Here is a 1,153,433-nt window from a genome sequence, read left to right on the forward strand (position 1 = left end):
GGTGCAGTTCCAATAATCTTACATACCTACATACCGAACATATTATTATGTACTTACCGAATTGAGAATCTTTCATTTGAAATTTATTAAAAAGGTTTGTTATCCCTGAATTTAGTAGCAAGTGATGCCATGCTAAAGAATAAAATAAAGTAATTAAAATTAATACGATACTATGGTCGTGAGTCGTGATTTTACTTAATATTATAATATGCGAAAGTTTGTGAGTATGTGTGTATCTTTGTTACTTCTTCACGTCAAAACGGCTGAACCGGTTTTAATGAAATTTGGAATGGAGTTAGCTGACACTCTGGATGTGTTACATAGGCTACTTTTTATCGCGGAATTCCCTCGGGAAAACTAATTAAGGTGAAGCGAAGCTCGTGGCAACAGCTAGTATTGAAATATTTGTTATTTTTATATTACCTACTTCACTTGAGCAAGTAAATATTTAGATTTATCTTTTTGTATGAAAACATTTAAAAAAATATTGGCCTGAAATGGATCAAATTTTTAAATTTTTTCGGTGAAGAGCTTTTTTAGTGGTATCACTAATGAAATGTCAGAATTCCGCGGAATTAAAAATTAGAGTTTAGATCATCAACAGTTAACCCTGCAAGACATAAACCAGTCTCAAGGAGTTCAAAAATCCTCGACTTTTCTCATCTAACCACTTCATAATGAGAGAATTTTTTGACGTTTAAAAGTTCCAAAATCAACCAATAGATGGCATCCGGCCTGACGTTTTTTATGAGCTGCATTCTTCTGAGGGGACGGAAGATGTCATAAATGGTACAGAGCTATCTTAAACTAATTAACACTTAATATGATGCATAATATAACAGCTTGTTATTGCATATGGTTAAATTCACATCCATTGGGGTTTTGTATTGGCTGAAAGGACTGGAATCCATGCCGGCTACAAAAAAATATGCAGTGCTGTTGAGTATGAAGTTTTACTAGCGCAATCTATAATCGGTTTTTGTCTATGGTTGTTGTCTAATTGTCTATGGTTGAAAATCTCCCATTAGATAATTCGGTTAAAATAACTTATTAGTTCTGAATTCTGAAGGGTCCAGCCACATTCGACCCGTTTGTTTTTCGACCCTTCCACATTCAACTCGAATCTCTTACTGCCAGTTTTAATAACTATGTATCTACCGATGACTGGTAGTTACTATCAAACTATTTTGACACATTAAAGTTACAACCTGTCAAAATCGTATGAAAATAGAGTTATTGAAACTGGTAGTTAAAGACCATAAGCTCTATATACATACCTACTTAGGTAATGTTGATGAAATGTATCAAATGTACTGTCAGACACAAAAGTGTATTACTGAAATAATAGTTTGGTGTTTTACGTGCTGCCCCTGTAGCACGGGGCTCTATTAAGACGTGACAAGAGTTCTCCGTCGCGCTCTCTCTTGGGGCTGCGCGATGTGAGTGAGCGAGATGCAAAACTCTTGTCACGTCTTAAATGCGCCCCGTAGTAGCCCTTCTGATGAATTTAAACAAAAGTAACGCATTATGTACTTTTATTGCCATACTTAATTACATTGCAGTATTTACGTTAAAGGATTATTGTTTCAGCAATTATTTTCAAGTTTGCAAGCTGACAGGATCAGTGTCTTCCTGAAAAAAAAAACAATATGGTAAAGTACCTTTAGCGGGAGTACTTTTAGGAGCGGTGGTAGCTCAGTCGGGTAAGCGCCCGCATCTCAAGCAAGAGATGCGATGCGATTTTACGTAAATGTGTTGATTTATGAGATTGGAGTCCGCTGAAAACCAGCGCTGTGCTGTGCCCTTTTGGTCACATGCATAGCTAATGCTGAGCCTACCCCTTTTATTTATTCATAACAATGGCAAATTATTATAAACACAAGTGTTTTTTAAGATTTTCTTTTTAAAATATTTGTTCTTTCTACTTTATTGTCTGTGTACCTGTATGATAATTAACATTTTCTATTTTATTCTATTCTGAAGGATGATGGATAGATAGATAGATAGATTCTTTATATGTATTATCTACACAAAAATATGGACAACATTACAAAAAACTTAATCTAACACATATGTACAAATGGCGGTCTTATCGCTTAAAGCGATTTCTTCCAGAAAACCTTTGGGTGGAAGGATATTTAGATGCAAAGGGTTCGGTGTAAGTACCAGGAATAAAGAATATACCATAAATATTTAATAATATACCAATACGTACTACTTCTTCTTCTTCTTTCGTGTCGGTGAATATGCAAATTAAATTTGTCCAGACCAAAATGAAGCAACTTTGATAGCATTCTGGTATAGTGCGACAAACTTATCTGTTCCGGTGAGACCGAACTAAATTGATCCATATCTCATAACTTACCAATGAATTATATATTCATATAGATTAGATGGGTTTATTAAAACCACAAGGGTGAATTACCACTTTAGGCAAACGTAAAATCTTACAGAATCAAGAAATATTAGACATTTACGTGAGTTCTCACCGGAACAGATAAGTTTGTGGCACTGTACATACTACTTACAATATATTATTTGGAGGAATTACTACTAGGTCTCGGTCGAAGCTTCATTGGTATGGTGCGACGGGACTGGGGGCGGCTCCCGCGGCGCCGGCCCGGGCGGCCGCGGGGGCGGCGGTGGATGCAATGTTCTGAAATGCAAAAATCAATAAATAAATATGTGGGGACATCTCACACACGGCCATCCGACCCCAAGCTAGGCAGAACCTGTGTTATAGGTGTCGGACAGCTGATATATCTACACAAATACATAGATAGATAGATACTAAATATAAATATCAACACCCAAGACCCGAGAACAAATATCTGTATTTAAACAAATATCTGCCCCAGCCGGGAATCGAACCCGGGATCTTCGGCTCAGTAGTCAGGGTCACTAACCACTACGCCATTCGGTCGTCAAATAATTATGATAGTTTACTTACTTGGACCAGATGAACTTCCACCTTAAATAAAAAAAGATTATAAATTTGAAATTAAATGAAATGAAAAAAAAATGTTAGTCTCTTTTTACTTTTAATTTTACTTGGCAATTTTTTCAATCATAATGTACTCAAAATAATGTTTATAAATATTATATATTTTTTTTTATTATAAAAATTTTATAAACTTAGGTAGGTCATGATGATGATGATGCTCCTTTCATCCAAAAGATTAACAATAAACAATTTAAAATTTATCATTAATTTGTATGTAAGCAATTTAACCAATTTTAAGTAGGTTCTTGATCAGCTAAATTAAATAATTTTAAAATCTAACATAAATAAAGGATGTTTAGTGTCCACGGACGAACGGAAAAGTGATCCTATATAATTATTTGATTGATATTTTGATGTCGGAACCATGATACCTAATGGGAGGACACCAGCTGGTTTCTCAAAATAATGAAAAGTGGACAACATGCGCTTTTTAGGTTCACTGTCGGCATCGTAGGGAACTAATGCATCGCATTCAGTGCAGCGATCACAGGATTCGTTACTATTTTCTAAACTACACAAACATATGGGTAAAGAACAGTATCGTCAACTGTCACTGTCAAAATCATAGGCAAATTGTCCATATGTTTGTGTAGATTCGAATCCTGTGATCGCTGCACAGTATTCTTTGTACACAAATTGGCACAAGCACGGGGCGCAAGACGCAAGACTGAAGTTTCGCGTTGCGCTCACTCACATCTCACATCGGCTTCAAGAGTGAGTGCAACAGAAAAACGTTTTATCACGTCTTGACCTTCGTGCTAGGCCTTCAGACGTGGACTGCGATAGGCCTGTAAATATAATTATAAGTACTTAAAATTTCCCAAACCTTGTCCCGCAGCGACTGGTACCAGTACAGCGCCTTCTGCCAATATTATTGATAATAATATATGTATTATTATGTATATTGTTTTTTTTTTTCATATATGCACAGAATAATAACCTGATATACAGGATGTTGCAAAAAGGGTAAGCCTAAAACGAAAGCTACATGTGCAGCATGGTATATCTAAGCCCGAAACTAAAATCAGTCAATCATTTTCCATAGAAACTTTGTTGGTCACGTGACTTTTTACTATGGAGAATGTTTTTTTTTGCAAATTTTGAAATTCTGTCGTAGTCGTAGGAAGAATCAATAACTAGTTTTTCGCGAAAATACTAGGGATACTTAATGCGAAAATATGGATAATTAGACAATGGTGATAACTATTTCATTTTATCTAAGCACCAGTGTGTGCTACCTAGTAGGTAACAGTAAGTATATATTTTAAACCGAAAGGACTCTCTCTCTCTCTCTCTGATTCTCTGAATGAAAACTCTGATTGTCATTCTGGACAGTTTTTGTCCTACGGCTTTTGTAAAGTGAGAAAAAAATGAGAAGTTTCGAAAAAAAATTCCGTGTACAAAAAATTTTTGAAGTGAAAAAAGAGTGACCCCTTCGACTGACTACACTCTTTTTAAACACATTGTATATTTTTCTGATATGAATAGTAATGATGTTGCTAAACTGATCTCTAAAAAATTACTATATAGTTACTTAAGTGAAAAAAAAAGTAAACTTGATCATATCATAAATATTGATTATTTATTTTAGGGATACTATTATATGTACCAGTAAATTGATCATAATAAAATAAAATTATCAAGCAAGTACCTTCTAATTCAAACATGTTTTTTATTCTATTGAGTTACCTACTCACTTTTTTTTCACTTATTATGTCACCTCGAACCTAATGTTTGCCTGATTGTTGTAAAACCTTTGCTGTGAACTAAAAACTGTTTAATTTATTAAAAGATTGTGTGTAAATGTTATAGGTACCGTCTTTTATAGTCTTTTCACTCAATAGAATAAAAAAGTAATAAATAATTAATAAAATCAAGAGTTTTACCTTCTACGAGCGAGGCTAGAGTAATAAAAATAAAATAATTAATAAAATGAAAAAATAAATAATTGCTTATCATCAAAATCTTTGATTTGTCTGCCCCAACTCAAATCTGATATATAAAATAATCTACCATTAAGCGAAGGAAGGTTATGAACTACAGTTGTCGAAATCTAATAGGCCAGTTTGAGCCACACAAATTTGCTATTTACTCTTAATGTTCTTGATGAAATACATAAAAAGACACATAATCTGGCTTATTATTTAACGGTCGAAAGAAAAAGGTATTTTGTGGCACCTAAAGTTACTTAGTTAAAAGAATGCTGGAAGGAGAAGGAAGTGGTGGCTCCGAAACATTAGGGAATAATAATAATAAAATAATATATGGGGAAATCTCACACACGGTCATCTGACCCCAAGCTAGGCACAGCCTGTGTTATGGGTATCGGACAGCTGATATATCTACACAAATACATAGATAGATACATATTATATATACATATCAACACCCAAGACCCGAGTAAAAATATCTGTCTTTAAACAAATATCTGCCCCAGCCGGGAATCGAACCCGGGACCTTCGGCATAGCAGTCAGGGCCACTAACCACTACGCCATTCGACCGTCTAAAATGAACAGGAAATGCCAGTGTTGAAGACCTATTTCACTTGGCAAGAGAAGGAAAAGAGTATGCGGAGTGGAGAGGCACTTGAAGAAGAAGAAAGTTACTGGGCTGATTTTTCAATAGTCAGATAAAAGTTATCTGTAGAATAATTTTATTCAGATGCTGTTGCGACTGAATTTTTGTGTTAGACAGTGACAGCAACAAATTAATGATTTTAATCCTGTCCAAACGGGCCTTTTATATTTCGAAGACTTTCGTAAACTAAAATTATAAAATGATAACACGTTTTGTTGTGTGTGTCTGTGCTAGGGGTTATGTCCAGATGGGTACGATAATTATGTGAATATAGATAAGTACTTACGATTATTCTTAAGTTCTTCTGGGAGAACGAGTTCTATTGTGTTGTCGTCTGTGAAGTTTTTTTTTATTGAATAGCATTCTATAATTAATATTAAGTGTATAATTATTGTACGAGTATAATAATAATAAACTCGTATTCTAAAATTATTGTACAGGAAAATTCGAAATAATGGGTAATATATTATGTATAAAATTAATTATTATTTTAACACTTTATTATACATTATCCACAATTACACATACCTATACATTATAACAATAAAAAGAAGGCACAGTTCTTAATTAAGTAGGTAGGATACAAAGGCGGACTTATCGCCTAAACGCGATTTCTTCAGTCAACCCTAAATTATATTGTGTAAATATTAAAGAAACGCAGTTTTACTTACCTACGAATGAGGCTAGAAGTTAAGTAAGTAAAGAAGTTTACAAACATAATTATAATGAAAAAAACCTTAATACTCAATTAAATTCAGGACACTATATTTGTATGGTCCAATCTCCCAAAAAAAGCGGGTGCGATATAAAACTTTTGACACATCTTGTCGTGTGCGTCTTGCGCCCCGTGCAAAATATGCTGGGCTGTATCCAGAAGGCCTAGCACAAGCTCCCGAAGCCGCGCGATTAGATGTGAGTGAGTGCGACGCAAAACTTTTGTCAAGATTTGCGCACCGTGCTATGCCTTTAATTTTGGCTTTTTTATTTTTTATTTATTCATACATATGCGTAGATCACGCTCACGACTGCAATCCTCGAAGAAATCAGAGGACTAAGCGAGTCACCCGCTTTTCACACTACATTTGAACTCGCATATCGCTGTTTTTATTTTGAGTACAATGCACTTAGGATACGCAACTAGAATGTAGATGTGCAGGTTTCCTCACGATGTTTTCCTTCACCGTAAGAGCGATGGTAACCATGATAATTAAAGTCCAAATAACTCATTGGTACATGTCAGCGCCGGGATTCGAACCCAATGCAAATATTTTATTTATACATACATATTATACTTAAACTTACCATCCACGGAATATTCAGGAAGGTTTTCAGCTGTGAATAATTTTATAATAAATCAGATATAACTAATAACAGCTTAGAATTAATGTTTTAAATCTAATGCTCTAACTGTCACCCCTAGAAAAATCATTTTCATTTTTGCAATATTTACTTAGGGTAACGTAACGTACCTTGGGACGCTTGTACCTCGGGACATTGATTGTATTTTAAAAACCGGCTAAATAAACACATTAAAATTCTACCCTAGTATTTTACTCGCTTGGCAAAACTAGTGAGTCTCGTGATCATACCAGCATCTAGTGTGTGGTGAAGACAGTATGAAGTTTTTTGGAGTCAAAAGTAGCTTTTGTATAGTTTTTTGTGTTGCTTTATCTCATTGAGGCATGCTCAAAATAAAGACATGGATGTCACGTATAACTTTTCAGTTATTTAATTTTATGACATGGCAATTATCTGAAAGATTCCTATTAATTAAAAATAAACATTTAAATTTTGATTAAATATTGCTTTTTGTACCTTGGGACACGATTAAATTTGTACCTTGGGACACTGTTTCCCATGGCTTTGTACTATGGAAAATGCAAACATCTAAATAACGCCTTATATCTCTGTTCTTATTAGTGCCAGAGTGAAACTAGACAGAAGAGAGATGCAGTAAATAAATAAGAACAGAGATATAAGGCGTTATTTAGAAGTTTGCATTTCCCATAGTACAAAGCTATAGGAAACAGTGTCCCAAGGTACAAACGTGTAACGTACCTTGGGTCAAAACAAGCATTTTTACTTTTATCTTAATTTAATAAAATCTGGCCACACTAAAGCTTAAGCACAAATACTAGTGATAATAGATTATATATCCTACCGAATAAAGAAAATTTCACATTAATATCTTAGTTGTACGCTGCGATAGCTTCATTCAAAGTTGGGGTAGTCGAAAATGTCCCTAGGTACGTTACGTTACCCTACATACAATCTAATTAAGATATCCAAATTTAATTTTGAAAAAAAGCAAAATGATCCGTTTTTAGCTTTTGTGTTACGGAACTTTAAAAATCACTTTCTAGTGGTCGTCTAGCCCTCTAATCTCTAAATGCCAAATATTTTTTTAGATCCAGCGGTTTGGACTGTACAAACTTTCATTATAAGTCAGTCATTCAAGATAGGTAAAAGGCCTAGAACGGGGCGCAAGACACGCACGACGCGACAAAAGTTTTGTCTCACTCACATTGCGCGACTTGGAAACCGAGTGCGACGGAAAACTTTTGCCACGTCTTGGGTCCCGTGCTAGGCCTTCAGATGTGGATTGTGAAAAGGCTTGTGAATAGATAAGTACTTACTATTTTCTCCTTCCGAATTAACTGGTGTAAGTATAACTCCGTCTGGAAATTGATAATAATGCTATTTATTATTTTTTCATAGTTGCAGAGAATAATAGCTAATTATACCTATTTCGTGGGAAGATATATGACTAGGGATACTTATTGCAAAACATGGTATGAGCTCACTTAAGTAACAGTATACCTTTTGTTCAATGACTTTCGAAAAGTGAAAAGAAAATGCAGACAAAACAAACCAAACCGGCATTTTCTAAAACTTAAGCCAATGGTTTAGAAAATGCCGATAAGGATAGGCTTTAGGGAATGCTGGGTTGAGATGTATGGCCTCGCTTCGCTCGGCGCTCTCGGTTTTAGGAACAGGGTCGGTTTGAATGGCCCCGCTTCGCTCGGCTCTTTAGGGTTAAGAAAATGCCGAAAAGGTCAGGCTTTGGGGAATGCCAGTTTAAAGTGTATGGCCTCGCTTCGCTCGGCTAAGACACTCGCAAGATTGTGAGCGTTTGTAAACTGGCGACGACGCCGTATATAAACGGCGAGATCTTACAAAATGCCTGCGACATAATAATATTATATTATGTACCAGTACATAATATAATGTACCAGTAAATTGATCATGATAATTAGGTAAGTAATATTCAAACAATATGCTTTTTTATTCTGTTGAGTTACTTACTATGATACAAAATAATTAATAAACTCAGAGTTTTACCTTGTATGAGTGAGGCTAGATGATGAGTTATGATAATAAAATTAGTCAATAAAATTGAAAAAAAAAAACACGTTACTAAAGTACCTATATCAAAATCTTTGGATCATGTCTTCCGTAACTCGAATCTGTTTTAAAAATAATCTACCATTAAGCGAACGAAGGTTACCAACGAGTAACCTTAAATTATAAATTTTTTACACGTTTTGTTGCTGTTGTTGTTTCTCTTGCGCCCTGTGCTAGAGATGCGGGGTTATGTCCAGATTGGTACGATTATGATATGAATATAGATAAGTACTTACGATTATTCTTAAGTTCTTCTGGGAGAACGAGTTCTAGTGTGTTGTCATCTGTGAATATGTGCTTTTATTGAATAGCATTCTACTAATTAATTATTGTATAATACACTCACAGGTAATGAAAAAGTTCCACTCACAAAATACCGACTCCAAACGACCCCAATTTTTTCAAACATTTTATTTAAAATTAAAAAAAAATATTACTGTTTTAATTTGGTTATATCCTAAAGCTTTGTTAAATGTACTTCAATGTTGCAGAAACCGTCATTAAGCTAGCCTTTTCCGTCTATGAGTAATTTGGTGCTTTTCTTGTGGAACCCTTTCATTGCCCGTGAGTGCAATAATAGTAAACTCGTTTTTTAAATTACATTATTTTATTACATACCAACACACATACACACACATAATATACATTATTAAAATATAAAGAAGGCACAGTTCTTTATTAAGTTGGTATACAAAAGGCGAACTTATCGCCTAAACGCGATTTCTTTAGTGAACACTAAAGTATATTGAGTAAATATTAAAGAAACGCAGTATTACTTACCTACGAATGAGGCTAGAAGCGTAGAAAGTAAATAAGTTTACAAACATAATTAAAATTAAAAAACCTTAAGTAATGCTCAATAATTAAATTCAGGATAATGTATTTGTATGGTCCAATGACCAAAAAAACTGGGTGCGATGTAGTACTTTTGACACTACATCTTGTCGTGCGTCTTACGACCCGTGCAAATATCTTGGCTTACATCCGGATGCATGGGGCGCAAGACGCGTACGTCAAGACGTGACAAAAGATTTCCGTAGCACTCGCTCTCGAAGCCGAGCCATGAGAGCGATCGAGTGTGACGCAATTTTTTTGTCAAATCTTGCCCCCCGTGCTAGGCCTATAATGTGAGCTCGACAAATTTTATTTTTATTTATACATAGGGTAAACCGTAGAGTGATTGCCAACTTTAAGATAGAGCCCCCTTCTATGATAGTTTACTTCCTTATATTTCGACTGTGATTCATTAGATGTTCTGCACTGTTGCTTATCTATAAACTCAAAAAAATAAATCAAGTGGCAATACCGAAAAAAAATTATGGCGAGTTTGGTCAACATAGGTCTTCGAACAAGTAAATGTTTAGAACATTTCAGTAAGGAAATCATCATTTTCGACGAGAACGTGAGCCGTATCTATGTTTTTGAATGAGTACATGCACTTAGGGTATAAATTTGGAATCTAGATGTGCAGGTTGCCTCAAATGGTAAGATGGTATACATTGTACTTATGTCCAAATAACTCATTGGTACATGTCAGCGCCGGGATTCGAACCCGCATATCCAGCTCTTATTTTATGTATACATACATATTATTATATACTTACCATTCACTTGATATTCAGGAAGGTTTGATTCAGCTGTGAATAATGTTATAGTAAATCAGATATAACTAATAATAGCCAATATTTTCCTTTTTTTTTCAATATTTACTAACATCTACTTAAAATTAATGTTCTATGTATAATATTAATGTTCTATCTTCCATTAAAATGTAATTTGAAAAAAAAAGTGTTTAGTAATAGGGAATATGCAAGCGATTCTAAAAATGGTCAAATATAATTTTTAATAAACATGGTTATTTCAAAATTATGCCTCAATATTTTTGATTATAATTTATTTTGGACCTTAATAATTAATTTTTTAGTAAATAATTGTGGAAAAGTACAAAAAACATTCTTAAATTGAAATGTTTTAAACATAATGCATTTTCATAGAGCGAATATGACGTAATGTTGATATGTCAATCTCAGAATAATCTATGCCCATAGAACTGAGCGTCCGCGCGACTGGAGAAACTCATTATACTCTGAGTGTGTTTTATGTGGTCGTGTCGGTTATAAATTTTTAACTTTCTTTAAAATACTTTAAATTTATTTGTTTTGGCGTTGAATTTATTTATACTATAATAAGTGGCCGTCCATTAATCACGATCACGTGAGGCTCAAAGGAGGGGGGAGGGGGTACGGAAATCCTCACGAAACATCACAATTCTCGTTAGATATCACGTGTATTAATTTTTTGTCAAAAAGCGCTACGTATTTCTGAACCGAAATTTTGAACGGCGCAAAAAATTTTACGATTTGTAGAATGACCTATATTTTTTTCCAGTCAAATAGCCTTTACATAGACTTCCAAAAAATACACGTGATCCAGAGAGAGGGAGGGGGGTGGTGGTCCCAAAAAATAAAAAATAATTAAAAAAAAATAAACACCAAATATCACCAGGGGGAGGGGGGAGGTCAAAAAATAAGAAAAACGACCTCACGTGATTAATGGACGGCTCCTAAGGCAATGTACATCTATCGAATAATAATATTTAAAAAAAATGCATATTCCCTATTATCGGTGCTCTCATTATTAGAAACATTTTTGCAGCCGGAATGAATATTAAAGAGTAATCTTGATAGCAATAGGGTCCCGTTTTCAGTTTTTGTCTTACGGAACCCAAAAATTCACTTTCTATTGATACCATGCATAGCCCTCTAGTCTCTAAGTGCCAAATATTTTTTTAGATATAGCGGTTTGGACTGTATACGTTTAGTATAAGTCAGGAAAGTATAAGTCAAGATAAGAATTTTCGTATTAGTATTTCTATTTTATCTTGCCATTCATTGTGACAATTTTTGGATATGTAATATTTAATTTTAACTTTGGTGTATTCATGTATAACTTTTACTGTTATTTAATATTATACCTATTGACATGTAATGAATAATTATCAATAGAAACATCTAAATCTAGACAAAAGGCCCAGAACGGGGCGCAAGACACGCACGACTTGACAAAGGTTTTGTCTCACTCACTTCGCGCGATTTGGAGAGCGAGTGCAACGGAAATTTTTTGTCATGTCTTGGGCCCCGTGCTTGGCTTTCAGATGTGGATTGTGAAAAGGCTTGTGAATAGATAAGTACTTACGATTTTCTTTTTCTTCACCTTCTGAATTGACTGTCAGTATAACTCCGTCTGGAAATTGATAATACCTGTATTATTTTTTAATATTGGCACAGAATAATATACGAATATATACGAGATTCAATAAATCGATTTTTCGCTAAAATACTAGGGATACAAAAACATGGATAATTATTATTAATATTAATATAGTAATTTAAATTAATTGTGCAAAATAAAGAGTATTTCTATTCTATAATTTTATTAGACAATGGTGATAAATGCTTCATTTTATCTAGGCACCTGCATGCGCTGACTAGTAACAGTGCAGTATACCGAATTTAAATCATATAAATGTACCAGTGAATTGATCATGACAATTAGGCACTTATAAGTAATACGAGTATTCAAACAATATGCTTTTTTATTCTATTGAGTTACCTACTCTGATACTAAATAATTAATAAACACAGAGTTTTACCTGCCATGCGTTTGGCTAGATGTTGATTAATGATGATAAAATTAATAAATAAAATGAAAAAAAACTTTACTTAAGTAATAAATAAGTATATCAAAATCTTTGGATCATGTCTGGCCTAACCCGAATCTGTTGTAAAAAGCATCTATATACCTACCTGATTGATTGATTTGAAAAGGTCTTTATTTGCACATAATGTTAATTACACAGCTTGCTTACTTTCTAGTGTTAGTTTTTTTATCTATATACCTATTTATGACTGTAATCCCCGAAGGGGTAGTCAGAGGTGGCTCACAAGCGAGCCACCCACTTTTCGCAGCACATTTGTACTCACGTGATAGGTTGCGAACCATATCGCCGTTTTGGAATAAGTACAATGCACTTAGGATACACATCTAGAATCTAGATGTGCAGGTTTCCTCACGATGTTTTCCATCACCGTAATAGCACGTTGTATTATTGTACTTAAGCTCCTTAATTGAAAACACTCATTGGTACAGGCCACGATTTGAACCCAACGGCCTCTCGAGGCCTTAACCATTACGCCACCACCGCTCTAATTATATAAGATAAGTACTTACGATCATTCTGAAGTTCTTCTGGAAGAACGAGTTCTATTGTGTTTTCATCTGTGAATATGTGTTTTAATTGAATAGCATTCTATAATTAATTATCGTATAATAATCATAGTAAACTCGTATTTTAAAATATTGTACACACGAAAATTCGGCATATGGGTATTATTTGTAATAAATTAATTATTATTTTAACACTTTATTACATACACACACACACACACACACACACACACACACACACACACGCGCGCGCGCGCGCACACACACACACACATACACACACACATACACACACACACACATAAACACACACACACACACACACACACACACACACACACACACACACACACACACATACACACACACACATAGGCACTTAATTATTAAGTTGGTACACAAAGGCGAACTTATCGCCTAAAAGCGATTTCTGTAGTCAACCCTGAATTATATTGAGTAAATATTAAAGATACGCAGTATTACTTACCTACGAATGTGCCTAGAAATTTAAGTAAATAAAGAAGTTTCAGGATAATAGTGCCTTTCTGGTCGAATTTCGTCCACGGCGGAAAATCACATTTGAGATCAGCTATCGGCGTGGGACTGGATTATAGTGCCCAAGTAATACACAGGAGCACTCTTTGTTCCATCACTGTCATAATCCAAGACACGACTTGAGAGAGCTAGGCGCAGGACCGACTGCTTTACATGCCCATCCGACAGCATGGATCGTTTCACTGTTTCGGACAACAGGTGATCAGCCTTCTATGTCCTAACCACATTTGGAACCAAAATTTAGAAAAATAAATTGATAGTACCACCTGGGATTCGAACCCGGGACCTCTGGGTTATGAAGCAGAGCTTCTACTCACGAGACCACAGAGGCACAGAGGGCACAGATTTAGGACAATATAGTTGTATGGCCCAATCTCCAAAAAAAACGGGTGCGATGTAAAACTTTTGACACGTCTTGTCGTGTGCGTCTTGCGCCCCATGCAAAATATGCTAGGCTGTATCCACGGGGCGCAAGACGTGACAAAAGTTTTCCGTCATACTCGCTCTCAAAGCCGCGCGATGTGAGTGAGTGCGACGCAAAACTTTTGTCAAGATCCTCTAAGCCACAGGGGGAATTAAGTCAGAGGTGACTCGGAAGCGAGTCGCCGGATTTTTGCCCAACATATTATTATTATTATTTGTACTCACGTGATAGATCGCGAGCCGTATCGATGTTTTTGAATGAGTACAATGAACTTAGGGTACGCATCTAGGTAGAATCTAGATGTGCAGGTTTCCTCACGATGTTTTCCTTCACGGTAAGAGCGATGATATATATGTACTCCTTGTCCAAAGAACTCATTGGTACATGTCAGCGCCGAGAGTCGAACCCGCATTTCTGGTGTGGGCTCTTACCCGACTGAGCTACCACCGCTAATATACATATATTATTATATACTTACCACTCACGGCATATTCAGGTAGGTTTGATTCAGCTGTGAATAAATTTAAAATAAATTAGATATAACTACCTAATTATAGTTCATAAGCTATAATAATAAGGCACCAACTATGGGGTTCTTAGCTTTTGAATTACGGAACCCTACAAATCACTTTCTAGTGGTCCCCTATCCCTCTAGTCTCTATGTGCCAAATAAATTTTCAGACCCAGCGGTTTGGCCTGTCACTCATTCAAGATAGACAAAGGATTTTAGTAAGGCGGACCCTAGACCTATAATAATATTGTGAAATATATTTATTTTGCAATAAGTTTTTAATCCAAATGACGTTTGCGTAACCATAGGCGATGAATTATATTGTACAATTGTCAATATTGCGCAATATAATTGATCGTCTATAGTCGTTTGCAATAGAATCCAACAATCATGTAAACAAACCAAATTGTCACGATTACTCCGTAATCACATAGGTACATTTGACGATCAATTATGAACATAGTCTGATTTCAACGAACGCACCATTGTTTTCACATTATCTTCAACACGATTTAACTTGTATTTATAAGTTAAATTTGTTAAAACATTTGCAACGTAAAAATTTCGAAGTATTTGACAAGCTGTCATCTTAGTTTTTTACTCATCGAACTCTATAAGTCATTGAAAAGTTAGTGTTGTTCGTAATCTGAAGTTATCTTTTAATTTTAATTTAATAAATTATTTTAATTTAATATTATTTGAATACAATAAAAAATAATTTTCAAGAGCTTAATATAATTAACCAAAACGAAAAAAGGAAGAGGAAGAAATGAAAAAGCTCGACGGCATTTTAGACACGGCAAGCGATGACACAGTGGTTCCATTTATAATTACGGTCACCGGCGACACTTCTGATAGTGATGATGAAAAAGACGAAGATTTAAATTTGTTTTAATAAACACTTTTTTATATATAATCAGTTTTATTTTATAGTCTATGGCTTATATATTTAATCTAATTAGAACACTATGACATCACTATGGGCATAAACAATACGCTGTCAATGTCAGTCCGCCATATTTGTTTACATGATTGTTGGATTCTATTGCAAACGACTATAGGGGCCGCCTTACATAGATAGAAGATAATTCAGGGTGTTGCGAGGATACACTAAGCCGAAACCTGTGCAGCATGGCTTAGTATACGTACCCTTATTGCAACACCCTGTATATGCGTCTTTAGTTGTGTTTATAATCTGTCGTGAAGTATTTTCTATTATATAGTTTTATAATTACCTGTATTCGATTCTGTAAATTACGGATTAGTTACATAATTATACTTACTTTGATTTTCATACTATGGAAACCCCTATTAGGTAGAACGCATTATACTAATATATATAATATAATATAATATAATATGTGGGGACATCTCAAACACAGCCATCCAACCCCAAGCTAGGCAGAGCCTGTGTTATGGGTTTCGGACAGCTTATATATCTACACAAATACATAGATAGATACATACAAAAAAAAAATATCAACACCCAAGACCCGAGTACAAATATCTGTCTTTAAACAAATATCTGCCCCAGCCGGGAATCGAATCGAAAATATCTTTCGGCTTAGAATAATATGGCATCCTTTTTTTCTAAATTTAAAATTGTTATAAGTTACTTAAAAATTCATAGCTGTAATTCTGATCTGACGCAATTAACAACCTGTAACTGTAAATCTATCGATATTATTTCCTCTATAAAGTATTTAGGCGTGATCATAGATCAAAATCTCAACTTTAAAGAACATATTCACTGCCTGTGTAAACGTTTAAGAAAAACCGCAGGTATTTTAAAGAAACTACGGAATTCAGCTGAACCCAGACTTCTTACAATAATTTACTTTGCTATCTGTCAATCTATCGCTTCGTACTGCATCCCAGTATGGGGCAGCGCAGCAAAAACCATAATTATATCCACAGAAAGAGCGCAACGATCTGTACTTAAAACTATGTTAAAAAAACCGTATCGATACCCAACTCAGACACTCTACAGTGAAGCTAAAGTTCTTACTATCCGCCAACTTTTTATTCTTAGGATTTGTCTTTCCACCCATAAAAATATATTATCATCCGATCTATACGAAAAGCTTGTCAATCAACGCGTTTTTAAAATGCCTGTAATTTTTTTGAATACAGCCTTTGGTCAAAGGTTTGGCTCATATATCAGAGCTCATGTATATAACAATATGCTACAATACTGTAATCTTAAGAACTATTCTATCCCTGAGGCTAAAATTAAGTTGAAGGAATGCTTACTCAAACTAAATTATTATTGTACTGAGGATATACTTGATTGATTTAAAGATTTTAAAATTTTATTTCTATACCTAGTTACCATAACAAGAAGACTGTTTAAGATAATTTTATGTTTTGTTTTTGTTTTGAAATTTTATTTCACTCTTGTGTGACATACACTGATTATGTTTTATTAATATAAATTCACTTTAGTCAAGTCATTTTTGGTACCCCAAGATACGGGCTGAGCCTAGTTTGGGGACCCCTGCTCCTTGTGATTAATGTCCAATTCAGACGTGTGCATAGATATAGTTTAAGTATAATACCTTGTTTAATATAAGTATAGTAAATATGTAACATTTCTTTTGCGCAATAAAGATTTTTTATTATTATTATTATTATTATTATTATTACTTACTGTGTAAGTTTAAAAAAATATTATCTATATAAATAAGCTTAAAGTGTTTACTCTATTTAATCAAACTGTAAATAACTTATTCTAAACTTATGACTATACCTAGCCTAACTAATAACATCAACAGTAACATTTCTTATATTCTTACATTAGATCACGTTAAATCTGCCTCCATAATCATGAAGTATACCTTTTTAATAAATGCTCTTTACTTTACTTAACTTTGGCTACACGCCCTGTGTGTTGGCTTTATATAAAACTAGCTGTTCCCTCGAGCTTCGCTTCGCCTTAAAAAGTTTTCCCGTGGGAATTCCGGGATAAAAAGTAGCCTATGTTCTTTCCCAGGGTCTATACCATAGGTATACCAAATTTCATTCAAATCTGTTCAGTAGTTTTGGCGTGAAAGAGTAACAGACAGACAGACAGACAGACAGACAGACACAGTTACTTTCGGATTTATAATATTAGTTAGGATAAACTTACGTGAGGCAGGCGCTCTGTTTAAATTTGAGGTTAGGATAGGTTAATAAAATCCAACCACGATAACTCTCTAACCAACTGACAACTTTTAAAAATCATATTAAAATATTAAGATTACTACGCTAGTAATATTAGTTCAATGCCTTAGACAAGTAGGCGGTAGTGGCTGGAGTCTGATGGAGATGATGAAAAAAATATTAATTATACTTACGAATTGGAACCTTGTCCTGTGTAATGTAAAAATGAGATTTAATAAAAGTATTCATATGAAAATTTCGACCATCATGGAAAGCTACAGTGAAAAATAAGTGAATAATAATCATAGTACAATATAATATTACTTATAATAATTAATTCATTTCATATATTATATTCGCTAAAAGCGCTCTTCCAGGCAATCTTTGGGTGAATGAGAGACTTATAGAGTTAAAGAGGAAGGTGTACACTTATTGCATTTAAATACTTAGTGATATTTTTTTATATTTTAATGATAAATACTTAGATACATACACATATATTATTATATATAAATATAATAGATACTTATTCACATTATAAAGGTGTGATTATGCAACAGTAAAAGAAAACCGATAAGTACATATTATTATAGGTAAATAGGTACTTTCATTCAGAATATTTACCTGATACCAGCCGAGCTGTTTGTGCAAAAATAAATATTATTTCTTTAACTATTATAATTATTACAAATTAATTTTAAGTTACAGGCTGTTGGGTATACTACGCTGAAAGGGGGTGACTCTGGGGGTAATTCTGTATAACTTTTGCTGGACGAGTTTTGAAAATTCACGAAAAATAACTCCTATTCCACAGAAACTTTGTTGATCACGTGACTTGCACTAATCAGAAAAATATTTTTTTGGAAATTTCCAACTCTCGAAAAATAAAAGTTGTTTACAATGATTCCCTGATTCACCCTATTCCGGCTTACTTTTTGTAAACACCCTGTATATATCAGGGGGCTTAAAGTTTTTACACTGTTCGAGAAACGGTGAGTAAAGATAAGCGTCTAGCTACCGGTATCATACGTATAGGATATTGGGTAGGCGTAAGTGAAAACAGCTAGATTACTTTTTGTAATTTGGATTTTTATTTGGATGTACACGGTTAGACAGGTAAGACGATAAAGAGAAAGATGTCAGTTGTACATAGAGCACATAATAATAAGGTTGTACTGGTTTATATCATTATTCCAACATAGGACAGAACTGATTCGATTTCACTTCTCGATAGGTGAAAAAACTCGCCAAGAACCGATTTTCATAAATACATATATGGAGAAACGAATGCAATGCCGATGAAGTGGACGCACTTGTATGAATTATTATTATTTATATTCTGAATTACACTCACGGGCAATGAAAAAGTTCCACTCACAAAATGTCGGCATTTGGAAGGAATGTTTTAACCAAACAACCCCAATTTTTTCAAAGATTTAATTTTAAATTTTAACAAAATATTAACGTTTATATGTAGTTGGTATTATCCTGAAGCTCTGTTAAATATACTTCAATGTTGTAAAAGGCGTCATAAAGCTAACCTTTTCCGTTTAAAAGCAATTTGGTGCTATTCCCATTGGAACTGTTTCATTGCCCGTGAGTGTATTTAGATTCTGATTTTTATTTACAGTATCGTAGCAACAAGGGGCGGTGGTAGCTCAGTCGGGTAAGCGCCCGCTTCTCAAGCAAGAGATGCGGGTTCGAATCCCGGTGCTGACATGTATCAATGAGTTCTTTTAACTTAAGTACAATGTATACCATCGCTCTTATGGTGAAGGAAAACATCGTGAGGAAACCTGCATATCTAGATTTAGCACATCTAGATATGTGAACCCACCAACCCGCAGTGGACCAGCGTGGTGGGAAATGGTCCAAGCTTAGGAAGGCAGTTTAGACCTTGGGGATATGCACAAAGGTTCCACTTGAGAGAGCCAGGTGCAGGTACTTACACCCCCATAGAGAATAGAATAGAATAGATTAGAACAAGGGGGCAACATGGCAATAGGTGCTATGGATAAAAAAGTACTCCACGGCTCTCAGGACAATGGCAAACATGTTTTTTATTCTATTGAGTTACCTACTCTGATGCTAAATAATTAATACACTCAGAGTTATTACCTTCTCCGCGTGCGGCTAAATGATAAAGTTAATAAATAAAATGAAAAAAACAAACTTTACTTGTATCAAAATCTTTGGATCATGTCTGCCCTAATTCGGATCTTCATAATAATATATAAAAAGCGGAAGGTCATAATTATATACACTGACTCATCATGAAATATCGGACACTACAAGTGCTAGGAGTCTGAAATTTTGTTCCTTTTAGGATTTAAGTACTCATTAAAGGCGTCGACACACTAGTGCGCCGCGACTCATAGTGTGTCGGCGCCAAGATTTTGCGAAATTCTACTCCTAAGGGGGTAAAAAGGGGTGTCATAGTTTGTATGAAACTTCTATAGTTTGAATAATAAGGTTTCCAAATTATGCATGGGGATTCCTTTTACGACTTCAGTGCTCACTGAGATGGTTTTTTTCGAAATTTAACTCCTAAGGGGGTAAAAAGAGTTGACGAAGTTTGTATGAAACGGGTTGTGTCCAGATGGGTACAATTATGATGTGATTATAGATAAGTCATAAGGTCCCGGGTTCGATTCCCGGCTGGGGCAGACGTTTGTTTAAACACAGATATTTGTTCTCGGGTCTTGGATGTGCCCGTAAAATGGCAATAGGTCCGCCCCCTATTACATTGGGACTTACATAACACTGGCGAAAAGTGGGTGCAGCAATGCACCTCTGCCTACCCCGCAAGGGAGTACATTAGTACAAGGTGTGAGTGTTTGTGATGTTTGTTGTACTTACAATTCTCCAAAAGTTCTTCTGGGAGAATCAGTTCTATTGTGTTCTCGTCTGTAAATATTTTTTTATTGTATATCAATCTATAATTAATTATTTTACGAGTATTCAAAAATTATTGTACAGGAAAAATTGGCATATATGGGTAGTATTTAAATTATTTTCTATACATTTACACATACATACATTACTACAGTAAAAAGAAGGCACAATTCTTAATAAAGTAGGTATACAAAAGCAAACTTATCGGTTAAACGGGATTTCTTTACGAGTAGTAAACAAAAAAATATGGAGTAAAATTACCTGTGTATCTGGCTAGAAGTTTAGTAAGTAAAAAAAATATTATATAATGACAATTGTAGGTATATAATACAGATGCTCACGACTGTAATCCCCGAAGGGGTAGTCAGAGGTGACACGGAAGCGAGTCACCAGGATTTCGCTCCAAATTTGTACTCACGAGTCGTATCGATGTTTTTTATGAGTACAATGCACTTAGGGTACGCATCTAGAATGTAGATGTGCAGGTTTGCTCACGATGTTTTCCATCACCGTAAGATGGTATACATTGTACCTAAAATTCAAAGAACATCATTGGTACCTACATGTGAGCGGCGGGATTCGAACCCGCATCTCTGTCGTGAGAAGCGAGCTCTTACATACATATTATTATTATTATGTTTTTGTTTTTCCATCTCGGGACCATGGGGTCCCGGGCATTTGGAAGGCGTGCATGGGGCTGAAGCCAACATAAGAGGCCCGTTTGACAACATTAATCTAAATGAAATGTGACATCAACCTACAATTTTCCCTGTGAAAACTATAAAAGTAAACCCAAGGAAAACCCCCGGTTAGTGCAGGACTATTGTAGGATATGGAGAAAACTAATACAGGGTTATGGAAGGGGGTGCTAAATGGACTGGGTAATTGGGACTTATTATGTACTTACCATTCACCGTGTATTCACGAAAGTCGTTTTCGGCTGTGAATTATTTTATAATAAATCAGTTATGTTTATAACCAATAATAACTATACACTATAACTGTCACCCCTAGGAAATTTTTTCTTTCTAGGGTTGCATAGTCTACTAGGAACCCTTATAGTTTCGTCATCCTTAAGTTCCACGATTGCACCTGCGTGGAACTTGCAGGCATATCATTAAGTGTAGTTTTATTAATAAATGTTTTTTTTACTTTACTTACTTTGGCTACACCCTATGTATCGGTTTTGTATTGTGGGTAATAAAAAGCAATAAAGTAAACTTACCACCTGAGGTACGTCCTCTGTTGAAATTTGAGGTTAGGTTAGTAAAATCAGACCACGATAACTCTTTAACTTGCAATACTGATTCAACCTATTAGGTTGATAAATGTACACTCACGGGCAATGAAAAGGTTCTACTGAGAAAAACCACAAATTACTTCTAAACGGAAAAGGCTAGCTTAATGTCGCCTTCTGCAACATAGGAGTACATTTAATAGAGCATCAGAATATCATTAAAAACGGTAATATTTTGTTATTTTTTTTTATTTAATGTTTGAAAAAATTGAGGTTGTTTGGTGTCGGCATTTTGTGAGAGGAACTATTTCATTGCCCGTGAGTGTAATATTAAGGTTTTTCCCACTGCCCCGCATGCTGCGTGGATTGTTGGAACGCCTAAACGCACTAACTTCGTGTTTTCTATACAAAAATAAAAAAAGAGGACTTGGCATACCCACAAAAAAAACGTACGTAAGTACCTAAACTCTGTGCAAACTAAAATGTCTGCTCTTTTTTCTTTCGTCATTGGATAAATTGGATCAAGCAAGTCGCTATCACAACTGAAGTGCTTGTTGGTTGGTTGGTTGCAATGACGTTTCTTTCGTGTTGCCAATATGTTAAAAACAGACGACGATATATTTTTTAGTAAAGATGTTAATGCCGGGTCCTCTCTTTTATACGGAGATATTTACAAGCAACGTACAGGCACGAATTCACGCAACATGCCATGATACTGGATACGTGAGACGCCCTCCAGCTCAACCAAATGGCTGGTAGTGGCTGAATGAGGACAGAGTGTTGTGGCGCTGCTTGGGAGAGGCCTATGTGCAATTGTGCAGCAGTGGACCATTAACAAGATGATGATTATAAAATGGATACCGAATTATTATTAATTAGGTACTTACGCATCCCGTGCTACGATATGAAAAAAAATATGTTAAAATATTTATACTTCGTCCATAATAAACTAAAAAGCAATGAAAAAGTTCCACGCTAAAAATATCGACAGCAAAAAAAATAACCTACCTTTTATCGTTTTCAATATTGCAGAAGGCGTAATTTAGCCATGGAAGTAGAAAAAAAGACGGAAGGAATCTCGCCAACTAAAAAGTGAGGCACTCAAAGTAAGTCAGTTTCATTGTTACGACGACCCCGCCACACTCACATTCACACTCAAAGTAAGTCAGTTTGCCGCCGCGCGCCAATCACGTCGCATCTACGCACCCACACACTCTCATGTCGCCGCCATTGTGGTGCTTCAGTGTTTTAGTTAGCGAGATTCCACCCGCCTTTTTTTCTACTTCCATGAATTTAGTTAACCTTTTCCGTTTAGGAGTGATTTGGTGGTTATTGGAACTTTTTCATTGCTCGATGTAATTTGAAAAATAAAAGCCAAATGTGTGTGGTAACTATCGGTGCTGTCGTTATTACTATTTTTTTCAGCCGGGATGAATTTTTTCAGCTTTTTTAAAAGCAATAAAGTTAACGTACCTGAGGCAGGTGGTCTGTTTAAATTTGAGGTTAGGTTAGTAAAATCAAACCACGATAACTCTTTAACTTGCAATAATGTATGGTTTTTCCCACTGCCCTGCAGTTGGAACGAAACGAAACGAAACGAAACGAAACGAAACGAAACGAAACGAAACGAAACGAAACGAAACGAAACGAAACGAAACGAAACGAAACGAAACGAAACGAAACGAAACGAAACGAAACGAAACGAAACGAAACGAAACGAAACGAAACGAAACGAAACGAAACGAAACGAAACGAAACGAAACGAAACGAAACGAAACGAAACGAAACGAAACGAAACGAAACGAAACGAAACGAAACGAAACGAAACGAAACGAAACGAAACGAAACGAAACGAAACGAAACGAAACGAAACGAAACGAAACGAAACGAAATGAAACGAAACGAAACGAAACGAAACGAGGAAGGCCGAGGACAGAGTGTTGTGACGCTGCTGTTGGGAGAGCATTTGGGGACCATTACAAGATGATGATTATGAATGGATACCGAATGGATATACTTACTCCATATTGGCTACGATATGAAAAAAATATGTTAAAAATATTTATATTTCGTCCATAATAAACTAAAAAGCAATGAAAAGTACCAAAATTTAAGTAACTACTAATTTAACTAATTACTACAGCTCAAGTGTATTGGACGTTCCTTTGGCTTCGTACTTTAACCAAAACGTGTAGTTTATCTTCAATTTTTCTTTGATAAATATCATCAGGTTGGAGTTTTTAGTAAGAATGTGACAGATTTGTCGTGTGACAGAGGGGTAAAATGTGTTGCAAAGTCGATTAGTATTTAAACAGTAACATAAAGTGTATTATTCACATGTTGATTGCAAAGTAATCGTTATTACCAATGAGAAAATAACAAAATAATAATTTAATTTAATATAGACGCCGAATAAACCCACGCACCCCCTGTCACACTTTGCGGTTGGCCGATACGCGGTGTCTGGATCTCAAATGGGAAATCTTACCAAAGGGAAAAGGAGACCTTAAACACTGATCGATGGCAATAAAGACGAGTGGCTCAAACAAATATTTTAAATGGCAACCTACGTGACAGAGTGTAAGCGTCAATTCACACGTACCACAACCACACCACTTCGCAGCGACAAAATGTGGTCAAGCTGTGGTTACGTGTGAATTGTGTGACAGCGGCTTTTTGCAGTTGCGTTGTGGCAGCGACAAAATGTCGATGTGGTTGCGTTGTCGCTGTCATTGCGATGTGGTAACCACGTCGTCGTGTGCAGTTAATATGGAAAACAGATTGCCGCGGTGCCGCCGCCGCGTGGCGGCGTTGCCGTTGCGATGTGGTTGCGTTGTGGTTGCGATGTGGTTGCGATGTGGTTGCGATGTGGTCGTATTACACAGGTGGTCGATAACAACGGCAAAATGTGGCACGTGTGAATTGGATTATTCATTGTCAATAAAAAATATACGCCCGACCACATCGCGTGGTTGTGGTGTGGTTGTGGCTGTGGTGTGGTTGTGGTACGTCTGAATTGACCCTAACTACTAAAACATTAGGTAGTAGGAGACAAGTTTTCAACATTTTTTTTTTTATATTTCAGAAATATTTTAAAAATATTAATTTTGTTTTACTAAATAGGTAATATCTTCTGGAGGTTAAATAATTTTTTATATTTTATGTCGTCATATATTTTTTTGTAACATTATGGAATATACGCAGGATGAAGTGGCGGGAGACAGCCAAGATTAGTATGAAATACAGCTCTGTCATGCGGATTTAACACTCTGTAACGTAATTTTAAATACAAAAATATAAATTTATATTTTTGTAAACGCGCAAAGCCGTTGTGTTTTTAGTACAATGCACGTTGAAATATAAATAAATATTTGTAAAACTCATGTTTTTTTCTTCGCAACTGATAGAGACACCGTTATGTAGGTTAAAAAGAAGAACTGCCCACTTATGGAAATCCATATACAACGCAGTATAGACAGTATCCAGATGTGAATTTCGATAGTTATATGGTACTTACATGGGGGTTTCATCCCTATCAAAGTAAGAAAATAAATTTTATAGTAGGTAGGTAAAAAGGTAATATTATATAATAGGGAGCGGTGGTGGCGTAATGGATAAGGCCTCGTCCTCTCAATCGAAAGGCCGTGGGTTCAAATCCTGGCCTGTACCAATGAATTCTTTCAATTGTGTTTTCAATTAAGGAGTTTAAGTACAATAATACCACGTGCTCTTACGTTGATGGAAAACATCGTGAGGAAACCTGCACATCTAGATTCTAGATGTGTATCCTAAGTGCATTGTACTTATCTCAAAAACGGCGATATGGTTCGCAACCTATCGCGACAAGTGGGTGGCTCGCTTATGAGCCACCTCTGACTACCCCTTCGGGGATTACAGTCGTGAGTGCATATGTATATGTATGTACAAAGGTAATATAGAACGCAGTATATTTCGATAGTTATTTGGTACTTACATGGAGGTTTTATCGCTATCAAAGTAAAAAAAATAATTGTATAGTAGGTACAAATGTAGAATATTGTTAAAATACAATATAGGTAATAAGTACACTTTATTTACAAAAGAAAACAAAAATTACAATAAACAAAACTCAAACTATATTACAGGGCTAGCGCACTATGGATGCGTTCTGGCGTTGTATAGTTTCAAAACACGCATTAAATGTACTGTCAGACACAAAAGGTTTTTTACCTAAATAATAATTTAGTGTTTTATGTGCTTATAGAGCTTCCACTATATTAATGGTTTTTTTGACGTTTTCTTAAGTCTGGTAAGTAAAGTTGCTTTTCTTTGCAGTCATCAAATATTTCACTCTCCTATCACGTTAGTACAAATCGCACATGACAATCCGAACCGTCATATCTAGCAAAATCGCATTTTTTTTTTATTAGGTACATTTTTGCATTCTACGGATCATTCTATACAATCTGGTAAAACAGTCATATCTGTAGCTCATTTCTGGGCCGAGATATGGACCTATACGACTGTCTTGCCTGATGCGCACGCATTGTCGATGGACAAACAGTCATATCTTATTTTAACACGCTTACCATGTCTGAAGCGCGGGCTCCGGTCGTTTTATCTTAAGTTAAGACAAGTGTAGTTACGGAATACGCAAAATGTGATGCATCAAAACGTATTATAATGTGAATATATTATATTTTGCTTGTTTTGCAAGTAGAATTTTTAGTGTATTATTTCTAGATAATACTTTATTATTTTATTACTGTTTTATTATTTTATTTTTACTAATTTGATTGTTGTATGTTTTTATGTGACGTTTTTGCTATGGGATTCGTCAACATAATACTGTTTAGCCAGTTAAATCAATAATTTTTCTATGTCATAAGATAAATAATACGGTTTTAACGATTTTTAATGTAATTATTCATGGAATATTTGTGTTGTAGTAACATTAAGAAGCTACATAAACTTGCTGCTAAACTAGTTTTGACGGCAATTCCTCCACCTAAAAGGCTTTGTATTGCAGCTAAGGAACCTCAGACTCCAGACAAAAACTTTGATGGTGATTTGGTTGGCCCTACTTGCGTATAAACCCGTCGAAGAAATAGTGACTCTGTCCAAGTTCTCCGAATCTTCCAGAGCAACAACGGCAACATTGCGAGCACGCCCATGGCAGTTCTGAAGTGTGATGTTTGCTTTTAATGTTTGGCCCACTGGCGTTTCAGCTTGAGGTAGATTTTAAGAGCTTGGTTGAGATCTCTTACAAATTGCCCTATTTCTGATGTAGTTCTTCAGAGAAACGCCGAGCATAGCTGTTTCTATTGCTCGATAAGCGACTTTAATCCCATGGAGCAGTCCAACCGTCACAGCCGTTTCTGAATCAGACGTCATCACTGGCAGGGTGCAGGGCCTTTGAGTTCAGACTTTAGAAACGGCCTCAAGGTGAATGTGTGTCGAAGTTTACCGTATGCAGGTCAAATTATAGTATGCTTGTCTTCTGCATAGTTGAATAGTCTGCCCAGGTTAGACAAATTCCTGAGCAACTTTGATTGTTGGCTTCCCAACTACACCCAGATCTGGTTTTATGTGAGCATTCAATTAAATAAGACTTATTTCTTAGATACATATTACAGTGCATTTCTGTTCAGTTTTGGCGTTATTACATCCTCCTGTTGAACTACTCTATGCAATTCAGTCTTGATTTGTGGTCCTAGATAGGGACACAATCGATGCTATGCCAGTAGCAGCATTTTACAGATACCTGATCAATATAGCGACATTCAGTCTTAGACAATTTTTCAGTTTGACATCTCTGCAAGGTTTCCAGAAGTGTCCACGTTTCGATGAAATATCGAAGACTTTTGGTCAACAAAGGCCACGAAGGTTAATTGTACTCCGAAGAGTACAATTAACTCTTCTAACCGTCTTCAGTATCATCTGCCTGAGATTGGAAATAGTGCTTTACTGACGGTACGTCCTGACCGTACGTCCTGACTGTCAGCGCTGACCGTTGGTTGCGAAAATGCATTCAATGCTACGCTGTCGGTGAACTGCGACACGTATTGAATCCATGCGGTCAGTCACGCGGTCGGTCGCTCCGTCAGCGAAGCACTGAACACGTCCCTACAAGCTCATAGCTCGTCGGTAGACCGACGTACGCTGACCGACGAGCCTGACCGACGGCTGCACCGACGTGTCACATGAAATCACACGCGTACCGTCAGCATAGCTGCACTCATAGACTTGCATAGATATAGCTACGTCAAGCGACGGTCAGCGCTGACCATCGGTCGAGCACTATTTCTAGCCTTACTGTTGGACGATCTATGGTGATTAAGAATTTTCGAAATATACCCTGTTCTGGGGGCTGGAACTCGACAAACTTATTCGTGAAACGGTTCTAAATTATGCTTGAGAACGTACAGTCAGCTGCATAAGTAGCTATACACTTTTGTACCTTGTCAATCTGAAATCGCCTATCCATCCATTGAAATATTGACGGTTCGTCAGCTTGACAAGGTACAAAAGTGTATAACGACTTATGCAGCTGACCTTACATAGATCTCACTTATATAACCTCGGTCTATAGTTCCTTAGAACGGTTTTTATTTATAGTTCCTTAGAACGGTTACCATTGTTGAAAAAAATACCACGACACTATCGTACGATGCCTCCGCTCCGGTGTTATACCAGTACAAGCAACCGACTTGCACTACTTCTTGAGCTGTCCGAGGCTTCGAGACTAGTAATACCTCCAGGTTTCAGAAGCTATGAGGTAATGCTGTCTGCACCCGGATTATTTTTGATTTATAGCTGCTCAAGGGCTATTCAAATCTTGTCCTCAGATGTATTCTGTAGTTAAATATTAGCGGAGATCTGCAATCAGTGCGCTGAGTCACTGTCTTTTCTGCGTACGAAGCATAAAGTTGTCCGTAGAAACCTGCGGCAAGCACTGACTATCGGCAGTCTCTAACTTCGTCCGGTGGTTCTCCCATGCTGCTGAACGAATACTTTCACCCACGAGTTAGCTCTATAGTTGCATCTATAAATATAGTGTACCTATTGGAGCAACGAAGGTCTTTTCGTATATCGTTGAGAGCCTATTATTGTTACGAAATGTCGGATCCCGATGGCCATTTAATTATCTGCCTCATAATTTCGAGTGACTCACAATTTGCACTCATAGTTTGTAATTATTTATTATGGAAAGCAATAGATAATTGTTTTTATCAATCTTCGCTACGGTTTAAGAAACTATGCACTCTACTAAGTTTCTAATAATTTCATTGAGTGAGTCCATGGTATTTAGATAATCAAAGGTTTAATGCTGTTTTTTTGTAATTTAGTCTAAAAATATCAAATATTGTTCTAAAAGTGAGACTTTTCTATTTAAAATTTCGTGTTTAATCAATAAAAGGTCCGATTTTGTAAAGAAAAAAATATTTCAAACGCTTTGTTTTATTTAATTTTCCCTAAAAGAAGATAAACCGCGTGTATTATCTCTTCATATGACAAATTACCAGCAAGTAAGTAAGCAAAAAAACGGGCTATACAGTCATAAGTATGAAAAACGAATATTTTTACAGGCAAGACCGTATTATCTTCGGACCGCCTCAGAAAAACAAAGGGCAAAGAGTTAATCTACCAGTCACAAGTGAAATATATTCATTTTATTTATTATTTTTTGTATTATGAGACACCAAACTTTCAAAACGCGATATCTCGAAACTACGTTTTTCAAGATATGACGGTTCGGATTGTCATGTGCGAAATGTGCTGCAACAAGTGGGTGGCTCGCTTATGAGCCACCTCTGACTACCCCTTCGGAGATTACAGTCGTGAGTGCATAAATGTATATGTATGTACAAAGGTAATATAGAACGCAGTATATTTCGTTAGTTATTTGGTACTTACAGTATGGTTTCGCTATCAAAGTAAAAAAATAAATTTTATAGTACCTAGGTACAAATGTAGAATATTGTTAAAATACAATATAATAAAGTACACTTTATTTACAAAAGAAAACAAAAATTACAAATAACAAAACTCTTGAAACTATACAGTGCTAGCACACTATGGATGCGTTCTGGCGTTGTATAGTTTCAAAACACGCATTAAATGTACTGTCAGACACAAAAGTTTTTTTACCTTATAATAATACAGGGAGATTAGTAAGTCGATGTATTCCTTTATATGGGTTGTAGTCGAAGGCATTTCCAGTCGATTGAACCCCATAATTAAAACAATTTGACAAACTGGGCAGTCGAAAAAACATTCTATCGTTGAACCTATCATCATCGAATAGTACTTTCCGTTAACCGTGTTATCGGACAAGCATTATTTCGGTGAAGCAACCTTGTAGTCGATCTGTGCCTTTGAGGAACCGAGCTATCGGAGAAAAATAATTAACAAACGGTTCGGAGCTCTACAAAGTCCAGTTACAATACTTTTTACCTAAAAATTGGAACAAATCTTGGTTGTTTCCCTACTGAGATTTGCCCGCCTATGCGGTTGTTTTGGCTATATCTTGGTCATACCTTAATCGATTTTAGATTGGAATATGTCATTTTAAAGCTTATAAATTGATTATGGTTTTAAGCTGTAGTGCCTGAAAAATTGTCAGATATAATAATATTAAAATAAAATTATATTATATAATAAAATTCTTTTTTAAATTACCTTTTTTGTTTTCATCTTTTCTAACATTTTCCTAATATTTCATCTATTTTGAAGCATTGTGTCTAAATTAAGTTAAATATTGAACAATTAATGATTATGATTAGTTGACTAAGGTGTCACCAATGCAAAACAATAAAAAAAGTTGTACGGTACCTACGGACCGTACAGTAGATAAATGATAAGAGTTTTGTTAACTGTAAATTGATTTATTGATAACCAATGCCTTATGATAATGATCGGTGAGTAACCGACGCGATTGCTGAAAGTATACTAATGAATACATGGAAAATTATTGGTTTGTTGTAAAATGGTCCGCTGACGCGGCGATGTACGAGTTGCGGCTCGTACAAAAGTATTCAAAAAATCGTTAGTTCTTGAAATATTTTGCTTTTAAACATAAATTTTACCAAAATTCTTAAAAAATTTAAAACTTAAATAACTCAGAAATGGTTGACTTTCGGATAATGCATTATGGGGTTTAATCGACTGGAAATGCCTTCGTCTACAACCCATTTAAAGGTATACATCGACTTTCCAATCGCCCTGTATAGTGTTTTATGTGCTTATAGAGCTTCCACTATATTAATGGTTTTTTGACGTTTTCTTAAGTCTGGTAAGTAAAGTTGCTTTTCTTTGCAGTCATCAAATATTTCACTCTCCTATGAAAAAAAAAAAAAAAAAAAAAAAAAACACGCACTCACGCCTTGTACTAATGTACTCCCTTGCGGGGTAGGCAGAGGTGCATTGCTGCACCCACTTTTCGCCAGAGTGTTATGTTAGTCCCAATGTAATAGGGGGCGGGCCTATTGCCATTTTACGGGCACATCCAAGACCCGAGAACAAATATCTGTGTTTAAACAAATATCTGCCCAGCCGGGAATCGAACCCGGGACCATCGGCTCAGTAGTCAGGGTCACTAACCACTACGCCATTAGGTCGTCTCCTATGACGTTAGTACAAATGTGCTGCGACAAGTGGGTGGCTCGCTTATGAGCCACCTCTGACTACCCCTTCGGAGATTACAGTCGTGAGTGCATATGTATATGTATGTACAAAGGTAATATAGCACGCAGTATATTTCGATAGTTATTTGGTACTTACATGGGTCTTTTTTCGCTATCAAAGTAAAAAAAAATTATAGTAGGTAAGTACAAAGGTAGAGGTTATTAAAATACAATACAATACACTTTATTTACACCAAGAACAAAAGTTACAAAAAACAAAACTCTTAATACCTCGTTTACATTCAGCCGAAGTGAGCAGGGAAGTGGGCTGGGAAGGCGGCAGGGAAGTGGGCAGGGCAGTGTGTGAACGCGATACTTCTCATACCGCTGCCATTGCCACTCGCGCTGCCCGGCGCTCCCCTAAATGGCGGTTTTTTGTGCGGAAGTCAAAGGACCGGCAGCGCGAGCGGCAGTGCGTGTTTACATTCAGCTCCGACGCTCAGTACTCGCCGAGCGCCTGGAGGAGGTTCACTTGTACCTAAGTTGATTGTCTAATAAATTTCGGGGTTTTAACATTTTTTATCAAGAGCTAATTTCTTACGTACTATGGGTACATTCGAGTTACGCATGTGTCTTTTGTTTCTAGTACGGACAGCCATAGTTTAGGTAATTGCAACGATTGAACCGATTTTAATGCATCAGATAGGGCGCCTTCAAATTAGTCGCTAAGTGTCGCGCGGCTGCAGCGCTGCTGCAGCGCTGCAGCCGCGCTGCTGTCTAAATTCCATATAAATTATTTCATTTCATTTCATTTATTTATTTCATAAAACAATGTACATTGTATTTGAAAAAGTATTTACATAATCAATATTTACAGCTTAAACTAAAACAATATAAATAAATTATTATAGTAAACATCATTACAAAAATCATTACCTAATACAGAATTAATAAATTTACATTAATTAGATTTATTAGCAATTTACAACATTTACAAAAATAATAGTATTAATTAACAATATGCTTATTCAGAAATAAAAGACACAATAAATTAACGTTAAAATTACTAACAAAATAAAAAAAGAACTGAGTTAATGTCCCTTATCATTTAAGTATTCCTCAACACTGTAATAGCACTTTTCGCATATTAACGCGCGACTGCAGCGCTGCAGCCGCGCGACACTTAGCGACTAATTTGAAGGCGCCCATAATGTTGTGTCGCTCCTTAGTGATCGTTTCTTTTTTCTGCCTATACATTTTTTCTCCCTATATAAAATGAGACCGCGGCCGATCTAATTATTTCGACGTCTGCCATTGCCGACACTTGAAAGCGAAGTGAGTGGTAGGGCAGTATGTAAACACACACTCCTCTCGATCCTGCTGCAGCAATATTTAGGGAATTATTGCCGGCAGCGCGAGGGGCAGCGGCACGGGCTGAATGTAAATGGGGTATCAAACTATACAATACGCACTAGGGATGCGTTCTGGCCTTGTATAGTTTCAAAACACGCACTAAATGTACTGTCAGACACAAAAGTTTTTTTACCTAAATAATAATTTAGTGTTTTATGTGCTTATAGAGCTTCCACTATATCACTGGTTTTTTGACGTTTTCTTAAATCGGGTAAGTGAAGTTGCTTTTCCTTTGCCATCATCAAATATGTATGGTATTTCAAACATCAAAAAACCAATAATAAAATGGAAGCAGTACAGTGTGAGTATTTGTGTCATTTTTCGAGATTATGGCGAGACTGCGACATTATGAGAATCAGGGTTCAGATCTTAATAATCTGCAAAGGATCTGTATATATTATACAGGTTGTTGCAAAAAGGGTATACTAAGACGAAACCAGCATGTGCAGCATGTTATATCTAAGCCCGAAACTGAAATATTTAAAAAAAATAATAATTCTCCATAGTAAAAAGTCACGTGACCAACTAAATTTCCTAGGCTTAGATATAACATGCTGCACATGCTGGTTTCGGCTTAGTATACCCTTTTTGCAACACCGTGTATAATTACCCGTCTGGATTTTACAGTTTATATTAAAACTAGCTGTTCCCGCGCGCTTCGCTTCGCCTTAAAAAGTTTTCCCGTGGGAATTCCGGAATAAAAAGTAGCCTATGTTCTTTCTCAGGGTCTATACCATATGTATACCAAATTTCATTCAAATCCGTTCAGTAGTTTTGGCGTGAAAGAGTAACAGACAGACAGACAGACAGACACAGTTACTTTCGCATTTATAATATTAGTTAGGATTAGGATTGTACTCACGACATTTCTCTGGAGGCACGCAGCTTCCATCAGCCGCTCTGACGAGGCCGGGCAAACAGAAGCACCCCAATACCGTTCCCGCGGGACACATCCCTCTCATCTTTTCATTGTAGGTTTCACACGTTATCTGACAATATGTCCCGAATTTCCATGTCTCGTTTTCGGGACATTCACGGGCAGGAAGATTCCTTTTCTTGGAAGAGACTGCGTAATAAACGAATATTATTAGTAAGTAAATCTCTGTAGAAATAGGAATGTGTACTATATACTTATTCAAGTAGAATTCTGTAAGTATGGGATGGTTGTACACATACATCATCACGACCCATCACGTCCCCACTGCTGGGGCACGGGTCTCCTTCCAATGAAGGAAGGGTTTAGGCCTAGTCCACCACGCTCGCCTAGTGCGGGTTGGTGGAACACAAGCAAGCTTGTGCTGAAAGAGTTGTCGGGTAAGTGGGCAACCCGACTGTCAGATGTTTTCAAGCCGCCCGAAGGCCTCTGACTAGGCTTAACGACTGCTGCCGAAACAGCAACCGGGATCCACGCCTTAGCGTGCCCTCCGAAGCATGGAAGCATCCAGAAAAGAACCACTTGAAATCGGTCACCCATCCAATGGCTGACCGTGCCAGTTGAAGCCCGTTCGACTACGGACGCTTCAGCGCTTTTAAAAAGGGTAAGTATAATAAGCCGAAAGGGAGTGACTCAGGGGGTTATCCTAACACTCTGTCTGTAGTCTGTACACGGTAACATTTCACTTGGCTTGGTATAACGAAATAGTTATTCTGTAATGCTTTTAGGTGTTACAATATTACAAAAAAATGCAATCGTTTTCTTACGTTTAAAATGTTGTCCATCTCCTGTAGGTACTAACGAATCTGCAAATGAATTATAATGTAATAGTACATTGTTAGATTTGTTGGACGAGAGTACACTTAAATTAATTTAATTCTTATTATTTATACCTACATAGGTAGAGAATACTACGTTTCAAAATAATGATAACAATACCAAAATCATAAATAAAAATACCAATCTGATAGTTATATTATTATTGTAATACTTTACAATAATAATACTGTACGAGCCGCAATTCGTACATCGCCGCGTCAGCGGATCATATTACAACAAACCAATAATTTTCCATGTATCCATTAGTATACTTTCAGCAATCGCGTCGGTTACTTATCCCCATCATTATCATAAGGCATTGGTTATACATAAATCAATTTACAGTTACAAAACTCTTATCATTTATCTACTGTACGGTCCGTACCGTACAAATATGATTATGATTTATGGTAACCATCAAGTTTTCAAAATTTCTATCTGATCAGTTGCAAAGTAATAAAATAAAATAACATACATACACAATAATAATCTAAGAGGTAGTAAGAGGTGACACGCAAGCGAGTCACCCGCTTTTCGATGTAGGTAAATTTGTACTCACGTTATAGGTCGTGGGCCGTATCGCCGTTTTTAATGAGTAAAATGCATTCTAGAATCTACATTGTGCAAGTTTCCTCACGATGTTTTCCTTCACAGTAAGAGCGAATGGTATATACATTGTACTTAAATTCAAAGAACGAACTCATTGGTACATGTCAGCGCCGGGATTCGAACCCGCATCTCCTGCGTGAGATGCGGGCGCTTACCCAAGTGAGCTACCACCGCCAGCTAATAAAATTATTCATTTATTTATTTATATAATATATATTTAGAAAACCAACAGCGTTGTACATTGTTTATGTCACATAATATATTACTTATAATAAGACTAATTATAGGTTTTCCTGGAAAAAAATAAAGTGTAAAGGTGCATGTTTTACTTACAGAGGGTAGGTTTTGCTGGACTTTGCGCAAACGGTTTCATGCGAATAGGATCCGAAGGCTTCTTAGGGTTGTAAAACTGTCCTTCGCTTGGCATTCGATATCCTTGGCCGTATGTTAAAGAAGAAATACATAGTAGAATCTAAAAAAAATAACAAAATTTAAGTTTCCTTACCTTACCTTTGAAGTGTGTAGTTTTTTTTAATATTTATAGTAATCTAAATATCGTCAAGAAAATCACAGGGTCGATATTTCCGACAATCTTTGTTCTGCAAGTTTTGGAATCAAAATATTACTCATCACTCAATTACTCATGGCTTCTAGTACAAATAAATATATACTTACATATAACAGAAAACCATAGGTCGACCACATCTTTCGAAGAACCGACAACCGTTGCGGCTATCGAGATTTAGAATGAAACAATTACTGGTCGCAAAGAACTTACAATAATTATTTAAAATTGCATTAAGATAACAAAACACCGTGAAATTTTATAGACTTCGTCAATATAACATAAAAAATTTAATTGAAATTAAACCATTAATTTTATACAGAAATTGTACCCCTTCCCATAATTTTATTGTACTTTTTCTAACTTAGGAAAATGGGTAAGGTGCAGGTGGGTTATTCCGAATTTCGGGTAATTCCGATTTTTGCCGATTTCTTCCAATCGCAGCCATACTTTGAACCCTGGAACCATTCACCTTGAAGGCAACTTAATCTTCTACCTTGCTAGGGTTGACTCAGGGCGCTAGGGCCGTGCGTGTTAAAACGTAAAATTAGTAATTTTCGGAATTACCCACCCATCGGTAATTAAGAAATCAGTAAAGTTATTTAACTGATTGTGTTTTCATCCAAAAGATTGTCGTTTTGTTCACTATGTTCGAAATTTAAAAACCCTAGCTCATTTTTTTTTATTTTCCAGATATAGCCGACTAGGGTAATTCCGAATGATGGAACATTTTATTATGAAAACCTGTGGATCGGGTAATTCCGAATTATGATAAATATAAACTAACAAATATACTCCCTTGCGGGGTAGGCAGAGGTGCATTGCTGCACCCACTTTTCGCTAGTGTTTTTGTTAGTCCCAATGTAATAGGGGGCGGGCCTATTGCCATTTCACGGGCACATCCAAGACCCGAGAACAAATATCTGTGTTTAAACAAATATCTGCCCCAGCCGGGAATCGAACCCGGGACCTTCGGCTCAGTAGTAAGGGTCACTAACCACTAAGCCATTCAGTCGCCGAATTATAAACAGGGTGTTGCAAAAAGGGTATACTAAGCCGAAACCTACATGTGCAGCATGCGAAGCCTGAAACTGAAATCAGAATTTGAAAATTCCCGAAAAAAAAAATTCATTTTCCATAGAAAATTTGTTGGTCACGTGACTTTTTTACTATGGAAAATATTATTTTTATTTCGCGAATTTCCAAATTGTGATTTCAGATTTCAGATTTCGAATTTCAAGTGGTGCTTTTCTGGACGCTTCCGTGTTTCGGACGGCACGTTAAGCCGTGGGTCCCGGTTGCTGCTTCGACAGCAGTCGTTAAGCCTAGTCAGAGGCCTTCGGGCGGCTTGAAAACATCTGACAGTCGGGTTGCCCACTTACCCGACAACTCTCTCAGCACAAGCTTGCTTGTGTTGGGGTCCACCAACCCGCACTTGGCCAGCGTGGTGGACTTGGCCTAAACCCTTTCTTCACTGGAAGGAGACCCGTGCCCCAGCAGTGGGTACGTAATGGGTCGTGATGAATTTATCATCAAGTGGATTTATTAAATAAACCAGAAATTGAAAAGCTTCATAATTTTAAAGTAAACAGCGATTCCTTATAAATACACACTTTAACAATTATATTATTACTAGCTGTTCCCGCGCGCTTCGCTTCGCCTTAAAAAGTTTTCCCGTGGGAATTCCGGGATAAAAAGTAGCCTATATTCTGTCCCAGGGTCTAGCTAGACCGTATGTATACCATATTTCATTCAAATCCGTTCAGTAGTTTTGGCGTGAAAGAGTAACAGACAGACAGACAGACACAGTTACTTTGGCATTTATAATATTAGTTAGGATTAGGATTAGTTAGGATACGGCTGATTACTTACAGTGCCACAAACTTATCTGTTCCGGTGACAGCTAAAATAAATGTCTAATATTTCTTAATTTTATAAGATTTTAAGTTTGCTCGTATTGTCAATACGCTCTTGCGGTGTTAATAAACCCATCTAATCTTTTACAATATACAATTCATTAGTAGATCAATTTAGTTCGCTCTCACCGGAACAGATAAGTTTGTCACACTATACTATGACTTGAACGCATATCCTAACTTTTATTTTGCATTTGGCATCTCATGTGTCAAATTATCGATCTATTGTCAAAAAGCCCTAGGAATTTGGGGCTATGTATTTATCTATGGATCTGGATACATACTGATCTCAATGAGATTGGCCCCCGTGGTCAGAATTCGGCTAGCAGAGTCCTGAGTTATGAGCCCTAGTGGTAATAAGTAGCTGTAATAAGTAGGTTTCACTTCTCGATCGGTATTGCAAAACTCAGGGCTCAGTGAAATCGAAAACGCAGATTTGTATGGCGCGGAGCTAGCTCAGCTACTTACCGCTAGGTAGCGTGTCTCCCGCGCCATACAAATTTGCGTTTCGATTTCACTTCTCGATAGGTTAAAAAACCTCGTAGTCAGGGCCCTGCTAGCCGAAATCCGACAACAGGGACCAATCTCATTGAGATCATTGTGTAGATTTATGGCATTTTAATGTCCACAGATTGTAATTGATACATTTACACAGATCCAAAGATAAATACATTTAAGTACCCCTAAATTATCTCGGGTAAGTAGACTTGTACGGAACCCTCAGTGCGCGAGACCAGTTTTTTTATCATTATCAGCAAAAAATCATCCACTGCTGGACATAGGCCTCTCCCAAGGAGCGCCACAATACTCGGTCCTCGGCCTTCCTCATCCAACCACTGCCAGATTCCCGTCTAACGGTTATCGGTTCTTCGGTAGATATGACCTGCCCACTGCCACTTCAGCTTGTATATTTTGACAGCTATGTCGGTAACTTTAGTTCTCTGATGGATAACCTCATTTCTGATACGATCCATCCCAGATAAGCTATTAAGGGAGTGTTAAAATGATAGACATGATGCATATTTTTTATTACGTTTGTAATTTTATTGAGTTCTCATCATAGTTTAGTTTTCTTGAATTATTTTCAACTTCACTCGTTTTCCTGTAAATTTTACAAATGATTACAGTCAGTTGGAAGCCATTGGATGGGTGACCGATTTCAATTGGTTGTTCTCTGAACGCTTCCGTGCTTCGGGCGGCACGTTAAGCCGTGGGTCCGGTTGCTGCTTCGGCAGCAGCAGTCGTTAAGCCTAGTCAGAGGCCTTCGGGCGGTTTAAAACATCTGACAGTCGGGTTGCCCACTTACCCGACAACTCTCTCAGCACAAGCTTGCTTGTGTTGGGGTCCACCAACCCGCACTAGGCCAGCGTTGTGGACTACACCTAAATAAACCCTTCCTTCATTGGAAAGAGACCCGTGCCCAAGCAGTGTGGACGTAATGGGTCGTGATGATACAATCAGTTAGCAGGGAAAAGCTATAAGTCAGCAAACACAAAGCTGTCTCTAACGGTATAGCGCGTAAGAGAATAAAGCCGGGGTTATAATGAGAGCCGCGTGTCAAGCGTGGACTGCAATCGGTTACATACATTTATATGAACGTGGTTTATATTTAGCTCTTATGTAACCGCCGAAGTCTGGAAGCATTGTGGTAATGAGGTACAGGCACGAATACACAAGCTGATTCTGAAGATCTGGGACACAGAAAGACAGCCGGACGAATGGAATGTTGGCGTTATCTGCCCCATCCAGATGCTCAAACTACCGGGGTATTGCATTGCTGCCGACTGCTTATAAGATCCTCTCCTACATACTGCTACGCAGACTGGCACCGTATACAGAAGAGACTCTGGGAGACTACCAGTGTGGATTCCGACGCAATCGTAGCACCGTTGACCAGATTTTCCTGCTTAAACAGCTAATGGAGAAGAAGTGGGAATACGCGCAAGACATTCACGCACTTTTTGTGGACTTCACGAAGGCATACGACAGTGTAGACAGGGAAATACTGTTCAAAATACTGCTAGTATTTAAAATGCCGAGGAAACTAGTGTCCATGATAAAAGTGGCTACGGGCATAAGTAGGATGCGCGTAAAGGTGAATGGTGACCTGACTGACGCTTTTTCCGTGGTAACCGGGCTCAAGCAAGGAGACGCCCTGTGCCCGCGCTGTTCAATCTGGTGTTGGAGTATGTCATCCAAAAAGTGTTAACACATGATGGCGGAGTACAACTGAATGGACAGCACAAGGTGATCGGATACGCCGACGACTTAGCTCTGTTGGGGGAGAGTGAACGCGAGGTCCAAGAAGCTGCCAAAATACTGGAAGAGGAAGCTCACAGGGTCGGGCTCAGAATCAGCACAGAAAAGACCGAATACCTCCACATGACACGACACCGAGGCAACCATGAGGTACGGAAAAACCTGCAAGTGGGAGAGACAGCCCATAAGGGAGTGGCCAATTTCAAATACTTAGGTTGAACGATCACTGACACAAACACAAGGGAGCAGGAGATCGACATCCGAGTACAAAACGCCCTCCGATGCAGCGCTGCTCTTCATAAAGTGCTAGTGTCAAAGCTTCTCAGCAGGAAAACCAAGATCCGAATTTATAAAACCGTAATCCGGCCGATCTTGATGTATGGCTCTGAGGCTTGGACACTCACTCTCAAGGAAGAGAATAAACTTCTGGTTGCGGAAAGAAAGGTTATGAGGAAAATGCTCGGACGAACGAGGAGGGAAGATGGTTGCTGGAGAGTACGGAAGAACCAGGAAATCGAAGACCTGATTTCCGAGCCAAACATCATTGGTCAAATTAAATCCCAGCGACTCCGTTGGCTTGGTCATCTGCAAAGGATGGGGGAGGATCGCGCTGCCAAGAGGGCCTACCTTGGAGTACCGAGCGGTCGTAGAGCAGTTGGCCGTCCCAAATATCGCTGGAGCGATGAAGTCAGCAAGGACCTGCGCCAACTAAAGGCAGGCGACTGGGGAGCGACTGCGCAGGATAGAGACCAGTGGCGACTTCTTGTGTCTGAGGCCAAGATCCACTTCGGGTCGCTGAGCCAGCGGAGTAAGTAAGTAAGTAACCCTGGCTTTAAGGCCTATTCGCACATATCAGTGTTGCCGGCACAGATCCGGCGCAGTTTAGTGTCAGTCAAAATTATTGTTTCATTCTCTATGAACATATCCACAATTGTCACTGACAGCACGGAAGCAACACTGATAAGTGTAAATGTGTTCTTTATGTTCATATAAAATGTATGAAAGAATAATTTTCACTGACACTGAACTGCGCCGGATCTGTGCCGGCACTGAGGCAACACTGATAATTATGTGCGGATCGGCCTTAAAATGTGATTTCTTACCAAACACTGACGCAAGTAACTTAGAAATTAGGCATGAATTTCGCCGTTTCACATTCCAGCCCGACAACTCGATTGAGTCTAGTAAAAATTGAGTAGTTTTTTAGTTACTTGTAGTTTTGTAGTTTTTCGGTGTTCCTTTCTGGCCCACTACCCCGGCAGAGGGGACCGTCCGTCTATATCGTCTCCAGACCATTCATACCAAATTCATACTCAATGGTTAAAAAATATGACGTTTACTTACGTCATATCAAGGGTCTCGTCAAGGGTCTCGCTGAAATAAGTTATTGTTAAAGTCAGAGTTGCATTGTTTTCTTCATACAAAAGGTAGCGTTGACAATAGGTACATTCTAACAGTAGTAAGCGATGAAAAGTTTAGGGTAGATGGCATACTACCACGGCTTGCCTCTGAAAATCACTATACAGGATTATTGGTAAGTAGACCTGATCCTTTCAGGAGAATGCATTATCCGAAACTTAACCATTTCCAAGATATTGACCCTCTTATTCAAGAAAAGTTATGTAAGACGTTTTAACTAATATACCTACTGTTTTGTCCCCTTCTGTTAGGGAGGGTCAAAACAGTTTATTAGTTAAAACGTTCTGTAACTTCTCTATGAATAAGGGGGTTAATATTTAAGTTTCTTTTTATTTTTTGTCAAAAATTTACGCTGAAAACCAAAAAAAATGAAGCCATATTTCAATGAGTTTTTTGGTTGTTTTGCATAAGTAAATTCAAATTCAAATTCAAATCTTTATTGCATTCCATAATTAGTGTTACTTACATAAGGGTGTTAAAATAATAAACAAGCGATCATTATGGACCCGGGAGGGCACAGCAATTTCCTATTAGGAGAAGAAAGGAGGAGGACTTAGCATTTGCATAAATAAATTTAGTTAGATTAAATAATTTTATCTTATTAATATTATTATTATTTTAATTAATTTACTCTTATTAAATTCATTCTATTCGTAAATGTCACTCTAATTTGCATTGGTAATTTTACATACATAAAATTTACAGCAATCTTCACAATATCATAATTCCTCATCGTCCAAATACTCGTTAATAGAATAGTAAGATTTCTGTAATAGTAATTTTTTTAGTTGGTAAATGAAATTTTTTGTATTATTATTGCTTTTTAATGTTTCGGGTAATTTATTATATATTTTTACTGAAGAAATGTATACACTTGAAGAGTAGAGTTTCATTCGGCTAAGCGGTAAAATTAAATTATTTTTGTTGCGGCGCTGTTCATATTTTCTATTAAGATTGTCTCTTTTAACATAGTATTCTGGGTAGTTCCGAACAAATTTGCATATTTCTAATATGTAAATACAAGGTAAGGTCAGTAATTCAAGTTTTTGGAAGTATGGTTTACAAGAGTCAGTTACTTTAATATTCATCATAATTCTTACGAGTTTTTTCTGGAGAGTAAAAAGGTCAGGTGCATCGGTGCTATTTCCCCATAGGATTATGCCATACATAAGCCACGCATATGCGTAAGCGTAGTAGGTTACTAGTGCAGTGTTTAAATCAGTTGTCTTTTTTATTTCTTGTAGGGCGTAGGAAAATCTGGAAAGTTTTTGTCTTATCTTTTGAATATGGGGTTTCCAATTTATGTTTGTATCTATGGTTATACCGAGAAGGGGGAATTCGTTTACTTCTTTTAATTTTACACCGTTGAACGTGAAGCAAATTTTTAGTGGATCTTTTTGGTAGGGATGAAAGGTTATTAGTTTAGATTTTTCATAATTTATTTGTAGGTTATGATCATCCATCCAATCTTTTACTTTATTTAATATATTAGTAAGTTTGAAATTTATTATTGTGTTGTCTTGGCATGAGGTAAGTAGAGATATATCGTCCGCAAACAAAACGCATGGTTCTTTCATGATTTTGGGAAGGTCGTTTATGTATGTAGGTGTGTACGAGCTATTTGCAGATTAAAACCAGATGAGAGTTGTAAGCCACACTTTAAGTCTCTTAAAATACTTACCTTCCCATCTTTATACATATATGAAGTTGCGGTGTTTGTAAAAAAAAAACCAACCCAAATCTGTTTGTCAAAGTCTCCCAGACACGTCACAGATCAATTAGGTCACAATATATGAATTACGTCAGTTATCCGTCGTCAAAAACTGCGTTGATGCGGAAAAATATACTATGCATGGGACCAAAAATTTTTAATAAAATTCCGAATTATCTCCACAGTTTAAATTATAATTTGTTTAAAAAGAAATTGTATGAACTACTAGTAGGAAAATGCTATTATACAGTAAACGAATATTTGACTGATGAAACACTATAACATTATATAATTAGTAATTTTATTCAATATTGACATTTATTAATTGAGACATTATTGTATTAACAAAATTCATTAAGTAATATATTTTTTTTTGTACCTAACATTTAAATTATGAAGAAAGCATGTGTGCATGATTTGCATGATGATTTGTACATCTGTGACCAGATAGAACATAGAGATCTCAACATTGTACTTAACACCTGTTATTCATACATTACCTATGTTCACAAATAAAGAATTGATTTTGATTTTGATTTTGATTTTGTAAATCAGAAATAATAAGCATCCAATTACACTCCCTTGAGGTATAGATGCGTTGATATTAATGCCATCTGATCTAATACGTTTGATTAAACTAGTTGATGGGTCTGTATGGTTGATTTCAACGAATTGTTCTCTATTTTTAAGGTATGATGAAAGCCATTTATGCGCAAGTCCGCGTATTCCAATATCATATAGTTTATTCAATAAAATTGTATATTGAACCCTATCATATGCCTTTCTCTCTCAGCCTTCCGTAGTCCACTGTTGGACATAGGCCTCTCCTAACGATCGCCACCCCAAACGGTCACCCGCCATCTGCATCCAGCGGCTTCCCGCTACCTTCCGCAGATCATCAGACCAACGGGTTGGGGGGCGACCGACACGCCGTTTGCCAACACGGGGTCTCCACTCCAGAACCTTTCTACTCCATCGGTCGTCGGCTCTGCGGGCTACGTGGCCAGCCCATTGCCACTTCAGCGTGCTAATCCTTTTGGCTATGTCGGTAACTTTAGTTCTCCTGCGGATTTCTTCATTACGAATCCTATCTCGCAGGGACACGCCTAACATAGCCCTTTCCATAGCACGCTGAGCAACTCTGAGCTTGTGGATAAGCCCTTTGGTGAAGCACCACGTCTCGGCTCCGTAAGTCATCACTGGCAACACGCACTGATTGAAAACTTTTGTTTTCAGACACTGAGGTATGTTTTCAGTGAAGATGTGTCGTAATTTCCCGAACGCTGCCCATCCGAGTTGGATTCTACGAGCTACCTCTTTATCGAAGTTGGATTTACCTAATCGGATCACTTGTCCTAGGTAGGGATACTGATCAACAACTTCGATGGTGACACCTCCTACAGTTACGGGCGATGATGAAACATGTTCGTTCGACATGACCTTTGTCTTGTCCATGTTCATTTTCAGCCCAACTTGTTTAGAGGCATCATTGAGGTCTGTGAGCATTTCGCCTAACTCCTCCAGCGTTTCCGCCATAATAACTATGTCATCAGCAAATCGTAGATGAGAGATATATTCGCCATTGACGTTAATGCCCAGTCTTTTCCACTCTACAAGCTTAAAAACATCTTCCAGTGCACAGGTGAACAGTTTCGGAGAAATAACATCTCCCTGTCTCACGCCCCTTTGCAACTGGATCGGTTTTGTGCTATGTTCGTGTAATCGAACTGACATTGTGGCAGCATTGTACATACATCTCAACACCTCGATATAGCGATAGTCTATATGGCACCGCTGAAGGGATTGAAGCATCGCCCAGAGCTCAATAGAATCAAAGGCTTTCTCATAGTCCACAAACGCTAGACATAAAGGTAGATTATACTCCTCGGTCTTCTGTATAACCTGCCGAAGCGTGTGTATGTGATCTATGGTACTATAGCCTTTTCGGAACCCGGCTTGTTCGGGTGGCTGGAAGTCGTCGAGTCTTTGCTCGAGACGATTCGTAATAACTCTCGAAAACAGCTTGTACACATGGCTCAGAAGTGCAATGGGTCTATAATTCTTCAATAGGGCTTTGTTGCCTTTCTTGAAGAACAAAGTCACTACACTTCTGCTCCATGCCTCCGGGCTTGTGCCTTCGAGTATGACGGAATTAAACAGCCTCCGAAGTGCTATTAAAATCGGTCTACCGCCGGCTTTCAGAAGTTCTGTCGTTATTCCATCATCTCCCGGAGCTTTGTTGTTTTTTAGCTGTTTGAGAGCTATACTAATCTCGTCTAGACTGACGTCCGGAATATCTTCGGTATAGTGTCGGTCATACACAGTCGGGCTATTATTGGATATGCCTTGGTCATATCCAATAATAGCCCGACTGCGTATTGCCTCTCATTTAATACGTTAAAGACTTCGTGCATATATTTATATACCGCCAGAGTAGTAGATCGGTTTTTGCGGAACCCATTTTGGGATACATCGAAAATGTTATATTTTTCACAAAAGGCGTAGACTCGGTTGGACATAGCTTTTTCAAATATTTTGGAGGCTGTGGGTAGGACGGCAATTGGGCGGTAATAGTTAGGATCAGTCTTACATTTTTTCTTGTGTATAGGTAGTATTATACCTTTTTTTAGCAGGTCCGGAAATGCTCCTTCTTTGAATGATTGATTTATTAATAAGACAAATGGTAGAGTCAATTCATCAGCGCATTGCCTATATAAGGAGGGGGGAAACTCGTCTATGCCGTAACTATTTTTATTTTTTAAGTTTCTTATTATTTTATTTATTTCGTGGTGGTTGGCTGGATCAATAAAGATAGAGTTTTTTGTCGGGTTGAGCACCGGGCGCCCACTTGGGATGTATGGGTCAGAGCTTCTGTCCCCTATGGATGCAAAAAATGTATTGAAAGTGTCGGCTACTTCTTTGGGGTCTGAAATTAAGGTATTTTTTAATTTTAGGTGTATATTATTTTTATCTTTTGCAATTTTTTTATTTGTACGCTCATTAATTATATTCCACATTGTTTTTACCTTATTATTTGAATTCATCATCCTTTTTTTGAAATGTATTTTTTTAGCTGTAGAGACTGCTTTTTTAAGTATTTTTTCGTACTTTTTGTAGTGATTTGTAAGTATATCGTTTTTAGATGTTATGGTAAGAATTTTCAATAGTCTTTTATTACGACAGGATAGCTTAATACCTGTTGTTAGCCAGTATTTTCTACAATTATTATTTTTTATTTTTATCATTTGCTTTGGTATGGTTTGATTTAGAATATTAGTTAATGTGTTATGAAATATTTCGTAATTTTCGTTTATATTTTTATCTTTTACAAATATATTTTGCCAGTCTATCATTTTTAGTTTATTTTTAAAGTATTCTATATTGTGTTTACTATATATTCTTTTTTCTGTATAAAAAATTTTATTTTTTGTTGGTTTAGGTAGACTCAGATTTATTGTTATTCCCCTGTGATTATTAAACCCCAAATCCTCAACCATTGTAGAGAATTGTTTGTCTTTAAAGTTTGTAAATATTAGATCTAAGCAAGTTGATGAGGTAGCCGTAAAATGTGTAGGTGTTTTAATATGTTGTATAAATTTATTTTCAGATAATAGGTCAATGAATTGGTTTGATTTTAAATTATTTTGTAAAACATTTATGTTGAAGTCGCCCCCTATTATTATATTAAAAGTAGAATATTTATTTTTTATAAAAGTTAAAATAGTTTTCATTTGTTTATAAAATAGTTCCTCCTTTTTCCTTTTCCCATTCCAGTACATCGTAATTAAAACTATATTTTCTTTAGACAATTCAATGGCACATGCTTCTAATACGTATTCAATAGACATATTACTGATTTCAGTTATTTCTTTATGTTCTATGTTTTCTTGCAATAGGATACAAACTCCGCCGCCTGTTCGAAAGGAACGGCAAAAGGATGCGGCAACTTTAAATCCGCCTAATTTTATCATTTCTAGTTTTGCTTCTGATAGCCAAGATTCACTAATACATATAGCCTGGTAGTTTGGATTTTGTTGTATAAATGCTTCAAGTAAATGTTGTTTATTATAGAGACTCTGAAAGTTCTGGAATAGTATTTTATAATTTGTATCAGTATTTGCGAAAGTTGTGGTTTTGATTATTCTGACATTTCAATGCTGATTGGCTAGCATGGTTCAGTGTAGATTGGTTTAGAGTATCTGAAGGGCTCTGAGAGTTTTCTTGATGGTAGGTTGATCTAGTATTTTTTTGTCCTTCTATTATCAGTTGGTTGTTTCGTATAATGGCGTATAGGCCTTTTTTTCGGGCTGCCATCATTTCTTCACGCATTGTATTCCTTTCTTTCCGGGATTTTTCATCTAAATATTCAGAAATGGCCAGTCTAGTTCCCTGTAAATACTGTTTGTTATTTAATATAAATTTTGTCATTCTCTTGCTGAGCAACTCAATAACAAGTGGGCGATTAAATTTGCTTGTTTTTCCTATTCTGTATGTTTCTTCAATATATCCTTAAGTAGGTAACACCATTAGAGAGTATTGTGTCTTATCTCAAAATTGTAAACATTTTAAAATAATATTCAAAACGCAATTAAACAAATTAATTAAATAAAAGAATTTCATATGACATTCTTTGTGCACTTCAGCTTAAAAACATTGGCAACTAGCAATAAGCTTTCAAATAAGATAATTCTATATCAAATCGATTTAGGTATCACCAAGATATTATCGATTTGATATTTTGGCCATATTATGGCCAATACAACCAGAGAAAGCGGAGAAAACTCAACAGGGCTTTCCCTACTAAAGTCAACAGGACTGAAAACAATCACACTTTTTAATCGACTTCTAGAAAAGGAGGAGGTTCTAAATTCGTCTGTATGTTTTTTATGTATGTTCACCGATTACTCCGTCATTTATGGACCGATTTTGAAAATTCTTTTGTTGATTAATAAAAAACTGTATAAATAAACTTGGATTTGTGATGAGTGATTGCAGTAAACTGTAAATAACGATGACCAGAAGGAGTAATGATGCAATTTGGAACTATTTCCTGTCACTCTTTTATTCAGTCTACAAATGTTTTGTCGTCTTTACAATAATCACTACACACACAAGCGCACTCACGCCTTGTACTAATGTGGAGTACATTAGTACTTGCGGGGTAGGCAGAGGTGCATTGCTGCACCCACTTTTCGCCAGAGTGTTATGTTAGTCCCAATGTAATAGGGGGCGGGCCTATTGCCATTTTACGGGCACATCCAAGACCCGAGAACAAATATCTGTGATTAAACAAATATCTGCCCCAGCCGGGAATCGAACCCGGGACCATCGGCTCAGTAGTCAGGGTCACTAACCACTACGCCATTCGGTCGTCGTGGAATAAGTAACGTAGTCACTAATTATGCATTATAGTAATTTTCGTGTAATTATAGTAATACTTCGGTAAAATAACTTGTATCTAGAAAACGCTTTAAGCGATAAGGCCGCCATTTGTACATGTGTGTTAGATTAAGTTTTTTGTAATTCTTGTCCATGTTTTTGTGTACAAATAAAGAATATCTATTCTATTCTATCTAAAATCACCGGTTGAAGAAATAGCTAGTTACAAATTTAGATAGTTATAAAACTAGTCGCTACGTTACATTTCGTGAAAATCACGTAACGACCTACACCTACTAAAAAGTAAAAAATAATTTAAGGTTTACACCAATTCTATGTAACAAAACAAATACACTGCCGGGCAATGAAAAAGTTCCACTCACAAAATGCCGACAACAAAAAACCCCAATTTTTTCAAAGATTTAATTTAAAATTGGAACAAAATAACACCGATTCTATTTGGTAATATCCTGATGCTCTGTTAAATGTACTTCAATGTTGCAAAACACGGCATTAAGCTAGCCTTTTCCGTTTAGAAGTAATTTGGTGCTTTTCTCAGTGGAACCTTTTCATTGCCCGTGAGTGTATAAGCAGGAACTGACAGACAGACTTTTGTAGAGTCCCCCTACTCATGAAACGCAATGTATTGCGTTGTCAACATTAAAAAAATTATAACTTCTCTTCCAAATCGATTTTACAAAAAATAAAAATACATAAATAATCATTAAGATACCGCCTTTTTTTAGAACCTAGCACTAAGAACCAACTACCCAGAATGTAGAATTTATTGTAGATTTTGGCCGAAAAAGCCTTTTTTCCTTTTTTTGCAAACTAACTTCTAAATTGTAGGCATTATATTATTGTTTCTAGGTTCACAAACTAGGGTTTATCTAGCTGATCATATAAGTATGTTTAATTTTTCGAAAAACGCCTCTAAAGGGAAGTTATGATTTTTTTAAATGTTTGGAATGCAAGATAAACGCAATACATTGCATTTCAAGAGTAGGGGGCTGGAATTATTTTTACTTACGCGGCCACAGAGCTCGTGGGCAACTGAAGCCTAATATCTTATTTTATATGCTGCTATTTCATGTTTTACTTAAATAAATATATTTACCTAATACTTTCCGTGGGTTAACAATGCCGTCAACTGCAAAAAAACACACACTTTAGGAATACACAAGAATAGGTAATTCAATTGCATGGCATGTGATTCAAATAAACTATCGAATAAAAATAATTAAAAAAAAAAAAAACACTTTGTAAGAGGTGCAGGCGGAGTTTCAACAGAAAGATAGAATTAAGAAATTTGGTTGACTTTTATTTAGGTTTTAAGTAATTATGTAGAAAGTCTAACTGTCCCACGCAGTGGAAGCAGGTAAACTGTTAATTCGCCCTGTGTAGTCACCAGAGGTCCCACGAGTGGAAGCAACTAGCAAGCAAGAGGCTTAATTAATTAGTAAAATATATTAACAACTAGCCTGTTTTCCTGTGTAATGTGATGTTTACTTACATGGAAGATACATCATCACTGAAAGTCAGAGTTATATTGATTTCTTCATAAATGAAGCGTAATTTCAAAACCCAAAAGCCGACTACTAAAATGAAACGACGTATGAAACAAAAAAAAAAACATTTATCGACTGTTAAATAAGCAACTTACACGTAACACATAATATATTAGGTCCTTACATATGAAATTGGCGTTTTGTCGTACTGGCCACTTTGATCTCAAATATTACCTTTATGGTTAGGAATTCCAAATTCAAATTCATACAGCTATTTACTCATGCATTTTTGTTTCAAACCCCCTAATTCATTTGTTTTTTCTTCTTTTGTTTTTCTTTATGTCACTCTGTTTACAAAATGGAAAACTTGAAATATCGCGTTATTTACGAGTATGAGTTCCACCGTGGCACCAGTGCTGCAGAAACGGCTCGAAGGATTAATGATGTGTATGGTGACGGTGTCGCAAAAGAAAACACAGTGCGTTTTTGGTTCCAACGTTTTCGTTCTGGAAATTTCGACCTGCAGAACAAGCCTCGTGGACGGCCGGAGACCAAAGTTGATAATGAAGAATTGAAGGCTATTGTGGAAGTGGATCCATCGCAAACCACGTCCGAGTTAGCTGCAGGCTCCGGTGTTAGTGATAAAACTATTCTAATCCACTTGAAGCAAATTGGGAAGGTGAAAAAGCTTGAACGGTGGGTACCTCATGAATTGAGTGAAGCAAACCGACAAACGCGCGTCGACTGCTGCGTTACGTTACTCAACCGGCACAATAATGAAGGAATTTTAAATCGAATCATTACCTGTGATGAAAAATGAATCCTCTACGATAATCGGAAGCGCTCATCGCAATGGCTGAACCCTGGCGAACCAGCCAAATCCTGCCCTAAGCGAAAATTGACTAAAAAAAAGTTGCTTGTAAGTGTTTGTTGGACTAGTGCCGGTGTCGTTCACTACAGCTTTCTTAAATCTGGCCAGACAATTACGGCAGATATCTATTGTCAGCAACTGCAAACCATGATGGAAAAGCTAGCTGCTAAACAACCGAGGCTGGTCAATCGCTCTAGGCCACTGCTGCTTCAGGACAACGCTAGACCACACACTGCACAACAGACGGCTACCAAATTAGAGGAACTTCAATTAGAATGTCTTAGACATCCACCGTACTCTCCGGACCTTGCTCCAACAGATTACCATTTTTTTCGCAATTTGGATAACTACTTGCAAGGAAAAAAAATTCAACTCCGATGGGGCAGTCCAAACCGCCTTCAAAGATTTTATTGATTCCCGCCCGAATAGTTTTTTTAGTAAGGGGATCAATGAACTACCTATGAGATGGCAAAAGTGCATATATAGCAATGGTACATACTTTGATTAATTTAATATATTTCATTTAAAAAAAAAACGACTTTATGTTCCTCCTATAGAAAACGCCAATTTCATATGTAAGGACCTAATATTACGTGGGAGGGTGCATTGTGCATATTCATTACATGTCAGGGAAAAAATAAATAAAATAATAATAATATAAAAAATTAAGTCATACCTAAACTAAAATTAAATACTAAAATAACATTTAAATGTACGTAGTAGTACAAAAATTCAAATACTAATAGATAGTCAATGGTAAATTATACAATAATAAAATGTCAAGAATAAAAAATTTAAAAGAATATACATGTCAGTAGTTATAAGTAAAGAATACAAAAAATCAAATATAATTTAAGTCTTCCTGCTAATGAATTCACCCACAGTGTAGAAGGCGTGCTGGACAAGCCACCTTTTTAGACATTGTTTAAATGCTGGCAGTGACGGCGCGTCCTTGATCTCAGTAGGTAAAGCGTTGTAGACCTCCGGGCCACACACGCGCACGGACTGCGCGCACCTCGCCAGCCGGTGCCGGACGGCGAGCAGCTGCCCCGCGCGTCTGGCTCTTTGGCTTTGCTTGTACAACTGCAGATTTTTCCTGACAAACAAGGCTACCTGCAGTATGTACAAGGAGGGTACCGTCAGCAGATTGAGCGCGATGAAATGGTCACGTGCCGACTCATCGCATCGTACTCGGGCTATAGCACGCACTGCTCTTTTCTGCATGACGAATACCCTGTGCCAGTCAGCCGCGCGGCCCCACAGCTCGATCCCATATGTGAGGAGAGACTGGATCGTGGCAAAGTAGCACGATCTCACCACCTCACTCGGGACGGTGGCTGCGAGCCGCGACAACGCGAAGCACGCGCCCCCGAGTCGGCCGCACAGCCAGTCGATGTGCGCATCCCAGAACAGGCCGCTGTCCAGTCTGAACCCTAGAAAGCAGGTCTCATTGACTTGCGACAAGGTCTCGTTCTCAAGTGTCACCTGGAGTGGGCGACCGCGCCTACCTGCCAGGTTAAAGTGCAGCAGGTGAGTTTTCTTCGGATTTAAGGCTAAGCCATTGATCCGAAACCATTTAGCAAGCTGCCCGGCAACTACACACAGCCGCTCCTCCAGGTCTTCGACTGAGCTTCCAGTGACAGTCGCTGCAACGTCGTCAGCATACATCGTCACGTGAGCGTCAGGTATGGAATCAGGTAGGTCATTCATCAGTAGGGAAAATATAATGTTGGAGACCGACGAACCTTGCGGAACCCCGATCTCAGTTCCCATCTCGAGTGACCTAACCAGCCCTCTCTCTCCCACCACAACTTGTTGTCTATCTGACATGAAGTCGCTAAGGAGATTGAGGGCAGGTCCCCTGACCCCATAGTGCTCCAGTTTGGCCGTGACGATGGAGTGATCGGCCACATCAAAAGCTTTCGACAGGTCGCAGCATAGGACAGCGACATGCCGGTTAGCGTCGCGCGCGCGCAGCACCTGCCACACCACCTCGCGCGTCAGGTCAGTGGTGGACCGGCCCGCTCGGTACGCGTACTGCCGCTCGGTCAGCACGTCCGCGTCGTTGAGGAACTCCGTGAGCCGCGCGCTGATGCCGCTCTCTAGAACTTTTGCAGGAGCTGGGATAATAGCAACAGGCCGATACGCGTTCCCGTCCTCCTTTTTCCCTTTGCCCTTAAAGATTGGTGAAATTTTTACGCGCTTAAGGGACACGGGATATATCCCCTCGCGTATGCATCGGTTATAGAGAGCAGCCAGCGTGGTACAGACCGACGGTGCGATCAGTCTCATTAGGTCGCAGGACATATCATAAATATCTTTACTCGGTTTAGGTGGAATCAGCCTAGTAATGATAATATGGACTTCCCGCGGCGTAAAGAGCCTGAACCACAGAGATCGGTCTAGTGGGCGGCGCACGGAGCCCAACATCGCACGGGACATCAGGAGGTCTGCCTTTGGGGCGTTGCACTCGGTGGCGGCCTCAACAAAACGCTTGTTCATTGCGGTGAGGAGCTCCACTTTTGAGGCGTATTTGCACCCCTCTGGCGTCTTCACAAGGTCCGTGAAGTCGACCGAGGTCCGAGAATGGCGTCCTAGTTCCTCATTCACTACTTGCCACATCGCCTTGCACTTATTTTCACTGTCACTAATTTTGTTAGACAAATGACTCGTCCGTTCACGTGTCAACATTATTTTGTATTTGTCAGTGTAAATATTCACCAGCCTATGACGGTCTGGGTCGTCAAGTTTTGAGTTTAGCTCCAGCAAGTCAAAAATAGTTCTCTTTGTGTTGAGTATTTCCTCTGAAACCCATTGATCACACTGTGCTCGTATAGTCGTGGTACGTAGAGGAAAGCATATTTGAATTTTATTGTATAGGGTGTTAATTATGCTTTTGGCATCATCGTCCACGCTTCTGATTGGACAGGGTGTAACGTGTGCTATATTCATTATATATATATTGTAGTCGGGTAAAAAGGTAGCGTTTACAATATGTTTTGAAATACGGCTAACCGTAATGCAATACGACTAGCTGTAATGTAATACGGCTATCCGAAACGTTATCGTTGTATTATTACAGCGGATTATACGATCCGGCTACGACGTATCCATAACAACTCACAACAGTTGTGAAACAGCAGACAGAAACTTACATTTCATTTTGTCATTCGTTTCTTGTGTTGGGATAATATCCCGTGACGAAAAATCTGAAAAAGTGGTAGAAATATAGTGAGAAAAATAAAAAAGACCAATATCCAACTGTACACTTAAATTAATTTAATTCGTATTACCTAGGTACGTAGGCACCTATATTAAAGGTATATTGTTCAGATGCACAGATATTTGTTCTCGGGTCTTGGATGTGCCCGTAAAATGGCAATAGGCTCACCCCCAATTGCATTGGGACTAACATAACACTCTGGCGAAAAGTGGATGCAGCAATGCACCTCTGCCTACCCCGCAAGGGAGAAGGCGTGAGTGTATGTGTGTTTATTAAAGGTACAGAATATTGCATTTTCATCATTAATGTGGGATGAAAATAAAGCCGCCGATGCACTTAAACAATCTTTATTTAATTTATTTACAACCCAACATGAGTAAACCATCTTTCCTGCTACACGACATATTATTTGCAAGAGAGAGTTTATAAAAGGAACACCATAGTCAGTAACAATTCTATAATCTAGGTAAAAAGATATTCCACCTCCTACATATATTACTATTATAATAATAAGTACACTTTAAATTTACCCATTTTTTAAACATTGAGGGCGACTTGCACAAAGATATTAAATCTAGATTTAGTGTTAAATCTCGATAGCAAAATATGGAAATGTTATTCTATTATTTGTGGGGGTGTAAGTACCTGCACCTGGCTCTCTCGATTGGAACCTTTGTGCATATCCCCTAGGTCTAAACTGTCCTCCTAACCTTGGACCATTTCCCACTACGCTGGTCCAATGCGTGTTAGTGGTCACATTATCTAGATTGATGTGCTATATACAGGGTGATGCAAAAAGGGTATACTACCGGTAAGTCCATACTTACCGCTCAAAATCATAACCCTCTTTTTCGCTTCGCCGTAGTCGAGTAAAACAATGTCGTTTGCTTACCATCGTCTGGGGCAGAAATCGGTGCCACTGAAATAAATTACTTATTGTAAAAGCCAGAGTCATATTGTGATTGATTAACTGGGCAAAAATAACGATAAATTTTATTATCTTCATGCAAAACGTAGCGTTTAACAATACAGGATGTGGCAAAAAGGGTATACTATGCCGAAAGGGGGGGACTCAGGCGGTTATTATGTTTGTCACTATCCTATATTTAAGTATGAGAGCATGGTCTGCCACTAAACTGTTATAACAGTTTGGCAGAATATTTATATTTCTTGTTATAGAATAAGTTTTAGAGAAATAAATGTTTTAAAACAAAAAAACAACAAACAACAAACATTCTAACATCCTGTATGGATACTGTAACATAACACTTCGCATTTCAATTTGTATAATGAATTAGTAAATTCTGTAATGTTTTACAATAATTATAAAGTAGGAGATGGACAATATTTTAAACGTAAGAAAAAGATTGTCTATATTGTCCATCTCCTGCAGGTACTAACGAAAATGCAAATGAATAATAGTACATTGTTAGATTTGTTAGACGAGAGTACACTTAAATTAATTTAATTCTTATTATTTATACCTACATAGGTAGGGATTATTACGTTTAAAAATAATAATAACAATACCATAATAAATAATAATACCAATCTGATAGTTATATTATTATTGTAATACTTCAATAATAATACCTATTATTATCATAATTATGATTTATGGTAAACATCAAATTTTCAAAATTTCTATCTGATTAGTTGCAAAGTAATAAAATAAAATAACATACATCTCTCTCTCTCTCTCTCTCTCTCAGCCTTCTGTAGTCCACTGTTGGACATAGGCCTCTCCTAACGATCGCCACCCCAAACGGTCACCCGCCATCTGCAACCAGCGGCATCCCGCTATCTTCGCAGATCATCAGACCAACGGGTTAGGGGGCGACCGACACGCCGTTTGCCGACACGGGGTCTCCACTCCAGAACCTTTGTACTCCAGCGGTCGTTGGCTCTGCGGGCTACGTGGCCAGCCCATTGCCACTTCAGCGTGCTAATCCTTTTGGCTATGTCGGTAACTTTAGTTCTCCTGCGGAATTCTTCATTACGAATCCTATCTCGCAGGGACACGCCTAACATAGCCCTTTCCATAGCACGCTGAGCAACTCTGAGCTTGTGGATAAGCCCTTTGGTGAAGCACCACGTCTCGGCTCCGTAAGTCATCACTGGCAACACGCACTGATTGAAAACTTTTGTTTTCAGACACTGAGGTATGTTTTCAGTGAAGATGTGTCGTAATTTCCCGAACACTGCCCATCCGAGTTGGATTCTACGAGCTACCTCTTTATCGAAGTTGGATTTACCTAATCGGATCACTTGTCCTAGGTAGGGATACTGATCGACAACTTCAATGGTGACACCTCCTACAGTTACGGGCGACGATGAAACGTGTTCGTTCGACATGACCTTTGTCTTGTCCATGTTAATTTTCAGCCCAACTTGTTTAGAGGCATCATTGAGGTCTGTGAGCATTTCGCCTAACTCCTCCAGCGTTTCCGCCATAATAACTATGTCATCAGCAAATCGTAGATGAGAGATATATTCGCCATTGACGTTAATGTCTCGAGTGGAGACCACGAACAGGCAAACGCAGCGTGGGACGCCCTCCTGCCCGCTAGACTGACGACCTTAGGCGGGTGGCGGGTAGTGGTTGGATGAGAAAGGCCGGGGACCGAGTGTTGTGGCGCTCCTTGGGAGAGGCCTATGTCCAGCAGTGGATGATTATTGGCTGATGATGATGACGTTAATGCCCAGTCTTTTCCACTCTACAAGCTTAAAAACATCTTCCAGTGCACAGGTGAACAGTTTCGGAGAAATAACATCTCCCTGTCTCACGCCCCTTTGCAACTGGATCGGTTTTGTGCTATGTTCGTGTAATCGAACTGACATTGTGGCAGCATTGTACATACATCTCAACACCTCGATATAGCGATAGTCTATATGGCACCGCTGAAGGGATTGAAGCATCGCCCAGAGCTCAATAGAATCAAAGGCTTTCTCATAGTCCACAAACGCTAAACATAAAGGTAGATTATACTCCTCGGTCTTCTGTATAACCTGCCGAAGCGTGTGTATATGATCTATGGTACTATAGCCTTTTCGGAACCCGGCTTGTTCGGGTGGCTGGAAGTCGTCGAGGCTTTGCTCGAGACGATTCGTAATAACTCTCGAAAACAGCTTGTACACATGGCTCAGAAGCGCAATGGGTCTATAATTCTTCAATAGGGCTTTTTTGCCTTTCTTGAAGAACAAAGTCACTACGCTTCTGCTCCATGCCTCCGGGCTTGTGCCTTCAAGTATGACGGAATTAAACAGCCTCCGAAGTGCTATTAAAATCGGTCTACCGCCGGCTTTCAGAAGTTCTGTCGTTATTCCATCATCTCCCGGAGCTTTGTTGTTTTTTAGCTATTTGAGAGCTATACTAATCTCGTCTAGACTTGCAGCATTGTACATACATCTCAACACCTCGAAATAGCGATAGTCTATATGGCACCGCTGAAGGGATTGAAGCATCGCCCAGAGCTCAATAGAATCAAAGGCTTTCTCATAGTCCACAAACGCTAAACATAAAGGTAGATTATACTCCTCGGTCTTCTGTATAACCTGCCGAAGCGTGTGTATATGATCTATGGTACTATAGCCTTTTCGGAACCCGGCTTGTTCGGGTGGCTGGAAGTCGTCGAGGCTTTGCTCGAGACAATTCGTAATAACTCTCGAAAACAGCTTGTACACATGGCTCAGAAGCGCAATGGGTCTATAATTCTTCAATAGGGCTTTTTTGCCTTTCTTGAAGAACAAAGTCACTACGCTTCTGCTCCATGCCTCCGGGCTTGTGCCTTCAAGTATGACGGAATTAAACAGCCTCCGAAGTGCTATTAAAATCGGTCTACCGCCGGCTTTCAGAAGTTCTGTCGTTATTCCATCATCTCCCGGAGCTTTGTTGTTTTTTAGCTGTTTGAGAGCTATACTAATCTCGTCTAGACTGACTTCCGGAATATCTTCGGTATAGTGTCGGGTGAGAGGAGCTCGGCTGTCGTGAGCACCGCTGGTTATAGGGTATTGTGTTGTGGTGTATAACTGTCCGTAGAATCTCTCAATTTCTCCCAGAATTTCGGGCACTGATGAAACGGTGTTGCCACTGTCGATCTTCAGTTGGGTCAACAGAGTCTCCCGAATAGATCGATCTCTAGCAAAGACTTTGGAGCCCTTGTTTTGCTCAATTGCGTCTTGAATGCGCTTGCAATTGTAGCGTCTCATATCGCAACGTCTTGCTTTGGCGATCTGTCTGTTTAGACGTCTGTATTCGACCATATCAACTGAAGACTGCAACCTCATTTCTCTCCGTTCTCTTATAAGACTCAGAGTCCCATCTGAGAGTTTTTGAGGTCCTCGGTTGGTTCGGGAAGAAAAATATTTCGATCCTACCTCTCGGACAGTTTCCACAAACCTATTATTTAAATCGTCAACTGTAACGCAATTCTCTAAACATATCAGACGGTTGCAAAACTCAGACTGAAAGCTTTCGGGATCCTGGATTTGAGCAGGAGTAGGACGGAGCGTGGACTTCATTAGACGGGAGCGTTCTATTTTGCAGTCTGAAGTAGTCAGGGGTGACTCGCAAGCGAGTCACTCGCTTTTCACTGTACATTTAATTTTGTACTAACATGATAGGTCACTCTAGCCTTAACGCTGTTTTTGAATGAGTGCGGTGAAGGAAAACATCGTGAGGAAACCTGCACATCTAGATTCTAGATGCGTAACCTAAGTGCACCGTAACATACCTATTCAAATTATTATGTAATTCCTGTGCAATGTGATGTTTACTTACATGGATGAGGCTTATATGGTGACTGTAACGGCATCTGTGCCACTGAAAGTCAGAGTTATATTATTTCTTCATAAATAAAAAGTAATTTCAAAAACTAAAAGCCGACTACTGAAAAAATACGATCTAAAAAGTATGAAACAAGAAAACATTTATCGACATAAACAACTTACACGTAACACATTATATATTACGTGGAAGGGCGCTATATTCAATAAAAAGTAATGTTACGTAGCCTATAACCAGCGATCAAGACAATTCTAACGATACCTTGATCATTTGTCCAATTATGATAAGAAGTTTAGGAGTTATGAGGGCCGAAACTGAGTTAGGCGCAGGCACGCGCGTGTCATACAAAAATAATACGCGACAGGAGCACGCGCGTGCTCGCCTAACTCAGTTTCAGCCCTCAAGGAACAGATTAACATATTATTATTGTATACATACATACATACACACACATAAATAAATATACATACATACATAGCATACATCAAAATTATAACCCTCCTATTTGCTTAGCCGTAGTCGGGTGAAAATGTAGCGTTTACAATATGTTTAACTATTGTGATACAGCAGACAGAAACTTACATTTAATTTTGTCATTCGTTTCTTGTGTTGGGATAATATCCCGTGACGAAAAATCTGAAAAAGTGGTAGAAATATAGTGAGAAAAATAAAAAAGACCAATATCCAACAGTACACTTAAATTCATTTAATTCGTATTACGTTGGTATATTAAAGGTAGAGAATATTGCATTTTCATCATTAATGTGGGATGAAAATAAAGCCGCCGATGCACTTAAACAATCTTTATTTAATTTATTTACAAACCAACATGAGAAAACCATCTTTCCTGCTACACGCCATATTTGCAAGAGAAAGTTTATATGAACACCATAGTCAGTAACAATTCTATAATCTAGGTAAAAAGATATTCCACCTCCTACATTAATAAGTACACTTTAAATTTACCCATTTTTTAAACATTGAGGGCGACTTGCACAAAGATATTAAATCTAGATTTAGTGTTAAATCTCGATAGCAAAATATGGAAATGTTATTCTATTATTTGTGTGGGTGTAAGTACCTGCACCTGGCTCTCTCGAATGGAACCTTTGTGCATATCCCCTAGGTCTAAACTGTCTTCCTAACCTTGGACCATTTCCCACTACGCTGGTCCAATGCGTGTTAGTGGTCACATTATCTAGATTGATGTGCTATATACAGGGTGTTGCAAAAAGGGTATACTACCGGTAAGTCCATACTTACCGCTCAAAATCATAACCCTCTTTTTCGCTTCGCCGTAGTCGAGTAAAAACAATGTCGTTTGCTTACCATCGTCTGGGGCAGAAATCGGTGCCACTGAAATAAATTACTTATTGTAAAAGCCAGAGTCATATTGCGATTGATTAACTGGGCAAAAATAACGATAAATTATCTTCATGCAAAACGTAGCGTTTAACAATACAGGGTGTGGCAAAAAGGCTAACATCCTGTATGTATACTGTAACATTACACTTGGCATTTCAATTTGTATAACGAATTAGTAAATTCTGTAATGTTTTACAATAATTATAAAGTAGTAAATAACTCAATCGTTTTCTTACGTTTAAAATATTGTCCATCTCCTGCAGGTACTAACGAATCTGCAAATGAATAATAATGTAATAGTACATTGTTAGATTTGTTAGACGAGAGTACATTTAAATTAATTTAATTCATATTATTTATACCTACATAGGTAGAGAATTATTACGTTTAAAAATAATAATAACAATACCAAAATAAATAATAATACCAATCTGATAGTTAGATTATTATTGTAATACTTCAATAATAATACCTATTATTATAATAATTATGATTTATGGTAAACATCAAGTTTTCAAAATTTCTATTTGATCAGTTGCAAAGTAATAAAATAAAATAACATACATACACAATAATAATCTAAGAGATAGAGTCACCCGATTTTCGATGTAGGTAAATTTGTACCCACGTGATAGGTCGTGGGCCGTATCGCCGTTTTTAATGAGTACAATGCACTTCTAGACTCTACATTGTGCAAGTTTCCTCACGATGTTTTCCTTCACAGTAAGAGCGAATGGTATACATTGTACTTGAATTCAAAGAACGAACTCATTGGTACATGTCAGCGCCGGGATTCGAACCCGCATCTCCTGCGTGAGATGCGGGCGCTTACCCAAGTGAGCTACCACCGCCCGCTAATAAAATTATTCATTTATTTATTTATTTAGAAAACCAACAGCGTTGTACATTGTTTATGTCACATAATATATTACTTATAATAAGACTAATTATAGGTTTTCCTGGAAAAAAATAAAGTGTAAAGGTGCATATTTTACTTACAGAGGGTAGGTTTTGCTGGACTTTGCGCAAACGGTTTCATGCGAATAGGATCCGATGGCTTCTTAGGGTTGTAAAACTGTCCTTGGCTTGGCATTCGATATCCTTGGCAGTATATTGAAAAAATACATAGTAGAATCTAAAAAAATTAACAAAATTTAAGTTTCCTTACCTTACCTTTGAAGTGTGTAGTTTTTTTTATAGTAATCTAAATATCGTCAAGAAAATCACAGGGTCGATATTTCCGACAATCTTTGTTCTGCAACTTTTGGAATCAAATTATTACTCATCACTCAATTACTCATGGCTTCTAGTACAAATAAATATATACTTACATATAACAGAAAACCATAGGTCGACCACATCTTTCGAAGAGCCGACAACCAGCTATCGAGTTGCAGCTATCGAGATTTAGAATGAAACAATAAATTACAGGTCGCAAAGAACTTACAATAATTATTTAAAATTGCATTAAGATAACAAAACACCGTGAAATTTTATAGACTTCGTAAATATAAGATAAAAAATTTAATTGAAATTAAACCATTAATTTTATACAGAAATTGTACCCCATCCCATAATTTTATTGTACTTTTTCTAACTTAGGAAAATGGGTAAGGTGCAGGTGGGTTATTCCGAATTTCGGGTAATTCCGATTTTTGCCGATTTCTTCCAATCGCAGCCATACTTTGAACCCTGGAACCATTCACCTTGAAGGCAACTTAATCTTCTACCTTGCTAGGGTTGACTCAGGGAGCTAGGACCGTGCGTGTTAAAACGTAAAATTAGTAATTTTTGGAATTACCCGCACATCGGTAATTAAGAAATCAGTAAAGTTATTTAACTGATTGTGTTTTCATCCTAAAGATTGTCGTTTTGTTTACTACGTTCGAAATTTAAAAACCCTAGCTCATTTTTTTGTATTTTGCCAGATATAGCCGACTAGGGTAATTCCGAATGATGGAACATTTTATTATGAAAACCTGTGGATCGGGTAATTCCGAATTATGATAAATATAAACTAACTAATATACTCCCTTGCGGGGTAGGCAGAGGTGCATTGCTGCACCCACTTTTCGCTAGTGTTTATGTTAGTCCCAATGTAATAGGGGGCGAGCCTATTACATTGCCATTTCACGGGCACATTAAAGACCCGAGAACAAATATCTGTGTTTAAACAAATATCTGCCCCAGCCGGGAATCGAACCCGGGACCTTCGGCTCAGCAACACCCTGAATATCAAATAAATGTGTATAAGTACTTCTGGGCAGTAGTAGGCAATATTTCGAAATAAGTTTTTGCGAAGTTATAACTGATCAAAAAATACATGTGGCCCTTTAGCATAAATGACCTAAAACTCATTTTAAATCTCATTCATAATAATCCCGCATTTATTCGGAATTACCCTCGTGCCAAGAAAAAAGCTTTTGTGGATAAAACTAGAAGACTGAATTGACAACATCCTATCTAATATTATAAATGCGAAAGTAACTGTGTCTGTCTGTCTGTCTGTCTGTCTGTCTGTCTGTCTGTTATTCTTTCACGCCAAAACTACTGAACGGATTTTAATGAAATTTGGTATACATATGGTCTAGACCCTGGGAAAGAACATAGGCTACTTTTTATCCCGGAATTCCCACGGGAAGCGAAGCCCGCGGGGACAGCTAGTTTTAAATAAAAGATCGTCTTGAAGTCACTGTTTACTAACATATTTAGCACGATTTCTTTGTTTTAATCATCATCAAATATCTGTATCCAACGCCATTATTGTTGTTATGTCAAGCAGCGTCACTAGTGTTAAAAAAACGAAACTAAAATCTTTTGATGCGGCGGCTAATCTCTCGTCGTATTACATAACGGCCAGCCATATTGAATGACGTATGATGTCGAATACAATCCGGCGCATTTTCATTCAGTCATATTCAATACAGCTAAACGTTGATCGGCCGCATTACAAAGAGGCACTGTCTTGTAATGTGGCTAGCCATAATGTAATACGGCGGATTATACGATCCGGCTGCGACACATACATATAATTCTTAAACTACAGGTTCAAATTGAAGAAAATTTGAAATATACCGTGTCTTTACAATGCCTGCATGGTTAGTGAAAATTGACAACATTTCAAAATTTTATACAGTTGAAATTCGAAAACCATTTAGAGATATGGCTCTAATATTCACAAAAAAAATGTTTCCGATTTTTCTATTGATTTATTTCAGAGAAAAACATAAAAATCTAAATTATCATTCGTGACATCACGATGTGGCATAATAATTAAACGCGCTTTTACTCCTAAAACATGAACTAAAAAAAACATGTTATGTCAATTTGACAATGACAATGACAAACATCACTCCAATGTCTGTCACTTTTATGTGTCCTTGTCAATGACGGAAGTTCGTGATTGGTCCTTGCCACAAAATAAAGTTGAATTTGAAGTTGATTGGTCCTTGTTCATGTCAAGTTAATGTCATCCAACTTTTTTTTTTTAGGTTAGGCAGGCAACGAAAATATTTTTATCCAAAGCCTCGACGTGACGTCACTCATACTATAAATATTTTGAACTTTGAAATTAAAAAAATATATTAAAACATAGAAATATTAAGAAATTAAAAAATACGGATCATCTAAATTTGTGATATCTCGTCGAAAATAAAATAAAATCGGTGAGCATTTTATTTAAAATGTTGTCAATTCAGTCTTCTAGTTTTATCCACAACGAAGTTACAGGGGGTCGAAAATGGCCTGAATTGCTTCGAGAAAAGGATGGTACGGCCGTGCCGCTTTTTTGCTCGACTTGGTGGGGGCACGGCAGTAAGATAAGCAGATAAGCTATTAAGGGAGTGTTAAAATGATAGACATGATGCATATTTTTTATTACGTTTGTAATTTTATTGAGTTCTCATCATAGTTTAGTTATCTTGAATTATTTTCAACTTCACTCGTTTTCCTGTAAAATATACAAAAAATTATACAAATGATTACAATCAGTTGGAAGCCATTGGATGGGTGACCGATTTCAATTGGTTGTTCTCTGAACGCTTCCGTGCTTCGGACGGCACGTTAAGCCGTGGGTCCCGGTTGCTGCTTCGGCAGCAGTCGTTAAGCCTAGTCAGAGGCCTTCGGGCGGTTTAAAACATCTGACAGTCGGGTTGCCCACTTACCCGACAACTCTCTCAGCACAAGCTTGCTTGTGTTGGGGTCCACCAACCCGCACTAGGCCAGCGTTGTGGACTAGGCCTAAATAAACCCTTCCTTCATTGGAAAGAGACCCGTGCCCAAGCAGTGTGGACGTAATGGATCGTGATGATACAATCAGTTAGCAGGGAAAACCTATAAGTCAGCAAACACAAAGCTGTCTCTAAAGGCTCGTTGACACAGTCCGAGCTGCTGCCTGGCCACTAGTTTACACAGTGCGAGCTAGCGTACGAGTCAGCCTTCCGAGTAGCTGCACTGCAGTAACTCGCACTGTTTGGACGTAACTTACGAGTAACTCGTACGTGCGAGTTGGTCAGTAGCTCGCATCTGAGTTACTTCAACATTTTTTGTTTTCACTCGCCTGCTCGCCCGGCAGCAACTCGCCGTGACAGCGGCTCGGCCGTCGCTCGCATCGTTTGGACGCGTTCGGCAGTAGCTCGCCAGTGCCAGCTGGACAGTTGTGAGTGGAACCCGTGGTTTTTGTGTACTACGCCGCGACTCGACTCGGCCTGGGACTGGGTGTCGTGTAGACAGCAAAGGCGAGCCGAGCTACTGGCGTACGAGTACACAAACCGAGTAGCTGTCTACTGGCCAGGCAGCAGCTCGCACTGTGTCAACGAGCCTTAACGGTATAGCGCGTAAGAGAATAATGCCGGGGTTATAATGAGAGCCACGCCGCGCGTCAAGCGTGGTCTGCAATCGGTTACATACATTTATATGAACGTGGTTTACATTTAGCTCTAATGTAACCCTGGCTTTAAGGCCTATTCGCACATATCAGTGTTGCTTCAGTTCCGGCACAGATCCGGCGCAGTTTAGTGTCAGTGAAAATTATTCTTTCATTCTCTATCATAGAACAACGCGGACTCGGGTGTATTCTCTATGAACATATTCACAATTGTCACTGACAGCACGGAAGCAACACTGACACTGACAAGTGTAAATGTGTTGAATATTTTCATATAAAATGTATGAAAGAATAATTTTCACTGACACTGAACTGCGCCGGATCTGTGCCGGCACTGAGGCAACACTGATATGTGCGGATCGGCTTTAAAATGTGATTTCTTACCAAACACTGACGCAAGTAACTTAGAAATTAGGCATTTTGTTCATGAATTTCGCCGTTTCACATTCCAGCCCAACAACTCGAGTGAGTCTAGTGAAAATTTAGTAGTTTTTATAAATCGGTGTTCCTTTCTGGCCCACTACCCCGGCAGAGGGGACCGTCCGTCTATATCGTCTCCAGACCATTCATACTCAATGGTTAAAAAATATGACGTTTACTTACGTGCAAGGGTCTCACTGAAATAAATTATTGTTAAAGTCAGAGTTGTATTGTTTTCTTCATACAAAAGGTAGCGTTTACAATAGGTACATTCTAACAGTAGTAAGTGATGAAAAGTTTAGGGTAGATGGCACACGACCACGGCTTGCCTCTGAAAATCACTATACAGGATTATTGGTAAGTAGACCTGATCCTTTCAGGAGGTGATAGAAAAGGCATTTCCAGTCGATTGAACCCTATAATGCATTATCCGAAACTTAACCATTTCCAAGATATTGACCCTCTTATTCATAGAAAAGTTATGTAAGACGTTTTAACTAATATACCTACTGTTTTGTCCCCTTCTGTTAGGGAGGGTCAAAACAGTTTATTAGTTAAAACGTTCTGTAACTTCTCTATGAATAAGGGGGTTAATATTTAAGTTTCTTTTTATTTTTTGTCAAAATTTTACGCTGAAAACCAAAAAAAATTAAGCCATATTTCAATGAGTTTTTTGGTTGTTTTGCATAAGTAGGTAACACCTTAATAAACGAATCAAAATAATGAAATGTGCATTATTCGACTTAAATAAGAGAGTATTGTGTCTAATCTCAAAATTGTAAACATTTTAAAATAATATTCAAAACGCAATTAAACAAATAAATTAAATAAAAGAATTTCATATGACATTTTTTGTGCACTTCAGCTTAAAAACATTAAGATAATTCTATATCAAATCGATTTAGGTATCACCAAGATATTATCGATTTGATATTGTGGCCATACCCAACTAACATCGTAGCGTTAAAAAAACTCTCATATAACTTGTATAATGGTTCCATTCGAAAATTAAAGTGTTAAGACATAGCTGTATAAGAGTGTAGGAGAGTGCTCTAACTCACTTATAACCACGAAAGAGGCCCACGATTTTGAGAGTAAAGGCTTTAGAAAGTCTGTAAAACGGTGTCATTGAAGTGTTTAAGTTATAGAAAGCCTGTAGTACGGTGTCATTGAAGTGCTAAAGTTACTATAGAAGAGCGTTTAATCACTCTCAGCTAGAACTTTTACCGGTATAGTTGTAGTTGTAGAATGGTTATTTGACACCCTGACTCTTATTTGTTTGGTAAAAAAGGGTTAAGTGAGTATGTTACCGTTTTTCGAATACACTTTTACCATACAAGTTGTATGTGTTTGAAAATAATAGTGTCAACAGCAATCATACGCGACAGTATTTAAGTGACAGTATTGATTAATACTAAATAACAGTAAATATAATATTAACTTGACTTTACATGTTTTGTGAATTGAAAATAATATGCCATTGTAATTTTACTGTAATGTATACCATATTTCCCACCTCAATTTTAATGCGCTCCGAATTTATTAAGGATTTCAAATGAAACATAAGTAAATATAAAATAGACGACTCAATTTTGTATTTTTTTGTATCCATTAGTTTCATAAATCGATTGGCATGACTGGAATGACAAAATTCACATAAATAGGTAAGTATTTTAAAGCAAAATATTGTTTATCCCAGTAATTTATAGGTTAGGTCGCCAATGCAAATGGCGAACTTACATTTAAGACATATAGACTCACCTAAGTCATCTATTACACTTTTTGAAATAGAACACCCTTAGCCAAGGGTATTATGCAGTCTTAGTCGATCCGCACAGTCTTGCTTAACACCGTTACTTTTACAGTCTACTTGCCTAACGCAATAAGCGTAAGTTAAGTTAACCTTAAAGATTAAAACTGCATTGTTGAGTTTTCCAACACTGTAAGAATCTATATTCTATAGTCTTACTGCACTCTTGACAAAATCTCTTATATAACCAATTCCTGCAGCCTAAATGCAAAATGACACCTAAAGATTTATATGAGTATTAAAGGAAACCACTTAACAACCATAAGTGTTAACAGGTGTCAGTGAGCACTCTTGTATAGCTTTAGGTTCTAGAAACAGTTTAAACCTATAACATCTTAATTATAATTGCTTTGACTAATACCATTTTAACACTTAAACCTGCAGTTAACACTAATTTCATTTTTTAACTCATCTTTATCGCTTTATGTTAGAACTGAGATAATTATAACACAATTATACAGGTTAAAGTTATAAAAATAGCTGTAACTGAGGGTAAAATGTTTGTTGGGTATTATGGCCAATACAACCAGAGAAAGCGGAGAAAACTCAACAGGGCTTTCCCTACTAAAGTCAACAGGACTGAAAACAATCACACTTTTTAACCGACTTCTAGAAAAGGAGGAGGTTCTAAATTCGTCTGTATGTTTTTTATGTATGTTCACCGATTACTCCGTCATTTATGGACCGATTTTGAAAATTATTTTGTTGATTAATAAAAAACTGTATAAATAAACTTGGATTTGTGATGAGTGATTGCAGTAAACTGTAAATAACGATGACCAGAAGGAGTAATGATGCAATTTGGAACTATTTCCTGTCACTCTTTTATTCAGTCTACAAATGTTTTGTCGTCTTTACAATAATCACTACACACACAAGCGCACTCACGCCTTGTACTAATGTGGAGTACATTAGTACTTGCGGGGTAGGCAGAGGTGCATTGCTGCACCCACTTTTCGCCAGAGTGTTATGTTAGTCCCAATGTAATAGGGGGCGGGCCTATTGCCATTTTACGGGCACATCCAAGACCCGAGAACAAATATCTGTGATTAAACAAATATCTGCCCCAGCCGGGAATCGAACCCGGGACCATCGGCTCAGTAGTCAGGGTCACTAACCACTATGCCATTCGGTCGTCGTGGAATAAGTAACGTAGTCACTAATTATGCATTATAGTAATTTTCGTGTAATTATAGTAATACTTCGGTAAAATAACTTGTGTCTAGAAATCGCTTTAAGCGATAAGGCCGCCATTTGTACATGTGTGTTAGATTAAGTTTTTTGTAATTCTTGTCCATGTTTTTGTGTACAAATAAAGAATATCTATTCTATTCTATCTAAAATAACCGGTTGAAGAAATAGCTAGTTACAAATTTAGATAGTTATAAAACTAGTCGCTACGTTACATTTCGTGAAAATCACGTAACGACCCACACCTACTAAATAGTAAAAAATAATTTAAGGTTTACACCAATTCTATGTAACAAAACAAATATAAGCAGGAACTGACAGACAGACTTTTGTAGAGTCCCTCTACTCATGAAACGCAATGTATTGCGTCTGTCTTGCGTTGTCAACATTAAAAAAATTATAACTTCTCTTCCAAATCGATTTTACAAAAAATAAAAATACATAAATTTGTTATTGTGTACCTCAGTCACAAATAAATAGAAAACATTTAATTTTTTCTATCATCAAGTTGTGAAACCTATTGAGAATCATTCAACTAACCTGTGCGAGTGAGTTCCCGACATTTTATATCACTTAGGCCCGATTTTTCAATGGCAGGATAATAGGTCAAATAACTATCAAACGAATAAATTTATTTGGCTGTTTATTGGCTTGATAGTTGCTAAACCATTTTTCAATTGTGATTTATTCCATAGATAACTATCTTACCGATTTTTCTACTTGAACTCTGGAAAGATGAAACAAATATATGCAGACACTAGTGCTAAAGCAGGACAGACTACTATTTTGATTGTCAGAGTCAACTGTCACTGTCAAGCCACAAGCCTCACTGACTGTTTGGTTTGGTTGTTTCTATTTTGGTATTTATATTTGTTATTTTTGGATCGCAATGGAATCACAAAAAAGAGAGCGTTCGGCGAATTTGCTGCAAATAATAATGCTGAAGTTACTGTGTTAGTGAGTTTGGTAGATAAATTCAAACATGTCATAGAAAATAAAAAGACCGATGCTGCAACAAATAAAGATAAGGAGACTGCATGGAAGAAAATTGAGTTTTCTTTTAACTCCAGTGGTACAACCACAAGTGTCCGCTCATGGAAAATCCTAAAGTACGAGGGCATCAAAAAAACAATGAAGAAGAAGTCTTCCCTGCAAAGGCAGGAGATGTACAATACTGGAAGTGCGCCCTCAAATTTACCTTCATTTAACGATGTAGAAGAAAAGGTGTTTATTAGGCATTTGCTCCAACATTAGCATTCAACGTATCCTTAATTTAAATTTAATGAATAAAAACTGAAAGAAATAACACCTATGTTTTATTATCAAGTACTGGATGGTTTCTCTCTTTTCTCCTCAGCCTATAGCAGTCCACTACTGGACATAGAAGATCATCCCGCCAAGCAGGAGGGATGTCTTAGATACTTATATATAGCATAGGTTACCTACTTATCATAAAATGAAACTATATGTACCTTAATATTTTATTATGAAGGAAGTGCTGCTACATTCCTGTTTTATAAAATTAATGCTTAAAAATAAATCAAAAATAATGTTTGTAGTCTGGCGCCTTTCGGCGATGAAATTCTTTTGCATCCCACATGCTGTAATGATCAGGCCTAGTTTTGACGACTCTGACTTTCCTTTCAACAGGATTAATATATTCGTTCATTACCTACTGCCTCTTTTTCGATCGCCTAATCATCAATATCATCGAAAATATCCATTGAAAAGACGATTATTCTCTGCGCTTGTATAGTTTAGAATTGGTATAAACACAAAAAAGAACTTACTTAATAACCTCAAATGTCAAATTATCAATCGAATAAGCGCTATCTGGCGGCCCAAGCAGCAGATAGATTTATTCTCCAGGTAACTGAGTTATTGGACGAATAAGTTCTATCTGACATTTGAAAAATGTAATATTTCGCTATCTGTCGAATAAACGCTATCTATCTGTTTATCTGAGCATTGAAAAATCGGCCCTTAATAACACTGAAGCCGACTATATTATGATAAACTTTTCGCTGATAATCAATGTAAACGGCTAAATTTTGAAATTCATATTCGTTTTTCAAAATAAAGGACCAATAAAACTCCAACATCGTGCGTGTTACGAGTGCAAGCCCTCTCTACACATATTTCGTCATACCCATATTCAAAGGAACTGTATTGTGATTGCTTCATTATTCATTTAGTGCTGACAAGTAAATTCCAAAAGTTCCGTGGGACAGTTTTCAGTGTTGAAGGTGTCTTTGTGCTCCAATCGCGGTAGCCGAAGGTCAATCCTCTGATCATCGAGATCAGATAGTTATAAATTAGTTTTAATCACTTCTATGTAATCATTTATTAATTAATTAAATATCTCAAAAATCAATTTGAGTTTTTAAAAACCCTCTTCGGCGTCCAGTTATCGTAATTGGCGCAGTCGACGGAGAGATAGTCGAGTCAGTGAATCCAACTTCGATCTACTGATAGCAGCATCGCCGCCGCGTTGACTATCTCTACGAACCTACAAGTGTCGCCGACAGAGGACCCACCCGCGTCTTCATCCGAACCTCGATGAGCCCAGGCGCTATGCAGAATCATCTGTTAATGTGAGTAGCACAATATTCCTATTAGTTGCTATTCCCATTCCCTACCCATTAAGATCCTATTTTTAACTAGTAGTAAATTAAAGTAGTAAAAATTTTCCACCCAAGGAGTAATAAGGGTTCTAAACCCAGTACAACTAGCCTTCGACAATCTTTTAGATTTCATAAACACCTATTAGATCAATTAGAAGAGTTAGAAGAAGACTCAGAGATGGAGAGTAGAACACCCTCCAGTACTCCGAGTGTAGCATCAGAAGGACGTCCTAGCAACATGCACGACGTCACAGACCAAATTTGGAGAGCTCTTAGGTTAGTTCCTGAATTTAATGGTAACACTAACGTGCTGGTCAGATTTTTAGACATTTGCGATCAACTGATCTTAAATTATATGAACCCAGCCCCTGGAAATGAACTTACTAACTCAGCCCTTTTGAATGGTATCCTCAATAAAATCACGGGACCCGCTGCTGGAATGCTAGCAACAAATGGCATTCCCAGGGACTGGAATGGCATAAGAAATGCCCTCATTAATAGTTTTTCGGATCACAGAGACGAAACAGCATTATATACCGACTTATCTATGTTAACCCAAAAATCTGACACCCCCCAAGTATACTATGAGCGTGTACAAAATCTACTAAGTACCATCATGACCTATGTAGAACTGCATGAATCCGTTTCAACAACTGTTGAAGCCAAGCGCGAACTCTATAAAAAACTAGCTCTACAAACCTATATTCGTGGGTTAAGCGAGCCACTTGGTTCTCGCATTCGTTGCATGCGTCCTGATTCACTCGAAAAAGCATTAGAATTTGCCCAAGAAGAATTAAATGTCATGTACTTGCAAAGTAAAAATAATTATGGCACCAATCCTAGGAAACAATCTATGTACAACTCGCAAGACAATTCCCCCAATGCAAATCAATTATTTAATCACCCGTTTAAAGGACAATTTAGGCCCAATATCATGGTACCAATGCAGAATATTAATTCTAACTTTTCACCAAAATTTAATCAGCAACAACAACCACAAGTGTCGAATTTCAGACCACCTTTTCAGGGTATTTCTAGGACACAGCAAATGATGAAAGCATTACCCCGATCTAACATGAGCACAGGGTTTAAGATTCCCCCCCGCCCTAACATGCCCCAACACATTTACAGCGTTCAACAGCAATACCCTAGGCCTATGAGTGGCGTGACTCACCCACCCGCCCGTACGCTGCCTCCTACACCGCAGTACCGTCAGCAGCAGCAGCTTAATGTTAATGAAACATGTGACCCTTATTTCAGCGACTTCGACTATGCTACAGACAATTACTATGAATACTGTCCAGAAACTTACATAACTGACTATAACTATGACCAAAACGTAGTTACTATTAGCGAACCACAGACTGAAAATTTTACCCAAAACGAGGACGAAAATTTTTGCAAGGACCATTTGAATACGGCCCCAGAATAGAACTTAATTCACAGAATAAGCGTAACTTACCGTACATCCAAATCAATAACCCACCATTAAAATTATTGATCGATACAGGCGCGAATCAATCTTTCATCAGCCCCGAAGCAGTACAAAGTTTTTTTGCCGACATTACCCCAGATTATGATCCGTTCACAGTGACCAACATTCACGCGACAACCCAAAATCATTATTCTATAACCATCCCATGTTTTTCGGAAATCAAAGACGAAAAACCAATCAAACTCTATATCTATCGATTTCATGAGTACTTTGATGGATTGATTGGATGCGACCTGCTGGAACAGTGGCATTCAAAAATTGACCTTAAGTCCCGATCACTAAAGACTGAATATACAGAAAATCCCATTTACATGTATCAATCAGGACAAAGTACTAACTTACTTGAAGTTATCATACCCGCACAGTCCACCCAAATAATACATGTGCCGATTGACATTTCTGAAGGAGACGTTTCTATTGACGGACAAACGATTAGTGGTTGCAATATCATAGATTGTTTGTCTACTGCCAAAAATAGTCATGCTCTAATAGAAATTTCCAACCCGACCCACAATGACCAAATTTTCACCCTAAGCGAACCAATGCGCGCACATATATTTAGCGAACAGACTATGCCATGCACTTATTATAACAATGGCAAGACCGAGCGATTCCAAGAAGTCCTATCGCGGTTGCGCACCGACCATTTGAACCCAGAGGAGAAAGCCAACTTATTATCATTATGTAATGAGTACTCTGACATTTTTTATTTAGAAAACGAGCCTTTGACTTTTACCAACCAAATCAAACACAAAATTATCACAAAAGACGAAATCCCGGTACATAGCAAAACCTATAGGTACCCTTACATTCATAGGGAGGAAGTTAAGAATCAGATAGACAAAATGCTTAGCCAAGGCATAATTAGGCCCTCATCATCTGCTTGGAATGCACCAATATGGATCGTACCCAAGAAAGCCGATGCATCTGGCAAAATAAAGCACAGATTAGTAGTTGACTTTAGGAAGCTCAACGAAAAGACCGTGGATGACAAGTACCCCATCCCTAATATCTCAGACATCCTAGATAAGCTAGGAAGATGTAACTATTTTTCTAGCATAGATCTTTGTAGTGGATTTTACCAAGTTGAAATGGATCCAGCAGACATCCACAAGACTGGATTCAGCGTAGCCGACGGCCATGGGCACTACGAATTTCTCCGTATGCCCATGGGTCTTAAGAACAGCCCTTCCACATTCCAAAGAGTGATGGACAACATCCTCAGAGGCCTCCAGAATGTGATTTGTGTAGTTTACTTGGATGACATATTAGTCTTCAGTACTTCACTGCAAGAACACGTAGTTAACCTCGGAAAAGTATTTGACAGACTCAGACAATCTAACTTCAAAATTCAAATGGACAAGTCCGAATTTTTAAAACGCGAGACTCCATATTTAGGACATGTGATTACACCCGAGGGAGTGAAACCCAATCCAGAGAAAATTTCAGCAATAACTAAATATCCCATCCCCAGGACCCCCAGACAAATAAAAGGTTTTCTCGGGCTATTAGGATACTATAGGCGTTTTATCCCCGACTTCGCTCGTCTAACCAAACCGCTAACTGCTTGTTTGAAAAAAGGCGCGAAAATTAATTTGTCACCCGACTACGTAAAGTGTTTCGAACACTGTAAAACTTTACTGACTAATGACCCCGTACTTATCTACCCAGACTTTAGTAAAGAGTTTCTACTAACCACCGATGCCAGTAACGTGGCCCTAGGAGCGATTTTGTCGCAGGGACCAATAGGGTCTGACCGACCAATAGCTTATGCGTCAAGAACGCTTAACGATAGTGAGCTTAACTACTCCACTATCGAAAAGGAACTCCTCGCTATTGTGTGGGCCGTTAAATACTTTCGGCCCTACCTTTTTGGCAGAAAATTTAAAATAATCACCGACCATAAGCCGTTGCAGTGGCTTATGAATCTTAAAGAGCCCAATCCACGCCTTACTAGATGGCGACTCAGCTTATCAGCCTATGACTATACTATTATATATAAAAAAGGCAAAAATAATACGAACGCCGATGCCCTATCTCGGATCGAAATTAATAATAATGAATTAGAGTCAGTAGTTGTGAACATAAGCTCTAGTTCATCATCCAGACGATCATCCCTTACCTTGTCCGCCCCAGATGAAAGACCATTGCGGAGTCAATCTTCAACTGATACCGCCCCCAGTCAAAACCCAATTTTCGATGACGACTTACAGAATGACTTACCCGTAACTACAGCTCACACTAGTGTAGAAGATCCCATTTTAGAAATACCTTCTACTGATGACCCCCTGTATAAATTCAAAAGACAAATTCACATTAAAATTGTCAATAAAATCAATAAAGCGAAACCAAAAACCACAAAACCATTCGATAATTTTCAAAAAACCATAATAAAAGTCAGCGAGAATTCATTCGAAAACGACATAATTTCAGTGGCAAAAAATCACATTGATCCCAAATTCAAGACAGCAATCCTGGTAGAACCGTTAGATAAAATGTATACTATCGTCCCGATTTTACAAAAAACTATACAGAGTTCATCCCTTAACCTCGTCCTAGTTAAAAGAGAACTACAAGATATAACCGACTACTTAGTACAACAGGACATCATATCTAAGTACCACACAGGAAAAACCAACCACCGTGGCATAAATGAAACACACCTCTCCTTATCTCAAAGATATTTTTGGCCAAAGCTAAAAGAGAGTGTCACAAAATTTATTAATGAATGTTCAATATGTGGACGAGCAAAGTACGATCGTGCACCCCCGCGTCAGGAATTTCAGATTGTTCCCCCGCCCTCAAAGCCATTTCAAATAATCCACATGGATGTGTTAACTATTGAGCACGAAAAATACTTAACCATAATCGATACATTTTCAAAATACGCCCAAGCGTACCGGTTACCAGATTGTACCGCCCCGAACATAGTAAAAGCTCTTATCTTATTCAGTAGTCATCACGGTTTTCCCCTTACTTGCACAACAGACAACGGAACTGAATTTAATAATCAAGTCGTAAGCGAATTCCTCAAATTGCACAAGATACACCACCACACCACAGCAGCACACGCCCCAAACGAAAACGGCGCCATAGAACGTTTTCACAGTACACTGCTTGAACACCTGAGATTACTAAGATTACAATACCGAAACGAGCCCGTGTCTAACCTCATCCCAATAGCACTAATAGCGTATAATAGTTCAACACATAGTTTGACCAAAGCTAGACCATTCGAACTAATAACTGGACATTACGATCCTAGAGACCCCACTGACTTAGATTTGAACCTAAGATTATACCAACAGTACATACAAGATCACCGTCGAGCAATGGAGACTGTATATGGTGTCATTCATGAGTCTTCACTGTCAAACCGCGAGTCCTTAATGACACAGCGTAACGTTAGCCGTGAACCTGTAGTAGACTATGACGTCAACCAGGAGATATATATTCGAAACCCTGCCGCACAGCGACAAAAGCTCGCCCCGCGATACACTCACGATAAAGTCGTAACAAACTTACCTATACACATCTATACATCAAAAAAGCGCGGACGCATCGCTAAAGCTAGAATTAAAAGGCCTAATAAAACTCAATTGTTACAGACCGATAATGACCCTAATGGTGGTCCAAGCACAAGCCGACCATCCACAAGCAACCAACATCCGACTTGACAGTTTAGCTGACAGCCCTGGACTACTACCCTTCAGACTTAGCCCCACTAAAATTATTTCCCATTACCACACATTCCTTGAAGAGATAGACCTTGAAAAAATAGACCAACAAATAGATCTTATAAAAATTCAACTTACTGACTTAGCTAACAGGATTCCAAATCAGCACTTCCTATCTTTTAAATACATTATCTTTCACCTAACTAATAGACTAAACGAAATTTCAACTAAAATCAGCACTTTTGAACCTATTCGAGTTAAACGCGGTTTATTTAACCCGTTAGGCACCTTTATAAAAAGTATATCCGGAAACTTAGATAACAATGACGCTCTGAGATTCGAAAATGCACTCAAAATTCTGCAGAATAATGAAAATTTACTGTCTGAAAGTTTGTCCCAGCACATTAGTCTATTTAAGGAACTATCCTTACAGCAAAGTCAGGTATTGAATAACATAAGTAGTAATCAGCGAACATTAGAAAAGGCTATCAGTTACATAGTTAATGTCACTAGTACTGATAAGGACCTTTCAATAAAATATATGCAGCTGTCGCAACTGTTCACGATATTGAGCTATAATATTCAAAAGCTTTCCGACGAAATTACTAGAATAGAAAATATATTAGCATTTAGCCGCACTAAATCCATTCATCATTCTTTACTATCTAGCAAAGATCTGAAAGGAATGTTGAAAAAATTAAAACAGTTATATACTTCAGATAATATTTTAAGTTTAGATATTAGGTATTACTATGATTTAACTAGCTTAGGATACTATTTCATAGAGAAAAAAATAGTTATAGTATTAAAGTTTCCTTTAGTTTTACTGCCCACGTATGACCTCTATAGACTCTGTCCCGTACCTAACAAATATTCCCAAATTATCCTACCCACACTCCCTTTTATGGCAACTAATTCCAAGGAATTTGTCTACATGGAGGCTGAATGCCAGAAAGTCTCTACGTGGTACATCTGCAATCATAAAGCGCGGATCCAGAACAAGGAACATCGAGATTGCGTCTATGACCTCATCTACCAACAGGAGATAGAAGGAACGTGCCACCCCACGCCTATCTCTCTGTACAAGGAAGCTCTACTGGAGCTAGATAGTCAACACTATATCATGTCATTCCCGAAACCAACTAAGGTGCAACTAGAATGCGGTCAAGAAGAACATCGACTATTAGAAGGCAGTTTCCTAGCTACAATTCCACATAATTGCTATATAAAATCCCCAGAATTCACTGCTTACAACATCGAAAATAAAGTTCTTGGATATGCCGTTGAAATCACCGCTTCCCAGAAATTGCCGGAGTCATCAAAATCACGAGTTCGCTATAACTTTACAACAATCGACTTGAATAAATTGCACAATATTCAACAGCAAATTATGACAGAATCGCCAGCGAAACTCGATACTGCTGATGTGAGTTCACTGTATCACACCACTATACCTGTGTACATCATCATACTATCCGGTGCATCTGTACTGACAATTATTATACTGATTCAACGCCGTCGAAGAAACATGAAATGGAATCCAAAGCTGCAGTCGAATGCTGAAACGAAGCTGCCCTCTTCTACGAATGAGTCCATGACGTCCCTGGAGGAAAGGAAAGCCGCGACATTTGCTGTACACGTCAGCAAATAGTCACTCGTCTAGGAGGGGAGGTGTTACGAGTGCAAGCCCTCTCTACACATATTTCGTCATACCCATATTCAAAGGAACTGTATTGTGATTGCTTCATTATTCATTTAGTGCTGACAAGTAAATTCCAAAAGTTCCGTGGGACAGTTTTCAGTGTTGAAGGTGTCTTTGTGCTCCAATCGCGGTAGCCGAAGGTCAATCCTCTGATCATCGAGATCAGATAGTTATAAATTAGTTTTAATCACTTCTATGTAATCATTTATTAATTAATTAAATATCTCAAAAATCAATTTGAGTTTTTAAAAACCCTCTTCGGCGTCCAGTTATCGTAATTTGCGCAAGCGCAAAGCACAACAATTTTGACATTTGATCGAATGACATCACAGAATATGACAAGGTGACAAGTACAGTGTTGCCATATGAAATAAATAATTCCAACTTAAACGTTCCATTACACGGAATAAAATTAATTGATGGGAAAAATATTGCTGTATATGCAGGTTATATGACGATAACTGAAGAAAAAAAATAATTTAACTGATATACGCAAGAGACACTAAAACAAATTGAAAAAATGTCATTTTTCGGTAATATCACGTTTCGTCGTGGTGCACGAACTAAATCAGAAACGGAAAACGAAGCAGACAATGATACATCTTCCCAAATAATAGATGGCAGCTCATGTAGCTTACCTAATATATCTGACGATGAAAGTGATAGTGTCAACACACAAGTAGAAGAACTTAAACTACAGCTAGCTATAGCCCACAACGAGGTTAAAGAACTATAATTAGAAAATGCAAGTCTGACTTCGGAACTAGAGGCACTCAGAAAAAAGTATGAGCTATTAAAAAAATTGTCGAAATATTCGACACCCCAAAAACCAAAGTCATCTACACATACTAGGACGCCTAGCAAAAATGCACTTAAGGTCGATGACTGAAAAGCTAAAACTACTCAGACTTTAGTACATCTAACTGATATAGAAACAACAAACCAGGACACGAAAAAAACGGAAGAAAATAGAAAGACTAGAATTGACTCTGAAAATTACATAAAAAAAACCTCAAACAACAAGTTATCTACAACGAATACTACACTTAAAATAAGTATCTTAAGTACAAATAGAAACAGTCATGTACTAGAAACAGCTGAAGCAACATTTCAAAGTAATAAAAAAATTTACCATTACTTGAAAACGAACTGTGGTGTAGAGAACTTACTAACAGGCATAGAGCACAGTGTAAAAAATCTCACAAATGAAGACTTTTGTGTGATAATGATCGGTGAGCAAGATTTCATAGAGACTAACAACTATGCTCACCTCGTGAACTTAATAAAGTCAACGTTACAGAAATTTCAACACACGAACTTTATAATCTGCTTGCCAACATACCAATGTGCCCAATATAAAACAATGTTTAATTATAGGATAGAAACCTTCAACAACCTTCTATGGCTGGATGCAGCAACCTATGAATACGCATATATCCTTGACTCTAACTTAGAACTGACATATAACGCTAAAATGTTTGACCACCGAAGAGGGACAGTTAATAGTAAAGGCATAAATGTAATAATGAAGAATCTACATGATTTAATAGTTCAGATATTAGACTGCAATACTGAAGAAACTAAGGACAGTGAACCTGCACCTGGACTGGCCACTGAGTTATTTCGCATGTAAACATATGATAATTCTTCATCAGAATATTGCAGGTCTTAGTAATAAGTCAGATTTACTCACAATATATTTAAATGAATTAATGTCTCAATGTTCGCGACTGCAGCGCCGCAACCGCCGCGCCGCCTGGTGGCGGTCGGCGGAAACTAAAAACAAAAGAACTGAAAGAATCCTCTGAAAGAGGCCGGTAAAATTTTCTCTTCTCAATCTGAACTCGTCACGATACGCATCTGTATAAATTGTATTATATTCAGTTTTCTTTGTAAATAAACGTAATATCAGCACAAAACCTATGGATTATTAATCGCTTGAACATAAATTTGGTCCTTCGAGCCGGATAAAACAAGAAAATTGAAGAATTCGAAAATACAATATACGAGTCATCGAGCCACGTCTACTTCGACGAATCCAGTAGTACGTGCGGCGAATACGAAGTCGACGAGTCAGAAGTAGTCAGAACCACTGGATCAGACGCCAGATACGCTGGACGAGCATCCTGAAACGAGAAACATACGAGAGAAGCAGATGTCCCACTGAGGCGAGCGAGAATCCCACCACTTCGAGGCGGTCTCCACGCAGTCAGCGCGGCGTCGAGAACACGGTCAAGACATTCCATCTACATATTCCTTTGCCCTTTGCCAGAGATCTGTGTTAACATAGCTTGTGCACTCATTTTCAGTATACGAGACCCTGCTGTTCGGCTCACGTGGCGCGCGCAGCACAGGATAACTGTGAGTACTCTTGCCTTCTATAAACTGACAAAATGAGCAAAGAGGATATTAGTAGGAGTAGGTCACCTTGTAATCCACGCATTAGCGACCTTAAGAAACAGAGAGGTACGTTAAAATGCCGATTAACAATATTCGAAAAGTACGTTACAAAATTTAAAGATAGTACGTTAGATAAATTGCAAAAAACCGAAGTTAGCGTTAGAATTCAGTCGATGGAGGATGCATATAAATGTTTTAATGCTATTCAGAGCGATATAGAAGGATTAGTCGATGAGAATGAGCTTATGTTGCAATTGGATTACCGCGAGTCATTCGAAGAACAATATTTTAACCTCATAGCTATTGCTAAATGCTTGCTTGACGATGAATCGCCTAGTTCTAGTGCCAAATGCGCTCCATTCGCTAATATAAAATTGCCTGACATTAAACTCCCTTCCTTTGACGGTAGCTATGATCGCTGGCTTGAGTTTCGAAACTCATATGTAACGATGATTCATGAACGCACTGATTTAGATTGCATTCAAAAGTTTCACTACTTAAAATCGTCACTAACTGGTAGCGCTTCTCAAGTTATTAGTGCTTTAGAGTTTACTGGGGATAATTACACGCACGCTTGGGAGCTTCTCGAAAAGAGATACCATAACGATAGGCTACTTGTTCATAATCATGTTAAATCACTTTTTAACATTCACACGGTTAGTAAGGAGTCGCCTGGGCAGTTACGGAAGCTCATAGATACGGTGTTAAGGAACCTACGTGCACTTCAAACCTTGCATGAGCCCACGAGCCATTGGGATACGTTATTAATATATTTGATTGTTACTAAACTCGATGAGAGCTCAGAGCGAGAGTGGGAACAGCACAAGGGTACCTTACTTTCTAGTTCGGAGTCAAATAAACTAAAGTTAGACAACTTGATGACGTTTCTTCGCAATAGGGCAGACTTCTTAGAAATGGTTAATGCGAACCAATCTAACTCAAAAGGCACAGTTAAGCAAGTTACAACCGAAAGCAAAGTCGCATACGAAAAGAAAGGATCTTCACAAAATAATTATGTACACAGTTACGTCTCCACTAATAAAAATAAGTCGACATATAAACGTTCACCACGGAACTGCGTAATGTGTAACAAAAGTCATCCTTTGTTTACGTGTTCGTACTTTCTTAACATTGCAGTAGGTGAAAGAACTAAAATTGTGCAACAAAACGGTTTATGTGTGAACTGTTTACGGGCAGGTCACTCTGTAGCAGACTGTTTATTCGGGCCATGCAGGCAGTGTCAACAAAAACACAACAGTCTACTTCATACGAATCAAAACGATAGCAGTACCCGCGTGTTACCCGACGAAGTTCAAGAGTCGGTGTCATTGTCTAGCACACTAGGGTCGCAACCAAACAATACAAATTTGCAGTCTAACGATCAGCTGTTAAACCGGGTCTTATTGTCCACCGTGCTAGTCGATGTCGCCGGTGATAATAATGAGTATCACACCGCCCGTGCATTATTAGATAATGGCAGCGAACACAATTTCATTTCGGAGAAATTAAGTAAACGATTAAATACGAAATTAATACAGTCCACTCTAAACGTTACAGGTGTAGGCAACAAGCACACCAATACGAATCACTTATGCGATATAACGATGCGATCAAAGGTTCAGGATTATAGTACATCTTTAAGATGTATTGTACTTTCTAGTATTACCTCACACTTGCCATCTACCCGTGTAGATGTGCAAAATATACGAATCCCTGAAAATATATGGTTAGCGGATCCTAGTTTTCACGTTCCTTCAGAAGTCGAGTTGCTGATCGGTTCTGATTTATTCTGGGATTTGATAGAATCAGGAAAAATACGATTATCGAGCGGTACCTACTTAATCGATTCTAAGTTAGGATGGTTAGTTTCAGGGCCGATTCCAAACACTGACTTGCGCATGAATAATCAAGTTCAGTGCAACTTCACTCAAACGATTGATTCACAGTTACGTAAGTTCTGGGAACTTGAGGAAGTACCTAACAGTAAACCGAGTTTTACATTAGACGAACAAAAATGCGAGGATCTATTTACTAGTACGACAATACGGGAAGCTAGTGGTAGGTTTTCAGTACGAATGCCATTAAACGAACCAGTTGAATCTCTCGGAGATTCATATAAAATCGCGAAACAACGTTTTTTATCTTTAGAAAAAAGGCTAAACCGTGTACCCGAGTACAAACGGATGTACAGTGAGTTCCTGAAAGAATACGAATCACTAGGTCACATGACTAAAATAGACGAAGTCCAGTTTCCGAACTATTTTCTACCTCATCATGGTGTTTTTCGCGAAAGCAGTGAGACGACGAAACTTTGAGTAGTTTTCCAAGCGAACACTCCCACTGAATCAGGCAAGTCGCTCAACGACATTATGTTACCGGGGCCGTCATTACAAAACGATATATTCTCGATTCTTTTAAGATTTCGGCAGCATAAATACGTAGCATGCGCAGACATCGAGAAAATGTTTCGGCAAGTAAATGTACAGCCTGATCAACGTAGCTTGCAGTGTATAGTTTGGCGGGAAAACCCTGATGATGAGTTAGGCGTATATCAGTTGAACAGTTTAACGTATGGGACAACTGCAGCGCCTTATCTAAGCATGCGATGCATACGACAGTTAGCTGAGGAATGCGATGATCCCTTGATACCCAAGGTGATCAAAGACGATATGTATGTTGATGATTTGATTACGGGTGATGATGATCAACAAAAATTGATAGCTACATGCGAGAAAACGTCACAGGTATTGAATTCGGGTTGTTTTCCGCTGCGAAAATGGACATTTAACTTCGACGTTAGTGACACAGCATCTAAAGAAATAGCTAAGGGTCCGCACACACAGAGCAAAACGTTAGGACTTGGGTGGTTAAGCGCGAGCGATGAACTTCACTTCACGACAAAATTAAGTTTAGATAGTGAATCAAAGCTAACAAAACGTTCTATCCTGTCAGTGTTATCACAAATATACGATCCCTTAGGTCTCTTGGCACCAGCAGTGATACAAGCGAAGATCCTGCTGCAACAGTTGTGGTTGCTTAAGATAGGTTGGGATGACGCGGTCCCCGATGACGTAGTCAGCATGTGGAATAGTTTCCTAAGTACGCTAGGAACATTAAACGAAATAAAAATAGATAGATGGATATCAAGCGATAATACGGAAGTGCGAGAGCTTCATGTCTTTTCTGATGCATCACAAAAGGCATACGGGGCCTGTGCCTACATACGATCATGCAGTAATAATGGCAATATAACTGTAAAACTACATTGCGCGAAAAGTAGGGTTGCACCTTTAAAAGTTTGTAGCATACCCAGACTTGAGCTGTGTGCAGCGTTAATCGGCGCTAGACTATACGATGCGATAATAAAAGCGTTACGTCTATCATTCGATCGCATATATTTTTGGACAGACTCCACGATAGTCATGGGCTGGCTTCGCATGTCTCCCCATCTGCTCAAAACGTTTGTACAGAATCGAGTTACCGAAATAAACGAGCTGACAGGTAACTGTACGTGGTTACATGTTGATGGCAAACATAATCCCGCGGATTTAGTTTCGCGAGGGCTTAACTTAGACGAATTAGGTAAGTCAAGTTTATGGTGGAATGGACCGTCTTTCCTAAATAACCCTGAACTGCCAGCTAGTCAGACGAATCAAGTGCATTTCGAGTCATTACCTGAAATGAAACCGACAAATAATACGACGAGCTTAGTCAGTACGCAGCCTAATGATGAGTTATTTGACTTCACTGAATACTCTCAATTCAATCGGTTACAACGTATAGCTGCCTACTTGCTACGCTTTGTAAACAACTGCCGAAGTAGTAAGATTAGAAAAACCGGTTCATTATCAGCTGATGAGTTACAAGAATCACGACTTTTACTCGCGAGAATGTCACAAAAACAGTCATTTCCGAAATTATACGATAATTTAATTCACAAAAAGGACTTGAGTCGTGATAAAGAGATGAAACAATACCTAAACTTAAACGTATTTTTAGACGAAGACAAAGTTTTACGTGTAGGCGGTAGATTAGGTAATTCTAGTTTTGAATATGGGAAAAAGTACCCTATTCTATTGTGCAGTAAACATGAATTCACTTTAATGATGTGCCGTTATGAACATAAACAATTATTACACGCTGGTCCACAGCTCATGTTAGCAAACATTCGCGATAGCTGGTGGCCAATTGGTGCTAGAAACTTAGTTCGAAAAGTAGTGCATCAGTGTGTAAAATGTACGCGATTGAAGGGAAAGGTTCTAAGTCCTATCATGGGCAACCTACCTGCTAACCGTTTGGAGGGCAGTTTTCCCTTCTTACATACCGGAGTAGACTTCGCTGGGCCAGTGAGCATACTTAATCGTAAAGGTCGAGGAGCGACACTTACCAAAGGGTACATATGTTTATTTGTTTGCCTATCGTCGCGAGCGATTCATTTGGAGCTAGTTAGCGGTTTATCGACAAATGATTATGTTCTAGCACTCATTCGGTTCTATAGTAAACGCGGTAAACCAATTTCGATTACTTCAGATAACGGAAGAAACTTTGTAGGCGTAGAAACGCAATTTCCCTTACTCTGTGACAAAAATAAACGAAAGGTCATTGATCACTCGGCTAATCAGGGTATACAATTTCATTTTATCCCTCCTTACTCTGCTCATTTTGGTGGTTTGTGGGAGGCGGGAGTAAAGTCCTGCAAGAGTCACCTGAGGCGAATAGTTGGTGATGCTCGATTAACGTTTGAGGAATTTAGTACTGTGTTAGCGCAGATCGAGGCCGTCCTAAATTCCCGCCCCCTGTCGCCGCTCTCCGCCGACCCGAACGACCTCTCGCCGCTGACGCCGGGACACTTCCTCATCGGGCGCCCCCTGACCGCCCCACCAGCCGAGGACCTGACAGCAGCCGTGACCAACCGGCTCAACAGATACGACAGAGTCGAACAGCTTCGACAGCACTTCTGGCGGCGATGGTCAAAAGAATTCGTCTCCGAGCTGCAAACACGAACCAAGTGGAAAATCAACCACGATACACTCACGATGAACAGTCTGGTGTTGATCAAAGAGGACAACCTTCCACCGCTGAGATGGCGACTGGGAAGAATCGTGCAGCTGTTCCCGGGCACAGACGGAGTAGCTCGAGTGGCAGACATACGCACCGCCACGGGCGTGGTACGCCGCGCCTTCTCGAAGATCTGCCCACTGCCTCTTCAGCCAGAGCCCTCTTCATCATCATTACCGGCTTCACCTACGATTACGACCTAGATGTTGGAAGTAGGTTCTTCCAAGGCCGGCGGTATGTTCGCGACTGCAGCGCCGCGACCGCCGCGCGGCCTGGTGGCGGTCGGCGGAAACTAAAAACAAAAGAACTGAAAGAATCCTCTGAAAGAGGCCGGTAAAATTTTCTCTTCTCAATCTGAACTCGTCACGATACGCATCTGTATAAATTGTATTATATTCAGTTTTCTTTGTAAATAAACGTAATATCAGCACAAAACCTATGGATTATTAATCGCTTGAACACTCAAGGTTCGACAGTAGATGTAATTTGCATTACAGAACACAATATTGTATCAGGGCAGGAAGGATTGATAGCAGTTCCTAATTATAGACTCGCAGCTCAATTCTCTCGAAATGTAAAACGAGGGGGCGCATGTATCCTTGTAAAGAACGACCAACCTTTCAAAGAGCTATCATCCATTTCAAAACTGTCAGTTCTGGGTCTCGTAGAATGTTGCGCTGTCGAGCTTACAAATCTTAATACAATTGTCTTATGTATCTATAGAGCTCCGAAAAGTCAACAACGCAGTATAAATCTCAGTATATTTTATGAAAGACTTGAAATAATACTTAACAATCTATGCAGAAATGGTGATAAAAAAATTGTTATGTGCGGAGATTTTAACATCGATAGACTAAAGAAAAGTAACACCGCAAACCAATTTGAAAACTTTCTATTGGGGTACAATCTTGTCTTACAAATAAAAGAACCCACGAGATTAATTAGTTAAACATGCTTGGACAATTTTGCTCACAACATAAAAAGGGGTGCAATGAGCCAAGTATTAGACTTTGGTTTATCTGACCATACGGCACAACTGTTAAAAATTCCAGTAATAAAACATTGTAAATTTAAATTCTGGAAAGTAAAAAGGCGGGACTATAGTATAGAAAACATTAACAAATTTAATAGACATTTAGGAAGTATATCATTTTCAGATGTATACGAAACCGACGACTGTAATAAGGCTTTCAATGCATTTTTGGAAATTTTCCTACTTCTCTACAATTTATGCTTCCCATACAAATATGTCAAAATTCAAATCAACAAAAAACAAAAGTGGATCTCAAAGGGTATCAAAGTATGTAGTAAAAAACAGAGAGAACTTCTCTGGCAATATAGAAAGAAACCAACTCCAGAAAACAAAACAAGATTAAAAACATACTCACAAAGATTCAAAAAAAATATAAGGCTTACTAAGAGATCACAAAACAACTTTTTCATAGACTCGTCAGAAAATAAATCAAAAGCCAGTTGGTCAATCATTAATCAAAATAAAAATAACTTTCCACACGACTCAATTAATAGAATAAAAAATGACGAAGTTATACTGACTAAACCAGAAGACATTGCCAATGCATTTAATAATTTTTTCATTGACCAAATAAATCCTCCGAAACAGACTGTCTCTGACATGACAAATACGGCGAAGAATGTAAATAATTACCCACAGTCAATATTTATGTCACCAACTGGGACTGAAGAGATTGTCAAAGTAATAAAATCTTTAAAAAATAAAAACAGCGTTGGCTACGACGGCATACATACAATAAGTCTAAAAAGTACAGCAGAACTTATTGCACCACATCTTGCACACATTTTTAACAACTGTTAAACTGTTACTAAAGGTGTATTTCCAGATGCGCTGAAACCAGTCGTGATTATACCCATTTTTAAAAAAGAGGATAAGGAAGAAATGAAATATTACCGACCTGTAGCACTTATTCCAATTCTCTCGAAAGTTTTCGAAAAAGTTATATATAGATCATTTATAAACTTTATTGACAAAAACAACATTCTCATTAACGAGCAAAAAGGGTTTAGAAAGAATAAAAATATAAATATGGCAATCTACGATCTAGTCACTATGGTTCTCGGTAATGTGGATGTAAGGAACCCAGTTAGCGCAATCTATATGGACATGACTAAAGCGTTTGACTATGTGGACCATAACATATTATTACGCAAATTAGAGTGTTATGGAATCAGAGGCAACGTACTCAATCTTATAAAATCATATTTAAGTGAAAGATGTCAGTACACACAAATAACCAGAATCAATCCTGAAAAGAAAGAGGAAATAAAAGATTTCTCAAAAAGCAGAAAGATTTCTTGTGGCGTCCCACAAGGAAGCGTTCTCGGTCCTCTATTGTTTATCTTATACATCAATGACTTACCTAATAACGTATCACATCCAATGGTGCTATTTGCTGATGACAGCACTGCCATAATAAAATGTACCGATACAAATTTATATGAAAACAAAATTAACTACACTTTAGAAGAAATAATGACATGGCTTAATAATAATAACTTAATCGCGAATTTAAATAAGACTAAAATAATACAATTTCATCAAAGGAAAATCAACTGTGACTTAAATATTGAATATAACGGCATTAATATTGAAGAAGTACAAGAAACCAAGTTTCTAGGTCTCATAATGGACAGTAATCTTTCATGGAAAGGACATGCAAAAGAAGTGTGCGAAAGACTTAGTAAGTATGCATACCTGCTACATAAACTAAGTAAAATTGTATGTCTTGACACAGCTTTGAATGCCTACCATGGTTTTGTATCTTCGAACATACGATACGGGATAATTTTCTGGGGCAACTGCACTGATAAGGACGTCGTTTTCGACCCAAAAGAGATGCGTTAGAGCAATGTGCGGACTAAAAACAACCGACAGCTGTGCTCCTCATTTTAAAAGATTAAATCTACTAACGATGCCTTCTATATATATATATATATATATGAAGTAGCTATATTTGTAAAAACCAATCCTTCTCTCTTCTCCAAAGCCCACCAAACATATTCAAACAGAACACGTTTTCAGCATAGACATAGGCTAAGTATACCAAAATATAAAACTACCTTAATGCGAAATAATGTACCTTGCATGGCCCCAATAATTTTCAATAAAATACCAAATATAATTAAAGATCTTGACATTGTACAGTTCAGGAAGAAACTTTTTAAACTTCTAATCGATAAATGTTATTACTCCGTTTTAGAATTTATGTCTGACATGTCATTGTAATTAAATAAAATAAAAATATTATTGACATTATACTCGTACCTATTTGTATTTAATTTCAACTAAGTATATTTATCTAAGTGACAAACTTTATTTTGTATTCTTAATGAATTAATGGTAATCAAGCAAACCATGTAAACAATGCATGCCCTTTTTTTAAATTTGAATTGTATATTTCCTTGCATGTACTAATTTAATAATAAAAAAAAAATATTGTATACCTACGTGTAGAACATAGCGCAACATAATATATATTTTTAAACATCTATTGTAATAATACCTATGTTCACAAATAAACGATTTGATTTGATTTGATAAATAATCATTAAGATACCGCCTTTTTTTAGAACCTAGCACTAAGAACCAACTACCCAGAATGTAGAATTTATTGTAGATTTTGGCCGAAAAAGCCTTTTTTGCTTTTTTTGCAAACTAACTTCTAAATTGTAGGCATTATATTATTGTTTCTAGGTTCACAAACTAGGGTTTATCTAGCTGATCATATAAGTATTTTTAATTTTTCGAAAAACGCCTCTAAAGGGAAGTTATGATTTTTTTTAATGTTTGGAATGCAAGACAAACGCAATACATTGCCTTTCAAGAGTAGGGGGGCTGGAATTATTTTTACTTACGCGGCCACAGAGCTCGTGGGCAACTGAAGCCTAATATCTTATTTTATATGCTGCTATTTCACGTTTTACTTAAATAAATATATTTACCTAATACTTTCCGTGGGTTAACAATGCCGTCAACTGCAAAAAAACACACACTTTAGGTTAGGTGGAGCACATGAGGATATGTACTACTAAATAACAAGAATAGGTAATTCAATTGCATGGCATGTGATTCAAATAAACTATCGAATAAAAATAATTAAAAAAAAAAAAACACTTTGTAAGAGGTGCAGGCGGAGTTTCAACAGAAAGATAGAATTAAGAAATTTGGTTGACTTTTATTTAGGTTTTAAGTAATTATGTAGAAAGTCTAACTGTCCCACGCAGTGGAAGCAGGTAAACTGTTAATTCGCCCTGTGTAGTCACCAGAGGTCCCACGAGTGGAAGCAACTAGCAAGCAAGAGGTAGGTGGAATTCTTTAAGTAAAATATATTTTCGGTTTATAAGGCATCTGACAAACACAACCATACCGCGATGTAGAATTAAGATCCCCAGCGCCATCTAGGGAGTAATCGCGGAAGCATTTAATTGGTGGTTAATGTTACACGAATATGCATTTTATAAATTATTATTTATGAAATAAGATTGTAAGATACTTTGTTATACTTACGTAGTACAATAGTTACACCTGCTTTTTATATCTATTTCACAAAGAAAAGTTTTTTTGTTCGATGATTTTAATATATTTAAGTACTTCGCGACATGTATTTCTTTATGATATATTAATGGTGGCGTAACGGATAAGGTATCTGAGGTGCGATCACAGGATTCGATGCTATTTTCGAATCTACACAAACATATATGGAAAAAGAATATTATCGTCAACAGTCACTGTCAAAAATGTTAGGCAAATTTGTCAGTTCCAAAAGTGACGTTTATTTTTTCCATATGTTTGTGTAGATTGGAAGATAGTATCGAATCCTGTGATCGTGGCTCTCATTCGTGAGGCCGTGGGTTCGAGTTAGCGATGCGCGATTATAAATGATACTACATTAATTATTCGATTATTACAATCATTCGATTATTCGATTATCATTTTAGAGTATTACTAATCATTTACCACTACTTTTGTATCGCTACTTATTCGTCGCTACTTTTTCATTTACTATTTATTCATCGCTACTTTTGCATTTACTAATCATTTACCACTACTTTTGTATCGCTACTTATTCATCGCTACTTTTTCATTTACTACTTATTCATCGCTACTTTTGCATTTACTAATCATTTACCACTACTTTTGTATCGCTACTTATTCATCGCTACTTTTTCATTTACTACTTATTCATCGCTACTTTTGCATTTACTAATCATTTACCACTACTTTTGTATCGCTACTTATTCGTCGCTACTTTTTCATTTACTACATCTTTAAATACCGAAATCCATTATTTACATGTAACATCATTGATTCAGTATACTGTGCCAAATTATGGTAGGAAAGTTGTTTGATGAACTAACTAAGTACTTACCGGTATAAACCCTGCTTATTTTGACATTTTGTAAATAGTCCGATTAAAAAAACTAAATCAATTGAAACTACCTATTAATTTTATTTTATTAAATTATAAGTAGGTACTTACATAGGTATATTATATTTATAAAGAAAAAAACTAGGTAATTAATTAATTAAGGTAATTAACACTGCTACAAACATCCCTTAGGTACCTCTAGGTACTTTCACAGATTTATAATGGTTTATAAACCAAACTAGTTGTTATTCGATATTCCCACCCCTAGTAGTGTCCGTTAGACACCCCGTCTTAGCGGCGCCCTGGTAGATGGCGCCATAGCTGACCGTCGCCGGCGCGTCTGTGTTCAACTCGCCGCGCCCGCGCCCCTTTCATACGTCTTACTCATCATTACATTGTTGCAAATAATCGAATCGGTCATCCACCGCTACTTTTGCATTTACGAATACAAGTAGCGGTCAAGTTAGAATCGATAATCGAAGTAGTGGTGCTTATTCGATTATTGCAATAAGTATATCGCTACTTTGATATTCGATTATGGAGAGTAGCGGTAGTGGTGTATTCGATTATTGATATAAGTGATAATCGCGCATCGCTAGTTCGAGTCCTGTCGTGTATCATTTAAATTCTTTATAAATAAGGAATTGGTCACGACTGAAACTTCTTGAAGTAGTCATCACTCCCTTTCACTGTACATTTAATTTTGGACTAACGTGATATGTCATACTCTAGCCGTAGGTATCGCTGTTTTTGAATTAGTGCGGTGAAGGAAAACATCGTGAGGAAACCTGCACATCTAGATTCTGGATGCGTAACCTAAGTGCACCGTAACATACCTATTCAAATATGTAATTCCTGTGTAATGTGATGTTTACTTACATGGAAGATACATCATCACTGAAAGTCAGAGTTATATTGATTTCTTCATAAATAAAGGGTAATTTCAAAACCCAAAAGCCGACTACTAAAATGAAACGACGTATGTAACAAAAAAAAAAACATTTATCGACTGTTAAATAAGCAACTTACACGTAACACATAATATATTAGGTCCTTACATATGAAATTGGCGTTTTGTCGTTCTGGCCACTTTGATCTCAAATATTACCTTTATGGTTAGGAATTCCAAATTCAAATTCATACAGCTATTTACTCATGCATTTGTGTTTCAAACCCCCTAATTCATTTGTTTTTTCTTCTTTTGTTTTTTTCTTTGTGTCACTCTGTTTACAAAATGGAAAACTTGAAATATCGCGTTATTTACGAGTATGAGTTCCACCGTGGCACCAGTGCTGCAGAAACGGCTCGAAGGATTAATGATGTGTATGGTGACGGTGTCGCAAAAGAAAACACAGTGCGTTTTTGGTTCCAACGTTTTCGTTCTGGAAATTTCGACCTGCAGAACAAGCCTCGTGGACGGCCGGAGACCAAAGTTGATAATGAAGAATTGAAGGCTATTGTGGAAGCGGATCCATCGCAAACCACGTCCGAGTTAGCTGCAGGCTCCGGTGTTAGTGATAAAACTATTCTAATCCACTTGAAGCAAATTGGGAAGGTGAAAAAGCTTGAAAGGTGGGTACCTCATGAATTGAGTGAAGCAAACCGACAAACGCGCGTCGACTGCTGCGTTACGTTACTCAACCGGCACAATAATGAAGGAATTTTAAATCGAATCATTACCTGTGATGAAAAGTGGATCCTCTACGATAATCGGAAGCGCTCATCGCAATGGCTGAACCCTGGCGAACCAGCCAAATCCTGCCCTAAGCGAAAATTGACTAAAAAAAAGTTGCTTGTAAGTGTTTGGTGGACTAGTGCCGGTGTCGTTCACTACAGCTTTCTTAAATCTGGCCAGACGATTACGGCAGATATCTATTGTCAGCAACTGCAAACCATGATGGAAAAGCTAGCTGCTAAACAACCGAGGCTGGTCAATCGCTCTAGGCCACTGCTGCTTCAGGACAACGCTAGACCACACACTGCACAACAGACGGCTACCAAATTAGAGGAGCTTCAATTAGAATGTCTTAGACATCCACCGTACTCTCCGGACCTTGCTCCAAGAGATTACCATTTTTTTCGCAATTTGGATAACTACTTGCAAGGGAAAAAAATCAACTCCGATGGGGCAGTCCAAACCGCCTTCAAAGATTTTATTGATTCCCGCCCGAATGGTTTTTTTAGTAAGGGGATCAATGAACTACCTATGGGATGGCAAAAGTGCATATATAGCAATGGTACATACTTTGATTAATTTAATATATTTCATTTAAAAAAAAAAAACGACTTTATGTTCCTCCTATAGAAAACGCCAATTTCATATGTAAGGACCTAATATTACGTGGGAGGGCGCTATATTCATTATATAATATATATTGTAGTCGGGTAAAAAGGTAGCGTTTACAATATGTTTTGAAATACGGCTAACCGTAATGCAATACGACTAGCTGTAATGTAATACGGCTATCCGAAACGATAATACAGCGGATTATACGATCCGGCTACGACGTATCCATAACAACTCACAACAGTTGTGAAACAGCAGACAGAAACTTACATTTCATTTTGTCATTCGTTTCTTGTGTTGGGATAATATCCCGTGACGAAAAATCTGAAAAAGTGGTAGAAATATAGTGAGAAAAATTAAAAAGACCAATATCCAACAGTACACTTAAATTAATTTAATTCGTATTACCTAGGTACGTAGGCACCTATATTAAAGGTATATTGTTCAGATGCACAGATATTTGTTCTCGGGTCTTGGATGTGCCCGTAAAATGGCAATAGGCCCACCCCCTATTGCATTGGGACTAACATAACACTCTGGCGAAAAGTGGGTGCAGCAATGCACCTCTGCCTACCCCGCAAGGGAGTACATTAGTACAAGGCGTGAGTGTATGTGTGTTTATTAAAGGTATAGAATATTGCATTTTCATCATTAATGTGGGATGAAAATAAATCCGCCGATGCACTTAAACAATCTTTATTTAATTTATTTACAACCCAACATGAGAAAACCATCTTTCCTGCTACACGACATATTATTTGCAAGAGAGAGTTTATAAAAGGAACACCATAGTCAGTAACAATTCTATAATCTAGGTAAAAAGATATTCCACCTCCTACATTAATAAGTACACTTTAAATTTACCCATTTTTTTAAAACATTGAGGGCGACTTGCACAAAGATATTAAATCTAGATTTAGTGTTTCTCGATAGCAAAATATGGAAATGTTATTCTTTTATTTGTGTGGGTGTAAGTACCTGCACCTGGCTCTCTCGATTGGAACCTTTGTGCATATCCCCTAGGTCTAAACTGTCTTCCTAACCTTGGACCATTTCCCACTACGCTGGTCCAATGCGTGTTAGTGGTCACATTATCTAGATTGATGTGCTATATACAGGGTGTTGCAAAAAGGGTATACTACCGGTAAGTCCATACTAACCGCTCAAATTCATAACCCTTTTTTCGCTTCGCCGTAGTCGAGTAAAAACAATGTCGTTTGCTTACCATCGTCTGGGGCAGAAATCGGTGCCACTGAAATAAATTACTTATTGTAAAAGCCAGAGTCATATTGCGATTGATTAACTGGGCAAAAATAACCATAAATTATCTTCATGCAAAACGTAGCGTTTAACAATACAGGATGTGGCAAAAAGGGTATACTATGCCGAAAGGGGGGGACTCAGGCGGTTATTATGTTTGTCACTATCCTATATTTAAGTATGAGAGCATGGTCTGCCACTAAACTGTTATAACAGTTTGGCAGAATATTTATATTTCTTGTTATAGAATAAGTTTTAGAGAAATAAATGTTTTAAAACAAAAAAACAACAAACAACAAACATTCTAACATCCTGTATGTATACTGTAACATAACACTTCGCATAACATTTCAATTTGTATAATGAATTAGTAAATTCTGTAATGTTTTACAATAATTATAAAGTAGGAGATGGACAATATTTTAAACGTAAGAAAAAGATTGTCTATATTGTCCATCTCCTGCAGGTACTAACGAATCTGCAAATGAATAATAGTACATTGTTAGATTTGTTAGACGAGAGTACACTTAAATTAATTTAATTCTTATTATTTATACCTACATAGGTAGAGAATTATTACGTTTAAAAATAATAATAACAATACCATAATAAATAATAATACCAATCTGATAGTTATATTATTATTGTATTACTTCAATAATAATACCTATGATTATCATAATTATGATTTATGGTAAACATCAAATTTTCAAAATTTCTATCTGATTAGTTGCAAAGTAATAAAATAAAATTACATACATCTCTCTCTCTCTCTCTCTCTCAGCCTTCTGTAGTCCACTGTTGGACATAGGCCTCTCCTAACGATCGCCACCCCAAACGGTCACCCGCCATCTGCAACCAGCGGCATCCCGCTATCTTCCGCAGATCATCAGACCAACGGGTTAGGGGGCGACCGACACGCCGTTTGCCGACACGGGGTCTCCACTCCAGAACCTTTGTACTCCAGCGGTCGTTGGCTCTGCGGGCTACGTGGCCAGCCCATTGCCACTTCAGCGTGCTAATCCTTTTGGCTATGTCGGTAACTTTAGTTCTCCTGCGGAATTCTTCATTACGAATCCTATCTCGCAGGGACACGCCTAACATAGCCCTTTCCATAGCACGCTGAGCAACTCTGAGCTTGTGGATAAGCCCTTTGGTGAAGCACCACGTCTCGGCTCCGTAAGTCATCACTGGCAACACGCACTGATTGAAAACTTTTGTTTTCAGACACTGAGGTATGTTTTCAGTGAAGATGTGTCGTAATTTCCCGAACACTGCCCATCCGAGTTGGATTCTACGAGCTACCTCTTTATCGAAGTTGGATTTACCTAATCGGATCACTTGTCCTAGGTAGGGATACTGATCGACAACTTCGATGGTGACACCTCCTACAGTTACGGGCGATGATGAAACATGTTCGTTCGACATGACCTTTGTCTTGTCCATGTTAATTTTCAGCCCAACTTGTTTAGAGGCATCATTGAGGTCTGTGAGCATTTCGCCTAACTCCTCCAGCGTTTCCGCCAAAATAACTATGTCATCAGCAAATCGTAGATGAGAGATATATTCGCCATTGACGTTAATGTCTCGAGTGGAGACCACGAACAGGCAAACGCAGCGTGGGACGCCCTCCTGCCCGCTAGACTGACGACCTTAGGCGGGTGGCGGGTAGTGGTTGGATGAGGAAGGCCGGGGACCGAGTGTTGTGGCGCTCCTTGGGAGAGGCCTATGTCCAGCAGTGGATGATTATTGGCTGATGATGATGACGTTAATGCCCAGTCTTTTCCACTCTACAAGCTTAAAAACATCTTCCAGTGCACAGGTGAACAGTTTCGGAGAAATAACATCTCCCTGTCTCACGCCCCTTTGCAACTGGATCGGTTTTGTGCTATGTTCGTGTAATCGAACTGACATTGTGGCAGCATTGTACATACATCTCAACACCTCGATATAGCGATAGTCTATATGGCACCGCTGAAGGGATTGAAGCATCGCCCAGAGCTCAATAGAATCAAAGGCTTTCTCATAGTCCACAAACGCTAGACATAAAGGTAGATTATACTCCTCGGTCTTCTGTATAACCTGCCGAAGCGTGTGTATATGATCTATGGTACTATAGCCTTTTCGGAACCCGGCTTGTTCGGGTGGCTGGAAGTCGTCGAGGCTTTGCTCGAGACGATTCGTAATAACTCTCGAAAACAGCTTGTACACATGGCTCAGAAGCGCAATGGGTCTATAATTCTTCAATAGGGCTTTTTTGCCTTTCTTGAAGAACAAAGTCACTACGCTTCTGCTCCATGCCTCCGGGCTTGTGCCTTCAAGTATGACGGAATTAAACAGCCTCCGAAGTGCTATTAAAATCGGTCTACCGCCGGCTTTCAGAAGTTCTGTCGTTATTCCATCATCTCCCGGAGCTTTGTTGTTTTTTAGCTGTTTGAGAGCTATACTAATCTCGTCTAGACTGACGTCCGGAATATCTTCGGTATAGTGTCGGGTGAGAGGAGCTCGGCTGTCGTGAGCACCGCTGGTAATAGGGTTTTGTGTTGTGGTGTATAACTGTCCGTAGAATCTCTCAATTTCTCCCAGAATTTCGGGCACTGATGAAACGGTGTTGCCACTGTCGGTCTTCAGTTGGGTCAACAGAGTCTCCCGAATAGATCGATCTCTAGCAAAGACTTTGGAGCCCTTGTTTTGCTCAATTGCGTCTTGAATGCGCTTGCAATTGTAGCGTCTCATATCGCAACGTCTTGCTTTGGCGATCTGTCTGTTTAGACGTCTGTATTCGACCATATCAACTGAAGACTGCAACCTCATTTCTCTCCGTTCTCTTATAAGACTCAGAGTCCCATCTGAGAGTTTTTGAGGTCCTCGGTTGGTTCGGGAAGAAAAATATTTCGATCCTACCTCTCGGACAGTTTCCACAAACCTATTATTTAAATCGTCAACTGTAACGCAATTCTCTAAACATATCAGACGGTTGCAAAACTCAGACTGAAAGCTTTCGGGATCCTGGATTTGAGCAGGAGTAGGACGGAGCGTGGACTTCATTAGACGGGAGCGTTCTATTTTGCAGTCTGAAGTAGTCAGGGGTGACTCGCAAGCGAGTCACTCGCTTTTCACTGTACATTTAATTTTGTACTAACATGATAGGTCACTCTAGCCTTAACGCTGTTTTTGAATGAGTGTAGCGTTATTTATGTTCTAGACATAAATACCTACCTTCTATAAATTTAATTTAGTAAGACAGTAGTAGTTACGTACCTAAATAAAACATTTATTTAGTTACTTATCGATACTAACTATCGACGTTTCGATAAACTCTTAAAATCGACACTAACTACAACACTGGCCCTTTTGATTTGGAACCTGCCTAGTTGCGTATCCCCACTCGACCCTCCGGCTCGCCTGCCCCGCCATCAGCGGTCGGCGGCCAGCGCTCCTTCCCATTCCACCTCAGACCGCGGGACGCCGAGTGCGTGTCTATCTAAACAGCGCGCACTTCCACTTTGCTCCGCTCTGAACGGACGTCTTATCGCCGCATAATTTAATAACTTATGTTAGTTATTTATTCTTAAAGTCTAACTTCAGTGTGTGAATCTTCCCCACTTTCGGGTGAGTTGTGAACAGATTTGTCTAGCTTTCTTACGTATTAAATTGTGTTTTAAATGTGTTAATTTCATAGATTTGTATAACTTAGCTTCCATTTTATTTTATTCGCTGCTTACGCCGCTTACGAGTTAGCAAATAGCTAACGTAACTACTTACTAACTGCGCACTTATAGCAGCCAAGATGGCGGACATGCAATTACGCATTATCATTTAGACTATTTTAGACATTCCATCATCATCAGCTTTTATATTTCTTTTATTTTAATTACGCTAGCTTGCCTAAATGCATTAACGTAGTTTTATTCCAAATTATGCTGCAGCTAGTGTACCGCTTTCGGCCTTTCCTTATTATTACTATTTCTTATTTAATTAATGATAGGTATACCGTTCTGGTTTCCACTGCCGCCTCAATCAAGTTAGATTAGGTGCTCTTCTGTAGGTTTTGATGACGGTATGTGGAACCTAGATGATAACTGTGTACTGATGCGTTGGATTTCTATCTATTCCAGGGTCCACGGTACGGTTTACCGACTGCACGGAACTTCTACCTACTTCTACGGCTAGCCCTCTACGTGCTGGTTCGGCAACCCCCTGCCTTCGTGTTGCTGACCACGCCGCGCAGCCGAGCTACACGCCACGCGCACGCAACGGCCACGTGACCTGCCTGCCTACCTACCTGGGCACTGGAGAAGAGGACTTCCACGCCGGTCGCGTTATCGGGATTCCACGCCGATACTCTTCGACTCAGGGGAGTCCCTATCCGTGCCAACTGAAAACTGACTGATCGTGTAGTGTAGGCCTAACCCACGTTGACCTTTAAATAAATTTGTGTCAAGCTGAACCCTGGCTTCTCATTTCTACCTCTCCGTTAGCTAGCCATTTTTCAAAAGCGCGACATGAGTGCGGTGAAGGAAAACATCGTGAGGAAACCTGCACATCTAGATTCTAGATGCGTAACCTAAGTGCACCGTAACATACCTATTCAAATTATTATGTAATTCCTGTGCAATGTGATGTTTACTTACATGGATGAGGCTTATATGGTGACTGTAACGGCATCTGTGCCACTGAAAGTCAGAGTTATATTATTTCTTCATAAATAAAAAGTAATTTCAAAAACTAAAAGCCGACTACTGAAAAAATACGATCTAAAAAGTATGAAACAAGAAAACATTTATCGACATAAACAACTTACACGTAACACATTATATATTACGTGGAAGGGCGCTATATTCAATAAAAAGTAATGTTACGTAGCCTATAACCAGCGATCAAGACAATTCTAACGATACCTCGATCATTTGTCCAATTATGATAAGAAGTTTAGGAGTTATGAGGGCCGAAACTGAGTTAGGCGCACGCACGCGCGTGTCATACAAAAATAATACGCGACAGGAGCACGCGCGTGCTCGCCTAACTAAGTTTCAGCCCTCAAGGAACAGATTAACATATTATTATTGTATACATACATACATACATACACACACATAAATAAATATACATACATACATAGCATACATCAAAATTATAACCCTCCTATTTGCTTAGCCGTAGTCGGGTGAAAATGTAGCGTTTACAATATGTTTAACTATTGTGATACAGCAGACAGAAACTTACATTTAATTTTGTCATTCGTTTCTTGTGTTGGGATAATATCCCGTGACGAAAAATCTGAAAAAGTGGTAGAAATATAGTGAGAAAAATAAAAAAGACCAATATCCAACAGTACACTTAAATTCATTTAATTCGTATTACGTTGGTATATTAAAGGTAGAGAATATTGCATTTTCATCATTAATGTGGGATGAAAATAAAGCCGCCGATGCACTTAAACAATCTTTATTTAATTTATTTACAAACCAACATGAGAAAACCATCTTTCCTGCTACACGACATATTTGCAAGAGAAAGTTTATATGAACACCATAGTCAGTAACAATTCTATAATCTAGGTAAAAAGATATTCCACCTCCTACATTAATAAGTACACTTTAAATTTACCCATTTTTTAAACATTGAGGGCGACTTGCACAAAGATATTAAATCTAGATTTAGTGTTAAATCTCGATAGCAAAATATGGAAATGTTATTCTATTATTTGTGTGGGTGTAAGTACCTGCACCTGGCTCTCTCGAATGGAACCTTTGTGCATATCCCCTAGGTCTAAACTGTCTTCCTAACCTTGGACCATTTTCCACTACGCTGGTCCAATGCGTGTTAGTGGTCACATTATCTAGATTGATGTGCTATATAAAGGAGGTTGCAAAAAGGGTATACTACCGGTAAGTCCATACTTACCGCTCAAAATCATAACCCTCTTTTTCGCTTCGCCGTAGTTGAGTAAAAACAATGTCGTTTGCTTACCATCGTCTGGGGCAGAAATCGGTGCCACTGAAATAAATTACTTATTGTAAAAGCCAGAGTTATATTGCGATTGATTAACTGGGCAAAAATAACGATAAATTATCTTCATGCAAAACGTAGCGTTTAACAATACAGGGTGTGGCAAAAAGGCTAACATCCTGTATGTATACTGTAACATTACACTTGGCATTTCAATTTGTATAACGAATTAGTAAATTCTGTAATGTTTTACAATAATTATTAAGTAGTAAATAACTGAATCGTTTTCTTACGTTTAAAATATTGTCCATCTCCTGTAGGTACTAACGAATCTGCAAATGAATAATAATGTAATAGTACATTGTTAGATTTGTTAGACAAGAGTACATTTAAATTAATTTAATTCTTATTATTTATACCTACATAGGTAGAGAATTATTACGTTTAAAAATAATAATAAAAATACCAAAATAAAAAATAATACCAATCTGATAGTTATATTATTATTGTAATACTTCAATAATAATACCTATTATTATCATAATTATGATTTATGGTAAACATCAAGTTTTCAAAATTTCTATCTTATCAGTTGCAAAGTAATTAAAAAAAATAACATACATACACAATAATAATCTAAGAGATAGAGTCACCCGATTTTCGATGTAGGTAAATTTGTACCCACGTGATAGGTCGTGGGCCGTATCGCCGTTTTTAATGAGTACAATGCACTTCTAGACTCTACATTGTGCAAGTTTCCTCACGATGTTTTCCTTCACAGTAAGAGCGAATGGTATACATTGTACTTGAATTCAAAGAACGAACTCATTGGTACATGTCAGCGCCGAGATTCGAACCCGCATCTCCTGCGTGAGATGCGGGCGCTTACCTAAGTGACCTACCACCGCCCGCTAGTAAAATTATTCATTTATTTATTTATTTAATTATTTAGAAAACCAACAGCGTTGTACATTGTTTATGTCACATAATATATTACTTATAATAAGACTAATTATAGGTTTTCCTGGAAAAAAATAAAGTGTAAAGGTGCATATTTTACTTACAGAGGGTAGGTTTTGCTGGACTTTGCGCAAACGGTTTCATGCGAATAGGATCCGAAGGCTTCTTAGGGTTGTAAAACTGTCCTTCGCTTGGCATTCGATATCCTTGGCCGTATGTTAAAGAAGAAATACATAGTAGAATCTAAAAAAATTAACAAAATTTTAGTTTCCTTACCTTACCTTTGAAGTGTGTAGTTTTTTTTTTTATATTTATAGTAATCTAAATATCGTCAAGAAAATCACAGGGTCGATATTTCCGACAATCTTTGTTCTGCAAGTTTTGGAATCAAATTATTACTCATCACTCAATTACTCATGGCTTCTAGTACAAATAAATATATACTTACATATAACAGAAAACCATAGGTCGACCACATCTTTCAAAGAGCCGACAACCGTTGCGGCTATCGAGATTTAGAATGAAACAATAAATTACAGGTCGCAAAGAACTTACAATAATTATTTAAAATTGCATTAAGATAACAAAACACCGTGAAATTTTATAGACTTCGTAAATATAAGATAAAAATTTAATTGAAATTAAACCATTAATTTTATACAGAAATTGTACCCCATCCCATAATTTTATTGTACTTTTTCTAACTTAGGAAAATGGGTAAGGTGCAGGTGGGTTATTCCGAATTTCGGGTAATTCCGATTTTTGCCGATTTCTTCCAATCGCAGCCATACTTTGAACCCTGGAACCATTCACCTTGAAGGCAACTTAATCTTCTACCTTGCTAGGGTTGAGTCAGGGCGCTAGGACCGACCGTGCGTGTTAAAACGTAAAATTAGTAATTTTCGGAATTACCCGCACATCGGTAATTAAGAAATCAGTAAAGTTATTTAACTGATTGTGTTTTCATCCAAAAGATTGTCGTTTTGTTTACTACGTTCGAAATTTAAAAACCCTAGCTCATTTTTTTTATATTTTCCAGATATAGCCGACTAGGGTAATTCCGAATGATAGAACATTTTATTATGAAAACCTGTGGATCGGGTAATTCCGAATTATGATAAATATAAACTAACTAATATACTCCCTTGCGGGGTAGGCAGAGGTGCATTGCTGCACCCACTTTTCGCTAGTGTTTATGTTAGTCCCAATGTAATAGGGGGCGGGCCTATTGCCATTTCACGGGCACATCCAAGACCCGAGAACAAATATCTGTGTTTAAACAAATATCTGCCCCAGCCGGGAATCAAACCCGGGACCTTCGGCTCAGTAGTCAGGGTCACTAACCACTAAGCCATTCAGTCGCCAAATTATAAACAGGGTGTTGCAAAAAGGGTATACTAAGCCGAAACCTACATGTGCAGCATGGTATATCTAAGCCTGAAACTAAAATCAGAATTTGAAAATTCCCGAAAAAAAAAATTCATTTTCCATAGAAAATTTGTAGGTCACGTGACTTTTTTACTATGGAAAATATTCTTTTTATTTCGCGAATTTCCAAATTCTGATTTCAGATTTCAGATTTCGAATTTCAAGTGGTGCTTTTCTGGACGCTTCCGTGTTTCGGACGGCACGTTAAGCCGTGAGTCCCGGTTGCTGCTTCGACAGCAGTCGTTAAGCCTAGTCAGAGGCCTTCGGGCGGCTTGAAAACATCTGACAATCTGACAGTCGGGTTGCCCACTTACCCGACAACTCTCTCAGCACAAGCTTGCTTGTGTTGGGGTCCACCAACCCGCACTTGGCCAGCGTGGTGGACTAGGCCTAAACCCTTTCTTCACTGGAAGGAGACCCGTGCCCCAGCAGTGGGGACGTAATGGGTCGTGATGAATTTATCATCAAGTGGATTTATTAAATAAACCAGAAATTGAAAAGCTTCATAATTTTAAAGTAAGCAGCAATTCCTTATAAATACACACTTTAACAATTATATTATTACGAGCTGTTCCCGCGCGCTTCGCTTCGCCTTAAAAAGTTTTCCCGTGGGAATTCCGGGATAAAAAGTAGCCTATATTCTGTCCCAGGGTCTAGACCGTATGTATACCAAATTTTATTCAAATCCGTTCAGTAGTTTTAGCGTGAAAGAGTAACAGACAGACAGACAGACAGACAGACACAGTTACTTTGGCATTTATAATATTAGTTAGGATTAGTTAGGATACGGCTGCTTACTTACTATGACTTGAACGCATATCCTATCTTTTATTTTGCATTTGGCATCTCATGTGTCAAATTATCGATCTATTGTCAAAAAGCCCTAGGAATTTGGGGCTATGTATTTATCTATGGATCTGGATACATAATGATCTCAATGAGATTGGCCCCCGTGGTCAGAATTCGGCTAGCAGAGTCCTGAGTTATGAGCCCTAGTGGTAATAAGTAGCTGTACTAGCTCCGCGCCATACAATTTTGCGTTAGGTTTCACTTCTCGATCGGTATTGCAAAACTCAGGGCTCAGTGAAATCGAAAACGCAGATTTGTATGGCGCGGAGCTAGCACAGCTACTTACCGCTAGGTGGCGTGTCTCCCGCGCCATACAAATTTGCGTTTCGATTTCACTTCTCGATAGATTAAAAAACCTCGCAGTCAGGGCCCTGCTAGCCGAAATCCGACAACAGGGACCAATCTCATTGAGATCATTGTGTAGATTTATGGCATTTTAATGTCCACAGATTGTAATTGATACATTTACACAGATCCACTTTTTTGCTCGACTTGGTGATTCAGATAAGCTACTAAGGGAGTGTTAAAATAATAGACATGATGCATATTTTTTATTAAGTACGTTGGTATTTTTATTGAGTTCTCATCATAGATACGTTTTCTTGAATTATTTTCTACTTCACTCGTTTTCCTGTAAATTTTACAAATAATTATATAAATTATTACAACCAGTTGGATGCCATTGGATGGGTGACCGATTTCAATTGCTTGTTCTCTGGACGTTTCCGTGCTTCGGACGGCACGTTAAGCCGTGGGTCCCGGTAAGCGGCTGCTGCCTCGGCAGCAGTCGTTAAGCCTAGTCAGAGGCCTTCGGGCGGTTTAAAACATCTGACAGTCGGGTTGCCCACTTACCCGACAACTCTCTCAGCACAAGCTTGCTTGTGTTGGGGTCCACCAACCCGCACTAGGCCAGTGTTGTGGACTAGGCCTAAATAAACCCTTCCTTCATTGGAAAGAGACCCGTGCCCAAGCAGTGTGGACGTAATGGGTCGTGATGATACAATCAGTTAGCAGGGAAAAGCTATAAGTCAGCAAACACAAAGCTGTCTCTAAAGGCTCGTTGACACAGTGCGAGCTGCTGCCTGGCCACTAGTTTACACAGTGCGAGCTAGCGTACGAGTCAGCCTTCCGAGTAGCTGCACTGCAGTAACTCGCACTGTTTGGACGTAACTTACGAGTAACTCGTACGTGCGAGTTGGTCAGTAGCTCGCATCTGAGTTACTTCAACATTTTTTGTTTTCACTCGCCTGCTCGCCCGGCAGCAACTCGCCATGACAGCGGCTCGGCCGTCGCTCGCATCGTTTGGACGCGTTCGGCAGTAGCTCGCCAGTGCCAGCTGGACAGTTGTCAGTGGAACCCGTGGTTTTTGTGTACTACGCCGCGACTCGACTCGGCCTGACTCGGTTTTGTGTAGACAACAAAGGCGAGCCGAGCTACTGGCGTTCGAGTACACAAACCGAGTAGCTGTCTACTGGCCAGGCAGCAGCTCGCACTGTGTCAACGAGCCTTAACGGTATAGCGCGTAAGAGAATAATGCCGGGGTTATAATGAGAGCCACGCCGCGCGTCAAGCGTGGGTCTGCAATCGGTTACATACATTTATATGAACGTGGTTTACATTTAGCTCTAATGTAACCCTGGCTTTAAGGCATATTCGCACATATCAGTGTTGCTTCAGTTCCGGCACAGATCCGGCGCAGTTTAGTGTCAGTGAAAATTATTCTTTCATTCTCTATCATAGAACAACGCGGACTCGGGTGTATTCTCTATGAACATATTCACAATTGTCATTGACAGCACGGAAGTAACACTGACACTGACAAGTGTAAATGTGTTCAATATGTTCAAATAAAATGTATGAAAGAACAATGTTCACTGACACTGAACTGCGCTGGATCTGTGCCGGCACTGAGGCAACACTGATAATTATGTGCGGATCGGCCTTAAAATGTGATTTTTTACCAAACACTGACGCAAACGCTGGGGTGTAAGGGTTCTAAACATCCGAAATGAACCAATTGCCAACCTCACCTGCCCGTGGTGCATTCTGCTAAATAACAGACGAGGCTCTGGCGACCGGATGATGGCGGTATGACCATCCAAAAACAGCTACACTAAATCCCATAGGCCGGCGATGGGCAGCAGCGTCACCGGCACGAAAAGTGTAGCCCTGCGATCACCAACCCGCATTGCCAAGCGTGGTGATTATGGCAAAATCCTCCATGGAGTCACACCCAAAGCCCCGGCCCCCAGTTCCCGGCAGCCCTACTATTCCTGACTACGGCAGCGGTCTAGGTAACGGTAGGGCAGGGGGTGCGAAGAATCCCCGGGTTACGAATGGCTGCCATCAACGACTACAACTGGCGACATACAACGCACGGACACTGAGAGAGGACGAGAATATGGTAGAACTCGAGGTAGAGCTTAGCAAAATAAAATGGGACATCTTAGGGCTATCAGAAGTCCGTAGAGAGGGCGAGGACACGATGACCCTGGAGTCCGGCCATATGCTCTACCATCGCGAGGGCGACCAACTGTCCCAAGGTGGCGTAGGATTCCTCGTCAACAAGACCCTTGTCAACAACGTAGTGGAGATCAGCAGTGTGTCGAATCGGGTAGCGTACCTAGAACTAAAACTAACCGAGAGGTATTCCTTGAAGGTCGTACAGGTATATGCACCAACCTCGGCATACTCTGACACAGAAGTCGAAGCAGTATACGAAGATATCTCTAGAGCTATCAAGTGTACTGCTAAGACCCAATCAACCGTTGTGATGGGGGACTTCAACGCCAAAGTGGGAGTACAAGAATGCGACGAATCGAGGGTAGGACCTCATGGCTTTGGTAGCAGAAACCAGAGAGGGCAAATGCTTGTTGACTTCCTCGAAAGGGAGGGGCTGTACTTGATGAATTCTTTCTTTGAGAAACAGCCCCAGAGGAAGTGGACATGGGCAAGCCCCGATGGTAGGACGAAAAACGAAATCGACTTCATTATGACTGACAAGCGGCACATATTCAGAGATGTCTCAGTAATCAATAGGTTTAAAACTGGGAGTGATCACCGACTTCTCCGAGGTACTCTGAATATTAACTTCAAGCTGGAGAGGAGACGTCTGGTGAAGTCGACCCTTCGTCCCACACTGCACCAAATTAGAGCTGGCAATACCAGCTTCCAGAGAGAACTACAGAATCGCTGGAAACCACTACGGATATTGACGTGGATACAATCCAAATAGTGAAGGCTCTTCGTGAGGTGGGCCACAGACATTTTAGCATGAGAAGCAAAGGCAAGGAGTCTAAACTTTCAAGCGAGACACTCGAGCTTATGAGGCAGAGACGCGAATTTCCGTCGGCAGGTGATACTTCGTCAGAACTACGGGTACTCAACAAGCGTATAAAGAAGCTGATACGAAGAGATCTCCGTCGCTCCAACACACGCGCCATAGAAGCAGCAATTGAGCAAAATCGGGGGTCAAAAGTCTTCGTTCAGCAACTTAGGAGAAGCCACTTGACGAAGTTGAAGCCTGCAGATGGTAATATCGTTGCCTCTAAGCCGGAGGTTCTTGCCGAAATCGAAGGTTTTTACGGACAACTTTATGCTTCACACGCGCAGAAGTCTGTGGCTCAGCTCACTGATTCCAGAGCGCCACTAATACGCCACTACACTGACGACATCCCTGACGTCGACATAGGCGAGATTAGGATAGCCCTTGAGCAGCTTAAAAACAACAAGGCTCCGGGTGAAGACGGAATTACTACAGAGCTTCTGAAAGCTGGAGGTATTGCAATCCTCGAACAGCTCCAGAGGCTCTTCAATTCGGTTCTTCACAATGGCATTACACCGGAGGCATGGTCTGAGAGCGTCGTGGTATTGTTCTTTAAGAAGGGTGACAAAACCCTTCTGAATAACTATAGACCGATATCGCTTTTAAGCCATGTATACAAGCTGTTCTCAAGGGTTATCACGAACCGTTTTGCCCAAAAGTTAGACGAGTTCCAGCCCCTAGAGCAGGCTGGGTTTCGAAAAGGCTTTAGTACAGTAGACCACATCCACACAGTAAGGCAGATTATACAGAAGACCGAAGAGTATAATCAGCCTCTGTGTCTAGCCTTTGTTGACTATGAAAAAGCCTTCGACTCCATCGAGACCTGGGCAGTTTTGGAATCCTTGCAGAGATGCCAAATCGATTGGCGCTATATCGAAGTGTTGAGATGTCTGTACAATGCCGCTACTATGACTGTCCAAGTACAGGACCACAAGACAAGACCTATCCAACTGCAACGTGGAGTGAGACAGGGGGATGTGATATCTCTGAAACTGTTCACCAATGCATTGGAAGATGTCTTTAAGACGTTGGACTGGAAAGGACATGGCATATGTATAAATGGCGAGTACATGTCACACCTCCGCTTCGCGGACGACATCGTTATTATGGCAGAATCTCTGCAGGAACTCAGCTGGATGCTAAGTGGCCTAAATGCTGCTTCCCGACGTGTTGGCCTCGGTATGAACTTGGACAAGACGAAAGTCATGTACAATTGTACAATGCTCACATCAAACCGGAGCCGGTCGCCGTTGGTGAGGCAACAATCGAAGTTGTGCATGAATATGTCTACCTCGGGCAGACTATTCGGCTAGGCAGAAGCAACTTCGACAAGGAGGCTGCAAGGCGCATCCAACTGGGTTGGGCTGCATTCGGGAAACTTCGTCACATATTCTCCTCGGCCATTCCTCAGAGCCTGAAGACAAAAGTCTTCAACCAGTGCGTCCTGCCAGTGATGACGTATGGTGCAGAGACGTGGACACTGACGGTAGGACTGGTCCACCGATTTAAAGTCGCTCAGCGTGCTATGGAGAGAGCTATGCTTGGGGTTTCTCTGATGGATCGTATCAGAAATGAGGTTATCCGTCAGAGGACTAAGGTTACCGACATAGCTGTCAAAATATGCAAGCTGAAGTGGCAGTGGGCTGGTCATATCTGCCGAAGAACCGATAACCGTTGGGGTAGACGAGTTCTCGAGTGGAGACCACGAACAGGCAAACGCAGCGTGGGACGCCCTCCTGCCCGCTGGACTGACGACCTTAGGCGGGTGGCGGGTAGTGGTTGGATGAGGAAGGCCGAGGACCGAGTGTTGTGGCGCTCCTTGGGAGAGGCCTATGTCCAGCAGTGGATGATTATTGGCTGATGATGACTGACGCAAGTAATTTAGAAATTAGGCATTTTGTTCATGAATTTCGCCGTTTCACATTCCAGCCCGACAACTCGAGTGAGTCTAGTGAAAATTTAGTAGTTTTTATAAATCGGTGTTCCTTTCTGGCCCACTACCCCGGCAGAGGGGACCGTCCGTCTATATCGTCTCCAGACCATTCATACTCTATGGTTAAAAAATATGACGTTTACTTACGTGCAAGGGTCTCACTGAAATAAATTATTGTTAAAGTCAGAGTTGTATTGTTTTCTTCATACAAAAGGTAGCGTTTACAATAGGTACATTCTAACAGTAGTAAGCGATGAAAAGTTTAGGGTAGATGGCACACGACCACGGCTTGCCTCTGAAAATCATTATACTGGATTATTGGTAAGTAGACCTAATCCTTTCAGGAGGTGATAGAAAAGGCATTTCCAGTCGATTGAACCCTTTAATGCATTATCCGAAACTTAACCATTTCCAAGATATTGACCCTCTTATTCATAGAAAAGTTAAGTAAGACGTTTTAACTAATATACCTACTGTTTTGTCCCCTTCTGTTAGGGAGGGTCAAAACAGTTTATTAGTTAAAACGTTCTGTAACTTCTCTATGAATAAGGGGGTTAATATTTAAGTTTCCTTTGATTTTTTGTCAAAATTTTACGCTGAAAACCAAAAAAAATTAAGCCATATTTCAATGAGTTTTTTGGTTGTTTTGCATAAGTAGGTAACACCTTAACAAACTAATCAAAATAATGAAATGTATTCGACTTAAATAAGAGAGTATTGTGTCTAATCTCAAAATTGTTAAACATTTTAAAATAATATTCAAAACGCAATTAAACAAATAAATTAAATAAAAGAATTTCATATGACATTTTTTGTGCACTTCAGCTTAAAAACATTGGCAACTAATAAGCTTTCAAATAAGATAATTCTATATCAAATCGATTTAGGTATCACCAAGATATTATCGATTTGATATTTTGGCCATATTATGGCCAATACAACCAGAGAAAGCGGAGAAAACTCAACAGGGCTTTCCCTACTAAAGTCAACAGGACTGAAAACAATCACACTTTTTAACCGACTTCTAGAAAAGGAGGAGTTTCTAAATTCGTCTGTATGTTTTTTATGTATGTTCACCGATTACTCCGTCATTTATGGACCGATTTTGAAAATTATTTTGTTGATTAATAAAAAACTGTATAAATAAACTTGGATTTGTGATGAGTGATTGCAGTAAACTGTAAATAACGATGACCAGAAGGAGTAGTGATGCAATTTGGAACTATTTCCTGTCACTCTTTTATTCAGTCTACAAATGTTTTGTCGTCTTTACAATAATCACTACACACACAAGCGCACTCACGCCTTGTACTAATGTGGAGTACATTAGTACTTGCGGGGCAGGCAGAGGTGCATTGCTGCACCCACTTTTCGCCAGAGTGTTATGTTAGTCCCAATGTAATAGGGGGCGGGCCTATTGCCATTTTACGGGCACATCCAAGACCCGAGAACAAATATCTGTGATTAAACAAATATCTGCCCCAGCCGGGAATCGAACCCGGGACCATCGGCTCAGTAGTCAGGGTCACTAACCACTATGCCATTCGGTCGTCGTGTAATAAGTAACGTAGTCACTAATTATGCATTATAGTAATTTTCGTGTAATTATAGTAATACTTCGGTAAAATAACTTGTGTCTAGAAATCGCTTTAAGCGATAAGGCCGCCATTTGTACATGTGTGTTAGATTAAGTTTTTTGTAATTCTTGTCCATGTTTTTGTGTACAAATAAAGAATATCTTTTCTATTCTATCTAAAATAACCGGTTGAAGAAATAGCTAGTTACAAATTTAGATAGTTATAAAACTAGTCGCTACGTTACATTTCGTGAAAATCACGTAACGACCCACACCTACTAAAAAGTAAAAAATAATTTAAGGTTTACACCAATTCTATGTAACAAAACAAATATAAGCAGGAACTGACAGACAGACTTTTGTAGAGTCCCCCTACTCATGAAACGCAATGTATTGCGTCTGTCTTGCGTTGTCAACATTTAAAAAATTATAACTTCTCTTCCAAATCGATTTTACAAAAAATAAAAATACATAAATTTGTTATTGTGTACCTCAGTCACAAATAAATAGAAAATATTTAATTTTTTCTATCATCAAGTTGTGAAACCTATTGAGAATCATTCAACTAACCTGTGCGAGTGAGTTCCCGACATTTTATATCACTTAATAACACTGAAGCCGACTATATTATGATAAACTTTTCGCTGATAATCAATGTAAACGGCTAAATTTTGAAATTCATATTCGTTTTTCAAAATAAAGGACCAATAAAACTCCAACATCGTGCGCAAGCGCAAAGCACAACAATTTTGACATTTGATCGAATGACATCACAGAATATGACAAGTTGACAAGTACAGTGTTGCCATATGAAATAAATAATTCCAACTTAAACGTTCCATTACACGGAATAAAATTAATTGATGGGAAAAATATTGCTGTATATGCAGGTTATATGACGATAACTGAAGAAAAAAAAAATTTAACTGATATACGCAAGAGACACTAAAACAAATTGAAAAAATGTAATTTTTCGGTAATATCACGTTTCGTCGTGGTGCACGAACTAAATCAGAAACGGAAAACGAAGCAGACAATGACACATCTTCCCAAGTAATAGATGGCAGCTCATGTAGCTTACCTAATATATCTGACGATGAAAGTGATAGTGTCAACACACAAGTAGAAGAACTTAAACTACAGCTAGCTATAGCCCACAACGAGGTTAAAGAACTATCATTAGAAAATGCAAGTCTGACTTCGGAACTAGAGGCACTCAGAAAAAAGTATGAGCTATTAAAAAAATTGTCGAAATATTCGACACCCCAAAAACCAAAGTCATCTACACATACTAGGACGCCTAGCAAAAATGCACTTAAGGTCGATGACTGCAAAGCTAAAACTACTCAGACTTTAGTACATCTAACTGATATAGAAACAACAAACCAGGACACGAAAAAAACGGAAGAAAATAGAAAGACTAGAATTGACTCTGAAAATTACATAAAAAAAACCTCAAACAACAAGTTATCTACAACGAATACTACACTTAAAATAAGTATCTTAAGTACAAATAGAAACAGTCATGTACTAGAAACAGCTGAAGCAACATTTCAAAGTAATAAAAAAATTTACCATTACTTGAAAACGAACTGTGGTGTAGAGAACTTACTAACAGGCATAGAGCACAGTGTAAAAAATCTCACAAATGAAGACTTTTGTGTGATAATGATCGTGAGCAAGATTTCATAGAGACTAACAACTATGCTCACCTCGTGAACTTAATAAAGTCAACTTTACAGAAATTTCAACACACGAACTTTATAATCTGCTTGCCAACATACCAATGTGCCCAATTTAAAACAATGTTTAATTATAGGATAGAAACCTTCAACAACCTTCTATGGCTGGATGCAGCAACCTATGAATACGCATATATCCTTGACTCTAACTTAGAACTGACATATAACGCTAAAATGTTTGACCACCGAAGAGGGACAGTTAATAGTAAAGGCATAAATGTAATAATGAAGAATCTACATGATTTAATAGTTCAGATATTAGACTGCAATACTGAAGAAACTAAGGACAGCGAACCTGCACCTGGACTGGCCACTGAGTTACTTCGCATGTAAACATATGATAATTCTTCATCAGAATATTGCAGGTCTTAGTAATAAGTCAGATTTACTCACAATATATTTAAATGAATTAATGTCTCAAGGTTCGACAGTAGATGTAATTTGCATTACAGAACACAATATTGTATCAGGGCAGGAAGGATTGATAGCAGTTCCTAATTATAGACTCGCAGCTCAATTCTCTCGAAATGTAAAACGAGGGGGCGCATGTATCCTTGTAAAGAACGACCAACCTTTCAAAGAGCTATCATCCATTTCAAAACTGTCAGTTCTGGGTCTCGTAGAATGTTGCGCTGTCGAGCTTACAAATCTTAATACAATTGTCTTATGTATCTATAGAGCTCCGAAAAGTCAACAACGCAGTATAAATCTCAGTATATTTTATGAAAGACTTGAAATAATACTTAACAATCTATGCAGAAATGGTGATAAAAAAATTGTTATGTGCGGAGATTTTAACATCGATAGACTAAAGAAAAGTAACACCGCAAACCAATTTGAAAACTTTCTATTGGGGTACAATCTTGTCTTACAAATAAACGAACCCACGAGATTAATTAGTAAAACATGCTTGGACAATTTTGCTCACAACATAAAAAGGGGTGCAATGAGCCAAGTATTAGACTTTGGTTTATCTGACCATACGGCACAACTGTTAAAAATTCCAGTAATAAAACATTGTAAATTAAAATTCTGGAAAGTAAAAAGGCGGGACTATAGTATAGAAAACATTAACAAATTTAATAGACATTTAGGAAGTATATCATTTTCAGATGTATACGAAACCGACGACTGTAATAAGGCTTTCAATGCATTTTTGGAAATTTTCCTACTTCTCTACAATTTATGCTTCCCGTACAAATATGTCAAAATTCAAATCAACAAAAAACAAAAGTGGATCTCAAAGGGTATCAAAGTATGTAGTAAAAAACAGAGAGAACTTCTCTGGCAATATAGAAAGAAACCAACTCCAGAAAACAAAACAAGATTAAAAACATACTCACAAAGATTCAAAAAAATTATAAGGCTTACTAAGAGATCACAAAACAACTTTTTCATAGACTCGTCAGAAAATAAATCAAAAGCCAGTTGGTCAATCATTAATCAAAATAAAAATAACTTTCCACACGACTCAATTAATAGAATAAAAAATGACGAAGTTATACTGACTAAACCAGAAGACATTGCCAATGCATTTAATAATTTTTTCATTGACCAAATAAAACCTCCGAAACAGACTGTCTCTGACATGACAAATACGGCGAAGAATGTAAATAATTACCCACAGTCAATATTTATGTCACCACCTGGGACTGAAGAGATTGTCAAAGTAATAAAATCTTTAAAAAATAAAAACAGCGTTGGCTACGACGGCATACATACAAAAATTCTAAAAAGTACAGCAGAACTTATTGCACCACATCTTGCACACATTTTTAACAACTGTATTGCTAAAGGTGTATTTCCAGATGCGCTGAAACCAGTCGTGATTATACCCATTTTTAAAAAAGAGGATAAGGAAGAAATGAAATATTACCGACCTGTAGCACTTATTCCAATTCTCTCGAAAGTTTTCGAAAAAGTTATATATAGATTATTTATAAACTTTATTGACAAAAACAACATTCTCATTAACGAGCAAAAAGGGTTTAGAAAGAATAAAAATATAAATATGGCAATCTACGATCTAGTCACTATGGTTCTCGGTAATGTGGATGTAAGGAACCCAGTTAGCGCAATCTATATGGACATGACTAAAGCGTTTGACTATGTGGACCATAACATATTATTACGCAAATTAGAGTGTTATGGAATCAGAGGCAACGTACTCAATCTTATAAAATCATATTTAAGTGAAAGATGTCAGTACACACAAATAACCAGAATCAATCCTGAAAAGAAAGAGGAAATAAAACATTTCTCAAAAAGCAGAAAGATTTCTTGTGGCGTCCCACAAGGAAGCGTTCTCGGTCCTCTATTGTTTATCTTATACATCAATGACTTACCTAATAACGTATCACATCCAATGGTGCTATTTGCTGATGACAGCACTGCCATAATAAAATGTACCGATACAAATTTATATGAAAACAAAATTAACTACACTTTAGAAGAAATAATGACATGGCTTATTAATAATAATAACTTAATCGCGAATTTAAATAAGACTAAAATAATACAATTTCATCAAAGGAAAATCAACTGTGACTTAAATATAGAATATAACGGCATTAAGATTGAAGAAGTACAAGAAACCAAGTTTCTAGGTCTCATAATGGACAGTAATCTTTCATGGAAAGGACATGCAAAAGAAGTGTGCGAAAGACTTAGTAAGTATACATACCTGCTACATAAACTAAGTAAAATTGTATGTCTTGACACAGCTTTGAATGCCTACCATGGTTTTGTATCTTCGAACATACTATACGGGATAATTTTCTGGGGCAACTGCATTGATAAGGACGTCGTGTTTAGGGCCCAAAAGAGATGCGTTAGAGCATTGTGCGGACTAAAAACAACCGACAGCTGTGCTCCTAATTTTAAAAGATTAAATCTACTAACGATGCCTTCTATATATATATATGAAGTAGCTATATTTGTAAAAACCAATCCTTCTCTCTTCTCCAAAGCCCACCAAACATATTCAAACAGAACACGTTTTCAGCATAGACATAGGCTAAGTATACCAAAATATAAAACTACCTTAATGCGAAATAATGTACCTTGCATGGCCCCAATAATTTTCAATAAAATACCAAATATAATTAAAGATCTTGACATTGTACAGTTCAGGAAGAAACTTTTTAAACTTCTAATCGATAAATGTTATTACTCCGTTTTAGAATTTATGTCTGACATGTCATTGTAATTAAATAAAATAAAATAAAAATATTATTGACATTATACTCGTACCTATTTGTATTTAATTTCAACTAAGTATATTTATCTAAGTGACAAACTTTATTTTGTATTCTTAATGAATTAATGGTAATCAAGCAAACCATGTAAACAATGCATGCCCTTTTTTTAAATTTGAATTGTATATTTCCTTGCATGTACTAATTTAATAATAAAAAAAAATATTGTATACCTACGTGTAGAACATAGCGCAACATAATATATATTTTTAAACATCTATTGTAATAATACCTATGTTCACAAATAAACGATTTGATTTGATTTGATTTGATTTGATTTGATTTGATAAATAATCATTAAGATACCGCCTATTTTTAGAACCTAGCACTAAGAACCAACTACCCAGAATGTAGAATTTATTGTAGATTTTGGCCGAAAAAGCCTTTTTTGCTTTTTTTGCAAACTAACTTCTAAATTGTAGGCATTATAGGTATTATAGTTTCTAGGTTCACAAACTAGGGTTTATCTAGCCAGCTGATCATATAAGTATTTTTAATTTTTCGAAAAACGCCTCTAAAGGGAAGTTATGATTTTTTTTAATGTTTGGAATGCAAGATAAACGCAATACATTGCCTTTCAAGAGTAGGGGGCTGGAATTATTTTTACTTACGCGGCCACAGAGCTCGTGGGCAACTGAAGCCTAATATCTTATTTTATATGCTGCTATTTCATGTTTTACTTAAATAAATATATTTACCTAATACTTTCCGTGGGTTAACAATGCCGTCAACTGCAAAAAAACACACACTTTAGGTTAGGTGGAGCACATGAGGATATGTACTACTAAATAACAAGAATAGGTAATTCAATTGCATGGCATGTGATTCAAATAAACTATCGAATAAAAATAATTAAAATGTAACGAGCCGTTACCAAACCATCCACCGCACCTACCCACATTCCGAAGCCGCAAGAGCGCCCGCAAGACGAGGTGGGGCACCACACAGACGACTCCGGAGAATACAAGGGGCGCGGGGCGACCCGCCTATAAATAGCCGTCAGACCGCCGCCCGGGCACCATTCGTCACCTCCTGCTCCGGCGAGTGACCAGTCCGTTCCCGAGATCCTTCCCCGTACCTGTATCTATCTAAGTATCTATTCACGCACACTATTCTCACTACACCGTCCTCCCTACGCTGTGGGTCGCCTACTAGCGGATCGAGGTTCCCCGGAATACACGGACGCCTGGGTCGCCTAGTTTAAAGCGGCCGTGTACCGAACTATACAATCGCTGAACACACACCGGCCCTCAGCCACACTTTCTTATCAACACAAGTACACTCCACAAATCCTGGAACAAATCGACACGCACCACCAGTATTCGCCCGACCTCCTGTACCCTGTATTCCTTCCCTTTATTGAGATAGGTATATCCGCGTTAGCCCCTTCAGGGCCCGAATCATATTAATATCAATAACCGTGATAAGTATTTGTGCATTTGTGTAGTGAGTTAATATTAAGTACATAAGCTGTAAGTACCCTAGATATATAAGTTAACCTGGTTGTAAATAAAGCGGGTCCAGTGCCGCCTGAATTGTGTTACACTAATTAATCGGCATTATTAATTCTCACCCCGTACACCTACCGAGGTTATTTCCCTCCAGGGGCCTCAGGATCAAGATCAGGATAGTTAGGACCGCTTCACGGTCATTGTAGATCCCCCAGGCGACCAGGCACTCCTTCAGAGGCCGGCGTCAAGCTGAGCTAGTCTAAGACCGCTTCCCGGTACATATTAATTGAGAGTTATTAGGTAGGTACCAGCCCTAAGCACTAGGGACGTTAGTCATAAGGGTAAGTATCACATTACAATATAGCACCCAACCCCTACTCTCGGGGGAGGCCAGGCAGGTCGATTCGCCCAGGGGTCGCTCCCCGGTGATCCAGACCAGCTCCTGCTGAGCTGCTACATTACAAAAAAAAAAAAAAACACTTTGTAAGAGGTGCAGGCGGAGTTTCAACAGAAAGATAGAATTAAGAAATTTGGTTGACTTTTATTTAGGTTTTAAGTAATTATGTAGAAAGTCTAACTGTCCTACGCAGTGGAATGAGTGGAAGCAGGTAATCTGTTAATTCGCCCTGTGTAGTCACCAGAGGTCCCACGAGTGGAAGCAACTAGCAAGCAAGAGGTAGGTGGAATTCCTTAAGTAAAATATATTTTCGGTTTATAAGGCATCTGACAAACACAACCATACCGCGATGTAGAATTAAGATCCCCAGCGCCATCTAGGGAGTAATCGCGGAAGCATTTAATTGGTGGTTAATGTTACACGAATATGCATTTTATAAATTATTATTTATGAAATAAGATTGTAAGATACTTTGTTATACTTACGTAGTACAATAGTCACACCTGCTTTTTATATCTATTTCACAAAGAAAAGTTTTTTTGTTCGATGATTTTAATATATTTAAGTACTTCGCGACATGTATTTCTTTATGATATATTAATGGTGGCGTAACGGATAAGGTATCTGAGGTGCGATCACAGGATTCGATGCTATTTTCGAATCTACACAAACATATATGGAAAAAGAATATTATCGTCAACAGTCACTGTCAAAAATGTAAGGCAAATTTGTCAGGTCCAAAAGTGACGTTTATTTTTTCCATATGTTTGTGTAGATTGGAAAATAGTATCGAATCCTGTGATCGTGGCTCTCATTCGTGAGGCCGTGGGTTCGAGTCCTGTCGTATATCATTTAAATTCTTTATAAATAAGGAATTGGTCACGACTGAAACTTCCTGAAGTAGTCATCACTCCCTTTCACTGTACATTTAATTTTGTACTAACGTGATATGTCATACTCTAGCCGTAGGTATCGCTGTTTTTGAATTAGTGCGGTGAAGGAAAACATCGTGAGGAAACCTGCACATCTAGATTCTGGATGCGTAACCTAAGTGCACCGTAACATACCTATTCAAATATGTAATTCCTGTGTAATGTGATGTTTACTTACATGGAAGATACATCATCACTGAAAGTCAGAGTTATATTGATTTCTTCATAAATGAAGCGTAATTTCAAAACCCAAAAGCCGACTACTAAAATGAAACGACGTATGAAACAAAAAAAAAAAACATTTATCGACATAAACAACTTACACGTAATACATAATATATTAGGTCCTTACATATGAAATTGGCGTTTTGTCGTACTGGCCACTTTGATCTCAAATATTACCTTTATTATGGTTAGGAATTCCAAATTCAAATTCATACAGCTATTTACTCATGCATTTGTGTTTCAAACCCCCTAATTCATTTGTTTTTTCTTCTTTTGTTTTTTTCTTTGTGTCACTCTGTTTACAAAATGGAGAACTTGAAATATCGCGTTATTTACGAGTATGAGTTCCATCGTGGCACCAGTGCTGCAGAAACGGCTCGAAGGATTAATGATGTGTATGGTGACGGTGTCGCAAAAGAAAACACAGTGCGTTTTTGGTTCCAACGTTTTCGTTCTGGAAATTTTGACCTGCAGAACAAGCCTCGTGGACGGCCGGAGACCAAAGTTGATAATGAAGAATTGAAGGCTATTGTGGAAGCGGATCCATCGCAAACCACGTCCGAGTTAGCTGCAGGCTCCGGTGTTAGTGATAAAACTATTCTAATCCACTTGAAGCAAATTGGGAAGGTGAAAAAGCTTGAAAGGTGGGTACCTCATGAATTGAGTGAAGCAAACCGACAAACGCGCGTCGACTGCTGCGTTACGTTACTCAACCGGCACAATAATGAAGGAATTTTAAATCGAATCATTACCTGTGATGAAAAGTGGATCCTCTACGATAATCGGAAGCGCTCATCGCAATGGCTGAACCCTGGCGAACCAGCCAAATACTGCCCTAAGCGAAAATTGACTAAAAAAAAGTTGCTTGTAAGTGTTTGGTGGACTAGTGCCGGTGTCGTTCACTACAGCTTTCTTAAATCTGGCCAGACGATTGTCAGCAACTGCAAACCATGATGGAAAAGCTAGCTGCTAAACAACCGAGGCTGGTCAATCGCTCTAGGCCACTGCTGCTTCAGGACAACGCTAGACCACACACTGCACAACAGACGGCTACCAAATTAGAGGAGCTTCAAGTAGAATGTCTTAGACATTCACCGTACTCTCCGGACCTTGCTCCAACAGATTACCATTTTTTTCGCAATTTGGATAACTACTTGCAAGGAAAAAAATTCAACTCCGATGGGGCAGTCCAAACCGCCTTCAAAGATTTTATTGATTCCCGCCCGAATGGTTTTTTTAGTAAGGGGATCAATGAACTACCTATGAGATGGCAAAAGTGCATATATAGCAATGGTACATACTTTGATTAATTTAATATATTTCATTTAAAAAAAAAAACGACTTTATGTCCTCCTATAGAAAACGCCAATTTCATATGTAAGGACCTAATATTACGTGGGAGGGCGCTATATTCATTATAATATATATATTGTAGTCGGGTAAAAAGGTAGCGTTTACAATATGTTTTGAAATACGGCTAACCGTAATGCAATACGACTAGCTGTAATGTAATACGGCTATCCGAAACGATAACACAGCGGATTATACGATCCGGCTACGACGTATCCATAACAACTCACAACAGTTGTGAAACAGCAGACAGAAACTTACATTTAATTTTGTCATTCGTTTCTTGTGTTGGGATAATATCCCGTGACGAAAAATCTGAAAAAGTGGTAGAAATATAGTGAGAAAAATTAAAAAGACCAATATCCAACAGTACACTTAAATTAATTTAATTCGTATTACCTAGGTACGTAGGCACCTAAGGTATATTGTTCAGATGCACAGATATTTGTTCTCGGGTCTTGGATGTGCCCGTAAAATGGCAATAGGCCCACCCCCTATTGCATTGGGACTAACATAACACTCTGGCGAAAAGTGGATGCAGCAATGCACCTCTGCCTACCCCGCAAGGGAGTACATTAGTACAAGGCGTGAGTGTATGTGTGTTTATTAAAGGTATAGAATATTGCATTTTCATCATTAATGTGGGATGAAAATAAATCCGCCGATGCACTTAAACAATCTTTATTTAATTTATTTACAACCCAACATGAGAAAACCATCTTTCCTGCTACACGACATATTATTTGCAAGAGAGAGTTTATAAAAGGAACACCATAGTCAGTAACAATTCTATAATCTAGGTAAAAAGATATTCCACCTCCTACATATATTACTATTATAATAATAAGTACACTTTAAATTTACCCATTTTTTAAACATTGAGGGCGACTTGCACAAAGATATTAAATCTAGATTTAGTGTTAAATCTCGATAGCAAAATATGGAAATGTTATTCTATTATTTGTGGGGGTGTAAGTACCTGCACCTGGCTCTCTCGATTGGAACCTTTGTGCATATCCCCTAGGTCTAAACTGTCTTCCTAACCTTGGACCATTTCCCACTACGCTGGTCCAATGCGTGTTAGTGGTCACATTATCTAGATTGATGTGCTATATACAGGGTGTTGCAAAAAGGGTATACTACCGGTAAGTCCATACTTACCGCTCAAAATCATAACCCTCTTTTTCGCTTCGCCGTAGTCGAGTAAAACAATGTCGTTTGCTTACCATCGTCTGGGGCAGAAATCGGTGCCACTGAAATAAATTACTTATTGTAAAAGCCAGAGTCATATTGTGATTGATTAACTGGGCAAAAATAACGATAAATTATCTTCATGCAAAACGTAGCGTTTAACAATACAGGATGTGGCAAAAAGGGTATACTATGCCGAAAGGGGGGGACTCAGGCGGTTATTATGTTTGTCACTATCCTATATTTAAGTATGAGAGCATGGTCTGCCACTAAACTGTTATAACAGTTTGGCAGAATATTTATATTTCTTGTTATAGAATAAGTTTTAGAGAAATAAATGTTTTAAAACAAAAAAACAACAAACAACAAACATTCTAACATCCTGTATGTATACTGTAACATAACACTTCGCATTTCAATTTGTATAATGAATTAGTAAATTCTGTAATGTTTTACAATAATTATAAAGTAGGAGATGGACAATATTTTAAACGTAAGAAAAAGATTGTCTATATTGTCCATCTCCTGCAGGTACTAACGAATCTGCAAATGAATAATAGTACATTGTTAGATTTGTTAGACGAGAGTACACTTAAATTAATTTAATTCTTATTATTTATACCTACATAGGTAGAGAATTATTACGTTTAAAAATAATAATAACAATACCATAATAAATAATAATACCAATCTGATAGTTATATTATTATTGTAATACTTCAATAATAATACCTATTATTATCATAATTATGATTTATGGTAAACATCAAATTTTCAAAATTTCTATCTGATTAGTTGCAAAGTAATAAAATAAAATAACATACATCTCTCTCTCTCTCTCTCTCTCTCAGCCTTCTGTAGTCCACTGTTGGACATAGGCCTCTCCTAACGATCGCCACCCCAAACGGTCACCCGCCATCTGCAACCAGCGGCATCCTGCTATCTTCCGCAGATCATCAGACCAACGGGTTAGGGGGCGACCGACACGCCGTTTGCCGACACGGGGTCTCCACTCCAGAACCTTTGTACTCCAGCGGTCGTTGGCTCTGCGGGCTACGTGGCCAGCCCATTGCCACTTCAGCGTGCTAATCCTTTTGGCTATGTCGGTAACTTTAGTTCTCCTGCGGAATTCTTCATTACGAATCCTATCTCGCAGGGACACGCCTAACATAGCCCTTTCCATAGCACGCTGAGCAACTCTGAGCTTGTGGATAAGCCCTTTGGTGAAGCACCACGTCTCGGCTCCGTAAGTCATCACTGGCAACACGCACTGATTGAAAACTTTTGTTTTCAGACACTGAGGTATGTTTTCAGTGAAGATGTGTCGTAATTTCCCGAACACTGCCCATCCGAGTTGGATTCTACGAGCTACCTCTTTATCGAAGTTGGATTTACCTAATCGGATCACTTGTCCTAGGTAGGGATACTGATCGACAACTTCGATGGTGACACCTCCTACAGTTACGGGCGATGATGAAACATGTTCGTTCGACATGACCTTTGTCTTGTCCATGTTAATTTTCAGCCCAACTTGTTTAGAGGCATCATTGAGGTCTGTGAGCATTTCGCCTAACTCCTCCAGCGTTTCCGCCATAATAACTATGTCATCAGCAAATCGTAGATGAGAGATATATTCGCCATTGACGTTAATGTCTCGAGTGGAGACCACGAACAGGCAAACGAAGCGTGGGACGCCCTCCTGCCCGCTAGACTGACGACCTTAGGCGGGTGGCGGGTAGTGGTTGGATGAGGAAGGCCGGGGACCGAGTGTTGTGGCGCTCCTTGGGAGAGGCCTATGTCCAGCAGTGGATGATTATTGGCTGATGATGATGACGTTAATGCCCAGTCTTTTCCACTCTACAAGCTTAAAAACATCTTCCAGTGCACAGGTGAACAGTTTCGGAGAAATAACATCTCCCTGTCTCACGCCCCTTTGCAACTGGATCGGTTTTGTGCTATGTTCGTGTAATCGAACTGACATTGTGGCAGCATTGTACATACATCTCAACACCTCGATATAGCGATAGTCTATATGGCACTGCTGAAGGGATTGAAGCATCGCCCAGAGCTCAATAGAATCAAAGGCTTTCTCATAGTCCACAAACGCTAGACATAAAGGTAGATTATACTCCTCGGTCTTCTGTATAACCTGCCGAAGCGTGTGTATATGATCTATGGTGCTATAGCCTTTTCGGAACCCGGCTTGTTCGGGTGGCTGGAAGTCGTCGAGGCTTTGCTCGAGACGATTCGTAATAACTCTCGAAAACAGCTTGTACACATGGCTCAGAAGTGCAATGGGTCTATAATTCTTCAATAGGGCTTTTTTGCCTTTCTTGAAGAACAAAGTCACTACGCTTCTGCTCCATGCCTCCGGGCTTGTGCCTTCGAGTATGACGGAATTAAACAGCCTCCGAAGTGCTATTAAAATCGGTCTACCGCCGGCTTTCAGAAGTTCTGTCGTTATTCCATCATCTCCCGGAGCTTTGTTGTTTTTTAGCTGTTTGAGAGCTATACTAATCTCGTCTAGACTGACGTCCGGAATATCTTCGGTATAGTGTCGGGTGAGAGGAGCTCGGCTGTCGTGAGCACCGCTGGTAATAGGGTTTTGTGTTGTGGTGTATAACTGTCCATAGAATCTCTCAATTTCTCCCAGAATTTCGGGCACTGATGAAACGGTGTTGCCACTGTCGGTCTTCAGTTGGGTCAACAGAGTCTCCCGAATAGATCGATCTCTAGCAAAGACTTTGGAGCCCTTGTTTTGCTCAATTGCGTCTTGAATGCGCTTGCAATTGTAGCGTCTCATATCGCAACGTCTTGCTTTGGCGATCTGTCTGTTTAGACGTCTGTATTCGACCATATCAACTGAAGACTGCAACCTCATTTCTCTCCGTTCTCTTATAAGACTCAGAGTCCCATCTGAGAGTTTTTGAGGTCCTCGGTTGGTTCGGGAAGAAAAATATTTCGATCCTACCTCTCGGACAGTTTCCACAAACCTATTATTTAAATGGTCAACTGTAACGCAATTCTCTAAACATATCAGACGGTTGCAAAACTCAGACTGAAAGCTTTCGGGATCCTGGATTTGAGCAGGAGTAGGACGGAGCGTGGACTTCATTAGACGGGAGCGTTCTATTTTGCAGTCTGAAGTAGTCAGGGGTGACTCGCAAGCGAGTCACTCGCTTTTCACTGTACATTTAATTTTGTACTAACATGATAGGTCACTCTAGCCTTAACGCTGTTTTTGAATGAGTGCGGTGAAGGAAAACATCGTGAGGAAACCTGCACATCTAGATTCTAGATGCGTAACCTAAGTGCACCGTAACATACCTATTCAAATTATTATGTAATTCCTGTGCAATGTGATGTTTACTTACATGGATGAGGCTTATATGGTGACTGTAACGGCATCTGTGCCACTGAAAGTCAGAGTTATATTATTTCTTCATAAATAAAAAGTAATTTCAAAAACTAAAAGCCGACTACTGAAAAAATATAATCTAAAAAGTATGAAACAAGAAAACATTTATCGACATAAACAACTTACACGTAACACATTATATATTACGTGGAAGGGCGCTATATTCAATAAAAAGTAATGTTACGTAGCCTATAACCAGCGATCAAGACAATTCTAACGATACCTCGATCATTTGTCCAATTATGATAAGAAGTTTAGGAGTTATGAGGGCCGAAACTGAGTTAGGCGCACGCACGCGCGTGTCATACAAAAATAATACGCGACAGGAGCACGCGCGTGCTCGCCTAACTCAGTTTCAGCCCTCAAGGAACAGATTAACATATTATTATTGTATACATACATACATACACACACATAAATAAATATACATACATACATAGCATACATCAAAATTATAACCCTCCTATTTGCTTAGCCGTAGTCGGGTGAAAATGTAGCGTTTACAATATATTTAACTATTGTGATACAGCAGACAGAAACTTACATTTAATTTTGTCATTCGTTTCTTGTGTTGGGATAATATCCCGTAACGAAAAATCTGAAAAAGTGGTAGAAATATAGTGAGAAAAATTAAAAAGACCAATATCCAACAGTACACTTAAATTCATTAATTCGTATTACGTTGGTATATTAAAGGTAGAGAATATTGCATTTTCATCATTAATGTGGGATGAAAATAAAGCCGCCGATGCACTTAAACAATCTTTATTTAATTTATTTACAAACCAACATGAGAAAACCATCTTTCCTGCTACACGCCATATTTGCAAGAGAAAGTTTATATGAACACCATAGTCAGTAACAATTCTATAATCTAGGTAAAAAGATATTCCACCTCCTACATTAATAAGTACACTTTAAATTTACCCATTTTTTAAACATTGAGGGCGACTTGCACAAAGATATTAAATCTAGATTTAGTGTTAAATCTCGATAGCAAAATATGGAAATGTTATTCTATTATTTGTGGGGGTGTAAGTACCTGCACCTGGCTCTCTCGAATGGAACCTTTGTGCATATCCCCTAGGTCTAAACTGTCTTCCTAACCTTGGACCATTTTCCACTACGCTGGTCCAATGCGTGTTAGTGGTCACATTATCTAGATTGATGTGCTATATAAAGGAGGTTGCAAAAAGGGTATACTACCGGTAAGTCCATTCTTACCGCTCAAAATCATAACCCTCTTTTTCGCTTCGCCGTAGTCGAGTAAAAACAATGTCGTTTGCTTACCATCGTCTGGGGCAGAAATCGGTGCCACTGAAATAAATTACTTATTGTAAAAGCCAGAGTCATATTGCGATTGATTAACTGGGCAAAAATAACCATAAATTATCTTCATGCAAAACGTAGCGTTTAACAATACAGGATGTGGCAAAAAGGGTATACTATGCCGAAAGGGGGGGACTCAGGCGGTTATTATGTTTGTCACTATCCTATATTTAAGTATGAGAGCATGGTCTGCCACTAAACTGTTATAACAGTTTGGCAGAATATTTATATTTCTTGTTATAGAATAAGTTTTAGAGAAATAAATGTTTTAAAACAAAAAAACAACAAACAACAAACATTCTAACATCCTGTATGTATACTGTAACATAACACTTCGCATTTCAATTTGTATAATGAATTAGTAAATTCTGTAATGTTTTACAATAATTATAAAGTAGGAGATGGACAATATTTTAAACGTAAGAAAAAGATTGTCTATATTGTCCATCTCCTGCAGGTACTAACGAATCTGCAAATGAATAATAGTACATTGTTAGATTTGTTAGACAAGAGTACACTTAAATTAATTTAATTCTTATTATTTATACCTACATAGGTAGAGAATTATTACGTTTAAAAATAATAATAACAATACCATAATAAATAATAATACCAATCTGATAGTTATATTATTATTGTAATACTTCAATAATAATACCTATTATTATCATAATTATGATTTATGGTAAACATCAAATTTTCAAAATTTCTATCTGATTAGTTGCAAAGTAATAAAATAAAATAACATACATCTCTCTCTCTCTCTCTCTCTCTCAGCCTTCTGTAGTCCACTGTTGGACATAGGCCTCTCCTAACGATCGCCACCCCAAACGGTCACCCGCCATCTGCAACCAGCGGCATCCTGCTATCTTCCGCAGATCATCAGACCAACGGGTTAGGGGGCGACCGACACGCCGTTTGCCGACACGGGGTCTCCACTCCAGAACCTTTGTACTCCAGCGGTCGTTGGCTCTGCGGGCTACGTGGCCAGCCCATTGCCACTTCAGCGTGCTAATCCTTTTGGCTATGTCGGTAACTTTAGTTCTCCTGCGGAATTCTTCATTACGAATCCTATCTCGCAGGGACACGCCTAACATAGCCCTTTCCATAGCACGCTGAGCAACTCTGAGCTTGTGGATAAGCCCTTTGGTGAAGCACCACGTCTCGGCTCCGTAAGTCATCACTGGCAACACGCACTGATTGAAAACTTTTGTTTTCAGACACTGAGGTATGTTTTCAGTGAAGATGTGTCGTAATTTCCCGAACACTGCCCATCCGAGTTGGATTCTACGAGCTACCTCTTTATCGAAGTTGGATTTACCTAATCGGATCACTTGTCCTAGGTAGGGATACTGATCGACAACTTCGATGGTGACACCTCCTACAGTTACGGGCGATGATGAAACATGTTCGTTCGACATGACCTTTGTCTTGTCCATGTTAATTTTCAGCCCAACTTGTTTAGAGGCATCATTGAGGTCTGTGAGCATTTCGCCTAACTCCTCCAGCGTTTCCGCCATAATAACTATGTCATCAGCAAATCGTAGATGAGAGATATATTCGCCATTGACGTTAATGTCTCGAGTGGAGACCACGAACAGGCAAACGAAGCGTGGGACGCCCTCCTGCCCGCTAGACTGACGACCTTAGGCGGGTGGCGGGTAGTGGTTGGATGAGGAAGGCCGGGGACCGAGTGTTGTGGCGCTCCTTGGGAGAGGCCTATGTCCAGCAGTGGATGATTATTGGCTGATGATGATGACGTTAATGCCCAGTCTTTTCCACTCTACAAGCTTAAAAACATCTTCCAGTGCACAGGTGAACAGTTTCGGAGAAATAACATCTCCCTGTCTCACGCCCCTTTGCAACTGGATCGGTTTTGTGCTATGTTCGTGTAATCGAACTGACATTGTGGCAGCATTGTACATACATCTCAACACCTCGATATAGCGATAGTCTATATGGCACCGCTGAAGGGATTGAAGCATCGCCCAGAGCTCAATAGAATCAAAGGCTTTCTCATAGTCCACAAACGCTAAACATAAAGGTAGATTATACTCCTCGGTCTTCTGTATAACCTGCCGAAGCGTGTGTATATGATCTATGGTACTATAGCCTTTTCGGAACCCGGCTTGTTCGGGTGGCTGGAAGTCGTCGAGGCTTTGCTCGAGACGATTCGTAATAACTCTCGAAAACAGCTTGTACACATGGCTCAGAAGCGCAATGGGTCTATAATTCTTCAATAGGGCTTTTTTGCCTTTCTTGAAGAACAAAGTCACTACGCTTCTGCTCCATGCCTCCGGGCTTGTGCCTTCAAGTATGACGGAATTAAACAGCCTCCGAAGTGCTATTAAAATCGGTCTACCGCCGGCTTTCAGAAGTTCTGTCGTTATTCCATCATCTCCCGGAGCTTTGTTGTTTTTTAGCTGTTTGAGAGCTATACTAATCTCGTCTAGACTGACGTCCGGAATATCTTCGGTATAGTGTCGGGTGAGAGGAGCTCGGCTGTCGTGAGCACCGCTGGTAATAGGGTTTTGTGTTGTGGTGTATAACTGTCCGTAGAATCTCTCAATTTCTCCCAGAATTTCGGGCACTGATGAAACGGTGTTGCCACTGTCGGTCTTCAGTTGGGTCAACAGAGTCTCCCGAATAGATCGATCTCTAGCAAAGACTTTGGAGCCCTTGTTTTGCTCAATTGCGTCTTGAATGCGCTTGCAATTGTAGCGTCTCATATCGCAACGTCTTGCTTTGGCGATCTGTCTGTTTAGACGTCTGTATTCGACCATATCAACTGAAGACTGCAACCTCATTTCTCTCCGTTCTCTTATAAGACTCAGAGTCCCATCTGAGAGTTTTTGAGGTCCTCGGTTGGTTCGGGAAGAAAAATATTTCGATCCTACCTCTCGGACAGTTTCCACAAACCTATTATTTAAATCGTCAACTGTAACGCAATTCTCTAAACATATCAGACGGTTGCAAAACTCAGACTGAAAGCTTTCGGGATCCTGGATTTGAGCAGGAGTAGGACGGAGCGTGGACTTCATTAGACGGGAGCGTTCTATTTTGCAGTCTGAAGTAGTCAGGGGTGACTCGCAAGCGAGTCACTCTCTTTTCACTGTACATTTAATTTTGTACTAACATGATAGGTCACTCTAGCCTTAACGCTGTTTTTGAATGAGTGCGGTGAAGGAAAACATCGTGAGGAAACCTGCACATCTAGATTCTAGATGCGTAACCTAAGTGCACCGTAACATACCTATTCAAATTATTATGTAATTCCTGTGCAATGTGATGTTTACTTACATGGATGAGGCTTATATGGTGACTGTAACGGCATCTGTGCCACTGAAAGTCAGAGTTATATTATTTCTTCATAAATAAAAAGTAATTTCAAAAACTAAAAGCCGACTACTGAAAAAATACGATCTAAAAAGTATGAAACAAGAAAACATTTATCGACATAAACAACTTACACGTAACACATTATATATTACGTGGAAGGGCGCTATATTCAATAAAAAGTAATGTTACGTAGCCTATAACCAGCGATCAAGACAATTCTAACGATACCTCGATCATTTGTCCAATTATGATAAGAAGTTTAGGAGTTATGAGGGCCGAAACTGAGTTAGGCGCACGCACGCGCGTGTCATACAAAAATAATACGCGACAGGAGCACGCGCGTGCTCGCCTAACTCAGTTTCAGCCCTCAAGGAACAGATTAACATATTATTATTGTATACATACATACACACACATAAATAAATATACATACATACATAGCATACATCAAAATTATAACCCTCCTATTTGCTTAGCCGTAGTCGGGTGAAAATGTAGAGTTTACAATATGTTTAACTATTGTGAAACAGCAGACAGAAACTTACATTTAATTTTGTCATTCGTTTCTTGTGTTGGGATAATATCCCGTGACGAAAAATCTGAAAAAGTGGTAGAAATATAGTGAGAAAAATAAAAAAGACCAATATCCAACAGTACACTTAAATTCATTTAATTCGTATTACGTTGGTATATTAAAGGTAGAGAATATTGCATTTTCATCATTAATATGGGATGAAAATAAAGCCGCCGATGCACTTAAACAATCTTTATTTAATTTATTTACAAACCAACATGAGAAAACCATCTTTCCTGCTACACGCCATATTTGCAAGAGAAAGTTTATATGAACACCATAGTCAGTAACAATTCTATAATCTAGGTAAAAAGATATTCCACCTCCTACATTAATAAGTACACTTTAAATTTACCCATTTTTTAAACATTGAGGGCGACTTGCACAAAGATATTAAATCTAGATTTAGTGTTAAATCTCGATAGCAAAATATGGAAATGTTATTCTATTATTTGTGTGGGTGTAAGTACCTGCACCTGGCTCTCTCGAATGGAACCTTTGTGCATATCCCCTAGGTCTAAACTGTCTTCCTAACCTTGGACCATTTTCCACTACGCTGGTCCAATGCGTGTTAGTGGTCACATTATCTAGATTGATGTGCTATATAAAGGAGGTTGCAAAAAGGGTATACTACCGGTAAGTCCATTCTTACCGCTCAAAATCATAACCCTCCTTTTCGCTTCGCCGTAGTCGAGTAAAAACAATGTCGTTTGCTTACCATCGTCTGGGGCAGAAATCGGTGCCACTGAAATAAATTACTTATTGTAAAAGCCAGAGTTATATTGCGATTGATTAACTGGGCAAAAATAACGATAAATTATCTTCATGCAAAACGTAGCGTTTAACAATACAGGGTGTGGCAAAAAGGCTAACATCCTGTATGTATACTGTAACATTACACTTGGCATTTCAATTTGTATAACGAATTAGTAAATTCTGTAATGTTTTACAATAATTATTAAGTAGTAAATAACTCAATCGTTTTCTTACGTTTAAAATATTGTCCATCTCCTGTAGGTACTAACGAATCTGCAAATGAATAATAATGTAATAGTACATTGTTAGATTTGTTAGACGAGAGTACACTTAAATTAATTTAATTCTTATTATTTATACCTACATAGGTAGAGAATTATTACGTTTAAAAATAATAATAACAATACCAAAATAAATAATAATACCAATCTGATAGTTATATTATTATTGTAATACTTCAATAATAATACCTATTATTATGATTTATGGTAAACATGAAGTTTTCAAAATTTCTATCTGATCAGTTGCAAAGTAATTAAAAAAAATAACATACATACACAATAATAATCTAAGAGATAAAGTCGTCCGATTTTCGATGTAGGTAAATTTGTACCCACGTGATAGGTCGTGAGCCGTATCGCCGTTTTTAATGAGTACAATGCACTTCTAGACTCTACATTGTGCAAGTTTCCTCACGATGTTTTCCTTCACAGTAAGAGCGAATGGTATACATTGTACTTGAATTCAAAGAACGAACTCATTGGTACATGTCAGCGCCGGGATTCGAACCCGCATCTCCTGCGTGAGATGCGGGCGCTTACCCAAGTGAGCTACCACCGCCCGCTAATAAAACTATTCATTTATTTATTTATTTAGAAAACCAACAGCGTTGTACATTGTTTATGTCACATAATATATTACTTATAATAAGACTAATTATAGGTTTTCCTGGAAAAAATAAAGTGTAAAGGTGCATATTTTACTTACAGAGGGTAGGTTTTGCTGGACTTTGCGCAAACGGTTTCATGCGAATAGGATCCGATGGCTTCTTAGGGTTGTAAAACTGTCCTTGGCTTGGCATTCGATATCCTTGGCAGTATATTGAAAAAATACATAGTAGAATCTAAAAAAATTAACAAAATTTATGTTTCCTTACCTTACCTTTGAAGTGTGTAGTTTTTTTTATAGTAATCTAAATATCGTCAAGAAAATCACAGGGTCGATATTTCCGACAATCTTTGTTCTGCAAGTTTTGGAATCAAATTATTACTCATCACTCAATTACTCATGGCTTCTAGTACAAATAAATATATACTTACATATAACAGAAAACCATAGGTCGACCACATCTTTCGAAGAACCGACAACCGTTGCGGCTATCGAGATTTAGAATGAAACAATTACTGGTCGCAAAGAACTTACAATAATTATTTAAAATTGCATTAAGATAACAAAACACCGTGAAATTTTATAGACTTCGTCAATATAAGATAAAAAATTTAATTGAAATTATACCATTAATTTTATACAGAAATTGTACCCCATCCCATAATTTTATTGTACTTTTTCTAACTTAGGAAAATGGGTAAGGTGCAGGTGGGTTATTCCGAATTTCGGGTAATTCCGATTTTTGCCGATTTCTTCCAATCGCAGCCATACTTTGAACCCTGGAACCATTCACCTTGAAGGCAACTTAATCTTCTACCTTGCTAGGGTTGACTCAGGGCGCTAGGACCGACCGTGCGTGTTAAAACGTAAAATTGGTCATTTTCGGAATTACCCGCACATCGGTAATTAAGAAATCAGTAAAGTTATTTAACTGATTGTGTTTTCATCCAAAAAATTGTCGTTTTGTTCACTACGTTCGAAATTTAAAAACCCTAGCTCATTTTTTTGTATTTTCCAGATATAGCCCACTAGGATAATTCCGAATTATGGAACATTTTATTATGAAAACCTGTGGATCGGGTAATTCCGAATTATGATAAATATAATCAAACTAATATACTCCTTTGCGGGGTAGGCAGAGGTGCATTGCTGCACCCACTTTTCACTAGTGTTTATGTTAGTCCCAATGTAATAGGGGGCGGGCCTATTGCCATTTCACGGGCACATCAAAGACCCGAGAACAAATATCTGTGTTTAAACAAATATCTGCCCCAGCCGGGAATCGAACCCGGGACCTTCGGCTCAGTAGTCAGGCTCACTAACCACTAAGCCATTTAGTCGCCGAATTATAAACAGGGTGTTGCAAAAAGGGTATACTAAGCCGAAACCTACATGTGCAGCATGGTAAAATAAAAAGAATATTTTCCATAGTAAAAAAGTCACGTGACCAACAAAGTTTCTATGGAAAATGATTATTTTTTTTCGCGAATTTTCAAATTCTGATTTCAGTTTCGGGCTTAGATATAATATACCATGCTGCACAAGTAGGTTTCGGCTTAGTATACCAATTTTGCAACACCCTGAATAACAAATAAATGTGTATAAGTACTTCTGGGCAGTAGTAGGCAATATTTCGAAATAAGTTTTTGCGAGGTTATAACTGATCAAAAAATACCTACATGTGGTCCTTTAGCATAAATGACCTAAAACTCATTTTAAATCTCATTCATAATAATCCCGCATTCATTCGGAATTACCCTCGTGCCAAGAAAAAAGCTTTTGGTTTCAAGTATTCCGTGAGTATTTAGAGAAGTATTTTAAATGGAGTTTTAGGTAGTATTTTCAAGTATACAAAGCGTCCTTACATGAATCAAAATGACCCCACCAGTCCTCATAAATCGATAAAATACGAACATGTATCCAACTCACCCAAAAACTCTGAATAACCCACCTGCACCTTAATGGGGTACAATTTCGGCCATTTAATTTTGATCCAGGTATTTATTTTCTTCATGTTACACTCAGATACTGAGTGAATAACATCATCATCAGCCTATAGCAGTCCACTGCTGGTCATAGCTTCTCCCAAAGCCCGCCACTGGATGCGATCGTCAGCTTTCCTTATCCAATCATAACCAGCCACCTGTCGCAAGTCGTCACCCCATCTAGCCGGAGGGCGTCCCACACTACGTTTGCCTAGTCGCGGTCTCCACTCCAGAACACGTTTCTACGGCATAATGTGTGGTCACTGCCACTTAGCCCCAATTTCGCCATACTCGGTTAAATCATAACTAGGGATTGGTTCATCAATTATACGTCATCTCCATATCAAATTCTTGATAGAAGTGTCAAACGTCAACCACTGATCCCTGGTTATGATCTAACCGAGTATGGCGAAACTAGGGATACTATGGTAGTTGCCGGGTAAGTGGGCAACCCGAATGTCAGAGGTTTTCAAGCTGCCCGTCGCGTCGTAGGGCTCGGACTAGGCTTAACGACTGCGGAAAAAGTCTTATCGTGTGAATGTGGTATTCGATATAAAATTGTTGATCCTTGTTCAAGCCACGTTTTGACAGCTACACCAAAATTTTTTTTAGTTTTCTCCGCTTTCTCTGGTTGTTTTAGCCATATCTTGGTGATACCTTAATCGATTTTATATTGAATTATCTTGTTTGAAAGCTTATTAGTTGACCATGTTTTTGAGCTGAAGTGCACAAAAAAATGTCATATGAAATTCTTTTTTAATTTAATTTATTTGTGTTTGCGTTTTGAATATTTTTTAAAAATGTTTAACTATTTCGAGGTATTGTGTCTAATTTAAGACGAATAATGCACATTTGATTATTTTAATTAGTTTATTAAGGTGTTACTTATGCAAAACAATAAAAAATAATTTTGAAATATGGCTAGTTGTATTTATTTTCGGTTTTAAGCATAAAATTTTGGCAAACAATTAAAAAAACCTTAAATATTAAATATCTTAGAAATGGTTAAGTTTCGGATAATGCATTATTGGGTTCAATCGACTGGAAATGCCTTCTTCTATCGCCTCCTGAAAGGATCAGGTCTACTTGCCAATAACCCTGTATATGAAATGTGATGATTTATGTGTGTTAAGGAACTAGGTACTTATTAGAAACTGTGTTTGTAGTTATAATACTTTAAATTATAGATTTTCTGACTAATACGTAAAATTAAGATTTTTCTATTGGAGCCGTAAAAACAATTCTTCAGTCTTACTGTAGGTAAGGTTTAGGAGCCAGTTACTTAGTTTCTTTTTAGCATCTCTTAAAGTACAGGATTTTATATCGCAGAGCTTACTAATTTTATTGTACAAAAATGCGGAAATAAAAGGATCAAAGCGTTGTGCGAAATAAGTTTTAACCAACGGTACCGCTATTTTGAAATTTCTGCTATTCATCATGTGATGGTACTTATCTGATCGAAGTACGGTCCCATGTGTGGATACTGTGTTTTTTAGGATAAAAAGTTTACGTATGCTAAGGACGCTCGCTTCTCTGTACAGATCAGTGGTTGGATACCTATGTGGCTTCCTGAACATTGTTTTGAGGACAGCTCTCTGCGCTCTTTCAACTTGAATCATAGTTGTCTTGGCTACGTTACCCCAACACGAAATACAATATGTCAGCAAGGAATGGCATAATGCATAATACACCATTTTCATCACATCATTGGAAGCCGCATTACGAAGGTTACGGAAGATGTAAATGCATTTGCGAACTTGACCAGACAGTTTAGCTATGTGGTGTTTGAATGTGAGTTTACTGTCGATCATTACGCCTAAGTATCGAATGACATCACACCGGGCTATTGCAGAGCAGTCACATTCAGAGGCACTATTAGAACATGTGTGGATCTTGATGCTTGCCAATTCGGGAGCTGGTGCAGATGCGTCGGAAATGTGAAAGAAAATGAATTTGGTTTTCTTAACATTTAGTGTTAATAGGTTCCTTTGAAGCCACGATGCCACTTCAACCATTCCCGCTTCGGCTGCCAAGTGAACCTGTTCCCAGCTGTTTGCATGATAAAGCAAGACTGTATCATCAGCATAACAGATTATTTCAGCGTTACCCAGGGTAAGTTTGTGGATATCATTCATGTAGATTAAGAAGAGTGTTGGTCCTAAAATACTTCCCTGGGGAACACCAAAACGTACTGGTCTTTCACTGCTTTTATATTGACTGATCATGAGACACTGCCTCCGTTCCATTAGGTAGCTTTTGAACCAGTTTAATCCTATGCCTCTGATACCCATAGCTTCGAGTTTTTTGAGAAGTAAAGTAGTGGAGACAGTGTCGAAAGCCTTAGCAAGAAAACTCCTAGACACTTACTGCTTTTGTCCATTCTAGATGTTACGGAAGATATAAGCAAATTGACCGCGTCTTCGGTGGATTTTCCCTGTCTGAACCCAAACTGCCTATCGGAAATTAGCCCATGCGTCTCCAAGTACTTGACTAGTCGTTTGTTGACCACTTTTTCAAGTAGTTTAGAAAAAATACTCAGAAATGATATCGGTCGATAGTTTTCTGGACAGTCTTTGGGGCCGTCCTTGTGAATAGGGCAGACTGATGCAATTTTCCAACTATCGGGAAAAACACCGGACGAGATGCTCATGTTGAAAATTGCTGTTAAAGGGACCACGATACTGGATGATATTTGTTTAATAAGGTAACCATTCAATTCATCTACTCCTGGTGCCTTATCGTTTTGCAGGTTTTTGATGAGAAACTCGACTTCTACGACATCTGTAGGATCGATAAACAGGGAGTGCAACTGCGAGCTACCCACTTCCGATGTCGCTGCCAAAGCTTCTTCGTCTGTTTCACTTTGCCTGAGAATGCGGTCAGCAAGACTCTCCCCAATGCTAGAGAAGTAACGGTTACATTCTTCAACTGACTTCTGTGGGTCGCTAGCATGGGTTAACAGGTCTGTAGTGTTTGATTTCGAATTTCTAATTTGACAAATGTCCTTAACAACTTTCCACAGTTCTTTCAACTTTCTTAAAAGTTGCAATTGATGGTGACAGCCTTACGCTCACAGGTAAGCTGTTCCACAGGCACGCCGCCTTCATAGCAAAGGAATCGCCATAAGAGGCAGCGTTATGTTCAGGTATACTGAGCATCTTGTTCTCATTAGATCTCAACGCACGTCCATGCGAACTTAGGAAAGAAAATTTTGACTTCAGATATTCAGGGGAAGCTGGATTATTCAATACATTGAATAGCAAATTGAGAATGTGAGTATTCCGGCGAAGACGAATTGGGAGCCACTTTAATTGAGCACGATACTCTGAAATATGATCATACTTACGTAAACCGAATATAAATCGGATACATAAGTTCTGGAGACGTTCGAGTTTGTTAAGTAGCTCTTCAGTGAGGTCAAGATAGCTTACGTCAGCGTAATCGAGAATCGGGAGCAGTAAAGACTGTGCCAGCGTAATTTCGGTGTTAAACGGTAGAAAGTACTGCAAGCGTCTTAGACTGTGGAAAGATGCAAATACTTTCCTGCTCACTGCGTCGACCTGTGGGATCCAAGAGAGGGTTATGTCCATGATCACGCCTAAATTTTTTACGGATGATACGTAAGGTATGTCTGTTTGATCATACCTGACCTTTCTAGCAGCTGTGAAATCTATCTTTTTCAACATGCGAGGGCTGCCGATTACAATTGCCTGAGACTTAGTAGGGTTTAGTAACAGCCCAAATGACTTAACCCACCTAGAGATGATCTCCAAGTTGTCATTGATGAGGGTTACAGCTGCATCCAAGTTTTCAGGTGGTACACCAGTATAGAACTGGAGATCATCTGCATAAAGGTGGTAGAGAGAGGTAAGTTTACTAGCTAAGATGTTGATAAACAAAGAGAAAAGCAAAGGAGAGAGAACGCCACCTTGGGGAACGCCAGCAAGCACAGGACACCAGGAAGAACAATCGGTGTCAGTACGTACACGCTGCTGACGCCCCTTGAGATAAGACTCGAACCAACTAGTGACTGCCGGAGATACGTTAAGAGAGCGAAGAATCCCAATGAGTAAATCAAAGTCGACCGTGTTAAATGCGTTGCTGAAATCCAGCAATGTAAGGACAGTAACATTTTGGTTATCTATATTAGCTCGGATATCATCGGTAACTTTGATAAGAGCGGTTACTGTGCTGTGGCCAGGACGATAGCCAGACTGGAAGGGATTAAGGAGACTGTTATCGGAAAGGAAACTGGAAAACTGTTCAAAGACAAGGCGTTCAAGGACTTTTGAGAGAAAAGGTAAAATTGAAATAGGTCGGAATTGGGACAGGGACGTTGGATTAGGTACTTTTGGCAAAGGAAGAATGAAAGCATTCTTCCATAACTTGGGAAACGAACTGGAAAGGAGGGAAAGGTTCATCAAATTGGTAATATGCGGTAAAATGACGTCCAATATAGGGTTGACCATATGAGCACTAATATTATCAATGCCGACAGCTTTTCTGGTGATCTCCGATATGCATCTCTTAACGTCGCGGCCAGAAACAAGTTTGAAATTGAAAGAAGGGCAATCGGGGACCGGCTTGGTAGAAAGGTGATTGAGAGTTTCGGCTTTAATTTGATCATTGAGAATCAGAGGTGGAGTAGAGAAATGCTTGTTGAGAGCAGTGAGGTCAAAGTCGATGTTACAGGATGCCTTAGTCTTCCCAATGCCCAAATGTCGTATCTTGAGTAAAACCAGTAAATTAATTAATTACTATTTATTTAAACAAAACACTATATGCGTTAATGGCCGCTAAGCAAAGAAGAAGGAAAAAGCGAGAGAGGACGAGTGAGCAGGACAGCAAGAGCTGCGTTCAGAAATTAGCAAATATACCACACTCTCCACCACCTAATATGAATGTTTCTTTCAATAATGAATAAAATATTTGTTTGAATAGCTCTCTCTACCTTCTATCACTTACATTTTAAAACAAACAACAATCTCAATTATAACTAAGTATAGTTCTAAATAACTTATAAATTATAACAGTAGTATTAAACAGTGGTATTCTTAAGGTACTACTACAATAACTATTATTACAATAACTATTCTAATAAACTACTATTACATTTTAAAATTTGGTTTACATGTCTTTTCCAGTTATTTCCATCCACATCGATAATATATGTTACACCTGGTGTTGATTCACCTACAATATTACCCTGAATCCATGGTTTATGACCCCCTCGATAGTCCCTGACCATGACCTTCTCACCTATCATGAATGATACATCTCTATGACCTGATGTGTATTTTCGCTGCTTCTCTAACATTTCATAGGCCTTATCTGATACTGGTGGGGGCCGTAATAGAGAAAAACGATTCCGCATCTCCCTTCCTAGCATAAGTTTTGCTGGTGTGACTCCGGTGGTACTGTGAGGAAGATTTCTATAATCAAAGAGGAATAAGTTTATAGCAGAGGCAATGGGAATTCCACTTTCCTTTATTTTTGTTACATGTGATTTAAAAGTCTCAACAAATCTTTCAGCCGCACCATTGGTGGCGGGATGATATGGGGGGGTAAAAGTATGTTTTATATTCAAAGTTTGGCAAAACTTATTGAATTCTGCACTAGTGAAGGTAGGACCATTGTCGGTCACCAGGTGAACTGGAAATCCATACCGACAGAATAAAGCTTTTAGTATTTCAACTGTACGAGCAGCACCTATATTTGACATTTCAAATGCCTCAGGCCATTTTGAGTAACTATCTACAATTACTAAGTACATTTTATTGTGAAATGGACCTAGGAAATCAGCATGTAACCTATACCATGGGGAGGGTGGTACCGGCCATGGTTTCAAAGGTGTCTTTGGTGGGTTTTTATGGTTATTTAAACATATTATACAATTTTTTGTTATCATATCTATTTCGGAGTCTAAATTAGGCCACCAAAAATATGAACGTGCCATTTGCTTCATCCGTACTATTCCAAAGTGACTTTGATGTAGTTCCTCAGTGACAGATTCTCTTAATACTGTGGGTATTATAATCCTATGCCCCCAAAATAAACAACCTCTATCCATACTTATTTCATCTTTTCGGTTGTAAAAAACAAATAGTTCAGTATCAATTAATTTTTTTTCAGGCCAACCATCCATTGTATATCTTACTATTTTTGATAGAATCACATCTTTTTGTGTCTCGTGCTGGATAACTTTCCAGTCAACATTTTTTAAATTGGAACTGTTTGTATAAACACACATACTATTATCTGTTTCTTGAAAATATATACAATTAAAGTCTAAATTGTTAGATCCAGTCTCTACCCATGAACGTGATAAGAAATCGGCAGGATTTACATTAGTTTTGATGTGTCGTATCTTATAGTTAAAAGCTGAGAGGAAAATTGCATAGTGCTGCAATCTTTTCGCTGCCATTTTAGGAATGCCTTTGTTTGGACCAAAGATCCTGACTAAGGCTGAGTTATCTGTCTCTAACTCAAACATACGACCATAAGTGTAGTTATAGAACTTAGTAACACCAAATATGATGGCCATCGCTTCTTTGTCAATAGCAGAGTACCTCTGTTCCACTGAATTCAATTTTTTACTAGCATAAGCGATGGGTCTTACTGTACCATCAACATCTCTGTTTGACAAAACAGCAGCCAGCCCTGTGCTTGATGCATCACATGTTAGAATTAAGGGCAAGTTCAGATCAAAATGTCTGAGGCTATCTACTGATGACAACTTAATTTTTATGTCGTTAAAAGCCTTATCACAATCTTTGGTCCACTGAAATTTATTTTTCTTGGTACACTCATACAAAGGTGCAAGAGTAGATGCCATATCCTTCAAAAAACGATTATAGTAATTAATTTTTCCGAGAAATGACCTAAGCATTGTAATATTTGTTGGTGCTTTGGCTTGTAATAATGGTTCAATATTTGATTTTATAATGCTTATGTCATTCCTGGTGATTCTGAACCCAAAAACATCAATATATGTTTGGAAAAACTTACATTTTTCTAGTTTTAATTTAAACTGACATTCCTGTAATCTGCAGAGTACTGTATACAATGTATTTAGGGTTTCATTAAGGTCCTTTCCAGCAATATAAATGTTATCAATGAAGACAATAGTTTTAGGTATGTTAGCAAGCTTACTACTCATGAGACGCTGGAATGATCCTGGACCAGTGCTTACACCATAGGGTAAGTACTTATATTTAAATGTTCCTTCCTCTGTGACAATAGTTGTTAATTCCTGTGAATCTACATCTAATTTTGCCTGTAAATATGCCTCCTTCAAGTCAAGTTCGCAGAAGTATTTTCCGTCTTTCAATGTATTAAAGATGTCATTAATATGGGGCAATGGATATTGGTCAACTTCCAAGTGTGGGTTCAAAGTAACTTTATAGTCACCACATAAGCGGACTGATCCATCTGGTTTCAATATAGGAACAACCGGTGTACCCCACTGACTGTATTCCACAGGAGTGATTCTATCATTTTCAAGTAATCTAGAAATTTCATTTTTTACCTTATCCTTCATCGCATACGGCACCCGACGCGCTGGAAGGCATTTGGGCTTGGCATCTGATTTTAATTTTAATTTAATTGCCTCCCCTTTGAAATCACCCCAACCGGAACTGAATACTTCTGCAAACTTTTCCTTAATTACATGTTCAGCCTCTGAAACAGATTTTACATTTAGGTTATAATTTATTTCCCCACCAATAATATGAGTGTCCATAAATTTTGGAGGCCACAGATCAAAAGCATCCAACCAATCACGGCCAATTATCCTTGGTACATCATCATGAGCTATAAAAACATTTAATTTCATAGATTTATTCTCATAATTTACTGTTAAATCTTTCATTATGCCAACTGGTTGTGAAATTGTTTGGTCAAAGTTCCTAAATCTAACATTACAATCAAGTATGTTGAATTTACTAAAGAAAAGATTCTTATCTTTTAATGGAATCACTGATACATCTGAACCGGTGTCTAGTTGAAAATCAAGATCTTTGCCTTCTACATGGAGCCTAATATAGTGTGGCGGTATCTTTCTTACATTGACAGAATATACCTCTATATGTTCATCAAATAGACCTCCAATTGAATCTTCGACACCATCCTGGATTTGTGATTGGTCGCTTCCTTGGTCATCAGTTTCCATGGTATATATTTGATTAGTTCGCGAATTCTTGGGGCATACTTTATATAGGTGTCCCTGTTTCCCACACTCAGAACAATATTTATGTATTAATCTGCATTCCGCTTTCATGTGATTATTATTCCCGCAGCAGTAACATGTTATTTGTGGTTTATTTACTCCTTTGTTACCTTGGGACTTGGAATTATTGAATTTGTTTCTTTTAGAAAGATTTTTAGAAGGAGTTCTTTGCTCCTGTTGGTACTGAAACATATCCGAGACCTCCGTCCCATTTTTGCTTTTGGTTTGTGCTAATGCCGCTTCAACAGTCTTAGCCAACACTACTGTTTCATCCAAAGTAGCATCTGGACTGCCTTTTAATAATTCAAATTTAATCAGTTTTGAGTAGACACCATCAATGAGCTTCTCTTTTATTTGGTCATCCAAGTCCTTAAATTTACACGTCCCAGCTAGTTTTCTTAAAGCTAGTACATATTCTTCAATAGTTTCTGTTTGAAACTGGTTTCTGCTTCGAAATGAGGCCCGATCCAAGGTTGACGATTGCAAGGGCGTGTATTTGGTTCTCAATTTATTACATAACTCGATGTAGGTTAATTTTAATGGTTTCTCTGGAGCACAAATACAACTTAGTGTTTCAAACACTTTTGGGCTGATTTTCGTTAGCAATAATGGCACTTTCTTAGAATCTGGTACTTCATTTAATGCTATAATACATTCCAGTTGCTGTTCGAATGATTCCCAATTCTCACCATCGAAAGAGTGTAAGTTGTAATTATTGGCCATTATTTGTTTTCGACTTTTTAGTTTGCAATAGTCACTAAGTAATTTTCTGAGATCATCCACCTTAAGATTATCATCGAATTGTAATCCGTATTCGGTTAATTTTTCCTGCAGTTCAGTCTTGTTCAGCTTGTAAATCCAAGAAGTTGTAAAAGTTTCGTTTTGATTCATTTGACATTTGTTTTCTTTATCGTCCAAAACAAACGTGAACTTAGTCACAACACAAAATGTCCGACTTTGGAATGCGTTTGCAATTATTTTTCTTTTTCGGCCAACTTCACACTGAAGCGTGCGCCGGTGAATTAGTTTTTGCTTTTTCAGAAGAAATCACTTTAATTTCAGCGATATCCTTTATTGCACACTTTACTGGGCACTTTCGTCTCGTCGCCAACTTGTCGTATCTTGAGTAAAACCAGTAAATTAATTAATTACTATTTATTTAAACAAAACACTATATGCGTTAATGGCCGCTAAGCAAAGAAGAAGGAAAAAGCGAGAGAGGACGAGTGAGCAGGACAGCAAGAGCTGCGTTCAGAAATTAGCAAATATACCACACCAAAGTTTTAAGAAAGTTCCATAACTGTGAATTGTCACAATTTTCAATAGAGGAATGGATGTGTCGGCGTTTTGCATCCCTACACACCCTATTACAGCGATTTCTCAGCTCTTTGTACAGTCTCTCATGCTCCTCGGTTGGCTGCTTCTTATAGCGGAATTTGGCGTGATCACGTTTGGACATGAGGCACTTTATTTTGTCAGTCAGCCAGGGTGCTGGCAGCTGTTTCACACGGACTGGACGGAGGGGTGCGTGTTTATCAAAAAGGTCGGTGAGTAAAGAGTTAAACAAAGCAACCCTCTCGTCAATGTTGTCAATGTCATTAAGCTGTCCCCAATTAATGGCTTTTGCATCTTCACACAGCTGCTGCATGTCCACCTTTCCAAAATTACGCTGGAGTACGCTAGTAATTAATAGTACGCTTTTTGGGTTTGGGGGGACGAATCTTGTATGAAAGGAAAAGAAGATCGTGATAAGAGAAACAGTCAGCTGTTAACTGACCGTGCCTTAACACGAGATCGAGAGAGGATACCAAAATTAAATCAAGAAGAGTGGGTTCTGAATTAGGTGGATGGTGGGTAGCATTGAGGGGTGGAATATGCAAATTCTTTGAAGCGACAAGTGAGTTCAAAGATTTGGCGCGAGAATCATTTTTAAGGAGACACGTGTTTTCTTTCGATAGAAGGTATAAAATAGCTTAAAACCACAAAACCCAAAATATTAGTAACTGGCAGGGGGGTGCCAGTTACTAAGTGAAGATATAAATTACATTTCAGTAACTTCTTCTTCTTATAGTGCCTCTCCATCATTGGAGGTTGGCAGTCAGCTCTTTGCAGCGTTCTCTATTCCTGGCTGTTTTAAATAATTCTTCCACGGTTTTTACACCGGTCCACTCTTTGATGTTGCACAGCCACGTCAATTTTCTCCTTCCAGGCCTTCTCTTTCCTTCCACTTTGCCCATTATTATGGTATGTAGCAGCTGGTATCGCTTATTACGCAAAACGTGTCCTAAGTAGGCTACTTTGCGCTGCTTAATGGTACGCACGAGTTCCACTTGCTTATGCATTCGTTTCAGAACTTCGACATTGGTGACTTTATCGGTTCAACTGATTCGAAGCATGCGTCGGTAACACCACATCTCGAAAGCTTCAAGTTTTTTCTTGCAGTTCTCCTTTATGGTCCATGACTCGCCCCCATAAAGGACGATGGGCCACACGTAGCACTTCAGAATCTTGGTACGGAGTTTTATAGAAAGTTGTCGACAACACAGAACTTTTTTCAGATTCATGAATGACGCTCGGGCAATTTCGATACGCACTCGTATTTCAGTATCACTCCCCCATGAGTCCGTCAGCCATGACCCAAGATACTTGTATTTGTCGACTCTTTCAATGATGTTCGCTCCTATGCGTAAGTCTGTCGTCGTTTTGGGCTCATTCGCGACTACCATAAACTTCGTCTTGGACACATTCATGTTTAACCCAACTCTTCTGCTGCACTCGTAAACTCTGTCTACAATCTGTTGGAGACCTTCTTGAGTGGATGCTAATAGGACAGTATCGTCTGCGTAACGCAGGTTGTTGACCACGCGCCCGTTGACGACGACTCCTGCTTCCACGTCTTCCAGTGCTTCTCGTATGATTGTTTCGGAGTATAGATTGAAGAGCAACGGGGACAAGATGCATCCTTGACGGACACCTCGTTGAATACCAACGGCACCTGTTTCCTCTCCATCCACCAATACCGTTGCTGATTGCCTCCAGTATAGGTTGCTGATGATGCGTATGTCTTTGCTGTCTAGGCCGATAGCTACGAGTTGTTTAATAAGTACCTCGTGTTGTACACGGTCGAAAGCTTTCTCGTAGTCTATAAAGCAAAGAAACACAGTTTGCTGCATTTCCCTACACTTCTATTCTATTCTATTCTCTGTGGGGGTGTAAGTACCTGCACCTGGCTCTCTCGAGTGGAACCTTTGTGCATATCCCCAAGGTCTAAACTGCCTTCCTAAGCTTGGACCATTACCCACCACGCTGGTCCACTGCGGGTTGGTGGTTTCACATATCTAGATGTGCTAAATCTAGATATGCAGGTTTCCTCACGATGTTTTCCTTCACCGTAAGAGCGATGGTATACATTGTACTTAAGTTAAAAGAACTCATTGGTACATGTCAGCGCCGGGATTCGAACCCGCATCTCTTGCGTGAGAAGCGGGCGCTTACCCGACTGAGCTACCACCGCTCTACACTTTTGAACTAGCACGTTGAGTGCGAATTGAGCCTCTCTCGTACCCATGCCAGCGCGGAAACCAAACTGACTTTCCTCGAGTAACGTTTTTCAGTAACTAGCACCCTCAAATTTAATATAACTCGAAAGCAACTAAAATCACATTGAATCGGGCTATTACGATATTGTTTAGACCTTCCCCTACTTCCTTGTCATTGTCACACTATCAAAAACTTATTTATTTTCGCGAAAACAGGCCATACAAATTTTGGTGTCTCCTTAAGAAAAAACTTAACGCACGTGCATTTTTTTGGCGATCTTCGCCGCTTTGACTGAGATAATTTCCAGCGCCGGAAAATACCCACCTAGCGGCGTAAAATTAAACTATAATATCAATGAATAATTGGAGATTGCTGTAAACACATGAAAGATGGTCTTACTATATCCAAAAGCTTAATATATTTAGTTTTATAGTCATAATGCCAGTTACTAACACATGCCAGTTATACCACGATTTACCCTACATCACAATTAAAATTAATTAGTATAATTCATAGAGTATATTAATTTATATCGGTTCAATTCTATTTAACTATATTTAAAACAAAATAAAAATAAACAATGTCACATTAATGAATAATAAGGATAAATTAATTGTGTAAATTATAAATTAAATTAATAAAAAATAAAATAAAATATTAAATAAAATTGATCCGAATAAAACAATATAGCATGTCAGGGTAACGTAGCTATGGGACGACTCGACTTCCCACATACTGTGTGTACCAATAATGACACTTACCCAGTGCTTCAGTATTGGGCCATCGAGCCGCCCCGCGATGACTACTAGGATGGTGTTGGTGCTGCCGCGCACTCTGCTCAGCAATGAGGCCGTCCTTTTTCTGACAATGGCATGAAAGCCGTCCACGCGCGCCTCCGCGAACATGCATGACGCACTACAGTGTCGCGGCAGCCCCAGCAACATCCTAAAGGCGTTATTATACTGGACGCGCAGGGAATTGATAGCCCTTTGCGTGTAGTTGACCCACAGGCTACACGCGTAAAAAGATTTGCAATATGCCCTAAATAGGGTGACCTTTACCTCTCTTGTACAGCGTGCAAACCTGCGGGCCAACATATTGGCACGGACTGCCAACGCCCTACGCTCCCGCTCAATGTCCTCATCATCCTTAAGGTCATCTGGCCCAAGGTACTTAAATCTAGTTACGCGATTCAGTTCATTTTTATATGATAAAAAAGACGGTATCTCCTGAGGTAACTTGTTTTCAGTTTTAAAAATCATTATCTCACTTTTTGTTACATTGTACTTGAGACCATGTTTTTCCGCGTACTGTTCACAGGCTCCAAGTAGCTTCACTAACCCACCTGTCGACGGACTCAGCAGCACATGTCGTCCGCATAACTGAAATTGTTGCAGCTTTTGCCGTCAACATAACATCCTGCATGCATGCTGCTGAGTTCGCCGATAAGTTCATCCATATAAAGATTAAAGAGCTTTGGGGATGTTATCCCACCCTGTCTCACCCCGCATTCCAAGCCATACTCATCAGAATAAACATCACCTCATCTTACTTTATTACTCTGATGATCATACCAGTATTGGAAAATATTGAATAGTTCCATAGGTACGTTTGACTTTCTACATTTTTCCCACAGGACATTATATGACACTAGATCAAATGCGTTGGAGAGATCTAGGAAACAGGCATACACGTTCGTTTTGCGATCCGTATAGTATTTGACGGTATGCTTGAGCCCCAGCACAGCACTCTCCGTCGACAGCCCCGGCCTAAAGCCAAACTGTGCGTCATTTAATTGCAAATGCGCGCTGACCAGCAAACCCTCAAACACCTTCGCAATGATAGTTGCGAGCGATATAGGCCTGTAGTTGTTTCTATCGGAAATGTCACCAGTTCTATTCTTTGTAATAGGTACAACTATTGTCTCCATCATTTCTCTTGGAAGATAGCTATGTCCCAAACAGCTGTTATAAAATAAAGAGAGCACTCTCGATACAATAATATATATGTGGGGACATCTCACACACGGCCATCCGACCACAAGCTAGGCAGAGCCTGTGTTATGGGTATCGGACAGCTAATATATCTACACAAATACATACTATAGATAGATACATATTAAATATAAATATCAACACCCAAGACCCGAGAACAAATATTTGTCTTTAAATAAATATCTGCCCCAGCCGGGAATCGAACCCGGGACCTTCGGCATAGCAGTCAGGGCCACTAACCACTACGCCATTCGACCGTCAAATGGCGGCATTATGATTATCTTTCATGAAGGCAGCGGTAACTACATATTAGATCATCATCAGTTAACCCAGCAGCACATAAACAACTCCCAAGAAGCTCAAAAATCCTCGACTTTCCTTATCTAACCACTTCATAATTAGATATTTTTGTCGAATTCCCACCATTTCGATTTCCACCACGCCGCTTCACATGAATTGGATTTAAGGTGTACCTACAGTCGCAGTGAGCAGAGTGAATAACATAATTATGTTCTATCTAAAAGTAAGAAGCTTTTCTCTCGATAGATAGATAGACCGATTCGTACATCACATATACATTTTAAATTAGGTACTACCACAGACATAGGTACCTAGTTACATATTATGCTTACCAAACTAGTTACTTATTTAACATCGGTATACTAAGGTAACAATACTTTATTTTAATATAATAACCAACGGAAGCGGAGCTAATAACTAAAGGGCGGTGGTGGCGTAATGGATAAGGCCTCGTCCTCTCAATCGAGATGCTGTGGGTTAAAATCCTGGCAATTGTGTTTTCAATTAAGGAGTTTAAGTACAATAATACCACGTGCTCTTACGATGATGGAAAACATCGTGAGAAAACCTGTACATTTACCCTCAAATTCATAGAACGTATGTATGAATATAACGTATTGTAAATTTACAACAAGGTTAAAATTCACTTTGAAACACACGAGTTTCGACTTTTTACGAGTACGTCAGTGAAAAGGTTGAAATTCATATATGGCAACGTCAATTTTAAGCCTATTGTAAGGTGTCAAAAAGCTCTATGAATTTGGGGGCTAGATTCTAGATGAGTATCCTAAGTGCAATGTACTTATCTTATTATACTTATGGTTCGCAACCTATCACGGGAGTACAAATGTGCTGCGAAAAGTGGGTGGCTCGCTTTGTGAGCCACATATTTATAATTTTTTTATTTATTTAATACTTTATTGCACAAATATAACATAAGTGTACAAAAGGTGGACTTAATGCTAAAAGCATATGTATATGAATGTCAAAAATCTGTCAGTCAGTACAAAATGTAAGTATTTAAAATTTGACTTTAATACAATTTTAAATACGTTTAACGTTCTGTAACAGTGAACCTAAACATCTAAACAATAAGTAGCTTTTGGTGTATGTGTCTTTTTATATAAGTATTTGATCAAGTAGGTACCTACGTCTAGAGTAAAAAGCAATTTTGGTGTAGCTGTCAAAACGTGGCTTGAACAACGATCAACAATCGGATATCGCATACCACATTCACACGATTAGACTTTTTCCGCAGTCGTTAAGCCAAGTCTGAGCCCTACGACGCGACGGGAAGCTTGAAAACCTCTGACAGTCGGGTTGCCCACTTACCCGGCAACTACCATAGCATCCCTAGTTTTGCCATACTCGGTTAGATCATACTCGTAACCAGGGATCAGTGGTTGACGTTTGACACTTCTACCAAAAATTTAATATGGAGATGACGTATAATTGATGAACCAATCCCTGGTTATGATCTAACCGAGTATGGCGAAATTAGGGCTTAGTGGCAGTGACCACACATTAAGCCGTAGAGACGTGTTCTGGAGTGGAGACCGCGACTAGGCAAACGTAGTGTGGGACGCCCTCCGGCTAGATGGGGTGACGACTTGCGAAAGGTGGCTGGTTATGATTGGATAAGGAAAGCTGTAGATCGCATCCAGTGGCGTGCTTTGAGGGAAAGCCTTTTTTTTCCGGGTAAAGTAAGTTTTTGCAAATAAATAGACAACATTGCACTGAAGAGTTTTTAATAAATTAAAATAGCTTTTAAAAAAAAATCAAAGTTTTTACAAACATAAATTGGTTATTTACATATACAAATCCAGTGAATAATTGTTATCTGGCAATTATATTTAGTAATTCCTGAAACTGCACCTACCTGCTGGTCAATACCATTGACAAAGGAATAAAGAGAGGACATGGCATATCCACGAAAAAAATGCGCCTACCTCACAGGGGTATAATCGTGACAGTTGTGACATTGCGAAAAAGAGACGCTTAGCTACATTAAGCGTAAGAAAGAAACGTTAAGCTGTAAATGTTTTTTGTCCTTTTTGCTGTGGCGCCTGTTTACGTCAGTTCTCTGTGCCAAACAATGAAACAAATGAAAAATCTGTGCCAAACAAAGGCTGACAGTTACAACAAAATTTTCTAAATGCTATTTATTTTTGATTTGCTAGTGATTTGTGGGTGTTTATTAAGTTTATTAGACTATTATCATCACTTAACGAGTGTGTGACATGGGTGGGTGGATTTTGTTCGGTTGTATAGAGCATATTGAACGAAAACACGATGGAATGATGGATGAGATATATTTTCACATGTAAGTAGATACTATCAAGTTTAACAAGCTTACATTCATCAGAGTTACTATCTATTGGCTCGATTTTAATATAAAACGATACTAATTTTAATACTGTAAGGTCTTTTAGTATCAGTTTTAAGTAAAAATTACGAGGTACCATATCATAACAAATCACATGGTGTTGCAAGTTATTGAAAATTTATTTTACCCACAAATATTATAGTATGCAAAGAAAATACTAGAAATTGTAACGGACTCGGGTTGGGTTTACAAATGGGGCGCACGAATTCGGTTTTTGTGAAGATTGTATTTTGTAGAAGTCATTCTCCTCTTTCAAATGAGGTGCCTCTCATTGTGAGGAAACGTTCGTTTCGTTTTTTTCTTCTATGTGTGATTTCTTCTGTATAATATAAAGTTTATTGTATTGATACGAAATACGTGTTTCCTTTAAAAAAAACCCCATCACATATTTGGCCCACGATTATAATGCTCATGCTCATCCATTTATCTCTGCTTCATAGGTTTCCGACAGAAAAAAAAAATATCAAGAAAATGGATAGACATTACCGGTCGCACAAATTGGAAACCAAAGAAACATACAAAAATTGTGTTCTGCACATTTTGAAGAGGATTGTTTCGATTGGACGAAGACAATGAATCATACAATCCACTCAGTTTGTGTATATTAAATAATTATATTGAAATCAAATAAGTATGAGTAAAGTTTTTTTTCTTATATCGTCGGTTGACAGGAAAAACTCACTAAGGCTGATTTTTCAATATTCAGATAAATGTTATCTGGGTAATACAAACATTGAGAAACATTGAGACGCAACAGCATCAAAATTATTTCCCAGCAAAACTTTTATCTGGCTATTGAAAAATTAGCCTTTAGTGTCTTTTTCCTATCAACCGACGATATACTCAAGTTTTGTTTTTGTTATTATGATAAGTTAAATTTCCCCATATTTCGGTTTTATTTTTTTGTCGGCAACATCTATGGTTTGAGTGAGAAAGAGAATAGTGCACACGGCGATTGCGAGTCTATTTGTAGTTGGTCTGAGGCCTACCTAAACTTTGGTTTCAATTAAAATGGCGGCTTTTTTCTTGAAAAATGTAAACAAACAAATTGTTTGACAGCTGAAGTACCTTGTGTTTGGATGTCAATCAACATGGCGACCGGTCGCAATGTTGTAATTTTAGGCAAAGACAAAACTACTGTTGCCCTTTTTTACGTAGGATAACACCAATAAGTTAAAAAGAGACGACGATATATTTTTAAGTACCGATTTTTATGCCAAGTCCTCTCTTTATTCCTTTGTCATTGGTCAATACTTATACTCTACACTATTGACACTGACAATTTTATTGCACTATGGTCTCTATAGTGCGACAAACTTATCTGTTCCGGTGAGAGCGAACTAAATTGATAAATATCTCATAACTTACCTATGAATTAAATATTCATATACTTAGATTAGATTATTAGATAACTGCAAGGGTGAATTACCACTACAGGCTAACTTAAAATCTTATGGAATCAGGAAATATTAGACATTTACGTGAGCTCTCACCGGAACAGATAAGTTTGTGGCACTATACACAAGAACTATTAGAGCAACAAATAAACATGGAGAAGATGATTGCGGATCGCATGGATGATTTCGAGAGAAAGCTGAAGTCCTCCAATTCAAGCAGGAAGCCAGAGCTTGATGATCTTTCCAGGGATTTCGGCTTGTTCAAGGACTCAGTCATGCCCATCCTGCGCCTGATGCACGAGCAGATCGCTGGCCTAGTAAAGCAGGTTGATGAAATTGATACTCAGAGCCGTCACAATGCCCTCCTCTTCACTGGCATAGCAGAGGAAGGAAGAAGACCCCACTAAATGGCCGAAATTATTGTACCCCATTACCCATTTTTATAAGTTAGACAAAGTCAGGTATAAAATTAATGGTTCAATTTCAATTTGATTTTTAATAATTTTGACGAAGTCTATAAAATTTCACGGTGTTTTGTAATCTTAATGCAATTTTAAATAATTATTGTAAGTTCTTTGCGACCAGTAATTGTTTCATTCTGAATCTCGATAGCCGCAACGGTTGTCGGTTCTTCGAAAGATGTGGTCGACCTATGGTTTCATGTTATATGTAAGTATTTATTCATTTGTACTCGAAGCCATGAGTAATTACCTACAATTTGATTCCAAAACTTGCAGAACAAACATTTTCAGAAATGACGATCCTGTGATTTTTTTGACAATGTTTAGATTACTATTAAAAAATTACACACTTTTGTAAGGAAACTTAAATTTTGTTTTTTTTTTAGATTTTACTGTGTATATTTTCAAAATACGGCCAAGGATATCGAAGGCCAGATGCTAGAGAGTTTTACGACCCTAGAAAGCCTTCGAATTGGAATCCTAAGCGCATGAGAGCGCGGGTGCAGAGTCGAGCAAAACCTTCTAACCTCTGTAAGTAAAATGTGCACCTTTACATTTTAAGAGCGGTGGTGGCGTAACGGATAAGGCCCGTCCTATCAATCGAGAGGCCGAACTAGGCACTACATGACTTATATTTAAATGTACCTTACAATCTCTACCTATGTATAAATAACAAGAAATAATTAATTTAAGTGTAATCTCATCTAACAAATCTAACAATGTATTATTATTTCATTTGCAGATTCGTTAGTACCTGCAGGAGATGGACAATATTTTAAACGTAAGAAAACGATTGCATTTTTTACTAATATTGTAAAACATTACAGAATAACAACCTTACTCGTTATACAAATTGAAATGTTACAGTATACATACATACAGGATCTTAGAATAACATTTAGCATTAAGTCCACCTTTTGTACATTCATATTTATGCAATAAAGTATCAAATAAATAAATAAATAACCCCTTGAGTCACCCCCTTTTGGCTTAGTATACCCTTTTTGCCACACCCTGTATTGTTAAACGCTACGTTTTGCATAAAGATAATTTGTCGGTATTTTTGCCCAGTTATACTCTGTCCATTATATTATTGGATTTTTTACATTCCAAATCCCATACATATTTGATGACTGCAAAGGAAAACCAACTTTACTTACCAGACATAAGGAAACGTTAAAAATACAATAACATAGTGGAAGTTCTATAATAATCGCAATATGACTCTGGCTTTTACAATAAGTAATTTATTTCAGTGGCACCGATTTCTGCCCCAGACGATGGTAAGCAAACGACATTGTTTTTACTCGACTACGGCAAAGCGAAAAGGAGGGTTATGATTTTGAGCGGTAACAATGGACTTACCGGTAGTATACCCTTTTTGCAACACCCTGTATATAGCACATCAATCTAGATATACTATGTGAACCCACCAACACGCTATGGACCAGCGTGGTGGGAAATGGCCCAAGCTTAGGAAGGCCGTTTAGACCTAGGGGATATGCACAAAGGTTCCATTCGAGAGAGCCAGGTGCAGGTACTTACACCCCTTACAAATAAAAGAATAACATTTCCACATTTTGCTATCGAGATTTAACACTAAATCTTATATTTGGGTAAGTCTACCATTCATCGATTTTTATGTTCGCGGGAAATAACTCTTAAGATATCATATATACACAAAAATATTACAATACAATACAATATAACTTTATTGAACACACACAACGTACATTAAATAACAAATGGAGTAAGCATAATAGGCGGACTTATCGCTAAAAGCGATCTCTTCCAGGCAACCTTTGGGTGAATGAGAGACTTATTGAGTAGAAGAGGAAGGTGTACAACTGTACACGTATTGCATTTAAATACTAGTGATATTTTTTATGTATTGTACGGACACAATCAAGACGCTCATATTTTGAAAAAAAAAAAAATTATTGAAAAAACCATATCGACACTATGTGATTTGTCACGTAGTGTCGACTGTTCGCGAGCATGGTTGCCTGGTTTGAATATGAATAAAAAAATATTGCTTAGTGATATGATTATAATTTTAGATTTAAAATAAAGCTGAAAAACAGGTGTTACTAAGTTAAATATCATATTTTTTTATAATTATGATAAGGAATTGTAGAGTGTTCTATTGTGTTATAAAACAATCGTCACAAATGTCAACGTATGAATATTACGATGAAAAAAATAGTAATATTTTACTTAAATAACATTTTTTATCATCAGTGGCAACACTCAGCTATACTCGTTACACGACAGTAAGAATCTTTTTCCACAAATAAATACTTTTTGTTTAGTTTAAAATTGCCAAAAGACCTGTACTACACTTGTGTCAAAGTTGACGTATCACAAATGTGAAGGCTATAAAAAGTAAATGCATCATTCAATTACAATTTTTGTTACTTGACTTAGTGAGAGTACTTAGCACATTTTTAAAACATGCATAATTTTACAAGAATTTAAGTATTTAGGCCACCTACTGACATCCAGCCTCAAGGGCGATGACGACATGGAGAGGGAACGGAGGGCATTGTCGATTAGAGAAAATATGATTGCTCGCAGATTTTTTCGGTGCTCCAGGCAAGTCAAAATAATACTCTTTAAATCGTACTGCACCACATTCTACACCTGCAGCTTGTGGGCCTTCTACACGCAAAAATCGTACAGTGCCCTCCGGGTGTAGTTTAACAATACGTTCCGGAGTCTATGGGGCTGTCCCGACGCTGCAGTGCGTCAGGCATGTTTGTGGAGGCGCGAACAGATTGCTTCTATGCAACTATGCGAAAGCGAGCCGCCTCGCTGGTGCGACGCGTGCGGGCCAGCCCCAACACCCTCCTGACCACCATTGCAGCCAGGCTCGACTGTCCCTATGTGGGTCGCTGTTCCCTGCTGCATGCTAGCGTCCCCACCTGGCAGAGGCCACCCGCATAGGACCAGTTTCATTTGTGTATTTTTAATAATTTAAGTTGTTGTGTATCCTGTCTACTAACATAGAAATAAGGGCTATTGTTACCAACAACAACTATGGGTTATTTTTGTAATTATGAAAAATTACCTGAAATTAATGAATTTATTTTTATTATTATAAGTATCACATCATATTGAAGCTGATATGGCGTATTTTGTCGATGATCTCACTAATGTCGACGTCACACGTGATGAAAAATTGTTTGACAATTGTGACTTTGTTCGACACGAGGTGACAGATGCTTCTAGGACTTTGGTCAAATATCTATTATCGTGTGACAAACTTATCTGTTCCGGTGAGAGCGAACTAAATTGATCCATATCTCATTACTTACTAATTAATTGTATATTGTAAATGATTAGATGGGTTTATTAACACCGCAAGAGCGAATTAACAATACGAGCAAACTTAAAATCTTATAGAATTAAGAAATATTAGTCATTTATGTGAGCTGTCACCGGAACACATAAGTTTGTGGCACTGTAAGTAACTGTGTATTTTTTTATCTATTGCTTAGTGCATTTACTAATATAATTGTTTACCGAGATAAATATGCCAAAAAAGTTAACAGATGTATCAAACATGCGATGCAGGCGTTATTATATGTCTTGTCGACACTTGACTTTATTTGATCGACACAAGTGACTGTAGCTTAAAGTGTGTTGTGAAATTTCTGTTAATTATACAATATAATGTACCGATCTTTTTACCTAGGTACCAAAATAGGGGAAAAGAAGAAGTTAAAGCACAAGAAATACACGGTTTAAGTTATAAATACTATTAATATAATAATAATTAATATAAATAATAATTTTGAAAAATACTAAAAAAATATAAAGCTTTTAAAAAAAGAAGGTACCAGGATTAATGCAGATTATTTTAGACCATTTAAGGTTTACGATTATCAAAACAAACTTATTACAAAATGTGCTAAGGAAAAGACAAGGATGAGAAAAGTGATTATGAGATTATTGATCTAAATAAATATAAAATATTTGGAATAATAGTCCCAAATAAAGTATTATTTTCATTTAAGATGATTCCGATGACCTTGATTCATATTTATTTTGTGGTCACCTAATAAAATCTAAATTTCTACCATTAAAAAATTTTTACATTTGTGAAGAAGCTTTTGTCGAAATTTTTAATATATTTTTTTTATCTTTTTTCAAAATATAATTTTATAGACAAGAACATATTATTATGATTGATATATAATGAGAATAATATTATTGAATAACTTTGAGAGCCTTAAATGATTATTTTATGATAAAAAACATGGATTGTGAATATCACTCATGTCGACTTCACAGTCACTCGTGTCTATTGAATAAAACTAAAAGTTGATATTTTTTTCTAAACTACTGCCGTGTAATCTCTGATTTTTCTATTTAATTTTCCCATCACTATATAAAAGTTAAAAATGTACTTCAATTTGCTCATTATACATAATAATATTATATCCGTTGAATAAGATTATGTTATAAACGTTATAAGACTATTGTACTTATATTTTTAATATCACTTTACTCAGGATTTTACTTATGATTTAAACAATACATAATTATACTGTTTTCTTACTTTCAAGATAATATTAATTAATATTTACAGACTTATAACTATAACTTATAATATATTATGAACGTTATACATTTTAACGATATATCAATTGAAATTATACTTTTTGAACGTTATCCTTTACGAAATTATGTATTTTGTAATTATACCTTCCGTTTGTTATACACAGTGAACGTTATACTTAATAAATTTATATAATATGGGCGTATACCTTGTCAATGTTATACTATTCGTTATTATACCTCGTATTACTTACCCGTGTAAAAGTTGATTTCGTTTTTATTTATTTTATAATCCGTACGGTAGAATTACCAATTTAGATTTAATATGTTTGTGCAAGTCGCCGTCAATGTTTAAAAAAATTGGGTAAATTTAAAGTGTAATGGAGGTGGAATATCTTTTAACATAGATTATAGAATTTTTATTGAATACGGTGTTCCTTTTATAAACTCTCTCTTGCAAATATGGCGTGTAGCAGGAAAGATGGTTTTCTCATGTTGGGTTGTAAATAAATTAAATAAAGATTGTTTAAGTGCATCGGCGGCTCTACCACAAAATGCAATATTCTTTCTTGAATATACCTACGTAATACGAATTAAATTAATTTAAGTGTACTGTTGGATATTGATCATTTTTATTTTTCTCACTATATTTCTACCACTTTTTCAGATTTTTCGTCACGGGATATTATCCCAACACAACAAACGAATGACATAATTAAGGGTGCAACCCACACTAAATGTAAGTTTCTGTCTGCTGTTTCACAACTGTTATGAGTTGTTATGGATATGTCGTAAGCGGATCGTATAATCCGCTGAATTATGGTTTCGGATAGATACATTCCAGCTAGTCGTATTACATTAAACATATTGTAAACGCTACCTTTTTACCCGAGTACGGCGAAGCAAATAGGAGGGTATAATTTTGACCGCTATGTATGTATGTATGTTTATTTATGTGTGTGTATGTATCTATGTATAATAATAATAATATGTTCATCTGAGTCGCTAATACAAGTTTCGAACCTCCGTTAACGTTGCGTATCGTCAGTGTAAAATGTAAGGCAAAGTTAGTTCCAAAAAGTAGTATATGGTAGTATTTTTACCTAAACCAGGTAAAGATGACTACACTTCTCCGAAAGCCTATAGACCCATCAGTCTGTCATCATTTCTTCTAAAAACTTTAGAAAGACTTTGCGATAGATATATACGTGACGGTGCACTTTCTGTGAAACCTGTTCATCCTAATCAACATGCGTACCAACCAGGTAAGTCGACAGAGTCGGCTTTACACACAGTGGTAAGCAAAATCGAAAACTCAATATTGTTACAACAATCCTGCCTTGCAGTTTTTATCGATATTGAAGGAGCTTTTGATAAAACTATGTTCAATAGCATAAGTAATAACCTTAAAAATCATGATGTAGACCCGGTCATCAGTGCCTGGATAACAAATATGCTTAAATCAAGAACAGTATCTTTTACTTCAACAAATACAATAAGATGCAAAGTAGCAAAGGGATGTCCGCAGGGTGGAGTGTTATCTCCATTGCTGTGGGTTTTAGTTGTGAATGATCTACTTTGCGATCTAAATAATAAAGGTTTTACAACAATAGCCTACGCCGATGACATCACTATTCTCATCGGGGGCTTGTTTGTTAACACCTTATGTGAAAGAATGCAACTTGCACTAAACATTATAGAGGAATGGTGCCATAAACATGAACTATCGGTGAACCCGACCAAAACAGAAATGGTGCTATTTACTAAAAAGACTAAAATAGGCAATTTAAAACTACCTAAACTATTTAATACAACCTTAAAGTTGACAAATGAAGTAAAATATCTTGGCGTATGGCTAGACCACCGTTTAAGCTGGTCTAAGCATATTGACAAGACCCTGAGTAAAGCAACAATATCTCTTTATCAAACTAGTAAACTTGTTGGATCAAAATGGGGATTAAAACCGAAGCTATGCAAATGGCTGTACACAGCGGTGGTCAGACCTATAATAACCTATGGAGCAGTAGTGTGGTGGCAAAGATCAAACCTCAATACTGTGAAAAACAAACTACGACAGTTTCAAAGACTTGCATGCGTTTCAATCACCGGATGTATGAAGTCAACCCCAACAGCCGCCCTAGAAATAATTCTAGGACTTCCACCACTCGATATTATCATCAAGCAGGAAGCTAAAGCGGCGGCGATAAGGCTAAGCAACCTGGGACTCTGGTCAACGAATACCACTGCACAGGGACACAGTCGCATACTTGACATTGCCAAGTTGTCGGCTCCCGGGTCCACTGAATGCAGCGACACTACTATAAAGACGTTTATCTTCAACAGAAGCTACACTATCCAGCGAGATCAGTGTGGCACATCAGACGAAAACAATTACGACATCAATATCTACATTGACGGAGCCAAGAACAAGAAGGGCAGCGGTGGAGGTGTCTTCTGCCCGGAACTTAATTTACAATACTTTGTCAGCTTCGGGAACAAAGCTACTGTTTTTCAGGCAGAAGCTGCCAGCCTACTTGACGGAGCTACACAAATAAAAGACACAAAAAATAGCAATATCTGCTTCTACACAGACAGTATGGCTATTTTAGGTGCCTTAGGCAGAACTGTAACAAAATCTAAATTAATTTTAGAATGTCACAGAACACTGGAAAACCTGAGCATTTCAAATAATGTAACAGTACAATGGATTAAAAGTCATAACGACAACATAGGAAATTGCGAGGCTGACCGACTAGCAAGAATGGGATCAAATACCCTACCAATAGGGCCAGAACCATTTATTAGTTTGTCATCAAAGGCAATAAGGCAATGTCTCACCGATAAAACACTATCTGAACACAATAAGGAGTGGAAAAATCGTGTAGATTGCAGACAAACTAAAGCGTTTATTGTATCACACAACCATAAACTTACACGCTACTTACTCAACCTGTCCCGTAGTAATATATCATAAATGGTAGGATTAATAACAGGACATTGTTGCGTGAATAAACACTTATATACCATAGGTAACTCAACTAGTCCCTTATGTAGGACATGTAAGGAAGTAGATGAGACGGTTGAACATATTCTGTTAGCTTGTCCACCTACTACAGAAACAAGATTATCTATTCTTGGACCAACAGAGCGCCTACCTCAGCTATTACAACACCCAGGCCTGCTACTCCAGTTTACTCGGGAGCTAGGCTGGCTGAGCTGAAATCAAGGGGATATGTACAAAGGTTCCACTCGAGAGAGCCACGTACAGGAACTTCACCCCCTATGAGAATAGAATAGAATAGAATAGAATAGTTCCAAAAATGATATTTGTTTTTTCCATATGTTAGGTGGAATTTCACCAAACGCTAAACGTATTTAGTAGCCTGTCATACGTCTGTCAGTTAGTACAAAATATATTTAAAAAACGGTAGACTTACCAATTTAGATTTAATATGTTTGTGCAAGTCGCCGTCAATGTTTAGAAAAAATGGGTAAATTTAAAGTGTATTAATGTAGGAGGTGGAATATCTTTTAACATAGATTATAGAATTTTTATTGAATACGGTGTTCCTTTTATAAACTCTCTCTTGCAAATATGGCGTGTAGCAGGAAAGATGATTATCTCATGTTGGGTTGTAAATAAATTAGATAAAGATTGTTTAAGTGCATCGGCGGCTCTACCACAAAATGCAATATTCTCTACCTTGAATATACCTACGTAATACGAATTAAATTAATTTAAGTGTACTGTTGGAAATTGATCATTTTTATTTTTCTCACTATATTTCTACCACTTTTTCAGATTTTTCGTCACGGGATATTATCCCAACACAACAAACGAATGACATAATTAAATGTAAGTTTCTATCTGCTGTTTCACAACTGTTATGAGTTGTTATGGATATTTTCAAATTACGGCCAAGGGTATCGAAGGCCAGATGCTAGAGAGTTGTACGACCCTAGAAAGCCTTCGAATTGGAATCCTAAGCGCATGAGACCGCGGGGGCAGAGTCGAGCAAAACCTTCTTACCTCTGTAAGTAAAATGTGCACCTTTACATTTTAAGAGCGGTGGTGGCGTAACGGATAAGGCCTGTCATATCAATCGAGAGGCCGAACTAGGCACTACATGACTTATATTTAAATGTACCTTACAATCTCTACCTATGTATAAATAACAAGAAATAATTAATTTAAGTGTACTCTCATCTAACAAATCTAACAATGTATTATTATTTCATTTGCAGATTCGTTAGTACCTGCAGGAGATGGACAATATTTTAAACGTAAGAAAACGATTGCATTTTTTACTAATATTGTAAAACATTACAGAATAACAACCTTACTCGTTATACAAATTGAAATGTTACAGTATACATACAGGATCTTAGAATAACATTTAGCATTAAGTTCACCTTTTGTACATTCATATTTATGCAATAAAGTATCAAATAAATAAATAAATAACCCCTTGAGTCACCCCCTTTGGCTTAGTATACCCTTTTAGCCACACCCTGTATTGTTAAACGCTACGTTTTGCATGAAGATAATTTGTCGGTATTTTTGCCCAGTTATACTCTGTCCATTATATTATTGGTTTTTTTACATTCCAAATCCCATACATATTTGATGACTGCAAAGGAAAACCAACTTTACTTACCAGACATAAGGAAACGTTAAAAATACAATAACATAGTGGAAGTTCTATAATAATCGCAATATGACTCTGGCTTTTACAATAAGTAATTTATTTCAGTGGCACCGATTTCTGCCCCAGACGATGGTAAGCAAACGACATTGTTTTTACTCGATTACGGCGAAGCGAAAAGGAGGGTTATGATTTTGAGCGGTAAGAATGGACTTACCGGTAGTATACCCTTTTTGCAACACCCTGTATATAGCACATCAATCTAGATATACTATGTGAACCCACCAACACGCTATGGACCAGCGTGGTGGGAAATGGTCCAAGCTTAGGAAGGCCGTTTAGACCTAGGGGATATGCACAAAGGTTCCATTCGAGAGAGCCAGGTGCAGGTACTTACACCCCTTACAAATAAAAGAATAACATTTCCATATTTTGCTATCGAGATTTAACACTAAATCTTATATTTGGGTAATTCTACCATACATCGATTTTTATGTTCGCGGGAAATAACTCTTAAGATATCATAGATACACAAAAATATTACAATACAATACAATATAACTTTATTGAACAAAACACTAAGGACTAAGGTTACCGACATAGCTGTCAAAATATGCAAGCTGAAGTGGCAGTGGGCTGGTCATATCTGCCGAAGAACCGATAACCGTTGGGGTAGACGAGTTCTCGAATGGAGACCACGAACAGGCAAACGCAGCGTGGGACGCCCTCCTGCCCGCTGGACTGACGACCTTAGGCGGGTGGCGGGTAGTGGTTGGATGAGGAAGGCCGAGGACCGAGTGTTGTGGCGCTCCTTGGGAGAGGCCTATGTCCAGCAGTGGATGATTATTGGCTGATGATGATGATGATGATGAACAAAACACACAACGTACATTAAATAACAAAAGGAGTAAGCACAATAGGCGGCCTTATCGCTAAAAGCGATCTCTTCCAGGCAACCTTTGGGTGAATGAGAGACTTATTGAGTCTTCTTCTTCTTTCGTGTCAGTGAAATGCGATTTTTTATATTTGTCCAGACCAAAAAGAAGCAACTTTGATAGCATTCTGGTTGGCCTGGAGTAAGTCTTCCCGTGTGCAGGTGGAAGGGCACAGGGGACAGGAGAGTAAATGCTCCATAGTCTGAGGGGCGGTACCACAGTCGCATAGGTTGGTACCAACGGTATAGCCCCACTTACAGAGATTGTCCTTGCAGCAGCCTACCTCTGCTCGCAACCGATTTAGAGTCTTCCAGATGTGCCAGGGAAGACTGTTACCGGGAGCAAGTTTTTCCTCAAGAGGTAGGAAAGGATCCTGGGGCTGCTTTTCCTCCCAGAGCCTTAGCCTTGCGTTTTGTGGGTTTTCATCCGTTAAGGACACCTCACTATTTAGAAACGCTTTGCGGCTCTTAAGGCGGGAAGGTGCGGCAGTATGTGAGTAAAGTGGATGTCTGGAGTCGCATTCTTGTTTGGCTTTCTCAACAGAACATGCCACTTTACGCCGTATGCTAGGGGGTGCTATCCCAGCCAGAGAGTAGAGTTTGTGGAGCGGTGTCGGTTTGAGGCATCCCGTAACTATACGAACTGTGTCGTTAAGAGCAACATCTACTTCTCTAGCATGCGCGGACCTTGCCCATATGGGGCAGGCATATTCGGCAGCTGAGAAGCAGAGTGCTAAGCTACTTGTTCGTAGAACTTGCGGAGAGGCGCCCCAGCTGGTAGACGTAAGCCGTCGCAGAAGGTTGTTTCGGGAGCTGACTTTCGGGACTGACGGTGCACCCTGGGCAATCGAAAGATTGGCTAATCCTTTCCCCACAGTGAAATGAATGAATACTTATTGAGTAGAAGAGGAAGGTGTACACGTATTGCATTTAAATACTAGTGATATTTTTTATGTATTGTACGGACACAATCAAGACGGGACGGTGTTCTATGTTACTACCAATTCATATTTTGAAAAAAATTTATTATTTATTGAAAAAACCATATCGACACTATGTGATTTGTCACGTAGTGTCGACTGTTCGACTGGTTTGAATATGAATAAAAAATTATTGCTTAGTGATATGATTATAATTTTAGATATAATTTTAGATATAAAATTAAGCTGAAAAACAGGTGTTACTAAGTTAAATATCATATTTTTTTTATAATTATGATAAGGAATTGTAGAGTGTTCTACTGTGTTATAAAACAATCGTCACAAATGTCGACGTATGAATATTACGATGAAAAAAATAGTAATATTTTACTTAAATAATATTTTTTATCATCAGTGGCAACACTCAGTTATACTTGTTACACGACAGTAAGAATCTTTTTCCACAAATGAATACTTTTTGTTTAGTTTAAAATTAAAATTGAAGACCAGTTGCCCTAGCACAAGTTTCGATCCTCCGTTAACGTTGCGTATCGTTGAATCTATGCGATACCTAATTCGAATCTACAGTCGAAATCGATAGCATTGAATGCTAGCGTTGGCTAGGAGATTCGAAGGTTCGTTTAGAAACTGCTGTCTTAACCTTATTATATCCTAAATTTCGCATTTTTTTGTTTTTATTATGAAAATATTGTTGAAATAAGTGCTATTATTTAATATTATTTAATTAAATAAATAAACAAAGTGAAATTAAAATAATTCTATCAATTATTTTTAAAAGTTGTTTTAATTTTATATCGTATTATGAACAAATATGGACGTTTGTGATTGTGAAACCAATTTGACGTATAGATTCAAACAAAAACGCTAGCGATAAAATTTCGTTCGAATCTATGCGTCAAATTGGGTTCGTAATCGCTAAAATGTCAAATTTATATGGTCAAAGACTTTCGAATCTATACGCTTTCGATACCATAGTCGATAGGTGAATGAATTTCGAATCTATACGCTTTCGATACCATATTCGATAGGTGAATGAACGTCACTGTTATTTTTCCATATGTTTGTGTAGTATCGAAAATTAGTATCGAATCCTGTGCTCGCCCTACTGTACTACACTTGTGTCAAAGTTGACGTGTCACAAATGTGAAGGCTATAAAAAGTATAGCTGAACATAAAAGAGTAGAGAATAATTGAGGGCGTGGCAATCTAAGAAAGTGGCCACACTATTATAGTATAGAAAACGGACAAAAGTATCACGATACTTTAGCAGAAAAAATCAAAACGAGAAATGTTTCAAATATTTACTAATTATAAAATGCCACTTTTTGGGGAGGTTTATGTTAAGAGAAGAAATTAGTAGGGGAGAGGGGGGCAGTCTTGAATGAATTTCATTAAATCAAATCAACTGTAACTTTTATTTCATTGTGTATTTCATAATGTTTTTTTGCACTGAAACACGTGTTGGTTATCCCATTATGTAATTACTATAGGAGAAAAGTATCACACATCGATATTTTATTACAGTTTTTTCTTGCTCAGGAAAAAGTTCAAATGTGCCCCGGCAATTCTTCTAAAACTGTGTCTACCGATTTTCCTGCAACAAATTATTTAATTGATCAGAAAAGCAGTGACTTGCAAATTATTATGTCTGGGGAATTTATACCGACTCTTACACTGAGTTGCAGAAAGGATCTTTAAGTTAATGTCGGCATTAAATGTATTGTTGCCTTGCTTTGACAGTATACGGACAGAAAGAGACAGACATAGATTTAATGTCCACATTAGCTTAAAGTCCCTTTCTGCAACTCGGCATTACATATTCTTACACATATTTTTACAATAGGTACTCTAATACGGAGAGACCGACACACATAGACACCTACAGCTGTAAAACTTATCGATACCCTTTTTGAGTCGGGGGTTAGTAAAAAAGTATCTAGACCTGATGTTTTAACAACATTAGTATCCAGACCCTGATGTCATGTAACGTTTGACACTAGTATTTTCTAACCTCTATAAAAATAACAAATACACATTGAAAGGCATTATATTACATCAAAATAGTACTTTTTTACAAGAAATATAAGCAATGTATGTTAATGGTTAGAAATTAAGTACCTACTCACCAGTATAAAACGCTGCTCTTTCATATAAACATCGTATATATTGACTAATACTTCTCCAGCCTCATTCTCCGCCAAACATCGTAGGTAAACGCTGTAAATCATCTGTCTAGCTTCGCTGCGAATGGTTTTATTTATTTTCACTTCGTGAACAAACTCAACAATCCACAAAACTCCAAAATTAAGCAAAATTCGATTTGTTTATACAGGAACAGGGCGAGTTTGACATTCAAACCATAGAAACAGACCACAAATCACAAGTTTTTTTTTATTGCCAGGTTTAAATCTGTTTAGTTCCAAAAACATTAATCTCTACTCTTTTGTGTTCAGCAATGCATCGTTCAATTACAATTTTTGTTACTTGACTTAGTGAGTATGAGAGTACTTAGCACATTTTTAAAACATGCATAATTTTACAAGAATTTAAGTATTTAGGCCACCTACTGACATCCAACCTCAAGGACGATGACGACATGGAGAGGGAACGGAGGGCATTGTCGATTAGAGAAAATATGATTGCTCGCAGATTTTTTCGGTGCTCCAGGCAAGTCAAAATAACGCTCTTTAAATCGTACTGCACCACATTCTACACCTGCAGCTTGTGGGCTTTCTACACGCAAAAATCGTACAGTGCCCTCCGGGTGCAGTTTAACAATGCGTTCCGGAGCTTCTCTAAGCTTCTTTCGCTTTCGCATAGTTGCATAGAAGCGAGCCGCCTCGCTGGTGCGACGCGTGCGGGCATATAGCGCCCTCCCACGTAATATATTATGTATTACGTGTAAGTTATTTATGTCGATAAATGTTTTTTTTGTTTCATACGTCGTTTCATTTTAGTAGTCGGCTTTTAGGTTTTGAAATTACGTTTTATTTATGAAGAAAACAATATAACTCTGACTTTCAGTGGCACATTTACCGGGACTTATATTTCCTCCACGTAAGTAAACATCACATTACACAGGAATTACACGTAAATATGACCACGTTTCCGAGTTTCGTGCTAAGCTCAAGTGGCTCCCTATTCGTCTTCGCCGTAATACCCACATTCTCTCACTTTTATACTCTATTCTCTTTAACCCAACATACCCCGCATACTTAAAAGAGCGTTTTCAATTCCGTTGTGAATTTCACAACCTGAAACTACGCTCTTCCCATAACCTCGGCCTCAATATACCGCCTAATACTTCAAAATTCTACAGTTCTTCTTTCACAGTTCGCTCAATCACTTTGTGGACTGACCTTCCGGAAATAATCCGGCAAGCACCTACGCTAGTCTCGTTTAAAAGAATGATAAAGGAACATTACTTTAAATCCATGGTCTAAAACTGTTATTGAATCCGATTAAGTATTGTGTATGTATTATTATGTAACATTGTATGTACTTATAATGTAAGTATATTTGTAATATTATAGTTAGTTTTTAGTTTATTAATGAATCTTAATTTACATTTCCTTTTAACATGTACACTACACCCAATCTTATCTCTGATTCCCTCCATCCAAAGGTTATCTAGCAGAGATCACTTTTAGTGATAAGACCGCCTTTTATACCCTAATTAAGTTGCAATTTGTAATTCCTATGATTCTTTGTTGGTGTGCAAATAAAGAGTATTCTATCTATCTATCTATACATATTTAAATAGGTATGTTACGCATCTAGAATCTAGATGTGCACTTAGGTAACGCATCTAGAATCTAAATGCGCAGGTTTCCTCACGATGTTTTCCTTCACCGCACACATTCAAAAACAGCGATACGGCTAGTGACCTATCACTTGAGTACAAAAATGTACAGCGACTCGCTAGCGAGACACCTCTGACTACCCCTTCAGGAAGTTACAGTCACGAGCATATGATTGTTACGGTGAAATTAAAAATCGCAAGTGAATAAAACAAAACACATTATTTTATTTGTAATGACATAATCACATGAGTTATTTTTAATTTGCTGAGTTTGGTCATTTTGCTGCGATATTTCGTGATAGGTTGCGAGCCGTATCACCGTTTTTTAATGAAAACAATGCACTGAAGTTGTCGGGAAAGTGGGAAATCTGACTGTCAGATGTTTTCAACGCTACCTTTTGTATGAAGAAAACAATACAACTCTGACTTTAACAATAATTTATTTCAGTGAGACTTCCAACACGTAAGTAAACGTCATATTTTTTAACCATTGAGTATGAATGGAGACGATATAGACGAACGGTCCCCTCTGCCAGGGTAGTGGGCCAAAAGGCCCACCGATTTATAAAAACTAGTTGCAGTCTCCATTTTTACTAGACTCAATCGAGTTGTCGGGCTGGAATGTGAAACGGTGAAATTCATGAACATGTGACGGACACCTCGCCACACAAGCAACAGATGGCGCTCGGAACGCATCACACAGCAAATGTATGAAATTGAAGCAGATCTCTAAGAAATCCTACATCGCAGTATCAAAGACATTTAATTGATTAAATACTAGTTAATTAGCTTAAAATTAGTGTAATTGTATAGATATAGTTCCAATAATTGTGTAAAAAGTGAAGTTTGAGCCTCACGACTTGGTTTTAAACAAATTGATGAGGTTGAAATTGGACCCACCTGTAACCTGTCAAACTTCAAATTTCCAACGAATTATCAGGCGAGTATTGTGTTAAATTATCTAGACTTCCCTCCCTTTCAGCCTTAAGCCATAACTATCTAAATATTCTAACTTTCTTTGCCGTTTTACTTTCCCTTTGCTCTAATAAGTAGGTAATATATTTGACTTTGTTTTCTTTTCTTTTCAACCCCAATTTATTCCACAAATCTAGTAACTTTACTTATCCTATACAAAAACTGTAGTCTCCCTCACCCTCTCATCGTTTAATTTCAAATTTTACCACAATACACACTAGGTTTAATAGTAAAAAACAACAAATTTTATTCAGTAATTCCCTTCTAACATAACCTGTTCCCCATCCCTGTAGTCTTGTAGGTAGTCCTGGTTTAGGAATAGGGAATTAAATCCTTCTATGACTCGTGTGCTCGGTTCACTTGACTTATATGTGGAAGTGAATTTGAATGCCTGTACTTGTTACATAGATAACTAACAAAACAACCTTTCATTGTATCTTTAGCTTATTGAAACTATTATTTATTTATTATTTACTAAGTTTTTTTTTTTTTATAAATGAATAGAGTAATATTTCTTTAGTGAAAATAGGTTATAATTTAAAATATACTACTTAATTAAACTTCAAATTATCAGTATTTTTAGTAGTTAAAGAGTCTTTACTGTTTTGTATCTAAAATTCTGATAAGAAGCCTATCTGAGGTTCTCTGACTATTCACCCCTTATCCTATACCGATATACTACCGTAGCACCCCGTGTTTTTTCAGACAAAACCAAGATGATATCCCGAAGCAAGGCACAGACCCGTGACTTGGAACTCCGACTGAGGACAACCTTGGAGGACCTCAAAGCATCCCGTGAACTGACAGACCAACTCATGAAGGAACGGGAGGAAAATGAAAAATAATTTGAGTGCCTATTACAAAAGAACACAGTGCTAAAGAATGAAATGTGCGAACAGGATATCCTGTACCAAGACCTGCAAGGCAAGTGTGATGAGCTCAATGGTCTACTGAGGTCATATCATCAGTGCCAGAACATCCATGAAGCTGCTTTGTCTCAGATCCACAGCCTGGAACAACAGCTGGCTGAAGCCAACGGAGACCTCCGAAGACGGAATGAGGAGAAAGAGCGGGATGAAAATGACAAAACCATCGCTTTGTATGAGGAACTGGTCAACTCACAATGTAAAGCAGTACCTACCATAGACCTCACTACACCTTGCAAAGAGCCCTGCGAACACAAAGTGACAACTAAGATTATTGGCGCGAATAAACGGAAAAAATACTGTAAAATCAACAGATTTATAAAGAGAAGCCAACATACAGTGAGAAAGATCCAAAAAAGCTCACATCACCATATGAAGTCCATTAATGAAGAAAATGTTAGACTTGGACTACTGGTCCATAAGTACGAAAATGAAATTTTAGTCCATAGGCAGGAGCTTTCAGAATGCAACACTTATTATGAGATGAACATGGCAATGTTGCAGCGCAGACTAGTCAACTTAGAGTCTGCCCTTAACAGTACCCGGGTGCCATATTCTGGGGATATAACCACCAGTCCCCAGATGTCAGCATCACCTGAGCAGCCAGCAGACAGTGTCCTACCAACAGACGCTCAGCTGCCACCTGCCTGCCCCCCTGCTGATGTCCATCCAACTACCACAATCTGCAACGACGAGTCCGTCGTCGAGACGAGTAGTGTCCTACCACCTGACGCTCAGCTGCCACCAGCCTGCCCCCCAGCTGATGTCCATCCAACTACCACAATCTGCAACGACGAGTCCGTCGTCGAGACGAGTAGTGTCCTACCACCTGACGCTCAGCTGCCACCAGCCTGCAATCTTCATGAGAACCAGCCTACTACAGTCTGCAACGACGAGACAGCCGTCCAAACGACCAGCCCGTCACCGTGTGACCAGCCCGAGATTGCCCTATCTTCAACACCGTGTACCGGCCTGCTTCGAGAAGCTCCTTATGAGACAATTGTTTTCTCTGATAAGCTAGGTAGCAAGATGGGTCATATGCTGAATGACTATCTCAGGCAAAATGTAGTTAACATATGTATGCCAGGCGCCACATTTAAGCAAATTGTGGATAGGATAGTATCAGGGCAATACAGCTTGAACACTACAATAGTAGTACTAGTAGGAAATAGCATAGATGTAAAGAAGGAGGACCTAATTCAGTGTTATGACGCACTTTCTGACATGAATGTTACGAAAACCATAATTTGTGCGTTCCCCTACTCCGCTTCACGGACCACAAAGCAGAACAGCTATATTCATGATTTAAATATGTTATTATTTAACATGACCTTTGGTGACCGAGAGAAAACGATGTATTTCGATACAAATAAATTTATTAATAATTTTATTTTGACCAGGAGTACATTATTTGTACCTAAATTTTATAAGCGACAGATAGCTAAGTTGTTAGCTTACAATATTGATGACCCTGTTATAAGTTGTATAACAGAAGTAGGACCAAGTGATACGATAGTTAGTAGTAATACTAATGTAAATTTAAACTGCCAGGTACGACAAGAGATGAGCAACTGAGAGTTGTACACCAGAACATTCAGGGGCTTTCTCGCAAACTTCTAATGTTAGAATTATTTTTAGAACAATACGACGTAGACATAATTTGTATTACTGAACATCACCTAAAAAATGATGACATGAATTTTAATGTAAAAAATTACAATGTTATTAGCTCATTTAATAGGAAATCTTTAGACAAAGGAGGATCATTAATATTTGTAAAGAACAATTTAAAATGTAAGGAAAGGAAAGATATTGTAAAATTATCAGTCGAAAGAATAGCTGAACTAGCCTGTGTTGAGATGGACAAGTATATAATTGTAAGCGTGTACAGGCCCCCATCTACTGACTATAAAGTATTTGAGAAAGTGATGGAGGATAGTCTTACCATCTTATCTAGGAGCTCAAAACAAGTGGTCGTGGTGGGAGATTTTAATATTGATTTATTAGTTGAGACTTCTATGAAATGTTCTATAGTTAACTTGTTTAAGTCATTTAATTTAAGTAATGTTTTCCTGGAACCAACCAGAATTACTCCCACCTCAGCGACTTGTATTGATAATATTTACTGTAATTGTGATTTTACTAATAATTCTGTAATCAATTGTTTACCATCCGACCACAGTGGGCAAATTATTACGTTTCCTTGTACTTTTGAACGTAAGTCAGCCACTTTCAAGTTCAGACCAGTAACATCATACAGAATTGATAAGTTTAAATCTCGATTGAACAGTAAACTTGACTACTGTAGAAGCTCTGAAAGAAATCCCAATGATGCCTTTAAGGAAATATTTGAAGGTTTGTCTCGAGAATTTGAAAACGTGTTCACTAAGAAAGAAGTAGATGTTAATTGTAAACTAAGTCTTAATGACTGGGCAACATCGGGAATTTATAAGAGCAGACGTAAATTATATGATCTCTATGAACAGCGTACATTTACTCATGACGATAACTTTAGAGATTATGTAAAGAAATATACAAAGATATTCAAAGCCGTTTGCCACCAAGCTAAATCAGATTATATAAATAGAAAGATTAAAAACTCTAATAACAAGATTAAAACCGTATGGAATATCATTAATACTGAAACCGGGAAGAATAAACCACGTGATTTAAATTTTGAACTTAAAATTAATGATAAAATTGTTTCATCTAGTGAAGAAGTGGCTTCCGTCTTTGAAGATTTTTTCCGTAGTATACCGATAGCTACAACTGAGAACCTTGATTCATCTTGCGCTGAAGCTGAACGTTTGCTAAGAGGGAATGCACCGCCTTGCGATCTCGACTTTCAATTTCATGGTATAAATACACAGACTATAATTAGCACTTATAAAGAATTAAATTTAAAAATGACCGAAGATTTATGGGGCATGTCCGTTAAAGTTATTAGTCATGTTATTGATATCCTAGCACCCCACTTGGCTAATCTTTTTAACAGATGCATTGAGGTCGGTGTATTCCCCGATTTGATGAAACTTAGTAAACTAATACCGCTTTTTAAATCTGGTGAGAAAAATGATCCCAATAATTTTAGGCCTGTATCAGTTTTGCCAGTACTGAGTAAAATATTTGAAAAAATTATGCTGCATCAAATGCTTTCGCACTTTAGTATTCACGGCCTTCTCCATAACCAACAGTTCGGTTTCACCAAAGGTCGATTTACAACTGACGCTGGTGTCGCGTTGGTCAAACACATATTTAGTGCTTGGGAGGAGCGTCTTGATGCTGTGGGTGTATTTTGCGATCTATCGAAAGCATTTGATTGTGTGGATCATGCCACTCTACTTATGAAACTTAAATATTATGGGCTAACTGGCAAAGCTCTTACATTATTGGAATCATACTTGAGCAACAGAACTCAACTAGTTGACATAAATGGAGTGCGTTCGGCTGGCTGTCCTGTCAGTATGGGTGTTCCCCAAGGCTCGATTTTAGGACCATTCTTGTTTCTTGTATATGTTAACGATTTACCGTTTTTGGTAGATAAATTATGTGAGATAGTACTGTTTGCTGATGATACTTCACTTATATTTAAGTTGAAGCGACAAGAAGTCAATTTTGACAATGCAAACAGTGCTCTTTCCATAGTTGCTAATTGGTTCACTGTAAATAATTTAGCTCTTAACTCCAAGAAAACAAAATGTATTAAATTCACTTTGCCTAATGTAAGACAAGTAGAGACATATTTGACATTGAATAACGATAAGCTAGAGTTAGTAAATGAAACGGTATTCCTGGGTATTACAATTGACTCAAAGTTGCAATGGGGACCCCATATTGAGAGGATAGCCGGTAGATTGAGTTCTGCAGCTTATGCGGTTAGAACCATTAGACAGTTAACAGATGGAGATACAGCCAGGCTTGTGTATTTTAGTTATTTTCATAGTGTTATGTCTTACGGAATTCTATTGTGGGGACGAGCGGCTGACATTAATCAAATCTTTGTTCTGCAAAAACGAGCAATTCGAGCCATATATGTATTAGGGTCTAGAATTTCATTAAGAGATACGTTTAAGGAAATAGGTATACTAACTGTTCCATGCCAATATATCTATGAAAATATTATGTATGTTCGTAAAAACTTAAATTCATTTAGTAAAGTAGGAGCCACTCACGGTATTGAGACCAGAAACAAAAATAAGTTGCTTTTCCCTACACTCAGACTTTCGAAAACAAACACATCATTCATGGGGAACTATATACGTTTTATCAAATGAAGCAATAAATCTTACTGAGCAAAAATTTAAGAATTATGTTAAAGCTACATTATGTAGTAAAGCTTACTATAGTATAAATGATTATTTAAACGACAAAAACGCGTGGTCTTGTCCACCTCAGCTAAGGCTATTGAAAAAATGAAATGGATATAGGTACTTAAGTAAAATTGTAGGTACTAGATATAAGTAAAAATTGCAATAGATATAAGGAAAAAGTTGAAAAGATGCTCGAGGAGTTTCTTTCGCCATTTCTTTCCTTCTCAATGACGGGGCCTTTGTGAAATGGTGGTAGATGACTATCGACAAATAATTGTAAAACTTTACGTCGATTAAACCATTTGAATTTGAATTTGAATTTGAAAAAGTTTCTCAGCTGCACTAAAATATATACCAAACCCCTACGCTAATCGTTGGGCAGCTGCCCGCCAGGCCACACCACCCGGCCTGTTCGGAGGATCCTCCCTTCTTCATCGGGATCGCCACACCCTCCAGCATCTGCATAAACAAAATGCCTAATTTCTAAGTTTAATTCATGTAAAAACAGATTAGGGACATCAGTTTTAATAGAAGATAGCATTCAATATGTCTTTTTCATGATTTTATCGCATATTGTTACTTAAAACATCAACGAGACGACAGAGGCGCTCTGTAACGTAAATATTAGCTCCGTATAATTAATTGTTTTTTAAATACGTAAACAGAACATTCTATAATATAAGAAATCAACAAAATAAAAATAAATTTTTAAATTTATATCTTACCTAGATATCTATACAGAATGTTGCAAAAAGGGTATACTAAGCCGAAACCTACATGTGCAGCATGGTATATCAAAGGCAGAAACTGAAATCAGAATTTCAAAATTCGCAAAAAAAATATGTATTTTGCATAGAAACTTACTTGGTCACGTGACTTTTGACTATGGAGAATGACTTTTTTTTTTCGCGAATTTTGAAATTCTTATTCTTATGCGATTTCAGTTTCGGGTTTAGATATACCATGCTGCACATTTATTTTATTTTATTTTATTTTTATTTATTTATTCATCATCACACTACATAGCATTACAGTTTAAAAGAAAAACCTTAGCGCTACATAGAGGCACAATAATAATAATACTTAGTTAATAATAATATGTGCATTTATTTTATATTTGTGCAATAAAGAATTAAATAAAAAATAAATAAAATGTTCTAATGTAGGTTTCGGCTTAGTATATCCTTTTTGTAACATCCTGTATAAAACTTTCCTTCTACAAAATATAGTAGTGTAATTTTACTAATTATAAACCTACCTTATACAGGGTTATTGGTAAGTAGACCGGATCCTTTCAGGAGGTGATAGAGGAAGGCATTTCATTATAATGCATTATCCCAAACTTAACCAATTCTAAGATATTTAATATTAAGGTTTTTTTGAATTTTTTGCCAAAATTTTACGCTTAAAAATTAAAATAAAAAAAACTAACCATATTTCAATATTTTTTTGGGTTGTTCTGCATAAGTTACACCTTAATTATGAATTAAAATAATCAAATGTGCATAATTCGACTTAAATTAGACACAATAACTCAAAATTTTTAAACATTTTAAAAAATATTCAAAACGCAAAATCAAATAAATTAAATTAAAAAATAATTTCATGTGACATTTTTTTGTGCACTTCAGCTTAAAAACATTGTCAACTTATAAGCTTTCAAGTAAGATATTTCAATATCAAATCTATTTTGGTATCACCAAGATATAGCCAAAACAACCAGCACAGATGGACAAAATTCAACAGGAAAACTAACAAAATTAGCCCAATTTAAAGGTAAAAAGTGTGATTGTTTTCAGTTCAGATTGACTTTAGTATGGAAACCCTTGTTGAGTTTTCTCCGCTTTCTCTGGTTGTTTTGGCCACATCTTGGTGATATCTTTATCGATTTGATATTGAATTATGTTATTTGAAAGCTTATAAGTTGACAATGTTTTTAAGCTGAAGTGCACAAAAATGTCATTTGAAATTCTTTTTTTAATTTATTTGTTTTTGCGTTTTGAATATTTTTTTTAAAATGTTTAACTATTTTGAGTTATTTTGTCTAATTTAAGTCGAATAATGCACATTTGATTATTTTGATTAATTTATTAAGGTGTAACTTATGCAATATAACCCAAAAAAATCTTAAAATATGGTTAGATTTTTTATTCTCGGTTTGAAGCATAACATTTTGGCAAAAAATAAAAAAAAACATATATATTAAATATCTTAGGAATGGTTAAGTTTCGGATAATGCATTATAGATATCAATCGACTGGAAATGCCTTCCTCTAACACCTCCTGAAAGGATCCGGTCTACTTACCAATAACCCTGTATAATATTAATTATCATTATGTAACATAATTTCAATAGAGAGCGGTAGTAGCTCAGTCGGGTGAGCGCCCGCTTCTCACGCCAGAGATGCGGGTTCGAATCCCGGCGCTGACATGTACCAATTAATTCTTTGAATTTAAGTAGAATGTATACCATCGCTCTAACGGTGAAGAAAATACGCATATTATGCAGGTTTCCTCACGATGTTTTGCCAATATGTAGATTAGGCTCATCAATCTAGATATGTGAACCCATCAACACACCAACACGCGTGGTGGGAAATGGTCCAAGCTTAGGAAGGCAGTTGAGACCTAGGGGATATGCACAAAGGTTTCATTCGAGAGAGCCAGGTGCAGGTACTTACACCCCCACAAATAATAGAATAACATTTCTATATTTTGCTAGGTATCGAGATTTAACACTAAATATAGATTTAGTATCTTAGTACAAGTCGCCCTCAACGTTTAAAAAAATGGGTAAATTTAAAGTTTATTAATGATGAAAATGCAATATTCTCTACTTTTAATATACGTACTTTTACTTTTATACGTACTTTTTAATTTTTCTCACTATATTTCTACCAGATGACCGAATGGCGTAGTGGTTAGTGACCCTGACTACTGAGCCGATGGTCCCGGGTTCGATTCCCGGCTGGGGCAGATATTTGTTTAAATACAGATATTTGTTCTCGGGTCTTGGATGTGCCCGTAAAATGGCAATAGGCCCGCCCCCTATTACATTGGGACTAACATAACGTTCTGGCGAAAAGTGGGTGCAGCAATGCACCTCTGCCTACCCCGCAAGGGAGTACATTAGTACAAGGCGTGAGTGTATGTTTTTTTTTATATTTCTACCACTTTTTCAGCTTTATTGCCACGGGATATTGCCATGCCAATACAGGAAAAGCAAACGAATGACAAAATGAAATGTAAGTTTCTCTCTGCTGTTTCACGTAGCGTCAGCGACTGAACAAGTACGCGCGTGTCGGGAAGCGACCAACACGCGCGTGCAGCATGCGATTGCGCCTGTCGCGTGTTTACCAGCGTGCTGCACGCGGCACGACCACGCGCGTGCGTACGCGCGTGCGCGCGCTTAACTCAGTTTCGGCCCTCATAACTTCTAAACTTCTTATCATAATTGGACAAATGATCGAGGTATCGTAAGAATTGTCTTGAACGCTGGTTATAGGCTATTATGTAACGTTACTTTTTTTTAAATATAGCGCCCTCCCACGTAATAATATATTGTAATGTATATAGCTGGATTACCACTGACACACCAACTGACATAGTAGGTCTCCCAGAAGGAGTCATTCGATAAATGTTTTTTTGTTTCATACGTCGTTTCATTTTAGTAGTCGGCTTTTAGGTTTTGAAATTACGCTTTATTTATGAAGAAAACAATATACCTAACTCTGACTTTGACACAGTCTCTGCCCCACTTCTAATGGATAAACTAGAAAAACTTGGAATCCGTGGGATACAACATAACTTGTTTCAAGATTATCTCTCGAATAGACAACAAAGAGTTAAAATAGATGAGAACGTAAGTGAGGACTTACCAATAACTTATGGTGTGCCTCAAGGAAGTGTACTCGGACCTACCCTATTTTTAACTTACATCAATGATTTGTGCAACCTCCAATTACCAAATGGCAAAGTTATAACTTATGCTGATGACACCGCTTTGATTTTTCATGGAGATACTTGGGAACAAGCTTACGATTTTGCGCAGTCAGGTTTTAATACTGTCACTTCTTGGCTTACTGATAATGTTCTCACGCTGAACGTTGATAAAACAAAATTTATACCTTTTTCAATACGAAGGTCGGCGGTGTCAGTACATAATAAATACTCCATTAAAGCTCATTTTTGTAAATCTAACCAAGTTTGTCAATGTGACGCTTTAACTCTAGCATTCAATATAAAGTATCTGGGTGTAATGATTGATAGCACTCTAAGTTTTAATCGTCACATTGACCTACTGTCATCTAGGACTCGTAAACTTTTATTTATCTTCAAAACCCTGCGGCATGTTTCTGATAAAAACATCATCAACATGGTGTACTTAGCACTATGTCAATCAATCCTGTGTTACTGCATTACTGTTTGGGGGGGTTCATGCAAATCTAGAATAATAAAATTAGAAAGGGCGCAAAGAGCCGTCCTAAACGTCAGTCACTCTTTACCATTTTTCTTCCCTACGAAAGATCTCTACTCTTTGTCGAATGTTCTCTCTATCCGTAAACTATTCGTTCTTAATACCATACTAAAGCAACACTCTAGCCTCAAATATGACCCATCTATTATGCAAAATAGACGCGTGAAACATATGATCTGCCGCTCAAATACAGTTATGAATACAGTGTTCTCGAATAGATTCTTTGAATTCTTGGGAGGTTACCTTTATAATAAGGCAAATAAAATGCTTCAAATATACTCGTTAACCAAAGCAAACGTCAAAAAAGTTGTATCGGAATGGCTTAGATCACTTGATTATGAAGAAACCGAAAATCTTTTACACATCGTCTCATAATACCTATTATTTCATATTATTACCTAAATATGTCAACTATACTTATTCGTCGCCACAAAAGTATTTATTTCTTTCACTTACACACACACACACACACACACACACACACACACACACACACACACACACACACACACACACACACACACACACACACACACACACACACACACACACACACACATACACACACACACACACACACACACACATATACGCATACATATACCCTCACACCCTACTTTATGTAAAACTAATTGTTTAATGTTCATTGTTATCAGTTAAGACGCATTGTATCCATTGTCCACATGGTTCAGAGTAGGAGAGGCTGGTAATCCGTCATACAGGTCTCCTAGTACGGACACCAGTCTCTCACATAGATCAAAACTAATGTAAAATCTAATCTTAGCATAACAACCTATACATTTTCTGTAAACATTTGTGTGAGAGAAAAATAAAGATTTTTATTTTATTTATTTTTTTTTATTTTACTTTCAGTGCCACAGTCACCGTTACCGTTAATAGTTCTTCCACGTAAGTAAACATCACATTGCACAGAAATTACATATTTGAATAGGTTACGCATCTAGAATCTAAATGTGCAGATTTCCTAACGATGTTTTCCATCACCGTACTCATTCAAAAACGGCGATACGGCTAATGACGTAATGACCTATCACGTGAGTACAAATATACAGTACTCACTTGTGAGTCACCTCTGACTACCCCTGTCTATCTGACTACCCATATCTCCGCTTTTCGCTGTGTGTGTGTGTGTTTTATTTTTATTTTATTTAAACTCAGTTGATAGGTTGCGAGCCGTATCACCGTTTCTTAATGAGAACAATGCACTGAAGTTGTCGGGTAAGTGGGAAACCCGACTGTCAGATGTTTTCAACGCTACCTTTTGTATGAAGAAAACAATACAACTCTGACTTTAACAATAATTTATTTCAGTGGAAACTATTAAAAAACGTAAGTAGACGTCATATTTTTTAACCATTTAGTATGAATGGTCTGGAGTAGGGATGCCCGATTTTCTGGCTTGAATGGATCGATCTTTTGGATCTTAATGGATCGCAACACCGTGAATCGATTCTCGATCGTATGATTATGAATCGATTAAATCGATCTTGAAAGATCGTGTCATAAAAAAGTATTTAATAGATTCTTGATATAATCGTATGGCTTTGAATCGATATCGAAAGATCATTTTATTTTATAAAATTAAGACACAGTAGGCATGCAAGTTTTTTTAATTTTTAATTAAAAGTCATGAATGATTTCAACCATCTGCATTTGACTGCGCGATGGAGCTAACCTATTACGATTCAGCCCCTCAATGGGGAAGAAAACCGAGTGAAACTACTATCATAATCGAGTGTATACATCTGACTTAATCTGACTAATCAACTTATTGGGGAACTAAACAGTGACTGAACCAACCAATAAGAACTGGGAAGTTTCGTTTTCTGATGATACGATTTTTTCATACGATCTTCTCTGCATACGATTAGATTTTCCTAAAGATCGATCGCATGCCATTGAATCGATTAAAAAAATCGCTAGATCGTATTGCCGTGAATCGATCTTCCAAAACATCAATTCAGATCGGGCATCCCTAGTCTAGAGACGATAAAGACGGTTGCACCCTCAATTTTTACTAGACTCAATCGAGTTGTCGAGATATAATGTGAAAAGAGTGTGCAAAGCAAAGAGCCAGACGCGCGGGGCAGCTGCTCCCGTCCAGCACCGGCTGGCGAGGTGCGCGCAGTCCGTGCACGTGTGTGGCCCGGGGGTCTACAACGCTTTACCTACTGAGATCAAGGATGCGCCGTCACGGCTAGCTTTCAAACAATGTCTAAAAAGGTGGCTTGCAATACAATACAATACAATACAATACAATACAATACAATACAATACAATACAATACAATACAATACAATACAATACAATACAATACAATACAATACAATACAATACAATACAATACAATACAATACAATACAATACAATACAATACAATACAATACAATACAATACAATACAATACAATACAATACAATACAATACAATACAATACAATACAATACAATACAATACAATACAATACAATACAATACAATACAATACAATACAATACAATACAATACAATACAATACAATACAATACAATACAATACAATACAATACAATACAATACAATACAATACAATACAATACAATACAATACAATACAATACAATACAATACAATACAATACAATACAATACAATACAATACAATACAATACAATACAATACAATACAATACAATACAATACAATACAATACAATACAATACAATACAATACAATACAATACAATACAATACAATACAATACAATACAATACAATACAATACAATACAATACAATACAATACAATACAATACAATACAATACAATACAATACAATACAATACAATACAATACAATACAATACAATACAATACAATACAATACAATACAATACAATACAATACAATACAATACAATACAATACAATACAATACAATACAATACAATACAATACAATACAATACAATACAATACAATACAATACAATACAATACAATACAATACAATACAATACAATACAATACAATACAATACAATACAATACAATACAATACAATACAATACAATACAATACAATACAATACAATACAATACAATACAATACAATACAATACAATACAATACAATACAATACAATACAATACAATACAATACAGTACAATACAATATTAGCATTCAAATTATACATAATATGTATATGCCGCTCGACTACGGACGCTTTTTTTTAAACTAACGAACCTTTTTAAGCAGGTTTACTCACGATATTTTCCTTCATAATAAGAGTACGTAGTATGATTGATATTAAATTCCTTATACTCGTATCTAAACAATTCAAATGATACACGACAGGATTCGAACCTACGGCCTCACGAATGAGAGCAGATACCTTATCCGTTACGCCACCATTAATATTATATCATAAAGAAATACATGTGAAAGAGACATGTCGAAGTACTTAAATATATTAAAATCATCGAACAAAAAAAAATTTCTTTGTGAAATAGGTATAATTAAGGGTAAGTATTCATTTAAGTAAGTAATGTACAACAAAGTATCTTATAATCTTCTTATCATATTACCTATTTTCTTAAGTAACAAAAATCTTACCTTGTATTAAGGGTTAAGGCCCGAAATGCTCGTTTGGATCGCTCTTAATTTTTATTTTTTTTCTCACTAAATTTTTACCACTTTTTCAGATTTTTTGAAACGGTATAACGGTACGGTTATCCCAACACAAGAAAAGCAAACGAATAACAAAATTAAATGTAAGTTTCTGTCTGCTATTTCACAACTGTTGTGAGTTGTTATGGACTTATGGATACGTCGTAGCCGGATCGTATAATCCGCTGTATTATCGTTTCGGATAGCCGTATTACATTACAGCTAGTCGTATTGCATTACGGTTAGCCGTATTACAAAACATATTGTAAACACTACCTTTTTACCCGACTACGACGAAGCAAATAGGAGGGTTATAATTTTGACCGCTATGTAGGTATGTATAAGTATTTATATTAATCATAATTATGTTCATCTGTTCCCTCATAACTTCTAAACTTCTTATCATAATTGGACAAATGAGGTATCGTTATAATTGTCTTGATGGCTGGTTACAGGCTATGTAACGTTACTTTTTATTGAATACCTATAGCACCCTCCCACGTAATATAGGTATTATGTATTACGTGTAAGCTGTTTATTTAATAGTCGATAAATGTTTTCTTGATTCATACTTTTAGGTCGTATTTTTTCAGTAGTCGGCTTTTAGTTTTTGATATTACGTTTTATTTATGAAGAAAACAATATAACTCTGACTTTCAGTGTCACCGTTACCGTCGTTAATACAACGTAAGTAAACTTCACATAACACAGGAATTACATATTTGAATAGGTATGTTACGGTGCACTTAGGTAACGCATCTAGAATCTAGATGTGCAGGTTTCCTCAAGATGTTTTCCTTCACCGCACTCATTCAAAAACAGCGATACGGCTAGTGACCTATCACGTGAGTACAAATGTACAACGAGCATATGATTGTTACGGTGAAATTAAAAATCGCAAGTGAATAAAACAAAAACACATTATTTTATTTGTAATGACATAATCACATGAGTTATTTTTAATTTGCTGAGTTTGGTCATTTTGCTGCGACCTGTCGTGATAGGTTGCGAGCCGTATCACCGTTTTTTAATGAGAACAATGCACTGAAGTTGTCGGGTAAGTGGGAAATCTGACTGCCAGATGTTTTCAACGCTAACTTTTGTATGAAGAAAACAATACAACTCTGACTTTAACAATAATTTATTTCAGCGGGAACAAGTAAGTAAACGTCATATTTTTACCATTGAGTATGAGTGGTCTGGAGACGATATACAGGGTGTTGCAAAAAGGGTATACTAAGCCGAAACCTACATGTGCAGCATGGTATATCTAAGCGTAAAACTGAAATCAGAATTTGAAAATTCGCGAAAAAAAAATTTCATTTTCCATAGAAACTTTGTTGGTCACGTGACTTTTTACTATGGGAATTTTTTTTTTTTTCGCGAATTTCCAAATTCTGATTTCAGATTCGGGCTTAGATATACCATGCTGCACATGTAGGTTTCGGCTTAGTATACCAATTTTGCAACACCCTGTAGACGGACGGTCCCCTCTGTCGGGGTAGTGGACCAGAAAGGCCCACGGATTTATAAAAACAAGTTCCAGTCTCAATTTTCACTAGCCTCAATCGAGTTGTCGGGCTGGAATGTGAAACGGTGAAATTCATGAACAAGATGCCTAATTTCTAAGTTACTTCATGTAATAACAGATCCCATCATAAACAATACTTGTCAAAAAAACCAAGTCTCGCAACTCAGTTGTTCTACAGTTCTGCGGTAAAAAGTTGTGAGATCCATGTAATACCAAGTCTTATCCATGTTATACTTAAGGCGGCTGACACACTCGAATGAAAATGAGAATCTGTCAAAAGTAGCGAGGTGAACTTGAGGGGCGAGGGGCGCTCCAGGGACAATGACATGAGATTGTACCTATGTATAAGCAATTTTACAGACGATTTACGGCATTTTGGTAAAAAAAAATGTATGACATAATATAAGTGAATTATGAGTAAGTACCATATCATTGGCTTTTTAACCGACTTCGAAAAAGGAGGAGGTTCTCAATTCGTCTGTATGTATTTTAATATATGTTCAATTTTAATATATTTTGCTTTTAAACATAAATTTTGGCAAAAACAAAAAAAAACTTAAAACTTAAATAACTCAGAAGTTCAATCGACTGGAAATGCCTTCGTCTATAACCCATTTAAAGGAATACATCGACTTACCAATCACCCTGTATAAAGTAATAATATTCGGGATTTAACTTGGATGGGGCAACTGGTGCCTTGTAATGTTTCCTTGTATGTAGAAAACGCTCCGCTCCGCTTCGCTGCGCTCCGCTTTGCTTTTGACGAAAATGTGCACCTAACACGCTCCTCCTCGCTTTGCTCGTCGTCGCACCTATCTTTATGTTTCGATCCCATGGGGTTTCATGGCGTTTGTAACAATAATTATAATGGACCATTAACTTTCGATATTTTGATAATTCAATATCGTGATTTTCAGGATGTAGGAGAAAAATACCACAATTTGTACATTTTACATAGGTACCAACTTAATATATTATTTATTAAGATAATATTAGGAGAAACAAGATTATACCTATACGAACAATTTGAGCAAACAAGACTTACGTGTTTCAAGATTGTACCAAAAGAGTTTTAGGCGAAACGAGCCTTATGCCACGTAAGACTTGGCAAACTGATGATTCGACCAAAAAAGTTTAGACCTTACGAGTTATGCGAAACGAGTTTTGGGCAATAAAGATTAGGCGAGATTAGGGGAACCCCTTAGGAACACTTCGTCAATCAGTGTTTTAGCGCATTCAGGGCTGGTCGCGTTCTTGAGCGCGAACAGTTCAACCCAGCGCGTGCTGACATCTTCAACAATCTCACCACGACCTCGCTCCAATCGATATAACCTCTGACTTACCGACGGCCCAAACTACAGCCAAGGATTCGCATTCAGTCGTATTGTAGTTTTTCTCTGCGCCATTAAGAAGCCTGCTGGCATACTCGATCGGCCGCTCATCAGCTCCCTCCCTCTGCAGTAGGACTGCCCCGAGGGCGTAGCCGGTGCTGTCGGTACGGAGGATGAACGGCTTCAATTCATCGGCTTGTCTGAGAATGGGCGCGGTGGTCAGGAGATCCTTGATATTTTCGAATGCCTCTTGCTGAGGTGGTTGGCCCCATCTCCAAGTACTTGCGTAAGTCTTCCTTCTTGAGTAAGTCGGTCAATGGCCGGGCGACATCTGCATATCATCATTAAATCCTCTAACTCCACGAGGAGCATAGGGCCTCCACAGTTCTTCTCCAGACGTTCCTGTCCTGGGCTCTTTCTTTGGCTTCGTCCCAGGAGATTCCGACGGCATTGAGGTCGCTGAGAATGGATCGCCTCCAAGTTATTGCAGGTCGCCCTTTGCGCCGTCTGCCCTGCGGCGGATTCCAATCTAACGCCATTTTGGCGATATTCCCCTCTGGTCTTCTGAGGCAGTGTCCAATCCAACTCCACTTTCTTCTGAGGATCTCTTTATTTATGGGTTCCTGTCGCGTTTCCTTCCAGAGGTCTTCATTGGATATGGTTTCAGGCCAGAACACTCGCAGAATTTGCCGCAGATGTTTATTGACGCAAACTTGTAACTTAGTGGAGATTGATTTGGTCACTTTCCACGTCTCGCAACCATACAGCAGGACTGATTTGACATTGCTGACAAATATACGGAGCTTGAGGTCTCGTGATATGATGTTTGACCGCCATATCGGTGTCAGCTGGGCAAATGCGCCTTTTGCCTTTTTAATCCTGCCATCCACATCGTCATCTGTTCCGCCAGTAGGTGTGAGAACACTTCCCAGATAGCAGAAATAGGGCACATCTACCACCTGTTTATCCCCGATTTTAATAAGGTCACGGTTCGGGGTCACCACCCTCATCGCTACAGTTTTTTGCGCATTAACTCTTAAGCCTGTTTTTTGCGCTTCATCCTGAACTGCATTAGCGGTGCATGTGAGATCTTGCAGAGTTGTTGCTAATAAGCAAATATCATCAGCGTAGTCAAGATCATTCAGCTGATCACTTCCCCACTTGATACCCTTCTGACTCTCTGTTGCTTTGCTCAAAACTTCGTCTAGCAATATGATAAAGAGGGTAGGCGAAAGAAGGCATCCCTGTCTCACTCCAGCACGCAGTTTTATGGGATCAGATAATTTCCCGCTATGTAGAACTCTACATGAGCTGTTGTCATACAGCGCACGAATGAGGTTGATGATCTTCATAGGTATGCCTTTTCTCTCTAGTGCTTTCCATAGTGCAGACCATCTGACCGTGTCAAATGCCTTTTCGAAGTCCACAAAAAGAAGGTAAAGGTCACTCTGCCATTCGGAGCATTGCTCTATGATTATACGCAGAGCATTAATGTGGTCTACACATGATCTACTTTTCCGGAAACCAGCTTGATGTTCTCTGAGTGTTTTGTCTACAGATGCAGATAGTCGTGTAAGTATAACCCTTGTCATAACTTTAGACACTATAGAGAGCAAGGTGATACCTCTCCAGTTATTGCAGTTGCTTTTATCGCCTTTTTTGGGAACTTTAACTAGCAACCCTTCTTTCCATTCTTCAGGGAAGTGTTCTGTGATCCAGATTTGTTTAAAAAGCGGGTATAGCATATTTGCTGTTCTTGCACTGTCTACTTTAAGCATCTCGGCTGTTATTTTGTCTGCACCTGGCGACTTACGGTTTTTAAGAGCATCAACGGCTTTTTTTATTTCATGAAAACTTGGCGGATCCGTACAGATGTCACTCATTTGCTGTCTATTAGGGCTTTCATTGTCTTCGGCTACTGCCACAACTTCAACCTCTAAGATGTTTCGAAAATGTTCATGCCATCTTTGGAGTTGTTGTTCTACTGTAGTAAGAAGATCGCCGTTTTCGTTTTTGATAGGCTTTGCAGTGTTCTTATTGCCTTTAAATTGACCTACTAGTGCTTTTGTGGTGTTGTAAACAGCACCCATGTTTTTTGCGACGGCAGCAGCTTCCGCTTGTGAAGCCAGACTTAGTACCACTCTCCTTTTGTCGTTCCTAACACTGCGCTTTAATTTTTTCCGGAGATCAGCGTATTTTGCCTGGAGAGTCTTATATTCAGGCGAAGTATTTGACAACTGAATTAAAGAAGAATGTATTTCTTTCCGCTCTTCCACAAGGTTCCACGTATTGGCAGACATCCATGGCTTGATTTTGTTATTTTGAAAGCCTAACACCGCTTCACTGACTTCAGTAAACGCACTTTTGACCGCGTTCCAATTTTGTTCTACGTCAAGTTGTTCGTTATGCAGCAGTACATCTCTGGCGGTAATTTCCTTTTCAAAGATTTCACGAGTATTAGGGTCGTTTAGCCTCGCTGAGTCAAAAAGTCTTGAGGCACTTTTCAGTGTTGACTTTTGTGCTGCTAATTTTAGACGCACTTCACATGTTAGGAGCTGATGGTCACTGTCCATATCTGCGCCACGTTTAACTCGCACATCTAAGAGGGATCGTCTCCATCTTCTGCTAATTGTAATGTGATCTATCTGATTTTTTGTGAGACCATCTGGTGACGTCCAAGTTGTTTGGTGGATCCTCTTGTGTGGGAAGACCGTACCGCCTATGATTAACTCGTTTTCGGAGCAAAAGTCAGAGAAACGCTCACCGTTTTTATTTTGTGAGCCTAAGCCATGCCTGCCCATATATAATTCTTTACCCGTATTGTCACTGCCAACTTTTGCATTTAAGTCCCCTATTACCATCAAAATGTCTTGGCGCTTAATTTTACTAATGGTTGTATTGAGAAGGTCGTAGAATTTATCCTTTTCGCAGTCGTTAGCTTTTTCAGTAGGAGCATAAACTTGCACAATGGATAGATTGCGTGCTTTGGTCCTAAATCTTGCTGTTATGATTCTTTCCGATATTGGTTGCCACTCAATGAGGCATTTCTGGGCATAGTCAGAAAGTAAAAAGCCGACCCCTTTATCGTGATTGTCATCTTCATTTGGGTTACCGGAATATAGGAAAGTGCTCCGATTGCATTTCACCTCGCCGAAACAGTTCCATCTTGCCTCGCTAATACCCAGTATATCGATGTTATATTCGCTCATGTAGGTCTCAAGTTGTTCCAAACGACCTGGTCTAAAAAGTGTCCTGACATTCCAGCAGCATATTCGTATCCTTGATTTCAAGCCAATTTTCGTCGTTTTTGATCGGTCCGTTATTTCTGTTGAGGTTTCGGTAATTAAAATGATTTCAGATAAGCGGGTAATTGGCCCACTGTATCCTAGACCTCTGGTGGGGCTGCCACCTTCGAGTTCTGAGGCCACACTCCGTTTCATATCGGGTATCGTCCCTGTCAAGATGGATCGGTTTTGAGGCGCCGATTACTCGCCTTTCGCCCGCGGTCCTTAGCATCTGCAATCTGAGCGTGGGTGGTGAGCGTGCTATGCACGGTCGCAGAAGGTCCCAGAGGGTACGACGAGGACGTGGACACGTCGGACTGGCTAGCATCTGCAATTCTTGACTACTACACCACCATAGTATTGCAGCGAGCATCTGGGCATTTTATAGAAATTGGCAGTCTTGACCCTGCACAACCTCACCCAGGCTCTTCTACTAACTTACCCTCCGTTTTACATCTGCATATAAGCAGGTATAAAACGCCGGAACCAACTCGAAGTCTGCAGGAAGCATTTCAACTGCTTGACGTTCTCTGGTGCAGTCATGTCCTTGATGGCAGCCACCTTACCAGGGTCCATGTGTATTCCACCGGGTACTATGACGTGACCTAGGAACTTGACGGAGTTACGAGCGAATCGGGTTTTCTCACGGTTCACACGCAATCCGAAAAGCTTTAACCTGTCAATGACGGCTTCCAGGTGCTCCAGGTGATCTTGAAACGTGCCTGACAGGAGGATCAGGTCGTCCAAGTAACAGAATATCGATGAGTTCTCTGTCTGAAGGTTCGACTTGAAACGGTCCATTTACCGCTGGAAGGTGGCACCGGAATTCCGTAAACCCATTGGCATCCGCTTAAATCTGAACATTCCGAGCAGTGTAATGAATTGAAATTGGTCGTTTTCGCCGCATGAAGCACATCTTCTTTGCGCGGGAGGGGGTAACGGTCTGCCTCAGTGACGGAGTTCAATTTACGGTAGTCGATGCACAGTCTAGTGCCACCGTCTGCCTTCGTCACGAGCACCAATTCGCCGCCCAGGGCGACTCGCACTCCTCAATAACATCAGCATCAAGCAGCTTCTCCAACTCCTACTTAAGGGGTTCCCTCTTTTTGGGAGACATCCTGCAAAGGGGGGAGGCAATAGGCTCTTGATTGTCGTTTACCTTGATACGGTGGATAGCAAATTCAGTAGCGGGGCCACTGGCAGCGAACTGGCTTGACCTGCTCAGAACAAAAGCGTTAAGCTCCTTCTTCTGTTCTGGGGTAACCTTGGAACCTTCATCGTCCCTTAAGCCAACATCAGCAGTCGCTATCTTCATGAGTCTGGAATCATTTTCAAGCAATACATTCTCACATGTAAATTCATGCAGCTTTTCAGGAGCGTCTGCGAAGCACCAGGTACCTTGAGGTCACTCCTGCACTGATAATATAAAATCACGACCCAACAGAGTCTTGGTGTTGGCACCGGGAAGCACCAAGAACTGTGTAGGTATAATTCGCTCCTGTAATGTAACATAGACATTAGTAGAAAGTACTCTACGTAGTTGGCTGGACCCATCAGCCAAACTCACGGTTCGCTCCATCTCCTCAAATGGGACACCATCATCAACTAGAATTTTATGAAGCCCGGGGCGCGCTATACAATGTGTGGCCCCAGTATCTAAGATTGCAACTCCTACTTTGCCTACAATTGTTACCGTTACCATGGGTAAGTCAGGATTGTTTGTAACTGATGCGCAATTAAAATCAACATTCATGGAGGAGGAAACGACATCATTTTTCCCACGGCATGTCTCGCATTTACACTGAACTACACCTTGTTATTTACCGGGGACGCGTAAGAGTTTATTTCACGCACAAATTATTTTGCGAGTTCGAGCCTCGAGTTGGGCGCCACTATAAAAGATGTTTTAGTTTTCAAAAGTCTTTTAATCAATTAAATTCACAACGATAAATTATTTAGTGCGATGACCAAGTCAATATTATTTATATAAAACTAAACTACTGAGAAAAGTAGGCTAGGTTAATAACGCCTTCTGCAACATTGAAGTACATTTAATGGGGCATCAGGAAATTACCAACAAAAACAGTAATATTTTGTTCAAGTTTTAAATTAAATGTTTTAAAAAAATTGGTTTGTTTGGTGTTGGAATTTAGTGAGTGGAATGTTTTCATTGCCCGTGCACTCACGAAAGATATATAATATCCCCCACCATCTAGACTCCGTCGAGCGCCACTAGAGGCGCTGGCGTTCCCATTGTCACTTGTCTCGCAGAGACTCCGCTAGGTGGCGCGACAGCTGACGTCTGTTTCCGACATATATATATATATATATATATATATATAAGATGATTTATTGTTATTTATTTATTTTTTATTTATTTACACACATACATTGTAACATAACAGGAACACAAAACCCAAATCGTTACAATATTAATTTAACATATAGCACTCACTTTCATACTAAACTTCTCTCTAACATTCCTTTACATACATTCATCAGCGAACTCATTCTATCCACAAATACATCACATTCTGGTGCTTCGGCGAGCAGGGAGCCGAGCAAGTGGAGCGCGCGCGCGACGGGCGAGCACCGGTACAGGTTCGTGCGCGACGGCGGCACCGCAAACAACTTGTGGCTACGCGCCCTTAGGTACCTATCAGGTACAAACAATATGATATATATATATATGAAGAATTATAATTATAATATAAAATATATATATATATATAAGATAATTCTTCAGTTCTATAAGAAATGAACAAAATAAAAAATATTTTTTCAAAATTATACTACATATACATTAATTATCAAAATTGTTACCGTTTATAGTTCCTCCACGTAAGTAAACATCACATTGCACGGGAATTACATATTTGAATAGGTATGTTACGGTGCACTTAGGTTACGCATCTAGAATCTAGATGTGCAGGTTTCCTCACCATGTTTTCCATCACCGCACTCATTCAAAAACGGCGATACGGCTAGAGTGACCTATCACGTGATTACAAAATTAAACGTACAGTGAAAAGCGAGTGACTCAGCGATGAAAAATCGCAAATGAATAAAACACATTATTTTATTTGTAATGACATAATCACATGACTTATTTTTAATTTGCTGAGTTTGGTCATTTTGCTGCGACATATCCAAATTTTATGGATCAAAGGAGAATGGCCAAATCTCTATGGCGCCATGACCCGCCAGAGCAGCCATTGATGAAACATAAATGCTGACGTGTTGGCCATGACTACAGTATATCCTGGTGTAGACTTTATTATTATGAGGCACGGGAGAACGAACATACCTATAGGTGCTGAAAGATCAAGTATTTGTACTATACTAGATGTTTCCCTCGAACTAAGGCTAAGAAAAGTGGTTTAGATTTTTTAAATTTTCTTCGTGAAATAGATATGTTTAAGGGTAAGTATACTAAGTATTCATTTAAGTACTTAAGTAAGTACAACAAAGTACCTATCTTACAATCTTCTTTTCATATTACCTATTTACTTAATTAAACAAAAATTAAACCTTATATTACTTTGCACTCTCTTCCTCTTACTTTGAATTTTTTCTAAATCTGTGCGGCGGCGGCGGACTCCGCGCGCGGGCGGCGCAGGCGCCAGCATGGCGCCAGCCACGTCTGCGTGGCCAATCTAGTCGGTTGCCTGCCGCAAGCGAAAGACGACACACGCGCGCGCGCTATTTAATTTTGTTCGATTACGTTTAACTTTATAAAAAATATATATATAAAATTTACAGACACAAGACTTCCCTCAAAATTTATTAATGAATCGATTATAAAATGTGAGCTGAGTGGGATTCGTGCACAACTAAACTAAACAGCAAATCATGATCAATTAATTCATCTCAATATTATCACACATTATGAAGAAAAAAATATTTTTTTGACTTAAGTAAATGTTTTAGGTAGATATAGGTTCCTATCTACATCTTTCTTTTACTTCAAATAATAGATCTATGAATAGGTCTTTAACTATGAAATTGCCGTAGCTTTTACTCGTAATTTCCAATAGAAAATAAGTTTGGAATAGCTTTGTATTCTAAATTTAAATTAATTTTGTTTTAGAATCATGACATTCTTTTTACAAACTCAGTCCGTTGCTTAGTAAACGTCGTAGTCTGTGGTGCTGAGGCAACCCTAAGGTGGCTTCTTTTTCAATGCGTATAACCACGTAACTTATTATGCACCGTAGTCCAGTGAAATAAGGCGCATATTCCCTCAAAAATAAATTGGTAGGTAAGTAAATAAAAACGTGTGCGGCTGGAACGCGATCTAAATAAGATCTTATTGCTTATGCTATTGGAGTCATATTTCTTTGAAAGCCATTGCGAAGATGGACTTCTGTACTGGTACTAGTTATTATTCTGTGGCATGGCGCGACAGCAATAGATCTTATGAAAACCTACTTTTGAATTCACGCTCTCACTTGAATCGCTCTTAAGTCTTTTTTATTTTTCTCATTATATTTCTACCACTTTTTCAGAATATTTGAAAAAGTATATCGCAAAAAAAGAAAAGCAAACGAGTGACAAAATTAAATGTAAGTTTCTGTCTACTATTTCACAACTGTTATATATATGTCGTAGCCAAATCGTATAATCTGCTGAATTATGATTTCGGATAGCCGTTTTACATTACAGCTAGTCGTATTACATTACGGTTAGCCGTATTACAAAACATATTGTAAACGCTACCTTTTACCCGACTACGGCGGAGCAAATAGGAGGGTTATATTTTTGACCGCTATGTATGTACGTATGTTTATTTATGTGTGTGTATGTACCTATGTATGTATACAGGGTGATTGGTAATTTGGCGGACCAGTTAAGGGGAGATAGAAGAGGTCAATTCTACCCGATTTCAATAAAGTATGTACATACCTATCCGAAAGTTAACCATTTCAGAGATATTAATAATTTAAGGATTTTATAAAAAAAATCATCCATAAAAAGTTTTAACATCTATTTAAGAAAGAGTAGACCTTTTTTAACCATTTTTTATGGTTTTACATTATTAAATAATTAAAAAATAATAAAAGCCATGAAATTTACATAAGTAACGTTATCTTAAGCCATATAGGCTTCAAAACATCAAAATTAAAATAAAATAAACAGTCAGTCACAGAAAAAAAAACATGCACTCACGCCTTGTACTAATGTACTCCCTTGCGGGGTAGGCAGAGGTGCATTGCTGCACCCACTTTTCGCCAGAGTGTTATGTTAGTCCCAATGTAATAGGGGGCGGGCCTATTGCCATTTTACGGGCACATCCAAGACCCGAGAACAAATATCTGTGTTTAAACAAATATCTGCCCCAGCCGGGAATCGAACCCGGGACCATCGGCTCAGTAGTCAGGTCACTAACCACTACGCCATTCGGTCGGTAAGTATTCATTTAAGTAAGTACAGCAAAGTATCTTACAATGTTCTTTTCATAATAATAATTTATACAATGGATATTCGTGACAATAGGGAATATGCATGTTTTTTTAAATTATTTTCATTCGATAGTTTATTGGAATCACATGCCATGCATTTGAAGTACCTATTCTTGTTATTAAGTAGTACACATATTCTCATGTGCTCCACCTAACCTAAAGTGTGTGTTTTTTAGCAATTGAAAGCATAAACCGACAAAATGTAGTAGGTAAATATATTTATTGAAGTAAAACATAAAATAGCAGCATATAAAATAAGATATTAGGCTTCAGTTGCCCACGAGCTCTGTGGCCGCGTAAGTAAAAATAATTCCAGCCTCCTACTCTTGAAAGGCAATGTATTGCGTTTATCTTGCATTCCAAACATTTAAAAAAATCAGAACTTCAGAGTAGGTAACAATACTAATATGATCAGCTAGCTAATGCCTATTTTGTGAACCTAGAAACAAAAATATAATGCCTACAATTTAGAAGTTACTTTTCAAAAAAGGCAAAGGCTTTTTCGGCCAAAATCTACAATAAATTCTACATTCTGGGTAGTTGGTTCTTAGTGCTAGGTTCTACAAAAGGCTTAATCTTAATGATTATTTATGTATTTTTACTTTTTGTAAAATCGATTATGAAGAGAAGTAATATTTTTTTTTAATGTCGACAACGCAAGACAGACGTAATACATGGCGTTCCAAGAAGGGAGGGGAGGGGGGGGGGGGGGGTTACAAATCGATAATATATTGGTGATACCACAATCAATTTGATATTGAATTATCTTATTTGAAAGCTTAGTATTAGCTTATAAGTTGACAATGTTTTTAAGCAGAAGTGCACAAAAAAATGTCATATGAAATTAATTTAATTTAATTTATTTCTTTTTGCGTTTTGAATATTCTTTAAAATGTTTAACTATTTTGAGATTAGACACAATACGTGTCTAATTTAAGTCAAATAAGGACATAGGGCTCGAAAAAGGATTTCCACTTCTCCCGCTCCTGCGCGGCAGCTTCCAGGTCGTCCCAGCCGAGACCAGTTGATGCAGCCTCCGCCTCAACTGACCGCCTCCAGGTGGTACGGGGGCGGCCCGGCCTTCTCTTCCCCTTCGCTTGCCATTTCAATCCTTGTTTGGACAGGTGATTGTCTGGTCTCCGCAGCACATGCCCAATCCAGCGCCATTTCCTGAGTAGGATCAAATCAAATCAAATCAAATCAAATATTTTATTGCCATCAAGTGTACATTAATGATCTTAAAATAATATAGTACTTACAACTTGATACCCATAGTGGGCACTGCAAATTCCCTTAAAGCTAGTAGGAACCAATTTCACAATAATACTAGGTTCTTATTCAATCCTCCTTGTCAATGGGTGTCTGGTCAGTCATCTCCCACAGTCTTGCGTTAGATATGGTTTGTGGCCAGTAGATCCCCAGTATGCGCCTCAAACATTTGTTCACGAACACCTGGAGTCTACTGGTTACTTCATTCTTAACGAGCCATGTCTCGCACCCGTACAGGAGGACTGACTTGACATTGGAGTTAAAAACTCTGATCTTTTTTTTATATTTATTTTGTCTTTAGTTTATATATTCTATCTTTTATAAATATATTGTTCTTTTTTTCTTTTTTCTCTTTTTTCTTCACTGCTGGGGGAAAATCCACATGGACACCTGGGAAGAGGACCCAGGTAGTGTCGGGCATTGTACAAGAATTTTTTTTCTTTTCCTTTTTTTTATTAATGGTTTTCAGAGTCACACTAACATTAGTAATGGCAACAAACTTAAGAAGGACAGGGCCAATGCCAGCTGTCTTCGGAGAACTTAGTAGACACCTGGCAATGGCTCGGCCCCTCAGTCGTTATAGGTCATGTTTTGCCTGATGTTAGTGTGTGACTCTGTTCTTAAAGATAACTCATTTTAATTGTTAGTTGTTATAATAATTATATAATAATCAATAGGTGAGTTATAGAAATTATTTTCCCACTGTGGCCTATATTTTGCGCTCTTAACCAAAATTATATTTTATGTTTTATTCCGCCCCGTTTTGCCTTCTTAACATTTCCCCAGAAAGTGCAATGACCTCTTCGTCTCGATTCTTAACTGCCATTTTTAGATTGTACTCGAGGATGCGTTTATTTGGCGCTGTTATTGCCGTTTTAGCGAGGTTGCCGATAGCATCCTCGGTATCATCCGCATTAGGTCAAAGCTTAGGTCTTCACCTCTGTCCTCATACACAACTATTTCGTGTTGTTTTGAGGCTTTTAGGCAGCCCAGCTGGTCAACAATTTCACCTTTCTTTTGCTCGATCACCATTGCGTCTACGCTTATTATCTTGGGGACGTTACTATCTTGTGCTCCCTCTTGAAGCTTAGTGAGCCATGAGCATGCCTGGACAAACGGGGTGTCGTCGGCCCATTCCAATAGTGCGATGGTCTTGTTACGGCATTGCACTAATCTGCAGGACTGATCTCCCACTAGTGATACCGTCAGTGCGTCATAGGCTTTACGTTTCATGGTAGCTTTGGCTGTGCTTCCATTTTAGGAGAGAGGCTAGGCCGGGTGATATGGCTACACGCTTTCGCGCCCTCGAGAGGCAGAAGCTGATGCCGAGTCTTTCGCTGCTACTGTCCATGAACAGAGCCACGCTTCGGCGTCTTAGTCCGGCTTCTCCTTTTTCGCCACAAGACAACAGCTGGTTTGTCACTGTTGCTTTTGGAGTCACTTGTTGTGGTGCTGAGATGGTCGGGTTTGATGATTGGAATACTGATGTTGATAGGGCTTCAGGGCGAGAAATTGTGCTGTTTCTCCTTGCTGCTACTCGGAAGATTCGATCTGCGTATGATAGGAAATGAGGTCTGTGAATGGTGTCTGCCAGAATATCTTTTAATTCCGACTCCACCAAGTTCCTGTCTATCAATGTCTCCAGATCTTGTCTTGCAGCAAGAAAACGGGGGCAGTCGAATGATGTGCCATAACGATTCACTGATGTTGGGGTCGCAATCACATCCAGGGCTTTCTTTAAGTTTGAATCTGTACAAATATTCTCCTATCCCCCCGTGTCCGGTCAGCATTTGTACGTGAGCGGGGGTCAATTTAGAAGTTCGCGTAATTCGGTATGCTTGGTTGACATCCGGTAGAAATTTACGCGTGACTGCTCCTGTACTCGAGGTCGCGTATCGATCTTGCCATTTTCAGACCGATTCCTCTCTGATCTTTTTCCTGACATAGGACAGGGGGACTTTGTCATAGTCGTGGGAGGTGCTGTGTAGTGCTGCTGTTTTGGCGAGCTCATCGGCTCTTTTGTTCCCGGCAGTTCCTACGTGCGCCCTCAACCAGAACATTTGTATCTCTCCGCCATCGTTCACAGCCCTCGTAATATTTTCCTTTATTTAAGAATTTTCAAAATCGGTCCATAAATGACGGAGTAATCGGTGAACATACATAAAAAAACAAACAGACGAATTGAGAACCTCCTCCTTTTCTCGAAGTCGGTTAAAAAGTGTGATTGTTTTCAGTCCTGTTGACTTTAGTATGGAAAGCCCTGTTGAGTTTTCTCCGCTTTCTCTGGTTGTATTGGCCATAATATGGCCACAATATCAAATCGATAATATCTTGGTGATACCTTAATCGATTTGATATTGAATTATCTTATTTGAAAGCTTATTAGTTGCCAATGTTTTTAAGCTGAAGTGCACAAAAAATGTAATATGAAATTCTTTTAATTAATTTATTTGTTTAATTGCGTTTTGAATATTATTTTAAAATGTTTAACAATTTTGAGATTAGACACAATACGTCTCTAATTTAAGTCGAATAATGCACAATTCATTATTTTGATTAGTTTATTAAGGTGTTACCTACTTATGCAAAACAACCAAAAAACTCATTGAAATATGGCTTAATTTTTTTTGGTTTTCAGCTTAAAATTTTGGCAAAAAATAAAGAGAAACTTAAATATTAACCCCCTTATTCATAGAGAAGTTACAGAACGTTTTAACTAATAAACTATTTTGACCCTCTTCAACAGAAGGGGACAAAACAGTAGGTATATTAGTTAAAACGTCTTACTTAACTTTTCTATGAATAAGAGGGTCAATATCTTGGAAATGGTTAAGTTTCGGATAATGCATTATAGGGTTCAATCGACTGGAAATGCCTTTTCTATCACCTCCTGAAAGGATCAGGTCTACTTACCAATAATCCTGTATAGTGATTTTCAGAGGCAAGCCGTGGTCGTGTGCCATCTACCCTAAACTTTTCATCACTTACTACTGTTAGAATGTACCTACCTATTGTAAAAAAACCTTTTGTATGAAGAAAACAATACAACTCTGACTTTAACAATAATTTATTTCAGTGAGACACTTCCACGTAAGTAAACGTCATATTTTTTAAACATTGAGTATGAATGGTCTGGAGACGATATAGACGGGCTGTCCCCTCTGCCGGGGTAGTGGGCCAGAAAGGAACACCGATTTATAAAAACTACTAAATTTTCACTAGACTCACTCGAGTTGTCGGGCTGGAATGTGAAACGGCGAAATTCATGAACAAAATGCCTAATTTCTAAGTTACTTGCGTCAGTGTTTGGTAAGAAATCACATTTTAAGGCCGATCCGCACATAATTATCAGTGTCGCCTCAGTGCCGGCACAGATCCAGCGCAGTTCAGTGTCAGTGAACATTGTTCTTTCATACATTTTATTTGAACATATTGAAAACATTTACACTTGTCAATGTCAGTGTTGCTTCCGTGCTGTCAGTGACAATTGTGAATATGTTCATAGAGAATACACCCGAGTCCGCGTTGTTCTATGATAGAGAATGAAAGAATAATTTTCACTGACACTAAACTGCGCCGGATCTGTGCCGGAACTGAAGCAACACTGATATGTGCGAATAGGCCTTAAAGCCAGGGTTACATTAAAGCTAAATATAAACCACGTTTATATAAATGTATGTAACCGATTGCAGTCCACGCTTGACACGCGGCTCTCATTATAACCCCGGCTTTATTCTCTTTTGCGCTATACCGTTAGGGACAGCTTCATGTTTGCTGACTTATAGTTTCCCTGCTAACTGATTGTATCATCACGACCCATCACGTCCCCACTGCTGGGGCACGGGTCCACTTCCAATGAAGGAAGGGTTTATTTAGGCCTAGTCCACAACGCTGGCCTAGTGCGGGTTAGTGGACCTGAACACAAGCAAGCTTGTCCTGAGAGAGTTGTCGGGTAAGTGGGCAACCCGACTGTCAGATGTTTTAAACCGCCCGAAGGTCTCTGACTAGGCTTAACGACTGCTGCCGAAGCTGCAACCGGACCCACGGCTTAACGTGCCGTCCGAAGCACGGAAGCGTTTAGAGAACAACCAATTGAAATCAGTCACCCATCCAATGGCTTCCAACTGATTGTAATCATTTATATAATTATTTGTAAAATTTACAGGAAAACGAGTGAAGTAGAAAATAATTCAAGAAAACGTAACTATGATGAGAACTCAATAAAATTACCAACGTAATAAAAAATATGCATCATGTCTATCATTTTAACACTCCCTTAGTAGCTTATCTGAATCACCAAGTCGAGCAAAAAAGCGGCACGGCCGTACCATCATTTCTCGAAGCAATTCAGGCCATTTTTGACCCCCTGTAACTTTGTTGTGGATAAAACTAGAAGACTGAATTTTCACTAACCATACAGGCATTGTAAAGACACGGTATATTTCAAATTTGTTTTTAACAGTGAGATGCTCATTAATGTAGATCTTTAGTTGATCTCCATCCATTCTTAGATCCTTAGTGGTAATGCCGCGACACTTCCTAAAGGCAGACAGTAAGGTATCCTTGGTGGCTCGCTCCTTGAACTGTGCGACGATGGCCCTTCGCCTGCACGCGGTTCGCGAACACCAACCAGGTCTTCACAAGTCACCTTCGATAATTAAAGAATCCAAGTCCTTACCTATTTTCAAGAAGCTATTGAAACAACATATTATAACACAAATTAAAACAATAATTAAATTACTATTTAATTATTGACATATAGATAAAATAGTAATAACATATTAATACGATATACCTACTTACTTACTTTACAAGGAACAAACAAGGAAAATAATACTACTCATATGGGTAAATAATAATAACAAAAACAACATAGATAATAAAAAACATGAACAATACGTATTTTTAATCATCTTCATCATCATAATCAGCCAATAGTAGTCCAGTGCTGGACATAGGCCTACCCTAATATTTTGAATCTCTCTCTCTCTCTCAGCCTTCCGTAGTCCACTGTTGGACATAGGCCTCTCCTAACGATCGCCACCCCAAACGGTCACCCGCCATCTGCATCCAGCGGCTTCCCGCTACCTTCCGCAGATCATCAGACCAACGGGTTGGGGGGCGACCGACACGCCGTTTGCCGACACGGGGTCTCCACTCCAGAACCTAGCTAGCCAAAAGGATTAGCACGCTGAAGTGGCAATGGGCTGGCCACGTAGCCCGCAGAGCCGACGACCGCTGGAGTAGAAAGATATTTTGAATAAAAATAAAAAATTATAAAAATTATCTCGTATCCCAACATAATATAATAATATATTATCCTTAAATGTGCCATAAACAATCACTACACGGAGCAGATCACAAATATACTTCTCGAACTTAGCCAGCAGTCGGATCTTTGCTTACTACCTTTAAGTATGGACGTGGAGTCTCACAGGCTACCTAATGTTTACGTTTTCATAGTTTTACCCATTTCCCCCCGCTCCCCGCGATTGAGCGGCTCTTTTTTTTTTTTTTTTAAAGATTTTATTATCACTCCACAGACTTTATGTCCGTGCCTTTTTGAGAGATCAATATATTGTGAGAGTTTGGTTGTTTTTTATCTTCATCTTTTAACTACTCACTACTCAATGTGGAAGCTTATAATATATATATTTTATCTTTTATATATATAGGTATATTATTAATAATTTTATTTTTTTTTGCACTCCTGGAGGAAAATCTACACAGACACCTGGGAAGGGGACCCAGGTAGTGTCGGCCTTTAACCGACTAAAAACCCCCAGTTGTGCATTTCTTGTTTTTTTTGTTTTTTTTTTTTTCTTTGTTTCACACAGTCACACTTACAATTATAATGGCAACAAACATTTGAAGGGTAGGGCCACAACAGACGCCTGTCAGTGGCCACACACTCCTTTTGTCATCGCTGTTGTTTTGCCTGGTGTTAATCTGTGACAGTGTTCTTAAAACGGACGTAGTTACGCAGAAAGGACTCAACCCACACAAACCTAGTTCTGAGATATAGACGCTTAAAGTTCAAATCGGTATTCTTCAGCAATCAAAGTGTGTGTGTGTGTTATTGTTATTTTACTATTGCAAATCATGGTGTAGCTATAACGAATATTTATTGAGTTATTAATGAAAATATGCACTTGGATCCTTTCTCCTAAATAGCTTTTTCTATGCAAGCAGGGAAATTCAACGTTTCGCAGAAAGGATCCAACCCAATATTTATTTTTATAAAATATTTTTTTTAATAACAATATGGTTTTTAAAGTAAAATATTAATTTATATTGTAGATACAAGACATTACTTTTTTACACGAAATAAAAATTATATATCAAAAGTAAACCTATTATTAAATATTTTATATTGAAATGTAATCGGAAACAACATTTCACATCTATATAAAAATCTAACCGGAACTGTATTCTCAAGCGCAAAACTCTGGATCAACTTAACCGATTTTGATATTTTTTTTACAAAATAGAAGCCTACGTTTTTAGTGAGTATCTACGACCCGTTTGTATATCCCATAATTTTCAGGATAAAGCATTTTGACGGAAAGCAAATCTGATAGAAAAAAGTTGGGCATGAATAAAATTCTAACCGGAAATGTGTTCCCAAGCGCAAAACTCTGGATCAACTTAACCGATTTTGATATTTTTTTTACAAAATAGAAGCCTACGTTTTTAGTCAGTATCTACGACCCGTTTTTATCCCATAATTTTCAGGATAAAGCATTTTGACGGAAAGCAAACCTCATAGAAGAAAGTTGGGCATGAATAATATTCTAACCGGAAATGTGTTCCCAAGAGCAAAACTCTGGATCAACTTAACCGATTTTGATATATTTTTTTACGAAATGGAAGCCCACTTTTTTAGTAAGTGTCTACGACCCGTATTTATCCCATAATTTTCTGGATAATAATATATAATAATAATAATATGAACATGAGCAAACCTCAAAGGATGAAGTTGGACATAAATAAAATTCTCTTTTACTCTAACTTCACTTCATCATCCTCGGTATATTGCAACTATCCTCCTTTTTATGCCTCCGTAGGATATCCGTCGTTCCTTGTGCTTACCATACGATCGCTGGAAAGTGGGATTTCAGCGATCGTATGGTCCGTATCACTTCGACTTTACTTTGGGGTTGGATATTAAAATTTATGTCAAGATGCAGAATAATTATAAATCTCATAATCATTAACCATCATCACGACCCGTCACATCTCCACTGCCGGGGCATGGGTCTCCTTCCAATGAAGGAAGGGGTTAGGCCTAGTCCACTACTCTGTCCCAGTGTGGGTTAGTGGACCCCAACACAAGCAAGCTTGTGCTGACAGAGTTGACGGGTAATTGGGCAACCCGATTGTCAGATGTTTTCAAGCCGCCCGAAGGTCTCTGACTAGGCTTAACGACTACGATATGAATAATGATTACGATTATGCTTCTTGACATACATCAAGATCTGGATATACAAGATGCTCCTGGTTTATTGAATCTGCATCCAACTCCTCAGATGCAGACTGGTAGATCTTTAAAAACTTCGGCAATGTGGTCATACAATCTTACAAGTCGGTCTTCCATAGTAACAAGGAGATATCCTGGGGTTTGTTGCAAAGTTTATTTGATTCTTTCTATAGATCATTCATGGCAGCCGCTGTTTGTTTTCTCCAAGATATAGAATCAGACTAATAGCGTTGGTCCTTTTTTAAATTACGTTTTATATTTTGTTCACAAAGAAAATACTCGTACGCAACTCGTGCTTCTTTAGTCTATTTCGATGTTAAGTCTCCCTTGGAGAGTTGATCATATGCCATGTTCCTTTAGACATCCATTCTTTCTTTAAGTGTTCCTTGTGGCTTATTATTTCTTCGCAACTTTTTAAAAACATGTTTTTAATGCCAGTGCAGTTATATTTGATTGAGGCGCGTCGCCCACACTTAGTAGGTTGATGGTATTTGTTGTGGATCTGGATACTAAGTTATCTTCTGACTTCTGGGTCCTGCAGCTTATTTACAGCGACATCTTTGGCAGATCTTGTGGCCTGCTTCTGAGCTCCCGCTATCGTTAAGCAGATTTTTCCAACGACTAAGTGGTGATCACTCTTGACTTTAGCAACCCTTCTTAAGTATTTCTAACATCTAGAAGTGAATGTCTTCATTTTCGAATAATCAAAATGTGGTCGATTTGGTTCCCGGTCCGACAGTCGTGTGAGAATCAAGTCACCTTGTGACATTCCTTTGGAGTTACCACCACCGAAAATTAGCCATTAACAATCCTTAGGCATCGTCGCTCGCTTATCAAATCGGGCGTAACTTGTATGAATCTGATAGATGTTTGAGAGTCGAGCGACACTGCTTATGTTAATTGCTAATGTGACTTGCCCACACTAACATACGGTGCCGATACATGGACGATGACCAACGAAACTGTGCACCGAATCAGGCCCTGTAGCATGGGGTGCTATTAAGACGTGACAAAAGTTCTCCGTCGCGCTCGCTCTTGAGGCTGCGCAATGTGAGTGAGCGCGATGCAAAACTCTTGCCACGTCTTAAATGCGCCCCGTACTAGCCCTTTAGAGTTCCACAAAGAGCTATAGAGCGAGCCATGTTAAGTATTTCGCTTAGACGTATTCCCGAATTTCTCAACGTGGTGATCCGTTAAAAGAGGAAAGTGTTCAACGTCGGTATGCGGGTCGCCGAACTGAAATGGGAGTGGCAGGGTACTTGGCTCGTGGGGGGACGGAAGGTGGAAAAATGCGGTGACAGAATAGTGGCCAAGAGACGGAACAAAAACAGTTTGAATCCTTTCTGCCAAATAAAATTTGAACTGTTTTATTAAAAACTTATCTCTTTACTCAACTCAGACAGTTTGAGTCCTTCTGCTAAATACAAATTGACTTCTTTCAATCAATAAGTATTTCGCTAAAAAGACTCAAGACGGTTTGAGTCCTTTCTGCTAAATACAAATTGTCTTTTTTCAATGAATAAGTATTTTTCTAAAACGACTCAGACGGGTTGAGTTCTTTCTGCTAAATACAAATTGTCTTTTTTAATGAATACGTATTTCTCTAAAACGACTCAGAGCGTTTGAGTCTTTTATGAAAAACTAAATTTTTCATGGTTTCATAGGAAATGCGTTTCTGTAAAAGGACTCAAACAGTTTGAGTCCTTTATGTGAAACAAAAAAATGTGTGTTTCATACAATGTGGGTTGGTCCCCCACATCAAAAAAGTATGTTGTAGTTGGTTTTTTACTGTGTTTGTTTTCTTGACAGGTAGACCCTACATTAAACAGCATGTTCTAGTATATAACTCAATTTTGACCAAGTTGTGGATTGAGGCCTTTCTGCGTAACTACGTCCAAACTATCTTAATTTTATTGGTTAGTTCTTATACAGATAATATTAATTCATGATATACTATACAATACCTACATATCAAAACTATATAATACATGCTATATACTATAAAATCAAAATTCTCCTATTCCGCTCCATTTTGCGTTGCCAAAAGCCTTGATTGCTGGGCAACGACCTCTTTGTCCCGATTTTTTATTGCCATCTTTAGGTTGTACTCGAGGATCCGTTTCTTCGGTGCTGTTATTGCCGTTTTAGCGAGGTTGCCGATAGCGTCCTCGATTGAGCGGCTCAGTAGCTTTTGTTTTAGCTGCCAAACTACCAATGAGGGAGGAGGTTGAGTCGTCCGGTGAATATCACGTGAGTAATGACCATCAAAAAATTGACTGGAGCCTGTCAGGCTACTCGTCCATTGTTGTCATACAATATATTTTGTATGGTAAATTATGTTTTTTTTAGATATTTTTTTCAAAATGTGAAAAATAAGTAATGCTGGTACTTCTAAAGGTAAAGGTAATTTCTAAAAAACTAGCACGTGTGCATGTAGTGCCTCATGTGCAAAGACGTGATATAAATAGACGATTGCCAAGAGAACTGAGGTTGACTAATGAATCGAGTTTTAGGTGATGATAATTATGGTCACACAAGGTGTCCAGGATCAAGAAACCAGTCAAGGGTCCACAAGAGCATGTAGAATCTGTCCCGCGAAAAAACATAGGATGAATACCTATGTTTATGTTGCCTGTGTGTCTCCAAGTGTTCTAGACCTCTGTGCATTGACTGCCAATAAATTGGCGCTATTAGACTGTGGTCAATATTTTATATAATAGTTACCTGAAGCAGGTGTTTTGTGTTTTCGGTTACTTATGTATTATATTTTAAGAAAATAAGACAAATTTTGTTATAGTAATAAGTTTGACTGTTTTTAATACCAGAAAATGTAGCCTCAGTAAATTAGGACTTAAAAGTGCCATAAGTTTGAATTTTTCAAATTTCTATATTTTTTAAAATAATATTTAATTACATAAGCACGTTATTTTATTGCTAACACACACACACACGCACTCACGCCTTGTACTAATGTACTCCCTTGCGGGGTAGGCAGAGGTGCATTGCTGCACCCACTTTTCGCCAGAGTGTTATGTTAGTCCCAATGTAATAGGGGGCGGGCCTATTGCCATTTTACGGGCACATCCAAGACCCGAGAACAAATATCTGTGTTTAAACAAATATCTGCCCCAGCCGGGAATCGAACCCGGGACCATCGGCTCAGTAGTCAGGACACTAACCACTACGCCATTCGGTCGCCTATTTTTATTGCTTTTTTTTATTGCTAAATCCTTTAAATTTAATATCCAATCAGTTTTAAAGTAATCTTATATCAAATTCTCAAAAAAAAGTGTATGCATATAGGAGCCTGTGAGGCTCCACGTCCGCACTGGTGTTAGGAAAAAATGACGTCCATACTTAAAGGTTAATAATAGTCCATAAGACCAAGTATTCAACGAGCAAAATAAGTAGTTTTTAAACATACTACGCACAACCATTGGCCTATTATAACATCTTTTAAAAAATTCTACCTTTTTTATATTATTGTATACTAACATATATAAGAAGATAGGCGGAAGTGGCGGACGTTAGTGGAGACCCTCTGCACCTTTGGGGTGCCATAGAACATATATGTATACTAAGTCTATGGTATTTATGTATGGATCTGTATACATAAAGGCATTTTCATGTCCAACAGTATTGATACATGTACACAGATCCAAAGATTAATACATACCCCTAAGCTCGTGTGTTTCAAAGAAAATTTTAACCTTGTCGTAAATTTACAATACGGTCTAGGAATTTGAGGGTTGATATAAATTAACTTAACTAACAAACAGGAACCGACCCGAGTTTATACACAGTTCAGTTTTATCATTACTACTGGAAAAGTATAAAAAGATGAGTATCTGCGACTGCTGCGAGCTTGAAATATAACAAAGAAATATTTTAAAAGGTCTTTCAAAAATATGCTAGGCATAGGTACCTAGCATATTTTTGAAAGACGTGGGAAAACATTTCATTGTTATATTACAAGCTCGCAGTGAGTATATATATTATAATATTAGGTCCTTACATATGAAATTGGCGTTTTGTCGTACTGGCCACTTTGATCTCAAATATTACCTTTATGGTTAGGAATTCCAAATTCAAATTCATACAGCTATTTACTCATGCATTTGTGTTTCAAACCCCCTAATTCATTTGTTTTTTCTTCTTTTGTTTTTTTCTTTATGTCACTCTGTTTACAAAATGGAAAACTTGAAATATCGCGTTATTTACGAGTATGAGTTCCACCGTGGCACCAGTGCTGCAGAAACGGCTCGAAGGATTAATGATGTGTATGGTGACGGTGTCGCAAAAGAAAACACAGTGCGTTTTTGGTTCCAACGTTTTCGTTCTGGAAATTTCGACCTGCAGAACAAGCCTCGTGGGCGGCCGGAGACCAAAGTTGATAATGAAGAATTGAAGGCTATTGTGGAAGCGGATCCATCGCAGACCACGTCCGAGTTAGCTGCAGGCTCCGGTGTTAGTGATAAAACTATTCTAATCCACTTGAAGCAAATTGGGAAGGTGAAAAAGCTTGAAAGGTGGGTACCTCATGAATTGAGTGAAGCAAACCGACAAACGCGCGTCGACTGCTGCGTTACGTTACTCAACTGGCACAATAATGAAGGAAGTTTAAATCGAATCATTACCTGTGATGAAAAGTGGATCCTCTACGATAATCGGAAGCGCTCATCGCAATGGCTGAACCCTGGCGAACCAGCCAAATCCTGCCCTAAGCGAAAATTGACTAAAAAAAAGTTGCTTGTAAGTGTTTGGTGGACTAGTGCCGGTGTCGTTCACTACAGCTTTCTTAAATCTGGCCAGACGATTACGGCAGATATCTATTGTCAGCAACTGCAAACCATGATGGAAAAGCTAGCTGCTAAACAACCGAGGCTGGTCAATCGCTCTAGGCCACTGCTGCTTCAGGACAACGCTAGACCACACACTGCACAACAGACGGCTACCAAATTAGAGGAGCTTCAATTAGAATGTCTTAGACATCCACCGTACTCTCCGGACCTTGCTCCAACAGATTACCATTTTTTTCGCAATTTGGATAACTACTTGCAAGGAAAAAAATTCAACTCCGATGGGGCAGTCCAAACCGCCTTCAAAGATTTTATTGATTCCTGCCCGAATGGTTTTTTTAGTAAGGGGATCAATGAACTACCTATGAGATGGCAAAAGTGCATACATAGCAATGGTACATACTTTGATTAATTTAATATATTTCATTTAAAAAAATTCATTTCAAAACATTCCCGCTGGCTAAATGGTTTGTACAAAAAATATGAAAAAAATCACGGATGTAGTACATAATAACGAAATTAAAACTATCTCGGGTAAGTTGACTTGTACGGAACCCGGGTACCCGGGTTGTACCCCCGGAACCCTCAGTGCGCGAGGCCAGTTTTTTTTTATCATCATCAGCAAATAATCATCCACTGCTGGACATAGGCCTCTCTCAAGGAGCGCCACAATACTCGGTCCTCGGCCTTCCTCATCCAACCACTGCCGGATTCTCACCTAACGGTTATCGGTTCTTCGGCAGATATAACCTGCCCACTGCCACTTCAGCTTGCATATTTCACAGCTATGTCGGTAACCTTAGTCCCCTGACGGATAACCTCATTTCTGATACGATCCATCAGAGAAACTAATATCGATAGGTGACAGATACTGAAGTCAAATTCGTATTGATAATTAATTAAATAATAAATAAATATGTTAGGACCTTCGACCATAGGACATCTCACACACGGCCTTCCGATCTCAAGCTAGGCAGAGCCTGTGCTATGGGTATCGGACAACTGATATATCAACACAAATACATAGATAGTTACGTCTACCTTGGACAAACAGTCCACCTAGGAAGATCCAACTTCAAGAAAGAAGTCACTCAGCGAATCCAACTTGGCTGGGCAGCGTTCGGGAAGTTACGAAGCGTCTTCACGTCCAAAATTCCCCAGTGTCTCAAGACGAAAGTCTTCGAACAATGCGTGTTGCCAGTGATGACCTACGGTGCCGAGACGTGGTCTCTAACTTTAAGCCTCTTGAATAGGCTCAGAGTCACCCAGCGAGCTATGGAAAGGGCTATGTTCGGCGTATCTCTACGTGATCGAATCAGAAACGAAGAGATCCGTAGAAGAACCAAAGTAACCGACATAGCCTATCGAGTCAGTAAGCTGAAATGGCAGTGGGCCGGACACATTGCTCGAAGGTCTGATGGTCGGTGGAGCAGAAGAGTCCTCGAGTGGAGACCACGTACCGGCAAGCGCAGCATCATTGGTGGAGGCCTATGTTCAGCAGTGGACGTCCTATGGCTGAGATGATGATGACAGAAAAAGCTTAACTATGTAACTACACACGTTTTGTTCGCGATCGATGCGGAAAGAAATGCCGTGCCGCTATAGGGTTGTACACGTATAGCCAACAACGGCGATGTGGCAACCCATAAAATAATTTATTTTTCTCTATGCCATAAACCTACGAGTGCTGCAGCTAACATTCTGCAACAGCTGTGGGCAATGATGATGATTTTCATGTATCAAATAATTAAGTATAGGTACAAACTTCATTGAAAAAAAATATATATTTACTCATATTGAATTATATCCAACAAAAATTTCATTAAATCAGGTATTAATTAGAGTGAATACTTATGCAAGCCCACGGATGGAGTAAGAGGTCGCCAGTGGTGCCTTAATAAGTGGAAGGAACTGACGGTCAAGCTCAACAGCGAAGGGACGGGACATACGAGTGGAAAATAGAATATGCCTCGTCTCGCAATGATTTCCTATACGCTATACATACATACATATAATTCTTTAACTACAGGTTCAAATTGAAGAAAATTTGAAATATACCGTGTCTTTACAATGCCTGCATGGTTAGTGAAAATTCAGTCTTCTAGTTTTATCCACAACGAAGTTACAGGGGGTCGAAAATGGCCTGAATTGCTTCGAGAAAAGGATGGTAGGGCCGTGCCGCTTTCTTGCTCGACTTGGTGGGGGCACTGCTGTGCCCCCAGATAAGCTATTAAGGGAGTGTTAAAATGAAAGACATGATGCATATTTTTTATTACGTTTGTAATTTTATTGAGTTCTCATCATAATTTAGTTTTCTTGAATTATTTTCAACTTCACTCGTTTTCCTGTAAATTTTACAAATAATTATATAAATGATTACAATCAGTTGGAAGCCATTGGACGGGTGACCGATTTCAATTGCTCGTTCTCTGGACGCTTCCGTGCTTCGGACGGCACGTTAAGCCGTGGGTCCCGGTAAGCGGCTGCTGCCTCGGCAGCAGCCGCTAAGCCGCCGTTAAGCCTAGTTAGAGGCCTTCGGGCGGTTTAAAACATCTGACAGTCGGGTTGCCCACTTACCCGACAACTCTCTCAGCACAAGCTTGCTTGTGGTGGGGTCCACCAACCTGCACTAGGCCAGCGTGGTGGACTAGGCCTAAATAAACCCTTCCTTCATTGGAAAGAGACCCGTGCCCAAGCAGTGTGGACGTAATGGATCGTGATGATACAATCAGTTAGCAGGGAAAAGCTATAAGTCAGCAAACACAAAGCTGTCCCTAACGGTATAGCGCATAAGAGAATAAAGCCAGGGTTATAATGAGAGCCGCGTGTCAAGCGTGGACTGCAATCGGTTACATACATTTATATGAACGTGGTTTATATTTAGCTCTAATGTAACCCTGGCTTTAAGGCCTATTCGCACATATCAGTGTTGCTTCAGTTCCGGCCAGGGCCGTATTTACCCTAGGGCTAAAAGGGCTACAGCCCGGGGCGGCAGGCGGCGAAGGGCGCCCCAGGGGCGGCCGGCAGGCCGCCCTTGGGCTTTAGGTTGGAGGATTTAAAAAACACAGAACAATATTTTAGGACGTAAGCCTAGAATGGCCCAGAGCCATCTTTCCACAAATTGATTTCATGTTTTAAGAAATTTTATTAAAAGTATGAAATGTAGTCAAAAAAAGAATCCGCCTCGATATTTTTTGGAAGAAATCTAAAGAAAAAAAAATGCCTCACTCAGTCATCCTGCACAAGTTTATTTCTAAAAATTCTAAACGTTCTAAAATGTAGGTACTAGATATGCAGAAAAATCTTTTTTTTTTCGGAAGATATCTTGCTCAGTGGATATCATTATCTATGCAAAGCTATCACCACAATGTTCTTTTACATTGATGTAGATCGGTAGGTACTCTACACTTCTTCTTTCGTGTCAGTGAACATGCGAATTTTTTAATTTGTTCAGACCAAAAAGAAGCAACTTTGATAGTAGCATTCTGGTTAGCCTGGAGTAAGTCTTCCCGAGTGGAGTGGTGGTGGTAGGGCACAGGGGACAGGAGAGTAAATGCTCTATAGTCTGGGGGGCGGTGCCAGTGCCACAGTCGCATAGGTTGGTACCAACGGTATAGCCCCACTTGCAAATATTGTCCTTGCAGCAGCATACCTCTGCTCGCAACCGATTTAGAGTCTTCCAAATGTGCCAGGGAAGACTGTTACCGGGAGCAAGTTTTTTCTCAAGACAGGCGCGGATCCAGACCTCACAATAGGTGATGGGCAAGTCTAAAAAAGTGGTTTTGCCTCGCCTTGAGTTTTTATTTTATTTTGGTAGGTAGTAGGCAGTGGCGGCTGGTGCCTCAGATACCCGGTGGTGCACTTTATGGGTTTAGTAATTTTTTGGAGTAAAATAGATTAACTATTACAATATTAAAAGTAAAAAAATTATAAGTATATTTTACCTTATTTATTGACGCGAAATAGCTTCTCCGCCGAAACGAAAACAACACACGGAAAGCAAAATAAAGCATTAGTCTCTCACATCCACATAACCATTTCTTTTTATTGAACATTTCACTTTTGAAAATTCAGGTAGGTAAGTACTTATATGTTTCATTTTTTGTTTTGCACTAAAGGCCGAGGCGGCCCAGCAGATTTAATGTCCAGTCTTTTTTGCAATGTCCTATTGCTTTTTATGAAGTCAATATTGTATTTTGCACTCATTTTCACTCACACACACACATACACACTCACGAAATCTTTACTACTTTCTTAGTTAATAAGTAATTAGCAAATTAATTACGTATTCGCGCGCGAAAGGTGAAACTGACAATGACATGACAAGTGCATCGTTCGTAGGTCACGCCACCGGTCAAGGCCACCGCCCGCGCCTCCCGACTCCTGAGTCCCGTGGCGTCATTCGTATTATTTCGGCAATTTCCGGTCGCGTGCGGCGCACGAATTTATCCTAGAACTGCATACAGTTTGTACTGAGCATCTTCCGTCTCACGCGCCGGGCGATTTCCATCCTGTTTCATACTGCATGTAGGAGCTCGCCCCGTGCGACAATCCGAGCGCACGAGGCCGTTTTTGTTCAAGCAAAAATAAGATCTAATTCTTTCGCAGTAGAAATCAAAATAGGCCAGCTCGATTTCATTTAACTCGTAACAATAATCAGATTTATGTAATTTCTGTTTAGGGTAGGTATTACGGTTGTTATATTGGTATTTTCGTGAAGTTTTTTTTTACACGTACCTAGTATGGTATAGGAAGAAGGAAGGTACATATTTAGAAGGTTTTTAAATGGTAGTGCGTTGCACGGGCGCACTTGAGGTGCAGCCGCCACTGGTAGTAGGTAATATGGTCATGCTAAATGCAATTTTTGCATCTCAAAAGCCATCTGGATCAAACATTCTTAAATAATTCAAAACTGTGAAATTTTCAGTTATTGAAAATGTGTTGCGGGAAAATTAACTAAGTACACAACGTATACAATAAAACTACACTAAATTCTCATGAGGTATTTTATCTTTATCTACAATGTGTTGTTTTTCGAACCCGACAAATTTTAAGGGTGTATTCTACGAGTGATTTCATCGAGAAAACATCCCCATATTACATAACTAGATTAGGTGCTTGTTACTTATTTTATGTAACTTTTTAGCTTATTTTTAATGGATAGAGATGACTTTTTTCGGATAAAATCATTTTATTTCATGTCCGTAAGGCGTTTGAATCTCGAGATATGATTTTTTATGAAAACTAAGTATCTAAAACCTTAAAATGGCCGCCATTTCTAGAATATTGAGAATTGACCCCACATATGGCGGTGTTTTCTCGATGAAATCACTCGTAGAATACACCGCTAAAGTTTGTCGGGTTCGAAAAACAACACATTGTATAGGCCAAATAGATTTTTTTAATAATACCACAGCAATTTAAAAAAAACCAAACTAATAAAATTAAAAATATTTTGATCAAATTCTAAACTAATTGTTTAAAAAAATTTAGTCATTCGGTGCTGACATTATGTATGAGTGGATTTTTTTTAGTGCTCGTGACTCTCGTGACTGTATTTGGAAGGCTAAAGTTTATAAGTTTATTTTTCTACATCCATTATCTTTCACGAAAAAACAGAATAATAGACAACGAATGTAACAGAATTCACGAGATGTAGAAAACTTACTTAACTTTAACTTAAATTTAGGCTTTTTATTGCAAAAATCCAATGGTAACCTTTTTAAAACGAAGCGATGCGTCACGTTACTAACAAAGTTTTTATGGAAAATGAATATTAATTTTCGCGAATTTTGACATTCTGATTTCATTTTTGAGCTTAGATATAAGATGCTGCACACGGAAGTTTCGGCTTACCCTTTTTGCAACACCCTGTATAGATTTATTTATTTATTTAAGGAAAACTTACAGCACAATTTTAAGGTTTAACAATAGAAACTATCTTAATAGCAGTAATAACGGTATCGCTGCATTTTTGGTACATAAGTTGTTTGGGATCCTGTACAAAGTAGGTACATAATTAAAGTTATTTTAGTACCGCGCGTTGAGTTAAGACTAAAAAACCAGAAAAAAAAGTTTTATCTACAATTGCATTAGTAGGAAGGCTCGGATATCTATCATAAAAACTATTTGGCTTATCGAGATCAACTCTTTATACGTAAAATAGTAACTTTGGCCGTAAGCCGTAAGACAGACTATTCGCATGACTGAAAATTGTATGGTTTTTGAATGCTTTAACAACGAACCTGAGGCTTTTTGAGGTGGAAAAAATATATTTTGGATAACCAGAAATAATCATCACAAGCATATTATAAAAAAGTCATACCTCTAACTACATTGATAAAATAACTAAATTATAATATTAAATTCCCATGATGTGATATGATAAGTCATTTAGGTGATGGGCATGCCCACCTTGCCCATATGGGTGGATCCGCGCCTGTCTCAAGAGGTAGGAAAGGATCATGGGGCTGCTTTTCCTCCCAGAGCCTTAGCCTTGCGTTTTGTGTGTGTTTTCATCCATTAAGGACACCTCACTATTTAGGAACGCTTTGCGGCTCTTTAGGCGGGAAGGTGCGGCAATATGTGAGTTAAGTGGATGTCTGGAGTCGCATTCTTGTTTGGCTTTCTCAACAGAACATGCCACTTTTCACCGTATGCTAGGGGGTGCTATCCTAGCCAGAGAGTAGATTTTGTAGAGTGGTGTCGGTTTGAGGCATCCCGTTACTATAAGAACTGTGTCGTTAAGAGCAAAATCTACTTCTCTAGCATGCGCGGACCTTGGCCATATGAGGCAGCCAAATTCGGCAGCTGAGAACCAGTGCTAGGCTACTTGTTCGTAGAATTTGCGGAGAGGTGACTCAGCTTGTAGACGTAAGCCGTCGCATAAGGTTGTTTCGGGAGCTGACTTTCTTCTTGGCAGTGGGTTTTGTACGTGATCTATCCAGGGTCACTCCGAGGTATTTTGGTGACGAGCAGTGCTGGATTTTTAAAGTAAGAAAGCCTTGTTCTTTTCTGAACCGGTGGGATAGTATACTTTTTTTTTTAAATTGCCTCACTCAGTCGCCCTGCACAAGTTTATTTCTAAACGTTCTAAAATGTACTCTTATCCAGAAAATTCTTTTTTTTTGTTCGGAAGATATCATTATTTATGCAAATCTATCACCACAATGTTCTTATACATATATTATGTAGGTCGGTAGGTACTAAACTTGTGAAATGGTGGTAGATTATGACTTTTGACAAGTAATTCTAATATTCTACGTCAAAAAAATACGATTTCATTTCATTTCATAAACACTGACTGCTCTTTTTGTTTTCGTTCATTCCTTGATGGGGCGGAAAACTACAAGAGCCCAGGGCGCGCAATCTTTAAATACGCCCCTGGTTCCGGCACAGATCCGGCGCAGTTTAGTGTCAAAATTATTCTTCATTCTCTATCATAGAACAACGCGGACTCGGGTGTATTCTCTATGAACATATTCACAATTGTCACTGACAGCACGGAAGCAACACTGACACTGACAAGTGTAAATGTGTTCAATATGTTCAAATAAAATGTATGAAAGAACAATGTTCACTGACACTGAACTGCGCTGGATCTGTGCCGGCACTGAGGCAACACTGATAATGTGCGGATCGGCTTTAAAATGTGATTTTTTACCAAATACTGACGCAAGTAACTTAGAAATTAGGCATTTTGTTCATGAATTTCGCCGTTTCATATTCCAGCCCGACAACTCGAGTGAGTCTAGTGAAAATTTATTAGTTTTTATAAATCGGTGTTCCTTTCTGGCCCACTACCCCGGCAGAGGGGACCGCCCGTCTATATCGTCTCCAGACCATTCATACTCAATGGTTAAAAAATATGACGTTTACTTACGTGCAAGGGTCTCACTGAAATAAATTATTGTTAAAGTCAGAGTTGTATTGTTTTCTTCATACAAAAGATAGCGTTTACAATAGGTACATTCTAACAGTAGTAAGACTTCGAGAAAAGGAGGAGGTTCTAAATTCGTCTGTTTGCTTTTTATGTATGTTCACCGATTACTCCGTCATTTATGGACCGATTTTGAAAATTCTTTTGTTGATGTACCTAGTGGGTTGAGCTTAGGGGTGATCGTTTTTTTTTCAGAATTCATTCCACGCCTAACCGTGGGTAAAAGGGTAAATAAAGGGTATGAATTTCCATTTACGGCACCTTTTAACCGATTGTAATCATATTTAGGACGTAAATATAGTTCATATAGCAAAAAAATATTATTATGATGGTGACATTGAGCTGATCTGATGATGGAAACGGAAGACAGTCAAGGGAACTCCTCAACGGTATATAGCAACTACCTTGTGTTTAGGCTTGACATTGGGATCTTACTTTTGATTAATAATTATTATTGCAAATAAATTAAAAACAATAAAATAAAATAATAGGTTAGGTACCGGTACAATTTTTTTTTTTTAAATAGGTAAGTTACTTTGAAAAAATAAAAAAACGACTTCAAAAAACCACTTAAAAGCAGGAAGGTGTAAACTATCTAGTGATTTTTGTAAACTAGTGATTATGACGACCGAATGGCGAAGTGGTTAGTGACCCTGACTACTGAGCCGATGGTCCCGGGTTCGATTCCCGGCTGGGGCAGATATTTGTTTAATCACAGATATTTGTTCTCGGGTCTTGGATGTGCCCGTAAAAATGGCAATAGGCCCGCCCCCTATTACATTGGGACTAACATAACACTCTGGCGAAAAGTGGGTGCAGCAATGCACCTCTGCCTACCCCGCAAGGGAGAACATTAGTACAAGGCGTGAGTGCGCTTGTGTGTGTAGTAATTATTGTAAAAACGACAAAACATATGTAGACTGAATAAAAGAGTGACAGGAAATAGTTCCAAATTGCAGCATTACTCCTTCTGGTCATCGTTATTTACAGTTTACTGCAATCACTCATCACAAATCCAAGTTTATTTATACAATTTTTTATTACACTAATTGAATTAACAGAATTTTATTTTTCACAAAAATATACCTCTGTTTTCATACAAAAACATACCTAAAACAACTCCCCCTAAACAACTCCCCAAAACACCTTACGTTGCCGAGATATTTACAGGTATAAATTTCCATTTATCCACCCCAATATTTTGTATGTAACTGCATAGTTACAAAACTACTTTGACGAACACCAGTATGGAATAAGTAAAAACACACACGCACTCAAATACCTACTGTAGAATATTTTGTCATTTAAACTGTTTGATTAATGTTTTTTTCTTTATTTTTATCTGATATATGTTTACGAACCAAAATACATGTTCCTAACAATTTAAAAAATATTTTGTATGAAAGTAACGCAGTAGTATTTTTTTCACATCGTTCCTCGATTAAACGCCAATATCTTTAAGAAACAGCAAGAAAACATCGCTGCAAATGTATGTAATGAAAAATATAAATATTAATTAACATAAATAAAACTTTAACGGTTAATATATAATAAGTTTATTTTTGAAAAAAATATCTGTAAACGTATGCCAAATTGTACCCAAAATAAAATAGTGTTACGTTAGTGTGCCCTGCCAACCATTTAACGTTGCCGTGTGTACTTACTTACTTAAATGAATACTTACCCTTCTTAATTATATTATACATCTATTTCACAAAGAAAAGTTTTTTGTTCGATGATTTTAATATATTTAAGTACTTCGCGAAGTATTTCGACATGTATTTCTTTATGATATATAGGTATTAACGGTGGCCTAACGTGGGCGTAACGGATAAGGTATCTGAGGTGCGATCACAGGATTCGATGCTATTTTCGAATCTACACAAACATTTATATGGAAAAAGAACATTATCAAGAGCGTTTTGGGATGCGTTGCTCTACCCGCAACTGTACCCTTCGTTCATCGCAGAATCTCAGGCTGAATATTCCTGAACATAAAACGAAATTCTACAGCAAATCTTTTACTGTCCAGGCCGTATTGTTGTGGAATGATTTACCCACATATATTAGACTTGCACCATCGCTTGCATCATTTATTTATTTATTTATTCTTCATTGCACAATATACAAAAGTAATTATGTACAATCATTCAAAACTCTTCTGAATAAACATTATAATAAATTATTATCCTTGCCAGAATAATATTTATTTATTATATATTTAATAGTATGTATATATTCAAGTATATAAGTATGTTTTATGTATTTTATATTACCTATTACTAGGTATAGATTAGGTGTTATAATACTATTTCCCTGTAAGTATAAGTTATGTTTGTAATTATTTTTTTTGCACTCTCCCCTTTTCTTATGTATAATTTCTCTCCTCCGAGGTAGTCTGGAAGAAATTACTCTTAGTAATAAGGCCGCCAATTGTACCATCTATGTTGTGTATTTCCTCATGTAATTTCTGTGTTTGTGTGCAATAAAGAATTATCTATCTTATCTATCTATTATCGTCAACAGTCACTGTCAAAAATGTTAGGCAAATTTGTCAGTTCCAAAAGTGACGTTTGTTTTTTCCATATGTTTGTGTAGATTGGAAGATAGTATCGAATCCTGTGATCGTGGCTCTCATTCGTGAGGCCGTGGGTTCGAGTCCTGTCGTGTATCATTTAAATTCTTTATAAATAAGGAATTGGTCACGACTGAAACTTCCTGAAGTAGTCAGGGGTGACTCGCAAGCGAGTCACTCGCTTTTCACTGTACATTTAATTTTGTACTAACATGATAGGTCACTCTAGCCGTATCGCTGTTTTTGAATGAGTGCGGTGAAGGAAAACATCGTGAGGAAACCTGCACATCTAGATTCTAGATGCGTAACCTAAGTGCACCGTAACATACCTATTCAAATTATTATGTAATTCCTGTGCAATGTGATGTTTACTTACATGGTGGAGGAGGCAAATACGGTGAGTCTATATCTGCCACTGAAAGTCAGAGTTATATTAATTTCTTCATAAATAAAGCGTAATTTCAAAAACTAAAAGCCTACTACTGAGAAAATACGACCTAAAAAGTATGAAACAAGAAAACATTTATTTATAAATCTCCGTATCACCGCTTAACTTTTTTTAACATGAAATCATTACGCAATAGACGAGAAACCCACGACCTTTTATTTCTTTATAAAATTATCAATAATCTTATAGACTGTCCTGATCTTCTTGAGAGTATTTCCTTCCCAATTCCTTTCAAATATCCGAGGTACCCAATTAAAAAACTAATGTGTGGGCCTAAACCGCGTACAAATTTAGGCTCACATTCACCAGTAAATAGGCTATGTGATCTTCATAACATTTATAGCAACAAATTGGATAATAATCTTGACATTTTTCACGATTCCTATTATTGTTTTAAGAAAAAAATTCAATGTATGCAAAAATGTTCTTTTCATTTCATTTTCATTTATTCTTTCACAATAATACATTGTATTTGAATGTCACACAATAAAATTACACAATGATTATAATAATGCAATACAAAACAAAATACTAAAATAATACAAATAATAAAAAAAAAAAACAAGTCAAAATAGGTCATGCACATGCAAGTTAATAAATTCGTCAACTGAGTAGAAGCACTTTTCCAACAAGAAGTTAGTACTTACCTACCTAATTGTTTTAGATTTAAAGTATAAAAATATTTGTGTTCATACTGTGATCTCTGTACTTAGTACTTAGAAAAACCTTTTAACTATATATTTTATTTAACTTAAAAAATTGTTAATTTTATATACATTTTTATTTTAAGTTGTCATTGATAATTTAAGAATGTTGTGTACACCTTTAATTGGCTTGTACAACGAAATTATAATTTTAATGTCTGTCTTAAAAATGTTAGTTGTATAAGCTGCTGGTGTTCCAGTTGAAATAAATAAATAAATAAATAAATAAATAAATAAATAAATAAATAAATAAATAAATAAATAAATAAATAAATAAATAAATAAATAAATAAATAAATAAATAAATAAATAAATAAATAAATAAATAAATAAATAAATAAATAAATAAATAAATAAATAAATAAGAAAGGCAACAAAGCCCTATTGAAGAATTATAGACCCATTGCACTTCTGAGCCATGTGTACAAGCTGTTTTCGAAAGTTATTACGAATCGTCTCGAGCAAAGACTCGACGACTTCCAGCCACCCGAACAAGCCGGGTTCCGAAAAGGCTATAGTACCATAGATCATATACACACGCTTTGGCAGGTTATACAGAAGACCGAGGAGTATAATCTACCTTTATATCTAGCGTTTGTGGACTATGAGAAAGCCTTTGATTCTATTGAGCTCTGGGCGATGCTTCAATCCCTTCAGCGGTGCCATATAGACTATCGCTATATCGAGGTGTTGAGATGTATGTGCAATGCTGCCACAATGTCAGTTCGATTACACGAACATAGCACAAAACCGATCCAGTTGCAAAGAGGCGTGAGACAGGGAGATGTTATTTCTCCGAAACTGTTCACCTGTGCACTGGAAGATGTTTTTAATCTTGTAGAGTGGAAAAGACTGGGCATTAACGCCAATGGCGAATATATCTCTCATCTACGATTTGCTGATGACATAGTTATTATGGCGGAAACGCTGGAAGAGTTAGGCGAAATGCTCACAGACCTCAATGATGCTTCTAAACAAGTTGGGCTGAAAATGAACATGGACAAGACAAAGGTCATGTCGAACGAACATGTTTCATCATCGCCCGTAACTGTAGGAGGTGTCACCATCCAAGTTGTCGATCAGTATCCCTACCTAGGACAAGTGATCCGATTAGGTAAATCCAACTTCGATAAAGAGGTAGCTCGTAGAATCCAACTCGGATGGGCAGCGTTCGGGAAATTATGACACATCTTCACTGAAAACATATCTCAGTGTCTGAAAACAAAAGTTTTCAATCAGTGCGTGTTGCCAGTGATGACTTACGGAGCCGAGACGTGGTGCTTCACCAAAGGGCTTATCCACAAGCTCAGAGTTGCTCAGCGTGCTATGGAAAGGGCTATGTTAGGCGTGTCCCTGCGAGATAGGATTCGTAATGAAGAAATCCGCAGGAGAACTAAAGTTACCGACATAGCCAAAAGGATTAGCACGCTGAAGTGGCAATGGGCTGGCCACGTAGCCCGCAGAGCCGACGACCGCTGGAGAACAAAGGTTCTGGAGTGGAGACCCCGTATCGGCAAACGGCGTGTCGGTCGCCCCCCAACCCGTTGGTCTGATAATCTGCGGAAGGTAGCTGGAAGCCGCTGGATGCAGATGGCGGGTGACCGTTTGGGGTGGCGATCGTTAGGAGAGGCCTATGTCCAACAGTGGACTACAGAAGGCTGAGAGAGAGAGAGAATATTGACCGCTATGTATGTATGTATGTTTATTTATGTGTGTGTATGTATGTATGTATACCTATAATAATAATATGTTCCACAATCAGTCTTTCTGTATCGACGTCACTCATTGTTGCTGGCGCGCGCGTCAGCGACTGAACCAACACGCGCGTGCAGCATGCGAGTGAGCCTGTCGCGTGTTTACCAGCGTGCTGCACGCGGCACGACCACGCGCGTGCGTACGCGCGTGCTCCTGTCGCGTATTATTTTTGTATGACGCGCGCGCACGCACATTAGAGGAGATAAAGGCAAGATGACGGGTAAAGGCTCTCTGTATAGATTCAATACGATGTGAGTTGGCTGCATAAGAAGGACTCCAGGCAGAGGAAGCAAATTCGAGATGACTACGAACTAGGGAATTGTAAAGGATAATCTTAGTGTCAGCTCTAAAGCCTTTACTTTGACGTTTTATAAATCCTAACATTTGCGCTGCTTTTTTAATAATGGAATCTATATGAGAGGAAAATTGTAATTTAGAGTCAATTATTATTCCTAGGTCACGAATCTCATTGACCTCTGTCACTGCATTACTGTCGAGAAGGTAATCAAAGGAATGTGGAACTTTTTTACGTGTGAACTTAATATGAAAACATTTTTGGACGTTGATCAACATGCAATTAATATCACACCATTTCAAAATATTATAAAGATCGTTTTGAAGAAAACAGTTGTCTTCGGTAGAAGTTATGGTACGGTAAATTTTTAAATCATCGGCAAACATTGAGTATTTACTATATTGGATGTGATGGGTCAGATCATTTATAAAAGCAAGAAAGAGAATTGGACCTAAATGAGAACCTTGAGGCACACCGGACTCAGCATGGAAGAATTTAGATTGAAAACCATTGATTGAGACAACTTGTTCCCTTTTTTCTAAGTATGAAGTTAGCCACTTTATTAATGAAACATTTATGCCGATTATTTCAAGTTTTTTGACAAGAAGGTGTGACAAACTTTGTCAAATGCACTAGTAAAGTCAATATAAATTGCGTCAACTTGCAGACCTGCATCGACTTTATGGGATAATTCACTAATATAACTAACCAGATTTGTTTCGACTGAGCGACCCTTCCTAAATCCATGTTGTGATTTACTTAACACATGATCTAGATTTTTTGTAAGAATTGGACAAACGATAGCTTCAAATAGTTTAGCAAAACAGGATAGGATAGAAATAGGTCTGTAGTTTTTTACTAAGGTGATATCACCTTTTTTATGTATCGGGGTAATTCTAGCTCTTTTCCACTCTGTCGGAAAATGACCATCTTGTAAAGATTTATTAAATATAATGCACAATGGGAGGGCTAAGGCTGTGGCGCACCGTTTTACAAGTAACGGATGAATGCCGTCCGGACCTGCTGATTGAGATGCATTTAGTTTATTAATATATTTAATTATTACTCTTTCAGTTATTCCGTAGTTAATATTGGTAGTTATAGTGGTAATGGAGTTACTGTTATTAGTTCTGGCAGAGGAAGAGGATTTTTTGTTATAGATGTTAGAAAAATGAGTAGCAAAAAGATTAGATATGTCTGTTGTGTTGTTACCAATTAGGTTATCGAGATGCATCACTGTAGGTATAGTCGAGGCTCCTTTACGTTTGTCCTTTACATAACGCCAAAAAGCTTTGGGATTAGAATGCATTTCATTCTCCAGTCTACGCTTATAGTCAGAGTAGCAATTATCTAACAGTTTATGACATCGGCTACGCAGTAATTCATATTCAAATTTGTCTCTAGGGTTTTTAAACTTTTTGTATTTGTTTCTTAACTTGTTTTGTTCAGCTAGCAGACATATTAGTTGTTTGGTGAACCATGGAGGATATCTTGACATTTTTCTGGTTCGTTTGGGTACAAATTTATCAATAGCAGAGATTAACCTATCCTTAAGTATACAAACCATAGAATCTACATTATCACAGTTAGAGAATTCGGAATGCCAGTCGGTAGAGTTTAGTTCTAAATTAATACTATCAAAGTCAGCCTTATAGTAGTTGAGTGTGGGGCGTTCATTAGATTTTAAATATTGAAGACTAGTAAGTGGAAAGTTTAGTAACAAACCAGGATGTAGTTTATCTAATTTGCTTAAATTTTCAAGTGGAACTGAGTTTTCTAGATTACTTATATTACTAAGAATGAGATCTAAGATTTTATCATCAATATTGTGAGTGGTATTTATTTGGTGTAAGTTATTAGCATTAATAAAATCAACTAAAGCGTAACCTAAGTTATTGCTATAATTATTAGGAACCATATGTTGAGAGTCAAGGTTTGGACTCCAGTTAATAAAACTTAAATTAAAATCGCCAACTATAATAACATCATTAGTATTATTAATAACATTATTGGCATTATCTAGAAAAGTGTTAAGTGTATTAATTTTTACGGGCGGAGGGAGATATACAGCGCAAATTGTAATTTTTCTAACAATACTATTTATTTTAAGATTTAGTGTAACCCATAGATCTTCACAATCACTTTCCCAATTATATATGCGAGAAGATTCTATGTCACGAGAAACAGCTATCATGACACCTCCACCATCTTTTTTTGCAGGACTAGCTATACGGTCTCTACGATATACAACATACCTATTATCAATAAATTCCGAATTACTTATGTTTGAATTGAGCCATGTCTCGGTAAAGACAATAATTTTATAATTGTGACGAAGAACAAAGTCACTACACTTCTGCTCCATGCCTCCGGGCTTGTGCCTTCGAGTATGACGGAATTAAACAGCCTCCGAAGTGCTATTAAAATCGGTCTACCGCCGGCTTTCAGAAGTTCTGTCGTTATTCCATCATCTCCCGGAGCTTTGTTGTTTTTTAGCTGTTTGAGAGCTATACTAATCTCGTCTATCGGTCAATATTATAACCCTCCTATTTGCTTTGCCGTGATGATGATGATGAAATCCTCTTATCCCTCATCAGGGACATAGGGCTCGAAGGAAGGATTTCCACTTCTCCCGATCCTGCGCGGCCGCTTCCAGGTCGTCCCAGTCGAGACCAGTTGATGCAGCCTCCTTTTCAACTGACCGCCTCCAGGTGGTACGGGGGCGGCCCGGCCTTCTCTTCCCCTTCGCTTGCCATTTCAACCCTTGTTTGGACAGGTGATTGTCTGGTCTCCGCAGCACATGCCCAATCCAGCGCCATTTCCTGAGTAGGATCTCCTTGTCAATGGGTGTCTGGTCAGTCATCTCCCACAGTCTTGCGTTAGATATGGTTCGTGGCCAGTAGATCCCCAGTATGCGCCTCAGACATTTGTTCACGAACACCTGAAGTCTACTGGTTACTTCATTCTTAACGAGCCATGTCTCGCACCCGTACAGGAGGACCGACTTGACATTGGAGTTAAAAACTCTGATCTTGGTACGCCGAGTGATGATGCGAGACGTCCAAACAGGCTTCAGTTGCGCATATGCAGCTCGGGCTTTGTTGATGCGTGCTTCTACATCCGCCTCCGCTCCGCCCAGTGGGTCCACGACGCTCCCCAGGTAGGTAAAACGCTGCACTTGTTCGACAACGTCGCCGTTCACATATATGGGGGCTGAATCGGAGGTATTTAGGCGCATATCTTTGGTCTTGCTACGGTTGATGCTTTGCCGTACTCGGGTAAAAAAGTAGTGTTTACAATATGTTTTGCCGTAATGTAACACGACTAGCTGTAATGTAATACGGCTATCCGAAACCATAATACAGCGGATTAAAGGATCCGGCTTCGCCGTATCCATAACTACTCATAACAGTTGTGAAACGGCAGACAGATACTTACATTTAATTTTGCCATTCGTTTGCTTTTCTTGTGTCTGAATAACCGTACCGTTATACCGTTTCAAAAAATCTGAAAAAGTGGTAAAAATAATATAGTGAGAAAAATAAAAAAAAAAACTTAAGAGCGATCCAAACGAGCATTTCGGGTTCTTACCCGACTACACCTTAATATAAGGTTTGATTTTTGTTACTTAAGAAACTTTGTTGTACTTACTTACTTAAATGAATACTTACCCTTAATTATACCTATTTCACAAAAAAAAGTTTTTTCTAAAAAAAAGTACTTCGACATGTCTCTTTGACATGTATTTCTTTATGATATATAGTAATGGTGACGTAACGGATAAGGTAATTGCTCTCATTCGTGAGGCCGTAGGTTCGAATCCTGTCGTGTATCATTTGAATTCTTTAGAAATAAGGAATTTAATATCAATCATACCACGTACTCTTATTATGAAGGAAAATATCGTGAGTAAACCTGCTTAAAAAGGTTCGTTAGTTAAAAAAAGCGTCTTCAGTCGAGCGGCATATATAATTTGAATGCTATCTTCTATTACAATTGATGTCCCTAATCTTTTTTTACATAAATTAACTTAGACTTAGGGTGGCTTGCACAACAAAGTTAATCAAAATTAAATAGTTTGTCTCTTGCTCTGACAGTATTATGTTAGAGCAAGAGGTCATAGATTAAATTTTGATTAACTTTGTTGTGCAAGCCACCCTTAGTCATTTTGTTCATGAATTTCACCGTTTCGTATTGTATTGTATTGTATATATTATTCATAATAAGTATTCAAATCTAATGTAATTTAAATCTTCCTGCTAATGAATTCACCCATAGTGTAGAAGGCGTGCTGAGCAAGCCACCTTTTTAGACATTGTTTGAAAGCTGGCAGTGACGGCGCATCCTTGATCTCAGTAGGTAAAGCGTTGTAGACCTCCGGGCCACACACGTGCACGGACTGCGCGCACCTCGCCAGCCGGTGCTGGACGGGAGCAGCTGCCCCAAGCGTCTGGCTCTTTGCTTTGCACACTCTTTTCACATTATATCCCGACAACTCGATTGAGTCTAGTGAAAATTGAGAGTGCAACTAGTTTTTATAAATCGGTGTACCTTTCTGGCCCACTACCCCGGCAGAGGGGACCATCCGTCTATATCGTCTCCAGACTAGGGATGCCCGATCTGAATTGATGTTTTGGAAGATCGATTCACGGCAATACGATCTAGCGTTTTTTTTTATCGATTCAATGGCATGCGATCTTTAGGAAAATCTAATCGTATGCAGAGAAGATCGTATGAAAAAATCGTATCATCAGAAAACGAAACTCCCCAGTTCTTATTGGTTGGTGCAGTCACTGTTTAGTTCCCCAATAAGTTGATTAGTCAGATTAAGTCAGAAACACTCGATTATGATAGTAGTTTCACTCGGTTTTCTTCCCCACTGAGGGGCTGAATCGTAATAGGTTAGCTCCATCGCGCAGTCAAATGCAGATGGTTGAAATCATTCATGACTTTTAATTAAAAATTAAAAAAACTTGCATGCCTACTGTGTCTTAATTTTATAAAATAAAACAATCTTTCGATATCGATTCAAAGCCATACGATTATATTAAGAATATATTAAATACTTTTTTATGACACGATCTTTCAAGATCGATTTAATCGATTCAAAATCATACGATCGAGAATCGATTCACGGTGTTACGATCCATTAAGATCCAAAAGATCGATTCAAGCCAGAAAATCGGGCATCCCTACTCCAGACCATTCATACTCAATGGTTAAAAAATATGACGTCTACTTACGTTTTTTAATTCTTTCCACTGAAATAAATTATTGTTAAAGTCAGAGTTGTTTTGTTTTCTTCATACAAAAGGTAGCGTTGAAAACATCTGACAGTCGGGTTTCCCACTTACCCGACAACTTCAGTGCATTGTTCTCATTAAGAAACGGTGATACGGCTCGCAACCTATCAACTGAGTTTAAATAAAATAAAAATAAAACACACACACAGCGAAAAGCGGAGATATGGGTAGTCAGATAGACAGGGGTAGTCAGAGGTGACTCACAAGCGAGTACTGTATATTTGTACTCACGTGATAGGTCATTACGTCATTAGCCGTATCGCCGTTTTTGAATGAGTACGGTGATGGAAAACATCGTTAGGAAATCTGCACATTTAGATTCTAGATGCGTAACCTATTCAAATATGTAATTTCTGTACAATGTGATGTTTACTTACGTGGAAGAACTATTAGCGGAAACGGTGACTGTGCCACTGAAAGTCAGAGTTAGGTATATTGTTTTCTTCATAAATAAAAGCCGACTACTAAAATGAAACGACGTAAACAAAAAAAACATTTATCGACATAAACAACTTTCACGTAATACATAATATATTACGTGGGAGGGCGCTATATTTAATAAAAAGTAATGTTACATAGCCTATAACCAGCGACCAAGACAATTCTAACGATACCTCAATCATTTGTTCAATTATGATAAGAAGTTTAGAAGTTATGAGGGCCGAAACTGAGTTAAGCGCGCGCACGCGCGTGCGCACGCGCGTGCTCGTGCCGCGTGCAGCACGCTGGTTAACACGCGACAGGCTCACTCGCATGCTGCACGCGCGTGTTGGTCGCTTCCCGACACGCGCATACTTGTTCAGTCGCTGACGCTACGTGAAACAGCAGAGAGAAACTTACATTTACTTTTGTCATTCGTTTCCTTTCCTTTTAATGGCATGGCATTATGCCATGGGGGCAATAAAGCTGAAAAAGTGGTAGAAATATAAAAAAAAAACATACACTCACGCCTTGTACTAATGAACTCCCTTGCGGGGTAGGCAGAGGTGCATTGCTGCACCCACTTTTCGCCAGAGCGTTATGTTAGTCCCAATGTAATAGGGGGCGGGCCTATTGGCCATTTTACGGGCACATCCAAGACCCGAGAACAAATATCTGTATTTAAACAAATATCTGCCCCAGCCGGGAATCGAACCCGGGACCATCGGCTCAGTAGTCAGGGTCAAACCACTACGCTATTCGGTCGTCTGGTAGAAATATAGTGAGAAAAATTAAAAAGTACGTATAAAAGTAAAAGTACGTACATATTAAAAGTAGAGAATATTGCATTTTCATCATTAATAAACTTTAATTTATCAATTTTTTTAAACGTTGAGGGCGACTTGCACTAAGATACTAAATCTATATTTAGTGTTAAATCTCGATAGCAAAATATAGAAATGTTATTCTATTATTTGTGGGGGTATAAGTTGTACCTACACCTGGTTCTCTCGAATGGAACCTTTGTGCATATCCCCTAAGTCTCAACTGCCTTCCTAAGCTTGAACCATTTCCCACCACGCGTGTTGGTGTGTTGATGGGTTCACATATCTAGATTGATGAGCTAAATCTACATATTGGCAAAACATCGTGAGGAACCCTGCATAATATGCGTATTTTCTTCACCGTTAGAGCGATGGTATACATTGTACTTAAATTCAAAGATTTCATTGGTACATGTCAGTGCCGGGATTCGAACCCGCATCTCTGGCGTGAGAAGCGGGCGCTCACCCGACTGAGCTACTACCGCTCTCCATGGAAATTATGTTACATAATGATAATTAATATTATACAGGGTTATTGGTAAGTAGACCGGATCCTTTCAGGAGGTGTTAGAGGAAGGCATTTCCAGTCGATTGATATCTATAATGCATTATCCGAAACTTATCCATTTCTAAGATATTTAATATATATGTTTTTTTTATTTTTTGCCAAAATGTTATGCTTCAAACCGATAATAAAAAAAACTAACCATATTTTAAGATTTTTTTGGGTTGTATTGCATAAGTTACACCTTAATAAATTAATCAAAATAATCAAATGTGCATTATTCGACTTAAATTTGACAAAATAACTCAAAATAGTTAAACATTTAAAAAAAATTATTCAAAACGCAAAAACAAATAAATTAAAAAAAGAATTTCATATGACATTTTTGTGCACTTCAGCTTAAAAACATTGTCAACTTTCAAATAACATAATTCAATATCAAATCGATAAAGATATCACCAAGATGTGGCCAAAACAACCAGAGAAAGCGGAGAAAACTCAACAAGGGTTTCCATACTAAAGTCAATCTGAACTGGAAACAATCACACTTTTTACCTTTAAATTGGCCTAATTTTGTTAGTTTTCCTGTTGAATTTTGTCCATCTGTGCTGGTAGTATTGGCTATATCTTGGTGATACCAAAATAGATTTGATATTGAAATATCTTACTTGAAAGCTTATAAGTTGACAATGTTTTTAAGCTGAAGTGCACAAAAAAATGTCATATGAAATTATTTTTTAATTTAATTTATTTGATTTTGCGTTTTGAATATTTTTTAAAATGTTTAAAAATTTTGAGTTATTGTGTCTAATTAAAGTCGAATTATGCACATTTGATTATTTTAATTCATAATTAAGGTGTAACTTATGCAGAACAACCAAAAAAATTATTGAAATATGGTTAGTTTTTTTTATTTTCATTTTTAAGCGTAAAATTTTGGCAAAAAATTCAAAAAAACCTTAATATTAAATATCTTAGAATTGGTTAAGTTTCGGATAATGCATTATAATGAAATGCCTTCCTCTATCACCTCCTGAAAGGATCCGGTCTACTTACCAATAACCCTGTATAAGGTAGGTTTATAATTAGTAAAATTACACCTCTATATTTTGTAGAAGGAAAGTTTTATACAGGATGTTACAAAAAGGATATACTAAGCCGAAACCTACATTAGAACATTTTATTTATTTTTTATTTAATTCTTTATTGCAATATATAATAAATGCACATATTATTATTAACTAAGTATTATTATTATTGTGCCTCTATGGTCTAAGGTTTTTCTTTTAAACTGTAATGCTATGTAGTGTGATGATGAATAAATAAATAAAAATAAAATAAAATAAATGTGCAGCATGGTATATCTAAGCCCGAAACTGAAATCGCATAAGAATAAGAATTTCAAAATTCGCGAAAAAAAAAGTCATTCTCCATAGTCAAAAGTCACGTGACCAAGTAAGTTTCTATGGAAAATACATATTTTTTTCGCGAATTTTGTAATTCTGATTTCAGTTTCTGCCTTTGATATACCATGCTGCACATGTAGGTTTCGGCTTAGTATACCCTTTTTGCAACATTCTGTATAGATATCTAGGTAAGATATAAATTTGAAAATTTATTTTTATTTTGTTGATTTCTTATATTATAGAATGTTCTGTTTACGTATTTAAAAAACAATTAATTATACGGAGCTAATATTTACGTTACAGAGCGCCTCTGTCGTCTCGTTGATGTTTTAACTAACAATATGCGATAAAATCATAAAAAATACATATTGAATGCTATCTTCTATTAAAACTGATGTCCCTAATCTGTTTTTACATGAAGTAAACTTAGAAATTAGGCATTTTGTTTATGCAGATGCTGGAGGGTGTGGCGATCCCGATGAAGAAGAGAGGATCCTCCGAACAGGCCGGGTGGTGGGGCCTGGCGGGCAGCTGCCCAACGATTAGCGTAGGGGTTTGGTATATATTCCAGTGCAGCTGAGAAACTTTGATACTGCGATGTAGGATTTCTTAGAGATCTGCATCAATTTCATACATTTGCTGTGTGATGCGTTCCGAGCGCCATCTGTTGCTTGTGTGGCGAGGTGTCCGTCACATGTTCATGAATTTCACCGTTTCACATTCCAGCCCGACAACTCGATTGAGTCTAGTAAAAATGGAGACTGCAACTAGTTTTTATAAATCAGTGGGCCTTTTTGGCCCACTACCCTGGCAGAGAGGACCGTTCGTCTATATCGTCTCCCTTCATATTCAATGGTTAAAAAATATGACGTTTACTTACGTTTTAGAAATTTCACTGAAATAAATTATTGTTAAAGTCAGAATTGTATTGTTTTCTTCATACAAAAGGTAGCGTTGAAAACATCTGACAGTCAGATTTCCCACTTTCCCGACAACTTCAGTGCATTGTTTTCATTAATAAACGGTGATACGGCTCGCAACCTATCAAGACATGTCGCAGCAAAATTACCAAACTAAAAATAACTCATGTGATTATGTCATTACAAATAAAATAATGTGTTTTGTTTTATTCACTTGCGATTTTTAATTTCACCGTAACAATCATATGCTCACGACTGTAACTTCCTGAAGGGGTAGTCAGAGGTGACTCGCTAGCGAGTCGCTGTACATTTTTGTACTCAAGTGATAGGTCACTAGCCGTATCGCTGTTTTTGAATGTGTGCGGTGAAGGAAAACATCGTGAGGAAACCTGCGCATTTAGCTGCGTTACCTAAGTGCACATCTAGATTCTAGATGCGTAACATACCTATTCAAATATGTATAGATAGATAGATAGAATACTCTTTATTTGCACACCAACAAAGAATCATAGGAATTACAAATTGCAACTTAATTAGGGTACAAAAGGCGGTCTTATCACTAAAAGTGATCTCTGCCAGACGACCTTTGGATGTAGGGAATCAGAGATAAGATTGGGTGTAGTGTACATGTTAAAAGGAAATGTAAATTAAGATTCATTAATAAACTACAAACTAACTATAATATTACAAATATACTTACATATTAATATATGTAAGTATATATGCAATATTACATAATAATACATACACAATACTTAATGGGATTCAATAACAGTTTTAGACCATGGATTTAAATTAATGTTCCTTTATCATTCTTTTAAACTAGACTAGCGTAGGTGCTTGCCGGATTATTTCCGGAAGGTCATTCCACAAAGTGATTGAGCGAACTGTGAAAGAAGAACTGTAGAATTTTGAAGTATTAGGCGGGATATTGAGGCCGAGGTTATGGGAAGAGCGTAGTTTCAGGTTGTGAAATTAACAACGGAATTGAAAACGCTCTTTTAAGTATGCGGGGTATGTTGGGTTAAAGAGAATAGAGTATAGAAGTGAGAGAATGTGGGTATTACGGCGCAGACGAATAGGGAGCCACTTGAGCTTAGCACGAAACTCGGAAACGTGGTCATATTTACGTGTAATTCCTGTGTAATGTGATGTTTACTTACGTGGAGGAAATATAATTCCCGGTAACTGTGCCACTGAAAGTCAGAGTTATATTGTTTTTTTCATAAATAAAGCGTAATTTCAAAACCTAAAAGCCGACTACTAAAATGAAACGACGTAAACAAAAAAAAACATTTATCGACTATTAAGTATGCGGGGTATGTTGGGTTAAAGAGAATAGAGTATAAAAGTGAGAGAATGTGGGTATTACGGCGAATACGAATAGGGAGCCACTTGAGCTTAGCACGAAACTCGGAAACGTGGTCATATTTACGTGTAATTCCTGTGTAATGTGATGTTTACTTACGTGGAGGAAGTATACGTCCCGGTAACTGTGCCACTGAAAGTCAGAGTTATATTGTTTTCTTAATAAATAAAGCGTAATTTCAAAACCTAAAAGCCGACTACTAAAATGAAACGACGTAAACAAAAAAAACATTTATCGACTATTAAATAAACAACTTACACGTAACACATAATATATTACGTGGGAGGGCGCTATATTCAATAAAAAGTAACGTTAGATAGCCTATAACCAGCGATCAAGACAATTCTAACGATACCTCGATCATTTGTTCAATTATGAAAAGAAGTTTAGAAGTTATCAAGGCCGAAACTGAGTTAGGCGCGCGCATACGCGTATGAACGCGCGTGCTCGTGCTGCGTGCAGCAGGCTGGTTAACACGCGACAGGCTCACTCGCATGCTGCACGCGCGTGTTGGTTCAGTCGCTGACGCTACGTGAAGCGGGTCGCACGCGCCGGCAACAATGAGTGACGTCGATACAGAGAGACTGATTGTGGAAGTGCAATGTCTTAACAGCCTAGATTCAATAATCGGGCTCACTGGCAGACGTTTCCGTTTAGTTTGTCGTCTTCGTCTGTCGTAGCACGTCTGTTCTGTCACACAGTTCCAGTAACACTGAGTTGAGCGTGGCGCACGCGCGTGCTCACGCTCTGGCGCCTGCCGTATGTCCACGCGCGTGCGCGCGCCTAACTCAGTTTCGGCCCTGAGGGAACAGAGTCATACTATGCACAGGATTCGATACTATTTTCGAATCTACACGAAGGGTCACTTTCACCAAACGCTAAACGTATTTAAATAAAATTTTAAATACACTTTGTACTAACTGACAGACGTATGACAGGCTACTAAATACGTTTAGCGTTTGGTGAAATTCCACCTAACATATGGAAAAAACAAATGTCACTTTTGGAACTAACTTTGCCTTACATTTGACAGTGACAGTTGACGATACGCAACGTTAACAGAGGTTCGAAACTTGTACTAGCGACTCAGATGAACATATTATTATTATAGGTATACATAGATACATACACACACATAAATAAACATACATACATACATAGCGGTCAAAATTATACCCTCCTATTTGCTTCGCCGTACTCGGGTAAAAAGGTAGCGTTTACAATATGTTTATTGTATTTATTATTCATAATATTCATTACATGTCAGGGAAAAAATAAATAAAATAATAATAATATAAAAAATTAAGTCATACCTAAACTAAAATTAAATACTAAAATAACATTTAAATGTGCGTAGTAGTACAAAAATTCAAATACTAATAGATAGTCAATGGTAAATTATACAATAATAAAATGTCAAGATAGATAATATAATAGATAGTCAATGGTAAATTATACAATAATAAAATGTCAAGAATAAAAAAATTAAAAAGAATATACATGTCAGTAGTATAAGTAAATAATACAAAAAAAAATCAAATATAATTTAAGTCTTCCTGCTAATGAATTCACCCACAGTGTAGAAGGCGTGCTGGACAAGCCACCTTTTTAGACATTGTTTAAAAGCTGGCAGTGACGGCGCATCCTTGATCTCAGTAGGTAAAGCGTTGTAGACCTCCGGGCCACACACGTGCACGGACTGCGCGCACCTCGCCAGCCGGTGCTGGACGGCGAGCAGCTGCCCCGCGCGTCTGGCTCTTTGGCTTTGCTTGTACAACTGCAGATTTTTCCTGACAAACAAGGCTACCTGCAGTATGTACAAGGAGGGTACCGTCAGCAGATTGAGCGCGATGAAATGGTCACGTGCCGTCTTTAATGTAATACTACTAGCTGGAATGTATCTATCCAAAACCATAATTCAGCGGATTATACGATCCGGCTACGACATATCCATAACAACTCATAACAGTTGTGAAACAGCAGACAGAAACTTACATTTAGTGTGGGTTGCACCCTTAATTATGTCATTCGTTTGTTGTGTTGGGATAATATCCCGTGACGAAAAATCTGAAAAAGTGGTAGAAATATAGTGAGAAAAATAAAAATGATCAATATCCAACAGTACACTTAAATTAATTTAATTCGTATTACGTAGGTATATTCAAGGTAGAGAATATTGCATTTTGTGGTAGAGCCGCCGATGCATTTAAACAATCTTTATTTAATTTATTTACAACCCAACATGAGAAAACCATCTTTCCTGCTACACGCCATATTTGCAAGAGAGAGTTTATAAAAGGAACACCGTATTCAATAAAAATTCTATAATCTATGTTAAAAGATATTCCACCTCCTACATTAATACACTATAAATTTACTTATTTTTTCTAAACATTGACGGCGACTTGCACAAACATATTAAATCTAAATTGGTAATTCTACCGTACGGATTAAATAAATAAATTGTAACGAGCCGTTACCAAACCATCCACCGCACCTACCCACATACCGAAGCCACAAGAGCGCCCGCGAGTCGAGGTGGGGCACCACACAGGCGACTCCGGAGAATACAAGGGGCGCGGGGCGATCTGCTTATAAATAGCCGCCGGACCGCCGTCCGACCACCATTCGTCACCTCCTGCTCCGACGAGTGACCAGTCCGCTCCCGAGATCCTTCCCCGCACCTATATCTATCTAAGTATCTATTCACGCATACTAAGCTCACAACACCGTCCTCCCTACGCTGTGGGTCGCCTACTAGCGGATCGAGGTTCCCCGGAATACACGGACGCCTGGGTCGCCTAGTTTAAAGCGGCCGTGTACCGAACTATACAATCGCTGAACACACACCGGCCCTCAGCCACACTTTCTTATCAACACAAGTACACTCCACAAATCCTGGAACAGATCGACACGCACCACCAGTATTCGCCCGACCTCCTGTACCCTATATTCCTTCCCCTTATTAAGATATATAGAAACGTCCGCGTAGGCCCCTTCAGGGCCCGATCAATATAAATATCGATAACTGTGATAAGTATTTGTGCATTTGTGTAGTGTGTTTAATATTAAGTACATAAGCTGTAAGTACCCTAGATATATAAGTAAATGGTTGTAAATAAAGCGGGTCCAGTGCCGCCTCAATTGTGTTACACTAATTAATCGGCATTATTAATTCTCACCCCGTACACCTACCGAGGTTATTTCCCTCCAGGGGCCTCAGGATCAAAATCAGGACAGCTAGGACCGCTTCACGGTCATTGTAGATCCCCCAGGTGACCAGGCACTCCTTCAGAGGGCCAAGCTGAGCTAGTCTAAAACCGCTTCCCGGTACATATTAATTGAGAGTTATTAGGTAGGTACCAGCCCTAAGCACTAGGGACGTTAGTCATAAGGGTAAGTATCACATAACAATATAGCACACAACCCCTGCTCTCGGGGGAGGCCAGGCAGGTCGATTCGCCCAGGGGTCGCTCCCCGGTGATCCAGACCAGCTCCTGCTGAGCTGCTACATTACATTTGGCGCCCAACGTAAAATCCACTAATTCTCATCAATATCTAATATTATTTAGCCCCCCGTAATAAATCTTAAATCACTAGAAATAACCAACCGACCGACTAACCGTTCAACTTAACTATCTACCCGTAATTGTTCTAAAAATAGATCGACAACCGACCGACCGACCCCGTTTAGCAAAAATTACAATTCAAAAGTTAAGAGCAAGTAAATTTGTGTTGGTCATTTTTATTAAAATTTCCGTAACCGATTACAAACTGGCCCCGTTTTATATTAGGTAAATATACAGCATCAAATGCCAAGTTCTTGGATTTATAACCTTAGTAAAGAGGAATTAATAAGGGAAAGTAGGGAAAGGAAGCTACCGACCGTAAATTTAACCGTTGACAAGCTGAGGAAGCAGCTGTCCGACCACATTAGAGAAGAAGAGGAGGAGACCTTCGAGATGACATCCGAAGACCAGACCAAAACCGCGAGCCAGCTGAACCTGTCATCCATCGTGAGGGAATGGAATATTTCGTTCGACACCGCATGCGACCCGGTTGAGTTCATCGAGCGTTTGGATGAACTGACGTCATCAGGTGACGTCCCGCAGGACCGATTACTCCAGGTACTACCTAAAGTACTAAGAGGTAAACCGCTGTTATGGTACAGAAATAACTCAGACAGCTGGGAAAAGTGGGAAGACTTCCTGAAAGACTTCAAACTATTCTTCTACCCGGCGGGATACGAGAAGAACCTGCTCGAAATGATCATCGCACGAAAACAACACCACCGTGAATCTTTCGTCAACTACCTGACCGACATACAAACCCTGATGAGAAGGTACGGAAAAATGACCAAAACCGAAAAAGAAGAAAGAGTCTACGAAAACATGAACGCAAACTACAAGTACTACATCAAGAAGCAAGACTTCACCAGCCTCGGGGAATTAATAAGACAGGCAGCCGAGTACGAGCAGATCACAGAAGAATCCTCATCTCAACAGTGGAACCACCGACCAGACCGACACCGCCAGACACCGAAAAGTCATCCAGAAACGTCACCAGAACCTCGTAAAATACACGAAAAATACGACAGGACCACGTGCTGCTGGAACTGCGGCAAAGCAGGCCACTCACACAAGGAATGCCGGGGCAGGCAAGTACTGTTCTGTAGCCAATGCGGAGTCCTCGGGAGACTAACGCGCAACTGCTGCAGGAGAGGAACCAAGTTCGGAGACACGAACATAACCGCCGAAGAAACCCAACCAGAATACCGAATCTTCGAAAACGTAAAAATAGGGAAAATGACATACCGAGCGTTGATTGACACAGGCTCCACCAGATCTTACATCAGTAGAAACATTTATGAAGAGAACTCGAAAAACGCCGACACTGAAAAAGTCACAGGGATGCGAGTAACCGTCGCTGATGGCAGAGTCATGGACGTGAAACTCAAAATAGACCCAGAAATCGAGATACGGCAGAGAAAATTAACACACGAACTCTTCGTACTACCAGCTTATTCATCACCAAACCTAGTTATCATAGGGATAGACCTACTAAGAAAAGCAGGAGCCACAATAGTCTGGCACAACAACACCGAAAATACACCGAAAGTCACCGAAGTCGTCGCACCAGAATCAACGCCACCAGACAATAATATAATCAAAACCACAAGAAAGTCAAAATCCCGCAAGCAAAAGAAAAAACATAACCAACAACATCCACCAAGATATCCCGACACAGCTCCAATCCAGGAACGAAAAGGATGGTTCGAGAGGAAAATGACCGAAACCCGACAATCACCTGAAAATTACCCAACATTTACGATAAAAAACAGCTCACTCCATAAACGAATTGTAAATCCGAGATACGGGGTCAAGATCAATGCACAATCGCAGTGGAAATTATGCGTTCCGACATTGAAGAGAAGGTCGATTATCGAACAACACCTTAATGAACCGACAACAACAGGCCACCGAAGCACGGGAAAAATCCTAAAAAGCATTGCCGAAACATATTACTGGCCCGGGATGTACAAAGATGTTCTTCATCATATGAAAAAATACAAAGAACGACTAAAATCATCGTCATCAAACTCGCCGCAACCAAATTCCACCGAACCGAAGCAATAAGATACCTACCGACGACGTCATCACCCATCGCCAGATGTGCCTAGCCGCGGTACTCATGCGATGCCGAACGAACCAATTATTCCAAACCTACCCTCAATCATCAACATAATGAAGATTGAAGACAAATAGCCGTAAAAAGTTAAAACATTTGTATATTTATGACCTAGTCATTCCGTACCGTACCGTATAAATCTTATTTTGTATAATTTGTAATTTAATTATAAATATACAACCGAAAAACCGCAATCTGTATTAAAAATATAGAAATAGATTAAATGTAAACGCAAATGCACACATTTAACACCGTCCGTCCGTAGTTTAATATAATGTAAGTAAATAATAGACACACAGACATGTTAAACGTATAACATCCACCTTTTTACATCCAAGTCACAAGTAAAAATTTAGCTCAGACTTAGAATAAGGATTGTAAATTTTTGAACGCAGCCCAATACGTTAATCTGTGAACGTACACAGGCTAGAATTTTAGTTGTCAAGTCAATGTCAAGTGTCAAACCGACCGAGTAAATTTCAGCGCAAGGGCACATGCCGTATAAATTTTAAATTTTAATTTATTTACAATGTAAATAATACCGAAAAGCTGAAACCGTATACCTAATGTAATTACCAGGAAAATGTATATCAGTACACAATAAGTTATACATACATAGCCTACAATGTAAGTAAAAATAACCATGCATTTTATCATTGCTCATGTCTAGTAAAAGAAAAATATTCACATCTTTTATGTAGAAAAGAATCCCGAATATAATATACCGTTTCCGTCCGAATTTACCGGCACTAAGCAGGGATGAAATGCTCATGGACAATACCGTGTATTCTTTTTGTCCAAAGTTAATAATATTATAAATGTAAATTCACCTGAAACAAATGTCTAAGTAAATAAAATGTATCCTGAATCCAGATGATAAAGTAGGAACCTGTTGTAAACAAATGCACCAGTACATGCATCTTTCTCTTTATTTTTTCTTGTATATATCTACATAACCTGTGAATTTTTAACAGGTAAAAATTCTCCTGCTGAGGGGGGAGAATGTAACGAGCCGTTACCAAACCATCCACCGCACCTACCCACATACCGAAGCCACAAGAGCGCCCGCGAGTCGAGGTGGGGCACCACACAGGCGACTCCGGAGAATACAAGGGGCGCGGGGCGATCTGCTTATAAATAGCCGCCGGACCGCCGTCCGACCACCATTCGTCACCTCCTGCTCCGACGAGTGACCAGTCCGCTCCCGAGATCCTTCCCCGCACCTATATCTATCTAAGTATCTATTCACGCATACTAAGCTCACAACACCGTCCTCCCTACGCTGTGGGTCGCCTACTAGCGGATCGAGGTTCCCCGGAATACACGGACGCCTGGGTCGCCTAGTTTAAAGCGGCCGTGTACCGAACTATACAATCGCTGAACACACACCGGCCCTCAGCCACACTTTCTTATCAACACAAGTACACTCCACAAATCCTGGAACAGATCGACACGCACCACCAGTATTCGCCCGACCTCCTGTACCCTATTTTCAATTCAATTCAATTCAATTTATTTATTTCAGATTTACAAGATCCATAGTTGTTAGTATGTACAATTCATTCTTAAGAGCTAGTGTTAGTATACATGGCGAATATAATAATAATATTGAAATAATTAAATTTGTACTACTTTAATAATAATACCTTTATCAGATAGGGCCAACCTCTGTATGGAGTTTCATCCACCTCTGCATCAGTGGCAACTCCCAACGATCCGTAAACACACTGAGGATACTGTTGGCGCTGCCGCGTAGCCGAAACAGCAGTGACGCGCACCTCTTTCTTATGATGGCTGCAAAACCATCAGTGAGAGCCTCCGCGAACATGGCAGAAGCGCTACAACGCCACGGCAGCCCCATCAGCACCCTAAACGCATTATTATATTGGACACGCAGGTCGCTGTATGTCCGCTTGGTAAATGAGGTCCACAGGCTACACGTGTAAAACGATTGACAGTATGCCTATATTCCTTCCCCTTATTAAGATATATAGAAACGTCCGCGTAGGCCCCTTCAGGGCCCGATCAATATAAATATCGATAACTGTGATAAGTATTTGTGCATTTGTGTAGTGTGTTTAATATTAAGTACATAAGCTGTAAGTACCCTAGATATATAAGTAAATGGTTGTAAATAAAGCGGGTCCAGTGCCGCCTCAATTGTGTTACACTAATTAATCGGCATTATTAATTCTCACCCCGTACACCTACCGAGGTTATTTCCCTCCAGGGGCCTCAGGATCAAAATCAGGACAGCTAGGACCGCTTCACGGTCATTGTAGATCCCCCAGGTGACCAGGCACTCCTTCAGAGGGCCAAGCTGAGCTAGTCTAAAACCGCTTCCCGGTACATATTAATTGAGAGTTATTAGGTAGGTACCAGCCCTAAGCACTAGGGACGTTAGTCATAAGGGTAAGTATCACATAACAATATAGCACACAACCCCTGCTCTCGGGGGAGGCCAGGCAGGTCGATTCGCCCAGGGGTCGCTCCCCGGTGATCCAGACCAGCTCCTGCTGAGCTGCTACATTACAAAATAAAAACGAAATCAACTTTTACACGGGTAAGTAATACGAGGTATAATAACGAATAGTATAACATTGACAAGGTATACGCCCATATTATATAAATTTATTAAGTATAACGTTCACTGTGTATAACAAACGGAAGGTATAATTACAAAATACATAATTTCGTAAAGGATAACGTTCAAAAAGTATAATTTCAATTGATATATCGTTAAAATGTATAACGTTCATAATATATTATAAGTTATAGTTATAAGTCTATAAATATTAATTAATATTATCTTGAAAGTAAGAAAACAGTATAATTATGTATTGTTTAAATCATAAGTAAAATCCTGAGTAAAGTGATATTAAAAATATAAGTATAATAGTCTTATAACGTTTATAACATAATCTTATTCAACGGATATAATATTATTATGTATAATGAGCAAAAATATATATTATCCACCCCTTTTACACATATTGAAGTACATTTTTAACTTTTATATAGTGATGGGAAAATTAAATAGAAAAATCAGAGATTACACGGCAGTAGTTTAGAAAAAAATATCAACTTTTAGTTTTATTCAATAGACACGAGTGACTGTGAAGTTGACATGAGTGATATTCACAATCCATGTTTTTTATCATAAAATAATCATTTAAGGCTCTCAAAGTTATTCAATAATATTATTCTCATTACATATCAATCATAATATGTTCTTGTCTATAAAATTATATTTTGAAAAAAGATAAAAAAAATATATTAAAAATTTCGACAAAAGCTTCTTCACAAATGTCTAAATTTTTTAATGGTAGAAATTTAGGTTTTATTAGGTGACCACAAAATAAATATGAATCAAGGTCATCGGAATCATCATAAATGAAAATAATACTTTATTTGGGACTATTATTCCAAATATTTTCTATTTATTTAGATCAATAATCTCATAATCACTTTTCTCATCCTTGTCTTTTCCTTAGCACATTTTGTAATAAGTTTGTTTTGATAATCGTAAACCTTAAATGGTCTAAAATAATCTGCATTAATCCTGGTGCCTTCTTTTTTTAAAAGCTTTATATTTTTTTAGTATTTTTCAAAATTATTATTTATATTAATTATAATTATATTAATAGTATTTATTACTTAAACCGTGTATTTCTTGTGCTTTAACTTCTACTTTCCCCTATTTTGGTACCTAGGTAAAAAGATCGGTACATTATATTGTATAATTAACAGAAATTTCACAACACACTTTAAGCTACTGTCACTTGTGTCGATCAAATAAAATCACAAGTGTCGACAAGACATATAATAACGCCTGCATCGCATGTTTGATACATCTGTTAACTTTTTTGGCATATTTATCTCGGTAAACAATTATATTAGTAAATGCAATAAGCAATAGATAAAAAAATACACAGTTACTTAATAGATATTTGACCAAAGTCCTAGAAGCATCTGTCACCTCGTGTCGAACAAAGTCACAATTGTCAAACAATTTTTCATCACGTGTGACGTCGACATTAGTGTGATCATCGACAAAATACGCCATATCAGCTTCAATATGATGTGATACTTATAATAATAATAATAAATTCATTTATTTCAGGTAATTTTTCATAATTACAAAAATAACCCATAGTTGTTGTTAGTAACAATAGCCCTTATTTCTATGTTAGTAGACAGGATACACAACAACATAAATTAATAAAAACACACAAATTAAACTGGTCCTATGCGTGTGGCCTCTGCCAGGTGGGGACGCTAGCATGCAGCAGGGAACAGCGACCCACATAGGGACAGTCGAGCCTGGCCGCAATGGTGGTCAGGAGGGTGTTGGGGCTGGCCCGCACGCGTCGCACCAGCGAGGCGGCTCGCTTTCGCATAGTTGCATAGAAGCAACTATGCGAAAGCGAAAGAAGCTCAGAGAAGCTCCGGAACGCATTGTTAAACTGCACCCGGAGGGCACTGTACGATTTTTGCGTGTAGAAAGCCCACAAGCTGCAGGTGTAGAATGTGGTGCAGTACGATTTAAAGAGCGTTATTTTGACTTGCCTGGAGCACCGAAAAAATCTGCGAGCAATCATATTTGCTCTAATCGACAATGCCCTCCGTTCCCTCTCCATGTCGTCGTCGTCCTTGAGGCTGGATGTCAGTAGGTGGCCTAAATACTTAAATTCTTGTAAAATTATGCATGTTTTAAAAATGTGCTAAGTACTCTCACTAAGTCAAGTAACAAAAATTGTAATTGAATGATGCATTTACTTTTTATAGCCTTCACATTTGTGACACGTCAATTTTGACACAAGTGTAGTACAGGTCTTCAATTTTAAAGTAAACAAAAAGTATTCATTTGTGGAAAAAGATTCTTACTGTCGTGTAACGAGTATAACTGAGTGTTGCCACTGATGATAAAAAATGTTATTTAAGTAAAATATTACTATTTTTTTCATCGTAATATTCATACGTCGACATTTGTGACGATTGTTTTATAACACAGTAGAACACTACAATTCCTTATCATAGGTAATTATAAAAAATATGATATTTAACTTAGTAACACCTGTTTTTCAGCTTTATTTTATATCTAAAATTATAATCATATCACTAAGCAATAATTTTTTATTCATTTTCAAACCAGGCAACCATGCTTGCGAACAGTCGACACTACGTGACAAATCACATAGTGTCGCTATGGTTTTTTCAATAAATAATGATTTTTTTCAAAATATGAATTGGTAGTAACATAGATCACCGTCCCGTCTTGATTGTGTCCGTACAATATTTTTGTGTATCTATGATATCTTAAGAGTTATTTCCCGCGAACATAAAAATCGATGTATGGTAAAATTACCCAAATATAAGATTTAGTGTTAAATCTCGATAGCAAAATATGGAAATGTTATTCTTTTATTTGTAAGGGGTGTAAGTACCTGCACCTGGCTCTCTCGAATGGAACCTTTGTGCATATCCCCTAGGTCTAAACGGCCTTCCTAAGCTTGGACCATTTCCCACCACGCTGGTCCATAGCGTGTTGGTGGGTTCACATAGTATATCTAGATTGATGTGCTATATACAGGGTGTTGCAAAAAGGGTATAATACCGGTAAGTCCATTCTTTCCGCTCAAAATCATAACCCTCCTTTTCGCTTTGCCGTAGTCGAGTAAAAACAATGTCGTTTGCTTACCATCGTCTGGGGCAGAAATCGGTGCCACTGAAATAAATTACTTATTGTAAAAGCCAGAGTCATATTGAGATTATTATAGAACTTCCACTATGTTATTGTATTTTTAACGTTTCCTTATGTCTGGTAAGTAAAGTTGGTTTTCCTTTGCAGTCATCAAATATGTATGGGATTTGGATGTAAAAAAACCAATAATACAGGGTGATTGGAAAGTCGATGTATTCCCTTAAATGGGTTGTAGACGAAGGCATTTTCAGTCGATTAAACCCCATAATGCATTATCCGAAAGTCAACCATTTCTGAGTTATTTAAGTTTTAAGTTTTTTTAAGAATTTTGTCAAAATTTATGATTAAAAGCAAAATATTTCAAAAACTAACGATTTTTTTAATAACTTTTTGATTGTTTTGCATTGGTGACACCTTAGTCAACTAATCATAATCATTAATTGCGCAATATTTAACTTTATTTAGACACTGTGCTTCAAAATAGATGAAACATTAAGAAAATGTTACGAAAGATGAAAACAAATAAGCTAATTTAAAAAAGAATTTTATTTGACAATTTTTCAGGCACTACAGCTTAAAAACATGATCAATTTATAAGCTTTAAAATGACATATTCTTATCTAAAATCGATTAAGGTATGACCAAGATATAGCCAAAACAACCGCATAGGCGGACGATGCGGTTTTTTTGGCTCTTGCTTTTGGCAATGCCTTCGACTACAACCCATTTAAAGGAATACATCGACTTATCAATCACCCTGTATAATGGCAAAAATACCGACAAATTATCTTCATGCAAAACGTAGCGTTTAACAATACAGGTTGTGGCAAAAAGGGTATACTAAGCCAAAAGGGGGTGACTCAAGGGGTTATTTATTTATTTATTTGATACTTTATTGCATAAATTATATGAATGTACAAAAGGTGGACTTAATGCTAAATGTTATTCTAAGATCCTGTATGTATACTGTAAAATTTCAATTTGTATAACGAGTTAGGTAGTTATTCTGTAATGTTTTACAATATTAGTAAAAAATGCAATCGTTTTCTTACGTTTAAAATATTGTCCATCTCCTGCAGGTACTAACGAATCTGCAAATGAAATAATAATACATTGTTAGATTTGTTAGATGAGAGTACACTTAAATTAATTATTTCTTGTTATTTATACATAGGTAGAGATTGTAAGGTACATTTAAATATAAGTCATGTAGTGCCTAGTTCGGCCTCTCGATTGATAGGACGGGCCTTATCCATTACGCCACCACCGCTCTTATAATGTAAAGGTGCACATTTTACTTACAGAGGTTAGAAGGTTTTGCTCGACTCTGCACCCGCGCTCTCATGCGCTTAGGATTCCAATTCGAAGGCTTTCTAGGGTCGTAAAACTCTCGAGGATCTGGCCTTCGATATCCTTGGCCGTATATTGAACATATACATAGTAAAATCTAAAAAAAACAAAATTAAAGTTTCGTTACCAAAGTGTGTAGTTTTTAAAGTAATCTAAATATTGTTAAGAAAATCACAGGGTCGTCATTTCTGACAATCTTTGTTCTGCAAGTTTTGGTATGAAATTATAATTACTCATGGCTTCTAGTACAAATAAATAAATACTTACATATAACATGAAACCATAGGTCGACCACATCTTTCGAAGAACCGACAACCGTTGCGGCTATCGAGATTTAGAATGAAACAATAACTGGTCGCAAAGAACTTTCAATAATTATTTAAAATTGCATTAAGATAACAAAACACCGTGAAATTTTATAGACTTCGTCAAAATTATTAAACATCAAATTGAAATTGAACCATTGATTTTATACGTGACTTTGTCTAACTTATGAAAACGGGTAATGGGGTACAATAATTTCGGCCATTTAATTTTGATCCAGGTATTTATTTCCCTCATGTTACACTCAGATACTAAGATCATCATCATCAGCCTATAGCAGTCCACTGCTGGACGTAGCTTTCCCCCAAAGCACGCCACTGGATGCGATATATAGCTTTCCGCATCCAATTATAACCAGCCACCTTTCGCAAGCCGTCACCCCATCTAGCCGGAGGGCGTCCCACACTACGTTTGCCTAGTCGCCGTCTCCACTCCAGAACACGTTTACCCCATCGGTTCTACGACATAATGTGATCAGCCCACTGCCACATCGCTCCAATTTCACCATACTCGGTTAGATCATAACCAGGGATTGGTTCATAAATTATACGTCATCTCCATATTCAATTCTTGACAGAAGTGTCAAAAGTCAAACACTGATCCCTGGTTATGATCTCACCGAGTATTGAAATTGGGGCTTTCAGCTTATGTAGTTACTAACTCGGTGGACTATATCGATGACTTTAGTTCTCTGTCGGTTTACTTCGAAGTGTACAGTCGGGCGCAATTAATTCTGACCCCTCGCGGAGTAACCTATGCCTTACTCTAGCCTTAAATATTGACATTCGTTACTTGGTGTTATTGTTATGTTATTTTTTTTACAGTTGGCAGCACTGGTGGTATGGCCCGTTGTTTCACACTCTTATCCAATAGGTAAGTATATAAAGGATATTGTAAATAATAATATGGTAAAACTACTAGTAACTGGCAGTTTAAGCGGCAAGCAACACAAAAAAATATATTAAAAATGAAGTATTGGCCTGATTTAAGCACTGGTAGGCTTGAATTACTAGCAATAAAATGACGAACAATTATAGGCATAAATTGTAATTATATAAGGTTATTATTCGATTTTAATGAAGTTTATATCCACTACCCCCAAAAACCTAGTAACAGGCAGTCAAAATTAGTAACTGTCACATCATGTTTCAGTAACTGGCACCTTTTAAAAAATCATGCAATTAGGTCAATAAGTACTCTAAAATCAATAATATATTTGATATTAGGTAATACAATTACCTGTCTAGGTTCTGTACCGTTAAGACTCAAAATCACCGTTGTAGTGGTCGACTTCTACGACAAAATGACAGTACAAGTATGCGACGAAACGTGGGTCCATATTGTAATGTTCCATCGATGCCGAAACATTAACTATTTTGCAAATAATGAATTTAAACTACGACTGGATGTTCCGAGGGATTTTTTGCGCTTTGGAAAGGTTTTCCCGTGGGATTTTTGGAAAAGTTGTCTATTAAATCATTCAGGGTGTCGGCTAACTTCGTGCCAAGCTTCGTTGTACCGATTTCGGATCACAGAATAATCAAGATAATTATTCTGAGTATAGGTGAGCCTTAATATTGATATCGGCGAGTTGAGGGTAGAGGATAATATCCACGTAAGCGAGCAGCGCGTGGGCATTTTTCTCTTTTGTGTGAGCAGCCGTGGTGAGCAGACGGTCAGATGGAGGGAGTGATCGGTGCCGTGGGAGCTTGAGGACCAGACGCGTGGAGCCGAGGCGGAACACCGTGTGCGAAGCTAAGTCACCTTTCTATTTACTTTTGTCTCTCGTATATGATTGAGAAGTTATACCTACACTTTATTTCTTGAAGGACGCTAACCCACGGCTGCAATTTCCATCACACTGGTATAGGGATTAGATAGGTACACTAAAGGTCTTCTACCTCGCTCATTCAGTATTTAGCTAGCTAGAGAAAAACCTACACATTACACATTCCCTAGCTTTGGTTCAACTTATTTTAGTTTAGAATAGGGACTTCTGGATAGATACAAATAGGCAGAAGCGGGCTGGTGATGATGATGATGATGATGATTATCAAATAACTAAAACCTGACAATAGATCTCACTTCAAAAATAATAAATTCTTATCAAATAAAAAATATACACCTACCTTCAAATTTGTTCTATGGTTCTTTGTTCAAATTATTGATTTTTCATTAGGTAAATAAATACTTCTATAGAATCTATGCTATAGTAATTATTCAAAGAATAAAGTAGATACATACTTAAATAAACTTTTCAAAGATGATTTATTGTAGTATCTATATGGCAGAGAAGATTATTTGACTTTGAGTTTAAAAACAAGTAACAGCGCAGGGAAAGAATTGATTGACGGAGAAATTTACTCTAATAAGTGTCAAGATTTCACAAATAAGGGTCCTAGATACTTAAACTAAATCATTTCTGGTCCTATATTGCTCAATAAATACAAATGGCTTGAAGGTACCTAGATCAGATTCCTGTCCAATTTGCATATTTTCAGAAAGTTATGTAAATTCTTACCCATAGAAGTGTTTGTTTCCTTGTTAAATCAATAAATTCTAATGTAAATAAAGATAGCACGGATATAGTAGGAATAAAGTTAGCTAGGATATATTTATTACAACTATTTATAATATATTTGAATAAGTTTATATAATATTCACTATTTCATAACAATTATCCTATATTCCAATAAGATCAAAGAATATTCACTATTTCATATTATATATTTAATCTTTTAAAATAATACCTAAATCACTTCCCACTTGGCTACAAAATTAGAGTCATATTATTATATTTTCAAATACTTATCTATTGGGTGATTCTCAAATGACGCGATTTAGGTATGTCCAAGCCATAAAATATATGAAATTGATAGTTTTATACCAGGATGTATTTTTTTTAAATAATGTATCTTGTGACCGTTTTTATACATTAGTAATGTAATGCATAAATTTATAAAGAAAGCGACAATGATTTTTTAAAACTCAATATCATAAGTTCTTTGGCGCGTCCTTCACTTGATTTTATTTTTAGGTCAAGAAAAACTCACTTTTTAAAGTAAAATAAACTTATGATTTATATGTTATCATTATAACAGATACTTATGGTAATTGTAAATTAGGTTTCTATTCACTCTTAGGTTTAGTTTTCAAAAATATAACGCATTCAATTTTGTCCGAGAAAAAAAACTAACTTCTTTGGCGTAACGATACCGTCTTCCTACTCTGCGTTTAAACGATCACCGGACATAATCACCATGCGTCCCTCACTGTTCAGTCCCCCACTATCTTCGACCAGGAGCATAAGAGCGTAAGTTTACGGAGTATGACGAAAATATTTATTTTTTGCGCCGTAACGGGTTTTGGTCAGGTAAGTGCCTAATTTCTTCGATTGTTACTTTCATGCTATTATTTGATATTGTTGCATACATATTTTTGTCCACGTATGTCTATTCAAACAGTATGCACGTGTCAATAAGAGGTTCCAATTGTACATCAGCTTTCTGTAAAAATAAATTTTAAGTGATGATTTCTAATTTCATTGGCAATAATTTCTTTGGATTTCTTTGGCATTCTGCGCCAACGAAATTAGTTTTGATACAAAGAAATTAGTATTGAGTATGAAACACCATTAATAACGCTAACTTTATGCATTCAATGTCTATTATGGTTAATTCTCTCATGATCATCATCAGCCAATAATCATCCACTGGACATAGGCCTCTCCCAATAAACGCCACAACACTCGGTTCTCGGCCTTCCTCATCCAACTACTACCGGCTACCCGCCTAAGGACGTCAGTCCAGCGGGCAGGAGGGCGTCCCACGCTGCGGTTGCCTGTTCGTGGTCTCCACTCGAGAACTCGTCTACCCCAACGGTTATCGGTTCTTCGGCAGATTTGACCAGCCCACTGCCACTTCTGGTTGCATATTATGACAGCTATGTTGGTAACCTTAGTCCTCTGACGGATAACCTCATTTCTGATACGATCCATCAGAGAGTTATGCTTGGGGTTTCTATGGAGAGCCATAGCACGCTGAGCGACTTTAAATCGGTGGACCAGTCCTACCGTCAGTGTCTACGTCTCAGCACCATACGTCATCACTAGCAGGACGCACTGGTTCCATTCTGGACATCCAGTGAATTGGTGAACTGTTTCGGAGATATCACATCCCCCTGTCTCACTCCACGTTTCAGTTGGATAGGTCTTGTCTTGTGGTCCTGTACTTAGACAGTCATAGTAGCGGCATTGTACAGACACCTCAACACTTCGATATAGCGCCAGTCGATTTGGCATCTCTTCAAGGATTCCAAAACTGCTTAGGTCTCGATGTAGTCGAAGGCTTTTTCATAGTCCACAAAGGCTAGATACAGAGGCTGATTATACTCTTCGGTCTTCTGTATAATCTACCTTACTGTGTGGATGTGGTCTATTGTACTAAAGCCTTTTTGAAACCCAGCCTGCTCCGGGTGCTGAAACTCGTCTAACTTTTGGGCAAGACCATTCGTGATAACCCTTGAGAACAGCTTGTATAAATGGCTTAAAAGCGAGATCGGTCTATAGTTCTTCAGAAGGGTTTGGTCACCCTTCTGAAGAACTGTAGTCCTCTCTAGAAGCTGGTGTTAACAGCTCCAATTTGGTGCAGTGTGGGACGAAGGGTCGACTTCACCAGACATCTCCTCTCCAGCTTGAAGTTGATATTCAGAGTGTCTCGGAGAAGTCGGTGATCACTCCCTGTTTTAAACCTATTGATCACTGGGACATAAATCTGAAAATGTGCAGCTTGTCAGTCATAATGAAGTCTTTTTCGTTTTTCGTCCTACCATCGGGGATTGCCCATGTCCACTCCGATTCTCAAAGAAAGAATTCATCAGAAAGAAAGCCCCTCCCTTTCGAGGAAGTCTACAATCATTTGCCCTCTCTGGTTTCTGCTACCAAAGCCATGATGTCCTACCCTCGATTCGTCGCATTCTTGTACTTGGGACAGTTGGTCGCCCTCCTGATGGTAGAACATGTGGCCGGACTCCAGTGACATCGTGTCCTCGTCCTCTTTACACTTTTTTATACCGGTGACGCTGCTGCCCATCGCCGGCCTATGGGATTTAGAGTAGCTGTTTTTGGATGGTTATACTGCCATCATCCGGTCGCCAGAGCCTCGTCTGTTATTTAGCAGAGTGCACCACGGGCAGGTGAGGTTGGCAATTGGTTCATTCGGATGTTTAGAACCCTTGCACCCTTACGTGATCAGGTAATTATGTTAAAAACAAATAAAGATATGCGTGATTTTTTGTTTTGTTGTGTATTATATGCAATCTACGTATAAAACTAATTTCTTTAAAACAATTTCTAATTTCTTTGTTCTTAAAACTAACTTCTTTGGGACCTTTTATAATTTCTTTGGTGTGTTTTCTAATTTCATTGGTGCCTATCTAATTTCATTGGCCCAAAATTGTTTAAAATCGCTGTAACTTTGAATCGGCTCGATAGATTTCAGGGCCAATAAGAGATAACTAAAGAGGTCTAAAGCCTCTATAATATGTGGGGTATAATATTCAAACAACATGAAAAAAAAAATGCGCCAAAGAAATTATGCTTTTGGAGCCATTTTTTGAGAATCACCCTATTATGAAATTCATGATTTAATAAAGTTACTATACTGTAAATTATTGAACTATTCTAGTTTCAGTTAATTTATGATTATAAATATGATTGTCCCTTTAGCTTTGACAACATGTATTCATGTTGATTTATTTACATGAAATAAATATAAAACATGTAAATATATAAGGTTAGGAGCAAGGGAAGTGATTAATAAGTTGGTCGGAGGAATGTCCAAGTCAATGGTTGTGTTCCACGAGGGCTCCGATTGAATATTTGCTATTATTTATCTATTTTAGAGTCTTATATATTGATTCAATCGGGTGTAGTGATCAAGGCCTACAAAGCGTATGGAGGGGCTTCCCTTATTAACCAACACCAAAAAACATTATTATCTATATTATTATCTTTATGTACTTACCTGTAAATATGTATTTATCGTACAAATAAAAGTTATACATCAAAGTTGTAGTATATAAGTCAATAATTATTGGCAGGTAGGAAGTATGTAATCAGTTCTAGGTCATAGTTTTATTTAATTCACTATCTTTCGTTTATTGGGTTACAACACAACGTAGGGTTTCCCTGGATGTTTCATGGCCAATTCAAAGCAGTATTTGTTTCACTTTTATTTCACTCAAGTAAGTTTTGTTGTAGTTTCAAATATCTTCTTAGTAAATCCAATAGGTAGGAGTTAAGTAGGCAGGCGGTAGGGCGAAACGTTACAACTTGGTACCGAAAGACCAGGATATTAGGGAATTTGCTTCATCTCTTCATGTTAGATGTCAGGCAGCTAGTTTTCTGTTCTTTTATCTGAAATTTTACAAGTCAATTTGATTAAGATAGTACTTATTTACAAATAAACCACAATATTGAACACTCTTTTGCATAGTATATAGGTAACTTACGTTTGTCTCGAAAAAACATTAAGGTTTTTTGTTTGCCTTTGCGATAAGTAAGTAACTATTTACTCAATATGGCGGTTTTCACATAAAGGCATTTCTTTTAATTTTATGGATAGAAGAAAGTTTCAAAAGTTTGTTTTTAGTTCGAAAAACTTTATGCAGCATTGCACCACAAACAACAAAAAAAAAGAAGGTTATTTTTTTTAACAGAGTAACTTTTATTGCGTCACAGACTAGTATAATATTTTGGCAGTCTGCATTATTTTACATTCACAAAATCACTGCAAGTTATAATTTCTCACTTTACTAATACTCTCAACATGTTTACGTTATAATAAGTCTCTCTGCGTTTTGTTCGTAATGATTTGTTACATACTAGGGGTAGGAAAGTGATTATATCCTGGATATAATCACAATTTGTTGCCGTGGAGTGATCGAACTTATAAACGAAAGAATTATTTATCATGAAATAGGAAGCGCAAGAGGCTAGGTTTTGTATTGGAACGGTACGTAATAGGAAAGAATTTGTGAAGATAGCTAGGTAGGTAGTTAATAAAGTTAGGATGAGGAAAATGAAAATAATTCATTTATTAAATTTTACTTAATAAGGAGGGGTTGTAGTAATGTTATGTATTTCATTACAGAATTATAAAAGATTAGGGGTTGTATAAGACTAAGCTCCTTGTGGAGTGAGAGGAAACAATAATAATCATCATCAGGGGTTGGATATAATGGATTCTTATTCAGGACATTATTTATGAAATTTAATAAGTTACTTACCTTTAAAGAGATTAACATAAAACATAATTGTATAAAGGCTGATTTATCTATAGGTACGTCATATTAGTGTTGCTCTGAATCACTATGAACGGTCTCTCTGATTATGTAGCTGATTAGGGAATTTTAAGTGAATAGGGGTTGTAGGTAAAATAATGATATGGTTTTATTTTAGGTAAAAGCAGTAAAACATTTATTAAAATCAAAAATTATATAAAAAAAAAAAAAACAAATGTAACGAAAACGCGGCGCATTTTAGTCCTTATGAACAACCTGAAATGATTAGAATAGATAAAGAAATTCTGGCCCAGGTAGATGAGGGGTGGGGATTTTGGTCTGGAGGTGCGGTCGGCTGCATCGGTGGATCGAGGAGTTTGCGTGGCGGAGCTTGTATAGTTGGTTCCGGGCTGGACTGGCCTGGTTGCGGGGGAATCGGTACTTATAGCAACTAGTCTATAATTATTAATTATCCTTTTGGCTGGGTTGGTTCAGTTTGGTATTGGTTGTATGAGTTTTGTTGTGCGGGTTCTTTGGTTTGTTGATGTGGTTGATTGTGCTTCTGGATCGGAGCTTTGCTTGTCATCGACTAGGTGCTTAAAAACTAGGCTCTTAAATTATTATACTTGAATGTCTGAAAGAGTAGATATATTATACAACATTGATCATAGGAGTTGGGATAGAACTGTAACACTATCTATGCTATCATTCTAACTTAGAGTAACCGGAAAAGCCCAAATGTCTAATTATCAGATTTCAGAGAGCCAATTAGTAGCAGATATTATCAGACATTTTCCTAAACGAATACAAGTATGAGTTACAGTTAATAAAGAAAAGAAAATTAAGAATAATCTCATAAAAAAAAATATTAAAGAAATATATGATGAAAGGATAGCGGTCAGATATAACAATAAATTTAGAAAACAATTAATGTGTAGCAAGTTACTGTTGTTGATAAAGTGTTAGACCAGGTGAAGTAGGCTAGGACCTCATTTAGTATCAATATATTGTTTGTAAGTTTAAGAACTATGTGGGTAGTTTAGTTGTTCCTATTTTGAGCGCGGTTGCAATACACTTCTTCATCTGAGTCAGGATGTTTACTTCATAGTGTATAATCTCAGAGTTTGGTTGTCAAATAGAGAACATCATCATCATCATCAGCATTCAAAAAGTATGTCATATCCTGAAAAGAAGAATAGAATTTAATTAGAAAAGCTAAGTATTGTGATGATTTACATAATTATAAAAATTCAGGAAATGACTATTTAGTTCAATATAACTTAAGTAGACTAATAGGATAATACATTTAGGGAATGGTTTTATGAATGGTAATCAATATTGGATCTACAGGGGTATGATTTTCATAGCAATCTAACAAAATCTAAGTACAGGGTAGTATAATTAAAATGAATTACAATATGTAGAAAAGAAATAGGTACTTACTTATTGTAGAATAGTAACTTTGGTCTATAAGTAGTGAGGGATTGTGAATGTTTTGTCACAGTGGATGGTTTGATCAGTGGTTTATCATGGGTTTTAGTTCAACAAAGAGTGTAGTTGGGTTTGCATTGTTATGTTTGGTTCTGAAATAAAACAAATAATGGTATAGGTATAATTCAAATAAAATTATGTAAATATAGGAGTTGGAGACCAAATGATTAGGATAGGTACTTATTTAAAAGGTGAGGGGTTGACAATAAGTTAAAATATGTTGGTTAGTCTTGTCAGTATCAATTAAAAACTGTATGGGAGATATTTAATTGAGTTAGATTTTTATAACAATAGGTCTATTATAAACACAAGATTCGTAAAACAGAGCTATTGTATGTATAAATAACTAACAATTCAGAGGTTGTTTATTTTGAATCACGATAATTTGGGCATGAGGACTTAGTTTAGTAGCATGCATACAGGGTATTTGAAAGAATAATGACACTTACCTGTAAGATTCACTCATTATTTTAGAGTTTCGAAAGTTTAATCGGGTAAACTTTAGATTTCTTCGTGCGATCCATGTTGTTGAACACAACGACGCATGCTTTTGTTTTGATTAGTGCGGAAAAAAAAACAGCCAAACAGCACGGCTAGTATGGCCATAATAAGACAAGATGTGAAGTGACTGTTTAAATTGAGTCACTTTTTGATATCAGTCTTAAATGTTAGCATAGGGTGTACATGGGACTCGTTTTATTTGCGTGATTGGATATAAGCCACAGTGACACTGTAACTTTTCTGCTCTGTGCAAATAGGTTTTTCAAATGTTATTTTTTTCCGAAAATCTCTCATTTGTGGTTGTTGTTTGTATTGTCTATGGTTTTTTGACAATTAAAATGTCACCAAACGTCAAACTTGAAGAAAATTTTGACTGTTTGGTGCTTTCGAGAGTTTTGAGTGTAATATTTTGGTAATATTACTTTGCTTTGCGCTACCCCATGGATTCATATTGGCTCATTAAACTACTTTATTGAGTTTCTTCGACATCGTCTCATCAAATGATATACGACCAAGCTTGCTCCCGACCAGGCACGCTCAGATTCCTTGGGAGCTCCTGCTATCGGTACGATCACCGATGCACCGGATCCCTGAGACGAAGATCAAAAACAGCATGCACCTGACTGATGACCCACTGTCTACCCGGACCCAGGAGCTAGAAGGCCTTGAGAAAAAATCCCGGGAAGGATCCTGACGGACGCAGCAAAATATCATTTTCGATGCTTGTCCCACGGCCTGACTGAATAATATTTATATAATCAATGGAAGGAAAAAACAGTAGGTAAGTGCCAGTACCAGTCACATGTTATTATAATTGGGCACATGCACACAAAACAACTCAAAAAACTTTTTTCACTTGGCAGTACTTGGTCAACTAGGCCATTCATTGGAAGGAAACCCGTACCCCAGCAGTGAGGACGTGATGGGCTATGATGATGAAGATGACAATAGGAGTCATAATCTTAGTTCATAAGTATAACTAAAATCTAATGAAACATTTTTGTTTGTTACAGAACATTGAAATTGGCTCGTAGGCAAGACGGAAGATGGTCAAAACCGGTCAGAAAATGATGGCCTAGACACGGTTGGAGAGCTCTTGTTGGCAGAAACCACCTGAAGATGGTCAGATGACATCAGCAACCTTGTGGTGATACAATGAACCGGAGCGGCACCTAACTGAAAAAGTTGAAAAACTTGGCATACATACTATGAGACCTATTTGATGACTGATATAAGCCAAGTTCAGACTGATTATTGTGATAGTTGATAACTAAGAATACCTAATATGCTTTTATGGTGTGTGAAATAGTATACTTTTTATAATTTATTAATTAAAAGTTTAATAAATGTTTTACTTACCTAAAGAAAATATTATATTTTTATAACCATTTAATTTAGTTGTACATGCTAGCATATCCGCTTATTTTTTTATAGTTAGTGTGTTGTTGATAAATAATAAAGCCTGACTAGGGTTTGTCGCTGTGGAGAAAGGATTAGCATCAGTCGCTGACTGCCCGGTGTGCCAGACTTATTAAATGTACAGTTTATATGATTTACATTTCTTGAACTCCACATTTAACATTCAAACTATTCAATTAGCCACTTCATTTTAGTTAGTGTGTTGTTGATAAATAATAAAGCCTGACTAGGGTTTGTCGCTGTGGTGAAAGGGCACACCAGTCATCATAGCATCAGTCGCTGACTGCCCGGTGTGCCGGACCTATTCAATGTATATGATTTACATTTCGTGAACTCCACATTTAGCATTCAAACTATTCAATTAGCCACTTCATTACCTACATACTTTGACGTGAATAGGCAAACTTAAAGTATATGGGAGACAACTGAAAATCAGTGGTTTGTTCCTAAGGGCAAACATATGCACTGAGTTGCTTCCCTTTTGGTCTGCTTCAACATACACATTTCTTAATTTAACTGTACTTACAAATGTTTAAGTGGAACAAATTAATGTCTATCTATCTAACTTCTAAGCACATGTGAGCGACAGGATTTGAATCCACATTTCTTCCGTGAGGGGCGGGCGCTTACCCGTCTGAGCTAACACCGCTACATATAAGTAATATACTTAATGTATAATTTTAGTCAAATAAAAAAGGGGATGTGTGTTTTGACAAATGTTGTTTTTAAAGCATTTTCAACGGGTTATTAGAGTCCCGGATCATCCTCCCTATAAGTATTATAGTAATTTTCCTTTCCTGCATCTCTTCTTGTAGAGCAAGGATGAAATTAACAAAAACTAAACAAATAATTATTTGTGTCACATGTTATCACCACCTTCGAACTTGAGTGATATAATGCTACCTAAACAAATGTCAAACTGAGACATGTGTGGATAAATTGGTACACCCATGTTAGGAAATAAGACAAATCTTCCAATCTCGCTGTCAAAATTGTAATCTCACATCTTGTAGTGATTATTTCGTGTTGGCCATGTTAGCGTTTGTGAGGACAACTGGTATCACACAATTTGTTGCAACTAGCTGTCATTTATATCTTGTCCCAGCCATACTGTGCTACGCGTGCAGGTTAAGGCATAAGGTTATGTCAGGTTGACATTGACAGTTTAGTTTTAATAAATTTGACAGTTAGACAGGTAAGGCACATTTACACAAACAGCCTAGAAGAATAATGATAATGGAGGCCGTGTTTTTCAAATAGGGGTTGTGAGGGAGATGTGTAATATCTCAGAAATATTTTTAGTTATCTAGTAACATTATTTTCGACTTAGGTAGTTACGGGGGGTAGGAAAATAGTTGAAATAAAAGTAGTAGCTAGACATAGACATATTTGATAAAATAAATAGTGTATTAGGTTGTAGAAAAAAAACTAGATGGCGGTATTTTGATGTTTTGGTATCGATGGAATATTGGGGTGGATTTGTCTGTTACATGAGAGTAGGAACATTCAATTTTGGTAAAATTTACCTAATATAATTTTCTTTTATAGAGAAAACAAAAGGGTAGGGTTTTTACATAGCCATTTCCCGGGGATTATGTCGTGATTATAATGTTTTGAAAAACTGAAAGAGCAAAGAATGTGGAAGGAAGAAAAGTACTTTAAAGGTCATTTTAAAGTCTGAATGATAAGAATGTTAAAGGTACCTGGCCAGGTCTTACATAGTTGATTAAAGGATGATGAAGAATGAAGTTTTACTTATTTAATATTGAGTGCGATTTATAATCATGACAAATACAACTGGGAAATGAAGGGTTTATTGATACTTCGTTCAGACACACACACACACATTTATAAGGGAAACTTTGGTATATTGTTTCTGTAAAACTTGATTGAGTAGTTACCTATTATATAGGTACTTATTTAGCTAAAAAAGAAATTTATTCCAAAAGTTACCTTTATTTCACAAATATTTTCCAAATGATCAACTAATGTAGATACAAGAATTATTGCTACTTATGTAATAAGTATTTTAATAAAAATTTCAAAATAATAATACTGAGTAAAATCTTAAAGGAAAAAAAAGGATTTTTATAAAAAATAGTTAACTTCATTTTAAAATTACTAACTTAATAATATGTGGGGACATCTCACACACGACCATCCGACCCTAAATTAGGCAGAGCCTGCAATATGGGTATCGGACCGTCAGTTAGTAGTGTGCAAATTGGTTCAAGTAATTTACACACCATACACTCTTAGTCTTGCTTTTGTAGTAAATTGGCGTCGAGAGGCAGGTCTACACGGGCACAAACGTGTACAACTGCTTTAGTCGATTTATTATTTAAGTTAGCTATGCAAGCATTAACACACAAGACGTCTATACAGGCTATAGATGTTTTTACAAAGTACCTTTTACAGACTCCACACGACACACTACACTATACACAAAAAAAAAACAATTACTTTGAAACAATTTGCTTAGAAAAATATCTACATAACAAAAGTTGATCATGACGGAAAACAAATACACTTTACACCAAAAACACATTCTGATCGAAGTGTAAATAAACTAGATGTATTTTCTTTTCAATTTAGGTAGGTAAATGATAGAAAAGAAAATTAATAATTAGATACATGATATTTTATTGATTTAATCAGTGGGGAGGAAGAAGGCCTTGATGTTTATTAGAGTGGCGTGAATCAGAGAAAGAGGATGAGAGTTGTGGTGAATTGAATATCTAAGAACCTATGTATTGAAAAAAATAATACCTACAAACATATAGTTAAGTGAAAGTGGCTTTAGTAAAATATCATGGCTGTTCTCCTGCACTGAAGGAAAGATTCCGATTTCACCTTAATCACACAACACTATACAAAAGAGAATATTTATGAAGATTTTGGTGTTAGGTTAGGACAGCATAGTCAAATTATACTGTTGTATGTACAGTATCTTCATAATATTCTATACTCAACATGTAATTACTTACTTAAAGAAAAAAATATATTTTCAACACAAATTTTGTCATTTTGCTGGATTGGAGGGGGATTGAAAAGTTGTGAATCAGTTGTAAACATGAATGCAATAATGGTTCACAATAATAATTCTCTTTCTAGTTTTGGTAAAATGATACTTGATATTTCTACACTCTACATCAAGCTCGGAGATTGGTGGACATTGTTCCTGGGGATTGTTAGAATGAGACTTGAACTTTATTAATTTCTATTGATGATGCATCGTCGAAAACATAGGGCGTGGGAGAGTTCGTGCTCTAAGAGGGCGTGCTAAGGATGCCATAGAATTCTTAAAAATAAATTTAAGGTTCTGTGGTTTCTCATTTAGTATTGGATCCTTCTGATCGACAGGGTATCCCCTTGTTCCCGGTTTATTGGAGCATGAATAATCTACTAAGTATTCGATCAATAGTTATGTAAATAATAAATAATAATAGGGATGGTCGTTGATTTTTGATAATTTCTGGGGATCTTGTTGGCTAATCATCTGAGTCATTTTACACTCACACACACAGACATATTGAGGTGATGATCGGGATTTCCTTTTACAAATTTTTCATCGTTTAAATTCTATGAATTTGATATTTGCGAAAATAAAGGGTGGTGTATATTATTGTGTATATTTTTTCCATATCTCAATTATATAATATACTTGCGATACTACAAAAATATAAGGGGTTGAATGTAATGTTCCATCGATGCCGAAACATTAACTATTTCGCAAATAATGAATTTAAACTACGACTGGATGTTCCGAGGGATTTTTTCCGCTTTGGAAAGGTTTTCCCGTGGGATTTTTGGAAAAGTTGTCTATTAAATCATTCAGGGTGTCGGCTAACTTCGTGCCAAGCTTCGTTGTACCGATTTCGGATCACAGAATAATCAAGATAATTATTCTGAGTGTAGGTGAGCCTTAATATTGATATCGGCGAGTTGAGGGTAGAGGATAATATCCACGTAAGCGAGCAGCGCGTGGGCATTTTTCTCTTTTGTGTGAGCAGCCGTGGTGAGCAGACGGTCAGATGGAGGGAGTGATCGGTGCCGTGGGAGCTTGAGGACCAGACGCGTGGAGCCGAGGCGGAACACCGTGTGCGAAGCTAAGTCACCTTTCTATTTACTTTTGTCTCTCGTATATGATTGAGAAGTTATACCTACACTTTATTTCTTGAAGGACGCTAACCCACGGCTGCAATTTCCATCACACTGGTATAGGGATTAGATAGGTACACTAAAGGTCTTCTACCTCGCTCATTCAGTATTTAGCTAGCTAGAGAAAAACCTACACTTTACACATTCCCTAGCTTTGGTTCAACTTATTTTAGTTTAGAATAGGGACTTCTGGATAGATACAAATAGGCAGAAGCGGGCTGGTGATGATGATGATGATGATGATTATCAAATAACTAAAACCTGACAATAGATCTCACTTCAAAAATAATAAATTCTTATCAAATAAAAAATATACACCTACCTTCAAATTTGTTCTATGGTTCTTTGTTCAAATTATTGATTTTTCATTAGGTAAATAAATACTTCTATAGAATCTATGCTATAGTAATTATTCAAAGAATAAAGTAGATACATACTTAAATAAACTTTTCAAAGATGATTTATTGTAGTATCTATATGGCAGAGAAGATTATTTGACTTTGAGTTTAAAAACAAGTAACAGCGCAGGGAAAGAATTGATTGACGGAGAAATTTACTCTAATAAGTGTCAAGATTTCACAAATAAGGGTCCTAGATACTTAAACTAAATCATTTCTGGTCCTATATTGCTCAATAAATACAAATGGCTTGAAGGTAGATCAGATTCCTGTCCAATTTGCATATTTTCAGAAAGTTATGTAAATTCTTACCCATAGAAGTGTTTGTTTCCTTGTTAAATCAATAAATTCTAATGTAAATAAAGATAGCACGGATATAGTAGGAATAAAGTTAGCTAGGATATATTTATTACAACTATTTATAATATATTTGAATAAGTTTATATAATATTCACTATTTCATAACAATTATCCTATATTCCAATAAGATCAAAGAATATTCACTATTTCATATTATATATTTAATCTTTTAAAATAATACCTAAATCACTTCCCACTTGGCTACAAAATTAGAGTCATATTATTATATTTTCAAATACTTATCTATTATGAAATTCATGATTTAATAAAGTTACTATACTGTAAATTATTGAACTATTCTAGTTTCAGTTAATTTATGATTATAAATATGATTGTCCCTTTAGCTTTGACAACATGTATTCATGTTGATTTATTTACATGAAATAAATATAAAACATGTAAATATATAAGGTTAGGAGCAAGGGAAGTGATTAATAAGTTGGTCGGAGGAATGTCCAAGTCAATGGTTGTGTTCCACGAGGGCTCCGATTGAATATTTGCTATTATTTATCTATTTTAGAGTCTTATATATTGATTCAATCGGGTGTAGTGATCAAGGCCTACAAAGCGTATGGAGGGGCTTCCCTTATTAACCAACACCAAAAAACATTATTATCTATATTATTATCTTTATGTACTTACCTGTAAATATGTATTTATCGTACAAATAAAAGTTATACATCAAAGTTGTAGTATATAGGTCAATAATTATTGGCAGGTAGGAAGTATGTAATCAGTTCTAGGTCATAGTTTTATTTAATTCACTATCTTTCGTTTATTGGGTTACAACACAACGTAGGGTTTCCCTGGATGTTTCATGGCCAATTCAAAGCAGTATTTGTTTCACTTTTATTTCACTCAAGTAAGTTTTGTTGTAGTTTCAAATATCTTCTTAGTAAATCCAATAGGTAGGAGTTAAGTAGGCAGGCGGTAGGGCGAAACGTTACAATATGAATGCAACAAATCGAGAAACCCTTGGATTTGGAAACGGAAATGGAGAAAGCAAATGCTTGTGGACCTTGATGTATTCATTCAGCAGCTTGGGAGAAGTGACCTGGCTAAGTTGAAGACTGCTGACGGTAGTATAGTTGCCTCTAAGCTGAAATTTCTTGCGGAAATTGAAGGTTTCTACGGCTTTCAGCTTCACATGCTCTGGGTAAAGTAAAGACAGAATTAGTACAGCGCTTCTGAAAGCTATTACTATCCTCTAACAGCTTCAGAACCTCTTAAACCAATTTTGTTTATAAGTCATGTTTTCAAGCTGTTTTATAAGGTCACCACGAACCGTGTTTCTATTAAGTTCTTCAAGGACTATAAGAAAGCCTTTGATTCCATTTAGACCTGTTCCTCCTTCCATTCTGACCCAGTTCTGGAATCCCCTCGTTGTTACATGCATAGCGGCCTTAATGCAGCAACAATATATTATGTCTACCTTGGACAGTCTATTCGACTAGGCAGAAGGAACTTCGAAAACGAAGCTGTAAGGTGCATAAAACAAAATATTACTGGATTGGACTGCATAGGGGAAGATTTGACAAATTTTCACATAAATGCCTGAAGGCAAAGGTCTTCAGTCAATGCGTCTCACTGGTGATGACGTATGGATCATAGACGTGGACACTGATGGACGGACTGGTCCACCGATTCAAAATCGATCAGCAGCCATTGGAAAGATTGGTGGTTTGTTGAAGGACCATATCAGAAATAAGGTAATCCGTAAGAGAACTTGAGTAACCAATATAGCTCTTAAATTCTGTATGCTCAAGTGGCATTAGGCCGGCCATAGCTGCCGAAGAACCGATGACCAGTGGGGCAAACGCGCTCTAGAGTGGAGACCACGAACAGGCAAGCGTAGCGGCGGATACCTTCGGGCCAGCTGGACCAACGACCTTATAAAGCAGACCGGTAGTGGCTGGATGAGGAAGGTCGAGAACAGAGTGCAGTGTCACTGCTGCTGAGAGGTCCAGCAGTGTACAATTACAGACTACTGTAGATTGCCTTGATTTTAGTCATTTTTCTGAAAATAAACATGAAAGAAATGTTTACCGCACCAGTAAGTGCCAGTTATTGGTGCGTAAAAAAGGTATGCAGATTAGCTGGCAGCCCGAACCAGTTATTGAAACAAAGCTGACTAGACACTGGGGGTTTTTTGCAGTGCACTTTAAATCGTATTTTCTGTCGATACAAGGTATAAAATAGCTTAAAATAACAAAACCCATAACCCAAATATAAGTAACTGGCAGTGGGGTGCCAGTTACTATGTGAAGATATAAATTACATTTCAGTAACTAGCACCCTCAAATATAACTAGAAAGCAATTAAAATCACAGTGAATCGGGCTATTATGATATTGTTTAGACTGTGACGTTCCCTACCTGTTTACCTATCGTCCCTACTGGGAGGTAAATGAAAGAGGTAGGTAGGTCCAACGAAAGTAATTTATTGATGGCCGCAGGCCACCTAAGTCGGTAGAACGGATCGTGGTGTGTCGGCCTAGTATCTGATTTCACTGCGTAGTTCAAGCACTCCCCTGGATGGTCAGATGCCGGTGGAACAGGTCGTCAGCCACGGGCAGGGTTGTAGGTCGCCGTGCTAAGCTGCAGGTCCGAAGCGGAAGCGAAGCAGAGGGTGATGCAGCAGTAGGTAGCGAAGTGAAGCCTAGGTCTTCTAAATCCCGTACTGAAACCCTGGAATGGCCAACGAAATACGTTAGGAATGATTCCATAACGATCCGTGTTACCACCGACGGCAACGCATTGTAGGTAAGTACTTATGTAGCAAGCGGTGCCGTGGTGAAAACAATCAGAACGGAGTTTACAATTGCGAATTGTAGGCTTTAAATTTAACAAAAGATAATGAATGCAGAAGGCAATTAAAAAGAAATATTAACGTTATAACTTTAAAGTTGAAAATGTTAAAAAGGTGAAGGTAAGGATACGGCATTCAAGACGCGACCACTGGAATATATATTCCAACGGTCGGTTGAACACCGTAACCGCCAATAAAAAGACAATAAACAGCAATTCAAAAGCTAAGAAGAAATGTTAGCACACAAATTATTAAAATAAATAAAATCTTGTTCACAACTTACCCAATATGGGGTTTGAGAATTTATTCAAAACACAAGTATAGCAACTTACCCGCTACCAACAGCACCGCTGTGCACCTCCAGCCCCAAATCTGTGAGTGCTGCACCAGTCGAGGCACCAACGACCCTGCCGAGCACCTCCACCGAGACGATGCCTGCTGCGACCCCCGCGGCTCTATCGTCCTGGATCGACGGTGGCGGTCATGACGAAGAGTCGGATGCTGATGCGGAGTCGGTGGACAGTGATGTTCTCCGCTCGCCTCAGTAACCTCTCCGTCATTCAAACCAACCTCCAGCACAAGCAGATTGCGGCGGCTACCCTACGCAGGCAGCTGGAGGTCAACACCGGGACCATTGCCCTGATCCAGGAGCCGTGGATCAGGGGAAGCCGTATCTGCGGTCTCAGCAACATTGGGGGTAAGTTGTTTTTAAACACCTCTATTCTTAACCCACGCACGTGTATTTACATGCCCCGTTCTGTGGACGCGGTACAACTCACCCAGTTCTGCACGAAAGATTTAACAGCTGTGTTAGTTCAGAACTTGGTGGGTAACTGTAGTTCAATTGTACTAGCGTCCGCCTACATGCCTGGCGATGGAGATCCTCCACCCGGTGAGTTGGCGGACCTGGTGTATCACTGCGAGTCCAACTCCCTAGAGCTGATCATCGCTGCGGATACCAACGCGCACCATCCGCTCTGGGGCAGTGAAACTCCCAACAGAAGGGGTGAAAACCTGGTAACTTACTTATTTTCAACAAACCTTAACATTCTTAATATAGGCTCTGAACCGACGTTCGTTTCATCGCGTTACCAAACAATTGTTGACGTCACTTTTGCTACTACTGGCGTCACTGACCTAATTTCGGACTGGCATGTATCAAACGAACCATCCTGTGCCGATCATAGAAGAATATGTTTTAAACTTCAAGCGAAACCACCGTAAGTCAAACCGCGCCGTAACCCGCGGAAGACTGACCGAACTAAATGTCGCAATCCACCGCGGCTATAGAAACCAATGTTTTGTCACTAACAACATGTATAACAACATCTTATGAACAAGCATGTCCACTTACGTCTCCGCCTACTCGGCCCAGAACCTCCCACTGGTGGGGACCGGAGCTTGAGAGACTGAGGCGTAAGATTAGGAAGCTGTTTAATAGGGCCAAAAACACTAGACACTATGCTGACTGGGAGCTATATAAAGAAGCTCAAAAACATTACAAAAAACGAATAAGAATCCGCCAAGGAGACTCATGGCGTCGATTCTGCGAAAACATTGAATCCAACAACGAAGCAGCTAGAGTCCGAAAAATCTTAGACTGCGGTCAAAATAAAAACCTTGGCTGCCTAAAAAAAGCCGATAAAACCTATACTAACAACGATAAAGAAACGTGCCAAGTACTCCTTGAAACGCATTTCCCAGACTGCCGCCTCGTTGATGATCTGACCTGGGATAATAGCGAGCACTCGAACCCGTCAATATCTGATTGGATAACCGCCCAAGAATTAGTAACCGTTGAAAAAATTGAATGGGCCATAAACAGCTTTCTACCTTTCAAATCAGCTGGTTTGGATGGTATATTCCCCGCGCTCCTAGTGTGGGGACAACAGGTTATCGTGCAAAGCTTAGCGAATATTTTTAAGGCTTGCTTAGCACATAACTACATTCCTAAACAGTGGAGAGAGGTGAAAGCAACCTTTATTCCTAAATCAGGAAAAAGTGACTACACGGATCCAAAGTCCTACAGACCTATTAGTTTAACGTCGTTTCTACTAAAGACCCTAGAAAGACTTTGTGACAGACACATACGAGATAATAATCTCAAACGAAAACCATTACATAACAGCCAACATGCCTATACCGCTGGCAAATCGACCGAAACAGCACTCCATAGCGTAGTGAACAAAATCGAGTGTGCGCTAACAAACAAAGAATCAACACTGGGTGCCTTTATAGACATAGAAGGGGCCTTTGATAAAACAAACTTCGATAGTATCAACATTGCCTTAACCAAATATAATGTTAATCCTACTCTACGGGGTTGGATAAATAATATGTTAAAGTTAAGAGCAGTACAACTCAACCTAAACGGGACAACCAGATGCATTGTAGCTAAAGGCTGCCCTCAAGGCGGGGTCCTTTCACCTCTACTGTGGAATCTGGTAGTTGACGACCTCCTTAGACGACTCAACAGCAGCGGCTTCTATACAGTCGGCTATGCAGATGACCTCACCATCCTCATTAGTGGGAAATTCGAGAACCTTCATTGTAGCGTTATGCAGGCCGCAATGAAGATTGTCGAGCAATGGTGCATGGAGTATCGACTAAAAGTCAATCCCAGTAAAACAGAATTAGTCCTATTTACTAACAAGAGAAAACTCAATAACATGAGCTTGCCTACATTATTTGGTACTCAACTAACACTTTCAACCGAAGTGAAATATCTTGGCATAACGCTAGATAACAAGTTGAACTGGAATAAACATCTCGATAACAAAATAAAACAGGCCACGATCGCTTTTTGGCAGTGTAAGCGAATGTTAGGAAAAACCTGGGGCCTTAAACCAAAATTAACATTATGGCTGTACAAAGCTGTCATACGACCTACCATAACTTACGGTTCTGTAGTCTGGTGGCCCAGAACAGAACTTAGCTCAGTAAAAAACAAGCTGCAAAAGCTACAAAGGCTTGCATGTGTAGCCATCACAGGATGCATGAAATCAACACCCACGGCCGCACTCGAGGTACTTCTCGACCTTCCACCATTACATCTCGTGGTGAAACAGGAAGCAGCTGCCGCCGCTTTTAGACTAAGAGTAGCTGGCCTGTGGGCAAATAACTCAACAGCGTCACACACATCCATTATGTTGGAAGCCATAAAACATCAACCAATGATGGCAGCCATTGGTGATCGAATACCGCTTATCCATATATTTAATAGGCACTACAACATTCAATTGCATGAAGAATCAAGAGATCAGTCCAGTATATATGAACTGAGAATATACACTGATGGATCCAAAGAAACGTCAGGTACGGGTGCTGGTGTCCACTCGGATGACCTAAACATCCATTTTTCACTGGCACTAGGCAAATACAACACAATCTTTCAGGCTGAATGTGTTGCTATTACACGGGCCGCTAACGCAGTCAAATCTAGAAAGGTTACGAATCAACGTATTCGTATCCTATCTGATAGTGCTGCAGTTCTGCTAGCTTTGTCTAGCAAAACTATAACTTCGGGGCTAGTACTAGAGTGTCACTCAGCTCTAGAATCGCTTGCCTCACAAAACAATACCATAACCCTCCAGTGGATAAAAGGGCACAGCGGGTCGCTGGGGAACGACGGTGCTGATGAACTTGCACGAAAGGGATCTGACACTGCACCAATAGGCCCAGAGCCGATAGTACCGATCCCTTTCAACCAAATTCGCTCTTGGTTGCGTTCCCGAACGACAGAATGCCACACCAATCTCTGGAGTAACAGTGCCGAGTGCAAACAAACAAAAGCTTTTGTACCACTAATTAATACTAAACTAACACGCAAATTATTATGCTTGGACAGAGCAAACTTACGTGTCGTGATAAGTACCATAACAGGCCACTGCCGGTTAAATAAACACCTATATCGCATGAAAATCTCCACCACTCCTCTTTGCAGAAGTTGCATGGAGGAAGATGAAACAGCTTCCCATGTCTTGTTACATTGCAAAGGCGTGGAGACACTACGATCAAAAATCCTCGGATCTCCGGGGTCCCTCCGGGAAGTCATGAGCAACCTAGGTCGTCTACTGGCTTTCTGGCGTGAGCTTGGGTGGCTTAATAGCTAGTCACCCCATAGGTATTTCACGCATAATGGCCCACCTTGGAGGCTAAATGCGGAAAATCAGCTCGCCATGATAGATAGATAGAAGTATAGCAACTTTACTAGTGGACCCGGAACGGTTAAAGAAACTTTAGGTGCACTAACTATTTAAAATTTACTTTAAAGTCGCAGAACAGTTATATGTATGTGCGAAAGCAATTATTATCGTAGATGCGCAAGCGTTCGTTCCAGTCCAGTGATGGCAAAGCTAATGAATGACTAGCGAGCGGCGACAGCCGTTGAAAGTGTCACGATGTCACGAAATGTTAAAAATAATACCAGGTTATGAACAATAAATTTCTACCAATATTAAAATATGGGCAGGTTTATGAAACTAATTTTCTACCATAAACTGTTTATGACTACAGATTACGTTTCAGTATTTTCAGTGCGAATGTACTTTAAAATAAGTTATGTTTTAAAATGTTATTGGTAAGTTGTAGGTATTAGGTTTAATTAATGTTTTATTTATTTATTGTGAAGTTAATTATTAAAATAAGGAAATAAGCTAGTTTAAGTTTAAAAATATGTTTAATTAAAGACATGTACGTCTACAACGTGACAAGACCTTTCCCTACTTCCTTGTTATTGTCACACTATCAAAAACTTATTTATTTTCGCGAAAACAGGCCATACAAATTTTGGTGTCTCCCACGTCTCCTTAAGAAAAACTTAACGCATGTGCATTTTTTGGCGATCTTCACCGCTTTGACTGAGATAATTTCCAGCGCCGGAAAATACCCACCTAGCGGTGTAAAATTAAACTATAATATCAATGATGGTCTTACTATATCCAAAAGCTTAATATATTTAGTTTTATAGTCAAAGTGCCAGTTACTGACACATGTCAGTTATACCACGATTTACCCTACCTACATACCTACTTAATCACGGCTGAACTAAAAATTAAAAAAAAATAGTAATTACTCTGCTGTTTGTAATGGCTTAAAATCGATCATTGAAGTTAAGCAGCACATGGCACGGTCACTCATTGGATGGATGACTGATTTAAAGCGGTTGTTTTCTGGTCGCTTCCGTGCTTCGGACGGCACATTAAGCGGTGGGTCCCGGTTGCTGTTTCGGCAGCAGTCCTTAAGCCTACGACGGGCAGCTTGAAAACATCTGACAGTCGGGTTGCCCACTTACCCGGCAACTCTCTCAACATAATCCCCAGTTCCATCATACTCGGTTAGATCATAACCAGGGATTAGTTGTTGACTTTTGACACATCTGTCAAGAATTTAATATGAAGATGACGTATAATTGATGAACTAATCCCTGGTTAAGATCCAACCGAGTATGCTGAAACTGGGGCTAAGCTTGCTTGTGTTGGGGTCCACCAACCCACTCTAGGCTAGCGTGACGGGCTTAACACTTCCTTCATTTGTAGGAGACCCTTGCCAGCAGTGGGGACGTGATGGACTGATGGGTCGTAATGATAATCGCTTTGTCCTCACAATACTTTCATCCTTTATTCCTGACGTTTTTTTTTTCAGGTTTTACTACACATGATAGCATTGGACTCAGTGCAGATTTAGCTCCTGGTCAGGCTTATGGGAACGATGAAAATGAACTAGGAAATAGTTTTGGTGCTGCTGGTATAACTGGAGATATAACTGGAAATATAACTGGAAATATAACTGGAAATAATGACAAAGACAGTGACACCGATAGTGAAATAGATTTAAAAGGTACTTATTTAAAAAAAGTTTCGTTATCGTCTGAATGTGGTAAGCGACGTCCAATTGTTCATCCTCGTTCAAGCCAAGTTTTGACAGCTACTTACACCAAAATTGCTTTTCACTCTAGATGTACAGTCAGCTGCATAAGTAGCTATACACTTTTGTACCTTGTCAGTCTGAAACCGCCTTTACATTCATTGAAACATTGACGGTTCGTCAGTTTGAAAAGGTACAGAAGTGTATAGCCACTTATGCAGCTGACCGTACCTACTCGATCAAATATAAAAAGACACATACCTACCTACTTACACCAAAAGCTACTTATTATTTAGATGTTTAGTTTCACTTTTACCGGACGCTAAACGTATTTAAAAAAGTCAAGTTTTAAATACATTTTGTATGATAGACTTTTTATTTTTTTTAGACAGGCGATTAAATGCGTTTTATATTTAAAACTTTTCATGAAACAATACATTATATTATTGGTTTTTAGACATTCGAAATCCCATACATATTTGACGACTGCAAAGGAAAACCAACTTTACTTACCAGACATAAGGAAATGTCAAAAATACAATAACATAGTGGAAGCTCTTATAGATGAAATTCTAGTCAAAACTATACATAACTATATACCTTCTAAAATTTCTTGCAGATGCGGATAGTGAAAGCGCAGATGAAAAACAAAAACGTTAGTCATTATTAAAATAAAGTTAATAAAGTATTGTTACTTAAGTATACCGACGTTAACACCTAAGTATACAAGTAGTTTGGTAAGCATAATATGTAGGTATGTACTTATGTCTGTGGTAGTAATTAAAAACTTTTTTAAATTTTCTTTCTGTAGAAAAAGGGGGTGAGTTTAAAAAATATACCTAAATGCCTAAATTGATGAAATGTAAAAAATAGATAATATACAAATCTTACAAATGTATCGTAAAACTTTAAATCAACAATCAATAGCAAAATTATTATCAGAACTGTTCCTTTAAACATTTTTGGTCGAGGAGAGTCCGATAACTCTGTAGGTAAATATTTTATTTTATTTATTTTCGCAATGCGACAAGTTGATTCCAACTTTACTTATCAGACATAAGGCAACGTCAAAAATACAATAACATAGTGGAAGCTCTTATAGATGAAATTCTAGTCAAAACTATACAAATGTAACTATATACCTTCTAAAATTTCTTGCAGATGCGGATAGTGAAAGCGCACATGAAAAACAAAAACGTTAGTCATTATTAAAATAAAGTATTGTTACTTAAGTATACCGATGTTAACACCTAAGTATACAAGTAATTTGGTAAGCATAATATGTAGGTATGTACGGTGGCCTGCGCCTAAAACTATACAGGCGGAGTTATTAAAATAGCGATCTCAAGCTCACATGCTGCTCGAGCACATCCACATAAACACCACTGTACACACATCACACACAACACGTCCCCGGATTTATAACAGATGTAGCTGGTCCCTTCATCATCAGGGATCGCTATTTTAAAAACTCCGCCTGTATACTTTTAGGCGCAGGCCACCGTACTTATGTCTGTGGTAGTAATTAAAAACTTTTTTAAATTTTCTTTCTGTAGAAAAAGGGGGTGAGTTTAAAAAATATACCTAAATGCCTAAATTAATGAAATGTAAAAAATAAGAATTATACAAATCTTACAAATGTATCGTAAAACTTTAAATCAACAATCATTAGCAAAATTATTATCAGAACTGTTCCTTTAAACATTTTTGGTCGAGGAGAGTCCGATAACTCTGTAGGTAAATATTTTATTTTATTTATTTTCGCAATGCGACAAGTTGATTCCAACTTTACTTACCAGACGTAAGGCAACGTCAAAAATACAATAACATAGTGGAAGCTCTTATAGATGAAATTCTAGTCAAAACTATACAAATGTAACTATATACCTTCTAAAATTTCTTGCAGATGCGGATATTGGAAGCGCACATGAAAAACAAAAACGTTAGTCATTATTAAAATAAAGTATTGTTACTTAAGTATACCGATATTAACACCTTAGTATACAAGTAATTTGGTAAGCATAATATGTAGGTATGTACTTATGTCTGTGGTAGTAATTAAAAACTTTTTTAAATTTTCTTTCTGTAGAAAATGGGGGTGAGTTTAAAAAATATACCTAAATGCCTAAATTGATGAAATGTAAAAAATAGGTATTATACAAATTATAGTATCGGTGAATAATGAGAAGACGTGTGTGTGCTTGATGACCGTTTATTCTCAACTGATTCCACCACCTATACAATCTACCCACATGCATGTCAATATACTACAATATCTTCCCCTTAATCATTTTCCCCCCTTATTTATTAACTGTGCTTTAACACCCTTTTTATTTAGTAATTCTTTAACAATGTACAAAAAAAAAGTAGTTAGGTATACATTTTTTTTTTTTTTTTAAATCACTTATCTACAATTCTTACATCAAGTAGGTATATTTATGCTTTCAATTTTATTGCAGTTTACATAATTGGTACGGTAATTGTTGTTATAACTTATTATTTAATATAATTATTGAGCATGAATGATGGCCAACTGTAATTAAACTTAAACAACTACAGTATTATGTGTTTAATGTCGTTATCAATACCTACTGTCAACTTGAATTACTTAAGGTAAGTACTAGCATAACAACAAGCTTATATGCAAGTAGGTACATTACTTAACTTATACATCGAAATAGAAAGAAGAACTTAGCCTTTAATGGCTTACTCGAACAAAAGTAAAAATACTTAATCATAATAATCTAGTTTTACAACTAATTAATAACAAAAATAACTAAATTATGTTTTATATTCTGGTGGGTTTTGTAACCTGCATTGTCTGACTGGGTTTTTTCGGCAAGGCACAGCAGGAGATGGCGGACCCCGGTCTCTTTCATCCGCCGCTGACACTGTGGCTGGCACGGCCTCGGCTGTTGAGGCCTCGGCGTCCCTGCGTACAAGGTGATCATCGACCTGCGGAGACGTCGGAGGGGACACCCACTCCTCCACCTGAGTGTCCTCGTCCCCTGGCTGTCCCGTAATCGGCGTGGAAGGATTTACTAAGGAACTCCTATGTCGCTGTCTTAGCTGATCGATATGCCTATGCCCTACGTCCCGAAACATCTACCACTGTACAGTCTGTTGTGCCTACTCGTTCAGTGACGGAGCCTGGTGCCCAGCGGTCCGTCCCCTGGTACTGGCGCAGCCACACGGGCGCTCCGTCGGGCAGCTGGCGCGCTGCGCCGCCCCGTGTGGTGACTTGACGTTGCTGCGCGGCCTGTACCCTCGCGGTGCAGTCAGGCCTCAGCAGCTAGTTCTAAATTATGATTTTGTCGCCTAGCTTTTTTTATTACTCTTTTAACGGTTCGGACTGCATTTTCTGCCGCTCCGTTTGAGGCGGGATGGTAAGGGGCTGAAAACAAATGTTGTACTCCATTTCTGTTCAGATAATCTGAAACTTCTTTGCTTGTGAAGGGTGGCCCATTGTCTGTCACCAATTGTTTTGCTACGCCCCATCGTCCAAATAACTCGCTAAATTTACTGATTACGTGATGGGCACTAGTACTCGGTATATTAAATACCTCCAACCATTTTGTTCGAGCATCTACTACTACTAAATACAATTTCCCGTCGATGGGACCAAGGAAATCTGCATGTATCCTGGCCCATGGCTGGTTTGGATACGGCCAGGGCGCCGGCGGCCGGCGCGGCGGCGCGTCCGCCTCGGCGGCGCACACGGCACAGCAACGGCACATTGCCTCCACCGCCTCGTCAATGCCCGCCCACCAGACGTAGCTACGGGCTATCGCCTTTGTTTTTACAATGCCCATATGACATTCATGTAAGTCATTCAACACTTTTTCAGTACAATTAGTAGGTATAACAATACGGTGACCCCACATTATACACCCTAATTCTTCGTATAACTCAGTCTTTCTGTTAAAATAAGGTTGTAATGACCTAATTTCGTTGTGCTCGGGCCATCCGTCTCGAATATAGCCCAATATTCTACTAAGTAACGGGTCACGGCTCGTTTGTTTTTTTATCTCTTGATAGTCGAGTAGCATACTATTGTTTACATAATGTAAATAACTCTGCTCCGGATATTTCAATATATCTTTAGCTTTTGCTGCTATCGGTAACCGTGATAAACTATCCGCCCCATTGTTTGTAGTGTTTATGTACTCAATATCGTAACTGTACGCCGCCACTATAACTGACCACCGCTGCAATCTACTCGCGGCCATCATTGGAATGCCTTTCTTAGGCCCGAAAATACTCACGAGCGGTTTATGATCCGTGCGTAAAACAAATCTCCGGCCGTAAACATATTGGTGGAATTTTTGCAAAGAGAACACTATTGCCAGTGCCTCACGGTCTATTTGCGAATAGTTTTGCTCCGCGGGTGATAAGGTGCGCGATATGTATGAGACCGGTCGCTCACAGCCGTCCGCTCCTACTTGGGTCAATACCCCGCCAATACCTACTGGACTCGCGTCACAGGTTAATATTATTTTTTTTGTTGGATCGTAATGAGCGAGAACCTCTGTACTGCATAAAATGGCTTTAATCTTGTTAAATGATAATTCACATTCGGTGTTCCAGTTCCACCGAATTCCCTTTTTGAGTAATTTATATAGTGGTGACAAAACCGTGCTTATATTTGGCACAAGTCGTGCATAGAAATTTACCAATCCAATAAATGACCTTAATTGAGAGATATTGGTCGGACTCGCGATTTTGACCACCGCGTCTACTTTTTCCGGGTCTACTTTAATACCATCTTTAGAAATGATATAGCCTAAGTACTTAACTTCGTTTAGCATGAAGAAACATTTATTTTCTTTTAATTTCAAGCCCGCGTCTTGTAGTTTTTTAAATACTTCCTCAATTAATAACAAATGTGTTTTAATATCCTGACTAGCTAGAATAATATCATCCAAAAAGACTTGTACATTTGGGATGTCCTTCAACAATGACGCCATTATCCGTTGAAAAATGCCCGGACTCGACGACAACCCGTAAACTAGCCGTTTATATTTAAACAAACCTTTGTGCGTATTAATGACTGTTAAATTTTCTGGGTCCTCGAGTTCAATCTGGTTGTACGCTTGTGAGAGATCGATTTTTGAAAAATAGTTAGCCCCACTTAATCCTACGAATAAGTCCTCAACTTTAGGTAATGGGTATTTATCGATCAGCAAGACAGGATTTAGGGTTACCTTATAGTCCGCACATATGCGTATTCCTCCGTCGGCCTTAGGTACCGGCACGAGCGGCGTGGCCCAGTCCGCCGTCTCCACAGGCTCAATGATCCCCTCCCGCAGCATGCCGTCCAGCTCCGCCTCCACGCGCTCGCGCAGGGCGTACGGCAGAGGGCGCGCGCGGCAGAACACGGGCACGCTGCCCTCGCGGACACGGAGCCGCGCCTTGCCCCTGCTGTACCTTCCCAGTCCACCGCTGAATAGCCCTTTATACCTGTCGAGTAAACATGTCAATTCGTTACCTTTATTATTCGTTATGTTGACATTATTCTTAGGAAGTGGTTGCATTTTATGTAATGAGTTATTGTTACGTAATACAGGTATTTGGATTCCTAATTCTGTTAACCAATGTCGGCCGAGTAACGAAGTCGTACCACCCTCGATAACAAAAAGTTCTAATTTCCTATTTAATCGACCATAACCAACTATAGGTTTAATTATACCTAGTGGTTTAATTTTTGTGCCATCGTATGATTTTAATACAAGTTCTAATTCTTCGATTTCATATGCACTAAAATACTGGTCATATGTGACCTTACTAATACATGACACTGCCGATCCCGTATCTACCTCCATTAGTAAGTCCACGTTACCTACCGATACAGTAATGCTCACCGGTCTGTAGCCGTTCAAGCTAAGTTGGTGAAGGTCCTCCTCCAGCTCGGACAAGCTGTCCTCCGCCTCCTCGTCCCGCGGCGGCGCCGCCTGGTCTAGGCGCGTGTCCACGTGGTGGATGCCCCTGCCGTCGCGGCGATACGGGCCTGCCCCTGGGTTGGGACACTGCCGGCGAAGATGTCCCCGCTGTTTACATTTGCTGCAGATAAAATTCTTGAATCTGCAGCGAGCCCAGCTGTGTGTATTCGCCCCGCATGCTGTGCATGGCGCCTGTGTTCCCGGCCGTTGTCCAGTAGCCGATCCCGAGGTCGGCGCGGTGCGCCCGCGACCGTGTGAGGCGCGCGCCCCCGCGGGGGCTAGGGACAGCACGGGCGCCCCCGCCGCCGCCCTGCCGCCGCCGCCGCCGCCGCCGTCGCTACGCTGCTCCACGTGCTCCACTGCTGCCGCATCCCGTTCCGCCGCCTCCAGGCTGATTGACAATTTGATAGCCGTTGTGTAGGTCAGTTTTTCCTCCGCGAACAGTCTCTGCCTAATAACGTCACTCCGTAAACCGCACACGAATTGGTCACGGAGGTTATCTTCTAAATTCGCACCAAACTCACAATATTTTGACAGTTTTTTCAACTCCGTCATATACTGGGCTACCGTTTCTTCTAATTGCTGTCTCCGCTGTCGGAACCGATAGCGTTCGGCCATCTCTGAGGGTTTCGGTTGCAGGTGGTTTTGAAAGATGCTCACTACCTCATTATAGCTCATTGTTGCCGGCTTCTTAGGGCTCACCAAATTGCTGAGTAATTCGTAAGCTTCGTCCCCGATGACTGCAATTAATGTAGGTAACCACATTTCGTCTTTAACCTCATTTACTTTGTAAAACATTTCTAGGCGTTCTACGTATAAGGTCCAATTTCCCACTGATACATTAAACTCGCCGATTTCTCCCACGGACATGATTTATTTTAGTGATACGTGTACACGCACTGATTTTAACGTTAATAATAACACTAAAACACTTAATTTATCCTCGTTAGCCAATATAGTATCGGTGAATAATGAGAAGACGTGTGTGTGCTTGATGACCGTTTATTCTCAACTGATTCCACCACCTATACAATCTACCCACATGCATGTCAATATACTACAAATGTATCGTAAAACTTTAAATCAACAATCATTAGCAAAATTATTATCAGAACTGTTCCTTTAAACATTTTTGGTCGAGGAGAGTCCGATAACTCTGTAGGTAAATATTTTATTTTATTTATTTTCGCAATGCGACAAGTTGATTCCAACTTTACTTACCAGACGTAAGGCAACGTCAAAAATACAATAACATAGTGGAAGCTCTTATAAATGAAATTCTAGTCAAAACTATACAAATGTAACTATATACCTTCTAAAATTTCTTGCAGATGCGGATATTGGAAGCGCACATGAAAAACAAAAACGTTAGTCATTATTAAAATAAAGTATTGTTACTTAAGTATACCGACGTTAACACCTTAGTATACAAGTAATTTGGTAAGCATAATATGTAGGTATGTACTTATGTCTGTGGTAGTAATTAAAAACTTTTTTAAATTTTCTTTCTGTAGAAAATGGGGGTGAGTTTAAAAAATATACCTAAATGCCTAAATTGATGAAATGTAAAAAATAGGTATTATACAAATTATAGTATCGGTGAATAATGAGAAGACGTGTGTGTGCTTGATGACCGTTTATTCTCAACTGATTCCACCACCTATACAATCTACCCACATGCATGTCAATATACTACAATATCTTCCCCTTAATCATTTTCCCCCCTTATTTATTAACTGTGCTTTAACACCCTTTTTATTTAGTAATTCTTTAACAATGTACAAAAAAAAAGTAGTTAGGTATACATTTTTTTTTTTTTTTTAAATCACTTATCTACAATTCTTACATCAAGTAGGTATATTTATGCTTTCAATTTTATTGCAGTTTACATAATTGGTACGGTAATTGTTGTTATAACTTATTATTTAATATAATTATTGAGCATGAATGATGGCCAACTGTAATTAAACTTAAACAACTACAGTATTATGTGTTTAATGTCGTTATCAATACCTACTGTCAACTTGAATTACTTAAGGTAAGTACTAGCATAACAACAAGCTTATATGCAAGTAGGTACATTACTTAACTTATACATCGAAATAGAAAGAAGAACTTAGCCTTTAATGGCTTACTCGAACAAAAGTAAAAATACTTAATCATAATAATCTAGTTTTACAACTAATTAATAACAAAAATAACTAAATTATGTTTTATATTCTGGTGGGTTTTGTAACCTGCATTGTCTGACTGGGTTTTTTCGGCAAGGCACAGCAGGAGATGGCGGACCCCGGTCTCTTTCATCCGCCGCTGACACTGTGGCTGGCACGGCCTCGGCTGTTGAGGCCTCGGCGTCCCTGCGTACAAGGTGATCATCGACCTGCGGAGACGTCGGAGGGGACACCCACTCCTCCACCTGAGTGTCCTCGTCCCCTGGCTGTCCCGTAATCGGCGTGGAAGGATTTACTAAGGAACTCCTATGTCGCTGTCTTAGCTGATCGATATGCCTATGCCCTACGTCCCGAAACATCTACCACTGTACAGTCTGTTGTGCCTACTCGTTCAGTGACGGAGCCTGGTGCCCAGCGGTCCGTCCCCTGGTACTGGCGCAGCCACACGGGCGCTCCGTCGGGCAGCTGGCGCGCTGCGCCGCCCCGTGTGGTGACTTGACGTTGCTGCGCGGCCTGTACCCTCGCGGTGCAGTCAGGCCTCAGCAGCTAGTTCTAAATTATGATTTTGTCGCCTAGCTTTTTTTATTACTCTTTTAACGGTTCGGACTGCATTTTCTGCCGCTCCGTTTGAGGCGGGATGGTAAGGGGCTGAAAACAAATGTTGTACTCCATTTCTGTTCAGATAATCTGAAACTTCTTTGCTTGTGAAGGGTGGCCCATTGTCTGTCACCAATTGTTTTGCTACGCCCCATCGTCCAAATAACTCGCTAAATTTACTGATTACGTGATGGGCACTAGTACTCGGTATATTAAATACCTCCAACCATTTTGTTCGAGCATCTACTACTACTAAATACAATTTCCCGTCGATGGGACCAAGGAAATCTGCATGTATCCTGGCCCATGGCTGGTTTGGATACGGCCAGGGCGCCGGCGGCCGGCGCGGCGGCGCGTCCGCCTCGGCGGCGCACACGGCACAGCAACGGCACATTGCCTCCACCGCCTCGTCAATGCCCGCCCACCAGACGTAGCTACGGGCTATCGCCTTTGTTTTTACAATGCCCATATGACATTCATGTAAGTCATTCAACACTTTTTCAGTACAATTAGTAGGTATAACAATACGGTGACCCCACATTATACACCCTAATTCTTCGTATAACTCAGTCTTTCTGTTAAAATAAGGTTGTAATGACCTAATTTCGTTGTGCTCGGGCCATCCGTCTCGAATATAGCCCAATATTCTACTAAGTAACGGGTCACGGCTCGTTTGTTTTTTTATCTCTTGATAGTCGAGTAGCATACTATTGTTTACATAATGTAAATAACTCTGCTCCGGATATTTCAATATATCTTTAGCTTTTGCTGCTATCGGTAACCGTGATAAACTATCCGCCCCATTGTTTGTAGTGTTTATGTACTCAATATCGTAACTGTACGCCGCCACTATAACTGACCACCGCTGCAATCTACTCGCGGCCATCATTGGAATGCCTTTCTTAGGCCCGAAAATACTCACGAGCGGTTTATGATCCGTGCGTAAAACAAATCTCCGGCCGTAAACATATTGGTGGAATTTTTGCAAAGAGAACACTATTGCCAGTGCCTCACGGTCTATTTGCGAATAGTTTTGCTCCGCGGGTGATAAGGTGCGCGATATGTATGAGACCGGTCGCTCACAGCCGTCCGCTCCTACTTGGGTCAATACCCCGCCAATACCTACTGGACTCGCGTCACAGGTTAATATTAATTTTTTTGTTGGATCGTAATGAGCGAGAACCTCCGTACTGCATAAAATGGCTTTAATCTTGTTAAATGATAATTCACATTCGGTGTTCCAGTTCCACCGAATTCCCTTTTTGAGTAATTTATATAGTGGTGACAAAACCGTGCTTATATTTGGCACAAATCGTGCATAGAAATTTACCAATCCAATAAATGACCTTAATTGAGAGATATTGGTCGGACTCGCGATTTTGACCACCGCGTCTACTTTTTCCGGGTCTACTTTAATACCATCTTTAGAAATTATATAGCCTAAGTACTTAACTTCGTTTAGCATGAAGAAACATTTATTTTCTTTTAATTTCAAGCCCGCGTCTTGTAGTTTTTTAAATACTTCCTCAATTAATAACAAATGTGTTTTAATATCCTGACTAGCTAGAATAATATCATCCAAAAAGACTTGTACATTTGGGATGTCCTTCAACAATGACGCCATTATCCGTTGAAAAATGCCCGGACTCGACGACAACCCGTAAACTAGCCGTTTATATTTAAACAAACCTTTGTGCGTATTAATGACTGTTAAATTTTCTGGGTCCTCGAGTTCAATCTGGTTGTACGCTTGTGAGAGATCGATTTTTGAAAAATAGTTAGCCCCACTTAATCCTACGAATAAGTCCTCAACTTTAGGTAATGGGTATTTATCGATCAGCAAGACAGGATTTAGGGTTACCTTATAGTCCGCACATATGCGTATTCCTCCATCGGCCTTAGGTACCGGCACGAGCGGCGTGGCCCAGTCCGCCGTCTCCACAGGCTCAATGATCCCCTCCCGCAGCATGCCGTCCAGCTCCGCCTCCACGCGCTCGCGCAGGGCGTACGGCAGAGGGCGCGCGCGGCAGAACACGGGCACGCTGCCCTCGCGGACACGGAGCCGCGCCTTGCCCCTGCTGTACCTTCCCAGTCCACCGCTGAATAGCCCTTTATACCTGTCGAGTAAACATGTCAATTCGTTACCTTTATTATTCGTTATGTTGACATTATTCTTAGGAAGTGGTTGCATTTTATGTAATGAGTTATTGTTACGTAATACAGGTATTTGGATTCCTAATTCTGTTAACCAATGTCGGCCGAGTAACGAAGTCGTACCACCCTCGATAACAAAAAGTTCTAATTTCCTATTTAATCGACCATAACCAACTATAGGTTTAATTATACCTAGTGGTTTAATTTTTGTGCCATCGTATGATTTTAATACAAGTTCTAATTCTTCGATTTCATATGCACTAAAATACTGGTCATATGTGACCTTACTAATACATGACACTGCCGATCCCGTATCTACCTCCATTAGTAAGTCCACGTTACCTACCGATACAGTAATGCTCACCGGTCTGTAGCCGTTCAAGCTAAGTTGGTGAAGGTCCTCCTCCAGCTCGGACAAGCTGTCCTCCGCCTCCTCGTCCCGCGGCGGCGCCGCCTGGTCTAGGCGCGTGTCCACGTGGTGGATGCCCCTGCCGTCGCGGCGATACGGGCCTGCCCCTGGGTTGGGACACTGCCGGCGAAGATGTCCCCGCTGTTTACATTTGCTGCAGATAAAATTCTTGAATCTGCAGCGAGCCCAGCTGTGTGTATTCGCCCCGCATGCTGTGCATGGCGCCTGTGTTCCCGGCCGTTGTCCAGTAGCCGATCCCGAGGTCGGCGCGGTGCGCCCGCGACCGTGTGAGGCGCGCGCCCCCGCGGGGGCTAGGGACAGCACGGGCGCCCCCGCCGCCGCCCTGCCGCCGCCGCCGCCGCCGCCGTCGCTACGCTGCTCCACGTGCTCCACTGCTGCCGCATCCCGTTCCGCCGCCTCCAGGCTGATTGACAATTTGATAGCCGTTGTGTAGGTCAGTTTTTCCTCCGCGAACAGTCTCTGCCTAATAACGTCACTCCGTAAACCGCACACGAATTGGTCACGGAGGTTATCTTCTAAATTCGCACCAAACTCACAATATTTTGACAGTTTTTTCAACTCCGTCATATACTGGGCTACCGTTTCTTCTAATTGCTGTCTCCGCTGTCGGAACCGATAGCGTTCGGCCATCTCTGAGGGTTTCGGTTGCAGGTGGTTTTGAAAGATGCTCACTACCTCATTATAGCTCATTGTTGCCGGCTTCTTAGGGCTCACCAAATTGCTGAGTAATTCGTAAGCTTCGTCCCCGATGACTGCAATTAATGTAGGTAACCACATTTCGTCTTTAACCTCATTTACTTTGTAAAACATTTCTAGGCGTTCTACGTATAAGGTCCAATTTCCCACTGATACATTAAACTCGCCGATTTCTCCCACGGACATGATTTATTTTAGTGATACGTGTACACGCACTGATTTTAACGTTAATAATAACACTAAAACACTTAATTTATCCTCGTTAGCCAATATAGTATCGGTGAATAATGAGAAGACGTGTGTGTGCTTGATGACCGTTTATTCTCAACTGATTCCACCACCTATACAATCTACCCACATGCATGTCAATATACTACAAATGTATCGTAAAACTTTAAATCAACAATCATTAGCAAAATTATTATCAGAACTGTTCCTTTAAACATTTTTGGTCGAGGAGAGTCCGATAACTCTGTAGGTAAATATTTTATTTTATTTATTTTCGCAATGCGACAAGTTGATTCCAACTTTATTTACCAGACGTAAGGCAACGTCAAAAATAAAATAACATAGTGGAAGCTCTTATAGATGAAATTCTAGTCAAAACTATACAAATGTAACTATATACCTTCTAAAATTTCTTGCAGATGCGGATATTGGAAGCGCACATGAAAAACAAAAACGTTAGTCATTATTAAAATAAAGTATTGTTACTTTAGTATACCGATATTAACACCTAAGTATACAAGTAATTTGGTAAGCATAATATGTAGGTATGTACTTATGTCTGTGGTAGTAATTAAAAACTTTTTTAAATTTTCTTTCTGTAGAAAAAGGGGGTGAGTTTAAAAAATATACCTAAATGCCTAAATTGATGAAATGTAAAAAATAGGTATTATACAAATCTTACAAATGTATCGTAAAACTTTAAATCAACAATCATTAGCAAAAATTATTATCAGAACTGTTACTTTAAACATTTTTGGTCGAGGAGAGTCCGATAACTCTGTAGGTAAATATTTTATTTTATTTATTTTCGCAATGCGACAAGTTGATTCCATACTGTATCACCCATAGTTATACATAATGTGGACAGATAGTTCACTAATAAAACCCCACCCTGTGTGTTCATGAAGGTCTCAGCGACTCAGAAAAAGCTTGCACCCTGAAATACAATTTGGATGACTTTGGTGGTAAGCTAAATAATTAATCCTACTATAATGTTATACACTCCCGGGCAATGAAAAAGTTCCACTCACAAAATGCCGACACCAAACAACCCCAATTTTTTCAAAGATTTCATTTAAAATTGGTTAAAAATATTACCGTTTTTAGTTGGTAATGTAATATCCTGATGATCTGTTAAATGTACTTCAATGTTGCACAAGTAGTCATAAAGCTAGCCTTCTCCGTTTGGAAGTAATTTGGTGCTTTTCTCAGTGCAACCTTTTCATTGCGCCTGAGCGTAAATGCGAAAGTTTGTGAGTACTATTATGCGTGTATGTTTGTTACTTCTTCACGTCAAAACGGTTGAACCGATTATAATGAATTTTGGCATGATGTTAGCTGACACCCTGGATTAACATTGGCTACATCTTATCGCGGAATTCCCACGGGAAATCTTTTTAATGCCAAGCGATGTTCCCGCGATCTTTTTTTACTAACTTTGCCTAAAATAAGCTTCTATGTGTTATCTAGGATCCTGCTTCCATTTACAATACATTTATATTTTATATTCACAATAGATCCGGCCGTTTCCGTATTAATTAAGGATTTTTACTTAGTATTATTTAGTTTTTTGTGTTTGTGATTTCTCGGTATTACAAAATCGTTACTTAACTGTTTGATTTTACTTAAGAAGTTTCTCTATTTTACTTTAATTAAGGTGACTGAAGACATCAGATGTGCCATGGAGAAAAATGCTATTTCTTGGCAACGAGCTATCCTACTATTTTTAAAAAGCTCTGCTTAGTTTAGAGCTATTCGTTTAAACGACCACCTCTAAATAGCGAGTGATATCCTTTGAGCGAGGTACGAACCGGAGCGGCGGTCATAACCTCTGATAACTATACGTCGTCGAAGGCCTTTTAAAAAAGACCTTGCCTCAGACCCCCATACCCCACTTATATATTATGTTTATTTATATATTCATAACTTATATGTAGTTACGTATTTTATATTATTTTTGGTAATTATTATTAAGTGACTTGTTTTAATTTTGTAGTAATAGTGTTGTTCTTCTTTTTGCACACCTTATAATAAAATTTTCTTGCACCTCCTGTGGGTTGACTGGTAGAAAATGCTTGTAGCATTTAGTCCACCGTTTGTACACTGAATTTTATATTTGTGCAATAAAGGATTAAATAAATAAATAAATATTATTCAGTTTCTTGTGAGTCGATATTAGAATAGGTACAACTTTATTGAAAAACACAACATAAATACCTTAAAAGAAAGCACAATAGTTGGCCTTATCGCTAAAAGCGACCTCTATTACCTATACATATAGCCTGGGCTAGTAGCACGGGGCGCATTTAAGACGTGACATAAGTTTTGCATCGCGCAGCCTCAAGAGCGAGCGCGACGGATAACTTTTGTCACGTGTTAAAAGCGCCCCGTGCTAGCCCTTGATCTCTATAATATATAATATATATAACCTGCATTTCAACGTTTTATTCCAGCTCAAGACGGCCGACCCCAGTTCTGGGGTAAGTCAGTTAGAAGTGCAACCCTCACTATCCTACTCCTATCTGTTCATCATCATCTTCAGATTCTAGACGAATCTGTCTGTCTATGTAACGTGCGAAAAGCTTCTTATTTTTGGAAAATATGTTATTCACTGCTCATTGCGACTGTACACCTTAAATCCAATTCAAACAAAGCAGCGTCCGTAGTCGAGCGGGCCTCAGTGATCGTAACTGATCACTGAGGTTAAGCAACAACTGGCACGGTCAGCCATTGGATGGGTGACCGATTTCAAGTGGTTCTTTTCTGGACGCTTCCGTGCTTCGGACGGCACGTTAAACCGTGGGTCCCAGTTGCTGCTTCGGCAGCAGTCGTTAAGCCTAGTCAGAGGCCTTCAGGCAGCTTGAAAACATCTGACAGTCGGGTTGCCCACTTACCCGACAACTCTCTCAGCACAAGCTTGTTTGGGTCCACCAACCCGCACTAGGCCAGCGTGGTGGACTAGGCCTAAATAAACCCTTCCTTTATTGGAAGGAGACCCGTGCCCCAGCAGTGGGTCGTGATGATGTACAAAGCAGCGTGCTGGGAATTCGACATTATGGGTCATAATTTTATTATTCCTTCGACATCATGGAAATCGACATACTGAGAACAACTCCATTATACGCCAAGTTATACGGTCCATTCTCTAAATCGACTAATGAACAAAAAAGCATTGTCGCGCAATCACCACACTTAATACAACGACATAGAGTCGTGGTGAAACTTAAAAACAAAAAAAAAACACGCACTCACGCCTTGTACTAATGTACTCCCTTGAAGGGGTAGGCAGAGGTGCATTGCGGCACCCACTTTTCGCCAGAGTGTTATGTTAGTCCCAATGTTATAGGGGGCGGGCCTATTGCCATTTTACGGGCACATCCAAGACCTGGGAACAAATATCTGTGTTTAAACAAATATCTGCCCCAGCCGGGAATCTTACCCGGGACCATCGACTCAGTAGTCAGGGTCACTAACCACTACGCAAGTCGGTCGTCGGTGAAACTTAGTTTTTCGTCATAATAGAGTGACCCCCTTACAGTTTTGTTTTTCCGAAGCTTGGGATCGTTAGGCTAAACTTGGCTCTATCTCGTTGTATTAAGGGTGCCGGTTGCGAGAAAATGTTTGTCCGTTCGTTCGCAGATTTAGGGCTGATTTTTCAATGGCCAGATTAAAGTTATCTGGGGAATAATGCTCATGCTGTCGCGTCTTAATGTTTGTATAGGACAGTGACAGCAACAATTTTATTCCTCAGATATCATTTATCTGACTATTAAAAATCAGCTCTTAGAGAGTAAATTTTAGAAAGTAGGTAAATCTCCCTGATCACAATACCTATTTTCGAACCTTTAGTGCTAATTTCTCCATAGTCGGTTAGAGCATAACCAGGTATTAGTTGTTGTAATTTGACACATCTGTCAAGAATTTCATATGGAGATGACGTATAATGGATAACCAATCGCTGGTCGGTTAGATAACCGACTATGGAGATATTGGCACTAGTTAAAGTCTGTTTTTTACTCTCAAATAATAAATTGACAGATTCTGTTTGGTTTATCAACAGTCGATTGTCCCGCGACTAAGAGACATATCGTATCGTTCTTTTGGCGGGACGATCGACTAATGATGAACCGTCCTAAATCAGACAATTTAGTATCTGAGATTAAAAAACAGACTTTAACTAATAATATACATTACAGACGAAGATTTGACGTTGAAATATGGAAGCGGAGGAGAGCAAGACGGTGAGCTTAAAAATTTCCTGAATTTTTACATTGAACCAATATTACTAATATTAGTTCAATAGAATTTTACCACTTATCTAGAAAATTCTAGATCAAAGACCTAGATATAATTACCTATAAAATCATATGCGAAAACGATTAAAGGGCTGTTAGATGAATCATGTTAGGTGTCAACTAGTTTAAAATAGCTGTAAGTTTTCTGTTTTTAACACGTTCGCTGCGTTCCGGGGACTTTACCGCCCCGTACGATGACCATCAGTCGGTGCGGTAGTGAAAATGTAGTGTCTACACGCTGGTGCGGAGGTAGTATTTTTACAGTTTTTGGTTGTACGAATGAGATGACTAGATATTTGTGTTTCTTGCTTAAAATTGAATCAGTTGATATAGTATTCACTCAGCGGGTATTATTAACCCCGTTTCGCACCAGGAAGCAAAAGTTATTGTCAAGTGCGTTACGGGGTCTATGAACCCCGTACAACAGGATTACTTGCCCGTACGAGGTTCTGAGCTCGGTTGCGTAAGTGCGTTTATAGTGCAAGACGGGATATCGATAAAAAATAAATGTATAAGTTGCTATGAAATTTTGAGAAAATCTATGAGCAGTCAGGAGGCTGATAATAAAGTGAAAACACTGTGTCGTAAGTGCAACAAAGCATACTGTTTGAAGTGCTATAATTTAAAACATTAAACTAATATACTTACGTTATTCCTACATCCTACCTAAGTCACCTATTATACCAATAAGATATGTTTTTGTGTGTTGATTAAAAATAAATATTTTCTAAAATTTGTCAACAGTTTTATTCCCACCACCATAATTTTATCATCAAATGATTTTTAACAATTTTACAGATGTTTGAAGTGAATTGGGTATGCAGGGCGGTTGTATCCTCGAAACGCACTGTAAATAATTTTATTACGGGCATTGTCGACCCCGTAACGCACCGTGGTTTAGATTGAGAGTTTGAGCTGCCGCAGTGAACGTGTTAAAATAAAGTACAATAAAATCAAGCCTTCATGGACAGAAGTAACGATTTTTGTGCACTCTGCAATCTGTCTGGTCAATCCTTATAATGTAACCTAAACCTATACATATACATTATGTTACCTACTCATTTCTTTACAGAACCTCCTCCGAAAGATAAAATGATTAGAGAATCAAAGAATGGTCCTAGTAAAAATTCTGGACGCGAAAAATCAGGTAAGTATTTAAGCAATATTTTTTACTAGCTGTCCCCGCGAGCTTAGCTTCGCCTTAAAAAGTTTTCCCGTGGGAATTCCGGGATAAAAAGTAGCCTATGTTCTTTCTCAGGGTCTAGACCAAATGTATATCAAATTTCATTCAAATCCGTTAAAGAGTTACATACAGACAGACAGACACAGTTACTTTCGCATTTATAATATTAGGTTTAAAGGTTAAATAGCATTGGGTGATATTGAGTATACATAACTAATAGAACTCCCCAAATACCTATATATTAATGCACCAGACATGCTGAATAGCTTTGTTATTAAGTATATAAATAAGTAGTTACTTAATATTTTGCTAAAATATCATAACTCTTTTATGGTACTTTTGGCTACAACCTACAACAACTAGGTACTTACTACTACTTACCTAATATTTTTCTTTAATTTTCAGAAAAACCTGCTTTCCTTAAGCCGATGAAAATTTTCATAAGTACTAGCAAGCTAAAGGGTGTCCCACGTTACGTTGTTATAAACCCATCATATTAAATAAAACTGACTTTGTTTATTTTTCTTTGTAATTATCATGTTGTTGTGTTTCACCTTTCTGCCATATAACATTAATTTGTACAGTCAGCTTCATTAATCAATCATCATCATCATCATCATCACTCAATAATCATCCTCTGCTGGACATAGACCTCTCCCAAGGAGCGCCACCACACTCGGTCCTCATCCAGCCACTACCTGCTACCCGCCTAAGGTCGTCAGTCCAGCGGGCAGGAGGGCGTCCCACGGTGCGTTTGCCTGTTCGTGGTCTCCACTCGAGAACTCGTCTACCCCAACGGTTAATTTAATTAATCATTAATCAATAGTCAGTTTTATTTAATGAAAAATATGTAAATATGTAGTCTCATTTAACTTTTATGAAGACTGAGGTAACACAGGTAGATTATGGTATCTTCACAAAATTAATTTCAAGATTAGCAAATATATACCTACTAGGTATTAGTACATTATACCAGGAAGTAACTAACTAAGGTAACTTGATAGATTGGAAATAAAAGGAAAAGAGAATGGCCATTATACTGATGTGTAGTCCATAAATAAAGTATAATATCCTGGTACTTATTTAAAAAAATTATTATTATGAGGCAGAAAGAAGATAGGTAATTATGGATGCTGAAAGATCAAGTCTTTCTACTGTAGGGGAACCCGGGGTAAGACGGGGTCGCTAAGGGAAAATTAAAAAAACAACAGGTATTTATAACCACAACGTTATCAATTATTTATGGCTCATTAGGAACTTAATGACGAACTCTTTGGCACAGCTTTTTCTAAAAAAGTAATGCTTACTATTGACTTATTTCAAGAAATGTTAAAAATGGGAAATAAACCATCTTGCCCCGTGTACGGGGTAAGATGGGGTAAGTATACTATGTGGGGCACAAAAAATACAAACAACACTTCTTCTGTGTTTTTATCGTCAACACCAGAACCAGCAGTGTGAGCCCAACGCGTGCACCTTTGACATCCGACCCAGTTTTCCTTAGATTTAAAGTAGGACTGTTGATATCCTCACAGCAGAGGTAGACACAGTCATCTTCGTTGTTATTCTTCTTCGTAGGCAGTATCTGCTTTGTGTTTTTAGCCAACTTCCCTGTAGCCCTTTTAGAGCCCTTCTTCAATGTCAAATATCGGGTTGGAGAAAAAAAAAACTTCACCAAGCTTGATCCATACACCATCTTACCCCTCCAAAATTACCCCGTCTTGCCCCACGTTATATTTTTTATAAAAATTATTCATTAAAAAAAAGACGACCGAATGGCGTAGTGGTTAGTGACCCGACTACTGAGCCGATGGTCCCGGGTTCGATTCCCGGCTGGGGCAGATATTTGTTTAAACACAGATATTTGTTCTCGGGTCTTGGATGTGCCCGTAAAATGGCAATAGGCCCGCCCCGTATTACATTGGGACTAACATAACACTCTGGCGAAAAGTGGGAGCAGCAATGCACCTCTGCCTACCCCGCAAGGGAGTACATTAGTACAAGGCGTGAGTGCGTGTTTTTTTTTTTTTTTTTTTTTTTCATTAAAAACTTTCAATGTTAAAGTGATTTTGCACATATCCAAACAAAGCGTACCAAACCTTAAATAAAAACACACAATTACCAAAAATGCTATTTGTTTTAATTAATGTGTTGTGACGTTGTACCTACCGGTCAAAAATAACATGGACACCACGCAAAAACAAACAATTGCGCTAACCCTAAAACGCACGCGCTCACACCTGCTGTCACTGGCGCACTAAAGGTCAATCAGTTAAGCCTATCTATTGGCTCATTACTCAGATTCCTAAGATGTATAGTTTTGCATATATGTGGGGGCCCCGTCTTACCCCGCGACCCCGTCTTACCCCGGGTTCCCCTACTTAGGGGTAACGGGAACTTTGAATAGCATGTTTTTTTGTTTGAAATCGGTCTTTTTACAAAACTATGTATCTGAGTGTGAAATGTGTAAAAATAATTTTGATATTATTTGCAGAAATAAAATCATATAACACACTTTGTGATGCACTATGTATTGGAAATCCCATGTTGACTTTTGAACCCTAATATATCGAGAACCCCATAGTTTAGAATTTTTTAAGTATTTTTCCCTCATATCGATTTTTTAAATCAATTAATTAACATAGGTTTGGTCAGATTTGGCCACTCTTCTTTGTAATAACCTAGGTACAGTGCGACAAACTTATCTGTTCCGGTGAGAGCGAACTAAATTGATCCATATCTTATTATTTACTAATGAATTATATATTGATATAGATTAGATGGGTTTATTGAAACCACAAGAGCGAATTACAACTACTGGCAAACATAAAATCTTATAGAATGAAGAAATATTACACATTTACGTGAGCTGTCACCGGAACAGATAAGTTTGTGGCACTATACCTAAATCGATTAAATTACTTAGGCAGGATCCATTTCCGTTTTCATGACTTTAAAGATGGACTGCATTGTATATACCTGCTTATAATTATTGTGACGCTGACTGTACATAATAACATTATTTGAGAATCTCTCATGTAAAGTCAAAGTTCGTGGGGTTATCACCACACCAGATATGACAGATAGCAGGAATATTTGTGTATACATCAGTGTGCCATCGGGTCTTGGGCGGAATAATTCTAAACCGTAAGTGGAGTGGAATATTTTCAATTATAAATACCTACCTATTCTAAGCTTCGTATTTTCAAAACTTAGGAGTCAAGGGTTAGTACAAAACCTTGTGGTTTCTAAAGGTAAGCATCCACCTGTCGGCATTACACGCAACAGACGCATCGCATTCAGTATTCTTTGTATAGAAATTCACACAAGTGCGTCCACTTCATCGGCGGCGACGCCGTTTCTCCATATATTTATGAAAATCAGTTTGATCCGATATACTTTCAGGGATATTATTTATCTAAGGATACGTACGATAGGTACCAATTGTAGACGCTTACCATAATTCGACCCGAACCACATTAATTAGAAATAATAATTATGTTTGTATCAATAATATCAATGCGAGGCTAGTTTCTGGAATCTTACTAAGAGGGATCTGTGACCCTAACAATAATTAAGTACTTATATATTTCTTTCCTTTTCCAGGCGAACAATGAAAACTTTAATAATACTGACCGCCTTATTCATAGGCCTTACATCAAGCGCGCCAACCACAAAAGATGCGCCATTCATAGTCACAAGTAAATTCTTCGACAAATCTCTCGTCATTTACAAAGGAGAGTACGATATCGTCGATATAGTCGTTCCTCTGAACGATATTAACTTCGAAGACGGAACGGAGGATGACGAAGACGGTGGAATCAATCTATTCTTCACCGAAGCTGATATCAAAGACGATGGAAAAAAGGATTTTAAAGGTATCTATTATCTTAACAAAGGAAATGCAACTAAAATTCTTGATAATGGCGTAGTAACAGCTGTTCCTTGTCAAAACAACAAAAACGCCTATTTCGGTGCTAAAGACGGCTTGTATTCTTTCGATGCGGAGAAAGTAGAAGCTAAAAAGTATGGCCCGATCACTGATAGCATCATTGGAATTGGAGTAGAGAACGGGACAGATACTATTTACATTTTGAAGGAAAACAAAGAGTTATTCAAAGTTACAGAAAACGGTACTAAAACCGCTAAAGTAGAGGAAGCGAAAGACGTTGTAGAATTCGTAGTGGATTACGAAAACAATTTATACTTTTACGACGAAAGCAAAACACTTTTCGTCGTCAACAAAGAAGGAACCAAAAGGATAGAAAACCTGCCAGTCCCTAAATCGTACATGAAACTGATTCGGCCATTGTTCTTCAATGAGAACTCAGTACCAATACTTATAGATGAAGATGTTTACACAGTTTACGCTAATGGTACAGTAGAGCCTGAAGACATTAAGGTTAGAGTGAGACCAACAGCTTTCGGTGTAGAACCAGCTCTACTCCAATACTACGCTCATGATAAGAAAATCTACGAATATAACATGCTTGTGTTGGTATTCAGTGGTCTTCTGGAAGAACTGAAAGACTTTTTGAGTGATATAACAGAGAATATACAGAATGTAGCCACGCAATCCAGAAGCGAATTGGGTAGTTGGTTTGGTACAGAAAACACGGCTTGAAAATGTAATTTCATACCTAAGCACAAATTGATAATTTATTAACAAGAAATTAAATTAGATTGAGATATTTGTGTTTGTGTCATTTATACCTCTCGAGTTTTAAGGGCCCGTACAGGGTGACGTGCCGCGCCAATTTTGGGTTTTCAATGCTCTTCACACAGCACACGCAGTGACACGCACACATGTAAGTTTGCACAGTGGGTCGATAAACTTTAACTCGCCAACTTTATTGACAATTATGTTCAAGTACATTTTGGGTGATTTTAGGGTAAGTAAGTATAATTCTTACTTACACTGGTAGGCACCAGGAAAGAGTAGAAATTAATAGGGGTGCCACTTTACTCTATACTCGGAACCCGATTAGCTTTCTCAAACAAATGTGGTATTTACTTGTAGAAAGGTAACTACAAGTATTAAAGTGTAGATAATAAGTTTCGGGCATCCTCCAGCCAACTGAACCCCGACGACAAAGCAAAGTAAATACATAGTGTCGCAAAAGGGCTATACTAAGCCAAAAGGGGATGACTCAAGGAGTCATTCTGGACAACTTTTGTTCTACGAGATTGGCAAATTCTCGAAAAAAAATATTCGTTTTCCATGGTAAAAAGTCACATGTCCAACAAAGTTTCTATTTTGATGTATGAGGTATTGTTAGAAGCGTATTGATGGCGCGATGGTTAAAGGCTATGTGACGTTCCATTAAAATGTACATAGCGCCCTCTACAGGACATAACGTGATGATCGAAAAAATAATAATTCAACTTTGCCGTGTAAGGTATCAAATGAAAGGGCTTGATTTTCACATTACAAAAATATGCATATTGAAGGTATTTAAATAACAACACCAAAATTATTGAAATAAAAAATGATCATGAACTACTGACGTAAAATTTCATAAAATAAAAACAACTAAAAAGTTACAAATAAAAAAATACAATTATAAACAAACGAAAAACCCGACTGTACGCTAAAAACATGAAAACAAGTCCCAATGTTAATGGAAAGTATCGCAGGCGGGGAACAACTTGACCGCCACTCAAGGCCGTTTTCTAAGTAACATTCAGCTAAATGGTGAACCCTCTGCTGGTCCCCGCCTACGATACTTTCCATTAACATTGGGACTTGTCAAGAAAACTCAACAGGGGTTTCCATACTAAAGTGAACAGGACTGAAAACCATCACACTTTTTACCTTTAAATTGCGCTAATTTTGTTAGTTTTTCTGTTGAATTTTGTCCACCTTTTCTGATCGTTTTGGCCATATCTTGGTGATACCTAAATCGATTTGATATTGAAATATCTCATTTGAAAGCTTATAAGTTGACAATGTTTTTAAGCTGAAGTGCACAAAAAATTGTTGTATGAAATTCTTTTTTAATTTAACTTATTTCTTTTTAGGTTTTGAATATTTTTAAAAAATGTTTATCTATTTTGAGGTATTGTGTCTAATTTAAGTCAAATAATGCACATTTGATCATTTTAATAAGTTTATTAAGATGTTACTAATTCAAAACAAACAAAAAAAGTATTGAAATATGGCTAGTTTTTTTATTTTCGGTTTTAAACATGAAATTTTGGCAAAAATTCAAAAAATCTTTAAATATTAAATATCTTAGAAATGGTTAAGTTTCGGATAATGCATTATATATAATGGGTATAATCGACTGGAAATGCCTTCCTCTATCACCTCCTGAAAGGATCAGGTCTACTTACCAATAACCCTGTATACCGCTTTTTCAATACCTTTAAGTACATTTTTTGGTAGCAGCATAATATTTTTACTTAATTTTAGGGTTTCGAACGTCAAAAGAAAAAAAGCAACCGTTATAGGATCTCTTTGTCCGTCTGTCTGACTGACTGTCTGTCACCGCCCTTTTTCTCAGAAACGGGTAAAGATATCAAGCTGATATTTCGCATAGATGGGGAGTACCCCAAAAAAAATATTATGGTACTCCCTGTCCCACACAAGTAAATTGGGGCTTATATTTTTTCCAGTTATTTTGATGTGTATCCTTTCAAGTCGCGCGCCTTAGACTCGCGCGCCACGCGCGAGTTGCCCCTCCCGTATTAACCTACTTTTTTTGTCGTCAACTCGCTCGACTGTGAAAATATGTAGAGTCAGCCACAAAAGTAATAATTTATTATGCTTAAGGTAACTACTTAAAATGTATAGGGTATTTTATAGGACTTTACTTTAAAATAAAATCAGTAATTAATCTCGCTTGGCAAACTGTTCTCTGCGAACACCTCCAAACACAGGAACCATTTTTATTTGTTCGGTCTTTGTTATATTTATAACCTGCACGAAGCAGTACCGACTTTCCTTGCTGGGATGTTATGATTTCATGTGCAGTTTTATTACTAAATGGACCTGCTTGCGATGAACTTCCTGGAAGTAATTCTTACAGTTAGGTCTGTCTCTTTGACCAATGAAATAAACGAAATTTGTTTTAAATTTTAGTGCTAATTCGATATTTCATGTAACGGTAACACAACGAAAACGTAACACTGTGTTTATATTACGGCAAAGTAGACTTGGTAATATAGTAAAGTTAATTTATTATAGGCTTACCCCCACAATACATAAAAAACAGTAAAAACTGCCACATTTTAATACTTTTGCGCTGTAAGTAATGCACTGTACATCTCTGCTTCGAATTAGGAGTAACACTAAAACGACATCACTAAAACAATGTAGTTTTAATGACGGTTTTTGCAACAAAAACAAGGACATAGCTATGGCAGGTAAAATTTGCGCACGGCATGAGAGAGATAGCAAACTTGGGTATCATGCGTCATAGGTCACATCCCCTTTTGCCTTATTCCGCACTTCCAACAGAGGCTTTATTGTATCTTTATCCCGAAATCAAAGCATCTTCTTTAATGGCGACTGTCTAGTCGGTACCTTCTTATGCTAATCAGCCAGGGAGACAATATTTAACTATATTTTTTAGTTTCAATTCGTTTGCATCTGACCGTACTTTACATGGGCTCGCGAGTTGACGATATAAAAAAACAGAAGATGCCAACTCGCGTGGCGCGCGACTCTAAGGCGCGCGACTTGACGAAGGACTCCTTTTTTTTCTTTGTTGTTTTGTATAAGTATGTGTTTCTTTTCTTTAAATCTGTATTTTTTTTGTTGTTGCTGTCTATGTGTCGAATAAATGTATCTTTATCTTCAAATCTACTGTCTAGGCTACTGTCTATAGAAGAAATTCCGTCATTGACAATTTTACGTTACGAATTTATTTTTATTTATTTTATTTTTATTTTTACATTTTGTTAATAAATAATTATTACTTATGAACACATAACAACTTGATGCCATTAACAGAATGAACTTAGTAAACCCAGTAAACCTAACACATCCAGAGGAAAAATAAAATCTCTTTCTCTCTCTCTGAAAAACATACTTAATAGCCTAAACTCGATGCTTTTAGCTATTAACATCTTTGAAATAAAATTGAGCCACCACCGTGTTACTGCCCTCATCAGATCCTCACGAGACCATACCTCAACCAGCACCAAGAGACTGTATTTTTGATCCCTAACCTAATGTTCGTGCGTATTGTCATCACTTAGATCCATTCGCTATATTCCTGCCATCAGACCTTTACGAGACTGTAATGTCACGAGAATATTGCACACTATCTAATTTAATTTAATGTATTGAATATACTGGAAGAATTATGCTTCCTCAATTTCAAATCAAATTATGTTGGTGTCATAAAAGTTGAAAAAGTGCAATGACAACCAATGTGCAGTGATTTTGTATCTGTACACGATAAGATCGCGAGCTGTCAGTGCTGCCTAAACCGACGTGACCCTTCTTTGGAGGCCAGCGGCCAACTGAGTCAAACGTCACTTGTGTTTATGATTTTATAACACAGAAAGCCGCCATAGATATTTGTATGAAGATTTGAGGGAAAAAAATTGCTCAAGTTTGGGATTAATTTACACAAAATAAGTGTGTGTTTATTAAAAAACAAGGTATTTAGCGCCTAGTCCAAGCCTTTAACTTTATAATATGATAAAAATCATATGAAAATTCTTAATAATTACGACAAAGTTGTTACAATACGGGAGTGTGATTTTCTGGTTTTTCGTCATATTCTGAATTTTATTTACAGTTATCCATAATCATTTACTTGAATTCGAATCATTCAGCACCTAGCTAGACTCTTCGGCTACCTGTGTGATTTTTTTCAAGGTTGTAGAGCATCGTTTACTACATAATTCTATGACAATGCCAACCCTCGATTACCCCTTGCAGACCCTTAAGTCTAAAAATATCATGTCAGCGGCCGCGGCATGGGTCTGTTATCAAATTCGATAAACTTGTATTTATGGCGAATCGCGATATAGTGACGTTTATCTATGTTGATAACGAACTCGTGAAGCGGCAGCTGAGGTAAAAATAAAAACAACAACATTTGATAAGTTATCTTGAGTTTTGAATAATGGAAAGACATAAATTTTAATTGCTTACTCAGTTTATTATCTGAAACACTCACACACACACACATTCAGTAGGTAGTAGTTGTTTTTACGACCGTAATTTTCATATTTTTTGAGGTCACAGCACACATATCAAATCGGAAAGGGATCGTGGACGTATCAACTCGAGCCGTTCAGCATTCTTTGTATGAAACTCCCTGCTGCAACGCACACTTAATGGGAATCGTAACGTAATCGCCTCGCCTCGGGACAAGCTCGGGTCAAAGGCGATCCGTTTACGTTACGTTTATGTGTGCTGTTCCCTTTATCTGCACGTCTTAATTATAATACACACACACAATTACAAAACAAAGGTTGGTTGGAAGAAATTGCTTCTTGGCAATAAGCCCGCCTTTGTATACACAACTTTTAAGTCCCATTTTTTAACCGACTTCAAAAAAAGGAGGAGGTTCTCAATTCGTCGGGATATATATATATTTCTTTAGATTACTTTGTCACCGCACCAACATCAAAAAAGAACAGTTCCTGCTTAGGTATATTTGTACTGTCACATACGAGTAGAATTTGTGTAAACCTTAAATTATTTCTTACATTTTAGTGGTTTTTTGAAGTCGGTTTTATAATTTTTTTTTGTAACTGTGTTTTCTATGTATACAATAAAGTGTTTATAAATCAATAAATAAATATAAATTAGTTTAAAGTCAACATCCGTCTATCCCTAAACAAGTCATAATGTTCTTCGCTCAACCCCTCGACTTTCCTCACATCAAATTCCTCTCCTTTAAATTTCCAATGCATCCTCTTGAAGTGGCTTCTCATCTCTGTCAAAGTATTGAACATCCTGTCACATAAAGGACAAGATATGGATTTGCTGTTGTGCTTTCTCTGGATGTGGAGATTTTTTACGCCGACGCTCACGAACTTTTCCGAACAAAACTGTAAGAAGTGGAAAGATAAGTTTATTAAAAAAAAATATATTATGTAAGTACTTTAACATGACATAAATTGTATTTTTTTTATCGATACGTTTAGTGAATTACCTAATGAATTGATGAGCAAAAAGTGAGTGAGCCAGTGGGTCATTGCAAACCACTTTTGTTTTACGAGTTTTGAAAATCAGCAAAAAAAAATATCTGCCCCTTCTGGGAATCGAACCCGGGCCACACAGCGTCAGAGTCTCTAACCACTGCGCCCTCTGGTTTATATGAAGTGGAATCTATATAAAATCAATATCTACCTCACAAGCATAAGGCCTTTCCCCTGTATGCAACCTCATGTGTTTCTTCAAAGAGGTCGGCCCGCAGAAGTAGTTTTCACAAACATCGCACTTGTATGTTTTAGTTTTCTCGTGTGTTTTCTTGTGTCCGTATAGCTTCAGTTTGTTTGTGAAACTTTTGCTGCATTCGTCACAGGGGTATGGGGCTATCTGAAATAGAAATTTGGGTAAAAATTAAAAAACACACACACTCACGCCTACTGTACTCCCTTGCGGGGTAGGCAGAGGTGCATTGCTGCACCCACTTTTCGCCAGTGTTATGTTTAGTCCCAATGTAATAGGGGGCGACCCTATTGCCATTTTACGGGCACATCCAAGACCCGAGAAGAAATATCTGTGTTTATACAAATATCTGCCCCAGCCGGGAATCGAACCCGGGACCTTCGGCTCAGTAGTCAGTGTCACTAACCACTAAGCCATTCGGCCGTCTTAGACCGCCGGTAAAAATTAGATTTTGTTGTTTACACTTTTAGAGTTGAGCAAGGACTAAATTATTTTGTGTTTCAAATAATACTTGTAGGAAAGAATAAAAGGATTGGCTAAAGGGTTAAATTAGAAAAATCAAAGTTGATTATTTCGGCGCAGCAGTGGCGCAAAATACATTAAATGGCACATTAGTGGCGCAAAAATAAATAAATATAAATGAGACTTATTATACAACATAAATTGAACACTGTCGCCATTGTTAAAGGATAATGTAGAATATAACAGTGCAGTTCTAAAGCACACATCAGGAACATTCATGACTCCAGGGCAGTAATATCTGCCCGGCCAGTATTTGAACCCAGAACCTTTAGAAAAAAAGTAACAAACACACCTTTTGCCTTTACAATATTTGAAGCAAAATAAATCTGTACACACCTTGAGATGATATCGATTGATATGAGCTTCCAATGAAAACTCTGTGCTACTATTATAGTTGCAATAGTTACACTCAAATCTAGTGCGTAAAGGCAACGCCCCTTTATGTAGTGCCGATTGCAAATGTTTCATATAATCACGAACATTCACAAATTCTATATTACACTTTATACACTGAGCCGTTTCGTCTGCCCCATGGGTCCTTATGTGTTCTTCTCTTTCTTTCAAGGCTGAAAAACTTTTGTTGCAAACATGACAGGAATAGTTGTATTTGGTTTTCATTCGTTGGTTAGACTGGTGCATTTGTTTGTGAATACGTAGCATTCCTGGGGTTGATAGAACTTTATTGCAAAGATTGCATGGATACTCCTTTATATGTTTCTTTTTATGCGCTGCCAGTTTCTCGTTACTTTCCATAGACACAAGACAAACGTCACATTTGTAATCTCTTACAACCTCCTTGCATGTTTCCATGTGTTGTTTTAAATTCTTCGTAAACATAAACTTCCGTTCGCAGTACTGGCAGCTTTCGTAGTTCGAATGATAGTTTTTTTTGTGTATTTTGTACGCCATTTTGGAATGCAGCGGTTTGCTGCACACTTCACATTTGAAATTGAATGTCTTTAAATGGATCTTGTTGGCATGTGCTATTAGGTATGTTTTTAGATAACAGCTATAGTCGCAATCTGGGCATTTGATAAGTTTTTCACCTGCTAACCGTTGTACTTTGTATGCGTTCAGATACTTCTTGTGTTCACAATCCGTAGAAACACAGTCAGGACACTCATACTTTCGAATGTATCTCTTAACTCCTTTTTGCTTCACCGCATTATGTTTACGGGCATAATATTTGGTGTGCACTTTGTTTATATGGTAGGATAAACCTGGCTTCGCAATAAATTTCTTATCACAGTAATGACAAGTGTAAAGTTTAACTACTTTTAGCTTCTTTGGGTGAAAATTTGAAATTTCTCCAATGTTTTTGGTTCCAGTTTCTTCATCTTTTTCATTTATTTTGCTCAGAGAATTCTTTTTTCTTGATGTATCATTGAGCACTATGTATGTGGCATCAAAATTTGTGGTGTCATTAATATTATTTTCAACGCTAGCAACTTTTTCTGATAGTTCCTTAAGGTATTTATCCAGGAGTTCCACTGAGTGTCTTGTATTGTTCACGAATATGTAAGAGTTGACTGCATTGTCCCTGCAGCTGTCGCATAGAAGCCTTGTTGGTAGCATTGACATGACCTGAAATTGTGATGATAAAATAAACATTTTTATATTAATATAAGTATCTTGTACAGGATGAAAATGATATTAGCATTATGTCTATCTGATTGTAGGGTGGCCTGCGCCTAAAAGTATACAGGTGGAGTTTTTAAAATAGCGATCCCTGATGATGAAGGGACCAGCTACATCTGTTATAAATCCGGGGACGGGTTGTGTGTGATGTGTGTAGCAGTGGTGTTTATGTGTATGTGCTTGAGCAGCATGTGAGCTTGAGAGCTCTATTTTAAAAACACTGCCTGTATACTTTTAGGCGCAGGCCACCGTACATTACTACACAATGCAATGATAAAGTTTGATCCAAAATGAGACTTGGATTGATTGTAGTGCTTTAGTTGCATGTTTTTAGCTATGCTTGGAGTCACATCTGTCAAAGAACTGATAACAGATGGGGTAAACGTGTTATGGAGAGGACCACGACTAGGCAAACATAGTGTAGGATGCCCTCTGGCTATATGGGGTGATGACTTGCAGAAGGCAACCGAATGGCGTAGTGGTTAGTGACCCTGACTACTGAGCCGAAGGTCCTGGATTCGATTCCCGGCTGGGGAAGATATATGTTTAAACACAGATATTTGTTTTCGGGTCTTGGTTGTGCCCGTAGAATGGCAATAGGCCCCCTATTACATTGGGACTAACATAAACACTGGCAAAAAGTGGGTGCAGCAATGCACCTCTGCCTATATCTCATACATTAGTACAAGGTGTAAGTGTTTATATTATTATAGATTTATTTTATTACCACGACTAGGCAAACAAAGTGTAGGATGCCCTCTGGCTATATGGGGTGACAACTTGCAGAAGGTAGCTCAGTATGATTGTTTGCGAAAAGCTATAGATCATATCCATTGCGTGCTTTGGGAGAGGCCTACGTCCAGCAGTAGACCGCTATAGACTGATGATGAATTATATGTTTTTATGCTTCCAGATTATAACCTCTTTTCAGTACCTACTAACTGACAAAATAAACTTACTTTTTCGTCTCCAAACACTGATTCCAGGATAGATTCTAATGAAATCACACCGCTGCCTTCCCAATTAGTGATGAATAAGTTCTCTTCCATAGAAGAGAGGTTATTTTCACTTCCAAAACATAAACAACAGTATCGGTTTTTATGAAGAACGTTTGATAGTATTTTTTTGAGGCACGCCAGTCTGTCCCTTTCATTTGTAGAATCCATTTCGTCTGCTATTATATGAAAGTGTATGTAAATCAATACGAATTCCCAAAAAACCTTTAATTTTGTAAATATAATATCGTAAGAATCGTATATATTTATAAGTGTCACTGTCAATGTCAAAATGTGATGCTGTCATGCTGTCGCGAGGCTATAAGTTATTTTGCTAATCTGTGTGTAAACATAGTTTTAAAACCCATATTCTAAGCATTTCTGATTTAAAAGTTCCAGCTTTCGCCTTTCAGCCTTCAACAATGGTATATTAAACAGTATAATTAATAGGTAGGTAAGTATTAAATAAAATTCAGTCTTTCCTTGATACTGTTATTATTCATCGTCAATGTGTACTTGAAATCACAGTTTCTTATAATATTATTTCATAAATTCGATCACAAAAAGTGTTTTAAAAAATACAATTAAAATAATAATACACGTAGGTATTCATTAATTACATTTTATCATTAAAATAGGCAGAATCTAATAAGTTACATTTTAAAAAGGAATAATTATTTTTAAAACACAAATTAATAAAATAGTTAATAATGATAATAGAACTACTAAAAACAGGAACAATTTTATTTAAGTTTTATCGACCACTTGATTTCAGCTAGCTAAGTTAACTTCTGCGTTTATCCAGCCTGGAAAGAAAATAAAAAAATATATTAAATTAGGAAAACAAGATAAACAAATTAAACAAACGAAAGCTCGTTATTATTCTGAGATTATTGCACTGTGAAAAACTGGCTCATCTATGCGAACTCACTTCAATACAATCTCCTTACTGTTACTTACAAAATCTTATTGTTTATAGCAATCTTTACAACCTCTGGATGGAAGAGAGGTTAAAATAAAATACCTAAAAGGTTTAAAAAAAAGGCTTTTTATACAACTTGGTTTTTGTAAAGCTTTAGGTATCCAACACCGTCGATACTCACAACAGGATAGACGAAAGTCTTGGCCGTGGCGGTGCCGAAGTGGTTGGTGGCCGTGCACGTGAAGTCGCCCATGTCCGCCCACGCCAGCCGCGAGATCTGCAGCTCGCCGGAACGGAATACCTGTCAGTGATAGGTGAGGTTAGTATTTGTAGGATTCCTCGGAATAATGATAGTGTAGGATGGAGAAAAATGTTTGGTGCAACAGTGGTGAAAAATATAGTTGCGCTACTCGCCACTAGATGGCGTTACGGGTCCGAAAATATATATTTTTTAGAGTAGTTCAAAATGAATTTTATTTAGGTATACATGGTTGCAAAAGTAATGAGTATAGTAAGCTCTGCTGAAAGGTGTAATATATAATCACAGCACGTCCTGAATACCTTTAATTATGGGTATGACTGAATTTTTTTTTTTGCTTTGTATTCTAGATTGTTACCTAATTAATGGCTTAATGTTCGGTAGTGGTAACCCCACTGTACTGACAACCCAACTCACCCTCATCCTAGCGTTCTTCTTCCGCACCACTTCCCCATTGTTATCCCTCCACACCACCCGCGGCCGGGGATGTCCCTTCACCCGGCACGGGAGGACGGCCATCTTGCCGATGTTGTCCAAGTAGGCTTTGTAGGAGGACACGATCTTGGGCTCGAAGGGCAGGAGTTTGTAGCGTTCGGAGAGGTCGGAGTTTGGCTCTGTGGGAGAGGGAAAAAACATTTATTTTGATTGACAGAAGAACAAAGAATATAGGAAACAGTCCAATACAAAAAAGAGTAAGAATTAAGGTGGCTGTGAAAAAGGCACCAGCTCAGCATGTGCCAATAAGGCCCTCAGTCACAATTAGAAAGTTTGAGTAGGCCTTATTTGATCATCATTGTAGGTACCTGTCTAATTAATTAGTAATCTTTAGCGATCTCGAGCCGATACTAATAAAGTTACACTAATGGACGCAATAAATGATTGAGTAGGTACTACAAGACTCAGGTTGTAGTTAGCAGCTGGATAAGAAAAAACGACTATGGAAAAAATAGTGTAGCAATGCACCTCTGCCTACCATGTAAGAATGAAATTAGTACGACACAACTTTTTGTTAGGTAACTAGGTACTTAATTAAATTAATAACAAACTTCCAACAATAGAGATTGTTACAAAAGTTTTGAAACTATCAGTTTCAAAAGTTATTTACGGAATTTCCAGAATTTGTTGAAATAGATTGTGATGTGATATGGAAAATTGATTCATGTGGTTTCGCTATAATAGTTTATACTCGGTATCGAGTAAATTACTAAGTATTTGCGGTATTAATAATTGTCTCTAGATTGTTACGACATGCCTTTTACTTGTATCGATACTAACTGGAAAATTCCGAATTATTAATAACTGAGGCTACATAACCGTGGTATGAAATAAAATTTTATTCTATATTCTATTCTATTCTATAAACTTCTGAAGGCGCAGGATATTCACCGCGTTGAGTTAAACGTTGGGTATAAAGTACTTTTATTACTATAACATGGTTAAAATCAATCGTTTTTATATAGCAAGTTGCATGTGACTAAAGCTTTGTGGTAAAAGAGCGCACAATAGGTAGATAAGGTCAACCGGGGCCATTGCGCCACAATACTTTGACTTTCATTTTCATTTGATCATAACAAACAGACTAAACGCCCTATTAAGCTATAACTTGTGATACATATTAGGAAATTTTATCTAGTTTCATATTTTGATGCAATTTTGTAGAATTTTAAATATCTTCCATATGTAAACGACGTTTCTACAAAAAATGGAATTTTTAGGCGCAATAGCCCCTAGTGGGGCTAATGCCTCTTTCACTATTTTTGTGTGCTTGGAAGAGCTTTTTACAAGTTTAAGTAGATATAATTTATAGAATTACTATTAACGTAGCTAATTATTAGCTTGTAAACTAAATACTGCGCTTAGTTAAGGAGAATTATTTAATCAAAAATTTTTGGGGCTATGGCGCCTACACACCCTAATTTCTTGTAGTGGCATTTACCCCATCCAAGATTCCAGGGGTGCTCAACATTTTATTATGAATACTTTAATGGACTTAAAAAAGTATAAATACTTACATGACAAATTAAAATACAGTATAAAAGCATACAACAGCATATTTTTTCCAATTTGCAATCAAACCACAACTTTGAAATCACACATCTTACAAGGATAATCATTACAAAACTATTTAGAGTTTTAAAAACAAGTGGGATCATTCTGTTAATATGATTTATTATTAATTATATGTTTGTTTTCTATATACCGTGTTAACAACATTATAATGTCGACACCAAATGACGCCATTTTTAAAAAACATTTAGTCTAATATATTATTCAAATTATTTACGTTTTAGTTGGATTGGTAATCCAACTATAGTCTAAAAATGTTAATTCTGATACGCTGTTAAATGTTCTTCAATATTGCAGAAGGCGTCATTAACCTAGTATTTTTCGTGTAGGAGTAATTTGGTGCTAATGTCACTGGAACTTTTTCATTGCTCGTGAGTGTATAAACTACTTTTATTATAACACAAAATGTTTAGAACCTCTGGAAATGGGGCTATTGCGCCGCAATAGAGGCAATAACCCCATCAGCCCAGAGGCATTTACCCCAAAAAAAAAGCTAAACCAACAATTTTTTTATTGCATATTTTGTCTGAATCTTACGTTATTTCAATAAAATAATCAAAACAATATGTAAAGCAACAAAACAATAACAGTGTTTACAGTTAGGAAACATAGATTCTTTTAAAGAAACACACATTTGGAACGATTAAAAAAAACCGGCCAAGTGCGAGTCGGGCTCGCGCACAAAGGGTTCCGTAGCTTAAATCAACCTATCTCAAAAACTATAAGAGATACTTTGATCAAACCAAAAATCGTTGAAAGAGTTAATTAGCATGCATCACCTCTATTTTTTTTAGAATTTTATACCCCGTAGTTATAAAAATAGAGGGGGGGGACATACTTTTTACGACTTTGAGAGCTGATATCTCAAAAACCGTTCACTTTAAGAAAAATGTTTTTTAGAAAACTTTATATCATTTTAAAAGACCTTTCCATTAATACCCCACACGGGTATGTACATCGAAAAAAAAAATTTCATCCCTCAGTTACATGTATGGGGGGCCCCACCCCCAATTCTTTTTTTTACTATTTAGTGTCATATTTTTGTAGCGGTTCATACAACACATATTCCCATCAAATTTCATCACTGTAGTACTTATAGTTTCCGAGTAAATCGGCTGTGACAGACGGACAGACGGACAGACGGACAGACGGACATGACGAAACTATAAGGGTTCCGTTTTTGCCATTTTGGCTACGGAACCCTAAAAACGTGTCGGGAAGCCGGAGGAAGCCAAAAGAGGCGAAAAAATTCAAATGCAAGATAATTTAAGAAAATTGTCCCGGATACGACATCTATTGGTCAGTGGTAAAAGTTTGAGTTCCAAAGATAGATAGCAGATGACTCCAATAGTTCTAAAGTATGTGGTTCGGAAGATAAATGGATTCGAGGCATTAGCCCCGTAGGCGACTTGGCCCCGGTTGACCTTAATTCAAAATTATATTTTATAAAAGCAGAGCGCCACAGTAAGGTAGCAATGCCTATCAGTTTCACATAGTTGACTAAACGCTGCCAAATTGTCGGTTCTTCCCGCCCTTATCAGCGCTGGTTCGGTAAAGCAGCCATATGTTTTCAGCTTTCTCTCTATATAAATCCTGCGACAGTGTTCACTAACCGTGGGTGTACACTCGGGTGGCGGCCCTGGCCGAGTGCTGGCCGGCGCTAGCGGAGCAGGTGTAGGTGCGCACGAGCTGGTCCGTCGGCTTCACTATGAGTGTGGAGACAGCTCGCCCGACGCTGCTGGAGGAGGGGAACAGCTCGTTGGATTGGTGGTCGTACTGGAACGAGAAGGAAAGAATATTAATATGTGAGCGTTGGGAGAGGGGGTAAGGTTAGTATCACGACCCATAACGTCCCCACTGCTGGGGCACGGATCTCCTTCCGATGAAGGAAGGGTTTTTCGCCTAGTCCATCACGCTGGCCTAGTGCGAGTTGGTGGACCCCAACACAAGCAAGCTTTTGCTGAGAGTATGTAAGCGTGATAGTGAGGAAATGAACAAAGGTTTGATCTCTGGGTCTCAGGAGGTTATGCATCTAGAATATCGCGACAAGGGGATCCTTGCACCCTTCTAGAGATATCAAATTATCCGCTAGCCTAGAAGGACTCTTTAGAGCCTAGCAGGACTCTTTAGAGAGGCAGCAATCCATAAACTCCTCTTATTCTTAACGGCTTATAAACCATCAGACCTAAGATCCAGCCGTTCAACACTATTTACCTAGACACCCGTTGCTTATTAGACACCCGTTGCTTATTAGACACCTATTAAGACACCCGTTCAACGCTATTTAGACACCCGTTGCTTATTAGACACCTAATTAGACACCCGTTCAACGCTATTTAGACACCCGTTGCTTATTAGACACCTGTTTAGACACCTGTTCAACGCTATTTAGACACCCGTTCAACGCTATTTAGACACCCGTTCAACGCTATTTAGACACCCGTTCAATATTTAGACACTTGCTTATTAGACACCCGTTGCTTATTAGACACCTATTTAGACACACGTTCAACGCTATTTAGACACCCGTTACTTATTAGACACCTATTTAGACACCCATTCAACGCTATTTAGACACCCGTAGCTTATGTCTTTAGCTATTGTCGACACTGGTTCAACAGCTCACTATCGGCGGCTCCATCTCACCTCAGCAACAGGCACGTGGTCCCGCAGCCACTGTATACTAGGAGCGGGCGACCCCATCGCCTCGCAGGTGAGCTCGAGGGAGGCGCCGGTGAGGTTGAGCGCGGGGGGCGGCCGCGTAGTGATGCGGACGAAGCGCTTCACGCCGAGACGCTTTGTTGGGACGGCTGGGGACGGAAGTACAGTCAGCAAAAGCGGTATAGTGGAATAAAATTAAAATGCTGCGGCAGCCACGAAGTTTTTTGGTGCATGCCATGCTCTACATTTAATTTTTAGATTATAGTATAAATAAATAAATATTGTGGGGACATCTCACACACGGCCATCCGACCCCAAGCTAGGCAGAACCTGTGTTATGGGTGTCGGACATCTGATATATCTACAGAAATACATAGATAGACATACTAAATATAAATATCAACACCCAAGACCCGAGTACAAATATCTGTCTTCAAACGAATATCTGCCCCAGCCGGGAATCGAACCCGGGACCGAAGGCATGATAGCAGTCAAGGCCAGTAACCACTACACCATGACGTCGGGTATAGGGCCACAGGGCCACAGATAGCATGGCCTTAGCTGTCGCGATTAAAATTTAGTAACCACCTATATTTTTTAGTTCCAGAGCGCCACACTAGATGGGGCGAACGGTCATTGAATTCATTAAAACTAAATAAAACTTAAATTCATGCAAGTTATAATTTTTAGTAAGTACTTAAGTAAGTATTATAATAAAAACTCACCATTAGCGTCAATACTGTTGTCGACATCCAAGTTGACGGGGATGTCTTTAATTTTCCTATTCGTAATGGCGGCGGAGACTTGCGACAGCAGCGCCGCGGCGGCGAGTAGCTGAACTAACGGGTGCATGGCAGAGATTCTGTGTGGAATTAAATATCTGCGGACAAAGGAAATTGTTTTTAGTTCGATATTTAAGGATGATAAAAATTATTTTAGTTTTGTTTACTCCGTCTTGAAAGGTTTTCTATGTGTTATGGAACTTTTCCGATTCTGTGTCAAACCTTCAACCATCCAACCAAACTCCCACAAGCAATAATACACTCACGGGCAATGAATAAGTTCCATTGAGAAAATCACAAAATTACTCCTATACGGAAAAAAGTAACTTAATTACGCCTTCTTCAATATTTAGCAACTAAAAACGTAAACATTTTGATCACATATCCGATTAAATGTTTTAAAACAATTAGATGGTGTCTGCATTTTGTAAGTGGAACTGTTTCCTTGCCCGTGAGTGTAATATAAACAGTAGGTATCCTAGGCGGTTTGCCCACTAGCACGCATAACGTTGCGTGAATGCGTGTATGAACGTTGCATGTAAGTATCTCCGATTGTGTAGAAAACACGCACAGACTAACTCACAATAAACGCCAATGCAATAGATACATATTAACACCCAAGATCCGAGAACAAATAGGTAGGTATATTCTATCCATCTTTAAACCTATATCTGCCCCGGCCGGGAATCGATCTCGGGACATTCGGCAAAGCAGTCAGGGTCACTAAAACTACATTATTCGGTCGTCTGACTTAGCCACAGTTTAACCATACTCTGTTAGATCATAACAGGAGATTAGTTGTTGACTTTTGACACGTCTGTCAAGAATTTCTTGTGGAGATTATAATAATTGGTGACATTACAATGTCACAGGGGTGTTAATAATCTAACTGACTATGGTGACACTAGGCATTAATATGGCAGATCTACAGTTAAATAGGTATGAGCTTAATCGAGTCCATTGCAATGCAACCCTAAAAGATCTCCGAAAGTCATAAGTATTATTTCACAAACTTTGAATAAGTTTCACGAATAAGGTATTTGCTGGATTTTCCAATAACGTTATACTTTTAATCCTCTAATCGTTTGTTGCTTTTGACACTATAAGTGCCAATTTCTCCATTGTCGGTTATCTAACCGACAGGGATTGATTTATAAATTAAACGCATCTCCATATAAAATTCATGACAGATGTGTCAAAAGTTAACCACTACTCCCTGGTTATGCTCTAACCGAGAATGGAGAAATTGGCACTAAATAAAACAAAAGAAACTCACTATAAACTCCGTCACACAAAGGAATCACCACCAAATAGTATTTACTTTAAACTCACTAAACACACAATCAATTTTTGAAAATAAAACACAGAATAAATAAGCAAATACTGGCTGACTAAAATTTGAAAACTTGATAGAAAAAGTTCAGGTTTAAAAAGTCCAGAGTTCAGTCTTAAAGCTGAAGTGGAAATGGGCTTTCAGTGGGCTAAATGTATCGTTTTATACATACAGCTGGCTTCAGCGATTATAAATTGAGATTTTCTTGCGTGTTCTTCTTAGATTAACGATATACGAACTAGATATACTTAGTATCAAAGTACAGAAACGTATGGATGCAATAAATTATTGAGAGTTGAGTATTGAGTACTGTCCACATTTTGTTTACTGTCAAACCGTTCTAAGTTCCTAAACCTAATGACAACCATTGTACCAATCAATAAAGTCACAAATCTTCTAACCCAAATAATTCAAAATAAGAGTTCAGTGGTATAAGTGGGATTTTATTTTGTTGAGACATTTCTTTTGCATTGACACTCCATCTAGTTCGTATTAAAATACTAGCTGTCCCCGCGCGCTTCGCTTCGCCTTAAAAAAAATTCCCGTGGGAATTCCGGGATAAGCCTATGTTCTTTCCCAGGGTCTAGACCATATGTGTACCAAATTTCATTAAAATCCGTTCAGTAGTTTTGGCGTGAAAGAGTAACAGACAGACAGACAGACAGACACAGTTACTTTCGAATTTATAATATTATACTAGCTGTCCCCGCGCGCTTCGCTTCGCCTTAAAAAGTTTTCCCGTGGGAATTCCGGGATAAAAAGTAGCCTATGTTCTTTCCCAGGGTCTAGTCCGTATGTATACCAAATTTCATTCAAATCCGTTCAGTAGTTTTGGCGTGAAAGAGTAACAGACAGACAGACAGACAGACACAGTTACTTTCGCATTTATAATATTAGTTAGGAAGTTAGGATGTTTGGTGTCCACTGAAAGGGACTGAAGTGTGAACGATTAAATGGCGATTGGCTGAAACTCTGGAGTAGAGTAGTAGGTATTATAAAGTTTTGTGTCAATGGGTTTTTTTTGTATTTAGCCTTCGAAAAAAGGAAAAAATATGTTTCAGTAGAATTAAATTACACTTAAGGTCAGTGCGGTTAGAGGAACATGCGAATTAGGTATGTAATATTAAAATTTAAACACCGAGAGAGAGATCTAGAGATGTCATAAAATACAAAGTCTAACTTTGACAGTTAAGTAGTTTGCTCTTCACCACAAATCCACTAGATGAGCCTCTTCAGTTTGGTTACTGATAAAATGCCACCCTCTAGGTATAAGTTGTTATAAAAAAACTGTTTCATTGCAAATTCAATACTTATGGCCATAATATTATAGGAACCACACCATAATATAAAAAGATAAAAGAACCACCAATAAAAAAACATTTGGCGAAAGCAAAAATCACAAAAATGCCAGCAAAATCTATCTGCCTTAAGAGAGGCCCGAGCCGTATGGATTTCAAAATGGATAACGTTCCTTTGACTTTCAAAATGGCGGTTAATCGATTCGGAATTCAAATTATATTCGAATGTGAAATGTGCAGGAACAGCGGCGCCGGCGTAGCATGGGAAGTGGTTCAATATTTTCTGACTTTTCGTATTATTTCGTAGGTATTTAACCCCTAACCCAGTGTTAAAACTCCTAATCCTAACTAATCCTAAATCCTAACTAATATTATAAATGCGAAAGTAACTGTGTCTGTCTGTTACTCTTTCACGCCAAAACTACTGAACGGATTTAAATTAAATTTGGTAAGTATACTTACAGATAGACCCTGAGAAAGAACAAAAGCTACTTTTTACCCCGGAATTCCCACGGGAAAACTTTTTAAGGCGAAGCGAAGCGCGCGGGAACAGCTAGTATATTATATAAGTATGTATTTATCGTTTGAACACTATAAATAAATAAGTAACTACTGTAGGTATATTAGTATAAAAAAATCCTTGTTTAATTGGTGTTAAAATCCAAGGGCCTTACCACAAAAACTTAGACAGTTTTTAACAGGTGTTTACCGCTGTCAAATGCGTACAAAATCTGTCAAATTTCGTTTTAAACACTTGTTAAACAGTGTTTAAAGTTTTTTGTGGTAGCACGGCAAAATTTTACAATTTATAAGGCATGTGACACGAGTCTAGAATGTGTCTAAGTAAAGGAAGCGTCCAACTTTCGGTATAATAAAGGTAAGCGTCCTTTTGGCATCGTACGTAACGGACGCATCGCATTCAGTATTCTTTGTATAGAAGTTCACACAAGTGCGTCCACTTCATCGCCGGCCGGCGCCGTTTCTCCATACATTTATGAAAATCCGTTTGGTCCGATACGTACGATACCGATAGGTGATTGAAAAAAAAAAAAAAAACACGCACTCACGCCTTGTACTAATGTACTCCCTTGCGGGGTAGGCAGAGGTGTATTGCTGCACCCACTTTTCGCCAGAGTGTTATGTTAGTCCCAATGTAATAGGAGGCGGGCCTATTGCCATTTTACGGGCACATCCAAGACCCGAGAACAAATATCTGCATTTAAACAAATATCTGCCCCAGCCGGGAATCGAACCCGGGACAATCGGCTCAGTAGTCAGGGTCACTAACCACTACGCCATTCGGTCGTCTAGGTGATTGAATAGGCCCTTAATTGGGATCCATTTCCGTTTTCATTTCTTTTTAAATAGAGCGTTGTAGGTTAGGTTATAAATCTAGAGTTCTAGAATAGGCTAATAATATTCGAAGAAATGAAATTTAAATTTAACGGTAGACTTGTCACGTGCTTGGAAAATGTGGTATTTATTTATAAGATGCCATACAGGGTTGAATTTTGTGAGTTTTATTCGTCAGATCCATACAATGGTCGGTCCTATAATTATAGTTACTGAAACGGGTAACGACCTACCAAGAAGCTCATTGACAAGATTTAGCTCCAATTTATCCATAGTCGGTTAGATCGTAACCAGAGAATATAGTGAAGCAATAATCCCTTGTTATGCTCTAACCCACTACGGCGAAATTGGCACTTAATTTTCCATTTTATACGTTAACCATTAATGAAAAAGTTCCAGTGACATACAATAATTCACCTATTAGGTGGAACTTTTTATTGCTGGCTTTCATGTGTGATATTGGAGCGGTGGTAGCTCAGTCGGGTAAGCGCCCGCTTCTCACGCAAGAGATGCGGGTTCGAATCCCGCGCTGACATGTACCAATGAGTTCTTTTAACTTAAGTACAATGTATACCATCGCTCTTACGGTGAAGGAAAACATCGTGAGGAAACCTGCATATCTAGATTTGTGAACCCACCAACCCGCAGTGGACCAGCGTGGTGGGCAATGGTCCAAGCTTAGGAAGGCAGTTTAGACCTTGGGGATATGCACAAAGGTTCCACTTGAGAGAGCCAGGTGCAGGTACTTACACTCCCACAGAGAATAGAATAGAATAGAATAGAACATGTGTGATATTTTTGTATAACTTTTATTATTTAAGCAAATAGACTATAACACGATAACGATCTAGATTCAGCATTAAAAATATTTCTTACAACAAACTTAATACATTTCCATTGAAGTTTTCTAAAGAAATATCTATTTCAGTTTCTCTCATGGACATCATTAGAAATCTAATGAGCAAGTGTATTTATTTCATACTGGGACATTGCATTTCTTCGAATCCATTCATTGCGTGGGACGCCCTCCGACTCACTGGACCGAATATATACCTACGGTGTATTGTGACACCTAATGACAAGTAAGATGAAATAAATAAAATAAAACACTATTTATTAGTGTAGTGGGTAGCCTAGTGGGGTAGGTTTGTTGTTAGATGCGCATTGCTGCTCTTTTTACCAGTGAGATTCACTTACCTATATATACTAAGCTAAGTATACTAAGCCGAAACCTACATGTGCAGCATGTTATATCTAAGACTTTTACTATGGAAAAAAAATATTTTTTTCGCGAATTTCCAAATTCTGATTTCAATTTCGGGCTTAGATATACCATGCTGCACATGTAGGTTTCGGCTTAGTATACCAATTTTGCAACACCCTGTATAAGTAGGTATGTGGACTAATGAAAAGCATCCTTGACAAACTACCTGACCACGATTTCAAATCGTAACTTAGCCAATTTCTCCATAGTCGGTTAGAGTATAACCAGGGAGTAGTGGTTGACTTTTGACACATCTGTCATGAATTTTATATGGAGATGACGTTTAATTTATAAATCAATCCCTGTCGGTTAGATAACCGACTATGGAGAAATTGGCACTAAAAATAATGAAGATCTTGTCGGTTAAATAACTTACAGTGTTACAGTATTAAAATAGCGATTTATTTGTTTTAATTCAGCAAATCTTTCAACGTGGTATCCCAATTTTAACCGACAGCCGTTAAAAAAGAGGTGTTTGTTTTTACTAGCTCCATTGCAGCGGTCTGTTGAGAGATCTGGTGTATATCGGGCAGTAGACTTAAATTGATTAGTTGTTTAGGCTAAAAGTTTGTAGGGTGCAATTTTATCAGTGAGAGTCAGTCTTCAATCTACCCTATACAGAGTCATTAGTCTATGACAGAGTGTTGCATAAGTGTTACAGTAAATTGGAAGGGTGTAACTGAGTGGGCCATTCTAAACAATAAAAAAACGCTTCTCCATATAAATTGGTTCTTTTGATTAGGTGGTATGTTACGCAATATATAAGGTAGCCTGTAAGAGATCGCTCTCAGCGATAAGGCCGCCTATTGTACATTAGTTCTAGTCTTTAAGTGTGTTTTTTGTAAGTCTGATTTATGTGGTGTTCAATAAAGCTAATCTAAACTATTCTATTCTAAGTTATCAAATGAGTACCTAACTATTTGTCCCGACCGGGAATCGATCTCTGGACTCTCGGTACAACAGCCATGCTCTCTCTAATAACCCTCGAAGTCTTGCGTTTGGTATTCTGATTCGCAAATACCATACTTAGATTGTACGTTTAACTGTATGCTACGAAGATATCTGACCGCCCTGAATTACACTGGCGAGAAATGAAAAAGGTCCACTTAGATCAAAGACATCATTTTTTTTTAATATCCTAACTAATATTATAAATGCGAAAGTAACTGTGTCTGTCTGTCTGTCTGTTACTCTTTCACGCCAAAACTACTGAACGGATTTGAATGAAATTTGATATACATATGGTCTAGAGCCTGAGAATGAACATAGGCTACTTTTTATCCCGGAATTCCAACGGGAAAACTTTTTAAGGCGAAGCGAAGCTCGCGGGAACAGCTAGTTTATAATAATTTTAACAAAATATTAAAGTTTAGTTGGCTGGTTATACGCGATGTTAAATATACTTCAGTATTAAAGGCGGTGTCATTAGGCTAGCCTTTTCCGTCTAGAAGTTACTCGGTGCTTTTGTCACTGGAACTTTTTCATTGCTTGCGAGTGTAGTACGTCTTGTTTGCCTAAGTCCAAAGCAACCTGAGTCGCGAGCACAACTTTCGAACCTCCGTTAACGTTGCGTATCGGCAACTGTCACTGTCAAAATGTTAGTTCCAAAAGTGACATTTGTTTTTTCCATATGTGAGGTGGAATTTCACCAAACGCTAAACGTATTTAGTAGCCTGTCATACGTCTGTCAGTACAAAATGTATTTAAAATTTGATTTAAATACGTTTAGCGTTTGGTAAAAGTGACCCTTTGTGTAGTTTCGAAAATAGTATCGAATCCTATGCTCGCGCTTCTGGACAGTCAGTGTCTGACAATAGACCTGACTGGCTAATCCTTTCAATACGGTGGCAAAACCTAGCTCAGCTCTTGTGTTGGTCACGGACACGGTAAGAAGATTTGGCGAATGGCGTAGTGGTTAGTGACCCTGACTACTGAGCCGAAGGTCCCGGGTTCGATTCCCGGCTGGGGCAGATATTTGTTTAAACACAGATATTTGTTCTCGGGTCTTGGGTGTTGATAGGTATTTATATTTAGTATCTATTTATCAATGTATTTGTGTAGATATATCAGCTGTCCGACACCCATAACACAGGTTCTGCCTAGCTTGGGGTCGGATGGCCGTGTGTGAGATGTCCCCACATATTTTATTTATTTATTTGATGCTCTACTTACCTACCAAGAATCACCGTGTTAAGGTAAGCGTCGACCTTTCGGCATCGTTCGCAACGGACGCATCGCATTCAGTATTCTTTGTATAGAAAATCACACAAGTTCGTCCAATTCATAGGCATTGCCGACGCCGTTTCTCCATACATTTATGAATACTTCGTTTGGTCCAATACGTACGAAATCGGTAGGTGGACGCTACGCATAGGTGTCGTTTTTTAAGAAAGTAAATCTATTATTGCGTGGGGGTCAGGTATCTGCGTGGCGCACTGTACAAGAAATTGTATCAGAATTCCTCGAATTTCTTCAACATTCACTTTTAGATTGTGGCGTTTGAGGAATTTCTTAATCACGGTAATGAGTCACTTTCAAAATGCGATTTCTATTTTCGACCACACTATGGTTTAGACTTTAGAGTCGTTTAAATTTACTGGGTGGCGAAGTCACCCACGCAACCTCTAATTAATAAAATTCTTAAGACCTTAATAACTACCTCACAATCATAATAGACTTACTCTCTTCCATCCAAAGGTTGTCTGGTAGAGATTGCTATAAGCAATAAGGCCGCCTCTTTGTACTGTTTTATTTTTAAGTTTTGTTTTTTTTTTTTGGAATTTTTGTTCTTGGTTCAAATAAAGGGTATTATATTGTATTGTATAAAGTATAAGATACTTAGATAAGATTGATCTCAGCTTTTGGAACATCTAGGCTTGCTGCTCAAATGAGAATGGCCATTTCTCTATGGCGCCATGACCCGCCAGAGCAGCCATTGGTGAGTGAACCCTATTATTATACTGATGTGTACCCCATGTGTAACACATAAACTAAACTTTATTATTATGAGGCATGGGAGAACGAAGATATAGGTGGTGAAAGATAAAGTCTTTTTGGACTGACTAGCTGATGTTTTCCTCATACCTACTAAGTTCTTTATTAAACGTGGTTTGTTTTTTTTTAATATTTTTCCCTCATTTAGGACACCTTTATGGGTCAAAATCAGAGAGGTGAGCATTTTAGGTTTTCAAATATCTGAGAAATTAAGTTTTATTTTGAGGAAAACTAACAAGTGGAGTCTGTTGTGGCATTTGTCATGAACCTATCCTGTGATGAGGCACGCACAAAATTATATATTTTAGAAATAATACCTGCTAGTAAGAATAATGACAGGGTCAAGAGTCATTTAGGGAACACTTTTAATTATTTTTTAAATAATAATATAACGAAAACATTTAAGACTGCTCTTCGAGAAATTGTAATTAACCTTTTCCTAAATCAGAAAATATTATTATTTTATTTTTTTTTATAATGAAAACATTTATTTTTCAAATTACTCTCCTTAAATTTCCAATTTGTGAAAATTTCGCTCCATAATTTCAATTTATTGTATACATTTTTGCACTACGTTATATATTATTAATATAAATACAAAGGTTTCAAGGTAATTTCATCTTGTAAATGCAAGATTTAACTATAGCATTACATAATAGTGACATATTTGCCGTTTTTGTGATGTTCCCGAAAATGATGGGAGTGTTCCCAAAATGACAACGAAGTTCCCTAAATGACGTTGACGTTCCCTAAATGAACACAAAGCTCGGTTTTTGGTACATTTGATGCATGAAAATAATATAAATTTACAGTAAATTATACCTTTATTTGTACTTAAGGAATAAGAAACATGAGTATCAAAATTGTAACTTAAAATCTAATAAGTAATAATAAACTTTGTAGTAATAATCAACAAAATTAGAGGAACAAATGCTAATTGCACACTATAATTTCACATTTAACATAATATCTTGCTTATCAATGCTTAAAATCAAAATATAAACTTTTTAGTTTTGAAATAACCAGTCTTTATGAATTAGAAACATTACTTGCATACCTAATCAATAACACAAACACAAAGTAACTTGAGTATCAAAGTTTGAATGTAAAGTCTAACGATAACCTACTTTTCAAATATGTCCATATTTTCATCAAAACAATAATAACTACGACTACCTTTTTTCTGCAATTTCGGTGTAGGTAAAATTTTAATAACTTGTTCACAGGGGACATATGCAACATCATTTTGTTCAGTTTTAAATATTCTTGCTGAGTTCCGCTGACATCGAAGAAATGTAACTTTTATTTCACCGTCTTCATCAACTGAGGTGTCAGCGACTGCAACGTATCTGTATTTATTTATTTTATTTTCAGTATGCACATTTACTAGCAAAAATGTCTTTGGACGTATCATATTTGGGTGGAAGGGGTACACTACAGAATTTCGAATTACTTTTTTACGAATATGAAAATAACGATTTTCATAATTACGAATTTCATAGTTCCGAATAATTCACAATCCCGAATTTTAAGTTTCCGAATAGTGAAAATCACGAATAGTATAATAAACGAAATTTCAAACAACAGATTAATTAAAATGACGAAAGTTTATTTTCCGAATATTATAATTTCGATGTTTCAAGAGTACGATTATTTATTATATCGAATTGTTAAAATTACGAATTCTGAATTTTAAATATTCCGAAAATACAAATTCCCGAATGTTTTTAGTGAACAAGAAATAGATATATATTAGGAATAGTAGGTTTATTAACAGCATAATCCGTATACAAACAATATTTTTTAAGCTATATTATATGAAACGCTCCGCTCCGCTTCGCTGCGCTCCGCTTTGTTTTTCGATATCTATGTGCACCTAACACGCTCCTCCTCGCTTTGCTCGTCGTCGCACCTATCTTTAGGTTTAGGTCCTAAGGTTTTTAAGGTTAAACACAATAAAAATCCTGGCAATTGTTTTGCTCTATTATTTGAAACGCTCCGCTCCGCTTCGCTGCGCTCCGCTTTGTTTTTCGATATCTATGTGCACCTAACACGCTCCTCCTCGCTTTGCTCGTCGTCGCACCTATCTTTAGGTTTAGGTCCTAAGGTTTTTAAGGTTGAACACAATAAAAATCCTGGCAATTGTTTTGCTCTATATTTGAAACGCTCCGCTCCGCTTCGCTGCGCTCCGCTTTGTTTTTCGATATCTATGTGCACCTAACACGCTCCTCCTCGCTTTGCTCGTCGTCGCACCTATCTTTTGGTTTTGGTTCTAAAGTTTTAAAGATGTTTTTATGTTTTTTTGTCAAAATCACGAATTATCATATTTCCGATTGGGATTTCACTTTTTCGTGATAATAATAAATCGGTATTTTATTTTTCGTATATTAAAGTAATCGTATTTTTTAACGTTCGTATATTTAACAATCGCAATAACAAATATTCGTGATTATAATATTCGAAATCATAATTTTCGTGATTTTTATAATTCGGTATTTAAAAAAATCGGTATTGCAATATTTCGTAAATTACATATTCGGTGTTATCAAATTCGGAAAAAAGTTTTTCGGAATATTTGGGTGTTCCCGGGTGGAAGTTCTCCTTATCGTTTCCGTAAGATGTACCAGCACAAATATCGTCATTCATTCCATGAAGTCGATCTGAAACCTTTTGTAGATTCTCATCTTCTGAACTGTCTGATCCGTAAACGGCGTCGTAAATACTTTTTCTATTGTTTTGAAGAGTATTCAGAAACTCTTCTTCTTCCTTTTCTTTGTCTAAATCTATCATTTCTATTGGAGCTGGACTTTCTATATCTCTATCTTCCACTGAAAATGCCTGCAGTTTAATTTCTCGCAACAATTTTGAAAATTGATACAGTAGTATGGAGACATCAGAAGCATTCTGCCAGATAATTTTAGTTACATTCATGATTCCGGGGATCGCATCTATCGTTTCGGGTAATACGTTTCTGACTGCAACAATTTCACCGTCAGTGACTTCATGGAGTAAAACAGATGATTTGTTTAATAAACGGACAAAATCTGCAGCTGTGTTGACATCATTTCCTCGCAATACTTGGTCATCAGCAGTTTTCTTTAGCACTCCTCCTACACCATCCATTGGATCCTTACCATGACCTGGTTCACTGAATGTCCACGTTGAAGCAGTTATTTGCGGAAATTGGTCTATTAAGGTTTTTATCCATAAGTAAATATTAGTCCGGTTTCGATATTGGGACGTAGGTCCATCTGAAAACACGTGAAGGGTATTTACGTGTGGCCTGACACTCAATATTTTCTGTAGCGCTGATTTCAGGTGTCCCCATACAGCATGAGCCTGATGGTCCAAATTATCACTCACAGTGGCAAATGAAACAGTTTCTAGAGATGTATCGTTTTTGGCATAAAAAACTCCTGTGTGGATCGATAATTGACCTTTCGAAGCTCCGAATCTAACCGATTGAATCTCTTTCGCATATTTTGTCATATAATTTTCAGCGAAATCAATTTGAATCATTAGCTCTGTTTCTTTTAAATTATCTTTCAGTTCTCTTTTGGCCTTCAAGTTTTCGCTAATTCCATAAACGTGTTTTTTCATTGGAGAAATATCCGCAGCTAAAGACATTTTCAATTTTTTTACTGTGCTTGTAACAGTAACTTTTTTAGTAAGTTTGACGGTTTTCTTTTCTCCTTTTATGATTCGGTCTTCCTTTGTTACTTGCCACTGAAAATATTGAACGGTATCTTCATTACTCCCCGATTCCATTTTGATCTCCTTGCAATCACCACACAAACCAAGCATACAATCATAAGAAGTAGTGTCACAGCTGTACGCTTTTATACATTGGGATGTAGAATTGTGCGGCAGCTCTCCTAGTCGGTTCAATTTGTTCAGTTTGTATTCAAAATTTTCATGCCTTACACAAAGACAAGTATCTCGATCCCATTTTGTAGGTGGCACTACCCAATAAGGCTTCTCTCTCAAAAGTGTCGAATAAGATACTCGAATTCCAGTCTCAGCACAAAATTGAGGATGCAAATTTTTTACAGTTTCTAGAAGCAACCGCTTTTGTTTGTTTTCCTTGAGGCAATCTTTCTTACCAGGGCACATTCTGCTGACATCATCTCGCTCAAAAAACTTATGAATTTCTTCACGAATCTGATTAGTGATTAAAAATGTTGGATGCCTCCGATTAGATATTATAATGTTGTCATTATTTTTATTTTTGTGGAGGAATTGTTTGGCCATATTATTTAAACGATGTTTTTTGATACGGTTACCACTGACACATTTTTGAAAAGCCTCTCGCTGTTTTGAATTTTTCGGTAATTTTTCAACGGTGTCTTTTAGTTGTGTTGTCAGAACCTCGCCAAATAATAGACGTTTACGAACTTCCGCAGTAACAGGATATCCTCTTGTTAATTCATCAACATTGCGGGTAGGCGTATCAGCAGTCTTTTGGGATGCTCTTTCTTCACGTCTTCTGCTTCTCTGTATTTTTTTTTGCAACTGATTTATGATTTTTTCCATTTTTTGTATTTTATGTTTCTGTTTTTTAACAGTTCTGTAAGCCTGCGCCTTATCTTTTTTAACTTGTTTTCTTCCTGCTTTCTTCCTCGACTCGCGATTATCGTCTTCTATCTCATTTTCAGTATCTGGGGGGCTGTCAGCTAAAATGTTTGCGATCATCTTTTTTTTCTGCCTATACTTTTGAGAATTTATTCTCCACGTCTTTCTCTGTTTCCTCTTCTGTCTTTCAGTCATGTCATTAACAGTCTTAACTTTATTTTCAGCTTTTTTCTTTGGTAATATTCCCTATCTTTCAGTCTCTTCATCTCTTTTTGTTTAGGTGTCATTTTATCTAAAAACTTGCGCTTCCTTGCATTAGCCTTTTCACGATATTTTTTATAAGCTATACTGTCCTCTTTTAATCGTTTTTTCGACTTCGTTTTCTTTTCACTTTTATCGTTCTCCATCTTACTTGTACTAAATGGATACCTAAAACAAAATTTTGCATGGTTATGGTTTTATAAGCTTTAAAGCATAATTTTGCCCAAAAAATGTCATTTCAGGAACGCAGGCGTCATTTCGGGGAACATCCGTCATATACGAGGACGTTCACGAAATGACCGTTCTCGAAATGATTATTCGTTAAATATTTTCAAGTCACGCTTGACGCCGCCATGTTAGATATTGGTTTTAGAGGTTATGAACAAGTGAGCTACAATATTTATAAGAATTTTGCTAAAAGTATGCAAATTTACGAAAAACTTATTACTTAACAGCGTTCCCGTAGTGACAGGGAATTAAAGTACGCCTCACACATATGAAATTAAAAGGTACTTACCAACAAAATCAAATATTTTGTTTCCGAAATCACGACACACGCTTTTTGTTTTGAACTGCGAACTTCACACTGGTGCCCGCTAACGCCACCTAGCGTGTGTTGTTTTAATTACATCGACCGATATCCACCACGTTCACGGAATGATTTGATAAACGACGGACAGCATTTGAATAGCCAAAATATGAAGAAGTTTTACTTGTAATAATGTAATTTATACTTATATTCATAATTTGATTATTCTAAAAGATAATATTAAAATATGTCAATTTTAAGTTAAATTTTAAACATTTTTGACTTGTTTGAACTTCGAAACATGGTATAAGGACGCGTTCTCGGAATGACGATTTGGACGTATTTTGTTTAAAATCAAATAAATATTACCGTAGCGAAATAAATATGCTGAGTGCGCTGTAATTATATGCACAGAACCTTTATTTTGAAATAATTATTTTAGTAATATCATGTAATAAAATTAGGAAAAACTTTGTCGCCAGCATAATGCTCACCTCTCTGATTTTGACCCTTATGATTGAATAAAAATAGGTTTGGTCAGAGGCTGCAAAGCGGGTCAGATTTGGCCATTCTACTTTACTCGTGAGCTACGCTGGCTGAGCTGAAATTAGTGGGTCATGTACAAAGGTTCCACTCGAGACAGCCTGAATTTCATCCCCTCAGTATAAAATAGAATAGCAATAGATAGATAGTAGTACCTTTTTATCCCCCGACGGAAAAGGAGGTAGGTTATAAGTTTAACTTGTCTGTGTATCTGTTTATGGTATAGTCTTCCAAGCGGCTGAACTGATTTTACACATACATATGCACTCACGACTGTAATCCCCGAAGGGGTAGTCAGAGGTGGCTTACAAGCGCCACCCACTTTCCGCAGCACATTTGTACTCACATGATAGGTTGCAAAACTTGCGAACCATATCGCCGTAAACACAATTTAAAGAATTCATTGGTACAGGCCAGGATTTGAGCCCACGGCCTCTCGATTGAGAGGTCGAAGCCTTATCCATTACGCTACCACCGCTCTATACTGATTTTGAATTTTTGATTCTATTCTATTCTATTTTCCACCAATCAGCTGGAAAATGTCCTCCACAAGACGATCTTGTAAACATTTCTCAGAAATTTAGACGAAGAAAAACGAGCAGAAAATCTTATAAATCTTATAATGCTGTGTCCAAGTTGAAGCCCGAGGGCCTTTATAAGAATAGCTTAGGGAAAATGGAAAATTATTTTTGTTTAGTATATTATTTAATAATATAATAACTTAAGGTGCCGATTGGCCGCTTAATAGGTACATGTTGCAGACCATGATATTATTTTAATCCACTCACGAGCAATGAAGAAGTTCTAATGACATATGGAACATCACAAAAGGTTAACTGGTAGAGAATGCTACTAGCATTAAGTTCGCCTTTGTACAATGTGTTTTTTTTTAATGTGCAATAAAGAATTTATACTAACGTTAATGGCAGTTTGATCTTTTTCATTGCCTGTGAGTGTATAACAATAACCTTACCAACGTTAAAAAGCTCCGCCATTCAACACTGAAAGCAGCATAACTTATTGATGGCTAAACTGATTTTGATAAAATATCGCTAACAACACTTGCGGCAATATTTATTTATTTGATACTTTATTGCACAAATAGGTATGACATAAGTGAACAAAAAGTGGACTTAATGCTAAATATTATTTATTAATAACTTTAACATTAAAAAGAAAAACGAATATCTGCTGTTCAGCGGTTTGGGAGCTACGCTACCACACACAGATACACAGATACGTTAAACTTATAACACCCCTCTTTTTCCTTCGGGGGTTAAAAATCAATAGTAACGATGCGACATGTTGTCACTGCAACCTTATGTCGTTGACAGCCAATTGGCACCTTTATTCCAATTATCTGTTATTAGGAGACTTTTTTGTCTTCTTAAATGTTGCCAGGCTATAAAAACTACTTAAGTAAGTATCATATTTTTACTGATACATAATACATAATTATGGGATTTTCCGTAGTCGACGAACGGAAAAGTAAAGATCTCTAAGATTTCAGAGAATGCTAGGCCGTCTAGAATCTAGGTCTCGAATAGAACGATAGTGCGTTCCTGAGAAATAATTATATCATTAATTTTATTGCCAACGATGATGATCTCATGTCGTTTGTTAAATTGATATATTTTCCTGTTCCGTTTTGTAGTCTATTATATATTATTTGTTCGACAATGCTAATCAATAATTTTATACATACTATATTTTTAGAAAGGTACCTACACATTTATTTTTTCTCGATACTTATGTATCAAAATAAATTGAGCGGTATTTATTTTTATGACTATTTCTCACAATATGTACCTATACAAAAACGTCTTGTGACACCAGTGCGGAAGGTCATTACAGTGTAGTCTTTTGACTCTTCCGTCACTGTAATGACCTGTACCCGTATCATGAAAAACCGCAGCATATTCTATTCGATAGTCTATTCGAAAGTGCTGTCAACCTGTCAACAACAAAATGGCGGTGTATTGCGGTGTACAGATTTGCGAAAGTTTGACAGCTATCATTCCATAGGTCATTGTCAGAATAATATCATGTACTCTGTGGTCATTCTTTTCGAAACTCATTCGAAAGGTAAAAAGTGTTCGAAAGTGCTGTCAAGTTGACAATAGTCGCACTCGCATTCGATTCTATTCGTTAGCTCGAATTTTCATGATACGGGTACTGCTTTCCGCACTCATGTCACAAGTTCAAATTTAGCCCCCTGAGACCCAGAGACCTAAAATTTCACTAAGTTCTTTCAGTTTTCGGCGGCTGCAAACTTAACTTTGTCTGAACCCTGTGGGTCTCCACTTTACGTCATCGTCATCGTATGAGGTGTCTGGGTTTCTAGAGGATAGTTTTTACCCTATTGTATTGAGTTAGAACGTTAGGTCAGTGGTATCCGAACGGATACATCCGGTAACCAGTTTCCAAGATGGCGTGAGTAACCGAATGACTATGTTAATAGTTGTCGTCCGGCTGTCTGGCGTGAGAGTTCGCTGCAAGCGTGAGTGGACGCACGTAGGTATACTAGCCGTGCTGTGTCCACTGTCGGCACGACACGATAGGCGCGACACAGCTGCGGCTACACAGGTTCGTTATCGACGTAGATAAACGTCAGTATATGGCGATTCGCCATAAATGCTACTGTTATTATGTAGCTGCAGGATGTTTTAAAAGTGGTAGGTAGGCGAAATTTTGACGTTTAGTAGGACCCTTAGTCACTTGTATTTTTTTCATACTTGGCACAAAAATCTTAGTGTGTCTGTTTAATGAATTAGGTATATAAACAAATAAACTACAGCTAAAATAAATGGTTTCATTGCGGAAATAAGTACTTAACCATTTTAGCTGGTAAGTATTTTATTAGTTCTTGTTTTATGTTAAAACCCACATTTTAATTAAATTCAAATGAAAAGACACACTAGAATTGGTATCATTTTATGATAAGTCTGAAAAAAAACATCCAAAAATGCATGATGATCACGACTCATGGTCGTCCACAAGCAAGCTTGTGCTGAGAGAGTTGTCGGGTAAGTGGGCAACCCGACTGTCAGATGTTTTCAAGCCGCCCGAAGGCCTCTGACTAGGCTTAACGACTGCTGCCGAAGCAGCAACCGGGACCCACGGCTTAACGTGCCGTCCAATGCATGATATTTTTTATCATGGACAATGGAAACGCTCATTATATAGTCTTATCTCATTCGTCCACTTTTTCCTCATCCGACCATTCCGAGAACTTAATTAAACATTGATATTTCCGTTTTTAAGAAGATACTGTTAACATGTCAATAAATCATGATAACGTTTTACTACGTGGTTCCGATTTGATAAAAAAAACATACGTACAGACGAATTGAGAACCTCCTCCTTTTTTCGAAGTCGGTTAAAAACAGCTTGTAGAGAACGAGATATTTAACTGTTGTTTTAATGGACGACCGAATGGCATAGTGGTTAGTGACCCTGACTACTGAGTCGAAGGTCCCAGGTTCGATTCCCGGCTGGGGCAGATATTTGCTTTAACACAGATATTTGTTCTCGGGCCTTGGATGTGCCCGTAAAATGGCCCGCCCCCTATTACATTGGGACTAACATAACACTGGCGAAAAGTGGGTGCAGCAATGCACCTCTGCCTACCCCGCAAGGGAGTACAAGGTGTGAGTGTTTATATTATATATATATATATATATATTTGCATAGTTACTCTTAATTATTGTTCGTTTCTGAACGTCAATGAATAAGATAAAGATGTACTTAAGAAGTAGGTACTGGTTTGAATTGATTACGCACCAATTATTATTATTTATGAATGAAAATATTATACAGGCTGAGTCCTTGATGTAATATTCTTATGATCAAGGTGTTTGACAGGGGGAGGGGGGTTACGGCGACTTGTTGACGCTTTCCGCCTTTTTACTTATCTCAAGTCTGTTTTTCAATCTCAGATACTAAATTGACAGACCGTCAACAGAACGATACGTCACTTAATCGCGGGACAATCAACGGTTGATAAACCGTTCAGAATCTTTCAATTTAGTAATAGAGATTAAAAATACCGAATTTAGGTACTATCTAAATATCCACTTGTCTATGTCATAGACTAATATTAGTCTATGTCGATATTTTTATGTACAGTGCCCCGAAAGGGGTAATTCTTAACAACTTTTATTCTACATATGACGGTTCGGATTGTCATGTGCGATATGTTGTTGAGAATTCCTACGATTAATGATGGTAAAAGTATAACAGCCTGTATATTTCGGGTTCAATGATCGCTTATCTGAAAATACGCACATGTTCAAGTTAACTTATACTAAAGTTAACTTACTAAAAGTTAATTACTTATTAGATAGAATAGAAAGGTGCTATTATTCTGTAAATGAATACTTATTAGATAGTTTTTAAATATTCTAAAATTGTTAAATATATAAAATAGGTATATCATAAAGTTTAATGTTTTATTTTATAAAGTTTTATGTTATGTTAAATAATTTTTAAGTAAGTACTTACATAATTGTTTAGTTTTTTAGAATATGTTGCTATGCCCTACAGGGAGTTATGTTAAGGATACTTAATGTACATAGATGTAAGAACAGTGTAATACCAACATAGTTGCAATAATAAATGAATATGAATATGAACACTTGAAGGCAGATTAATTGGAACTAACTATTAGAGACCTGAGATCTGATATTCAAAATATTAAATTGAAATTTTAAAAAAATCAAACAGATTTTATTTGAAACTTACGAGGTCAGGGGGTCAGGTTTATCTGCCCCTTACTGTACCTACTATTCATTTGAATCATTTTTCTATTTTTTTCTTCAGAAGGCCAATAAACCTTAAGTAAGTCTTCCTAATTTTGTGTTACTTTTAATTGGTGATGTAAAACTAATGGTACATAAACTTTTACAATCGAATTTAAGAACTATAGGTATTTGAAAATATTTAATAATTTGATTGTAAATTATAAACGGAACTGTATGTTAACTAAATACAAAATAATAATAAATAAACTTTTTTTATTAACATCAATACTGCACAGTATACGAATAGATCGTGCATTTTTGTTTTTTATATTAAAAAAACCGACTTCAAAAAAGGAGAAGGTTCTTTTAAGATCTTTTTTTATTTTTTATTACAGTGTGACCCTAATAAACGCCTTGCCACTGCAATAGATTTGTAAAGTATCTTTCGTAAAATTGACCTCAATAACCTTAAGTTAGAGTTATCACCCTGTATACCTACTTCAAATGACGCATGACATGTAAAGTCTATGACGGCTGAATGGTGTAGTGGTTAGTACTATGCCGAAGGTCCCGGGTTCGATTCCCGGCTGGGGCAGATATTAGTTTAAAGACAAATATTTTTACCTACTCGGGTCTTGGTTGTTGATATTTATAGATAGATAGATAGAATATTCTTTCTTTGTACACAAGAATAGATTATACAAAGCTTAAAATACAAACACATAGGTATAAAAAAGGCGGTCTTATCACTAAAAGCGTTTTTTTCAAGACAACCTTTGGGTGGAAGAATATTTATGTTCAGATAGGGTCAAGTGTACTAAAGAATTTATTAACTATATTTATTTACATTATTTATATTAGGTATCTATGTATTTGTGTAGATACAGTGGGTGATCAAATTATTATGATCACTAAAAGTGCAGAAAAGTCATTTTTATGTTTCAAAAGGGCTTGTTCTTTTAAAATTTTTTCATTATGTTATTAACTTTTGACTGAGCAACACTGTACTTCCAGCTATCTGACATTGTGAGAGACTTTTTTAGAGTAGTAATGTTTTGATTTCAACTATTTTTGCCTCAGGAATGTCTTTACCCTTACCCATTATATAAATTATATTACCCATTTTATAAATTAACAATAACCGAAATAAATAACCACTTTTAATGGTGAAATCTAAAGGTAAATTGTTGTTATTCCATTAACTAAACAATTTATATTAAAAAAACAACAATATAAAGCAAACAAATTACACTACAGAACTTATAATCTCCAAAAGCAAATTTTACCAAGTGGACAGTTAGGGATGTTTTTTTGAGTCTAGACATAATATTATAGCCATGTATAAAATCCAATGTTGCCATACGCATAAACGCTTTGTGAACAAAATGATATATGTACAATACTCAAAGGTTTGCTGATGGTTTATGACTGAAATATTAGATCGTAGTCAAAGTCGTTTTCGTCATAAAAAATCAAGTGATCATAATAATTTGATCACCCACTGTATATCAGCTGTCCGACACCCATAACACTGTCCGACAGCCATAACACAGGTTATGCCTAGCTTGGGGTCGGATGGCCGTGTGTGAGATGTCCCCACATATTTATATTTCATGTAAAGTCTATTTTCTTCCTTGAACTTGTATAATTATTCCATGAGGCCTCAGGCTATGCTGCTAATAATTTTGTCCTAGCAATTTTTCCTCTTATTGCTATACTGGAAATTTCAAATCAGTACAGTTAGTAGAAAAAGCTTTTAACAGATCCAAGCTTTAGATATCAATAATCGATGAATCTCCAATTATCTTAGGTTGTCTGGTAGAGATTGCTTTAAGCAATAACTGCTGCCTTTTTTGTACTATGTTATATACAAGTTGTGATTTTGTAATGTTTTCTTTATATTTTTCTATTCTATTCTATCTTAGGATCATATAGCTATTTAATGTAGTGAATGAGCTTTGTATATTCATTTATTAAGTTCTTCATCTTTCAAACGAAAGTACTAAAGTGAGATTAATTGAATATTTTTCCTGCTTCTTCTTAGCGCAATTATCTAGTCTGCTAAGTTATCAAGCTGTCTAATCTGACAACGGATTAAATCACAATAGCCAGCAATGACATCATCGTCTTCATCACGACCCATCACGTCCCCACTGCTGGGGCACGGGTCTCCTTCCAGAGTAGGAAGAGTCCACCACGCTGGCCTAGTGCGGGTTGGTGGAACACAAGCAAGCTTGTGCTAAGAGAGTTGTCGGGTAAGTGGGCAACCCGACAACTAAGCTAAAACGTTCAATAACTTTTTATGAATAACAGGGTAGGACTATATCCTTTTTCAATATTTTTTGCAGATGACTGTATCACATAAGGCTAAATCAGGTCGCACTGTAGGCATTGATCTACGTAGCATCGACGTAGGCAGTTGATAAGCCTATGTTATCTACTCTCTGTGTCACTGCATATATTTCTCTCGATAAGCGCTTGTCATAACAGTGGAACGAGGAGTTACTGTGATAAGGTTGTAAGTTCGCTCCTTACATCGAGCTTTCAAATTACAAGTTTAATTATCATCACGACCCATCACGTCTCCACTGCTGGGGCACGGGTCTCCTTCCAATGAAGGAAGGATTTAGGCCTAGTCCACCACGCTGGCCTAGTGCGGGTTGGTGGACCCCAACACAAGCAAGCTTGTGCTGATAGTGCAAGTTTAGTAAAAATAATTAAACGCAATTGTAATGTAAGCTCTCTTTTCCTAGCTTTAGGTAGATTTAGGAAGCTCAAATACCTACAGAATTGAATAGTAGCTTTTTAGGCAAGATTATTTTTCAGGTACATTCGGCAGGTCACTATAATAAAATATGTTACGTTCCATCCAGACTTCTGGACCAACGACCTTAGACAGGTGGCTGGTAGTGGCAGGATGAGGATGGCCGAGGACAGAGTTTTGGAAACTGGCTGTCTGGGAGATGCCCATATCCATACGGGCTGATGATGATATTGATAATGTTAGATATTATTTTACTAGATCCTGTACCTACTAGTAAATTAAAAAAAAAAAAAAACACGCACTCACGCCTTGTACTAATGTACTCCCTTGCGGGGTAGGCAGAGGTGCATTGCTGCACCCACTTTTCGCCAGAGTGTTATGTTAGTCCCAATGTACCTAATAGGGGGCGAGCCTATTGCCATTTAACGGGCACATCCAAGACCCGAGAACAAATATCTGTGTTTAAACAAATATCTACCCCAGCCGGGAATCGAACCCGGGACCATCGGCTTAGTAGTCAGGGTCACTAACCACTACGCCATTCGGTCGTCTCTCTAGTAAATTAAGATATTTTAAATGCATTAGGATTTGTCTGAGGTCAGAAAAGATTCCTTTGTTGCACGATTAAATGCAGAAAGTCGTTATTATTCGAAAGGAAAACCGTTTAAAAGCTTTTATTAAGAAGTGTTTTAATTAAAATTCTGTTTGTAAATTGTGAGTGGGAAGCGTTTTTTGCACCACGATTTATTTAAAAGTTCTTAGGTACGTAACAAAACTTCGGAGTAAAGTCGCATAATTGAGCTTTTATATTTCTTATTGCAAAAAGAAACTTAATTTTGTTAGAATCTTAATTTAACAAATTCCAAGTTTACTTATGACACCAAAATACCTGTATACCAGATATGGACATAAGAGGATTGATACATCATCTAATCATATGAGCATGAAATTATATTTTTTTTTTATAAAAGTAAAAAAAAAAAAAACAACAAGCAATCACGCCTTGCACTAATGTAACTACTCCCTTGCGGGGTAGGCAGAGGTGCATTGCTGCACCCACTTTTCGCCAGAGTGTTTTGTTAGTCCCAATGTAATAGGGGGCGGGCCTATTGCCATTTTACGGGCACATCCAAGACCCGAGAACAAATATCTGTGTTTAAACAAATATCTGCCCCAGCCGGGAATCGAACCCGGGACCTTCGGCTCAGTAGTCAGGGTCACTAACCACTACGCCATTCGGTCGTAAATGTAATACATAAGTATACATACTTCCCTACCTATAGTCTTATAACATTCCCGAATTCGTAATTGGACTCACATTAAATTTAAAAGCTTCTTAACTAAAAATAAAAAACATAAAGAAAGACTAGCTAATATTACCAACCTATATTTTAGAGCTACGATATACCACAGACCCAACTTAAAACTCGAGACAACCCTTAATTTTATTATTCTCTCTAGTAAAAAAATTAAATAAAAAAATACTCACAAAAACAAAATATCACAGTCAAAGTTGCACTACACACTAAAGAGTCTTAACTCACAAAACTCAGTTTTTCGTTTTTAAATTAAAAATTTAAATAAATAAATATAAAATTCACATAAACACAGTCAGTGCTCGCTGTTACAATAAGTCGGCCGGTGATTAGGGCTAACCTTTATATTAAAGTAACTCAGAGAGTGAGTCATACACTGGCACCAGCGGCTCTCAAACTGTGGACGGTGGGGTTATTCCAAACAAATTTAAACATGTAAATATATAGGCACATTTTTTGTAAATACTTATAAGTTTTTGTTTTATTAAAGATTTTTCATTTAAACAGGTGTGCAATAAAAATAAATATACTGAAGAGTAACCAGAATAATTGTTGCCTCAATAATTATGCTTCTATTGATGTTGGCACTTGTTTCTGGACACTCTAAAGTTGATGTTTAGCGCTGCAAATTACTGATGCATGGTCAGCAAATTTCAGACTTGATTCAATTAGGTATTTTGTGATATAGATGTCTCATTCAATATAAACACGCACTCACGCCTTGTACTAATGTACTCCCTTGCGGGGTAGGCAGAGGTGCATTGCTGCACCCACTTTTCGCCAGAGTGTTATGTTAGTCCCAATGTAATAGGGGGCGGGCCTATTGCCATTTTACGGGCACATCCAAGACCCGAGAACAAATATCTGTGTTTACACAAATATCTGCCCCAGCCGGGAATCGAACCCGGGGCCATCGGCTCAGTAGTCAGGGTCACTAACCACTACGCCATTCGGCCGTCAATATATTCGGAGGAAAGTGAGAGTACAGGTTGTAATTGGCCGCAAACGATATGAGATTGCATCAGGGGACATCTTACACACGGCCATCTGACCCCAAGCTCGACATATCCAACGACGACCAAACTGATATATCTGACACAGATAGATACATAATTATTATATCCATATTAACACCCAAGACCTGAGCACAAATATGTGTTCAAACAAATATGTGCCCCGGCCGGGAATCGAACCTATATAGGATCTTCAGCATACCTTCAGAGCTATTAACCGCTACACCATTCGGTCGTCGTGTCAGCAGTCAGCTATTGGTAAGGACCAGGACATATAATACAATACTCTTTGTTTGCACCTAAATAACAGAAACAATACAAAATAAAACTTAAAAATAAGAACAGTACAAAAAGGCGGCCTTATTGCTTATAGCAATCTCTACCAGACAGCTAACCAACAACAGGACCAGATTAAAATCTGTTGAGCCAAAAGATTTAGCGCTACAGTGCAATAGGAACCTATCAATTTTATTCGGCTTGTCTCCAATCTCCATGTGATCTGTCAATTGTGGTCATTAGTTTGCCTCGTGGAGGACTCACGTGGTGCGACAGTTTGAGTACTTCTCTGAATTGGGGTCCGTTCGTACCTGCTGATTGGTTGGAATGTCCGAGTGGAAACGGCTTGGGATTGCAAGCGGTGAAGATAACGAAAATTGGGTAAAGATTGGGTAGCAAAATGGGTTTATTTGAATTTTTGTGGTATAAGGCTGAGCTAGAACTCGTTTCAGTATCGGAAAGCAACACACATGCAATTTTTTTATAACTTTTAAACTTTTTAATTTATTATTTTTTACCCCTTACATCCAGAGATAGGTATCAGTGACAATTAAAAATCTATTGTGACTGGTTTACCAATGTTTCACCGAGACGTAAGCTTTTAGCTTGTGTGCGTTCGAAATAAATTTACTTTCTTTCTTTTCTAATTTTAGACTTTTTAAGAGACTGTGATAAGCAGACGATATGTAATGGCACGGATGACACAGAGTCACAGATTAGACGGAGTACTAACGGGAAACTAGCGGATCTGTGATGTAAGATCATCGGACGTTCGTTTCCGCCAACGATATTTAATACGAACTAGATGGAGTGTCATTGCAAAAGACTAAAGACACGTCGACCGAATGGCGTAGTGGTTAGTGACCCTGACTACTGAGCCGATGGTCCCGGGTTCGATTCCCGGCTGGGGCAGAAATTTGTTTAAATAAACACACATATTTGTTCTCGGGTCTTGGATGTGCCCGTAAAATGGCAATAGGCCCGCCTCCTATTACATTGGGACTAACATAACACTCTGGCGAAAAGTGGGTGCAGCAATGCACCTCTGCCTACCCCGTAAGGGAGTACATTTGTACAAGGCGTAAGTGCGTGTGTATGTGTTTTTTTTTAAAGACACGTCTCGAAAAAAAAACAGCCACTTCTTCCACTGAGATCTTTGGGATTTTTAATTAGGTCGGTTAGGAGATTTGTGACTTTATTCATTGGTACAATGGCTGTCATTAGGTTGAACTTAAAACGGTTTGACAGTAAACAAAATGCGTACAATTTTTTTGCTCTGTTTGTGTATGTGACTTACTATTCACTATTTACTTAAATGATTTTTATTTTACTTTTACTTTACTTTGCACCAGAAGAGACGATGGGTCGACGACATTGTCAGAGTAGCAGGCAACACTTGGCAAAGGCAAGCAAGGCAACGGGGGCAATGGAAAGACATGGAGGAGGCCTTTACCCAGCAATGGGTGACCAAATTATTTTTCAATAAATAACAATTATTTAATTAAATATTCAAATATATAAAGTTAAGTGCATGAATTATTATTATTTTATTATAAATTAAATTATAGAGTTTAAAACATTAATTAATTAAATGAAATGCATGTTAATTTAATATTATGATTTGCAAACTATGTTATTTAAGAATAACTGTAGATAATTTGGAAATAAATGGCAATATTATTATTATTATATTACTTTGCACCATCTTTTTCGTGTATTGTTAGTCTAAGGTTTCCGCAATCAGTAGTCCTGTGAGATCATAACTTCACCTTGCTGCAGTTTGCAGGTTATTGTCTGTGGCCAGGATTTTTTTATGGCTATCAATTGTCTATGGTAGTAAAATTGTGGAGAGGAGCTCGTTTTCTACATGATTGATAGTTAGTGGGTGTTGCCAGTTGAATGATTTATAAATTGGGCACAATGATATAAGCGAAAAACGGGTGGCTTGCTTTCGGGCATTACAGTCGTGAGCGATGTATGTAAAAAACGGCTTTAAAGCAAATGTATTCTCTTATACACTCACGAGCAATTAAAAAGTCCGAGTGACTTAAATAATGAAGTTTATTTTTTCCTGATCCTAAATCTATTGTAATAACTGCAATGACATCAGGAATTGCCAGCAACAGAATCCAGTTTCCTGTGTGTGCGTCATCATCAGCTAAGGAGGGGTCACTTTATGTGACGAAAAACTACGGTTCGAAGCGCTGCTGCGCGAGCCACGACTCGTTGTATTAAACGTGCCGATTCCACGACAGCAGGTCTCGTTCGTTTTTCGTCAGTATAGAGTGACCCTCCAGGTCACTCCACTCGGTCATTGTCGAATTCTTTCCCGTTGCGTAACGACCACGATCGTGCGAGCCGATTGTGCGCTTCCGACTGTTCGGAACATCTCTGTGTTGCCATGCATGGCACGATTGTGAAATTATGCATAAAAAAAACATTCTTCTTCTTCTAGTGCCGTCTCCTAGCGAAGGTTGGCAATCATGCTGCTTATTTCCGTATTGGAGGCCGCCGCATGAAATGTAAGCACTTAATACTAAGTTCCATAAATTTAAAATAAGATCTAAGAATAATCATAAAAGTACAATAAGATTACAACAGAAAATTTCTACATGTTCTGATTAGGGCAAAAATTGACATTAGGGCCAATGTCCATTTTTGCTACTTTTCAGTAGAGCCAAAATAAACTTAAAATGTTCTGGTGGGTAATTTTTGTGTATAGTAAAGTTATTGTATGGACCATTTTAATTTATATTATAGTTACAGTACCTACCTAATTTAATTTAGCTTGTAATTACCTATAGTCTAATCAAACCGGCTACCCAAAAACTTTCACGTGCAAAGGCTCCCACTTCCTCATTTCTCAACATCACTGAACGTATTTATGTATAAAAGATAAAAAAAGACCCAATATATTTGTTACGTGTCACAACTCCCACATAAAAAACGTTACTGAAATTGGAAATACCTGTTGTCTAAATAAAAAACGTTTTCAGGATGCAAATTACACAATACGGAAGTTCAATAAAAAAATTTTGCTGTCGTCACATTCTACATACTAGTACATACCATTCTATTCACCCGATAAATACAATGTCACGGGCACTATATTTCTGAGAAGAAAAGGGTTCGACATTTAAATGAAAACAAGTGAACAAAATGAATGGTTGCTTAACGGAATAACGAATTAGATCTCGTACTCTCGAGGCTGTGGCTTCAAATCAGAACATCAGAATATCACTTTTACAAGAACATGCCTAAATATTTTATAAAAAATTAAATGAAAGATTTTTAAAAATTGGACTTATAAATATTATTATGGTGTCGACATTTTGTAAGTGAAACTTTTTCATTGGCCGTGAGTGTTATAGAAAGTCACCAAAAACAGCTGCAGGATCAAGCTGGCCACACTGTGACGTCACAAATGTCACCATGCGTCATCGCTTGATTGGAGAGATGCGTAGTAGAGAGGCGCGGCGTGTTTACTCATAAACCTGATCTAAGTTGTTTGTCGCATGTCAAATGCGACTACCGGTTTTGAAATTGACCGAGAACCTTGAGGGTCACTTTAGCTCACGAAAAACTGTTTCGGAGCATAACTATTCTATTCTCTGTGAGGGTGTAAGTACCGGAACCTGTCTCTGTAGAATGGAACCTTTGTGTATAATATTATTATATCCCCAAGGTCTAAACTGCCTTCCGAAGCTTGCACCATTTCCCACCACGCTGGTCCACTGCGGGTTGATCTAGATGTGCTGAATCTAGATAATGCCGGTTTCCTCACGATGTTTTGCTTCACCGTAAGAAGCCATGATACGAACCCACATCTCTGGGAGAAGTGGGCACTTACCGGACTGAACTACCACCGCTCTATATCGTTGCATTAAACTTACAGATTCAACGACATCTTTCGTTGTATGGTTTTTTGTATAGCTAGAGTAATCTTCCTGTAGTTGAAGAAGGGAATTTTTTATCGTACGATTGCGATGCGGCAAACACCTAATATGCGCGTCTGATAAATCTGGGCCGATGGGACGAAAAATATCCGGTGATTTGAATCATTGGGATATTTTTGTTTTGTTAGTGAAGTCTAGTTATTACGTTCCTGACGTATAGAACAAATATAACTATAGGAGCAACTCTGGATTCGCCTAAAAACTGCTGTTCCATACTTATTCATAAATTACCTTCTACTTAGGTAAAATGTATGAAAAACTTATACTACTTACCCTACATAAATCGGTATATTGGCTTTACTTATTTTAGTAAGTTAAGTGGATATTAATGAATTACTTACCGACTAAAATAAATAAAAACGCAATATTTCCATCTTCAATCTGCTTCAATGATCTAAAAACGAATCGTTCTCTCTTCATAATAATAAAATCATAAACGCATTAGGCCAATAACCAATGCTAAAATATCTATCCGGTTCACCCAAAATCTCAAAGGTTATCTGATGGTATCACGAAGCTTTAGATTGAAATCGGTCACTCTTTACCTAGGTTATGATCACTGAAGGTAACTCAAAAAAACTATAATTCAAAAAGTACCTACATACTATAAACCCAGCCATGTATAGCAGTGCCCAAAAGTCGACTTACACTTTGAGAACCGCTGGATTAAAATAAAATGAGGCGTACAGGTGTGGCGTGAAGCGTATTTTTTATCCGCTTTTTTCGCTTTAAAAAGATCTTAAATCATCGCGATCGTTGAGAACTGTCATTAAATAATAAAATCGGTGTTGCCATCTGAAAATGATGTAATTTATGTGCTCGCTGTTTCAAGCTATTGTAAACTGTAAATAGTTAGATAGAGGGTCGATTTTCGATGGAATGTTTAATGGAGATTTGAGATTAATAAGTCAATTTTGATAATTATCGGTCAATAAGATTTGTAAGTCATGATGGGAAGATAGAAGTGTATTGTAGTACTTTTTATTTTAATTTATAGCTTCATCAGCTGTTCGGGTTGTATCAAAGAGTTTTTTTTTCTATTTAAATTATTGGTTTTTCTTTTTACTGAAGGAGGCTGTGGTTGGTGGACTAAAAAGTTTCGTGCTATTTTTAGATACATGAACTAAATCGGTCAATTTGTTTCGTAGCATCGGAGTAGGCGGCAAATATATACACTTAAAGGTTGTTCTCGTACCCGACAACTCTCTCAGCACAAGCTTGCTTGTGTTGGGGTCCACCAACCCGACTAGGCCAGCGTGGTGGACTAGGCCTAAACCCTTCCTTCACTGGAAGGAGACCCGTGCCCCAGCAGTGGGGACGTGATGGTAGTGATGATGCCTCTTAAAGATATAACTTAGTTTTTTATCATCTAAAACTATGTCAAATGAGCACTTCTAGCCGAATTAAGTAGTTAGGTCTTAATTAACTGTAAGATATAAGTAGCAAATAATTAAATTGATATTCCCATTAAACATTGTTGTTGTTGGCACTTATGGCGCAAAGTTGTGGATAGTCCGATTCTAGCTCAAATTTGGTTGGGGACAGAGATTCGTAAGCACATGCATGCAAGCATAAATGGTGAGAAAAATGCGCCCATGCATTTAGTCACGTAGGTTACTGCATTCCCAGTAGGTGAACTGAAGTAGTTAAAACGGAATCAGATAAAACAGAATATGAATCCGGCAATAAGTTTTTCAGAAGTTTAGCCCTAACCGTGACTATGACACAAGAATTTAAATCATAGAATTATAAAATTATAATTAGGTACTACACTCACGGGCAATGAAAAAGTTCCATTCAGAAATTCATCAAATAACACTGAAACGGATAAAACTAACTTAATGGCGCCTTCTGCAATCTAAAAACGTAAAGATTTTGTTCAAATATCGTATTCAATGTTTAAAAAAATTATGCCATTTGGTGTAGAGTCTGCATTTTAAATTGGAAATGTTTCTTTGCCTGTGAGTGTAGATAGATAAGTATAAATATTTTTTTCAAAGGTTAAAAAATATCGCAAACTTACCAGCAGTTTGATTCTTGGAAGACGTTGCCAGCGGAAAAAAACGTGCCCGTTTACGTCAGTGTTGCCAGCTCAATTAAATAATTACGCGAGTGACGGTGCACGTTGCGTAAGAGCCTTATCACACTAGCGAATCGTGAGCGGATCCGGAACGAAGCGGACGCGGAGCGAATGCGTCGCGAACTGCAGGGCTAGCACGGGGCGCAAGACGTGACAAAAGTTTAAAAAAATGCCTCGAGAGCCAGCGCGCGGCTGAACTGGCCGTGTAAGGCATTTAGGTTGCTTCTGTAGAGAAGACGTTGTGGTTGCGTGGCGCATCAGCATTTTTTTTTAGTAGTGTGGTAGGGCAAAACACCCAGTAACTGACCATGTGCCAGTAACTGACCACCTTCCTCTTCAACTCCAAAAAATAAGAAATGTAGCCAAGCAGGGCCATCTAGTGAGCATCCAGTCTATTTTGTGGTTCATTGAGAGCATTACTGATACAAAAGATTTTGCCAGCCGCCAACAGATGGATAGTGAGCGATCGAAAAAGTTCAGTTGGCGCGCGAACCGAGTAAATTGCAGTTGTGACTAACGTATTTGTTAAGGTAAGTGAATTTTTTGATCGTAAATTTTACCGTGAAAAATATTGAAATCAATAAAAGAAAAAATTATACCATATAGATTTAATTATAAAGATTACGTTTTTGATAAGATTCAGCTTGTTATTTCCCGTTTGATTGAATTTAATGGGGTTGACAGTTACTGGACGACAAAACAGCTATTTTCCAATAACTGACCACCTATGTCGGTTACTGGGATTTTTGCTTGAAGCTGAATTTAGGCAAAATAAGTACGTAATATTATAGCTCATATGTGCCATTTTCTTGTGTCAAAATATGAGCATTCTATCTTTACTCCTTCCATTTACTGACATAGGTGGTCAGTTATTGGATAATTGGTGGTCAGTTACTGGTATTATTATATATGACATATTTTTACAGCTTTCAGCGAGATGAAGAAGCGCCAAGATAGCAAAAAAAGTATAGAAAAGGCAATTCCACTTGTCTGAGACAAACTAGGATCAACAAGACATTCCAAAACAATTCAGGGTGACATGCAAGCACCTTTTAAAATATAGGGAATTCAAACACATAGTCCAAGTTTGTTGCAGAATCGGTATTAGCTGATGAGGAAGATAAAAACGCTAGTGGAGCATACTATCAGCCTAGGATAATGTGGATTCTCCAGGATAAAGACAGGTGTCACCATTTTTCCTTAGAGATAATCCTTGGAGCAGCCCCTTCAAGAATGCAAGACCAGGAGACAAATGGCTTTCACCATCTCACTCTATGAAAAGATACTCAAATGCTATCTTCAGCACAGCTGAAGGCGTACCTAACCAATGCCAGTGCTTGTGAACCAGATGAAATTGGTTCCCCAAAGCACAAAAGCACTTGGCGAACAAGACCTCAATGACGCTATTAATGACCCAACCCGAATATACGTTACCGACGAAACGCGCCGACACATTTGTCCAAAGACAAGGCAGAGCCACTTCAGCAATATAGGAAAAAGAAAGCATCACTACAATGCTAGCACCCTCAGCTGGTGCACCAACACGCCCTTCAATGGCATTATGAACGGCCAACGGATTTCAAACAGAACGGTAAAGTTGGCACACAAGAAATGGGGCATTCTTCTATAAGTTGTTACCACGACCAACACCCCAGCCATTTGGAACCGATACCACAACTATCCGGAATCCACTGGCAACGTTATAGCATCATTGGCGGACACATTAGACCAGCAGCGGAAAATGCAGAAAGTACAGCGATGTTCTGCTTCAGTGACGCCTCTTCAACGAGGCAAAGATTCCCTGTCCCCCTTGCAGATATGACTACTCATGTCTTTGGCAAAATACTTACCTACGAAAGCACGTTTCAACAGCATCATAAATATTCCAGTTGAATAGTCAACAAACTCATTGAAATCCCGTTCGTCAAGGCATCCATCTTTGTATCCTGAAAAACTAACCCCCAATATCTGATTCAGTCATAATTACAATGGCTAGCCTCAATGACTCTTTTAGCCGCACTGAAAGTCTCTGGGTGGGGTTTCAGCAATAATGAAAACCATCTGTCTCTGGTCCTACATCCCTGAAAGGACCGGCGGGGAAAGGGCCTACACCTTTCCGGCGGGGAATTTATATTTTCCCAGGTCGACAATACAATCCGCCACGATTCCTCCTCCTCATCAGTTGATCCGGAATATGGAAAAGACCCGCTTTAGCGCTTGGATTCGCTACTTTATATTTAAGAAAATGCTCGTTTTTGGCACCAAGAATGCTTCATGGGCCTGTCCCACTGATCCTGGCTTGTTCCGGACAAACAAAATCACCCTTTCTATGACTTATCTGAAGGTACTACATTGGGGCCTCTTAATCTCCCTGAAAGCTGTAAATTTAAAATGCGTGCTCACTATGTGCATGTATGTTTACTTCTTTGTTTTTAGTATTTAACAAAAATGCATAAACTTGTGTTTTTAATTAATAAATGGTTGATTATTAGGATATAATATCATTACAATTATGCATTAAGCTGATGAATTAATTTAATGCACTTTTCAGTTAAGAAACCTTGAGCAAAAGTGATGTGTCACACATTAAAAGAGACCAGAGGATCGGTACTATTACATGAAGTAATCAAATAAATAAATAATGATAAGATTTAATGATAATTCCATTTTTAAATTGGTGGTCAGTTACTGGCATCGAGTGTGGTCAGTAACTAGATTTTAGTGGTCAGTTACTGGGAAAATCACTACTTTTTGTTTGCAAAAATATATAAAAAAATTAGTAACTTCTACATGTTTGCTATTTACTTAGAAATGTAGCTCTGTTATTCTAGTTTTTAAAACAAAAATCGGATTTAATAAGCGATAAGAATTGAGCCCGCTACAGACAAATTACTGGAACAACTCCCTTAAGGTGGTCAGTTACTGGGTGTTTTGCCCTATCGCTAAACGTAACTCTTTAAACTTATTTTACTCGACACTTCAATACGTAGATCGTAAGAGTTAGTTTTACAATTATTTTACGCTATTGGCTTTTACGGTAAGTTAAATTAATTAAAGTCAAAGTAAAATGTGTTTATTCTTCGTATAAATATTAAATTTTTTGATGAACGTCAATTTTTACAAACTACTCTCCTATTATTTAATTTAATTAAATAAATAATAATTATTATTTATTTAAACTATTATTTAATTATGTAACATTCTGGTTACGTCTCCGTAACGTTTCGTTGCGTGAACTTATCGAAAACGCTCGCAATTCGCTAGTGTGACAAGGCCCTAAGGTCTCAAGAAAGCACCCTGACATTGACTGACTCACAAGAGGGGTTTTTGACGCGAAAAAAAAGCGCAAAAAGACGACCACACGAGGTATAATTATGTTAAGTCAATACTAAGTATGTAAGTATAGTAACGTTACTTATTTTGGTTCGGTTCTGATTGTTTTAAAAGGACGGAAAAAGTGGGATGTTATTAGTTTAACGTGTCTAAGTATCTGTGTGTATGACATAAAAATAAAAAGGTAAGTAGGTATTTAAGTCAAGTGTTATTTGAAAAGTAGCGAAGTAATCATTTTCACAATAAAATTAATTAAGTAACTATAGCTATTAATTTAATTGTCTACCTTACAAGAAATTTTGTAGATCTCTACTTCTATCGATATCGGCTGAGGTTTCGAAAATTGAAAAAAAACGTATTTTACTTTGCATATTTTGTTACGGATCTCTAAAATGAGAAAAAAGTCATTGGAAACAGGTGTGTGTGCCTCGATTCAAGGACAACTAATGAAAGTTACCGTATTCATAGTCTTTGCTTTTACTGAACTTGACATCTTTATTTATTTTTTATTTATTTGTAAGTTACAAAAACAGATTGTTATTAACACATTCTTATAAATTCATGCTTGTGGATCTTAATGTAAATAACAGTCCAAAACTATGTAACAAAAACATGCTAGAGTAGTTTGCTACACAAACATTTGTTTAGGTTAGTAATTATATTTTAAACTTAATTTTAAATCTATGAGGTAACTAGTTAAACTAAATCATTAATTAGGTTAGTTCTAATTCTAAGCCAGTACATATTGGCATACAAACAACGTAATTAGGTATGTACCTATATATTGTAAGTAGTTTAATTATGTACTTAACAAGTGTTCATTCATAACGGAACCCAGGTAGTGATGACCCAAATATATCAATATGATTATGACTGCTGATTAAACTGATAAATGAAAATCTGCAATGTGCAAGAGACATTACCTATATGAAATACTGCCAGAAACTGGTTGCCACACCTTTTTATTTCCTTTGAATATAAAACAAAATGAACAGTTTAAATTGTTGCATACATGAGAATGAGATAAACACGAAGGGCCTTACCACGAAAACTTAGACAGTATTTAACTGATGTTTTGCGCTGTCAATCACCTACAATATCTGTCAAATTTTGTTTTAAACGCTTAAACAGCGTTTAAAGTTTTTTGTGATAGTACAGAAGTATTTTGCATATCTACGTCTAATTCATAACACTCCCTTTTTCTCACCATAAGCGTTAAAAGTAGAAAATAAGTTTGAAAATGTGTCTGTGCAATATCTAAGTACCTACGTTAATATTATGTAACCAGACATAACTACCGACAGTAATGTTTCCGACAGTAAAAACGAACTTTCAATAAAACCAGCATTTTTACACGTATAGTCAGATAACAGAGGCATTGTAAAATTGTACTCACAATAAATTATAATGAACAATAAATAAATTATGTAATTAAGGTATGAGCTATGAATACGGCTCTTAACCTTGATCGTTGTCGTGATTTTAAAAGCTTCCTTTTTTAACACGTCATTCTAAATGATAAGGAAAAAGTTCTCTCTAAAAAGTCTTCGGAAATAATTTGATCAAGATGTATGTAGTTACGTTGATTATCCTTGTATTACAATATACTTAAATTGGTGCATGTAAGTAAGTAAGTACTTATCTATGTTTTTTTTTAAACAATTTATCAACTACAATGTAGCTTGTAATGATTTTTTTCTAAGTACTTACTGAGCAAAGATTTGCCAAAATTTTGTATCGTCCATCATCAGTCATCATCATCATCATCAGCCTGTAATCGCCCACTGTTGTACATAGGCCTCTCCCAAGGATCGCCACAACACTCAGTCCTCGGCCTTTCTCCCAATTTACAATTATTATTTCAGTACCTTGCTATAAATAACATCAAATATAATTACAGATTACACAATACTGACGAAATAAACAGAGACACTAATTACTGGCTGTTGCTGCTCGTTATAGCAAGTCCTTTGTCATCCTAACTAATATTATAAACGCGAAAGTAACTGTGTCTGTCTGTCTGTTACTCTTTCACGGAAAAACTACTGAACGGATTTGAATGAAATTAGGTATACATATGGTCTAGACCTTGAGAAAGAACATAGGCTACTTTTTATCCCGGAATTCCAACGGGAAAACTTTTTAAGGCGAAGCGAAGCTCGCAGCAACAGCTAGTAATAATGATAATAAATCTTATTAGCGACTAATAAAGGCGTTTCCTTTGATCACTATTATTTCAGTACCAATTAGTACAGGGCATTGTTTGTTATGTTTTCGATCGCCGACAAAATAAGAGGGGTTATACTTTAGATGACTTATGAACTTTTTACACACTCACTAACTTTCGCTTATTAACTTATTTTTGGCGAATTTTTTTACAGTCAGATAAATGTTATCTGAGGAATAAAATTGTTGCCGTCACTGCGTTATACAAGCATTCTGACGCGACAGCATCAGAATATTTTTATAAACCAGATAACTTTGGTCTAACCATTGTAAAATCTGCCCAAAGTAGGATAAGACAAGCTACTGCCGTTTTTCGGTCATCCCAAGTTGAAAAGATGGACCGGGATTCGAAACCTCTACATTCGACACTTATCTCCACTGCACCGTCCGGTCTTGGACTTATAATCTGCAACCCGTGGAGGTATTTCCTGCTAATTGGTCCTCCACAAGTCTCCAATTTGTCCATTCATTCAATAACCGTGAATAAACTTTTGTAGCAACAATGTAACATGTCCAATTGCAAGCCAAGCCCTCAATAGGCTACTATAATTGTGAGGATGTAAGGAGGAGTGCAGATTTGCATATTGTATATACAGGCGGTTTGAACTGCCTTCGAATAAAGTTAGATCATTTAATAACCTAGTGTCCTACGGGATGACCTACGGGGCTGAAACGCTGACACACAGTGTGACTGATCCACAAACTGTTAGTCACTTAGCGAGCTATGTAAAAAGGAGAAAACTAAAGTCACATAGTTCACCCAGTTAGTAGTTAGTGGCAGTGGGCTGGTCACATCTGTCGAAGAACCGATAACCGATGGGGTTAACGACTAAAGTAATATATTCTGACGCACTGCTAAATTTTAATGTACTTCAATATTGCAGCAGTAAGCTAGCCTTTTCCGTTTAAAAAGAGTAACTTGGTCCTTTTCTCACTGGATTTTTTTCGTTTCTCTTGAGTGTATAATACTTTTCTTATTCCAAGGCTCGCTTCAGTCTACCCGAAGCCTAACATTCCACTAGTCAGTGACTAACTATTAGAACGTACATTTAATTTAGGATTTGATCAAATGTTTAGGTTTTCAGTTGGTAATACTCGGATGCGCTGTTAAATGTACTTCAATATTGCAGACGGCGTCATTAACCTAGCCTTTTCCGTTTAGGAGTAACTTGGTGCTTTTCTCACTGGATATTTTTCGTTTCTCTTGAATGTATAAGTAGGTACTTGGCTTGTTTCAAGGCTCGCTCCAGTCCATTGTTAAATAGTACTATTTGCTCCAGTCTAACAGGAGCCTTACCGGTCCACATGTTGGTGACTAACGAGCGGAGGCCGTGATCACGCGATTCATTCTACTGTCGCCATGCTGTCTGTTGCATCAGCCTGTGTTTCCAGCTTAGAGGGAGGTTTTACCCGATTTTTTATATTAATATAAGAAAAAAATATAAAATAGTATACCTTAATATAGGGTACCTTTGAGCCAGAAACGACCCGGGGCGGATTATTAGATTAATGAATCATTTTATTTTAATAAAATGTATTGTATTGTATATAGCTAGGTACAGTTATAACTGTTGAACTATTTTTATTTAATCATAATATACTATATGATAATATAGAATGTTAAATTAAAAATGCAAAACTATAGGTACTTACATATAAAATTATTATGAAATAAATGGTTTATAAAAAATTATGGTACCAGTAACAGTTAATTCTGGATAAGTGGGATTTTAAGTGATTTTGTCCCACTTACGATTAAAGGTATTCCACTTGTACAGTAATGTACCATTAAATCGAAAGACTTAATCAAAGTTATAGAGGTTTACAATCCCACTAAAAGAGGTACTTCAGTGCTAAAGTGCCGGTATTGGCTCCTCAGAATGAGTTCCATATCTAAAGGTTTCCCACTTAGCCAGGTCTCAGTTATCTTGGTATAGACAAAAGAAGCCAATAAATCTTACTAGCAGCACTGTGTAATAAACCTCATTGCCAGACACATCAAAGACAATTTATAGAGATTGTTATCTGAAAAAATATGTACTGTTATTTAAATTAATTGAGTTGATATAATGTATTGATAAGTGCTTAGTAGTACTACGTTTAATGGATTGTGTTATCAAGATATAGATCTTTTAGTTTAATTAAGATTATAGATGAGATTGCGTTTATTAATAAAATTAAAAGGCAATTTAAATTATATTACGTCGTAATAATTACTTCTTTAATATTCTAGAAAATATAACATTAAATAAATGTCATCATCATCAGCATCACGACCCATCACGTCCCCACTGCTGGGACACGGGTCTCCAATGAAGGAAGGGTTTAGGCCTAGTCCACCACGCTGGCCTAGTGCGGGTTGGTGGACCCCAACACAAGCAAGCTTGTGCTTAAAGAAATGTATTTCTTATAATATTATTAATGGTAAAGTGTATTTAAGGTTAATAATAATCGTTTAAGTCGCCATCACAGTACCTAACCATAGTTTAAATACACCACAAAGTTAGGTTAGCGAAGTAACCAATACTTCGTTAACCTAACTTTGTGGCCCGATCTGGAATATAATATAGCGTACACAAATTGATAAACTACAACTTCAAATAAATTGTTTCTTTTTGCCCAAAAAATCTCGGGAAAATCTCCCCAAAACCGGGAGTTTTTTCCTTCGTCTAGCAACCAAGCACGTAGACCGCCACTGCAGTTAAGTGATCTTAAACATTTTAATTGTATGTAGGTACTTACAATGCCCTGCGGTTGCCGGGTACCTATTAAAGTACATTTAATAGCTTCGTTCAGATTTAATCTCTTTTAATGATTGAACGACGGTATTCCCATACGTAATTGCGGCTATACATTAAATTCATTAGATATTATTGACGTGTGTCGGATAATCAAAAGAACCGATCTCTTACGATTGTGGTTTATGGGCAGATTCATTATTTCAATCTGTACAGATAATTATAGTGAGAAAAGCATCCCTAATCGAGAAAGCTTCAGTGGTCGTAACTGATCACTCGTTTTGCCCAACCGGTAATCTCACTTCATCATTATCACAACCCATCACGTCCCCACTGCTGGGGCACGGGTCTCCTTCCAATTAAGTTACGCCTAGTCCACCACCACCACGCTGGTCCAATGCGGGTTGGTGGACCCCAACACAAGCAAGCTTGTGTTGAGAGAGTTGTCGGGTAAGTGGGCAACCCGACTGTCAGATATTTTAGATATATACTAGGCTTAACGACTGCTGCCGAAACAGTAACCGGGAACCACGGCTTATAACATGCCGTCCGAAGAACGGAAGCGTCCAGAAAACAACTACATGAAATCGGCCCATTATAGATTTAGCATAATATCTAGATAATGGTACCGATTCTGAAGGGCGCACTTCCTAATTTTAAAATGAGCTAAAATCTCTAAATTTAACTGACAGCGCTAATTTTTGCTATTCTGAAGGCAACGATTTTAACGGCGAACTACATTTAGAAGGCTCATTTGACGTCTTTAAAATGAGTGTGGCCATGTACTTAAGGATATTACAATCTAAAATATCGATTAACTTTTTTAACCTTAAAGCACTCCAAATAAATTTAATTATCCTAAATAGTACTTGAAAATAATTAAAAGGATTAAATACCCTGCAATTATATTGGTTTTCGTGATAATTTCAAATATTTATGTAACATATTCATAATTCATTATTCATTATTGCAACTGGTAACTCTGGCTAGAAAATGCTTCTATAGTGTTCTATGGTGTGATTTAAAAAAATATAATAGAGTAGGGATGGGGTAAGTTGATAAAATTGTAAGAATAATCGAATATAATCGATTATTGCACTAGAATATTTTAAACAAATGTTTTTCAGTAAAGTATGTAGGTACTAAGTTCTACATCTATGTGTTATCCACGATATTTAATGTAAGTACTTACTTACTTAAATGTTTAATAGTTGATGATGATGTTACGTTATACATATACTTAAGTAGATAACTGTGTAAGGGATGATATTCATAAGTATAAGAATTTGAAAAGTATCGAATACTTACAAAAGCACAAATACCTTATCAGTACTTATTTATATTTACCAAAAACGCATATGATTATAATAAAAGTAAAGGAATCGATCCAGCATCGATTATTTTTTCATTCAAGCATAGTTCGGAAGCAAGTAACATTGCACTAGGTACATCTCTATGGCGCATTGGCGCATGCGCGCTGGGCTGCAAGAGAGGCGCGCCGCCGCCGGCGCGGCCCCACACCGCCATATTGAATTTTCCGCCGAAAAGTTTGCCGCTATTTTTTTAAAGTATTTTTGTTAAGTCTTTACAATACAAAACAAACATCTATTATAAATATTATGTTTGTGTTTGCAATATGCAATTGTAAAATCGATAAGGTGCTTATGTGCAAGTTTACGATAGGACTTATTTTAGGAAGTTACCTATACGTAAAATCTAAGGAAATATTTTTATCAATAACCAGATGCCCAGGGCATCTGGTTATTAACTATCTGGTTACTTATGTTTCTGCTCTAGCGTTTTCGTTTCTAATATTTAAAGTTTTGTGTAAATAGGTACCTATAAGGATAAGCTTATTCTGTCAACTATCCATACAACTTACCTATACTTACTTTATTTTTCAGTGACAACAACAAAGAAAATGAAAAATCAACCACACCCATAAACTAAACATGAAACGCTGGATACAAGATATTAATTCCTCTCCGGGACAACAATACTAAAACGACCATCAGACCACCTAGTTACCTACCTACTAACTAGAAGGATAATGGAAATAAGATACAGAAATGAAATCAAGCAATTGTGTATACCTATTGGTGTCAGAAAAAATTGTAAAAGTGTGTGTTGTGTGTGTTGTGTGTGTTATTCACTCAAATAAAGTTTTACGTCCATAAAATGTATTTCTTCTTTCATAAAAAGTAATAGTATAGTAGTAAGTGTACCTATATAGTTTCTTAAAGTCAGGCATATTTTTCAGATAACAGGTAACCTAGGTAGGTATAACTTGTTTTTTCCTGTAACAAAATAGGTAGTTAAATATTTGAGCTATGTAGAGACCACTTTGAGTAAAATATTCTTACAAGTTGAAAGGGGTAAGTAGAGAGTTAGATAGGTACACAGGTAGGTGAGTTACGGTTAAGGTGTTCCTCATGTATGTAGAGCCCGTCCGTTTGGAAGAGGAAAGCCGAGGTGTTAGGGCTAGTGTAATCCTGAAGTAGATCGGTAGGTGTGTTGATTAATTTTTAGACCTAGAACTATAACTTAAGTGGTTTTAAGCAACCCGGTTCATGCCTACCTTGTCAGTAACACGTTTTTCAGTCATTCAATCCAAAGATCAGAAATAATAATATGACAAAACAGAGTCACTTTCACATCGTAGTTTGGCAAAAAATAATAAGTTAGCGTCGTTGCAATTAGCTTTACATGCTTAAACAACACATCAGCTCTAAGTTAAATCCATATTTATGCACCTACAACAACAATTTCACATATATTTCACGGTTTTACTTTTAGAAATTTTAGTGTAATTTTAACAGGCACCTGTTTAGACCCCGTTGACAGCGCTAAAAATGCCACCTTCAGAATACCAATTCGACCATCTAACCTAAGTTGAATAGTTTTAACGCTGTCAGATTCAAAATTTAAAGTGACGTCTCTAATTTTGGAGATAAACGGTGCCTTCAGAATGCCAAATAAATTTAGAGAGAATGTAAGCGTTTTTTGACAGCGTTAAAATTAGAATGTGCCCTTCAGAATCGATACCAATATGCAGGTCCAAGCTTAGGAAGGCATTAAAGACCTTGGGGAAATGCACAAAGGTTCCACTCGAGAGAGCCAGGTGCCGGTACTTACACCCCACAGATAATAGAATAGAATAAGTACTGTACTTACAATTTAAAAGTGGGTTTAGTGTAGAGACTGTCTATCTTATGACTCATTTATGCGCATAACTTTGTCTTACATCCAATACCGTTCAGTTCACTCGAATACAATAAATATTAACACCTTATTCTGAATGATGTTATTATACTTAATATTATTTAAAACGATTTTGTGTAGATATAAGGTAATATTTAAAACATGTGAAATTTTTTGATCTCTGACCAAAAACTGTTCTGATACAAGTATTTTTTTACAAACTACTCTCCGTTCGAAATAGGGCTCTTTGTCTTTGGAAAAGAACGGAGGCTAGAAACTCCTAGGTAACCTTCTTTAGACTTGTTTTAATGCACTTCTTTAGTCTGATACAACAAAAAAAACACACGCACTCACGCCTTGTACTAATGTACTCCCTTGCGGGGTAGGCAGAGGTGCATTGCTGCACCCACTTTTCGCCAGAGTGTTATGTTAGTCCCAATGTAATTGCCATTTTACGGGCACATTCAAGACCCGAGAACAAATATCTGTGTTTAAACAAATATCTGCCCCAGCCGGGAATCGAACCCGGGACCATCGACTCAGTAGTCAGGGTCACTAACCACTACGCCATTCGGTCGTCGTCTGTTTAGTCTGATAGGTATCAATCGATCGATCCTGAGAGCTGATTAAATTAAAATTAAAAGTAGCTGTCTATCAATGAAAAAATAATCCGTTTTTATTATTCACAACCGAAAAAAACCTAGATAATTTTACGGATAGGAGGATTTGGGGGTTTGAAAAAATATTATGTGAACATCGCCTTAACAAGTGTCAATGGGTGACAGTAGGATGGCAGTGACGTGGCTGCGACAAATGACGTAAATTTCGACCTCGACACATATAATACACGGACTGAGTGTAATGCCCGTATATTGTAAGGAGCTGTGGGGTTACTCTATACTGACGAAAAACGAACGAGAGCACGAACAGACGACCAAATGGTTTAGTGGTTACGGTTTAAGACATTTATTTCTCAAAAAGAATAACAAATTCACTTATATGAGAAACAACATATTTTCTAAGTACTAAATCTATATTAACAGCATGCGTAATTATGGATAAGTACATTATATAAATGAAGGGTAGTCCTAAAATAAGTAACATAAACAGATTTTAACAAAGAAATGTTTGAAATGTTTGCTTAGGTTGTGTTTACATTGATGGCGATTATGGCGAATACAAATGAAAAATATTACAGTGCGTTATATAAAATTTGTGCTATTTAAAATATAAATTCATATTATAAATAGGGTATAATATTATATGTATGTATGAATTTACACTTGAAATAATATGTAAGTATGTAAATAGTTTTTTTTTTTCTTAACATGGTCTTATGTAGTATTAATAGAAATCTGACGTAGTATTAATATAAAATACCTATATATCCAGAATAGGCTGGTATAAATCTTATTTTATTTATTTATTAAGTAACGAAAAGTCCTTTAAAATGTGCAATTTTAGTAGTTTCTTAAAAATTGTTAGTGTTTTTTCTTCTTTTATATCTTTAGGTAATTTATTGTACATACGAGCTCCTTCGGCTATTATGCTACTCGTGCCGTAATTGGTTCTGTGGCGTTGTATGTAAATATTATTAGCTTGTCGGGTGGCGCGTGTTTGCAGTTGCATTTTTTTAGTGAAACATATTTGAGTGTGAATGTCTTTTGTAAGGATTTTTCGAATAATTACACAGGTATTATATTTATAAGTTTGAGCAATGTTAAGTGGTTAGTGACACTGACTGCTATGCCAAAGGTCCCGGGTTCGATTCCCGGCTGGGGCAGATATTTGTTTAAAGACAGATATTTGTAGTCGGATCTTGGGTGTTGATATTTATAATTAGTATGTATTTATCTAGATATTTGTGTAGATATATATCAGCTGTCCGACACCCATAACACAGGTTCTGCCTAGCTTGGGGTCGGATGGCCGTGTGTGAGTCGTGCCTCGCGCAGCAGCTCTTCGAAATTTAGTTTTTCGTTAGTATAAAGTGACCCTCTTGACGTTGCATTACGGATAGAACTGATTAAATATTACTTTGTAAGCGATGCCGATGGGTAAACTTTGTCCCTCTCATCGCAAATTTTCATCATCATCATCATAATCAGCCAATAATCATCTACTGCTGGACATATATAGGCCTCTACCCAAGGAGCGCCACAACACTCGGTCCTCGGCCTTCCTCATCCAACCACTACCCGCCACCCGCCTAAGGTCGAGCGGGCAGGAGGGCGTCCCACGCTGCGTTTGCCTGTTCGTGGTCCGATATTTTATCTTATCTTAATACATCTACGAGCAATGAAAAAGTTCCAGTGACAATAATAGCACCAACTGACTCCTAAACGGAAAAGACTAGCTCAAAGACACCGTCTACAATATTGAAAAACTTTAACAGCGCATTAGAATATTGCCAAATAAAACGTGAATATTGTGTATATTTTTTTTATTAATTTATTATGTTTCGGCCGAAGTTTCGAAGGACCGCGATCGTTGGACCAAACATAAGGAGGCCTTTTCTCAGCAGTGGGAAACAAAATAAGCCATAAAAAAATATTAAAAAATTGAGGCCATTTCATGTCTCGCGAGTGTATTTTTCATAGGAATCATTATTTTACTATGACGAAATAAGTGGTAGGAAAGGAAATAGAATTCAACTGCAAAGATCAGTTGGTCAGGCTTTATCAGTCGTAACTGAAAATGACTGGTTTCTTGCATTGTCCTCTACACAAGGAGGTAAGAAAAGGATGTACATTGTACAACACAGTCTATCTATATGTTACATTTTATTATGCAAGAAATTCAAACGTCTGTTTTTTTATCTAAGATACCTACTAGGTGTTATATCTATAAGTAGGTAGTGTGATAAGTAAGACAGAGCGGCTGCGTCCCTCTGGCGGCGAAACCTCAGTCGAATACACGAGCTAAACGTTATCGGTTGTTTCTCTTATCACCTCACATCAGTTATAACACTAGGTAAACTGTCAGATTCTGAAAGGTTCATCAACAGTCAGAAAGTAAAACAGTCGGAAGAACAGGTGGAGTATCTGAGATTAAAAAACAGACTTAAGGTCAACAATTTTTCAGGTCTTCTTAGTTTAAATGATTACGTATATCTATGTCGAAAAAAGTATCTATGTCCTGAATTGGGACGTAACGCGTTAGTTACTACTTAGTGAAAAATTCAGCATGTATAAGTAGCATTACACATACATAGGTACATACTTATATTGATAATATAAATTGTTAATGAATGCATAAAACAGTTGAACAAACTAATACATTATTTTACCCATTTAATTTACCGGCTTACTGAATACCTGTTAAATACTACTTATAGTTTATTTTTCCTTTTCATATTTTAATGTAAGTAATTACCAACTTTTTTAATGTGAAAGATTTCTGTTACTAAAAATACAAAGGAATAATTTTATTGATTAATATAGGTGTGTCATCGACTGTACAATATTAGTACTTAAATTTTATTTTATCTTTAACTGTGTAGAATTTTATCAGTGGTAGTGGGCCCAAAGACAGTTTATTAACACAGATTAGAGTTTTGTTCCTAAGAATCGAGAAAAAAGTTTGTGTTTGGGCTGATTTTTCAATAGTCAGATAAAAGTTATCCAAAGAATAATTATGTTGCTGTCCCGTCTGAATGTTTGTATTAGACAGTGACAGTAACAATTTTATTCCTCAGATAACTTTTATCTGACCATTGAAAAATCAGCCCTAAAACAACGTTGATTTGAGTGTAGAGTGACTCTTTCGAGAATCGAACGTTAAAAATCAATCAACCAATCATAATAATATCTGTCCAGAGGAACAGATATATTACACTCACGGGCAATGAAAAGGTTCCACTGAGAAAAACAGTTAATTACTCCTAAGCGGAAAAGGCTAGCTTAAAGACGCCTTCTGCAATATTGAAGTACATTTAACAGAGCATCAGGATATTATTAACTAAAAACGGTAATATTTTGTTAAATTTTTAAATGAAATGATTGAAAAAAAATGGGTTGTTTGGTGTAGGCATTTTGTGAGTGGAACTTTTTCATTGCCCGGCAGTGTATATTACACTCACGGGCAATGAAAAGGTTCCACTGAAAAAAACAGTTAATTACTCCTAAGCGGAAAAGGCTAGCTTAATGACGCCTTCTGCAATATTGAAGTACATTTAACAGAGCATCAGGATATTATTAACTAAAAACGGTAATATTTGGTTAAATTTTTAAATGAAAAAAATTGGGTTGTTTGGTGTCGGCATTTTGTGAGTGGAACTTTTTTATTGCCCGTGAGTGTATTATGATTGGTTGACTATCAGGGTATAATAATGGGCGGATGTAGATAATGTACAAACAGGTAGACTTAATGCCACTAGCGTTTTCTCTCTGCCATCATAATCACGCTACCGATCACCTCATACTATCATGTGACGATTCAATTCGACCAATCACAACGCACTTCCGATGTTATGATCTAGATTTCCAAATGACGGTCGCTGATTGGTCAATATTTGACTTCATTCATGAGACTTCGATTTTCTAGTGTCAGCTATTTTAATTGATTCAAGGATATTTATTTTGTTTATGTTTTAATTGTGGTTTTGTGTAGTAGGCGTTAAGTTGAGAGATTCTTAGAATTTTGTTTTAGCTTAAAATCTAACTGGTACCTACGTAACAAGGTGAGAAATTGTTAAGTTGCAGTTTGAAATCAGGAAATATAAAAAAAACCTAATCTAGAGTTAAGTCGAAAGTAGGTGAGCTGAAGTATGCTTTTCAATTTCAACTGTATTTATGTTTTATTTTTCCTTAAATCAAATATCGCTGTAGTAGGTACCTAGTATATGGTACCGAATTCATTGGTAGTATAATAATTGGTAAGTACATACATGGCTGGATTTGAACCCACGACCTCTTCAATGAGAGGAAAAGATGTTATCCGTTACGCTACCACCGGAAAAAACCGGTTCATATTTCGATCATTATTTCTGTTAAGTTACTGATATGAAGAAGTATTTTAAACTAGCAGTTCCCGCGAGTTCTTCGCCTTAAAAAGTTTTCCCGTGGGAATTTAGGGATAAAAAGTAGCCTATGTTGTTTCTCAGGGTCAAGACCATGTGTATACCAAATTTCATTCAAATCCGTTCAGTAGTTTTGGCGTGAAAGAGTAACAGACAGACAGACAGACATAGTTACTTTCGCATTTATAATATTAGTTAGGATTAGGATGTGTGTGTTCGTTTTTATCTATTGATTAATGAATGACTTTACTACAAGGGGTGCGTGGGTGAATATTCGAAATATGCGAGAAGGAAGCACATTTTCGATCAGATAACTTTATCTACGAGTGTGTATACGTAGTCCTATCATGTAGACAATAATTAGCGTATATTCATAATGGTTACATAAGTTAAATTGCTATGATTTATCTGATTGCAAGTCATGAAAGATATACAGACGCCTTAGCATGAATTTTCATCGTGAACGTGAAGTAGAGTTCATCGAGTAATTTTGTATGAAAATATGAACAGTGCCCCTGGCGGTCGGTAGCAGAACTAAAATTTCCCTACAAAATTCATTGTGAACGTGACGTGAAATTATTCACGTCACGTTCACGATTAAATTCATGCTAAGGGGTCAGGCTCTCCCTAAAAGTGTTAAGTATAAAATATGCCAAAAGAGAGCCTGCTGTAGCTATACGGGCTGGTTATCGACGTAGATAAACGTCACTGTATCGCGATTGGCGATACGGCGATGTGGAACGCGTATCAAACGAGTTTATCGACGTCGATAACGAACCCGTGCAGCGGCCGTTTTGACGTCTCACTCATTTATCTCTAAAACTTTTTAAACAATGGAGAAAAAGTATAAATGAAGAAAGATGGCAGTGTGAGGGACATCAAAGAATTTTTATGGCCATAATAATGGCAAAGCTCACTCTTTTATGTCCGCTATCAGATTTTGCGGCTTATGTGTGGGGCCGAAGGGCGTCCCACGCCACGTTGGGCTGTTCCTGGGATCGAAGTTCCTGTACATGGGTATCACCAGTGGAAAGGCGCTATATAGTATAGTATATGCAGAACTAGAGCCGCCCGTTGAAAAAAATCCAAACTTCCGTTTGGAAGCGTTTTTCTAAAAACTGCCAAGGTCATCCCCCTTGTCATGCTTTCAACGTTCAACATAAAAAATCGCTATTCTTCTAAAAAATGGAATTAGCATGAAGAGGGGGATGGCCCTGGAAGTTTTTGAAAAAACGCTTCCAATCGGAAGTTAGGAATTTTTTTTCAACGGGCGGCGATAACGCCTTAATTTAATCTCAGCCAGCCTTGTGGTGCAATATTCTCTACATCTTTCTTTCTAGAAATATATTACTCAATATTCGTATATCAGTATCATTTAAAACGTAGCGGTTTTGCTTGAATGAATCTCAGTGGCTCTGATAAGTTGTATCTTTTTGATTTATTAATATGTTCGCAGTAATTAATAAAGCTTATCTTATCATTACAATATACTTTATGAAGCCTGCGCGTAAAACTAATAAATTAATAGGCTCACTTAGATATTAAATCGTTTAAACGTTATGTACAAATGGGGAGGGCCTCTAGTACAGGTTTTGCAATTTACGTAAATGAAAAACACTTAAATTTTTTCTGTACTTACTCAATTATTAAGTCAAGAGATTTTACTCTGAACGTACTTTCATATAATATGGCAAATAATGTATTAATATGATTCGTTAAAATTTTGTATAAGTTTTTACCCTGTTTTGAAGACTGTAAACCTAATCTATTAACTAAACCTTACCTAGGTATCCTTAGTATTAAATTTCCTCACCTTTAAAACACCTGATAAATCATTTAAGCAATACTTTAGCCATCTAAGTATCATACCATATAGCATTTAAAATAGAGCCCAACCCTAACTTTGGGTTAAAGATTTTTTTTACTAGCTTTTATTAATTGAAGAAGTACCTATAAGAAATCAAAAAAGGTAGACATTCCAAAAAAGCGTTTCCGTAATATTTTTTTTTATGTTAGCCCTTGTTTTTGTAGTTAAGTAACTTGTTGTCGTAATCTATGTAGGTACATTTACCGTTAACGCATTTGTGTATACTGACTGTATTTTAATTAGTCATTGCCCATAATCTAGGATATCCTTACAAGAATGACCATTAAAAACACTGAAATTATAATTTAGTAAGACGTCTTTGTCAGACATGCAGACAGACAAAAAAAATTATATATACAAAAAACTTCTTTTGCGATTTGTCGTTTTCACAGATCTATTATTAAAAATAATACTTTTACTTAAGTATTTCGCCTAAAAATTGGCTCCATTGCCCTTGCATTGCATTAATATCTTCAAAAAAAAGTAAAAACAAAAACTCACCGGAAATATGAAAAGATGCTGGCTGGAGTTCTCGGATGATGATGAAACAATACTTGGCTGCCCGTCACACTAGCACTTCGCACCGACACCAATTACTTTATAGCGAAGTACAGAAAGTATTGTATTCTATGGATACCATTTAACATCTTGTATTAGATTTCGAAAGTTAAAACGCTTAACACGTGGCAGTAAAACGCATCTAGTGGTAATAGAATTAGAGAAAACAAATCGCGAGCGCGCCTAAATAGTTTGACAGTTAAAGGATGCGTTCGAAAATACGAAATCAAAACAGAACGACGTGTTGAATATTTTGAGGTTAAGTAAAAAGTTTTTATTGTACGTCGGTATTGGTGAGTCGTCTACAACGGAATGCCATGTGCGCGCAATGCAATGTAATAATAATAAAAATATGCTTATCACTTGAGTTACTGTGGTGTTTATTTGCATTATAATATGGGCGGGAGTCGCGTGGTTTTGCGATTGTTCGTCACGGTAGGGGCCGGTTAAAATACAATATAACTTACAGTTGGGGTCTGTTCGTCTGTTGGTAGCATACCATTCTTATTACCTGTACCGCAAGAACTGTTTTTGACTGCAAGTGCAAGGTAGAGTGTGTCGGACACTGTACTTGTTTTATCACCACCTGTAAATAATTTATTTATCGGCCAATGATTTGATAATGCGTGTTCGAACGTCTTCGTAGTAAAATTGTTAGAGACGTTCACTTTTAATTTATAGATAATTTCAGTTTCAATTTATCGGGTGTCCTTACTAAATGTTTAAAAAACCAATTTAGCACACCACTGATTCTCACACTACCAACCACGTAGGTACTTTATATAGTTTTCTTAACTTCAAGGTTTACGCACTTTACAATATCAATATTTGCCAATATGAGATTTTAAATCCCGATATAAAAGAGACTATTGCTTGCCATTTAGATGTTAGACATAACGTGGAGGCTGGAAAATTACTCTATACTGCCAAAAAACTAAGGAACGAGGGCTGTCGTGCAATCGACTCGTTTAATACAACGATATAGAGTCGTGGCTCGCACAGCAGCGCTCCAAAACTTAAGTTTTACGCCATTTAGAGTGACCCCCTGGTGCGTAATCTAAACAAATACATATCTGTCTCGGGCAATATTGAACCCGGAACCCTCGGCAAAGCCAGTCATTAACCACTGCGCCATCCGGTCTTCTTGACAATGAGATGACAATTTGTATGCAAACATCCCTATCACATCGTGACTTAAACAAATTTACACAATTATCATTCAGTCAAAGTCTTGTAGGCAATTTCATTCTTCAAACAAACTGGTAAGTAATTACAAAACAAATACTATCAAATCTAATCTAAGAACGGCAGATTAAAACCGAGATCAGTATTGCGATGAGGGGTCATAGATTAAGAGTTTATTTACATGGGGTTTCATGCTAGGCTTAAGGAGTCATCACTTTCATTCATCACGACCCATCACTTCCCTACTGCTGGGGCACGGGTCTCCTTCCAATGAAGCTCGACAACGGACGGACGGAGTCGATGTGATGTAACGAAGAATTTGTTAACCCCCTGAGTCATCCCCTTTCGGCTTATAGTATTCCATTTTTGCAACATCCTGTATAATTATAAAAAGAAACATTATTAACTAGTTACCTACAATCCTAATCCTAACTAATATTATAAATGCGAAAGTAACTGTGTCTGTCTGTCTGTCTGTCTGTCTGTTACTCTTTCACGCCAAAACTACTGAGCGGATTTGAATGAAATTTGGTATACATACGGTCTAGACCCTGAGAAAGAACATAGGCTACTTTTTATCCCGGAATTCTCACGGGAAAACTTTTTAAGGCGAAGCGAAGCGCGCGGGAACAGCTAGTCCTGTATAATTATAAAAAGAAACATTATTAACTAGTTACCTACAATATTAAATAAACATTACGAGAGAATAATAGCCATATGGGCGATCTAATTAAAATATACTGACGTATTCATTCATGATTCCGGTTGAATTAGACGCAAAATCTTTTTTGCTGTCCCTAGCATTGTTGTACTACACAAGTCGTTATTTCGCCTACTTATCACAATATTGGTTGTATTTGGTACGTAGTATTTTTTTCTCACGACACCGATTCTGGTAATTTTGATTCGCTGACGAGCGATTTAGATTTTATCGTTGTGCAATCGTTCTATATACGTACTTACGTAGTACATAAGTAGTATGTTATATGTAAATGAATAAAATAAAATTGGGAAACATTAATTTAAAAGGAAGAATTTCATTTCAGGTCTAGTAGTCCAACACGCTGGCCTAGTGCGGGTTGGTGGACCCAAACACAAGCAAGCTTGTGCTGAGAGAGTTGTCGGGTAAGTGGGCAACCCGACTGTCAGATGTTTTCAAGCCGCCCGAAGGCCTCTGAGCCTCTGTCTATGCTTAACGACTGCTGCCGGAGCAGCAACCGGGACCCACGGCTTAACGTGCCGTCCGAAGCACGGAAGCGTCCAGAAACCAATTATTTGAAGTAAGTATTAGTTCGTTACAAACATTCACGTACAAAACTACGAATATATTTTTAATACTACAACAGTAGTGGCGTAGTGGCGTAGTGGTTAGCGACCCTGACTACTGAGCCGATGGTCCCGGGTTCGATTCCCGGCTGGGGCAGATATTTGTTTAAACACAGATATTTGTTCTCGGGTCTTGGATGTGCCCGTAAAATGGCAATAGGCCCGCCCCCTATTACATTGGGACTAACATAACACTCTGGCGAAAAGTGGGTGCAGCAATGCACCTCTGCCTACCCCGCAAGGGAGTACATTAGTACAAGGCGTGAGTGCGTGTGTGTGTGTGTGTTTATACTACAACAAAGTATAGATAATAGATTATTTCAGAAAAAAAAACCACTCTACGCAATCTTGTAATAAAGAAAGTAAGACACACGAGCATCATGCTGGGGTGTGGCGGTTCACGTGATAATCACGGCCTTCCACAATCTGGCTAGTTCGTGTGTTACGGTGAAAGTTTTTTTTCGGTTAGAAAGAATAATGGCTAATGGGCGAACTGGAAAATTATGCCTCTATAACTGCAGTTCTTTGTATTGTTTTAAGATTTTATTAGAGTTTAGCTATTTCGGTTGGGAAAACATGTGTTTTCCGGAAAGTTAACGTTACTTCTTCTTGTAAACGTGTCGACGAAAAACTATCAACGTTGCTAAATGCTACAGGCCTAGATCAATGTATCGCGTCAATCTTTCGTTCCCAAAATTAAAACAATCATAAGTACCTACCTACTTCACTTTAAAAAGTTTTTCTTTAAAGTCAAAATACAGATAGGTGTGTCCAGCTACCCTAACCATTTTGAGATGCCAAATAGGCAGTTTCTTGCGGAAACTAAAGTAAATTTTACATATCACATTCAGTCAGTGTTGAGTTACGGATATTACTCCGAAAGCCTGGTTTCGCAACCTAACTGCAACACGAGACGGTACTATTGTTTGTATAATCCATTTACATATTGAGATAAGATTATAAATACTAATAGGGGGGTGTGGCGACATAATCAGACACACTCAAACACACTTATATAAACTCACAATAGCAATTATTATACGTTTAATACTATGGTTCCAGCGATTACAAGATTTTCGAACTTCAGTGTCGCGAGCATAGGATTCGATACTATTTTCGAATCTATACGAAGGGTCACATTTACTAAACGCTAAACGTATTTTAACCAAAATTTAAATACATTTTGTACTAACTGACAGACGTATGACAGGCTACTAAATACGTTTAGCGTTTGGTGAAATTCCACCTAACTAATTGAAAATACAAATGTCACTTTTGGAACTAACTTTGCCTTACATTTTGACAGTGACAGTTGACGATACGCAACGTTAACGGAGCCGGAGGATCGAAACTTGTGCTCACGACTCTGGTTTACGTTGCGTATCGTCAACTGTCACTGTCAAAATGTAAGGCTGTTAGTTCCAAAAGTGACTACGTTTTGGCGCTGTTCTTTTTCCATATGTTTGTTTAGTATCGAAAACAATATCTAATTGCCACGTTAGCCCTTGATAGGCCTTATAACCTCTGAGGCGCTCCGCTCACTGCACAAGAGTCGAGGCGGCGTCGCGGCGGCAAAGAGGTGCGACTTCTCTATATCTACAGGGTGTGGCAAATAGGGATACTAAGCCGGAAGGGGGTGACTCAGTGGGTCAGTTTTGGTCGTAAAACAAATGTTGTTCAGAGTGACCCCCTGAGTCACCCTATTTCAGCTTAGTATATCCTTTTTTGCAACACCTTGTGCCCTGGGCCCTGAGTGCGAGTTTTTGAACCTATCGAGAAGTGAAATCGAAACCGCAGATTTGTATGGCGCGGAGCTAGTACAGCTACTTACCGCTAGGCGGCGTGTCTCCCGCGCCATACAAATTTGCGTTTCGATTTCACTTCTCGATAGGTTAAAAAACTCGCACTCAGGGCCCTGTATATGCGAGCCCAGGTCGACGCTTACTGCAGAAGTCGAGGCGGAGTCGCGGCGCGGGCGAGGTGCAGGCGAGGCGTGACCTTGATAATCATTGTTAATTAAACATCCTAACTAATATTATAAATGCGAAAGTAACTGTGTCTGTCTGTTACTCTTTCACGCCAAAACTACTGAACGGATTTGAATGAAATTTGGTATACATACGGTCTAGACCCTGGGATAGAACATAGGCTACTTTTTATCCCGGAATTCCCACGGGAAAACTTTTTAAGGCGAAGCGAAGCGCGCGGGTTCAGCTAGTAATTAATATAATAGTAAATGAATGAGGAAGGCCGAGGACAGACTGTTTTGGCGCTAAGTGCAATCACGACCTCACGAGCAATGACACTGTTTCACTGAGAAAATCACCAAATTATACTCCTAAAAACTGAAACAGCTAGCTTAATGACGCCTTCTGCAACTTTGTATTACCTATTTGCCCATCTGGGTCTAGTATCCGGGACTTCTGAACAAGTAGCCGAGCAATTTACCGCTACACCATAGCGTCATCAAAGAAATGCATTTGTAACTGAGACACCTAGCTGCTATTATCTTGAGCAATCAGAAAGACATAAGAAATAGTATAAATCAAAATGATGTTTTCTTTGATTTCCTGTGGATGTTGATATAGTTCCCGTGAGAGGTATGGGGACCACTGCCTCGCGATTTCTCACGAGCAATGAAAAGGTACCGCTTACAATATGCCGACACCAAAAATGGGATTTTTAAAACAATGAATTAAAATTTGAAACGGAGGTAAGGTGGACTCATAATAATCCTAACTTAATATTATAAATGCGAAAGTAACTGTGTCTGTCTGTCTGTCTGTCTGTCTGTCTGTCTGTCTGTCTGTTACTCTTTCACGCTAAAACTACTGAACGGATTTGAATGAAATTTGGTATACATACGTTATAGACCCTGGGAAAGAACATAGGCTACTTTTTATCCCGGAATTCCCACGGGAAAACTTTTTAAGGCGAAGCGAAGCGCGCGGGAACAGCTAGTATATTATAAAATAATATACTAATACTGAATGTAATGCCGATGGTGGACGCTTACCTTAAAGTACAACGTAAGGCGTGAATAATGAGACCACAGTAGTCTCCGAATTCGTAGTCAGAGGAGACTACTGTGGTCGAATGGCGTAGTGGTTAGTGGCCCTGACTGCTATGCCGAAGGTCCCGGGTTCGATTCCCGGCTGGGGCAGATATTTGTTTAAAGACAGATATTTGTACTCGGGTCTTGGGTGTTGATATTTATATTTAGTATATATCTATCTATGTATTTGTGTAGATATATCAGCTGTCCGACACCCATAACACAGGTTCTGCCTAGCTTGGGGTCGGATGGCCGTGTGTGAGATGTCCCCACATATTTATTTATTTATTATTTACTTAGCAAGTGGTGACTCACTTGCGAGTCATCTGTGACTACGCCACTTTTCCCTGTAGGTACCTACATCTGTACTCAGGTGATATAGATCGCGAGCTGTATCGCCGTTTTGGACAAAGAACAATGGCAGGATTACTACCTACGAACGCCTGTTATTAATTTCCCAATATTAAGTACCTACTGAGATTCTAGTTGGTACCTAAGTATATTAATCTAGCTTTCAGAGTTCGTAACCTTTTACTGAGAAATGTACAAACAACAGGAAAGCCTTAGCAACAAGTCACCGGCAACCCGGCTGTAATTTCTAGATTTTCCCAGAACTGTAAGCCCTAGGCTGGTACTGGAAAGATTGTTAAAGTCGCGACAGTACAACCGCTTCGATAAATAGCTAAGTTTATACGAATACACGCGAGCAATGAAGAAATTCAGCTTACAAAATGGCGACTCCAAATACCTAACTCCAATTTATTATTAGGCTTCTCTTGCCCCTGGAACTTTTTCATTGCTCGTAAGCATAATGTAAGCTGAGGCGCGGGCCTTTTCGGTGCTGGACAACACACACCGTTATCATTATCTTGTATGCATGTTATGTGTAATATTAAGTATCTACCTATAAGTTTAGTCATATAAGTTCTTTTGTTTTATTTGTTGTTTGCTGTGTGTATTTCCTTGTGTATTTTTGGTGTGTGGTGCTGGTCACCGAATAAATATTTTTTATCTTTATCTTTATCTAATATCTAACTGTTGAGGACATTACTGTCGCAATGTTTGTTTTTTTTTACCTATCACATGAGTACCTATCATGTGAGTACAAATGTGCTGCGAAAAGTGGTTGGCTCGCTTTGTGAGCCACCTCTGACTACCTCTTTGGGGATTACAGTCGTGAGTGCATATGCATGTGTATATTTTTTTTGCCAGATAATTATGATAACGATAAATGAGGTAACAGGAATACCTTACATGAACGGAGATGGAACACTGTCATATATAATTTACTCTCTCAGTGATATTCGGTTTCTTTGTAGACATAATAAATATCCTGTTACTAGGTCAATGAACTGTTTGTAAGTTACCTACACTGAGCAAATTTACCATTTAATTAAAGACATAAAATACCTTCATTACTTTTTATGGTAAAGCCTGTAAGGCTTCGATTACACAGCTGGGTGAAACTAAGAAATACTTTTATGAGTCACAAGTCTTTGATTAAATTATTAGTCAGTCAATATGTAGGTATCTTAGATAGGTTTAGGCTTTTTCATACACTCGAGAGCAATTAAAAAAACTAAACTAAAAACTTTTCCTAAACGGAAAAGACTAGGTTATGGATCAATCCGAAATAAATGATTTATTATTATTATTATTATTAATGACGCCGTCTGCAAAATTGAAGTACCTACACAGTTAACAGTGCATCAGAATACTACCAAATAAAAACGTAAGTACCTACCTAACTATTGTGTCAGTATTTTCTCTCATTTTTCAGTATTACTCTCTTCCATCCAAAGGTTGTCTGGCAGAGATTGCTATAAGCAATAAGCCTTTTTGTACTGTGTTTATTTTTAAGCTTAATTTTTTTTCTGTTATTGGTGCAAATAAAGAGGATTGTATTGTATTATTTTGGAGTGGAACTTTTTAATTGCTGTAACCTACGTCACAAAAACATTGTCAATTAATAATCAATTAACTATAATTTATAGCAACCCTATGGAGGGTAAATAAGGGAAAATGACACATTTATATTAACTCGCCATGGGTGTTATCGCGATAATACTAAAGAGGTTATATTAATTAATATAAATTGTCACAATAACCCCCCCTCTGAGAGTAAACTACGTATAATTATGTACCGAATACTTAATCAATTAATACACACGAGGATACAAGGTTATAAAAAACGAACTAAAAAAATATTGAAAAAAAAATTTTGCCGAAGTGCATCAAAAGTAGTTCAGAATGACTTGCTTATCTACTTAGGAATTTTATAAAAACTACTAGCTGTTCCCGCGCGCTTCGCTTCGCCTTAAAAAGTTTTCTCGTGGAAATTACGGGATAAAAAGTAGCCTATGTTCTTTCCCAGGGTCTAGACCGTATGTATACCAAATTTCATTCAAATCCGTTCAGTAGTTTTGGCGGGAAAGAGTAACAGACAGACAGACCGACAGACAGACACAGTTACTTTCGCATTTATAATATTAGTTAGGATTATGTTGACTAACACACTCACGATCAATGAAAAACTCCCAGTGATATAATAAAATTATGGAACGTCCGAAACGAAACTTTTTCATTGCTTGTTCTTTAGAAAATAAGTTGCTTTTTTTGCATTAAACTTTTTTGATCCGTGGTCAACTTTAACCATTAGTCAAGTCACTTGTCAAGCATGACAGCTGCATACAAATTTGGGTGGTTTTTAACTAATGGTCGCCATTTTTGACCAATGGTTGAGTTAACTAGGGATCAAAAAACTGGCCCTTAGTTGGTTTTCAAGTACATTTTTCATACTGAAAAGCTCACCCTGTTTTTCCCACCTAGCAACAATCCAACCGCAGCTTGTTACTTTAAATAGTAAATTTTCCCGAGCTTTAATTAAAAACGTACCTATTTCCACTTTTATTTCTCTCGTCTCGTGCCGTGACTGCATAAACTGTGGAGTTCAGCATTTCTGTGCTGACTAGGGTTGCTAATCTTGTGGGATTTGTATCTATCTATATCCTACCTATACGTATACACTCACGGGCAATGTAAAAGTTCCACTCACAAATTGCGGACACCTAACGACCCAATTTTTTACAAACATTTCATAAAAATTTTGACCAAAATATTATTGTTTTAAGTTGGCAATATCCTGATGCTCTGTTAAATATAGTACTTCAATATGGCAGAGAGCGTCATTAAGCTAGCCTTTTCCGTTTAGGAGTAATTTGGTGTTTTTCTCAGTGGAACCTTTTCATTGGCCGTGAGTGTACTATCATGATACATACATATATGCTCACGACTGTAATCCCCGAAGGGGTGTACTTAGAGGTGACTTGAAAGCGTGGCTTTTCGCTGTACATACATTTGTCCGCATGAAAGATCGCGTGCCGTATCGCCGTTTTTAATGAATACAATGCATTTAGAGTACACATCTCGAATCTAGCCCCCTTATTCTTAGAAAAGTTATAGGTCAAAACAGTTCCATAGATAAAACGTCCCATAACAATACAAAACACTTTATTTGCACCAATTACAAAAATTACAAAAAAACAAAACTTAAAAATAAAACAGTACAAAAAGGCGACCTTATTGCTTATAGCAATCTCTACCAGACAACCTTTGGATGGAAGAGAGTAAGTCTATATGATTGTGAGGTAGTTGTGGTGCATGTATATATATATATATATATATATATATATACATGCACCACAATATATATATATATATATAAAACTTAACATAACTTTTCTTTTGAATAAGGGGGTAGATATGCAGGTTTCTTCACGATGTTTTCCTTCGCCGTAAGAGTACGTGCTATTATTGTACGTAAATTCCATAAGTACCTACCTCAAAATAATTCATTGGTAGGTATACATGGCAGGATTCGAACCCAAGGCTTCACGAATGAGAGCCATTAAGCCGTTACGACTCTACTAAAGTTATGAAATATATTATTAGGTATACTTTTCTCTAGGTATACTATCTTAATGACGCCTTCTGCAACATTGAAGTACATTTAATAGAGCCTCAGTGTATTACTAACTATAAACGGTAATATTATGTTCAAATTTTAAATTAGATGATTGGAAAAATAGGGGTCATTTGGTGTCGGTATTTTGTGAGTGGAACTATTTCATTGCCCGTGAGTGTATTTTAAATGGGTAGGAATAAAACGAGTGACTGTAAATTACAGTTCTAAGTGTCAAAATTAATTAATTTGGGTTATAGAATTACTAAGTGAGCGACTGACTGCGAGTGACGAGAAATCAACAGAACAGCAACTTACAAACATTAATTTGAGTAACTTAATATACAAAATGAGCAGCTTCATAATATTTGAGCGACCTAATATTTGTTTGAGTGTCAACGTTACGTCCTGCATTTTTTTCAATATTTGGCAAATGTATTTTTTATACTGAGCGGCATTTTATCTTAAATGAAGTGTTTCGAATACAATAACCACTTTGAAAAATACACTAATGAGCAGAGTATAATGAACTCACATTTAAAAAATAAAAATAATATGAAATAACTTGAAGAAACACTATTCTATTAGTTGAGAAATTTTATTATTGAAATATAAGGGTAATTAATTAAAACAATGTACTCCGTAAAAATAAAGTAATATGCATGCATTTATTTCAATAAAATGAACAAAAATTTAAATAAGACCCTTCAGTCAACTAAAAAAAAAACTTGTTATAAATACTAAGAAACATTGATAGGTATGAGGAGCCCTACTACTCATCGTCACTGGTAAATAAGTGCGGGCTTGGACTTATTGGGCCGGCCTCGTTTTCATTTTTGTCCAATGGGTATCATTTTGCTTCCAGTGGTGGTGTTGTTAGTTTGAGCTGAATTGATAGCCCCAAAACGTATTTGCATACATATGTATTGAAAAATTCGGGACAGTCGCACGATCCTTTTTGCCAGTGCATTTAAAAATCTGTAGTTTTCATTAAAAAGCGTATCAAAATAAAAAACATAAGCCCTCAAGTAGAATATCAGTAACCAATAATAATTAATAAAGCAGCATACAAAACTTTGCTCAAAGTAAACTTTTTAGTATTTCGCTAAGTATAACCTCACTTAGAAAAATCTAATATATCTTAATATTGAAGTTGCCCTCTCTGTATTTCCAGTCGCTCACTTAGTAATTAAGTCGCTCGGATAAAATTTTAATATCTGAAATGGATTTATCACAGTCCACTTTTTGTAAGCTCGTTCTGGATTTTATTATAAATCAATATTCGTCGTCAGTTTAGTTAATTTTTCGCTTACTAAAATTCATAGCGCTCAAGTTATTAAAACAGTATGTCATCATCAGTCGCAAAGTTTTTTTTTGTTCGCTCGTTTTATATTTCCCCATTTTAAATCAATATTCTATCCAAGCGGTGCAACCCTACACTACACCCACACCTTGCTGCGGTGAAGTGGAAATAGGGAAAATTGAAGGTGAAAAGTGAGTTTAAATTATTGGAGATCAACTTGGTTATTTTATTTGACAGTGAAAGAAAAAGCTTCAACAGTTTTAACGAAGCTAATGCACCAACTAATAAATAAAAATAAAATAAAATAAAAATCATTTATTTCAGACGATGAGGTATAAGTATGAAATCAGTCCTTAATTTTAAAAGTTACATTAAACACTTAAAACAATTTAAAAAGAAATCAAATTATAGATTGAATACTTAGATTAAAATGAATAAATTACTCGAGTAAATCTTACTAAGCATATGAACGTAAGCGACCACCTACCGGTATCATACGTATCGGACCAAACGGATTTTAGAAAGAAAGAAAGAAACATTTATTTGACACACTGAACAATAAAAACAGAAACAAAAAGAAAAAAAGAATACTACAAAAAAAATATATGAAAAAACAGAAAATAATACAATATAAACAAACAAGGTTGCTATCCAGAGCGTCAAAAAGGCACCAGCTCAGCGTGTGCTGTGGCCACAGCGCTGGTTTTCAGCTGGCCCTTAGTGTTGTGACCTCAGTCACGAACGCGAGGTATATTAATTAGGATGGGTTGTGTTGTGTTGTGTGTATGTGTGGAATGTGTGTATATTTGAGTAAGCTAGGTAGGTGTATAAGTAGATATAAGTAAGTAGGTACATTAAGTAAAATATATATATTTATAAATAATATAATAAAATATATAGATTTTCATAAATGTGAAACGGCGTCGGCAATCCCTATGAAGTGGACTCACTTGTGTGAATTTCTATACAAGTAATAATACTGAATGCGATGCGTCCGTTGCGTACGATGCTGAAAGGTAGACGCTTACCTTAACTTGACATTTTCAAGTATGGGATTGACATAAATTAGCAACAAAAAAAGTAAAACTACATAAAAAAATTGTAGGAATTAATTATATTAGCTCATTACTTCATTCGTCATATATAAACATGATTAAATCGAACAAACATTTCATAAGCAATGAAACAAACACAAAGATACTATACCAATACGGTCTTATTATCGGAAGAAATTTCTTCCAATCAACCTTTGCTCCCCGATAGGCTGGAAATATCACAATTGCACAAATATTTGAAGTAACTATATCACAAGAACCAACAGTCCAAAATGTTAAAATGATCTGGCAATTGTACAGTGGGACACCCTCACGCTAGCTTTAGGACCACAGATAATAGATAGAGCCTATTTATTTCAGTAGTTAAAACTGCTTCTGTATAGGTACGTGTAGTGGATAGTGACCCTGACTGCTATGCCGAAGGTCCCGGGTTCGATTGCCGGCTGGGACAGATATTTGTTTAAAGACAGATATTTGTACTCAGATCTTGGGTGTTGATATTTATATTTAATAATGTATCTATCTATGTATTTGTGTAGATATATCAGCTGTCCAATACCCATAACACAGGTTCTGCCTAGCTTGGGGTTGGATGGCCGTGTGTGAGATGTCCCCACATATTATTATTATTATTACTACCGGCAACCTGTCTAAGGCCCAATAATCCACTTCAAACTGTTTGGACATCATATTGACCTAATTTTTGATTTATGAATCGGTAACTACAAACCTTTACCAGTTCAGAATGGTTCACAGTTACATTGTTATCTGGTTTAAATGGAATATCATCAACATTTCATAAAACCGAACCAATATTTTACGGTGTCCACCAACCTGCACTAAGCCAGCCCGAGGCCTAAAACCGAGGGGATGGGTTGTGATGATGATGATTTTATGGTGGTATGACTACATTTTTGGTTTAAGGCGGTTCAGGGGAACTGCACTATCTCTAAATCGACGTAAGAAAAAACAAATCTGCAGCTCTATCCACGACTCTATCTCGTTGTATTAAGCGTGCCGATTGAGTGGAAAGTCTCGTTCGTGGTTTTAGAGAACGATCCTCTGGGTCATAGTAGCCCCTTTTGACTAACACATTATTTTAAAGCCTGTTTTTAATCTCAAATGCTAAGGCCCGGGTCTCCTATTTACGCCGTAGGTCGAGTACAGCGTCACGCCGTAGGCCGCGTCACGATGCTCCCTACGTCTACGCGCCAACGTCGGCGTGTGAGGGAGACCGCATCAGTACATTTCTATAGTGAGCATCGTGACGCGACCTACGGCGTGACGCTGTAGGTACTCGACCTACGGCGTAAATAGGAGACCCGGGCCTAAGTTGACAGATTCTGAACGGTTCATCAATAGCCGATTGTTCCGCCAATAGAACGATACGTCACTTAATCGCGGGACAATCGACTGTAGATGAACCGTTCAGAATCTGTAAATTAGTATCTGAGATTAAAAACAGACTTTATCAACATCCTAGATATTTGTACTCGGGTCTTGTGTGTTGATATTTATATTTAGTATCTATCTATCTATATGTATTTATGTAGATATATCAGCTGTCCAACACCCATAACACAGGTTCTGCCTAGCTTGGGGTCGGATGGCCGTGTGTGAGATGTCCCCACATATTTATTTATTTATATATTTATTTATCCTGTAGACATTTTTTCGGCTAGAACAGTTGCGCATTTTAAGCACTTTTTAAACATCTGACAATAATTTGCCTACTGCGGTGTTCTTAGAAATTAGTTTTTTTTTATTGCACCATCATTTTTAATTCATAGAATTTCGTTGCGTCATTCGACGGATTTGCTCAGCTGCTTTAAATTTGATGAAATTTTAAGATTTACCTAGTGATTACTGATTACTGGTTATCCGTCAGAGGACTAAGGTTACCGACATCGCTGTCAAAATATGCAAGCTGAAGTGGCAGTGGGCTAGTCATATCTGCCGAAGAACCGATAACCGTTGGGGTAGACGAGTTCTCGAGTGGAGACCACGAACAGGCAAACGCAGCGTGGGACGCCCTCCTGCCCGCTGGACTGACGACCTTAGGCGGGTGGCGGGTAGTGGCTGGATGAGGAAGGCCGAGGACCGAGTGTTTTACACTCCTTGAAAGAGGCCTATAAGTCCAGCAGTGGATGATTATTGGCTGATGATGATATGTATAATTATGTTGTCTGTTTTTATGGCGACAGAATAGTGTATTGGTTAGTGACCCTGACTGCTGTGTCGAAGGTCTCGGGTTCGATTCCCGGCTGGGGCAGATATTTGTTTAAAGACAGATACCTATTTGTACTCGGGTCTTGGGTGTTAATAAGTATCTGAGAACTTTTGTATATTTTGCAATAAGGAATAAATGAATAAATAAATATTTATAAGCTGTCCGATACCCATAATACAGGCTCTTCCTTGCTTGGGGTTGCCGTGTGTGAGATATCCCCATATATTATTATTTAATAGGTACTTAGATATTTACTTAACTATCATTTAAATAGGGGTGCCCAGTGATGGACGTCGGCGTCGCGGAAGACCCAGACGGAGATGGCGGGACGACCTCGATAGGTTGTTGCCTCAATGGCCGAAAGAAGCACAGGATCGGGAACGGTTGTCAAGTGGGACACTATCCAGGCTACATAAAAAAAACATTTAAACATGTACACTGGTAGTCATGAATCATGGAAGCCACTGAAATTCATTTCTAATTAACTGACACCCTGAAAGTGTGCATAGAGTCCTTCAACGCTAACTTTGGAAAGGGTAAGAGGTAAACAAGACAAAAAGACAGAAAGAGCCCCCCTTATCCGAACGGAGAGTAGTTTGTAAAAATTGACGTTTATCAGAAAATTTTATATTTTTACGATGAATAATTTTTTTTGAGTTTGAGTTTGAGTTTGGTAAAATATGGGAGATTCTACATTCATTGAATCACCAGTCAGTTTGGAAACTAAACTAAAATATGAATTATTGAGACTTCGTATTTTCTCGGCGAAACTCGCTTAATAAATAATAGACGCATTTTTCCTGAAATAAAAATGACATATTATGTATCTAGCCTATCTGAAACCTAGTTAAACATTGTGAGATATGGCGTTTCGACTTTCTCCGTGTTCGGCATCATAAGGGTCACAGTGACAGTTAAATAAAGTCCATTTTTCTCTCCACCTTTAGTTTGCAAGGTGCGGGTGCCTATATAAATAGAGTGAGTCGCCCGCGCGCCTCAGTTGTAATATCACCATGCAGAAATGACTAGGTTTCAGATAGGCTAGATACATAATATGTCATTTTTATTTCAGGAAAAATGCGTCTATTATGTAGTCTGAGCCTATCTGAAACCTAGTTAAACATTGTGAGATGTGTTTATTATCGCATGGTGGAGAGAAAACCAACTGTGACCCATAAGCTACTGATGAGTATATCAGTAGATAAATATTTGAATCTATCAATTTATAATGCATAGATTTCTAGGTAGTAGATATACTAAAAAGAAAGGTATAAGTATACATAAGACTTAAGTACTTCCTTATTATTCCTGACTTGTCAGAAAGTTATGGAAGGTATGTACCTATTCATATAGGTAGGTATTATACATATGGATACACACAGTGCCTCTTCGAAAGCAATACTTATAAGTAATTATTAATCAAAATCTTGTTATTGTCAAGGCAATATTTTTAACATACACTAGCCGAATGGATGGAACCAGTGAAATACTTTGCAACAATATTTAAAAGCTGTAAAATGTAGAATATCGATCCAGCCCGCTGGGGCTCAGGCCAGCACATGCTGACTAGGGTATGTAATTCTGGACTGACCTCAGAAATGCAGCAGCCGACCCTGGAGCCTCGTGGACCTGCTCAGTCAGCCCCGTACGACGACACGACCTGCAACACCTGGCGCGGCATCTAGTCCTTGGAACGAGGAGTGGTGCTTGAAGGGAAGATAATTTTACTAAATATCTCAGCCTCATCAGCTACTGGAAAAGATTAGATGAAGGCTGTGACACTAGCGGATAACTAAGTATTCAGTTTTTCAAAACACGATGCAGGTCACCATATTCATATTCTAGATTGACAAGTAACACACAGTCTAATTTTGTATTCTAACTAACTCGGCGGTTAACGAGTTCCTGTGCAGTCCTACTAGGAAGGAAAGTTATTTTATAAGCCTTTGCACCGATTTTGTGGGCTACTATCATTCTGTATCATCATGGTGTGAATATTATGAGCTCTGGCAGCATTCCTTGGTAGATGACATCAATTAATAACGATTGATTAACACAATAATAACAATTATAATAGTTGATAAATGAAACCCGGCTAACATGTCTTAACTGGGTAAGTAAATGATCAGTCATGCCACCAGGATAAGTAAAATGTTCAGTACTTCATATGAAAAACATTAACAAGGTCACCTTTAGGTATGTTCGTCAACACTAAGGGTAGGTCCCGGCCAAAACCTTAATTTAGGCTTCGCCTTGTTGCAACTTCAAAGGTACGTAAGTAGGTACACTAGGTACCTACTTACATTATTGTAGGTTAAATTTTAAAACCATTAAGTCAACCAAGACAACACAAAATAAAATAGCTCGATTAAATAAAGATGGTACGTAAAGATGTTAGTTGTACCTGATCAGACCTGATGCAACGACAGCCAACATAGACTCTCTAATCTGTGGAAGCAACTATCATGATGGCGGGAACATGGACAGTTGGACGAGCCACCTCGAGCCTGACTTATCAATCAGAACTGACAGTTCGCCAACAGCAGATAGCTTGCGGCTATCTATAGGTAAACTTAGGTAGTAAGCTAAACCAAAGAAAAAGTCCTTGGACATCGATATGACAGTGGAACGGTGAATAACTATGACATTCTTCAAAACAAAAAGGCTTGTTGTTGTTGTCCAGCTTAGGAAGGTTACCTACTTCAGCGACCTGATATTGCATTCTGAAAGAACTGCGAAGAGTTATGACTAATAATTATTACTTATTTTGAAAGTTTTCAGCAAACTCTAATCAATCAAGCAGCTACCACGACGCCACGTCACCACTGCCCGGTTATAACTCTGTACTAGCTTAGTAGATATATATACCAGAGAGCTCCAATCAGATGCGAGTACAAACATTTTACTTGGTAACTAGTTACGTAACTAACAGAAAGATCCATAAAAAAGTTGAGGATTACTCAAAATGGAATTGTGAAAACGGCACGTCTGCACCAGTCAGTCTAAGAAGTTTCAGCAGATACAGTGTTGAAAAATAGTTATGAAACGTTTGCGCCAGAATCGAATTAAAAATACATTTTCATTGAGAAGCCGTTTAGGCATGAATAGGTACTTTCATCCTTTGAATTGTGCTCCAAATGATGAATTCATAGAAATTTAATGACCACTGCCATTGTTTATTATCTAGCCCAGTAATTTGAGTAAGGCTGCGGCTACACGTGATGTGATACACAGTACACAGTAGGTATATGCATGTTCACAGAATAGTGGAAGTTATAATTTTACCAAAAGGTAGTCGTCTCGTGCAAGAGCACCGTTACTCGATTTATTCGATACACAACTATATAGTAGACAGCTGCTGCGTAGGAGGTTCACGCATTTTTCAACAAAGAGCTCGGATACACACTCACAATCCACTGGGACTTAAGGAAGACAGCTAATGTGGTGCCACTCAGAAACCGCGATGACACTCTGATCATGATCACCCGACAGTAGGATCATAATAAGTTCGGTAACTTGAGAAGCGGTATGGTATAGCAACAGCGACTTTCACGAAATCAGGAATTAGCTCAGTGCTTTTAGGTTGAACACTCGCCGGTGGGATTCACTTTGCTCACAGCCGAGAAAAGAAAAGACTCAAAGCTGGAATCTGCCGATGTGTCATGACACTTAAGATAGTGTCTGGGGGGTCACTTTATATGACGAAAAACGAACTTTCAGTGCACTGGGGCGCGAGCCGCTCTATCTGTTTGTATGTATTAAACGTGCCGATTGAACGACAGCTCTCGTTCGTTCGTTTCTCATCAGTATAGAGTAACGCTCCTGTACTTACCGTGCGTCACCATTCCCATGAGCAGTCCAATGATCTTTAGGCAGTTTAGAACAAAAGCTGCATTAGACAGTTTCTTCAGAAGAGACATCGAAATAAAAATAAAAAAAAATAAAAAAAAATTGATTGCACAACTATCCCCAGGAGCAGTCTACAGGTCACTTTGGGCAGTTCAGAAGAAAGCTGCTTTAACAGGATACCTCAGCGGAGGCATCAAATTGAAGTGCTATAACACTTTTAGAAGCGGTGCACGTTACCCGATTTGTCGTCCTCCATGCCGATGTGGCTACAGCGACTGCAGGTGGTTACTCAGGCTTCGTTGGTGTGCCCTTGTATGGCTAACATGACCAACCTTGGCAGTAAACGTTCGTCTGCATATGCCAAAATCACTGATGAATAGCGCACGTTACTCGATACCTTCTAAATAAGTCACTCATAATGATGGCTGATGACGATGATGACCGTGCTAGCAATAGTGCAGGCGTTTCCACTGAGCATAAAATCTTTTCCCAGACAGGGGGCGTTTGGATCTGGCAACCAGAACAGGAGTGCCAGGTGTGCGCAGCGATGCAGGTGGAACAACACAGCCGCCAGGGCAGGAGTGCATGGCTGGGTCTATGCAGCGATGCAGGTAGCACAAACCGGTGGCCAGGGCCAGGACCGGGTGTACACTGCGATGCAGGTGGCACAAAACGGTGGCCAGGGCCAGGACCGGGTGTACAGCCGCCAGGGCAGGAGTGCATGGCTGGGTCTATGCAGCGATGCAGGTACCACAAACCGGTGGCCAGGGCCAGGACCGGGTGTACGCTGCGATGCAGGTGGCACGAGACGGCGGCCAGCGCAGGAGCACAGGGCCGGGTGTATGCTGCGATGCAGGTGGCACGAACCGGTGGCCAGGGCAGGAGCGCAGGGCCGGGTGTACGCTGCGATGCAGGTGCCACGAGACGGCGGCCAGCGCGGGAGCACAGGGCCGGGTGCAGGTTACACGAAACTTCAATTTCACCGAATCGGCCTGCCTACCCTCAGCGGGTAGGTACCGGCGGATCACATTACTCGCCGCACATGCCACAATGTCCCAACATACTGAAACTCGGAGCCACGTGCTTCCTGTAAAAAATCCTATGATGGTCCTGGAAAGCTCCTGTTTGTAAAGCCTTACATAAGCTATAATCAAGTGCATTATTGTAATAGCAAAGTTTTTATCAACTGTTTTCTAAAAATATTAGAAATTGAGGGTAGAAAAATATATTTTTATAATTTTTTCCTGTATAAAATTAACATATGCTTTACTAAAAGCGGTCATTAATGTAAGTATCTAGCTCAAGCGCCACTAGTAGGACCGGAATATGTGATCAATCATCACCACGACTATTGAATCGGACCCTACTGCGTGGGATAAAAACCCCAAGCGCCGGAGCATTATGACCAGTGGCTGAGCTTTTAAAAGCACTAAATAATAGCATTTTACTCACGGCTTATCAACTCAAACCTTCGTTGCGAAATCCTCAGCAATGGCTGCGTGCGCAGCAGCCGGCAGGCCCCACGCCGCCTGGTCCGCATCACGCTACAGCTCCCGGCAGCGAGGACTCCGCAAATTCAATATTATATTTTTCCCCGTCGGAGCGAAGCCGACGAGAACCGTGGCTACATTGAGCCATTTTGCCGAAGTGTTCACTTCAAAAATCAAAAACCAACTGAGGCGCGCGGGCGACTCACTCTATTTATATAGGCACCCGCACCTTGCAAACTAAAGGTGGAGAGAAAAATGGACTTTATTTAACTGTCACTGTGACCCTTATGATGCCGAACACGGAGAAAGTCGAAACGCCATATCTCACAATGTTTAACTAGGTTTCAGATAGGCTCAGACTACATAATAGCTGTTCCCGTGAGCTTCACTTCGCCTTAAAAAATATTCCCGAGGGAATTCCGGGATAAAAAGTAACCTATGTTCTTTCTCAGGGTCTAGACCATATGTACACCAAATTTCAAATCCGTTCAGTAGTTTTGGCGTGAAAGAGTAACAGACAGACAGACAGACACAGTTACTTTCGCATTTAAAATATTATAGCTAGGATTATTCCGCTTCATAAGAATGTCGATAAACATTAAAATAAATCAATTATTATTTAATCAAATTAGTGCCATCAGATCGACGCTATCAACACCTGCTTAATATACAAATCATTTACAATAAATTAACAGATATTTATTATGTAATTAATATTTACATAATGTTCCTAAGAATCGTATGAATTAACTGAGATATATGAAATTATAACTTGATTTATTTTATTTGTACAATCTGAGAAAGCCAATATGGCACGTACTTATGTTTCTATCCTTAAAGAATAAGGCTTCATCTTTACATGAGATGTTTCTCCAACTGTACCCAGCTGTTCGTTTGATTCACTAATAAGGTACCATCGATGACACTAGAATGTCAAAGCTACAGTTCTAAATTAGCGTTTACGACGACGAGATAAGAGCTGTGTAAAGTACAAAATGTAATGTTTAGTGTTTCCCTTATTGTACAATTGGCTTTGCCACCCACTTGTATAGATTGTTCCCAACTGAATAGTTCGATCTGGACACCATTTAAATATACATTTTTTTACATACACCAGAAGGGCTAGTACGGGGCGCATTTAAGACGTGACAAGAGTGTTGCGTCGCGCTCACTCACATCGCGCAGCCTCAAGAGCGAGCGCGAAGGAGAACTCTTGTCACGTCTTAACAGCGCCTTGTGCTACACGGCCAGAATGCCCTATCCGTCTTCTATCGATCCTTCCAAAGGTTGTCTGGAAGTGATCGCTCTTAGCGAACCATCATTTGGACATTTTGTTATATTAAGTTTAATCTGTCAAGCTTTTCGGTGTGCAAAAAAAGATTTTATTATTATTAAAACTTACTTACCTAATAGCAATTAAATAGTAAGTATCTTCACTTAAGTACAATGTATAGGCTGACTCACTATTCTAAAATGTACTTATAAATTAAATGGAAATCCTATACAACATTCTCTAACACGCATTTGACCCAGTTATTTTATTGCATTATTCGTTTTTTTATAGTTTTGTCTATATTATCTTTTCCTGGTAAATAAACATTGTACAATTCAAGTTTGATTCAGACAAGAGGCAGTTTTTTTGTAAAAAAAACTAATCAAATTCTTATTTGAAAGCATAATTTAAATTGTAATGTTTTAAAACCGTGGATGAAAGCCTTATTTAAAACAGACTAAAACGCAGTTTCTAATTTGATTAAATCTGCCTTAGAATGAACTTAGGTCATGCTATACAACCAATCACAGAGCTATATTTCACACTTACTTAAGTTGTGCTTATCAAGTCAGAAATTAACTTCTTTACAAAAAAACTCGTCAAAATCGGTCTATAAATGGCGAAGTACCTAATCGGTGGACATACAGAAAAAAAATACAAGAACCTCCAATTTTTTTCGAAGTTGGTTAAAAATGTGTATATTCCAGAAATCAAATTTTGATGACGCAACAGGAAAAGCCCTGGATCGGCGACTCCAGTATATAAAAGTGGTCTGGATGAAGACATTACTATTCTCAGTCTTGTCCTCAGAGTGAGAGGACAGAAAAAAAAACCAACTAAGTCGTTTATATCGTGCTAAGTTACGGTGTTTTAGTTTCGAGCAGTTTTTTTTGTGAATTTTTTTGTGCGTTCTTTTTCTAGAAGTGTGATTTGGATTTTTTGTGTGAAGTGGTGAGGGATTTTAAGGTTGGTATATTGGTGTTATTTTTTTATTGATGAATAATTTGGTTTTGCTGTGTTTTTTTTTTTCATTTTTTATCTTGAGATAATTGAGGGTGGAATCAATAGATAAAACTGTTTGCTTGCCTATCGCATTAGAGTAGCTGTAATGATAGGTTTAAGTTATTAAATAAATAAATTAATAAATATTTCCGTACTTACAGATATTTGATTCAGGGTACCTAATTCATGATATTTTGTAACAAATAACTGTTACTGATGATTGTCGGCTGATGGTGAGGATGATGAATCAATATGGTTCATTATCTTCTGAGTAATCACGTGGATAATAATAATATTTTATTCATATTTCACAAAAACATATATTTACGTGGAACGCACCAAACAACTCAATTTTTTCTGAAATTAACACCCTTCTTTTTTGTCGAGGGTTAAGAATGCAGATTAATTGCAGAAATAAAGAAAGCAATTTTTTTTTTCCAACAAATCACAAAGTTAACTGCTAATGGGCTATGAGACAAAAATGTTGGTCGTGGGCTCTCGTACTATGTATAAGTAGCACAGCTAAATTACCGACTTACAACTTATATTAAAATCGAATTACATTTTATTACTTAACTATTAATCAAAGAACCGGTTAAAAGTATTAGTGACTAATTCCGTTAATGTTACTTAGACATGACGATGATTGCTAACCATTGGTTCCGGGTTCGATTTAGGCCTGGGCCGACACATAATATAGGTACCTACCTACAGGTTGTTGCAAAAATGGAATTATAAACATGTTGCAAAAAGGGTATACTAACTTTAGTTTGCACATGCTGGTTTCGGCTTAGTATACCCTTTTTGCAACACCCTGTAGAAGGCAGAAGAGTAGGTTATAGGTATAGTGACTTAGCTAGCACTACCAAGCGTGGCGATGGTAAATACCTCCCATTGTCCACCAGTGAATATTAAGGGCTGATAATGAATGATTGATAATAATGTCATACATAACATAACACTAAGGTACACATAGTGTTTGGATGAAGGCTGAGGACAGAGTATTGCCGTTCTCCAAAAGCCTACAATAAATGTCTTCTGCTCTTACAATAGCTAACTACTAACCTACCGTACCACCGCTGAGCCGATTAGCAGCGGCACTCACTTGTCAAATTTGACGTAACTTGTATGGATCTGACAGATGATTAACATTAAAGCGAGCACTACAGTGCCACAAACTTATCTGTTCCGGTGACAGCTCACATAAATGTTTAATATTTCTTAATTCTATAAGATTTTAAGTTTGCTCGTATTGTTAATTCGCTCTTGCGGTGTTAATAAACCCATCTAATCTTTTACAATATACAATTCATTAGTGAGTAATAAGATATGGATCAATTTAGTTCGGTCTCACCGGAACAGATAAGTTTGTCGCACTATACTTAAAATCAAAGTCAAAGTCAAATGTTTTTATTCATCGTATAAATATAAAATTTTCTGATGAACGTCAATTTTTACAAACTACTCTCCGTTCCGATAAGGGGCTCTTTCTGTCTAAGGAGAAGAACGCAGGCAAGAAACTCCTGAGCCATCTTTTCAAAAAAAGACTTAAAACTAGTTGGTATACAATACTTATATGCTTAATAATAAATGCTTATGGATTGTTAATTCCATTATATTGTATCTTTGGTGGTACGGTACCTGTCCTACATCGCAACTAAACCAACACCGGTTGCTTTACACTGGTTCCGACATTTTCATTCAATAAACGCTCCTTATTACATCATCCATTCATAAACCGACTGCTAGTTCACACACACATAGGTAGGTACAGTCAGCAAAAGAGATACAGTATCTCCCCAGCAGTGTGTGACTTGTGTAAGTGTTGTGAAAAAAAAAAATAGAACTTGCTTGGATACAGGTAAAATGTATTATTCATTTCATCCACAATACAATAACTCTTTATTTGCAACAAAAATATAGAATTACTCGAGATCAATCATTTATTCAAGGTTATAATATAAATTAACATTTAACTTATATGGGCCATTATTTTATTTTGGGTACAATTTGACATACTTTTACAGATATTTTTTTCAAAAATAAACTTCTTATTAATTTACCTTTTAATATTTATTTATGTTAATTAACATTTATATTATTCATTAAATACATTTGCAGCGATGTTTTCTTGCTATTTCTTAAAGTTATTGACGTTTAATCGAGGAACGATGAGAAAAAAATACTACTGCGTTACTTTCATACAAAATTATGTTTTATTGTTAGGAACATATATTTTGGTTCGTAAACATATACCAGATAAAAAGTAAGAAAAAAAACATTAACCTAACAGTTTAAATTACAAAATATTCTCAGTTTTGTTATTCATTCTATAATAAAGTTTCCCACTGCGTTACCAATCAATAAGTTTTAATGCAATACTTTTCGAAAAAAGGACCAAATAATCATAATTTTTTGCTCAAAGTTTTAGAAATAGCTCTAAATAAGGTGAATTATAATTATTATATTTAGTTTAACATTCTTTCTAATATAGAGTAGCTAAAATGTTTGTGAATACTCTCAGGAAACGAGAGACAAATAGATAACGCAGTGGTTAATTGGTAACACAGTGGTTTCTCAATCACAATCTTTATACTTTCTTCAATTAAAACTAATCATAATGTGAAAAAAACTATCAAACTAAAATTAACAGAACTCTTTGTTTAATATCAAACATTAAAATCGCTGAAAATATAACAACTTAATACTAAGAAATATTTCTCATTTTTTTTGCCTATAAAGCCGTTGTTTTTCAGCCGCTGTTTACGCCATTGAGTCTGAAATGTTATACTGTAACAATATAATATGCTCAAATGTTATATTTGTACCATAAATTGAGTAACAGATACCTGAAAACTATAAGAAAAACCCCTGAGTTACTATAGCTACAACTGCGTTACTGAAAAAGTAACGAAGTGTAGCGGTAACGCAGTTGTAAAACAATAACCTATTTGAAGTTAGTACTTAAATGAATACACATACATGGGATATCAAAATGCCCTAATAATTGTTACTAATTATTACATATACCTATTGCATGAAATAAAATAATAAATATCTATAAAACTCACCGTATGTCGCCGGTAACTCAGTGGCGTCACAATAAATACACGCGCTTCTCTCCAGGACTCTCATCCAAAAGACTTGTTCATTTTATCCGTCCCGCTCTCCTTCCTGCACTCCGATACAAATACACAGCCATTCAAATGATCTTAGGTGTAAGAAAGTGAAAAAAAGTTTATTTATGATTGAATTTCCTAGGGTAACCTAGTGTAGGTGGATGTTTTCTTAGGCTTGGGGACTCGGCCAGGAATATTAATTGTCCCATAATATGTTCATATAAAATCATGAATATTACCGTGAAGTAAAGTTTAAATAATGACATATTCGTTATAATATTCAAAAAAATTGTTTCCATTATAATTTTTTACACACGTTGTGCTTGTTTCGCTCCGAGGGACAGACAATTTTTGTATGAAAAACAATTGCGTTACCAAAAACAACAACAGAGTTACCGTAATTTGTAAATAAATAGAGTATTTTACATAAATTCATTATATTTTCTGTGACCGGTGTCTTATTTAATTGCTACAGACGGTAGCTATATTCCTGAATTTCATTATTTAATTTTACTTCACGGTAATATAAAATAATAATAATGGCCCATATAGAATTACTTACATAATAGTATGGAGGGTTAGATCTATCTATCTTACTTTTACTAAGGTTTTCTGGAATTTACTGTTAGTAATAAGAGCACCATTTGTAACAAATACTAGGTACCTATCTTCTTTTTGTTATTTGAAATTTTATGCAATAAAGACTTATACCTTCATATTATATTATTTCACCTATGAGTCTTTGTTTGTGCTGAAGTGGGTCTGTATCTCTTTTGTTGAGTGTACTATCGGAGAATCAGCCGTTGTCCTACGCGAGCGTAGAACTTTTTGAAGCGGTCACTACAAACACACACGCACGCACAACCTTTGATTAACAATACACGAAAAAGAAGAGTGTCACATACAAAAACAAAGCAAAAAAACTGACCACATTTTGTTTACTGTCAAACCGATTTAAGTCCAAGCTAACCAATGAATAAAGTCAAAAATCTTCTAACCGAACTAATCCTAACTAATATTATAAATACGAAAGTAACTGTGTCTGTCTGTCTGTCTGTCTGTCTGTTACTCTTTCACGCCAAAACTACTGAACGGATTTGAATGAAATTTGGTATACATACGGTCTAGACCCTGGGAAAGAACATAGGCTACTTTTTATCCCAGAATTCCCACGGGAATACTTTTAGGGGCGAAGCGAAGCTCGCGGGAACAGCTAGTTCAAAATAAGAACTCAGTGGTAGAAGCGGGGTGTTATTAAAATTTGTCGAGCCGTTTCTTTTGCACTGACATTCCATCTTGTTTGTATTTTTTTAGTTACTTACACTTTTTTACCACGTGACGAATTCATAAGAACACCGGTTTTACTTTTCGGTTGCAAACCGGAAATACAAATGACTGATAGCATCTGACAGTCACTAAAATTCCATAAGGCGGCCACCCAACGATAGTAAACTTCCCCCAACCACTTCCTATCCCCAAAAAAACTATGATGCAATATGCACTTTCTATTGCACCCCTCTGCACCGCCAACGATGATCTTATTTAGCACTTGAACAGATGAAAGATTATTTTAAAATTAATTGAAAGCACAGAATCTTAGTATAACGTCATTGATAAAATTTCACCCTGTGTCCATGAACTCGGTAATAGTATTAATGAAACGGATTGTCATTAATGTATGGAATAACGTCGAGAAGTGGACGCACTTGTGTGAATTTCTATACAAAGAATACTGAATGCGATGCGTCTGTTGCGTACGATGTCGAAAGATGGACGCTTAATACCTTACCATAGACTAATATGACCTTACCTAACAGTGAACAATCGAATTTTCCTCTTAAAAAAATGTATGTTAATCTTACATTTCGGTACTTCTGGCGATGATCTTAAATAAAGACACAGACACACCAGCACATCCAACTTATAACCTCTCCGATAGGTCGGGTGTAGTCGGTGTAGTCGGATGATTCACCCGCTTCCCATGACTGATATGCGGGTTCGAATCCTGGCTGTGAAATTCTATAGACGACTTGAAAGTTCATACTTTTGGTGATTTTTGTATGAATTCGATCGACTGTCAAGTATGTTCTAATTTATTGCTAATGAACTCTAGAAATGAACTTTATTTGGATTTATTAATAGGTACTTACTTAACTTTTATAAGTTATATCTTACGGTAAAATTTACGAATTGCCTAACTATGTTTGTTTACAAAATAATATAGGCATTTAAATTTAATATAAGTACCCCTAGGCTATCTCTATCTACTTGCTTAAAAAATAAAGTGAATTTACTAAAGTATTTACGAATATTTAAAGTTTTCTTATTTCCTCTTTCCAGCACCTCTACCAACTACTAGCACCATCTGTTGTGGAATAGCGGAACAAAATGATTAGTTTAATGTCGCTACTTGTCGCCGCGACGCTAGTGTCGCTACAACACAGCTTCACAAATGCACAAATTGACAACTCAAAAATGGATATCGACAACTCATTACAAGCTAATGGTAAGTACTTAATAGGTAATAATTATTGTTTTCACTGCTTAGCGTCTCCGATTAAGTACCTAAACTTTATTAATAGGTAAGTTCGAGACGTAGGTACCTACTCTATTATAATTATGAAATACGTAGGTATTTTTTAAATAACGGATACGGATAATAATATGTTTACTAATTTATGGCCGTACAAAATCCGTTTCCGCTAAAAAGGAGTGACTCAAAAAACGTAAATTTTTAAACAACCTTTTCATTTTTTTCATTATTTTAAGTAGGTAAGCTACCTATTGCGTTATTAATCTTTTTTTAGTGAGAGGAGTAGGTAGATAATGTTTAACGAATTTACTAAATATAATTTCTTACCCCCTTATTCATAGAAAAGTTACAATACGTTTTAACTAATAAACTGTTTTGTCCCTCTCTGTCAAAGAACAAATTGTTCTTTGTTGGAGAGGGACAAAACAGTTTATTAGTTAAAACGTTTTGTAACTTCTCTATGAATAAGGGGGTTATTAGACTTTAAAACATATTTATTCTCAAAATGCAGAGTCTCTGCAAGCCTTTCTCAATTCAAAATTCCTAATAATTTATTGCATTCCATATTTTTATTGCTGTTGTTTCGGCTTACTATACTTACCACTTTTTATTATTACAGTGCTTAAGTAGGTACATGCTGAATACATATTATTACTGTCGTAGAATCAAAATTCGTTTTCAAGTTTTCTCAAATTGATTATAAATTATGCTATTTCTCCTGCTGAAAAAAACGAATGAGTAGGTACATTTAAAATTATAAATTGTTTCAGACGTTAGTTTGCAAGTCAATTTCTTTCAGTTTCCTTCTCTTACCTCTAACAGGCCCCCTTATTGAATTATGTATTTCTTTTTTATCGACAAATTATGCAGAGATTTATTTACATTATGATGTCATTTGGTGATGCAACTTTTCCATGTATCTAGAAACTAAAAATAGATTGCTTTCCTAGAATTTTCCTTGTCGTAGAACAAAAATGTTTTACAATGACTCGTCATACTGAAAAAGTTTTATGTGGTTTTAAATAAAGGTATATAGATATACCGAAGTTTTAGTAATCGGTTGGTTTTAAGGCCTACCGCTATTTATTCTATTAGCACAAAGAGTAAACGTAAAAGTGATTTTTTATGCATTTTTTCTTTTAACCCTCCGCAGTATTAACCCCTCCGACCCGGCGAAGCCGCTTCCACAAGTTCCTCTCAATATCGGAGCCGCCGCCAGCGACCGCCACGTGGAGCCCCGACACCCCCGTGGAACTCAGCTGCGGGTTCATGGGCAAACCGGCGCCCATCGTCAGCTGGCTGAAAAACGGCGAGCCGATAACTGAGGTCAGTTGGGAGGATCTGTTGGTGACCTATTTAGATGATTTGGTTGTTAAGTTTGGTCGCTGTTACTGTATGGTGCTTTGGTGAAACCAATAATTTTATTGTGTTAAACTGTTCTTATCAGTTAGAGATTGTGCGTTGCGACAGATTTTTGGGATGCGACGTAGCAACGCAGTTTTGTGTATAGGCCCTTAGAGAGAAAGATTATCCCCTAATATTAGACAGGCAGCATGAAATCATGAATAATGAAAATCATAAAATACAAACATTGGTATGTAGCCTCATTTCACCTATAGACTGTTTAATAATTATTGCCAACTTCTGTTGTATTATTTGGCAGTCAATCTCTTGTAGACCTAATTTACTCATCAATCAACATAAATCTGTTTGTGACGTCAGTATTTAATATTCTACTTCAGCGCATTATCGGGGTAATCTACTTACCAATCAACCTCTCTCCATTACAGTATGAAGAAGAAACAAATGACCTGATAGCCGAAGAGCCGTCGAGCATAGCGTCCGGGACCTCCACCCTCATCATCAGCTCTTCCACCGGCCATGCTGAGGATGTCTACACTTGCGTGGTGACCTCGGGGACTACGCAGAAGACCGCGTCTACCACTGTTTATTCTACCCCTGGTGAGTTGATTAGAATGGAATAGAATATGAATTGGTTGCACACCATATTATCTTAAGTAACAGAGAAAAAATATTTATATCTACCTATAGATGTTCAATACAATTCACTGAATACTGTCAGTAAGAACAGCGCAGATAATGACAGTAAGAACTTCGTGAACCCCAGAAGGTTTCCTGTAGATTATTTCCTTCATCATAGAAGAACCTTCCTTATTTGTAATAATTTGACCTCTAATAACCTCTTGAAGCCCTAGGAATGTTGTCCTTTACGCTACCATTGCTTTATTAAACGCTTGCTTTCCTTCAAATCATCATCAGCATCAGCCCTTAATCATCTAGTGCTGGACATAGGCCTCTCGTCTCGTTACAAGCCCCTCTACACTCTATCCTCAGCCTTCTTCTTTACAGTTTTCCATTAAAACCTATTGCATCATCACGTATGAGTCTCCTATTAATACACAAGACATAAAACCCTTAGTAATATCTTCTTCTATTAACCCTTCACAGCAAACGAAGCCGACGAGCTGCTCTCCCTGCAGAAGCTGTTCAACGTGCCGACGCGGCCGCGCATCGTCATGTCCTACGTCGACATGTTCCAGGTTCTGGGCTCCAATGTGGTGCTCCCCTGCCAGGTAAATGATAAAAAAGATAAAATATTTACCCCCTTATTCATAAAAAAGTTAAAGGACTCTAGCAATCGAACTTTGTCACTCTCTGACAAATAACAATTTGTTCTTTGACAGAGAGGGACAAAACAGTTCAAAAGCTAAAGCGTCCTATAACTTATTGCACACAAACAGAAACAGATTAATAAAACATAGAACAGAAAATCGAAAGTACAATCGGTGGCATTATTACTACAAAGTTATGTATACATATCTTTATTTGTACATAATAGGACTAATTAAAAAGATATGCATGTTTTCTTTTATTTGTACCTACCTATACTGAATAAATTTTGTATGCCTACGTGCAGAACATAGCATAAAAAACACTTTAAACACCTATTATGACTATACCTATGTTCACTAATAAATTATTTGATTTGATTTGATTTTCTACCAGACAGGATAGGAGAGTACAAAGATAGGAAATCATCCATTAATAAATATTATAATTGTATTACAGGTGTACACGTTTGAGAAGTCGCAGATCTACTGGCAGGACAACCAGGAGCACTTGGTGTATGGGAACTCGCGAGTTAGGGTAAGAATTTATCTACTTATAGCTGTTCCCGCGAGCTTCGCTTCGCCTTAAAAAGTTTTCCCGTGGGAATTCCGGGATAAAAAGTAGCCTATGTTCTTTCCCAGGGTCTAGACCGTATGTGCACCAAATTTCATTCAAATCCGTTCAGTAGTTTTGGCGTGAAAGAGTAACAGACAGACAGACAGACAGACAGTCACAGTTACTTTCGCATTTATAATATTAGTTAGGATGTTGCATTTTGCTTCTTATATTAAGCGATTTCGAAAGATCTAGGTATCAGAGAGGGTGAAATGACACAATTTAAAGTTTACTAGATTACAACAAGTATTCAAGGTAGCTACGTGTAGTATTCAAGTAGCTACGTGTGGCGTATAAATTTCAGTGGCAGAGAAAGGTCCAGAGATCGGACGTAGCCGTGTAACACGTTGCTGCCGCTGCACGGGTTCGTTGTCGACGTAGACAAACGTCACTACATCGCGATTCGACATAAATACGGCGCCGTTATTGGTGGAACGCGCATCGAACGACGTCAATAAACAGACGTCGATAACGAGTCCATGTAGCGTCGACTGGTGTTGCCATCTACCCAGTCCACTTCTAACTAGCTAGCTATCTACAGCATTACTTATCTAATAAAACCCACTCGTCAGGTGCTGCCATCTGGCTCCCTGCTCATAAACAACCTGCGCTGGAGCGACATGGGCATGTACACTTGCACCGTCAAGAACATGCTCGGGAAAGACTCGGCCTCCACCTTCGTGTACCCTATGAAGACTAAAGGTTTGTTCATTTTGTTTTATAGCTAGCTATTATACACTCGCAAGCAATTAAAATAGCACCTTATTAATTCTAAACGGAAAAGGGTAGCTTAATGACATTGTCCGCAATATTGAAGTGAATTTAGTATATTACCAACTAAAAATTTTAATATTTTGTTCAAATTCTAAATTAAAAGTTATTAAATAAATTGAAATCATTAAAATTTGGTTCGATATTTTAAAAGCATTGCTCGTGAGTAAGTATATTCCCTCTGGATCCTTCACATCACCAATCGAATTTTCATCATTATCAATCATCGGGTCCTGTGATTTCTACATTAAAATTTTGCTTATCATATATTATTATATCTGCCAAAGAGCCGATAACTGGCTACAGGAGCGACGGCTCACTTAATTTCTACACTTCTTAGAGGATTTTGATTCGATTACTGATTGAGCATAGTACATTTTAGATGTTTAGGTAAGAATACTGATACCAGTACCAATCACCTAATTCACATGGCCTAATCCAAGTTTTTTTGTTACAGCGCACTAATTCTACAAAATGCCGAAAACCTCAGCGAGTTACCCGCCGATTCCTTAAATAACTATAAAAAAATCTATGTTCCTATACTTAAAGTACCTATAGTGAAGTAAAGATAGGAAAACTTAATTTATTTATTACATATTTTAGCATAATATTAGTTGAATGTTGTATTGGAGTGACGAATTATGAATTGTAAGACTTTGACCTACCCAGGGCTTGTGTACTTAAACGTATTGTTATTATAATCAGTAATTATTATCAGTTTCGGCCAACAGATGGCGTTTTATACAAAATAGTATTTTTTTAAAGAAATGTCCTCTCTATGCCGTGTTTGTTTTGTATTTTTTTTAATAATATGATTTAACTACCTACATAAGTACATTAATTATTAGATAAAAGCATATTTAATTTGTACTCTGTGATTTCAGAATAAAAATAAATGTTTTATTAAAAACTTAACAATGCAGTTTTTATATGTTTACTTACTTTAATCTATCTTTGAAATAATGAATAAGTAATGCCTATCACCATAATACCTACCTAATTTGGGAATCAATTATCAATAAACATAGATACCTAGTCATATAACACCAACCTATAGTTTTATAACTCTAGGACCTACAAATGTGAATGCCTAGGTCTCAAACTCTCAGGTAAAATCTTGAGTGCTAAACTTAACCTTTATCCAAATGCCAACCGGTCGAATTCTCATAAGAGCAGAGCCATCTATTGAGTGGACTTTCATTTTATTAAGGACGCGCTACAAAAAATGGAGTGTGCTTAGGCCCTAAGTTAAAGTGGTAAACAATAAAAAATAAAAGTATTGAAAGTCTATTCTATCTTGGATACTGAAAATTTTATGTGTTTCATTGTGATTCTATTCTCACCTAACCTACCTAGTAGGTATCTACTTATCACTTAAAAAAAACAATAAGTATACTTAAGTAAGAAAACTTTTAATTTTTAAGGCCCTGCTTCACAATGTCTGTATAATGGCTACCTGTGGGATAAAAGACATATTTTTATTTGACTCTATGTCTTTCCTTGTGCCTAGTATTTCCTTCCCATCGACAGAATGTGAGCGTCGCTCCACAGTCAGCGCTCCTTTCTTCCGATTCTACGACACACGCGGGGTTGAAATTTATCAGTGAACTTCAGCTGTTCAATGTTACCGAACATACCTACATATACCTACTATGGGACTAACTCTAAAACCATAAAAAACAAGTGTGCCTTACCTAGACAATCGATGGAGCGAACGCGTACTAAACTGGTACCCAAGGGACAACCATAGATTACGGGGTCGACATAAGAGACGATGGGTCGACGACATTGTCAGAGTAGCAGGCAACACTTGGCAAAGGCAAGCAAGGCAACGGGAACAATGTAATGACATGGAGGAGGCCTTTACCTAGGTACCTACTATGTTCAATAGGTACTCAGTTAGTTACCTAATATTATACACACGGATGAAAAGTAGTCTGTCCCTTTATTACCTACCTACATTAAATTTTATTTTATTTTTGAGAAATTTCATAGGTAACTAAGTATCTTACCTACATTAGTAAAAAGTAGACATAGCCTGGTTAGTGTTTAATATAATAACCTTTGTAGGTACCTACCTACACATTAACGAAATGCTAAAACATTAGTTCTGTTACGAGTTTAACATTTAAAACATCTAAATAGGTGACGATGTCCTAGATTGATCCTATTCAAATCTACCTACACAATAAGCAATATAAAGTGGCTGAACTTAGCTCTAGATTTAAATCTGGCACTCCTTAAAGACCTATTGAATTAGATTTCAGACCTACAGCGACTAAATCCGATCTAGGTGGATGAAATCAAGTGCAGTTAGTACATAGGTAGGTATGCTACATGCTATGCTAGCATTTAGCTGGGTAGTTTCTGGTAGATAGGTTTTGCTGTGACAGTAAGTAACTTTGGTACCAATATAACTACAGTGCCACAAACTTATCTGTTCCGGTGACAGCTCACGTAAATGTGTAATATTTCTTCATTCTATAAGATTTTAAGTTTGCCAGTAGTGGTAATTCGCAATTGTGGTTTCAATAAACCCATCTAATCTATATTAAAATATAATTCATTAGTAAATAATGAGATATGGATCAATTTAGTTCGCTCTCACCGGAACAGATAAGTTTGTCGCACTGTATAGGTAAACCGTCTTTGCTAGGATGACCAACTTGACCTATGCTTTCAGAACATAATGATTATCATGGTGCAAATAAGTATCTTCCAAAGTTTTTATGAATATTTTGAGTTGCGTTAGCATGTTCAGAAAGCGGACCGGTGACACCTGTTGAATTTGACATTGACATTGACACTTGAAGTTTCGATTCGAAAACATCGAAAAGTAAAACTTTTGTTGTTGTCTATTTAATTTCATGAATTTCATGATAAGAGATACGCAAATACACTAAAATGGATTTATTAGACTTGATCACAGATGGAAAAACAAACCTTTGCTTCCTCTGCCTCAAAACCGGCGACGAAAGCGTCCATATAGCAACGGACTAAGAAATTCATGATTTCGGTGATTTTACTACAATTTCTCTGTCTAAAATTATGCGAAAGCTTTTCCCTTCATGTGTAAGTTGTGTTTAATTACTTTTCATCCCTTATGCTCTGAAAGTAGGTGAGAAATTCCCAAAAATAAGTGCCAAAATTGCTCTTTTTGTGTTTAGGGAAAGACACGCCTATTTTTGGAATTTCTCACCTAATTCCAGAGCAGGGCTTTCTTGAATCTAAAATCAGATGAATGATGATAATTTTCAAGTAAAACCTTTTTCAACGGATGATACTTACCTTGTAATAAAGATTTTATTTGTCAAGATGTTACTATTCCAGCAACATTCTTCATGTTTGATTCGTGTTTATCAAAGATCTATCTCGTGATAAAGTTGTGTGCTTTCTGTACTGTTCATAGCATTTACTTTTATTTTACAGGAGATAATAACCAGACAGTGTTGCAAAGATTGCACCAACTCGATACTACACATTTATACTTTGATGAAAAGAAATCTACAGTGCAAGTATATTTTACTTGATATCATTAAATCACTTACGAAAACCATTGATGAAAGTTTGAATTCAAAAAGAAAACTAAATATGGAAATAGAGATCTCAGTTCCTGCTGCGATGAAGGATTTCTTTAAAAGTGACAAATGTAAAATTAAAAACAAAATTGGAGACTACAGATTTGAATGTAAAAAGTGCGATATGAAATTTCCAAGTACAAGTAATCTACAGGAACATAAAGAGATAGCTCATAAAGCTACCAGCAGTGCTGTGTTGTGTGACGTGTGTGGAAAAAACTGTGTTACTCCGAAATCATTGAAATCTCACTTAAACTGCCACACCCAGGAAACCTGTAAACACTGCAATAAGGTCTTAAAAACCCATGCTCACTTCAGAAAACACTTAAAAAGCCACAAAACTGGTGTCAAAATGAACCATAACAGCAAATCTTTGTATAAGTGTCAGCAATGTGATTATGAAAGTGGAAATAGTAAATCTCTTGAAGGCCATATGAATAAGGTACATCTAAAAGTAAGGCCGTACGAATGCAACATTTGTGATCGAGCATTTTACAGACAGTGTCACTTAAAAGAGCACATAATGTCAACACATAGCGACAAAGAAAAGGAAATTTGTCATGTGTGCGGAGACAGTTTTGCAAACAAGTACAGTTTAGAAGCTCATTTGAGAGTGCATACAAATGACCGTCCATTTCAGTGTGAAGTGTGCAGTAGTAAATTTGTGTCCCTTCGTTGTAAAAATGAACATGTAAAGATAAAACATTCGGAGAAGAATGAGTGTTGTCCGTTTTGTGAAAAAAAGTTTACTGTTAAGAAGTATTTGAACAGGCATATGAAGATGAGTCATGGTAAGGACACTGTCAGTTTAGACTATTCATTAGAAAATATACAGTATCAAATGTAATGTTTGCCATTAATAATCTTAAAGATAATTATTATATTTTTGAATGTCTTACATAAGGTAACCACCTGACTTTTACCCTTGGAAGATTTTAATTAAAACGGAATAAGTAAAAATAAATTCTTTTATTTTATAAAAATAAGGTACAAAAATACATTCTTATTTAGTAGAAAATATGAAAATAATAATTACAATATATTACAAATACTGTGTGTAAGTATAAAAAATGAGTATTAAAAGTAGTTCTTAAGAAGTATTTTACATTTTAATAGATTTTACATAAAGAATAGAAAACATACTGGCTCATTCATTGATCTAAGATTACCATTTTGTTAAAATAATTTAGAAGTTAACAAAAAAAATCAACTTAAAAAGAAACCGAAAAAATAAATATAATATGATAAAGCCTATTTTCAAATCCTATTCAAAACACACTATATGTATAAAGATAAGTACATTTATTTTAAATTAATAAGATCTTGGTAACAATATGGTAACTATCCGATTTTGTATTTAGGTAAGGCACTTATTAAATAGTTTTTTTTCATTAAAATATCCGTCAGTTATGTACAGATTTAGTTTTTTTTTAAATTGGCAACACTTGGTAAATTATTTTTATAGCTAAGGCTCAAAATAAACTCACCAAATGAAATAATAATGTAAGAACTCCACCAGTCTGTGCTATGTTACTAACCTTGATTTGGATGCATTTGATATCCACCAATCATATTCATTTGTGCACATATCACATATCTGGTGGAATAACACTATAAGGATTAATTTGCTGAACCTTTTTATACTTTAATGTCAGGTTTGTCATGTACCATTCAATGTTTCTATAAACTAACTAAAACTACTGATGTTCAGCTTTATTTTTGCACGGTTACTGTCAAACAAATAGTCATAGTCAATGATAGGTATTTTAATATATTATGTAACAATAGCAACTTCTAATTATATCTTTACCTTCATACAATACATCCAAGTCGGATATTATGTGTCATTTATGAGATGAACATAATTACAGATTCAGGCAGCATTCTGAAACTGGCCTTTTTGCACGGTACCTTTATCGACATAGATAAAGTTTTTCAACCCAAGTTTTCCCACGTGTTTAACGCGAATCGTCACTAAACATTTATCTACATCTATAAAGTTGCCGTGCAACTTCTCCAGACTCTTAAGTTCTTTTTCCAATTAAATATATGACAGTAACCAGCCGAATCAGCATTGAAAGTGCGAGTTTTTACACCGTTCGAGACGCCACAAGTTAATTTAATTTGTATAGAGCAGTAGTTTTGCTAACGCCATCTAGTGGTTACGCACTAAACTTGAGTTAGCTTTCACTGTGTAGACGCTGGCGCCATCTAGCGTTTGCACTCTACACTAGCTCCGCACCACACAAACTTACTTTAGCTTTCGCTGCTCGATGGTTTAAAAACCTACACCTCCTAGCTTATGTTTCCTAGTCTCCTAGTACACGTAACCCCCTCCCTGCTGCGGGGGGAGGTAGTTCTGTCCGGTCTGCGCAGGCGCGTTGGCTCCGTATTTAGGCGCAGGCGCGTCGGGGTATTTCGCCTCTCCTTCGTAGGTTACCTGTGGGAGAGAGAGTTGTTTAGGTGGCAGTTATGGTGGAGAAAGATGGGGGTTAAAGAGAGAGATGGTGTGGTGGTCTGTGCTTGGCAGTGGAGGAGAATTTACTGATGATTATTGGCAGATAACAAGGAGGTTGGGAAAGTAGTTAGGTATAATTAATGAAAAATAATGTTTGTGTGTCTTACCCGCTTACTTGATGATATTTGTGTGTGTTTGTGTGTGTGTGTGTGTGTGCGTAGGTGTCTGTAGCGTGTTTCCCTAGGCACTAGTTCTGGTGACTACCGGTAGATGGCAGTCAAGCAAGCATTTGCTATTTTTCTTCTTACTTGTTGAATCCATTCTTCCAGTAAGCTTCAGTATACTTGAGGTCATAGTATCTGTCCCCTAGCTTCTAGTTCCGAAAGCTACCGGTAGATGGCACTAAAGCAAGCATTTTGCAATTTCTATCTTACCTCTACGTTGAATCTAGGCTCCAAGTCATCAGTGCACTTGACGATCTCTCTTTTTCTCCTTGCATTTATGGGTGTGTTATGTATCTTTCTGTCTGAATGTCTTACCTCTGCGTTAAATACGTTCTTCCAATCAGGAGTGTACTTGACGATCTGCGTGCGTCCATCGGGCAGCGCCACGCGGTACTGTGTGTGTGTGTGTGTGTGTGTGTGTGTGTGTGTGTGTGTGTGTGTGTGTGTGTGTGTGTAGCGTGCTTCCCTAAGCACTAGCTCCGAAAACTACCGGTAGATGGCAGTAAAGCAATCTTTTGCTTCCTCCAGCCGTATACTTGGTGTCATATGTATCTGCCCCTAAGCCACTAGTTTCGGAAACTACCGGTATATGGCAGTGAATCGAGCTATTTTACTATTTTTATTCTCACCTCTGCGTTGCGTATACTTAAGGTCATATGTATTTGACCCCTAGCTACTAGTTCCAGAAACTACCAATAGATGGCAGTAATCAAGAATTTGCTATGACGTTCTGCATCTATTATATATATTAGAAGAAAAGAGCTGCAGAATTAAGGAGTAATTTTATCAATGTCTTACCTCCGCGTTAAATCCGTTCTTCCAATCAGCGGTGTAGGTACTTGACGATCTGCGTGCGTCCGTCGTGTCGTGTATTGTCCTTCCCTAGGCAATAGTTCCGGAAACTACCGGTAGATGGCACTAATATATGTATCTGTCCGTTAGCTACTAGTTCCAAAAACTTCCGGTAGATGGCAGTAAATCAACCATGTAGATGATGTGTAGATCGTGGTATTAGGAATATCTACATAATAAAGGAGGAATTTTATCAGCGTAATCTTATATCTCCTTACCTCACCGTTAAATCTGTTTTTCCAGTCATTGCCGCACTTGACGGTCTCGTTCTCTCAGTACCTATGTGTCTATTAGTGAGTATTATCTATCTATCTCTCTCTCTTACCTCTGCGTTAAATCCGTTCTTCCAATCAGCGGTGTACTTGACGATCTGCGTGCGTCCGTCGGGCAGCGCCACGCGGTACTCGCCGCGCGTCACGTCGCCGTCCGAGATCGCGTTGTGGCTGAAGTTAAAGTGGGAGTTAAAGTTAAAGTGGAATTGGAGAACATGTGAAGGAAAAAATATAGACGTCAATAAGTACAATAAATCCCGACTACAAATTGGGCTTTTCAGCAGTAACGTTGGGAGCAGATGTGAATTTCGTAATATTTAGGTAACTAGGTACAGTCTGGGGCTAAAAAAACCTGACCATTATCGGAGTGACAATGCTACCATAGAAGGGTCAGATTTCGATGCCTATGACGCGTAAAAATTATCCAATACTAAGTGGATAGCAGTCATTGTCTCCATTCCTCACCAATCCACTTTTATTGACTGTACAGTCGGGGGCAGATAAACCTGACCCCTCTCAAATAGGATTAAGACTCTGAAGTTTATTTTCTTGTGGTAAGTAATTTTTTTGGCGTCGCACTGTCGTGCAGGAGGCAGCCGCCCTCGGCATGAGCTGGCACGAAGTCGAAGGCATGGCACAGGACCGGTCAGAGTGGAAATCTACACTTCGAGCCCTATGTCCCTGATAAGGGATCCCAGGACCTGATGATGATGATGAAGTAATTTTGTTTGGTACTCACTTGTAGTTGTTGTCGTCTTCATTGACGGCGTACGAGAACTCGAAGGGCATCCCCGGCTCATGGTGGTGGTGGTCGTCGTGGTCGCCGCCCTGCAACAGACAATCATCATCATTACAACCCATCACGTTGCCCTCAATGATCAGTTAATATCACTGAAGCTAGCTCGACTACGGACGCTTCACACGGATACACGTGTGTTACTAATCACTAACCATAATACACTCACGATCAATGGTAAAGATCCACTGACAATAGCTTCGAATTACCTACTCCTAAACGAAAAAGACTAGCTAAATGACGCCGTCTGAATGATTGAAGTAAGTACATTTAACAGCATATCAGAATATTACCAACTAAAAACGTTAGTAGTTTGACAAAATTCAAAATTAAAATACCTAATGTTCTTAAATTTAGGGTGACTTGCATAACAAAGTTAAATAAAATTAAATAGTTTTTCTCTTGCTCTGACAGTATAGTGTCAGAGCAAGAGGTCATAGATTTAATTTTGATTAACTTTGTTGTGCAAGACGCCCTTAATATTTGAGTTATTTGATGTCAAAATTTTGTATGTGGAACTTTTTCATCGCTCGCGAGTGTAGTAACACAAAAGTGTGGCCGTAGTACTTACATTTCTAATTTAACTTTAGCTATAGTACAAACTGCATAGTAATGTAAAACTGACCAACAGCTTTTTAAATTTTAGAGAACAATAAAGATAAAGCAATTTGCTTTTCCAGCGATGCAAAGAAATTTATAGTTTCCGATAATTGGGAAAGAATAAGTTTTTGTTTCATACCAAACTAAACACTGACGGAAAATGATTTTCTTGTATTCAGCAGTGTTATTTTCCTTAGTAAGTTAAGTATTCATAATATTATCAGTCAAGTAACTAACTAAGTAGTTATCCTACCTTTAACATTACAAAAACTTTTGATAATCTGTTTTTTTTTTTCAGTATATCCCAAAATTCGTTTCAGGACGGCCGAGCCCTGGTAGGTATATCATATTATATATACAAATTAATTTAAGGGCCGATTTCACAATGTCTGGATAATGGCTACCTGTGGGAAAAAAGACATGCTTACACTTACTTACTCCGCTGGCGCAGCGACCCAAAGTGAGTCTTGGCCTCCGATACAAGAACTCGCCATTTTCCTCGGTCCTGTGCTGTGTCCTGCCAGTCGCTAGCCTGCAGCTCGCGCAGGTCGGCTAGCACCACGTCCCGCCATCGATACCGGGGCCGCCCGACTGGGCGTCTACCCGACGGCTGACCTTGATAGGCTCTCTTTGCGCCGCGATCCTCTCCTATTCGTTCCAAGTGACCGAGCCAGCGGAGTCTGTGTGCTTTGGTCTCTCCAATAATATTCGGGTCCTCCACGAGTTCTTCAATTTCAGCGTTTTTTAGGATCCTCCAGCTTCCATCGCTACGTTGCTTTTGGCCAAGAATCTTGCGGAGAATTTTCCTTTCAGCCACCAGAAGCTTGTTTTCTTCTTTAAGCGTGAGCGATCAGGCCTCGCACCCATACATCAAAATCGGTCTTATTATGGTTTTGTAGATGCGAAGTTTCGTACTTTTACTGAGAAGCCTGGACGTCAACACTTTATGTAGTGCTGCGCTGCATCGAAAGGCGTTTTGGACACGGATGTTTTGAACTTAACCACACCTTTATACTGAATATTTCCAACCTTCAAGTCATACTTTACACAGCTCTTTGTAATTATGTATTAGACAGTGACAGCATATATTTTAAACCACAAGTAGCCATTATCCAGACATTGTGGAACAAGCCCTAAGTACCTAGATAATATTTGCTTTTACTCTGCACTAAAAAAGGCGATTCTCATCAATAGGTTCAGCGCCAGTAACAACGTACGAATATTTGATGAATTTCCACTATGTTCCGGACACTGGGGTACAAAAATCTGTAGAAATAATAAATGAAATAGAAGACCAAGGTATATACACTGACCTAATAATAGTTACTTATTAATACCTTAACCATATACCTAATTTCATATTTAATACTTCATTAGCTTTGGTAAACGTTTAACGTAAAAGTTACATATGAGAGGAAGATATCTGACCTTTCCTGATTTAGAAATTACAATGATTATGAATAACTATAAACCAATATTTTACTTACCTACTTAATTTATGATTACGGATGTCGGGAGCGTCAGATATACTCGTGACAGAGTGTACAATACACATACGGTTTTGAATAATAGTTATAATTTTTTTTTTTACTTATTTCCGTTTATTTTCTTGGGGTTTTCAGAAATTGTACCATTGGAAGATAACCAACCTTTTTCTAACGAGGAGAACCAACTTGCAGAAGATGATGAATATGAATATAGTGAGTGAAATGTCACTGGATCTCATGGTCTGTCTCCTCATCATCATCATAATAGATGGAGTGACAGTACAGTGCAATGGTTCTAAAGCTGCGTACAGACCGGCCCAACGAACGCCCAACGAACGCCCAACGATGGATATTTGTCATACATAATACAGGGCAAATTGCAGCAAGTCAGTCAACGAAACCCGTTCGTTGGCGTTCGTTTGGCCGGTCTGTACGCAGCTTTAGAATTATGACTCTATTCAATGGCACAATGGTTGTCATTAGGTTGTACTTAAAACGGTTTGACAGTACTTAGTTAAACAAAATGAGCAAAGTTTTTTGCTTTGTTTTTGTATGTGATACACCATCTGTTAGTATATTGTTAATCTCTGGTGCGGTGAATGGGAGGTATTTAAGCTATAGGCAGTGCATGGGTGGTTCGCTTATATTTGTAGAGGTATTTAAGGTCTAATTCAGGGTACCTACAAGGATAAGTCCCCCATAGTACAGTAAGGGGCAGAGAAACCTGACCCCCTTCAGAAGCATTGTTACTATGAGAGGGGGTTCAGGTTTCTCTGCACCTGACCGTACTTGTTTATACTAATACTGATTCTCTATTTCAGATCATACTTCGCAAATGCAGAGGCAAAAAGCGAAAACATCCGAATACCGTCGACCGACGACCCAGAAAGAACCCCGTTACCAAATTGATGATTATTAATTGTATAAAAAAAATATTATATATAACTAAGTAGCTACTTATATAGTGTTGATTTATAAGCTACGTAATTTAAATTTTGTTTTATTCTAGTATCCTGTTTATTTCTGCACACTTATCGAAGAAGATACACCCATTAATGCACCACCAAGTCCACCAATCACATAGCTGTGTTTACGTTTATCTACGTCGATATAGAAGCCAGGCAGTGGGTTCTTATACTTAGTTTTCATCGATATCGATCATATTTTTTATTGTTTTGAAAATGTATAGGCGGTTGCAAAACATAACCACCCGTGTCCGTTTTACAAACTGTATAACAGCGCCATCTCTGTTCAAGAGTTGGAACTACTTGGAACACCCGTTTCCATTAAACAAACTGTATGACAGCGCCATTAAGAGTTGGAACATTAGTTTAAACTCACTGCGGGTCCGCCGGCAGGGGGCGGTGGGATGTAGGTGTTGGGGCGCGTCGGGGGCGGCGCGGGCCTGAAGGGGGGCGGGGTGGGTTGCTGGAAACATAGATAGAAATAGTTTATTAAACGTAAGTCGTAAGAACTCATTGTTTATTGCCTATTTAAGTAAGATTTAAAATAAGTAGTACAATTATTCTCCTGTACTTATTTTCGGCGTAAGTATCCATAACATTGCTTAATTTGGGATCGAATGATCGTGTGTGCGATGACCATAATTTATTATGTAGCATTCCCACTCTGAGAAGGGTCAGGTTTCCTTGCCCCAAACTGTACCAATAGGTAGCGTGTAGAAAAGATTCTCTTGATTTCCCATATTTCGTACATCAAAATTCCACGGTCACTCTTTTTGATATTGATAAAAAAAATTGCAATGCCCAGATGGCCTAGCACAGGACACACATGCCAAAAGCTTTGCGTCGCGCGGCTTCGAGACTTTTGTCCTCCATGCTAGGCCTTCTGTATATTGTACAACTCCCAAACTACCCTCAACTTACCGGGTTGCTGTTCTGGTTGGTCGGGAACGGTATCGGGGGTGCATCATAATTGTATCCGTTCTTGGTAGGAGGGAGATACTCGTTGCCGGCCGCCGTCGCCATGGCAACCAGGCTTGTTGCCAGCAGGCAGGATAGCATCTGGAAGGATGGAGAAAATGAGGTAAGGTTTTGGTTCTGACTCCTGTGTGTCTATCACGGGCTACCGTGGCAATACCCTAGTGTTGTACGATACTACACAAACATAAATGGAAAAAGAACAGCGCCAAACGTAGATACTTGTTATACAAATTGCTATCGAATTACGCTAGCGATTTGAGTTGACAGCACTCGTGATCGAGGCCCTGAAACAACGATATTTTAATGGTACTCTTTTCAAAGCGACCAAGCGGTCATAGCTCAGTCGGGTAAGCGCCCGCTTCTCACGCCAGAGATGCGGGTTCGAATCCCGGCGCTGACATGTAGGTAACTACCAATGAGTTATTTGAATTTAAGGACAATGTATACCATAGGTCTTACGATGAAGGAAAACGTCGTGAGTAAACCTGAATAGTTTTCGGCACATCTAGATATGTGAACCCACCAACCCGCAGTGGACCAGCGTGGTGGGAAATGGTCCAAGCTTAGTAAGGCAGTTTAGACCTTGGGAATATGCAACTATGCTCAAAGGTTCCAATACTTCCAATCAAGAGAGCTAGTACTTACACCCTCACAAGGAATAGAATAATAATTATATGGTAACATAGACAATGTGACTCTGACTGCATTTATATACCTACTTATCTAAATTATTATTAGTTAGGTATTTGATCTAGGTACCCAAAACCCGTCAGTACACCATAAGTCCATAACCCTAATATACATGAACTCTATGAGTTTGCCAACCTTGCCATAGGACCTATAATACCTAGGTATTAAACCTAGTTTAGGTGCTGCATAGCATTAGCAATGCATGTATTGTTCTATGATACATTGCCACATTATGTAGCTATGTACATACTTTGTATAGCGATCGTAAGACATGGGAAGCACATAAGTATTATATATTCTAACACATTACTCTACAGTAGTAGTATGTCCACTAATTACAATACAATGCAATCCTCTTTATTTGCATCAAAAACAGAAAAAAAATACAAATTAAAGCTTAAAAATAAAAACAGTACAAAAAGGCGGCCTTATTGCTTATAGCAATCTCTACCAGACATTATACTATATATTAATTACTTTAACTATGTAGGTATTAGAAAATAGTCTAGATTTTCGATGCTATTTGTAGTAGGTATACCTACCTAGAGCATTAAATTTAAGCACTACAGTAACTTACTTACGTTGTAACGGGTGTTACATTAAATAGTGTTAGGTCACTTAAGTTTGTAAGTACATGTATTTTCAGTTACAAGTTAATGTTTAACTTTGCGAAGTTCTTCGTTAGCGTTTCATAGGCATTCTAGGTATTCCCACTCAGACACAGAGACTAGGGGAGCACTTATAAAATTCCATCCTATGATTATGTTTGCGATCCATGTCGAAGATAATGCTATGAATTCTTCCATGCATCAGCTGTCACAATGGTGGCATTATTTCCATACTGGGTCGCACTCTATCACTCGTATGTTAGGTATTTGTACGTATTTAATTTACCACAGCTATTTATTTACATATTATGAATTTAATATATAATAATCAAATGCCGTAGCATCTGGTCTCATGTGTCAGATCCTGTTGGTCTTGAATGGCCATTAATAAAAATCCACCATGACTATGACGTGTATAATACATAATATGAATTGCAACAATTGAATCTTCCCAATGTTTCGCTCGAGAGAACCCAAACAGTTCACTTAATGAGCTGAATCAAAGAGTTGCGTCTACAATCAAAATTAAACTGATTCTATTGTTTCCAGTTATAGAATTGTGTGTAGAAATCTGTAGTCATTTGTTTTGTGCAACAATGAACGAAGATTGTTTAGTTTGGTAAGCAGATGCGAGATGCGTGTCTAGATAGGCACCCTATGATCTAGTTTAAATAATAACTTTCACTAGATCCGTAAGTAAAGATGATTTTTTTTTTTAGTTTTTGTCATCTGTTTTGTTGAGTGAATAATTTGTACGAGCTGTATTTTTGCTTAATGAGAATTATTTTACTAACATAATATATTATGTGTGAAAACTTTTAATTGGCTATGTATTAGGTACTAATCAAAATTTCTCATGTAAAATGTTTAGCTGTAAGTTTTCTTCCAAATAAATAAATATATATATTAAAACAGACTTTAGCAAACTAGCCCAGTGTCACCGAGCCCTTAAGAAGTCGTGTAGTCTCATTCCCGCGAGTCAATATCGTCAATATAGCATTAAAAGCTCAACCTTTTGGGCGCGGCAAAGTTCAGTCCAGATGTGAAGGCTAAACACGGGCAGACACGAGCTGGCAGATGCCAGATGCCACACTCGCTTTAGGGCGTTACTAGGGATGTTGTCTACAGTGCCACAAACTTATCTGTTCCGGTGAGAGCTCACGTAAATGTCTAGTATTTCTTCATTTTTTAAGATGTTAAGTTTTCCCGTAATGGTAATTTACCCTTGCGGTTTAAATAAACCCATCTACTCTATATCAATACATATTTTATTAGTAAATAATGAGATATGGACCAATTTAGTTAACTGTCACCGGAACAGATAAGTTTGTCGCACAGTAAAGCAATGAAATAGTTCCACATCCAAAATGAGACCAAATAACCCCAATTTTTAGAAACATCTTATTAAGAATTTGATCAAAATATTTTTGTTTTTAGTTGGTTATATTCTGATGCGCTGTTAAACGTAAACAGTATATATGATATTTATATTTAGTATCTATCTATCTATGTATTTGTGTAGATATATCAGCTGTCCGACACCCATAACACAGGTTCTGCCTAGCTTGGGGTCGGATGGCCGTGTGTGAGATGTCCCCACATATTTATATTTATTTATTTATATATAGTACCTACATCAATTACAGACGGCGTCATTAAGGTAGCCTTTTCCGTTCAGAGGTAATCTGGTGCTATTTCCACTGGAACCTTTTCATTGCTCGCGAATGTAACTAGGTAGGTATGTACGAAGATTTGCGGTTGTCTGGAAGGGATCACTTTTAGTAATAAAGCTTTATTTAATTATTTTCTGCTATATGTAGTGTGCCATAATGCGTAGGTATATTCTGGAACCAACTTTAACCAACTTTCTACCTATTACGACCGTTCCTTATATAAATATAAATAATATATAAACACTCACACCTTGTACCAATGTACTCCCTTGCGGGGTAGGCAGAGGTGCATTGCTGCAACCACTTTTCGCCAGTGTTCATGTTGGTCCCAATGTAATAGGGGGTCGGCCTATTGCCATTTTACGGGCACATCCAAGACCCGAGAACAAATATCTGTGTTTAAACAAATATCTGCCCCAGCCGGGAATCGAACCCGGGACCTTCGGCTCAGTAGTCAGGGTCACTAACCACTACGCCATTCGGTCGTCATACCGTTTCTTATATTCTTTATAATTATATAAAGAGATCTTCCGTGCTTCACGTGGTAAATAACCAAAAACGGTCGATTTCCAAATGCTTATCTGCTACTTATACTTATTTCGAAAACAGTCGGGACCAACGGATTTACGTGCTTTTACGATCACGGAAAAGCTCTAAATTGAAACTTAACGAATCACGAACTACTGAATGATTTCCTACTGATCTAATTTGGTTATGAATATACAGGGTGTTGCAAAAAGGGTATACTAAGCCGAAACCAGCATGTGCAGCATGGTATATCTAAGCCTGAAACTAAAATCAGAATTTCAAAATTCGCGAAAAAAGTTTAGTTTCGGGCTTAGATATAACGTGCTGCACATGTTGGTTTCGGCTTAGTATACCCTTTTTGCAACACCCTGTATAGCTACTTACCTAGGTACTGGATTTACCTGGGACTAGGATTGACGATGTTCGTTGGTTGTAAAGATTTACCTACTTAAGTCATTTTAGTAAGTACTTATAGTCAACGAAAGACATAAAGTTCACCACCTGTGGAAACTTTTGTGAGCTTTGTTAACGTAGGTACACATATTACACTCAGTGAGAAAATCACCAAATTAATCCTAAATGGAAAAGGATACCTTAATGGCGCCTTCTGCAACATTGAAGTACTATTTAACAGAGCATCAGGATATTACTAAATAAAAACGTTACTATTTTGTTCAAATTTGTAATTAGATATTTGAAAAAAATTAGATCGTTTGAAGTAAGTATTTTGAGAGTGGAACTTTTTCATTGCCCATGAGTGTAGGTATATCAAAGTAGCCCCAAAGTGGATGAACTAAATCCAGGGTTTTTTTTGTAAATTTCCTGTTTTGAAATGTTACATGAAAATAATCGATCATTAAAATTATAAAATTGCTGTTAAATTACAGACGACCTAAATATTTTATTCACCTCAATAACCGTTATTAGACGGTACTTACTACATACTAACAGGGGCATCAAATAATGATTTATTCTAAGCACAAACTGTTAGAGCAATCGATATAATATCAAAATTAGCCAATAACATATTTTATTGAAGATCAATCTTTAGGTTTAAACCTAATGATGTCACGACATTGTCTACCGTTCGATAAAGAACTCTATGACGGTGGAAGAAGGTTGAGAATCTTCTGAAACGGATATTGAAATGCCACTGAAAATGTTAGTTCATGTCATTGAAATGGATGTATTGATGACAATTTGAATGTAAGGCGCAGTACAGTCAGAAAAAGAGATAAGTATGCACCTTCAGTGCAAACAGTTGATTGTTAAAAGGATGACATAATTATACTAATGTACCTATCTATCTATCTATCATGGCGAGCTGATTTTCCGCATTTAGCCTCCAAGGTGGGCCACATTATGCGTGAAATACCTATGGGGTGACTAGCTATTAAGCCACCCAAGCTCACGCCAGAAAGCCAGTAGACGACCTAGGTTGCTCATGACTTCCCGGAGGGACCCCGGAGATCCAGGGATTTTGGATCGTAGTGTCTCCACGCCTTTGCAATGTAACAAGACATGGGAAGCTGTTTCATAATACTAATGTACCTATCGCGTACTTGTTTTGACTAGCATTTTCAAATTCCAAATGTATTGAATTTGACACTAATTACTTCGTAGGTGTTAAGTATTTCGTTTTGACTTCGCGATAGACACCCTGACAGATTAAAAAAAATAAAAATATATAGTTTCACAAGCTCAATTATTAAATGATTGAATAAGAAATGTTGACCTCTGAACCATATATTATGTCATGAATGAAACGAAATGACCCTCCTGGGATGAGTTATCACCTGTTCCTTACAGGGTGTTGCAAAAAGGGTATACTACTACTGTATAAATACAGGGTGTCCCATCCGAAAGATACTTACTCGTAGTAACATATCGCCTTCTAAATAACGTTTGTTACAATTGTCTCAGGTTAGATACCTACTTCACTGTCACGCTGACTGTACTTAGGTCTTAAGCTTGAATAACCTAGATCAATTTCGTGCCATCGCATGTTACACGTGTCGATATGAAAATTCATACAAATTCAAAATATTTACTAAGATATAGTAAGAAGTTTAACTATCATTAATAACAATCTTTGGAAGGTATTATGATATCAAATGAAAATTACTTAACTATTTAATTATGTACCTAAGTAGGTAGTATAATTATTATTTTTAATCTACCTTTCTAGAGGCCGATGTCTCTAAAAGTAAATAGGCTATGTATACTTTGTAATTGTATAGGTATTATTAGTAGTTATGATATTTTATTACTCACGACTAATGAAAAAGTTCCAAGTCTGCTGGTTGACTGGTAGAAAATCCCTTTAGGATTAAGTCTGCTTAAATTTATCTTATCTTTAGTAAATTATGCAATAAATGTAAAACTATTCATTGATCTAAATGCAAGACATTTACTTAGATAAGATGTTGCCTTACTCAATTTGCAACCCAAAATATTAGACTAGAGCAATTAATTAAAAATAAGCAATGAGATAAAATCTACAAACTGACAGTCGTAAAAATTACAATTCCATGTTAGATAGGTACATCTTAATTAAACAGATGGAACAATGCAGTTTGTTACGTAAACTAATTCCTTGGGAGATGATTTCGTTTTAAATTATAATTACTTACTCACTTATTAGTAAGTACCTCAAATAAGAAATGTAGGTAGTCACGGTTTAACAAAATTATTCTTTATGAATAGGAATTATGAAATTACCTAAGTTGCGTTTGTGCTCACAACTGTAAACTCTATAGGAAGGAAAATATGACTTTTTGCTCTGATTTGAGTAGGTATATATAGAGGGTAAACCACGACTGTATAAATTTTAATTTTTCTAATTATTTACCTACTAAGTATGAACATAATCTGCTAAATTGTTATTGGATAGTTTTTTCAGTTTTGGTCAAGTTACGGGAGTATAGGTACTTAATATTATAATGGTCACACAGTTACATTACATTATACCTATTAACCTTTTTGACATCAGCAAGGAACATTTGTGCCAACCCTAACAACCGATAAAAGCTAACCCAACATTGCACCTGTCAAACAAAATCGATATTCGAACGCATTCAAACGACATCACGACCCTCAGAACAATTGCTCGGAATGTGGAGCAAAGAGGACGCATAACATTTAGCAAATAGGTTGCGAATGGGAGATTTTCTTTTGACGTTTAAAGTTCCAAAATCGACCAATAGATGGCATCCAGCCTGTCATATTTATGAGCTGCATTCTTCTGAGGGGACGGAAGATGTCATAAATGGTACAAAGCTGTCTTAAACTAGTTAACACTTAATATTTTGAATAATATAACAGCTAGTTATTGGGTTTTTGTATTGGCTGTAAGGACTGGACTCCATGCCGGCCAAAAAAATGCAGGGCTGTGGAGTATGAAGTTTTACTAGCGCCATCTATAATCGGTTTTTGTCTATGGTTGTTGTCTGTGGTTGAAAATCTCCCATTGCGTCAGACTCTTTTCGTGGTCGAGTCCTCCCACCATTGCATTCTAAATTCAAACGTGATGATGCTTCGTGTCTCAACTCTATGCGGTTTCGTCTTACCATAGAAATAAGGTCTTATGTTCCTCGGAATACGGAGCCTAAGTTAAAGGGTGGCAACTGAGCAATTTGTTTGGTCGTGCGAGCGAGTTATGGTAACAGCTCATTACAGAATTGCTGGTGACCGTTGTAATTAATGTTTGTGGTGTGGTTTAATTGGTGACTGAATGAAATATGTAAAACAAACGTGTCCCATCTCAAGATCATAATAAATTCACAATCTCTGTCAGCCAAGAAGTTAAAAAGGAAGGATTTCGTGTAGATAGAAGATTATGAAACTTTGTAGAAAATAATCAAAAAAGTCAGATAAGTAGGTACTTACTATAGAAAAAAATGTATCCTAGACAGCATAGATTCGCAAAATAGGATCTACTTAGGTACCTAGCATCTATACCTGTGATTAAATGTTACCTACAGCTATGTAACCTTTTATTCTTATTAACTGACCTAATTTGAAATGCAACTTGAAAGATATTTTCCCACCTTTATGGTACTTAAGTAGATTTTGAAAAGATGTACTTACTTAGACACCTACCTACCTATCTATCATCATTGTGAATAACAGTGTTACAATTTAATCCCAAGAGAAGAGCAGTGTTGCAACGAGACCGCGTAAGTGTTTAGGTTCTCATAAAAACAATGCTTCGTATAATTATGTATGGCGAATAACCGTTTTTGAACCATACTGTCGCAACATCCTTCAAAATGGCGGCGGCGAACGCAGATTTTGGCGGCAGATTATGACAGACCGCGTTCCGATATTTACAAATTGTAGGTTATCTCCGATTCTAGATCACACGCACACGCTCAAATGATGGTCTAAAGCATTGGTACTCAACCTTTTTTATATAAGGGCCACAAACACGTTCAAGTCATGCTGTCGCGGGCCGCAAGCAATTTTTTTTGAACTTTTATGAAGCGATGTATAATAATATAAAAAAACACATGCATATACTATTAGACCAATAAAACAAAAAAATATTGTTATTCATCCAAATTTATATATAAGGAAAAATTGCCGCGAGTACTAAACACAACTCTGAAAACAGCGTTTAAAAAAATGTTGTGATGATTGGATAATTCGTTGGCGTATGGGTATCGTTTCTTAAGGAGAAAACTTTGAAGGTGATTAAATAAATTTGGATGAATAATTTTTATATGGATATAATCCCGATACTTTTTACATATAATGTTATTATCTATTATCTCATGGCACGCGGGCCACTGATAAAGGCCCGGCGGGCCACATGCGGCCCGCGGGCCGCAGTTTGAGTATAGCTGGTCTAAAGCTGCGTACAGACCGGCCAAACGACCGCCAACGAACGGGTTTCGTTGACCTTCGTTGCTGCAATCTGCCCTGTATTATGTATGATAAATATCCATCGTTGGGCGTTCACTCGGCGTTCGTTGGGCCGGTCTGTACGCAGCTTATCAGGAACTTAAATTAACAATATACGAACTAGACGGAGTATCAGTGAAAAAGATGGGTCTCGACAAATAACACCCCATCTCTACCACGGAGCTTATAATTAGTTCGGTTAGAATATAATACTCTTTATTTTGCACCATTAAAGAAAACATTACAATATCACAACTTTTATATAAAATAATACAAAAAGACGGTCTTATTGCTTAAAGCAATCTCTACCAGACAACCTTTGGATGGAAGGTTAGTTAATTATAAGCTTAATATTATTGATTTAAGAGTTATGAATAAGAACCTAGTATTATTGTGAAATTGGTTCCTACTAGCTTTAAGGGAATTTGCAGTGCCCACTATGGGTATCAAGTTGTAAGTACTATATTATTTTAAGATCATTAATGTACACTTGATGGCAATAAAATATTTGATTTGATTTGATTTGAAGAATATTTGGTTAGAATATTTGCGATTCATTGGTACAATGGTTGTCAAGTTTTTGCTCTGTTTTTGTATGTGACACATAATTTTTTTCGTATATTGTTAATCTAAGGTTATCTCCGATTCTGGATCGCACGTACAGCACAAATGATGGTATATCAGGAAGGTAATTTCCATAAACAGAAATACATTAAGCTACTTATGAGGTCCTGGTAGTATTTATGATTTGATAAACGGTACGTGAGATCAGGAGTTCAGTCGAGTCTATGGTAGTTTGGTCCGACCGAGCCTTTTCGAAATAGACGCAAGTAAATAGTATTTTTTATTATTTTTGCCCTCGAATTAAAATGCTTAAATACCTACTTATATCAAAGAGGCTAGATGTGGAATGTTTTCTCTTCATCGGAATGAATATTGGTAATTAATCATCATCAGCCTATATCTGTGCTGTGCTGTGCTCTCCCAAGGACGCTTAGGGCCTGTTTCACAATGTCTGGATAATGGCTACCTGAGGGATTTAAAAGATATGCTTTCACTCTCTGTAATTATGTTTTAGACAGTGGCAGAATGTCTTATATCCCACAGGTAGCCATTATTAAGACATTGTGAAACAGGCCCTTACAATATTATCATTAAGGATAACAAAACTTAAGATACTTACCGAATTCAAATTATTGGTAACTGGTTGACGACTTGGGTAAGGTGGCTGGTTATGATTGGACGCGGAAAGCTGTAGATCGCATCCACTGGTGTGATTTGGGAGAGACCTACTAGTCCAGCAGTGGACTGCTATAGGCTGATGATTAATATTATGATGATGAACTCAAATTGCGTACCCACTTTTCGCCAGTGTTTATGTTAGTCCCAATGTAATAGGGGGCGGGCCTATTGGCATTTTACGGGCACATCCAAGACCCGAGAACAAATATCTGTGTTTATACAAATATCTGCCTCAGCCGGGAATCGAACCCGAGACCTTCGGCTCAGTAGTCAGGGTAAAAATCACTTTTAAAATACTGTAAATTGACGTGTTTCGCAAGTGACGCGTGTAAAAAGTGTAATCATGGATACGGCGTGTAATTATGCGCGTAAAATGATGAACGTGTGAGTTTTTTTCTTATGCGTGTTTCGTTTTCGTACTATTGTTTGTAAATGGCAGCGAATTGATTTATTACCCATTTAGGATGTCAGCTGATGTTTTTAAAAGATTTTTGCGTAGTGTACTGTATCTGAAGGTATAGTATTAAGTGTGTACTTAAAATAAATTGATTTTTGAGTTGTTGAGTAGATAGATAGATAAAAAATATATTTTTGTAAACAACAAGAACAGAAGTTACATAGCTTATAACACTGATACCTAGGTACAAAAATAGTTATTTTATTTTTATGAGTAATTATCAAATATATTAATTTATTTAGGTATTTATCATATTATATAGGTACCCAATATAAACTCAACTAAGTACTTACATACAAAATTATTGTAAGTATGCCTACGTCTTCCACTACACATGTACAATACAGTAAGTACATCCTTATTTTGATTTCTTATGTACTAACCTACCGTAAGTTCATAGAAGGATTAAGGTACTTAACAACTTTACTATAAGTAAGATATAACTTAGATAAGTAATAAACTTTACGATGTGAGCTATTAAAAGAGGTTCACAGGAAATTGCAAATTTCACATACCTAGTTACTCATGTATACCTACCTAGGTATGTAATGTAAGTACAATAAGCAAAAGAGATCTCCCACCCCATCGCAACCTGTCTGGTCCTAAGACTCGTGATGATATTATTATAAATGTGGGTGGAAGATAGATTATTGAAATATTTTATCTGATTGCATTTTTGGGCTTAGATATACCATGCTGCACATGTAGATTTCGGCTTAGTATACCCTTTTTGCAACACCTGTAGATACGTAATCGTATGTATACAAAACTAGCTGTTCCCACGCACTTCGCTTCGCCTTAAAAAGTTTTCCCGTGGGAATTCCGGGATAAAAAGTAGCCTATGTTCTTTCCCAGGGTCTAGACCGTATGTATACCAAATTTCATTCAAATCCGTTCAGTAGTTTTGGTGTGAAAGAGTAACAGACAGACAGACAGACAGACAGACAGACACAGTTACTTTCGCATTTATAATATTAGTTAGGATTACAAAATCTCTAAGCTATGTACTTTTGATGACACTTATCACCCATGGATATTAAAATAAAAGTGGCACACATATAATATCTTTTGCTCACTGTACCCATAAGATCTAGGCCGTATGTAGACAATAATACCACCTGCTAGAAAACTATCTGCATAGGAAGTGATCTTAACACGATAAGCTGAATCTGATAGTTTTGTTATTTGAATCTTTTTGTCGAGAGAAAATAGGATAAACATTTGTTAATAGGCATGCTTGTTATGAGGTACTTACCTACTTATTTTATACAGGATGTTAATTTATCAGTAACGAACAGGAACCAGGTCTTTGTATGGCAAAAAGAGCGTGAATATTAAATTAACTTTTAATTTGTTTCTTGGCAATTTTCAGCTCACTTTTAATGGTCATATACTTAAATTATTTTTATATATAGGGTACGGTTTTACCATTGACCGTAACACAACCTGGGAACCCGAGACCATAGACTAATACACTAATATTAGTATATATATATGCCTGCAGTCAAAGCTACTAACCAATGTGCCCATACGGTCGTTTTTTTAAAACTTTGATGTTGAATAATAGATTAGTTAAACAGACCTATCTACTTACTATGAATACGAATTATTGTTGCGTGATTATTGTATTGTTATTAACACTTACCTTCCTATAACAAACAAGTCATTAGGTATTATAGGTATGTGAACAACAAAATATCAAATTTGTTACACATGTCACTGTAACAATACCAATGATTATCTTGTTATTTGTATCGTAGGTAGGTACTTATTAGGTTTCTAGCTATCACTTTCTATCGAAAGTTTTATTTGTTCGCTTGGTGATTTTACATAGATAAGAAACACTTCTCTGAATTTTACGAAAAAAAATACCTAATAATACAGGGTGTTGCAAAAAGGGTATACTAAGCCGAAACCTACATGTGCAGCATGGTATATCTAAGCCCGAAACTGAAATCATAATTTGAAAATTCGCGAAAAAATTTATTATTTTCCATAGAAACTTTGTTGGTCACATAACTTTTTACTATGGTTTTTTTTTCGCGAATTTCCAAATTCTGATTTCAGTTTCGAGCTTAGATATACTACCCTAATGTTTAATGTTTTAACAGAAATACAATATTTGGTGACTAAAGTTCCACCTATCGGTATCGTACTTATAGCATCAAATGAATTGTCATAAAATGTATGCAGAAACGGCGTCGGCAATGCCGATGAAGTGGACGCACTTGTGTGAATTTCTGTACAAAGAATACTGAATGCGATGCGTCCGTTGCGAACGATGCCGACGCAACAGGTAGAAGCTGAAGTGCCAATTTCGCCATAGTGGGTTAGAGCATAACCAGGGATTATTGCTTGACTTTTGATACATCTGTCAAGAATTTAATATGAAGATGACGTATTTCCCTGGTTGCGATCTAACCGACTATGGAGAAATTGGAGCTTACTTTCAAAGACCAATTTTCAGTATAAACATAATTTTATGGGCAGAAAGGGCATGCATGCATGTTACCAAAAAAAACTGTTACGAATTTTACGAAAATAGGTACTTACGTTACAATACGAACACAGTTTCTATGAAAATATTAAAAATATACAGTATACCTACTGTTAATTACAGTTTAACAGCGTAAGCAAAATAAAAACATTTTAAGTGCGTAAGGGACCTTCTTCTTTTAATTACTCAAAAAGGTTAATCGACTTCCTATTCCATAGACACGCATACACAACAACTACACAATATGAAATCCTTGAAATACCAAACTTAATAATAATAAAATTTAATATTTTTAATAATATAATCATCTTAACCTAACCTGTGACTCACAAATAATTTTGATTTTGAAAAAACTTACTTAAATAACCTCCAGAAAGGACGAAATAATACCAAGAGTCGGAAGACGAAAATTACAGGCCTAAGGCCTTAGACAAGCAAACCTAGTCCCGTCTCTTACTTTAGCAATTCCACCCACTATTCCTTACTGCAATGAAATAAAGTTCATTTCCGCATGCCATCACGTAGTTCAAGGGACAACTGACATGAATGGTCAGATCGTGTACATCTTACATAACGGTTTTAAAAGTTGGACTTCGATTTTCGAACTGTAATTTGGCTGTCGCAAGTGATTCCGGGTTGTTTAAAATAATAGCTATTTAATTGTCATTTCGCCTGTTTTTGTCATTGTTTTGCTTTTCTTATGTTAGACGACCGAATGGCGTAGTGGTTAGTGACCCTGACTACTGAGCCGATGGTCCCGGGTTCGATTCCCGGCTGGAGCAGATATTTGTTTAAACACAGATATTTGTTCTCAGGTCTTGGATGTGCCCGTAAAATGGCAATAGGCCCGCCCCTATTACATTGGGACTAACATAACACTCTGGCGAAAAGTGGGTGCAGCAATGCACCTCTGCCTACCCCGCAAGGGAGTACATTAGTACAAGGCGTGAGTGGGTGTTTTTTTTTTCTTATGTTACGTAGAGGGTGTTTTTGTATCAGTAATCAGTTAATGTGCATTTAAATACACCCACGAGCAATGGAAAAGTTCCACCCGCCATCACTGCTTGCGAGTGTTACAGTAAGATTGCCCGCCCATGGCTGAAAACAGATAAAGATAAAGAGATAAAGATAAATCTTTATTTGCGAAAAAACATGGTATACAGATGTTACACAAGCTTGGTTTCACATGTTTTGCAAAGTAACTTTTGCATGCAAATTTTACATTACACTAATATAATACAATTTACTCAAATATTTACAATTAAAACCAATTAGACATAAGTTATTATTTACATAAAAAAAATTAAATTGTGTCATTTAATTTACATAAATGGACATGTAAAAAAATTGTAAACACACATAATAATCCACTGCCGGACATGAGTCTCCAAATCTAGAGGGTTAATTCCACAATCTCCACGCTAGGCAGGTGCGTTGGAGATATCACACAACACTAACATTTAACATCCAAGACCTTAATACAAAATAACTGACTATAATTTATCCGGGGATCGAACCCGGGACCTTCGGCATAGCAGTCAGGGTCACTAACCACTACACTATCCATTCATCTAATATATCACACGGTCGGTCGCTCTGTCTGTCTGTCCGTCATTATGGTTGATCTCGTGTGATTTCTAACACACTTGTTATTTTCGCAAATTGCCCACGTAATTTGAGTTGGGCTAGTATGGAGTAGGCTTTTTATATCGCTGATGCCTGTGGTCTTTGTAAGTTTCTAAACTACTTCTGTTTGGGATTAAAAAAAAACAGTTTTTCAACGTTGAAGAAACATGTTAGTTAGTCACGTGACTTTTTTTATATGGAGAGTGTTTTTTACGAATTTCTAAAAGTTTAGTTATGCAGCAAAAGTTGTTTAGAAACAGCCCCTGCTGCTGACTCACCTCTAAGCCCTTTGCTCTATACCTTCAGAAACATATACAGGTATATGAATATTCGCAAGTACACGTAAACGTGAGAGGATAAGGAAACTGGTTTGGATCTTCAAGACATTACGGCATGTTGCATCAAATAAATTAATTAAACAGATTTACCTAACATTAGCTCAGTCCGTCATAAGTTATTGTATAACAATATGGGGTGGTGCGACACAAAGTAAATTTCTTGAAGTCGAAAGGGGTCAGCGCTATCTGCTCAAAGTTATCCACTTCAAGAAACGTATTTTTTCCACAGAGGAACTTTACAAACTGTGTGAACTACTTTCTATACGTAAAATATATATACTAACTACAATTTTGAAACAACACAAAAATCTAACATTTAACCCTTTACTATTAAATCGAAGGAGAAAAGGAAAAGTAGTATCTCAACCCTTCAGAAGAACTGAGTTTGCCAAGAGACAGTTCTCCACGCAAAGTGGTTACATTTATAATAAAATAAATACATTACTGGACATTTACCAAAACACATCACGTGAATGTAAAATAAAAGTTACAGACTGGCTAAAGACACAAAATTATGCAGATACTGAAAAAATCCTTAAATATATATCATAAAAATCTAAAATTCAAGTATTGGACATACTCATTCATCTATTTACATACACAACACGACACCCACACACACACACACACACACACACACACACACACACACACACACAAACACACACACAAACACACACACATACATCAGCATGATATTACAATATGTTAATATTCACCTAAGCATGTTTTTCTTTATATTTCTTAGTAAGTTATGATCTCAAAGTTATTTTTACTCACTGTATTATTATTAAACACTAGATTATTGATATAATTAAGTACCTACTAGAGATATGGAAGAGCGGGGCCTCCTGTCACAGGTTATTACATAGCCTACTAGGTTGGTCTCAGCACTTGATTATAGATTGTGTAAACCATTATTGTTAACGAAATAAACATTTTTGATTTTTTTTTTTTTTTTTTTTAATGTCCTCTTCTAATGTTTTCTGTATCTACAAATAATGTCTGGAAGAGATCGCTTTTTATTTTAAGTTATGTTTTATGTTGTGCAAATAAAGATTATTATGATTAAATGTATTCAAAGAAGCCATCTCCACACTAACCACTCAAACTCAAAGCTCTCTGTAACTCTGATCGTTACTACAGAACATGCATCTAACTGCAATTTGACTGTCATCGTATAATACCTACTCTTACCATCTATCACGATGTTTGTATAACAACGAATGCCTACATAAGTATAGTCAGCAAAAAGGGATACTTAATACATACACTCACGAGCAAAGAAACAGTTGCACTTACAAAATGCAGACACCAAATTGACCGTATTATTTTAAACATTTAACAAGAAATATGAACAAAATGTTTACGTTTTTAGTTGTTAATACTCTGATGCGCCCTTAAATTTACGTAAACAAATATTTTTTTGGGACTTTAAACAAAAATGGTAATGTTTTGTGTTGCAACCGGAAGCAAAGAGTTTTTACCACTATTAGTTTCCAGTCAAGGTCTAAAGTTCATTGGCAGTTCATGGTGATGACGACCGAATGGCGTAGTGGTTAGTGACCCTGACTACTGAGCCGAAGGTCCCGGGTTCGATTCCCGGCTGGGGCAGATATTTGTTTAAAACACAGATATTTGCTCTCGGGTCTTGGATGTGCCCGTAAAATGGCAATAGGCCCGCCCCCTATTACATTGGGACATTTGGGACTAACACACACACACTCTGGCGAAAAGTGGGTGCAGCAATGCACCTCTGCCTACCCCGCAAGGGAGTACATTAGTACAAGGCGTGAGTGCGTGTGTGTGTTTTTTTAATAACGTAATAGTTTATAACCTATTTACATGCAATGCCAATGTTTGAGTAGTTATTATATCTAAACTATACCTATAATTAAAAGTGTAGGTAGGTACACATTTGGCACATCAGTAGGCCGTATCGGCAACATCAGGCAATGAAATTCTAAGATTAATTGTATTGAGTAGGAGGCTTCTACTTGCACACAGTCTGAGATTCATACTCAGAGGCTTAAGGGGTCTAGTGTAGGTTTTTCCATAACCGATCGAGCAGTGTAACCTTAGATTAACAATATACGAACAAGTTGGAGTGTGTGACAACCGAATGGCGTAGTGGCTAGTGACCCTGACTACTGAGCCGAAGGTCCCGAGTTCGATTCCCGGCTGGGGCAGATATTTGTTTAAAACACAGATATTTGTTCTCGGGTCTTGCATGTGGACTAACATAACACTGGCGAAAAGTGGGTGCAGCAATGCACCTCTGCCAACCCCGCAAGGGAGTACATTATACAAGGGTTGAGTGTTTGTTTATTTTTTGGAATGTCAATGCAAAGAAACGTCTCAACAAATAAATACATATATAATAGCTTGTAACACATTAAAAAAAATAAGAATAAGTGTTGTTTGTATTGTCCAAATAAAATATTACACATGTAGGTATTCTTGTTGGATAGTTATAAGAATTCGACTATTATAACAAAGCTCTTAATAATATAAATGTGGTTTATTATTATTACACTTATTACGTACAGAAATAAAGATCTCTGGAAATAGTATCATTCTCTCTCTCTCTCTCAGCCTTCTGTAGTCCACTGTTGGACATAGGCCTCTCCTAACGATCGCCACCCCAAACGGTCACCCGCCATCTGCATCCAGCGGCTTCCCGCTACCTTCCGCAGATCATCAGACCAACGGGTTGGGGGGCGACCGACACGCCGTTTGCCGACACGGGGTCTCCACTCCAGAACCTTTCTACTCCAGCGGTCGTCGGCTCTGCGGGCTACGTGGCCAGCCCATTGCCACTTCAGCGTGCTAATCCTTTTGGCTATGTCGGTAACTTTAGTTCTCCTGCGGATTTCTTCATTACGAATCCTATCTCGCAGGGACACGCCTAACATAGCCCTTTCCATAGCACGTTGAGCAACTCTGAGCTTGTGGATAAGCCCTTTGGTGAAGCACCACGTCTCGGCTCCGTAAGTCATCACTGGCAACACGCACTGATTGAAAACGTTTGTTTTCAGACACTGAGGTATGTTTTCAGTGAAGATGTGTCGTAATTTCCCGAACGCTGCCCATCCGAGTTGGATTCTACGAGCTACCTCTTTATCGAAGTTGGATTTACCTAATCGGATCACTTGTCCTAGGTAGGGATACTGATCGACAACTTCGATGGTGACACCTCCTACAGTTACGGGCGATGATGAAACATGTTAATAGTATCATTACATTTTGTGAATGCAAGGTTTTTTATAACGATTGTCATCATAATAGGTACTTATTTAATATTATAATTTTTATTTTGTTATTAACAAAATACGAAATATACATTACAACTCTGCGTTTTATTAATTTTACTTAAGGTTATAAAGTGTAGGATCATTAGCCTCAAGCAATATTGAATGGTAGATTTTAGTTTGACCGATTTAAATACGTTCAGTTTTTAAAAGAGACAAAAAGTTTTTTATTTAACAGCCATCTTTTATCAAAACATTGTGTAACAGGCACTTAAAACTTTAATCACCGGTTAAAACACGGGAATTCTCAATTAAATATATAATTATCATCGGCCTTCCCCGTCAATACATGTCTATAAAATTCAATGGGCAGGTTCGCAAGAATTTTAACTTCATACATAGTGTAGCTAAGTTTAAAATCTATACAATGTCTTTTTGTGTGTCCTGAGAGTGTAGTGGCCATTGTATTGTATCAATAATGTGTTAATTAACTGCACCCACATCTACAGGGTGTCGCAAAGATCGCATTGTTACTTAACTTAATTAAATTAATTTAATTTGTGTAGTGTTGGACAACGCTATCGAATTGCCACGTTTGTTTCTGATAGGTGTATAAAACAAAATAATTATGAGTAGATTCGTAAGTCATAGTCATAACATAACTGATATATTGTTAATATTTATATGATGTGTGGTTAAAATTGAGATACCTATTTAAGTTTGATTTCTTATAAATGTTAAAGTGTATTTATATTTTTGCTTTTCGTCTGTAACTACCTAAATACCAAATCATTTTTTGTGAAAACTTTTCTGGACTATGTATTCATCTGATAAGTAACCTTATTTACTAAATAATATAATAATGCATCTGGTTTTTATTAAAATATAGTTGATCCACCCTGTATATGGAACATTAGTAGAGAATGCGTGTTGGATTATGGCCACTTACCGATTTAGCTGAATACATTGTTGCGTTTATCTGTGAAAGAAAAATAGTTTTAGTTATAAAATGTGGATATTTTAGGCTTAGACGGTTTCAGTGACAATAGCTCCAAATTACGCCAAAGGTGCTGCAGTAGCTGAGTGGACAACTTTTTGACGACGACAGCAAATTCATAATATTTAATACTAGCTGTGCCCGCGAGCTTCGCTTCACCTTAAAAAGTTTTCCCGTGGGAATTCCGGGATAAAAAGTAGCCTATGTTCTTTCTCAGGGTCTAGACCATATGTATACCAAATTTCATTCAAATCCGTTCAGTAGTTTTGGCGTGAAAGAGTAACAGACAGACAGACAGACACAGTTACTTTCACATTTATAATATTAGTTAGGATTAGGATGATTTATAACCAGTACTTATATTAGATAATTAATATTGCTGTCTAAGCCAAATAAAGTTTTTCTTTCTTCTTTCTTTCTTTAAACGGAAAAGGCTAGCTCAATGACGCCGTCTGCAATATTGAAATACATTTAACAGTGCATCAGAATATTACTAACTTAAAAACGTTTAACAAAATATTATTATTGTGTTCCATTTTTTTATTAAATGGTGTAAGCATTTTGTAAGTGGAACTATGGGCTTGTAATACAAGCCCTAAGTATTTATTTCATTGCTTGTAATGAACGCTTCCAGTTTTGATACTTTTGATATTACTGTAACTACAACTGAAAGAAAGAAAGAAGAAAGAAAAATATTTTTATTTGTCTCCATAATACATATTAAAATGAAAATAAACTAAAACTAATAATAAATTAGAGACAAAAAGGGGCAGACTCAGCATCTGCTGCGAGCTGCTGGGCAGCAACGCAACGCTGTTTTTCAGCCTGTCCATGTGCATGCACTTACTACAACTAGCAACAAAATATTAAGTAGCTAAACATACGCAAGGAATTTATTACACACGCTCTAAACTCGTAAAATTGCATTGTAACTTATATCATACTCGTAATAAGGATTCAAATTTACATTAGCATGTAATATGCGTCCTTAAGATAACTTAGTACTTGTGGAGAGCTTGCTATGAATATTTTAAGGATGTGTGTAGTATAAGTTTGCTCATTTTCTCACGTGAGTAAATCTACCTAAGCATGAACTTAAGTCCTAATTAACGACAATTCCATACTGAAGTTCTAGTTCAGTGTTTAGAAATTTGGGGAAAACAGGCTCTGCCTCTTGGGGTCGGATGTCCGTGTTTGAGATGTCTCCACATATTTATTTATTTATCATTAGGTATCCAAGAGTGAAATTGTGCCACACAATCCTCTATGTTTACTGCATCTATAGCTAGACGAAGACTTGCGAAAGGTGGCTGGTTATGATTGGATGCGGAAAGCTATAGATCGCATCCAGTGGCGTTCTTTGGGAGAAGCCTACGTCCAGCTGTGGATTGCTATAGGCTGATGATGATGACGATTATCTAAACTACTTTGTACGGTCATCTACTTACTTAGATGTAACCACTTGGATAAATTAATTATCAAATAGATTATTATTACGCACTAGAGTTAAGAGTACGTCAATTACCCTCCACTAACGAATACAAAGTTATGAGTCTAATTAAATGATCTTAGGTCACCTATTCAGGTTACCTAGGCTAGTATTATCCCCAGACCCAGGTTAGGTAACACTTTGATCTTAGACCTAGCAGAAGATATGCCATTTCTTGCCACAATCACTCTTGCTGTCGTACTTTTACTACTATTGGATCGATATATCACAAAATGGTAAGTATAATTATGTCGTTTGAAGGAAATGGGACCTTCGATTGTGGAGTTAAAGCTGAAAGTCGTGTAAGACGTCTGACATGCGTGGAATTAGTTTAGAATGTGTCTTCTGTCTTCCGTGATTATCTTCCTACTCTTATACAGGGTGGAAACTTATCAGTGAGTGAGTTTAAGTTTTACGCAAACGCAACGTGGGACGCCCTCCTGCCCACTGGACTGACGACCTTAGGCGAGTAGCCGGTAGTGGTTGGATGAGGAAGGCCGAGGACCGAGTGTTGTGGCGCTCCTTGGGAAAGGCCTATGTCCAGCAGTGGATGATTATTGGCTGATGATGAGTTTAAACGTCATATTACCCGATATAGCTAGATAGAATGCTCATGTACCTACGCCAAAAAGAATAATAAACTTGATTTGGGTACAAAATACGGTTGTATCACTTAAAGAGATCTCTGCCGGATAAATTTCGGATGGATGGAATTTATAAGAGATTGAGATTGGATATACTGTACCTGTTAAGTACATACCATACCTTGCCTACATTTTTTGTATGGGAAATCGAAGAAATATATAAGTAATGTTTAGTTTTGATCAATCTAAATGTAAATGTTAAAAAGGTTGAGAATATAACCAAAAAGGGGCACCTAGGTCATTTTCAGCTTTTATTTGACAAGATTTTGTTTTTATGGTTCCGCCAAAAAAACGTCGAAAAAAATGTGGGTTCCGTAGGGAATAGGCAGTATTCGGGAACCTCTGCCATATGCAACTCAAACTTTAAACTATTTATATACGAATGTTCTTTCTGAACCTATTAATCAACTTAGTGCCAATTTCTCCAAAGTCGTTATAGCATAAACAGAGAGTAGTGGTTGACTTTTGACACATCTATCATGAATTTTATATGGAGATGACGTTTAATTTATAGATCAATCCCTGTCTGTTAGATAACCGACACTGGACAAATAGGCACTCAGTGACGTTTCTAACCCAATATTAGTTATTCTCCCCTAGCGGGGTAGGCAGAAATGCATTTATGCGCCCACTAGTCAAGGCTTCAACCTAACAGACAATAAAGTGTGGAACAATGCGCCTGACGACGTGGGACGCTTGCGAAGTCACCTCTCAATACAAAGTTTAAGGTAACGGCAAAGATTAGTGAGCTACACAGACGCGACTGTTAGGTGTACAAATGTGCCTAAATTAGAAAAATGTGAAAACCTGTTATTTGCTTGAAATGTCATATAACCCCTATGTAGCTTAAATTTGCTATTTGCTGGTTGGTTTTCCAAATATAAAAAAATAAACAAATTAGTTTTGGAAATATTAGCATTAATTAACACTGCAATGATTAATAAAGAAATTAATAATAGGAAATTGGGAGCGGTGGTAGCTCAGTCGGGTAAGCGCCCGCTTCTTAGAGAGTAGCGGGGTCGAATCCCGGCGCTGACATGTACCAATGAGTTCTTTGGACTTTAAGTACAATGTATACCATCTTAAGGTGAGGGAATCATCGTGAGGAAACCTGCACATCTAGATTCTAGCCCCCTTATTCATAGAAAAGTTACAATACGTTTTAACTAAAAAACTGTTTTGTCCCTCTCTGTCAAAGAACAAATTGTTCTTTGTCGGAGAGGGACAAAACAGATTATTAGTTAAAACGTTCTGTAACTTCTCTATGAATAAGGGGGTAGATGTGTACCCTAAGTGCATTGTACTCATTCAAAAAGGGCGATACGGCTCGCGACCTATCACGTGAGTACAAATGTACAGCGAAAAGCGGGTGATTCACTTGCGAGTCAACTCTGACTACCGCTTCGGGGATTATATTCGTGAGCATATGTATGTATGTTTATAATATAATATATTATTACTTATATTTACATATTTGTCACCAAAATAACAGTAGGTCTAGTACAGGTTTGATAGATTGACGAAAACTATAAAAGTTTACGTTTTCTCTCATACAAAGTAGCGCCTCTAATGGAAACTATCATAAAACTTTCGACAGATAATGTGCGTTGGTGACAGAAGAAAACCAAAACTTTTTTCGTTTACGTAAATTGCAAAACCCGTACTAGAGGCCCTGAACAGACGACAGTAAAGATAGTTATTCGGAAAGGTATAAAATGACTTTATGACAGTCTATCACAGGAAAATGCTTTTAATGAGGCGTGAAGCTCGTAAAGTTATTTATTATGTAATACAATACATTGAAGAATATATTTTATTCAGTTTAATTCAATGACCCGTTACTATTAAGCATTTATTTTTCACTTACATCATCACTAAGGCCCGGTTTCACAATGTCTGGTTAGTGGCTACCTGTGAGATAAAATACATGCTGTCACTCTCTGTTATTATAATTTTGACAGTGTCAGCATGTATTTTATCCCACAGGTAGCCGTTAACCAGACATTGTGATACAGGGCCTAAGACTTATACGGCTATTAAAGTTTTAAACAAGGAACCTTAGGTATTTTAGAAGGTCGTAAAAATACATACCTAAATACCAAATAGGTACCTACTAGCTTTTCCCGAGAGCTTCTTTCTTTGCATCGCCTTAAAACGTTATCCACTGAGAATTCCAGGATAAATATCTAGGATGTCACATTTATATGTAACATACATGCAAGTAAATAACAAACATTCTAAACTACAACTATGATTACTTATGTATTTTAGCATTAAGTTCAAGCTTTCTACCCCTATTTACAAGTACCTACATTTTGTGAAATAGATAGATATATAAAAACTCCCTAGGACTTTAGTAGTTAATAGTTCATAGCACAAGCTTGCTTGTGTTGGGGACCACCAACTCGCACTAGGCCAGCGTGGTGGACTAGGCTAAACCCTTCCTTCATTGGAAGGAGACCCGTGTCCAGCAGTGGGGACGTGATGGATCGTGATGAGAGTTCATAGCGACATGGTATCGTAATGATAACTGCGTCATTAAACATAGCTTCGAAGATGATTAAACTCTTATAAGGATTCTTGTGGCATTACTTAGAGCTTAATAAAGTCAATGATTGTCATTTAAATACGTTGGATTTTTTCTTGCACGTGGTTGGAAAATGGTTTTGCAATTAAAATGCCTGTTGGAACCAGTATAAAATTGTCGCATCATATCCTACATTTGACGGCACCGTAGCTAAGGCGGTAGTGAAGCTGCTTCCGAAGCTTGGGGCCGCGGGTTCGAATCCCGCCCACGGCAAACATTCGTGTGATGAGCACTTGTGTTTGCCTTGTTGTCGTTTATCTATTTAATAATGTCAATGTAATCTATGTATTTGTGTAGATATATCAGCTATCCTACACCCATAACCTATGTTCTGCCTAGCTTGGGGTCGGATGGCCGTGTGTGAGATGTCCCCACATACATACATATAACGATTAGTTTTTACTGCTCTAACAGTGAGAAAAACTTAAAGTAATGTACTTCACATTAAATGATAGAAATGTAGACGTAGGTACTTAGTAGATTTTTTGTGTGACTTGTTTTTTTTGCAGACTTTATATTTTTAGGCTATGGAACTATTGAACTTTATACATATATCTGGAGGAAGAGGACATAGTTTTGTGATACTCTACTTGATTTTATATCATAGAAGTGTCACTGCTGTAGAGGTAGTACTTTTAATCTTTGGCCAAGACCTAGGCACAGTGCAGAGTGAAGGGACGAAAGAGCATGCCTATAAGACGTGAACCTTTAATTTGGAGTTAGATTTATATCTTCACGAATGGAATCCCAAAAGGCACTAGATGTAGGGCATCGGCTTGAGTGTGAAATGCGCGGTCGTAAATATGCGAGCGTGAGACCCGTCGTTGTTCAAAGTGCAATTTGTGTCGTTATGAATTATAATAATATTATGTATAATTATGATGCTTTTATAGCTTAATTTTGATTTAAGTATGTAAAATTTACTTAGTTGGGTGGCAATTTTGAAGAAAATCATTAAATTTTTACTTTGAATACTATATCCAACTATCCATTGTGAAGGGTGGACAAAATGAATTGAATTTAACTATGGATGACCTGAAATAAACAATTATTTTATTTTATTTATTTATTTCTAATACTTATTATTATTAAAGATACCTATAGCAGCATGCTACTGCCGAATTTTCGTATAGGTTCTAGGAGAATTGGTTTTTTAGCTGGACCTGATGATCTCTTCAATAATTTAGCATAGTACCTACTTACCTCATATAGATTGACTGATAGAAAAGGCTTTTCGCATTAAGTTCACCTGTTGTACACTTACTATAGTAAAAAAGAGTACAGTCTGTATACCGTACATTCACATGTTTTTTTTGGTCAAATGATTTTTTATTATGAAGATCATTTTTTTTCCTGAATTTACAAAAGTCTTAGAAAAAAAGTTGTGCAGAATGACCTCCTGAGTCAGCCCTTTTGGCTTAGTATACAATTTTTGCAACAGCCTGCACTAACTATAGCAATTTATTATGTTAAATGCTTTTTCCATTATTTTAAGAATGTATCTATCGTTATTATTATTATTTTCCACAAATTATATTTTTTTCATGACATTATTTTTTATTATCTTTCTTGACATGATTATAATTTATCGAAACACCGCTTGCACCTCTGTTTTCATTTGAAAACATGGATATTTATCCATAACTGAAAAAATACACCAACAACAACCCTTACTAAAAACTACTTTTATAAAACCGCAAGAAAAAGAAAAAATACATACTTTTCTCGTTTATCACCGCAACACTACACTTGAACAAGTCCAACGTCGCACTAAACACAATTTAACTAAAGTTTACTAAACCGCAGTTAGATCTAACCAACCTTCAAAGACTGAGGTTCGAATACGACTGAAAGAGTCGAGCTTAGACAAACACTTTTATACTTGATCTTGTTTCAAAGCGTACTGTAAGTTTAGGGTACCAACTCGCATCCGATGACATCAGTGTAGCGATCACAGGATTCGATACTATTTTCGAAACTACACAAACACATGGAAAAATAACAATATCGTCAACTGTCACTGTCAAAATGTAAGGCAAATTTGTCAGTTCCAAAAGTGACATTTGTTTTTTTTCATATACTTATTTGTGTAGATTCGAAAATAGTATCGAATCCTATGATAGTCGTACTTCCTATAGCTCAGTTAGATTAACAATATTAGAACAACATGGAGTGTCAGTGCAAAAGTTGAGAGTGTTGTGCGTTTCGACAAATAACATCCCACTTGCAGATCCAAGCTCTTATTTTGGATTACTTTTGTTAGAAGATTAGTGATTTTATTCATTGATACAATGGCTGTCATTAGGTTGAACTTAAAATGGTTTGACAGTGAGCAAAATGGGTTTTTCTTGCCTTGTCTTTATGTGTGACACACACCATCTGGAACTGTATTGTAAAATCAGTAGTGAAGTTGCGACAAGTCGTTTCCTGCAGTGTAATGTCGTCGGCCGCCAATTGGTACCTTTAGATGCATAAGTGACGCGGTAGTTAGGCCTGTAGCACACTGGATGGTTGAAAGGGAAAGTTTTTTTTGTTTATGGCGTATTTAGTTAGTTTAGTGTTTTATTGGACTGAAAATGTCAGGTCGTTTTGTGATTATGGGTTTTAGGTCATACTTAAAGGTCTGTTTTAGGCACTGTCGAAATATACGAGTGATTATTAACTGTAAACCTAAGATTGGTAAGAACTACTTAATACTTACTTATTACTTAATTCGAGTCTAAAAAGATAGAATGTACGTCTCAAATTAACGTGCAAAATAGGTTATCCAAGCAGTTAGTCCATGTTATTTTGAATCGGTTCTATTACCGGAAGAACTATTTTGGGACTAAGGTACCTTCTCGCTATATATTTATTGTATATCAGTACTTAACCCTCTACAATCGAAACAACGAGGTAAAATTAAAGTTATAAGGGTTAAGTGTCTAGTACGTCTAATCTATCTCTAAAACTCAAATACCAGTTACCAGAGTCATATTAAATATTTTTGTTTGCGAAATAAAATTATCGAGAGATTTTTCAGTATTTTGTAATCAAAATCGCTACAATAATGTTTCATGTTATGTAAATTAAGTAATTTATGGATTTTTAAAAATTCTGCTACGTAAAATACTCAGTGTACATCGACCTTTATCACAGATATTCTCAGGGCATTTTGAGATGCGCGTGAGTGTGAAACGACCTTAGATCGCTGTTTTTTTATTAATAGTAAAGAGATGAGGAAGTCAGATGTTTGTAGGTCTTTTCAATTTGGAATACCTATATATTTTTTACATTGCAATAGTATGCAATGTAAGTTCTTATGACTCCTAATATCGATATACCTATAATAAGTACGGATATAACATTGATACTAACAAAACACCTGCGTAAAAGTGAGTGCATCAATGCATTACTGCCTACCCCGCAAGGGAGTACCTAAAAGCGTGAGATTTTATGAAAGGCTATGTATAATTTTGTATTGTTACAAGAATACAGAGAATTGAACCGACGACCGTTTAAAGAATTTATGAGAATACATACTCCTTAACTGCCAGTTTCACACAGGAGAACATAGTGTTTTAGCTTCCACCTTTCGGTATCGTACACAACGGACGCATCGCATTCAGTATTCTTTGTATAGAAATTCACACAAGTGCGTCCACTTCATCGACATCGCCGACGCCGTTTCTCCATACATTTATGAAAATCCGTTTAGTGCGATACGTAAGATACCGATAGGTACACGCTTACCTTCTGCAGAACTTGTAAATACAATGCATGTCTCTGATTGGATGCATAGTCGTCAAGTAAGACTTATTTTAATGCCTGAATAGATTTATTCATGTGAGAAACTGGGTTTAAAACACTATCCTACCTTATTATTATATCTGATAACATCTTCTTCTTAATGTAAGTAGTTATGACAAAATGTGATTTACTGTTATGTAATACCTTATATACACGCAAGCATAATTCATATGCCTACATTAACTAATAAAAAAGGATTAAATATGAAGTAATGTATTTTTTTTCCGAGCTATTCAGTTTTTGTAACTTTGCTTCTGTAAGTCATAATGGTACCTATTTAACTATGTACAGTCAGAAAAAGATATATGTAAGCTATCCAGCGAAAATAGTTTGATCTTAGGACTCGTGGGTGTTAGATATATGAATCAAATAATGTTTTATCGACACATATTCAAACAATCTCTTTAGGTTAAGTATTTTTCATGTCACGTATCTCCCGTCAGTGGATCATAAAATCAGATGGTTTGCCATTTTAGCTGACTGTACTTAATGTTTCGATTGATAAGATTACTAAAATTATACTTGCTTACATTACAAACTTTAAAAAAATGTCTGGGACGGAATTGTACTTATATGAAAGTTCAATGCGCGCGTTTAATTCTTTTGTATGAAAATTTTGTTTCAACAGATTTTTCGAAAGTTTATGAGTATGTGTGTACGTTTGTTACTTCCTACGGGAAAACTTTTCAATCAACATTCTTAATTTCATATAATTCATTATCTGCTTAAATGCACACCCAAGTACATGGAATGTGAACTTTTTGTTCGTTTACACAAACGGAATGTATCACAAGTTAGGGCCGCTGTACACGGTAAGAATTCGTACGGTTTCCGATAGATAATTATGTTTTGCCAGCATACCTATTTAAAAAGAGTAATTATTTTTAATTCATTACCTCTGTCAAATTGAAATAATTGTTTTTGAAAAAAATAACAGATTAGGTATGTACTTATATTTGAAAAAAAATCATTGTACGACTTGCGAAAGGTGGCTGGTAATAATTGGAAGCGGAAAGCTATAGGTCGTATCCTGTGGCGTGCTTTGGAAGAGACATACGTCGGGCATCAATGAACCTACGATGTCCTTTTACAGACTCGTCTACCGTCAGACCATCATTCTTCATCATCATCATCATCATTTTCAGCCCGTATCTGCCCACTGCTGGGTATAAGCCTCTTCCCTATCACGCCATCTCTTCCCGTTCTGTGCGAGTACCGTCATTCATCCATCATCAGCCTATAGCAGTCCACTGCTGGACGTAGGCCTCTCCCAAAGCACGCCACTGGATGCGATCTTTAGCTTTCAGCATCCAATCATAACCAGCCACCTTTCGCAAGTCGTCACCCCATCTAGCCGGAGGGCGTCCCACACTACGTTTGCCTAGTCGCGGCCTCCACTCCAGAACCACCGTCATTCAGTCGAGAATAAATCGGACGTGTATTTTTGCCCTTACCCAGTTGCCACGTCATTAGTTCTATTGTTCCGTCGTCGTGCGTACCTCTCGTAGAGTGATGTATGGAGGCCGCGTTCTGTTCTGGCAGAGAAATATTTTCTTAAACGCGACTTCGTAATGTGTGAATTTTATGCACCAAATTCGCAGTTTTAAATTACTATTGGGGGGATAAGAACCGATGACCGTAGGGTAAAGGTGTTTTGGAGTTGGGGCGCGACTAGGCAAACGTAGTGTGGGACGCCCTCCGGCTAGATGGGGTGACGACTACTAGAAAGGTGGCTGGATATGATTGGATGCGATGAGGCCTACGTCCAGCAGTGGACTGCTATAAGCTGATAATGATGATTGGGGGGATTTACGCCACTTACCTTACGGACTGACTCCGACTTACCGTACGTAGGTTGATTGCTATGTCGATGTATTCTTTTAAATATGAGATTGTAGGGGAAGGCTTAATTTTGCAGTCGATTGAACCCTAAATTATAAAAGTACGGGCTAACGTGCTTATTGTATTATATTGAGGCAAATTTAATCATTTGACCAATAATTATGAAATTCCCAATAATTATGAAGTTCCAACAATACCCGGTCGCCCCGCGCCATGAGAAAATTATCTCATTCTACAGAATGGCGTATCAAATGTGTTAGAAGGAATGTGTTTTGTGTGTTAAGGCTGTCAGTATGGCACGCCATGCTTAAAAGTTTTACTTTTTTGTTAACAACATAATACATAGTTTCATTAAACCTTCGATGGAAAAGGAGAGGTGATATAAGTTTAACGAGTCTCTGTGTATGTGTGTATCAGCTGTCGCGAGTTCATTTAACTATTTATATGAGTAAACGCGAATATCTGAACTGTTAATAATTAATAACCGTGATTAGTACAAACATACTAATCACGGTGACTGTACGGTCTAGGGATCGTACTCTAAAATAGGAGCGAAATGACGAGAGTTGAATAAGTTTAAAGTTCTATATTATACTGATATTAATGCTTAAAGTAAATGATAATGAGTACACGGCGGCGATTGATTGTGAACTGATGCACGCGCGGCCGGGCGCGCGTAAACTGCTAACGCAGCAATAAAATGTAGGGCAGTGCCGTACATATTCCCGGGGGACAGAAAAAAAAAGACTGATAGTATTTTGGTAACATTACAGACACAGCTGAACAAAGACAGGAACTAAGACAATAAAATTGATTGATAAAAAAAAAATGCTACTACCTAACTATTTGCCTACTGTTAGTATCTGACTAAACTAAAATGATGATGAGCTATGCTAATAACAAGGATGATAATTACAATAGTTAACCTATGTTAGTATGATAATTAAGCTTCCAAAGATTCGTATCTTCCGTGAAAACTATTTTAGAAATGATAGGTGATGATGCCCTATTCACTTTTTCATTCAAACGAAAATTGCTCATTGAGCCACTCGCGTTTTCACTCAAATTGCCCATAGATTCACTCACGAATTTAGACACAAACACTTTATGTCCACTACTACACGGATCTTCACTGACCCCAGCGGCGGGTGCCACTGGTGGCCTGGGTAGCCTAGGCCTCCTGGCCCGGGCGGCGGCGGCGGCGGCGGCTGCGGCCGCGCGTCGGCGGCGGCGGTAGCGCCACACCACTCCTGCTACTGCTGCTGACGTCATCATGGTCACCAGCACATATGATAACGTGTAGTGATGAATGTCGTGATATGATAACTCGACTTCAACTTTTCGATGGATTCCTTCAAGTTGCGTAGATCCATAGTTGACTCATCCCCTTGTATTGTATAATTTTCTGATATTGATATATTTATTATATGATTAATTTGAGCAATTTCTGGTATATTAACGTTAGGTGTTATTCTAATGTCAGATGATCTCTCCTTATGCGAATAAACTGTGAAGTCTTCTGTTTTGATGACACAGCCATTTTCAATGGAAATAAGTCCCCCACTCGTTACTTGCTTCATTGTAATTTGATTCTCACATATGATTTTCAAAGTGCATTGTTCGGTGCAGCAAATAAAAATATATGTGTTGATTTTATTCAATTTCATCCATTTACTGTAACATTTTTGTTCTTCTACTTTGCATTGATTTGTTCTATGATCCTTTTTGCAGAGATTCTGGTCCGAGTTTAATTGATAAATGGGTTTGTCTAGCTTGCAAATCAAGACTGATTCATAATTTTGTATACATTTTCCTAACTCTTCATTCGTGATAGGTATGTAAGTATCTCTTTTTAGGTTCATCGCTATATATTCTGATATGGGTTGCACTGATAACATCATGTCGCCTCGTATTTTAGGTATTGGTAAAGTCCTATACGTATCAAAGTGGTCTCTGCTGACTAATGGGACCTTGATCTCGAATATCACGGATGATTTTGTGACGGCTGCCTTCACAACAAGAAACTGATATATGTACTTGAGGTCTGTTTGCACGCTACTGATTGGTAAGCTTAGGTCGGCCGAGAGATGTCCGGATATTTTGTTTAACTCTGTTTTCAGTTGACTTGGTGGTATTAAGTTTAGGTTGAATTTACCATGATAGATATTTGTAATCATATCCAACAAGGTTTCCTGAACACTTTTTAAACTGGAGAGTAGATTACTGCTTAAAATTGATAAAAGGGCAAATTCATTTTCATTATGAAGGATCTGTATATCGGTATTGATAGTGTTTATGGCATGATTCATTGTTAATAATTGCTGATTGATGTGTTTATGCTGTTTGTCGATAGATTCGGTCATTCTTCTTAAAAAGTTATACTCCGCCTCTACCACTGAAGTTTGATTTTTCATTAATGATAATATATGCTTCTCATTATATTTTATCTCACTGATGTCCTTTTGATATAGTTGCGCAAAGTTGTCGTCAAGCAGTCCGAAGAGGCTATTCGCGACGTAACCGACACCATTGATAAGGCCACGACGCTGTCTACCGGGTTCGGAGCCTTGCTGATTCAGTAGTATTCGGTCATTGTACTCTATTTCTGCGAACCCGTGCTGTAATTGTAGCAGAATTATGTCACACAATGCCGTACCATCTGTTGAGTTGCAACTTCTTTGTAGTAATTTATTATATTTGTTTAGTGTTTTTGTAGCTTGCCAGTAGGGGTTCATATCGTAGAAAACCACGAGTTTCCACTCGTCCATCACTAGCTGCATACCTGATAGTCTGTCAAAATAAATTCCTTTATTCGACGAGTTATAGTTGATATTTGTGTTGCATTGGCCGACAGTTGCTAACGTCATGAAAAATAGGAATGATAGTGCCAATGATATAAAGCTGATTGCGTTTGTTCTTAGAGATCGTTTTCTTGCTGGTTTTTCCGAGGGCTGATGTTGCTTTTCTGATGGTGGTTGATTGACAATCTCGTCGTAGTTATGAACGGGTAACAGTGATAATCTGTTTATGGGTCTTTTTAATAATCCGTTCTTGGTTTTTAACGTCACGACTCTGACGTATCCGTCGCTACCCGGATGTACTTCTACAACTTTTCCCATTGCCCACTTGCCAGGTGGTAGGTTCGCATCACTGATGATTACAACGTCATCTATTCTGACATTTTCCTTTGATTGCCTCCACTTGCTTCTGCTTGATAATTGTACTAAGTACTCGTCTCTCCACCGCTTCCAGATATCTTGGAATAGCTTCTGTGATAAGCACCATCGCGTACGCTCATCTCTCTCTGTTTCGACAAGCGTAAGATTTGGACCACCTGATAAGAAGTGTGCTGGAGTCAGGAAATTGATATCATCGGGATCTTCTGATAATTGACACAACGGTCTTGAATTGAGGCATGCTTCTATTTGTGCTAGTAGTGTTGATAGCTCCTCGTATGTTAACTTCTGATTTCCGATGACCCGCTTGAAGTGATACTTGAAGCTCTTCACGGCTGATTCCCAGAGGCCTCCGGCGTTCGGCCACGATGGGGCAATGAAATGCCATTCTATTTCCATCTTATTGATTTCGTCGAAGAATTCCTCATTGAATACTTCTTTCAGTTCTGATAGCTCCTGCTTGATTATCCTGCTGCTCCCTACAAAATTGGTCCCATTATCGCTGTAGATGTGGGAGGGGGTACCTCTTTTGGCAGCTAGGCGACGCATTGCTGCTATCGTGGAGGATGTTGATAGGTCCGACACGAGTTCAAGGTGGACCGCCTTAGTCACCATGCATATAAAGACGGCCACATAACCTTTGCTTGATTTGATCCCACGACCTTTGTTTGATTTAACATCAATGAATCCAGTAAAATCTACTCCCGTATGCTCAAAGGGTCTTGATGGTGTGATCCGTTCTTCAGGAAGTTCTCCCATTATTTGAATCTGTTTGCTTGGCGTGTTTCTTCTGCAGATTACGCACCTTCTTAAACACTTTTTGACGGCTCTGTTGCCACCGATTATCCAATAATGTCGCCTTAGGGTAGCCAAGGTTAAACGGGGCCCTCCGTGAAGTGACAAGGTATGCGCATTGTCGATTAACAGCTCGGTCAGTTTACCATTATGAGGTATGATGATGGGATGCTTCTGGTCTTCAGTGATATTTGCATGCTTTAACCTGCCTCCTACTCTTAAAAGTCCATCTTTGTCTAAGAATGGCGTTAACTGTAACAGTTTGCTATCGGCACTGATTTTTTTACCTTTTCTTAGTCTGGTGATCTCTTCCGAAAATTCTACTTCCTGTACATACTTGATGATGATGATTCTTGCTTGTTTTATTTCTGATAAAGTGATATAAGGTTCTTTTTTGACTGATTTTGTCTTTGTGAAACGGAGCAGCCAAGCTATGACTCGTATTACTCGCACCAATTTGCTGTGCTTGCTTAACAGAGTGCCTATTATGTTATCGTCGGTGGTAATGACGTTTGTTTGTTTACACTGTCTCGTTTCTAAATCTGTGATAAATACCGTTTGTTGTGACGGTTCATCTGATTTATATGATTTTAGCCATTCCGGCCCGTCCCACCACAACTTGTTCTCACTAAGCTGTGAGGCTGATTGGCCGCGACTGGCGCAATCTGCTGAATTTTCACTGGATTTTACGTAATTCCAGTTTTCGGGGGGCATGATTTCTCTTATTTGTTGCACTCTATTCGCAACATAAGGCGTCCACCTGCCAATGTCTCCTTGAATCCATCCAAGCACGGCTGTTGAGTCCGTCCAACCTATTGTTTTGATAAGATGATTTGATAGACAAGAACGAATTTTACTCATTAGCTTTGTCAGTAACACCGCGCCGTTGAGTTCCAGTCTGGGCAGCGATATATTCTTATTCACGGGCACCAGTCTTGCTTTTCCTGCTATCATTGTTACGGTTGATTCACCGTCCTTGCTGACGCGGCAATATACAACACATGCATATGCCTTTATAGACGAGTCGCAGAAACCGTGTAACTCGACATTGTCTTGATTTTTCGTATTTAGCCATCTAGGCACTTTGATTTGATTGATACTTTGCAAATCGTTTCTGAATGATAACCATTCCTTGATAAGGTTTTCTGGTAGTTTGTCATCCCAGTCTAAAGATGTCAGCCACACCTTTTGGAAGAGTAATTTTAATTTAGTAGTTAACGGTGACAGCCATCCCAGCGGGTCAAATAACTTTGAAATATCTGATAATAAGGCCCTTTTCGTTAACTTTGATAATTCTTCAATTTTCAATTGGAACACAAATATGTCTGTCTCAGGTTTCCACCTCAGGCCGAGCATTTTTGTTGTTTCGGCCTGTTTAAAATCAAATGAAAATTGAGTCGCTTCACCTTGAACTTGTTCTAATATTTGCTTTTCGTTGGAAGCCCATTTTCTGAGGTTAAAGCCGGCTGATTTTAACAATTTAATAAGCTGTTCCTGCAGCTCTAATGCTGATTCGATTGAGTGGCTCCCGTGGACCAAATCGTCCATATAAAAGCTCTCTTCGAGAACTCTTGCTACTTCGCTTTCACTCTGATTGACTTCTTTTCCAAGCTGTCTGAGCGTCATCATGGCTAAAAAGCCAGCTGGTTTCATCCCATAAGTAAGGGTTGATAACTGATATTCTTGTAATGGCTGTTGATTAGAATCTCTCCATATGATCTTCTGCAGTTGCCTTTCTTCTGGATGTACGAGAATCTGCCGATACATCTTCTCGATGTCTGCTGTGTAAGCATATTGATACTGTCGCCATTTGATTATTAATGATTGCAGGTCCTGCTGTAGGTTCGGTCCCCTGTGCATAAGGTCGTTCAAGCTGAAGCCGGTACTAGTACGGCAGCTGGCATTAAATACCACACGGAGAGCCGAAGTCGCTGACTCATCGCGCAATATACAATGGTGCGGTAGATAGCACTGCGGGGCGGAGCTGCTTGAACTAGCGGGTTCCATATGACCTAGGAAGCGGTATTCGTTGATAAATTCCTTGTAGGCTGTTGCTATTTTTTCATTTTGATAAAACTTCTTTTCCAGGTTCCTGAACTGCGCTATTGCTTGCGGCTTAGATTTACCAAGTTTTTCTTGAAAATCTGGTACTAGTGGTAACTTCACTACGTAACGGCCATCCGACTGCCTTGTCGTTGTTTTCTGATATAATTCGACGCAGAATTGATCATCTTTTGATAATGTGCTCTGTTCGGTGATGTCTTCCATCTCCCAGAACCGCTTGATGTCGTCAAGGTTGTTAATTACGACGTTGCAATGAAACTTACTAACAGTCCCAAATAAGATCCAACCCAGGTGTGTTTGCTGTGCTATGGGCTGCGACTGGACCTCACCCTTAATTATTCCATCCAACATTATCATCGAATATATGTCTGCTCCCAGCAGTAAGTCCACCTCTCGACTTTGATAAAATTCAGGATCAGCTAATTTTATGTGATTGATATGCGACCATGATGGCTTCGGGAACGACTTGCTTGGTAAATGATTGATTAGATGATTCATGATATATACACCGGTAGTGAAGGAAAACTCACTGTTCAAGGACGTACATTTGATGCCGATGGTACCCTTAGAACTATTATGTTTATCTCCCACACCGACTATGATTCCTTGACATTTCTGCCTCTTTATGCCCAATTGCTGAGCTGCTCTTTCGGTTATGAGTGATATTTGGGAGCCCTGATCCACCAGAGCCCTCAAGGTATGATCTGATCCATCTACTGACTTAACCTTAACCAAGGCTGTTGCTAAAAGGATTTCATTATTTTCCTTGATTGATAAATTGCTCTTCAATGATGACGTGTTTTCATTATTTTGTTCAGTCTGGATTGCATTTGATGTAATTGACTTTGCTTTAAATTCCTGTAAATGCAAAAGTGTGTTGTGGTTTCCGTTGCAGTTGCGACATCGCGACGACGAAAAACATGTGTTGCCTTTATGATCATATAAGCAGTTTTTGCATAAATTAAATTTCTGTGCTGTTTTTATTCTTGCCTCCGTTGGCATATTCAGGAATGTGTTGCAACGAAAAATCATGTGTTGTTTGTTGCAAAGCTGGCAGTTTGCTGAGTTCGCACTAGAAACGTGTAAAGTTTTATGGCCATAATTATTTGATGAATGATATTTGTTTGATTCGTAACGAGTTTGATATTTAGGTTGAGATTTGCTTGACGAAATTTGCGGATGCGTCGCTTGTGACTTTTTGATGCCCTCTTTTCTCTGCGATGATTCGAGAATGTTAAATTTTATTTCTAAAAATTTTAAGAAGTCTTCCAACACGGGTAGCTCGCGGGAATTGTTTCTTGATTCAATGTAGTCATTGTATGATTGATTATCTAATTTGTTTGATAACAGGTAGACCAACAGTGGATCCCAAGACGAGATATCCACTCCGAGATTCTTGATTGCATTCAGACATTCATTTGATAAGTCATGAAGCTTCTTAATTTGCCCCAGCGACTGCTGCTGCATAGTTTGAAAGCTTAGGAGAGTGCTAATGTGCGAATTAAATATGGCATTTTTGTTGTTAAACCGATGGTTGAGAATGTCCCAACAAACAGTGTAATTATCCGAACTGATAGGTAGATGTTGTATTAATCGTTCAGCTTCTCATTTCACCTTGTTCTTCAAAAATTGCATTTTCTGCGCACTTGATATTGATGAATTATTGTGGATAGCTTCCGTAAACAGATCTTTAAATGACACCCACTCGCTGTAGCTGCCATGAAACTCGGGAACATCCATTCTCGGAGTAGCGTATTCTCTATGCGAAACAGACCATAATTTCTTGTTTATTTGCTTGTTTAACTGATTCAACGTAGCTTCGTGCTTACTAAATGTATTATCATAGGCCTCATTTTCTCCATTTAGCTCTGATTCAATCTCCCAATGAAGAGAGTCAATTGCCATCCATCTCATTTGCAAGGTTTTAATAGTGCTCTCTAATTCCCATTTCTCCGTAATCTCTTCTAAGTCGATGTTTCCGACGGTTCTCAAAAATGCCTTGAAATTGGCTGCTTGCTTGCGAAGCATGTCCTCCGACTTGCTAGATGATGCATAGTCCCGGACGCCAGGACTACGTTTGTCCGGCTGCTGAGCGCCGGCCAGGGCGGCGGCGGGCGCTTGCTCCATCTGCTGCTCACGAGCAGCTGGGTTTGGACTTATCGGACGCGATAAAAGTGCCTCGTACTGATTTTTTATGGTTGCTTTGATATTCTCATAAACTTGCTTTGTTTTATCAAATTGCGAAGTAGTAAAATAAGAGTGATCCCTATCATACTGACATAACTGAAAGTGATTATTCTGGAATTCGCTCCAGTATTGCTCTAACTGATTTAACTTCTTTTTGAAATAATCAACAGTTTTCCTCTCAGCTCCTGTTTTCTTGAAATATGATATAAATTGATTAAATACCCCAACAAGCTCTGCTTGATTTGCCAAGAGGGTTTCCATTGTTGCTGACATGATGATGATGATATAATTGCTTGATTGATTGATGTGATATAAAACGGAAAGATCTTACTTGATGGTTGCCGCACTGCTTGATGGCTGCTAGAATCGACTCCTGTCGATCCAAACTCACGCGCTCACTCCTTGATATGATAACAGTTCTCTACGAGACCTGTTGTTGCTGCTGATGATGGGTAAGATACACTCACTCACTGATAGGTTTTTTATGATAGTATGATTGATTGATTGCTCTGAATCCACAGTTCCAGTTCACGAACTCACACAACGATTGATATACCGAAGCGCGAGGTCCGTTTTGCTCGAAGGACCATTAAGATGTACGGTCTAGGGATCGTACTCTAAAATAGGAGCGAAATGACGAGAGTTGAATAAGTTTAAAGTTCTATATTATACTGATATTAATGCTTAAAGTAAATGATAATGAGTACACGGCGGCGATTGATTGTGAACTGATGCACGCGCGGCCGGGCGCGCGTAAACTGCTAACGCAGCAATAAAATGTAGGGCAGTGCCGTACAGTGACGAACTGAATATGGGATATATCATAAACAAATTAGTTACTGAATATCACGCACACGTGATGACCGATCAGTCTAATAACCTGATCGTCTGAATGTCAAGGATAATCCTGATGTTCTTAGGGGTTTCACCCCAGTGGCCTCCAACCTCCCCTATAGCCACCCCGTGCCTCGCTAGCAGGGTTGTTCCCTGGGACTGATCACATGGGATTGTTTCCCTAGCTTCTTACACTGATCACATGGGATTGATTCCCTAGCTTCTTACACTGATCACATGGGATTGTTTCCCTAGCTTCTTACACTGATCACATGGGATTGATTCCCTAGCTTCTTACACTGATCACATGGGATTGTTTCCCCTGGCGCACTGAATATCTAATCTATCTATTATCACACGGTACGGGTACGGTATGTACTCGTACCTCCTTTAAACCTTACATTATTAGCTCCTTAGTTTCCTTACTCATTATAAACACAATTGGTAGGTACATCAAGAAATCAAGTGTAGGTATAACTTATCAATCATAAACGAGATATAAAAGGTAAGTAGAAAGGTCACTTAGCTGCGCACTTGCAGTAACTGGCTGTTGTCTGAACCGGGCCATCACGCCCGCCTCGGCTCCCCGAGCCTGGGCGCCTCGGCTCCGCTCCGCGGGGTCCTCTCGCACCCACGACACTGATAACTCCCTCACTCTCCGTCTGCTCACCGCGGCTGCTCACAAAAAGTGAAAAACGCTCCCGCGCTGCTCGTTTACGTGGATAAATTAGTCTACCCTCAACTCGCCGATATTAATATTAAGGCTCGTCTACACTCAGAATAATTATCTTGATTATTCTGTGAGTCGAAATCGGTACAACTCCCGATAATTCGGGACATCAGTTTACCCACCTTTGATGACAATTAATTGACTCAAAACATATAATTAAATTGACTTGAATTAAGTACACTTGTCCAAAATTAATAATGCACATGCAGATATTCACACCCGAATCATTAAATCGTAAGAGCCTTAACAAAAATACTTGCATTTTCCACCTTGTTCGAAAGAAATAGGACTGAGTCAATATCATGTGTCACATAATCGAAAACAACACATCTGTCAAAGATGGGCATTATCAATTTTGGAGCACTGTAAGTTCCTATTGAATTGAAATTTTGCTTACTTATTTTGTATTCTGAAGGCATTTTAATCTCCAATACCTACCTTAATTTTTTTATCATAGGTACCTACAGCTTATAAAAAGCAAACAAAAATGAATACTTATTAAAAGTCTTGAGTGTATTAATTATTAGCTCATAAATTCATATCTAACAATCGTTTTGACAAATGGTTTTAAATCGGCTGTATACAGTATGATTGTAATTTTAACAATTTAACCATGTTCATTGTTAATTTGAGTACTTATATGTATAAGAATTTTATTTGTAAGTATACTTATAATACGAACTCCTGATCTTAATTTCATATGTTTTAATACATATTAACTGTAAAATTAATTATAGGTATAGGTCGACTAAAATAAAACTTTTCGCTAACCGTAGCACCCTGTATATGACTTTTTTGGAGGCCCATTGTTGTTGAACTATGAGTTATTGACACTTGGAAGGTTCGAGGCTCGATTCCCATCCATGCATTCAGAAATCAATCACGTTATTGTGCCGTGATAGAAAAATTACCAGCCATTAAGTATAATTACCAAATTTATACTAATTTGTGATCACTATTATAATTTATTAGCACCTGCTAGCAACTTTCTGTGAAGAAGGCCAGAACAGAAGAAACCACCTCTGAAGCATCGACTATCAAGCAAGAAACGGCGAGCCAGGAAAACCCACAGAAACTAACGTCAAGAAGTACTTAGCTATTGCAACACCCAGGCTTGCTGCTCCAGTTTACTCGGGAGCTAGGCTGGCTGAGCTGGGATATGTACAAAGGTTGAACTCGAGAGAGCCACGTACAGGAACTTCGCCCGCTCTCAGAATATAATAGAATAGAACGTCAAGAAGTACTTAGCAAGTCTCTTCGCGCGGTGCGGGTTCGAATCCCGGCGCTGACATGTACCAATGATTTATATTTTTCGTATACCATCACTCTGACGGTGATGGAAAACATCGTGAGCAACCTGCACATCTAGATTTTAGATGTGTACCCTAAGTGCATTGTACTCATTCAATAACGGCGATACAGCTCGCGACCAATCACGTGAGTACAAACCTACAGCGAAAAGCACCTCTGACTATACCTTCGGGGATTACAGTTGGGAGCTCAAATTATGTACAGTGCTCCTAAATTGATAATGCGCATAGAAATCTTTGACAGATCGGTTGTTTTCGATTATGTGACACATGATATTTACTCCTATTTCTTTCGAACAAGGTGCAAAATGCAATTGTTTTTTTAAGGCTCTTACGATTTAATGATTCGGGTTTGAAGCTCTGCATGTGCATTATTAATTTTGGACAAGTGTAAGTATGTGTCTGTAAGTATTTTCCTCCTTCAAAAAGTCGGTCACCGATGGTCAGTGTGTGCGGGCACCCTAAACCTACTAAGACCTTTGCGTGATAGATCAATAGGCAGACTCGACGTTTTTAGTGAAATTACATAAATCGTATCAATAAAACAGACAGCGGCTAACTATGCTAATTATGACACTTGATGTTATTTACCTTTATTATGTTATCTACATTGTACAGGGTGTTTAAAAGTGGTGATTCAGCTAATCAGGTGACCAAAAAACAGTATGAAAAAGGTTCTTTCAAGGAATTTTCGCCAATATTTAAATGTTGTAAAAGTTTAAGTGCATTACCATTCAAAAATTAAAACCTTGTCTAAAGGGTGTTTATAAAAAAAAACGAATTATAAGGCATTTGATAGCCAACTGACAGCGTTTAGCATGTGTCTAGTTAGAAGCGTGTGTTTAGTTTTATGGTTAGGCCCTAAGTTTTTCCGAATGAACCCCTGAGTTATGTACCACTTTGGGATTACTTTATCTTTTTAATAAAACCCTGTAGACTTGTATACAGGGTAAGCCTATATATTTATATTTATCCCGGAATTCCTACGGCAATCCCAACAAGAAAAAAGTATTGAATATTAAAGTAACTATGTACTACGTAACATCACATAACCTACAACTATGCCGTGTTATGTACAGTTATGGCATGTAATGTGTTAAAATGTACATAACAATCAATAGTAAAGGTTAGTTTTAATCGTTTTAATAGTCATTATGTCTTCGCTGGTGTGGTGTGACCTTTACAGCTAGAACCTTTGATTGTAAAAACTACCTAATTGATTAGGTTTTACTTAGAATTTAAAAAAATGTTTTTAGCTTACGTTAGGTAATTTAATATACTGAACTTCAGACATCAGGACACCCTGTGATAACAAAACTTTATAACATAAAATGTGATTTGGGATAAAAAGCTACAAAGTCAAAAGTTAACGGGGCCACTGAGAGTCAGAGGGTCTTTCTTAACAACTTTTAATCTACATATTTTCAAAATCCTTGGGGAGTGGATATTTCCCTTTTTAATTTTTAAAGAAGATTAATTCACTGACATCCATATATGATTATGAAATTTGATAGGCAGGACGCAGACACCCTGAATTAAAATAATATACAGGGTGTTGCAAAAAGGGTATACTAAGCCGAAACCAGCATGTGCAGCATGGTATATCTAAGCCCGAAACTGAAATCAGAATTTCAAAATTCGCGAAAAAAAATTAATCATTTTCCATAGAAACTTAGTTGGTCACGTGACGTTTTACTATGGAGAATGAATATTTTTTTTCGCGAATTTTGAAATTCTGATTTCATTTTCGGGCTTAGATATACCATGCTGCACATGTAGGTTTCGGCTTAGTATACCCTTTTTGCAACACCCTGTATAATGCTTTATATCCAGAAACTCCCACAGGGAAACTTTTAAGACAGTAATCTTATTATATAAGTAATAGGTACGCAGATATTACATACTATGTACTATGCCAACCTATGTACTAGATACATGAAATAAATAGATTTTGCAATAACTCTTTGACTACTCACGAAGAGATCGCATTAGTGCTATCATTAACCACGGCGATGTCGGTTAAAAATAAATGACTACACGCATAATTATGACTAGTAGGTACGGTCAGCTTCGAGATCCATTTGTACTAAAATGGCAATAACTTTTTTCTTAATCAAAACATAGCAGCGGTTTATATACCATTTTGAAAACTGCATTAAATAAGCAATTATTTTAAATAAGGTTCCAGTTTTTCTTGGTATATTTTTTTTACAATATTTAGAGTCAAAGTTGCTTATAAAAAAATATGATTACCTTTTATGACTAAACAAAACCGTGTTTTTTTAAACATACAGCATTACTCGTTATTTTATTGGACTGTGATCAATAGCAGGGTGACGTTACATAAAAAAACCTAAGAATATGTAATTTTGTACGGGTGGCACGCCAAAAACTGACCCAATGTGTCAATTTATAGCAAATTTATAAAAGTATCAATATCTCGAAAACTATCGAATTTCTATTGAGATCGTATTTTGATATTCTGGCCACTCGTGAGCTGGCCTATCAGCCCTTAATGGGATAACGTTGACTTTTGGGACACCCTGTATATCAGCTGTTCCGATACCCATACTACAGCATCTGTCTAGCTTGGGTAGGATGGCCGTGTGTGAGATGTCCTCACATATTATTATAATGTAGACATTCAGAAACAGGGTCCTAGTCCTAGTTTAAAGAATTTACATCCGCACCAGTACAATAGGTCACGGAAACAAGTACTTACACTTTATTTGTGAATTTCGTAACAATTGTAAACCTTAAATCGAAGCACATAAGTGTGTCAAGGCCGGTTCACACGAGAAAGCTATGAGGCAGTGAGCAGACAGATCATTTTTGAGTCAACGTGGATTCGGAAATGTGTTGTTACTCACTTGTACCTTGGGGTTGTACCTGGTTAGAATTAAAACGAAGTTGGCCACGGAGAACTAAACTTGAATATAGATCCACAATAGTCTTATAAGAAAAACCCAAAAAATCTTAATACCGCGAAGTAGAACAGTGGATAAACTTTTGTCTGAAGTGTTGATGATTTCTAAAGGTGTTTGTTAATTTTTTTATGTGATTATGTTTAAAGTTTTTTGTTTATTTAACGATTTTTCAATTCTTTTCTTATATAATAAAAATATAATAATAATGAAGTATGTATAGTTATGTATTTTTAATCAAATATAAAATAATAGTCTCACAACTTCACTACAACTACAAATTACTTTGCACAATATACCTAACATAATAGGGAATATGTAAAGGATTCAAATAAAGGTCAAATGTTATTTATAATAAACTTGGTTATTTCAAAATTATGTCTCCATCAATATTTTTGATAGTATAATTTATTTTTGACCGAGTAAATAATTGTTGAAAAGTACAAAAAAACTTTCGTAAATTTAAATCTTTGAAACATAATGCCTTTTCATAGAGCGAATGTGACGTAAACAATGTTGATATGTCAATCTCAGAATAATATATGCCCATAGAACTGAGCGTCCGCGCGACTGGAGAAACTCATTACACTGAGCTGAATAACGAGGTGATGACGTCACACAAGCTTTGTGTGTTTTATGTGGTCGTGTCGGTAATAAATTTTTAACTCTCATTAAAATACCTTAAATTACTTTTTTGGTGTTGAATTTATTTATACTAGAATAAAGAAATGTAAATCTATCGAATAAGAATATAAAAAAAATTATGCATATTCCCTATTATGCAGGTCTGCATAATTATGCAGGTCTGTATAAGTTTGTATCTACTTTTCTAGATGTGTAGTCTATAAGTGCATAGTACGCATTCCATAACCGTGATACGGGTCGCAACCTATCACACTTAAGTGAAAAGCGGGTGAATCGCTTGCGAGTCACCTCTGACTACCCCTTCGGAGATAACAGTCGTGAGCATATTATGTATGTATAAATTTAATAGTCTCCCAAATTCACCCCAGTCATAAGATGACATGCATTTTTTTTAAACAATACTGAAACCAAAGGTTCAACCCAACAGTCCTAGTTGGAACATATCCAAGCGAAACAATAGATGATACGATGGCATTTGTGCTACACAAACGAAACCTTTGCATTGTTATAATTGTTTATTAGTCTGATTTAAATTCGAGAAAGGAAGTGTAGTAATCGTTTGATAGAAAGACGCTCTAATTAATACTGTCGGTTTAGCGAGCGGTGGTAGCTCAGTCGGGTAAGCGCCCGCTTCTCACGCCAGAGATGCGGGTTCGAATCCCGGCGCTGACATGTACCAATGAGTTCTTTTAACTTAAGTACAATGTATACCATCACTCTTACGGTGAAGGAAAACATCGTGAGGAAACCTGGATATCTAGATTTAGCACATCTAGATATGTGAACCCACCAACCCGCGGTGGACCAGCGTGGTGGGCAATGGTCCAAGCTTAGGAAGGCAGTTTAGACCTTGGGGATATGCACAAAGGTTCCACTCGAGAGAGCCAGGTACAGGTACTTACACCCCCACAGAGAATAGAATACAATAGAATAGAATAGAATACTGTCGACGGTTTGCATCACAGGCAGGCAGATATTGGTTGAACTGACAGATCAAGATCAATCATTGGAAGAATTGTGGGACGCCCTTCAGCCGGCTAGACCGTCATTTTGACCGGTAGAATCCCTAAGGATGGGCTTATAGCGTTGAGCCGCTCCTTGGGAAAGGCATATATTTACACTCACGGGCAATGAAAAAGCTCCACTCGCAAAATGCCGACACCAAACAACCACATTTTTTCAAACAAATAATTTAAATTTGTAACAAACTTTTTTAGTTGTTAATATCCTGATGCTCTGTTAAATTTACTTACTTCAATGTTAAGGCGTCATTAAGTTAGGCTTTTCCGTTTAGGAGTAATTTTGCGCTTTTCTCAGTGGAACCTTTTCATTGCCCGTGAGTGTATGTCCAGCAGTGAACAATAATAACGCATTTCTTTTTTTTGTTAAAAGCTTAAAAGTATTTGTGCTAACAACTAAACCCATTTTTGTGCGCTTAGAGCTTCTGTATTTTTGTTACTTATTAATTAGGTACTTTTCTTGGAGTGCATTGTACTTATTTCAAAACGGCGATATGGTTCCCAACTTATCACGTGAGTACAAATGTGCTGCGAAAAGTGGGTGGCTCGCTTGTGAGCCACCTCTGACTATCCCTTCGGGGATCACAGTCGTGAGTGCATATGTGTGTATGTTTTCTTTATGATTTTAAGTCTTTTCAATATTTTCCAAATCCCAATCCAAGCAATTAAACATTTGACGCACAAACCTATTATAATTGAAGTGCGTGTTGTAATTATTAATTGAAAGACCTTTACCCACAAGTCGGCGATGTCTTCGCATAATATTCGAGTTCTTACATCGATCGATAACATCAAAGCATGCTTCTATAGATTCAATAAATATTTATGATAAATTCTTAGATTTAAGATTAAGTTTACTATGAAACGTCAAATTTTAATGCCACCTGATTTTTGTACTCAGCGAATATAAAATCTCTTCTTGTGTACAAATAGAGAATATTCTATCTATCTAATATTTTTATAGTTATTTAGTGTCTGAATTTTGTAAGTGTATCTTTTTCAAACACACATACGAGTAACTACACGATTCACCAACTTCATCAAGCGAGCAGGGGGGTCGCTTTACATGACGAAAAACTAATTTTCGGAGTGCCGCTTCGCCATCCACGACTCTATCTCGTTTTATCAAACGTGCCGATTGCACGACAGCTCTCGTTCGTTCGTTTTTCGTCAGTATAGAGTAACCCTCCAGAGTCGGTATTTTAATTGTGGAAGCTACCATATAATCTGAGGCACTCCGGAGGTCGTGGCAGCCAATTTGTGCTTAAACCGTAAAGGTCACGGACTTGCCGGGATCTGTATGTGTAGTTAGATACCGCCAGTGTGTATAAGCCTTATACACTTACGGACGATTAAAAAGTTCCATTTAGGTACATAATGGCACCTAGTACTTAACCCATTTTCTTTATTAATTTCGAATTGGTGAAATGTATATATATATTTTTTTTATTTTATATATTTATATTTATATTATATATATAAATATATTTATATTTATTTATATTTATTTATATATATTTATATATTTTGTGATATATATATATATATATATATTGCAGACGGCGGCGCCAAAGCTAGTCTTTTCCGTTTAGGATAATCTTGTGCAATTTTCACTGGAACTTTTTCATTGCACGTGAGTGTGTTAATTATATTCTAATAATTACATTTAAGGTAAGCGTCCACCTTTCGGCATCCTACGCAAATGACGCTTCGCATTCAGTATTCTTTGCATAGAAATTCACACAAGTGCGCCCACTTCATCGGCATTGCCGACGCTGATTCTCCATAATTTTTTTATGAAAATCCGTTTGGTCCGATGAACGCTTCTTTGAGAGGAATAGCCAGTCAAGCTGCTCGTGTTCTCCTATAAATTCAATACCAAAAATCAAAACTATGATTCTACTACTAACCTTATACCAAAAATAAATTGTACTTACACGATTAATCATACTAGGTTTTCAAGAACACCTCACGATCATACATCAAGTGCATTTAATAAAACTAATAGTGTAAAATTATATCAATTTACCCTCCATAATAGAATATAATAACTTATTTTTTAGCACATAATTGGTCGTTTCATCTTGACTGCTTTGAAAATCCAGTCTTACGGTTTTCACACTTGTGCTACACGAAATAAGTACCTAAATCAAATTCAATATGACGGTCCTTGATGGTCGTATGAAGGCAATGTAATAAAAATGATTTAATAACAGTTATTACACTTATTTTAAAGATCCTCAAAGTGTCTGGTATATAGGTATAAAAATGAATAAATTCCTTGCCGGCATCTTAGCATAGCTCGCGCGAGAAGATGTGATAAAAATAACTAGGTATATAGTAAGTGGGGTGACATAGTCACAGAGGTATATATGAAACGCTTTTTGTTCTATGACAGTGAAACAATCGGATAAAACTAATAGTTACAATGTTATGTAAAAAATCATTACACCCAAATGTTGTCTGAAAGAAATCACTTTAAGCGACAAGACCGTAATTTTTAGTTACGTGCTAATACACTCACGGGCAAAGAAACAGTTACACTTACAAAATGCAGAAACCAAATGGCCCCATTCTATTCTATTCTATTCTCTGTGGGGGTGTAAGTACCTGCATCTGGCTCTCTCGAGTGGAACCTTTGTGCATATCCCCAAGGTCTAAACTGCCTTCCTAAGCTTGGGCCATTTCCCACCACGCTGGTCCACTGCGGGTTGGTGGGTTCACATATTTAGATGTGCTAAATCTAGATATGCAGGTTTCCTCACGATGTTTTCCTGAAAATTATTTTTTTTAAACATTTTATAAGAAATTTGAACAAAATATTTACGTTTTTAGTTGATAATATTCTGATGCGTATTTAAATATAGTTACTTATTAAATATTTCAAAAGGCATCATTAAGTTAGTTTTTTCTGTTAAGGAGTAATTTGGTGCTATTCTCAGTGGAAACTTTTCATTGCCCGTGAGTGTATAAGTTCACGCTGATGACATAGTTATTATGGCGGAAACGCTGGAGGAGTTAGGCGAAATGCTCACAGACCTCAATGATGCCTCTAAACAAGTTGGGCTGAAAATGAACATGGACAAGACAAAGGTCATGTCGAACGAACATGTTTCATCATCGCCCGTAACTGTAGGAGGTGTCACCATCGAAGTTGTTGATCAGTATCCCTACCTAGGACAAGTGATCCGATTAGGAAAATCCAACTTCGATAAAGAGGTAGCTCGTAGAATCCAACTCGGATGGGCAGCGTTCGGGAAATTACGACACATCTTCACTGAAAACATACCTCAGTGTCTGAAAACAAAAGTTTTCAATCAGTGCGTGTTGCCAGTGATGACTTACGGAGCCGAGACGTGGTGCTTCACCAAAGGGCTTATCCACAAGCTCAGAGTTGCTCAGCGTGCTATGGAAAGGGCTATGTTAGGCGTGTCCCTGCGAGATAGGATTCGTAATGAAGAAATCCGCAGGAGAACTAAAGTTACCGACATAGCCAAAAGGATTAGCACGCTGAAGTGGCAATGGGCTGGCCACGTAGCCCGCAGAGCCGACGACCGCTGGAGTAGAAAGGTTCTGGAGTGGAGACCCCGTGTCGGCAAACGGCGTGTCGGTCGCCCCCCAACCCGTTGGTCTGATGATCTGCGGAAGGTAGCGGGAAGCCGCTGGATGCAGATGGCGGGTGACCGTTTGGGGTGGCGATCGTTAGGAGAGGCCTATGTCCAACAGTGGACTACGGAAGGCTGAGAGAGAGAGAGAGAGTATAAGTTCACTAATAAAATACCACTCTCTATTTGTTTTTTATACTATTTGATTCAACCTTCCGCAATAACGACACATGTAACGAGCCGCTATTTACATCGCTATATAGACATAAATCACTAGACGACACAAATACATAAATATTCATGTAATAAAGTATGTATAAATGGAATACCAGGCCATATAAGTACAGGATGCGTTGAAAGATCGTTTTGTTTGTATTTGTAAGTACAGGCTGAGGTTTATTTTAATTTAATTAAACAAGATGAGTCTTTTAACTTTTAACTCAACTTTTAACCCTCGACGGAAAATAGGGGTGTTATAATTTTTACTTGACTGTGTATGTGTATATGTATGTGTGTATCGGTTTAGCAGTAGGTTCAGATGGCCGTGGCCGTCTGAGATCCGTCTTACAAAGTGGCTCTTCTAGGTTAAACTTTTGACAGACATGAAGGTGCCAGAATATAACGTAAATATTATTTGCCCTGCTACAGCACTGCCACCGACACATTAGCAATTAACAATCCTTAAACAGCATCGCAAGCATGTTAAACATCTGTCAGAGCAATACAAGTTACGTGTTTGACTATCGAACTTAAGACACTCGACGTAAACCAATATTAGGAGCAACCACTGCGCTGTTCGGCTGTTTATTTCGAAAACCTTGGCGTCTAGTACAAGTTTCATAGTTAGTCGAAAACTGAAAAAGTTTACATTGTCTCAAGTTGGTAAAAAGTGGCGCCTCGAGTGTAAACTTTCATGATACTTTTAATAGATAATGTATATACCTATACAGAGCTAGCCTCTAGTACGGGTTTTGCTATTTAACTTATAAAGAAAACTTATAAAGTTTACGTTTTCTCCGGTCATCTGCATACATTATCTGTCAAAAGTTTCATGATAGTTTCCGTTAGAGGCGCCACTTTGTATGTGAGAAAACGTAAGCTTTTATAGTTTTGGGCAAACTATCAAACCTGTACTAAACTCTCAGATGACAGAAGAAAACCAAAACTTTTTTCGTTTACGTCAATTGCAAAACCTGTACTAGAGACCTTGGTGAATGAATTGTGGAGCTTACTGTCCAGTGATTCTAATTTGCTACACAAATAATAAACCCTACTAACTGCATAATAAAGTTAAATTTTGTGTACGTTTGGTATTCATTAATAGGATGGCCTGATCCAGTCTAGAAAAGATAGCTAGGTCACCTAGGATTAGCTATTACATTCTTGAATGCTTATATATTTATAGATATAATCTGTGTTTGTGTATTGACTTTATTGTGTCAACTAGGATGTAGATGAAGACACTAGAATCCCATATCACTAACTTTGCAAAAGTTAAAAGAGAGAAGAGGGTTTTTTTTTAACAAAGCTTAATTTTTGGTGTTTTAAATTTGTTTGTTGCAGTTAACGTCGTCAGACAATACTCCTTACCAACGTGGTAAAAACTACTATTTGCCTAGATGTCCGAGGTTTGATTCATGGATGACATCAGGTACCTAAACCTATACATTCCTATCAAATTGTTTGGACAGCAAACTGTTCTAGGTACTACTTAACGGAGGATTGTTTTTTTTTCAGAATACTCAGAGAAGCCAAAATGTTACAGTGTAAGTAGAAGTACATAACACTTACTTACGCACTACCTATAACTTTCTCACCTGCGTGAAGTTAGCAGCCTAAAGTTAGCAGCCTATGAATATGCGACCAAATTAAGATGGTCACTTCACTCATCCTGTTCTTATTCAATTAAAACGTATGCAAAGGCTTACGTTGTGTATAGTAGTAGTACTATATGCTAATAAAAATTTAATACAAACCAATATTGTCAAAATTACCATAATTCTAACTTATTTAAATTAAAGGCAGCAGCCTAAATGGTCCATTTGTATGGAGGCACCTGTAAGTTTTCCAGATGCCAGCATCTCACCTAGTTTATTTTGTGTGTTGTTTCATAAGAAAAGGCTGACAGAAGTTTCATCAACATTGAAAGAGGATAACAGGGGTAACGGGACGAAAGAATGAAATATAAAGTTAGCAGCCTAAATGGTGAATTTGTATGGGAGCACCTGGTAGTTGTCCAGATGCCAGCATCTCACCTAGTTTACTTTGTGTGTTGACTCATAAGCAAAGGCTGACAGAAGCTTCATCAACATTGAAAGAGGATAGCAGGGGTAGCCGGGCCACTTTATAACTGATTTTGGTGAAAAATCGTCATTTTGTATGGAGACACCTGGAAGTTGTCCAGATGCCAGCATCTCACCAAGTTTATTTTGTGTGTTGTTTCATAAGAAAAGGCTGACAGAAGTTTCATCAACATTGAAAGAGGATAACAGGGGTAACGGGACGAAAGAATGAAATAAAATGTTAGCAGCCTAAATGGTAATTTTGTATGGGGGCACCTGGAAGTCGTCCAGATGCCAGCATCTCACCTAGTTTATTTTGTGTTTATTCCCAGAAACAAAGGCTGTCAGAAGTTTCATCAACATTGAAAGAGGATAGCAGGGGTAGCCGGGCCACTTTATAACTGATTTTGGTGGAAAATCGACATTTTGTATGGAGACACCTGGAAGTTGTCCAGATGCCAGCATCTCACCTAGTTTATTTTGTGTGTTGTTTCATAAGAAAAGGCTGACAGAAGTTTCATCAACATTGAAAGAGGATAACAGGGGTAACGGGACAAAAGAATGAAATAAAAAGTTAGCAGCCTGAATGGTAATTTTGTATGGGGTCACCTGGAAGTCGTCCAGATGCCAGCATCTCACCAAGTTTATTTTGTGTATATTTCTATAAACAAAGGCTGACAGAAGTTTCATCAACATTGAAAGAGGATAGCAGGGGTAACGGGACGAAAGAATGAAATAAAAAGTTAGCAGCCTAAATGGTAATTTTGTATGGGGGCACCTGGAAGTCGTCCAGATACCAGCATCTCACCCGGATTATTTTGTGTATATTCCCAGAAACAAAGGCTGTCCGAAGTTTCATCAACATTGAAAGAGGATAGCAGGGGTAGCCGGGCCACTTTATAACTGATTTTGGTGGAAAATCGTCATTTTGTATGGAGACACCTGGAAGTTGTCCAGATGCCAGCATCTCACCTAGTTTATTTTGTGTGTTGTTGCATAAGAAAAGGCAGACAGAAGTTTCATCAACATTGAAAGAGGATAACAGGGGTAACGGGACGAAAGAATGAAATAAAAAGTTAGCAGCCTAAATGGTAATTTTGTATGGGGGCACCTGGAAGTCGTCCAGATGCCAGCATCTCACCCGGTTTATTTTGTGTATATTCCCAGAAACAAAGGCTGTCAGAAGTTTCATCAACATTGAAAGAGGATAGCAGGGGTAGCCGGGCCACTTTATAACAGATTTTGGTGGAAAATCGACATTTTCTATGGAGACACCTGGAAGTTGTCCAGATGCCAGCATCTCACCTAGTTTATTTTGTGTGTTGTTTCATAAGAAAAGGCTGACAGAAGTTTCATCAACATTGAAAGAGGATAACAGGGGTAACGGGACAAAAGAATGAAATAAAAAGTTAGCAGCCTAAATGGTAATTTTGTATGGGGTCACCTGGAAGTCGTCCAGATGCCAGCATCTCACCAAGTTTATTTTGTGTATATTTCTATAAACAAAGGCTGACAGAAGTTTCATCAACATTGAAAGAGGATAGCAGGGGTAACGGGACGAAAGAATGAAATAAAAAGTTAGCAGCCTAAATGGTAATTTTGTATGGGGGCACCTGGAAGTCGTCCAGATACCAGCATCTCACCCGGTTTATTTTGTGTATATTCCCAGAAACAAAGGCTGTCAGAAGTTTCATCAACATTGAAAGAGGATAGCAGGGGTAGCCGGGCCACTTTATAACTGATTTTGGTGGAAAATCGTCATTTTGTATGGAGACACCTGGAAGTTGTCCAGATGCCAGCATCTCACCTAGTTTATTTTGTGTGTTGTTGCATAAGAAAAGGCAGACAGAAGTTTCATCAACATTGAAAGAGGATAACAGGGGTAACGGGACGAAAGAATGAAATAAAAAGTTAGCAGCCTAAATGGTAATTTTGTATGGGGGCACCTGGAAGTCGTCCAGATGCCAGCATCTCACCCGGTTTATTTTGTGTATATTCCCAGAAACAAAGGCTGTCAGAAGTTTCATCAACATTGAAAGAGGATAGCAGGGGTAGCCGGGCCACTTTATAATTGATTTTGGTGGAAAATCGTCATTTTGTATGGAGACACCTGGAAGTTGTCCAGATGCCAGCATCTCACCTAGTTTATTTTGTGTGCTGTTGCATAAGAAAAAGCAGACAGAAGTTTCATCAACATTGAAAGAAGATAACAGGAGTAACGGGACGAAAGAATGAAATAAAAAGTTAGCAGCCTAAATGGTAATTTTGTATGGGGGCACCTGGAAGTCGTCCAGATGCCAGCATCTCAACCGGTTTATTTTTTGTATATTCCCAGAAACAAAGGCTGTCAGAAGTTTCATCAACATTGAAAGAGGATAGCAGGGGTAGCCGGGCCACTTTATAACTGATTTTGGTGGAAAATCGTCATTTTGTATGGAGACACCTGGTAGTTGTCCAGATGCCAGCATCTCACCTAGTTTATTTTGTGTGTTGTTGCATAAAAAAAGGCAGACAGAAGTTTCATCAACATTGAAAGAGGATAACAGGGGTAACGGGAAGAAAGAATGAAATAAAAAGTTAGCAGCCTAAATGGTGAATTTGTATGGGGGCACCTGGAATTCGTCCAGATGCCAGCATCTCACCTAGTTTATTTTGTGTTTTTTCCCAGAAACAAAGGCTGTCAGAAGTTTCATCAACATTGAAAGAGGATAGCAGGGGTAGCCGGGCCACTTTATAACTGATTTTGGTGGAAAATCGTCATTTTGCATGGAGACACCTGGAAGTTGTCCAGATGCCAGCATCTCACCTAGTTTATTTTGTGTGTTGTTGCATAAGAAAAGGCAGACAGAAGTTTCATCAACATTGAAAGAGGAAAACAGGGGTAACGGGACAACATACAAAATGACGATTTTCCACCAAAATCAGTTATAAAGTGGCCCAGCTACCCCTGCTATCCTCTTTCAATGTTGATGAAACTTCTGACAGCCTTTGTTTCTGGGAATATACAAAAAATAAACCGGTTGAGATGCTGGCATCTGGACGACTTCCAGGTGCCCCCATACAAAATTACCATTTAGGCTGCTAACTTTTTATTTCATTCTTTCGTCCCGTTACCCCTGTTATCCTCTTTCAATGTTGATGAAACTTCTGTCTGCCTTTTCTTATGCAACAACACACAAAATAAACTAGGTGAGATGCTGGCATCTGGACAACTTCCAGGTGTCTCCATACAAAATGACGATTTTCCACCAAAATCAGTTATAAAGTGGCCCGGCTACCCCTGCTATCCTCTTTCAATGTTGATGAAACTTCTGACAGCCTTTGTTTCTGGGAATATACAAAAAATAAACCGGTTGAGATGCTGGCATCTGGACGACTTCCAGGTGCCCCCATACAAAATTACCATTTAGGCTGCTAACTTTTTATTTCATTCTTTCGTCCCGTTACCCCTGTTATCCTCTTTCAATGTTGATGAAACTTCTGTCTGCCTTTTCTTATGCAACAACACACAAAATAAACTAGGTGAGATGCTGGCATCTGGACAACTTCCAGGTGTCTCCATACAAAATGACGATTTTCCACCAAAATCAGTTATAAAGTGGCCCGGCTACCCCTGCTATCCTCTTTCAATGTTGATGAAACTTCTGACAGCCTTTGTTTCTGGGAATATACACAAAATAAACCGGGTGAGATGCTGGCATCTGGACGACTTCCAGGTGCCCCCATACAAAATTACCATTTAGGCTGCCAACTTTTTACTTCATTCTTTCGTCCCGTTACCCCTGTTATCCTCTTTCAATGTTGATGAAACTTCTGTCTGCCTTTTCTTATGCAACAACACACAAAATAAACTAGGTGAGATGCTGGCATCTGGACAACTTCCAGGTGTCTCCATACAAAATGACGATTTTCCACCAAAATCAGTTATAAAGTGGCCCGGCTACCCCTGCTATCCTCTTTCAATGTTGATGAAACTTCTGACAGCCTTTGTTTCTGGGAATATACACAAAATAAACCGGGTGAGATGCTGGCATCTGGACGACTTCCAGGTGCCCCCATACAAAATTACCATTTAGGCTGCTAACTTTTTATTTCATTCTTTCGTCCCGTTACCCCTGCTATCCTCTTTCAATGTTGATGAAACTTCTGTCAGCCTTTTTTTATAGAAATAAACACAAAATAAACTTGGTGAGATGCTGGCATCTGGACGACTTCCAGGTGACCCCATACAAAATTACCATTTAGGCTGCTAACTTTTTATTTCATTCTTTTGTCCCGTTACCCCTGTTGTCCATTTTCAATGTTGATGAAACTTCTGTCAGCCTTTTCTTATGAAACAACACACAAAATAAACTAGGTGAGATGCTGGCATCTGGACAACTTCCAGGTGTCTCCATACAAAATGTCGATTTTCCACCAAAATCAGTTATAAAGTGGCCCGGCTACCCCTGCTATCCTCTTTCAATGTTGATGAAACTTCTGACAGCCTTTGTTTCTGGGAATAAACACAAAATAAACTAGGTGAGATGCTGGCATCTAGACGACTTCCAGGTGCCCCCATACAAAATTACCATTTAGGCTGCTAACTTTTTATTTCATTCTTTCGTCCCGTTACCCCTGTTATCCTCTTTCAATGTTGATGAAACTTCTGACAGCCTTTGTTTCTGGAAATATACACAAAATAAACCGGGTGAGATGCTGGCATCTGGACGACTTCCAGGTGCCCCCATACAAAATTACCATTTAGGCTGCTAACTTTTTATTTCATTCTTTCGTCCCGTTACCCCTGTTATCCTCTTTCAATGTTGATGAAACTTCTGTCTGCCTTTTCTTATGCAACAACACACAAAATAAACTAGGTGACATGCTGGCATCTGGACAACTTCCAGGTGTCTTCATACAAAATGACGATTTTCCACCAAAATCAGTTATAAAGTGGCCCGGCTACCCCTGCTATCCTCTTTCAATGTTGATGAAACTTCTGACAGCCTTTGTTTTTGGGAATATACACAAAATAAACCGGGTGAGATGCTGGCATCTGGACGACTTCCAGGTGCCCCCATACAAAATTACCATTTAGGCTGCTAACTTTTTATTTCATTCTTTCGTCCCGTTACCCCTGTTATCCTCTTTCAATGTTGATGAAACTTCTGTCTGCCTTTTCTTATGCAACAACACACAAAATAAACTAGGTGAGATGCTGGCATCTGGACAACTTCCAGGTGTCTCCATACAAAATGACGATTTTCCACCAAAATCAGTTATAAAGTGGCCCGGCTACCCCTGCTATCCTCTTTCAATGTTGATGAAACTTCTGTCAGCCTTTGTTTATAGAAATATACACAAAATAAACTTGGTGAGATGCTGGCATCTGGATGACTTCCAGGTGACGCCATACAAAATTACCATTTAGGCTGCTAACTTTTTATTTCATTCTTTTGTCCCGTTACCCCTGTTATCCTCTTTCAATGTTGATGAAACTTCTGTCAGCTTTTTCTTATGAAACAACACACAAAATAAAGCCGTCAGCTAATTTATTTATTTATTTATAAACACTTTATTTTACATTATAAAGTTACAATTAATAAAAGGTGAAGAACATTAAAGAAAACTAACAATGTACAAAGGCGGGCTTATTGCCAAAAAGCAATTTCTTCCAGCCAACCCTTGTTAGGTTGGGAGAAGAGGACATTAACGCTAATCTTCGCTAGCTAAAGGTAAGCCGACGATCGGCCGATTCCCCAACAGTACATGTTGATCGCGAAGATATATTTAACCCCGGTCACCCACTGGCCATTACAGTTGAGCAATACAACGATCCATTTGCCACAGTGAAGGTGCCTAGGTCATTTTACTGCCTACCTAGGCCTAGCACGGGGCGCAAGACGCACACAACAAGACGTGACAAAAGTTTTGTCTCACATAGCGCGGCCTCGAAAGCGAGCTGCAGAGAACTTTTGTCACATCTTGACGTGCACGTCTTAAGCCCCGTGCAAGGCTAGCAGGGGTGTTTACTATAGCTCTCCTACATTCGAAGTTTTGGAGTACTTTCATGCTATTAGTATGTTCAATGCAACAAGATAGAGTAATACTTGAGAGCTATTGGGGTAAGTGAGCTGAGAGGTTGAAATCATTTTGTCAGCTAGTGGCATTACAAGACATCTAACTCAGTTTTATGTCAGCATCATCATCATAATCAGCAACTTAGACGTAAACGTTGATGGCCCAGCAATATAATGAAAATAATGAATTTAGTAGTAGTAGTAGTATAACTTTATTGTACATAAAACACTTAAAATTACATTTAAGACTTAAAATCTATAATACAATAAGAGGGGCCTTATCGCTAAAAGCTATCTCTTCCAGGCAACCCTACGAGCTAAGAGAGAAAAGAATTTAGTTCAGTTAAGTTCTCCAATCACTTCTATCGTAGAGGGTTCCAAAATTCCAAAATTCAAAGTCAATGATATTTTCTCACCCTGTATAGTTGAGGTCTATACTTTCTGCTAACGACGTCTATAATTAAACGGGTTGTCTATAAAACGATCGCACCTAGATCTGTTTGACAAAGCACTAATGGCGACCAAAGGTCTACAGGCATAGATTAAATTCTGAAAGCCGTTTGAATGGTTATTTACTGAGGACAATTTATATAGTCCCTTCACTAGTAACTTTACATATTGAGAGGATCTGTTAACAGTATCATTTGTACAGTAGGTAAAGAGAATTAAGTTGGTATCGTACGTATCGGACCAAACGGATTGTCATAAAAATGTAAGGAGAGACGGCGTTGGCAATGCCGATGAAGTGGACGCACTTGTGTGAATTTCTATACAAAGAATACTGAATGCGATTCGTCCGTTGCGTACGATGCCGAAAGGTCTCCTTGCCTTAAGCCACCCCCTTTCGGCTTAGGTACTATACCAATTATGCAACTCAATGTATATTAGATGTGAATGTACGTAGAACGACGACCGAATGGCGTAGTGGTTAGTGACCCTGACTACTGAGCCGATGGTCCCGGGTTCGATTCCCGGCTGGGCCAGATATTTGTTTAAAGACAGATATTTGTACTCGGGTCTTGGTTGTTGATATTTATATTTAGTATCTATCTATCTATGTATTTGTGTAGATATATCAGTGGTCCGAAACCCATCACAGGTTCTGCCTAGCTTGGGGTCGGATGACCGTGTGTGAGATGTCCCCACATATTTAATTATGCAACTCAATGTATATTAGATGTGAATGTACCTACAACAACCTTATTACAATAAATCATTCTTAACGTGACCGCCACTGATAGCATTACCTCATGCATCTCAATTCTAGTGAAAACATACAATCATTTCTGCCAGTATCATCATAATTCGTAATGACAGTTATGCAACGAGTAAAATCCGACAACGCTAACTTTGGAATGGGCAAAAGAGGGTATATTTTCCTTTAATGAAGAAGAGCAAGACGTAAGACGACAGTTTCGGAAAACACACATAGCTTTTTTTAAATGTTTATAATTAAAAAAAACACCGTCGACTTAGTGTCAATTTCTCCATAGTCGGTTAGAGCATAACCAGGGAGTAGTGTTGAATTATGACACATCTGTCATGAATTTTATATGGAGATGACGTTTAATTTATAAATCAATCCCTGTCCGTTAGATAAACGACTATGGAGAAATTGGCACTTACTATAATAAACTATAATAACCAACTAAAAAAAAATTAACATTACATCAAAGTCGCGTAACTTTTGAATGGCTAAGCCGATTTTGATAAAATATGAGAACACTCTTGGTAACATTACTTATGACATGAGCCGAAATATACAAATCAAACATCGGTTCAGCCTTTTGAGGCCTAGGCTACCACAGACACGCTAAACTTATAACACCCTCTATTCCACTCAGGGGCCAAAAATTTGAGAAACCGTTTGAGAAAAAAACTAAATACTTATATTATGCATAATTACTTACTTAATGATTGGACGGGTAGGTATTCAACCAACATTTGGTTTAATTTTTAAATTAGTTTTATGTTTAGGTATCAACGTAAACTGTAATATCTAATTAAAACTACAACTTTAATTACAAATTGCATAAACCCGACTCTGACTTTTTGTGAAATGGTGGTAGATGACTATCGACAAATAATTGTAAAATTTTACGTCGATTAAACCTTTTGAATTTGAATTTGAATTTGGAATTTGACTACTTATGTGCACATCTTTTCATTAAATTTTACAATTAGATGTATAAAAACATGCAAACGGCTATTATATTAAGATTAATTTGTGTTCTCAGTTATAAGTATCCAATAATATGAAAGTAGGTAGGTATGTGTTGGTAATTAAATGCACTAAGTATACAGGGTGTTACAAAAATGGTATAAACCGAAACCTGCGTGTGCAACATGATATATCCAAGAGCTGAAATAAAATCAGAATGTCAAAATTCGCGAAAAAAATAGAATTCATTTTGCATATATTTTTGTTGGTCACGTGACTTTTTACTTGGCGAGTTTTGGGAGAGACCTAACGTCCAGTAGTGGACTGCTTTAGACTGATTAGGAAAATTTCAATGACCATAGACCTTTTATAAATCTTACGCCCTCCGGCTAGATGGGGTGACGATTTGCGAAAGGTGGCTGGTTATGATTGGATGCGGAAAGCTAAAGATCGCATCCAGTGGCGTGCTTTGGGAGAGGCCTACGTCCAGCAGTGGACTGCTATAGGCCGATGATGATGATTATAAATCTTACATTGTTCAGTACAGTACACACCGAACACTGACAAAAGCCACCTTTTTAAATTTTACGCATCCACCAGTGAACCGAATGATTCCATAGAATCAAACTAAACCAACTTACAGAGAGTAATTCAAAATAATTACCACACGTTTCACAATCGTTACATGATCATAGACATTAATCAAATGATGCTCTGAACCAGTCATTTAAATCACATTTAGCCGTAAACCCACATTTTATGTTTGTACTTACATGTTTGCTTAATAAAGCCCGTAAAGTAAAGGACAATGGTAGCAATTTTGAATTTAGATTTAATGCGTATTGATTTGTATGCTTACAAAACAAATTCAATTAAGTTTCATTTTTAAACTGAAATGGTGAAAGAAAGTAGGTACTTATCTGGGCATAGACACAAAAATGCCTTAGCACCTATCACAATTTTTCTCTCTGACTATGAAAGTAACTGTGTCTGTCTGTTTGTTACTCTTTCACGCCAAAACTACTGAACGGAATTGAATGAAATTTGGTATACATAGCGGCGTTGGAGCGGTGGTAGCTCAATCGGGTAAGCGCCCGCTTCTCACGCAAGAGATGCGGGTTTGATCCCGGCGCTGACATGTACCAATGAGTTCTTTTAACTTAAGTACAATGTATACCATCGCTCTTACGGTGAAGGAAAACATCGTGAGGAAACCTGCATATCTAGATTTAGCACATCTAGATATGTGAACCCACCAACCCGCAGTGGACCAGCGTGGTGGGAAATGGTCCAAGCTTAGGAAGGCAGTTTAGACCTTGGGGATATGCACAAAGGTTCCACTCGAGAGAGCCAGGTGCAGGTACTTACACCCCCACAGAGAATAGAATAGAATTGGTACACATATGGTCTAGACCCTGAGAAAGAACATAGGCTACTTTTTATCCCGGAATTCCCACGGGAATACTTTTTAAGTTGAAGCGAAGCTCGCGGGAACAGCTAGTACTACATAGCTTAGTAGTAAATAGAATAATAATAGCCTAAAGGACCTCCCTTCATTGGAATGAGACCCGTGCTCCCATAGTGAGGACGTGATGGGTCGTCATGATGATGAGACTGTTTAGATTGGAACACCCAGGCTTGCTACTCCAGTTTACTCGGGAGCTAGGCTGGCTGAGCTGAAATCAAGGGGATATGTACAAAGGTTCCACCCGAGAGAGCCACGTACAGGAACTTCACCCCCTACCAGAATAGAATAGAATAGAATAGAGACTGTTTAGATAGATAAGTTATTTATTTACTTAACACAACACATACACAGGTTTCACAGCAATATTTCTAGCATTAAGTTTAAGATAGATATTGCTTTTATTGCAGCATTAAACTTTGGGAGGGTTATATTATAATAATTAATAATTATGGCAATAGGCCCGCCCCCTATTACATTGGGACTAACATAAACACTGGCGAAAAGTGGGTGCAGCAATTCACCTCTGCCTACCCCGCAAGGGAGTACATTAGTACAAGGTGTGAGTGTTTGCTTGTTGTTGTTGTATAATTATTAATTATATTCTTCTTTCTATATTATAATATTATTGATTTACGCACCCAATGATAAAGTCCTTGCTAACTTGGCGTAGGTAACACAAAATCCACCCACTAAACAAGCATTCGATTGCCATTGAACCTACAACGACTGTGAGACATTACTTCTATGCATTAGTCATCTCAGAATGCGTTGCAAGGCGCTTACCTACGCAGTTTATGAAGCCATTTTAGTGGATTTATTGCGAAGTGTATCCTCCGCTAATGAGCAAACAACACACACATACCACGAACGTATAATACCCCCATTATTTCGTCTTGGATGCAGTTAGATGGCTGTATGTAGAATTCTATTATCTGTAAGGCTGTTAGTACCTGCACCAGGCTCTCTCGAATGGAACCTTTGTGCGTATCCGCTTAATCCTAAGCTTGGACCATTTTCAACCACGCTGGTCCACTGCGGGTTGGTGGGTTGAAGATATTTATGCAAATTTCCTCATGACTTTTTCCTTCACCGATCAATCACGTGTTACCTTTATTGTATTAAGTACCAACTTAATTTCCTTATTCGAAAAGAATTAATTGGTACATGCCAGGATTTGAACTCACGACCTATGAAAGTAAAAGGGATCTTATTAAATTCTTTAAGCCATCACGGATCTAGGTTAGTAGGTACTTACTTTGTAAAATAATTTTATAGGACACTGAAACGCATGTTTTAACCCCCGCCAAAAAAGGGGTATTATTGGTTCAAACGAGTCTGTGTTTTCTCTGTGGAAGCGTAGCTTCCAAACGACTGTAGCGATTTTGTTTTTGTTTTTTTAGTCCTAAGTAGATAATCTTACCCCCGTGTTCTCTAAGAACAGCGGGGAGCTAAGAATATAAAATTTTATCAAAATCGGCTTAGCCGTTCAAAAGTTATGCGACTTTAAGAGTTGAAAGTCGAGTTTTTTTAAGCGTTTGTTAGATTATTATGATAATAATTGACTCAAGTAGTTACTTATTGAACAGACATTTATCATCCATCCATAACAGTTCCACTTCGGTATAATTTGATCTATTCATAACCGAATTGGCAGTTACTAGCTCAACCTTGTTATATATTTTTTTCTGTGCTCTTGACCTACGAATGTTTGTGAATGTTTGGATGCACGTATGCTCCGGGCTATATTTATAAGTACATTGTTTGTTCGACCAATTCTGGTGAGGCATACTCTAAGACAGAAAAGAATTTTACTTATGCTTTGGCAGAGTGGATACTGATAGAGAACTCTTAGCCGACTGCTGGATTATTTTTGTTCTTGGGTGCTAAAATGTGTTTTTATTAATCTTTATCGCACTGACGATTGTGAATGTGATGTGAGACTATGTTTCATCCATGCTCTGAATTTGCCAAGTTCAGTTGATGAAATATGCCCTATCACGATTTAAGGTGTGAGGTATATAACTTCATATATTTATTATGCATGGGTACATAATATGGCGACCGAATGGCGTAGTGGTTAGTGACCCTGACTACTGAGCCGATGGTCCCGGGTTCGATTCCCGGCTGAGGTAGATATTTGTTTAAACACAGATATTTGTTCTCGGGTCTTGGATGTGCCCGTAAAATGGCAATAGGCCCGCCCCCTATTACATTGGGACTAACATAACACTCTGGCGAAAAGTGGGCGCAGCAATGCAACTCTGCCTACCCCGCAAGGGAGTACATTAGTACAAGGCGTGAGTGCGTGTGTGTGTGTGTGTGTGTGTGTGTGTACATAATATGCACTCACGACATCACGAGCAATGAAAAAGCTCCAGTGACAATAGCACCAAATTACTCCTAAACGGAAAAGTGTAGCTTAATGACGCCGTCTGCAATATTGAAGTACATTTAACAAAGCATCTACTAACTAAAACGTCAATATTTTGTTGTATCAAACGAAACACTTGTTTGAAAAAAATGTTAGGTATTTGGTGTTGGAATTTTGTACGTGGAACATTTTCATTGTTTGTGAGTGTATGAACCACTCAATCGAAAATCGGTTCAACTGTCAAGGCTGCCAGTGCCACGATCGCACCATATTAAAGTCATGATGAGCCGAAATTGACTGATAATCATCGGACCCTCCCACGTTTTACAATCATGATCTTTGCACGTCCAATTTATTATTCAATCGGCTTCTTTTGTGCTCTTTCAAGTCGGCTATTGAGTATTGATGTATGGCGCGTTCTGTAGCTACTATGTGATGCTACTTTAAGAATAACTATAATATGGCTACTTATTTAAAACAAAATTGTTTTGCGCTCTTAACTAACATAACTACCGACCACCTTTTCATTCTTTTAGGCCCACTTGCGTGGAAGACAGAGTTAAAAATATAAACTCAGAGGTAACTAACTCAGGGTTAACATTGTAAAATTTTAACCCGGACATTTGATTGCGCCAATGGAAAATAACCCTGAATTAGCTAACCTGACGTTTCTTTTTGTACTCTGTGAATCTTTGCCCCGTTACAGGCTGAAAGGGACCAAGGTTCTATTGCCGTAAAAAAATATAATTGAATGATGAACGAAACATGTCTTCTATCTCGTTTTCACCTCACGTCTTTGTCAATGACGAACCTTGTAGGAATACATTACGAAAATTATGAAAAATGGAAAAGAAGCGGTGGTAGCTCAGTCGGGTAAGCGCCCGCTTCTCACACAAGAGATGCGTGTTTGAATCCTAGCGCTGACATATACCAATGAGTTCTTTGGAATTTAAGTACAATGTGTGGCAACTTACTACCACACATTCTATTACCACAAAACCTTCAAGAACCTTATCATAAGCAGCTACTTACCTTCAACCTAACCGTACAAGCAAGCAATACGCAACCAATAACAACAGCAAGTATTGATTTTATTGAACACATCGCGGTTGCAAGTTGTGCTTTAGATAACAGCAAAGATAGCCCTGAAAAGAGCTGTTTCTAGAAAGAAAGAGGGAGTTCTGAAAATAACTGTTCAGCTAGCTCAAGCAAGCAGCAGCAGCGACAACCACCGTCACTGCGGCAGCTCGGGGAGGAGAGCCTCCGACAGCGCCGAAAAAGAACGAGTCCCCGCGCATTCCCCGCGCCACGAGTATTTGAGTTACAACCGCGCGCGTATAAGCTGGCTTATTTTCTGTAAATAAATTATTATTATTCTGTCCACTCTGCGTATAATTTTCTACCTAATCTACCCAATATCTCCAAAAAAGTATACCATAGCTCTTACGGTGAAGAAAACATCGTGATCTAGATGTGTACCCTAAAGTGCATTGTACTCTTTCAAAAACGGCGATACGGCTCGCGACCTATCACGTGAGTACAAATTTACAGCGAAAAGTGGGTGAGTCACCTCTGAATATCCCTTCGGGGATTACAGTCGTTGTCGTGAGCATATGTATGTAACCACACCATCGTGCACTCATTTTCACAAGTGGGGACCATTTGCTACTTTGCGAGATAGTGGAAAAATATAAGAATGATGAGTGAATCATCATAATCAAACATTTCCAACAAATACAAGAATATTGATAAAAACCTTTTCTTTTGATGTAAGCCGGGTTAGCGTCTTAACCCTCCAATATAGAGGGGTTAAATATTTAACAGTTTATCTCAAGGTTAGCGCTTATATTTCAGCGGTGCAAGACAAATTAATAATCTAACCCTCCTTAATATGTCAAATATCTCCGAGTTTATTCACTAACCCAGGTCTGCGCAAGTGGACCTTAAAGATTCATCAAAGGTAACATAACTTCATCATCAGCCAATAATCATCCACAGCTGGACATATGCTTCTCCCAAGGAGCGTCACAACACACGGTCCTCGGCCTTCCTTATCCAACCACTACCGGCTACCCTTAGGTCGTCAGTCCAGCGGGCTAATAATTTAACGAGTAATTTCTTCATAGGTGGAGTCAAGCCAAACTATATTTCTCGTTCCAGGTATTTACCTATAAGGCAGCACGTTATTGGTATCCTTAAAAGCCAATCCATTAAATGCCGATTTAGGCTTCACAGTTAACATTTAATAAGTAGGTACCAGGTTGAGAGGGGCAGAACTAATTCACATAGATAATGGGTAAGTACTTGGTTTATTTACTATCAACAATAATGGTGAAGATAGGTTCTATTAAATGTATTGTTTGCTTACCCGACAAGGCCATAAGATGCACTGTGGACCATAACAAAATAGCAATGTATCACTTCTTATTTTTTAAGGGACGTACTTACAAGACGTTACAAAAACGGTAATGTTATTCTAAAGGGACTTATGACTCGTTATTCCCAGAATTTTTATCAACGAAAGATGTTCAGAATGACGGGTTGACTCATCCTCTTTATACCTACAATATTCTTATCAAGCAATAATTACCGTGATAATAATTATGATTGGTGTTTCTATTATCTAACTAAGGTCAATATTAAGCTTAAAAGTGTATTGTAAAACAATCGGCTAGTCAAGGCTTTGATAGACAGACGCAAGTACATACAGCAAAAGATATTAGTATGCCACCCCGGTTGGTATTAATAATATTTGACCTTAAGGCATTCTTTGTATGTTTCTTAAATCGGAGAAATTTGATTCATCTATCTTCTACCCATGAATCTTATCATAAAAAAAACACGACTCTTATTTTATTCTTCGTAAAATTGATACAATTTAGTACTTATACACAAAATATATTATGGTTTGTAAAAAGAATAAAAGGGCTCTATAGCACAATTTAAAAAATATTTGTTTATTAGGAAAATGTCAGAAAACTCCTATAAAATTATGCAGTAAAAACTTTATCATACAAAAGACATCAACGTGCGTACTGAACTTATTTTTGCCATCATTCGTACAAGTTACTTTTAATTCAGTCATGAGTTATTCAATTCATTTGCACTTGGGTGGCATACATATCTCTTTTGCTAACTGTACAGTGTACAAAGTTAAAACTATTACCTAACATGTTATTTAATAATTAACTAACTGAAGACCAATTAAAATGTTATTTAGGCATTTTTGTTTTAACAGTCGTAGTGTATAGGAACTGTAGTTTATAAGTAGGAAGTAAGGAAAACTTCATTTTGTGAAATGTAAAAGCCACTTCCGGTTGGATAAAGCGTTTTTTTTTTGTATAAGTACTAGAAAGAAAGAAAGAAAGAAAGAAACATTTATTTGACACACTGAACAATAAAAAACAGAAACAAAAAGAAAAATAATAGAAAAAAAACAGAAAATAATACAAACAAACACGGTTGCTGTCCAGAGCGTCAAAAAGGCACCAGCTCAGCGTGTGCTGTGCCGAGAGAGGCCACAGCGCTGGTTTTCAGCTGGCCCTTAGAGTTGTGACCTCAGTCACGAACGCGAGGTATATTAATTAGGATAGGTTGTGTTGTGTTGTGTGTGTGTGTGTATGTGTGGAATGTGTGTATATTTGAGCTAGGTTGGTGTATAAGTAGATATAAGTAAGTAGGTACATTAAGTAAAAAAGGTACTAGGTGTACTTTGTTGATGGTCAAAATATTATTTGCAAAGCTGGCGCGCAAATGTAGACTTTATTGGATACTTCAAAAGTGGTAAGTATATTATACTTGTCACCCCATTACTCAGGAGATCGATCTCAACGACTTAACATGATAATTTAAAAATAATAATGTATAATAAGTAGGTAATATCACAACACACACTCACGCCTTGTACTAATGTACTCCCTTGCGGGGTAGGCAGAGGTGCATTGCTGCACCCACTTTTCGCCAGAGTGTTATGTTAGTCCCAATGTAATAGGGGGCGGGCCTATTGCCATTTTACGGGCACATCCAAGACCCGAGAACAAATATCTGTGTTTAAACAAATATCTGCCCCAGCCGGGAATCGAACCCGGGACCATCGGCTCAGTAGTCAGGGTCACTAACCACTACGCCATTTGGTCGTATGTTATACTTAGTCACCCCATTACTTTACTCAGGAGATCGATCTCAACTACTTAGCATGATAATTTAAGAATAATAAGTAGGTAATATATCAAGAAGAAAGAAAGAAAATAATTTTATTTTGCACACGACAAAGATATCACTAAAGAACGTTAGATGAGCAAGTTTTATATTGCTTCCCGATGCTGAAAAGGGTATAGGTATTTACGGGTAAGTATATAGGCGAAAATGAAGAGGGCAGGTCTATCGTGGGCCCAAGTGAAGGAGGCGGCTCAAGATAGGGAAGCGTGGCGAAGAATGTCTGTAGCCCTAAGCTCCACAGGGGAGTAACAGGACTATAAGTAAGTAAGTATATAGGTATGTCATTGCTGCACCTACTTATAAATCTCAGTGCGAAGGCAGTGGGTGTCGTGGGTGAATCGCGAGGAATCCCGCCGACACTTAGAGAGTATATTCTAAGTTTTGCCTACCAAGGTGACGGGGCACATCTTGCTTAATGGCAGCGCTATTCTGCGAAAACAAAAGCGAGTAATGAAAAGTTCCAGAGAGAAAAATCACGAAATTACGGCTAGCTTAATGACGAAGCTGCAATATTGATGTAAGTAAGTAGATTTTAACTGCGCATCAGAATACTTATTACTAATTAAAAATGGAAATATTATGATCAAATTCTAAATTAAGTACTTAGGTAATAGTTTTTTAAAAGTGGGGTGAGAGTGTTCGTTTGGCCAAACTGAAGAAAGTGAAATATTTTTGGATGACATGGTAGGAAAATTATACATTCTTTAAAAAACGCGTATGCCTACTGAACTTACACTCAAACGATAAAAATATACCTATAATAATCTCTTTTCCTTTGTATAGTAGAAAACAGAAAACCAGCCTGGGATTCTGAGTAGAATAGCCCCACAGAATAGATCTAGGTTAACGGATGTTTTAAGTGTGAACAGCCTTACAAGATATATCAAAATGTGATCGAATGATTATTGTACCAACGCAGTTCGCATTCCACTATGCATATCTAATGACTATAATAAGGGCAGACCTAGGTAAGTAGTAGAGACGTAGCTAGCTATGGCATGTACATAAAATACCTAGGTAGGTATATGATGTTGATGGCAACACAAGTTTATTTTTAATTATTGTTAACGGTCACTTCCGTATCCTATTCTGTTACAATAAAGCTGCTGTACGGTGCTCTTGTGTTGTGATAAAATAAATACTGTCTCACTGTGAAACCTTGGTTTTAATGAAGAAGACCAGCCAGCCAAACCTACAGTCCACGGAACAAACATTGATCCTTCGAGCCGGATCTGAACCAGCGACCTATGGATAGATATCGGAAAATCTATGCTGGGAGGTCACTCTAAATCGATGAACAAGAATTTTCACGCAATCATCACGCTAATACAACGAGATAGAGCCGTATATAGGTACTTTACGCAGCGCTCTGGGAAATCAACTCTGCAGCGATAACCACGACTCTTATCTCTTTGCCGATTGAGTGACAATTTTACAATTTTATTATCGTTCGTCGATAGGAGTGACACTCCACTCTTGAATAAAGTTATGATTTTTTAATGTTGAGAACGCAATATAGACGCAACACATTGCCTTTCAAGAGTAGGGGTAACTACTGATCTGATTTCAAAACAATATCCCGTGCGCAACTTGTGCGTGCGTGGGCAGGCTTCTAAGCTTTTTTATAGGTAAGCCACAGGCTGATTCCCCAATAGTACCTTCATGGCTATAAAAGTCCACAGCGAAGACTGAAACTAGGAGTATAGTCTGAGCCACAAAAACCTGACCCCTCGAGGCATAGGCAGACATGAGATTTCAAAATCTCAGAACAATAACTTTAATGTTCACAGAGTATCAACGGGTTAAATGTCAAATTGAAAATTTTAATTTGACGTTACACTGACAAGACGAGGCGACGATTTATTTGTTGATTTTTGTGAGTTGTTTTTGCTGAGAGATTATTTATTAATGTTTCTTCTTTTCTATAACATAGATGTAAACTCTCTGCAGTTACTGAAAAATGGCCAAGTTCATAGAGTTCAGTGGCTTGAAACGGGAACAATTTCAAGTCAAGTCTAACCTCAAAAACGTTCTTCATTGCACGAAGTTTTGCGCTTTTTGTTTAGAAAACTCAAATCTATTGTTTGAGTTGAGTGACTATTCGCGATTCGATAAGGACATCAGGTTTTGCAAGTTGGAGCAGATGGTTTTAGATATTTTCGGGATACAGGTTAGTTTTAATTTTTATTTACTTAGTTCATTTATTTATTTTATTTATTTATTTACACACATACATTGTAACATAACAGGAACACAAAACCCAAATCGTTACAATATTAATTTAACATATAGCACTCACTTTCATACTTCTCTCTAACATTCATAACTCTAGCCCGCCAAAATTCATTAAAGTGATGATAATAAGTGTGTTGATGTACTTTTATGTTATTGTGTTGTTATTATATTTTAAGCATATACCTACTTTATCTAGTTTTTCTAGTAGTTTTTTATCCTTCTAATGCAGGAATAGTTTTAGGCCTACAGTAATTCTTTTTACAGACACTTACTGAATATGTCTATTGCACATTTCCGATATTGATAGAGTGAGATGGGTCATTATTAGGACCAATATCAAAGGAAAACAATTCGAGTGTAGGTGACCTAGAGTGGGTTGATGCATATTATAAGTACGACCGAATGGCGTAGTGGTTAGTGACCTGACTACTGAGCCGAAGGTCCCGGGTTCGATTCCCGGCCGGGGCAGATATTTGTTTAAACACAGATATTTGTTCTCGGGTCTTGGATGTGCCCGTAAAATGGCAATAGGCCCGCCCCCTATTACATTGGGACTAACATACACTCTGGCGAAAAGTGGGTGCAGCAATGCACCTCTGCCTACCCCGCAAGGGAGTACATTAGTACAAGGCGTGAGTGCGTGTTTTTTATAAGTACATAACTTTTTTGATGTGTTTATGTACACACGATTTTCTCATTTCCAGATGACTGATGATCTACCAAGTAAATATGTGTGTGCATGCTGTAAAGAAAACATTGAACAGTCTTACATGTTCATAAGAAAAGCTAAAAACACATCAAAAGTACTGAAAGACTATTTGGACCAGATTGACCAACATTTGACAGAAGTTTTCGGTTTGATCAAAGATAATCTTAATTTTGCTAATACTGTTATAGTATTACAAGATTATTCAGAAGCAAACATAGACAGTGAGAGTTCTAAAGAGGTTTGTACAAACACTGATGATAAATGCTCAATGCTATTAGACAACCAACTAACTGAAAACACTACAGAAAATATTGATGATCAAGGGTATGTAGATGAAGAAAACTACTCAACCAAACCTAGCTGGATAGAATTAGAAAGCGACAGTGAAGTTTTAGATGCCCCATTAATACAGCATACAGACAAGAAATCTCATAGAATGAAAACAGAAATTACTTGCACAGAATGTGTGTCGCAACCTTGCATCCATGAGAAGTATTTGTACAAACTCAAAGTGAAAAACCAGTTTGATAACATCCGCAGTACGTTTGTAAAGTGCGGTGACTGTGATTATGTGTGCAACACCAAAGTTGGATTATTAGCTCATGTGAACAAAATCCACTTGAATCATTCTCCGTATTTGTGTGACATCTGCGGAGAATCATTCCACTCCAAGATTACCCACTATTTACATATGAGAAAGCATCCACAACAAGTCAATACATGCCAGTATTGTGACGTAAAAATTGTAGACAAAGACAGTTACGCTGAACATGTAAATATATGCCGAAGTATTGAACGACTCTACAAGTGTAATACATGCCCAGCATCTTTTGATGACTTAGATAAATGTGCCAAACACATAGATAATCACTCAAAACAGTTCACATGTAAAATCTGCTCAAAGACTTTTACAAATGAGACCATATTCAAGAAGCACCGAATGGCCCATGCAAACGCAAAACCACAAGGTACCATCAACAGCATACACCACATTCGACAGAAACCTGAAAGAATGTGTTCTATTTGCTCTAAGAAATTCTATACCTTACCAGAATTAAAACAGCATATAACACAACACGGCCCAGACGAAAAGCATGTTTGTCACATTTGTGACAAGACTTTTGATACCCATAAACAATTTGCTAAGCATATCAAGTCGTACACGCACTTACGTAAAGCAGATCCGAATGTACGGTTCAATTTTCAATGTCAAGAGTGCGACTTTACTAGCCAAACCAACAGAGACATGGAACACCATGTAAATATTACTCATTTTAAGAGTAAACCCTACGTGTGCGATGTTTGCAGCAAAGCATTTACAACTCAAAACACTCTGACTGCACATCTCGGGATACATACAGGCGTGAAGCGGCATCAGTGTGAAATATGCGAGGCAAAGTATAGTTCGGCCACTGGACTGAAAAAGCATGTTTACAGACAGCATTCAGGGAAAATGCCAAACGCGTGTGATATGTGCGAAAAAGCATTTGTCTACCAAAGCGAGCTGGATCTGCATAAGTTGAGAAGACACAGCGAAAGGTAATATGTGACAGTTAAGTTTAATTAAGTACTTACCTACTAACTTTTTACATGTACAAACATGATAGGTACCTACTTTATTTAGCTAAACTGTAAAGAAGTACCTACTACTTACTTACCTATTAATAAAACAGGTTGCTTTTGTTAATTTATGTTCGATATTTTAGACTGTATCACCATATTCACGTGTCGCAAGCCGTATCGCCGTTTTTGAATGAGATAGAATCTAGATGAGCAGGTTTCCTCATGTGGTATAATAAAATTGAACTATTTTTTTTATTTCTAAAGAATTCATTGGTACGTGGCAGGATCCGAACCCACTGCCTCACGAATGAGAGCCGAGACCTTGAGTAATTGTGATTAACGATAAATTATGTAGGAACATTAGTGCTAAGAAGTCTAGTATGTCGATGTGTGTTAATACAAACCAATGCCTTAATGTTGGCTCTAACACAATCTAGTAGTACCTAAGGGTCCACCTATCTGTACCTATCGTACTTATCGGCCCGAACGGATTGTCGAAAAGACGACCGAATGGCGTAGTGGTTAGTGACCCTGACTACTGAGCCGATGGTCCCGGGTTCGATTCCCGGCTGGGGCAGATATTTGTTTAAACACAGATATTTGTTCTCAGGTCTTGGATGTGCCCGTTTAATGGCAATAGGCCCGCCCCCTATTACATTGGGACTAACACAACGCTCTGGCGAAAAGTGGGTGCAGCAATGCACCTCTGCCTACCCCGCAAGGGAGTACATTAGTACAAGGCGTGAGTGCGTGTGTTGGATTGTCGAAAACGTATGGAGAAACGGCGTCGGCAATGCCAATGACTTGCGTGAATTTCTATACGAAGAATACTAAATGCGATTGCGTGCGATGCGATGCATTAAGACCTTTATTCTCTTTTTCCAGGACCATCCCCTGCCCGCTATGCCATGGAAAGTTCCACGCATTATCCAACGTGCGTAGTCACGTGATGGCAGTTCACGCCAAAGGACGGACACTCAGAGAGATGATAGAACAAGATGGCGTCGACTGTGAGAAGGAACTGTTTGAGGTTATGAGGGATAGGAGGCTGAATGTTATTGAGACTTGAACGGGGGTTGTTATTAAATTATTTTTGTGTACAATGTGTTGGTTAAATTGTTTATTTTATTTCAATCTCTAAGGCCGTGTCCGCACCGCGAATATTTTTCCGCGCGGAATTAATTCGCGCGAATTATATTCCGCGATCGATGTTCGCCTGTTGATTTTTTTCCGCAAGTGCGGATACTCCTAGAGTATTCGATGTGTTACAGAATAGCGAATTAATTCCGCGCGGAAAAATATTCGCGGTGCGGACACGGCCTAAAGGCTCCTACATACAATGCATAGCCGCTCGGCGTGTGTGTAGTAGGCTTTAGGCATTATCATAAAAAGTATTAGAAGTGTGGCACTGTAAAATTATTTATAATAAACATAAAATTCAGTTATAAACACCTGTTCTCAACATTATTTGATTTTTGGAATTCAATCTTAATTTTCTACAAAAGGTTTTCTGCGGTCCCTAAATATGTCCACCAGTCTTTCATTATGTTCATTTTCTCTTAAGAAATCATTCAAATTCGTGCCTTTAAGATGGACGTTCTTAATATGCGCCCTAACATTGCATCTGGTGTGAAACTTGCATTCACAAATAGGGCACACAAAAGACTTTTCAAAATGATTCCTAATTTTGTGTGTGTCCCGTTCACTCATATTTACAAACGTTTTGTCACAATATTCACATGGAAACGGCTTTTCTGGTGCATGCTGCCTTAATATATGCTTTTTCAGGCTGGATAATGTTGATAAAGGCTTGTTACATTCGGTGCAGAGATATTTCTTCACACCTTCATGTCTCTCCATGTGGTATTTCAAATGGATTTCGGTTGTGAAAGCTTTAGAGCATTCAGTGCATACGTAAGGTTTGATGTTGAAGTGGTACACATTTTTGTGGTTCTCCAAAAGCCTCTCCGAAGGAAATGAAACACCACAATCACATTTGAACCGGAATTCTGCATCCGGGTTCACTCTTCGTATGTGCGGCCAGGATCTACAGTGCGCTTTGTATTTTCTTCGTGAGGCAAATGTCTTGTTACATGCTTTGCAGTGGTGTTGATCGTCTAAGCTGTGGTCTTCCAAATGTCTTCGTAGTTCAGTCAGAGTTTTGAATGTAGCTGGACATAGTGAGCATTCGCGGAGACGAACCCCACGGCTTGGGTTGTATAACGGTCTGTCGTGAGCTTGTCTTATGTGTCTATTTAGGCTGATGTTGCTAGGGAATATTTTAGTGCACATCGGACAAGGTATTTGGCTCTCGTGTCTGAGTTTGTGGTATTCCAACTGCTCTGTATTGTCAAAGGATGCTGGACAGTAACTACATTTAAATTCCCTTGAGATGGTTCTACAGCTTTCCATATGCGTATCAAGTCTGCAAACATTGCTGAAAATCTTTTCACAGTACTTGCACTTTATAATATCTTCATGGTACCGTCTTATGTGCTGTTTGTGATTGTATTTACATGCGAAAGACTGACCGCAAATATCACAGAGATGCGGAAACAAGTTCAAATGGTCTTTGTTGATATGAGCAATAAGGTATGTTTTGCTTGCAGTCACATATTCGCAATCAATACACTTAAAAGTGCTTTTGCCATGGATTTCATTATTTTTTACAGAACTCAAATATCTCTCATGAATACAGGGTGTTGTATCACACTCAGGGCAGGAAAACCTTTTGTTAAATTGCTTCTTCATGTGCAACTGCTTAATGTGGTGAGTTATTTTCACTTTTGAATCAAAACTCTTGTGACAAACATCACATGTATAGATATTTTGATCTGCATAACACACATCAGAAACTATATCTTTCTCTACACTCTGCAAATCACTTTCTTTAGGTTTTGTATTCAGAAAGTCCTGTAAAACAATGACGGTATTAGCATAGCCGGACCTGTCCTGGTTCACAAACTCATCAATCCCATCAATCTGTTCAGCCATTTGATCTAAGTAGTTAATTAGTATCATTGTAGTATTCTTGACTTGGCTGATGAAGAGATAAGATTCCTTCAACTGTTTCTGACAAATATCACATATTAGGTTGGTGGAGAGACTGGAAATGACCTGAAATTAAGGAAATTACTATTTTAGACTATTTGGTCCCTCAAAAACAGATAGAAATATCAACAGTTTATTAATAATTTAATTCTTTATTGCACAAAAAAAAAACAAATATACAAGGTGTGGACTTAATGCATTTTCAGCCAGTCAACCCAGAGGTGCAGGAAAATTTATATTACTTATAAGGTGTGACAAAAGAAATCCAAAGTAGTAAAAGTAAAAAGCATTTATTTCCATAAAACATGTTTAAAGTGGTTTCATCTGCAAATTCCGTACTAGGCGGACCTGTATAATGTTGAACATAACATAATCCCAGCAACAGTAATGAAAGTTACAAAATAATTTACTATAAGTATTATAAAAAGCTGTAGGCGAGCAGGTCATACCCACATCATACCTAACATTTGAGTGCAAATTTGCTACCAAAGGCGGTAAGTATCTGAGGATGAACATTACATTACAAAGAAATAAACTTACTTCATCACCAAACACGTTTCTGATCATGTCCTCAATAGAATCGTCCTCTTTGTCGAAACCAGAGAAATTCAACTCATAGAAGGATTCCCTAGAGCTTGCATGGCAAACGCCGCAAAATTGTGTGCTGTGCAAAATACTTTGTAGGTTACGTTTAACGCTAGTGTAAGACTGTTTTAACAGCCATTCGCCCAACTCTCGCTTGTTCATTGTATTTATGTCGATGTTCTCTTCCATTTTGTTGTGTGAGAGAAGTATTTTAATAATTATGTAGGTAGTTAATGTAAAAAATATAAAATAATTACAATTTGTTTACGTTTTGATGTGGTTTTGTTGATTTTGACAAGAAGTGAAGTGACAGACATGACGATTGCTATGAGATGCAATAATTTCGCTAATGTCACATTACCACGTGTTCTTCAGAACGAACTTAAATAGCAAAAAGCAGTCGCATAGCATTCGAATCACATTGTAAAATTCATTAAATATCTCAGAATGTCTAAATAATAAAACTATAACGAGAACGGACTCACTTTACCCTATTTAAGTATATGTGCGAAACCTCAGTGGGTGGATTTAGAGTTATTATTCTGAGGTATAAGAAAAATATTTTTGTTCTGTGAAGTATTGTTTGCCCAGCCGAAGGCCGAAGCACAGATTAGAACCAAAGTTGAAAAATAGCTTAATTTTTAGGTTACAAAAATTATTTCTGTTCCTTAAAATTGCTAAAAATACTGAAAATTAGTAGTTCGGACCGCTAGTGACTTCATGAACAGTTACAATGGAGGAAAGCGTTCGGAAAACGGAAAGTTCGAACACAAAGTCTCAGTATAGAGCGATTAAACGTCGATTTTGTAATATCCTTATATCTTCCAAGCCATTCTGCTGCCTTTGCTTCGATTCTGATGCGGAACTGTTGTCAATAGACGACTACGTAACCACGGACTGGGACTCTGCGTTCCTACCTACTTGGCGGTATATTTGGAGTGCAATTTTCGTTCCGGTCAGTATACTCATACTATGGAAACAAAACTCACAGCCCTTGAACTATTTAGGCTCTGTTTCACAAGTCTGGATAATGCCTACCTGTAAAGACATGTTGTCACTGTCTAAAACACAATTTCAGAGTACTAGTACCATACAAAACAAGAATTAAATTGAGTTGTAGCATGTCCTTTATCCCACAGGTTACCATTATCCAGACATTGTGAAACTAGCCCTTATTGTAGAAGATGGGCGTCTTCCAAGACTTATGTGTGAGATCTGTCCTTCATCGCACATATCTTAAGGTTTTGATCCCAGGGGTTTACATACATATTTGTAATAAATATTATAATGGTCACCTGGCTGTATAGAAAAACGCCATTGCCTATTTTTGGCAATCAAAAAAAAAGTTACATTTATAACCTAATCTGTCATTTTCCATATAATTTCTTAGATTTTAAACATGAATATCTAGGAAAATATTTGCCTCCTAAACCTGAAATTTGGAATAGAGACTCCTAGGGTATTACTCTCATTGTATACCAAGTGTCAATATTCATATCTTCCGAGGTAGTCTGGAAGAAATTACTCATAGTAATAAGGCCACCATTTGTACCGTCTATGCTGTGCATATTCTATTGTTATTTCTGTGTTTGTGTGCTATAAAGAATTATCTATCTATCTATCCAGTTCAATTGTCGATAGATGGCCGTGTGTGAGATGTCCCCACATATTTATTTATTTATTTATTTATTTATTTCAGAATATGAACTTCATGTCTAACTACTTGTGTAGCACATGCAAAGATAAATCTTACTCAGCATACAGTTTAATAATCAGCACACAGAAATCAATGAGTTGCCTGGAAGATTTTGTCCAGCAGATAAACTCCCAGATAAACAATATCAAAGATGCAGATCTGGACGGATGCCCTAACACATGTCTGATTTTGAAAGAGCCCAATTATCACAAACTTACAGAAGTTAAAGTAGAAGAAAATCTACATCAGTATGATGTATTGATTGATAACAATATTGATCATGAAAGGCATAATGAGACTGAAGTTCAAAAGGGAAATGATGAAATGTTGGAAGAACATGAAGAAGTGTTTACTATATTTGAAATTTTACCAAAAGATGAAAAAATATTGAGTAAAAAGAAAAGAACAAAAAAACTTAAGAAGCCAAAGAAGAAAGGAAAAATACCTACAAAGGATTCTGACTACGATTTCTACACTGAAATAGAATATCTTGATGAGGATCTTTTCAAAGAAGATAATAATAAAACAAATACAGAAATAAAAGATGAGATAACTGTTAAAACACACCAAAAAAAATTAAAGGATGATGTAAAAATTGAAATTGATATACATGAGAATAGCAAAAGTAAGAAAAAGATAAAAAGTTCCAATTTAACAGTAGGACAGAAACCTCTCGGTGTAGTTAAGGGAAAATTAAGGAAAAATAATGTAGAAATCAAAACTGAACCAAGTGAAAACAGTAAGGGGGTATACTTTTGTGACTATTGTGGAAAAAGATTCAACAGCAGACATAACATCATATTACATCTAAAACAGAATCACGATATCAGTAAACCTAAACTGAGAACCAAGTACACATGCTGCGAATGTGATGAAGAACCGTGCAGACACGAAAAGTATATAAAAGCATACCATTCTCAGGTTCTTGCTGACAAAAAAACAATTGAATGCCCTGATTGCGACTTTCGTTGCATCAAGATGTCCACCCTTGTTGGGCATGCTAACAAGAAACACCTTAAACATGTATCATTCACCTGTGAGTTTTGCAACATGCTATTGCATTCTAAAGACGCTTACGACAACCACATCTCATATTTTCACACCAAGCTGTTCTCGTGTAAAATGTGTGACAAAAAATTCAAACTGGAACACCGAAAGATCAGCCACGAGAGGGAGTGTGAGAGAGAGAAATTGAAATGGGAGTTTAAATGTGACGAGTGTCCCGCTGCGTTCCAAACTGAGAAAAAACTCAAATATCACAAGATAAGACATGTACAGCAGTTCCCTTGTGACCTCTGCGAGAGGGTTTTCTCCATGCGGACCTTGCTAGCTCAGCACCTGACGTGGCACAAGCAAGGCGGTTTAGCCCGAAAATGCACATTCGCTTGCCCATGCTGCGGGAAGGTATTCAAGACCAGAAAAGAAAGAGACAATCACATGAACGATCATGGCCCGGATGAGCCTTACAAATGCTTTGTGTGCAATGTCGAATTAAAAACGTTTAAAGAGTTTGGCCTTCATATGAATAAATTCACACATTTACGCAGAGTGAACCCCGGCAAAACTCACAAGCACAAGTGCGAATATTGTAACAATTATTCTACGACTAGAAGGGTGCATCTAGAGGCGCACATAAACAGGCATCACCTGAAAATAACCCCGTACTCCTGTACCAAATGCCGAAAGAAATTCCTCAGTTCATATCTGCTGGAAAAACATGAGGAAACTCACAAGGAGAAGCCAGATGAACTAAGAAATCGTTTTCCGTGTGAAATCTGTGGCAAGAGATTCGTTTCAGGCGTGAATGTGAAAGTGCATATGAGACAACATACGGGTGAGAAGCCGTTTCAGTGTGAAATATGCGGCGATAGATTTGTGACTGCCAGTCGACGGAAGGTGCATATAGATACGACACACAAAGACAGGGATATTTTCTGCCCTCTTTGTGATTTCGCTGGCTCTATTATACCTCAACTTAGAAGCCATATAAAGAATTTCCATTGGGATAAGAAAAGTGGGAAACAGTTTGACCATAGAAAAGTGGTTGGTCTGACGCCTGAACATTATTATTTGTTCACAGACAATCGATTTATTCATCATAAACTTAAAGAAAGTAAGTAAATCTACTGAAAAAGTGTGGTCCAATCAAGGTATAATATTATAAGTAGTGTAAAGTATCTGATTTCTAATAAATAGTATTTTCGAAAACATATTTTCATTTTATTTCCTTATCCCAACGCTGATGTGGGCGCACAGACTGCGAAGCTGAAGTGGGCCTGGGCAGGCCACGTCTGTCGCATGCACCCGGACCGGTTGGCCAAAATTTATAATAATAATAAATTATAATAATACAATACAATAATCTTTATTTATACACCATAAAAAAATAAACAAAATCGAAATAAGGTGATTACAGTAAAGTTGTTATGGCTAGGATTTGGATGAAAATACATAATTTGTAGACTGTTGCCGTAGCGTCAGCTCTCATAGCTAGGCTATAGAATAGCCTGTATTAATGAGAAGCAGGCCCCTGACTTAAATAGTTTAGGTACAGTGTTGAATGGGAGATTTTCAACCATAGACAAACAACCATAGATTATAGATGACTTCATACTCAACAGCACTGCATTTTTTTTTAGATGCCGGCTAAAGCTGCGTACAGACCGGGCCAACGAACGCCCAACCAACGCCAACGGTTATCCCAACGATGGATATTTATCATACATAATACAGGGCAAATTGCAGCAACGAAGGTCAACGAAAAACGTTCGTTGGGCCGGTGTGTCTTCGGCTTAAAAAAAATGCAGTGCTGTTGAGTATGAAGTCATCTATAATCTATGGTTGAAAATCTTCCATTGTTACCGAAGTGGGTGCCCAGTGATGGACGTCGGCGTCGCGGAAGACCCAGACGGAGATAAAGAAAGAAAGAAACATAGGTTCTTGCCTCAATGGCCGAAGGAAGCACACGGATCGGGAACGGTGGTCAATTCATAAGGAGGTCTTTGCCCAGGAGTGGGGAACAACCTTAGACAAGTAAACCACGTTTGTGGTTGACATATCTCTGGACACAACCCAGGCTACATAAAAAAATCCCAACGCAAAATATATCCATAGGAAAGTAAGTATAGTGCCACAAACTTATCTGTTCAGGTGAGAGCTCACGTAAATGTGTAATATTTCTTGATTCTATAAGATTTTAAGTTAGCCTGCAGTGATAATTCACCCTTGCGGTTTTAATTCATTGGTAAGTTATGAGATATGGATCAATTTAGTTCGCTCTCACCGGAACATATAAGTTTGTGGCATTGTAGGTAGCATTATTTGTCAACCAGGAAAAAGGGGTTAGCCAGTCAGATTAGTTGTCAGTTGCTTTTTTATTCGTCTCGTATACCCTAGAACTTTGTCTGCGAGGTTAATAATAAGGGGCTAGGGAGAAAAAAAACTACAGTAGGTATGCATTTTAAAATTATATTTTAATACCTAGCTAAAAACATAGTACTACTTAAATATTATTGTATATTACTACTACCATTAGGATTAAAGCAAGCAGTTTTATAAAAAAGGGAATAATATGAGGGAATCGTCAGGTCACCTACCTTAAAACATCTACCCTAGATTTTGTTCTCAGGACAGGACTTCATGTATTTCCCCGATGATACATGTCACAATGATTAAATTAACTAAATGGTCTGAATAATTCATGCTCACATTCACATTAAACAAAAAATATAAATAAATTAATATTCCAAGATACGTTGTAAAAAGTCAGATTACAATAGTAAAATTGGTACCTATAACGTGCATAAAGAAAAAAATTAAAAATGGTGGACAGGCTCATGCTATCTCAATCCTGCTCCCACAAATTATGTAATGGACGCCATTTTCGTAATGTTCCTTTATTTACGGTTTTATGTCCAGAGAGTTGTGACGAAAATTTAAAATCAAACACACATACAGTCGTTAAATAAAGAGCCTTATACATAGTGCTGTACATAAAAATAATAACTTGATCTAATGTGTGCGTTCCCCCAGCAAAAAAGTATCATTTTATTGAAAATTATACATACCCAGAATCAGAGTATCATCTAACAGCAAAGTGCACGAAATTTTGAATTTGTGTATGAATAGATATGGACACTATCGAGGAAAATTAGATTTTAGTGTGAAAACGTTCCTCCAGCAAAAAAAGTTGTCGTAGCGATATAAATGATACACGTCGAGATAGGTGGGAATTTGTGTACAATGAGTGTACAAAAGCCGAATTTGTGTATCTTACGGATGCTGAGTTATCTCATTTTTTGCTGGGGGAACGTTTTCTAATTTCTGAACGCGTGGACGCACATGGATGAAACTTTGTGTAAATGTTCTTCTTGGCTTTAAATTATATCGAGCAATGTTAGTTTTTAATTTTTTTTATAGATTTACAAAATATTTCAAGATTACTGAAAAACTAAAAAAGCTTATTACGGCCAAACCAATTGTCATATCGCTTTGGGATTTGAACTGCACCTAACTAATACACGTAATTGACACCACGCGAAATCTCAAAGCTCAACATTTAAAATTGAGCAAGTAATGCTACAATAATTGAATCGAAATTTTACAAGGTCAAAATAAGACTTTAGCGCAACATATTTAGTAGTGCAAACAGTATCAGCAATTAGAGTGCTTAATCTAGTATCTATATTCCAAGAAGTAGCCATCCAAGATAATTATTTCTCCTATAATAGTAAAAATAATCTGATAATCGGTAACTCGACTAAATTAAGATGTACATTAAAAAGCGGCTCTGTGGTACTTCGACGTGACCATTTTAAAATGGCAGCGCTACCATTCATACAACCGTTATTATACGTACAGAAAAGTACCGTTGGCAGAGATGGCTGGAAAAAATGTAAGTACCTATTATAATTTAAATGTTATGTAGTTAAATAACACGTAAATAATTATTATCTAAATGAAAATTAACCCTAAACGTAGTGTTCTTTTTATTATTATTTATTTATTCATTAAAAAAAAACATATACACATTTTTACATTTCATAGACCCTGCCAAACTACTTAGTAGTTTGTTGGCAGTAAGCTCTCAAAACAATATGCATTAGGTAGATAGTAAGTTTTAGCCTACGAACAGTCATATTACTTATATATATGCACAGGACATCATAATTATTATTAAGGTTTATTACATTTTAGACATTTAGCTTTGAGATTTCGCGTGGTGTCAATTACGTGTATTAGTTAGGTGCAGTTCAAATCCCAAAGCGATATGACAATTGGTTTGGCCGTAATAAGCTTTTTTAGTTTTTCAGTAATCTTGAAATATTTTGTAAATCTATAAAAAAAATTAAAAACTAACATTGCTCGATATAATTTAAAGCCAAGAAGAACATTTACACAAAGTTTCATCCATGTGCGTCCACGCGTTCAGAAATTAGAAAACGTTCCCCCAGCAAAAAATGAGATAACTCAGCATCCGTAAGATACACAAATTCGGCTTTTGTACACTCATTGTACACAAATTCCCACCTATCTCGACGTGTATCATTTATATCGCTACGACAACTTTTTTTGCTGGAGGAACGTTTTCACACTAAAATCTAATTTTCCTCGATAGTGTCCATATCTATTCATACACAAATTCAAAATTTCGTGCACTTTGCTGTTAGATGATACTCTGATTCTGGGTATGTATAATTTTCAATAAAATGATACTTTTTTGCTGGGGGAACGCACACTGATCTAATACAGACATGACATAGATTATAGAACTAATAAAGTATGAAAATGACGGCAGTACAGAGCCTCTAGTACGGGTTTTGCAATTTATGAAAACGAATAAAGTTTTGGTTTTCTTCTGTCATCTCCATACATTATCTGTCAAAATTTTCATGATAGTTTCCGCAAGAGGCGGGCGCCGAGACTAGACATACAGGTTTGATAGTTTGTCTAAAACTTTAACTTTATACGTTTTCTTGCATACCTTGCCTTAAGCGTAAACTATCATGAAACTTTTTACAGATTTTTTCGTTTTCGTGAATTGCAAAACCTGTTTTATGGTATTAGCAACCCATAACCACTTCTTACTGCCACTTATGGAATGGCCGCCATTTTCACATTATCTTTATCTACGCACGTTATACCATCTAGCTAGAACGTAAACCTGTGATCTCTAAACATTTCATAAAACTCTCGCGAAACCTCATCCGACCTCATGAAGTCCTCAAATCCATGTTTAGTCTTGAAATGGACCTTTTTGGTATGCCCTCTCAGGTTTGCCATAGAGCTAAACTTAGCCTCGCACAGCGGGCAAGCCACCGATTTCTCAGAATGATTTCTCAACTTGTGAAGATTACATTCACTGGGACACACAAATGTTTTATCGCACTTATCACACGCGTATGGCCGCTTGTCCGAATGGTGACGCAAAACGTGCTTTTTCAACCCCGAAGCAGTTGTAAACAGATTACTGCACATACTACACTGAAACCTCTTAACGCCTTCATGGCGGTCCATGTGGTATTTCAAATTGATATTCGTCGTGAATCTTTTTCCGCATATTTCACACGAGTACGGCTTGATTTGCAAATGGACTGTGTTCTTATGGTTTTCCATGACGAGATTGCTTTTGCAAGTGAAATCGCAGTCGGGACATTTAAAGTTGAACTGGATATCTGGTTGGACTTTACGCAAATGTGTCCAAGAGGACACATGGATATTATAGTGTTTGCGAGTGTCAAATAGCTTATTACACGGATGACACTTGTGTTTTTCGCCTGGTTCATGTGAATTCAGATGTTCCTTTAGCTCAGTCAATGAGTGTAACACTACTGGACATATTGAACAAGGCCGTGCCTTCGGGATCTTGGTCTTAACCTTCTTTGTTGTGGATTGTTGGTGAGCGTAATACATATGGCGTTGCAAAAAATGTTCATTCTTGACTCTTTTCGAGCACAGTGCACAAGATACCTTGAGGATATGCTTTGAGCGGTGTGAGAGAAGTTTTTCACTGACATCGAACGATGCAGGGCATTCTTTGCATCGGTATTTGCGTTGCTCTTGCTTACACATTTCTGTATGTAGAGCGAGGCTTGTGGGATTTTCAAGCTCTTCATCACAGTACGAGCAAACAAACTTGCTTTTGTGATAATGTTTCATGTGGTAGTCATGTTTTACTTTGGAGTAAAACTTCTGAGCGCATACCTCACACAAATACGGATACATATTTAAATGCTCCTTATTGATATGCGCTAGAAGGTTTACTTTCTTCACACTGATGTAATTGCAGTCAAGGCACTTGAGCTGTTTGCATCCCTTTTGTCTCTGCGTTTTTATTGAAAGCAAATACTTCTCGTGAGCGCAAGGGAACTCTGTGCAGTCGGAACACAAATCTACTTTCTTTTGACACAAAGAACTTTTGTAGTTGTGTGTCTTTCTAATATGCTGTGCAATGGATGCCTTGCTTGTAAAATCTTTACAGCAATATTCGCATGTGAACAGTTTACCGAATCCTTCTTCTGAAGACCAGTCTCCATCATCAGAACTTTTAGATTCATCATCATCCGATTCTAAATCTGCCTCTTTCTTCATGCCCTTATCTTTAACTCCGGTGTCCTTACTAACAAGGTCTTGTAGTACTATGATGGTGTTTTCAAAATCTCCTTTTGTCGATGTGTTGAGCATTTCTTCCACAGAGTCTATCTGAGAAGTCATCTGTTCTAGATAGCTGGACAAGATTTCTGTGGAATTCTTCAGCCTATTGAAGAAGATGTAGATGTTTTTTATGTCGTCATTGCAAGGCTGGCAGATGTATTGGCTTGAGATATTGTTGATTATCTGAAATTGATAACAAGTGATAATTTACAAGTGGCCTAGCTGGTATTGATAGTTACCATTTCTATATTTAAGTCGTAATTTATTTAGTAGGTATTACTAATATAGCACTACTAGTGTAGCAGAGTATCCTTTTTTTTAGAAACTGAGGTTTAAATAAGAACTTGTTTAAAAAAAAACTCACAAAACTTACCAGTTTTTCGAATATTTCACTTGTATTTTCCTCCATAAGGCAGTGAGATGATTCGTGGTCCTCATTATTATCAAATGCATCTAAATGGTGCAGGTTTTCAGCAGTTCTTAAACAAATGCCGCAGTAATTCAAAGAATGTATAACATTTTTGAGGTTAGATTTCACTTTTAAATATTCTTCCTTTAATATTGACTTTAGTTCCCCGCTTTCTAGCGTGACTAAGGGCGGCATTTTAAATTAAAATAAAGCTAGGATGTTATCCTATACTAAAATAAATACGACAAATAACGGACTAAACCACGAAATAAACAGAAAATATTGATATGACAGATAGGTACGCTGATACGTCAAAACATCCAAATATATAGTCTGTGTGTTGAATGTGTTTGGGCGGTCAGAATAAATCACGCTCGGAATAATAATAATAAGCAAAATTTCAAATTATTTACTGTAGGTAGGTACTTCAAGACTCTTACTTCTTTTTCACTCCATCATCATGGCTCTTGGGTACACTGACCGACAGCGGTGGCTATCGCGATCTGGCGAATATCTTCTTTCTAAAATTGTTTCTATTCCTACCTTTTAGGTAAGTAATTACTTATCTTTCCCATATACCATATTACAGTCTGGGCTTACAGGGATAAACAAGGGAAAGGGGATCTGAATCAGATGATTTTGCGAGGAAAGACAACATGTCCTCTAGTTCTAATCTTATGCCACTCGTCTTCGTGGATTCAACACTTCTACTCATCATCTTCTTCTTCCTTGCCTTATCCTTATTTAGGGTCGGCTTTGTTGGTCATGTCACGCCATTTTACCCTATCCTCTGTCATATCCTCATTCACTCCACACTCTCTCATATTTTCTTTCACGCAATCAAGCCATGTCTTTCTTGGTCTTCCTCTCTTGCGCCTTCCTTCGGGTCTCATTTCCAACACTTTCTTTGTCACATAATCATCTTCTCTTCTCATGACATGCCCAAACCAAGAAAGACGATGGCTTTTCATCTTCTCCACTATAGGAGCCACTTTCATACTTCCCCTTATATACTCATTTCGTATTCTATCTTTTCTTGTAACACCACACATCCATCTCAACATTCGCATCTCTGTCACATGCATCCTTTTCTCATCGCATACTTTGGTTGCCCAGCACTCAGCCCCATACAACATCACCGGCCTTATGACGCTTTTATATATTTTGCCTTTGATCTTAATTGGCATCTTGCGATCACACGTCGTGCCGGTGAGTTGTTTCCATTTCATCCATCCTGCATTCATTCGTCTCGTCACATCCCTGTCAATACTTCCATCACTCTGTAGAAGGGAGCCGAGGTATCGGAAATCCTCACCTACTGCCAGTGGCGAGGTACCCAGAGATATCGACGCAGCTGAAGTAGGCCCTCCGAATTGACAGAACATATATTCTGTTTTGGTCCTACTCAGTCTCAATCCCACACTCTCTAGGGTATCTCGCCACTGGTTCAGTTGCACCTGTAATTCATCCCCACTCTCATCGACAAGCACGATGTCGTCTGCAAAGAGCATGCACCAGGGCGCCTCCTTCTGAATTGCAGATGTTAATGCATCCATTACCAATAAAAATAGGTATGGGCTCAGGGATGAACCCTGGTGCACGCCTACTCTGACCTTGAACCTGTCGGTGACCCCGACTGCGGGGCGGACCTGTGTGTTGGCACCTGCGTACATGTCCTGAACAATACTTATGTACTTTACGGGTACACCCTTGTTCTGCAAGCACCGCCACAACAGGTCTCTCGGGACTCGATCGTAAGCCTTCTCAAGGTCAATGAACACCATATGCAGGTTTCTTTGTACAGCTCGAAACTTTTCCATCAATTGTCTCACTGCGAATATGGCGTCCGTTGTACTCCTTCCAGGCATGAAGCCAAACTGGTTTGCCGATACTGTCGACTCCCTCCTAATCCTACTTTCGATAACCTTCTCATACAATTTCATCGTGTGTGCCATCAACTTAATTCCTCTGTAATTTCCGCAATCTTGAATATCTCCTTTCTCTTTATAAATTGGCACCAGATAACTCCCTCTCCAATCAGTTGGTATTGACTTCTCTGCGAAGATTTTATTGAAAAGATAGGTCAACCAATAAATACCATCATCTCCCAATAATTTCCAAACTTCTACAGGTATGTTATCTGGGCCAACAGCCTTCCCATTACCCATTTTTCGTAATGCAAGCTTGACTTCCCATTCATTAATCTTATCTAACATTCCTAAATTAAGGCCCTGCGGTTCCGGTAAACCAACTCTATCATTCTCTACATTCAGCAATTGTTCAAAGTAATTCTTCCATCTCACCTTTATTTCTTCATCTTTTGTTAATACTCTTCCATTCTCATGTTTCATACATCGTATCTGAATCATATCTTTTGCATTTCTTTCCCTATTACGCGCTAATCTAAATAGCGCTTTCTGTCCTTCCGGCTTTTCAAGTTGTTTATACAGTTCTTCTTGTACTTGAGACCTTGCAATCGCCACAGATGTTTTAGACTTCTTCTTCATAAGCTGATATATTTGCCTTTTCTCTGCTCTTAATTGGTCATCTGTTAGTTCTTCTTGCCAATTTTTAAATGCATTCTTTTTGTCTTTCAAGGCCCTCTGTACTTCTGCATTCCACCACCATGTTTCCTTTTCTATCTTCTTGACTCCTTTTGTCTCTCCCAGTACAGTCCTTGCCGATTCTCTTATGGTATTGGCGATGACATTCCAATCATCATCCACAGTTATGTTTTCATTAAATTCTACTTCTCTAATTTTTCTTACTATTCTATCTTTAAAATCTGCTGCAAAATTTTCATTTTGCAGTAGCCACCATTTGGTCTTTGGTACATGTTTTTGTCTATAATTAATTCTATTGAGATCAATATCTAATTCTACGACTAATAATCTATGTTGACTAGTTAGAGGCTCCCCGGGTATAACTTTACAATCCTTGACTTTTTTAATATCAGTTCTTCTGGTTAACATGTAGTTAGTCTATCTGTGTTGCATGTTGACCACTTTTATAAGTTATAAGGTGTTCATATTTCTTTTGAAAGTATGTGTTAACCAGAGCCAAGTCAAATGCTGTAGCCATTTCTAATATGCACTCCCCTTCAAAATTTCTACTGCCAAATCCTTTACCTCCATGTACGCGTTCGTAGTCATGGTTATTCTTGCCAACATGCCCATTGAAGTCGCCTCCTATAACCAGCTGATCATCAGAGGGTACATTCATTAAGGTGGTATCAAATTCTTCCCAGAACTTTTCCTTTATCCTTTCATCACATCCAGCTTGGGGTGCATATACGCTCATAATAGTCAACGCCAGGTCGCCCAGTAAAATCCTTATGTAAATTATTCTATCACTGACTCTATTAATTTCTATTATATTATTCTTTAAATCCTTATCCAACACAATCCCCACCCCGTTTCTCTTCCCGTCTTTCCCGCAGTAGAAGAACTTGTATCCATCCGACAACTCTCTCGCCTTCGTTCCTTTCCATTTCGTCTCCTGTAGGCACGCGATGTTAATTCTCCTCTTCTGTAGTATGTTTGCAAGCTCTGCTCCTCTTCCTGTCATCGTGCCTACATTCCAGCTCCCTATTCGTAGCCTCCTGACCTGGACTCGCTTCTTACGTCGCCCCCGCCCAGGGTGGTGCGACAACCCTAGTCCACTTCTCACAGGCGCCGGGTGCTGCACCTGCGCGTCGCCTGCAGGGGACGCCCTAACATTTACATTATTTATTTGACGTGACATGCATACAGATTTGGCAGGGGTTTTTACAGCCGGCCGCCGACCAGACGCCAACCTTCCCGTTTTTCTAACCCGGGCTTAGGTACCGGGCTTAGCAGGGATTGGCAGTAGCCTAGCTGACTAAGGCTATAGACGCCGAGACTCTCACCGTCCAGAGTACTGTCCTGCCTCCAACAGTACCCAACTCAGTTGTACTCATCATCATCAGCCTCTTACCGCTTAGAATCTCCTTCTAGAGGCCTAGCACGGGACGCAAGACGCGCTCGTCAAGACTTGACAAAAGTATTTTGACGCACTCGCTCTCGAAGCCGCGCGATGTGAGTGAGCGCAACGCAAAACTTTTGTCACGTTTGTCCCCGTGCTAGGCCATCTGAAGGGCTAGTATAGTGCGACAAACTTATCTGTTCCGGTGAGACCGAACTAAATTGATCCATATCTCATAACTTACCTATGAATTATATATTCATATAGATTAGATGGGTTTATTAAAACCGTAAGGGTGAATTACCTCTACAGGCAAACTTAAAATCTTACAGAATCAATCAATATTAGACTTTTTCGTGAGCTCTCACCGGAACAGATAAGTTTGTGGCACTATACGCGGCGCATTTAAGATGTGTCAAAAGTTTTGCATCGCGCTCACTCACATCATCCAGCTTCAAGAGCAAGCGCGACGGAGAGCTTTTGTCACGTCTTAATAGCGCCCCGTGCTACAGGGCCTGGTCATGTCTATGGAGAATAAGACCTAGACTAGTTACTAACTAGTCTGATAAATTCCGTTCTAGATGAAAGGCCCTTTGCAACACCAGACGTTGGAACTTTTCATTTTCACTCTAGCTCAAGTGGAGTGGAACTCAACTCCCTATCAAAAAGTGAAATCGAAAATATACATAGGTAAAAAATTGTATAGCGTGGAGCTAGTTACTTACCGCTAGGTGGCGTGTCTGCCATGCCATACAAATTCACGTTTACTTACCACAGCCACAGAGTTACTTACCGCTTTTCTAACGTAGAAAAAACTCGCACTCGGCTGATTCCACAGCTGGGTATAATAAAAACAAAGTATATACTGATTGATAACTTCCATTTATTCATACTGTGCTTGATACATAATATACTTAACTTAAATACCTACTTACCTACCGATAAAGAACAGATAGGAACAGAAATTAACAAGCTGCAAAGAGGATTGTAAGAATTATTTATACCTACTTACCTCTTGCGCAAAAATTATGAATTTTGTATAAGAATAATTTTGCAGCTATATAGTTCATAAAATATGGGTATTTTATAGTACACCTTTAGTTACATATACTTTGATCATTTGATATAGGTAGACAAGTAACTTATTAGATACCTACCTAGCTATGAAATTAGAAGAGAAATAAGAAAAAATGACGTAATTTATTATACAAAAAATACTATTTATAAGCATTCTTAAAGATTCTAAGTTCCATCGAATACACAATGATTATACTATCTACCTCAAAATATAATTATAAGTCAATGATCTACCTACATATTTTAAGCGTCTTTTTATAAGCCTGAAGAAGCCTATATAATGAACATATTACCAACGATTTCACAACATTTAAACAAAGGTTACCTACCTAACATTGAGTTATATAGACGACCGAATGGCGTAGTGGTTAGTGACCCTGACTACTGAGCCGAAGGTCCCGGGTTCGATTCCCGGCTGGGGCAGATATTTGTTTAAAACACGAATATTTGTTCTCAGGTCTTGGATGTGCCCGTAAAATGGCAATAGGCCCGCCCCCTATTACATTGGGACTAACATAACACTCTGGCGAAAAGTGGGTGCAGCAATGCACCTCTGCCTACCCCGCAAGGGAGTACATTAGTACAAGGCGTGAGTGCGTGTTTTTTTTAGTTATAAATGTAGACATTATAATGTTAGCAAATATGTTTTTTGATGTGCAACACCAAATCGCGACGACATTTTAGAACTTCATCGCAAAACTCACATTTTTCCTTCGAAACTAAACTATGAACTTTCTTGTGTTCCACCAAGTTCTTATCTGTATAGAACTGGCTATCACACATATCGCAATGATAGGGTTTAATTTGCAAATGAGACTTGTTTACGTGTAACAAGAGTTGGTTTTCGCTCCAAAACTCCATTTCGCAAAAGCTGCAACTCTGCAAATGGTGTCTGTTGTATATTTTGAATCTCAACACGTGTCTTTGCAAATGATTGTTGTAGCACATTTGCGACCTAAATGTTTTGTCGCACAACTGACAAAGTTTCCTCTCATGGGTCTTTCTGTGAGCCGCCATTTTGTCCTCAACCGTAAACGACCTACCGCAAACGTTACAAAAATATCCGCCATCTTTAATTAAATGGCCGACTTTTACGTGTTCACGGAGATTGAATTTATTCTTGAACGTTTTGGGGCAGACTTTGCAAGAAACTTTTTTGTTCACATGTTTCAACGCGTGGGTTTTCAGGAAATATTCAGATATGAATCGTTTGTCGCAAATGGGACAGGTAAATTTGGTGTTGCAACGTTTTTTTGCCGGTTTCCGTTTCTTTTTGAAGGTTAGAAACTCGCGACAAACGTCGTCTATTGAATCGTACTTTTTAGATGACCGATTAGGCTTAAAACCGTTGTAAATAGCTTTGTTTGTATACACTTTAGTTCCTCTTTTCAAATCCATTTTTTCATTTTTATCGTTGGCTACTTTACTCACAACAGTATTTGGTTTCTGTGTTGTAACAGCTTTACCTACTTTCGCGCTACTAAATATTTCGTCATCTGTATCACTGCTGCTTTCTATTCTAAATTCGTCTTCTAGCACATCACATTTCAACGATGACTCATCGACGTCATCACCTACTATCACATCATTATCTAACACTTCTATATCATGTATATTCATGACTAAATTATCAGATACTTCGATGAAAACATTGTTTTTCGCCTCTTTGACTTTAGATACTGTGTCAAGCATAGCCGTTATACACTTATTGAGTCTATTTCTAGTATGGAGGGATTGATAGATAAATACATAAGAAGCTATAGCCGTATCAAGACATTTCTTACATATTTTTGTTCCCATTATGTTACAGTGGGGGATCATCTGCAACAAAACATAAGAAAGGGTTAAAAATAAAAGTGAAAAAAGCGGGAAAGGGTAATGGGTTCTTTCGCTTACTATATTGAGTAAGAAAACTTGAAACATACCGCTATCGATACTAAATTAAACATAATTATACGTATTTAATTCGCATAGCCATTTCTTATAGATAAAACATTTAATGACAACGACCCAGAACTTTCTTAATCTTAACATGTATAATATAACACAGTAACATCAACACATATCACATACAAATAATACAAGCCATTGATAAATACGTAAAACACTAACGAATATCATGCAATATATTTCTAAAGTAATTTCAAATTACTTGTGAGAATTAATGCGCCTCAAAGGCTTTTTAAATCTTCTATTCGTTCCTCCTGTCTTTTCAACATTCGCTAAGCCCATATTAAACTTAAAAGATTTTTTATCGGCAATAATAACATTTGATTGGCCATCAGTAGAAGGAAGGTTAAAGACAGAGTGTTGTGGCGCTGCTTGCCAGAATCCTATGTCTAGCATTGGTTCATTACAAGCTGGTGATGACAAAATAATGAAAGGATTATAAGCTTCATTGGTAAATGTGTTATTAACAAATGTCAGTGCTGTTGTATTTGTTTGTTCGTCATCATCAATATCCATTGTCTCTTCATTGGGTTTTGGTGATTGACTTTCAAAATTAATGTGTTGGAGGTCTGTATTTAATCCATCAGTAGTGTCAGTATCATCCATGTAAATATTACTAATCATTTCATTATAGATTATGGCAGTGTTACATTCATTGACAACCTTCTCTTCTTTGGGATTATGTTTAGTATGTTCAGGCATATAGTTCGATTCAAAACCTAGTTGAAGCTCTGTGCCTATGAAAGGGATATTTTCAATATTTGATGTTACATTTACTGTGTTTTCATCATTATTATCTGTATTTGGTTCGCTTTGCCAGTCAGGTTCTTCTGCAGTCATATTTTTGTAGTAACTGAATCTAAAATTGAATTCTGTGCTTGTCTTTCCGAATACAAAATTTGAATCATTGTTATACTTGTTCGAGTCACAACAAAAACATTTAAATCTGTCATTTTCATTCATGGTAAAGCAGATTTTGCATTCCCATTTAATTTTTTTAACAGCTCCATTGTTCTCAGATTTTTCGTTTATTTTCCTTTTTCTTGTATTTCTATTTGCGTCATCAAATGTATCATTTTGAATAACATCTTTGTTATCTTCGTTACATTTTAAGCAAAATTTGCACCCTTCAGTCTTTTCAAAAAGCCAACACATTTTGCATTTTTGTTTTGTTGCATCTGTTATAGAATCATTCTGATCAGTAACAATACAGTTTGTGCTGCATTGTTTTTTGAAAATCCAGCAATTCTTGCATGATTCTCCTACGGAATCTGGCTCTTTTGTTAACTTTTGATCAGTTTCCATTGGAGATGTATTAGAAACAGGAAGTTCATCATAACTTTTGACGTTGTCATCATTCAAATCTCTATTTTCTGTATTTTCCTCATCAATATTAGTATCTGCATCTGCATGTGACACACAATCATCAAGGGGTTTATTCATATTTTCAAATTCCCTAAAGTTATAACCGTTGTTAGATTCTTTTACTGTCTCCGCAGTATCAGCTTCAACAATATCACCATCACCACTCAATGTCTCTTCAGTAAGCTCAATAATTACAGCTCCTTTGGTATTTTCATTCAATAGTAAAGGTTCAGCGAAAACGAATGTGTAACCACCCTGTTTTTTATCAATATGATTGCGATTTAAATTAACTTTGGGAGGAATAGAAAAGGTAAATGTTTTTTCATTCTCTTGGTCGATGCTCGCTCTTCTCTTTCGCGTTATGCTCAGAATGTTGGCAGTGTATGGGATGATCAATGGTTGATGCTTGTACGATTGCTTGGGCTAGAACATGCGAAAGGATTATGATGATAATGGAAATGAACATATTTATTATTATCTCAGACATCAAAGCTGCAAAACTGTGAAATAAGTAACATGTAGATAGCTAGATACTTCATACATGTTTTATTATTATTAAGGGATACACATGAAATGATGTTCATAAGACAATATTGACTATCTCATCATGTTCAGAAAATATAACAAATACATTTCTAACACTGGAATAAATCAATTCGCAGAGCAAAAAATTAAGCACACATATTCATTTTTGTTACTGAAATTGTTAAAAATAGTGCTAAAATGACGGTCATGTAAATGGCTAAAAATTATATTCATATCAGTGATTTCTATTTTAATATTTTTTCTAACTCCTGTTTAGTTCCATTCTATTCAATGAGCATTTAATGATCACACAACAATGATTTACCTATAAATAAATGAAAACTTAGTGTAGAGAAACAAATTGTGGTGGCCTGTAGTGGCTGGATAAGGATGGCTGAGGACAGAGTGTTGTGTTGTCTTGGGACTTTGCTTGGGCCTATGCCCAGCAGAGTAAGAAATTGATGTTGAATCAAATAAAAAAATACTTACATGAGGCAATGTTGATCCCAGAATATCGTAGAGATTCCTGTTTCCAGTCAGCTCTGGGCATGCACCATGCAAAGACACAACCTTGTCCAAATCAGACATATCCTTGTCTTTATCCAGGCAAACAGCACACAGATCCACTTTCTTAACCAAAATGTTATCTAGAACTTTCTTGAATTTGTGCTTTTCTACATGCTGCAGATGGCCCAAGTAGGTTTCACTGTCAAAACCGCATTCTTTACATTGAAACTTTGAAGTAAGGTCACCTTTAGCCAATATATTTTTGCTGTAGCATGTTTTCTTATGCTTTTTCAAATGCAAAAGTCTAGAGAATGAGCTGCCACAAAAACGGCAATGGAACCACATTGTGGCTGGGTGTGTTTTCTCGTGATTTAATAATGAATCGGTGTTGGGCAGCACTTGCCAACACTTAGGGCACTCAAAATTATTGGTTGTTGCGTTCTTGTTTTCTTCTTCGTTCAGGAAGGCTGACCCTCTGTTTATCAGGTGATACATCGGTTCTGCATAGTCTATGACTTTTTTGTGGGCAATGAATAAAGTGTCATGATTGACACGGATCTTTTTTCGTCCCCTTTTCTTTATATTGTTACCAATAGGGTCGAGTTTGTCTAGTTTTTCGTAAACTTCTTCCAAACAGTTCTGCAGAGCCCGTTCAGATCTCTCACATTGCTGTGCAAACAAATACGCTCCGATGGTATGGTCTAAGCACTTTTTACATATTTTGTCAGGTAAACTCTTGTCTTGTGTGACCTGAAATTGCCATTGAACATACATAAGTGAGAGGCAGAAATTTAAAATATCAATAATTAAACATTCACATCATTCACATAGGCTGATTCAAGTTGTAATTCCAAATAAATGCTAAACAAGAAAAGTTGATATAGGCAGAGCAATGAATAAGTCCAGATGTTTAAATTATACACACATGTTAATTACACAAACGCGATGGTTGCATCAATAAAGATTTATCAAATAAAACACAAACCTGAAAGGGATACACCACACTGAACATATCCTTGACAGTAACATTATAGAGCGTTCCAGAATTGGCCACTTGGAGGTACTGGCCCACTTCCGACAGCCCCGTAGTCACATTCAGACAGAAGCGACAAACTTTACCCTGAAGAGTACCATTCAGAAGGTATTCAACAGCTTTCTTCGTAGTCAAAGGCTCCCGGTGGATCACTGGCTTGGCAGCCTTCTTCGGTTCACATGTTGCAGTGGCAATGGCCGAAGCACCGTCGTCGAGAAGGAAATTAAGAGTTATAGGGTTCATTGGCTAGCTTACGATTTTAGGTTAGAATTGTGCAGTCAAACAGTAACGGATCTAACAGTGAGCACCTGAGTGATATCTGGATATCAATTATTGAAATAGTCGATACATTTTATGTGTAAAAGTCTGTAAAAATAGGGAAAGAATGACAAAAAACACAAATGAAAAAGTGTACGAAAAATCCAAAATTCACACAGTTTCAAAACTTCACAAAAAAAGCGACGCTAAATTTTGTTCTGTGACCTTTGAATGACATGGCAATGTCCTCAGAATAATATATCAACTTTCACGCACTTTCAACTCAGAGAAGTATGTTATGTTCCTTGCTTTCAACACTACACTGTTAAAAAGTGAGTGTGTGTAGAAATTTGGTAGAAATGCACCTCTGAGTAGATACCTCTCAAAAAGCTCTCAAGGGAGTACAAGTTGTGAGTGCGTGTGTTTAATTTGGTATTTTCTCATTGCGTAGTGACGGCCCACAGACCAAAAAACCCATAACTCAAAGTCAAATGTCAGTTATAAGTCAAATGTCAAATACCACGAACTTGCCAACTGGTCAAAGTCCTGTCACTCACTGTTGCAAAATAATGCAAAAATTTCTTGTTTACATCGAATTTTATACAAACAATTAGTTCAAATTAACTTCTGTGTGATATGCGACGGTGAAATATCATAACTAGAATGTCGTGGCTCAATTTGAACCAGAGTTTGAACAGTTTGAAAGGACAAATCACGAACTTTGCTACTGAAGTTTTATCTGAAGGAGTTTCCGAAGAGTCTGGTGACAATGCCATCGGTTCTGATGAGAGGTACAAAGAACTAGAAGAAAGGTGCCGGCAGCAGGAGTTAGAGGTACTATTTACGTGTTTTTTTCACCAGTTTGACAGTCACTTTCGAGGTTATGTTTTCATTTTCGTTCAAGGTATTTCGCAGAATATTTACACGTATTGCCGATTGCGGCTTAATTCTTGCATTCCACTTTCGTTTTTACTATTGTGTAATGCTTTCATGTGTTCGTGAGGCGAATCGTAGATGAGGTTTATGAAAAAATGCATCTATAGATCTATGACTGTTCTTTAATATCAATTTAAGATTATTAAGATATCATGCACTTGTGGACGTGTTATCACTGGTAACTGCGCAATGAAATCACGGTGATAGTAAACATAATATCCTGTTCTACTGCACACAACTGCATTTACATATGCATTTACTAATTACCAATAGTATTTTTTCCAGACAACCATAATGAGTAGAAAATTTTAAGTTACAAAAAGAGGTAAATAATGCACCAATAGAACCTACCTAACTACATACTACTGACAACTGCATGGCATAGTGGTCAGTGACTCTGACTGTAGTGCCAATGATCTGGGCCTCAAGTGTGTCATGTCAAGTCAGTCCGTGACTTCACCCAGGGTTCTAGCTGAAAACCAGCGCTATGGTTTACCATAGCACCAAGCTGAGCTAGAACCCGTTTCTGCACCGGGAAGCAACACCCTTGCTCATTTTCCTTTGGCTTTTTTTTATTATTTGTTTTATTATTTATTTTTTGTGTTGTTTCCGTGTGTGTGTGAAATAAATGTATTTTCTTTCTTTCTTTCTTTCTTTCAAGTCTGCTAATGAATGTCGGCTCAATGCTGTGTCGTCTGAATGGTTTTCCGACTTTAGGTATCTGTTTTCTCTAGGTTAGGGAGTCCCAGTAGTGAAATATGAAACACTTAACACTTGTTACTGTTTATAAAAGTTAGTTCTTTAAAAAAGATGCAATAAATGTTTCCTAAAACGCAGATAATGAATACCTACAGTGAAAGAAAGAAAGAAAGAAAGAAAGAAAATAATATTTATTGCCGAAACATTTGCAAACATGCGGAAAGAAACACTAGTACTAATCCTATTTCAAAACATAATTATTCCTATATGTAAATACAGACTTTCGGCAAAAGGTGCCATGCTCAGCATTTGCTGCCGTAAACAGATGTTTTGTGACAGCGCTGTTTTTCAGCACGTCCCTGGGTGTTGTGTTAACTAAATAAATATAACATTATATGTGAGTGGTGTGTGTCAGTGTGAATGTATGTATGTATGTATGCGTGTGTGTTGTGAGAATGTGTGCTTTGGTATGATTATATGTAATAATATATTATATTATGCAGACTTATTTTTATGTTTATGCTTGTAAATTTCCTTAGACGCAGATAATTGTTTTTCTAATAATATTTTTTTCAATTTTATTTTAAAAGATAGATATGACATACCACACGACAGTGCGAAACCCATGCTGCCGACACACAACTGTGCCGCCATTCTTTAGCAGACTTGGGGCCCTGGGGTAAGATCCCTGGGCAGGGCAGATATTTATAGTTGTTCTTGGGTGTTAGTAATTTGTGTTATGTGTTATCTCCTACCACCCTGCCAAATACTACAATCACAGGATGAATATGGTTATAAAGATAGACAAACTGAAATTGGCATGGATAAATTAAGGCAAAGCAAATATTTTTGGAAGCGGTTGTAGCTCAGTAGGGTAAGCATCCACATTCTTATACCAATGAGTCCTTTTAAGTTAAGTTAATTTTTTACTGTCACTCTTACTGCGAAGGAAACCTGCATATCTAGATGTAGCATTTTATCTAGATATGTGAACCCACCAACCCGCAGTGGACCAGCGTGGTGGGAAATGGTCCAAGCTTAGGAAGGCAGTTTAAACCTTGGGGATATGCACAAAGGTTCCATTTGCCATTTGAGAGAGCCAGGTGCAGCTACTTACACCCCCACAGAGAACAGAATAGAATATAATGACTTTGGCATTGTGACTCAAACCCTCAACCCCATGCTCCAGAAAAAGGTTCACTACCCCATGAGCTTAACTATCATCAAATATGAAATCTTTAACTTTAACTGAAATTATCGAATGCCAGACCAAGGATTGAAATGTATTCTGTACCAAGATTTCCAAGAAATTAATTATATTATGATTAGTTTATATTATACTTCATTTTGTGATAAGACTATTATTAAATAATTAGTCATATTGATTTATCACACGGTAGGTACTTTTTATGTATATTAGATTAGGTAGAGTTAGATACGATCTCTAATAAGTTCAATACAGATCCAACTAGATGGCGCTACATGTATGACCGTCGAAAAAAATATTAGAAACACTTTTAAAAATATACAGGGGCAGGTAGCTCAGTGGGAAATACGATGTTTCTTACGAAAGAGTCTCTAACTTTACTTTTAAAGAGTCTAAAACTTTATATATATAAAGTTTTTAAAGGCTCACAAAGCGAGCCACCCACTTTTCGCAGCATATTTGTAGGTACTCAGGTGATAGGTTGCGAACCATATCGCCGTTTTGGGATAAGTACAATGCAATTAGGATACACATCTAGAATCTAGATGTACAGGTTTCCTCACGATGTTTTCTATCACCGTAAGAGCACGTGGTATTATTGTACTTTAACTCCTTGATTGTAAAAACAATTGAAATAATTCATTGGTACAGTCCAGGATTTGAACCCACGGCCTCTCGATTGAGAGGACGAGCCCTTATCCATTACGCCACCACCGCTCCGTAAAAGATCCGTGATTGAAAAAAAAACGAAAACCGAGATCTATATTCAAAATGATTCATCACTATCATCATCAGACCGTAATTGTCCACCGGTGGACACAGGCTTATCCCAAGGAGCGCCACCACACTCTGTCCTCGGCCTTTCTCATCCAGCCACTACCGGCTACCTGTCTAAGGTCGTTAGTCAAGCAGAAATCGAAGACCTTTTACACAATAAATGACTATTTATTTATTTTATGACTATTTATTTTACAAACTCTTTGTACCTACTTACATTATAATACCTACCTAGAGAAATGTGTTTTTAATCCCCTGTTGTATCTGTCTGTGGTAGCATAGCATAGGTCCCGAACGGTACATCGATTTTTTGGATCATAGGTAGGTAGATAATGTCACATTGAGTGTTCTTAGCCATATTTTATAAAAATCGGTTCAGCAGTTCCAAAATTACGTGTGTTTCAGTATTGAATATCGTTTTTTACGTTAGTTAGGTTATTAACATTGTATTCGTTATTATTCAACACCCATGATCCACAAGCAAGCGTCCAACCGACCGACATAACCAGGGGAATATGACGTTTTAACCTTAGATTAACGATATACGAACACGATGGTGTGTCACATACTAAAACATAGCAAATAACTGTCCGCATTTTGTTTACTGTCAAACCGCTTTAAGTTCAACCTAATAACAACCATTGTACCAATAAATAGTCACAAACTAGAGCTCAGTGGTAGAAGTTGCCTGTTATTTCTCGAGACGCTTTTGCACTGACACTCCATCTATGTCGTATATTGTTAATCTAAGGTCCAAACCGACATAACCAGGGGAATATAACGTTTTAGCCGAAGCTCGCTTATCTGCCGATAGCGGAGTTTGTTCAACGATATAGTTTATCTACCCTACGTACTTATGGGCGGCAGGTAAACCTGGTTTATCGTATACACCACATATGCAATGTTAGTAGTTAGTAGACTCCGAAGGTATAGTTAAACCCCACTGACGCAAAAAGAGGGATGTTGTAAGTTTTACGTGTCTGTGTGTTTATGTATCTGTTTGTGGTACCATAGCTCCCAAACGGCTGAAACGATTTACGTTTAGTTTTTTTCTGATTATAAATAACTAGCTGTTCCCGCGCGCTTCGCTTCGCCTTAAAAAGTTTTCCCGCGGGAATTCCGGGATAAAAAGTAGCCTATGTTCTTTCCCAGGATCTAGACCGTATGTATACCAAATTTCATTCAAATCCGTTCAGTAGTTTTGGCGTGAAAGAGTAACAGACAGACAGACAGACAGACAGACAGACACAGTTACTTTCGCATTTATAATATTAGTTAGGATGTTACCACGAGTGTTCGTAGTCGTGTTTTATCATGATCAGATTACCCGTTCATAACTTATGCTACTTATAGTGTTGAAAGGTTATATTGGTGACTAGATTCTCGTTGTTCATAAATTCATCTATCTTGCACCTTTGAGTCTGATCAGACTGTTTCTGTTTAGGTGGCAAACATTATATCTATTGTTGACCGTATATATATGCAATTTATCCTACTATAATATTATAAATCCCAAAGTTTGTGTGTATGTTTGTTACTTCTTCATGTCAAAACGGCTAAACCAATTTTAATGAAATTTGGTATGGAGTTACGTGACACCCGGTATAACACATAGGCTACTTTGTATCCCGGAATTCCTACGGATTTTTTTTAAAGGCGACGCGAAGTTCTCGGGTGCAGCTAGTAAATAAGTAAGTATAGAACCTATACCTACATAGGTACTGGCCGGTGCTAACGTAAGAATTTGAAATTCGAATCGACTCCACTCTGACCCACTGGCGGACGCATTTTAATGCGTATCCTTTACTTCGGTGCTGTTCGATGTTCTTTTTTTAAAAGGCGGTGAATGACTTCAGCTTTTTTCCGTTGGATAGGTTAGGTACAGTCATGATAATTATAGTGCCACAAACTTATCTGTCCCGGTGAGAGCGAACTAAATTGGTCCATATAATCTATGTCAATATGAAATTCATTTAGTAAGTAATGAGGTATGGACCAATTTAGTTCGCTCTCACCGGAACAGATAAGTTTGTGGCACTATACAGATATAGATATGTCAGAATGAAAGTTTAGTGTTAATAAAGTCAGTTTTTTTAAATCTCATAGACATGAAAATGACAGATTCAGAACTTCATCAACAGTCGAGTCGATTGTCCCACGATTAAGTGACGTATCGTTGTATTGGAGGGACAATTTACTTGATCCATCCCTCGTCAATATAGTTATTTTCACCCCTAGAATGTTTTTATACAAAAAAAAAACAAAAAAACACGCACTCACGCCTTGTACTAATGTACTCCCTTGCGGGGTAGGCAGAGGTGCATTGCTGCACCCACTTTTCGCCAGAGTGTTATGTTAGTCCCAATGTAATAGGGGGCGGGCCTATTGCTTTTTATACATATATCTAAATGTTATTCATTTTGTTACAGATTCAAGAACTGAGGAAAAAAGAAGAGTTTCTAGTTCAACAAAATGACGTGAGTATTTTTAACTTATTATATACAGGGTGGAAAATTATCAGGAAACTATCCGTAGGCAGTATAAAATTAACAAGTTGTAACATAATTAGGGTACAAAAGGCGGTCTTATTACTTAAAGCGATTGGTGCCAAACAACCTTTAGTGCCAATTTCTTCATATACGGTTGGAGCGTTACCCGGTAAATATTAGTGGTTGACTTTTGACACATCTGTCAAGAATTTTATGTGGAGATGACGTATAATTGACCAATCCCTGGTCGGTTAGATAACCGACTATGGAGAAATTGGGGCTTAGATAGGTTAGATATTATAATATATCGATATCCTAAACGGAGCTAGCTTATTGACGCCGTCTGCAATATTGAAGTAAGTACATTATTTTAACCGTCAGAACATTACCAACTAAAGCCGTAACGTCTCGGCATTTTACGGGTGGAACGTTTTGATTGCTCGCGAGTGTAAAAACAAATCTGGCCTTAGGTCGAACATTATTAATGAGACCTGCTAAATATTTATAAGGGCTTGATTTGGAATTGATTTCTTTAAAATAGAATCGATATATATATGTCGCAGGCAACTGGTTTAATCTCCTGTTTGATTGAACCACTAGCCCGTTCATTGGATGGCGCTGTTCAGTTGTATGACTAGGCCGAACGTTGATTGTACAAGCGTCACAAAACGTCCAACTAGTTAGCTGACTTAAAATCAGTCAGGTGGTGAATAAAACAAATATGGCGTCTAACAGCTAACAGCTGACACCAAAAGCACCTATATTGTTAGTTTTTTGCAAATAAATTAGCTTTAAAGTGCGTTATTTGTGTTAAAATAGTGTGACAACATGGATTTACCGATTATTACGCCGTGGGCGATAGTTATGGATAGTTTCAAAGAAAAAAAGTGGCGAAACTGGATAATTATGAACAACAATATGAAGGTACGTTTATTGTTATTGTTTAGTTAATTTGTGAGATAAGAGCTTTGTAAAATAGTATTTTTGTTGACTCTTGTCTGGTGATGTTCACCCTAACCAGACATTACAAAGTTGCTATACTATTTCCCATTTAACGACTTCGCTGAATGACGTTCAGTCAAGACGTCGAAGGTTACAATCAACGACTTGACGAGTTGTCCTTTAGTCATACAACTGAATAGCGCCATCCAATGAACGGGCTAGTGGTTCAATCAAACAGGAGATTAAACCAGTTGCCTGCGACATATATACCGGATACCATCCACTGATCATTATCAGTTCTTTGGCATAATTTTACCGTGGTATTTATTTATAGGTGTTATAAGTTTGGCTGTGAATATGTATGTATATGTAAAGACATTACCTGCTGGAGAGAAAATGCATGAATAATAAACATTTTTGGTTTCTTTGAGGAGTAGGCAAATATACCTACCTACATTTATATTGATACTTTTATGAGTTCGTTACATCTACTACAACATTCGTTGTGTATTTAAATATAGTATACTGTACAGTGTAAATAATACTCGTATCTTAATTCTCACCCCTGCCTGCTCATCAAACTAATCAATATCACGATGGAATTGTGTACAGGGTGATGTTCCAAAGTCAAAAATATTGGTTATTCAAAGTATATTTTTTTATTAATCAATTAATCATAGGTATCTATATCTATATATTGTTATAATGGTCATCAATTTTAGAATCTCTGTTCGGAAAGTATTCTTCTTTGCGTTATGGTGACAAACACTGGGGCTAGATTAATTGATACATTTTCATGATAGGTTTTCGAATGTCAAAATATTAGTCTACCACCTTTTCACAAAGGATCGGTCACTGAGAAGAAGAAGTGGCGAAACGATCTCCTCCTTCAAACCATAATTCATCAAATTTGGTTAACCGAAAGAACAGAAGAAACAGAAGTTGCCCATCGGCTTTAATACGGTTTCGAAATGACAGGAATAGAATTGTAAAAAAGTTATTATAGATAGATAGATAGAGTACTCTTTATTTGTACACCAAGAAATGATTAACAATTTTACATAGACACTTAACTAGGGTACAAAAGGCGGTCTTATCGCTTATAGCGATCTCTTCCAGACAACCTTTGGATGGATGGACTAGAGATATAAAAGGGGTACAGTGTACTTACTCAAGGAATATAGTATAATTTAAGTTATTATTATGTAACTACACACTAAATATAAGCAAAAAATAAATAAAAATATACACACAAGTACATACGCCTACTACATGTATTATAATACACAATTATATACAATATAATACATATATAAATATATACAAACACATATATACATATACATACATACATACATCATATACATACACATACATATCATACATATTATATCTACATAAGTACATGATTTATTTAATGATCTGATAACAGCTTAGCAGTTGATTTAAGGTAGTGTTCCTTCACCATTCTCTTAAAGGTTTCTAGAGTTGGTGCTTGTCGGATTTTTGAAGGAAGATCATTCCACAAAGTGATAGCGCGAACTGTGTAAGAGGCACTGAAGAATTTAGTGGTATTAGGGGGGATATTAAGGCGGAGATTGTGGGTAGAGCGCAGTGTCAGGTTGTGAGATTCACAACGAAGCTGAAAGCGTTCTTTTAAGTAAGCGGGGTATGTTGGGTTAAAGAGTATGGAATATAAAAGTGAAAGAATGTGGGCATTGCGACGAAGACGAATAGGGAGCCACTTGAGTTTAGCGCGAAAGTCGGAAATATGGTCATATTTGCGTAGGCCAAATATAAACCGTATAGAAAAATTTTGGAGTCGCTCAAGCTTATTTAACTGCTCCTCAGTTAAATCTGGATAGCAAGAATCGGCATAATCTAAAATAGGTAGAAGTAAAGACTGAGAAAGCTCAATTTTGGTGGAAGTGGGCAAGAAATTCCGCAATCTGCGAAGTGAACCTGCTGAAGCAAACATCTTTCTACTAACTACTTCCAGCTGCTTTTTCCATGTCATGGATCTGTCCAGATACACCCCTAAGTTTTTAACTTCTTTACTCCACTCTATATGTACACCATCAAAAATAACTGGTGGAAGGGAATCGAAGTCAATCATGGAAATAAATCTAGGGCTGCCAAGAATGATCACCTGGGTTTTAGTCGGATTGACTCTTAGGCCGAAGTCACTGCTCCACGTCAAAATATATTATATCTAATCAAAACACCCTGTATATCGTCTAACGCTGAAAGTACAGTGAGATAAATGTATTGATCGCAGATATGTAAAGTGAGGGTGTGGATGATAAGCCATATTGTATAAAAACCAGCGATTGTGATTATTCAAGTCTGTTTGTCCTGAGTGCTTTTGTGTTGGGGCGGCTTATCGGTAAGTCCTTTTCAGTATATTATTAACACTGTTGTTGCAAGCATAACGTGGGACGCCCTCCGGCCCGCTGGACCACAGAGAAGTTGCCGGTAGTGGTTGGATGAGGAAGGCCGAGGACAGAATGTTGTGGCGCTCCTTGGGAGAGGTCTGTGTCCAGCAGTAGATGATTAGGGGCTTATGATGATAGCATTGCCCTGGATGTATTTGATATTATACCATTGCATCGAGTATTTTTCTAATCTAAAATTCCCACACAACACAAAATTCTATTATTTTTTTTGTGTATCGATGAGTGTTTAAATATTTTTTAAACAAACCTTCGGTAACAACGGTAAAAGCGGGACATCCTGTATTTAATATTTAAAACGCACATTTGTATGAAAAAGAAAAGATTAATATGACAATAATGTTGAGTTCTTGCCGCGATACAGTTTAAATGGTAATTTCCTTTGATTATTATGTATGCGACTTGTGACCTCTCGAGCTATATTGTTCCCTATTTTGTATACTTGTAAGTAAGTATACCTATAATACTAAGTAATACAGAAGGTATTTTTAATTTAGGTATCTTTAGCTTGCACTATCCTGTATGCATTGTTCGGTTGTCGTTTTAAAGACTTCAAAGGAAGGAGGTGTTTATCGATTCGTCTGTATATTTATTTCAGATTTTTATGAATGTAGGTACGTGTTAGGTACTTGATAACTGACTTAGATAATAAGTACTTACTTAATATATTTTTTGTAAGTATGCGTAAATTTTTCTGCTCCTACATAAAATAGTCAATTCCTTATAATAAAAAAAAAACTTACATAAACTTTGATGACGTCTTGGTACATTTTGTACAGAATTTCAATAGAAGATGAAAGCTTTTATGGTTATTTTTAATATACAAAAAAATACTTATTACCAGCCAAGCGACACAAATGTAACATACCTGACCTGAGTACAGTTGAGTCAATAATTGAACAAACAGGCCAAATAGGAACAGATGTACAGGCGGGCCCATTGATGAGTATAGCTGTGATGTAGCTACAGTACGTGCCATATTAATAGCAACACTATTTGAGCCAGCCGAATGGCGTAGTGGTTAGTGACCCTGACTACTGAGCCGATGGTCCCGGGTTCGATTCCCGGCTGGGGCAGATATTTGTTTAAACACAGATATTTGTTCTCGGGTCTTGGATGTGCCCGTTAAATGGCAATAGGCCCGCCCCCTATTACATTGGGACTAACATAACACTCTGGCGAAAAGTGGGTGCAGCAATGCACCTCTGCCTACCCCGCAAGGGAGTACATTAGTACAAGGCGTGAGTGCGTGTTTTTTTTTTATTTGAGCCAATATAGGTACAGTTCGGTCCAAACAACTTGATAGTTGCTGAAGTAGGCTGCGTTTGGACGTTTGTGCTTTTTCAAACTAACCAACCGTCAATCTTTGAAGGAATTAATAGGCGGTTTGTTAGTTTGACAAGGCACAAAAGTGCATTTGCTGCTAACTTCAGAACTACTATGTTGTTTAAACCGACCAAATGAAAAACTACACAAATAATAATATTATACAGTACAGTCCTTCAAAATTGATAATGCGCATAGAAATCTTTGACAGATCGGTTGTTTTCGATTATGTGACACATGATATTGACTCCTATTTCTTTCGAACAAGGTGCAAAATGCAAGTGTTTTTATTAAGGCTCTTACGATTTAATGATTCGGGTGTGAAGATCTGCATGTGCATTAATTTTGGACAAGTGTACACCTCTTTTTGGCTTACCATACATACATGATATAATGTGTATTCTTTTCACCTTAGTCTTTCGATTTTATTTCGATTATACATAATAATGAAGCGGATTGTACCATTACTTTTCCTATTTAACTCCGAATTCCTTGCAGCAAAGGAGGGCTATAATATGTTTCAATTACAAAGGTTTTGATTACGACTTTTTTTTCACAATTGAACAGAAACAGCAGCGGTAAAAAAATAGAAGCAAAGATTTTAGAAAGGTTTAACGTGCACGTTTGTGTAAAAACCAAATTTTATGATAGTCTGTTAAAAAATTTCAAGTAATTAAATTCCTCTTTTTACAAAATATTTTTCAATAAAAGAATATATTTTCGTTTACATTCAATTAGGTACTTAGTACATTTAATTCGGAGATTGTTCCTAGTGTTTTAAACAACGTGTCAAACACAACCTCTTCAAAATGCTACATTATGTAATGCAACAAATAAATAAAATTAGAAATATTCCCCATTTTCTGCTTTGCTTTGTTTTTCACAATATTTTCCCGTAGTAATTCGCGGATAAAGCACAGAATAATAACTAATAAGTAACGACAAAGTAGACTTTGTTACTAAGGCATTTAAGGTATCATTATTACATTCACGAGCAATGAAAATATCCTATTTACAAAAATTTTATATGGACACCAAGACGACACAAAATTTTCAAAACATAAAATTTAGAGTTTGATAAAATAGTGGTTGGCAATATTCTGATGCGCTGTTAAATGTACTTAGGCCTAGGTCTCCTATTTTATGCTATATGCGGCGTCCGACTTTGACGTAAACGTTTCGATCAACGTCCTACGGCCTACCTACGGCGTCTACGCGCCAACGTCGGCGTGTGAGCGAGACCGCATCAGTACATTTCTATAGTGAGCATCGTGACGCGGCCTACGGCGGCGTGACGCTGGACGCGACCTGCGGCGTAAATAGGAGACCCGGGCCTAACTGCATTATTGCAAACGGCGTCATTGAGCTAATTCTTTATCCGTTTGTGAGTAATTTGGTGCTATTGTCACTGGAACTTTTTCATTGCTCGGCTCGTGAGTAAATAACTTTACAGGCTGTTGCAAATTACGCGTATATAAAGTAAAAAAAATGTTTTCATGTCAAGGGCACATCGGTTTCGGTTCGAAAAACTTACAGAAAATAATATATATACTGAAGTATGAATAAGTTATTCAACCGTGCCAAACTTAGTTAGTGTTTTAAATATTCGATACATTTCTTAAGTATATGCATGTTGGCTTGTAACCTATGCATGTAAGGTATATCAGTGTGTGTATTTTACGTATTTGTATATTGTACATTTGATGAATTATGGTGCGTTTTTTTCGTTAAAACGTCATTCGGTATCATGAAAACGTGGAAGGCATTAAAAAAATACCATATTAATATTGACGAGAGATTCTAGTACAACATTTCGTACAGTGTTAAATAATACTTATTTGTATTTCTTATTTGAAGTGTATAAAATTAAAAAGTTTGAGAGATAATATAAATTAGAGAGTATTATTTGCACCAATTATTAATAAAATTTAAATCTATCGCTATTTTTCTTTGGCAGTATACCTCTATCAGATTTTTTTACAGATACCTAGTAGTCTATATGAAAAAAAAAAATTGTATAAACATTTTAAAACCACATGCAAACGCGCTCATCCATTCCACAGCAAGAAAGACACAACATCAACCACCCTCTATTCCATTCGTTGCTCAAAATCTTTACCATTGGCATCCCGCACCCTATTTCACTGCACGAAGCGTATTTTCATAAAGGCTTTCCTACCAGCTTTCCACACATGTGTGCGTTCAAACAACGCGTTTATTCTCGTGCACGTGTGTGCGTGTGTCACCGAAGAGGCGACTCAGGCGTCACTGGCGGAGGCAGTGTCAAGCAAGGGGGCAAAGCGCGCGGTCGCCCCTAAAAAGAAACTATTCGATTTTTGAATTTTGGTAGTGTTTGTTCAAATAGAACGTTTGTCTTCGGGATGACCGACCTCTTTGGGTGAGTTCTTATTTGGAGTTTTTACTTTTTTTTACTGGCTGGTTTTTTGTGCAAGGAGGTTTGTGTCTATCCGTTTTGAGTTGGGTAGTATGTACATAGATGGTTCCATTTTTAAATGTAGGTAATTACTTTGAATTATCCACGGCTGAAAAATGTGTGCTGGTTAAGTTAGTGAGTCAGAGTAGTGAAAGAAAGAGATGACATCACACGCTTTCAGGTGTTTCACGATTATCGCTATTTGCTTTACTTAACTATGTGCTGTATAAGGATAATAAGTAATAATAACTACGTTATTCTAAGTTTTATGAGTATAGCAAGACGCACCAATAAGTATGCTTAAGATACTGAAATATTCGTCTGAACCTTGCTGAAAAGGTACCTTCCCATAACAGCTCTCCATTCTAAATGATACACCCTGTATATCAAGGGCCAGAGTTATCAGTGTAGGCGACAGTCCTTCTAAAATTTCCCTTACCTAGATTTTTTTCGTTATTATCACCATAGTCAATAATCTTCCACTGCTGGACATAGGCCTCTTCCAAGGAGCACCACAACACTCTGTCCTCGGCCTTCCTCATCTAGCCTCTACCGGCTAGATATCCGTCAGATGATTGCCACAAGTACCCATATAATTAGTAACTTAAGCAATATGGTTTTATACATATAAAAACCTTTTTTTTATTTTTATTTTTTTTAATAAAAGGGTTTTTATTTGACTCTTTGAATTTGAGTCATAGCCATTCGGCTAACAAGACCCCTTTTCTAACTCACTCGAAGACGACAAATAAAAAAAATACCCTCCTCCTTCGGCAGTCGGGTAAAAATTCATAAATAAAATCAACTAAGGAGCAATGAAAAAGTTCCACTCACAAAATGCCGATACAAAGCTGCCCCCTATTATTTCAACTTTTAATTTAAAATTTGAAAAAGATATGTAGATTTTTTAGTTGGTAAATATACTTTAATATTGCAAACGGGGACATTAAGCTAGTATTTTGCCTTTTAGGAGTAATTTGGTTCTATGTTATTGGAACTTTTTCATAAATCTTAAATCTTATAGCACATTTGATATCTTAATTTTGAAATTAACATCAATATTATTTCATAAAATACACAACATGGGTTCAATAAAACAGCTAGTAAATATAAAATATTTACGGACATGTCACGAAATGTACAAGCTTTTAATAATATCCATTAAAACTATATATTAGCTAATATCTGGCCACTGTCATAAAATTGGCAATTATAATCAAACAATTATTTTTTACCGATGTACAGTGCGGTAAACTTTATCCTGCTTAATTGTAATAGCCACTAAACATATTTACTTACTAGTGATGTAACGAATATTCGCATTCGCATTCGCATTCGCAAATATTCGCATTTTTTTGGATATTCGCATTCGCATTCGCAAAAATTTGTGCGAATGTTTTGCGAATGTCAGTAAGTCAGTATTAATTAGAAAAAAAAACTCTTTAAAAATAATAATACGTTAAAAAACCAAAATCCATTCGTTTATAACCTTTTTTAAGAAACTTAATCACATTTTCAGTCTTTACTTTATCATTTGGTATTATTTATAATGATAAATCTGTCGGATGAGTTTATATCCGCTCGGCAAATCTCGGAACAAAATTGAGACTGCGTTCCTATACTGTGTGTTTTGAACTTGCAATAATGGACAACATTTCATTTTCTTTACCCTATATTTTTATTAGTTATTCGGAAAGTTTATAGAAAATTAGTGGACCCGTATTTTTTTATTTTGTATATACATAAATTTTTGCATGTTATTTTTAACTTTAAAGTTAATTATTTTAAAACCGGAAGTGACGTCACATATTAGGCTCAATTTTTATTTTTGTCTTTTGCCTGAGTCTTGAAAAAAAACATAAATGACACTGACAAGTGACATTTAAACTTTGTTTACATGCCAACCAACAAATGGGTCATTTTCAAATGACCTTGATATTTCTAATGATGGAAAGTAGGTACCTACTTATCATGTAAAAAATAAGCAGAAGCATTTTTTCAGATGTGTAGGCGGTGGCATGCTCTGGGACATATTATATAGAGGTCATCTCTTAATAATAAATAAAAAAAAATAGTCAGAAAGTGTCAGAACAGAATTGATGAAAATGACCCAAATAAACAACAACGTTACGATAAAACGTCAACGTCAATCAAAAATGAAAGTGACAGTTACTTTGTTTTTAAATCTATAGGCTTTGATCATCAAAATGCATCGCACCTGATGCATGACGTCATCAGCACTTTTTTACTATTTTATGATTTTCTCGAAAATGATACATCCAAAAAATACAAAAACATTTTTTTTGTGGCCTTTAGAGCTAAATCTCGAAATGGTTTTCGATTTATAGCAGCTTTAGTTTTTTGAAATGTTGTCCATTCTCGACTACCTCGACGTAGAGATACGATTTTGGTATCATTGTTTAGCTTATTTCAAATACATTAAAAAAAAATAATATCATCAAAAAGGGGATATTTTCAAAGTAATTCAAGTACTTAAATGTAGATTTTTTATGATTTTTTGCGTCAAAAAAAATAGATTACGTACTTTTAACTTATTTTATGTACCTTTTTAGCAGTTGTGGAAAAAAAAAAAACACTTAAAATCGGTCACCCATCCAATCACCGTGCCATGTGTTGCTTAACCTCAGTGATCAACAGTTACGATCACTGAAGCTAGCTCGACCATGGACGCTTCGAAAAGTGTTCTTCTTCTTCTAAAAGTGTTACTACTTCATAAAAAAAACTGCGTCTAGTATTGGCTAGTCTGATTTGAAATGCGCCTAGAACAGCAAACCATACAAATGTCGCGAAATTTGAACACAGACTGAATATTCGCATTCGCATTCGCGAATATCGATATCAGATATTCGCATTCGCATTCGCGAATGTTCAAAAACACACATTCGTTACATCACTATTACTTACATACCTACTTTTTGGAACATCCTGTATTATACAACGCGCCTCAATTTATCTGTCTTGCACTGTATTATATTATGTTTTAAATTCAATTCAGAAATAATTATTCAATGTTAAAAAAAAATAATTCAACTGGTACAGTGAACCCTACATGTAAAATAATAATCATCATCATCGGCCAATAATCATCCACTGCTAGACATAGGCCTCTCCCAAGGAGCGCCACTACACTCGGTCCTCAGCCTTCCTCATCCAACCACTACCCGCCACCCGCCTAAGGTCGTCAGTCCATCAATATATTTATTTAGACTTTTGCACCTTGTCAAAGTGTAAAGTCAGAAACTTCATTGGCTAGTGAAGTGTGCTTTTGGAAAGGTACAATCGTACATAACCGCACACAAACACATATTCTCGGAGTGGACTGTACCCCCATACAGCCTACAGTCGCCGGACCGTGATGGAACCTTGGCACACTGACACGCCGCTCAAACGGTTTGACATTTGACATGGTTGTCAAATTGCTATGGCGCTTGCATACGAATTATTAAAGGCTCAATAGGACATGAATTCTTCGTCTGCTAAAATTCAATATTTAAATAACTAATATAATTTTACTGTACTGTGCATACGTAATTCTGAACAGCTATGATTCTACGACTTTTGGAAATTCGTGAATGAAATTGAAATAGCCAATTTGCCACCCCTTATAAGATGTAGTAAGCATAAAGCTGGCTTAAAGGTGCCTTTCCTTGTTTGAAAGTAATAAGTTCTTACCAGTGCTGTGCTATGTGGACCAAAAACTTGGTGGATATCAAATGATTGGTAGATTGTAATCATTCAAAAACGGCGATACGGCTCGCGGCCTATCACGTGAGTACAAATGTACACCTAAAAGCGGGTAACTCGCTACTTGCTAGCGAGTCACCTCTGACTACCCCTTCGGGGTTTACAGTCGTGAGCATATGTATGGTAGATCTCAAACACATCCATAGCATGCAACGTAGCATGGGTCATCACTACCCATCACGTCCCCACTGCTGGGCTCGAGTCTCCTTCAAGGGAAGGGTTGTTAGGCCTAGTCCACGCTGGCCCAGTGCGGATTGGAGGTTCTAGTATCTAGCATGTAGCATAGCACTGCTGATTCTCCTGAAGGGCTAGCACGGGGCGCTATTAAGACGTGACAAAAGTTCTCCGTCGCGCTCGCTCTTGAGGCTGCGGGGTGTGAGTGAGCGCGATGCAAAACATTTGTCACGTCTTAATTACGCCCCGTGCTAGCCCTTCAGGCGTGAGAGCATTATGTCCGTCAAAGCCCATCCATTGGTTACACTTAATACCAAGTCTCTTGATACTTAGCGTGTCCTAACCACCTATTTACATCACCGCTAGTTGCGTTCACCTTGGCACAAACACGCGACGCCATTGTTCGTTTGACGACGATTAGAGAAAAAAAAACACAACTGTCATTGTCTATGGATGGGTCGGAAAAAATACGCGTGGACGCGCTGTGGACAGGGTCGGTGGTTATAGACTGGCTGTACGTTTGAGGGCTGAATGGTGTGGTGGTTAGCGACTGCTGTGCCGAAGGTCCCGGGTTCGATTCCTGGCCGGGCAAATGTTTTTTAAAGCTTGTCTTTACTCGGGCATTGGGTGTTGATATTATGTATTTATCTGTCTAGATAGTATGAGCTGTTTGGTACCCATATTACAGGCTCTGCCGAGTTTGGGGTCGGTTGGCCGTGCGTGAGATGTCCCCGAAAAAATCTAAAATATTCCATCTTACACCTTTCGAACGTAACCTAAAAAAACAACAGTTCTCAATCATAGAATTTCATCATCTTTTCTGAGTAATAACAATAACATAATCCTTATACAATTATGTACTAATATACAGTTTACTTACACTATATCTACGATCTAATCTATGAGTAATACGATCCTAGTTAGATTTCAGTCATGTAACTGAATGAAAGGAAAATCAGATAGATATAGGTAATAAAAGACAAAGACAATTCAAAATTTTGCTTCTTCATATAAATTTCTTAGTCGCGTGACTTTTTACAGCCCATCAGAAATACGTATTTCCAAATCAAAACATACAGCCAAAGCTATTAAATATAACCCACAGGGTCAACAGGCTTACGGCTTTCTATACCATTTTAGCAACACCCTGTAAAGTTACAAAAAACTATCCATACGTCGCGACACTCCTACCAAACTTAGAACACCTTTCTTTCTCGGGGTGGTAAAAGTATCACCACAATCAAAACGAGCGAAGACCACGTAATTCTAGGAAAGTGAAGAAGGCGGCACGATCAACGGCTGCTGACGCTACAGTGTAGTGTTTCTGTGTTCGTTCTCACAGCCCGTTTTGCTGACGGTTCATGGTTTGTGAGATTACGCGTTTTCGAAAAGTTTGCAAATATGGCGGCGACAGTGCGACGAGTTTACGGCAATATTGTTGCACGGGCTGAAAATAGGTTAAATGTACAGGGTGTTAAAAAACTGGTGTTCTTGTATTGGTATACTTTTGTTTTCTGGCTACTGAAAAATATTGAAATACATTCCCGTCCCGATTAATGAAAAAGGTCCACTGCAAAACGCCCTATAAAACATAATATCTACAGGTTAATAGTAATTTAGCCTGTAGAGATTTATTTCTAGGTATCGATATTTGACTGATTCATCTTCCACCCGTGACTCTGCGCTGGAGTACCTATAATACAATATATCTTTAGCTGACTGTACAATACTAAACACCTATCGACCAAAGAGGATGTAACCTCATTGGTGCTATCTACCCTGAAGGCGCAACGCGTGACGGTTTTGGCTGATAGCGGTGTAGTATCTTTGCCGCCTAAAAAAAAGTCGCAATGTCAAATTGAAAATGCAAATGGCGCTTATCGATCGATTGAATGGTAGGAAGGATGGTTTCTGAGTATTGAAGTATGTTAGTGTTTACATTCCCACCAACCCGTAGTAAGTAAAGTTACAACATGTACGTTTATTCAGTAGGTACTGCAGGGTGATTAAAAAATTTGCTCAATTTGACAAAGATAATCGGATCCAATAACCATTGACAATGCTTCTTTATATATGTTTTTTTTTTTAATTTGACACTGGTCGCTGACTTATTGTGATTATTGATTTGCGTTGTCCAAAGCACTCTTGACGAAATCAATAGGTATGTAGGTATATCCCCTATTTATTTAAGTATGTAAGTACTTAGATTTTTTACCAAGGCAAAGGAAAGTTTGCAGGGCGACCACAGCAACCGCTACTATTTGTAAATAACCTACAAAATAAATACAACATAAACCATTAACGTGCGTAAAATCTGCGTCACTCTGCGATAATGACCACTTCTAAAACGGGCAAACAATCACGCGTGCACTTAACACACAAGTAAACCACGAAACCTATTTGAAAACAATTAGAGAAGCAAATAAGAAAGGAGTTTACAACTCGCGAGTAGATAACGCCAATAATAAAAAAGGCGGCATTAAAAAAATATGGCGTCTTGACAGTAAAAACGGCGGGAAACCACGACCGTTATGTTTGAGGTTATGCCTATTCCTTATCGTTCGCTTATCGGCGCTCAAGAGGGTGTAACTGCACGATAATGCGATAATTTCTAACGTTAGCACACGTTCCTAATGCTCATTCAATCGTTAAATGTTAGAAAATATACAGGAAAGCCTGAGTACCTAAGTATGAGGGTTTTTTTTCACAGAACTTATCTATGGTCCTACGTTAAACTCCTTTATGTGCGTTTCAACCTTTTTGTAATAAAACTATAACTTTACGAAAACATTCTAAAGTCAAGTTTATACAATTACCATAGGTATTGTCTTCCTTCTCACTTCGACTGTGTTGGTATTAATTGACCTCTGGTGTTGGGGTCGAAAACACTCAGGGTGCAAAGTGTACCGTATTATATGGTAATACAGGAATCACAATATCGATTACAATTTCAAAGTGGCCAGCTACATTATACATTTAAAACTGTGCAACACTTTTTGTCAATACGGTGACCAAGTTTTTTCGCCCGTTTTGAAAGTCTATCATGCATTTCCGATCGTTGTCTTTGTCTATGGTTTTTTTCGTGCCTCTTGGCTGCTGGCTTTGTCATTTTAATTTTGGAACGTCAAGCGTTAATACGTCATTTGTCAGAAAAAGGTCACAGAATAAGTGGATCGGTCTATTTTTCTTGTTATTGATGTGTTGTGCTTTACTGTGGCGCCTGCATGATTTTTGTTCCAATTTTGAATGTTTTTTCGGCCAGCATTCGTTTTAATAAATTACCAGTTTCTTTATTTTTATTTCTGCCATTTGTCAGTGTTAACAACCTGTCATTAAGAAAATACCGAATATAGACTGTTGGGAACTTGTTAAAGCCTATGTCTGTATATGATTATTGTCTGATTTGATATTGACACATTTGACTTGAGCATATACATTTTAGTTTTTAATGTATTTACTCCTATTTCATAAAATAAAAGTAATTATGAAAATACATAAAGTTACCATGGAAGTAGAAAATTCTACTTCTATGAAAAGTACCTTCTTTTTATTTAAAAAAATCGGTTTTATGATTTCTTCTTATAAGATATTTACATTAACAGCTACTATGTAACTTTTATACCACATTATTAGGAAACCTGGACTCTGGGGTCATTGCTCTTGTCACTTCCTTTCAAACTAAAGCCTTTGGACAACCCAAATTCATAACCCTAACTTTAACAACTTTAAAAATTCACACAATAAGGTCCAATTTCCAAAGGCGACCCCACTGCAAATATGACGCACATCACAGTACTTCCAATTAAGGTAAAATAAACTCCAAACACGAGACATTTCAGTTCAGTTTCCTTTGTGTCGGTGCCAAGTGTGCGTTTGCATTCCAGCCATGTGTGTCAAGGTAAATTGACCCCTATTACGTAGGATCCAGGGATTAGATAGCCAAAGCAAATAGATAAGGCCTGTGTAAATATTGGGCTGAGTTAACATGTAGGTTGTTGCAGTCTTTTGTGGAAGAAAAAATACCGACGATATGCAAGATTTAACTATTTTTCTGTAGGCAATTCTATATTAACTGCTAAACCAGAAAAAATGCTTTCTGTAGAAGATAACCCACCTGCAGTAGTTTCTGTTTCGGCAGCAGTCGTTAAGGCTAGTCAGGCAGTTTGAAAACATGATAAAACATCTGACAGTCGGGTTGCCCACTTACCCGACAACTCTCACAGCACAAGCTTGCTTGTATTGGGGTCCACCAACCCGCACTAGGCCAGCGTGGTGGACTAGGACTAAAACTCTTCTTTCCTTGAATGGAGACTCTTGCCTCAGCAGTGGGGACATGATGGGTTGTCATGATGATGAATTGCAGTAGTGCCTTTTGAGAGCAGCTTTAGAAGTCCACATCATAAAAACTAAGGTGTATTTTCTGGGCTACGAATCTTTTTGGTCGTGTATCTCATCCGAATCATCTCATTTGGATTATGTAAGCCCTCGACTATAAAAACAAAATAATTATGTACAACCACACTCCCCGTATGCTGTCGTTACATTTATCTATGAAGTACTGCCATCTGCTGGAACTAAACCATTTAAACTAGAACAACCAGTCTATGTGGACCTGTGTGTTTGTCCAAAGCTCACTACTCAACCCGACAAAGAGGTTTTAAGTTATATTGGTCGTGTAACTGGCTGTACGTGACAAGAATCCAAGCTTTCGATGTTTAAAAAGAAAATGCGGGTTTCGCGCCTAAACACCTGTCATATTATGTGGGCGCGTTGCTTTTTTTTTCGTTTAAAATAGGCTGTGTTTGCATTTTTAACTGCCAGGCCTGTGTCTGTTCGTTTATATGATTTGTTTAGTTTGTACTGGTATTATTATTACTTTAAATGATTTAAAGTTATGTTTTTCCAAAGTAAGACCAGGAGATGTATTTTGGTCGAGATTTCTTCGTTGGCCTTCTTATTCGTTCCCAGTTCATATTCAATTGTGTTTTCCTTTACAGGAGGTTAAACTGAACACAAAAGACCCGAGAATAGTTGGTTTCTCTTTGTTCAGCGCCTAAACATAACAATGTAAAGCAGTTAATCTGCTGAAAGATAAATCGCTCGGAAAATTAACATAACACTTAATTCAAATCGGCAGACTGTTACACAAACTCGACCTCTCGCGGGCTATCCGTCAAAAATCTAAAATGGCCGCCGTCGATACCAAAGAGAATCTATTCATGGACTCTTTCAGTCACAGTGGCACAAAAGAAAATCTTGTGAAAGATTACATCACTAGCTCTGCACGTTCAGTTTCATGTGACTCTTGCCAGCCAGTAGCTGTTAACAAACATAACCTTTATTTCCTTATTCTAAGATTCACGTATCGCAAACTGAGCCATCTTGCGAGCCAAGTGGGAATGAACGGTGGCGTATTCGGACCATCCTTGCGACACGCGGGGACAATGATTATTTAAATTTATTTGTATTACAATAACACGCATGTATTTACTTGGTAAATGCGTTTTGTCGGTGAGGTTAAACATGCTCACCCGCGTTACGAAACGGTGGCGGGAGAATGGAACCTACTCTGTGACGCTAGTGACGTCTTGTCTATGGATGGGTACAACTTTTTTTTATACCTTTTTATATTGGCAAAGGTTGAATAGTTTTTACAGCCTTTTCTTTTTGATTTAAATTCGGTTAAAGGCTAATTTATATTTACCTACTAGTTTTGATTTTAAAGAAACACATCTTCACAGCCGTTTAGGCTGTTGCTTCCTGCAATTTCGATTGTTAAATTAGATCTTTCAGGAGTTTAGGACAACCAAAGAAAGGAACTTTAAGCGAATGCATTGTTGCCTCGCTTTGACTGAATACTGACAGAAACAAACATACCGATGACTGGTAGTAACTTTCATACGATTTTGACACAACAAAAGCAACTACCAGTCATCGGTAGTTAGAGTTATTGAAACTGGCAGTTAATGTCGACATTAGCTTAAAGTTCTGCAACTTGGCATAAGTTTATCGGACGTATTTGGCGTATTCGGCGTATTTGCCTGATCGTGGTCTCCACTTGAGGATTGCTTTACCCCAAAGGTTCTTATATGTACCTTTCGAACCCTTTCGGATTGAGTCAAAATATTATTATCATTATTTGCGCAGCCACCTCGGCGGTAGGTCTGTATCTTCACACTGCGCTGTGAATTGCGGCGCATGCTAACCTCTTTCGTCGGCCATCTTTGTTTTTTGTTTCTTAATATTCATGGTAATGAGTGCTGTTGGCAAAATCATTTCGTCATCATGATTTCGACCTCTTTGTTGAGAATATACCTCTTTACGGATTATAAAAGTGGGTATTATAATTATATACCTATATTTTTTAAGTACAAATTACATATTAATGCATTATTTTAAAATTCAAAACCTTTCACAACAGATACAAACTTGAGACACGAAATAAAAACTCAAACAAACCATTCAAATATCGAGCGAACACCTCCTGTGTAAACAATGCTCGTTGCTAGGCAACGAACAATATGGCCGCCGGGTAAACGAGACGACTATATACACGACCTATTCAGGGGAGAAAGAGAAAGCCATATATGGAGAGTATTGAACGATAAAGAAGCAGGCGCATAGTTTAATAGCGACTTGTAAATGTTGAATTTATATGAACCTTATGCAGTAGTGGCAAAAGGTTTGTTTTAGATTGGAATGGGAATAATAATAGTTTTATATTGCTTCCGTGTATGTGTTTTCGATTGGACGATGTAATGCGACACCTCAATCGATATTTTAGTTCCGTAATCGTTAAATGGTGGGAATTTCTCTGCTTCGTTTCAGCCAACGTTTATGCTATTTATTACTAACACAAGTTCAACTTCAACAAGTTTCCTATGGGAGCTACGAATAACAATACATAAAAAATGCATAAAATTATAAAATATATGATTAATCGACAACCAACGATAATCAGATTTCAGTGGTGTCGCGGACTCTATACTTTGTTAAATACAGGGTGTACTAAATAGTGGACCAACGGAATGAGCGACTCGACGCGACGGGTCAATCTAAACAACTTATTCTAAAATTGCCAAAAAATAGGTAGGTAAAAACCAAAGTCAAATTAAATATTTTTATTCGCCGTATAAATATAAAATTTTCTGATGAACGTGAATTTTTAGACTGCAGATATGTATACTGTATATTTACCGCTCCCAAAGCTACTCTGTCTGTGCGTATTTTTTTCTATTTTTCGAGTTTAGAAAGTCGGCTACGCACAAAGTTAAAGGGACAATGCGCTATACTTTGTAAAATATATGGTGTACTAAATAGTGGACCAACGAAAAGGGGCTGACTCTAGGGCTCAATCTAAACAACTTGTTCTAAAATTGACAAAAATTAGGTACAGGTATGTATTTATTTATACCCCTTCCTATAGCTACTCTGTCTGTGCGTATCCTAACTAATATTATAAATGCGAAAGTAACTGTGTCTGTCTGTCTGTTACTCTTTCACGCCAAAACTACTGAACGGATTTGAATGAAATTTGGTATACATATGGTCTAGACCCTGGGAAAGAACATAGGCTACTTTTTATCCCGGTATTCCCACGGGAAAACTTTTAAGGCGAAGCGAAGCTCGCGGGCACAGCTAGTTTTTTATATTTTTCGCGTTTAGAAAGCCGGCTACGCACAAAGTCGAAGAGACAATGCGTACACGCACGTTGACCACGCGACCGCAGCGGCGTGTCAGCCAGATCGGCACAGACAAGCGGACACGCTTCAATCTTATACGTTTTATAGCTATACTTTGTAAAATATAGATAGAAAGATAGAATACTATTACACTCAAACGTACACTTATATAGGGATAGGAAATTCTGATGCGTTGTTAATTAATGTACCTACTTACTTCAATAATGTAAACGGCGTCATTAATAATAATATCTGGCCAATCCTCTCATCACGGTAGAAAACATCCATAAAATTAATCAGTACTTTTCTATATTTAACTAATTCAATGCAAAGGTTAACTTGAAGAGAATTCTAGCATTAAGTTCGCCTTCGTACAATTTTTAAGTACAGTAAAGAATTTAACAATACTGATTTCGCGACCTGTGTCCTAACTATTTTTAAGCACTCTCTTCCATCCAAAGGTTATCTGGTAGAGATTTCTATTATACAGGGTGGCCCAAAGAGTGACGTCCAAAGGAAAATGTTTGATTCCTTAGGTCAAGGGGTAGCCAAATCACCCCCATGTATGTTCAGCAATTTTTAGTAGTTTAGGAGTTATGATTTTTTTTCCAAATTTTCTACGAAAATCGACCTCAGTGGATTAATTATGTTTTATTATTTTTTGGATAACTTTTTTAAAGCATTTTTTATTTTTGTGTCATCCTCTTAAGTTGTTCTTTTAACCATAAAAGTTTCAGCTTCCTAGCTGTAATGTAAGTTAGTTATTTTTTTATCGAAAGTTCGAATTATATCATCGAGCTAGACTGCTCTGAATTTTCTACTTGAAATTAAAAATTGAAAAAGATATTCTCATGGTGCCTTATTAATTTTAAAAACTCCGCAAGGTTCCAAAATTACATAAAAATAAAAATAAACTATTGCTTAATAGGGTATTATTTGCAGAAAAAAGCCTTTAAAGGTACCTGGGTGGAAATTACCTAATTAGTAAATTGTTTTAGAAAGTTGAAATATTCCTGTTATGTCATTACTAAGGACTAATTAAGTTAGAAAATGTATCAAATTAAAGGGAAAATTAAATTATTTACTTTTTTTTTAATTTAAGTTACATTTTTGAATGTAAATTCTTAGAAAAATGTTTTAGTCTGAGTAGTAAGATTTATGAGATAATTTTATTATTAATAATAAGTAAATAAACTCTAATAATTATTTTACACATTTACTCACAATAAATTTTCAAAATGGCGACCTCCCATAGCAATACACAACCTACATCTACGCAAGAAATTTTCTTTAAGTCGCCTATACGCTTCTCTGTTTCATTCAGATGTAACTTTTTGACAGATGTCACATTTTTGAGAAAAGGTACTTTTTTTACATGTTTAAACTTTTGACAAATGTCATATTTTTTACATTTGTCACTTTTTTGACTTAAAGAAAATTTCTTGCGTAGATGTAGGTTGTGTATTGCTATGGGAGGTCGCCATTTTGAAAATTTATTGTGAGTAAATGTGTAAAATAATTATTAGAGTTTATTTACTTATTATTAATAATAAAATTATCTCATAAATCTTACTACTCAAACAAAAACATTTTTCTATGAATTTACATTCAAAAATGTAACGTAAATTTAAAAAAAAAGTAAATAATTTAATTTTCCCTTTAATTTGATACATTTTCTAACTTAATTAGTCCTTAGTAATGACATAACAGGAATATTTCAACTTTCTGAAACAATTTACTAATTAGGTAATTTCCACCCAGGTACCTTTGAAGGCTTTTTTCTGCAAATAATACCCTATTAAGCAATAGTTTATTTTTATTTTTATGTAATTTTGGAACCTTGCGGAGTTTTTAAAATTAATAAGGGACCATGAGAATATCTTTTTCAATTTTTAATTTCAAGTAGAAAATTCAGAGCAGTCTAGCTAGATGATATAATTCGAACTTTCGATAAAAAAATAACTAACTTACATTACAGCTAGGAAGCTGAAACTTTTATGGTTAAAAGAACAACTTAAGAGGATGACACAAAAATAAAAAATGATTCAAAAAAGTTATCCAAAAAATAATAAAACATAATTAATCCACTGAGGTCGATTTTCGTAGAAAATTGGAAAAAAAATCATAACTCCTAAACTACTAAAAATTGCTGAACATACATGGGGGTGATTTGGCTACCCCTTGACCTAAGGAATCAAACATTTTCCTTTGGAAGTCACTCTTTGGGCCACCCTGTATAAGCAGTACCTTTTTGTATTGTTTTTCTTTATTTTCTAAAGAGATTTCTATGTTTTTGGTGCAAGTGTATTGTATTCACACAGTCATGAAACTGTAATTTCATCATGCACCTAGGTCACAGATGACACGCCATAGACACAGTAATTTCTAGACAGATCAATCCGCCATAATTGACGCACAGAAGGACGAGGGCAGAGGGCGTGACGGTCGCGTGTCCAGCCCCGCGACCCGATTCTGAACTCTAAGCGCAAGGGAACAGGGTTAATTGTCCATTGGCTGTGTCAATGATTGCAGGTTGGAATTGTGGACTGCATGTGTAAAGGCATTGATTTCGAAATTGTATTAGTATGAGTAGGTATTTAACTTATACAGGGTGCCCTGTTAGTCAATGTCATGCCAGCCGAAGATGATATAAATATAACTCGTAAATTATAAACAACTATTGTTCTTGGTAAAAAAAATACGTGAATATTTTTTATAAATTAGGATATATGGATTCTAGCACTACTTCCATAAATAATTTTAAAAAAAGTTTTTTACGTTTTTTAAAGACATGATTAAGTTAAGTATAACTAAGTAGGTAGGTACGTAACGTATTTTGTTTTAAGAAATAAAACAGATATTTCTAACTATTACACGCCAAATTATACGAATTACACAGCCAAATGCATCTTCTGAAAGTCTCAAGGCAAACCATAATTACAAAGAATTTTATACTCTATTTCATAAGCAACAGAACCCGTATCGAATCCACTTTATATATTTGCACTCACAATAAGTGGCAAATGCCTCAAGTGAATATAAACTTAATGTTGTTAGGGTTAGTGGTGATTGTTGGGTGTCAGTTATGTGCGGTTGCGATGTTTTATGTGGAATGGACTTTATGCACGGCGGTGCATGGTCCAATGTCGTCTGCGTGGCTAATGCACGTATGATTGACTACCTGTGTAGAGCTACGAATGTTTAGAGTTGACCGTCTTAGTTCGCAAAATTTAAATATTATTTTATTTCAAGGTAGAGTTTACAGTCTCATTTAGTTGTAATAAAATCTTATCCGATCCAATTTGTTTTCTATTTTAGTATCTACCAGCGGAGAGCGGTGGTAGCTCAGTCGGGTGAGCGCCCGCTTCTCAATCAAGAGATGCGGGTTCGGATCCCGGCGCTGACATGTACCAATGAGTTCTTTTAACTTAAGTACAATGTATACCATCGCTCTTACGGTGAAGGAAAACATCGTGAGGAAACCTGCATATCTAGATCTAGCACATCTAGATATGTGAACCCACCAACCCGCAGTGGACCAGCGTGGTGGGAAATGGTCCAAGCTTAGGAAGGCAGTTTAGACCTTGGGGATATGCACAAAGGTTCCACTCGAGAGAGCCAGGTGCAGGTACTTACACCCCCACAGAGAATAGAATAGAATAGTATCTACCAGCCCTCTGAACAGCCTGTAAGCTATAATATTTTTTTTATTAAATTCCTACCTGCCTTACTTAAATTTACGCTACCTAATACATACCTACCTCAATTTTATATGCACATCCTAATTTTGCCTTCTGTATGACATTTGTGTTTGCCGAAGTGATTACTTAATACTTATAGAAGAAAAACCATATTAATGAAAAAAAAAGAAAAAATGCTAGTTTCACTTTTATAAATTTAATTGACAAAATAAATAATCATTCACCTCTACCGCTTCCTAACTCTACGTCATATGCGCTAGCGCAGTTTTTCCCGCGAACATCAATTTTATTGTTACATCTACGCCAAGGTCACTGCAGCCGTGTCATTGGGCGGCTTGTGTCGTCATCAGCGAATCATCGCTCACTACTGTGGGGTTACTACCACCGAACATTTATCACAACCCATCACGGCCCCACTGTTGGGGCTCGAGTAACCCGAGTATGTTATGCATATCAGAAGTTGAGCGCGCATTACAGCTCCGTTACCAGAGTGGAGATCTGGCAAATGGCTTCTCCATTGTCCCTAGTGTGGATCCAAACACGAGTGCTCCGGATGGAGTACGGGAAGTGAGCGTGCCATCACCAGCTCCGGCACCTGTCAGGACATCAAGGAGGGGTCTCACCGCCCCGAGGCGACTCTCCTTGTCAGTACTGTGGCTATACGCTGCAGCGGCTAGATCCACTGCGCCATAGACCCCTGATGTCAGACTGCCGTCTGACTGAAGGTATAGTGCCTGTAGTTTATGACCGAGTCGTCGAGAGCTACAGGTCACTATAATCATATCAAGTATTTTATAAAACGGGTTACGTGTTCGGGCTCGAGTTTCCTTCCAATGGAGGAAGGGTTAAGGCCTAGTCATTCACACTGGTTTTGTGGGTCATGTCAATCAGATCCATACATTTTACGTCAGATTTGAGAAGCGAGAGACGCTGCTTAAGGATTGTTAATGGTTTATTGCTCATGTTCGGTGGTGGTAACCCCACAGCAGCTGTTAGGAGATTAGGAGACCGTCCTACGCTACGCTACGTTCGACGGGTCTTACTTATTTCATCTATCATGACATTTTATTTGTTTATGTGTAGGCGTATGATCTTGCCTTTTCTGCTGACCACCATATAATTTTGCACTATACGTACCCACTGTGAACACATACGTATATTTCTACAGCTAACGCTAACTTCACAATGGTAATAAGTATATGCGTAGTAAAATTTTATAGCTTTTTGTGCGGTGCAATAACTACGCATTCTCTGGATGTCACGATTTCGGTCATGGCATTACGTTTTTAGCTTCAGTTTGAAAGCCGAAGGACTTTTTGGTTATAAATCATTTATCGATTAGAAGACCAAATGTAGTGTGACCCTCAGAATAAAAGGGCCATAACTCAAAAAATCACAAATTTGAGGTTGGTACAAAAAGAAGTGTGGGACGCCCTATGGCTAGATGGGGTGACGACTTGCGAAAGGTGGCTGGTAATGATTGGATGCGGCTGATGATGATGACAAAACGAAAATGTTATTTCATGTCTACCAGAGGACTGTTGATTGAACGCCATCTAGTGAAGCGTGTGACAACTACGCCTAATGCATAATTTTAATGATACAGTTATTAGTGTAACTTCTCAGCTGACGGCTTCAAATAGCCGTTTCTTAGTTTAATTATTTATTATACAGGGTGTTTCAAGTTACGGAAACAACTTTAAAGATATTTAAAATGACATAATGTTTATGAATTTAAAAGCTTAAATTTTATTTTTGGAGTCACAAATATTTTAGTATTGCGGATGCGGATATTATCTACATGCAAAAACTTCGTCAGAATGGACATTTTTATTATTGCTTAAATATGACATAATAAGTGTACAAAAGGTGGATTTAATGCTAAAAGCATTTCCTACCAGCTAACTTACATGAGGTACAGGAAAATAAGTAGAAAGGTGCCAAAAAATATTTTTTTTATCAAGCGTACCTAACTTTTTTGTTACAAAAACGTAAGATAGTAATTGAAATTATTAATTTTGCCACCCTGTACATTGCACTTGCAGCTACACCTAGATAATAATAATAAGATTATAATAAGTTTTGTGATTTCTCACGGTGAGGCGAGGCCGTCTGGTCCGTGTCAAACTATTAGTGTTCGCATTCATTTGCTGAGATATATTCCAATTTTGGTTGAAGCAGATTGTCTTCGGAATACTTGGGAGCTGATCTATTTATCTTTGACAAAATTATTTCGTGATACACTTACCCGACAACTCTCTCAGCACAAGCTTGCTTGTGCTGGGGTCCACCAACCCGCACTTGGCCAGCGTGGTGGACTTGGCCTAAACCCTTCCTTCATTGGAAGGAGACCCGTGCCCCAGCAGTGGGGACGTGATGGGTCGATGATGACACTTTCAGAAATCGATTCAACCAACGATTTCTGTGTATATGACATAATAATATGGATTAAGGTTTTAATGTATACTTAACTACTCCTTAACATTAGCAAAACTATAGCAATTGTATAGAATTGTTTTCAAAATACATGCCTGTCCGCACTATCCTCCTATTGTTACGCTTACGAGCGTTGCTATTGTCTGAATTTAAAAAGTTTAAAAAGTATCACTTAAATCTGATAGCAATAAAGTTGGAAGGTTAGCTATGATTGCAACTCATTTTTTTTAATTAAATAAAGGATGTAAAAATTGTCATTCAGTTCAGGAAATTTAAACTCGGGATCACAGTTTAAAAAAGAAATATAAAATCTATAGCTGTTTGTTGTGGATTTTCAAACCAAACAAAATTAAAGTTCGCAAGCCCTTGGCTTTTTTGAAAAAAATATGCAATTTTAGATTAGGTTGTTTTGTTTTCTCTGTCCAGTATATTATTGGTTTTTAGACATTCGAAATCCCCATCCCATACATATTTGACGACTGTAAAGGATAACCAACTTTACTTACCAGACATAAGGAAACGTCAAAAATACAATAACATAGTGGAAGCTCTGTAAGTACCTTACAGCCCTTGAGTGATGTACCTACAAAGAGTCTAGTTCCATCTAGCCGCCAACACCAACGGCGACGGCCATTCAAACCGATTTGTATGCGTTGACCACGCACTGTGTTTTGAAAACTTCATGCGTCAAAACTCATTGCATCGGCGTCGGTCGTTGCCACTATTTTGCCAGTCCTTTGTGTTGGTTCCCGGCGAAACGATTCAAATATCGAACGATTCGAACGTAAAAAGTTTTTCCTTTTCGGCCAGTGATTTGTCAGTTGCCATGCGTAAACAGTAATCATTTTTCTATTCTGCCAGTGTCCGTTTTATTAGTTTAAATTTGGTTTTCGTTTTCTGCCAGTGACACGTGTTGAAGTATGTTTATTTTGGTGACAGATTAAATCTCGTGACCGCCACAGATCATTTGCAGCCAAAAAGCGTGCTGCCGGTGGCTTTTAGTGTGACTGTAATTTATTATTATTTCATAGAAATGTAATAAATGACAGTGTATATTATACAGAGCGTAATAATTGCTGAATCGTCAGCGGTGTGTGAAACCGTATGTGAATGAAAAGATTTACTATTTATTTACTTTTTATTTGTTGTATGTTAAAATATACTATAGAGACTGAAAATAGCTTTAAAAAATATAAGTACTTAATTATTACATAATAATAATTATATTAATCTAGTTTTCATAAAAAACAAGGTATAAAACTTAACAAAATGCGGACTTTAAAATGAGGATGTGTGTAATGTTGGTGTTATTATCGAATATCCGTTTAATACTGGGCGACATTGAAAAGATTTTCAATTTACAGGTAAGAGTAAATTCACTGTCAATAATTCTAACTTAAAATCCATAACTCATTGGTACATGTCAGCGCCGGGATTCGAACCCACATCTCTGGCGTGAGAAGCGGGCGCTTAACCAACTGAGATACCACCGCTAATATAGTTGACAGCACCGTAGCTTAGGCGGTAGAGAAGCTGTTTCCGAAGCTTGGGCCGCGGGTTCGAATCCCGCTCAGGGCAAACATCTGTGTGATGAGCATTTATTTTTGCCTTGTGTCTGCTGGTTATCGTTAGGTAATCTATGTATTTGTGTCCCTAGATAAATCAGTTGTCCGACACCCATATCCCAGGCTCTGCCTATAGTTTGGGGCCTTCGGATGGCCGTGTGTGAGATATTCCCACTTATTTATTAAAAGTTGGCCTACTACTTAAGCTACGACCATCCGTGAAGCTACCATACGCGATCAGCTCTAGCCAAACTCATATCAAAACAAGCGAACCTAACAGAAAAAAAATGCACACACGTACCTACGAGCGTACACAATATACAGTTAATATGACCTGCAAACGGTTGTTTGACAAAGATTTTAGCGTTATTGCGTAACGTCACAGTGGGTAATAGACAATTATTACCATGTAGAAGCCTCAGAGATTAGGTCAAGGCGTGGGTTGTGGATTATTGTGTCGAGGTTTGAGCCGATAGTTGACAGAGGATAGTTGGCTGGTAGAAATTGCTATAAGCAATAAGGTCGCCTCTTTGTACTGTTTGATTTTTAAGTTTTTGTTGTGTAATTTTTGTTCTTGGTGAAAAAAAGTGTATTTATTGTATGGCTGTCAGTTATGGTTATGGCGGATAGATGGCGCTAGATTTGATAGTAGATCCTTAATAATCAATAATGGCTGCTTTTGTCCTTTTCATTTCGGTTAAATCCGAAAAAGTGACAAAATTTAATAAAAAACTTAGCTTCATTTGTAAGTCGTATTTTACTGTGTAGTTTTTGTAAACAAGTAGGCTCTATTAAAGTGTCCCACTGCTGAGTTAGACCTTTTATACCTATAACATATTAAAATTTACCCTGCATGTTTGCAATAACAATCGTTGTTTGATTTTATAACTCATAGGCTTATTGCCTATGGTACGGGGTTCAAAGACTGTTGAACCTAAGTTCATTCGTCAATTGAACCCTCAGAATAATGCCTTACCAGATGAAGTCTTCCGCACATACAACCTACATGCTATAAGCACCTACTTGGTTGAATATGAATACGTAAAATATTATTTCCATCAACAACTAGTAACACTCCATGTTAATAAAAATGTAACGTCTCGACAAATAACACCCCACTGTGCCCACTTCTGCCACAGAGATCTTATTATGAACTAGCTGTTCCCGCGCGCTTCGCTTCGCCTTAAAAAGTTTTCCCGTGGGAATTCCGGAATAAAAAGTAGCCTATGTTCTTTCCCAGGGTCTAGACCATATGTATACCAAATTTCATTCAAATCCGTTCAGTAGTTTTGGCGTGAAAGAGTAACAGACAGACAGACAGACAGACACAGTTACTTTCGCATTTATAATATTAGTAAGGATTAGTAAGGATTAGTTCGGTTCGAACTATTAGATGATTTGTGTTTGTGACTTCATTCATTGGTAGGTTAGGTATAATGGTTTTCATGAGGTTGAACTTGAAACTGTTGGACAGTTCGAGGAGTTTCTTTCGCCATTTCTTTCCTTCTCAATGACGGGGCCTTTGTGAAATGGTGGTAGATGACTATCGACAAATAATTGTAAAATTTTACGTCGATTAAACCATTTGAATTTGAAAAAAAAAAAAAAAAAATTGAATTTGAATTCAGTAACCAAGAATAGATCAGTTTTTTTGCTTTCTTTTTGTACCTATATGATATGACACCAGCTTGTGCGTATGTTATTAAATTATTATCTGTATTATTTTCTGTATTATTATTTTTTTGTTGTATTATTTATCTTTCTTTTTCTGTTTTTATTGTTCAGTGTCTCGAATATTTTTTTCTTTCTTTCTAAATGAAGTCCTCGACACAGCAACCGTGCAGTAATCAAAAATATCCAATTGTGACTTTATGCGGCATTGTTGTCGCGCGCAGAACTAGGAGTATATAGGTACTCTGTGTGACCATAGAGTCCATAGACTATACAGGGTGTCCCACAAGTGGTAGTGGTGTAAGTGGTATAGTAAGTAGGAGTAACTCAGATCGTCATCCTAAACAACTTGTGCTACGACTATTGGAATTGAATACAAAATAAAAATAAAACTTCATCCTAACTAATATTATAAATGCGAAAGTAACTGTGTCTGTCTGTCTGTTACTCTTTCACGCCAAAACTACTGAACGGATTTGAATGAAATTTGGTATACATACGGTCTAGACCCTGGGAAAGAACATAGGCTACTTTTTATCCCGGAATTCCCACGGGAAAACTTTTTAAGGCGAAGCGAAGCGCGCGGGAACATAGTTATATAAAAGTGACGGGTCCAAAAACTTTTCTATAGAGGAACAGTTTTTATTTGCGAATTTTCAAAAGTCGTAAGTATGTTAAAGTTGTTCAATATGACACCCTGTGTCGATAAACACACCCTTTCGGCTTGCCCTTTTTGCACATCCTGTATACTCGCTTTGACCATAAACTATACATAGAGTATGTACCACGGAGGTTGAGCCTGCATGGTGAGAGCAAAGAGGTCAGTCGCCTTAGGAAAAAGGATTCTTTTTGTTTTTTCTGGGCATAGTTTGTGTAAATAGGTTAGTTTAGGCTAGTGTGGCGCGCGCTTTGATTTAGAAATGAGCCGTTTTCCTTGACAGCTGTCAGTTGAGCTTTTGGGTAAGCCGATAGATGGCGTGAAAACGCAGTGTACCAACTGTCAAAAATTACATAGAGAGCAAAGAGTACTAAACTCAGAATAAGAACTCACTAGTTGTGATTAAATGTCGGGTATACTAAGGCCTTGTTTCACAATGTCTGGTTAGTGGCTACCTGTGAGTAAAATACATGCTGTCACTGTCAAAAAAAGAATAAAAGAGAGTGACAGCATGTATTTTATCTCACAGGTAGCCACTAACCAGACATTGTGAAACAAGGCCTTAGTATACGAACAAGATGATATGACACTCCATCATTCCATGTAGTTCGTGACGCGGTAAGCTAAAGTCTGTATTTTTATCTGAGATACTAAATTGACAGAATCTGTATATAATAAAAGATATTGGCGGGTCAATTGACTATTGATGAACCGTTCAGAGTCTGTCAATTTAGTATCTGAGATTAAAACACTGACTTTAAGCTAAGCATTAGGGATAATCATTATTAGTCGCGATATCTACACGAAATCACAGAATAATAAGTACCTAGACGAAGTTTAATTTATTTAAAAAATATGATTATGATTAGCGGTGTTCAATAACACACTGCTAGGTATACTCAGCTCAGGCCACATGACCTAGGCGACCTAGGGCATGCAGTGTGTCGGTCCGCTTCACTGCCTTGAAGGACTTTGGCTCCTAGCGTGCCTAGGTATTATACTGTAACTAGGTATAATACTGTATTGCATGTTTGTTAAATAATAGTATCCGTAGGTAAGCTATTGCTATAGCAAAAGCTATTTGGCCAATGAAATCGGTCCAGCCAGTAGTTTGAGAAACATTAGCTTACAATCATTCCTCTTTATTACTTAGTGAAAATTGTATCGATAACACAACTTTTGATAAACTGAACAAATTTTCCTGACACATTACTAGAATACATCCTTAGTTAAGGCAATTCCATTCTTTCCAGACTTTCCCCTCCTTTGTCCAGCCTCTTCTTCCTGTTATGATTATACTTATGTGTAATTTCTCACGTCAGAAACTAGGCCTTAAATTTGAGCCTATGCCCATCTATGTGACATCATGATGATATACTAGTCTTCTAGCATGGTAGAAGACTAGTGTTTGCTAGTATGTGTGTGTGTATGTTTGTTACTTCTTCACGTCAAAACGGTTGAATCGATTTTAATGTTATTTGGTATAGAGTTAGCCGAGCCCCTGAATTAACACATATGCTACTTTTTATAGCAGAATTCCCACGGGAAAACTTTTGAAGGTCTAACAAAACTCGCGGGAATAGCAAGTTTTTTAAAAATATATAAAAAATGGTTACAAAACTGAATTCCAGAGGTATGCAACCATAAGGTGGGTACACAGCAGGCCGGCGCGGCGTGTCTGTCTGTTTGTCATCGTGACTCAGTGGTAGAGTTGTGCAGATAACGTATCGGCCGCGGCTGTGCACACAAACCTGGGGTGCCCAACCTTTGGCACGGAAAACAAAAAAGGAATTTTTGAAATTTTTGTGGAGAAAATTTTCACTGAAAAAACATCGCGTTCGTGTTTGTACAAAAATACTTAATATTCGTTTTAAAAGAATTACTTATAGGCAATGATCAAGTAAAAAGTAGTCTCTAAGTAATTACCTATAAAATTCAAGAAAAAAACCTTCTCCATATTAAAAAAGTCACGTAACCAATAAAGTTTCAATGGAAAATATTTTTACCCTTTTTTCAACACCATTTCGTTCCAATGGGGATTTCGTGAATTTGAAAAGGTACAAAAGTGAATAGCTACTTGTAAAAGTTACTGTACCATTTAAGTAATTTTTTTTGCCGTTTTTATTTTTGGTTGTTTGTGTTATGTCCCCTCATACTATTAATATAGTATATTATAGAAATCGATCGGTCACTTTCAAATACCTTTGTTGTCATCAACGTATACACATACAACTTTTAACACCCACGGAAATTATACTAACGTATTGTATTTCTTCTTTACAGAGGCTATCGCGCAAGAATGGCGTCAAAGACGAAGAGCAAAGTTGGTACTGGGACCCACCACCAGCCGCCCCCTCTGACGAGAGATACAAACAACAAATACAAGAACTCCAGAAAGAAATATCCTCCATGAAGGAAAATAACCAACACGGCGACTGCGATGAAGAATTCAAGAGGCTGAAAGAAGAAAACAAACAGCTGACTGCAAGTTTAGAGGATCTAGATCACCAGCATCAACAAGCCATGGAGAGGTTGCTGAGCTTGAAGAAAGAACTGCAGAAGAACTTTGAAGTGTTGAAGCAAGAGCATGAAGATTTGAAAAGTAGTAATGATGAGTATGCTGATCAGATAAAAGTGTTCGAAAGGAAGATGACGGAAAAAGATGGAGAGATTGCTATGCTGGCGCCGCTTAAGGCAGATTACGAAACGCTGTCGCACAAGTATCAGAATTTGGAAAGGGTTTATGGGGTTTTGAAGGAGAATGCCGAGAAATTTCAGGAAGAAAACCAGGATTTACATGAAGAGGTGTTCAAGTTGCAAGAACAGGTTACGAAAATGGAGCATGAGATGGAAATTACGAATAAAAACGCCGAGTTGTCAAATATGGTGCCCAGAGATAAGTATGAAGAACTTGAGAAGGAAATTGCTGATTTAAAATCAAGGAGAAGCTCGGATCGAGTTGACTTCGACGAAGTTAACATAGATGACAACGCTAAAAGCGTAATTGAGAATTTGAAACGAGACATCAATGCGCTAAAACACCAGTTGCAACAAAAAGTACAGGATTCGTCCGATCTTAACCTGATAAAATCAGAAAAACTTTCAGAACTGTACAATAAGTATGTGAATTTCGATCTTCCTGAAGATTATGTTGGAACAATGCCATCAGACGACAATGAAGCCCTCGCGAAAGTGGAAAATGCCCTGAAAACTCTCAGTATCATGAAAAGAAATATTGACACTCTCAAACACGATTTGTCTGAAAAATCCTTGAGCATAAATCATTTGCAGACACAAATAGATGACCTGACTACAGAAAATGAATTCCTTACAACAGATATGCAACACTTTGAAAGGGAAGCAAGTGAAATGAAGAAGAATAATGACTTTCTTATATCAGAAATAACGGCCTTAAAGAATTCGTCCAAATTAGAACCAATAATAGAAACACACGAAGATAATTTAGTTAAATTAGAGACTGAACTAGCTCACTGTAGCCAAATTAACAAAAGCTTTGAATCAGAAATCGCACGAGTAGAAAACGAGTTGACTGCAGTTAAAGAAGAAAAAGTTCAACTTCAAAAGAGTCTGGATGAACTAAAGGAAAAGTATAAAATAATGATAAATGAGTTGGAGGATTTCAAAAACCAAACAAAAACGCTTGAGGAGATCGAAACAAAACTGGAAAATAAAGGTAAATACCGCAGTCAAGAAATAGATGATTTGAAAAAACGGCTCTTAGAATCAGAGTCAAGGGCGGAAAAACTCGCTATTGATTTGCAAATAGCTGAAAACGATAAAGTAATCCTTGACAGACAGAAAGATGAGTTGAAAGAACAGATACAGAAATGCATGGCACCTGAAAGAGAAGAACAACTTTCGTCACTTATATTACATACTAAAGTTCAGGATCTAAATAATCAAATAGCAGACTTAACTAAAACTAAAATGGAACTAGAAACTGTTATCAAGGCATATGAAGAAAAAAATAACACGGTAAATGATACTGAAAAGGAAAACTCTGCAATGGAAATGCTAAAGTTGGAGAATACTACCCTGAAACATGAAATCGAAAAAATATCAAGTAATTTCAGTAATCTCAAATTAAAAGAGCAAGAACTAATAAGTACAAATGCTAATCTTCAAACTCATAACCAGCAATTCGAAAGAACCGTTAACGAATTGAAAACAGAATTGTCTGCAATGGATATTTTAAAAGCAGAAATCAAAGATTTAACTGAGACCAAACAAAAGTTAGAAAAAGAGTTGGTAGAAACAGATGAAAAAATCGCAAAACTGACTGATGATTTCGACAAATTAGAATCAACTCTTGGTGAAAAAGATAATATTATAGACACATTAAACAATACCATAAACAAAAACAACCTAACCTTCAATCAACATGCGGAAGATATGGAGAACTTACAAATGAGTTTAGCGATAAAAAATCAAGAAATAGAAGGATTGCAAACTAAAATACAAAATCTCTCTAAAATTACTCAACTTAACGATGAACTAACTGACAAAGTGAAAACCCTGCAAAATGAACTAACTGCCAGTAACGTCACAATAGCTGAGCTTAAAACGAAAATGGAAGAAACCACAGCGTCTTATGTGGAGCACAAAGAGCTATTGAATAATAAAAACCAAGAAATAAAAGAAATGAACCAATCAATAGCTCAAAAAGAAGACAAAGAAGCTATACACGGAAAGTTGACTGATGACAACTACACCATACTTTATGCAGAAAAGGAAACAATGACGAAAGAAATAACGCATTTGAAAGAAAAACTAGAAACAAAAGAAAAAGAATTAGAGGAACTTAAATCAAATTACACAGCCTTAGAACATGCCTACGAGGAATGTCAAACGACTCTAAACCAATCGGCACACGAAAAAGCCGAACTAATAAATCTTATAACAATGAAACACAATGAAAGTTTACAGTATCATAACGAAATACAGAGACTTAACCAAGCCATTCTTAGCTTTGGCTACACGGAGTTCCAAACCCGAATGAAAGAAAAAGACGAATTAATATCTGCCAACGTAAAATGCGAACAATGCGACAATCTAAGAACAACTTTAAAAGAAAAAGACGAAATTATAGTAAGGTTGAACCAGAATAACTCGGCTGATGCTATAAAAGCTGAGTTAGATGAAGCAACGTCTACTGTTAGTGTTTTGAAAGAGAAATGTGATAATTTGGAGAGTAATCTTGCGAATCAGACGGAGAGAGTCAAACAACTCATGGCAGAAAACGCTAAGGTGAGGATTACTTTAATAGAATGTTATTTTTCTGTCACTGTGTAAACGGACCTTAAAGTAAGCTTCTACCTATCGGCATCGTTCGCAACGGACGCATCGCATTCAGTATTCTTTGTATAGAAATTGACACAAGAGCATCCACTTCATCGGCATTGCCGACGCAGTTTCTCCATACATTTGTGAAAATCTGATCTGATACATTCCTACTATACCGATAAGCGGACGCTTATTTTTATAAGGCATTTTTATTAATTAAGTACTTACTAAAATCTGTTTTTTTATCTCATATACTAAATTGACAGTTTCTGAACGGTTTATCAACAGTCGATTGTCCCGCGATTAAGTGACGTATCGTTCTATTAGCGGGACAATCGACTGTTGATGAACCGTTCAGAATCTGTCAATTTAGTATCTGAGATTAAAAAACAGACTTTACTCTATATATTTTTTTTATTCACAGCTGTCAGAGTTAGAAGCAAACTCGACGAAAGAACTGGAAAGATTGCGACAGCATCTCATGGAGACAGAAGAGAACTACACACAAGAGCTAATGTCGTCTGAACAGAAACTGCAGGAGTGTATGGGCCGACTCAACAGGGTCGAGGAGAGGGCCAAGCAAAATAGCACCGTGTATACTAGTAACAGGTTAGTCGAATCTACTTATAAAGATTTTGTTATTCCGTTTCATATTTTATTATTAGTTGTTAAATAAACCTCACTTACCTAACTAAACTAATTTTTAGCACCAAATGCTGTGTTAAGAACTGTCAAATGTGACAGATACATCATGCGCTCATGTTTAGCGCTGTCAAATGCCTTATGTATCTGTCAAACACGTTTTAAACCTGGTCTAAACTTGTAGTGGCAATGCAGCTATAAATTTATTTTCATCACCGTTATTTGGCCACATCTCCTAAACAATTTATTTAAAATGCATCAGTCAGAAATAGTCAGATCTGAAGATCGCCTTATCCTTCTGTGCAATAAAATACCAACCGTATCCTCCACAGCATCAGAGCGAATCAAGAAGTGGAGACGCTCCGCACTCAGATAAAACTCTTAGAGAGGAAAGCGGAGGATATCGGAGCGAAGCTGAGCGCCTCCGAGGACGCCAAAGCGAAGAGCGAAGCGTCGCTCACGAGTCTTCTACTTGTGCTGGACCAGTTTCAACAAGGTTTGTGATAGTGATGATGTTATTTAATGTAAAGGATCCTTACCAATGTAGGGGCATAACTCAAAAAGTCGTGGTTTTGAGTTTTTGGGAATCAAGTTCTAGTTTTTTTTAAAAGTTGTGCCTGTTTATATTACTGAGCTAGTGGCATACTTAGTACTTTCATATTATTCTTGAATAATTCATACATAACCAATGAATTATTTAATATATATTAGATAATGTTATTTAGCAGCCCTTTGCTTGTTTAATGAATTGAAAAGGATTCACTAACGACAAATGAATTACATTGATACCAAATGAAATTAGTCGTCCGTCACGGCTATATTTACGGTCGGACAGTTTCAGCAAAGATAACGCTAATTTTATTAGTAACGTTTCCGCTAAAGGCTGATTTACAACTAACACTATCTTTGTGAACACACACCTGTGTTTCATTAAAACTCTGAGCCATTATCCAGTATTTTTAAAAAACATGTGGACTATTTGACTCTAGCCCTGCTTCCGAACGCTATGGAAGTGAGATAATTTTTTTCAAACATAGAATCATCTTGATTCTAATAGAGGCATGTAGCCTTATCCCAAATAGTTTTGACACTTATCGTTGTCGATAGGTTATTCTATAGGCGGGTCACACCACACTTCACCTACAATTGCATACTTATGAACATTATTATTTATTACCTATGTTCTAAATCCACAGACAAAGAACGTGACATTGAGGCGGCGACGATAAAGCTGCACAACAAAATTGAGAACTTGAAAAAGCAAAATGGTGAACTGTCACAAGAGATCAACTCTCTGAAGGCAAAGCTTGAAGAGTCAATATCGGGGTTGCAAGCAGCAAGTAGACTAGGTGACCAGTTGGAGACCAAAACTGCACAGATTCAAGAATTAAAAGAACAAGGTAAGTGTTGAACGTGTTTTGTAGGTACGTTGATAAAATGTTGATGAGTTTATTCTGGTATTTAGCGATGATGTGTGTTAATCATAGATTGATTTTGAACTTTCGCTAGTAGTCGTAATAGCAGCAATGTTTTATTGTTAGTATAGATAATAAGATTGTGTAGTATGTAATTGAATTTGTTTTGTTTGAATTAGTAGTCTAGATATAATTTTCTTTTCCTACACTGTATCCTAGATTTGATTGTGAAACTTTACACCAATTTTTTTATTGTTAAGTACATCAATATTTTAATACACAGTAAATATATTTTAACACCGTAGATGAATTATAACAAATTAAGCTCATCATACAAATGTGCTTTTACAGACCTAGATTTGAATTATAAATTTAAAATGTATGTAGGTACCTAACAGAGGGATTTTTCCAATTCATTATTTTTTATTCAAAGGAATCCAATAATGTATTTATCTACTCAAGGTACCGGCTTTTTTACATTCCTATAATAATTAGATTTTCCTCGGATCTGACACGATTTAGAGCGAAACAGGTGACACTTGATTAAATATCAGCTGGTAATTCTGGGGTTAGACTCCCCCAGAGTGCTAGTTGGTATCCAACCAAGTTGACACATTACGACAAAATGGCCGAAAAAAGGCGCGTAAGTTTTTTTAATGAATTTTGATGTTGTGCCGTTTTGAGTGCGCTTCTAAACGTTTGTCTTGTTGATTTGTTTTCATCAGTTGTTTGTCTTGTTTGTTTGTTTTAAAAGTAAAAATCTTCCGAATCGTATTTTAATAATTTTGCTACTTAACAAGACTATAAATGCAGCGAAAGTAAAAGTTATTTTGAAAAATAAAAGCTATAATCAAAAAAAGCACAAGATATCAAGCCTGACGTACGTTATGTATAGAACAATCCTTGACGTTAGACTGACAAAATTATTATTTAACAAAGCGTTTGCTCTATCAAAACACTTCTACCTAAATCTTTAATAGAATACCAAATATCATGATCTACCCTCCAATACTCTAGAAGACTTCACCTTGCCAGCCCCAGTCTAATCTCATTTGGTAACTGTGAGGCTTATACAGGAGACTGACAGCTGTCAAATATCACCGTGACAGCTGTCAAACTCTACTCAGATTACCATATGGGGTTTGACAGTGGCCGCGCTTTCACATCGTGCCGTCTACACCGCAAGCATTTTGTTTTTTACGCTTATTTTCTGTTGTGTTCTTGTTATTGTTATTTTGGTGCTTTTACAAAGAAAAAAGCTATAAATCTACATAAAATAAGATACGTTATTGCACATTGTAAAAGCACCAATAAAATGTTGTAAATTGAATTGGACACATATTTGAGCATGAATTAAATGGTTAGTTACCTAACCACTAGATGGAGTTCGATACAATAATCTATGAATGATAAAACAAATACTCAAATATGTTTTCATATACTTAGATTTTTTATGTTTTTTGCACAAGTTGTAAACACCATCATATTATGTTATTCATAGCTGTAGGTAACTTCTTATAGATGGACTATGGTTTCTGTCATAAAATACTGATTAGAAATAGAAACTTTTGTATCTTGACTCAAACTAGATACGATTTCCATCTATGATTAGTTTCATACTTTGTGTTTTATGTCTCACAACATGACTGAATGAGTTTAATGTATTTCCTTTTTTATGTTTGTTTGATCATGTTTTTTTGTTTAAACCAGGAAATAAACTAAAATATTATAATGTTTGACAAGTTTATGTCCTGGTAGCATGTGTTGATGTTTATTGTTTCGACAAGGATATCTCTGACATCTAAAAATCTAATCAGTGCCATCCTTGTCGGATCAAAGCTTTTTCGTTTTTTTTCTCCCGTAGCAAACTAGAAACCTGCCTGCCTCATTGTTTCTGAGTATTACTTCAGGTACTGGTGTCATTAATAAAGGATGTGCGGCATGATAGAGCGCTCAGCCTTTGCATTTCAAACAGTCTGATTGGTAAAAAAAAGAGAAAATTGCTTTACAAAACGACCCATGGTGATATAAATAAGTTTATAATACAGCGCAAATGGGTTTAATGGTGAATAATTACAATGAATTGAAATAAAAAAATAGCCTTCATCAAGCTCTTTTTTAAATCAGTCTGTTGGTGCGAGGCAAAGGCGCTCTTCTATCCGCTGTCTGCCCAGTGTCTGAATAATACTTGGATGCCGTGTGTGCTATATCGTCGTTGATTGGACACTGCAAGATTGAACATTGAGTTTTTATGCATGGTAAGAGTAGATTTTAGTGATATTATTTTACTGTACTATAAAAAACATTTATTTTACAGACTGTCTTTAAAAACTATTAAAAACCCATTTAGGTCATCATATACCGTGATCTTATTCTCACTCTCTCATAAAATTTGCACCTATTTTAAGAGTAAAATAATAGCTTTTTAATTGTTATGACATCTGTTGACTAATTTTTTGTACCTTTAAATTCTTTTCTAATTCTATATCTATTACGCTCCTCATACATATCAACACAAATCCAAAACCAATATAACGTATACTGACCCACAAAACATTACTAAAAAATAAATACATATTTTTTATACAAAAATCAATTTTCACACATTTTACTGACACGCCCCTATCTCCCCGCGGCAGTGCGCACTCTACAAACCACGGTAGCGGCGGCAGAGGAGCGGTACCAGCGCACCATCACGAACCAACAGGACAAGGTCGACAGGAAACTGGTGAAGAACATGCTGCTGAACTACGTGCAGAGCCAGGGGCAAAGCGCTAGTAACAGGTAAGCAGATTTGTGAATAAAAGGAATAAATTAGGTTAGGTCACTTTTTATTTGGGGCGGTTTGGGGATACGGGGTGGCCGTAATAGTTTTTAGGATTTAATTAATTTAGTTTAATGTCATCATATTTATCAAACTCATTAATCATTAAGACCTAAAATTTTACAAAAAAAAACAAATTCTGGGTTTTTTCAAGTTACGGCCTTATCCCCCCAGAACCCAAGTCCTAATCCTAATGCTATAAACGTTTCTTTTACTTTTTTATTAATAATCCCCCAGAACCCAAGTCCTACGCGTCCTCTCCGGCATCCTAGACCTGAACCAAGAAGAATGTTCCCGTCTGGGCCTCGCCCGTCCCTCCGAGGGCATCGCGGCGGAGTTCGTGCGGTTCTTAGAGAAGGAGTCTCGGCCGACGAACAGGTTTCCTACTGTGCAGGAGATGACGGCTGAGAGGGCTGCGCGTGAGTATTCATAATATAAATACAGGGTGTTGCAAAAAGGGTAAGTAGGTATACTAAGCAGAAAGGGGGTGAATCATGGATCATTCTGAACAACTTTAAAAACCATAGAAACTAACTTTGTTGGTGACGCAAATTTTCAAAACTCGTAGAACAACAGTTGTTAAGAATAACCCCCTGAGTTATCCCCTTTCGGTTTAGTATACCCTTAGTATACACACTGTTTCAGTAGAACAAAACTTATATGATAGGTATAGCTTTATTAAGCACCACTTAAACCATTGATGAACTTAAGAAGAAAAAAGGTCGATGTCCATGAATAACTGCCAGTTTCTATAACTCTATCTATCTATAACGGGTAGTTACTTTATACGGTTTTGACAGATTGTTACTTTTGATTATGTCAAAATCGCATGAAAGTAACTACCAGTTATGGATAGATAGAGATATAGAAACTGGCAGTAAGTTGCTTATTCTCGGGTAAATAGACGACTTAACTTATATAAATTAACTGTGCAACAGCAGCTTTACGTATCAACTATTTCAGAAGATATAACATAATGAAATGCAAAGTACTCATCACCTGGCTACAGGAATGAAAACCTTAAATAATACTATAACCTTTCCCGTCTCCCCCACAGGCCCGCAACCAAGCCCCGAGCCCCAACCAACCCACAAACGAAACCTGTCCACCGGATCCAACAATCTTCTCTTCCAAAACATCGACGCCCTAGAAACCGCTTCTCAATACAGCGCAGAAACAAGTTCCGTACACTCTGACAGCAAACCCGTGGCGATAGTAGCGCCATCTCTTGAAACTGGCGTGAATCAGACGAGGAATAATGAGGGCGCCATTTTGAAGCAGGTTTTGAATGACAGCATGTGATATTTTTACTTTTGAGGTTATGTTTTTCGCAGTTTTGTTTAGATGCCATAATTGAAATGATTTTGTGGGGTTATCTGTTTGTATGGTACCTACGGGTGTTGAAAAATAGTATTGTAAGCGATAAAAGGTTTCATAAATTGTTTAAAATTGCGAGTTTTGTGTGTCTTTCAGATTACAAAATACAATTTGTGGACATTTACAAACGCTTTGCACGCCATCTAGTGAAAAATACCTATTCTTTTCATCTTACACAGCTTCTGTAAATCTCGGCCGTCACAACCGCCATCTATGTTCTATTTTGTGAGACTGTTTATCTTTGCGTTGTAATATTTTATTAACCTTGTGTCTTGTGTACCTAATTATATAGTAGGTACACTATTAATTATGTACTATTTGTGTGGAAAAACAATGGATAAAGTAAAGAACCTATTGCAAGCCAGACCGTTGCACGGCGTCTTTTTTTCGATGTAGATAAACTCCTTCAGTGCACTTTAAACCAATCACATCGCCGTGTTTATCGCGAATTGCGATAAAGTGATGTTTATCTACGTCGATAAGGGTGCCATGCAGCGGGAACTGTACAATTTATTTACAAATTAACAACATGCGAAACTTTCTTTCGTTTTTTCTACGTTTTTCGTACGATTTAAAAGGTATACTGCATACTTTTAGATGTATGTATTGTATATTGTGTAATCCTTCGATATGTACCTATTATGTTATGTGCTTTCATGATGATATGTTTATACCTAAAATAAGTAATTATTAAATTTAAAAAAATAGGTAAAATTAGGAGAAAGAAATTAAAAATGTATATTTTTAGTCCGCACAGCACTAGATGATTGAAAATTGTAAACATTATTTTGTGTATTTTTTTAATGATGCCATGAAATGTATTAGTTTGATCGCTGAGCATTCCTTTGTTTTTATGTAAAAAAGTTATCAATAAGTATTTAAAGTTTAGGAAAATAATGGGATGAATAGTTTCAGGTTAAATTAAAATTCAGTTTGTAGAGCATTTATATACCTACCCAACTCTGATAAACTTATTTTTAAACAGTTTTGATTCTTTAGTTTGCATTTTTACCCCCTTATTCATAGAGAAGTTACAAAACGTTTTAACTAATAAACTGTTTTGTCCCTCTCCAACAAAGAACAATTTGTTCTTTGACAGAGAGGGACAAAACAGTTTATTAGTTAAAACGTTTTGTAACTTCTCTATGAATAAGGGGGTTAGGATATTGTTAATTTTTTCACTATATTTATTGATTTAACTGTCGGAATATAACAATCGGTGCTATATCCAGTTTTCGTATGTTTTTTGGGAGTTTTAAGACAGCTTATTTTAAAAGTATTGATACTTACTAGATGGCGCTACTATTTATTCTATGGAAAGTTAAATTTTCATCAGAAACCTAACACAGAAACAGCGATATCTATGTTTCAGTCGCTTAATTTTAAATCTTATCCAATATAAAATTATGGTTTGTAAAATAATGTAAATTTTTTGTTTATAATATAGTATTATTTTGCTTTGTCAAAATTGGCTTGCATGAAATTATTAATTTAATACCTTAATATAAACAATTATTGAATTTTATTTTGATATAAAATAATTATGAACATTTTAATCAGTAATATAAGTAACATAGAGTAAATAAATGATGATACCGATAAAATTTACAAAGTCTTTATTATTTAAACTTCTTTCCCAAAACACCAGTTTAAATAATTCACTTTCTGACGTTTTACATAAAACACGGTTTTCCTAAAAGATGTTTTTTCCATAACACCAACAGTTCAACACAACAGTTCTTGTCCGTTTTTTGTAAGTATATTATGTAGTCTGAGCCTATCTGAAACCTAGTTAAACATTGTGAGATATGGCGTTTCGACTTTCTCCGTGTTCGGCATCATAAGGGTCACAGTGACAGTTAAATAAAGTCCATTTTTCTCTCCACCTTTAATTTGCAAGGTGCGGGTGCCTATATAAAAAGAGTGAGTCGCCCGCGCGCCTCAGTTGGTTTTTTATTTTTGAAGTGAACACTTCGGCAAAATGGCTCAATGTAGCCACGGTTCTCGTCGGCTTCGCTCCGAAGGGGAAAAATATAATATTGAATTTGCGGAGTCCTCGCTGCCGGGAGCTGTAGCGTGATGCGGACCAGGCGGCGCGGGGCCTGCCGGCTGCTGCGCACGCAGCCATTGCTGAGGATTTCGCAACGAAGGTTTGAGTTGATAAGCCGTGAGTAAAATGCTTTTATTTACTGCTTTTAAAAGCTCAGCCACTGGTCATAATGCTCCGGCGCTTGGGGTTTTTATCCCACGCAGTAGGGTCCGATTCAATAGTCGATGTGATGATTGATCACATATTCCGGTCCTATTGGTGGCGCTTGAGCTAGATACTTACATTAATGACTGCTTTAAGTAAAGCATATGTTAATTTTATACAGGAAAAAATAATAAAAATATATTTTTCTACCCTCAATTTCTAATATTTTTAGAAAACAGTAGATAAAAACTTATTACAATAATAATCCTGCGGGTTGACTGGCAGAAAATGCTTTTAGCGTTAAGTCCACCCTTTGTACTTTTATTTGTAATATTTGTACAATAAAGAGTTAAATAAATAAATAAATAAAATAATGCACTTGATTATAGCTTATGTAAGGCTTTACAAACAGGAGCTTTCCAGGACCGTCATAGGATTTTTTACAGGAAGCACGTGGCTCCGAGTTTCAGTATGTTGGGACATTGTGGCATGTGCGACGAGTAATGTGATCCGCCGGTACCTACCCGCTGAGGGTAGGCAGGCCGATTCGGTGAAATTGAAGTTTCGTGTAACCTGCACCCGGCCCTGTGCTCCTGCGCTGGCCACCGGTTCGTGCCACCTGCATCGCAGCATACACCCGGCCCTGTGCTCCTGCGCTGGCCGCCGTCTCGTGCCACCTGCATCGCAGCGTACACCCGGTCCTGGCCCTGGCCACCGGTTTGTGGTACCTGCATCGCTGCATAGACCCAGCCATGCACTCCTGCCCTGGCGGCTGTACACCCGGTCCTGGCCCTGGCCGTTTTGTGCCACCTGCATCGGAGCGTACACCCGGTCCTGGCCCTGGCCACCGGTTTGTGCTACCTGCATCGCTGCATAGACCCAGCCATGTACTCCTGCCCTGGCGGCTGTGTTGTCCCACCTGCATCGCTGCGCACACCTGGCACTCCTGTTCTGGTTGCCAGATCCAAACGCCCCCTGTCTGGGAAGAGATTTTATGCTCAGCGGAACCGCCTGCACTATTGCTAGCACGGTCATCATCATCATCAGCCATCATTATGAGTGACTTATTTAGAAGGTATCGAGTAACGTGCGCTATTCATCAGTGATTTTGGCATATGCAGACGAACGTTTACTGCCAAGGTTGGTCATGTTAGCCATACAAGGGCACACCAACGAAGCCTGAGTAACCACCTGCAGTCGCCGTAGCCGCATCGGCATGGATGACGACAAATCGGGTAACGTGCACCGCTTCTAAAAGTGTTATAGCACTTCAATTTGATGCCTCCGCTGAGGGAGGATATTCTATTAAAGCAGCTTTCTTCTGAACTGCCCAAAGTGACCTGTAGACTGCTCCTGGGGATAGTTGTGCAATCAGTTTTTTATTTCGATGTCTCTGCTGAAGAAACGGTCTAATGCAGCTTTTGTTCTAAACTGCCTAAAGATCATTGGACTGCTCATGGGAATGGTGACGCACGGTAAGTACAGGAGCGTTACTCTATACTGATGAGAAACGAACGAACGAGAGCTGTCGTGCAATCGGCACGTTTAATACATACAAACAGATAGAGCGGCTCGCGCCGCAGTGCACTGAAAGTTCGTTTCTCGTCGGCAGATTCCAGCTTTGAGTCTTTTCTTTTCTCGGCTGTGAGCAAAGTGAATCCCACCGGCGAGTGTTCAACCTAAAAGCACTGAGCTAATTCCTGATTTCGTGAAAGTCGCTGTTGCTATACTATACCGCTTCACAAGTTACCGAATTTATTATGATCCTACTGTCGGGTGATTATGATCGGAGTGTCATCGCGGTTTCTGAGTGGCACCATATTAGCTGTCTTCCTTATGTCCCAGTGGATTGTGAGTGTGTATCAGAGCTCTTTGTTGAAAAATGCGTGAACCTCCTACGCAGCAGCTGTCTACTAGTTGTGTATCGAATAAATCGAGTAACGGTGCTCTTGCACGAGACGACTACCTTTTGGTAAAATTATAACTTCCACTATTCTGGGAACATGCATATACCTACTGTGTACTGTGTATCACATCACGTGTAGCCGCAGCCCTACTCAATGTACGGGGCTAGATAATAAACAATGGCAGTCGTCATTAAATTTCTATGAATTTCGAAGGTCATCATTTGGAGCACAATCCAAAGGGTGAAAGTACCTATTCATGCCTAAACGGCTTCTCTAATGAAAATTTATTTTTAATTCGATTCTGGCGCAAACGTTTCATAACTATTTTTCAACACTGTATCTGCTGAAACTACTTAGACTGACTGGTTAAGATGCAGACGTGCCGTTTTCACAATTCCATTTTGAGTAATCCTCAACTGTTTTATGGATCTTTCAGTTGGTTACGTATCTAGTTACCAAGTAAAAAAAATACTTGTGTCATGCTCGTATTCGCATCTCATTCAGGAGCTCTCTGGCCTCTAGCTGAAGGCTAGAACTGGTATATATATCTACTAAGCTAGTACAGAGTTATAACCGGGCAGCGGTGACGTGGTAGCTGCTTGATTTATTAGAGTTTGCTGAAAACTTTCTAAATAAGTAATAATTATTAGTCATAATATTAACTCTTCGCAGTTCTTTCAGAATGCAATACCAGGTCGCTGAAGTAGGTAACCTTCCTTAGCTGGGCAACAACAACAAGCCTTTTTGTTTTAAAGAATGTCACAGTTATTCGCCGTTCCACTGTCATATCGATGTCCAAGGACTTTTTCTTGGGTATAGCTAACTACCTAAGTTTACCTATAGATAGCCGCAAGCTATCTGCTGTTGGTGAACTGTCAGTTCTGATTGATAAGTCAGGCTCGAGGTGGCTCGTCCAACTGTCCATGTTCCCGCCACCATGATTGTTGCTTCCACAGATTAGAGAGTCTATGTTGGCTGTCGTTGCATCAGGTCTGATCAGGTACAACTAACATCTTTACGTACCATCTTTATTTAATCGAGCTATTTTATTTTGTTTTATCTAGGTTGACTTATAATGGTTTCAAAATCGAACCTACAACAATGTAAGTAGGTACCTACCTACGTACCTTTGAAGTTGCAACAAGGCGAAGCCTTAAGGTTTTGGCCGAGACCTGCCTTTAGTGTTGACGAACATACCTAAAGGTGACCTTGTTAATGTTTTTCATATGAAGTACTGAACACTTTACTTATCCTGGTGGCATGACTGATCATTTACTTACCCAGTTAAGACATGTTAGCCGGGTTTCATTTATCAACTATTATAATCGTTATTGTTGTGTTAATCAATCTTTATTAATTGATGTCATCTACCAAGGAATGCTGCCAGAGCTCATAATATTCACACATGATGATACAGAATGATAGTAGCCCACAAAATCGGTGCAAAGGCTTATAAAATAACTTTCCTTCCTAGTAGGACTGCACAGGAACTCGTTAACCGCCGAGTTAGTTAGAATACAAAATTAGACTGTGTGTTACTTGTCAATCTAGAATATGAATATATTGACCTGCATCATGTTTTGAAAAACTGAATACTTAGTTATCCGCCAGTGTCACAGCCTTCATCTAATCTTTTCCAGTAGCTGATGAGGCTGAGATATTTAGTAAAATTATCTTCCCTTCAAGCACCACTCCTCGTTCCAAGGACTAGATGCCGCGCCAGGTGTTGCAGGCCCTGTCGTCGTACGGGGCTGACTGAGCAGGTCCAAGAGGCTCCAGGGTCGGCTGCTACATTTCTGAGGTCAGTCCAGAATTACATACCCTAGTCAGCATGTTCTGACCTGAGCCCCAGCGGCCTGGATCGATATTCTACATTTTACAGCTTTTAAATATTGTTGCAAAGTATTTCACTGGTTCCATCCATTCGGCTAGTGTATGTTAAAAATATTGCCTTGACAATAACAAGATTATGATCAATAATTACTTATAAGTATTGCTTTCGAAGAGGCACTGTGTGTATCCATATGTATAAATACCTACCTATATGTATAGGTACATACCTTCCATAACTTTCTGAGAAGTCAGGAATAATAAGGAAGTACTTAAGTCTTATGTATACTTATACCTTTCCTTTTAGTATATCTATTACCTAGAAATCTATGCATTAAAAATTTATAGATTCAAATATTTATCTACTGAAATACTCATCAGTAGCTTATGGGTCACAGTTGGTTTTCTCTCCACCATGCGATAATAAACACATCTCACAATGTTTAACTAGGTTTCAGATAGGCTCAGACTACATAATAGACGCATTTTTCCTGAAATAAAAATGACATATTATGTATCTAGCCTATCTGAAACCTAGTCATTTCTGCATGGTGATATTACAACTGAGGCGCGCGGGCGACTCACTCTTTTTATATAGGCACCCGCACCTTGCAAACTAAAGGTGGAGAGAAAAATGGACTTTATTTAACTGTCACTGTGACCCTTATGATGCCGAACACGGAGAAAGTCGAAACGCCATATCTCACAATGTTTAACTAGGTTTCAGATAGGCTAGATACATAATATGTCATTTTTATTTCAGGAAAAATGCGTCTATTATGTATATGTAATTTAAAAGATGCCTCATTTTCAATAATTTTCCCAATGAAACATGGGACTCTATGACGCTGCTCCAATGTCTGCCTCGGACGGGAATCAAATCCGGAAATTTAGATAATCTTGCTTAGTTTTATTTAAGCGTTAGATATGCTCCTTCTGTATGGGGATTGTTGTAGTTGTCTTCAGTGGGGATTATTTTAGAAGCGATGAGTAAATGTGAATTTGTGTGGCGCGGGTGAGACGCCACCTAGCGGTAAATAGTTGTACTAGCTCCGCGCCATACAATGAAGTCTTCAGGATGACATAAGTAGAAAAATAAGAGATTCTCTTACTTCCGCTAGATCTGTCAATGTCATAAATTTACAAAGTTATGTTATTTATTTATTTAACTCTTTATTGTACAAATATAACAAATAAATGAACAAATGGTGGACTTAATGCTAAAAGCATTTTCTGCCAGCCAACCCGCAGGAGGTACAGGTATGTTATGTCAGATAACGAAAACCCCATACTACCTCACTGGTAACAGAGTGAATCTTGTATCAACAACAAGAGAGCCTGGACTAGGCGGCGGCCGCCAGGTCCTTCAACAGCCTGTCCACTATCTGGTTCTGATACTTGATGCACCTCTTCCTGGGCAGCAGTTTCAGCAACGAGGCCACGTAGAGGCCGAATTGGTCGAGACTTTTCAACTCTTGAGGATGGTCTATGCCCTTGAATCTGTCCAATGAGGAAACGTCATGCTGTGTTATGATTGGTTCATTGTCTGCGGCGGGATCGAATTTGCGTTTCTTATTGGCTGGCGGGATTTCGCCCAATGGGTCGACCTTTGTTAGTACAATGTTGGGCGGTGATGGCGGAGCATTCGGTATTTCAGCATCATCCTGTTGGCAAAATTTGTAAGTTAGGCCGAAAGGGTAAAGAGTATCAAAATCAAAAATCAAAAATTGTTTATTGCTTCTACAAATTTTCTTAACAACTAGAAGTTGAAGCCTCCTTTTAGACATTAATAAACGTCTGTGCCAGGAGACTCCGCTCTTCCTATAAACATTAAACTTTAACAATTTTTGGAAGCATGCAAAAAAAAAAAATTATAATAATATAATTATAATTAAAGCGATTAGAGAATTAATAATCAATTTCATTTTCGAACATGTGTGAGTATGTGTGTGTGTGTGTGTGTGTGTGTGTGTGTGTGTGTGTGTGTGTGTGTTTGTGTGTGTGTATGTGTGTGTGTGCTTGTGCGTGTGTGTGATGTGTGCGTGTTAGGTGAACTGAATATTAGAATTTATGTGTTTTATGATAAAAGATCCTCTATCTCTGTATAGTTGAGTTTATCTATCCACTCACTTACAGAGATTTTACATTCCCTGTATGTTTTGTCGACAATATCTAACTGTTTGTGAAATGTGTTATACAGTTGGGCAGCTCGTGATTGATGTTGAATACTAGCAAATTTAGTCTTAGTGCAGGGGATGTTAAAAATTTTATGTTTCCGTCTTTTTTGTTTCAGGCTGGAGTATAAAAATCAAATCTTTCCTCTATTAATTTATATTAGTACTAGGATAAGTTTTCTTCAATGTAATAAGCGTAAAAATGATTTTGTACAATGACGTAGTTACAAATGAGGCAACATTTAAGGAACTCACGTGATCTCCTACGACAGTAACTTCTGGATGTTGTCTCTGCAGATGTCTCCTGAGTGTGGCCACAGATGTCCAAGTCAGCGTCTTGTCGCATATTGTACACGTCGCCCTGTACGCTGATATCATCTGTAGATGATGCATTTATAAATTGTTTCACTAGAAATCATAAAAGGCAGATAGAATAGAATAGACTACTCTTTATTTTGCACCATTAAAGACAACATTACAATTCACAACTTATATATAAAATAGTACAAAAAAGGCGGCCTTATTGCTTAAAGCAATCTCTACCAGACAACCTTTGGATGGAAGAGACAATTTAACACAATTAATATTTGTTTAGACAGATATCTGGGTTGATATATCCATAGCTCTGCCTAGATTGGGCTCGGATGGCCGTGTGTGAGATCCCTACATATTATTATTGTTAAGTTTATAGTACAGGGTGTCCACTCAGAATGCTCCAAAAAATTCCCTGACTTTTCCCTGACTTTCCCTGACCGTTTCAGAAAATTTCCCTGACCAAATATCAACATATAAACCAAATTTAAGTAATTTTAAGACAAAATCTTGATTTCAAAGTTTTACATTTGTTTGACACTTATTATAAGTTGACTGCGTAAAATATGTATACAGGGTCGGCAAAAATGGTATATTAATAGGAAAGTAAAGCACTTAACACACACTAACGTTGTTCTAATTCTAAATATTATCCAATCTCCATGATTTTTTTGGATATTAACGACACATTAAATTACTAGGTTTATAGTTTTTTTTTCTCTAAATTTGCTATAGATTCAAACTTATAGGCACCTCAAGCAACGCAATTTTTGTGATCAAAACTGCGCCGAATCATGCCGTTGTTAAACAAAAACGATGTATTTTTTAAAGGCGAAACCTACCTTCTAGAATATATTATGCTGAAACGATTGACATCAAAATCAAAAAGAATTGACAACATTTCAAATAAAATGCTCACTGATTTTATTTTATTTTCGACGAGATATCACAAATTTAGATGACCCGTATTTTTTATTTCTTCATATTTCTATGTTTTAATATATTTTTTTAATTTCAAAGTTCAAAATATTTATAGTATGAGTGACGTCACGTCGAAGCTTCGGATAAAAATATTTTCGTTGCCTGCCTAACCTAAAAAAAAAGTTGGATGACATTAACTTGACATGAACAATGACCAATCCACTTCAACTTCAACTTTATTTTGTGGCAAGGACCAATCACGAACTTCCGTCATTGACAAGGACACATAAAAGTGACAGACATTTGAGTGATGTTTGTCATTGTCATTGTCAAAGTGACATGACATGTTTTTTTTTGTTCATGTTTTAGAAGTAAAAGCGCATTTAATTATTATGCCACATCGTGATGTCACGAATGATAATTTAGATTTTTATGTTTTTCTCTGAAATAAATCAATAGAAAAATCGGAAACATTTTTTTTGTGAATATTAGAGCCATATCTCTAAATGGTTTTCGAATTTTAACTGTATAAAATTTTGAAATGTTGTCAATTGTTGATATTTACTTGGTGAATAACGATTTCCCCTGAAATTTTATCAAGGAAAGTACCTATGTTTGTCACGAGCTACATTTATCTCTATAGCACCCGAGCCCCGGGGCACAAACGATAGCAAACGTTTTCCTAAATAACTATTTCTCGAGGTTCCCTCTTGAGCCTTAGGAGGTCATTCTAAACAAATTTTGTTGTGTGAGTAGAGTACTGAAAATTTCCGAAAAAAAATGATCATACGCATTCGCCTTGCAGCTTCCTTAGTCCAAGTTGCCTAGTTTAATAGTCTGACCAAAATTTTACTGATTACCTACCATAAAAGTAGAAATTGAAACCTAAATAGAAATTGAAACAGAACCATTTTTTTGTATGGCTCTCTCCTGCCTGACTAAGTTGTTACTTACTTGTGTTTTAAAAACTTTGATTAAACATGTAGTACGAAATAGAATAATTTTTTGCGCTGCTAAATTAGTAAAAAAATAGATTATTGATTAATAGACGCCGCGCGGAGGCAGCGTATGCGATCTCGCTGACGTATAAAATAATTAGCAAATTGAGAGCCTCCTCCTTTTTTCCAAGTCAGTTAATGAACGCGGCTGCAGCGCGTTTGCACCAATAAAATGACGTTTTTATCACAAACTTCTAAAAGTCTTTAAACTAAATTTGTTTTGAATGGTGAGATGAGTCACCCTCTTTTGCATCAGCCTGTATATATACGAGCTGAGTCTGGGATCTAGCTAATCTTTTAGAATTCCTACTATTTTTTACAACTGTCATATTTTATTAAATCACATAGATTTAAAAAAAATATTGTATAAGTAATTATTATAGTGTTAGGAATTAATCCAGTAGCGTGACGTAGAGGTACCGCCTGATGCATAAATAGCCGCCGCCGCCTTGAGACGGCCCTTTTGCTCGTCAGCGCTCGTGAGGACAACATCTAAGGCTGTATCTCTGCGTCTCACTATTCGTATCGAGGAAAGGTCACGTGAGCTATTTTGTTTACTTGATGTGAATCCTTGTAATTAATAATTGTGTGTGCATTATTGTTGTATTAGGTTAAGGTTAATTTGTTCCTAAGTGATTTGTAAATTATTTTGATAAGAATAAAGGTTAGGTTTTGTGTTTGTAATCTTTTTTTTTATATCTTCACTTCTGGTGTCTCCTACATCAGAAGTGGGATAAAGGATCTCTCTCCATAGAAGCCCACATAAGAAAGGAACAAGTTTGCCTGCCTATTTCTAGATTTTTGTGAAATTGGAAGTGTTTTTAAAGAAAGTTTTGTGCAAATGCCGCGTCGTAAATCACGTGGCCGGACAAGGCATCGTTCTCAAAGTGGCTCGCGTGTCCGTACACGCGCGCGTTCGCGTAGTGTTTCACGTAAGCGTACGGCACGCGCACGGTCGTGTTCACGTAGTACTTCGCCTGGGCACACGGCCCGCAGGCGATCTTGTTCGTCTAGTATTTCATGCAGTCGCGCTTCTCGCACGCGGTCTCGTTCACATGTTCATGCGCATGGCAGGTCGAGACGTCGTTTTCGCTATATCTCCCGGAGCCGAGCGCAAAGACGTTCCCGTGATTTTGCTCGACCTACCCGCAACAAAGCGAAACATCGTCGGTCGCGTATCGATTCAATGAGTGTTTCCAGAAGTCGTGATCGATCGTACTCGCACCGGTTGCGAAGTCGCTCGCCTCATAGGTATCAATCTCGTAGCAAGTCTCGTTCTCATCGTCGTAATGAGGACATTCCTTCATTTACGCCGCCTAGACATAATGTCACGTCAAACGTTCAAGCCGTTACACAAAGTAAATCGCCGATGCCTCCGCAACAAATTAACCTTAACCTAATACAACAATAATGCACACACAATTATTAATTACAAGGATTCACATCAAGTAAACAAAATAGCTCACGTGACCTTTCCTCGATACGAATAGTGAGACGCAGAGATACAGCCTTAGATGTTGTCCTCACGAGCGCTGACGAGCAAAAGGGCCGTCTCAAGGCGGCGGCGGCTATTTATGCATCAGGCGGTACCTCTACGTCACGCTACTGGATTAATTCCTAACAATAGTATAATAGTAAGGATCAGTCAAAAATATTCCAAAACTAAACGAGATTTTATTTTATGACTTATGTATTTCACGTAAAAAAGGAATATTACTACTAAAGGAAAGTACTAACAATTTTGCTAGAAAAAGGTCATTTTTCCCTGACTTTCCAGGTGGCCCATCAATTTCACTGACTTTCCCTGACCACCTAGAGCTTCCCTGACTTTTCCCTGACTTTCCCTGACTTTCCAGATAGTGGACACCCTGGAGCTAAATCTGATCATAGATGGCGTTGTAGGTAGTCGTGTAGATCGCGGTATGGTTTCGTTTTAGCTGATGTGTTAAAGTATATAGTTGATGTCTTATTATTTGTATGAATTTGTAGTAAGGTCCTTGAAAACAACCAATAAACGACTATATTCTAAAATACGAGGTTTCATTGTGATATTTGTGATATGGTTCTACAGGGTGACGTGCCGCGCCAATTTTGGGTTTTCAATGCTCTTCACACAGCACACGCAGTGACACGCACACATGTAAGTTTGCACAGTGGGTCGATAAACTTTTACTCGCCAACTTTATTGACAATTATGTTCAAGTACATTTTGGGTGATTTTAGGCTAAGTATAATTCTTACTTACACTGGTAGGCACCAGGAAAGAGTAGAAATTAATAGGGATGCCACTTTACTCTATACTCGGAACCCGATTAGCTTTCTCAAACAAATGTGGTATTTACTTGTAGAAAGGTAACTACAAGTATTAAAGTGTAGATAATAAGTTTCGGGCATCCTCCAGCCAACTGAACACCGACGACAAAGCAAAGTAAATACATATTGTGGCAAAAGGGCTATACTAAGCCATACTAGGTCATTCTGAACAACTTTTGTTCTACAAGATTTGCATATTCGTGAAAAAAAATATTCGTTTTCCATGGTAAAAAGTCACATGTCCAACAAAGTTTCTATGAAAAAGGTTTTTTTTTTTGTTAATTTCCAAAACTCGTAGAGCAAAAGTTCAGAATGACCCCCTGTCTTACTCCTTTTTACCCGACTGCCGAAGGAGGAGGGTAATGTTTTTTGATTGTATGTATGTATGTTTGTCTGTTTCTTTGTTCCCTCCTGTAGCCTAAACGGCTTGATAGATTTTGATGTATGAGGTATTGTTAGAAGCGTATTGATGGCGCGATGGTTATAGGTTATGTGACGTTCCATTAAAATGTACATAGCGCCCTCTAGAGGACATAACGTGATGATCGAAAAAATAATAATTCAACTTTGCCGTGTAAGGTATCAAATGAAAAGGCTTGATTTTCAAATTACAAAAATATGCATATTGAAGGTATTTAAATAACAACACCAAAATTATTGAAATAAAAAATGATCATGAACTACTGACGTAAAATTTCATAAAATAAAAACAACTAAAAAGTTACAAATAAAAAAACTTGACCGCCACTCAAGGCCGTTTTCTAAGTAACATTCAGCTAAATGTGAACCCTCTGCTGGTCCCCGCCTACGATACTTTCCATTAACATTGGGACTTGTTTTCATCTTTTTAGTGTGCAGTCGGGTTTTTTGTTTGTTTATAATTTGTTTAGTACTATATACCGCTTTTTCAATGCCTGTAAGTACATTTTTTGGTAGCAGCATAATATTTTTACTTAATTTTAGGGTTTCGTCAAAAGAAAAAAAGCAACCGTTATAGGATCTCTTTGTTGTCCGTCTGTCTGACTGACTGTCTGTCACCGCCCTTTTTCTCAGAAACGGGTAAAGATATCAAGCTGATATTTCGCATAGATGGGGAGTACCCCAAAAAAAATATTATGGTACTCCCTGTCCCACACAAGTAAATTGGGGCTTATATTTTTTCCAGTTATTTTGATGTGTACTTATCCTTTTTTTTCTTTGTTGTTTTGTATAAGTATGTGTTTCTTTTCTTTAAATCTGTATTTTTTTGTTGTTGCTGTCTATGTGTCGAATAAATGTATCTTTATCTTCAAATCACGCCAAATATCGTTTGTTTTTTTTGTGGCTACTGTCTATAGAAGAAATTCCGTCACTGACAATTTTACGTTACGAATTTATTTTTATTTATTTTATTTTATTTTTTACATTTTCGTGGAGAACCAACAGCATTTTGTTAATAAATAATTATTACTTATGAACACATAACAACTTGATGCCATTAACAGAATGAACTTAGTAAACCCAGTAAACCTAACACATCCAGAGGAAAAATAAAATCTCTTTCTCTCTCTCTGAAAAACATACTTAATAGCCCAAACTCGATGCTTTTAGCTATTAACATCTTTGAAATAAAATTGAGCCACCACCGTGTTACTGCCCTCATCAGATCCTCACGAGACCATACCTCAACCAGCACCAAGAGACTGTATTTTTGATCCCTAACCTAATGTTCGTGCGTATTGTCATCACTTAGATCCATTCGCTATATTCCTGCTCCTCATCAGACCTTTACGAGACTGTAATGTCACGAGAATATTGCACACTATCTAATTTAATTTAATGTATTGAATATACTGGAAGAATTATGCTTCCTCAATTTCAAATCAAATTATGTTGGTGTCATAAAAGTTGAAAAAGTGCAATGACAACCAATGTGCAGTGATTTTGTATCTGTACACGATAAGATCGCGAGCTGTCAGTGCTGCCTAAACCGACGTGACCCTTCTTTGGAGGCCAGCGGCCGACTGAGTCAAACGTCACTTGTGTTTATGATTTTATAACACAGAAAGCCGCCATAGATATTTGTATGAAGATTTGAGGGAAAAAAATTGCTCAAGTTTGGGATTAATTTACACAAAATAAGTGTGTGTTTATTAAAAAACAAGGTATTTAGCGCCTAGTCCAAGCCTTTAACTTTATAATATGATAAAAATCATATGAAAATTCTTAATAATTACGACAAAGTTGTTACAATACGGGAGTGTGATTTTCTGGTTTTTCGTGATATTCTGAATTTTATTTACAGTTATCCATAAGCATTTACTTAAATTCGAATCATTCAGCACCTAGCTAGACTCTTCGACTACCTGTGTGATTTTTTTCAAGGTTGTAGAGCATCGTTTACTACATAATTCTATGACAATGCCAACCCTCGATTCCCCCTTGCCGACCCTTAAGAAGCTATTAATTAGAGTTTACAATTATTATACACTATAGCACAAAAAGTAAGTAAAAGAAGCATACCCGATAGTGTTGGAGATAGTCGACGGCGGCGGCGGCGCACGCGTCGTCGTGGCGGCCCGAGATCTCGTCGCACGAACACTGCCAGTGAATGACGCCTGTCTCGTCTTTTACAGACATCGCTGGAAGTAAATATTTCAATCATTTATTGATAAATTTAACAATTTACACGTCATATAATAAACTAGCTATGCCCGCGAGCTTTGCTTCGCCTTAAAAAGTTTTCCCGTGGGAATTCCGGGATAAAAAGTAGCCTATGTTCTTTCCCAGGGTCTATACCATATGTGTACCAAATTTCATTCGAATCCGTTCAGTAGTTTTGGCGTGAAAGAGTAACAGACAGACAGACACAGTTATTTTCTCATTTGGGTGTCCGAGCTACGCTCGACCCACTTGTGAGATTACACCTTGGATTTTGACATGTGACAACACCATTTCCTACCTCTATTCCCCCCTCCCGCGCGCCCCGCGCCACTCCCCCTGGCGCGCGCGCGGACGCCATATTGCGCCGGGCGTATTCGCTTGTCAGTACGTCTTGGATTATTGACGTGACTTCACGCAAAAACAGTAAAGTAGAAATAATTTTTCGATATTACTTCTGTTTCTATAAAAAGTGAAACATCAGTCATCATCAAAAACTGGACCTCTGTGTTAATAACGGTAAGTACTTAAAGTTTGTTGAAACATGTGTTTTCTTACATAGTGATTGCTCGCTTTTTACGACAAACTCACTGCTTTTCTAAGGTGAACACCGTGATTGCCCGCTCTTCGGACGGCAAACTCACACTGTATCACTATGTTGGCTATGATCAAAAGTTAATCACTCAAAAGCTGCGTTCTTGCCGCGCAGACGACATTGTCGGCTGGGCGAACAGACGACGTCGCCTGCGTCGACGCCTTCGAACCAAGTAGCATATAGCACACATACCTAATGTCGCCTACACAAACGACGCATACCTAAGGTCGTCTGCACACACGTTGCATATACCTAATGTCGTCTGCACAGACGACACCCACATTTTTTATTTTATTTGAAAGCCGCACACTAACCGGCATATAAGTGCATCTTGCACACAGTGAATCTTTGCTTTCCGCGTGCTAACCGGAACATAAAGAACGCCTCACGCTCTTTCCAGATGGCGTGTACAACAACTATGGGAGCCCTGGCCGACTGGCAGCCACCAGATAAGGAAGCAGTTTTCTTCGGCAATATTATTCGCATCATGGACGAGTATTATCCCAGCGACTGGCGGAATTGGATAGTAAATGTCACAACATATGAAGACCTTTTTGGAGAAAAAATTTCTTCAGACCTAGAATGCAGACTAAGATTTGCAATACCAACTGTTGCATTGGCACTAGCTTATAGCACAAATCCAACCCTGAGTGAGCGGCGCTATCGGAGCATTAAAAGAATCCTCATATCTTGGCCTTTGGGCCGTGCACTCATCTACGCTCCTTTGAGTATTACTGCAAAAATACACCCCGCCGAGGCCTACAGCAGATTCGACAACACCGTGTATGAATTAAAGAAGCATCTGATTTCAAGACAGGAAGCTACAAAAAATTTGAACCCTTCATCTGCTGAAAATGATGAAACTGAAGATAGAGCCTCTTCTTCAAACAGCACTTTAAAACGATCTCATAGCCCAGACCCGCCTGTTAATGCCAAGGAACCAAAAATGAGTGATTACATTGCACAACAAAATAAAATGTTCGAAAAATTATGTGACATGATCCAATGCACAAACCAAAATATCATGTTAATGAACAGTAAGCAAGACCCGTCGAATAATAGCTCACAGGGCATGGATAGTGAAAGTTTGTCCGAACAGGACGCTCAGGACGAACAGGAGTGGGTTACGCCAGCCGTTGCGGATGAACCGCAAAGTGACGAAGAATTTGAAGACTTCACTCCTGGAACCAAGGAATCAGAAGCTAAAATCACAAAAGCTAATGATGTTCTTGCCAAGCAAGGAATACACTGTCAAAGATTCAATTCTGACGGATGGCAAAACATTCGCTATGCCGAGGTACAGAAGTTATTCCAAGCCTCACCCGCTTTCACATCTCTGAAAGTTAACAGCAACCTGGCTACAGTAACACCAAATTGGCATATGGTGACGCTGCTCGAGAAAATGGACTCCTGCCTAGGTGCAATAACTCATGGTTTACTGCAAGAAAGACAGTTATTCCAAGAAGCTTACCTGAAAGCACCCTCGGAAGTTAAGTCATACATCAGCAGCAACTTAATAAAGGCGGATACACCATACCGTAAAACTTCTGATGCCCTATTGCAATACACATGTGGCAAACGAGCTGAAACAATACAACAAAGAAGAAGCATTTATAAACCAACAAACAAAACTCTAAATGAATTGCTTCACGGTATCCCCCCTTCGGATACCCACCTATTCAGCGAACCAAACTTATCAGATTTTGTAAAAGAACAAGGAGGAATAGTGAAGCTTTTTCCCGGCAAGTTTCGAAAACAAGCTACCGCCGTGTCCACGGGTCAATTTAACCGCTCAGCCACCGCTTTCAAAACCACCAAGAAGCCAGCGGCAGCACCCGAAACGAGGGACAGACAAAATAATTACTACAGGAATTCTTCCAACCGAAAACAAGACAGGTCGCGATACACAAACAAACGCGCACCTGCAAAACAAAATTATACCAGGAACAAAAAGTAAATTTCGAGCTGGGCAAGTGAGTAGCAAACTTCACATTTGGGAAACATTAGGTGCACCAAAGAATATCCTATCCACGTTATCAGGGCATCGCATACCGTTTGTTAGCCGTCCTCCACTGTATCGTTTTGATAAAAATACTTGCTCACGTTATGAAACTAAATCTTCACCCGAAATGGATGATGAAATCCAAAAAATGCTTGAATGTGGTGCTATTACGGAAAGTAAAAATGAAACAGGCCTTTTGTCCCTAATGTTTATACGTCCAAAACCAGATGGCTCTAACCGACCAATTTTTGATTTGCGAACTTTAAATACATACTTAAAGCCACCCAAATTTAAACTTCTTAATCATCATAAAATTCCATGTTGTCTGAATGAATCAGATTTTATGACCAAAATTGATTTATCGCAGGCCTATTTTCACATCCCCATTTCTAAGACACACAGACGATTCCTAGCATTCGCATACAATAAAACTGTGTACGAAATGACTTGTTTACCTTTTGGGTTAGCCACAGCCCCATGCACTTTTGCTAATGTATCTAATTGGCTTGGGAACTATTTCAGGCAGGAAGGCATCCGCATTGTTGTGTATTTAGACGATTTTCTACTGATGCACACAAATCCAGAGACCCTAAGACAGCACACATGGTATGTCATGACAATCCTTTCGAATCTAGGATGGAGTATCAATGTCAAAAAATCTGTAATAACTCCAACCAAAACTATAGAATATCTAGGGATCCTGTGGGATACAGAGAAAAACACCAAAAGCCTTCCCGAGCCAAAAATTCACAAAACAAGGAAACTGATAACATCCATACTAGAGAAAAACAAATGGAGCTGGAACTCAGCAAAGACAATTTTGGGCCATCTAAACTTCGCCACTTTTGTTGTCCCTCTCGGAAGACTACACTGTCGTATAACACAAATAGAAGCAAATCACCTTCCAGAAGACCACAGAAACAAAATGTTCACATTACCGCTCGGTGTCACACAGGAACTGAATTGGTGGATGAACAACCTGTCTCAGAATTCGTCAATTCATCACAAAGACCCCACTGTCTTCATAACAACCGATGCTTCAGACCAAGGTTGGGGAGCCATAGTCAACAGCAAGAAAATGAACGGTATTTGGACTCCTATACAACAGTCATGGCACAGCAACCAGAAAGAACTATGGACATTGAAAGAAGTTATGCGACAGGTTGCTTACAGCTTCAAACAAAAAACAATCTTAGTTCAAACAGACAACAAATCTGTCGCAGCGTATATCACCAAAGAAGGAGGGACCAAATCTCAACCTCTTCTGCGCTTAACACAAGACATTTTCGAGATAGCTCAACGATTCCAGATCCATATCATAGCTCGGTACCTTCCAGGAAGGTACAACCTAACAGCCGACAGTCTTTCTCGATTTTGCCAAACACCAGAATGGACGCTGTCAGAACACGTGACTCAGGCCATATTCAAAAAATGGGGGACGCCATCAATAGACCTTTTTGCAAGTTACCGGTCAGCGGTTGTGGAATGCTATGTAAGCGAGGATGCATGCGACCCAGCCAGTGCGTATGTAAACGCTTTCAGCCGACCCTGGAATTACAATTTGGGTTGGATTTTCCCCCCACCTTCGCTTATACCACGCATTCTCCGACATCTACAGAAGAGCTCCGGAGTCTATCTGCTAGTAATACCAAAGTGGGAGAAAACCTTCTGGAAAGCGGAGTTGAAGCAGAGAGCAATGTGCCCACCATTCAGAATTTGGAATCTGCGCAGACATCTAGTGGATCTGAAAACTGGCCTACCTCCACCAATGGTAGAAAAAATTCATTTGCAGGTCTGGAAGGTTCAGGCTGGACCAATTTATTAGAATCTTGGGATAAAGAAGATATATTATTGCTAGAGTCAGCATGGCGTTATTCTACACTTAAAACCTATAAATCCGCCTGGGTTAGATGGTGTTCATGGGCGAAAGGAAAGTGTCTTGTAAATGACCCAACCCCTGAAGATGTTGCTAAATTTATCATTTACCTGCATAAAAATGTAAAATTGTCCCCATCGACCATAGCTGTTCACAAGTCAGTGGTTTTAGTGTTCGCCAACCCTCTTAAATCTACTTCATTAGCCGATCACCCTTTAATAAAACAAACCTTAAAAGCTATTACCTTAAGCAAACCACCGACTCGAAAGCCTTCAGTCTGGAACGTTGGTGATCTGATTGAATATCTTCAACACTATCATATTAATGTTGCTAGTATATTTCAAGTATCTCGTCACGTAGCCGCTCTGCTTCTATTATGTACAGGGAGAAGAATACATGACCTCACATTACTCGATATAAGTACTGATAATTACGAAAGTACCGATGAGTACGTGATTTTGTGGCCAAAATTTGGATCTAAGACAGATTCTAGAACTTACCGGCAGGCAGGCTGGCAGTTAAAGAATAGTGGACAGGAGAAACTCAACCCTGTTATCTGGATTAAAAGACTTGTTTCTTTATCAGAAAGTCGTAGAAAAGCTCGTAACGACTTGAATAGTCTTTTTATAACAACGAGGGGCAAAGTTAAGGCAGCATCAAAAACAGTGATTGCTGGCTGGATCAAAACTCTGTTTAGACAAGCTGGTATTAGAAGTTCTCCAGGTAGCTTCAGAGCTGCGGTGAACTCAGATATGTGGATTAATGGGAATGTGAACATTGACCAAATATTAATCAAGGCCAACTGGCAAAGTAAAGATACTTTTCTTAAACACTATTTCAAAGAAATCAAAAAATGTGATAGAAGATCTGATAAGTCAAATAATAGTTTAACAGAGCTGTTTACCCCATTATAAGATTAATTTGATTAAATTAATTATATAAAATTATTATATCAGAAGACTTAATTGATAAGTTACCTATTCACTTATTTACTAATGGCCGTATAGTTAGATTATTTTTATACGTTTTGATGTGATTAGTCTAATTATATAAATAAATCATCTAAGAAGACTGAATTAATATTTTATGTTCTTATGGCTACACACCTAGTAGCAAATATGTTTGTTATCTTATTTTCATTTTGGTTTAACAATATCTGTTAATAAAACTAAATTGAAATTAAATTTTTATTTTTTATTTATTTGTTTAAAAAACTACCGTGCTTCTCAATACATCACAGTACGTCTCGCCCTATAGCGCCGGCAGACCATAAACACGTCCCACAAGTGGGTCGAGCGTAGCTCGGACACCCAAATAACACCGTTTTCCCCCCAAAGGGAAGAAAACGAATATTTGGGTTCCAGCGTAGCTCGACCCACTCATTTTAAAAGCCTTGCCGGCTATTGTGAGTAAGTACTGACAAGCGAATACGCCCGGCGCAATATGGCGTCCGCGCGCGCGCCAGGGGGAGTGGCGCGGGGCGCGCGGGAGGGGGGAATAGAGGTAGGAAATGGTGTTGTCACATGTCAAAATCCAAGGTGTAATCTCACAAGTGGGTCGAGCTACGCTGGAACCCAAATATTCGTTTTCTTCCCTTTGGGGGGAAAACGGTGTTATTTATAATATTAGTTAGGATTAGGATAGTTACAATAAAAAAGAGGTTAAGTACAGTATAAAAGTAAAGGCTTACAAGTATACATAACATCACACATTATAATTATAATACATGAAGCTCAAGGAGTTTCTTTCGCCATTTCTTCTCCTTAGTGACGGGGCATTATATACTGGCGTGGAGTCAAAATCACGGTTTGAAAGTCAATCCAACCAAAACACAAGTCATTATATTAGGCAGCCCCAGATTCAGCTCATTTGTTGACTACAATGCCCTCCCTCTAATAGTTTTTGATGGTGTCCACATACCTTGGAGTAAACAGGTGAAAAACTTAGGGGTCTACATGGACAATGCTATGACCTGGAAGACGCAGCTTGATGAGGTCAGTCGGAAGGTGTTCGCTTCTGCAGGATCACTCCGCAGACTGCGAAATTTCTTGCCCACAGCCACCAAAATTGTGCTTTCTCAATCCCTACTTCTTCCTATTCTAGATTATGCCGACTCATGTTATCCCGATCTTACCGAAGAGCAACTTAACAAACTTGAGCGCCTCCAGAATGTCTGTATACGGTTTATATTTGGTTTACGCAAGTATGACCATGTTTCAGAGTATCGCGCTAAGCTCAAGTGGCTCCCCATTCGCCTTCGCCGGAATACTCACATTCTTTCACTTCTTTACTCAATACTGTTTAACCCAGCGTACCCCGATTATCTCAAAGAGCGATTTCACTTTCGACATGAATCCCACAGTCGGGGATTACGTTCTTCAGAGAACCTACGGCTGAATATTCCACCTCATACCACAAAATTCTTTAGTGACTCTTTCACTATACAAGCAATCACCCTATGGAACGATCTCCCACTTAGTATACGGAAAGCACCGTCATTGGCCTCATTCAAAAGGATGTTAAAAGACCATTTCCTCGGCTCTTGATTGAAGATCACTATATCCTCTTTAATATGCTTATTATTATATATAAGTAACATGGTATGTAGTTTATTATATATTAATATATATTTTAATATATTATATATTATGATGCTAGGTATATAAATTATGTATGTAAATATATTGTAGGTAGTATGTTTTGGTATAATAAATATTTATGGTATATTCTTTATTCCTGCTACACTTTACCCTTTACATCTAAATATCCTTCCACCCAAAGGTTGTCTGGAAGAAATCGCTTTTAGCGATAAGACCGCCATTTGTACATATGTGTTAGATTAAGTTTTGTATTGTTGTCCATATTTTTGTGTGCAAATAAAGAATATCTTATCTTATCTTATCTTATCTTAATTGGTTGAGTGTGAAGTGTGTAAGAATGTTTTTGTGTGTGAAAAATCATTATTACACATTTGACACTCCCGCCCGTTCATCCCATATATAAAGATTGTACTAACTAGCGACTTTGTTAGTTGTCGACAGCAAAGAAGAATAACAAATTAAGGTCATGGTGATGGAATTATTATTTTCGACTCACTTGGTACTTCTATTTCAGTCTCATTTGCCTGTTCCTGCACTTCGCTTGTATCCTGAAACATGAAAAATATATTTTTTACACCCTGCGTTTAAGTCATTTGATCTGGCCATGTAGCACGGGGCGCTATTAAGACATGGCAAAAGTTCTCTGTCGCGCTCGCTCTTGAGGCTGCGCGATGTGAGTGAGCGTGATGAAAAACTCTTGTCACGTCTTAAATGCGCCCCGTACTAGCCCTTCTGATAGTGAAATTGTAGTACTTAAGTAACTATGCGTGTACTGTGTATATGTATATGTCGCAGGCATCTGGTTTAATCTCCTGTTTGATTGAACCACTAGCCCGTTCATTGGATGGCGCTATTCAGTTGTATGACTAAAGGACAACTCGTCAAGTCGTTGATTGTAACGTTTGACGTCTTGACTGAACGTCATTCAGCGGAGTCGTTGAATGGGATATAGTATAGCAACTTTGTAATGTCTGGTTAGGGTGAACATGACCAGACAAGAGTCAACAAAAAGACTATCTTACAAAGTTTTTATCTCACAAATTAACTAAACAATAACAATAAACGAACCTTCATATTGTTGTTTATAATTATCCAGTTACGCCACAATTTTTTCTATGTAACTATCCGCCCGAGGCGTAATAATATGTAAATCCATGTTGTCACACTATTTTAACACAAATAACGCACTTTAAAGCTAATTTATTTGCAAAAAACCAACAATATAGGTGTTTTTTGTGTCAGCTGTTAGGTGTTAGAGACCATATTTGTTTTGTTCACCACCTGACTGATTTGAAGTCAGCTAACTAGATGGACGTTTTGTGACGCTTGTGCAATCAACGTTCGGCCTAGTCATGCAACTAAGCAGCGTCATCCAATGAACGGGCTAGTGGTTCAATCAAACAGGAGATTAAACCAGATGCCTGCGACATATATATTTTTTTTACAATCCCTTACATTCTACTCTCTCTACGTTGATTTATATTAATATTTTTAACGCTTACCAACTCTCCGCAATCCTCTTCCTCCTCCTCCATCATACCCCTCACTCCCTCGGAGGTGACTCGCCCCCGCTCCTCCGCTGTGAGCGGAGTGAGTGTCAGTATCTTCTGGAAGGCCGGGTCGTCTATAACTCGCTCCACTACGGAACCGTGAGACTGGATCAGCGTCATGCAGCATTGCATTACTAGTGATAGGTTGGGTGTCTGAAATAAAAAATATATGCATTTACAGTGCCACAAACTTATCTGTTCCGGTGAGAGCTCACGTAAATGTCTAATATTTCTTCATTCTATAAGATTTTAAGTTTGCAAGTAGTGGTAGTAAGGGGAGTAAGGGGGGAACGGGATCAACATCTACCCGACCCAAATGTCATCCCCACCTGCACGCGCTGGTGGTTCGTACGAATTGCTGGCGGCGGCTCTGTGGCTCGCGCTGCACAGCCGTGGTGCTCACAGCCGTGGTGCTCCCTGCTAGACAACGGACGGGGCACTGGCGACCGAGCAAATGGCGGGATAACCATTCACCTAGCTACTGCTGGACGAGGCCATGCAGTAGAGGCCTTGGGGTGCAAAAAGCCCCTGAAATTCCTGCAAAGCTTGTCTGTACGCTTGAAAGTAGCAGCCCTACTAACAGACTAGGCTACTATGGGCTAATTACTCGTATAGCTGAAATTTAATAAATTACTGAAACCTTGAGAAGAAAAAACCGGACCGATCCCAAACAACAGACTTTTGGCGCGAAAAAACGGACTTTGATTGGCATGTGGAATGTACGAACAATGCGCGAAGAAAGTAGAGTGCATCAAGTAGCAAAGTATATGGCAGACTACCAGCTTGACATCATGGGCATTTCAGAGGCAAGATGGAAGGACTTTGGAGAGGAAAGAGTAGGTGACATGACTCTCCTATACTCTGGCAAACAGGATAAACATGAAGCAGGAGTAGCCCTATTGCTTAGTAGAAACGCCCAAAAAAGCTTAATAGATTGGAATCCGGTATCTGAGCGCATCATGACAGCCCGCTTTTTATCAAGAGTTAGGAAAATTACGGTCGTCCAATGCTACGCACCGACAAACAAGGCTGATAGGGCAGAAAAGGAAACTTTTTACAACCAGCTTAATTCCACTTTGAAAGCTATTAAGAGGCAGGATATTGTGATGTGCATGGGTGACTTCAACGCTCAGATAGGCAATGATAACAGAGGCATAGAGTCGTGGGTAGGCAAACATGCTCTAGGAGACCGAACGGAGAATGGAGACATGCTTGTGGAGTTCTCCTGTGAAAACGATCTTGTAATAGGTGGATCAGTGTTCCCGCATAAGAACTGTCATAAGGTGACTTGGGTTTCGCCAGATCGGCGAACAGAAAACCAAATTGACCACTTTATGATTTGTAGAAAGTGGAGGCACTCTCTGTTAGACGTCAGAAATAAAAGAGGTGCAGACGTGCATAGTGATCATCACTTAGTCGTCGCAAAGATCAAACTGAAAATAGCAAATGCTCAACAGAGGTCAGCACCAGCTAGCAAACGCTTTGATGTCGACAAACTACAGGATCCCGAAGTAAAAGAGAGATTCAGTGTCAATCTTCATAACAGATATTTTTCTCTTGGAATAGATGAAGCTCCAATCGAAGAGCATTGGTGTAAGCTTGAAGATGTGCTTCAAAAGTGCTGCAAGGAAGTGTTGGGACACAAGGAGTATTCACGAAAGAAATGGATAACAAACGAAACGTGGGATAAAATCCAAAAACGCAAATCCATTAAAGGAATGCTGAACTCCGAGCAGGATCACACTGCTAAAGAATCGCTAGCCTATGAATACTTCTTGTGCGAAAGTGACATTAAACGTAGCCTAAAAAAAGATAAACGTCGCTGGGCTGAGTCTATCGCTCGTAGAGCAGAAAGAGCCGCCATGACTGGAAACACCAGAGAAGTGTACAGAGCAGGGAAAGAGTTGTGCAACAAACCCCGGCCAGAACGACCCATAAAAAGCCAAGACGGTAAACTCTTAGTAACACTAGAAGACCAGCTTCTAAGATGGCAGCAACACTTCAGTGAAGTTTTTGAAGCTCCACTGTCAAGTCATGAAGATGAGGATACAGATGTTAGTTATCAAAACCATCTCGACATAAATATCCAGCCTCCAACACGGACAGAAATAGCTACAGCAATAAAATCACTGAAGAGCCGAAAAGCACCTGGCAACGATGCTATCCCTATCGATGCTCTGAAAGCTAACGTAGAAGTTTCTGCAGACGTGTTGCTACCGCTACTGTCATCGATATGGGAGCAAGAACAAGTACCAGACAGCTGGAAAGAAGGTGTTATAGTAAAACTACCAAAGAAAGGTGATCTGTCGAACTGTTCGAATTGGCGGGGCATAAATTTGTTACCGGTCTGCTCGAAGATCTTGTGCAAAATCTTGCTGAATAGGATGGCGAGTGCAGTGGACGCACACTTGAGAGAAGAGCAGGGTGGTTTCAGACCTGGTAGATCGTGCACAGACCAACTAAATCTAATCCGAATGATCCTCGAACAATGCAACGAAATGCAATGTGAAGTCTTTACATTGTTTATCGACTTCGAGAAGGCATTCGACCGAGTGAAGTGGTCCAGCATATGGCGCACACTCAAAAAGAGAGGAATACCGGAGAAGATCATCGGACTCATCAAGTGTCTGTATGAAGGGTCCTCCTGTAGAGTGATGCACAAAGGCCGTCTCACTGATCCCATCCCAGTGACTGCAGGTGTGAAACAAGGATGTCTACTGTCTCCACTTCTGTTCCTTATGGTCCTGGACGACGTTATGTGTAGAGTGACCTGCAAATGCCGAAGGGGTTTACCATGGTCTCACGACAAAGACTTAGAAGACATCGACTTTGCCGATGACCTGTGCTTAGTCTCTACAAAACGTTCTGACCTTCAGTCCAAGACAAACGACCTAGCCACGGAAGCTGCGAAAGAGGGCCTTCGCATCAATACAGGCAAAACCAAGGAGATGCGTCTTAACTCCCTTGATAACCAGCCGCTCCAAATTAATGGCGAAGATGTCGAACGGGTTGAGAAATTCACCTATCTCGGGGGCGTAGTGAACCCAATAGGAGGAACAGAGATGGACATCGAAACCCGTCTAAACAAAGCTAGAGGTGCTTTTGCCCAGTTAAAGCCGGTGTGGAGCTCTAACGTCATGACCCGGCGTACAAAAGTGAGGATTTTCGAGTCTAACGTAAAGTCAATCTTGCTATACGGTTGCGAAACATGGTTCGTTCGGAAAGACTTATCCAGCAAGCTACAGGTATTTATCAACAAATGCCTAAGGCGAATTTTGCGGATTTACTGGCCACGAACCATTTCGAACGCGGAACTGTGGAGGTTGACGAAGCAGAAACCCATCGAACAGGAAATCCTCACAAGAAAATGGAGGTGGCTGGGTCATACCCTCAGAAGACCCGAAGAATTCCCGTCGAAGCAAGTGCTCAGCTGGCAGCCAACCGGAAAACGTAAACGGGGCCGCCCAAAAACAACCTGGCGACGTTCTGTGGAGAATGAGGCAAAAGTTGTGGGAATGAAGTGGGAGGATCTCGCAGCCGCTGCCCAAGATCGAGCCAGATGGAGAAATCTACTCAAGGCCCTTTGTCCCTGCTGAGGGACGTCAGGATGGATGTATGTATGATGTAATCTATATCAATATATAATGCATTAGTAAGTAATGAGATATGGATCAATTTAGTTCGCTCTCACCGGAACAGATAAGTTTGTCACACTATATGGGAGATGTGTGGAGGAATTTCGACTTTTCAAGTGGCCTCAAATTCTGGGTGCTTACTTTACTATCAAAATATATAACTAAGTACATAAAAACATTGTATTTTTGTCCAGAATTGTTTTATGCCAATGGAGACTAACAAAGGGAGATAGGCATAGCCAATCATCTGGTGCAAAGGAACCCTTACAGATTTACATAATTCATCATCATCATCAGCCAATAATTGTCTACTGCTGGACAAAGGCCTCTCCCAAGGAGCACAACAACACTTCTTTAGCCATCTCCTCAGCCTCAAATTCAATTTTTATGTATTTTTTATGTTTTTCCATTATATTTACCAAAATTCGACATTATATTTATCAAAATTCTTACCGGAAAAAGATGGATGCCTGAATGAGCATTTCCAGTGCCAAATGTTTCACCGCCGCACAACACAACTATCCTTTCCTCGGCCTCTGACAGCTCAATGACATCAACCTCCGGTCCACCACCAGTATTTCTTCTAGCAGCGGCACGTACAGCAGCTTTTTTTTTTACTGCACTTTTTTTGTCAGACCAATACTATAAAATAAAATATGGTACTGCTGTTAAAATATATCCAAGCAAATTATACATCAGACAGTATTCTCTTAGTCACACCACACCTATGTTATTTTGAAAATCATTGTGTATGATAGCAAATTTAAACACATACATTTATAGGTAGATTATGAAGCACAGATAAACTTCTGTTTTACTTATTTTGAAAAGCGTTTTTCATAAGCTTGGCATCGTCAGGAATGTTAAGTGATTCTGACAAGTATAACAGACATTATGTACTAACTTTGGTCCACTGCTTCGGAGATTTATAAGTGCCACCCATACTGTTTAAAGTTAAGCTTAAATCATCCCACTGGCGTCTATTTTTCTCTCTGGCATGTTGGGTCTTCGCGATACCCTTGGCCAAGTGCGGCTGTCTCTCGAGGAAGTCTATCAAAGCATTTAGTTGAGCCGGAGAAGGATGCAACGAGCGTTCACTGAAAGAAAGAAAGAAAATTTGTTAATTTCAAACACACACAGAAACAACACATACATTTACAGGAAAAGCTTAAAAAATTGCAAGTGTAATTCGTTGTTTTTAGGACAAAAATACCTGTTTGTATTATGCACAAATATGTTGAGTGGTAAACTTACCTCATATTCATTTTTCTTGGATATCAGGCGTAAAACACTGCAAAATGTAATGTAATTTAAACTCGCTGTTATTTTGATAACAAACTTTTCACTGGCGGCGGTACTGGCGGTTCGATTTTTTTTTGGCATTTATAGGGTTGGGGTGTAATGAATGATGAATATCACAGAGTGCATTATATTATGAATAAAAAGTAGTGAGTTCTTAAGGCGCCGACACATTAGCGGACGCGGCTTACGGACGCGGCTGTCAGCTTGACTGATAGTGTGCACGGTTTTTGGGACAGTTCTTCAGATCGCTCACGGACGTCTTTGTCGTTCATCTTTCAGACATCCGACAGCGATCTGGCACGAACTGTCCCAAAAGACCGTGCACACTATCAGTCGCGGCTGACAGCCGATAATGTGTCAGCGCCTTTATATATTGAAGAAGTGCCTACAACTAATTTTGGTTACAGAAATAGTGTGATTTGTTTGGAATCTCGCCTTTGTTTACCACTATGACAAATATAAATTAATACAGTAGGTATACAATACATGTTGTATAACGAAAGATGCCTCCTTTTTAATTAAGATTACATAACCAATTAAACATGGGACCATGACGCTGTCCGTACGTCTGCCTGTCTGGCGGGTAAACTATAATACTACATGAATCTTAACTTTACTTTCTATTATTCCTTTCTCTACATGCTAAGCCTTATGTGCCTATTATCTTATTTCATTTTGGTTATTATTTTAATTAATTTTGTTTGTGACTATATTGTTTACTAACATAGGCTAAGCACATTGTTACTAACACATTGTATGGATTTGATAATCTGAAAATAAATTGATTTATTATTTATTATAAGCCATAACTCGACACTGGCACAAATGGTTGGCAAAACCGACCATTGCTACAAAATAAAGTTGAAGTAACCTACTCTGTGGTCTGGCGGGAATCCCGGGAATCGAACCCTGAATTTCAGCTAATCTTTCTATTTCCCTATTTCCTGTGTGGTTGTCTGGAAAAGATAGGGTGAAGCCAGATGAGCTTAATTTTGTATAAGATGGGTAAATAAATGGTAAATAACAAATAGGTGGCATTTTTAATACCATAAATTTTATTTGGCATTTGCATACTGTTCAATAACTAATGCTATGATATTGTTCCTTTATCACATAAACATTGGCACTCTTGATAGCCTTCTTGATGATGATCATCTTGCACTGAAATCAATTCTTCAGTAATCAATAAAATTACCAAACCATGCATACAGATGTTGATAAAAATCATGATCTGTGTTTTACTGTGTCAAATTCCCATTAAACAAGGTTTAAACTTGTTTGAGGTAACAGAGTGAATCTTGTGCCAACAACCAGAGAGCCTGGACTAGGCGGCGGCCGCCAGGTCCTTCAACAGCCTGTCCACTATCTGGTTCTGATACTTGATGCACCTCTTCCTGGGCAGCAGTTTCAGCAACGAGGCTACGTAGAGGCCGAACTGGTCGAGACTCTTGAATTCTTCATATGGCTTATGGTCTATACTCTTGAATCTGTCCAATGAGGAAACGTCGTGCTGTATTATGATTGGTTCGTTGTCTGCGGCGGGGTTCAGTTTGCGTTTCTTATTGGCTGGCGGGATTTGGTCCAATGGGTCGACCTTTATTAGTTTAATGCTTGGCGGTGACGGCGGAGCATTCGGTATTTCGGCATCATCCTGTTGGCAAAATTGGTAAGTTAGAACGAAAGAGTAGAGCAGTTTTATACAGATTGAGCATAGTTACAATGAAATCTTTCCTCTATTAATTTATATCAGTACTAGGATAAGTTTTTCTTCAATGTAATGAGCGTAAACATGAATTTGTAGAATGACATACAGTTACAAATGAACATTTATGGAACTCACATGGTCTCCTATGACAGTAACATCAGGGTGTTTTCTCTGCAGATGTTCCCTGAGTGTGGCCACAGACTTCCAAGTGAATGTTTCGTCGCATATTGCACACGTCGCCTCGTCCAATGATATCTGTTAATAATGCATTTATTTATTTAATAGCTGTTCTCGCGAACTTCACTTCGCCTTAAAAAGTTTTCCTGTGGGAATTCCGCGATAAAAAGGGTCTCAGCTAACTCCATACCAAATTTCGGTAAAATCGGTTCAGCCGTTTTGACCTGAAGAAGCAACAAACATACTTAAATTTCTCCTTTATAATATTAGTAAGAAGTAGGATTATTTCTTTTGCTTTTGTACCTAAGTATGTGATTTTTGTTCGTATTAATTAATCTAAGGCAATATAAGAAGTAGTCATACCCGATAGTGTTGGAGATAGTCGACGGCGGCGGCGGCGCACGCGTCGTCGTGGCGGCCCGAGATCTCGTCGCACGAACACTGCCAGTGAATGACGCCGATCTCGTCCTTTATTGCAGCTGGAAGTAAATAGATGGAGATTTTCTTGAGTGTGAAAAGTGTAATTATGTTTTTGTGTGAAAAATCATTATTACACATTTCACACTCCCGTCTATGGGATAAAAATATTGTACTATCTAGCGACTTTGTTAGTTGTTGATAGCAAAGAAGAAGACTAATAAATAAAGGTTATGGTGATGATGGGACCGAAATATTATTTTGACTCACTAGGATCTTGAGTTTCAGTCTCATTTGCATGTTCCTGCACTTCGCTTGTATCCTGAAACATGAAAAATATATTTTTCACATCACGCGTTTAAGTAATCTGATCTGATGGTGAAATTGTAGTAAGTACAGTGAAACTATAAAGTCCTGAAATTAAATGAGGGCACTGCTATCTTTCATGTAGCAACCCTATATAGCGAAACATAACTGACTTTGATACTTGAAATTTTGCCTGTGAACTTCCTTCCTATTTATGTATTTTAAAATCAAATTACCACCCACAAAAAAGCTCTTATATATATATACAAGCTAGAAGGTGTTAATATGAATTAATATGAAGGCTAATAGTGAAGCCAATAAATATTTATTTAGATAACGTTATTACAATTGTATAAAAAAACTGGATGAAGGGCACACATAGTAAAGACATCAATTTTTCTTTTTGGACGGCCAGTTCTGTTTCTTCCAGGAGTTAGCGTCAATTCACACGTACCACAACCACACCACGTCGCAGCGACATAATGTGGTCAAGCTGTGGTTACGTGTGAATTGTGTGACAGCGGCTTTTTGCAGTTGCGTTGTGGCAGCGACAAAATATCGATGTGGTTGCGTTGTCGCTGTCATTGCGATGTGGTAACCACGTCGTCGTGTGCAGTTTTATACGGAGAACAGGTTGACGCGGTGCCGCCGCCGCGTGGCGGCGTTGCCGTTGCGATGTGGTTGCGTTGTGGTTGCGATGTGGTTGCGATGTGGTCGTATTACACAGGTGGTCGATAACAACGGCAAAATGTGGCACGTGTGAATTGGATTATTCATTGTCAATACAAAATATACGCCCGACCACAGCGCGTGGTTGTGGTGTGGTTGTGGCTGTGGTGTGGTTGTGGTACGTCTGAATTGACCCTTAGAAATATTCCATTTTTTGCCCTCTTTGGCATGCTGGTTTGGCCGATACAACTATAAAATAAAATAAAAAAATCTTTTTGAGTTACACAATGCCCCCCAAATTCACACAATGTGAATTTGGTAAGTAAACAAAAAATATATCTTCAAGTATCAAAATGTTAAGGTTTGACTCAACTGAAACCAGATGAAACCTACAATCAGTGGTATGTAACAATGTTCGACTTGGGCTCTAAACCTAGGTTTATCAATAAATGAAGCGTTGGTACTAATAAAAAATGAGTTATTACAATTTGTACAATGTTACATACCCGTCATAGACGCTTTACGAGCGTAAACATCCTTCAAATTCGATAAAATGTGTCCAGCTTGATGTTCCGCTATACATTGTATAAAAACTCGATAAATACCTTCCCTAGCTTGACTACGAATATTTTTCTTCATTTTCCTAATTGCAATCATGCGTAAATGGTTGCTTTTATCTTGATTATCCTTATAATTAATAAGAAAATTCAAATAACAGCCAACCAACAATTGCCATAAACAATTGTTATGACTTTTATGTTTCTTTTCTAATGGTGCCAGGCTCATGAAAATTTTAGTTCCTCAAACATTAATTTCATGAATTAATAGTTTCACTGTATATTAGTATTGACTATATTTTTTTTATTTTTTGCAATGTTTTACATTCTGCTCACACCTCCTTGCTTGAGCGGTTAAAAAAATATATTTATCCCTTACCGTCTCTTCACAGTCCTCTTCCTCCCCTTCCATCATACCCCTGACTCCCTCGGAGGTGACTCGCCCCCGCTCCTCTGCTGTGAGCGAAGTGAGTGTCAATATCTTCTGGAAGGCTGGGTCATCTATAACTCGCTCCACTACAGAACCGTGAGACTGGATCAGTGTTATGCAGCATTGCATCACTAGTGATAGGTTGGGTGTCTGAAATAACAATTTTGTAATGTAGGAATGTAGCCCAGCCAGTAAGATCAGCACATCTCTGGTGCAAAAGAACCCTTACATATTCACATAATTACAAAGCATTATGTCAACAATTAATTATAGAATAAAGTTCTCAACCAACTTCCTCAATATTAACTTGTAGAAGCTCATTGTGGGTCAGGACCAACACTCGCTTCTCCAGGTCCGTCAGTGGTGCAACATGCTTTGGACCGCCTTCTGGACAACAGGTAGCGCGCTGGATCCGTTTAGCCTTCTTCTTTGTGTTGTTTTTATAGTCACTCCACACCTTAACATGCAAAGTAAACAATCATTTGACAGTGTGTATTAAATTGTAAAATTATATTGTTAGATTTCAACTCCAACCAACTTGTTGATCTGTATTTACGACATGTAAATTAATTTCATGTGTGTCTAAGTACAAATAAAGAATATTCTATCTAGGTTATCTATCTAAATGGATGTTGTACTTATCTGGAAATAAACGTTTAATAAAAATATATAAATACTTACCTTTTTCCACTTGTCCACTTTCTTGGGCATGCCGCTGCCGTCTGAGTTGAGGATGTCTGTGAGCTCTTCCCACTTGGTAGCAGCGGTGAACCGGCCGAGCGCGGTATTGCCAGGCGTGCTTAAGTCCCCATTCCTGTAAAAAGTATGTATAAGTATTATAATACATAGAATAGAATACTTACTCTTTATTTTGCACCATTAAAGAAAACTTTAGAATAGGACAACTTTTAAATAAAATAGTACAAAAAGGCGGTTTTTAAGTTTAAAGCAATCTCTACCAGACAACCTTTGGATGGAAGCATAATAAATGGTGAGAAGGATAATTTACTCTTAAATTTTAATTTTAACCTAGAGTTTTCGTAAACATTGTTTTTAGTAGACAGATAGGTAAGTACCTTTCCATAAAATCTACAATTTGTGCGAATTGTGAGTGTGATGTGCGGGACATTATTGTTTTAATTTATAAACAATGATATCTACTTGTAAAGTTGTAAACAAGTTGGGGTGCAACAAACCACAACAAACATTAAACTAAAGCATAGAGTAAGTAAAACACTACCCTAGGTAATCTGTTCTGTGACCAAGTGACAAGCGCTAACCGCGTCTTCGCGTTTATCTTGTTTATAATATTATACTCTACTCTATGTTTATCACAGTTTATCACCTCTTATCGCTACCGCTTGGTATTATTCCCAATTTCCTCTAAAACTAAATTAAACTCCTCATAATCTTCCACTATGTCGGTGCACAAGCGCGATAGAAGCGTCAACTTTACACAAAAAGAAGTGGAACTACTAAACGAGTTATTAGCCGCTCATATACACATTATTGAGAACAAGAAGAGTGATGCGACGGTCTGGCAAGAGAAGGAACAGTCTTGGGTGACCATAGAGGCCCAGTTCAACAGCAGAAGTGGCGAGTACTTCCGAAGTGCCAAGACGTTGAAAGCCAAGTATGAGGGCATGAAAAGGATTGAAAGGAAAAAGGCAAGGACACTTGGTAATTGCCAGCCAGAGGGTTCTAGCCCCGCGGGAGGGCCTAGTTTTACTCCTAAGTTTGCTGGTGCTGCATTCAAGGTGAAAAATATCATATTTAGTATCTACTTAACACACAAATTACCAAAAAACAAACTTGAAATAAAATCTTTTCTTTTGGGATAGGAAAGTGGAACACCAACAGATAACCAGGAAATATCTATTAAGAACTTTTGATAATGATAAGATGCGTCTGCAACTCAGTCATCAGACAGTACTATTTTAATATGCTCTGCATTGAAAATATAACATGATGATTCACTCTTATTCCAGAAGTCCCATTTCTCTATGATAATGAAGTACTGCATACAGCTGATCTGCAAGCATGGTCCGGCCGCAGACCGGGTCATCAACGACTCTGCTTTCCAGCAGATCCTCGCGCTCACCTCGCTCACAGAGGAAGAGCGGGGACGGGTCACCTCTGAGAATGTGAGAGCTATGATTGAGACTGGTGGTGAAGAAGACTACAGTGAATTAGATGTAAGAGATTAGAATTAAGGCAGAAAATGTGTAATTTTGTAAGTTTTTTACAGCTTTTATATTCTGATAAAACATAGGTACATGAGAAAGCAATCCTGTCAGCAATTAAATTAAAAAGACTAAAATGGAATGCTTAGAAAATAACTGCTTTCACATTAAATTGAAAATCATTAAATTGACATCATACTTTCTGTTTTGAAGCTACTGAGTCAGAGTCAATACACATTCTTGATACCTATCTGTTAATGAAGCAAGGCTCTTAAACACCTACATGGTTATTACCTGTTTCAGGATACAAGAAGTGGAATGGGAGACGATGATGACACTGAGAATGAAACTGCAGCACCAGGTGAGTAAAATCATGCTTCTAAATTCTATTTCATGATAGCTTTCTAAATCTCGCTTTTAGGCCTTATTTCACACTGTCTGGGCAATGGTGCCCTGTGGAATAAAATACATGCTGTCACTCTCTGTAATTATGTTTTAGATGGTGACAGCATATGACACAGTCCACAAAACCAATCTTACACATTTTACATTCATACAAACCCTTATTCAATATTTTCACAAAATATTTTACATATTTCAGTATCCATAAAGCAGGAGGTTGAAGTGAGCTACTGGCCTGGCTCTGATGAAGAGGATGAAGGAAACCATGAGTCATGCACTGACTACTTGAAGCACTACCGGGTATGTACAGTCAGCAATAGAGAATATGTATGACACCTCATAGTAAAACATAGATCCTAAGGCTTAAGGAAATAAAATATTATTTTATTGATACATACAATCAATCTTTTCCTCTCAAGAAAAAACTTTTACCTGTGGCAATTTTGGCATTGTTAGTCTCCAGCTCTATCCATTCAATCGACAGTAATCACTTTTATCTGTATAAAAAACCGCAGTTACTATAACATATTCAACAACTATAACTGCCATTTCTCTCCAGATATCATCATCAAATGAGGCGACTTGCACAATATGTGACAAAACATTCACTCACAACTCTGCGACTACCCTCAAAGAACACCTGTGGTCCAGCCACCCGTACGCCACTGGCATAGGAGATGTAAGTAAAAGTACTACTAGTTGTCTACTGTGTAAACATATACAGGATGCAATTTTATCAGTTTATCAGTGTACAGTCACCAAAAAAGATGTGTATGCCACAAAGATTTAAACGTGATATGATTTTTTTTATAAAGAAAATTTTCTTTTTAGTAGTTTAGACGACCGAATGGCGTAGTGGTTAGTGACCCTGACTACTGAGCCGATGGTCCCGGGTTCGATTCCCGGCTGGGGCAGATATTTGTTTAAACACAGATATTTGTTCTCGGGTCTTGGATGTGCCCGTAAAATGGCAATAGGCCCGCCCCCTATTACATTGGGACTAACATAACACTCTGGCGAAAAGTGGGTGCAGCAATGCACCTCTGCCTACCCCGCAAGGGAGTACATTGGTACAAGGCGTGAGTGCGTGTTTTTTTTTTTTTTTTTTCTTTTTAGTACTAACAGATATCTAAAGGTATTTTTCAATTCTGTATAAATAGCCTACCTATAGTGGGCCACTACTGAGAAAGTGAAAGAAAGAAACTGATGTTACTATCGATTTTTTACAGGAAGACGATGAAGAAAAACAGAAAGATCCACTGAAACCACCGACAGAAATAAAACACATAAAAGAAAATCCACAACCCGAAACCCCGCCAGCCAATAAGAAGCGCAAGATCGAACCACCTGTCAACAACGAACCAATCACGACGCAGCACGACGCTTCCTCATTGGACAGATTCAAGGGCATAGACCATCCACATCAAGAGTTCAAGAGTCTCGACCAATTCGGCCTCTACGTGGCCTCGTTGCTGAAACTGCTGCCCAGGAAGAGGTGCATCAAGTATCAGAACCAGATAGTGGACAGGCTGTTGAAGGACCTGGCGGCCGCCGCCTAGTGTAGGTGTCTTGTTTTTGGTGTCACAAGTTAAAACCTCGTTTAGCGGAAGTTTTACAGGTATTTCACAGAATAATCAACATCCTGTATGTGCGGTTTGGTCATTTTATTGCATGGAAGTAATAATACAACAGGAATGCGCACTCACCAAAATGATGCAAACAAAAATAGACCTAACGAATTCACCTTAAGATTTATATTTGAAGTGAAAGAGGCCGCGAGCCGATAGAGAGGGTTACCACAGAGCCCTTCCTCTCTTTCTCACAATTGCCAGGATTTAGTTGTGTAGTAGATTTTGTACGAAGAGAGCTAGGCAAAAAAATTATTAAATTAACTCATAGACTACTGTATATCATATCATTTTCAAAAACAAATTTATAATAAATCATTATAAACATGTAATTTTAATGAAATATTTGGTATTTGTATGAATAATAATTTCATAAAAAATATTGGTAGTTTTTCTAAATACTTTACGACAAGACCGAAGTTGTCAAGATGACGGATGACGTTTATACTGTTGTGAGAGACGTTATGGTTAGGGTGACCATTAATTCGTACTTTTGAATCACTTTCCATTAATTAGGACCTGTTTCATTCAACTTTTTGTTTTATTTTATACCTAAGTATAATTAGGTATTATTGTGGCTGTTATCTTCTAAGGCTGGTAAAGAGTTATGAGCTGTTGATTTTTTTGGTGATAGATATGAGTATTATAAGATAATTTATCAAGCTTAACCGGCGGAAGCACTTAGGTTGAGATATTTTATTTGAAATCTAATGATTTTCATCAATGTTTTAGGTACATAGTTGCGTTTAATGTTAACCTGTTTTGACACTTTCTTGTCAACACTACACCTAACTTAATTTTATTTACTTAAAATTATATTTTCCCAAATTTCAGCTTTCCTTCCAATGAAGAAACATAGCAAAGGTGGTTCCAAGTAATTCCCACAAATTTTCATCATTACCCGATGATAAATCCCGATTCATCGCAAGTGTTTATTATCGTTACAGACGCACTATAAAGTCCTGACAAGAAAGTCCTGACAATAAAGAGTGCGATTTTGCTAAGACTTTTTATCATTGTCAGTTATTTACTTACCTGTACATCGAATTGTTCGAATAATTAGTGACTTTGAGACCATCGACACCTATTCGCGACATGATAGATTAGAAGTGATGTCTCATGAATTACCTAAAATTATGGTCACCAAAAATAGAAAGAGATGGAGGGCTCCGTGCTGACTATCTCTGTCGGCTCGTTTTTTTGGTGCAGTGCGCATTCCTTTTGTATTATTACTTCCATGTTTTATTGAGTTCAAAATGATCAAAGGCTATCAAGAGTGCCACAGTTGTCAAATTTTACAGCATGTTACGTTAAGTCCTCAGAATAATACCTACATTGGCCTAATAATGACCCATAGAACAAAGGGGTAAAGTAATGAATGATTACTACAATGTGGATTAATTTCTGTCTACCTATTCCGACTTAATCTTAAGATGTGGGCTTATAAAATAAATGAGATAATAAAAAACAGTGTATATTATGTTTTAAAATACTTCAATATTTATTAGAATTTTTATACTTAATACTAAATTACAAACGAATTCCTTAGAATGATAAATCCTTAATAAGTACTTATCTATACTTAAATCACATAATCATCTTGTACTTACAGTCTGCCACACAGATATCTGACCACACTCCTATACAAAAAATGTAATATGGTGAAGTCAGATATTTGCAAAGCAGACTGTACATCTTAAATAACTAGACTATGGTACCTATTGGAGGTAGGTAAAATTGTGATTTAAAAGAAAATGTTCTCCTTCTTTCAGTTTATCATCATCATCAGCCCGTAATGGTTCACTTCTGGACATAGGGCCTCTCCCAAGGAGCGCCACAACACTCGGTCCTCGGCCTTCCTCATCCAGCTACTATCTTTATTATCTAAGGTCGTCTTGCCAGTTCGTGGTTGCCCCACCGGTCATCGGTTTTTCGGAATATATGGCCGGCACAGTGCCACTTCAGCTTGTAGATTTTAGGAGTGATGTCGGTTACCTGAGTTCTTTTACGTACTTATTACTTTTTGTGTGGTTCTTTAGAGACCGCTTTCGTTTCTGTATAATTTCAATCATTGTCTAGTATTTTTAAAAGTCTATACAATAATAGGTGTGTATTCGAATTCGAAGTAATTATCTATCTGTTTGTCATACTTCCTCGACGAAACAATCTTAATGCAAATTAGTTGAATTAATGATTCAGGTTGGCTTTAATATTTATATTCAAAAGTTATGTCAATTTCTGTATCGTCAATTAATTTAATTGTATCGCCATTTTGGAATGTGAAAACCTACATTACATCTAGATTCTAGACATACAGGTTTCACACGTATGTGACAACTGAAGCGGTGTGCATCAAAATTCACCTTTAAATTGAACAAAATTGCTCCAAATCCTATGAAACCACATCCAAGAGACATTATTCTACTAAGCGGCAGCCGCCTGATCCTTCAACAACCTATCGACTATTTGATTCTGATACTTTATACACTTATCTTTAGGCAGAAGTTTCAGCAACGAGGCTACGTAAAGACCGAATTGGTCGAGACTTTTAAATCTATCCAATGTGGAGGGGTCGTGCTTTATCGTGATTGGTTCGTTGTCTTCGATTGGTTCGATCTTACGTTTCTTATTGGCTGGCGGTGTTTCGGCCAATGGCGTGTCGTTTTGTGGTATTATTTTGACGTCTTTGGGTATTTTCATGATTGGCGGTGACGGCGGCGGCGGTGGCTTCTGTATTATAGGCTGATTGATTTTCGCTTGTTTCTCTTGGGTTGGATGGATATCGCTATCGTCCTCCTGTTGACAATAGAAAAGAATGTTTATACTTCATTTCCGTTTTAATTAATGTGAGAAATCCATGATTAACAGTTAACACAAGCCGGTGAGCTTCGCTTCGTTTTCAAAAGTTTTCCCGTGGGAATTCAGCGATAAACTGAAGGACTTTCGTCCCCTATTTTACGCCCTTAGGGGTGGAGTTTCTGAAAATCCTTTCTTAGTGCTCACCTACAATACCTAAGGATGAGGATGATGAGGATAAGTTTCATGATGGTACGGTCAGCTGCATAAGTAGCTATACACTTTTGTACCTTGTCAATCTGAAACCGCCTAGCAATTCATTGAAACATTAACTCGTCAGTTTGACAAGGTACAGAAGTGTATAGTTACTTATGGAGCTGACCGTAGCTTGAGCCGTTTGGGCTGTGGGTTGATGCCCAATCAGTCACTTTCTTTCCTATTTTATTTATATATAGGTATATATTATATAGATATTATAGATATTAAAGGCAACTCACGTGGTCTCCCCCCGCGGCCTCCGGATGCGTGCTGAGATGTTCCTTGAGCGTCTCCACAGAGGTCCAGGTCAGAGTCTCCTCGCAGATCGTGCAGGTTGCCTCGTCCGGGGATATCTGGAGAGGGGAGAGAAAAAATATTCAAGTATATTTTTTTTAAAAAGGCTCGCCAAAAACGCGTATTGGGCTCATTGGCATAGATTCACATTCCTGTTCGTTCTATGATGTCTAACGTCTTATTTTCTGTTTTTTTTTATAAATTGTTGCCACGAATTTTGTTTTGTGTCATAGTGGTTCAAACTATACTCTTGAGCTTTTGACACTTCTTTAGACTGATTAAAAGACTTTGAAACCAATTAGGTATAATTTTTCACACATTGAATTTACAAGTAAAGATCGATTTGTGGTATCTACCAACTCTTATTTGTACACAAAGAGTTAATATTCATATTTATTCTTATATTACAACAATAAGGATCCAAAAGGCGGCCGTACACACTCTATCGCTCATAGCGATCTCTTCCAAACAACCTTTGGGTGAATAGACCTAAAGAGTCAGAAATAGGGTACAGCATGTACAGTAAGGGGCAGATAAACCTGAGCCCCCTCAGAAGCATTGTTAGTATGAGAGAGGGGTCAGGTTTCTTTGCACCTGACCGTACCTACTTTGAAAATCTTTATTCATAATCTCACCCGGAAGTGCTCTAAATAGTCGACGACGGCGGCATCACACGCGTCGTCGTGGCGGCCCGCGATCGCGTCGCACGAACACTGCCAGTGCGTCACCTCCACCTCGTCCTTTATCACCACTGAAAAGTAACACGAGTGTAAAATATGCAAATATAAATTTGTGTGTGCAACAGGGTGCGATAAATAAAGATAATTCTACAGATATCGTTCTCTAATACTATAATTGTATCACTTCTACCTCGTCCTTTATCAACACTGAAAAGTAATACGAGTGTTAAATGTGTTAACATGGTTCAGGAACTGGGTGCTATTAAAATACTTATTTCAACATTGCACCTATCTCGACCTTTATCAACACTGAAAGCTAAAATTAATACGAGAGTAAAATATGTTAACATGGGTTAGTGTGTGTTAACAGGGAGCGATTATTTATTTAAAAGCTATTTCAACAGATATTGTCAAAAAACAGTGCTTTAATGAGTCACTTCGATATCACAAACACGGCTATTGCGTCACTTATTCCTCGTATTTTATCAACACGGACAACGAAAAGTAATACGAGTGTAAAATGTGTTTGTGTGACTGTAGAACTGAGCGCGATTAAAATACTTATTTCAATGGGTATTGTTCACGAACAGATAATTTAGATTTTTTTATAATAATTACAAGTGACAGTAGGATATTGCAATAAATACTCGAGTGTAAAATGTGTTGGCATATTTTTTTGTATATACTGCGAATGATAAAAATTTCGAATAAAATTTTAAATAAATTTTAAATTAGTATTACACTTACTTGGCACAGGAAACTCATCGCCTTCCCCCGCCTCGCCCAGCGCGTCCATGTCCTGGAACAACACAAATACATTATTTAAACCAAGCTGAAAGAAAATATCGTGAGGTAAATCTGCATATCCTAACTAATATTATAAATGCGAAAGTAACTGTGTCTGTTACTCTTTCACGCCAAAACGACTGAACAGATTTGAATGAAATTTGGTTTTTATCTCGGAATTCCCACAGAAAAACTTTTTAAGGCGAAGCGAAGCGCGCGGGAACAGCTAGTAGATTATAAGTCTAGTTTCTCACTTGAGAAAATCTATCTAACTTCTAACTATACGGATTCAGACCTAAGCGCTCAACTGAAGAGGCTTTTTTAAAACTGACCACCTGTATAACTGATCATGTTGATAAACTTGACAAATGCATTGGAGTGTTCCTGGATCTGCAAAAGGCATTTGACACAGTGTGTATACCTATACTTTTAAGTCGACTCAGTAATATAGGTGTTAGAGGTAACTCTCTTTCATGGTTTGAAAGCTATTTGACCAATAGGACCCAGTGCGTGCGCGTGAATAAACACTCAAGTGATGATGCTGGTTGTGTATATGGAGTACCACAGGGTAGCACACTAGGCCCAACACTATTTCTGATATATATTAATCACCTGTGTGACCTTAAATTAAACTCGGCCAGCATCATTATGTTCGCGGACGATACAGCCATAGTTTTTCACGGCAAAACATGGGACAAAGTTAAAAAAAACACTGAAGAAGGCTTAAAAGTGGTTACTTCTTGGCTAGAAGATAGTTTGCTGAGTCTCAATGCATCGAAGACCAAGTACCTTAGTTTTGGAAAAACTTCTATATCGAATCCCCCTGATGAATTTGCTGTGAAGGTTCATGTATACCCTTGCAATAGAAACCGAACCGTTAATCATATCTGCCAATGTCCCACACTGGCCAAAAGTAGTACAATAAAATACTTAGGAATCATTATTGACGACAAACTCAAATGGCTTCAACAAATAAATGCGTTGAGTAAGAGAATCCGTAAACTAATATACGTTTTCAAAGCCCTACGCTTAGTTGCCGATAACAACCTTCTCCTTCAAACCTATACAGCTCTCTGCCAGTGTGTAATAAGCTACGGAATAAATGCCTGGGGTGGAGCATGTAAAACTCACCTCATACAAATTGAACGCGCTCAACGTGCGATACTTAAAGTTCTTCTTTTCCTGCCTTTTCAACATTCCACTACTACTTTGTATGAAAAAGCTAATGTACTAAGTGTTCGAAAACTTTTTGTGTATCAATGTCTGCGAAGATATCACAGATTAGACGTCCCATTCTTGCCCCCCAATAGACGAAGAGTTGATAGATGTCCAGTACCCGGGGCAAAAAGTGCTTTTGCCAAGCGACACTACTCTTACCTAGCCCCCACTATTTACAATATATTTAACTCTATACAGGGTGTTGCAAAAAGGGTATATCAAGCCGAAACCAGCATGTGCAGCATGTTATATCTAAGCCCGAAACTGAAATCAGAATTTCAAAATAGTTTACCGTTTTCGAGTTATTGACGATTGAAGTTTCAAAAAATCACGCAGAAAAAAAGTGGTCTAACAACCCTAAAACAGCTGATTACAAGACCCACTGACCTACATGTCAATGAACTCTGTCTCTGTTACTAGGACATCATGCACAAAATTTGAATAATTGCCATTTTACCCCATTTTCTCTTTTCCCTAAAAGTAGGGAAAACTAATTCACAAAAGAATTTGAACTTAGATACATTTAAGTAAGTGCTTACATGTAGTGTTCAGGAAATGTAAAACTAAGATAATTTACGTCATAGGTACCTACAATTGCCTACTACAGCCTAGAATCAAATTAATCGTGTAACTAGGTAGGTACTTACGTGCGACATCCAACATCCCGAATATTCTGATAAACACAAAACACAATCACACTTACCCACTATCACTTGGTTTTAACGCACAATAAATTTACCTACCTATTTCTTCCATAGTAGGTACTAAATTAATTAAAAACTGTCTTTACAACAAACATTTCGCGACAGAAATATGTAAAAGCACTACACATACACAGTCTACACTACACTTGTGTATGCTTAAAAGTTTGCAATGTGACTAAATCAAAGTACCTAAATAACAACAAAATGTGCATTTGTCAAAGCCGCCGCCCTTGGCTTTGATATCGCCGCCTGACGCCGCCGATGCCGTCGCGCCGCGCCGCGGAACTTCTTTGATCTAGTTAGAAGAATAACGTATTTCCTATTCATACCTACCTACTGATTTTCTGTTAATCGCGAGCGCAACACACTGGTCAATGCACTGGTGTGTGTACTTTACTTACTAATTCATCATATCTCCCCAACGATCGGGTTCTGCCAAAGCTAGTTTCAGGTAATTTATTTATTTGATTCTGGTATCCCATAGGCACTATCTTATCTAAACCATTATTAAACAAAGATAGAAAGAAGATAAAAAGAGAGACGAGAGTTTTGACCAATAGCAAAACCAATAAAAATTTATTACTTTTCACCAATGGCTCTCCAACTTTAAGAATTCGCGCGCGAGCAGCGCATAATGGTCTCCTGGTAATCCAGTCCCACGCGACGCTTGTTCAACTTCAAACTGATAATCACCGAAAGAATTGCATGAAAAAAGGCAGATCGTTTCATAGCACAGTGACGTGAGGGAATATTTTGGTGATGTAGGTACTTAAGGATAACTCTGCTTCTAAATAAGCTTTCACCACTTAGGTAACAGAACAATGTGCAATGTACTATTGTAGGTATTTTATTCACGAATTCGATTCGTTCGATTGAGTGAATTACTACTTACTTTCATAGTGTGAGTAATGAGTATTAATACGTACTTTTACCTTCATAATCATAACCAATACCAACACGACAGTGACAAACCCTAGTTCAGCTCTAATATTTTCACCGACACGCTAAGGAGAAGAAGTAGGTACTTACCTACCTCAACGTATCTACGGTATCCTATCCACTTTACCTGAAAAAACTTTGAGAACCAATGAACTCAGATTGTCCTAGTAAAAGTAACTACATTATTAAGATAGAAAAAGAAAAAAGATATAACTTATCTATGAAGTAAAAGAGAGATAGATACTTCTTTATTTGTATTACTTTAAAGTATTTTAATGTCTAATTGTCTATGTATGTGTTAATATGATGATTTGCGTAAGAAAGAGATAGAACTTTTCGTTGTTAATAGCCTTCGCGTGAAATAGAAAGAAACAGCATAATAACATGCATTTTCGTCCTTAAAGCTAAGCCTTTTGTCAACACAACTGCATTTCCGCAATGACGCTGTGATTGGTTCGCGGCGAGTCAATATTTTCGGCGCGAAATTTGAAATCAAAGGACTCAAAGGAATGCCGCCGGCGCGGCGCCGGGCGGTCTCTCAATCAGTTCAGTTGCCCTGGCGCATAGCACCGCGAAGCATTGTAATGCTAATTTAATTAGTTATTTGGGTTTCTTCGCGTAATATTGGTGGCGTAATCCGTGTATTGCGAAGTGAAAGTTCATAAACAACCTGATTGTGTTATTTGATACGGCGATAATTAGGTATCTAAGCATAATCTTTAAAAGTGTAGTGAAAAACCTAATATCGTATGGTAGACCTTGGAGTGAAAAGTAAAAGGTCAATTAAGTGTCCAAGTTCAGTTGTAATGTGAAGTGTTAATAATGATAAATAAAATCAATGTGCCGGCCGGCGTTATCTCACGGTTACCAGAGGATTTTCCTCTTACCTACTTTTGGATGTAAGAGGTATGTTACCTATCTTTATTTAATGTACGTAGGTAGTATTTTTTTAGTATCTATGGTATTTATTTTGGTATGAAATTCGTTTGATGAAGTCATTAGTAGGCAACTGGTTAGGTATCTAAGTCTTGTCTAGTGCAAATCCACGTTTAACGTAAAAAATTGGTAGGTACCAGGGTGGTTGAGCCGTGTCCGCCAGCCAGGAGATGCGTGCTTGTGCTATAGCTATAGTGCATCTAATACTTATACAGAAGTGGGGTACTAGGGTTATAGCTTATAAGGTCGTCTGGTATGTCATGTATGTAGTTATTAGTTATACGGAAGTAGGGTACCAGGGCTACCAGAAACAATCATCAGGGTTGTCAAAAAAGTTACAAATAAAATATGGATTAAGTTTTGTATGGAACTTTTTTTTATTCGTGCGCCAAAATCTGACATCGCCAATGACTTTTCCAGAACGAGTTGTGTGGACCCTTTTCGGCTTGATATACCAATTTTGCAACACCCTGTATACAAGGTGAAGACAGCTAGTAACAATGCAATAAAAAACATATTAATCGAGTGGCTGCGGACGTTTGACTATGAGGGTCTCGAGAATCAAATAAGCAAGAAGTTGTAGTGTCGTGCTTGTTTAACTTCTTTGCATACTTATATTGTATACATATTTAAGTAATTTCTTGTACTCACTTAGAAAAGCTCAGAACTGTTAGTTTGTTTTGTTATGTATAATTTTATAGAGAGTGCTGTTGTTCTTACCTATAATTAAAGTAAAGATAATTACATATACCTACATTACATACAATCGCAAATTATTGTTATACCTACCACAAAATATTGTCAAAATGAGATTACATTACTTTTTATTTAATTTTGCATGTAAACATGTTAATTATAATTAAACTAACAATATACTTTGTTAAATTGTTTAGTTAACATATAATTTAATTATTCATAGAGCGTCAAAACTTCTGTACAATTTCTGGGAAGGCACTGACTCCTGACATACAGGTGCTCCTAGTTTAGGAGTCAGGGAATAAAAACTTAACTTAAATGGTGACGACCATTTAAGTTAAGTTTTTATTGCACAATAAAATTATGTTTATGTTTATGTTATGTTTAACTATGAATTTAAAACTAATCAGCCATTGAGCCAATGACAGCGCTGCTTAACTTGAAATTGTCAGGTGTGAAACGGGTAAGTATAATGTTCTTCAGGACATAAGGTGTAAAACTAACAGTTCTTTAGCAAAAGTAAACTCACAATCTCAGCACAATAATCATGATCATCGTCCATAGCGGCCCTGACAGCCTGCCCCGTCACCCGAGCTCGCTCCGCCGCAGTCAGTGACGTCAGCGCCAGGATCTGCTGGAACGCCGCGTGGTCGATCACCCGCTCGGCGGCTCGGCCCAGCGAGCGGAGTAGGGCGGTGCAGCTACGCATGATGAGGGTGAAGTTTGGAGACTGCGAACAAGGGGATTTAGGTTAGAGTTGTAGTAGCATCTTATCCGACCGGAGAGTAATTTGTAAAAATTTACGTTCATCAGAATCTTAATTCTTCACTTCTATCGATTTTTTAAAAAAGGTTTGGTTATTGGCCGCTAACTAACACAAAGCGGGTCAGATGTGGCCGTACTCCTGAAAGTCAAGAGAGGGAAATTATGAAAATAAGGCGAGTTCTACGGTCAAATGTATACCCGCCACCGCATTCTTGTGTTTATTACAATTATCTATAATTGATATTCCCAAGATGCCACATAAGGGCCTACAATGCACTACAATTTTGCGACACCACGCGATTTTTAACTTGCACTATTCACAAATTCACATATACTCTCGCACTACAAAAAATAATGTAGTTTAGGTCTATAAGATTAGCACAAGAATAGGCAACCAGTAGTATTTATAAGAACCTTACATAGGCTAAATACCTACTTTACATTTAGTGCACCATATAAAAAGAGGGCTCTTCTACTACAGCAGCCTTACTCCCAGCGGCGATGAGTCGCTGACACACTTTCATCATGATCGCTAATTCGGCACTGCCACCGCACATTTTAGACGCACAGCTTGTTGTGACGTCACGCAAGCCAGTCAGTGCACTGAACTGCAGCCTTACTCCCAGCGGGAGTATTATTACTACCAGTTAATGTCATAATTATGATAATTTTTTGTGCACTTCAGCTTAAAAACATTGTCAACTTATAAGCTTTCAAATAAGATATTTCAATATCAAATCGATTTAAGTATCACCAAGATATGGCCAAAACAACGAGCACAGGCGGACAAAATTCAATAGGAAAACTAACAAGATAAGCCCAATTTAAAGATAAAAAGTGTGATTGTTTTCAGTCATGTTGACTTTAGTATGGAAGCCCGTATTTAGTTTTCTCCGCCTTCTCTGGTTGTTTTGGCCATACGAGTATCTTGTTCATACCTAAATCGATTTGATTTTCATTATCTTATTTAAAAGCTTATAAGTTGACATTTTTTTAAGCTGAAGGGCACAAAAATTGTCACATGATATATTTTTTTTATTTAACTTTTGTTTTTACGTTTTGTATATTTTTTAACATGTTTTACTACTTTGAGGTATTGTGTCTAATTTAAGTCAAATAATGCACATTTTATTATTTTAATTAGTTTATTAAGTTGTTACTTATTCTACTCTACTTACCAATAACCCTGTATATGTCGCAGGCATCTGGTTGAATCTCCTTTTTGGTTGTATCACTAGCGCGTTCATTGGATGGCGCTACTCAATAGTAGTCTTTTTGTTGACTCTTGTCTGGTCATGTTCATCCTAACCAGACATTACAAAGTTGCTATATTATATCCCATTCAACGACTTCGCTAAATAACGTTCAGTCAAGACGTCGAACGTTACATTCAACGACTTGTCCTTTAGCCATACAATTGAGTAGCGCCATCCAATTGACGGGCTAGTGGTTCAATCAAAGAGGAGATTAAACCAGATGCCTGCGACATATACAGTGTAGGTAAACGCCAGTTATGGTGACGCATGATTCATTCATTTGGAAACAGCATCCTGTTAAGCAATATCTGGAAAATCTAAATGAAAACACTTGGTTACTAGGTCTGTATTATATTTCATTCTCCAGTAAACTGCATCAGCTTTGCTGGGTCATATTAAGTAGGTAGTCACCACCTAGTCTAACTTTGACAAATAAATATCTAATGGGATTGATTCCACACATAGTACATTAGGTTATTTCTTAATTATAGCCATGTGGTTTCCTACTTCGCATAACATATTGATACATTGTTTCAGGAGATTCTGGGTCCACCAACCAGCACTAGGCCAGTGTGGTGGACTAGGCCAAAACCCTTCCTTCATTGGAAGGAGAGCCGTGCCCCAGCAGTGATGATGATGATGATGATGATACCTAATTAGTTATGGTGTAATAGTGTGTTGGTTATGAATAAATTGTAGGTTTTAACTTACAGACTTCAATGGGTCTACTCTTGGCCCAGATATTTCTACTCCAAAATCATCACCAAGGAGCCCCAGGAACTTGTCTTCTATTTCCGTCAACTCCTTGGCTGTGCCGCCGTCTGTCCGACTCTGAGAGTTACGCACAGAAGCAATTCTACTTTTTAGCTTGCATTTGTAGTCATTCCAGTACTAAAAAAGGAAGGAGTCAAATAACACAAATGAGTAATTTACCTACTCACAATGGTGCAGAGCTTAGTACAAGAATAAAGCTATAGGGCCTTACCACAAAAACTTAGACAGTGTTTAATAGATTTTTAGTGCTGTCAAACGCCTACGAAATCTGTCAAATTTCGTTTTAAACAGTTGTTAAGCAGTGTTTAAAGTTTTTTGTGGTAGTACAGATATTCTGTATGTGCCCAAAAACTGTTGGTGATATGCACCAACTAATAGAACCCAATACTGATGAAATGTAGTTGCCTTGAGAGGGCTCTACATCGCTAATATTAATATTCTTATCATATATTTTATAAGTGTCAGTCCTAGGTTAAATGTTTTCAGCAAACCATTACTGTTTCTGCTGCAAAGACTTATAAGGCATACAGTGTCTGTGCCACATAGTACTTTACGGACGTCCGATCAACGCAGATGAGGCAGAAGTACTCAGAAGGGCTAGTATGGGGCGTATTTAAGATGTGATAAGAGTTTTGCATCGCGCTCACTCACATCGCGCAGCCTCAAGAGCGAGTGTGACGGAGAACTCTTGTCACATCTTAACAGCGCCCTGTGCTACACGGCCAGATACTCAGCCAACGACTGACAACCATAATATATGATTATCATACCCTGCTCCAACCTTTCCAGTCTTTTTCGGCCCCGTTGGCGTGCGCGTTCAGGATGGCGGCGATGCCGGTCCACGAATTATGAGCGTATTCCCTCGCCTGGCAACTTTTATTGTGGCCAGAAATGAGACCTCTATGGGAGTTTAATGACTCCCATAAGCTCTCCAACTGGCTCAAAGTAACGCGGCGTCGATTATCTTCACTGAAAACAATGAATGAATCGTCATCTAGGCTCGCAATCGTCATCTAAGATCACACTCTAACGATATCGAATCAAATCACGGTACTAACCACATGTTTATTATAGTTTTGTAAGTTTTATCTTCTTCCAACACAACCTATCTTGCGAAAACTTTAAAATTTTGGATTTGTTGACCAGTTATTTTTCACAATCATTTATTTTTTCTCTATGCATTTGACGTTTCCGACTGTTTCACAGATTATTTTTGTTGAATTTTAAAAATACGTTCAAAAGACACAAATTTGATATTTGAACGTAGTTTTTGCAAAGTTTTTGTGAATAATAATAATAAGTAAATAATGTCATGAATTGTGACTTTTAACTAGTGTTTTTATAAGTACCTAGTTATTATTAATCTTTTACTAACGTTGAATAATAAAAAACTAAAAAACATAATAGGATTTCTTATATCTAGTACTTCGAACGCACAGCTATTTTTTCCTTGTCCGAGCCAGAAAAAACACAAGAGCCATATCTCTTTTTTTCACCTCTATTCAAATACGAACGCAACATCGGCCTGATATCTTATGCTTACTTCGGCTACCGTTTCAAAAAGAATCACTAGTCGTTGTTAGATATATTTTCTACGATAGCGTCTCAGTCAAAACCGAGGTGGTGGTGCCGAATGAAACTGGTTCAGCTTCTAACCTGCATTTGTACCTATTGCTTTTAAGTTGGTTCAGCTTTTAATCGCTGGGAGTAAGGCTTCGGATCTACTCTATTCTCTGTGAGGGTGTAAGTACCTGCACCGGGCTCTGTTGAATGGAACCATTGTGCATATCCCCAAGGTCTAAACTGCCTTCCCAAGCTTGGACCATTTCCCACCACGCTGGTCCACTGCGGGTTGGTCGGTTCACATACCTATTATTATCTAGATGTGCTAAATCTAGATATGAAGGTTTCCTCACGATGTTTTCCTTCACCGTAAGAGCGATGGTAGGTATACATTGTACTTACATTCAAAGAACTCTTTGGTACATGTCAGCGCCGGGATTCGAACCCGCATGTCTGGCGTGAGAAGCGGGCGTTTACCCGACTGAGCTACCAGCGACCACCGCTACTCCAATTAGGTACTTAAATACAAAGATCTATTTCGATGGATAGATATTGTGGCGGAATAATCGCCACACTATCAGTATTTTTATATTGTGGAATAAAACCTGAAATAAAAATAAGAAAACAAAAAGTTGAAGAAAAATAATAAATAAAATAATACACAGAGAAGTCGTCTTGCATGGGATAAAGAAAAAAAACATGAAATAGTCCTGGTACATGGGCTTCTGCATCAAGCTGCCGCCGCCACCGCCGCCGCCAGTCTTTCTCAAACTTCCGAACGAGACACCGCGACGCATTCGCTGACCAATACTTACGCGTGCCCGCTAACTTTTCATGCGCTTTACTAATATTGTGCTAAAGGAATATTCTTGTAAATTTAATAGTGTTCATTGTAAATAAATTAGCTTCAACCTTTATTCGCGCTTTATCAATTCGCCGCTAACTCCATCAGTAGAAGAATTAACCCTCTGTTTTGAGTTCGATTCTCGAAGCACGCAAATAGCCTCAAGCAAACTACACTGGTGACCCTCGACTACAGAACGCAGCAGAAGATAAGCAGAAGATGTACGGAGGAGGCAGCGGCAAGTCTTACGAAGAGTGGGGTTTGGACCTAAATTTATTTGGTACGTGCAGTGCTTTAGAAGGTGCCGGTGGTACAAGTGACGAGAATACAGCGAGTGGTGCAAGTGCACAAAATCCAAGCGGCGGAGGCAGATCAAATCCAGGTAATCTAACCGATACTAGTACGAGTAATTTAGCCTGTGGTCCAAGTACAAGTGGCAGCGGAGATAGTCGATACCCAGGCGAAGTCAGTAAAGTTGGGGTTAAGATGCCGCCGTTTTGGAGAGACGATCCAGAAGTATGGTTCTGCCAGGTGGAATGTCAGTTTGCTTTAGCTGGGATCACGAGTGACATAACCAAATTCAATACGATTGTTGGACAACTGGACTCAGACTATGCCGTGTTAGTTAAAGACTTAATAAAAAATCCACCTGCGACCGGTAAATATGCAAAGCTGCGACAGGAGATAATTAGGCGGCTGTCCTTCTCACCCGAAAAGAAGACGCTGCAACTAATCCAGCATGAAGAACTTGGTGATCGCAAGCCATCTCAATTTCTTTTACACTTGCAGAGCCTAGCCGGTCCTGACGTACCATCGGACTTCATCAGAACCATATGGACTAGCAGATTGCCGACGAACGTGCAGGCCATCGTAGCGTCCCAACCGAAGATGGGCATCGAGGACCTGGCCGAGCTCGCTGACCGAGTGCATGACATAGTGCAGCCTGGTATGTCAGTGGCCAGTACGTCACGCGCGCCAGTATACGCGCCACCAAATGCAGGTATGTCACTCGAAGGCAAGATAGCTCAACTGACAGTCATGGTGGAAGCACTGTACAGGCAGCAGAACGAGTACCAAAGTAACCACCAGGGCAGACGTCCTGACAGGTCAAACTCCAACAACCGGCAACGATCGCGCTCTCGCTCCCGCTCTCGCCAACGCCCGGAGAATCACCCACACTGCTGGTACCACTACACATTCGGTAATAAAGCCAACAAATGCTCTCAACCTTGCACCTTCAATCAGTCGGGAAAACAGGAAGGCAGCTACTAGTGGCCGAAAGTGGTTGCCCCAACTCAACAGGCCGACTATTCATCACAGACCGCAAATCCAAACAACAATACCTCATTGATACAGGCTCAGATGTGTGTGTTTTTCCAAAAACAGCCGTCCGGACTCTGCCAAAAACAAAGACTAGTTACCAACTGTACGCTGCAAATGGCACCATCATAGCAACTTATGGATACCTAAACCTACATCTAGATCTGGGACTACGACGAGACTTCGAATGGCGATTCATCCTTGCTGACGTCACGAAACCGATTATCGGTGTTGATTTTTTAGGTCATTACAACCTTCTTGTCGACTGCCGGAATCAACGACTAGTGGATGGCATCACCTCACTCATCACACCTGCACATCAACATCCTGGCATTGATGAAATAAACTCCGTCCGCACCACGATGGAAAGCACACCATATCACCAGCTGTTACGTGAGTACCCTGACATTACCCGTCCTGCTGGTAAGCCCGGTGCTCCCAAACACAACGTGGTCCACCACATACGCACGACGCCAGGTCAACCAGTCGCCAGTCACCCACGCCGCTTAGATCCTGAAAGGCTCCAGATTGCTAAAAAGGAATTTGACGACATGCTTCTATGTGGCACAGCTCGCAGATCAGACAGCCCCTGGTCATCACCACTACATCTGGCTCGGAAGAAGGACGACGGCTGGCGACCGTGTGGTGATTATCGGTCATTAAACGCCCGTACCATCCCGGATCGGTATCCTGTGAGACATATCCAGGACTTCGCTTGCCAGCTGGCGGGTAAGCAGGTGTTCAGCACGATTGATTTAATAAAGGCGTACAATCAGATAAGAGTCTTCGAGGACGATATACCGAAGACAGCAATAACCACACCGTTTGGGTTATTCGAATTCCCGATGATGACGTTTGGTCTTCGAAATGCCAGTCAAACATTCCAAAGATTCATCGATGAGGTGCTCAAAGACTTCGAGTTCTGCTATGGATACGTAGATGATATTTTAGTCTACTCAGAATCAGCTGATCAGCACCAGCAACACCTCAGAGCATTGTTTCAGCGACTGCAGGACTATGGCGTTCTCATCAACACAAATAAATGTGTATTTGGACAGCCAGAAGTAACTTTTCTTGGATACTCTGTTTCAGCAACCGGTGTGAAGCCACTTCCAGAGAAAGTGAAGGCCATACAGGAGTACCCGGTGCCCAAGACGGTGAAGGAACTCCGGCGCTTCCTCGGAATGATGAATTTCTACCGTAGATTCCTCCCTGGAGCTGCAGCGACACAAGCTTCACTAAACGCCTTGCTCTCAGGTCCCAAAACAAAAGGATCTACGCCAGTGCATCTCACGGACGAGCAGCTTACATCCTTCGAAGCGTGTAAGTCAAGCCTATCACAAGCCACTCTATTGGCTCACCCAAACACAGACGCTGAACTCTCCATCCAAACTGACGCTTCTGACGTAGCGATCGGCGCAGTGCTCCAGCAACGCTGCAAAAATGCATGGCAACCCCTAGCCTTCTTCTCGAGAAAACTCAGCCCGTCACAGGTTAAGTACAGCCCGTATGATAGAGAGCTACTGGCCATATATGAAGCAATCCGTCATTTCAGGCATATGATTGAAGCTCGAGCCTTCACGATATACACCGACCACAAGCCGCTGACATTTGCCTTTCACACGAACCGTGATAAATGCTCGCCAAGACAATTCAGGTACCTAGATTTCATTGGTCAATTCAGCACAGATATCCAGTTTGTGGCCGGCAAAGACAACGTGGTGGCTGATTCTCTCTCCCGCATCGAAGAAATCTCAGGAACATCCATTGACTACCAGTCCCTTGCCCGCGCTCAGGAAACCGATGACGAACTTCAAGAGCTACTTAAGGGTGGATCATCGCTAAAACTTGAAAAAGTCACCATACCACATACTGACTCTCAGGTATATTGCGATATGTCCATGACTCAACCAAGACCATTCATACCTATAACATTTCGCCAACAGATATACAACACAATCCACAACCTTAGTCACCCCGGAGCAAGAGCCACTGCACGATTAGTAGCACAGAGATTCGTTTGGCCGGGTCTCAAAAAGGACTGTCGACATATGGCTAAAGAGTGCCTACAATGCCAACGATGCAAAGTCTACAGACATACCAATGCTCCTCTTCAAACTTTCCCTCTCCCTACAGCTCGCTTCCGGCATGTCCACATGGACATCGTCGGCCCCTTACCGTTGTCTTCTAGTTACAGGTACTGCCTCACCATTGTCGACCGATTCACCCGTTGGCCTGAGGCGTACCCCCTGCAGGACATCACTGCTGAGACGTGCGCATCCGCCTTCGTGTCCGGCTGGGTGGCCCGCTTTGGCTGCCCGGAGCACGTCACCACGGACCGCGGCCGGCAGTTCGAGTCGCACCTCTTCAAGGCGCTCGCAGCTCTCCTGGGGACCACTCACCACACCACAACTGCCTACCATCCTGCCGCCAATGGTCTCGTGGAGAGACTTCACCGGCAGCTCAAGGCCGCCATAGCATGCCACTCACACGCGCGCTGGACAGAAGTGCTGCCCCTGGTACTCCTGGGCATCCGCAGCGCGTGGAAAGATGACATCCAGTCGTCGTCAGCAGAGCTCGTGTACGGGGAACCTCTACGTCTTCCAGGTCAATTCATCTCTCCAGCATCTACCAAACCAGAAGACGTCACGGAATTCGCCAACCGGCTGAAGAGTCACATGAACCAGATCTCTCCACATCCCACGTCAGCCCACAACAAAAAGAGGACATTCTTCGTGCCAAAGGACCTCAACACATCCTCACACGTCTTCATGCGCCAGGGTCCAGCTCACCGGTCGCTGCAACCAGCCTACACCGGTCCACACAAGGTGCTACGAAGAGGATCCAAAACCTTCGACCTAGATGTGAACGGCAAAGAGCAAACTGTCACCATCGACCGACTCAAACCTGCATACATGGCTGAGGAAAGCAGCATTCCAGAAACTCCAACAGGAACTCCAGTAAGAAAGACGAGAAGTGGTCGTACGGTCAGATTCCTTGATTACTATCGACCGTAGTAACGGTCTCAGCGAGGGAGTGATGTGGCGGAATAATCGCCACACTATCAGTATTTTTATATTGTGGAATAAAACCTGAAATAAAAATAAGAAAACAAAAAGTTGAAGAAAAATAATAAATAAAATAATACACAGAGAAGTCGTCTTGCATGGGATAAAGAAAAAAAACATGAAATAGTCCTGGTACATGGGCTTCTGCATCAAGCTGCCGCCGCCACCGCCGCCGCCAGTCTTTCTCAAACTTCCGAACGAGACACCGCGACGCATTCGCTGACCAATACTTACGCGTGCCCGCTAACTTTTCATGCGCTTTACTAATATTGTGCTAAAGGAATATTCTTGTAAATTTAATAGTGTTCATTGTAAATAAATTAGCTTCAACCTTTATTCGCGCTTTATCAATTCGCCGCTAACTCCATCAGTAGAAGAATTAACCCTCTGTTTTGAGTTCGATTCTCGAAGCACGCAAATAGCCTCAAGCAAACTACAATATCATCTAAGACGAAAATTATTTTTTTGTATTTTTCGATGTCTGCCATTGCCGACACTTGAAAGCGAAGTGAGTGGTAGGGCAGTATGTAAACACACGCTCCTCTCAATCCTGCTGCAGGAGTATTTAGGGAATTATTGCCGGCAGCGAGAGGGGCAGCGGCACGGGCTGAATGTAGGTAAATGAGGCATAAGATTAGCATCACAAGTGGACGGCGAGCTGCGAACGCAAGGCCTGAGCTGGACGGAGGCCAGAGCGGTTGCTGAGGATAGGACGGCGTGGCGCATTCTCGTGAAGGCCCTCTGTACCACTGGGGTACCTTAGGACGACAACACTAGCACCACAATGGTAGCTGTTCTGAAGCCAGAAATTCTAATTTTAATGCTGTCAAGCTAAAAAATTCGCTAGCATAAAAATAGAGTCCAATTTAAAACAAAGAAATTAGGGGTTTTACAGCTATAAAATTAGAGTTTCTGCCTTTCTGCCAGAAAAATCATCAATACACAACCAATCAAGCATTACTTCAGCCTCCACAACTACATCCTCCACAACCACATCCTCCCCTTCCATTTCTTTTTCTGCTGCACTTTCTCTACGGAATTTTCTTTTCAAGTCGCGCCACGTCTGAAAATAACATTTGTGTTCAATATTAACAAACCCATCAAATTCATGTAAGTAGTCAAAAAGAATCAGAATAATCTGCTTTTTTATTAATTACTTGACCGTTATTCGAAGCTTAAACCATTGAGATAGGCCCTTCAGTTTACCTTGCATTTTCCCTTGAGCTCTACGTCATTTCCGTCGTTTGGTAGCCATATTTGACATCACCGGCAGGGCGCTCGCGACGAGTCAAGCGAGTGCCTATTCCTAGATCAATTGGCGTTCAGATCTTGCCGGCGACGGTCGCATCCAGCAAACAGGTGAGTACCTTTTGAAACTTTTTTCAAACATGTTTGCTGTGCTACCGTCTTATATTTTCCCTTTTATATTTTGATTTATTTTAATCAAAATATACAATAATATATAAAATCTGTGTGTTCAATAGTGCTCGTATAAATAATTTAAATTCTGTTTATCGTGGTTTAGCTCCTATTGGATATTAAATATGATATAATAATTAAAAAAATAAAAAAACCGACTTCAAAAAACCACTAAAATGTAAGAAATAATTTAAGGTTTACACAAATTCTACTCGTATGAGACAGTACAAATATACCTAAGCAGGAACTGTTCTTTTTTGATGTTGGTGCGGTGACAAAGTAATCTGAAGAAATATGGCACCAACTTCAAAAAAGAACAGTTCCTGCTTAGGTATATTTGTACTGTCTCATACGAGTAGAATTTGTGTAAACCTTAAATTATTTCTTACATTTTAGTGGTTTTTTGAAGTCGGTTTTTTTATTTTTTTAATTATTATTTTATTTAATAGTTTTTAGTTTATTTGTAAAAAATTTCAATCAAAAGTAAGGTGCAAATGATACCAAAAAGTCCTACTAATCAATACGAATCATTCAAGCCTAAACACGAAGTAGTTGCTATATACCGTTGAGGAGTTCCCCTGACTGCCTTCCGTTTCCATCATCAGATCAGCTCAAGGTCACCATCATATTTTTTTGTTATAAGAACTATATTTACGTTCTTAATTTCATTAGAATCGGTTAATATGTGCCAAAAATGGAAATTCATACCCTGTTTTTACCCCTTTACCCACCCTTGGGGGTGAAATAAAATTCTGAAAAAAAAATGGGACCACCTGGGAACTCAACCCAATACAACAAAAAAAGAATTTTCAAAATCGGTTCATAAACGGCGGAGTAATCGGTGAACATACATAAAAAAAAATGTAAAAAAAAAAAAAAAGATCCCGACGAATTGAGAACCTCCTCCTTTTTTTGAAGTCGGTTAAAAATGGGTTTATTTTTTAAAATTTTTTTGTAAGAGTTAACCACGTGGCGATTTTTATTTGCTTAATTTTATACAAAATTTGAAAGTGAATTTATATAACGGTTCTACCGTTCGTGTGTTTAATATTTGCTTTTTCTGTTTTTATTTCATGTGTTTTTCTACGTCTATTTGCAAAGTTGTTCGGTGATAAAAGTAATTTATTTACAAAATCAGTAGTAACGATGGAACCAGCCGTCCCTGGCCCATCGGGGGCTAACAAAAGGTCTCGAAATAAAGAGCGTTCTTCGAGCAGTAGCAGTTCTTGCAATAGTTCTTGTTCAGAGGCAAGTTCGTCTGATTCAAATAAAAAACAACGTCGCAGCCGGCGTAAAAAACAAAGGAGGGGCAAACGGCACAGTAGTTCCACGCAGATGATTAAAGACCTTGCAAAAGAACTCAGTGATTTACGGAAACAATTGTTGCCAAATAATCAATCTGCACAACCTGACTTAGACGAAATATCTCTCAGCTCTGAGGTTAGTGGTGAACTTTATGATCAAAATAACGATACCATAGCCGATTGCACATCAAATAATACGGGTGATTTCAATTTAAATATAGAAACGAAATTAAAGGAATCCGCAGTTCCGAAATAGGGCGTGCAAAACCGGAAGGTTTTCAAAACCGGTTTTGAATCTTCGGTTTTCAGCCTCAAAACCGGGTAACCGGTTTTGATATTACTTAAATATTTTTTTGTCATACAGTACTAATTAAACAAGGAACCCATATTCTTAGATAGAGATATCCACAAAACATACGAATAAAACATTTTTTATGATATACTTACCTATTTTTAATCAACAATATGACAAATTAATAATTTAGTGAACAGCAGCCTTACTCCCAGCGATTAATAGTCGCTATCCAAAAAAGCCAATTAAAACTCAGTTGAAAAATTTAGGCCGATTCAGTTGGTACCACCACCTCGGTTTTGACTGAGCCGCGGACCAGGGACAACGTAGAAAATATATCAAGAAACGACTAGTGATTATTTTTGAAACGGTAGCCGAAGTAAGCCGATATCAGGCCGATGTTGCGTTCCGTATTTCAATAGAGGTGAAAGAAAGAGATGTCGCTCTATAAAATTGTATAAGATCTTGTGTTTTTTCTCGCTCTGACAAGGAAAAAATTGGTGTGCGTTCGAAGTACTAGCGAAGCTTGAAATAAGAAATCCGGTAATCATCAGTCCATATTATGTTTTTATTTTTTCAATGTTAGTAAAATATTAATTAAAATACTTATTAAACACTAGGTTAAAGTCATCACTCATGCCATTTTTTACTTATTATTCACAAAAACTTAACTTTGTAAACGTTAAAATATGAAATTAGGAGCTTTTGAACGCATTCAAACTAAAAATCAAAATACTCTGTGAACCTGTGAAAACACTCCCTCAGTGTTGCCATTAGCGGACATTTTACACATTTGACGTACTATTTTAGCCTCCCATGTGTAATGTGTATATAATTGGTCCATGTAATGTACCATTTAAACTTAACTTCCAATATCATGATTATCATGTGTAAAATCTTTGTTTATGGACTATTTTACGTATTTTTTTTTGGAATCGCAGCAAAAAAATTATTAACCACAATTAGTTACGATTTTGATTTTCTTGTATGATTATTTTCTCAACCAATATGATTATTACATGATTGCAATGAGTATAAGTATATCATACCTACATAAAACTGCGGGGTACCTACTCTGAAGGGTTTAGGACATTGTAACACTTTTTAAAATGCTATAATAAATATAGGTACGTTTCTCACGACTAAAATCTATTAAAATATAGTACTTCTGCTGACGAGCAGGTGCGAAAGAGCTGGAAAAGCTAAATTGAGTGATTTTAGTAAAAAAACAGCTCATGTACGGTATTAACCATAAATGTACGTTTTCAGCGCTGGATATGTGCGTTTTGAGAACTCCGTTGCGGCAACACTGCACTCCCTCCACTTCATTCATACAACATACAATAACAATGATAAAACAAAATTACAAATGGAATTTCCTTATTTAAATAGATATTTGTGCACTAAATACATAATAATATGACGTAAGTATAGTATTCTGATGGAGTGGTTAAGTTGCAGACTCAGATCGACTCGATTTATAGAATAGACCGATAAAATATTACGATAATTTGTTACAAAGTTATAGATATTAAACTATCAATCATTGTTTACAGAAAGAAGAAGAAGACGTTGCGTGTCACCGTATAGCCAAGGAAATATCTTGTGAAAGTTTTAACTCAAGGCCGAAATCTATTGAAAAAATACTCAACATAACCTACAATTACAGTGAAATACTGAAAATATCTTGTACCGTGATAATATTTCTGAATAATAAGTGCAAACCCATACTCTAAGATCGTGCTTTCAACCACATACTTAATACAATTCCATAATCATATCGAAATCCAAAAGTTCGTAAGTCGTAAGTGATCATAGTTTAGGTGTGTACTTATTAGACTCATGCATTGTAAACTCTATAAACGATTACTCGTAATGTATTAATCATATTAAAAGTTGAATGCGGCTGTTTTATTTTTTATTCTTTATGTTTAAAGCAGTTCTAAGAAAAAGCAGTAATAACTAGTAATAAGAGTTGTAACATTATGCATGGACCAAGTGTCTGCTTATGTAAAAACACAATGTTATCATGTAAGTAAACCCTGCTTTAAACATAAAAAATGTGTCTACCTAATCTTCATAAAGCAGATAATGCTAACACCCTGATTACACCACCAAGTAGAGCGGCCCGAGACAGTGTCCTCCGCTGAGCACTCTGTTATTGTGATCCACGGAATGGTTTAATATCGGCCAAGAGTACTGTCTTGCCACTCTACTCAGTAGGTGATTACAAGGGTATTACATTGCAACAGGTAAAAGTTAGTATACAGGGCCTCAAGTCTGCTAATTATTTATTTTTATTATTTTATTAAAAGTACAACTTACAATGTTACTTATACAATTTCTTCCATGTTGCAATGTTATCATTGCCGGACTTTTAAGAAGGAATACTTCCTATCAAGCCTTTATAAAGCAATAGTATCATGAATGACCTCCTAGTCAAGTGCAACATCAACAGGTAAATAATGAAATGAAACATGGTTTTTGCTGTATTTTGTGTTTATTAAGTATCATATATTAAATCACATCACAATTATTATCAGTGTTCTGAAATATCAAGCATAAGCTTCTCTTCTATTAGCTAAAAAACTGCTCTCTGATTATCTGAAATAAGATAGAAATATAGATTAATAGTAATTCTATAGGTTAGGATATAATAATAATATATTGTACAGTCAGCCAAAGAGATATGTATGCCACCCCAACGCAAGCCCTTAGATATTATGACAATTGATAGGTAATATTTATGTAACATGAAAAATAAGGATAACTAATATTAAGGTAAGTAATACTTAAGTTAGTAAGTATTGATAAAATATTATTATTCCACCCATGAGGATTAAATTTTTGTTGCTGTGGTGGCATAAATATCTATTGCTGACTGTACTATCAAGGTATTGATACAACTTTATTTAGTAGATTTTCTATTCTATTCTATTCTGAGAGGTGGCGAAGCTCCTGTACGTGGCTCTCTTGAGTGGAACCTTTGTACATATCTCCTTAATTTTAGCTCAGCCAGCCTAGCTCTCGAGTAAAATGGAGCAGCAAGCCTGGGTGTTCCAATAGCTGAGATAGGCGTTCTGTTGGTCCAAGAATAGATAGTCTTGTTTCTGTAGTAGGTGGAGATTGAGCCAGCATAGGTATATTTTTTTAACTACAAAAGATACCCACCGCAGCACTACAGTTTAATCCTAAGGTACTTAGAAAACAGATGAATCAAATAATATTTTATAGATATAGAATCTAGATAAGCAAGCCAAGTAAATTATTTTTCATACTTTCAGTGCATCATAAAATTAAAGTGTTTGTGCTAGGGTAGTATTTCATATATTTTTTGCTACAAATAAATTGAAATCAGCTTAAGTGACTTACTCAGTAGCAGAATGATATGCCAATTTAGTTTCTTATGTAGGTATTAACTTCATAAGATCTTAATACAACTTGTTGTTAAGTACTTCACATAGGCACTGGAATATTTAGTCTTGGTTATAAATTCCAGTCTGGAGCCAGTTGCAACGCAGTAAAAACCTACAAATACCAAAAATTCTGGTTAGTATCATGGGGTTTAGGTTACAGACATTATGATAGTATAGGAAGGTTTATCTTATTATTATTATTATTAGTAGGTATATATTGTTAGCCACTGGACTTAGCTGGAGCGAGACCAAACATAGGTGGTTTAAACAAAGATAGGTGGCAGATTTTATGACACCTCTGGGGTGCCATAGGACTACAACAATGGTAAAAGAAGGTTTGTCTTTGTTTTGAAGGATATTTTATTTAAGGCTTCTTCTTCATGCCTTAAGAACATGAGAGTTAAGGCGGTCATCCATTGGCGAGGCGACGGTATAGATTGTTGGCTTGTCGAATCTCGTTGGTGAGCCATTAGCGAACCAAACAGTCTACTTTCATCATTGGCAAAGTCGTGGCGTGCTTTTTGTAACATCGTTGGAGGTTTTTTAGACCGCGGACTTAGAGGTTATTGGAGGTTTTGCTCGCGAATGGATCATCGCCTTTAGTTGAAGAAACTTTTACATGTACCTCTATTATGTTCGTGGATACTCACCTTATTTGTTACGCTCAAATCAGCTAGTTTCATGAAGCTAAAGTCTTCAATCAAATTGTCCGTCAACTCCTTTAAATATGCTTTAAAATATCCAGGGAGACTGGTTTGCAATCCTCACGTATCCTCAGTAACTACTTTCACATCACTTTGTAGGTGTAATTACAGGCTCTTTTTCTTACAAAAATAGGAAAAATTAGCCATTATAATGGCTTTGCGTTGCAAGAATAGGAACTTTTTTCAAAGAGGCGTTGAGTCGCAACTTTGACATATAATCTACTCTGTGTGATGAGCTCGTGGTGCGAATTTCTAGCTTAGTAACGCTATAATTTTCTCTGAACGGTTTGCGTGACGTCATAACACAATGAGCCGCAAAAATGTGCGGTGGGAGTACGATATTAGCGATTTTGTTGAAATCGATTCAGCCACTCATCGCTGGGAGTAAGGCTGCAGGAAAAAAGTTAAATAAGAATTATCATAGTACTTACTGTTATCACATCTAAAAAAAGTGTGTGGCACCTTAATGGTGTTTTTATATCGTTCTGTTATCATCAATAATTGTATATTTTAAACATACAGGCAGATTTTGAAAAAAAAAACATTTATCGTCTGATTCTTACGACCACTCTATAGTAGCAGTAAGATGATGAATGTTTTTTTGATGTATTACAGATTTGTTCATATCAACGCAACGAAAGAAAGCCTAACTCATTGATGGACACGACTGCATTTGATTTGAAGTCCTCAACACTTCATGAAAAAAGTCCATAACGTCGAATGCAGTCCCCGCACTTGGCCTAATTATATTTTCAACAACGGTGAATGCAGTCCTGTTTTACCTAGAGTTTGTATGAAGACCACCTTGTTGTGCTTTATTGGGCCAGATTTCAACGTTATAATTATGTGCACCCAGAGTACCTTTTTTTCACACAGCAATAAGTTTTCATACAGCAAAAAATGTGAACTCACACGCACACATCGGTCACTGACGTCGTGTTTTCTTTACTGAAAATCGTCACTCAATTTCCATACAATATTTTAGTGCTTTTTTATGAGTTTCACCATTAATCTAGTGTCCATCAGTGTGCCAACCGATATACAAATTCTTTTATTTTTAGAGTTTATGGGTTCAACTTCTAATGTATGTAAAAAAGTATATAAAAATACGATCAAAATCGGTGAAAACCCGGTTTTCGGTTTCCGGTTTTGAACTCTCAAAACCGGTTATGAAAAACCGTGATATATTGTCCGGTTAACCGGTTTTCCGGTTAACCGGTTTTGCACGCCCTATTCCGAAAACGTGTGATCATTATTTGAGAATTTTAAATGAGATTCAACGTTTTAATAGTGAGGAATGGTCGGAAATACGTTACTCTGACACACAAAAACAATATAATCACACTCCTGGTTTTGTTGAGTTAGAGGCAAATGATGAAATAAAGGCCTACGATACTTTACGCCATTTAATATACGCGGACAAATCATATGCTGGTTTAACATATTGTGTTCTAAAACAGAGGGAAGTGTTACAAGAAAAATTACGCGATTTTCTTTCATGGGCTAAAACTAGTGAGGGTTCGCTAAATTTTGACAATATAAGTGACAAAATGACTGATATTTCCGTAAATGGCGAATATAGCAAGGTTTCTGCGGATTTGCTACAACTTGTGTGCGGCCATAGGGCGGAGACTGTTGAGATGCGCCGGGATGCCATCATAAATTCCGTTAAAGACCCCCTGGTAAAAACAGCAATCCGAAAAGTGCCTCCGTCAGTTAAACACTTATTTGAAGCTGATAAGTTGAGTGCTACCTTAGAAAAAGCCGGTGGTGTTAAAAAGGCTTTTTGGGCTGCTGGTAAAATAAATACGTCCGCTTCTCAAGCACGACGGCCAGCCCACCGCCCCCCGCAGGGGTCCCAAAAATATCCGTACCAGCCCTCGCAGGGTATCTCACCGTCACAATACGGGCCTTCGCAAGGTACCCTCAACGTGCAAAATCCTCCCTCGCAGGGAGGACATACCATAACAAACCGGCAATATCCTTCGCCTGCATATGACCGTAATTATCCCCAGCGGGGTTCATTTCGCTCTCGTGGGTCAAAACAGGGAAACCAAAGATCTCAACGAGGTGGTCGTAACCATAAACAAGCCAAATCCGGTTTCCAAGGAACAAACCATCGTAAGTATTGACTCGCTGAACTTCAAAGCAGGACAGTTAGTAAGGTTTTATCGAAATTGGGTGACAATGAATGCACCACCACACATCCTCAAGATCATAAAAGGGTATCGCATACCGTTCAAACAAAAGCCACCATTGATAATGCCTCATCTATGCAACGTAAAAGCGCTTCACACTCAACCTTCAGAAGATATGACCTTGGTCGTCAAACAAATGTTAAGCACGGGAGTTCTCCAGCCTGTTGCACCTTCTCCGAGTTTTATATCAACTCTCTTTCTCGTCCCAAAGAGCGACGGATCGCCTCGTCCGATTTTCAATCTAAAAGCATTGAACAAATTCGTGCTAGTCAAGCCGTTCAAACTAATAAATGTGTATCGCATACCAGATTTCATTCAACCCCGAGACTGGATGTGCAAGTGCGACCTTTCACAGGCGTATTTTCATCTGAGCATATCCGACTCCCACAGACGGTTTCTCAGGTTAATTTATCAAGGTCAGTTGTACGAAATGACTTGTCTACCTTTTGGGCTAAGTACCGCACCCAAAACTTTCGCAGGATTAACAAACTGGATCGCACAGATAATGAGAAATCAGGGTGTGAGGATAATTGTGTTCCTGGACGATTATCTCCTGGTTCACCAGGATCCAGCTGTTCTCAAGGATCACGTAAGGCTTCTAATAGGAACCTTAGAGTTCTTGGGTTGGCAGATAAATCACGAGAAGTCTGTTTTCACTCCCCAAAAATCGATAACTTACCTAGGCGTCCTATGGAACCCTTGGCTCAACCAGAAAACCCTGCCCGAGGCAAAGCTGCAATCCATAAGAATGAAGATAGATTGTGTCTTGAAATCTCAAAAAGTAAACTTATGGACTCTACAAAGCCTGGTCGGAGCTCTGAACTTCGCGAGATTTGTTGTACCCAGAGGCAGGCTCCACTATCGAGGGTTGCTAGCGTTTCTGAATGCATTGCCCATGAGAACAACACGGACGTATGTTATACCGAAAAAAGCTTTGGCCGACCTGACCTGGTGGTTTCAGAACATACATCGCCCGTCAGTGCTTCATGTTCAACCACCATCTCATTTCCTGACGACGGATGCCTCCGATATAGCATGGGGGGCACAATTGGACAATGTGTCCCTGTCAGGAACGTGGACCATACCAGAACAAAGTTATCATTGCAACGTGAAAGAAATGCTGGCCATTCTGAGGGCACTTCAACAATATCGTCACAAGTTGAGCAAGACTTCTGTCACGGTCCAATGCGACAACAAAACGGTCGTGGCATATCTCCGCAACGAAGGCGGCACGAGATCATCTCGACTGATGGACTTAACTTACCAAGTGTTTCGACTGCTAGAGCATCATCAGATACATATAAACATATTTCATATCCCAGGGAGATACAACAATCATGCAGACCATCTGTCCCGTCACAGATTACCACCAGAATGGCATCTTCTTCCCCAGAGCACAGAGATAATATTTGCAAAATACGGACAGCCAGAGATAGACCTGTTCGCTTCCAGCAGAGCGCACGTAGTCCCAGTATACGGAACGATGGATGCGACCGACAGTCAAGCACTAGTTCACGATGCATTCTCGATGACTTGGAATTTCAACCGTGCTTGGATATTCCCACCGCCATTCCTGATACCCAAGGTCCTGGCTCACCTCAACAGGGCGTCCGGAATGTACCTTCTCGTTGTTCCTCGCTGGAAGAAGGTGTTTTGGCGCTCAGACCTCAAGAGTCGAGCTCTAGCAGCTCCATTTACAGTACTCAACCTGGACCGAGTACTGATAGACGCGTCGACAGGACTGCCACCACCTCGAGTACAGGACCTCACACTCGAAGTCTGGATATGTGGGGGTGGACCCCGAGCCTAGATGAATGGGATTGTGACCAAATTAGTCTTCTAAAATCCTCATGGAGACCGTCAACGACAAAGACATACAAAGTGGCGTGGAATCGTTGGGTAAACTGGTGTAAGGCTAATAATGTGACGTCAACAGCTCCAACTGGTTCCGAATTAGCACGTTTTCTCGCAGATTTGTATTTAAAGGAGAAGTTGTCGTATAATACAATTTTACTGCATAAATCGGTCGTATCAACATTGTCAAATATTGATGACTCTGGTAAATTAAGTAACAATGTTTTGGTTAAGCATGTACTCAAGTCAATTTCTTTGAAGAAACCTCCTAAAGGTAAACCACCTATTTGGAATATTGACCAATTAGCTTCATATTTAGAAAATAGAGTAATAAATCATAATAATATGTTCGACGTTTCTAGACAAACAGCTGCCATTCTAATGTTATGTTCAGGTAGACGCATTCACGACTTGTCACTGTTAAGAGTTGATAAAGATCATTGTAAGATATCCTCTAATAGCCTGATATTATGGCCTGACTTTGGATCCAAGACCGATTCCTCAGATCATAGGCAATCAGGATGGAAATTGTTATCAAACGAGAGTAACAAAAACTTGGATCCCGTATATTGGGTCCAGCAAACTATTAAGTTACTGTCAAAAAGCCGCAGTGAGTGCAATAGCTCTAGACTATTTATCACAACTAGAGGTGAAACTCGCCCTGCATCACGCGCAATCATAGCTGGGTGGATAAAGACACTCTTACAAGAAGCTGGCATCCAGGCTACTCCTGGTAGTATCCGGTCCGCAGTTGCCTCGAAAAACTGGCTGGATAACTATCCAATCGAAGATATACTAGCTAGGGGCAATTGGAGGTCTGCAAATACGTTCGCAAAATTCTATAAAAGACAAGTTATGTCTACAACTGTATCAAGTAATAGCATCACTAGATTATTTAATCCAGTCACATAGTATGATTTGTAAATAAAATAACATTATTGTGTATTAGTGTGTGTTTAATACATACAATAATCATTCATACAATGTATACATTCATCAAGCCTAAATTATAGTTAATTAATAAATTGTTACCTACTTGACACATAATATGTGCCTAAGAAAATGTAATGTTAAGTCTTAAATAATTATATGTGATTATTGTTCACCTAATTATTGATTTCCATGTAATAATTAGCCAGATCATTAGAGAATATCCTTAATTTCTTATATAAGTATTGCATTCCTCTGAAGAGAAGATACAGAATATTTCTTACACATTACCACATATACCTAATGGGGTTCTGTAAATTGATCACTTACTTATGTATTTATGTTTAAGTTCATTTTTGTGTTGAATTATGTTTAAAATATATACTGGTCATACCAATACCATTTTTCATTTCATATACTGCTTAAATATTAATTATTCACATTGGCGTTCTCGTCCGTAATCCATCACCAGGCGATAACAGACACGTCTCAATGGTTTAAGCTTCGAATAACGGTCAAGTAATTAATAGCAGCGTTTTACCTGAAAATAAAACGCTTATTAAATACTTACCTTATTCGAAGCTTAACTATAATTCCTGCCTGGTGTACCATTGATACGCAATTGATCTAGGAATAGGCACTCGCTTGACTCGTCGCGAGCGCCCTGCCGGTGATGTCAAATATGGCTACCAAACGACGGAAATGACGTAGAGCTCAAGGGAAAATGCAAGGTAAACTGAAGGGCCTATCTCAATGGTTTAAGCTTCGAATAAGGTAAGTATTTAATAAGCGTTTTATTTTCAGGTAAAACGCTGCTATTAAACCCACTTGTCACTATTCAACATTTAAAGGCCTAAACAGTAAATTTTTATGTAGGTATATTCATTTGGTATCAATTAAAAAAAGAACTTACGAGTAACTAATAAGAGGGTTCATAAAGTATACCTGTTTCCACTGTATTATATTTTTTTCAGGGCCCAGTTCATTCAAAATGTCTTGGACCTCTTCCCACCTAGCTGCCATTTGTTTGGCACCTAAGGGTCCAGCGTAGTCTGCGTTGGCAAACTTGGGGTCCTCACTCATAATTTGAACCAATTTTCTCAGCTGGGTATTGTTGCTTCTGATTCTGTATTGGTCAACACTCATGTGTTAATGATAGAATAGATAGATAGAATATTCTTTATTTTTATACACTCAAGAACAAAATTTACTTTTTATATTGCTGAAAAACTGCTATAAAACCTTGGCAATTTAGTATTCTTGCTCCTGTATGTTTATAAGTTAATTTATTTATTAATAAGTTTTTTTTTAGTATTATGAATAAACTTTTATTATGAATAAACCCTTCATTTCTCTTTTATACATAATATTATATCATCTTTCATCACAGATTTACATGATTATATTTTCTCGGAAATTTTGAATTACAAATATAACTCATTTTGTTAGCAGATTGCAAACAAAAACAGTTTTTTTTTAATCTTTAATTTTTATAGAAAGCTTGGTACTACAAATGGAAGACCATGATTAAATAAACTTTTTGCCCAGCTATCTAAGCCCCAATATTCATAGTTTTTATCCTACTGTAAGCTGTAAGGATATTAGACATTCTCTTCTAGACCAATAGGGCAAAGCTATCGAAAACTTTAAATTGCTTATAAACTTTTAATGTTCACAACATCGATAGAAGATGAAGTACTTATAGTAATAGTGGGTACTTACTGTTTTTTTCCTTCATTCATTTTACTTTTTCCTTCATTCATTTTACTTTTTCTGTACATCATCCATTTGTCCATTGTGCAAACGAATACTATCGTATTTAAGAATAAATTAGGTAATATTATATTATTGTGTTATTTTTAGGTTATTAAAACACAAACAGTGAACCATAGACTACTATTTATATGTGAACATTGACGTTTCAAGGCGTCTGCTGTCAAAAAACCATAGATAATATACGTAGTGTTTTTTTCTCTGTGGTAACATGATGATGTTTTTGTGTTTGCACCTCAACCACAGAGTACATTATTTATACTGAGACCTCAACTTGTTTACAATTTACAAGCAGATATATTGATATAATTGTTAATAAATTATTAATAATGTACCGCACATCACACACCCAATTCGCAGCACTTGTAGATTTTATGGAAAGGTATGTAGTTAACTATCTACGTACTTACTTAACTTATGTTTACGATAACTCTAGGTTATAATGTAGGAATAAATTATCCTTCTCACCATTATAATATATACATTTTACAGGAATGGGGACCTGAACAACTGGCCTACCGCTGCCCCACATGGCCGTTCAGCTGCTATAAGCAAGTGGGAGGAGCTCAGCCGCGTCCTCAACTCAGATGTCAGAGGCACGGCCAGGACAGTGGAGAAGTGGAAGAAGGTACCTACCTAAGTATTTATTGGTACACGGTGTCAGCCAACTCCATACCAAATTTCGTTGAAATCGGTTCAGCCGTTTTGACGTGAAGAAGTAACAAACATACACACACATATACTCATAACCTTTCGCCTTTCACAAACATTAGTAGGATAGGATCAAACATTTATTTCCAGATACAACCTCCATTTAGATTAGTAGAATACATGTGAAAAATCGTGTTAGTCAAAATTCAAAATTGATAGTCTCTGATCAACAAGTTGGTCTGAGCTGATAGTTATATGTATTCATTGCCATTTATAAATAACTATATACTGTAAATAACTATGTAACTAAGAGATTATTGCCTGAAATAAAGAATTTTATTATTATAATTATTAATGATACATATTTTTAAATGATGTTTAACTTTGCAGGTGTGGAGTGACTTTAAAAACAACACGAAGCGTAAGGCGGTAAAGATCCAGCGAGCTGCCAGCGGTCCAGGAGGTGGTGTTCACACTCGTGCTCTGCTGACGGACCTGGAGAGGCGCGCGCTGATCCTGGCCGGCGCCCCGGAACTTGGTGGAGAGGTTTGTTCTACGGTTTATGATTTGAGTAAAGTATGGACAGAATAAAGAGTAAAATAATTTTCTTATGTATTATCCTAATGCGAAAGTAACTTTGTCTGTATGTCTGTCTGTTACTCTTTCACGCCAAAACTACTGAACGGATTTGAATGAAATTTGGTATACATATGGTCTAGACCCAGAAAGAACATAGGCTACTTTTTATCCCGGAATTCCCACGGGAAAACTTTTTAAGGCGAAGCGAAGCTCGCGGAAGCAGCTAGTTTCCTATAATCAATAAATAAAAATAAATCTGTAAGGGTTGCTTTGCACAGATGTGCTAGATGATTGGCTATGCCTATCGCTCTTTGTTAGCCCCCATTGGCAAAAACAACAGTGCACAAAGCACCTAAGACACAGCAAACATTGTTGTCTATGTATATTTTGATAGTATGTGTGTATCAGAAGTACCCAAAATTTAGGGCAACTTTAAAAACTTGCTAGGTAAATTTACTCCTGAAATTCCTCTTAAAAACTACTACATTGTTATTTCAGGCAGCCAAGCTATCGCTAGTAATGCAATGCTGCATAACGCTGATCCAGTCTCACGGTTCCGTAGTGGAGCAAATTATAGACGACCCGGCCTTTCAGAAGATCTTGACACTCACTTCGCTCACTGCGGAGGAGCGGTGGCGAGTCACCTCCGAGGGAGTGAAAAGTATGATGGACGAGGAGGGAGAGGACTGCGAAGAGACGGTAAGGGATAAAAATATTAATAAAAATCGACGGAGAGTAGAATGTAAGAGATTGCAAAAATAAAAATTATATGTATAAATAGTACACACAGACTTCTATGATTTCACTACGTTTCAGGAAACAAGCGAAGTGCAGGAAGAGGCAAATGAGACTGAAACTGAAGATCCAAGTGAGTTGACAATAATATTTCCATTCCATTATCACCATGACATAGGAGTGTGAAATGTGTAATAATGATTTTTACACACAAAATCATTATTACACACTTCACACTCAACCAAAAATCTGCACTAAAATTATTTTACGATAGTCACAATGTACTACACATACTCTATCACAATTTCATAAATGCCCCGTCACTAAGGAGAAGAAATGGCGAAAGAAACTCCTTGAGCTTCTTGTATTTTTTTTTTTATTTATTTATTTCTAATAATTAGTTCTAGCTGAAGACATAAAGGATGAGACAGGCGTCATTCACTGGCAGTGTTCGTGCGACGAGATCTCGGGCCGCCACGACGACGCGTGCGCCGCCGCCGCCGTCGACTATCTCGAACACTATCGGGTATGACTGCTTCTATTATTGCCTTAGAATAAATACGAAGAAGATGGTGTGTTACACACAAAATAAAGCAGAGGAAATAATCCTACTAATATTATAAAGGCGAAAGTATATGAGTATGTGTATATTTTTTACTTCTTCACGTCAAAACGTCTTTTTGTACACCTTATTACCTATTTTTCCTGTACCTCCTGCGGGTTGACTGGCAGAAAATGCTTTTAGCGTTAAGTCCACCCTTTGTACTTTTATTTGTAATATTTGTACAATAAAGAGTTAAATAAATAAATAAATAAATAAAACGGCTGAACCGATTTTAATGAAATTTGGTATGGAGTTAGCTGAGACCCTGGATTAACACATAGGCTTTTTATCGCGGGATTCCCACGGGAAAACTTTTTAAGGCGAAGCGAAGTTCGCGGGAAAACTTTTTAAATAAATGAATGCATTATTTACAGATATCATTGGACGAGGCGACGTGTGCAATATGCGACGACACATTCACTTGGAAGTCAGTGGCGGCCCTCAGGGAACATCTGCAGAGAAAACACCCTGAAGTTACTGTCATAGGAGATCACGTGAGTTCCATCAATGTTGCCTCCTTTCCTTTGTAACTGTATGTCATTCTACAAAATCATTTTTACGCTTATTACATTAAAGAAAAACTTATATCCTAGTACTAATAATATAAATTAATAGAGGAAAGATTTGATTACTTGTTTATATTATTGATATTACAGGCTCTGCCTAGCTTGGGGTCGGACGGCCGTGTGTGAGATGCCCCCACATATTATTATTATTGTGTAGGTATGCTCACTCTGTATAAAACTGCTTTACTCTTTCATTCTAACTTACCAATTTTGCCAACAGGATGACGCCGAAATACCGAATGCTCCGCCGTCACCGCCAAGCATTGAACTAACGAAGGTCGACCCATTGGGCGAAATCCCGCCAGCCAATAAGAAACGCAAATTCGATCCCGCCGCAGACAACGAACCAATCATAACACAGCATGACGTTTCCTCATTGGACAGATTCAAGAGCATAGAACATCCTCAAGAGTTAAAAAGTCTCGACCAATTCGGCCTCTACGTAGCCTCGTTGCTGAAACTGCTGCCCAGGAAGAGGTGCATCAAGTATCAGAACCAGATAGTGGACAGGCTGTTGAAGGACCTGGCGGCCGCCGCTTAGTCCAGGCTCTCCGGTTGTTGACACAAGATTCACTCTGTTACCTCAAACAAGTTTAAACCTTGTTTAATGGAAGTTTGTCAAGGAATTTGACAGAACGTGATTTGAATCAACTCTGTACATTGTGTACATTTGGTGATTTTATTGATTACCTATGGAAGATTTGAGTGCAAGATGATCAAAGGCTATCAAGTGCCAATGTTAATTTGATATATAAATAAGGTTATAATAGCATTTATTATTGCAACATGCAATTTGACATAGCTAAAATGCCAAATAAAATTTTTGGTATAAAAAACCTTAACACATTTTTTATTCACCCACACCTACTTATAATATCAATGTTGCAAAATTGATGCTGTCTTAATGTACCCTTTACGTACGTTTCTATTCACTGCATCTTTATGCAGTGTGCCTGTAAAAACAGCATCTGTTCTAAGCAGTTTCTTAATATGAACTCCTTACCAGCCACCCTGGCTTATTAAAAAAATTATTAGATAAGTGCTTACTTACATTGTCAGTTTCTTCAAAGCCACAATCTTTCAGCAAATTATCTTCACCAATTAATTCCACAAATCTCGCCTCCATACTTGTCAATTCTTTGGTTGGCTGTCTATCATCAAGCTTGGCTCTATGTATGACTGCCACTTTGAACTTCAATCTGTACTTGTATTCAGCCCAGTACTAGAACATAAGATGGTGCCATTAGCTTGTATTTTATTTATACTTGACAGCAGCTGTAGGGAATTATGTGTCTTATTTAGCCCCTGTTTCACAATGTCTGGTCTAGACACGCGGTAGCGTGTCAAGCCAAGTTCGAGAAACAGAACTGGCGGGCCGCACCGTGTGTAATATTACACGAACCATTTCGAGCCACTTTTGACCCCCTCATAAATAAAAAACTATTTAATATAAACGTATGAAATTTGGCACATATATTGAGACTTACGAGATACATATGTGTTCTAAATTTCATGAGCGTATCTCAAACGGTTATTTAGATATTAATGTCCAAAAAACCTAATTTTTAACATTGACTGACTCACTCACGTAGGTATAGATCAAAACTCTTATGGTACTACATACTATCATAATATGCGAAAAATATGAAATGGCTTTGAGATGCATAATATTAATGTTAACTAGGTAGTCTAAGATAAATATAATGGAATGGGATCGGATGGGATCGGATCAAATCGGATCTGATCAGATTGAATCGGAACTAATCGAATCGGATGTTGTCAAATCGGATCGGATCGAATCGAATCGAGTGGAATCAAAACGAACCGAATCGGATCAAGTCGAATCGGATCAAATCGGATCAAAACGAATCAAATTGGATCAAATCGGTTTAAATCGGACCAAACCGTATCAAATCGGATCAAATTGGCTCAAATCGGATCAAAATGGGTCAAATCAGATCGGATGGTGTCAAATCGGACCGGATCCGATCGGATCTAAATGGGTGCCAAGTTCAATGGTCAGGCCTGAAATTTATTTATAAGCAACAGTATAACATATCATATCTTCTTATAACATAAAATAATGTATTGTAGCCTAAGGTCTGTCTTGGCTAGTTTTCATATATGAATTACTTATAGCCTTCACAAGTTAAACCAACAAGTTTTACCAATTCGTTGGTATGTGTATAAAAACTAGCCAAATCAGACCTTGGGCTACAATACATTATTTTATGTTATAAGAAGATATGATATGTTATACTGTTACTTATAAATAAATTTCAGGCCTGACCATTGAACTTGGCACCCATTTAGATCTCACTTCTTTTGTCGCTGTAGTCAACAACCAAGGCATTTATAATAATATTGAACTTGGCTCTCATTTCACATTTATGTTTTTGATTGGATTAGTGACTACCTGTGCGATAAAATACATGCTGTCACTCTTTGTTATAATTTTTTTGACTGTGACAGCATTTATTTTATCTCACAGGTAGCCACTAACCAGACATTGTGAAACAGGGCCTTAGTGAAATCTACCTACCTTGCTCCAACCCTTGTAGTCTTTGACAAAGCCATTGTGTGAGTTGAGGCGGACCGCGAACTGTTCCCACAGCCGCCGCGAGTGTTCCCGGCTCTGGATGTCTCTAGGGACCTGGAGGAGCACGCGGTTTGTGTTCAGGAACTCCCACAGGCCCTCCAGCTGATGCACGTTGATGCGACGCTGGCAGTTGTCACCGTCACTAGCACTTAAACAAATACCTTATTATAAAATGTAGACTAAAGATAGTTGTGGTTTGAACCCGGGTTTAGGCTACTGATTTATAGGAAATCTCTAGACTAAAACCGGTTCTAAATAAGAACTTATCTTTAGTCTACATTTTATAATAATTTTTATTTTATGTTTATTCTCTCCCGTGCAGGTTAGGTTAGGAAATGTATGGTAGGGACTTACTGCATGGTTTAACGCGGGTAAAGCTATAGGGCTTTGAATTCGTAATACAAATTTGTAGGTATTACAACAAAAACAGTTTGTGTAATTTTCCAAAACAATAACAGAAATAAAGCCGAGCCGAGCGGTATAGGTATGAATCTGTCAAACTGACAGTTGTATGCATGGAAGTAATAATATAAAAACTATGCTGCGTCCGATAATGTGTTTCCATCTTTAGATTTTGACGACTTTAGCGCTTGTCACTTTACTCGTCACAGAACACATTTACTCTAGTGTGTGTAGTGTTTTATTTACTCTATGCTTGTTGTTGTTTGCATTGCATATTTTATTTTGCAAATAGCAAATCAAATTGTTTACAAATATTTATAAATTACAAATAATGTCCCGCACATCACACACCCAATTCGCAGCACTTGTAGATTTTATGGAAAGGTATGTACCTATCTACCTACTTAACTTTTAATGTTTACGACAACTCTACATGAAAATTTAATTAGAAATAAATTAAGTATCCTTCTCACCATCATATTAAATACTTTTTACAGGAATGGGGACCTGAACAAGCCTGGCGACGGCCCGCATGCCCGCTGGGCGGCTGTGAGCAAGTGGGAGGAGCTCAGTCGCGTGCTCAACTCAGACAGCAGTGGCACGGCCAAGACAGTAGACAAGTGGAAAAAGGTATGTTCTTAGCTAAGTATTTATATATTTTTTACTAGCTGTTCCTGCTCGCTTCGCCTTAAAAAGTTTTCCGTGGGAAGTCAGCTAACTCCATACCAAATTTCATTAAAATCGGTTCTACCATTTTGATGTGAAGAAGCAACAAACATACACACAGATACTCACAAACTTTCGCCTTTATTATAAATATTAAGTAGGATTAAACATTCATTTCCAGATACAAAGTCCATCATTGAGATAATACCCATCATACACAAACGAACAAATTCATAACACAATAATATTATGAAATACAAAATTTATATCCATTTAGTAAAATATGTTAATCAAAATTCACAATTCACATCAACAAGTTTGTTTGACTTGAAAATGCATACTTTTATAATTTTTTAATTATTGTTTACTTTGCATGTTAAGGTGTGGAGTGACTTTAAGAACAACACGAAGAGGAAGGCTGCAAAGATCCAGCGCGCTGCCAGCAGTCCAGCAGCCGATGGTCCAGGTTCCTCGCTGGTGCTGACGGACTTGGAGCAGCGGGTGCTGGTCGTGGCTGGCTGCCCGGCCCCTGCGGGGCTCCTCAACGTTGAGGTCAATATTGAGGAAATTGGTGGAGAGGTTTGTTCTACGATTTATGATGTGAGTAAAGTATGGACAGAATTAAATGTAAAATAATATGTGAATCTGTAAGGGTTCCTTTGCACTGATGTGCTAGAATTGCTAGATGATTGGCTATGTGGATCACCCTTTATTAGTCTCCATTTGCAGAAAACGACAGTGCACAAAGCATCTAATAAAACACATTATTTTCATAGTAAGTATAGATATCCAGAATTTATAGCCAATTGAAAACTAGCTAAGTACTTAAAATCCTGAAATGCCTCTACAAAACTACTGCATTGTTATTTCAGACACCCAACCTATCAATAGTGATGCAATGCTGCATGACACTGATCCAGTCTCACGGTTCCGTAGTGGAGCGAGTTATAGACGACCCGGCCTTCCAGAAGATATTGACACTCACTTCGCTCACTGCGGAGGAGCGGGGGCGAGTCACCTCCGAGGGAGTGAGGGCCATGATGGACACAGAGGAAGAGGACTACGGAGAGACTGTGAGTAGACTTAATGTTTAATCATGTAGCCTGAACAACGAAAAAACTTCCATCAAATTCAGTCAATCCGTTGTGAAGACATAGGCAATACACACAATAATATACTTACTTACAGATCACTTAAATGCAGGGTGTAAAAAATATATATTTTATGTTTCAGGATACAAGCGGAGTGCAGGAACAGGCGAATGAGACTGAAATTCAAGAACCTAGTGAGTCAAAATAAGATTTTCCATCTCATCATCACTATCACCTTAAATTATTCTTCTTTCATTTTAGCGAAATGCAAAAGATTTAATACATATTTATTTACATCTATTGCATAGTTTAAAAAATATCTTTTTTAACTATTTAAGTTCAAGAAAAAATGTTAAATATTAAAAAGTGAAGAGAGTTGACTGTCTGACTGACTTCTTATTATGACACTCAATAAAATCATTATTACATGTTTTACATTTAACAAAAACTTACTAGAAATAAGCTAGAAATATTATTATACGATACTCCCTCTAAAGATCTGTTGACCACTATCTACGTTTATGCATCCAGCTATCATCCATCAAAAACTCAAGATGAGAGTTGTCACTCACCAAAATCATTATTACATATTTCACATTCAATAAAAACTCGTCAAATCAAATCAAAATCATTTATTGCAAAGAATGTGGTCACAATAAGCTTTTTTACAATAATCAGTCGTAGTCGTATTTACAAATCTACACTACAATCTAGAGACCTTCCTTTTCTTTAATAAGCCATTAGAAATAACATTTATTCTTCTATATCTTTTGGAAATTGGCTAAAAAAGCTTTTTTACTCGAGTTTCCTAAACTTTTCAACTTTTTGTATACGTATTTTTGTTTTTGACCACAAAGACATAATAATATTCTTGTTCCAGTGGTGTCCATAAAGGGAGAGATACCAGAGACCCACTGGCAGTGTTCGTGCGACGAGATCTCGGGCCGCCACGACGACGCCTGTACCGCCGCCGTTGTTGACTACCTCGACCACTATCGAGTATGCCTCTTTTACTTAATTTTTGTGCCATTGGGTATAATAGCCATTGGGCATAATGGCCTTGTGGTAGGGCCATCTCAAGGCGATTCCAGCCCAATCTAGGCAGAGCTTGTAATATGGGTATCGGACAGTGGATATATCAACACAGATATCTGACTAAACAATTTAATATACCAGAGAACAAATATCTGCCTTTTATGATTTCTAGTGTAACAATTTATAAATGCATCATCTACAGATATCAGGGGACCAGGCGACGTGCACAATATGTGACAAGACGCTGACTTGGACATCTGTGGAAACACTCAAGAAACATCTGCAGAGACAACATCCAGAAGTAACTGGCATTGGAGATCATGTGAATTACTTTCTACTTTTCTTTCATTTATCTTGTCGTACAAAATCATTATTGCACTTTTAACATTGCTTTCGGCTTACTGTACTTACCAATTTTGTAACACCTGTATTTACTGAAAGTAAAGTTTTACTATCAAATTGTCAACAGGATGATCCCGAAATACCGAATGCTCCGCTGTCACCGCCAAGCATAAAACTAATAAAGGTCGACCCATTGGACAAAATCCCGCCAGCCAATAAGAAGCGCAAACTGGACCCCGCCCCAGACAACGAGCCAGTCACGACGAAGCAAACAACTCCCTCAATGGACAGATTCAACAGCCTCAACCAATTCGGCCTCTACGTAGCCTCGTTGCTGAAACTGCTGCCCAGGAAGAGGTGCATCAAGTATCAGAACCAGATAGTGGACAGGCTGTTGAAGGACCTGGCGGCCGCCGCCTAGTCCAGGCTCTCTAGTTGTTGCGTGACAAGCAAGATACACTCTACTACCACAAACAAGTTTAAACCTTGTTTAAAGGGTAAAGTTTGTTAAGGAATTTGACAGAACATGATTTTAATCAACACTGTATGTAGGTACATGTATGATTTAATGATGAGATGTTCAAGGGCTAACAAGTGCCAATGTTAAATTCATAAAGGATATACTTAATAGCATTAGTAATTGCAACATGCAATTTGAAATAGTTAAAATTCCAAATAAAATTGATGCTATTCCAAAATCCTACACATTTTTTATTCACCCACACCTACTGTTGCAAAGTTTTTGCCACCTAATTATGTTTTTTCTCCCCCGTGCATGGTTTAACGAGGGTGAAGCCAAAGCTCATCGATACTTTTCCAAAACAATAACAAAATTTAATTAAAGCGGTAATCGGCATGGCATGAACACCATAATAATCATAATATTAAATACTCTGTGATGAACACGAATGAGATTGACAGATTGTCAGTTGACGGCACCGTATACAGATTAATAAAGGACAACACTAGTCACATCAGTGAAGACGCCGACACACTAACGGACGCGGCTGTCAGCCGCGACTGATAAGTAATTGTGCACCATGGAAGTAATACTTAAGTACTTAACTTCCATGGTGTACACGGTCTTTTGGGACAGTTCGTGCCAGATCACTGTCGGACGTCTGAAAGCTGAAGGTCAGGCTGTCAGCCGCGTCTGCTAGTGTGTCGGCGTCTTAAGCCGCGTACTATTGTGTGCCGGCGCCTTCACACTCACAGAACACACTCTAGTTTGATGCTCTATGTTTTTGTGTTTGCACCTCAACCACAGAGTATATTATTTATATCTCAGATTTATACTGAGACCTCAATTTGTTTACAAGCAGATAATAATATTATTGTTTGTAAATAAAATTATAAATAATGTCCCGCACATCACACACCCAATTCGCAGTACTTGTAGATTTTATGGAAAGGTATGTATCTATATATTATACGTACTTACTTAACTTATGTTTACTATAACTCTAGGTTAAAATCTAGGAATAAATTAAGTATCCTTCTATTCAATACTTTTTACAGGAATGGGGACCTGAACAACTGGCCTACCGATGGCTCACATGGCCGCTCGGCTGCTATTAGCAAATGGGAGGAGCTCTGCCGCATTCTCAACTCTGACGGCAGTGGCACGGCCAAGACAGTGGAGAAGTGGAAAAAAGTACCTAAGTTTTTTTTGGTACAGGGTGTCAGCGAACTCCATACTAAATTTCGTTGAAATCGGTTCAGCCGTTTTGATGTGAAGGAGCAACAAACATAGGCACACACACATAACTACCTACTCTCAAACTTTCGCCTTTATAATATTAGTAAGATAAAACATTTATTTCCATTTAGATTTGTAAAAAGCTTGTGTTACTTACTCAAAATTCACAATTGATAGTCTCAGATCAACAAGTTGATAGTGGGTCTATAATTTGCCATGAATACACGTTTTTAAATTATTGTTTAACTTTAAAGGTGTGGAGTGACTTTAAAAACAACACAAAGAGGAAGGCCATAAAGATCCAGCGCGCTGCCAGCGGTCCAGGAGGCGGTCCAAGAGGTGGCCATGCTCCACTGTCGGACCTGGAGCGGCGCGCGCTGGTCCTGGCCGGTGCCCCAGGACTTGGTGGAGACGTTTGTTCTACAGAACTTGGTGGAGAGGCTCGTTCTACGGTTTATGATGTGAGTAAAGTGTGGACATAATAAAGGGTAAAATAATTCATGTGAAGGGTTGCTTTGCACAGTTATTTTTTATTTTTTTGTCCACTTTCTCTTCTGCCATCGACATTCTGTCTTCATCAGATTGTATGTTCATTATCCCTCGTTGATTTAGGTGATTGTCCAGTGAACATCATCTCCTTGGTTTCTTTTTCCAGCTTAGCACAGATGTCCTAGATGATTGGCTATGCCTATTGCCCTTTGTTAGTCTCGATTGGCATTTAAAACAGTGCACAAAGCACCTAAGACACATCAAATATTGTTATGCATGCTTTGATAGTAAGTTAAGCAAATCTTTGAAGCCCCTTGAAAACTAGCTAGGTGCTTTTATAATACTGAAATTCTCCCATAAAGGAATACTAAAATTGTTATTTCAGACACCCAACCTATCTCTAGTAATGCAATGCTGCATGACGCTGATCCAGTCTCACGGTTCTGTAGTGGAGCGAGTTATAGACGACCCGGCCTTCCAGAAGATACTGACACTCACTCCGCTCACTGCGGAGGAGCGGGGGCGAGTCACCTCTGAGGGAGTGAGGGGTATGATGGATGAGGAGGAAGAGGACTATGGAGAGACGGTAAGGGATAACAATATCAATAAAAATCAACCACTCAAGCAGGAGGTATAGAGAGCTGAATGTAAGGGATAGCTTTAGTAAAAATTATATCACAGTGTACACAGATTTACTATAATTTCACTATCAAATGAGATTACATAAACGCAGGGTGTTAAAATTATATTGTTCTTTTTTCAGGATACAAGCGAAGTGCAGGAACCGGCAAATGAGACTGAAATAGAAGTACCAAGTGAGTCGAAAATAATATTTTCCGTCCCATTATCACCATGACGTAATTTATTATTCTTCTTCTTTCCTGTAACTAACAAAGTCGCTAGATAGTAAAATCTTTTTATCCCATAGATAGGAGTGTGAAATGTGTAATAATGATTTTTACATACAAAAGCATTATTACACATTTCGCACTCAACCAAGAATCTCCAATATAATTATTTATTAATATTCATAATATTACTCGACCCCAATTTCACAAATGCCCCGTCACTAAGGAGAAGAAATGGCGAAAGAAACTCCTTAAGCTTCATATATTTACTTCCAGTGGTGTCCGTAAAACACGAGATAGTAGTGACCCACTGGCAGTGTTCGTGCGACGAGATCTCGGGCCGCCACGACGACGCGTGCGCCGCGGCCGTTGTTGACTACCTCGCCCACTACCGGGTAAGTATATCGGCTTCTTGACTACTTATAACTATTTCATCATCCGATTCAAGTATCAAGCTTCTCTCAAGTAGCACAACAACACTCTCCTTGTCCTTGAATAGAAAATAAAGCTTTATTTCTCTCACCACCATAATCACTATCATATCATTATAAAGCACTCATCAACATTATCAGGTTTTATCATAAGTGTGAATACCACAAAATTGTATGGAACAACTGGAGCACAAAACAATATACCCTCTGTGTTCCTTACCCAAGCACTACCTTATTAGTAGATTAGTCAAATCAACAGAATACACTAATAAAAGTCGGAGAAAAATACATTAACTGAATTCTGTTTTATCATTCGTTCACAAGTGCAATATGATGGATGCTATTCGGTCAAGATACATTATTATATATTTGGTATAGGGTAGCATGTAGGTATACACATACTACATAGATGTTACCCTAAACTAAAGATTAATGTATTAATGTTTCACTGTTATCTTGCACATTTTTAGGTTAACCTTTAGTTTCGGTTAGTCTTTAGTTTAGATTAAGTACCTAACTTATCCTGTTGTAGTATCGTTTAAGAATGATGTGGATATCTATAATGAAGCATACATATCAGTATTTTATAATAAGAAATACCTTTGTATTGTTTTATATGTATGCTGTAAATTATAGCTCTGTAAGGATACCTATATGCGTTATCTCTCTGCAGATATCAGAGGACCAGGCGACGTGCACAAAATGCGACAAGACGATGACCTGGAAGTCTGTGGACACCCTCAAGAAACATCTGCAGAGAAAGCACCCAGAAGTAACTGGCATTGGAGACCATGTGAGTTCCATCAATGTTGCCTCCTTTGTAACTGTATGTCATTCTACAAAATCATTTTTACGCTTATTACATTGAAGAAAAACTTATCCTAGTGCTATCCTAGTTGAGATTTGATTGCTTATTTTTATTGTGTAACGGCTATAAAACTGCTCCACTCTTTCGGCCTAACTTACCAATTTTGCCAACAGGATGATCCCGAAATACCGAGTTCTCCGCTATCACCGCCAAGAATGAAACTAATAAAAGTCGACCCATTGGACAAAATCCCGTCAGCCAATAAGAAACGCAAACTTGACCCTGCCGCAGACAACGAGCCAATCACAACGAAGCAAACAACTCCCTCATTGGACAGATTCAACAGCCTCAACCAATTCGGCCTCTACGTAGCCTCGTTGCTGAAACTGCTGCCCAGGAAGAGGTGCATCAAGTATCAGAACCAGATAGTGGACAGGCTGTTGAAGGACCTGGCGGCCGCCGCCTAGTTTGAACCTCGTTTAACGGAAGTTTGATTACTGAAGTTTTGATTTGAGTTCAAGATAATTAAAAGGCTATCAAGTGCCAAAGTTGCCCCAGTACTCTGTTAGATCCATGTTAGATCATAACAAGGGATTAGTTGTAGATTTTTGACACATCTGTCAAGAATTTAATATGGAGATGACGTACCGTATAGTTGATGACATTACGTAACAGGGGTGTTAATGATCTAACAGACTATGGTGAAACTGCAGCTTAATGATAAAAGTTATTCGGCATTCGTTATTGCAACATGTATTGGAAATAGCTAAATGTCATAATGCCAAATAAAATTTATGGTATAAAAAAAACTTACTTATTTGTTATTTACCCACCTACCTACCTACTTATACCAACCGCACATGAATATCCAAGCCATCTAAAAATCACAACAACAAATCTCTGTTAAATTCGGTTCATATGCAGTTTTAGTGACAAACACCCAGAAACACGCTAGGGGTAGGTAAGATTATGTACTTACTTATCTAGGTACTTTTAACAATAAATTAACTTTTCTTTTCACCGGAGGTCATCGCAATACTTGCTCACACGGTGTAAAAGCATTGTTTATTGCAAAAACATTAAGGTAATTGGCAAAAGCGATTAGGTACAAGACCGCACCCTCCCATATCAGAATTAATAAACTAGATACCTATGCCGCCCGCCTCTTTTCGTGTCTAGATTTTGCAGTTAGTGCCTAACTGTTCTAACCTAGACCTGCTGGTGCACTGGAAATCAGGTGCACCAAAATTTAATGGCGATCTTCTGTTGTTGCTAGGGGTAGTTGCATACTTACTTATTTATTTATTTCTTGGAAAACAAACAGCATGCTTAATACATAATGTTACTTATCAAATGAATAGTACATACTTATAACTGTTACTAATATTTCTATATTTCTAGTGTACCTACTATACCGTGTACTATACTGTACTGCTCACCTCTGACTACGCCTTCGGGGATTGCAGTCGTGAGCATTATGTACTTTTTGGCTAGTAGTTTTTATTGACCTTATGGGTATACGTTTTATACCTTATACCTAGTTTTTTTTTACCTTAGTGATCATGCAAATAATTAACGCCATTAATGATTTTTCTCCTGTATTGCAGAACCTATAGCTAAGTAGTTGGGACGTACGACGTACCCCAAGTGACGTCATACATGAATACGGTGCACGCTATAATAATTATGAATCGAAGTCTAGGCCAATTGATTTTAAAAACTCGTGTGAAATTTACTCGAGGTCATTAACAGAAAATGTACCAAAGTATTAGTATTTTTAATTATAGAAACTCCAGACCGTTATGTAACCTTAGAATATGCGATTCATGGTCAACCTACTAGTTACTTAGTTGTAAAGTTAAGTTTTTTACGACATGGGTGTTAGTGTTAGGCAAGTAACTAACTATAGGTATAAATATTCCTGGCCCTTATAGGTGACTGATACTCTTGGTATACCATATACCTGAGTCCCTATCTACACTAGACCTACCTAAAGTCCTACTATATGTGTATACTCCCAGAAAAATGTTATAGGTAGTAGGTACTTACTGTTGTACTGTGGAATTCTGAAATATGCAACACACTATTCCTTAGTAAAACGCTGTAAAATACTATTAGGCCTTCCAGTTCCGCATTACCCACTATTCAACAAATTCCTAACTAACATTAAATACTGTCCAACACCATAACCCAAATAAAAGACGCCATACCGCAAAAATACCGCCGAACGCACCTCATTGTAATTAAAAAAACAAAATTATTCCACCCCCCACCACGTGATTAACCGCCCCCCCGCGGCCGAGGCAAGGAACACCACCCCATACAGCCAGCCAACCCCTTTCTTTATAGCATGGTCAGTTGTGCCAGAACTGCCTTACAAGTAACCAACGTAGTCCTAGAAACTGCCATCAAAACAATAACATCAGAAAAAAATTACAGATTAAAAAAGTTATTGCGTTCTTTTGACACAAAATTCGGCGGCAAAATGTGCGTCTGGCACAAAAGAGGTTGCGCTTTTGAGTTCCGAGGTCCGAGACTAGTAATTTGTTGTGCTAATTTCTCGTATCACGGCCGACCGAAGGTTGTTTAACTTCACGTGTTCAACGTATTTTTTATACGAGGACGTGTAATCTTAATTTCGCTAAACCTATTTTCTAGGCGCGTGTGATTTCGTGAAAATGCGGTGAACCTCTTTGTTCAAGATGACAGCGCTGTTCTACTTTCGCGCCAAAAAACCCACCATGGAGGATTTGTTTTTGGTGATATTTTACGTGTTCAAAATCAAGTTGAAATGACGACGAGTGTGAAATGTGACATTAAAAATAAGACAGCAAAAATGTGAACTTTTAAAAACCGTTGTTGATTGTGACTTCCTCGTTTTGTGACTGTCTGTGCTGTGTTTTTGTATTTATTGGCTGGAACGTGATTTTTACGGTCAGTAAGATTTCCATACGTTAATAATTAATATTTATCTAGCTTACCCAAAACTACCAATTATTTATCTTCACTAAAATTAAGTCCTTGAAAACAAAACTAACTACCTAGTTATAAGAGTAAGTAAGAACTCCAAATTCAAACTCGGCTACTACTAGGTACTTATCTGACAGGCGTGAGGGCTCCGGAGATTATTGTCCAGCTGAGGACCTGATGACAGCATCAACCCAGTCACATTACAGGCAAGGCGCCGCATGGCATTATAGAAGCAAAGTATAGTGAACTGTTAGGGTACAATAAATCACACATATATATTCACCCCCATTTAAACTAAAGGGGTAACCCTTTAGTTGACTGTGAATTATAATAGTAAGTAGGCCATAATTTGATGTAGGTAAGTATCATGTGGGTTGCCCACTTACCTGACAACTCTCTCAGGACAAGCTTGCTTGTGTTGAGGTGTTGGATGTTGGGTTTCACAAACCCGCACGAATGTGGTGTCATGCGAATCTGGTCTACAGTCAGACAGTGATCTCTCCCAAACACCTATTGCCACAAATGCTTACCATAATACTGACTACGTATCTGAAGGGCGTCCCACGGGCTGGAACCATCCACCGTCGTCGTCTGAGACAGCAGTAAACATAAGCTTGAGGGTGCGACGTGCATACCGCGACGCTACAAGGTCGCGGGTAATAATTGCTCTACAGTTCGCTGCTAGGCTGTAGGGTTGGGACGTGGGAAATAATATGTATCTAGATGACTGACCTATCTATGAATAAAAATAATTCTCAAAGCGTAAAAGGCAGCAGTCGTAAAGCCTAGTCAGAGGCTTTCGGGCAGCTTGAAAACATCTGACAGTCTGGTTGACAACTTACCCGACAACTCTCTCAGCACAAGCTTGCTTGTATTGGGGTCCACCTACCCGCAATGGACCAGCGTGGTGGACTAGCCCTAAAACCCTTCCTTGATTAGAAGGAGACCCGTGCCCCAGCAGTGAAGACGTAATGGGTTGTGATGTGATACTTCTAAAATTATCGATTGTCTTAAGCCGCGTACAGACCGGCCCAACGAACGCCAACGAACGGATTTCGTTGACCTTCGTTGCTGCAATCTGCCCTGTATTATGTATGATAAATATCCATCGTTGGGATAACCGTTGGCGTTCGTTGGCCCGGTCTGTACGCAGCTTTAAAGCGTATCGATATAACTAAGTACCATTAAGGCACATCACTAGAAACAACTTTGTAACGACCTGCATCGGTTGTAGTGTGGGACATTCTTTTAACGACTGTGAGCATGGACGCTTTAAGTAATGTGCTGAATATTGCGGTTGCTCTAATGCTGAACACTTTATGATGTAATAAGTGTATTTATTACGGTAAGCGCCTGCTTTTCATGCCAGCGAAGCGGGTTCGAATCCCGGCGCTGACATATTGTACGGTGAAGGGAAAACATCGTGAGGAAACCTGGATATCTTCAGATTTAGCACATATCGAGTGAACCTACCAATTAACTCGCAGTGGACCAGCGTGGGGCATGGTCCAAGCTTAGGAAGGCAGTTTAGACCTTGGAGATACGCACAAAGGTTTCGAACATTCGAGACAGCCAGGTGCAGTAGGTACTTATACCCCCACAGATACCTAGTAGGTATAATAAAATAGCACATAAAGGGTTAAAAACGACAACTCATCACAACAATACGATTTTTACTACAGTTTGCAATGAAATGAACTTGTAGTCATGGTAGCAAATGAAAATGAACCATTCCCCTAACTTCTCCATACCTACTCGTAAACTTAGTACAGTCAACAAAAAAGATCCATCACCAGCAAAGTTAAAAATAGTCAAAGGTGAAAGACAGCAGATGTATTATTTTGATTTCTTCATTAATTGCTCTTGCACTTATTGTATGGATACCTACATCATCATCATCATCATCATCTGAGCCATAGTTACGACGTCCACTGCTGAATAGGCCTCCCCCAATTTTTTCCACCTTGTCCGATCGGAGGTGGCCCGCATCCATGATGATGATGACAATTGACGCGTTAAAGTTTGACAACAGTAACTGTAAGGATTATGTAAAATTTCTTTCTATTTACATATTAAACATTTTAAAGTGTTTGTGCGACGGGGTATCCTAACTAATATTATAAATGCGAAAGTAACTGTGTCTGTCTGTCTGTCTGTCTGTTACTCTTTCAAGCTAAAACTACTGAACGGATTTGAATGAAATTTGGTATACATACGTTCTAGACCCTGGGAAAGAACATAGGGTACTTTTTATCCCGGAATTCCCACGGGAAAACTTTTTAAGCGAAGCGCGCGGGAACAGCTAGTATAACATATTTTTGGCTAACTGTACCTACTCTCTCTATCCTCAGGGTAGTGTATTACTTTACCATGACTATCAGTTGTTACACCATTAATCATAGTGTGTGAAATATATCGATGTTGTTGACGTTATCTAATCACTTCGTATGATGGGGAAGGTAAAAGTGAATATCGAATTAAATTTTAGCGACCCACCCCCGACTTCGCATGTCCGAATAGGTCCAATATAATTTTTACTCCAATAAAAACACTGGAACACTAACACAATCAAACTCTGTTGCATTGTACACCCAAAAGCAATGAGAAAGTTGATTACAAAATGCCAAATGTCCAAATTTGAACTCAATATCTACGTTTTTAGTTGGTAATACGAGTATTCTGATGGGCTGTTAATTGCACTTCAATATTGCAGACGGCGTCATTAAGCTAGCCTTTTCCGTTTATGGTGCGATTGTCACTGGAACTTTTTCATTGTTCGCGATTGTATTGTTACATCGATTATAAGATTTTCGACCCTCCTTTTACGTTCCATATCGTCAATTGTCACTGTCAAAATGTAAGGCAAATTTGTTAGTTTCAAATGTAACTACGATGGCGCCTTTCTTTTCCCATGTGTTTCTGTAGTATCGAAAATAGTATCGAATTGCCACGTTTGCCCGTGATAGGCCCTCTGAATACCAAGCGAGGGTAAGTAGAAACACAAGAAGCACGATGTGTCAGTAGCACCAACATGGCGACTGAGTCAGCACAGCAGTCACTGAACCCCGCTGGGGTGACTGGGGGTAAGGTCAGCATGAGTCAGTATGAGTCAAGGGGTACGGTGCAGCGTGGTTGAATTAATGCAAGGTTTTGCTGTTGTCTTGCAATGTGCACTTGTTCAAATGTGGAATACTTATTTGGCGACTGGCATACAATACGTATTAGGTACTTGTAAGTACTTATTATAAATTAATAAAAACTTGAAAATTTACAAACGCGAAATAAAAGTTGTTCATGACAACTTCTGGCATGCATTTTGGCTTGGATGGGTATCCGAAGTTCTGACTATCGTAATTAGTCATTCATTATTCATAAATTACCTATGAAGTATTATGAATCATAGTATTCATATCTTTGATCCAAGGTTGCCGAAAAGTGATAGTTATATACATGCACTGTAATGTCTGTATCATGCTGGTAAGCTAGGCAGGATACATAACTATTACACAACCATACATTTCGACGTTCTAAGAAGAAGATTTTGGCCAACCACCTTGCATTTAACGCGATGTTCATGCTATCTGTACATTCGTTTCAGTAGCAGTGCCAGGATCGATACATATCAGGTTTAAATCATTATACATTACATGGCATTACCCACGTTTTCCATACATTAAAATGATTTGAAGTCTTATTGTAAGTTATATTTCTTGCCTTCCGGTCCATTGTACCATAATCTCACAATACCCCACCCATCAACCTTCAAGTGTGAAAAACACAGACAGGTTAAACTTATAGGATTACTAGATGCTCCCGCGATCTTTGCTTCGTCTTAAAAAGTTTTCCCAAGCATGTGTCATGTGTGTTTATCTGGGGTGTCAGATAACTCCATACGCTCCATACCAAATTTCATTCAAATCGGTTCAGCGGTTTTGACGTTGAACAAGTAACATACACACTCACACACACATACTCACAAACATTCGGTTTTATAATATTAACTTTTTTGCGTAGTTGGTGAAAAATAAGGGGTTTATCATCATCAGCCTATAATCTTCTACTTACCTATTAGTGTAACTAGTGCTGGACATAGGCATCTCCCAAAGCGCCACAACACTCTATCCTCGGCCTCCCTCATCCATCCACAACCGGCTATCTGAGCCTCTTGTACGGGTTTTGTAATTTCTATTCTATTCTATTCTATTCTATTCTCTGTGGGGGTGTAAGTACCTGCACCTGGCTCTCTCGAATGGAACCGTTGTGCATATCCCCAAGGTCTAAACCTGCCTTCCTAAGCTTGGACCATTTCCCACCACGCTGGTCCACTGCGGATTGGTGGGTTCACACATCTAGATGTGCTAAATCTAGATATGCAGGTTTCCTCACGATGTTTTTCCTTCACCGTGGGTCAATTCAGACGTACCACAACCACACCACAGCCACAACCACGCGATGTGGTCGGGCGTATATTTTGTATTGACAATGAATAATCCAATTCACACGTGCCACATTTTGCCGTTGTTATCGACCACCTGTGTAATACGACCACATCGCAACCACATCGCAACGGCAACGCCGCCACGCGGCGGCAGCACCACGGCAACCTGTTTTCCATATTAACTGCACACGACGACGTGGTTACCACATCGCAATGACAGCGACAACGCAACCACATCGACATTTTGTCGCTGCCACAACGCAACTGCAAAAAGCCGCTGTCACACAATTCACACGTAACCACAGCTTGACCACATTTTGTCGCTGCGACGTGGTGTGGTTGTGGTACGTGTGAATTAACGCTAAGAGCGATGGTATATATTGTACTTAAATTCAGAAAAGAACTCATTGGTACATGTCAGCGCCGGGATTCGAACCCGCATCTCTGGCGTGAGAAGCGGGCGCTTACCCGACTGAGCTACCACCGCTTTGTAATTTACGAAAACGTTTTTTTTTTGTTTTTCTTCTGTCATCTTACTCCGCTGGCTCAGCGACCCAAAGTGAGTCTTCTTCTGTCATCTACAGTACAGTATTCTATTAAAAGTTTCGCGATAGTTTCCGCTAGAAGCGCCAATTTGTATGCGAGAATACGTAACCGTTTATAGTTTTCGACATACCATCAAACCTTCTAAGGGGCTTATATGTATCTGGGAGCGTCCCACCTTTGATAATTCAAGGTTGTCCGAATTCAAAATTGCCCGTTTCACTAACACTCGCCTGGTAAAGTTTATAAAGTCCTAACAGCCGTTACCAAAAATAGCTTTATTTCGTGTGTACAGGATGTCCCAGTTACGAGCGGCCACTCGGGTGACCTCAAAAGGGTACGAATGGAAAAAGGAAATAACTTATTATTTCCTGACGGACCCCCTTAAACTTGGGGCGGTTCCTTTGGAGTCCTGTAACACTGGTCTCCGTTGGGACGATAGTCCTGGGTACGATTCCCGCTTGGCCCACATATTTTTAAGCCCTGACGGAAAAAGTGGGGTGTTTTAAGCTAAACGTGTCTTTATGGTAGCTCTAAAATGACTGAACCGATTTTCGTTTGTTTTATTAGGGTCGTACGAATTTTCTTGGCCCTATTTCATAAAAATTGGTTCAGCAGTTCCAAATTTATCCGACTTTTAGTGTTGAATGTCGGGGGCTTTTATCAGCAGGGTTCATATTCATAATATACAAATAAAATGTATGTAGTTAAATATGTAATTAATTATAACCTAATAATTACAGTTATTTGAGACCATATGACATGGATCATATCGGAACGCACCGGTCTCGCGTTTCACTCGTATATTTACATCAGTGATAAGGCAACCTAATTCTAACTATAAACGCCGGCAATACACCTCTTATTTACATCTTTTTACCAAACATTTTGTTAATTTAATTTCAACACCCGAAACTGATGACAGATCTGGTGGACAGTCACCCTAATACACTCACGGGCAATGAAAGAGTTCCATAGACAATTGTAACAAATTACTCTTAACCCTAAGTTTTTCAGATTGACCTCATGAGTCACCAGTCACCTCCTCTTTTATGTCCTTTCGGCTAATAGTATGTACCACTTTTCCAACACCCTGTATGTTGTGTTCCCCAAGAGCCTTTAATATGGGTATCAGACAGTACCTATATCAACACTCAAGAACCGAGAAAAAGATATCTGTCCCGGCCGGGTATCGAACCCGGGACCTTCGGCACAGCAGTCATGGTCACTAACCAGCACAACACCATTCGGTTGTCAATGATGGCATCCAGTTACTTTTGGAAGTCTGACGCATTCGCTTTTACCACCCAATTTCCTCAGTCCTTGGCACCATTGAGGGTCAAGATTCAGTCCAGATAACATTATTTAGTTATGTGGCCCTTACCAGTGCAGCGAGCACAGGATTCGATACTATTTTCGAATCTACACGAAGGGTCACTTTTACCAAACGTTAAACGTATATAAAATAGTATTTAAATCAAATTTAAAATTCATTTTGTACTAACTGACAGACATATATGACAGGGTACTAAATACGTTTAGCGTTTGGTGTTATTCCACCTAACATGGAAAAAACAAAAATATAACTTTTGGAACTAAAAAAATTGCCTTACATTTTGACAATTGACGATACGCAACGTAAACGGAGGTTTCGAATCTTATAATCGCTGCACAGCACTAGAATACGTTGATTTCAAGCTAAAAACTCCTGTAATAGAAGCAATTAAGAGTTAATGTTGTAGACGGATTAAGGAGGTTAGGAGTCTCTGAATACATCCAAATACTCTGAATACATGACAAGGGGTCACTTTAGCATACGAAAAATAATGTTTCGAAGCGCAGCTGCTCTGACCACTGTGTTTCGTTACTAAGACATCTGTCGAAGAGCCGATAACCGATGGGGTAAACGTGTTCTGGAGTGGAGACCGCGACTAGGCAAACGTAGTGTGGGACGCCCTCCAGCTAGATGGGTTTTTTACAGCGCTAAAGCGGTTTTTTTAACAGTCAGAATATGTACTTCTCTGTGTAAAAAGTACTCGGGATTAGATCAATAACATATACTTACAAATATGAACGTCTTCCAAAATCTGACGGTCGATTTAAGTAGGTACCTAATATTATAATTATAACCAGGGAAAGGTTGATAAATTATTATACGTCATCTCCATATTAAATTCTTGACAAATGTATCAAAAGTCAACCAATCCTCCCTGGTTATGCTCTAACCCACTATGGAGAAATGGGCACTAACTGCCAGTTTCTATATCTCTATATATCCATAACTAACTACCAGTTATGGATATATACTTTACTTTCATACGATTTTGACATACTTAATTAAAAGTAACTATCTGTCAAAATCGTATGAAAGTAACTATCAGTTATAGATAGATAGAGTTATAGAAACTGGCAGTAAGTGTACTTAAGTACTCAGTGGCGTATGTTATATGATCTAAGTACATAATAAATAGGACTAGAATACCTAGCTAAATATCCATACGACAAAGACGAGTTACAAAGTAGGTATACCCACGAGGTAGGTATATACGTAAGTAACTACGTTAATTAGCTAGTGTGCCTAGATATTCACTTTCCATAGTCAATTTAATTCCAATGCTAGTGCCTAGACTACCAAGGGATATTAATAGAAACTGTTGCTTATGTTTTTCATTAGTTTTCTATTCACGTTTTACTCTTACTATACTCCAAGAGCCTTTATCCGCATAGGAACCAAGACTTACTAGACTCCATACGTAAATGATACATGTAAGAGATCACTCTTAGCGATAAGGCCGTCTATTTTATACGGACCTCATTGTCTGAAATAAACGATTTTTATTTTATATTTTATTTATTGGCAGGTCCAATGTACCCTTCAAACTGAGCACGAGAATGTCACTGATAAAATTCATCCCTGTAACTATGTATGTAGTAGGGCATACGTATATCGTCTAATAATATGTAGGTATTACTCTCAGTATGTAGGCTACTTGATAGAGGCTGTTTTCTAAACGGGCGGGCTGGAGGGCGTCCCACGACTTTTCTACATTTCCAATAACAGAAACCATTTCTTTATTTTCAGATACAATCAGCCACCGTGATGAGTCGCCGGTGACAGCCGCAAGATGGCTCTGAAACTGAAATACACTGACGAACACGGCATCCTACACATCGACATGAGTCCATCCTGCCCCTCGGACGACGCCGGAAACGGAAACGCGACGGAAACGTCAAAAACCGAAATCACAGACCCTAAATTCGACACCATAAACAATCGGTTCGGCCAGTACGACCTCTTTGGAGGGAAATATGACGTGCAAAGCGACAGTAGTGGGGACGGCGTGCAACGCTCGCTGTTTCGCAGCCGCTATAACAGTGTGGAAGAAGAGCTCGCCAATACGCCATACGCATTCACCACAGACAAATCTGTGCGGCTAAACAGCCTCAATAATAACTTCGATATCACAATCAAGTCGCGGCTAGACGACGCGTCGCCCTCAAAGGACATAGAAGACGATAGATTCTTCAACAGAAATGTAGACTACGATCTATTCGGCCCGCAAATCGATTTCCAAACCTCAATCAATACAGAACCCCCGGCTTTTACAGTGACACAATTAATTCACGCGCAGGATAGATACTTCGATTTGTCTTCCCGCGCAACGGTGACAGACGTCAAAAGTGACATTAACAGTGAGCCTGTGAATTTGAAAAGTGAGTTCGAAGTTCGAAGCGCGCCAAATTCGGCGCGGGACGCTAGGATTGTGCGAATAGTGGACAATAAAAACAGTGGTGAAGATGAGGCGTTTACAGTGCTGGCTGGAAAGAGTGTGAAAGCTGTGCAGGCTGTGGAACTAACTGCGAAGAGCCAGTCGTAAGTAATTGCACATTTTACCCACCTAATTGTAATGTGAGGGTTCAGTAGAAACGGTTGTGGAGTAGTTAATGCGACATGGTTGTAGTGCGTGCGCCGCGGTCGGTCAGATGGAACGTTGGTGCAATGGATGTAAATCATGTCAGCTTTTTTTTGTGCCACATAAGGTGCATATAAGTCACAGCATAACATTCATAACCTTCGATCCTTCAATCGGGGTAGAATATTAAAAAAAAAAACTATTTCCACAGGTATATTAGGTATGTGGATATGTTTCAAATAGATAACTCCAGGATATTGGAATCCTCACAGGAAATAGATAACACAAACATTAAAGATTACTGGAGAGCAATTTAATAAATATTTTAACATAAATATCTCTTCCGGCCAGGAGTCGAACCCTTACCATAGCAGTCAAGAGTCACTATACTACGCCATCCAATGTGCCTCTTTCCCATCACTACCTATCGATTATAAAATAAGACTACAGTTAACAAATTCAAAATGAACATCAACTATTTTTTTTGCACACTCATCTATTTAAATACAGTTGCTGTGGTTTGCTATATTTTATTTTTACACCTCATGTTTAATTCAGCTCATTACAATTGCGTATAATAAAGTATTATGTTATGGTCGTCTTACCTGAAATGATGTAATTTCGGTAACGTATGCGTTATGAAATTTTTGGTTTACGGTTTGCACTCTTGACTCCATTCTTTGCATTGTTTTGACTGAAAAAGAAAATCCACTATGCATACCTACTTAGGTAAACATTTTGATAATTTTTAGGGTTCTGTACCTCAAAAGGAAAAATGGAACTGACCCGTCTGTCTGTCACCACCCTCTCTCTCAGTGATTGGTTTCCGAAATATTAAGCTTCAAAGTGCTGCACTATTTTTTATTAGAGTAAACTGTTTCCCCCCCTCTTGGCTAAATGGTTAACCAAAGTTAGTCCAAAAAATAAAAAAAAACACGTAGTATGTAGTAAGTACATATATGACCAAATTAAAAGGAAAACTATCTAAGGTAAGTATTGCTTTACAAGTCTACGAGTAATAGTCAATATTGTGATTACAAACTTACGGTCTTATTCATAAAAAAACCTTAAAGTAGGTTTACTGAGCTCAATAGCTACGGAACACTTTAAGCCTATTTGAGGTTTCATAAAAATCTCTATTCATAATAGTTCCGTAAACCTTCAATAATTATAGTGATGCTAATAGATTTCACAGACCAAACATTTTGACATTTACCCTATTAATTTGCCGGTCTGACGAAACCATAAACAAAAATAGCGAAAACTTTCATTCATTTATCAATCTCTATTATCTATGTTAGCCACGGCGCGGCACTTAAAAAAGTTTACGTTGGCTTAAAGGCGCAGTGGCCAAGCCAAAACCCACAAAAAAAATAATTAAATTTTTACGTTACCATGGCAACTTATTTTCAGCAAATATTAACTCACAACAAATGTCAAATCGTCAATAAAGCAGAACAGCTGTTGACCGGCCGCCATATTTTTGTACAAGAGGAGGTTTACGGAAGGTATATAGTAGGGTCCAGCCAACTTTAGCATATCAAGGTTTTACGAATCAGTTGGAGAGTTCTTTAGCGCTATTGATCCTTTATGAATAAAGTTTTTTTGACATTTGCTTATAGCAGGCCTATAGGTCTCCCGTAACTTTTTATGAATAAGACCGTTAGATTAAGGGTCTGTTCCACAATGTCTGGTTAGTGGCTACCTGACGGATAAAATACATGCTGTCACTTTCTGTTATTATTTTTTAAGACAGTGACAGCATGTATTTTATCCGACAGGTAGCGACTAACCAGACATTGTGGAACAGGGGCTAAAAGTTGCAGAATTGACAATGACGTATGGCAAAATATAGGTTCAACTCCAAAGTTAAGTTTGTTTTTTGAGAGAGCTTTATCTTTGTACGGAGCCCTCAGTGCGCGAGTCGAACTCGCAATTGTCCGGTTTAATTTGTTCTAAGACTTATGATATTGGTCTGGACTTTTAACTATCTTAGGGGAGAAGTATATTTTTACAATCTAATTCACCTGTCATCTCGTTTCGACTTAAAACAAAACACGAGCACCTGGGTACTTGTGTTTAAGGTATTTATTTCTAGACTTTGCTCTTGGCAGAATTTATTAGTAGTTGTACTGCGTTCGAAGCATATAAATAAGTATTATTCGTTAGGCACTAAATTAATGTATTAGGCTAATTAAAAAAGGTTCTCATTCAGATTTTGATTCCGGTATTGTACCAACTTCCTAGTAGAGATCGCAATTACGTTTTTTTTTAAATAAGTAAGTATTTATTTCAGTTTCATTACGGGTAGGCCAAATAGGTAGGTATTAGTATAGGTCATAGCATAGGTCAAACTCATCTTTATAATTTCTTACCGTGAGAAAATAATGAATAGTTTAAATAGATAATCATAGGATTCTTACTATAAATTATCACTTTCTTTTAATTTATTAAATCTCTCATTTAATTTAAATACAGCTACTTCATAGGTACCTCAGTACCTAACTAGTTTCATAACCAGTTTTTCTTGTTACTTATTTAAAATTAACATGCTACTGACAGGTACAAGTAATTTTCATGTTTTTATGTAAACGAATTGTAACAAATTATATTATTTTCCATTTAATTAATGACTTTCCTGTAATTACACTCACGGGCTATGAAAAGGTTCCACTGAGAAAAACACCAAATTACTCCTAAACGGAAAAAGTTAGCTTTATCACGCCTTCTGCAACATTTAGGTATATTTAATAGAGCATAAGGATATTACCAACTAAAAACAATAATATTTTTTTCAAATTTTAAATTAAATGTTGGGAAAAATTGGCGTCGTTTGGTGTTGGCTTTTTGTGAGTGGAACTATTTCATTGCCCGTGAGTGTACTAATTGGGAAGGCAGAGGTATATTGCTGCACTTACTTTCTTAAATTAACATCTAAAGTTACTTGCTATTTTTTTTTAACTCGTTAACTAAAGTTGATCAGAATGAGTCACCAACGCAATGCTTTCTTACCCAATGTATCGAAACATCGGATAAGTATACTTAGTTATTAGATAATATAAATTGATAAAAAAATATAAAATCTATTGAACTACACTGATATCAATCTCCTAATATGGATGTTTCCTATTAGGCCAGACCACAAAACCACACAGAATAGATTTATTTAATTATTTGTGGGTGTTACTATTGGGTAATCGTTATTTTTAGTTCTTTCGGTATTAACCGACTATTAAGACTATTAAGTCTCTTGTATGGTTTATTGACCCGGTGGTCGAGAGAGTCAAGGGTTCAAATCCCGGTCGAGAAATACATTATTTGATTACAGAGGGCTAAAATGTGCTAGTTTCATAGAAAAATGTGAAGTACTTATGACTTTCTCATGTTTTGGTGATGATGAAGAAAAGAAGAGTAAGTACTTACTTAGTAAAATATAAGTAAGTACTTAATAATTAATATTAATTAAGTATAATATTTGCGGAAACTAAACTGTACAGGAATAATCTACACCTAAGTATGGTAAGTAGGTAGGTAAACAGTAGATATAATATATTTTATAATTAAACAATAAGCAAAAACAAGAAGTGAAAGATACAAGGTTACTAGCCGTAACATCCTTACTTATACACCTTATACCTACTAGGTATGCTACATACTAGACATACTAGATTCTGTCTACATTATGATGCTACAGTTAGGGCCAGTTTTTTAATCCCTACTTAACCATTGACCAAAGTCTTCCTCATTTAACCTTAGCCGCGGGCCGGGAGGGCGTCCCACACTACGCTCTGGTCAAGTACCTACGTAGTTTTGGAGAATTTTTAATACAAAGAAACGATCAAATATTTTCTTCATGTACTTACCTAGATGTGCCTTTAAATATTACAGTCAACTATTGTGTGAACAGATGTTTTTCCTTATTTAGACGTTAGTAGGTATCTAGGTACATAATAATAAAGCAGTTCTGTTTTTTTTCTGAAGTTTCGGATGACTACCTTAGAATAGATACTTCGTCACGCCCTATAGACTTAATTCAACAATTACTTACCTGCAAATCACTTTAAAACAATAATTTACTAGGTAGCTCTGAAGTTGTATCAACAAAACAATGATATTTCTTAAACTTTTAACCTCAGCCAAGGTTGGAATGAATGACAATACTTTTTGTTCTTTTGCCATGTTGTTTTTGCTTGTAATCTTGTGATTTCATGTAATTTTGGTATCATAACATTTACCTACCTACTTACTTGCTTGGTACCTAGTTAATGTATTTAAATAACGCGATACGTAAGTCACTGATGTCGAATCTGAAGGCAGAAATTCTAATTTTAGAGCTGTCAAAACCTTAATTTCTTTAATTAAAACTCGATTCTATGAATGTTCACGTAATTATTATTATTATTTAATTCTTTATTGCACAAATATAAAATAAATGTACAAAAGGTGGGCTAAGAGCATTTTCTACCAGCCGTAATTATGTATTTTTTAATCCTAATTTCTAAGGAACCCCATGGTTTAGATTTTTTAAATATGTTTCCCTCATATTAACCACTTTTTAGGGTTCCGTAGCCAAAATGGCAAAAACGGAACCCTTATAGTTTCGTCATGTCCGTCTGTCCGTCTGTCCGTCTGTCCGTCTGTCACAGCCGATTTACTCGGAAACTATAAGTACTACAGTGATGAAATTTGATGGGAATATGTGTTGTATGAACCGCTACAAAAATATGACACTAAATAGTAAAAAAAAGAATTGGGGGTGGGGCCCCCCATACATGTAACTGAGGGATGAAATTTTTTTTTTCGATGTACATACCCGTGTGGGTTATCAATGGAAAGGTCTTTTAAAATGATATAAAGTTTTCTAAAAAACATTTTTCTTAAAGTGAACGGTTTTTGAGATATCAGCTCTCAAAGTCGTAAAAAGTATGTCCCCCCCCCTCTATTTTTATAACTACGGGGTATAAAATTCTAAAAAAAATAGAGGTGATGCATGCTAATTAACTCTTTCAACGATTTTTGGTTTGATCAAAGTATCTCTTATAGTTTTTGAGATAGGTTGATTTAACTGTAATATTATATTTGCTGCTACGGAACCCTTTGTGCGCGAGCCCGACTCGCACTTGGCCGGTTTTTTATTTGCTAACTTACGCAAAGCGGGTCAGATTTGGCCATCTTTATAGTTTGAAATCGTAAAAATTAGAATTTTTGGCTTCAGAATAGGTAGCTACCTCTGAAGGATTACTCTAGTTTGACAAAAAAAAAACAAAGGAACGTCGAACGATTACGAATTTTTACTTTTGTTTTGTTTACTTATACTAAATACACCCGTTAAACCAAATTTTAAGTAAAAACCACCATTGTTTATCATTATTATTCATAGTCAAGGTAACTTCAAGGCTTTTCTTTTCAAGTGTAAGTAAGTAAGTAATGCTATTTTTTCTTATTCATTGTAACTTCTCTAGATGATTGATAGTCGCAAAAACTTCACCTAGTTTTGTTCAGTCGGAAGTTATTATAATGTCGCCTTTTTATTTCCGATGTTACGGTCACTTGATTTAAAGAGATAAGTAACTAGGTAAGTAGTTAGAAAAAAAGAAGGGATAGATGAATAAGTTTTATTGTATTTGTGTAACCTATCTTTTTTATTTTTTATTTATTTAAAGGAAAACTTACAGCTAGAGATATCAGTAAAAATAGCAAAGTATGAGACAGACAGCCAATTACAAGTTTCCACATGTAAGAAACAAAATATTGCCATTATGCCTAATAAGTTCTACTTATTTCAGTGAATAGTAATAAATAAAAGTAAAAAACATTAAAATAGCCTTAAATAATAACTTTACGTAACTATAAGTGAGATTACAAATAAATGAAGTGAATGTGCCTATTATACAAAATATCTATATAAATATCTACCTACTTAACAAATTTTGAGCTGAATTTGTCGGTCAGACAGAAGTATGCCATTTTAGGGTTACTAACAAATAAGTCAAGACCTGGGTATTCTCTGGTCAGGGAGTTAAATGATCGTGAGGCTCTTAAAAGAAATGAGTTCTGTCGGTAGTTTGTGTGAACTACTGGTACATGCAAATCTTTCTGTGACCATTGTGTTATTATATCAAATCCAATACCTAAGTACACACGGCAACGTCAAATGGTTGGCAGGGCACACTAACGTAGTGTATGTGTGCACACTAACGTGGCCTATGTGTGCATAAAAGCGGTTTACACACCAGTAACAAACCGCACACACACACACCAGCATAAACGAGTTTGCACGTAGGCAAACGCCCGAACACCAGCTGTGAAATAAACATATCAATCGGTCGTGTAATATAAATAGTTAGTTATAAAATTGACGTGAAGCCAAATTTCACTACCTGTGTCTATACACTTCGTAGCTCATTGGTAGAATGTTAGACTTATGAAACATAGGTCGTGTGTTCTAGTCCACTGTTGGGTATTTTTATTTTACTTAATTCTTTTATTTTACTTACTGTCTGATGTTTATTATGATTTAAAACTGCAAATTGAAAATTTTCCTTAATAATATAAACTAGAACTATGTTTTATAACGAAAAACAACAAAAACGTAACAACCTTAAAGCATGCTAATTAACTCTTTCAACGATTTTTGGTTTGATCAAAGTATCTCTTATAGTTTTTGAGATAGGTTGATTTAACTGTAATATTATATTTGCTGCTACGGAACCCTTTGTGCGCGAGCCCGACTCGCACTTGGCCGGTTTTTTATTTGCTAACTTACGCAAAGCGGGTCAGATTTGGCCATCTTTATAGTTTGAAATCGTAAAAATTAGAATTTTTGGCTTCAGAATAGGTAGCTACCTCTGAAGGATTACTCTAGTTTGACAAAAAAAAAACAAAGGAACGTCGAACGATTACGAATTTTTACTTTTGTTTTGTTTACTTATACTAAATACACCCGTTAAACCAAATTTTAAGTAAAAACCACCATTGTTTATCATTATTATTCATAGTCAAGGTAACTTCAAGGCTTTTCTTTTCAAGTGTAAGTAAGTAAGTAATGCTATTTTTTCTTATTCATTGTAACTTCTCTAGATGATTGATAGTCGCAAAAACTTCACCTAGTTTTGTTCAGTCGGAAGTTATTATAATGTCGCCTTTTTATTTCCGATGTTACGGTCACTTGATTTAAAGAGATAAGTAACTAGGTAAGTAGTTAGAAAAAAAGAAGGGATAGATGAATAAGTTTTATTGTATTTGTGTAACCTATCTTTTTTATTTTTTATTTATTTAAAGGAAAACTTACAGCTAGAGATATCAGTAAAAATAGCAAAGTATGAGACAGACAGCCAATTACAAGTTTCCACATGTAAGAAACAAAATATTGCCATTATGCCTAATAAGTTCTACTTATTTCAGTGAATAGTAATAAATAAAAGTAAAAAACATTAAAATAGCCTTAAATAATAACTTTACGTAACTATAAGTGAGATTACAAATAAATGAAGTGAATGTGCCTATTATACAAAATATCTATATAAATATCTACCTACTTAACAAATTTTGAGCTGAATTTGTCGGTCAGACAGAAGTATGCCATTTTAGGGTTACTAACAAATAAGTCAAGACCTGGGTATTCTCTGGTCAGGGAGTTAAATGATCGTGAGGCTCTTAAAAGAAATGAGTTCTGTCGGTAGTTTGTGTGAACTACTGGTACATGCAAATCTTTCTGTGACCATTGTGTTATTATATCAAATCCAATACCTAAGTACACACGGCAACGTCAAATGGTTGGCAGGGCACACTAACGTAGTGTATGTGTGTGTGTCGGCGACGTCGACGTCAACGTAATCATTTAGTTCTCGGCACCAACACACGGATATTGTAAACATGTAATTGTGCCAGTGACAATGATTCATTGTTTTTATGATATGAAGCAAAATTTTGCCGGGTAATGTAACAGATTGAATGGCTCAGTTGGTATGATACAAGACTGACTTAAGCCGAGACGGTGGTTCAAATCCCGATGAACCTTAATTATTCCTTTTTTGTTTTTTTTTATAGATTTAATTTATCTTTCAAGATGGTTAATAATAGTATTGTAGTATATACGAATAAAAGCAACACAGAAAGTAAATGAAACAAGTTACTATGCGTTAAAATTACCAAATTTTTAAAAATATTTTTTTTTAACTTTAAGGTTGTTACGTTTTTGTTGTTTTTCGTTATAAAACATAGTTCTAGTTTATATTATTAAGGAAAATTTTCAATTTGCAGTTTTAAATCATAATAAACATCAGACAGTAAGTAAAATAAAAGAATTAAGTAAAATAAAAATACCCAACAGTGGACTAGAACACACGACCTATGTTTCATAAGTCTAACATTCTACCAATGAGCTACGAAGTGTATAGACACAGGTAGTGAAATTTGGCTTCACGTCAATTTTATAACTAACTATTTATATTACACGACCGATTGATATGTTTATTTCACAGCTGGTGTTCGGGCGTTTGCCTACGTGCAAACTCGTTTATGCTGGTGTGTGTGTGTGCGGTTTGTTACTGGTGTGTAAACCGCTTTTATGCACACATAGGCCACGTTAGTGTGCACACATACACTACGTTCGTTAGTGTGCCCTGCCAACCATTTGACGTTGCCGTGTGTACTTAAGGGGTAATTTAACGATGTGCAAATTTACGGTGCGTTTTTTAATTCAATTTATTTCATACCTTCAGAAAGTCGTTTTCGTTTCACAAATTTTACCCGAGTTGTAGTTAGAACAACAAAAATTTAGCTCCGGCTTACTATACCTACCTAAGTCACTTATTTATCTTATTTATCACCCTGTACAATAAATGTATAATATATAATGTTTATATGGAATGTTGAGATGGAAGGATAGTAGTGATTATAAGGCTTTGATACAAAATCAAAAAAATCAAAAAATATATATTTAAACACCATAGAATTTAAAAAAGTTAGTAGAAGGTACAAACAAGGTAGGTATAAATTAGAGAGATTATAAATTATCGAAATTTGGTGGCTTCCACACTAGGCTCAGCCTGTGTCGTCGATGCCAGTGTACCTAGTTACAAGTAAAATGATTAACTAAGTACCTAGGTATGTGACACTTATAGAAAAAAAAACACACGCACTCACGCCTTGTACTAATGTACTCCCTTGCGGGGTAGGCAGAGGTGCATTGCTGCACCCACTTTTCGCCAGAGTGTTATGTTAGTCCCAATGTAATAGGGGGCGGGCCTATTGCCATTTTACGGACCCGAGAACAAATATCTGTGTTTAAACAAATATCTGCCCCAGCCGAGAATCGAACCCGGGACCATCGGCTCAGTAGTCAGGTCACTAACCACTACGCCATTCGGTCGTCTTATAGAACTTTTAAATCTAAATCTAATTTATATACATAATTGAACAAGTACTTAGGTACCTACTGAATACTGAATTTCTTAAGTACTTACTTTTCATTTCATAATAGTGGTAATAAAGAATAAAAACACTAACTGATAAACGTTTTGTGTACAAATACCTAGAGAACACAAGTAGTGGCCACCGAGCCATATCATTCCAGTCTGCCGCATTCGTTGCCTTCAATTTACAAACTGTCCACTCATTCGAGCCTTGTTTTTATAGACAAGATGCGAATTCGATTCAATTTAGGCTGCGTTCACAGCAGGCTAACTCGTCGAGTATACCTAAGGTGCGTGTGACGTTGAAAAAGTGAAGAGTGAGCGCATAACTATACCTATACATATACAGGATGTTGCAAAAAGGGTATACTAAGCCGAAACCTACATGTGCAGCATGGTACCTAACCTATATCTAAGCCCAAGTTTATAATTTTCCATAGAAACTATGTTGGTCACGTGACTTTTTTTACTATGGAGAATGAATATTTTTTTTCGCGAATATTGAAATTCTGATTTTATTTAGGGCTTAGATATAAGTAACATGCACATGTAGGTTTCGGCTTAGTATACCCTTTTTGCAACACCCTGTATATTTAGCAAACTGTGAACACTCGGCGTAAACCGAGGTATATCGTATATCTCAGTGGGAAGAACTCTGTTTAGTTGGCCTGGTCATATCTAAATAAAAACATACACTGACGGGCAATGAAAAGGTTCCACTGAGAAAAGCACCAAATTACTCCTAAACGGAAAGGCTAACTTCATGACGCCTTCTGCAACATTGAAGTGCATTTAACAGAGCATCAGGATAAGTATAACCAACTTAAAGCGGTAATATTTTGTTTAAATTTTAAATTAAATATTTGAAAAAATTGGGGTCGTTTAGTACCTACCTATCGGAATTTTGTGAGTGGAACTTTTTCATTGCCCGTGAGTGTAGTTAGAGAGGTGGCCGGTTGTGGCTGGATGAGGAAGATCTCATTATTAGGTACTTACAGAAAATATCAGCTTTAGGATTACCTACCTACACTATACGTAATATACCTACCTACTTACTTATTAAAGCTTTCAAAAGTTTGATTTAAACGACTTTTCGATCAAATATTTCTAGGAATCTAAATGCTTACCCAGAAAATATAGACAAACGTGAAATGCACTAGCCTAAATTAACTTAAATTTAATGAGTACGTTAGATAACAAACTATTAGAAAGCAGTGTTTGTTTGTATGTCGACGCAATACCTCAGATGTGGACGCAGCGACTGTGAAATTAGTGTTAAATAGAAGCCGAGAAAGATGCCGGGTTCGATTCCTGTCTGGGGCTGTCCGCGTATCACTTCCTTTTTTAAGGCTACGGGGAAAATAAAATAAATAAAGTGTGTACAAATAAATAATATTCTATCTTTCTATCTAAATAAACACTCCCTGTACTACCACAAAAATCTTTAAACACTGTTTAACGAGTGTTTAAAACGAAATTTGACCGATTTCGTAGGCGTTTGACAGCGGTAAACACCTATTAAATACTGTCTAAGTTTTTGTGATAATGATAATTGATAATCCCCTCCTAGTGTCTGCTTGTAAATAAAAAACTAGGAAGTTTGTGCAAACAAAGCAGGTGCTTTCCAAATTTGTAAAAAAGCATGGTAACTACTGTATTAAACGCACGTTAGTACCTACGACGACCGAATGGCGTAGTGGTTAGTGACCCTGACTACTGAGCCGATGGTCCCGGGTTCGATTCCCGGCTGGGGCAGATATTTGTTTAAACACAGATATTTGTTCTCGGGTCTTGGATGTGCCCGTAAAATGGCAATAGGCCCGCCCCCTATTACATTGGGACTAACATAACACTCTGGCGAAAAGTGGGTGCAGCAATGCACCTCTGCCTACCCCGCAAGGAAGTACATTAGTACAAGGCGTGAGTGCGTGTTTTTTTTTTTTTGTTAGTACCTATTTATGTATGGGTGTTTGTTGTTTTTTCACCTATAATGGCTATAAATATCTTCTAGGCAGATTTGGATACAATTGTTAGGTCTGCTTACAGCTGATACTCTTAACATACTTGTCTGTTTGTCATCGACCGAATTTATTATAAAACAAACAATAATAATGAATATTTGACTATAGGTAAAAGTAAGTAAGTACTTACTTAGTTTCATTACCATAGAAGTTGTCTTATTCACACTACCTTCATACATACTCCCCCACTCTATATTTCAAATCATCTTCGTCCACCCACATCATAATTTCACAACACTAGCAAAATCAAAAGATCATAGTTTTCTGGAACAAAAGTGATTTAGTAAGAACCTCCATTCATTGTTGTAAAGATATTAGACATGCCTGTTGCCTGCCCACCACTCGTCAAATATAATTACTTAAATACCTCTAGATGTGTTGAAATGCATAATGATTAATTCAAGATAAGCTTTGTAATTTGAATCACTGATTTGGAGTTTATTAATGTGTAGTTATACTTAGTTAGAAATTAATACGTTACTTAGGTACCACCCTGCAGTAAAATTATTTGATACCTATATGTATAGTCATCGTAAAAAAATTACCTAAAGTATATGAATTGAACAACAATTGAATTATATTCTTCTAACTTATCTTTCACCCATCAAACTTTTTAAGGTACCACGATAGGATTTTTGGCTGTAGTGTACAACATGCCAATCAATGAATAGAAGCGTTAGTTTAAGTACATAGTTATGAGCTTATATTACTTATACTTACTATACAACTATTAGACGACCGAATGGCGTAGTGGTTAGTGACCCTGACTACTGAGCCGATGGTCCCGGGTTCGATTCCCGGCTGGGCCAGATATTTGTTTAAACACAGATATTTGTTCTCGGGTCTTGGATGTGCCCGTAAAATGGCAATAGGCCCGCCCCCTATTACATTGGGACTAACATAACACTCTGGCCAAAAGTGGGTGCAGCAATGCACCTCTGCCTACCCCGCAAGGGAGTACATTAGTACACTTGTCCAAAATTTATAATGCACATGCAGATCTTGCACATCTGAATCATTAAATCGTAAGAACCTTAAAAAAACACTTGCATTTCGCACCTTGTTAGAAAGAAATAGGAGTCAATATCATGTGTCACATAATCGAAAACAACCGATCTGTCAAAGATTTCTATGCGCATTATAAATTTTGGAGCACTGTACAAGGCGTGAGTGCGTGTTTTGTGTGTGTGTTTTTTTAGGGTTCCGTAGCCAAAATGGCAAAAACGGAACCCTTATAGTTTCGTCATGTCCGTCTGTCCGTCTGTCCGTCTGTCACAGCCGATTTACTCGGAAACTATAAGTACTACAGTGATGAAATTTGATGGGAATATGTGTTGTATGAACCGCTACAAAAATATGACACTAAATAGTAAAAAAAAGAATTGGGGGTGGGGCCCCCCATACATGTAACTGAGGGATGAAATTTTTTTTTTCGATGTACATACCCGTGTGGGGTATCAATGGAAAGGTCTTTTAAAATGATATAAAGTTTTCTAAAAAACATTTTTCTTAAAGTGAACGGTTTTTGAGATATCAGCTCTCAAAGTCGTAAAAAGTATGTCCCCCCCCCCTCTATTTTTATAACTACGGGGTATAAAATTCTAAAAAAAATAGAGGTGATGCATGCTAATTAACTCTTTCAACGATTTTTGGTTTGATCAAAGTATCTCTTATAGTTTTTGAGATAGGTTGATTTAACTGTAATTTTGCTGCTACGGAACCCTTTGTGCGCGAGCCCGACTCGCACTTGGCCGGTTTTTTTTACTTACTATACACTCACCCACTCACAAATTTCTGACAACAATTTTTTCAAACTTTTAATTTTAAATTTTAACTAAATAATACCGTTTTTATTTGGTAATATCCCAATCCTCTGTTAAATGTACTTCAATGCTGCAGAAGACGTCATTAAGCTAGCCTTTTCCGTTTAGGAGTAATTTGGTGCTTTTCTCAGTGGAACCTTTTCATTGCCCGTGAGTGTTGTGATTAAATGATTAAGTATAATATCTTAATCATTTAATAAACTCTGTAATGTAATTTCATTAGATACCGCAACACCAACCACGCAGGTATTCTAACCTTCTCATAGAAAGATATCACAAATTATAAACCGCAAAACATTCCACTTTTACTTAGAAAACTTCACTTTTCTATTCTCTGGTCGGTTTTCTTCAGCGGTTATGTTGGTGTCTCCGAATTTGGTTTCTTTTCTGCAGCAGTTGCGCGTTAGTCTCCCGAGGACTCCGCATTGGCTACAGAACAGTACTTGCCTGCCCCGGCATTCCTTGTGTGAGTGGCCTGCTTTGCCGCAGTTCCAACAGCACGTGGTCTTGTCGTATTTTTCGTGTATTTTACGCGGTTCTGGTGATCTTTCTGGGTAGGTTTTCGGTGTCTGGCGGTGTCGGTCTGGTTGGTTGTTCCACTGTTGAGATGAGGATTCTTCTGTGATCTGCTCGTACTCGGCTGCCTGTCTAATTAATTCCCCGAGGCTCGTGAAGTCTTGCTTCTTGATGTAGTACATGTAACTCGCGTTCATGTTCTCGTATATTCTTTCTTCTTTTTCTGTTTTGGTCATTTTCCCATATCTTCTCATCAGGGTTTGTATGTCGGTCAGGTAGTTGACGAACGATTCACGGTGATGTTGTTTGCGTGCGATGATCATCTCGAGCAGGTTCTTCTCGTATCCCGCCGGGTAGTAGAATAGTTTGAAGTCTTTTAGGAAGTCTTCCCACTTGTCCCAGGTGTCGGAATTGTTTCTATACCATAATAACGGTTTTCCTCTCAGCACTTTCGGTAGTACCTGGAGTAATCGGTCCTGCGGAACGTCACCTGATGACGTCAGTTCATCCAAACGCTCGATGAACTCAACCGGGTCGCATGCGGTGTCGAACGATATATTCCATTCCCTCACGATGGACGACAGGTTCAGCTGGCTCGTGGTTTTGGTCTGGTCTTCGGATGTCATCTCGAAGGTCTCCTCCTCTTCTTCTCTGGTGTGGTCGGCTAGCTGTTTTCTTAGTTTGTCTACGGTTAAATTTACGGTCGGTAGCTTCCTTTCCTTGCTCTCCCTTATTAATTCCTCTTTACTAAGGTTATAAATCCAAGGAGTTGGCATTTGATTTTATACAGGTAGGTATATTTATCTATTATAAAACGGGGCCAGTTTGTAATCGGTTACGAAAAATTTAATAAAAATGACCAACAAAAATTTTTGTTCTTTACTTTTGAATTGTAATTTTTGTTAAACGGGGTCGGTCGGTCGGTTGTCGGTCTATTTTTAGAATGATTGCGGGTAGGTAGTTAAATTGAACGGTAAGTCGTTCGGTTTGTTATTTCTATTGATTTACGTGTTATTACGGGGGGCTAATAATATTAGATCTTGACGAAAATAAGTGGATTTTTACGTTGGGCGCCAATGTAATGTAGCAGTTCAGCTGGAGCGGGTCTGGACCACCGGGGAGCGACCCCTGGGTGAATCGACCTCTCTGGCCTCCCCCGAGAGTAGGGGTTGGATGCTATATTAAATATGTACTTACCCTAATGACTACTGGTTTCCTAGTGCTTAGGGCTGGTACTGAATGTCTCTCGAATGGTGTATACCGGGAAGCGGTCCTAGGCTAGCTCAAGTCGGTGCCGGGCCTCTGAAGGAGTCTCCGGTCACCCTGGGGGATTATAATATGACCGTGAAGCGGTCCTAGCTATTCTATCCTTATTCCTGAGGCCCCTGGAGGGAAATAACCTCGGTAGGTGTACGGGATGGAAATGAACAACACGGATTACAATATACAACAATTAGGCGGGACTGGCTCCGCTTTATTTACAATAATAACTTATATATCTAGTACTTACAGCTTGTAACTATGTATTCACCACACAAATGCACAAATAAGGATATTTATTAAGTATCTAACTATTTAAACAGGGCCCTGAAGGGGCAAACGCGGATTTGTAACAAATAGTAGGGAAGGATAAAGGGTACAGGGTCTTGGGCTAATAATCGCAGCCGCGCCAGAAGCCTCAGTCGCATCGAGGGGGGAACCAAGCTGCGCCTTTTGAGACAGATCGTCGCGACGCGGGATATAGATACATAAATACAATAAGGGTGAGTGGGAAGGAAGCACGGGATAGGAGCTGATCAAACGCCGGAGCTGGAGTTGACGAATGGTGCCGGAGCGGCGGTCTTGCGGTGCTTTATAGGTGCGGCGGCCGTGCCGTCCCGCTTCCCCTCTGGTCCCCCGGAGTGGTCTGTGCGGTGCCCCACCCCGCGGCGTTCTTGTTGTTGGCTCGGAGATGCGGGTAGGTGTGTTGGACGTTGTTGTAACGACTTCGTTACAAAGTCTTGCACCACAACTACCTATATATTCCTATTTTTTTAATTTATACAACTCTCTTCCATCCAAAGGTTGTCTGGTAGAGATTGCTATAAGCAATAAGGCCGCCTTTTTGTACTGTTCTTATTTTTAAGATTTATTTTGTAGTGTTTCTTTTTTTTGGTGCAAATAAAGAGGATTGTATTGTATTGTATTGTGAAGTCGAAGTGGATAACCATGAAGAAACTTAATATTGTTACAAGATTGACATAGCTAGCTACATGGGATAATAATATAGATAGGTCAACAGGCCGCCTTATCGATAAAAGCGATCTCTTCCAGGCAACCTTTTGTGGACGTTTGACTAATTGGAATACATTAAGGTAGTCGTACACGTATATTAAAATTTTAATAAATTTAGTTATTAACTAAGTTTAGCATCAAAATAACCTAGTCCTAGGTTACCTAGGTATGTTCTTAATCTAGCTACTTCCGATAGTGATCTGACAGGATGTGTTAGACCGCTATGTAAATTGCAAGAGAGTAAGAAAATTGCTTTTCCTATGCTAATTATATTTACATTTTACATACGTGAACACAACCATACCTACCGCTACCGGTAGCTCATTAAATGTTTTCTACTAGACCTTTTAAAGCTAGGTTGATACTTGACACCTATCGGTATCGTATACATATCGGACTCAACGGATTTTCATAAATGTGTAAAGGAAATGCGTCGGCAATGCCGATGAAGTGGACGCACTTGTGTGAAATTCTATACAAAGAATACTGAATGCGATGCGTCCGTTGTGTACGATGCCGACAGATGGACGCTTATACGTTTTTTCACGAGGAAAGACATCTGACAGGACCCGTATTACATTCTAATAAGGGTAGTTTTTGTTTGTATCAGATGACTTTCCCCGTGAAACAAGGTATACCTTTTAATACTTATGAGCCAGCATCGAAAAGAATCCTTACTACCTTAATATTAACTATAGGTAAATGCGAAAGTAATTGTGTCTGTCTGTCTGCCTGTTACAAGCAAAAACTACTGAACGGATTTCAGTAGTTTTTGCTATTGCAATTGCAATTTGGTATACATAATGGTCTAGACCCTGAGAAAGAACATACTTACTTACTTATTCCCAATCTCCGCTGGGGAGCAAAGGGCCGAAGTGAAGCGCCGCCATTCTTTACGATCTTGGGCCAGCTCAGAGACATCCGCCCAAGACATCCCCGCTCCCCGTTATTTATTTATTATTACATATTTATTTATTCCTTTGGGACGTCTTCAGTACGCCTTAGAACGTGTCCTATCCATCTCCATTTGCGTTCTTTTACGGTTTCTGCTACAGGTTTTTGATGTGTTCTGCGCCAAAGTTCCTCGTTGGAGACAAAGTCAAACCAACGGATCCCTAGGATACTGCGTAAGCATCTGTTTACGAAAACCTGTAGCTTGTTCGTGGTTTGAACCGTTTCCTTCCAAGTTTCGCAACCGTAGAGGAGAACGGTCTTTACGCACGCGTTGAACAGGCGGATCTTGGTTTGGAGACGGAATGCGGAAGACCTCCACACTGGGCTTAACATGGCAAAAGCTCCACGGGCTTTGTTGATGCGGTTGCCGATATCCTCGTCAGTTCCACCATTTGGTGTGATTTTGCTTCCCAGGTAGGTGAAGGTGTCAACATCTTCAATTGATTGGCCGTTGATTTTAAATGGAGTACGGTCCGCAGTCATTACTCGCATTGACTTTGTCTTTTCTCTGTTGACATGCATGCCCACTCGGTTACCCAAATGGACGAGGTCATTGAGTTTCCTTTGCATATCAGCGCTATTTTCGGAGAAAAGACAAAGATCGTCCGCAAAAGCGAGATACTCCAGAGATGTTCCATCGGACCAATCTAAACCTCCTTTGCCATTCTGCTCCATCATATCCAAAATTACTTCGGTAATCATGATGAAGAGTAGTGGGGATAACATGCAGCCCTGCTTGACGCCAATATTGGGTCTTATTGGTTCGCTCAGCTTCCCTTCGTGGATTACTTGGCAAGTGTAGCCATTGTAGGCTTCTTTAATAAGGTTTCGCATTTTATTCGGAACGTGAAAATATTTCAGCGTATCCCATATCGCTGACTGGTGTACCCTATCAAAGGCCTTCTCAAAATCCACAAATGTCAGGAAAAGGGCCTTTTGCCACTCTGTTGATGCTTCCAGAATTATGCGGAGTGTGTTGATTTGGTCCGTGCAATTTCTTCCCCTGCGGAATCCTGCCTGTTCACTCCTAAGATGTTCATCTACCCGGTTTTGGATTCTGTAGAGGATGATGGCATTCAGTATCTTGGACACTATAGGCAGTAGTGTGATCCCTCGCCAGTTTCTGCAGTCACTTAGGTCACCCTTCTTTGGGAGTTTAACGATTGCCCCCTTCTTCCACTCCTCGGGTATCTTCTCTGTCTCCCAAATCTTTTCGAGGACTGGTTTCAGGATGCCTACTGTTGCAAGCGGATCGGCTTTGAGCATTTCCGCTGAAATATTATCGAGTCCTGGTGCCTTGTGACTCTTGAGCTTCTTTACCGCAGCTAATATTTCAGCTATGGAAGGTGGACTAGCGTCGAAGTCTATATTTTGAGTGTGCCTCGCGCAGTTCAGCTCGGCTTCCACCCCATCGTGTTGGTCGACTCTGAGTAACTCCTGAAAGTACTCCTTCCATCTTCGCAATACTTCGCCAGGCTCACACAGTAGCTTTCCTGTCTTATCTTTAACAGGGCGAGAGGGTTTTCTTGGTTTCCGCGTGATTTCTTTTATGACTTGGTAGAGTGTACGGGTATCTCCCTTGTACGCTGCATCTTCGGCTTTTCTAGCCAAGTCATCTCCCCACTTTCTTTTATCACGTCGTACTCCCCGTTTCGATTTCTCGATATGGACGAGAGGGCGCCACCGTGCCGTTGTTTACATGGGCTCTGTACTAATTTCTGTTAAATAATTGTTTTTTCGTATAAATCTGTGCCATAAATCCTACAGCGGTAATTCATGAAGAGAATACGCAAAGTAAAACATAAAAAACTGTGAAATAACTAGTGATTACAGTGAAATATTGTGAAATACCGAAGGACACAAACATCTAAATTATCATTGAAAGTGCAACACCTACAAGGATTATTTGTGATCAAAGTTAATTATGGACTTGATTGGACAAACGTATATAAATATTTCTGGTAAATACAGTGCTTTTGAGAATTGATTTTGAAAATATAACCTATATAATGTGGCGAAACGGCTAATCATGATGAATCATATTGACACTTAAAAAATACGAAGAAACGCCACCTAGCCGAAAACGCTGGAACCAAGTCAAAGCCTATCGATTCATTGTATATACAATATCAATCTATGTTAAATCTGCAAGCTCACTACCTCACATCGTAGTGCTGATAATTACCAGTAGAGGGTGCTGAATATAGAAATCACAATGAGTAATATTGAGAAGTTGTTACTGGATATGAAAAGAGATATGGACAGTAAATTCTCCATGATAGAAAATTCTCTAATGAAAATGGAAGACAAAATTACAAAAAATATCAATACGAATATGAATGAAAAATTTGAAAAATTGGCATCTGATATGAATTTGCTGAAAATACAAACAGAAAATCAGGAAAAAAGGTTAGATGAAATAGAAAAGAGATCAGTGCAGAGGAATCTCGTGTTTTTCGGAATATCCGACGAAAATGAACCATACCTCACACTACAAGGTAGAGTTCTGAAACTAATTAAAGAAAGTCTAAAGTTGAACATTGGGGAAACAGAAATTGAATGTATAAGAAGAATTGGGAAATTGGGAAATAAACCCCGACCTCTGGCTGTCACGTTTACTACCTTAGGAGCAAAGATTAGAATTTTGAAAAACAAGAAAATGCTCGACGGTACAAACATATACATCAAACCGGAGTTTCCACAAAAAATTCTAAAAGTTAGAGAAGACCTAAAAAATCAACAAAAACAAGAACTCGAAAAAGGAAATAAGGCGTTTATACGCTACGACAAACTTATAATAACGGAGAAAAACAATAAAATTTCAAACAAAAGGGCACCGTCATCCTCTCCCCAGGGAACACAATATGAATCATCTGAAAAGGAAAAGAGAATAATTAACAAAAAAAGACTGAAGAGTAATAACACCATTACCTCATACTTGCAGACAGAGACACCATCAGATGTAACAACAAAGCTCCCGATTCCTTCATAACATGCGGAGGCCCCCTCCAGCCTCCTTACTTCCCCAAGCCGGTTGGTCACCGTGGGGGATTGCGACCAAAACCCTCCAAACAAAGTAAACGAAAATTCTTATAATCAGGAAGACTTATACATTTGCTCATACAATGTAAAAACTCTTTTAACAAGTGACAAATTAACACAACTACAATATGCTCTACAAAATGTCAAGTGGGATATCATAGGTGTCTCTGAAGTACGCAAGAATGGCTACTGCATTGAAGAATTAGATTGGTGTGTATTTTGCTACACAAGAACCACAAAAGGGCAAAAAGGAGTTGGATTTCTAATAAATAAAAAACACAAAGATAGAATATCTGAATTCATAGAAATATCTGACAGAATAGCAATTTTAAAAATGAATTTCGACAGTGATATCCTTACCATTATACAAGTATATGCCCCAACTTCAACGGCAAAAGAAGAAGAAATCGAAAATTTCTATACAGATCTACGTAGAGCGAGAGGAAAATGCCACAATAATGTTATAATTATCGGTGATTTCAACGCAAAAATTGGTATCCCCGCTCTTAATAAACAATGTTCAAAATTGATTGGGCCTTACGGCTCCGGAGAGCAAAATGAAAGAGGAGATAAATTGATTCAATTTGCCCTTGAACAAGAATTGTCAATTTTAAACACAATGTATAAGAAAAATATTAATCATAGGTGGACCTGGATATCACCAGATGGAAAAACCAAAAACGAGATCGATTACATACTCACAAACATCCAATGTAGAGCAAAGAACTTTGAGGTTATAAACAAAGTTAAATATCCATCAGATCATAGACTGATACGAGGAACATTCTGCCTCACTATGAACAAAAAGAAAGGCAGAAAAAAATACCAATCCAAAAGCAACCTTAAAAAAGACGTAGAGGTGAACACATACGTAGAGACTCTATCACAGAAAATAACACAAATGTCTCTTAATAATGATACGTCGGTTCAACTTTTCTACAATAAATTAGAAACCACCATAGTAGAGAGCGTCGTTCAAGCCAAACAAATTAAAAATACAAACCAAAAGAACTGTTTTCAATTAAGCAATGAAACCAAGGCAATGATAACACGAAGACATAATCTACACATGAAGAAACCTCTTGATAAACACGAAAAAGTGGAACTAAGAAACCTGTACAAACAAATTAATAAAAAGATTAAGGAAGAACATAAACTCTACCGAATTAATATATATAAGGAATGCCTAATAACGCACAAAAGCATTAAAAGAGGACATAAAAGGTTAACAACTTCGAAAGAATGGATACCAAGGCTAAAAGGAAAAGATGGAAGCTCAGAAAAAAGACAAGATATCATACAAATAGCAACAGACTACTATAAACAACTATACGAGAAAAATCAACATGATCAGCAAGTACTAGATGTAGAGACATATCCAAAAAAGTCGGGACTCATAACACCATTCACGCTTAAAGAAGTTGTTTTGGCTATAAGAGACCTGAAAAACGAAAAAAGCCCGGGTCCCGATGACATCATAAATGAGGCACTAAAAATCGGAGAAACTGTACTGGCTGGAGCATTTTGCAAACTTTTCAATATGATATTACTTAGTACAGAAACACCTTCACAGTGGAGCCAATCCGACATAATACTTATTTACAAAAAGGGAGATCCAAGCAACATTTCGAACTACAGACCAATCAGCTTAATGCCAAGCACCTATAAGCTATTTTCCAAATGCATTCTGAAAAGAATATCGAAAACCATAGATCAATGTCAACCTATCGAACAAGCAGGATTTCGAAGTGGCTATTCTACTATAGATCATATTCACGTAGTAAGCATATTAATAGAAAGATACAAAGAATACAACACACCACTCTACATTGCATTTGTCGATTACAGAAAGGCATTCGACTCTCTGTCACACGATGCTATCTGGGCTGCGTTAGAACATCATGGAATAGATAACACTTACATTAAAATATTGAAAAACATCTATAAAAATTGCCAGAGTAAAGTAAGACTAGAGAAGTCTGGGCCAAGCTTCAGTATAGACAGAGGAGTCAGACAAGGGGACCCATTATCACCAAAGCTGTTCATAGCAGTGCTCGAGCTGGTCATGAGAAAGGTCCTGGTCCACTGGCAAACAAAGGGAGTAAAAATAAACCAAAACCGGCTTACTCACCTCAGATTCGCCGACGATATAGTATTGTTTGCAAAATCCGCTAAAGACCTTGAATTGATGATCCAGACCCTTCATAACGAAAGCAAGAAAGTGGGACTCCTGATGAATCTTGATAAGACAAAGCTGCTAACAAACCACACGAAGCAAGCAGTACAGGTGGACTCGAATACTATCGAGTATGTTGAAGAATATCTCTACCTTGGGAAAATGGTATCTTTTAGAGAAGTAGATAAAGAAGAGATCAACAGACGCATACAGATAGCATGGAGAAAGTTCTGGTCCCTAAAAGAAGTGCTGAAGGGCAACCTACCGATGCAACTGAAAAAGACTGTAATGGATACGTGTATCCTTCCATCACTGACGTACGGTTGTCAGGCGTGGACCATTACCCAAGAAAGTGCAAAGAAACTCGCCACCTGCCAAAGATCAATGGAACGCAGCATCCTTAGAATACGTCTCAAAGACAAAATAAGGAATGTAGAGATTCGTGACAAAACTAAAATAACGGATGTCTTGCATCACATTACAAAAATGAAATGGAAGTGGGCTGGACATGTGGCACGCATAGATGACGACAGATGGACAAGGAGAGTCACAGTGTGGAGAGGCCCAGAAGGTGGCCAGCGTAAGAAAGGGCGACCTCACAAGCGATGGGCTGACGATATCGTGGCGGTTGCGGGCAAAGAATGGCTCACGAAGGCAAGAGACCGGGAAGCATGGCACAGTTGGAGGAGGCCTACACCCGAAAGGGCGCGTAACAACTACCTATATTTAATTTAGATTTAAATAGAACTAACTCTTAATTTTAAGTTACTACTAACACAACAATTTAAGCACTACTTTTTTGTATGTTTCTTTCTAAGTTACGCAATAAAGGCTATTTTAATTTTAATTTAATTTAACTCCCCGTTTCACTTTTCTCTCCATGTCCCTGTACTGCGCCGCAGACGTGTTCCCGTGCAGCAGAGATTTGGCTTCTTTTCGCGCATCTATCAGTTGCCATGTTTCAGCTGTGATCCAAGGTTTGGTAGTTTTCCTTGTGGTGCCAAGAATGCTGTGTCCGGCTTCGAGATATCCCTCCTTGACCTTGCCCCACATAACATCTAGAGAATCCTCCTCATCGAAGTTGAGGTTCCTTAGATTTTCTCGCACCGCTTCGCCGAATCGTTCCCGGGTCTCATCATCCTGAAGTTTCGCTACATCATATCTTCTGGGTTGAGTTTCAACTCTTCTATGAACAGCGGCAAGCTTCAGTCTGATTTTGCCCACTACTAGATGGTGGTCACTGCCAACGTCAGCCCCTCTCTTGTTCCGTACATCTAGTAGTGAGCTCCTCCAGGTCTTGCTGATCGTGATGTGGTCGATCTGGTTCTGTGTGCGTCCGTCTGGTGATACCCAAGTTACCTTGTGGCACTCCTTGTGAGGAAACAAGGTTCCACCGATGACTAGGCCATGCATCCCGCAAGTTTCAATGAAACGCTCGCCATTGTCATTCATGGTTCCAACACCGTGTTTCCCCATGATCATTTCTAAGCTTCTATTCTGGCTCCCTACTTTGGCATTTAAGTCTCCCATCAGTACTACAATGTCTTTCCTCTTTATTTCGCGAAGGGTCTCGTCGAGTTGCAGGTAGAAGTGGTCTTTCTTTTCGCACTCAGTATCTTCTGTTGGGGCGTAGCATTGTATAATGGAGACATTCCTAGCTCTTGTTTTGAAAGCGCGGTAAGTATACGCTCGTTGATTGGTTTCCAGTTGAGAAGGCACTGCTTTGCAGACTTGTTTAGGAGAAGGGCTACTCCATATTCGTGCTTATCCTCTTCATTTGGTTTTCTAGAGTATAGCAGGGTATAGCCATCACCCACTGTTTCTTCACCAAAACCATTCCAACGAGCTTCGCTGATGCCGAGAATGTCAAGACTGTACCGTCTGGCCTCCCGAAGAACTTCTTCAAGTTTTCCATCTCTGTGCATTGTCCTAACATTCCAGCATCCAATTCGGGTGTCCGTTTTCATGCCAAAGGTCGTCGTTTTTTTAGCGGTCCGGTTTTTTTCTTCGTCTTCGGTTTCTGTGATAATGGTGTTTCAGGTAGATGAGTTATCAGCCCGTCGTACCCTAGTCTATTAGTGGGGCTGCCACCTCAAAGCCTTAAGACCGGCTCGGTTTAGTACGGGTAACCTTCCCTGTGAGTAGATCCTGTTTTAAGGCGCAGGATACTCGCCCTAGAAAGAACATAGGTTACCTTTTATTCCGGAATTCCAACGGGAAAACTTTTTAAGGCGAAGCGAAGCTCGCGGGAACAGCTAGTAGAATATAAATAAGTAGAATTGACTACGCCCGTGAGTCTCAATAAATGTTATTGTGAAACATACACAATTTGAAAACCTTTAGTAATCATGTCTCCCAAGATTCATATCTCACGTATATCGTAATAGCGATACCCAAGAACAATAGATTTAGGGATCCGTAGGCGCGATGTAGGATGAGCCAAGGTTCCGTACTTTCGCCACCTGACTAATATTCACTTGTTGAGTGTGGGACTGCTAATGTATGCAGAATCGTCGTTGAGGATTTAGGATGCCTATTAGTGAATTAGTGATAAGCGTGGGAGGCCCTCAGAGTCGATGAACTGGCAACTTAGTCAGTGTAGAGTGTATTCTTACTTGTATAGTAGCTTTGTTAATTAAGCAGCTACCGTATAAACAACAATGATAAATTATAACAATAATTATAAATTAAAGAAAGGGGAGCCCTATGTCCAGCAGAAACTTTTTACGTTTTCAGTGAAGTTCTTTTTTCATCGTGAGTTTTTTAAATTTCAGTAAGACGTGTTAAGACTCTCTACTACAGGGAAACTAACACTCTGTATAGGTAAGAAAAGAAAGAAAGAAAGAAAGAAACATTTATTTGACGCACTGAACAATAAAAACAGAAACTAAAAGAACAAAAGAATACTACAAAAAATATAGGTACATACATAGATATGCCAACAACAACAACCCACATAACTGCAACAATAATAAAGCCTATTAATCCGAACCTCCGTAGAACATAAACAATGATACAGTAACTATAAGGTCGAGTGCACACTACGCACTTTCCCTGCACGCGTCGCGACCAGTGTAATTGCACCTTTATAGTAAGGAAAGGGATATTTTAACGTCATATAAACGCTCACGCTGCGCCTTAGATTAACAATATGCGAATAAGATTGTGTGTCTCATATAAAAACAAAGCAAAAAACTGTCGGCATTTTGTTTAGGCCTGGGTCTCCTATTCACGCCGCAAGTCGCGTCCAGCGTCACGCCGTAGGCCGCGTCACGATGCTCACTATAGAAATGTACTGATGCGGTCTCCCTCACACGCCGACGTTGGCGCGTAGACGTAGTGAGTATCGTGACGCGGCCTACGGCGGTGACACTTGACGCGACCTACGGAGTAAATAGGAGACCCAGGCCTTACACTGACACTGCATCTAGTTCGTACTAAAGTTTCGTTGACTCCCATGGTGGGTAGGCAGAGGTGCATTTCTGCTAATGTTGCCCGTATTTTGACGTGCTTTTATTTGTCACTACAAAATCAAAGAATAACATAAAAGAACGTCAAAAAGTACCACCTCAACATGTGCTGTTGACAGTTAGGCCCGGGTCTCCTATTTACTCCGTAGGTCGCGTCAAGTGTCACCGCCGTAGGCCGCGTCACAATGTTCACTACTTCTACGCGCCAACGTCGGCGTGTGAGGGAGACCGCATCAGTACATTTCTATAGTGAGCATCGTGACGCGGCCTACGGCGTGACGCTGGACGCGACCTACGGCGTAAATAGGAGACCAAGGCCTAAGACCACAGCGCTGGTTTATAGTGGCCCTTATATCGTTAGTGTTGTGATTTAGTCAGAACTAGCTGTGCCCGCGCGCTTCACTTCGCCTTAAGAAGTTTTCCCGTGGGAATTCCGGGATAAAAAGTGGCCTATGTTCTTTCCCAGGGTCTAGACCCTATGTATACCCAATTTCATTCAAATCCGTTCAGTAGTTTTGGCGTGAAAGAGTAACAGACAGACAGACAGACACAGTTACTTTCGCATTTATAATATTAGTTAGGATGTTTGATAGTGTAGTATCAAGGACATAGTTAATAGGTACTACAGGGTATTACAAAATGGTATACTTTTACGAAGGGGTGACTCAGCTAGTCTTTCTAAACAAATTGTGTTATAATACATTAGAAAATTCATCTTCTTATGATATTAGTCATTTCTTTCATAGTAGTCACTTGACCAACAAGATTTTCATGGCAAAACGTTTATAATTTTTCGAATTTTCAAAAGTTGTAGAACAAAACTTGCTCAGAATTAAATAACCTTCTATCTACTTATACGCTTTTTAACCTTCTGATTTGTGACCAATGAATGATAATTACTATACTACAATGTGTTGTTTTTCGAACCCGACAAACTTTAAGTAGTGATACGGTTTTGGTATCATTGTTTAGCTTATTTCAAATATATAAAAATACTAATTTTAAATAAATAGGTACATAAAAATACCATAAAAGGGGGGCGATTTTCAAAGTTATTCAAATAAATGTAAATTTTTGCTGTTTTTTTTTGTGTAAAAAAACTAGATTAGGTGCTTGTAACTTATTTTATGTAACTTTTTAGCAGTTGTGGATATTTTTATTCGATAGAAATGACTTTTTGCGTATAAAAGCATTTTATTTCATGTCCGTAAGCCGTTGGAATCTCGAGATATGTTTTTTTATGAAAACTAAGGATCTAAAACTTTAAAATGGCCGCCATTTCTAGAATAATGAGATTTGACCCCACATATGGGGGTGTTTTCTCGATCAAATCACTCGTAGAATACACCCTTAAAGTTTGTCGGGTTCGAAAAACAACATGTTGTATAACAGTCACTGCAGACTAAATAAGGACACATGCTGTATTAATTGAGAGCACAGTTCGTCGCAAAAACGCATTAATCTATTTTAATTCCCCGCCGATGCTATCGGGAGCCCAGTTTTTCCACCAATCAGCGGAAATTGCCCACACGAGGTCACACGTGGTATAGGGATCCGCGGTGGAAAGGATTAGCCAGAAATTAAGTCAAAGTCAAAGTCAAATTTTTTTATTCATCGTACAAATAACTATAAAATTTTCTGATGAACGTCAATTTTTACAAATTACTCTCCGTTCGGATAAGGGGGGGCTCTTTCTGTCTAAGGAGAAGAACGGAGGCAAGAAACTCCTGAGCCATCTTTTCAAAAAAAGACTTAAAACTAGTTGGTATACAATACTTAAAGGAAAAACTACCTTTTGTTGATGATGTGATAAATAAATTAGTGTTCTAAATAATAATTATGTGATAAGGGTAATTTAACATTAGATAATTTACCAAAGTTATAAAGGAAAGAACAAAAAATTACACTTTATTCAAATACAATTTATTAACAGACAACAGTTTTAGAAAAGTTCTTAGGTACTGAAAAATAAGATGTTTTCAAAGATTTAGTATGTATGCAGGTATGCATAAAAGTAATTACTTAAAAGATATAAGAGACTGAAAAATATTAAAAAAAACTTGTCACTGGTATTAAGTTAGCTTTGTTGGACTACTTTATTTGGAAATCATCGGAACCCAATATAAATATTCGGCATCCATTACCTATGAGTTCAACTTCTGAAGGAGGAGGCAGTGTCATTTGTCAGCGATATAATGGGGAACTGCCACCAAATTCCGTCATTAGTAGATTCCCACAATTAGCATTTTTTTGTAATTAACTATGATACCATATGGAAGATAATGCTTTAAGCATTAAGTTCGCCTATGTACAAATTATTTTATGTGCAATAAAGAATTTAATAATAATAATATCACGCTTTCAATGTCTAAGGTTCTACAGAATCTTGACATCCGAGAAATAGACGTTAAAAGGGCCATCAAATACAAAAAACCCTTTTAGGGTTCCGTACCCAATCGGTGAGAATAATCATAACTAAATGTTTAAAACTAGTATTTAAGGCGGCCAGACATAATATACTCGAACCGTTATATAAAATTGTACGGAACCCTTCGACCCCGAGAAGAAGCTTCATTCAAAGACAGACAACGACGTTCACCAAACACTTTTAATAATCCTATAAATTTTATAAACGCGTTACATTATATCTGTTACTCTTCCACCTATCCGTATCGTACTTATCAAATCAATCGGATTTCCATAAATGTATAGAAAAAGAGCGTCGGTAATGCCGATGAAGGGCGCACTTGTGTGCATTTATACAAAGAATACTGAATACGATGCGTCCGTTGTCGAAACGCGTGCGTACTCACACGGAAAAACGGCTGGACCAATTTTCTCGCAGGCAACAGCTGTGTACCATATGGTAGCTCTCTCTCTCTCTCTCAGCCTTCCGTAGTCCACTGTTGGACATAGGCCTCTCCTAACGATCGCCACCCCAAACGGTCACCCGCCATCTGCATCCAGCGGCTTCCCGCTACCTTCCGCAGATCATCAGACCAACGGGTTGGGGGGCGACCGACAAGCCGTTTGCCGACACGGGGTCTCCACTCCAGAACCTTTCTACTCCAGCGGTCGTCGGCTCTGCGGGCTACGTGGCCAGCCCATTGCCATTTCAGCGTGCTAATCCTTTTGGCTATGTCGGTAACTTTAGTTCTCCTGCGGATTTCTTCATTACGAATCCTATCTCGCAGGGACACGCCTAACATAGCCCTTTCCATAGCACGCTGAGCAACTCTGAGCTTGTGGATAAGCCCTTTGGTGAAGCACCACGTCTCGGCTCCGTAAGTCATCACTGGCAACACGCACTGATTGAAAACTTTTGTTTTCAGACACTGAGGTATGTTTTCAGTGAAGATGTGTCGTAATTTCCCGAACGCTGCCCATCCGAGTTGGATTCTACGAGCTACCTCTTTATCGAAGTTGGATTTACCTAATCGGATCACTTGTCCTAGGTAGGGATACTGATCAACAACTTCGATGGTGACACCTCCTACAGTTACGGGCGATGATGAAACATGTTCGTTCGACATGACCTTTGTCTTGTCCATGTTCATTTTCAGCCCAACTTGTTTAGAGGCATCATTGAGGTCTGTGAGCATTTCGCCCAACTCCTCCAGCGTTTCCGCCATAATAACTATGTCATCAGCAAATCGTAGATGAGAGATATATTCGCCATTGACGTTAATGCCCAGTCTTTTCCACTCTACAAGCTTAAAAACATCTTCCAGTGCACAGGTGAACAGTTTCGGAGAAATAACATCTCCCTGTCTCACGCCCCTTTGCAACTGGATCGGTTTTGTGCTATGTTCGTGTAATCGAACTGACATTGTGGCAGCATTGTACATACATCTCAACACCTCGATATAGCGATAGTCTATATGGCACCGCTGAAGGGATTGAAGCATCGCCCAGAGCTCAATAGAATCAAAGGCTTTCTCATAGTCCACAAACGCTAGACATAAAGGTAGATTATACTCCTCGGTCTTCTGTATAACCTGCCGAAGCGTGTGTATGTGATCTATGGTACTATAGCCTTTTCGGAACCCGGCTTGTTCGGGTGGCTGGAAGTCGTCGAGTCTTTGCTCGAGCTATATGGTAGCTATATTAATAAAACTAGGTACCTCTCAAAGTGACACAACTAACCCCATCTCTCCATTCCAGCGCCGCGCCCACGTCGAAGCGGAAACGCGAGTCTTCGTTCGCGATCCTCGCCGAGCGCCCCGCCAGCCCCTGCTCGCTGCCCTGCACTGACACTGCCTCCACCACCACACGTAAGGGTTAACAGTACTGTTCAGGATCATCTTCAGGTCATAAACTTTCACAGGAGGTAGTGCTCTCCTAAGAAGCGCCACAACACCGACACTGCTTCCACTATCACTCCTAAGTGTATTCAGGCTCTATCTCTGGTGTTATACGTCTATTTTTGGACGTAGGCCTCTCCTTAGTAGCGAAACTACATTCACAAGTCTTGGCCTTCCTAATCCAGCCAGTAGAAGCTACTAGTCCTAGCGAGAAATCGGAGGGCTGGAAAGCATCCCACGCTCCGCTTACTTTACTCATTTACCCCGAATCATTTGGCGGAATTTGAACATACTCTACAACATAGGGTTTGTCACCGTGGATGACCATAACGCAATTATTAGAAATCTGTTAAAAACCAAAATCCTCTCTTCCTAGGCCGCAGCAGAGTCTACCCAGCAACCCGCACGACACCCCAAACTGCCGTGAACTCGCGAGCCAACTCACCCGTGAGGCGACGACGAACCTCCTCTCTGTCCAGAATCGACAACATGGCCGACACCGCCACCCTCCCACCCCCCATGCATACCCTCCTGCTCTCCAGGCCCCACTCCCCGCCGTCTCCCAGAGACTTTGTCAGAGAGAACATCGAAGAGGTAAGAGAGCTAAGCGAGTTCAACAGAGAAATGCATGAAGCAGAAGCAGAACAAAAGAGACTTGAAGAAGAAGAGGCGTTGCTCAAAGAAATGGGGCTTCTAGATAAGAACGCTAAGCTTGAAGGCAGAAGAAGTGTTACAGGGTCGAAGTGCAACTCCAGGAATGCGTCAAGGAGTAATTCTCCGGGTAAAATTAAGTTGAGATCGAGATCGAATTCACCGTCGACGATATTACATTACGAGATTATTCCGCCGAGTAAAAGAGATTATGTGAACGGTGATGATGCTGTGTCTAAGCCTGTGGTGCACAACTCTCGGATGAGGTCAGTGTCAAGGTCACAGCCGCAGTCGAACAATGTCAGTCCGAAACACTCCAAAATACCGAAGCGGCAGAGTTCCGTTTCGCCCACAAGGGAGGGAAGCCGATGGGAGCCTAAACGACCGGTGGAGAACAAATTGAACAAAAATCAAAGGTTCATTTCTAACAGCACTAGCAGCATCAACGAAGCGGCGAGGATAGGTGACGCTGCCAACAAACGAGGCATGAGCAAAAGCCAGCAACATTTAAACATATCCCCTGCCCACATCAGAGGTAAGCCCCCAATATCTCCCGGCAGAGGTGGTCCTCCGCCTTCTAACAGAGCCATCAACGCCAAAAGGCTGTCACCAATAGTCGGTACACCGAACAAGAGCCCTGTGGACGGCTCCAAGCCTGGATCAGCTCGGACTCCCACAAAAACCTCGCCGAATGCAAGCAAGCCTGTGAAGACGGCTGGCAGCACGCCTGCTACCTCTAGATTGAATTCTAGACAGCCTAGCAGACCGGCCAGCCGGGACCCCAGCCCAGAGAAAGGGAATAGACCATCGATGAGAGGCACGGCGAGGCTTCTGTCAAGAGTTCCGAGCACCAAGGCTGGACAGAACCAAGACGGCAGCATTAACCGATCAGAAAGCATGAAAAGCTTGAATGACGAAAAATCACCAATCAAACGAAGGGATTTGCGGGATAAGACGATGGGGATGTCAGCGGTAAACACTTTTATGCAAGGAAAGAAAGCACCGGTGCCAGCCAAACGGGGAGATATGAGGAATAAGACGTTAGGTATATCAACGATGAATTCGTTCATGCAAGGAAAGAAAGCTCCACTGCCACCGAAGAATAACAGGGATATGAAAAATAAGACATTGGGTATATCGACAATGAACTCCTTTATGCAAGGGAAAAAGACGCAGGACAAAGCGCCGCTAATAAAGAATAACAGTAAAAAAGAGTTGAGGAACTCAACAATGTCTTCCATAGCTTCTTTGAACACTTTGATGAAAGGCCAGAAGCCACAAGAAAAATCTCCCGAATTAACAAAGAAGAACAGTAAAGTTGACTTAAAAGAGAAGTCAATGTCACTGAGCAGTGTCAATTCCTTTATGCAAGGAGTAAAAAAAGATGATGCAAAAACCTCAGAACCTCCCAAATCTGCTGCTAAAAAGGAAACAAAAGATGCAGAAACAAAATACTCGTCTACTGAAAGCAGCACAGACGAAATCATGAAGCAAGATATACACACACAAGTGGACAATACTATCACAAATGAGAAAGGTGAACTTGTGATTTTAACGAAGAAAAGTATAGTTTCTATGACCACTGCAGCAATAACTGCACAGCCCCTAGAGATAGTAACTACTGTTACCAACCAACTGCCTACGTCTTTAGAAAAGGCAAGAGAAAAGGGAATGTTTGAAAGGCACAGTTCCAGAGACTCCATTTTGGGAAAAGACACCAAAGCTAAGGAAGAAGAAGTTAAGCCTGCCGCAAAAGAAGAATCAAAACCACTTGTAGAAGAGAAAAAGGGGACAGCAGATGAAAAGAAAAAAGAGTCTGCTGAAGAAAAGAAAAACGAACCAACAGAAGAAAAGAAAAGAGACTCAGCGAAACCTGTAAAAGACGTTAAAGATATGGCAAGACTAACCACAATATTCACCGATGACAGTGTCAAACTAAAGCCACTACAACCACCTTACAACAATCCGCAAGTTGAAAAAGTTAAACAAAAAATAGACGACATTCTACGCTCTCCAGAAGTTTCCCCACAAAATATTCTAGCTTCAGCGGCAGCCGAACCTGCACCTAGCAAATCTAAATTTAAAAGCATGGCATCCAAATCCGGACCTAAAACTGACATGACAGCAAAACTAATGGACATGAAATCCTTAGTCGCAAAACAAATAGAAAAAGAGGAAGAGGCAGAAATGAGAACAGAAGCGACCAAAATAGTCGACAGCATCATAACACCAGTTGAAGAACCGAAACCCGCGACCACAGATTCAAAGAAAGAAGAAGTAAAAACCATAGAGCCAGTAGTGACAGTTGTTAATGAGAAAAAAACAAACGGACCAAAGAAGGATTTATTAAAGGCGATGACAGCGGCGGCGGTGGTGAAACAGGAAGCGGAAGTCGAGGTTCAAAGTTCGAACGTTTCGACGCCGGTTGACAAGATGGAGGTGCAAAACAAGATGGCGGATGGAGCGTCGGAGGCGTCCGCTACCAGCAATGGAGGGTGAGTTTTAGAATCTTAATATGATAAAGTTTTTTACACCCGTAGGTACGTGAAAATAGGCGTGTTAGGCATGGTTTCCACCAAAGCGGAGAAGAGAGGGGAGATGTCTTATTTTTCTTCGTTTGATCCATTTCCACCGAAGCTAACGAAATAACGAAATCTGATTGGTTATTCAAAACACATCTCCTCTCGTCCCCTCTCCTCTTCGCTTTGGTGGAAACCGGGCCTTATGGGTTTAATTACAAGTGTTGTAACTAGCAGTTATGATAGTAACTACAGCGCTGATTGTACAAAAAAAAAGACAAACCAATTCCTTTTTTCGACGTTGGTTGAAATGAAATGAAATCGTTCATTGAAAACTAACGGGTTGTATATCATACTATACCTCCTAATATGAGTGTACCCGGAAATGTATTTTCATACATAACCTTTAAATTACTTACATTTATTCTATACACACTACTTCCTATTGCTCGGCTAACAGAAGCAGCTTCCCAGTTCAGTCCCTAGGTAGTTTCTGTTTATTAATTAGATTTCACTTTTATACCTCTAACACCCAGGAGTATTAAAATTATGCGTTCTATTATTAGCTACGTCTACGCAGTACGAATCGTAGCCTTACGCATTATTAAACTTACTCGTTGTTAACATCCTTGTTAAGTGGAAGAAGTTCAACTTTTATATGAAACCATTTGTGGTGCAAATAATAAGTACAGGATGTTCCTAAGTGGGAAGTAAGTATAGTACTTATTCAGCTCAACATTCTTAAAAACTTTTTGTTCTACGAGTTGACTTTCCATTTTCTAACCCCCTGTATATGTAGACATGTGCAAGAAGACACTTCTCTATGTTTTCAAGGAATTACAGGCTGCCTATTTGGTGTCTTCCTGAATACTGCATTTCGTGTAGACTACACTAATGTTCATTCTAGGAAAGCAGCTTAATTAATTACTCTCATTAAAGCGTCGTATTAGACCTAGATTTATGTGTTTATAACATAACCCCATCACCCTGCACGCTAGTCTAGACCAATCGATGGGATACCTAGGCTATCAAAAATATAAGGACTGTAATCACATCGTAAACTACAGTAATCGGAATTATTTTCAGTAAGATGACACCTTTCCATACCCTGTTCTATGCCAGGGTATTGAAGTAACGTATGTTTGTTAAAAAACTTGAAAAACAGTTTTTATCTCCCATACCAAATATCCATTTTCTTTCTAAATATTCAGTCCTCGGCCTTCCTCATCCAGCCACTACCGGATAGCCGTTGGTCTAGCGGGGGGGCGTCCCACAGTAAACCTTGTTTACTGAATTGTAATAAAGGAGTTAGTATAGTGTTTGCGTGTCAGGCGTAGCCATTTTATAATAAACTCAACAGACGTTGACGGTTTTAAACACAAAAACTAAGAATTTCAGCTTTTGCTGAAAAATACTGAAATGTTGGATTTCACGTTGAAATTAAATGCTTGCTATTAGCATACAAACAATTCTTACAGGACCTAACTATAGTAATTAGGATATTATGTTAAATTTAATGATACTGTACTTTAAGCCAATTTTGTTGGTGTAGGACTGTAGTAAGTATTTAATTTTATACTTTTAACCCAAGGTTTCAGCATTCATTTCATTCATTTTAACAATCACAAAAAATCGTCGAACAAAAGTTGTTCAGGAATGACTTAACACCCTACCTGTATCCCAATCCATGAAAATTACAAAAAATATATATGAAAATTAATTATGTTTAATTATTGGTAAAGTGACCTAATTCTTAACGAAAGTTCAAATAAATAAAGATCTCCCTATTCGGAAAAAAGGGCTCGTACCTATATCTTAGGGAGCACGAAACTCCAATCCCTTTATTTTAAAACGAAGACTGAAGAATCTGAAGATAGTTCTGTTTTAAACCAGGGTTAAGACTAATGATTTGTATGAAAGCTCTGGACTATAACCCATTCTAAACCAGTACTATATTTAGTCTACGTTTTATAATAAAGGGGCTAGTATCTCCAAACCTAGGCCGAGCGGTCATCTACAGTCTTACAGTTTCAGACTTCAGTATACACATACAGGGTCGGTCATCTACAGTCTTACAGTTCCAGACTTCAGCATACACATACAGGGTGTTCACCCGGTCAGCGTGGCGTGACTGACCCGCTCATTAGCATATCACGTGACCTCGCCGAGTAGAGGTGGCCGGAGACATGTTTCGGCTAAATGGTGGCTTTCGGCCACGGCAACGCGGCTTGCTAATGCTACTTATGATGTTATTCGGCCACAGCGTTCGGATAGTGGTTGCCGGAAACACAATGGCATGTGTAGAAAGGAATATAATTTTATGGTGGAATATGCATCCATATTCTTCACTTTTACAGCTAAAAAATAAGGTATTTAAATGGAAACAATAAAAAATACGATAAACTTTGCTTGTGACTTTATGCACAAGTTATCTAAAGGATCTAGGTAAGACTGCAGAGGGAAGAACAATAGCGTTAGCAATATGTTATGAACCAGATAAATAAACGAATAAATAAAACTAAAATTGCAATGTTAGGTACCTACTGTAGTTGTAAGATAAGTTGTAAGACTTGTTTTTTTAGGTGCGGTCGCCTGCAAAATTGCAATTAATGTTATCAGAAACTACTAAAGTATAGCTTTTTTTTAAGTCAGACATGTGCAGAATATGATAATAAAAATCTTAGCCGAATAATTTAAAGCCGAAACTTTAATTTATGTATTGTTCAGTCTCTATCGATCATACAGTAGCGAACAGTAGACAGACTCCTAGAAGTCTAGGTTGGAAATAGTAGGATTGACATAAATTTTACAACTGAGTAGCATATTGTGCGCTTTGTATAGGACGTAAGGTACCTACACAACCTACTTTAGTACCTAGGTACATCTAGGCCTAAAGTCATTAGGTGCAATATTGCAATAACTGAAGGTGTACCTTTACCATCAGACTAGCAACTAGAGGTAATTGACTTACCTAAAATAAGTAAGTAAGTTGTACTTACCTAAATGATAATTATTTTATGTTGTAGTAAAACGTTCTAATTAGAAAAAAAGCTGAAAATTTGTTCAGATTGAGTCCGCGGGTCACCCCACCCCCTATCACATCACGACCCATTACGTCCCCACTGCTGGGGCACGGGTCTCCTTCCAATGAAGGAAGGGTTTAGGCCTAGTCCACCACGTTGGCCAAGTGCGGGTTGGTGGACCCCAACACAAGCAAGCTTGTGCTGAGAGAGTTGTCGGGTAAGTGGGCAACCCGACTGTCAGATGTTTTCAAGCCGCCCGAAGGCCTCTGACTAGGCTTAACGACTGCTGCCGAAGCAGCAACCGGGACCCACGGCTTAACGTGCCGTCCGAAGCACGGAAGCGTCCAGAAAAGAACCACTTGAAATCGGTCACCCATCCAATGACTGACCGTGCCAGTTGTTGCTTAACCTCAGTGATCAGCTACGATCACTGAAGTCCGCTCGACTACGGACGCTTCGGACATCCCCTATCGGCTTACTATATTTTGCAACACCCTGTATATATTTTTTAGTTCAGTAACATACTTACATAATGTTATTATGTACTTACTTACACACTATCGTGTTCCTTGCCTTTTTATACCTGTGACTTTTCGGTATAATTCTGAAAGGGGTTGTATTTATTACTTTCATCATAGTTAATTATTATCTTCCCACTTATCTTATAAAGTTATGTGTTGTATGGTATCTTCTACCTACCTACAACTTACCTACTACGAAAGAACAATACGTAACCCCATGAGTTCGACTCAAACTTGCCCTGTTTAATCACCTCGATGCCTATTTCTCGTGAAACCAATTCAATTTTGCGTACAAAGAGAGCGTAATTCAGTGAACCCCCCATCATTTCCGACTAACTTTGTTATCACGTCCACCTAATGTGATTAACTTCCTTTGTGAGGTTTTTTTTACCAATTAGTGGTGTTTCTTCGGAACTACACTACTGTGGAGTGGGTAGTCCGCATTTCGTTAGGCAAAACGGTATGAAAATCCCAAAATCTGAACGATAGTTAGAGTCTGGGTATTATAATGTTTTGTCTGTTTTAGACCCGTTCGTGGCTTGATTGCGTGAAAGAAAATATGAGAGAGTGTGGAGTGAATGATGATATGACAGAGGATAGGGCAAAATGGTGTGACATGACGCACAAAGCCGACCCTAAATAAGGATACGACAAGGAAGAAGAAGTCTGTTTTAGACCTCTTACCTTATAGTCTGTTTGATCAATATTAGCTATCAATAATTCTAATAGCTTTATCCTACCCTATTTTAATGCTTGATACTTTGGTATTTAGGTATCTATTACTTACATGGGTGATGGTTCTTAGAAGTGTGCCTTGAGTGAATTGATTAAAATCGATCCAATTGTTCTAATAGTGCAGAGAAATCAAAACCTAGGTAGTTACCATAACCACACGTCTTATGCAATACTTTATCACCAACTTGGTAGGTACATAACGTAACCTATATACATATACAGCCCAGCCACATACTCAAGTATACCTATGTATGTAGGTACATATAAGCTTAACTAAGTATGTTGGACTTCCTTGCAAGTTCCGGCAAAAGACTGGCGGTACAGTGAAGGCAGAATCTATCTTCAATATACGCTTTGACCAATAGCAGCTGATAGAGGGTTATAGGATAACCTAAGTCGAAAAGGGGTGCCGGGGGTGTCTTTCTTTTTTAAATGTTCTTTCTTTTTTTAATGTTAGTATAAAATCGTTTTTCTTTCTTTAAAAAGTTTTTTGTATTATTTTTAAAATGTTATAGAGTTCATGTTTGTAATAGATTTCTTAGTGAGAATGTCCCAGGAGGTAAATTCACCTAGATAATTTTATTTAATTTATAGAAATCTTACTATGTGTTTGCTTCTGTTTGTTCTCCAATAAACAAAATTAAAAAAAAAAAAAAAACATGAAAAAACCTGCTCCCCATATGGTGACAATAAATTCAAATTTGCCTAGGTCAAAATTACCTACATATTAGACGACGACGCTACAAAATCGGAACGATGGTAGATACAGACAGGCACTAGACAGACCACGTATATACGCAACACAGGTCAAACCTATAAGATCCTATCTTTTCCTACGGGTGGTGAAGAATGGTAAAGTTTTAGGTGTATCTTTTCCTCAACAGTACAATGCATGGTGTGGTATACAAGCTTTTTAGTACAGTCAGTGTCTCGAGATCCAGAGTGACGGGCTAGTGCTTGCTCGGTTACCTAAGACCTAGATTTTAATACTTAATGGACGTTTTCAATCAATTCGACTGATGGATTTGTTTGCCGTGGTCCGTCCTGGGTTTGTGTCCTGACCGGGATAAATGCTAAGCACAGATATTTACTTTATGTCAGTCGTATTACGATATCTCTTTATAAATTTTTATGTATTAATTATTTTATGTTGGTGGTTGGGAATATCACATCAGTGATTTAGTGTTTGCTTCCTGTACCTACATATACATATTTATACTTTACCCAAGTATTTCAACTAGGGTAAATTGATGAAAACCGTTTCACCAATCGATCAATTAAATAATTATGTTACGAACTTGAACTAGCTGAAAAAATTGCTTTTAAGAGCTTGATTGAAACGCTGAAAAATTTCGGATCAATATAGGAAAATACTTTCCACGGCCATGGTCAATAAAAAAATGCTTTCACTGTAGGTACTTAACCTTGTAGGGAAAATTCTTGAGAAAACAATCCATTCTGAAAGCCGGCACTCTGTGGTAGAAACGTGCATTTTGTATTTTTGCCAGTGTTTCTTGTAATTTCTGGTTTTGTTGAAGAAACTACTTAACTATGGTGTTTAATATTTACTCCGCCGTGGCTTCGCCTTCAAAACTCAGCACTTTAAGCAGGTGAGTGCTATATATTATACATATCACCATCTTCATTGTCATCCAACAAAATCCAATCCTGGACAAAAATACCCTTAAATAACTTTATCTGGTAGGTGTCCCTTTCACAGGAGCTAGGCTGGCTGAGCTGAAATTAGTAAAAAGGTTCCACTCGAGAGAGTCACGTACAGGAGCTTCATCCCCGTCAGAATAAAATAGAATATAATATCTTTCTCAATGTAGAACCACAAAAAATGAGTTTTTCCAAAATATGCTTTTGCTGTAAGTTATCCGTGATAAATAAATAAAAGGTGGTGGGGTAGATTTTCCTAAAAAGATGCGTTACTTGTTACACGTGTTTCTAATACTTTCTGTTACCCCAATGAAACCTACCTTCTATAAGTATGCACAATGCATATAACTAGGGGGAGGTCAAATTTCCATCATGCAGGCATAAATCTTAACTCCTACTTCTTATTTAATATGCCAATTTTAGTCCTTTCACATAGGTACTTTTAAATGTCTAGATACTAGAACATAACTACTTTATTTATAAAAGAAACGAGCGAACTGATTACATATAAGTACCTACAGGATCTTTATCTTAGTCTAGGTAACTAGTCGCTAAATAGTTATGAAAAAAGCTAGAAAGCGCACGGCAACCTTGAAAAAGCTAACTGATTTGCGTTCTCCATGACAAAGTTTCAAGAAACAAAAGCTGTGTCCACCCGTATCGCTCGGCCGCCATTTTGCCTCGCAAGTATCAAGATTTGTTGAGCACGCCATCACCGACTTGTATACGTAATTTCTTGGCTCAACCCTTGAGAAATCAGCACAAACAGTCCAAGTTGGAACGCTAACTGTACCGCGCGTGTATAGTGACCCCAATTATGGCGGGAACTGTGTTTTTTCATTTCCATAAACAAAACTCTTTTTGGCTGTTTGAGTGCGAACCGTTGCGATAAAAGAATATTTTACTGGCCACAGATGTCTGTTGTCATTCACAGTTGGTTACATTGTTGTCTGTGTAAAATAAGAAAAAGAAAATGAGACGCCATGTTGTCTTTGTTTACCGCATGTTTGTTTTCCCGCCGAAATTAAGTTTGATTTTTGATTCATTTTAAAGCGTTCAATTTATCTAAAGAAATATGATTCATAACCGGACTGTTTATATTTTGCCAAATGAACTTTTACCGAAGCGATATGATTCGTCTAACGGGTAAATATTCTCGAGTTCTTACAGTTTCGAAACCTGCTAGGTACATATTAGTAGTTAATACGTAGGTACTTAGTTTAGGTATTATTATAATCAACATAGGTAATGCTAATCTTATCTTAGTTATATAGAAGTTTATAATATTTTAAAAATATGTAGCTCATGCTGAAAATTATTCCAGTTGAAAGGTCAAACGTCTATAACGTGATGGAATAAATGTCACGACTTAACTTTTATAACTACCTAATACCTACCTGTTAATTTCATAAAACTTTACCAACTTAACAACGTTAACTGTTGTGCTTTTTAGATTTGTAAACCTACTCAAAGTAGGTTATTGAACAGGTGGCTTGCAGCTGTTTCAGAACTGCACTTAAAAATGACCGTCTCTCGAGCTATCTACAAGAAGCTTTTTAAGTAATAAAGTCTCCTCGATTGTCTAAGTCTCATCATGTTTCGTTTTTATCCTCAGCTTCCCTCAAAGCACAAGCACAACACCCAAACCGCCAGCCCGAGCCAAACATTCAGCTCAATCCAAGAACTCATCCACAAACAACGAGAAACCACCACCAGACTCCAAGGAAGAATCCCCTGACCCAAACATGAAGCAGCCAAACATTTGCTCAAGGCTCATGAGTAAATGTGCTGCTAAATGCTGCCCGTGCTGCGTGAAGCCTGATGCTGAAGATATGGAGAAGATCGCGAAGGTGGAAGAAGGGAAGGTGGGGTGGATGAGCAAGATCAACTGCTGTAAGAAGAAGGAAGTTGATGCAGAGAGTATGGGGACGGATGCCGAAGCGGGTTTTCGGAAAGTAAGTGCAGCTATTGTCAGATTAAATCAAAAATCGATTCTCAACAATAAAAGATTTCAAGTTTAAGTCAGAACGCATATATTCAACCAAGCATTATCATAAAAGTTGACGGCTTCCGACAAGAGGTTGCGGCAAACGACCTGCATATCGCTACGTCACTACTTATACGGAATACTTGGGCAGCTGGCAGCTAGTGACGACACTCTGCTGTAACCATACACGCCTACCGCCAATTTGGATTTTAAACCATATTACCTACCATAAAAAAGAAATACCTACCTGCGTTTACCAGGTGTTTATAACGGAATAAGGCACATCTATTTATATGTCTTTTGACAGCCTCTTGCTTTTACCGACCCAAATCTGTAAGTTTTGATGATAAGGCCTTCTACAAGAATTTTACACAACGTTTCCTCCCGCAGGTGAGCATAGACTTCGAAAACGAGACAAAGACGAAGCGCAAGCGCAAGTTCCGCGACATCCTGTGCGGGTGCTGCGGGCGCAGCCGGCGCGTGTCCGACGCGGGCAGCGCGGCCGAGGTCGGCTGCTGCGGGCGCCGGCGGCAGGTGGTCGAGCGACGGGATAGTATACTGAGCGATAGACCGCCTACCACGTGAGTCTTTGCTGTAGTTATAGGGATATGGGTGAAGCTGAATAATTTGTCATTGGTCTTCCTCGTGTCAAAGGTAAAAAGTAAGATTCAAAGGTCATACCTAACATAAAATGAACGGGACAGTATTCTTAGGGTGTCAGTGACCAACACTTTAGCTATAGGATTTGTGCACGATGAGGTCGGCTGCTGCGGGTGACGGTGACAGGTGGTCGAGCGGCGGGATAGTATACTGAGTGACAGACCGCCTACCACGTGAGTTTCTTCTCTTAGCGTGTCGGTGACAAACACTTGAGCTATTAGGGTTAGTGCCCGAGGTCGGCTGCTGCGGGCGACGGCGGCAGGTGGTCGAGCGGCGGGATAGCATACTGAGCGATCGGCCGCCTACCACGTGAGTTTTAGACTTATTATTGCACAGGGATTTTAGGAAAATGGCTTGCAAAATAAGAGAGCTACCACAATCTCAAAGTCAAAGACCCGATCCTGCTGCTGGGATGGCAGGCAGTAAACGCTACGTTTGCATGTTTGTATTTTCACACGAAAACACATCCATACTGCATAATATTTAGTATGTCAGTGGAAGACAAGGTGGTGGAGACAAACCAGACACCTTTCTTAGATAGGTACTTGCAAGATATGTAATTCTGGCTAGCTTCGCTGTATCTAATGGAGATTTCAGAAATCATATTGACGATGACGAATTTCCATTGTTCCGCTATACCAGACCATATCAGAAAATATTTGACACGAATTTCATTTTAATAAAGAGATAATATTGCTAAAATCGATAAAGCACTTTCGCCAAAATAACCATGACGTTTTTTAAGAATCTAAGTATGTGTTTTTTGTCTGTGAATGAGCGATGACAAGCTGGTTAATTTTCAACGCTACATTATCTAGAGAAAGTTATTAAATTTAACGCATTAATCGGTATACGCCACACTGGAAATACCTAGCTTTTTTCCATCCTAGCTTTCATATTCATATATCAAATACCTACAACTTTTATATAACAAGAGCCATCGGCAATAAGCCATTTCTAAAGTCTGATATTTATTCTCAGATAAGTATCTTCAACAGTCGATTGTCCCGCAATTAAGTGACGTATCGTTCTATTGGCGGGACAATCGACTATTGATGAACCCTTCAGATAAAAAACAGACTTTAGATATCTCATAGATAAAACTTACGTCAAAGTACCTAGATCTAACCAAAATGCCATACAATCAAAACCCTCAACCATTACTAGTGAATGAAATTTTCATGTTTTCACACAGATGCTGCGACAACCGCGTGTTCAACTGGCTGCGGGGCGCGTGCCGGCGCTCGGAGCGCGGCAGCCGGCGCAACAGCATGTTCTCCAAGAACAAGAGCCTCAGCCCCACCATACCCTCCGAGGTAGGCTGCTTGCTGATGCAAATCACAGCTAGATCCTCGAACATACAGTCGCAGTTTGACAATTTCACAAAACTCTTACAGAATAAAATATACCTACAGAGTCGTGAGCACAAGTTTCGATACTCCGTTAGCGTTGCGTATCGTCAACTGTCACTGTCAAAATGTAAGGCAAAGTTAGTTCCAAAAGTGACATTTGTTTTTTCCATGTAAGGTGGAATTTCACAAAACGCTAAACGTATTTAGTAGCCTGTCATACGTCTGTCAGTTAGTACAAAATGTATTTAAAATTTGATTTAAATACGTTTAGCATTTGGTAAAAGTGACCCTTCGTGTAGATTCGAAAATAGCATCGAATCCTATGCTCGCGCCTCAGGACATCGGCCGTTTGAGTGAAGCTATTTCTGAAATGAAATGATACGGATGGTTATGTGACGTCTTATTCATTCATAATTTTGTCACACAAGTAGGTATATTTTAAACAGTTGCAGTTGGACTGGAATCCTAGAGATAATTTTGTAAAATATATTGAAGATTCAAGATGGAAACACAGTTAAACAAAACACCATTCAAGACTACTTAGACTGAAATGCATTTTCCATCTACAGTAACTACACTGCTGGAAAGGCTATCAAAATTAACATTTAGTTCGATAAATTATGACGTCCACATCAACCAACTTGACTGTTGACCTACCATACGGATATCACCAAATCTGAATTGCAGTTTAATTATACATTTAACACTGTTTGACCCACATTTCTTGACGTCCATGATTTAACTTCAAACGGACTGGAACACACGTAACATACATTCGATAGAAACTACAATATGTATTGTGTAAAACATTTTACAGTCACATTTGGGTCAAGGGGTGGCCCCGCGTTGGGCGCCAATTTCAGAATTCACTTTCGATATTACTTTACAATACTGATACTGCATTACTTGGCATGGATGGTGAAAACTTTTTAGTTAGTCTTATAAGAATTTCTTGTCTCAGCAGTTTGTAAGGAAGGACTAAATTATGTTTATATCATTTATAATTTCCTAATCTTATTTCCATTCCATCTCGGCCACCTTTCGTAAGTAAAGTCGGACTACAATTACTTATTGAACAAATGCAAACCGAAGAAGTGGTGACTAAATCACATTTACACCGGCCACATTTATATTCCAGCTTACTAGCTGTCCTTGAGATAATTTTCATGCTTTAACATGAAACGACTGCATAGAACCATGTTTTACTGTTAATCGCTGGAAAATACTTATGAAACTTTCAGTTGACGTCACATTCAGCGAGCATGAAAATTACTTATCAGCTCGTAAACTTAAATAGAACGATTAATACTTTACAGAACTATATTATAAAGAACATGATATAACTTTGAAAGAAAATCGTAGATTTAAAATAATTCTTATTAGTTAGTTATGATCGTGAAAAAGTAAGAAGTCATCTAAAACATCTAATACCATACTGTAGATAAGCACATACATATACTTAAAATGTGTGTAAAGATAGACTACGCTATAACGTCTGGTAGTTGAAAAGTCCAATCGCCTCTTGCTAAGTCGGTCAGCCTAGTTCGACCTGGGTAGGTAATGTTCGTTTCATATTCTCACAAGTAGTTCGCGTGTGAAACTTGCCTTCATTATGCGAAGGGTCATTGATTTATTCGAGTGGACTACAGGACGTCGCTAAGGTCAGCTATAGTGACGTGGCGGTCATTTTTGAATAAACATGGCGTCGTTGTAACGGTCATTTTTGATTTTGAGTCATAGCGTCTGACATTAGATTGGTACCTATTATGATTCACGAAAAGTAGCTTTTGCATGTTCATAATCATCCTACAAATATTATATCAAATGATAAAACGTCTTAACCTTTTTGTAGGGTTTTATTAAGATGAAAAAAACAAAGTTCTCATACATTTTAAGGGCTGCAATGCAAATACCAGTACGTAAACTGAAGTTACACATTGCGTGTAAACAAAAAGTTTGTAAAGAACAAGATTGTAATCTTTTGCTTAGTTCTTGTGCTGGTATACAGTATAAGTATAAATAATTATGATGTTATGACGCGTTTTAGCTTAATATAAAAAGGGGTTAGTCAACACAAGGTCAAAACATTTAGTTGGCCTACATTTTTCCAATATTTTAATCATAGGGTTCTTTATACGTTTTCACATAATGTAATGCCCTGTGTTAGGCCACTGTAGGTAGGTATATCTTCTGGGTATTAATCAATGGGTATTATCAATACCCTAATAAAATTACTCAGATACTTCGATAAAAAACATAGGTAACTACTTAGACATGCTTTAAATGTAGGTAATAAACAATGTCCTAAAGGACCTAATAAATTATAATTATTATCCTACTGATAGTCGAGTAGTTAGGTGCTAATTACAAAATAAATACAGGGTAGTGGGCAGAAGGCCACCCTTTATTCAAACACGTATGAAAGCTATAACTAGTGTGTGTATTCGATTGATTGTAATCGTCCATCATAGTAGTCACTTTTGCCAGTCGATGTTTGATTTTTCTATAGACGACAGCAGTTAGTTACCTATTTCATTTCTTCACCAAAGTAAAATAAAAACTTTAAAGTTAAAATGGTGATAAAAACAGTCAAATTTGAAGTTTCAAGTTTACCTTACCTAATAAAATTCTATAGCTACGCATAACAGAGACTTTTACCATTTACGTGTCAGTGAAATTAACAATCACCTAAGCTAGCTGAAGCATTCAGTTTACTACCTAATCTCGAAGGACTAAACGTGTAAGACAATAAACCCTATGATGTCCCTCGCCGTGAGTGAACCGGTGACCCCCGCGGTATCCCCGCAACCTTCTAGAAAGCACCGGCAGTTCCTCACCACTGATCTCATGAAGAGAGACACAGACCTCGATGATGATGTCACGGTAATGCGTTTAGTTACGGAAGCAGCGATAGAATTTATGCATTAGCTATCCTGGATTTTTTGTTGTCATCTTATCTAACTGATGTTATCTGAAAAAGTTTCAGGACTTAGTTACTTAGGTGATACTATTTGGTGATAGTTTATGATAAGTTATTGATGAAGTTATCTTTGAAAGGTATAGTTACTACAATTGAGATTATTTCTGCGATTACGATATTCTGATGATAGATTCTGTAGGTACTTGTTATTAGTGAAATAAACAGGAGGTTTTCTGGAGCAAAAATAATACTTAGGTATTTATTTCTTTTGTAAGTATAGGATAAATTATATTTCACACTAAACATAAAACACGAGTATCGAATAGTTTGTAAATACCTGGTCATAAACTCTGTACACTAACAATATTTTTGTGTCATTTTATAAATAGAAAATTTAAATAAATAATTAATACTTTTAAAATAATGTTTTTTATTTAAAAGATTAAATTTAACTTTCTATTCGATTCAGATTGATTCTTACGCGTACGAGATTATGAGAAAGGTATTATATCATAGAATAGTAGTTTGATTGTAGATAGGACAAATGCGTATCTATAAAATATTAGTGTAATAAATAGTTCTAACACTGTAATTATTTAATTAGGATAAACCTGAATATCATAACACCGTACCTATGTAGAATAATATGTAAAAATTGCCAGTTCACAGTTTAGCAAGTATAGATAACTACCGTAAATTAGAATTATATCTGTAAAGACTGCAGCAGGGCGAAAGAATTATTGCTATAGCCGTAAGAGAAGCATCTCATTGTAATTTGGTATGCCATATTTGTGGTATTGATTCTAAATTACTTTTACTTAAGTTCACAACAGAAACTGTATATTTCCTTTGTTCCCAGCCAGTCACACCTCAACCAGTCACACTGTTACTCGTTGGGAATTTTATGTTCAAAATTCCCATCAGTCCACACTCTGTTACTCGTTGAAACACGTTTTTCCTTCATTCCCAACGTGTCACATACAACTGTAACACTGTAACTAGTTGGGATTATAAAAATGAAAATTCCCAACAAGTCACAGTAACTTGTTGGGATTTTCCACCATAGACAAAACCGATTATAGAATAGAATAGAATAAGTACACTTTATTTGTACACCCAAAAAGATTAATAAAATACACAAGTTGTAACTTAATTTGGATGCGGAAAGCTAAATATCGCATCTAGTGGCGTGCTTTGGGAGAGGCCTACGTCCAGCAAAGGACTGCTATAGGCTAATGATGATGAACTTAATTAGGGTACTAAAGACGGTCTTATCACTAAAAGCGATCTCTGCCAGACAACCTTTGGATGGAGGGAATAAGAGATTAAGGTAGATGGCGATAGTGAAAACTCAAGTCTTTTGAGCCAATACAAGAGTCTAATGGATCTGAATTCCACCATATGCGATAACTTATAACTACTACATGGCTGTTATGCAAAATAGTAATATTAAGTGTTGTGTAACTAGTTTAAGTTTTCCGAATCGGTGTTGGTCCCCAATTTTTTGCCATTATTTTAAGATCATCTGCATCTTCCGTCTATGTCCGAGGCGCGCCCGCGGTGTAAGCGCCAGATCATCATTAATCTGAGGTACTTGATCTGAGTACCATGGAAGTACTTACCTAATTATTTCTTCATGGTGGAGCAGAGCAGATATGAGTCGATAATATCAAACTGCCATAATGTCACCTCCACGCAAAATTTGGGAAATGAAAGTTTTCATTTTCTCTATTATTTTATGGCTACTGCTACTACCCACCCAGTATCAATCATTCATAGAAATGTGAAAAAGAAAAAAAAGTGTTGATTTTATAATTCGGTTTTGATTTTATAATTTTATTGTTAACTAGTTTAATAAAACTTATTTGATTGTTCGGAATAATTATTTCTATTTTCATACTTTTTCAAGAAACGAAATAAAAAAATACGTAACAATAAATACTAATATAAGTCACAGTACCTATCACTGGTTAGGCGTCATCAAAATTCATCATCACTGAACAAATCTTAACGAGTAACGGGAGAACAGTTGGGAATTTTCTAGTTCATTTTCCCATCCAGTTACAGAGGCTGGTTTGGAATTCAGAAATAAAGCATTCCCAACGAGTAACACTCCCATCGAGTAACACTGTGACTAGATGGCACACATTTCATGAAGAATTCCCAACGGTATACAGTGTGACAGGTTTGATGTGTGACTCGATGGGAACAAAGGGTATATTTCACGTATATTCCGTACAATGGTCATTGTTGTATCGTATTTAGTCAAATATAATTTTAAAATATAACTGATGTATTTAGATTTTCCAATATTAGCTATTAACTTAAAAGTATGTACCTATAGATTTCACGAAGCAGTTAATAGTCACCAACAGAGACATTGTAAAACTCTCAAGCCATATACAATATTGGCTGAATTTTACAATTTCTCTGATAGAATGTGCACCTTCATTACACACCATTATAAATTGCTAATAAATTGCCATTCATCTACAGGATAACAGGCCGAAGCTCGATCCGTCTCTGATAGAACACTCCAGTACAATGAGGGGGGCTATCCCGATCTTGCCGCAAGCCCTCGCCTACTTGTGTCTCGTCTGCAACGTCATTGTACCTGGACTCGGTACGTATTTTGTGCATACTACCTACTGTTATTTTTATCGAATTCACTTCTGCATTATTGTTAAAGGCACAAATGTGCAAAGATTCATAGCTGTTGTGTAGCACGGAAATTATATAACTAACTATATCATCCAAGTAAGAATTACTTCACACCTCACACTTGAAATATTTTTTTGAGTGCTGAAATAGTCAGCATTACATTGGAATAGGAATTTTTCATTCAGAAATATAATTCATTGTCGTTATAAGTATTTCTACCTACTAACTAAGAATTTAGTCACGTAAAAGTAAAATGAATTAGATGTTCCCCAAGCTGATATCCAATGTTTTTAATAGCTTATTACAAATGTAAAAATAAATAATAAAAATAAAATGTCTCCGTTTTCTTTATAGGAACTGTATTCAGTGGAATGTTTTGCCTTTGCTTCGGAATACCGCGATTTGGAGCTCACGATGGACCCAGACCCAGAATAGGTAAGAACACATTAAATTTCAAAGCTTAGTACCTAGATTCTGAAATTAAATAGGTACATAAAGCATCATTTTCTCAATTCCCTCGTTTATCAGTTTCATCACTGAATCTACCGTAACGCCATTGACTTCATACTAATGTTACGTCTATCTATTGTTAGTAAAAAACGTAATTATCACTTCATCGAGTACTTTCCATGTACCTACACACCCAGTCTAAATTTACCCTATCCTGTTCCAGGTGCGTTTGTGATGAACCTGTTTGTGGGAGCGGGACAGCTGTTCACGGTGCTGTTCTGTCTGGTTGGCTGGGGCTGGTCGATCTGGTGGGGCGTCATCATGATACGAGTTTCAAGTGAGTCACCTACATTATTACTATGGTTTTTATACTATTGTGAAACTGGTTAATTGCCTATTTAGCAAGCCAGCCAAGTAAATTTTCCTATTTATACTAATTGTTAAACTGGCTGGAAACTTATTTACCTAGCACAAACTAAGTTTATCGCAGTTAAATGTCCAAATCTTTCATAGTGAAGATTTTGCCAAGTGTTGGCGCCCAGACGTGGGACTAATATTGGCGCCCAACATGGGACTACGTTGGCGCCCAAACATGGAGCTTTGTTGGCGCCCAAATGTGGGAATGCGTTGGCACCCAAACATGGGGTTATAACTAAATAACATTCAAAGCATTATTTAAATAACCACAACTAAATGGCTATATATTTTAAATAATGCCATACACTTAAATAAGTAAATATCCAGCAGACTTAGTTGCACTAATTGTTTTGTTAACGAGCTAGTATAATCTCGGCCGTAACTTGGTCACGCAAAAAGCTATTTAGATATTTGTCACTAAGGCCCACCTCTATGACATTGTTGTACCCAGTTATTAGTGCTATCCATTAAATAATTATTATGCTGTACTTATGCTCATAGATGACTATCTATTGACAAAGTAAATAATGGTTAGCCAAATCATCATCAAAAATCTACCCATAAACTTTCCTAATAGAAACAAACACAAAGTTAGACTATATTGCAATTTTTAACAGGAAAGTACCGTCGTCTAAAAGCGGAAGCGGAAGCGGCGGCGGCTGCGGAGGCGGCGCAGGCGGCGCCTCCCGTCACCACCAACAACCACGCAAGAGTCTAGCCGCCATCTTGAAAAGTGTGGTTAGAGTAAATGAAATTATATGGAGTAACGTAACTTACCTAGTAATGTTAGTACGAGAAATACTCAAGAGTCGGTTTGTAAATGAATTTGTACTGTTCGGAAGAGTATTTTAGAGATCCAAGAGTACGAACCAAATCCATGGAATAATGTATTGGAGATCAAAATTACTGCAGGAATACCTATAACTTTATCGGCTATTCCTATCCTATACTGACCTATGTAAGATTGGTCGAAAAATGTTAAATATCTTTAGATCGTTTGCTAACTACCATTATACAGTTACTTAAGATTCGACGATGAGGACTCGCAAACAATGTAAAGCAAAATGATACTTTAAAGCCGTAGCTTCCTGAGCGTCTTTGTTGTCGCCCGAGCCGTGGTGAAACAATAACTAAAACTAAAATTTTAGGACGTTTTATGACTATTTAACTGTTTTGTCCCTCCTCTGTCTATGAATAAATAATGGTTAAAAACTCTATCACGTTTCTTGAAAATTATTAATTGTTTCCTGAAAATTTAAGAATTGACGTGATAGTTTATTATAAATCTGAAGACATGGGTAGATTACATAAGATATATTTGAACCTCATACACCTACTGAGTAATGGTTTAAAAAAACTTGGTATGGAAGTATTTCCATTTTCCGGCAATAAAGTCTTTGAATAAGAAAACACATTTTAATACAAAATAACGTAGTTTATAAATAATTCTGCACTTAATTTTAAGCCTCCAGTGCTTCTTAAAGTATTATACACTATAGAAATACTTAATTAGAACTGTAAGATTTAAGGTAAATAAAACCTTTTGTATGTGACCAATACTTTTTCAATGAAATAGCATAGAATATTAAGAAATATAATGACACGGAACATTTTTATGTAGAATAATATATATTATATATGACGAAGGTACCTAAATTTACCGATTAATCAGTTAAATGAATTATATAATTATGTATGAATATCAAAGGTACCTGTTGAATTTCCGAATATAAAAAAAGATAAGTACAATTAAAATATATAATTCACAAATTGGTATGAAGGGGCGTCAAATATCAACTTAAGATATTGTTGTTATTATTTAAGTTATTAAATCAATTATGATTATTAAATAACGATTAATTTTAATGTTAATAAGTTCTTCCATTACATATACTTACTAATGTTATATTTGTAACAAATCATTTCCCTTAATATATTGTATGATTGATTACGATTACTTACCTATTAAATAGCGATTTTAATGTTTATTATATTTACAAGTTGGATGTACAACGAATACTATGTAATAAATGAGTTAATTTGAATATAAGTTATTTTATTTATATCTCTTTAAGATTGCATCAAAGGATAACTAGCGCTGAAAAAAATCCTTTTTAAAAAAATAATGTATTATATATTTTCCAAACGCTTAAGGATCTAAACATGAGAACAACTTTTAAAATAGAACTCGGCAACAGGTTTAAACACTTGCAGGTAGAGGAAAACATCGACAGTGAATGGGCTGTAATCAAAGCCACGATCAAAGATACTGCTCTGAAAGTTCTCGGCAAAAGGAAGAAGAGAAAGCGAAGGAAGTGGTGGACGGACGAATGTGATAGAGCAAGTGAAGAAAAGCGGCATTATAGATTACTAGCAGAACAAGACGAAGAATGGAAGGCGAAGTATGAAGAAGTGAAAAAGGCAACGAGAAACACCATACGAAAGGCTAAGAAAGAACACCTAGAGAACTTAGTAAAAGACATGGAAACACTCATGAACGCCAATGCCACACGCAAGTTCTATCAAGAGCTAAGGTCTGTGAAAAAAGGCTATCAACCAACCTCACAGTTCCTTGAAGACTCGGAAGGGAACTTGGTAACGGATGAGGACAATCGCAAGGACATGTGGCTTAAATATTTCCAGGAGCTACTGAATTGTCCTCCGGTGAACGATCAAAGCCTTGGCATAGGTGAAGATAGTGAGAACCAAGCAGAAGTACAACCACCAAGCATTGATGAAGTAGTAGGCGCCATCACTAGGCTAAAGAACAATAAATGTCCGGGTATTGATAATATCACCGCCGAAGTCTGGAAGCATTGTGGTAATGAGGTACAAGCACGAATACACAAGCTGATTCTGAAGATCTGGGAGACAGAAAGACAGCCGGACGAATGGAATGTTGGCGTTATTTGCCCCATCCACAAAAAGGGATCTAGGAAAAGATGCTCAAACTACCGGGGTATTGCATTGCTGCCGACTGCTTATAAGATCCTCTCCTACATACTGCTACGTAGACTGGAACCGTATGCAGAAGAGACTCTGGGAGACTACCAATGTGGATTCCGACGCAATCGTAGCACCGTTGACCAGATTTTCCTGCTTAAACAGCTAATGGAGAAGAAGTGGGAATACGCGCAAGACATTCACGCACTTTTTGTGGACTTCACGAAGGCATACGACAGTGTAGACAGGGAAATACTGTTCAAAATACTGCTAGTATTTAAAATGCCGAGGAAACTAGTGTCCATGATAAAAGTGGCCACGGGCATAAGTAGGATGCGCGTAAAGGTGGACGGTGACCTTACTGACGCTTTTTCCGTGGTAACCGGGCTCAAGCAAGGAGACGCCCTGTCACCCGCGCTGTTTAATCTGGTGTTGGAGTATGTCATCCAAAAAGTGTTAACACATGATGGCGGGGTACAACTGAATGGACAGCACAAGGTGATCGGGTACGCCGACGACTTAGCTCTGTTGGGGGAGAGTGAACGCGAGGTCCAAGAAGCTGCCAAAATACTAGAAGAGGAAGCTCACAGGGTCGGGCTCAGAATCAGCACAGAAAAGACCGAATACCTCCACATGACACGATACCGAGGCAACCATGAGGTACGAAAAAACCTGCAAGTGGGAGAGACAGCCTATAAGGGAGTGGCCAAATTTAAATACTTAGGTTGTACGATCACTGACACAAACACAAGGGAGCAGGAGATCGACATCCGAGTACAAAACGCCCTCCGATGCAGCGCTGCTCTTCATAAAGTGCTAGTGTCAAAGCTTCTCAGCAGGAAAACCAAGATCCGAATTTATAAAACCGTAATCCGGCCGATCTTGATGTATGGCTCTGAGGCTTGGACACTCACTCTCAAGGAAGAGAATAAACTTCTGGTTGCGGAAAGAAAGGTGATGAGGAAAATGCTCGGACCAACGAGGAGGGAAGATGGTAGCTGGAGAGTACGGAAGAACCAGGAAATCGAAGACCTGATTTCCGAGCCAAACATCCTTGGTCAAATTAAATCCCAGCGAATCCGTTGGCTTGGTCATCTGCAAAGGATGGGGGAGGATCGGGCTGCCAAGAGGGCCTACCTTGGAGTACCAAGCAGTCGTAGACCAGTTGGCCGTCCCAAATATCGCTGGAGCGATGAAGTCGGCAAGGACCTGCGCCAACTACAGGCAGGCGACTGGAGAGCGACTGCGCAGGATAGAGACCAGTGGCGACTTCTTGTGTCTGAGGCCAAGATCCACTTCGGGTCGCTGAGCCAGCGGAGTAAGTAAGTATATTTTCCAAAAATTAATGCTATGTACTTAATTTTATTCATGATACCTCTTACTCATTATTATTCATATGTTTAAAACATAGTATATGTAGACCTTTAGACATTAATTCATAACTTTTTTACGTCCTTGCAAACTTAATATAGCTGTGTGTTTAAAAAAACAAGAAAATATTTTTTATCACTTTATTACGGGATCATAATTTTACCATTTATCGCAATATAAATACAGTAACTATTAGTTATTATGTTCGAATGTATACAGACACATATGGCATACATTTACAGTAAGTATTAAACTCATTATTGGCGTCTATTTATGTTTAATTATGTATATTCGAAGACGTTATAATATATAACATAGTTAGTATGCAGTATTAGATAAAAATATATTATAGCACAGTCACCTACTTAAAAAGGTAAAGTAAAAAATATTGGACATCTCAAATAACGTACACTTTATTTTGATCTGAGGTACGTGGTACGTACGCAATAGATGTCAAGCTTATCCAATAAAATAAGAGGTACCTAACAATTTTTAAGAAGACCTTACTCTTCTATGAGTTCTTAAAAAAAATCCCAGTATTTTTATATAATTCTGTTTTGAGACAAAATAGTAAGATACAAGTAAGTAAAAATTTAGATTTTACGACAAGTGACTGTGACTTTTACATAATAATTATGTATCAGATTTATAAGATTGATCAATATCGGGTTTTATGTCATGGCGTAAAAAATACAATACTATACGAATATTTGTTTATCTACCTAGTCATAATTGCACACAAGTGGATATGACAATGTTTATAGACAAAATATTACCACAGACAGATAGACAATACCAAAGAATGGATGGCGCTTGCATTGTTTAATAATAATAATGTCCTCCTAGCCGAATTTCGGCCACGGCGGCCAAATCTCAATTGAGATCAGCCATCTACGCAGGAGTAGATTATAGTGCCCAAGTGTGTGCGCAGTACACAGGAGCACTCTCTGTTCCATCACTCTCATAGCCCAATGGGACGGATTGACCGACACGACTGGAGAGAGCTAGGCGCAGGACCGACTGCTTTACATGCCCATCCGACAGCATGGATCGTTTCACTGTTTCGGACATCAGGTGATCAGTCTTCTATGTCCTAACCAAACTTAGAACCACAATTTAGAAACACAAATTGATGGTCCCACCCGGGAATCGAACCCGGGACCTCTGGGTCATGAAGCGAAGCTTCTACCACTAGACCACAGAGGCAGTTGCATTGTTTAAACCTGGTCCAAAGAAATCACGAATTAATGTTCAGGTAAAGTCACCAAAAGAGACAATAAATAATTCAGTATTGAGATAAGTACAGTCAGCTGCATAAGTGGCTATACACTTATGTACCTTGTCAAACTGACGAACCGTCAATGTTTGAATGAATGGATAGGCGCTTTCAGATTGACCAGGTACAAGTGTACAGCTACTTATGCAGCTGACTGTACCTATCCATACCACGACTCAGGTATAAAATTAAGATGCGGATGGATTCTTATCTCTTTTGCTTAATATTCCTATAGTGCTTAGAATTCCTCAATGCTATTTATCTATCTGTTGTAATATTTGATCTATGAAACGACGAATAGTTTTCAAGCACCTTTTCGAATACTTTAAGGTCGATTTTTTTACAACATAATTATGTAAATGCGATATCGATGGTTAGTAACTATAACTAGACGTACTACAGTATAAGCTACTTTATTGGAAATGGACTCGTTATATCTACGACTAACTAACTGCAAAACTGCCGTTTGTAGAAGTCATCATACTGCATCAGGAATACAAGAATAAACATTCGTCTTCGAAAAAATTATAATTTACTTTTTATTTTCTTTCTTTAATTTTTTTTTGCACATTTTAATTAGCAAGTGCTGAGTTAGTGTCTTTACTTTAGTTGTCTCTGTAAGTACAACTAAAGTAAAGACACTAACTCAGCACTTGTTAATTATCTTTTCTAGTATTCCTGATCTAGACAAAAAAAAAACGTAGGAAGGTAACAAAATGGTTTAGTCAATACGGAGATTTTTAGCGAAACATATTTTTTCTAAATATTTCTACTTCGTAGGTACTGCAGAGTTAAGTTTGACGAAAATACAAAATGCTATGACTACAGGACGATTCTGTTAACATATTTTTATTACTAATAGTAACATTAAATTATTTATTTCGAATAAATCGATCTTTACGAGAATCCGATGTTTAAATATTTTGTTTTACAATAAAAAAGCACTTTTTGCAAAGGCAAGAATTTAGAACACGTAACTAAAATGTAACATTAAACGAGAATTAAATAAAGCACTATCATTAAAACGTATGTAGCTATTTACAATAAAAAACTTAAATATTAATTTTGATCGCGCCTCAATTCATTAAAAATGTTTTAAAATGTCTACTTAAAAAAATAAGGTTTGTGTGTTTTTTTTACAATTAAGTGTTAATTAAATATAAATAGAAAAGCAAAAAAACATAAATATCTTTGCGGGTTGTACTTTTTTATCACTGTTTTAAGGGAATTGTGTAAAAAAATAGTATCTTTGGTAAGCCGATACCAAAAAGCCGTGTTTTTTATGTCTAAAATAGCACACTACCACTACATTTAAATAAATAACGTAATCACAAATTTATGGACAAATATTAAATACAGGGTGTTAAAAAAAGGAAAGTAATCCAAAAGGCAAAAAAGTTCTTGGCTTACTACACCACTTTTACAACACCCTGTAATTAAAAAAAACTTTCAAATTAAGAAAACAATCCGAATTTAAGAACAATGTAGAAAAATATCAACAAATTTTGTACGTCATTTGTCTCATCATAATTTTAATTACTTAACTTACAGTGAAACTATAAAGTCCTGAAATTAAATGAGGGCACTGCTATCTTTCATGTAGCAACCCTATATAGCGAAACATAATTGACTTTGATACTTGAAATTTTGCCTGTTAACTTCGTACCAATTTATGTATTTAAAAACAACTTACCATCCACAAAAAAAGCTCTTATACAAGCTAGAAGGTGTTAATATGAAGGCTAATAGTGAAACCAATAAATTTTTATTTAGATAACGTTATTACAACTGTATAAAAAAAACTGGATCTGTTGACGAAGGGCACACATAGTAAAGACATCAATTTCTCTTTTTGGTCGGCCAGTTCTGTTTCTTCCAGGAGTTAGAAATATTTCATATTTTGCCCTCTTTGGCACGCTGGTCCGATATAACTATAAAATAAAATAAAAAAATCTTTTTGAGTTTCACAATGCCCCCCAAATTCACACAATGTGAATTTAGTAAGTAAACAAACATATATCTTCAAGTATCAAAATGTTAAGGTTTAACTCAACTGAAACCAGATGAAACCTACAATCAGTGGTATGTAAACAATGTTCGACATGGGCTCTAAACCTAGGTTTATCGATAAATGAAGCGTTGGTACTAATAAAAAATGAGTTATTACAATTTGTACAATGCTACATACCCGTCATAGACGCTGTACGAGCGTAAACATCCTCCAAATTCGACAAAATGTGTCCAGCTTGATGTTCCGCTAAACATTGTATTAAAACTCGATAAATAACTTCACTAGCTTGACTACGAATATTTTTCTTCATCTTCCTAATTGCAACCAAGCGTAAATTGTTGCTTTTATCTAGATTATCCTTATAATTAATAAGAAAATTCACTAAAACAGCCAACCGCCTATTGACATAAACAATTGTTATGACTTTTATGTTTCTTTTCTAATGGTGCCAGGCTCCTGAAAATTTTAGTTCCTCAAACATTAATTTCAGGACTTTATAGTTTCACTGTAGTTTACCATTGTTAAGTATGTTAAAGTCGAATTGTATAATTTTCTTCGATTCTTAATTTAAGATTGATTTCCAAATTTCATTCCATTGTATAAAACTAAAGGAAAAAACATATTTATTTGTCCACAAATATTAAAAAACCCTTTACACCTAACTGAATTAGGATAACTATTTGAGTATTATGTCTCGACACCAATTTATGTTTTATCATTTCACGGACTAGGCCTAAGCCCTTCCTTCATTGGAAGGAGACCCGTGCCCCAGCGGTGGGGACGTAATGGGTCGTGATGATGATGATGATCATTTCACTGATAATGATAATCGCGTTTTTTTTTAATATTGAAATTTATTAAAACATATTTTTTTATTGTGTTTTGAATTAAAATGAAACATAATTGTAATTTTTCCATTTCATGCCAAATCAGATCCAAATTTTATTACGATGTGATTAAATAATTAGTTTTTTTTCAATAATCCTAATTAAAATGGACATCGTACATTATGTACTAAAATTTTATTAGGTACTATTTGACAGACAATTCTAACATGCAAAAGTAAACCTTACGTGTCGTCAATAAAGCTCAATTTTCTTACATTCCCCAGTATAAGGTAACTTATTCGTATACTACATCTATTGCACATACAAATTATCTGTCAAAATCAATACTTTTTCTTTTCATAAATAGATTTCAGGCTTTCATAGTGTAGTTAGTAAATTTTGCACCTTATCACTGTAGGATACAGTTGTTTTTCCTTTGCAACTCCACTTGGGACAGGTTTCGCTCTATTTCGTCATCATCGGCTATCCTGTTGAAAGAAATAAACATTTTAGTAAATTAACATAACATGTTGTGAGTATAGACATTGTATTGTGGGGTAGGCAGAAGTTGCATTGCTGCATCCACTTTTCGCCAGTTTAGTCCCAAATCATTACGATTCTGGCATATGCTTGTAAATTCTGTGAAAGATTCAGAATCGATTACAGACTACGAGCTACGGTGGACAACCTCCTAGGCCGAGACTAAATATTCTTACTTTAACCTTATACCTTTGTCAAACAAATAGGCCCTAGCCGGCAGTCCATTTCGGACTCTTTGAGGCTTTAACTGTACAGTCTGATATCTGACCCCCTGATTTAAGTATTTGAATGAAACTTTACTAAATTAATGGCTGATTTTTCAATAGCCAGATAAAAGTTATCTGGGGATTAATTAATTCTGATGCTGTCGCGTCTGAATGTTGGTATTAGACAGTGACATCAACAATTTTATTCGTTAGACAAAATGTCTGTCTGTTCGCCAAATATCGTATAAGTAACAGTGGTAGTTTATATTTTCAGTTAGTTAGTTTCACTTATAATTTTATAAACAATACTGACGCTTTCTCCTGCTCGTCCATTTCTTGCACCAGCCTATCTCTTTCGTTGACCGCTTCGAGCAGCTCCTGTGAAACAACCAAAATTCTAAGTGAGTTTTATAAGGTTAGCGTGGGACGCCCTCCTGCCCGCTGAACCGACGACCGAGTGTTGTGACCATGCTTTGGAGAGGCTTATATCCAGCAGTGGATGATTATTACCTGATGATGATGGTAAGGTTATACAATACTATAACCTATAGCTTATAAGCTATTATGACAAATAAACACACAACTCGAATACGGGAAAGGTAAGTTAAAATCCAGTGCTATCGAAAATAAATAATAACCCAAACCCTTATTATGTAGTCTGAGCCTATCTGAAACCTAGTTAAACATTGTGAGATATGGCGTTTCGACTTTCTCCGTGTTCGGCATCATAAGGGTCACAGTGACAGTTAAATAAAGTAAATTTTTCTCTCCACCTTTAGTTTGCAAGGTGCGGGTGCCTATATAAATAGAGTGAGTCGCCCGCGCGCCTCAGTTGGTTTTTGATTTTTGAAGTGAACACTTCGGCAAAATGGCCCTATGTAGCCACGGTTCTCGTCGGCTTCGCTCCGACGGGGAAAAATATAATATTGAATTTGCGGAGTCCTCGCTACCGGGAGCTGTAGCGTGATGCGGACCAGGCGGCGCGGGGCCTGCCGGCTGCTGCGCACGCAGCCATTGCTGAGGATTTCGCAACGAAGGTTTGAGTTGATAAGCCGTGAGTAAAATGCTATTATTTACTGCTTTTAAAAGCTCAGCCACTGGTCATAATGCTCCGGCGCTTGGGGTTTTTATCCCACGCAGTAGGGTCCGATTCAATAGTCGTGGTGATGATTGATCACATATTCCGGTCCTACTAGTGGCGCTTGAGCTAGATACTTACATTAATGACCGCTTTAAGTAAAGCATATGTTAATTTTATACAGGAAAAAATAATAAAAATATATTTTTCTACCCTCAATTTCTAATATTTTTAGAAAACAGTTGATAAAAACTTTGCTATTACAATAATGCACTTGATTATAGCTTATGTAAGGCTTTACAAAGAGGAGCTTTCCAGGACCGTCATAGGATTTTTTACAGGAAGCACGTGGCTCCGAGTTTCAGTATGTTGGGACATTGTGGCATGTGCGGCGAGTAATGTGATCCGCCGGTACCTACCCGCTGAGGGAAGGCAGGCCGATTCGGTGAAATTGAAGTTTCGTGTAACCTGCACCCGGCCCTGTGCTCCCGCGCTGGCCGCCGTCTCGTGGCACCTGCATCGCAGCGTACACCCGGCCCTGCGCTCCTGCCCTGGCCACCGGTTCGTGCCACCTGCATCGCAGCATACACCCGGCCCTGTGCTCCTGCGCTGGCCGCCGTCTCGTGCCACCTGCATCGCAGCGTACACCCGGTCCTGGCCCTGGCCACCGGTTTGTGGTACCTGCATCGCTGAATAGACCCAGCCATGCACTCCTGCCCTGGCGGCTGTACACCCGGTCCTGGCCCTGGCCACCGTTTTGTGCCACCTGTTTGTGCTACCTGCATCGCTGCATAGACCCAGCCATGTACTCCTGCCCTGGCGGCTGTGTTGTCCCACCTGCATCGCTGCGCACACCTGGCACTCCTGTTCTGGTTGCCAGATCGAAACGCCCCCTGTCTGGGAAGAGATTTTATGCTCAGCGGAACCGCCTGCACTATTGTTAGCACGGTCATCATCATCATCAGCCATCATTATGAGTGACTTATTTAGAAGGTATCGAGTAACGTGCGCTATTCATCAGTGATTTTGGCATATGCAGACGAACGTTTACTGCCAAGGTTGGTCATGTTAGCCATACAAGGGCACACCAACGAAGCCTGAGTAACCACCTGCAGTCGCCGTAGCCGCATCGGCATGGATGACGACAAATCGGGTAACGTGCACCGCTTCTAAAAGTGTTATAGCACTTCAATTTGATGCCTCCGCTAAGGTAGGGTATTCTATTAAAGCAGCTTTCTTCTGAACTGCCCAAAGTGACCTGTAGACTGCTCCTGGGGATAGTTGTGCAATACATTTTTTATTTCGATGTCTCTGCTGAAGAAACTGTCTAATGCAGCTTTTGTTCTAAACTGCCTTAAGATCATTGGACTGCTCATGGGAATGGTGACGCACGGTAAGTACAGGAGCGTTACTCTATACTGATGAGAAACGAACGAACGAGAGCTGTCGTGCAATCGGCACGTTTAATACATACAAACAGATAGTGCGGCTCGCGTCGCAGTGCACTGAAAGTTCGTTTTTCGTCATATAAAGTGACTCCCCAGACACTATCTTAAGTGTCATGACACATCGGCAGATTCCAGCTTTGAGTCTTTTCTTTTCTCGGCTGTGAGCCAAGTGAATCCCACGGGCGAGTGTTCAACCTGAAAGCACTGAGCTAATTCCTGATTTCGTGAAAGTCGCTGTTGCTATACCATACCGCTTCACAAGTTACCGAATTTATTATGATCCTACTGTCGGGTGATCATGATCAGAGTGTCATCGCGGTTTCTGAGTGACACCATATAAGCTGTCTTCCTTAAGTCCCAGTGGATTGTGAGTGTGTGTCCGAGCTCTTTGTTGAAAAATGCGTGAACCTCCTAAGCAGCAGCTGTCTACTAGTTGTGTATCGAATAAATCGAGTAACGGTGCTCTTGCACGAGACGACTACCTTTTGGTAAAATTATAACTTCCACTATTCTGGGAACATGCATATACCTACTGTGTACTGTGTATCACATCACGTGTAGCCGTAGCCCAACTCAATTTACTGGGCTAGATAATAAACAATGGCAGTCGTCATTAAATTTCTATGAATTTCGAAGGTCATCATTTGGAGCACAATTCAAAGGGTGAAAGTACCTATTCATGCCTAAACGGCTTCTCTAATGAAAATGTATTTTTAATTCGATTCTGGCGCAAACGTTTCATAACTATTTTTCAACACTGTATCTGCTGAAACTACTTAGACTGACTGGTTAAGATGCAGACGTGCCGTTTTCACAATTCCATTTTGAGTAATCTGTTTTATGGATCTTTCAGTTAGTTACGTAACTAGTTACTTACCAAGTAAAAAATTACTTGTGTCATGCTCGTACTCGCATCTCATTTAGGAGCTCTCTGGCCTCTAGCTGAAGGCTAGAACTGGTATATAATCTACTAAGCTAGTACAGAGTTATAACCGGGCAGCGGTGACGTGGTAGCTGCTTGATTTATTAGAGTTTGCGGAAAACTTTCTAAATAAGTAATAATTATTAGTCATAATATTAACTCTTCGCAGTTCTTTCAGAATGCAATACGGTCGCTGAAGTAGGTAACCTTCCTTAGCTGGACAACAACAACAAACCTTTTTGTTTTAAAGAGTGTCACAGTTATTCGCCTTTCCACTGTCATATCGATGTCCAAGGACTTTTTCTTGGGTATAGCTAACTACCTAAGTTTACCTATAGATAGCCGCAAGCTATCCGCTGTTGGCGAACTGTCAGTTCTGATTGATAAGTCAGGCTCGAGGTGGCTCGTCCAACTGTCCATGTTCCCGCCACCATGATTGTTGCTTCCACAGCTTAGAGAGTCTATGTTGGCTGTCGTTGCATCAGGTCTGATCAGGTACAACTAACATCTTTACGTACCATCTTTATTTAATCGAGCTATTTTATTTTGTTTTATCTAGGTCGACTTAATGGTTTCAAAATCGAACCTACAACAATGTAAGTGGGTACCTACCTACGTACCTTTCAAGTTGCAACAAGGCGAAGCCTTAAGGTTTTGGCCGAGACGTGCCCTTAGTGTTGACGAACCTACCTAAAGGTGACCTTGTTAATGTTTTTCATATGAAGTACTGAACATTTTACTTATCCTGGTGGCATGACTGATCATTTACTTACCCAGTTAAGACATGTTAGTCGGGTTTCATTTATCAACTAATATAATTGTTACTGTTGTGTTAATCAATCTTTATTAATTGATGTCATCTACCAAGGAATGCTGCCAGAGCTCATAATATTCACACATGATGATACAGAATGATAGTAGCCCACAAAATCGGTGCAAAGGCTTATAAAATAACTTTCCTTCCTAGTAGGACTGCACAGGAACTCGTTAACCGCTGAAAACTGAATACTTAGTTATCCGCCAGTGTCACAGCCTTCATCTAATCTTTTCCAGTAGCTGATGAGGCTGAGATATTTAGTAAAATTATCTTCCCTTCAAGCACCACTCCTCGTTCCAAGGACTAGATGCCGCGCCAGGTGTTGCAGGCCGTGTCGTCGTACGGGGCTGACTGAGCAGGTCCACGAGGCTCCAGGGTCGGCTGCTGCATTTCTGAGGTCAGTCCAGAATTACATACCCTAGTCAGCATGTGCTGACCTGAGCCCCAGCGGCCTGGATCGATATTCTACACTTTACAGCTTTTAAATATTGTTGCAAAGTATTTCACTGGTTCCATCCATTCGGCTAGTGTATGTTAAAAATATTGCCTTGACAATAACAAGATTTTGATCAATAATTACTTATAAGTATTGCTTTCGAAGAGGCACTGTGTGTATCCATATGTATAAATACCTACCTATATGTATAGGTACATACCTTCCATAACTTTCTGAAAAGTCAGGAATAATAAGGAAGTACTTAAGTCTTATGTATACTTATACCTTTCTTTTTAGTATATCTATTACCTAGAAATCTATGCATTATAAATTTATAGATTCAAATATTTCTCTACTGATATACTCATCAGTAGCTTATGGGTCACAGTTGGTTTTCTCTCCACCATGCGATAATAAACACATCTCACAATGTTTAACTAGGTTTCAGATAGGCTCAGACTACATAATAGACGCATTTTTCCTGAAATAAAAATGACATATTATGTATCTAGCCTATCTGAAACCTAGTCATTTCTGCATGGTGATATTACAACTGAGGCGCGCGGGCGACTCACTCTATTTATATAGGCACCCGCACCTTGCAAACTAAAGGTGGAGAGAAAAATTTACTTTATTTAACTGTCACTGTGACCCTTATGATGCCGAACACGGAGAAAGTCGAAACGCCATATCTCACAATGTTTAACTAGGTTTCAGATAGGCTAGATACATAATATGTCATTTTTATTTCAGGAAAAATGCGTCTATTAAAAACGAAGACTAAAGATAGTTATAGTTTTAACCTGGCTTTAGGCTACTGATTTATATCAAATCTCTGAAATATAACCAGTTCTGAATCAGAACTATCTTTGGTATACGTGTTTTAAACAACGTTTTCGTTCTCGACCGGCAATCATGTTGACGAAAATTTAGAAAATATTAGCTAGTAATAGTCTTTTTCCTCCACTCCTCTACTGCCAGGGACAGCCTCAGTTCTCTCTCCACCCTGTATGTGAGCTGCAGACACCCTGTACATCACCTGCAGCAGCAGCCTCTCCCGTCGCTTCTGGCCGTGTGTCTTCCTCCACTCCTCCACTGCCAGGGAGAGCCTTAACTCTCGGGCGAGGAGGGAACAACGGCGGGTCAGGTCTTCCTCTTGTTCGCTGTTGGAGGAATATGGATATGAAAACTATTTTTTTACTTTATTAATTGCACAAATTATTGCACAAGTAATAGTGTATAAGTAATATGTTTTTCACTTTCAGATCGTGTAGGTATCTAATGTGAAACCACAATTACGATTTTGATTTAGTTGTGCGTTTTCTCCACTAAAATTTTAGTATATAAAGAGTATAGATATCATAAAAATGCGGGGATGGTTTTGTACATAAATTAGTTAATGATTTATTAAAGCATAGCTTTGTAAATTCTGTTCTTGTGTGTGTACAAATAGATAATATTCTATGTATCTAGCCAAAAGGTACGTAGCACGGCTAATCTTCTACCTACTTTGAAGGTTTTAGGAAATTGTAACACTTCTTAAAATGCCCTAATAAATATAGGTAGGTATGTTTGACGCGACTAAAATCCAATAAAATATAGCGCTTCTGCTGACGAGCAGGTGCGAAAGGGCTAGAGTAGCTTAATTGAGTGATTTTATTTTAAAAAATGCTCATTTACCGTTTTGAACCCTAAATGTACGTTTTTAGCGCTGGATATGTGCGTTTTGAAAACTCCGTTGCGGCAACACTGAATCTTTGATAGTCCTTATATTACAATGCAACAACACGACACTTACAGTTGCCTAATTCTGTGAATGTGTTATTTAGCGACCAAAATATTTAAGTAAAAGGTTGTCGTCGACACAATAACAATTATTTCAGATGATTTTAGTTTAAATTATGATAAATGAATGTGGTGACTCACAGTATGTTGAGCTGCATCTGTCTCCGTATGAGCGCGTTCTTCTTGTTCACCAGGTTGAACCACTGCGTCATCAGACGACTCTCCTCCTGGGAATGTACCAGTATTATTGTTAAATCTAATATAGAAAGATACATAGATAGAATACTCTTTATTAACTTAACTGAGGTAAAACAAAAGGCGGTATTATCAACAACCTTAGGATAGATGGACTAAAGGAGTCATAAATACGGTACAGTACTTTATAATACTTAAACATAAATGAATACCAGGATTGCTGCTCAAATGTATACTAGGGCTAAACTACATGAGATTAAAATAAAGGGACATGTACATGTTCCACTTAATAGATCCAATTACAATTTTATCATCAAAGGATAGAATAATTGTTTTTATAGCCATTTAGTTAAAATACGTAAAAACTAAATAACTAAAATATTTAAAAATAACAATACAAGGTAAAAACATGGATGTAATGAAATTCAAAATAAGATCAAGAATCTATATAAAAGTTACGATGATGTTTCGAATAAAGACAAAAAATAAGGTAATGAATGTAGCGGATACCATAATAAGATCATCATCGGACGATTTAACGCAAGCAAAAAATGCATTATGCCATCTTCTCTGAAATGTTAAGGGAAATAAACACAAGGTAATATGCGAGTTTTGTGATATTTTGGTAACTTCTAAGCTACCTATCAGCCCTCTCGGACAATATTGACTTTTGCGACACATTGTAGCCGGTAGTGGCTGAATCAGGAATGTCAAGGACGGAAGGATACTGAAAATAGGCTCCCTATTTTCAGTATGCAGGATGTTGCATAATGGTATAATACAAAGCCGAATAGGGGTGACTCTGGGGATCATTCTGAACAACTTTTATTCTACGACTTCCGAAAATTCATAAAACATGCAACACCCTGTATACATATAGCTGCAGGTACATACCTCAGAGTCGTCCCCGGTCTCGCACAGCCTCCTCAGCTGTTTCTCCAGCGTGGCTGCTCGCTCGTCGATGGCTGTCTGTTCCCGTTCTAAGGCCTCTAGTTCGCTTTGGATGTAGGAGCCTGACTCTTTTGTGTTCTGTGGGTAATAGGGATATGGTTAATACAAGAGGTTATAAGAGGCAATAGGGGCATACAACGTTGGCGTCAAACAAGTGAAGCCCGAAGCTATTCTATAATAATATTATGGATTATGCCATGCTTACTGGGGAACGCATAGATTATCTCTTATCTTTCACGAGAAAACAGCTCCATCATTTTTTTAATGAAATTTTGCAGTAAGCTGACACCATTATGATACTTTTTTTCCCGAAAGTGCCACGGGAAATCTTTTAGAGAGAAGTGAAGTTAGCAGGAAAAGCCATTACTGACTAAATATTTAAGTCAGGATTGATTCATATTACACCTTTTCTATGTATAGTTACTGTTTGGTCTCAACAATTTTGTGCTTTGTCAAACTAACCAGCAGCCAATCTTTGAAAGAATGAATAGGGGGGGTTTGTTAGTTTGACAAGGTATACATAGAAACGTGCATTCGCTGCCAAGTTTAGAACTACCAAGTTGTTTGAACCGATATACGAGTATAAATGATAATGGTTTTAACAGATAATACTCACGTCATCCAACTTATCCTTATCCGGCGTGAGTCTATCGACAAGCGCCGAGAACGACCTGAGAGGAGACTTCTTGCTGTCTGAAGACTCCACGCTCTTTACACTCTTAGTGTCTTCCCACCACCGATACATAAGCACTGTCAAACATCTGTCAGATTCATACAAATTATGTCAGACTTTACATGCAAGCAATGCTGATTAAATATTGACAACTTGCTAAAATGTCGGTGGCGGTAAGACACTAGCTGTAATAATGAGTTAATGAGTGTTATATCAACACTTACGTCATCCAACTTGTCCTTATCCGGCGTGAGTCGGTCGACAAGCGCCGAGAACGACCTGAGAGGAGACTTCTTGCTGTCCGTGGACTCTACGCTCTTCACGCTCTTAGTGTCTTACCACCACCGATACATAAGCACTGTCAAACATCTGTCAAATTCATACAAATTATGTCAGACTTAGTGCCAATTTCACCATTCTCTGTTAGAGCATAACCAGAGAGTAGTGGTTAACTTTTGACACATCTATCATGAATTTTATATGGAGATGACGTTTAATTTATAAATCAATCCCTGTCGGTTAGATAACCGAGAATGGTGAAATTGGCACTTAACATGTAAGCAATGCTGATTAAATATTGACAACTTGCTAATGTGTCGGTGGCGGTAAGAAACTCCAGTAATAATTATTAACTACTCACGTCATCCAACTTATCCTTATCGGGCGTGAGTCTATCGACAAGCGCCGAGAACGACCTCAGAGGAGATTTCTTGCTGTCCGAAGACTCCACGCTCTTCACGCTTTTAGTGTCTTCGCTTTGACGCTCTTCTGTGAAGAATACACTTAAATTGCAACACAATCGAGTAATACAATAGATTTAGCGACTTTGTTGGTTTGTCGTCGACACGATAATTAGAAGAATACAATAGATTCACTTCTTGCCTTCGTTCTTTACTTTTACTTCCAAAGACATAATCTGAAGAAATATGGCACCAACTTCAAAAAAGAACAGTTCCTGCTTAGGTATATTTGTACTGTCACATATAATTTGTGTAAACCTTAAATTATTACTTACATTTTAAGTGGTTTTTTGAAGTCGGTTTTTTATTTTTTTAAATTATTATTTTATTTTATAGTTTTTAGTTTATTTGCAATAATTTTTAATCAAAAGTAAGATGCAAATGATACCAAAAAGTCCTACTAATCAATACGAATCATTCAAGCCTAAACACGAGGTAGTTGCTATATACCGTTGAGGAGTTCCCTTGACTGCCTTCCGTTTCCATCATCAGATCAGCTCAAGGTCACCATCATATTTTATTGTTATAAGAACTATATTTACGTTCTTAATTTCATTAGAATCGGTTAATATGTGTCCAAAATGGAAATTCATACCCTTTTTTTAACCCCTTTACCCACCCTTAGGGGTGAGATAAAATTCTGAAAAAAAAATGGGACCACCTGGAAGCTCAACCCAATACAACAAAAAAAGAATTTTCAAAATCGGTTCATAAACGGCGGAGTTATCGGTGAACATACATAAAAAAAATATAAAAAAATAAAATATCCCGACGAATTGAGAACCTCCTCCTTTTTTTGAAGTCGGTTAAAAATACCTTTTACAAATAGAGAGTAATAATGAATCTGGTTTGCAAACAAACAAAAATTACAGTTACTATGATTTTGACACAGAATAAAGTCCAACTTTGTAACGCTTTACCCAAATAACCATGCTTGTGTTAGCACTTGTTTCTGTTGCAAAGAAAACTTGGTCGGACACTGAAGAGAAAGCAATCGCCAGCCTTAAAGGTAAAAGTAATATCTTCCACACTCACCGCTGGAGTCAGGCGACACGGTCCGTGAGCGCGGGCTGGACTGCACGGAGTCGGGGAACATGTTCTCCAGTGGGACGCCCCCCGCTGCAGACAGGCAATTTAAAATACACTTTATTCGTTGATAATAAAATGAACATCATTTATATTTTGAAATTTTCGCGTTATCGGACTCTTGCTTCATCCTCATGCAGCGCCACCCGCTTCAGAATAATCATTGTGGCATGTTAGAGAAAGGTAGAAGAGAGGGCTAGGGCTATACGTCGATCAATGTTGAATAGCCATGATGATGATAACAATCATTGAAGGAATTGAACTAAACGCGATAGAAAATTCATCGATTATTAGATTTAACATAAGGGGCCATATTAGACAGACGTCATTTAAAAATTGTTGGGTTATGTTTCTTTTACTCCAATCGGTACATACCCATAAAATATAACTCATGATTAGAAAGCTTTCAAATTGTAAAAACTAAAATTTATAACTACATTTAGTGCACTTACATGGCAAACTTGGAATTTTAAATTCAAAACTACAGGCTTTACATAAATGTTTTATCACTAAGGGCCTATTTCACTATGTTTGGATAATGTCAAACTCTGATAATGGCTACGTGTCGGATAAAAAGAAACGCTCTCGCTTTTTTTAATTATGTTTTAGACAGTGACAGCAAGTCTTTTACCCACAGGTAGCCATTATCCAGACATTGTGAAACAAGCCCTTAATATTAATAAACCAGCTACATTACCTGCGGCAATCTCCTCCATGACAGACTGTTGGCTGATGATCTCCACATTCGGCCTCCGCACGCCGCGCGATGGAGATGTGGGGGAGGTGGGACTGGAAATAAGAGTATTTGAGTGTTAGAATACTGGTTTTGTCGGATTGTGTAACCATAGACTCATTGACATACAGGCTGTTCCTTTAGTCAACGTCATGTCAGTAGCAAATGATACAAATTGTAAGCAACTTTTGTTTTGGAGTGAAATTTTACCAAAAAAAACACAATATGTAAAAAAAAATTACGACCAACACAACTGTAAGTTGCGTTCTTTGAAGAGCAAAAGTTGTTTAGAATGAAGAGTTATTTTATATCTATATGATATCTTCCTTCTGGCATGGCGTTGGCTAACGGAACACCCTGTATATTTCTTTATATCTCCCTACATACCTGACTATGCCGGCCCTCGCGTCTGCAATGAGCTGTCTCGCTCGCTCGCGCAGCATCGCCTGTCTCTCTTCCTCCGACATCGGCTACAATGTAACAAATACAGGTTATACATATACATACTGGAATAACATCATCAATCCCATAGACCAATTTTACGCCTTATCGGTTGGTATAATTAAGACATAAAAGCTTTTGAGAATGAACGAAAATATTTATATTGAAAGCTTAGAGGATTTAAAATGACATTTTATTGTTACTTTTACGATAGCTACAGCTAAAAATATGATTGGAGAAGGACAGGGAAAATTATCTAAATGTACGAGTATATATTTTCTTGATGACTTTTAGAATAATCATACTTTATTGATGGCATTGATTCACTAATGATACTATGGACGCCAACGTTTATGAATGAGTTCAAACAAATGTGTGAGACCATCTACAAATAACACTTCATCATTTTGTTTACAACTGTAGCAAAAACCACAAAAATCCCACTGCAATATAACAACACATAAAACCAACCAACATACCTTTTTACCCGGACTATCTCCATTTCTCACTCCGTTCTGTTCCAAAAGCGCATCTTCTTTACTCTTCCTATTCCTCTCCTTTTCTCTCGCCTCTCTTTTAGTGGCCTCTAGCAGCTGTCTCGCTCTCTCCTTCAGCTCGTCGTGACGCGACAGCAATTGCTAGCCAATCACAACCAAGCGTCGACCAATGGGGAAGCGCGCATTCGACCAATGGCAAGCCGGGGTTTGACAAGCGGGTTTAGCGGCCATTTTGAATGTTTCGGTCAAGCGATGGTCAAATGGATGCGGGTGGAAAAAAAAGGTTGGATGTAGTTTTTTTCGTGAGGTTTTGTATGGTTAAAATGGACACGGTATAAAACGACAAAACACAAGGAAAACAACATAATATACACTCAAGTGCAATAAAAAAGTTCGACATCAAATGAACTGAATGAAGTTTTTCAAACATTTAATTTAGAATTTGATCAAAATATTTACGTTTTCAGTTGGTAATATTTGATGCCCTTTTAAATATACTTCAATATTGCAGACGGCGTCATTAAGCTAGTCTTTTCCGTTTAGGAGTAATTTGATGTTTTTGTTACTGAAACTTTTTCATTGCTCGTGACTATTATCTTCGAAATAAAACGGACAAACACTACAACAAAACAGGGGCTCATACTGTTTAGGGTGGAAATTTATCAGTGATTAACAAAATGGTAATTTATTAGCCTTGGTTACGACATCATGGCTATGAGCGGATGCATTGACCTGCCCTCGAGTATATCACTGATAAATTGCCCCGCTAATTAGTTTAATAGACATTTAGTATTTGATAGAAATCCGTTGGTTGAAATCCTAGCACTAAATCATTTTTTCAATTAAGGAATTTAAGTACAATTTATACATCGTGCTCTTATGGTGAAGGAAAACATCGTGAGCATCTAGATTTAGCACATCTAGGTATGTGAACCCACCATTCCGCAGTGGACCAGCGTGGTGGGAAATGGTCCAAGCTTAGGAAGGCAGTTTAGACCTAGGGGATATGCACATAGGTTCTATTCAGGTACTTACACCCCCACAGAGAATAGAATAGACGATGATTTTGATTCTATTCATAACATGTATCCCATTGAAAATAATTTGCACTATAAACACACCCTTATACAGAATGTTACAAAAACGGTACAGTAAGCCAAATTTACAAAAGTCGTAGAACAAAAGATGTTTAGAATGACCCCCTTAGTCACCCCCTTTCAGCTTACTGATGATGATGATGATGATTGGTCCGACCGATTTCGACCATGGCGACCACTTCAGCTTACTATACCTTATTTGCAACACCCTGTATACTTATTCATATAACAGTAAACAATAAGCCACACAAGTATATAACAGCTGTATATAACATACCGGTGTAGGCTTGGGGAGTTCCACTGGTGATAAGACTTTGTCGGATGTCGGTGTTTTCACAGATGTGGGGTTTAATGGCTCGGGGGTTTTTACTGGAAAACAAAATAAATGTATTTTATACAAGGTGTACTTATAGGCCTAAGAGGCTGTTATATTGTTCGCAGAAATAGGGTCTGTGAATTGAGTAATCCAAACTTCTTTTTTTTCGACTAATACTCGCTATAGTAAAAAGTTGGTCCGTACCAACAATAGAATAGAATAGAATAGAATAGAATACTCTTTATTTTGCACCATTAAAGTCACATTACAATTCACAACTTATATACATAAAATAGTACAAAAAAGGCATCTCTACCAGACAACCTTTGGATGGAAGAGACAATTTAAACATAATTAATGGGAGTAGTAATAAACTTACATATTATATAATACATAAACTCGTTTACATAAATACATAAATAAATACTAACAACTTATATTTATAATCAACTGTTCAGTGAACAATGTGTCTATGTCTATTAGCAAACAACTTTTTTTTGTGCATTTTCTAAATACCTACTGTTGTTCAGATTGCGATGGGCGGAGCTTTCTTACCCGCAGCCTTAGCGACCCTCTTACAAACTGTATATTACTGCATACAACTCACAAGTCACTTACCACTACTATCTTTAGTCTGCATGACGTCATTACTCTCCTCCTCTTCATCAGAGCCGAAGGGGTCGGTGAGCTCCTTGCGGGTCATCAGCTTCTCAGGACGGACCGGCGCCGGCTGCAGGATACAGGGTGTTTGTTATTTAGATAAAGTTATACAGGGTGATTGGTAAGTCGATGTATTCCTTTAAATGGGTTGTAGTTGAAGGCATTTCCAGTCGATTGAACCCCATAATGCATTATCCGAAAGTCAACCATTTCTGAGTTATTTAAGTGTTAAGTTTTTTTAAGCATTTTTCCAAAATTTATGTTTAAAAGCAAAATATTTCAAAAACTAACGATTTTTTTAATACTTTTTTATTGTTTTGCATTGATGACACCTTAGTCAACTAATCATAATCAATAAATGCGCAATATTGAACTTAATTTAGACACAGTGCTTCAAAATAGTTGAAACGTTAAGAAAATGTTAAGAAAGGTGAAAACAAAAAAGCTAAATTAAAAAAGAATTTTATCTGACAATTTTTCAGGCACTACAGCTTAAAAACATAATGAATTTATAAGCTTTAAAATGACATATTCCAATCTAAAATCGATTAAGGTATGACCAAGATATAGCCAAAACCACCGCATAGGCGGACAAATCTCAGTAGGGAAACAACCAAGATTTTGTTCCAATTTTAAGGTAAAAAGTATTGTAACTGGACTTATCCGAGCCGTTTACTAATTATTGTGTTCCAATAGTGCGGTTCCTCAAATGCACAGATCTAGGACAAGGTTGCTTCACCGAAATAATGTTTGTCCGATAACACGGTTAGCCGATTGTAATTTTCAATTATGATTGGTAAAACAAGATAATTCTTCACAACCCGGTTCCACAAAACTACTGTTCGACGACGGTTAATTCGCCGAAACCATGATTGGCCTACGGGCTGGCTACTACACGTGACAATTGACTGTTTGACAATGATTGTTTTAAATTCCACGAGTTCAAACACTGTGCCAAATATTTCTGCTGAAAAGTTTCACCGAATAGTCTTATAGAAGATGCAATTTGGTAGTCAAACATTTTGATAAACTGAGCAGTCGAAAAAGCATTCTATCGTTGAACCTATCGTCATCGAAAAGTACCTTCGGCTAACCGTGTTATCGGACAAGCATTATTTCGGTGAAGCAACCTTGAAGTAGATCTGTGCCATTGAGGAACCGCGCTATCGGAGAACAATAATTAGCAAACGGTTTGGAGCTCTACAAAGTCCAGTTATATTTAAGACATTTCACCTTAAAATTTAAACAAAATCTTGTTCGTTACCCTACTGAGATTTGTCCGCCTATGCGGTTGTTTTGGCTATATCTTGGTCATACCTTAATCGATTTTAGATTGGAATATGTCATTTTAAAGCTTATAAATTGATTATGTTTTTAAGCTGTAGTGCCTAACAAATTGTCAGATAAAATTCTTTTTTAAATTAGCTTTTTTGTTTTCATCTTTCGTAACATTTTCTTAATGTTTCATCTATTTTGAAGCACTGTGTTTAAATTAAATAAAATATTGAGCAATTAATGATTATGATTAGTTGACTAAGGTGTCACCAATGCAAAACAATAAAAAAAAGTATTAAAAAAATCGTTAGTTTTTGAAATATTTTGCTTTTAAACATAAATTTTGGAAAAATTCTTAAAAAAACTTAAAACTTAAATAACTCCGAAATGGTTGACTTTCGGATAATGCATTATGGGGTTCAATCGACTGGAAATACCTTCAACTACAACCCATTTAAAGGAATACATCGACTTTCCAATCACCCTGTATAATACCTCTAATGTGCAACAACTGTTCACATGGTGAGACCAAGTAGGTGTTGTGTGTGAACGTAGACAACAAATAAATAACCTAACCGACGTTAAAAACCCCCGATATTTACCACTAAAAGTAGCAGAACATTTGAAACGCAAAGCCGATTTTGATAAAATATAGCTAAGAACACTCGGCCTGACATTTGTTTTTTGGGTCATACCAAAAAAACAAATCGAAAATTAGTTCAGGCGTTTTGGAGCTACGCTACCACAGACAGATACCCAGACAAGTTAAACTTATAACACTTATTTTTTGTCGGAGGTCAAAAATAATTCAACGATAAATCGTTTGCAGAAGACAGTCGTATAAACGAGATAAAGTAACAGGGCGAGAGGTGGTACATAAACAAAAAAATAGGTCCGAAGGTTCGTTTCACGGCACAAATAATTTCTTCTTTAAAATGGTAAAATAAATACATAAATTGTTATTAAACAAACCTCGGTATTGATCTTGGTTACATTCAGCGGGTCGGTGAACCACTTTGCCGTCGCGTTCTTGTTCTCTGTTCTGGTATCCTTGGACGGAGATAGCACCTGAAAAAGAACAATTATTATTAATAAAAAAACTTACAAATTCTGGATAGTTATATAGCGTTTCCGAATAGCTCAAAAAACTTTAGAGTCCATCATCAAACTATAACAAAACTTATTGTAATCCGTTGACTTACTACAAACCATACCAAGATATATGTACTTACGAGTAAATTCCGCAATATTATGCAGTATTTACTTATTTAGCATATGATTTGGTTTTTGGTCCATACAGTAGTGATGACAACTTGTAACTCCCACACTGCTAAACCAATTTCTCTTTAATCCCTGTATAATAGTGTCCATACCTTCCCGAGTAAGTTCTTGGAGTACTTACACAAGACGCTCAGCCCCGCAACTTATCTTCTAACCTCTTACTGCTGAACCGATTTCAAGAAATCCCTGTCAACAGTGTCCATTACCTTCCCGAGTATGTTCTTGGAGTGTGCGAGCAGCATGTCCGTGACGTCGCGCGCGGGGGGGGGGGGGCGCCGGCTTGTCTTGCTCAGCGGAGGTACGGGATTCGATGGAGGGTTGTTTGAACCCCGCATTGCTGAACCAATTTTAATAAATCCCTAGTGTCCGTCCATACCTATCCGAGTATATTCTTCGAGTGCACAAACAACATACCAAGTCAAAAACTGAGTAACTCAATTCGCACTTAAATTCTTACTCCTGCTAATTTACTACTGAACCAATTTTAACAAATCAAAATAGTGTCCATTACCTTTCAGAGTGTGTTCTTGAGTGTGTACAGAGCATAAAGTAAGTGACTTCGCGAAATCGAAGCTTCTATCTTCCTGCTGAATCAGTTTTTACAAATCCCTGTAAACAGTGTCCATTACCTTCCCGAGTATATTCTTGGAGTGCTCAAAGAACATTATGTAAGTGACGTCGCGAAATCAAAGCTTCTAACTTCCTGCTGAACAAATTTCTACAAATCTCTTTAAAACAGTGTCCATTACCTTCCCGAGTATGTTCTTGGAGTGCGCGAGCAGCATGTCCGTGACGTCACGAGCAGCGGCGGGGGAGGCCGGCTTGTCTCTCTCCGAGGAGGTCCGGGATTCGATGGACGGCTGTTTGCTGCGGACAAAATTACAGATTAAAATATAAGTTGGTGGACAAAAATGTGTTGTTGGGATTATTGTGGAAATGGTAACGATGTCACAGGAACCAAACATAATTTTAGTTTATCATACGTTGGATAAAATATAAAAAGACCTTTGCCCAGTAGTAAGACACAATGGGGGCTGTTTAAATAAATACCTAGGTATTCAGTATTAACAAAGGATGACGCTCCTTGTCAGTAAAAAAATAGGAAAATGGACATGAAGACTTACCCTCAAATTCATAGACCGTATTGTAAATTTACAACAAGGTTAAAATTCACTTCGAAATACACGAGTTTCGACTTTAAGTCAGTCAAAAAGTTGAGATTCGTATATCACATGGTAAATTTTAGGCCTATTGTAAAGTTTCAAAAAGCTCTATGAATTTGGGGGTTAGTATTTGGCCTTCCAAAATGTAAAATGCAGTGAACGATTACTGGTAATGATTACGGGTTCGATCTCTCTGCTTCATCTCTATGGTGGGACATACCTGGGTGGCCCACCTCCGATGCGGCTGCGTCTAGTCACGATCTCTCTGCTAAACAGGTCGGTGGGTAGAGAGCCGTCCGTCTCGTGACGACCCACCATGTAGGAGGATTCGCTGTCTTCGCTACCTGCGAAGTAGATTAATTTAAATTAAAAGTTAGATAGGTAGTTCGTCATTTTTTTTAACAGTGTCCCGCTTGTTGGAAGAAAGCAATGATAACTTATGTGTGCGAATAGAAAATAAAAAACAAACATAAAAATTAAAATTTCCAAAAGTGGGGCAAAAGTTTTTCAGAAAGACTCTCTTTGGGCTTACTACATCTAACACTTTCGCAACACAACACAATGTATAATGGTAACCACAGTAACTTACCTAATTGTTCCACTTGTAGTTCTGTGCCTGTGAAGTGAGCTCGCAGTTGGAAGAGGTACGTCATTATCTATAACAAATAAAACAATATTTGAAAATGCTGTCAATTTCACAAGTCTTTCACCACACTTACACGAAAAAAGTCCCCTCGAACTTATATTTTGATTTTGATATTTAAACTATATCGCGATGTAGAACCGCCGCTCGCAGCGCCATCTAGTGAGTACTCACGGCCAGCACTTGCTTCTCCTATATCTCATATGAATAACTCTAAAATGGTAGCTATTTACGCATGATTCATTCCTAAATGAACTAGTACAGAACAATGCGTTATTTACTATTTTAACCAATTCCTTCTGCCCTAAAAGCGTATTCATTAGTTCCCTATCCAATCTGAATACAACGCGTTGATATACCCAGGAACGTGAAACCAAACCATAATTATCGCGATGTAGAACCACCGCTCACACCGCCATCTAGCGGCCACCATAGTGCAACTGTACTCACGGCTAGTTTGTCCGGCACTTGTTTCCCCAACACGTCGGCGGCCGTCAGCACCTGCGAGATGCCGAGCCGGGAGGAGGCCTCGAAGGCTGTCTTCAGGGGAGGCGAGTGGGAGGTGTTTCGTTACGGATATTGTTAGGAAGGGATGGCTTTATAATCCTAGCTCGTTTAACTTTGTCACTACACTACGCTATACCAAAATGGCCGCCTTAATATTTAAAACCAATATGGCGGCTTTTACGCAATTGTGTAATTCATAAACGAACGATAAAAGAGCGCATCAATTGACCAATAGCGAGCAAGTATTATACAGCGCGCACTAATAGCGTCACTCAATTTACTATTTTAACTGATTCCATCCGCCCCATGCGTGCTTTTATTGGTCAACAATCTAATCTAAACGGCATATCGCATTAGTTCATTAAATTTAATTGGTTACTTACAAGTTGATATAAAGAAACATGAAACCAAACCATACCGCGATGTAGAACCACCTTACACCGCCATCTAGCGGTCACCTTAGTGAAACTAATGTATTATTCCACTCACGGCTAGTTTATCCGGCACTTGTTTCCCCAACACATCAGCTGCTGTCAGCACCTGCGAGATGCCGAGCCGGGCGGAGGCCTCGAAGGCTGTCTTCAGGTTCGTCTCGTGGTCTGTGGGGTCGAGGCCTGAGAAGTCACTGTGAGGGAGATTAGGGCGAAAATTAGTATAACGCTAAAATTGCTACAGAAACAAATGGAAGCATCGAAAAAAGTTTGTAAGGGCAACAATATTACTATTTCATATTCCTCATCATTAATTTAGAGCTACCATCTGCCATCACATCACACACTATTCTTATTAGGTATCATCTATTTACATAATGACAAGAATATTATACAGGCAAAAGTTTTTGAGCCGATGTGTGAAAGTTTCACGCAAAAACTACTGAACGAATCTTAAAATCAAATCGAAAATTTAGCAAGCAGGAAACTTACGAGGGCGATACCGAAATGATCGGGAATAGAAAAAAATACAAAGATATCATAATATTATTTACTTTTATTGTTTTTCAAAGTAGTATCCGTGACATTCAATGCACTTTTTCATTCGATTAAACCAATCATTGAAACAGTAATTCCAGTCTGAAGTGGATACTGTCAAAACAGCTGATTTGTAAGCTTCGACCGCCTCTTCTGGGCCGCTAAACCGTTGACCACGTAGCATATCTTTAATTCTTGGGAATGTAAAATAATCATTGGGGCTCAGATCAGGGCTATACGGAGGATGGTCCATCAACTCCACGTTTTCCATATTTAAAAACGTTCTTGTTTTGCGAGCGGTATGAGAGCTTGCATTATCGTGGTGAAGGATTATACGACGATTCGGGTTAGTTTTACGAAGTTCTCTTACGACTTCCGGCAAACAAACTGTTGTGTACCAATCAGCAGTAACCGTCCTTTGTTCTTGTAATGGAATCGTAGCCACATGGCCAGTTTTCGATACAAACGAAGCGACCATTTTTTTCGACACGCTGCGTGAGCGAATAACTTTTGTTGGCTTGACCTCACCTTCGAAGACCCAAACTGCCGATTGATGTTTTCTTTCGGGCTCATATGAATAAATCCACGATTCATCACCAGAGACGATATTGTAGACAGCATTTGAACTGCCTCCATTGAACCGTTGCAGAGCAGATCGACACCAATTAACACGAGCCGACTTTTGTTCCTCGGTCAAACGGTGGGGCACCCAGCGCGAAACTAACTTCTTGACACCCAGTTCTTCGTGTAAAATGGTTTGAATGGCTATCATACCAATGCTGAGAGAAGCCCGAATCTGCTCGTATGTCACATGTCTATCTTCTTTTATTAACTGGCGTACAGCATCGATGTTATCTTGTGTTACCGCTGTTTTTGGCCGACCAGTAGAAGGGACTGTGGTAAGAGAGGAACGTCCACGGCGAAACTCAGAATACCAACGATATATAGTCGTTTTACTTGGTGCTTCAAGTTTATAAATAGAAACAAGCTCGGCGAGACATTGTTCTTGAGATAAACCTCGACGAAAGTTGTGAAAAATTATTGCACGGAAATGTTCCCGCGTAAGCTCCATTTTTTACACCGACTTGTCAAATTAAAATGGTCAATACTCTTTTATTTTTTACTTTTTTTAAAATTCGAAAATGGAATTATGTTTGAAAAAACACTACATTTGATACACCAAAAAGGTTTCACTCTAATTTATTCCTAAGTATTCTATTCCCGATCTTTTCGGTGTAGCCCTCGTACAACCTTGGTGACAAATTAAACTACTTTTTAACCCTGAATTCTGACGAGAGCGTTTTAAAAGCTAGTTAATAATACCTATAACTTGGAGCGATCTTTATTCTATATTGTCAGGTTTGTGTGTGATGTGTGTGTGTCTAAGATTGTATGTAACGATAAGATAAGATTGTATGTATAGATTTGTAATATAAACCCTTGTTCCTTTGACTCATTCTATTCTATTCTACTCACAGTAGGTGCCGGCGATGGCGGTGTATCAGAGCGCAGAAGGCCAGGCCCGACCGCCACGATGTGGACAGATCCGTCACGCGACACATCGGGTAGTAGGACAGAGACTACTGACTTGTGTGCATTTGTATTATATCACACTTCACACTTATAATATTGTAAGTTTGTTACTAATTCACGCAAAAAGCACTAGTCGGATTTTAAGGCTGTCACTAAAGCTAGAAGAAAATCAGAATCTGTCAAATCTAGTGAGGGGGGGGGTTCGTTTGTCCGGAGAACGCCCCGCATACCTATGCGGGGCGTTCTCCGGACAATGACATGAAATTTTAACATAGTACTCGAAAACATTAAAGTGAAGACATGCCACTTTGTTAAACATATACTATAATGTGGCAAGTTACTTGGCGACCCTCCTTGCGGGGTGAAAGAAGTGGCGGGGGCGAGGTAGCACGACATGCTACACACGTAGAAAAGTGTGCCCGGATTAATCTCGCGATAGCTTGTAACTATTTCTGACGTAAGTAAAATTTTATTCTATGAGTGTTCCCGTAAATGTCATATTTAGCTTAAAATTTATAGTTTGACAGCATTAAAATTTGGATGTTTACCTTTAGAATATCTACCAATTTGAATTTATTTATGTAAAAGTGTTTTATTTTATAAATCAATTTCCATGTCACTTTCATGTTCACTCTCTGTTTGAACTTGTTCATCGTCGTCGTCATCCTCATCTTCATCATCGTTTTCATTAACTTCAATTATAAATCTAAGACAAAAACCAAAAAACATTATACCTACTTTGAAGTATAATGTACTAGAGTACGCCAGTCATATTAGTTCAGTGTACACCTATAATATTTTATGTTTAATTTACATTAAATTATAAATAAACAATAACATACCTGTCCAATACATCGTCAAATACTCTATCAGATTTATAATATTCGTCTTAATTTTTTACGACATGGTCGTCACAATTTCTCCACTTTTCAGGCGAATAATTAGAAAAAAGCAACTCTAAGTCTTTTATCTCTTTATCTAAGTTAGAGTCTTTCGACGTTCTTGCGAGCTCGCCTTTCACGTACCGCCACACAAGTTCAATAGGATTTAATTCCGGGTGGTATGGGGGTAGGCGAAGCACGATATGACCATTTTCTTTCAAAATTTCATCAATTTTGTAATTTTTCTCTGTGTTTTGCTCATTAATTAAAAAAAACACGCACTCACGCCTTGTACTAATTACTCCCTTGCGGGGTAGGCAGAGGTGCATTGCTGCACCCACTTTTCGCCAGAGTGTTATGTTAGTCCCAATGTAATAGGGGGCGGGCCTATTGCCATTTTACGGGCACATCCAAGACCTGAGAACAAATATCTGTGTTTAAACAAATATCTGCCCCAGCCGGGAATCGAACCCGGGACCATCGGCTCAGTAGTCAGGGTCACTAACCACTACGCCATTCGGTCGTCATTAATTACTTTCATTAAATCACATAAATTTTGGTTGCTTTCCTAGTTACAAGAACTGACAACTGACGCACTGTCATAATGACTCTTCGTCTTTGTTGTTTACTTTTTCGTATCTGACTGCGCAGTACCAACCTTTAGCCGCATAGGGCATGCAATACCGTAATACCTATATTGCGTAATACCGGGATCCCGGACAAAATCCATTTTTTCAATACCGGTATTGAAAGTTAATACCGGTATCGAAGTAATACCGGAGTCGGTCATTTTTTAGGCTATAAATCAAGCGATTAAGATATAGTTAGCATTGTGCTCCTATATACTATAAAAGTGCACTTGTTTTCAGCCGTTACATGCGGTTTTTGGCCTTTGGAAACCTACTTGTTGTCCATGCGTTCTAAAATTTTAACTCTAATACTCAATTCTCGCAAAAAATATTACATAATACAGAATTTGATGGCTTTTTCTTGTTGTATTTTGCCCTATACGACCTTTAAACAAAATATATGCCATATATAACAAGGAATTCTAATACCGGTATTAATACCGGGATCCCGGTATTGAGTTCTAATACCGGAACTCAATACCGGTATTGAAAATATTACCGGTATTGCATGCCCTAGGCCGCGTAGCATGACTGATCCGGTACGCTGTTCTACAAGAAGCCCCTATATTGAGACATTATACGATTTGTTGTTTTTAACGTTATTTTGTTGACGAATTATAGATACCTAATAATAATATTAAAAAGGCCTCAACACTCATCCTAAGACTAATGGTCTCAGGATCAATGATCTCATGTGGGTCGCACTCAAATTATGACAGACTATATAAGACATGTGGCCGCCTCGGCTGCGCGGCCGAGACTGCCGTAACAATGACATACCGCTACCCCTCCCGCTACCCGCTGTCGTCTTGGGTACCTCGTCCCCTCCGCGTCTTTCACCCCGCAAGGAGGGTCGCCAAGCAACTTGCCAATCTATAAGTAAGTAATATTGTTTTGTAAGTGATACGAAAATATTTATTTTTATTTGAAAGTATTTTTAATATTTAATCATTAATTATAAAAAGTCGTGCCCGTGCCGATATTAGAATTAAGTATAGCCTCACTTGGGGGCAGATTTTAATATAAGAGGGACTACAGGGTGTTGTATTAAAAAAAGTATAGTTAGCCGAAAGGGCGTTACTCTGAATAACTTTTATCCTACGTATTTTTTTATATTCGTGAAAAAAAAAACGCTTCTCCATATATTTTTTTTGGTCACGTGACCTTTTAGTTAGACGACCTGTTTTATTTTGGTGTTTTAAAAGCAGAACAGTAGTTTGCAGAACTCTGCATATACAGGGTGTCCCAAAAGGTTTCGTAGCTGGCAAAGGTGGTGATATGGGGTGGTCTGGGTGAGGTATAATATGTACTTAAGTATGTGTATTTTGGATATGATAGAAATAATATTTTTGTTTCTTAAAACCAAAAAAAAAATAAAACCTTGTTGCGCTCTTTTGCTCACTGTAAGTACCTACAAATATTGCTGTATTAAAAAAATTGCGGTTTTGTAATAACGATTATAAAAAAAGTTATTTTCAAGTCAAGGAGTCAGTACCTAATTACAATTTCAGTCAACACCAGGTGAACTGAAAAAAAATAGATAGTTCTAATTATTCTATAATCACTTTAGATCGCAAACATTGTAACTCCACTTTTCTCGGCGAAAAGTCAATTAGTGTCAGTTGGTGTCAATTAGGGCATGCAATACCGGAATAATTTTCAATACCGGTATTGAGTTTCGGTATTACTACTTCGGGATTCCGGTACTAATACCGGTATTAGACTTTCTTGTTGTTATAAATGGCAAATATTGTGTTTAAAGGACTATAGGCCAAAACAAGAAAAGGCAATCAAATTCTGTAATTATAGATATAGATTTCTACGACAATTGAGTATTAGAGTTAAAATGATAGATTTGAAAAAAAAAATTTGGTGTCGGTTTACGCATGGGCAACAGTAGATTTCCAACGGCCAAAAACTACATTAAACTATTGGAAACAAGTGCGCTTTCATAGTATATAAGAACACAAGGCTAACTATACCTTAATCGCTTTATTTATAGCCTAAAAAGTCCGATTCCGGTATTACTTCAATACCGGTATTAACTTTCAATACTGGTATTGAAAAATACTTATTTTTTTTCCGGGTTCCCGGTATTGCGGTATTGTATGCCCTAGTGTCAATAGAAACGTTTTTTGAATTTACATGTTTTGTTTTACTCTTTATTCGAAAAAAAAACTGTATTCCGCATTTTACAATTTGTTTTCCTCTAAACAAGAAACCGTGATTTTTAAACAAGAAAATTTAGTAATTCCCTTTATTCTCATATACAACGTGCGGTGTAGGCGAGCGTGAACGAAAACTATGCAATAAGCCTTTGTTTTTATTACTACTTTACTAAAATAAAATAACATACTCAACAATGTTAATATTTTTTTTTGCAATATTGTAAAATTAAAATCTAATTATTAACATGAATTTCAATTTTTTTTTGCATCTATGCGTCGAATGACGGCATGACGGCTGCTGCAGCTACGTGCTGTCCAGACCTCCAACCAATCCCACCAGTACTGCAGGTTGCGTCGAATACGAGCCATTCTCTTCGACTTGACAAAACAGGTGCTCCTGGAAGGGCCATAAATCGCACGGCACCCGTACCGTATAGAGGCAACAGACTCCTTTGCAACAGCCTCCCAGATTCCTAAGTAGCCCATACACTGCATGGCGAGCACAGCTCCAGCAATGGACAACATTTCAAAAAACTAAAGCTGCTATAAATCGGAAACCATTTCGAGATTTAGCTATAAAGGCCACGAAAAAAATATTTTTGAATTTTTTGGATGTATCATTTTGGAGAAATTCATAAAATAGTCAAAAAGTGCTGATGACGTCATGCATTAGGTGCGATGAATTTTGTTGCTCAAAGCCTATCGATGAAAAAGAAAAAGTAACTGTCACTGTCATTTTTGATTGACGTTGACGTTTTATCGTGACGTTTTGTTGTTTATTTGGGTCATTTTCATAAATTCTGTTCCGACACTTTTTGACTTTTTTTTTTTATTGATCGTATATAAAATGGTTAGTACGCATTAAGAGATGACCCGCTATATAATATGTCCCAGAGCATGCCACCGCCTACATAGCTAAAAAAATTGGGGTAAGTACATTATATTTATTTTAAAATAGTAATATATTATGCATTCATGTGTTTCAATTATGCTTGACTGGAATGCTTAGTAAAATTATTTTTTCATGATAAGTATTTTGTATCATCAGAATTATCAATGTCACACTTTTTTTGTCATTTGAAAATGACCCATTTGCTGGTTGGCACGTAAACAAAGTTTATGTCACCTGTCAGTTGTCAGTGTCATTTATGTTTTTTTTTTCGAGACTAAGGCAAAGGACTTAAATCAAAATTGAGCCTAATATGTGACGTCACTTCCGGTTTTAAAATAATAAACTTTAAAGTTAAAAATAACATGGAAAAAGAAATGTACATGAAAAATAAAAAAATACGGGTCCTCTAATTTTTAATAAACTTTCCGAATAGCTAATAAAAATGTAGGGTAAAAAAAATGAAATGTTGTCCATTGGGATGTCAGCCCTCTAGGAACGCGGTTACTATTTTTAAGCTAAGAGCTAGTTCTCATCCTGCTCCGACAGTGAACGAACGATCACGCATTTCGGATGCCAAACTGACTGTCCGAAAGGTCGAGACCGTACCACCACGTACTACAGAGGTAGTGGGTGCAGCAATGCACCTCTGCCTACCCCGCAAGGGAGTACATTAGTACAAGGCGTGAGAGTGTATGTATGTGTGTAGATATGTAGATAAAGTCGCACTTAACCGCTTTTTTTGCAAAGCTTGTTAAATACCTTCATAGATTTAAAAAAATATGTACATTTTAGTTCTTCAATTTTTAAAAGTACTTATACTTTTGAACACCCTTTAGTGTACAGACTACCACATCTTAAAATATATATTATAAAAAATTACGGTTTTTGGTTTCAAATAATACAAATTGAGAACTTAATTTTCAACACCCTGTATATTGTGTAGCTTACCTAGCATACACAACCGTTAAAATAAAATAAAGTTAAATTATTACCCCTCAGAATATAAACAGGCTCGCGCTTTGGCATACTGTATTGACCGTATAGTTCTTATTCGGAGAATCTAATAAGTGTCATTATGTGTAATGTTTACCTTTATCTATGCATCTGTAACTCTATAGTAAAAAATGTAAACAAATCGAAAAGGCGAAATGTTTTCTAAGAACTTTCGGCTTTTCTCCATCTAAAATGTTTAGAAAATTAACTTTTCATAGCAAATGCATATGTATTATAATATTTGCAGTCATCATTTGTTGATTTAATCAGTTTTTGTGAAATATTTGATTAAAAATAAAATGGCGTGGGTATCGCTCCTAACAGGCCGCCACCAGGGCGACGACTGAAGAAATCTGAAATCTGTCACGGCGTCATCATTTTTAAACCGGAATTTATTAGTTTTTTGCAAAAAAAGTTGACTTCTGGTCCATTAAATCCAACTCTTTAAGGTAACTTTGTTAAGAATTTAATTACCTACACATACATATAAGATTCCATGAAAATGGGCCCTCTGATTTCGAGGGTTTTTTCATAATAAGTCGAAAAATGGCAAAAGACATGGTCTGTTTGCAATTTTTTTTAACATACTTATTATAATCCTGCACCAATTTCTAAGCAAATATCATGTTGAGTATACCCTCTGCTACAATATATATTTTTCTCAAAGTGATAGAAGCTACCGTTTTTCCAATCCAATCAAGTATATCAAACCGACTTTAGCATTTTAGGTTTCGTAATCCCCTTAATGAAATTTTGTATGTAGCAAGCGGAGATCCCTTTCTAACATATAAGCTACTTTTTATCCAGGATTTCCCACTTAAAATACCTTTTAAAAGCTACTTTTTATACCTATAACTTGGACCGATCTATATTCTACATTGTCAGGTGTGCGTGTGATGTGTGTGTGTCTAAGATTGTATGTATAGATTTGTAATAAAACCCATTTCACTATGTCTCTACTCACAGTAGGTGTGGGCGGTGGCGGTGTATGAGAGCGCAGAAGGCCAGGCCCGACCGCCACGATGTGGACAGATCCGTCACGCGACACATCGGGTAGTCGGACAGGGACAGCTGGCACCACTCGAGGAGGTCTTGTACCTGGGGGTGAGAGGGGGTTTATTAGGAGGGTGTTTAAACTTTATACAGGGTGTTGCAAAAAGGGTACACTAAGCCGAAACCTACGTGTGCAGCATGTTATTTATCTAGGCCCGGAAATGAAATCAGAGTGTCAAAATTCGCGAAAAATAATATTCATTATCCATATAAACTCTGTTGGTCACGACGGTTTCGGTTTAGTATAACCTTTTTGCAACACCATACAGGGTATTTGCTAAAGTAGAACAGCATTAGTCAGACTCTTTCTGTTTATTTTATTATGCAAAAGTGGTAACTTTTGCATCACAATGTACAATTACAAAACTGTGAGCGTATGTAAACGGGGAGATCTTACAAATTCATTACACTAAAATTTTAATAAAACTTACCGGTGTTTTATCTCTATCCAACTTGTGTGTGAAAGGGACATCATTAACAGGCGTTCTGTCCTTGTCTTCCCCATTCTCATTCCGATCCAACGACAAGCGATTCAAATTCGACCTCAGCTCCAACGGTTTAAGGTTGCATTTGGAAATAGTCTTTGGTTTGAAGGTGAAAGGTTTAAATTCTATTTTGGGACTTAGTTCTGTGGTTGATGATACTTTTGTTGGTGTTGAAGTGAAGTTTGGTTCCGGTTTTAAGTCTGAAATAAAATGAGTTTTTAACTTACATAAAATTATCAGTTTTAATAAAGAGGAGTTCAGTAAGAGACTTGTTTGAAAGTAACTAGTAAGTAGCTGAACCAATTTTAGACATTATTTCACCATTAAAACATTTAACTAAGTTTTGCTCGTGTGAAAAAGCTGATATCCAACATTTTGGTCTAAAAAATCAACTTTTATTTAAAACACGAATTCACTATTAAATAAATAAATAAATAAATATGTGGGGACATCTCACACACGGCCATCCGACCCCAAGCTAGGCAGAACCTGTGTTATGTGTGTCGGACAGCTGATATATCTACACAAATACATAGATAGATAGATACTAAATATAAATATCAACACCCAAGACCCGAGTACAAATATCTGTCTTTAAACAAATATCTGCCCCAGCCGGGAATCGAACCCGGGACCTTCGGCATAGCAGTCAGGGCCACTAACCACTACGCCATTCGGTCGTATTAACACATAGCTAAGTAATTTAATTTCAAAATTACGTACGAGTAACTTGATTATATTTTTCTTAACAAAGCGGACAAAAAACTGTAATTTATGTCACTAACCTAACGTCCCCGGTGTATTCTTAGCCAATTTACTCGTCAAGTTAGACAGGAAGTCTGGTCTACTCCTGGTCTTGTCCGCGCCCTCGCTGTCCGGTCTACTCCGAGTGTCGTCTGTTGTCTCGCTGATCTGCAGCTCGCATCGCTCGGCGGTCGGAGTAGGGGTCGCGTCGGGGGTTTTGTCTTCATCCTGTAGATACGTTAAAATGCAATAAGTCATAGATATAAGAGTACTAAAATAGTGATTGCGGGAGGAAAAGGGGTTTTGTTAGTCGAAAGGGGAAATTCGTTTATCTTGAATTTCCCCTTTCGACTAACAAAACCCATTTTCCTCCTGCAATCAATCATTCTTATGTCACGTGACAGAATTTTTTCGATCTTTCTGCTTCGTATTGTGTAATATATTATTATGTAGTGGCTGGGTGAGGAAGGCCTAGGACAAGTGGACGGTACGGGATTCGATATTAATATGTGAAAATTCTATTTACATTGAATACAAAATAATAGTATGTCTCCCGTACATTTCTGATATTGACAAAGTGAGATGGCTCATTGTTAGGAACAATAGCAACACATTAAAAAAACTGTACTAGTTTGATAAAAATATATATACAACAGAGAGTTTTGAAATAAATCTATTGTAATGTAAACAGTTTACAACTAAAGAACTAACCTTCCCATCGAACACAAGGCTATATATTATAGCCCCGCTAGCTCACAGTCACCTCTACATCTGTCGAGAGACCGACTGGCGGCACTACAACACACTCACCTTGTCGAACACGAGGCTAGCGGCGCTGGCGGGGGTGGCCGCGACCGAGCCGCTGAGGCTCAGAGTCATCTCTTCCATCTGCTGCCGGAGGTCCGACATCTGTCGAGAGACCGGATTTCGAACTGTTACTGACTGATTATGCCATGTGGTTATTTATGGACAGTTTGTATAAGTAACTTTGTGACTGGTTGTTAAAGTTTTTATAAATTATTGACACATAAATAGTCATGGGATTGATATCGATTGTAAAGGTATTGAATTATTTTGTTTAGTTTATTGTTAAATTCGGTATAATATCACATTCTGAAGATATCTGAAGTCAATATACGTCATACATGGCCGTCAAACTCATAACCATTCTATTTGCTTTGAGGTAAAAGAATAATTGAATATTTCACCAATAATAACATGAAATCAGATTAGGTAATTGTTTAGTAGAGTACCTGTTTAGTAGAGTTATCCGACATGGTATAATCGTCTTCGTCTAAGTCGTCCAACACGGCGATATCCGAGTTGTTATTCACAGACAAGAGTGACGCTAGCGACTGCATGTCTTCATCACTGTAGTAAGAGAGTTATTAATATTAATTCTTTATTGAAGTAAATTATCTCGCAATAAGAGTAGCAAAACACTGGAGGAAGTTAACTTAGTGCATTTACACGATTGAAGAAAAATTGAAGTAAATTGGTACAAAGGCTAACTTGATGCTAGTAGCATTCTCTACCAGTTAACCAGAGGTGATGTTGACTAAGTGATTGGTAGTGCGTTACAGGATAGAAGATTGATTGAGGGTTGTTCCTAGTTAGTGGGAAACCCTCAGGTTGGGCATGTTGAGAGGGTTATTGCGGGTAACTAGGGCCTTGTTTGAATAACGTTCTGAAACAGAATTTCTCTGACGGCCTACGATAGTGTAGTGGCGCTTCTTGGGTAGCAGTGGACAATTAATCACAATTTTAGGTATTATTAGGTACTAGCTGTTCCCGCGCGCTTCGCTTCGCCTTAATAAGTTTTCCCGTGGGAATTCCGGGATAAAAAGTAGCCTATGTTCTTTCCTAGGGTCTAGACCGTATGTATACCAAATTTCATTCAAATCCGTTCAGTAGTTTTGGCGTGAAAGAGTAACAGACAGACAGACAGACAGACACAGTTACTTTCGCATTTATAATATTAGTTAGGAGTTAGGATGTGCAATATGTGCATATCATATTTCTAGTGTAGCGTCGGACGCCTACTCACTTGGCGGGTGCCTCCCGCAGCAGCGCAGCATGCAGGGTCAAGTACACGGTGGCCGACACGACCTTGTTGCTGAGCGGCGCGAGGGGGAGCGTCACGTCGCGGGCGCGCGGGCTGAGCGACGCGTATTGGCGCATGTTGATGTTGGCGGCGGCGAGGCGGCGGCGCTTGCCGGAGGCTGTCACCTGGAATAGAAGTGGAAATAAAATTAAAAATAATTTTCTACATGTCTTGCTCGAAACCTACACTTTCACTACGCTACGTGTCGTGCAAACACTAGCGTACTCGACTGTTATTATAAACCGTTTTCCGCACTCGCATCACATAATATTCTATTATTTATGTACATAAGTTGTAATAATTATTTTCAGTTAGATCCATGAAATAAGATCTTTATTTGTACACAAAAAACATGGAAACAATTACCATTCATAAATCTTATCTGCCGCATATATGTACAAATGGCAGCCTTACCGCTTATAGCCATTTCTTCCAAACAACAAGCGAACAAATATTGAAATGATGTATAAAATTATATTTCGACCCGTCCAACGGGGACTGATGTTATCAGTACCCCACCCCGTACACCCTCAACCCTCAACCCTCCACTCACATCTTCCAGCACAAACGTCCAGTCCTTATCCTCGAGCTCATTGGTCCTCGAGTCCTTGAACAGCGTCACCGCCACCGTCTGATTGGTCGTCACCGGGTAGATCACGGAGCCTCTGTGGAAACAATTATATAGTACTGAATAAAGGTGAAAATATTAGTTTTTATAAAGCTCTATAGCTGCATAATGTGAGGCGTTTGTCTAATAAATACAGTTTGTTTTAGTACCTTTAAAAGGTGCAATCCATGCCATCAGATAACCTATAAGTGAGTAAGTTTCAGGCTTTATACTGCCTATATGTGATGGTGTGAAAGAAATCCGTTCCTACCTGTGATATGCTTTGTGGACCAATTAATGTGATTTGTGTATAACAAACGCATCCACAGTATGCTGTACCTGTGTTCCAAGAGGGGCTACGATTGTGTCTGTATCTGTAGTACTGTATCCTAAAAGAGACTATAAGTATTTGTGTTCCAATCCATCCATCCATCCATATTTACAAACTTTCAAGTTTATAATTTTAGTAGGATTAAATATTTGAATTTTTCCATTCCTTTGTCAAGAAGGGTGCTACCACTGTATTCTAGAGGGGTGTCATAAGTTCATGTGTGTCTGTACTAACTGTAGCGGGTCCTTGAGCGAGGGCTCCCAGTGCTGCGGCTCGGTGGCGACGCGGCGCGAGCGGCGCGTCCATACTACACTCAGCTTCGTAGGTTGCCTGGAAGACGGAATAAATAGGTAAAAAGATGAAGAAACATTTATATCACAGACTGGCAAAAATAATACAATGCAAAACAAAGAATAACACAAAAGGTTGATGTCCAGAGCGTCAAAAGGGCACCAGCCTGGCAAAATTTGGTAGCATTCGAACCCGTGAACCCTTCAAAGGAATGATAAATTTTGGACATCTTAACCACTCAGCTAATATGCTCAATTATGCACGCTCGTTTTTAGACAGTAGTAGTTGAATGAATGAATTAAAATCGCTTCAGGTCCACTCGATGATACCGTGCTTGTTGACAGTAGTAATAGTAACTAAATAAATCAAAATCGGTTCAGCAGTGGCTCACCACTTGGCGCTGATCTGCAGGTCTACTCGATGGTAGCTCGCGGTGTACTGGAACTTGGCCGCTCGCTTGTTCACTCGCTGCAGCCGCTTCCACACCGCCGCCATTGTGGATAGTAGGAGCTGTTGACGATAGAGACCAGTGTTATAATTGTACAACTAGAAGATAGATAGAATATTCTTTGTTTGTACAAAACTGTAGGTGACTATTTTTACAAGCTGTAGGTGACAGAGAAGAGATTTTTTATCCTCATGAAGGAATTTACGTAAAAAGGCGGGCAGACATGTCGGTTCCGAAGGCAAAATTTCAAATTTTCGTGCTGGATAAACCTTTTTGTTTGTTTTATATTCGACGTGAATTTCATTTACCACTGGAAAATGTATAGTTTATAAATATGCTCTTTATGATTAGTAGCAGTATCAGCGGCCCAATTCTTGGCAAGTATTATTTAGCGACTTTGTTGGTTTGTCGTCGACATGATAAGAAGAAGAAGTTGATTGGATGTTATCAATCCACTGCTTACGCCAAAGAGTGATAGAAGTGATGAGTATTTATTGATGATACTACAACAATCACTGAACCTCGCAACTATCAACATAGTTACAACACACTTTTCCCTGCCTTCCTCATCCACCCAAATTAACAGACGTGTAGTATGAGCCAAAGAAAACACAAACTTTACTGAATTTTTTTCCATGATTAAAACAATAAATACATACCTTCCATTTAGACATTTTAAAGCGCAATCACTTACTGGCCAATTCTATCAAGATCAGACTATCTTCCATATCAATTTATCAGTTAATAACTTATCAATACACATAATAATACAAAAAACGCATGCAGTAATCGTTATCATAACTGAGATAACAATTTTCTATGACCTAATAAACTGATGTTTTGATTGGTAAAGTCACTAGTAGTAGTCACTACACTACATAGGTAAAGTTTGGTTCGCCTACTACCAATGATTTTTTTTTCAATTAAGGAAATCAACTGCAATTATAGAGAAACCTGCATTTTACTGATTCTAAAAACGGCTATATGGCTTGCAACCTAACACATGCAATGTACAGAAAAAAGCAGGTAGGTAGCTCACTCGAGAGAGTTGAGAGTCACATCTTACTAAATCTTTGAGGATTACTGATTTTATTCTTTAGTGTATAATTGTCTATTGCAACTTGCTGGCCACTGACAGAGACAGAGAAGGACGTAGGTGCCTGGTGTCAGCTCCAGACTCCTTGAAGCAATAGCGGGAGTGAAGAAGAAAGAAAAGTTGTATATTTATATTAGGTACATTATTAAAAGAGGCAACCCTTAAACAACCTGGCGATGGCAAAGGCTGTGAAAATCTTGCAGCCACTGCCCGATGTAGAGCCAGATGGATAAATATTCTCAAAGCCATTTGTCCCTGCTGAGGGATGTCAGTATGGATGTATGTTACTTAATTTTAAACAGTTACCAAGCAGGATCACTGTTGATCAAAATTGCTTTATCTTGCAGTAGCCCTGCAATATTACAGGAAGCTGAGATAAGGCCTGGCTGATAGGATGTGGCTAACTAACAAAATTTTGTGTTAAATATAATGTGAACTTGTGTTTGTTTGTTCTATTATGATAGTGAATTGGTCAAAAATACATTTTAATGGTTTTGTTATCAGAAAATTGTTTTTTATTTATCCTAATCCTAACTAATATTATAAATGCGAAAGTAACTGTGTCTGTCTGTTACTCTTTCACGCCAAAACTACTGAACGGATTCGAATGAATTTTGGTATACAGATGATCTACACCCTGAGAAAGAACATAGGCAAATTTTTATCGCGGAAATCCCGCGGGAAAACTTTTTAAGGCGAAGTGAAGCTCGCGGGAACAGCTAGTATAACTATAAATTTTATTTAATACTAGCTGTCCCCGCGAGCTACGCTTCGCCTTAAAAAGTTTTCCCGTGGGAATTCCGGGATAAAAAGTAGCCTATGTTCTTTCCCAGGGTCTATACCATATGTATACCAAATTTCATTCAAATCCGTTCAGTAGTTTTGTCGTGAAAGAGTAACAGACAGACAGACAGACAGACAGACAGACAGACAGACAGACAGACAGACACAGTTACTTTCGCATTTATAATATTAGTAAGGATTGTATTTTTAAAAGGTTTATCTGGTTAGTACTACTTAGGCTCATCATTGTTATTTGAGGCGATTGTTTTAAACTACAAATAAAATAAGTAGTAAGTACCTACTAATGTATAGTGCAGGTTCACAATATTTATCAAAGGACATAGTGAAGTCATTAACATAACAACAGACATCAACCTATTATACTATTTTTATTATCTTATGTACTAGTTGTAGAGTCAACATAAAAAGTAAATGTACTTTTATCATTTTCAATAGTGTTGTGATTTGTATTGTGTGCTAAAATGCTAAAATTATCTATAAAACAGAATTGTTATAAGTTTAACATGATTTATGTTGTGTGTCTGCTCTGATAATTACTCATTATTGGTAAGGTGAGCCTGTAAAATTTAAAGGACACCAACAAGTTACTATGAAAAAAGTTCATCAAAAACTCAACCATCTCATCATAAATTAAATACTTACCAGACAGACATATACCATTTGGTGTTCCAATATTAGCATTGTAAATAATTATTGTACTTGACTCCTCACTCACACACACAAACACAGACACAAACACACATACAGCCATCACTCACATAGTTAACCTCTATGAACCCACAACTCTTTGCCTCAAGGAGTCAAGGCCAAAGGAAATTGTACCTTAAACCTGGGGCATGGAAAACTTTTTTAATTGTGCGGAAAGACACTTGAAAACTTTCTGTAGGATGGGTAGTTTTAAGTGAATAAATCTTAATGTTAAATGGAGTTTTTGATAAGATGTAATTTAATTAGTATAATATTAGTTCAGCCTGCCTGGTTAATAGTAGAAAGTCATACTTAGATAATTGAAGAAGATAGAATTACTGTTTTTATGACGCCTTAAAAATCATTTAGCTCCCCTAAAAATAGTTTAGCTCCTAAAATAAAAAGCCAGTGGTTAAACTAATGTTAATAATTTAAAATACAGACATATTACATATTTTCAATAAATATGATTATGGTGGTGAATTTATTGTTGGAATAATAATATAAACTAGTACAACCTTATTGTGTGATTGTATTCTATTTAAGAAAAGCAATGTGCTCTATGTACAACTGACATCTTCCTCTTTATCGTCTTACCTGTCTAACCGTGTACATCCAAATAAAAATCCAAATTACAAAAAGTAATCTAGCTGTTTTCACTTACGCCTACCCAATAGGTTATGGGCCCAGAGCTTAAATAAAACACTGAGCATATTATTTTGATAATATTTAAACTAATTATCGTAAAATAGTGAACTGTCATGAGTATGGCGAACACAGCGGCGACTGTTTTTCCTCTAGAAAAACTACGAGGTATGGATAATTATACTAATTGGAAATTTCAAATGAAAATGTTACTTATACACGAAGATCTTTGGGATTGCTGCGAAAGTGAGAGTTGTTCAGACGAAAAGCGTGTACAAAAGGCTCTCGCGAAGATATGTTTGTCGGTGCAGCCGTCAATATTCACATACGTAAGAAACGCGAGCACAGCTTACGAAGCTTGGAACAACTTACAGAAAGCTTTTGAAGACAAAGGATTGTGCAGAAGGTTAAGTCTTTTGAGGATAATCTTCGCGACAAAGTACGATCAATGTCAAAGCATGGAAGACTACATAGGCAGGGTGAGTGATGTCTCACAGCAACTTACAGACATAGGAGCACCTCTAGACGACGATTTCCTGGCGGTAATATTGCTTAGTGGGTTGCCACCTGACTACGACCCACTGATAATGGCACTTGAGAACTCGGATATCAAGCTGTCGAGCCAAGTTGTCAAAGCGAAATTACAACAAGAATGCCAAAGAAGAGCAGGTAAAGATGAATCGGCCACAGCACTTGTAGCAAAGAAGAATTTCAAATGCTATCGCTGCAAGAAACCAGGACACAGTATCAAGAACTGCCCAAAGAAGTCAAGCACTCCGAGCAACGACAACAAATCTACTAGCTGTCAAGCAAAGGGGGCGAATGGAGCGCTGATGTTGAATGCACTGTCAGCGGAGATGCGGCGTGATCGATGGTACCTGGACTCCGGGGCGACGAGTCATATGTGTGGAAACAAATCAATGATGACTGATTTCCGTGAAAGCAAGCCTGTTGCAGTATGCGTTGCCAATGGTGAGCAGATCTTTACAGCCGGACAGGGTATTGTTAAGATTCAATTGGAAAAAGTAAAGACTATCAGCGATGTTCTGTATGTGGGTTCCGCTCATCTGGCATAATCTTTATTGACCAAAACTCATTTCGCATAACTCGTATGGTCTAAACTTTTTTGGCCGAACCATCACTTTGCCAAGACTTATGTGGCATAAGGCTCGTTTCGTCTAAAACTCTTTAGGCACAATCTTTAAACACCTAAGTTTCGTTTGCTCAAATTTATGTTCGTCTATACCTATGTATAATCTTGTTTCTCCTAATGTTATCTTAATAAATAATATATTAAGCATGTAGTAAATGTACAAATTGTGTTATTTTTCTCCTACATCTCGAAAATCACGATATTGTATGATCAAAAAATCGAAAGTTAACGACCAATATAATTATTAAAAACTCCATGAGATCGAAACCTAAAAATAGGTGCGACGACGAGCAAAGCGAGGAGGAGCGTGTTAGGTGCACATGTTCATCAAAACCAAAGCGGAGCGCAGCGAAGCGGAGCGGAGCGTTTTCCAAACAGCGGAAACAATACAAGGAACCAGTTTGCGCTATGTAGGGAGACGCTCCGTCAAAGTTAAAGCCAAACGAATATTATTACTTTGTATAAACCTATGCCATAGCATTATTAGGCTATTCAAGATTTGGCCATACCATTATTAGGCTAAACAATGTTATGCGAAATAACTTTTTACTAAACGAGATTTATGCCATACGATTTTCGGCGTAACGAGACTTTGACCAAACGTTACTATGCAATACGAGATTAGGCAAAAAAATCTTATGCCAAAAAAGGTAGAACCTCTGTATGTACCTAAACTGACAGCCAACTTGTTATCTGTCAGTGCTATAACTAAAAAGGGTTATAGGGTTATTTTTGATGATAAAAGTTGTAAAATATATGATGATGGTGAGGTTATTGCCACAGCCAGTCATGTAAATGGTATGTATCAGTTGAATGATGGAACATCAGGTAGGGAGCAGGGCAACTGTTTTGTTTGTCCACAGATTGAATCAGATTTAAGCAGTGAGTCTGCTGTTCCTGAGGAGAAGGAGTTATCCATGGCGGCTAAATCTGGGAACAAAACTACCCAGGATACTTGGCATCGCCGTTTGGGTCATCTGAATGCCAGAAGCATGCGTCTTCTGAAAAATGGTATGTGTGATGGTGTTGATTATGACGTAGGTAAATTTGAAGCATGTGTTGCTTGTGTCAAAGGTAAACAGAGTCATTTGCCGTTTCCGAAGGCATCAAAGAGCAGAGCCACAGATGTGTTAGGGCTTGTACATACGGATCTGTGTGGTCCGATGCCTGTGCAATCTTTCAGTGGTGCTAAGTATGTATTGACGTTTATCGATGATTACAGTAGAAAGACGTTTGTTTATTTTCTAAGAAATAAAAGTGAAGTTTTCGAAAACTTCAAATATTTCAAGGCAATGGTGGAGAATCAAACAAACAAGAAAATCAAGGAGCTTCGTAGCGACAATGGAGGTGAGTATGTTAGTTCTCAGTTCCGGGAATTCCTCAAGAAGCATGGCATCCGACATCAAACTACTATCCCGCACTCGCCGCAGCAAAATGGAGTGGCAGAGCGGGCAAACCGCACGATCGTCGAGAAGGTCAGATGTATGCTACAGGACGCTGGACTAGACCAGAGGGTATGGGCAGAGGCTGTTAATACGGCTGTATATTTAAAAAACAGAAGCCCAAGCCGTGCTGTGCCTGGAGCTACCCCTGAACAGAGATGGACCAATCAAAAGGTAAATCTAAGCCATTTACGTACTTTTGGTTGTGTAGTGTATGCTCTTACCGAGAATCGAACAAAACTAGATTCCAAATGCAAAGAGTACATATTCGTCGGTTACTGTGAGGACAGTAAGGGCTACAGACTGCTAGATCCTTGTAATCCAAGTAAGTGCATAAAAGCTAGAAATGTCACATTCTTCGAAAATAAGTTTTTCAAGAAAGTTAGTAATGATGGTGACATGTTCTACATGGTGGAGTTGGACTGTTCGGCAAATAGCAGCGAGGAAAGGATGCCATCTGATGGTTCCGCTGCTAGTGCAGGTCCTTCTCCAAGTCAGCAGGTTGTCCCTACAGAGAGGCGAAGCGTGGTGTCAAGGGCATCAAGTTCTGAGTTATCATTGTCAGAGAATGAAACGTCAGGTTCTGATCCCACCTATGTACCAGGAGACTCTACGTTGGATTCTATGGACTCCGACTGATGTGTGAGTTCTCAGGGTGAATCGCATCGTAAGAGCGGCCTAGATGTCAAAGGTTAAGTTGATGCGATTGGGCCAGCTGCGAGATTGTCCGTAGGTGATATAAAGGGTACGTCTTTAAATTAGGTAACTCTGTTACTTCATGGGAGAGAGTCTTAAACAACTAACAGTTGCCCTCTCCAGTACCAAAGCTTGATATTATAATGTACTTTGATTTATAAGTTGATAGGTACTTATGTGTTTTATAGGGTAAATGCTCCTGTTGTTGTACCTACTTATATTTTTATAGGGTAAAAGCCCATATTGTTGTGTTACTGTTTTGTTGTTATTTGAATGTTTTATTAAGGGCCACTATTTTATGGAGACTGATTTTATTTTGAAATGATTTTGGTTTCTGTTATAAGTACTTTTGTTTTTGTAACTTAAGTTTGTGAATTAGTTTCAAGTTTAAGGAGTAAGGTCACAGTACATGTTATTATACTAGTTTAAGGGCCACTGTTGGAATAATAATATAAACTAGTACAACCTTATTGTGTGATTGTATTCTATTTAAGAAAAGCAATGTGCTCTATGTACAACTGACATCTTCCTCTTTATCGTCTTACCTGTCTAACCGTGTACATCCAAATAAAAATCCAAATTACAAAAAGTAATCTAGCTGTTTTTACTTACGCCTACCCAATATTTATAAACCTGGCTATAGCTGCAAACTTTTAATAACTCTAAATATAAGCTCTCAAAAAGTGTATAATACCTATTTATAGAAACCTAAATCAACAAACAAGAATGTAGAATGTGAGTAGTTGAATTCCTTGTTGGAATTACTGTAATTCAGGCGGCAGAACGTAAACACACGCCTGAAGTGGAAATAAACAGACGCGGGTACGACTCAGGCTATTAATAACGCCTGTACACTCGAAAAAAAACCCTATACAGACACCATAAGTACACTTGACATTACATCACAAAAATCAGACGAAAGGTCAAAGACCCACCGTGATATCATCGCTTCCTGGTCAAACACTGCATTGCCGTATTCATTAACACAAGTGAAACACGTCTGAAGCCTTGAAGCGAAGCCTTACAACGCTACAATTCATAAAATAAAACTCACTTTTGCCAATCGATGGAACTTGTTCTAGTTGTTCACGGTCATATCTATTTCACCAGCACAACACACTGCACAGACATGAAATATTTGGGAAGCTACACTAGTTTGTAATTCACAAAATCACAGTACACGTTTTTTATTCTATTATTTTTGCAATAAAATGACTCAATACAAAACCAAACACGATTTTGGGGAGAAAATTTCAGTCCATTTATTTGACGTTTGTAAATGGTGTTGCCGACTACAATAAATTTAATCTGTGGGCTTGACAAATATGGTGGCAGTAGAACGTAACTTTTTTTTGTGGTGTTTGTTGATTGATTGGATGAGTTGGGAGTTGGGTCCGGGCACGATCCAGGACAACCGAGAATATCGGAATTCTCAGGATGTTACAGAGACGCAAGAAATAAAGTTTACTCTCTGTCACGGAACTCGTTGGGCTTCGTTGGGCCATGCGAGGAGTGCGGGTCAGAATCAGAATCAGAATAACATTTATTTGCCTACTTTGTGTGATAACAAATTTTGCCTGTGGCCGGTGAGCCGTGCAGGGGTGAGTCAGCTAACTTATGTCCAAATGGAACTATGTTTGCTGTGTTCTGTTGATGCGTAACAAATGAGTATTAACAATACCTAAGGTTACGTGTTAAATTAGTGTAGGTACTTACGATATTATTATTTAAAATATTAATGTTAGTTTATAATAACAAATGAAATACTTAATAGGTTCTAGGTAGGTAGGTATACAGTTCATCAGTTTATTTTCAAAGGTCGCGGATCTTTTGTTTTGTCAGTGGGCCATCTCTTATGACCTTTTTCTTTGGGGTCATACAGTATGTCGCCTAATCTGTGATTAACTCTTAGAGGGTTGAATTCACCATGTTTTTGGTAAGGATCTCCTGGGGATTCAAGATCTTCTATTTCCAATTTAGAAATTTTTAGCAACATATTCGTGTGAAGGTCCTCAGCGCGTAAGTGCCAAGCTTCTATGTCAGCCATCTCCCAGATCGCTTCTGTAGGCGTTCGTCTTGGTAGCTGAGCGGCATTTTTTAGTGCCAATCTATATTGACGCTCTATTTTGCTGAGATTAGTGGAACTGTATCTCGGGAGAAGTTGAACAACTCCATAATCCATCAGTGGCAGAATGCAGGCCTGAATGATAGCTAGTTTAGTTTCTAAATCAGTCTTCGCATTATATCCTATTATTGGCCCCAGGGCTCCCCTGATTTGCTTCAATTTTTTGACGACCTTCTCGGTGTGCTGGTTCATTTTCATGTGTTTGTCAAAGATGACACCGAGGTATCTGATCTGCTTTTGATACTGTAACGTTTGTTCTTTCAGTTTCACTGTTGGCCGGTACTTTTTCTTTTTCGAGAACATAATGCATTCAGTTTTTTCTATGTTACATTTTAGCCCCCATCTGGTGTAGTAGTCAATAATCATTTCCGCTGCCCACTCAGCACGCATAGTAGCATGATCAGGGTTTGGTGCTCTGTTGAGTATACATAGATCGTCAGCATACTGTGACAGTTTGAGTCCTTTGATACGGTCTTGGATGTCCCAAATATCATGAACGTACAGATTGAAGATAACTGGTCCCAGGATTGAACCTTGAGGTACGCCGTTGTGTATTGGTTTATCTTCGGTTGTCGTAGTTCTAAATCTACCTCTCAAGTTTCTGCCTTCGAGGTAGTTCTCGATTATCTTAATGATATTATTCGAGACTTCCTTATTTTGAAGTTTCTTTATCAGGCCTTTATGGTTAATAGAATCGAAGGCCTTCGATAGGTCAGTCGATATCATGGCAATACTTTCGTCATCGGCTAACGCATCGGTTATTAGTTTTCCGGTTCGTAGAATCTGGGTTCCTGTGCCTCTTGCCCTTGTGAAGCCGTGTTGGTATGTTGGTTGCAGCCGGTTGACCGTAGCGTTGAGTCTGCTCAGGATCAGACGCTCACACAGCTTTCCCATGATGTTGAGCAGTGTGATGGGTCGGTAAGAAGGTGCCAGGCGGTGATCTTTGCCATCCTTGTGCAGGAAAATGCATACGCCAGTTTTCCATTTCATAGGGAAGTAACCTGTGGACAAAACAAAGTTAGCAAGAGGCACGAATGCCTCGATGAATACTTCTCCTCCAAGTTTGAGAGCGTCTGCTTTTATCCCATCTAAGCCAGGGGCTTTCTTGTTTTTGAATTTGCTCAGTGCTAGTTGGACTTCTCTTCCTGACGTCAGATCGAGAGGTTGGAACGGTGTAGTTTTTTCAGTTCCTTCATCGTCTTCCGATATTTCAGCATCTTTTACTATGGCTGTGTCTACTAGCTTGTCGATAGTTTCTCTTTCTGTACTGCATCCTGTGATGTTTGGAAGTTTAACGATAGGTTTCTTAAAGTTTCGTTGGATGCGCCACATTTGTGTTCTATTGTCCCGTGGATCTTGGAGTTTGTTAAGCCAGCCTTTTTCGGAATATTCTTTCAGGGCTTTTTCAGCTTCTCTCTTAGCATTGTTATAAAGGGTACGTATTTCAGATCGGACTCTGGGATTGCAGTGTCTTGCTTGCCATTCTATTTGTTTAAGTTTATTTCTATAATCTATCTTATTGTTGATTTCCTCAGGTAGTCGTTCCTGTCTCGTGGAATTTTTCAAGGGCGCATGTTTGTCGAGGGCGCTAATAATGGAGTTTTCCATTGTTTCGATGTATTTCTCACAATCGGCTTCTGTAGTAATATCTACGTTAAGCTGACGGAAACCTTCCCACATTGTCTGTTGGTATGCCGCTCTCAGTTTCTCATCGTCATAAATTTTCTTTGTGTTACGGAATAGGTGCTGCTCTATATTGTGTTCGACCTTTACTGTTAGTAGCCAAGGAAGGTGATCCGAGCCCACGCTTTCTACGTGTTTACCTTGCGCTTCAAGCTGTTGGTGTGTTATTATAGCTAGGTCCAGGATACCGTCTCCCTGGCTAAAAGGTCTGGACGGGGCATTAGCGTGTTTCAGCAAACCAATTCCATCCTTAATTGCTTTTTTAACAGTAACAGAGGAGTGCGGGTGATGCTGTTGCTGTCAGCTGCTTGATGTTCCGAATAGGCGTGTCGACAGTATTACATTATCAAAGATTTAATGACTTTAGAGGAAAATACACATTCAAAGGATTTAAAAAACTGATTTAGTTTTATTAAAAAAATTGAGATTAATAAGATTTTCAATAAAATAAAAGAGTAAAATACTGCAATCGGCCATTTTGACTGAAACGCCAATCACAGCGCATGACGTCATACTTATGTACGCTTCACTGTGTTTTGATTACCTTACATACTGATTGCGCGTTACGATTGATATATATTTGTTTTTGTGATTTATCGACTTTATAACACGAATCTATCTTTAACAATGGAACCAGGTTTTGTTAAGGCAAACAGTGCAAATTTTCCCAGGATCGATTTATTGATGTTGGGCGAGTTCCTTGCAACAAATAAAGAATTTTGCTCTTCCGAACATGGAAGTAGAAAAAAAGATCTTTTTTTCTACTTCCATGCTTCCGAATTTAGAAACGTGAAAACCTCTTTGTAAGTTTATTTTATTAGTATTTATCTTTAACTCTCTCTCTCTCTCTCTCAGCCTTCTGTAGTCCACTGTTGGACATAGGCCTCTCCTAACGATCGCCACCCCAAACGGTCACCCGCCATCTGCATCCAGCGGCTTCCCGCTACCTTCCGCAGATCATCAGACCAACGGGTTGGGGGGCGACCGACACGCCGTTTGCCGACACGGGGTCTCCACTCCAGAACCTTTGTACTCCAGCGGTCGTCGGCTCTGCGGGCTACGTGACTAGCTACGTTATCTTTAACACTAGATATAAATATGACTAAGTAGCAATCAAACTCGTTTTAAACTCGTAGAAGTTTATTTCGCCGAAGAAGTTTGTTTCGCCGTGCAAGCTTTAACCATTTATCTCTTATTATTTTCTTGTATGGGACATGTACAAACACCTTGTTGGGTGTCGTTATTGATGTATTTTGCACTGAGGCACTGCACACCACTTATAAACTTTAGAATTCATTTATAACACAAAAAATACGCAGTGTTTGTTTACTTTGCTGTTGTAAACAAATTTGACGTACGTAAGTGTGACGTCACACACGACGCCATGACACGGCGAGCTGTTTTCGCGCAGTATTTAAAAATGATTATAAAAATGGCTTTAAATTTCCAAAATCTTAAGTTTATTACCGAAATAAAGGTTTTGTTGTAAACAGTAGATGGTTATCTGCATTACGGAAGAGGATTTCAAAATCTTTCGCCTTGCCTATTATTCATGCTGGCAACAAAAAAAAACTGTCAAAGAAAAGTCAAAAAGATCGAAAATGACCTTTTCCAATAAATAGGAATTTGTCTTATTTTTTGCAAATATGAACTAATAAACCTTTAATTTTACACGTTGATTGTTCAATAAATCTAATTAAACCTTTATACACCGATTAACCAACTTTTGTGTGATTACGTGACATTACGTCTCCTTAGACCCGGTAGAGGTTAGGAAAACGGAGATTCCCAAACACCTTGGATTATGCACTGACTGTTTACCCGACAATTACGTAAACAATGTCGAGAATACTCCACAATCGGATGAGGTATGTTCCTTAACCCCCAACCTCCCTCCCTATCCACTTCTAAAACCCTCAGTATCTCAAAAAATTTGGTGGTAGAAAATGCTTATAATATCATTAAGTCCACCCTTAGTACACCTTAGTACAATGTTTATATTTGTGCAATAAAAGTCTAAACAAATAATAAATAAATACCTATTCACATTCCAGATCATCCTTGAAGCGCTCCAACTGGTCATGCGTAGATAAGCGAGCAGTCGCATTCTCAGTATGGACGGGTCGCAGCATGCTGCTCCGGCGGCCTGTAGACACGAGCCTCGTGCAGCGGCGGCGGTACGGCATGCTGGTGGCTCGGGCGGTGCGCGGGCTGCTGAAGATCAGATATCTGGTGCTCGGCGGCGCTGTGGGGGGTGGCATGACACTGAATAAGGTTGGTTGTGGAGTGGGTTGTGTTGTTAATTGATGGATAAGCAATGATTGTTGATATGTGGCCCATGTGTAGTGGTTGGTCACAGTGTTCTGGTGCTGTTTAGGAGAGCCTTATATGTCAAGCAGTGGACTATTGTGGGTCACCGAGGACGTCCGGTCCAGCCGTAGAAAAATACGAGAAGTCAAACAATCACTAACTCAAAATCCTAATGATCAAATCTTAATTGACAAATTGATTAATCTAGAAAAGAAACACATATCTATCCTAAACCTAACGCGTAAAGAATATATAAATAAACAAATAGTTAGTGCCGGAAAGGACATGTGCCGCACTGTGTGGAGGGTCATCGCGTCGGAGACGGGGCGGGCGGGCGCGCCCGGCGGCGGCGCCGCCCTCGACGTGCTGGTCAGCGCCTCGGCGGGGGCCAGCGACTGCGAGCGCGCGCGCCACGCTGCCGTCGCCCTCAACCGGTACTATATCGAAGCTAACAACAACCCGAACTGCCGGCCTTGCTGTGATTCCGCAATTGTTTACCTCAACAAATACTTAGAATCCCACGAAGTACCTAAATTCATAAACACACCCATATCATTGAACCAAATAATAAATGTTATAAATAAAATAAAGCGTAAACAATCCACTGATATAAACGACATGTCAACGGCTGTATTAGACTATCTACCTCCTGTTGTTATATCTTTACTTTGTATGCTATTCAACCAATGCGTAAATGAGGGTGATTATCCTAGCCTTCTAAAACAAATAAAAGTACAACCTATATACAAGGGAAAGGGTGAAATGAACATGCTTAGGTATTTTAGACCGATATCCCTCATTCCTATAATATCAAAAGTATTTGAGCGTCTTATAAGTGACAGACTTATAAAACATTTCATAAAAAATAAACTTCTCAATCATCAACAATACGCTTATCAGCAAAACAGGTCGACTGTTGACGCGGCGCGTGATGTCGTGTGCCGAGTGATGAGTCATCACGAGGCGGGCCGGCAGGTCGCCGCCGTGTTCTGTGACCTGTCGCGCGCATTCGAGCTAGTCAACCACGAACTTCTTTTAAAGAAACTTAAATTGTATGGTATTACTGATGACTTCTACAACACAATTGCAGTGTTTTTGCGTGACCGGAAGCAATGCACGTACGTCCGGAACTCGAAGTCCGACCTTGAATTCATAGGTGACTGCGCGGTGCCGCAGGGTTCTACTATGGGAAACTACCTATTCCTAATCTTGGTCAATGACCTAACAGCGGCATCTGAGCACGCCGAATATGTCTTGTTTGCAGACGACGGTTGCCTGATTGTATCTGCTGAGAACTATGTTCTGCTCAAACACAAATTAAACCTAGTCACTGCCTGCATACATGACTGGTTCAGCGCAAATGGAATGCTGCTAAATATAGAAAAAACGAACATTGTTCATTTCCAACTGAGAAGGACTAGGGGACATGACCTAAATGTGGTGTGCAACGGAGTGGCGGTGCCGCAGGTGGACCAGGTGAAGTACCTCGGCTTCGTGATCGACGCCGGCCTCACCTGGGCGCCTCACATTGACGTCACGTGCGCCCGCCTCGCCTCCGCGTGCTTCAAGCTGTCCCGTCTGGCTCGTAGCTTGTCTAATGAAAATATGAAAAAAGCATACTACGGATATTTTCACTCGATTCTATCATACGGTGTTGACCTCTGGGGTAATGCGGCGTGCTCCGAAAGGATACTAAGACTCCAAAAACGTGCCGTACGAATAATTGCTCACAAACCATGGGACTGTCCCGCTCAACAATTATTTAAAAACTGTAACATCCTAACACTACCGTGCCTATACGCGCTAGAAGTTGCAAAATACGCAAGGCGTAACCTTGACAAATTTAATACTAAAGCAGACTTCCACCGGGTCAACACCCGGCGGCGTAACCAGCTGATCGCGCCCGCGACTAGGCTCGCCAAGTCTGATAAATGTATTAACACTCTCGTTCCCAGAGTATACAATGCACTGCCTGATAACGTAAAAGAAACAAAATCTGAAACCGTTTTCATCGCAAAACTTAAAAATATATTGGTTAATATGCCTATTTATAAATTCACTGACTTCCCTGCCTCGTTGTCCTCTGTGACCCCAACCTTGCCTACCAACTAAATTGCAATAACAACCTGTACCTACCTATCTGTAAAATTACTGTATTTTTAACTACATTATAAATTAACATTAAAATTAAATTGTAATTACCTAAATAATATTACATACTTAATTAGCTAATGTACCTATCTATAAAATGTAATAAGTATAACTTGTGATTATGATTTGTGATTGTAATTATGATTTGTGAGTTGTGACGTATAAATATTATTTTATAAATAAATGATTTGAATTTGAATTTATTATTGGCTGGTAATGATTAAATAAATTAAAAAGGTCAGAGTAGACCCTACAATGGAGAATGTTATAAATTTTTCATATTTTTTTTTCAAGATGGATGAATGTGTTTATTTTTTCATGTGTCTCACAAAGTTATACATAATACTGACCAAGTTTCAATCCAATTTATTCATATTGCAATAACTTCATTGAAATTGGTTTACATTTCAGAAATATGTGGAATGGAAAGATGGCTTGCCGGACATGGGCTGGTTGAATGACCTCCTGCCCGACAATGACCAGTGGGACCGATTCACCACCACCCTCATCTCTGCACGGGAGAAAATTGGAGACAATTTGCAGATTGGTAAGCATTTTGTTGATATAAGAGAAAATAAAAAGGCTAATTATAAAGCTATGTAATATTTCATCCTATTGCTGTTATAATTAATTGAGTTCATCATTTTATATTCCATCATGATCATTTAATAAATCCCTTATGCTCAAGACCACCTACATCTGAACAGTTACTGTACTATTCATCACATAAAGCATGTGCTAATCAGAGAGATGATCAGTAAAACGTTTATTATTTAGTAAGCAGTAAATTGCTGTACCAATGATAAAAACTCTATTTGTCTGAACCCCTTAACATGCCAAGCTAAGCAGAACAGAGCTATCTTGTCCTCAAAAGGGCCTTACTCCCTTACTTGCTAAGCAGGCTAAAGACCTTCCCCTCCCTAACCACTGGTTGTGGTTAGTAACCAGCTAAGCGCAGTACAGTGGCCCAAGCTCCATAGGCCTCTGTGTAGACATCCAAAATGATGTCGTCCTTAACATTTGCTACAAGCCCCATAAGTCCTGCGTAACACGTTGCTAAGTGCAGTACAGTGGCCCAAGCTCCATAGGTCCTCTGTGTAGGTGGTCTGAGGTTGTCGCTGACCGCAGATCCCCGGCTGGCGGAAGCCGGCGCGGCGCGCGCGCGGGAGCTCCGTGTGTGGCTGGAGCGGAGGTATGAAGATGCGGTCGCTGCGGCCGCCGCGACTGAGGGGCAGAGTAGTCAGATTGGTGAGTACGCTAGTTTGTGGTTGTTTCCATTCTTAGCTATTTTGTGTATTTGTAGTTACACTTACACTTACATTTTATTTTTTAAGCTGTTTTTATATTAAGTTTTTTTTTATGTAGGTAAGGATTTAATTTTTACATTTACACAATGTTGTTGTGAGAAGGGAATAGTGAGTATTACTGTCTGCTTCCGTGCAGTGCACTGTCAATCTAAGGGTACATGATTTGAATTTATGACTTTAAATTATTTTATTGTAACTTCTTCTAGATCAAAATAGTGTTCTAATCATTACCGGATCCAATTAACTAACTAAGCACCTAACGAACATCTGTTTGTTACGTCCTACAAGTCTAGTCTGGCTGTTTTATCTTTTAATTATCTTTAGCTAAATTTTACACTTACATTTCTATGAAAATTCTTTCAGTTGGATGAAACAGCCAGATTACACCCGAAGATGCCAAGTTAACGCCCCTATTTAGTAACCTATTCACCTACAATGCTATGCCATTTCCCACAGAGCCAGCCCCGAAGCTAGTGAACAATCTGCAGAGCCGCCCCGCCGCCCCCACCGCCGCCGCTTCTGCTAAGGAGGAGACTAGTGCTATGTATGGTAAGTTACAACTTTGTAAATTATAGCTGTTGCCAGCAAGGGTCGATTTCTAGTGGAATTTCTAGTAAAAATTTGTGTATATTTATTTCATTATTTATTGCACAAATATAAGAAATAAATGTACAAATGTGGCTTAATAGAGCATTTTCTACCAGCCAACCTGCAGGTGGTACAGGAAAACTAGTACAAAGGTGTTTAAAAAAAAAGTATGCAGGAGGAAAGAATTACAAACAAATTAGTCACTTAATAATGAACTAAATATATTATTATATACCCTTATACCCTTGGAGTAGAGCAGCTTTCTACATACCAAATTTTTGAAAATCTCTTGATTTGTTTTTTCGTGAAAGAGTAACAAACTAAAAGCCTGGACTAACAAATACTCTATTTTTGATCCCTGTATTCCCACAGGTTTTATTTTAGGCGGAACGATGCTCGCTAGGATGTTTGCTAGTTTAATATGATAGACCAAATATTCGGCTAACTACTTGCGCGGATACCGGATACTTACCGGATATCCGTTCCGTGTCTAGTAATTGTATTCTTGTTACCTATCAAGGTTTGGCTGAAAGAAATTGCCTTTTGGCAATAAGCCAGCCCTTATTCTATTCTATTCTATTCTATTCTCTGTGGGGGTGTTAGTACCTGCACCTGGCTCTCTCGAATGGAACCTTTGTGCATATCCCCAAGGTCTAAACTGCCTTCCTAAGCTTGGACCATTACCCACCACGCTGGTCCACTGCGGGTTGGTGGGTTCACATATCTAGATGTGCTAGATCTAGATATGCAGGTTTCCTCACGATGTTTTCCTTCACCGTAAGAGCGATGGTATACATTGTACTTAAGTTAAAAGAACTCATTGGTACATGTCAGCGCCGGGATTCGAACCCGCATCTCTTGATTGAGAAGCGGGCGTTCACCCGACTGAGCTACCACCGCTCTGCGGCCAGCCCTTAATTTCTTTATACTTTGTAATCATGTTTTGTATACGTAATAAAGTGTTTAAAAATAAATGAATTCCTCTTCATCCAACAGAGAAACGCATCCACGTGCTACAAGACCAGGTCCTCTCTTTCCAAGCTTTTTTTTCCTCAAATGGGTTCCCGTGGGAATTTATGGATAAAAAATAGTAGCTCTATCATAGTAAAATATTTCTTGGAATTGGTCTAAATCTTACCCCTTTATATCAGCGATGAATGATCCTATAAAGATTATTATAATGATAAATAATATGTGATCTTCATCCACCAGAGAAGCGCATCCACGTGCTACAAGACGAGGTCCTGTCCCTCCAAGCTCGCTACCAGCGCGAGCTGCAGCGGCTGGAGCAGGAGAACCGGGAGCTGCGCCAGCAGAACATGCTGCTGAAGCAGGGCCGGCAGCCCAGTGCTAGGAAGATGAAGGTATACTGGGGGTTTGGTTAAGGATTGATCAAGCTACGCAGCAAAATATGCTTACTTTCTTAGTAAATGCTATCAGATACAGACTTTCGAAAGGCTTTTGACACAGTATAGATCACTGTAATATACGTCAAAACTATCTACAAATGGAATCCATAGAACTGTCTATAAATGCGTAGAATACTATCTTGAGAATCGCAATCAGACGGTAGCTATAAAGGGTTACAAATCTAAAGCAACGCATATTACCTACGGTGTTCCACAAGGTTCATATCTAGGCCCTAACACCTATACCTCGTGTCACTATGTGGTCTCGCTACCAGCGCGAGCTGCAGTGGCTGGAGCAGGAGAACCGGGAGCTGCGCCAGCAGAACATGCTGCTGAAGCAGGGCCGCCAGCCCAGTGCTAGGAAGATGAAGGTATACGGGTTCGGCTAAGGTTTTATAGCACACAGGGTGATTCTTTCAGGGTTAGTAGTCAGTTAAAGAGACAGATAAGAGAGTAAATCAGCTGTAACTAATCTGCTACAATATAGTAAGTTTCTAAGTAGTGCTACAGACTTTCGAAAAGCTTTTGACAAAGTATAAATAACCATATTCTGTGTCGCAAATTTCTACAAATGAAGTCCATGGAAATGTGAACAAGTAGATCGAATCCTATTATGAAAATCGCAATCAGACGCTAGCTATAAAGGCTTACAAATTTAAGCCAACATGCATTACCCAACGGTGTTCCGCAAAGTTCATATTTAGGACCTAGAACCTCGGGCCTAGAGAGCGCGAGTTGCAACGACTATAGCAGGTGAACAGAGAGTTGATACCACGAAAAAAAATATTGTAGGTACTGTATGACCCCTCTTTATTTTTAGGGTGTCATAGTCATACTGACAAACTTTTTTTTCCGCAGATACGGTAATTTTACCCAAACAACATACTTTTTGCCTGTATTTTGATACTATTTGCACCTACTTCTTATAAGTACATTTTTTTTCTCCCCAGCGCTCCCTCATAGACATGTACTCCTCCGTCCTCGACTCGCTAACGACCTGGGACGGCGGCGCCGCCTGCCGCGCGTGGTGGTCGTCGGCGACCATTATTATATACTATATCATAGCCATATCTATAGGCTGATAATGATGAAACAAATAGACTATACTAAGCTGAAAGGGGATCATAATGAGCGATATATTTTTCTGCGTTTGAATTTTCATACCTGTACCAATGTGAAACCAGTTTTTTGCCTGTATTTTGATAGTTTCTCTTACCTATACCCTTATTTCTCCCCCCATCGCTGATTAATAGACATGTTTTCTTCCGTCCTGGACTCAATAATCCCATGGGGCGACGGCTGCAAGAACAAAAACTTTAAAAGACAAAGGTTCGATATTTATGCAACTTATTTACATATCTCTCTCTCTATCTCTTCTAGCGGTCCCTAATCGACATGTACTCATCCGTCCTGGACTCGCTAACGCCCTGGGACGGCGGCGCGGACCGCCTGCCGCGCGTGGTCGTAGGCGACCAGTCTCATATACTATACTATATCATAGGCATAGCTATAGGCTGATAATGATAAAACAAATATACTATACTAAGCCGAAAGAGGACTATACTGAGCGATATATTATTCCGCGAATTTTACACTCTTACCCATATAAAATCAGCCTTTTCGCCTGGATATGATATTTTCATATACCTATACCCTATTTTCTTCCCCCAGCGCTCTTTAATCAACATGTATTCTTCCGTCCTGGACTCAATAACCCCATGGGGCGACGGCGTTGTCCATATAACACCTGTCTTTTTGCCTTTGTTTCAATATGTATGCAACTTATTTACATATCTCTCTCTCTCTCTCTCTCTCTTCTAGCGGTCGCTAATCGACATGTACTCCTCTGTCCTCGACTCCCTAACCACCTGGGACGGCGGCGCGGACCGCCTGCCGCGCGTGGTCGTGGTCGGCGACCAGTCCGCCGGCAAGACGTCCGTGCTGGAGATGATAGCGCGAGCCAGGATCTTCCCGAGGGGGCAGGGACAGATGTGTACTAGGTGAGGACAGATGTGGTCTCTATAGATGTCTTAAAGAAATAGATGTCTTGGTTAAATGTATCTTAAAAGAGCGGATGTGACGCCTAAACGTGTTATATATAGATGTGTCTTTAAGAGACAGATGTGACCCTATAGGTTATAGGTTTAATGAACAGATGTAGCATATATAGGTGACCAGTCGGCGGGCAAGACGTCGGTGCTGGAGATGATAGCGAGAGCCAGGATCTTCCCGAGGGGGCAGGGGCAGATGTGCACCAGGTGAGGACAGATGTGGCTCTATAGGTGTTGTATAGATGTGTCTTAAAGGGACAGATGTGACCAATTTAAGTATCTTGGACAGATGTGACCTTTATAAGAATCATGGACAGATGTGAACTCTATAAGTGTCTTGGACAGAAGTGGCAGCTATAGGTGTTTTGTACAGATGTGTCTTTTACGATAGCTGTGACTACTTTAAAGGGTTTACAAGTAAATGGACAGACTTGCCCCTTTGAGGGAAAGATGTGGATCTATGACGGTGAGGACATTGATGAAACAGGTATGGCATATAACAAGTATTTCGTCAGACCTCAAGAAACCACAAGCCTTACCACAAAAACTTGGCAGTGTTGAACAGATCGTCTTGTTTTTATTTACCTTACACTCTCACATTATTATCCATTTACTTATAATCACTAATCCCACCACTTTCCCCACAGGGCTCCAGTGAAGGTGACGCTGTCCGAGGGTCCGTACCACGTGGCGCAGTTCCACGACTCGTCCAGGGAGTTTGATTTAAACAAGGAGGCGGATCTTGTTGAGTTGAGGAAGTGAGTATAAGTTGTTTAGTGTCTTCTCTCAGTTGAGCGGACATATTATTAGAAAACGAACGATGAGCTTCATTGGTAGCTTTACAATTGCCAAACTAACAGATCGTCTATTGATTCCTTCAAAGATTGTCAGTTTGAAAGATACAAAAGTGGACCATTTCCAGATATCCAGAGGCACATAGTTTACTACTTATATTTAAAAGCAATAAATACAGGTGTTCTCAAGCCATATATTATCGATTGTGAATTTGTGATACATCATTATCATCACCACCTACTGCTAGACATTACGCCTCTCCTAAGGAACGCCACAACATTAAAAATAAACAATCCTTAAAAAGCATTAATTATCTGTCAAAACTGACATCTTTTGTATGCATCTCACTGATATCTGACAGTTAGGCTGCTTTACCAGTGCTGAATGCTAATCTATCGGTGGTGGTAATGCAGCTGTTACAACACTAATCTCCTCCACACCTCCCCTTACAGAGAAATCGAGCTGCGCATGCGCAACTCGGTGCGCGGCGGGCGCACGGTGTCGCACTCCGTCATCTCGCTGTCGGTGAAAGGGCCCGGTATACAACGCATGGTGCTGGTGGACTTGCCCGGGGTTATTTCTGTGAGTAAATAGTGCACTTTCCGGGATAAAGAGTGTACATAGACGTTCCTTAGACGTTCCTTATAAGTTGCTCTGTCTAGTAAAGAAAACCATATGAAAATAGGTTGCGTAGTTTTAGAGATATAAGGAGTTATTTCTGTGAGTTTATTGTAGTAAATAGTGCATATTTCGGGATAAAAGGTAGATAGAAACCTTCCTTGTAAGTTGCTCTGTCTATTAAAGGAAGCCGCATCAAAATCCGTTGAGTAGTTTTAAAGTTATAAGGATAGATACGTAGATACATACAGACAGACGCGGGAAGCGACTTTATACTATGTAGGGATCTCTCAAACACATCCATCTGAACACAAACTAGGCAGAACCTGTATAATCGTTTGCAATAGAATCCAACAATCATGTAAACAAACCAAATTGTCACGATTACTCCGTAATCACATACATTTGACGAGCAATTATGAACATAGTCTGATTTCAACGAACGCACCATTGTTTTTACATTATCTTCAACACGGTTTAACTTGTATTTATAAGTTAAATTTGTTAAAACATTTGTAACGTAAAAATTTCGAAGTATTTGACAAGCTGTCATCTTAGTTTTTTACTCATCGAACTCTATAAGTCATTGAAAAGTTAGTGTTGTTCGTAATCTGAAGTTATCTTTTATTTTTAATATAATAAATTATTTTAATTTAATATTATTTGAATACAATAAAAAAAAATTTTCAAGAGCTTAATATAATTAACCAAAACGAAAAAAGGAAGAGGAAGAAATGAAAAAGCTCGACGGCATTTTAGACACGGCAAGCGATGACACAGTGGTTCCATTTATAATTACGGTCACCGGCGACACTTCTGATAGTGATGATGACGAAGACGAAGATTTAAATTTGTTTTAATAAACACTTTTTATAAATAATCAGTTTTATTTTATAGTTTATGGCTTATATATTTAATCTAATTAGAACACTATGACATCACTATGGGCATAAACAATACGCTGTCAATGTCAGCCCGCCATATTTGTTTACATGATTGTTGGATTCTATTGCAAACGATTATAATGTGTTCTTCGTTCTTTCTTGAAAGTGTGGTTTATCTGTCTATGTTAAATATGGGTGGCAGACAGCTGATATAATATCTATACAGATCAAATCTGTGCGTCAACATAAACTTATCTGTCTATTGAAAAATCAACCCTTACAACAATAATCCCCTATCTCTTTCCAGACACAAACAGTGGACATGGCGTCAGACACTCGTGACTCCATCATACAGATGTCGAAGCAGTACATGGAGAACCCCAACGCCATCATACTGTGTATACAGGTTTGTTAATTTTCAGTATTTATTGGATTTTGATAGTAGATAAAAAGTAGCCTATCTATCATGGCGAGCTGATTTTCCGCATTTAGCCTCCAAGGTGGGCCATTATGCGTGAAATACCTATGGGGTGACTAGCTATTAAGCCACCCAAGCTCACGCCAGAAAGCCAGTAGACGACCTAGGTTGCTCATGACTTCCCGGAGGGACCCCGGAGATCCGAGGATTTTTGATCGTATTGTCTCCACGCCTTTGCAATGTAACAAGACATGGGAAGCTGTTTCATCTTCCTCCATGCAACTTCTGCAAAGAGGAGTGGTGGAGATTTTCATGCGATATAGGTGTTTATTTAACCGGCAGTGGCCTGTTATGGTACTTATCACGACACGTAAGTTTGCTCTGTCCAAGCATAATAATTTGCGTGTTAGTTTAGTATTAATTAGTGGTACAAAAGCTTTTGTTTGTTTGCACTCGGCACTGTTACTCCAGAGATTGGTGTGGCATTCTGTCGTTCGGGAACGCAACCAAGAGCGAATTTGGTTGAAAGGGATCGGTACTATCGGCTCTGGGCCTATTGGTGCAGTGTCAGATCCCTTTCGTGCAAGTTCATCAGCAGCGTCGTTCCCCAGCGACCCGCTGTGCCCTTTTATCCACTGGAGGGTTATGGTATTGTTTTGTGAGGCAAGCGATTCTAGAGCTGAGTGACACTCTAGTACTAGCCCCGAAGTTATAGTTTTGCTAGACAAAGCTAGCAGAACTGCAGCACTATCAGATAGGATACGAATACGTTGATTCGTAACCTTTCTAGATTTGACTGCGTTAGCGGCCCGTGTAATAGCAACACATTCAGCCTGAAAGATTGTGTTGTATTTGCTTAGTGCCAGTGAAAAATGAATGTTTAGGTCATCGGAGTGGACACCAGCACCCGTACCTGACGTTTTTTTGGATCCATCAGTGTAAATTCTCAGTTCATATATACTGGACTGATCTCTTGGTTCTTCATGCAATTGAATGTTATAGTGCCTTTTAAATATATGGATAAGCGGTATTCGATCACCAATGGCTGCCATCATTGGTTGATGTTTTATGGCTTCCAACATAATGGATGTGTGTGACGCTGTTGAGTTATTTGCCCAGAGGCCAGCTGCTCTTAGTCTAAAAGCGGGGTAACCTATAAAGATAAAAAAAGTAGCCTATAAAGGACGAGACCGTAACAGTTTTGGGAAAAACGCAAATGAAGTTTTTTTTCTTTAATTGGTGACGCTAGTATTCTTCTTCTTCTTTGGTCTTGGGTTCAACCATAAAAATTAGATAGTTTTTAAAATTGCAATAAATATATTTTTACTCTAACTTTACTCAAAAAATATTGCATGCATGACATGTCATAGGGGGCTTGCATAGGCTCCTTATATGAAACGTAGACTAAATATAGTTCTGTATTAGAACCGGTTACAGTACAGAGATTTCATATATAAATCAGTAGCCTAAAGCCAGGCTTAAACTATGTAGAACTATCTTTAGTCTTCATTTTATAATAAGGGAAAATTTCTATAAGAGTATGGCTGTTTTTAACAGCCGAGCCTGCGGATTTCTTTCTTGCGGATTGTTTAAAACAACATAAGATGTGGATTCAAATCCCAGCAAAGTCTCGCTTTCACCAATTCCAGATTTTAAACTGAATAACTGTTTACGTCTTGCGTCCCGTACTAGGTATGCTGATGATGACTCAATATCTATTATATCTCTCCCAGGACGGCTCAGTGGACGCGGAGCGCAGCAACGTGACGGACCTGGTGGCGCAGTGCGACCCGGCCGGGAAGCGAACCATCTTCGTGCTCACCAAGGTGGACCTGGCCGAGGAGAACCTGCACGATCCTAATAGGGTGAGTCACTGACTTGCAGGGTGGGATTTTATCAGTGAATGTTGAGAAAAGTATCGTACAGAGTGCAATTTTATCAGGGAACTTGTCAAAAAGAGTATAGCTAAGCCATTTTTCACATCCAACACTAGCACTACATACGTCGATCGAATATCTGTTTAATTGATTTCACCCTAGGATACTAGATTCCGATTGAATTTTAGTCGCATTGAGCCTAAAAAAGTGTATTCTTTGCGATTACGCCATAAATCAGCGCATTATAATATGGCCATAAACAAAATAACATATAGATCTCGGTAAAACACAACCACACCGCGATGTAGAGCCGCGTCTCCAGCGCCACCTAGCGGCGGGCAGTGCGGCGAGTAGCGCGCAGCGACGTGACAGAGCTGGCGGCGCAGTGCGACCCGGCCGGGAAGCGAACCAGCTTCGTGCTCACCAAGCTAGCTTCGTGCTCACCAAGCTGGACCTGGCCGAGGAGAACCTGCACGATCCTAATAGGGTGAGTCACTAGCGAGCAGGGTGGGGTTTTATCAGTGAGTGGCGCATAGAGTGAGATTTTATCAGGGAATGTTAAAAAAAGTATCAGGGAATGACCAAAAAATTCTAAACCGTTTACATCCGTCACTAGCACTACACGCATCTATCTTAGATTTGCAATGGATTTCATCCTGTTACCTTAGGATACTAGGTTCCTATACCATTTTAGTCGCATTGAGCCTAAAAAGTGTATTCTTTGCGATTACGCATAAATCAGCGCATTATAGTATGATCATAAATAAAATAACATATAGATGTCGGTAAAACACAACCACACCGCGATGTAGAGCCGCGTCTCCAGCGCCACCTAGCGGCGGGCAGTGCGGCGAGTAGCGGGCAGCGACGTGACAGAGCTGGCGGCGCAGTGCGACCCGGCCGGGAAGCGAACCAGCTTCGTGCTCACCAAGCTGGACCTGGCCGAGGAGAACCTGCACGATCCTAATAGGGTGAGAATTATCTATACAGGGTGTTGCAAAAAGGGTATACCAAGCCTAAAAAGACGTTCTCCATTGTAAAATGTCACGTGACCAACAAAGTTTTTATGCGAATTTTGACATTCTAATTTTATTATCGGGCTTAGATATAACATGCAGCGTCAAAATGCATCTTTTGATCTTCTTTCCAGCCTTATCCTTAGGTATTTAGGGTCGGCTGTGTGTGGCATGTCCCGCCTTTTTACCCTATCACACTACCTCTGTCACAGAATAAACCTATATAGCTGTATCACCACAAAAAAAATAAACAAAGTAAAGTTTATATGGCATTTGATATCGCTACACATCTAATTTTTTTGTGTAAGGGCCCAAAGATACTGTCAAAATAATGACTATCCCTGATGATGCTATCTATCATAGTCTAAAACATAATTACAGAGAGTGATATCATGTCTTTTATCCCACCGGTAGCTATTATGTAGTCATCGTAAAACAGTCCTAGGTCTCGATAAAAATCTCACGGGCACTTCTTTAAACAATAAAAGCCAACACTACTAACCTACCCCCCTCTCCACAGATCCGCCGCATCCTCGAAGGCAAGCTCTTCCCCATGAAGGCTCTAGGCTACTACGCCGTAGTGACCGGCCGCAGCAAGCGAGACGACAACATACAGAGCATACACGAGTACGAGCAGAGGTTCTTCCGCTCCAGCGGCATGTTCAAGTGAGTCGCTAGCGAGTCACCCGTGAAGGCATGAGGGTTAATGGAGGCCGGGGTTTCACTGCATAACTCTCATCGAAAATGTACTAAAAATTGTGAACCAATGGAATTTTGACCTATGACTTTTGGATATTCTTAAAAAAATATCAAGCCTTTTATAGCTATAAATATACATATGTGACAAATATATTACGCCAATTTTCAAAGGTTTTAGGTCTAGAAAAGTTGTTTAGAATGTCTCCATGACTTACCCTTTTGAGGCTTGTCATTTGAACAACTTGTATAGATTTTTGATTTTTTCTATCTTTCCGGAAAAAACCTATGATAATTCTACTCTGTATTTTATTAATTCATAATTACATTGTATTTCTTAACTTATCACCCTCTCTGTCCCCCACAGGGACGGCCTCATAGCCCCGTCTCAGCTGACGACACAGAACCTGTCTCTAGCTGTATCCGACTGCTTCTGGAAAATGGTGCGAGCGACGGTGGAACAACAGGCCGACTCGTTCAAGGCAATGAGGTTTAATCTGGAAACTGAGTGGAAGAATACTTTTCCGAGGTAAGAAAAATGATAAAAAAAGAAAAAAGAGGTTTGGGTTTTGGGTGGGATCGAACCCGAGTTATCCGCGTAGGGTATAGATGTTGCAAGTTAGTTCGCAGTTTGAACCATAGTTGACGTTAGTTGACGTTACCTACTTCAAAATCAAATTCATACATTTTTATTCGTCTCTCATCTTAGACGAAAGTTAACTAAAACTACTCTTACCTATTACAAATACGCATCCATGCAAGCAATATTACAACAAAAAACTAATTCTATTCAAAGCACCCCCGTGACCCGTGACTATACTCTGTCCATTATATTATTGGTTTTTTGACATTCGAAATCCCATAAATATTTGACGACAGCAAAGGAAAACCAACTTTGCTTACCAGACATAAGGAAACGTCTAAAAATTCTAAAATACAATAACACAGTGGAAGCTCTATAAATTGTTTTATTCTGTAATCCGTTACACAAACAATCAATTAAAATATGTTTTGTTTCCTAAGACTGCGCGAGCTAGACCGCGACGAGCTATTCGAGCGAGCGCGCGCCGAACTACTCGACCAATCCGCGTCGCTCACGGGCGTGTCCGCCGGCCAATGGGAGAAGCGCTTGCACGCCGCGCTGTGGGAGCAGGCCAATCAGCGGGTGTTGCGGGATGTTTACCTGCCGAGTGCGGCCAATGCGGGGGAGGAGGATCAAGGTATTTATTCAACTTATAGCTCTTTAATGCACAAATATAGGATATAAATGGACTTAATCTTGAAGGCATTTTCTACCAGCTAACCTACAGGAGTACAGATAGGTATATGCAAGCGTCGCGTACATCATTTTAGTCGTACCTATAAGTGAAACTTAAAAGGCTGGTGCAACCTAATATTGTAATTTTCAGGTGTGAAAGATTTAATCTAAAGTTTTAGCTTCCTACATACCGAATTCCATCAAAAATTATTTCGCAGTTTGTCCTTCCATGGTTTTACCTTCCAACAAACCAAATTTCATGAAAAATGTAGCAGTTTTCCGTCACATAAACTTTCGCATTAAAAACACTAGTTAAGTATGTCTTCCACTTCTTCCCTGACGCTCTATATCTAGAGTCCTTATCTATTATGTCCTTGACAAAATCATATGAAAACGTCTAGTTCCCAGTTTCACACATGATTAAAGCTATCTAAACGTCAAATTTAGTCCAGCTAAATGGCAATTCAGCCAATGCGTAAATGACAGTAAGCGTACAAGGTTTCAGCTACCAAAAAACCAAATTTCATGTAAAATGCAGCAGTTTTGCCGTCTGATAAACTTTCGCGTTAAACCATTAGTTAAGTATGTATACCTCGCCTTCCCTGACGCTGAACTGGTTCTATACAAGGCTTTTATTGTGATTGTATACTGACGCCCCCTCCTGCTCCAGCGCCAGGGTCCACTGCGGCATCAGCTCGCCTGCAGAGAGTCTCCTACAGACAGAGCGTCGTGCAGCAGCCCATCATAGTCCACACTGAGATGGATGTGAATGAGAGCAGAGTGTTGTAGTGATGTGTAGGAGAGGCCTTTATCCAGCAGTCGTTTATGAGGAATCCTCTTATTATGTCCTTGACAAATTAAAAAAAAAAACTATTTCCCAATTTCACACATGATTAAATCTATCTAAATGTAACCTTTTGTCCTGCTAAATGACAATTCAGCCAATGCGTAAATGACAGTAAGCCATGTAAATCCATGGTTTCAAATTTCAACAAACCAAGTTCCATGAAAAATGCAGCAGTTTTTCCGTCAAATAAACTTTTGCATTAAAACACTAGTTTATTTAAGTATGTATCCCCCCCCTTCCCTGACGCCCCGAAATTTGGTCATGCGTGATTTTGTATGTTATGTTGGTTTTTAGTTAAATATAAATATCCGACCTCAAACTAGGCAGAACTGCTGATATATAGACACAAATACATATTAAATAGATAAACGACAACCAAACACAAATTACACAAATGTTTGCCCTGGGCGGGATTCGAACCCGCGGCCCCAAGCTTCGGAAGCAGCTTCACTACCGCCTACGGTGCCGTCAATTACTTTCATGTAAATTGCGTTCTCTTTCCCTGACGGTAGATAGATAAGTCATTTATTTACGGTTATTGACGGTTCCTCTACTCCAGTGCCAGGGTCCACTGCGGCGTCAGCTCGGCTGCAGAGAGTCTCCTACAGACAGAGCGTCGTGCAGCAACCCATCATAGTGCACACTGAGATGCCGTACTTTGATTATAGTGAGATTTGCTCATGGTTGATTTTGTATGTTATCACATGTCACACACGGCCATCCGACCCCAAGCTAGGCAGAACCTGTGATATGGGTGTTGGACAGCTGATATATCTACTCAAATACATAGATAGATACATATTAAATATATAAATGACATCCAGACACAAGGTTGCCCTGAGCGGGATTCGAACCCGCGGCCCCAAGCTTCGGAAGCAGCTTCCCTTCCGCCTTAGCTACAGTGCCGTCATTTACTTTCATGTAAAATGCGTTCTCTTTCCCTGACGCTAGATAGATAAGTCATTTATTTACGGTTCCCATGTATTCCCTGGTATTCTCATGGTAAGTTAAGTCCAGGCTCCTGATGGTTTCCTCCTACTCCAGCGCCAGGGTCCACTGCAGCATCAGCTCGCCTGCAGAGAGTCTCCTACAGACAGAGCGTCGTGCAGCAGCCCATCATAGTGCATACGGAACTGCCGTACTTTGATTATAGTGAGATTTGGATGATGTTTGATTTTTGTGTTGGTTTTTAGCTGGAGAAGTTATTATGTATGTATTGTAATTCCATTTGTATTGATTGAGTTGGTTGTTTCATTTGTCGACTTATAAATAAATAATATCTAGATTATATTCATGACCTACATTTGTAAATACTACTTTTATGTAATTCGACAAATAGCATAAGTTCACTTTATTTGTGTTGAATTTGCATAAGTTCAGTTACGTATTTTGATTGAAGCATTGGTCGGATATCATTAGACAAAATGTACAATATTTTACAGTAAATAACAGCATTCTATCGATTCAAGCATTTCATTAAATTGTACTTGAAATCGATATTAATTCATTTTTACGTGCCATATCAGAAATCATATATTATATAGACAAACATTTTGTATAACTTCATGTTTTGTAGCAAACACTATTCCTGATCGTATCTTGTACTAATATAATAAGTCTTATTGTGTAATAAATCCGTGTTAATTGTCTACAGCAACTGCTAAGGCAATTTCCACACACTAAACCAAAACATACATGATATTATATTATGAAAATTATCCTTTAACTAACAATAATATTCCTTCTCACAGACAAATTCAACACACTAGTCGACATAAAGCTCCGCGAATGGGCTGAGAACGACCTGCCCACAGAATCCATCAAAGCCGGCAGCGCAGCCCTAAGAGAAGAGTTTAAGGCTCTAATGAACGAGAGTGCTGAAGATACTGACCCGATATATGAGCCGGTGAAAGCGGCGGCAGTGGAGGAGGCCTTGAGGAGGCATGAGTGGGAGGATCGCGCTAAGGATGTGAGTTTTTGATGTACTTTGTTGGGGTTTTTATGAGGAAATGTGGGGATTAAAGGAAGTTCATTTTTTTTGATGCCGTTAAAGACGCTTCTACCTTACACTACGTTTAATTTCAATAGTTTCTTTCTACCAGTATTCATTATTCCTTCCCTGTTTTATAGATGCTCGAAACGAAATCCGAATGTCTGAAACCTTATCTGACTGGTCAATCCTTTCATCACCTTAGTGAAGCTCTTGCGGTTGTCACCGACACCATACAAAGATAATTTCTCGAAAACAACCTCTTCACACCCATCAGTTTTGAATTGAATTATCAATCGTTATAAACTATAAAAAAATAATCTGAATACTTTCCAATAAAAAAATTTACTCAGGCATCTACCCTCCCAGGTCCTCCGAGTCCTCCAACTAAACGCCCTGCAAGACCGCTGCGTGTCCTCGCGGCAGCAGTGGGACGCCGCCGTGGCTCTGATGACGAGCAGTCTGCAGGCCAACCTGAACGAGACTGACCATCAGCTGAAGGAACTTACAGGTGCCTAACCTTCTAGGTCCACCCAAGGCTCTTAGGTCCACGGCTCTTAGGTCCACCCAGGGCTCTTAGGTCCACCGGTCCATCCAAGGCTCTTAGGTCCACCGGTCCACCCAAGGCTCTTAGGTCCACCCAAGGCTCTTAGGTCCACCCAGTTATACTTAGGTCCACAAAGGTCCAAAAAGGTCCACCAAGGTAAGTATGTTAGGTCCACCAATGTCCACCTAGGTCCACCCAGGCTGCACTAAGCGCCCTGCAAGACCGCTGCGTGTCCTCGCGTCAGCAGTGGGACGCCGCCGTGGCTCTCATGACCACCAGTCTGCAGGACAACCTCGCCGAAACAGAGAGAGTACTGAAGGAACTGACAGGTGACATTGTAGAGCCACTTAGGTGACATTTCAGGTCCGCCCAAGGCTCTTAGGTGCTTCCAAGGCTCTTAGGTCCACCCAAGGCTCTAAAGTCCACCCAAGGCTCTTAGGTCCGCCCAAGGCTCTTAGGTCCAAGGCTCTTAGGTCCACCCAGTTGTATTTAGGTCCACCCAAGGCTCTTAGCTCCACACAAGGCTCTTAGGTCCACCCAAGGCTCTTAGGTCGACTTAAGGCTCTTAGGTCGACTCAAGGCTCTTAGGTTAAACCAAGGATCTTAGGTTAAACCAAGGCTCTTAGGGCCAGTTTTTTGATCCGTGGTCTACTTTAACCATTAGTCAAGTCACTTGTCAAGCATGACAGCTGCATACAAATTTGGGTGGTTTTTAACTAATGGTCGCCATTTTTGACCAATGGTTGAGTTAACTAGGGATCAAAAAACTGGCCCTTAGGCTAAACCAAGGCTCTTAGGTCCACCCAAGGCTCTTAGGCCCACCCTGTCAAATTTCCATTCTCGTTTGGAAGAATGCCGAAGTCGCGACGGTGGTCATATAAACACTATTATTATTATTATTTTTTAACTTCTTACGTTATATTAAAAAAATATTTTTTGAAATATTTCTCATAGTTTTTTTTTTGTGAATTTTTTAAATTTAAACTTTTCATTGGCCCACCCTGTAGCTCCACCCAGATGTGTATAGGTCCACCCAGGTTGCAACAAGTCCACCTAGGTCCTTGACTACACCCTATTGCTTATTAGTTCAGCTCTGCACCTTACCTTCTTCTCTGACGACAATAAAATAGCTTCCCTTTAATTACTCTTTTGCCGTTTATTCCAGGTCCAGGCTTCAAGGACCGCTGGCTGTACTGGAAGTCTTCCTCCGAGGAGCAGAACAGACGAGCTGAAGTGAAGAATGAGTTGGAACGACTCGGCACAACCAGGCCTAACCTTACTTATGATGAGGTAAGTACACAACTACACACACGACTCTCACGAGCAATGAAGACTAGCTTAAAAACGCCGTCTGCAATATTGCCAACTAAAAACGTAAATGTTTTGATCAAATTCACAATTAAATTAATAAAAACAATGAGGTCATTATTGGTCGACATTTTTACTGTGCCACTTTTTCACAATTCTCCTTTTCTTTTAATAATAATTATAAATTCATTCTGAAACATCCATGTATAAGTTTAGAAGGCGTGTTTGTTTTATTGTATTAATGCAATTTACAGGTTGTGGCAGTGAGAGATAACTTGAGGCGTAGAAGCATCGAGGTGGACAACGATTACATACGTGAGACGTACAAGCCTGTTTACTTAAAGTAAGTGTGCTTAATTATGTGGAATGCGTTACCACTAAATATCCGTTGCGAAGACATTTATAGCATTTAAAAAATAGGTAAAAGAACATTATCTTTCCTACATCTTGCAAGGGAGATCTTGCGTTATGCAAAAACTTTTTTCTTGTGATGTTATCTATTTAGATCATATTATAACCGGCTGTATTTTTCAGGAATTTCCTGCAAAGAGCGATGACCCGAGCGAGAGATTGCAAAAAGAGCTTCTACATGTACAGTCAACAAAACGGCACAGTGGTATGTAATGTTATGTTTTGTCTCACTGTACAACAATAACTGAAGTCTTCTTGGAGCCTTCATTATTTAGATGTTGTAATAAATGAAAGTTTACACTAGGATACTGCATTCATTCTTACTTGGCACAAAAGGTAAACAATCTTAGTGTGTCTTTTGCAATAAAAATTATGCAACTTTATATCCCGGAGTAGCAATCCCCCAGAAAATCGTGCAAAGTGAATGATCTCAAATAAAATATGTTTACTCTACTTTCTCAGTATTTCTTTGTTTTATTGCGTGTTAATTTATATTTTATATCATCTGACATTTAAATAATTCATTCATAAACGTTTAAATGGAAACCTTCTAACCTATTTTTCCCCCTTACAGAAGGAGTGCTGTGAAGTGGTAATGTTCTGGCGAGTGCAACAGACACTGAGTACAACAGCCAACGCGTTGAGACAGCAAATAGGGAACAGGGAGGCAGCGAGGCTAGATAGAGAGCTGAGAGAGGTTTTGGACGAGGTGAGTGTCGTGTTTGTTTAAATGAATTTTCGGAGAAAGGTTAAGAAATCATGAATTGTGATGATTAATGCCTTGCGGTAGCAAATAGGGAAAAGAGAGGCTGTGAGGCTAGATAGAGAGCTGAGAGAGGTTTTGGACGAGGTGAGTGTCATGTTTGTTCAAATGAATTTTCTGAGAAATCCTAGGGAATCGTGAGTTTTGGTGGGTAATGATACTGTGGCAATAGATAGGTAACGGAAATTCCACGAGGCTAGATAGGAAAGTATGAGAAGGGTCAAGCGAAGTAATTTTGTGATGAGTATAATGTTCGTCAAAATGCATTTTCGATAAAAATTGCATCAAAACTCATGATTTAGGTAAAACTCAAACTTGTAATACTGGTTACACATTACTTATATCATGCTTCCAGATCACTATTGCAAGTTTTTTCCCCTAAAAATATTCGTACTTATTAATCTATATAAGTAAGAATTAACTACTTAATTTAAGTAATAATCTAATTTTGTTGTAATTTTAAGATGGCGGCGGATCCGGAACTGAAGCAGAAGCTGTTGTCAGGCCGACGAGTCGAGCTGGCCGAGGAACTGAGTGAGTTATTATTTCATTATTTTCGTTACTGCCCCAATCATCATCATCATCATCATCACGACCCATCACGTCCCCACTGCTGGGGCACGGGTCTCTTTCCAATGAAGGAAGGATTTTAGGCCTAGTCCACCATGCTGGCCTAGTGCGGGTTGGTGGGCTGCCCCATCTATGACACTAATTGTAATACTTATTCCGATATATAAAGAAGATAGGAATTTGAAATACCTACTGCGTGACGTGCCGATCTATCAGAATGTATGAACACCAATAGAAAGTGTCTATTCCACGACGATTGATATGGGAGACGTCTCGTAGACATGATTATCTAAGTGTAGACTAAAAATAGAAAGATACGTTGTGTTCTTGTGTTGAAAAAAATATGATTTCATTATCTAAATAGAGGTTTTGATTTTCTTACATGAATGTAAAGCTGCGCCGTTCGGCTTACTATACCTATTTTACAACCCCCTGTATTTGCCTGAATGTTACTTTATGTATAACTATAAAATAAATAAACTAATATTCACATAATGTATTCCATCCACAGAGAAAGTGCGGCAAGTCCAAGAGAAGCTAGAAGAGTTCATAGAACAGCTGAGTAAAGAGAAATAGTCACGTCATAGGCGCTAGTTGTACATTGTAGGGTATATTTATTCATTAACCCTTTATAAGACGGAATAGGTTCAAATATTTAATTGGTTTTGGACCGTAACTCGATGTCATTAAATTCAAAATATGATAGTCACATTATAGTTCCCAAAGCCTAATAAAGGGTTAAACTAACTAAAATAAGCCTTGGCAGGAATATGGAGGATACTTTTGGGAATAAAGAACGATTTTGACCTGTTATGTACTGTCCAACTAATGTAATGTACTATTTTATTTATCAAACTGATAGAAGTTCTGAAGTAAAAAGATAAATAAATACATACCTTATTTTTATTATGGAAAATGAGATTTACGCAGGCGTAATGTCGAATTTAGAAAAAAATACAGAATTTCCACCACTATGTATTTATGTAGGATATAAATGATTTCCAAAGATACTTATTATTTACCTACATAGACACTAAAAATACTAAAATAGGGATAACCATTTCGCGATAGGATAGGACACATATTCTGAAGATTATTATTGTATATTTTTGTAAATATTCAGTATATTTGCAAGTTATGCCTACATTTCGTTGCAAGATGTAGTTTTTAAGATAGTTAAATGTTTTTTTGTGAAGTTAACCATTGATATTGTAGCTTCAAAAGTATTGTTGGTTATATATTGTAAGGAATACTAGTAACTTCATAAATTACAGTGAGAATATATGGCACTTGTGTGTAAGATAACTGTTATCTTAATTAAATATTGATGTTGATTCTGAAGGCAGAAATTCTAATTTTAACGCTGTCAAACTAAAAAAATTGCTAGCATAAAATGACATTTACGGAAACAATCATAGAGTCGAATTTTAAACAAAGAAATTAAGGTTTTGACGTCTCTAAATTTAAAATTTCCGCCTTCAGAATCGATATCACTGTTTAAGTACTTTTAAGTTAGTGGGAACATATATAATTATAACATATAACTGGATAGCTTGGATAAATTGTGATTCTTTTGCTGTAACTAACTTAGGTTTTATGGTTTTTTTCTCCATGATTTGTCAAAATATTTCGATTTTTTACACACAAAAAGTAATTCCTGTTAAGGCTTCTAATAGATAGGCAAAGAGTAATATTTGTGAACTAAAAATACTCATAGATTGATGTCATTGCCTACCTGTTAGTTTGGTTGATGCATTGCGTAACTGTGTACATTATTTTGTATTATGTTAATTTATCTGCTTGATCTAAGTTATCTTTTAATAAAATGTTACAAATTATTTTTTTGTTTGTTTTCAACTCTTTACTTACAGCCCATCTTACTTATCTGCAGGATATGGACAACTAGAGAGAAAGACAATGTATATTAGTTATTGTATTAGTCAAAATAGTTTTAGGGTATTTTTAAAACAGTCAAAATGTTTACATTCATTTATTGTTTTAAAAACTTGCTAATAAGGTTATAATATTGCATTCTATACAGGTTGTATACAGACACAACTACACTTCAACATTTCCCGGCAAAGCTGGGACATTCTGAACAAACAGCTTACTACTTGGATTAAAATGCCTCCTCCTATGCTTTCTTAGCCCAGACGGCGTTTTAAATTTACTACTGCAGATATCGCACTGCTGTGTCGCCCCCATATGCCTTCGCCGCACGTGGTCCATCCTCCGCGAGGTCGAAAGAAACTTCATGTCGCAGAATTCACACGCATAAGGAGTCTCACCTGTGTGAATCCTAGTGTGATACACAAGGGCCGGCTTCGTCACAAATTTACCTCCGCACGTTTCACATGTGAAGTTGCGTTCTCTAGTGTGCTTCACCATGTGGTATTTCAGTCTGCTTGCAGCCGGGAATTTTTTGTCGCACCACGCACAGTCGAAGCTTTTGTAACTCTTCTCGTGTTCAAACTTTATGTGTATGTACAGACTGTATTTCTTCGCAAATCCCTTACCGCACGAATCGCAAAAGAAGTTCTTGTTACCGTTATCTTTTTTCTGCCATCCAACCTCTTTGGTACAGATTTTCGCGTCAACATGCTTTTTGAAACTAAAGCGTGATTTGTAGTGTCGATTGCAAATGGGGCATCTTAAGTTGGCGTGATTATACGAGTGCATTTTCAAAGAATGTCTGTTGGCGTATTTCTTTCCGCAAACATCGCATATAGCTGCTATATGGCTGTCTTGTGCATGCATTTTAAGTAAATATGCTGCTCCAAAGGCTTTGGGACAATCAGGGCATTTGTGAATTTTTGGAGCATGGGTCCTTTCAAAATGACTTTTTAAACCCTTTCTGTCTGTATACTTAGCCGAGCACAATTCACACAGAAAGCTATCATGGCTGCCATTAGGAAGTTTAAGTTCAGCAGGGTTTGTGTCTATGGTATCATTATCAAACTCGTCATTGTAATTATTTTCAACTTTCACAGCTTGCTTCGCCCTTCTTTGCCTTTTAACAATAGTTTTAAACCTCCTCAAAACTTTGCTGGTAGTTTTAGCCTTGCTCAGTTTGTCGGAATAATTTAAAAACTGACCATTCTCATCATTGGCAACATACAAAGTTTTTGTGGATTCCGTATCAATCTTAGAGTCATTCAGGCATGATGATAGTTTACTGATGGTGTTGGTGAGGAGGAGTCTTGATTGTCTGCATCTGTTGATGAACTTGAAACAGTAGATGGCGCTAGTGGCACATGGCTTGCATATTTTTCTTGTTATAACGGTGCTTGCATCCTGCAACATCAAATGTAAATCAATAATTAGTTACTCCAGTGGTGAAGAGTCCATACAATCCCTATTCCTTTTAAAATTATTTATTTATTTATCATGCACTTCACAATATTTTTTGATAGGTTGTAAAGGGATATGTCTTTCTTTCACACTGTCTTCTCTTAGAAAGTTTTTTTTAAATTAAAGTTCCAAACAAGTGGGTAGTCTTGAAGTTGCCAGCTATAACACTTGTGTACCTTGTCAAACTAACCAATCAAACAATCTTTGGAAGAATTAATATGTAGGTAGCATGTTAGTGTAAAATTTTATAGCTGCCAACTTCTGAACTATCTACTTATATGGACCAAATTGTATCAAGTCAGTAAATAAGCTTTTGGAAATGAATTAGAGTAGATACTCTAAACATAAGTCTGAAATTATAAGCAAACTTAAACATAGATTAGTCTAAAACAATCCCTTCAGGAAAACCTTGTATGAAATTATTATTTTTTAAATCAAGTTAGCTTGGCTCTACTCTATCATCTGCAAAAAGCAATCATCTCGAAATTTTGCTGTCTAAGTGTGGCACAGGACCGTGGGACTTGGCGTAGCATGAAGGAAGCCTATACCCTGCAGCCTGCAGTGGGTAGACCTAGGCTGAAGAAGAAGTGATTGATAGCTTTTTGCAGTGACAATGAAGGTAAGTAAACACTTATTTCTATTTCTCTGTTCTCATTCTTTTTTATAACCTAGGGAGCAGAAATACTTACATGTACGGCCAGTAAAGTCGCTATAATCTGCGTGAATGTAATATCGGCAGTTTCATCGTTTTCTTTCACTACAATATTGTCGTCAACATGAAAGAACGAGGTCTCTTCGTTTATAATATGAAAACATAAAGTACAAGTGTCTCGACTGTGTAAAACGTTATAGACCGCTGTTTTCCCTGACAGCATTGTTCATTTGTGGGTTATCTTCTTTAGGTAGTGTATTGAATTCAGAAAATTAATTGAATAATCCTAAAATCTGAAATTGAGTTTTGCAATAAACATTGTTCAAATCAGTCAAATCACATGAATGTCAAACTTGAATGAAAGTACACTGTGGGCAAAAGTCAAACCGTGTCATAATATTTATGTATCTTAGAATAATAACGACCTCACAGCTTTAATGATAAAGCATGAGTCTTTTACCATTCATAGGTTACATAACTTGGTTACATTAGGTAAGTACATTACATTAACAAAAGTGATCATTTTAAGAAGAAGGTAAGGTTGATATAACCCCTACCCAACAGAATATACTTACTTACTCCCTATCCTATAGGATATAATAGGGAGTTAGATAGTGAGGGACTTGGGGTAACATTCGTATGCATGCACCAAAACTGTGTCCTAGCTACGGAAAAACTTTCTTTAGAGACTATCCATGGTTGACACACCTAACTAATTAAATCTATCGGTTGTCTGGATAAGATCGCTATCGCTATATGCGATATAGACCGCCTTTTCTAGTCTAGTTTAGTTTTTATATGTAAAATTGTTAGGAGCATTGGAGATTAGAGGTGACAACATTTATAAACGTAGAAAAAAGTAAGTAGGTACTTAAGGGAGAGAGAATGCCGCCTTGAGGAACGCCAGCAGACAAGTCGGCCCAATCTGATATAGGTATCAGAAGGACCGCAACGTATTGCCTGCTGGCGACCACGAAGATATGAGGAAAAAGGATTTTTGTTGATGATTTCGTTTTATTTTATTTTATATTAAAATGCTGTGATTTTATGGAAACGCACATATTTTCAAAATAATAGGAGAGCTTACGTTTATGCAAATGATTTCAGAGGGTTTAGTGGTTTTAAATTTTCAGTAAATCCAGTTATGGACACATGTCCATAATTGGGTGTCATAACTGGATTTTTTATTTTGTTCAAGAAAGACGTATACGCCCAAGCAAATGGGATATGCTATTATGAAAGTACAAGATGAAGATGGCCACTGCAGCTGTGCGTAACGGAGACACATACATGTTCCTTCCTCCTACTTCTATTTCAAGTGTTCCAGAACAAGTATTGATCAAAGATGCACATGAAAATTCAAGCCTTCACGCGACTGTTGCGGTTGTAGAAAAACACGCTCACAGGAGCAGTGTACTTAATTGAAATAAGTAAAACTCATGATAAGTAGTAGTAGTTTAACACATCTAGATATGTGAACCCATCAACCCGCAGTGGACCAGCATGGTGGGAAATGGTCCAAGCACAAGCTTAGGAAGGCAGTTTAGTTGACTTTTAAACTGTCAAGTCATATAAATGTCATAATAAAAGTTGCTTAGAATATCAGTTTGAGTTTGTATCACCTTCTAATGGGATAACATTACCTTATGTGACACCCTGTATATCAGACAAGTCCTTGCTAGTCCGCCGTCTTAGCTTAGATGACGCGTTCAAATCAGGCTGTCGTAGCTAAAAAAAACTTTGCCGCCATGACAGTTATCGTATCACAGAAATCCGAACGCATTCATTCATATTATTATTTTCGTATTTAAATATTTAATTCAGTTAGTTATTAATGAATATTTACCGAAACGCAGTAATTAGTTGGACTGACATGAAACATGGAGACCGACATTAAGGCAACGAATTTAGCTCTAAAATATCTGTGTGGTGAAACAGAAAATGTTTGTAGGTTATGTTTATCATCAACCTCTTCCTATGCTATTTCAACAGAAAGTGTTATAAACCTGAAGAAACACTTCTTCGAAGAAGCCATAACTTACAACGACATATTCATCGAACTCGGTGTAAGTAAAAATATGCATTGCACTATAAACACAGTCAAATACCTTCCATAGCAAATCCTTTTCTTTTCATCAGAATTCTACTTACTTCTCACTGATGGCTATTATGGTTTTTCAATTTTGCTGGTCTCGTAATATATTGCTTAAATTTTGAAGAACTAGGTATATAGCTTTTAGTATTGAATAGGAGACCCCATCTCTCAATACAATGTTTTTTTTTTTTTTTTTCATTTTCCATTGTATCTGCAATCAGTCCCAGAACTATGAGCAGATTTCTTCTCAGTTTAGTGGCATTGGAAAGAGTCCCCCAGTGGGGACCCCTCTTTATTTCATCGCTAGGAGTGTGCTAGCTCCATAGGTTCCCTTCTCTTCAAATGACGCTGGAAGTTTGGTGTGGTCAGCTGAGCATCTAGTTCGTTGGGGTGGTTACAGAGACGGTTTCTATAAGATCCAGTCTGAGTGCGAATTTCTTCAGCTACTGTAGGTATCCCCAAGTGCTCATGCAGTTCGCTGATCCTTATAAACCAGGGTGCCTTGCCAATCTCAATACAATGTCATGTAAAAAAAAATATCTCTATTTCAGATTCCTCTAGAAGAAGAGCTTCCTAAAGTGTTGTGTCGAGGGTGCGCCACATCCCTGGTGCAGGGCTACACCTTCCACAAGCTCTGTCAGTACTCCAACGAGAGGTGGACAATTGCCCTTGAACATATAGAAAACGGTTTCAGTGAAACAGAAAATCTCAACCCATCTGCGCAGAGCCTCTACATGATAATAAATAAAACCGAAAACATCGTCTTTACAAGCAGAAAGAAATGCAACAAGAACAAGAAAAGGAATGCCCTTAACAAGATCAGAAAAATATTCAAAAACAGAGAGAATTTTAATCAATTTAACTTGAAGAACAAAAATAAATACCATGGTACAGACAACTATTGTTGTAGTCAATGTGGTAAGACTTTTATATCCAACTATTTGCTATCAAAACATTTGAGATACCATGCGGGCAGACATGCTTGTCCGAAATGTGCCAAAGTTTTCCCAACAGAGGCCAAAGTGAAAGATCACATTGACAGAATCCACCAACCAAAGAACATTCAATGTCCGCAGTGTGGCAAGTTCTTCAGCACCAAAAAGATACTACAATTTCACGAACAATTGTACCACGTACCAGCCCAGTGTGCACTGTGCTCCATGGAGTTCCCGTCAAAGTATGCTCTACGTGTCCACATGGACAAACATGAGCCAAACAAATGTGTACGATGTAAGAAAGTATATTTAAACCGAAACACATATAGGTTCCATCTGAAAATATGTGGTAACCAAGCTGAAAAGGAGCCAAGATTTTACTGTGACATTTGCGGGAAAGGTTACGTCCGTAAGAACGGGATCCGCACTCATCTAAAAGTATGTCACGGGTTTGGCAGTGTGTTCTCTTGCTCCTGGTGTGATAAGAAGTTTGATGCCATGAGTAGACTTAAGAACCACACCGTAAAACACACAAGGGAGCGTAACTTTAGCTGTGACATCTGCTCAGGGAAGTTTGTGACTGCGGCTGCTCTGGTCTACCACAAGAGACTGCACACTGGAGAGAAGCCTTTTAAATGTGACATGTGTGACGAGAGCTTCCTGTCGGCCTCCAGAAGGATGGAGCATCGCATGCGCAAGCATTTCAAGCCAACCAAAGAGTGTAAAACGTGTCATATGAAGTTTGTGATGCGTCACCAGTTGAAGAAACATGAAGAGAGACATTCCAACCCTCATAGTAAGCTGTATGTGCCAGGTGCGGTGTGGACTGCGTAATATGTGAATGGGAAGTGTATTTTTATTTTATTTTTAATGAAATTTTAGCTATTAATAAAGTTGGATTGAGTCAGTATACTGTTTTAATTCTTGAATTTGATTTGGTTTTAGAAAGGATTGGTTGTTGAGGATCTAGAAATCATTATCTGCCTCATCCCTATAATTTCGTAGTTCTATTTCTAGTCCACTGCCATGAATACATAAAAGCTAATTACTAAGTATTTGAGATTGCAGGCCAAGCAAGTTCAAGTTTGTTATTTTTCGTTATATAGGTACCTACTTAATATGGAACTCAATGTACCTATCTGTCTACCATGGTCCATGACAAACTTTTAACTTCATAAAATGAACCTTACCCTCTTCCAGCCCTATGTTGCTGATTAGAGATCTGATGATGATGATGATGATGAACCTTAAATATTGAAACCTACGAGAATTGTTATCTGGTCGCCATCCTGTCCTTTCCATACTGGCAGTCAATTGTAGCTAGATTGGCAGGGAAAAAAGAAACAAAGTTATAAGAAATATAAATTCATCACAACTTTATTCATGTAAAAAACAATAAGTTCACTTAAGTAAGTCTTTAGATTTTCATTCTTTCACTTCATTCAAGTAACTCCCTACAGCAACGCCATCGCTGGCAAACCTCGCATGGTACAGTTTGCTCCTTGGATCGTGATGTCTTTCTTTATGCTTCTTCAGGAAGAATGCAGTTACAAACTTACGCATGCAGATATCGCACTGGAGCTGGGGCCCTATGTGTTTGAACTTTATGTGTTCCGCTCTTGAAGACGCATTGACGAACTTCTCTTCACAGTATCTGCAAGAGTAGGGCTTCTCTCCAGTATGTCTTCTCGTGTGGTAGAGCAAAGCTTCTTTGGACACAAACTTGTTCCCACAAATATCACATGTGAAGTTCTTTTCTCCAGTATGCTTTATCATGTGGACTTTTAGGTAGCTGGGAGCTGTGAACCTCTTGCCACAGAAATCACAGATGTGATGCTTGGCATTCCCATGCTCAAAACGCATGTGAACTCGCAATCCTCCCGGTGTACTGTAGCTTTTTCCACATTTCTCGCATGAAAAAGCTCTTTCTAACTCACTGCGTGTTGGGTGCGGGTCAAGCAGACCTTCAATGCATAGTTTTGTGTGCTTTAAGAAGAACTGATGGACTCTGTATTTCTTTCCGCACTTGGGACATTCGCTGATCGAACTGTGGCTCTGTTCATGCATGTGTAGCTTGTCCAGCCCTTTGCATGCCTTGCCACAGCTCTTGCACATGTATGTGCTGTGTGCTCGGTCAATATGCTCCTTCAGAGCCTTCTCATTAGTGCGGTACTGAGGACACGAAGGGCATTTATGCTTGTGTTTGTGGGAGGAATGAAATTTTAGCTCTTTTTCGTCCGGGAACAATTCGAAACACTTATCACAGGTCAAACTGGAATGATATGTTATATTGTGCGATTTTAAATCAGCGAATGAATTAAACCATTCATTGCACTCCATACATTCAAATTTATTTTTACTGTTGCCTCTTCTTGGTGTCTCTCTGTCTTCCTCCTGTAATACAAGTTCAGATTCGTTTTCACCAACAGTGATGTACAACTTTTGGTTTTCGGATGGATTCTCGATGTCAATGTTGAGTGTATTGGACAAATGGTCCAGTATATTGGACAGGATCTTAGTGGAATCCTTGCATTGCTGCAGGAACTTGGCAGTTTGAAGAGTATTCTCGACACAGGTGATGCAGACAGCCTCCAGACCAGACAGTTCTTCGGCCACCTGAAATATTCAAATTAGAATTACCTAAGTATTGTTGGTTGGCTTATTTAAGTATAGTGGGTTATCTGTTCAGTAAATAAGCGACTGAATACATTTACTTATACTAACTCTATGTTATCAGCTACAACGATCATGTCGTAAGACTTTAACTGTGCTTGTTGCTTTTACTTTGGTACTGTACTGAGCTATGTTCATTTAAATTGATAGTATACACATTTACCTCATCTTGTAATCCCAAAACCTGGCTAAGTACTTCAGATAAAGGCTGGAAATTCTCAGAGTCCAGTGTAACCGAGTCCTCAAATCGCATGTATTGTTCCTTGATCTCTGCTAAGCATAACCTGCAATTGCTATAAGTTTTCGCTACGACTATATTGGACACCAGTTTGCTCAAATTCAGCTCTTCTACCATTTTAATTATTGTTGTAAAGTGAGATTTTAAACACAACCACAATACGAATCACGGCGCGCTTTTAATTTTCGTTCGTAAACTTGCAGCTTGGATTTGGAAATGAAATGAATCGTTTCGAAATGCAAGAAGAGGGAAGCTTGGGCAAATTTTGGTTCACAGATTAACTATTAGTACTATTAGATGTCTCGGGTCCGTTCAGTTAATAAAATTTCTCACTTCTTGCTCGTTTCTCTTTTTAATAAGTACCTTTTTTATACCTACCTTCTAAAAATAACAATTACCCTCCATGGTTTTCGAATGAACTAGTACGACTTTTAGCGGAATAAAATAAACTAAGAAAGCGTTATTCTAAATTTAAAAATCCAAGGGATAAGATAGAGTATCAGATTTGTCGCAGTCGCTGCGATCGATTGTATCGGAAATGTTACTCCCAATATATTTGTAAAACCGAAAGATCTATTACAACAAATCCCAAAGCTTTCTGGAAATACATAAAGGAAAGGCGGAAAAATTCAAGTTCATTGCCGTCACGCATGAATCTCGATAATACCTCAGCGTCAACTGGAAGTGAAATATGTAATATATTTGCGAATCACTTTTCTTCCACGTTTTCAAGTGACCTAGAAGTTTCTCCTAATGTTTCCATTCCACAAAATTTCATATCGGATGCCATTTTAAACAAAATCAAAATAAATGAGGCCACCGTTCTCAAAGCTCTCAAACAACTTGATCCCGGCAAAGGGTCTGGTCCAGATGGACTTCCTCCTTTGTTTCTCAAACGATGTGCTGAAGCGCTTACATATCCACTAACCTTTATCTTCAATACCTCTCTAAAATCTGGCGTATTTCCATCCAGGTGGAAGGAGGCCCGTATTGTACCAGTTCATAAGAAAGGCGAACTGGAAAATGTTAGAAACTACCGGCCTATTTCCATACTTAGCTCTTTTTCCAAATTGTTCGAATCTTTAGTTTGTCCCGTTATATCCAATCATACTAGATCTATGATAAGCATAAAGCAGCATGGTTTTCAGCGCGGTAAGTCTGTGACTACCAACTTGGTTGCATTTGTGGCAGACATTGCTGAAAATTTAGAAAAACGTATCCAAACCGACGCCATTTATACCGACTTCAGCAGTGCCTTTGACATGGTTAGCCACGCGATCTTGTTACGAAAGCTTGGTAGTTACGGTATATGTGGTACGCTTCACTCATGGTTTTCATCCTATCTAAAAGATAGACGATTGCAAGTGGTTGCGGGTGGATATGAATCAGATCCCTACATATCAACATCCGGGGTACCGCAGGGATCGCACCTGGGCCCAGTTCTGTTCTTATTATTTATTAACGACATTACTAAGTACATAAAACATTGTAGTTGCTCAGTTTTTGCAGACGATATGAAAATATATAGACCTGTTAAGTCGCTGGAAGATGTACTTACGTCTCATTCAAGAGGATCTGAACAGTATAAAACAACGGTGTGACCAAAACTATATGTCCTTGAACGTATCTAAATGCAACCATATTAAATTCACCAAAAACATCAATAAGGTAGAATCCTCGTATTTAATCGGCACATCGGCAGCGGGCATATAAAAGAAGTGACTGAAATTCGAGACTTGGGGGTGATACTGAACAGTAAGTTGAGTTTTAGTGCTCACTACGACCATATTATTGCAAAATCTTTTAAAATGTTAGGATTTATAAAAAGATCATCAAAAAAATTTAAAAACTCTAACACCAAAATTCTTCTCTTTAATGCTCTAGTTAAGAGTAGTCTCGAATACTCAAGTGTTATTTGGAATCCTATGTACAATGTACCTACACAATACCAGATTAGAACGTGTGCAAAAATCATTCACAAGGCATCTTGCATACCATGAAAAGGGATTTAGTAGAAGGAACGACTACAATTCCCGCTTAGAATATTTTAAAATGGTATCGTTAGAAAATCGTAGGCAGCTAATGGATCAAATTTTCCTTTGGAAAATCATCAACCACCAAATATGTAGTCCCGAAGCGCTCGCAAGAATATCTCTTTCCGTCCCGAGATCAAACCGTCGCCTTCCTCATACGTCAACAAATCTACATACCTGTACTAAAAGCAAATACCACCCGAAACTCCCCTGTATACCGTATGTTAATGGGGTACAATAGAATAAACGCTAGACTTCACGAAAAAAATAAAGATATTGACGTTTATCATGACTCTCTCGGCTCCATGGAAGTAATAATACAACAGGAATGCGCACTGCACCAAAAAAACGAGCCGACAGAGATAGTCAGCACGGAGCCCTCCATCTCTTTCTATTTTTGGTGACCATAATTTTAGGTAATTCATGAGACATCACTTCTAATCTATCATGTCGCGAATAGGTGTCGATGGTCTCAAAGTCACCTATTATTCGAATAATTCGATTTCAATGTAGGTACGAATATATTTTGGTGATATGACAATTGAGTAAACAAATAGGGAGAAGGTAAAATTTGTATAGATATGTTGTTGCAGCGCAAACTGCAATGTAATATTGATATGTTTTTTTCCATATCAATTAGATATTCCCAAGGTTTGAACTAGCAACAACAATCTGTCTTTTTACCAAATTCTACTAAGATGGACTGGTTTTAATTAGAGAGTTAGGATTGACGTAAATAATTAAATGAGCGAAATCAAACAACACACATTTTTATAATAAGTATAATACAATGTATTTATTGGATCTTCTTTATTTACACGTTACTATTCTATTCTATCTTATAATACTCATATCTATCACCAAAAAAATCAACAGCTCATAACTCTTTACCAGCCTTATAAGATAACAGCCACAATAATACCTAATGATACTTAGGTATAAAATAAAACAAAAAGTTGAATGAAACAGGTCCTAATTAAATTGAAAGTGATTCAAAAGTACGAATAAATGGTCACCCTAACCATAACGTCTCTCACAACAGTATAAACCTCATCCGTCATCTTGACAACTTCGGTCTTGTCGTAAAGTATTTAGAAAAACTACCAATATTTTTTATGAAATTATTATTCATACAAATACCAAATATTTCATTACAATGACATGTTTATAATGATTTATTATAAATTTGTTTTTGAAAATGATATGATATACAGTAGTCTATGAGTTAATTTAATATTTTTTTTGCATAGCTCTCTTTGTACAAAATCTACTAAAGTTTACACAACTAAATCCTGGCAATTGTTAGAAAGAGAGGAAGGGCTCTGTGGTAACCCTCTCTATCGGCTCGCGGCCTTTTTCACTTCAAATATAAATCTTAAGGTGAATTCGTTAGGTCTATTTTTGTTTGCATCATTTTGGTCAGTGCGCATTCCTGTTGTATTATTACTTCCATGCTCGGCTCATATAGGAATAAAGTACTGGACGCCCTACATTTAGGTTAATTAGGTTTAGGTTTTTATTATATCTACTCATAGTTGCATGTTAGTTTAAGTAAGCTGTTGTAAATATAAAAATGTTGTGTTCACCTATAATTGGGGTACGTACGTGAACAATTCTTGTATAAAATAATATTAAAACCTTTATGTATGATATCCTGTTGGTGTATATAAATAAATAAATAAAAAATAAATACCTATATCACCTATATGCGCACTAACGACTGTTATCCCCGAAGGAGTAGTCAGAGGTGGCTCACAAGCGAGCCACCCACTTTTCGCAGCATATTTGTACTCACGTGATAGGTTGCGAACCATACTATCGCCGTTTTTTTAAACTATTGTTTTGAATATAGGTGCATTGAATTTTACCTAGCGTTTCACGTTTGTCTTTGCATTGGAAATTAACACCTAGAATGAAATGCACGGATCGTCTCATGCGTAGATGACCACAGAGAAGATTTTTATCTTTTTGAACATGACACCATGAGACAAACTGTCACTTTCCTAAAATTCTAGATTCTAGTTTTTGGCTGCATTTGCTTTGTTAACTTTGTTTGTTGTTTATTTTCGTGTGTTTTTCTCTAGGAAACCATAATTAAAGATGGATATATCATTAAAACATGCGGTGTCTAATGTAATACTGTCCCGCGAGACGTGCACTCTGTGCTTCAAGCGAGTGGACAGCGACGCGGTGGATGTCGACGATATTATTCTCCTGAAAGTTAATCATGAACACATCAGTGTCTCTTTCAAGAAAATGATCGCTTCGTTGCTCGGTGGGGACGTGAGTATTTAATTTTAACGTCTGTATGAGTCTAATTATTATTCAATTAATTGATTACTTATGAAGTATCTACCTAGTTTATCAAAAACACTCAAACCATTGTGGTAATCGTTTTCTACGCCATACACCGTCCCAGTGGCGGGATCCCGCTATTATAGCATAGAGATGTAGATGCTGCTTTAGGAAATAGTAATCATATGTTTTACTTTTTCTTTAACCTTATATGTATAGGTACTTATAAGGTTATGGTTATTAATACCGCAACGGTAATCAATAAAATTTCCATTTCAGGAATCAAACGCAACATTGACCAGCAAACTATGTGGGCTGTGCACCATTAGTGCAGTCAACTGCTACAACTTCATCTCAGAGTGCCAGCAAGCTCGGAAAGCTATGTCAGAAACTCTAGATAAGATTTCTACATGTTTAGACGACCCCTCCATTGAGGGAGACCTCATGAGGTCCCTCTACGTGGCTGTAGATGGTGAGGGTGAGGCCCAGAAGTATCATGACACGTATAACACCACTGACTCATTGACTACGGCTCTTAAGAGGTTTAAAGCTCTAGAAAGAAAGTCATGGAAAAAGAAAATAGAAGAAATTGAAGATTATTTCAGTGTAGACAGTGAAGAATATGACTCTGATAATTATAATGACCTTTTAATTCGCATAGGTGACAAGGTTGTAACATGTAATGTGTGTAATTCTAAATTTTCAAGCAGAAAACATCTTCAAAATCATTATTTTAGAAGCCATGCACCCAAAGTGTTCAACTGTGACGAATGTCCCAAAGCTTTTGCAAAACCAGAGCTATTGAAGAAACACTATGACTTCCATCACCTGGTCAGTTCGCCGAGCATCTGTGATGTTTGTGGAAAATCTTTCAACAATCAAAGACAACTAGCACGTCACAAGCGCCAGCAGCACAGCGGTGGTGGGAAGTGTCCGAATTGCATGAAATACTTCAGCAGAGACTCCCACTTACGACGACACATCAAGTCGAGGTACTGCCTCGGCGGGGAGGAGGCTGTTAAAAAAAACTTCTTCTGTGATACGTGCGGCAAGGGCTACCGGTCCAAGAGCTACTTGATGCACCACATCATAGCCGTTCACAGACCAAACGAGAAAGTCAAAGGCCACATCTGTCAGGTGTGCGACCGAGTCTGGGCCAGCCCGAGCGCACTGAAGCACCACATGCTTTTACACACAAAGGAGAAAAAGTTTAGTTGTGAAACCTGTGGAGGAAAGTTTGGGACAAACCAATCTCTGATATGGCACACGAGACTCCACACAGGGGAAACTCCATACCAGTGCCGGTTCTGTGACAAGAAGTTTATAAATACTTCTAGAAGAGCACAGCATGTGAGGATCCATCATGACGAAGAGCCAACCAAGGAGTGTGACTTGTGCGGAAGTAAATTCAGAGCAACTAATGATTTGAAAAGACACAGAAGAAGACATTTGCAACCAACCAGCAGGATTTATTTAGGACCCGGTGCTGAATAGTTAGATTAACAAATGATGTAATTAATGCCTAGTAAACTGATATTGAAAATTTCCGTTTGAAAAATGTTGTTTTTCTATTCTTTCTTATCTAATTAGCTCAGTAAATAGCAGCAATAAAGTTGACTATACTACCCTATAAAATAAATAGGCTGTGAAGCACACATCTATACCATTTCATGTCTATTTATCACAAGGCTTGGAGTGTAGATCTACATATAACCCAATCCATATACATATCATATATACGAGATTTCCACCTAGCGAGATCTTGCGAGATTGGGAGAATGTCAATAAAAACATTATGCAAATGCTTGTATTAGGAACTAGTAACTGACATGATTTGTAATTAAATAGTAACTTCGTTGTTAGTTATTAAAATAATGTAAGTTTCTTTCAAAAATCAACAGCAGAGTACTTATTTTGTCTCTAACTCTAATAACATTTGTTTATGTCTATACCTAATTATTATAAGTCCCTACTGTAGCTAATAAGTTCAAATTCATATAATATTGGTAACAAAATAATGATCTATATGGTATTCCTCTATGGGGGTCAGCTGCCAAATCTAACATAATGTGCTTACAAAGGGCTCAAAACAATGTCCTAAAAGCCATATGTAACCCACCTTGGTTTATAAAAACAAGTGAAGTTCACGATTACCTGGGGGTACCGACAGTACAGGAAGAAATTGCTTCATATAAAATAAAATACAAGCTCCGACTGGCAAATCATCCCAACTCACTAGCTTCTAATTTGCTAGACCCATCTAACCTGACTCACAGGCTCAAGAGAGCAAATGTGCTGCATTAATAAAGGGGTACTCTGACAATGGTCAGATCTGTCTGAACGTCAATGATCTTTCCACAAATCTGATAAAAGCAGTGTTGCCGTAACGGAGTTTCCAAAACGCACATATCCAGCGTCAAAAACGTACATTTAGGGTTAAAACCGTACATGAGCATTTTTTTTACTGAAATCACTCAATTTAGCTTTTTTAGCTCTTTCGCACCTGCTCGTCAGCAGAAGTGCTATATTTAAAGCTATATTTTATTGGATTTTAGTCCCGAAAAACGCACCTATTTTAATAAGCGTGTAGCGACACATGATTTAGTCACGTTTTGCAATTTAAGCTTTTTGGTAACTTCCAGTAGCGAACAATGCGCAGATGCTAGTCGTCTCGTTGAATAGTTTGGCCTCAAGAAATCTGCATTCGTCATTTAACATCAACCCCATAGTAACCCACACACTGAACCTCAACATTGGTGACCCCGACGTGATCAACAAGCGCAATTTAGGATTTGATAGGTACAATTTCCTAAAACCTTCAAAGTAGGTAGGTAGTAGATTAGCCGTGGTACGTACTTACCTACCCGCAGTTTTATTATATACTCATTATACTTAATAAAAATTATCTTGGTGGAGAAATCGCACAACAAAATGAAATCGTTATTGTGGAATTAGGTACATACTCAATCTGAAAAAAAAGAAGTTGGGCTGACCGTTACCATTTAGTTAGGGCAACTGCACGTGCACGTCTAGTTGTATGAAAATAACTTTGTATAATACAGAGTCCGCTATAGTTTTCGTTGAAAGTGGTTACTTGGAGGTATACAGCACATTTTGCCGAATTATTATAAGTAATAGTATTTAAAAAGTTAAGGGGGAGACGGACATGACGAAACCATAATGAAACTATTAAAAAGTTAGTTTAAAAACTATCACCAGTCTACTGAACAATCACGCTCTAAAAAGTATTAAAGAAGAAATACTTCATACCTAGTGAAACCCGTGGTCGTATGCAACATACCCTAAAACTTATGATCGTTTACGGTAAAATAAAGGTACGTAAAATAGTCCATAAACGAAGATTTTACACATGATATTGGATGTTTAGTTCAAAAGGTACATAACATGGTCCGATTACACATGACACATGGGAGGCTCAAATAGTACGTAAAATGTGTAAAATGTACGCTAACGGCAACACTGGATAAAAGTCTGGCGACTGATGGCAGATGCAACAAGAAAAAAAAAAAAAAAATATTAAGTATTGCTTTAGTTTCAATAATTAAGAGTAATACAACATTACTGTTTATAAATAGGTAAAAACAAAAATTTAACTTCACAAGTTTGAAATAAATGTTGTGAGATCGTATTAATCAAATACAATAAGTTTAAAGTAGAAGATGAAGTTATCAAGGTACGGAAAGGCAAGTTAGTTTGTCTATTGTTTATTGTTTATTGTTCATTTATTTATAATAATTCTTAATAATATATACAGTGCTCTTAAACCTATTAAGGTTTGAATGGGCACACATCACTCATGGTTGCCATTCATAGTTAAGTAGGTAGGTATTATGTAGGTATCTAAAGGTAAGTACAATACAAGTTCTTAATACAATACAAAATGTAAGACCAATACATATTTGAAAATGTTAAATATAAAACACAATCTAGCCAAAGTAAATGAGAGTAATAACACATTAACAAATAAAAGCGTAATTAACAAATAAAAGCGTCATGCTCACGCATCTTCAATATAAGTTACCTATGCATATGCACATAAGTATAGGTCGGTATATGAATACACGCTAAATATTTATCGCAGTTTTGGACACTGCGCGATCGGCACGGTGAGTGATACCGGTTCCTTATCAGCGCCGAGCGGGTTTCGTCGTCGCCGGGTCTTTCCTGTTTGGTCTAATTTATCTGTGGAATTATGAGCGGTTTTTTTAAAGTTTTAACAGTTTTAAGGTAATGATAGGAAGTGTTGTTTTAATTTTATTTTCAGGTTTTTGTTGTTAATAGTTTTTTTTAGAGTTTGAGGTAGGTCGTTAATAAGTCTAGGTATTAAATATTTATCTGTTCTTTTACCGTAAGTGGGTGATTCTCAAATGACGCGATTTAGGTATGTCCAAGCCATAAAATACATGAAATTGATAGTTTTATACCAGGATGTATTTTTTTTTAAATAATGTATCTTGTGACCGTTTTTATACATTAGTAATGTAATGCATAAATTTATAAAGAAAGCTACAATGATTTTTTAAAACTCAATATCATAAGTTCTTTGGCGCGTCCTTCACTTGATTTTATTTTTAGGTCAAGAAAAACTCACTTTTTAAAGTAAAATAAGCTTATGATTTATATGTTATCATTATAACAGATACTTATGGTAATTGTAAAATAGGTTTCTATTCACTCTTAGGTTTAGTTTTCAAAAATATAACGCATTCAATTTTGTCCGAGAAAAAAAACTAACTTCTTTGGCGTAACGATACCGTCTTCCTACTCTGCGTTTAAACGATCACCGGACATAATCACCATGCGTCCCTCACCATTCAGTCCCCCACTATCTTCGACCAGGAGCAGAGGAGCGTAAGTTTACGGAGTATGACGAAAAATTTTTTTTTTTGCGCCATAACCGGTTTTGGTCAGGTACTAGCCTAATTTCTTCGATTGTTACATTCATGCTATTATTTGTTTTTGTTGCATACATATTTTTGTCCACGTATGTCTATTCAAACAGTATGCACGTGTCAATAAGGGGTTCCAATTGTACATCAGCTTTCTGTAAAAATAAATTTTAAGTGATGATTTCTAATTTCGTTGGCAATAATTTCTTTGGATTTCTTTGGCATTCTGCGCCAACGAAATTAGTTTTGATACAAAGAAATTAGTATTGAGTATGAAACACCATTAATAACGCTAACTTTATGCATTCAATGTCTATTATGGTTAATTCTCTCATCATCATCATCAGCCAATAATCATCCACTGGACATAGCCCTCTCCCAAGGAGCGCCACAACACTCGGTTCTCGGCCGTCCTCATCCAACTACTACCGGCTACCCGCCTAAGGTCGTCAGTCCAGCGGACAGGAGGGCGTCCCACGCTGCGGTTGCCTGTTCCTGGTTTCCACTCGAGAACTCGTCTACCCCAACGGTTATCGGTTCTTCGGCAGATATGACCAGCCCACTGCCACTTCTGGTTGCATATTTTGACAGCTATGTTGGTAACCTTAGTCCTCTGACGGATAACCTCATTTCTGATACGATCCATCAGAGAAACCCCAAGCATAACTAGAGAGTTATGCTTGGGGCTACTATGGAGAGCCATAGCACGCTGAGCGACTTTAAATCGGTGGACCAGTCCTACCGTCAGTGTCCACGTCTCAGCACCATACGTCATCACTAGCAGGACGCACTGGTTGAAGACTTTTGTCTTCAGGCTCTGAGCAATGGATGAGGAGAATATGTGACGAAGTTTCCCGAATGCAGCCCAACCCAGTTGGATGCGCCTTGCAGCCTCCTTGTCCAAGTTGCTTCTGCCTAGCCGAATAGTCTGCCCGAGGTAGACATATTCATGCACAACTTCGATTGTTGCCTCACCAACGATGACCGGCTCCGGTTTCATGTGAGCATGACTGATTGTACATGACTTTCGTCTTGGCCAAGTTCATACCGAGGCCTACACGTCGGGAAGCAGCATTTAGGCCACTTAGCATCCAGCTAAGTTCCTGCAGAGATTCTGCCATAATAACGATGTCGTCCGCGAAGCGGAGGTGTGACATGTACTCGCCATTTATACATATGCCATGTCCTTTCCAGTCCAACGTCTTAAAGACATCCAGTGAATTGGTGAACAGTTTCGGAGATATCACATCCCCCTGTCTCACTCCACAGGTCTTGTCTTGTGGTCCTGTACTTGGACAGTCATAGTAGCGGCATTGTACAGACACCTCAACACCTCGATATAGCGCCAGTCGATTTGGCATCTCTGCAAGGATTCCAAAACTGCTTAGGTCTCGATGTAGTCGAAGGCTTTTTCATAGTCCACAAAGGCTAGATACAGAGGCTGATTATACTCTTCGATCTTCTGTATAATCTACCTTACTGTGTGGATGTGGTCTATTGTACTAAAGCCTTTTTGAAACCCAGCCTGCTCCGGGTGCTGAAACTCGTCTAACTTTTGGGCAAGACCATTCGTGATAACCCTTGAGAACAGCTTGTACACATGGCTTAAAAGCGAGATCGGTCTATAGTTCTTCAGAAGGGTTTGGTCAGCCTTCTGAAGAACTGTAGTCCTCTCTAGAAGCTGGTGTTGACAACTACAATTTGGTGCAGTGTGGGACGAAGGGTCGACTTCACCAGACATCTCCTCTCCAGCTTGAAGTTGATGTTCAGAGTGCCTCGGAGAAGTCGGTGATCACTCCCAGTTTTAAACCTATTGATCACTGGGACATATCTGAAAATGTGCAGATTGTCAGTCATAATGAAGTCTTTTTCGTTTTTCGTCCTACCATCGGGGCTTGCCCATGTCCACTTCCTCTGGGGCCGATTCTCAAAGAATGAAATCATCAGAAAGAAAGCCCCTCCCTTTCGAGGAAGTCTACAAGCATTTGCCCTCTCTGGTTTCTGCTACCAAAGCCATGATGTCCTACCCTCGATTCGTCGCATTCTTGTACTCCCACTTTGGCGGTGAAGTCCCCCATCACAACGGTGTATTGGGTCCTAGCAGTACACGTGATGCCCTAGAGATATCCTCGTATACTGCTTCGACTTCTGTGTCAGAGTGTGCCGAGGTTGGTGCATATAACTGTACGACCTTCAAGGAATACCTCTCGGTTAGTTTAAGTACTAGGTACGCTACCCGATTTGACACACTGCTTATCTCCACTACGTTACGAGGAATCCTACGCCTCCAGGGACATCGTGTCCTCGTCCTCTTTACACTTTTTTATACCGGTGACGCTGCTGCCCATCGCCGGCCTATGGGATTTAGAGTAGCTGTTTTTGGATGGTTATACTGCCATCATCCGGTCGCCAGAGCCTCGTCTGTTAGCAGAGTGCACCACGGGCAAGTGAGGTTGGCAATTGGTTCATTCGGATGTTTAGAACCCTTGCATCTTTACGTGATCAGGTAATTATGTTAAAAACAAATAAAGATATGCGTGATTTTTAGTTTTATTGTGTATTTTTTGCAATCTACGTATAAAACTAATTTCTTAAAAATAATTTCTAATTTCTTTGTTCTTAAAACTAACTTCTTTGGGACCTTTTATAATTTCTTTGGTGTGTTTTCTAATTTCATTGGTGCTAATCTAATTTCATTGGCCCAAAATTGTTTAAAATCGCTGTAACTTTGAATCGGCTCGATAGATTTCAGGGCCAATAAGAGATAACTAAAGAGGTCTAAAGCCTCTACAATATGTGGGGTATAATATTCAAACAACATGAAAAAAAAAATGCGCCAAAGAAATTATGCTTTTGGAGCCATTTTGTGAGAATCACCCAAGTGTTTGTGCACCTATATGTGGTAAGTTCTTTATTGGTCACTTTTCTAGTTATAATTTTATGTTGTATGGGTTTTATGAGATCTTGGCGATTATATTGTTCAGTGAGAAGTGCGTATTTAACTTTTTTGGATATCGGAATAACTTTGCAATGTTTGAACAGTTTAGCGTAGTCGTCCCTATATAAAACTTTGACATGATTAGGAACTATTTGTTTAAGTATTCTAATCTGTAACAGTTCAATTTGATCCAAATATGTTTTATATGTGCGGCCATAGCTAGTCAAGCCATAACTTACTATGGACTCGGCGAGAGATTTATATATGTTTAAAAGGATATTGTAAGGTGTTCTATATTTAATAATTTTAAGTTTAGCCATCAGCGCACGTAGCTTGTTACAAACTTTGTTTATATGGGGGCCCCAATTGAACCGACTATCTACTGTGACTCCAAGGTATGTGGCCTCGTCCACTAAGTCAATTGTTGTACAATCCCTGTCTGAAAATGGCTTGTCAACAAACACATATTTTGCATGAAAAACACGTCGTCACGCTGCATTTCTCGATCTCGTTATCTCGCGAGATCTCGTACAAAATTTGACGAGATTCAATCTCGTGAAATATGGCCGAGATCTCGGCGAGACGAGATTGCATTCCCTACTGTAGATATTATCTCCCCCTTTTTCCTCCAGGCACACCCTTTGACTTCATGCCATCTTCTTGAGACCGTGATAGAAGTATATGATAGGACCATCATCATCATCATCATGATTTACGTCCCCACTGCTGGGACACGGGTCTCCTTCCAGTGAAGGAAGGGTTTGGGCCTAGTCCACCACGCTGGCCTAGTGCGGGATGGTGGACGACAACACAAGCGAGCTTGTGCTGAGAGAGTTGTCGGGTAACTGGGCAACCCTACTGTTATAGGACACCACCAAACTAAGTATTGTACACATTAAAACAATAATTCCATCCGCCTACCAAACAATAAAAAAATAAAATAAAAATATAACAACTTTTTATTTAAATTATGTTTTGATTCCTATGCAGTGTTTATACTTCACAATTTTCAGAGATATTCTCTTTATACAACTTGCTCAAAGGATCAAAGTGCCTGCGTCTGTGTCTCGTCAGTGCAGACGACTTCTTAAATTGACTATCGCAGATATCACACTGTATAGTTGGTGCCATGTGGTTGTATCTCACATGCTCAGCTCTCCGGGATGTTGACAGGAATCTCTTTTCACAATAATTGCACGGGTATGGCCTTTCCCCTGTGTGAATCCTCATGTGATAAACCAAAGCTGGCTTAGTAACAAATTTCTTACTGCAGATTTTACACTTGAAGTTTCGTATCCTAGTATGTTTTATCATGTGCATTCGTAATCCGCTTTTTGAAGCAAATGTTTTACCGCATTTCTTGCACTCATTGATCTTGGTGTTTAGGTGTTTGGTTTGTATGTGGAATGTCAAGTAACTTTTTGAAATAAAGCCTTTGCCACATATGTCACAAAAGAATTTCTTATCTTTCTGTGGTCCCCAGGGCTTACTGTTGCTACACTGCTGACTATTCAGGCCATGTATTACTTTCGCATTAACAATTGAGTGATTGTTGTAAGCATGACATATTAGGTTTGATTCATTTATGAAAGTTTTTCCACAAACATCACATATGCATGGTGTTACTATTGGATGAGTATATTTGTTAGCTGTGTTCAATGGATCTTCAGAGCTGCATCGCATGTCATCATCATCATCACTGTGACTGAAAGAATCTATGTTAGTTTCCAATTCCATAACATTCCAGTGTTTCAACATTTTAAATCTTTTTAAAGCCATCTTCAAAGAGTCAACATTATCACATGTATCATGAAACTTCTCCGCAGTTGCACTGCTAACATCAGCTGAGATGTACCATGTATTGATGCCGTTGTCAGGAGTGTCAGATATGCAGTTATGAATTTTGTCAATGGTGTTGGTGAGTGTCTCCCGCGCTCGCCGGCAGCGGTGGATGAATCTGTAGCTGCCAAAAGCGCTGTTGGCGCAGGAGTCACACAGTTTACTTGTCATGTTTGAGTATCCTGTTAAAATCTGAAAGAAAAAAAAATTAAATTAAAATATTACTGCAATGAAGCTTTAAAAAGTAGTTATGTATGTAGGGTATGCTTATTGCCATATCATTACTCATGGCTTCTGTTATAATAATCCAAGGAATTCAAATGTTGTTTTTAATTTTGTTTTATTTACAATTTTGTTGTATCTACTGTTGTATTTTGGTAACTATCTAAGCACTTATGGTTTGTCGGGGGTAAGAAGAGGAGAATTACTCACGCTTTCACCCATCATCGACGATATCATAGTCGAGAAAGATACAATATCAACACCGTCTTCTTTCATCAGTACTATTGAATCGTCAATCTCCACAAAGTTTGTGTCGACACTTTGGAAACACAGAGCGCATGTTTCATAGCCGTATAAAATATTGGACAATGCGGTCTTCAAAGCAGACATGATTATAAATTTGAATTATTTGCTAGGTTTTTGTGAAATAAGTAGGCACCAAAATCAATTCAATCATCTTAAAAAAAAAAGTAATGACCACAGTATAAAAATTTTGATATTTGACATCAATAAGATTACAGATCAAAAGCATAGTTGGGCATCATAATAGGGCAGCTATTCACATGGAATTGGGTCGGTCGTAAGTCCCACCCACGACCAAATTGGTTTGTCTAGCGGGAACACAGAGTTTATATATCTAAATTACCGTAAAGACAGTTATAATATACATGTGTGTTCCTTATTACAATTGAATTTGGCGGAATTTGCTGTGTCAGTCACACACGGCATAGTGCCACAACCAAAGATTGATTGATCACAGAGTTTACGATTTTGGTTACGTTCTACTGCCATTCTGTCAAAAAGTTTGTAACATGTTTGCATGATAGATGGCGCCACTTTCGCTCGTCGTTATCCATCTCGTTCACTCGTTGAGAGGGAGACTGTCTGAATTTTTTTTCTCCCTTCGTTAGCAAAATGGCCGATGTTCTATGACCGCGGCAGACGTCTTCGATCTAATTCGTAATGTCGCGTGTGATTTGTAGGTAAATAAACTTTCTAAAGTGCAAGTGTTTGTGTTGTTTAAAAGTGTACGGTGATTGTGCATTGGTTGTCACCTCAGTGCATAGTTATAGTGAACACACGTCAATCAATCCACAGTGTTTGTGTTTAGTGTCTTGTGCCTTGTTTTCTCGGATATCTTGACCATATCATCAGTCTTGGATTTATGTTGCATACGCCACGGTTAGTATCTCAACGTAGAATAACTTCTAGTGTTACATTGCAGTTTAATCGTGCCCCAATAAAAGTTTTTGGGTCCTTTCGAAAAGTTTTGACACCTATTTCCATCACGCTTGTTTACACGTGTAAGAAAGAGATGGAGCATGCTGTAGATTACTTCTACTTACCAATTTACCTATCTTTGTTAAGTTGAAGAGTTATTGTTTTCAAATTATTAGCAAATATATTCATGATAATAGTGTCCGTAAATGAACATGTTGAACATACAACGCGTGGGCTGCGAAAGCATAGGGACTTTGTGACATCACTTTTATGTTTAGCGTTTGTTTCAATCAAAACAAATTTAGAAGTTATCTCAACCCTGCCTTTTACATAGTCTTTGTCGTTGCCACATCACACCAAGATTTGTACAGCACAATTAATGTCTCCATACACACCCCCCAATGTACAAGGTATGGTTGATAAATAATGTAGGTAACCGCCCCAGTAAAACAGTTAAATGTATTACCACAAAAACTTTAAACATTGTTCAAAACATGTTTTTAAAACGAATTTGTTCCTGCATGCCACTGTCCAGAGGGCTCACTCCAGACGCAAAACCTGAATTTGACCTGGCACTTTATTTAATTCTTGATTGAAAAAATAATTTAGTAAAATTTCAACAGAAAAGTACTAAAATAGGCCATACAATGAGGATGACTATGACTGGTAAGTTTCATGAACATATACATATCATATTATATCTGTTGGTATCACTAAATGTAAATGTCTTCATAATAATGTTGTGGAATGCAATCAGATTAATCTCACTAGATCAAGTTTGAGATAAAGCATGACTTATTAAGTAATACACAAAGTATTGAGTGGTCTGGTCTTACATCAGAAATATTTATAATATGGCATAACCAGAGAATTCTTGGTTTGTAGCAGATGGATGAGGAAAGCCAAACACAGTCTTATTGGCTCCTTAGCAATAATACCATATACAATGGATGCGTTTTGACTGACCTTCTTAGTATGTTGATGACACAGACAAACACTATTCTATGTCCATCTTATTTATGCTTTTTTAAAGGGTGCAATACTATAGTCCACAGCAATATAGTTTTTTTTTTAATGAGAGTAATAGTAAGTAAACAAATGTAAAAAAATACACCTAGATAGTAAATTAAACATAATAAATGAGTCAGGCCAAAAAGCCATGTAAAATAACCTTTTTATCTTTTTATATAATTACATTTCATGTCTAGACAATTCACTATTTAAGAAACAATGGGCTATCACTCTTAATTATGTCCCGCCTATGAGCTTGTGGAATAATCTATTTCAGTATATTTGAAGATTAATCCATTTCAGCCTTACAATACTTATTACAGGCACTGCCAGATCTGACGTAACTTGTATGGATCTGACAGATATTTTACAAAAGAGTGATGCCACTAATGAATTGTTAATGGCTAATGTGTCGGTGTTGGCATTTTATCTGTACTATTGTGTAAAATTTCAGAGTTTGTAAATGGTTTATAATAATTGCTCTAAACTCCATGTTTGTGTAAATTTATTACGTAAATAATACATAAAATAGCTAACTTAACATGATGTAGCACTTAACAAGTATGACATCAATGAAAGTTTTCCCCAACCTCTGGAACTGCTGCCAAGTTTGTTCCATCCAGTCCAACGCATTAAACGTCTGGCTCAATATTAGGTTCGTATTATTTTCTGTTTGGCTTCAGTCTAGCTTTAGGTAATCAGTGCTATATGAATAAACATAAACATTATTGCTATATTATATGCTAATATTATAAACGTGAAAGTTTGTATGTACTAATGGATGGATGATACTCGGCCACAGGAAAATGGCTGCATTTTTTAAATGAATTTTGGCTTGTAGTTCACACCCTGGATTACCCCAAAGGCTATATTTTATAGACTAAAAAATCTGATGACTATAATAATTATATTAATTGACTTATTATATTACTATATTATAATGTAAAACTTCAATTGCATTACATATAATTTCTTAACAACGAAAACAAGATGCGTGCTTCGAACACCTTTATTTTAGGTTCAGCAGTCACCTATAATAACTTTATTAACGTCTCCAAAATCATGACAAGCCATTGTCACATCCCGTGAGCAACAGATAATAGATAGCGTAACACCCAAAGAATAACAAAGTCTTTGGAAACGCTGCCACCATCACTACCGAGATTAAAACAAGAGTAACACTGACGCTCGTTAAAAACGTCGACACCCGCACACACGCACGTGTTAGTGTGTGTGTGTGTGTGTGTGTCCGTGTCCGTGATGAATGAAATTGGACACTGCAGTGGTTCAGCCCGATAGCACAGTGTGGTGCGGGCGGCTTAAGAGAAGCGGTCCCTGTTTGGGCGCCAATCAATATAATGACAATGATTAAGTTTTTTTAATGCCGCTATATGATGTTCATACTGGATCGGGTAGGCCGGTAGGTTATACGAATTATTACTTCTCCGTAAGCACTCACTTACAACCTGGGGATCTGTAGAGCTCTATTATTGAAGGGCTAACATGATTGTCCCGTGTTTTGGCGCCAAAATCCTATATTTTTTTATTTGTAGTGTCACTTTTGTTTACTAAAATGTATAATCTGTGAATCCGCCATCGCTTCTACCTCGCTCCGCAGCTCCTCAAGATTGAGCGCATACATTGTGGCATTGTACTATAAAGTACTGTTAAATGCTCTGTAAGCGCCTACTTAATAGGGCTTTATTGATGACTCGGGCGTCCCACCCCGTGTGTTTGTGCTTTACTTCGCCCGTTGTTTACGTGATGATGCTTCTGCTGAATGTCTTTTATCCGTGTATTGTGGGGTATGACAGCCACAAATGTGAACTCTAGAAAACTTATAGCATATCTTTTTATGAAAAATAAGGGAAGTTGTTCTAAAATACTCCTCTTGCTAAGCAATCAAAATGACTTTGTCCCTCTCACATGAAAAACATGTATACTATCAAAGAGGTATCCCACGACCACGACATACTAAATGTAACTATGGCCGTCGAAAAAGTAGAATAAGTGCGTAGCTAATAATAGATTCGGACTGCGATTGTTTCAAGTTGCTAACAATGTGGCTACGTGTAACAGACACTTCTTTCAATTGTTTTGGCTACTTTGCTTTGTTGAGCCAGCCATGGATAGGTAAATTTCTTAATTAATTTTCACACTCATACTTATTTTTGTGTTATTACATTATGTGTGTTACGTATTGATGAATACTATACTTAGTACCGATTTATAATGATAATTAAATATTTTCTGGTGGCATTTTATCACGCAATCACCATTGGAAAGGTGAGTTTAAGTCAAATTCAACCACACGGGTAAAACTTGTACAGTAATGTATACAATATTTTATACAAGTTACGCATAACCTTGAGATGACTGGTACTCCATCTAATCCTGGATCTAGGCCTCCAAAGCTAGGGATCGGAAGATTTCCACATTAAGGAAAATGATTGTATTTTATGGGTACTGTAGAACTACAAAACCGTAACGATAAAATTTTGCATCAGGAATCGAATGCTAGTGTTGCTAAATAACCTCGTTACCTCATGAATAGGTTGGTTTATCGTCGAATAAAACACGAAGGCAAACTGTGGGATTGAGAAGAAGACGTCTCGGATACGTCTTTATAGAAAAATTACAGGTAGGGGATAGAGGGGTCACTAAGTTATGGAGCGCTAAAGTACACATTCTAGCAATGAAAAAGTTCCACCCACAAAATGCCGACACCAAATGGCCCCAACTTATAAAAATATCAGTACTTGACAGACGGCGTCATTATAACCTAGCCTTTTCCGTTTAGGAATAATTTGGTGCTATGTCACTGGAATTTTAGCTATCCCCGACTGTTCCAACATGCATAAAAAAGTACCGATTCCATGGTTTTCTCGTTCTTTTGTATTTAGCCAATCTAGAGTAAACCTTCAGCCAATAATTCGCGCTTAGCGCATACGTATGGTACCTACAACAAATGTTTGTGTTCGTTAAACTGTAATTACCAGTTTAATGAGGAAAACAACAGATGCTTTTGAATTGGATTCGAATACGAACTAGACGTTAATGATTGTTGACTTTATGTAACGTTGTTCGGGATACAAAATGAACGTATTCAAAAATTTATTATCCTGTGTTATTAATAAAATAACCTAATCTACGTTACCTATCCTCCGATCCACATACACTAAAAGTCGAATAACTTTTGAACGGCTAAGCCGTTTTTTTTAAAATATAGCTATGAACACTTGGGCTGACATTACCTACTGTGACCCAAAAAACAAATCGGAAATCGGTTCAGCCGTTTGGGACTACGCTACCACAGACCGATACACAGACACGTTATAAATTAACAAGATCCCTCATTTTTGTCGATGGTTAAAAGCTTCCAAGAAGCTTCATCATCATCATCAGCACTTAATCATCCACTGCTGTTAGTTTGAAAAGAAATCTAAAGTTAAAAACTACAAAATTATTATTCAAAGAGTTTTGTTATCGTTATCTCAGATACGTGACAAAATTACCCTTCATAATAAATAGTGAACATCGCTCGTAAATTGTATTTACATTTACTGTTGAAAAGACCACGATCACGTCAGAGACTAAAATAAATAAGTAATATATTACGTAGTTTAATGTGAACTATGAATTACTTGAAAATATCTTTCTCGGTGATGGAAAACATCGTGAGGAAACTTGCACATCTAGGTAGATTCTAGGTGTGTCTCCTGAGTGCATTGTAGTTATTCCAAAACGGCGATATGGTTCGCAACCTATCACGTGAATGTGCTGCGAAAAGTGGGTGGCTCGCTTGTGATTTATATATATATATATATATATATATACTCTCATATAGATAGATAGATAGATAGAATACACTTTATTTGTACACCAAAACAGAATAATAAAATTAACAAAATGTAACTTAATTAGGGTACAAAAGGCGGTCTTATCACTAAAAGCGATCTCTGCCAGACAACCTTTGGATGGAGGGAAACAGAGATTAAGATTGGGTGCAGTGTACATGTTAAATAGGAATGTAGATTATTTAATATATATATATACATATTCTTCTTCTTGGCATGTCGGGATAAAGGCTATATTAATTAAATGTTGTCTACTTTGTCACTGTGATGAGAGGTTAGCTTGTCAGATGTGTGTGTTGACGACCGAATGGTGTAGTGGGTAGTGATCTTCACTGCTATGCCGAAGGTTAGGTCCCCGGCCGGGGGAAATATTTTAGGGTCGGATGACACGGCCATCCGACTCCGTTAATGTATTATTTTACATTAGATTTATATTATTATTTTACATCATTACTGCATATTATAGATTCTACAGAACATTGCTGAATCTCTTTCTGTTACGTTAATCAGGTCATGCAATCGACTAACTAACAACTATTTTAAAAGGTTGAAGGTCGAGGGGACGACCGACGTCAGTCTTTCACTGTACATTGTATAAGCTTTTCCACCCAATAGCTCTTTCCGGGAACACCCAAATATTCCGAAAATCTTTTTTCCGAATTTGATAACACCGAATATGTAATTTACGAAATATTCCAATACCGATTTTTTAAAATACCGAATTATAAAAATCACGAAAATTATAATTTCGAATATTATAATCACGAAGATTTGTTATTACGATTGTTAAATATACGAACGTAAAAAAATACGATTACTTTAATATACGAAAAATAAAATACCGATTTATTATAATCACGAAAAATTCAAATCCCGATCGGAAATATGATAATTCGTGATTTTGTCAAAAAAAAACATAAACGTTTTTTAAACCTTAGAACCAAAACCAAAAGATAGGTGCGACGACGAGCAAAGCGAGGAGAAGCGTGTTAGGTGCACATAGATATCGAAAAACAAAGCGGAGCGTTTCAAATATAGAGCAAAACAATTGTTAAATAGAAAACTATTTGTAGTATTTGTTGTTAAGTAACACAAGAAAGCAATACAATTGCTCGGATTTTTACTGTGTTTAACCTTAAAAACCTTGGGACCTAAACCTAAAGATAGGTGCGACGACGAGCAAAGCGAGGAGGAGCGTGTTAGGTGCACATAGATATTGAAAAACGAAGCGGAGCGCAGCGAAGCGGAGCGGAGCGTTTCACATAATATAGCTTAAAAATACATGTATAATAGATAACTACTTATTTCTTGTCAACTAAATTACATTTGGGGATTTGTATTTTCGGAATATTAAAACTTCGGGATTCGTAATTTTAACAATTCGATATAATACAAAATCGTACATTTAAAACATCGAAATTATAATATTCGGAAATTTGACTTTCGTCATTTTAATAAATCTGTTGTTTGAAATTTCGTTTTATCAACTATTCGTGATTGTCATTATTCGGAAACTTAAAATTCGGGATTGTGAATTATTCGGAACTTTAAAATTCGTAATAATAAAAATCGTTATTTTCATATTCGTAAAAAAGTAATTCGGAATTATGTAGTGTACCCGCTCTTTCCTTCTGCGAACCATTTTCTTGCGACTAGACATATCTAGCACAATCAGAACCGACGACCTTGCACAACAACAGACAGACGGACAAAAACGTATAGAGTAAATTAACCGTTAAACAACCGACACAGTTTTTAATAAGCGTATGTGACGTGTATGTATACCTGTATCATAGTATTTTTTGCGCCCTGTGTAAGTAGTACTAAACGTGTTAGTTTGTAATGTGTTATGAGAAGCTGATGTACTCTTTGCATTGTAGTTTTTTTTTTGCATTTAGACGAGAGTGTTAGTATAAAAGCTAGAGTTTCAGCTTAAATTGGGTAATTAGGACTGACTTTTGAACTTTCCTGTCTAGTGTAGTTCAATCTGATTCATAGTCCCATAGTTGAGCATTGAGTCTTAAGTAAAATCCTTAAAATCTGAAAAAATCTGCCCCAGCCGGGAATCGAACCCGGGACCTTCGGCTCAGTAGTCAGGGTCACTAGCCACTACGCCATTCGGTCGTATCTGAAAGAATCTGAGTGACGAATATCCAATAATAAGGATCTGTGCAAGTGTATGTGTAATAATGTGTATAGCTTTACTTCTGTACTCAGTTCTGCGGTATTTTATTGTATGTTTTGGTTTGTTGTTGCCAGGCAGCGCCCGGTTGGTCCAGTGACCCACTTTGTGTTTGTAACAGCTGATGGCATCGAAGCAAGTCCTTGCAATGGTAGTCTGACATAACTCATAAAAAAAATAGTTAGGTGCAGGTAATAACACATAAGAAGCTCATTAAAATCTGCAAGCTGATGTGGCAGAGGGCGGGCCATATACATATACCGATGACCGGTTGGCTAAATGAGTTCTAATAAACCCTATACAGGTAGTCGGTAGTGGCTGGGTGGTGAAGGCAAAGGACAGAGTGTTGTGGCGCCCCTTTGGACAGGCCTATGTCCAGCAGTGGACTATTAGAGGCTGATGACGTTGATGATGCATTCAAGTTTAAGTTCTGGATTAGAGGAATGATAACGAGTTCCTCAAACGTCCCATACTATGTAAGCTTTAACCATCATCTATCACAGACTAGTTTTGACAATGATTTTCGGATTCAAACTGTATTGAATTTGATACTCATTATTTCGTAAATTTTTCTTCATTTTGATTTCGCGATAACCCCACTGTACCTATTAATCTTAAAGAATACAATAATGCCACACACGTCGTCGTATAGTGAAAGTGGCCGGTAAAAGCCAGTCTCAGGTGTCTGCAACAATAGTCTGCGCACTGCTAAACTGAACCATTGCTTGTGGGACACGGAGGCAGTAAGCCATCTTTTCATAATATTAAGTCATCATCATTATCAGCTGTCCAGCCATCGGTCTAGTGTGCTGGTAGTCACTAGATTCGAATAAATTTTATGTAGGTTTATTTAATAAGAACTTCTATCCAATGAGTAATAAATTTGACTGCGAATACGAAAGATGGCAAGCAGGTCCTATAATTATGTTGGGTCATCATGGGATTACATTAGTACCTATGTTTCATTGTAATACGTGAGTGTTTACGTTAAGTGTACACACGTGAATGAACCTCGCAAACTGCTTTCGTTATTTTGTTAATTACACATACAATACATCTATGTACGAGTATAACTGCAATGCACGCACATTTGCATATTATAAATCTCTCTGCGAACTTATTTCAGTTGAAACAATGGCGGTTTAGATTATGATGAAAGTTTTACGGCTTATTTTGTTATGTAATTACCTAATGCATTATTTCAGGCAGTTTGTATTTCTGCTTGCTACTGTATAAGCTACTTCGAGTATATTTTAGTCGAAAAACTAAGCGTTTTTGAGTTCGCCAGTTTCTTACTTGAGACCGCCAAGTTATGCATAACATTTATAAGTATTGGAGGAAGAAGGCAGATTTCCAGTAGGTAAATTTAGTCCACAAAAAATGATGATGTGGATGCTAAAGTGGTTTCATCTATACTTTTAAACATACATAAATTAACAATAAAACCAGTACCATCAACCCCAAGGCTTCCACCGAGCGTATAAACGTATACATAGCTCAATAGAAACCTGACACTCTGCGCGGCCTCACAGAGTAGTTAGCATTGTTTACTAAACTGGCTGGTTACTCTATACTGACGAAAAACGAACGAATGAGAGAGTTTAATACAACGAACTAGACAGAATAAACTTAGTTTTTACCCGACTGCCGAAGGAGGAGGGCAATGTTTTTCGATTGTATGTTTGTATGTATGTATGTTACTTAGATAGGTAGAATACCTTGTGTTGTGGTCAAGTTGGTCGACGCCTGCGATACTTTCCATTAACATTGGGGCTTGTTTTCATCTTTTTAGCGTGCAGTCGGGTTTTTGTTTGTTTATAGTGATATATTTCGTCATATAAATACATACACCTAACATAAATGGTGTTGTTTGTAATAAATTTAACATAAAACGTTTAGAAAGTAATATTACTTAATATTTTCTGTTCTAAGATTAATTAATTTAGTTACTAAAATGGTTTAATTTACTGAAATACAGGAAAAACTCTGTTATTTCCTAGTGTAGATCAGCATTTTTACCTACCTTTAGCATTAAAAGTTGACCTATTATTGTTAATCACATTCACCAATTAGTATTTTTGAAAAAATATTATTATTATTGGTCCCAAGTTGCGAAGGATCGCCATCGTTGGACCAAACATAAGGAGGCCACTCCCCAGCAGTGGGACACAAACAAGGCTACTTATATTCTTTCTTTCTTCTATACATAAAAAAAATATATATGTACAATATAGAGTGACCCCCCTAGATGGTTTCGGCTTCACCGCCACATCGCCGGTCGTAAATTTAAAACAGTTGCACAATGAAGGTCTTGTTTTGATGGGAGATGTGCGGTATGAGATGAGGAAGCTGAAAAGATTCTGTGGGTTACCTGTAAAACAAGGGTTTAATTATAAGTAGCCATAAAATAACCCCTTCATATCGAGGCCCGAAGTCTGCTAAATTTTATAGATGTCAGATTTATGTCACTCGCGACTTGTAAATACATTTGAACGGCGGACTCACATACATTACAAAAGGCATAAACTTATGTTTAAACCTCAAAACTTGTCTAGCAGAAGAATAAATAGATGCAATGCAACTACAGCAAAAAGCTTTAGCTTTAGGTACAGTTCAGGTACAAGACTATATACATGCCATATTAAATGGTACACTTGCAGTTACATTGTAATGCCATCTTTAGTGTCTTACGTTATACAAAAACCACAAACGAAGCCCAAATCTCTGCATAACAATACGTATTTACTGTTACATAATTCTGTAAGAATGATGAGCCCATGATTAATTTTCATTTCAAATTACAGATTCTATGCCTATTAATTATTATTATTAAATTCTTTATTGCACAAAGTAAATTGGTACAAAGGCGAACTTAATGCTAGCAGCATTTTCTACCAGTTAACCTTTGGTGATGTTGAAAAAGTGATTGGTAGTGCTTAAGGCTTTGAGGAAAGAAGATGGTTTATATTGAGTACTTAACCGAAATATTAATATCTTAATATATACCTATCTATACAATATAAATATACACATGATACCTAAATAAATACATTACATACATACATAAATACATACATAAAATTACTATCATCATCATCATCACACAGATAGGGATCAGTTAGGCAGAATGTTCTGCTCTTGGAGGTAGTGGAGACGAACTTTAGATTTAAAAAGATCTATAGACTTAGTTTGTCTTATATCCAGTGGTAACTTGTTCCACAAGCGAACCGCTGTCACAGTGAAAGAATCAGAATACCCTGCCGCATTATGCTCTGGGGTACGAAAGAGAAGATTGCGACTTGACCGTTGAGGACGGTCAGAAAAGTCGAAGAACGTGAAGCGTTCTGTTAGGTAGGATGGGGCACAAGCATTGTAGACTATACTATGAACGAGAGATAGAATATGAGCATTCCTTCGGTGACGGATATTGAGCCACTTGAGTTTGTTACGAAAATCAGAGACATGATCATACTTACGCAGGCCAAAAATATAGCGAATGCATAAGTTGAGCAGACGGTCGAGTTTATCAAGTAGCTCTTCGGTGAGATCAGGATAGCACACATCTGCATAATCAATAATTGGGAGCAACAATGAGTTGACTAGCGTAACTTTGGTCGAGTACGGCAGGAAGTTCTGAAGGCGTTTAAGTCCATGCATGGATGCATAGATCTTACGGCTCACCTCAGAAACCTGCAGCTCCCAAGACAAATTGCTCTGTATGTGGAGACCAAGATTTTTTACATTGTCACAGTATGACAAGCTAATTCCATCGAACACAACGGGTGGTAACGGTCCAAGTCTGGCCAGGTGAAACCTGCTGCCCACAAACATAACTTGCGTCTTTGAGGGATTAACAAGAAGACCATAATGAGCTGTCCAAGTTTTGACTGCTTCAAGATCGGCACTCATCTTGTTAATTGCCTCTAGGACGTCATCGGGACCACATGAAACATACAACTGAAGGTCATCAGCGTACAGGTGGTAGGAGCTATACTTAAGGACGGATACAAGGGTGTTGATGAATACGGAAAATAGGATAGGGGAAAGGACACCACCCTGCGGAACGCCGGCTGTAACATCACACCAATCCGATTCAACGTTATCCGTACGGATGCGTTGTCGGCGATCACACAGATATGAAGTGAACCACTCGGCTACTAAACCAGATATATTGAGAGACCGGAGTATGGACAAGAGGATGTCATGATCCACGCAGTTGAACGCGTTGCTAAAATCAAGCAGTGTCAGGAGAGTTAATTGGCGATCGTCCACGGCCTTACGAAAGTCATCTGTTATTTTTATTAGGGCAGAGCAGGTACTATGGGATGGACGAAATCCCGACTGATAAGGATTTAGGAGATTATTACATGAGAGGAAATTTGAGAACTGTCGCATCACCACACGTTCAAGGACCTTAGAAAGAAATGGTAGAATGGATATAGGCCGGTAATGCTTGAACTCAACAGGATCTGAAATTTTGGGAACGGGAACCATGAAGGCATATTTCCAAAGGAGAGGAAACGTGCCTGAGGATAAGGAAAAGTTAATGATGTAGGTAATAGGAGATAGGATGGATTGGAGAATGGGGAGCAGCATATCACGACCAATGCCGTCATTACCTACCGCCTTGCTTGGGATGGAGAGAATAATCTTTTTTATATCTGATTCAGTAGCCGGTGAGAAGTAGAATGCACTTGATGCTGCTACAGGGAGAGCTTGAATGCGATTTATCGTCAGAGCTTTGGTGCAAGGATCAAGGGTATGGGGAGGGGATGAGAAATGGCGATTAAGGCCTTCCTTGTCGACAGACAGGGGTACGTCACTCCTGCACTTACCGAAACCCAAAGAATGGAGAAATTGCCAAAGGTTTTTTGACGAACAATTTTCGACACACGAGTGTATATGACGACGCTTAGCATTGCGTATCATCGTATTGCATCGGTTACGTGCACGTTTGAAGTGGTTCCAGTTAGTCTCCGATGGATCTTTTTTATGTTTGCGTCGCAGTGCATCTCGATGTGCCATCTGTCTGCGTATCTCAGCTGTCAGCCAAGGGGCTGGGGGCCGCTTCATGCGGACTGGATGGAGAGGCGCATGACGATCGAGTAGGTCGGTGACGAGGCTATTAAAGCACTTGACCATATCATCGATACTATCCATGCCCTCTATTTGTGACCAGTCCGTGTTAGCTGCGTCTTTAGCCAATTTTTCCTGGTCCATTCTCGCAAAGCTACGCTGAAATATAATTTTAGGTTTGGGTTTGGGGACTTTAAGTTTATATGAAGCAAAGATCAGGTCATGGTGAGAAAATCCAGAGGCAGTAAACTGACCGTGGGATGCAATCCGTTCCTTGTTTGATGTGATTATGTGATCTATGAGGGTATGGGAGTCATTGACATGGTGAGTGGGATCTAATTTAGGGATGTGGAGATTGAGAGAAGTAGTCAATGAGAGAAGCTTACGGGAACGGACATTATGTTGCAGAAGGCAGGTGTTAAAATCACCCATCAGCACTGCATGTTCGTATTCTGGCAGATGTGTGTCCAGCAATTGTTCAAGCGCGTCAAAGTAGTCGGAGTTGGGAGGAGCATACACAACACCCAACATAAACTTCACCGTATTGAAGTCAAGTTCAAGAAGAATAAACTCCATGCCTTTGTTGTACTTAGGGGGAGAGGTAGCTAATATTCGGTACTTAATATCGGCACGAAGATATATGGCGACCCCACCACAACCCTTCTCAAGTCGGTCGTTTCTGATGAGAATGTACCCAGGCAAAGAGAAAGAAGTTGTTGGTAGTGAGGGCTTGAGGAACGATTCGGACACTAGACACGCGTGAATGCAATTGCTGGTAAATGTTGAAAGAAGTTCAGAATAATGTGAAGGAATGCTTTGAGCGTTAATGTGACAGAGATTCAGATTCTTGGGGAATGGTGAGAAAGCGTTGTGAAGCAGATCACTTAGATGAACACCATCATCACTAGATACATCTGAGAGCGAGTCTAACGAGTAAAACAAGTCAGAATTTATCGACAGATCCATAAATTACAACACCTATCTAAATCTTTTGACGGTATGATGATAATAGTATAGATAATAAATAAAATAAATATTCAATATAATATATATATAACTAATAAGAAAATAGATATGAACCAATAATACAATCTAATGGTTAAATACACTAATTTCGTTCTCTATTAATCAATTAAAATTCCAATCAATTCATCTACATCCACTGCCGGCCCACTGTAAAAAATAAATAAATAGAAAAGTAAATTTACAAAATGGTTACACAGCTGATTATACCAATAGTTATCACTCAGAACATAAATTACAGAGAACGGAACGTTACATGACCAGAGCAATATTAATATTTTGTGAAATGGCAACATTATAACAATATGTCAAAGTCAAAGTCACAATTTCTGTCAGCTGTCAAGCGGAAATCGATTTCAATTCAACAGATAATTTCAAATGTGGGTAAGGTGAGCCTAATGTCGGAAAAAAGTACAGTATTACACAAATCTAATTAGCCAAACGAAAATGAAGTGATAGGCGATAGAAAACATTAGATTTAACAATGTGAATAGGAACTAGAGTGCTGTGGCAAAGATTAACAATGAAATCACTGATGAGAGATACTTGTTTGCTACTGTACTTATTACTACAAAAGTTGCAATGAATTGGGCCAATGATTCTGCACTGAGTACCTACTGGGAAACAAATATGGTAAGTAGTCTAAAGGCAATACCTAAGAATACCCTAGGTTATTTCAGGCATTTTTACTTAACCAATTTGTTCTTTTTTGCAGCCCGGTCCAGAGCAGGCCGAGATGCCATGTCTGCTGGGGCCTGCGTGGGCGCTGGTATCGCATCGAGGTCCTGCCTGGAGTTGATGCGGATCTTGTTGCCACCGTCCGGGGGCTTGACAAAGACATTGCCATCCTGCGTCCAGCAGTTCTTCATCCCGAACCGGCGGCGAGCTTCCAGAAACATATCTCGCCTTCTAGCAGTCAGGAACTCACAGATGGAAACGGGTGTGGCTTTCAGAGACTTCTTCTTGCCCCACACTTGTGCCCTGGTTGCTGCATCTCTGAACCTAACCAGAATGGGACGTGGTCGGTCAGTCTTAGAGGCCGATGAAGCAGAGTTCAGCCGGAAGCATTTTTTTATGTCACTTGCTGTGAAGTCACTAAGGCCAAGTTTCTGCACACACATTGATGATACCACCTTGGAGACGTCTTCATCAGTGGACTCACAGACACCACGGAATAGCAGGAACTTGCGACGCCCCTGGTTGTCCAGGTCATCCGACACCTGGGTGACCGCAGCTATCTGTGTCTTCAGGAGGTTGAGTGTCTGCAGTATGCACTCCTTGAAGGTCCTGAAGTCAGCCGCCAGCTGTTCCAAGGTTGGTGTAGAGGTGTTGGCGGCTGCTAAGCGAGCATCAAAGGTGGCTAGACCCTGGCTCAACTTGGCTTCCAGCTTGTTGATGGCAGCCACGGGGTCAGGTGAAGACAGTGTGGGCTTGCTGCTGGTCCTTTTCTTCATCTTGTGTGTGTTTGGTGAAGTGGTGGCAGTGGATGATTTGTGCTATTTTTAAACTAGCTCATATATGCAGATTTCTTATGTACTTGGGTACACGTACAAGTAAGTGTACTGTTAATTGTTATTTATGTGATAAATATGTAAATAAACAATTTAAAATAAATAATTTAATTAGCAAAACAAATACACATGTGTATTGCTTGACTACCCTCGAGAAAAATTAATAGTGTCTATTTCTAAAGAAGTTAATACACAGCAACAAGCGGTTTCCTTGAATATTCATGCGTTATCATATTACAGTCAAGGACATGCTAGATGACATGGCGTGTGTGTTAGATCGAACAATTAGAGTACACGGTGAAATTGCAATTAGATGCGGTTATAGCGCGCCAATAACACACTTTTTGTGGGCAGTGGGGGGGTAGGAGCTGAGTACTTTAGTGAAACTAATACTACAGATACAGGATGAGTATTTCGTAGGTGCACATCCAGAAGTATGTCACAGAGCTCTTCATTCTGAATAACTTTTTCGTAATAGGCTTGGGATATTCGAGAAAAAATAATACAACTACAACCCTCACAGAGAAAAGAAGGATATTCTATTCTCTGTGGGGGTGTAAGTACCTGCACCTGGCTTTCTCGAGTGGAATCTTTGTACAAATCCCTTATTAACACCCCTCTTTTTCCGTTGGGGTTAAAAACCACTGTATCCGTAACTAACATCCTCCAAAACATGAAAGCTGTAGCACTGTCCTGAACTGCTAAGATCTCGTGCATCAGACGTAGCGGAGGTCACAATAATTGACACTAATTCCTAGTTCCTATACGCGCTGTATGCCTCTGTGGAGTTAACTTGCAGGACTTTCCACATGCGTCTTACGAGGAGTTTCCTGTTGATTCCCAGCACACGAACTTATCAGCTGATTTGATGTACATTTTAAGTCTCATTCACACACATATCAGTGAGGCTTCAGTGCTGACACAGGTTCGGTGCAGTACCGGCGCAATTCAGTATCAGTGATAATATTCTTTCATACGTTCTCTTTTAACGTATTCACACTTGTCAGTGTCAGTGATGCTTCAGTGATGAAGCTGATATGTGTGAATAGATCTTCAATTTATAATAACTAATCTATAGGCTCAATAGCCTGTAAACATCTCTATATCAGCTCACAGTGTATAATAAACGAGGGGATCCGATGAGCCATGATGAAAATGGTCGGATAGCTGCAACGGCATTTTCACGTCTTTTATAAATATATGTCAAAGAACGGGGTTGCTCTATTATCGGACTCCCCTAGCGGAGGGACCACGCATTAGCCAGTCTAGATCATCGTCAGCTCAACCGATTCTAGGTCTCCTAATAGTTCAGTCGAGCACTATAATTGTTCGAGAATAGCGTTAGGGCTACTATAAATAATGGCTAATGCAGAAACAGACCATAATAGGTCAATTATTATTGTAGTTATTGAACCACTACTTTCTGCCCCTTAGCCTCCTGCAGCTTGACTGGTAGAAAATACTTTTAATATTTAGTTCATCCGGTTGTGTGTTTTAGTGATGAAGTTTTAAGGTGGATAGGCTAATAATAGTTTTTATAATAAAACGAAACCTCTAGACTCTAGTGTATCACTGTTGATTGTCCATTTAATAAATATATAAAGTTGATTGGTAAACAACCTTATTTATTATCCTTTCCGCGGTGTTTTTGGTCCCCCAGCTTCACTAGTCCTAGAAAAATTAAATCGATCAATAGTGTAAGATTGAATGTGCACCTACACGCAACACTCAGTCGACCTCCAGATTTGTTGCTACATCGAGGAATTAGTCGCTGTGGGCCCAACTGCCAATCCATAACCGTTTTATAGGCCCATTACATTAGCATTTAAAATCAAATTCAATAAAACTGGCAAAACGATTCGGGGCTGTTTCTACTAGAACAAGAGATTAAGGAAAGATATACATATTTTGGAATAAACGACATGTTGGCGCAAAAAATTTATAAGTTAACAGTTCTGTGTATCTATCTGTGATAGCGTAGCTCCAAAACTGATGGACCGATTTAGGTTTCTTCGTTTTAGATCATCTTTCTTATAACCGTCGTCGTTACAGTCGCAAAAATTGTCTTTGACGCTGCCGTGTCAAATATTTCAAAGCTCACATTTTAAACTGAAACTTGGGAAACATTAGCATCAATTCGCAAGGTTATGTATTTACGGGCACGCGGAAGCATGGTGACTTCAAACAGATTGCGGTAAATATTACATACTGCTGTCCTTCCTTAAAGATTATAGGTATGATGTTTTCTGGATGTCAAAAAAATAAGTTTTTGAGTAAATTATGTGTATTCTTACTAGTTATTTCCGAAAGCTTTGGTTCGTAATTTTTTCGGTAGACTGTTTTGCAAAATAGAAGCGTCCTTGAGTGACGTATCAACTTTACCCTGTACATAAAGAGGTGATAAGTAGGTATAATATACGACTGACCAGTCGTTTCTGACTGGCTAATTCTATAACCTAGGGTTTGTGTCTCAGGCTAGGTCTAGGGTTAGTGATCAACCCCTCACCCTTCTTGTAGTGTGGTCATGAAAGGTGGTTCGTGTCTATTCATGTAATTCGCAATAGGCGTGTCGTCTGCCATTACCCCGGTACTATGGCAACTGGCAACATTGATCAAATCTGGTAAATCCTGAATGTTATTAGAATTTTTATTAGATTTAAATGAATGTACGTACATCTCCTAATTTTGTAGGACTTACTGTTCTTCGATAGAATTAAGGTAAAGTGACTTTACAGAGGAAATTTAAAAGATATAAGATATAATGATAATCATTGTAAGAATTATCCAAATCGTTTTTCTACGTAAAATATGCCATATATCTTTCCAACATTCACACAAAAGTCTGTATAATGTGTACATATTGCCAAAGAAAATGAGATAGGTTGTCGATTTCCGGCAAGAAATGGACACAAGTTCATGCTAAAATATAAAGTAATCTCTTCCAGATAACTGTCTTGGCACGTTATTCGTCCCGCCCCGGTAATATAATGATTTTAGCGAGTCATAACAGTTTTGAATCCTTAAATCTTTATAGCAATATGGTCGACAGATTTCGGGTTTTATGCTCTCTGTAAGTGCCGAAAGTTGTTAAATATTGAGGTAATAAATCAAAAGCTAATGTGACCTTTGTATCGTGTCTGTCGTTTTAGGAATTGTAGCATGAAAATAAGAAGATACAGTTAGTTAAATAATGAAAATGATGACTTCACCCCAACTTTACCCGAAAAGTCGTCTCCTCAACAGTGAAGTAGGTACTTATAAACAAAACTACACTATTGTTTAAGTTTAGGTATAAAATACTTATTAATTATCATGTGTAACAACACCCATAATTTAAAATGTATTCCTATGAGAGGTATATACATGCATTATTGCACCCACATTACGTTTATTTTTTACAATACAATACAAAACAATATAACTTTATTGAAAAAACACACAACCTACATTAAATAACAAAAGGAGTAAGCACAAGAGGCGGCCTTATCGCTAAAAGCTATCTCTTCCAGGCACCCTTTGGGTGAATGAGAGACTTATTTTTATATATAGGGTAGCTTTGTAAGTCATGTTCTATGTATTTCTATGAACGTGTTGCTAGTCGCCATATGGTCTGATGCAACCACATGTCGTCAGCGGCCTGTCGGTACCTTTAGCTAACAACTAGCAGCCTCATTGGAAGGATATCTTGTTTATTTACATGAACTACTTACTAACCCACATATTAATTGAAATGATCATGAATCATAACATTCCTTATCTCTTATCAGTCATACGACATAGGCGTGTCCAAGCCAAACGAGCTATCGTCTGTATGCACATTTTATATGCCACTAGCTGTTCCCGCGAGCTTCGCTTCGCCTTAAAAAGTTTTCCCGTGGGAATTCCGGGATAAAAAGTAGCCTATGTTCTTTCTCAGGGTCTAGACCATATGTACCTATATACCAAATTTCATTCAAATCCGTTCAGTAGTTTTGGCATGAAATAGTAACAGACAGACAGACACAGTTACTTTCGCATTTATAATATTAGTTAGGATTAGGATTCAATAACTATTTATTAAATCAATAACTATTGCAAGAGAATAGAGCTTGATTAACTGCAGAAACAGCACAGGTAAATGCACTTTTGATGATTGGCGACGAGGTAAGATAAGCGATAAGAGTTTTTAGCCTTTACATGTTACGGTTGGTTTTAGACTGGAGCAGAATATTGGTGGTATTTGAGTCATACAATACAATTAAGTCAGGCCATACAGTCTGGAAGAATTTGATGATGCAGAGTATGTGTACACATATATCTCGACAAAATATCATCTAATAGCATGTCTTGAAAATCTAATTTCCTGAAACAAATTAATCATCCTAATCCTAACTAATATTATAAATGCTAAGTGTAACTTCTTAAAGTAACTGTCTCTGTCTGTCTGTTACTCTTTCACGCCAAAACTGAACTGAACGCATTTGAATGAAATTTGTTAGATATACATACATATGGTCTAGAGCCTGAGAAAGAAAATGGCTACTTTTTATCCCGGAATCCCCGCGGGAAAACTTTTTAAGGCGAAGCGAAGCTCGCGGGAACAGCTAGTACTGAATAAACTTACATGGCTTTAAGAACAGCAAAAGACCCTTGATAAAATAATCAAATAATAAGACAGTATATTAGTCTAAACCTAAACTACCTTAGACATAGTCGGTAGAGTCTGGATGAGGAAGGCAGAGCACAGGCGTGGCGGACTGGAGGATTCGCGCTCCTTGGGAGAGGCTTATGTCCAGCAGTGGACCATTACGGGCCGATGATGATGATGATGGTGAATATTGTGTTAAAATTGACTCTTCCATTCAAAGGTTGTCTTAAGCAGAGATTGCTTTAAGCAATAAGACCGCCTTTTTTGAATTATTTTATTTAAGTTGTGAAATTGTAATGTTTTCTTTAATGGTGCAAAATAAAGAGTATTCTATTCTATCCTATATATTGGGTTCGTTAACAAACATGATGAGACAACGTTCAATGGATCTAATGAATTCTTCCTACATAATATTTAACTTTAATTCGTACAATTTGATGCTATAAGTTAAGATACTCAGATTTACGTAAACAAATATTTAAATTTTAATTGAGAAATTGCTAGATGTTGCAACAATTCTAAAGGTTATAAGAATAAACATTGGAAAGAGATGAATTCGTCCCAAAAGGCATTTAGTTGGTTCGAGAAAATATGTAATATTATTACAACATCAAATACGTTTTTAAGTATATTATTTAGTTTGTAGGTATTTATTAATAATTTTTATATAATACATTCTTTGGTACACTTGACCTTTAGTATCTGAACATAAATATTCTTCCACCTTTGGGTTTTGAGTTGTCTTGAAAAAATCGATTTTTGTGATAAGACCGCCTTTTGTATATTTGTATCTATGTGTTTGTATATAAGCTTTATAAAATTTGTTTTTGTGTACAAATAAAGAATATTCTATCGATTTATCTATCTATTCAAAATAATTACTATTTATTATCTATCTATAACAGTTTCACATCCGTAAGGTTGATCCTTACAACTAGTGCAATATATTATACGTATCTTTGTATCAGCAAATCCACACTGCACTTTAGACCTTAAGCTAATCAGCAATTCAATAAATCGATAATTAATACACCGACAAAGGAGATCACAAATCACAATAATACAACAAATGATATAAACCTTAGATTAACAATATACGAATAAGATGGTGAGTGACATGCTAAAACAAAGAAAAAAATAACCGCATTTTATTTACTGTCAAACCGTTTTAAGTTCAACCCATAGAACAATGCGGACTCGGGTTTCATACTCAATGAGTTCAACCTAATGTCACAGATCTTCTAACCGAACTAATTCAAAATAAGAGGTCAGTGGTAGAAGTTGTTAATGGTCGAGACGTTTCTTTTGCACTAACATTCCATCTAGTTCGTATTAAAATTCCGTTGATACAAACACAGAGATTGTGCGACCTTCTGTAAGGTTAGGCGATGATCAGTGATCGGTGATGCAACGGTGTTGTGAGTAAACAATGTAGACTAATTGTACAGATGATTAGGAGTTGGCCCTTTCGGGCAAGTTTTGAGGAGTATCTTTCGCTATTTCTTGTTCTGTCACGGAACAAATAGTTCTTTGATACAGAACGACAAAACAGTTCAATAATTAAAACGTACTTTAACTTTTCTATGAATAAGGGGGTAAGCCGTTATGAAACGGTGTGGTAGACTCAGAATCTTGACAATTACGTTGAATTAATGATATTACATTATATTCCATTCGGTATGAAATAATATGAACTTCGGTATGAATATCTGAACGTATCTTATCACATCACCAATGTATGTGTCTATGATCAGACCTCTTGTAACATATTTTACATAAATAATGCATATTAACGTATGTTTATAAACAAACTTTTAACTTTCTTTTAGTTCTGTACGAGTGGAATTTTAAATTAAAACAATGTTTCATTAAGGCTATTGTCTCAATTTTGCCTGATGATTAAAATTGCTATCAATCTTCAACAGGTGACATACAGACATACTTAATTATGAAAGGCATTGGTTTCTCGTAAGTAGTGCCTAAAGATCAAACCAATGAAATAAATATAAAATAAATGCGTATTTAGGATGGACAATATGGACATGAGTGCAGTTTATCTCGTTATCTATAATATTACCTACATATCAGGGACCACATTATGTTAAAATAAAAATATAAAATAATTAAATTATTGAGTTATTTTGAGAATAGTAAGGCTGCTCTCGTACGTAGGTACATAGTTGGTGGCATAAATAATAAAACTCCGCACATCAGATTCACCTGCCCAGTGCAATGACATCATAGCAGCTCGTCCAGAAACCAAAATAATTTGTCGATGACGTCACGCGTGGCAGTTTGCGCCGTTTCCCGTAATCTTTGCGCGGATTTAGAAAAAAAAGAAAAAATAGCGCGCGCGAAGCGTTGACACGATCAGAAATAAGTGATTTAACTCATTCCGCCGCGATGAGTCATCGCGAGCGGACGCCTCGGGTTATCAGAGTGTTTTTATTTACCGCCCTTTGTATGGCCGATTGTGGCGTTGCAATTACTGGTAATTGAATGAGAAAATGGATTATGAGACCGCTCGTTGAGGCGTGCGACGCCTTGTGGCGGTTCAATAGACAATTAACTGCTTGATTGTGACGGCAGTTACTGCTGCTTGTACAATAATTAGCAGTTAGTTATTATTTTGTCTGAAGTAGATCTTGAGTTGTCAGTTGGTTCTGGAGGTAACTTTTTAGGATTATCATGTCATGGCGTCCTAATCGGGTCCTACGGGTAATCTATTGTAATGTTCATTAGTTCTCTTGGCTCATTTTATATGTCCCTATACATACCTACATACCTTATATGCTCACGACTATTTTTGCCAAAGGGGTACACTGAGGTGACTCGCAAGCGACACACTTACTTTACGCAGTAGGTATTTTCAATAGTCAAAATGCACCGAAGATGTCTTAAATTGGCCGTAAGAAACCTACTTAAACTTTTAAGTTATGTTATGATTATTATCGAAAATAATCCAGACTAAATATGAAATACCGCTACTTTTGAAATGTCAAGAGCATTCAACCAAATAGTTCTTAGAATTGGTCACACCATGGTCGCACGACCAGAGCGGCTCAAATTCGATATCCAGCTACTGTGCGGAACCAGTTGCTTTTCACCAGTACCATTGGGCTGGCCAAAAGTACAGCCGAAGATAGGAGGAAGTGGTGGACGTTAGTAAAGACTCTATGTACCTTTGGGGTGCCATAGGAATACAATATCAACAGTTCAATTAAGTGATTCTATCCATTTGTTGTACCTTTGCCGCACCTTTAGCTACTCGTGCAGACAAAGCCTAAATCTGTGGGGTTTCGACCACCGATCATTAGCAATTAACAATCCTAAGCAGCGTCGCTAGCTTTTTATATTTGACGTAACTGGACTTACTGGTATGGATCTGACAGATGTCTGACAGACGAGCGACGCTGCTTATGGATTATTGCTGCTAATATGTGTCAGTGAGGTCTATGGTCGGTGGCAAGTCGGTGGTGGTATGGTATGGTAGCACCGACACGCTAAAGCCGCGTACAGACCGGCAAAACGAACCCCAACGAACGGGTTTCGTTGACCTTCGTTGCTGCAATCTGCCCTGTATTATGTATGATAAATATCCATCAATGGGCGTTCGTTGGGCCGGTCTGTACGCAGCTTAAGAAGTCGGGAATCGGTAAACTATCAGCTGTAGTGCATATCTCCAAGGTCAAAGTCCTCGCATCCACCGATGACTCAATTTATAAACTAACATTAATGCCGCAACATAATTCAAGCGAAGCTAATCCTTGACGCTACGCGAAAATGTGTTTTGTAAACCTTGGGCTTTAAGACCATTGTCCTTTGAACAGTTGGGTTTAGATGACCATGTCAACAAAAATAGGGATTTTTCGTTGCAAATTCAGTCGTCTATTTTGGATTGATGTGGTTTTTAAATTTAATATTCGTGCGTGTTTTGGTAAAATTTGGGGTTACTTAAGTACAGTTCGCTAGTATTAGGAATTCACGATTTGAGCATCCCTCAAACATAATTATTTTGATTTGAGGTAAGTAGACAACATAATAGCGAGATAACAATTTATATACCAACGTATGCCCTGAATAGTTGGCATTCCTCCAGTGACTAATTATATTAGTTTTCCTAAATCTAGAACATTACACGTACGATCATCACCTATTTTACATCATCGTCATCAGCCCACATATTTCCTCAAGTGGAATTTGGTCTCAAGTCTCAAACATACGACCTAATGGCGCAGCGGTTAGCAACGCTGACTCTTGTGCCGAAGGTCCCGGGTTTGATTCCCGGCTGGGGCAGATATTTGTTTAAACACAGATATTTGTTCTCGGGGTCTTGGATGTGCCCGTAAAATGGCAATAGGCCCGCCCCCTATTACATTGGGACTAACACAACACTGGCGAAAAGTGGGTGCAACAATGCACCTCTGCCTACCCCGCAAGGGAGTACATTAGTACAAGGTGTGAGTGTTTGTTTGTTTGTTGTTTCTCAGCCATTGACCGATTCTAAAACCCAGCTTTTCTTGCCAGTGAAATGAAATGTTTCTAGGCAGTAGGAAAGGTTAATTATAGGATAATGAAACGTTATACCCATCTAGATAAACAAGTAAGTACTTAAGTATTAAGTAAGTAGCCCAATGGCTATGTTTCCATAATACGAAATAATTTACTTTCGTACGCACACTTTCACCCGACTCGCCTTGAAGTAGGGCTGTTCTTTAGCCGAAGAAAGAAGGCCGAAGACTGGGTACAAAACCAGCTGCAGTACCACCAAGAATCCTTAATGTAAGCGTCCACCTATTGGTAATCTACGTTTCGCCATAACAGATTGTCATATATTGTATGTAGAAACGGCGTCGGCAATGCCGATAAAATAGACGCACTTGTGTGAATTTCTATACTTACAAAGAATAATGAATGCGATGCGTCCGTTGCGTACGATGCCGAAATATGGATGCTTACGTGTCAGATTCGACATAATAAAGCAAATCTGCTAAAGGATTAGTGGCCATCATCAGGATGCATAGAAAAAACGTATAGGTGCTGACGTATTTAAGAACGTAAGAAAGCGAACTTTTTAATGATAACCCTCTAACATACAAAGTTACAAATAAAGCCGAAAGAATACAAGCCAGCCATCCCTAGCCACTAGCTTCCTTACAGAATAGAGTTGTAAAGCGAACAGCACAGCAAGATAAAGATCAGCTCGCGTGTTGTGAATGAAACACTTACACACAGACACACACATAGGGTAACAGTACCGGTAATCGGCCATTTAAGCGACTTGTTGACTTCAGAGTTAATTTCTATCATAATGCTGTGTGTCAAGATTTTCCAAAAAAATATCATTCGATCTTTCAATAGTCTAGTTTCATAAAACCTAACGTTTATAGACGTAGCAGTGATACATGATTTTCAAAAAAATATTTTTCGTAAAAATAGCAAATATACCGGTTATCGGCCATTTTACCCAGTTATCGTCCACGAGTGCACTGGTTATCGGCCACCTAATTCTCAGTAGAAAAACGAGTTTTATTCAGTAGTTCAGGGTTTATGAAATAACAAATTAAAATCTAAAGTCAAACAAATAGCTCTCTTGGAATTGGCATCGATAAACATTATCGGCCGTTTTATTATCTAATGGCCGGAATCAGGTTTAATTTTACCTATTTTCTGCCGCCCGCTATTTCAGACGGCCGGAATTAGGTGTAATTTTGACCTATTTTCGGCCGCTTTTTCGACGGCCGGAAATAGGTTTTGTTTGAACTGGTTATCGGCCGCTAAACATTCGTTATTTTTTTAAGGTCATATCTTTGAAACTATGAGGTATTCTGGCGGCCGGAATCTAGTTGCCAATTCACAAAATTATAACTGTTCACTAATATAATGGAATCTATGTTAGTGCATTTAAGGTTTCCGCAATATAGGCAAAATTTAATGACTACAATATACCCGTTTTCCGACCACCCGGCCGGAAACTAGATTTTGGAATAAATCGATAACCTATTGTCCGACCACTGAAAATATTACAAATTATGAAAAAAAATGTTAGTTTGGGCACTTGAATATTGAAATTAAACATACTTTAATTCACACAAACCAATTCAATCACTTATAAAACAGTAGGAACACTTAAAAACTTACCTCTGAAAATCAGTCCACCTCCTATTTTTTCTGCTAAATTTGCCACGAATCCATACACCAAATTTTGAAATGGTGACTGAGGGCTAAGTTCGCAAATTTCGAGGTCATGCCGTCGGATTATGAACCGTGATGTTCGCCCGGGGCGAATGGCGCGAAATTAGAAAGGAGATGTCTCAATACTATCCTATTATTAAAAATAATGTGCGAAGTGGCCGGAAAGGGGTAGTGGCCGGCAAACCGGTACGTTTACCCTACCTGCTTGCCCAATGTCTGGCGAAGTTGTAACATACCTTGTTAGTTAGCTCGTCATAACATGTTACTGCGTCAATGGTACAACGCCATTCTTTGAGTATCGGTGACAAATACTCATATCATAGACTAGATAGTGAGAATTATGTTACTCGAAGAGACTCCTTTAGATTGGTGGGACTACTAATTTGCTTTCCTTAATTAATCGTTTTCATACTTTTTTAAGCTTGTAAGGCAAAATCCAATAATTATCTCTTCAGCCGGCCAGTCCACTGCCAGTTGCCACTCCAACTTGCATATTATTATTTTGTGAAAGAGCTGTGTTCCTCTTATCTTGGTGGTGGCAAACATGGATTTGTTACCCAGAGCTGTAGTAAATACGTGGAATACAAAAAGGCTTTCAAAGGACCACCCTGTCAGATGGAAAGAGGACAGAGTTGCTATCCATTTTTTGTATAGCCGTGGTATAGCCTACTTATTTTCCCACTGCTATCCTTTTACGGAAATGTATTTGTCCAGCATCATTATTCGATGATCATGACATTCTACCTAGTTTTCGATTGTAGCAGTAACAGTATTAGAATAGTTTAATATAAACAATTGTGTTTCCGGCGCACTGGCACGTTTCCCGCCATTGTGGAATAGATTTAATTACTAACTGTATCATAGAGGTAACTACAAAATGACTCAATAAGAAATAGCTTCCGACTGGTTGTGTAATTGATCTCGATAACAGTAGGAGGGGCCCCTTCTTTAAAGTTACTGATGATGAAAATACAATATATATATATGATGTATACTGTTTATTTTGCACCATGAAAGAAAATATTACAAAATTACATTTTTTAAATAAAATAGTACAAGAAGGCAGGGCTTAAAGCAATCTCTTAGTATCAGACAACCATGGTATAGAAGAGACAAAACCTAAGTTGTCTGGTAAAGATGGATTACAGATTGTACTGTTTTGTTCTTTTTGAAATCTATTTTTATTTAGGGACTTTGATGAAATAGTTCATTTTAAAACTGCCATAAAAGTAAATATTACATAGCTCACAAAGATATGTATTATTTACGTTTGATATCTCACAAACGAAATAATTAACTAAAATGTATTAACTATCCTTGTTGTATGAATTGCTCTCGTAAGCAAATGTAATAAAGTTCAGTTTTCCTTGTTTCTGTTGCTTCTAATTCAGTATCTTCCTGTTTATGTCTTTAGCATCTACATTCTACATATGGTGTGCTCTTTTTCTAAATGTGTATCTTATTTTTGGTTTAGTAAATAAATATTATTAACGTTGTGCTTGTGGTTGAGTTACATTTTACACGGTTCATACTAGGTACGTACATAGATATTAGAACGCCATACGTATTTAAAGTTTAGACATAACTTCTTGTATTGATGTGTATCCCGATTGTAAAATGCAATTTATCCTATTCAATGGTTTATTGGGTACTTTCGCAGAGTTGCAGGTGCTAGTGGTGGCATTAAATCTATGCCTGTCTCTTTCTGTCCGAATATCCTATACTGTCCATGCAAGACATTAACTTAAAGTTCTTTTCTGCAACCTAGCGTTAGTGCCATAAACGTTTTAGGGTGTTTTAATAGCCTGCGGATTACATCAAGCATGCGGAATCGCACGCCATTTTCCCGCGTCCCGCGTGCGTTATCCACGGATTACAATAAATAGTTATATAAAAAAATTAAATTTATTTGAGCAGTATAAAAATAACACTTGCAGGTACCACCCTTGCGGAGAAATCCCGCGTACGTGATAAAATCTGCATACTGTTAAAAATCTGCATACTGTTAAAACATCCGTAGGGCCTACTCAACCCGCTGAGAGTTATCCGCTATTAATGTTACTTCTGCTATCATGCTAACTAACGTCCTATCTCCTGTCCCCAGGTGATGCAGAGCCCGGGAGCGGCTGGCGGCGACTCGCTGCTGACCGTCACCGTCGTCAGGGACGAACATGGCTACGGGATGAAGGTGTCAGGTGAGTGTGGTCTCCCTTTCTCTCACAGGAGAGGCATAAAGCCAACGACAAGTGGTGTATATCTCTCTCTTACCGTCACTACGTGGTCAGAGACGAACATGACTGGATGACGGTGTCAGGTTAGTGTGGTCTCCCTCACACTTAATGCTATGGTGTATTGGATACCTGCCTGAAAGATTGGATGATGCTTTGAGAATTGTAGGATCCCTTCCGGCATAATGGACCTTTAAGGCCTCTCTTCACCACTTGGTTTGGCGATCCGATTTAAAAACTCACAACACTACTAAAAGCTTTATCTCTACTACTCAGATAAGTATATTCGGATATAGTAGACTAATATAATCTGGCCTTCCGACGTTTTTTTTCGGATGCCTTGCGCGTGATCAAGCAATGGAGAAAGAGCTTTAGCGTAGGACCGAAAAAAAGGCGAACTTTTGAAACACTACTATACCTACACAACAGTATCGAGTGGAAACTGGTAATAATATCTGATAAGGTTACTTTCCAGTGTGTGTTTTCCTATCATTTAACTGTAAAGTTTTCCCTACATTAAACCCCATCCCCTTCTCTATTCCAGGCGACAACCCGGTATACGTCCAGTCAGTCAAAGAGCACGGGGCGGCGTGGCGCGCCGGCCTCCGCGCCGGGGACAGGATCCTCAGGGTGGACGGGGTTCCAGTACATCATCACACGCACCATAAGGTCGTCCTCATGATTCGATGTGAGTAGTCTGCTTGTAGCTAGTACTACAGATCATATCTCATATCATAGCTAGTTATAATGCAGAGGAAGAGGGTTGTGGGGTGGAGACAGGATCCTCAGGGTGGACGGGGTGCCAGTGCATCATCACACGCACCATAAGGTCGTCCTCATGATACGATGTGAGTAGTCCGCTTGTCAAAAAGATACGGGAGGTAAATTATTCATACAATGTGTATATGTAACATAAAACACAGATCTGTGTTATCGAAACAGTTGAGCTAGAGCACCACCTACTCATGGGGATTCATAGTTACCAAAAAGCTTAAAATTCCCCTTTGTCACAATCTTATGTATGACTTATGTATATGAGTAATATAACTATGAACATATTAGATAATAGTAGGTAAACTGACTGTAACAAATGACCGCAGTATCAATATAACATGATGTGTTAGTTATAAATCAAACACGCTTGGTAAATTCACAAAAAGTCGCGTTTGGTATTTCTTTATTATTTTAGTCCCTCTTTCTATCTCAAATCCACAACCTAGCAAATACTTCTTACTAGACCATTCACACTCTTATGCCAGTTAAATTAGCTCCCTATTCTAATAGCATTACTGTCTACTTTCCAGCGAACCCGTCCACCGTGCTCACAGTGCATCAGAACATCCAGAGACAGAAGACTCCCATCACCGCGCCAGTGCCTGTCAATGTAAGTACACTTCTTATTCTTCTTATCATGTCGGTGACAAACATTATAAGGCTATGGAGTAGGGGTTGTCACCGTGGTGAAATGATTGGCCGGTCATATTAGCACTAGCCGCAGACGGCTCAGGATGCTAACTTATTACTACAGTCACATTAGCAATAAACAATCCGTAAGCAGAATCAGTAAAACATATATCCGATCAATTTTGACTGAGCATATGGTGGTACGGTATCAGGTGATACGTCAATCGACCTTTCTTACACCCAAATACTTGAGTAATCATCCAAAATGGAAGCTATTATGAACGAATGAGAAGGAATCCTCTCGATTCGAATGAGGTACATATCGCAATATGCAATAGACGAATAGCTGCTGAACAGCATAACGCGAACCAATGGCATCTCGCGCTTTTGAAACATTTTCCCCGCGCTTCACCCTAATCCTCCGAGGGGACCTAAAAATTCTTTTGACTGAAACGTATTTTATAAGCATTGTTTGTTGACTGTGAGATGACTAGATCGTGAGTGTTCTAAGCCATGATTCATCAAAATCAGTTCAGCAGTATAAAATTTATGCGCTGTGTGGCGCTGTTTTATGCTTGTGGCAGAGTTTTTTTCAGTTTAGAATTGATAGTACCTGATTCTAAATGTATCTCTGGTACTAAAGCTACATCTTTAACGACCATATTTCAAGGTTGATAGCTTTCCAAGAATGCAACATTAAAACTGAAAATGTATGCATTATTTGCATAGGTGTGTAAATAAAAGTGTACAATATACATTGTCTTTTGTTTCACTGTTAGTCTGGCTTTTCCCGCGTTTTGGTATGTGATAAATTATTCGGTTGTTAAAAGTGCATAATAATTTGTAAAGATTATTTACTCTGCGAATCGAATATATACTAAGATAAACGCATGTCATTATAATCGAATAACGTATTATAATGACGTACGAATATCTTTTCGTGAAGCACTACCATAATAATTTTAGGTAGCTGGACATAGGTCTCTGCTAAGGAGCGCCACAACACTCTGTCCTCGGCCTTCCTTAACTACCCACTACCGACTACCTTTCGTCGGTCCAGCGGTCCTCCATATTACATTGTTACCCATGGGGTGAAACCCGCTTTTATGCGTATTTTTAAATAGTAAATACTTTTTTTTTAAATGTTCCCATAACATCAGAAGGAATTAGCACTAAACTTAATCTGATCTGACCAAATCATTCATGTTTTTAATTTTCTGCTATTCGATATGATAATCAGTGTTAACGCTTTAAGGCCCTCGAACTATTAGTGCCCCCAGGCGCAAAACTAAATAAGTGAATTTCATCCCTTGTGTAACAATCTAGTCAATCTACCATTGCGTTCATTTACGCGGCACCAAATCCCGCCTCAGACACTAAATCAAAGAGTTTCATCCCTAGAGTAACAATGTACTATTTTATACACAGTTTCTTAACAGTAATCCCCTCTTCTTCCCCAGTCGGAGAAGCAGCGGCAGCTAGAGTGCTCGAAGGTGAACACGGTGCGGCTCATGCTGCACAATGAGAGACAGTTCATCGCGCACTTAAAAAGTGAGTGTTTAATGGAATCAGGGATGAAAGTTACGCTTTTCGTCCCTAGGGAAAAATGCTTTCTTACTAATGTAGTGAGAGAAATTACTCCACTAATACTGTAACTTACCGCCAAGACTGCCTGTGTTAGACAAGGGAACACCATTGAAGACTGAGTAACAATTAGCAGTCGCCAAAGCCGCATCGGCATTGATTACATCATCATCATCTGACGATACTGTAACGATCGGAAGAGTAATGGGGTAGTATGAAAATTGACGATTTTCTTCTACTAGGGAAGAAATACTCCCTTCGGGAAGTTCATTTACAAATAAAACACGCTACCTATCTAATAAACCCCCTCCTATTCTCTGAAAGTTTATTTTCATCCCTGGAAGCAATTAATATAGCTCTTTTCGTCCCAAGGGAAAATGGCTTTCTTACTAATATTGTTTATAAAAATTACAAATACTACTACAATAATTTTGTAAATAATAATAATTTGTATTTTATAATTAATTTCCAGGCGAGCTCCAAAAGGTCCCGGACGTGCGTAAACAAGCTGAACTCGAGACGGCGGAGAAGCGATGTGCGCAGCTGCAGAAGGAGATTGACACTATTGTTGCTGCTCAGGTGAGGGGGAGGGGAGGGAGAGGGGGAGGGGAGGGGTTGGAGGATGATACGTGGGGTAGTTGGGGTAATGGTACAAATCGGGTTCAGATGGAGTAAGATGGTTGTAAATTGGCCACAATAAACTCAGAAAACAATAAAAATAGACCCATAGGTGTAATACAGTCATACAATAGACTACTAGCTTAGTAGTGGTCAGTACGTCTAGTGCAGGTTTGATAGTTTGTCGAAAACTATAAAAGTTTACCTTGCCTACAAGTGGCGCCTGTGTGTTATAGAAAATTTTGACACACAATGTATGCAGAGCAGATGGCAGAAAAAAACATAATCTTTTTTCATTTTCGTAAATTGCAAAACCCGTACTAGAGGCTCAAGCTTATTATTGAATGCTTTGGGAAGACCTTATCTTACTTTTTTGTATTAAAATATCAGTGGTTACAAAACTGAACGCTTACGGGGCTCGAAGTATAGTTTTGACGTTGAAAAGTAGTAAAAACATGTATTACGTATCATTCTTCAACCAACACAAAAGTCCTTGTAGTATTACACATTCATGTAAATGCGACACTATGTTTTAAGCATTAGATATTACTTTCCTTTGGCATCCCACTGTCACATAGTTCCATACACTATGTTGCCGCCATTTTTTATTCTAGATTTGTATTTTTGATCTTTTTTAATTACTTTGCTCGTATTTTTTTCTTCGGTACAATTTTTGATTAAATTCAATTAGTTTTTAGTCAAAAATTGTATCGACTATTTTCAGGGGCGAAAGTGAATACGAAAATTCTCATGTTTTCTTTTTCAAAATTTGTGTTAATTTTAACATTCATTTGTTATTAATTGGTACTAACTTTGGCCTAACGTCATGATCTAAAAATCATTGGGTTTTTTCTTGTTATGTCTCTTCCTGTGCATGTTTTTGTAACATATTATTATATTTTTTATATTTTGATATTTCATTTATATTTTTCTCTCTCTTTAATCAAACATGTATCTATAATCTTTTAAATTATTTAAATTCGAAATAAGTTTAAATCCAGTGTGCAGAATCAGACATGTAACAAGTGACAAAAGCGGTTGATTAACTTTCGCCTCTATTCACAAGAGGACACGGGTTAATTTCAAACTTACATGTTGTACATTGCCATATTTTATTACCTATCTTTTGCTACTACACTATTGTGTATAAATACTTCTTCTATTCAGTTGTGATGGTTTTTGGTTCATACTTTACCGGATATTCTCAATTAAAAAAAAATAACATCTATAGTAAAAGACTGATTTTTATCCGATAACTTTTATCCAGCCATTGTGAAACAAGCTCAAATCCACTTAAATATTTTCATCAATTGGCAGTCTCTAAAACCTAATCACAGTTAATTTGTCAAGTTTCTATAGACTACTTGTCGCTTTATCCGTCGAAAAACTGCATTATGTTCTCAATTAAGTGTAAACAACTTAAACCAAAAACCATCACACAGAATCACACACACGCAATAAAATATAGCAATGTCACGCTTTAACCCTCCCAGCCTGAGGTACAGTCGTCGACCCCGCGCCCCAACCGCCACCGCGCCAGTCTGGACAAAGTGGACAAACTGGACAAATCCGGCTCCCCCCCTACGCCCACCAACACCGGCTTTCTATCCGGACTACCCAGGTCTTTGTCTAATCTGACCGGACAGAGTTTGAGGAACTTGAGAGAGAGAAAGAACAAGATTCAGCAGGAAAACACGCCTCCGTTGGTGCGACAGAATTCGGATGAGAGTAATAATCGAAAAAGGCATAATAATACAGTTCCAATTGTGCCGACTACATGTCTGGATAACAGTCCGCCGCCGCTGCCACCACGGTCGATAAGAAACCCGTTAACCCCGAACACGACCCCGGTTAACCCGCTAGCGAAGCCAAAACCCTCAAGCAGTGTGACGTCAGTATCGGCAACTCAATTCTTCAAGGACTACAAAAACCCGATGCACCAATCTATGCCGGCGTACAGAGATAATCCGCACCAATTGAGAAGGTCGTCTCACTCCTTGGATGGGGATCTGGAAGGGCCGCAACCGAATTCGATCGCGTTGCAGATGAGTTATCCGCTGGTCAATGCCCCGCCGCCGCCATTGCAGGTATTTTTGACAGTTTTTTTTTCGAGGCAAAGGACATGGATTCTTTTGAGCCTGGGTTAGGACTTTGAGAGTGCATGTCCTTTGGATTTGTTACAGGGTGGTTGTAAATCTGATAATAACTCGGCATTTTCCTTTTTTCTGTTTTTTTTGGTGATGATCCATACATCTTTATTGGTTTATTATTATTATTGACCACTCTGTATATAAGATGTTGTGGTGGTATTTGGAAATACAACTCTTAATGAGTGGTATTTCTAAATAGTTGTTTGGTGTTGGTTTGCTTTTAATGTAATTTAATGTTCCATTCTACGTTTTGGCTTATGCTTCTTCTAAATCTCTGTATAGTCTCATTTTAGATACTTTTTGTATGTATTTTGAATTCACGTTTGTTGATGTTGTAAAAATGTATGTAAACCGATACATATAAATTAGATTTTTTCATAGTAGTGAAGACGGTAAGTGCCAAAACTCTATCTATTATGTAAGATAAATATTTCTTAAATGTTGCAAAATGCATGCTTAAAAATGTTTTTAACATTTTCATTGTGACTAACATGCCCCTGTCGTATTTAGTTTAATATAAATTTAAATTTTAAAAACAAACTTTTCAGTCCTTTACAATATACCTACCAATCTCACCAAGGTACTACATATTAAACTTATCAGATTTGATTGTAGAATTAAGATTGAATTATGAGTAGGTACAAACAAAATAGTTACTCATGGAAATAAAATAATAAGCCACAAATAGACACTACATAAAGCCCACAAACCAAAAACTACAACAAAAAAAAACCAATATCCCTCCATCCACCAACAAAAGCTGCCCCACTCAGCACGAGCTCATACAACCGCCGCATTGCAGATGGACACGCGCGGCGCGCCGGTGCTGCACGTGCGGAGCCAGTCCTCGCCCGAGCATCTGGAGCACAGCGTGCATAGGAGTGAGTAGATAATATTATTTGTTGCAAAAATATATAAATAACTGTCCAAAGGATGGATTTGATGCTAAGAGTATTATGTTATATATTATATATGATGAGCAACGCGGAGGAACGCACTAATGAGGCGTCACCCTAAAGTAGCTTTTGTGCGTGGCGTGAGGAGGAGAGGTGGGAATACTGAGGGAAATCCTCTCTTATCCAAGGTCCGTTTATATATCTACAGACAATAAGAGCGGCCAACACTATTCTTCTATATGAAATAGGCTGTTCTCACACTGCCACTGACACTGTGTTGGATTGTACGCGTTTTCTACATATACAACCAGCGTCAAAACCACCTTAGCTGGGTTTGGTGCAATTTATTTTATCCTTTCGTGGTCATGATATTTTATGGTTTATAACAGGTGTATTTGTATCCACAGCGGCTACAGAAGAAGTGTGTCCAGAGCTGTGGGAGCGCTCCCCGCCGCCCGGCACGCCGCCGCCGCCATACGCACATAATACACAGGTTAGATACATTGTTAATTACCTTTAATAAACGAACAAGATATAGTGTCGGTGCAAAATAAACTTGTAGTCTCGACACATAACCTCTCAAAATGAGCTTTTATTTTGAATTAGATCATTTGTACAATTTATTGGTTGTGATTAGGTGAAAAGTTTAAATATCTTGGTCTGAAAGCATACAAATGTAGTTGTATAAGTCATGCGTACAGTAATTTCTTTCAGCTTTATTGTTTAGCAAAGTGTATAAGCAGGGCCACTACAGAAACTGAACCTAAAAAAGTTCGGTTTTTTCATTTGCATATTTTTTGTCAAGTTTTAACTTTAAAAAATGGTTATACATAATTATACATGGTTATACGTAGTTTCAACTAAGCGATAAATAGCCATGAATATATGTTGCTGATTATAGTTTTGTTTTGTGTTTCAGCCGTGTGCGGATCCCCAAAGAGCCATAATTTCCATGGAAGAAGATGACCCGCCTTCTGTAAGTATTCAATACTATATTTAAGTAGTGCAATCACTCAGACATAAATGATACATGATAGGGAATAATAGATAATGGTTGAAAAAGTAATAGACTGTCCCTAAATATGAACTATTCTATACTGGCCAATCTACCTGCCACACATATTTAATTGTTAGTAATATTAATCCTAACATTAATTCCAGGAAAACTCATCTTACTCCGGGTTATTCTCAAACCTACGCACAGTACGAGAGTCTAAAGCAAGATTTGCTGTTCTGTTGAACTGGCTACTTGGGGAACGAAGGTAGGAGTTAACTTTAAATACATATACATATACATACTACTAAAGAGAAATATCAGTCAAAAATGACAGTCTGTAAGTTTCGCATATATTGTCGCCATCACTATCCCTGAATATTAAGCATTTTCACTAAATATCTGTATTTTACGTGATACGTCGATACGTCTACATACAGTAAAATATTGGTGGTATTTGTATGCATTAATTGAATCTAGGGCTAGTAGTAATTTTTGTAAATATTCGAAATATCAATAATAAATCATGTATAAATTGATACATAAATCATCTGGCACAGACATCTGCCACAAACAAAAACTACCCTGATTCGAATGTAATAAGGGTTTTGACTTTTGACAGAAGTCTTTCCCCGTGGAATGGGATATAGAGAATATTAAATCCGTATTTTCCTTATATTCATTACCGGTGTAGTAAATTAAAAAAAAAACCTTCTACAACTTCACTTTTCCAATATACAAAATCACCTTAACATTGACACTAATTTACACCATTCTCCTTCCAGGTGCGCCTGCGCAGCGCTCCTCCTCCTCGTAACAGACGGGTACCGGGGCGCCTCCGTGCCAATCTCGACCCTACGGCGCTGGGCATACGAGATACAGTCCACCTTCCTCACGCCTCACGCCGCGCTGAAGCTCACTCACGCCGACGAGCAGATGGCTAATGATATCGACCACATACTGTTGCATGGTGAATGAACGAATTAACTAATGAATGAGTGAATGAATGTTATACAGGGTGTAGGAAAAGTGGGGTGACTCAGGTGGTCATCCCCTTTTATTTCGCCTGGTTTTGAACGAACAGATTCCGGATCCATACATACATATACTGGTTGTTGTGAAAGGGGGTGTCTCAGAGGGTCATTTTGAACAACTTTTGTTCAACGAGTTAGCCATAGTTTCACCATACTATGTTAGATCATAACAAGAGATTAGTTGTTGACTTTTGACACATCCGTTAAGAATTTCATATGTAGATGACGTATAATTGATGACATTACAATGTAACAGGGGCGTTAATGATCTAACAGACTATGGTGAAACTAGGCAGCATACATTTATTCATACAACTATGACAATGTAAACTAACTGTACCATAAACCCATTCTTTCCACAGAATACGAGAAAGAAGAAATCCTACGCAACGTCTTCCGCAAAGCCCGACAGAAGGCGAAGGAAGAACTAACGCAACAACTAGAAGAGTTCCAAGTGAAGAGACAAGTGGGCCTGGGGACTTTATACGGACCTGATGATGCAGTGTTGCATACCGCTAGTGTGGATAAGGCTCAGGTATGTCACTTATAAAACTGTACCCTGTATAGGTAGCTAGCTAGGCTTACTATGCGTCTTTTGTCTAAACTCTCGTATAGCTATATTGTAAAACCTATAGCATCTACACAACGAATGCATAAGTGAATGGAAGAATGAACAAAATAAAGAATGAATGAATGAAGTAATAGACGCAACAACTAGAAGAGTTCCAAGTGAAGAGACAAGTGGGCCTGGGGACTTTATACGGACCTGATGATGCCGTGTTGCATACTGCTAGTGTGGATAAGGCTCAGGTATGTCACTGATAAAAAAATCTACCCTGTATAGGTAGCTGGTCTTACTACGCGTCTTTTGTCTAAACTCTCGTATAGTTATCGTAAAACTAATAGCTTCTACACAACAAAGGCATGAGTGATCGAAATAATGGACGAAAGAATGAATGAATGAATAAGTAATAGACGCAAACAAATTACTGTTCGATTTCAAGAATTTCCACAAGTCTTTCTGTGTGTTTTTATTCGTTTGTATTCAACCCTACTCTTCACATTGATTTCTGTTCTAGAACCAACTGCTAACCTAAAACTCCAGTCTTCCAGCAATCTTACCCATTTCCTCTTATTCCAGGAGCAAGTAATAGTGGAGCGCATAACCCTTCAGCTGCTGCGCGGGCTGGCGGCCCCCGACTGCGCCACGGACGCGCGCGCCGCGCTCCTCGCCGCCGTGACCTGCGCCTGTACCGCCCTCGGAGCCCGGTGCGTTATACAGTTACAGTTACAGTTACAGTTACAGTTGCAGTTACAGTTACAGTTACAGTTACAGTTACAGTTACAGTTACAGTTACGGTTACGGTTACGGTTACGGTTACGATTACGATTACGATTACGATTACAATTACAATTACAATTACAATTACAATTACAATTACAATTACAATTACAATTACAATTACAATTACAATTACAATTACAATTACAATTACAATTACAATTACAATTACAATTACAATTACAATTACAATTACAATTACAATTACAATTACAATTACAATTACAATTACAATTACAATTACAATTACAATTACAACTACAACTACAACTACAACTACAACTACAACTACAACTACAACTACAACTACAACTACAATTACTTCACTTGCTGCACGGGCTCATATATACGCCTATACAGGGTGCATGTGTATTATACAGGTGTGCCAGGTGTTATACAGGGTGTCCTCCTAGCCGCTGTGTTGTGCGTCGCGGCCGCGCTCGGCGCCCGGTGCCAGTGTTATACAGGGTGTTTTAAAGTGGTGTTGTAGGGCGAAAGGAGGCGTAGATTTTGCATAGGCCCAGTACACATCACCCCAGACCACATTCTAACCATCGAACTCCTGTTTCAGGCCGGCAACACTAGCGGCGGCGGTGGGCGGATCCCGACCTACATTTCTACAGAGAGACAAGGTGTACAAGCAACGACTCAAGCAGTTGACCAAACAGAACCCGCAACCGGTATGTACCTAATTATGTAGAGGCTTCTACTGTTTAGTTAGACGTATTTAGGTTTACAGGGAAGAAAATGGAATCCGGAGATTTTTCTAGTAAACGGTCCGATACATACTTATAAGCTACATCACCCAGTATGTGATTCAGAATAAATTCAGCCCTATTCAGCCAGGCAAAAGCGAACGATTTGTTGCAACACTAGCGCTACGACAGGCGATGGAACTACTTTCACCATCGTACCTCATCTTTCACCATATTTCGGTGTCATCTTTGCTTGTGTCTTGGGCGGAATATCTGTCTAAATGGCACATTAGCGGCGGCGCCGGGCGGATCCCGCCCTACATTTCTACAGAGAGACAAGGTGTACAAGCAACGACTCAAGCAGCTCACTAAGCAGAACCCGCAACCGGTACGTATTGTATAGTCTTCTAGTGTTGGTAGACATCTTTAGGTATACCAATAGGAAATGGTAGATGGAGACTTTTCTAGTAAGCTTTCGATGTCGATTCGATAGATACTTGCAAGCTACAGCAACCAGTAATGTGATTCAGTATAAATTTCGCCCTAGACGAAGAAAATAGCAAACGATTTGTTGCCACACTAGCGCTACGACAGACGATGGAACTACTGTGACCATCGGACCTCATATTTGGGTGTCATTATGGCTTTTGTTTCAACCCAACGCCATCTAGCGAAACTTCGCAGCAATACAAACCACTTCACGTATACTTTTCTATGTTTCTATATTACTAATAACAATATATTCCCTCCAACAGTTCGTAGTCCGCGGCCACCACCTGCAACTCCAAGCCTTGACGTCAGTAGCTCACTGCCACGCCTGCGACTTACCATTGTGGGGACTGGCGCCTCAAGCTTACGTGTGCACAGGTATGTTGGACGACTCTGGAAGTAATCTATGATTACCGATAGATGGCGTTGAACCGAGACAAGTGATTGTTGTATCTTAACATAGTACAGCCTGGCAAGAAGAATATGGGAGCCACTTTTTCTAATACATGGTCTATTACATGACCACCCAAGTAGAATTCCGGTAGGCTTAATTAGGGCTGTCAGCGCAAAAACAAGTTGTTCCGCTTCTAAACGTATTTGCCAGACTGTAAGACAACGGTAACAGATATTGTATCTTCGAATTTCGAATGGATGAATAAAGTATAAAATGCTTCTCTGTAGCAGATTATGGTCAATAGCTTTTAACATTTATAACGAGCAATAATTGATGAACTACTTATTCTAATTAATAATCACACTTTCCCCCCACAGATTGCAATCTCCGCGTCCACCGCACCTGCACAAAAGCGGTCGAAGAGCCATGTTGCCTCGACTCTGAGCACCACAACAATAGGATCTCGCGCTTTATGGAGAGGATACACCACAACAACACGACTAGCAGTATGTATTGTAACAATATCGTCACTAGTGGATCTGACAACAACAGGATCTCGCGCTCATGGAGAGGATACACCACAACAACACGACTAGCAGTATGTATTGTAACAATATCGTCTCTAGTGGATCTGACAACAACAGGATCTGCTTCATGGAAAGGATACACCACAACAACACGACTAGCAGTATGTATTGTAACAATATCGTCACTAGTGGATCTGACAAGCTTCATGGAGAGGATACACCACAACAACACGACTAGCAGTATGTATTGTAACAATATCGTCACTAGTGGATCTGACAAGCTTCATGGAGAGGATACACCACAACAACACGACTAGCAGTATGTATTGTAACAATATCGTCACTAGTGGATCTGACAAGCTTCATGGAGAGGATACACCACAACAACACGACTAGCAGTATGTATTGTAACAATATCGTCACTAGTGGATCTGACAAGCTTCATGGAGAGGATACACCACAACAACACGACTAGCAGTATGTATTGTAACAATATCGTCACTAGTGGATCTGACAAGCTTCATGGAGAGGATACACCACAACAACACCACTAGCAGTATGTATTGTAACAATATCGTCACTAGTGGATCTGACAAGCTTCATGGAGAGGATACACCACAACAACACGACTAGCAGTATGTATTGTAACAATATCGTCTCTAGTGGATCTGACAACAACAGGATCTGCTTCATGGAGAGGATACACCACAACAACACGACTAGCAGTATGTATTGTAACAATATCGTCACTAGTGGATCTGACAAGCTTCATGGAGAGGATACACCACAACAACACGACTAGCAGTATGTATTGTAACAATATCGTCTCTAGTGGATCTGACAACAACAGGATCTGCTTCATGGAGAGGATACACCACAACAACACGACTAGCAGTATGTATTGTAACAATATCGTCACTAGTGGATCTGACAAGCTTCATGGAGAGGATACACCACAACAACACGACTAGCAGTATGTATTGTAACAATATCGTCACTAGTGGATCTGACAAGCTTCATGGAGAGGATACACCACAACAACACGACTAGCAGTATGTATTGTAACAATATCGTCACTAGTGGATCTGACAAGCTTCATGGAGAGGATACACCACAACAACACGACTAGCAGTATGTATTGTAACAATATCGTCACTAGTGGATCTGACAAGCTTCATGGAGAGGATACACCACAACAACACGACTAGCAGTATGTATTGTAACAATATCGTCACTAGTGGATCTGACAAGCTTCATGGAGAGGATACACCACAACAACACGACTAGCAGTATGTATTGTAACAATATCGTCACTAGTGGATCTGACAAGCTTCATGGAGAGGATACACCACAACAACACGACTAGCAGTATGTATTGTAACAATATCGTCACTAGTGGATCTGACAAGCTTCATGGAGAGGATACACCACAACAACACGACTAGCAGTATGTATTGTAACAATATCGTCACTAGTGGATCTGACAAGCTTCATGGAGAGGATACACCACAACAACACGACTAGCAGTATGTATTGTAACAATATCGTCACTAGTGGATCTGACAAGCTTCATGGAGAGGATACACCACAACAACACGACTAGCAGTATGTATTGTAACAATATCGTCACTAGTGGATCTGACAAGCTTCATGGAGAGGATACACCACAACAACACCACTAGCAGTATGTATTGTAACAATATCGTCACTAGTGGATCTGACAACAACAGGATCTAGCGCTTCATGGAGAGGATACACCACAACAACACCACTAGCAGTATGTATTGTAACAATATCGTCACTAGTGGATCTGACAACAACAGGATCTCGCGCTTCATGGAGAGGATACACCACAACAACACCACTAGCAGTATGTATTGTAACAATATCGTCACTAGTGGATCTGACAACAACAGGATCTCGCGCTTCATGGAGAGGATACACCACAACAACACCACTAGCAGTATGTATTGTAACAATATCGTCACTAGTGGATCTGACAACAACAGGATCTCGCGCTTCATGGAGAGGATACACCACAACAACACCACTAGCAGTATGTATTGTAACAATATCGTCACTAGTGGATCTGACAACAACAGGATCTCGCGCTTCATGGAGAGGATACACCACAACAACACGACTAGCAGTATGTATTGTAACAATATCGTCACTAGTGGATCTGACAACAACAGGATCTCGGGCTTCATGGAGAGGATACACCACAACAACACGACTAGCAGTATGTATTGTAACAATATCGTCACTAGTGGATCTGACAACAACAGGATCTCGGGCTTCATGGAGAGGATACACCACAACAACACGACTAGCAGTATGTATTGTAACAATATCGTCACTAGTGGATCTGACAACAACAGGATCTCGGGCTTCATGGAGAGGATACACCACAACAACACGACTAGCAGTATGTATTGTAACAATATCATCACTAGTGGATCTGACAACAACAGGATCTCGCGCTTCATGGAGAGGATACACCACAACAACACGACTAGCAGTATGTATTGTAACAATATCGTCACTAGTGGATCTGACAACAACAGGATCTCGGGCTTCATGGAGAGGATACACCACAACAACACGACTAGCAGTATGTATTGTAACAATATCGTCACTAGTGGATCTGACAACAACAGGATCTCGCGCTTCATGGAGAGGATACACCACAACAACACGACTAGCAGTATGTATTGTAACAATATCGTCACTAGTGGATCTGACAACAACAGGATCTCGGGCTTCATGGAGAGGATACACCACAACAACACGACTAGCAGTATGTATTGTAACAATATCGTCACTAGTGGATCTGACAACAACAGGATCTCGCGCTTCATGGAGAGGATACACCACAACAACACGACTAGCAGTATGTATTGTAACAATATCGTCACTAGTGGATCTGACAACAACAGGATCTCGGGCTTCATGGAGAGGATACACCACAACAACACGACTAGCAGTATGTATTGTAACAATATCGTCACTAGTGGATCTGACAACAACAGGATCTCGCGCTTCATGGAGAGGATACACCACAACAACACGACTAGCAGTATGTATTGTAACAATATCGTCACTAGTGGATCTGACAACAACAGGATCTCGCGCTTCATGGAGAGGATACACCACAACAACACGACTAGCAGTATGTATTGTAACAATATCGTCACTAGTGGATCTGACAACAACAGGATCTCGCGCTTCATGGAGAGGATACACCACAACAACACGACTAGCAGTATGTATTGTAACAATATCGTCACTAGTGGATCTGACAACAACAGGATCTCGCGCTTCATGGAGAGGATACACCACAACAACACGACTAGCAGTATGTATTGTAACAATATCGTCACTAGTGGATCTGACAACAACAGGATCTCGCGCTTCATGGAGAGGATACACCACAACAACACGACTAGCAGTATGTATTGTAACAATATCGTCACTAGTGGATCTGACAACAACAGGATCTCGGGCTTCATGGAGAGGATACACCACAACAACACGACTAGCAGTATGTATTGTAACAATATCGTCACTAGTGGATCTGACAACAACAGGATCTCGCGCTTCATGGAGAGGATACACCACAACAACACCACTAGCAGTATGTATTGTAACAATATCGTCACTAGTGGATCTGACAACAACAGGATCTCGGGCTTCATGGAGAGGATACACCACAACAACACGACTAGCAGTATGTATTGTAACAATATCGTCACTAGTGGATCTGACAACAACAGGATCTCGCGCTTCATGGAGAGGATACACCACAACAACACGACTAGCAGTATGTATTGTAACAATATCGTCACTAGTGGATCTGACAACAACAGGATCTCGGGCTTCATGGAGAGGATACACCACAACAACACGACTAGCAGTATGTATTGTAACAATATCGTCACTAGTGGATCTGACAACAACAGGATCTCGCGCTTCATGGAGAGGATACACCACAACAACACGACTAGCAGTATGTATTGTAACAATATCGTCACTAGTGGATCTGACAACAACAGGATCTCGCGCTTCATGGAGAGGATACACCACAACAACACGACTAGCAGTATGTATTGTAACAATATCGTCACTAGTGGATCTGACAACAACAGGATCTCGGGCTTCATGGAGAGGATACACCACAACAACACGACTAGCAGTATGTATTGTAACAATATCGTCACTAGTGGATCTGACAACAACAGGATCTCGCGCTTCATGGAGAGGATACACCACAACAACACGACTAGCAGTATGTATTGTAACAATATCGTCACTAGTGGATCTGACAACAACAGGATCTCGCGGTTAATGGAGAGGATACACCACAACAACACGACTAGCAGTATGTATTGTAACAATATCGTCACTAGTGGATCTGACAACAACAGGATCTCGCGGTTAATGGACAGGATACACCACAACAACACGACTAGCAGTATGTATTGTAACAATATCGTCACTAGTGGATCTGACAACAACAGGATCTGCTTCATGGAGAGGATACACCACAACAACACGACTAGCAGTATGTATTGTAACAATATCGTCACTAGTGGATCTGACAACAACAGGATCTCGCGGTTAATGGACAGGATACACCACAACAACACGACTAGCAGTATGTATTGTAACAATATCGTCACTAGTGGATCTGACAACAACAGGATCTCGCGCTTCATGGAGAGGATACACCACAACAACACGACTAGCAGTATGTATTGTAACAATATCGTCACTAGTGGATCTGACAACAACAGGATCTCGCGGTTAATGGAGAGGATACACCACAACAACACGACTAGCAGTATGTATTGTAACAATATCGTCACTAGTGGATCTGACAACAACAGGATCTCGCGGTTAATGGACAGGATACACCACAACAACACGACTAGCAGTATGTATTGTAACAATATCGTCACTAGTGGATCTGACAACAACAGGATCTCGCGCTTCATGGAGAGGATACACCACAACAACACCACTAGCAGTATGTATTGTAACAATATCGTCACTAGTGGATCTGACAACAACAGGATCTCGCGCTTCATGGAGAGGATACACCACAACAACACGACTAGCAGTATGTATTGTAACAATATCGTCACTAGTGGATCTGACAACAACAGGATCTGCTTCATGGAGAGGATACACCACAACAACACGACTAGCAGTATGTATTGTAACAGATTACTGAATAGTTATGGCTACTACTCCATCGCGTCAACCGCTGCATGCTAAAATATGCCTAAAAGCTCAGCGGTAGAGTTGTGATTGCATCGCAACACCCTATACCATAGAAATCTCTCCACCCTGAATTTGGTTCTACCATAAGCACCCATAAGTATCTTTTCTTATCGAAAGATAATGGTGGGTGGGTTTCTTACCAAATTTTTTGTGAATGTAATGTGTGTAATCATGGATTCTGAACTCCATCCATGTGAAACTATTATCACATTCATTACATTTACACGATAATAATGCTGAAATCTTGCTTGATATATTTTAAATTTTCTAAAAAATATTTTTTAGATTTCTGATAAAACAAGAATGTTTTTATTCATTATTTAGATAGTTCAAATTTTAAACGGTGACATTATCTTTAAATATAAAAAAAAATATTATAGATTTAAGTTATTCAACTATCTTCCCTTGTTCTAGATCCAGATTCGGGTGAGAAAAAATCGCGCAAAACGTCCAGCACTGCGCATTTTCTCAACAGTAAGTATACATATACGCTTCATTTATTTTAATTATGTATTAGTAAGTTGATTAGTTTGAAAAAATCTACTTATGTTATAAACGTGGCCGGGTAAGAATGGGTGTTTGTAGTTAATCTTTCATGGCAACGGCTGGACCTATTTTTATAAAATTTGGCATGTAGTAAGCTGACACCCAGACACCCTGGATTACCACATATGCTGGAATATCTACGAGAAAACGACGAGGCGAGGCGAAGTTATATAAGTTAAATATTAGGTTTTTTCTACAACATATTATAACCATCAAGGTTGCCTGTAAGAGATCGCTCTTAGCGATAAGGCCGCCTATTTTTAATTGCTCCTAGTTTATAAGTATTCTTTGTATATTTTATCATTTGTGGTCATAAAGATACATATATTATATTTTATTCTAATCATATAATATTTGTTTCAGTGGAGAGAAGTGTCCGCAAGATGGAAGACGATTCGACGTGGGACGCGCCGCCGCAACACGCACCAGGTAAGTGGAGGTTGCTATAGTATATCTACCATTTGAGGAGATATGTTGGAGGTTAAGTTTTGCGACTGTTACTCTTACATTCCATTCCCTTATAAGGCGAATTGATATTGTGAATTTGTGTGGTTTACTAGTTTATAATCTACCAATTGAGAAGATAGGTTGGAGATTAGGGAAGTATTGCGACTGTAACTCTTACTCTTACATATTTATTTGTGGAATAGAAATGAAATAGAAGTGAAGTTGTGTAGATTACTAGTTTATCTACTATTTGAGGTGATACCTATGGTGAGGTGAGGTTAAGAAATACCTATGGTGTGTTATTTTAGCTCAAGAAAAGGAGTGGCTGGTTAAATTAAGGTAAGTAACATATTTCTTTTATGATTTAATTCTTTCATAGATATTATTTTTACGTGCTTCGTGCTATTTGAAATATGAAAAAAATACATAAAATATATACAGGCAATCATAAATTTGAATTTTGAACAAAGATATTTTCGTTTCATATTGCTAAATTAAAATTTGGTGCCTTTGGAATTTACTACATAGGATTAGTTAACTATATACATAGGATTCGGGACGATTCGATCCGGTTTTTTCTCGGAAGCATCCAAAATCCTCTTTTATTTACCCCGGTTTTGTCCGAACAGATTTCGGATCCATATGCATGGATCCGAAATCGATAGTCCGAGCTTAATAAAATCGTACATTCGATTCGAAACCTATTTTTTTCAAAAACTCACTGCATAGTGAGTGGGTGTGAAAAGTCTATTTACTCTTTTTCTATCTAGCTCTACAAAACTGGGTATTAAATTAAATCCTTCACTATTCACCCACGCACACACACACACATAGACATATAAGGCATAGCATATACTATAGTATAACAAAAGTAGTAGAATATCTTTATATTTACAAAAATTTACAGTCTAAATTAAAAACTAGACTAAATAGATAATAGTACCGTCTAGGGCAAATAATCCTGATAAAGTCATGGGTCGCACTCACACCCTGAAATTTATACCTACGTGGCCTACTAAAGGTCGTCATTCTGAACAACTTTTGAAAATTCGCGAATAAAATAATGACTTTTCGTCAAAATTTTGTTGCTTACATACCTTTTTACCAGATGTTTAAATACTTAACAAACCCAATACCGTGTTTTTTAAACCTGTTAGGTATAAACTTTTTGTGACATGTACAGCAACTTCTTTCTCTATTAATTATGTCTCTTTTAGCCCATCCATCAATGGTTGTCTGGGAGAGATCGCCATAAGCGATAAGACCGCCTCTTTACCCTAATAAAGTTGTCGTGTAAAATTGACAATTATTTCTTGGTGTATCAATCTATTTTCTCTCTATGAGGCTACCCCTATATTTCTACGTCCCACGTCCACATCCGCTATTCTGCCGGCGACACGTGTCGCGTGAATATCAAACATATCTGCGCGTATTGTTCCCCGCCGCCATTGTTGTGAATAGTGGAATAGGCCCTTTGTGTGGGCTGATCGAAGTTTTCTATGTCAGGGTGTCCACTATCTGGTAAGTCAGGGAAAGTCAGGGAAAAGTCAGGGAAGCTCTAGGTGGTCAGGGAAAGTCAGTGAAATTGATGGGCCACCTGGAAAGTCAGGGAAAAATGACCCTTTTCTAGCATATTTTTTAGTACTTTCCTTTACTAGTAATACTATTTTTTTACGTGATATACATAAGTCATAAAATAAAATATCGTTTAGTATTGGAATATTTTTGACTGATCCTTACTATTATATAACAACTATACGATTAAGTTTTTTTAAATCTACGTGATTTAATAAAGTGTAAAGTTTTTTTTTTTCAATAAAGTATCACAGATGGAAAAAAAGAAGAAAAGTAGAAATTCTAAAATATTAGCTAGATCCCAAACTGAGCTGGTAAAATTATGTCCCGTATAGACAGGTTGATACAAAAGAGGGTAACTCGTCTCTCCAATCAAAACAAATTTAGTTTAAAGATTTTTAGAAGTTTGTGATAAAAAATAACGTGATTTAGTTGGTGCAGACGCGCTGCAGCCGCGCTCATTAACTGACTTTGAAAAAAAGAGAAGGTTCCCAATTCGTTAATTTTATACCTCAGAGAGATCGCATACGCTGCCTCCGCGCGGCATAATTTTTTTTTACTAATTTAACAGAGCAAAACAAACTTTATTCTATTTTGTACTGCATGTTTAATCAAATTTCATAAAAAAAATACTTACACAACTAACAAATTCGTCAGACAAGAGAGAGCAATACAAAAAAATGGTTCTGTTTCAATTTCTATTTCGGTTTCAATTTCTACTTCGGTGGTAATCAGTCTATTTTTGATGAGTCTATTAAACTAAGCAGTATAGCAACTTAGCTAAGGAAGCTGCAAGGCGGATGCATTTTTTGCGGAAATTTTCAACACTCGCAGATTTAGATTGACCTCCTAAGGCTTAAGAGGGAACCTCGAGAAATAGGAATTTAGGAAAACATTTGCTATCGTTTGTGCACTCATGCCGAGGCATGCCCCCGGGGCTTGGGTGCTATAAAGATAATTAATGCAGCTCGTGGCTGACATAGGTACTTTCCTTGATAAAATTTCGGGACAAATCGTTATTCACCAAGTAAATATCAACAAATTTTTTTGATTTTGATGTCAATCGCTTAAGTATAATATATTCTAGAGTTGCGGTTTTGCTTAAAAAAATATATATTGTTTTTGTTTAACTTCGGCGCAGTTATGATCACGTAAAATTTGACGTGCAAAACGTTGCTTGAGTTGCCTATCAGTTTGAATCTATAGCAAATTTAGAGAAAAGAAAAAACTATAAAACTAGTAATTTATTGTGTCGTTAATATCTTTAAAAAATCATGGAGATTGGATAATATTTAGAAGTAGACCACGTTAGTGTGTGTTAAGTGCTATACTTCCCTCTTAATATACGATTTTTGCCGACCCTGTATACAAGTTTTAATAAGTGTCAAACAAATTAACGCAAAACTTTGTAATTTAGATTTCGTCTTCCAATTACTTAAATTAGGTTTATATTTTGATCTTTGGTCAGGGAAATTTTCTGAAACGGTCAGGGAAAGTCAGGGAAAAGTCAGGGAATTTTTTGGAGCATTCTGAGTGGACACCCTGCTATGTAGATGAAGTGGGTGCCACTACGGTGTTTTAATAGGAACTAGATGGAGGGCGGTGCAAAAGAAACGTCACGAAACATAACACGGCACGTCTAACACTCAGCTCTTATGTTATGTATTGAATTCTTTATTGCACAAATATAAGAAATTAATGTACAAAAGGAGGTCTTAATGCCAAGAGCATTTTCTAGCAGCCAACCTACAGGAGGTACAGGAAAAGTAGTAAAAATTAATATACAATACAGTATTTTGCATTATTTCGGTTAAGAGTTGTAACTTTATTCATTGGTGCAATGGCTTTCATCAGGTTCAAATTAATAAAACGGTTTGACAGTAAACAAAATGCGGACAGTTTTTTGCTTTGTTTTTGTATGTGACACACCATCTTGTTTGTATATTGTATTGTTAATCTAAAGGGTGCCACGTAACATCGCGAACTTCAGGCCACCAATGGTACCGGTCAGCAGCTTCATACGTAGGTATACTAGTACCTTGTCAAATTAACGAAGTAATTAATGAGATTTTCAGATTAATCATTCATAGATCAACGTAAAATTGAGTGTCAGAAATAACATAGAATAATAAACTTTTTTTTGAGTGTTGGCACTTGCTAGTAAGCTTTGTCGATGTTTATTAATTTATACCGGTGTGTGAGCGAGACAGCTGATCACGGCACCCTATGGAGTGCAGCCACCTACGACTAACTGAAAACCGATATAATACGACCTGCGCCACTGATGCACCCATTTACATAAGTATAGATATACTATACGCGTATGTGATGGCTCTATTATACACTCACGAGCAATGAATTTTTAATTTTAATTTCATGTGTGATTCATTTAAGTAATTTAGGTTTGTAAATATATGTATATTATAATTCTATTGTACATGGCTTTAAATATTGTATATTTTAGTTTAGATTTTGCATGTTAACCATAATTTTATTTAAATTTTAAATTACTGTTTACGTTAGTCCTTTTGAATGCTGTTGCACGCCTGTAATTGGTGCATAGATAGAATAATAATACCCTTAATTATGTCTTCATAATGTATGATCATATGTGCTGTTGGTGTGTCTATTTTTGTAAAATAAAAAAATAAAAATAAATGAAAAACTTTCACTGACAAAATTCAGACACTAAATAGCCTCAATTTTGTAACACATTTATTACAAAAAAAATACTTTCGATTTTAATTTGTAATTTTCTGATTCGCTTTTAAATCTACTTTAATTTTGCAGACGTCGTCAGTAATTTAGTCTTTTCCGTTTATCAGTAATGCATTTGCTACATATTAAGGGCGGGATTCAAACCGTCATCTGACGATGTGGGTGCTTCCCCGACTGAGCTACAATCTACCTTAAACCTTTAATAATTTTGTCATGGCAAAAAAAGAGTTGAACCTAAGTGAAAGTGATCAGTACATCGGGTTCAGTGACCTGCCTTCGGGAAATGAACTGATTAAATCCCACCCTGTACAGAGCCCTTCCCCTTGCGATCGTGCGTGAACCAGTCACCTATGTACTACATACATTAGATGCTATGTGTGTCAAATACATGCACAGCAAAAACCTCTATATAGGTATACCCATACCTAATACACTGAAAATCTCCCAAATATTTCAAAATTTAACTTTGTTCCTATAAGTATTTTGTATCGCTCGAGTTAAAGCTTTTTTATGTATATAGCGGATCCCGCGAGTTTCGCTTCGCCGTAAAAAGTTTTCCCGTGGGAATTCCGGGATAAAAAGTAGCCTATGTTCTTTCTCAGGGTCTAGAGTCTAGACCATAATTATTTATACCAAATTTCATTTAAATCCGTTCAGTAGTTTTGACGTGAAAGAGTAACAGGCAGACAGACAGACACAGTTACTTTCGCATTTAAAATATTAGTTAGGATCATGAATCTGGCCTTTGCCTAACCTGTAACCTCTCAATAAACCACTGCTATATTGGATAAATATAATATTGAAGGCGCCACGATACTAGTAAAACACTTTTATTACTCTCCTATAGCATGAAGGCGCGTATTGAAACACTATGAACGGATTTTTGGCAGCATCGCCCGATTCTTAACAATGTGGGTACGGCTTAGATTAACAATATACGAACCAGATGGTGTCTTGTACAAAAATAAAACAAAAAACTGGCCGCATTTTGTTTACTGTCAAACCGTTTTAAGTTGAACCTAATGTCAATCATTGTACCAATGAATAATCATAAATGCGAAAGTAACTGTGTCTGTCTATCTATCTATCTGTCTGTCTATCTATCTGTCTGTTACTCTTTCACGCCAAAACTACTGAACGGATTTGAATGAAATTTGGTATACAAATACATATGGTCTAGGCCTAGACCCTGAGACAGAACATAGGCTAGTTTTTATCCCGGAATTCCCACAGGAAAACTTTTTAAGGCGAAGCGAGACAGCTCGCGGGACAGCTAGTTCAAAATAAAAGATCAGTGGTAGAAGAGTTGTGTTATTTGTCGAGACGTTTCTTTTGCACTGTCACTCCATCTTCTTGTTATATTGTTAATCTAAGGGGCACGGAAACGGTAGTATGCGAACTGAAAGACATATATTTACAAGGTTCCACTCGAGAAAGCCATTTATAGGAGCTTTAAGTCGTCGAAAAATAGAATAGAGTGGGATTGTGGGAGCGTATGCGTGAATATTGTGCCAAGATTTACCTACGTGACTACAATACTCTGACGAAGACATTAGGTACATATTTGGTACTAAGGTAATAATTGTATCTAAAGGCTGTTTTTTAATCTACTAAATTGACAGATTCTGAACGGTTCATCAACAGTCGATGGTCCAGTCCAATAGAACTATCGACTGTTGATGAACCGTTCAGAATCTGTCAATTTAGCGATTTCATTTGTAGTTATGTGCCGTTATAAATATTCGTAATATACCTAACAATAATATGTTATCAGTACCAACTATATATTTTCTAATTCAGGAGATTCCTAAGTTATTATTTTATTCTATTACTAAAAATTGGATGTATGATGTAATCAGCTTATAAAAAAACCGGCCAAGTGCGAGTCGGGCTCGCGCACAAAGGGTTCCGTAGCTTAAATCAACCTATCTCAAAAACTATAAGAGATACTTTGATCAAACCAAAAATCGTTGAAAGAGTTAATTAGCATGCATCACCTCTATTTTTTTTAGAATTTTATACCCCGTAGTTATAAAAATAGAGGGGGGGGGACATACTTTTTACGACTTTGAGAGCTGATATCTAAAAAAACCGTTCACTTTAAGAAAAATGTTTTTTAGAAAACTTTATATCATTTTAAAAGACCTTTCCATTGATACCCCACACGGGTATGTACATCGAAAAAAAAAATTTCATCCCTCAGTTACATGTATGGGGGGCCCCACCCCCAATTCTTTTTTTTACTATTTAGTGTCATATTTTTGTAGCGGTTCATACAACACATATTCCCATCAAATTTCATCACTGTAGTACTTATAGTTTCCGAGTAAATCGGCTGTGACAGACGGACAGACGGACAGACGGACATGACGAAACTATAAGGGTTCCGTTTTTGCCATTTTGGCTACGGAACCCTAAAAAGCATCACAATAAAACCCAATAACATTGTCTCTGTCAGTAGTTGATTGATTTCGTTCGCATAAAGCTTAATAACATCACATTTGATGCGAATAACTTCGGGTCCTTCACAATCCAATATAAACTATAAATAGTTACAGCCATCAATATAAACGAATATTATTTCGACCTTCCATTGTATCGGATACTTATCTCCAAATTGACAACCACCGCTCATTAAGCGGAAAGAAAGAAAAACAAATACACTCACGGGCAATGAAAAGGTTCCACTGAGAAAAGCGCCAAATTACTCCTAAACGGAAAAGGCTAGCTTAATGACGCCTTCTGCAACATTTAAGTACATTTAACAGAGCATCAGGATACCAACAAAATACGGTAATAAATGTTGAAAAAATTGGGGTCGTTTTGGTGTCGGCATTTTGTGAGTGGAACTATTTCATTGCCCGTGAGTGTAATAGCGAAAAGCGACGACCTTGAACGAGCTTAACCGTGAAACCTGAAAATGCCCCCGTTTCCCCTGAAAGCTGAAGTCAGTCCCGCGCCACCGCGCCGGCCGCACGCCTCACAGATTACACGAAACTTTCAGCCGAATTCGCGCCAAAAACAAACTACTCTGTGGTCGGTGAAAACAGTTGAAGCTCGGAACAAGAGCGAAATGTGGACGTGATATTGTTTTAGATTTCCGAACGTGACCAGTTTTGAAGTGTTCCGTTTTTGAAAGTGCGTCTTGTTTAGTGGTTTTAAATTTTTTGACAGCATGTAAGGGTCATTTTTAACTACCAAAGTTTTAAGACGAATTAAGGGTTTATGTGGTCACAAAAAAAATTAAGGCTAATCTTAAGATATTTTCTCTTATCCGAATTAAGTTTACAATACTTCTATCCCTGTAGTATGTACTTTATGACTTGTTTATTTACAGATTTATGTCAGCAACCTTGTCATAATTATACAGATATACTTGACTTAATTGGTTATCTATTCTACATAAATGCGGGCGGCAGCTTCCTTACATAATATTGTTGAGTACATGACATATTGATTACACTTCATGAGATTCAATTGATGTCGCATGCTGATAGCGAATTATTGTAGGTCGTTGGAAACTGTGGTTGGAACTTTCAATGTCACATTAATGTAGGTTATTTATATGTTTTTAATTTACGTTGAACTTCATGGATTTGATGAAGTGTATAAAAAGTACACAGCAGGTTGTCCCCAGATATTATAAAATATAGTCTGTGTAAAAACTGTTTAATAGTTACATTATTTTAGCGTAATTTGCAGAATATTCGGCCATACGGACTAATACACAAGGTCAGAAATAAATTAGTTCAGCCTACGCATCAATTCGTCAAGCTATTCAGCTTTTTGGGCCTACTGAATATCTTAAATTGTTAAAACATAACATAGAATTGTTTTTGGAAAATATACGCAAATTTTGCTAAATATTCATTTTGAATGGATATTTCATAAATATTTTTTAAAGAAAACCTCATTTAAAACAAATTGTTAATGTATTAAAAAATATTTGTGCTTACATAAAATATTATGTGAGTTTGTTAAATAAAGGACAACTTTAATGCGTTTTCAAACATCGCTTATCCCGTGGGAAATCCAGGAAAATATTAGACTTGTTCTACTCTACAAATATCTAAATCAATACTACTTAATCAATCTACTTATTTTACAACGAAATAATAAAAACGTAAGCATTTATAACAAGGATTATATGGTACTAGTATAGGTAATAAAGAGGCTATGGACAACCTACGCACATCACCACTACCTACTCTCCAAAGGAGCGCCACAACACTCGGTCCTCGGCCTTCCTCATCCAGCCACTACCGGCTACCTGTCTCAGGTCATCGCTCAGTCATATAAAATATACTCCCATTGTATAATCATGAAGTATAGTATAAATATTATTGTTACGCACTAAACCGCAGGGCTGGTCCGGCAAACAGGGCTCGGCCCAAGGTGAAGGCGGGTCGTGGGACAATAACAGAGGGACGACACTTGTGGGGCCACGGAGGAAGAGGGTTGAGGGGCTGATGCATAATTACACTAAAAGCTCCAGTGACATAGAAAGAAAGAAAGAAAGAAAGAAAGAAAATTTATTTATTTCTAACACACACAGAAACAACACATACATTTACAAGAAAAGGTTAAAAAAATAAGTAGGTAAAACAATAAGCATGAATGTTGCTTCTCGGTGCTGAAATGGGTTCTAGTTCAGCTTGATGCTATGGCAGGTATACTAAACCACACCAAAGCGCTGGTTTTCAACTAGAACCCTTGGGTAAAGTCACGGACTGACTTGACACAAAAAAAATAAAACATAAAAACGCAAACAGAATAAAAAACAAAGCGTCTCGGTCTGCTTATATGCTTAAACATAGCACTAAATATTACTTCTAAATTGGAAAATAAAGGCAATATCGAAGTAAATTCAGTATATCAGCATTCAGCATTCAAAAGTTGTAGGTAGGTTTGAAAGTTATCCCTCGATATTTATAGTTGCGTTCACAATGATTATTCATTTGATTTTCCCCCCTGGCTTCTTCAATCTTCTGGCAATACCTACTAAAATTTAATATGTAAATAAATATTGCCTGAAATGAGCATATGTAAAATAAAAATAGAATCCATAATAATATTAACTTTGTCCAATTTAGAAAGTTTTACTATGTTGTTGGTTACTTTACAAATTACATATAGTATACATACAGGTGTAGAGCCTTTTATTATAATTATTTATGTATAAGACATTGCAGTATTATAAGTACCTACATTAAAATTAAATTTCCCACCAAACTAAACTTGACCGCTTCTCTCGTGGCCGCAACCTAATACTTAACTGAACCGCTTATTCTAACTAGGAAGCTTTTACCGTCGTAATCTATGTTCTTATTTTATACATACGATACACATAAATTATTTACCTATGTATTTACTAATAAATAAAGAAGAGTGCATGGAAGGTGCCTCCTTGAGTGACGTATCATCTGATCCTTATAGTTGGGCTGTTATAGCATGTTTTCGTTTAATATCGGCATAAAAAGTAGCCTCACCGATAATATAATATGTAGCTTATATTATAACAGTGAAAGAATTCTACAAATCTGTCTATTAGTCCCGGAGTTTCTTACAAACACCCTGTATAATAAAACCAAAGTCCGAGGTCGAATCCATTAAGTTTTTGCGATTCGACGACCTCAGATACAGAGTGAATACTTATCAGCTCTTATAACGCTATCTGCTCTCTAGTGGCGTATGAAAGCTTTATCACTTCATGATATCCTGATAAGGGAATTAACTTAATAATACTGCGCTGTGTAAACAAATAGCCTGAGTGGTAGCTATGGAGGGTTTAGTAAGCTTTTGCATCTATTTGGGTCTTGGGTTAGAATTTTGGCGTACAAATAGGTTAATAAATATAAGAAGAAACTGTCAACAATAACTTTGAAAATTAAAACAACGACATAATTCTTAAAGTGCTCTTTTAACTTTACAAATGAGAGTTTAGTTTTTTGTTGTGTTTAATTTGAAAACAACAACTGAAAACAATTCAAATGCCAAGACCATGTCATCGTCTGGGCTTCGAAAATAAATTAAACTAAACCCGTAGTAAAGGAAACATTCACAGTACAAACAGACGGATTGCCAAAGAATGTTGAATGGCGTCTCTCTATTTCGTAACGAAAGTAATGATTAATATTGCTTTTGTTATTTTATTGTGGAAGACTTGAAACGTTGCAAAGTAATTGTTGATTGTCGCTTCTTTATAATAATATACGAGTAGCAAGTGAATGCACTTATTGTTAAGTTGCATCATAACATAAAAGAAGAAATTGCGAAAAAGCATCTTCTGAATGGTCAAGTTACCTACAAGTTTTATGACAGTCTGCTCATTAGAATTTGAAACCTCTTAGGTATTTACAGGAAATCAGGGGTTTATCTCAACAGTCACATTCACCACTTCTTGACCACTGACAAAAAATCCACCCAAATGCAGACCACAACAACAAAAACAAAACATTCTAATCTCCCGAATTCGCGATACATCCTCTTATCAGGCCGCCCGAAATACGCTACCCTTGAACCCGGGACCTTTGGCTTAATGTCGACCCTGGCAGGTTACTCTACACTAGCCACTGGTCAGAGGCCTTCGGGCAGCTTGATAACATCTGACAGTCGGGTTGCCCACTTACCCGACAACTCTCTCAGAACTAGCTTGCTTGTGTTGGGGTCCACCAACACGCACTAGGCCCGCGTGGTGGACTAGGCCTAAAACCCTTCCTTTGAAGGAGACCCGTGCCCTGCAGTGGGGACGTGATGGGTCGTGATGAGATGATATACGAACAAACGAGAGCCATCTTCTTCTTGTCGTGTCGATGTAAACTGTCACACTTCCGCGGCCCAGTGGACCGCCACGGCGATACCCCTCTGCTTGGCCTTGAGAAGGTCTTCCCGGGTGCAGGTGTTGGGACATCCAGGGCACACCATCAGGTGCTCCTCAGATGTTGGAGGCAACGAGAGCCATGGAGTCGTGGCTGCCGCAGCAGCGCTCCGACACTTCGGAAAAGCTGACACTCTCGTCGATTGAGTGACGAGAAATTCTCGTTCATTCGTTCGTGAGAGAGTGACCTCCTGGATGGTTAACCTTGACTCTTGACATTCATTACGCACGTTTAATGCAACGAGATAGAGTCGTGTTTGGCGCAGAAATATCGTTTGCGGGATGCTAGAGTGACCCTGGAATATCCGCGTTTCAGTCGTCTCTAATTGATCACGTATTGTGGAGGCTGATTCTGGGCTTCGGTGACTATACAATAATTGTTGGCAACACCAACACAAAGTTTATATTTTCAATATGTTATTTTGTCGTCTGGCAACTCTCTCTCTCTCTACCAACCTACCGAAGTGTGTGCATATTGTAATCGTCTAATAATTAAATAAAAGTGCAGTAAAATATATAATCAGCGTATTAATCAAGCGTATATACAGTCCCGCTTCGCTACAATAATCTACATGTAAAATTATACCTAAATGGGAAATATTTGAATAATATTTTGTTTTGTTGGGTCAGTGGCGAGTTAGTCGCCACGGACAACCGCGTATTTGAGTTTAAATACTCGTACATATGCACTCACGACTGTTATCCCCGAAGGGGTAGTCAGAGGTGGCTCACAAGCGAGCCACCCACTTTTCGCAGCGCATTTGTACTCACGTGATAGGTTGCGAATAACACAGCTAAAACACTTTTCATATCTTTCTAACTTATTTGATCGTGAATACAGTTTTAGTGAAGCTTGACCACCTAAATCGGTCTGTGGTACAGCCCAAATCGGGATGCAACAGTTAGGTTATTTCCAAAAATGACCATTTAATAGCTGCTACTGATTGGTTATCTAACACAAAATGCAGTCCCAAGAATAGAATAGAATATAACTTTATTGGTCACCACAAATATTAAAACATACCGACAATACTTATAAACAATGAACAATAGGCGGCTTTATCGCTAAGAGCGATCTCTTACAGACAACCTTAGAACCAAGAACCCTATCCCAAAGCGTCTCTACTTCGCTCCACACAGTCAGGCGCTTAGGGCTGAGGGTCAGCGGAATGCTTCGTCTCGAGGCTCCGAGGGTAATGGGACGGCGCTTCGCTCAATTTGTGAGCAGATTGGTGCTTTGATGGTGGAGATTATCGTGTCGTTCGGAAATTTTGAAGGTTTTTATTTGTTTTTAACTGCTGTTGTTTGTTAGTACCGCTACATAGAATATCTAGAGTCCATTAATATAATTTTTTACCATGGCAATAATGTATAGGTGGTGATTCATAAAAGTTGGGTTTACTAGGAGCAAATGTATACTACAAGTATAGTAGCGTACACCTATCGGTATCGTACGTAAAGGACCAAACGGATTTTCATAAGTGTATGGAGTAACGGCGTCTGAAATGCCGATGGACGCACTGTGTGAATTTCTATACAAAGAATACTGAATGCGATGCGTCTGTTGCGTACGATGCCGATAGGTGGACGCTGATCTTAAGCGACTTAGTTTTGGTGTGTAGCAGTTAATTAAGATCGAAGCTAATAATTTTACACTGTGTGTATTGATGACATACCTAATGATGACGCGATGAGATATTCTCTAATGAGTAAGTAAATGAAGGCAATATTCAACAGTCTCGTGCTGAATGAAGCCGGACGCGATAGCTGTCCAGTAGATAGCGTGTATCTGTAGTGCCAACTATCTGCACATGACATGACTCTGTGTATATTATCCGGACTATACAGGGTGTTGCAAAATTGGTATATTAAGCCGAAAAGGGTCCACACAACTTATCCCGGAGATAACGTTTTCGATGTTTGAATCAGGCGCACGACATTTTTATCGTCCCATACAAAATTTAATCCATATTTTATTCTGTATCGTTTTTGGCAACCCTACGTTCTGATAGCATTACGTCAAAAGCTGACGTGTTTATTGTAAACAAAAACATAACCTCAAAAACATATGATAAATCGGAGGCCGCAAATTAGAAATATTACTGATTAGAAACACAAGAGTATGTTTGGAATTTGTACGTTATACCTCCCTAGTTTTGAAACATTGCAACAAGAACATTGGGATACAATCAAAGAAAACATACCTAGTTAATTCCAAAGTTCAATCCATTTTCACAACAAACACAACACTACATCTTCAACTCTTCACAGACATCTGATGAACCACCGCAGCCTCAAATAATCACATTAATCACATTCCACTTTCACAATACTAACTGTTTTGAAGTAATACTTAACACGAAAAACAACAAAACCCTTGAACCACGAGAAAAAGGTTAAATCGGTCAGACTTGTGTAAGTTCCAAGTGTTTCTGTTTAATTATGCTAAAGTTTAAATCGGCACTGAATCACGATTATAATTATTCCTATGACCTTTTAAATTAGTTACTAGTAATATTATTTAGTAAACATAAAAAAGCAGAAAGCATTTTTTTCACCCGTTGCCATATTGTTGCCGTGTTGCCAATAGAGAAAATAAACGACGATGTTGCCACTGCCAGTAAGTCGAAGACCCGTTCCCGTTTCCGGCATTTTTATTTCGTCGGATTTCTTAACCCAATTTAATAAACAGAAAAAATAGTTTTACTGTCTTTTATTTCACTGTCTATTATTAACGTAATATTAGAGACAAGTAAAAATAAATACCGGCGTGAACTCACGCTTTCGCGGATGTTCACGGCGCGAGTGTAGGGCGGGATTAAAGAATAAAATATTTAAAAATGAACGGATCGGTTTCCATAGGTACGTGATTTTATAAGGTCGTTGACACTCGTTGATATGTAGGTCACTGTGTCACGTCAGGGTTGTTGGTACCCAGTTTTCGAGTAAAACTTTGGACGTTAATTACTCAAAAACGGTACCGTATTTTGAGATTCTGACTTCTTTCCCGGGCTTAGATATAACATGCTGCACATGCTGGTTTCGGCTTGATATACCCTTTTTGCAACACCCTGTATAGGTTTACATCTACGTTAACAATGGTTTGAATATTGAAAATGGTTTATTCTTAGTGTCGGTGACAAACACTAAAGATGCTGGACTACCAATTGTCACCGTGGTGAAAGGATTAGCCATTCGGATTTATATTGTGCAGTGCACACTTAAAATGGTATTGATTGTAGAGCCATAGCCTACTAATCTACCTACTACCAAAACACTCCGTTCTCGTATCTACTTCCATAAATTGACAGAAGCGTCGGTACAAGATGAAGATAGTTTTATTTATTTATTTATCTAATCCATTATTGCACTAATATAAACATAAGTGTACAAGTGTGTTTTGTCTAACCAAGACCATAAGTAAAAGCTTATTAATACAATAACACTAGTTTACTATCCTAGTTCGAAAAAGTTGCCTCGTTTAGCCCGAATATTAGATCTGTAGAAAAATATAACTTAGCCTATGAAATAAGTTTGAACTCTCGAAAATTCTACCTATTTCTTTTAGCTGACAGTACCGACCTGCGTTTACTAGATAAGGCATTTCGGTCCCACTCCTGACTAAGTTAAATGGCTAGATTTATTGCTGTCCTTGAGGACACTTTTTTTATTTTCCCCGAGCATGTCAACAAATAAACCTGCTACCTTCGGAATGGGAAGCTATCTGTCTTGAGGATAACTTATTGAAGTGCCACTGGTACCTACCGTATACGCGGTGATAAAGTCTAACTTAGTAGGCCCTAAATTGGCTTAGATACATGAAATTTACGAACAAGATCTGATAGTGTGTCATATTTCACATACAAAAACAAAGCAAGAAACTGTCCGTGGTTTAAATAAACCAATATACAAAAACAGTATGTAAATACAGTCAAACAGTTTAAGTTCAACCAAATGACAATCATTGTACTAATGATTGAGATTGATGAAAATTATCCGAACAGAGAGTAGTTTGTAAAAATTGACGTTCATCAGAAAATTTTATATTTATACGATGAATAAAACATTTGACTTTGACTTTGAATGAATAAAGTCACAAAACTTCTAAGGGCTGATCTTTCAATAGTCAGATACGTGTTATCTGAGGAATAAAATTGTTGCTGTCACGTCTGAATGTTTGAATAAGACAATGACAGCAACAATTTTATTCTTCAGATAACACTTATCTGACCATTGAAAAATCAGCCCAATTCAAAATAAGACTTAGGTGGTGAAAGTGTTATTTCTCAAGAGGTTTATTTTACACTGTCACTCCATCTTGTTTGTATATTGTTAACCTAAGGATCATATAACTTATATTACTTATAACATAACACGTATAAACCCCTATATAATAATGTACCTCTAAATTAAACTTTACTGAAACACATCTGAAGTTCAGGTTTCATTACAACTGATAGTAGTTTCTCTTTGAGGCGAATGCTATGTGTAGTGGTTTGTGTATGGCTTTGTACTCTTGGCTTACTCACAACTTTACATAACAAAGGTTATGTAATGCTTCAGAATATAGATTCTTCTATATGCATTGGAACTATGGTTGCTTTGTTATTTTCCACTTTTCTTTACAATCCTCTGCTGGAAATGGGGCTTTATTTCATATGAAACCTACAGGCTGATCCTAAAACAGTGGCGTATGTCGAAAGCTACTTAGAACTACTATTCGTCATTGTTAAGAACTATCAGAAATTCATAATTTCGTCTACAAAAACCAATTTTACGACACATATGGTGCTTTTAGTTCAGAGATATGCTATGTTGCGAACTTGAAATGAAGCAATGAATATGATTGGGTATTAAACCCACCCACAATATCTTAGCATAGTACTGGTGGAAAAACACTCTGAAACTTTCAAAGCTGACTTTAAAAGTGTGACCTTTTAAAAAAATCCATCGAAGCTCTCCGCTTAGTAGTCCAAAACTTTGTTATTAGAATGTCAACTTGGTATTTATGTATGTTCTCGAGAACTTAGGATTCCCTCAAGGTCACGGTCGCGCCCCAGCCAGTGTGGAGCCCGAGCGCGGGTGCAGTCATAGGAGGAGCGATTAGCGATAGACAGAGCGGATGTATACAGGATGTTCAAAAGGCTATAGTATGGTAAGCTGAAAGGTGGTGACCCAGAAGGTCATTCAACTTTTGTTTTACGAATTTTGAAAATCGGCGAAAAAAATGCTTCTGGATAGGAACTTTGTTAGCCAGTTTCGGATCACGGATATGGTAATCACAACTCTATCGCGTTGTATTAAACGTACATATTGCATGATTTGGTCTCGTTCTGTCGTTTCTTGTCAAGATAGAGCATCCTTTCCTTACGCCGCTATAATGCTTTCCAATAGCTTTAACTGAAAGCTCAATCGTGATTGGTTGATTCAGTTGCCATTTTGAATTATATAACAAGTTGTTTATCGGCTGGGGGTCACTATGTTGCACCATAAGTTTCGTTATACATCAGGCTTCTTTATACATCCCATACTTTTGTTAATTGTGCAATACAATGAAAGTACCTATACATCTACAAATTGACAGCTTTGAACATGAATATTAGTGAAAGTTCTCCGCTAAACACTACTGCTATGTCCACCGCTTACCTTTCCGTTTTGGCAGCGATCGTCCGAAGACAACTAACTACGGGACTTGCAAGTTGCAAGGCGTTATTTGTTCGAAACTGCATGCCAAAGAAGTCTTGGCTACAGGCGACAAGCGATAAATAATTTGACATCGTTGTGGAGAAAATGCGCGCGGAATGTTTTGTTTTCATGGGAATGCTTTTACCGTGTCGATAAAGCTAGATTCATATTATATATTCAGGTAGATTTATAATAACAGGAAGTTATTGAAGTGTAGGCTATTTGTAACTTATGTACTTACCCATCCTACCAACACATTATATACGCGAAAGTGTGTTAGTATGTATGGATGTATGTTTGTTACTGTTTCACAGAAAAACAAGTGGAACAATATAAATGAAGTTTGAACTGTAGAAAGCCCACCGTTTTAACTATTTACCTCGAATAAAGTTAGTACAAATAAAACCTCTACAAGCGGCGGCGGCCATTTTGAATTTTCCCATGGTGTTTTTTTTCTTTCATCCATAACTGAAGTTTTATGCGAAGGCACGCAGCAATCGAGGTTTCCGATGGAGAAAATACATTTTATAGGTTTTTCGCACCTAGTTTGTTTTAGGTCTGCTGTTTGCCTATATATTGGAACGATTTCTTCGTCGTAAAATTATAAACAGACTCATATAATAAATAGGTAAGAATATTTTTCATAAAAAAAATCTAACATACCGATTTATCGGTGTCAACCCATAATAAAAGTTTTAACACCATGTACATCCTGTATCCTTATCGTACGGTGACCATTTACTAAATCAATGATTTGCGTGCTTTCCCCACATTGATTTATGTGTTTGCACGCTACACCCCTGTGGGTTTATTAGGATAGAGAGTTTTGGATTTGGATCGTGTTGCTTTATAACCCGCCACAAAAAATGTAGATGATTATGTATAATTGGAGCGGTGGTAGCTCAGTCGGGTAAGCGCCCGCTTCTCACGCAAGAGATGCGGGTTCGAATCCCGGCGATGACATGTACCAATGAGTTACCTTACGGTGAAGGAAAACATCGCGAGGAAACCTGCATATCTAGATTTAGCACATCTAGATATGTGAACCCACCAACCCGCAGTGGACCAGCGTGGTGGGAAATGGTCCAAGCTTAGGAAGGCAGTTTAGACCTTGGGGATATGCACAAAGGTTCCACTCGAGAGAGCCAGGTGCAGGTACTTACACCCCCACAGAGAATAGAATAGAATAGACCCGCATTTGACCCATTTGTAAGGCTTAAATAAAGAAACTGCAATGGAATATCAGGGTTGACTGGAAGAGATGACGTATACTTAGTTGTTACTTAACTAAGTTTACATCTTGGAGAGATTTATCTCTTTATTGAACCCATGTATTTTTTATAAGTACTATACAGTGTTTAAATAAATGTACTTACATACATCCTTTTCTGAGCCAATATTTCATAACCTACTAAATCGAAGAATTTCCCAAAATACCTGAGGCTGAAATTCAGGCTGAAATTCCATCAACACTTCACAATATGACATAACTACACAAGAATGGCTGACGAACAATGACCTTTAGCACGTGGTAATGAAATCTATTTCTGTCTAACAGGAATGTTTGCTGTTGGAATTCACTTATATGTTTCAAATTGATTGACAGCGCAGGTTTTATTATACAGGGTGTGGCAAAAATACGTTTTGTGAGCCGAAAGGGGGGAAAAGCTGCTTTATTTAGTATGTAGGTATATGGAGTTGATAAATGAAAAAAGTAACGTGACAGCTATCAAATACCGTCAAAGACAGCAAAGAGACAAACATAGCGTGGGACGCCCTCCGGCCCTTGATAATAAGCCGATAGTGGCTGGATGAGGAAGACTGAGAACAGTGTTGTGTGTGGCCAATGTCCAGCAGTGGAAGATTACGGACTGATGATGATGATAGGCATTAAGTCCCCTAAAATATACTAGAGCTTCTGTGTGTCAGGGTGGTTTCCGATTAGATTTAAAATATAACTGCAATATTTTTCGAACCTTTTTAGTACCTCTCATAAAGATTTTTGTACCGTTACCCTTACGAAGATATTCACAAAATCGCCATCCTGAAACATACCAGAGCTTAGATCTGGGACCACAAAAACTACAAGCCTTATTTTTTAAGTTGTGCCCTTATAATTATTACTAGGGAAGCAATGAGTTCAATTGACAGTATGGAAATCGTTTCTAATGAGGACGGGAGGAAGAGCGTATTAAAAGGACCGCTTTGGGCCAACGGATGCTAGAATTAGACCAAGGTTGGTCCTGGCGGCTAATTGCTCATCTGTGATGAAATTATATAGGAAGGACTAGCACGGGGCGCAAGACGTGCAGATCAAGACGTGACAAAAACCTTCAGAGGAGAACTTTTGTCACGTAATTACGTGTACGTTTAGCGCTCCGTGCTACGCTAGCAGGTTAAAGGGCATCTCCGAAAGATAGTGGACACAACTTGTCATTCTCAACAACATCTCAATAAAAAATCGCGTTGTTTCTGGAACCTATTCAGTGCTTACAAAGAATCCAATCTTTCCTCCTTATAGTAATTAGTGTATATTAAATAAATAGACCTTAGGCGGGTGGCGGGTAGTGGTTGGATGAGGAAGGCCGAGGACCGAGTGTTGTGGCGCTCCTTGGGAGAGGCCTATGTCCAGCAGTGGATGATTATTGGCTGATGATGATGATGAAATAATATTACCTAGTGTATGTAAAACTTATGACACACAGGTTTAAAAGGGTTTTTTTTAATACGCTACCTATCGTAATTACTTAAGTTTGCATAATTGCTTCATCATTCTCAAGAACGTCGTTTGAAAAGCTTTTAAAAAGCTGCAGTAAAGATTCATTGACCCCGAATACGCAATACGGAACTGAATATCTGAACCAACAGCAATAACGAACGTCTGTTGTGTACACAAATATACCTCACCATACGCCTATTAGCTTAAGCTCGCCTTAGGAATTCTGTGATAAAAAGTAGCCTATATTATTATGTCAACTCAATGTGTCAGCTTCTGTCTTACTTAATTTCATGAAAATTCGCACAGTAGCTTTTAATTACGGAGCTTATAATTATACTACACTATTCTGTATTTTTACAAAAAGCCTGTAAAACATTAAGCCCCTTCTCCCACTACGCGACTCTCAAGCGACGCAACTGCGACGGAACCCATGATGGCCTATACAAACGGGTCTTCGACACGTCGTTGACTCGTCCAATATGTGCGACCAAGGGTTGCGTCGCAGTCACTTCGCTTGAGAGTCGTTAAGTGGGAGAAGGAGCTAAAGGCCAGGTAATGTGTTCACTAAATCAATATAGTATTATATTCTACCTCTGGCAGTAATCTGTGGTAGTCCTGTGTGTGTCGTCTATGCTGGCCTACTGCTGGAAGAGCAGAAGCTGGAGGCAGAAACGAAAATAAACAAAAACACGCCCGTGCCCGCGCAACGATTGTACGGCGAAAGTACCGTTCGCAGAACAATGCAGGACTTTCAGCAATGCGCTGCACTGTCAGCCACTGAGACTAATTTGTCACCATTGTGCCTAACCCTAGTCTAGTGTTTGTGTCCGATACACTAAGAAGTAGATATGTACCATAAAGGCCTGTTTAACAATGCTGTCCGGATAGTAATGCTGTCACTGTCTAAAACAGAAGTGCACAGAATGACGACATGTCCTTTATCCCACTGGGAGCCATTATCCAGATATTGTGAAACAGATCCTAAATATCATCTGCATGATCTCGTCATTAAATTATGTATAACCAGAAAAAACTAACGAAACTTTTACATTTTTGCAAACTATAAAAATCTGTACTAGACTTAGAAAGTAAAGCTCTAATTTATTGAAAACCGCACACCATCACCAATCCATCAGGTATTCATCATCACGACCCATTACGTCCCCACTGCTGGGGCACGGGTCTCCTTCCAATGAAGGAAGGGTTTAGGCCTAATCCACCACGCTGGCCTAGTGCGGGTTTGTTGGACATCAGGTATTGCACGGCAGTAACTTATTATGACCGGCCCATGTCAGCTTAATTTAATTTGACTGACATTTAGTAGCACAACTGCCGTTGCTGACCGTACATTAGTTATTACGCGATGTCCGAGAATAGCGTCGTGTTTGTGTGCCGTGTCCGGCGGTCCGGATTCTATTCCCGGCTAGTACGTCTATGGTATTGTACTTGAGTGTACCACGTTATATATTGGGGATATAGGTATCTTATTTACGCCTACACTAATTACTATAAGGAGGAAAGATTGGATTATTTGTTTTGCATTGAATATGCTCCGAAAACAACGCGTTTTTAGTAGGTAGGTACATATGATAGAAACTTTGTCAAATTCAAATATTTTTAACGACGTACACGACATTACGTGACAAAGTTCTACTGTTCTTTTGTCACGTCTTTTAAAAGGGGTTGTTATAAGTTAAAATTAATGGCAGCCATTGTACCAATGAATAAAGTCACAACTCTCCTAACCGAACTAATCCTAACTAATATTATAAATGCGAAAGTAACTGTGTCTGTCTGTTACTCTTTCACGCCAAAACTACTGAACGGATTTGAATGAAATTTGGTATACATATGGTCTAGACCCTGAGAAAAAACATAGGCTACTTTTTATCCCGGAATTCCCACGGGAAATCTTTTTAAGGCGAAACGAAGCTCGCGGGAACAGCTAGTTCAAAATAAGAGCTCAGTGGTAGAAGCGAGATGTTTTTTGTCGAGACGTTTATTTTGCATCTAGTTCGTACATTGTTAATCTAAGGAGGTAATGAAACACATGTTTGTCTGACAAAAGCTCGTGACTCATGTAAACTTGACATGTCAGTGACTAAAAGTTGGCAACACTCCATAACCGTGGTCCATAATGAACAGAGTACAGACGTTAGCCTCAAGTGAAGTAGGTATGCTTAAACTGACTAGGCATAATTTATCGAATAAGTTCTTTATAATGGTTCATTTTGTCAGTGGTGAATGTAATTTAATATGATCCCAAAAGTATGAATAGTTTCATAAAACAGTTATCCGGCAGCATAAATGGTTATGGTTCCTACCTAACCTTGCAACCCCACCTATTGGCTATTTCACTCTTTGTCTTCAATCATATTAATAAAAACAACATAAAATTACATATCCGCAAAGCTTTACTCTGTTTTATCCCCTGAAAGTTCACAATGTATACTATAGTGTCACAAAGTATAGTAATGTCGAACTTGAAACATTCCCGTTGTCAATGACCTACCTTTGTTCTTTCAACACACTCGCGTAAATAGACTAAACATTTTTTTTTAATATTTATTAATTACCAGATATATACCTCGTTTCAACTAACATGATTCTTGTGACATTTCACGATTTTCCAAATTACTCAGAAATACTACTATTCCAAAATCTGTGTCAATTCTTTAAATTTCATTGGATACAATCCGACTCATGCAATAAGTAAGTATTTAAAATTTTTAACCGACTTCAAAAAAAGGAGGAGGTTCTCAATTCGTCGGGATCTTTTTTTCTATCACAATAAACGTCTCCATAACGTCACAAGAATCATCTTAACTGAAACGTAATCCAATATAAAAGATCTAAAAAGAATGTCAATTGAACATCCTTAATTTGTGTTTTTTTAACGCCCCTTCATGCCCTTGTTTGCACGTAGGGTACCTAGAGTTAGGTTCGGCAGGGCTATTCAGACTTCCCCACCGTCTAGACTGGAATGACCCTCCCTTTGTGAATTAAATACCGCCGCGAGCCTACACGAGGTTATACAGGGTGTTGTTTAATGTGTGATCGCTGGTCACCGTTGTTTCAAGTTGCGAATTTCTCAATAACATTACCATGATGTGATTTTAGCTAAATCGTAGCATTTAGAGTTCATTAGAAATTTAGAAGATACTTGACATGAAACTTTTGACCAACTTCGAAAGTTATCATTTCAGCTAGTGTTGCAAAAAAACGTTAAAGCAAAAGCTGTTTTGAAGATTGATCATTTCAATAAATAAAATCTATGCTTGCATTGTATAACATATTCATCCCCTATACAACATTGTTTATAAATTGATAAAGCGTCCCTGAAAATGAGGGGCGGCGGTGGCGGCGGTGGCAGGCTCGTGACGTGTTTACGTATCGGGGGTTGTGACAAAAACACCTATTGATTTGTGGACACTGGATTGGCAAAACAATAAAAACATGGCCTTATACATATGTACCTACATAGTTTATAACAAGTAACTCATTCCAAAACGGTGATACGGCTCCCGACCTATCATGTATGTACAAATATGGATTCCTTGCGAGTCACCTTTGACTACCCCTTCGGGGATTACAGTCGTGAGCAAATGTATGTAAAACTCTTTACACGTTTCGGAAATACATAAAGATCAAGTACCTAAATGCAGACGGTCTATAACTATGTGGCCACAGATAAACACACAAAAACCACCATCATACGCATAACACCCACCCTTTGTGATCGTGGGTTCAAGAAATAGTTATCTTGTAACATTGTCGTCGATGCTAGCATTATTCGCACCCCAATGCACGTAAACACGTATTACGCTTCCATAGTTCAGCTCGTGCAATGTCAGCTATTCTCGCAATGTTGCCGAGTCAGCGAATCCCCGAAGCTTTTATGTAATGTGAGCTTACGATATTCATGTGTAAGTTGAGCTTGGGTTATCCGAAAGTGTGTGAAAGCTTTCGTGAATAATTTGATTTGTTTTTACCATAGTTAGTAATGCTGCGAGCATTGCAGGTTTAGGTTTGTTCTTTTTCACAGGTAAAGTTTGGCATTTACAAATAAGGTTTTAACGAGGAAAAATTCCTTCAGCTAAGTAGAAATATAATTATCATAAAATGTACTTCTGAAATATTCAACTGAAAACTTTTCAAAGGCTTACGAAACTCGTGTAGCTATGAATAAAATGAATAAATCAATTAAATTTTGGCTGATACTTTTTAACTAATCACATCCTTTTCATGAAATTTAGCCATCCATTATCTCCTGCTGAAAAAAGAGATAGTTAGGCTCCCTTTTGCGGGCTTGTTTTGAAAACAATTTTCGGGTTCAAATTGTAATTAATTTGACACTACTTCGTAAATGTTTCTTCGTTTTGACTTCACGATAGGGCCCCTGGACTAGAGTCCAGTGTCCCTATCGTGAAGTCCCGTCTCTAGAACGATTCACTTAATCGCTGGACAATGGACTGTTGATGAACCGTTTACAATCTGTCAATTTAGTATCTGAGATATATATGAGATATCGCTGGACAATGGACTGTTGATGAACCGTTTACAATCTGTCAATTTAGTATCTGAGATTAAATAACAGACTTTAGCTACTTTAATTGTTGTTAAAATCATGAAAACCTAACCTAATCTTGTCAGTCATTCCATATACATATTTTTAATAATTTTTAATGGTTTTCGGATCTGATTATCGTTGTCAAAATGAGTTGTCGATCTAGTACCCGCCGCTGACATCAAAGGGGCACGTTTTGGAGGCAAGCCAACTGGTGGAAAGGTCAAGCTCGAAAACAAATATAAACAAAATCACACGACGATTATTATAAGCTTACAGGTTTATCGGTGGAAGCTTTACGGGCTTTTTAACTACCGACGTATAAATAAAGGTGCTGTAAGTTTCACGTGGCTGTGTGTCTGTAAGTCTGCTTTTTTTGACTTAAGATGGACACTCTTGGTGTGTCTTTTTAATCAAAATATTATAAAATAATGAAACTACAACTAAAATTAATGTTTTCATTGCTTTGCTTTCATTGTATTGCTAGGTACAGTTATAACCGTTTGAACTATGTTGATTATTAGACCTTTTTTGTCAAAATAAATTGACAATATAATATACTATATTAATATATACACACGTAGATTGTTTATGTTTTTCCCAAAAAAAGAAGTTTTTTTTATTTCATTACTCAAGTAACGTGGTCTACATTTTTTTCATGTAAAAAAATATTATGGCTTTCTGTATGACCTATATCAAGCTTAGTTCTCAAATGTGCGATACATTTTTTTGGCTTTTAGATGCTTTTATGACCACTCTCAAACCTTTCAATGCACATAAAATTGCGAGAAAGCTAGCATTTTCTAAACTAAAACACTAAGAATGTGGCTGGGAGAAGCTTATTCGAAGCTTCTAAGCTTATCCGCGCACAATTTACTACATATTGCAACATACGAAGGCATCGGATTTTCCCCGCAAAGGTTACGGCAATAATCTATTTCCGAATAGTTTACTAAATAGACTGAAAACTGAAAGGGCAGAGGTGGAGGCTGCTGCACTAAATAATGTCCTATCGATTGCGCACATGTATTGATGCCGTTTAATTAAGTATCTAAACGGTACAGTATTCAATAAAAAATACAGGATGTTGCAAAAAGGGTATACTAAGCCGAAAGGCCAAAAAAAATCGTTCTCCATAGTTGATTCATGTTGGTTGAAAAATAAATAAATTATTATTATTATTATATTAAAAAGTCCCAACAAAGTTTCTATGGAAAAGGAATTTTTATTTTCGCGAATTTCCAAAACTCGTAGAACAAAAGTTGTTTAGAGTAGCCCCCTGAGTCACCCCCTTTCGGCTTAGTATAGCCTTTTTGCAACACCCTGTATTTTATTTTAGTACATAATCATAACTCAATGTAATTTGGTTTCATATTCAACTGGTTAAAAACATGATTTACAGCCTGAGTAAAAATATAAAGATAAAAGCAATGATATATGAAAATGCAAATGCATCCTAACTATTCATAACTGATTAATGTTGTTCCTTTATTTAAACACAAATCCGTTGAAAGGATATTATAAATCTATATATTTTTTTTTTACGTATAGGTAATTAATTAGTAAATAACTGAAAATGATAAAAAGTATTTTCTAAATCGCATGCTTTATTTTCATGACTATACTATATATTTGCAAACATGGGCTGTATTGCCAAGTTTACTCATCACTTTCTGTTCTATAAATCTACAGCAATATCGTAAATACACTACCCCAGTAAGAAACTGCGGTACAAATTGAGTGAATCGGATAGATTTGTTAGCACAGATGTCAGGTATGATCAGCTGATTACCTGTAGGCAACGATATGTTTATAAGAACTAGATGGAGTGTCAGTGCAATAGAGACGTCTCGACAAATAATACACCACTTCTTCTACCACTGAGCTCTTATTTTGAATTATTTCGGTTAGAAGGTTTGTGACTTTATTTATTGGTGCAATGGTTGTCATTAGGTTGAAATTTAAATGGCTTGACAGTGAACAAAATGCGGACAATATTTTGCTTTGTTTTTGTATGTGACTCACCATATTGTTAGTACCTATATTGTTCATCTAAGCATATAGGCCTATCTTCGTTCAGGTTACGTTCAGTATAGGGCTGTAGTTTGTTAAGATTTATTTAGGCTTATACATGAGGATTCCAAGTTAGGCACTATTTAAATATCTAATGCAGTGCTTTGATTGGCTGAATTGTTGCTGGATAAGATTAAGATCATAAATGGGGTGTAGCAAAAGGTTTTATTTATTTTTGGCTGCTGAACCGATTTTTATGAAGCATGGCGACGGTCATCCGTCAAATTTGTGGCTATAAACACTGTCAGATAAATGAAACCTAACTTTTATAAATTTATAAAACTCCTCATTTTGTCGTGGTTTTATTAGGACAGCTACTAAATATAAAAAGAACCATATCATTTCCATAAACCATTTTATTGTTAACAAATAGCCCTTGTTATGTGTCACATTCGTTATTCATATTTATATCTTTTTCACCTGTTCCTCACTGTCTTATTATAATATTGCGGAGGCATCAAGTTCTAGCGTTAGCTGAAGGGTCTATATTTGTAAATCTGTTACTGGGTTCCGTAAAACATATAAAGGCACAGATATTAGTATACGAAAATAATATAATTGTACCTTCACTAACGATTCTTTATGCACAAATAAACTTGAAAATATACATGTATATTATCACAACTGTAATCTCTGAAGGCATAGTCAGAGGTGACTCGCAAGCGAGTCGATTGTATCTGTAGGCGGACCGCATTTGAATGTTATGGATCTCTTAATTTTAGAGATTTTCTTTCAGTTTCTAACTTCGGTTATGATTAAAATTCTACAGACCCCAAAAGTATTTTCGTACCTTCCCGGATCACATTTCTTTGTAAGTATTCATTTGCCGTTTGTTGAAGGATTTCTGAAATCCATTATATGGCGTTACCCTTCTTTATGAATATTCCTTATCTTTTCTGACAAACATCAAGGATGTTTTTGACGGCTGAACATTCTTCTTTTGTAGCTTTCGAAGTGCCTTTGAATAATTTTAAGGAGATGCATAGATTAAACATTTATTCACTTATACAACACCTAACATACACTAGTGAAAATATGCTAAGCTGTTTTGTGTACATTTTATGCTGTGGCAGAGAAAGCTACAGTTCTTTGGGATACGCCTATGTCCAACAGTGGAAGATAAGCGCGAAGTCTGATGATGATGATGATGATACTGTTATTTCAAAAGATAACACGAAATATTCTGTATAGAGGGGTATAATTTATGTTTAAGTGTGACCACATGACCTTAAATTGCTTAATCCTAGAACAGAAAACCAACATTTATATGATGACCATAAACCATGGCAGTAACATAGAACTGCCATACCTCTCACAAACCGCAACGACACAGTGAAGCTACCTGATATAACAAAAAACAAAATCCACAACATAGAAATGCCAAAGAAGTGATAAACCATATTAAAGACCCCTGAGCAACTGTGGCAACAGACAACTCACTGTCACATCATGGAGTTACCCTAAAAACAAGACCCAAACTCTATTGCGTCAATAGCTTTCGAGGCGTATGCGTGAAATGGCCCAAGTTACCAGAGCATCATGGCTTGACAGCAGCCTGTAAAGGGTAGACGTAGAGATACCCTAACAACTAGATCCGAATTCTCAATAGCGCGCAATGTGTCAAAATCCATTGCAAATCGCCAGTGTTACCAGGGCATCATGGCCTGACAGCAGGCTGTAAGAGGCTTGTAGAGAAGCAATAGCGATGGCGACAGGAGCGAGCCCTGCGGAGGGCGCGGGGGTGCGCCGCCGCCGCAGCATCAAGAGGCTGCTGAGGAGCCTCACTGCGGATAAGTTGCAGCCTAACGCAGGTAACGGATCTGTCTGCTTGTTTCTATGTCTGTGTTGTTGTCCTGTGGAGTTACCACCACCGAACAATAGCAATTAACCATCCTGAAGCAGAGTCGCCCGCTTGTCTTATCTGACTTAACGTGTACGGATCCGACAGATGTTTGACAGGTGAGCGACTCATGTGTTGTTAATGGCTATAATTTGGTGGTGGTACGGTAACTGTTGAAATGGATACTATAATTCAATGAGTATTTAAATCGGAATTCTACAACTATTATGTACGTACCTTTATTTTTGTTGTAGCTAGGTACCATACCGGCTTAAACCGTGAATGGCACGGTATTTGACAGATCCGTAAGGTATTTGAGACCACTTAAGACCTGTTTTAGCGTGTCTAGGTTTTGTGTACACCGTCTATACCTAAATTAATAAAGAAGCAGAAGAAGTTTCAATAACATCGACTTAAAAACTTTCCTCTGAAACGAAACGAAAATCGTATGATTGGCGAGTGTACAAGTAACAATGTTTATAATAAACACGTTATTGTTTACGAAGTCGAAAATACATAATGTACTGGGGGCCTACTCCAGTTTGACGAAACACCAATGTTCGAACATCTATCATGCAATATGTACGTTTAAAGCAACAAGATAGTGTCTTGGTTAGCGCATCAGCATTCTGATTCATCGTATTTCGTGAAGCAAAAGTAGCCCCCCTGAAAATTAGCATAATTCAGCGTACAAACTAGATTCCGATCTGAGTTCATTATAATAGTTTGTTTTAGAAAACGTGCCAAAACACAGCACTTCAGTACTGAATGGAAGGAAACTTACACGAATATCTGTTGAATGGAGATGTGAATGGCGTTTCACAGTTTTGAGAATTGTAAATATTTTGATTATGACGCATGATGTTATGGTCGGGATTGAGATGTGATGTAGGCAGTGTTTAAAGCCAAGAAATTTAGATATTGATACTTGTTACTAATGTACAGTGGTAGGTAAAGAATCAAGATAACCCCTCTAAGATAGACAGGAGGTCGGTATGTTATAATGAGAGGAGACAGGTTGATCTGCCCCTAACTGCTAAGTATAACTCCCGAGACTTATGAATGCCTTAATAAAGTTCTGACTTGATTTGTTAACTGACACATACTATGGTATGGCCATTCAAACAAAAAATAAGCGTTTTCTCAGTTTAATTTATTTTAGTATAAATATAAGGTGAATCTGAAGCTTTTGTTCAAGTTCAAACCTTTATCTATTTCATATACTTAACTCCCACATAAATGAGAGTCGGTGAGGTAACAATAGGAATCTTTCAGCCATTTCTATAGAAGCTTCTTCTAACGTTTTCTCATATGACATTGAAATGAAGTACAGGTTGACCAACACTTGCTGGTCCACGGGAAAAATTAAAAGCAGTATACAACATGCTTCCAAAAATTACACTCTCTTGGTGTGAACTGAATAACTTTCCTCATACGATCTCCCAAAAAATATGGTAAATTGGTTGTTGTATCTTGTCAGTGACAAACTTTAAGCTGCACTAGGGTTTGACTCCGTAGTGAAAAGATTATAGCCAGGCCTTTTCAATACAGACGTCTAAAGAAACCTGTAAGTTTCAGTCTTCATCTATGTATTTTATGCAGTTTTGTTATTTTTAATTATTATGTTAATAATAAAATATACACTTAAATTCTCATCCACTGGATATTAACTACATTTAAAAAGAATCTGCATAGACAGTGCTGCCCTCAATCGCGACCTCACCAACCTGTACATTGATGAAATACCTTTTTTAATTAAAGCCTTCTATTCTCTATAGAAGTGAAAGTCAGTTATTCTTCACTGTATACAGGGGAGCTTTTGTTTTCTACCCTCTATATACATGTGCATACATACTCAGTATATACCGTATTGGACTAGTTCTCTGCAGTTCAATTCTAGATGCAGGGGCTGATGGTGATGTTGTCATTTGTATGGCAAATTGTTATTAAGTGAGAATGTGAAGAATATTCCAAAAAAAACTACACGTAAAGTTTACACAGTGTGCGTAGCAGTGTCACAGGTTCTAAAAGCACCAAATCTAAATTAAGATTCAAGCATTGCCAAAGTTTTAATTTTGTTTTTTTTTATATTATTTAGTTAGTTATAAAATCTATTTTTAAACTGATAAATTAAAATTTGAAATTAAAATATTTATTATATTGAAATGTTTAAATAAACGTATTATTTATGAAAAATCAGTTTTACAATAATGCGAGTAAGAAATAGATTCAGGAACAGTAGCTGTTTAGGTGAGTTTCATAAATCTACGCAATGAGTTCATTTAGCTTTAAGTCCACCTATATTATAAGCTTATAGATAAAGTTCCGGTTTAGTTCAGATTATTAAATTAGGTCAGAGTAACAGTCGCAAACATTTACAATTGTTTTTTTATAAACTTGTAGTAAAGTCATAACTTTAACTACATTATTAACTATAAGTACTGTAAAACTAATAATATATTTTTATTTTCAGGTAAGTTTCACAACCAGTACACAAAAATTACCAGAACAGAAGGTAAGTAACGCTAATAATATATTTTGTGACATAGAGCGCCATCTACATTATATTTGTGGAACCGAGAAAAAGCTCTGAATGGAAGAGTTCCTAAAAGTTCCATCAGCTTAGTGCACGCTGGCACTAGTAGATGGCGTTACCAAACTGTTTCAAACAACTGATCAAAAATATACACAAAGGCTTAGTAATACTACCTATGCCTACCTAACCATAATCATGAACTGAAGTCCTACTCGTACTCAACGATAATTCAGACAATCACAACGCTGCATTCTATAGGTACTCAATTTCTGCTATACTTGACATTCTCAGGTGTAAAACCGACAGTAATAAAATTTTTGTAAGTAAATTTTCTATGTCATAATCTAGATTAAGGACAGTGATAGATACATCATATTTAGACCACAAATAACTTCATATTTCCATTGAAAAGTAAGCCCTAAATCAATTACCTACTTTCTCAAGCCGCACACTCGCATAATTTAGTGCACCTATCCAGGTGTCCTAACCTACCCTGCGAGCTAAAGGCCACGGGTTTCCCGCGCCCTCACTTGACAAAAAACTGCATTTCTTTTACGCTACAATAGGTTTGAACCTCACCACGATACTGTGACCTCTGTCGTAAATACTAGGGTAAATAAGTTGATTCTATAATGAATTATATGCAAGTGTAATGTCCTATATGTTTGACATGAGCCTCCTCAATCGAATCCTGCTACCGCTTCACGGGTTTGTTATAGGCATAGATAAACGTCACTATATCTCGATTTGCTGTAAATACGGGGCTGTCATTGGAGGAACGCGCATTAAACGAGTATATCGACGTCAATAACGATCCCGTGTAGCGGCCGAAGTTAATTTTATAAACGCGAATGTTTGTAAGTAAGGATGGATGTCAGTTACTTCTTAACGCACCAACTACTGAAAAATTTGATATGTAGGAAACTGACACATCTAGGTTGTTCCCGGAATTTTCATAGGATAACATTTTAAGGCGATGCAAATCTCACAGGAAATAGTTCCATAGGTAATCTTAAAGCTTGGCATGCCGGTTTTAGGCTCTACTTACTCGAATTTTGCGAATAATTTTACCGATCAAAATTTTGTATCATTGTTGCAATTCTTATTAAAATTGTTCGGTAATAAATCCAAAAGAACCTAAAGAGTAATTACAGCACTTTACTCAGGTCTCACTACAGTGGCCAATGAACTCGACCATATGGTCTTATCATTGATATTGACCCTCTTCGGTCACACACACACACACACACACACACACACACACACACACACACACACACACACACACACACACACACACACACACACACACACACACACACACACACACACACACACACACACACACACACACACACACACACACACACACACACACATAAACCATATACACACACACATCCGTACGTACACACTTACGTTGGTCATTAAGTAGTTTTTTTATAGCTACAATGGCGGAAGTTGCGTAGAGTATTTTAATCCCTTTGTTGTAGAATAAGACATTAAAAACTACATTTTGTATATACATATTTTTGATAAGTAATGTAAGATAGCTGTTAATTTATCGTGTAGGTGTCATGTGTCATAACATAAGGGCTGCTGTGTATAGTTCTGTGTCTTATTCTTCCTATATTTCATTTCTTATAGGCGGTTTGTTTTCTTTAGAAGGTTGCTTGGTTCCAGAGCTTTCGTCCACCAAAATCGGTACATAATTATAACCTTAATTTACCTTGCCTAAAACTGTGAGAAATTATACCTACTTTTATCACACACCAACAAAGTAGTTGAAAGTAGACTATCTTTACTAACCAAAGGCACAAAGACTAAAGTTACAACGTAACAACAAAAAAACGGAAACAAAACAAAGAAATTTCCAAATTTCCCATTCCGCACCTGTCGCTTCGGCATCTGCCGAGGTTTCGCTAAATATAGCTCCGTGGGGTCACTCTATGTAACGAAAAACTAAGTTTCGGAGCTCTACTGCGCGAGCTACGACTCTATCTTGTTGTATTTTATTAAACGTGCCGATTGCACGACGGCTCTCGTTCGTTTGTTTTTCGTCAGTATAGAGTAACCCTCCCTACACGCCGGCCATATTGCAAGCCAGCTGCTTCCGGATATTCACCGTAACATGCAGATATATAGTTATCATCATCATCAACCAAAAGTCGTCTACTGCTGGACATAGGCTTCTGCATAACCTCATCCATCCTGATTAAATGTTTTAAGTTGGAGGCCTTCCGCGTTATGAAGTCCTTAATCGAGCTAGCTTCAGTGATCCTAACTGATTATATTGAAGTTAAGCAATACATGGCACGGTTACCCATTGGATGGGCACTGGGCCAGCGTGGTGGTCTAGGCCTAAAACCCTTCCTTCATAGTAAGGATAACCGTGCAACGGCAGTAGGGACGTGATGAGTGTGATTATAATGATAGAATAAATAATACCTACGAAATCCTTTTCTGAGTTGTAAATAGACATTCTATGCTACATTCATCACTCATCCTTCTAACATTCTAAAATGCTTAAGAATCCGTCATCAAAAGATAGATAAAATTTATGTGAACCCTCCGATTAGTCTCGTGCCAGCCATCAAAAAGCTTTTAAACTAAAGGATCTTGAAGAATTTTAAGCGACTCTGAACTTTTTCCATTGTAAGTTGTAACATTTAAGTTGACAATTGATAGATTTTCAAAGATAAAACGTTACATTTAAGGCTGTCACTAAAGCTGGAAGAAAATCAGAATCTGTCAAATCTAGTGAGGGGGGTTGAGGTATGCGGGGCGTTCTACGGACAATGACATGAAATTTTAACATAGTACTCGAAAACATAAAAGTGAAGACATGCCACTTTGTTAAAAATATACTAAGTAAGTAATATTGTTTTGTGATACGAAAATATTTATTTTTATTTGAAAGTATTTTTAATATTTAATAATTAATTATATATAAAGTCGTACCCGTGCCGATATTTATACAGGTTGTTGCAAAAAGGGTTTAATACTATGCCGAAACCTACGTGTGCAGCATGTTATTGATGTTATTTCTAAGCCAGGAAATGAAATCAGAATGTAAAAAAATCGCGAAAATATTATCAGAGTTTAATAGTTCAGGGTGTTGTATTAAACTCTGCCCCCGTGTAATAAAAAAAGTATAGTTAGCCGAAAGGGCGTTACTCAGGCGTCACTCTGAAAAACTTTTATCCTACGTAATTTTTTATATTCATGAAAAAAACGCTTCTTCATATAATTTTTTTTTGGTCACGTGACCTTTTAGTTAGACGACCCGTTTTTTTTTTGTGTTTCAAAAGCAGAACAGTAGTTTGCAGTACTCTGCATATACAGGGTGTCACAAAAGGTTACGTAGCTGGCAAAGGGATATGGGGAGGTCACCAGAAAAATAATAACATGTAAGTACCCCCGCAAGGGAGTACATTAGTACAAGGCGAGAGTGTGTATTTTTTTTTTAAGTACTTATGTTTATTTGGGATATGATAGAAATAATATTTTTGTTTCTTAAAAACCAAAAAATTTACACCTTGCTGCGCTCTTTTGCTCACTGTAAGTACACCTACAAATATCGCTGTATTAAAAAAAACGGTTTTGTAATAACGATTATAAAAAAAAAGTTATTTTCATGTCAAGGAGTCATTTACCTAATCACGATTTCACTCAACAGCAGGTGAACTGAAAAAATAAGTTCTAGTTCTATCATCACTTTAGATCGCAAACATTGTAACTCCACTTTTCTCGGCGAAAAGTACTCTTTGGTGTCAATAGAAACGTTTTTTGAATTCACATGTTTTCCTCTTTATTCGAAAAAAAAAACTGTATTCCGCATTTTACCATTTGTTTTCCTCTAAACCCCAAACCGTGATTTTTAAACAAGAAAACTTAGTAATTATACCCTTTATTCTCATATACAACGTGCGATGTAGGCGAACGTGAACGAAAACTATGCAATAAGCCTTTGTTTTTATTACTACTTTAGTAAATTACAATAACATACTCAACAATGTTAATTTTTTTTTGCAATGTTATGTTGTTAAATTAAGATCTAATATTTTATTAACATGAAGTAACTTTCATCTTTTTTTTGCATCTATGCGTCGAATCACAGCATGACGGCTGCTGCAGCTTCCTGCTGTCCTGTCCTCCAACCAATCCCACCAGTACTGCAGGTTGCGTCGAATACGAGCCATTCTCTTCGACTTGACAAGACAGGTGCTCCCGGAAGGATCATAGATCGCACGGAACCCGTACCGTATAGAGGCAACGGACTCCTTTGCAACAGCCCCCCAGATTCGGAAGTAGCCCATGCACTGCATGGCGAGCACAGCTGCAGCAATTTTTTCGTACTGAATCATTGGGATGTCATCCCCGAAGGAGGCTCTCAGCCTACCTCACGACCTGTGTGACATTAGAAAAATGCACTGTGCTAACGCCGTTTGCGAGCTTGATTTGCAGGACCGCGTTGTATGCCAAGTTCCACAGCAGAGGGGTCCAAGACCTACCGCTGTGGAACTCCGCAACTGAACTTCTTCAGTGAAAACAAACCCTCTCTTTTCGCATCCTTAATGTACTTGTTAGACACGTATGACCTCTGTAAATTTTCTGCAGATAAGAAGACAAGTGATGGTATACAAGAGCCGCCCTAAAGGTTCGCCCTCTAGGGGATAGAGTTGAACGCGGTTACTATTTTTAAGCAAACAGCCAGCGCAACAACTCGCCCGTGGTTCTTATCCTGCTCCGACAGTGAACGAACGCAAAGTATTGTACCCACTATTCGAATCCGCATTTCGGATGCCAAACTGACTGTCCGAAAGGTCGAAACCGTACCACCACAGAGGTATGACTCGTTCGAAGAGCTTATCAGGCTCTTACAGCAATCAGATGTGTCGGTACACTGAAAGATAATCTACAGGCCTGCTTTATTTATTTAGGAGCACTAATGGCCTCCTTTCAGTCATTGAGTCACTGGCACTCAGGCTGCGGTTGAACAGGAAGATAGACTGTCTAAACAAATCATTTTTAGGCTAGTTAAAAAAAACTTTAGGTGGGTAGTATGCCAACTAGAACTACAAATAAAACAGTATTTTTGTCTCCTCTAAAATTTGGTCACGAGGAGTTACGATGATTACGATCTAAGGTGACGCTGACGATATTTTATACAAGGTATTGAAAAAAGGGTATAAAGCTTAGCCAAAAGTGGATTTAGGTGCCATTCTGATCCACTTTTCTTCTACAATTTTGAAAATTCACGTAACAAAACCTTTTATATAGAAACTTATTCGATCACGTGACTTTTTACTATAGAGACCGAATTTATTTTTCGAGAATTTCCAAAACTTGGAGAACAAAAGTTGTTCAGAATAACCCCTGAGTCAAACCCTTTCGGCACAGTATACCCTTTTTGCAACATCCTGTATAGGTAATATCAGGTTTATAAAAGACCTGGGCCTGTAGAGTGAGACTCGGCATGGGGAGTCATAATTTATAGATCTTTTAGGTTGCAGTGGCGAATGGGCACTGGTAGCCCTGCCCTTTTCTATAACTATAACTATAGGTAATTTTATGGCAATTTAAAAATGGTATAACATTTATCTATTTGAAAAAATCATTAAAAATATACATTACCTATCACCCTAATTTAAAAAAAAAATTCAGCCCTTACTTTAAACTTATAACACCCCTCTATTTCCTTCAGGGGTTAAAAAACCTGTGTATTTAATATTTTCTTATGAGTTTTTTTTTAAAAACTAGGCTCTTACATAGTTGTACATAATATTATGCGGTATTTTATTCCACTTGTAACGCATAAAATTCATAGCTACAGTAAACATTTCATTTTTTTCATGGCGAGATACAGTCGCACTTAACCGCTTTTTTGCAAAGCTTGTTAAATAGATTTAAAAAATTATGTAAATTTTAGATCTTCAATTTTTAAAAATACTTACTTATTTTTAACAACCTGTAGTGTACAGACTACCACATCTTAAAATATAATTATATATTTTTAATTAACTACGGTTTTTGGTTTCAAATAAAACAAATTATGAACTTACTTTTCAACACCCTGTATATTGTGTAGCTTACCTACCATACACAACCGTTAAAATAAAATAAATTACCCCTCAGAATATAAACAGGCTCGCGCTTTGGCATACTGCATTGACCGTATAGTTCTTATTCGGAGAATCTAATAAGTGTCATTATGTGCAATGTTTACCTTTATCTATGCATCTGTAACTCTATAGTAAAAAATGTAAACAAATCGAAAAGGCGAAATGTTTTCTAAGAATTTTCGGCTTTTCTGCATCTAAAATGATTAGAAAATTAACTTTCCATAGCAAATGCATATGTATTATAATACTTGTAGTCATAATTTGTTGATTTAATCAGTTTTTGTGAAATATTTGATAAAAAATAAAATGGCGTGGGTATCGCTCCTAACAGGCCGCCACCAGGGCGACGACTGAAGAAATCTGAAATCTGTCACGGTGTCATCATTTTTAAACCGGAATTTATTAGTTTTTTGCAAAAAAAGTTGACTTCTGGTCCATTAAATCCAACTCTTTAAGGTAACTTTGTTAAGAATTTAATTACCTACACATACATATAAGATTCCATGAAAATGGGCCCTCTGATTTCGAGGGTTTTTTCATAATAAGTCAAAAAATGGCAAAAGACATGGTGTGTTTGCAATTTTTTTTAACATACTTATTATAATCCTGCACCAATTTATAAGCAACTAACATGTTCAGTATACCCTCTGCTACAAAATATATTTTTATCAATGTGATAGAAGCCACCGTTTTTCCAATCTAATCAAGTATATCAAGCCGACTTTAGCATTTTAGCTTTAGGGATCCCCTTAAGACTCTGTAGGAGTCGTTTTTGAAATTACTTAATTAAAGGAGAACATTAAATCGAGTTTACTTGTTGACATTGGTCCAGTAATTTTCAGAGTTTTTTTCCTTAAAAAGATACCACAAATAGGTATATTACTTTCTCTTTATAATAATCATAATTGTCTTTCATTTGAGGGTTAATAATGAAAGCCACATGACATGAGGGGACCCCAAGAGCAAGCGTACTCGTAACTCGGGTTATAAATAAATCACGCATAGTTTGTATAGTCTGCCATGCCGATATCTGACCCCCACGTTTATCAATTTAAGACATATTTTCAAAGAATAAATAGGTTAGACAGTTTTTTGATGAGGTACAAAAGTGCATTTGCTGCAAACTTCACGATTTATCAAATTGTATGTACCGAACTGGATCGCTATTACTATGATCTTTCACTTTGCGTCAACTTAGATGACAAGCAGACCGACAAATTCTTCTCACAAATTTCTTAAATTTTCTAAATGTCACTCTACTACCTAAACCAGAGGTGTCATGTCGGCAGACCGTACCCACTATCTGTGACAGATAAGCTCTGGTTTGTCGGGACAGGATGCGCGTGCGAGGGTGCATCCGACGAGCTATTTATAGGAGACAGCTGAAAGATTCAGTCGTAGTAACCTTCACTTATTGTTTGGTAAACGTGTACTAACCTAGCCGACGGTAAATCCTCTGGTGGTGGTAGGTAGGACGTACGTTTTGAGTATGTTGACTCTCCTTGTTATATGGAGTCCTGCGGCCGCTACACCGAAGTCGATATACTTTAATGCGCGTACTAGCAATCACAGCGCCGTATTTATGGCGAATCGCGATATAGTGACGTTTATGTACGTCGATAACGAACCCGTTTAGCGGCAACTGTAAATGATTATTGACTGTTAATGGTGGATGGATAAAAAACCTTAAATCTTGTCGGGGTCACCATAATTTTAACCATGCCCTAAACACTAAATATATTTTTTTCCTTTGGGTATGTTACTTTTCTAGTTTATAAAATAATAATAACGAGAGGAATCCTTGAAATCGTCTTTTCCTGCAGCCTCGAAGTGTTGAATAAATAATTCATCTCCCGAGCAAATGTTTCCTTAATCATTTATTAATTACTGTAACAAAGTTATTTCCATATCGCAAATGAGCTCACTGCGGCCTGTGACAGTTTAGCGAGTAAGGGCCTGTTTCACAATGTCTGGGTAATGGATACGTGTGGGATAAAAGACCTACTGTATTAAACATAGTTGTAGAGTGACAGCATGACCTTTATCCCACAGGCAGGCAGCCATTATCCAGACATTGTGAAGCCGGCCCGAAATGTAACTTTGTTAGAAGAGTGTTATAGTATGCCATAACACAATCAGATTCGTCATTCTAAACAAATTTTGTTCAACAACCTTTAAAAAATTGGGAAAAAATGATGGTCTATGAAGCAATTATGCAAAATCTTCCAAAAACACCCACTATTTCCTCAGTATACTTACAAAACTTACGGTAGAGGAAATGGCAATGTTTAAAATTCTGAAAAATATGGTTTACTTCTAGTTATTATTCTATGCTTAAACGAAACTTTTGACTTCTTTGTAAGCCAAATCATTTCCTGAAATCAGCTCTTTAGTTTCATTTCTGTTTACATCAACTTTGTATCATAAAACTAAATAATGTTTATATTGAACTGTTCGTGGAATATGAGGGTTTGGCGCTGGGTAGAGATATCGCTTTTAGCTGTAAGTCTGCCTCAAGGTTTAAAGATGTTTAGTTCTTTCTTGGACTTGTAGAGTCAGTGATTTGATGAATATGGCTAGAAGGAAAATGCAGGTAGCTTATACTCTGTCCATTATATTATTGGTTTTTTGACATTCGAAATCCCATACATATTTGATGACAAAGGAAAACCAACTTTACTTACCAGACATAGGGAAACGTCTAAAATACAATAACATAGTGGAAGCTCTATAAGCTATTCAAAATATAATTTGGGAGTTGTCATTTAAATCGTATTTAGGTTTATGCACTATTAGGTTGAATCATACATACTCGTATTTAAAATTGACATAAGAAAACAACCTTTAACATAACCAAAAATTACACTTGTCAGTTACGGCATAAATGATTGTAGGTATTTTTTATAGATTTGTCGTTATAAATATGTTTTATTCAGTACCTTCAATGATCTTAAGTCATAAAAAAGAACCTCAACGATCAACGGGTACCCCAGCGGCAGACTTTGACTCACCAACGAACCAATTAATTAAAACCAGTATTTAAACTACAAAGAAAATGCAAGTTAAATAATCTTATACAACACTCCCTTACACCTAGACGCTATGGAATTCGACCAACTGTTTTAGCCATATGTTGACTGTGTATAAACTTTTTAAAACCGAAGCGAAAACGACGCAACTTCACTCACATCGCTACATGAATTTACACTTTAAGTTCTAAGTAGCAATGTGCATTTTTAATAGCTGCAGCCGTAACTTATGGCGTTGCAATATCAGAGAGAGCTCGAAGCTCGCGAATGTTTTGTCCCATTTCGATGTACGAGTTGTTTTTATTTCCGTTTCGCTCCGACAATCATTCAAGTTTAAGTGCACAGGTGTAATGTGTTGACGTCTCGCTCTCGCGCGTGCTAATGATGCTTTGTCTCGCTCGGATGTCAGTCTCGGGTGTAGAGCGTCTAGCGTTGGACGCGTTCGAAGTTCAAAAATTCGAAAAAGTTTGTGTTTTGTTTTTTTTTTCGGCGAAGTTTTGCGCAGGCAATGACAGTGGATGTATGATGCCTAGTGATTTTCGGAGTGCAGTTTTGTTTTTTGTTGTCGTGTAAAGTGTTGTTATACCTACTTTTGGCATTGGTTTGGATGTTGCCTTTTGTTCTACGGAAATGGGGATTTGAAGTACACAGGCCTTGGTATAATTCAGTGTATTTTATTTTATTAATTATTTTCGTCATACTTATTATTGCGCTGTAGATGTACAAATTTAATTTATGGAAGTATTTTTCAGTGATAAAGATACGTATGTATTATCAATAACAGATATGCAAAGTAGTCGATGTATTGATAATAAACATGATAATAGTCTTATTATAGCTATAGATAGTATATCAATCTAATTTATTTAATTTCTATGGTTTATACCTACTGTACTATCAGTATAGCTACACTCACGTACACTAAAACAGAGATCCATAAACTCTGTAGGTGCCTAGATAGCCAAAAAAAGGAGAACATAGCAGCCCTTTTCAAAGTCAGTTACACATCACATAAGATACACCTTCCAAACATTGGAGTTATTTATCAGATGTTCAGGCTCAATAACGAAATGTTCATGCTGTACAAATGAATGATATATCCTACTCATTATGCTCTATAGCCAGTAATCGTCTACTGCTGCCAATAGGCCTCTCCCAAAGAGCTCCCCGATACTCTGCTCTCAGCTTTCTTTATGCTACCCTTATGACTAAGGTCGTCGGTGCAGCAGAAGGGCGACCCACGCTAAGTCTGCCTATTCGTAGTCTCCACTCTACTCTACTTATCTGTATAGGGTTTTGACAGTATATTCTCATTTGTCAGGCGGGTTGTCAGAAAAAACTACAAATTTAATAATATAATTTCATAGAATATTGACACAACTGGCAGAGAAACCCCGTGCAGTGAATCAGCGAATGACGAAATTGAGGAAAAATACAAGCGTTTACCTTTAAAATGCCATATTTAACATTAACCACTAAGAGAATTAATAGCACTTACTTTGCCTCAACATAAGACTTTAAAATATTCATAGGCACGTTAAAGAAATAATCAATGAAAAATCATTTGACAAATATAACTAGAGTTTTTTAAACTAACTTTAACACATACATTTTAGAAAATTTTATCTTTCTTACTGAAACGCTATCGATCAACCGCTAATCAACAAACCGTCTCAACGCACAGGAAAATATACAAATACACTTTCAAACTTATAACTCCTATCTTATTGGATCAGGCGTTAACGAGATGGCTTACAAAGAAACCACACACCACAAAGAAAATTGTCGTCTAACCTTTTATAATATATCAACGCATTCAGATTATCGGAATACTTGGCCAGACAAAGGTCTATTCCTTAGATCAAAGTATAATTGATATCTGCACACAACACATTCCTACTACGCAAGGATAACCTCTTTATCCATTATTTATTGATATGAAGCCGCTGCATCATGTCTGCCTGTCTTTTCCTTGTAAATAAATACACCAACACAATTCCTGTCCAGTGTCTGGTTTACTTCAATAACCTAAACAACGGTTTAAACCTCCAAAGATGATCAAAAGTTTGCCCCCAGATTTAGAACTGCTAAACCGAGTTCTAGAATAAATGCAAACAATATGCGATGGAGCAAACTAGCCCTTTGTATTCGCCACAAAACCTGCAATGAAATCAGTTTCGGCTCTTTGATATCTCAAAATTTTAATATGTCATTCTAAATTAGTGTCTGCTTTACTTCTACAATCCTCTTCCTTGTTTGGATTTAAGTTGAATCCGTTTCCAATGTAGATCTAAATAACCAATTTACCAACACATCATCAATTCATAATGATTGTCTCCTCATGAATGAGAGCTGAGACCTTATCCGTTACCACCACTGGAAGATTTTTAAATTTAGATAAAACCGTTTTATTTGTTACCTTATTAATTCCGTCGTCATACAACACTTATTCTCACACACAAGTAACATAGGTGTTGTGGACAGCCGCGATACGAAGCTCATACACAATGTATGAGCTCATAAGTTATTTGCGTTGACCGTCACTCATTGATATAGCAAGTCTCGTGCTCTTGGAATAGTTCTAACACTATGTTTGTGAAGTATTGCGAATATTTATACCTATATTAGAAGGAAATACGTGGCATTACTCACGTGTGGACCACGTACTGGGAAAATTAGAGTGGGACGCCCCCAATGGACCTTACAGTAGAGTATAGCTGTTAGCGGCTGGATGAGGATGGAAGACTTAGTGCCAATTTCTCCAGAGTCGGTTAGAGCATAACCAGGGAGTAGTGGTTGACTTTTGACACATATGTCATGAATTTAATATGGAGATGACGTATAATTAATAAATCAATCCCTCTCGGTTAGATAACCGACTATGGAGAAATTGGCACTAAGGGCCTGTTGTAAGGGACTGTTTCGCAATGTCTGGATAATTTCCAGCTGTGGGATAAAAGACATGCTGTCATTCTCGGTAATTATGCTTTAGACACTGTCACATCATGTATTTTAATCCCCAGGTAGCCATTACCCAGACATTGTGAAATAGGCTCTTACTCCGAACTTTAAAGTGTTGAATCAAGAAACTAGATACTATCAGCCTTTATGTGAAAAATAAACTACGAGTTACGTTAATGTTACTACTAATGGTTCCATTAAAATTTCATCAAAATGCTCTGGTGGAGTTAGCCCTTACTTTCATTTAATTTTTCGTTTAATGTTCTTCCGAGTGATTATATCTAATCCTTCCATTGTCTGTGACTGTTCGATAACTTGAAACATTTTCAATCCGTAAAACAAAATCATTCTTAATATCCTCAGAGTTAAGTTGAAATTACGATACACTAACTGTATTTCCAAGAATTCAATGCTGGTGCCCCATCCATTTCTGTATTGTTTCGTTCAACATTGTCTTTTGTGTTATTTATTACACTTTTAAAATTGTTTTGTGCCACTGATAAGAGCATATTCTAGTAGTATCCTTCGTTATCGTCATGTTTTTCTATACTTTATGTAATGGGGTGCCGCAGGGAGATATTTTGACACCGCTCCCTTTTATAAATTGCTGTCTAAGCTATTTTTATGATTAGTTAGTTTGTTTTTTATATCAGAAAGTTATGATCAATCAAATCAATTGTGAAGACAAATAGTTTATCTTCTATTGATAGATTATTTCATAGAAGATTGCATTGATGATGATGCCTATTTTAATATAATGTTAATTGAAGGTAATTCAAAAATTACATATACATACGTATTTAAATTCGCATACTCTTCTAGTCTCGAGACGAAATGTATACAAAGAAAAATAAAACAGTCGCCAATTTTTTTAAACACACATGTGTCTTAGCGGGGGTGACCTCATCTCGTTAAACCAAGTTTTACTTCAACAGGAATCCAGACTTTATAATCTAGACAAAAATACTTATTTTCGATTGAGACGAGAGATGTCAATAAATGAATTCTAGGAAATTGGCACAGAAGATTGATTTTGTTTTAATGTTACAAATGATTCGAAAAAAACTTTATCGATTCTCGATTTTTCTACAATTGAACTGTCTGAAGTTTAATGCAATTTCAATTTATTGTTAGTTAACCTTAGGTGGTGGTTAAACGAAGATATTATATATGTAGCAGTCTATAGTTGTACGGATATGGTCGACGATAGAAGGTTGTGGTCGCTCCTTGCTTGTGAGTTTATGAGTTCTGTTGGTATCTATTGTCGTAATAGATTTTTACCGCGAGGTTCACTAAATGTTTGTTTATCTCGTGATATTTCCTGGATGATTCTTACATGAGAACTTTTTCATTACATGAACATGTAGGTATACGTACACAAGAAAAAAACATTTTTGTATACAAATGTGTCTATTATGTTTTTTGAGGTGTTTTTCTTGAATCACCGCTACTTTTAGAATTATGATTATGTTTATTTAATATGCTCAAAGAAGCAGCGATGATGACACTCTGTTGTTGATGCGAATTAATAAACCAAATAGTCTTCAGATCTTTTTAAGTCGCGATCTAATAAGTCAATTCAATTGATTTTGTACTAACACCAGTAAAAAAAAGTGCTAGAGTTTTTGTCACGACAATGTTGAATTGTGAATTATGATTTTTAAGTGTTTGTATTATTAAAAACGATTTTGTTCGGATTAGTTTTTGTTTAAATGAATGACCAAGTCTTATAAAGTTTTTTTGAAAATCTTCAATTCAATAGTCTTTGAATAGGTACGAGTATGTATAAAGTAAATCAGACACATGTTGAACTCGTGTTTAGCGCTTCAATATTCCCTATTTACTTGTCAAATTCAGTGTTAAACTCGTAAAACCTGGTTTAGACTTCATGGGCCTTACCACAAAAACTCAAACAGTATTTAACAGGTGTTTAGCGCTGTCAAACAACTACAAAATCTGTCAAATTTCGTTTTAATCACTTGCTAAGCAGTGTTTAAAGTTTTTTGTGGTAGTACAGCATGTATATTTTATGGTAAGAACATTATCTCGACGACTAGTTCTAAATCGGTACAAATGAATGTATTAAATTAGAAAATAATTGACGAAATCCAATTATCGCAATCTCCATAACATATATTGTCGTTTACGTATTAAATAAAGATAAATGATAACATAATAAGTACATTTGTAGGGGTAGGTACCTAACCGGATACATACGTAGCTATAACTAGGATTTTTAATAATTTGATCACCTGAGATTTTTAATAGAGAATTTTGATCGATAAAACTTATTTACCTTTTAAACCGCTTGCTTTTCATTTTAAGTACCTTCATAACAGGCATAAGGACTTATAAATAATAACGTGTACACTTAAATATTACCATCCTCAATTCCTATGAATATTCTTGAATGGTCCAGTGCGGAGTTCCAAGCATAGTGTTTCTCAATAATTACTTTTGTTTATAAACTCCTGCTTCTTCACTGCATCGTTGTTGTGCAGGCTGCATGGAATAGGCTGTAGTGAACTAAAGACGACTGAATGGCGTAGTGGTTAGTGACCCTGACTACTGATCCGAAGGTCCCGGGTTCGATTCCCGGCTGGGGCAGATATTTGTTTAAACACAGATATTTGTTCTCGGGTCTTGGATGTGTCCGTAAAATGGCAATAGGCCCGCCCTCTATTACATTGGAACTAACATAACACTGGTGAAAAGTGGGTGCAGCAATGCACCTCTGCCTACCCCGCAAGGGAGTACATTAGTACAAGGTGTGAGTGCTTATAGTATTATATTATGTACTAAAGGAAAAGAATAGCTTGATAATGCTCATGCTGTCTGCAGAATCTAATATTTTAGATGCTATCTAAGAACATTATTTTAACAGCGCATCGGAATATTACAAACTAAAAACGTAAATATTTTGATCATATTCTATTGAATTTTTAGTTAGTTTAGTTTGAAGTAAGTGCCACCCAATAGAATACTATTTCATTGCTGGCGACTGTATAAACTGCGAAAATATATTTATAGTCATGTGTTTAGCATCGTAGCCATCGTACAAACGAAGTAAAGAATTTATAGAGTTCCATACACTTTACTTATTAATTAATAATATTGATTCAGAGACTAATTAGATTTGTCACGGTAATGTTATTCGTAGTAATGTAGGTATATTATGTTATGTACAGCTAGTGAGTAAATACAAAGACATTCCTTCTTTATAAATGGGCTATTGTAGTTCACAGTGTGTGCTATTTTCATCTCTTTTAATTGGCTTAATCATCATCAAATAATTTGTTCGTTATATGCTATGTATTGAGAAAATATAAAGAGATTGTCTATACAGATCCTCTAGTACGGATTTTGCTATTTACGAATACGAAATAAGTTTTAGTTTTCTTCTGTCATCTGCATACATTATCTGCCAAAAGTTTCATGATCGTTTCCCCTAGAGGCGCCACTTTGTACGCGGGAAAACGTCAACTTTTATAGTTTTCGATAAACTATCAAACCTGTACTAGACGTACAGTGTGGAAAATGGAATGGGCCATGGGTGGATAATGTTAAATCTATAATATAGCTTATTTTTCTTTTCATTCTGAGTGCAGTTTTGTTTCTTTTTAATAATAAGGGGGTAAGCTATCTTACCTATGGATTCGATGTAATTTCCTTCCATGGCCCATTCGGTTATTCCACTTCCAATTTTAATGTTTCATAGAAATGTACTAAGGAATTTAAAAAGGCGATACGGGTTGCGGCCTTTTGCAAGTGCCAATCTAATGCAAAACACCACAGACTACCCCTTCAGGGATAACAGTCGTCAGCAAATTGTACAAGCATGTTTGTATGTTTCTTTTATAGAAAAGTAGCTGTTCCCGCGCGCTTCGCTTCGCCTTAAAAAGTTTTCCCGTGGGAATTCCGGGATAAAAAGTAGCCTTTGTTTTTTCTCAGGGTCTAGACCATATGTATACCAAATTTTATTCAAATCTGTTTAATAGTTTTGGCGTGAAAGAGTAACAGATATACAGACACACAGACAGACATACACAGTTACTTTCGCATTAAAATTTATAATATTAGTTAGGATACGCGGCATCATACTGAAAGACTCTAAAGAACATAATTTTACTAAAAAAACTATTTTTAAACTCAACTGATTGATTTTTAATTTAAAAAAGTGATCTAGAGCGTATTGTAAGTTTCCAAAAAAACGTTCTCGTGGTCTATGACGTCATAGCTCAGACGCAGACTAGTTGGTCGATAAATCGCACAACAACAAGTCGGATCCAACAGTTATTCCTGTAGCCAACGTAAACACAAGATATTTCGCCCGAACGCTTTTTCATTCATGGTTTCGCTAGAATCAAATGTTTTGGCGAATTTTTGCAATTTCTATAATTCTTCAAGGTTTGGAAGTGTTTTTAGATTTCTGGAAAATCTTGGTGTAAGGAAAGTTGAGTTTTGTACTCAGGGATAAAGTGGGTATGGATTGATCGTCATTGTTAAAAGTGTTGGTATATTAGTCTATGTTTGTCCATGATGTGATGGACTGTTTTAGTGCCGCTATGTGCAGAAGTGGATGATTATGATGTCACTTAGTAAATGTGTAATACAAAACTTAGGAGAATTTGAATTTTAAAATCTAACTTATTTAAAAAACATTTTCAGATAGGTTCTTAAATCGGAAATTTACCTTAAATATTTATAAAGCCATCGATCATAAAAACAGCCGGACTTCAACGATAAAGTAGTTTTTTGCGATAAAAACTCTACGTCATTTAGATACTCATATAAATATTGTACGATAGTAACATAATAAATTTCGATACTACCACATACGCACAAAAATGACGTGCAAATAATTATGATGATCATGCGAAGTGTCACCATCGAAATGAAATGAAATGAAATCGTTTATTTTTTCGACGTAGAATATTACAATTACTTGTCTAAAGTCATAATCTACCACCATTTCACAAAGGCCCCGTCATTAAGGAGGAAAGAAATGGCGAAAGAAACTCCTCAAGCATCTTTTCAACTTTTTGTTAATATCTAATCCAATTCATCCTCAGTATACTGCTCTTTTTAGGCAAAATGTGAGGTTTCGTCAAGCAAGAGTATGCGCCTTACCAATTAAACGGACTACTACAGCAGTACTTAGGTTTAACAACCGATTAACAAAAAACACACACACTGTTGGGGTGTTAATCATCTAACAGAGTATTTTGAAACTAGGTTGTACCTATAAAATCATAAATAATTGAGGTTATAACAATAGAAATACATAGTAAAATTCATTCCCTATAATACATAGTAAAATTCTAGCTTTCAGCGGTAACATGGTTTCGCAAAGTTCTTGAATGTGTTTTCTTATTTATAAATATTGATTGTGAATGGCCAGTGAAGAGCAGAATGCCATACATCACGAACATTCCACCTCGCGCGGTACACAACTCATCCACAGACTAATCGACCAATAGAACAGATCCTGGGGAGGTATTCTCGGTTTATGTCTTAAAGTATCGATTCGGAAAGTTTTGAATTGATGTAGAGTATAGGAACAAAATGAGACCTATTGATATTGCGTTTATAGATGCAATGTTTTAAACAATTGTTGTGATACGAGTAAAAAGAAGCAGAGGATAATTTTTGTTAAAGATAAAATACTCTTTATTGCACACAAACAGAAACAGTTTTACAAACATACAAAAGAAATAGTACAATCGGCGGCCTCATTACTAAAAGTAATCTCTTCCAAACAACCACATAGATAGGAAATAGACAATAAGTTAAATTAATTATTTAGATTGTTTTTTTTTATATGACGAAAAATATGATAATTAGTAGGTACCTACGATAATCCCTGCTGAAGTTAAAAAAAACCCTCTTACTTTTGAACACAATACAAATAATAAAATACAATAAATACACGCACTCACGCCTTGTACTAATGTACTCCCTTGCGGGGTAGGCAGAGGTGCAATGCTGCACCCACTTTTCGCCAGAGTGTTATGTTAGTCCCAATGTAATAGGGGGCGGGCCTATTGCCATTTTACGGGCACATCCAAGACCCGAGAACAAATATGTGTATTTGAACAAATATCTGCCCCAGCCGGGAATCGAACCCGGGACCATCGGCTCAGTAGTCAGGGTCACTAACCACTACGCCATTCGGTCGTCACTTTTGAACACCTGATAATCTGACTGATAATCTTGTTACAAATCCAAGTCGACACATGTACCTAACTTATTTTTATAAAAATATGCAATTCCATCTCTACATCCGTTACTTGCATACTCAGATTCTAGTAACATATACTTAAAAGTAAAGTACAAAACGTTTAATATAATAATAAATTTGTTAACATTTTTGTGATGTGACTACAAGTTCCACACGAGGCGAACCTGTATCGTGGAACTTATATTATAATATTTATCTTATATTACACTAAACAAATTTACATGACAAAATAAACATAATAAAAACAAACTTGTACCCTTAAAAGCATAATTCGACACGGAATCCGAAATCTCCTACAACAAACCCGAATACCCGCCTTCATACGGTGTAATGAGTGTTTAAAATAGCCGCAACAGTCGGACATCTGTTCCCGTGTTTACTGTCGGTGGCCTTGCCGCTGCAGCCTGATTGGATGAATTAGCTTCAGTAGATACTCTTGAGATGGTGCTCATAGGTACATAGATAGGTCGGCAGTCGTGTCAATCGCTCGTGTAAATGCTTCCAACTTCTTGAAATTACTACAGCCAGTAAGAATATATAGCGTCCATTATTTATCGCCTAGGGTGTGCCAGACGTATATAAAATAAAATCCTTTCGTGCAACGTCCATCAATTATAACTTAAAAACTATCACGTTTTAGAGTACCTATTGGAACTAAGTGCTAGTTAGCATAACTAGCATACGATGAGTACGGAGAGTAATTTGTAAAAATTGACGATCATCAGAAAATTTTATATTTGTACGATGAATAAAAAAATTTGAGTTTGAGTTTAGAGTTTGATGAACATAATTCTGGAGAATAAATTTCGGACAGATCTTCTTGCATTTATTTGATATTGAGCTTCATACTTAAACCTTCATGTCATAAACCTATTAGAAACACCCGTCCAGGACATTGAATCCAGGACCTCGTGGTACGACATCGAATGTACCACCACTGCACTAGCACAATCGAGCACGTGAAATATGATCATTAGCCTATAGCAATAGCAGTCCACTGCTGGACGTAGGCCTCTCCCAAAGCACGCCACTGGATGCGATCTTTAGCTTTCCGCATCCAATCATAACCAGCCACCTTTCGCAAGTCGTCACCCCATCTAGCCGGAGTGAAATATAAATAAAATAAATAAATAAAATAAAAAGCCTTTATTTGTTCCCAAATATAAACCATTAATCATCACATTAAAAATTAAAAAATAGTTAAGAAATAATTACATTGATATAAGATTTAAGAATTGGTAGGTGTGTGGATAGAAATATACCGGAGTGAAATATACCTTCAATGAAAAATATGGGTCAGTTTGACGGATTGCTAAAAGACTGTTCTGATCAAATGTTTATAAAAACATTGATGTGAGAACATTTTCGTAATTTAATCTGCATTACTGATGTGGTGTTTGATGAAATTTTAAATCAATTTTTATTTAAATGCTCGTCCGGTGTTGTAATACGAAATATGATAAATTAGGCCTCTACTGAACGCATGATTTTACGTATTTCTCATGTAACCTGAATTATGTGGCAGTTACACGAATCAAAAATATTGTATCAAACAAACGCTTTAGTGCCTGTTTCACAATTTATATATAAATACTACCTGTATGATAAAATACCTATATGTTGTCTCTTTCTGTTCACCCTTTAGACTGCAACAGCAATTATTTTTATCCCAAAAGTGGCCATTACCCAGACATCTTGGAACATGTCAAACATGTCCTTATTGATTTTAATCGTAATTTAATCTTAAAATTGAAGTGTTTGCGCTTGACGGGTATACATATCTCTTTTGCTAACTGTACATATTATACTCAAGGAGCTACCAACATGGACACATATTTGGTCCTTCCTCCATTCGAATATATCAACTCTGAGCGGATACACATCCTGCAGCCAAAATAGACCAGAGCATGGCCGATTAGTCACCCAGTCGGCTAGTAACTTAGATTAACAATGTGCGAACTAGATGTAGTGTCAGTGCAAAAGAAACGTCTAGACCCATAACACACCACTCCTATTTCTACAACTGAGCTTTTAATTTGAATAAGTTCGGTTAGATGATTTGTGACCTTATTCATTGGTACAATGGTTGCCATTAGGTTTAACGTAAATCGGATTGACTGTTAACCAAAAACGTACAGGTTTTTGCTTTGTTTTTGTATGGGAGACACCATCTTGCTTGTATATTGTTAATCTAAGATCCAGTCGGTTAGTATTAGCTGTTGTATTCGTTCTAATAGCTATGCATTAGGGATTACTTGTCCTGGTGAAGCTATTTTCGATTTTGGGGAAGCTTATTTATAGAGCAGTAAATTTCCGTTGGTTAGAGGGTAATTTTAGGATGCTTATAATTTATTTGGTAGCCATTTTGCAGTTGTTCTTCATTTGTTTCAATGTTCTAACCAAACCATTTTATCCAAAGAATCGTCACCAATTTTTTACGTTGTAAAGTTTAGTTCTTTTCAGTTTTTTAAAGTTACATGTATAGGTAACATCAGAGTTCAATAAACACTGTGGTAACAGTGACTGGACTTATAACTTTCAAAACGTAAAAAAAATGTAAAACGCCAACTTTAAAACTCCAAACAATATTCGTTTTCCAACTTTTCCATTACCAACAACTACCTACGCAGCCAGCGCTCGGGTAAATTAAAAAAACAACGGACTTCCGGTAAAATTGCATTTGAGGCGACGACGGTCGCTGAGGGTAGGAGGGTGTGGAGGTACGGAGAGGGGAGGGGTGGAGGTTGGAGGTACTAGCTCCAATGTAGCCATAATGAATATTTATTTATTTATTTATTTAATTCTTTATTGCACAAATATATAATAAATGCACAAAAGGTGGGCTTAATGCTAATATTCTGTTTTTTTATCCGCGATTAAGTGACGTGTCGTTCTATTGGCGGGACAATCGACTGTTGATGAACCGCTCAGAATCTGTCAATTTAGTATCTGAAATTAAAAACAGACTTTAGATAGTATTAAATGAAGTTCAGTGAGGTTTATGCGCGAAAATGAAGAGAGAAACAGGAACTGTAGCTACAGAATTGAATATCTTTTAGTGCTTCTACTACGTTTGTGTTGGACATGGGTCGAATCTGGCATACCAGGTGAGACCAGGAATTACTTACTAAGCCTTAGGATGCCCCATTTACCTATGCCTAATAACAGAACTACCGCATCACTCTATCATCATAATAATAGCTTCTTTAGCAAATTGTATATCAGTATAATAATTATTGTAAACATTGATGTCACATAAATGTTATTCAAAACATTGGTTTGTCGCTTCGTTTCGCCTCACTCATCATAATCTACAAAGATGCCGCCATGTCATTTGTCGAGTTAATTAATACTGATCCTGGGATCAAAGTGATGAACAATTTGATCTCATTAAGAGTGCAACATAGATCATCTACGTATATTCGCCCTTTGGAATTAACTTTGTTACTATTTTGTATAGCTATTCTTAGAACTACCCAGATAATTCTTCCAAGATTTCGATTTCTTTTTGCGTTCTCTTCAGTCTTGATCTCTGAGTCCTATTGACCCTGTATTTACTTGACAGTTCCAGTCGTCTTCAATGACCTTACACAGTTGTCTGGAAGAGATCTCTTTTAGCGATAATAGACTGCCATTTGTACATTTATGCTTTTAAATTTAACCTAGTATGTTTTACGGTGTCCAATTCAAAATCTATACGGTTTCAATCTCCTCAACTCCAATCTGCATCCACAGACTCATACCATTCTCTACCGTCCCCAGTGTATCCCGTACCTTACAAGGGGGGTAGTAGGGGGTGTCTGGTCGACTTCCCCCTCCACCCCCCTCCACCCCCCTCGGTCGCCGCCGGGTTTATACATTAATGCTTGCCGTAGGTCAGGTCTATTTGTGGTTCGTCTACGGATGCTGTCATTGAATTTCGATACTTTATTGAAGCTTTTTCCATGATGCTGTATGACATCGTCGATTGTTAATTAGTTTAATTTCATCATGTTTCTTTTTAGAGCATGGAATTTTGTGTATCATCAGCTGTTTTCCGGCGATATGAAAACTGTTTCTATATTTTTTAAATTTTACGTCATAATAATATAAAATTAATTTAATATAAATTACCTGGTTAACTGATAGTTGCATTAATTTTACCCGGTTTTATGTGAATCTAAGCTACTCTCATAAGTTGAGGAGCACTTGACTGAGCTCCACTCAACACGCACAAACGATAATGCACCGACGAACTTGCAAAACCGAGCTGCCCGTTATCGACCGGAAGTGTGGAAGTCACCACCACTCTTCCGGTGTGACTTCGATACTCTCTGTGTTCTGATTTGTGCCGTACCGACTTACGTTCAAAGCTTTAAATGCTTTGGTGTCTCGAATGTTAGTGTTTTTATCTCTGCACGCTGATATTTGCTCTATCACTTCACGCTAAAGCTTATTATCCTGAGCGAGGCTGTGGTTTGTTAATTTATTATGTAAATAATGCGATATGTGCTTTGATAGTGTGTATTAAAGTTACTTGTCGTTTGCAAGGTGTCAGGACCAGTTTTGTTATGAAGTCATCGTCAGATTTTAATCAGTGGTTTTTGAAACTAGTTCGTTTGTCCCTGGTTTGTCTGCTTCAATGGTTATTCTAATAATTATAGTAATAGATTCGTTTTCAATGTTAACAGCTTAGCTGTTTACAGCTTGTCTATCAATCTTAACATCAAAGCTGGCTAGATTTAGTTTCCGCGTTAGATTTCATGTAACATGCTAAGTAATTATTATAATTATGCTGATTAATATATGAAAATAGTATAATATTTTTAAGCGGTTGCAATTGCAATGAAATCATGATCGAATTAACTTGAATTATTATTCTAATCAATAAATACGTCATAAGGACAAACTATTTAGTGATATTTATAAATTGTCAAGATAATTGCCTAAACATTTTATTTAATTGTAAGCGGAAATATGTTGAATTCTAAACGTTGTTTTCCTATCTTCAATGCTATTAGCTTAGACCATTGTATTTTTCAGACAATACATACCTATCTTGTTACTCGTTCAAAGATATACATTTAAAAGATGCTGCTTTGCACAATATGTTATTATAATGGATCGATGATCTCATACTCTAAGTAGTGTCACTGGGTAAAACCTTCCGTAATTTAATTTGAAATATAATACTTTACTCTTTAATATACGTATTTTAGTTGTACCTAGAAGTTAAGATTGAACTAACGCAAATCCAATAACCAAACCAATGCCAACTAATAATAAAACTAATAATTTCACAGTGTTAAAAACATCATTAGCCAAAATTGATAATGTGCCAACTAAATGTGACCGAAGTGATGAAGTGATTCATGCCAATGTTGAAATTAATAAACATACAACGAAACTACCAAATACTTACTACAGTGTATTACGATAAAACTGAAAAACTAGTGAACGTGTAAACAAAAATGAAGTTCATAAAGTGATAACGTCAGCAAACAAAACAAATAAGACATAAAATAAGGTTTGAAAACAAAACTAAAGGGTGAAAGTGATGATGTGGTTCAAAAGAGAACCGAAGCCAGTGACTGTGGCAAAGGGAGAGAATGGAGTGGTGTCGAAGCTTCGGAGGAAGAAAGCCACTTCTCTCAAGCCGACACGAGAGTCCAGTGAGAGAGAAACCTCGACAGAGAGTGAAGTAGACAAGCGGAGGTACTCAGATATACTGGACATGAAGAACTCAGCAGGTCCGTATGGTTTATGCTGTTTTGTGTGATAGATGTCGATCTGAAAACTGGAATATAATAAAAAGAATTAAATTAAAGCGATCGATAGGGTTTCAGTTTTCGGTGTCATCTATCTTTTGCACTAAGTTTTAATTTCAATTTCAGAGAGTATTCTTGCCAATTTGTTGTGATAATCAATTTTGTGCAGCTATGATTCGATTTATTTTATAGGACAAATGTTTTAGAAGTCTTTTTTAGCAGTATGGTGAATGCTTTATTTTTTTAAATAAGAGAATAGAATAGATTTGAAAGGGTTCAACAGTTTTATGAAATCAAATTTAAGTTCATAGCGTTTGGGAGGTTCTACTTTAAATTACAATCATAATCTTCTGCAAAGTAAACATTTGACCTTCTAAACATTACGTAATAATACATATATAAAGCAAACAGGTGGCATTTGTCATTCTGTAAAATATCTAGTTTCACAGACGACACCGCAACCGATACATCTGTCACATGTTCTAGATTCGAGAGAAATTGACGATCAAATTACAATTACATTAGACCTTTACCTTTACTCTCGTGTCTAAAATATTTTCTGTCGGGACAGAGTGATGTTCTCAAAGAGAAATGAATTTGATATTTCATACTGTGTGTATGTGTGAATTGGAATAATAAAAAATCAATTTTGCTAGGCGATTTATCAATTTAATATTAAATTCCCAAGCAGTCTTAAAACCTACTCCACCCAAACGAATAACTCTAGCAAGAATGTGCATTTCAAAATCCTTAACACCCTCGAATAAGGTCAGTTTTCGCTTGCATGCCCCTTTATTATTACGTGCAACTATACACAGTGGAGCAATGACATCACAGCTAGTTGAGAAACAATCAACACTACAATGTTTGTTGTGGGCTCCGGCACGAAGTGTCGTTAGCTATCGGCCACCGTGCCAGCGTCAGCTGATAATGAGAATGTACTTACAGCTGTTGCAAATTATTATCTATAGAGTTTATTTGCTACAAGTGATGGCTCTACAAGTAGGTGACAAGGCAGAAGGAGCTGTTTTTCAAATGGTGTGCCTCAGGGGTCGATATTAACGCCGCTTAAATGTGTCTTATATTTTACATTAAAATCTAATCTCTTCAGCACAAAATGATGTCAATGCTACACGAAGTAATCTAATTAGGTTGAAAATACTCCATCCTTCATATTGCCAAGTCATAAGTCCATCGCACATGAAACTGCTAGAGTGTTCGCAATGTTTATATTGACCACGTCGAAATTGCTTTTTAACTTTAAACCATAACCCTAAGGTTATAAAGTTTATAATAGCTGTGCTGGCCACCTGAAGGATTAGCGCTCACTATCATATCGTCAACATAGATAAGATTAATCTTCAGATATCGGTTGGTATACATGTTACGTAACAGATATAGATAATCTTTAGAAGACTTCGACTTTGTTTTGAAAATATGCAGGTTAACGCATAGCGGATAAAAACCTAACACCGATTATGCACTAACGAGAAATGAAAAAGTTACAGTGACATATCACCTAATTACTCCTAAGTCCTAAACGATGTTGAAGTATATTTAAAACAGCGCATCAGAATAATACGTACTAAAAACGAAAGTATTGTGTTCAAATTTTAAGTCAAATATTTTAAAATTAGGGCCATTTGTGCTTTTAATTGCACGCGATTGTATTATAATAATTTTAGTTCAATATTGCGATTGGGCTACGAAAAATGGAGTTCACGAATTCAATTCAAGATTACGTCAAATAATTAACGAAAAACAATAAATAAAAACATCACTCTCTTGCCAGTGTTTTCACTTTCGTTAACAATAGAAAGTTACGGAATCTGTAGCTAATCTGTGTAACTCTTTGTGTGCTAATAAAGCCATTTGCGTTTTTACCAAAGCATTCACCATGACTGGCGACCGTTAGTTTTCCATCAGACCTTTTGTTTAGACCCTATTGAATTTTAAGGTATGACATATTAAAGTATGCTTACAGAATATTTCTATTAGCCTTTTTTATGAAAGCGGGTAGGAGGTGGGTTTTGGCTAGCCTGATATAATATGTGATCATAACCCGGTATGGGGAAAACATATTATTGTATTTTAAGCTGCCATGAGGCTAGTCTCGAGTCCTATGGGTTCAATTCTTACCGGCGGCGGTTAAAGTCTCTCATACATTTAAATTACGTCATCATCGAGGTCCATGACTCATGCAAACTCACACAAATTGATCTTGACATTGTGGAGTCCAACAACCAGTTATTAGCCTATTGATGAGCTTATTCCTTTTGTTACACTTCTTGTTACGGTTTCATCAATGGATTCTTAATGTGAGTCAGTTTTAATAGCTTTTGTAACGTTCAGATTATCTCTATCTAAATATGGCAAGAAAACTCTCAGTACGAAGGGATATACTAACAGATGTAAACTTTTAACAGAAAGGAGGGACGAAAGTGATGAGTCGCTGTACGAATCAGCTGATTGTCACAGTGACGTCATATCGGCGAGTGACGACGCGCTCCCGCGACTTGGCAAGACTCCAACTATGAGCAAGGAGTCGCTCAAACTGGCCGTCACTGATGAAGAAGTGGAATTAAGAGCTAAAAAAGGACACAGGAAAGCCATGTCTCTATCGAATCCCTTAGAAATGGTCCGAAGTTTAGAATGGCTAGATTCAGTGAAAAGTAACTGTGACAAACATTTCGACAAGAAAAAGTCTAGGGAAAGCCTTTGGAGTGAAGAAGACAGAGAGAGCATTCACGGCTCGAATATGAAGCTAGACCAGGTCAGGAAGAATAGTAAAAAGGGAGATAAACGAAAGAACAGCGCAGAGCAAGTGAAGACAAGGAAACCCAGTAAAGCGTCGTCAGTCAGCGCTCTCAACCTATTCCGACGAAAAAAAACCCCCATAGCCAAATCCGTGGAAGCAGTGTCAGAGGTCATAGACAAAATTTTAACTTCGGACGAGCTTCTTAACCTAACCAAATTCTTTCTCGAAGAAGAGAAGCGACATTCGTCTGTCATAGAGGTCAAACCACCGCAAACACCCACACCAGCACCAGAAACAGACTCGGACGAAGAAGCGCCAGTGACTCCGAAACCCAGTGACCACAGGCGGAGACTCAGCCGCCAAGCGTCCAGATCCAAAAGCAAAGCCCGTGGGAAATCGCAGTCGGTGAAAGTGAATACATTGAGGAAGTCACACAGTGGGACGTTGAAGAAAGCTAAGAAGAAGGGGGTAAAGACTCCGACAGTGGCCAGGAGTCGGCAGACGAGCATTGTGGAGGCGACTCCGCTGGTGATGAAGAAGAGGACAGCGGACACCAAGCAGACAGCTTGGCTGTTCAGCTCGGCTAAAGGTTTGTAATTATTTACATGTTTTTTTAGATGTCTTCATTCATACTGTGTGAATATGCTTTCGGCAATCCACCTTATAGCTACATACAGAAAGAAAGCTGGAAAGTTATAATCGCTTACTTTTCTATACATAAATTTGGCCCAAGCTTATCAGGGCTGGTTCGGCAAAATATGGAAAAGTAAGCGCTTATAACTTTGATGATAAAGTTTCCAGCTTTGTTTATGTATACGGCCTACGAAAAGAAGATCACTGATTTTAAAAATATCAAACCATTATAACAAATAGATGTGGATTTCGTCCAGTTTATATCTGAAATACCATATATTGGTGAAGTCTAGAGCGTAGTCTTTCAGCTCGCTATTTTTGGTGCGCAGCGTTGGCTGATTGGTTCTGAACACCGATTTAGGTTGGAACTTAAATAGAGCTCTGTGAGAGAAGACAGATGAAACAGTCGATTGATGTTTGTTTTTGTAAAACGTACAAATATAAGTGTCTCTGTGCTTTTTTGGAGCAGACTTCTGATCGATCGAATCCATTTCTATGATATACGCGTTGATCTAATAATATTATTATCCTTTAACACTAAATTCTATGGAAACGGTTAACGCCTTTTCGTGGCGCATAATCACACTTATAAATCCTCTTTTTGATCACGGGTTAAAAGTATCCGGAACATAAATCAAAGCTAAGCCTTGACCTCAAAGCGATCTTGAAAGAAACCAGTTTCCTATAGCATGTAACGTACGTAGTGTGTCGGTAGGTACTGGTCACAGAATCACGATTGTACTTACTTCTTGCTGGTTGTCGGTGCAGTGACCGATTTTTGGTCCCCTGAAGGACAAACTTATTATAATTATTTACTTATTATACCCCGTTTTAGCTAAGAAAATTCCTGCGACGTTATGGAGACGTATTAAACTTTGCATTTTCAGATATCCCATTAAAAAATTGCTTCAATAAATTAAAAAAAACTTTCAAACGTTGCAAAGTTAGCTTTGGACTCTAAAATGAAACTACGAATGCGATGCGTCCGTTGCGTACGATGCTGAAAGGTGAATGCTTACACTTATACCAGCACAAGTCTTTAAGGTTACATCGAATGTACTTCGATCATTGGATATGTCGTTTTTATTGATGTCAAGACGAGTATTTCTGTATGATGGATTCGTTGCGCGATTGCGCGAGTAGCGGCTGTGTTTAAAGTTTTATTTATAAATTATCTCTTGGGCGATGTTATTAATGGAGTCATTATTTATCGGAAAGAAAGTTGAGTTACTATCTCCTTGTAAAACCCTTGACCACGACTGTAATGTCTTAAACATGGTCGCTTTTTTATTGAGTTATATTTTGTTAAAATTGTAACTGGTTGTTCTCGAGAATTTAATAGTAACAGATCTTTTCAGCTTATTATCATACCTATCTAATTAATCTACTTTGTTGTATTATTCCGATAATGTAAGAGTACTTATCCAAATTAAGTGATCCGGCCAGGAACAAATATCTATATTAATCTGCAATATTTTTCCAATACGTTTCCTCTTACTAATAACTTCTGCTACCGGTCATAAACATATCAATACCGCACTCCAATGAGCCTCAATTCGTTTACTGGAACTGTTCCCCTGCCCCTCATCATCCAAGTTCTGAGAAGTGACATCCTCATTCATAGAGTCTGGTCATGAGGTCGGTAGAACTGGGCCACGGGGTTTTTTGTATCACTCCCTGAGATAGATCTTTTCAATGATACCGTTTGATTGATCTGTGACATGTTATGAGTAGTTACTGGCTTACTATGTATAGTTTTGTCCTGACCTGACCCTCTAGTACGGGTTTTGCTATTTATGAAAACGAAAAAAGTTAACGTTTTCTCCTGTCATCTGCATACATTATCTGTCAAAAGTTTAATCATAGTTTCCACTAGAGGCGCCACTTTACTAATACGTAAACTTTTATAGTTTTCGATAAACTATCGAACCTGTACTAGACGGGCTGAGCATCTACACTACATGATTTGCAACAGTATGGACTCAATAGAATATACGCTAAAAGTACTACAACTACAACCTAACCAACGTTAAAAACCTCCGACATTCAACACTAAAAGCCGCATAACTTTTGAAATGCTAAAACGATTTTCATGAAACATGGCTAAGAACAGTGGGTATCATTACCTATGAAGATCGGTTCAGCCGTTTGGTAGCTATAGCTACGCTACCACAGACAGATACACACACACAGATTCTCGGATACACAAACACGTTAAACTTACCCCTCATTTCCGGCTGAAGGTAGGTGTTTGAGGGTTAATTATACCTCAATTTGTGCTAATAGGCCGATCGCCAACGCACGTTTTCGCGTGGACATAGCCGTCTATCAAAAGGCTAGCAATAAATATTTATAAACAGCGACTGAAGACACAGGACACATATCAATCAGTGCCTTCACCCTTTGACTCGATAGTTTATTAACATGCAAACGGCACACAGGAAACGCTATAAAAAACATTTGATGTTGTGCGTGAGCTGATTGTTAAGCTAATAACGTCTTTAAGTTTAGGAACTTAAAAGCTACGGCAAAACTACTGGAGTATTTTGATGGGACATATAAAAGTGCATGCGATTTTGACCCACTGTACCTACTTTGTGTTTGGGCTTTTAGGCTCATGTTCCACTGCACTAAGTGAGCAATGATAAGCAAGTAAACAAATACTCGTATACAGCATAGTGTTTCTTATGAGTTACTTTACTGCTCCGAAACAAACACCTTGGTGTATAAATTAAAACTACAGGTTGTGCGATACAAAAAAATATCAAACTATGATATAATTTGCGTCATGACGATATTTTTACATACTTTTTCCATAAAATATTAACCCCTAAACCGTTAATATAATTTTAACGATTCGGTAAACTCGGTTTGTTTCTTTTACTCTAATATAATATGTCGTTGCGTACCTGCTACCAAATGTTACCAATTCACCCTACGATACGTTTCCTAGAGCATCTTAAGCATTATATAGGCTCTATATTATAGCTACATAAATATCATAGTAGCTACTCTATCTCGCATCGTCAGTGGAACAAGTGCCTCAAATTAGCAGAGAATATCCTCATTGCGGAGTGAGTCATGCTGCCAAATCCGTCCAGCATTGGCATTGTCGCTTGATAACCCCTGTATTGACCCTTATGCACTGAGCAATAGGGTTCATAATACTACTGTAGTAACATGTGTTACTGGTTTGCTTGTGCTAAATTTGGATCTGATGTTCAATTGTTTTTTTTAGTGTTGTCTCTCTCTGTTGTGCTTTCTCCTTGTCGGTCTAATTGTTATTAAGTAATTGGCCAATTTGGCTCAAAGCGTTCTTTGAGATTAATAAATGATTTATTGTAAATGTTGGTCAACGATATTTTAATACGAACTAGATAGAGTGTCTGTGAAAAGGTAACGTCTCGACTAATAACACCCCACTTCTGCCACTGAGCTCTTATTTTGAAGTAGTTTAGTAAGAACATGTGACAAACCACCCTGTTCGTATATTATTATTATTATTTAATTCTTTATTGCACAAATATAAAATAAATGTACAAAAGGTGGGCTTAATACTAAGAGCATTTTCTACCAGCCAACCTACAGGAGGTACAGGAAAACTGGTACAAAGATGTGCAAATTGTGATTGGAAAATGCGTCTTATGTAGTGTGCATTGTGTCCGTTTTTCACTCACAGTTGTGTATATATTATTATGAAACTGTCTTACAGTTGTGTTCAGCCGGACGGCACGGGCTGGTCTGAGCGCTGAAGCAAGTCAGCGATGGCGACCGGTCTCGCTCACGCGCTGAAACGCCGAAGGCTATTCGTTCTTTTCTATTCATACCCACAATTTCTCTCTAATTTTATTTATAAAAAATGTATACTACTTTTATTCAATATTATTACATTATGTATATATACTTATGATATTTATTTACTAATGGTATTTAATAAAGTATCATAATAAAGTATTTAGCTATTTAATAAAGTATCATATATATTTATGTATAATATTACCGTATTATTATATTGTACACGTTGATAGGAGATAGTCACGGAAGGACGCGACTGAAAATCAGTGCCGCGTCAGGTGGGTGGATGCCACCTCACTTGAAGCGGTGTAAGCTGAGGCGCGGGCCTTTTCGGTGCTGGACAGCACACACCGCTATTACTAATAAGTTTATATTATAAGGGTTTTCTTTTTTTTCTGTTTGCTTTGTTTTAGCTATTTGTTATTTTACTTTCTTTTTTTTGTTTTTTGTTTTTGTGTATTTTTTTTTTCTTCTTGTGTATTTTTGGTGTGTGCTGGTGCTGGACACCGAATAAAGAATTTTTATCTTTTATCTTATCTTATCAAAAAAAAAAAATAAACATGAAAGATGAAAAAACTAAAAACGTCACTTAATAATTATCTAAATATATATAATAAAATACATTCTAATACTTATATAAATTAGTACAAAGGATACATAACTATAATAGGTATACAGTTAAAATAATATAATATATAAAAATACAAAATAATAATATAGTATCCAGACAGGTACACAAAAATGCTATCTATTTAATTGGCTGAGATAGTGAGCGCGGGTATATCGTTAATCTTAGTACCTACATACTACATTAGCATTATTGATTAGCTGCTTATGTATCTATTCTCATAGGGGGTGAAGTTCCTGTACGTGGCTCTCTCGAGTGGAGCCTTTGTACATATCCCCTTGATTTCAGCTCAGCCAGCCTAGCTCCCGAGTAAACTGGAGTAGCAGGCCTGGGTGCTGTGATAGCTGCTTATGTATATTTCTTACCTTTCCCAAATTACGTTCTACCGTGCATACTATTTTGTATACGAATACATATGTGCAATAATATTTCCTAAAGTTTTTAGCCTTCGCCCTTTGTAAGTTTGATAGGTCAAATCAAGGCCAAATTACATAAGCTCAATTTATTACATAGCTTAATGAAATTACAACGATGAAAATAAATTGATTCATGACTTTACTTCTTTAACCAACAGAAATATTTAGTTACCTACTCGCGTTTCCCGCGAGCTTCGCTTTCACTTAAACAGTTTTCCCGTGAAAATTCCGGGATGAAATTTGCCTATGACTGTGTATGCCATGGAATTGACTAACAAACATCCAACCATCCATCCATGACAAACTTTCACTTTTATGATAATATCATACAATATTATTGAGACCTATCGGTATCGTTCGTATCGGACCAAACGGATTTTCTTAAATGTATGGAGGAACGGCCTCGGCAATGCCTATGAAGTGTGGGGTGTGTTAATACTAAATGCGATTGGTCAATTGTGTACGATGCCGAAAGTTGGACGTTTACCTTTAGTAAGACATCGTGAGTATTTCATGGATTCCCAATTCGCTTATACTGCACACATGACGATTCTCCGCAAACCTCTGCAACGGTCGTTGACCCATCAGCGTTGTGACGTCACGTCATGACGTCAATGACCTGTATGCAGGTTCGCGGCTACTGGTTGGGACGCCGAAAACGGTCAGTCGTTGCAAAAAACGCCTTGTGGTACCCTCAACGGACCACGTGGTAGAAGGAAGTATGATCATAAGATCAGCGAAACTCAGGTCACACATTAACGATAGTGTGAGATAAAGACTTACTTTGTACTTATTGTGAGCTTCTGAGACTTTGTATAATAAAAAATAAACACCATTATCATCACAGCAGGACGTGATAGGTTCAGACGTCTTCGGGCAGCTTGAAAAAATCTGACAGTCGGGTTGTCCACTTACCGGACAACTCTCTTAGCACAATCTTGCGTGGGGTCGACCAACCCGCACTAGGCTAGCGTGGTGGAATAGGCCTAAACGCCTCCCTTCATTAGAAGGAGTGCCCCAGAAGTGGGGACGTGATTGGTCGTGATGATGATTATAAGCCTGAAAGTTCACACTGTTCTCTATATCATGAAAACTTTTTCTGAATTCAGCGTAGCCTACATTCTTTCACCACAGCCTTGGTTACAGTTCGAGCATTCCAATAACTTTATATTTAGAAGTAATAAATAAACATGGCCTGTCAAACGTATACCGGGTCACTAGTTTATCGACGTATTAAAATTAACCTGCGTTGTGCTATAGTGCGGCAACGATAACTTTGCAACTGAAACCAGTGCCAGCACCGGTTATTATTAGGAAAAGTTTATAAAAGCAAAAAAGAACACAAAAATATATCTCCCATATTACACACGTTCCAAAGTTAGCGTTGTTGAAGTCTAGTTTACTTTTATGAAATAAGTTTCAAATAAATTCCACAATTAATAACTTTCAAATTATACCACATACGAGCACTAACATATTTTAAATTGTATTTGCAAATATTTTCCTTTTAAACTCAGTTCGCTCGGTAGTTTTGGCGAATGAAAGTCGCTAAAAGTTGTGTGTTATTCGCCTTCCGTAGCTATCTTGTTTTCCAACAATTTCACTACATTATTTAATAACTTCTTTATCATGGTGTTTGACATAGATAGGTACTTAATGTGAATAAGAAATGCTTCTTCGGTCGGCCATAGGAAGAGCTTTGCAGCATCGGCGCAGGACGCTCAACAATTCACAGAGCTTCTGTATACGTTAGTGAACATTTATATGTATTAAAAACCTAGCTAAAAGCTAATCAGATCTAAAAGACAATCGAGCCTGGCGCAAAGGTACCCATTATACTTGCAGAATGGCCACGTATGCACCAACTTATCCTTTAAAAAACAATGTATTTAGAAATAAAATGTATTTAGAAAATATACATTGTTTAATTAAATTAACAATAAAAACAACAGTGTATCATAATAACAGACTTATACATAACTTAACAGTAAATCTATCAAAACTATACATGTAAAAATATACTTTTACTACCAAATTACTACAAATATATTCACATCCACGGCTATCCGACGATGTTGTACGGGTCCAGCACTTTGGCGATTATATTCCGCTCTGGCGCCACCGTGGTGGTGGGCGGCGCGGGCGGGCGCAGAAAGGCCTGCAGCGCCCACACCAGCAGCAGGCTGATACCGAGCAGCACGGGGACCATCATTAGGATGCAGTTGCTGGGGGTAGGGGGAAAAAATATATAATTATAAACAAACAAAAAACCCGACTGCACGCTTTCCATTAACATTGGGACTTGTTTTCATCTTTTTAGCGTACAGTCGTGTATTTTGTTTGTGTATAATTATATTTTTTTATTTGTAACTTTTTAGTTACAACATACATCAAAATCTATAAAGCCGTTTAGGCTACAGGAGGGAACAAAGAAACAGACATACATACATACATACATTTACAATCGAAAAACATTACCCTCCTCCTTCGGCTAAAAGTCGGGTAAAAAATATGAAGTCATTTAACCTCCTGAGACCCAGAGACCAAAAAATTCTCAATTTTAAGTTTTCGGCGGCTGCAAACTTTGTCGAACCCTGTCGTGGTTCTCCTCATTATGTCATCGTATGAGGTCTCCCCGAGACCGTCTCGGGGTCTCTAGAGGTATCATGATCCATACGTCGCTTACTGTGTTCTACCACCGACACATTAGCAATGAGGGTCAATTACGGATCTCACCATCAGGCAGCTGCTATATTTAGCTATATCTACTGACAGAATAAGTACTCATGAGAATAATGTTTGCCTAGAACGGGATTCCAACCCGCGGCCCCGAGCACCGGAAGCAGGTTCACTACTACAGTGTCACTATATATAATTTGTTGAATATTCAAGTAAAACTATTATATTTACCACATTATGGAAATCTCGAAAATATATTGCTAATCCACGACGCCGACGGTATCAAAGATCTTGATGCTGCAACGGGAAATAAAACTATTAATTCATTTAAAACATTTCTCTGTTTTCAATGTGGAATTGACTTTCAATGTCAGTTTAGACTCATGTATGTCATATTGTGAAAGACAAGGATAATGTCAGCACACAGCCAAGAATAATTTTAGTTGATTCTTCTGCAGATTTAGAATAATCCTATTTTTAATCAATGAGCCGTTTTCCTTGACAGCTGTCAGTTGAGCTTTTGGGTAAGCCGATAGATGGCGTGAAAACGCAGTGTACCAACTGTAAAAAATTACATATAGTGAAACTATAAAGTCCTGAAATTAAATGAGGGCACTGCTATCTTTCATATAGCAACCCTATATAGCGAAACATAACTGACGTTGATACTTGAAATTTTGCCTGTTAACTTCCTACCTATTTATGTATTTTAAAAACAACTTACCATCCACAAAAAAGCTCTTATACAAGCTAGAAGGAGTTAATATGAAGGCTAATAGTGAAACCAATAAATTTTTATTTAGATAACGTTATTACAACTGTACTTATAAAAAAACTGGATCTGTTGACGAAGGGCACACATAGTAAAGACATCAATTTCTCTTTTTGGACGGCCAGTTCTGTTTCTTCCAGGAGTTAGAAATATTCCATATTTTGCCCTCTTTGGCACGGTGGTCCGATATAACTATAAAATAAAATATCTTTTTGAGTTACACAATGCCCCCCAAATTCACACAATGTGAATTTAGTTAGTAAACAAAAATATATCTTCAAGTATCAAAATGTTAAGGTTTGACTCAACTGAAACCAGATGAAACCTACAATCAGTGGTATGTAAACAATGTTCGACTTGGGCTCTAAACCTAGGTTTATCGATAAATGAAGCGTTGGTACTAATATAAAATGAGTTATTACAATTTGTACAATGCTACATACCCGTCATACACGCTGTACGAGCGTAAAAATCGTCCAAATTCGACAAAATGTGTGCAGCTTGATGTTCCGCTAAACATTGTATTAAAACTCGATAAATAACTGCACTAGCTTGACTACGAATATTTTTCTTCATCTTCCTAATTGCAACCAAGCGTAAATTATTGCTTTTATCTAGATTATCCGTATAATTAATAAGAAAATTCAAAAAACAGCCAACCGCCTATTAACATAAACAATTGTTATGACTTTTATGTTTCTTTTCTAATGGTGCCAGGCTCCTGAAAATTTTAGTTCCTCAAACATTAATTTCAGGACTTTATAGTTTCACTGTAGAGAGCAAAGAGTACTAAGCTCAGAATAAGAACTCACTAGTTGTTATTAAATGTCGGGTGGTAGCGCGAGCCATCCTTCCGAGGCTCAGACTGCATGTGGCTTGGGATAGTGCTAAGGCAGCGTTCCCACTACGCCGGACCGGCAGATCTGCCGAAAACCGGACACCGGACAGAGTGTTCACATTACATCGGATCCCGGAAGAAATTCTGACAGTCCTCAGTTGAATTTGGACCTGCGCGCACAATGGACGACGAAATTGTTGTGTTGTGGTGGTATCTTAATAGAAGGCAAAATAAAAGAAAACATTGGGTACACCCTATTTTACGGGAAAGATTTTCCATGCTTTTCATTTTACATCCAGGGGCGAGGGGAGCACGAGCGGGGCGAGCGGGGGACAGATACCGGCACAAACTCGTTCACATTACTCCGGGCCCGGTCGTTCTACCGGCAATTCGTAGTGACAAAACGTTCGGTAGAAATGCCGGGCTCGGCAAAAATGCCGGACCCGGGATAATGTGAATAGCTTCATATAAATTGTACAGCCACTAGCTCTTCCGGCAGATTTACCGGCGCGGCAGATCTGCCGGTCCGGCGTAGTGGGAACGCTGCCTAAGTATTCTGAAGCTGAAGCAACAGTGACATCGACATCATAGAGAAAATAATACTACAATTCTACCTACCTACGTCACTTTCACATTTCGTTAGCCTCACAGAATAACATATTGTGATCTGAGTGTGTTCTGAGGGTTTGAAAGTTGGTACAACCCCAGACAACGCCATCTATTTCTCCAAAAAGGAAATTTTTTTTTTTAACCAACGCCTCATTGATAATTTCTCCATACATTTATGAAAATCCGTTTCATGCTATACGTACTAAACCGATAGTTAGACTCTTGTCTGAATAATGCAATAAGAATACAAATGGATCCCACATTATTTTCAACCCATTGAGTTAAAGCTGAACGTCCACTGCCGGCTAAACAAAGTTGGTTGAGACAGTTTTTCATACGTGGTGCATAGTTTGCGGTGGACGCACATGTATGAATGCGAACTAACTCATTTTAGCCGGCAGTGGACGCTCGGCTTAAGGGTAACAATAACAACCAATGAACAATTTTGAAAACAACTTACCCCGTCCTCGTCTACCCGGGCAACAGCCCCCATAACCTCTCCCCGACCCTGCCCAAGAACCCCTTCGTGGTCACCATTCCGTGCACCACGTGCGTGTGCACCCACACGCCGAGCATCACGACCGCGCACACCACCGGCCCGCAGACTATGATGAGCTTTATTAGTAGGCTGTGGGAAAGGGTGGAGGGTTATTATCGTGTAGCAATCTGGAGGAAAGGGGACAGGGTGTTGCTGTCTGGGAACCCTCGTTCGTCGTGCTAGATATAAGTACTGGTGCTCGTAGGCCTTTCAAGACTCCAGATATCTAAGAGGCAAGAGAGGTGTTAGAAACTTGCGCTACCTCACTGATATTATCTACTATAACTATGTGCTCATTCTCACCACATGTTGTGAATTTCTTTTACAGCATATTACCAATATCTCTACAAATAAATAATATCTTAAATATGTAAATTAACAGCGAGAAAAAAATAACTAAACAGACTGTCATAAACAAAACGGTGTGACAGTATTTTTTTCGCATGATTCGCACTCTCTCAACTCTGAATTCATATTTTGAGGATTCAATTGAGTGAGTTTATTTTATCCTCGTTAGAGAAGTTTTATGTTCCTTGGTTCTATGTCTTATCTAGCCCTCAGCAATCCAGTTGCAGTCAATCTTTCTGCCATACCTTCGACCAAAAATTCGTCAAACCACTTGCATTTAATCTTTACCCTCCAGCATCTACCACTAGATGTCGCCCCTGTCGCCGCGAATCCTACATTGCGGTATCTTATTCCCTCCTCAACAAGTATACCCGTTAATGTGTCTCTCTCCGCAGGCGAGGCGCGTCGCGAGGGCTCGGCAGAGGACGCAGCGGATGCGGAGCCCGAGACCGACAGCAAGGATGCCCCGGACAAGGATAACAAGTGAGTTTGGACTCTACAGGGTGTTGCAAAATTGGTATACTAAGCCGAAACCTACATGTGCAGCATGTTATATCTAAGCCCGAAACTGAAATCAGAATTTGGAAATTCGCGAAAAAAAATAATCTTTTCCATAGTAAAAAAGTCACGTGACCAACAAAGTTTGTATGGAAAATGTTTTTTTTTTCCGCGAATTTTCAAATTCTGATTTCAGTTTCGGGCTTAGATATACCATGCTGCACATGTAGGTTTCGGCTTAGTATACCCTTTTTGCAACACCCTGTATAGGGTGTTGCAAAAAGGATATAAGGTCATTCATTTAATTGAACAACTTTTGTTTTACGAGTTTTGAAAATTCAAGCTTGTCCCCCTTTCGGCTTTGTTAGTATACCTTCTTGCTACACCCTGTATTAGGTGGTTTTGAAGGTTAGACTGATGTGAAAGGATGCCCCGGATAAAGACAACAAGTGAGTTTGGACTCTATTGGGTAGTTTTTGAAGGAAAGTGTGTAAGATGGGTTCACATGAAATATGGCCCTGATGAGGGTAATGAGTAGTAATGACTGAGTTTTGGGCTACTAAAGATGGTTGGTAGGGAGATGAAGAATCAAGCAAAGAGATTGTCATTTCCATATTACTAAAATAATATGAAAATACATTAAACAAACATTATTAGACTGAAAATAACGTTCTTTATGAGCTAGGAGTGCATAGTACATGCTTCATGAAACCTGTTTTCTACTCTACACTTTTTTCCCAGTACTAATTATTAATTCTAGTACCTATTAGTACAATAGTTCGATAGTTCACCATCCATTCGTTCATTCTCAGCTGGCGCACGGCGCCATCTAGCGGTCGCGGCGTGAACCGCGCGGAGAGCTGCCGCGAGCGGGATGCGCCGCGCCGCGGGAAGCACCGCAACGCCAGCGACCCCAACCGCCTCACCGCGCACAACCACCAGTGAGTAGTTCTTGAGATTGGCGAGGGATGGCGCTGTTTGATGTTTTTGTTTCGTTTATGTAGTGTTTTAGGTGAAGGAGTGTATGGTGCAGATATAATAGGAGTAAGATGATATTATGTTATGGAGGTAAATTATGATGATGCGTACTCGTAAAAATACGTAGACTTAATAAATTATGTCTTTGGTTATGAGTAGGTACAGTATACAAGGCGAACTGAAAATGTTTGAACTAGGCTTACAGGATAGGTGTACCTTCTGAAATAATAATTATGTCTATCTGATATGAAGTATATGTACGTGAATCTCCAAATATAATTAATCTAATATGAAACGGTTCGTATCGTTAGGGTTAAAATACATATTCCTTGCTGAGTGTACATTTTTCATAGATTTTTTAACTGAATTTGGCGCGAATCGCAACGTAACTTACTCACAAAGTTTATTTTGAAATGAAGTCCTAGATTTACTACTAACCTAGCATTTAAACAGTTTCTGCGGGTCGTGAGTGTATAATAACCACCATTTTATGAAATAAACAATAAAATATTAGATAAACCTAGGATCACATAAATAAATTTAATATTGAATTAGGAAAATTCGACTTCAGCGCCCTCTTTACCTGTGCATCATCCGAGGAACTAAATACGATATTTACTTTTCTAAATTTGATTTTAGAATTCAGTTGCGTTCGGGCGGTGACCGCAGTCGCATTGCGGAATAATTTACAAGCGAATTTCAACTGTAAATTTCAGTAGTTAAAGTTTGTTTTCACTTGCGCCGCTATGCAGACGGATCGTTAAATGTTCTGTGAATATGCGTTATATAGTTATAGGCTAGTTATAAAGTTAAAAATTGTTGTTGTACGACCGAATGGCGTAGTGGTTAGTGACCCTGACTACTGAGCCGATGGTCCCGGGTTCGATTCCCGGCTGGGGCAGATATTTGTTTAAATACAGATATTTGTTCTCGGGTCTTGGATGTGCCCGTAAAATGGTAATAGGCCCGCCCCCTATTACATTGGGACTAACATAACGCTCTGGCGAAAAGTGGGTGCAGCAATGCACCTCTGCCTACCCCGCAAGGGAGTACATTAGTACAAGGCGTGAGTGCGTGTATGTATATGTATGTTAAAAATTGTTTGGCTGGTCATAATTAGTTTAGGGTAATTTTGATGTACCTACTTAGTCTTAATAAATTCACGGTGTGCACCCAAATGCAAAGTCTGTATGAATAGTTGAATACTGTTCGTACCTAGTTTAGAGTAAGGTAATTAAACTAAAGTCTGCAACTAATATAATAAGATTATCATAAGCCATAAGTTTATATTTTCCTGTAAGTACTTAACTATTAATTTAAGTACTTATAGAGAAAAATAAACTTGTAGCGTTATAATTATAATGGTATCTTTCAAGCAAGCATATATGATTTTCTTTTTTAAAATATACTTATGAAGTCGGTACTTTACATATAATTTATAGATATAGGTATCGTCCATTTAATCCCTACCTACCAACTTCTGCTGCAAAACCAGTAACTCTTCGCTATAAACACAACACTTCGTCTGCACTCGCAGTTCTATTGTTTGTTTATCTGCAGACAGACAGACCGACGCTTTCCGCTTGTACGTTAGTATCTAGCTTCTGTTCACTAGATACGCTTCCGCTGAGTTGTAACTCTTTGTTTATAGGGTGGACTTTTATCAGTGATTCCCGTTTCAAATCTCAATATTCTAGAAATGGCGGCCATTTTAATGTTGCTTTGAACTTTTTTTATGTAACTTTTAAGCAGTTGTAGATATTTTTATTGGATAGAGGTGACTTTTTGCGGATAAAAGCATTTTATTTCATGTCCGTAAGGCGTTTAATTCTCGAGATATGATTTTCTAAAAGAAGAAGAAAATTTAATTTAAGTTACTCAGACCCCTACATATGGGGGTTTTTTCTCGATGAAATTACTCGTAGAATCCCCCTTAAAGTTTGTCCGAAAAACAACACACTGTATATTTTACTTCCATAATAATATAATATAGTTCCGTCTGCCTGTCTTAAGAGGGCGTACCACGCCATGCTACCCAGCATCTTCCAGTGTTCTGGCTTACAACAATAAATCAGAATGCACAATTAAGGCTATTTATACCCCACATTTCCACTCGACAGAAACTCGTCAGTACTTGAAGATTCGGCCCAGTTCTCAATAATACCATACGTGTATGTTTATTTATTCGACTTCAGATGAATATCTTTAGTTCCTGAAACTGTATTTATTTACGTTCGAGGATGTTTTTGGTGGATTTTATGAGTCGATTGGTTCTTGCAAAGTTTTAATTTTGGCGCTGCGCAGTTCACTTTGCAAAATAGGTTGAGGAAGCGAGTTTAATTGCGCATGAGTTTTTAAAAATAATAACTGTTTTAGAAAAGTCTATTAGCAAATTTTGGAGAGATCGTGACTTGCCCGGTGTATTAAATTTTATCTCCATCTTATCCGTACATTGTTCATCTAAGTAGTAGTGCCTTCTGACGCATTGTCATAAACACACACCCATTTAGCGTAAGTGGCTGTCAATAAGTACTCTATTATTTATCTTATCGTAGAATAGCTACTGCGGGTATATTAACAGCTATCCGGGACTGCAGGGTCACTCTATACTGATGGAAAACGAACGAACGAGAGCTGTCGTGCAATCGACACGTTTAATACAACGTGATAGAGTTGTGTCTCGCGCAGCAGAGCTCCGATACTTCGTTTTTCGTCATATAGAGTGACTCCCTGAGCTTTGACACAGTAATGTTATTCTGTTTGTATGATGTATCTTAAAATGTATAGAAGCCTTTTTATAGCCTACTGACTTGACAAACTACACATATTGCACGCTTAAACTTATTATCATTTAAAATAAAATATCTACCTAAGACTCTCATTACACAATTAGTGTCCTCAGCTTTACCCATCCAGCCTCAAAGTTAGTTAGCACGCTTGCTAGTAGAAACCTATAGCTAATAAATAACTCAGAGTAATCCTAGAAAAAATATCACAAAATTAATGAGCCTTTCACAAGGGCTTGACAAGAATACACGAAGCTTTCAGCTTTCAGTGGACAGCCCTGAATTCGAAGACGGATGACTGGACCATTCCCCTGACCCATATCCACAATTAAATTGGGTGTTCATTATAAAAACATAACATTCGTTGCAAGATCAAGGATGCGTTTGTCAATGCTTTGCCGCGGAGTTTCGGGAAATGGTATTAGTAGAAACGTCTAGAATTGATAGATATCATACTCGTTATTTGTATTGTACACCAAAAAGAATAATAAAATCAACTCGTTGTAAGTAGGGTACAAAAGGCGGTCTTTTGCGACCTATGCCAGACAACCTTTGGATAGATGGACTAAGAGATTGAGATTGGGTGCGGTGTACATGTTAAATGGATTGTGCGACGGTTTGCGCACGGGATATTGTTTCAAAAATGAGTTAGAGCGGTCACTCTATATGACGAAAAACTAAGTGTCGGAGTGCTGCTGCGCAAGCCATAACTCTATCTCTTAGTATTAAGATCGTTCGTTTTCCGGCAGTATAGAGTAACACTCCAGCAACTCAGCATGGCTTCCCCTGATGTTCCGATGTGCCCTGCTACTGCGTTATTAATATTGCGACGAAGGTCAGACGTTGGAACGGCAAATGGAACTAATCAGGCGTCCGCGGTAGTTTCATCATTACTGCGGAACTCAGCGGTGCAGGGTGGAGCCCCGTAGCCTTTGAGAGTTGGGACTAGGGATACTTATAGTCGCGATATTGTTAGCAATTGTTTGCAAAATTATAACATACCGTAAATAGTCCACTACAGGATATAAACCTCATCCAAGGCTGGTGGTGATATTTCATAACGTATCATCATATAGTCGTGTACAGGTCAGAATAGAGAGGCATAACAGTCTCCTTTTAAGCGTTGTTCTATGCCTTTTATATAGTCGAAAACTGAACATTTTATAACTTGAATTTTTCAAATATAATTTACCAAGCAACTTCTTAAACAGAAGGGTCGAACCCGACAGCCCAGTGGGTAACAACCTTCTGAATGACCGCTCGCTGGTCTCTGCGGATTCACAGAAATAGTCCCGATACTGGGTCAGGGAACACCGCCGTGTCAACATTACATCATATTTATTATACACAAACTCCGATACGAGTGTGGAAGAAGAAGAAAAACATTCATAGTGTTTCCTCATCCTATATTTGTAATATAAACACTTTGGTTTGTAGTCGTAATCGGGATAGGCAGAGTTAAAATATTGCATTCAAATTGGAGACTTTACCCTACTCCTATTTGAGATGCCTCATTAGACCTATTAATACAGGAATCAGTAGTAACGTTCACTACTTTTGTCACCAACGTCTTTGAAGGGGAATACAGCAATATCTCTGGTTCCACCATAGACTTAGTATATACTAGCGTATAGACGAACAAAGCGAGCGAGGGAGAAGAAAATCCCTTACGGAAATTTGACAAGATAGAAAAGGATAGCGAGTCCAATGAAACTGTGACTGGTTTTGAATGACAGAGCGTCACAATTCAGCACGCGGAAAATCAACACCTTAGTATTTTGGATTTTTTGCGTACATCGTGGTTTATTTTCAGTAAATCTAATTTTATTCAACAATGGTAACATTTTCTGCGAGTGATTGTGGCGTTAATCTTAGAAATAATCCTGAAAATTGCACATTTCACAGGTAAATACCAAAATCGTCATCACTGCTATGACGCGTATATTTTTGGTTAAAACTTGTCTTTTATCCTGTATTAAATATAAAATAATGCCAATGCTGTTGTTTACTTTCATATTTTGTGTATGTGGAAGTCCATTTGTTAATAATTTACAAGATTTTAGTGGATATATTTTTCATCAATTTATTTTACATGTACGCTAGGGATTGACTCAAATTAATCGATATCATTATCGATATTTTCAGGGCAAGGCACATCTTTTAACAAATACATAAACTAATTATTTTCTATAATTTGTCCAACAGATTCCCTCTATAGATATTATAATAAGCCGAAAGTGGTTGAAATAAGTTGGACGCGTTGGTTGGGATCCAAAGAAGAACTCTACCTTTTGCAGCAATTCGACTTAAAAATGAATGTAAACTTCATAATTTAGGAAACGAAACTGTAATGAACCAGTTAAATAAATAAATATGTGGGAACATCTCAAACACGGCCATCCGAGGCAGAGCCTGTAATATGGGTCAGACAGCTGATATATCTAAGATTGTTCTGTTTAAAAGTCAATAAAATAAGGAGCGATGAAAAAAAGTGTTTTTATTTTTATTAATGCATTTTTTTACACTATGTCAAAATTATAATCTGGACAACAACAGTCTATGGAACAACTCTCTCCAAGGGTCGAACATCGAACTTCAATAACTTATCGATGGTCCTCCAAAGTAAAGAAAGGTACATCACTAGCTAATGCACACACTGAAAAATCAAAATTGGTCACGTTTTATCGAGCTGTCAGTTCGTCTATACGCTAGTATATACTAAGTCTATGGGTTCCACGATAAAAGCTGTATAACTTTCAATGCATATAGAGATGTAGGAACCGTGAATTTACACGCGGTTCATTATATTACCAGGTACGTTGAGTAGCTTAAGGGCCCGTACAGGGTGACGTGCCGCGCCAATTTTGGGTTTTCAATGCTCTTCACACAGCACACGCAGTGACACGCACACATGTAAGTTTGCACAGTGGGTCAATAAACTTTTACTCGCCAACTTTATTGACAATTATGTTCAAGTACATTTTGGGTGATTTTAGGGTAAGTAAGTATAATTCTTACTTACACTGGTAGGCACCAGGAAAGAGTAGAAATTAATAGGGGTGCCACTTTACTCTATACTCGGAACCCGATTAGCTTTCTCAAACAAATGTGGTATTTACTTGTAGAAAGGTAACTACAAGTATTAAAGTGTAGATAATAAGTTTCGGGCATCCTCCAGCCAACTGAACCCCGACGACAAAGCAAAGTAAATACATAGTGTCGCAAAAGGGCTATACTAAACCAAAAGGGGATGACTCAAGGGGTCATTCTGAACAACTTTTGTTCTACGAGATTTGCAAATTCGCGAAAAAAAATATTCGTTTTCCATGGTAACTAGTCACATGTCCAACAAAGTTTCTATGAAAAAGGTTTTTTTGTTAATTTCCAAAACTCGTAGAGCAAAAGTTCAGAATGACCCCCTATCTTACTCCTTTTTACCCGACTGCCGAAGGAGGAGGGTAATGTTTTTTGATTGTATGTATGTATGTTTGTTTGTTCCCTCCTGTAGCCTAAACGGCTTGATATATTTTGATGTATGAGGTATTGTTAGAAGCGTATTGATGGCGCGATGGTTATAGGCTATGTGACGTTCCATTAAAATGTACATAGCGCCCTCTAGAGGACATAACGTGATGATCGAAAAAATAATAATTCAACTTTGCCGCGTAAGGTATCAAATGAAAGGGCTTGATTTTCACATTACAAAAATATGCATATTGAAGGTATTTAAATAACAACACCAAAATTATTGAAATAAAAAATGACCATGAACTACTGACGTAAAATTTCATAAAATAAAAACAACTAAAAAGTTACAAATAAAAAAATATAATTATAAACAAACGAAAAACCCGACAGTACGCTAAAAACATGAAAACAAGTCCCAATGTTAATGGAAAGTATCGCAGGCGGGGACCAACTTGACCGCCACTCAAGGCCGTTTTCTAAGTAACATTCAGCTAAATGGTGAACCCTCTGCTGGTCCCCGCCTACGATACTTTCCATTAACATTGGGACTTGTTTTCATCTTTTTAGCGTGCAGTCGGGTTTTTTGTTTGTTTATAATTTGTTTAGTACTATATACCGCTTTTTCAATACCTGTAAGTACATTTTTTGGTAGCTGCATAATATTTTTACTTAATTTTAGGGTTTCGAACGTCAAAAGAAAAAAAGCAACCGTTATAGGATCTCTTTGTTGTCCGTCTGTCTGACTGACTGTCTGTCACCGCCCTTTTTCTCAGAAACGGGTAAAGATATCAAGCTGATATTTCGCATAGATGGGGAGTACCCTAAAAAAAATATTATGGTACTCCCTGTCCCACACAAGTAAATTGGGGCTTATATTTTTTCCAGTTATTTTGATGTGTATCCTTTTTTTTCTTTGTTGTTTTGTATAAGTATGTGTTTCTTTTCTTTAAATCTGTATTTTTTTTGTTGTTGCTGTCTATGTGTCGAATAAATGTATCTTTATCTTCAAATCACGCCATCTATCGTTTGTTTTTTTGTGGCTACTGTCTATAGAAGAAATTCCGTCATTGACAATTTTACGTTACGAATTTATTTTTATTTTTACATTTTCGCGGAGAACCAACAGCATTTTGTTAATAAATAATTATTACTAATGAACACATAACAACTTGATGCCATTAACAGAATGAACTTAGTAAACCCAGTAAACCTAACACATCCAGAGGAAAAATAAAATCTCTTTCTCTCTCTCTGAAAAACATACTTAATAGCCTAAACTCGATGCTTTTAGCTATTAACATCTTTGAAATAAAATTGAGCCACCACCGTGTTATGCCCTCATCAGATCCTCACGAGACCATACCTCAACCAGCACCAAGAGACTGTATTTTTGATCCTTAACCTAATGTTCGTGCGTATTGTCATCACTTAGATCCATTCGCTATATTCCTGCTCCTCATCAGACCTTTACGAGACTGTAATGTCAAGAGAATATTGCACACTATCTTATTTAATTTAATGTATTGAATATACTGGAAGAATTATGCTTCCTCAATTTCAAATCAAATTATGTTGGTGTCATAAAAGTTGAAAAAGTGCAATGACAACCAATGTGCAGTGATTTTGTATCTGTACACGATAAGATCGCGAGCTGTCAGTGCTGCCTAAACCGACGTGACCCTTCTTTGGAGGCCAGCGGCCAACTGAGTCAAACGTCACTTGTGTTTATGATTTTATAACACAGAAAGCCGCCATAGATATTTGTATGAAGATTTGAGGGAAAAAAATTGCTCAAGTTTGGGATTAATTTACACAAAATAAGTGTGTGTTTATTAAAAAACAAGGTATTTAGCGCCTAGTCCAAGCCTTTAACTTTATAATATGATAAAAATCATATGAAATTTCTTAATAATTACGACACAGTTGTTACAATACGGGAGTGTGATTTTCTGGTTATTCGTCATATTCTGAATTTTTTTTACAGTTATCCATAATCATTTACTTGAATTCGAATCATTCAGCACCTAGCTAGACTCTTCGGCTACCTGTGTGATTTTTTTCAAGGTTGTAGAGCATCGTTTACTACATAATTCTATGACAATGCCAACCCTCGATTCCCCCCTGCAGACCCTTAAATGCACTCAAAAGCGGACTTACACAAATACACATAAAGTTTCATGAAAATATAATGCATTTAGATAACTGATGATTTTAATACCCGGGCCATGAAAACAGCGGAAATGCCTCAGCTACGTACATTAGTCGTATTAATAACTTATCTTGCGGCCATTAGAAACTGCTTCTGTGTTTGATGGCAGTGGAACTTGAAATATAACTATTTGTCATAGTGATTCCACTGAAATTCATGAGTTCATTTCGATGTCGATTTTAGAATGTAGAAAAGTGAGTGAGTTCTTGAATGAAGACAAGTAGCTTGACACCCTTAGCCTGCTAGAACGACAGCCTTATAACAGGTAGCCGACAGTGACTGGATGAGGAAGGCCGAGGACAGAGAGTGATAGTTTACTGGTGGCTCAAATCCCAAGTCCAACAGTGGACTTGCCAAAAAGGCCCCGAAAAATTGCCTGAACATCTATTCTCCCATACATCCAATTAACATTTACAGCGAACGTCAACAGAACGCAAACTGCTATTAAACCGGCAAAGGTTACCTAATTCCGGAGTCATTCCAAACGGTTCACATTTCATAACAGCCCCGGAAAATGCGCACTTTGCCACACTGACAGCTGTCAAACATACACGGATCGGTATGGATGTGTGTTTGGTTAAACGATTGAAGTAATATCGGGTGGTATTTTGTGTATGACAAGGTATCTATCGATTTACGCAGGAGTTACGTCGTCATGATACATGGCGATTGGAATTTAAGCATTCTTCGTTGGCGTAGTCGGCTAAGAATAGTATTGCAGCAATAATTCATTATTGTTTTGGTGCTTTGGCCCTTTGTATCTTCAATTCATTAATAACTTTGCTACTATATAGTCATCAATACTGAATGAATGAATCAGCTGATTCTACACCTACATTCCTAAATGTAAACTGAGAAAGACACGCCCGGATATCGAACCCGGGCCTCTGTCAGCGAGACCCTCGGTTCGTTTATTGATGTTGCAAACACGTAGCAGTAAACAGAGTAAACAGCTGTTGAGGGCGCCATCTTTGTTGTAGCTGTCAGTTTGACATCTCGCTTGGTTAATGTAAAAAGTAAAAGACAGTGACTTTGTAAAAAAGATCGGAATCCGATATCGATACGTGGTCTATGGGCTTTTGTATCATAATTTAATTCCGATTAGGTTACCCACACTTTGTTTTCTAGTAGCGGACGTGAGTTTACCAAATATGACCTACATTTATGATGAAGTATCATACCCTAGAAGTGAAGGCACACAAACATTCAGGATTCTGAACAGAGAAGCGTTTCTTAAGCGATACTGAACTCGACATTCATCCATCATATCATCATCATCAGCCAACAGCCGTCCATTGCTAGACTTCTTATCTTGGCTATCTGTGTAAGGTCTAGCCCTGAGAGGCGTCCCATGCTTAGTCTGTTATAACGAGCGAGAACTAATTTATCGCAACAGTTATCGTTACTTCTCAGCAGATATAATATAACCAAGTCATTGAAAGTAAAAATGAAAAGTATGTATCTTTGGATAAAGCCTTTCTAAAAGTGTTCTGGATCTTATTGCCATAAAATATACGTACCTTTTGCCTTTTTAATGTAGTTACAAACAAACGAAATAAGAAATGTGACGATAAGATGGAAGGCCAGTAGGTATGGATCTAATTCCTACCTAACATAGAAATCACCAAGTCACCCGGAATAGGGTGCTAGGTCTATTTCTTGTATAGGTGAGGCCCGCGCGTGACGTCACCGGCGCACCTACTGCGTCTTGGCAGTAGAGGGTATTTGATAAGGAAATATTTGACCGATACGTTTCTTTTCTACCGCATACATCGGAAAAACAAATACATAGTAGGTATATGATATTTCCAAAAGCGCACAAACGTCTTCCCAATAAATAGACGCTGCATCAATCATCTGATCAAGAGGAAATAAAATAAATAAATAAAAATTCGTTTATTGAATAACCAAAAAGACACATACAAATTGTTAAAACCTTGGTCCACAAGCTAGGATTCCCTGTGCTATGAGGACCAAAAGGTGGTCGTGGCCAATGATGATGATGATCTTTAATAATATCCAATACCTATCTTATTTGTTTGTATAAAATACTTTCGTAATACTATTTTTTTTTTGCAATATGTAGAGGTTTTACTATGACACCTTTAAAGAGATAGGGCCTTAGGTACCATCAAAATTTAGATACGTGCTAAACGCTGTCAAACGCCATATAAATGTTTTAATTCGTTTAATGCGTTAAAAGTGTTTTTTAATAAAATGGTAACACAGATGTTTTTCCACACTTACGTCTACTGGTACCTAGTATTATAGCATAAGTCGTAAGTATCTGTCTGTAGCCGTTTTCCAAAGACTCATATCTTATAAAACTGATTGGCTGATTATAAGTGTCAGAAACCGACCTAATTCAGCAAACCTCCCGCCATTAGAGTCAAGTGGGTGGTCGCGCCCTCTCGCGGCAGTAAAGATGCAATTTGGGTTGGGATAGGGCCGTTTATCGGAGACTTTACCCTAATTGTACTTAATTTGGACTGTGACAAAATATGATTTTGTAAGTGCCTAAATGCTATTGGTATATTAGATAGTTTAATGACTTGAAATATTGTAGGTGTATACATGTAAGGACTTTACTGCAAAAAATATTAATTGTATCATAGACTAAAATATAAACCAATATATTTGTTCTACTACTTTCGACTAGGCCTAAAACCCTTCATTCATTGGAAGGAGACCCGTGCCCCATTGGGGACGTGATGGGTCGTGGTGATATTTTTTCTTATCACTACTATGTTTTTATTACATCAAACTCTGCCTATACACAAATAAAACGTCTAAAGACCTAGTTTCTTATTTGCTTGTGCTATTTCACATGAAAGGTTAGTGGGGCGGACCCATCAAACAGAACCTTGAACACCAAACATTGGACCCACCTGTGTTACATTACATTATGTAAGATAACTGACATATCTCCACAAACATACCTATATATACATAATACAATAATATAATATAATATGTGGGGACATCTAACACACGGCCATCCGACCCCAAGCTAGGCAGAACCTGTGTTATGGGTGTCGGACAGCTGATATATCTACACAAATACATAGATACATACTAAATATAAATATCAACACCCAAGACCCGAGTACAAATATCTGTCTTTAAACAAATATCTGCCCCAGCCGGGAATCGAACCCGGGACCGTCGGCATAGCAGTCAGGGCCACTAACCACTACGCCATTCAGCCGTCATATACATAGTGTAGATAAACATAATAAGCAATCACACGAATGTTTATCCTGGCCGGAATTCGAACCCTGTTTTACAGAAGCAGGTTCACTATCGCCTGAGACACGGTATCTTGTTTATTTACGGCGAACAGTCAATGCCTTCATCCATATCTACATACAACCTAAAACTAATTCTAGGATGTATAGCTTATAAAATAAACGAGATTATAATACTATAATTATAAAACTACCCCTCTCCCTTCGTAATATAAATGTATGCATAACCATTTCCCAAAGATTCCCTCCTCAATGACAAGCTAACAAGATCGCGAGCCGTGTCAAGTGGTGTTGGGTCAAGTAGTACCTACACGAAGCCTTAGGACTTAGGACTGAACTGTTACATCGAGGCTGTATACAGGGGGTCTAGCATAGCGCGCGCGATATATTTGTGATAAAGGATTTGACTTGTTTCCGATGAAAGCGCCATGGGTTCCACCATGATAATTCTTTGATTTTGAATTGAAATACCCCAAAACCCCAAAATATTATTTCCAAAGATTTTTTTTTAAACTTAATTTGATGTTAAAGGGAAAATAAGGCGATACGGCTAATAATTTATCCCTTTAGTGCCAATTTCTCCATAGCCGGTTATCTAACCGACTGGGATTGGTGCATCAATAAATTATACGTCATCTCCATACAAAATTATTGCAATGTGTCAAAAGTCAACCACTAATACCTGTTTATGCTCTAACCGACTATGGAGAAATTGGCACTTAGTCTGCAACGGAAATGTGCAAAATACATGACACGGGTACCTTGACTACCTTTTTATGAAATGTTAAAATCCTCTTAAACTTGTCTAAGCTCTGAAACCATAAGCCAATCTTTTCCCCAGTGGAAAAACCCAAGGTCTCACCCCATGAAAGGAATTTTTGTACAAAGAACATATAAAAACTAATAATGTACTACACAATTAACTGGACACACTTTCCATCGCTTCTCGTAAGTAATTTTTCATGCCATAACGTTTTTCATTTTCCACTGAAGGAAATTCACAATACGAGCCGCACCCTGATAGCTTTATACATAAGGGCTTGTACATAAGCGGAAAGTTTCATTAAGAGCACCCCGTATCGCCAATTATACTCTGACCAACGTTTGACGTTAACTGGAAAGAGGGCGCTAGTGTAGAACTGAAAAAAGCTGTTGGAAATGAAACTAGGCGATGTAATCTTAGATGAATGATGTTTATTTATTTATTGAAATAAGGAACACCAGCAGTTAACACAACAGACATAACAGTAAATTTTACATAATATAAAATGTTAGTCCCAATACTTAAATACTCAATCAGTTATTGCATCCATAACTTCCAAAAGATTTACGATTGAAGACCACGAAATTACGAAGGCTTAAAGCGTGGCTGAATATCAGATCTGTTTTACGTTTGCGTAGCTTATTTTATATTGATTTGTACCGTGCCGATTCGTCCCCATTGCCATTTTACGCGCACATTCAAGACACAAGAACAAACATCTAACTTAATCTTACGGATATGAGAACCTCCTCCTTTTTTCGAAGTCGATCAATGATTAGTCAAAGATTAGTTTCGCATTCACCCGCAGACTGCAACAATTCAGTCAGACTACAGTTTATTATTACAGCGAGCAGTTTCGTCTCGCCGCGACTTCAGTGTCGAACCCGCCGCTACGTCGAGCGGACCGCGTCGGGAACCGAACCTGTGACTGTCATCCTAATGTACATAAATAACTGAAGATTAACCACCAAACTCAATCAGTTTATAAGAGGCTTCATCGTGATAGTTGAAGTTGGACTCTTTGGGTTGGACGTAAAGGCATCATCGATGTCCCTTAAAAGCGTCTCGTAAACTGTCAGAGCTAAGAGGGTAAAGCGTGAGTGAGTGATCCCCGAATGGGTAGGCAGGGTTGCGTTGATGCTGTCATTATGAAGTGTGCGATTGTAGAAGCTAGTTAGTGTTTATGTAGTCAAAGGAGTGATTTTTTTTCGAAATAATAGGTAAACAACGCACGAAGGAATAAAATGCCGATGTTCACTTGTTTATCTGCATAAAATCATATATTAATAAACTCAGAGTTGATACAAATATTTTTGTAGTTTGAGTAGGTTTATAATTAACAAGTATTTATTAAACAAATTCTGTATCAAAGGTGTATGACCGGACGGTATGGATTTGCAAAAATCCCAAGTATGTCGGCTTTTTGCCAAATTAGTGCATATTTGTGTCAATTTATAGTTGAATTAAATGTGTTATTAAACCATGGGGTCGTTGGTTAATATTCAGGCGTAAAAAAGTGAGATTATACAGGTTGTTAACTACTAATATTATAAGGCCAATTTCGCCATAGTGGGTTACACTCACTTTTGACACATCTGTCAAGAATTTAATATGAAGATGACGTATAATTTATCAACCTTTCCCTGGTTACGATCTAACCGACTATGGAGAAATTGGAGTTACGTGAAAGTTCCACTTGCCATTGACGTTCCATATGTCACTGGAACTATTTTATTGCTCGTGAGTGTTTAATAAAACATAAACCATTCTAACCACATGTGAAATAATGAACTTGGCACTCCACATAATAGTTAATTATTTAGTTTACGAGTGTATTAACATAAGTAACTGTTGGCGAGTAAATTAGAAAATATGAAAGTCGTTCAGTTCTGTACCGTTAGCTTGCTAATTTGTACTGTTTTACAGTGATAGTCATCTGAATGTTACTGAATACGGTCTAAATTATGACAAGCATAGGACTAAGCTAAACTAAAACATATAATAATATACGCCTGTATCGTAGGCTGTATTGAGCTTTAGCAACTGTAGGTATTTGTCGAAGAACCGATAAACGTTAAGGCAGACTTGTTGAATAGAGACCGCGAATAGGCATAAGTCACTTGGGTTGGGACGCCCTCCAGTCCCCTAGACCGACTAACCGACTATATTAAAGTACGAGAATAGAAATGAGTGACCACAATTTACAGGAGAGTAGGTACCTAATATGTCCAGCAGTTCAAATGCTGAATGAAAAACCGTTTCTAATGTAGGTGGAGGTGTCAAACCTTCAAATCGCGGACTGTACAAAAGTAAATATTATGTTAGATTTATGTGTAACAAAAAAACAAAGAAATAAAAGCATTTCCTTGTCAGCAAATGATCGTAAATTGCCAATTTAGGCGAGTAGACTGGCCATATGCAGTTATTTTCAATGATAGACATCTAGTGCCAGGTAGTTAGGCCTAACTTGGATGCTAATATTCTAGGTCTATAGGTTCCGCCTGTGACCCTATATTTGTGCGACGATAAGTCAACCGCAGTCGCAGCCAATCAAATCGTTTGATTCAATATCGTTTTGTGAGGTTTCTTGTACGACTATTAATATTGTTGTACCTAGTGAAATCATTTGACTAAATGTAGTGTACCTATAAGTTAAGAAGGTGCCAATAATATCCCGGTTTACCTAATTGTTCTTTGAGTTTTTAACGTACCTACACCTATTTGAATCGAAAGCAATAAAATACCGAACCAGCTGCTCAAATTCATGAATGAAGGTCGCTTTAAGGCAAATCTATTAGCCATGTGGATATTCTGCACTTACATTTGACTTAATACAAAATTTATTTAGCAAGTCACATCTTACTATCAATACGGTTATTCCTTATCTTGCGAATAAGTCCCAGACAGGTAGGCAGAATGTCATCTACTTGATTTTAAATAACGAAATCGTATCTTCCTGTAATATTAACAGACCTAGTCAACAAACGCGCACCAAAATACTAGTTATAAATTCTACAACACCGCTAAAACCAGTCACCAAAAGCGATGCAGTGAAAACAGTGAACAATCGGCACTAAAAGTGATCAGAGCGCACTAATGACAAAACAATAACACAAAAGACGTTTCACGTGCCGTTATTATCAGTCTTTCAACGTGCACTGGTCTAGTGTCAGTGTCACCTCAGTGAAGTGAAGTGAGCCGTGCACTGGTCTAGTGTCACCTCAGTGAAGTGAAGTGACTGGACTAGTGTCACCTGGCAGTGATGTCGGCTCGGACGCCGCCAAGGGTGTCCCGCAATGTGTCCCTGCCGGCGGGACGGCAGCCGAGAGGGGCGGCGCTTCTGGCGCGGAGGACACTGTCTGAGAGGTAAATGGACTTGTGGTGTGGTGTATTTGAGGTGATGATGATGGAGGTGTTAAGTAAAGGTCAAGGGAAAGAAGGGTGTGTGTGATGCTATAGCATATTTATCATCATCAGAAGGGCTCGTACGGGGCGCATTTAAAAAGTGATAAGAGTTTTGCATCGCGCTCACACACATCGCGCAGCCTCAAGAGCGAGCGCGACGGAGAACTCTTGTCACGTCTTAATAGCGACTTGTGCTACAGGGGCAGGTGATGTCATGATTGAGGTGTTAAGTAAAGGGAAATAAAAGTGTGTGTGATGCTATATCCCAAGTAGCAAAAATATGTGCAATAAAGGTAACGGCCACGTTCCTGTTTTGCTATCATGTGCTGTAAAGGTCCCGTAATTAGTCGAATTATGGTCGCGGCAGCGCTGTCTCGACGCGAAAAGGGCACAAATTATACAGCAATTCAGTGCTAAGACAGTCGAGTAATTGTGACCAAGAAGCTTAAATAGTAGGTTAAAAGTCGAGTAAAAGTAAACTGCACCCAATTTAGGGCTGTCATAGCAATTTTGTTGCAGCTTCTACACTAAGGGTGCAGTTACAGCGATGTGGTGCTCATTAATCGACAAATAAATAGAATTATAGCTGCCGAGTTGCTACAACTCTTCATTTTTGTGCGATAAATGCAACAAAATTACTTTCTCCCTACTATTTAGCTATATTTTAGCCACGCTGTTGCAGAAAAATATAAGGAACTAAAACTGTGGATTGTGTCTTCTCTATCATTTGAAAGAGATAGATATAACCGATTCCAAAAGCATATTATCTTTATTATTGACTAAATGAGTTATTTCGAGTGCAATTTCTTTGGTTGCATTTTACACATTCGTATACGAAAAATCTTAAACGCATTTAACTTTATCGATAAAGTAATATGAATTCCTTAACATATGTTTAAGGGCTATGATAAATCTTTCTGAAAAAATAGTAAATTTGATCAAAATTTATTAAATAATTTATAAAAATAAAATCATAGCCATCTTTGTTCGTATATTGCTATAGTAGTAGTTACAATGTTGCACTTATAGCATAGCAAGCAGCCATCATTAAATAAATTTAGGGTTCCTCAATGTAAAACCCTTAACTTGACTAACCCGAGTTGGGATTAATCTCATTCGATGTCTATTATTAAATGTAATTTAATTACCGTTTGGTTCATATTTGCTTCATATAATACTTAATGATAATGAAATGAACTACTAATGTTCCCATAAGTCGGTTATATATCGCAAAGTTCCGTTCCTGTGGTAATATCGGAAAAAAGTATCCTATGTGATATGTCCCAGATAAAAATCTCGGGGTAGATCATCTTCATCGAACGCGAGCGCAACTACCTAAATGACACTGTAGTTTCGAAACTCGAATCAACCTAAAAGCCATGCCGCACAATGTTATCGTGCTGGCTTATTACACCTTCCTAAATCAGTCGTCTTTCTTATTTGCCTTTAAAAATAAAAATATATTACGATAAAAAACTTTATTTTCTTTACACGATAAAAAAATATATTGATTTTCAGAATAGAATATTATAGCAAACATAGGTCATTAAAATGGTGAATTGATTTAACAATTAAGAGTGATTTATTGATTGCAAAGCAAGCATGCATACTAATTAAATAAAGCAGAATAAAATTGTGCAGACATTCGATTTCTTCAGTTGTTTTCTGTGGAGCAACGGAAGTCGGAACCACTTGACGTTTCGGCCATCGCACTTGACGAATTTTGAGACAAATACTTTGTTTGACCTTTAGTTTTCATTTCTTCTATAAACGTAACCAAAATGCTATTACTGAATTATTTATCGAATTAATGTGCCACAATAGCATTTCAAATAGAATATTGAGCTATTACAGTTATTTGAGAGCTTTTATTCGAAATGTCGATTAATGAAGCTATAAGAGTTACAATGATGCAGTATAGTGAAATAAAATCTTTTATTCAGCTAATTAGATCCAAATAATACAATGATGAGTAATAGTTCTATAATAGCAACCTGAACAATCAATAAGCGAATTAATAACTCCTATAGCTCTTTTTTAGCACTAATGTGTGCGTTAATAAAAATAAAATAGCTTTTATAGAAATGTCGAATAAACGGGCTATATAGGTCGAATATTGGTCGAGTAGATGCGTATTCCACATTGTTACTGCGCAATTTAGATAAAAATGCTTATTAATAGCTGGACCACTTTTATAGCACAATCTAGTAAAATTTCAGCCATTAATCGATATTTATTCGATTTTAAGTTCTATAAATGGGCCCTTATTCGACCATTTTGCTTGTTATCATATTTGTCGTCGTCTTCATACGTCAACAGAGACGAGTGTCGTATGCCGAGATGCACTGAATAGTACCTTTATAGTGTCATTGCTGAAGTGATAATGATCATGGTGCTGTTTTTGTGATTTTAATTAGCAAATTCAATTCAAATCTTTTATTTCTTTTATTAGAACATGAATTTCTCGCCGAAGATAACTAATTCAAAGTCCAGACACTACGCTGTTGTGGTGTTACTGCACAACACGTCAAAATACGTAATTAAAATACCTGCAGTAATGAGTAGATGTAAAGTTTACGAGCTACGGACATAACACTCATAATACTAAAGATAAGTGATCGTGAACTGAACCACAAATAAACAGACACACAAACACTGAGGTGTTGTCTAATGAAGATGAGTGCTCTCGTTTTGTTTGCGTCGATTCCTATGAGATAACTTCAGACTTTACTAGCAAGATATAGATAGCAAGATAATTGAATAGATTATATAAGGTACATTACTTACAGACTAGAACAATGTAGATAGGCAACCTTTGGTAAAACGAATTTAAAGTTATATAAATCAGAGGGCAGTGTGTCTTTAAAGTCACTTGTCATAGCAATATAACGCTTTCTAGTGGATCCAAAGTTGATAAGAATAACCTCCTTTCGGGTTACATTTATTTTACCCCTAAAGGTTATATTATGCAGTCTACCTCCAGAATTAAATTGAAGGCTGCTACATATGCACATACTTTTACATTTTATGTAAAAACGGCCTGAAACGAGAATTCGTTATCCCTCGCAAGATTAGGGAAAGGTTTACAGGAATTTAATTAAGTAGGAATTTTATCTTGTTACGAGAAATGTTCACTTTAGTATCCTTAATTTAGTGAAATAGTTTTTGGGCTACACCTTCTAAAACTTACTAAAGTAAGTAACCCCCTTATTCATAGAGAAGTTACAAAACGTTTTAACTAATTAACTGTTTTCTCCAAAACAGTTTACTAACTAATTAACTGTTTTCGACAAAACAGTTTATTAATTAAAACGTCTTGTAACTTTTCTATGAATAAGGGGGTAAGTGTATAATTTCCCATATATAACAGAGTTTGACTTTTGTACAAGTAAATTACTAGAAGTATAATTTATGACATACCTATATCATATTTGACGTTGCCTTTACATCATTATAAGTACGTATTATCAAGTATAGTGCGGTTGTAAATAAATACATTTAATAATTTTCCGTGTAGTTTAAGGTGTATATTCGCATTTCCCACGTTTTCAGATTTCCCATTGATCGTGTTGGATCCGCTTCCCGCCGGTATGTTTACAGAACTGCTTCCTTCTCACACTTCTCAATATGTGCGATTGCGCAGTTCTCGCCAAAATTGACTAAGGGGTGTTGTACTTTTGAGGGGTGTTTGTCTGTAGTATCAGTGTGTTCGAAACGAGCGTAGTTTATTTTTGTTTTAATGTTCTGAGGGACAAACAGGGATTGGAACACTGGTTTGTCTGCCTTCTTGGGGACATAGGATACCAAGAAGAAGAAAAATACTAAGTGTTATTAGGGTCTTCGATTGAATCTAAATTGGTTCAGTCCTTAAAAGCTTGCGAAATCTTTTCATAAACAACTATTGCGGATGAATGCTATATTTTTTTGTTTTCTTTGAGCTATTTATAGCTGGACCGTGGCAAGTAGACAAAGTAAACTTTAGTTATAATAAAATCGTCTCAGAAAAATACTTGAAGAATACATCTACGCAATCCAATCAGGAATATCTTGACCTATACGTATAGCAACCGCTTGAAATTAGAAATAGCCAGGAGATAATTCCAAATACCTAAACAATTTTATTGGCAACAGATCGATATTGGTTTTGGTCCATTTCCACTTAGTTTGAAGAATACTTCAGTGCTGTTAGTTTAGTAATTATTCAGAATAGAAGGTAAAAATTATTGTTCTTATTTGATTGATCATTTACCACGTATAAACCTCATGTAAAGTTTAGCCAGTAAGCCTTTGTATACTGTACCTACTCGTCTGCATCTCCCTTAGGTTTATTTGAAGGTTACCTGAAAAATCTTGCCGTTTTATACACGATGCATCCAAACACGGAAATTAAGTCTTATAAACTTACATTTAGAGCTTTCCGAGACAGCAGACTAATTGTTTTCGGATAATTTGGTTTGGTAAGCGCCAAGGGCTATTTATGGGTCACAAGCAATGCCGAATCGTAAAGTGATTAATAGCCACTAAATTATCAACCATGGTCTGACTGCATGGATGACGTGCGCAAGTATAACTTTGACGACTGAATGGCGTAGTGGTTAGTGGCCCTGACTACTAAGCCGAAGGTCTCGGGTTCGATTCCCGGCTGGGGCAGATATTTGTTTATACACAGATATTTGTTCTCGGGTCTTGGGTGTTGATATAAATATCAACTTTACTTTTAGTATCTATCTATCTATGTATTTGTGTAGATATATCAGCTGTCCGACACTCATAACACAGGTTCTGCCTAGCTTGGGGTCGGATGGCCGTGTGAGCGATGTCCCCAAAAAAAAAAAACTGAAGTATAATCTGAATCCCCTGTATAATTATAACTCTGTCTCTCTTGCAGTGACCTGGAGCCGGCGGGCGGCGCGGCGCCGTCGGGCAGCTCGAGCTCGTCCAGCCTGTCCTCGCGCAGCAACGAGAGCAACACCGCGCCTGCTGAACAACAAGGTATGATGCTGACACACCCCTGACACACACAGCCAGGATGTATGGCTTCCACTAGTGGTGGGAAAAACGGCTACATTTTGATAACACGCTACAGACGCTATGTTACACATTTATAGCAGGTTATTTAATCCGCTACGTCATAACGATATTGAAGAGCAAAAAAAAAATTGATGAAAAAAGCAATGAACTTTCCTTCATACTTTACAGGCTTAGGACTGTCTATAATGGCACATCATTGTTTCCATAATGGCACATCACTGTTTCTCTTCATTTTTATGAATTATTGTCAAACGTTCTTTAATTGCAATAACTATTTACACAAAACACTTTAAAACCACAAAGTAATATCCTTTCAATGTTTCACCCACTTACGAAAACACACGTAAAGTAAAGATAGGTAAATTGTCCAGTCAAAGTTCAATCACACACAATCACAAAACATTTAAAATACGAAATTGTCCTCAGAACCAAATTGTCCGTTAGAAAGTACCTATTTACACTTACACAAACACTATTTATTTTCAATTTTACACTAAAACTAAATAAACACTATACGTATTTTAATACGTTACTATTTAAACTATTTATTATTATGTATATTTACAAATATTTATTTACAGCACGCAAATGCAACAAAACAAACCACGCGATCGTAATTCGTAACGTTGCGCGAGGCACAATTAGCATAGCGGCCACCCGTGGCCGTTGCCAAATCGCGACTGCGGAGCTAATTTCAGCAGATAGCGGAGCGCTATTGCGTAGTGAAGCTTGCAGCTTCGCAGCGTCTCGCTCTCTCACACGCGAGTCGCGCGACGTTGCACCGTTGAGAGAGCGAGACGCTACAAAGCAAGTGAATATCGCCTGCGCGGTTATCGCGCGCCACGTCTCGCGGCTGCGAGAAATAGCGGAGCCGCTCCGCTATTTCTAGCAGTAGCGTCGTGGCAACGGCCGCGGGCACACGCTGTCCAATTTTGCGAGCTAAGATCGCGAGGGCGCGTCGCGTTATAATTAAAGCAGCATTTGCGCGTTCATAAAGCGAATGCTATTCGTTGCGAGCAAATCACTTGCTATGTTTTTTAGCTATATGTTATATTAACCTCCACTAGCTTCCACATCCAACGTTACACCCTAGACCTTATATAGACAACAGGTTTACACCGTTCGTACAGAGGATTCCTCGCGGAGCAACGAGAGCAACACCGCTCCTGCTGAGCAACAAGGTAGGACCCTGACACACACCTGACACACACAGCCAGGATGTATGGCTTCCACATCCAACCAGTACCGAGGATTGGCTCTTTAGGCTGGTAACACGCTGACAGTAGAAACTAGATAGGTAATAGGAGGCCTTCGATGCGTAAAATGGGGAGATTCCAGGATATATGGCTTCCACATCCAACGTTACACCCTAGAATCTGTATTTCGACGTCCAACCAGTACAGATGATTTAGGCTCTAGTCTGTATAGGCGGGGATTCTGGGATGCACAAAATGTTATACAAACGATCGTGCATTTCAAATCATGCCTGTTTTTTGAAGAGCAGTAAATCCTGGATTCCAAGCATCTCAATCCGACTACTCCTCTCAAACAATTTGCACTTGACTTATACCATTAGACCCTGTAACCTAACCTCTATATTATCTCCTCTTCCCGCAGCCGCCTCCCAATCGGACTGGTCCGACGAGGAGGAGCCCCTGGCCGCGCAGTGGGCCGACAGCCTGCCTCCCCACGTGCTGGACTCGCTCACTCTGACGCCGAAGCAGAGGAAGCGGCAGGAGGTTATACACGGTGAGTGTGGTCACGATGTGACATTCAAATCTGCTGGTTTTGGTTTTTATGTTATATCATAAATCGGCCATAATATTTTCTTGCACGGGGTGCATTTGCCTTAATGATGACTATTGATGACAATCATTTAATCCTTCGTTCATTGAACATGGCCATGGCCCATATTTAAACAGCTCGTTCCGAACGCAGAGTCATTTATAAATTTTACTATGAATAAAACTATGACCTCGTCTTTAGAGCCCATAGTCTCCGTGCATTCAAAATTATAAATACTTATCTTAATTTTCTTGTTACCTTTCCCATATTATATCCTCATGATATATCTCGATTCGCAGAGCTGATAGTATCCGAGCGGTCGCACGCGCGCTGGCTGAAGGTCCTGGACGCGGTGTTCCTGCGCGCGCTGGAGGCGCCGCCGCCGCCGCTGCCGCCCGACGAGCTGCGCGCGCTGTTCCCCAACCTTCCTGCTGTCAGGTTAGTACAAGATAGTGACACTAGATGGCGTTGGGGTCACCATTTGTACATCGCGGTATGGTTTGGTTTCTCGATCTAGCTATATTCTTTGAGTAATTATTGAAATGTATGCGAATCAAAAACGGTGTGTATAAATTATTTAGGTAGGTCAGTATACACGTTCCAGAGCTGATAATATCGGGAATCGAACCCGGACCTGCAGCGTAGATGGAGGCGCCGCCGCAGCCCGACGAGCTGCGCGCTGTTCCCCAACCTGCCCGCCGTCAGGTCAGTGTGCCGGGAATCGAACCTGGGACCTTCGGCATAGGAGGAGACTAACCAATAGAACATTCGTTCGTTTCCCATCCTACCGGTCGTGAGCTGATAGCTGCCCCAGCCAGGAATTGAACCCGGGACCTTCGGCGTAGGAGGAGACTAACTACTACACCAATCGATCGTCCCCCAACATGACCAATGTGAGGTCAGTATACACACGGAGGAGCTGTTAGTGAACCCGGGGCCTTCGGAATAAGATTTAGGGTCTCTATAAAAATGACCAGGACCTGGAGAGTGAATTTTAACTCGGTAAAGAGAGTCACAATAGATCTTTTAGGGCACAGTGGTGAATTGGCACTGGTTGCCCTTCCCTTTTCTATAAATATAACCAGGGTAACTTACTACTACACCATTCAGTCGTCCACGAACTTGGCCAGTGTGCGGTTAAAGACCCGAAAAATCTGCTCTAAATCACAATATAATCCCCTATTTAGCGAGTCCCACAATCTAAGGATTTCTACAGAAATAAAGCTGGATCCTTCTGTACTTACATATTTTTCCGAACCAGCGCTGACAAGCGCGAGTAAAATATATGTATAAGTAAGTGCTTATAGATTTCCAGCTTTCTTTCTATACAAGCCTAACAAAAATAACACCGCAATCCTCACAGCGCCATCTATCGACATAAATAAGAACTAACTCCAACACCAACCACTCTAATAGTTCTTCATTCCCCCGCAGAGAGCGCCACGGTCGCCTGTACGCGGATCTGAAGGCGCTGCGGGCGGCGGGACACGTCGTGCAGATACGACCCGTCGCCGATGCTATATTGAATACGGTGAGTTATCTATCATTTACTATTTTACTTTTATTTCGTTATCAAGGAGTGGTGTTAGTAGGTCGACAACAGAAACGTGTGGAATAAGCATGGAGAGATATTTGCCTAGCAGTAGGACACAGATATAGCAATACAAAAAATATATGCAAAGCAGGTCAAATTAAACAAATGTTGTTCTACGACTTGTGGAAATTATCGAAAACAATACTGACGCTCTTTGTCACCTTTTGGCTCACACAGATAGTAGGTGTGTAGATGTTGCTATCTTTGTACGCTGTGATTACCTGTAAGTGGATGGCCACCTGACCTGAAAGTCCTGAAACATCTGTTGTTAAATTAGTTAAGCTGTTTTTAGAGAAATCTGACCCCTCTCAGAAGCATTGTTACTATGAGAGAGGGGTCAGGTTTCTCTGCACATGACCGTACCATCTGTTGGTGGTCCTTAAATAAATAAAATATGAAAAATTATTTTTCCCCCCACAGCTGGGCGACCCGGGCTACGCGCCGTGTCTGTCCAAGTTCTGCCGCGGACAACGGATGGCGCTAGAGGCGCTGCGAGAGAGACGGCGGAAGAGCAAGGTATTATACGTTTATCTGTATTTGTGTTATAGGTATGGTTTATACAGGGAAATCTGGATAAGTCGGACTTAAAGACTAAATAGAAAGAACTTAGCCCAGATATGAAATCCTAGAGAAGGTAGAGCAATGAATGCCACAACGGTTGTACTTGTACTTATACTTTATTAGTCTGTATACACTAGAAGAAATACATATAGAAGTAACGCTTGTTAGATTATAAATAACAACCTACATAGTAGGTACTTGATTGAAGGCTGATTTATAGTAATAAAAAGGCTGATATCAGCAAGTCTTGGAAATGTAATTTGATTTGATAATAAGAACAAAATTTCAACAAAAATATTTATTTCGCCTCAAATAATTTCTACTTTTTTTTTAAATATCCACAAGGAACTACACGCGTTACTAGCATCCCGCGAGCAACTGCCGCTGTGCGGGAGACTGCAACTGAGGGACCTGCTGGCGTGCGTGTGGCAACGGTGAGTTGTTGGTGCAGAATTTACATCTACACATTTTACACTTGTCAGCTAACCGAATACTAGCACGATTACTAGAGTCTGTTAATAGGTAAAGTTACGGGCGTAATGCCTAATTCACAGTGAAATTTTTACTAAAAAAACTGATCATGCTATAGTCGATTCAATCATGTTGAATCCAGCTTACGGTGGTATACCATAAGTGTATTAAGTGACAATCACAATCTACAACAACACATTTCACACTCTTAAGCTAATGATAATAATATCATAGTCACAATAAAATACCACACTAAAATTTGCATTCAATTTGATAACCAGTAAGTAGATCGTATCTGATAATAAAAAATAGGCATTTGTTTCAGGTTAATTGTACCCATATTACATACACACAAACAAAATTAAAAAGTCCTAAGAACCTCTTCTAAATTTATATCATCACCTTTTACACTCACTCAGGCTCACCAAATACCAGCTGCTCCTCGAGTCCCTCCTAGCGACAGTCACCAGCGGCGAGACCGAGGCCGACGCGGCGCGGCTGAGACTGGCTCTACACACTGCCAAGGATGTTCTACATACTGTGGACACTGCTGTGAGGACTGCTGAGAATGAACACAGGTATGTAATGCGTAGATATGGATTTGGTTGATACACTATCGATATTGCTGTGAGGACCGCTGAGAATGAACACAGGTGTGTAGTGTGCTGATGTGGATTTAGCAGATTTAGATTTGACACATAAGTTGGCATGTTTCACGAACGTGTGATTATTCCGTTGATGATTTATTCATTTGTAATAGAGTAATCTTTCCGTAGAAAAAATAGATGAGAGATTCAGAACGGACAGTGAGGGTTTTTAAGACAAAGAATCTAGTAATTCATTCTTATATCATCACGTTTCACGAACGTTTCTCAAATATTGCGTCCGTGAGTTGTTTGGCACAATTGAGTGTTCATATTTTATGATCACTACAAATACAGTTAATGTTACTAAGGCTGCGGAAAAGCTATTTCTTTCACCCAAATGTTACTATTGTTACCAATAAGGGACTTGAAGTTAGCCATATCGCTAAAAGTGTTTCATCCAAGCAACCTATCCGTGGAACATTAGCCGAAAACCCTACCAGATTTTCATCCTTCATGATTTTTATCACCAACTATAGCTAAACCTTTTCCTCCACAGACTAAAATCAATACAATCGAAGCTAGAAGTCCGGGCCAACGGCTCTGAATGGGAAGAACTAAGAAGACTCGATCTCACTCAACACACGCTACGTATGGAAGGGGACCTCGCCATCCGGAATGACAGTAATAAGAAGATCAGCGTACTGGTGAGTGTCAAAAGTGTAGCGATAAAAATTATCGCGTGCTGAAGGGCTAGCACGGGGCGCAATTAAGACGTGACAAAAGTTTTCCATCGCGCAGCCTCAAGAGCGAGCGCGGCGGAGAGCTTTTGTCATGTCTTAATTGCGCCCCGTGCTAGCCCTTCTGACTATTTCAATGATATGGTACGGAGGTATGGTATTTGTACCAATGTCCTGTGAGGCTGGATCTCACGCAACACACGCTACGTATGGAGGGGGACCTCGCCATCCGGAATGATAGCAATAAGAAGATCAGCGTACTGGTGAGTGTGAAAAGTGTAGCGATAAAAATTATCGTGCGCTAAGGGAATTGGTGAGTGTGAAAAGTGATAGTTTGAGTCAAAATTATAAATGTTGATAGTGAAAAATGACGTTTTAACGATGTAAAATTATGATGTAATTAGGTGGACTATTTAGGCTATAGGCTGATAATTAAAGCTGTGGATATCGGTATACTTTGATGGCATACTTCACCAGCTACTTTTTATCTTGCCTAGAACATTATTATTATTTTATTCAACATTATAAACCCTAACCTCTTTTCTAATAAAATTAAACTAAACTAAACCGAACTTAGGCTAAGAGCACTAATAACAGTTCGCGGGGAAATTATAATAAGAGGCGCTATTTTATTTAAAATAGTGTTGCATAAATTAAAATCGTAGTGCCCTCTTAGCCTATGAAATATATTTCAATTGCCTTTGTTATGAAAGTTTATCTCAGATAACTTTTTTGTTATGATAAAGCTGAAAGACATAGACACTATACTTCAGTACTATGTGCATTTTTCTGTTATGATTAATGTGTTAACTGTCAATAACCCCCTCTCTCCCCCCACAGGCACTCATGCTAGAAGACATCCTGGTCCTCCTTCAACGTGAAGGCGACAAGTTCGTGTTGAAGCCGGTGACGCAGCCGAGCCAGCAGGGGCTGCTGTCGCCGCTCATACGGTGGTCAGTACATAGAGAATCCTTCACTTATATATCCATAGGTTGCTTTAGATCCGGCTCGAAGGACCATTATGTGAGGGACAGAAGGGACAGCACGGGACGCAATTAAGTCGTGACCAAAGTTTTGCATCGCGCAGCCTCAAGAGCGGGCACGGTGGATAACTTTTGTCACGTCTTAAATGCGACCCGTTCTAGCCTAGCTTCTGGTAATGATTGGATGCGGACAACTATAGATCGCATCCAATGGCGTGCTAGATCACATCCAAGGACCAAAATGTAAGATGTCGTTAATGATTGGATGCAGAAAGCTATAGACCGCATCCAGTGGCGTACTTAGGGCCTACGTCCATCAGTGGACTGCTACAGGCTGATGCAGCAGTACATGGCTCGCCTCATGCTAGAAGACATCCTGGTCCTCCTTCAACGAGAAGGCGACAAGTTCGTGTTGAAGCCGGTGACGCAGCCGAGCCAGCAGGGGCTGCTGTCGCCGCTCATACGGTGGTCAGTGTCATAGAGAATAATATCCTTCACTTAGATATATGTAATACATACCCATAGGTGTCCATATCCAATGGTCCTTAGAGTAGAACAACCACAGAACCTACGTCCTTCATTTACATATCCATAAGTTGCTTCAGATCCAGCCCGAAGGACCATTATATGAGGGGCAGAAGGGCGTGCGCGTGCTACGGCGAGCAATTAAAATAGTTTTACATGATGGTAATGATTGGATGTGGAAAGCTATAGATAGCATCCAGTGGCGTATTAGATCGCATCCAAGGACCAAAATGTGAGGGGCTGGTAATTAGTGGATGCGGAAAGCTATAGATCGCTTCCAATGCTTTGGGAAAGGGCTACTATTTCTATGGGGCGACGCAACACAAGGCAACGCATTGCACTAATGGGGCGTCAATTGACGGCGGACGGCAGGACGTTGGCAGGCTTCATCTTGTTTCTGTTATTTGTAGTAATGACTCATTTCAAATGTATCGTCATTAAACTTAAAATAGTTATGTGAAATATTGTTTAGATTGAAGGCAATCCTAAATTAAAATTCATTTAGTTTAAGTATCGATGAGACTGGCATGGTCAGTGTTTTGTTAATAAATAAAGATTACAAAAAAATGTCCATTAACAAGCTTAAACACACTAGATACCTACAACTATTCAAAACGAAACTGGGGGACTAGAATATCTTTCCTGAATATGTAAGACATGTTAATCAAATCTCGCCTCTATTCCTTCAGGGACAAGGTGCTGTTTCGTCCGAACGCCGCAGTACGCAATGCCTTCTTCCTGATGAACATCAACGGAGTACAGATGCACGAGCTGTCCACCAACACCTCCACTGAGTACACCACGTGAGTACAATTTTTACATCTATGTAGAGGTTTTGATTACTTTTCTTGAGTACGGTAAAATATCAATTCATTAACTGCCAACTGTGAGGGGCTAGTAATGATTGGATGCGCAGAAAGCTATAGATCGCTCTTTATTTTTATATCATACAGAATAACAGCACCACAAGGCTGTAAAAATTAAAGCCATAGTTTTATAGACAAAATAATGTCGAAGATACAAATTCTAATTTAAGAGCAGCTTCCATGACATTAATTTATTTAATTATAATTCAAGTCTATGAGTGTTCAAGTACATGACATTTTTTGCTAGCAAAAATAGTTTGACAGCGTTAAAATTAGAATTTATGCCTTCAGAATAGCTACGAATGTCACCAACCCCGATATCTGTAGATAAAACAAAATGATACAATACTTCTGAGTGGCTCTGTAACTTAAAGAAAGAAAGACTAAATCACCACCCCACCACCCTCTATTTATTTATTTATCGTATGGATTTCTTTACTGGTTACATAACCCCCTCTATAATACGCTATGTTTGAACACCCTGTATAACAATGACATCTCTTCTTACAGCTGGGTGAAGCACATCCAGGACGCGCCGCTGGCCAAGCTCACGGACCTCAAGCCGCACGCGCCGCGACAAGCCGAGGATAGCGGTGAGTTGTGTAGCATGTAAAAGTATAATTAAAATTGTATAAGTTATAAGAAAAAGTTGAAAAGATGCTCGAGGAGTTTCTTTCGTCATTTCTTTCCTCCATAATGACGGGTTCTTTGTGAAATGGTGGTAGATTATGACTTTTGACAAGTAATTCTAATATTCTACGTCGAAAAAATAAACGACTTCATTTCATTTCAGTCGTTTACAAATGTACAGAGCTATGCTTATGTACGGAGTGACGAGAGGCCGGCCGTCACAGCTAAATATTTTAGCGTTGCAAAGTTGGCGTGGTCGGACTGTAGCTAACATTTCGAAGAATATTTTTTCTTTAAAAAAGTTTATTATTGTAAAAGATGAGCCAATTAGACCGTATTTTTATAAGGTACAGCTAATACGGCACTCGAGTAAGCTCCTTTCATATATGCACCCACAAAATAGCTGGTAAACGGAAATTATCTTTTTAAAATTGTGCTGTATAGTTATTAATACTTAAGTATTCTCCTAAAACCATTAGATAAACTCTTGATCAACCAATTTTTTGACTCCAGGTACAAACGTCTCCCGCAACCCATCAGACGCATCAGAAAAATCCGAAAAGTCGGAAAAGAGCGACAAACTCGACAAAACAGACATCCCATCCCCACTACAGCCAGAAGATACTTCCACCCCGGAGAGACAGCTGTCGAGAGAGAGGAGCGAGGAGAGAGAGAGGGAGAGAGAGAAGAGTGTGGAGGATAGTAGAGGGAGGGAAGGGGGCAGTGAAGAGAGAGAGAGGGAAAGGCATACGTGAGTATTTTTATTAAATTGATGTAGAAATATAGCTACCTAGGCTTAGTAACGTCTAGATTTCCATTTGAAAATTTGCTTCTGTGTGGAAATTTATCTAGGATATAATGCTGTTTCGTGTAAATTTATTAGCACGTTTAAAGCTTACCAAATGATTTAAAGAGTGTGTTATTTGATGTTTGTAAAGTTTTCTACCAACAATTCCAACGATTATGTATATTTTTTTCAAGGCAGCTAAAGTAACAAGTCAAGTAAAACCATTTAGGCAACATATAACATGTTTTGTTTTGAAATGAATTATGAAATAGTAATAATAATTTACATGTAGGTGTATGAAAGTGAAGGAATTCCATTTCCCATATCATCTTTAACCCTTTTAAATAACAATATTATTTATTTTACCTTTCCTCCCACAGCAGTCCCCGCCGCCCCACAGTGGGCCGCATATCCACAGTCGCCCGCTCGCCGCCCCCCCTCGAGCAGGTGCTAGTGGCGCCCCCGCTGGCCCACACCTGCCATGTGCCCGTCACCGAGTATACTAGCGATGGTGAGTGCTGACTGAGTAACGAATACAAAGTCATGAGATATAACATAATGTAACTAATAAACAAAGAGGAAAAACAAGTCAAAAGATAAAATAGAATCTCTAACCAATAAAAATGCAATTTACAAACTACTTAACAGCATGGAATCTAAATTATTGTATTAAATTATGACAAATAAACCCCTCTTATCGTACCAGGCTATAAGATTCAAGCCAAACAGTGGAAAAATATAGGATGAATTGAACCCTCTGCAAATAACACCCTTTTAACGGTTATTGAAGTTCTACATAATCTAAGAGAAGTAATGGGCCTAAATAGCTACCTTGAGGCACGCCATAAGTTTTCTATCTATTCCTAAGATACGCCGAAATTCACTGATGGAAACTGCCCGAATCTAATTAAATTTTCGCTAGAAACGGCAGTTTTAACTTACTCGTATTAAATTAAGATACTAAAATTTTGGATCGGCATAAAAACAGATTTTTCTACCACTTTTTGGAAAAACACTTTTAAATAGTAGTATTTTCTATTACATTGCCACAACTTTGTAAACTAACCAACCCCCTTTCTCCCCTCCAGAGCGCCTCCGCCGCCTGGACCGCCTCATCGCGTCCGCCCTCGCGGCCAAGGCGTCCATAGTAGGCGCCCTGTTGGACGCCCCAGCCGGCGCCATGACACATCTAGCTGACATCGCGAGGGCAGATACACTGTGTGATACAGGTTAGTGTAACTGTACTATAAATAACGTTTATTTACAGAATTTTATTTTAGAACCAATAGCAACCTAAACCGTATGTAAAATAACTTAATATTGATTACGATATAGCCTAAAAACTGACTTGCGAGTACGTCCGTATAGGCTTATACAAGAGCTATCTATGTTGCGGGATGGGGTGTCCCACGCTCTAGAGAGTGCAATGAGTATAGGTATAGGTAGTGTTGGTCTAGATAGTAAGCCGGCAAGGCGTCTATAGCCGTCTGATCACGTCAGCATTAGCGGCTAAGGCGTCCATAGTAGGCGCCTTGTTAGACGCCCCAGCCGGCGCCATGACACATCTAGCCGACATCGCGAGAGCTGATACACTGTGTGATACCGGTGAGTGTAGAATATTGGTATAATACAAGGTGTTGCAAAAGTGGAATAGTAACATTCTAAGTTGTGACACTAAAGTGGTCTACTATTTAAGGGACACCCTATATTCGCGCTACTCAATAGCGATGAAATCACCGCGCCGATTTATTTAAATAGTATGGCTATCCCGCCGTGGACAGGTGGCCTTATCGCTGCAATTCCATTATTTGAACTCCCTGCATTTCTCGGCCGGTTCCCGATCCTGACAGTAACCTTTTGACTTTTTGGTTGAAAACATCAAAATTAGGCGATAACTCCGCCTTTGTCTATATACTTATACATTGTACTGTAATGTACCTAATACTTGTGTAACTACATATTTTTGATTCATACGCAATAAAGTTTATAAATAATTAACCTCCAATTCCCCTCCGCAGACATAGCCTCAGAGCTGCGCGCCACCCGCCTCGACCGCAGCAGCAGTGTGGAGGAGGACATGCCTGAACCTGACGTGGATAATATACACCCGCTACTGTTGACTGCTTATGCACAAGGTACGTCTAATGTGGCATGAATTTATGACAAAAGTATAAGGAAAATACAAGATCTTTACATATCTAATACTGGGCACCACGAAAAAGATTAAAGCAGCATTAACACCCGTATAGAATGGTACGTATTTGATAGATGCATACACAGATATGCCTGACGTGGGTAATATACACCCGCTGCTGTTGACTGCTTACGCACAAGGTAATGGTAGAAACAGTCAAAGAACTTATTTTAAAAAATCTAAAGATTATGTGACTAATGTCAGGCAGTTTAGACCTAGGGGACATGTACAGAAGTTCAATTCGAGAGAGCCAAATGCTGGCACTTTACACCCCCAGAGAATGTAATATATAAACAGGGACTAATATTTTCAGTACGTCCATGTTAAAAAAAACTGAGATGAAAATTATCTTCCATTTTTTGGATTCGGTATTGTCACTTTGCGAAAACGTATAAAGTTCTTTAGCAAAATTGTTGGCACCAATATTAAATTAGCGATTTCGAAACACAAAATTACCCAAACCATAGTTTCCAAATTTAAAATTTAAGTTTTAAAATACCTACTTAAATACTTAATTTGCCTATTAACAAATTCCGTATCTGTTTCAGCGACGGAGCTAACCGAAACACTTTCGGGCGCTCTCCGCGTGAGTCCCGCGCGACTCATGCGCGCGCGCCGCGGCCGCTGCGACCAGTGCGCGCCCATACACGGTATGTTAACACCCTGTATATGTATATGTACATAATGTTCAAGTATAAGGCAGATAAATCTGACCCCTCTCAGAAGCATTGTTACTATGAGAAGGGGATCATGTTTCTCTGCACATACATACATATGCTCACGACTGTAATCCCCGAAGAGGTAGGCAAAGGTGGCTCGGAAGTGAGTCACCCGCTGTACATTTTGTACTCACATGGTACGTCAACACATTCATCCTTTTATACTGACTTTATACTGATTTTATCAAAATTTTACACATTTATAAGGCTAATAGTGATGTAACGAATATTCGCATTCGCATTCGCATTCGCGAATATTCGCACATTTTAGGATATTCGCATTCGCAAAATTTTGTGCGAATGTTTTGCGAATATCAGTACTTATTAGAAAAAAGTATTGAAAAATAATGGTAGGTTAACAAAATCAAAATCCATTCGTCTTTAACCTTTTATTACAAGTTACCCTCTTAATCTCATTACCTTTATCATTTGGTATTTATTTAATTATTTTTTTGGGCAATGAAACTTTAGAAATAGTTAATACAAGGTGGGCCAAAAGTAATCACCCTTTTGGAAGTTGCTCTCATTTGTACAAATGGACGCCAATTTCAAATTTGTGTTGATATTGGTGGACTAGACAAATGCAAAATACAAGTTCAGAGGCCATGGAGTGATATACTCCCCAAGATCGCGGAATAATTGTGTATACTTGTTCAGTTTTGGGACGCCTTTGTTTTCATTTTATCGAAAAATCGCAAAATCGCCCGATTTTGCCGTTTGAGACGGTTTTGAGGGGTTTTTTGAAGACCCGTGTTTATGTGAATAAGTGTCTCCCGTGTCTCTGGAAGCCCTTAAGGCGAGTGCGAGAATCTCTCCCCCGAAGTTCTCGTTGGAGTGATGAGAAATGCCATAAAAGGAGCCCGTTTGGCAATCAATTGTGACGGCGCCCATTTTGCCGATATCATCTTCTAGACTTTACCAATAAAATTGTAAAGGTTCAAATAAACATATTAAAAAAACAGAATCCAAGTTTTTCATAAAAAAAATTAAAGACAAAAAACATCGGATGACTTCTATTGGTCCACCTTGTAGTTTCATAAGACCTAAACATACACTCACGTGCAAAGAAATAGTTCCACTTAATAATACAGACACCAAATAGCCCCTAATTTAATAAACATTTAATAGAAAATTTTAATAAAATATTAACGTTTTTGGTTGGTAATATTCTGATTCGTTAGAATCGTTAAATGAACTTAAAAATTGCAGAAGTCGTCATTAAGTATTTTTTTGCGCTTTGGAGTAATTTGGTGTTTTTCTTAATGGATCATTTTCATTGCCCGTGAGTGTAAATAAACAAACAAAAAACGTATTTTGACAGTATAGTGTCAGAGCAAGACAGCCATACATTTAAATACGTTTAAAATTTAAATTCGTGTAAATCGTCCTCAGAAACTGCACACAGTCGCAATGTGTCGTAAGTGTTACGGAGCTAAATAAAGTTTTAAAAAAAAGTTGCGTCTAGTATTGTTTAGTCTGATTCGGAATGCGCCTAGATCGGAACGTACCTCGTTCAGTACGAGACTGCCACGAAACCATACAAATAACGCCAAATTTGAACACAAACTGCATATTCGCATTCGCATTCGCATTCGCGAATGTCAATTTCAGATATTCGCATTCGCATTCGCGAATGTCCAAAAACACACATTCGTTACATCACTAAAGGCTAATGCCTAGTTTCACCATAGTCTGTTAGATCATTAACACCCCTGTTACATTGTAATGTCATCAATTATACGTCACAAACATATTAAATTCTTGACAGATGTGTCAAAAGTCAACAACTAATCCGTTGTTATAATCTAACACAGTATGCTAACAGCCAACTGACAGCGTTTAGCATGTGTCTAAGGGCCACTTGCAGAAACATATTAATTCTAGATTTAGTGTTATATCTCGATTTAGTGTCAAATTTTATATGGACTGACGTTTCTTAAATCGAGATTTAACACTAAATCTAGATTTAATATGTTTCTGCAAGTGGCCCTAAGTTTTGATGGTAAGACCCTAAATAATTTTACAAATTATTCCACAGAGCCACCCCCGCCGCCGCCCCTGGAGCAGCCAATCACGGACGTGGACCAATCAGCGGAGTCGCTCGGCACCAGCAAGGACGCCTCCTTCGACATGCTGAGTGAACTGGCCAATATGGAGGGCGAACGCAGCTTTATTGGTATGTCGATGTTTATAGTGTTACGAACTATAACGTAGTAATATACTGTATAAGTGTGTGAATAGATTTACTAATTATAGATACGTACTTATGTACTGTATGAGTGAAACATTGTTTAACTGGAGTTTACGAGGTATTTGACACCGGTAAAATCTGTTGAATTTCTATGAGGAGATAAGGTAAAAGCTAATTACTGATGATGCTTTAGGCGACTTTACTGAACCCGATGCCCCAGTTCTAATTGGTTGTTTCAGTCACCATTATTTTTCCCCAATAATGTGATTTAACTCATATTCATAATTATTATTGGTCAGTTTAAGGGCCTGTTTCACAATTTCTGGATTTTATTCCACAGGTAGCCATTAACTAGACATTGTGATCCAAGCCCTAAATCTGTGACACTTGATTGTGCTGCTAAAGTTTCCCTTGGTTTTCTTCCACATTTAATCCATCAACCTAACATAAACATGAGTCAGTTACACTCGATTGTGCTGCCAAAGGTTCACTAGATTAGCTTCCCCCTTGAAGCCATCAACCCAACATAAACATCTCTTTCTCCCCCCAGACCCAGACGACTCCGCCTCCACCCTAGCCACTCGCCTGCTGCCGGTCTCGGCCGGACTGCAGGCCGCCCTGTCGCGCCTGCTGGTGGCCACGCCGCTCGCCGCGCAGCGACACGTCGCGACTAGGAGCCAGCTCACTGTCGCTAGTGAGAACCAGTGCCGGTTGAGGACTAGTATGTATCTTATACTTACACTGACATTTCTCCTAAACGGATAATGCTAGCTTGCTTAATGAGACGCCGTGTAAAAAATCAACAAAAACAGCTCGTCTGAATAATACCGCTGCGTCAGTAAGCAAGTACAGGCACTAAATTAGTATGTAATTTAATTAGATAACTTAAACTCATTAGTGTAGGTTAAAGCTATATACACTGGTTGATAAACACAACCATACCGCGATGTAGAATAGACGCGCCAACGCCATCTAGTGTCGCCGGCTGGTGGCCGCGCCGCTCGCCGCGCAGCGACATGTCGCGACACGGAGCCAGCTCACTGTAGCTAGTGAGAACCAGTGCCGGCTGAGGAATAGTAAGTATTTTAAACCTGCATATCTTATATAACATGTATAGCGCAAAAAATCCAGTGACAATTGCACCAATTTGCTTCTAAATGGCAAATGGTAGCTTAATTACGCCGTCTACAATCAAAAACAGCGATAACCGCCGCGACAGAAAGCAAGAGCAGGCAGCAAAAGTACCTATGACATATGACAATACCATTAGTTTAATTAAACCCATGAGTGTAGGTTGCATCTATATACGCTAGTCGGTAAACACAACCATACCGCGATGTAGAATAGGCGCGCCAACGCCATCTAGTGTCGGCCGCTGTCGCGCCTGCTGGTGGCCGCGCCGCTCGCCGCCCAGCGACACGTCGCCACGAGGAGCCAGCTCAATGTGGCTAGTGAGAACCAGTGCCGGCTGAGGACTAGTAAGTATTTTAGACACTCACGAGCAATGACAAAAGTTCCAGTGACAATAGTATCAAATTACTCTTAAATGGAAAAAGACTAGCTTAATGACGCCGCCGTCTGCAATATTACAGAAAAAAATAGCGCAGATTCAGAATATTACCGCTGCGACAGAGAACTAATGCAGACAGCAGACTATAGTATGTATTTAATTGCCATTAGATTACTTAAAACTCATTAGTGTAGGTTGAAGCTTTATACGCTGGTAGGTAAACACAACCATACCGCGATGTAGAATAGATGCGCCAACGCCATCTAGTGGCCACTAGCCGCCGCGAGTCATGTGCAGATCTAAGTTACTAAAAGTGTTATCTCAGAATTACCAGAGAAAGAGCCAAGTATTAATGATAACCAGGTATTAATGATAACAATATTTGTTTCAGAACACCAAATGTCACAAGAGATGAATATTCCTGACGACGAAGCGGAGGAGACAATACAAGTAACATTACTTTATATGATTACCAGAAAAAATTCTGTATAAACCTCCTACATATCTTACAGGGCATATTAGTATATCTCTTCAACCGGGAATTTTTGAGCCCAATAAACTTAATAAAGACTTACCGTTTTATATAAATAAACTTCCTTTTGTTTCTCAGGACCAACCCAGTAACGGGGGTTGATGACCTCGACGAGACGGACGAGACTCGACCCGGCGACCGCGAGGCAACCCTCAACCACTGAGCCCACGCGGCTATTTGATTCAATATCCAAGACTAATCGATCTTACACCTTCAACTGTTCAGTTAAAGGCGAAATTTCATTGAAGGGGGTTAAAATTGTACTTTTTTTATGAATGGATTTGATATGGCTGGCCCAGTACCACTTTGTTATGTAATAAAAAGATTTGTGTATTAAAAGTATGGCCGTTCAGTCTTTTAAGTTTTTCTTACACTTTAGTAGATTGAAAAGTAATCGTATCAAAATTAAATTTTGTAATTGTATTTTTTTGGAAAATCTAATAAGTTTTTAAGTGTCGTAACTAAAATAGAATAAAATGAACCGTTGTATATTTGTAATAATTGTTTTTTTCTCTACTAGAATTCTCTTTCTGTAAGTAAAAAAAATCTTAGATTAAAAAGTATATAAAAATATTATTTTAATATTCCATGTACGTAATTTATGTAGGTATGTGATCCACATAAGTATAATGCACAGATAAGTTTTTTAATGTTTAAAATTAAGTTATATTTTTGTTAAATGTACATAAATATATGTTTTAGATTAGCTATGGATGTGTGGAGGAAAGCAAGTGGATAAAATATATAACAACTTTGAATAAATGAAACAGAATATATACAATAATTTTGTATGTATATTTGTAGAACTTTTGAAATTATTAGTAAGTATTATATTGGACAATACAATTTATCATTTCGAAATTGTATTTATTGGTATTTTTATTAAAAAATCATGTAATACTTACTTTCCATATAAAACTAATTTCGGTCAAATAATTATATGATATACAATACAATCCTATGTAAGTGCCCTAAGAACATTGTACCTTATTACATGCCATATTTACTAGTTATATACAAAAGCGTGGAACGACAAAATATACTGAATGTATGCTGTTTAATCTATAAATACTAATGCACGTCCCTCTATAAAACCATAATGTTAATATTTTTTTATATTTCTTCCATTATTGATAATTTTTACTAATAGTAATGAATAAAGAATGTTCTTCTAAGCAGCATATAAGTAAGCTTTTTCATATATATCCACAAAATATAATTATGGATTAAACAGCATATTGATAATATATATTTCCGCATACCTAAAATAATATAATTAAGTATGTAATATAAAAAAAAGAATGTTCCACTGTTGTACCACACCGCTTTTGATGATTGTTATTATAATTATACCTAATATATACATTATATACAGGCGTAACACATAAAAAGCTTATATATTTTATACCTTAGGCTAGGCTTAGACCAAATGAAAACCCATCCACTATTCCCAATATATAAATTTGTATATGTTATATGTAACTACTATATAAAGAGCTTTGTAATTAAGAATATTATACACATTGGCAATTTTGTATAAGGATGTGATGGAATATGTAGCACATTTCAACAGATATAATAATTAAGCACAAAATTCAATGCACTTGATTTCATGTCAGTAAATACTTTAAACATATTATTGATATTGATAAGATAGGTACTTCCTACATTTAGATTTACACTATTTAGATGTCATCACGACCCATTACGTCCCCACTGCTGGGGCACGGGTCTCCTTCCAATGAAGGAAGGGTTTAGGCCTAGTCCACCACGCTGGCCAAGTGCGGGTTGGTGGACCCCAACACAGGCAAGCTTGTGCTTAGAGAGTTGTCGGATAAGTGGGCAACCCGACTGTCAGATGTTTTCAAGCCACCCGAAGGCCTCTGACTAGGCTTAACGACTGCTGCCGAAGCAGCAACCGGGACCCACGGCTTAACGTGCCGTCCGAAGCACGGAAGCGTCCAGAAAAGCACCACTTGAAATTGGTCACCCATCCAATGGCTGACCGTGTCAGTTGTTGCTTAACCTCAGCGATCAGTTACGATCACTGAGGCCCGCTCGACTACGGACGCTATTTAGATGTATTTTTAATTATTCATTTCATAACACACTTGCGTAATTTTCAAATTAATTAATTATAATTCAGAACTTTCATCAGGAATACCACGTATAAACTATGGTTTTTGGTGTTGGGACTTGATTCTGTTGCAGAGTTAGCAATATCGGGACTCTATGATCAATAATTAAATATATGCTATTTATTTATGAACTCTAAAAGTTTATAACTGTAAGTACATGTTTTTTTTCTCTTTTGAATTAATAACAATAATATTCCATCACTTCCTACGCTTTAATCACTGTCTACGGCATATTACTATTATGGCATATAAATAATATAGAGGTATCAGTACATACCATTACATAAACTGTACCCTTGAGTTTTATTTTCTTCCACCGTTAAGTTATAAGATGGATATTAGATATTAGATTATAACTCCCGTGAATAAATAAACTACTTATAAAAATGGCGGATATAGGTATATTCGTGGTATCTTGGGAATAGGCATAGGTAACTATTTAGATTTTAGGTATTTGTCGACCAAATGGTGTAGGTGACTTGACTGCTATGCCGAAGGTCTCGGGTTCTATCCCGGCCAGGCCAGATATTTTGTTTAAAGACAGATATGTGTACTCGGGTCTTGGGTGTTATTATGTATCTGTGCAGATAGGTATATCAGCTGTCTGATACCCATACCTATTACATGCTCTGCCAAGCTTGGGGTCGGGTGGCCGTGTGTGAGATCACCCCACATTCTAACTTAATTATATTTTTTTCTTTTACTAGGTCAGATTCATAATTTTTCACCGGAATAAAAATAGGTAGTATGCTGGATGTATTTATTACTTATACATACAAATATTCTACCACAGCAAAGTTACAAACATAGCTACAACAGCTACAGCCAGGCTAGCCCCTGCGCCACTCGCGCTGTTTATAATGAAAAGTGGTTCTCCCTTCAGGCCAGCTTTCAGGAATTCTTTGACGGAGTTCTTCGCTTGTTCTAGCTGCTCTGTTTCACTGTCGCCCGTCGGACTGAAATAATGAGGATTTGTTTAGAAAAGGTTATTTTGAAATGGAGAACAATGTTGCTAGGCACATTGGATAGAAAGACACTAGTTATTTAGTTTTTCATGCCTAATATACTTAGCGAAAACTTTATCCGAACCTAGCATCCTAGGTTCTATTTATTGGATCTTATGCACTTTGAAAGTTATTGGTATTCAGGTGAGAAGTTCCATCGTCTATCGGAGGCATCGGAGCGCTAGTGTAGCTAGAAATCTCTTTTGCTTTCGTCTACTATGCAACATTCATACCATCATCATCCTTGGCCACTGCATCTTGATTGACAGATGCTTGTTACAGCGGCTGTGGGTTTTGAGAGCCACATTTTTTCTTGTGACCAGACCTTACACTGCTTGCCACATCGGTCACAGGCGTAATTCGGGTTTGGCGGTGCTTCCGTTACTTACCGTATAGCCCGACAATGCGACATCCCATCCACCACCAACACAGGCGCCAGTGCGGTGGCATCCCTGGCTGATGGGCCGGCGGGGCTCCACGGGTCGCCTGTCCCCACCACCGAGACCACGCTACAGACACCAGCCTACTGCTACCTACCACTGACAGATTAGAAATGCTTAACCATTCGTGGTCGGCGGCCATTTTGTTTCAAGATCCATATAAGTTACTTTAGATTGACAGATAAGCAATGCCTATGTCGCTGCACGGGTTCGGTATCGACGTAGATAGACGTCACTATATCGCAATTCACCACAAATACGGCGCGGTGAAACGCGCATTAAACGAGTTTATCGACATCGACAACAGTAAAATGACGCGACCTCTGCTTATTGGTCATCATTGTTGATCATCAATGTTCGGTAGCTGTCAGTAGTATTAGCAAGACACTCACCGTATAGCCCGACAATGCGACACCCCATCCACCACCAACACCGGCGCCAGCGCAGTGGCATCCCTGGCTGACGGGCCGGCGGGGCTCCACGGGTCCGACAACACGCTACAGACACCAACCTACTGATACATTAGCAATGCTAATTCGTGGTCGGCGGCCATTTTGCAAAAAAAGCTTCTGTCGCGTCATTAAAATTAAGATACTTACCAACGACGGCTACACGGGTTCGTTATCGACGTCGTTTAAATCGTGTTGCACCTCCAACAGCGCCATATTTATGGCAAATGACTTTTATCTACCTACGTCGATACCGGTCCCGGTAGCATTGCTTACCTGTTAAATCTATTGGTCATATTGGTGAAACGCGCATTTAACTAGTTTACCGACGGCGATAACAAATCCGTGCCGCGGCCGCTGCTTCTGGACTGTTGATTAGGTCAATTTTCGGTAGCTGTGAGTATAATTATAGGAACTAGTAATATACTCACCGTATAGCTCTACAATGCGACACCCCATCCACCACTAACACCGGCGCGAGCGCGGTGGCATCCCTGGCTGACGGGCCGGCGGGGCTCCACGGGTCGCCCGTCCCCGCCACCGACACCACGCGGTCGGGGAGAGAAGGCGAGAAGAGCAGGTTGGTGCGAGCTATGCCGGCGGTTGTGCGGGCACGAGTGAAACTGGGGACGAGAAAGAGTTTGAATTTAGCTATAGTTTTTCTGAGCTTGCGACGTATAGGGTTCCATTTGGGATTATGGGATAGTAGCATGTGTTATACAGGATGTTGCAAAATTGGTATACTAAGCGAAACCTACTTCTGATTTCAGTTTCAGGCTTAGATATACCATGCTGCACATGTAGGTTTCGGCTTAGTATACCCTTTTTGCAACATCCTGTAGAGGGTAGCAGCTAGCAAATTTCATCAAAATTGGTTGATGAGTTTTCATATTTATAAACTTTCACGTTTATAATATTAGTAGGATGGATATCGACTAGTTTACAACGCAAGCATATAGTTGTCATCAGCAGCCTATTTTGTGCGCCTCTCCCAAGGAGTACTATACAACACTCGGTTTTGCCACAAAAACTCACGACATAATGTAAAACAGGAGTTAAGCGGTAATTATATCTGTTAAACAGGGGGTCATAGGACGCCAAGAGAGAGAGAGAGAGAGAGAGAGAGAGATATCTGTTATATACCGTGTCTAACTCCCTTTAAATCTTGTGGTAGTAGTCAGTGTTCGGCCTTCCTCTTACATCCTAGAATTATAGCTATCATATACTAATAAGATATATTTAGGTTAGTATCAATGATTTCAAAAGGAGTATACGCTAGTTAAGTCAATGTGGTTAGTACCTATGAATTATTCACAAATTCAACGACTACGAATTTCACAGGTGAGCTCACTACTCGCCACAGATGGAAGATGGCGTGGGACATAAACCGTATCCTTTACGATGTGATAAAAAAGTTTTAAAATGAAAACTTCACTCGTTTCCTGCAGTCATTATAGAGAATTATAACTGAAGTTGGCGAATCAATTAGATTACGTGCCTGATCTTAGCAGGTAGATAGCTAAGGGGCTGTGCAAGTCTGTAGATATAATTATCAAAGAACCTTCACATAACAGCTGATAGACAGTTAGTCGGTAGTGGCTGTATAATATGGAAGATGTACGGTGGCCTGCGCCTAAAAGTATACAGGCGGAGTTTATAAAATAGCGATCTCAAGCTCACATGCTGCTCAAGCACATCCACATAAACACCACTGCTACACACATCACACACAACACGTCCCCGGATTTATAACAGATGTAGCTGGTCCCTTCATCATCAGGGATCGCTATTTTAAAAACTCCGCCTGTATACTTTTAGGCGCAGGCCACCGTACTTACTGCTTAAGGAGTGTTGGAGTGCTCCTCAGGAGTTTAATTCTTATCTTTGTATGTCGAGCAGCTGATGACGTATACACACAGCTCTTAAATTGCTCACTCGATGCTTGCTGGCTGGTCTAATACCTAACGCTAAACTTTTAAATAAATCGTCACAGAAATTGCTAATCATTCCATGGTGTTAGCGGCCTGCCCGCTCATTCACACATATAACGGCTGAATGGTGTAGTGGTTAGTGCATTGACTGCTATGCCGAAGGTCCCGGGTTCGATTCCCGGCTGGGGCAGATATTTGTTAAGTATATATCTATCTATGTATTTGTGTAGATATATCAGCTGTCCGACACCCATAACACAGGCTCTGCCTAGCTTGGGGTCGGATGGCCTGTGTGAGATGTCCCCACATATTTATTTATTTTATTTATAATTTCGGACTTGACATTATTATTATATTATGTAACTTAACTCGAGCGGCTGGGTTATCCTTTCACCACGACGATGAAGTCTATCAACTCTAGTGGTTATCATAAACCCTCAGAAGCATATAATATAATACAAGTCCCTGTTCACAAACTACTCACTCGCTACTGTAGAAGTCCTGGCACATCTGGTGGAAGTACTCGATGGGCACGGCGGAGAGGAACGGCTGCGCGGAGCTGCTCGTCGTCTGCCACCAGCCGTAGTCCACGCAGAGCTGATAGGTCCACAGGCGCACTGTGAAGAGAGGTTAGACTTTAGACTAGTGGAATAAGGTGTATAATCGACGAGGGTGAGAGGTTAGACCTTGGGCTTTAGGACAGTGGATAAAGATCTATCATTCACTGCTGGTAGGTCCACAGACGCACTGGGAATGAGAGAGGTGGGTCCTAAAACAGTGGGGTCTAAAATCGCGTTTGGATGTTCCTATAGAGGTAACTTTATAGGCGCACTGGGGAGAGAGGTGGGCTTTAGGGCAGTGGTTTAAGGTATGTTGCTGTAAATGTTCTGCCACCAGCCGTAGTCCACACATAGCTGGTAGGTCCAGAGGCGCACTACGGAGAGAGGTTGGTGGGCTTTAGGACCGTGTAAGAATGTGCAAAATCAATGAATGATTTATAAATGAAATGATAATACTATATATAAACGACATCAAACGCTAATTAGAAAAAAATACCAAAATCACTCGTATGAAGCTTTTAACGCGAAAAGAAAAATGTAAATGCATTTCCCTAAGAAGCAATAGAGCGTAATGGACACAACAAACAGTGCTATGTCGTGCTAGCAAAAATCTACCTTCAGCGATAAGGCATCAAATAGATAAGCTATAAAACAGTTTTCACTATAATTATTATATATATCCTACTACGAAATTTGGTAAGTAAATCTAAGCTGACATATTAAAGGCTGAACCAGAACGCCAGACGTTTCAGACATCTCGTTACGTCCATTTAATTTCAGCTGAAAATTCAGTTTTAACTCCTAACGTGAATGTGCAAATTTGCAAATTTATGGTTAGAATACATTAATTTTCATTAGATACAGACGTTGTTAAATATAAATATCATTAAAAATAATCATGTACTCATAGATATTAATTGGTAGTTGATAATCCTATGTTCCGATTAATATCTACATGATATTGTAATAATACTGCACCAAGGAACGCCACAGTCTTCGTTGGTTCAATCTTACTAAACTGTTTAAAGAACGACAACGATTGTTCGTTCCTTTGATGTTACCGAATCACTGTTATCGGATTACCAGAAAACCTCCACAATTAATTAAGCATTAACTCATTACATTACTTATTACAGGGCTGACAATTAATGGCTGGAGTCCGCTGTAAATTAACAACACTCGTGAGTCTGTCTGACTCTCTCGTCACGACTCTGACAAATGACGAATTTTATTTAACAAATAGCTGTTCCCGCGCGCTTCGCTTCGCCTTAAAAAGTTTTCCCGTGGGAATTCCGGGATAAAAAGTAGCCTATGTTTTTTCCCAGGGTCTAAACCATATGTATACCAAATTTCATTCAAATCCGTTCAGTAGTTTTGGCGTGAAAGAGTTACAGACAGACACAGTTACTTTCGCATTTATAATATTAGTTAGGATTAGGATTATGTCTGATTTGATTCAGATATTTAAAGTTTTCGAGGTAGGCATTTTGTAATAAGAATTAGGGTTAATTTCACAGATCTACGGGGTCTATACACCGGGATAAGATAAATACTCCTTTGTATAAAATATATTTTTTTTACTATTGGGAACGTTTTCCGCATAAAACCCCGGACAGTATAACGCCTACCATACTATATTAAGTTTTGCAAGCGATCTAGGTCCTTACAGTGCTCCAAAATTTATAATGCGCATAGAAATCTTTGACAGATCAGTTGTTTTCGATTATGTGACACCTGATATTGACTCCTATATCTTTCGAACAAGGTGCAGAATGCAAGTGTTTTTTTAAGGCTCTTACAATTTTATGATTCGGGTGTGAAGATCTGCATGTGCATTATAAATTTTGGACAAGTGTAATTATAAGAAAATAGTGGCATGTAGTGTTACTATAAAAGTCAGTATAAGTAGTTATTATCTGCAAGTAGTTTGTACCTAGATCTAGGTATTATCTGTGTAGGAATCGCCCGCCTGCTCACTATCTGCAAATCAAATGTCAACCTGACTACTGTTAACACTAGAGGGACATACGGTGGTGCGTGTTTATAAAACAATTTTTAAAGGTAAGCCATCCACCTGTCGGTACCGTTCGTATCGAACCAAAAGGATCGTAAATGTATGGAGAGATCACTTCATCGATGCCGTGATGAAGTGGACGCACTTGTGTGGTTTTCTATGCAAATAATACAGAATACTGAATGCGATGAGTCGGTTGCGTACGATGCCGAAAGGTAGACGTTTTCCTTTAATCCCAACGACAAAAAGAGAACGACGTTTAACGTGTCTGTGTAATTATATCAAAGACGGCGTCATTAAGCTAGCCTTTTCCGTTTAGGAGTAATTTGGTGCTTTTATCACTGGAACTTTTTCAGTGCTCGCGAGTGTATTAACATCATGAAAATATCCTCCCTTAGATCCAGCACCGTCTGAAGGCTTGTAATCCGTTCGCTACATAGAATCTACATTCATTTGCAATTCAGATGCTCGCTACCCCTAGTCGTACTGTATTGCGGTTCGGAAAACCATTCCATTGCTATCTTGCGGCTTCCGTTCGTCTTCTTCTTTCGTGTCATTGAACATGAGATTTTTTTATTTTATCCAGACCAAAAAGAAGCAACTTTGATAGCATTCTGGTTGGCCTGGAGTAAGTCTTCCCGAGTGCAGGTGGAAGGGCACAGGGGACAGGAGAGTAAATTCTCCATAGTCTGTGGGGCTGCTTCCGTTTAAATATTTTGTTTCGTTAAAGTGGTATAGTAAGCCACAAGAGGGTGAAACAGAGGGCCAATCTGGAAAACTTTTGGAATTAAATTAATTTTTACGAAAAAAGTTGTTCAGAACGCTACTTGAGATAACGCTTAAATAAGGTTTTGAAATAGGCCTATTAAATATAAGGCTTATTTCCATACCCATCCTTTAAAAAATCTCCTTTCATAAAACCAAAAATGCATTACTTTTTCAGTCACGCATTAAAACCGCAACACAAACGCTCAACCTTCCAGAATACAACCGTTGATAAGGCCGTTACAAAGGATTTTATACAAATACATGCCAATTATATGGCGTAGAGCTGCGGTTGAGGTCGGGGCTTCTCAAAACGAAGTTGCGGGTTCCATTACCGACCCGGCCCGGGTGAGAGGGTGAAGTGGGTTTGAGGAAAAACCTTTCAAGAGTTTATGGAAACCTTTGAGTGCGATAATCATATTTTGCTTCCTTATTTAATTGAGTCTCCGTGATATTTTAAACCCCTATCGGAAAGGGGGAGTTTTATTAGTTCATTTTGTGTGTCTTGTGTGTTTGTAGCCGTATAAATAGATTTGATATGGAGAGCGATTCCATTAAGGTTTGTATTCGTTTCATCTTAAATAAAGTGGCTATATTATAGGTACCCAGATATCTATAATTAAATTATAATATAAATATGTAAACTGATAACTACAGTCAATTCTGATGGATTATAACTTTTCTGTATGTACTTATATCGGTACCAAGATAAAGTTAACAAAACAGGCAGTAGACCACAAATTAATAACATTTAACAAGACGACTTATTAGCTTTTACTTACTTAACACTTTTAAGCAACCAGCCATAAAGTCATGGCGGAATTTTGCATTAATTATTATTTTCATATTAAAATAGACTACCGAATTAACATATTTCTGGTGAAATCCATTAAAATGGTAATTCTCCCTTTGTAGGCGTTCGTACGTAGAACCTAAAGTGCTTTGTTATCTGTTGGGACTTAAGTCTATTTTCCCTGTTTCAGTGTGAGTTAGGATTAGGAGGAAATACTGAAGGAAGTCAAGTATAGATTCATGCATGTAGTGATTTAATGGGTTATTTGACTGTGCGATCAAAAATGTGTAAGTTTCCTTTGGTATTCCACGATTCTAACTGATGGACATAGGTAGTACACAGGGATTGCGCAAGCTCTCACTATACGATACGATTTACACAAAATAGAACAAGTGCGGGTTGGTGGACCCCAACACAAGCATGCTTGTGTTGAGAGAGTTGTCGGGTAAGTGGGCAATCCCACTGTCAGAGGTTTTCAAGCTGCCCGAAGGCCTCTGACTAGGCTTAACGTCTGCTGCCGAAACAGCAACCGGGACCCACGGCTTAACGTGCCGTCTGAAGCACAGAGCGTCCAGAAAAGAACCACTTGAAATCGGTCACCCCTCCAATGGCTAACCGTGCCATGTGCTGCTTAACTTCAATTATCAGTTACGATCACTGAAGCTCGCCCGACTACGGGCAGACGCCTCAATGAGCCCGTGATAAGTTGGTAATATAACCCTTTCACAAGTATTGGTCGAAATTGAACACCATTTTTACCTTTACGCTAATAACTCAAGGTCCGATACCCATAAAGCTACTCACTGACGCTATCCTCGGCATCGTAGCTGGTGTTGGTGTGCGACGCCACCACCTCGGCGTAGCGCGCCTCGATGCAGGGCTGCGCGTTGCTCTGAGAAGTCACCCAGGACGCCAGCCGGAGAGTTGGGTCTGCTGGGGAAGGGATTAAGACTTGTGTGAGCTAAGAGATAAGTGGGGCAAATACTTTTCTGAAAGCCAAATCGGTCCATCCACATGCGCTAGCGAGGTAACCGCTTTTCACTGTATATTTGCACTCACGTGATAGATCGCGACCCGTATCGCTGTTTTGGATTGACTGGCACTAAGGTCAGGTTAGTTAATCTAGAAATATAGATCAAATTTTCAGCCCAGCGCGAGTTAATCGCGAACTGAGGACACTTTGAAGCCGGTTCAAATGGCTGTTGTTTAGCTTAGTCAGGTAGCCAACCGCCGCCTGCCGGCAATCAGTTGCTTATAATTGTATCAACACTGTCATAATTTGAATGGATCTGACAGGCATTACTGAAGCCAAATTGATTGCTAATGTCTGGGCGGTGGTAAAGCAACAGGATAACAATAACAATACCACTCCAGTAACCAACTCACCGACACTAGCATCCGTCAGCTTCGCACAAGCCTGCTCGATGTCTCCCGGAGTGGCGTACTGCACGAGATAGGCGAAGGTCTCCGTGACCCCGAACCAGAAGAACGTGGCCAGGTCCAGGGGCGAGGGGGTGAGCGGGGCGCACGTGCTGGGGGGAAAGAGGGGGGGTGTATTAGGCTTTAAAGTTTTCTAGAGTTTATATCTAAAGGAGTAGTTTGGCGATAGCTGATATTATTATTTGTAATATTAAATTTAAATCTATATTGAATAACTTGAATATCCTCAATAGTACCATCTTTATCAAATCGTGATCAATTTGAACAGGGATATTCTTCAACCAGTCTAGACTGGCGAGCTTCGATAGGAAACCGGTAGAGGACAAGTGACTCGGCCCTCTTTTGAAGGGCATTTGCCCTGAATATTCATGGTAAAGAAGCTCCACTAACTTGAACATCTCCGACACCCGTTGAGGCCCGTTGCTGGTCTCCAGAAGCGCCACCAACCCCTCCATACCCGCTCGCACGCTCGCCACGCAGGCCGCGCCGCCCTGGGTCTCCAGTGCTGAGGATATCACCTCTAGGTACTCTGCAAGGGATGATAGAGTTAGAATGTAGAGAGAAGATAGGAGGAAGATACAGTGGTGTATGATAGTGGATGATGAAGACACGGGAGGCACCGCCCTGGGACTCCAGCGCTGTACATATCACCTCCAGGTACTCTGCAAGATGAAGAGGCGTTGGTGGGTTAGCTGTTGCTGCACATCTGGATTCTAAATGTGTATTCAGAAACGGCGATACGGCTTGCGACGGCCTGCCCTGGGACTCCAGCGCTTAAGGCACTCTACAATGCAGGGAGGAGAGAATGGGAGGAAGATGTAGGGAAAAAATGGGAAGTGAGGAGATACCTTAGTGAATGATAGTTGTGGACGACCGAATGGTGTAGTGGTTAGTGACCCTGACTGCTATGCCGCAAATCCCGGGTTCAATCCTCGGCCGCGGAAGATTATATTATGATGTTAGATTTTATGTAAATTGCATGAAACACAGCCCCGCTGATTTGCGATTCTGATTCATTGCAACATTGTAGTGCTAACGTATGTATTAGCTATCTATGTGCTAACGCACGATCGTACACACAACACGCACGATCGGACGTCAAAGTAGGAGGATAAACATTCTGTGACTCAATTAACTGAACAAGTTTCCTCCCTTGTGTTAACCAACGTACCTTTCTACCTGGTCTTACCCGGGACCGATAGAACCGATTACCGTTGGGGTAGACGAGTTCTCGAGTGGAGACCACGAACAAGCGAACGCAGCGTGGGACGCCCTCCTGCCCGCTGGACCGACGATCTTAGGCGAGTAGCCGGTAGTGGTTGGATGAGGAAGGCCGAGGACCGAGTGTTGTGGCGCTTCCTAGGAGAGGCCTATGTGCAGCAGTGGATGATTATTGGCTGATGCTTACCCGGGAAGTCCTCCTGAGCGCGCACCGGCCCGCTGTCGCTGAAGGCCACATCCACCAGGTGCGGCGCGGCGCGGCGGGACCACGTGGCCAGCGAGCCCGCGTAGGAACACCCCACCAGGCCCACCGACGCGTTGCTGAGGGGATAAGTACCAGGGTATAATAGGTTGGAGGAGGCTGCTGCTCGCAAAACTTCCTAGGTAATGGGAATAGCTAGAAAGGTGACACCGTACCAATATCGTTCAGTAGACCACCCACGTACAGTGGAATAAGTACTAGGGTGTTATAGACAGGAGAAGAGCCCCTGAAACACCGTAACAGACCCACTGACGCGTTGCTGGGATGGAAGAGAGGAGATGAGAAGGAAACAGTGGGACAAGTACCAGGGTGTTATAGATAGAAGGACGCTGCAGCGCACAGGAATACCCATGTTATGAGTCAAGCTAGTAGTATGAGGGGGTTTCCTAAGTATCGCTGCGCTAACATTGCCTCTATCTTGTAGCATTAAGGTCGGCTGTCGCTGAAGGCCACATCGACGAGGTGCGGCGCGGCGCGGCGGGCCCGCGTACGAGCACCCCACCAGGCCCACCGACGTGTTTCTGAGGGGATAAGTACCAGGGTGTTATAGACAGAAGAAGGGCAAAAAGCTTTAAAGGTACCTAATGGGATTAGTAGACCAGACCCACTCGTTGCTGAGATGGAAGAGAGCTGAGAAGGATACAGTGGAACAAGGCATTATACTAATGGGATGAGCAAACCATACCCACTGATGGTTGCTGGAGGGGAGTAGAGAGGGTTAATACGTGGAAAGATAAGTGGGACAAGTACCAGGATATTATAGATAGGAGGCTGCTGCTCGCATAACTTCCTAAGTGATGGAAAGAGCTGGTAGGAAGGAAAAACAGAGGAAGGTGGCTATACGGTATCACCATCGCTCAGTAGACCCCCCACCAGACCCACTGACGCGTTGCTTAGGGGTATGGGAAGGAGATATACAGTGGAACAAGTACCAGGGTATTATAGACCGAAGAAGGGCGCCTGTCAAATCAATACAGCTATCCTGATCTACGCTACGATCTAAAGTCACTCCTGTCTATCAGCTCTCATTCCCTGGGAAGTCTTTCTGAGCATGCGTCTCTTTCCTAAGCGTCGCAGCGCTGCGCTAACATTGTCTCTATCTCGTAGAATTAAGGTCGGCTGTCGCTGAAGGCCACGTCGACGAGGTGCGGCGCGGCGCGGCGGGACCACGTGGCCAGCGAGCCCGCGTAGGAGCACCCCACCAGGCCCACCGACGCGTTGCTAGAACAAGTACCAGGGTATTATAGGTTGGAGGAGGCTGCTGCGCCCAGCTCTTGCCTGACTTGCTTGACTTCCTAGGTAATGGGAAGAGCAGGTAGGAAGGAATAACAGAGGAAGCTGGCTATACGGTATCACCATCGCTCAGTAGACCCTCACCAGACCCACTGAAGCGTTGCTGAGGGGTATGGGAAGGAGATATACAGTGGAACAAGTACCAGGGTATTGTAGACCGAAGAAGGGCGCCTGTCAAACCAATGCAGCTATTCTGATCTACGCTACACTCTATAGTCACTCCTGTCTATCAGCTCTCATTCCCTGGGAAGTCTTTCTGAGCATGCGTCTCTCTCCTAAGCGTTGTAGCGCTGCGCTAACATTGTCTCTATCTAGTTGCATTAAGGTCCACTATCGCTGAAGGCCACGTCGACGAGGTGCGGCACGTGGCCAGCGAGCCCGCGTACGAGCACCCCAACAGACCAACGGACGCGTTGCTGCGGGGATAAGTACCAGGGTATTATAAACAACAGAAGGGTGCACAAAAAGTCTTCCTGGTACCTAAATGGATGAGCAGACCAGACCCACCGACGCGTTGCTAAAGAGGAATAGAGGGGGTGAATACGTCGATAGAGGAACTGATGCACTAATACTAGAGTATAAGAGTCAGCAGAAAAGCTCTGCGCGCGCAAAATGTCTTCCAGATACCTAAGGCTATGAGCTGTTGATAAGGACTGACCATAGAAGCGACAGAGCAAAATCTGATGCTAAGAAGCGCAGTCTAAAGGCTAGGTTGCCAAAGGCTGTATACAGAAAGAACCTTTATAAAGCGGCGATCTGCTTGTGCCTAAAGTGCTGTCAAACTAGACCTACGCTACACTCTATAGTGACTCCGGTCCGGCTCTTTTTCCCAGGGAATGCTGTTGCTCTTCTTAATTAAAAACTTTAGGTAATCTAATTTAATGTTACATATTTTCATTAACTACTTACAATGATATCTAATATTCCGACGCAAAATGCAATTACATAAAGAAGAGCTAACTGCAGAACAGCTACTGAACTGTAACTCATATAAACTCATAAATCCAATACCCACCTAATGTGGAAGGAAACGCTCCGACGACGCCGTGAGTACAAAATGAGTACAATTTAGTTCCCACGCTCCGAGTAACGACGTAACGAGACTGAATTGCGACGAATTATGCGTCTTTGTTCAAAAACTGTGGCTGAGTACAGTGTGGCCACAAGGTGTGGTGTAGCGAGGGGTGGCGCCACTGTCGCTCGACTATATTAGCAACATGTCAGTTGGGGGACTGTTATAGTTTTGAAAGGATTAAGATGTGTGTCTCTATTCGTTTTGCTATCAAAGGGATGTAAATGATGAACAAATATTAGGTATATACGGAACTTAAGCAGAAGTAAGTAAATGAATACGTAAGTACTCAAATATTTCACTATCTTATCGTACGTAAGTATATTTAATACATCAATGTACCTTTCTACTTATGTATGCAATCTAGATAAAGAAGAAATAGCTGTGTCCGTTGTAAGATAAGCATACTTTGATAGCTTATTGTTTCACATAAGAAGGTCCCTAATATAACCCTAACTGTATTGAATTTAATATTCAAAATGGCCTGTAATAATTATTATTCTGGACTTCATAAATGGAACAAGAAAAATTGTTGTACCTACAGTGACAGTGGTGTAAACTTCTGGCGATGGCGTTCCATGCACTAGGTAAATAAAGTTGCCGATTTCTCCCGCACTAAACACAAGTTGGTGACCCTGCACCGCCCACACGGTAGCTATTTGCAGATCTTATGAACTTGAACAATGGTTAAGATTGGGCTCTGACGGAACACAACTTAACTATTCTAACAGTTACTTACAGGCAACGTATAAAAACTGAAATGAATTACATACTCGTACCAGCGATCCGATTGGAAAGTCACATTTAAATTTAAGAAACATATTTTCGTATTTTTACTGTAAAAAACGAATTTCTATAAGTCGTAAAACAAAAGCCCATCAGAAGGCCTAGCACGGGCCAAAAGACATCACATAAGTTTTCCGTTGCGTTCGCTTTCGAGGCCGTGCGATCACTGTGTCTAAAGTCTGAGCGCGAGCGCAAATCTTTTGTCACATCTTGTCGTGACCATCTTGCGTCCCATACTACCTGCAACTCATTCCTCACCGATATTTCCCGTCCTCAAACTGCTCACTCTTCACGTGCGTGATGAACTGCGCGAGGTCCGCCAGCGCCTGGTCCGCCGTCAGGTAGCGCAGGTTGGAGACGCTCGTGTCTCTGGAATGTACGATTACAGATTATAAACACAAAAAAATACAAAAATAAAAGGCTTTACAGCTACTCTAACAGACAACCCTTGGATAGAATAAATAATTATTAATTACTAGCTGTTCCCCCGAGCTTCGCTTCGCCTTTAAAAGTTTTCCCGTGGGAATGCCGGGAAAAAAAGAAGCCTTTGTTCTTTCTCAGGGTCTAGACTAGACCATATGTATACCAAATTTCATTCAAATCCGTTCAGTAGTTTTGGCGTGAAAGAGTAACAGACAGACAGACAGACACAGTTACTTTCGCATTTATAATATTAGTTAGGATGAAAGTGGCTTAGAGGTCCGCTACCTCTAACCGTCCGTAACCGGTAGAATCTAGGTAGTTGGTTAGCGAAGTGAAGTATGTAAAAACTGAAAAAAATACGCAAAGACTTCGCAGGCGGGTTGAAAATAATGCTGTTCATTGCCCCTTGGCTAAAATACTCGAAAGAGTGTTTTATATAAAGAGTAGAAATAATATCATGACGATAAAAACAACCCATGATTTCAAAAATATAAGTCAATGAGAACCACGCATTTTTAACATTTGAGAACAGAGATCCGGACTTCAGACGACGCGACGGTTAACAAAAATTATGTCAAATTTATAACGCATCTCTTTTTCGATCAGAGGTTAGACAAAGTAGAACCAATCTCAAGAAACCTATTCTGCTCACAAAAAATATGAGATCGCTTTGTGTCCTTCCTTTCATGCATACAAAGTATTATATTAACAAAATGAACTCATCACGCGGTTTCAGCCTTAAAGCTATGCATGTAAAGATCATATTCCTGTGGCAAAATACGTCTAATTTTCAGGAGCAATTAGTAAGGATTAAACGTCCCCGATCTAATTGTAAGTTGAATGTTTTAAAATGTATAATTTAATTGGTGCAATAGGAAATTGTAAAAGAGATGATGAAGGAAATGTTTCTTGACTTAAAACTATTGATAGTTAGTTTTGTTCTATCATTATAAAATCGTCATCATTATAGTTAACTAACATACGCCCAATTCTGGACTCCTCTTAGGAGCTTCACAACACTCTGTCCTTGACCTTCCTTCTTATTAATAAGTAATAGGGTATAGGTAGGTAGTCTATTTAATAACTATTTTGTCTAGAAACATCAATAATGTATGTAGAATACTTCAATTTTACATAAAGATATCGCATACTATATGACACTAATGCTGAGTTGCAGATTAGATTTAAGCTAGTGCCGGCATTAAAATAAATGCAAGAAACAGACAGACATCGATATAATGTTTACATTAGCTTAAAGTTAAACACTTTGTACAAATCGGTAAAACCTTCAAATTCATTGCTAAACTCTAATGGCAAGACATAACTCGAATGTAAACATTCCTTGTGTCTCTGTATTTTCCATAACTAAGAATCGACGAAATGAACCTTATCCATTGACTCGGAAACCAGCCGTCGTCGCCTGACCCACGGCTGACCCGCGGGTCAAGCTGCCGCATCCTCAATGGACTAATTGACCCGGCGAGTATCAAGATCAGCTCTCGCTGAGACAATCTAACACAATCAAGGATCAAGACTGCACGAGCCGAGCAGTTATAGGACTATTTATGTAGACCATGCTATTTTGTTGCACGTGTGATATGCAATGGCTATAGTTATTGTTATACATAATAATTATATGGCGTTTGGTTGCACACATACATGTAAAGGTAAACATTAAAGAGTTACACATGAAAACAACACAGAAAATGGCAGGCTGAAATGAAGCAAACTGAAATTCAGTTTTCACTTTAACTTTTTTATAACTTTAACGGTGTCAGTACTTATTTTTAAGCAGTACTAAAGATACGTACTCGTATATAGTAGGGACATTTATAGAGATAGAGAAGTACATTACAGTCAGTAACTATTTGGCAATCTATTTTTTACATAAGTACAGTCTATTGAATAACATGTTCAACAACTCTGTGAATCTGACATTTTGTTTTTACCAAGTAGGGACCAACACACTTGCAATATCCTAAACCTATGATCACGAGTGATGCGATGAATGAGTCACACGCAAAATGAATCATCGTATTATTGTATGATTTATACCTGCTCAGTTTGCTCACGTACTATGTATTGTACAAGTTGTATGACCCACCTCATATATAAATTATAATATAGGTATCAATCATGCATACAACTCCTAACTGTTAAATCTGCTTGGTCTCATAAGGTCCTACATTCGAGTTCCGTCAAAGAAGAACAGACGTACTTACCTACCTATTTAAATATTGTTTTTCAGTTTAGTTATCCGGCCTAAAACTTTGGCGTTTGAAAAACTACATAAATCAAGAGTCTTGCTAGTAATATTTCATCAAAATCTGTTCAGCTATTAATAACTCACGAGCTCTTGTCGTCATCATCGTCAGACATTTTAACTGACGGCGAATTATAATAGCTTCATCTCATATTTTGTTGAACAACCGGGAAACAAACAACAATTATGACAAACGATGTAAAATAATAGCCGACTAATTACTAGCGCTAACAACGAGGTGGACTTTTATCAGTGCTTCAACCGCTAAACAGGATGTTTTTCTTCTTATCGTATCGGTGATTAGGGTTTGTAGGTTTTTTTTTCATCACTAAGGGAGGCTTGAAAAGGAAAGTGGATTATGGATAGGTAATTAATTTAAGAAAGAATTGAACAGGGTTCTAGAAATCATAGGTGGAAGAGAGAAAACATATTTTATTGCCGCTACAGGGTGAGTTTGCGTAATAGTATTCAAAATTGTGAATTAGTAGACCTAGATCTTATTTAGGTTGAGGTGTTTCAGGTCTGAGCACTAATAAACGTTCACCCGATATTTTGAACTTTACAAACATAATTAGTGTTATCCCAATGAAATTTAATAATAAATCGAATGTAAACATTCCTTGCGACAAAACCTTATTAATAATTATTTTATTTATATTAATTCGGATGCAGCAAACATGGACACATTAGTATTGTTAAACAAAAACAGAGTAGATATATTATTTGTTTTGATTATTCCAACAATATGTCCCCAAGGTACGGTCTCATTATCTATCGTAATATTCGTAATGCGTAGGTACTTGCATAACATACCCAGGTATAGTCAACAAAAGAGATAACTTACCTATATGTAGCGCTGAACAACAGTTTGATCCTAAGGGCACAAAGATATTAAATCTAGATTAAGAGTTAAATCTCGATTTAAGGCATAAATTTACGCCACTCGTTTCGTAAATCAAGATTTAACACTAAGGGTGTCTTGCACAACAAAGTTAAATAAAATTAAATCTATGACCTCTTGCTCTGACATTATACTGTCAGAGCAAGAGACAAACTATTTAATTTTATTTAACTTTGTTGTGCAAGACGCCCTAAATCTAGATTTAATATGTTAGTGCATGTCACCCCAAATGTCACAGGTAAAAGATAAACATGTTTTTCTGGTACACATAACTTTAAGATTTGAGATTAAGTATAATCAAGCATATTAAATACATAGGTATGGCTAAAGCTACATTTATATCTTCGCATCTTTTGTCATTAGTCATTCGATTTTAATATGATAGAGCCACCGCTGAACACTTATTTCTTCTGCTGACTGTACGTATTGCCTTGTTTTGTATAACAATAATAATAATATTTATTATTGAGCAATAAGCTTAGCCTAATACAATAAATAGATGTACCCAACTTAAAATTAAATTACAAACTGACTTAGGACTAAGCACAGTACAAGTTTTAAGAGCGCTGGGGCCTGAACTAGGTGGTGGCCTGTGTCTCAGGCACCAGCTCCCTCCCTGTTTAAACAAATTTCATTGCTCCATTTCGATAATGACCCTTCCTTTGAATCGATTCCCTTTGACTTAGTATACCACTATTGCAACACCCTGTATAGTATATGTACCTATATATACGTGCTACCTCATACCTCCGTATGTGAGTGTCTACTGGCTACAGGATGAGGCCAGGTTGGCTCAAAGCCAGCTCATAGTGCCAAGTGTGAGGCGATGACGTCACTAGTACATGCCTGCGATGGCTTGTAGGTTGGTTGAATAGTGTTTGTTATTGTGCTTTAATTACTATAACTACTTTTATAATAGTTAGTAGTATTACTGGTGTACCTATTAATGGTGTATCGTTTCGGCCTGCTCTCAAAATGTCCTATTATATTGACTCTAGTGATATGTTCTGAAATGAAGTACAGCTACTATAACTACGTGACTAGGCATATACACGACTAATCATAGATAGATATGATAATGCGAATGTGATAGCGCTGTGGGTGTTGACTATTGACTAGTAATAATACAGAAGTTGTTACAACAGTGGACAGTATTTACACTAAATAGACAAAAGTCTGACTCGAGTTATCACAACTACATAATATAGATATGTTGCACTTTAAACCGAGTCTACATTATTAACGTTTGTAGTATCATTTCTACTTGTCAAACCTCACAAATTACAAGAACTGAGTTTTTTAATCAATTCATCAATTATACGTCATTTTCATATTAAAATATAATGACGTATAATTGATTACATTACAATGTAACAGGGGTGTTAATAATCTAACAGACTATGGTGAAACTAGGCATACGTGCTGGATCCTTTTCCATGCACGATTGTTTGTATTCTCCACTCAAGAACAGGTCTACACTAACAGTTATGAGCCTACGATACTGTCCCCGCATCACTAGTCGACGCGTCACCATGTAAATAGCTGGTGTATTCACAACAGTCGAATTATCCGCTGAAATATCACTCGACATCGACGGCGCTTATCGCCACATTTGAATATCGATATTACGAGCCGTATCCGGGGATTTGGGTTATTTGGCAGAGCTCAGGCAATGCCTCTTAAATTACGTAATGATACACAGTATCACTAGTAAATAGAAATAGTACCTTAATCCCCAGTGATCTAGATAAATTTTGTTTGCAATGATCGCAATCGAATATGTCCACCCAATAGAACTACTTGGATTCGGGTATGCCACATTTATGGCTAGTTCCACCATAGTCTGGTTGATCATTAACACCCCTATTACATTTTCATATGATCAATTATACGTCATCTCCATATTAAATTCTTGACAGATGTGTCAAAAATCAACAAATAATCCCTTGTTCTGTTATGATCTAACAGAGTATGGTGATACTGATGCTTAATCACCGAAAACTCAACAAAATTATAATATTATTATTTTTTCATTTCTATTCCTTAGTACACTCTAGGGCATGCAATACCGGAACTATTTTCAATACCGGTATTGAGTGCCGGTATTGCAACTCAATACCGGGATCCCGGTATTAATACCGGTATTAGATTTCCTTGTAATAAATGGCGTCATATAGGTCAAAATAAAACGAGGGAAAGCAATGAAATTATGTTTTTTGTAATAGATTTTTACGAGAATTGAGTATTAGAGTTTAAATTTTACAATAAATTATTATTTTTACATCCAGTGTCCGTTTACGCATGGACAATAGTAGTATTAAACGGCCGAAAACTGCATCAAACGGGTGGAAACAAAAGTGCTTTCACAGTACATAGGAATACTATATCTTAATCGCTTTATTATAGCCTAAAAAAGTCCGATTCCGGTATTACTTCAATACCGGTATTAACTTTCAATAGCGGTATTGAAAAAAGCGTGAATTTGGTCCCTAATACCGGTATTACGATTACCGGTATTGCGGTATTGCATGCCCTAGTACACTCAAACTCAACCCTATTTCTCGTAACACGTAATCTCCAACCAAAGGTTGTCTGGTAGAAATAGCTTTTGGTGATAAGACCGTCTTTTGTGGCAAAGTAAGAAAGAATTATACTAGTACATATATATCTATCAACTCACTCAGTAGGCCTAGTCTTCCCGTAGTACCGGTGCTCCGTATAAAACATGGACGCGCCCGCATCCGCCGCCGCCTCGTACATGAGACCGGCGCGCAGCCAGCCCGGGCTGATGCTCCACTCGCCTCCGACATAGATCAGGATGTGGTCACCGGTGGTAGCAAACTCGGGGTTGTAGTAGAAACGCTGGAAACAAATGAAGACATAGATGAAGTAGAAGAAACAAATGAAGATCACAGTGTGCGAATGGCGTCCTGCCGTAGTCGTTTAACGTGATAAATTGAAGAATGCTGCAGGAAAAAACAAGTCTTGGAGTGGCAGAAAATGCTCAGATGATCAGTAGCAGAAAAGCTGGCGGTAGAAACCACTGAAGATCGCTAGGGGTAGGAAGGAAGCCTCGTACATGAGACCGGCGCGCAGCCAGCCGGGGCTTTTGGTCCACTCGCCTCCGACGTAGATCAGGATGTGGTCACCGGTGGTGGCAAACTCGGGGTTGTAGTAGAACCGCTGGAGAAAGAAACAAGTGAAGAAGATGAAGGGTAGTAGGAAAGGAGATTCTTGGAGTGGCGCATCTGACGTGCACTGCACACTATCTAGATCGACGACCTTAGACAAGCACCTGCTGTAGCGGTTGGACAGAAAAATCGAGGACAGAATGGTGTCAACGTCTATATTCGGCAAGTTCAGTGGATGTTATTGACTTCATCATCAGCCAATAATCATCCACTGCTGGACATAGGCCTCTCCCAAGGAGCGCCACAACACTCGGTCCTCGGCCTTCCTCATCCAACCACTACCCGCCACCCGCCTAAGGTCGTCAGTCCAGCGGGCAGGAGGGCGTCCCACGCTGCGTTTGCCTGTTCGTGGTCTCCACTCGAGAACTCGTCTACCCCAACGGTTATCGGTTCTTCGGCAGATATGACCAGCCCACTGCCACTTCAGCTTGCATATTTTGACAGCTATGTCGGTAACCTTAGTCCTCTGACGGATAACCTCATTTCTGATACGATCCATCAGAGAAACCCCAAGCATAGCTCTCTCCATAGCACGCTGAGCGACTTTAAATCGGTGGACCAGTCCTACCGTCAGTGTCTGCACCATACGTCATCACTGGCAGGACGCACTGGTTGAAGACTTTTGTCTTCAGGCTCTGAGGAATGGCCGAGGAGAATATGTGACGAAGTTTCCCGAATGCAGCCCAACCCTGTTGGATGCGCCTTGCAGCCTCCTTTTCGAAGTTGCTTCTGCCTAGCCGAATAGTCTAGGACTGTTATTGACTAACGACCATAATATTAAGATAGTTCGCAGAATGTTAAATACGTGCAAATAGTCCGACTTTCTTACTTAAAACTGCAGTCCTTGCGCTCCGTTCGTCCGCCTGTATCACCTTCTATATCAAGACACAAGCGACCACACTCACCATAGGGAACGTATCCACGTTGCTGACATGGAAGTGGTCCAACCTCACATCCACCCACATCTCCTCGACCAGGTCCCGCCCCAGCGGCGCCGGGACTGGAGGCTCGTGGACTACTAGCGCTGATGCTGTGGAGAACACTGCAGGGATCGGTCTTTTGCTTAGACTGGAGGCTTATTGCCGTGCTTTCCACGTTTTGTTAGAGGATTTTAGTCGGTGGTGGTTGGATCAGAAAATCCTGGGATAGAATGCAGTAGCACTCCGTGGAAGAGGATTATACCCAGCAGTAGCACAAAACAATGCTCCATTGCTCAGTTGACTGGAGTCGCTGGTGTAGATTTTGCAACCATTTTGTCATCTGACCTCCTATATAGTTATAGTTGACACAAGCAACTACACTCACCATAGGGAACGTGTTCACATTGCTGGCATGGAAGTGGTCCAACCTCACATCCACCCACATCTCCTCGACCAGGTCTCTTCCCAGCGGCGCCGGGACCGGCGGCTCTCGAGTCACTAGCGCTGATGCTGTGGAGAACAGCAACGGGATCGGCCTTTTGCTTAGACCAGTGGCTTATTGGTATAATTTTCACGCTTAGAAGGCGGATTTTTGTTGGAAGCACAAGCATTTAACAGCTAGCTGTATGTAGGTATCTTTTACTCCAATCTTCTGCCCTTCCTATTACCTACCTTCTTCTTCTTTAAGTGCCGTCTCCTAGCGGAGGTTGGCAATTATGGTCCAATGCTCAGCTGGAATCACCGGCGTAGATTTTGCAGCCATTATTTCATCTGGTCTACTTTATTCCGAATCACCTGGTCTACTTACTACCACCTTACTGACACAATACCCCACACTCACCATAGGAAACGTGTCCACGTTGCTGGCATGGAAGTGGTCCAACCTCACATCCACCCACATCTCCTCGACCAGGTCCCGCCCCAGCGGCGCCGGGACCGGGGGCTCTCGTGTCACTAGCGCTGATGCTGTGGAGACCAGCAACAGTGGAAGGTAGGGCCCTGGGGGGAAGAAAGTCGAGCTATAATTCGGCCGTTGAGATACTTAATGCGTTTTGGACGTTCGCTTTAGTCTGGTAAGTAAAGTTAGTTTTACTTTGCAGTTATCAAATCGGTATGGATTTTCGAATGTCAAAATTGCATTCTCTCAACGGCCAAAGCATAGTTATAAGTTCACGAGCAATTAAAAAATTCCAGTGATATATGGACCGGCAGTGGCAGGTGGGACTTTTCCATTCCTTGTGAGTATATTATTTGTAAGTTTACAACTCAAGAATGGCTGAACCAGTTTGGCTGAAAACTCTATTTGCTGAAAATTTGTAGGGCAGCTTAGAACCAGGATAATGACATAGGATACGTTTTATCCCGGATTTTTTACTAAGTAATAGCTGTTCTTCTCGATGTCAAGATGAGGCATAAAAACACACAAACACACACTCACGCCTTGTACTAATGTACTCCCTTGCGGGGTAGGCAGAGGTGCATTGCTGCACCCACTTTTCGCCAGAGTGTTCTGTTAGTCCCAATGTAGGTAATAGGGGGCGGGCCTATTGCCATTTTACGGGCACATCCAAGACCCGAGAACAAATATCTGTGTTTAAACTAATATCTGCCCCAGCCGGGAATCGAACCCGGGACAGTAGTCAGGGTCACTAACCACTACGCCATTCGGTCGTCATGAGGCATAAAGTTAACGGAAAAAATGCATAAAATTGCATACAGCCCGTAAATTATAGTATTGTTCTATGACTGCAAGGGATAAAAGTCATAGTCATAGGTCCAGTTTATCACGAGTAAATTTACCCAATAATGGACTTAAGTTCTACAGATTTTACTCAACTTATGTAAAGTTGAGTCTCAGGTGTAAAACTTACACATCTATAGCGCACAAAATTAACTGTGTGCATGTATCTATCCACACGGAGGATTCAAAATTTACGATCATCATTGCTGTATATCCTACAATACAGACAGAGTGCCTCTGCTTACGTTTCCCGAGCCTAGCCTATGATTCCGCCTACTCAATCCAAATATCTTTCTATTTAATTATTTCGAACCCTAACTTAATCTGGCTCATCTGCCGTTTATTCGCGACATTTGGATTTTCAGCTTTATGTTGCGTGTAATTAGGAGTTGGTTTCGATTGGCGTCAAGGCAGAGGTAAGTTGGTGTGCTATAGTAAAGTCGTTAACCCCTTGTTCGTATGGGGCTAACAGGGATTGAACCTAAACTAAACAAATTAAGATTGTTTTGTTTACTTGTAAGAATTTATAATTCATACTTAATTTGTATAGTGTACATGTACAACTGATAGGAATTCTTTATAAAATAAATTAATTAAGAAAAATCAATGAAAGTTAACTGTGCACAGTTACTTAGTTGCTTTTACGTCGCAATGATAGTATTGTTGTACATTAATTTTATTGGTTTAATTGTACTTCTTACGTAACAAGGAGCAATGAAATAAACAAATGGGGAAAGCCCGCGCTTCCCTGATCACGCGGCCTAATCCGGAGTTAATCTGCTCTTTAATCGGCGATTAACGACAGGTTCACTGCTGGCACCGGCTGCTGTGTGTGTGCGTGTGTATATGTGTCTATCTGTTTGATTCAGAGTAGCGTAAAATGTTTTTGGTTGTTATATTATTATAGCTGTTCCCGCGAGTTTCACTGTCTTAAAAAGTTTTGCAAATTACTACCCCTTTCTCCTTACTATGTCATTTTTTTAACACCCTGTATTGATTTATCCGAGTGGCCGATTCATTCACTACCATTTACGTTGTAACTTATCTGTGCCACGGTGACAAACCAAGTAGGCAGATAAATACAATTAGGTTAACACTTACACATTTTTACGGTATGTTTTCAAATTTTCACTCACTAATTTACTTATTTCATAAACTAACACCGATTATCTACCACACGTAGATTATCCGGCGAAAACCCACGACAATACTATTGATATTATTGTTCACTCTAGATTAGTCAATCAGTTATCGAACTTATCAATTATCAAGTAATTATCATATTAGGTTAGGGCAGTTTTTAGCCGAAATCTTGTTGTTGTTTGTGTTTTTCGATTTGATGGTAAGTAGGTATACATAATATCTTAGTTTTAAGTTTAAATAAATGTATAACGTATCAATTTAATTGTGTGAAAATTGATATAAATAAATCCTAACTAATATTATAAATGCGAAAGTGACTGTCTGTCTGTTACTCTTTCACGCCAAAACTACTGAACGGATTTGAATGAAATTTGGTATACATACGGTTTAGACCCTGGGAAAGAATATAGGCTACTTTTTATCCCGGAATTCCCACGGGAAAGCTTTTTTAAGGCGAAGCGAAGCTCGCGGGAACAGCTAATCTTATTTATATATAACAAAATTTACCTATGAAAAAGGACAAACCAGCTATTACTTCATATTCTGAAAAATAACTTACCCGAAGAAACATAATATATATGTATACTCTTGGCAATGTGAGAAGACGAAAATTGTAACAAAGCATCCAAGGAAAGGAATCTATCTTAGGACCACCGACCGATTGCTTGGTCCAATGAAAAAGACGATTCGGGGTGACTTAGGCACTCATTCTAAATTAGTTTTGATTTCTGAAAAAAAACCTATTCATTCTGTTAATCAAATCAAATATTTTATTGCCATCAAGTGTACATTAATATAAAATATCTTAAAATAAAATAGTACTTACAACTTGATACCCATAGTGGGCACTGCAAATTCACTTAAGGCTATACAGGTTGTTACAAAAGGGTATACTTACTATATAAGCCGAAACCTAGGTTTCCCTGTATCCTTAAAAAAATATAAGTAGGTGAATTTGTGGCCGAAAACAAAGGCAGTCGTTCAAACTCTCAATTACTTTATCAAATGATAAAATTATAATTAATGCTGTATCTTATAACGATACGATATAATTGTAGATAAGTAAATAATCATTACTAATTAGGTTGATAGTGTAATTATTCATTATAAATTCATACGGTGGCTTTGGTTCTAGGTTTTATTTCTGGATTTACCCAGATGCCTATGATTGTTATAGAGGTATTACATGCCGAAAATGATTTTATTAAGTAATATTTGTTACCGTTTCGGCATCTCACGTCACGGGCGCATTCAGTATTCTTTATATTTTATGTACTTATTATTATAGAAATTCACACAAACTGTGTCCACTTTTTCGGCATTTCAGACACCGCCGTTTCTCCATACATTTATGAAAATCCCATGGTTCGATACCTGTGATACCGATAGGTGGTCTTACCTTTATAGGTACATCTTTCGGTTAGTAAAATAGCGTGTGTGAATTCTGTCGCAACAAGTCCGCAGTTTAGTTCAATATTTTCATTCATTCGCCGCGACTCATGCGCAGGTGCTGTTCGGTCACGCGCACAGATTTATCAGAAACAGTCACATCTCACACAAGTCATACAAAGCTTGACACGTGCCGACTATACGAGTAGGTACTCACATGTGACTAACATAGTAATACTATAATATTATGTATGTAGATAGATAAATAGATGGTTCTTCATTGCACACACACATGCGTTGCAAACAGAATGCAGACTGCATAAAACATAGTGGATGGATGAGAAAGCTTGAGGACATAGTTGTGGAGCTCCTTGGAAGTCACCTATATTATCTACAAGTATGTCAATCTGATATAAAAGTTTTACTTTGCTGACAAGCGCTCTCAACCAAAAAAAGGTTAATGGCTAAATGCTTATGCTAGTGTTAACTTGTTTCTTATAACTGCCCAGCTGTTACCTATTGTAAATTTATTCAAAATAAAACAAGGTCAGACATCTCTGTGGTACTACATTAAGATTGCCTGATGACAATGTGACATGTAGGTAAATTTTAGTAAGTATATACCGGTGTACCTATCGTTAGTAGCAAAAGAAACAGGACCTTTACAATACATGATCTAAAGATGATGCATAAGTGTAGGTACCTAACTATTATAACATTGAGTCAATCATTCAAGTTAGTTAACATGTCACATACTTGCTAATACAAAGAATAACAAAGATTCGCACGTTTCATTTAATTAACACCTGTCCGATATAAATAAAGATACCTACAAGGATTTGTCAAACAAAGCTTTAACACTTACTCATACAGCATCAATATTGGTATTGGCCACTGATGGGTCACTCTTCTTAGCCATGACTTTGTAGCAAGCTTCAGGGCTGTTTTTTCAATAGTCAGATATGTGTTATGTGAGGAATAAAATTGTAACTGTCACCGTCTAATACAAACATTCAGTCGCGACAGCATCAGAATAATTATTCCTCAGATAACTTTTATCCGACTATTGAAAAATCAGCTCTTAGACAGGTATTGGCTGGATGAGGAAGGCTGAGGACAGAGTGTTGTACTTTTCCAGTGTCACATGTCAAAATTGCTGATGATGATGATCACAAAGTATTGATGAGTGGTTATCCACTTCATCCATCCCGGATTCATTTGCCTCGTTATACAGGGGGTTGCAAAAAGGGTAAGTACGACAAAGCCGAAAGAGGGTGATACAGGTCATTCAAAACGACTTTTGTTCTACGACTTATGAAAATTTGCGAAAAAATCCCACAATTCCGTTTTTCGAACACCCTTTATAGATACGTAGTTATACGTACAGCCAGCAAAAAGCTAACCAGAGATACCACGCAGCTTCATGAAAACTGCCCATGATTTCATTGTCATGAAATATTCTATGAAAAAAAACACGAGATTATACAGAGCCATTCCGTTCTAATTCATAAACATACGAATTAAAAACTATTTTAGACTGCCAACGAAATTCCGGACCTAAACAACGATGAAACCCAACATTCAAACTGTAATTTAGCCCCACAACTCAACGGGATAAAGTTTATATTACAATGAAGCTGTATTTTTGGGTTTGTACTCTTTGGTACTTAGTGGTTGGTCGTGTGACAGATATAAATCATGTTGGATCCACAGATTAAGAGGGTAAGTCAGGGATGTAGGAGGTTGGGGCCGCGGGCTAACATAAATAGAATATCATTTTATTCTAAGTAAAATTTTACTATTATTTGTTGATTGACCAAATTATAAGTCTACCACTATTTCACAAAGGCTCAGTCACTGAGGAGAGAAAATGGCGAAAGAAACTCCTCGAGGATCTTACACATGCCTTAATAACGAATAGAATAACATTTTATTGGTCATATAGAAAAAAATGCTTTAAAACTAGTAACTTCTTTTGAAGGACTAAGCCAATTTTGATAAAATATGAAAGAAAATGTTTTTATATGAACATTCGGAGTAACATTATCTATGATTCGCAAAAACTAAACTAAAAGTTTAGCCGTTTGGGAGCTGCGATAACACAGATTGATAAACCGGATACTTAGAGATGTTAAACTTATAATACTTCTTTTTCCATCCGGATCATTTACAAGGCAAACTAAATTAAAATTTTGGAATCTAGTCAATTATTGTTAAGTTCCGGGCAGTAAACATGTCAAAGTCAAAGTGAAAAATTGTTTTTATTCATGGTATAAATATAAAATTTTCTGATGAACGTAAATTTTTACAAACTACTCTCATACCTCAAACTACTGTCATAGCCCCATAGTCACGTAAGGTTGGGAACCCCTGTATTTTCACAGACAATAGAGCCTGAATGTGTGCTTCAGGCTTCAGATAAATCCCCACGGTCCGCGCAAACACTATTTAATGTTATTACTGGACCGAAGTTTCAATTAAATTCTAGCTGACGAAGAATTGGAAATGTATGATTATGTTCGGGATACTGTGAAACTAAGGGCCGGGTTCGCAATGTCTGGATAATGGCTACCTGTGGGGTAAAAGAAATGCTGTCATTGTCTGTAATTTTATGTTTTTGACAGCGACAATAGTGTGGTAGGTAGTATGATAGGTAGGTATGCAATCTATAACTTTCTCCACAACACCCAAGGTTAGCTGGAAGAGAATGCTGTTAGCATAAAGTTCGCCTACCTATGTATTATTTAATAATAATATGCAGATAGGTAGGTATGCAACCCTATCCAGTTGTATCCTTGTAATACTCTATCTGACTATATCATTTAACTCAATATGCCGTCATTGAGGTTAGCGTAATGGCTCTGATTCATTCTCACTCTAAACTCGTTGTACTTGATTTTAAATATAATTACTATGTACAGTTCCTAAATACCTACATCGTTAATTTGTTAGTCATATACAGAACCAGTTGTTTATTTAGGAACATTACAGCTAAATATGAAAATACTACTGCACAAAATAATAATTAACAAAATTGATTAAATTACTGACATGACACAATTAAGCTAGGTATGAACATGTTACTGCAATATTGAAATACATTTAACAGAGCATCAGAATATGACCAACTTAATACCTACCTAAATAAATTTTTTTTTTGACAAATTCAAAGTATATGACGGTATACAAAAAAAAAACATAATCAGTAACCACAAAAATATAATCCATAAGTTTTTATTTCAGACTCGTTTGTTTAAAGTGACTACCCCTTCGGGGATTACAGTCGTGAGTGTATATGTTACTGTAAAAGCCCGAACAACGGTAAATCCTAGGATTTACGGGTAAATCTTAGGATTTACCAACATGAGTTGGTAAATGTAAGGATTTGTGAAAATGGGTCATTTTTTTCGGGCTTTTACCATTAGAATTTGGTAAATGCTAGGTTTTACCACTGACACCTAGTAAAAGTTGGTTTTGGGAATAAAACAAAGAATAATTATTACGTAACGTTACGTATTACGTAAGTCGGTATGTGCTGGGAATAAAGTGCGTTTTGATTTGGCGATAACGGTTTTTCCCAATAACCACTTGTCGAAAAGAAATTGGAGGTGAAGGTCATTCATCAACTTTTGGGCGATGTAATGCACCGGATTATGGTATTTATGTGTAAAGTAATAGATGCGAATTATCATTGAATGCTGGATTATTGGAAAATAACTTTATTTTCACCCATTCACTGAACGATAATTTAAACACGGAAACCGGAAGTAAAATAATTTTCACGTATTATTATTGTTGACGTCGAGTAAAGTAGATTGCAATAATAAATATTTCTTTAGTTCGGTTAGTTATAAGTTATCATCATCATAGACGCTCGTATGGCGTAGTGGTTAGTGGCCCTGACTGCTATGCCGAAGGTCCCGGGTTCGATTCCCGGCTGGGGCAGATATTTGTTTAAAGACAGATATTTGTACTCGGGTCTTGGGTGTTGATATTTATATTTAATATGTATCTATCTATGTATTTGTGTACATATATCAGCTGTCCGATACCCATAACACAGGCTCTGCCTAGCTTGGGGTCGGATGGCCGTGTGTGAGATGTCCCCACATATTAATCATCACGACTCATTACGTCCCCACTGCTGGGGCACGGGTCTCCTTCCAATGAAGGGAGGGTTTCGATCTAGTCCACCACGCTGGCCTAGTGCGGGTTGGTGGACCCCAACACAAGCAAGCTTGTGCTGAGCGAGTTGTCGGGTAAGTGGGCAACCCGACTGTCAGACGTTTTCAAGCCGCCCGAAGGCCTCTGACTAGGCTTAACGACTGCTGCCGAAGCAGCAACCGGGACCCACGGCTTAACGTGCCGTCCGAAGCACGAAAGCATCCAGAAAAGAACCACTTGAAATCGGTCACCCATCCAATGACTGACCATGCTGGTTGTTGCTAAATCTCAGTGATCAGATCTCGATCACTGAAGCCCGCTCGAATACGGACGCTTTGTTCGACTACGGAGGTTATAAGTTATAACCTGGCTTTTTCAACATTTACCGTGCCTTAATGTAAATCCTAAGATTTACCAAGTGAATAGTGGTAAAAGTGCGAATCGCAAAATCTTTCGGGCTTTTACCATTAAGAGTTGGTAAATCTTAGGTTTTACGCGTAAATCTTAGGATTTACCGTTGTTCGGGCTTTTACAGTAACATATATATATACCTATATATACCGTTTGTTTAAAATTTTGTTAAAATATCTTTTATAGCCAAACGGTAGGCAATCCTTAAAACCGACTAATTACAATGCCTTTATTATTATGAACTGACCGACGTAACTCTGTTTCACCCTAATCACGTGTGGATCTACCCTCGGGGTCATGGGCTTTGAATTACGGCCCAGTGACACGGGTTGCTACGGGACAAATACCATAGTATAGGTAATACACAATTAACCTTAAAATAAGGGGCAAAACAAATATGAAAAAAATCGTTGCAATGAGTGCAAAAGCTAGCTGTACTTAAATTAAGTAGGTATCATCTTGAAGTTGTATAGCCTTACACTACTATAGCTTAAAAGTTTCAGGAAAATATTCTATCCTATTTCCTATACTTTATACCGGGTGATTGGAAATTCGATGTATTCCTTTAAATGGGTTATAGACGAAGACATTTCCAGTCGATTTAACCCCATAATGCATTATCCGAAAGTCAACCATTTCTGAGTTATTTAAGTTTCAAGTTTTTTTAGGTTTTTGCCAAAATGTATGGTTTAAAACATTTTTTTTAAAATTATATCCATTTTTTAAATACTTTTTTGATTGTTTTGGATTAGTGACACCTTAGCCAACTAATTATAATCATTAAATGCGCAAAATTTAACTTAATTTAGACACAGTGCTTCAAAATAGATGAAACATTAAGAAAATGTTACGAAAGGTAAAAACTAAAATGCTGAATTAAAAAAGAATTTTATCTGAAAAAAAATCAGGCACTACAGCTTAAAAACATAGTCAATTTATAAGCTTTAAAATGATATATGCCAATCTAAAATCGATTAAGGTATGACCAAGATATAGCCAAAACAACCACATAGGCGGACAAATCTCAGTAGGGAAACGAAGAAGATTTGTTCCAATTTTAAGGTAAAAGCTCTTATAACTGGACTTTGTAGAGCTCTTTGTAGAGCAGTTACGATCACTGAAGCCAGCTCGACTACGGACACTTCTGAGGAATCGTGCTATCGGAGAACAATAATTAGTAAACGGTTCAGAGCTCTACAAAGTCCAGTTATAAGAGCTTTTACCTTAAAATTGGAACAAATCTTGTTCGTTTCCCTACTGAGATTTGTCCACCTATGTGGTTGTTTTGGCTATATCTTGGTCATACCTTAATTGATTTCAGATTGGCATATGTCATTTTAAAGCTTATAAATTGACTATTTCTTTAAGCTGTAGTGCCTGAAATTTTTTCAGATAAAATTCTTTTTTAATTCAGCATTTTTGTTTTCACTTTTCGTAACATTTTCTTAATGTTTCACCTATTTTTAAGCACTGTGTCTAAATTAAGTTAAATTTTGCGCATTTAATTATTATAATTAGTAGGTTAAGGTGTTACTAATACAAAACAATCAAAAAAGTATTTAAAAAATGGTTATTATTTTAAAAAAATTGTTTTAAAACGTAAATTTTGGCAAAAACCTAAAATAATTTAAAACTTAAATAACTCAGAAATGGTTGACTTTCGGATAATGCATTATGGGGTTCAATCGACTGTAAATGCCTTCGTCTATAACCCATTTAGAGGAATACATCGACTTACCAATCACCCTGTATATTGTTTTTATTTCATTCAGGATACCAATCAGAATGACATTAAACCCACTACTCAGGTTACGTCGGACGTATGCAGGATGTTAAAAAAGACTAGTTTTGCAGTGGATGAGTACGGGCTGATGATAATAATAATTAGGTAAGTATCCAAATCTGTTAAATATACCGATATCTTACTATAGATATAGTCAATAAATTAACTGAGCCAGTGGTTGATGGGCCTGGATTCTCGTAATGTAATAAATATTATTATTTCAGCAAAGTAGGTATGTTTTCGTAGAAAAACAACAAAGACATTGTAAATTCATGTAAAAAACTGTCACGTCTCGCAGCGGAAATCCGTACAGTAGAAAAAAAACGTATTGTCCAAGTGTTGTTGACATGAAAACAGTAGTTGTCTGAGGTTATATTGATGTACCTATCGCACTCAATGTCACTTGCAAAGTTCCACAAACTTACAAAATATCGACAATAAAAATAAACTACATTTTTTGCAAACATTTAAGAATTTTTGTAAAGATATTTATTACGTAAGTACCTACTTATTTAGTTTGTCATATTTATTGTTGATGATGATTGTTGATGAACTTTTCAGAAACTCTATAATTAAGAAACAGACTTTAGTTAGAGCTTTAGCACAAGCTGCCAATTCTATCCGCTACGTCGTAGAGGTACATTATCTAGTTGTTAAACAAACTGAACATTGCTGAATCAATTGCCTGCCTGGCTCCTTATTCGGGACAGCTCATAGTTTTCTGTTTGAGTTTCCAAGAAGTAAAGACACTCTATATTTCTGTATTTAGGTATCCAAGTTTTGCTTTAGCTGATTTCAGGCTGAGACATTAAGGGTGGCTTGCATAACAAAGTTAATCAAAATTAAATAGTTTTTCTCTTGCTCTGACACTATAATGTCAGAGCAAGAGGTCATAGATTTAATTTTGATTAACTTTGTTATGCAAGCCACCCTAAATTACATAAGTATCACCCTAAAAAACAAAACGAAAATCGGTTCAGACGACAGATACACAGACATTAATTTATACTCATAACACCCTTATTTTTCCGTAGGTTGTTTAAAAAACGCTTAGTTGGCCTGAATAAGACGTATGTTTTCGTGTTACAGTAACGAAGGGCAATGGATATGCCCTTCGATTGTATCTGATAATAACAACAATTACCTCATAATTAATGCTCTGTGTTCGGTTCATGATTGAGGTATTCAACTGAAGCCTCCTATAGTGAGTTTAAATTAGTCTCTAATGATAACAAGTTTTATTTATACTGAGTATTATGTTGAGGCCAAGGGAGGAAAGGCGATCAGTCGGCAGACCGCCGACCCGTTGGCCCGATGACATTAGGAGAGTGACTGGACCAAACTGGATTACTGTAGCACAGGACCGTGAGTCTTGGCATAACATGGAGGAGGCCTCCCAACTAACACAGTAGCGTTAAAAAAACTCTCATATAACTTGTATAATGGTTCCATTCGAAAATTAAAGTGTTAAGACATAGCTGTATAAGAGTGTAGGAGAGTGCTCTAACTCACTTATAACCACGAAAGAGGCCCACGATTTTGAGAGTAAAGGCTTTAGAAAGTCTGTAAAACGGTGTCATTGAAGTGTTTAAGTTATAGAAAGCCTGTAGTACGGTGTCATTGAAGTGCTAAAGTTACTATAGAAGAGCGTTTAATCACTCTCAGCTAGAACTTTTACCGGTATAGTTGTAGTTGTAGAATGGTTATTTGACTCCCTGACTCTTATTTGTTTGGTAAAAAAGGGTTAAGTGAGTATGTTACCGTTTTTCGAATATACTTTTACCATACAAGTTGTATGTCTTTGAAAATAATAGTGTCAACAGCAATCATACGCGACAGTATTAGAGTGACAGTATTGATCATTACTAAATAACAGTAAATATAATATATTAACTTGACTTAACATGTTTTGTGAATTGAAAATAACATGCTATTGTAATTTTACTGTAATGTATACCATATTTCCCACCTCAATTTTAATGCGCTCCGAATTTATTAAGGATTTCAAATGAAACATAAGTAAATATAAAATAGACGACTCAATTTTGTATTTTTTTGTATCCTTGCTGTATGTCCATTAGTTTCATAAATCGATTGGCATGACTGGAATGACAAAATTAACATAAATAAGTAAGTATTTTAAAGCAAAATATTGTTTATCCCAGCAATTTATAGGTTAGGTCGCCAATGCAAATGGCGAACTTACATTTGAGACATATAGACTCACCTAAGTCATTTATTACACTTTTTGAAATAGAACACCCTTAGCCAAGGGTTTTATGCAGTCTTAGTCGATCCGCACAGTCTTGCTTAACACCGTTACTTTTACAGTCTACTTGCCTAACGCAATAAGCGTAAGTTAAGTTAACCTTAAAGATTAAAACTGCATTGTTGAGTTTTCCAACACTGTAAGAATCTTGACTTACTGCACTCTTGACAAAATCTCTTTTATAACCAATTCCTGCAGCCTAAATTCAATATGACACCTAAAGATTTATATGAGTATTAAAGGAAACCACTTAACAACCATAAGTGTTAACAGGTGTCAGTGAGCACTCTTGTATAGCTTTAGGTTCTAGAAACAGTTTAAACCTATAACATCTTAATTATAATTGCTTTGACTAATACCATTTTAACACTTAAACCTGCTGTTAACACTAATTTCATTTGTTAACTCATCTTTATCGCTTTATGTTAGAACTGAGATAACTATAACACAGTTATACAGGTTAAAGTTATAAAAATTGCTGTAACTGAGGGTAAAATGTTTGTTGGGCTATACATACATACATAATATATACACTGCAGGAGTGGGTTGACATAGGCTGATGATGATGATGATTATGTTTTCCTATTATCACTCCAGTATCAATTGCAATAATTTTTTTGATTTGATTTTATTCGAATTCTATACGAAAGCAAAATAAATGCAGTAAATATGGCCCTTTTTGTGACGCTCTGTACACAGCGCTAGAAAAAATAAAACCTCACGTATGACCCACTTAGATAACTATAGTTACGGCGACGTGAACTCTCTAAGCGTAGTTACGTAACCGAGCATCGAACCTTGTACCTTCTAGTGAGAGCCGTTGAAACCGCAACAATGTTTGAACTTGCAATTATATTCTCATCATCATCAGCTAACCATTGTCATGCAGGTAGATTAAATCAAATCACTTATTTTCTTTCTTAGTAAGAGACAATAGTATGTACCCTGTCCTGTCTAGTTACTTATACTTATACCCGGCTGGTTTTTGGGTCAGCCATCTCCAAAATGTCAAAAACAAACGCAAATTTTAATCAGCAGTTTCATCATGAATACAACCCATCACGTCCCTACAGCTGGGCCACGTTTCTATTTCCAATGAAGGAAGGCATTAGGCCTAGTCCACCACGCTGGCCTAGTGCGGGTTGGTGGACCCCAATACAAGTAAGCTTGTGCTGAGAGAGTTGACGGTAAGTGGGCAACCCGACTGTTAGATGTTTTCAAGCTGCCCGAAGGCCTTTGAATAGGCTTTACGCCTGCTGCCGTGCCGTCAGAAGCACGGAAGTGCCCAGAAAACGACCACTTCAAATCAGTCATCCTCCCAATGACTGCTGTCTGTGCCTTGCCATATGTTGCTTAACTTCAATGAACACCATACTCACGATAACCAAAACAGTTTGTCTACTGACAACGCAGTCCAGTCCAACCCTTTTAGTCAAATACTCCAAGATAACTGTGACACACCTACCAATCGAACACGAGCAGAATACACTTCCGAAATGACTAACCCAACATCTCAATAAGAAGAATTCGCGAGTGAATTCTAGGAATTAATTTAAAAGTTGTAGATATTTTGTATGCGTCATTCATTGATTACGCATTCGTAAGATTGCTCCGTCGTTGGTCCAGCAAGCTACTACTATACGGTCATAGTAGTGTGAGTCATAGTATAATACCGTATATGGACGCCTTAAGTTGTAACTTGTTATTTCCTGGTTAAAAGCGGGTTTCTAAAATCAGATTGTATAGTTTTAGTGTTGCTTTTGAAACCTAATTAGGTAGGTAGATTATAAAGCCTTTCGGACTAAAGCCACACATTTGATATTTTATTTTTTATTTATAATATCCATCTGTCTATGTAGTTGTAGGTGTTTATATTTATATTTAATATGTACCTATCTATCTATGTATTTGTGTAGATATATCGGCTGTCCGATACCCGTATTACAGGCTCTGCCTAGCTTGGGGTTGGATGGCCGTGTGTAAGATGTCCCCACATATTATTATTATTACACATTAGGTAGGTACTTAATATTTATGTATCTACGAATTTAAAGCCATTTCGTAATTTTTTTTCATAATAAAAAAAAATTAAAGGCGATTTAGATATTTTTTATTTTTTGCTTTCTTTTGCTGTCACGTTTGGGATTTTCCAAACTCTTATGGATGTTACATTACAACATACAGGGTGTTGCAAAAGGGATATACTAAGCCGAAACCTACATGTGCAGCATGGTATATCTTTCAAAATTCGCGAAAAAAAATTTTTTTTTATGGAAAATTTGTTGATCACCTGACTTTTTACTATGGAGAATGATTTTTTTTTGCAACACCCTGTATACCACCACTCTATTTCACTCAAAGATAAACAAATAAATAAGCGTGCGTAAAATTCCTAAGGGACCCACCGCACTCATATAATATACATAACATTCAAATTCACCGAGTGACTCACATCTAGATAGCTATAATTATTCGCTTACAACGCAAAGGGGTAAAAGTATAACCCACATGTAATGTAGGTACTTCCATTATTTGATAGCGATCGCCTTTGTCATTTTGTTTATAATATCTATGCTTATAAAAGTGGACTGATGTGGAGACTAGGAACAGGCGAACGTGGCGTGGGACGCCCTCCGATCTAGCAAAAAAAGTATTGTCTGGGTTAGGAAGGATTATTATGTAGTGTCTTCTACCCTGAAGATTATATTGTATAACTCAACATATTATTTAGAAACATAGTAAAGACTGATGTCCCATTTAACATCGTGAATTTAAAATAGACTGTTTTATTAGTAACGATAATATAAGTACCTACCTACCAAGTTAGTGAGATCGTTAACGGTGTCACCTAATTATCATTGGTAACCTAGATAGTTAATTGTTTAGTCAGTATTAACAATTTAACATAGATAGGTAAGTATAGTAAGTAATCATTCTGTTCATTTAATGAATCTTTATTTGCATAATCCTATTTTTATTCCATGACTAGAAAATTATGATTTGATGGGAAAACAATAAAGATTTTCTTTCTATATACGTATATCATTATCATCATCAGCCAACTATCCTCCACAGCTGGACATAGGCCTAAAAAACGTTAAAAACTCCTAACATCCAACCCTAAGGGCCTGTTCCACAATGTCTGGTTAGTGGCTACCTGTCGGATAAAATACATACTGTCACTGTCTAAAAAATAATGACAGCATGTATTTTATCCGACAGGTAGCCACTAACCAGACATTGTGGAACAGGCCCTAAATATGGCTAAGGAAATTCGAGGTAACATTACCTATGACCCAGCAAATCGGTCCAGCCGTTTGGGATCTAGGTTACCACAGACACGTTAAACTTATAAAACACCTTTTTCCGTTACCTTCTACCAGTCTATGAGCGTTGGTGCTCTATACTGCAATGTTTATAATAATATCAGGTCTCCATTTTATGAATGAAATCGTATTTTATGCATATTAAACACTTTGTAAAAATATCACTGAGTCATGCGTAAAGCGCCATCGGCAGTAAACCTGTTTGTTTGTAGTGACGCTGTAGTTGGTAGGTATTAATTAAGGCAAAATGACATTCATGAGGAAGACTAGAATAAATGATTTGATCTGAGTCACCGGATGTTATGAATCTGTTGCCTTCTGACGTCAGAATAGGAGTTTTGGCAGTAAAGAACACGAATTTAGAATTTTGGACAATGCTATTTAGATAGAATACCAAAAAACTGACATGTATAAAAAGTGGAAACTTATGCCCTCACTTTTATAAACAACATAACCTATCAAACGTTAGTGTTAACCTACATAACTCTTGAACGGCTTAGCCGAGTTTGGTAAAATTTGGCTACGAACAACATTACCTAATGAGTCTAATGACCCAAAAGAAAGAAGTCGTATATCAATTCAGCCGTTTGAGCGCTACGCTATCTCTGACAGATAAACACACACAGATACACAGAACACAGACAACTTAAACTTATAAAACCCCTCTTTTTTATCAGGGGTTTCAAAAATGTGTGTGTGGCGGGCTCCTTGCATCTTCAATTCTTCATATAAGTAACTTCTTAACCCTGACACACCTCTACATACAAAATGAAACCGTAATTAACAGTTTGCTCATTCACGTAGGTAATTATCTACATCATTAACTAATAGAGTTCATCAGTTAGATCATCAACGTCCTTTCAATTTGACGCGCTTTGGGCAAGTTCTAGTTATTGTTGCTCATTTGCTTGATATTACTTAACCAATTAAGTATATTATATTATAGTAATCACGTGTGTTGACAATAATGTTATTAAATAAGTAAATTTAATACGTAATAATCCAATGAAACTTCCTGACTGACAAATCATTTTATTAAATGCTTGGCTTTCGGATAGCAAGCGTCCCTATACCTAATATTTATATGTTGAAGTGAGGTAGGCGGTAGGACTAACCCTTCTCCAGCTCTATTTGACACTGAAGCGAAAATGAGAAGAATACAATGGCTCTATTTAGAGTCATTATATTCTTCTCCTTTTCGGAAGACTATCTCATTTGAGAATAGGTAGATACATAAATAATCTTCACTTCAGCCTCATTAGCCGGTAATAATCCACTGATGGCCATACATAGGCCTCTCCCAAGGAGCGCCACAACACTCGGTCCTCGGCCTTCTTCCTCCAGCGACTACCGGCTGCTTCACTGAAGTCTAGCTAGCCAGAGGGTGTCCCACGCTACGCTTTCCTCTTCGTTATATTCAGTCCTATTAATCCAAAACTACTCTGTGGCTACCTAAGTACGCTTTTCCTGAGTTATTTAACATTTTTAGATTTTCCGGATTTCTTTGATTTTTTCGTAGAACAAAAATTATTCAGTATGACCCCCTGAGTCACCCCCTTTCGGCTTAGCATACTCTTTTTGCAACACCCTGTATGTGTATACTTACATAAGATTTTGAAGTTTTTCATAATAATAATCTGACAAAGGTGCCTAACCTACCTAAGTAAACAAGCCTCCTAAAATACGTGTTTGTATGAACTCCAAACCTCAGTTTATCATGCCATTGCTAAGTAATTCGTAACTACCAAAATAATCTACCTACTGAAGCAAATAGGTGTTTGAGTCATGCGAAAAATTCCTAAACAATAAACTTAGTAAATACCTACTTACCTAAGTACTGAACTAGTCATTGTATACTCGTTTGTAGTTTAATATTCGATAGTTTATGTTTGTTACCGAATTGGTAATTAATGCAACAAATGCCTACTAACATTCGAAAGCATTGAAAAAATCCAGTGACAAAATCACCAAATTACACCAGCAAAAAGACTAGCCGTCTGCAATATTGAAATACATTTTCCATTGTCCTTAAAATTGGGATCTTTTGGCGTCGAAAGTGGAACTTTTTCATTTCTCGTGAGTTATTCTTTAAAGTTAATTTTGTTTTGATTTCTCATGTGGCAATAAATGTTTATCTTTCTTTTTTACACTTGTGCAGTTTGCAGTATGCAACTGTGGAGTGTGAAATTGTGTATAGTAGATCATAGAACTTCTGATCCTAGCACTGAGCAGACACTGATAAATGGAATGCGTCAATAAAATTATCCTTGTCTCGAATATGTAAGTCGGTTTCTGTGGTTTACAGTGGATTACCCACAGTAAACCGCTGGTCAGTCATAGTGTCCAACTTGTATGTTTTATAGTGTCATCTACTGTATAGAGCTACGCTAGCTGAGCTGAAATTAAGGGGATATGTACAAAGGTTCCACTCTATAGAGCCACGTACGGGAACTTCGCCCCCTCTCAGAATAGAATAGAATAGAATAGTGTCATCCACATTCCACTGCCAGACATAGGCCTCTCCCAAGGGATGCCACAAAACTATGCCCTGGGCCTTCCTCATCCAGCCACTATCAGCTACTTCTCTAAGGCTCTCATTCCAGCGAGACGAGGGGCGTCCCACGTTACGCTTGCCAGTTCGAGTTCTCTCGATTCCCGGTTTGAATCCCAGCTGTGTTCTGTAAGTTGTGATGATGACCACATTATTTTTGTCCCTCAAAAAGTTCCTTTACAATCATTATGTATTCTGAGAATATATTGTAAATAAAACTTATGGTTTTTATTGTCCAGCAAACATTGTAGACATAAATCGTTAGCCAATAGCATACCAAGTAGATCAATCGCCCGTTCCGTATCGCTGATTTTACAGACAGCAAACGAGATAATTTATAAACCCCCCAACACTTACATTTTTATATCCATGTCGGGTGATAGGTGAAATGAACCATAATTACTTAATCAACAGCAACAGCAACTTACCTATGTATACAAAATTATTTTGATTCATAGTTATATCCATACCCCCATTGTCGCGATTGGGCTGGGTCTTGATCTTATTTGACACCACAGAGCAATTCCAGGTGTTAAAGAGAATTATTTTTTATCGCCTGTTAAAACTTACTTAAATAAAAGTGTACATCTCTGCGTTTCTAAAATGTAGTAAACAGGTAGGTACCTAGGTATATACTTAGGTAGGATAAACGATTTGTTTGTGTGGACGAGTCATTGCAAAATCAAAGTCAAGGTGAACATTTATTACTTTATATTTGTGTGGCTATAGTTACAAATATGTCATGTATTTTAAGACACTATGGATGGATGCTATTCGATGAAGAGTTACACAGTAGAAGAATTAATAGAACAACTAAATTCAGCTGTTTAATCAATGCAACTACTGCACTAGGAGGCAAACTAGACTTGAGTGAGATCTAGACCTAGATCTTCTGGGTATCCACTTGCCTGGCTAGGAGATTATGGAATTACTATTCATCGTAACTGGTGATCAACTGAAAGAGACTTGTATAGTGCCTTGCATCAAGCATGAAATCTAGATTATAAATCTATAGGTATCATGCTTTGATCATAAAGAATTTACAACAATATATTTAATCTCGATTTAAGGGTTTAGAAATCTTCCCTTGGCTTTACAGTTACTTTATTCTACTACATACTTAATATCCATACATGACTATAATCACTTTAGGGGTCAATAAAATTTTTCGCCGGTGTTCAATGTTTAGAAGATAAATTCAGCAAGCCTTACACTCTTCTCTTTCCCATTGGGCACCTACACGTATTGATCAAACAACTCCGGCTCCCCAGTAGCTAGAGTAGCTATAGCCAGCCAATTAAACACGCACAATAGGACACTTTATTATGACTCACGCGTTTACCAGGAAACCGCAAACAAGTGACGATCGCTCCTTGCGCCCTTGATACAACGCGCCATTATAAATTGAAATACGCGAGCCAGCCACGCCATTTCATTCCAAACCTCCGCCGCGCGCGCACGTACCGACATGGCCTCCACCGGACCCGCCCGAGTGCTCCTGCACATTCTAAACATCATAATCACCGTGCTTAGCGTAGCTGTCGCCTGCGCTTCGATATGGTTCTTCGTTCAAGTGAATGACTTCACCAACCTACGCAACAAGAATCATTACCTCCTGGATTACAACGTGTACTGGCCACAGATTATCCCGTGGCTTTTCTTCGTAGTGTCTCTGCTTGTGATTTGTGTTGTGTCCTGTGGATTTGCCGGTACAAGGAAAGGCCGTAAAGGATTGCTCTTCATGTACATGGTCAGTTTTGGTGTTGTGGCAGTGCTGATGATCACAGTGGCGGTCTTAGCGTTCGTGTTTACAAACCACAAGCAAACAGATGACTTTGTTAAAGACACAGTGTGGGACGCGTACGTGCAAACGAAAAACGACCCTGACGTAGCCAACTCCTTTGCATTGATAGAGCGCAAATTGCATTGCTGTGGTGCTGACGGCCCTCGAGACTACAAGAACTGGAGGGTGGACCTACCCCAGTCATGCTGCGACACCTATTACCACGGGTGGCTGTCGTCTTACCCAATCGAGTGCGACTTCACGAATAAACTGGCCAATGAGAGGCACGGATGCAGTCAGGTGGCCATGCAGTACACCAAGATCGTGATCATGGTATTGGCTGCTGTGTGTATCCTCATAGCGATCCTTGGCTTCGTCTGCATCGCGGTAGCTGCTGGTCTGTCGAAGGCCTTGAGAAGGAAGAACAGAGTGATGGCCGCGAAGCTCGAATCCGAAAGTGAAAAAGTGTTGATCTAAATGAACGTGAACTGTAAAGACATTTGTGATTGCAATTTTTCGTGATTCCCTTCGCCCGGTCAGGGCAGTGTAGGGGGAATCTAGAAGTTTAATTCTAAGTATGTGTGTACAAAGAGTGATTACTGATTGTCCAGTAAGTTATGAGTTCGTTAGGGACTTTGAAGGTTGCGTAATGGACGAAGTCTTTAAGTAATTAGAGTTATGTGGAACAGCTTCGCTAATTGATTGTGAATTAGTTGTCTGTGACCTTGGAATGATTGAGGATGGATGAGGAAGGTTGAGGACAGAGTGTCCTCTTGGCCTGAATGTATAACTGTCAATGTATGTTGAATCGTGATGTTGTAATTATGTACCTTGTGTTTGTTTGAGTGTGAAATTGTGTAAATTTAGAGTAGTCACATTTTCCGTCTATAGAAATGAGAGATTTTACTGTATATTGTGAGGTTTTTTATGTTTTTATTTTCTTGAATCTCAGAAGAAAATAATTAACTTTAAAACTAGCAATATATTTGTTAGAAATGCATTTATAAAATTTTAAAGAATCTTGTATATTAGAATCTCTATTAGCCATAATGAAAATAGTTTATGCGATGTTCGCACACAAAACCATGCTATAGTAGGAAGATTTTAACCTATATTAGAGTTACCTCAATACCAAAAATCAGTGAAAGTACTGTTTTAAGTGTATAAGTACACAAAAAAACTAATTGTAATACATTAGTCACTGTATAAAGTATTATTTAAGTTACCTGTAATAGCTTGGCTAAGAATTTTGTAATTTATTTATACAAATTAAAAACCAAAACGATTAAACTAAGAAAAACTATGACTCATCTTTTTTTTCGCGATCTTACCTAATCGATAAAGAATTTGCAATAAAATCTTAAGGAAAATCCATCTATCGTAATAACTAAATATAGATATTCACGTATACGTGATGATCATCAACATTATAATATTAAACTAATAATTATAGATAAACCAAAAATAAATGGATTATTATGAATTTTAAACTATAGAAATTGGCCACAAAATAGCCTGAAGACACTAGTGACACCTACGAAGTACACTTTACATTTGTCACCTCCTTGCTGCCACCTCTTTGAAGAAGATGTTGACTCACAGGTACCTTAGATTAAATATAATCAACGTCAAACAAAATTCACCTCTAATCAGCCAGTAATAGGAGCCACTCAAGGTGAGGCAAGTCACGCCCAAGTCAACCTCGAATAAAAACTACTTGCATCATATTCACCATCGCATTACCTCGTCCACCTCCCGCGCGGCCGGTCGCTTTCGAAAGAAAACTCATTCCAAATTCAAAATCTCCCGCGCACTCAAACCACCTTCGACCACTTTCTCGAACGCACGCGTCTGAAAAAAAAATCAAAATGAGCAAAGAGGACATGTACAAAGGAGTTCTCTACATCCTCAACATAGTCTACGCGGTGTTCGGGCTCGCGTCCGCCGCGACTGGCATATGGTTTTTCGTGCAGCTCAGTGAATTCGTCTCGCTAAGGAACACTAACCACTATTTACTAGACTACAGAGTCTACTGGCCTCAAGTGGCGCCATGGCTGTTCATCCTTCTCGGACTGTTCATCATGTTTGTGGCGTTCTGCGGCTGGTGCGGTGCCAACCGGGAGAGCCGCGGCCTGGTCGGGGTCTACGGATCCTTCCTCGTCCTCATCATCTTGCTCCAAGCCATCGCTGCGGTCCTGGTATTCGTGTTCGTCGACGGAGAAGACACTGACAGATTCATCAAGGACACCGTCTACGATGGATACTACAACTCTCAGCAGAACCCTGACGTGTTCAAAGCCTTCGGAAGGATCGAACGCAAGTTGAAGTGCTGTGGCGCCAACGATGCAAGAGACTACAGGTCTTGGAGAAACGACCTGCCTCTGACGTGTTGCTTCGACAGCTACTACAGAGCAACCTGCGACTTTACCGACAAAGAAGCGAACGAGAGATTAGGGTGTGCGAAAGTGGCTTCGGTTTACGCGAAAATCATCAGCTCGTCTGTCGCTGGTGTGTCGTTAGTGATGATTTTAGTGGAGATCATAGGGTGTGTGCTGGCCTGGAAACTGTTTGGGGCGTTTGAAGAGGTCGAGCATTATTTGCCGGAGAAGAAGGAAGGCGAAACGGAGTGTTGAGTTCGGTAAACAGTGTTTTCAGCCAGTATTATTTTTGCCGCCAATTTTTGACGTCTGTCACTAAGTGATTCCCAAGACGCCGCCATATTGAATTTTCCGATACGAACGAGTTTTTCGAATGAGTTTTTATTTAGTGTAGAGTTTACGTGCCTACTTAGTTGTGAATTTACGTTTAAATGGTAGTAATGTGCAGATTGTTATAAATTATTTCAATGTATCTATAAGTGCGTTGTCATAATATTATTCTACATACATATAAATTATGCTAATAATTATATTCTAATGGAATGGAGTTCCATGTCTCTTCTTTACGAAGAAAATCAGGAATCTTTATTCGCAGTTAAATTAAGATTGTATCACTGTGGTTTTTGGCACTCTTTATTATTACAAAGTAGCCTACAGTTTCGATCTTTTACGCATCATAACATAATATATGTATGTAGTGTCTATCCTATATTTTACCCCAATCTATTGTTTATGTATATGGTAATATAGGATTCAGTGGACTCGAACCCTTATTTATATCGCCTTAAGATCAAATTCCCTTAGACCAAGCGTGGCCACTGCAAGTAATTGTCAATTAACTAATTCAGTGCCAAAAGCAGGAGATTAAATTAAGCTCAGCACATTCACTCCTTAATGCAATTTCTTCTTCTTTATTAGCACCAATTATACTTTACACTATCACTTTAAATGGACACAATTATGGTCCCTAATTCGCCTGGACGCCAGGCTATGACCCTTCACCAATTTATTTGATATCAGACTTAATCGAGCATTTCCTTTGTGAGTATTATGATTCATATTTAAGACGTCCACCCACAAGTGCCATTGTGTGGTCCTTATGGCCATAGTTTTTAAAGGTGTTGTTTGTTTGGTTTCTCCAGTAGCTTTAAGGTCGTTTTTTTAGTGTCACGTTTATGAATTACTAAGACTGTATGAATCTCTTCTGACCTTATCAACCTCTTGGTCAGTAATGTCACGTGTCGGATTACGTCATTATTTAACAGGTCCTTCTTTGTATTGACATTTTTTTTTTCACCTGCTATTTTTATAAATTCATTTTTTAAGTCCAACGCTTTCTGTATAGCAGTTTTCGCCTTGTGAAAGTTGTGTAAAGATTTCTGAAGACTCTCTAATTATGTTTTCACGACTCAAGACTTCGTATTTCTTTATTTTTTAAATTTATGTATTTACTTTAACTGCTCTTCTTTATGGCTTAAGGAAATTACGGTATATTTTCCATATTTAAGTAAATTTTTCATCTCATAGTAATATCACTGCATAATTATTTTTAATAAATCCAACCATGGTTACCAAAAACACATGTCTCATCAAGAAAGCTGTTCAATTATTTCAATTCAAGGTTCTCAATAAATATATTTCTCAATATCTACCGATTAAACTTTAAATTCATCATGTAATTTCGTAATTCTCTCAAATATGTAAACAAGTGGTTTAGAGTTGTGAAGTCTCGGTAAGATGTTGATTTAAAAGGTTTTTTTTTATGGCAAAGTTCTTGACCTGAATTCTATGGTATGTCTCTCGCTTGCTCGGGCCTATTTTGTACCTTAGCGAATGACCTTTAGAGGAAAAAAACAAGTTTCTTTCGTAGGTTTGTGCTCCAATTTGACAATGGCCTGTCATTGGTGAATTTTGAACGATGTTTTTTAATGTAACGTTAATTAAGTACCTATTATTTTTTGTTATGATGTTTTTTTTTGTATAACTCTGTCTAAATCATTTAACTTATGTATAATTTGCATGTACGCATATTCAATCACCTATCTGTCATTGATGTGGTCAGTGGTTTTTATTTTTCCCTGATAAAAAAAAACCGATGAATGCTTCACCTGATTCATAAAACTATGTCATTGAGCAGCTAAAACGCGCAGCTTATTGTGGCCAACTTATTGTGATGACTTCAAAGGGACAAGCACTGAGGTATGAATAGGTAACCCACCTTTATGAGCAAAACTTGTTAGAACATACATAAAACTTTACAAAAGTCAGCTTTAAGTTAGTGGCAATAGAGGCTGATTTATTTGAACAGAGTTTTGAGTCTGAGGTCATCATTGGACAAATACTTACCTATACGCCGATGGTGTAACTTCTATAGGTACAACTTCTATCTGACTGTCTATGTCATAATGTTTGAGTTTTGTAACTTTTTTTGACAGTTATTCATTGGGCAATGTATTTACTTTGTCCTTAGCCACTTGCTTACGTTTTTCTATCGTTATGTTGGTCTCTTAGTACTAAATGTAGTCTACCTAGTTTGTTGGTCTGTACCTAACACTAAGATTTATATTTCCAAGGCGATATACAAGTATGCATTTGCGTGTTTAATGTAATTTTCACATACTTAATACTTACTTTTAATAGTTGTTTACGTTATAACAACTTTTAGTAGTTTTAAAGTAAATATTATTATTATTTTATGCACCTAGTTACTTTGTTAGAGTCATATTCACTGCCTTTTTATATGTTTTTGCGTAATCTATGTATATTTCTAAAACTTTCAGACCTATTTGAAGTCCTACTTAGCATGGCAGTTAGAAATTGCTTTTTTTCTTGGTTACTTGTTATTACGTTTATTTATTTTATATTGTTCAGTACATATCTATAAAAATATCTACCTGCAATCATATTCTTAACTATTTGATTTATGTATAAGTATTCTTATCTGTGTGAAAGGTTATTGATTGTAATACACTCACGGGCAATGAAAAGGTTCCACTGAGAAAAGCACCAAATTACTCCTAAACTGAACAGGCTATAGCTTAATGACGCCTTCTGCAACATTGAAGTACATTTAACAGAGCATCAGGATGTTACCAAATAAAAACGGTAATATTATGTTCAAATTTTAAATGAAATGTTTGAAAAAAAATGGGTCGTTTGATGTCGGCATTTTGTGAGTGGAACTTTTTCATTGGCCGTGAGTGTAAGTGTGTTTAAATACTATATATAGTAGGTTGTATTTTTTTAAAAACTTTTAAATTATACTTAAGTACATTTTATACTATTCTATTTACCCACCTTTTAATTATACCTACTTGTGTAATGTTTACTATGATATTAATATGAAATCTCATGTACCGTCCGATCGTAGCTAGTTGTTAACATTAACATTTGAAATAAAATTAGGTTTCGTGTAAAGTACCTATGTTACCCGATTGCCAAAGACAAATTGTTATAACAGTAGAAAGAATTTTATCTATTTACACAATAAGTATTTTTAAACAAATCTTTTTTGCATGCAAAAAAAATAAAAACTTATTTAGGTAAATTACCAATTTGTATTTAAGATTAAATATGAATAATTTAAAGTAATTATTATTAGTTTTATAAACTTGTTTAAGTTAATTGAAGCTAGTCTTAAGGAAGTTTCATTTATATTAAATAAATACTTACTTGCGTAATTTTCTTATGTTGCATTATTTATTTATAATAGTTTCCAACTTTATCAGTGTACTACCCGTGGGCCGGTTAATGTACCCGACATAGGTACTTGAACTTTAATTGTGGGACCAACTCAGCCTATGAGAATGACACTGATAAATTTGCATCCTGTATGTTACCTGACAGTACTGACACCCAAAGATTGTTTAGATTTCGTGCCCAATAAGAATGAATGCAGTATGTATAAGGTTTTCCTTAAATCTTTTTTTCCACTGGCAAAATGTAATTTTGTGCCTTCAAAATCAACATCAATATGTATAGGTACTTATATCTAATAGTCTTATATTGAATCCAGACTAAACAATGGTTACTCTTACTCTGAATAAGGCAACATGCCTATGGCTAACCAGGAATATCGAAATACAATGGAACAGAACCTACCTACATTCCCTTTCTAACCCTTATAGAGAAAACATTATTACCAACTTACCTTATTTAAAGATTTTGTCGCAATTTCCTAACATGAATCACTGTTTGAAGCTGGTGCATTCGTAATCTGGTCCTTATCTAGATCACTCCATACCTATTATGTGTAACCTAGGTCCTATATGGACCTAACTATACAGGGAATACCTACATTATTATGTATCTATTGGGAGTTTGGTACAAATACAAATTAATAGTTTTAGGCCTTGTTTCACAATGTCTGATTAGTGGCTACCTGTGAGATACAATACATGCTGTCACTGTCAAAAAAATAATAACAAAGAGTGAAAGCATGTATTTTATCTCACAGCCCTCACGGTCGCCACTGACCAGACATTGTGAAACAGAGCCTTAAACTCGTCTACATAATCCCATGTAATAATTATTATGTCCAGTAGATTTTCATTATGGCACCAAGCATTATTTTTGGCAAAATTTTTACTCCAGAATGGTATCATTCTGCCGATTTTAGAGTTGTTCCCACAATGACAGTTGTTCAGTATGATATGTATCGCATGAGTACAACATGTGTTGTAGATTCCACGGCGTGAAGCAATCGACAAAAGAAAAGCCCTTTTGACCCTGCCCTAGTAAAGTATCGTGGCTTGTGCAATACCATTTTCTCTACACCTGGCCCTGTAGCACAGGACGCTATTAAGACGTGACAAGAGTTCTCCGTCGCGCTCATTCTTGAGGCTGCGCGATGTGAGTGAGCGCGATGCAAAACTCTTGTCACGTCTTAAATGCGCCCTGTACTAGCCCTTCTGAAGGCCTAGCACGGGACAAGACGCGCACGGCAAGACGTGACAAAAGTTTTCGGTCTCGCTCACTTACATTACATCACGCAGTTTCGAGAGCGATTGCGACGAAAGACTTTTGTCTCGTATTGCGTCCCATGCTAGACCTTCTGTAGAGATCAAGAGAATTATCTGTGTAACATAATAGTTATTTAACTCGCACAATATAGAAAATGTGGTATAAACGACCCTTAGCCAAATGGCTTCAAACACAATGAAAACGTATGAAAATATATTTCCAAACAGCTTCACTAAACTCTTCTGCAACTGCCCATTGTGTCTTCGTCACGTCTAACAACTTATTGTCACAAAAACATAACTTTTGTCTTTTTAGGTCAACGAGTTCTTAAAAACCAAGTAACGGAGGTCTCTAAAGACCTGAGATGGTTGTTAAACTGCAGTTACGTAAGACTATGAACGCGGGTCTTCGTAAGTTGGTCGTCTAGGGCACTTTGCTCAAGGTAGTGTGATGTCATAAGGGCCACTGTTCGTATGCTAAATGCCATAACGAAACTTTGAAACTAATTTGTTGGTGGGAAGGTAGGTATGTTGTTTGAGTGACGAAATTTGTCTAACTGTATGAGGCTGGTGACGAAAAAGACTAGTTATTTTAGTTTTGATGATACTCTCCTCTACAGGGTGTTGCAAAAAGAGTATACTAAGCCGAAACCTGCATGTGCATTGTGCAGCATGTTATATCTAAGCCCAAATCTTAGTTCGGTTAATCTGGTTTGGCTTAGTACCCTTTTTGCAACACCCTGTATAATTTTGTTTCAAAGACGTTGAAGTTGAAGACATTTTAGTAAATAGGGAAGCACTATTTACTACTATATCTATTTACATTTATACTAATACTCATCTGTTTTGTGTAAAGTATTAATACAGATGAATAAAAAATGTATTAAGTATAATATAACTAAAGGACCAATTTAAAAAAAATATGGCACTAGTTATTATAAAGTTACATCAAATTATTCCAGAGTGTTCTACATGCTACTTTTAATACCAGAATTCCCATGGAAATCCATTAATTAGGTAACGACGATGCGAAGTTCAGGCTGAAAGCTAGTAGGTAAATAATAATATTTATCTTTTTCATAATTTTAACGAAAGGAACATTCAAATTATAATATTACTTACCTACGCTACGCACCTAATAAGTAGGTACTTACCGTTTTTTTACATTTATAAAAAAAGGTTGTATTGTATTCGTACATTTAGCATACATGTAAGATACTTGACCTCAAACACAAAATGATAATTGTTTATAAATAATAGCCCATTCCATTGTAACCCACTCTCCCACACATCTTGCTATTAACTGCATTGTCCTAACTCTATGTAGGTACAGCAAAAAACATGCCTTGGACATTTATTTACCTACAGTACTTATATGTGTTTATGTATTGTTATGTCACAAAATTACAGGAATCAAAATCCATCCGTTTTTAGAAACGTGGACACCGATATACAGCATGTTGAAATAAGGGAGATACTTTGAAAATCTTTTGTTCTACTAATTTTTAAATTCGCACACAAAATATTGGTTTTCTATAGGTACCTCTAGCAACTGACCTTACAAGACAGTCTTCAGTGTGAAGTGTGTAAACAAGTATTTTGGAACTATGTGGAAGATGTTTGCATTATTAGCGTGTCGATAATTAATTACGTAATAACTGCCTTATTAGACTACAGAGAGAGGCAGCAAAGCGCCATTGTTTATAAAAAAAAACAACAAACACTCACACCTTGTATACTAATTGTACTCCCTTGTGGGGTAGGCACAGGTGCATTGCTGCACCCACTTTTCGCCAGTGTTATGTTAGTCCCAATGTAATAGAGGGCGGGCCTATTGCCATTTTACGGACCAACCCTCGGCCACTGTTTATAATATTCTTCAATAGGCCTGTTTCGCCTCGTGTGTGTGTGTGTGTGTGTGTGTGTGTGTGTGTGTGTGTGTGTGTGTGTGTGTGTGTGTATGTTTGTTACTGTTTCACGGGAAAACGGCTGAACCAAATTTCCTAAATAAAGCAATACAAAACTGTGCAATTTTATGGAAATAAATAAATTATTGTTATTATAAAACGCACGGGAAAATCTAGTGCATACTTATTTTATAAATAGTTGTTGAAATTAAAGTCTAGTCGGGATAAATAGCTAACTTTGATAACTTTAAAACTGACATCATAATCATAGCTTAACTTCATATAATCATACGTAATACTTATTATTAAACCAAACACCTTTTATTAGTCATTCTTATTGAATCTATTGAACTTACAATATTCATATTTTACAAACCTGCTCATTAAATAATTCGCATTTTCCATAGCCTCACCCACGCCATTCCTATTCGTCTCACAAGGTCTTTATCACCACGGTATAAGGTGCTGTGTTGCGCAATACCCACTTGTCAGTCTGCTCAGCATCGAACCTTGACCCGTGCGCTGGGAGGCGCTACGTCATCAACTAGCCATCGGCGCTCTATTGCTATAATGTTCAAGGAAAAGTTATCAGTAGTATATAGTAGAAATATATTATTATGTAGAGTCCCAAAACGCTACATTAGAGGTATAGATACAAGTAATTCTTTGTTATATCGAAACCCTTACTAAAGCTGTTTCGTTATCATTATCTAGCTATCATATGCGAAAACTATTAAATGGCTGAGATACCTACATCATAATATTAAGTGTGACCTATTTTAAGAAAGCTGCAAGCTTTCCGAATAAAATAAATAAATCTGACCTGACCTGGCTGTCAAACTAATAATTGTAAGCTATGAAAATACCTAAGGTATGGCGATCCTCAAGCAAAAACAAAGCAATAAATCAATAGCGTTGCAAAAAATGTGTAGATACGAGTACTTAGTCTATCTATTAAAATAAAATTATAATATTGCTTGGAATAACAGGGAAAATGACTTATAATTACACTATAATGAAGCCACAGAGACAATCATAGGATCTCTATTGCTATAATGATAATAACTACACTTGGCTGGATGTCCCGTAGATACCTAATAATTAAATTAATCTCAAACAGACAGTCGCGAGCAATGAAAAAGTTCCTCACACAGAATGCCAAAAGGTTGCCTGGAAGAGATCGCTTTTAAAGATAAGGCCGCCTTTTGCGTTGTATCCACTTCATTATAAATTGTTATTTGTGTCCTGTTTAGTAAATAAAGTAGTATTCTATTCTATTCTAATGCCGTTGCTAATTAAAATTTAAAACGTAAAATATTTACGTTTTTAGTCGGTAATATTCTGATGATGGTGTTAATAATGTACCGTACTTCAATATTGCAGACGGCGTCATTAAGCTAGCCTTTTCCGAGTTTAGGAGTAATTGGTGTATGTTACTACAACTTTCCATAATAACACAAAATGTGTAACCAAAACGGTGTGACGAATTTACAAAACTCGTAGAACAAAAGGTGTTTAGACCCACTTCAGCTGACAATGTATTTTTCCACATGTTTTTGCTTACAGTCTTACACTGTATCCATCCTAACTATCCTAATCCTAATCCTATCCTAACTAATACTATAAATGCGAAAGTAACGTGTCTGTCTGTCTATCTGTTACTCTTTCACGCCAAAACTACTGAACGGATTTGAATGAAACTTGGTATACATATATGGTCTAGCTAGACCCTGAGAAAGAACATGGCCTACTTTTTATCCCGGAATTCCCACGGGAAAACTTTTTAAGGTGAAGCGAAGCGCGCGGGAACAGCTAGTAGTCCTATATATATGTCCATTACACGTCTACTATAATCATATTTCCTCATCCTTTAATCAAGTTTATTAACCTCTTTTGAACCCTTACATGTACAGGATAATAACATTCAAATTAGACCCTTATTACGGCGGCACTAAAAGTTAAATTACATTGTAGATTGGGCAAGATTTAGTAGGGTTAGGATAAGCTGTGAATTTGATGAATATGATAAGATTATTGTGCTCTAAAATAGACGCATAGAAAAGAACTATGACTGATTCCTGGCACTCAGGTCACCCTAGTTTAGGAACCAGGGCTACCCCACCTTGTATGTTTTTTCTTATTACAATAAAGATATGTTTATGAAATCACATGGTCTTGTTTATGAAATCAATCTTTTCACCATCGTGACAAATGCTTGAACTAGCCAGGTCTAGCTCTAGTGTTTATCACTGACACCGACATCTATGAAAAGATGCTCGAGGAGTTTCTTTCGCTATTTCTTCTGCTCAGTGACCGAGCTTTTGTGAAATAGTGATAGGCAATCAAAAAATTCAAAATGGAACGTAGAATTAAAAAAAATAGGAATTCCAGGATAAAAAGCCTATGCTCTTTCCCAGGGTCTATACCATATATTATGTATACCAAATTTCTTTCAAATCCGTTCAGTAGTTTTGCCGTGAAAGAGTAACTGACAGACAGACAGACAGACACAGTTACTTCCGCATTTATAATATTATAAAGTTAGGATTCTCGAATAGCCATAGATTCTCACTGCTCAGTCTTTCTGTCTGTACCCACGAGGACAATTACATGTAATAACTTGTGATGGATGAGCAGACAACGGTCAAGACCGCAGATTAGATCAAACAATCAGAGAGTCTATTCTCCTCCTTAAAAGTCGCAATCAAATCGCAAACTGACATTTTCCAGTGAGACCTCAAACATACGCAACTTTTCGAAAGTCCTTTAAAAAACATTTACAGAAATACTAAATGCATTCAGGTGTTGATGTTTGGAAGTCAACTAAGTAATATCTTCTATAATCTTGTTCAATTTTACATGTTGAGAACTGGATAATATTATATAACGAGTGTATTTGTTATAAAAGAGGCGTAAACGCGCGCGCACGTATTAAAAAAAACGTTTCTGAGATCTTTGTGGGTACAGATCCAGTTTTAGGGTTGCATAATGGTCGCATTACTGTGTTTGCAACATGAGAATCTCAGCTCTGATGCAAGATCACATTAACCAATGAGATGCACCGGCTGTGGAGTTTCCGGTTGCAGTTTTTTTATATAATTATGTTAGCTTATCCCACTTTGATTCGCTAAAGGTTTTCCGACGAATTTCAGTATTAAAAGTAGCCTAAGAAGTAGTAGGTATTATGTGTTAATCCAGCGTGTCAGTTTACTGAAAATTTCATAAAATATCAAACTTTTAAACAAATATCTGCCCCGGCCGGAGAAACAACCCGGGACCTTCGTCATAGCAATCAGGGTCAGTAACGACTACACCATTCGGTCGTCAACAGTATTTAGCATGTACCAGTTTTAGTTACTAAAGTTAGTAATTACTACTGCTATATAGGGACGATGATGATAGTAAAAAAAACTTCGTAACTACATGTGTTTTTGTCACACTTTTCGCACTAGGTACCTATAACATCCATAAAATCTACCTATAGACTGACAACGCGAACTTGGCAACGGGTGAAGATGGGAGATATTTTAGCCCCCGACGGAAAAAGAGGGGTGTTATAGATATATATGCGTGTCTGTGTTTCTATATGTGGCTGTATCTTTCTGTGTTAGCATAGCTCCCAAATGGCTAAAACGATTTCGTTTTGTTGTTAGGGACATAGGTAATGTTACTGTTCTTAGCCATGTTTCATGAAAATCGGTTCAGCAGTTCTAAAGTTATGCGACTTTTAGTGTTGAATGGGATAGAGGCTAAAAGTTACTCTCCCCTCATCAATTTGGGTTTAGAAATGGGAAATCCACTGAAGACGCGGTGTCCGGACTTTTACAATCTGTTACAGCCAACCTCGACACTGGAAAATGCTCTATTGGCGTTTTCTTAGATCTCGCCAAAGCTTTTGACACCGTGTCGATACCACTTCTCCTAGAGAAACTGTTTAGATTGGGAGTCAGAGGTGTCGCCCTACAGTGGTTTTCCAGCTACCTGACGAACCGGACACAACTAACAAGAATAGGAGAACACTGTAGTGACCCCAGTGAAATTACCTTTGGAGTGCCGCAGGGCAGCATTCTAGGACCAACGCTCTTTATAGCCTATCTTAATGACATCGACCAGTCACTTAACGCAGATCTAGAATGCAGGGTGTTTTGCTATGCCGATGACACAGCCTTAATCTTCAACGATTTTACCTGGCAAAGCGTCTTAGCCAAAGCAGAATTGGGAATGGCTGATATAGGAGCATGGCTTAAGAACAGCCTTCTAACATTAAACCCTACCAAAACAAAGTTTATCTGTTTTCACAAAACGAAGGCATCAGCTCCAGATGAAACACTTCAAAGCATTAGGTTACATACTTGCTCTTCCCCTGCCGACTTTCACCAATGTTCTTGCACGGACAATATTGAACGAGCTCAGTCTCTCAGGTACTTAGGTGTCATCCTTGACCAGAACCTCAACTTTAACGCGCATATATCGGGAGTGGTTGGCAGATGCAGAAAATTGATATACATCATGAAACAGATCAGAGATCTAAGTGACACAACCATTCATAAACTGGTGTACACGGCTCTCTGTGAGTCAATCATAGGGTACTGTGTTTCATGCTGGGGTGGCGCCGCCAAGACACATCTTTTGAAATTAGAGAGGGCACAGCGCTGTGTTCTAAAAGTGCTCCTTAAAAAACACTTTCAACACTCAACTTTCGATCTTTTCCGGGACTTCGAGGTGCTAACTGTTCGGCAGCTCTTCATTGCAAAGTCTGCAACTGCAGCATACAAAGACCTGCTGTCGCTCCCTACCCTTTCTGAAATCCTGAATAAACGTGTTATCCGCTTAGCTGTCCCTTCATGCAGAACCACTTTTGCCCAACGTTTTTCAACTTTTCTGCAACCCTTCTTGCTTAACAAGCTCATTAAAGTGTGCCCATTTATTGGCTGCACTATTAAAGAGGCACAGATAAACCTAAAAAAGTACCTCTTTACACTTGACTATGAAACAACAGAATCTCTCCTCGAAACTTCCTCATAGTTCATAGTGTCTTCCCCCATAAACACATACACACACACATACACTCATATACACATACCCACACACTCATACACACACACACACTCATATACACACAACCACACACTCTCACATGAACTCAAACACACCCACTACACAACTACACAACATGCATCACATTTTTTAAGTTAAATTAAATTATAAACTCTATGTTTTTATTACTAGTTTAAAACATCTTAATTTTAAGTCAAAATTGCTTTTATATAATATTACTATTAATTAGTTTAAAAACAGAATACTAAATGTAACCTACACGCTATGTAAATCGTTTTTGATAATATCTTCCGCGGGTCACCACTATACAGGCACTTAGCCTAGTGTGGAGACCACTGTAATTGGTGTTGTAATTTCTTTTTTATTAATAAATTCTGATTCTGATTCTGATTCTGATTCTGATTTTTAACGTTGTTGGTTAGGTTATTTCTAAATAAATTATGATGAGTAAAACGTACCATGACAGTCTTACAATAATAGTTTTGCCACTGGTTTCTGTTGTAAAGTTAGCTTTGACGAACTATACAATCATGATATTTAGCTCACGTACAAACAGTTAGTAGTCAAAATTGTCTTCTGAGTACAGTTAAAATAAGGCTATTGTGTTGTTTTTGTCAACACAACCGAAGCCTTCGCAAAGTAAAAAGTTCACACAAACTGAGACAGATTCGGTTTTTTGTCCTCAAGAAGTGTAATTTTAGCAAATCTGTACAGTTGACGAACAGTAAGTTTACGCATTTGAATAAAAATAAGGTGAGATGACCATTACCTTATTTAAAAATAATTTTATGTACAGTAAGGTGCAGATAAACCTGACCCCCTTCAGAAGCATTGTTAGTATGAGAGGGGGGTCAGGTTTCTTTGCACCTGACCGTACTTAGTGTCCCGAAAATATAACTTATTATGAGTGTTTAATGAGAGAACGCTTGTTTTTTTTATTTCTTAGCGTATTCTTCATAACTTGTTATGTATTAAATTATTACATAATGTGGATAAAATATTGTAGATAGTTAATAGGTATAATAAAATAATAATTATTTTTACTTAAGTAGTTATTTAATAGTAACTGACACTACGGCCTGTCCTGTCTGACTCTCTGTCTGTGTTTTATAGTATTACCGACTAGTATATTCAAGTTTTCTTGTACAGATTTCGCAGTTGATGTAGATTTATCTCTCTAACAAAATATCAACGCAGTCTGTCCACTGTACCTCCGTCTAACTCCCAGTTTCTTGCCCTTGGTCAGTAATAGAGCATAATTGTGACAGACAGACGGACAAAGACACCGCTTTGTTCCTCCACATGTGGTACTTTGCTTGTGTCTGTTAATCACTTCTTTTTGTGTGCGGTTAATATTCATATCTGTAGGTACATAATGTAAATAGATGAGTCTTCTTAATATATTCTGTACTTGTTCGTTTTAAGGCATAAACACTAATACTCAAGACCATTTTTTCCAGAGAACATTTTTTTTCTTTATTAGAATCTCCTCGGTCGAGGATTAAACCGGGCCCTTATTGACACAGCAGCCAGAGTCATTAACCACTTCGCTATCAGCTTATCAACGAACAACATATTATAGCTATGGATACAAGACTAGACCTAAACCCTTCCTTCATTGGAAGGAGACCCGTACCCTAGCAGTGGAAACGTGATGGGTCGTGATGACGATGATAAAAATTATATAGTGACATGGATGTGATAATGCACCAAATGCACCTGTGCCTACCCTGCTTCCTGTATTTTTAATTCTGTACAGTTTTGATTAAGAGCAGCTTATCTATGGCATGCAGTTCGGTCATAGAGCATGACTTGAGTTCTGGTTAAGGTACAATAACTCAAATAAGAAACTGGACATTAAACTCGTGTTAAAACGTGCTGTGGCGAATAATGGATACCGGCGTGAGAACCTTATTACACGATGTGTCATACTCAACCCTGATACTGTTGAAGGAAAATGGTAGGTATATTATTATTTACATACTCAATAGTATACCTTATAGGTACTTACATTCGTACATTCCATCCTGATATCAGCAGGTACGTACATTGGGAGTACATAATGTTTTAATCTTTTGCTTCTGTCGGTGACAGACATTAGAGCTTCTAGGGAATTGACTTAGGTATATCATTTTGTCATTCAATAATGGCCCAGTGTGATTTGTCATATTAAATCATTATAATAATACAGAAGTTCCACTCCAGAAAGTCACGTTAGTACAGGAACTTTACTCCTGTCCAGAATAGAATATCTTACGTCTGTAGTGTGTCTAGGATGAATAGAATAGAATATGGCCAGAATAATTCGGGGCAGGGCGAATCTCTAACAAGGCAGCCAATTTAGTATGCAGCATTAATGTAAATGTGAAACCGGCCAGTTACATATTCTAACAGTTCACAAATAAATCCGCATCCAAAACCCTTTGTTCCCGCCAAAATACGCCGGTTCCGTCTCCCGGAAGCGCCGCCATTTTGCCGGAAATGACGCCATAGCCGGAAGTCACCGGCTGCCGTATTAATACCTTCCGGTTCTGAGCTCAACTCTGAAAAGTTTATTCAAGAAGCTTTTGTGTAGTAAATTGTTATGGAATTATTCAATTTGGTTAAGTGTACAGAAGTTTTGCATGTGAGGAGATGGAACACACACACACACACGCATACACACACATATGAACCACTGTTGAACTTGATTCCAGGACTGAAGAGATTCCTGGGGGGGTTCCTATATGTCACTCTATATGACGAAAAACTAAGTTTCCGAGCGCCGCTGCGCGAGCTACACGCAGAGAAATATCTGGCTACCTAAACGAGAAAAAACGCTACTGTAACTAGAACTTCTGTTTGCAGTCGTGACAGCAAGACTCGCGAAGTTAACTTTACAAAAACGATTCTGTTATTATTTTACCTGTCGGTTTATTAATGGCAACTAGATGTTTAGTGTAACCGACCAAACAATTTAATACTAACTACAATGTAACTTACGCGCCTGTTACAATACCAATGTAATTGTAACCATACGTCAAGTAAAGATTACCAGATCGATTTTAAGGACTACTATGCAATGTGGTAACCATAAACAGTAAATTTTTTTTTATGAATTGTACATTTTTATTATTATTTTTTAAAAACCTATAAGTATTAATATTGCCTTGGTGGTATAAGATTGTTATCTAATATATTATTATTAATGGTATATTCAATTTGTATTATATAGATTTATTTTTGTTTTTGTATACAGTGTTTGCGAGGCTTATAATTTTTGTTATGTATCATAGTAGCCTAAGTCCTTGTAAATAACTAGGGATATTTTATGCATGTTAGTTTAAAATCGTTTTTCTTTCTTTAAAAAGTTTTTGTATTATTTTTAAAATGTTATAGAGTTCATGTTTGTAATAGATTTCTTAGTGAGAATGTCCCAGGAGGTAAATTCGCCTAGATAATTTTATTTAATTTATAGAAATCTTACTATGTGTTTGCCTCTGTTTGTTCTCCAATAAACAAAAACAAAACAAAACACTTTTTTCTTTGGGTTTACTAAATACTTTGCTGTATCTACTAATGAATTTGTGTAATATAACGACTCGAACATTAATGATTACTGTTCATATTGCAACGCTAGCTGTATGTTTATTGTAACAAGTACAATACACATTGTAATGCTAGCATCCTAGGTATTGTTACATCTACTATTTCGTATGCAGTACCTACTGGTTTAGGGGTCGGCGCAGATAGACAACGGAAAGATCCTCGCGGAAATTTTTGCGGTCATTGAAAAAAACCATGTCACCATAGCTTAAATTACAAAATATATCTAAAAATGGTGACATAGTTAATTTTTCAATGACCTCGAAATTTCCGCGGGGATTTTTCCGTTGTCTGTCTGCACCGACCCCTATACCAGTAGGTACAGGCATACGAAATAGTAGCTCTCTGGAATCAAAAATAAAAATATGAAGTACATAGAAAAATGACATTTATTTTATATTCTTAATTCTTCTCAATACAATCATCAGGGTTGTATTGTAATTGTAACCACTTGATTTATTATACCTATCTTAAATTGAGATCAATTAAATATCAGACTCGAATAAATATCGGATAACAGGGTTTTTTAAAAATGATGTAAGTATTTGTTTAAGTTGTTAAAGATCAATGACTAGATCAGTTATGTTATGAAGTCATTAACAGTGCTATAGTTTCTGTCCTTTTTTCTTAGCTTTGGATGGTCGCCATAATTGGTTTTTCGTCCTGCATGTGTGTTGGGTTTCCCAGAAGCAGCGGCGAAAGCATGAATGCTTATATTGACTCTATTTCCTCGTAATTTTCATCATCTAAAAAACAAAAGATTAAATTAAAATATTTAAAATGGTATACCTTATAATATAACCATAATGTTAATGAAGTCGTACATTTTATTACCTATCAAGAAATACAATCAAATCGCTAATATTTATTGTCTTTCGCACTACGTATCATTTTCTCCACAACGCCCAAGGTTAACTGGAAGAGAATGCTTTTAGCATTAAGTTCGCCTATGTACAAATAAATTTATGTGCAATAAAGAATTTAATAATAATAATTTATGGATAGAGGTACCAACTTACTTTCAAACGTATCAATATACTGATGTAAACCCACAAACCCCACTGCTGCAACAGCTGTGGGATATCTCCGTCAACGTCATCGGACATCACGCACAAAATCACGTCAAATTTAGCGTAAAATACACAAAAACAAATAATTTATAATCAGTGAGCGCTAGGTGAGCGTGGTCAAAGACACAATGGCGGCCAAACAGTATTTATGATGGCTGATATGATGATTTACAAAACATAATATAAACAGAACAATAAGATACTTAGCTATGAATACCACCTCGATTGTTATTGTAACATTATTATTTTAAATATTCTAAAACACGCTAATAGAATAGCACGGATTAATACATACATTGTACCGTTTACTATTTCCGGGGTGGTTTTTACTATAATATTCTTGTTAGGCAAAACCACTACATAAAAACCGGCCAAGTGCGAGTCGGGCTCGCGCACAAAGGGTTCCGTAGCAGCAAATCAAAATTACAGTTAAATCAACCTATCTCAAAAACTATAAGAGATACTTTGATCAAACCAAAAATCGTTGAAAGAGTTAATTAGCATGCATCACCTCTATTTTTTTTAGAATTTTATACCCCGTAGTTATAAAAATAGAGGGGGGGGGACATACTTTTTACGACTTTGAGAGCTGATATCTCAAAAACCGTTCACTTTAAGAAAAATGTTTTTTAGAAAACTTTATATCATTTTAAAAGACCTTTCCATTGATACCCCACACGGGTATGTACATCGAAAAAAAAAAATTCATCCCTCAGTTACATGTATGGGGGGCCCCACCCCCAATTCTTTTTTTTACTATTTAGTGTCATATTTTTGTAGCGGTTCATACAACACATATTCCCATCAAATTTCATTACTGTAGTACTTATAGTTTCCGAGTAAATCGGCTGTGACAGACGGACAGACGGACAGACGGACAGACGGACATGACGAAACTATAAGGGTTCCGTTTTTGCCATTTTGGCTACGGAACCCTAAAAAGTAAACCAAATTAAACACAAATTATACGACACTTAACACGATTTGTACTGCAAACAATAACTTGGTTGTAATAAAAAGATTATTGTTTTGATTACAGACACACTCGTAGTCCACCAGTAACATTCTAAATCATTAACCGGAACTAGATCATTTAGTGACTGTGAATCCCTGTTTCTTAGTACACACAATTCATTATTATACATACTAACATAATTATTGTTTAGGATGCAATAATTATTGATGTTTTAGTTCAATAATATTTTTTGTGTGCTACATAAATGAAATAATATAACGAAACATACGATTAGTAAGAGTGAATAATTAGTCGTAGAGCTTACAAGGACTAAGTATTTCAAACTAGAAAAGTTGTAACCTGATTCAACTAAACGATTTAGTAGTTCTGTTTGTCACCAATTTCTCTGCGTGTACGACTCTATATCCGTGTATTAAACGTGCCGGACCCTATCTGATTGCAAGACAGCTCTCGTTCGTTCGTTTTTCGTCAGCATAGAGTAACCTTCCTGGACAATTGTATCAAATGAACGCTCTACTTTTCAAAGAATTTTTCTTCTCCGTATAGACTTTGTTGGTCTCCTAATTTTTCACTGTGGAGAGGCGATCTCTTGTCGGGATTCTAAAAGTTGTTTAGAATGAGCCCCCTTTTTGGCTTACTGTACCACTTTTGGAACAATCTGTTTACATAATTGTATAAAGAGCTGAATCTAAAGTCAAATTATGAACCTTTTTTTTTCAGCTTTAAAAAAGCAAGCTCACGTTAGTAATGTGGTTTACTTGTCTTAGATAGCAAGCCTATATTGCTATTAATAATTATGCTTTAAGCTTTTACTAAAAGCACTTTTGTCGATCGATACGACCCAAGAATCGAACTCAGGACCCAGAAAATTATAAAAGTAAGGCCATAATGACAATTTGAGATAAACATACCCTTTTCCCTTCTTATTTTCTTTAAAATGTTACAAAAATTCCCGGTGGAAAAAAGATTGTACCATTGCTCTTTGTATGTTATAAAATTCTTGACCCAAGAGTACACTCGGATAAGAATTAAGCTTCTTCTTAGCGTGGTGTAAAGATTACCCAGTGACTAAATATGTTCTAATTTGCTGACTGATGCCCAGGGTGCTTCAAACTACAGGTATAAAAGTCCACCTATCGTTATCGTGTGTATCGGACCAAACGGACTTACAATAAGTGTATGAAGAAACGGGGCGTCGGCGTCGGCTATGCCGATGAAGTGGACGCACTTTGTGTGAATTTCTATACAAAGAATACTGAATGCGATGCGTAGGTACTATTCTGGGGGTCTAGTACGGGATTTACTATTATTGAAAACTAAAAAAAAAACGTTTTCCGGCATACTAAGTGACGCCTCTAGCGGAAACTTACTTGAACATTTTGACAGATAATGTATGCAGATGACAGGAGAAAACGTAAACTTTTTAGTTTTCAAAAATAGCAAATCCCGTACTAGAGGCCCTGAAAGGTGGAGGCTTAAACTATCAATATTTGAAGGAATGTTATATTACATTTTTGTACCCTATTCTTCCCTGGTCCTCACAGTGAGTGTACTGTAGAGCGATCCGGAAAAAACGCAGCACATTATATTCGATAGTCTATTCGAAAGTGCTGTCAACCTGTCAACAACAAAATGGCAGTGTATAGATTTGCGAAAGTTTGACAGCTATCATTCCATAGGTCATTGTCAGAATATTATGTACTCTGTGTTCATTCTTTTCGAAACTCATTCGAAAGGTAAAAAGTGTTCGAAGGTGCTGTCAAGTTGACAATAGTCGCACTCGCATTCGATTCTATTCGTTAGCTCGAATTTTCGTGATACGGGTACTGAGCTACTGAAGCAAACTGTAATTGCATTCCTGTGACCCACTGAGGAACGAAGCCGTTCTTTTACAACTACACTCTTGTTGCAGGTACAATGGGTGGGAAAATATAACGTTTTGTTGTTTTCTTGAGTGCTACTTTTTTCATTTCGTACCTACCTACCTGCCTAGTATTTTATTAAGATTCATACCTAATTTAATTTTTTAAAGGCAGAAAACTGATAAAACGGATATTTTTTCTGGAAAATTATTTAAATAAAAACTAAAGTAATTGATACCAATGTATAATCGGACCACAACAACTAGATAAATACACGAAAAGCAGATGTTTCCGTCTAAGAGCTCATTCACACGAAGACGAATCGTGATTTTTCACGAATCGTGTTTTTTCATGATTCATTATTTTTTTTGACGGGAGCAATGCTTTTTATATACCCATGTTCACACGCTTCACGAATCGTGAAAAAAGACGTAGACGGATACGTCGGTCACTACGGTCATTAGAATGACGATTCGTTAAAAATCTATTTCTATTCGATAAAAATTCGTTGAAAAAACACGATTCCGTATTCAATGTGAACATCTATCCGTCAAGGCGAATCGTGTTTTATACCGAATCGTCAAAGACGTATCCCGTGTGAATGCGCCCTAACACCCTTTACACCTTACAACAACCTATGCACGTTTAATAACCTTTTGCGGGAATATCTACAGGGTGTTGCAAAATTGGTATACTAAGCCGAAACCTACATGTGCAGCATGGTATATCTAAGCCCGAATCTGAAATCAGAATTTGGAAATTCGCGAAAAAAATAAATATTTTCCCATAGTAAAAAGTCACGTGACCAACAAAGTTTCTATGGAAAATGAAATTTTTTTTTCGCGAATTTTCAAATTCTGATTTCAGTTTCAGGCTTAGATATACCATGCTGCACATGTAGATTTCGGCTTAGTATACCCTTTTTGCAACACCCTGTATAACAAAAATAAAGTCTAATATATTTTGTAGTTTACTAATTAACGAAATAGAGTTTGAAATCAATTAATCCTATTAATTAATCCTATTTTTACCTACGGTTCATGAAAAACTTACAATGTACAGGTAAGTATAAAGTATAAATATCCCTCGTGTCGCCACGTGTCTGTCTGTCTGTCAACAGAGCTGTAACGAGGTTCTGACGACGACATTGGAACAGGTGGCTCCTGTGAGGCCACTCTAGATTACGATTCGAGTAAGTGACTGAGTCACCTTATAACTGTAACACATTGCTATTAGCATTAATTTCGCCTATGTACCTAGACGTTCATTTGTTGTGCATAAAGAATTTAATAATAAAACCACGATGCTGGTTTTCAGCGCATACTGTACTTTTTGTTTTTGTTATCAGTGTGTCAAATTGTTGTTTAAAAAATGTTTCATCATCATCATCAGCCTATAGCAGTCCACTGCAGGAAGTAGGCCTCTCCCAAAGCACGCCATTAGCTGGATGCGATCTTTAGCTTTCCGGAAAAAATGTTTACGCTACGCTAAACATGAGTCTATCTCGTTGCATTAAAATTACAGGCTCTTGTTTTCTGTAAAACTAGAGTAACCCCCGTGTAATTTGTAGGTATTTCGTATTCGTAGGTTACTATGTTGGTGTTAAATTATGATTAAATATGTTATAGGGCCCATTTCTGCAATAATATGAGATTTTCTAAATACTCAGCGATAAATACCTATTTGAATTCAGAGTTAACTTAGAGGTACTTAGTGATTCTCTGTGATTTGTGTACGAAGCCATCTTGTTATTAAATGTATTGCTCTCTTGCTTTGACAGTATACCGACTGTTCTGGACAGCAATACTTTTGATTTCGATTAAGTGTTTGGTGCAAGTTATCCTAAATTCGTAATTTCCACCAATCATAAAAGTTCTTGCCAGACAATTAGGGACACCCAAAACAACAACTTTCTGTAAATTGCCATTACTGCCGGGAGGCGCTTCCTCATCTTAATGTCCCATAATGTCCACAGACAAACAGACTACACTTTATTATTTATAAGTGACTTCGTTTTCTTTCAAAGTTCTGCTGTAAACTTCGGGAGTGATAAAGCCTCGCTGCTGACTCGACTTCAGTTGTTTTTCAGTCGGAATGAGGGTACAGACAGAATATTTTACTGAATTACGATGTTTTTTATGAAATTTACGAGCAATGAAAAAGTTCCAGCGATATAGCACCGAAATACTCTTAAAACGGAAAGAAAAAAACACGCACTCACGCCTTGTACTACTGTACACCCTTGCGGGGTAGGCAGAGGTGCATTGCTGCACCCACTTCTCGCCAGTGTGTTATGTTAGTCCCAATGTAATAGGGGGCGGGCCTATTGCCATTTTACGGGCACATCCAAGACCCGAGAACAAATATCTGTGTTTAAACAAATATCTGCCCCAGCCGGGAATCGAACCCGGGACCTTCGGCTCAGTAGTCAGGGTCACTAACTACTACGTCATTCGGTCGGAACGGAAAGAAAGTAGCCTAATGAAGTAAGTACATTTAACAGCGCATTAAACGTTATCTGATGATGATCATGACCTGATTAATATTTTGAATAAAATTGGGGTTGTGTCCAAAGGTATTTTGAATGAAATTGGGGTTGTGACCAAACGGTGTCGGAACTTTTTGAGTGGAACTTTTTCATTGCTCGTGAGTGTATTTGAGTGGTCTTAAACTATACATAAGTTCTGAGGTTATCGACCTTATGATTCATACCTAACATAATAATGTAACTTACTAAATTCGTAAACAAACAAAATAAATATGTTTCTTTTACATTGTTCAATGACTAATATTTACATTACAGTAAAAAATAAGATCTTAGCATGTCGGCGACAAAAAACTTGAGAGATACGGTGTGTCAACGAAGTGAAAATTATTAGCCAGTCAAATATATTTTTTATTCACCGATTAATCAATCATTCATCATCATCATCTCAGCCATAGGACGTCCACTGCTGAACATAGGCCTCCCCCAATGATTTCCACCTTGTCTGATCGGAGGCGGCCCGCATCCAGTGCTTCCCCGCGGACTTGACTATGTCGTCCGTCCATCTCGCGGGGGGCCGCCCAACGCTGCGCTTGCCGGTACGTGGTCCCAACCCCAAGGCTTTAGAGGGGTAGAATTTCATCAGTGATCATCCCGTTGACAGGTCAATGCCCTCCATTTTAAGTAATACATAAAGCTTCAGAAAGAAAAAATATAATATGTAGGTAGGTACTGCTATTTCCCAGTGCTCTAGCTTCTGTTATTACATACTTATCATTAGTCACGGGATCCGCAGTGAGGAAAACAACAGGAAACAGTAACTCATTGTTTAATATGGAGATGTCTTGAGCATTACTCCTTTAAAGTTATTATATTAGTTTTCCAATTCATAGTTTCCTTCCAGCGATGATTCATTAGATATTTTTAAGACACATTAGAAATAAGATGACAAATGGTTGCAAATGAATATACCTGAGTGAAATACTCATGGATATTTGGCCCATTCATGTAGGTTGTAGAGCGTATTTCTATACAGCGATCCGTATGGTCTTCTTTTTCCTTTTAGCGTTCTTGTTAGCAATACAGAATCCATAACCAGGGTCGCGCGGCTGTCAAACATCTATCAGATCCATACAACCTACAGTTCTCCCATATTAATAATGCGCATGCAAATCTTCGCAAACTTTCGTATTCCCGGAAACACCCGAATCATTGAATCGTCGAGCCTTAAACAAAGCACTTGCATTTTGATTCTTGTTCGAAAGAAATAGTAGTCAATATCATGTGACACATAATCGAAAACAATTTGGGCGGTCGGTGGCTGTCACCGATCAGTCAAAGGTCTCAAGGTCAAGATCAATATTACTTTTGTGGAATTATAAAGAGCTGCAATTACACATCGTTTTTGTTATTTTTTTCAAATGTGAATTTAATTTCAACTTTAATTATTTTTGACGACGCCATATTATGAGGCACATTTAAGAATAAAATATACGTCACATTGATAGACTTCACTTTGCAAATAAAGCCACACCCAAAAGACTAACCCCCTTATTCATAAAAAAGTTACTGAACGTATTAGCTATTGAACTGTTTTGTCACTCTCTGTCAAAGAACAAATTGTTCTCTGTCAGAGAGGGACAGAACAGTTCAATAGTTAATCCGTTCAGTAACTTTTTTATGAATAAGGGGGTAAGTTTGTAATTGTAATATTATTGTGAATGATCAGCGCTGTAAATACTTTTGAACTGAGATTTTAATGTAAACATTTTTATTAATGTGAAATAATCAGTGCTGTAAATACTTTTGAACTGAGATTTAAAATTTTTAATGTAAACCTGTGTTTGAAATCCATTTCTCCTTATAATATAAACCTTGTGTTATTCAAACTTTCTTCCATCCATCTTTACATCAGCTTCAGTAAGACACTTGAAAAGTACCTACTGTAACATTTTCGAAGTAAATTTTAATATTATGGAATATTATGAATTATCGAATCAAATTTCGTTACTGATAAATCAATTATCTCTTTTAGCACCAATTACATAATTCTACTAAAATTTCATGAAGAAAATGCACTTAACCACTCTAAATACATAATAGTTTTCTAACGCTCGGGAATACGACCGTTGCCGAACAATGACGAAGATTTCTATGTGAATTATCAATTTTGGGGAACTGTACGTCAGATTTGCTTTAGCGAGCGACGCTGCGCATGGATTCTTAATATTCGATGATGGTAGACCCACAGCTAACAGATGATGTGAAAGTTTAATTCATTTCCATCTTTTCAATCACAACACCATCACCACAACATTATTCATGACGAAATTTTAAACAATCCTCCGTCCATTTGCACAAACCGTGGCTTCATTTTACCGCCGAAGCGGAGCATATCAAGCGGATATATCCGAAATAGGAAAAACTCAATGGATTTATGCGTTTAATATTCCTTTGTGCGAGATGAGCGGGCAATTGCCGGCGGCCCTACATTACTGCACGCCACTGCACCGACACCCGGGGGTCACTATCATCATCACGACCCATCACGTCATGCTGGGTAACGGGTCTCCTTCCAATGAAGGAAGAGTTTAGGCTTAATTAACCACGCTGGCCTAGTGCGGGTTGGTGGACCCCGACACAAGTAAGCTTGTTTTAAGAGAGTTGTCGGGTAAGTGGGCAACCCGACTGTCAGATGTTTTTTTTACGGTGATGGAAAATAACTAATATATAACCTAACCTAACTATATAAACTGTCAGATGTTTTCATTTCAAGCTGCCCGAAGCCTCTGACTAGGCTTAATAGCTGCAGCCGAAGCAGCTTACTGACAAAAAACGAACGAACGAGTTGTCGTGCAATCGGCACGTTTAATACAACGACATAGAGTCGTGGCTAACGCTCGGAAACTTAGTTTTTCGTCATATAGAGTGACCCCCCTGGACCGACACCCGTGACTTGCTATTGGCCAGTCAGAGCATCGCCGATAGACGCCAACCACGATAACTTTGCAACAGAAATAAGCGAACACCAATAAAAGTATGTTAGGGCAAAAATATACATGACGATTCTTCTCCAGACGTTCCTGTCCAAAAATATACATACATACACAATAATATATGCTCACGACTGTTATGCCGGAAGGGGTACTCAGAGGTGACTCGCAAGTGAGTCACCCGCTTTTCGCTGTACATTTGTACTAACGTTATAGGTCGAGCGAGCTGTATCCAATTTTTGAATTATTACAATGCACTTAGAGTACTCATCAAGCGTCTAAATACTATGTGTTTTATTATTATGTTAGGACAAAAATAATAATTTAGGGCTATACTAATAAAAAAAACTTTTTTCTTTTACCAATACAAAGTTGGAGTAGTCGGACTCTATGCGATAGTGCTTATTATGGATAGTGCAACTCGATAAAACTGTACAGGGTGTTTGGAAAAGGGCATTGAGAGCAGAATAGTGGACAGCTCAACATAATAAATATCTATTGGTATTGCTTGTTGTTTTTCTATTTATTTCGTGAAAAAACCATAGTATTTTCTTAATGGGTAGAATACACTAATCTGGAATATATTCATACATATTGCTATAAGTGGCAGGATAAAAAGAGAACAATAACCTAACCAACGTTAAAAACCTCTTTAAAGACATTTAACACCCAAAGTCGCATAAATTTTGTCAGGCTGAACCAATTTTCATTCTTCTTCTTCTTATCGTGTCGACGACAAACCAACAAAGTCGCTAAAGACGACGACCGATTTTCATGAAACATGGTTAAGAACCCTCGGGTGAACTTAAATAAAATCCGTGTGTGTGTATATGTAGGTATGTGGTAGCGTAACTCATTTGATCAAATTTACATAAGTTAGTGGAGAAGAAGTGAACAAAAGTTACATAGTTAGTAAGAACATAAAAAACAAGATTTCAACAGCTGAAACTTTCAACTCCTGTAAGTTTACCATCAACAAGTAACTAATGGCTAGTTTACACAGTGCGAGCTAGCGTACGAGTCAGCCTTCCGAGTAGCTGCACTGCAGTAACTCGCACTGTTTGGACGTAACTTACGAGTAACTCGTACGTGCGAGTTGGTAAGTAGCTCGCATCCGAGTTACTTCAACATTTTTTGTTTTCACTCGCCTGCTCGCCCGGCAGCTACTCGCCCATGACAGCGGCTCGGCCGTCGCTCGCATCGTTTGGACGCGTTCGGCAGTAGCTCGCCAGTGCCAGCTGGACAGTTGTGAGTGGAACCCGTGTTTTTTGTGTACTACGCCGCGACTCGACTCGGCCTGGGACTGGGTGTCGTGTAGACAGCAAAGGCGAGCCGAGCTACTGGCGTTCGAGTACACAAACCGAGTAGCTGTCTACTGGCCAGGCAGCAGCTCGCACTGTGTAAACGATCCTTAACTGTAGCATTTATTATTAAGATAACGCGAACAATGGAATACGAATAAAATAGAGCTTTGACAACAGTGTTTTGTTTTAAAACTACTATTTAAGTATTTGTATCTTATTCTGAAGGCATTACTTAAACCATTTTTTTATCATTTACTGATATGCTTCACTTTGGCGCAATAATCGACGCTCAACTTTAACACTGCCCACCTTACAACAATCCAGAAAAAAAAACAAAAATATTAATAATAATAATAATAATAATAAATAATCGGTATCATAAACTGGTCCAAAACTGAATTGAAAAACCTCCAGCGGATCATTAATACATCTATGACCAAATCTAGGAAGCATCATCCAAGAGCATGCGTTCAACGCCAAACCCTACCCCGTGGTGAAGGGGGGAAGGATTAATAGATATTTTAAACCTCCATAATAAACAAATTCAAACGCTTAGACACTACTTTCATGAAAAAGCTAAAACATCTGAGATCCATAATGCAGTAGTACACACAGATAACAAACTCACTCCGCTAAACCTACAAGACCACAACCCCCAAACGAATGAAAAACAGACAGAAGAAGCAGTGAAAATAAGTGAGTGGACACAAAAGTCTGCACGGACGACATCCCCACGACTTGAGCCAACCCAACGTCGACAAGCTAGCGTCGCACGAGTGGCTCCGTCGCGGGGAACTCTTCCCGGAGACTGAAGGGTTCATGGTAGCTATACAGGATCAAGTTATAGAAACGAAGAATTATCAAAAGCACATAATGAAATTACCAGGCTCACAGAACGATAAATGCCGTAAATGTAACTCTGCACCCGAAACCATTCAACATATAACAGGCGCATGCAAATCCATAGTACAAACTGATTACAAACATCGCCACGATCAAGTTGCGAATATAATCCACCAAAAATTAGCAATCAAATACAATCTTCTACCACAACCACCTGTACCCTACTACAAATATGCCCCAGAAGTTGTCCTCGAAAATAACACTCACAAGCTGTATTTCGACAGGGCAATCTTGACAGACCGCACTACTCACTTCAATAGACCCGACATCACAATTATACACAAACAACTAAAAACTGCCCAGATCATAGATATAGCAATACCAAATACACATAACCTACAGAGCACAATTTCAGAAAAACTCGCAAAATACACGGATCTCAGGGATGAAGTGACTAGAATGTGGCGCTTAGAATCGGCGTCGATAATACCGATTGTATTATCAACTACAGGGGTCATACCAAAACAGCTACATCAATCTCTGAGATCTTTGCAACTACCCGCATACACCTACATTACATTACAAAAAGCAGCCATATTAAACACATGCAGAATAGTCCGGAAATTCTTACAAAATGACCCAACCCAACATCCATCTTTACCATCAACAACTTCCCAACATGATGCGCACTTGGCTTAGGCCCGTGTGCATTATTAATACCGGTTAACAACCGAGCTGAATAAAATCAGAAATTCAATAATAATAATAATAAAATTTATTTTCAAATCAGTGTGTACGGTGGCCTGCGCCTAAAAGTATACAGGCGGAGTTTTTACAATAGCGATCTCAAGCTCACATGCTGCTCAAACACATCCACATAAACACCACTGCTACACATATCACACACAACACGTCCCCTGATTTATAACAGATGTAGCTGGTCCTTTCATCATCAGGGATCGCTATTTTAAAAACTCCGCCTGTATACTTTTAGGCGCAGGCCACCGTACATACAGTTTTCTAATTATGTTACTTAATTTAGTAGCTACACGTTATTGCACACAAAACAATTATGAGACCCTACTCCCTAATAAAGGGCACAGCCCTGTAGTTTTAGGATAAGTAGTGATTGCTCAACCCTTAACTGGTGACTTAGGTAGCTAAAACAAATTACCTAGTTTAATAAGTTACTTAAATTTAAATTTAACGTAGATTTAAAAAGTAAATCATACAGAAAAAGAAAAAGAAAAACAGACTATATGATTGTGTGTGTGTGCGTGTGTGAGTGTGTGTGTGTGTGTGTGTGTGTGTGGTGTGTGTGTGTGTGTGTGTGTGTGTGTGTGTGTGTGTGTGTGTGGTGTATGTGAGTGTGTGTGTGAGTGAATTAGAATCCTAATTGTATTTCAGCGGGCCAGGAGTGTCGGGCAAATAAAACCGACCAACAATAGGGTCTCGCCTCGACACGAGTGTTCTATTCTGAAGTGCCTCGCCCGCCCAGTCTTAGATAAACAATATGCGAACAAGATGGTGAGTCACATACAGAAACAAAGCCAGAAACTGTCCGTATTTTGTTTACTGTAAAACCGTTTTAAGTTCAACCTAATGACAACCGTTGTACCAATGAATAAGGTCGCAGATCTTATAGCCGAACTAATTCGAAATAAGAGCTCAGTGTTAGAAGTGGGGTGTTATTTAATTAGGGTCGGCTTTGTGCGTCATATCACGCCATTTTACTCTATCCTCTGTCATATCCTCATTCACTCCACACTCTCTCATATTTTCTTTCACGTAATAAAGCATCGTCTCTCTTGGTTTGTCCATCTAGTTCGTCTATTGTTAATCTAAGCCACCAGTACGTGGTCATTTGGCGCGCTATTGTTCCATCGCGAAGACAAACCAAGACACAGTGTTGCCAGATAGAGATGGGCGCTGGGAAAATACCCGATGGGAAAATACCCAGGTTTTTTCCCATTTGGGAAAAAACCGGGTATTTATATGGGAAAAAACCCAAACGACGGGTATTTTCATTTTTGTTACTATTACGTATTTTGATCTGTAAGAACCGACCCGCGGCGCTGTGAAAAAAACTATACACTGCGATTAAACATATTACCAGGTACCATTTTCATAGAAACTCAATCGGCGAAGCCATAACGAGACGGAGTTCGTAGTTCATAGACGCTTTAGCGATGACTACGAGTAGAAATCAGTTTCCCGCGCGGCAATGAACTATGGACTCCATCTCGTTATGGTATGGCCGATTTGCTGTAAATATGGTACAGTCGCGAGCTTTAATTTGTGGCCCATTTTCGTTAAATTTTCTGTGAACATTACAGTTTAGTGCAATAATGTTGAATGTCAAGCTCTAAATATCGGAAGTTTGCTACACGATATTCAACCTAAGGTGTGTCCCAAATTTAAGCTTGTGACTGTACGTGTACCAGTATGTGTAACAGCTAATAGTATGGAATTATACAGAATAAAAAAAAAAATCAATAATATTCATATTTATTTAAAACAAAATTATTAAATAGGTATTATTGGCATATTAAGAAGTAGGACTATATAACAAATTAGAATCAAATTAAACATTAACCAATTAAAGAAATTAGATTTTTAGTCGCTATCGCTACCGTTTTCACTGGAATCTGATATTCTAGCTATATCGAAGAATTCTATTTCGGCTTCGTTTCCTCGCGATGTAGATGGTCGCTCATCAGGAACTGGACTGCTTGGAATCGTAGGAGAAGATAAGGGGTCGTCATTTTCGTCATTATTATCCTTTTGTTTATGTAGTAGATTCCAATTGTATGAGATAAATGCAATCTTTGCTGCTCTGTCTGTAGTCAATCTATTTCTTTTGTGACTATGAATATGTGCATGTGTACTAAAAGACCGTTCAGTGGCTGCAGAAGTGCATGGAGCAGTCAAAATTCGCACTGCAACCCTGCTCAGCAATTTGGAACCGCAAAGTCCTTTCCACCAAACAACTGGATCCATTTCGGCAACGTGTTTCCAAAGAAATGGTTTGCTCCATAAACCATTTTTAGCTCTGTAATTGGCTAGATCGACGCCTATGTCAATATTAAGAGATTGGCCCACATCATGTATAAATTCCATAGCATCCACCTCACTCTCTTCATTTAGTTCAATGCCTTGCGATCTTGGATCTAACATATATGCAGCATAATGAATAGGTTTTAAGCAATTATTAGTTCTTCTGGTTAGAGCTTCAGTAATGAACTCTTTATGCTCATCATTTAACATAGTAATTTCGGGTATTATGAAATTAAATGTTGATTCAATGTCTCTGAAAGCCATGAATACCTCGTTTATTAGTATTCCATTACCTTCCAATTTGAAAATTTTGTCCGTTATCGGTTCCAACAATTTAATGCAATGTTCAGTCATAGTCCAAAAACTGGGATCTAATAAATTGCTCTTTATTTCATGGGTAATAACTGCATTTTCGTGAACTGCTAATGTCTGTAATGCCACTTTTGAATTCTTTAAGCTTTTAAGTGCCGTACAATAACTACCCCAGCGGGTTTTCCCAGGCAATTTTAATGTTTCGCCTGATCCTTTATCTTTAATTATCAGGGCTAGTAAAGCACTCATAGCTTGGCTTCTTTTGATTGCCTTTATAGTGTCAATTGCAATCGATATGAATGCTTTTACAGGTTCTGGCCTTAAGCAATCTTCACACAGTAAGTTTAGGGTATGTGCTATACATCTAAGCGGTATTACGTTTGTATAGGATTCTTTTACCATCTGAAATGCTCTTTGGATATTGTTAGCGTTATCTCCGATAAGAGTTACAAATTTTTGTCCTCCATACTCATTCATAACTTTAATTATCTCTTGACAAAGATATTCGCTTGTGTGTCGGTTGTTAAGAGTGTTGAGACTTTTTACAAAAACGGGCTCCGGTTTTGCAATAATAAAGTTTATAATTCCTTCATTGCGTTGATTGCTCCAGCCGTCACACTGCAGATGCAAATTATTTGTAGTTTTCAACTCTTCAGTAATTTCTTTTAACATCTCATTATAAGTGGCTTCCAGGTGTGTAGTTGAGATTGCTTTTCTAGATGGCAACTTGTAAATTGGTTGCAATTCATTAAAAAATCTTACCCACAGCGGATGTTCAACCATGGACAAAGGAGAACCGGTAACAAATATTGCTTTTGATAAAAGCTGATCCAGGTAAAGTTTCTTTTCTGCGGATATTAATGGTTCTGAATTTGTACTAGTAGAGCTAGTATTAGCATCTATCATACTTTGGTCTGGTGATGTCTCAATCAGTGATACATCTGGCCGGGGCATATTTATCGCAGGTGTATTCGTTTCCGGTGTTGTCTTCAGTTTGTTCTTGATAACCACTGGACATTTATAACATTTTAACAAATGGTTGGCCATCTTGTTGACGTTAGCAAATTGATAAACTTTATCACAATGCTTGCACTTAACCGTTTTAGTGGTTGCTGAATGTAAATAGTTTTCCCATATATCATTTTTCTTCTTTCTGGGCATGATGTTATCTAAAACAACAAAAAAGGTCTTAAGTGCACTAATAAGTACTGTTTGTTCTACAGAAAGTCAAATGAAAAGACTAGCATAGTTCCTCTAAAACTACGTGTATGATTTTTTTAAGTTAAATAAATTTGTCATCAACGCGCGGCAGCCATCTTGATAAACTGGCAACTCGCGCTGATGTTAATGTGGCCAGTGGACCATTTCATTACGTATAACTCGTTTATGCATTCTGCTAATTTCACATTTTTTTATTTAAATGGACGGCAATATTTTATGTATCTATTTTTATTTGTAACATCTATTACTTTATCCGAAATGAGACTAATTTAAATGACATTTAGCTTTTAAAAAATACAAGTTAGTAATGTAAACTAAACTTTCTGAAGTAAAGTGGCGAGGTTTGTCTTGCTTTCTTAAAATTTTATATAAACTTACCAATAAATTTAGCTCGTAGAATAAGTCTCGAAGTCCGTTAGGGTCGCAATAGTCGTCAATCCAATGTAAATCACGTATTTTCACTAGGCAAACAAAAGTCCACAAAACAAAATTCAGATCGTCAGAGAGCAAACTAACATCAGTGCGTACGGTACAAAGCGAAAACACCAAGTGATTGAGTTGGGGTGACACATGCTGCTTCCACGAACCAGCCGTGACGCGCGTAAGCAACCTCTCTCCCTCCCGCAGTCCAGGTAGAGACTACCTGCTTTCCCCCTCCCCATCTTCGGTTTTATTTTTTGCTTTCATATTTTCATATTTATTTATTTCAGAACAATATACATTGTGTAGAAAAATTACAAACAATAAACAGTCATACACAGAATTTAAAAAGCATGCATAAAATGTCACATTAAAAAAGAAAGAAATTATCAAGCTAAACGAGAGCTAAACCAACCAAAGTGAAGTGATATCGACGCTTTAAGGAGTTTTTCATTAAATCGAGTGACATTACATGGAGTTTACACTGCATATACGTTGCCATGTGTTTCATCTGAAAAAACCCAAATATTTACCCAATCGGGTATTTTCCTGGGAATTTACCCGGGAAAAAACCCAAAATTGGGTATTTACCGGGTAAAATCCCATCACTATTGCCAGAGTTTACGAGACTCAAGGGATGGCGCTGGCGATGGCGTCGCTTTTTAGTTAAGGGCAATACTTATTATAAATGCTAACAAGCGCAATATTTTTTTTTTTTTTTTATTCTTTTAATAGTTTACATTATTGTTCTACTAAATAATGTGACTTAAACCTAGTAAAAGTTTATCTGCACATAAAAACGGATAAAAAAAAAACCTAAAAAGATACAGGACAATTGGTTTGTCATGGTGAATTTCTGGAACCTTCCCCCCAATTACTTATTACCTAGTTTTTCTAGGCATTTTTCTGACTAAAGTCTAGATAGGTTTTTGTAATTTTTTAAAATGAACTTTTAGACTGTAGGTACTTAAATATTTATTTTCAGATAGGTACTAAATTGAAAAGTGATTAATAATAATATGTAAAGTTTCAACTTCACGGGCTAACGTGACAATACGCTAGCGTTGTACGATACTACACAATGGGGAAGAAAACCAAGTGAAACTTTGGCAGCACCAGCAACTCCAGCGAGTGTGCCTTTTTGGTTCTGACCAATTACATTCTTGGGGAGCAAAAATGGCGGCTAAACCAACCAATTAGAACTGGGGAAATAGGCACAGTCGCCTAAGGTGCCATCTGTAATTAGCTTTTAGTTTTTGTCCCCATTGGAAAAAGAACAGCGCCAACGTAGTCACTTGTCATATAAATTGCTATCGAATTACGCTATCGATTTGAGTTGACAGCACTCGTGATCCAGGGCCCAGGCCCTATTGAAATTAGTATTTTTTTGTACTTTTAGGTATTTAGGTTCCTAGGTATTACGAGTTTCATTTCAGTATATTATGTACCTAAGTGGTAATAGCAGAAAATGACTCCTAAAAATACCTTAGCCGTATACTAAAAAGGTTGTCACATCTGTATTGCACCTCAAGGCATATTGTTGCAGAACACTTCTGTTCTCAACAACACAAGGTCTACACTGGTACGGCGTTCAACAGACGTGCTGCTGAAATGTGTTTTTTCAGGATGTTTTCAGGACATTGTTCGTGTGTTTATTGTTTAGTGCTAATGTTGTTTTACTTTGTTGTGAGTTCATTTTTATGGTGATAAGTAGTGATAACTGATATGATAACGTTATCTTTTTGATTTGATTAATTACTCTATGTAGATTTATAAAGAGCCCCTTATCCGAACGGAGATAAGTTTGTAAAAATTGACGTTCATCAGAAAATTTTATATTTATTTATGATAAATAAAAACCTTTGATTTTACTTATAAAGATACGAGTATCTTTCAAAAACATATCAGTGATAGTTTCGGCCTTTGGGCACTAAGGTTTCTACATACCCACACAGCACAGTTCAGCCTAACATACACCAAAAAATAAGCTTTTATCTCAACGCACGAAGGGCAAATATGGCTTAATCCCACATCCCAATTCCATTGGACATAATTTTCCCGCCAAAGCTCGTGATTCTCAAAATGGCCGCCATAAAAAAGAACGGTAAATTGGAAAACAAGATGGCGGCACGATTAAATGGCGCGAATGGACAACATTTCATTTTCTTTACCCTATATTTTTATTAGCTATTCGGAAAATTTATAGAAAATTAGAGGACCCGTATTTTTTTATTTTGTATATACATTAATTTTTGCATGTTATTTTTAACTTTAAAGTTAATTATTTTAAAACCGGAAGTATCGTCACATATTAGGTTCAATTTTTAATTTTGTCTATTGCCTTAGTTTCGAAAAAAAACATAAATGACACTGACAAGTGACATTTAAACTTTGTTTACATGCCAACCAATAAATGGGTCATTTTCAAATGACATTGATGATACAAAGTACTTATCATGTAAAAAAATAACCAGAAGCATTTTTCAGAAGCTTTTTTTCAGCTGTGTAGGCGGTGGCATGCTCTCGGACATATTATATAGAGGTCATACGTACTAACCATTATATAGGTATAATAAATAAACAAATAGTCAGAAAGTGTCAGAACAGAATTTATGAAAATGACCCAAATAAACAAAAACTTCACGATAAAACGTCAACGTCAATCAAAAATGAAAGTGACAGTTACTTTGTTTTTAAATCTATAGGCTTTGATCATCAAAATGCATTGCACCTGATGCATGACGTCATCAGCACTTTTTTACTATTTCATGATTTTCTCGAAAATGATACATCCAAAAAATACAAAAACATTTTTTTTGTGGCCTTTAGAGCTAAATCTCGAAATGGTTTTCGATTTATAGCAGCTTTAGTTTTTTGAAATGTTGTCCATTGAAACTGTCAGATGGCGTCGGTGTCGCCTAATATAAAGTGGAAAATCTCAATTGTTTACGTTTAGTAAAATTAAATAACTTTATTGACTATAAACGTTATTGTTGGAAATGACAAATATGTTGTCGTTGTCGTTAGGATTTAGGCTTCCGGTATCCGTATATTATAGGTACCCTCGAATGGAATTTGATAAATTATTTTTGACATCTTTACACTTAGGTACCTACGGATTGGGATTTTTGGCTGGGGTAACACAGATTTGCACTCTGATCTTCGGTGTTTCCAAAATCTGGCAATAGACCCAGTGTACCTATGTCATTGGGATTAAAATAGTGGAAAAGAGGTTGCAGTGCCTATAAATAAACCCCCACAGGGAGAAAGCTACAAAGCGTGAAAAATGCTATTGTGATAAATGTATAAATAACCTCTAAGGGCGGATTCGGCCAACGTCGAGTAAATTTTACTCTCGAGTAAAGTACCAGTTACTCGCGAGTAAGCAGGATTTTGCATTCTACCAAACCTGAAACCAAGATAACTAGCTTATCCCAAGAATAAAATGTTATACCGCCAAAATTGACCGTATAACGAGCTTATCCGAGAGTAATTTTGTAATGGCGGCAGCACATCAGCTGATTAGAAAACCGTCATAATGACATATAAACACATCTGTCAAAACATAAACAAAAGTACGTTAAAAGGCAAAGTCTCAGAATAACAACAGCGAATAAAATATTAAAACATAAACAATTTCATACTTTTATAATCCATTCAAACTAAGTTGGCATGTCATTTCTATTGCATGCTTTGAAACGCAGCTATTTTTATTTTAGTTGCATTACAGTTTCGTTCCTCGTTCATTCAATTTAATCATGGTATAACTTGGTAGAATGCAAATGTACTTATCCTAGATATTTACTCGCGTATAATTTTAATTCCGGTATAGTTATTCTCGTGTAACGTGATGTTTGGACGAATCCACTCTAAATAGTACTAACTTATAGAAAAGACTTAAAATTATCGTATTTTCGTGTTACTTACCAACCGAAAGAAGGCTGCTAATAATTGCAACACGGCTAAGGGCAGATTTTTCCATGATTAGATAAAAGTTATCCGGGGAATAATAGAAATCTTATAAACGACGAAAAGCTCAGAAACCAGCTATTATAAAAATAAACTAAGTAAGTAGGTACTGACCTATCTATTGTTAATGACCTTTGTCGGCATATTTACCCCAAACTCGGGGTAATTACCCGTAATCCGGGGACTTTACCCGCTGTGGAAATTATGTGGAAATGGCCGTCCCTAGCAGGGGGTTACTCTATATTATGAAAAACGTTTTGGAGCTCTGCTGCGCGAGCCACGACTCTATGTCGTTGTATTAAACGTACCGATTACTTACTTCTACTTTATTTAGATCATAAACAATGTTGTTGTAATAGGCTAAGTTTTTGTCAGTAAATATATCCTACTTATTCTATATTCTATTCTTCTAATCGATGCCGTCTCGTTCGTTCGTTTTTCGTCAGTATAGAGTAACCCAACAGGGACTCCCTACGGAGTTCATCATCGGGCTAGCTAGATGTCCCGTGTTTGTGTTGGGGTATTTTTTGTTTCCACGGCTTTTGTAAAGTTTTTTTTTTTATCACTGAAGGTGTCTCTTGCTACCTACATCTTTCTCTACTTGGGTATAAAATTATGTTGTTTTAAAACTACATCTACCTACCGCCGCTACCGCTATTTAAGTACTACGAGGTTGGTATTTTGCCAACCTCGTAGTACTTAAATAGCGGTAATCAATCTAAGGTTAAGCAATTTAGCGGCCATCGATGTATCTATGTGATTTATTTGCAGGCTTAGCGATTGATTTAACGGTCGACGACACGCCTATACAGGGTGTTGCAAAAAGAGTGTACTAAGCCGAAACCTACATGTGCAGCATGTTACATCTAAGCCCGAAACTGAAATCAAAATTTCAAAATTCGTGAAAAAAATTTAATCTTTTTCCATAGAAACTTAGTTGGTCACGTGACTTTTTACTATGGAGAATGATTTTAAAAAAATTCTGATTTCAGATTCGGGCTTAGATATAACATGCTGCACATGCTGGTTTCGGCTTAGTACTTATATAGCCTTTTTGCAACACCTTGGTAAAAATTGTTTGGCACATGGAAAAGCAAAAACCGTATTATCATTACACAATGTACAAACCATTGCGGCTTTGAAGCCTTCGTACAAAGTTAGCTACTAATTTTCAGTTTATAGATGACTTTTAGAACTATTTTAAGTGGAGTTTAGCGTTTCAGTGAAGAGACTTGAAGTATAATTTATGCTTTGTCACGCTCTCTACAGTGACTTACTTACTAGGTATACGACCGAATGGCGTAGTGGTTAGTGACCCTGACTACTGAGCCGAAGGTCCCGGGTTCGATTCCCGGCTGGGGCAGATATTTGTTTAAACACACATATTTGTTCTCGGGTCTTGGGTGTTGATATTTATATTTAGTATCTATCTATCTATGTATTTGTGTAGATATATCAGCTGTCCGACACCCATAACACAGGTTCTACCTAGCTTGGGGTTGGATGGCCGTGTGTGAGATGTCCCCACATATTATATTATTATACAGGATGATGCAACAGTGGCAAGTGCTTATAATAAGCCGAAAGGGTTGACTGAAGGGGGGTAATTCTGAGCAACTTTAATTCTACTACATTTGGAAATTCGTGAAAATAATTGACACAGTAAACAGTCAGGCAACCATAACAATGTCTATGGAACTAAATGCACAAATATATTTATTGAATTTTAAAGTGGTTCAGAATTAACCCATTTCGGATAAATGCGTTAATTGCATCGTAGACCTAGTTTAAAAGTTAAAATCGCAATGATCGGTATTACTTTCAGCTTAGTACAGTAATTTTATTGTAGGTACTACATTGTTGGCTATTGTTGGTAGTTTATTTATGTAATCTTCGGATAGTTGCACCTATCTATGTATTATATGTATACCTGTAAGTATAGTTATTGAAACGTTTTGCGCATGACCTAACTCCAACACAATGTAAGGTCTCTGACAATGGTAGGCAGACCCGGCTGCAAGCACGTACTGTTGCACTGGCTGCCTACCTACCTGTAGATAAGTATTATACGTGTTATGTACGAGTTATATATATGACTCATGGCTATTGTAGAGTCACACGGTTGTCAGTACAATCGGCTCCATAATTGAATATTCTTAATTAAGAATTACATACACATCATCACGACCCATCTCGTCCCCACTGCTGGGGCACGGGTCTCCTTCCAATGAAAGAAGGGTTTAAGCCTAGTCCACCACGCTGGCCTAGTGCGGGTTGGTGGACCCCACACAAGCAAGCTAGTTCTGAGAGAGTTGCCGGGTAAGTGGGCAACCTGACTGTCAGATGTTTTCAAGCTGCCCGATGGCTTCTGACTAGGCTTAACGACTACTGTACTTAAGTAGATACTTTTCATAAATTGTAACCAAAAAAGAAGCGTGAAACATAAGTACTTGCCACCTTATTAGGGCATGTAAGTACTAAAAAATCTCATACAAAATCTTTCTCATCTCGTCAGTTTTAGTTGGTACCAACCTATGCGACTGTGTACCGCCCCCAGACTATATGGAGCATTTACTCTCCTGTCCCCTGTGCCCTTCCACCTGCACTCGGGAAGACTTACTCCAGGCCAACCAGAATGCTTCTTTTTGATCTGGAAAAATATAAAAATTCGCATGTTCACTGACACGAAAGAAGATCAGTTGTAGTAATCAATGGAACTGACTGTACCGAGCTCCGAACCGGTGACCCGTGAGTCATGAAGTCACCTCGTAACTCACAGCCGCCCACTGCTCATACAAATTGACGCCGCGTAATGTCAATGTGTCATGTCACAAGACTCATACATACATAGGTACGTACAATCGTACATAACGGGCTTGCTAGTTCATCATACAAACTGTGGTGAAGCGTTCACACCATAATACTTATTATTATACAAGTTAGGTATACACGAGGAAAAGAGGAATGTTATAAGCTTAAGTATCTGTGTATAGGTGTATATGTCTGTGGTAGCATAGCTTCCAGACGGTCCAACCGTTTTAGATTTATTTTTTTAGGTTCTTAGGGTAATGTTACCCCAATTATTATCGTCAAGCAATATTAAAATCGGCTTAGCCGTTCATGTGTTAAATATCGGGGTTTTCAATGGTTGGCTAGTTTTTTTAATTCTTAATCACACCTAAGTGCCAATTTCTCCTTTGTCGGTTATGCAACCGACAGGGATTGATTTATAAATTAAACGTCATCTCCATATAAAATTCATGACAGATATGTCAAAAGTTAACCACTACTCCCTGGTTATGCTCTAACCGAGAATGGAGAAATTGGCACTTAATCTTCTATATCCCAGAAGATGCCTACCTATTACTCGTACCACACAATAAGTTAACACATTAAAGATATAACTTAGCCGTGTAGACACGACTTTATGCAGTCAAATAGTTATACATTCTGTGCACGCACTGAGAAATTGTGTTGAAATTATAATTTCGTTCATTTAGGACGCGTATTGGAACAAAGGTTTTTTTATCATTGTGTATTATATAGGTATATGACATGTATAGTATGTATAGTACTTATACTCGTAATAAAGGTACGATTACGATCACCTTTAGTGTAAGTAAGTAAGAAGGTACCTATACACTTTTACAAAAACCTTACCTTGTCAAACTACCAAAGCGTGAATGTCAGATTTTGGAAAGTTAGACAAGGTCCCTGATAATATTATTATTCCATCCTGTATATACTTACCTATCCTGGATTTTTATGAAGTTACTTCCAACCACTGCCACTACTGCTGCTTATTAATTACATAATAATAAATATTCTATACCTCAGCGCCGAAAAAACGATGTAAATGAGAGGGCACTCGATATACAGTCCCGGGTTCGAAGCCATCTTCATTTTATAAGGCGTTTACAATTTCGCTGAGTCTCTGTTATGGCGGCTCCAAGGGTTGGGCTTCGTAGAAACTCTTTATTTATTTATTTAATTATTTATTGTACAAATATTACAAATAAAAGTACAAAGGGTGGACTTAATGCTAAAACCATTTTCTGCCAGTCAACCCGCAGGAGGTACAGGAAAAATTGAACTTTAGAAGTTCTTTAGAGAAACTAGGGAATATTGAATAATGCCTGGAAAGATCAACCAACAAAATTAAATAGGTCTAAGTACCTACTAATACCCTGTACTTACCCAAACCCTAGTTTCCCAAAACCTAAATCAATGTCCAATTCCACAACCAAAATACCACTTTAAAACTTGAGAAAAGCAATAAACTGTAAGCTAAAAGGTAATTTGTGTCAACGACGAAAATATTCGTTCTCCCACGGATTTACGTCAAGCTCCTGGGAAAAACGTAATAGCAACATGTTACACGGGAACGCTTTAGCGACACGCCACTTGCAGGCGCTAAGAGTGTTTAAGATTGGAAAATAATCCCGTACCGACGAAAGTTCAATACCTTTTAGTGCTTAAAGTGGATTTAGAGATATAGTTTTATACGTATATTCTGTATAGACTCATGGCGAAGATTTGACGATGATGTCTAGCAACGTACCTACCTACGCTACGTAACTACTTGACTTATGTATATTTTCCATGGGTTCGACTTTGTGCGTCATGTCACTATTTTTTTCCCTGTGCTGCATCATATCCAAACTCTACTCTTTAAAATAATAGGTAGGTAGTAGTATTTTCATTCACGCAGTCCAGTCAAGCTTTTTTTGGGTTTCCTCTCTCTTACGATTTCCTTCAGGTCTTATAATTATTATTTACCTATCTCTCCGTTATCTAATCTTATTACCTTCTCATATACTTCCAAGCCTAGACCGCCTATGGCTCATCATCTTCCCACTTTTTAAAGAAAACACACAACCTAAACCAAGTTTTCATACTCTACCACACACACACACACACTAACAAGATGGCAGCCAGGGTGACAAGAAGCCGGACAAATACCGAATACGTGAGCGGACTGCTGAGACTTCGACTTTAGTTCGTGTAGGTCGGGAGTGGTATACACCCAGCCGAGGAGAAAAGAGTGGTGTTGTAAGTTTTGAGAGTGTGTCTGTGTCTTCTGTCTATGCACCACGAAGATGAGATTTGGAATGTATTCTACGGCGTACATTAGAAGCTTCCTCGAGTAATGCGTATTAACTGTGAATTGGCATACCTGGCCACCGGGACAGTCAGTATAATCTGAGTGGCAAATCCTTTCACCACGGTGACAAACCCTTTGTAGGTACTTACATTATAGAGTTTGTCGTCGACATGCTAAAAAGAAGATAGCAGTTTGATCAAAATGACGGGGTTTGTTACCAATACAATATTTCTTCAGTTCAGCATTGTTGAAAACAACCAACACTATCCTAAGCTTGAAATCTAGATAGATAATTATTTGGCAGTCTAAGAAGCTAACTTGATCCAGACCGGAACAGGCAGCTAGATACAGGGTGTCGCAAAAAGGGTATATTGAGCCGAAACCTACATGTGCAGCACGGTATATCTAAGCCCGAAACTGAAGTCAGAATTTGAAAATTCGCGATTTTTTTTTTCATTTTCCATAGTAACTTTGTTGGTCACGTGACTTTTACTATGGAAAAAAAATTTTTTTTTCGCGAATTTCCAAATTCTGATTTCAGTTTCGGGCTTAGATATACCATGCTGCACATGTAGGTTTCGGCTTAGTATACCAATTTTGCAACACCCTGTATAAGCTAGTTATCTAGACCACAGGGGAAATTACTTTAGCTCTAAGCCTATTTTGCTTCGCCTGTCACAGCTACGATAAGACATTAGCATTAATTTGCTTTGTAGATTTTCAATTGGGTTTAATTATTTAGGTAGTAGGTAGATGGTCTAATTTTGGTAAGTATTTTATAGTTTACTCGTGAGCACTGAAAAAGCAATGTACTAATGTACTCCCTTGCGGGGTAGGCAGAGGTGCATTGCTGCACCCACTTTTCGCCAGAGTGTTATGTTAGTCCCAATGTAATAGGGGGCGGGCCTATTGCCATTTTACGGGCACATCCAAGACCCGAGAACAAATATCTGTGTTTAAACAAATATCTGTATTTAAAAAGAAATATCAAATTACTCGTAAACGGAAAAGGTATCAGAATATTATTAACTTTTAGTTTTATTTTGTTCATTTAGTGTTGGCATTTTGAACTTTTTAATTGCTCTCGAGTGAATTTATTTACACACGTATTAGCTGGGGAATTTGGGGGTTTTAATTTGAAGTTGTTAATAGGGTCGATACATAATAAGACCTAGCCATCACCCAAGACTGTACATTTATGTATAGCTATACTGTTTGTTACCGAATTGGCCTGGCAACGGCAACGGTTTTTTTTTGAGGATTATAGCTGGAAGGACTTTAAAGCCACTGATAAAACGCCACCCCATACCTACATCCGGTCACGTCCGCCCCACTAGATAGTGTGTGGGGAATCCCCGGACTTTGTCATATCTCGTGATTTACAACCCGGACGGACGGGGTTTTTGTTCTTTGAGGGTTCCCGCCTAAGATGTATAATGTTAGAGACCGACAACGCTATAGCTTTGCTACTGGTAAAATATATTTTTTTTACAACTGTATCAACCCTACATGACTGAAGGGGTAAGGCATAGGTACCTACTGGTACCTACCCATAAATTATAAACCATAAATTTACTTAATGAAGTAGAGTAGGACATACATCCTACTCATAAGCGTTAGGTTATATACTTCTATGCGCTTGATATTACCCATGTCACAGATATTACGAAATTTTTCATGAAAACAATAATTATTGACGGTACTGTGAAAACACTCAAGAGATGTTTGATAGAATACCTGCTTACTTAATTATTTATCAATATCACTATGTGGTGGTACTGTCTATTCACTGATGCGTAAATTAAACTTTTATTGGTGTTACAACTTGTATTTTTATTGCTAAGTTAGCTATGTCGGACTCTACGTAATATTCACCGTTGAATTGTCGGATGAATTGCGGGTAAACGGCTGTGGGAGGAGAACACCTAGTGGCTTCGGTGAAATATCGATGATTTTTATATTTGTGGGGACATTTCACACACGCCATCCGACCCCAAGCTTGGCAGAGCCTGTGTTATGGGTATCGGACAGCCGATATATCTACAAAAATACATAGATAGATAAATATTAAGTCGTAACTAATATTATAAATGCGAAAGTAACTGTGTCTGTCTGTCTGTCTGTTACTCTTTCACGCCAAAACTACAAAACGGATTTGAATGAAATTTGGTATGAACATAGGCTACTTTTTATCCCGGAATTCCCACGGGGAAACTTTTTAAGGCGTAGCGAAGCTCGCGGGAACAGCTAGTATATTATAAATATCAACACCCAAGACCTTAGAACAAATATTTGTCTTTAAACAAATATCTGCCCCAGCCGGGAATCGAACCCGGGACCTCCGGCATAGCAGTCACGGCCACTAACCACTACGTACGCCATTCGACCGTCGCCGTCGATTTTACGTTAGAGTTACGGTCTAGGGTCCACGTTCCTAATATTGTTGGATAGATTTTTCTTCTCGCATATTATAGACGAAAAACATAGTTTCAATAGCCATGTAAGTACTGTATATACAATCGCGAGTAATTAAAAGTTCCAGTGACAAAATCACCAAATTACCTACTTACTAATAAACGGAAAATACTATCTTAATGACGCCGTCTGCAAAATTAAATTTATCACCGCCATATTGGGGTCATTTCGTGTACATTTGGAATTTTGAAAGTGGAACTTATTCATGGCTTGCGCATGTAGTAATACCTATGTACGTAGGTAAAATTAAGGCCTGTTATAAGCCCAAATGATTCCAGTATCCCTATCTGTTGTAGGATGGTTAATCTTTTCCGCTCCATAGCGCCCTACATCCAAAATTTAAAAAGTCTCAAAATTTTCCCTGAAATTACAAATTTTACGATACAGCCTCAATTGTGTAAGAGGCTCTTAAACCTTCCTCATACAGAGTGGCTATTACCTCCCGCGGTACCAACAGCAAAACAACCGACGACAACCACTCGTGTATATAATTATATAAAATTTTGCTATCCTAACTACATTATGCATTAAAAATGTAAGGAAAATTGATCGACTAAATTCATGTCAGACAAAATCATTGCATTATGTTTCAGGTTTTTCACAATAGTAAATTGTGATACGGGTGCGGAAAGTGAGTCACTACAGAGTATCTGTAAAAGTATGGAACAAACGAAAGTGACTCAGGGGCTCTTTACACCATTAGGATTGCTAAAGTTATGAAAATTTGGTGTTGGGATTCACGAAAAGAGCTTTCTCGTATGCAGCGCACCCTGGGCAGTGTACCAGTGTGGGCGACTGACGATAATCTGACTGGCTAATTCTTTCCGCACGGTTATAAAACCTATGGATATATTATACAGAGTGTTGCAAAAAGGGTAAACCGAGCCGAAACCTACGAATACATACATAATAGTAATGTGATCCCGAGAGGAGGGACGGGGTCTCTGTAATACAGGTCTCGACTTAGCACAGGACCCCGGTGCTAAGTTTTCTTTGTAAAATGTTTTAATGAATAAAGATTTTTATTTTTTTTACATAATAATATAACCTGCGAATTTTGATATTCTGATTTCATTTCAGGGCTTAGATATAACATGCTGCATACGTTGGTTTCGGCTTAGTATACTCTTAAAAGCCTTCCCTTTTTGCAACAACCTGTATAGCTCTAGGGTTAGTCACCGACACGATAAGAATAAGTTGGTTTTTTGCTGACGCTCCAATATATTATAATCTCTGAAGGAATGCGTTCATATTTCACGTCTCCAACATTTCGCCGAAACGACTGCTGAGTGAAGAGCTCTCAAATAAGGGATAAATTAAAATAAAATCTGTTCCGAAGGACTCAAATACTAATGAGTAAGTTTACTGATTTAAAGTCGCTCAGCGGCTTATACAGGGTGTTGCAGAAGTGGTGTAGTAACACGAAAGGGGTGACTCAGGCAGGGGAGCATTCTGGGTAACTTTTATCATAGGTACGACTTTTGAAAATTCGTACTTCTCTGAAGGATCGCAACAGAAATAAGGCAATTCGTACGATTCCGCTCTTTAAATCTGCAAGCTGAAGTGGCAGTGGGCCGGCCTTAAATGACGAAGAACCACGACCGCTAGGGTAAATGAGCTTTTGAGTGGAGACCACGAACAGCCTAGCGTAGCGTGGGACGCCCTATATCCCGCTGGACCGAAGAAATTAGACAGGGGGCCGGTGGTGGCTGGGTGAGGAAGGCCGAGGACAGAGTGTTGTGGAGATCCTTGGGAAAGGAATTAATGTCCTGCAGTGGAAGGTTTCGTAATGTGACAATAGATTTAGGTCAATCTTCTGAAAAATGCATATAATAAATGCGAAGGTTTGTAAGTATTGTACCTATTTATGTTTATTACTTCTTCAAGTCAAAAAACGGCAGAACGGATTTTAACGAAATTTAGAATTGAGTTACAAGTTATGTAGCTGACACCTTGGATTAACACATAAGCTTTTTATCGCGGTATTCCCACGGAAAGACTTTTTTAGGCGAAGCGAAGGTCGCAGGAACTGCTATTTAAGAACAAATCAAAATCTAAGTATGAAACAATACAGTCATATTAAACCTATGCAAATAAACAAATAACTGTCTTCTACGTAACTCTTCCATGCATCCGACTGTACTCATGCTATCTTACTCCCTCGTAGATATAGCTGACCCAACACTTCACATGTGGGCCACTGTGGGCCTTCAACTCGAATATAACTCTGCTGTTAAAGTTCGATTCCTATGAATACAGTTTTGGCACAAATATGGGCTAATGAAGCGAATGGTTAAGTAGTTGTTAGTGACACGGACTACTATGCCGAAGATCTCTAGCTTCGATCCCCAACCGGGCAGATATTTTTTTAAAGATAAGTAGATTTTTGGTAGTTAATAGAGCAGATGTATAACATAAAAATTAGTGTATTTATGTAGGTATCTGTGTAAATATATTATCAGCTGTCCGACACCCATATTACAGGCTCTGTCTAGCTTGGTGTCGGATGGTCATGTGTGAGATGTTCCCACATTATTGGATATTATTCCGAATCGGCAATCGGTCAGATTTCGGCAATTTGACCAGTCTAGGCACCTACAATCTTCTGCATCGTTCATCGACAGTTTTTTTTTACAAATCTCAGCACAAGTCCGCCGGTGCCGCGGTCGTAAAAGTTTTTTTATCGCTCACATCCTTCCTTATTTCCGAACTAGACCCCCCGTTTTCCATTCTAACTTCACACCGGATCTCAAGGGAATTTAGCCCTTATTACAAGGTATTAAGCCCTCTATGTGCTGAATCTGGGTACCCGTGTTATGTGGTAGACAATGACCAGTTAGTTCTGTCTGTTAGCACATGCGAATTTCACCCGTATAGTAATGGTTTAGGAGTCAAACGAGGAATGGACAATAGGGTTTTTTTCTAACTGCTGGAAACCAAAAATATAGCTTACGAATAAAACTCTATTTTTATTGAAGTAAGATATCTAAAGGAATCCTATTTTTACGTTTTGAATTTGGAATAAAGATTTTTCTTCGGAAAGATTCGAGATAGTTTTACGTCTATATTTATATCTACTTACATTACATCCTACCGACTACGCCGTTCGAACAATATCTCAGACAAACTGCAGAGTTTACTCAAAATGTTTCTTCCAGTCCTTTACGATGTAAACTTATCACTTTATTGTAACAAAATATTCTTCATATTATAATAGCAATTTGTACTGAGTACTTAATAATAATAAACTGTTTATTTGGGAAATCATCCAACGTGTTAGTTACTTAAAGGAGTATAAATTATTATTCTTTAACACATAGAGGAAACGAGAAGACCTATATACCGACTCAATGCTCTTTGTCGATGACGCTGCTTTTATTGCTAGGTCTCCGCGGGATTTGCAAGTTATCATAAATAAATTCGCGCATGCCTGTTCCCTCTTTTCCATGTCAATTAATGCAAAGAAGACAGTCGTTTTAGCACAAGGCTTCAGCCAGAAACCGACAATTTTGTTGGATGGTGTGCCCCTGGACGTTGTGGATCAATTTTGTTATCTAGGATCCAATATATCAAGCAATTTGTCGTTGGACGTGGAAGTTGGAAGCCGACTGGGTAAAGCGGCTACGACGTTTGGGAAGCTTAGTAGCAGAGTGTGGTCAAACAACCATCTTACAACTAGGACAAAAATGATTGTGTATCAAACCTGTGTCCTGAGCACACTCTTGTACGGAGCGGAAACATGGACGTCGTATACAAAGCAAGAAAGGAGACTCAACAATTTTCACATGCGCTGTCTCCGTAGCATATTAAACATCACTTGGCAAGACAGGGTCACTAACGAAAGGGTGTTGCAAATTGCACAGCTTCCCAGTATTACCGCAATGCTTAAGGGTCAGCAATAGGTAATCGAGGGTTGGCATTGTCATAGAATTATGTAGTAAATGATGCTCTACAGCCTTGAAAAAAATCACACCGGTAGTCGAAGAGTCTAGCTAGGTGCTGAATCATTCGAATTTAAGTAAATGCTTATGGATAACTGTAAATTAAATTCAGAATATGACGAAAAACCACTCCCGTATTGTAACAACTGTGTCGTAATCATCAAGAATTTTCATATGATTCTTATCAAATTATAAAGTTAAAGGCTTGGACTAGGCGCTAAATACCTTGTTTTTTAATAAACATACACTTATTTTGTGTAAATTAATCCCAAACTTGAGCAATTTTTTTCCCTCAAATCTTCATACAAATATCTATGGCGGCTTTCTGTGTTATAAAATCATAAACACGTTTGACTCAGTTGGCCGCTGGCCTCCAAAGAAGGGTCACGTCGGTTTAGGCAGCACTGACAGCTCGCGATCTTATCGTGTACAGATACAAAATCACTGCACATTGGTTGTCATTGCACTTTTTCAACTTTTATGACACCAACATAATTTGATTTGAAATTGAGGAAGCATAATTCTTCCAGTATATTCAATACATTAAATTAAATTAGATAGTGTGCAATATTCTCGTGACATTACAGTCTCGTAAAGGTCTGATGAGGAGCAGGAATATAGCGAATGGATCTAAGTGATGACAATACGCACGAACATTAGGTTAGGGATCAAAAATACAGTCTCTTGGTGCTGGTTGAGGTATGGTCTCGTGAGGATCTGATGAGGGCAGTAACACGGTGGTGGCTCAATTTTATTTCAAAGATGTTAATAGCTAAAAGCATCGAGTTTGGGCTATTAAGTATGTTTTTCAGAGAGAGAGAAAGAGATTTTATTTTTCCTCTGGATGTGTTAGGTTTACTGGGTTTACTAAGTTCATTCTGTTAATGGCATCAAGTTGTTATGTGTTCATAAGTAATAATTATTTATTAACAAAATGCTGTTGGTTCTCCACGAAAATGTAAAAATAAAAATAAAATAAATAAAAATAAATTCGTAACGTAAAATTGTCAATGACGGAATTTCTTCTATAGACAGTAGCCACAAAAAAAACAAACGATAGATAGCGTGACTTGAAGATAAAGATACATTTATTCGACACATAGACGGCAACAACAAAAAAAAATACAGATTTAAAGAAAACAAACACATACTTATACAAAACAACAAAGAAAAAAAAGGATAAACATCAAAATAACTGGAAAAAATATAAGCCCCAATTTACTTGTGTGGGACAGGGGGTACCATAATATTTTTTTTGGGTTACTCCCCATATATGTGAAATATCAGCTTGATATCTTTACCCGTTTCTGAGAAAAAGGGCGGTGACAGACGGACAACAAAGAGATCCTATAACGGTTGCTTTTTTTTCTTTTGACGTTCGAAACCCTAAAATTAATTAAAAATATTATGTTGCTACCAAAAAATATGACTTACTTACAGGTATTGAAAAAGCGGTATATAGTACTAAACAAATTATAAACAAACAAAAAACCCGACTGCACGCTAAAAATATGAAAACAAGTCCCAATGTTAATGGAAAGTATCGTAGGCGGGGACCAGCAGAGGGTTCACCATTTAGCTGAATGTTACTTAGAAAACGGCCTTGAGTGGCGGTCAAGTTGGTCCCCGCCTGCGATACTTTCCATTAACATTGGGACTTGTTTTCATGTTTTTAGCGTACAGTCGGGTTTTTCGTTTGTTTATAATTGTATTTTTTTATTTGTAACTTTTTAGTTGTTTTTATTTTATGAAATTTTACGTCAGTAGTTCATGATCATTTTTTATTTCAATAATTTTGGTGTTGTTATTTAAATACCTTCAATATGCATATTTTTATAATGTGAAAATCAAGCCCTTTCATTTGATACCTTACACGGCAAAGTTGAATTATTATTTTTTCGATCATCACGTTATGTCCTCTAGAGGGCGCTATGTACATTTTAATAGAACGTCACATAGCCTATAACCATCGCGCCATCAATACGCTTCTAACAATACCTCAAACATCAAAATCTATCAAGCCGTTTAGGCTACAGGAGGGAACAAAGAAACAGACAAACATACATACATACAATCAAAAAACATTACCCTCCTCTTTCGGCAGTCCGGTAAAAAGGAGTAAGACAGGGGGTCATTCTGAACTTTTGCTCTACGAGTTTTGGAAATTAACTTTGTTGGACATGTGACTTTTTACCATGGAAAACGAATATTTTTTTTCGCGAATTTGCAAATCTCGTAGAACAAAAGTTGTTCAGAATGACCCCTTGAGTCATCCCCTTTTGGCTTAGTATAGCCCTTTTGCGACACTATGTATTTACTTTGCTTTGTCGTCGGGGTTCAGTTGGCTGGAGGATGCCCGAAACTTATTATCTACACTTTAATACTTGTAGTTACCTTTCTACAAGTAAATACCACATTTATTTGAGAAAGCTAATCGGGTTCCGAGTATAGAGTAAAGTGGCACCCCTATTAATTTCTACTCTTTCCTGGTGCCTACCAGTGTAAGTAAGAATTATACTTACTTACCCTAAAATCACCCAAAATGTACTTGAACGTAATTGTCAATAAAGTTGGCGAGTAAAAGTTTATCGACCCACTGTGCAAACTTACATGTGTGCGTGTCACTGCGTGTGCTGTGTGAAGAGCATTGAAAACCCAAAATTGGCGCGGCACGTCACCCTGTACGGGCCCTTAAACAGCGGAGATTGCGATGGCTGGGGCATGTGCATCGGATGGATGCCACTCGTTTACCAAGACGTACTCTGCTAAGCCAAATCGCTTTCGCTAAGAGAAAGGTGGGACGTCCAATGCTACGTTTCAAGGACTGCTGCAAGCGCGACATGACTTCCTTTGGAATCGATCCTGACACATGGGAGACTGTGGCGCATGACAGATCGAAATGGCGGAGCGTATTAAAGCAGGGAGTTAAAAAACACGACGAGTCTGGCTAAACAATATAAAGCGGAAAAGACTTCGTACTAATCAAGTACCTTGTGCGACTTCGCAATTCATCTGCGATCTCTGTGGGAGAAAGTGTGGTGCCGCGATTGGACTTTACAGCCACAGGAGGAGATGTGGTGTGCCATCCGCCACCTAGTGCCTCTGCTCTGGATATGCTGTAACTATCATCTGTTAAGATGCTGTGGCCACTGAAGGAACACATTGAGGTAAGATGTTGCGGTGTACACACAAGATCTCTGTGAAATAATAAACCACAAACAAGCAAACGTACCTATAATATGTGTATGTACCGTACCTAATGTTGGATTGCTACGATTCACGATAATGTAATTATTCTAATCCTAACTAATATTATAAATGCGAAAGTAACTGTTTCGGTCTGTCTGTCTGTTACTCCTTCACGCCAAAACTACTGGACGGATTTGAATGAATAGAAATTTGGTACTAATATGGTCTAGAGCCTGGAAAAGAACAGGAGGAGGCAAGTCGCCCACAAAATATTTAGTCCGCGGGCGAGTTTACACTTTTTAATTGAAGTTGTAGGTAACTGGCCTGAAGGTTTCACAAAAGAGGGCCAGTATACACGAAGACAATTATTAGTGGTAAATTGGTCCGAACTGAAAAAGTTTTAATTTTTTATTACCCGACTGCCGAAGGAGGGTAATGTTTTTCGATTGTATGTTTGTATGTATGTATGTTTGTCTGTTTCTTTGTTCCCTCCTGTAGCCTAAACGGCTTGATAGATTTTGATGTACCTATGAGGTATCGTTAGAAGCGTATTGATTGCGCGATGGTTATAGGCTATGTGACGTTACATTAAAATGTACATAGCGCCCTCTAGAGGACATAAAGTGATGATCGAAAAAATAATATTTTTCCAATTATGCCGTGTGGGGTATCAAATGAAAGAGCTTGATTAGCACATTACAAAAATATGCATATTGTAGGTAAGTATTTTAATCACAACACCAAAATTATTGAAATAAAAAATGTTCATAAACTAAAAATACTGACTTAAAATTTCATAAAATAAAAACAACTAAAAAGTTTAAATAAAAAATATAATTATAAACAAACAAAAAACCCAACTGCACGCTAAAAAGATGAAAACAAGCCCCAATGTTAATGGAAAGTATCGCAGGCGAGGACCAACTTGACCGCCACACAATGTATGTACCTATCTAATGGCGCATCCACATATGCCCGGCGGCATGGCCGGCGACCGTGCCGCCGGCATTTGCCGCATCTCAGCCGCGGCACGCGCGGCTTTTGGTTGTTTGGTTGTAAAGCCGGCGGCCTGTATTCAGCGGCAAGGCGGTCTGAAACCCGGCGGCATAAGCCGGCGGCATGTGTGGATGCGCCATAAGTAACATTCAGCTAAATGATGGTGAACCCTGGTCCCCGCCTGCGATACTTTCCATTAACATTGGGGCTTGTTTTCATCTTTTTAGCGTGCAGTCGGGTTTTTTGTTTGTTTATAATTATATTTTTTATTTAACCTTTTTAGTTGTTTTTATTTTATGAAATTTTATGTCAGTATTTTTAGTTTATGAACATTTTTTATTTCAATAATTTTGGTGTTGTGATTAAAATACTTACCTACAATATGCATATTTTTGTAATGTGCTAATCAAGCTCTTTCATTTGATACCCCACACGGCATAATTGGAAAAATATTATTTTTTCGATCATCACTTTATGTCCTCTAGAGGGCGCTATGTACATTTTAATGTAACGTCACATAGCCTATAACCATCGCGCAATCAATACGCTTCTAACGATACCTCATAGGTACATCAAAATCTATCAAGCCGTTTAGGCTACAGGAGGGAACAAAGAAACAGACAAACATACATACATACAAACATACAATCGAAAAACATTACCCTCCTTCGGCAGTCGGGTAATAAAAAATTAAAACTTTTTCAGTTCGGACCAATTTACCACTAATAATTGTCTTCGTGTATACTGGCCCTCTTTTGTGAAACCTTCAGGCCAGTTACCTACAACTTCAATTAAAAAGTGTAAACTCGCCCGCGGACTAAATATTTTGTGGGCGACTTGCCTCCTAAGCCAAAGAACATAGGCTATTTTTACGGAAAAGCGAAGCTCGCGGGAACAGCTAGTAGTTAATACTTAGACACTTAGATAGCTGGTAGTAGCTACATACTACCAGCTATCTTCAATCTATCTATGTGCGGAGGTATGTAGGGAGATAGGAGAAGGTGGGCCGGTAGGTAGCTGTGTAATGTAGGTAGGTATGCAATGTAAGCAGGCTCAGTCTACTGTCCTACCAGGCTGGTAGACGAAGGCAGTCTGTTGTGGCATAATGCCTTACATTTGGAAGAGAGGTAAAACAATAGTCGATAGTTGGCTAAAGACCCAGTAATGTTTAAAATGTCATCGCTCCTTTATCTTTCCACTAAGTTTTATCCAATAAATCGTGATACATAGTTCCACCCGCGAACCTCTCACGGCTCATAAATCCGCAGTGTCCTCTCCGATCTTAGATAAACAATATACGAACCAAATGGAGTGTTAGTGAAAAAGAAACACACCACTTCTGAACAAATGAACTCTTATTTTGAATTAGTTCGGCTAGAAGATTTGTAACTTTATTAATTGGTACAATGGTTGTCATTAGGTTAAACTTAAAACGGTTTGACAATAAACAAAATACGGACGGAATAGGTTTTTTGCTTTGTTTTTGTATGTGACATACCATCTTGTTCGTATCGTTTATCGAAGCTTCCGATCTATAAAAACATTACCCTCCTTTTCACAGTAGGAAAAACTAGAAGTCATCGTGACTTCGTGACATACGACGTGACATCTGCAGACAGCGGTCACAGAGTGCGCGGGGATTTACAGATGTGACATTTGGTTTCGGAGTTTCGCATATTTAAAACGGACGCATCGCTTTCAGTATTCTTTGTGTAGAAATTCACAAAAGTGCGTCCACTTTATCGGCATTTCCGACGCAGTTTCTCCAAATTTATGAAAAACGTATGGTCCGTGACTTTTTAAAATAATATTGTAAGTATTTAAATCAAAGTCCCTAAATAAAAATAGATAAAAAAAAAGTATTTACATCAAATTTTGTACTAACTGACGGATGTTTGAGAGGCCATTCAAAACGTTTAGGATTTTGGTAAAAGTCCACCTTAATTAGGTACTTATATTTTGTTTTTATAACCCTGTATAATAGAATTCCTATAGCCAATAAGATTCTGTTCCAGTTGAGTGCCCCACAATAGTGGAGAGGATGCCAAAACCTTCCTTTTTGGCTCCGGATTGGACACATAGAAAATACAAGGTGTCAAGTATACAGGATGTAGCAAAAAATCCACTTAAATTTTTAAAAACATTTAATTTGGAATTTGATCAAAATATTTATAAGTACGTTTTTAGTTGGTTAAACAGACATTTTCTGATGCGCTGTCAAAATGTACTTCAATATTGCAGACGCCATCATTAAGCTCTATTAAGGTATTCTTTTCAGTTAAGGAGTAGTGAGGTCTTTTCAGGATGACATTTGTAGAGAAAAAAAAGAGATTCGCTTACTTCCGATAGAGGCTCTAGCTAATCTGCTAGCGAAGCTAGACGTGCCAATGTCATTTATTGACATTCGGTAAGAAAATATGAAGTTTATAAACAAAAAGCTATTCCCGCGAGCTTCGCGTTGCCTTAAAAAGTTTTCCCGTGGGGATTCCGGGATAAAAAGTAACCTATGTTATTTTTTAGGGTCTAGACCATATGTAAACCAAATTTCATTCAAATCCGTTCAGTAGTTTTGGCGTGAAAGAGTACCAGACAGACAGACAAAGTTACTTTTGCATTTATAATATTAGTTAGGAGCGGTGGTAGCTCAGTCGGGTAATCGCCCGCTTCTCACGCCAGAGATGCGGGTTCGATCCCGGCGCTGACATGTACCAATGAGTTCTTTTAACTTAAGTACAATGTATACCAGTTCTTACGGTGAAGTAAAACATCGTGAGGAAACCTGCATATCTAGATCTAGCACATCTAGATATGTGAACCCACCAACCCGCAGTGGACCAGCGTGGTGGGGAAATGGTCCAAGCTTAGGAAGGCTGTTTAGACCTTGGGGATATGCACAAAGGTTCCATTCGAGAGAGCCAGGTGCAGGTATTCCCCACAGAGAATAGAATAGAATAGAATAGGATATTATAATAACATACATACATATATATTTACGGGCGCATACCCGACTCCACTGCATCTCAAAATACAATATAATTTTATTATATAAAATATAAACAAGCAAATTTGACAGATCATGGATACCTTCACGCTATGTGTCGGAGCTTTGAAAACGATATACGTGACCTCTACGTGTCCTTCAAAAGACCTAAATTGGTGCTATTGTGAGTGGCACTTTTTCATTGCTCGTGAGTGTACTAGCCGCGGCGTCCACAGTAGATTATAATAAGAAGGTTCTAGATCTACGAGTATAACGTCGGCCATGATGGATGCGCTGACAGGGGCACGCGGCGCGACATAGAGCAAGTGAGGGGATGCAGACGAGACATCTGAAATAGATCATCTTAATCAAGTCTATTTCTAACAAAAGAGCGGGTTTTCTTACTGCGTCGCTATATTGGTCCTAACAATGACCCATCTCACTCTGTCAACATCGGAAATGTGCAAGGGGAGAACTCACTTGTTCGTTAAAAAATAGACTGGGTATCAGTACATACATAGGTACCTATAATTATTAATGTGACAGCTTGCAAACATGAAAGTGGATCGATGTTTAGATGTTTGCTAATTAAAATAGCTATAAGTAATTTTTTTTAAGAAATTTGACATGATTTAGTATCCTGACACCCTTGATTCATATATAGGCTTTCTATGGAAGAACCTTTAAGTAAGGCGAATCTGGCGGGACTCGCGGGCAACAGCTAATAAAGTGTTTTATGTACAACCCGCGCAAAGTTTCTAGACACCTGGCCCAAAAATCTATCTGTCCCCCGCTTCCCCGCGCGAGGCCCCGCTCTCGTCCTTTTGTAGCGTTAGCATAAGTCCATCGCAGAATTATCGAAGAATTATCAGACGATTAACAATAAATATTTTTTATCGCATACTTTTTGTTACTACCTTAACAAGTAGGTAACAACTTGAATACTTATATAAACAAATATTTATACATTTTATTACAATATAACAAAAGTCAGGTAAGTATGTTTTTTGCATGCGGGTTTTTAGATAACCAGAATAATTTCAAATATCGGAGCGCTACATGTATATTATGGCGCCACTACACGTCCGCAGATGCATCCGGAGATGACATCTGCAGACGTGTAGAGGGGGTGATTTGGGCATCTGTGGTAGGTATTTGACGTCCGCAGATGCATCTGCCACCGATCCGTTTGTTGTTGGTTTTTGTGGCACAGATCAAAGGGTTCAAGCGCGAGCGTCCGGCATAGCCACCACACGTCCGCGGACGCCTCAGTCAGTGAGTTCAGCATTGTTTCTTCTCCACTTCTTCTTGATAACTCGACTGCGATGCAAACTCAAGTAGTAGTTAAAAGTACGAAACACATAAATAGGTGCGACGGCAGCGGTTTCGATGTTCATGTTTGCGAGTAGCGTCTGCCGATATTGAACTCAGACTGACCAATCAGCAGACGTGTGGTCGCTTGCAGAGATTTGTCTACAGATGCATTCGCGTACGTCTGCAGATGCATCCGTAGACGTGTAGTGGAGCCATTATGTTTACGTTCTCGCAACAATTTTCTGTATAAAATTATTTCCATTAAAACTGCGCAGTGTTTGCTGCGGCGAGGTTTATTATTTTTCTAGCCGAGCTTAATTATAAAAATACTGATAGCAAAGAGGACGAAAATAAAAAAAAAAATGGTAATATCGATATTAATTTTTTTGCACTCAGTACTAAAGACAAATGTCATTTAACTCAGGTGTCTAGTTATCTCGCCCGCCTTGTACAGGGAGTCATATAAGATGAGAGTCAGGGATATATAAAACTGTAACGTAAATAATATAAATCTAAAAAAAACCCATATTATTTTACCAACTTACTCTTTGCTCAGACATCGCTCATCCAAAATAACTTTATACATTATTAATACAAATAAATACATATTTTATTATATCTACAATCTGTCTGCCCCAACACTAGCGGTCTCGATTCCACCGGCACAGGGAAGTGAATCGAATTATTAATCGATTTATTGGCACGTCACTTGCATTCCGCCGTCGTGAATTATTCGAATATTAAAATCGTAAGTTTTGGATTAAATTGCACTCAACGGAATTTATTGCACATTATCTCTTGCAGGTGGTTTATTGCTTTTCATACGAGTAGTTGGCTTTTCATTTATATATTATTTGGTACTTTAGCAGGCGAGGATCGTTTTCAAAAAGTTTTTAGCAAGTATTCCGGGATAAACAGTTTCATTACATAACCATGAATCATTACAAATATCAATATCAAAATAGCATCAGAAACTAGAAAATAATAATTATTATCATACCTTCTTTGACACCGTTGCTATAGCTTCCGGGGGGCTCGGGGTGACGCGATGAAATGGAAAAACCCGCGTCCTCGTTGTTCTGGGGGAAATTTATACAAAAAACACCCTGTATCATTTTACTTAAGTAATTTGAGTTGCATGGATTGGTGGACTTATTATCATAGACTTAGTATATACTAGCGTATAGACGAACTGACAGCTCGATAAAACGTGACCAATTTTGATTTTTCAGTGTGTGCATTAGCTAGTGATGTACCTTTCTTTACTTTGGAGGACCATCGATAAGTTATGGAAGTTCGATGTTCGACCCTTGGAGAGAGTTGTTCCATAGACTGTTGTTGTCCAGATTATAATTTTGACATAGTGTAAAAAATGCATAAATAAAAATAAAAACACTTTTGTCATTGCTCCTTATTTTATTGACTTTTAAACAGAACAATCTTAGATATATCATCTGTCTGACCCATATTACTGGCTCTGCCTCGGATGGCCGTGTTTGAGATGTTACCACATATTTATTTATTTAACTGGTTCATTACAGTTTCGTTTCCTAAATTATTAAGTTTACCATTCATTCTTAAGTCGAATTGCTGAAAATGGTTGAGTTCTTCTTTGGATTCCAACCAACGCGTCCAACTAATTTCAACCACTTTCGTCTTATTATAGTATCTATAGAGGGAATCTGTTGGACAAATTATAGAAAATAATTAGTTTATGTATTTGTTAAAAGATGTACCTTGCCCTGACAAAATGGTTCAGATACGAGACGGTAAACGCAAGCTAGCATTTATTTTCATAGGTAACATTCAAGATAAAATATCGATAATGATATCGATTAATTTAAGTCAATCCCTAGCGTACATGTAAAAATTTTTTATGAAAAATATATTCACTAAAATCATGGAAATTATTAACAAATGGACTTCCACATACACAAAATATGAAAGTAAACAACAGCATTGGCATTATTTTATATTTAATACAGGATAAAAGACAAATTTTAACCAAAAATAAACCCTTCGTGGCAGTGATGACTATTTTGGTATTTACCTGTGAAATGTGCAATTTTCAGGATTATTTCTATGATTAACGCCACAATCACTCGCAGGAGATGTTACCATTGTTGAATACAATTAGATTTACTGAAAATAAACCACGATGTACGCAAACATCCAAAATACTAAGGTGTTGATTTTCCGCGTGCCCAATTGTGACGCCCTGTCATTCAAAACCAGTCACATTTTCATTGGATTCGCTATCCTTTTCTAACTTGCCAAATTTCCGTAAGGGATTTTCTTCTCCCTCGCTTGCTTTGTTCGTCTATACGCCAGTATATACAAGTCTATGCCTATTATTATGATTATCATTGCATGTATCAAAATATTAAAAAACCGGCCAAGTGCGAGTCGGGCTCGCGCACAAAGGGTTCCGTAGCAGCAAAATTACAGTTAAATCAACCTATCTCAAAAACTATAAGAGATACTTTGATCAAACCAAAAATCGTTGAAAAAGTTAATTAGCATGCATCACCTCTATTTTTTTTAGAATTTTATACTTCGTAGTTATAAAAATAGAGGGGGGGGGGACATACTTTTTACGACTTTGAGAGCTGATATCTCAAAAACCGTTCACTTTAAGAAAAATGTTTTTTAGAAAACTTTATATCATTTTAAAAGACCTTTCCATTGATACCCCACACGGGTATGTACATCGAAAAAAAAAATTTCATCCCTCAGTTACATGTATGGGGGGCCCCACCCCCAATTCTTTTTTTTACTATTTAGTGTCATATTTTTGTAGCGGTTCATACAACACATATTCCCATCAAATTTCATCACTGTAGTACTTATAGTTTCCGAGTAAATCGGCTGTGACAGACGGACAGACGGACAGACGGACAGACGGACATGACGAAACTATAAGGGTTCCGTTTTTGCCATTTTGGCTACGGAACCCTAAAAACGAATTATCTATAAGTGTCAAACGGCAACCTTACGGCAACAGTTTTCAAATCTTTCAAAATATAACCTTCAAGTACCTATCACCAAAATTGATATAATTTATACATAATATAATTAATAACTTACTCAACTTGTTATTATTATCAAATATTGGATATCTAATGAAAAAAGTCGAATCACCCAATTGTGAGGTATGTGGTAAAATAGAAGATGTCCAACATTTGCTGACGGAGTGTGTTCGGAACGCTTCCGAAAGAAGGGTGCTACTAAATAGCTTAGGATTAGATTGTAGTGATGTTAATGTAGGTGTATTTTTTAGTATTATAGCTGAACCCACTTCGATTAATGCTCAGTTAGTTTATAAATTTGTAAGAAAGTGTCTAGAATTAAGAAGAAATTAGATTATGTTTGTTAAGTTTTTGAATGTTTACTAAGGTTAAGTTATGATGGGATTGACATGGTCGCATATGTGTACCAAAATCCCTAAAAATTAATAAAGATTATAAAAAAAAAAAAAAAAATCAAATATGACAGCTTAATATTAAAAAAATCAATGTGGTATGTACTTATACTTTTTTGTCGTAAGAGTGAGGGAATTAGTTAGTCAATAGCCCTTCGAATGAGTGCATTCAGGGATAAAGTATTATAGGTAATGTGTAGGTATACTTTTTTAAATAAATCAACCTTATTAAACAGTTAGCCCACTCTCTCTCTCTCAGCCTTCTGTAGTCCACTGTTGGACATAGGCCTCTCCTAACGATCGCCACCCCAAACGGTCACCCGCCATCTGCATCCAGCGGCTTCCCGCTACCTTCCGCAGATCATCAGACCAACGGGTTGGGGGGCGACCGACACGCCGTTTGCCGACACGGGGTCTCCACTCCAGAACCTTTCTACTCCAGCGGTCGTCGGCTCTGCGGGCTACGTGGCCAGCCCATTGCCACTTCAGCGTGCTAATCCTTTTGGCTATGTCGGTAACTTTAGTTCTCCTGCGGATTTCTTCATTACGAATCCTATCTCGCAGGGACACGCCTAACATAGCCCTTTCCATAGCACGCTGAGCAACTCTGAGCTTGTGGATAAGCCCTTTGGTGAAGCACCACGTCTCGGCTCCGTAAGTCATCACTGGCAACACGCACTGATTGAAAACGTTTGTTTTCAGACACTGAGGTATGTTTTCAGTGAAGATGTGTCGTAATTTCCCGAACGCTGCCCATCCGAGTTGGATTCTACGAGCTACCTCTTTATCGAAGTTGGATTTACCTAATCGGATCACTTGTCCTAGGTAGGGATACTGATCGACAACTTCGATGGTGACACCTCCTACAGTTACGGGCGATGATGAAACATGTTCGTTCGACATGACCTTTGTCTTGTCCATGTTCATTTTCAGCCCAACTTGTTTAGAGGCATCATTGAGGTCTGTGAGCATTTCGCCTAACTCCTCCAGCGTTTCCGCCATAATAACTATGTCATCAGCAAATCGTAGATGAGAGATATATTCGCCATTGACGTTAATGCCCAGTCTTTTCCACTCTACTCGTACAAGCTTAAAAACATCTTCCAGTGCACAGGTGAACAGTTTCGGAGAAATAACATCTCCCTGTCTCACGCCCCTTTGCAACTGGATCGGTTTTGTGCTATGTTCGTGTAATCGAACTGACATTGTGGCAGCATTGTACATACATCTCAACACCTCGATATAGCGATAGTCTATATGGCACCGCTGAAGGGATTGAAGCATCGCCCAGAGCTCAATAGAATCAAAGGCTTTCTCATAGTCCACAAACGCTAGACATAAAGGTAGATTATACTCCTCGGTCTTCTGTATAACCTGCCGAAGCGTGTGTATATGATCTATGGTACTATAGCCTTTTCGGAACCCGGCTTGTTCGGGTGGCTGGAAGTCGTCGAGTCTTTGCTCGAGACGATTCGTAATAACTCTCGTAAACAGCTTGTACACATGGCTCAGAAGTGCAATGGGTCTATAATTCTTCAATAGGGCTTTGTTGCCTTTCTTGAAGAACAAAGTCACTACACTTCTGCTCCATGCCTCCGGGCTTGTGCCTTCGAGTATGACGGAATTAAACAGCCTCCGAAGTGCTATTAAAATCGGTCTACCGCCGGCTTTCAGAAGTTCTGTCGTTATTCCATCATCTCCCGGAGCTTTGTTGTTTTTTAGCTGTTTGAGAGCTATACTAATCTCGTCTAGACTGACGTCCGGAATATCTTCGGTATAGTGTCGGGTGAGTGGCGCTCGGCTGTCGTGAGCACCGCTGGTAATAGGGTTTTGTGTTGTGGTGTATAACTGTCCGTAGAATCTCTCAATTTCTCCCAGAATTTCGGGCACTGATGAAACGGTGTTGCCAGTATCGGTCTTCAGTTGGGTCAACAGAGTCTGCCGAACAGGTCGATCTCTAGCAAAGACTTTGGGGCCCTTGTTTTGCTCTATTGCGTCTTGAATGCGCTTGCAATTGTAGCGTCTCATATCGCAACGTCTTGCTTTGGCGATCTGTCTGTTTAGACGTCTGTATTCGACCATATCAACTGAAGACTGCAACCTCATTTCTCTCCGTTCTCTTATGAGACTCAGAGTCCCATCTGAGAGTTTTTGAGGTCCTCGGTTGGTTCGGGACGAAAAATATTTCGATCCTACCTCTCGGACAGTTTCCACAAACCTATTATTTAAATCGTCAACTGTAACGCAATTCTCTAAACATATCAGGCGGTCGCAAAGCTCAGACTGAAAGCTTTCGGGATCCTGGATTTGAGCAGGAGTAGGACGGAGCGTGGACTTCATTAGACGGGAGCGTTCTATTTTGCAGTTTATATTCAAAGTGCCTCTTACGAGTCGGTGATCGCTGCCGGTCTTAACCCTACTGATCACTGAGACATCATTGAATATGTGCTTCTTATCCGTCAATATGAAGTCGATCTCGTTTTTAGTCTTCCCATCGGGGCTAATCCACGTCCACTTCCTTTGTGGCTTCTTCTTGTAGAAGGAGTTCATCATATAGAGGCCTTCCTTCTCCAAGAAGTCAGCCAGCATTTGCCCACGATGGTTCCGGACTCCAAATCCATGTGACCCCACTTTCGTCTCGCCGCCTTCTTGTTTTCCGAGTTTCGCGTTAAAGTCTCCCATCACCACCGTGAAATGAGTAGTGAGCTTACGCAGGGCAGACGATACGTCTTCATACGCAAGTTCGACCTCATCATCGGTGTGCTTAGATGTGGGTGCGTAAACCTGTATGACCTTCATTGAGTATCGTTTAGATATTCTCAGGATGAGGTACGCAACCCGTGCCGACACACTTCCGATTTCAACGATGTTGTTGACGAGGGACTTGTTGACGATGAACCCGACACCCCCTTGGGACAGTTGGTCGCCCTCCCGGTGGTACAGCAAGACCTGTACAAATACAGGTCTATGAGTTAGCCTGTTGTGGTTGTATGAGGAAGACCGAAAACTCAGTAAGTATAGTGGCGCTTCTGGAAAAAAACCTATGTTCTTCAGTAGATAAAAACACTCCTACTTTTAGTAAAGTTCTGGTATCAATCAAACACGAGACTGCGTCAGAGAATGCGTCAAGCTATGTCACGGTGCTGAAAGGATAGTAATAATAATTATACAAGTATTTTAAGTATGTGTTTAGTTGACACGCCTCGACCCCATTCCGAGTTCATTTACGAGTATGTGCTGAGACCTTTAGAGGGTAGCTTATACTACTGAACGCAGTATCTTGCAGCTGCCTGATCCTGATCGTGATGTCGGTGGTGGTGGTGGTGCTGCTGCTGATGTCGCTCGGTCAGGCGCTGTCGCGGCCCCCGCCGCCGCCGACCACCACCGACTTCCCAGAGGGACCCTGGAGAGATGGTGAGGATATTGATGAAGAAGTTTAAACGAGTAGTTTCAGACTGCATCGTCAGTAGCTAAACTGATCGAAGGTGAGGTAAACCCAACAAGCAAAATGGTCGAATAAGGGCCCATTTATAGCACTTAAAATCGAATAAGTATTGATTAATGGCTGAAATTTTACTAGATTGTGCCATAAAAGTGGTACAGCTATTAATAAGCATTTTTATCTAATTTGCGCTGTAACAATGTCGAATACACATCTACTCGACCTATATTCGACCTATATAGCCCGTTTATTCGACATTTCTATAAAAGCTGCTTTATTTTATTTAACGCACACATTAGTGCTGAAAGAGAGCTTTAAGAGTTATTAATTCGCTTATTGATTGTTCAGGTTGCTATTATAGAACTATTACTCATCATTGTATTATTTGGATCTAATTAGCTGAATAAAAGATTTTATTTCACTATACTGCATCATTGTAACTCTTATAGCTTCATTAATCGACATTTCGAATAAAAGCTTTCAAATAACTGTAATAGCTCACATACTATTTGAAATGCTCTTATGGCACATTAATTCGATAAATAATTCAGTAACAGCATTTTGGTTACGTTTATACAGTTTATAGTATTTTAATGTGACAAGCAAATAAATAATTCCATTGCACATTCATTTTTTTATTACGTGATAAAATGGATTACAAGTCATGGAAATTAAAAAAGAAAATTAAAACAAAGATACGGAAAAATTCAAACTAAGGTTCCAACAAAGTATTTGTCTCAAAATTCGTCAAGTGCGATGGCCGAAACGTCAAGTGGTTCCGTTGTTCCACAGAAAACAACTGAAGAAATCGTGGGCCTGGTGTCTCGGTCCATAAAACATATCCTCCCTTCTCAATTGTCTGCACAATCTTGAAAACCATTCTGGAAAAAAAGCGTGATTAGTATCTTTTCTGCTTTATTCAAGTTGTATACTTGCTTGCTTTGCAATCAATCAATCACTTTTAAATGTTTGCTATATTCTATTCTGAAAATCAATGTAATAAATTTTTCATCGTGTGAAGAAAATGAAGTTTTTTTTTATAATTATATAGTTGCTAATTTATCATTAAGTATGAAATGAAGCAAATATGAACCAATCGTTAATTAATTACATTTAATAAAATACATCAAATGACATTCACCCCAACTCGGGTTAGTCAAGCTAAGGATTTTGCATTGAGGAACCCTAAATTTATTTAATGATGGCTGCTTGTTTTGCTATAAGTGCAACATTGTAACTATTATTGCATCAAAAATCGATTAGCAGTGCTGTAATAGCGATATACGAACAAACATGGCTATTATTTTATTTTTATAATTTATTTAATTAATTTTGACCATATTTACTATTTTTTAAGAAAGATTTAACGTAGCCCTTAAACATATGTTAAAGAATTCCTATTACTTTATCGATAAAGTTAAATGCGCCTAAGATTTTTCGTATACGAATGTGTAAAATGCTACAATAGAAATTGCACTAGTAATAACTCATTTAGTTATTAATGGAGACTTACTTACCTTTATGCTTTTGTAATCAGTCATTACGATAGATCAGTCACAATAATCCACAGATTTTCTTCCATATATTTTTCTGCAACAGTGTGACTAAAATTCAGCTAAATAGTGGGGAAAAAGTAATTTTGTTGCATTTATCCCACAAAAATGAAGAGTTGTAGCAACTCGACAGCTATTATTCTACTTATTAGTCGATTAATGAGCACCACATCGCTGTTACTGCACCCTTAGTGTAGAAGCTGCAACAAAATTGCTATGACAACCCTAAATTGGGTACAGTTTACTTTTACTCGACTTTTAATCTACTATATAAGCTTCTTGGTTACAATCACTCGACTTTCATAGCACTGAATTGCTGTATAATTTGTGCCCTTTTCGCGTCGAGACAGCGCTGCCGTGACCATTATTCGACTAATTACGGGACTTTTACAGCACATATTAGCAAAACAGGAACGTGGCCGTTACCTTTATTGCACATATTTTTGCTACTTGGGCGTCCACCTATCGATATATTACGTATCGCACAAAACGGATTGTCATAAATGTATGGAGAAACGGCGTCGGTAAGGCATCTGCCACTTCATCGGAAGTGGACGCACTTCTGTACAAAGAATACTGAATACGATGCGTCCGTTGTGTGCGTCGTGTGACGCCGATAGGTGTATTCTTAAAAGCGACGTATCGATTTCGTACGCCCAGTTTTCATATTTTGCTAGTTTTGCTCACACTATACGCAATTGCTTATTTTATCCATATGCGTGTGCCTACTGGAAACGCAGCCTCTGAGCCTCTGAGTATACTCAGTTAAGGTACTATTGATACATCACAAGGGGAGGCTCTTTCCATGCACCCCAGGGGATTACTAAAACTTCCTCAACTTGTATTGACTTAATTTTTATTAACAACAAAACACTCTTAGATAAATCATTTGTTAAAGATCATGGTATCTCAGATCATAAATCTGTGAATATCAAACTAAATACGGAAAGCCCTAATGAAAATAACAAATGGTATTTCCATAATAGATTATTCACAGACAGTAATACGGAAAATTTCAGAAAATCTCTATTACACATTGAATGGAAAAATGTAATTAAAAATGAAAAAAACATAAATGAAAACTATAGTAATTTTGACCAAATAATAACTGACCTGTTAAACAAACACATACCAGTAAAGAGAATTTATATAAGAACCAAAAAAAGTAAAGGATGGTTAACGACAGGTATTAAAAAGTCATGCGCACATAAGAGAGAATTAAAAATCTTACTTAATGAAACAAATAACAACACAATGAGGAAATATTATAAAAAATTTAACAAAATACTTAAAAAAAACCATACAAATATCAAAAAAGAAAGAATATATTAGACAAATGGAAAAATCTGTTAACAAAACTAAAACGATGTGGAAAATTATAAATTCAAAATCTAAAAACACTAAAAAACATAAACAACATAAATTTAAAAATAAATCATAAAATTATCGACTGTCCCTATGAAATTTCAAATAAATTCAACGAATACTTTGCAACAGTTGGTGAAAACAAACAGCATGATCCACAAAAGTCAGGACGGCCAGTCATAAACCCACCTACCTCCTCCATGTATTTGAACCCTGTTACGGAAAAAGAAATATCTCAACTTATAAAACTAATGAAAAACAAACATAGCGCTGGAGTAGATGTTATACCTCCAATTCTATTAAAAAAATGTAGAGACGAACTTTCAAAGCCATTAACTATCTTAATAAACCAAAGTTTCCAGCAAAACATTTTCCCGGATCTACTAAAATTTGCATTAATTACCCCACCACACCATTCACAAAAAAGATGACCCTACAAACCCAAATTATTACAGACCCATAGCGCTTTTACCTACCTTTTCCAAAGTTTTTGAAAGAGCAATGTACAATAGAGTAAATAGTTATCTTGAAAAATATAACATCCTTGACGATAGCCAAAATGGCTTTCGGAAATCGCGATCAACTACATTAGCAGTTTACAAATACGTCCAATCGGCTCTACAACAAATAAATGATAAGAAATATGCAGTAGGGTTGCTGCTGGATATGTCAAAAGCGTATGATAAAGTTTCACACTCCATACTTTTATCTAAATTAAATGGTATGGGAATCCGTGGGCAAGCATATCATTGGTTTCAATCATATTTAAGAGAGAGGAAACAAATAGTTCAAATAGAACATCACAATAATAGTACCGGTGAAATTAAAAAAATCCAGTCAAAAGAAAGAACTCGCACTTGTTCAATCCCGCAAGGTAGCGTCTTGGGATGCATCCTGTTCCTTGCATATATAAACGATCTCCCAAAAATTTTAAATAAAGAAAATACTTTGCCGATCTTATTTGCGGATGATGTATCAATATTACTGAAAATCGATAACCCAAGCCAGGTAAATACCACATTAGAACAGACGCTTACGAATGTGACTAACTGGCTTGAAGATCATAATCTTCAAATAAATTACACTAAAACAAAAATTATGGAGTTTCGACCGTACACTAAAATTCCTTTAGAAATTAATATAAATTATAAAAATATAAACTTAGAAACAGTAACAAAATTTAATCTGCTTGGAATATATTTAGACTCAAATCTTAATTGGAAAACCCACATTGAACACATAAAATTAAAATTAAATAAATTTACATATGCACTTTTTCAATTAAAATATACCACAGATACAAAAACGGCTCTATCACCTTATTATGCATATGCCTATTCCTGGCTTAGATACGGAGTAATGCTCTGGGGTAATAGTGTCAAATCTAATGAAATATTTATATTACAAAAAAAATGTATCAGAATATTAGCTCAGATAGATAATACAGAAAGTTGCAGACCATATTTTAAAAAATTTAACATATTAACATTACCCTCGTTATATCTTGAAGATATATGTACATTTGTTTTCAAACATAAACACATTTTTCCTACCTGTAATTAGTAATCTTACGGAATTCTGACAGTTATCAATTTTAGACAAATCAGAGATCACAAACCTTTTTGGGCTGGGCACTTTTTCAATACGAGTCTGGACATCTGAGACTATAATATATATTTTTTAGTCCCTGTATCCATTATATTAAGTGCGGCGCTCCAAATTAAAAGGGGATTTACCTAGGGTGAGAAATAATTACCGTACCTAAATATATCACAAACAGTGAAAAATACAATTAAAGATAATCTCAATTATCTTATATTATAATTATCGCTGTCGTAGAAAATATATCTAAAAACCACTAGTAATTCTTTTTGAAACGGTAGCCGTAGTACGCCGATGTCAGGCCGATGTTGCGTTCGTATTTGAATAGAGGTAAAAAATTTGCAATAGTCGGAATTTCGTTCCTGTAGAAAAACGCGTGAACCTTTCGTCGAATTGTCGTAAAAGTAAAGTCATCAAATTTATGTATGAAAGATAGTTGCGGACCACTCTTTTTCGGTTTCTGAAACTCTTTTGTGTCTTTATATTCTTTGATAATTTTATAGACACTTGACAGACTCACGCCAATCATCTCGGAAGTCTTTTTAGCACATTCCTTTGCACTCCAATCAGTTGTTTCCGGCCAATTTTCTATATTATATTAGTAAATATTTAGAATGATGGTCTTTTCGTTTGGCGAAAAAGAACCACGAGGACGCTTTTTTCTGGGAGAGAGAAAGTCTGACTCTTGTGCTCTGTCAGTTGGGGCTGTTTCCCGGGAAGGGCCAGGTTGTGGCTCCATAACGTTTATAAAAATCAACAAACGATCACAACGCGAAAAGTCAACAAGGAAAAACCTAACAGAAACTTAACAAATATAACAAGATGTAGACAAGAAATAGAAGCAAATTACACTGAGAATGAGAACATAATATATGAGCGCATTCGAGCATTCAAAGTCGAATGAAAATCAGTCAATGTGATAGATGCATAGTGACAGTCATTGACCTCAGAAAAAATATATCTCATAAACCTCTTTGGTGATATGATAGCTATCACCATAAAGTATCACATCATAGCACTTCCACGTCCATATCTTGAAAACTCACTAACCGATTTTGATGAAACCTACACTTGGTTCCTACGGTCGGAGGATCCTCCCTTTGCCATGGGGAAGCGCCTCCAGCATCTCCATACTGCCTTCCTAAGCTTGGACCATTTCCCACCACGCTGGTCCACTGCGGTGTTGGTGGGTTCACATATCTAGATGTTTTCCTTCTCCGTAAGAGCGATGGTATACGTGGGTGGTCTGAAAAGTTTCCGACCTAACATAGATACAAGATTTTTTTTCTTAAAATTTATTTTTATTCTTCTACATAGCCTGTAAAACAGTAATTAGGCGGCGCCAAAACACGGATTTATTGCGCCAAAACTGCGCCAACAGAGCATTGGAAATGTTCATTCGAACACGTCGTTGGTCTGACGTTAGCAAACGCGGCAGCCAATGCGCGGACAGCCTTCTCATGCCTAAATCTTGATTTAATATGTGATAAACACGTTTTCTGGACATTTTCATTGCCTCTGCTATCTCTCTCACTTTAATTCGGCGGTCGTCTAACACCATTTGGAGAACTTTAGCGATCTTATCGTCAGTAGTTACAGTTTTTGGACGTCCCGAACATTCATCATCTCCGAAGCTCTTACGGCCACGTTTAAATTCGGCTGCCCAAAATTTTACAATGGTAAATGACGGTGAAGAGTCCCCGTACACAGAATCTAACTCATCTTTGATTTTAAGACAGCTCGATACTCGATTTTTTCAGTTTTCACAGAAATGCTCACATTGACTCACTCAAACGACTGTAAATTAAAAACCACGCGCCAAAAATGGCTGAAACTTTGAAGTGTTGCTGTCAAAAGATGCACAGTTACATTCCCTGACTTTTATTGATGTGTGCTGCCATCTTCACGTTGAGGTCGGAAACTTTTCAGACCACCTACGTACATTGTACTTAAATTCAAAGAACTCATTGTTACCTACATGTCAGCGCCGAGATTCGAACCCGCATCTCTTGCTTGAGAAGCGGGCGCTTACCCGACTGAGCCAGTTGGACTCGCGCACTGAGTGTTCCGTACAAGTCTACTTAATTACCTGAGGTAGTTTTCCTTTTAATTTCATCATAATTATGTACATCTATACGAAATATCAGCTTAATTAGCTTAATATCTTTACCCGTTTCCGAGAAAAAAGGTGGTGACAACAAAGTGTGATCCTATAAGGGTTCCTTTTTTTCCTTTTGAGGTACGGAACCCTCAAAAAGAATAGTGACAATCGGATCAATCGTTTCGGAGATATGCGTGGACAAACATACATACCAACAAGCATATAAACATACATAGGTACATAAACATTTATAAAATTTTGAATATTTGTTTATTAGCCCTAATATATTGTCATATGTCAATATGGTGCAGTTCCAATAATCTTACATACATACCGAACATATATGTACTTACCGAATAGACAATCTTTTTTTGAAATTGATTAAAAAGGTTTATTATCCCTGAATTTAGTAGGAAGTGATGCCATGCTAAAGAATAAAATAAAGCAATTAAAATTAATTCGATACATTGGTCGTGAGTCGTGATCCTACTTCATATTATAAATGCGAAAGTTTGTAAGTGTTTGTGTGTATGTATGTATGTATGTACGTGTGTATGTTTGTTATTTCTTCACGTCAAAACGGCTGAACCGATTTTAATGAAATTTGGAATGGAGTTAGCTGACACCCTGGATTAACACATATGTTACTTTTTATCGCAGAATTCCCACGGGAAAACTTATTAAGGCGAAGCGAAGCTCGCGGGAACAGCTATTATATTGAAATATTTGTTATTTTTGTATTAGTTTACTTGAGCAAGTAAATATTTAGATTTATCTTTTTGTACAAAAATATTGAGAAAAAATTATTGCCCAGAAATGGATCGCAATTTTTCCTTTTTTCGGTGAAGAACTTTTTTAGTAGCATCACTTATAAAATGTCAGAATTCTTTCCAATTAAAAATTAGAGAGTAGAGTCGAACAAACCCACAATACAAACACTCGTCACAAAAAAAGACTATATGTCCCATTACATAGATTAAAAATGCTTTCCAACAGCCCTTATCACATGTCTATCAAAATATATAATAAATTACCCTTGCATATTCAAGAAATAACCCATGAAAAATTATTTAAAAACGAGCTGAAATCATATCTTGTCCAGGGATGTTTTTATTCAATAGATGAATTTATGAATGTATAATAATAATCGAAATAGTGTATAATCTCGTATAATTATAAGACATTATAATTGTATACATCGATTTTTTTGTATTATAATAATTTAAATTATATAAATTGCATGCCCTCAATTGCTACACCTGAAAAAGGTTACTAAGTTGTAAGTGCCTAAGTATTAAGAATATAACACCATGTACACACTTAGTATGCAATAAATCATTTGAATTTGAATTTGAATTTGAATTATCAGGAAAGAAATGTCATACGTGAATATGAGTTGTGGTTATGGCCCTCTTTGGGAGTTTTTTTAATGGATCAGAGGGTACAGTGAAACTATAAAGTCCTGAAATTAAATGAGGGCACTGCTATCTTTCATGTAGCAACCCTATATAGCGAAACATAACTGACTTTGATACTTGAAATTTTGCCTGTTAACTTCCTACCAATTTATGTATTTTAAAAACAACTCACCATCCACAAAAAAAGCTCTTAAACAAGCTAGGTAGAAGGTGTTAATATGAAGGCTAATAGTGAAACCAATAAATATTTATTTAGATAACGTTATTACAACTGTATAAAAAAAACTGGATCTGTTGACGAAGGGCACACATAGCAAAGACATCAATTTCTCTTTTTAGACGGCCAGTTCTGTTTCTTCCAGGAGTTAGGAATATTCCATATTTTGCGCTCTTTGGCACGTTGGTCCGATATAACTATAAAATAATATAAAAAAAAACCTTTTTGAGTTACACAATGCCCCCCAAATTCACACAATGTGAATTTAGTAAGTAAACAAACATATATCTTCAAGTATCAAAATGTTAAGGTTTGACTCAACTGAAACCAGATGAAACCTACAATCAGTGGTATGTAAACAATGTTCGACTTGGGCTCTAAACCTAGGTTTATCGATAAATGAAGCGTTGGTACTAATAAAAAATGAGTTATTACAATTTGTACAATGCTACATACCCGTCATAGACGCTGTACGAGCGTAAACATCCTCCAAATTCGACAAAATGTGTCCAGCTTTATGTTCCGCTAAACATTGTATTAAAACTCGATAAATAACTTCACTAGCTTGACTACAAATATTTTTTCTTCATCTTCCTAATTGCAACCAAGCGTAAATTGTTGCTTTTAACTAGATTATCCTTATAATTTATAAGAAAATTAAAAAAAAACAGCCAACCGCCTATTGACATAAACAATTGTTATGACTTTTATGTTTCTTTTCTAATGGTGCCAGGCTCCTGATTTTAGTTCCTCAAACATTAATTTCAGGACTTTATAGTGTCACTGTATATTGGCTTATTATTATGATGGAAAAAAGTGAGAAGTGACGAAGTAGTATTTCGGAGCCTCTTGACTTTTCACCTGTTCGTCAATACTATTCGGTGCATGGGCAGTCAATACTACTGACTGACTGACGCTAATCTAAGTAGCTGATCATTTCACAACGATCGGTACAAACCAAGGAACGTAATACTTCTCTAACTGGACGGTCGAAGGGCGTAGTGGTTAGTGACCCTGCCTGCTATGCCGAAGGTCCCGGGTTCGATTCCCGGCTGGGGCAGATATTTGTTTAAAGACAGATATTTGTACTCGGGTCTTTGGTGTTTGTAACGTCAGTGAAACACAGAGGCTAATGGTTGACTGATTTATTACTAATGTCACACCGCATACATACATATAGCAACACAGGTAGGTAGGTAAAGATATATATAGCTACTTATCCTAACATCTTCCCCTCTCAAATGACATGCTTACTAAAAAACACAACTAGATAATACTACATAGTATTCAAAGAATAATGTACATACCTACTAAAGAATTATGTACCTACTAAAGAATTTACACCCTAAGAAGTTCACAGTTAGAATACTTATATTAACATCCTATAGTAATTACTTACTCGGCAGACACGCATTAACAATTTAACACACTACATTATAACAACGTAAACAAATGAAGTTATTTCTGTTTTAAGTTGGTAGGTACTTAGTTATTATTCTTATTAACTCGTTGAGCCCTATTGAGAGCGCGCAACGCTCGGGCCGACATGTCGGAGGGCAACAGCTGATGCGGCGGCGGTGACGTCACTTGTTTACTGTTACTGCCACCGACCGGGCTATTATGGCCAGCCGCCGCCGTGTCCCCTTCACCCTCTGACGCATCCTCAAATGTAACGTCAGCATCCTTATCAACTTCTACCGAGTCATTGGCAACTACATTAGCATTAGCCCGCGTTAATGAATATCGGTTTCTATTTACTGGAATCAGCTGATCCGAATGTCTCCGCCATTGTACCTCTCGACCTACGTCAACTTTGTACGAAACTGGTCCGGTTTGTTCGACTAGCTTCCCTTCCGTCCACTTCCCCCCCCGCGCGGAGTAATCCCTGGCCAGCACGGCGTCCCCCGAGCGCAGCGCGGGGCGCGGGGAGCCCGGCGCGTGCTGCTGCTGGCGCCGCTGCGCGCGCTGCACCGCGGCCGCCACGTCGGGGCGCAGCGCGTCCAGCCGCGAGCGCAGGCGCCGCCCCATCAACGCGACCGCCGGGGCCACCCCCGTCGTTGCATGGGGACAGTTACGGTATTGCAAAAGAAATTTTGATAAAGCGGTAGCAACGTCCTCCCCCTCATGTAAAGCCCGTTTTAAACATTTTTTTATTGTTTTTACGGCATTCTCTGCCGCCCCGTTACCTTGCGGCCTATAAGGAGCTGACGTTACATGTTGAATGCAATTCTTTTCACAAAATTCCTTAAACTCTAAACTAAAGAACGGCGGGCCATTATCGGTCACCAATTGCGAGGGTAAACCCTGTGATGCAAAGACTGATCTGAATGCGGCTATTGTCGATCGCGAATCTGTACTACGCATCATAATGGCTTCAATCCATTTGGAGTGTGCATCGACTATTATTAGGTACTTTTTACCTCCACATTCCCCGAAATCCGCATGAACTCTTTGCCACGGGTTGAGTGGGAACTCCCAGGGGTGCAGCGGGGCGCGCGGGGGCGCGTCGCGGACCGCGCGGCACGCGCTGCACATTTTACACATTTCTTCTATATCTCGATCTAAAGTAGACCAATAAACATAATTTCGTGATAAATTTTTCATTTTATTTATACCCAAGTGGCCCTCATGAATTTCTTCTAAAATCTTTTTATGTAAAGTGCCCGGTATCACTATTCTGTACTTATAAATTAGACAACCTAAGTCAATTGTTAGTTCATGTTTACGCGCAAAATATGGTTTTTCTTCCTCGCAAGTGGTGTTCGACGGCCAACCAAATAAAACATAACCATAGATTTTACTTAGCAACACATCTTTCTTTGTCTCTTTAGCAATGTCATGGAAACTTATAGGCAATGACTCCTCAATCAAGTTTATATAGTTAACAACGTCCTTTACACGACCTTGCTGAGGTAACGGTAAACGCGATAATGCGTCGGCCGGGCCATTGTCCGCCGATCTAACAAATTCGACTGTAAAATCATACGCAGCTAAACGAGCTGCCCACCTCTGAAGGCGACTAGCTGCCGTCTGAGGAATACCCCCTTTAGCCCCAAAAATGTAACTCAACGGCTGATGGTCCGTTCGTAAAATGAATCGACGGCCAAATAGGTACTGATGGTGTTTGGTAATTCCGTAAAATATAGCTAGTGCTTCCTTGTCGAGCTGACTATAATTACGTTCGGCCGGGCTGAGCGTGCGCGACACGCAGCTGACGGGGCGCTCCGAGCCGTCCTCGTAGCGGTGCGCCAGCACGCCGCCCAGCCCGTACGCGCTGCTGTCCACCGACAGCACCACGGCGCGCCCCTCCTCGTAGTGGGCTAGTACGCCTCTAAAAAAGCCTTATCACATAATGAGTCCCATTTTCAGCTCGCTTCCTTTCTTAACAAATTATGCAATGGATGAAGTAAGCTACTCAGGTTAGGAATGAATTTTCCATAATAATTTAACATCCCTAAAAAACTTTTTAATTGCGATACATCTTCAGGTCGTGGCGCACTGGAAATGGCCTCTAATTTCGTTGGATCAGGCCTCAAGCCATCCTTATCTATTATAAAGCCCAAGTATTTGACCTCATTTTTCATAAATTCACATTTACTTAGTTTAATAGTGAGTCCCATGTTACGTAACCGTTCGAGTACAGCCCTGAGATTACTTATATGCTCTTTTTCATTAGCACCCGTACAGCAAATGTCATCTAAAAATACTACAGTACCAGGCACCCCTCGTAGTGTCTCTTCCATTAACTTTTGGAATTTTTCTGGAATGCACGATAACCCGTACGGGGTACGGCGGTAGGCAAATGTACCCATGTGCGTCGTGATAGCCGTGTACGGCTGAGAGTCTTCAGATAAAAGACACTGTTCATAGGCATGTTTCAAATCTATCTTTGAAAATTTTTCCCCCCCGCTCAAATTAGCAAATAATTCCTCAATGCGAGGTAAAGGGTAAAAGTCCCTCTTTAATTTAGGGTTAATTGTGATCTTATAATCACCGCATATTCGTACCTCGCCATTCTCCTTGACGACCGGTACGATGGGGGTGCCGTAGTCTGAATGGTGGACGCGGTACACCGAGCCGTCGGCCTGCAGCCGCTGCAGCTCGGCCTCCACGCGCGCCCGCAGCGCCAGCGGCACGGGCCGCGCGCGCACGTATACGCCCTCCGCGTCACTCAGCTGTAATCGAATGGTTTGTTTACATGTACCCAACTTATCTGTAAACACCTCAGGAAACTCCGCCCGTAACTGGTTCACTAATGAGGTCTCGGTTATTTCATTAAAGTTTATCTGATTAACTTTGAGTGCCCGCATCCAATCCCTGCCTAGTAAGGGACGGTTACCATTTTTTATCACGTATAGTGATAAGCCCTTAGCCTTTTCAACCCCCAAGGTAACGTCTACGTTAATATAACCGAGTGACTCGATTGGTGAACCAGAATAGCAGCGTAACATTAAATTATCCGATTTTAGTGGGTGGTGATAAAATACCCGTTTATAAAAGTCTTCACTAATTGCTGATATTCTACTGCCCGTATCAATTTCACATTCTATCTCACAATTGTCTATCAGTACTTTTATAAAATAAGGTTTATTACCTTGCGCTACGACCGCGATGTTAAACATGTCCTCGTCCGACTCCTCATTCACGAAATGGTGCCGCCCGGCCCATCTATTATCACTGTTATTTACTTGTTTACACATCACTTTTAGGTGACCCCTTTGATTACACTGATCACAATTATAATGCACAAATTTGCATCTATCCGGCCGATGTGGCTTGCCACATCGCCAGCACTGCACTGCGGCCTGGGCCCTGGGCCCGCCGCCGCCGCCGTCGCCGCCCCCGGGGGCCGCGCGGCCTGGCCAGCGCGGCCGGGAGACGCCCCCGCTGCCGCCGCCGCCGCCGCGCCTCGCGCTCGCCTGGTGCAGGCCCTCGCCTGCCTCGCCGCCGCCGCCGCCGCCACCTGAGGTCGTCGCAGCCGCCACGCTGCCGCTCACCTCCGCGTGTTTCTCTGCAGCCTCCAGCGCCAGAGCCAGTTCCACCGCCTCTTTATATTTGATTGTTGTTTCCGCGAAGATCCGAGACCTCATTGCCTCGCTCACCAGTCCCGACACAAATTGGTCTCTTAAGTTTTCTTCCAGGTTAGTTTTAAAGTTGCAGGTGGAAGCAAGGTGCTTGAGACTCTGTAGGTAGTCCATCAGTGGCTCGCCGGGGCGCTGGCGCCGCAGTCTGAAGACGTGGCGCTCCGCTATTTCGGACCGCTTCGGCTCCAAGTGCTCGGAGACTAAGCTTACCAGCTCGTCGAACGTCTTCTTCTCAGGATCCACCGGTGAGCAGAGGTCACACATCAGTGAATACGTGGCCTCGCCGACGACCGTGATTAGCATTGGCACTTTTAGCTCATCCTTTATTTCGTTAAGTAAAATAAACTGATTTACCCGCCGCACGTACGATAACCACTGTTTCGACCCTAGGTCAAAGGCTTCTATTTTGCCGATTGGCATTTTATCGAACGATTAAATATCACACACGCCGAAAACAAGATGTCCGCTTCCGCTCGTCGCCAGTGTAACGTCAGTGAAACACAGAGGCTAATGGTTGACTGATTTATTACTAATGTCACACCGCATACATACATATAGCAACACAGGTAGGTAGGTAAAGATATATATAGCTACTTATCCTAACAGTGTTGATATTTATATTTAATATGTATCTATCTATGTATTTGTGTAGATATATCAGCTGTCCGATACCCATAACACAGGCTCTGCCTAGCTTGGGGTCGGATGGCCGTGTGTGAGATGTCTCACAAAAAACACACAAAAAACACGCACTCACGCCTTGTACTAATGTACTCCCTTGCGGGGTAGGCAGAGGTGCATCACCCACTTTTCGCCAGAGTGTTATGTTAGTCCCAATGTAATAGGGGGCGGCGGGCCTTTTGCCATTTTACGGGCACATCCAAGACCCGAGAACAAATATCTGTGTTTAAACAAATATCTGCCCCAGCCGGGAATCGAACCCGTGACCATCGGCTCAGTAGTCAGGGTCACTAACCACTACGCCATTCGGTCGTCTCCACATATTATTATTATTTATATACCTAACTAGAAGGTACAAACACTATTGTAGATCTTGGTGTGAGTCGGTTATTGACACAATATGGACAGAAGAAGATACTATTATTATTCTAAGGCGACACACTGGTAAAAGCAGGCTGCATTTTGAAATGAAATGACTGAAACGCATAGACATAGTATTTTTTTTCTGTGGGCATAGACGACAAGTTCTCACAATGTCTAAACAAGTTCTTCGAATATTTTCCCTTTTTTGAAACGTATTTTATTGTGATTTCGTCTTGCATGATTGAAAAATATTGGTGATAAAAACGTCGTTTGGTTCAAACTATGTGGTATGTTTACTCTCCTTCAAAGATTATTTATATAGATGACGACACCCGGTAGTGAATCTGCTTCAGCGGCGGCTACACGGGTTTTTTATCGACGTCGATAAATTTTATTTAATGCGCATTCTACCCACCCACCAATAAATCACAGCCCCGTACTTATGGCAAATCGCGATATAAGACGTCGATAACGAACCCGTGTAGCGTCAGCTTGTGTACGGTACTGCTTTTCAAAACACATACGAATATTTTGCGCGATGATCGGTACTCGATAAACACTGCTATTCACACCATTTTACGGAGGCCAGAGCGGTTGCTGAGTACAGGACGGCGTGGCGCACTCTCGTGAAGGCCCTCTGTACCAGGGTACCATAGGACAACAGGGGACAACAGCATACACACTACGCGGACACCTTAACCCCTGACGATGACACAGCCGCTTCTTGCTATCATCACGACCCATCACGTCCCCACTGCTGGGCCACGGGTCTCCTTCCAATGAAGGAAGGGTTGTAGGCCTAGTCCACCACGCTGGCCAAGTGCGGGTTGGTGCACCCTAACACCAGCAAGCTTGTGCTGAGCCTATTGTTATACATGGTGAAATCTCCCCTAACCCCTGACAATGACACCGCCGCTTTCTGCTATACATGGTGGAAATTCCCTTAAACCCCTGACGATGACATCGCCGCTTGCTGCTATACAAGTGGAAACTCCCTTAAACCCTGACGATGACACTGCCGCTTACTCCTATACATGGTGGATAATCCCTAAACCCTGACGATGACATCGCCGCTTGTTGCAGCTGCATCCTCAAGTGCATGCTCCTGGTCATCCCCATTACCGTGGCCATCCTGCTGCTGATCACGTGGGCGGGACAGACCATCTTCAAGAAGACCGTCACGACCACCACCACTACCAAGGCCGCCGGCGGCATTATGGAAGTTCTTAAGAACATTGCTGGTTGACGGCTTAACAATACAGGGTGTTGCAAAATTGGTATACTAAGCCGAAACCTACATGTGCAGCATGTTATATCTAAGCCCGAAACTGAAATCAGAATTAGGAAATTCGCGAAAAAAACTTTTTTTTTTTCCATAGTAAAAGTCACGTGAAATTTTCAAATTCTGATTTCAGTTTCGGGCTCAGATATAACATGCTGCACATGTAGGTTTCGGCTTAATATACCCTTTTTGCAACACCTTGTATAAGCACAAGATGGAGCGTCAGTCCAAAAGAAACAGCTCGACAAAATACTAACAGCACTTCTACCACTGAGCTCTTTATTTTCTGTTGGAAGTTTATTTAATGCTTTTTTAGTATTTGATACACCATCCTGTTAATATATTGTTAATCTAAGGGTGACGGTAATGATAAAACGGACTAAATTTTGTTATAAACTCTGTGCTACAATAACTACAATCGAAAGGACTGATGAAGGGATAAAGCAATATGATACTGTTGTATTTTTTAAGATTACTTATTTCTTTGTACAATATTTTGTTATGTAGTTTTAGAATAGAATAGAATAGATATTCTTTATTTGTACACAGAAACATGGATAAAATTACAAAAAATACTTAATCTAACACATATGTACAAATGGCGGCCTTATCGCTTAAAGCGATTTCTTCCAGGCAACCATTGGGTGGAAGGATATTGCGATGCAAAGGGTTAAGTGTACTAGGAATAAAGAATATACATTAAATATTTAATATACTTAGCTTTAAATATTTATATACTATGTACCTATAATATACTTACAATATATATATATATATATATATTATAATATATATCAATATATAATACAATACATGCCACGTTACTTATATATAATAATAAGCATATTAAAGAGGATATAGCGATCTGTCTGTCAAAAACAGTCATTCAAGAGCCGAGGAAGTGGTCTTTTAGCATTCTTTTAAAGGAGACCAATGACGGTGCTTTCCGTATACTAAGTGGGAGATCGTTCCATAAAGTGATAGCTTGTATCATGAAGGAGTCACTAAAGAATTTCGTAGTATGGGGTGGAATGTTCAGCCGTAGGTTTTCTGAGGAACGCAATCCCCGGCTGTGAGTTTTAGTTATTAATTTATAATATATATACGTACTGTTATTTTCGTATACAAGTTGTTTCAATTTCCTTCAGTTTATTTAAAGAAGGTATAATTTAGTTTAGAGATGAGTTTAACTAGAGTTCGAGTCAATGCGTACCTAATTATTGTTTTGGTGGTTTTACAAAAAATCTTGAATGTATGTATGACCTTATGTACCTAAGTGGACTGTTGAAAATCATTCATGAAATTTGAAGAACAGAAATTTTAACTAACTAATTAAGAAGCTGGTTATTATATACAGGGTGTCCCAAAAGTCAACGTCATCCCTTAAAGGGCTGATAGGTCAGCTCATGAGAGGCCAGAATATCACAATATGACCTTAGTAAAAACTCGATAATTTTCGAGATATTGACACTTTTATAAATTTGCTGAAAATCGACACCTTGTATCAGTTTTTTGCGTGCCGCCGGTACAAAAATCCATATTGTTAGAATTTGTTTGGTGTTGCATCACCCTGTATAGCCCTGCTATTGATCGCAGTCAAAAAAAATATCGAGTAATCCTGTGTGTTTAAAAAAAACACGGTTTTCAAAGTCATAAAAGGTAATCGTATTTTCTTATAAACAACTTTGACCTTACATACTGTAAAAAAAATATATCACGAAAACCTGGCACCTTATTTGAAAAGATTGCTCATTTAATGCAGTTTCCAAAATGGTGTGAAGCGTTGCTATTGTTTCAATTAACAAAAAAGTTATTGCTATTTTAGTACAAAACGACCTCGATGTAAAATTGTTTGAAGGAAATTTATCTGACTGAATTTATTAAGGGTAAGTCATGTTGGAATGAGTAAAAGTAAAATAGGTGGGGTGGCCGGGAGTGGGAAAAGAGACAACGTTGTCACAGTTAATAAAAAAAAACGCATTTTGAGTATGTTTCTCGAAAAAAGTGGACTATAGCAAATCCACATTCCCCATAAATGTAGCGCATGGTAACGTACATTCCTGAGTAGTGCTAATGTGTGATATAATGAAGTAAAACGCTTACACATGTACATTGTACACCCACAGTATCCAAAAAAGGGACAGATCAGTTTGTCATTAACATTACCTCTAATTACTTGTTATTTATTTTAAAGTTATTGTTAAACAAAACCAAACTCTCAAAATTATGATTATGACCATCAATGAGTATTATTTTTTGCTGATTATGTTCTTAATATAATAATAAGGTGTTATAATATTGAGAAATAAAAATAAAAGTCAATAAATGTTTGTTTTTTTAAATAAGGTGTAAATAACGAAAAATATGTTTTATAAGAGTTTGGTAAGTTTTTTCTTAGCTATTTTTGCGTCATCTATGTTGCCACGGCTGACCCCATCACCTATTTTACTTTTACTCATTCCAACATGACTTACCCTTAATAAATTCAGTCAGATAAATTTCCTTCAAACAATTTTACATCGAGGTCGTTTTGTACTAAAATAGCAATAACTTTTTTGTTAATTGAAACAATAGCAACGTTTCATACCATTTTGGAAACTGCATTAAATGAGCAATCTTTTCAAATAAGGTGCCAGGTTTTCGTGGTATATTTTTTTTACAGTATGTAGAGTCAAAGATGTTTATAAGAAAATACGATTACCTTTTATGACTTTGAAAACCGTGTTTTTTTTAAACATACAGGATTACTCGATATTTTTTTTTGACTGCGATCAATAGCAGGGCTATACAGGGTGATGCAACACCAAACAAATTCTAACAATATGGATTTTTGTACCGGCGGCACGCAAAAAACTGATCCAAGGTGTCGATTTTCAGCAAATTTATAAAAGTGTCAATATCTCGAAAATTATCGAGTTTTTACTAAGGTCATATTGTGATATTCTGGCCTCTCATGAGCTGACCTATTAGCCCTTTAAGGGATGACGTTGACTTTTGGGACACCCTGTATAAATCCACCAGCTTATGTGCTTAAATTAAAATGAATTACCTATTATGGTTAGTAACGGAATTGGCTGCATTTTTCAATATGTTAAAGTAAAGCAATTTATCGGGTCATTGCCCCTCGTTTCCAAGAGGAATTTAAAATTGTTTTCCTTCCCTTTGAACCATTATACAGGATGCGCTTAAACGATTGAGGATATACAGGGTGCGCGTTTTCTTCCCCTCTTCTTTTTAGAGCGTCTTATTTTAGGTGTGTGTGGTGTGCGCCGCTTGTAACCGTGGCATTCATACTGTTTGAAAAAAACCATTATAATAATAATAATAATAATAATATGTGGGGACATCTCACACACGGCCATCCAACCCCAAACTAGGCCGAACCTGTGTTATGGGTGTCGGACAGCTGATATATTTACACAAATATATAGATAAATAGATACTAATTATAAATATCAACAGCCAAGACCCGAGAACAAATATCTGTGTTTAAACAAATATCTGCCCCAGCCGGGAATCGAACCCGGGACCTTCGGCTCAGCAGTCAGGGTCACTAACCACTACGCCATTTGGCCGTCTAATTAATATTAGCATTAATATATAGATTATGTTTAACATTAATATATAGATTATGTTTGACAATTGGTATAAATAAACAAATGGTTATCGTTAGTATACATACATGAGTACTATGTAGTATGAGTATGAGCAATAGTAAACTTAGGTATTTTTTTCCGAAAATTCTGTTTTAGAAATAATACATTCAATCATTTAAAATCTTTTTTTATTATTTTGTTACAAATATAAATAAAACAATGGTCTAAAATCCATCCTCAGTGAAATTTTACTGAACAAATAGCTGGAGTTATAAAAGGAAGAAACAAAGCACTTATGCGTTTGACAAATTGTCAAACAAGTCCGCTGAGGGTACCGGGTTCGGTGATCGACCGGGAACGGAGTTGCCGGCGACAGGAGATTATTATGTTACTAGCTGTTCCCGCGAGCTTCGCTTCGCCTTTAAAAGTTTTGCCGTGGGTATTCCGGGATAAAAAGTAGCCTATGTTTTTTCTCAAGGTATATCTGTACTAAATTTCATTCAAATCCGTTCAGTAGTTTTGGCGTGAAAGAGTAACAGACATTCGCATTTATAATATTAATTAGGATGTACTCACTCACTCTCTTACCTCCTAAGGATGTCTTGTAGATATTACTTGCAATGCAACAAGGCCGGGTTATTATGTAAAAAAAAATAGAATGTCCTACATAGGTACTTACATATATAAAGAATATTGTATTTATCATGTTGCTATGTGCATTGTGCAATTTAGTGGATTGTCAGAAGGCCTAGTGGTTAGCAATACAATACTGTCTGTTGTGAAGATGTTCCCGGGTTAAAATCAGTCAGTTGTTGTATATTAAATTATGCACTGTTGTTATTGTAGAGAAGCTTCTTTTATGTTGTCAACTGTAGATAAAATTGCAGAATATTTTACAGAAACATTCATAATAATCCTACAATAACTATACCTACTGTAGGTATCTCTAAACATGTTGCGCTACAGCTATGTAACTCCCCCCAATTTACGGGTAATTCACTCTCCACCTGGCAACCCCAGGTAGTTAACCCCATTCTCCCTCGGGGTTGTCAAGAAGGGGCGGAGCTGTCGGCACCAGCTGATCGCTCCACGAGTCGAGGCGACGGATTGATCATGCGTGCCAATCTTCATGAATATTTGGTAATATGTTTACAGCAGATTTCTTGTTTTGATAATAAGGTGCAAGGCGTTTCTCCAAGTGTAAATAAATGTCCGCGACTGTAATCCCCGAAGGGGTAGTCAAAGGTGACTCGCACTCGCTTTTCGCTTTACATTTAATTTTTTACTGATATGATGGGCCGCGAGCCGTATCGCCGTTTTTTAGAATGTAGGTGTGCAGTTTTCGTCTCTTTGTTTTCCTATAACGTAGGCACGTATACGCGCGTTTAATACGCAGTGAGCTATGGCCTTACTATTTAACAATTTGTTTGAGCTATAGCTCTAAAAGCCATTGTACTGTACAAAAACCCAATTTCGATGGTTTTAAAGAAAGTATAACTTATAACTCATCTCAAAGATCAATCAAGCAACTCCGCAGACGAGACAGTAGCCCGATGACGTCACAAATTCGCGGCAACTCGTGACGTCACTAGCTCTTGCGATGGATCACTTCGGTAACTGACCCGCGGCGCAAGCTATGGGAGAAGCCAGCTTTGAAATTGCGAGATAAAAAAGAGAGGAGTTATAAGTTTAACGAGTAAGTATGTGTATCTATTCATCTGTGTATCTCTCTCTGTGTGTGTGTGTGTATCTGCCTGTGGTAGCTGAACTGACTTTTGGTTTGTTTTTATGGGTCATAGGACTCATAGGTACAGTTCTCCCATATTAATAATGCGCATGCAAATCTTCGCAAACTGTCGTATTCCCGGAAACACCCGAATCATTGAATCGTAAGAGCCTTAAACAAAGCACTTGCATTTTGATCCTTGTTCGAAAGAAATAGTAGTCAATATCATCTGACACATAATCGAAAACAATTTGGGCGGTCGGTGGCTGTCACCGATCAGTCAAAGGTCTCAAGGTCAAGATCAGTATTACTTTTGTGGAATTATAAAGAGCTGCAATTACACATCGTTCTTGTTATTTTTTTCAAATGTGAATTTAATTTCAACTTTAATTATTTTTGACGACGCCATATTATGAGGCACATTTAAGAATAAAATATACGTCACATTGATAGACTTCACTTTGCCAATAAAGCCACACCCAAAAGACCAAGTTTGTAATTGTAATATTATTGTGAATGATCAGCGCTGTAAATACTTTTGAACTGAGATTTTAATGTAAACCTGTGTTTGAAATCCATATTTCTTCTTCTAATATAAACCTTGTGTTATTCAAACCTTATTTCATCCATATTAACACCAGCTTGAGTAAGACATTTGAAAAGTACTGTAACATTTTCGAAGTAAATTTTAATATTATGATAATATTATGAATTATCGACTCAAATTTCGTTACTGATAAATCAATATCTCTTTTAGCACCAAACGCATAAATCTAAAAAAATGCATGAAGAAAATGCACTTAACGACTCTAAATACATATCGTTTTCTGGCGCTCGGGAAATACGACCGTTGTCGAACAATGGCGAATATTTCTATGCGCATTATCAATTTTGGGGAACTGTAATGTTTTACCCAGAGTAATTTTAGCCATATTTTATTTAGCCCCTCGTAAGTTATGCGACTTTTATTGTTGAACATCTAGTTTATTAACGTTGGTATTTAATCAGCTAAGGTAAAGTTAAATATTTTGTCAGCAGTAATTATTCAGAATAATAATAATAATATGTGGGCAGAGCTTGTGTTATGGGTATCGGACAGCTGATATACACAAATAGATAGATAGATACTTAGATATTAAATATAGGTTACCTTTTTAAATATTAACAGCCAAGACCCGAGTACAAATATCTGTTTCTAAACAAATATCTGCCCCAGCCGGGAATCGAACTCGGGACCTTCGGCATAGCAGTCAGGGCCACTAACCACTACACCATTCGGCCGTCTGAATAAAGAGCAGAGTTGCCTCCAGTCACCTTACTATACCACTTTTGCAATTGCCTGTATACGTCTTTCTGACTGGGCAATCTTTTCCTCACGGTTCTGTTAGATAAATATGATAAGAAAAGATAAATATAATAGATTTTGCTAACCTAGACAAGTTGAAGGTCCAGGACTCAGCGTGGATGCCCCCTCGAAGATGAAATCCGAAGAAATCTTGATTTTCACTAACAAAATTCACTTTGTCTGTTTATAATAATTATCATCATCATCATCATCATCATCAGCCTATAGCAGTCCACTGCTGGACGTAGTCCTCTCCCAAAGCACGCCACTGGATGCGATCTATAGCTTGCCGCATCCAATCACCACCAGCAACCTTTCGCAAGTGGTCACCCCATCTAGGCGGAGGGCGTCCTACACTACGTTTGCCTAGTCGCGGTCTCCACTCCAGAACACGTTTACTCCAGAACTTGTCACTTGTGCCTCCGCCGAAAACTGCACAACTTGCCTCGCTCAGTTTTTGTTCTGTTCTCGTTGTTTTGTTCTCGTTTTGTTTTGTTCTCGTGTGGTTTTGTTGTCGGTGGCGTCGCGGCGCCGCTGCATTAGACGCCAGTTCTGGGGTCCTTTGTTTTGTGTTTCATTTTGTATGAATACGGGTTTGAATTGGCCCTGAATAGAAATTTCTAGAAGAGAGTAGTCGAGGTTTTTGCAAATTCATTTTCACATTATGGATGCAATGCGAGATAGATATTTTTGATATTTATTTATTGATTAGTCTATAGTTACGTAGTACGTTTATTTCTTTATGGGGTGTGGGAATGTATCGAATCTCTGCCTGAAAATATGACTGGTAAGATTAGAATGGCACCAATTTTTATTAGAGTCTCGAATAACCCAAGTATATGTATTTTTTCCAACATTGCCAAGCTATCAAATGCTATAGACAAACAGATAGACAATAATCACTGAAACTTATAACATCAATTAAATTCTTATCAACGAAACAAAACTTGCATCCTACGGAACCACCGTCTATTGTTTTGTTCTCTCTTGTCCAAGTTTGCTCTCTTTTGTTCTTCTGTTTCCAGTTTTAACGTGAGTTGCCACTTGTTTTTATTAAAGAATTGTGACGAGTACTTTAATACGAACTAGATGGAGTGTCGGTGCAAGAAACGCCTCGGCAAATAACACCCCATTTCTAACACTAAGCTCTTATTACTATATAACCTATGTGACACACCATCTCGGACGTATATTAATATCGATTCAGAAGGCGAAAATTTTAAATTTAGAGACGTCAAAACCTTAATTTCTTTGTTTAAAATTCGACTCTATGATTGTTTCCGTAAATGTCATTTTATGCTGGCATTTTTTTTAGTTTGACAGCGTTAAAATTAGAATTTCTGCCTTCAGAATCAACAGTATTGTTAATCTAAAAGTGGTGAAACTAGGTTATCTGTGTGCTTAGAACCGATAATTATAAAATAGTTTACTGAGAAACTTTTAATTTTAATATTTTATAGTTCGGTAGTAAGTAATGAAACTGACTTTTACGGTCATTCTTTTGCAGTAAAAAAAAACTTCTTTGGAATGCTCTTCCCGAAAACATACAACACGCACCCTCTAAAGCCTCTAATGTATTATTCTGCAAACAATTATTGCTAAAGCTGGAGTCAGAGGTGACTCGCAAGCGAGCCACCCGCATTCCACTTTAGGTACATTTTGTATTCACTTGATATGTCCCCAGCCGCATTCTGACATACCTAGGTCTTTTACTCTGATATTTTATGATACGTTACTTCACCACTGGAAAACTCTAGTCGGCCTCACATTCACTTATTTAAGAAACTCAAACAGTTGAATGCATGCACACATAGTGCTCGCTACTACCGCCACGGGTTACTTCAGCTTCACAAATAGCAAACGAAATCTGTTCTATTACCTACCCTACCCTACGTTTAAATACAACGAGGTATAAGCTTAGATACGATATAATATAGAAACTTATTTATTTATTTATTTATTTATTTATTTATTATAAAAACAATAATGCTTAACAGCTATGGCCAACACGCAATGGGAGCTAACGCGTGTGAATTTGCCGCTAGGGGCGCTGGTGTTGACTCAGGTCAAGTGACATTTTACTTTTCATACAGTTTGTTTGGCGGGCTTCGTGATAAATTATATTTTCGTTCATTTCCCTGTTGAAAAGTGATCTCTTTTCGCGAAATTATCGCAAATATGGATTATTTGTCGATGAATGTGCACGCTTTGCAGGAAAAGAGGCGCAAAAATAAGCGGTTTCAAAGAGCAGCTAATTCAGAGGTTAGTTTGTTTACTGTTTACAAACTTATTTTTTACGAAATGTATGCTTGTTTGCTTAGGTAACAGCTATGTTTTTTTCTTTTTACAGACACCAAGACTATGACCGTAACAGTAACTTGGTTGGAAACGTAGAGGACATCATCATACAACAAAATTGAGTGGCCTTCAGAAACTTTGTATAGCAGTGTGAACACTAAAAACGAAATTCCAGATCTAGATATTGTCACCAATGAGTACTTTGGAATTTATGTACAGTGTACATACCATCGCTCTTACGGTGAATGAAAACATCGTGATAAAACCTGCACATGTAGATTTTCGAACCCACCAACCTGCAAAGGACCAGCGTGGTAGAAAATGGTCCAAGCTTAGGAGTGGAGTTTAGACCTTAAGGCGATATGCACAAAGGCTCCATTCGAGTGAGCCAGGTGCAGGTAGTGACACCCCTACAAATAATAGAATACTTAGTATACTCGTACTATACTACCATTATTTAGTTTCAACTAACAACTCAACCAGCATTCATTGTGTGGATTACTAATGTGTTATATTTTTTGTATAGCAGTGTGTTTTAAACGGAAAGGATAAATAAAAGTTAAATCAGTGTGTTATTATTTTATTTTTATTGTATTTATTAAATGCCTAATCCTTATTTACATTATGTTCTTTCTGAAATTGGTTATAATGATTTTCACAAACACGAGATTGTCGGATAATAATTATTTCACAAGCCACTGTTTTAGAACAGTTTTATCACTTGGTAACATTATGTCCTCCTTTTCTTTCCGAACATAACGGATCTGCACAACATTGCGGCACAGTAACTCGATATGATGATAGTTATTTTATAATTAATAAGCTTATAAGGTTCAAGATTTAAAAACTTTATTTCGCGCCAATTTGATAAAGTCGCCTTTGATAAGTTTGACAGCTATGGTACCTCTTGACCTCAGTTGACAGTGGCGCCAACTGGTGAGCAAAAAAACGGTAGTCTTCATTATTGCTAGGTAGTACAACAATTATGTATTTACAAAATATAATAGAATTTAGCATTCAACAAATACAATTAAAATTATACAAAAAGAAACATAAAATACAACATTTAAAAAAAAACAGAATTAAAAATCTATATAAATTGAGATCATTTTAAACAATAAATAACATAGGTATATCTAGGAACTAAGTACAACTTTACTTAGATAAACAATATACGAACAACATGGAGTGCAGTGTAAAAGAAACGTCTTGATCCCAATTCTACCATTGAGCTCATATTTTGATTCGTTCGGTTAGATGATTTGTGAATAATAATCATAATTCATATCTAAACACTAAATATTGCTTCGAAGATTTGTGACAACATGGCTGAGTCTTTGTAATTACGATATGATATGCGAATTTTGAGTCTAAACTCAGGGGCTAGTTTTATTGTAAGGTAGAGTGACCCATCAGCCACCACGTCCCAAATAAGAATAGTTTTTACCAACTCGCCCGAAGAACTGGCGGGAAGTTTGTTCGCGAGTTCCTCCGAAGAAATACAGACGAGAAGCGATGAAAAGAGTTCCTTAGAATACGGTCAGGCATTGTGGGAAGCGGGTTTTTTGTTTCAGTCAGGGTATGGGTGGTTAAAGAAAAATTGGTTATTGTAAAGAGATAACTAGATACGATCATGGTATGATTTTTAAACCAATGTGGCAAGACAAAGGTGTTACTTTTCGTCTATTTGGGTAAAGTTACTCTCTAAAAACTAACAACTCGTAGTAAATAGTAAAATCACGCCTTTGAAAAGTTACGTTAACGTCCGTTAGTCCGACAACGTTAACTTTGCAACGTTTAAATAACGTAGTTTCACGTTAAAAATCCCTGAAATGCAACACTAACTTTTGAGCTAACTATGCTTTTGAACGTCTTGAACGGTAAACAGTATATATAATCCAAAAAAATACTAAATGAAAATCTGTTCAACCGGGGGTTACTAAAATATGGGAGTATTCTCCAATTAATGAAGAAGAACCAGACGTCACTGCCAGGAATTACGAAGAATAATTTTATAGTTCCCCTATTAACTTTTAATACCGAATATTTAAATTTATTTCCGTTGCAAAGCTAACTTAGTAAAAAGTCTCAATAGCACAAGTTTAACTAAAAACTAGAAAGCGCACATGTGCTCCCCGGGGTCGCAATCACCACAGATATTTTGAATTTGGAACAGAACAAAGACAATGGCGGCCGGATGTTAAAGTAAAGTAAAAAGCACACGTTTCCGGTTCCGGCGCTGATTGTGAAAAGAGTTTGTGTTGCCATGTGTCTTGTTATATATACTTACCACCTTGTTACTTTCATTGTATTTTTATATGTGGGAAGAACCTAATGAAATAATAGATTAGATGGTACTTGTAGTGGTGTGGTCAGTACCAGATCTGTAAATTGCGAAAATCAAAAAGTTGGTTAAAATTACCACTTTTGCAACATCATGTAGCTATATTTTGTTTCAGGAGTTAGGTATTTAAACTGTGTCTATTTCTAGATGGCATTGAAGTAGAAACAGGCACGTGTATAAAGGTCGTCTGTCCTGGGGACAAAAAGGCGTCCCACGCCTATTTTATTTATTTATTTTTATTTTAACACTTTATTGTACACAAAAAAACATAAATACATAACAATTTATAAACACAGTAAAAGCATACAATGGCGGGCTTATTGCCAAAAAGCAATTTCTTCCAGCCAACCTTTGTTGGTGGATAAAAGAGTTACTTACGAGCTATTAAGTTACAGGTACAACAACAGTTACAACAAAGAAAATTAAAAATTAAAAAAATTAAAACAGTACTAATATAATACAGCCTACAATTCTTGTTGCTCAATCTTAAAAATACCTATACCTACTTAAAACATTAATACAAAATAAGCATATAAATAAATACCTACTAAGAAAAATACATAAGTACCTACTTTAAAATATAATGAAAAATATATATAAAATATATACCTAATATTGTAATACATAAATAAATATATATATCTGCCAACCTAAGGTATTGAAATAGTGTTTCTTCACATTGATTTTAAAAGTAGCCAGCGATGGCGACAGTCGTACGCTCACTGGTAAGGAGTTCCATAGACTTGCAGCCTTCATAGCGAAAGAATCACTGTAGGAGGCCGCATTGTGGTTGGGTATACTCAACAACTTGTTTTCTTGAGACCTCAACTCTCGACCATGGGAATGAGAGCACAAGAAAGAAAACTTGCACTTCAGGTATGCGGGAGATGAGGGGTTGTTTAGCACGTTATATAATAAACAAAGGATATGAGTATTCCGGCGAAGGCGAATAGGAAGCCACTTCAGTCGAGCACGGTACTCAGAAATGTGATCGTATTTACGTAATCCGAAAATAAAACGGATACATAAATTCTGGAGACGTTCGAGTTTGTTGAGTAGCTATTCAGTGAGGTCGAGATAGCTTACGTCAGCGTAATCAAGAATATATTTTTCTAAGGTTTTTCATGTTTCCTGAATTAATAGTGAGAAAAAGACAAATTAGTGTTTTCAGGATATAAATGGTGCCATTCTTTTTTAATGTTTGGCCTTAAATACTACAGGGATACCTTGCTTAAATGAGTTGAGTAGACTTGCCTAAAAATATTTATTTACCTACATCTAATTACTACATTTAAATTAATACAATGGTTTATGTTATAGGTACTTAGTAGTTTCTGTTCAAAAATATTAAGTACTTAAATCTTCATCATCATCAGCCAATAATCATCCACTACTGGACAAAGGCCTCTCCCAAGGAGCGCCACAACACTCGGTCCTCGGACTTCCTCATCCAACCACTACCGGCTACCCGCCTAAGGTCGTCGGTCCAGCGGGCAGGAGGGCGTCCCACGCTACCATCCCACCCCGCATAGCTCTCTCCATAGCACGCTGAGCGACTTTAAATTGGTGGACCAGTCCTACCGTCACGTCTCTGCACCATACTTAAATCTTAAATGTAACATATTATTGGAAATATTTACATAATACAATATATTTGCATTCTACACTCCACAAAAACGGCTGTGTCTTACGGAAAATTGCCATAACATTGATATTTTTAAATGAAGTGGACGCACTTGTGCGAATTTTTATACAAATAAATAGTGGATGCGATGCGTCCGTTGCACACGATGCCGAAAGGTGGTCGCTTACCTTACATCACCTCTAGTCTCTATGCAAGAGTCGCACTACGCTACCCACAGTTCCCACAGACATATTATATGACTAGATGTCACAAATGCACTCATTCTATTAGACCCGGGAGTTTCGAAATTTGTATAGGAATTATTATTTTGACACTGATGTTAGCTCTCTCTCTCTCTCTCTCTCTCTCAGCCTTCCATAGTCCACTGTTGGACATAGGCCTCTCCTAACGATCGCCACCCCAAACGGTCACCCGCCATCTGCATCCAGCGGCTTCCCGCTACCTTCCGCAGATCATCAGTCCGCCGATGTTAGCTGGACGGAAATAAATGTATGAACGTAGTGATTATTTTATGTTAAAAGATTTTCAACCAAAATTTGATCATAATTATCAACCTTTCGGCACGCGCAGTATGTACACTTGAGGAATCTAGTGTCATATATGTCTGTGACACCACCGACAGCCACGTCTGGGATCCGAACCTGCGTCCGTCTAATTATGTAGAGCGACGCGTGCGCGGAATAATGCGAGGAGAGTAGGATTGGGGAGTGGTGGCGCTAGTGGGCAGATTTAAAATAAAACCTATTGAAATACCTATATTTAATAGAAAATTAAAGCCATGGTGGCTTAATGGATAAGACCTCAGGATGGCTTTTACCAAACGCTGCTGGCAGACTTTTGAAAGGCGACTATTTACGTATTAGGAGCAGGCGACGTGTCGCAACGTATCTACTGCTGCCGCTCGCTACACGGGTTCGTTCCCGACGTACAAAACATCACTATATCGTGATCCGACATAACTACGGCGCTGTGCAATACAACGTGCGTTAAATGAGTTTATCGACTTCGATAACGATCCCGTGTAGTTGCCACTGGTTTCTATGTATTTGTATGTTTCAAAGTTACTCAATACATTGGTCTGGCTACACGTCACTGATGTAATCTACTTCTATAGTTACATAACTTATCTATTTTTTACCCGACTGCCGAAGGAGGAGGGTAATGTTTTTCAAGGCTATTAATGACTGCGTTATTGACCAGGCAACTGGACGTATCAGATGTAATGTAATCCCTACTTGTATACAAAACTTCTCAACTTTTTCACATTCATTAATGACTGGACATCTAGTTCCCCCCAGCGCCGTGGTCCCACAAACCTCGGCCGGCCTGTGCTGCAATCACAGATAACGTCGCAGATCACGTGCACTCAGACTTTACCCGCTGTGGGGGGAGAGTCTGCTAGTTAGTGAACTAATTTTCACGACATTAAATCCTAATCCTAACTATCCTAATAATAATCCTAACTTAATATTATAAATGCGAAAGTAACTGTGTCTGTCTTTCTGTCTTTTACTCTTTCACGCCAAAACTACTGAACGGATTTGAATGAAATTTGGTATACATATGGTCTAGACCGTGAGAAAGAACATAGGATATTATTTTATTTTTTATCTCGGAATTCCCACGGGAAAACTTTTTCAGGCGAAGCGATGCTCGCGGGAACAGCTAGTATTTAATAGATACATCAGCATTATTTTGTTCTAGTAAAATTGCTACTTCTAGCAAGGGAAACCGTGGTGGCTCAACGGCTAAGATCTTATCCTGTAATTTACGAGGCCGTGTGATTATATTTTAGTATGGACATCCATCCAAAGTTTCACTGACAGAGATCGCTATAAGCGCCTTTAAGCTGTGGTGTAGGTATATTGTACAAATAAAGAGCCCTTCATCTATCTATCTACTTTGTACATATAAGTAATCATACTGTACCAATGAAATTACTTTCAATCATGAAATTAAAATGCGACTGCACCACAAATGACATGTTATACGGCTCGTAACCTATATATGAAGTGACAGGTATGTGCAGTTGTGTGTATAGCTGCACCTGCAATAGCAGACGGGCCCCCGTCGCACGCGACAGAGAGGGATTTGGCAACGAATCTTAAATCTCAACTAATTCCACCTCCACACCGCCACTGCAGTCCAAGGATGAACAATATACGGACTAGATGGAGTGTCAGTGCAAAAGAATCGTCTCAACAAAATACTTCTACCACTGACTTATTTTGAATTAGTTCGGTTTGAAGATTTGTGCCTTAATACATTGGTGGGTACAATGCTGAACCTCTGTGGTAAACAGTAATAAGTCCAGAGTTTATTTTTTTACACTACTTGTGTAGTAATAGACCTTACTTATTTATAATTGTAGTGATTATTTTATGTTAAAAGATTTTCCTAAAAAGTGGACTTATTTATTACTGTTTAGCTATGTCATAAGGTTGAACTTAAAATAGTATGACAGTAAACGAAATTCTGACAGTTTTTGCTTTGCTTTAGTGTGTGACGCACCATCCTGTTCGCATATTGTTCATCTTAGACTGCAGTCTCTTATTTCATTGGTTGCTGCTTTATGTGCAGAGAATCAAGAATGGCTCGAATCTGTATCAGATTTGCTGAGCAGACTGCTTAGAGTGCTTACTGAACGGCACCTTTCTGATGCATTTTGAGTAGGGGCTTTCGTGAAATAAATACATTAGTTCACATAGATATTATTCAGGCTGTTCGGCATATACACTGACAAATAAAGAGAAGTCGATCTTTGTGCCGAACACTCTGTATAATTATGTAAAATAAATGTGTCAAATACCATGTTATACATTTTAAAATGGTATTTTTGAGGTTTTCAGCTATGCTTTTACAAATTTTCCATACGGTGCTGTGTCTTAAGTTTGCATTCGGTAGAAAAACTTGCAAAATGAACAAGTTATTCATCATGGCCAACGTGTCTGGCTAGCCTTAGTACTTATACGTATAATGTCAGTAAAGACAGTATTTTAACTCCTTTGAAAGCCGCAGTCTTAAGAATAGCTGACTTGGAAAAAACCCTTAGGCATCGATGCTGGGTTCACATCGTCCACTTCACTTGAATGCTCGTCTACTTATGTATGTTATATCACAGAATAATAACTAGTACCAGGTACAGAAGTCCATCTTCGCAATGGCTTTCAAAGAAATTATGACTCCCTCCCATAAGCAATAAGATCTAATTTAGATCGCGTTCCAGCCGCACACGTTTTTATTTACTTACCTACCAATTAATTTTTGAGGGAATATGCGCCTTATTTCACTGGACTACGGTGCATAATAAGTTATACGTGGTTATACGCATTGAAAAAGAAGCCACCTTAGGGTTGCCTCAGCACCACAGACTACAACGTTTACTAAGCAACGGACTGACTTTGTAAAAAGAATGTCATGTTTTAAAACAAAATTAATTTGAATTTAGAATACAAAGCTATTCCAAACTTTTTTTCTATTGGAAACATAGAACAACGCGGACTCGGGTGTACCCTCGGGAAGCGTCATAGCGATCTTTCTTGATACATAAAAGTCTGCCAATTTTTGCGGGGGGAAATTTTACCGCTTACCATGATTATGTCTCATGGGACATATCATTATGAGTTTTAATTCCCAGCAATAAGGGTTACGTGAAGTGACATTTAATAATGAACACAGTGTCTTCATTCTTCTTGCCAATGGATGTAACAATTATCGATAAGTGTTATCGATGAATTCGAGAACATGGGTTAGAAATACTAATTTCAAATTAATTAGGTAAAGTTAAATTTAATTAGGAATGATTAATAAACGAAGTCACCCGCTTTTCGCTGTACATTTATACTCACGTGATAGGACACGAGCCGTATCACCGTTTTTGAATGAGTACAATGCACTGAAGTTGTCGAGTAAGTGGGCAACCCGACGGTCAGATGCTTTCAAGCCGCCGGCTTCGGGCGGCCTCTGACTAGGCTTAACGACTGCTGCCGAAGCAGCAACCGGGACCCACGGCTTAACGTCCCGTCCGAAGCACGGAAGCGTCCAGAAAAGAACCATTTGAAATCGGTAACTCATACTGTACCTACCAATAGCTGACCGTGTCAGTTGTTGCTTAACCTCAGTGATCAGTTACGATTACTGAAGCCAATTCGACTACGGACCCTTCCCAACTATGACCTTTTTTGTCGATTAATACATATCTACATACCGGTACATCACTATTGCATTTTTTTGACATTGGTTGCTAGGAAACGGCTAATAACAATAAACCATGACCAAATCTGTGATCAAATCCGGAATCCGAATATTCTATGAATTGAAGCTGTCATTTTAGTATGTAAACAAATCATTTTCTATGAAACGAACGCTTTGCCAACTAGATTGAGTCTAGTGAAAATTGAGACTGCAACTAGTTTTTATAAATCGGTGGGCCTTTCTGGCCTACCACCCCGCCAGAGGGGAACGTCTGCCTATTTCGTCTCCAGACCATTCATACTCAATGATTGGAAATAACCAGTAAAAACAATAACAATTTCATAGTTAAGATATTTTGAAATACATAAAATATGTATGAATCTAAGTACTTACCTAAAATAATTAATTTTGTGAAAACATGTTTTTTTTTCGTGTCTGTAAATTTAATATTTTAACGAAAACAAAATTGGAATAGACTTTGTTCAACATGGAGAAAAAAAGGGTTTGTAGTTCGGATTAATTTCATTTCAAATAAGGAACGTACGAAGAAATCAATAAAATACTTAGATTAGTTTTACCTGTCAGCATCTTTTGGTAATCTAAAAAAAATTAAATTTAGATCACGTTCCGTATTTAAGCAATTAAATACGGCACAGTATTTTTTTGCTGCTTTTTTTCTTTTTATGTCCATTTTTCTATTCATAAATTTTAATAAATACCTAAATACGACATTTATAAACTAGTACGAAATAGGAACAAATAGCACGCGCGTGTATAGTCTTCCGCTTGCGGCAGCCGACTAGATTCGCCCCCTCGAGGCGGCAGGCGCCAGGCTGGCGCCTGCGCCGCCCATGCGCGGAGTGACACAGGCCTGGTTATATCTACTAGATAATGTAACTGTCAAACATATAAAGCTATATGTATACTGTAGATAGGTATAGTGAGTATCTATACCCAACTAACTAACGTTCACTGCTATGCTGAAAGTCCCGGTTTCGATGCTTGGTTTAGTGCTTTTATCACTGGAACTTTTTCATTGCTCGTGAGTGATTATACATTAAGATTTTCTAAGTACTGAATAGTTTTACATATTCAGTACTTAGAAAGTACTGTAGATATTCAATAAAAGCCATATTGCAGAACGCTATAACCTGTCCCTGGCTAGCCTGCTGTCAAACGCAGTCATCGGCTATAAGTTACCGCTCGGATGGTCCCGCCATCTGCAGGCAGTGTCGCGAACACACTCTTGCATATCATTGGAGATTCTATTCTACTAATATTAAATTTATTAATGAAATTAACAGTAGGTAGGTTTAAAACAAGCAGGTATAAAGATGGAAAAAATATTATGTTACTACGTATGGATAAATGGATGTTTGTTGAAAACATTGAAGCAATTTTTATGAAAGATACCTTGTAGGAATCGCATACCTGCATTTTATCACAGAATTTATACGGGAAACATTTTTAGGCATAATGAAGCGGGCAACAGCTCATTACAATCATGTATCATAAAATAAACATCATAAGCAGATAGAAAGTGTAGTTAGTCCTGGAATACCTTCCTTTAAAATGTTTAATCGTTTTATGGGTGCAACCATAAATGCTACATATTTATGTTCCTATATTGATGCTACGAGGGCGATACCGAAATGATCGGGAATAGAAAAAAATACAAAGATATCATAATATTATTTACTTTTATTGTTTTTCAAAGTAGTCTCCGTGACATTCAATGCACTTTTTCATTCGATTAAACCAATCATTGAAACAGTAATTCCAGTCTGAAGTGGATACTGTCAAAACAGCTGATTTGTAAGCTTCGACTGCCTCTTCTGGGCCGCTAAACCGTTGACCACGTAGCATATCTTTAATTCTTGGGAATGTAAAATAATCATTGGGGCTCAGATCAGGGCTATACGGAGGATGGTCCATCAACTCCACGTTTTCCATATTTAAAAACGTTCTTGTTTTGCGAGCGGTATGAGAGCTTGCATTATCATGGTGAAGGATTATACGACGATTCGGGTTAGTTTTACGAAGTTCTCTTACGACTTCCGGCAAACAAACTGTTGTGTACCAATCAGCAGTAACCGTCCTTTGTTCTTGTAATGGAATCGTAGCCACATGGCCAGTTTTCGATACAAACGAAGCGACAATTTTTTTCGACACGCTGCGTGAGCGAATAACTTTTGTTGGCTTGACCTCACCTTCGAAGACCCAAACTGCCGATTGATGTTTTCTTTCGGGCTCATATGAATAAATCCACGATTCATCACCAGAGACGATATTGTAGACAGCATTTGAACTGCCTCCATTGAACCATTGCAGAGCAGATCGACACCAATTAACACGAGCTGACTTTTGTTCCTCGGTCAAACGGTGGGGCACCCAGCGCGAAACTAACTTCTTGACACCCAGTTCTTCATGTAAAATGGTTTGAATGGCTGTCATACCAATGCTGAGAGAAGCCCGAATCTGCTCGTATGTCACATGTCTATCTTCTTTTATTAACTGGCGTACAGCATCGATGTTATCTTGTGTTACCGCTGTTTTTGGCCGACCAGTAGAAGGGACTGTGGTAAGAGAGGAACGTCCACGGCGAAACTCAGAATACCAACGATATATATAGTCGTTTTACTTGGTGCTTCAAGTTTATAAATAGAAACAAGCTCGGCGAGACATTGTTCTTGAGATAAACCTCGACGAAAGTTGTGAAAAATTATTGCACGGAAATGTTCCCGCGTAAGCTCCATTTTTTACACCGACTTGTCAAATTCAAATGGTCAATACTTACTCTTTTATTTTTTACTTTTTTTAAAATTCGAAAATGGAATTATGTTTGAAAAAACACTACATTTGATACACCAAAAAGGTTTCACTCTAATTTATTCCTAAGTATTCTATTCCCGATCTTTTCGGTGTAGCCCTCGTATGTTGATCCCAATATGTGTTGTGTTTTTCATATATATATATATATATATATATATAATAAAATATATAAACCTTGTACTAATGTACAAGGGGTAGGCAGAGGTGCATTGCTGCACCCACTTTTCGCCAGTGTGTTTTTCACAGATATTGCAAACTGGCCTCATGTAAACGAGGCTCCGGTGAGTTTTTCATGTAATTAGGCGAGTGGCCAAAAGAGAACTTTTCCCGTTCATTTAGGCATCTTTTTACAAACTCTTTTCTGACTAAACTAGCGACGGTCTGTCCCGTCCTAGAAGTATAATAGGGTTTAAATGACTTGCAGATCTATGCGAAATACTCGTAATAAATACCTAGTTTTCTTTAGATGTCGTTTATAAAAAAAAAATATCGTACTTAATGAATGTAATGGTGCACCGATTTTCGGGAATAGCTATGAGCATCCGTAGATAAATACTTTTTTCCATCACCGCAAGAGCTCGTGATATTATTGTACTTAAACTCCTTAATTGAAAACACAATTTGAAAGAATTCATTGGTACAGGCCAGGATTTGAACCCATGGTTTCTCGATTGAGAGGACGAGGGCTAATCCATTACGCCACCACCGCTCTATTACAAAGAAACTAATATAAAAATCGTAGAAAGTCTACGTTTAGCCTACCTAATTTATTTCTATAGCTAGCTTCCCAGTAAGCAATCTGTACGCTGACGACTGAATCAATTTAGTAAGTCAAGAGTTTACAGTTTTCTAGTTACTACTACTCCATTTGCATAAGGGTGAACGGTAAGTTATTGCCTACTAAGATGTGGGAACACACTGTCTGCTTTCAATTGTGTTTTCAATTAAGGAGTTTAAGTACAATAATACCACGTGCTCTTACGGTGGTGGAAAACATCGTGAGGAAACCTGCACATCTAGATTCTAGATGTGTATCCTAAGTGCATTGTACTTATCCCAAAACGGAGATATGGTTCGCAACCTATCACGTGAGTACAAATGTGCTGCGAAAAGTTGGTGGCTCGCTTTGTGAGCCACCTCTGACTACCCCGTCGGGGATTACAGTCGTGAGTGCATATGTATTATATGTATGTGGGAACAAACAACGAAGACAGACCATTCAACAAAATGGTAAAATTATTATATTCATGTTTTTTATATAAAAAAATAATAATAATAAATAACACAACCTAAAGCGATCAGTTTGCCTACTGGGAACGCAGTCTAAAGCAGGAGTACAATTCAAGGTCCCGCCCCTGTCTCCAGCGAGACACACCTGCGTTGTATGTTATTCGTATTATACGTCGATATGCCCTGATCCTATATCCCTTTCTTAGAATACTGGATTACATCAGAAGAGCCGTTGAAAATCAAGATTGTTAACTCAAAATCAGTATAATTTTGATGATGATGATGATAATGATTGGTCCGACCGATTTCGGCCATGGCGACCACTTCGACCCCTAGTATATTTTAGTAAGTACGCTGTACCCTATTCTTTTGTAGTCGATCCAACCAAAGGTTGTCTGGAAGAGATCGCTATAACCGATAAGACCGCCTTTTCTACCCTATTTAAGTTATTATATAAATTGATAATTATTTGTTGGTGTAAAAATCTATCTATCTATATTCAGTATGTCTCTTACATTTTTGCGCCCTGTATCACAGTTTTGAAATGCGTGGAATACCTACATTTCATTTTAGGATTTTTTGGGCTTTATCTCACTGCAATAGCACATAATGACAATGATTAACCATGATATTCAACAACAACTGATTTCAGAGTAATGAAACTACTCAAGCCATCCAGTAACTTTGAAATTGTATAAGTATATGTATTTTTTTCTATAGAATATTGATAACCCCTTAAATAAGGCGGGTGGCATGAAATTCATGTTGTTTCTTTATTCACACGGCTTATGCCTAGGCCTTTCTATACTTATTCAGTGTTCTGAGTTCCTGGTAGCGGGACGCTGGGCCATGTTTTGCACCTGCTAGGATCATGTGCGTGGAAGGAATATATTATTATTAGAAGGGTTCCGTAGTGGAATATACTTCGCCTGTTTCACAATGTCTGGATAATGGCTACCTGTGGGATAAAAGACGTGCTGTCACTGTCTAAAACATAGGTACAGAGAGTGACAGCTGAAACTGTATTTTATCCCACAGGTACCCATTATAAGGCATTGTGAAACAGGCCCTTAATACTATTTTAACAGTTTCGTTAACAATTTCTGACTTATAATGGTTATATTGGTGTGTGTGTGTGTTGTTTCAATATCGTAAATGTATCGTCCAATGTGAAAATGCCCATAAAAATCTATTTCATTTCAAATAAATATCTATGTTTATTAGTACCTATTATGTAATCAGTACGGAACCATACGAAGAAATCCACTTGTTGGTAAGGGAAATCATATCAGATATTTTTGGTATATATCTGATATGGCTTGTTCGCAGCTCTTTATAGGTATAAGAAAGAAAAAGTATTGTTTTCCAATATCTTCTATTGTGTTCTGGCAATCTGTTTCTTTTACACCTTTTCTTTGTGAATATTCTTTCCGTAGAAAAAACTCTCTTTAGTTAGGTGTCCTTTTTGAGAATTTCATCACAAAATAGTTCGCGGCGAAGCTAAAAGTACCAGGGAACAATAAATTCAAGGAGCCATAAAGCGAGATATGTATGGCTACGTCCGTAGCACATTCCGCTACGCCGGCCACGCCGTAGCAATCGCTGCATTTCTATTGCAAAATCCCCCCTAACCCCTCCCATTACAGTTCAAAATGCTCGAGTAGCGTTATCTGATGGTAGATATTGAATTTATTAGCCCGCCATTGTACAGGGTATTAACAAAGAGATAGCTATCGGGGGTTAATAAAATGTAGGGGTCAAACACTGGGGTCGCCACCGGGGCTGTCTATTTTCATGTAAATTGACTTTGAAAGCAATCACGAAGTATTTTGATGTCATAATCAAGGGCCACTTTATAAAGGAAAAGTTAGCAAGATTGAAAGTTGTAGTTCTAAAAGCAATTTATGTCACAGGCAGCCTAAATGCGTTATCGCGAGGTACCAGGAGATTATGAATGTAGGAGACGTTATAAGCAATCATATACGTGACAAAACACACGTGATTTCTTACGATATGTGGAGGTAAAGTAACTTCAAATTATACATTAAAGCGGTTTATATGAAACCACTATAATAATAAATTAGGCCTACCTACTTGCTATTAAATATATAGTTTTGAATAAAAATTATGCATATTATACACATATAAGCCGTCCGACACCGATATTACAGGCTAGTTTTGGGTCAGATGGCCGTGTGTGAGATGTCCCCACATATTTATAGCCCATATTTGTCCCGAAACTATTGAGTATTGCTCTTACTGTGATACTGTACCTCCTTCACATAGCTGTGTGATATAATCTGTGAACATAATGAGCTACGTGAGTCACAGAACAGCGTACGAATCGCTATAGACATGTCTTTACTTATTGTGAAATTGTTATGATCTGAAATCTAAATGAAATTAATGTACTCCCTTGTGGGGTAGGCAGAGGTGCATTGCTGCACCCACTTTTGGCCAGTGTTTATGTTAGTCCCAATGTAATAGGGGGCGGGCCTATTGCCATTTCACGGGCAAATCCAAGACCCGAGAACAAATATCTGTGTTTAAACAAATATCTGCCCCAGCCGGGAATCGATCCCGGGACTTTCGGCTCAGTAGTCAGGGTCACTAACCACTACGCCATCCGGTCGTCTTACATGTCTTTATTTATTGTGAAATTGTTATGATCTGAAATCTAAATGAAATTAGGGGCCGAAAGGTTGGCGTCTCAAAAACATATTTTTTTCGATGAAATTAGGTCAACGGCTAAAGTTAGGTGAAAACAAAGTTATTTCCTTTCCTAAAATACCGCTTGAAATTCATAATGGTGAATGAAAACAATATTTTTAAACTTTTGGTATTGTGTTAGATTGTTCATTCTTTTAACACCCCGGTTAATTTCCAAAATATTTTTACTACGTAGGTACTTAATTGTTTTAGTGGTAACTGCGTCTGGTTTTAATACCCGGATAAAGGTAGTTGATGACTCTGACAGTACGGTACTACATGGTACTACCTATATACTTTCTTATTCATAAAGCTTGCAGTCCTTTTGTAAGAGGTTCACATTGCTACAACTGATACATAGTTATCGACTTTTTTACTGATAGAGTCAATATTCTCTCCTTCAAACCCTGTAAGTTCTACAAATACGGCTGTTCCCCTTTTTGCCCACTTTCGGCTTACGATACCCTTTTAGGAACCCCCTGTATAAGACTCTGGCCAGTAAGCCAGTAAGTAGGTATCGAGGGAAGGACGATAAAAACGCGCACAGGCCATGCTCGTAATTAAGGCTCTGCTGAGATGGCAACCTCCTACCAGGACAACAGGAGATGTGAGCAGTAAACTGGAGTAAAAGGTATGCGAAATAGTAAACACTAAATAAAAATAGTAAAGATTGTTTTATCTTTCACGTGAAGATAAAACAATCAGTCAATCTGTATCACCAAGTCAGTGTTAAAAATTACAAAGATTGTAAAACTTTTTTTTTTGGTCTAGGCACTTATTACTGTTACAAAGTTGGAGTTGTCGGACTCTAGACTACTGATTGTCACCGTAGTGAAAGGATTGGCCAACAGTCGTTAACTATGGGTGTTTTTTTTCGGTAAAAGGACTTTTACGTATTTAACTAAGACTTCTCTTATTTATTATTGTTCTCCTAAGAAACCTTAATTTGTAGAATGTGGCGCCTTCCACGGGAGAGCTCAGATTTATGCTCCACCACTAACTGGGATCCTAGTAGATATTCTGGGAAATTCTCCATCTATAGTAAAATAATTAAAGAATTTTCTCAGCCTACATCGACCGGCCCTCAACACGTATTTTGTTAAGTAATTGACGTAATAAATAATAATAAATCTGTAAAAATATTAATTCCATTGCATTTCTAATTAAAATATGACAGACCAATAGACAAACAGACATACTGACAACAGAGTTATCATTTATAAAAGTTCCATTATGGACCTTTCGGGTTAAAAAAAATATTTTTGGAGCACCTATAAAATTTATGTTTTACTTGCACAACCTTAATTGTTTTACATCGCCACCATACCTCTATAATATGTAGTATGTAGTATATAGGTCACACACATACACACAAATAGGTCAGCTCAAACTGCAAGTAACTGCAAGTGCACTTACTTTTACGTTCTTTGCTAGGCAAGTTTAAAGAACTCTTCCAAATTGGTACGAATTCCATATTGCCGTAGGTTTAAACCACGTTTAAACCGCCAAACATCTGTTTACTAATATGTAGGTATCGTAGAAAGACATATTTTATTGTACCTTGTTTCATACAAGCAGAACCCCTGACAAGACCCTAGGTAGGTAACTTTGACAGGCGACTAAATACATTTAACATAATGATTCTCTATAAATTAATGTTTGTATAAATTTATAACATTGTTAAGTTACAATCGCAAGCTACAGTATCATACGATCAGAAATAAAATCTACTAGACGTCAAAGATCAAAATTTATGCATTGCAATATTTGCAACGTCACACGTCGCCATTTTGAGATGTAACTAATACCCGCTCGTAGCAGCGGCGTAGTACGTGACTGCTACGGCGCGGCGTAGCACTTGCTTCGCGGAGACAAATCTCTTGCATTCTTTGCACCCCTGGTACATTTGACACCGGAATTTGTAAAAAATGCAGGGAAATGCTTATCCCATTTTTAATCAAATACACAAATTAATGTTACTTTATCAAAGAAACAGAAAAAGTTTAAAACAATTATCTGTAAACGAAGTGAACTTAAGGTAAAACGATGGTTACTAAGCCTAAATTATGATCAAACCGAGTCCATCATAACAATACAAACGTAGCGTTAAAACTATCGTGTACTATGTATTTTGCATGCTTGAAATTGAAATTGAAAAATTGAAATTAGTCAATATTCAAAATCATCAACACATAGAACCAATCACTTCAATCAGTCTGAAACCCTAGTCTAGCTCTAGTAATAGTTGCTCCTGGTCTAGCACTATATCCTCAGTCTTCCTCAACTAGCCTCTATAGGATTTCTGTTCGATTTTGTACCACACTACGCATTAATTTCACACCCAACCACAGGAAAAATAAAAGAGAGGTTATAACTTCGCTAGCAACTAGGGAACGAATCATAAAGTGTGCTAATTTAAATGAAGTCCCTCAACTAATTATGTCGTGGACGGAATATTAATTATAATTCATTTTGTATTTTTCCTCGCTTAGATAGTACATAGGTATATTATAAACTATTATTTTTATAATTATAGGTATAAGCTAGATGCATTGTTGAATTATTGAAAATATTTGACAATTGCTACTCACTGTTACTTTCGTACCAAGTTTTTTTCTCCGTTTAACATCATCCATTCCAATCCATCTCACTCAAAGTAAAGAGCAGTAACTCTGCATACCCAATATTTAATTATCATGTCACAGTTTTTATATTATACAGCGTGTAATGTAAACAGTAAACAAAAGAGGGTGATTTTTACCAAACTTTTTTTCTGTACCACCTAAAAATTCAAAATAAAATTTAGTTGAACATTTAGTTAACATAGAAACTTTGTTGGTCACGTGACTTTTACCATACGGACTATATTTTTGTTCGCGAATCTCCAAAATTCATACTGCTAAAGTGGTTCAGAATGACCTCCCTGAGAGTCCTGTCAACCTCTTCCGGTTTAAAAATACATTTTATGCTCTCTATATAGGTATAGTATAGACTTTATATCACGAGCAATTAAATAGTTCCGAGTTTACCAAATTACTCCTAAACCGCAAAAAGTTGCTAAATTACGCCGTCTGTAATATTGAAGTATTAGAATATTTACTTACTTTTAAAAATGTTAGTATTTTGTTCAAATTTTAAACTAAATGTTTAAAAAAGTTGCGATCAGCATTTTGGAAGTGAAAGTTTTTCATTGCTCGCGAGTTTATTGTAATATTCCAAAACAAGCGCTTACCAAAATGAAGGTTAAAACAAGAGGCTCGATGAAGCACTTTCCAATCTGTTTCCTGAAGCGAACGGCTGAATTTTTCAGAAGAAATTAACTTCCGTCCACCGTCTGTTTGTTTAATTAAACTGAAAGCTGTAGCTTTTCTTTTCAGTTGTTTTTATTAAAAGTTGTTTGAAAAATATATCAAACACTGATTTATGGTTTTGTAATATATTAGAAGTGTACAACTAACAACTTAGTAAGGCTGAAAACAGCCGAATCCGCGTTGATCTAAAATGTTGAAATAATTTTATGTTTATCCAATATAAACTACAGTACAAAGTAATTATGACTAAATGATAAACTATAAACAATACATAGGTCAAAGTACTCATGTTACTTTTCGATAATTCTGATTCTTCGTCAGGATTGTCACTCTAGCATAGGAAAAAAAAACAGTGCGCCCTTCTGCGCTAAACACGACCCTATCTCATTGCATCAAACGTACCGATTGCATGGCTGTTGGCAACATGAATAAATTGTCATTGCCTTGTTGACAACATAGATTTAAAAAGTTGATAAAAAAGTTAATGCACGGCAAGTTGTACTAAGCGGCGAGTTTCATTTTCCCTCTCACTCAATGAAATACCAGCAAATATAAGTAAATCCTTTCTTTATGGTCCTTCGAGCCGGATGTACAATATCTAAGAACCTTGATAAGTGAGGCAAAGCAGCATGTTGCAGTTCTCGTGGTTTGTAAAACTGGAGTAACCCTCGGTCACGTTTGCTCCCGTTTTGAGGTCACATGAGGCTGTGGCGGGTCAAGAGGCATTCGAGAGTGAAGAACGTTACAGAGATGTCGCTCGGCTGAAGATACGTTGTGGCGGTAATGTAGCCAAACTTCAGGGCCTCTAGTACAGGTTTTGAAATTGACGTAAACACAAAAGCTTTGGTTTTCTTCTGTCATATGCATACATTATCCATTCTAAGTTATTATGTAACCTATTATTATGGAAGAGCGGTATCTCCAACCACAGGCCTTCTAGCTTAAATGGGGATACCGCACGCACTTGTCAAAATTAGACTAAGTGTTAAGTAAAAAATCATTTTTCATTTTTCTCTTTTTTTTCATTTCATCTGTCAAAAGCTTCATGAAAGTTTCCACTAGAGGCACCACTTTGTATGCGACAAAACGTAAACTTTTTTAGTTTTTGACAAACTATGAAACTCGTACTAGACGCTCTGAACTGTGGTTGGTTATTAAGTAAAGTTGAACCTTTTTTGGACACCTTTTACAGGGGTGGTTATCACAATAACCTCTGAGTAAGCGCATTACTGCTTATACGCTCTTTTTTTAACACTCTGTATATCCTAATCCTAACTTAATATTATAAATGAGAAAGTAACTGTGTCTGCCTGTCTGTTACTCTTTCACGCCAAAACTACTGAACAGATTTGAATGAAATTTGATATACATATGGTCTAGACCCCTGGTACTCAACCTTGTTTTTTAAGGGCCACAAAAAAAATTAAGTAATGGTGTCGCTGGCCAAAAGCAAAAAAATATATGTTTTTTTTAACTATTATAAAGCGATATAAACTATCGAATAAAATATTTAAAAAAACATGGATATTCCCTATTATTTGTCATGGCACGCGGGCCAATGATAAAGGCCCGGCGCGGGCCGCAGGATGAGTATAGCTGGTCTAGACCCTGAGAAAGAACATAGGTTACTTTTTATCCCGGAATTCTCACGGGAAAACTTTTTAAGGCGAAGCAAAGCTCGCGGGAGCAGCTAGTTTTGATATACGTTTCAGAGCAGTAACCTCTATGACACAATAACACACCATGGTGTCGACTCTCAGAGATCGACGGACACTCTCTGAGAGCTCTGTCATAGAGCGACGGAGAGCATTGATTAGACTCCGTCACCAATTGCACTCCGCTCCTAATTGGAAGAGAATTGTTGATTTCGGACACATCTTGTATACAGGGTGTCCATGTCTAAATCATGCAGTACCTATATAAGGGCTGAAGAGCCAGCTCAGCAGTGACCGGAATATGGCAATATGGCTTTTCGAGCGCCGCTTGTTCATTGTTCTAAACTCCATATTGTAAGGTGTCAGCTTCAGAATTGACCTAGTAGTTTTCCCATGATAGAGTAATAAACCTCATTTACTATTGGTATCAACCGCCAAGGTCCACTTTGGGTTGCTGAGGCAGCGAAGTAAGTTATTACTATTGGTGCATCTGCGTAATATCCAAAAAGTGAGATCTACAAAAGATCCTTGCAATATTTCAAAGGGAGCTTCCCTGTAATGTATAAACATTCAGTAGATAAACGCGCGTACTTTTATAGAGTTCTAGAAGGCCATCCTAACTAACATTATAAATGCGAAAGTAACTGTGTCTGTCTGTTACTCTTTGACGCCAAAACTACAGAACGGATTTGCATGAAATTTGGTATACAGATGGTCTAGACCTTAAAACTTTTAAGGCGAAGCGAAGCTCGCGGGAACAGCTAGTTTACTTATAATTCGCTTGACTTACGAGTAATTCGAAAGAATCAAAACAAGCCCACTCACCAGTAACAATGCTGCTTTATCGAACAAAATTACTCAAATTAATTAAAAAGGCTTCCGGCTGATAACTAGTGGTGCAAAAATAATTAAATTTCTTTCATATCATGCAGATATGAAGCCTCTACCGCTGAACTTATCATAGTTCATTGCCGTCGCCGGGAATGAAATACAGGGTGTTGAAAAAGTGGAATCGTATGCCAGAAGGTGTTGAGTCAGCTTGCCATCCTCAACAACTACAATTCTACGATTTTTTGAATAATTAAAAGAAGTTTGTCTTTTTTAAAGTGTACAAAAAGGAAAAAAAGGTGATTAAATATACTATCACGACATTTTGGTTTATTAATTTTATCAATTCATATTAAATTTATTGAGTAAAGACCGGCAGCGGTAATAGCAATAATAATAAAGGCATGATTCATACCTATTACCCCCCCCCCCCCACACCCCCCCCGGTCGGGAATTGCCAAATGCAAAAGTTATTAAACACGGTCACGCCTCGACTGAGAATTATGAATTCATTGTGAAGCGACTGCGCTGCATGTTAATAATACCGATATTACTATAGTGATGAGGTTTATTGCATTATTTTAAACATTGCACTTCGGTTATCCGATATTATAAAATAAAAAAATTGTCAAAAATGGGAATAAATAAAAAACTGCAATGGGGGTTAACATTTTGAGGACTACTTAATTTGTGAGTAAGCGAAATGTTTACAACTTCTGAATAGATATGTCATTATACTCATTACAGAAAAATTGCCAAGAAAATGTTATTGTTATGGTATATTCATGTAAAAAACAGAACCTTGCATATATAAGTTCCAAATAATAATATGGTATTGCCGTTATAGGACTTAAAAACACCAGTAATTTCCAATTTATCGCTCTATTTATTTGCGTAAACATAAACAGACACACAAAATCATCGACATATCCTTCCACCCAAAAGTTGCCCGGAAGAAATCGGTTTAAGCGATAAGGCCGCCATTTTGTCCATGTTTTTGTGTACAAATAAATAATTTCCCTTCTATTCTATTCTATTCTATTCTATTCTAAAAGAAAATTTATTGTACTATTCGGTATCCGTATCAACTATCCGTTTGGAACGGCAGGTTTTAACCCAAATATGAATGAAACCGCACAAATCCGATGCGTTTTGTTCACAAATTCCCTCTTTGTGCCGCTGATTGGTCATTATCCGTGCATATTGAGCGAGGCTTTGTGCGGACAACGGCGGATGGCAAAAGTGCATACATAGCAATGGTACATACTTTGATTAATTTAATATATTTCATTTAAAAAAAAAAACGACTTTATGTTCCTCCTATAGAAAACGCCAATTTCATATGTAAGGACCTAATAACATCCTGTATAACGATAGTGTTATAACTTAGAACGTTACACATAACTTTACATACACTGTCTAAGCTTCAGTAGTATATCATATCACAGTCAAACCTTATAACTTTCGGACCAAACGACATCCGTTGTATTATGGTGTGAAATATGAGTAAATAGCTACAGCAAGCTAAAACAAGTGATGCGACGAAATCAACCGTATTCCGATTTATTAAGAGTCAAAGGGTTTTAGAAATATATTTTTTGAAGGCTAAGAAAAGGTAGGCTTCGATATTTATTGAATCGAGTAGTAAAAGTGAGCCGACGTTTTCACGGCTTGAATCACAAAATGGTTAGTCTTTTTTATCGAAACGTGTGGGTACCAGGGTAGTATAAATCACTGAGCGTTAGTTTTACACCAGTGTCTTCGGATAAGGGTATAAATTTATCGGTAGACGTATCTATTAGATACATGTAGATAGGTTTTTTCTTTTATGCTAGATATCTTAGTCTTGGTAACTGTTATAATATGTATGTAGAGTAATGAAAAGACAGATTATTACATTTAAAATCCGGAACGACTATAAATATGTTGAACTTTTAGAAAGTAATTAGAATACAATATTTTAATGTAAGAAGTACTTACGTGTGTTTATAAATCAAATATTTTGAAAAATATATCGAAGAGAACCCAAAAACTATCAAGTAGGTATCTCTAGTATCATCAAACAAAATATACCAGGCAAACATGTACACATAGCTTCCTATTGAAGAGCGATTGACACTAGCTACGCCGCGCCGTAGCAATCGGCTACGAACTGCTACGACCAAGGTCCTTTTACACTTGTCCAACGGAAACTAAGCCTAGTGTAATACACTAAAGAACTATAATCGCATGTAGTGTGAGGGTGTGAACCCAAATGTTATCGCCCTAAATGATTTATACGTTTCTATCTCAAGTGTGACACGCGCCCCCCGCCCGCAGTCCCTATTACCTCACCCCCGCTGGCATCTTACTCAAATTCATATAATATCGTAGATATAAAATTATAGGGCAAGATTTGTAAGTAGGTACGAAAAACAAAAAAAAACTTCTAGACTTTGATAAATAAATACCAAAGTCTACACACATCGTGTTCGTTTATTATTTTGTCAAAGCTGCTAGATAGTCCGATTTTGATCCCGAAATTCCCCTGAACTAAAAGAGAGAGAACTGAAAACAATAAAAATATAGCTTTTACCCTAGAATACCTACTGGTACTCTACCAATCTAGTGGTTTGAATTGATACATTTAGGTACTATGTGGGTTGATTTCGCTTCTAGACCGTCGCCCGTTGATTGGAAACCACAGCCTAAAAACACATGGACTAATTCGAGATTCGAAATCAGAGGCCCCCTGAGATTGTACGCGGTTAGCTTACAATATTGAATGAGTGAGAGGGTCATTTCACATTACGAATATTCATGGGCCTTACTTTTAAAACTTTAGACACTCGTTAAAATCTGTCAGTCGGCTGTCAAACGCCTTATGCATGTGTCAAATATTGATTAAAACACCCTTTGAACAGGATTTAGTTGTCAATACAGTATGTTTCTTGCTTGCTGCTACTCTAACTATGACTATTCTATTATATTCTATTCTCTGTGGGGGTGTAAGAACCTGAACCTGGCTCTCTCGAGTGGAACCTTTGTGCATGTCCCCAAGGTCTAAACTGCCTTCCTAAGCTTGGACTATTACCCACCACCCTGGTCCACTGCGGGTTGGTGGGTTCACATATCTAGATGTGCTAGATCTAGAATATCTAGATTATGCAGGTTTCCTCACGATGTTTTCCTTCACCGTAAGAGCGATGGTGTACATTGTACTTAAGTTAAAATAACTCATTGGTACATGTCAGCGCCGGGATTCGAACCCGCATCTCTGGCGTGAGAAGCGATCATTTACCCGACTGAGCTACCACCGCTCTCTATGGCTCTATGAAGCACATTTGTTTGTTAAACCCCGATGGAAGAAGAGGTGTTTATAAGTTAAGTATACCTATGCCATTTTTGTAACATTGCTCTCACAGGTCTCAACAGATTTTCATTTTGTTTTTGGGTCACAGGTAATGCTACCCCGAGTATTCTAGGCATATTTCATGAAAATCGGTTCGGCCGTTGATAAGTTATACAATTTTTGGTGTAGAAAGTCGGGGTTTGTAACGTAGGTTAGATTATTGTAAAACTAGACTAATCCCCTGAAAGCTAAAGCAGGGGCCCTTCCACCTCGCAGAAGTTATCACGTCGTATAAACTTTACTACTGCGCCCTGAACAGTCGTATATGTCGGGTTTATTGCATAGGTATTATATATGACGGGGAGGGGTGTCCGCCGGGCATCTCGTCTGACGGTGGATTCATCGTGCGGGCGGAAATAATAGGCTCTTCGTGTAGTTCGTATCTTGATTATTCAGATTACAATCAACACTTAATGTAACAATGCAAGATCGCGATGATGCAGACGGATTACTTTTAGAAACGCGGCAAGTTCGATACAGCACACTGTTTCCCGTGTCACGTCCAACTCGTCCAAGCTCAGAATCCAGAATGGCGGCATGGCCGGTTCACTTTTTAAACGTCACGTGACCTCTTACTTTTTAAAATGTTGCCAGGGCTGTATCGACCTTACCCAAGGAAAATCCCTTGACGTTTCTGATTCGATTACGACGCGTTTACACGCTCAAATCAACATCGATGCGGCGTTTGTCTGCCAACGCTGCGACACGGCCATCATGACATCTCACACGTCCTCGTGTGAGTTATCTGGAAAGAAAGAAAAACAACCGCAGTAACTGAATTTTACTCGGCCAGTCCTGACCTAGTCAGGGAAGAAAGCAGTGGGCTCATGAACTCTGCATTCATCACACTGATGAACTATGAAGCTTTAACTTGAACAGTATCAGACAAAAAGTCATTAAATCTCAAAATTGGATATCAAAGTTCAATTAGTTACACGTTTCAAAAAAAGAAAATTTCAAAACAGCTTAAACCCATTGATGGAACAGCAATAACGTTAAAAATAATCAAAGAATGTATACACAGCTTAAATTAATCATACTCTCATCCAAGACAACCTCTCTCTGGCGTCTGATAGTGACTCAAGACAACCTCTATCCGGCGTCAGTCTACTACCACTTCCATCTAGTGGTATCAGACAAAACAAATCAATACCTACTCGAAAGTTAATTCACTATCCTTAACTCTGTACTAAACAAAAACACGGATCAGGATCTGATCACCAATGGTCCTTGCTCACTTGTCCGGTAACTTCCATCCGGTTACCCAAGTACTCAATATCACGAATGCACACATCCATCCGGTGTCATTCCAGTGCCTCCATCCAGCACTCACTAACACCTACATCCGGTGTCATTCCAGTGCCTCCATCCAGCACTCACTAACACCTACATCCGGTGTCTTTCCAGTGCCTCCATCCAGCACTCACTAACACTTCCATCCAGTGTTAGTCTTTTACTACCACTTCCATCCAGTGGCATTAAACAATTGAGCAAGACACACCACAGAAAAACACAATTCAATCGATTGCTTCATCATTACTTAGCATAAAAAAGATCATAATAAAAAAATAGGGAATCAACTTTCGGACATTTACCTAATGAGGTCATGGACGCATGTTCATAACCCTAATGACCTTAGCTTAACAGGACCTCAGGATTTGATCAACCTCAATGTCATAACCTTTTTTTAAAGTCAACAGGTCTGGCAACCCGACACATTAACAGTTCCAGGACACGAACCTCGAAAATAATTCCACAGTACCGGTCACACTAACCTCATCCACGTAATGAAACATCTAGCCTCTAAACTTTGAAACTACAGTCATAGTTTAAACGAAAACAGCTCACCAGATTAATGCAACATCCCAGCAGGCGCGCTCACTACGCATAGATCGACCCTCTTCTCCTTGGCTGCACCGGATCCACTCGCTCCTCCACTGGCAGCATCCCGGTCCTCTCTGCGACGCTTTGGACAGCTGGATGCGAAGTGTCCCTGGCCCTGGCAGTGGAAGCCAGTGACCGCAGTCTTCGCTGTAGATGGAGGCGGTATCCTCTTGAAATTGTCACTTGGTTGGGAAGGGGAACGCTCTTCTGGTCTCCTCCAACCACATCTTCTTTGTAAGCAGAACGTGGACTTGTGCCCTAATTTCTCACAGTAGTTGCACTTTATGGAAACAGAGGCACTGAAGCTGCGAATTTTCTTGCTATCGAGGTAGTCCTCGCTATTAGCTACTTTCCGTTTTAGAAACGAAACAGCCTTGAGCTTTTGCTGAAGCTGGTTGCGCGTAGTCACTTCTGTAGTGAAAGCCAGTCGTTGGACACTTCGGTCAAATCGGGAAACATGTGCCAACACTGTAGCCAAAGCAAGCTGTTCGATATTCATGTTCTTCCAGCGTGACATGATTGCAGTCATCAGCGAGGCAGCATAAGTAGCAAGGCACCCATTTTCTTTCGGTTCACTGTCACACAAATTAATTAGGAATGAAGCTGTATTTCTGGGCACTCGTACCTTTGTATGAAAAGCTCCGTGAAGTCACTCCATGTCATCCAGGGGAAAGATACAGTTGACAGCCACGTGGACGCATGACCTTTCAGAGCGCGGCTCAAGGTCACCATAAGCCGTGCGCCTAGCAGATTCTCGTCGTTGATGCACAGGTCCGCAGTCGACATCCAAGAACGTGCGTCGACATCGGATTTATTGAGATCGTAATCAGGTAACCTCAGCTCGGACGACGACGACAGCGTTTTCATAGCTCGAACAAGCGTCAGGAAATTCCGATTCTGATGTTCTAGAAGCTGCTGCCATTTCTCGTAGTTCGTGTCGTGGTGTGAAGCACGTGGGGTGGCGTCTTCTGATCCCACATCTGATGACGGGGAGGGGTGTCCGCCGGGCATCTCGTCTGACGGTGGATTCATCGCGCGGGCGGAAATAATAGGCTCTTCGTGTAGTTCGTATCTTGATTATTCAGATTACAATCAACACTTAATGTAACAATGCAAGATCGCGATGATGCAGACGGATTACTTTTAGAAACGCGGCAAGTTCGATACAGCACACTGTTTCCCGTGTCACGTCCAACTCGTCCAAGCTCAGAATCCAGAATGGCGGCATGGCCGGTTCACTTTTTAAACGTCACGTGACCTCTTACTTTTTAAAATGTTGCCAGGGCTGTATCGACCTTACCCAAGGAAAATCCCTTGACGTTTCTGATTCGATTACGACGCGTTTACACGCTCAAATCAACATCGATGCGGCGTTTGTCTGCCAACGCTGCGACATATATTTTTTGTATATGTATATTATGTACTTTTTGTATGGTTGCTTTAGCCGTAGAGTTGGTAACAACCTGTCAGTTAAAGCTTGGGGAATTAATACATGGCGTGAAGTTTGATTATTAAATTTATTTTCAAATATTTTAATAAACAAGTATAAGTATAATCGAAAGTAAGTCACACCACTCATAATTTTTAAACAGTTTTTATTCATAATAATTTTGATAAATTCTACCCATACTAAAAGGTTACATGAGCCATGTTTGTAAAGATCCTTCAAGAGCAGTAATTGCTTAGTTGTGTGACTATTTTTCGGATGTACATAACCAGGTACACCCTGTATAGATAACACACGTATACATACAATAATATCCTATTAATTGAGTGCAAAATCCAAAAATATGCTGTGAAAATGTACCTGAGTGACCTATAAAACGTTAAGTAAGTTGAAAAGCTAAATATTCTCAACCCTTTCACTCACCATAACAATTAGCGGAAAATTATTATAAAAGTATTTTGGTAAAGTTTTTCAATCAGCTGCTGCGATAAGCGATGGGTGAGACTTCATTAATCTTCGTCTCTCTTTATTGGCTGTGGGTGAGGCAGAGAGAGCCAGATAGCCAGAGAGGTAACGTAAATAGCAGAGAGATAAAATCATCCCATCAAAAACAATACTTGTTGTTGTATATTGACTCGGCCATCGCATGGAAACACGTGTTAATTAAATTATTTAGTGCGATGACCAAGTCAATATATTTATATAAAACATTAAATATTTTTAAGATTGAGATGCGTGCATGGATAAGACTTGGTATTACATGGATCTCACAACTTTTTACCGTAGAACAACTGAGTTACGAGACTTGGTTTTTTTGACAAGTATTGTTTTTTATGGGATCTCATCTCTTTTTGTATTTTGTAGACAGTTCTACTTTTTTTTCTTTTCGGTACCTTCTAGGTACTTAGGTGCGTTAACTTAGTTTGGTAGGTACCTACCTACATCAATCGCAAACTTGATGTAAGAATCAAGAATCTTTAGTTTTGGCTACGTAATGTACGTAATGAATAAACGTAACTTTGATACTAAGACTTCGTACTGCATCAAATTTCCCTAATTAAATTTCAACCTTAGTTTCCAATACACAAAGTTCATTGTACATTAAGAAAATTTGACTATACGTGGTAGCACTGGTAGCCTGATGTGCTTTGTCCGTAGGTAGGTAATCCATCCTTTGCGGATTTAATTTGCATGACGGGAATTTTTTGCTCGATTTGGCAGGGGCCAAAACTGGACCAAAATTGAAAAAAATTACTCGAGTTAGTGTAAGTCAAATATTTTAGTTTTTCCTTGATTCACACACCAAACACTACTTATATTCCAAATTTGAAGCTTCTAGGTCTGCTAGAAGTGCCTTAGAATTTTTATGATCGGTGAGTGAGTGAGTGAGTGAGTGAGTGAGTGAGTCAGTGACAAAATTAAGAAACTTTGACCCGTTATAATTCTTAAACTACTGTTTCAAACTTAATGAAATTTGAACTTTACAATGCCTGTATGGTTAGTGAAAATTCAGTCTTCTAGTTTTATCCACAACGAAGTTACAGGGGGTCGAAAATGACCTGAATTGCTTCGAGAAAAGGATGGTACGGCCGTGCCGCTTTTTTGCTTGGTGGGGGCACGGCAGTTATTACGTGTACTTATTAAAAAAAATACTTACTTACTCTTGAATTAGAGACATAGAGCTTTTTTTCACTTTATACAAATTACGTTCGGATATATACGATTATTTACTTTTTGACTGACACAGTCGAGTCTAAACTCCTGTGTTTCGAAGTAATAAACGTTCTCTTAATTTTAAATAGGTACGGTCTATGAATTTGGGGGTCAAACTTTTTTTTTTCGGTATTGTTGTTTTCCCCATGTTGTTACAATGACCCCATGAGTGACTCCCTTTAGGCTTCGTATACCACTTTTGCAACATCCTGTGTAAATTATAATTTGGTATTTTGCTTACCTATTAATATTGTTCGCAAAACACGTCCTAAAGTCCTCAAATTTACAACGTATTTCTCAAGTATTACGGGCTATATTCGGGTGTTCAGTCATGAATTATGATTTTTCTTTCACAACACGCCAACGACTGGGATTCAAGAGTTATTTATGATTCCTCTAGATTGTACTCGACGTTTTATTTTTGCACAAATTTCTTTCCAAGTGCTGCCATTCATTCATTCATACTACATTTTGTTTTTATTAAAATACTTACTAAGAAGTGATTTATAGCATAACAAAAGAACCTACAGTTATGTACAACGCTCATATAATTACTTTCAGTTGGTGGAATAAGATACGCTATAAAGTAGAGTAAAGATGAATACCCTACTGAGATTAAAAATATACGGATGAGACGCATGGTCAGTGCAAAATAAACGTCTCGACAATTATCACCCCACTTCTACTCTACTGAGCTCTTATTTTGAATTAGTTCGGTTAAAAGATTTGTGACTTTAATCATTGGTACAATGGTTGTCATTTGGTTGAAATTAAAACTGTTGACGGTAAACCAAATTCGGATAGTTTTTTTGCTTTATTTTGTATGTGACATACCTACCATCTTGTACGCATATTGTTAATCTAAGTATATTTTATTTTATTTTATTTTATTTATTAGCGAAACAAACAGCATTATTTTAAAAATAAATTATTACTAAAGAACTTACAACTAAAATGCCAATTACATGTTTCGACTATACACCAAAATATAAGAGCTTAAATATTTTAAATAACTAAGGTATCTACATTGAAGGCCAAAAAATATCATAATAATAATATATATACAATTATGAAATTAATATATGTATACAATTATAAAATTAATTAATTTAGAATAAGACTATGATTACAATTTACAAAAACAAGGAATTTAAAAATATTACAAAATTTACATACGCAAGCGGGGGTGAGTGTGTGTGTGTGTATGTGTGTTTTTGTATGTATGTGTGCATGTGTGTGTATGTGAGCATGTGTCTGATGAAGTGTTTGTGGGAGACTAAATGCAGTTTGTCTGTAAAATAATAATACTGTTAGATAGGTATTCCTTCTGAATTCTCAGCGATAATTTCCCTGACGTTATTAATGAAAATATTTCTGGATGTTGCAAATATGTCAAGACTGCTAAAGTTTTTATTATAGGTTGTCATTATTCTTTTTAGAGCGTTATTAGCACAGTAGTTAGTCTGGTAAGGCAGAGGTTTAAAAAGTGGAGTTACTCTGGTACGCTTGATTGGAACACACCATTGCAATGAAGACAACAGTTCAGAACAATCAATATTGGCATGAATAATGTCATACAGTAATTTCATATCCGATGTTACACGACGGTTTTCCAAACTATCCAGACCATAATATTTTTCTAGGTATTGGTAATTATCTTTGTAGAAAATTCGTTCCCTATATGCCAGCTGTCTAATAAATTTGTGTTGAACTGCCTCAATTCTTTTCTTATAAACCTCATACTGGGGTGACCAAACTGGTGAGCCGAATTCCAGAATGCTACGGACATGAGTTATATATAGAAGTTTGAGAGTTTCTGTACATGAAAATCCACGACCTATCCTCATTATGAAACCCAACATTTTATTAGCACGAGTTATTATGCTACTAATGTGTGCATCAAACATCATTTTGTTATCCATGATGACACCCAAGTCTCTAATTTTGTCTTTCTCCGTCAAAATTGAATCAGCTATAGTGTAGCTATGTAAAATTTTATTAGTTTTTCTACTATAAGATATTTTAAAGCAGTAAACACACGCGTATGTCAGAGGCGCTTGAAAATGCAACAGAGGGTATTGTTGTAAATGGGAGACCCATCAACAACATACGATACGCCGATGATACTGTTCTCCTTGCCAGCTGCCCTGAAGACCTGCAAAAGCTGATAAATTGTGTGGCATCAACCAGTGCTCGTAACGGTCTCAATATTAATATAAAAAAGACCAAGTACATGGTTGTCGGTCGTTCACAAATATCTGCCAATCTCTATGTCAACAACCAACCGTTGGAGAGAGTTAGTTCATATAAATACCTAGGGTGTATTGTGAACGAACAGGAGGACCACAGTGTGGAAGTCAGATGTCGCATCGAGCAAGCCAGGGCTGCGTTTGTGAAAATGAGACACCTCCTTTGCAACCGAAATCTCAAACTCTCCACTAGGTGCCGCTTGGTACGGTGCTACATTTTTTCCATACTTCTGTACGGAGTAGAAGCTTGGACACTGACCAAGACCTTATGTAAACGGTTAGAAGCCTTCGAAATGTGGATATACAGAAGAATGCTGAAAATATCATGGACGGATAGAGTAAAAAATGAAACGGTACTGCAAAGGATGCACAAAAGGCTAGAACTCTTAAACACAATTAAGAAAAGGAAGCTGCAATACTTAGGCCATATAATGCGCAATGACAAATATGCCCTCCTGCAACTCATATTGCAAGGGAAAATACAGGGCAAAAGAAGACCTGGCCGTAGAAGAACCCACTGGCTACAGAACCTCGCCGAATGGTTCAATATGTCCACCATAGAGCTATTCCGAGCTGCGACTTCCCGGGCCCAAGTGGCCATAATGATAGCCGACCTACGATAGTAGATGGCACCTTAAGAAGAAGAAGAAGTATGTCTTGTTTTCCCTAAAGAGTTTTCATAAGACTCATATTTGGATAAACCGCCACAAAATATCACTGATCAAAGTATTACTGCCTTAACCCCTACAAAAGAAGCATAGGGATCATTTTCATTTGGCAAAAGAGAAGAGGAAACTTTGTAAAAAGTATTAACATTCGAGTTCCGCGTAACCTATAGAATGGATCTTATTGACACTTTACAAATACCGTTTCTAGAGGATCTCTGCAATTTTGCCAACTAGCTCGTATCACGACGAGTCAAGGTTCATTTTAGATAATCTGAAAGCTCTTAAAAAGCTATGTAAGTTGTCGTTCTGCAGGGAATAAGGCGGATATGTGAAAATTACAATATTTTGCTGATTTTCGATATGTTTCTTATCCCCTGGTACATTGTAACACAATAAACGTTACTTTTGTTTGTATATTTCTTATTGTATTTCATTTTCATTTTAGAAATCAGATGTGGGTAATAAGTAAGATAAATAACATAGTAAAGGTAAATTAAGAACATTAACCGATTATGAGTCCTACAGATCCAGAAAATGTCGTGTGACGCCCTTCGCAGGTGCGGCTTGTTGAAACAACGATCCTAGACATCAACACACCCTCACACTTACATGTTTAATAGCGACCATGACGGTCGAATGGCGTAGTGGTTAGTGGCCCTGACTGCTATGCCGAAGGTCCCGGGTTCGATTCCCGGCTGGGGCAGATATTTGTTTAAAGACAAATATTTGTACTCGGGTCTTGGGTGTTGATATTTATATTTAATATCTATCTATCTATGTATTTGTGTAGATATATCAGCTGTCCGATACCCATAACACAGGCTCTGCCTAGCTTGGGGTCGGATGGCCGTGTGTGAGATGTCCCCACATATTATTATTATTATATTATTATTATTTAATATCTACAGTACAGGTTGCAAGGCGTCTTTATCACCGTAGATAGATTCGTTTAATCCCACCAATCACATCACCTTTTTTACCAAGAACCGTTATAGGCGGCCGACTGGTGTAGTGGTTAGAGACCCAGACTGCTATGCCGAAGGTCCCGGGTTCGATTCCCGGCTGGGGCAGATATTTGTTTAAAGAGATATATTTGTACTCGGGTCTTGGGTGTTGATATTTATATTTAATACGTATCTATCTATGTATTTGTGTAGATATATCAGCTGTCCGATACCCATAAGTCATATGTTATTATAGGTATAGATTTATATGAAACCATGCCTACATCGGTAGAAAATATTTCAAAATATAGATAGAAAACCGAGGAAACCTACAATTGTCTTCCATCTAACAACAAACAACAATGAACTAATAACGTAATAACTCCTTATTTTTCATCCTTAGGCTAAAAATAAAAATAAAATTGAGCACCTAAATCAGTACACTGAAACACGAAAGCACTAAGTGTGTGACAAAAATGACAAACGGCTGTGAGTCAACTTTGAAATTTCATTTTCTCTCGCTACGTGTCTCCGATATCTGGCAGGCCGCCATCTTTGTTTGTGCGGTTGGCAACACTGACACTTCCGACTTTGCGACGCTCTTAAAGCATTCCACATAAGAGCTAATTTGCAACTGCGGGCGATGTATTTGCCGAGGTCTCTGCCTGACAGACAGTTTGAACGCTAGTGCAAAGATTGGTTCGGATTCAGTAAATTGCTGGAAGTCCGAGGTTTGATTTGTGACTCACACACACAGAGTATATAACAGTCCACTGATGGACAAAAGCCTCTTCTGGTTTCCTGTGAAGCGATCATGAAAAATTTCATACTAGACTCGAAGGTTTGATTCCAACCATTTTGACGTTTTGAGTTATTTATTGAGTGCTAGGGGAACTAGAATCGTTATTTTCATACAAGCGATTGAATCGAACTGTGAATCGACGAGTGTCAAATTGTTCGCGATCGCCACAATGTACGTTCGTTCTTAGTTCAAAACTAAAAACGAACGTAACTTTTGAAACATAACGCTGGGTTAGTCATCGCATGGACTCAATTAGAAGAAGTACCCATCAGCACCCATAGATTAATAGAAAAGGGTGATAAAAATACTAACTCTTTATAAAATTCAAAAATTTATGATTGTCTGATACTTGCTGCAAAAACGAACTACATTATTGCGTGTATATTACTGTACCTTTATGGTGCCTAATCCTAACTAATATTATAAATGCGAAAGTAACTGTGTCTGTCTGTCTGTCTGTCTGTTACTCTTTCACGCCAAAACTACTGAACGGATTTGAACGAAATTTGGTATACATACGGTCTAGACCCTGGGAAAAAACAAAGGCTACTTTTTATCTCGGAATTCCCACGGGAAAACTTTTTAAGGCGAAGCGAAGCGCGCGGGAACAGCTAGTTACATAATACATATAATATGGTGATCTATCAGATGCCGTTAAATAAAATAATTTAGGCAAAAGTAGGAAACTGACTACAAAAAGCGCACTAGGCGCAAAAAGCAGTATACTATGTGATGATGATACGTGTAACTCTCTGATTTTGGTTCGGATGGTCATAGCGTGATGGACGACGAGCACCCGGTACAGCTCGGTGTCGGCTCTGCAAGATAAATGAACACGCAACTTCGCTAAGTGAGAGGAAGTTTTTTTGCATTTCTGTAAAATGAGGGGGCGACTGAACAAAACTCAACTGAAATAAATTTTCAGTGCCGGCGGAACGGAGGATTAAGGAATCATCTGTTATTGCTGAAATATTTCGTAAAAGTTGGCATAACTCTTGTACATGAGAAGTAAGCGCTACCTACTGTACAGCCAAAAAACAAAACTCTTTAATCCTAAGTTCAAAATCGATTATTTTAGTGAACAACCTATGGAGCGTTCTAGCGAATATTCTAGTAATAAATATTATAAATAATATGAATGGTCAGTGCAGCAGCGGTGTTTGTTTAAGCTTTTCCTAGAGTTATAATATATACCTACTTAGTTTCATTATGAAATGTTGTGTCTCTGTTCAATGTATTACGTCATACTCTGATTCATCATCGGCATCGCCATCATCATCAACTTGCCAGGTCAACTAAGGAAAAACGAAAACCTCTCCAGTATAAAAATTTATTTTTATAAATTTAATTAGATTAAGGTGGTCGCACTCCACTGTCTTTCAAGTTAGCTCTAATTTGAGGCAAACACTCTTTAAAATTATCATAATGAATCCCTCAAAGACTGTTTACGGTCGAGAGCTCTTTAAAAAAACGAACTTTTTTATCTTCTCAAATAAACGCTGCGTCGTTTTCATTAGACTTTATTTTGAAAAATGAAACAATTATCTTTAATCAGGTATCATCTGATTAATCCGCACAGATTATCTACTGAAACAGTTAAGTTTTTATTATAATTTTAAGCAGTTTTATTATTAATTCCTTGGCTGCGTTCGCCGATGTCATTGATCGCGGAGTCTTAGGGTGCTTTTCCACCAAAAACTTGCAATGCTGTGCTATTTTGATATGCTATGGATGTGCTTGATATCCAATCAGATTAATTTGCCCAAATAGCACTGGTGGGATCGGATCATCGCTATTGGTAGCATAATTATGTAGCTGCATAGCACTAAATCTTTTTCTTTATGATCGATTCATATACCCTATCTATTTGTGGATTTACAAATCAGAAATTTAAATTAGATAAAAATTTTAAAACTGGGGGGCCACTCTCTAAATCGACAAACAAACGAACAATAATTGTCGTGCGATCGGCACGTTGAATACAACGAGATAGTCGTGGTTAGCGCAGCCGAAAAACCAAACTGCACGCTAACCACGAATCTATCTCTCGTTCATTCATTATTCGTCAGTATAGAGTAACCCTACTGTGCCTTGTTGAAGCCACGTCGACGCACTGTCAGGGGTTACTCATCTCATAATTGAGTAATGTCATTATTCTGCTGAAAAGCCCTCGCCCTCTGCTTTCACGTATAACGAATTTAACTTTAGATCTCTCATGTTCGATGGAGGTTAATGACTTTGCACATACGCATACACACTGCACAGTTAATAAAATAGATAGTACCCGGTGTATTTGTGGTTGTAAGAATTACACGTTATTTTTTTTTTAAATAAGTTTTGAATAATAGAATAGAATAGAATAATATTAATTTCAGACATAAGTCCATAGTTCTGTTAGTAACAATTTGGCTTATTATCTATGTTAGTTACTTAATGTGTATTTTTTCACTAATGTCTAAAAGTCGTAGATCGAAATTATTCAGAATGACCTTTTAAGTGACCCCTTTTGGATTATCACACCAGTTTTGCAACATTATTTATGTGTAGGTAACTATTTTAAATAAATTAAATACCTACTTACTATGAGTATGTTTATGTGTATGTCTGCTGGATCGACGCTGCACGGTGGTCACTCTGTTAGCTCATCTCCTTTAGATTATGTTCATTAAAATGTTTAAAACAGCTTAACTAGATCTGTGGCGCTTTGCAGTTTTATCTACTTTCATCTCATTTTTTTATGGATTCGGATTAACTACGTCTGACTTTATTTATTACTACTACGTAATTTCAATTTAATTACACAAAATGTAAATCACTAATTTGAATCTTTTTTATTTATTTTTTTATTTAAACACTTTATTGTATACAATATACATAGGTATAACAGTAAAAAAATGGAGAGAATTAAACTAGACTAGTATACAAGGGCGGACTTATCGCCTCAACGCGATCTCTTCCAGTCAACCCTGGAGGTAAGGACACAAGTGGCTAAACTCTTAATAACTAAATTTATTGTTGTATACAAAAGTATCTAACAAAACCTATTTTCTAATATTTACACATAAAGTAGGTACATATTTTAGAATCATATATGTATACATATTATCTATAATAAATATATATTTACACAATTAATAATATATATTATAAATAGATATATACTAAAATAAATAAATACTAACTACCTACCTATAAATTTCTACCAACCTAAGGTCGTGAAATAATATCTTTTCAAATTATTTTTAAATGCGTTAGGTGATGATGATAATCTTACATCCATAGGCAATGCATTCCATAGATTCACCGCTTTAATCGCGAATGAATCTCTGTAGGTGGCACTATTATGTGACGGTACACTCAGCATCTTATTCTCCTGTGATCGCAAACCACGGCCGTGGGAGCACAAGTAGGTGAACTTGCACCGTAAGTAGTGGGGAGCAGAAGGATTATTGAGGACATTGTACAATACAGTTAAAATATGAGTATTCCTTCGAAGGCGAATTGGGAGCCACTTAAGTTGAGCACGATACTCTGAAATATGATCATATTTACGTAATCCAAAGATAAAACGGATACATAAATTTTGGAGACGTTCGAGTTTATTAAGTAGCTCTTCAGTTAAGTCGAGATAGCTTACATCTGCGTAGTCGAGGATGGGAAGCAGCAAAGACTGCGCCAGCGTAATTTTAGTGTGGTGAGGAAGGAAAAACTGCATGCGCTTGAGCGAATGAAAAGATGCAAACATTTTTTTGCTAACAGCTTCCACTTGGGGAAGCCAGGATAGGGTGCTGTCCATTATGACGCCTAGATTCTTTACAGCATTCACAAAGTGTATTTCAGTGCCGTCATAAGTAAGCTTCCCATGTATGAACAGATTTGTCTTATTTAGCAATCTAGAGCTGCCTAATATAATAGCCTGTGACTTATCCGGGTTAAGCAAAAGTCCGAACTTCTTTACCCACTTGGATATGATTTCCAGGTTGCTATTAATATCATTAATTGCCATATTTATGTTTTCCGGAAGAACACTTGTGTAGATCTGGAGATCATCTGCATAGAGGTGATAGAGAGAAGTAAGTTGTTTAGCAAGGACATTAATAAATAATGAGAAAAGTAAAGGAGAAAGTACGCCGCCTTGCGGGACGCCAGCTAGTACCGGACACCAGGCAGAGCTCTCTGCATCGGTGCGCACACACTGCTGACGACCTTTAAGGTAAGATTCGAACCAACTGGTGACTGTCGGAGATACGTTAAGAGATTGTAAGATGCCTAAAAGTATATCAAAGTTCACCGTGTTAAATGCGTTACTAAAATCTAACAGGGTTAGAATAGTAACTTGATGGTTATCCATATTAAAACGAATGTCATCGGTGACCTTGATCAGAGCCGTGACGGTACTATGTCCTGTTCGAAACCCGGACTGAAATTCATTAAGTAGATGGTGAGTGGAGAGGAAGTTGGAAAATTGTTCAAATACAAGGCGTTCAAGGACTTTTGAAAGGAATGGTAGGATAGATATTGGGCGAAATTGGGATAAGGAAGAGGGATTAGGGACTTTTGGAAGAGGAACAATGAAAGCATTCTTCCACGTACTAGGAAATGAACTGGAAAGTAAAGAAAGGTTCATTATATTCGTGATATGCGGCAGAATGATATCCAAAATTGGATTGATCATAAGAATACTAACATTGTCAGTACCGGTTGCCTTGCTGGTAATGTTAGAAATACATCTCTTAACGTCACGACCAGAAACCAATTTAAAAGTGAATGAAGGGCAATCAGGGAGCGGTATAGAATCAAGATTACTCAGAGCCTCGGCCTTGTTTTGATCACTAAGGGTCAAAGGAGGAGTGGAAAAGTGCTTATTAAGTGCATTGAGGTCTGTGTCAATGTTAGAATGCGTCCTTGATTTGCCTATGCCCAACGTTTTAAGAAATGTCCATAACTGTGAGGTGTCACAGTTATCAATGGAAGTATGAATGTATCGGCGCTTTGCATCTCTACACACTCTATTGCAGCGATTCCTGAGCTCTTTATATTTCTGCAAGTGTTCATCTGTCGGTTGCTTTTTATAGCAGTACTTGGCGTGATCTCGCTTCGACATTAGGGTCTTGATGTTATCAGTAAGCCAAGGGGCTGGCAGCTGTTTCACACGAACTGGACGAAGGGGTGCGTGTTTGTCAAAAAGGTCGGTCAGGAGAGAATTAAACAACTCAACCCTTGCGTCAATGTCGTCAATGCTATTTAGCTGCGCCCAATCAATGTCGTTTGCATCTTCGCAGAGCCGCTGCAAGTCCATCCTCTTAAAATTACGCTGGAGAATTGTACGCTTCTTTGGTTTAGGAGTACGAACCTTAAAAGAAAGATAAAGAAGATCGTGATAGGAGAAACAGTCAGCCGTTAATTGGCCGTGCTGAAGTACAAGGTCAGGAGAAGAAACGATTATAAGATCTAGAAGTGTCGGATCAGAGTTCGGAGGATGATGAGTAGCGTCAAGGGGTAAAATGTGCAGATTTTGTGCAGTTGTGATAGAGTACAATGATTTGGAACGATGGTCGTTTTTTAAAAGACATGTATTAAAATCGCCCATGACTATGGTGTTATCAAAATTGGGAGTATAATCCTCAAGAAGTTTCTCAAAAGATTCGAAATAATTAACGGTCATAGATGGGCTATAGTAGACTCCGAGAAGAATCCTACTGAAGTTGAGACGCACTTCTAAGAAGAGATGCTCAGCCTTCCCAGAATACTCGCTCGGAGACCTACTCACAATGGTGTAAGGGATATGACTGCGAAGGTATATCGCTACTCCCCCGCCACCTTTGTTGGTACGATCGTTGCGTACCAATTTAAACCCAGGTAATGGATACACAGAGGAGTCAAGCGACGGTTTTAACCAAGATTCCGAAACGAGGATAGCGTGTATATTATTATTGTCTAATGATGCAAGCATATCAGAATGGTGTGAAGGAATACTCTGTGCGTTAATATGGACCACATTCAATGCTTTGCGATACTTGGAGAGTTCCATATTAAGGCTAGGGGAGAGAGGAATGTATGACATGTCAAGTGAAGTGGAACCAACGGAAGAACATGATAAAAAATCATCATCATCACTAGCGGCAGAATCATATATACTCATAAAATATATATAGTTATTATTAATAAAAATATAATATAAAATACCTAATACGTATATGTTGTTTAATCAATATTTTAAATTTAAACTATGATTATTGTAATATTTAATATATATATAACGCATAATATCAATCCGCACTGTCCATGCGATAACATTGTAAATACAAATAAAAATTATGCAAAACCTTAGAACAAACAAGTTACATGAAAATTTAAATTGAATTTTTAACGTACCAAACATATTTTTAAATTTGATTTCTGAACGCAGCCTAAATGTTAATCTGTGCAAAACATCAGAATCAAATCTGTCAGCTGTCAGTGTCACAACAACACGACACTGCGCTGTCACAACAATCAAAAAGAAAAATATTAATAAAAATCAAAACAGGGTAGGATACAATACAACTGCAAAGAAAAAAGAAAAAAAGGAAATTACATAATCAGAGGCAAAGAAATCTACCTTCCACCTGATGACTTTACACTCGCCTATCCTTGGAAGATGCGCCCGTCTTGCTCCTCGTCGCAGGCGCAGCAGCTCCTGCGCTCGCAGTGGGAGTGATCTTGCCGGCCTTGGTCGCTGGCTTGTCGGCGGGCGTCCTGGCGGCCGTGGAGGTTGCTGGAGCCACTGCAGGATGCTTCCTGCACAGCTCGTCCAACTGCGCCGCTGAGACGATCTGCACCCTGGTGTTGTCGGGCAGCTTGACGAACACGGCCCCATTCATGCTCCAGCACGCATTCATGCCGAAGTGTCGCCGCGCGCGAGCGTAGTTGTCCTGGCGGCTCTTTGTCAAGAACTCGCTGACCACCATGCCGCTCGACTTCAGCTGCTTTTTCCTGCCCCATACTGATGCCTTGGCAGAAATGCTGACCAGCCGTACAAGAATTGGACGTGGCCTCTTCGGGTTCTTTGCTCCTATCCTGATGCAATGGTGGATCATAGATTGGTCAAATTCGGCAAATCCCATCTTGGTCACAATAATGCCAGAGATTGTAGCAGCTGGGACCTCGTCATCCTGCTCCTTGACACCAGTGAAGACTTTTTGTGTGGGTATTTAATAAACCATAGAGTGATAAGAGTTGGTATTATTTCATGAAATTGAATTATTCCTTATTCTACGTAGGTAAATCATACAGTAAAATTATTTTTGTGCCTCTGTGTTTGTACATAAGCTTTGTAAATTCTGTTCTTGTGTTTGTGTAAATAAATAATATTTTGTCTATCTTTTTATCTAATTATATTAAAGCCAATTTTACGTATGTTATGAACGTGACTATTAAGTAATTCCTGAGTGAATGTGTAGTTAATGTATGCCGGTACATGTGGGGACGCCTCGCAGCGAGATTATGAATTTTACACCCTCCCGGAGGATTACGGTTTAGTTTTCCGAATATTTGTGTGATTAAATTGCTATGGATTATAAGTTAGTAGATATAATTATTATTATGTAGTGTATGAAATATTATTATATAGTGTCCGTAGTAATTACGTGGATTTATTAAGGTGAGAAGGTTTGCAAGACGGTTTTCAGTTTACCTAATGACTGCCAAGGGTGCAGTTTAGGTACAGTGCATAAATTATATGACAGGGAGATTATACCTCATAACATTTCTTGGACCCCTATGAAAGGAAAGAGATACCTAATAAAAGACTTAAATAAAACAAATAAATAATTATTTGACAATTTATTTATCCGGTATATACGAGTCCCATAGACACATGGCGATGAATACAAGGATTCTGTACATTCAATATAAAATTAAATTAATAAAATGTATATTCGTTAATGTAAATATATAATAATTAAGATCTATTTAATTATGGCGTTGGCACCGAAATGTGGTACTTTTCAGTACCGAGCAATGGACGTTGAGTATACTTACTTAATTCAATATGACATCATCTTATAATACAGTGGACAATATGTTCGCAGAGTCAATGCAAACGAATATTCCACAGCTATATCAGATCCAACAAAACACGACCATAAAGTTGGTTTCCACATGCAGATAGGTTTACAATCCCGGCGCGGAGTTTTTCATGCGACTCGCAACATGTTGCCATAAAGTCCCGAAACTTTTTTGGCAACGCCCAAGCGAATAGACAAAGCCCGACTGCAACTGACATTCCGTTTAAATGTCGCCGGTGTTTTGCCAAAACTGTTCGGTGCATTGACTGCGCGACCATTACGTCATCCACATAGACACGCGAGCTGGAGCGCGGGGCGCGGGTGAGGGGCGAGGGGGGGTCTACGAGGGCAGCAGGGGATGATAAGTGAAGAGGATTAGGGATTAAAAGAGGGACATCAGACAAAAATTCCAGACGTTTTGAAGAGAAAAACACACTTTCTTTCTCCACTGAATTCTGATAATATCCAGAGCACACTTCCAGAGATGAGAAAGATTAGGTTAATTGCATTAACAGCGTTAAAAAGTGGCAGGGTGGAAAGAGATAGGTGACTACATAGCTCTCTCTAACTAACTCCGTTACGGACGGATTGTTACGTGGTCGACGGTTCGCCGACTAACTTCAGGTACGTAAAAGAAATATATTTTCCTCCATATAATTCACCAACTCAATTGACGCGACTCGATACAAAAATACTCTCACTACACTAAACTAAGTAAATTCTCTTGACATTTGACTTTCAATGCCGAATCGTCGGTGCAAATCTCCATTTCACCCGCGTTGTGGGGTTGTTGATGCATATTTTATGTTTTTTTCTCAAATCCTGAAGCAGCAAAATGCTTTCTACTTTTAATCCTCAATTTGGAACGCAGCCATCATAGTTTTAACGTTATGAAGAGCCGCAGCACCGCAGTTAAGTAAATTGGATATGAAATACATTCGGGAGACAGTAATGCCATTATCCTTGTACCCGCTCTCTTAATGCTCTCTGCATTGTTCGTAACGTCAGAATTATGAAAATTAAGACAGAGAAATGTACCGACTTCACTCCGCATTATCCGCGCCCAAAACAGACTAATATTTTATACTAATAATCTCCATTACAATTAGTTCGCCCCGCGCTCCGCCGTGGCTGCTTCGGAGAACTAACGCTGTTTCAATTCGAAACTTAATCCCCGGTAATAGGAGTTACTTCCGCAACCTGAATAGTTTTATGGCTTTATCTGTTCATCTTTAATAAGACCTTATCTGAAATATTCTGCTTTTCATTGGATTTAGTAAATTTGGAATTAACCTTATCGCCGCGGGAATGGCGGGTTTTCAGAAACAAAGCCAGATGATATCACAATTCTCAACAACAATAACAATTTCATAGTTATTTTCTAATACTGTGGAAAAGGAAACAGTTATGATTATGAACTAGTAGGACAGCAGTAGTAAAAACAAATGAAATGGTTGGCATAAAAGTAGTATTTCTGATAAATTTAAGCGCTTATCCGAGTTGCGATATTTTATGTTACTAGTTTTGATTCCTATTGATCGTAAATTTATTCTACTACACATTGTTATATATTCTAACAAGACTCTTTCAGATCTCAAGTCATGAATTGGCCAATTGGGATAAGATGTACTCATAAATACAATTCATAATACTACTTTTACGTCTCCTATTCATTATAAACTAAACTAAAATAATGTAACGACCAAGAACAACAGTTTAACATGGAAACATTACATAAAAATCTTAAAATTGCAAATTCTCATCGCGAATTGTTGCAAAAATTGTGGTAGCAAATACGTTTTCGTTTGAATTATTAATTTCATAGAAAAAAGGGCCCGATCTAAACAGGCCGTCTAAAATTGACATCGAAATTTACATGATTCCTTTAGTTATTCTATGATACACAGAGTTTTTATTCATATCTTACGAATTCGACCTCTTTATAAAATATACGGCAACATGCTGAAGCTAAATTGGATTATAAAATGAACAAATTATGTATTTATCATTTTGTTGTTTCTTTGCAGAAATTGACATCATGCTGCATAATTAAATTTTAATTTTAAAGTTAAAATTATTATTCATTTCATATTCCAGTTTTTTCAGCTTATTGCAACAATTATCTCCAACATTCACTTACTACTTAATTATAAATTCTACATTCCGTTACTCAACTTGGATTGGTGTTTACATTGCACTAATTAATAATATCATCCCGACATACATAAATATTTACGAATAAAAACCAATTCGGTGTCAGACATTCCCTTTTAAATATCTATCTTATAATATCAACAATTTGGCACGATCGTTTCCTGTGTATATTTCTTTTAAATCTACCAAGAAAATTGAGGGGTTCAATTCTGCCATATTTCACCTAAATATCGATAGGAAAACTTCGCGTTCACGCTAGTAACTTATTGCTTGTCATTATCTCAAAATGTTGCCAGAATCTCACCCCGTATAGCAGGAAACGTAAGAAGGAAAAGGGACAATAGTAGAAGAGGCCTTACAGATATAAAAGAATCGACGGAGGATAATAATATAGGACTAACGCATCAACTTGATCACTACAGAGTAAGTTAGATACGTCAATAATAGCTAGACGACAAATCTAAAATATTTCCGCATTGACTTTTCAGAACCGTTGCGGACCTTCCCACATCTTTCATATCACTTTAACTTTATCAAAGTTCAGAAAAGTCAACACGAATTGTTAAGTACATTGCTGCTATTACATTTTCAATAGACATTGAGTATCTTCGTGTTTCTTATTGCTGATAAACATTACGATTTATTATGTTAGGACATGGGCCAGTAGGAGTTTTAAAGTAGATTTTTCCAAAGATCTGTTTTACTTGACCTACAAAGGCACTGTTGACAATTTCAAAACCCTCCGAAACACGAAGACAACACAACACCATCACATAGACCACGCATAGCGATTCATCTCTTCACTCTTACTGGTGTCTACTACAGGGCGAGGCCGACGGTGAGTGCGAGCAGGACGGTGCGCGCGGCAGTGTGTGCAAGCGAGACGGCGCTGTCGGTCGGCTGTCTCACGAGGTGGCGGGCCGGGGCGGGCGCGCGCGCGGGGAACACCGCCACCGAGCCGCCGGCAGGGCCTGATGCCACGCACCAGACCTGGGGAATCAGGGGACATTTTTAGCACCATCGTTACTATTCGTCTTACAGATCCCGCCATTCTTATTCACTTTCTTCTATTTCCCAACTCCAATATTCCATATGACTTCTCCCATCACACACGTCCTATAACTCAATGTAAGACGGATCACATCTTCTAAAGAACTAGTAACTATTGGGGTTAGTAAAGTTACTGAATGGAGACCATACGCAGCGTAAACGTAGCGTGGAATGCCTTGTAGCCACCTGGACCAACTATCTTGGTCAGATAGCTGGTAGTGGATAAAGAAGGCTAAAGACAGTGCTGTGGCGCTCTTTGAAACAAGCTACTTTGTAGCAATGGAACATTAGAGGCTGATCTCGATCTCCCATATTCAGGCGTCCATCTCCCATTTCCCATTTCTCATTTCCCACTTCCCATCTCCCATCTCCTACCTCCCATAATCAACCTAATATCTTCCATCTCCCATCTCAAACCTTCGTTTCACTTCTCCCTTCTCCCAACTCACCTCATCAGGCTCCGGCACGGTCAGCACGGCGCTCCAGCAGTGCTGGTGCGGCGCGGGCCTCAGCTCGGCCGGCGTGCTGCCCTCCCCCCCGCGCCGCAGCCACGCCCCGCGCGCCCCTCGCCCGCAGACCAGGCACTCGAGCCGCCAGCCGCCGGCTGCTGGGGCGGCGGAGACGGCCGTTGCTGTTGCTGCGCCTAGGAAGTGGGGGGTTGTTAGTGCATGGATGGTAAAACGAAGCTAGTTATAAAAGCTACAATAGCAAGCTAGTACTTTTGCCGTTGGCCGGCACAAAGTCATTGCTAGCTTTATAACTCTAGCTTGCTATTATAGCTTGAAAAACTAGAACTTGAAGAATATGTCAAAAGTAAACGGAAATTCACGGCCAGGATTTGAGCACTAAAGCTGGCTAACACGACCGCTTCTTTTGTGATGATGAAGCATTGCTACCAAAAAAACTCTGTTTTCCGTCTTTACGTCAAATAGATACCAGGAGCGCATAACTCACCAGTAACTCTGAGCGTGACTCTCTTGAGCTCGCGCAGGCGCGCCAGATCCGGCGCCTTCGCCCCGATGCAGCGGTACTCGCCGCCCTCCTGGTACAGGGCCTCCTTGATACCTGGTGGATGGAAAATTCGTTATGTTAATTTCAGCCCATATTATTATAGTGTGGTTATGGTGATATGAATATGATATGATATGGTCTTCTTCGGAGGAAGACAAAGATGACTTCTATGACGCACTAAATGCCACTATGAAAAATATTAGGAGACAGGACATAGTCATTGTTATGGGAGATCTCAATGCAAAGGTTGGAAGCAACAACAAGAACCGGGAGCGGCACATGGGTACACAAGGGCTGGGAGTAGAGAATGAGAATGGTGAACGATTTATAGAATTCTGCCAAAACCAAGACCTCACCATCGGAGGAACTTTATTTATACATGGTGACCATCACAAGTACACTTGGACTTCACCCGATGGTGCTACCAGGAACCAAATCGATCACATTGCGATCAGTTCGAAATGGCGTTCCTCGCTACTAGATGTCCGCAACCGAAGAGGGGCTGACATAGACAGTGACCATCACTTGGTTGTTTCTGAAGTGCGACTTAAGGTTGCTGTAGCAAAGTCCGCTGGAGAACCAGGCAAGGCAGGGAGACGTTTTGACGTCTGTAAGCTACGTAGCCCAGACACCTGTACAAAATTCAGACTAGAACTTCGTAATCGTTTCGCTGCACTCGACGTACCATCAAGCATAGACGAGGAATGGAAAAATATAAGATTGGCGTACACCGAAGCCAGCTCTAATGCTCTAGGACACAAGGACCACAAACGTGACGACTGGATTTCCCAAGATACCTGGAACCTTATTGAAAACAGAAGAGGTCTGCACTTAAAGCTGCTCGAAACAGACGATGAAACGGTTAGAGCCAACCTCAGACAGCAATACCGCCTGATACGCCGGAAAATCTACCGCAGCACGCGAAAGGATAGAAGGATGTGGGCGGATAATATTGCTACAGGTGCCCAACATGCTGCAAATACGGGTAATCTGAAGGAACTATATAAGGCTACTAAAACCTTGGCCGGAAATAACCATTTCAAGCAGAAACCTCTGAAGTCCAAAGAAGGGGATCTCATTGTGACATCGGAAGGGCAACTTCGACGCTGGCGTGAGCACTTTGAGGAAGTCTTCCGTAGCACGATATCTGCTACACCAGCTGATGTGCAAAATGAGCCACCACCACCACAGTCTCTCGATATTGACACCGCACCACCTAACAGCGAAGAAGTGGCCAAAGCAATACTCTCTTTGAAAACGGGCAAAGCACCAGGACTTGATCTTATAAGTGCGGAAATGCTTAAAGCCGACCTATCTTTCGCGGTCGAGTTATTAACACCCTTGATCACCAAGATTTGGGAAGCAGAAGAACTACCAGATGACTGGAATAAGGGTCTCCTGATAACAGTGCCAAAAAAAGGTGATTTAAGCCAATGCAGCAACTGGAGAGGCATCACTTTGCTTTCTATCCCTTCCAGGGTTTTCTGTAAGATTATCTTGGACAGGCTATCGAAGGCCGTAGAACCCCTCCTGAGGAACGAACAGGCTGGATTTCGCCCTAATCGCTCTTGCACCGACCAAATTAACACTCTCCGTATCATACTTGAACAAGCATCAGAATGGCAGAGGGAGGTATACCTTACTTTCGTCGATTTCGAAAAAGCTTTCGATACGTTGAGATGGTGCAGTTTGTGGTCCCGCTTACTATCCGTGGGTGTTCCGAGTAAGATAATACATCTCATAAAAGCCATTTACAAGAATTACTCCTGTAAAGTGACACATAATGGCCTAATCTCGGAGGATATCGCCGTGCACGCTGGGGTCCGTCAGGGCTGTCTTTTGTCGCCCTTGCTCTTCCTAATAGCGCTAGACGGAATCATGCAGAGAGTAAGCAGCAACAGTCGACGTGGAATTGAATGGGGAACCTTCAGTGTATTGGAGGATTTAGACTACGCCGACGACCTCTGCCTGCTAAGCCACACACATGCACATATGCAAGCCAAGCTCGATGCTCTCAGCCAAGAGGCGGCGAAAATAGGCCTGAAAATTAACATCCGGAAGACCCAAGAGATGCGAACAGGTGTGCAGAATATGACCCTGCTGCAGATCGGTGGTGAGGCAGTGGAACGCGTTCACAAATTTACCTACCTCGGCAGCGTTGTCTCAGAAACAGGAGGTACAGAAGAGGACGTCATTTCGCGGATTGCCAAAGCCCGAGCTACTTTCGCGCAGTTGCGACCAATATGGCAATCACAAAAGTTAACCAGAAGAGTCAAACTGAAAATATTCAGGTCAAACGTTAAGCCCGTGTTGCTATATGGTTGCGAAACGTGGAAGGTAACCAAAGCCATCTCGCACCAGCTTCAAGTCTTCGTGAACCGATGCCTTCGACGCATACTCCGAATATACTGGCCCAATAAAATCTCCAACGACCAACTGAGAGAACGGTGCCACGATACCCTGATCGACCAGCAGATCAAGCGACGCAAGTGGAACTGGATTGGCCACACCCTCCGAAGAAATTCTGACCACATACCCAAACAGGCGATGGATTGGAATCCGCAAGGAAAGAGAAAGCGTGGCCGTCCCAAGCAGACCTGGCGACGAACGGTAGTGGACGAAGCGAAAAAGATCGGGAAGTCTTGGAGTGAAATCAAACGCGAAGCTCAAGACAGGTTGCGATGGAGAGTCACTGTGGACGCCCTCTGCCCCATCCAGGGGACATAGGATACTAAGTCAAGTAAGTCATGGTGATATGAAGGCCTTTGCAAGCCGGTCGCATTACAGAAGGGCTAGCACGGGGCGCATTTAACGTGGACGTGACAAAAGTTCTCCGTAGCGCTCAGTCTTGAGGCAGCGCGATTTGATTGAGCGCGATGCAACTGCAAGATGCTTATGCTTCATTGCGCCCCGTGCTAGACCTTCAGGACGTGACATACAAGAAGAAGAAGACTGTTGTAATGGATGAAAAATACGCGTGCGTGATTATTTTTATACAGGGTGTTGCAAAAAGGGTATAGAAGACCGGAAGGGGATAACTCTGCGGGGGGTCATGTTTGGGTCTGTTCAAAATGACCCCTAGAGTCAGCCTGCTGCAGCTTACCATATACAATTTTTGCAATACCCTGAATATGCCTGTGGTACTTCCCCCATATGGCCACACGAACCCAAAATTAGGGAGAACGTGTAATGTGGAAGTCAGACAGTTGATATTATTATTGTTGATTTTAATATTACACTCACGGGCAATGAAATAGGTCCACTCAAAAAATTACGACACCAAAAGACCCCAATTTTTCCAATCATTTAATTTAAAAAAATTACAAAATACTACCGTTTTTAGTTGGTAATATCCTGATGCTCTGTTTAATGTACTTCAATGTTGCAGAAGGTGTCATTAAGCTAGCCTTTTCCGGATAGGAGTAATTTGGTGCTTTTCTCAGTGGAACCTTTTCATTGCCCGTGAGTGTATTATTAAAAAAGGTAAGTAATAATGTAGATGCTCCAAATCATTATTAGGAGCCCCAACAATTATCTACACAACGACAATCTAATACAAAGTTCAGTTGTGTTCTAACCAGTAAGAAAATATGTATTTTCTAGTCTCCGTTGCATCCCAACCATGTGTGTTTATCCTATTATCTTGTAACCGATCCAAAACTACATTCCAGCAAACACATTCTGCCAATAGTTTGACCGCAACAAGGCCCGTTCAAAACTTATTTTCCTATTACATTTACGCGAGTCTCGGGAGCTGTTGTAAAGTTTACGACGATCGTCGGACGAGGCCCGCCGCCGCCGCCGCCGCCGCAGCCAGAGTTTACGATTATCAGTTTACCGATACCCTTCTTTTATCGGTATACTTAGATTATTCTTTCTGAAAACTAAACTTTATGTCCGTACGTACTTGTTAAAGATTTTATGTTTGGTAGACTGGTTGTGAGTGCAGTCTTTGAACCCTTTTTGTAGCTAGATAAAAATAAAATCTGATTATAAAATAAGTTTATTTTAGTTTTTTGTCGTCGCTCTTCTTATTTATTATTTGAAATTTTGAAACCATTTAGTTGAGTATCTTGTCCAACGTCCATTTATACCTAGATCGCTTCAAAAATAACATCACTCTGACCTAATGGATTAAAACTATTCCTGACTTCTCCAACAGCAAAACCAATAGTCACCAACTTTTCCATGTATTCTCACCGCAATTTCCACCTTACATCTTCAATCTTATGATCCATTACAAAGGGGAACACCCAAATATTCCGAAAAACTTTTTTCCGAATTTGAAAACACCGAATATGTAATTTACGAAATATTGCAATACCGATTTTTTAAAATGCCGAATTCTAAAAATCACGTAAATTATAATTTCGAATATTATAATCACGAAGATTTGTTATTACGATTGTCAAATATACGAACGTTAAAAAATACGATTACTTAAGCATACGAAAAATAAAATACCGATTTATTATAATCACGAAAAATTCAAATCACGATCGAAAATGTGATAATTCGTGATTTTGACAAAAAAAACGTAAACGTCTTAAAAACCTTAGACCCAAAACCTAAAGATAGGTGCGACGACGAGCAAAGCGAGGAGGAGCGTGTTAGGTGCACATAGATATCGAACAACAAAGCGGAGCGCAGTGAAGCGGAGCGGAGCGTTTCAAATATAGAGCAAAACAATTGCTCGGAATTTTATAGTGTTTAACCTTAAAAACCTTAGGACCTAAACCTAAAGATAGGTGCGACGACGAGCAAAGCGATGAGGAGCGTGTTAGGTGCACATAGATATTGAAAAACAAAGCGGAGCGCAGCGAAGCGGAGCGGAGCGTTTCAAATATAGAGTAAAAATATTGTAAATAGAAAACTATTTGTAGTATTTGTGGTTAAGTAACACAACAAAGCAATAAAATTGCTCGGATTTTTAGGGTTTTTAACCTTAAAAACCTTAGGACCTAAACCTAAAGATAGGTGCGACGACGATCAAAGCGAGCAGGAGCGTGTTAGGTACACAAAGATATTGAAAAACAAAGCGGAGCGCAGCAAAGCGGAGCGGAGCGTTTCACATAATATACCTTAAAAAATATTGTTAAATTGTATACGGATTATGCTGTTAATAAATACACTATTCTTAATAACTATTTCTTGTTAACTAAGATACATTCGGGAATTTGTATTTTCGGAATATTAAAACTTCGGGATTCGTAATTCTAACAATTCGATATAATAAAAGGTCGTACTTTTAAAACATCGAAATAATAATATTCGGAAAATTGACTTTCGTCATTTTAATAAATATGTTGTTTGAAATTTCGTTTATTAACTATTCGTGATTTTCGTTATTCGGAAACTTGAAATTCGGGATTGTGAATTATTCGGAACTATGAAATTCGTAAATTTAAAAATCGTTATTTTCATATTCGTAAAAAAGTAATTCGGATTTATGTAGTGTACCCATTACAAAGAAAATATTATAATTATCACCTTGTTGTAGCTCATAGCAATTTCCTCCTTACTCCTTCAGGCCTAGTTTCACCATATAGGTACTCCGTTAGATCATAACTTGGGATTAGGTAGTTGTTGGCTTTTGACACGTAATGACGTATAAGTAATGTAACAGGGGTGTTAATGATCTAACATACTATGGAGATGGTGGCATCACACTTAGGGTGACATGCACTAGATTTAGTGTCTAATAGCGGTTTAAGAAACGTCAGTCCATATAAATCTAGGGCGACTTGCACAAACATATTAAATCAAGATTTAGTGTTAAATCTCCATTTAAGCCATAAATTTATATAGATAGATTTAATATGTGGATGCAAGAGGTCCTTAAGGTGTAGAACTCACCGAGGACGCCGTGGGCGTGGTGTGAGCCGGCGGGGGTCCAGCCCGGGGCCGTGGAGTTGTCGGAGCGGCGCCACCAGCAGCCGACGGACCCTGGCGGGAGAGAGACGGAGTTAGCGGGGAGAGAGAGATGAGGGATGAAGTTGTTGAAGGAGAGGGAGAAAATAGTTCAAATAGTATAGATGAGTAAAAACGAGTCTTTAATAACATAGTTTTGCGTTCTGTAAATGTAGGTAAGATACAATGAGTAGCTTTTATTTACTCTAAGTTAAACTAAAACGAAGGTTGACTGTCTATCTGACATGTCTACCACTGTATGATTGTATGTATATTGTTAAAGCAAGGCAATAATACCACTAAAGTCTTTATTGAAAAACAGACTTAAGGCAGACGTTATTTTAAAGTTCCTTCGTGTAAATCAGAGCCCTAGTTAAATGGATACTTAGGTAAATTAATTATATTAAAATGCAATCATATTTTCAATTTTACACAAGTCACTCGTGTCTTATTGAATTTATTAATACCAAAACTTTTTTAATAATTATTATTGAGATTAAAATTCCTCAATCTTTAGATTTCCAACTCTCTTGAACTTTCAATAAAGGAATGTCGTGAACGCTTGTCTTCAATTCTCAAATCAAATATTAAATAATTGAATTCGATTTCGAATCTTAATTTAATATTGACTGATGACATAAACTTCTGAATTTGGCAATGCCTTCAAATCCAATAACAAATATTATTGGCAAAAACCACAATCGAAAAACATGAGCATGAGTATATCGACGCGTGAAAAGCATATTGTAACTAACTAGGTACTAATCACTAAGGGTCTGTTTCACAATGTCTGGATAAATTCTTTGCAATAGTCTCAAGTGGAGACCACGAACAGGCAAACGCAGCGTGGGACACCCTCCTGCCCGCTGGACTGACGACCTTAGGCGGGTGGCGGGTAGTGGTTGGATGAGGAAGGCCGAGGACCGAGTGTTGTGGCGCTCCTTGGGAGAGGCCTATGTCCAGCAGTGGATGATTATTGGCTGATGATGTGGGATAAATCACAGTCATGGTGTATCTGTAATTATTATGTTTTAGACAGTCTCAGCATGTCTTTTATCCCACAGGTAGCCATTATCCAGATATTGTGAAACAGGCCCTAAGCGACCTTATTTTTCTACAATGAGTGCTATAAATTTGAAGAAATAAGCTTATTTTTCTGCTTTCACCAAGGTATACTATAACTCACTTTCGAAAAAAGTGTCGCTTATTCATTTTTGACTTTCCACCGTCGCATCGACATACAAAACCCAGAATTCAAAGTCCTTTTTTCCGTTCATTATTTACTTTGTAATCAGATGAACGAATGTGGCCGAGTGAGAAGATACCGCAGTTTACCACAAATCATCGCTTGGTCCAGTGACCAATCATCAGATAGCTACAAAATGGCCGACAAAAATTAAAGCCCGTTTAGTGGAGGGAACCCCCTGTCACGTGAGGGTTGGTACAGACTGGGACGAACTGAGCAGCGAACTATGTTTCAATGAATGTTGATGTGTATGTCGTGTACTCTGTGTAGACGTAGCACTGGCACGTTGCATCGTGCCCTCTATACTCTTTGGTAAGACCTTTATAGTCTATGGTCAAACTCTTGGGTTTTCAGTAATAAAGCGCCAAGTCGAATTATACGGTCGGTTGTTTCATTGCAATTAATAATTAATCTATATTATAAATATCTATCACTGTCGAACGAGGATCATCTACTCACGTGTTGCAAAAACGGCTAACAATGGCGTTTTTGGGTAATTTGGCTACTTTCGACCACAAATCGTGCGAGTGGGACATTTTCAAAGGACGCTTGTTACAATTTGTGAAAGTTAATAAAGTGGAAGAAGACTGTAAAAGTGCCATTCTCATAACGCATCTTTCCGATGAATCGTACCGTTTAGTTAGAAATCTTGCTTACCCAAGTGATGTGGATAAGTTAAGCTTTGAGGATTTGGTGGCTTTACTCGACGCTCACTTCAAGCCTAGACAATGCTCCTTCGTGGACATCGCTAAGTTTCACGGGGCGACTCGAACTGCAGGCGAAAGCTTAGGGGACTGGGCGGCGCGACTCAGAGGTCTAGCAAGCTATTGTGACTTCGGCGCAGCCCTGGAGACGAACCTCAGGGACCGTTTCGTCCTCGGCCTGGGCTCAGGTCCCGAACGCGACAAATTGTTTGAGCAAAATCCAGCAGGATTAACATTTGCTCGGGCATTGGAGTTGGCGCGGCAAGCGGAGTTTACAAGGGAGGCGAAACAATTTGATAAATTGGTCATCAAGGTAGAACCAATATACCGGCGGCTACAGTGGCGGCGGCGGCGGCTCGAGCCGCGCTGGCGGCGGAGGCGCGGGAGACAGCGGCGGCGGCGGCGGCGCCCCGGGCTCAGAGACCCGGTGCAGGGTGTGTGGTATGAAGAACCACTCAGAAAATACGTGCCGTTTTAAAAATTACAAGTGTCAAAAGTGTAAGTGTAAGGGCCATTTAAGAAAAGTGTGTACTAATAAAAACTCAAGAATTAATAATAGTACGGATGACGACAATAACTCGGGGTGTGAGGAATGCCAGAACTTTAATATAAGGTATGTGACAAATAAACCGCTTACTTTAGACTTGATAGTAGGACAACAGAATGTTACTATGGAACTCGACTCTGGTTCAGGCTCAACTGTAATTTCAGATAGTTTCTATAAGAGTAACTTCTCATTGTATAAACTGCTGCCTTGTAACATAACAATGTGTCTATATACCGGGCATAAAATTTCTCCCCTGGGCTATTTCGAAACGAATGTTACATACAATGGTCAGACAAAACCGATTAGGATATTTGTAGTGGAAAATGGCGGCCCGCCATTACTGGGTCGAAATTTCATGTCCGCATTTAACTTAGTGTTAACTACAAATTTAAATAAAATTTACACTGATGGTGAGGTAGGCACGCTGTTGGAACAATACCCTGAATTGTGGCGTGATGAGTTAGGTACTTTCAATAAATTTAAAGTTGACCTTCGATTGAAAGATAATGTCGTACCTAAGTTTTTCAAGCCACGCACGGTACCATTCGCTTTAAAAGATAAAGTTGAAGCGGAACTTGACAGGTTAGTGAGTTTAGGTATTTTAGTGCCCGTCAACCACTCCAACTACGCGACTCCTGTAGTGCCGGTACTGAAGGAAAACGGACAGGTCAAGATAGCCGGGGACTACTCAGTTACCTTGAACAAAGACCTCTTAGTCGATAAGTACCCATTACCGCGCATTGAAGAAGTGTTCGCAAAACTAGGAGGTGGAGAGAAGTACACAAAATTAGACCTAAAAAACGCGTACAATCAATATGTTCTAAATGAACCATCCCAAGAGCTTACAACTATTAATACTAGTAAAGGTTTATTTAAATACACCCGTATGGTGTACGGCCTAGCCAGCGCGCCGGCTATCTTTCAGAAATCGATGGAGACAGTCCTATCCGGGATAGAAGGCGTTAGTTGCTGGTACGATGACATTTGCATCACGGGGCCTAATAAAGCTACTCACTTGGCCAGACTACGGGAGGTATTACATAGATTGAATAGCTCGGGTCTCCGTTTACAAAAAGACAAGTGCGAATTCTTCAAAGACAGTGTAACCTACCTAGGTTATGTTATAGACAAAAATGGTCTACAAACTTGCCCTAAAAAGGTCGAAGCTATTTTAAATGCTCCGGAGCCCAAAAATGTCACAGAGGTCAAGCGTTTTCTAGGCGTTGTAAATTATTACAGGAATTTTATTCCAAACGCGTCGGCTGTAATGAGTCCACTTCACGAGCTGTTGAAGGCGGGCGCGGCGTGGCAGTGGAGCGTGCGGCAGAGGCAGGCCGTGGCGGCCGTGCGGCGCGAGCTGGCGTCCGAGCGCGTGCTGGCGCACTTCGACCCCGCGGCGCAGCTGGTGCTGGCGGTGGACGCGGGCCCGCACGGGCTGGGCGCCGTGCTGCTGCAGCGCGCGCAGGATGGCTCCGAGCGACCTTTGGCCTACGGCTCGCGGTCTCTCAATGCTAGCGAACGAAATTATAGCCAGATTCAAAAAGAGGCTACGGCTATAATCTTCGGTGTGAAAAGGTTCCATCAGTACCTTTACGGACGCAGCGACCCGTTTATTTTACAAACCGACCATAGGCCTTTAGTGTCGATTTTTAATCAAAATTCGGGCATATCGGTCACCACTGCGTTACGTTTGCAGAGATATGCGATTATTCTATCGGCCTATAACTATGTCATTCAGTATACATCAAGTGCAAATAACGTAGTAGCGGATTATTTTTCGCGCGCCCCGGTTGCAGAAACGGTTTCTGATAGTGACAGAGAGTTCGACATGTACACTTCTTTGAAATTCCTGGACGAAAGTGCACCGGCCGTGTTGTTAGACGATATTAAAAGGGCCACTGATAATGATGAAGTCTTAAAAATTGTCATCAAATACATGCAACACGGATGGCCGCGTTCAGTACATTGTCAGTCTGTCCTACCTTACTTTAGATGTAAAGCAGACCTACAATACGAGAATGGTTACTTATTGCGAGGTCATAAAGTGATTATTCCGTCCTCGTTACGAGAACGAATGTTAGTGGAGCTTCATAGCACTCATATGGGTGTAGTTAAGATGAAGTGTAATGCTCGTGCCCGGTTGTGGTGGCCGGGGATCGACGCCGACATCGAGCGCTGCGTCGGCGCGTGCGGCACGTGCGTGAGCGTGCGCGCCGCGCCCCCGCGCGAGCCCCCCGCGCCCTGGCCGCGCCCCGCCGGCCCCTGGCAGCGCGTGCACATCGACTACATGTCGTTAGGACAGAGTGTGTACCTCGTGGTGGTGGATAGCTACTCGAAATGGGTAGAATGTTTGCTTATGAATAACGGCACTACTACAAGCGCGCTGATTTCGAAGCTTAAATATTTATTTTCAGTTTTTGGAATTTGTAATACGCTAGTTTCAGATAATGATGCCAAAATTAACTCCTCACAATTCAGGGAATTTTGTTCCAATAACGGTATCAAATATATGACGTCACCCATATACCATCCAGCCAGTAATGGGCAAGCTGAGAATGCTGTTAGAATCTGTAAAAAAATGATTAAATGCGCTATTGGTGACAATCTACCGCAGAAAATTATTTCTGAACGGCTGTTGGATTATTTATTTGTGTACAGAAATACAGAACATTGTTCTACAGGCGAGCCTCCGGCAAAATTAATGTTTGGTAGAAATTTACGTTCACGGTTAGACTTAATTTTACCCAATGAGGACAAGTCATGTGTAAATAAACAACCTGTTTCAAAAAGGAAATTTAATGAAGGTGATGTAGTTTGGGTACGTTGGTACAGTTCGAGAAAAGGGGTTTGGAAAAAGGGGGTTGTTAAGGAAATTTTAGGTAATAGAATGTACAGTGTGTATATAATAGATTATAATGAAGTATGTGTAAGACATGTAGATCAGCTATTTAAGAGTGTAGCTAGCCGTGACTTAGATGTAAGTCAACCTTCACCATCGCCAGGGAGCTCGGTCATTGATAATAGATCAGCCCAGTATCAATCAGTTTCCATGCCGTTGGCCTTACCATCCCCAACAGTGCACACCGAGGCTCCTGTGCCGAGCGCGGTCGCAGCCGACCCGCCCGTGGAACAAATAGTGGAGGAGGAAGGGCATGTGGAGTGTTGTGAGCGAGGGATTCCGGATCCGAACACCTCAGATCATCCTGATCCGCCGTTAACACCTCCACTTCAGACCGATCGGCCGTTAACACCTACATCGCCACCTCGTATGTGTTTACGGCCCAGAAATAAAAATGTTAGTTATAAGTTTTAGCATGTCTTATTTTTAAATGTAGTTTTATTGTCATATAATTGTTTGTTAACATGTTTCTAAATTAGTGTGGAGGAGTGATGTGTATGTCGTGTACTCTGTGTAGACGTAGCACTGGCACGTTGCATCGTGCCCTCTATACTCTTTGGTAAGACCTTTATAGTCTATGGTCAAACTCTTTGGTTTTCAGTAATAAAGCGCCAAGTCGAATTATACGGTCGGTTGTTTCATTGCAATTAATAATTAATCTATATTATAAATATCTATCAAATGTACAGTCAGCAAAAGAAATAAGTAATATGTAGGCCACCCCAGCGTAACCCGCTTCGTTTGTCTTTGGAACTGAAGTTTTGGAACCATACATCTTTGATTATAATATATCTACAATCTTACATAAGTTAGTAGAAACTTGTATGGAACTGGTTGATGCTTCAAAATAATGAAGTATGGTAAGTTAATAGATAATAATACATAACTACACCTCCTTATATTCACGAAAAACCATTATTTCCTTGACTCGTATTGAAACATTAATTTTTCACATTTAGGTTATCATAATAATAGGTATACTGTATTTACTCCATCCAGTCTGCTCAGACCCTGCTTCAGAATGCCCAAGATAATAACGTTAATGGACTAAGTGGAATATTCAGTATATGTACCGATCCTCCAGAGATGCCCTCACCAGCCAGCCCCCTTGAGGGACCCAGGAGATTGAATTATTCGGGTAATAGGATGTCGAAATTGAAATCAGTATAGTAACTAGCTGTAGCATGGGCCTTGCATATGGGAATAATTATTATGTCTGGAGGGAGTTACAAAAGTGGTATATTAACCTAAGGTTCAGGGGTTCATTCTAAACAGATTTGCACGAAGGCTTTTCAAAATTAGCGAATTTGCTTCTATATGCGAATATAAAATTTGACGGTTATGTGACTATTTGCCATAGAGAGTGGAATATTATTTCCATGAATTCACAAAAGGCTTGCTATACCAATTTTGCTACCCTGTGTAATAAGTTAAATACTATTAAGATTTCAAACAAATAGCCTCACAACTTTTGACTGTTGAATGGCTGGACAGAGAGACGATGGCGTCTAGACACTTTATTATAACATCCCTGTTTTTGCCGAGATAGTTTTCAGAAAAGTTTTTAACTTCGGAATAAATTGCAGCCAGAGTAAATTTATGACATGGTTGTTTTATTTTGATTTCAGGGTTACGATTGAAGAGTTTTTCTCCCAAAAAAGAACATGTTCTTGAGTGTGAAATAGGGAGCTTGGTTTCTTTTCCCAAGACTACCTACATCGCATCGCATTGGTTGCTATTTGCTATCGACTGTACCCAAAAATATGATGATACTAACTAATAATACACAATCAAGGGTGAATGTTGGGGCGCGGGCGTGACTTGCCACGGCGGTGGTTGACTTCTGCGGTCTAAGTTCGATTCCCGACGGGGCTACAAGTTTGTTTTCCTTCAAAACCAAACTGTGGATGTTTCGTAGGACATTCGAAACTATAATCGCGTGGGATTTAGTTTTAGTCTAGACTTTTATTGGATTGTTAGTTAGTAATAAGTTAGTTTGTATATTTATTTTAATATAATTTTCTTACAAAAGTTTGGATCGAATAAGTTAAATTATCTAACTTACTGCTTTATAAATACCTGGGTAGGTACCTATATAATTTAGTTCCATAAAAATATTAAAAGTATCGACCGGCCGACAGACATATACAAATGTACATATGTATTTTAAAGGTGGCCGTAAGCGGCTGGATGAGGAAAGCCGAGGACAGAGTGTTCTTGTGCTCCTTGCTAGAGGCCTGTGTACAGCTGGCTTTATCTCCACCAATGAATAATACTTAAGCAGGACACATGTCAGTGTCATGAATGCTGCTTAATTTTTAGTACAGTGTTGATTACTAATGCCGTGGTAAAGCAGCAGCATTCGACTACAACGAGCTGATACTAATAATACTACGAACACTGACAATGACTCACCCTTAGGACAGTGCAGCTGCACGTTGCCACCAACTTGCACCTCGACTCGCTGGTGGTCGGGGGCGTCGTCGGGGACCGCGGGGGGCGCGGGGGCTGCGGGGGGCGTCGCTTCTGATGACTCGTCGGGGGCTGAACAAGGGAAGTTATTATGAGAATGAGATAGGAGAAAGCGGTTCAAACTTGAGGTAGAATCTGTCGTAGATGGTGATGATTATGATGATGATATGAGAAGCTTTAAGGTTTAAGGAAATAAAGTATCTTAAACCTTAGCTTTTTAGCACAATTACTCACTACCAGGTAATCATGTTACTATCATTTTATGCAGGATGTTTACAGGATTAACACAAAAGTGATCCGGCTCGAAGGATCAAAGTATATCTGCGTGCCGTTGCCTACTCAAGTAGTTGTAGTTAAGATTTTTTTTCGGTGGTGGAATGTAAAGGCAATGTCACGTTGTTGATGGTATTTGATAGACGTAATGAATTTTACACGCATCCATTCATGCATAATATACAAGACAAGATGTTAAAAAAGGGTATACTAAGCAGGAAGAGGGTGACTTAGGGAATTTCCAAAACTGTTGTTCAGAGTGACCCACTGAGTCTGCAATAAGGACAGATACGGATACAGTGACAGTACATATGACACAGCGACAATACATACGGATATAGCAGGGCCAGCAAATATCGCAGGCTTCAACGGAGAGCGATATTATCAAACTATATTAGATGACTACTCACACTTTTGCGAAGTGAGACTTTTAAAAATGAAAAGTGAAGCAACAGACAATATAATACACTACATAAATAGACTGGAAAATGAAAAAGGAATTAGAGTTAAGAAGATAAGATGTGACAATGGTGGAGAATTTAAAAATAGAAAAATGGAAGCATTTTGTCAGGAACGTGGCATTATTATACAGTCTACTATACCATACTCACCACAAAGCAATGGAGTTGCCGAACGCATGAATCAGACGTTATACAATAAAGCCAGAACACAACTGAATGAGGCTAATCTGCCAAAACATCTATGGGGAGAAGCTATATTATGCTCAGCATATCAGCTAAATCGATGTCCATCATCTGCCATTAATTTTGAGACACCAGAATGCATTATGAGAGGAAAAAGGAAGCAAAGCATGGGCTGTAATTTTACCACGACAGAGCAAATTTGAGGGCAGAGCGAAAGAAGGGAGAATGGTAGGATACGCACCAACTGGATACAGGCTGTGGGATCCAGAGACTAACAAAATAATCATCAGTCGAGATGTAAGATTTGATGAATCAGACATCATATATCAAGAAAAGAAACAGGACAATAATTTCAGATACTACCAAAAAGAAGAACATGGACAAGAAAGTGAACAAGATGAGAATGTACAAAGAGAAGCAGAAGTGCAAGTTCATGAAGAGAGACATCAAGAACTAAGTAGAGAACAAAGAACTAGAAGGCTACCTACATATTTAAAGGATTACGAATTGGAAGAAGACGTTATAGAACAAGAAGCAAACATAGCATTCTGTCTACACATAGAACCTCAAACATATGATGAAGCTATTAAAGAAGGAGAAGGATGGAAAGAAGCAATAGATAATGAGTTAAATTCGCACAAACAACTGAATACTTGGACAGAGACAGAACTACCAAATAAGAAAAGAGCTATAGACACCAAATGGGTTTTTAGAACAAAGCAAGATGGAAAAAAGAAAGCACGACTAGTAGCAAAAGGTTTTCAAACAGACAACAAGTACAATGTTTACTCACCAGTGGCAAGAATGTCAACCATAAGAATGATGCTAAGCTATGCACTACAGGAGGATCATCAGCTAAGACAATTCGATGTACCAACTGCATTTCTTAATGGCGAATTAAAAGAAGAAGTATATATAAAACCACCAGATGGAGTACAAGTCGGCCAAGGAAAGGTACTGAAGCTAAACAAAGCTTTATATGGTCTGCGAGAAGCACCAAAATGCTGGAATGACAGATTTCACGACTTCATAATTAAGCAAGGTTTTGAACAATCAAAGCATGATTTCTGCTTATACACGAAAAAAGATGAATGGTTACTGATCTGGGTGGATGACATCATAACTATGGGAAACTGTATGGATACTATAAAGAAATTAAAAGAAGAATGTAAGAGACCTAGGAGAAGTTAAAGAGTATATAGGCATGGAAATACATAGAGAGCAGAATATATTAAAAATAAAACAAGAAAAGATGATACATAAAATAATAGAAAAATTCGGAATGGAATCGTGCAAAGGTGTAAATACGCCGATAGAGGCTACAAAATCCAAAAACAATGAAGAAGAAGATATAATCACAAATGTACCGTATAGAGAACTAATCGGATGTTTAACATACATCTCTACAACATCTAGACCAGATATAACTTACGCAACTTCATACCTTAGCAGGTACTTAGATATACCAACGAAAGAAAGATGGATTGCGGCTAAGAGAGTACTAAGATATCTAAAACAAACTGCAAGTAAATGCTTAACCTATATTAAGAATAAAGATTCGCAGAAGAGATTATTAGCCTACAGTGACGCGGATTGGGCAAGCGACAGTCAAGACAGGAAAAGCGTAAGTGGCTGCGCTATATTTTACTGCGACAATTTAATTTCATGGTTTTCGAAGAAACAATGCACCGTCTCATTATCATCTGCAGAGGCAGAATATGTGGCTGCTGCAATGGTAACGTCAGAGCTAATATATTTAAAAGGTATATCAGCTAACTTCAATATGGATATTGATACATACTTACTTGTTGATAATCAAAGTGCGATTAGAATGATTGAATGTAACGAAAATAGTAAGCGCACCAAACACATCGATATTAAGTTTCATTTTGTAAAAGATGCGGTATGTAATAAGAATATTGTTGTATCGTATGTGTCTACGCAACAAAATGTAGCCGATATATTTACTAAACCATTGAATACTGTAAAACACAATTACTTTGTAATGAAACTGTTTATTATATAAAATAAGAAGTAGGTTTGTAAAGTTAAGAATGTTACATTATAAGTTGTTTCAATGTTTAAACACATAGGAAGAAAAGAAGTGTTATAAGTTTATTTAATTGCAATATTCAATTAGAAATTTAATATTGAGAGGGGGTGTCAGGAATTTGTCTATGTCACTTCCTTGTCTACTGGTAACAAACAACATGGCTGTACATATTATTTTCTCTAAATTACAATAAAAGTTAATTATACCCAATATGTGAGTATTTCTACTAATTCTCTACAAATATCCACTGCGCAACGATATATAAATAACAGAGTCACCCCCTTACGGCTTAATATAGGTACTTACCCTTTTTCCAACATCCTGTAGAATGATAACAATCAAGTACTCACGATGCACATTAAGATAGTATCCTATGCTGGAGTAGTGCTGGTGCATCCACACGGCGCGGCAGCGGTACCAGCCGGCGTGCTCGGCGGACAGCGGCGCGAAGCGGAGCGTGGCCGCGGGGGACGACGCCGGGGAGGGGGGCGGCGCGCTGCGGGGGAGAGGGGGGTTAATTGAGGGGTTATGTAGGGAGAGAGATGTTACAGGGTGGTAGTGATGTTGTAATGTGGAAGTGATGTTACATCGTGGAAGTAACAGACCCTGGGTGACCCTGAAGTTGGATGTATTATAACAATATTGTACCTTGTCAAACTAACAAACAATTTATATTAAGTCTTTCAAAAATTTTACGTTTGTTTAGACTGACATGGGACAAAAGCGTTATACCTACTTCCAACTTCAGGCCTATTTACTTGTTAGGACCCAACTGAAACAGGACCTATAGCTTTTTTGAGTACAGCCTAAATGGTAGACGGTAGTAGAAGTGGTATCAAGAATGCTGAGGATTGAGAGCTGCGGATCCTAGAAGAGGAATTTATCCAGTAGTGGACGATTACGGCTGTACTTATGGCCTCGTTCCAGCTAAGTCCTGCAGCTTAACGAAATTTACTAGGAGCACATAGCACACAAAGAGTCATACCTGGTAGGATCAGTAGTGTCTCGTATCCACCAGGCCCTGGCGGGCGGGTTGGCGTCGACGTCACAGCGCAGCGCCGCGGCGCCGCCGGCCCGGAGCGCCACGCCGAACCCGGGCCAGCGGGAGATCACGAACGAGGGCGGGTCTGTGGAATGAGAGGGGGTTAGTGAAGTATTTTGGCTTTGGCATGAGGGATAAAAGAGAGCCGTGTCGAAACTGGGTATTGAATCTACAACCTTGAGGAGGAAGTTGATTTGTCGACCAGGTCACTATAGTTAACTCAACAGGGTAGTAAGTTAGATTTTTGTACTTCCTTTCCAGGGATTTAGTGTCTAAATACCAAAGAATGCAAAAATAAGTACGACTCTCTAAAATTGCTCATCTTATGAGGCAGTTCGCCTTTTAAATTGTATATCTCTCAGCTGTCAATTTATTTACCCTGGTAATGGTAATAAATGAGTATTAGGCCCTGTTTCACAATGTCTGGTTAGTGGCTACCTGTGAGAAAAAATACATGCTGTCATTATGTTTGTTATTATGTTTTTGACAGTGACAACATTTTTTTTATCTCACAGGTAGCCACTAACCAGACATTGTGAAACAGGGCCTTAATATAATGTAGCACTCACAAGTGACTCGTATCTCCATCTTGGCGCTGCTCTCCTGGTCTCCGCGCGGCCCGCGCTGCGTCGCCGTGCACTGTAACGACGCGTTGTGCAGTTCTCTCGCGGCTCGCACCACCACCAGCGAGGTGGACACGCCGTCTGAGAAAAAATTATGAATGAATAAAGATGTGGAACATCTCACACACTGGCAGAGTCTATGATATGGGTGGCAAACATCTGATATATCTAGAAAAATGCATAGATGGACATGTTATATTGATGTCGAATCAAAATTAAATTTTAGTCATTGACATGAAAGACCTATTAATTTTGCCAGTAGAACATGACACAAGGTTATGACAGCACTAAAGTTTCAATTTTCGAATCGAAATACTTATTCTAGATACATAGATAGGACTCCTCAGTGCTAATTTCTCCATAGTCGGTTAGAGCATAACCAGGTATTAGTATAATATACAGACGTATGATTGATGACCAATCCCTGGCCGGTTAGATAACCGACTAAGGAGAAATTGGGAGTAAGTATGAATGTTTATGATGTAGGTATTCCCACACTACCAGCTATCTACCGACTCTGACTCACCGATGCTGTAGTTAGTAGGCTGTGTGTTGAGGTAGGGGCGCGTGTCCAGCGCCTCGTCCGTGGCCGCGAGCCGCCAGGAGAGGGAGGGGGGCGGGACGCCGCCTGGGAAGCATTTTATTGAATAAACAAATGCATTCTCATTCTTGTTATAGATCTCGTCCTTGTCCTAATTCTTATCTTCATCCTTATCCTAATCCACATTTTAATTCTCATTCTCATCGTCATTCTAACTCTCTTTGTATTACGAAGCGTCAAAATTTCTTCAGGTACTAGGTAATTAACTTTCCGAAGGCAATAAAAGCCGACTCGTAAAGGGGTAACCTTTCAATAAGCAGATAAAAGTTATCTGAAGATCTAGTGACTGGGGTAGTGGTTTACTTGCCTAGGTCTACGGAATCAGTATTTTACATCACGTTTGAATATTTGTGTTGGAAATTGACAGCAACAACTTTACATCGTCTACTTCCATAAGTGATCTACTGAACATTCTGCCCTAAGAAGGCGACATACCCTCAGCATGGCAAGTCACCGGCAGCGCGGCGGCGTCGCGCGCGGGGACCCACGTGTTGCCGGCGTCGAGTCTCCTGCCGTCCACCGCCAGGTATACCGCTCGGACTGGCTCTGTGGGGGAGAGGGGGGGGTTAGAATCTTCATAGTAATATGTGACGTTCCACATCCAATGGGATGTTGTGGTTGGTCTTTGATTATGGTCAATGGTCTAAGTGTATTCAGTTAAGAATAAAGATAAATTTATTTAGCACACTACACACGACAGTAATAACAAAAACATACAGCAATGAATACAATACAAAACAACATAAAAAGAGGCAATAAAACAATACAAACACTGTGAGGACGCGCGCAAAAAAAAAAAAAAAAAAACACGCACTCACGCCTTGTACTAATGTACTCCCTTGCGGGGTAGGCAGAGGTGCATTGCTGCACCCACTTTTCGCCAGAGTGTTATGTTAGTCCCAATGTAATAGGGGGCGGGCCTATTGCCATTTTACGGGCACATCCAAGACCCGAGAACAAATATCTGTGTTTAAACAAATATCTGCCCCAGCCGGGAATCGAACCCGGGACCATCGGCTCAGTAGTCAGGGTCACTAACCACTACGCCATTCGGTCGTCGGTGTAAAACAATACAATAGGAACAATAAAGTCAAAGTCAAAGTCAAAGTCAAAGGCATTTATTTGCTGAATATAGGTTACATAGGTGATAATAATTATATTAAAGGTTGCTTAGCTATACTCTACCCGAAAGGGTTTGCAAAATTTAAAATATTAACAATATAATTTATACAATTCATGAAATTAGGCTTAAGTAGTAAAAAAAAAATATCAATGCTATCTTACAACTCACACTGGGCACATATTTAACATTAATTTATAAGGAACCCTAGGCACACACAATAACACAAAAGGTTGCTGTGCAGAGAGTCAAAAGAGCACTAGCTCAGCATATTCATATTTGTTATGTAGAAGCTTCGAACACTGAACAAGAGTATAAAGCGACTTATGATGCTGACTACCATCCTGATACAAAATTCAAACACTCACCATAGATCATAAGCTCAGTGGGCGCCCCAGCCACCACACTGCCCTTTGCGTCGACTCCCGTGCATCTATACACCGCCGCGTCACCTCTTGTAGCTCTCGCCACCACCACCACCTCGCCCCCCGCGCCCCCCGCACCCCCCGCGGACTCCCGCCACGAGCCCTCTCCGCTGTGGCTGCCCCAGGGTAAAGGGATCAGCTGGGGAAGAAACGAGAGGTTAGATGGTCAAGATAGAGAGTAGTGGGTGTAGGTGGTAGGGACTTCAGATTGATTGATAGGGGTGATAGAAAGAAGCCTCTAAGAGCGACATATGAATGTGGTCACTGGTCAGCTACTGACGACAAATCTGACTGACTAATCCTTTCACCACGACGGTAACAAACGGTAGTCCAGCTGTAGTGTTAGTTACCGACAAGAAGCAAAAAATACAGAGACATAGACCTGACACTTCCTTGAAGAAATTACGCTAAAGCTAAACCACCTGTAAGTACCAGTGTGCCATAAATCTGTAGAGTTACCTCTCCATCCTTGTACCACTGCAGCCGGGTGACGTTGCGCAGGTCACAGACGATGCTGGCGCGCGCGTGCGCCTCCACTAGTAGCGCGGAGCCTTCGCGGGGACTCTGTGGATTAACGTCTCGGTTGTTATGATGTCCTGGTATATTTGCTAGCTGAGTGATGGCCTCTGTACGGGAACTGTGGGCATTAACTTCTTCGTCTTCGTCTTACCATTGCCTACGTGTATGTATGTGTGACCCAAATTGGTCTGGAAATAAAGGTCCAAAACTTTGATCATTTGGAGATGAACGGATATCTGGTTGAGCTAGATAAGTAACTTAGTGTACAGCATGAACAGGCGGACATACTAAATGTTGTTACTCCTGTGAAAGTAAAAAAAAACATTTTATTTCTTGATGATATTGTTACATGACAAGTAGACTGGATTAAGGCGAATGATGGCGCATTTAAAATGACAAAACATAATATACTTTCAAATTATGATGTAGGTAGTAGCTACCTGAGTAGTCTTAGGATCCTTATGCACTCTATCCAACGGAGGCCTCAGACTCGCCGCCGCTGGTCTAATCACGACGGTATCCAGCCGGGAGGCGGGGGCGGGGGGCGCGCCGGGCGGGGGCGCGGGGCGCGGGGCGTCGCCGATGCGGTCACGGACGGCGCCGCGGATGTTTAGGATCGTGTCTCCCGTTCGCACGCGGGACGTGCCGCTCTGGTGGAGGGAGATGGGAGATTAGTATGAGAGTGATAATTCCAAGTCAATTCAAAACCGTACGGTTTGGCTATTAGTGGTACCGAAGTATTCTGCTACCTCTAGGGCCTTATAATGCTCTCATCTCAGCATCAAAGTGTCAGTGTTCTGATGATACCGACTAAAGAACTTTACTTATGATTGTTGGATCTGAACCTACCTAAGTGCCTATAGAATGGAATGCATTTCAGATAACTGGATCGACGGCGACGACCAGATAGGTAGAATAGAGAGCTTGTGATAGCTGGATGGGGAAAACCAAGAACAGATTTTGTTCCATTCCTTGGCAGGCATTTTTGTCTATAATGAGGATGATTATGACCATCGAAAGGAGATGTTATTTCCTTACCGTTTTGTTCCAGTCCTGTTCGCTGCTCCGCTTCCTCCGGTCCAGCTCACCCTCACTTACATCTACGTCGTTTTGTACGTTTGTTTCATCATCAGTCTCAACCTTACCGTCTTCTGCTAACTCTTTACTCTCCTCAATTATACTCTTTATGTCTTCTAGCGTAGCTTCACTTTCTGTTAACTCTTCAAACAGTGACTTAGGTTTGTTTTCGCTATCATCTAATTCGTAATTTGACTTGGGCAAGGCTTCGTTGTTTTGTAAGGAGGGACCGTTCAGGGCAGGATCGTCGTAAGAGGCGGGGTCGGCGTCGAGCGACTCCCGACCTTGTAGCAAGGGGTATAGGGGCGCATCTCGCACGAGCTCGGCGTCCAGCTCGGGCTGTTGCGAGCTGCTCCAAGATGCGAAGGTTGAAGGGAAAGCTGCAACAATACAGAAGATACTGTTAAAAATATAGAATAGCTAATAATATACCTTAACAATTATTAAAGTCAAAGTGAAATGCTTTTATTCATCGTATGAATATAAAAGTTTCTGATGAACATATTTTTTGACAAACTACTCACCGTTGTAAAAAGGATATCTGTCTTATCATTAAAAATAGCCTTGCTAAAATCACATCTCCCTACGCGTAGAACAGAAGGGTTTAACAAAATGAACACAAATAACAATTTAACTAACTCACAATATACTGTGGTTAATATTATGGTTCATAAAGGAGAAGGCTTTTCTGCCAGTGTACCGGTGCGGGCTGATGATAATCAAACACCTATTAATGTGTGTTTACTTGAGAATCCGCCCAGTCCGGGAGACGACAAAGATCCGCAATCTGAGACTAATGTTTGCACAAGCAAGAGTGAGCGAGACGGCACTATTCAGTTTGGCCGTATACAGAAAGAAACATGGGAACCTATAAGCCCTTACATTTTCATACTTCACCAAACCAGTGCTCATAAGTGCGGGAAAAATATGCATAGTAAAGTAAGCTTATATTTCTAGCTCGTACGAGATTTGACATCAAATTCGCCAATCTAAAGGAAAGCTATAAAAGGAAGTACCTAATCATTAAACACAGAACCGGACTCAAATCCATAGTTATATTTTAGTGAAGTTACAGAATAAAATAACGTACACACACAAACCCATACTAACAATCATGACTCTTTCCAGTTACTCGTCTTGGCTATTTCGTTATAGGATAGTTTTCAATCTCAGAATAGTGATTTGGGAAGTTTAAATAACAATAGTTTGTCGTTGATTGTCGAGCAGATGCCGAGAGAGTCGCAGTCTGTTTGTGAACGGTCTACGTCAGTGGGGCTTTCTCAAATAACCGCTTAGGTCACCCGTATAGAGAATAAATCGATCATAGCTCGGAATTATGCTAATCCGGTACATACTTACTGATACGGTACATACATACAATAGTAACTATTCTAATATATCACTTTATATATGAATAAAGTTAGTACACTGTTGCTATACTAAATAATTATATTTAAACGTTAATTTTTCATTTTTTATAATTTTTGAGGCTGTGATTACGCATATGAAAGTAACGATAAAGGCCCAGCCCTGACTCCTGATGCTGACACACAGAGTAACGTAAAACACGTTACAAAAGAAACAATAAAAACGATCTTCCACATTCGAATTAAACAGAGAACCGACCGCAAAATAGGAACGCGTTTATTTTCAAAGCGAAAATAAAACAAATGGCAGCCGCGCACTGCGCTTTAAAATAAATAAAGACACAAAACTGAAGGAATTCAAATTACAACCCCGTGTTTATTCTGTAACGAGCCGAGGCCGTCCGTTCTAATTGGTGGAGGGTCGAAAGCCGATCCATTTGTCAGACGAAACTTCGTCATTTATTCAGATTATTTTTGCTGATTTTCCGAAACGAGTCGATAGGCTACTACTTAACCAGAAATTTAAACTGGGACGATTTGATACAAAATTTTATTCACATTTTAAAGGTAACGACAAGAAAGAAAACCTTACAAAAGGAAGACCGGAGATAAAAAATACTAAAACACTAAAAGAGAATAAAAGCATCTCAGAAAAAGATAAAGGGAACCACAAACTCTGTAATACAAAGGAGATCGCATGATGCTCGTAAATTTCAGAGATAAAAAATAATATATTATATCCTGAAATGTTCATTAAAAGTCTGAGAAGAAAAGGCTTCATTCCGCTCAGGCTTATCGCGACGCGCTTACAGGCAGCGTTTCAGATAATTCACCAAGTAATCTGGCGGATATTACTATGTACCACCCAGCGCTCACTTAAATAAAACTACTGCTATTTAACATAATGTGATTACTAATAATGGCAATTTCATGGATAATTATAGCGAAACAACTTTATTTAACTATTGTTTTATACCCCCAATTACCGTTTCAATGAGACATTGTAATTGAATTTCGTTGCTTTGTTGCACAATACCAGTGTCTGTGGTTTCAGTAATGTTACGTAATGGCGCTGGATCTCGCCGCTTCCGCTTCCGGTGGTCGCTCCCGGCGGCACTGCCGAGGCCCACTTAAGATCACTGTCTTGTTTTGTTCTTTTATTCCTTCGATTTGTGAGCAACTTGCGATTTTCAATTGTATTGGCTAGCTTGTGGAGATAGAAATAGAAACATTACTCTAGTTTCTATTGCTATACTTTGTATAAAGTTTTTAGAAAATTGATGCGCACTGTATTTTATTCGTATTGGTAATAGACTGAGTAAAAAAATATTGTAGGATTTAGCAAGAAGCCTACGATGTTTTCACATACCTATTCTATAGTTTTTGCTTCCGCACGTATATTTCCAAATACTTTAAAGACAACGACTAAAACTTATAATCAGCAAACACAACCGAATAAGAAACGTACACGAGCCAGTCACTGTTACTAAGAGAATTGTCAGATTCAGCTAGAACGGGTTAGTCCGATCCTGCGAGAAATATACGATCTGCGTCGTAAGCAATACCGCCGGCAGATAGCGAGAAAACCTTCCCCGAGGGATCGGACGCCCGCCCTATGTCTATACTGATAAGGGCGCGAATTTCGTAGCAGTACCGCCCGATGCGTAAGGTTTTCTCTCGAGTACCCTGATACGAGCTTAAGAGGAATTTCGTCTGTTATCCGTTCGCCGGATCCGGGACGTGGAAACATTGCCCTCTTTAATAAATTGCTGTATTATGGGCGGAATATAATATGAACATGTATTGTATGGCTTTCTTATTGGTCATATCCTATCTGCGCCTTCAAACATCAAAGCTGAACGACCTTCTATCTTTTCCTTCCTATTTGCTTACTTTATGTTCGTATATATTTTTGAACACAGTCATAAATACACGTAATACTTAAAATACATAAAGTTTCTCCACTCCTAATCTTACTATCCTCTGTGTAATATTCTTGCTCTGATACGAAGTACGTACTTGAGTGTATCCGTCTCATCCCGTGGATCCCACAAAGTGATCCGCGCGCCAAGCGGTCTTAGCTCACACACACAAACTAACATACACACGCACACATAGAGAGAGAATAGAGCGTATTGGTATCTTCGCTATTGCCACAGTTGTGTGAGTGAGAATAGCAGTGATTCCTTACAATGATGCAGATATTCCTGATGCATTAGGATCCTATATGTATACACAGACCTCTGACTACCAAATACAGTCATAGGCACTGATGCGTCCTTTGCTGATCAAGATTGAGTCACGAGTCTGTTCTTTAGCATTTGTAACTAAATATATTAGAGGTCTTACGACTCATTATAATGTATTTTTGACGAAATTGAGGATTTTTTACAATAAAACAAGTGGCTCACAGATTTTGGAATTGAATTGCATTTGCAATGAAACGTCGGGCGCTCGGGCAGGCATGTCCGGACATGCTGCAATTAAACCGAAACTCTTTCATTGGTTTTGTTCAATTATACATTCGGCAGTTTCGCTACCAATTTGGAATGTTCGCAGTTTTCCAACTGATTGTTTTATTATTTGAAAATAACTCTCTCTATTGCTCTGTGTTTTTGTGAAGTGAGAATTGTATCGACGTGACTATGGCTAAACACAAAAAAACTATTATTTTTATTCTAATACGTAGAATTCGTCATTATACATAGACATCGTTCTAACTTATCTGATCACTGATGTGCAATGTGCTGTAAAATACGCAAACGCAATTAGTCTTTCTACCCACAAGAGTCGCAAGACTTAACTTGAGAAGCACGATTCGCTCCCGTCCCGATCGCGTACCTTGCATGGCAAGGTCAAGTTACAAGTTAATTCTTGGTATAAAAATTCTGTTTTCAAAGTATCAAGTACACACCTAGTTAAACCTTAGACATGTCGCTACAGCCATCTCACAGTTCCATCTAATCTGTTTCACTTAAGGCGCTTACACGAACATATTACAGGCATTACCCGACATTACTGCAGCTAGAAAAAGCTTATTGTTATAAAAGTCATGAATAAATAAGGCTGGAGCAGCGAGCGGTAATGTATTCATGGCTTTATGTTAAAAATGGGCTCCTGGATACACCCGCTAGGAGACGGCCATCGTTGGAGGTTACCTCTCTATTTTGTGCAAACGTTTGATTCAGAAATTGGATCGTCGCCTTGATTTTGGTTGTTTACTGAAATGGAACTAAAAAAAACGATATAAACCTACGTACTACTTCCGAAAATTCCAATGAACGAGTAAGCATTAAAGACAATACAATAACAAAATAAAGTATTCCTGTTATAAAATAAAATATATTTCCATTTTACCAACTGCTAATGAAACACAAAATAACCCCGCAGAACACAAAATGTGAAAAAAAAAACAGTTAATTATGTCCCAGTCTAGATTGCCGACAACTAATGCAAATTGCGACAAGGTTCCACCCGCCGCCGCTAGTTTTCTCGTTCGTAGCTTCTGTTAATCACGAATTACTGACGTACTTTCTTTATCTTTGACCTGACTAGCGACTATTTATAATAAGGTAACATCTACTTAGTAAAATTGTAATAAGAGATCTAAAAATATAATTAGACAAAAATTACTTATCAATATCTGCTTGGAATATTTTTTTTTCTTTAATTTTAAAATAGTCTAACGTGTCGATCGAATAAATACTTTTGTATATAACATTATTAGAACAGAATAGAATACGATAACTATTTTTATACTTTGGAAAATACTCAATAGTCAACCTTATCGCAAAACACGATCTCTTCCAAGCCACTTTTATTATTTTTAATCAAAGTTTACATTCTATTAAACCAACCACAACTACTTACCTAAAAGTAACTATAAGTTTACTTGGTAGAATAAAATTGAACTTGAAGACATGAGAGAGTCAGTTCCCAGCATAGGAATTGTCTCCAGGGAGACACAAAATGTGAAGTTGAGTTTTTGTCGCAAGACCTTGATGACAGCGTAATGTCAGCGGTAAAAACATTGTTTGGGGGTGAACTTACATTCTTTTTATAAACAGTTTTTTAGATATCAACAAGACAAGGTATCGTTGCACTGACAGTGTGATATACATAATAATCCTAACTAATAATATTATAAATGCGAAAGTAACTGTGTCTGTCTGTCTCTCTGTTACACTCCTTCATTCCATTCCCAAATCGATAAGTTTTGGTCAGTCAACTTATATTTGAATTGAGATGTAACATTTTGTTTCGATGTTTTTGTGACTTACCTTCGTTTATTTCGGATATAATTAATTAGGTATTAATAGTTAACATGCAAGTTATATCTTGATTTGTACTAAGTTAATGCACTTAGGTATTTATATAATTAAGAATATTGGTGGTTAAATAAATTATAAGTAGGTAAGTACTAGATTATATCGCCTTTATGCATAATATAGGTACTTAAACTTGCCTTCCTTAATTGATATTGTTTTTAACATAGGTACATAGCGTACTCCCCTGTGATTGTTTCCCCCAACTGTTTGTTTGTTAGTTTTGTACTGCTGTTATAAGCGCATTGTAATAGGTATTTTTATACTGAACTAGATATAAGCGCATTCTAATTTAACGCAATTTATCACATATTGTAATCTTAATTAGGATAATAATGGCATATAATATCTTAAGTATAATCTGTTATTTAACTTTTTGTAGACGTGTTAGTCTGGTAAAAGTAGGTCCTTTTAAATTAAGTTAAACTGAGACTATAGTCTAATGTTTATGTATTTTGCTTATGATTAATAAAGAACTTTGAAAATCAAAATCAATCAATCAATCAATCTCTGTTACACTTTTACGCCAAAACTACAAAACGGATTTAAATGAAATTTGGTATACAGATAGTCTAGACCCTGAGAAAGAACATAGGCTACTTTTTATGCCGGAATTCCCACGGGAAAACTTTTAGGGGAAGCGAAACTCGCGGGAACAGCTATTTATTAATAAAAAAAGTTAGTTCTAGGTTCTAGCTAGAAATTCTAAGTAAGAAAACCCTCACTATTTAAATGAAATATCAAGTTTCGATGAATGTAATTAAGTTATCCGTCGCGGATCTCACGGAAATTCTGGGAATCTGTTCTAGATCCTTCTCAGAATTTAGCGTTCACTACCTTTATGATATTCAGGATAAAATATTTTACAAAGTAGGAACTTCAGCTATTTCATTATTTCTGTTCTATGAAAGATTGGTTCAGAAATTAATGACGTAATTTGTCAGACAACTAAGTTTACCAGAATGGGTCGGATACTCGTGTCTGTCGAGGAACCGATATTCGTGACGGTTGACGAACTTTTGAGTGGACGATACTGAACAAGTAAAAGTAACGTGGGGCCCTGGTAATTTTCGTCAGGTAAGTTATGAGTATTTTTGGATTGGAGGAAGATTCGTAAGCCCAATATGATATACCTATATTTAGTTTGATTAAACTTTTATACATTGTAATAAATAATGGAGAATGCAAAATATTCTAAACCACTGAAACGTTAAGGGCCCGTACAGGGTGACGTGCCGCGCCAATTTTGGGTTTTCAATGCTCTTCACACAGCACACGCAGTGACACGCACACATGTAAGTTTGCACAGTGGGTCGATAAACTTTTACTCGCCAACTTTATTGACAATTATGTTCAAGTACATTTTGGGTGATTTTAGGGTAAGTAAGTATAATTCTTACTTACACTGGTAGGCACCAGGAAAGAGTAGAAATTAATAGGGGTGCCACTTTACTCTATACTCGGAACCCGATTAGCTTTCTCAAACAAATGTGGTATTTACTTGTAGAAAGGTAACTAAAAGTATTAAAGTGTAGATAATAAGTTCAGTTCAGTTCAGTTTCTTTATTGCCATAAATTACATGTAGGTTGCTTAGATGTATGTACAAAACAGTGTAAATTAGTTTCAATGTAATTTTACCGCTTAGGGTGTAGCACAATATATTATTTATATTACATATTTTGAAAAAAAAAAAAAAATAAGTTTGTAAATAAGTACATAAATTTTAGCACCATAAATAAACTAATTAATTCACAATTACATCATCTAGTTGTCTGAAAAGGTCAGACAAAAGACAAAAACTGAATAAATATTTAAGTTTAAAATATAGCTTACAATGCGACATAATTTCATAGATGCATTTACATTTTAATAATAATATAATCATGTTAAATAATGAAATAATTATTTGTATTTACAATTTACATTACATTACATCAATTCATACAATAAAATAAATAAAAAAATTATATATACTTAATTAACTATATTATAAATCCTGATATCTTTAACATCTAAACTGTCAGATTATTTATTTAAATTACAAAATTCGTTGATGCCGTAGGGACAATTCACTAGCAAATATTCTTTTAGCCCATTGAAAAATTTAGTTCCTTGCAATGCCTTAAGTTCCTCCGGTAGGTTATTAAAAACTTTTATTGCCGCCAGCTTGACCGATCGAGAGTATGTGGCGGTTCTACTCTGTGGAACTTCTAAATCATATTTAAATTTCTCATTGAGTCGGTTGCTCGGGCCCTGCACTCTCGAAAGGAACTTCGCTGGATACCTCTTGATTAGCTTACGTAGCTCAATGACATACAGTGCTGTGATTGTATGAATTTTTAATTTAATAAAAGACTCTCTGCAGGACTCCCTATTCGATTTCAAACCAGCCAGAATACGTACACAGCGTTTCTGAAGGAGAAAAATGTTTTCTATGTGTACACTGCCACCCCATACTGCTAATCCATACAGGACTCTAGATTGGAAGAATGCAAAGTATGATTGAAGGCAAGCTCTGTTTGTAGAGATGTATGATAGAGATCTAAGGGCGTAGCAAAAGCTGCTTAGACGGTTCACTAGCATCTCGATATGCTTTTTCCAGTTTAAATGCTCATCAATAACAATTCCCAGAAACTTGGCGTATGGTACACTTTCAATAATTGAGTCCCCTGTATCAATTACTAAATCACTTTTTTGAGCGTTATAGTTCCTGACGACCGAATGGCGTAGTGGTTAGTGACCCTGACTACTGAGCCGATGGTCCCGGGTTCGATTCCCGGCTGGGGCAGATATTTGTTTAAACACAGACATTTGTTCTCAGGTCTTGGATGTGCCCGTAAAATGGCAATAGGCCCGCCCCCTATTACATTGGGACTAACATAACACTCTGGCGAAAAGTGGGTGCAGCAATGCACCTCTGCCTACCCCGCAAGGGAGTACATTAGTACAAGGCGTGAGTGCGTGTTTTTTTTTTTTTTTTAGTTCCTGAAGTGAAGCATTTTTGTTTTGCTTACATTTGTTTTGAGATTTAGATTTTTAAACCATGATATTACATTTTTAATTGTCGTCGCAATAACATTCCCCATATCAATTTGTGCGTTTTTGTTGAATTTAAAAAAAACGGAAACATCATCCGCAAACATTATTACCTTATCATTGACAATATGAGGTAGATGATTCACATAGAGAAGGAACAAAATAGGACCCAATATGCTTCCTTGTGGCACACCCATTTGTATATTTGAAGACTTTGATTCTATTTTTTTTAAGGTTTTTTTGTCATCAAGGATATTTAGAATGACACTTTGTTCTCTATTTTCCAAGTATGACCTGAACCAGTCGTTTACGATACCTCGTACTCCATATCTATCCAAGATTGTGAGCATGGTATTATGTTCAACATGGTCAAAAGCCTTTGACAAGTCAAGCAGAACTGCAGAAACATTTTTCCTTGTGTCTAATGCTTCGGATACAAAGTCTGTTAAGTCAAATAGAGCATCGGTCGTGGAACATCCTTTCTGAAAACCAAACTGCTCTTTTGCCAGTATTTTATTTTCTACAAGGAACAATCTAAGTTTACCAGCCATAATCCCTTCATAAATTTTTGATAGAGTGATTAATAAAGAAACAGGTCGATAGTGGTTGACATTTAGTTTATCATCTTTCTTATGGATCGGTATTACGTTAGCTTTCTTTAATTTATTCGGAAATATTCCCGTAGACAGAGACATATTTACAAGAAAGAGCAATGGACCAGCGATAGCCTCAATTATATATTTAATGACTATTGCAGGTAAATTGTCGTACCCGCTTGACTTCTTGTTTTTCAAGTTCTTAACTTTCGCAAGAATATCTTCCATTTCCATCGGTCGTATAA

General features: G+C 38.1%; 43 protein-coding genes and 9 long non-coding RNA genes across 65 annotated transcripts; 26 read left to right on the plus strand and 26 right to left on the minus strand.

The window, feature by feature from the left end:
- Positions 1-82,718: 82,718 nt before the first annotated feature.
- Positions 82,719-85,940, plus strand: LOC125491099. Its single transcript, XM_048632194.1, is given in 1 exon segment — positions 82,719-85,940. A coding segment is annotated over 1 exon segment (3,078 nt). The 5' UTR covers positions 82,719-82,749; the 3' UTR covers positions 85,828-85,940.
- A 52,239-nt stretch (positions 85,941-138,179) lies between these two features.
- On the minus strand, positions 138,180-142,930 carry LOC105397711 (uncharacterized protein K02A2.6-like). 2 transcript variants are annotated; one of them, XM_038114751.2, is made up of 2 exons: positions 141,514-142,930; positions 138,180-141,113 (listed from the first exon to the last, which is right to left on the minus strand). In XM_038114751.2, exons 1-2 carry the CDS (start codon positions 142,549-142,551, stop codon positions 141,099-141,101), a joined length of 1,053 nt encoding a protein of 350 aa, XP_037970679.1. In that variant the 5' UTR covers positions 142,552-142,930; the 3' UTR covers positions 138,180-141,098. The 2 variants fall into 2 exon arrangements, with proteins under 2 accessions (XP_037970679.1, XP_048488314.1); XM_048632357.1 differs by having other exon boundaries at positions 141,514-142,928.
- Positions 142,931-151,530: 8,600 nt separating this feature from the next.
- On the plus strand, positions 151,531-168,444 carry LOC105381424. The gene is made up of 9 exons (XM_048632195.1): positions 151,531-151,946; positions 152,125-152,269; positions 152,481-152,519; positions 152,995-153,021; positions 156,969-157,040; positions 160,104-160,157; positions 160,547-160,585; positions 161,056-161,082; positions 168,305-168,444. Exons 1-9 carry the CDS (start codon positions 151,917-151,919, stop codon positions 168,442-168,444), a joined length of 573 nt encoding a protein of 190 aa, XP_048488152.1. The 5' UTR covers positions 151,531-151,916.
- Positions 168,445-249,637: 81,193 nt separating this feature from the next.
- On the minus strand, positions 249,638-250,337 carry LOC125491143. The gene is made up of 2 exons (XR_007268152.1): positions 250,163-250,337; positions 249,638-250,067 (listed from the first exon to the last, which is right to left on the minus strand). It is a non-coding gene; the product is annotated as an uncharacterized LOC125491143 (long non-coding RNA).
- Positions 250,338-251,564: 1,227 nt separating this feature from the next.
- Positions 251,565-252,900, minus strand: LOC119694179. Its single transcript, XR_007268151.1, has 2 exons — positions 252,377-252,900; positions 251,565-252,116 (listed from the first exon to the last, which is right to left on the minus strand). It is a non-coding gene; the product is annotated as an uncharacterized LOC119694179 (long non-coding RNA).
- Positions 252,901-253,003: 103 nt separating this feature from the next.
- LOC125491141 lies at positions 253,004-254,294 on the plus strand. The gene is made up of 2 exons (XR_007268149.1): positions 253,004-253,706; positions 253,939-254,294. It is a non-coding gene; the product is annotated as an uncharacterized LOC125491141 (long non-coding RNA).
- An 18,969-nt stretch (positions 254,295-273,263) lies between these two features.
- Positions 273,264-275,288, minus strand: LOC125491138. Its single transcript, XM_048632355.1, has 2 exons — positions 273,798-275,288; positions 273,264-273,396 (listed from the first exon to the last, which is right to left on the minus strand). Exons 1-2 carry the CDS (start codon positions 274,743-274,745, stop codon positions 273,391-273,393), a joined length of 954 nt encoding a protein of 317 aa, XP_048488312.1. The 5' UTR covers positions 274,746-275,288; the 3' UTR covers positions 273,264-273,390.
- Positions 275,289-275,496: 208 nt separating this feature from the next.
- Positions 275,497-280,721, minus strand: LOC119692920 (uncharacterized protein K02A2.6-like). 2 transcript variants are annotated; one of them, XM_048632330.1, is made up of 2 exons: positions 279,162-280,721; positions 275,497-278,760 (listed from the first exon to the last, which is right to left on the minus strand). In XM_048632330.1, exons 1-2 carry the CDS (start codon positions 280,107-280,109, stop codon positions 278,755-278,757), a joined length of 954 nt encoding a protein of 317 aa, XP_048488287.1. In that variant the 5' UTR covers positions 280,110-280,721; the 3' UTR covers positions 275,497-278,754. The 2 variants fall into 2 exon arrangements, with proteins under 2 accessions (XP_048488287.1, XP_037970508.2); XM_038114580.2 differs by having other exon boundaries at positions 279,162-280,718.
- A 7,952-nt stretch (positions 280,722-288,673) lies between these two features.
- Positions 288,674-290,320, plus strand: LOC105383405. Its single transcript, XM_011553451.3, has 2 exons — positions 288,674-288,776; positions 289,236-290,320. The coding sequence occupies exons 1-2, from the start codon at positions 288,706-288,708 to the stop codon at positions 290,251-290,253; spliced, it is 1,089 nt and encodes a 362-aa protein (XP_011551753.3). The 5' UTR covers positions 288,674-288,705; the 3' UTR covers positions 290,254-290,320.
- Positions 290,321-294,730: 4,410 nt separating this feature from the next.
- Positions 294,731-299,406, minus strand: LOC105383418 (zinc finger protein ZFP2). Its single transcript, XM_048632256.1, has 5 exons — positions 299,109-299,406; positions 296,848-298,095; positions 295,948-296,136; positions 295,342-295,646; positions 294,731-295,132 (listed from the first exon to the last, which is right to left on the minus strand). The coding sequence occupies exons 1-4, from the start codon at positions 299,313-299,315 to the stop codon at positions 295,401-295,403; spliced, it is 1,890 nt and encodes a 629-aa protein (XP_048488213.1). The 5' UTR covers positions 299,316-299,406; the 3' UTR covers positions 294,731-295,132; positions 295,342-295,400.
- A 216-nt stretch (positions 299,407-299,622) lies between these two features.
- Positions 299,623-355,398, minus strand: LOC125488481 (neural/ectodermal development factor IMP-L2-like). Of its 2 annotated transcripts, none has more exons than XM_048632257.1 (7): positions 355,016-355,398; positions 305,779-305,933; positions 305,039-305,202; positions 304,006-304,168; positions 300,743-300,939; positions 300,248-300,367; positions 299,623-299,950 (listed from the first exon to the last, which is right to left on the minus strand). In XM_048632257.1, exons 2-7 carry the CDS (start codon positions 305,903-305,905, stop codon positions 299,942-299,944), a joined length of 780 nt encoding a protein of 259 aa, XP_048488214.1. In that variant the 5' UTR covers positions 305,906-305,933; positions 355,016-355,398; the 3' UTR covers positions 299,623-299,941. The 2 variants fall into 2 exon arrangements, with proteins under 2 accessions (XP_048488214.1, XP_048488215.1); XM_048632258.1 differs by lacking the exon at positions 355,016-355,398 and adding an exon at positions 328,978-329,103.
- A 21,205-nt stretch (positions 355,399-376,603) lies between these two features.
- LOC105383402 (neural/ectodermal development factor IMP-L2) lies at positions 376,604-387,282 on the plus strand. The gene is made up of 8 exons (XM_038114371.2): positions 376,604-376,765; positions 382,261-382,426; positions 383,607-383,779; positions 384,244-384,415; positions 384,923-385,047; positions 385,544-385,621; positions 386,272-386,401; positions 386,928-387,282. Exons 2-8 carry the CDS (start codon positions 382,309-382,311, stop codon positions 386,933-386,935), a joined length of 804 nt encoding a protein of 267 aa, XP_037970299.2. The 5' UTR covers positions 376,604-376,765; positions 382,261-382,308; the 3' UTR covers positions 386,936-387,282.
- Positions 387,283-389,297: 2,015 nt separating this feature from the next.
- On the plus strand, positions 389,298-391,363 carry LOC119692918 (zinc finger protein 57). The gene is made up of 2 exons (XM_038114570.2): positions 389,298-389,542; positions 389,900-391,363. The coding sequence occupies exons 1-2, from the start codon at positions 389,519-389,521 to the stop codon at positions 390,893-390,895; spliced, it is 1,020 nt and encodes a 339-aa protein (XP_037970498.2). The 5' UTR covers positions 389,298-389,518; the 3' UTR covers positions 390,896-391,363.
- Positions 391,364-391,481: 118 nt separating this feature from the next.
- Positions 391,482-424,067, minus strand: LOC105383401 (cuticle protein 7). Its single transcript, XM_048632324.1, has 7 exons — positions 423,933-424,067; positions 417,445-417,474; positions 398,624-398,761; positions 398,079-398,165; positions 394,594-394,682; positions 393,908-394,025; positions 391,482-392,488 (listed from the first exon to the last, which is right to left on the minus strand). Exons 2-7 carry the CDS (start codon positions 417,460-417,462, stop codon positions 392,366-392,368), a joined length of 573 nt encoding a protein of 190 aa, XP_048488281.1. The 5' UTR covers positions 417,463-417,474; positions 423,933-424,067; the 3' UTR covers positions 391,482-392,365.
- LOC105383400 lies at positions 395,703-397,708 on the plus strand. The gene is made up of 3 exons (XR_007268136.1): positions 395,703-396,549; positions 396,873-396,950; positions 397,559-397,708. It is a non-coding gene; the product is annotated as an uncharacterized LOC105383400 (long non-coding RNA).
- Positions 424,068-467,537: 43,470 nt separating the features above from the next.
- On the plus strand, positions 467,538-471,304 carry LOC105383399 (zinc finger protein 91). Its single transcript, XM_011553446.3, has 3 exons — positions 467,538-467,864; positions 468,634-470,177; positions 471,087-471,304. The coding sequence occupies exons 1-3, from the start codon at positions 467,655-467,657 to the stop codon at positions 471,268-471,270; spliced, it is 1,938 nt and encodes a 645-aa protein (XP_011551748.3). The 5' UTR covers positions 467,538-467,654; the 3' UTR covers positions 471,271-471,304.
- A 298-nt stretch (positions 471,305-471,602) lies between these two features.
- LOC105383398 (zinc finger protein 878) lies at positions 471,603-474,211 on the minus strand. The gene is made up of 2 exons (XM_011553445.3): positions 473,793-474,211; positions 471,603-473,318 (listed from the first exon to the last, which is right to left on the minus strand). The coding sequence occupies exons 1-2, from the start codon at positions 474,024-474,026 to the stop codon at positions 471,690-471,692; spliced, it is 1,863 nt and encodes a 620-aa protein (XP_011551747.3). The 5' UTR covers positions 474,027-474,211; the 3' UTR covers positions 471,603-471,689.
- A 225-nt stretch (positions 474,212-474,436) lies between these two features.
- Positions 474,437-477,743, plus strand: LOC119692916 (zinc finger protein 93). Its single transcript, XM_038114566.2, has 2 exons — positions 474,437-474,792; positions 475,537-477,743. The coding sequence occupies exons 1-2, from the start codon at positions 474,571-474,573 to the stop codon at positions 477,652-477,654; spliced, it is 2,340 nt and encodes a 779-aa protein (XP_037970494.2). The 5' UTR covers positions 474,437-474,570; the 3' UTR covers positions 477,655-477,743.
- Positions 477,744-481,277: 3,534 nt separating this feature from the next.
- Positions 481,278-483,888, minus strand: LOC119692919 (PR domain zinc finger protein 5). The gene is made up of 2 exons (XM_038114579.2): positions 483,560-483,888; positions 481,278-483,369 (listed from the first exon to the last, which is right to left on the minus strand). Exons 1-2 carry the CDS (start codon positions 483,788-483,790, stop codon positions 481,684-481,686), a joined length of 1,917 nt encoding a protein of 638 aa, XP_037970507.2. The 5' UTR covers positions 483,791-483,888; the 3' UTR covers positions 481,278-481,683.
- Positions 483,889-486,571: 2,683 nt separating this feature from the next.
- Positions 486,572-487,520, minus strand: LOC119694263 (craniofacial development protein 2-like). Its single transcript, XM_048632356.1, has one exon. The coding sequence runs from the start codon at positions 487,337-487,339 to the stop codon at positions 486,572-486,574; it is 768 nt and encodes a 255-aa protein (XP_048488313.1). The 5' UTR covers positions 487,340-487,520.
- Positions 487,521-488,875: 1,355 nt separating this feature from the next.
- LOC119692911 (zinc finger protein 90) lies at positions 488,876-494,570 on the minus strand. The gene is made up of 4 exons (XM_048632308.1): positions 493,950-494,570; positions 492,947-493,714; positions 489,232-490,438; positions 488,876-488,961 (listed from the first exon to the last, which is right to left on the minus strand). Exons 1-3 carry the CDS (start codon positions 494,238-494,240, stop codon positions 489,251-489,253), a joined length of 2,247 nt encoding a protein of 748 aa, XP_048488265.1. The 5' UTR covers positions 494,241-494,570; the 3' UTR covers positions 488,876-488,961; positions 489,232-489,250.
- A 198-nt stretch (positions 494,571-494,768) lies between these two features.
- On the plus strand, positions 494,769-540,844 carry LOC119692883 (thyroid receptor-interacting protein 11). Its single transcript, XM_048632196.1, has 10 exons — positions 494,769-495,089; positions 500,304-500,351; positions 531,454-534,438; positions 534,899-535,083; positions 535,449-535,612; positions 536,313-536,522; positions 538,033-538,038; positions 539,096-539,315; positions 539,593-539,774; positions 540,413-540,844. Exons 1-10 carry the CDS (start codon positions 494,919-494,921, stop codon positions 540,655-540,657), a joined length of 4,416 nt encoding a protein of 1,471 aa, XP_048488153.1. The 5' UTR covers positions 494,769-494,918; the 3' UTR covers positions 540,658-540,844.
- A 7,014-nt stretch (positions 540,845-547,858) lies between these two features.
- On the minus strand, positions 547,859-575,100 carry LOC119692884. 2 transcript variants are annotated; one of them, XM_048632263.1, is made up of 8 exons: positions 574,919-575,100; positions 574,524-574,656; positions 574,135-574,299; positions 573,792-573,992; positions 572,151-572,202; positions 571,827-571,942; positions 571,422-571,541; positions 547,859-548,327 (listed from the first exon to the last, which is right to left on the minus strand). In XM_048632263.1, the coding sequence occupies exons 1-8, from the start codon at positions 574,969-574,971 to the stop codon at positions 548,007-548,009; spliced, it is 1,161 nt and encodes a 386-aa protein (XP_048488220.1). In that variant the 5' UTR covers positions 574,972-575,100; the 3' UTR covers positions 547,859-548,006. The 2 variants fall into 2 exon arrangements, with proteins under 2 accessions (XP_048488220.1, XP_048488219.1); XM_048632262.1 differs by lacking the exon at positions 547,859-548,327 and adding an exon at positions 570,619-571,232.
- On the minus strand, positions 548,987-569,673 carry LOC125488488. Of its 4 annotated transcripts, XM_048632264.1 has the most exons (9): positions 569,534-569,673; positions 569,184-569,376; positions 568,733-568,921; positions 564,597-564,797; positions 563,591-563,642; positions 559,416-559,422; positions 557,094-557,101; positions 555,884-555,993; positions 548,987-549,215 (listed from the first exon to the last, which is right to left on the minus strand). In XM_048632264.1, exons 1-9 carry the CDS (start codon positions 569,542-569,544, stop codon positions 548,988-548,990), a joined length of 999 nt encoding a protein of 332 aa, XP_048488221.1. In that variant the 5' UTR covers positions 569,545-569,673; the 3' UTR covers position 548,987. The 4 variants fall into 4 exon arrangements, with proteins under 4 accessions (XP_048488221.1, XP_048488224.1, XP_048488223.1 ...); XM_048632267.1 differs by lacking the exon at positions 568,733-568,921; XM_048632266.1 differs by lacking the exons at positions 557,094-557,101; positions 559,416-559,422 and having other exon boundaries at positions 555,884-556,002; positions 563,594-563,642.
- Positions 575,101-575,123: 23 nt separating the features above from the next.
- On the plus strand, positions 575,124-578,077 carry LOC105388474. Its single transcript, XM_038114449.2, has 6 exons — positions 575,124-575,599; positions 575,831-576,037; positions 576,329-576,386; positions 576,627-576,727; positions 576,987-577,106; positions 577,657-578,077. Exons 1-6 carry the CDS (start codon positions 575,261-575,263, stop codon positions 577,984-577,986), a joined length of 1,155 nt encoding a protein of 384 aa, XP_037970377.2. The 5' UTR covers positions 575,124-575,260; the 3' UTR covers positions 577,987-578,077.
- Positions 578,078-579,532: 1,455 nt separating this feature from the next.
- Positions 579,533-617,083, minus strand: LOC105388478. Of its 4 annotated transcripts, none has more exons than XM_048632341.1 (8): positions 616,931-617,083; positions 616,520-616,724; positions 615,029-615,199; positions 587,892-588,092; positions 582,831-582,882; positions 582,039-582,154; positions 581,349-581,462; positions 579,533-580,851 (listed from the first exon to the last, which is right to left on the minus strand). In XM_048632341.1, the coding sequence occupies exons 1-8, from the start codon at positions 616,933-616,935 to the stop codon at positions 580,480-580,482; spliced, it is 1,236 nt and encodes a 411-aa protein (XP_048488298.1). In that variant the 5' UTR covers positions 616,936-617,083; the 3' UTR covers positions 579,533-580,479. The 4 variants fall into 4 exon arrangements, with proteins under 4 accessions (XP_048488298.1, XP_048488299.1, XP_048488297.1 ...); XM_048632342.1 differs by lacking the exons at positions 615,029-615,199; positions 616,520-616,724; positions 616,931-617,083 and adding exons at positions 597,914-598,015; positions 610,015-610,195; positions 610,792-611,103; XM_048632340.1 differs by lacking the exons at positions 615,029-615,199; positions 616,520-616,724; positions 616,931-617,083 and adding exons at positions 590,095-590,274; positions 590,928-591,126; positions 591,216-591,980.
- Positions 599,324-607,110, plus strand: LOC125491129. Its single transcript, XM_048632339.1, has 2 exons — positions 599,324-599,927; positions 605,328-607,110. The coding sequence occupies exons 1-2, from the start codon at positions 599,518-599,520 to the stop codon at positions 606,217-606,219; spliced, it is 1,302 nt and encodes a 433-aa protein (XP_048488296.1). The 5' UTR covers positions 599,324-599,517; the 3' UTR covers positions 606,220-607,110.
- LOC125491133 lies at positions 601,003-601,868 on the plus strand. The gene is made up of 3 exons (XR_007268140.1): positions 601,003-601,204; positions 601,237-601,391; positions 601,524-601,868. It is a non-coding gene; the product is annotated as an uncharacterized LOC125491133 (long non-coding RNA).
- LOC125491132 lies at positions 602,449-604,256 on the minus strand. The gene is made up of 3 exons (XR_007268139.1): positions 604,034-604,256; positions 603,340-603,495; positions 602,449-602,571 (listed from the first exon to the last, which is right to left on the minus strand). It is a non-coding gene; the product is annotated as an uncharacterized LOC125491132 (long non-coding RNA).
- On the plus strand, positions 611,066-614,819 carry LOC119690320. Its single transcript, XM_048632344.1, has 8 exons — positions 611,066-611,224; positions 611,335-611,470; positions 611,884-612,039; positions 612,571-612,771; positions 612,889-612,940; positions 613,209-613,333; positions 613,786-613,905; positions 614,198-614,819. Exons 1-8 carry the CDS (start codon positions 611,172-611,174, stop codon positions 614,516-614,518), a joined length of 1,164 nt encoding a protein of 387 aa, XP_048488301.1. The 5' UTR covers positions 611,066-611,171; the 3' UTR covers positions 614,519-614,819.
- Positions 617,084-617,160: 77 nt separating the features above from the next.
- LOC105388476 lies at positions 617,161-619,836 on the plus strand. The gene is made up of 6 exons (XM_038114446.2): positions 617,161-617,362; positions 617,476-617,608; positions 618,026-618,223; positions 618,517-618,717; positions 618,878-618,929; positions 619,616-619,836. Exons 1-6 carry the CDS (start codon positions 617,310-617,312, stop codon positions 619,834-619,836), a joined length of 858 nt encoding a protein of 285 aa, XP_037970374.2. The 5' UTR covers positions 617,161-617,309.
- A 106-nt stretch (positions 619,837-619,942) lies between these two features.
- LOC125491131 lies at positions 619,943-620,788 on the plus strand. Its single transcript, XM_048632346.1, has 2 exons — positions 619,943-620,092; positions 620,240-620,788. The coding sequence occupies exons 1-2, from the start codon at positions 619,958-619,960 to the stop codon at positions 620,531-620,533; spliced, it is 429 nt and encodes a 142-aa protein (XP_048488303.1). The 5' UTR covers positions 619,943-619,957; the 3' UTR covers positions 620,534-620,788.
- Positions 620,789-621,374: 586 nt separating this feature from the next.
- Positions 621,375-623,564, plus strand: LOC105388475. The gene is made up of 6 exons (XM_048632197.1): positions 621,375-621,524; positions 621,631-621,766; positions 622,066-622,272; positions 622,686-622,886; positions 623,064-623,115; positions 623,425-623,564. Exons 1-6 carry the CDS (start codon positions 621,472-621,474, stop codon positions 623,562-623,564), a joined length of 789 nt encoding a protein of 262 aa, XP_048488154.1. The 5' UTR covers positions 621,375-621,471.
- Positions 623,565-624,133: 569 nt separating this feature from the next.
- On the plus strand, positions 624,134-624,927 carry LOC125491130. The gene is made up of 2 exons (XM_048632345.1): positions 624,134-624,372; positions 624,561-624,927. The coding sequence occupies exons 1-2, from the start codon at positions 624,142-624,144 to the stop codon at positions 624,852-624,854; spliced, it is 525 nt and encodes a 174-aa protein (XP_048488302.1). The 5' UTR covers positions 624,134-624,141; the 3' UTR covers positions 624,855-624,927.
- A 1,809-nt stretch (positions 624,928-626,736) lies between these two features.
- On the plus strand, positions 626,737-687,851 carry LOC105381273 (protein stum). The gene is made up of 11 exons (XM_038114515.2): positions 626,737-627,321; positions 635,421-636,212; positions 666,109-666,218; positions 666,625-669,394; positions 676,975-677,314; positions 677,737-677,927; positions 679,202-679,322; positions 684,775-684,901; positions 685,294-685,374; positions 685,613-685,726; positions 686,424-687,851. The coding sequence occupies exons 2-11, from the start codon at positions 635,464-635,466 to the stop codon at positions 686,522-686,524; spliced, it is 4,704 nt and encodes a 1,567-aa protein (XP_037970443.2). The 5' UTR covers positions 626,737-627,321; positions 635,421-635,463; the 3' UTR covers positions 686,525-687,851.
- Positions 687,852-694,250: 6,399 nt separating this feature from the next.
- On the minus strand, positions 694,251-728,581 carry LOC105390890 (EH domain-binding protein 1). Its single transcript, XM_048632198.1, has 29 exons — positions 728,511-728,581; positions 727,795-727,913; positions 727,347-727,442; positions 726,728-726,839; positions 726,118-726,299; positions 725,324-725,441; positions 724,881-724,979; positions 724,112-724,298; positions 723,273-723,526; positions 722,753-722,886; positions 714,292-714,349; positions 713,668-713,745; positions 713,164-713,230; positions 712,795-712,918; positions 712,161-712,278; positions 711,103-711,198; positions 708,814-708,925; positions 708,157-708,248; positions 706,765-706,923; positions 706,232-706,314; positions 705,809-705,900; positions 705,061-705,144; positions 704,040-704,053; positions 703,229-703,342; positions 702,556-702,690; positions 701,608-701,693; positions 700,721-700,844; positions 695,294-695,358; positions 694,251-694,722 (listed from the first exon to the last, which is right to left on the minus strand). The coding sequence occupies exons 1-29, from the start codon at positions 728,523-728,525 to the stop codon at positions 694,644-694,646; spliced, it is 3,096 nt and encodes a 1,031-aa protein (XP_048488155.1). The 5' UTR covers positions 728,526-728,581; the 3' UTR covers positions 694,251-694,643.
- Positions 728,582-740,021: 11,440 nt separating this feature from the next.
- LOC105390888 (dynamin-like 120 kDa protein, mitochondrial) lies at positions 740,022-763,317 on the plus strand. Its single transcript, XM_048632199.1, has 22 exons — positions 740,022-740,050; positions 740,237-740,456; positions 743,055-743,190; positions 743,745-743,891; positions 744,407-744,499; positions 745,751-745,902; positions 747,769-747,947; positions 748,646-748,756; positions 749,246-749,375; positions 750,603-750,701; positions 752,447-752,578; positions 754,127-754,272; positions 754,670-754,831; positions 755,326-755,522; positions 758,159-758,376; positions 758,767-758,908; positions 760,110-760,234; positions 760,507-760,595; positions 760,787-760,868; positions 761,238-761,372; positions 761,891-761,960; positions 762,508-763,317. The coding sequence occupies exons 1-22, from the start codon at positions 740,022-740,024 to the stop codon at positions 762,570-762,572; spliced, it is 2,859 nt and encodes a 952-aa protein (XP_048488156.1). The 3' UTR covers positions 762,573-763,317.
- Positions 763,318-764,018: 701 nt separating this feature from the next.
- Positions 764,019-766,345, minus strand: LOC105390895 (myoneurin). Its single transcript, XM_038114528.2, has 2 exons — positions 766,037-766,345; positions 764,019-765,290 (listed from the first exon to the last, which is right to left on the minus strand). The coding sequence occupies exons 1-2, from the start codon at positions 766,220-766,222 to the stop codon at positions 764,055-764,057; spliced, it is 1,422 nt and encodes a 473-aa protein (XP_037970456.2). The 5' UTR covers positions 766,223-766,345; the 3' UTR covers positions 764,019-764,054.
- Positions 766,346-767,769: 1,424 nt separating this feature from the next.
- Positions 767,770-769,937, plus strand: LOC105381235 (zinc finger protein 425). The gene is made up of 2 exons (XM_011550919.3): positions 767,770-768,065; positions 768,646-769,937. Exons 1-2 carry the CDS (start codon positions 767,880-767,882, stop codon positions 769,861-769,863), a joined length of 1,404 nt encoding a protein of 467 aa, XP_011549221.3. The 5' UTR covers positions 767,770-767,879; the 3' UTR covers positions 769,864-769,937.
- Positions 769,938-770,381: 444 nt separating this feature from the next.
- LOC105381236 (zinc finger protein 846) lies at positions 770,382-772,150 on the minus strand. The gene is made up of 2 exons (XM_048632222.1): positions 771,866-772,150; positions 770,382-771,645 (listed from the first exon to the last, which is right to left on the minus strand). Exons 1-2 carry the CDS (start codon positions 772,055-772,057, stop codon positions 770,455-770,457), a joined length of 1,383 nt encoding a protein of 460 aa, XP_048488179.1. The 5' UTR covers positions 772,058-772,150; the 3' UTR covers positions 770,382-770,454.
- Positions 772,151-776,016: 3,866 nt separating this feature from the next.
- LOC105381237 (zinc finger protein 28) lies at positions 776,017-777,929 on the plus strand. The gene is made up of 2 exons (XM_011550922.3): positions 776,017-776,256; positions 776,548-777,929. The coding sequence occupies exons 1-2, from the start codon at positions 776,074-776,076 to the stop codon at positions 777,760-777,762; spliced, it is 1,398 nt and encodes a 465-aa protein (XP_011549224.3). The 5' UTR covers positions 776,017-776,073; the 3' UTR covers positions 777,763-777,929.
- A 7,128-nt stretch (positions 777,930-785,057) lies between these two features.
- LOC105394474 (RB-associated KRAB zinc finger protein) lies at positions 785,058-786,651 on the minus strand. 2 transcript variants are annotated; one of them, XM_011566382.3, is made up of 2 exons: positions 786,388-786,651; positions 785,058-786,147 (listed from the first exon to the last, which is right to left on the minus strand). In XM_011566382.3, the coding sequence occupies exons 1-2, from the start codon at positions 786,565-786,567 to the stop codon at positions 785,110-785,112; spliced, it is 1,218 nt and encodes a 405-aa protein (XP_011564684.3). In that variant the 5' UTR covers positions 786,568-786,651; the 3' UTR covers positions 785,058-785,109. The 2 variants fall into 2 exon arrangements, with proteins under 2 accessions (XP_011564684.3, XP_037970459.2); XM_038114531.2 differs by having other exon boundaries at positions 786,353-786,651.
- A 386-nt stretch (positions 786,652-787,037) lies between these two features.
- Positions 787,038-943,710, plus strand: LOC105383869 (rho guanine nucleotide exchange factor 11). Of its 3 annotated transcripts, XM_048632274.1 has the most exons (41): positions 787,038-787,359; positions 814,985-815,075; positions 815,653-815,796; positions 816,413-816,492; positions 817,973-818,063; positions 818,569-818,675; positions 820,208-820,801; positions 821,667-821,745; positions 822,168-822,253; positions 822,680-822,736; positions 822,922-823,022; positions 823,540-823,724; positions 824,151-824,323; positions 824,930-825,057; positions 825,702-825,810; positions 826,581-826,692; positions 827,086-827,214; positions 832,936-832,995; positions 833,431-833,496; positions 902,617-902,704; positions 903,532-903,660; positions 924,465-924,568; positions 926,225-926,356; positions 926,692-926,830; positions 927,827-927,923; positions 928,407-928,502; positions 928,893-928,981; positions 929,438-929,596; positions 930,162-930,309; positions 931,183-931,295; positions 932,540-932,653; positions 933,227-933,309; positions 933,860-934,097; positions 934,514-934,644; positions 935,222-935,362; positions 936,152-936,268; positions 936,876-936,977; positions 939,085-939,222; positions 939,788-939,958; positions 941,139-941,197; positions 941,358-943,710. In XM_048632274.1, the coding sequence occupies exons 2-41, from the start codon at positions 814,988-814,990 to the stop codon at positions 941,379-941,381; spliced, it is 5,001 nt and encodes a 1,666-aa protein (XP_048488231.1). In that variant the 5' UTR covers positions 787,038-787,359; positions 814,985-814,987; the 3' UTR covers positions 941,382-943,710. The 3 variants fall into 3 exon arrangements, with proteins under 3 accessions (XP_048488231.1, XP_048488229.1, XP_048488230.1); XM_048632272.1 differs by lacking the exons at positions 787,038-787,359; positions 814,985-815,075; positions 815,653-815,796; ... (12 more) ...; positions 826,581-826,692; positions 827,086-827,214 and adding an exon at positions 828,964-831,337; XM_048632273.1 differs by lacking the exons at positions 787,038-787,359; positions 814,985-815,075; positions 815,653-815,796; ... (12 more) ...; positions 826,581-826,692; positions 827,086-827,214 and adding an exon at positions 828,964-831,337 and having other exon boundaries at positions 934,517-934,644.
- On the minus strand, positions 898,339-902,318 carry LOC125491110. Its single transcript, XR_007268122.1, has 4 exons — positions 902,177-902,318; positions 901,796-901,963; positions 899,348-899,413; positions 898,339-898,662 (listed from the first exon to the last, which is right to left on the minus strand). It is a non-coding gene; the product is annotated as an uncharacterized LOC125491110 (long non-coding RNA).
- Positions 943,711-944,163: 453 nt separating the features above from the next.
- LOC105383847 (putative serine protease K12H4.7) lies at positions 944,164-968,120 on the minus strand. The gene is made up of 11 exons (XM_048632276.1): positions 967,988-968,120; positions 965,987-966,144; positions 963,715-963,896; positions 957,706-957,816; positions 954,222-954,355; positions 953,204-953,342; positions 952,760-952,905; positions 952,178-952,306; positions 947,726-947,858; positions 945,742-945,933; positions 944,164-944,373 (listed from the first exon to the last, which is right to left on the minus strand). The coding sequence occupies exons 1-11, from the start codon at positions 967,989-967,991 to the stop codon at positions 944,202-944,204; spliced, it is 1,500 nt and encodes a 499-aa protein (XP_048488233.1). The 5' UTR covers positions 967,992-968,120; the 3' UTR covers positions 944,164-944,201.
- A 17,223-nt stretch (positions 968,121-985,343) lies between these two features.
- On the plus strand, positions 985,344-987,008 carry LOC105383836 (23 kDa integral membrane protein). Its single transcript, XM_011553956.3, has one exon. The coding sequence runs from the start codon at positions 985,391-985,393 to the stop codon at positions 986,180-986,182; it is 792 nt and encodes a 263-aa protein (XP_011552258.2). The 5' UTR covers positions 985,344-985,390; the 3' UTR covers positions 986,183-987,008.
- A 151-nt stretch (positions 987,009-987,159) lies between these two features.
- LOC105383828 (CD151 antigen) lies at positions 987,160-991,771 on the plus strand. Its single transcript, XM_011553945.3, has one exon. It carries the CDS (start codon positions 987,574-987,576, stop codon positions 988,336-988,338), a length of 765 nt encoding a protein of 254 aa, XP_011552247.1. The 5' UTR covers positions 987,160-987,573; the 3' UTR covers positions 988,339-991,771.
- Positions 991,772-1,017,057: 25,286 nt separating this feature from the next.
- Positions 1,017,058-1,020,274, minus strand: LOC119692728. The gene is made up of 2 exons (XM_038114203.2): positions 1,020,096-1,020,274; positions 1,017,058-1,019,665 (listed from the first exon to the last, which is right to left on the minus strand). The coding sequence occupies exon 2, from the start codon at positions 1,019,655-1,019,657 to the stop codon at positions 1,017,744-1,017,746; it is 1,914 nt and encodes a 637-aa protein (XP_037970131.1). The 5' UTR covers positions 1,019,658-1,019,665; positions 1,020,096-1,020,274; the 3' UTR covers positions 1,017,058-1,017,743.
- A 31,313-nt stretch (positions 1,020,275-1,051,587) lies between these two features.
- LOC125491128 lies at positions 1,051,588-1,053,091 on the minus strand. The gene is made up of 2 exons (XR_007268138.1): positions 1,052,486-1,053,091; positions 1,051,588-1,051,849 (listed from the first exon to the last, which is right to left on the minus strand). It is a non-coding gene; the product is annotated as an uncharacterized LOC125491128 (long non-coding RNA).
- A 10,203-nt stretch (positions 1,053,092-1,063,294) lies between these two features.
- Positions 1,063,295-1,064,635, minus strand: LOC119692930. The gene is made up of 2 exons (XM_038114631.2): positions 1,063,819-1,064,635; positions 1,063,295-1,063,399 (listed from the first exon to the last, which is right to left on the minus strand). The coding sequence occupies exons 1-2, from the start codon at positions 1,064,609-1,064,611 to the stop codon at positions 1,063,392-1,063,394; spliced, it is 801 nt and encodes a 266-aa protein (XP_037970559.1). The 5' UTR covers positions 1,064,612-1,064,635; the 3' UTR covers positions 1,063,295-1,063,391.
- An 859-nt stretch (positions 1,064,636-1,065,494) lies between these two features.
- On the plus strand, positions 1,065,495-1,067,757 carry LOC125491117. The gene is made up of 2 exons (XR_007268129.1): positions 1,065,495-1,065,639; positions 1,066,436-1,067,757. It is a non-coding gene; the product is annotated as an uncharacterized LOC125491117 (long non-coding RNA).
- A 49,506-nt stretch (positions 1,067,758-1,117,263) lies between these two features.
- Positions 1,117,264-1,153,259, minus strand: LOC105393218. The gene is made up of 17 exons (XM_048632200.1): positions 1,152,542-1,153,259; positions 1,151,599-1,152,266; positions 1,144,388-1,144,446; positions 1,143,825-1,144,283; positions 1,143,227-1,143,436; positions 1,142,727-1,142,831; positions 1,142,211-1,142,406; positions 1,141,158-1,141,268; positions 1,140,648-1,140,749; positions 1,140,068-1,140,202; positions 1,139,442-1,139,583; positions 1,138,807-1,138,952; positions 1,135,430-1,135,558; positions 1,127,565-1,127,654; positions 1,121,652-1,121,762; positions 1,121,147-1,121,340; positions 1,117,264-1,120,637 (listed from the first exon to the last, which is right to left on the minus strand). The coding sequence occupies exons 1-17, from the start codon at positions 1,153,141-1,153,143 to the stop codon at positions 1,120,467-1,120,469; spliced, it is 3,630 nt and encodes a 1,209-aa protein (XP_048488157.1). The 5' UTR covers positions 1,153,144-1,153,259; the 3' UTR covers positions 1,117,264-1,120,466.
- Positions 1,153,260-1,153,433: the final 174 nt, after the last annotated feature.

This window comes from Plutella xylostella, chromosome 31 (assembly GCF_932276165.1).
Source record: "Plutella xylostella chromosome 31, ilPluXylo3.1, whole genome shotgun sequence".
In the NCBI taxonomy this organism is placed as follows: domain Eukaryota; kingdom Metazoa; phylum Arthropoda; class Insecta; order Lepidoptera; family Plutellidae; genus Plutella; species Plutella xylostella.

What these genes read in the sequence shown, in the direction of transcription:
- LOC119692918 (XM_038114570.2), top strand. Translation starts at nt 389,519, where the DNA reads ATGCGAAAGCTTTTCCCTTCATGT. An exon ending in GAAAGCTTTTCCCTTCATGT is followed by an intron (nt 389,543 to 389,899) that starts GTAAGTTGTGTT and finishes TTTATTTTACAG; the next exon opens with GAGATAATAACCAGACAGTG.
- LOC105390888 (XM_048632199.1), top strand. Translation starts at nt 740,022, where the DNA reads ATGTCGAGAATACTCCACAATCGGATGAG. An exon ending in ATACTCCACAATCGGATGAG is followed by an intron (nt 740,051 to 740,236) that starts GTATGTTCCTTA and finishes TTCACATTCCAG; the next exon opens with ATCATCCTTGAAGCGCTCCA. An exon ending in CAGGGACAGATGTGTACTAG is followed by an intron (nt 747,948 to 748,645) that starts GTGAGGACAGAT and finishes CTTTCCCCACAG; the next exon opens with GGCTCCAGTGAAGGTGACGC.
- LOC119692884 (XM_048632262.1), bottom strand. Translation starts at nt 574,971, where the DNA reads ATGTCCCGCACATCACACTCACAATTCGCACAAATTGTAGATTTTATG. An exon ending in AAGTGGACAAGTGGAAAAAG is followed by an intron (nt 574,300 to 574,523) that starts GTAAGTATTTAT and finishes TTGCATGTTAAG; the next exon opens with GTGTGGAGTGACTATAAAAA. An exon ending in TTACTGTCATAGGAGACCAT is followed by an intron (nt 571,233 to 571,421) that starts GTGAGTTCCATA and finishes TTTTGCCAACAG; the next exon opens with GATGATGCCGAAATACCGAA.
- LOC105383418 (XM_048632256.1), bottom strand. Translation starts at nt 299,315, where the DNA reads ATGGATTCTACAAATGAAAGGGACAGACTGGCGTGCCTCAAAAAAATA. An exon ending in TCAATCGATATCATCTCAAG is followed by an intron (nt 296,137 to 296,847) that starts GTGTGTACAGAT and finishes TTTCTATTTCAG; the next exon opens with ATAGCCCCATACCCCTGTGA. An exon ending in AAAGGCCTTATGCTTGTGAG is followed by an intron (nt 295,647 to 295,947) that starts GTAGATATTGAT and finishes CACTTCTTACAG; the next exon opens with TTTTGTTCGGAAAAGTTCGT.
- LOC105383869 (XM_048632272.1), top strand. Translation starts at nt 828,979, where the DNA reads ATGGAGAGGATACACCACAACAACACCACTAGCAGTATGTATTGTAAC. An exon ending in ACTGCTGAGAATGAACACAG is followed by an intron (nt 929,597 to 930,161) that starts GTATGTAATGCG and finishes TTTCCTCCACAG; the next exon opens with ACTAAAATCAATACAATCGA. An exon ending in AAGCGGAGGAGACAATACAA is followed by an intron (nt 941,198 to 941,357) that starts GTAACATTACTT and finishes TTTGTTTCTCAG; the next exon opens with GACCAACCCAGTAACGGGGG.
- LOC105381273 (XM_038114515.2), top strand. Translation starts at nt 635,464, where the DNA reads ATGGCTCTGAAACTGAAATACACTGACGAACACGGCATCCTACACATC. An exon ending in TCCGCTACCAGCAATGGAGG is followed by an intron (nt 669,395 to 676,974) that starts GTGAGTTTTAGA and finishes TTTTATCCTCAG; the next exon opens with CTTCCCTCAAAGCACAAGCA. An exon ending in CCGAAGCGGGTTTTCGGAAA is followed by an intron (nt 677,315 to 677,736) that starts GTAAGTGCAGCT and finishes TTCCTCCCGCAG; the next exon opens with GTGAGCATAGACTTCGAAAA.
- LOC105390895 (XM_038114528.2), bottom strand. Translation starts at nt 766,222, where the DNA reads ATGCTGTCAGGGAAAACAGCGGTCTATAACGTTTTACACAGTCGAGAC. An exon ending in CGACTTTACTGGCCGTACAT is followed by an intron (nt 765,291 to 766,036) that starts GTAAGTATTTCT and finishes TTGATGTTGCAG; the next exon opens with GATGCAAGCACCGTTATAAC.
- LOC105383836 (XM_011553956.3), top strand. Translation starts at nt 985,391, where the DNA reads ATGGCCTCCACCGGACCCGCCCGAGTGCTCCTGCACATTCTAAACATC.
- LOC105381424 (XM_048632195.1), top strand. Translation starts at nt 151,917, where the DNA reads ATGTGGTCGACCTATGGTTTCATGTTATAT. An exon ending in AGATGGACAATATTTTAAAC is followed by an intron (nt 152,520 to 152,994) that starts GTAAGAAAACGA and finishes AATTTATTTCAG; the next exon opens with TGGCACCGATTTCTGCCCCA. An exon ending in GGGTGCAACCCACACTAAAT is followed by an intron (nt 157,041 to 160,103) that starts GTAAGTTTCTGT and finishes CCACTTTTTCAG; the next exon opens with ATTTTTCGTCACGGGATATT.
- LOC125491130 (XM_048632345.1), top strand. Translation starts at nt 624,142, where the DNA reads ATGAAGCATACATATCAGTATTTTATAATAAGAAATACCTTTGTATTG. An exon ending in TAACTGGCATTGGAGACCAT is followed by an intron (nt 624,373 to 624,560) that starts GTGAGTTCCATC and finishes TTTTGCCAACAG; the next exon opens with GATGATCCCGAAATACCGAG.
- LOC105383402 (XM_038114371.2), top strand. Translation starts at nt 382,309, where the DNA reads ATGATTAGTTTAATGTCGCTACTTGTCGCCGCGACGCTAGTGTCGCTA. An exon ending in ATGTGGTGCTCCCCTGCCAG is followed by an intron (nt 385,048 to 385,543) that starts GTAAATGATAAA and finishes ATTGTATTACAG; the next exon opens with GTGTACACGTTTGAGAAGTC. An exon ending in ATGGGAACTCGCGAGTTAGG is followed by an intron (nt 385,622 to 386,271) that starts GTAAGAATTTAT and finishes CCCACTCGTCAG; the next exon opens with GTGCTGCCATCTGGCTCCCT.
- LOC105383405 (XM_011553451.3), top strand. Translation starts at nt 288,706, where the DNA reads ATGACAGATAGCAGGAATATTTGTGTATACATCAGTGTGCCATCGGGT. An exon ending in GGGCGGAATAATTCTAAACC is followed by an intron (nt 288,777 to 289,235) that starts GTAAGTGGAGTG and finishes TTCCTTTTCCAG; the next exon opens with GCGAACAATGAAAACTTTAA.
- LOC119692728 (XM_038114203.2), bottom strand. Translation starts at nt 1,019,657, where the DNA reads ATGCCCAGAAAGAAGAAAAATGATATATGGGAAAACTATTTACATTCA.
- LOC105388475 (XM_048632197.1), top strand. Translation starts at nt 621,472, where the DNA reads ATGTCCCGCACATCACACACCCAATTCGCAGTACTTGTAGATTTTATG. An exon ending in CTCGTTCTACGGTTTATGAT is followed by an intron (nt 622,273 to 622,685) that starts GTGAGTAAAGTG and finishes TTGTTATTTCAG; the next exon opens with ACACCCAACCTATCTCTAGT. An exon ending in AAGAGGACTATGGAGAGACG is followed by an intron (nt 622,887 to 623,063) that starts GTAAGGGATAAC and finishes TTCTTTTTTCAG; the next exon opens with GATACAAGCGAAGTGCAGGA.
- LOC105383398 (XM_011553445.3), bottom strand. Translation starts at nt 474,026, where the DNA reads ATGGAAGAGAACATCGACATAAATACAATGAACAAGCGAGAGTTGGGC. An exon ending in GAAACGTGTTTGGTGATGAA is followed by an intron (nt 473,319 to 473,792) that starts GTAAGTTTATTT and finishes CCTTAATTTCAG; the next exon opens with GTCATTTCCAGTCTCTCCAC.
- LOC105383401 (XM_048632324.1), bottom strand. An exon ending in CCAACCAGAACAGCAACCCG is followed by an intron (nt 398,166 to 398,623) that starts GTAAGTTGAGGG and finishes CTATGTTTCCAG; the next exon opens with CAACCCACCCCGCCCCCCTT. An exon ending in CCCCTGCCGGCGGACCCGCA is followed by an intron (nt 394,683 to 398,078) that starts GTGAGTTTAAAC and finishes TGTCTGTTGCAG; the next exon opens with GGCGGCGACCACGACGACCA.
- LOC105388478 (XM_048632340.1), bottom strand. An exon ending in ACTGGAAAGGTTGGAGCAGG is followed by an intron (nt 590,275 to 590,927) that starts GTATGATAATCA and finishes TTCCTTTTTTAG; the next exon opens with TACTGGAATGACTACAAATG. An exon ending in ACTATTTAGAGCACTTCCGG is followed by an intron (nt 581,463 to 582,038) that starts GTGAGATTATGA and finishes TCCCCTCTCCAG; the next exon opens with ATATCCCCGGACGAGGCAAC.
- LOC119692883 (XM_048632196.1), top strand. Translation starts at nt 494,919, where the DNA reads ATGTCGTGGCTCAATTTGAACCAGAGTTTGAACAGTTTGAAAGGACAA. An exon ending in GCCGGCAGCAGGAGTTAGAG is followed by an intron (nt 495,090 to 500,303) that starts GTACTATTTACG and finishes ATTTTGTTACAG; the next exon opens with ATTCAAGAACTGAGGAAAAA. An exon ending in GGGCAAAGCGCTAGTAACAG is followed by an intron (nt 539,316 to 539,592) that starts GTAAGCAGATTT and finishes ATAATCCCCCAG; the next exon opens with AACCCAAGTCCTACGCGTCC.
- LOC119692916 (XM_038114566.2), top strand. Translation starts at nt 474,571, where the DNA reads ATGGAGGAAAGCGTTCGGAAAACGGAAAGTTCGAACACAAAGTCTCAG. An exon ending in GGAGTGCAATTTTCGTTCCG is followed by an intron (nt 474,793 to 475,536) that starts GTCAGTATACTC and finishes TATTTATTTCAG; the next exon opens with AATATGAACTTCATGTCTAA.
- LOC105381235 (XM_011550919.3), top strand. Translation starts at nt 767,880, where the DNA reads ATGGAGACCGACATTAAGGCAACGAATTTAGCTCTAAAATATCTGTGT. An exon ending in ACATATTCATCGAACTCGGT is followed by an intron (nt 768,066 to 768,645) that starts GTAAGTAAAAAT and finishes TCTCTATTTCAG; the next exon opens with ATTCCTCTAGAAGAAGAGCT.
- LOC125491129 (XM_048632339.1), top strand. Translation starts at nt 599,518, where the DNA reads ATGGAACCAGCCGTCCCTGGCCCATCGGGGGCTAACAAAAGGTCTCGA. An exon ending in AAGGAATCCGCAGTTCCGAA is followed by an intron (nt 599,928 to 605,327) that starts ATAGGGCGTGCA and finishes CCCTATTCCGAA; the next exon opens with AACGTGTGATCATTATTTGA.
- LOC105388476 (XM_038114446.2), top strand. Translation starts at nt 617,310, where the DNA reads ATGTCCCGCACATCACACACCCAATTCGCAGCACTTGTAGATTTTATG. An exon ending in TTGAGGAAATTGGTGGAGAG is followed by an intron (nt 618,224 to 618,516) that starts GTTTGTTCTACG and finishes TTGTTATTTCAG; the next exon opens with ACACCCAACCTATCAATAGT. An exon ending in GACTGAAATTCAAGAACCTA is followed by an intron (nt 618,930 to 619,615) that starts GTGAGTCAAAAT and finishes TTCTTGTTCCAG; the next exon opens with TGGTGTCCATAAAGGGAGAG.
- LOC105397711 (XM_048632357.1), bottom strand. Translation starts at nt 140,973, where the DNA reads ATGAAGGATAAGGTAAAAAATGAAATTTCTAGATTACTTGAAAATGAT.
- LOC119692911 (XM_048632308.1), bottom strand. Translation starts at nt 494,240, where the DNA reads ATGAACCCTATAACTCTTAATTTCCTTCTCGACGACGGTGCTTCGGCC. An exon ending in GTGTGGTGTATCCCTTTCAG is followed by an intron (nt 493,715 to 493,949) that starts GTTTGTGTTTTA and finishes TGGCAATTTCAG; the next exon opens with GTCACACAAGACAAGAGTTT. An exon ending in TGGGATCAACATTGCCTCAT is followed by an intron (nt 490,439 to 492,946) that starts GTAAGTATTTTT and finishes GTTTTGTTGCAG; the next exon opens with ATGATCCCCCACTGTAACAT.
- LOC105381236 (XM_048632222.1), bottom strand. Translation starts at nt 772,057, where the DNA reads ATGGTAGAAGAGCTGAATTTGAGCAAACTGGTGTCCAATATAGTCGTA. An exon ending in TTTTGGGATTACAAGATGAG is followed by an intron (nt 771,646 to 771,865) that starts GTAAATGTGTAT and finishes TGAATATTTCAG; the next exon opens with GTGGCCGAAGAACTGTCTGG.
- LOC125491131 (XM_048632346.1), top strand. Translation starts at nt 619,958, where the DNA reads ATGCATCATCTACAGATATCAGGGGACCAGGCGACGTGCACAATATGT. An exon ending in TAACTGGCATTGGAGATCAT is followed by an intron (nt 620,093 to 620,239) that starts GTGAATTACTTT and finishes AATTGTCAACAG; the next exon opens with GATGATCCCGAAATACCGAA.
- LOC119694263 (XM_048632356.1), bottom strand. Translation starts at nt 487,339, where the DNA reads ATGTCACGTCAAATAAATAATGTAAATGTTAGGGCGTCCCCTGCAGGC.
- LOC125491138 (XM_048632355.1), bottom strand. Translation starts at nt 274,745, where the DNA reads ATGTCCGTGGGAGAAATCGGCGAGTTTAATGTATCAGTGGGAAATTGG.
- LOC119692919 (XM_038114579.2), bottom strand. Translation starts at nt 483,790, where the DNA reads ATGCCGCCCTTAGTCACGCTAGAAAGCGGGGAACTAAAGTCAATATTA. An exon ending in GTGAAATATTCGAAAAACTG is followed by an intron (nt 483,370 to 483,559) that starts GTAAGTTTTGTG and finishes TATCAATTTCAG; the next exon opens with ATAATCAACAATATCTCAAG.
- LOC125488481 (XM_048632257.1), bottom strand. Translation starts at nt 305,905, where the DNA reads ATGCACCCGTTAGTTCAGCTACTCGCCGCCGCGGCGCTGCTGTCGCAA. An exon ending in CAACAGTATTGACGCTAATG is followed by an intron (nt 305,203 to 305,778) that starts GTGAGTTTTTAT and finishes TTCCGTCCCCAG; the next exon opens with CCGTCCCAACAAAGCGTCTC. An exon ending in AGAAGAACGCTAGGATGAGG is followed by an intron (nt 300,368 to 300,742) that starts GTGAGTTGGGTT and finishes TATCACTGACAG; the next exon opens with GTATTCCGTTCCGGCGAGCT.
- LOC105381237 (XM_011550922.3), top strand. Translation starts at nt 776,074, where the DNA reads ATGGATATATCATTAAAACATGCGGTGTCTAATGTAATACTGTCCCGC. An exon ending in CTTCGTTGCTCGGTGGGGAC is followed by an intron (nt 776,257 to 776,547) that starts GTGAGTATTTAA and finishes TTTCCATTTCAG; the next exon opens with GAATCAAACGCAACATTGAC.
- LOC105388474 (XM_038114449.2), top strand. Translation starts at nt 575,261, where the DNA reads ATGTCGGTGCACAAGCGCGATAGAAGCGTCAACTTTACACAAAAAGAA. An exon ending in GAATGAAACTGCAGCACCAG is followed by an intron (nt 576,387 to 576,626) that starts GTGAGTAAAATC and finishes TACATATTTCAG; the next exon opens with TATCCATAAAGCAGGAGGTT. An exon ending in ACTACTTGAAGCACTACCGG is followed by an intron (nt 576,728 to 576,986) that starts GTATGTACAGTC and finishes ATTTCTCTCCAG; the next exon opens with ATATCATCATCAAATGAGGC.
- LOC125488488 (XM_048632264.1), bottom strand. An exon ending in CTCCGAAGCAGTGGACCAAA is followed by an intron (nt 568,922 to 569,183) that starts GTTAGTACATAA and finishes TTTATTTTATAG; the next exon opens with TATTGGTCTGACAAAAAAAG. An exon ending in ACTATCTCCAACACTATCGG is followed by an intron (nt 549,216 to 555,883) that starts GTATGCTTCTTT and finishes CATCATCTACAG; the next exon opens with ATGATATCAGCGTACAGGGC.
- LOC105383399 (XM_011553446.3), top strand. Translation starts at nt 467,655, where the DNA reads ATGGCCAAGTTCATAGAGTTCAGTGGCTTGAAACGGGAACAATTTCAA. An exon ending in TAGATATTTTCGGGATACAG is followed by an intron (nt 467,865 to 468,633) that starts GTTAGTTTTAAT and finishes TCTCATTTCCAG; the next exon opens with ATGACTGATGATCTACCAAG. An exon ending in TTGAGAAGACACAGCGAAAG is followed by an intron (nt 470,178 to 471,086) that starts GTAATATGTGAC and finishes CTCTTTTTCCAG; the next exon opens with GACCATCCCCTGCCCGCTAT.
- LOC105383847 (XM_048632276.1), bottom strand. An exon ending in CGGGTGTCGGAGATGTTCAA is followed by an intron (nt 952,906 to 953,203) that starts GTTAGTGGAGCT and finishes CTTTCCCCCCAG; the next exon opens with CACGTGCGCCCCGCTCACCC. An exon ending in CGATGCCGAGGATAGCGTCA is followed by an intron (nt 947,859 to 952,177) that starts GTGAGTAGCTTT and finishes CTCTCTTCACAG; the next exon opens with TGCGCCTGTGGACCTATCAG.
- LOC105393218 (XM_048632200.1), bottom strand. Translation starts at nt 1,153,143, where the DNA reads ATGGCTGGTAAACTTAGATTGTTCCTTGTAGAAAATAAAATACTGGCA. An exon ending in GCAGCTGCACTGTCCTAAGG is followed by an intron (nt 1,127,655 to 1,135,429) that starts GTGAGTCATTGT and finishes CTCTCCCGCCAG; the next exon opens with GGTCCGTCGGCTGCTGGTGG. An exon ending in AGTCACGCTCAGAGTTACTG is followed by an intron (nt 1,121,341 to 1,121,651) that starts GTGAGTTATGCG and finishes CCCACTTCCTAG; the next exon opens with GCGCAGCAACAGCAACGGCC.
- LOC119692920 (XM_038114580.2), bottom strand. Translation starts at nt 278,612, where the DNA reads ATGCTGCGGGAGGGGATCATTGAGCCTGTGGAGACGGCGGACTGGGCC.
- LOC119690320 (XM_048632344.1), top strand. Translation starts at nt 611,172, where the DNA reads ATGTACCGCACATCACACACCCAATTCGCAGCACTTGTAGATTTTATG. An exon ending in CTTGTAGATTTTATGGAAAG is followed by an intron (nt 611,225 to 611,334) that starts GTATGTAGTTAA and finishes TACATTTTACAG; the next exon opens with GAATGGGGACCTGAACAACT. An exon ending in GAGAGGACTGCGAAGAGACG is followed by an intron (nt 612,772 to 612,888) that starts GTAAGGGATAAA and finishes ACTACGTTTCAG; the next exon opens with GAAACAAGCGAAGTGCAGGA.
- LOC105394474 (XM_011566382.3), bottom strand. Translation starts at nt 786,567, where the DNA reads ATGTCTGCTTTGAAGACCGCATTGTCCAATATTTTATACGGCTATGAA. An exon ending in CGTCGATGATGGGTGAAAGC is followed by an intron (nt 786,148 to 786,387) that starts GTGAGTAATTCT and finishes TTTTTCTTTCAG; the next exon opens with ATTTTAACAGGATACTCAAA.
- LOC105390890 (XM_048632198.1), bottom strand. An exon ending in TGGATAGAGATAAAACACCG is followed by an intron (nt 722,887 to 723,272) that starts GTAAGTTTTATT and finishes TCTCACCCCCAG; the next exon opens with GTACAAGACCTCCTCGAGTG. An exon ending in CATGGAGGAGATTGCCGCAG is followed by an intron (nt 705,145 to 705,808) that starts GTAATGTAGCTG and finishes GCCTGTCTGCAG; the next exon opens with CGGGGGGCGTCCCACTGGAG.
- LOC119692930 (XM_038114631.2), bottom strand. Translation starts at nt 1,064,611, where the DNA reads ATGCTAATCACGGTCGTCGGCGAGGCCACGTATTCACTGATGTGTGAC.
- LOC105383828 (XM_011553945.3), top strand. Translation starts at nt 987,574, where the DNA reads ATGAGCAAAGAGGACATGTACAAAGGAGTTCTCTACATCCTCAACATA.